This window comes from Gopherus flavomarginatus, chromosome 6 (assembly GCF_025201925.1).
Source record: "Gopherus flavomarginatus isolate rGopFla2 chromosome 6, rGopFla2.mat.asm, whole genome shotgun sequence".
NCBI lineage: Eukaryota > Metazoa > Chordata > Testudines > Testudinidae > Gopherus > Gopherus flavomarginatus.
In genome coordinates this window covers 80,102,921-81,256,353 of record NC_066622.1, presented here as the reverse complement: position 1 = coordinate 81,256,353, position 1,153,433 = coordinate 80,102,921, and the positions used below count along the sequence as shown (strand labels likewise).

General features: G+C 41.8%; 10 protein-coding genes and 1 long non-coding RNA gene across 28 annotated transcripts; 5 read left to right on the top strand and 6 right to left on the bottom strand.

Moving 5' to 3' along the window:
- Positions 1–17,756: 17,756 nt before the first annotated feature.
- Positions 17,757–72,903, bottom strand: CSGALNACT2 (chondroitin sulfate N-acetylgalactosaminyltransferase 2). Of its 10 annotated transcripts, none has more exons than XM_050960733.1 (11): positions 72,795–72,903; positions 70,846–71,378; positions 58,692–58,767; positions 48,122–48,268; positions 42,525–43,817; positions 29,886–30,102; positions 27,763–27,864; positions 26,025–26,203; positions 22,956–23,050; positions 20,782–20,863; positions 17,757–19,251 (listed from the first exon to the last, which is right to left on the bottom strand). In XM_050960733.1, exons 5-11 carry the CDS (start codon positions 43,183–43,185, stop codon positions 18,959–18,961), a joined length of 1,629 nt encoding a protein of 542 aa, XP_050816690.1. In that variant the 5' UTR covers positions 43,186–43,817; positions 48,122–48,268; positions 58,692–58,767; positions 70,846–71,378; positions 72,795–72,903; the 3' UTR covers positions 17,757–18,958. The 10 variants fall into 10 exon arrangements, with proteins under 10 accessions (XP_050816690.1, XP_050816691.1, XP_050816693.1 ...); XM_050960734.1 differs by having other exon boundaries at positions 48,122–48,264; XM_050960736.1 differs by having other exon boundaries at positions 70,846–70,932.
- Positions 72,904–82,857: 9,954 nt separating this feature from the next.
- LOC127054507 (uncharacterized) lies at positions 82,858–90,525 on the top strand. Its single transcript, XM_050960744.1, has 2 exons — positions 82,858–83,089; positions 88,980–90,525. Exons 1-2 carry the CDS (start codon positions 83,048–83,050, stop codon positions 90,318–90,320), a joined length of 1,383 nt encoding a protein of 460 aa, XP_050816701.1. The 5' UTR covers positions 82,858–83,047; the 3' UTR covers positions 90,321–90,525.
- Positions 90,526–106,959: 16,434 nt separating this feature from the next.
- Positions 106,960–219,904, bottom strand: RET (ret proto-oncogene). Its single transcript, XM_050960732.1, has 20 exons — positions 219,577–219,904; positions 157,323–157,574; positions 155,973–156,266; positions 154,616–154,857; positions 150,928–151,129; positions 149,563–149,762; positions 141,902–142,160; positions 138,150–138,275; positions 137,091–137,201; positions 133,009–133,122; positions 131,462–131,718; positions 129,105–129,252; positions 124,848–124,955; positions 120,735–120,949; positions 120,491–120,613; positions 117,783–117,853; positions 114,895–115,032; positions 111,752–111,851; positions 109,929–110,076; positions 106,960–107,992 (listed from the first exon to the last, which is right to left on the bottom strand). The coding sequence occupies exons 1-20, from the start codon at positions 219,620–219,622 to the stop codon at positions 107,835–107,837; spliced, it is 3,312 nt and encodes a 1,103-aa protein (XP_050816689.1). The 5' UTR covers positions 219,623–219,904; the 3' UTR covers positions 106,960–107,834.
- A 122,583-nt stretch (positions 219,905–342,487) lies between these two features.
- On the top strand, positions 342,488–1,130,528 carry LOC127054338 (uncharacterized). Its single transcript, XR_007775231.1, has 2 exons — positions 342,488–342,522; positions 1,128,648–1,130,528. It is a non-coding gene; the product is annotated as an uncharacterized LOC127054338 (long non-coding RNA).
- On the bottom strand, positions 545,289–586,074 carry BMS1 (BMS1 ribosome biogenesis factor). Its single transcript, XM_050959992.1, has 23 exons — positions 586,012–586,074; positions 583,939–584,182; positions 583,359–583,549; positions 580,241–580,320; positions 576,918–577,106; positions 575,916–576,058; positions 574,096–574,217; positions 573,233–573,429; positions 572,385–572,524; positions 567,394–568,205; positions 566,533–566,634; positions 564,989–565,143; positions 563,610–563,691; positions 562,453–562,529; positions 558,871–559,053; positions 555,307–555,495; positions 554,187–554,367; positions 553,532–553,590; positions 551,197–551,319; positions 549,904–550,051; positions 548,707–548,882; positions 547,658–547,819; positions 545,289–546,810 (listed from the first exon to the last, which is right to left on the bottom strand). The coding sequence occupies exons 2-23, from the start codon at positions 584,112–584,114 to the stop codon at positions 546,580–546,582; spliced, it is 3,918 nt and encodes a 1,305-aa protein (XP_050815949.1). The 5' UTR covers positions 584,115–584,182; positions 586,012–586,074; the 3' UTR covers positions 545,289–546,579.
- TMEM254 (transmembrane protein 254) lies at positions 613,715–681,577 on the top strand. Of its 2 annotated transcripts, XM_050960360.1 has the most exons (6): positions 613,720–614,319; positions 617,088–617,191; positions 620,600–620,659; positions 623,538–623,599; positions 643,405–643,598; positions 644,383–644,956. In XM_050960360.1, exons 1-6 carry the CDS (start codon positions 614,227–614,229, stop codon positions 644,410–644,412), a joined length of 543 nt encoding a protein of 180 aa, XP_050816317.1. In that variant the 5' UTR covers positions 613,720–614,226; the 3' UTR covers positions 644,413–644,956. The 2 variants fall into 2 exon arrangements, with proteins under 2 accessions (XP_050816318.1, XP_050816317.1); XM_050960361.1 differs by lacking the exons at positions 643,405–643,598; positions 644,383–644,956 and adding an exon at positions 680,988–681,577 and having other exon boundaries at positions 613,715–614,319.
- Positions 649,263–716,799, bottom strand: LOC127054182 (L-threonine dehydratase catabolic TdcB-like). 5 transcript variants are annotated; one of them, XM_050960170.1, is made up of 12 exons: positions 695,331–695,558; positions 687,505–687,531; positions 681,613–681,955; positions 675,393–675,509; positions 674,210–674,451; positions 667,594–667,759; positions 665,386–665,482; positions 664,252–664,327; positions 662,508–662,633; positions 659,012–659,179; positions 657,868–657,925; positions 649,263–649,967 (listed from the first exon to the last, which is right to left on the bottom strand). In XM_050960170.1, the coding sequence occupies exons 1-12, from the start codon at positions 695,429–695,431 to the stop codon at positions 649,869–649,871; spliced, it is 1,620 nt and encodes a 539-aa protein (XP_050816127.1). In that variant the 5' UTR covers positions 695,432–695,558; the 3' UTR covers positions 649,263–649,868. The 5 variants fall into 5 exon arrangements, with proteins under 5 accessions (XP_050816127.1, XP_050816125.1, XP_050816129.1 ...); XM_050960168.1 differs by having other exon boundaries at positions 695,147–695,422; XM_050960172.1 differs by lacking the exons at positions 687,505–687,531; positions 695,331–695,558 and adding an exon at positions 715,600–716,799.
- Positions 719,615–744,399, top strand: LOC127054299 (placenta-specific protein 9-like). Of its 2 annotated transcripts, none has more exons than XM_050960389.1 (4): positions 719,615–720,007; positions 740,541–740,641; positions 742,922–743,039; positions 744,208–744,399. In XM_050960389.1, exons 1-4 carry the CDS (start codon positions 719,950–719,952, stop codon positions 744,216–744,218), a joined length of 288 nt encoding a protein of 95 aa, XP_050816346.1. In that variant the 5' UTR covers positions 719,615–719,949; the 3' UTR covers positions 744,219–744,399. The 2 variants fall into 2 exon arrangements, with proteins under 2 accessions (XP_050816346.1, XP_050816345.1); XM_050960388.1 differs by having other exon boundaries at positions 719,646–720,007; positions 742,919–743,039.
- ANXA11 (annexin A11) lies at positions 745,744–802,867 on the bottom strand. Of its 2 annotated transcripts, none has more exons than XM_050960201.1 (15): positions 802,530–802,867; positions 767,810–767,870; positions 766,481–766,593; positions 764,191–764,553; positions 763,450–763,537; positions 762,905–762,999; positions 762,326–762,439; positions 761,006–761,096; positions 760,735–760,814; positions 758,543–758,599; positions 754,913–755,006; positions 752,930–753,025; positions 749,564–749,622; positions 748,451–748,573; positions 745,744–746,523 (listed from the first exon to the last, which is right to left on the bottom strand). In XM_050960201.1, exons 2-15 carry the CDS (start codon positions 767,859–767,861, stop codon positions 746,464–746,466), a joined length of 1,485 nt encoding a protein of 494 aa, XP_050816158.1. In that variant the 5' UTR covers positions 767,862–767,870; positions 802,530–802,867; the 3' UTR covers positions 745,744–746,463. The 2 variants fall into 2 exon arrangements, with proteins under 2 accessions (XP_050816158.1, XP_050816159.1); XM_050960202.1 differs by lacking the exon at positions 802,530–802,867 and adding an exon at positions 785,858–786,013.
- Positions 890,828–1,109,344, top strand: ZCCHC24 (zinc finger CCHC-type containing 24). 2 transcript variants are annotated; one of them, XR_007775195.1, is made up of 5 exons: positions 890,828–891,474; positions 926,788–926,988; positions 1,040,536–1,040,700; positions 1,056,413–1,057,951; positions 1,109,334–1,109,344. XR_007775195.1 is itself a non-coding variant. In XM_050960334.1 (4 exons), the coding sequence occupies exons 1-4, from the start codon at positions 891,235–891,237 to the stop codon at positions 1,056,524–1,056,526; spliced, it is 720 nt and encodes a 239-aa protein (XP_050816291.1). In that variant the 5' UTR covers positions 890,828–891,234; the 3' UTR covers positions 1,056,527–1,063,675. The 2 variants fall into 2 exon arrangements, 1 of the variants encoding a protein (XP_050816291.1); XM_050960334.1 differs by lacking the exon at positions 1,109,334–1,109,344 and having other exon boundaries at positions 1,056,413–1,063,675.
- PPIF (peptidylprolyl isomerase F) lies at positions 1,102,914–1,118,862 on the bottom strand. Its single transcript, XM_050960347.1, has 6 exons — positions 1,118,520–1,118,862; positions 1,114,459–1,114,489; positions 1,112,029–1,112,117; positions 1,107,993–1,108,089; positions 1,106,979–1,107,054; positions 1,102,914–1,104,937 (listed from the first exon to the last, which is right to left on the bottom strand). The coding sequence occupies exons 1-6, from the start codon at positions 1,118,685–1,118,687 to the stop codon at positions 1,104,802–1,104,804; spliced, it is 597 nt and encodes a 198-aa protein (XP_050816304.1). The 5' UTR covers positions 1,118,688–1,118,862; the 3' UTR covers positions 1,102,914–1,104,801.
- Positions 1,130,529–1,153,433: the final 22,905 nt, after the last annotated feature.

Below are 1,153,433 nucleotides of genomic sequence, written 5' to 3'. Positions count from 1 at the left end.
ATCCCTGCTAGAGATCCCCAAGTGGTGGCACTGTCTGTGATAGAAGACTCAAGTCCCAGCAGTTAAAGGGTTTTCATGAACACCAAACCCAGTAAAGCTTTGGTGAAGGCAGTGGGTACATCTATTCACCACACACAAAACCTTCAGGTTTGTACCTAAATCCAAGACAGCCCAGATGTATTTAGCTGTAAAAGATTACAGAAAGAAGTGAAGCCATTTTTGAGTTTAAAGTGCACAACAAAAACCACACTGGTGGGTCGGTCTTTTTAAACCCTTTGTCACTGACACAGCCAGAGACATATTGTGATTAAATCATAGGGAGGTGAAAGGAGAAAGGAAGCCCCGTTTGGAAGAGGATCTTTACATCTTGAACATTGTGGTGGTGTTTTGTTGGTCTGTTTTTTAATAACTAGGCTGCAAAACCACAGAAATGGAGAGATGCTATTTTCCATTTTTGTGGAAGTGAATTTGGTGACAAACACTCTGCCTGGCACAGGCTGTAAGGTCTTTCTAAACAGTGAGAACATGCTTCATTTCTACACTGTGAACATCCGCCATTAGCTTAGTCCAAGCAGGAGCTGCCAGCTGAGAAGTGCTTTTGTGATAAGAACAAACCACTATTCATTGGTAACCTGCATGTTAGTAGCCAGGATTTAACTTTGAGACACCAGAATTCAGAATGCATTAGTTCTTGCCCCACCACAGTAAAGGACATGATAATGGAATTGGTGAAAGCCTTGATCATTTGTGGCTGTAGGAGGATTTAATAGAAGAGAATGTTGAACTGTTATAGTCACCAAGGCCCTCATCCAGCTTTCAAAGATTTGTCTGGAACAATTGGAAAAACATTCCTGAAGTTTTTCAGAACCCACAGACACCTAAACAAGCAAAGTTATTTGATGTACCCGTCTCTCCCTCCTTCACTCCTCCTGTAGGCTGCCAGTATCCTCATTGTCACATTTACTGGCTTTCCAAATGAATTTCACAGGAATCCAGCATCCATACACTAGTCTGGAATCATTAAACAAAGTAACCCTCTGTCATGGACTATATACAACAATCAGAGAATTTGTACACCAAGCTGATAACTTTATCCCCCAAGGAATGTGCCCTTTCTCAATTTGGGAGGGATTGCCTAACATGCCACATGAAACAGCATAAGAGACTCTGCAATTTGCTGACAGAAGCCTAGGTTCCGATTTATCACCACAGTATCTTAATATCTCACATTCTTCAATGTATTTATCCTCACAACTTCCATGTGAGGTAAAGCAATGCTACCATTCCTATTGTATAGATGAGGAAACTGAGACCTAGAGAGACTGAGTGACATGCCCAAGGGCACACAGGGACTCTGTGGAAAAGCAGATGGTTGAACCCAACTCTACCTTGTTACAGGCTAGTGCCTGAACCACTGCATCATGCTTTCACTACTCTGTGGACCCTTGTGTTCTTGCAGAGCACTGATGACTTCAGCAAGGCTTCACATGAGTGCAGGGTCCCCCTATATGCTGCTGTTCATAGGGTCAAGTCCCCAGTTTTTTCCTAGGTGCTCTACATCCAAATACAGAACAGCAACAAACAGAAGATCCTTTGCTTCCATTGAACCCAGAAGGACCTTCATCACTGGTTTCAGTGGGAATAAGCAGGATTTCACCCTAGGTACATAAAGATTATTGAACAGCAGTTATGCTAAGCCACTGGAGGTTTTCATTTATCTTCCTCTATATACATTTAAAAAGAGGCATTTATTACAAGGAAAGAGCACATATGCCACCATGTGGACACGTGAAATAGCAAGACAACCACAACAAAGATCAGATGCTACAAAGAAATCTTAATAGTAAAATAAATATCTGGCAGCTCTGCAACAACAAGCAAGAGGAATCATTGTATCTAAAGACAGTTTGATGCACAGCTGGGCTCAATGGCATCAGCAGTGGAGTAACAGCCCATTTTCCACACAAAGCCTTTAGATATATTTTGCTGATCAGGATCTGACTGTGAAAAGGGACAGTTCATATACCAGATCTGAAAATCTCTGCAAAATATTTTTTCACAATTTTTAAACAAATTTGCTGCAATGAGATATTTTATAGGAACCAGAATGGAAGTTTAAAGGAAATATATGCCCCAGGGCATCGCTTATTTCCAAGAGCAGCGTAGATGTTGCTAGGGTTAAAAAATACTCCTTTTGAAAGTAGCCCCATATTATAGGTCTATAGTTTTGTCTCCACACAAGTTTGCAAACTGGTTTAACTTAAACTGCTAAGAAATCCTGCATGGACCCCTTTTGATCTATGAGTGGCTTATGTCTATTAAATCTAAGCTTGTTCCTAAATGATTAAAGATAAACCAGAATAGATTTAAACAGGTATGGAAGTGTCCACACAGACTTTTGTAGCTGTTGAACTGGTTCAGTTTAAAAAACACACCATAGTAAAACAGGTGCAGCTTTGACACACATATCATGTACAAGCCAAGACAGATGATTATCCTTTTAGGTGAATAACATGTGTCCCCTTACACTGCTTGGAACAAATACCTCACAAAGAACTCTGAACGCCATCTCCTTATTTTAATAATCCCCATCACATGAAATAAGACAGACTTTGCTCAGGTACTTATCTTTACCCATAGGGAATGATTCTACCTTACCTGATGAAAAAGTGGCTTCTTTTTGCCAATTTCATCCAGAGGAAAAGCTGGCTGTGGAAGCAATCAGTAACTACCTCACAACCACTGTGATCAGCCAGCCCAAGCCTCATTAATGCAAATAGCTACAGGTGTGGTGGGAGTGTGCCAAAGTGGAGGCCCAGGGAGTGCAGGAGAATGGGGATTTCTTCTCACGGCTTTACACAGGCATCTTATTAACAGGGCTCCTGTTTCCCAAAAGGGAAGTCCTGCTCTAAGGAAGCAACCCCACTTGACATGAAGCACCCATGTAACACTGGGAGAGGAAGACATAGATTCTGCCTGCATGTCAGGGATCAGATCTTCAACTGGTATAAATTAGTGTAAAACCAATTAACTCAATGAAGTTGTGCTGCTTTATACTAGCTGACAATCTGCCCCAGGATTCTGGAAAGCTGAAATCCATGGTTATTTTCCTTTTACTACAAAAGGTTTTATTTTGTGCTCCTCCAATCAATCTTTCTTCTCCATGTACCAAGCTCACTCCACTGGTGACGAGGGGCTTGCTACCTTCATGCTACCAATACATTTCTTAAAACAAAATTCTATGTTATGGATCACACTCAATGGAGGACTATGTAGCTCACTGCAATACATACTGGTTCATTCACAAGGGGAAGCATGTTATTCTGTTATTATTGGTGATAACATTTTAACAACTTAAAAAAAAACACGGCCAGAATCCTTAAATCAAGACACATAATTTGAGAGTGGTCAGGCCTAGCTATCTTACAATTTAAACTATTCACATACGGTTTCATGATTAATGTTATCTTTGCTGTGTTTTATCATTGACTTTCTTCTCCCGCTAGTAGAATTATACTACTGGCTAATCTCTATTTAAGATATTCGGATTGATAAAGGAACTCAATGTCCTTTTACTAAAAATGCCTCAAACCAGCTATCACTAAAATAGACTAGACAAGGGCATTTTCTCATTCACAGGGTCTGTATCATTGGATGATAGATTGCATTTATGCTGAATTTATTTTAAATCTATTTGAAGCATCATCTTTTGTTGCTAGAGATCTCCCAAAACACAAAGTTGTTTGTGCTGTTGCTGTAGTCATGTTGGTACCAGTATATTAGAGAGACAAGGTAGTCTAGGTAATCTTTTTTATTGGACCAATAGAGCTCTTCTTCAGGTTTCAAGAAGAGGAAGAATTGTGTAGCTCAAAAACTTGTCTCGTTCACCAACTGAAGTTGGACCAATAAAAGACATTACCTATCCCACCTTGTCTCTTTAAAAGAAGAAGTTGGGGTTTTTTAATGTTACTCCAAAATAAATTAAACAACATGGGGACCAAGGAACCTGAACCTAGACTGGTGTCAATGTAAGCAAGGTTTTGGGTTTTTTTTTAATATATATATTTTTCAGGGCCTCTTCTCTCCCACCACCTTCTCCAAGACTATGTTAATTTAAAAGTAGCAACTCAGATACCCCATTTGTTGAATACAGACAAATGGAAACATTGGAGAGGAATGTCCTTTAAAAGGGATAAAGGTCTCTCGGGGCAAACTGCAGATACACATATCAATATTTTTCAGTGCTAGGTTCTTTGGTTATGATTATATTAGTCATAACATGCACAGAACTCTCCTCAGAGCAATTTAACCTGTTTACTTCATAGGAAATATTAAAACTAGACAGACAATTATATTAAAATGCTTTAGCGGGAGTTGCATATGCAAATAACGACAAGATCAGGTGGTAATTTTGGATAAGAAAAGATCAGTAGAAGTGAAGATTCTCTGTAAACTAGAGCTTGGCAAGTAATAAAAAGAACTTATGAAAATATGTTTGAATTTGTAAATTAGTCCTTTTCATGTGTTTACACTACTTTCATCTTGGCTTTCCATACCATCTTCAACTGAGTTTTATTGACATCAACACTCTCACAGATTAATTTTAAGTTTGCATATTCAAATAGTCCCTGAAATGAATTCTGTAACTTGCTTCACATTTGAAACCTGATGAGTTACGCTCCTCTATTCAAAGAACAGAAGCAATATCATGCCCTTCATTCATATGATCAGTCACAACTAAATAGCAACGCTTGTTGGAAAGCTCTAGAGTTGGAAAGTTGACATTTACTTGTGGGCATACTCAAAATGGAAAGAGTATAACAAATTGAATTGTCATTTTATTCATTCAGCTTTAGTGTAATTTAAGTCTGAACATTATGCGTATTATAAATAGGAAGATGAATCTATTATTTGTTGGCATATTAAATGTTCGTGAATCTTTATTCAGTAGTGATGAGTTTTATTACTCAACTAGTATTGGATTTTAATAGCTTCAGAGATATTTTTATGCACTACTCTCTAGAATACATGCCATTCCTCTCCATGATGCCTCAGTCTCTGCATTACACAGCAAAGGAAAGAGCCCTGATAAAGTTAGACTCAACACTTTAAGGTTAGTGGGACTCTTAATAAGTTTAACCCCCTACCTTCCTTCTATCATCTTCATTTAGATTTGTTTTAGATTACTGATCTGACCTAGGTTGTCTCCAGTCAACTGAAGGACTGCCCAAGTCAAGAAAAAAAGAGAATAAACTAGGGTGCAAAGATTACTTCTGTTTGCTCTCTGAAACCTCTAATTTCCATACATAAGACAATGAGCCTTTCTAGTGCTAGATCAGAGGCGTACAGACATGTTAGATTTTTTAAATTCACTTCGAGAATGAAAAACATTCCAACTGCTATTTTTAAAATCTTTGCCACAGGTGAGAAAATTTAAAATAATTTCTATAGTTTGCTATATTAGTGATGAAGCATATATTATAGTGACAAAACTTAAAAAAGACTACGCAGAATAAAGGATATCAAAATAGAGATAGTAGAAATTGGCAATGGTGGAAATTGTGAACAGCTCTCTTTTCCTTCTGCATTTTACTTCAGTTTTACAATGAAAATTTTAAAACTTTAAACTCATAATGAATGGTAGTTTTGTTCTTTTTAAAAGTGCATGATTTTTGTTTACTTCCCTCTGACTTTTTCATTTGTAGTGTTAGGAGTATGTTATTATTGCTACAAGTAGTTGGTTAAGCACCATGATTATAAAGTTATCTGTTGATTTTTTGGACTATATTGCAATTAACCATATATTAAAACATCTTTCATTTATTTATTAATCCTTTATAAATGGAACCTTTATACAGTACAAAATGTGACCAAAAGAAAGTTGCTATAAGACTTTAAATAAAATCAATGTAAGAAATACATAGGTTCCCAAATGATCTTAGTTTCATGTTAGAGTAGATTATGAATGTATCCCACAATTCTATAAATAAATGAAATTTAAAGCAACTGAAATCTAAGAATATTTACTCAGAGGCAGTCAATTCCAAACTATTTATTTCCTCACCCTACACCTGATTCTATTACCTCTCGCTGATCTATATTTAAATAGCTTTTGAATTTTTATTTTAAAATGTACATTCTAAAAATACTCAGTTCCAAGCACTCACATCCAGGACCAGCTCCAGGCACTAGCCCAGCAGGGGCAGCCAATGGTGAGGGGCAGCATGTCCCTCTCAGAGCTAAGGGCCAACTGCCGAATAGCTCCGAAGACTGAAGCGACGGCAGAGCTGCAGACCGCAATCACGGCTTTTTTTTTTTTTTTTTTTTTTTTGCTTGCTGCTTGGTGCCACAAAACCCTGGAGCCAGCCCTGCTCACATCCATTTCTATGAAGTACCTAATCTCAAAATGAGGAAACTAATTCAATCCAGTTCTACCATATTAAGGTAGACCATCTATGTTCATATTCCCTATGCACATAGATGGTCCTTAAAAGAAAGGTTGCAACTGACTTTTGTGCTATTTCAAGCATGTAGTATTTCTAAAGCAGCATGTTATGTTTCTAGTCAAACAGCAGCACACCTCATCTGATGAAGTGGGTTCTAGCCCACGAAAAGTTATGCCCAGATAAATTTGTTGGTCTCTAAGGTGCCATGAGGACTCTTCAGTTTTTTTCTAGTTACTACAGCTATCAATCTGGTGTCTTTCATTAGCACTGCATTCACTTAAAACATTGTCCCTTTTGCTGAGCAGTATACAATGCAGGATAAGGGCCTCCCCTCTCTTAAATCCATGTTTCATTCCTTTTGTAAAGTCACATATTTGGCATACTACAGGGGTTTAGAGTGCTATCACTTTGTCTGCCCCTCTAGTTTAAACATCTTGTAACCGTCCTGTAAAACGTAACTTTTGGAAGGGTCATCTATGTTTGCCACAATAGGTGAGAGAACATAGTAACAACTATCTAATACTCCACTGGGAAGCATAAAACATGAGAACCTGAACCCACATATCCTTTTCAGGGGGAACTTGCATTGATTTCAGCTTTAAGGCCCCAATCCTGCCAACTGAATCACTTATGCCTGCTCAGAACTAGACTGAAGTTAATTGAAACTGCACATAGCTCATTGCAATATTGGAGTCTTAATAAATTATTTGTTAATCTCAACCTGTGGAGAGAGAGGGACAGCTTAGACATGAACACTATCTCAAGTAATTTATTTTTTTACTATTTTCACTCTAAGAACTCTCAAGGTCCCTGGTAGGGCTAGAGAAGAAAGTTGCTGTAGACTCGACAATGAGTTCTAGCCTTTGAGAGTTTTGTATTGAGTTAGGAAAGTAGGGTTTTTTAATCTCTCTTTTACCAAAGCTGGGCTGCCAAACCACTGTTAAATTAAACAGGCTCCTGAGCATCATTATAAAAAAAAACCCATGTCTTTTACTACAAACTATTATCAAGCCTAGAGTATTTGTGCTACATAGGGAGACAGGAAATCTTGATAATATCACAACAGAGTTTCTCTGTTACCTCCACTTAAGGCCAAAGGATCCATGTTTCAGAGGTTCAGAACACCACAAACTGCAACTGAAATAACTAGGAGCCACTCCCATAAACATTCTCTGACCTCTGAGTCAAACTGGGTTCTCCCCTCCTAATTCACCTCTTCAGTCACACCTGTGCAGCCCCATTGTCTGTGGCTTCTTGGCACAGATGTATGTGATTAGAAGAATTCCATGCATGATGCAAGAGGAGAACTAGAATACAGCTCCCTCTCCCACTTTCTGTTGGCTGTTCAGGGCTAATAAATAAAAACAAAACATCTAATATGAGCAGCTATGTCTCTGAAAAGTGAGCATGTAAAAAATAGGTCCTTCTTATCTGACAAATCTGTTCTTTGTATGTGTTCAGAGTAGAACTGCACTTCAGGGGGTAGAAAAAGCTTAGCTGTTTTGAGATAACAAAATGCAGCAACTATCCACACATTCTAAATGTGCAAAATCCAACGACAGGAGTCAGAGGTAACAGGACAGACAATTTTGGTTAAAGTGGGTCAGCTAGTCAGTCTCTGATTTACCCAGGTACATCTATAACAGGTTAAAAAATGCCACAGCAATAGCTACATTGGAATTTTTAATGGATTTTCATATTTGAAAATTATGACTTTTTTCCATCTTCTGGATAAGGTCAAATCAATCAATCAAGAGTTATATATTTCTCTGAAAGAGCAGCTAACCTATCATGCAGTATATTGTATCACTGCAATCAGAGTACAGGCATATGATTCTATCATCATTCTCAGAACATTTGCTTAATGTAAAAAACCACTCCAGTTGTTCAATAGGTAGGAGGGAGGGATAGCTCAGCAGTCTGCTAAACCCAGGGTTGTGAGTTCAATCCTTGAGGGGGCCACTTAGGGATCTGGGGCAAAATCAGAACTTAGTCCTGCTAGTGAAGGCAGGGGGCTGGACTCACTAATCTTTCAGGGTCCCTTCCGGTTCTATAAGATCAGTATATCTTCATATATTTATTTTATATTTAACTCAAGGAAATAGAGTATCTTGGGATCTCACTTTATAATGAAAATGAATGTGTTTGCTTTACTAGTTTAATCCACAGTAGAACACTGATCTGCAACTAGACAGAGATGTAATGCAGTTTTGAGAGGAGTAAATCTATCTGGAACTTTACACTTCACTATGAACTATGCATGATGACTGCATTTTACTTTATTTCAACAAGAAAGATTGTTATACAAAATACCAGGAAGTCATAAAGGAAAATTATTATACGTAGCATGAAGTTCATAAGCTGAATCCCTGTCATAGAACTCCATCAGGTTTTAGAGGCATTAAAATGTTGAAAGCAAAGCAGTATGCTTCACTGCCACTCCCTTACCAGCAACTAGCAGGCCAAACCTCTCTGCTCCTCCTTGTCACTCTTCAGCAGTGTCCATCCAGTGGGAAGCTGAAATGCCTTCTGCTCCTAGCTGGAGAGCCAAGAAGAGCACTTCATCGTGCCTAGAGCTGGACTGTGAGCCGAAGGCCAGTAGCGAACAGAAAGGTGCCACAATCCATAAGAATGAGTGATTATAGGGAGAGAAGGGGGAGGTGGGGGAGATGGGAAAGCAGGTAAAGGAGACAATGATGGAGAAAGACACCCTACCTTGAGGTACAACTCTCTATAACCGCTTGTCTCTCAAACTGCTGTGCTTCTAGAATTCCCTGTATTTGCCCAGAGCCTGAGTTGAATTTTAGCCCTGTCATTTTACTCCATCAGATACACCTGTGAGGTGGTCCAAGGGTACATCTAAACAGCAACAAAAAAAAAAAAGGACAGTGAGTCTCAGAACCCAGGGTAACTGACTCGGACTCACGGGGCTGGCACGGTGGGGGACAAAATAGCAGTGTAGATATTCTGGCACAGGCTAGAGCCTGGGCCCTGAGACTCTCCTCCCTCACCAGGTTTCATGGGCCTGGCTCTGGCCCAAGTCCAAACATTTGCTGTTTTTAGCCCTGAAGTGCAGCTCCTTGAGCCCGAGTCAGTCAACCTGACTTCTGAAACTTGCTGCCAAAGGCTTGTTTTTGCTGTGTAGATGTACCCTCAGAGGGAATTAACTGACTGCTACCAGCAAGCAGAGTCTCTGGACTGTGCCACGGCCCTTTATAATACAATGTGAGGCCTATCACCTGCTGTTTTGTAAGGCAGGTAAATACATTCCTCATTCCCTCTGCCAGCAGTGATCTTCCAAGTGTATTTCCTTTTGTTAGGGCTTGGCAAGACTAGAGCTTATTGTCTGATCCTGAGCCTTCTGCAAACACACAAAATGTGGACTTTTCTGAGCTTAGCTCTGAACTGAGAAAATAATGAAAGGGTTGTTAAAACAGAATCCTGCATGTATTAACTGCGCAAGAAAGCCCAGACTCAAAGGGAGGAGTGTCTTTTCAAGAGCTCCAAATGCTGACTGTCAACAACTAAGGCATTTAACTTTGTAGTTATCCTTGTGACCAAAAAGGCTACTTTCATCAAGATTCACCCAACTGGCTTAAATATCAATGGTGATTTCCTAAACCACTTGTCTAGAGTCCTTGACAACTGAAATTTCTGCAACTTTGCACCCTCATGCCACCAATCTGAATTGCTTCTGTAATAAAAGTATCATAGAGGTTCACCAGAGTAACTGTTGAACAGATATTAAACTTCCTCCAGGAAAATGGAAGGACAGACAAACCAAATGAAAAACGACAAACAGGACTAACTGACTAGGTGGTAGTAACTCACAAATTGAATATAAATCAGCAATTGTGAAAAGGCCACAATGATTCTGGGATGTTTTAACAGGAGTTGTATGCAAGACACAGGAGGTAATTGGCCTGCTTTATTGGTGAGACTTCAGCTGGAGTATTGTGTCTAGCCCTGGCTGCCACACTTTAGGAAAGATGTGGACAAATTGGAGAAAGGCCAGAGGAAAGCAACAAAGAGGTCAGGTTTTTCTAAACCCCTCTTGAAGCCTGGACGATAGTAAGGAGCAGTTCAACTATAGGTTGAGTACATGCATAATGGTGGTAGAATGTGCCTTTGGATGTTTACTGACTCGGTTAGACTTCAGCAAAACCAATATTCCCATCATTATTACTGCTTGCTGTGTGCTCCACAATCTCTGTGAGAGTTAGGGGGAGAAGTTTATGGTGGGATGGGAGGCTGAGGCAAATTGCCTGGCCGCTGATTACGTGCAGCCAGACACCAGGGCAGTTAAAAGAGCACAGCAGGGTGCACTGTGCAACAGAGAAGCTTTGAAAACCAGTTTAATGACTGGCCAGGCTCCGGTGTGAAAGTTCTATGATGAAAACCCACCCCCTTTGTTTCACTCCACTTCCCAGTAAGCCAACCGCCCTCCCCTCCCCGCTTTGATCTCTGCTTGCAGAGGCAATAAAGTCATTGTTGTTTCAAATTCATGCATTCTTTATTAATTTGTCACACAAATGGGGGGATAACTGCCAGGGTAGCCTGAAAAGGGGTGGAGGGAGGAGGGAAGCACAGGGGTGGGGTAGTTGTAGGGGTATCCCCTAGAATGGCATGCAGCTCATCATATAAGTGGCATGTCTGGGGCTCTGACCTGGAGCAGCTGTTTGCCTCTCTGGTTCTTTCATAGGCTTCACGTGGCACTGCTGCGGCTCCCTGTTATAACATCTGTCCTTCATGCCCTTGGAGATTTTTTCAAATATTCTGGCATTTTGTCTTTTGGAACAGAGTTCGGATAGCACAGATTCATCTCCCCATACAGCGATCAGATGCAGCACCTCCTGTTCAGTCCATGCTGGAGCTCTTCTGCAATTCTGGGACTCCAAGGTCACCTCTGCTGATGAGCTCTGCATGGTCACCTGTGCGGATCAGCTCGCTATGCTGGCCAAACAGGAAATGAAATTCAAAAGTTTGCGGGGCTTTTCCTGTCTACTTGGCCAGTGCATCTGAGTTGAGCGTGCTGTCCAGAGCGGTCACAATGGAGCACTCTGGGATAGCTCCTGGAGACCAATACCGTCAAATTGCATCCCCAAATTTGCTACCCCAAATTCAACCCAGCAAGGTCAATTTCAGCCCTAATCCCCTCGTCGGAGAGGAGTACAGAAATCGATTTTAAGAGCCCTTTAAGTTGACAAAAACAGCTTCATTGTGTGGGTTGGTACAGGGTTAAATTGATCTAATGCTGCTAAATTCAACCTAAAGTCGTAGTGTAGACCAGGGTTCAGGGCTTGTCTATTCAAGGGGTTTGTTGGCCAGCATGGACCCAGCACAACTCCTTGACTCTGTGCTGGCATTTGTGACTATGCCAAGCCAGTTTGGAGTTTATTTAACCTCTCGGAACTGGGTAGCTTCAGTTTTGGATTTCAATCACAGCTCTTCCAGCAATGAAGATGGGGACAAAGAACATGCGGATGACAGTGAGCAACTGTTACTACAGCAGCTGTTCCTGGAGCAGTTTCATACAGTGCAGAGTGATTTCTAGGCTTGGGAAACCAGCATCAATTGTTGGGAAAAGACTGGTCTGTAGACCTAGATGATCAGCAATGGTGACAGAATTTCAAAGTGGCAAAGGCAAACTTTTTTGGGATATGTGCTCAACTTGTCCTGGAGCAGCAGCTACAACATACAGCACACCCCATACCTGTTGAGAAGCAGGTTGCCAGTGCTATTTGGAAGCTGGCCACCACCCAAAGTTACTTGTAGCCTACCACTTCAGCATAAGAGGTGTGATCTTTGGGGCTATTGTGTGATGGCATGTGTAAGGTATTGCTGTGCTGGGTAATATACCTTGGTAATGCTCAGGAGATTATTGATGGCTTTGCACAGATGAGTTTCCCAAACTCTACTGGGGCAAGTGACAGGACCCCTGTGCCTCTCATTTGCTCCCTGCACCAGACTCAGTTTATAAAGAGAAAGGGGTATCTCCATGATTCTCCAAGGGCTTTTTGACCAATGCTGCAGATTTACACACACAAATGCAGGGTGATCTGGAAATGCTGACCATGCTTGGATTCTGTCCAGCTCCTCAAATAATTGAGGGGTTATATTTTCCACAGTCAGATTGTTTCCTGCATCCCTGACTTTAATGTAAATTCTCCTGCACGGTTTGCTCTTTATCCGGCACTGGTTGGCTTCCAAGCTGTGAGCCCACGCCCTTCTCAGACATCTGACTAATAATGTCCACAAACATATTTCTTGGGCTGCCCCAGGTGTTTGTTGCACTGATGCGTCTCCCCTGCTGGCAATGAGTTTTAGGATCTCACTATGCCTCAAGCAGTTGCTTGACGTATATTGTAAAGGTTGGAGTAATATCATTGTAATCCTGATATACTGGGATCCAGCAGCAAATGGGACAGTGCTATGCCATCTTTTAAACAGGGGAAGAGAGATGTAGTCATCTTGACCCTAGAGCAATGGAGGGCACAAAGGTAAACAGACAAGTCAGTCACAGACACTCAACAAAGCAGTGTGGGATAGCAGCTGGAGAACAGCAAGTGCACTGCAGCATTGCCTGTATGCAAACTATAGATCACATTAACTCAGTGGTTCCCAAACTGGGGTTTGAGAACCGCTGGGGGTTCACTAAATGTTACAAGAGGTTCTTGGGAAAAAATTCCCTAATAGCAGATAGAGTTGTCTCTAGGCCCCCCCGGCAGCACATGGCCAGCAGCCTGGAGCCCCTGAACTTCCAAGAGCTAAGCAGATCAAAGCAAGTATATCTATCCCACTGAGGAGATTTAAACTTCGATTCCTTATAAGAAATGGAAAAGGAGGTGGATATTTTTTGCTGTTTTTAAAATGAAATAAGCAGCTGGTATTGTTTTTAAAATTATTATGAAGAACAAGTTTAAGCTTTGTTGTAACGTGCATTGTTTGTAGGGTGACCAGATGTTAAGGGGAAAATATTGGGACTGCCACAGGGGGCACTTTTTTTTTTTAAACACACGCACCCGTCCAGGAGTTCAGCAGCAATTCGTTAGAGAGTCCTTCAGTCGCAGATGGTCTTCAGCAGTATTTCAGCAGCTTCTGTCTTTGGTGGCAAGGTTTATTACCCGCTGCCAAAATACTGCCAAAGACTGTCCACGACTGAAGGACTCTCCGCTGAATTGCTGCCAAAGATCAGGAAACAAAATATTGGGACAAATGGCGTCCCAACCGTACTCTAGTCGAGACACGGGACAAACGCCTCAAAAATCAGGACAGTCCCGATTTTATCGGGACATCTGGTCACCCTAGTTGTTTGCCTGGACTGCTCAAGACCTGAATGCTTGTATAGGAGGAACTCAGAGTTGGCTTCTTAATACCTTCATGCTGTTTCATATCTGATACTCCTTGATGAAACATAGATGCCTTGTTTTATAACAGGCTTATTCAAAGTGATACAAGCTATGAAAGTGAGATCTTGGAAGAGTGTTGCTGTTTTCATAATGTAATAAAAATACTGTAATGATAAATAAATAGTGTGTAATAAGCATGTCATAACAAATTTTATATTTCCAAGATCACTGCTTTTATAATTTATACTCAGGTAAAGGAGAAAATCCCTGAAAATATTCATTTTTAGGACGGGGATCACAAGACTTGACATTTTATGAAAGGAGTTCACAGGTTGTTAAAGTTTGGGAACCACTGCACTAACTCAATTTTCAGCAAACTGAGTATATTTTAGGAGAGGACTCCACGGTTCACAGTAAATGCAGTTGGTGTGCTCTTAGAAACTGAATAGTATTTTATGTCACAAGAAATCCCACTGGTTTACTTGAAAATACCCAACATGAAGAAGAGGGCCTGAATCTGCCCTGAAGTGGGCATTAGAAATCCAAAGAGTTCAGAGATGTTTTCAACAGAACAGATACAACAATGACTAACTTGGGTTTCATTTAAATGGCCATTTAGAAAAATATTACAAAGCATTTTTAAATTAAGTATGAATAGTTGGGAAAGTTGTGGTCTAAATAAGTGATTGATAATCATTACCTGAGATCAGTTTTCAATCAATGAATATCTTTTGAACAAATATTTAAATTTCTAATTTCAGAATTATTTTTATTAAACGTGTCCCACAGACCGTCAAAAAGCTTGAATGGAATTGAACAGGCTCCTGTATTAAAGGCATTCAATTCAGTACAGACATCAAAAACATTTTCCAGTATAAGGAACAAAGTTGCGTCTTTGTTTTGAGACAGGTGTATATATTGTAGTAATTAGATTTTGCTACTTCATGATGTTTTAATAGTGCATATTCCAATTCACTTTAGTTTTATTCCCAGCATATTGCAATTTTATTTCCTGTAATTTTAAATTAAATTTTTTTTAACAAGGACTCTGATACTATTTCTTCAGTGAAAGTTAAACAAGTTCATAAGAGAAATACTGAATCATGCATTCCATACTTACCTATCCTTGTACTGTATCTGTGCTCAGAGACTGCCTTGAAAATTCTTGGATAGCGAGAGAACAAACCTTCTCCTAATGTCTTAACTAGGAAGTGGGTGATTTGCCAGCCACCCAACCCATGCCAGAAGTAGGTCTTCACTGCAGTTAATCCAGGTGATTGCCACTTTAATTAGCCATTCTCAAGCATAAGATCTGATACTTCAAAACCACACTGAAGTTGCTGCGTTCACACTGATACTACATTCACTTGTGAGAGGCATTGGGAGTAGGCAGAGGGGAAGGAAGAACATCCCATGGTTCTTTGTGCTGCACCAACCTGTGCCACTTTACAAATTTTCTTCCAATGTATTGTGGGAGAATTTGTCTGTCCTTTCTGGGCCCCTGTGCAGAAATGTTCTTAGCCCTCCAACTCTAAACTGCTGCCAGATCGGCACACTCTAGTTTCTGTCTAAAGCCTCCATTCCAGTTGGTGGCAAGAAATCTAACTCAGGACAATAACCCTTTTTATTGCTGGCATTGAGACTCATTCTAGCAACAGGAGTCAGACACAGAACATGAGACATTAAGGAGGGCATTTGGCAGTGGCTTGTCACCCTGAAAAGGCAGTGGTGGACCTTGCTCAAGCAATATCATAGGCCGCACACAGACAGTGAGCAATGGAGGCAGCTGACGCAGATTAGTGGAAGCTGTAAGAATTCACTTACGCTGACTTGCCATTCTAGAACAGGACCACAAGTGGAATAGTGGGACTACCTCATCATGCAAACTGAGATAACTAGCTGTGCACCCAACATTTCCACATGAGGAAGGCCACCTTCCTGGAGCTATGTGAAGAACTTGTCCTGGCCCTTCAACCACAGGACATGCAGCTGAGAAGTGTGTTGCTACCATCCAGAAACTGGTTGTATCAGACAGCTCAAGGTCAGTGGCTAACCAGTTTGGCACTGGCAAGTTAACTGTCAATTCTGTGGTAACGGATGTTTGCATGACAGTTATTGCCATGGCTTACCCACACATGGTGATAATTTCCACAAAATAGTAGCAGGCTTTGAGGAAATGGCAATAGCACAATTCAAGCCCATGCATGGCACTCATGCCCACCCCCCAAAATGCACATGGTGGGGGTTTAAATGCCAAACCAGTATATTTTCACTGGACATTACCTTCCAGTGTTTGAAAAGGGAGCAAGTAGATGGCAAGAAAAATATAGCAGTGGGGAACTGTGGGAAAACACTGGATAACTAGCAGTATACCCAAGCTGATAAGCCTGTATTCACACTGCAAAGTATAATCAGTACACAGGCTTTAGCCTATAGCTGGAGGAAGACTAGCTGATCTGGGCTGCACACACCAAAGTCTAGTCAGAAATTTGTATATCGATCATAGCCATGTTAGGGACAACACCTAAATTAGAGCCTGGGTAAACTCCGCAGTGAAGAACTGCCCCAAGAACCTGCCCAACACATACACCAAGTGGACTGGATTGACTCCTTGAATCCAAGTCAGTGAAGCAAACGCAGAAGAGCTATGGCCAAAATTCATTATTTGGAAGTTGGTACTTCCACCAATGAGTGTGGTCACTGCATTTTAGGACTCAATTGTCTCCAATGTACAGATAAATACCAAGTTTAATACCAGAGGCATTGGTATCAACTCCAGAGACACTCCAGAGCTTTGTACTTAAAACAGGACCAAACTCCCTCCATTTCACCTTAATGATTACATGTAATCTTAAAAATTTGGTACAACATCAGATACTTGAATTTTCCAGGCAATATTTTCAGAGAAATATTTCCTTGTTTTGCCAGAGAGCAATGCTTCCTTTTTGAAGAGTTGTCCTGTAGTAAGATTATCTTGGGGTTCCTATACCTGAACTAATAGTTCCTACAAACCCCTCTCTCTCATGGACACAAACTTACTTCTCTGCTCAAGACCACATTTGAATTATGAGAAATAACTCTTGCTTTCATTTGATATAACTGAAATGAAGCAAAGTATAAGATTATCTGACATTGCTGAGTTTTCAGCTTCTACTTACAAACCAAAACAACATTGCCAGTTTGCCTAGTGCTCTGAGGGGCTAATGGATGTGAAGGGTGAGGGTGGAAGGGCTGGGGGCTGTTTATGTGGTGATAATGGTGGGGACCTGGATTGGGTTGGAGCTTTGCACCTCTGCACCATGTCAACGAGACTTGAAGGGCTCACTCCAGTGCTGTGGTCTCATTTCATGCACTAGTGTCAGGGATAATGGTGTTTCTGCAGAAAGAGGGCTCTCTGCTGGACTGCCAAGGAAGCCAAGGCAGCAATGCTAGATTGAGCCCTTCAGAAGTTGATTCATTAGTAAGGGAAGAAAAAGTAAGCAGAAGAGACCTCAGATCTGATGAACAATAAGTAATACAGCAGAACAGATCACCTTTCTCTGCCACCCTTAGCTACACCCAGCTCGAACTCCATTCACTCCCATGCCCTCTTCCTTCATGTCCCCATGTTTCCAGCTCCTATAGTTCTGCCCCTCAATTGACATGGCCTTTCTCCTGGTCCCAAAGTATCATGAAGAGGGGAGGAGGAGGAGCTTAAATGTTTGCTCCCTAGTGACAAATTCTCAGGCTGATATAACTGCTGGATCTTGGACAGTAGAGCTATGACAATTTACACCAGCTGTGGATCTGCCCCATAACTTTCAACTGTTAGATTGGTAGGATCTGCACTTGCCCAACATTAGCTGTAAGTTGAACTTTTTGCTGTAAGCCTGGAATGTCAACATGGGCTTATTGGTACATATGATGTTAAACATTTTTTCCCCTTTCATAACAAAATTTCAATACAGCAGTTTGGAAAAAGTTCTAAAATGCAGAAATATTAAATTTATTCATACATCATAGCAGGAATAGCAATTGTAAGACATCTTGCGTTACATTCTCCCCTCTTTAAAACACAATACAGTACACTGTTCTCCACAATAAGTTACAGAAAAGCCAATTTTATGTACATGTAAAAAAAGATCAGTGAACAACACTATTTTACACAGCATATTTTGCATCCAGAAGTCACATATTTTCATCTCTACCTGTCCTTAAGTGTTTGAAACTAAAACTGATTTCAAAAAACAGATCCAAAATTAGTTGATTTAGTGAGTGGTTTTCAACTAATTTCTAAATTTGTGGAGACTGCAGATGCAACTCCCCCACACTCCCCACTAAATAAATGAATCTCAACATTCATCTGAAAACAAAGGCTATTAAAAATGGTGAATCTAATCATACCATATAAAGCAACAGAAGACAAGTAACCCGCTTTTATTTAAATTGCTTGTCTTTGTACATCCTGAAATATGTAAGAGGAATTTTTTTTGGCCCATAGCTAGGATAAGCAAATGGTACATGTCCAGCTTACTTTTGCATTGATATCAAACAATACTAACTATTCTAGAATTCTCCTTTAAGAATTTTCATACGTCCCTTTTTCCTATAAATTCTTCTCTAATGTGAATTATATGGATAGCTGTTAATACAGTGATTTTAATTAAATTGCCATGAAATCAGCAACCTAATTAACCTACTAATTAGGCTCATGTGTACATTTTCCCAATGAGTTTCATGGTCGTGTGTGTTTAGTTTTTATCCTGGAATGTGTAAGTATGGTATCTGTCTAAAGTTACAGTGCAATGAGCAAGACAGAGTGTAACAGTACTTGGCAGACAAGACAAAATATTGTACACTGAATGCAATCCTTACCTTACAATAATGCAAATATGAAAAAAATTATCAACAAAAGTGAAAAAGTGTTAGGTCATACATTCTGCTGCTATATTTGTCCATAAAGTTAATACTGTAGAACCTTTCATTGAAATAATTACTTTCAAAAGTTCTTATCTCAGGTCCCTGAACTGGTGAGATATGTAGGTAACAGAATACCAGACAAAGAAGTTAAAAAAAACTTTTCTTCGCCGAAGGAGGCACTGAATTTGTAAGCTGAATTAAGGCTTTAGAATGATGCTGGTTCATTGTGAGTTTAAAGTCTTCGGTCTTGCATTAAGAAACCTTTTAATCTATTGTTTCACTGTTAGTCCTATAGGCCTGTTTACGGAGATGCGTCTCAATCTCCTCCCTGAAGACCAGCATTCCAAGGTGCGAGTGAGACGCTTCATTCATGGCTTTAGACTGGATACACATGCGATATTGCTCTGGAGTCAGCTCATCGGCACAATGCTTCTCATGCCAGAGGTGAAACAGGCCTGGGACTGGGGTCCGGATCACAACAAGGTCTCCATGCAAGTACTTTCTGTACAGATGAACATCCTCTCCACCCCAGCCTTTCACTTCCAAATCAAACCCCCCTATAGTAGCACAAATAGACACATCAGAAAGTATTATTTTTGCAGAATGAAAAACGGGCTTTAACATAAAAAACCATTCTACCACACGCTGTAGATATTTACCACCTAAAATATCACTTAATGACACTTTTACAGCAAATACCAACAGCACGTGCCATATTAGTGGAGTAACTCAAAACATGCGATGCTGTTTGGCAGTGGAAACTGGCTTTCACTATGGGACACTGATTCCTGGCATCACACAGGTTACAGCAAGACTTCGAAATGGAATAATGTGGTCCATTCACATTGTGCATAACATCGATGATAGTTAAGGCTATGATTTTGTCACAGATGTAGTGGAAGTCATGGAATCCGTGACTTCCAAAGACCTCTGACTTCAGCCCCAGCAGCTGGGAGCTGCAGGGTCCCACCCTTCCCACAGTGGCAGGGAGTTGTGTGGTTCCCCCACTGCCTGAGTTAGCAGAGCCCCCAAGCTCTGAATTGCTGCGGGCAATGGGGAACCCCTGCAGCGGGACAGGGGACCCCCCCAGTCCCTTCCCATTTCATCATGGATATTTTTAGTAAAAGTCAGGGACAGGTCTGCAGTGAACTTCTTTATTGCCCGTGACCTGTCCCTGACTTTTACTAAAAATATCCATGACAAAATCTTAGCCTTAGTGATAGTATCTGTGACAACTACTGCAGTTCTCATGAATATGAATAACGGGTAAGCATTTTCTAATTTTTGAAACTGCAAATAAGGTGATCAAGCATCGTGTGCTCATCCAACTCTATGGACCACAAGCGCCCCAGGCACCACAATTTGAGAAACTCTTGATTAAAAGAAGTCCATCCAGCCATGTTTCTAGCCAAAAGCATAGTAGAAGTTATGTTGATATGCAGATGAAAAAAAATAGGATTGTTATTAAAAATCAGTTTGCTTTAAAAATATATATGTTAAAAAGTTATATATATAAAAAAGCATCTGACAACAAATGCAAGATTTTCTAGGTAATTTACCACAATCAATCAATACTGGCTGACACCAAAAGGAAGGCTGCTTTGAAACTGAAGTAATCAAGCCTCACTAAGTTCTAATGTTGAACCACAAGAGGGTGCAAGAGTATTTTTCAAACTAAATAATCATGATACTCATGTCAACATTTAATACTTAAAAGTGTGATTATTAAAAGGAAAGGATAGCTTTTTTAAAAAACAGAGATTAACATGTACTACAAATTTCAAAAGCTTGGTGAATTCACTGTCAAGCTAATACATTTGCAAGTAGTACGATATTTTACTTTATGCTCTTTAACACTATTAATGTAATGCTATTGATACTTAAATTGTTAAACCAAGACTTTAACAACAGTCTAAAACAATAAGTCAAACCTAACAAACAGAAAGTTTGACTGGGGAGCTCAGGAAATGCAATAAGATAAATTAACATTTTACCTTCTTGAAATCATAGAAGAAAATAGTAATAGGTGAGCTTTTGAACTCCCCTCACCAAAATTAGCAAAACATACGTATGTAAATCCATCTTACCAACAGTCAGGAAATCTGTCCGATACTGACATGTCATTCCAAAGCCAAAATCCCGCCAGAAGCCAGAATCCTTTTTGTGTACCTACAATTTTAAAATGAACATTTTAGCTTTTCACCCTTACACAAGACAGCTTGAAGCAAATAATGTGGCTGTGTTTGATTTGAGGAGAATCTGTATTTATCTGGTTATTTTCTTGACATAACATTGGATATTTGTGTTTCACAGTGTATATACCTGCTGTTTGTTCTAGTGAAGGGTCATCAACATCTAACATAAGGGCCTCATAAGGAATGACAGACCTATTAATTTAGAATACCCAGAAACCAGTCAGTCATTCTCTTTCCTGCCTTTATCTTCACACACATTCCTTTCGCAATCTCCAGCCTCCCTACTGCTCTCCTTCTGCTTCCCACCTGTCTGTTGATGCCAAAAGGGTCTAACTTTCATATTCACCTGTTCTACAGCTAACACCCTCTGCTCCCCATCTCCCTAATTCCAACACTTCTCCTGCCACATTGGCTTCCTTCTTCCTGCCATCTATCCAGACATGCAGTCTGACAACTAGCCAGACTTCTTGCAGTTTTAAAGTTCACTCTTCTGTCAACTAGGACCTCTTCCCTCTTTAAAAAGCAGACACACACGGCCTTATTACTCCCATCTAAAGGGCTCTGTCTACCAATCCTTCTGGGCTCCTTTTACAGCCTTGCTGCTGCTTCTTTCATCTCTCAGAAACCCATCCCCTTTATACAGAGTCCCTATTATTAAACCCTTGTCTGCAGTCTGGCCATCTCTTATTTTGATGTATGTCGCTCTCTGATGTCCAGGCTCACTGCCTCTCAATGCTCCTGCCCTTCCCCAGTCTGCCGAGAGTAGGGGTGAGCAAACTACAGCCGGCAGGCTGGATCCGGCCCATCAGGACTTTGGATCCAGCTCATGGGATTGCCACCCCTGTGGTGACATAGGCCCCATGCAGCTCCCAGAAGCGGCCAGCACCATGTCCCTGCAGCCCCTGGGGAAGAAGGGGGAGAGGGCTCCATGCACTGCCCTCGCCTCCAGGCACCACCCCCCCGCAGCTCCCATTGGCTGGGAACGGGGAACCATGGCCAATGGGAGCTTCAGGGGAGGTACCCGCAGGTGAGGGCAGCGCCCAGAGCCCTCTGCCCCACCCCCCTTCCCAACCCAGGGGCTGCAGGGAGGTGGTGTTGGCCACTTCCAGGAGCGGGGCGGGGCCAGGGCAGGCAGGGAGCCTGTGTTAGCCTCGCTGTGCACCTCTGTCACCCTGGAGCCACTGCCCCAGCCCTAAATTCATGGCCCTGCATGCAATTTCCCCATCCAGCTGTTTGCCCACCCTTACTCTTGGCAGACTCAGGCCATTTTTTGTTTTATTTAGATTGCAAGCTCTTCAGCAAGGCAGTATTTCCTGTCTGTAAAGCACTATATAAATTAATGGCACTACATAAGTGTTTCTAATGGTATTCAGGCTGCTGTTGGATGGCAGGGGTAAGACACCCCTGCACAGAAGACAGCAAGAAGCCCAGCGCTTATGTTAGTATGTTAGGTGATGGAGACAGACAGCACAGCTAGAGATGCACTACATCTCCCTCCTCTCCTCTGCCAAACTGCAAGGGTAAAGAGGGCCATACACCTGATCACCACTCAGTAGCTAGCACTCTTGGGCAAGTGTTCAATGGAGCCCATGCTGCACCTTCCAAAGAAGAGAGGTAGGAACTACTCCTCAGAGTTCTCCTTTCACCTGCCCAACAATAGCAAGAAACATTCTGCGTGTTTCATTACTCAAGGAGACGACCTCCAACAACTGCCACTTGCTGGAGTACAGTTCTCTCATCACACTGTGACAATGGCTTTAAAAATCACAATACAGCCTTTGAATTACAACTGCTAACCATGTTTGGTTAGTTTCTTAGTCCACTAAATTCTGGGTAGAAGCTAGATGTATCCAGAAATACTGGCATTTTGGCACTTTCCATTACGATGTTCATCTCCCAAGCTCTTATTCTTTTATGTCTAATCAATATAGGAAAAGTTCTGTTTCATCTCATTGTCAGTGTTTCTGGCAAGTATCTAGGATATTTTAGATATGCTGCTACACTGAACTGCCTCATTAAGATGCAGCACAATGCTCTAAACTTCTTAAAAAAATCAGACCACTTACCAATTGCTGCTCCACAGGGGGTGGTACATCTTGGTTGGCATAGACAATAGCAGGATTATAAAGGCTGAATACCACGGGATAGAAAACTTTCTTGCCTATAAAGTCAGAAGAGCTTTGTTACTCATAGTGGGCCATCTTTGTGAGTGAAAAGGGCAGCTGTGAAGTATTGCTTTCATGGGGAATATTCATTATTAATCTATTTAACAAAAAAGCATAGGCACATGGCCTGCCTCCCATCATTTCCATTTAAAGAGCACATTAACATCTAGCAAGAGTGACATATAGAAAAGAAATGGTACACAGCTTTCAATGTGATGCTGTGCTAAGGTGGACATGGATCACAGGGCTTCCAGAGGACTCCAAAGGTAACAGTAAGAGTATGAATGCTAAGAGGGACACTAAGACCATCAAAATCAAACAGCCACCCACCAGAAAGTTTAGGTAGATAGAGTTTGAAAATCACCTCTTTCCTCTTTCCTCTGTCAATTTGGGCGGCTTTACTTTCTGCTATGGCCCCTGCAGTAACAGTTATGTTTATTTTCCATGTGCTGGGATACCAATTTGCAGTTGCTGAGTACTTCTCCTGCTTTAGATACACAGGCAGGTGAGCTAAAGACGGTCTCTCCAATATTCCACACTATGCCTGCCACAGAGTTTTGGTTGATACTTAGGAGAGCCCTTGCATACACTGGGAACCTGCATGCATTGTCTGCTTCTCCAAAGCCAGTGACCTAGGTTGGGAGAAGGCCTCAAGTATTCCTTCCCCTGTGCTGCTGCTGGGGCACCTTCTCAGAGAGGCAGCCTCAGCTTTGCTTTCCATGTAGACTAAATTTAAGAGGGCCTTAAGACCAGGATCCAAGGCCAAATTGAAGGCACTTGTGATCCTCACTGTTTCTTTGTCTCACCAAGGCTCTTTCTTCAGTAATATCCTTCCCTTCTCCCGGGAATAGCGCAAAGAGGCAACATGACTATATCCAGACTCAAGCACCATCTGCAGCCACCTTCCCTTTGCAAGTATCTCCAATTCCCACTCCAAGCAAATTTGACATACCACTTCCATTAAGAATAGAGGGCCTTGGCTACACTTCAGAGTTACAGCGCAATAAAGCTGCCCACAGCACTGTAACTCACTCCTGTCCACACTGGCAAGGCACATACAGCGCTGTATCTCCGTGGCTACAGCGCTGCAGGTACTCCACCTCCCCGAGAGGAATAACAGATGCTGAGGAGTGGCTGAGATACTGGTGCTCCAGTGTAAATGGGGAGTAACCTTATTAGGCAGTGATTTATCTCTGGAAACTCCCCATAATTCTTTTAAGTGAAGGCTCCTCTCCTTGTTTTGTTGTGATGCCTCTCTGTTTTGTTGTGAACTCTAAGCTAAGAGAGCTGCTTATCAAAAAAACAAACACAGCTACTGCTTGCTGTGAATGAGTAGAGGCAGGCAGGGGGGCTCCCTTTGGAACGCCCACAGTTCATGTTTGCTTGAAGAGAGAGGTGGCACGGGGGGAGGGTCCGTTTTGAAGAGCAGCTGCTTATCTGGTCTGTGAGGAAAAAACAAACAGCTGCTGTTTGCTTTCAGTGAGTGAGAGAGGGGTGAAGGAGGGAGGGGGGTCGGAGCTTGCAAGGCAGGGTGCTGATACAGTGTTGGCACTCCAAAAATCCTCTCTCCCCCACCCCTACACTCCGTCACACTCCATCCCACCCACTCCCCTTTTGAAAAGCATGTTGCTGCCCATAATGCACTGCTCCCAATGCCGCTGCAAATGCGGCCATGACAGTGTGCTGGCAGCTGTCAGTGTGGACAGACTGCAGCGCTTTCCCTATTCAGCTATACGAAGACAAGTATATCTCCCAGCGCAGTACAGCTGCAAGAGTAGCCATACCCGAGATCAGCTCCCAAGGTGGACTTCATTCTGTGATATTGCAACAGTGCTAGTTCACAAAGAATTCCTTGTGCTGTTACATCGCTCAAGCTATTTAAATACCTATACGGCCTTCCATCACCCTGGTATGCAAATTCTGAGACAGAGGAATAAGAGGCAGTGAGCTCAAGCCAAATTGGTTTGCAATTGTCTGTTGCCTATCATAAGAAAAAGCATCTTTCCCTTGCAAATTAGCATTCAGAGAGGGGGAAAAATAAAATATTCTGGATGCAACAAATTTGTAATGAATAAAAGTTTTAAAATTCTCATTGTGCCACTGTGCTAGCTAGCTTGCATATTAGCTTACTGAAGCCTTCAACTTCTCTACAGGAGTTTGTAAAACAGATAGATAAGCTTCATATGCTCATGAAAGGACAGTCTGGAGGAGGAGAATGGGAGAAAGGAACTCAAATTCTAATTTTAATTCTAACTCTGTCAGCAATATGTTTTGTGGCCTTCAGAGGCATGCCACTTTACTGCCATGTCTTGGCAGTAAAATGGTGATACTTATCCTGCGGGAATGCTGTGGGGACTAAACACTGCAGACAAATGTTTTACAATGGTTTGTAAGATGTGGCGCTCTATATAAAGGCTCAGGATTATAGCAGGTACTGGTTGAGCACATATTATAGTTAAAGCTAAATTCCATTTTCTTTTAGAACTGCTCTTGACTTTGTCAGATTAACTCTTTTGAGGGTAAGCATTTCCCAAGGTTGGTCTCTGCTCCGAGGTGACACTTTTTAAAATCAATGTAGAAATGATCCAATTGTTAAAAGGTACTGAAACACTTTTTTTAACGTGGCTTTTTGTAGATTCTCAGCTTTTAAAAGTGTGCATTTATTGTATGAGAATTTTAGTTTGCGTTTTAAATTTAATTGTCTGACATTTATAATGATATGAAAAGAAGTCACATTTTAAAGCATAAGCATTAAGGTAAGTTTCCACTCTCTGAACTTTCTATGTAAGTGCTAGATTTCTGATCTTAATATTCCATCAACACTAGTTACTTTGTGCACAGAATTATTTTTCCTTCCAAGAGCCACACTACTGAAATTACTCCACTATTCAAATTAGTTTTATCAAGTTATTGTAAAGCCCAATTCAGAAGGTAACGTGTCCCTGCTTCAGTGACTTAATAGGAGCTTACCTGGTTCAGCATTCAAGCGGCAACTGTTAAGGAACTCAGCTGTGAAATAAATATCAACATCGCAGAAGAACATTAACACTTCGCCTTTTTCCCAAGCTCTGGCACCCATGTCTAGTCCTCGCCCACGATTAAATTCCTCATTCAAAGAGACCAGTGTGTAATTGTGAAAATTAGTTTCTCTATAAAGGAAAAAAGTGAAAATTTAAATAAAGGAGTGTGGGAAAAAGATGGCATTTACAGTGCTATAAATTGCCACTGTAGTATAAATTAGCTCTGGATACTTATTTTAAATATCTAATAATACCAATCTTACTGTTTTTCTCATACATTTGATGTGGGGGGGGGGAACACAGATGCAGCATTAAGCATTCTCTATGTTTAATAATCCAATATACAAGTTGGAGAGAGAGATAGATATCTGATCCCTGCCACCACAATCTTTGCAGTAACATTTCAAATACAGTAGTTATCCAGACAGATTAAAAGGGTGCTTTGAACCTCTGATGCCACTAACTCCAGGAGCAGCCCCGGATTGAAAGGCACTTCTAAATTGTGTCTCAGGATTCTGGAAGTGGGACTCAGTCTCAAGAGCAGAGCACATTGGGAACTCAAACTATGCACTATCTGAGGGCTAGAAGTGAGGCAATAAGCTGCAAGTTGTCCATGTTAATGCCTCCGCTGACCAGTCAATTTACGATCTCCCCACTAGCCTCACACACACACTGAAGAGAAAGGAATGTTGGAAAACAGCTATATAGAAGCACACGAGAAGCATATCTGGGGCAAATGAGCAAATGCCCCAAAATACTATCTGGAATCGCTCAAATGCATTTTAGAAACATGAGAACAATACTTCCTAACCTACCTGGGGACCCACTGAGTCAAAAAAACCTAGTCTGAAAAAGATCACTCATTTGTGAAGAAACTGGAAGGGCCTCAATGAGGAAAAGTCAGTTTCCCAGCAGAAAAAACAGTGTTCTTCACACTGACAGCCACTTGACAGTTCTGCTCTGAGGCTTTGGCGATGAAGCAATGGAGGAAAACAAACACTTCTCAACCTCTGTGCATCAAGCCACTCTCTCAAGGTGCCATTTCAAGCCACCTGCACTATAACCTTTGGCCAATAGGTTTCATCATTTGTTTATCAAGTGATCCACGGAAAGTTATGTACAAGTAGGGGACAATTTGGAATCATATTGAAGGCTGAGAACAATAGATGAACTACTCAGGCTAACAGATTGAGTGGCCCTCTGGCAGCGGGGTACTGTATTAATTTTGTCACAGGTGACCAGCCATTTCTATTCACTACCATTAGATATCATCGGTTACCATTATTTGGGACATATAATAGCATATTTTATCCATAATTTCACCTTTTACACATTTAATTTTCCTGTCAGCATCAGTTCATGTGACTCAGTATTTACTACAAAACTCACCACTGTATTTTATACTATCCACTGCCAATCATTAGTGAACCACTCCTAATCTCTTAGCCATGCATTCTTTCAGACCCAGAATATTCAAATGATCACCCCACAAAAATAGAGACTTGAACAATCACAAACAATGCTAAGAAGAATCAAAATGATGAACATACTGTAAGAAGGCAAAATGAATTTTGTTTGGCTGTGACTGACTCATCAAGTTCTTCCTCGCTATTTGTTAGTTTTTGTTTTTTTTTTTAAACTAACATCACTTATATTTCCGAGCCTTCTATTTGGATTAGCTCACTTACCGAGCTACTGACTCCAGGATGCTCCTCACTTCAGATAGCCCATCTTGGCCAAAGTATACCACTGTGAGGTGAATCCGCTTGTCCTGATGAATACACACATCCCTATAATAAAGATGAGTTAATTTCCATTATTATATTCTAGCAAGGGCTCTCTCTCAAGTGTTTTCAAGTTAGTGGCTAAGCAAATTATTTGCCTACAAGCTTTATGATTTTGACAATGACGATCCCGCATACAGCAACATCACGTCACGTGGAGCTAATAATGTATATGGCAGGAATCAGCAACCTTTCAGAAGTGGTGTGCCAAGTCTTCACTTACTCACTTTAACTTAAGGTTCTGCATGCCGGTAATACATTTTAATGTTTTTTAGAAGGTCTCTAAGTCTATATTATGTAACTAAACTATTGTTGTATGTAAAGTAAACAAGGTTTTCAAAATGTTTGAGAAGCTTCATTTAAAATTAAATTAAAATGCTGATCTTATGCAGCCAGCCCACTGCTGGACTGGGGTTCCATTCACCTGGTTCGGCAGTGGACTGAGCGGGGCCTGCGGGACCCCGGCTGGCAAGGGGTCGGCAGCCAGGACCCCAGATAGGCAATGGGCTGAGTAGGGCTAGCGGCTGGGACCCCAGCTCAGCCCACTGCCGATCTAGGGTGCCGGCTGCCGGCTCCTGCCAGTCAGGGTGCCAGCTGTCGGCTCCACTCAGCCTGCTGCCAGTCTGGGGTTCTGACCCTGCCTACATACAGTGGGTACCTACCTTCTCCCTGGTTCTGGCCCATCTCTTCCTCTTTCTCTGCACTGAGCTGAGAATGGGAGTGCACTGAGCACAGGGTTGGAGGTGAAGGAGCAGGCTGGGGGTTGGGGTGCAGGGTCTGGCTAGGAGCTAGAATGAGGGAGGGGGCAGGAGGTTTGGGTATGGAGCGCTCACCTGGGACAGCTCCCATTTGGTGTGAGGGGTGCAGGTGGGAATACGGGGGAGGGGTGCAGGAGTACCTGTTCAGTGCCCAGGGTGGGGCTGGGGATGTGTGCCGGGTGCAGAAGTCAGGTCAGAGGGTTGGGTGTGTGTGTATGCAGACAGGTGCAGGGGTCAGCACAGAGGGCTGGGGTGCTTGGCTCGTGGGGGTGCTCCCAAACCCCTGCCATGAGCAGCTCACAGCAGGGGACTGGAGGGGATATGCTCTGTTCCCATCCCTTTTCCCAAGGCCCTGTCCCCACCTCTTCTGTCTCCTCCGCTTCTCCCCCTCCCCTGGGCAATCAGCTGATTGGCGCAGGGAAGGAGAGGAAGAGGGGCAGGAAAGCAGCACGCTGGGGGCAGAAGCAGGGGGGGTGGGAGCTTGGCTGCTGGCAGGACCAAGCTTCTGCCTCCAGCCCGCCACCGTTCTGGGGTTTTGGCCGTCAGTTCCTTCACCCAGGCCGGAAGCAGGCGCTGAGTGGGACCGGCAGCGGGAACCTGGCTGGCAAGGCGCCAGCAGTGGGAACCCCAGAGCGGTGGCAGGCTGAGCGGCTCAGCCCGCTGCTGCGTGCCATCAAAAATCTGCTCACGTGCCACCATTGGCACATGTGCCGTAGGTTGCTGACCCCTGGTATATGGTATATTTTATAAAATCACCTCTTGTCAATTAAAAGCCATTCAGTGAAATTATTCACTATTGTAATTCACTACAGATAGTGTAATAGTTTACATTAATCTTGCTGTAAAAATGTTTTAAAAGACTTCACAGCTCATCTAGCAGCTTTTTAAGAGAGAAACACATTAGTTCTCCTGTGCCCCATCTTTCTGATTCAAATAGGTCATCCACGCCTGCATCTTATTTCTGATAAGGTAGCTCTAAAGCTAATACATCCACCAAAATTATCATGTAATTAAGCATCAGATCTCCAGTGGCTCTGTCATTCTTAATCTAGGTTGAAGTCCTAGCTAGAGTATTTGGTCTGTGTTTTATTGTAAAGATAAGGAAGAAGATTGTTTGAAGAAACATTTCTCCATGCAGCAGTTAGTATTCCATAACATTTCTAAACAAGTTATAGAACTGAAGTAGAGCTAAGTTCCATCAAAATAGGTTTTCACTTCGATAAACTAAGGAAAAGCTACACACTTCAATTTAGACTCTGATGCACTTACCTAAAGTTTTGCATGAATTGTGCAAATGCCTCAGTTCTTCCAGCAAGAGGGACAATGATGTTAATAACTGATCTGGAAATGTCAACTGTTTCACTCTTTACTTTCATGAGGGGTCCAAATGGTCGGAATAGTGTGACATGTTTGTACTCCATAACATCGGTCTTCTTATAAAACAATTCATACTGTGTTCCTTTATCTCTCTCTGTGCGATAATAACCTGAAGTTATAGAAGGAATTTATCAAGTCAAAAACATGAGATTCACTGAGACATTTAGCTATTCATTGAGATGCACAACTTGATTTCTATCAAATTATAAAACAGTATAGAAAAATAAAGCTAATTGGTAAGAGTTTTTTCGTTCATTCAAAAGAGAAAGTTTTGGGGTTTTTGTCAAAAAGCAAAAAAAAATCCAAGAAAACCTAAAAAAATATAAAAAACAAACATTTCCCAAATAAACTTCTGTTTTGACAAAAAATCATTGTCATTGGGGGTGGGGGTTCATTAAAGAATAGAGATTTGGGAAATAGTGAGTAAGGATACTGCAACATATGACACTCTTTGGTGAGCTAGCAGGTACATACCAAACTCAGGAGATCCATGTAAACCCTATGCACCCTCTCTCTGCCCCTGGCCAGTTGGTTCTAAGAAGTTGCTGGGTCACAGACCATGACCACTCTTTGTGAGGCCTCCACTGGGCTGACTAATTCTTGGAAGAAGCTTCTGGAATTTTACAGGTTGGTCATTTCTGTAGCTACAGCAACAAAAACAGAGCTAATCACCATGGGTTTTACACTCAACCCCCCTGTATTACCATCTCAAAACAGGTTCTGCAAGAATTAGAGTTGGTTCTCAAAATGATGACGATTGGCACCAGATATCAAAAAGTTCGTCATCTTTTACTACTTCCCGGGCTGAGTCCTACACTGAGGAACAGTCAACTTTTGCTACTTTGTTTGTGGCAGTAGTTTTGACTCTATATAATCCATTTTAACTGGAGAGTAACATTTTAATTATTTTTCCTGACTTCATAGAATTTGCTCTTTTGAAACAGAGATTATATCTTGACAAACCTGATATTTGAAAATTGGCTAATTAAATCAAAACTATCTGTCACGGAAAACTGTGTTGCTACTTTAATGACTGACAGGGCTTGCTCCAGGCACCAGCCCAGCAAGCAGCTGCTTGGGGCGGACAATGGTGAGGGGCTGCATGTCCAGGTCTTCTGCAGCAATTCGGCAGCAGGTCCCTCACTCTCTTGAGGCAAAGGACCAGCCGCCGAAGACTGAAGCGGCAGCAGTAGAGCTGCACATAGCGACCACTGCTTTTTTTTTGCGCACTGCTTGGGGCTGCAAAAACACTGGAGCCAGCCCTGACGACTGAGTTTCGATGTATAGAAGGTTCTATATAAGAGAACAAGCAGTTTTATTTTAGGAGGAGTAATGGCACATCTTTAATCTTCAGAGTATAAATCCTTCACTGCATATAAACATTGGAACTCTTTGCACAAAATAAGAACTATTAGAAATAGTTTGCTGATTAATCTGATGAGCAAACAATGTAATCTGATTAAGCACTGACTAGCATAATATGAAAGACACATAGTAAACCCATTCCTAAAATCAGTTCCAGTGCTTCCCAGATTAACTTATTTCCTCTTCACACCCATTATACAAGTTTAGAGAGGGATTGCTGCATGAAAGAGCACTGGCATCAACCTGGACTAGGCCCTCTAACAAATACTGGATGGTCTTCAATAATTGTTAAAACTGAATCTTGGGGTGCCACTAGCCACTATTTTCTCTATCCCATAAGTGGGGGTGTAAACTTTTGCCCTGTGCAACCCACCTACCAAGGGAAAGAATGAAAATGAGTCCGAGTAGTCACCCTTTAGTAACTTACATTTAAGGGCTGTCAAGAAACAATGCCCGAGCAAGTAGCCTCAGTAATTCTAGCCCACACTGCCTAGGGATCCCCAGAATTAGGTCTAACAGGGATGATCAGATACCATAGTGTCTCACATACAGGATAAATAGGACTTTCTAGTATTGTAAATCGGTTCTGTTCCTGTAACAGAACCTAATTTAACTTGCAGTGAAGTCTAAGATCAGATGAGACTAAAATTCTCTAATTCTTTGTTCCAACTGCTAATTAACATATATATTTTTAAGAAGGCTGTTCGTCAGTCTCAGCGGTCAAAAATTATTAACAGGAGGTGCATGTGTCTCAAACTCAAGACAGTTAAATCCAAAGCAGACTGCGAAAAGTTACAAAAGGATCTCAGTAAACTGGGCAACAGAGTGGCAGATGAAATTCAAAGTCAAGCACATGGGAAAACAATCCCAACTATACATACAAAATGATGGGATCGAAATTAACTGTTCCCACTCAAGAAAGATCTTGGAGTCATTGTGGATAGTTCTGTGAAAATATCAGCTCAATGTGCAATGGCAGTCAAAAAAAGGTAACAATGTTAGGAACCATTAAGTAAGGAATCGATAAGACATAAAAATATCAGAATGCCGTTATATAAATACATGCTGCACTGAACTGCGTGCAGTTCTGGTGAACACATCTCAAAAGAGATGTGCTAGAATTGGAAAGGTACAGAGAAAGGCAACAAACATGATTAAAGGTATGGAACAGCTTCCATACGAGGAGAGATTAAAAAAATCTTCATCTTAGAAAGCAGAAAACTAAGAGACGATATGTTGGAGGTCTATAAAATCAAGAATGGTGTGGAGAAAGTGAACAGGGAAGTATTATTTACTCCTTCACATAACAAGAATCAGGAGTCACCCAACAAAATTAACAGGCAGGAAGTATAAAACAGACAAAAGGAAGTATTTCTTCACACAGTGCACAGTCAATCCATGGAACTCACTGCCAGGTGATGTGAAGGACAAAAGTATAACAGGGTTCAGAAAAGGTTTAGATAAGTTCATGGAGAATAGGTCCATCAGTGGCTATTAGCCAAGTTGGCCTGGGATGCAAACCCATGCTCTGGGTGTCCCTAGCTTCTGATTGCCAGAAGGTGGGAGCAGACAACAGCAGATGGATCACTAGATGATTGCGTGTTCCGTTCAATTCCCTCTGATGCCCCTGGCATTGTCCAAAGTTGGAAGACGGGCTACTGGGCTGGATGGACCATTGGTCTGACCCAGTATGGCCATTCTTATGTTCTTACATCCAGTGGGACCTGCAGGGTGATATATAGTTGATAACCTGGTGCACTATCCGACTACATGAGATTCCAGCTGAGACCACTCTAACAGCACGAGGACTACCACTCGAGCTGGCGCAGTGTGAGAAAACAGAAAGGGGACAAAGCTGTGACTAGCCCTGGAAGCATGACACCCTCAGTGACCTCTTTTACAAGCACCAAAGCATTTGACCCTTAACATTAAATTTTTGCAGTACTAGTGCATAGTAGCTAGCTCTCTCAGTGTTTCTGTAAGTCCTACGTTATTTTACCTGGATATAGTCACTGTTTAATATGGATTGGATCACCCTTCCCTAGCACTCCCAAAAATAAGTTTGTTTATTTTTTTTGTTTTTGTTTTTTTTAAAACAACGAGGGTTCTGAAGCAGACGACGATAACTCAACACATCCTTAGGGACCAGGGAAGGACGAAGGTAAAGCCAGTTACCCAAACATATGGTGGTGACAAAATAGTTGATGTACAACTCAATTTTTGAAATCGTTTCTTTCAAATGAATAAGTCAGTATGTTGCTTTTGAGATACTTTCAGAAAAATGCTAGGTAAGAAGATTTACTAGTTTTGCACCATTAACAAATCTGTACATTCTCTCTCAAATGCACTGCAGGTAGAACTTTGTTCCTGAGATGAACAACAGAAGTAAACATCCTCAGTTTCAATACTATACAAAAGTTACGCTTCAATAAATTCCACAGCAGACCACTCTGATTTATATAAACAAAGAAAGAGGTAGAGGAGAATTAAGGGTGAAGCAATCTACAAAATCAAATTTGTATGTGGGGAGAAAACAGAACCCCCTCCAAAAAGTCCAAACAATGGTGCAGTTTCAGTAGTAAAAAGTCTGAAAATCCTACAGTATGCAGTTAATTTGTTATGTAAGTCTGCAAAAATGGCATATATTAGTCTCGTAAGATTAACAATACAGAGCTTCTGTAAATCATTTGTGATCACAATAGCATAATCAAGTACAATACTATGATTACATATTAGACCTCACACATCAATATATCACTTGCAAAAAACACTGCATAAATTCAATCTCGACAGAGAAGGAAATGCTGTGTTTAAGTGTAACAGGACCATTTTGAAAAATTATTAGCTATGAACTCCTTTACGTTCATGAAATAATTCCCCTGCTTCCTGACCTCCCCACCATGCCCATCATTTTGTATTTACTGCTACTTAAGTAGTTCACTGTTTAAGGAAGAAGTTGGTGAACCAGAATTAGCAAGCATATTTGCTAAGCCTTCTCACATTATCATCTGCTAATATTTCACACTTTTAATGTTAAATATTATGCTCCATGCTACCTAAAACTGGAATTCCCAGATTTTAAAATGATATACAGCATGTACTCTTGGCTCCAGTGGCCGTGACAGATTTTGGATTTCAAGAAGAAAAACCCAAATTGGTAAACAAAGTGACTGGATTTGAAAGCCCTTTGTTAAAAGCTGCCTCCCCCCCCCCAAAAAAAATGCATTTTCTACCACAGGAAAGTTGCTATTCCTGTTGTTGCAGGTTTTAAACACAGTCCAATGACAACGATATCAAGACCTATACTACTGTAACATTCTTTTTTTTTTTAAGTTAAAAATCCTTAAAATTTGTTTGAAGCCTTGAAAGCACTCACTTAAGGCATTAACTGCCAATCCTTCCCCAATTATAAATCCACAACTTCTCTTCAACATAAACAAGGTCAGACTAGATGATCATAATGGTCCCTTTCACCTTAAAGTCTATGATTCAAGTCTGATTTCAACTTGTCCTAAACTGAATCTTTTTGCTCCTTATTTTTAGGGAAAGAAAGACAAGGCATAGCCCATAAGGCTTGATTTGAGTAGCTACTCTACCCCCTCCAAACTTCTACACATATTCACTTTCATTCACGAACAGCACGGAGTAATCTTCAGGCACAAATTCGTCTATCCCAAGAAGCACTGATAATTATAATTCCTCCTGACTGCTACTGGCAACCCTGATTAAAAGTATGTGAACATATACTTAAGAGAAAACATTTGCAAGAGATGTGCAAGTTTTACAAAGGTAGCAGGTAATGCTTAGCAGTAAAAATGTGTTGGATTGTTTAAACAGTTTTACTCAGCGACCAAACAAAGACTAAGAAAAATAGACATTGAGTCATACTAAATGAAGATAAACTCTATATTCCTGTGCTCACCATGGGTTAACAGCCTTAACTATAAAGATAATGCTACATCTGTAATCTTACTGATTTCACAAGATTAAATCTGATCAAGTGTGTGGCCAAGAAGTCAGGGAACAGAAAACTTTAAGTACTGTAAAAGTAGCTAACATCTGCTTAACTTCTCACTATATGTAGTTTTAGCAACTGAGAATGACTTATTATATAATAAAACCTGCTATCCCCACCTTAAAACTAGTATTTACTGACTACAATCCAGAATCAACAGCAGCAAACACTGGCAGAAATAAATTTCTGCCATTCTTGGCCTCTGAAGTTTTATTCACTTGAAGTATATACAGAGGACCCTTGTCATGTAAACTGAGTTTTGAAAATAAAATTGCTAAAACTATTAACAACTTCTTTGTTAGCCACTTTTTTTAGTTTTTCAGTTCCATTAGTAAAGGTTAAAATGTACTACTACAAAATGTATTACTCATTTGTGTTAATTTGATCCTTGTGGATTAATTCTTAGTAGCAATTGTGCTAAGAGGCTGCTGAAGTCAGAGCTGCTGGACTAGGGCAGTAGCTACACACAGACACTCAGGGTGCGGCCTGCATGCTGCTGTTTGGCCGTTCATGAGCAACCCAAGTTGGAAGCTACAATAGTAAAGCATTGTGAGGCACCCAAAGTTGCAGGGCAGGGGTGACAGCCCGTCTCTGATCTGGATTGCACCCAGGAATGTTATTGTTGTTTTGCATACCCCTGTAACTCTCCTGTGCTGTTTAAGTAGTAAGTGCATTTGTACGTGCATTTAAGTTGTAACAGTGTGAATCCAGTGTACCTTGCTGTACCCTGCCCTGTGTCCCCAAAGAGATAAACTATAAGTCACAGTGCCCACAGAAAGGACATGAACTACTCTGTGGGAGCATGCGACAAGCACCTGGTTTGGAAAGTCTCAGCATTGGTCTTGAGGGCTATGGTAGCTGGACTGCAGCATCTCCTGTCCCCAGGAAGTGTTTCAGACAAGGAGTCTACAACTGGGAGCGTGCCCTAAAGACACAGAGCAAGTCTGGACTCTGCAGAGATCCTGCAGGCTTTGATGCACGTGGCATCCAAAATCTGGGTCGGATATTGACATAGGTATAGACCTACACACCATCACAGCATGTTTCTTCTTGGTTAAAAGCAGTAGATTAAAATAAAACATTAAAATGGCAGTGTTATCCTGTGGAGGAGGGTGAACAAGCACTTAACTTTTCATCTGAGTGGCTACGTCAGAAGCCTTTTGCTTGTGTGAAAGATTTGTTGTTTGTGGTCCAACCCCCGCAAAGTAAAACTGCCATTTCTTTTATGCCCTCCAATTCTGCTCTTAAGACAAAGTCAACAATGCTCTGCCGCTGTTCCCCTGCATCATCCACCCTGTAGCAAGTGTGGCCAGACGGTAGGCAGCTCTTATCCATGTGAGACATATACACTTGACTCTTCTTGTGAACACTATCGACAATAGTTCACTCTGCCAAGCCCAGGAGCCATCAGATGTTTCAGGTGAGGTGGTGATAAAATAAATTCAGGTTAAAATAAAGAAACCATTATACGGCTTTCAGATGGAAGTGTTTATTTTTTTCAATCAGGTTATATTCTCTTACATATTACTTTGACAGGTCACTATTAATTTTATGTCTTTGGGAAATACAAAATAAAGGCCTATTAAACAGTCCTATCGGCCACGTTCAGACTGCAGCAGGGTTTTCTGGAAGCTCTCTCATCACCAGCAAAGTAAGGTAATTATTTCTCTACAAAAACATTATTTGTGGCACTCACCATGTTATTTTACAGTTTCAATTTATAGATCTGCAATTTCCTTTTACTATTTTCTTGATCCGGCCCCATCAATAGCAAAAATGCCATATGCTGGTGCTGAGCTCAAGTGCACATTCACTGACATGATGTGATACCAGATTTGATATCAGACACACACCTCTGAAAACCATTTGCCTTGCTTTAGAAAATACACATCAAGCTAACTGCTCGACTACACAAGCTGCTTGAATCAGACATGGAAGGCACGGCAAGAGGAAGAACGTGAAATGCTAGAACACACCAGCAAAAGGATACCAAAGAATTGAAGGATTAGTAAAATGCAGAAAATAGGAGTTGGAAAAGGATAGTAGTACCAAGGCAATCTATCATATCTGGCAAGTATCATGGCTTCTATGTGAAGCTTTTATGGCCATATGGTCGGCCCCACTGGGAATTCACACTACATACAAACTTCATTAACTATATACACTATATTATTAGAAAGTATACTCTTTGAAAATGCTAGATTCTCTCTCACACATACACACTCTCTCTCTCTCCCCCGCCCCATATTGAGGAAAAGAACATCTACATAGTGACACTCAGGAAAGTTATGCTGAATTAACTACGGGTTGAATTTAAAATGCATTTTTAAAGTGCATTACAGCTGTGTGGATGGGCTCATTCAGAAGTAAAGTGGCCTTATCTTAATTCCCTTTGGAAGCGAATTAAACTGGCCTTAGTTCACTTCAGCTTAACTCAGAATGACAGCGTTCACAAGGCTTTAATGTGCTTTTAGCTAATGCATTTTAAATTCAATCCTTACTTAATAAAATATGACTGTTCCTCAGTGTCCTCATGTAGATATGCCCTAAGATTTAATAGGAACTGAGGTTTCGGAGTTGTAAAACATTATGATTGTTTTCATTTCTTGATTATGTACCACTGTAGCGCAGATTAAAAAAGTTACGTTGGAAAAATAATTCAGTGCAAATTCAAGGGGTGAGGGGAAGGAAAAGATGGTAGTAAGGGAGATGGCAATGGCCTGCATGAGTGTCATAAACAGATAGCTAAGGCTTAATGTTCTTTTACCTGTAAAAGGTTAACAAGGGGAACCAAACACCTGACCAGAGGACCAATCAGAAAACAAGATTTTTCAAATGTCAAGGGAGAGAAGTTTTTGGGTGGGTGTTCTTTGTCTTGGTTCGGTGACCCTCTCGGCTCTGAGAGTGATCTCTCTATCTCCAGGCTTTCTAATCTTCTGTTTCCAAGTTGTAAGTACAAGGATAGTAAGACAATAGGTTTATATTGTTTTTTTGTATTTACATGTGTGTAGTTGCTGGAATGTTTTAAATTGTATTCTTTTTGGATAAGGCTGTTTATTCATTTTTTCTTTTAAGCAATTGACCCTGTATATTGTCACCTTGATACAAAGACCATTTTTATGTCTTTCTTTCTTTTTATATAAAGCTTTCTTTTTAAGACCTGTTTGAGTGTTTTTCACTGGTTAAGGCTAAGGAACGAAGGGAGGGGGAAAATCTCTTTGTGTTAGATTTACTAAGCCTGACTTTGTATACTCTCTGGGTGAGGGGAGAGAGAGATTTGATCTCTCGATACCTGTGTTTCAAGGACTTGAAGCAGGGAATATCCTAGAGTACCCAGGGCGGGGAAATCTGGGAGGAGGTAAAGAGGGGGAAGGGAAGTGGGTTATTTCCCTTTGTGGTGAGACTCAGGGCATCTGAGCCTTGGGGTCCCCCAGGGAAGGTTTTGGGGAGACCAGAGTGAGCCAGACACTGGAATTTTCTGGCTGGTGGCAGCGATATCAGATCCAAGCTGGTAATTAAGTTTGGAGGTTTCATGCTAGCTTCTCATGTTCTGAACTCTAAGGTTCAGATCGGAGTAGGAAAGTTATGACTATGAGACCCTGAAGTCTTATTAGAGAGAGACCTGCGCAAATATTTAAAAATGCAATGTCCACTATGTACATATCCGGAAGCACATGAGAGAAAGCAGAGCTCAAAAAAATCAATGAAGTGATACTTCATAAACAGAAGTTTAGAAAAAAGTTAAGATACCTACTAAAGAAGGTCTTGTCTACACAGGAAATTATACCACTATAAACTCCCTGTGTGGACACTTACTCCACAGTAAGAATGCCTTTTTTCCTGTTTCGTTTGTGTCATTTTGGTATAATTATGCTCGTAAAATTAGGTTTTTCTTTCAATTCAGTCTGTCTACTAAATCTTAGTATCTCAATGGGGCTGAAATAGACAATACAAAGCCATTCACTTTTCCTTAAACTTAAAGTAATCAATTCTATTGTTTCCAGATCTTCCATACTATCAAATATCAGTTTCCCAGTCATCTGGCCCAATCAGCTTAAATTTGTTTCTGGTTCTAAATATCTCATTAGAATCTTTGATTGGAGTTCAATTGTTGATGATGATATATCAGTTTAGATGTCAAAATATTTGTCAATACAGAAACAGACCATTAAAGCCAATTTAAATAAAGTGCTTAAAAGCTTTGCAGAGAAACTTTGTTATTGGGATACCATTTCTAGACATACATTAAGAGCATTTACTGTTATTTTAGGACAGGGACAATGAGGTCTGACATCCATCACAAGCGCTCAGGCTTAAGCTGTTATAAGGGAGCACTGTATTTCACAAATATAATGGCAGCAGCTTTCTAACAAAATGACAAGTTAAAGTAAAACACTCAAGTCCTTGAAAGGGACAAAACATTAAAAATGAAAAGTTTAGTTCTGAAATTTGAAGTCAAAACAGTTAATGCTCAAATAAAATTTCTCTTCAACTGGCCAAAAAGTTTCTCAAGTCTGCCAATACTATTTTCACATGCATAGGAAACCATAGGGTGACTTGTATAGGTACAATCTCTGGTTGAAAGGAAACAGTGTTACATTACTGTGGCTAGTAACTAACATACCCTAAATGACCTACAGCACAAAAGTATTTTCACTTAAGTACTGAATAATGGTTATGTGATTCCTGTAATCCAAGTCATAAAACACTGTCTTGACCACAGAGGGAATGAGTTCAATTTCCAAAGACAAAGATGTTCTTTAGGAACTAAACTGTCAATTTATCTGGGGTAAAGAGGTGAAGGGAGGAGCAGAAATTTTGTTTCATAAGGCACTATGTCTTCTTGCTTTCTCAGAGGCCTATAGTCCAGAGGTGGGCAAACTACAGCCCACAGGCTACATCTGGCCCATGGGACCCTCCTGCCTGGCCCCTGAGCTGCTAGCCCCCGGCCCCTCCCACGCAGTCTCAGCTCCCCGCACCACCAGCACAATGCTCTGGGCAGCAGCGCAGCTGCAGAACCGCAGCCTGACCCTGTGCTGCGCAGTGGCGTGGCTGGCTCCAGACAGGCGGCATGACTGCCTGTCCTGGTACTCTGGGCAGCACAGCTGTCGCGCCACTAGCCACCGGTGTCCAGGCAGCACGGTAAGGGGCCAGGAAGCAGGGGACTGGATAGAGGGTAAGGGAGTTCAGGGTGGTGGTTGGAGGCAGAGGTGTGGATAGGGGTCGAGGCGGTCAGAGGGTGGGGAACATGGATGCTGAATGGGGACGGGACTCTGGGGAGCAGTCAGAAGGACAGGGGAGTTGGATGAGGCGGCGAGGGGCAGTTGGGGCGGAGGGTCTGGGGTGGTGAGGAGTCCTGGGGCGGGGGGGACATCAGGGGGCAAGAAGCGGGGGGGGGGAGGGGGCAGTCAAATGGTGGCAGGGGCCAGGCCATACCTGGCTGTTTGGGGAGGCCCAGCCTCCCCTAACCGGCCCTCCATACAATTTCAGAAACTTGATGTGGCCCTCAGGCCAAAAAGTTTGCCTGCCCAGCTACAGTCATTAGAAGGGGCTAACAGAAAAGCTACAAAGCCCCACTGAAGTGCACACAGTATGTCTTAGAGGAAAGCTACTGCGCACACCTGTAATTTAAAAGAAAAACAGAACTGTAAAATGACATTGTGAGAATGTCTCTCTAGGCAAATTAAAACATGTTTTCAGGTGAAAAACTTTAAAGTCCAACGCCACATTGCCTGGTTTTACAGCTATACTTTAGATGCATTTTCACTCCTCCTACCCTCCTCCCCCCCAAGATAACAAAAGAACTTTATACTTGGAAGTTCCAAAAGAGTACTGGTAAGGCAAAACAACACTGCATTATTCTGTTAGTGAGAAGAAGATTCGTTTTGGAGCTGACTAAGTTATCTGACTAAAAAAAGTTAACTCTTTCAACTGTGTAGCATTCTCATGTATGTATTTGCTTAACTATACATCATACACCACTACTCAGATTTTGGTGTGCTTGAAAATACAAGAATTAGCTCTAAAGCATTATTCACTTTGACTTCTTCTGGCAATATGTACTGCATTTAATACTGTAAGCCTGTATAAAAAATCTTAATATTTCCATCAGAATTACATTTTAGTATAGAGTACCTTCAAGACTGAGTTCTAGAGAAATAGTGGTCACTGTACCTTTTCAGTACATCAGCCTTGAAAAAGCAATGTTCATATATCATTGCTTCAGTGTCTTGCAGCTGAAATAACATTCATCTTCTCTCCCCTACCCCGGGGATTCTGGGAATTTAACACATTTAATAATGCCAGCATTTTAAAAGTCATATGTTTGAGTAATCTGTTTTCAGGTTTTACACATAACGGACCAGATCCTGAGCTGGTTTAACTCTGCATAGATTCACTGACTAATGGAGCTGTGCTATTTTATGCCACCTGAAGATCTACCCATAGATCCTCAGCAACCAAATACTCTAACAAAGGTAAGTTACTCTATAAATACCACTCTCTACCCCAACACAGATGCATCTGCCAATGTTTTAAATATTGGCAACTAGTTTGCATTGTGACATTAATATAGACCTCTTCACCTACATGCAGTTTACAGTTATCTAGTCATAACAGATACAAAGGAACAAAGTTAAATGGAGACTTTCAAAGACAGAAAGGGAAGCTAGGCGATCAAGTCTCATGACCTTCAAAGGGAGCCGGGCACCTAACTGGCCTATGTGCCTTTGAAAGCTCCTCTTCAATATTAGGTACCATTTTATATCTACATCAGCACAACATATGCAAAATGATCTTCAACGATGGGATATCCAACTGTTAAAATTCAAACGGGCACGGCTTGTTTTGTCTGCTTGCTATAGTAAAAGATCTTCACTGAAATTACTACTCCCCCCCCCATCAATGCACGGTATTATGCAATATTATGAAGCAACAGATTCTACTACAACAGGCAAGCCAGGTCTAAGGTTTTTCTTAGTGCATCAGAAGTAGTACACATTATTAGAGTAGATATCAAAACTATAAAGACATGAAAAAACCTATCAATTCTGTTTTACAACCATAAATTCAGTTGCAATTATTCATGGTGTATGATATTCTGTGAAGATGATTGAGAAATGCATAAGTTATTAAATAAGCTTTTACAGTACCTTCTATGAAATCATTTTCATTATAGAGCGGTTTCTCTCCTATTCCTTCATCATCATCATCTTGTCCATCTTCTTCATCTGGATTATTGATTACCTCTAGACCAGCCTCAATAACTTCCACTAACTCATCTCGCTTATCCTTTCTAACAGGTTTCTCCTCTGGGTGTCGAGTGAGTCCCATCTCTAACTGGAACACTTTCATGGAGGTAAAGCTTTCAAAAGGAATTACACCATATTCACTAGGTAGCTTGGCCCCGATGCTCACCTCAGCCTTGTCAATTTGGGAATGAAGAAACTCTAGAAGATCATTGGATGCTTGTTCTTTGGTGCCTTGGTAGCCCATGCCATTGACTCTGGGGCTCCTTTTTTCCTGCAGCAATTTCAGCTTATCATTCATTTCCTGAAGCTCTTGTTTTAGCTGTGCAATCTGACGCTTCAGACTAGTAGCCCGGGTTTGATAGTGTTCCTCTTGTTCCTGTAGAAGAGCTTGGTAATATTCTTTACCCAAGTTCTCCCCTACAACGCCAGGCAGAGATCCATTGCCATCTGTTTGTGGAGCACACTCAAGCAGGTACATGAACAATATTAAACTGAATAGTAAGGCAAGACCTACCAATAGCCAACGGGTCCTGGCTTGAAATATTAAACTCCTTCTGGGCATTCTTATAAGATTTCGGGTCCCCCACCAAAAAGCTGATTTTCTTTTTCATACCTTTTCAAGAGCATCCCCAGAAAGACTTAAAAAGGGAATGAAACCATGATTATTGTTTTTAAACTGTCACATCAAAGTTATGTCAGCCAAAAAAACAAACAAACAAAAAAAAAAAAACCTTTCAGCACGTGTCTTAATCATTTGATATTGCAGAGACAAAGTCTAAAGTCACTAACTTCCATGATGAAAAGGAAAAATGTAATCTATGCCATCAGATACAATTCCCATAATATTCTGGTGACTGGACCAAAACAAGACAGAAACATTGTGAATCCTTGCTGACTCTTTTCCTGTTTTTTTGTTTTTTTATTTGCTTTTCTTAAAAACAAGAATTAAAGTTTTTAGTCTGAAGTTCTTCTCAGTGAAGAAACCTGGCAAATACTGGGACTGGTAGGCTTTTGGTGCACAGCTTTATTGCACACACTCATTTATACACTGCAGAAGCAATCTAAACCTCAGTAACAGTAGTTTTCATTGGACAGTTTGATATTTTCCTCTGGCGCTTGATAATTGAGTATTTTATTCCACTTCCCCCCTTCTTTGGGCTTCTGTGGTTTGAGTCAGCAATACCAAAGCAGAACCTAAAATTAAATGAAAGGTGCATATTAGAACTACAAAACAGCCAGGCAGCTGGAAAACACATGAAGAAAACATTAACATCCAAAGATGTAGACATGATGGATTACAAGTTTTTTGGGTTTTTTCAGTTTTTTTTAGTTGTAAAATCTCCTAGTTCTTTCCACTGTGTTACACATGAATGATTTCTTTCTTATGGAACTGTCTGGAGCATACTAATAAGGACAGCTGAATAAAAGTTAACTTTTTCAAGCAGATAAGTTAAAAGAATTCTTTTCCAGTCCTATTGTGTCATGTTTGAAGAGCTTCCCTAATCATTATGGTTGGTTTTTTCTGAAAATAGTACTAAAAATTAGGACTGTCAATTAATTGCTGTTAACTCACACAAGTAAATCAAAAAAATTAATCGTGATTAATCCTGTTAAACAATAGAATACCATTAAAATGTATTAAATTTTGGATGTTTTTCTACATTTTTGTATATTATATTGTGTTGTAATTGAAATCAAAGTATATATTATTTTTTATTACAAATATTTGCACTGTAAAAATGATAAACAAAAGAAACAGTATTTTCAGTTCAACTTATACAATGTGCAGTGCAAACTGTGGTGAAACTGCAACTTATGTAACACAAAAATTCTACATTTATAACTGCTTTTTTGTTACATAAAACTCAAGAACAGAACAAAGTAGAACTTCAGAACCTACAAATCCACTCAGCCCTACTTGTTCAGCCAATCGCTAAGACAAAGTTTGTTTACATTTACAAGGAGATAATGCTGCCCTCTTATTGTTTACAATGTTATCAGCAAGTGAGAACAGGTATTTGTATAGCACTTTTGTAGCTGGCATAGCAAGGTATTTACATGCCAAATATGCTAAACATTGGTATGCCCCTTCATGCTTTGGCCACGCTTCCATGCTGACAACACTCATTAAAAAATAATGCATTAATTAAATTTGTGACTGAACTCCTTGGAGGAGAATTGTATGTCCTCTGCTCTGCTTCACCTGCATTCTACCACGTATTTCATGTTTTAGCCATCTCGGGTGATGACCCAGCACATGTTGTTCATTTTAAGAACACTTTCACTGCAGAATTCACAAAACACAAAGATGATAGCAATGTGAGATTTCTAAAAATAGCTACAGCACTGGACCCAAGGTTTAAGAATCTAAAGTGCCTTCCAAAATCTGAGATGGATGAGGTGTGGGGCATGCTTTGAGAAGTCTTAAAAGAGCAATACTCTGGTGCAAAAGCTACAGAACCTGAATCGCTCCAAAAAAAAATTATATATTATATATATATTCTGCTGGTGGCATCTGAGATGATGAAAATTAATATTCATCAGTTCGCACTGCTTTGGATTGTTATAGAGCAGAACCCGTCATAAGCATGGATGCACGTCCCCTCGAATGGTGGTTGAACCATGAAGGAACATGTGAATCTTTAGCACATCTGGCATGTAAATATCTTGCGATGCCAGCTAAAACAGTGCCATGAGAATGCTTGTTCTCACTTTCAGGTAACATTGTAAACAAGAAATGTGTTTGATTGAGTGATTGGCTGAACAAGTAGTACTGAGTGGACTTGCAGGCTGTAAAATTTTACATTGTTTTATTTTTGAATGCAGTTTCTTTTGTACATAATTCTACATTTGTAAATTCAACTTTCACGATAAAGAGATTTTACTACAGTACTTGTATTAAGTGAATTGAAAAATACTTTGCTTTTTTACAGTGCAAATACTTGTAATCAAAAATAAATATAAAGTGAGCACTGTACGCTTTGTATTGTGTTGTAATTGAAATAAATATAACTGAAAAAGTAGAAAACATCAAAAATATTTAAATAAATGGTGTTCTATTGTTTAGCAGTGACATTAATCGTGCAATTAATCATAATTTTTTTTAATCACTTGACAGCCCTACTAAAAACGTTAACTATTTAAGTTAACCTCACTGCTCAAATGTAACTTGCATTTCTGATTACCTTTATTTGCATCTAATATCCTTTGAGACAATTTATTTATCAAAGTACTCAAGTGCTAGAGATCTCAAGGTTAAAGTTAAACAAATATAGTTTCTCGGGCAAGGTCTAAATGAAATAGTTCTGGGTTTTTGGCCATGCACAGAGGCATTACATTCAACTCAATGGCATCTTTTTGTCTGTAGTGAGATAGATTTTGAATGCCACAACTGATCAGTCCAACAATTCAGAGCATATTCAAGGCATCCGTGGGCACAACCACACTGATTTTGGTGCAAATCAGACTACTGGAAAAGCCTAATTCGCAGGAATATCAGGGCCCAGAGACTACCTGGTACTGCAGGCAGAGAAATCTCTCTGCAACCTATGTATAACAGGAGCAGCAACTTGGTTTGCTGTGTGAGGAGACTGCCTGTACCCCAGACTGACAGAAATAAGAAAGCCTTAGGGGGAGACTTTGTAGTATGGTGAAGGGCAGTAGTGGTGGGGAAAACAGGGACCCAGAGAGGACTGAGAGTGAGTGGTGATGATGGGGAATGCAAGAATCCAGAGAAGAGTAGGGGAAGGGGAAAGAGGAGGAACGTAGGGCACATAGATCCAGGCATAAGGGGAAGGGGGAATGAAGGTGCACACAGAACACCTGGCACGGGGGAAGGGATGGAGTATTCTCCAAGGGTAGTGGGGAGAGTAAGGAGGAGCCACAGAATCTCTGCTCTTGCGGGGGGGGAGGGGTGAGAATCAGGATCAGTGGTATTGGGGATGGAGACAGAGCCCATGGTGTGAGGAAGGAAATGGGAGGAGTTGGTGCGAGTCCCTGCAATAGAGAAGTGTGGGAGGGTGGCGCTTGGGGGAGGGGTGAATGAATGCAAGGAGCATGCTCACAGCCTATGGAAGCTACACAGTGCATACATCTTTAGTGGAAAATCTTTAAGCTTATTAATTTACTTGTGCTTTCTCTTATCTACAAGTGCAATTTGTATTCATATGAATAGGCTTTATGCATTCCACAACTGACTCAGATTTATTCTTGCCCAATACTTCAGCTATTATTTTGACAGCACCAACAACAGTGCGCTAGACACTCCACAGAATACCGAGACACAAGAGTGTGGCCCCAAATAACAGTGTTTCAACACAAAATGAATAGGTAAAAGTTAAGGGAAAAAGCCAGCAACAAGTAGTAAAATATTCCAACTTCTGAGTGAGTTGCACACACAGGTTCCATGACATTTGCTAGGAGGGTTTTGTTTTTTGTTTTTTTTTTGCGCGCCATGGTGTGGGTAGCTTGGGCAGTTAACATTTCTTTAGGGGGAAGAGAACTAGGGTTTAGAGACCTTTTGTACAAAATGGGCTAAGGAGGGAATGTGAATGTAGAAAAGACCAGGTGAAGGAGAGAATTCAAGATGGGGGGAGGGAAGGGTAGAGAGAAACAAGAGGGAGAAATGATTCATGGAAGAAGCCACTGGCAAGAGTGAAGAACGTGAAGGGATTGTCATCTGTGGTGTAGGATGAAGTAAAGGGGGCAAGTGGGAACCAGAAGATGACAGAGGAAGCAGAGAACAAGTTAGGTTGTGAAGGATTTTAAAAGCAATGACAAGCAAAGAGAATCAAAAGAAATAGATTTTTGAGATGTATTGGAAAGAATACACCAGCAGGATACAGCATTTGGGGGGAGGAAGGGGAAACTGAAGCGACAGGGAGGAAAGGACAGAAATAAACAATGGAAGCATCTCTGAATACTGAGGGACAGGAAGGAGAGTGGAATAGCAAACAGTGAGTAAAAGGAGGAAGAGGAAGAGTCTGAGAAGAGAAGGCATTCAGTATCAAAGATGTTAAGTTTACATTGGCAGCATGACATCCCAGAAGAGATAGCAGAGAATCAACCAGACTCTGATGAAGAGAGAGTAGGGTGGAAAGGCACATCTGCAAAGTCTTTGCATGTAGGCAGCAAATGAAATATGACTAAATATGATCAGATGGGGACAAATAAAGATTAAAGGCAGAAAAGGGCCAATTACACTATCACCATGACTGGGAAACCAAAACAAACTTGTTCTGAAATGAACATTGAGATTGATTCTTCCACACATAAGCGATGGATTCTCTTTAATGAATAGTGTCCCAAAAGATACACTCTTAAACACAATGCAGCCAAAGAGTATTTTCATCATACTATTAAGATTACAAGGGGGAAAAACAAACAAGAAACAGAATAGGAAACAAAAGTGAGTATGTATTAACTCAGCTACTAAGGCAAGTAAATTATTGTTCATGCTTTTGAAAAACACTCTTGCAAAAAAAAAAGGAAAAACTTACTATATCGTAAGTTATGGACATCCATTTTTTGGAATCTTGGGCTGACTCTGTCTTGGAGGCATTCAGGTATGCTGCAATTTGCGCAAGAATCAGGCATTCCTCCTTTGTTCTTGCTTTTAATTTTCGCAAGACTTTTCCACTCTCTATCTTTGGAGAAGAGAGAGAGAGAGACAAAATCTGAGCACATCAGTCATCCCAATAGGTCTGACTTCCTTTCTCTGGGCATACATGAGTTCTAGGAGCTCCCCACAATTCTCATCATGTGCTCAAAAGATTCTATCCTAAGTAAGCCTCTTCCCTACTGCAGGGAATCTAGAAAGACAAATGTTAGGACTTTCAGTTCAAGACTTGTGTCTGCTAAGAGCATTAAAGGGAGTTCTTAGTCCTGTTTTCAGATAGCAACCTCAGGGATCCTCCACATCACCAAAAAAGGGCTATTAACTGCACTTCTCACACCACATTGTGAAACTGTTCTCTTGTGCACTTAAGTGAAAATTCACCTGAGAATCCAGACTTGAATATCAATTTAGTTTTCTTATGTAAATAATTAAAAGAAAAGATTGCAGGGGGGAAATGGTTACACCATTACATAATTTGTGATGACTGGAATGACCCACAATTTTGGCATCTGCCAGAGATGCAGTCTTCCCAAACTCTCACCAATGAAGTCTTTATGCCACACCACATCCTGCACATGTTTGATGTACAGTGGCAATAACTATTAAGTCAATATTTATCCGACCCTACCACACAGATCCCACACTATTTCTCTGTTGCTACAATATCAAATAAACCTGTTCTCAGATGACACTTTGCGGCAAGTGTCATGCACTGATAAAATAGGCATCTATATACACTGTTACACCTATTCTCAAATGTGATAAGTATGGCTGAAAGACTAAGTAACTTGCCCAAGGGCACAAAGTTGGAACCAGAGCCAAAGCCTGTAATTCTTCTGTCTCAATTCTGTGCATAGACCAACTTCTAACTACACATAATATCACCTGGGATTTCAAATATGCCTATTGTACCAACTCTCTACTAGAGCATCAAGCCACCCAGAGTTTCAAGTAAGAGACTACATACAGCTCCCTGATTGTGCATGTGCTGAACTTCACGCACAGGAGTGGTCTGATTGAAGTGTACATGTATATGAGTAGTCCTGTAGTTACCCACTTCCAGTTGCCAGAATCAATGTCTAACAATATTTAACTAAGGAACAAACTACAGGGGTTGAAGGAAGACCTGAACAAGATGAATCAAAGCCAAAAGCTATCTAATACAGACATTTTTTAATGTGTCCGTACTGAACAATTTAATACAAAATATATAAACATCTATAACAAAGTAATTTCAAGTAATTAGACCCAGTATGTCCTTAAGAAGGGGAAATGAATGAAAAATGTCAAGAACATTTTACTAATAAAATATTACATAAATACAACCACATTTCTATAAAAGTGATTAATACCAGATGTGTCCTCAAACTACTGACCTGGGTCCAGATGTGGTCAGTCAACGCAGAAAGAAAAGCCAGTCTGCAGTGCAAAACCAGGACACGGAGTGATGTAACAGTGACATCCAACCTTTCTTTAGTAGAAAATTATATTGATTTTATAAATGGTCCTTTCCCATTTCCTTCTGAATTTTACAGCAAAGTAAGCACTGGAAACACATCATTTGCTGGCTAATGAATTTTAGGTTTCCTTAAAGCATAAGTATTAGAAAAACCAGCTACGTATTGTATACAGAAAGGCATTAGTTCAGTGGAAGCTGCACACACCCAAAACTGGCACACTCAGGCTTAGACTATTTACAACAAGAGAAGATCAGGCTGTAGCGGAGTCAAAACAGATTCAGCAATGCCAATCCTGAGTCTCCTTCATTATGATTACACTTGACATTTCAAAGCGTTGCCGTGGCAGCGCTTTGAAGTGTGAGTGTGGTCGGAGCGCCAGTGCTGGGAGAGAGCTCTCCCAGCGCTGCATGTAAACCACATCCCTTACAGGTGTAGCTTGCAGCGCTGGGAGTCGCGCTCCCAGCGCTCCGGCACTGATTACACTGAGGCTTTGCAGCGCTGTATCTTGCAGCGCTCGGGGGGGTGGGGGGAGGAGGAGGTTCACATCCCTGAGAGCGAAAGTTGCAGAGCTGTAAAGCGCCAGTGTAGCCATGGCCTAGTTGGCTTTCCCATCCAGAACTGTGACTATCGCAGCAATGGCAGCATTTCATGATCTTTGAGTCACAGGCAGAGTGCCAATTCAGTCAACATAGCAATCAGTTTTTGGGTATTGAAAGGGGTTGGAGGAACAATAATTCGTCTCCAGTAAAAAATAAATAAATAAAGAGTCTAAATCCCACAACCTGTGAGATTTGGGGCACAGAGGTTTATGTTTGCAATTCTGTCTTCTGAAGCATTTATATGAGTATATAAGCGGGAAAAGAAAGTAATACTACAAACATTAGGCGTCATTTTCAATCTACGAATGAAAACTTTAATCATTAAAAGGAAAGTGATGAGAACATCTAGGTTATTGTTATGTCTTTGGGAAAAATGAGGAAGTTACAGAAGTGCCTCAAGGGCAAGGGAGAGAGTCAAGTCATTGGCAATTACAAGAGGGTCACAGGGTTAATGGGCTGAATCAACTGTCATTGGATATTGGCAAATAGCTGAAGCTGTCAACTGAGGGAGGCTTAGTCAGTCATTTAGTGTCTAGCTTAAAATGGGATAACATTTGCAACTTGCTATAAAATCCTTTGATAAAGTGTGATCTATAAACAGCCTTGTAAGGATTAGGCATTTAATCAGCAAATGTCAATTTCACTCTCACAAACTGAAAAAATATTTCCATCAATGATAATCAAAATTAACAGACAGGCAAAGTTAGACAAACGCTACCTAAGCAATCAGAGTTTGATTTAAGGATATTTACTTTGTATATTTTGCCACGTGAGGTTGACAAATGGTGTTTTAACAGCTAACTCAAAAGCATTAACTTTCTGAATCACAACGAATGTCATTAATTTGACTGATGCCCCCATAATGTCCTACAATTATGAAAGTTTTAAAAAGAAAAAAGTTTAAAAATAAACATGTATATTATCCATCAAAATTACCAACAAAAAAAAATTGTATTCTGCTAAGCTCTTAAGACAGACTTGAAATAGCTAGCAGCGAACTCATCATTGTTAAGTAGGAAAGGATGGCTCAGGAGCTAGAGCACTAGCCGGGGCCTCTGTAGACTTGGGTTCAATTCCCTGTTCTGTGGAAGACTCCTGGTCTGATCTTGGGGGAAGTCGCTTGGTGTCTGTGCTCGGTTCCCCCATTTCTCTGGGATAGTTGTACTTCCCTGGCTCACAGAGGTGAGGAGAGGGAAAAATACAGTAGAAAGATTGTGAGCTATACAGATAGGACAGTAATGGGTGAAATAAAAGTATGATCGGTTGAACTATTTGTGAAGGAAGCTTCTATTTATTGTGGCTATATATATGACAATGGTCAGCATTGTTCATGTGAATAGCTAACACAAACCCACCTGCAATGTACAAGTACAAGTGCTGCATATTCTTCAGTCACATCTACTAGCACCTTCTCTCTGTTTTATGAAGCACTCTGGTAAGAAGTACCACTACAGTTGCAACAATAATAAATCTATCTTACTTATTTCTAATACAGTGCATTAAGACTGCACCACGTTGGTCTATAAAGGAAACTTCACCTTTATTCCTTAGTCAGATGCCTCTACTCAATTCTTTCCCCTCTAATTTGTTTCCCACCTCCTCCTCAATGCCACATGACCATGAGAAACAATACAATTCTTAGGTTGTTACTAGGAGGTAAAGGCTTTTGCCAAGACATAGGTCTTATATCCATCATATGTTGCTGCCATTTAAATGCATCCTTACCCTATTTATATGTGATGTGAAAAGTCACATATGTCCCTATAAATGCCAATGTTAACAGGCAACTTTTCCATCACTATTGCGCCTCTCCTTAAAAAAGGAGAAATTACATGCAACATATCAGGTTGCATAGTTAAAGTGAAGAGGCAGAAACATATAAATATTTTTGTTTCTACAGCAATGCCAACTCAGCCATATTGGACATGGCGTACTTTTTAAAATGGTATACATTTAAATTTGCAGATTTAATAGACTAGAAAATACTATCTATTTGCAAAGTTGCCAAACTAATGTCACTGTAAGAATCTCACCTTTTAAATATACTGCCTTTAAAAAGAATTTTATACTGGATAAAAGACTAGAAAGATTTACTAGACACCTACCAGTCACAGGACTAACAGATAGCCAGAAACCCAAACTTTGCATCACGTCTTTTCATCCTCATTCCACTGCTCCTTTAGAATCTTGTCCAGTGTAAAGGACTGAAAGAGATTGTGGAGTCTCTCTCCTCACCTGCCTGAATGAGTTTTTTGTCACTACTATTTCTCACAACTTTCTCTGGCAGCAACAGCAGAGGTAAGCATGTTACTCATCTTGCTTCCTCTCCCCTCAAAAAAGGAGGAAAAGAGAGATCAACAAGTGGGATCCTTTGAAGTCCTGTCCCACCGAGGGATAAAGATTTGGAGAACTCTGCCCCAGGAAGGCAGGGTGATGGGAGAACAAAGTTACATATTTTTGCTAGTCATCCCTGATATGAAATACAAATTCCTCATGCTTGGTGCAAGGATGGCACCCTGATGGGTACTCAGTACCATTTCCCAGGAGACTGAGGATGATTTTGCTCGATTTCTCATGAAGGTACTGCTCCCAGATCCTACTAGTGATCAGAAGAAGTCTTTCACATCAGTTTCAGACTTGCAGGTACTTTTCCAAGCCCTGTGCTTTAAGTGCAGGGTGATGGCCTGCACTATATAATTCTAGAAATGGGTGAAGGTTCAGAGAGCATCACAACGTTGGAAAATTAAGTCACTGCCCTTGAAAACTACATTTTTTTTTAAATACCTGCAGAAAGCTAAGGTATAACAAGATTATCTGGAAAACATGGGGTTTTGAGCACGACCTTGTTTAAAGGCTGACTTTCTACATCCTGGAATTTTGCATGTTGAGATTTCACACAGGAAAAGGCTTTTATTCTGGTTAACAGAAATTTAGTTGATTTAGAAGAATGACTATCATGCCTCTGAAAAGGAGACATCCAAGGTACACACAATGTTACCAAAAATATGTTAGGATATACAGAAATAACTGGTTGTTATTCCTACTGCATTTCATGTATTCAAATATAGAAGTGTTTCCGTGCCTTACAAAAGAGCTCATTTATTCTCCAAACACAAGGAAATAAACTAAAATGCTAATTCAAAACACTTATCTATTTTTGTTATATTAGCATTCTGGTTTGGTCCCTTGTGAAGAATAGAAAAGTGCCTAAAGAGGAGGCATTTTTATACTTATAGTAATGACCCAATTCTGTATATTCTTACACTATTCTGAGTTGTGTCTGCATATACTTATTTTCACATATTCCACTTCAGAATTTTCCTTTTCTGTAAGCTATAGATGATCCTGTGGCTTGGCTGCTTTTGTGATTCTATGACTCATTCTAAAGGCAAATTTACAGTAATTTCACATCCCCGGACCCTAATAATTCTACCCAAGAGGCACCACAAAATTAACATTTCATTTTTACAACTCATTTTCTTGGCAATTCATGGACAAAGGATACAAACCTTAGTAATGTCTCTTAAACATGTTATCTCACCTTATTTCCCACCAACTTCATACTAATTCTGCTAGGAATCCTTGCTGATCATTAGAGAAGCTATACATTTCAGAGTCTTAACTTCCAGATGTTTTATGACTCATTGCAGTAGTTTTCTAAAGTGAGCTGGTTTCTTCAGCTACAGATAATCTTAACGCACCAAAAAGGGGGAGAAGCTACCTTATCTACAGTTAAATTTCTCCATAAAGGACTTGTCCACACTCAACACGCAACAGCTATTTGACAGTTTCCAGAAAGGCTGTATTTCAACATTGTGTTGCAGCACTACCTTAACTGTTAAATCCTTGTAAATCTGTATCATTTGAATTGATCCAAAGCCTTTTTAAGTTAATGGAAAGGCTCTTGTTAACTTCAGTGGGGTTTGTATATAGCCCTTAATTTAGGCCAAAGCTTCTACTTTGCCAGCAGAGTTCAGTGGTCCACCCACAGAAGATCACAACAAGAAAATAATGAGTACAGCTTGAGATCTGTTATAAACAGACAGTGAATTTTATTTCTCCCTGCTGGGGAAGAGAAATATTCTTAGTAAAAACTGAAGTTATTAATGTAGAGAAGGAAGAAGTTATGATTGAAAATAATTTGTAGTGACTGTAGGACCATTACAAGGGTAAAAAAAATCTGGCAGCCTATTTCTGGAATGCATTTTAGCTTAACTGATATTCACAGCAAGGCAGCACTAAACAGTGACAGGGTTGAATAGGATTACTAACTCACACAAGACCTTGAGTCAATGTTGGCTATAGACCCATTTTCAGTTTCGCACATGTCTGGTCAATTTCACTTTGAAGCCCAGTTTTTGTCCTGGAGCAGTTCTCCTTTTCTTCTGTTGTAGAGATGTTAAAAATCAGTAGAAATGCACAAAGAATAGAAAAGGAAGTAGTAAATCGAGGTCACACAAGCAATATCTCAAGACCATAAGAGTTTAGGCCTGAGGTACCACAATGTCATTTTAGCATGGCACTACTGATCACTAACACTTGATACTTCTAAATCTGTGTATCCTTCATCTGGAGCCAGATCACAGCTACAGGGATTCATTTTACTTGCAATTACAGTCATTTTTCACAAACTCATTGGCCCATAAATTCACAAACCAGGTGACCAGGTGAGTTTTTTGTTGTGGGAAAAACCTTGACAATCACAGTAAGACTAAACGAAGTTACAGTCACAATTTTGGTAAATCAGAAGAGTCACAGAAATCTATCAGGACAGTTACTATAGCGACTCCTTTCCTGTGGGGCTGCAGATATGGAAGAGACAGTAACAGGAAGTCTGATGGAAAGAAACAGAGCTCTTGGCAATTGTGACTTCCAGAGAGGATCAAGATGCAGGGGTAATCAGCTCCACGCTATGAAAACATCTGACTCAAAACTGACTGTGCTCCTTAAAAGATCATTTTCAGCCTCACTCATTAGCCATAGCATGCCACATTTGTCTAATATCCCTCTGGCATGCTATTTGCTCCCCTCCACCCTTTACTAAAGTAATAGTCATGGATTCCATAACCATCCACAGCAGCATGACCAACAATAAGCTTTACTCATGATGATCTAATAGCCTAGTTTATAAAGAACTTCTGTCTCCAGGGTAGTCAATCTGGCATCTTTCACAAATATGAAATTGACCTTAAAAAGACATTGCTCATTTCTACCCTAGTCATGAGCCCCACAAGAGCGCAGAGCCTGACACACTGCTGGTCAGCAGGGGCAATGTTGACACGAGGAAGTTAAGATGCTTTCACACTATGACTACAGAATACAGTGACATTAAGTTACTTAGCTTTTAATTTAAAACATTTTAAGAGACACAAGACAAGATGCATATAAGACTAATTTTATATCTTATGAAGAGTGCAAAATACAAAATTAAGTGGCAGAGCACATCTAACAGATATCCACTGAAAAGGTGTACTTAATGTCTGATATTAAATTGGGTACAAAAATGCAGTTGCTGGGCAAAATAAAGACTAACTGATAAATAATTCAATCATAAAAGACAGTGGTAAGAATGTTACACTTTCTTTAGACTGCACAACATTATGTGAATTTACTTCACTTCTCAAAAAAAGACCAGACTCCAAACACAAAACAAAACCACACAATCACACACAAAAAATTCCCCCCAGTATATATTGTCTCATTGCAAATAGTGACAGTTTCAAAAGTGATTCACACTGTAAAATTCTGCCATGTGCACAGCAAAAAGCTGTATTTTTGCCAGAAGAAAATCTGACATTTTACACAAGTCTCAGGTTTCATATTAGACACTCTCATAGGTGCTGCTATATAATGCTCCTGAAATCAGGAGTTTATGCTGATTTTCTTATTTTCTGACATAGGACAAGTGCCAACAGTTTTTTGTTACCCCTCTCATCCTCTAGGAAACCCGATACAGATTTCCTCCAGTGCTACTCTTTCCATTTTTCCCTTCTTCCTGTTGATGGCCCAGGTCATGGTTACAGGTTAAGCTGCACTTCTTTCCCTTCTCTGGACTGTGAATGCACTCCTTTACGCGTCAGGCCGCACGGCGTTACATCTCCTAGGGTAGAAAGCAGCAATTCTCCCTCTCTTAGACCAGACCTGGGGCTACAATACTCTGTGCCAACTACACTCAACAGCAGGTCCTATGGAGTTCAGCACCTGCTGTTCTTTTCCTCAAGAGTCTGGTCATTACTGGTCACACAACCTTCTTAAAACCAAAGCACTCTTTAGCAGTAGGAACAAAGCATAATGTGAGAGAAAAGGGAGTTTAAAGCAAAAGTACACACACACACACACCCTTCCTAACTTCCTAAAGCTCTATCATCCTATGATGGCAGGTACACCTTCTTCAGATACCCCAGTGAGTGCCTGTCTCAGTATGACCAGCTCTCCAACAACCAAATCCCTCTCTAAACAGGCAGTCTTTTTAACTGTTATAATCCTTTTGATCTTTCAATTCCCACCATTGGACCTGTGTGGCAAAAAAAGGTTTGCAAGGCTCCATAACAGGTCAAGCCATCAGCCTCAGAGCCATGGGCTCTCCAATTGTCCCATAACAAACCTTTAGTGTTTACCATGAAGTGGCTTATTTTAAGACATTGTGTCCTTCCTGCTTGTTTTCTTAAGACTAAACCAATATGTTCATAGAGTAAACATCCTAGTATCCAGGTCAACATACAGTATTCATAAATTACAGAGCAACTCCACATACAAAACCGTTCAAACAGCAGAGAAAACAGCAAAAGCAATGTTACATAATGGTTATATTTGGAAATCGATGGTATTCTGCAACTGAGCCTCTTAAAGATAAGCACATACTTAACAGCCGCAAGTGAGGAAAGAGTCACCTGCAATGAAGACGACATTAAAAGACAAATTCTCAGGCAATCCACCACCAACTGACAGTCAAAGAAAAGAAATGTGTTTTAATCTAAAGAGTACCCTTCCAACCACCCTTGAGAACCTAAACAACAGTATCGGTTGATGCCTATATCTCTAATTCCTGCATGTAACATATTCTGAGCAGAAACAGAGTAAAACTGACTCAAGACTTATCTACACTACAGGTTATGTCAACACAACTTATGTCACTCGGAGGTGTGAATAAGCCACCCCCCCTAAGAGACGCAAGTTACACTGACCTAAGCACCACTGTGAACAGTGCTATGTCGGTGGAAGAGCTTCTCCCGTCCACACAGCTACCTTCTCTTGCGAAGTTGGTTTTATTATGCCAATGGGAGAGCTCTCTCCCTTCGACATAGAGCATCTTCACCAGACATGCTACAGTGGCACAGCTGCATCAGTGCAGCTGCACCATTGTAGTGCTTCTAGTGTAGATTATCCTTCAGAGGGCAAGAGAGATGCTGCTCAGATTTATGGTGGAGATAATAGGACTCTGCCCATCAGTCACACAATGATAGTTAAATCATACTGGTAACGAAGACCTAGAATCACAAAGGGGCTCAGGCATTGTGATGCTCAGCGTAACAACGCCTAACTTTTTGGGTGCCTGGAAAACAGGACCAACACTGATTCATAAAACCTGAGTTAGGTGCCTAGATTCTCCATATAATGAATGGGGAGAGAGAAGTGGCTCGGAAGGCAATTCACAAAAAGTCAGCATTCTTGGAGCTAGGCAGCTTGGGTGCCTAAGGTGTTTCTTATGAGAATGACAAACAAGCACCTAACTCCACACAGGGAGCCAGAGAGTACGGTGGTGGTACACACCTCATAACTTTTATCCCAGTGGTTAGAGCACTCACCTTGGATGTGGGAGATCTAGGTTGAATTCCACCCCCCTCCTCCCCCAGCCGACGGGAGAAAGGATCTGAACAGCGGTCTCCCACTACTCAGGAAAGTGCTCTGACCACTGAGCTATAGGACCCACTCAATCTTCTCCTGTTGAAACTGTTCCACTGAGGATAAATAAGGAAAGTGCCATTGGGCCAAAAAGAGACAGAATTACTCTGTAGCTGGTGCTCAGGGCACCCACCTGGGAGGTGGAAGACCCAGGGTCCAGTACCCTGCTCCAATAATTCATTATTTATTCACAATGGAACAGTTTCAACAGGAGAGACTGAAGGAACCCCACACCAGAATATCCCATAGCTCAGTGGTTAAAGAGCTCACCTGAGTGGTGGGAGACCCCACTGAGAACATTTCTCCCCTTCTGCCTGAAAGGGCAACTGAGCCTGGGTCTCCGCCATCCCAGATGAGTGCTCTAATCTCTGGGCTAAAACTTAAGGTGGATACCTCCACTACCATGTCCAGCAGCCATATTTGGAATAAGACCCAACCCTGTAGGTGCACTCAGAGGCTGCCCACTGAATCAGACCCACACATGACTTACATGGCTGAACACCTCTTTCCTGGTTCGTGAATTGCTCTTAGCCTTTGGTAGAAGATTGTTGCCTCATCCTGGAGACCTGAGTGTGTGATCAAAGGCAAAAACTTAGGCGCTGAGGAAACGTTTACTCTGAAAACATAGGTACAGAGTCAGTTTAGGCAGGAGTTTTGTGAATCACAATGCAGCCTAGTGGGACTTGAGTGCCCAAGTATCTTTTGTGAATCTACATCTCATTCAGCTCCCATTGAAACCAATGGGAACCCATTTCACTGACTTCAATGGTGGTTGGATCAGACCCCAAGAGAAACTCAGAAAAAACACACGTGCACGTGCCCCCACACCTCCAATAATTACACTTATTTCAAAGAAGAGTGTAAAAAGCATGAAGGTCAAAAAGTAACTTGTAAAATGTTGATTCTACTGTTATTTGTCTGAAGACAGACAACTGCCTGTCATATTTTCCCCATTATAAGTAGGCATGTAAAAGGTAAGTCTTTTATGAGCATCTTGTGTTGGTGCTAATCAGTTTTCAATGATGATTTACAACATTTTCTGTCGTAGTGCAAAGCAGTTTTACTGGCTGTTTGCTTTAATTTTACATAAAAATTACATGTTTATCGAAGTAAAAACCCATGAAACTTTCCTACACTTATTAGTTCATCTGTATTCACATTTTAACCCAGCGTAAAACAAAGCCAACTCAAAACTTAGAAAGGGGCCTTTTCTTCCTCCTATTATAAAGATGTTGATGGAGGAGCAGCACCATCTGGTTGCAATTATTTTGCCTACCAATATAGTCCATACAAGACTAAGTATAAACCACAAATGGGAAAAATGCTTGATTACTAGCCTATGAAAGGAAGGGAAGTGAATCAAAGGGATTTTGTTAGTATGTCACATCTGAATTGATGTCTTTGAAACAGACAGTTAAGGATGACAAGCCAATAATTTGACCTATTTTTGCCAAGGATCCTGCAAATAACCTAACAGCAAGACACTCACTAAGAAGGGCTGCATAAACTATGCAACATGTGATCCCGTAACAATGCAGAGAACTCATTTACTCCATACTCACAGGGACGCAAATGCAGTAAAATTCGTTCTGAAGGACTCCATTCTTGTGAGCTTCAAGAGCAGAGTCTTAGAAAAATATTTGCCTGACTTCATTCAAAACATTAAAGGAGATGAGTGAAATGGGGGATAAATATAACCACTGATCTATAACCCAAACAGTCCTGCACACTACATATTGGCACACGCCAACATTTAGTGTCCTTTCATGAATGTTATTTATTAGCTCACACTATTTGTCTAAAATGTGCTGCATAAAATTACACTAAGGACATTGTCTGAGTACACTGCAAGAAGGAAAGGAGACTTGTTATGGGTTTTAATCAGGCTGCAACTTTATTATATAGACGTCTGGGACTACCCAGCAGATAAACTGTACAGTGCAGGCAAATCCATGCTTATTCAAATCAATTCTCTGGGGCTTCCACCAGCCCCCCCGCCCTTTTTTTCCATCCAGATCCCCCAGCCAACCCATGACTTGGACCTTATCATCCACCACCCTCGTAAGGAGGAGTATGAGAATGGGGAAGGGTTGACTCCCAGCCATACCAGTCATAGAAGTCCGCAATCCCCTCCCCCATTATGTTCCATTATCCAGTACCTCCTTTTAAGTCCTTTACCAGGCCATTTATCGGATCACTGGCTGCCCTCCCTATGGAGTACCTGCACTGAACAGCCACCCAACCTTACAAAATAAGTTGTGATATATGGCCTACCACCTTGTCTTCTCACCAGAAAAGGTCTTCTCTCACATCTGCTGTGGGGAAGGTGAAAAAAAACACTTCACCAAGCCAATTGTGGTGGTGCAGGAAAAACTCCTTCCCAGCTCCCCTTTAAAAGGGGCGACTAGTGTAAAGCCCACAGCAGGTCCTAACCCAGCCTGCCATTTGCCTGCACTAGGGGAGGGAAGGTGGGTGCTGGAAGCAAAGAGACTTGCCCCACCCAGGTTTTGTACCTTCATGCACATTCCTGGGGATGGGGGTGGGGGGGTAGAAGAGGCACTGCTGCAAAGCTGACCACTGAGCACCTTTTTTTAAAACAGCAGTTTCTGAACTCTTTACTGCTGCATTTCCCTGGAGCAGTTGTGTGCAGAACGTTTATTCTGACAGCATGCACATCACAATGCAAACACAATGGACAGCAGAGGATGAGCCAATTTTCCAGATATTCCTGGAATGTTGCTCAGCAGCTGAGAGATTAATCACCCTTCATAATCATCTCAAACCAATATGGTTAAACCTAATACTGAGCTTGTTAAATATTCAATACATAAAAAAAGACGATGCAGTATCATGGTTGATAATTTAAGCTACTGTAAATCAGGAAAAGTTATACTGTAGTTCTCCCAGAAACTAGAATTTATCCACATAGCATGCATGTAACGTTGAGTATCTGTTGTAAGACATATGCACCAATACACATGTACAACGTGGCAGATTTACAGCTGCTGTGGGAAGCATAACTAAGTTAACCAGACAAGTCAGGAAACATTTCAACCATAATGCTACATTAACAGATTTTTTTTGCACTGAATTTTCATGGTTTTTTAAAAAGGTGAGCTGTATTTATTGCTTCTCTCTTCCTGCATCATGAGGGCATTATATTAAATATAACTAGAAAAAAGTAAAACACGTGCCTCAGGTATGTTACAACACTCTGAAGATCCAAGCAGTAAAGAAGAAAAAACAATACATGAGGCATTAAGTATTCTAAGATCATATGCAAACACATTATTTATAACACATTTCTATTATTATCCTTACTATCTGACTATCTAAAAAACCTAAATTATGTGCCCCAACATATACGATGATCAAAATCCACCTCTTTTCTCCCCTAAAATATCCACATACATATTACAAAGTAGATTTTTGTCTCTCTTCTTTCCACTGTTTCTTTTTCCCTGTTCTTGCTGTGGAAAAGCTAATTTGCAGTCATGAGTTTCACATCTGATTCAGGAAGTGGTGAAATTTGTGATCGTTCTGTTCTTTTATTTATGAAGAAGAAAGACTGAATACCAGATAGCTAAAACAAATACTGTAGGACCAATAGAAATGATCACAACAGCAGCTGACTTTTAAAAATGTGGAATAGAATGTAAAATGTAATCAGCCTGTGCGCCAAAAAAAAAAAAAAAAAAGGGAGATTCAGACTCATCTCACCCATTTCCTGCCACAAAAAGTAATTCAATGCACAAGATAAATACAAAGATCATTATTAATATGTAGTCGAATGTTTAGATCTGAAGAAGTTAGCACTCTTAAGACAGATTAAGTGCCTATTTTGTAAGGACTAAATGACAGTTTTCAATTGACAAAAGGTCTTTTCAATATACTTCTATAGTAGTAGTAGTAACAACATTTGAAGCATCTCACATCTTCCTAACACTATACAAACAACAATCCTGCATTTGCCAGATTTTAGCAAACTAAGCCACATATCAGCAAAGTGAAACCAATCATGAATCCCTCCCGTAACCCTTATACACACAGAGTATCCCATCCTCTTCCCTTCACATGCTGGTAAAGGCCTGCTTGAAATAATCAGTCACTCAGAGTAGAATGCATATGTAGATCATCTTAGTATGATTCTTATTAGACAAGCCCTGAGGAAGTAAGTTATACCTGTGTAAGTTAAGATGTGAATGTAAACCATTGTTATTCTTGTGTAACTCCCAACACAGACACACTTAGACCTGGTCTACTGTGGAGGGGGATCGACCTAAGTTACGCAACTTCAGCTACATGAATAACGTAGCTGAAGCCAACATACTTAGATCAACTTACCATGGTGTCTTCACCGCGCTGAGCTGATTGCTGCCACTCCCCCATCAACTCTGCCTGCATCTCTCATGGAATCATAGAATATCAGGGTTGGAAGGGACCTCAGGAGGTCATCTAGTCCAACCCCCTGCTCAAAGCAGGACCAATCCACAGACAGATTTTTGCCCCAGATCCCTAAATGGTGCCCTCAAGGATTGAACTCACAAGACAATGCTTAAACCACTCAGCTATCCTTCCCCCTCTCTCGCCAAGCTGGTGTACACGAGTCGACAGGAGAGCACTCGGGGATCAAATTATCGCATCTAGACTAAATGTGATAAATCGACCCCCGCTGGATCGATCGCTGCCCAACAATCTGGCAGGTAGTGAAGACATACCCTAAGGGCGAGTGGACACTACAAAATGAAGTTGACCTAAGTTACATTGAAGTACAGTCACTGAAGTAATTAAATCATTTTTGCACGTCCACGCTACATTCCTTGTGTTGGTGGTGTGCGTTCTCACCAGGAACATTTGCACCAATTTAATTGTCGGTGTCGGGCACTGTGGGATGCTTCTGAAAGGCAGCAACAGTCAATGTAAGCAATGCAATTTCTGCACTGACACTGCATTGACCTAACTACATCGATCTAAGCGCTACGCTTCTTGTGGATGTGGAGTTACTTGGGGCTAGCCAACACTGGCAGCGCTTTAACCTGCCTTGTGTGGTCACTATACAGCACTGGGAAAGCTCTCCCAGCACTCAAAAAAAAAAACCACACTTAAACAAGGGGTGTAGCTCCCAGCGCTGGGGAACTGTTTACAATGGCACTTTACAGCGCAGCAACTTGCTGCACTTGGGGGGGGGTGTTTTTTTTACACCCCTGAGCAAGAAAGTTGCAGTGCTGTTAATTGCCAGTGTAGACAAGCCCTAAGTCAGTGTAGTGGGCAAGTGATATCAGTGGAAGCTACAGTTTAGTGTAGACACTTACAGAGTTAACACAAAATAAGCTGCCTTATATTGACCTATTTGCCTAATTCGGTGTATAGACCAGGCCTTATTCTGACATAAGATAAACTGGAAAAAGACATATCTTATGTTGCTTTGGAAACGGTTTAACCTACACCTAAAAAAGCCACTCTTATCCTGGAATAACAATTTCTATTATAAATTATACCACTATAACTGCAGCAGTTTAATTATACCAGCATAGCTGTACTGGTGTAACTAGCAAAACTTTCCTATGTAGACACGGCCTGAAGTATTTTAAAAGCAGTAAAATAGTTAACAACATTGACATTTAAAGTACCATCGTTGTTAGAGTTAGCACCCATTGAAGTAAATGGAGCAGCTCACACCTCAGAGCTTTTGTTACAGGCTCTCTGCAAACTCAAATATCACTACTGATTACACTGTCATATTTTCAATAACTTCCTTTTTTTTAAAATGAAAGTTGAGATTCTGCTGAACAATTAAGAGGTTCACTAAAGTAATTGACTACTATAGCAGGCTCTGAAATAGGTAAGCATTTTCTCCATTTTACTGGTGAGAAAACGGAGATTCATATTCACAAAGCAAAACAGCTAAAATTAGAGCTAACAATTTTGACTCCTGGTTCTTTGGCATCATACCTCTGCAGTATCCCTATTGTATAGGACAGTCTGTTTTCAGACAGACAAGAACCCAAGACATATTATGAATTTGCAACAATCATCAAAATTACAGCTTTACGTAGCAGAGCACTGAAAATAAAGTTATATTGCCTAAGACTTTCTTTTAATCCTTCTAGGATGAAACCTGAAATTTTATTAATTATTTGAGGCATTCAAGCCACCTCTAAGTCATAAAAGCAACAGATTAAACGTAGAGCTTTTCCCTCCCAACTTCTCCATTATCTTCAAATTATCTAGCAAACAGTAGCTACAGGAAGCTCATTTCACCCTTCGCCTGCTAGCATAAGTTACTTGTGTCAATTTTGATGCCAAATATACCTGAAAGCAGGGTGCCAGAAATGATTTCAACACTGATAAAATGCATCTCAGAACTACTGTAAGAGCAGCATTTATCACACCTAAAAAAACCCTTCCACTTTACATTTGAAGAACTGCAATATCATTCTCAGATACTGTAACTGAGCATAAAGCTGCCCTGCTAAAGACTAACAACACTACACTTAAGCTACGGCTATGTTTACACTGCACTTCTGTCTTTAAAACATTTGCCGTTAGGGGTGTGAAAAAACACAGCCCTGACTGACAAAGTTTTAACAACAAAAAGCATCAGGGTTGACAGTGCTTTGTTAGAGGGAGAGTGTCCCTACCGCCCCTTGTTTGGGGTAGTTTTATGTTGCCAACAGGAGAGCTCTCTCCTGCCAGCAAAGAGCGGCTACACTGGGTACCTTACAGCGTCATGGCTGTAGCAGCATAACTGTGCCACTGTAAGGTACACAGTGTGCACATAGAAACAAGAGATTTGAGTCTCTAAGAATGTGCGTCTTTGCACTGATCAGCTGAACGAGTTTCCCGCTCTGCATCCTATGCAGAAGTTAAAATGTTGAAACACCTCTCTAATCAACGGAAACTGCAGATGCTCAACACCTCTTAAAGTCAGGCCACTTATTATTGCATCATCACCAAAGTCAGTAGTCAACCTAGCCCCCACCCGTCCTTGCCCACTTAGCAATCTGAAAAAAGCAGAGTGGTCATGACTCCCTGATGCACTGAATAAACACACTGCCACTCTTACCTATTAAGTAAAAAAGAAACAAACCTAACAGTACCTGCAATCTCTAAATTATGCCATTTTAATACTGTTTAAGGTTTTGTTGTTTTCCTTTCTGTGCTAATGCAGGGAACATTCTTAAACAATTCTCATGCATTACTTCTTCATCTTTCCTCACAATGGGAGCGTCAAGCCAGGTTAGACTATGATCAAAGCACAGGAACTTGCATTAGCTAACAAAGTGGTAAAAATACTTAGCAGAGCTTAGAAAAAATGGAGTGATGACTGGATTAAGTCTAATATTTCACAGCTCACACAAAAATGAGAAGAGGAGGGATGCTTCCACAGAGAGGTCCAGATAAAAAGCCATGGTGAGAAGGGAGCTGCTTTTGGACCATGCTTGGGGAATCATCTTTCCTATCAGCCTCTGACTAGTATGTGCTCATCAGTTTAAATCCCTGTCACGTCTTCCCTCAGGCTCCTGGAAGTGAACAGGAATGCTCTCCCACCCCCCCATCCACTCCAGAGGCTCCTGGCTGCTATGAGGGGTGGGCTCTCTAATACTTTTTAATCCCATCTCATCTCTAAATACAGATCCTTCCTCTACTTTCAAAGAGCACAAGCAGCAAAAATTGATGCCAGCCAGTTTTACTACTGTCCACAGGATTCTGAGTAGCATTAGTGCAACTGACAAGCATCATATTAATCTAGGGGAAAGCTTTAAGCAGAAACACTCCAGAACCATTTGTCTGAAGGCAACAGTGCATCTGAAGGTTCCTTTTAAAAACTGCCTGAGCTCTCGATGGCTTAAGTTTCCCTAGGAAGATTTACTAGTCAACACAAGGACAGTAGATTTTTGAAGTCCCGATACTTTGCTCTATCTGAGCACCTTGCACTGTCAGAGTACTCTACAAACATGAACTAATACATCTCATTCTGAAGGGTGAAGCACATAGTTTTGAGGAAGTCTCACTTCCCTCCTGAGCACTGCAATCCAGAATACTGTACAGTTTTTTTTTAAAACCTGTGAAACCTGCAGCCCTCCATTATACAAATCTGGCCCAAAAGAATGAACATGTACTTCCAGAGTGGATATGTGGACGCTTGATCAGAAAGAGAATAATAGCCATTTGCTACGGAGGGAAGACTCTCAGATTGTCCAGTTACTTACATTGTCACCAACTGAGAACACTGATCGCAGACATATCCTGTGTGCATGCCCAGGATTAATGACTATGCAGAATCAAATAGTTCCACTGTTTGTACTATCTGCTGCACTTGGCACAAAATCTCAGTCATCAGTTGAACAGTTTTGCATGATCTCACTGAAATTAAAGAGCAGACGACCCTAAGAGGCTAGGTACAAGGCAGATTCCAAAACTACCAATTCTAAAATGGGTTTCAGTGCATACTGGGTAAGACCAAAGGTCCATATAGCGCAGTATCCTTTCTTCCAACAGTGGCCAATGCCAGGTGCTCCAGAAAAATAAATTGTGTGTTTTGGAGCTAGGATATCAATGGAATAATAATCTGGCTACATTTTGAAATGGGTCACGAATTTTTAGAAATAAAAGTTAAATTTATACAAACATTTAAAATTAGTTGCCAAAATTTTGTGGGGGCACTGCAAATTCTAACCACCTTCTCATCCCCTTCCTAACTTCATTGTTTTCTTTCCTGCAGACCTTTCAGAAACGATTATTTAAATTTGCATATTTCTCCTCCACTGTGCTTTTGCTCTTTCATCATCATCCTTGTACATTGTGTGCCTGTTCTGAAACTCTCAAATATAATAAAAATAAAGTTATTTTCTTGAGTAGTAAATTGCAAGCAGGACAATTCAAATAGTAAGTTAATTGACAACTCGCATCACTTCTTGGCATAATCTGATCAATTAGTTTGGAAACCTCTGCTCTATGGCCCAAGCAGAACTAGGCCACTGTATGATGCTGCAGATTCCAGTCCCATAGGACACAGTTCCAGGTAGGATATAAAAACATGGAAGCAGAACTGCCAACAGGGACTACAGTTCCATAAGAGAAATTGGGTCTTCTACTGGCAACTCAGAAGCTACTACTCCTGAGAACAGGATATAGCTATAGTTAGCTGAATTGGTTACCAGTTTCTTTTGCAAGTTTTCTTGCGGCTGCAAGACGTGACTGTGAATCAGGAGTAACATTCTAATCTTGCTCTACTACAAACTTGCTATGTGACCCTAGGCAAGGCACTTGACTTCAATGCTTTCATTTCTCCATCTGCAGAATAGGGATAACATTTCCCAGCACCACAGACCATAGAAGCTTGATGTAATCAGGTCTGTAAAGCATTCAGATCCTAGGATAAAAGGCATTATGCAAGTGAAACATTCTCTTCCTATATCTACATCCTGGAATATTTTTTGATCACTACCCAAAAGAGCGAGCTGTCTCTTGGCCGGGACCCTGGGCCAGCTTCATCTAGAGCAGCTTCATTTTCACAGCACTAGGAGCAGCAGCAGCAAGATTCTCAACCCTGCCTTTTCACAGTTCTGCTGCTCCGAGTTGCTCCATTGAGAAGTTGGGGAAAAGACATGCTAAGTGGAAACAGAGTAAGTCAGAACTCCATCCCCACTTGGATCTTCATCTAGATTCTGACAGCTCTGAGGCAGAGAGCAGTTCAGATGTTTCTGCTCTACTACTTCAAAGTTCGAGCCAGAGCATAGGAATTCTCCCCACTAAGAGCAAGGAGAGTTTCAAGGGCAAGAGTAATGCTAGGCAATTCCACTACCATGCAGCAAGCTTAGTGACCTGAAATATTCTCTTCATAAGGTACTGAAGCAAGGTCAGGAGAGGGGCATTCTCTCAAGCTACAGATCATAAAAGTTTAGCAGTTTGTGTTGCATTATTGGTTGCAGCTGTTTGTTGGCTGAGGGGGTGGAGAAACCTGGGATACACAGGGTTATTATCTACACTAGAGGAAAAAAAACATCACTGAAATCCATCCAGGTTTCACTTAGAAATAGACAAATTGTACAAAGCAACAAAAGAAGTGGGCATTCACCCACGAAAGCTTATGCTCCAATACATCTGTTAGTCTTTAAGGTGCCACAGGACTCGGTTGCTTTTTACAGATCCAGACTAACAAGGCTACCCCTCTGATACTTGACAAATTGTACAGTGTCCATTAATGGATGATATTTCATACAAACACCTGAAGGCGACTGTGTTCCTAAATCAGTTCTCAATAGCCTAGCACAACAGTACTGGACTGACTCCCAAGGTAAGTCAGGAAAGGTTTGCCCAACTGATCACCAAGAGGCTGATATGAGAGATTTGAGGCCACAAGGAAGGCCAAGGGATAAGTAACCTGTTGACAAGCCCAGCCCACATCCCTTGACAGCTGCTGGGATTCCTACCAGGTTGCTGTCTTTGGACAATGCTTGGGGACTCCATTTTTCACATTACCGTCTGGCTAATAGATGTCTGACAAATAAGTCTTCTCCCATCCTCTGGCTGCTGGGAAGGATAAGCAGCTAGTAGTGTACACCACTGGTTGGGGTGGGGAAGCTACTCTACCTAATTCCCAGCCTCCTGCATTTGGAGTGGTCTCCTCCACTCCTTTTGTCTTTGAGAGACTCCTCCCATAATAACCTCAGGGCCTCACTACAGTTTTTCCTATGGCATTCTCAGTCAGCAGCAAATTGAAATTTACCTGATTTTTTTTTTTTTTATTATGCCCACTGCAGATACAGGGTAGCAACAAGGAACTTAACCTGAGTCTTAATTTCACACTGCTGCTGAACAGATTTTTCCATAGCCGGGGGGGGGGGGGGAGGGGAGAAGGTACACATTAATTTGACACTGGGGTAAACATTATTTTAGAAAGGTATTTTCTAGAAATTATTCTTTGAAAATAGAGATCCCAATCAACTTGACTGCACTAAAGTGCTTTTAACAACAGCTTTATCTTCCAATTTTACACTGCAGAACTATCTGGATACATCATACATCAACTGAAAGCACACAATGAACAGATATTAGGAACAGGATTGGCTTTTTTAAGTCAGTTGGTGACAGACTGGCAAGTAGAGTTCTTTTACTAAAAAAAACCCACTTACTTGGCACAATTCACATGAGTATCAGTTACTTAGCAAAACTGTAGCTGACAAAAAATAGTGATTACTGCAGATTCCCTCATATCTTTTCATGCCATTCCCTCCTTTTGAGGGGAAAACAGATACAGTTTGTATTTTCTTGCAGTTCCTATGAGCTAAGAGTAAATCTGATTTGTACCTAGACGATGGTATGGAATTAAAATGCAACACACGCCAACAGCACTGAAATGGAGAAATGTAATTGCAAATAAATACCTTGCCACAGTTTATTGATTATGCAGTCATGAGAAACTGAGATTGCTGAGAGCATTCTGCAGCAATAACTAATCCCACATGACTCTAGTCTCCTATTACAAAGTGTTCAGCAGTAATACAGAACCAAGCTACCAAAAGAGTACTATTTAACATATAACATTAAACAGTTAACTGGGAACATGTCTGTGACAAGAAAGAGAAGTAATTTTTTAATTCTGGAAAAAAAATACACATATGCAAGGCATCCACATGTGAAGGATAAGACGGTTTCTCAAGACCTTTCTAAAATTACAGACAGAAAGAATCCTCTGACTTGGTTCTACCATGGTTATCCTCTGACCCAGTTATAACATGGTTTAAACTGTGATGGGAACAGGACATAGATATATTACCCAAACCTTGGTGTTTGTTATGGGTGCATTCTCTCCCTCGAGCTACCGATTTTGGTTGTGCTTAAGCCAGATCCCCTGACTTGGCTACAACTCTCCCAAAATGGGGTCTCAAGACATACAGTGGAACAGATACACAGTGAACTCAAATATAGTTGAACTCAAGTCACATGGAAACAGAGTTCTGAATTGATTCAGTGCCATGCCAATTACAATTCTGGTTATAGTGAGGCTGCTCTTGTGGGAGGGAGAGATGGAACTCATACTATAACAAGTTGACTAAGTATGCAAATAAGCTTCTCTAATTTGGCATTAAAAACTACCAGGACAATCTCTTCCATTTAATATTCACTCCTCCATATCTGAGGCAAAATCCCTTGCATCACAGAAATTGGCCACCTTCCAAACCACTCCTAAACATTTAGAAAACAGAAGCACCTTGGACATTAAAGAAAGAGAGACTTCTATCTAATCAAGGCTGATTTCATTGCTGAAACAACAGTATATGAACCATCACACAAACACTACCAGCATAGGCTTATGCTGTGTACTCCAAATATGGTCATCAGACAGCGTGGACACTCAGAGCACACACACAGGACAGGGACAGAGCTACAGTACCAAGTCTTGCTCTTTTGGAGGCTAATTCCTTCATTTGCAACTAATTTTAAGACAGTATCCTAAGGTACTTCATTCTCACGGTGAAAGCTTTTCTAACCCGTCTGTAGTGAAGCATTTGTCTCAGTCTTCTCTTTTTTCCCTTCCCCTCCACCTCCTCAGATCTTTCATTCAAGTCTATATCAGGCTGACCCAGAAGAGCTAAGATCATGCCAGGTTTTCATAAAGAAACAAAAACACAGCTCACCTAGAAGACGATACTGCAGAAACTCCAGCTGCTGCAGAGAATGAAGGTGGTGGGAGGGGGAGAGAGATGCACAAAAGGGACTAGGGGCTGGAGTACAGAACAGAGAATAAAAGTGACAGGCAGATTGCAACGGTGGAAGAAAAGAGAAATATAAAGGGCTCACGGGGAACTGGGATAAGAGGTAAAAAAAAGATACTAAGAGAAATATGTGGGTGGGAGTATGTGCTAAGAGTACCAACTGTATTGGGAAAAGGAGAGGAATTAGATCCTCAAGTTGATTTAGGAGAGGGAACTGGGAAGGCAGAAAATAAAAAGTCTTAAAAGGATCAGGGAAAGCGGAGCAGGGGGAAAGGGTGTTAGAGAGAAATAAAAAGTGCCAAGATTTTGAGAACTGCAAGGAAATAAAAGATGTGGGGGGAGGATAAATAAATGGAAGAAGAAAATGAAGAATCAGGGAGGAGGGATAGCAATAGGAGGGGATTCCTGGGTTGGGGGATTGAGAAAAGTAAGGAGAAAGATAGAGGTGCAGGCATCTGGAAAAAGAAGTGGGGATAAAACAACAGAAAAGCTAGGAGATTCGGGGGGGGGGGGGAGAGATAACTGCACTGAGGGAGTCATGGGGAGGCAGTACCTGCACTCGGGGGGGCTCCCATGGGGAGAAGGGAAGAGGGTAGCTGCACAAGATGGGCCATGAGGGGCTGGGGAGAGCTGCACAAGGGGACTGTGGTGCGAAAGGGATGGGGGCAGCTGTGGCGGAGGGCTATGGGGCAGAGGGGAGATGGTTGCACAAGGAGGATACAGAGGGCTAGGGAGTGCTGCACCAGGGGACTATAGTGGGAAGGAGATGGGGGACAGCTGCACTGGGGGGTTATGAGGAGAGGAGGAGAAGATGGATACAGAGGACTGAAGGGTAGCTATGCCAGGTGGAGGGTAGGAGGTAGCTCCACAATGGGTTTATAGGGAGCTGAAGGTAGCTCCACAGTGAGAGGATATGGGGGGAGGGGAGGAGGTGGCTGCACAAGGGGACTGGGGGTAGCTGCGCCCGGAGACTATGTGGGGAGGGGAGGAGGTACCTGCACAAGGGGGCTATAGGGGGCTGGGGGTAGCTGCACCAGGAGGCTATGCAGGAGGGGAGGAGGTAGCTGCACTGGGGGGGCTAATGGGGGCTGGGGATAGCTGTGCAAGGGGATAAGGGGAGAAGGTAACTGCACAAGGGGGCTACAGGTAGCAGCGCCCGGAGGCTATGGGGGGAGAGGAGGAGGTGGCTCCACTAGGGGGCTAGAGGTGGCTGTGCCGGAGGGCTATGCGGGAGGGGAGGAGGTGGCTGTACTAGGGGGCTAGGGGTAGCTGCGCCGGGAAGCTAGGGAAAAGGAGAGGAGGTGGCTGCACTAGGGGGCTAATGGGGGCTGGGGATAGCTGTGCAAGGGGATAAGGGGAGAAGGTAACTGCACAAGGGGGCTACAGGTAGCAGCGCCCGGAGGCTATGGGGGGAGAGGAGGAGGTGGCTCCACTAGGGGGCTAGAGGTGGCTGTGCCGGAGGACTATGCGGGAGGGGAGGACGTGGCTGTACTAGGGGGCTAGAGGTGGCTGTGCCGGAGGACTATGCGGGAGGGGAGGAGGTGGCTGTACTAGGGGGCTATAGGTAGCTGCACTAGGGGTACTATATGGAGCCATAGGTAGCTGCGCCGGGAGGCTATGGGGGAGGGAAGGAAGTGGCTACATTAGGGGTACTACAGGGGGCTATAGGTAGCTGCGCCAGGAGGCTATGAGGGGAGGGGAGGGGAGAAGAGGAGGTAGCTCCACTCGGGGCTATAGGGGGCAGCTACGCCGGGGGGGGGCAGAACGGGTGAAGCAGCCGCCCCGGAGCAGCGGCCGCGAAGCAGCGGCCTGCGGGGTCGGGCCCGGCGCCAGGCGAGCACGGGGAAGGGGGGGGACTGCGCGCTACTCACCCGCCTCTCCCGCCGCCTCCCGGCTCGGCGCAGCGGCCCCACTTCCCGCGAGCCAGGAACCGGCCGCAGGCGCGGCCCCGCCGCAGCCCCTTAAAGCGGCAGGCCGCGGCCCCGGGAGACGGGCTGGGGGCGGGGACACGCGGCCCGCTCCGCCCCTCGGCCCGCAGCTGAGTGAGGCGGGCGGGGCTTCATCCCTTCCTGGGCCTGGCCACGGCGGGGGAGGGATCGGGGCCTCTGCATGGTGCGGGGGCTATTCAGGGCCCTCCCCAGTTTTGGGAGGCAGTTTAAGGGGTCCCTCCGCCCTTCTCCCACTCTTGGCTTTCTACACCCACCCCACCCAACACAAAGCCCTTCGGACAAGCCCCTTGCACTACCCGCCACCCCACACTCGGGGGGTCACTCGTGGGCCTACCCCATGCGCACCCCTCAGCTAGACATGCCGGTGGTACTCAAGAGGATTCCCCTCCCCACCCACATGCAATATGTCGGTCAGCTGAGTCTATTGCACGCACACAAGGATTGGGGTCCCACAGCAAACCCTTCCACACGTAGCAGCAGAGATCCTGCTGCCACACCTATAGGGCATTTGTGGGGTAATCACACGGTCCCCCCAAAAAAAAACACCTTTTATTTCTTTGGGGTATCACAACAGCAGAGCACCCACAGCAAGATAGCCTTCAGCCACAGAAACGTGAGGATGTTGCACCACAGAGAAATCCACCACATTGCAATGTGTGGGGTCCTGCTTGCAGGGTTGGACAAACTGAAGAAAGAGAATGACAGTTCATATTGCAACAAGTTGCTCTCCTGACCTGCACAGATCTTCACTGGGTGTTCTACATGGCCACAGAGAGATGCCTGGAGGCTTTGAGATACCCCATGTTGAGGGGAGGTTTAAATATTGTTCTGACATATTGCCAAACCCCAGAGAAGTCCAAAATCATAAAGGAAAAAACCCAAAATCTCATAAACAATAATGCATGTTGGTGTTTGGGCTGCCTATTAATTTTGAAACTTTAGTGGTGAATACAATAATGGAAGGCTGAAATTTCAACCTGAAGTGAAACCCAGAAGACAGCAGAGGTGCTCTGCTAGAACCAAGACTTGGCACTTCCTCCCAATGCCACTTGGCAGGTGGAGAGACTATAGAACTGTGCTGCTTTACTGCATGTATGACAATTTACAAATGTCAGTTATTTCTGGACCTGTTCATCAAAATGTGACAAAAATAACTAAGGCCCCAATCCTACAGACTTGCACACCTGCTTAGTTTAACACACAATAGTCCCATTGACTTCAGCATGTAATCAATATTGAAATAGGGCTATTGCTTTACAGTTACTGCAGTGGGACTACCCAGCTGCATAAAACAAAGGATGCATGTAAGGCCTTGTATATACTACATAGGTTTGTCAACAAAAGTCAGTACACCCATGTAACTGCCCAGCCATGCCAACATAATAAAACCACTTCAACAAGAGGCATAGGAAATATGTCAATATAGTTAGGGTAATGCAGTGTCTCTGTAGATACTGCGTTCCTTACATCAGCTGTTGGCTGTCATTCTTATCAATTTCACAACTCTGCTGTCCTGGAGCAAACTCACTCCTAACCACCAACACGCACTCTGAGAGTTCTCTACAGACAGCCTACCCCATTTTCCACCTTCAAGGGACTCCCTAAATAAACACCACACAGGAACTTTTCATCCAACACCACCCCTTAAGTCTTCTCAAATCCTCATTTAGCCCCAGAACAAGTCACTCGTAGGCATTTTTTCCTGCCTATCTTCTCACTCCCCAAGTTCCAGGGTTATGCCTGGAAATCTTCTCATGCCCAGCAGCTTCTATATTCCAGCTAACCTCTTTCTGCACTGTCCTGCTACTCTTTATAGAGAAATCAGGGGATCTCCACTCAGGTGTGTCTCCTTAATAACTAGGCTGGCCTCAGGCCTCTAGCCCAGAAAGAGGCAATCCACTCTGTTACAAACTCCATGTTACTGACAACTCCTTCATTGCTCCTTGTCTGTTTTAATCTTTGCTCTCCCTTGTATTCCACTGCTCTGTTCCATTAGCATCTGGTTAGCTAAAGATGAGAATCAGCATGTAGGGAAAATATACAAGATGTAGGTTTTTCCTGCTCAAGGAGAAAGGCTTGACAGATAGGATTTAAGTAACTGAGATCATTGCCCTCTTAATTTACAAAGGCTTTTTCCTTGTGATGAGACTTAATCCTATCAAGTTATAGAGTTTCCTACCTCTCCCCTCTCCCACACACACACACACACACCATTACAATATACTAAACAAGAGTAAACAAATATATAGAGGAAAAAGCCATCTGCTTTCAGAGAAAGTATGTGTTTTTGGTTTAGATTAAAGGCAGGTTTATAAATGTTTTCTTTGGAAGACTCCCCTGAAACTAGGTAGGCATAGGTACTACTTTCCTTGAAAATAATATGATTTTTCTACAATAGAGAGTAAGAGGAGGAATCCCTCCACTCCCCGGCATGCTCTTTACTAGCATTCTGTTTGGCTCTCCGCTTTAACAGTACAGTGTAAGTCTGTTCTCTGTAGTAATACATATATAGGAGTTACTATTGACCCACATGTGTGCTTTTATTTATGTCAGAATTTTATAAGTTCCCTATATATAACATTATAAGCAAGTGAAAGGAGGTATGGTGGTGGTATTAAGTGCTGCTGCACCAAAGTCATTCCCATAACTAATGCAGTGATGTAGCACAGCAGCAGTTCTCAACAGTCCATGCTGGTGGATCTATAGAGAGCTAGCTAGTCCCATTGTGCTGTCTCATTGTGTGACTTCCAAATATTTCTTTTCTACGGAAGCTGTAGTTGCCACAGAGATGTTACACCATTATGAGTGTGAGAGGAAGTGGTCGATGCAGTCGTGACTAGCAGTAAAAATGGTCTTTGATATAGTGTCTCCATTAAGATGTGATCCAACCTATATAAAAATTAAGATTCCCCCTACTGTGAAAATATCTTTCTGGCGTCTGTAGGATTTTGACTTGTTTTTCTTCTATCCTTTCTTATTAGGCAGACAAGCCACATTACTCTCTCTGTGTCTATTTCCTCCATGTGTGTTTCTAGAGGATACACCCACTCTCCAAGGAGCTTTTCTCTCCGAATTGGGAGAAGGAAAAAAAGTTACAGATTTCTGATTCTTCAGAAAATAAGAGTTTATGTATCTTAGTCTTTACGGCTGAGAGGAGAGCTGGTGTTTCGTTTGTAAAGACATAATGGAGTAAGACATTCAGGAAACTTACTCATCTTGAGGTATAATTCATTTCAGCCTGAGAATTTTTCTTAAAGAGATAGTTGCACTCCTTCCAACATCTGAAAGCTATAAATTTGGTGAAGAAATAGGGACATACCTTTAAATTCCATTTTAAAAATGGTGTAGAATAGCTATTTTAAGAGGAAAAATACAATATTTTGCTAAAAATATAGGCATTTCTCTTTCTAAAGCAGTATAGTTGTGGGACAGGATGTGGCCAGTGATGGCTGGAATCTAAAGAAAAGAAGAATTCCCCAGAACAGCGTTAGCTGTGAGCTTTTTTGGGGGATTGGTTTGGGTTTTTTGTTCAGCACATGTGTGGGAGTGAAGTAGTGGCTGAAAAGGGGAAAATAAAACTGATATAAAAGCAGAACCCAGGCTTGCTAGAGTAATCTGAATTAGATCACAAAACAGAAAGGAAAAAAACAGCCTTTCAGAACCCACATATATTTTTTTAGCCTCTCAAGCCAGGATAAAATAAATGTGTGTGAAAAACAAAAAGTATGTCTGGTGAGGTTTATTTTTTTCCTTAGCTTTCAAAAATGAAACTCACAAACAATAATCAGATTGTTTAGATATGAGACTATTTGTGAAGTGCTACAGTTGTCTAATGGTGACATAATTCCAACCAATCCATGTAAAGCTGCTCCCCTCTGTCCTCCTCCTCCTGGGTTTTTATGGTTAGAAATTATTTATATCAGAGATAAATATATGGAGATATACCTATCTCATAGAATTGGAAGAGACCAAAGGTCATTGAGTCTAGTCCCCTGCCTTCACTAACAGGACCAAGTACTGATTTTGCCACAGATCACTAAATGCCTCCCTCAAGGATTGAACTCACAACCCTGGGTTTAACAGGCCCATGCGCAAACCCAAGCAGCTAAGATACAGACAATTTTAAACAACCTAAAGGAAACTTTCCCACAACATTGTAGATTTCCTGCCATATTTTTTTTTCCCCTCAAGTCCCTCACTTTGGCTTTTTATTCCACATTATACTGTATAACCCCTTTGCTACTGCTCCTGTTCAGATGTCTTGCTGGCATGAGCTATTAAATATTCCATTGAAATCTACATATGAGGCCACAGGAGTAGTAGTATGTATAGTAGAATCAACATATACGTCTGGTCTACAGGAAAGCCTGAATTCTAGTTCTGACTCTGTGTGAGCCTTGACAAAGTCACTTGCTCTCCATGTCGCAGTTTCCCTATCTGTAAATAGCAGGTAATACTACTTACATTTCTCAGGAGGCTATTGTGAAGATTCTCCATGTTATGAAGTGTTTTGAAGCACTGCAACCTTTATCTGACATCCATGGACACTGAAATCCTTTCTTCAACCACAAAACAGATACAGCGCAAACAGTGCCTGTGTAAGATTGTCTACGCTGCCCCATCGCTGTACCTCATTACACATTGTTTTAAGCTTCCTGCACTTAAAGGCAGATTAGATAATCACAGTGGTCCCTTCTGGCCATGGTATCTATTAAATGTATTGTGCCCTTCTTTTTGCTTTTGTCCCACATTTTGATCTTGTCAGATAGAAAGCTATGCAGAAGCAGCAGCCTTTCATTGATCTCAAAAACTTTTGAAATACGAATCCGTTGTTAACGTAAGCTCTTCATGTCAGTGACTGTTTTTGTGTCCGTTGTACAGGGCCATGCATAACTGTTGCTGCCAAACACATACATAAATATTAATAGCCTTGTAAAAGTAGCAGACTATACTGGCACATTATGTTTATTCCTTTGTACAGCATTTGGCAATTAAAAGAGATATATATCTGCTAAGTATTATTATTTGTCCACTGCTCTTGAACTTTCTTGATTTGGCTTGAGCATGAAACTGAGAAATTTAAGGAAAAAGTAACTATCATCCTGTCCTTTTCACTTGTGTATATCCCACCTTGCTAGAGCTTTCTGAAGATGTGAAATTTTTTTTAAAGCAGCACAGCCTGTTATGAAAGAAGACGGACTGAATATCAAAGAAGATTAACTTATTCCAGATGAGAACAACTGTTTGTGAATATTTGAACAAGCTTCAGGGATGCAGCTGGGGGAAAGAGGAAAGTAAGGAGCTGGAAAGCACAGCCGTCTGCATGACTGGATGATGAAAGAGAAAAACACTTAGGGGAAAATGGAGGCATTGCAGGGAAGGGAAGGAAAGAATCTTTTTCCAATCAATTTTATCATTATTCTTTCATTAAGCCTACCTTTATGTTAAGAGCATATAATGAGTCAAATTCATCCTGGCTGAAATTTCACTGGAATTAGTGGACTTATATTAGGGATGCCTTTGACTGTGTGGGCTTGATTTTGATCTCACTGCTAGTTTGACATTGGTGTAGCATCCACTGACATTTAATGGAGTTACTCCTTATTTCCACTGACAAAACAGAATCGATTCCCATGCCATTAAAGATCTGGTCTACACTACAGACATATATCGGTATAACTTCATTGCTCAGGGGGGTAAAAAATCCTGCCGACATACCTATCACTTCTCAGGGAGGTGGAGTAACTACATGCATGGGAGAGCTCTTTTCTTGCAGTTTAGAACATTTTCATTAAAGTGCTACAGCGGCGCAGCTGCGCCAATGCAGCAGTTTAAGTGTAGACATGCCCTTTATGTAGAATGTCAACTTATTCTGCATGGCTATCATTCAAGTTTTATTGACTTCAACTTTTTTATTAATTAGGTTGTGGTCAACTTTTTCAACAAGTGTTCACTGATTGACACAATAATTAATTCCTGAAAGAGTAGTAATCTATGATCTCAGAATCCCATGTCTCTTAGGACCTTGAGTACATCAGCACAATTTTCTATGTTTCTGGCTTGTCTAATTTTAGTTTATTGCCCATATGAGAGGTGCATAGTGTTACTGAGGCCATGGCTACACTAGAGAGTTGCAGCGCTGGTGAGGGGGTTACAGCGCTGCAACTTAGGATGTGGCCACACTTGCAAAGCACGGCCAGCGCTGCAACTCCCTGGTTGCAGCGCTGGCTGTACACCCGGTCGAGCCTCGGGTGTAGGGATTCCAACGCTGGTGATCCAGCGCTGGTCAGCAAGTGTGGATGCCCACCAGCGCTTTTATTGACCTCTGTGGTATAAGGAGGTATCCCAGCATACCTTAGAAGCCTCTCTGGTAATCATGCACACTCCACTGCCCTGGGCTCAGCTGACCCCACCTTTAAATGCCCCGGGAATTTTAAAAATCCCCTTCCTGTTTGCTCAGCCAGGTGTGGAGTGCAATCAATCATTCAATCAATCAGCGACCATGCCTCCATGCCCCAAACGAGCCCCAGCATGGAACAATTCCGAGCTGCAGGACCTCATCAGTGTTTGGGGTGAGGAAGCTGTGCAAGCACAGCTGCGCTCCAGAAGGAGAAATTATGATACCTATGGGCAGATATCACAGTCCTTGCTGAGAAGGGGCCATGAACGGGACGCGTTGTAGTGCAAGGTCAAAATAAAAGAGCTGAGGAGTGCTTACTGCAAAGCCCATGAGGGAAATCGCCGCTCAGGAGCTGCCCCCACAACCTGCCGTTTTTACAAGGAGCTGGATGCCATACTTGGGTGTGACCCCACTGCCAATCCGAGGACCACGATGGAGAGTTCAGAGCAGGGAGACGTGGGGGAGGGTGTAGAGGAAGCCGACAGTGAGGCTACTGGCATGGAGGGAGACACCCCGGAGTCCCAGGAGGCATACAGCCAGGAGCTCTTCTCAAGCCAGGAGGAGGCTAGCCAGTCGCAGCAGCTGGAAGTTGCTGGTGAGGAAGAAGCTGCGGAGTGTGGTCGGGGTAAGCAGATTTTTATGTTTTGGGAGAGGAGGGTTTGGGTTATGGCTGCCTGCATGCATGCCTAAACGTGGAATAGCCCATTGATTTGCTCTATCACGTCTCTGTAATCGGCCTCGGTAATCTCTTGAAAAGTTGCAGCCAGAGCGTGCGCAATTTGCTTTCTCAGGTTTATCGGGAGAGCCACCGTGGTCCTTGTCCCGGTCAGGCTAACTCGTCCGATCCACTGTGCAGCGAGGGGTGGGGGGACCATGGCTGCACACAGGCAAGCTGCATGGGGCCAGGGCGGAATCCACATTGCTGTAGAAGACCCTCCCTCTCTTCCCAGGTAACACGCAACAGTGATATATCTGCAGTAGGAAACCCTGTTGAGAATTTAGGGATACTTGAGTGCAGGGCGCCAGGTTCGCGGTCCCCCTCCCAGCCCCGCGGTGCATTCCGGTCTCCCCACCCCCTTCCAGCACGTAGCCAGCCCCGCGGTGCGCTCCGGTCTCTCCCCCCCCTTCCCAGCAGGCAGCCAGCCCCGCGGTGCACTCCGGTCTTCCCCCCCACCCCGTTCCCAGCACGTAGCCAGCCCCGCGGTGCCCTCCGGTCTCTCCCCGCCCTTCCCAGCAGGCAGCCAGCACAGCTGTGCGTTCACCCCCCCCCCTTCACCAGCAGGCCAGCAGTTACGCGGACCGCCCCCCCCCCCAGCACCTCACCACCTTCCTGTTCACTACTGTCCCCTGTGCAGGACACCAGCTACCTCCTGTACCCAGTGCAGATAAACCCCAGTGACCCATCGGTCAATTCCCCCTCCCAGGTGCAGTCGGGGCAGAAACACTCACCCCATTGCTTGCCATGCCTTCGCTTCCCTGGCCTCTTTGTGTTATGTTAGGTATGTGGGAAGGATGCTACAAAAAGTCTAAAAACTCCTTCACTGTGTGATAATAAACAATGTAGCCTCTGTGTATTACATGTTTCTATCTATGTTTTTTTTAGTGACCTTGACTAATGCAGCCGGATCACCGGCCTCACGTCAGTTGCAGAACTTGAGAAAAAATCCGCGAAAATCAAAAGAAGAATTGATCAAAGCAGTTATGATTCACTACAACAGAGAAAGTAGGAAGACGCAGGAATGGAGAGAGAAAATGTATGAGTGGAGGCAAACAGAAAGCAGGAGAAAGGAATTGGCTACCAAAAAAACCTCAAAGCAGATGATAAGCCTCCTGGCTCACCAAGTGAGTCTTTAGAGTCTCTCGAGTCTCTCGTAGCCATGCAGGCAGATCTGTACCGTGGTAACCCACACCCCTCCCAAAGCTCTCTTTCTTGTTCCCCAGTATTTGCACAAAACATCTTTCTCCAGCAGCCAGTTTCTTATTACCCCCAGCTACCCCCAACACCTGTACGATCACCTACCAGCCCTGATAACTACAATTCTTACCCTGTGCACTCCACCCCCATTACCCTGCAGCATAGTAATCCTGAAGTGCAGCAGACATTGAACAGTAATCCAAACAGGACACATTCAAACCTCTGAATGTACAGTCCACCACCCTAACCCCCCTGGCCTTTTATGTACTGTACTTTGTGTCCGTTACAGCTATTCCCCTATTCCATTTTGTTTCCCCAGACTCCATTTTGTTTTCTGTTCTCCTATGGCCGCCCTTCCCTGGCTGTTAAGTTGTTTACCAGGGCCACTGCCCTTCTCAAAGGGAGGGCCCCTTAAGTTGTTTAACAAGAGCCATTGCCCTTCTCAAAGGGATAGCCACTTGTGCTGCATGCTAAGTGGGACCACTGCCCTTTTCAAAGGGTTAGTCCTGTTATCACCTCGTTGAACCTGGGCTTGGTGTAGGGTAGGCAATGTCCAGAGCTGCAAGGCCTATTGTGGTTTTAAGATCCTGGGCATGAGTCATAGTCTCATGTGCTCTTGAGTCACCTATTGCACAGGACTATGTCCAGGCATGTCTCTGGGCTTACCTTCAGTTTTTCCCCTGTGCCCGCTCCCCTGTGACAGAGGGAGCTATCATAACCTTAATCCCAGATTTGGACCTTAGCGTCCAAAATATGGGGGTTAGCATGAAAACCTCCAAGCTTAGTTACCAGCTTGGACCTGGTACTTGCTGCCACCACCCAAAAAATTAGAGTGTTTTGGGGCACTCTGGTCCCCCTGAAAAACCTTCCCTGGGACCCCAAGACCCAAATCCCTTGAGTCTCACAACAAAGGGAAATAATCCTTTTTCCCTTCCCCCCTCCAGGTGCTCCTGGAGAGATACACAGACACAAGCTCTGTGAATCCAAACAGAGTGATTCCCCCTCTCTGTTCCCAATCCTGGAAACAAAAAGTACTTTCCTATTCCCCCAGAGGGAATGCAAAATCAGGCTAGCAATCCAACACACAGATCTCCCTTTGATTTCTTCCTCCCACCAATTCCCTGGTGAGTACAGACTCAATTTCCCTGAAGTAAAGAAAAACTCCAACAGGTCTTAAAAGAAAGCTTTATATAAAAAAAGAAAGAAAAATACATACAAATGTTCTCTCTGTATTTAGATGATACAACACAGGGTCAATTGCTTAAAAGAATATTGAATAAAACAGCCTTATTCAAAAAGAATACAAATCAAAGCACTCCAGCACTTATATTCATGCAAATACCAAAGAAAAGAAACCATAGAACTTACTATCTGATCTCTTTGTCCTTACACTTAGAAACAGAAAATTAGAAAGTAGAACTACTTCTCCAAAGCTCAGAGAAAGCAGGCAGGCAGAAAACAAAGACTCAGACACACAATTCCCTCCACCCAAAGTTGAAAAAATCCGGTTTCCTGATTGGTCTAAAAATCCGGTTTCCTGATTGGTCCTCTGGTCAGGTGCTTCAGGTGAAAGAGACATTAACCCTTAGCTATCTGTTTATGACAGGAGCCTATCAGGATTACTGGTGGGAAACTGCCCAAGTTTGCCTTTAAAACCAGACATTTTTGAAACACACCTCAGAAAGGTTCCTGCATTGCTGCCTGGTCTGATCAGCCAGGGGTTCTGGGGGGTCCTTTCTCCGCTCTCGTTTTATTTTTGAGTGTACCCCCGTTTTTGAACCCCCCCCCACGAAGAACGAATTGCTACCTGAGAGATCTCCTGATTATTGAGACTGTACCGAACCCTCCTTGCCTCTTCTGATGTTGCTGCTGCTTCTGCCTTTGCTGCTGCCTTGGGGACTGGTAAGAATCCCTCTGTAAAACTTTCTATACTTTTATTTTATTATTTTAGCTGCTGGCTCTGTTTCCCCAGCACACAGACTCAAGCTAAACCTTGGTCTGTGTCTTAAAACCTCTCTTAAACTACAGGGCTCTTTGCCACTGCTAAGCTCTGCTCCTGTGGGCTTTGCCTTGGGGCTCTCTGCTTTCAGCTGTATCCACCGCTGTAGCCACCATCCCTTGGCTTCCTTGGGAGCTGGGTCCTGGATACATACCACTCTGCCCTCTGTAACCTCCCCATAGCATAAGGTGCACCATAGGTCTTGTTTTTTTTTTAATTTAATAAGTCATAGTTTGTTAAGATTGTAGAGCTTGTAAGTTTCTGTGATATTTGTTGTGTTGCCTAATTGTTGGTTAAGATAAGTTTAGAAAATCATTGCCTGGTTGTATTCTGTAGCTGCTTGTCATTTTATATAAGTTTGATTAAGTTAGGGGATAGATAAGGTTTTTACTATTTGAATTTGTCTTCCCACTGCCCCAATCCCCCCCCCCCCCGAGCTCCCCAGTCAATCATTGCAGTCTCTCTGCTGTTTAAACTTGCAGCCTGTCTGCTCTCTGTGTCTCCCTGAGTTTAAATCTCCCTCTGTAGCGCCTCTATCTTTGGTTTCTGCTCCACCACGTGCTCCTCTTCCCCCATCCCCTAACCTCATTCCTCTACCACTGCCTTTCTCTCTCTCTCTCTCTTTTAATCCCTTCCCCACGTGTTCACCCCGCTCCTACTGCTGCCAAACCTCAATTGTATTACTGAAATCTAGCATAAAACCCCATTGGTTACCCTTTTTCTCTCTCACACACCTCACATTTTATATTTACACCACTGTGACACATTTTTACCTAGAGTTGTTGGTTATTTAACACATTTTACCCATAACTGTTAGTTGGTTATATGCTGCTGTGACACACCCTTTACCTAGAAATTGTTAGCTACCTGTTACATTTATACTTCAGTGTTAGTTGGTTACCAACTGTATTGTACCCCACTGTATTGTACCCCACTATTGAAACCCCCTATACTATACTAAAAGAACTCCCTCCCCAATTGCCTACCTTAACAAACCCCATACCCCTCACTATTAAATTTTCCCTGTTTTTGCATTTTCTTAATAAAGTTTATTTTGCACCCCACCTGTGTGGTAATTGCTCCCCAAGATCCCATATACCTGCAGGCAGGGACATGGCGTCACGAACAGGATCTTGGGGTAACAATTACTGCCCTCCCTGTCCCTGGAAAGAGGCCAAGACCTCTGGGACAGAGGAAGATCAGACCAACCACCTACAATACCACTTGCTGCAAAGTAAACAGCAGCCTAAGGCCCTAGAATGGGTCTGTACTACTGGCAAAGGCCAGAGCTCCAGGGTGTATACCACCCACCTGGGGCTCACTGATGTGGGGTGCCTCTTAACCTGCCACCCCACATTCAGGGCCAGCCCTGCTGATTCCAGCCTCCGGCCAGTCTGCACTAAGGCAGGAGAGCCAGCCGCAGATTCAGATCCCACCCGCCTCTGGAGAGAGGTGGGAAGGGTTGTGAAAGCCTGCGGGGGGGCTCCATCTAAGCTCGCCCCTGAACCTCGAATTTTGCAGGGGTCCCCCACCCACCAGATATTAACAGAACTGGTGCAGAAGCTGGATGAAATTCGAAAGCCCAAGAAACTGTGGCATGACATATATAAGCCCCAAAAGGTAGCCACAGTTACCTATGAGATCCTGGCTCAGGCCCTTGATAAACTAACTGTTTTCCATGGGGCCCTAATGACCTCAGCCAAGGAGGCCACTAGCCAGGCTAGCCAGGAGGGACCACCGCTGACCTCTAGCCTGCCCAGTCCCAATAAATCCCCTGAAAAACCACCCCCATATACCCACCCAGAGGCCTCATCTCCCCTCAAGAAAACCCCACTATACCCAGCCCTACCTTCAGCCCCTCTAGAGGCCCAAGCCCATGAACCTGCACCCACTGTCACCTCTGGTGAAGCCCTGCCGGTATCCATCAGTCGTATAAAGATTGATAACCAGGGCAATACCACACAGGTGACAGAACTCCGACCTCGCTCCAAAGCAGAGATGAAGGAGTTCATCTCGGACACCGCTAGGGGGGCCAATGAGCCACCACTACTGTGGCTAGGCCGCCTGGCTCTGGAAAACGGACAAGAGTTAGTGGATAGAGAAGAGGGCATAGTATTAGCCAGGACCAGTAGCTGGTCCAGGGGTCTCTCAGGGAGCCTGGTAATATCTAACACTGCATGGCCCCTGACCGCCCCAGCACTGGCCTTCCTCCATTTACAGCACTCCCTTCAAGGGATCCAAGTCCCCAGAGGAAGTGTCAAGGACATCTCTTCCCTCAGATGTGCCATCCCAGGGGGGTCCATCATGCTGTGGTCCCCTACCCAACACCCTCTGGGGCTTACTCAGGCTCAGATTAACCAGGTCAATGCCTTCAGACACGTTATTGACCCCACCGAGATACCCATAGACGAAGCTGCCATTGACTTAGCCATGGATAGCAGTACCACCCCTGACACTGGGGCAGTTCTGTGGCTAAGGGGGTATGCTAGGTGCCCCATTGGGCGACTCTATGAAGCCCTCGAGAAAATAAGATGGCCCTCAGCCCAAGCTCTACCCATCAGTCCACCCCCACCACACATCAGTCCACCCCCACCACACGCCAGTCCACACCCCCCACATGCCAGTTCACAACCCAAGCCCCAGTACTCACAGCATTCATTTACAGAACGCAAAATTTTTGGGTTCTTATTGTACAAGGGCCTCACTAAGGAGGTTGTACGTAAGCTCAATAGTGAGCAGCAAAGAGCCTTGGCCATAGCTCTGGGATGGGAAGAGCGCTCAGAACCTTCCCAGCCAAAAAACGGGTAATGGCCGGGTGCTTGGCGGCGGCCAGCACCCGGCAAGGGGACCCCCGCCCCTATTATCCGCTAGTTTTTGACAAGGGTCTCGTCATCCCCTTTTTGCTGGACACGGGGGCACAGGTGTCCATTGTTCCTCCTCATGTCCCTCACACCCCCACAGGACACACCATTTATGTGCAAGGCCTCAACAGCACAGAACCCCGTGCAGAAGTAAAGGTACACGCATCCATAGGCCACACACCAGTAACATTTCGGGCCCTAGTGGGACCCATGCCACTCCTTGGGGTTCGGGAGCTACGGCGTTTTAAACTGGCCGAAGCCGTGCTTGATGCACTACCAGTCACCCTATCGGGTGCCAGTGCCCCCCATGAACCTGAACTTCTCAACCCCACACCCTGGAAATACAGACCCATACCTACAGCCCCAGAAGGTCAACCACACATTGCCCAGCTCATTGAAACATTGCTTAATGATAACAAGATTCGGCGTGTGTCAGCGAGCAAATACTTGTCCAGTGCATGGGGAATCCCAAAACCACACAAAACCAATGAGTACAGGATGGTTATAGATTATCGCGCCGCTAACAAACACATACGATCAGTAGCATTCGCCGCCAAATGGGATATCCCCACTATAGAACGCATCCTACTGGACGACACTAACCAATGGGCCTGTACAATAGACCTAAAAGATATGTTTTATCAGATCCCCCTCTATGACCCCAAGGGATTGTTAAACTTCGCTTACCAGGGAGCCCAGTACCAATGGCAAGCGTGTCCCCAAGGGTACAAAAACTCACCTGCCTGTGCCAGTGAGGCCCTAACCCGCACATTAGAGAAGGTACCATCCCTCCCCAACATTCATGTTGTCTATTACGTGGACGACATTCTTATAACTGGCACCATACCAACTGAAGTACAAAAGGTCACTGAACAGGTTCAGGCCGCTTTATCCACCGATGGGTGGAACCTCAGTTTGCCTAAAAGTGTCCTCACTGCTACTTCTACCTTTCAGTTTTTAGGTTTTACTGTAGAAAAGGGACAGCTACGCCACTTAACTTACCACCCACTCACGAATTCTTTCCCCTTGGGGGTAGCTCCCCCAGACGTGAAGTGCAGCATGTGTTAGGTGTAATTAACTATCACAGACAGTTTCTCCCTGCTGCTTTGTTGCCACAACTATCTGTTTTGCAGCAATATGCCAGGAACATTAAAACCCCTTGGACACCAGAGGCCGAGCAGGCGGTGTCTTCCCTGGCTGCCTGGTTGGGCTCTGGGCCCACCTTGGCTCGATGGAATCCCACCAACCCTATTGAGATTACCCTCACTGTGTCCTCAGACCATGTGGCCGTAACTGTGTCCCAAGAGGACATCCCTGTCCACAATCAGGCCCGGAAGTTGTCAGGACCCGAATATCGTTATGGGCCTGTGGGCATTGCCATGCTTGCTGTCCAGTGTGCTCTCCCATGGGGTAAATCTGCCACAGGCACCCTAAAGGGGCCTCATGTGGAGCTTCTCCCATACCTCACCTTCACCCCGGCCCCCCAGTTCCAGGGAGCCCCTGCTACCTGGGAGCGACTCGTTTACCAGGCCCAGGAGGTATTTGGACATTGGGCCCTCAAGTCCTCCTCCACTGCAGCTCCCACTGAGCCGGGGGCTATTGCCCAACTGAGTGCCTATGCCCCTTGGATTGTATCTGATGGGGGCACATCGCCTTCTCCCCGAGCAGGAATGCGGTGTGCTACCTGTAACACCCTCAAAGTTAAACCCTTAGATTTTTCCAGCTCAGCTCAGAAGGCCGAAGCAGAAGGCGTCCTACTGGCAGCCTCTCACATTGTGGCAGCCCACCCGAAAACACGCGTGGTCCTGGGAGTGGACTCAAGCTACTGCATGTCCATCCTGATGGGAGAAGGACGGCCCACCGCTCATGAAGAAATATGGGCACAGATTACTCAACTGGCAGCACAGTCCAAGCTGCCATGGTTTGTTACTCATTGTCCTTCACACAGGTCTGACAGTAACCCTCTTCATTCCAGCCTGGATCTACAACTCCGAGAATATAAGTGTAACATATCCCAGGTTAACATTATCTCTTGCAGTGATCCCTTCATCACCTGGCTTCATAAAGAATGGGGGCACCTGCCTGCCCGTGCCCTACATCAGCTGTTGACTGACCGAGGGAGACGAACATCGAGCGTGTCTAGGCAGCAGTGCACCCAAGCTGTTCAAGGGTGTCTGAGCTGCCAACAGGCACGAGTCACTAACAAGCCTGTCTATGCTCATGGTGCTTATAGCCCTGAGCACTTTAGCCCAGGTAAAACCTGGCAGATGGACCTCATTGGCCCCCTCCCGGGGGCCAAACAGTATCCAAAGGGGCTTGTAATAGTTGACCTAGGGTCTCGTCAGTTAATGTGTTCTCCCCTCAGGCGATCTACTGCACCAGCTGTTTCTGTAGCCCTTCTCCAGGTAATTGCTACCTGAGGGGCACCCGAAGAGATCCAGACCGATGGAGGGCCACCGTTCACCAGTAAAGCTATAGACCAGATGGTGTCCCAGTGGGGGGTGCGTCTTCACACCCACCTGCCATATCACCCCCAAAGCAACGGAGTCGTGGAGAGACGGATCGGAATGCTGAAGACCCAGATTCGGGCCATACTTGGCACCCCTGATTACAAGGGGTGGGACCGGGTCCTGCCTCAAGCCCTCATTTCCCTTAATACAGCATACAGCCGATGGCCAGAAATTGCTCCTAAACCACGGGAACCTTGGAAACCTGCCTATAGTATTTCTCAGCCAGTGTGGGTCTCTATTCCCAATGCCCAGGGAACCTGCACTCCACTAGCAGCCACCATCATCACACCTGGCCGGTTCCCTAACACCTATCATATTCAAATAGATGGACGGGGCAAGCCTGACCTGGTCCACCACAACTGGCTTAGTGTTCGGTCATAACAGGCCCTAAGAGGGGCCACCATTCTTTTATGTCTCCATAGGAATCAGTCGCCATGATTGCCACCCCGCCTCGAGAAAACCCTCTGGTTGCCTGGTTGAGAGCCTACGCCCTACAGGAGGTCCTCATCGGGAACCTGTCAGATGTCCCCCCATCACACGATTGCGTTGCCTGTACAAGACCAAAGGCCTCAGAAGGAGGGTCCCCCTTCCTCTGGGAGTTCCTCCCCCTCACGAACCTGACTCCACAGCATCCAGCTTCAGCCTGCAACAACACAAACTGGGTTCATCGGCCTCTGTTCACGTGCAACACCACCAGCGACGACCGAAGACCCAACTCATTCGCCCCTGTTGCGGTGACAGGACCACTCCCAGCAGCCCCCTGCATCGTGTTCTTTGGCTTCTCCAATCCCACTCCGTTGGGGCAGTATCCCAATTGCACCCAATGGTTCATAGGACCTCGGCCTAACTCAAACCCCAAGAAAGGAAGCTCAAGATACCGCACTGAGTTCACCAGGTTTATTAATCATCTTTCAACAAGTACAGTGTTTAACCCCACCCAATACTTATCCACAGCTCAGACCCATGTAGAACTGAGACAGGTCAGAGCCGCCCACCTACTATGGATGGAGGTCGATATACCACCTGGCCAGAAATCCCCCCAGCGAAGCTCCATCCATGACCAGTTTTTACCCTCTTCCCCAGGACAAGTGTGGCTCTGTGGGAACAACATTGCCCGGACTGCTCTACCCGCATTCCCAAAGGGGGTATGTGCCATCGGGCAACTCGTCATAAAGGGAGGAGGGCTCTTTCACCACCGTTGCCCCTTCTTCTCCTCACCACGCAAACGACGAACAGCCACCGCATGGGAGCGACTCAAGTCAGCCACCGAGATGGTCATAGGAGGGTACATACAGTTTAACCCCCTCTCATACAGTTTAACTTTACAGCAAATCCGTGGACTATCGCTTGGTCTGGAGGCCCTCACCAACATCACAGCAGAAGGACTTCGTCGAACCAGCGACGCCCTCACTATCCTAGCCAACTACGCCGAGCAGAACCGTCTTCTGATCCAGACCATCCTACAGAAGGACTTTTGTGTCGCCTTGGAGGACCTCGATCCTCGCTTTAAAGGACAATGTTGCCTGCGCCTTCAGCCTGGGTGGAACAATGTCTCAGCCGTGGCTGACCAACTATCCTCCCTCGCCGTCCAGATTCGTGAAGAGCGTAAGCAGTGGGATTGGTGGCAAGCTCAGTGGTCCAGCTGGGGGTTGGGGACCTGGGCTCAGTCCATCAAGCAGTGGCTTATTACTATGGCTATTGTTCTTGTGGCCTTTCTGTTGGGGATAGCAGTGGTCAAGCAGCTAATTCATAAGGTTGTGTAAGCCCTGCCTTTGCAGATGAGGTATTCCTCCATCCCCTTGGACAGCAGCAAACCACCACCTCCATACTACGAAGACGATGACTTGTAAAACCTTTTTTTTCTTTTTTTTCTTTTTTTGGTCTTTGCATGGGACATCCCCCTCACAGCCCGTTCAGGTCGGCCAGGGGGGCATGTCCGTTACAGCTATTCCCCTATTCCATTTTGTTTCCCCAGACTCCATTTTGTTTCCTGTTCTCCTGTGGCCGCCCTTCCCTGGCTGTTAAGTTGTTTACCAGGGCCACTGCCCTTCTCAAAGGGAGGGCCCCTTAAGTTGTTTAACAAGAGCCATTGCCCTTCTCAAAGGGATAGCATGCAGCACAAGTGGCTAAGTGGGACCACTGCCCTTTTCAAAGGGTTAGTCCTGTTATCACCTCGTTGAACCTGGGCTTGGTGTAGGGTAGGCAATGTCCAGAGCTGCAAGGCCTATTGTGGTTTTAAGATCCTGGGCATGAGTCATAGTCTCATGTGCTCTTGAGTCACCTATTGCACAGGACTATGTCCAGGCATGTCTCTGGGCTTACCTTCAGTTTTTCCCCTGTGCCCCCTCCCCTGTGACAGAGGGAGCCTATCAGGATTACTGGTGGGAAACTGCCCAAGTTTGCCTTTAAAACCAGACATTTTTGAAACACACCTCAGAAAGGTTCCTGCATTGCTGCCTGGTCTGATCAGCCAGGGGTTCTGGGGGGTCCTTTCTCCGCTCTCGTTTTATTTTTGAGCGTACCCCCGTTTTTGAACCCCCCCCCCCACGAAGAACGAATTGCTACCTGAGAGATCTCCTGATTATTGAGACTGTACCGAACCCTCCTTGCCTCTTCTGATGTTGCTGCTGCTTCTGCCTTTGCTGCTGCCTTGGGGACTGGTAAGAATCCCTCTGTAAAACTTTCTATACTTTTATTTTATTATTTTAGCTGCTGGCTCTGTTTCCCCAGCACACAGACTCAAGCTAAACCTTGGTCTGTGTCTTAAAACCTCTCTTAAACTACAGGGCTCTTTGCCACTGCTAAGCTCTGCTCCTGTGGGCTTTGCCTTGGGGCTCTCTGCTTTCAGCTGTATCCACCGCTGTAGCCACCATCCCTTGGCTTCCTTGGGAGCTGGGTCCTGGATACATACCACTCTGCCCTCTGTAACCTCCCCATAGCATAAGGTGCACCATAGGTCTTGTTTTTTTTTAATTTAATAAGTCATAGTTTAAGATTGTAGAGCTTGTAAGTTTCTGTGATATTTGTTGTGTTGCCTAATTGTTGGTTAAGATAAGTTTAGAAAATCATTGCCTGGTTGTATTCTGTAGCTGCTTGTCATTTTATATAAGTTTGATTAAGTTAGGGGATAGATAAGGTTTTTACTATTTGAATTTGTCTTCCCACTGCCCCAATTCCCCCCCCCCCGAGCTCCCCAGTCACTCATTGCAGTCTCTCTGCTGTTTAAACTTGCAGCCTGTCTGCTCTCTGTGTCTCCCTGAGTTTAAATCTCCCTCTGTAGCGCCTCTATCTTTGGTTTCTGCTCCACCACGTGCTCCTCTTCCCCCATCCCCTAACCTCATTCCTCTACCACTGCCTTTCTCTCTCTCTCTCTCTCTTTTAATCCCTTCCCCCACATGTTCACCCCGCTCCTACTGCTGCCAAACCTCAATTGTATTACTGAAATCTAGCATAAAACCCCATTGGTTACCCTTTTTCTCTCTCACACACCTCACATTTTATATTTACACCACTGTGACACATTTTTACCTAGAGTTGTTGGTTATTTAACACATTTTACCCATAACTGTTAGTTGGTTATATGCTGCTGTGACACACCCTTTACCTAGAAATTGTTAGCTACCTGTTACATTTATACTTCAGTGTTAGTTGGTTACCAACTGTATTGTACCCCACTGTATTGTACCCTACTATTGAAACCCCCTATACTATACTAAAAGAACTCCCTCCCCAATTGCCTACCTTAACAAACCCCATACCTCTCACTATTAAATTTTCCCTGTTTTTTGCATTTTCTTAATAAAGTTTATTTTGCACCCCACCTGTGTGGTAATTGCTCCCCAAGATCCCATATACCTGCAGGCAGGGACACTTTGAATAAAGGATTTTATGGCTTTTACAATACATTTTATTATTGCAGGAAGTGGTAAATATTGTACCCCAAGGTAGAAAGGAGCACAGCAAAGGCACCAAACATTACTGTTGGCTCTCAGCATCAAATTGCTCCCTTAAGGCATCCCTAATCCTTGAAGCCCTTTCCTGGGCCTCTCTAGTAGCCCTGCTCTCTGGCTGTGCAAATTCATCCTCTAGGCGTCGAACCTCGGAGGTCCATTCCTCACTGAATCTTTCACCCTTCCCTTCACAAATATTATGGAGGGTACAGCACGCGGATATAATAGCGGAGATGCTGCTTTCCCCCAAATCTAGCTTCCCATAAAGACACCTCCAGCGGGCTTTCAAACAGCCAAAAGCACACTCCACAGTCATTCTGCACCGGCTCAGCCTGTAGTTGAACCGGTCCTTGCTCCTGTCAAGCTTCCCTGTATACGGTTTCATGAGCCATGGCATTAAGGGGTAAGCGGGGTCTCCAAGGATCACAGTGGGCATTTCAACGTCCCCTACTGTGATCTTGCGGTCTGGGAAAAAAGTCCCAGCCCTCAGCCTCCTGAACATGCATCGTGCACCTTTCCAGGCCATCCTGAGTAAATGTCAGTGAAACGCCCACGGTGATCCACAAGCGCTTGCAGAACCACGGAGAAATACCCCTTGCGATTAACGTACTCTGATGCCAGGTCGGGTGGTGACAGAATAGGAATATGCGTCCCATCTATTGCCCCTCCACAGTTAGGGAAACCCATTTCTGCAAAGCCATCCACAATGTCCTGCACGTTCCCCAGAGTCACAGTTCTTCTTAGCAGGGTGCGATTAATGGCTGTGCAAACTTGCATCAGCACCATTCCAACGGTGGACTTTCCCACTCCAAACTGGTTTGCCACTGATCGGTAGCTGTCTGGAGTTGCCAGCTTCCAGATTGCAATAGCCACCCGCTTCTCCACTGGCAGGGCAGCTCTCAATCTCGTGTCCCTGCGCCGCAGGGTAGGGGGGAGCTCAGCACACAGTGCCATGAAAGTGGCTTTTCTCATCCGAAAGTTCTGCAGCCACTGCTCGTCATCCCAGGCTTGCAGGACGATGTGATCCCACCACTCAGTGCTGGTTTCCCGAGCCCAAAGGCGCCGTTCCACGGTGCTGAGCACGTCTGTTACTGCCACAAGCAATTGAGTGTCTTGAGCATCAGGCGTTTCAATATCATCATCTGACTCCTCACTGTCACTTTGCAGCTGAAGGAATAGCTCCACTGCCATGCATGATGTGCTGGCAACATTCATCAGCATGGTCCTCAGCAGCTCAGGCTCCATTTGTAACAGAAATCTCAGAAATCGCGCTGCAGACTCACAATGCCGCCAAACTGCTCGGAATGTGTAGCAAAGCACCACGGGGCGTTGGAACAGGAAGCGGAAAGACCCGCACACTTCCTTCCCCTTCCCACAAGCCACAGCGCCAAAATGGGAAGAAGTGCTCTGTGGGATAGCTGCCCATAATGCACCACTCCCAACAGCGCTGCAAGTGCTGCAAATGTGGCCACACTGCAGCGCTGGTAGCTGTCAGTGTGGCCACACTGCAGCGCTGGCCCTACACAGCTGTACGAACACAGCTGTAACTACCAGCACTGCAAAACTGTGAGTGTAGCCATGGCCTTAGATGCTTTTCTGACTGCTTTTTGGGCACCCCATGCTTGGCATGCAGGACACTAGTAGAAGCATTCTTCCTTTTGTAACTGAACATTATACATTATAAGTACTGAATTAAATAGGTTTTTCACAATTTTTACTGTGGCTGGGGATGGATTCTTCCCATTTGCCAAAGCAATTGCATCCTCTGCCCCTAATGTTATTGCAGGGAATTGATAAATGCAGTCATAGCCGGGGCCTGGTTCTGGATGCCAATTTCTAAGTGGGATACAGTGTTTTCGGGAAACTCAGGAATCACTCAAGATCTTGCAAGATCTAGCATTTAGGGCTTTATTGCAAGTCCTGAGTAAAGGGTCACATACAGCTGTACTGTCCCAGGAGCAGAACAGGGGCCTAATCAACACTTAGAGTCACTGTCTGGTCCCTGGCTTCCTCCCTTGCTTCAGAGGAAAGTAATTTGCTACTAGTTTGCACTAGTAGTAGATGACTTCTCCTGCCATGAGTTTATTTGTGCTGGCCAGTGTAATGGGCCACAGAGCCCAGGTTACTTCCCACTCATTCCCCATTCTGTATAACAGACTGATAAGACAAATTATGAATCCTGTCGAGTTATTCAGTGCTAGAGCACTACAGTGGCTTATTTCTAAACTATTTCTAAGGCACTTGTCACCTTACCCAGATGGGCTAGGTGTCTGTCAAAACAGAGAGAAGGTACAATCCCTGCTATGAATATACAGATTCAGGCTTTAATTCTGCAAGGAGCTTCTTGTGAGAGGATCCTTGTGCCGAGTTTAGAAATTGACTAAGATATATAGAAATATGAAAGACAGTCACAACTTCCTCAGCCTAAAAAGAGTCAGGGTAATCAAATCTCAGACTTCATATGAAATTCTGGTTAGCCTGAATACATCATTGCAGAAATGATTGAGTACAGTGCTTTGCCTTTCTTTTAAAATACACTTTCTTATGAAGCAATATTAGCCACTTCTGGAGTGAGGCAGCATACCATACTAGATGGATTTGCTGCTTTCATCCATTATGATGGATTCTACATAGGTCTCAAAACTGATCTTTAAATATATATATCAAGTACCAAACCTTAAGTATTTGGAGCAAAAAATAAGCTTCTATAACAACACACCCAGTAGCTCTAGCACAGGGAATACTACATGGTGCTTTAACCAAGTAGCTTAGTGTTTTAATACAAAACAACGGACATAAGCATTTAATAAATTTTAAATTGCATAATCAATATTGTGCTCATTACATCTACCCAACTGACACAGAAAAAATAGCTTTATGCAAAAAAAAAACCCCCTACAAAAATGTACAATATACAGAAGACCAGATCCAAGCTGATATAATTAACAGCGTGTATGCAACATTGTTCCTTTTTCTATATATAATATAGATTTTTTTTATAAATGGGCAGGCACAACAACAAAAAACTGCTTAATCTGTTCATTAAAATGGAATAGTAAGGCCATACAATGATTTCTATGCTATCCAGTTTCTGAAACGATACATGTAATCCGTGGCAATGTTGTTGGAACCCTTAACTATGAGGTGGGGGTTTAAACTGTCCACAAAACTTCTGCAGTTTGACTCCAAACTCCAATTACTTCATTTAAAAACTAAGCTTCGTGGCTGAGGAGTACAAGTAGTAAAAGAACAAATGTTACCTATAGACCAATTGTTAAAAAATGTTCTGTGTTAAATACATTTAGTTTTACTATTCTTCAGGTAACATTTCCATAATCTAATATTGTGGTATTGTTTTTATTACCAAGGATATTTGTATTTTAAAATTAGTAGAGATGGGCCCAAATTGGAACACAAGAGCCAAATGTCCCTGCACTTTGGGGAAGTTTGGATCTGGAGATCTGCAGCACAGGGCATGCTCTTAGGATTGATTTGCAGTCATTGTTTCAAAAAAGGCTTTTCTGATGAAGGGACAAATAATACAATATGGTCAATGGTCTGAGCCCATGAATTCCTTGACTCCTTTCTTGAATGGTTAAAAAAGAATTTCCCAATCAGATTAGTCTAAAGCAGGGATCTGAACCTATGGCATGCAAGCCAATTTTGAGTGGCACATTGCTACCTGCCACGGTCCCAGCCCCAGCCCCACTCAGCGACCCCTCTCACCGCTCTCCCCTGTGGGGGCAGGAGGCAGAAGCTTGGTCCTGCAGCAGCCAAGCTCCCCCCACCCCCGCTTCTTCCCCCAGCATGGTGCTTTCCTGCCCCTGCCCCTCCTCCTCCCCTTCCCTGCACCGATCATCTGATGGTCCTTGCGAGGGGGAGGGGGAAGAGTGGCAGCATGCTCGCTGCTCAGAGAAGAGGTAGGGATGGGGCCTTGAGGCCGGGGGTGGAGCAGGGCATATCCCTTCCAGCCCCCTGCCATGAGCTGCTCAGGGCAGGGGCCTGGGAGCACCCCCACGAGCTGAGCACCCCGGCCCTCTGCCCTGAACCCCCCCACACACACCCAGCCTTCTGCCCTGCACCCCCACACACCCCCAGGCTTCTGCCCTGATCCTTGAACCCCTCTCACACCTCCAACCTTCTGCCCTGAATCCCCTCCCACACCCTCAGCCCTCTGCCCTGACCCCTGAAACCCCCCCAGGTCTGGGGTCCCAGCTGCCGGCCTCTTGCCAGCTGGCATCTCAGCTGCAGGCCCCGCTCAGCCTGCTGCTGACCTATGTGAACAGAACCCCAGGCTGGCAGTGAGCTGAGCAGGCTGGCGGCATAAGATCAGCATTTTAATTTAATTTTAAATGAAGCTTCCTCAACATTTTGAAAACCTTGCCTACTTTACATACAACAGTAGTTTAGTTCTATAATATAGACTTATAGAAAGAGACCTTCTAAAAATGTTAAAACCTTACATTAGAGTGAATAAATGAAGACTCGGCACACCACGTCTGAAAGGTTGCTGACCCCTGGTCTAAAGCAAAACTTTATAGTTTAAAAAATTAATTTGGGGCATATCAGAAGACATGAACAGGAAGTATAGAACTCTCAGCTTTGAGAGCACCACATTCTATTTTTTGAGCTAATGTTACCTGAAGAATATTAAATAGGAAATGTTATCTGAAGAATATTAAAACTAAATGAATTTAACATAAAATTACAAAGAGGCCAATATGACAGCCTATTAAGTATGTAAAGTCAGGCATTTCTGACTTCTGAAGTGTTCTAACAGATTTTGGATGATTTTTAAATGACAATTTCTTGGTCCATGGCTGTGAAAAATCATTTTTTCCTTCTTTATGCAGCATAGACTTCAAGACTAGACCAGGAGACTGCTTGTTTCAGTAGTTAAAAGTGCCGAGGATATAGCTGTATTGGCAGAGAGAACAAGTCAAATTTATAACAGGATGATGATGTAACTAACAAGGTTTTTCACTACTGGAAACTTCAAACTGATTTAGAATCTTGAACATACACTTCCTAAAAATAGCGTTGTGGTAAAAAGGATTATAGATATGCAAAATATAAAGAGCTCAATAAGAACTCCTGCTTTAGGATGTACATTAAGCTGTTCCCCTGTTGATATCCAGGAGATATTTGACCCCATATAGACCCCACAATTGGCAAGGTGCACTATAGGGTACTTTCCCCCTCTTTTCCTTTCTCTTGAAGCATAAGTTATTGGCCACTGCCACTGGCAGGGTATGGTCCTACATGAGCCATGTTCTCTTCTTGTATGGCAATGGTTACATTCCTACAGTACTTTAAAAATATACTACAGCAATAAGGCTTGTCCGTAGCTATTCTTCTGAGTGTCAAAAAGGCAGTAAAAGTAACATGTTTAATGTTATATTCTTAATGGTAAGAAACACTACAAATAACTGTCCTAGTTATCCATTTAAAACAGGCAAATTTTTCAGTCTTCATAGACAGAGGCAATTGCTTTTGTAAAACAAACCAAAGTCAGTTGAGCTAATCAAAATGATGTAATAAAATTCATTTCAGTTAATTATCTGTTAATCAAATAATTAACTGCTGTAAAATTAATCCATGAATTTTTTACAGCAAGAATACATTTTTAAAGGCTTGAAATGTAATTTATTACAAACACATTTGTTTATAAGTGTGAAAAATTGTCTCTCTGTTATGAAAATGTACTCAGTAATGTTTGTACAAGACCTGCATTATCCTTATTCGCTCAAGATTTAACAAATTTGTCACAATTCAGTCTAACACATGGTACTGGGAAGGCAGCTTTCTATTTTTCATAGCAGCATTGGATGAGATTTTCAGGTCTCATTCGTGATAAAAAAATTATAAGTATAAATTAATTTCAATTATCTTTGTTATCCATGAATTAGGCCCCAGAATATCTATTCAGGGAAGCATTTATGCAAGAGCTTAAGTGACTTCTTGAATCAAGATCCAAATCCCTAAAAATTACAGAGGAGAGCCAAATCTCTTCCTTGTGAAATTGTGATTGGCACTGTTACTGAAAGGTCCCTCAAGATAGCATTGAAATATTTGCTTGTGTCTTTTTGGTTGGTTCTCTGAATCCTTAAAATCTATTCAATTTTAAAACAAAACAATTATCTCACTTCTTAGGTATAGTTCTAGTATGTTTAAACTTTCTGCTTCGTACACTTATCTCTCAGGGATTGATACAAAGCCCACTGGAGTCAATGGGAATCTTTCCATTAGAGCATCCCTTTACTTACCTCTTTGTAGGTTCACTATGATCTCGTTCACCTTCCACGGAGTCAAAATCCTTACCGGCCGCAGTCTGCCAGCAACATACCTACACCAAATCATTTTGTACCTAATCCCACTGACCTCAAAGGGAATCTTTTCCCTGAACTTTGATGGCCCTACGGCTTTTTGTGAGCTCACTCCAAATCTCTTACCTCCTCTTGTATTGCTAGTATACTGTATATAAAGTGTGTGAGTATTATTATTCACACTGAATTGCTGGACACCTAGAGCCATATCTTGAAGCCTTACTGTCTTGATTAATCTTTTCTTGAACCTGTAGTTTCACTGATTTTAATGAGTCCTTAGGCATGTAAGGATTTCACAATCAGACCCTTTATCTTTTAAAAGAGGAGGACAATTTTTCACACCTCCCCAAATAACTTCTTAAAAATTATTCCAAAGTTCAAGTGGCGCATCAAGCTTTTTGGTAAAGCAAACAATTGTATGTAATTATTCAATCAGTTCTGTTTATCAGTTAAACATATTTCAGGTGTAGTAAATTGTACACAGTGAATTAGAAGAGAACTGTGAAACTGGCACTTTATTATGACTGTTAGGAAAAAGAACACAGCAGTGCTAGTCTCATCCTCATTCAGAGGAAGTGTAAGTCAAGGGGAAAGCCCCATTTTTCTATATCTACATTACAATCACTATAGTGGCACAGTTGCAGCACTGCAGCTATGTCACTGTAGCACAGACACTACAATGACAAAGGATTTTTGTGTCAATGTAGTTAATCCACCTCTCCAAGAGGCAGTACCTAGATTGATGAAAGAATTCTTCCATTGACCTACTTTCCTTACAGTGTGGGAGTTGGGAACCTAACTCTGTCACACGAGGCATGAAGTTTTTCACAGCCCTGAGTGATGCTGTGAGGTCAACCTAAGTTTTAGGTATAAACCAGGCCTGAAACCTAAATGTCTCATTTATAATGGCCCCCCAAAACACAGATAGAATATAAAATCTTGACAGTGAAACGATGGAAGGGCCAAAGAAGTAGGGTTTGGGTCTATAGTAGGTTTAGATTGGGATTAAATTTCATAGCCAAATCAGGGCTAAAATCATGGGTTTGAGTATGACAGTCTAAAGTTTCACAAATTGTTCTAATGAGATCTTTACCAACCTGAGCCAAAATCTTTGAGAATACATATCCATTGCATCCAGATGCAAAACCAGGCATCTTCTAGTTGCAGTTCCAAGCCAGAATTACAATCAGAGGTTCAGATCTGGGGAAGCTCTCCTAAAATTCAGAGGATTTCTTTTGGTTCATCAAGAATGTTGCACGGGATCCAAGACAAATTGAGACTGGCACGCAGCGAGGACTAAGCCCTATGATGAGTTAAGCACTCTTAACTCATATTGAAATCACTGGGAGGGCACAATGATCTGCCACTTCACAGGAACAGGTCCTTGATTTACAAAATAAGTCAGCTGTTTATTTTATAGGAACACTTTTGGGATGCATAGACATGCTCATCCTATGCATGTGTTTTGGGCCACTGTATCTGTGTAAGTGCACATCTGATGGTCCCTCCCGGGCCCCTAGTGTTCCATTCTGCTCTGCCTGTTTGAGTATCAGACAGCATTACCCTCTTGTTGCACATTAGGGTTGAAATCAGAACCTGAGAACTAAAGCAATGCCTAGGCCTCATGCTCGCCCTCTGCATGGGGGAGAATTTTACCATGAGTGTGGAGGTCTTCCTATTTGGATTTCAGTGGGAGCAGAGTTAGGCCAAAACTGAGGGCTTTTGAAAATACCATCCACATTTCGGTCTTTTGTATGTGGGAGCCAATAAAAACCAGAGACATATAGTGTAAGCTTCATTACTTGTATTCAAAATATGTACATCACTCTCTCTCACACACTATTTGTTTAAGCTTGTACAGAGTACTTTTGAAAACATTTTTCTGTAGTATAGAATAAGGAAATGATTTTAAAATATTTATTGTTTGATCTTTCCCTTAGCACACTGATGTATGTTTCACCAATTATTTTGGAAAATCACCTATTAGCTACAAATCCATTTCAGCATGGATAGAATTAAGCACTTAGTTTGATACAACAATGCAACAATTGTTACATTAGGTGAGATCACTCCTTTTAAAGGCTTTTATGACTACTCAGACACACATTTAATGGAGAAACTTTGAACATTATTTCCCCAATATCAAAAATACACCTAAAGAATATTTTAAAATGTTCTTACCATTTGTGATTAGCACATCATTCAAACATGACAGCTGGTAAATCATACAAGCAGGCTGGATTTTTTAAAGAAATGTGCTGTATTAGCCCCACTAAAGGAGCTAAGTACTTCAGGTAAATTTAAGGCAAAGCTTAATTGTTTTAACTCAGCTAATGGATGTGACTGTGCTTAATTGCAGAAGATCATTAATAAATGGAAATGCCACAGCGCAAACACACATCTCTTAGCATGAAAAGGTGTTAAATTAGAAAAATCATGTCATGCTACAAAAATAAAGGAATCATGGCCACTGTTAGAAAAATATTCTTACAAAAACATATTTGCTGTTACTGAAAGTCATAGTCTGGGATTTCTCCCCACAAAATTAGTAAATAAGAAATATGAATAAGATACAATTTATATAATGGATACTATATTTGTAAATAATCCAGCTTTACTCAAGTAGTTCTTGATAAGTATTCTTTTCACTTTTGTACATGTACAGTACATTTATCTATGCTCTGTCTCTGCATGTCAGCTGATAAGGATTTATTTTTGGGGTGATAGCAAAATATTTTAGGGCTAGAGATACCTAGATCAAAGCTACTATTTCATAGGTTATCTTTCCTAGCCATATTTTTCATACCTCTTGCCAGGGGAATAAAAATCATTATTTAGGGCATGATCCTGCAAACATTTATGCATGTATCTTCACTCACATGAGTAGTCCCATTGACTTTAATGAGACTGCTTGCATTAGGTAAAGCTATTCACATTGTGTTGTCAGGATTGGGCACTTAGGTTTATTTATTTATTTAAGCACTCTTCTGTGCTTTTAAGTGAAAGTGATGTTAAGGGGAGTTTTCTGGAAGGGAAGTTTATGATGAAACTGTCATTTTGTGCATCTAATATACAAGGCACGTTGTTTTTGTGGAGCCTTGCCTGGTTTTTAAAGTATGGCTATTGATTAATCCACTAATCATTAATTGTGAAAACACAGAAAATTAATTTTAAAATGCTCATACATGTATATGCATGCTGTGTGAAACTACACTGTTCAGGCTTCGATTGTTTGGATGAAAATGTTTATTAGTGGTTAAAAAGCCTAAAACCTGGTGAATGTAAATAATGAACCTTCTCTTAAGTTCATTTGAACTTTGAAAATGTGCTAATACGACAACCACGTGTCTAATCTTTGCAGTTCCAGTTGTAAAGGTGAGTGAGAGTAATAATTAGCAAAATACCATCCAATTAGAAGTCATAAGAATGGCCATACTGGATCCATCTAGCCTGATCTTCCAAGAGTGGCCAGTGCTAGATACTTCAGAGAGTAAACAGAACAGGGCAATTTATCAAGTGATCCATCCTCTGCTTCTTGCAGTCAGAGGTTTATGGATACCCAGAACATGAGGTTGCATCTCTGACCATCTTGGCTAATAGTCATTGATGGACCTGTCCTCCGTGAACTTATCTAGTTTTTTTTTTTGAAACTGGTTGTACTTTTGGACTTCGCAACACTGCCTGGCAAGAAGTTCCATAGGTTAACTTTGTGTTATATGAAGAAGTACTTCCTTATTTTTGTTTTAAACCTGCTGATTATTAATTTCATTGGGTGACCCCTGGTTCATGTGAAGGGGTATATAACACTTTGTTAATCACTTTCTCCACACCATTCATGATTTTATGAATCACAACCCCTCCCCACCTCTTTTCTAAGCAGACCAGTCCCAGTCTTTTAAATCTCTCCTCTTATGGAAGCTATTCCATAACCTTAATATTTTTGTTGCCCTTCTCTGTGCTTTTTCCAACTCTAATGTATTGTTCTGAGATGGAGCAACCAGAACTGCACACAGTATTTAAGATGTGGGTGTATCATGGATTTAATATAGCAACAGCATGTTTATTTATTATCTATCCCTTCCCTAATGCTTTCTAACATTGTTAGCTTTTTTGACTACCACTGCACATTGAGCAGATGTTTTCAGAGAACTCCCCACAATGACTCTAAGATCTCTTTCTTGAGCGGGAACAGCTAATTTAGACCCCACTGTTTTGTATGTCTAGTTGGGATTATGTTTTCCAATGTGAATTACTTTGCATTTATCAACACTGAATTTCATCTGCCATTTTGTTGCCCAGTCACCTTGTTTTGTGAGACCTTCCTTTGTAACTCTTCACAGTTTGTTTTGGACTTAACTAGGGTGACCAGACATCAAATGTGAAAAATCGGGACATTGTGTGTGTGTGTGTGGCGGGGGGGGGGGGGGTTAATAGGAACCTATATAACAAAAAGACCCAAAAATTGGGACTGTCCTTATAAAATCGGGACATCTGGTCACCCTAGACTAAACAATCCTGAGTAATTTTTTTATCATCTGCAAACTTTGCCACCTTCCTGTTTGCCCCTTTTACCTGATCATTTATGAATATGTTGAACAACACTGGTGCCAGTACAGATCCTTGGGAATTAATTAATTTACCAATTCTCTTTTCTCAAAAAATATATACATTTTAAATTTTCATACATAGAAAATATCCTTACACATAAAATCTATTGTATTTTGATTAACACCTAATCTTTGCATCATTTCTAACCTTACTAATACATTTTAGCTTAGCAAAATGATCATTAAAACAGTACAATCGTATTTTTAGATAAAAGTAACTTTCCAGTGGTTTTTTGCAATATCCCTATCTTTGCATTGTACGATATCACAAAGACTACTGTAATTGTCAAGGCTTTTTATGGTGACTACTATACTGCATTGTTGACTGGATCTATCATGTAATGCTTACACAGACACAACCTCTCAACTGAATTCAATAGAAATTTGGCCTGAACAGAATCAAGACTAAACATTTGAAGAGTACAGAAGCTGTGTATAAGACACAAGTTGTGTGTATGCGTTTATAGTATCTGTATTTAAGTACACCCAGGTCAATTGTATTTATGTTCACATTTTATATGATACATTATATCTATATAGATATAAAAACAGAGAGAGACCTATATAGAGAATATCACATATGCACACGTATACATGCACACTTTCCTACATACTTATTTGGCTGGAATATGGAAAACAAAATTTAGGGTGGATTAAAGTCAGTCAGAATAGACTCACAACCATTTAATGTATCTCCAGAATTCTGAAAAGTATTTCAGACAAGTATACTTTAAAAAAAAAAACAGATTAAAGCTAGTATTGTGTGACTAGCTAAGCCACAAGGAAGATGGTGATATTATATCAGGGCCTCCTTGCTATTGTACAATTAGGAGTTTCATAGTGTTTTCATTATAAACCCTGTAATAGATTTAAGAATTGTGTGGACTATAATTTTGCATAGAAGATTTTAGAATGTGGGTGTTTTTTTGAATGAAAAAAGGCAAATTAGCTGGCTCATTTTGAAATCATATTTTTTATATAAAACAATGGTCTATTTTGGAATATTTTAGTGCTTGTATTATTCAAATGTGATTGATTTAAATTTTTTAAATATAGCAAGCAATTGGTACAAAAATGGTCTTATTGTATTGCACTTGAATACTATTTTTAAAAGACAGATTCATAAACTGTATGTATACACTTTATATTTCCAATTTAATATTTTACCACATACAATGAATAAAACAGGATGCCCATCTTGGACCTTTCATGATTTAATGGTAAGAATGCATATTTTTAAAGTTGTCTAAAATATGTGACGGGCTGCAGTCTATTGTATCAGCTGCCATACATTTACATGAGGGATTTTAAGGATCACTGCTAAGAAAAACATTTGCACATAGAAAAGAAATGTACATTAAAATCAATTTCCTGGTGTCTTTATGAAGAGAAAAATGCCTTTGGATTCACCCATTTCCACAGCTGACCACATCCTACAGAACCCCAAGCGTACAATGTTTATGTGATGTAGTTTTTGTTGACATGTCGGCAGCGCTGGAAGAATTTTCTGTCACTGTTCCCTCAAATATATAAATGAGTTCATGTTGGCTCTTCTCATGCTCCTTTTAAGTTTTCTGAAGGAAAGCAAGGACACATAAGTTATTGGGCTCAGTACTCGGGGAACTGGGTGAAATGTCGTGGCCTGCTAGATCATGTAATCACACCTCTCTGTATAAGACCCCTTCTGGCCTTAAAATAAAAATCGATCAAGTTATGAAGTACTTGAGTTTTACTATCCCTAACATTAGTGGGAACTAAAACTAGAATTTTCATGTGAGTATTCATTCCAGAAGTGTATTTGTTTTCATCCAGTCAGAGAACTGAAATACCTTGTGACATTAATCACAACTAACCAATACGGAACAAATATCAAACGCTCCACGTGAACCATTCACAATGAATCTATAGTGTGGAAATAAAAAATATCAAATAATGAATGTATGCAAGGAAGTCACAATCTGCTTCTTACAGATATTCTGGGAACAATAAGGCAGGCTAAATTAGTTGGATTATAAATTGTTCATTGTGAATCAATCATTTAGCTCTGTTTGAGAAAGTGGGCAGGAGGGTAATTATCTATGGCATAAATGTAATTACTTTTTGCTGTTCTATACAGCACCTGTATCAGATGCTTGCATAAGGAAATTAATAATAAATGTGACTGGGAACCCCAGTTTTCATAGGGGTAAATTGAACTAACCAGGGGATGATACTCAGTGCTTTCTCCATCAGTTGGTTATTTCAATACCACTTGTCGTCTCACTCACCTGTCTTAGAATGACACTTGTCACAGGTTCTGTCCAATTAGAAACTGGAGTAAAGTACCTCTGCCTGGAGGACTTTTGTTCTAGTTTAGGAATTTCTGTCACATGCTGCCACTGATGAAAAATCTCCCTGATGCTTCCGGATTGCTTGTGACAAATGAAGAATTCATATTTCTCACTGTTGAACTGAAATAGTGGGGAAACAGTGTATGGCCAGACTTAATGAGTAACACTGAAAGCTACCACAGCAGCTGTCACTGATTGTAGACCTCCCTTATGTTGTTATGGCATTTGTACTTACTTTCTCTCTCAGTGCCAGTGCAGAAAAAGCCCATTTAATGGGGGTTTAATTTTCCCATTGCATTTATTTTATATTTATTTGACGTGCATTGTTACAGTGTATTCAGGGCTATGCCACACCTCCAGAATCATTTGAGAGGCCACTGTTGTATCACAACGAAACTCGTTACACCTTCTCTTCCTATGCATGTCTGTATCTTTATGCTGTGCACAGAGTACCTAGTGTAGTAGTTAGCTTGCACAAAGAAAAATTCACACTGCTACTGCTCATCTGAAAACAAATACAATATTCTTTTATAAAACAGGGTTTAAATACTAACACAGTGCTTTACAGCTGTACTTCTGTTGTTTGTATGAAGACCTGTGTTAAGTTTTTGGCAATCTGACTCATTTACTTCTGAAATCACAGATTTTAATGGAAACACGTGCTGACACACAAAACAAACACATGAAGATAGCTGAACTGGAATTTAAGAGACAGGAACAAGCTTTGGTAGAATTGGATTATTTAAGAATAGCCATCATACAGGTAACAACGTCACTCTGGGTTTATGCTCCAACATTTTTAGAACACAAAAAATATTCTCTTCAACTATATTAAATTACAAGAAAAGACAGAAAAGTACTGCCAACCTATTCATCCCCTTCCATGTAAGCTCTATAAGAGTCAGATCATTCACCTAAATACCACATCAATATGGTTGCACATCATTTGAATTAAATTTACCCTTAACAAAATCACGTGATTTTTTTTCCTGCTTGTAGGAAATAATTAACTAACTAATAATAAAAGCATCACATAAGTTATGCTGAGTAAAAGGGTTGTCTACTTGTGACTTGCAAGGTAGAAGATTTATTTGGAATGGTGTCAGTGTGATATCTCATGTTAGCAGTGTATTGGACTGTAGAATCAGATTTTGAGCTTAGAGGAAGACTCCAACTCATTGAACGTGACTGCAAACAAAATCTCTTTGCTTTAATTTAGTTCAAAATATCCTGTACAGTCTACACTGAACTCAAACAGAATTATGATTGTACAACAGACATTGTAACATTAGTAAAATGGATGTGATGGAAAATAAGTTGTGTCAGGTGAGCACTCTTGATTGACATCAGTCTATATAGTATATCTGGTATCAAATTTATCTCCATTGTGCTAAAGGTAAGAATAGTTTAAACATAATAAAACAAACTCTTTTCTCATTAAGACAAGACATTTTTACAGCTTTTCAAGACTTCAAATGTTGACTCTCAAGTTCCCTACTGAGTTACTTAATGTTTGCTTCGAAACCAAAATACAGGCTTCCTTAGTGCCAACATCATGGTAACACTTCGGATTTTATAGCAAGCTCGGTTATTTTGAGCCAAATGTTTTCCCCCACCCCCACATGTACTGTTTGTGCTTCATGCTTAGATCAAGTGGCCTTTTGTTAATAACCAGAAAAGTAGCAGTTCAAGTACAACAACATTTTCCCACCCAAGAAAGCTGTAATGCAGGACAGCTGACCTAAAAAACTGTAAGCATGAAGTGCACTGCCATTTGCAATAAACAGTTACCAAATTGGACTATTTGCAGAATGGTGGACTAAAAAATAAGTACTGGAACTACAACTTTTATCCAGTTTGATATGTTTCCTGAAAGAGGAAATAATCAATTATAGTCTTGATCATGCTTAAAACCACTTGAGAAACTACCAAAAAAGAGTTTGCCATTTGAGAAATTAATATTGGTTTAACCAGTTTTAATTGTACAAAGAATGAGCCAATAGACTTTCCATTCTTTGCATGTTTGCTCCCCTCATGGGTCCATTACCTTTCACAAAGAAAATTTTAACTATCAAACTTGTCCATAAATTTTGCCGCTGAGGGTGAAACCATCCAGTTAGCATATACACTATCATTTGCATATCTTGAAAACACAGAGTTAGTGCCATCGAATCTTGTGAGTGGAACGGGGCTCTCCTCAGGCCAGTTCGGGTATGACATGCCTAAAAATGAAAACAGATAATTTTTTCTGCACTGAAGAACCATAACTTCATGTGCAGACAGTAAGGCCCTTGGCAAAACTCCGTTCAGTACTTTAAGCCAGACCATTGTTTTTTGTCCCCAATCAATTGATATAAACTGTGTTTCAAAGCCCCAAAGCACAAATTCTGCTGAAGGCAAACACCCGGAACAAATAAAGTGCTGTCTTGATTAAAAAAAAAAGTGTGTATATCATATAATCCAATAAAAGTTAATAATTTTTCTTATGATAGCCTCCAACTTTTCACAATTTTATAGTTTCATGACAATATAATTACAAATCACTGTCAGAGAATTTATTGCAACTGGAAGTTCTTGCTGTACATACAATGCTCCAAGCAGTAATAAGCCTATTTAAGGCAGGACCCAATGTCCATTCTAGTCAATGAAAGTATTTCCATTGACATCAATGGGTGTCTTTCCATTGGCTTCAATAGGTTTAGGATGAGACTCATATCACCCATCATGATCTCCCAGTAGTACAATGGGCTGCAAGGTTCTGAGCACTCTGGCTCTGATCCAGCTATATATATTTAAATACTGGTTTAAAGTTAAGCATTTAAGTTGTCCTATTGACATCAGTATGCTACTTCATAAATGTAAATTTAAAGGTCATGCTAACGTATTTTGCTGGACTGGGCCCAGAGTGTACAGCATCTTGCAGATCCAGCACTATATGAAAAAATATACCAAAGCCAGTGTTTTCAAAAATAGAAGCCTAATTTTGGCACCTAAATAAGTGCTGACATTTTCAAAAACATTCAGCAATGGGAACTTCAATGGGAACTGTTGGATGCTTAAGCCCTTTTGAAAATCTGACCACTTATTTAAAATTTCAAATATGTATTTAGGAACCTAACCTTGGGCACCTAGTTTTAAAAATCATGTCTGGGGAGCAGAGGAAAAAGAGACCCAAAGATATTTACTAATTACCAATACACAGAGTAATGAAAAAGCTTCAGCTTTTAAAATAGTTTTACTGCTTGAAGAATGGAAAAAATATGATCTCTGAAGTTAGTAAAGAGCCAAAAACAGGTAGAATATTTAATCAGAAACAAACTATAGGAGTTTTGGCAAGAACCATTTTTACTGTCCATCTCACCACCACAATATGAAAGCACATGTTTCCTTTCAAAACACTTGCTATATCATTCAATCAGGGCTTAGTGCTGACATTTGCATGATAAACCAAAGGATGTGAAAACAGTTGAAAGTATTTTTATAGTGGCCATCACCAAATCAATTTCCAAAAGACTGTGTAGATACACTCAGTCTCCTCTGTCTTCTGTAAATTATAACCTGATCCCAATCCCATGTCATGTTAAGCAGAAATTTCTGTCCAAGGACTTAAAATATGTGAGCAGCAGCTGAGATTCAGGAATCTGTCTGAATAAACATAAAACTGTAACAAATTGGGCCTCACTATTCAACTGAGCCCCCCAAAAATGTTTAGCAAATGTTTTTTTTTAAATCTCTGTTACTTAAATTAGAGATATAGAATCTAACATATTTCCCAACTCCACTCCCAACACAAAAGACTATTTTAATTTGATATTCGGTTCTTAGCCTTTTAAAATTTCCCCTGAGAGTACTTCCCTGATCTATTTATTTCTCTTTATCATATGATATATAGATATAGATATATATGGTGATTTTACTTATTTTCACATCCTTTTTTAATCTTTTTTTAAACACAGCTGCAAGACGCCTAAAGTATGATCCTGATGCAAAGTTTGACATTTACAAATAAAAAAAGCTTTCCAAGCAAATTTTGATTGGTTTCATTCACACAAGAAACACTCTAATGGGGTTACAGAGTCTGAAGATAGTGCAGAAGAAAAAAACAAAACACTTTTTGTGTGTGTTGCTAGAATCTAGTAAATGCATGTGAAATTCTACCATAGAGTTTGTTTTCAATCCATGTGGAGGGAAGGGTTCGAGGGAGGGGAGCATTATTACAGTCCACGAGTGGTGTCTCCTCTTCTGAGAGCCCGTCATCATAAAGTAAGGAGTCAGAGGGTGTGGAAGCTGCAAGATCTAAGTAGTCCTACCAAATAAATAAATAAAATGCTAGGTTACAATAAGCAACAAAGTCATTCCTCAGTTAGAGTTGCTAACAAATTTCTGGGTTCCCTAGGCAGGGCAACTGCAAACTTGAAGTGGGCCCTTCTATAGAGAATACCGACTGCTTAATCTCCTGTTTTCTGCAAGAGTAGTGTCCTTGGCAATGCACTTGTTTGCAGAAACACTAGACATGCTTTGACAGAAACGTGCTCAGTTAGTGCTTCTCCTGTTGAACGCTGCTCGCCAATGAGTTAACTCAAAAATCACACTGATGGATAGGCTTTAATTTCAGCTTTCCTCTAAGCCTAAAATTCAATGGGAGGACAGGGTGCTTAACAATGCCTGGAAGGTGTTCTCCCCATTTTGTAGCATTTGGCCCAGAGTTCTGTTCAGGATGCTGGTTGTTTTGTTTTAAACTATGATAACCATTTCAGACAACATTGCCCAGTTCAGTGTTACTGTCCAGTCACTGGGTTATCCCAGAAATTCTGACTGTCATACAAAGCAGGAACAACTTTTGGGGTTGGAAATTTACTTTTAGTTCAATACACTGCTCTCTTTGGAACCTCAAAAAATAAAACTTCGCTCTTACTTTGCCTTTCACCACCACTGATTTAACTTTGATTTTTAATTTTCCTATAGAGCGTAATGGCTCCCTTCTGTTCACTTCTTAATCTGTGCCCAGCAGCACATGCCCAAGCCCAGAATGGGTCAGTTCATTTGTTCTCCCTCTGCCGGATTTGTAACAGAGGAACAATATTGTAGGTCTTACCTAGAGAGTAGTTATTGCTAGAGATTTCTAGTGTTTTTGTAAAACAGGGATTTTATAACTATATACCGGTAAGTGCATACACACACTTATTTTTAGTCACCAGCCTCCACTTCTGTGTGCACTGATAGAATTTCCATGCCTAAGCCATATCAAATAAGTGCACATACAAGTATTAATATTGGAAAATATCCATTTAAGTAGACGTATATTTGCAAGGTACTAGGGACTCAATCCTGCAAGGTACTGATGGAGATACTCATAGGCTTCAAATTAAGAGCATGCATAGGGGTTCTCCTGGATCAGGATGACAGTGCTCAGCAGTGTGCAAGACCAAGTCCTAGATGAGGATGTGTAAAGGTCCACACTGACAATGAGGTCCTTTGAATTCCCAAGAAAATCCCTTATCAGATTATGCATTTTAAAGTAGGCAGATTTGGAACCAAATGGCTTTAATATTTTGTTGCTGTTATCACATCTTTAAGACATCCCAAGTCAGAAATGACACAATACTTGCTTTGCAATATTTTAGTCATTTAATGTGAGGCTTCCTACTGCTTGATTATTGAGCAATGCAAATTAAAATGAACTCTGCAATAATAAATTTGTTCCTAAGGAAACTAAGTGGTAAAATAATCAACCATACAACATTTCTAGGTCTGAAATCTTCAAAATCACCACACCAAAAAAAAAAAAGATGGGACAGCTTTTGGAAAGCTTTCTGCCATCTGGAGGAAATAAGGTTTTTGGATGCCTTTAATCCTGATCAAAATAAGAATTTTACTTATCAGAAACTTATTTCTCTGTGCTACAACTAAGCTCTTTGGATTGTAAACATTCCCTACTAGTTTTCATTAATTGTGCAAAACTCAGCTTGCAGCAGACTTACCCTACTCTTCACCATCATTTTCTCCAGTTCTTTGCTGATGTCAGCAAATGTTGGCCTCTTATCTGGTTCCTGTTTCCAGCATCGCAGCATCAAGTTATACCTATGAACCAAAGTAACACATAATAAAATCCTGCATTCACAAATGGTTTAGTTTTTCTTTCTGCTCAAATAAATCTACAGTACAGTGATCTGGCCACTGTTGTGAATGCCAGTCAAAGAAATGTCTCCATCTTTCCTTTTTCTTATTTATGTAGCTAAACAATTTCTCCATGGGACGAGGCGGTAATACTGCACTGAGAGTCATATGAGTGTACCTTTACTCCCAGGAGATACTGCATGTAATTAAAGCCCCAGGCATGTAGATCTCTTTGCAGGATTGGTGTCCAGGATTAAGTCTACAACTGCTGCTGGGAGGTGGGATTCCCAGTGTGGGTAGACTCTTGCCCTCGCTCAACTTGGACTCTTGTCCTAAAAAAGGCAGTGTGAACGCTGTGGCACCCTAGTGCCGCAGCCTCCACACTGCTATTTTTAGCATACTAGTTTGAGCTGAGATATGGCGAGTGTCTACTTATGCTGGTAATCAGACCTCCCAGCTGACACCCTTACACTTCTCCCTCCTATGACTTTTGTTTTCTTGGACGGTCACCTAGAAGAACAAAACAACCAGTACAGGGGAAGTTGATAGTGACACCAATGTTTAGGTTGCCTTACACTTCCCATCTGCAAGATTCTTGCAATCTTTCCTTTGAGAAACTTTCACATCTCCATTGTTTGCCTCGGGCCTTTGGTATTTGGCAGAGGAAAAGTCCTTTGGCTACAGAAGTGCTTTTTCTTTATGGTATGAAATTCCATTCAGCTTTTGCTGAGATATAAGCTTTCAAAATAATTTCCCTTCTCCTGCTTTCCTTCCTCAGGAGAATGTTGGCAGCCTGCTAAAACAATAACTGAACACGTGAATATTCTAAGGCCAGGCTCCACTGCCACCAAATCAGCAGCACCACCACATTATTCAGAGAATAGCTGGGAGCAGCTGTAGTGGCGGGGAGGAGAAAAACCTAGACTGGGCTTCCGTCCTCTGGATCCAGCACCTGGACCTCATGGCCCATTCTTCCCTTTGGGGACAACAAATAGGGCAAGAGCTCCCCCAACTCCCAAAAGGGAAGAGAAAGAAAGAATTGGGCTAGGCTGAGTTCTCCCATGCCACTCTTTCTGGACTCAGCAGCCCACTCAGATAATGCAGTTAGAGCTATAGCTTAAATGACTTCTGCTGCAGTGCTAAAGGTTCAGGATTCAAACTCTGCTGGTGCTCAGCTGTTCATAAAAGAAAGTGGCTTTACCATTTATCAACACAAACAAAAAAACCATTTTGAAATTATATTTAAAGAACCCTACATTATAAGAATTCTGTTTAGGTTGCAAATTCAAGCACCTGAAAGTTAAAAAATGCCAGATTCATGATTGGCTGTACAACCTTAATTCACACCCTCTCTCTTGGGCATATGCATTATGATACTATGTGATCATGTTGTAGAATCATAAATTATCAGGATTAGAAGGGACCTCAGGAGGTCATCTAGTCCAACCTCCTATTCAAAGCAGGACCAATCCCCAGACAGATTTTTACCCCAGTTCCCTAAATGGCCCCCTGAAGGATTGAACTCACAACCTTGGGTTTAGCAGGCCAGTGCTCAAACCACTGAGCTATCCCTCCCCCCAATCATTAAAGACTATCTCAAAAACACATGTGCATATAGGCTGTCTGAATTAAGTTTGCATAGACAACCATAAATCTGCAATTTCCTAACTTTTTAGCACTTGACTTTACAACCTAAATAAGATTCTTCTAATCTCACTTTTTTTTGATGTATTCTATTAAAGATGGAGTGAACTACTTCAGAAAAGTTTGCATATCTATTAAAAAGGGATAAGGTTATGCATTACCTATTCATTGCTAGACTGGATAATTTGGAGCATGCATAGAAAAATGGGTCTGAAGTAGTTCATCTTAACGCAGTCTTTAATGTTCTAAGATAAACATCTACCTATGTTGTCCATCTAAAAGAGAGACAACAACAAAGCCATCAACCGCCCCCACCCCAACCCCTGCAAAGTTACACAGCATGAGTAACTCAAAAAAGTATAAACAATGGAACATAATTGGGGATGAGAGTGGGGTGTGGGAGGGGACATTTGAAGTGAATGCTTGAGGAAGGGAAGACAGGTGAAAATTTTAAATATTTAATTTTGCTGGGGCAAGTCTGGACCTGAGATCTTTGAATCTAAAGTTCAACAGTGTCTCAGTGGTATGTCTATGTACGTGGTGCACAGAAAAAAATGGCCGTACTATTTGTGCTGCTTTTTCTCACAACACATATGGGCAAGGTCATTCCAGGACACCTGAAGGGATCTCATTCTTGTTCTCCAAAATTCAAATGAGACAATGCAGTCTCATTTGAATATGTGAATATGCTTAATAGAGGCTGATAAACATATTTAAAGCTCTGTTTCATTTTCGGACACCATGGAATATCCAGGAAGATGAGATATTTCTCTCTCTCATTGAGATTTTCCTGGTTAATTGCCTTTTGTAAATAAGTCAGTTAATAACATATGAACTGTCCTACAGTCACAGATAAACTGAAATGACTCACTAAGTCACAAAATGTTTGTGTTATACAGATGTTGATTTCTGGGTCAAGGTATCTTCTCTTTAGGGTTCTGTGCACTACCAGGAAAGTCAGACAACTGACAAACTATTTGCAGGAAGTACATGGAGCATGGATATTAAAATAACCACCTTATTTGCAGACAAGTGCGTTCCTAGTATTTGGATGTGTTTAAACACATCTTGAAGAGGTCAGTCATAACTATGTTAGATGCTTTCCTCTCCCCTCCTCCATGTTCCAAATATTTAACCTACACTTGTTCATTAACCTGATGAGTATGTCATCCAGTTTTCAGCAAGTACTTTGGCAATTGCTGCGGGTGCTTGAGGACTGCATTTCTTTTAGTGCACATTTAACACAGATTGTCACCCCACCTTTCTGCCACTTTATGATGTCATAGTTCTTTACTTTTACTAGTGTTTCCTCCCTTTGTTCAAAGACATTTCTATGAATCCAAACAAAGCAAGAACGACTTACATTTCTTCGCTGCAGTTTTCAGGTCTCTCCATTCTATAGCCAGTTTTCAGGAGGTTAAAGAGTCTTTCAGGAGCAATTCCAGGATAAGGGTTACCTCCCAGGGTTACAATCTCCCATAGCAGAACTCCAAATGACCAACTGAAAAAGGAAAGAAGGAAGGAACCATTCACTTGAATTGCTAGGATTTAAGAGCTTAACATGGCCCCTATCCAGCAAATAGTACAGTAGCACTTAAAGGTTCCAAGATCAAGTTTCCATTATGCTAGGTGTTGTATGAATCCCTGCCCCATCTATTACATTCTAAATAGACAAGACAGACCAAGACGTCAACCACAAATCCATCCTTCTTTGCATGCACGTGTCTAATTTTACCTAAATGACCCCCTTTATTTTAATAGGCTTACTTGTGCTTGTTTAATGAATCAGGGTCTTAATTTTGTTCCTGGCCTAATACAGAAAGCAGCACTGGTCAATTCTATTTGGAAATTTGAAATGCACCAAAAAAATGGCATTTTGATTTATTTTTAAAAAGGGAAGAAAACGGAGTCAATTTTTCTATCCACTTTCTGACCAGCTCTAGTAGAAAGGTCCTGACTCAAAGAGTTGGAAATAAGGGTGTGTGTTAACATTCTCTCCCCCCCCCCAAATGGAAGCCCTCTTTCAGAGAGAGAGGCTTGAGCAACCAAAATCTAATCCAGACCCTCATTTCACCATCCCCCAAGATTTGAGTTTTCACAATGCAGGGTGAAGGAAAGCAGGCAACAGTGCATTTTTCCACTTGGGTTTGATGGAATGCCTCTGAGACCAAAGTTATGTACAAAGTGCAATAAACATTCACTTCTGCCATCTGATTTTCATGTGAGAGTTCCACCTTTAAAAAGAGACCTAGAGGAGTTAGGCCCCTAAAGTCCACTGAAAGTCAATGAAAGTGATGTGCCCAATTCCCTGAGCTCCCTTGAAAATCCCACCTCAAAATTTTAGCAACAGAAACTGCTCTCCTTCTGACTAGGTTTCACTTGTCTCCTTGTAGTTCTTTAAGTTACTTTTATTTTAAACAAGGGAAATGGCATTCCCAGGCCAGGACATATTAAGCTCCAAGATGGCTATGCACAGAAAGAAAAACAAAAACCCAACTGCTAGTCTCACATAGCCTTACATGAAACTTTCAAACAGCTTTTTCCTGCTGATATTGCATAAGTTCATTTTTAACCAGTTTATATCTTCCTCAAAGCTCACGTATATTTATAACGTTCCATTGTACTTGATTAAGTCTTTCTGTTCTTCTTCATGCCCTTTATTGAGCCAATTATTCCATGCACCCTATCAAGGTATAATTTGACCTGTAAGTAATCCAGAAAGAGTGTGTGGCATTGTGGGGTTTTATGTTTAAGAGTCTTAGTTTAAGTGAATTTTTGGAGGCTCTGTAAGAGGGGGTAGCATGTTGGTAATTTCTCAATTAGCTCCAGCTGTTTGTCAGATTTGTATGTTAGGATATTGTACCTTAGTTTTGTAATTATTATAAAAATTACCAGTAACTAAGTGTGTGAGGAGGGGAAAATATTTTCCATTGTACAGTCTTTGTGGATGAATAAAAATGTCATCAGAGAGAGGAGGACAGGAAGACTATGGGCACTGGCACAATGCGTGTCTAGGTTCCAGCATAAAAAGCAAAGGTTTTCGCAGCAGGGTTGGAAAAAAAATTATAGAATCTGGCAACTTATACTACTGCTAGATCACTGCCAACTACTGACTATATACATGGGTCTTAAAAGGAAGCAGCTGGAAGAAAAGAGATATAGAATTTATGAGGAAAATCCAGCATTCGGGAATGGATTTTAAGTATATTCATAGATGGTCACTAGAACCATAATTGCATCACCCCAAACAGCATTAAATATTTGTAGATTATATTTGTTAACAAATGTACATTTTTAAAAATCAATTTTCCAATAAAGTAACCCTTTAATTCTTCAGTGTTACACTGTTGGAGTAATAGCCTGGAGTATGGGGTTTGTGTATAAAAAGCTGCAGGAAACTAAGCGTCCCCAAATACGGCTGGCGATGCAGGGGGGCAAATGCTGCAGATGTGGTGCTGGTCACCTCCCCTGGAGGCGCACCGGCCCGCCACCTTTCGAGCACTGGAAGTGAAGCTCCCTAGAAAGGGGAGGCCCACCAAGGCTCAGACTGGGGCTCCAGTCATGCTCTGCCCTCAGGCCCCGCCTTCACCCAGCCTCTTCCCCTGAGGCCCCAGCCATGTTCTACCCTGAGGCCTTGCCCTTGATTGCCTATTCCTCCGAGGACCCCCTCGCCCGCCACTCGCTCCTCTCCTGCCGCTCTACCAGCCTGGGTGAGGAAGGAAGTAGTAATGTGAGAAAGGAAGTGGAAAACAAATCTGCCCATGCAATCACTCTCCAACAACAGGCACAGGTACTTGCATCATGTGGCTGCAATTTGGTTGCTCATTAAGAGTCTGATCCCGTTCACACTGAAGCCATTTGGAGTTTTGTCATTGGTTTCAATGGGAAGTGACTCAGGCTCTAAATCCTTAGTCTTTTTTGCTGGGTCTGCCAACAAGAGTGGGTTCCGTGGTGTGCACACTAAAAACGGGGCTGAGACCATCAAATCTCATTCCACGCAGGCCAACAAAAGGCAATCAGATTGCAACCCCCTAAAGTCACACATGATTTAGGTTTTAATTTAATGGGTCACCTACAATTTTAAAGTTCCATGTTTATCCCACCATTACTAAGAGACAGTCACCTGGGCTCTCTGATTTTTGTTATCTTCCAGCTCAGAAGCTGTGGCTATTAAATATGTAACCACAGTTCTTTGTGAAACTCTATATAACAGACACAAACTGCATAAGACACACCACAATTTAGACTTACACATCACTTTGTGTTGTATAGATATGATCAAATAGGGATTCTATTGCCATCCATTTAACAGGTATTCGACCCTAAGAGAAAAAACAGCAACACAATTACTAAGTTAGAAGGTTAAATTTAATGTTGGTGCATTTGCTTTCACAACAGTAAGATTTACACTGCACTGTGCCTCTGTTATAATGCTTCAGTCGAATAACTGAAGTGACATTTCATCAAATAAACAGGGAGCAGTACAGGTTAGGGGGCACAGCTATAACCTCTCTTTAATCACCACTGAACTTTACCATTCATTGTAACCCAAGCCACTTAGGAGGACCCAGTTTTGAAGGGACATGCACTCAATGAACAGTGATTTTCAGACATATTACATGGTAAACTCAGACCACTGAACCCTTCTATCACACTAAACATATACTTGTCAACATGAAATGCTTGCCACCCATTAGATACACTTCCAGAGCCTAGTGGGGGTTGTGCAGGTACAAAAGGAGATGCAGAATGAGGCTATAGGAGTGAGATCCATCCGAAGTGAAAGATGAATCGCAACTGATAAACTCAGGTTTTAGGACAGCTTTGGCTTCTGAACTCAAGCTTCACTCAGGCAGTTACACTTGTTCAATGGTTGCTTGACAAGCTGTGCAAACTGCTGCCTTTTGGTCTGAAAGTCACATGGTAAAATCTCAGATCATGGCTGTGCAAAATGCCAAGGTGATTTCCAGGATGCTTCATAACATCCACAATATCATTCTGGATTTGTATTTTCATAAAATTTTCAGGCAATGCACATGTATTTGGAAAATTATTCTAGATATACTGTATTTGAAAGATAATCCATTCTTTCTCCCATTCTTTCCTCCTGTTCTCTCTCTACCCAAGTTATTTTTGACAGCAAACAATTGTTCATGCTGGAAAATTGAATATGCACTCGGAGATACTATCGTGAGGCGGACTATATCAATATCTGTTAACTTTATGGGGAAAAAAATCTATGTATTAGAATAAATTGTTCTCAAATAATTTTTGCACAGAAATAGGTACAAATAGCTAGCATTCCTTCAGTGTAAAGCATACATAATAGAACTGAATGGATATTACACAGTCTTTCCTAATATACTATCTAGTTATATTTTTAATTGTTTTTGTCCATGGTCACTTTTGTATTTGCCTCCTACAAACATCATGCAATTGAGTATTATTGGCTGGAATTGTAGTGGAAAACAAATGTCAAAAAATCACAGTATCTGTGGAAGCCAATATTTGAAATTCTCATGTGTGAGAATTCATGCTGGCAGCACTTTCACACTAACCCACACAGGGAACTGAAGCAGTATCACAGAAGATTGAATGGTCAACATCAAATAGTATTACTGAATTTCACAAACTGAGCTTGGATACTGGCCTCATTTACACGCAGAAGGCCCACTGATTTCAATAGGAGTTGCATGTATACAGGCTTATGGCAGAATTCAGCTCAGTGTGTTATGACAATATCTGCTATGATAATAAATAATGACAAGTCTGAACTCGTTTCATAATCTTAAGGTTATCATAATAGTTCTTTTTAGGGAAAGCCATGATATGACTAAACAATGAGAGGAGCTCTCCTAATACCACAGGAAAGGCTTTCCATCAAATTTCCTTTGCACAATCCTACAGATGAAATGTTACCGTATGCTGAGTTCTGCCATGAGCACTGTGAGCAGACAGAACTATTTCTAGACAGCTGATAATAATTTACTGTGACAGGAAAAATATAATTGCTTTAAAGAATCCAAGGCATTTCAGACTGGCAGATGGGTATCTCTACTGTCTATAGCAGAGATGGGCCCAAGCTCTGGTATTTGGATATGGATTTTGAACCTTATATATTTTGGAGCTGGGTTTTGGTTCAGATTATCATAGCTATAGTAGAAGCATTCATGAAACTACGATCTAGATTTAGATTCCAAGTATGTAGTTTTCAGACAGAACTAGTTCTGATTTAAATGATTGCCAGCTCTTTCTGCCTACTTTTTCTTCAATCCCTTGTTTTGTGAGCTTGGCAGTTATAAAAAGAGAGGGCGAGAGAGACTAATGGCTTTTTTTATATAAAGTAGCACGATGAGGCTCTAGATTTTGTACCCTAAGTAACTTACAAACTAACAGCTATAAAAAAAAATTACTATCTGAAAAATACTTGAAAGGAAATAGGATTATATTTGAATATATTTGTCTTTATTATTGATAAATCACACAATATTTTTAAGGCCCCTGTTCATACTATAGCTACAACACAAAGGCGGGAGAAATCGTGGTTACAAGATGCATGGATACATGCTTTCCAAAAACAGTCCAGGGTTTTAATCCACTTACAAGGACACAGATGGTCCTACTGTATTTATATTGTCACCATGTCCTGTGACTGGGTTGCAGATGTGGTGTTGATGAGGCATTACAGTAAAATACAAAGATTATTGCACACAGGCAGAAGAAAGAGCGGACAGAAATTAATATTATCTGCTGATGATATTCCGGTAAATAGTGTAGTCTAGTTACTTATAATGGCCCCAATGATGAAGCTAATTGTTTTGTTTAATCTTTACTTTTTGTTCCTTATTTCCTTATCAGAATTAGCTGTTGTCTTTATTTTCTGTGTTCAGGTGCTTCAGTGTAAACCCATTCCCTGGATTAAGCAAGGATTCCAGCCCTGGTTTTAACATGCACTGTACCTTGCTTCTCTTGACATAGGAATCCTCTTCATAAACATCTCGGGACAAGCCAAAATCAGAAATCTTCATTTTGCGTCCTTCTGCCACCAATACATTTCTGGCTGCTAAATCACGATGAACGAGCTTTTAAAAGAAACCAACAATCATGGTTATTATTCTTATGGGGTAAGATGCATGGAGAAACTTCCAAATATATTTATGCCTATCACAGAGATATGTTCAGCACACTGCTGTAGCATTGTACCTTCATTTCTGCCAGGTACTGCATCCCCCGAGATATCTGCCATGCAAATGAGATCAGATCTCCCATTGTTAAGGCTCTCTCATCTGGGTTCTCCAAGTAGCTTGAATTTCTGTTGGCATCACTGCCCACATAGCTAGTTCCTACTTTCCGACTTTCCCTGAGGAAACTGCGCAAGGAACCATACTTCGCATATTCCACAATTAAATACAGAGGCCCTGAGGAAAAGAAAGAAAAATACAAATCAAGTTGTTCTGCTCTACTTTTCTAAAGATTTTTCTAGTTAACATCACAGACTGGTTTGTAACAATTACAGGCCCCAACCCTGGAAACATCCTTCCCTCGGCACTCAACTTGATGTGGTAGAATTTCTTGTGTATTCAAAAACCCCTAAGAGCTATGCTGGTGGGGGTTTTAACTCCCAATAGGGCCATCAAAGCCAGACAGGGACCCCATGAAAAGCAATCTACTGGTCCCCTAGGTTGTCATTTGAGAGAGAGACTAACAACTTATCCTTGTAAAAAAGTTAAATTATAGACAAACGATAAGTAGCCATTCTGGCAAACAGCCTAATAGAAGAGAGTGGCAGAATTTTCTTTGCGCCCTAACAACATCTGATGGCATGGGAAGGATTCAGATTCAGAATCTTGCAAACAGGCACTTGAGTGGATGTCCTATGGGAATTCTCTCATGCTACAAGCCCATAACTGCTCAGAGCTATAGAGGACACCTAACAACAACTACTAAAGCTAAAGTTGTGAAACAATTTCTGTGTTAGCCTTGTGTTTTCACATTAGAACCTTAGGGTGTGTACCCTGTACGGTTCTCTACATACCCAAGCAGTGCCTGTTTTTAGGGAAACAATGAGAAGGTACCGGTCAGCATGGCAGGCAGCGGTCTCAGCCACCAGCTGCCTATCTGTTGTCAGGTTGTTTTGTAGGCATCATGGCACAGAGTTTTACACAGTGTCTTTGCTTGGATATGGGGAGCATGTTTACAAGGAAACAAGGTTTCACTGAACAAAAAATGTGTGTGATATCTATATCTATCTATATATGTAAAATTAGATTGAACTAGTTTTTATTCGGTCTAGCCATGCACTAAATTTTGGTGTGCTGGCAACAATCATTAAACTATAGATTGATTCATGTAAAAAAATTAATCCAGTGCATGACACATGCCATCTTAAATACATGGGGTGAAATCCTGGTCCCACTCAAATTTTCCATGATTTCACCTGTGATGTGCCTCATTCTGTGTAGGTTTTGGAGTGAATCATAGAATATTAGGGTTGGAAGGGATCTCAGGAGGTCATCTAGTCCAACCCCCTGCTCAAAGCAGGACCAATCCCCAGATTTTTACCCCAGTTCCCCAAACAGACCCCTCAAGGATTGAACTCACAACCCTGGGTTTAGCAGGCCAATGCTCAAACTGCTGAGCTATCCCTCCCGCCATATGGTATGTTTTATCATTAGCTGTGAATTCATGTGTTTGGTTAGTGACACACTTATTTAATGCTCTTTTTGGTTCTATTGATGGAATCACACACGTGCATATACACACAAATATTATATATTTAGCAAATATTAGGCCAGATCTTGCTTGCCTGATGCAGGCAAATAGTCTTATTGACTGCAAGAAGATAATACCTTAATAAGGTCAGGAGGATTCAAGAAAGCAAACAGAATACAATTCATTCATGCAATAAGTAGCTGCACAAAGATGTTGGGTCATAATCTGTTCCTCTCAGTCATCTGAGTTTAAATTCAGAATAAATCCACTGACATCAGTAGAACGACTCCAGATTCACACTGATGAAGAAATACTGGCTTGATGAATAGAGCTCTTTAGCTTTCACCTTTTAATTTTCTTTTAAACCTAGCTGAAAAATCAAGCCTGTATAAGGAATTACTTAAGAAACCTGATTTTAAAAAAAATCAAAAATTACTTTCTGGAGCATGTGGTATTTAGCTCACAAAGTATCTTCTCCTTCCAGCACACTAATTAAGGTGCCTTTTCAAAGCACTCAAGTATAGGTTCTCAACAAAAACCCTGACATTTCAATCCATTAGCAAGCTTCTCCTCCCTACCACCCACATAAATAATATCCACTCAGCACTACAATGCTGAGTACATTTGTCAGCTGTATCAAAGCCTCCCCACCCCAATGCATTAATGCATTACCTTCATATTTATGAGAAGCGTTCGACTCACAAACAGTTGACAGCACAATGATTTTATCCCCTCTACAAGGTTCTTAAAAACCACCCTGAGTTTTTTTTTAAATCTTACTGAATCTCCCAGATGCACAATCCTGAATTCTACGTGCCCCTAGAATGCACGGTTACATCATCAGGAGTTCTGAAAATGCAGGACTAAGCCTTACGAATTTGTGGCCATGTAAATCACTCACGCTCCATAACAACTGAAAGATCAACTTACAGCAGATATTTTATGGCAGAAGATGTTGCCATGCAACTCCATTCAACATTAATGGGAACTGTTCAGATAAATCCTCATGAACTGCACTGAAAGTTTGCCCCTTTGGCTGTTTATAATACATTTTTTTGAAAATTATTTCCCCCATGTATTTGCAGCGAAGTACAGTATACAGGTCAGTGAAACCAGTTTTTGACAAGTGTAAGCATTCACGTAAGCACCACACAACAGAATCATGCCAGGGCAGAAAAACTGAAAGTAAAATTAACTAGCAACCTAGTCAGGGGCTAGGTAGTGGGTTGTCCCTTACCTACTTGTTCACACAGAACCCTGGCAAAACGATGCCCCAATCTCTGACTTGGGCCTTTAGGGGCTACTAGAATACAAAATAATGATCATATTGAAAATCCAGTTGAGCCAAATTAGAAGAGGCTCCCTGAGAACCAAATTAGTGTTGTCATAAACAGATAGCTAAGGGTTAATGTTCTTTTACCTGGAAAGGAGTAACCTGAAACACCTGACCAGAGGACCAATCAGGAAACAAGACTTTTTCAAATCTGGGTGGAGGGAAGTTTTGTGTGTGGCTTCTTTGTTCTTTGTCTTGTGTCTGTCCCTCTCGGCTATGGGAAGGATTTTTCTGTCTCCTGCTTTCTAATCTTCTGTTTCCCAGTTGTAAGTACAGAAAGGATAGTGGTTTATATGTTGGGTTTTTTTGTATTTACATGTGTGTAGTTGCTGAAGTGTTTTGAATTGTGTTCTTTTTGAATAAGGCTGTTTATTCATATTTCTTTTAAGCAATTGACCCTGTATTTGTAACCTTAATATAGAGAGACCATTTTTATGTATTTTTTCTTTCTTTTTATATAAAACTTTCTTTTTTAAGACCTGTTGGAGTTTTTCTTTAGTGGGGGACTCCAGGGAATTGAGTCTGTAGCTCACCAGGGAATTGGTGGGAGGAAGAAGTCAGGGGGGAAAAGAAAATCTGTGTGTGTTAGATTTACTAGCCTGACTTTGCATTCCCTCTGGAAGAAGAGGGGGTGGGGGAGAGATTGTCTCTCGGTACTTGTGTTTTCCAGGACTGGAAATAGGGAGGGTGGAGTCCCTCTGTTTAGATTCACGGAGCTTGCTTCTTTATATCTCTCCAGGAACCCAGGGAGGGAACACCTGGAGGGGGGAAGGGAAATGGTTTATTCCCCTTTGTTATGAGACTCAAGGAATTTGGGTCTTTGGGGTCCCCAGGGAAGGTTTTTGGGGGGACCAGAGTGCCCCAAAACACTCTAATTTTTTGGGTGGTGGCAGCTTTACCAGGTCCAAGCTGGTAACTAAGCTTGGAGGTTTTCATGCTAACACCCATATTTTGGACGCTAAGGTCCAAATCTGGGAATATGTTATGACAAGTGTAAAAAAATAGAGGCAGAAAAAGAAACTGGTCAGGAAATATTTTAAAATAGCTTTAGAATCAAAATATGTTTGTCTCTGACTATATAGGTGGTATCCATAAGATCTGCCGCTAGTTTTGCTGAAATCAGGATTTCCACTTCTCTCACTCATTCTTAACACCACCATTTTTAACCAATAGCAAATTTATAAAAGGTATTTTGCAATTTAAATAGTACTTCAGCCCCAAGCTAGATCCATTCCTTGTTTCTCTCTTACTAACTAGCTGCTGACACTTACCATCCTGACTGCATGCTCCATACAGTTTGATGACATGAGGGTGGTTGACCTGTTTCAAGAGATTGAACTCTGACAGCAGATCTCGCAGCTCACTCTGGGAAGCGTTTTCTATAGAAGGCATCAAAACCAGACATCTAGTTAATAAAACACTGCAAAAGGAATGTGCCACCTATAAACTAAGCTGTACATTAGCATGCTGCTACCTATTTGAAGTATTGAGATGCTCTGACCAAGTGATTAAGGTGCTCAACTGAATTCCAGAGGTTATGGATTCACTTCTCACTCCATCTCATACTGATGGCTAATTCACCCAGCAGCAAAATTGGCACCTGATCCATAGTGTTAGGGCTGTGAAAGGCGGTCAGCATGAGGCTAGACACATCACTCCCTTGCGTAGTGTTGGCTATGGAAACTGACATGCGTTAGCCTGTGGCTTGGGGCAGACTTTGACTTATTTTAGGTATTTGCAGGGGACTAATCATTGTAGTATAAAACAGGTACAATCTAAGAACAAGAATTTCAGAATGCTCTTGAAATGAGTATGGAGATGAAAAGCTTCAAGTGCTGTACTATCAGCTTTGTAACGGTTTTCAGAGAAGAGACAGGGCCTTATTCTTCATTGATGTTCAGTCATTCACATCTTTGCCAAGTAGAGGTGGGTGAAATTTTTCAGCTAATGGTCTACTCACTGAAAAATGCAGTTTTAGATGACCCCAAACTATTCAGGAATGTGACACAAATAGTTTTGGCCAAAAAAAATATTTTTGGGATTTAGCTATCATTCACAAAACAGCAGGAGGAACTAGAGGTCGTCATGGGCCCTCTTTATAAATTTTAGCCCAGTGATTAGCACACTCCCCTGGGATGTGGGAGACAAAAGTTAAATTCCCATTCTCACATCCCACATCAGGCAGAAGGCTATTTGAACTTGGGTCTCCCACCTCAGCCCTAACCACAAGGCTATAGAGTCATTCTCACACACACTCCTCTCTTTCCCAGTGACTATTCAAGTATTTCATCCAAAGTGGAATAACTTCAATAGCAGGTATTGAAAGATCCTCACACCAGACTATCCCACAGCCCAATGGTTAATGTGTTTTCCTGCAATATGGGAGGACCAAGTTCTCCATTAGGCAGACAGGGCTGTTGAACCACGGTCTTGTGAGTGTTCTAGTACTGGGCTAAAGCTATAAGGAGATGGGTGGCATGACCCTCTTCCCCTGTTTTGTAAATCTAGCCTTTTCAAAATAGCCAAAACAGCATGTTTCAGGTCAGACAAAATGATTTGTTCAATGCAAAATCATTTTTTTTTCAATTCGCTGAATTTTGTTCACAATTTTTGGGAACTGCCAGTGAACCACAAAATCAGTTATCCATCCAGCTCTACAGCCACCTGAGAGTACAGCACTGCCATCTAACTTAGTAGCATTTTATACTCACTCTGCACTGGTGTATTTGACTAGATAAGCTGCAAGCACTGAAAAATCAAACCCGGAGCCTTTTGTGCCGTGTAACTGTATTGCAATTACTGCATCCCTTTTCCACAATACATACAGTAGACAAGATTTAGAGGGCTCAGCACCCAATATAGCAGGAGATCTCCAATAGGCCTAAAGCTAATTTATGTGATGAACCCAATCAGGGTGATCTGAGCTTTGGAAGTTTACATAAGCCAAGCATTTCTCTTGACCAGAACTCCCTTGTTCAAACCAAGCTTACAGAAACATCCATGGTTTGCCTCAACCCTCTTTTCCCCCAAAATATTTGATTAAAGATAAAATTCAGTTCTACGCTTGTTAATCTTGCAGTACATATCCAGAATTCCAGACTTGGAGCTGAGTAGAGAGTTTCTATTGACATCAATACAAGATACCTTTCCAGACTTCTTTGCTGATGTCAGTGGGATGGGTACTGATTCAGTTATACTATACCTTGGCTGTCTGCCAGCATAAAACGTTTTAGAGAACATTCCAGGGTAGTGATTTTTTTTGTTATTGTTTTATTTTCTTTTCTATTTGTTCACAAGGAAGTAAAAACAACAGCAACACAAAAATGTTTACCCAAGTAATGGGCAAATGTTTTCCACCATCCAGCTGTCATGGAACATTTGGGGGAGCTATCTGAGAGAGAAATATGCACCGCAAAAGGTATTTATTAGAGTTCGTACTATTATCATAAATGCCTTATGAATTTATTAGAGGAGGGTGCTTAAAATAAAGGGTTACCCTTGACTGCTATCAATTATGCTCCAGATAATAGCTAAGGAAAGTCAAATGGTAAGTCAACTGGAATTAAGAATGTCACTTTTTAACAGCATATTTCGGAATTTTAGCTCAGTTACATATTATCGATGTAAAAAGTCACTAGTACTTGTAAATGTAAATAAATAAAATTGGCACGCTGTAAAGATTATGGATATTCCATTTATAATACCATGTAAAAGGTTATTTTAGCGTTACGTGTAGAGCTATATTAGTCTTTGTCTCTGCAAGACCAAGTTCCAGGGCTCCGTCTGCATGCTCTGTTTTTGATTTCATCTCCACTGAACCCTCGTTATAAGGAAGCCTTTTTATAAATGTAGACATACATTTCATAACTCATTTATTTCATCGGTAAATTGATATAATATGCAATTTCCTTGCACTCAGTGAGAGGATGATGGACTTTTTTTTTAAGCTTGCACATAATAAAAATGCTAATAAGAAACCCATTATCCTATTGTAATTGTGTTTTCTTATTCACAGCAGCAATTAATGACTGAGGTCATCCAGCCAATGCTTGTTCCCCACCAAAAGAAAGAACTCCTCTACCCAGAAACATTTCTGAATATTTTGTTCCTTCTCTCATATTCCTAGGGTGCTTATCTCCTTGGTATATAGGGACCACACACCATTATGAAGTAGTATCAGATTCTATCACAAAGCAGGGTTACTTCGTCTCTGTTCTTTCCATTTCTACATCATCCTTCAGGACGATGCAGTTAAAATTACCCTTCTGTCAAAACAACAGGATCAGTGCTAGGTTGTGTGGGGCCTTATGTGATCTAAAGGCCTCCATTTGCCTTCTTTGACCTGTGACCAAGGACTACCATCTCAATGATATTGTCCAGATGATGTAGCCATTAGGTGTGAAATGTGGCATAAACCAAAGCCTACCACTGGCTTCACTGGGGGAATATGGTGGTACTTGCTCTGGTATACACAAAGTGCCAACTCATTATTTCATTACTTTGCTCTCCTTTTTAAGGTGGCACATGTAGGAGAAAGGTAGGTATAGCTGGGTTTGAAAAAAGAAGGACATATGGGTCAGTTTCCTTAATGAAAGAAAGTACGATAGGTAGAGATAGATGGATACAGAAGCCCCCTTCTTATCAACCAGAGTTTGTCTAGTGTAAGTTTTCTTCCAACTCTGTAGCCTCAGATTCTTTGAGTTTAAAACTCAACTGGATAAAACAATAGTCTTAAATTAATAATTCTTAACACTTACATAGGGATTTCATGTGAGGTTTTCAGAAGTCGGCTCAGCATCGGCCTAGCTTTGCTTCCACTGACTTCAAATGAGAGTTTTTCAAATGGACTTTAACGGTAGCATAATTAGAGCAAGGCTGAGAGCTTTTCAAAATGTCACCCTGTGTATACAAAGTGCTTTACAAACTGCCTATTGCTTTTTTCTATAGCCGTGTTAGCTGGGTAAGTATTATTACCCACTATTACACAGATTGGAAAATTTAAGTAGAGAGATGAAGTGAATTGACCATGGCCAGCCTACAATTAGAGCTGAAGGCTTCCTGGATTTCCTGCTCCTTGCTCAAAACCAGTAGACTACACCTCTGTCAAGTAAATATATCAGATCAATCCGGCACAGGCAGGGAAGTAGATGAATAGCTTAATAGGTCCGTTCTGTCTCTAGCACAAATGGTCTACTTAAAAATATTTTAATATAAAAAGCTGTGCAAAGTTTTAAAAAGCCCTTGTGATGCTTCAATCAATGACAACTTAAATGAGATACATATGCCACAGTAAATCACATTGCCCTTGTTTAGCACAAGCTAGGGCCTTTGGAAATTACTGTTTGCATCAATGTGGCACTCTCCCTTTCGATGGGAATATGTCAGTACGTAAATAGAATACTGGAGGAAATGCTGCCAAGATGCTGGCAGGGCCTGCCCCCAGATGGCTTCCTGCGTGCACACTAGACCCTTGTGAAATAGATTCAAAGGTTCCCAGATAGCTTTCAAATCATTTCAGGGAAATGTACCTTTTAGCATTTTCACTGCCACTGTGGTGTAACCTGCTTTCCCCTTGAGTCTGAACGCTGTTGCCTTGACGACCTTTCCAAATTCTCCTTCTCCTAGGGTCTTGCCTAGAACCAGGTTCTTCCGGGGGAATTCCCATTTGGGGTCCTCCTGTACGAGAAAAAAAAGGAATCCTATCAGATAAAATGAAATAGAAGGGGTTATCTTATGAGACAGAAGGGGCCAGCTCCTGACTGGTAACTCAAATCACAAAAGTTTAATACAATATTAGATTTCAGGGAAGACATTATGCTCAGTTATCTGATTAATTTTTGTTTTTGTTCCATTATCAGACAGAAGACCATGACTTATTTCTTCTACAACAGCTTCTAAAAGCTCTTTCAAGCATTTTTAAATTAGCTAGAAATTTCCTCTAGATAAAAAGGCATTAGGTGCAGCCTATCAATATGGATAACGTTAACAGGCCTACCTGAGATTTTTTTTGTACAGTTGAAACACTGACTGAACAAATGCTCACCTTCAAAATAAAGTATGCATATTTGATCTTGCAGTTCTGTTTAACTTGTGGGAAAAGGTTTTCCTTTAAGAGTTCATCACAGACAATAATCCATCTGTTATGAAGTGCTATTGAGCCTTACAGTTACAGAACAGTGACAAAATGTATAAACCAACCAAGAAATAAAAGCAAATAGAGTACAGGCTACTATGAACGCATCAATATCTAACATTCAAATGTATCAGATGCTGCCATATGGGTCAGACAAAAGGACAGTGTTTCACTGCACAGGACTTTTCCAGACACCATCCTATTTGCCCCAAGTAGAAAATAAATAAAAATGCACAAACTGGCAGGTATCCTACACAGTATAATCAAACAACAGAAATTGCATTAAAGGGCTGGTGGGAGGGTGGAGTGGGGAAAGCCTTCCAAAGTATGCAGATAAACCCACCCCAAACTAAACTTTATAAGTGAAATCCTATTATGTAAATTAAAATTTAGTCAATGCACTAATATAAAGTCTTGTGTTCAAGCTCCACAGTACAGCACGTGCAGTCCAATTGAATGCTGGAAGATATTACTAAAACAATGACATAATTTTTACAGTGAAAGTGCAAACTGTACAGCTAGCTGAAAATGGAAGTAGCCAATAATGACAATACTAGGGAACAAAAGTAATTAGCCCCAGACTTTCCAGGGAACTAGTTTACTTGAATCCAATTGTTCATTTCAGTAGAGCAATTATTTAGTTCCATACCCCGGGGCAGAAGCTCACAATCAAACTATTGCACTATAAGAAATGTTATACAAATAAATGGTACAATAATAGCCTATGCAAAGTTGATATCAGGCTACTGTTCCGTATTTGATAAATAATTAAATACTTTCCATTTGCAGTACATGACAATTTTCACTGAGAACTTGAAATCCTTCAGAAAGTTACCATTCTCTCTCAGATGGGGAAACTAACAGAGTGATGGTGTGACTTGCCCAAGAAAATATTACAAATCAGTAGTTGAGTCAGGAATAGAGCTCAGGTCTTCTCACTCCCAGGTCTGTGCTTAAACCACTAGACAGTGTTACCTTACATTCAAGGGAGGCAGTGTTTCCTAGTGTATAGCAATGGACTAAGACTCAGGAGACTTGAGTTCTTTTCCCCACTCTGCCAATGACCTCCTGCGTGACCTTGTTCATGTCACTTCACTGCTCTGTGCCTCAGTTTCCCCACCTGTAAAATGAGGATAATGTTACTGGCCTCCTTTGCAAAATTGATTTGAAATCTACAAGCAAGGAGTGTTTTATAAGCTAGATGCTACTACTATTTATCCTCATGATAGAGATATTGGTCAGCAAATAGACTGCAAACATTGACAATCAGTTTAACCTCAGTTAGTCTAACCCTGTACTGAAGTCAATGCCAAAAGAAATAAGGGATTAGATTGTGCCTAGAGTATTACATTTCTTTAGACACTAATAGTAAGAGAAAATGTAGTTGGCTTCTGCAGGAAGTTATGATCTAATTAATTACCATGCATTCATTAGAGATCTTTGTCTTATTCCCTCTATGTGGGTGATTTTTGTTTAATTTCATTTGAATCATAGACTGCAACATCTTTGGGGGAAGGCCTCTCTTTCACTAACAGTGAATTTTTAGGCCTGCTTAAGTCAGTGGGGCCAGAATTTCACCTTAAATGTTTGTCCAGCATAATGTACCTCAAATCAAAATGGGGGTTTGGGGCACTACCACAACATATTCAGTAGACAACACACAACTTTCCTTAGAAAGTCCAATTTGTGGCAAAATAAAAAAGCCAAGTCAAATCAGTACACACTTTCAAGGAGTAAAATATAAAATCTTACAGGTATTTTAAAGGTGTCAACAGGCACCTGGTTCTCCATAGAGTCCAGAGATGGCCGACGAACATTTGTAGAAGAGTAACTGATGGGGTAGGACTGGGCTGGGCGCCGAAAGGTCATCTCCGCTGAGGCAATTGGAGGCTTTGGAGAATTCTTGTGGTAACGGTGGATGAAATAAGAAGAGAGCAGCACGGAGATAATGAAGGAGAGAAGAACTGCCCCTGCAATCACGGTCTTGCACACGTCATCACACAGCGGCTCTGTGGGCAGAGGAGGAATTGATTATGGTTCTGCTGGTTTCGTTTTCAATTTTTTCCCATCTCATCTCTTTCCACACACCCCCTTTGGTAGCTCTTTACCATTCACAACAGCATCTACTTAGAGGTTTTGAATTAAATTTACAGTCATTTCATAAACTACACTAAAACCCTGGATCTAATTGTCAAAGAAGGTAGAAGTGGTGCACTTGCAAATATACCAAGTGCAGCTGCAAAATCCTATATTTTCCCCAAGCTCTGTGGGTAATTGCATGCCTAAATGCCTGTTAAACTGTAACTAAATTTAGTTAGAGTCTCACAGCCCTTAGTAATGCAGGTACTGACTTCATCTGACTTCATATATTCACTTGCCAGCATCACTGCAGACTCTGGGAACACAATCCCATTGATATCCATGTCAAATCCCCTTCTGTACTAACTAACATTTTCCCCAGAAGTGTATGTTATCATAGAATCACAGAAATGTAGGGTTGGATGGAACCTCGAAAGGCCATCTAATCTATCCCCTTGCACTGAGGCGAGATCACGTATAACTTTATTTATGAGTATTTTCAAGTCTCCCTTTCCCCTTTTTCCTGCACGGGAACCCCTCTCTATCTTCACAAGGGGGGTGGGGTGGAGGTTCTTAGTTGTATTATTGCTTTCATTTTATTTTTTGCTTTTCACTTTATAATACATTGTCAGTGTCACAAGTCCTTCATGGAGAAGGCTCATTAGAAAACAATCACTACTTCCCCTTTTGCAAGTGCTCCCATTCTCCCTTCCTTTGAAAACAGTGCAAGAGGTGTAGTTAGGTAGCAATCCAACCCTCAGGAGAATGGATAAGGTGATTCCAGCACCTTCCACAACTGTCTTTTCCATCTCTGAGTTCTGTAGTTGAGATTTTTAACTCAAGTCCAGTGGAAAGTAATCCCCGAACCACCTTTGAAAATTTCAGACCACGAGTCCATGCTACACTTCCACTGAAATGCAGCCACCTCTGGGGATTGTAGGGCAGCCAACCAGTGTATTGTGCAACACTGGATGGGAGGGGACACTATGAGAAGAACACAGGGACAAAATCCATTGAGAATCCTTAATGTCCAAATCCAGAAGCTCCCTTCTTAATGCTTTGTATGCTGGCAGGCCATGAACGTAAACATTACCCAGCAACATGTAAATGAGTTTAGATGGTTTTATGTATCAAAGACAGGAATATTGTATAGAGTAGGAAAGGCTAGTGTCACAAGAGCAAGAAAACTGTAAAACCAGCTAAATAATCTTTAGACTTACCTTTAATATCATCTTTCTCACAGTAACAGTTTTGTCTTGGGAAGCAGTAACAAACCCCATGTCCTGATTTAATTCCATGAGCGCCTCTCTCATGACCACCAATGATGTTTCCATCTAATCAAATACAAACACAAGCTCAGATTCTCATGCTGTAGTTAAAAGGTAAAGCTCAACAGATCTTTCCACTAATGGGTTTTTGTGGGCTTACCCTACTAAGTATTTGAAATTTGACAGTGCAGCTCAGATTAAGCAGTAAAAATGTAGATAGGTGAAAAAAATGGACAAAGGATCTCTCGGGGGTTAATGTAAAGAGATTAGGGAACTCAAAGACTGCTTGAATGATAGTTCTGGGCTCACTGATCTGATTAGCAATTATTGCTGGTATAGAAGATCCTGGTTCATAGACTTACATATGGTAGACAAGGTGGGTGTAGGACACAGAGTTTATTTTGGATTATGTCTTTACTTTGTATGTGTGGATACTTCTTCTATTTAAAATGGCCTTTAAATGTTGATAAATGTTGTATATCCATGATTTAATGTTGATTCCCGCTTCCAACTCATCATCTGACATCTGACCTCTTTCTGCCTTGTCAGGTATCCAAAATCTTCCTTGAAAATCTTCTCTTACTTAGTTTAATTTTTCTCTCCCACTGCTCCTCTGTGACTGTTGTGTGCCTTATATACGTAGGACACAGAAGTCTAGTGTTACAGCAGGGAACAGGGGGTTAAGAGACTTTGGTTAGATTCCTGGTTCTGACAAGCATTTGCTCTGATCTTGGACAAATCAGTTAACCGCTCTGCTCCTCAGTTTCCCCATCTTCAGATGGAGATGACAATACCCACTTTTGCAAAGTCTTTTGCAATATTCTGTCGAGAGGCACTATATGAAAGCACTAAAAACTCTGTAAATGAATGTTTTATTGTCTAAGATAATCTATTATTTAGTATAAAGACACACTGTATGTAACCACCCTATGTGCAGAGCTAGCCTCATTTTCAATTGGCAAAGTTCCTGCAGAATCAGGCTCTTTTGAAATCGTCAGTCGATAATCTATAAAACACACTTCCATACAGAAACTATCAGTAGAAATAATCTTTTTTGTCTGCATAGTGCCTTACATCCCCAAGATTTAATAGGATTAAATCAATTGTGTTCTATAGAAATTTAATCAGGTTCTATAGAGATTACGGGTATTAAAATGGAGAATGAGATCATTTCAATAGTTATATTTTTAAACCATCCTATAGAATTCTATACCAAGGATATAACTTTTTATTAAATTCTGCAGGAGGATAAAAAAAATCCTCTAGAAAGGTTATGATTTTCTACTAAATCCTATAAGGATTTTCCATAAGGGAATGCAGCTGTCTCTGTGATGGAGGATGGGGGGGTAAAGCAATGTGCTCCAAAATTGGGGAACAGGGTGTTTTGGCCAATGACATGAGGGCAATCCTCTAATTTGTATGGGGAAAGTGCAATGGGAATTCAACATCCTTGCAGAGTATATAGGACCTCAGTCTTAGAGATCTTTCCTCAAGGGTCCACATGTGCTAAACTGCGTGTGATTTAAGGAGAATATGTTAGGTCAACTCCATCAGAGCTGGAACCTGTTCCAGAAAACATAGGTGTTTCCAGACCTGTCATTTGGTTCCCTATGAGACCTAAATTAATTCCCCTAATTATTCCTCTGTCTTGGAGAGGTGAGCACTGATTGCTACCCGATCTTGCAAGCTCATGGCAGTGAGGGAAGATAACGTCAGATAAGTACAACTGCTTCTACTCCGAAAGTTCTTTGTGAGAGTGGAGGATGTGTCTCCTTGCATAGGACAGCAAGAGAAAAAACACTTCCACTCTGGATATAAATGGGGCTTCCCCCATTGGGTCCAATGGAGCTTATTCTAGGTAGAGCACCGTTACTAGGGAAACCCCGGCTGTCCTACAAATTACATCATGTCTCTATGCTCATCCTTTCATTCAATAAGCAGCTGTTTTCACTGTCTGATGGAGGGCAGGGACTTTCTGCCCTGCCTTCAGATCCTATAAACTGGGGCCCTTACCCAGCACCCCTCCCCAAAGCTGAAAGATGTGAGAGTGACCAGCTGGTAGCTCCAGAAGATCAGAAAACAAACACTGCAGTTTAGATAGGAGCAGAGAATGTTGGATGCTTACACTACCACTGAACACTAAAGTAAGTAAACAAGATTGAATCTTGTACCCAGATTTTCTTTGAAGTTCAGGCTCTGTAGAACCTCATCTAACAGATGAACCTGCAATGATTAGTCCAGTGAAAATCTTTCAGAACCTCTTAATGGGGTTCACATGGCACAGCCAGCCCTGACAAAAAACCCACCACCGTTTAGAATTATCTCCACTATTATATTTAAAGTAATTACATACTGTACTTAGGCATCTACAGAAAGGATGTGGACAAATTGAAGAGAGTCCAGAGGAGGGCAATGAAAATGACTAGGGGGCTGGGGCACATGACTTACAAGGAGAGGCTGAGGAAACTGGGCTTATTTAATCTGCAGAAGAGAAGAATGAGGGAGGATTTGATAACAGCCTTCAACTACCTGAAAAGGGGCGGTTCCAAAGAGGCTGGAGCTAGGCTGTTCTCAGTGGTGGCAGATGATAGAACCTGAAGCAATGGTCTCAAGTTGCAGTGCGGGAGGTTTAGGTTGGATAATTGGAGGGTGGTGAAGCACTGGAATGGGTTACCTAGGAAGGTGGAGGAATCTTCATCCTTAGATGTTTTTAAGGCCCAGCTTGACAAAGCCCTGGCTGGGATGATTTAGCAGGAGGTTGGACTAGATGGCCTCACGAGGTCTCTTCCAACTCTAATCTTCTATGATTCTATGACCTTATTTAGTACGTAAATAGGTTGCCTGTGCTTGATGGTGACGACAGTAGAACCAATTGTTTTAGCTTTTTTGGAAGGGTCCCATTGCAAGCGGCATATGTAATATGTGCATATGGGTATGCATGTATGTATAATTTTGGGGATTTAAGTGCCAAGTGCCTACCTATCAAAATGATAGATGAATGATAAAAATAAATATTTTAGCAGCTGTCTTATGTACACAACATACTTGGCATTACAACATTCAGGATTTTATTATACGTTGTTTGCTTTTGCCAAAGAAATGCCTTCTGCCAATAAAAGCTGAGATAAGGGTTCTTTGTCAGCACATCTGAACTCTTCAAATGCACTAATTTCTCCATCTGGGAACTTATTGGCTGTGAGCACCAACCCTGTGTCCTGAACTGCTAACTCATAACAACATTCTCAATTCATGCATTAACAAGATAGCATACATGACATCTTGAAAGCTTGCGTTACGTGCCTGCTTCTATTGTCGAATAAGATTAATAATTAAAAAAACTCCTTTCAGCCTTCTGTCAAGCAAACTATCTGCCATTACATATGTTGAACATTACAGATTTTAGGGAGGCAGCCTCGAGCACATCATTTGCTGCTTGTAAACTGACAGCTGATTCCACTTATCACCAGTGAAGATTTTTTCAGATGATAGTAAAATATCTATGATCACTTTAAGCATTTCTGACACTTTAAAGTTTATGTTTTGTTCACAAGCAGAATTAGATTTACCGAGGTCTTGTCTACACTGCAATTTAGCCTGCATCAGCTGGGGTGTAAATTCTAATATGCACCAGCATGTTGCGCACTAACTGGCCCATGTGGACTTTGCTGGAGTGCACTAAAGTTCCTTGGGCCAGTTACTGTGCAACATGTGGGTGCACATTAGAAGTTGCTCCTGCTGCCCCTCAGCTGATGCAGGCACAATGTAGACAAATCCAATCTTGCTCTGAGTGAATTCAATCGGAGTTTGGCTATTGACTCTAAATGGTGGAAGACTGAGCTCATAACTCTGAACTTTGCACAACTCAAACATCAGCTATAACACTGTAATATAGATGTGTGTGTTTAATGTATGCACTGTTTTAAAAAGGATCTGGAAACAAGAAAGCAGAACTTGGACCAAACACAGCTTTAACATACCAATTATTATTTTACAGTATATTTTATGTTTGATATTAATGTTAAAACACTCCATACTTGTGCAATCTTGGGGGCACACCGCGGGATCTTTGCTCTCTATAATGTCACAGGTGCCATCTGGACAAGTCCTGATGCTTGGGGTGCAGGTAGAATAATTTGTGGTGATTCCTATAAACATACAAGCACACAACAGTCCAAATACCAAAATGCTTTGAAGAAAAGTTCATTGCACTCTACTGGTGCATGTTGACACACTGAGGCACAGGGAACACTGTCAAATTTAAAAAAAAAAATCAAACTTCTGTCTACAAATTCTTTACCTGCTGTTTTTACAATTAACATGCAAGATGATGATAACTGAATGCGATCAAAAAGTGTGTGGGTTTTCAGGTTATCTACTTGGTGCATTTGACAGCCCTTTGTGCACTGTCAGTTTCAGCTATGGTGATCTTAGGCGTTAGTTGCAACAAAGGTAGGTGAAACATCCTGAGTACAAAGTTTGGCTTTTAAAAACGGATGATCTCTCTTTAAATGTATTTTCACAAGCCTGGGATTGAACATAAGTTTACAAATAGTTGGAGGGAAATTGTGATACTTATGGAAGGGCAGGAGTAAAGCATCAAGTTTGCTATGGAATACTTAAGAATATCATCATTTGTCACATAAGCAATGTGTTGTAAGTGTTACAGAGCACACATTCTCAAGTTTTGGATAACAATTTCCAACTGAGACCTCTCTTGTACCAGCCAGTATCTACCGGTGGGATTTTGTAGAACTTGTGCTGTTCCAAACTCAGTTTATGATTGCAAGGGGTTACGTTGCATCCCATAGGCCATATTCTTCTCTGCACTCCCAGTGATTGCTAATTTGGTACCTGCAGGTGCTGTGATGGGTAGGCCTCAGGGACTGGATTAATGAAGACTTCCCCTTAACTCTGATCTCCTCCCTTCTGCAGGTTTAATTTGTGTATTATTTATACCATAGGTTCTGAGTGGTTTAATACCCTGGGAAGCTCTTCAGCTGAAACAGATCAGCCCAATTACACCATAGCCAATGGAGCTGTGCCAATTTAACATCAGCTGACAAGCTGGCCAATTACGCAGCATAAGTGTGTACCTTTTCCACTTCCCTGTCTCCACTGGCATTTTCCTGTTAGCACTCCTATGCCACCACACTCCTCACATTCAGCACGGTGCTTATTAATGGCACAAGATTCAGGGCAGTCCTCTTCTTTCTTAATAACTGCATGGAACAGAAGCAAGAGAGCGTGAGGTGTCACTAGATGGATTGATAGAGGTGAATACATATGCAGGGCAGCTGGGTTCCAAAACGGAAAAATTCCTTTTTCTAGATTACAAATGAGAGACCCAGGCTATGTATCTTCTTCCTATGTAGTATCAAAGGCGTGGTGGCAGTAGCATCAGGAGCAGCGCCAGAGTTTCTGGTGCCCTAGGCAGAATTCAGGGGGGGCCGCATTTTGTGCGCTCCCCATGGGGCGCGTGGGAGCTTCCGGTTCCACTCCCATCGCGCCGCCAAAGAAAGACCCTCTGCCGAAATGCCGCAGGTGACAGCGGCAGTCATTGAGCTGCTCAATTGCCTACCACTGTTTTCACGGTACGTCGGCAGAAGGTCCTTCTTCGGCAGCGTGAAGGGAGCGGAACCAGAAGCTCCCGTGCACCCAGTAGGGAGCGCACAAAATGCCGCCCACCGAATCCTGGCATCCTAGGCAACCGCCTAGGGTCGCCTAATGGAAGCGCTGGCCCTGAGTAGCATTGCTCTCTCTGATTCCTGGGCATGATGCTGGAATTACAGAAAAGCAGCACGCTGCACTAACAGACCAATTATAATACAAACAATGGATTCAGAAAAAAACAGCTGGTGAAGGCATGAACCTTGGTGTTTGGGCTGGTGCGACACTGGCCAGCAAACAGCAGGTGGCATGGAGAGGTTCTGATTGCAACTAGCAAAAAATTCTGGCGGGAGGAATAGCACTACTGATCCTCCGTGTCCATTTCCCCAGTCTGCCCCAAAACTTAACTTCTGAGGTTACATTATTACATAACTTAAAGGAACAGGGGCAATCAACTGCTGGGAGTTAACTGTTCTGCACGGACAATTCTCTTAGAGAGTACTGAACGGTTTGGTATAGTCCCAATCAGCTCTTGTGATCCAGGGAGATGTTACGCAGTTTTACTTACACAGATCTTCCCTTTTCTGTGAAGTTTGATCCCTGATGCTTTTGCTACAATGAACCAAGTGTGGTATCATATTAAGTACAGGCAAAGGCTGGGTAAAATGACTAAACCAGCAAAAATAGATACAATACAAATAGTTGTTGTTGATAAACAAGCCCATCTGAATTCACACTAATATCTTTGTTCAGCAGAGTCATGGGTTACATGTTCTGAGGCTACCATAAGGACATACACAATTAAATAAATGGAAAGTACAGAAAAAGAAACAAATGGAAGAGAACTTATCCCTAATATAGACTACATGTGCTACCATGCTGTCTAGTCCTGTTTTTGTAATGTTCCCTTGCCTGTCTTTTAAGCAGCCTGACAATGATTAAAGTATGAACAACAAAATGAGAAACATCTAACACAGGTTGGGCGAACTTTTTGGCCTGAGGGCCACAGCTGGGTATGGAAATTGTATGGCAGACCATGAATGCTCACAAAATTGGTAGTTGGGGTGTGGGAGGGTGAGGGCTCTGGCTGGCGGTTTGGACTCTGGGGTGGAGCTGGGGATGAGGGGTCGGGGGTGCAGGAGGGTGATCTGGGCTGGAATCGAGGGGTTCAGAAGGTGGGAGGGGGATCAGAGCTGGGACAGGGGGTTGGGGCATGGGAGGGGCTCAGGGAGGCAGACTCCAGGCAGTGCTTACCTCAAGCAGCTCCCAGAAACAGTGGCATATCCCTCCTCTGGCTCCTATGCTCTTACATGGAGGCGCAGCCGGATGGATCTGCCCACTGCCCTGTCTGCAGGCACCGCTCCTGCAGTTCCCATTGACTGCAGTTCCTGGCCAATGGGAGCTGCTGGGGCAGTGTGCGGAGCCCCCGGCTGCCCCTACGCATAGGAGCCGGAGGAGGGATGTGCCACTGGAGCACCAGAGTGGGGAAAGCCTCAGACCCCACTTCCCAGGGGGAGCTCAAGGGCCAGATGTGGCCCCCAGGCCATAGTTTTCCCACCGCTAATCTAACATAACTTTAGTGCCTCCAGTGTGCATTTTCGAACACTTTGTTGTTTTAAACTTCAGTCCAGGAGAGTGAAGGACTGCAGTGTCTACACTGAATATTATGAGGCTGCTAAATGGCTAATTTACTGCCCTTTGTCAGAGCACGTGTTCAACTCTATGCACAAGCCTAAATCTTTATAACTCATGTTCTGCATGAGTATTTAGAGAAGGAACAAGGAGAAAAGTGTGTCTGACATGGAAGTGCTTTGCAATGACAAAACTGAAGAGGGATACATGTATATCAAATACACTGTCCAGTGTCACCATGGGTCCATGGAGCCAGGCCCATGCTCAGAAGGGGTCCCAGCCTGCTCCGGTTCCACTGCGTCCCGAGACCTCACCAGCCCACTGAAATCACTTGCTCCTCAGGCCAAGGGCTCCTCTCCATCCCCTGGCCCCACCTGCCAGCTCCTCTAAGGCCCCTAGCTGGACCCAGTGCACCTCCAGCTCCAGGGAGCCTCTGCTTCCCATCACCTATGGCGCCCCACCTGTCTCCCCGGAGCTGAACCACCTGGGACTGGTGCGGAAGCCTGGCAAGTCTCAGCCAGGTGGGGGTGGGGGAGCGGACGACAGTGTGTGGGGCTTAACTGAGCCCCTCCAGGCAAGTGTGTCTTGAGAGAGCCCGGCTTGGGCAGACCCTGGCTTGGCTGATTGTGCCACTCCTGAGGGGCCGGAGTGATTCCCGGCCTTGAGACCAGATCTGGATGTGCTGCTGACTCAGCCCAGTAGACACAGTCACCTCCCAGCAGGGCCAGTGAGTGCGGCCAGGAGGCAGGCAGTGGGGAGTGGGTTTCTTGGGGGTGCTGGACTGTGAGGTGGCAGGGAAGATCTGTGTGTGTTGAGGCACTAGGGAGTGGAGGTTCTGTGGGGGGTGTTGGGCAGTTGTGATGGGGCTGTGGGCAGGGGGCACTGGGCAAGGGGGGTGGCATGCAGGATGCTGTGCATATGTGGCGGGGGAGGGCGTTCTGCGCATAGCAGGTCCGGGGGAGTTCTGGTTACAGGGAATTGAGGGGAGGGGTTCCAGGGCTGGGGGCTGTGTGATGCAGCATGGGCCCGCCCTTGAGAGAAAGGGGCCTGCTGGCAACACAGGGCCATCCAGGCCACTGTGTGTCTGGCAACTGCCAGTTTGTAAATAAAACACAAAGCACATGCTTTTTAGTGACTAAAACTTAATTTAAGAAAGCTACAGCCTTTTTCCTAAGCAACTTCCTCACTTGCAACAATCTATCAGTGGCCTCAGTCTCTTAGGCTGGAGGATCCATCACTCACACAATCAGAGGGTGCTGTTCCCTTTGCATTCCATCACCCCCAAGTGATGGATGTCAAAATAACTTTTTGCTTCCTAAAACTCCCCAAAGTCAGGATGACCTCCTGAAGTCCTTCTAATCCTTTGCCTTCCCATCCTCTTGTTGATTGTGTCAATGGGGCATCCATTGTTTTGGTTCCACAATGTTTAATTGACATTAGAGACAGGGAGATAGCTGCCTTCTCTCCTGTCTGGAAGAAAACCCGTTTCTTCCTTTATTTGGTCACAGACTTTAAAGAGTATTATCAGTGAGTATCCATAATTCCTGATCCAGTGTTAATATCGACATTTCACAACCTTTTTCCCCGCTCCACCTCAAGTACTTACTTGTTCCTTCCAGCGTAATAGTGAGCTGGGTTTTGGCATGCTTCTTACTCTGCTTGTCTGAGGCTACAATGGTGTATTGAATTTCTTTGCATTCAGGTCTGAGTAGCACAGAGGAGTCATTCACATAGAGGCTTCCATACTTGTCCTCTCGGCCCTGAAGTATCCCTACAGCATAGCAGCTGGCATTGGGAGACAGCAACCTGTAGGTGATGTTTACTCCACAGAACTTCATGCAGTTTTCGATGCAGATTTTACCTATCTAGGCTCAAACAACAACAACAACGAGATCACAAACAACAATAACAAAGTGGTATCATTAATGATACTTTGTGCTCCCTACAAATCTTTCTCAATGATTAAAGCTATTTAAATACATGCAACAGTCAGCATCTCTCTGTCTACCGTTCTTACATGGCCCCCATTACAATAGTATCTGAGAGCCTCAAAGCACCCCTGTGAGGTAAGAAGTAGCGTTATCCCAGCTTTACAGACGTGAAACTAACTGACCTGCCCAAGGTCACACAGAATATCTGTGGCAGAGCAGGGATTTGAACCCAAGTCTCCCAAATCCAAGCCTACTGCCCATCCACCGGACCATCATTCGTCATCGTATCCAGTTCCATGCAGCCAAAATATGTTTCTTTCAAAGATCCTCTACAAGGAATTCACTAGAAAACACTGGGATACTAGTTATAATGATGATATCATAGTGTCTATTCACATGTAGAGCCACAAACGTCATACATTTCATCTACACACAATTCCCATTGACAACAACAGGACTTTTGAGTGGAAAACTATGGCAACCTCAGGCCCCAATATCTATGTCTTTTCTGAGAATCAACAAAAACAAGTTATTCAGTTTAAAATAGGTATGTTCTTTCTACAGATTAACAGAAGCATACTGCATGTGCTAGAGTTTCTGGACCAGATCCTGCTCTTGGTTTTGCTGATGAAGTCAATGGGCACATCTCAGAGTGAGTGGGAGGCGAATCGGGCCCTGTCTGTGTTAGAAGCATGATGTGGAAACTAGAATTGATTGAAATTTTTCTAATCTTGAAATTTGAAACATTTTGTAAAGTTTTCCAATTTTTTTTTTCCACAAGCTGTAGAGCTGGTAGAAATATTTCAGGTTCCACAATTATGACATTTTTATTTTCCTAACTTGGAAATAAACTAATAAACCTCCTAAACAAAACTGTTTTTGAAACTATCACAGATTTCCCCTTTCCCCTCTCTTTATTGCCCAGCCCTAATGGAAATTTCATGGAGACTTTTTTTTTCCCATCACACTACTAAACTGCGATGACTTTATGGATGACTTAAGAATTGAAAGTATAGTGCTCACTCTCTCTTTCTCTCTTGCACGCGCGCACACACACACACACACACACACACAAAATGAAGCAGAATCAGCATAATTATTATAAAGTTTTCCAGATGACTTAGTTTTGGTTTAAAAAAACTGCAGTGTGGCCAAAAAAGCAATTTTTTATTCCTTTTCTATTGGGCTTTATAGAAAGGAGCCAAATAAATGAATGTTTGCAATCAGAGCTCCCAGGAGATGTAATGAAGTTTCTATTTCAAAGTCAGACTTGAAAAGTGTCCCTGCTGTATAGCTAAGCAAATAGGTGCATGTTAAAACCCTATACAGGCATGAGGCAACTGTGTAATTAGGTTTAGTGTGCACAAAATGGAGACCCTTTCAAACACGGCTGTGTGGTCCACTGGGCAGGGTATTGGAATGGGAGTCAAAAGACCTGGATTTATTCCCAACTCTGCTTCATGACTAGAGTCAAGTCATTTCATTGCTCTGTTTCCCCTCCCACCTTGTGTCTGCCTGTTTAGATTGCAGGCTTTTTGTCTTGGGGCTGTAAGTGTTTGTAAGGATGCTTTAGAACAAAGGAACTCTGGATCTCCGTATAAATAAAATAATAAACAATAATAATGAAGGTAGGAAGGAAGAGCTAAAAGGCCACATTTTCTACCACTCAGAAGAAAGATTATAATGGATTTAAATTATCTGACCTCAGGGCAATATATTCATCGGCAGGCGACAAGTAACTTTTTTTTTATTCTAAGAAAACTCAAAAGTTTCTGAAAGTTATATAACCTCAAACGTCATTCTCAAGAGGTTGAAACTTCAAATTAGACAGTAAAACATTTTTGTGCAACAAGGACAATGCAATAATTAGTCCAAAAACTGAAGAGATAACATTCTTAATGAAGGAAGACAGAAAGTTAATGGAAAGCAATTACACAAGCACTTTTCTAATGTTCTAATTATTCACTGCTTAGATATGAGTGGCACAATATTATGGTCAGAAGTTTCTGGCCAACAGAAGCATCCGAAAGTCTCTAAAGAAAGAAGGACCTCATCTTTTTCAATTTGCTGGTGGCAGTTAAGCATTGTCATTTAAAATGAAAACAGGGAGAGGATTATTGTTGTTGGAGTTTCTGCCTGGAGTAGTATATACACTCTACATTCTGAAACTACTTATCTAAACAGCACAGGAATGTAAATCCTTATATCCTATCTAATTCATATGGTACCTGATCCAAAACCCATCTAAGTCTTTCCATTGATTTTAATTAGATTTGAATCAGAACCAATACAGCATTTGCTTTGTTTATGGGGAGAACTGTAATGGTAAGGGTGGAGGGAGATTTGTGGTGGGTCATCTTAAATTTAAAACACTTAAGATGTGCTTTAAAGTTATGCTAGGTGTGCTTAGCACACACTGATAAATGCTGCTTCTAGCATTTATTTTAAAATAGATCTAAGTAAATCCATTTCCTGAAGTGAAACGTCATTCTTGGATTCAGATTAATGAGAAAGCTCCAGCAGTTCTAGGAGTGTATCTTATTATAGGAAGGTTCCATTTAACTGCTTTTACATTTCTTTATTTCAATTCATGTCACTGGCTGATCACTTAGGGCCATGTGTTTCTTTTTGGCAGAAGAATGCACAAGAGAGGAATAAAACATTCCAAAAGTGAGGCTGCTTATGATGTGGGCTGCCTTCTCTCCTCTACGCCATAGAACTGGCAAGTAAACAAGCAGGGGGTGGAGGTAAAAAGAGTAAAGGCTGAGATTGCTCTCAAATCCCTGGCTGGACACAAGGCAGCTTTAGGCCCCTCCAGTCCCCTTCTAGAACCAAGTCTCTTAGTAATGACAGCACAGCAGATGTCATATTGTACTGTCACTGTCTTAGTTTTTCAATCCCTACCACAGTGGTTCCAGAACTCAGCAGGGGAAAATTAAAGCCACTCCAAGCAGCATTAACCACAGATATTATATGGACTCCAGCCTGTGTAGGAGGGGACACTGGGTGTTCCTTGTCTGTTCCTCTCCCATCAAGCCATTCTCACTTTCTCCACACAGCTTGTCAGCCATAGAGATTTCCTGTGAAGGGGATGGGAAATACTGCACAGATCATTAGGGGATGGAGAAGCACCCTTCACAGCCAGGTTTCCCTCAGTGCAGCCCCACAGCAGCTTTGGTCTCCTCTGTACCATAAAGAAGGGAAGCAATAGAGGGGCTCTCGAGGTACTTTCTCAAAGAAAAAGAAGCTGTTTCTATCTGCATGGTTCTTTCCGTGGTGTTACTGTCCCAGGATTATACCACTATAAAAATTAGTCTAGTGGAAACATTGATGACCTCAAACATACTGCAGTGCAGCCTCACTAGACTCAGGCAGAAAAACAGACAGCACTTCTGATTTACGGGGAATGCTGCTACCTACTCAGAAAATACTTCAGTAATTGGCAGTAACGTGACCCAATATCAGGGCAGGATTCAGGCAAGGAGCAAGATGGTATTAAAAGAGGAGCCATCAATTAAGACACAAATATATTGGTTTCCAGAAATGATGGGAAGGGAAAAATTAATTTAGAGGGGTACAAGACCAGGTAATCTTAGGAAGGTTTTGGTAATGGATTATGGTGCCCCCTTCCACTGAATTTCAGTGGCAGCGGGTGCCCAACTGCCTTTGAAAATCTCAGCCTATATTTTTCATCATTTGTCTGAGTAAATGAGGACAGGGCTCTAAGTCCTTTGAAGAGCTAAATGCAGTGCACAGGTTCTGCCAGGCCATGCTCCTTTAATCCATTCATTTGGCTGCTAAAATGGACAAATGGCATTGGCTGGAAGGTTAACTAACACACACTCATGTTTTCGTTAGAGTGAAAGATTTTTCAGCCTCCATATTCATTTGGCTCTGTACTTTTCCTCACTGCTCAGGCTAACTATAGTTAATTATGCATAATACTTCAATGGCATGGAGTGCCATTCTCTAGGAACTAAGCTGCTAGCATCAAGTTGGGCTGATTTCACACCACACTAAACCTTCCAATCCACCTCTCAGAAGTGAGAGGATAATACCTCACTGACTGAGAAAATCATTTCCATTCTTGCTTTGATCCCCCCCCCCCCAAACCTCATAACAGAATCTCTTTGGGAATTAGAATTCAGCAAGCACAGACAGACACAGCTTCCACACACACACAGCTCAGAACATTTCCCTCTTACTACTGCCATCCAGTGAAACGAGACCGTTACATGTCAGGAAACGAAGCTGCTGAGATTAGAAAGGGGAATTCCATTTAAAATGCAGAATGTTCAATGGTCTCAACACAATGAAAAGTCTGCGGCTTCCACACATTGCCTTTCTGTACTGATTTGTTATGCTTGGGAACAGTGATTTTTAATGGAGATAAGCCCAAGATGGAGCCACAGAAAATAACGTTGCTGGATTTAGGAGTAGCTTGGATCAATATTCAGATACATGTGGCTCAGGTTCATCTCTAGCTATTAAGGGCCAGATTGAGGGCACCTTATTCATATGACTAAGCAGTTATTCCCCTGACTAGCCCCATTGCTTTCAATGGAGCTGCTAGTGAGAGTAAATGCTCACCACCGAGAGTAAGAGGTTCACGATCTGCCACTACAAAAGCCAATGCAACACTAGAAGGATTGTGCTTCTTTACAAAAAGCACCAAAAGGGCAACAGCATTTGCATGCAAGTTTCTCACGGATCAGAGTCTGAAAGACTAGACAGGAAAATCTCAAGCATCAAACAAAAAGGAACAATCGCCACAAATAAAGACAACCACCACAGTCTGGACCCTGGTTGGCACTCTTTGTAAAGAGCCCAATGACTGAAGTACCCTCTACTTGTTCGGATGATAACTGCAGACCCTGCCTGATGCCCATTAACTATTACTATTATCTGTGTGGCGCCTGTTTTGCAGTCTCAAAAGCTGCCAATCCAGCAGCACATTCTGTGAGTATAAAATTTGTATCAAAATTAAATGTAAAGCCAGATAACCTTAGAATTATAGGACTGGAAGGGATCTTGAGAAGTCATCTAGTCCAGTCCCCTGCACTCATGGCAGGACTTAGTATTATCTAGACCATAATATATCTTGCTTTCCTCTTTTATTATTCTCCTTGACTAACCAGAGGCTTAAAGATAAGTAAGGCATCTGATTATTAAGTTCCCTTCACAATGGGAAAACAAAACAAAACAGGTTAGTATCAACACTGCTGTGTTACAACTACACAGGACCTCTTATGTCTCTATTTGTTACAAGGTTTTAGAATATGGAAACATTTCATCTTTCCACAACATTCATTCTAATGAGCTAGTTTAGTATTAACATGCATGTTCCACAGGAATTTCACTGTAATTTACCACTGATTAATGTCAATCTGTTTGAAATGTTACTAGAAAGCATTATTAATGGTGATGATGGTGATTAAACCGAAATGATGGTTAAATTAGGAAGCACATTAATTACTGACTAGCCATTATCTAGGGAAAATCCATTAACATATTGCAGTAGGAGTATCTTCTCCACTTGATTTTTTTTACCCTTTTCCATTGTCATTCTTTCCTACAATTCACTTTAATTAGGGTCCAAAAGGCTTTGTCCAGTGAACAACCTAGGGAACTATTTGTTTGCTCTATTTATGTTAATATGGGGCCTTTAACAGAAGCAGAGTTGCTACGTCATAATCTATAATAATGTCACGAATACTGACATGTAACAATTTTATGAACACTGTATGCGACTTTCCTGCATGAATGCATTGGTCTAGCTTAATAGGGGACTTTGGGAATGGTGGCTTCCCAATTCAAAACATAGGCATAGTCAAGAAATACAAAGGGTCTGTTTGCTAGCTTCAAATGTCTTTTATCGCCTGTTTTAACTCTTGCTTTGCCTCTGCTAGGAGTTGCCAGCTCAAAGGGCTCAAAGGGCTAGGGGTGTCCAGCGAGCATCAGTGAGCTCTGACAGGCTGAGAAAGAGAGTGGCTCTCTGAAAGAGAGTCTATAGAGAACAGTGCTCCTAGAATGCCCATGTGGAAGATAGTTAAACACCTGGTAAGCTAGAGTGGTGTGTTTAGTTGATTTAAGATCTGTTTTCTCAAATGCTTTTGTTCTAAATAAATAAATCTTTGCTTTAAGGAGCTGTTTGGTCACTGGTTACTATTGTCATTGCCCTGGAGGGAAGACAACTGCAGGGTATGAGCCTAAGTCAGCCCTGCTAGGTAATCGTGATTAGTACCAGGGGACAGCAGCCCAGCATATCAGAGAATCAGGGGATTTCAGCCTGAGCCAAGTGATGGCTAGAGGCTGAGACCTGGAAGTGGGTGACCTCCACAAGATTAGGAGACATCAGAGGTGCAGTTCACCTAGTAACTGTGACAAGATCATATTTACTTTATGCATTACAATAGCTCACTTCCATTTAATGTCTGACAAGGCTTTGGTTGGAGCTATGTGTATATTGGAAAACACATCCTTACATCTCTGACTTCTCAAGCCTCCCCTACCCCAAGTGCTAGGACCATTCGCCAAGGACAAGCGCTTGGCTGATCAACTGGAAATTCTGTCCTATCAGAGCTAGGAAGACCAGGAGAAGCCCACCTAGGAGGGGTGGCAATGTCCACCTGATGGGTAGAATCCACCTTTTTGCTTCTGTGGAAAGAAGTGGGAATGCTGACACTATCTGCTGCAAACTTTGGGAAGGAACAGATGCAGTGAGGATGAAGCCAAGCTTGGAAGCATTTTTTTAAGGCACTGCTCACTTTCAGAAGTGCCATGTTTCATTTCAAAGACTCAGATTTGATAATCATATCAGAATACTCTGCTTCCAAATTACCTGGTGCTAGTTTCTAAAGCCACACAGACTGGATGGTGGCAAAGCAGTAATCATATACAATTGTGACAGTGATCCAGAGGGTCACAATGTTTTGTTATTTAGTTCACAAACTCTTAGAGGCAGAGACTATCCCTTACTATGTGTTTGTACAGCACCTAGCAAAATGAGGCTCTGTAATATACACCTCAGTAAGCTCTGCTTATCTCCATTTTACACATGGGGGAAAATGAGGCCAAGAAAGTGAAGTGACTTGCAGGCCAGTAGCAGAATCAATATGACAACCTAGGTTTCCTGAATCCCAGTCCAGGGTTCTAACTTCTAGGTAACATTGCCCCAGAGTCAGAACAGATTTGCAATGCCATCTGGTATTTGTGGACCTTTCTGAAATCCTGGAGGTTATTTATTTTATGTACACATTTCCCTCCAAGCTGTCTCACTTTTACAAGGTTTATCTTCAACAATGCCAAAATCAACAGCAATTAAGACAGTCTTTACCTGTGCAAAACGTTCAGCATTTCTGTTCACTGTGAACTGGTAAGTCATATTAGGAAACTGAATGCTGACGGGAAGAATGGAGACATTGAAGTGGAGCATCACAGATCTTTCAGGGCCATGAAACTCTGTGTCATTCACCAAAACATCCAACTGGAAGGAACGGTTCTCCGTGACTGAAATATTTTTATTCAGCATCAGTTCTGCAAAAGAGAAGACTGGCTTTTCACATGTTGATGCATTTTTAGGCAGCACAAAATCCTAAACTATAAATATCAAATCTATTCTTCAAGAACTGGCTCATGGCCTGCTACTAGGTAAAGGGAGAGATTGAATTAAAACTAAAAATATAGATTTTCTCCCACTCCACACAACAAAAAGAGCCTAAAGATATGTCACAACTAGAGCTGGTTGGGAATGTTTTGAGTAAACGGTGCTTTGTAGGAAAATGTGGATTCATCAAAATCAAAATTTTTCACAGGAACGTTTCACATATCTTCTTGTCAATATGAGAGACGCCCACCACAGAATAGCCTGGTGGTTAGGGCTGTCACCTGGGATGTGGTGATATGTCTATGCTGCACAAAAACAAACAAACAAAAAAAAAAAAAGGAGACCAGCAGCAGTGACTCTCAGAGCCCAGGTCAATGGGCTTGAGCTGAAGAGCTAAAAATAACAGTATAGACTTTCAGGCTGAGACTGGAGCCTGGGCTCTGAGACCCTCCAAGCTTGCTGGGTTTCAGCACCCAGGCTTCAGCCCAAACCCGAACATCTACACTGCTATTTTCAGCCCAGCAATGTGATCCTGAGTCAGCTCACCCACTCTGCTGTGGGTTTTGGCATTTCTTTTTTTTTTTTTTGGATGGATAGACATATATTGGGGGACCCAATGAGTGCCCTCCCCATCTGGCCAGTGGCTTTTTTGGAGCAAGTGGATGGGCCTGTCTGTTTTTTCCATGAATTTTTTCAAAATGTCTCAGTTTCTCCCCCTCCCACCCCCGTGAAACCGGAAAATCTTTTTTAAAAAATCTCAAAAATTTGTGTGGTAGAGGAAAACTGTTTGCCATCCAGCTGTAGTCATGAGCTTAGAATCACTTTCTGAAATGCAACACAATCAGAACCTCTCTTGGGTAGTCAACACATAGTGCAACTGTCACATTCCTATACAGTCACTCTGTGTTATATAGGAGGAAAGAATGTAGTATATCAGTCCCCTCTTTCAGTCCCAAATATCTGTTCTGATACTGGGCTTCTCTGTCTAATTTTCCATCTGCCTGGTATTTTTCAGATACATAGAAAAGTCAAATACAATATTGGTCAATTATAAGCAAAGCAATTTCACTCTTTGTTAGAAGGAAGAGACCGTACTGTATTCATGAAGCGTTCCCCTCACTTGGCTGCCATTGGGGCTGAAATAGATTTCGTGGAAGATGTGATCCACCCGAAACGTTTCGCTAATCCATGGATCAGTTGTACTGATGGTGCCTGTGTACTTCTTTTTGCTGCTTTCAATGGGGAAAATAGGTGTGGTGTCTGCATCACACACAGTCAGTGTGGCTAGGACAGTTCCCTAGAAGAAAATCATAGACGATATGAAGAAAAATCAATGATTGCCATGATTCTTTTTTCCAGATTTGTTTTCTGGTTTACTGTCTGAATAAGTAATACAATCTAGAGACCAAAGTCCTGTCTGTATAAAGCTCCCTGACATTCTGTAAAAATCCACTTCCATTCAAAATCTTTGTAGGGCTTTGACAGAAAAGGCAAAGATTGATCATACTACTGTGTGACAAAGTTCCTCCTCTACCTTGGTGGGTCCTGCGCTTACTGGTGGATTTGCTCGCCTCACAGATTCACCATGTGGGTCGGGAAACATCCCAGAGACCTTCCCCTCTGGTAGAAGGCCATAGTCCAGGTCAATTCCTCCTGTGTCTGATCAGGAGTTTGGAGGTTTGGGGGGAATCTGGGCCCATCCTCTACTCCGGGTTCCAGCCCTGTGGACTACAGCTGTCTAAAGTGCCTCCTGGTACAACTGCGCGACAGCTACAACTCCCTGGGCTACTTCCCCCATGGCCTTCTCCCAACACCTTCTTTATCCTCACCACAGGACCTTTCTCCTGTTGCCTGATAATGCTTGTACTCCTCAGTCTTCCAGCTATATGTCTTCTCATTCTCAGCTCCTCGTGCCTCTTTCTCCCAGCTCCTCGTATGCATGCCACAAACTGAAGTGAGGTCCTTTTCAAACTCAGGTGTCCTTATTAGCTAGCCTGTCCTAATTGATTCTAGCAATTTCTTAATTGGCTCCAGGTGTCAATTATCCTGCCTGTCTTAATTGGTTCTAGCAGGTTCCTGATTACTCTAGTGAAGCCCCTGCTCTGGTCACTCAGGGAACAGAAAACTACTCTTCCAGTGACCAGTATATTTGCCCTCTACCAGACTCCTGTACCTCACTGGTCTGGGTCTGTCACATACTGCTTACCACCTATTTGGAGATAGATGAGCATTGTAACAGCATTTCGTAAAGACCGTGAGTTGCAAAATTATTGTAGCAGCAGTCAGTTTTGAGACCTATGTAAGGACTGCATATTTGATTCCGGCAATCCCCAACTAGTGGTCTTAAGGACCCGAGACTTTGTAGCTAGGATGAACTTTGGAGGAATTTTGCAACTGGGATATATCACTGAATAAACATGAGAATGACAAGCCAAGCAAAAAATATGAGACTGCCAATATCTGCTCAGGTCAGCAAGGCGAGGAGCAGCAGAGCGGGTCCTCAGCGAACCAGTTATTGATCCTCATTCTCTAGTTGGCTCTGCACCAGCCCCAACCTCACAGAGTTTAGGGTGACTTGAATTCTCAGCTGTGTGAATGGCAAGAAGGGCTGGAACACACAAGAGAATGTGGCCCGTATAGTGCACAGTCTCCCCTCCCGGAGACCTCCAATTCACTCTCCGTTATGCATTGTGGGATTTTTTTAAATTGTTAATCCCATATTTACAGAGAATGGCATGGATAGCAGAGACATTTTATTCACTTAGCCCCTGGGAGAGACTAATTAAGTGGCTGTGCTCAAATGTAATACTGGATGTTTGAAGGCAGAAATAACAGGATCATACCTTGCTTTCAATCATCAAAATAAAAAATAATCCTCAATATTCTTGTTGCAGGTGAGCAACAAATCCCCATTTAAAAGTCAGGAAAGAAGAAACAGAGGCCACATGACATAACTAAGGCCCCACAGAGAGTTAGTAACAGAAGCATGATCAGAAATCAGATGTTCTAGGCTCCAGTCTTGTGCTCATTCCACTAGATTGCTCTTTATTGACTCTACATTGGATTTCTGATTACCTTGCAGTAGGCCTCAAACTCATTTTGTACAGTTATTGTTCCATTGGCCGTTGAGATTCCCATACAAATCCTCTCTCCTTTAAGTTTGAATATACTAATTATCAGAGGTATTTTGGAAGTTTTCCAACAAAAGAGTTTTCTGCTGGAAAACACTGAATTAATTAAATCAAAATGTTTCATGAGAATACACTGATTTTGTCAAGTTTGTTTCAACTATATTATACGTCATATTAAAGTCAAAATAAACGTTTTCTGATTATTTCATTGCATGACAAATACTGAGATTTCTACTTTTCATCCTGATTTGAGGGAAGAAACAAAGTTTGAGTGTCTCAGAATTTTCTATGGGATGAGAATTCTGTTTTTCAAGCAGCTCTACTAGCTATGCCCATCGGTGTGTCACTGATATATCACGCCTGTAGGTGGCAGCAAACATCCAAAATTGTATGCTCTCTTTCCAGAACAGATTTGCAAAATCCAGTTTACTTCCAAGGGAAACAAATATAGCTATTAAAGAAATATTACTGGACAGAAATCCCTGGAGGGAAATGACTGAGTACTTGCTGGAACTTTATGCATAGCTTATGCTGAATGCACATAAGAATGGCTCAGGCATAACAACCATCTAGTAATGCTGTTGTGAGTGTTTCTTCTCCCAGAGAAAGCCCCAGCTGAATGCTATTCTACTAGTTTTATACATATGTATCTTGGTTTTCACCTATAAAGCCAATTTAGATATGGGCTGGGCCTACTTTCAAGCTGGACTCTAATCACTGTAGCAGGAGGGGTGGCATGGAGTAGAGAGAGGGTAGAGGTGATGAAGGTTGCTCATTGACAACCCTTTCACTACAGAATACCCTTGGCCCTAAATACTCTGGCATTGTTGATCTTCAGTGAACACTGCAAGAACCATCATTTTGCCTAGATATCTGAGTAAGGGTGAAGTCTATTAGGGACAACAGTTTATGTAGGATGGGAATGCTGATGGGGAAAGTTGGTTAGCGTTTGAGGTGGTGTTTTCCAGGAAGTTGCTGCTGGTTTTGTTCTGGTTGTATTTGTTTCTTTAAGTAACACCAAAGATGCACAAGGCAGCAGACAGGTGTTCAAATCCCATTATGAATAAAAAAACCTAGCAACCCCCATATTTAGATTATCTAAGACCTTATATAAGAAAAGATTCCTGAAATCTTTTATTTGAGAAGCTCTCACCTTTCCTTTGTTTGCAGCAGGCCTTTGACATGGTGCATCCTTGTGTGCATGCATTATGGTACAATCTTTAATTACACTTGCTATTGTTTTCCACAGAACCCAGGCCTCAGTCAGTGTACTTGCACGAAGAAGAATCATGGGAAGAATCATAGTTGCATATACAGCTATAAATCTTGCATTTCTCAACTTCTCAGTGATTGACTTTCCCACCTAAATTATATTTTAACACAGCTTTTTGTATGTAATATATAGGCGGATACACACACCTAGTGAAATCTGTCAAATGACCACTCAGATAATTAGCCACTCAAGAGAGGTGGTCATCACATTCTTCATATTATTATTCTTATTATTCAGTCAGAGTTTTCTGGACTGTAGAGTAAATTAGTGCATATGATGCTGGGAGCTGACATACAAGGCCTAACGTTTCCATGTAGGCATGCCTAACCCACAGTGTTTCCACTGAAAATCTGAGAGTCCAACCAGAAGAGAACTCTACCTCTTTTCTGTTGAACTCCACAACAGCATCCGTCGTGCTAGTGCCATTGGGAAGGAAGGGGGCAGAGTCATCTTCATCTAACACATTGACCAGGAAAGGCACCTCGACCTGCATCTCCTTGGAGCCCTCTCTCACTGTACACTTGGCGATCAGTTCATACCTCTCTCTTTCTTCCCGATCCAAACGCTGCACAACACTCACGCCTGTGGTGTTCTCATTGTAACGAAAAGGCAGCCCTTCAACTGAAACAACACATACAGAGCATAAACTGGGATAATCCTTTCCCATTAGTGGTGTTTGATTGTTCTCCTCTTTGACATACTGGTGTGATCCCAATGAATCCATTTGGGTTGCATCAATGTAACAGAGGAAAGAAAGAATTTTACTCTATATTATGAAAATCAATCTAAGAAGATATATGAAGGAAGGTAGAGAAGCTATATTGGGGTACATTAGGAAGTCTAAAGGACTTGTAACAAGAATGAGGAGTACTTGTGGCACTTTAAAGACTAACAAATTTATTTGAGCATAAGCTTTCATGGGCTAAAACCCACTTCATCGTATGCATGCAGTGGAAGATACAGTAGAAGAATATATATACACAGAGAACATGAAAAAATGGGTGTTGCCATACCAATTGTAATGCCCCTCTGCCATGTACATTGGCCAGACTGGACAGTCTGGACACAGATCAGACATCAAGAATTATAACATTCAAAAACCAGTTGGAGAACACTTCAACCTTGCTGGTCACTCAATTACAGATCTCAAAGTCACAATACTTCAACAAAAAAACAAACAGACTTCAACAAGAAACTTCAGAATCTGAATTAATTTGCAAACTAGACACCATTAAATTAGGCTTGAATAAAGATTGGGACTGGATGGATCATTACACAAAGTAAAACTGTTTTCCCATGCTAATTTTCCCCCTACTGTTACTCACACCTTCTTGTCAACGGTTGGAAATGGGCCATCCTGATTATCACTACAAAATTTTTTTTTCTTCTGCTGATAATAGCTCACCTTAATTAATTACCCTTATTACAGTTGGTACGGAAACACTCATTTTTTCATATTCTCTATGTATATATTTTCCTACTGTATTTTCCACTGCATGCATCTGATGAAGTGGGTTTTAGCCCACAAAAACTTATGCTCAAATAAATGTGTTAGTCTCTAAGGTGCCACAAGTATTCCCTGTTCTTTTTGCTGATACAGACTAACAAGGCTACCACTCTAAAACCCATAAAGTCTTATGTGGAAGCAGAGTAGGATAATCAACAGAGGAGAGATCTACTCTATTAAAAATCTCTTTAATATGACTGGCGACTGAATGGTTTACCTCCAGTTTTACCTGCTAGTAATTTGTAGGAAATGCTGACATTCTGGCACAGGTGATGTATTGGGGGTAACTGGAGCTGATGAAATGTGCCAGGTGGTTTATTCTCCTTGATGTGAAAGGAGAGATCCATTTCTGAGAAACAAAGCTCCCTTGACATCAGAGCATTGCAAGCTGGTACAGTGGCATTGATGATGGAGAGATGCACCAGGGCAGAAGTGGGGGTCTCACATTCCTTCCCTTGGAAGGGCTGGGGTGAAAGGTAGACATGAAATGTCACCTTTGGTAATGACATCCAATTTTTTCCAACTGCAAGAACAGAAACAAAGAAACAGTTGACAAAGAAACAAGCTAACATTCCTCTTAATAGTTTCCTTCCATCAGCCATTATTCTACAGTAAACCAAGTAGTTCAGTGACAATACCTGATGTTTAGCACCTCTAAAATAAGGCTCTACGTGTTTGAAGTTGGAGCAAGCCACTCAAAAATTACAGGCTAATGTGGACAATATGGCTCTTACAAGTTCTCCTATTGCTTCAGATTACCCACAGTGGAACCCTACCAATCTTTGAAACTGATCCAGATGTAAAGGCCTTTTCAGCAGTGCTATGACATTAATTTCTTACACCACTTTCTCCTCCCTCATCTAATGCTACCTAATTTCCTCGGGGATCAAAACCACCAAGATGTAGGTTCTGTTTATTGAAAGCAGGAGAATGAAAACAATTTGTTTCTATGGTTCAATGGTACATGGTTCTTACAAGAAAATCTCACTTCAATCCCAAGCAATATAAATAGGCATCACTTAACCCCTTCATCAGAGGATCATTTACTACCCCTTACAAAAAGTGCTCCAGGTATCTGGGTCTTTGTAATTAAAGGTTTTGCTTATATTGGAAAAGTTGCACCAATTTAACTAAAATTAGTCTGTCCGAACTGATGCAGAAATAAAATTTTAACCAACACATAAATGGGTGTAACATGTTGGTAAATTACTAAACAAGGATAAACTTGCGAGGATTAAAATGGTTTAAGTGTGTCTTCTTTTGGGGTCCAGTCTAGGTTTATTATGTTGATTTAGTTAAACTGGTGAAACTTCCCTGATGAAACTCTACCATTTGACAACTAATCCAATTTCTTCTTGGCCTTAGTGTTCATTTTGCCACATGACTTTAATACCATTGTGTCTATCTGAGAGTTCTTTTCAATCCCAAAATTCATTTAATGTAAGTAAACAGTTCTTCCAGTCTGATCCCTAAGTATTCGTTTGCTATTCACATGCTGCTGGATAAATCCCATTAGATGTAAGTGCTTAACTTCAACTCTGGACAGTATCACAACTGCAGCTACTCCTCTCAGACTTACACAGGATATCGAAGTCTCCTCTATCCAGACTCTTATTGAGGTAGAGAAGCCCAGTTTTTTCTTTTATTTGAAACCAATGATTTTCATAGGCTCCAACACGATAGATAAAGAGATGCTGGCACAGCTGAAAGTGGGCCACCTCCCCATGTGAATCCCTCAAGGCACGGATGTGCAGTAGCGGCGTACCCGCTGGCTGATCAATGTAGACAGTCTCAGAATAATCCTTCCTAGGGAAGTAGAGACCAAAAGAAGCTGCAAAGGAACACAAACAACAGGAGAAGTGTTAAAGCTGAATGAATTCTGGGTAGATGTGGTAAGAGGTGCATTTCTAAAGAACTGGAAGCTCCATCCAGTAAGTGCATAGGAAGATATAACAGCAGACCCAGATCCTAAGCTGGTGTAAATTGGCATAGCTCTACTGAGTTCAATGGTGCTACCTCAATGTATATCAGCTGAGGATTTGACCATACTTTATGTACAAGCAATGAGAAATCCCCCTGGAAGCCAAATTGCTTAGTTGTAAACAAGACCATAGCCACAGCAGAGAGCCTAATGGAGCATTTCTTGTCAAACTTCAGATAAACTCACATCAGCAATTCCCAGCTGCTTTTCCATTCTCACACAAATTGTTTTCTTCTCTGAATAGTATCATTTATGGTGAAAGCTTATTGAGGAAATAAATACAGTTAGATGAAAAAACATTAGGAGGTATTGCCCTAAGCTGAATCTCAGTCTTTCAAGTCACACAGTCCAAACACTCAATTTCTATCCAGATAAAAAATGTGTAAGTACATCAGTGGCTTTCAAAACTTCTCCCTAGTGCGGACTTCTTTTTAAGTAGCGGTTTTTCTTGTGGACACCTCCTCATGCATACAAACCAACCAACCCACCCTACCCCTTTCCTAAAGTAAATGGTACTCCACTCCACTAAATAAATCCATAGATTATCAGGCCAGAAGGAATCAGTCTGACTTTCTTGCATAATACAGGTCATGGGACTTCCCTGAATTAACTCCTGTTTGAGCTGGAGCATATCTTGTTTTTTAATTTTGTTTTTAAAATGTTCAGAAATGGAAAAAAAATCTACCCCAGCCCTTCATAAAATTCTTCCAATGATTAATTACCCTCACTGTTGAAAATTTGCACCTTATTTCTAGGCTGAATTTATCTAGCTTCAGCTTTCAGCCACTGGATCTTGTTTTATCTTTGACCAGTAGATTGAAGAGCCTTCCATTATCAATATTCTCTTCCCCATGGAGGTGCTTAAGTAAATTTACAACTCAAAGATTTTAGGTCTCAGAGAGATAAAAATTCAGGATTGATAACACCAATTAAGGCTAAAGGAATTTACTCTCTCTCTAATGCAATGGATCTGACTGACCCATTGTGCCTCTGTACTGTTTATTTCCTCTCTCTGGTTGTAGACATTTACATTAATTAGGAAGCATTCACCTGTGTCAATTCATTTGAGAGCATAGCGATTGTCTGGTTTCACCTCACATAGTTGCTATTAGGGCATTTAGTGCACTGGATGGATACAATACATGTTGTGATAGGCATGTGTAGGACCCCTGGATCTTGAAAGGTGTGTTGTAGTGTGTGTGTGGCAGGTGTTGATCATTGTAGCAGAGGAAATATGTCTGCAGTTATTGCATGTTGTTCTGGCAGGGTCTGGTACAGCTTTGATTTGGCCTGTCCTGGTCTGTGGGAAGCTTGCTTCTGATGATGAGCTTGGGGAGGCCGGGGTCCTCTTTGCAGGCTACAATTGAGGCATCAGGAAAGATTTCTTTCAGGATGGGGTTCTCATTGGGTATGGCTTGTAGTTGTTTGATACTATGGGTTCCTTGTAGGGACAGATGACAACTAGGGGTATGCGGTTAAAGGAGGTTTTATTTCTGTATTGAAGCAGGTTCTCTTGAGGTATTTGGGCGGACCGTTCCATGATGTGATCTATTTTTGTGGTGGAGTGTCCTTGTTTGGTGAAGGCAATGTTGAGTGTGTCATGGTGTATATCCTGGACTTTCTCCTCACAGCATTGTCTATGGTATCTGAGTGACTGACAATCACTATGCTCTCAAATGAACACACACAGGAAAATGATAAAAGACAAACACACCACATCATCTATGGGTGAACACTTTTCACAAAGCGATCACCCTATATCTGTCTTATGAGTCCTCACAGGAAACTTACACAACACTTTCAAAAGACGAGTCTAGGAGCTTAAATTCATAACTTTGCTGGACACTAAAAATCATGGACTGAACAGACACACTGGATTTATGGCTTATTACAACAATATGTAACCCACTTACAACACTTGCCCCCTAGCTGCTCCCCTCCCCTTCTTTCCTTCCCTGTGACTAGAGGGATATTAATGAGCTTCTTGACCTGGAACGCTAAACAATCTGTTCCACCTTATATTTAGCTGTGACATTCTGAGTTAGTTTCCCAGAGTCAAGGAAGAGCTCAGTGTAAGCTCGAAAGCTAGTCTCTCTCGCCAACAGAAGTTGGTCCAATAAAAGATATTACCTCATCCAGTTTATTGGTGCAAAGCCCTTTTTGCTCAAAACTGGATCCACTTTTAGTGGACATTTTCCCATGATGCCCCAGCAGAAATGAGAAGTAGGCTGCTGTCATAAACAGATAGTTAAGGGTTAATGTCTCTTTTACCTATAAAGGGTTAACAAGCTCAGTGAACCTGGCTGACACCTGACCAAAGGACCAATCGGGAGACAAGATACTTTCAAATCTTGATGGAGGGAAGTCTTTGTTTTGTGCTTTTTGTCCTGTTTTTTGTTCTCTCTTGGGATTAAGAGAAGCCAGTCATGTAACCAGATTTCTCCAATCTTACTGAAACAGACTCTCAGGTTCCAGATAGTAAGTAATAGATAGAAAGCGGATTAGATTTGTTTGTTTTCTTTATTTGCAAATGTGTATTTTGCTGGAAGGATATTTCACCTTTGTGCGCTGTAACTTATACTTAGGCTGGGAGTGGGAGTCCCTCTGGTCTAGGTGAAGCTGAGACCCTGTAAACATTTTTCCATCTTGATTTTACAGAGATAATTTTTTCCTTTTCTTTCTTTAATTAAAAGCTTTTCTTTTAAGAACTTGATTGATTTTTTTATTCCTGTGTAAGACCCAAGGGGACTGGGTCTGAACTCACCAGGAATTGGTGGGGGGAAAGGAGAGAAGGGGGAGGGAAAGGTTAATTTCTCTCTGTGTTAAGATCCAAGGAGTTGGGATCAGTGTCTCTCTCTCAGGGAGAGTCTGGGTGGGGGAGGGGGGGAAGGTGAATTTCCTCTCTGTTTTAAGATTCAAGGAGTTTGAATCACGGTATCTTTCAGGGTAACTCAGGGAGGGGAAAGTCTGGGAGGAGAAAGGAGAGGGGAATGGTTTATTTCCCTTTGTTTTAAGACCCAAGGGGTTCGGGTCTTGGGTCCCCCAGGGAAGGTTTTGGGGGACAGGGAGTGTACCCAAACACTATATTTTGGGTTGGTGGCAGCGTGATAAGATCTAAGCTAGGAATTAAGCTTAGAAGGGAACAGGCAGGTCCCCACTTTCTGGACGCTAAAGTTCAAAGTGGAAAAGAGACCCTGACAGCTGCCAAAGCATCTTCAGAATAGCAATGGGCTAACATTTCCTCAGCTGCACATTACTGAAGGATCCATTTTAAAGAAGGAAAAGGAAGATGGCAAACCCACTGTGAATTAAAGGTCTATGATGTCACTTGGAAACACTACACAAGCCACAGTTCTCTCTCTCATGATTACATCATCAGCATTGCTGCATGGAATTACATCCTCATGTTTTACAGTTGACTGTTACTTTTTAATAAATTAATAAAGCAGGTAAAAACTTACCAAAATAATGTTGAATTAAGAAGGCAGCCAGCTGTAATCTTTTAAAAAGAGCATACAGTACATTTTTGGTGTGGGAGCGGGAAGCTAAAAACCAGTGACTCCTGACCCTCCATTCCCCAACATCTTTTCTTTCTCCAAAACAATTTGCATTTGATATTCAGCACTGAGATTTTTGTCAACACACTGTTTAATAAGGGCACCTTTAAAGACATACTTTTGGCCCATTCCATCTACTATTGCTTCTAACTGAAGGCCATGCAAACATTATCTCCACACGTCATTGCAACTCAGTATTTTCAGGGATACAAGAGTTAAATATGTATAACGTAGCTAAGGAGAAACATACTTGTATCAGAAAGATGCAAAGAGGAGTGAAAAAAATTATTTAAGGTGGTACAAGAAGTAACAAAATAGAGGTAAATTAAGGAAGATAAGATTATACAAACCAAAAAAGAAGGCAAGGTCCTTGCCTATGGTCTAAATTTAACCTGAATATTGGGGGAAAACGCCTCTTGGTGAGATCCAAATAAGTTATCCAGTAGCAGGTGGGAGGACTAAATGAGCTAATAGAAACTTTCCATCGCTAATTCCTATGATTCAATTCAAACACACGTTTGCTTTATGTACCTTTTAATCCTGTACTGAATTGATTGTTGATTAAAAATTAAAACATCAAAATACAGCTCTGTGCATTTTCAATAGAGACACTATTCCTACTCAGGCCAGTAAAGTTTGTAACAAACAACTGAGCCAAATCTCATTCACCTTACAAGGAGTAGTCCTATCACAAGGAGAAAGCAAACCAGGCTTGCCAAAAAATATTAGCAATTATGATTTCTGTGTTTCAACAAGAGAATTTTACTTAATTTGAACCCTGAGGTCTATAACACTGAAGTGCTTTTCAGAACACTTTGATTACATTTAAGTAATTGAGATCTGTGCAAAAACTAATTAACATCTTTAACTTTATGCATCTGAGCAGTTTCACTGTAAAGTGACTACTCCGATGCTTGAATTTCATCATCCGCCAGACTTTCAAAAGAGCTCAGAATTTTGGGTGCTGAGCGTTCTTTAGGATCTGGCTCCTTGAAAATCTGGCTCTGAACTCTGCCCCTAAGTGTTTACAGGATCACGGTTTTAAATTGTACAGGGACTAGTAATTCATTGTATATTTAACCTTCCTCTTTTTAAAACAAACAAACCCAAATTGTCATAACTAGCACCCACAGTAGGAACTCACATGCTAGAAAAAGACTGCTATCCAAAATCTAATCTGGCATTGGGTAATGTGGAAAATAAAGCTTAGAATTTTGAAAGGGATGTTTAGGGCTCATATATAAAGCAGCATGATCAACTATTGTGAAATGTGTTAAAAATATAAATTCACTTGTAAGCTGAACATGATACATTATTGCTAGTAGGAAAGGGTGATTTTTCTTCCTCTCTTCAAAACTAAAAACCCTTGGAATAGAATGTTGGCAGTGTAATTAGCAGCTTTACTGGGTCTTGGCTTTGATTGTGATTCAGGAACACATCGCTGTTTGGGACAGCACTTAAGAATATTCTGAACTTGAAATATATGCTTACCTCTCATTGGAACTTAAACATATGCATAAGTGCTTTCCTCATTTGGGAACATAATTACATCACCTCAGCTGTGGCAAAGCTTGCTACCATTTAATAGAATATAGCTTTTCAACACATTAATATCTCATGGAGATTAGAATGTTTGGAACATTACAGTACTTTATTTAGCTATTTTTCTAAGACTGTTATTTCTGAATTGTTGACCCAATACAATGACACTCACACTTGTTAATGGTGCAGCTATCACAAAATTACACAACGCTGTTGACGTTAATTACTGGTATTGTAAGCCACCATTTGTGTACTGCTTCTGCTTAATTTAACCCATTGCAAGAGTTGTAGCTGCAACAGGTAGTTCAGGTCACAACTCTACCGTGATGATTATAAATACATACACACACACACACATATACCTCACTCTATATTTATATGCACAGTCTGTTATATGGAAGGAGAGCTTTCTCCTCATTTCTTCTGATAGGTTACATTCATTCCTTAATTTTTGATAAGTTCAAACCCAACTCAATAAACTATCCATCTGCCATCTATGCTGCAGGAGGGAGAGGCTTCTAACCCTGGCTAAGCTTCCTAAAAAAGGTAATTCTTTTGCTGTGTTCCAGTTGCAGCACCTTTTTTACTGTCTATAATGAGCAAGAGCAGAATTTGACTTTCTGATCTCAAGTTGAGTTGGCAATGTGCCAGAAGAAACATCTTTTTTTAATTTATAAAATGAGCAAATTTGGTAGGAAATCACAAACACAAATAAACAAGGGATCCCATACAACATTCACAGTTATCTTTCAGAGTATAACTGCTGTCTTTTGGATAACAGTTAATTGAAAGAGATGTGCTTGAAGATTAATTAAACAAGACAATTGATATCTAAACATGTAGAAAATTTGACAAATCATCACCATCACTGAAAATTCAGTTACATTGCACCCGTTACTCTTCTTACTTTGCCGATGGCATTGTGTCTTGAAAGTAGGGTTGGGAGAACCAGTTTCAACAAAGAAACAAACCCACTTAAAACTTGAAAGTTCTTTTCTAAAAAGGAATAAAACAAAACTTGTTTAAGGTCTAATCATTCTGCTGGATACTTCTAGTTTTTGGCCAGGAGCAAAAGTGAGAACGTCATACATTACCACCTATTTTTCTGAGTCCTGACCTGAACGAGAAGCAGTTCAAACATCAAAGGAAAAAATCTAATCTCCAAGGAGCAAGATTTTTAAAAAGATGAGTTTTGCAGATTCAAATTGTTCAGGTCAGATTCAGCTAAGTGTTCAAATGTACAATGGATTATCTGAACCAAAGCCAAATTCCAACGTCTTCCTGCCCTACTCACAGGGTGCACAGGAACTCACTTCATACCGTTGCTTATATAACACGTATTCAACATACTTGTTTTCTCATTTTGGTTGAAAAAGTTGCAATTTGGAAAATTTCAACCAGTTCTATTTTCTCAGGTTCTGTCTTAGCTTGGAAAGCTTTAAGGGACCGTTATAATCATATTGTCTGATCCTGCATAACACAGACCGAAGAATAAATCTATGTAACCCAATAATTTCTGCTTCATGCCCATAACTTCTCTTTGAGCTAAAGCATATAGTTTAGAAAGATGTCCAGTCTTCATTTAGAGACTTCAAGTGATGGAGAATCTCCACATCCTTGGGTAAGTTGATCCAATGATTAATTACCCTCACTGTTAAAAATGTGTGCCTTATTTCTTGTCTGAATCCATCTAGCTTCAACTTGCAACCACTGGCTCTGGTTAGTCTTATTCTGCTAGATGTATGAGTAATCTTACCCATCACATTTCATGTGCTGAAATATGAACTGCATTAACAGAGCTTTAATTGGTTTGAAAGTTAAAATAATAGGGAAAATGATTCTCAGCAGCAATATGGAAACTGGAACAAGAGTTGGTTTTCCTTCAACTAATAATATATACATATGTGATACAACCAATTTCCTCTAGCAAAATTTACTCAGGCCTTCTCCATATTATTGGGGGTTAGTGTTACAATTTATGAGAAACAAACCTTTCCCTGATGTGGAACAAAATCCATACTGAAGAATTTACTCTATGCCTTACTGAAATGGGTGTATGATTACATTAATAACATGCCCCTAATCAGTCCTGACTCTAAAGCCAGGACATTTGTAGAGTAGAGGAGAAAATGATATTAGCTGACGAACATGGGAGTCTGCTGTTAATATTCCACCATTTGTGGCACAGCATCAGATTTCAACAATCAGTAAGATGGGGGATTTAGCACTGTGTCCCTATTTTGACTACTGTTTGTTGGCCATTATGGTCCAATATGAATATTCATCTACCTGACGTTTGTCTTGGAGCATGTGGCAGGGATACACTACCAATATCTGCAATCAAGGGTCTCCCACAAAATTCCTCTCTTCCCACTTAGTCTGCAATAAGCTGTGCTTTTCTGGTCCTTGCAGAAGAGAAGATCAAGGAATCTACTTATCTAAACACCAACACTTCTTCATGACCAAAAACCAAGGAAGCCACTTGGCAAGAACACTATATTGTCACATGCTGGAAATGTTTATACCTAGTCCCTGAAGGGTATACAGACAGTATGGAACAGAGTTCAACTCATATAGTTTGAAGGAGGGACAAGTGGAGTTAGGACCTTGCAAGAGTTATCTTTCCACGGGAAACTCTCTGAAAATACCTTGTCCATTCCACAAGTATCAAATTGCCCTTCACAAATATTTTGACGAGTCCCAGGGATATGTCATTTCTGACAGGACTGATTTAACAGTAGCCAGAGAGGGGACAAGCTGCATTTCATGCAGGGGAATCAATCCGTGGCAGAATTTTAAATGAGGGGCTCTTTAGAGAAGCCTTCATCACCTCACTGGTGTTCAGGGGGGAAAAAGAGCAATCTCAAGAATAGAAACAATCTCAGAAATAGTCCTAGTTGAGAATTATTAGGAAATATGGAGTAAGAAGGCAGAATATTAATAGTGATCAAGAGCATATGTGCTATTACGTAGACTCTGTACTATAATAATGCACTTTGAAGATACTACTAGAACATCTGTGAATGGATCTAATATACAAAATTTGGTTAAATCATAACTGCTCCATTGGGATAGCTGATATATTACAGTATGTACGTATTACAGTACATATCACTGCAGAGAGATGAATGCTTCCCTTTTTCATTACAACGGTTAGGAAAAGGAAGTTTGTTGATTATCTGTTTAGAAATTTGAAAGCAAAAAAATTGTGAGCTAAAACTTGACCCACTGTAAGGTATTACAAGGAAACTATGCATATTGGATGCTTCGGTATGCTGAGAGTTTGATTCAGCCTATAGTTTTGCAGCAATAAACTAGGGCAAAGGGCCTGCAGCAGAAGAAATTCTGCCTGGAGAGAGGTTGCAGCAGCTCTAGCCAGAAAGGGGCATGCGCAGCACAGTTTAAGGTGTTCTGTAGCCCCAGTGTCAGTTAAAGCTGTCCTCCCCATGAACACCATCAGGGAGTCAATTCCCCCCTTATACAGAGTAACTCCTCCTGTTGCAGAGTAACTCCTCAAGCCCTGTATGTGGTTATGCCTTGAGCCTAGACAATGTCTTATAAAGTCTTAGCCAATAATTTTTGCTTTATGAGGACCAAAATCAGATTCTGCCATTACTTCACTGAGTGAAGTTTGTGTCGTTATTGCATTAGCAGACCACAGCACCAATGGGAGAATGGGCTCATGCTGCCATGGCTACATTCGATTTTAGCACACTAGCTTGATGAGAGCTAGCCCAAGTACGTCTCTTCAAGCTGGGACTCACCCGCAGCTCCAAGTACAGACGTAGCCTAAGTTTATATCTGAACTTTAGAGAGTTCAGTACTGGTAGCCTGTCACCTGTAGTAAACATGTAAAAATTACGAAGGGATAGTGAGCGATAGACTTTATTGCAATAGCAGCAATGTAAATGGAACACATATGTTTCATGCAATATGATATTTACCATTTGTCAGGAATTTTGAGGAGACAGTGGTAGGCAGAAGCAATCCTAAACTAGAATACATCCAGATCTGTTTCTGGGACACTTTTGTTGAACTAGCCTGGTTTAATTTAGTCTAAATGTATCTTTCTGTCTCATTATTATTTGCTTCAGCAGCACTCCACATGCATTCTATTGAGAAAAATCTAGATATTGTGGCTGGAAAAAAAACAACAACCCTGAAAAAACAAAATTCATGTTCACAGGAATTTGATTTGATAAATTTCCCATTTCAAAAAAAAATTGGGAATAAGTTTCAAAATTATTCAAGTGTCCCATTGTGATATTTTCTGAAAAAAGAACTGCAGTTTTTCAGAGCAAAATGACTTTGTTCTGAAATTTATTTTAGTAGTAAAGAACGTGTAAAAAATGCAAAAGGTCAAAATTGAAATAAAACATTTCAAAATTACCAAACTGATACTTTTCAATTGGCTTGACCCAAGCAATTTTTTTGGATTCTCAGTTTGCAAAAATTTTGAGATTGACATTTTGTCCCATTTTGGGATGGGAATTTTTTTTTAATCTCAAAAATTCTCACTGTTTCCTATCCAGCTCTCCTCCAGTCCCAAGCTAATAAATATCAGTGAGAGGTGAGTGCCTAATTCCCATTTGTTCATTTGAAAAGTTCTCTCTACATTTTTTAGTGAATTAGAGCAATTCTCTGTATTTCTAATTCATTTTAATTGCTATGATGATAGGAGGTGTCCTTTCTCTATTTTAAACTCCACCAAGAGGGCAAGATTGGGATGCCTTGTTGCTGTGAAGCATCACTTTAAAAAACAAGTGTTAGTTAATCTTAATCTTTCTCAATTTATTTTCCCAGAGATTGAGCATATATTTAGAAGTATGCAGTTTGACAGAAAGCAAATGACTATACTAAGTGCAATTTTGGCCAACATTGTTTGGATATCTCATACTCCATATCCCATGTGACACTAATCAATTAGAGAATATTATATATTCTATGGATATTGTGCACACACATGAAAGAGATGGAGATAATAGCTGTAGATTTTGGCAAGTTCTTCAGAAACCCAGATTCCTTCTTTCTTTTGGTACAGGACTATGTGAACCATGTATGAAGTGCTGCTGTAGCCATGTTGGTCCTGGGTGTTAGAGAGACATGGGTGAGGTAATATCTTTTACTGGACCAACTTCTGTGGATCAGAGAGACAATCTTTCGAGTTTACACAGAGATTTTCAGGTCTGGGAAATGTACTCAGAATACTAAATACAAAGTGGAACAGATTGTTAGCATAAGCAGTTAATACATTCAAGGAGACCATTCACAGTGATGTGGTCTCTTAACACCTCTGCACTCTACAGAAACCATAACTTTTAAGGGCACCCTATTTTTAAAAGGTTAGGAATAATCAAATATAGTTGAACTTTTGGTTAGTAAAGACCTGCAATATAGGAAAAGGGAACTGACTGCGGAATACACATCAGCACAAAGTTACATCAATAGAGCAGTTAATGGCATCTAGTCACATCTGGGTCAAATTTATAGCATATGCAAGGCAGCAAAAACCTCAGGATGAAGGTATATAAAAATGAACAATTATGTCCATTCCCATTCAGTTCTATATAGACATAGTTTATTTTGTGCTGTGCAAGTCTGGATCTCCACTGATCTGCATGTGTTTTGTTCTGGTGGCTAACCCTGGGCTGGAAGGTGAAGGGAGAGACAGGAAAAGAAAAAGGCTAGAATTTATTGCAGAAGGCTCCATATCTCCACTCTTTGCTTTGCTAACAACCATTTTCACTGGTGAAAATCATCACTTCAATGAACTTAGGTCTACGTGGAAATGATGTATATTCACTGCCATCTCTTCAGAAAATGTGTAAAGGGTTAAGTTTGCACAATTACTGGACAATACGAGATTTTTTTTTCCTCAGCCTGATAATACTCTTGAAATCAAGAGGTGAAAGGTAACCTATATTTCTGTGCCTAATGTACAAAACTGACACTGGGAACCTCTCAGCTGACTGATCATCTGCAGGATCATAAAACCAGCACCTGGAAAGAGCAATAGAAATCCTGGTTCACAAATCTATAGGCCAGACCATTATTTCTGGCACTACCTGCTCAGGAAGTACTATCTATATTAGCCATTAGATGCTATTGAGACAATAAAAACTAGAATTAATGATTGCGTTAAATTGTATTCTCATGCATAAACCATGAGAACTCATCTAACATTCATCTGTAGGGTTAAACCCGGCAGCCTATCGACAACTTCAAGCATTGATTTTTTTATTTTTGTATGCAATAACGCAAATAGCTATTTTATAATTGAATTGCACCTATTTTTAGCACTGCAAAGGATTTTAATGATTTTAAAATTCTTTTGAAAATAGTTTTACTCACATAAGACCTATTAAGAGCAATGGGAACACATTTGGAAACATGGCCATACTGAGATTAAGTTTCAGAGACTGAGTGATTTGCTTTGAAAATGACCCCTACCTTTGCCTACGGTATTTTCCCTGACAGGTTTGACAGTGTAGGTGATAAAGAGAGAAAAGTTTATCTTTTTTTTCATATTTACCTGTAGGCACAAAAAGATTTATTTAGCTTTGAGTCAGTGTCTGGCTGAATTTCACTGGGAGGGATGGGACAGGAAGATTTCACTGAGACAATGGATACAGTAATCTTAGTGTGAATGCACAGCTCCAGTCATGGTATCAGACAGTTCTATTTGCCTGGCTCAAGAGTAAGGTGTATCTCGTGTAAATCTCTGAGTGGGACATTTTCACAGTGCCTGGAGCACACTCTGCAAAATGCACTGTAGAGGCCAACATTTTCATATCTGGATTTAGGAGTTTAATTTTAGGCACTCACATATAAGTAGAACTGGCTTGATTTTCAGAGAGGTCGAACAACTCCAACTGCCAGTGAGGACCAGTATTGCTGGTGTCCCACACCTTCAGAAAAAGTAATTAGAGTGCTTATTTCTGAGCCTAACCAGAGATATAGGTGCTTAATGGTAAGTATTCAGGTTTGAAAGCTTTGGCCAGGCATACTATAGATGCTTCTTAAAAAATAATTTGTGCTTCTGCTGCATAGAATGTGACACCTTTCATCTGAGGATCTCAAAGCTCCACTGACTCTTAAAATATCTGTATGAGACAGGTAAGTATGCTATAAATCAGAGTAACAAAGAATTCTTAGCCAATAGGAAGCAGAGATCACAATTCACCATATATCTAGCCATCATCAGGTTACCGTTTTCTGTACGCAACATGGAAAAAAGTGATCCCGAGGAGTGACTTAAAGGAAGTTTAACTCATAATTTTAAGGATTTTGACTAGGGTAGAGGGTCCCAGATGAAAGGGGCTGTGTGGAAGAAAACATAAGGGTGCTTGAAGTTCTAATTTATTTTATTCAAAAAGAGTATGCGCTTCTAGACAGAGGACATTTAATAATATTACAAGAGCAATCAACCAAAGGCCAGCCACATTTCAGCCACAACCATCAGCCTTTGGAGACCTTAAATGAAAGTTGGTTAAAAAAGTGACTGCCTAATGGAGCAAAATATCAACAGCAGCACTTTATGCCAACTTTTTTAGCAAGTGACTGAGGGGTGGGAGTGAGAAGGTTGGTTGGCCAACGCAGCATCTTGACTTGAGCTGGCACTATCTCTGAACACCTCAAAAACTGTAAGCTATCTGGGGGAGAGGGAGTAGATATTATGTCCTTCCTCCCTCTATCAATAAACCAAATTGAAATGAGTTACTCTTACCCTCTGACAACCCTGGTAATTAGGAATGTAATGCACACTACTATACTAATTTATCTGAATGATTCTTGACTCAGTATGCAATGTTGCAGCCACGCTGGTACCAGAATATTACAGAGACAAGGTGGGTGAGGTAATATTTTATCAGACAAACTTCTGTTAATGAAAGACAGAAGGTTTAAAACTTACACAAAGCTGAAGAAGAGCTCTGTGTCAGCTAAAAAAATTTAGTCTCTATGATCAACAGAAATTCATCCAATACAAGATATTACCTCACCCACCATGTCTCTTGAAAGAAGGAGTCTTGAGTCTAGGGAAAACATTTCACTGTATCAGACAAACTGGCTATAAATCTAATCACCTTTCATTGGTTCTTCAAAATACTGCTTGATATGTTCACTAAGTCTCATAGATATTGGGGATTAAACAAGGTTTGTTTCCTTACTTGATCGTGCAGGGCTGGATGAATAGTAAGAGGCATGATTCTAAGTGGTTTGTGGTCATACCAAAGCGAGACAATGAGAGCGAAAGCCTCTCTCCTGACACAAATATGTTTAATAATAGGAAGTAGGTAGGAAACAGAGAAAGCGCTGATCCTAGGATGTGATCTCACATTCCTTGCGAAAACTTTTGGGAACATCTCCAATTTGTCCCCAACATCATTGGAACACACATAACCAAGACACAAGATACAATTTTCAAAATCATAGTTTGAACTTATTTCATTAAAGATAAGACACAGAGTGTTCTGCTAATTCTAAGGCCCAGTACACTTAAACACACTTATTATTCCAATGGCACTCCTCATAGTAACAAGTCCTATGACCAACCATAAATTTTGCGAAATCAAAACTCATTTTTAACCTTGTTTACATTTTTTACATTACATTAAAAATTTAATTTAGCCTAAGCAGGAACCTACATTAAAAAGAAGTCTGTATCTGTATAACTGATATTTTGGAAGAATGACGACATACTGGGTAAAATTTTCAAACACGCCTAATTCTCTTTTTAAATCATAATTTCCTTGCAATAGACTTAGGCTCTTATGTCCTTTAGGTACTTCTGAAAATTGTACCCAATATCACAATGTTTTTGTGACTTCAGGACATAAAAATATTGGAGAAAGGAAATTACAGATGGTTCAGTATGCCTGAATTTATTTAATTTAGTCTTCTTTCGCCTCTTCTTATTTCTTTTTATCATCTACTTCAACTGCACCACTAAAAAGGATATGAGTTCAGATTTGGTTTGGATTCTAATCTTAAATCATCAGCGCTATTAGATAGGCATTACTGGACTGGAAATACCATGGGAAACAAGGATTGTTTCATTTCATACTTCCTTCTTCTGGTTATGCTTGTTAAAACATAGCCCTAATATTTTTGATTGGAACTTTGAAATACAGGTGCATCTGAAAACTAATGAGAAAAACACTACACCACTTATAAGCAGCTATGAAACTGAAAAATCAATATTAAGTTTGGATTCATTTCAGAGGTGAAGAGGCGTCTTTTCATTCATCCTCCATATCAGTTCTCTCCATTTAGAAATCTGGTGAACTTATTTGTACCGACTGCACAGGTCTGAAAATTTGACGTCTAAGAAGAAGTCAACAAGCACAGATGGATTTATCTTCTTCTTGGTCTGTTACAAAATTGCCAAACTAATTATAAATCTGAAAAACAGAAGATAACTGCCATGTAGTTATGCCTACACTGCAGCTCAACCTCCCCTTCTATATTGCAATGAGATACAAGCTCTCAATTCATGTTGTACTTTAATTAGCTTTCTCACATATTTCCTCCAAAAAACAAAGGCTAGAATCTGGGTATACATTATAGCAGCACTTAGCAGCGCAAGAAAACAATAGGGTAAGTTTCACCAAATTACTGGAAATTGAGCAAGTTCAATTTATGCACAAAAATTGAAACCACAGGATTGTCTTATCAGTAGGAGTAATGCACACATTTTATGGGATGGACAGATCCCAGGAGGTGAGAACTGGTGAGTGCAAATTATTTATTCTAGTCCTACTGAAGTCAATGGCAAAATTAATTCACTTCAACGGGACAAGAATCTGTGTTATTATTTCACTAACACAGTCATGATTCATAAAACAAGAGAATTGGGAGGAAATATCACAACTGCATATTTTCTATAGATTTATACCAAGATGTGTACATACACATATACCTGGCACAGGGTTGCATTACTATTATATATAATAGTTTCCCTCTATTTCCCCCACCACAGTATAGTGGGACTGATCCAGCACCTTCAAACTGAATGGGAGTTTTCCCCATGGATTTTATTGAGATTAGGATCAAGCATAGTGTCACTTTCTGATCACCTCAGTGAGACTCTGGTCCAATGATCGCAACCACTTCAAAGTAATTCCTGTTTCAACAGCAGTCTACCAGGGCTAACAAACCTTAGGCTAGTTACAACAATATTTCTCATATGTAGCTTTCATTTAATGGTTTCTGGGAGCTTGAGCCATTTGCAACCTGTAGCAAAATGGTAACATTCTATTTTCCAAATTACTACACAACGGCCAAGATTTTCAAAAGTGACTAGCAATTTGGGGTCCCTGACTTGAGGCAGCTTACAAAAGGTCTGATTTTTCAGTTTCAGAGGGTGGTTCAGCACTTCTTTAAAATTAGGGTTCTTTTAGGTGTCTCAGACTGAGCATCCAAAAATCAGTAGCTATCTCTGAAAACCTTAGTCTATATACTTAGTGCCTATGCGGAGAAACCATGATCCTGTACTTCTATGCAGTGATATGGGAAATAACCCACACCACACTGTATTTTATTCCCACATAGTCTCCCTAGCTCTTTCTGTTTTCTCTGATTTGTATAGTTTAGGAAAGGCAGAGACAGCAGTATTATTACTTCCTTACAAGAGGAGGCAATCAATGAAAACTTTCTCTGTTGATGGTTGAAAATTTGCCAGGCAAACGATAATTATATGAATGTGCACCGCTCACAGGAAAGTGCTTTATTATTAAGCGATGCTATTCTTCTTCTAAACACTCAAAGGAGCTGTGAGACCACAGTTCATTTTTCAATGCAGGAAGTGGATACCATTGTAATAGTTTGCCTTTTTTTTTTTCTTTAAGTCGTGTGATTGTAAATCAAGAAAACATCCCACTCTATGTTATTAAATACCAAGTCATCTATGGGGTGAAACACTTGGAAAAGGTTTGGATAGCCTTTATTTGTACTGGTATTATTCCTATTTTAACACCACAGCTACAGGCTGCAAATAAAAAGATTTAAGATCACCTGAAAGAAAGTTTGTATAGATCTGCATTTGCAACTGTAACATATCAAGATATCGTGGAAGACATACATGCTCTTAAGTGCACTGAAAACAAGAGATCTAGGGCTCCTGTTACTGTTCAATAGAGAACCATTATATTCTATGCCATGGTTAACTATAAATGCTACCAGTAAGAAAGGAGAATATGTACTAACAAAGTTTGAAAAAGAGGTGATATAATATTAATTGACTAATAGCGTTGTGGCTCAGGGCTTCCCTTTACAACTCTAACAAATTAAAGATCATGTTTTTTCCCTTCCTTTCCACTAGTTAAATCAAACAAGTGAGCAGTTAAAAAAAATAAATCCTGCACCACCTGTCATAGTAACTTGGACTGATACATAATGGAGGCAAACTAGCCTCTCCTACTGCTCATGCTGCTACAGCTACACTTCATTGTTAGCATGCTAGCCCAACCAGAGCTCACACGGAAATGTCTCTTCAAGCTGGGATTTACACTTCCAGCTCGAAGTGTAGATGTGTCCTAAATACAGATGGGGTTGGAAAACAAAGTTCACACATGGATACAAACTTTTCAACAGTGTCAAGATCCAGTGCTTTGGTTCAGGCTTCCCCCTCTGATTATAAGCTCAATCACCTCATATAATCTCTCTAAACACACAGGAGTAATCAAATATTGTTTCAGCTAAATTCACTAATATACCCTTTACTGGAGTATTTTCTTTTCCAAATCCCTTCACGTTGGTAGTTCCTGAGTAATTTCATCTAGTGGTCATATTTCTTAATTCACATATCTAAGGAACATCTCATATTCCCTGCCCTCAACCACAATAACATCAATAGGGCAAAAAGAGACAAGAATGTATCATGCAAGCAGGTGTCATTGGAATGATGGAAACCAAAATATAAGCTCACAAATGTACCTTTAACCCTCCTGTTCACAGACACGCACACTGAAATGACAAACACAGTGGCATAAACAAAATGTGCTATGGGTTTTATGCCCCAGCTGAGACTCAAACACATTGAGTTTTCCATCAGTGCTTTCCAAGAAATATAGCTCCCTTGGGGTAAGAGTGAATGACTGGCTTCGCTGGTGCTTATTTCCACGATTAAACATGCAATCATTGACTCCTAACACAGCTTGCTTCAGATGTGATTAAATGGAAATGTGCTCTGTTATTAATGGGGATGCCCAAAAAAAGAAAGAAAGAAAGAAAACACAGACCCAGAATACAAACATTTATTCCTTTCGGTTATCTTCCTGTGCTATGGCTTCTGATAAAATGTCTCCCTTTCACGCATCATCTCTGTCAACTGGGACATGATTTAAGATTAGATCTGTAGTTTCTCTAAACTGGTACCAGGAGGAGGACTTGACACATCAGCTTGATTAATTGAACTCTTGGGACTTACATGCCACTATGTTAAATGCAGGCTGAATTAAGAGTTTCAGGCAGAGGTTGCACCCAAAGTCACATCATCATATTTCATATTTGGGCCATTCATTGTCACAAACAAGCAAAAAACCCACAAACCACTAGTCTCAGTGTTTAACCAGGTTTTGCACCACTAAATTTTCACATGACAGCAGGTTAAATCAGATGACACCATTCTTGTCTGTCTAAATTTTGGGATGCAAAATGCAGGATGTAGTAGCTAAAGGAATCCATATGGATCAGCACTGGAGGAAGCATCTGCACTCACATTCAAACTCAATTCTATGAACATAAATGATGCTGCAGATGGCTTTAGCCAACCACAATGGGCAGTTTTCACATATCAGTATGCTTTCAGTTTGACAGTGAAATGCAGAGGACATATGCACACCTTTCTAAGGTGTCTGCAGCTTGACGACTGATGGCACAGTTATGAGGGTCAGTAAAACTGGACACAGCATTTTGTAATGGTAGAAATGTGTCATAGCTTTTACATTGCTCTGTTCTGGAATAATCATCATCTGACAGGTTCTAACAGCAGTCTGCGGGAGAGCCCACAAACTGGTTTATATGAACATAATAAGGCAAGACTGGGGAGAGGGGAACAAAAACCAAAAACCAGATAGACCATTTTATCCCCTTTTTAAACACGCTATCAATCTAGTACACACTGATTTCAAGTTATAGGACTGTATTCTGATTTCAACTACAGTATCTTCAGTGGCAATGCTCTGGATTTACACCAATGCAACAGAAAGGCTGATCCCTCAACTTTTACCATACTCTGGAACAAACGTGGTTCAGCTGGCCCAGTCTGATTAGGTGTCGTATGTGCTGATAGGAATATATAGCTCTTTACTTAGGCAATTGGTTTTCTGCGCATTTTAGATTCTCATGGCTACAACTGACTTGGGGGCAGATACTCAATGTCAACTGTCATAGCATCACTGAAATCAACGGAGCTATGCCAATTCATGCCAGCTAAGGATCTGCCCCTAAGTCTTAAAGCACCTCTTTGCATACTGCCTTTTAAAACTAAAAGTAGGTTTGTGGACCTGGAGTATTTCACTCTGACATTATGGCTACAACGTGGCAGATGAGATAAACAAGTTCCATTTGACATATCAAAGAGAAATGTTCCCTTTTCCTTCAAGCAAGACATTTTATAAAAGCAATAAGGTACTGCATGTTTTTCGCTCTCCTGCTAGTAATAGCTCACCTTAACTGATCACTCTTGTTAGAGTGTGTATGGTAACACCCATTGTTTCATGTTCTCTGTGTGTATATCTATCTTCCTACAGTATTTTCCACTGCATGCATCTGATGAAGTGGGCTGTGGCCCACAAAAGCTTATGCTCAAATAAATTTGTTAGTCTCTAATGTGCCACCAGTACTCCTGTTCTTTTTGCGGATACAGACTAATATGGCTGCTAATCTGAAACCTATAAACTGAATGAAGCTCCACCATAAGAAGAGTGAAAGTCAACTGAAACATGCTGATGCAATCTGGGACTTTCACTCCACTATAAGAGGACTTTTATTATGTTTGGAGTCCACTACATATAACTGCCAGAGTCTTGACCATAATGGAAATTAATACTTCAATGAATGGCACATTGAAGAAGTGGAGAACTGTACCAAGAATGGCTCCAAATAGGCTACAGTTACTTTTATCTTTACAAATGTTTAATCAAAAGACACCTGCGTGTCTGGTTATTTAATTGTTACGTACTGTGTGGCTGGAATCCCCTGGTGGAACTGTGGCACACAATTTTATAACGTCTTTTTTCTCAGCATGCAGACATCATTCAGTTCCTGAAGAAATGCCTGCATTGTTGGTTTTCTGAAGCAGGTTGTTTTGGAAAGCTATGGCAAGCAGCAAAAGAGTTTGCTCTCTGTCTTAATCTCTCTAATCGGAGTGTGTTGCTCTCTGTCTTAATCTCTCTAATCGGAGTGTACTCTTGAGGCAAAATTTCTCCCTGGGATTGGGGCATTGATGTTTAAGCTGAGATTCCTGAAACAAATTATTGCCTCCACGCGGTTTGTGAGTGCTTCTGTTCTGGGATCGGTACATATAGCGTAAAATAAACAAATTGCATTACGAATATCTGCAGACTCCATGTCACTGATTTCTCCTTTAACAGGACACTAACTTGGAAGGCCCTAGCATCTGTTACCAGGCCGGCAACAATAATTAAGCAATTTGAGGACAGAAAGCAAGTTGTAGATTTATTTACAAGTAAAAATAAAAGGACTCCTGTACAAGAGATCTAGCGGTTCTACATTTACTTAATCCTGCAACAGCATAATGCACCCAGCAGGATTAAATAGAAACATTCCAAAGGAACAAATCAATTTAACTCACCTCAGCTAGTAAACCGTTGACAAAAGCTGTTTTCCACTCTCACTGTCTCTGGGAACAGGCCCTCAACCTTCCCCTAAAACCCTCTGGAGTATGTAGCTTATGCAGAATGCCAGCATCATGACCAAATTTGGATTGTTTTAGATTAATGTGGGAGGAGCAAATTCCCGAGAAAGATTGAGATTAACTCATAGCATCGAATGTCATTGGGCACAACACTAATCTTCTTAAACCATATAATATGTTTCTCTGCAGTTCAGGTAAATAAAACAAAAAATCACAATAAAAAAATCAACCATGTCTGGTCAGATGCCATTTCCATGTAATTTGAGCCATTTATCATATTAATGATCTTGATCTGCATTAAAATTGCGAAAAATCCCCAATTCTGTATCTTTCAGAGGAAAATTGTTTTATAGAAAAAGTCCAAGAACAGTCACTCTACATACATCATTAAAAATCCCATTGTTTATTATTTGCTATTATGTTAAGCACTTTGAAGGTGTGCTGATGTGGTGAGGGATTTCTAAATCTTGCCAACCTCATGACTCCCTGTGGATAGAATTTTGATAAAAGATGACCTTTCAGAAAGGCCACATGGCTTTGGCTCTTGAAGACCACTCTGAAATATCTGCCTTACAAGACAGAATAACTGCATATGTTCTCCATCTTGCATTGCTCTTTATACCCCGGACTAGAAAACTTTAGGTAGGGTTTATCATGGCAATGCAATGGTGATTAGCAATATAATTTTAAAATTAGAGTTATTCCTTATAGGTTCATTCATTTTTCATTAATAAAGCCAAATCAGTGGCCAAAATATGTGTCTCCTAGCCCGGGGGTAGGGAATGAACCCAGAGAGCAGACCTCTACAGTCATTATTCTAGTCTATGGTCTGGAATATAGTGGCTAATGTACCTGCATGTATTTGTGTAGGGCAATAGGACTTCACCTAAACATACACCCACGTAAATATGGAACTTGTAGTCCTTTCTCCCAATACTGCCGTTCTTGCAAGCATACTGGGGGGCTGGGGTGGAAAACCCCTCTGCAGCGAATGTGTCCATCGTGGTATTTTACAGTTAAAATGACTATTAAAATAACTGAATTGCTAGATAAAATCCCTCCTTCCCCCTACACAAACACAATCAAGTGTTTGTAGAGGAAAAATAATGACCAACTCACCAAGTATATTTAAAAGGGTTCTTTAGGCTTATTTTCAAAGATTGGACACTATTATTATTATGCGTGTAAGTTGCACTGACTGGTCATTTGGGTCCTGCCCCAACATCCACTGAACTCAGGGAAAAGACACCCATTGATTTCAGTGGGCTTTTGGATCTGTGCTACATCTTTAAATCGCTTAATATAGGCCAAGAAATGTTAAGGCTTGCCTGGGAGCAAGAATCCTACGATACTCTGCTGCTAAGACACCTTAACCTTCAGCAAATTTTTTTAAAAGTTCTGTTACAGATTTTTTTTGCAATCTTAACTGCAAAATATGAAGATATATTTTACCATATTAACTGCAAAATGTGTCAGGAAATAACCTAGAGATAAGGAGAAGTAAGTGCAAAAAGGGAGGAAACAGTTAAGAGTTAGAATGATAAACAAGGAGAACAACAAAGGGTACAATTACACTAAAAGATCATAAGGAAATGAGATCATCTACGGGCTGGACACACACTGTCAGAGAACTGCAGGGAAGATCTTCAACAGCTGTTGGTAACTGTATGCTTCTCTATATATGTGCTGTCTTTACTAACCGATAACCAGCAAATAAAATCAAATTGACTTATACGAGGTTTATTATTAAACTTATCCAGACTTGAGAGAATCCCTCTCACTAAACATATAATCACCCTTAACATTTCTATTAATGGTCAGTTATCAATTAATTGGTTATGGATTGACAAATGATTACTTATTAATTATCAAAACATGATTAATACCAAAATTTTCAAATGTGGGTTAACTTTGTAACTGTAAACACTTTGAATGTTCAGCACTTTTGATCCTTTGATCTCAGCCTTTAGGGCCTTATTTTTGAGATATTTGTTCAAGGTTGACAAGATTAGCGAACACTTTTTTTCAGCCTTTTATTTTTCAAATGCCATCTTAAATGCCAGAAGCAGAGGGCACTTGCCTGGAAAAGTTTCCTATTCATCACAGTTATTTCAAGTGTGGCTTTTATTAAATAGGCTGATCTCTCTGATAGTAAATACAGTAGCATGGTAACACCAAAATCCTGTCAGAGTTTGGACAACCAGGCTGCGTATTTGATTCTGGGATATTTTAACAATATTAAAACCAAGTATATAGCTGTTTTATTTAAACAGCTGCTGCACAGCAATGTTTAAAAACAATTCTATTTCCAGGATTTTGCCTTTCATTCAACAAATGTTACCCTGGAAAGAAGAGTGACCTCACTAGAAATGTTCTACTATATGTAATCACCCATCCACCAAAGATTTAGTATTATGCTGAATAGGTTAAATGTTACATTTCTTTCATAAAGTTATAGATTTAGTACATATACACACAAATGCATCTATATAAATGAAATTAATACATACCCATATTTTAAAGACAGCATATTCAATATTGCCTAATTACAAGAAACAAAGATTTATTAAATTAGTGCCTTACGCTGTGGTCATGTTTCATTTAAAGTGGGTTGGATAATAGCTAAATCTTTTTAAATGTGTAGGACACAATGTTTTCCAACAACAACAATTAATTTACCCTTCATAGTTGATAAATGAAACTGTCAAGTGCTTTATAGATGATCAATCAATACCCAGTGCCATACCTGATATACTAAGAATCAAAGGGCAAGACTAAAAATTTATATTTCTAATATTGAAATTCAATTTGAAACAATTTAAATTACTATACTTAAATGTCATGTGTGGGACTACGCACATGCATAAGTGCATACAGTTGTTCAAGAACATTAATTCATCTAGGAATTTCTACCCAAAGAAATACACTAGGAATATCAACAAACAGATGTTGATCTTTTATCTTTGTTAGATAGAATTAAGAAATATTTAATGCAAGTTTTCATACATTACAATGTGTGACAAAGTATGTATTATAAATATATATACATATAAAAATACATAACATGATATAACACACTATTGTGTGTGTGTAGATATTAGTAATACTTAAATATAATATATAAAACATCAGTGTATAGAAATGGTGTATGACAGTCATATACACTTAACAAACATTCTCTACACTTAGGCCAATAAATGCCCCCCAAAAAAACAAAACAAGTCCACAAACACAAGGGTAAAAATAATGCAGACAGAAGTCCAGCAGCAGAGTACAGGCTGTCCAGTTCCCTGCCTTCTGGGAAAATGCAAGCAGGTCATGGCCCTCAGAAACAGAGTACGGGCTCTTGAGATGACAGTGGCTGAACTGAAGGAGCTAAGGAAGACAGGGAAGTATACAGATGATATTTTCTGGGACACAGTAGAGCGGCTCCAACCCCCAGTCTGACAGCTGCTGTGCTGCTGACGAGTATCAAAGGGGAAAGGGAACATCAAGCTGGAGCAGAGGGAAAAAAATCCTACAGTTGGGACCCACCTTCCAGATGATGTCACGATATCCTCTCACACTGAGGATACTCTTCCAGGGGAGGGGACCCCTGTTATTAGGAAGAAAGATTATACTCATGGGGGATTGGCTAATTAGAAAGAGAGAGATGAGTTTGTGATGACTGGATGGTGAATTGCCTGCTAAGTGTCAAGATTGCGGATCACTCGAGACATCTAAGAGGCTTATGTACAAAGCTGGGGAAGGGCCAGTGGTTGTGGTACATGTAGATACCAAAGTCTTAGGAAAAAGGAGAGAGGTCCTGAAGGCCAAATTTAGGCTACTCGGTCAGAGCTTAAAGTCCAGGACACCCATGGTAGCATTCACTGAAATGGTTCCATTCCATGCACAGGGCCAGTTAGACAGGCAAAAATGCAGCATCTCACTGCGTGGATGAGATACTGAGTTAGGAGGAGGAATTTACGGTTATTAGGAATTGAGGACCTTTTTAGGAAAGGAGGAGCATATACAGGAAGTGATGGGCTCCATCTAAATCAAAACAGAACCAGATTGCTGGCATATCAAATTAAAAAAAAAACTCAGAGGAGTTTCTAAGCCAAGCACTGTGAGAAAGCTGACAGGTACAGAGAAGCACATGGTTCAGGACCGATGGGGATGATTTATTAAAGAGGATATTTATATCCTAGTAAAGAGAAGATGATAGAAAGTGATAAAGTACAGGTAGGAATTGAAGAGAAACAGTCAAACAAAAAAGAGATCCATTCACTTACATCACATGAAGGCAGACAACTAAATATTGAAAATTGTTATAAGTGCTTTTAAACAAATGCAAGCAGACTAAATACTAAGATGGGTGAACTTGAGGGCCTGGTATTAAGTGGGAATATTGATATAGATATCACAGAAACTTGGTGGAATAACGATAATCATTGAGTCATGGTAATACAGAGTAGATTGCACTGGGAAGAAGGAAGCATTCTTTGTGAAAGAAAGAAGCCACAAATGTAGTAAAAATCTTAAATGAATCAAACAGAACCATAGAATCTCTATGGATAGAAATTCCATGATTGAATAATAAGAGCATAGTAGTAGAAATATACTACCATCCACCTGACCAGGATGGTGACAGTGACAGTGAAACAGTCTGTAGATCAGAGAAGCTATTTAAAAAAACAGAAAACCCAATAATGATGGGGGATTTCAACTATCCCCACATTGACTGGGAGCATGACACCTCAGGACGGGATGCAGAAATTAAATTTCTAGACCCACTAATGACTGCTTCTTGGTGCAGCTAGTCCTATAACTCTACAAGAGGAGAGGTTATTTTTGATTTAGTCCTAAGTGGCACATAGGATCTGGTTCAAGAGGCAAATATAGCTGAGCCACTCAGTAATAGCAACCATAATGTAATTCAATTTAACATCCTTGTAGGGGAGAAAACAACAAGAAAGCCACTTCAGTAGTATTTAACTTCAAAAAGGGAAAGTAGATAAAAATGTGGCGGCTAATTAAATGGAAATCAAAAGCAACAGTCGCAAGAGTGAAATGTCTGCAAGCTGCATGGAAACTTTTTAAAAACACTAGAACAGAAGCTCAAACTAATTGTATACCCCAAATTAAAAAAAAAAAAAAACACATTAAGAGGACCAAAAAAATGCCACCAGGGCTAAACAGAATAAAAGCAGCAGTTAGAAGCAGATTCTTTTAAAAATTGGAGGTCAAATCCTACTGAGGAAAAGAGCATAAACTCTGGCAAGTCACAAGTAAAAGTATAATTAGGCAGGCCAAAAAAGAATTTGAAGAGCAACTACAAAAGACACAAAAAACTAACAGCATTTTTGTTTTATGTACATCAGAAGCAGGAAGACTGCCAAACAATCAGCGGCCCACTGGACAATTGAGGTGCTAAAGGAACACTCAGAGAAGACAAGGTTGCTGTGGAGAAGCCAAATGAATTCTCTGTATTGGTCTTCACTGCAGAGGATGCAAGAGAAATTTCCACACTTGATCAATTCTTTTTAGGTGACAAATCTGAGGAACTGTTTCAGATGAAGACATCAACAGAGGAAGTTTTGGAACAAATTGATCAATTAAACAGTAATCAGTCACCAGGACCTGATGATATTCACCCAGGCAATCTGAAGGAACTCAAATATGATACTGCAGAACTACTAATTGAGGTATGTAACTTATTTAAATCAACCTCTGCTCCAGATGACTGGAGGATAACTAATGTAACACGGATTTTTAAAAAAAAAGGCAGCAGAGGCAATCCTGGCAATTACAGGCCAGTAAGCCTAACTTCAGTACCAGGCAAATTGATTGAAACTATAGTAAAAAATAGAATTTTCAGACACATAGATGAACATGATTTGCTGCAAGATCAACGAGGCTTTTAAAGGGAAATCATGCTTCATCAATTTATTAGAATTCTTTTTTGGGGGGGAGTGTCAAACAAACATGGACAAGGGTGATCGAGTGGATATAGTGTCCTTGGACTTTCAGAAACCCTTTGACACGGTCCCTCACCAAAGGCTCTTAAAAGAAGTAAGAAGTCATGGAATAAGAGGGAAGGTCCTCATGAATCAGTAACTGGTTAAAATATAGAAAACAAGGGGTAGGAATAAATGGTCAGTCTTCACACTGGAGAGAGGTAAATAGCAGGAAGGCAATTGAGGAACAGTAAGATTACAATGTAGAAGAGAAAAGTAGCAAATGAAAATAACTCCCCAATATGCTTTTCCAAAGCCCAGGGACAGATCAGACCCATATAATGTCTGATCCCTAGGCACTTTATCAAGCTTTCTTCACAGTGAAATTACTGATGGCCATTCAATAAGTAATTTAAAAGCAAAAGCAAGAATACTGTAAATTCTTACTATAAGTATGTTGATAATGGCTGATTAACATGAACTAGATAAATGTTATTTACTGTACAAGCCACATTACTATCAACATCCTCATATCGGACTCAGACACGATATACTAGATTATATTACATGCATATTTTTTCTTTATAACGAAGACATTTTTATATAGATATTCAAATAATCTTTGGAATGCATTACAAGGAGGAGGAAGAGCATAAGGAAAGAACGACCACACATCCTACAGCCTTCAGAATGAAGGGCAAAAGCCATATCAGCTTGGCTTTCCCAGAGCTGCAACAAAAAGCATGCAAGGAGAGAACTAAAAAAATTTTAAAAAACACTCCAGTAGTCCTGACTGCTACGGGGAAAGAGGAGGAAAAACAGGCTACTTGCTTATTAGGATTTGGGTTATTTAACACTCAGAAGCAGTCAGACACTAAGATGATGGGTGCCATCTTATAAGCATAACACCATCATAAGAATGAATGAAGGTTAGATAGGATAAGTGAGTGCTGAGTGCACTAGCTATTTTGGAAACATATCCATGGTTGGGAACAGAACCCAGATTGCCAATAAATGCAGAGAGGGATTTGGGTCAAAGGTTAAAGTTACATTAGCTGGAGCTGTCATTTGTATATTTACTGTAGTCCACAAATGTTATTTCAAATTAAATTCAGAACTTGCCAACACAGCTTCCTCTTGGCTCACTCTCTTTCAATATCTTAGGGCACCAACAATATCAAATACATTCTACCCCATACCATAGGTTTTGCCCTCCTCTGCTGCAATAGTGAAGCGGATTGTGACCCTCAGAAACACAGCTTTGGAAACTTAATTCTGGATGTTGGAACAGCCTCTTGTTACCAGCTGTGGAATACTGCATTTAGGCCAGTTTTGGCTGCCCCCTTCTTATGGTCCAGTTCATAGAAGCTAGCTGCCTGGCCCAATGGCTATACAAGTATATGGCAGCTGGGAACTTGGGATAAGTCAGTCCAGCCTTGGGCATCCTAGAAAAGGTTGTGCTTTCTGCTTGATTCATATTTGGTTGACCAGGAGCAAATAATCAAAGAAGGCAGAGCATGAAGACTTCAGGACCTCCCAGCTCTTCCGAAAAACAAACAGCCAGCCAGATATGTCCAAGGTGTCCAGAGACAGCCCCTCAAAACTGCCCCTAAAATCCAGGGAAATGGTAAAGAAGGCCCTGCCCCCAATGAAGGGTTTAGAAGGCTCTCCCTGCACTTTCACTAGAGTCTGCATGAAGGAATCAGCTGAAAGCCTAGGACTATAGGAGGACTCCAGTCAGTCCCCACATGAGGACATGAAGTGCACTCAAGAATTAGATATTACAGAGCTGCTGCAAGGCATAAGTTAATTTGCATCAAATCTTTCTCCTCTCTAGATCCCATGCAGCTTCACTATCTCCTGAGCTTGCTTTGGATTGTCATGGGATCAGCATTCAAAGCCTTTCAAGGCTCATGTTAAGCAGAAAGCTCATATTTCCTTCTGTATCAGGCTGCTGGTCATCAACAGACAACAGTGAATGCATGAATGAATGAAAATTTATTATTTCCTAGAATAATTTATGGTAGCTAAGACCTCAAACCTGCAAACATTTACACACAGAGTTTAAACTTTAAGCATACAAGTAGTACCATTGTGGTCTATGCTCCAAGTTAAGCCTGTGCCTAAATATTTTACATGAAATAGCAACTGAAAGACTTCAGTTGGCAAAGTGAAAGTGCACATAAGTCCTGACTGTCAGTCATTAAATAAATAGCAATATTATAATTTAAAAATGATTTATTATGCAGATAGAGTTATTAGTCCATGTGTACTAATAAACTAAATTGGTGCCTTCTAATAAGAACTCTATAGGTAAATTTTGATATCTGCACATATTACAGGGGTGGCCAAACTTACTGACTCTTTGAGCCGCATACCACAATCTTCAGAAGTTCGAAAGGTGGGGCATTCCTGCTCAGGCTTGGGGCTTCAGCCTTGTGGTGGAGTAGGGGGCTAAGGGCTTCTGTCATGTGGGGTTGGGGGTGGGTGCAGGAGTGAACGTAGTAATAAATTCTTACTAGTACAAGGGCTGGCTGTAGCCCCTGGAAGGTGCAGGGCCTCAGGCAGAAGGGGCGGAGTGGGGCTGGGAGAGTCAGCCTCCCCCAGCCAGCCCATCCGCGCTGCCTGGTCCCCGCCACCTGGGGCTCTGGTGGTGATTTAAAAGGGCCCAGGGCTCTGGCTGCTACCACGGTAGCGGTGGGCGAGCACTCTGGGCCCTTTTAAATCACCAGCCCCAGGGCAGTTGCCCTTTTTCCCCTCCCCCGCCCCCACACCCGTATCAGTGACCCGGCTTTAACATCATTGCATCTTTTGCCTCTCCCGTTGGCGGCCCTACTGATAGGGTCCATACCGGCAGGGCCGCCAATAGGGGAGGCAAAAGGGGCAGGGACGTTAAAGTGTTGCCACGGTAGCACTTTAATGTGGGCTGTGTAGGGGCCAGTACCAGCTTCTTACTGGTATGCTGTACTGGCCCAGACCAGCCCACTTTCACCCCTGGGGTTTGGGAGGGGTGTCTCAGGGCTTCAGCCCTGCTCCTACTGAAGCCTCGAGCCTCAGGAGGTGCTTCCTGTGGGGCTGAAGCCTTGAGACCCCTTCCCCTGCAGAAGCCACTAGCCCCTCCACGGAGCATAAGCTCCTCTAAACAGTCTGGTACGTGGAGAATGGTGGGGGGCTCCAAGAGTCACACTTTAACTATAAAAGAGCCACATGCGGCTCATGAGCTGTGGTTTGGCCACCCGTGACATATTACTTTACCACATCTTGCATTCTCTGGGCAAAAGCAGGAAGTGACAGACTGTCAAGCACAAAGCACGTCACTGGTCTATCTTTAAACATTCCCTTGAATACTGGTAAAAGACACACAACATAAGCCCTGTGTAAAAAGTGATAGCTTCTGTTTTCCGACATTTTTCTGTAGGTTTATGATGATTAACTTCCTTACAAATTTGATTTATGTAATTTACTAACTGATTAATCACTTTACTTTCTAGCAGTTCCTTCCTGCTTATTTCCAAAGAAACAGTCAATTAGGACTGTAATTAATTCTCTCTCTCATGACAGAAAAATTTGGAAGGTTGTGACCTGAATGTATGTAGACAGCACTGATGGTTAATTTATAGCCCCTAGCCTGGTGCTTCTAATGCACAAAATTAATCCAAAACAAACCAAAAACACTATCTATGTTGCTAGGGTACATAAAAAGTAATTCATAGAGGAGAAATAATGCTTAATCCAGGCAGCAACACTACAGAAGCCTCTGCTGTTCTCCAATCTCAATGAGAAGGTTAAGGGGTGATTTGATAACCGTCTATAAGTACCTACATGCGTAACAGAGATTTGCTAATAGAGGGTTTGTCAATCTAGGAGACAAAGGTAAAACAAGGAGCTGAAGCTAGAAAAATTCAGACTAGAAATGAGCTGCAAATTTTTACCAGTGAGAATAATTACATGTGAGAACAATTTACCAAGGGTTGTGGTGGATTCTCCATCACTGCAAAATTTTAAATCAAGATTGGATGTTTTTCTAGAAGTTATGCTCTAAATCAACCACAGCTATTGGACGTGAAGGGGAATCCTATGACATGCATTATGCAGAAGGTCAGAGTAGATAATCACAATGGTCCCTTCTGGTCTTAATGTGGTAGAGGTAGTGTTAGAAAGGCAGTACTATTAAGTTACACACCAATACCAAGTGATACATTCTAAATCTCCAGCTGAACAGTGAAAACTAATTTTAAAAATTGCTTTAAGACATTACACAATAAGGGTGAGATTCATCCTTGTGGTGCTCCAGTCATTCTCTAAACCCCATGTAACATGGGAGTAGTGCAGTAAAGTGAATTATTCATACTACGCATTGCAGCATTTTACATATTTTCAATTAAACAAAATGTTAATTACAAATCAATTTATTGATAAATCTTTAAAATAACCACTTCAGAGGAATAATTAAATTTAACTTCCCACTAGTATTTTTTTAAATAACCAAACAGATCTCCCACTGAAATTTGCCATTAGTCTTTCCAGGAGGAGAACAGCTTTGCTTTTTCCAACAACTTTAACAGAGTTTGTTCTAATTCCTGCTTTCCTGGACAACATTTTTGGAAAATATGGGAAATTGCTTCCTTGAACTAACCTCTTATGGGGAAAATACTACTAAATCCATGTTCTTTGATACTGGAATAACTGACGAACCAGCCACTTCCACCACTTAGTAATAAATCATTTTATTCTTTGTTAATCTTAAAACATTTACACTGTTCAGCCTTAACAGAATTATATCTTGATATGTGCATCAAAGAAATGATAGTTATAGGTGTATATAGACAGAGAGATATGTACTTACAGATATTGTCAAACCATCCATGTTAGCTGCCAAAATGAACAAATGAGCACCTAAAGTGTTAATTGCTACACAGTGCAAAACTGCAATTTTCTATCATTTAAGAAAGAAAATTTTCATCTCCACTGTTACCTGTATATCTTGGAAAAAATTATGGTGTGAGTAGTACTAAACCTTTCCCAATAGCTTTTAAGTTTGATTTCGGAATTAAAGTTGCAGTGAATGTAAATGCAATGTTTGGCAGTTTTCCAGATTAGTTTAACTAGTATGGCTTTTCATTGAAGAAAAAAATTTCCAGCAGAGTTCAGATGTTAAGACTTTTTTGTTGTTGTTTTAATGATATATTTTGGGTTACAGTATCCTTCAACTGAGTTGTTTGCTTGCATTTTATCAAGAAAGTGCCAGGTGTAGCATTAATGTTCTTGTAACAACCTGAAGATCTTGAAAATCAAGCCATCCCAGGAAAAACTCACATGTATGCAGGCTGGGAACATAGCAATGGACTCCTGATTTTATCGGCACTTATTGCAATTAAGAAAGTCTATCTCCTGTCAGGAAAGCATTCAAATAAATTGTCCACCGCATTGATCACCGTTCCACACCACTGATCTAACACACAATGCTTCAATAGCTAGGGAAGTACAATGTCGGCTAGGACTGCTGATAACTGCTTGAAAAACATACCTTCTGGGGGAATCTTGGTCTTCTGGATCATACTACAGTCTAGCTTTGCAACTTTAACAAACCTTGGAATTAAAGAGATTGCCAAGGAGTTGGAAATAAGACAAACATTGAGCCTCACAAACAATCTGAGACTCCCACAGAAGCATCTCCTGCAAAAGAAAGACTATTTAAAGATGGATTTAAAACTTATGAAAGAACAACATCTTATGACTTCAGGCTGGTCTTGCTGTAATAAATCATTAGAGCAACCTTGTTCTCATGTCTTGTTCCACAGGGAACACAGACTCAACTCAAAGAAATTATAAACATATCGTAGCCCTACAACACATACAATACAAGCATTGTGGAGGTCATGCAATCAATTTCTTAAGATGCAGACATAACAGGTGTACAGCTACATCAGCACCAAAGTGCCCATGAAACCCCATCATATGATGTTTTCAGTTCAACCCCACTTCCTACTTCCAGACTTTCCTACATGACCATTATGTGCATGTAGACTGGTTACTCACTCCTAAATTTTGATAGCAGGAGAACAGTAAGATCAATCATGATTTGTCACATTTATTTGTAAACACATTTATGAATGTATATACTGTATTTTGTACAAACAAAAACACATGGCACATTTCATCATTTTTCACTGGCATCTGTCGTTTTCCCAAAATCCTGCTAAATATTCTCGGCCAGATCCTCACCTAGTGTAAATTATCACAGCTCCATTGACTTGAGTGAAGCTGTGACAACTTATACAAGTTAAAGACCCTTTTTAACCTGCTTTGTTTAAATCGGGGTCAGCAACCTTTCAGAAGAGGTGTGCCGAGTCTTCATTTATTCACTCTAATTTAAGGTTTCGTGTGCTGGTAATACATTTTAACATTTTTAGAAGGTCTCTTTCTATAAGTCTATAATATATTACTAAACTATTGTTGTATATAAAGTAAATAAGGTTTTAAAAATGTTTCAGAAGCTTCATTTAAAATTAAATTAAAATGCGGAGCCCCCCCAGACTGGTGGCCAGGACCCAGGCAGCATGAGTGCCACTGAAAATCAGTTTGCATGCTGCCTTCGGCATGCATGCCATAGGTTGCCTACCCTTGGTTTAAATAAAGGTTTTCTCTACATTTTTATTTAGAACGAAGTACAGTATATGCAAAACTAGATCACTAAAAATTTCTACAGACAAATGTAGAGGATGTCTAAGTTACACTTCCCCGAAGAGTTTAAAATCTAATTTGAAACATAAAGTTCACATAGGATAATGAACAGAAGATCACGAGGTTATAGAGGATAGCTATTGCACAGCCTGATAACTATTTTTTTTAAATATTGAGAAGTGTGGTTTGGAATCCATTTATCTTAGGTACTTATATGGCCTTCATTATTGTAGTACCTATCTCTCAGTCATTAACATATAGACTAAGTGACTTATCTAAGTTCATACAGGAAGTCTGTAGCAGAGCAGGGAACTGAACCCAGGTCTCAAGACGCAGCCTAGTGCCTGTGCCACTGGACTATCTTTCCAAGATCCTTCTTGTATCTTATAGAAAGTCTTTTAGAAAGGTCTAAATATGAGATTAGATGGCTAGCTTTTCAAACATTACTCAATACCAGTTATATGATGTTTGAAGGACCAAGTGGTAAGCCACTGCAGCAGTAATAGGTCACCAAATGTGCACATACACTAGAAAGTAACTTTTTGATATTTCAAGTATCCAGCCTACTTTGGAGTCACCCTGTGGTCCAGTTCCTTAATTTGTTCAAATTTGAGTGGTTTATTTTCTCATACATACTAGGACACACATCTGACCTCAGAAATTTCATTGGCTTCCTGTCCATTACAGAATGCTCTGTAACATTTAATCTCAAGATTTACATCAATTCATCATCCAACTGTACTGACCTCATCTCTACCTAGTCTGTAACCCACTCCCTACACTCTTTAATATCGCACTTCCTTGTCTCTTCTCCGATAATACCTTCACCATTTACAACTCACCTCCTGCTTGAAGCTCCCTGATTATATATAAATGCCATTTCAAGACCTGTCCCTTCTTTCTAGCCTGTGACTTCCAAAACAACAAAAACCAAACCATGCAACTAGCACTTAACACAGTACACAAGTTTGAAAAATTACAATTAACACACATTAAATGTGTATTTTAGACATTTATGCAAGCGTCAGGGTTGAGATCACCAGAGCAATATTTGGAAGCACATTTATTGGTTAGATAGAGGGATTAGGAGTCCAGATCTATTCCCAGCTCAGTCACTGAATTCCTGACTCCTGATTAAGTAATGCAACCTTTCTGTACCTCAGTTTATCCACAAATTCTTGTATAACACTTAGCTACTCCACAGGGGTGGCTTTTTTAAAAATTTAAGTTTGTAAATAGCCTGTTTGGTCTTATGAGCTCAGAATTATTAAATGTACAGAGAATCCACACATCACCTACACCTCAACCTCATGACAATTTCATGAGCAGAGTGAAAAATGAAAGAAATCGTGTATTCTTAAAGTTGATGCATGTCAATGTTTTCTAAGTATCAAAGGGGTAGCTGTGTTAGATTGGATCTGTAAAAGCAGCAGAGTCCTGTGGCACCTTATAAACTAACAGACGTATTGGAGCATGAGCATGACATGCATCCGACGAAGTGGGTATTCACCCACGAAAACTCATGCTTCAATACGTCTGTTAGTCTATAAGGTGCCACAGGACTCTTTGCTGCTTTTACAGTGTTTTCTAAGCATCTCTATGGCCCTGACCCCAAACCCTATTGACATTAATAGAAATAAACCTATTGAATTCACTGGGCTTGGGGATCAGGTCCTTAGTGTCCATGATTTCCAAGTCTTTAAATAAGTATGGTAGCATTTATCCGCCAAAACAAGAAGCTAATAGAGTGATGCATATATTATCAAATGGCCACCACAAATGTCAGAAGTTGTAAACATACAAACTACTGATATGACATTTTTGCCGCAGACAGCTAGATAGATACACATCACTTCCATTATTAATATTGTGTATAATGTGCTGCAACCATCTTAGGAGATACTGAACTAAATTGTCATAATATCTAGCTTGAACAGCCGAAGCCATTCTTAAAAAGACAGAAGGAAGCTGCCCAAAATCTGTCACTATATCTCCTGTCAACTTTCTACTCCTGGGAAGAGGACAGCTTTCACTAACAACTTCTAAAGTCTGTATGATGTGAACTCTGCCAAACAAGCTTCTAAAGGAGCTCACAACTCTGACACCTTGCATTAAAGGTATAGGGAAGAGCGCCTCAAAAATGTCTGTACAGCCAGTTAGCTTAGCTCTCTACCACAAACTTACAAGGAAAAAGGGCTGAAATAAAAGATTCCCAGATCTTCTGGGAGAAAAACTGCTCAAGCAGGACAGTTGGCAGAGCGGATGAAAACAAAATTAACGTTCAGAAGAGAAACCACAGATTCTTTTGTGCACAGAGGTGTCATCAGAAAGAGGAGCATGAGGGGAACGTGGTCAAGGCCCGCCCCTAATTACTCCTAATAGGCCTACACATCACATAAACCAGGAGGAAAAAAAAAGGAAAAAATATTAATGAATCTGACCCATCAGTTATTGCATGAGAACGCCCATGCAATATAACACTGAAATAATCAAATACATTAATTTAGCACAATTTAACCTCTTATATTTAATAATAGAGGAACAGAAACCATCATTCTTGGCTCCGGCAAATCTTCTGAGTAACAAATGAATTCTAACTAAGCAGGGCCTTCAGGATTTGGCACACCAAACTTACATGCAGTTTCCAAAGTTTACTACAGGTTATTAAATCCCTATGTGCTTATCACATCCAAGTTTTATCAATCAATAACGTCTGACACCAATTCCTGCGGCATCAGAGATCTAGCAGGAAAATCAAGAGGTCTCCTAACTGTAGATTTATCTGCCCATGCAGATGAAGAAAAATGCTAGAAGAAAGGACTTCCTTCTGTCTGGAAGAACCAATACCTCGAGATTGTAATTCTAATTCACTTTAGTCAGATCACAGATAAATAGAGCCTTGTGTGGATATAAATCAATATCCGTGGAACTGCAGAGCTCTCCCAGGAACTGCAGGGGCCAAAGGAGCAGAATGGGGGGCTGCCGCTCCCAGGAGCCAGTGCCCCATGCCAATGGCTCCTCCAGCACGGCTGTATCACCCCCTGCCCTGCCCACTGGGGCGGGCACCAGCCTCACTGGCAGCTGTCCTTGGTCATGCTTTTGTGTTCAAGGGGAGCACATGCCCCCAGACAGGAGACGCAGACAGCTGCATGGAAGCATTGGGGGGCAGGGCTGGGGGCGGTACAGCTGCTCCAGAAGAGCTGCTGGCGCGAGGCACTGGCTCCTGGGAGCAGCAAACCCACATTATGCTCCTTCAGCTGCTGCAGTTCCTGGGAGAGCCCTGCAGTTCCGTGGATACTGACTTATATCCATGCAGGGCTCTACAGATAAGCAGGACCCATGGAATGTTCTGTCCTGTGTAGAGAAATATACTGGCGCCCTACTTCCAACAGATAAAGGCCCTGCCAAGCCAGTAACATTCAACTGATTGGGAGCTTGTACAGCATTCTTCTACTATGGTGGCTTGAGTAGTGTTAAAAACCTGGAGGATTAGACTGATATGGAGCTTACATTGGATCATAAGCAAAAACACTTCTTATTTACAAAAGGTCTGAGCTTGAGGCACATTTACTTAGATAGGCAGCTGAATCCACAGCAAAATTCCACTTCTTCGCAATATTGTTCAGAGCTCACCCCAGGACAGGAACTTCACAAAGCATGGTGGACAAGAGCAACACGGCAGCTGCAAATCTTACATACCAGAATATTGTACTTTGCACAGGTGAAAATAATGCAAAACAGAGCTCGGATATTGTTTGATTCACTGATAGAGCATGTAAAAGCAACCAATGTATGTCAATTACCTCCCCCATATTCAATGATACAAACTGAGAAAGCATCAATGCCAAGACCCATTTAGGAGTGATGAAGACAAAATCTGATCTGAGCTTTTATTATGATATAACAGTGATACTCAGACCTCAGTGGTTCAGGAGCCAAATTAGCTATCAATATTACCCAGAAGAACCACAGTTATATGAAACAATGAATTCACTACTATTTTATATACATATTGTTCTCACAGAAAAATGATGGACCAAGTATTATTATTTTATCAACAGCAATTGGTTAACATAGTAAAAACATGCTGATTGGTTAATAATTAAATCACACAGGCTTAATATCACATGCTGCAAAGAGCCACTGGAGACACATTAAAGGGTCACTTGTGGCTCGCATGCCTCAGTCTAAGTATCACTGTGATATAACATTAAACAAGTCAAAGCAATTTTGGGGATCAATGGGGAAAAGAATCACAGTTAAGTGAATCTGCAATTCCTCTCTGCATCAGACCACACTGAGAAAACTGCCGTGTTATGAATGATTCCATCCTCAATCCTGCAATGTTATAAGCATATCATAATCAATTCAGAAACAAGCAACAAAAATGCTGGAAGCACACACCAGCCACAGTAACCAACTGCAATTGTCTGAAGGCTGTAAAACAACAAGAAGAGAGAAGAATTGTTACAAATAGGTATGCAGCCAGATGCAAAAGCACAAAAGAAAGCATAGGAAAATTGTTTGTTTTTTTAAATCCTTCCTTCTGGTGCAGTTTATTAGATGGTGGAGTAGCAACTCAAGGGAAGGAAGAGAAGCCCTCATAGTCTGGAACATGGAGAACCAAATTGGCCAAAGCACTGGAAATGCACACTATGGAGCAATTTTTGCAATCAGATGGATCAAATGACCTAATAGGTCTTATCCATCACTACTTTTATGCTTTTATAAATAATAATTCTAGGCTGTTACCCAATTAGATGAAAATCCAAAATACGTTATAGTTACTAATTTTTCATTAAAGACAAATGCAATCTTTTTTTATTGCAAAACTATTTGTAATGGGTGAGCCACAGCAGCGCAAAGAAACAAGATAAAGCAGTCTTATGTCAGAGCTCTCTGAGTGCTTCCGTCTGAGCATTCAGCTCAACAACACAAAGATGGCTATGCTGGCTACAGGAGGACTTCAAATGGCTCTGTCTACTAAAATTACTTTCAGGGAATATTACACATGACATCATCCAACTGTGACTACATTAAGTCAGGGCAATTACTGCTAATCAACTTAGACTATATCTATGTAGTTATTTTTAGAGGCTTTATTGAGGTTTATCCAGAGAGCATACTGTAGCACTCCCTTTGGCAAAGATAGCACGATGTTCAAATATTTCCAAGTAGAATAGCTTCTTCCTTACGCCTTTTTGTCTTTGGGTTCATGCTTAGCTTTCCCAATCTGTTTTCCTCCTTCCTTCCACTTCCAAAGGTTGGTTTCTTCTGCAGACAGCTACCTATCCACTCACAATGAAAATGCATTAGTACCAGAGACATTTAGTTAAGTGATGAAGTACCAATCGCCAGGTGCAATTGTCCTTCAGGTATGAAGTTCCCCCTTCTCTCTCTCCACTCATTCAATTCTTGAGTAATTTACTCATAAAATTATGATTGTATACAAACTAGCAATAACCATATTTTCAGGGTCTGCAGCTGTATGCAAGGTATACAGTATATTCACCAGTTACAGGAGATTATATGTTTTACCACCTTCTGGACACCAAGTAGCGAAGCCAGACAAAAGTTTACAGATCCTGCATTGCATAGGTGGGCTGGAATTGGCAAATCTCCTCCTGGTCTCATCCCAATGCCTGACTTGCAGTTGTAATCCCAAGCAATATGTAGTGCAGGACCCTGGTGCACTCCAACTGCCAGGAACCCCGGTGCACTCCAACTGCCAGGAACCCCAAGCAGGTGATTGCTTTCCCTGTGGTTAGGGCTGACCCTTCACACCACACAATTAATTTTAGCTTCTGCCAACCATGCTGTTCCAATTAATTTTTTTATTACATTAGGATTTCAAGATGGGATTTTCAAAGAAGTTTTAAAGGAGTTGGGTGCCCATCTTCTATTCAATTTCACTGATGGAATGGAAGATGGGCATCTAACTCCCTTAGGTGTATTTGCCTATCCCAGCCTAAATGTTTTAAGCCGAACAGGGCTTTTACGTGCAACACAGTTGACTTTATTGCGGCTGCAGGCACATGAAAGTAGAGAACTTAACCCTTGGACTTCTATCTAGAAACCATCTACACCAAGAATTTATGAGTGAGGGGATATTCTGAATTAACTGGTATCTGGGGGTCTGGATGTTTATCCAGACCATCTCAGAATCTCCTCCCTGAAAGCTAGGTTGAGTATCCCACCACTGCAGGCTTTTCTGAGAGATTTCCAACGCTCCAGGATTTCCAACCCACTCAAACCAAGGAAGAATAACTTTTGCCAAAGTAGATCAAGATTTCAGTTTCTGCCTGCAGCTAGAATGCTCTGAGGTACACAACAATTTATTCAAAAAAGAGTTAACCCCCAAAATCTGGTAGTTTTGGCTCATGTTCAGTTTCAATCCAGACCAGTTCTCTCACCTCAAAACAATGCATATAGTGTGCTAATAAGACGTAGTGAGCAATAATAACTACACACAAAAATCACGTTAATGGAAGCAACACTGCTGTGTTATTTACTTCTGTGCTTATAACTGTTGTCACTACTGTGCTTTGCATATACTTCGATTAGTGTTTCACTACAATGATATGAAAAAGGATTTTGTTAGCTTTTCCGTAAGTCTTCTCTAGCATCTCTCTCTCTCCTTATTTTAAAAACATCTTCTGTTTAGCTATTCCACATGGGGCCCAATTTTCCTCTCACACCAGAATAAGCCAGGAGTACTTCATTGTTGAAAGTGGATTTAATCTAACATAAGTGGAGAGGAAAATATGGACATTAGAGTAAAGAGAAGTTACAACTCCCATTCTCTACCTTCCAGAAATAAATCCTTAGACTAGCTTTTATTATTTGAGCTGTACTTATTTAGGAGTCTCTCCTGCTCTCTGTACACACATGTAACTCCCATTACTGTCAGTGGAAATTATGCCTGCACATCAGTAGCAGACCAGAACCCAGCACATTGAAATCTCTAGGGTCTCTTGTTTAAGAGGAAGAGCCAATGAACTTATTTGGATTTTTTTTCCCCTTTAAACAAATATAATGTAACAGATACAGGCACTGGCTGATTCTCCAGAACTGGAGTAATACCCAAGAAAGAGCCCTAATCTAATGTATTTAGAACAGTAAAACAGGGAACTAAACAACAGGAATACAGATTTTGTTTCCAGTTCCCACCATGAATTGCACAGACCCACCTGATAAGAGACTTAGGGTATGTCTACACTTCAGTGTATGCCCAAGATTAGTGGAACTCCAATCACCTGACCTCCATTAGGGAGCCCAGGGCTTGAGTGTCGACATTATATTTTAATCCTAGGTTACCAATTTTCTGACTCATGCTCAAACCTAGGCTCTGGCATCCACACTGCAGTGTGCAGACCCAAGTCAAAGTAATCATATCCCAGAGTCCGCAGCGCCGCTGCCCCCAAAAATGTTGCCACTCTTGCCCTAGCACCGTAGTGCATAGTGGGAAAACTTTACTGCCCTCCCTTGCACATTACCAGGGCACAACTCTCTTTGCATAATAATTGATTGGTTTGCTCTCCATTGAAAACCTATGAGGCTCTGTGATAGCGTGCTTGCAGAGCAGTGATCAGAACAGAATGGATTAACACTGATCTGAGATGCTGCCATTTGCCAAGGGAGGTGGAAGTGCCTCTGAGTTGACTGCAGATTGTTGGGATAGAGAGGACTAAGGAAGTTGTCCAATGGAATTGTGGGATACTTCCAGATGACTCCTGTGACCTGAGTCAACCAGAGCTGTTGCTACACTGCAAAGCAATAGGGCTTGGACCGCAGGTCCTGGCTTGACTTGAGCCTGGACTCTCCATCCCTGCAGGGTCCTGGGTCCAAGCCCTGCGTTAGCACAATTGCACTGTAGACACAAGGATGGTTAGCCCTGAGGCCGGACTCAAGCATGGAACTACACTGCAGTATAGCCATACCCTTAAAGGTTATAAACAAGAAAAATAAAAACCAACAACTAATGATGACATTTTCCACTAGATTAGATATTTCAACATTCAAAACCCCACACTTAATAAATCTTACTTGTCAGCTTCAAGTGTAAGTATTCCAACCATTTTTTAAAATCAACTACAATTAGAGTACTCTACTTACATGCACTTTTTCCAGGTACAGAGATCAAAGTGCTTTACAAAAATGGCTATTTAGCCCATTGTACAGATGAGGAAACAGATGCAGAAAGGTTAAATGGGTTGGTCCAGGTCACACGTGGCAGAGTTGGGAATAGAAACCAGCTCTCCCAACTCTACGTGCGATACCCTGTCTAGTGGAGCACAATGTGTACAGCCTATTGACTAATCAGTTTAATGTGCCATCACAGTAACATGAATCCTATGGCAACAAATGAGTCATTCACTTCCTTAGAGGGAAACACATGCAAGTGGATGTCTGAAGCACTTATAGTCATTGTCAACCATTAAAAAGCTATCAACATATGCACTATTCTTGCAATCTTGAATAATGGGAGCAAACTTCATGTTATCTCCTTACAAGACTCAATCATTTTTCTCTCAAGATATTTTCCAGTACATGGTCCTCACCCGCTTCAATACTTACAGCTGCTAGTTATATCTAAATATGGGGCAAATACATCAGAGGCTGCTCAACTACCATTGCACCTCCTATAATCATTGTAGTGAATTTTTGTGGCAATCAAGTACTTTTCCATCCCTCTGTCAGGTATCACAGGTCTTGAATCCTGGTCCACAGGACTCTTAGGAGCTAATAAGCTCCAACCGGCCATGCAGTGACCTGCTAACAGTTGCTAGGGCAGAAGCTGAACCCCGAAGAGGACTCCAGTCCTAGAACCTGATTGGCAGAATGCTTGATGTCAATAGCTTCTATATAAACACAGCACAGGAACAGGAAGTTGTCCATGCAACTGGGATCCATCCTGCTCCGGACTGGTGTTCCTGTTCCCCTGGCTTGACTTCCTGGCATACCAGCCTGGCTTGACTACTGGCGTTTGACTTGTGGGTTTGATCTCTAGCTTGTCTCCTGCCTCGGCGCTCCTGGTATCCCAACTCGGCCTGACTCTGACTCCCGACCTCCACTTTGTTTCCTGACTTTGACCCCCAGTAACCCGACCTGGTCTGATTTTGGTTATTGATTTGTGGTTCTGCTCTTAAGTTTGTCTCCTGCTTCTGATCTCCCAGTGTCCTGATCCAGCTGACTCTTGACTCCCAACCCGTGACTTTGGACCCCGGCTCTGACTACTAGGTCTAGCTGCCCACGACCTGGCCTGGATCCTCCTTGTGAGTGTCACATCCATTGTTTACATGGCACCTTTGCACTGCTATATCCTCTCTAAACCAGATTTCACTGTTCTTTTTACACCCTGAGTCTAAATGCAGATACAGGTCATAGAAAGCACCAATCTATAATCTGGGCACATGCACAGATACCATATAAAGACCAACCTGTCATGGTTTCTGAAACTCTATTTAATCACACAGGCCAAGTGAAATAATGGAAGTTTTGCCATTGACTTTAATTAGACAAGGATTCACCCAAAGTAATTTAGCTTCTGTGTCTTTGTAGCTTTTACAATGGGAAAATTCATAGTGTTAAACAAACTTCAATCTTCCATTCAATACTTGTTTGGAATGGCAGCCTAGTACTAGTAGTCAGTAACAAAATAGATTCAGACACTGCCTCTATAATATCCTTCTTTGATTCCCTCTGCTTCACGTACACCTGCATACACCAAGCTGGCTGGGTTATCTGTTTACCCACACCATTTTCCATGGTAACTTGGATATTTCCTCTACTATGAGTCTCAGGCCTTAAAACTGTTGTCTAAATATCCAGTCCATCTGTTTAACTCATATCTTGGTGATGTTACTGCTTCAGATAGGAAACAAACTGCCACTCAAAAGACCACAGGAAAGTGACATGTGGCTGTATTAATGATCTGAACAGTACAGTATGTTTTTAAGTATGCAAAAATACTACATAGAAAAGCAAGTAAATTTTCCCTAAATAAAATACGTAACCCTTCTGCCAGGTGAAGCCAGCAGCAACAAGGGCCAGGTTCAGTATCTAGGTACAATACAAAACCGGCTCGAGCCCTCACCCAATGACCTGGGACAATTACACACTATCCCTTGGGCGCCTCTAAGAGGCAATACTTCCCCTCTCACAAACACAGAGTCTGAGTGTAGCAAAAGCTTTTAATAAAAGGAGGGAATTAACTCAGCATTAATTTGGGAAAACACCACAACTAGGGCTCAAACACAAACCATGAGCAAAAGATCCACCCCCAAGTAAGTTGGGCAGTGTCCTTTTCCCCTCAGGGTCTTAAGTCCAGCAACCCAAAAGTCCCTTTAACTCACCACTAGATCTCAGGGGAGAGCTCATCCAGACTCTGCTTACAAATAAAGGCCCTAAATCCTGGCTACTGAATTACTATTTTATTTCCTGTATCACCCATCACTACAGGGTCTAAGAACTGCTTGATTCCTGAGTAACATTTTTGCTTCATAAGGGCAAAAATAACATGAGGTAATTCAGTCAATTCAGTCAACACTAAGTAATTACATTGGTCAAAAAATTAATTGCGTAAAGCCAAGTCTCTGTCCACCAGCCTTTCCTGCCTTCATCGTAAAACAAATGTCAGCTTGGAAAATAAATAGTAAGAAAATAAGTACAGCCTTACTGGAACATCATATTACTGGCTGTACTGTCTTCTCCCGACACCATACCTCTGTTGTGATAAGGTTTTCACCTCAGACTTGTCTATTTCATTAGCGTTTGCTAACCCATATTCAATAAATCTCTCTTGCATGTGGTAATAAAAAAGCAGAAATGCTTTAATTAAAAAGCTGCTCTATGCATTATTTGTACAGAGGTTTTTTTCTTGTAATGTTTGCTTTATCTGCTTGATAGAGATGGGCTGTGGAAATAGCCAGCATGTTAAAATGTGTACACAGACACACACGTTAACACATTAAGTACACCTGTCGTCATACACAATGAACATTAACAAAGTTTTAGATACAAGGATCTAGCCGTTTGTGAATAAATCAGATGACCTGATGAAGAAAAAGTGCCACAGGGTGCATTGTCCCCAGGAAATTAAAAACAGCCCAGATAGAATGATGATGTATATCTATAGTTGTGAATAATTATAATCACTGCCTAGCAGAAACAATCTTAGGATTTTCTCTAGCACTCATCACTGTCATATCTAAATGTTGCCTAAGTAAATTAGTTCTGCACAGCAAGAATCATACTCGACTTAATGGAAGAGTCTGTTCTTTACACCTCACCAATTCTTGGAAGCCCTGCTGGGTTTAGGTGCCATTAACTTCAAATTTAAAAAAAAATCCTGTATGGACGGAAAGATTTAAGAAGGAGCATTCTGCAGTTTGCTCTAAAAGCAGTTAGTGTTTGGCTGAGCCAAGTCTCCTCAGACAGGTCATTTCATAGTTAAGCCTTCTTAAAAAGAACATTTTTATCCCAAATTCTCACGTGTTTCGGCCTGATTTTTGCAAGACATGTCCTAAAAAAGAGAAGTTATCTTTGGAAGTCAAGAGATACAATTGCTGATATAGCTGGATCCTGTCTCACTGGTGGTGTTGAAAAACAGAAGTAGAGCTGGTGGGGTTTTTTGTTTGAAAAAAATGACAATGCAAAGTAGCCTTTTTCCCCCTAAAACTTTGTTGCAGGTATGTTTTTTGGTTTTTCAACAAAGCAGAATCACAAACCAACCCAGGATGATTCAGATTCTGTTGAGAATGTGACAGAACCAGAGAGAGGTGGATGGGAATGCTAGACGAATGGCTCTGATTCTGATCCATCTCTGAAAGAAAAATCACCTCTGTGAAACGACTCAGGAATACAGATTTTAAAATCTAGTTCTATAGCTTGTTATTGTGTTAGATTTTCCTTGTTCTTTTTGGCAGCTGGTTTTCAGAAAAAAGCAAACAAAGGTGTTTACTCAAGGCTCAGTTCACCTGCTGTTCCACCTGGCCCTTCTGCCTCAGGAGCTGGGGCCGATCTCAGATCAGAGATTACTGTTCTTGCAGGGAGTGAACTTTCAGTCAGACACGCTTTGGGGTCTCTGTTGCTGGAGACAAGGAAACTAGTTCCAGGTAACGCCATACAGCCTTTCACATCACCCTATTGGTTACCAACCCTGTATCCTCATTTAGGCAGACAGTGCTCTTTGGATTAATCCCCTAAATCCTTCAGGCTTCTGAATGCCACGCTGGAATAATATGTGATTTGCTCCCTAGTAATGAGGGTCAGCAGAGTTCAAGGGCACTTGCATCATCCTCTCACAGACAGAATTTATTGAGGCAGAAGAAGGGCGAGAGAGCTTTGAGAGTTTGTTCTGAAATACTGAATCTTGAGTTTCAATGGGGCTGATGGATTTCCAGAGATGGAGTGGAACAATCTGCTTTGAATTAGCCATTATCCTTTACGGTCCCCCATGTTTCCTGTCATCACACAAGATGATGAGTTACCCTTTAACTCACTATAGAATAATCTCCACTACCAGGGAAAGGGCAGTTAAAAAACCCTGAGCTATTGGCAGGGAAGATTTGAAAGTGCAGACTACCCCTGAGCTCAGTTTGTTGTAAGAACTAGAAGAATCATTAAAGTCAGAACAGTTCATTCATCTTGTATATTGAGCACAAGGATGATGGGGTGGGGGGGAGTGCCACAGCTACTAAATTTAGGGAGATGGGACAATATGATGAGAAACTGTGATTTCTCCTTCCCATTTATAAAACATACAAAGGTTTGATGGCACTGATAGGTGTACATCAGAAAAAGCATTAGTCAGCCATCATTACTACTTCATGATTTGTATTGCGGTGCCACCTTCAGTGGCCAGGACATGGGCAGTCAGCCCAGTAGTCAGAGCAGGAGTTGGACCAGGATCAGAACTGGTGTTAGAGGCCAGATTCCAGAACCGGATGCCCTGGAGCAAGGCCAGGCAGGAGCAGGGCTGAGTCCAAGGCAGAAACAAAGCAAGGCAGGACTGGAACAAGGTGTGACACAGAGGCCCATTGCTGTCAGCTGGCAAAGGGTTCCGTGTTCTGTAACAGTGACTCCCAACAAGCCTGACAAACTCACTACACCTAGCACACTGCTTTCACCATATTTATCCATAAAGAATACCATGTGAGGTCTTAAATGAAAGCCAAGATCTCACTGATCATTAATATCATTGTGAAATTTATGTATAAACACTACATAAAAAGTTATGTATGTCAGATAAAAATACATTCCTAAAGTCTGACTCAAGGCAGGGTTAACAAACGAGGTTTCTGCCAGACAAAGGATGGATATTTACCTGTTTGCCTCAGTACTCATGTAAATTAAGCATTGTAAACCAACACAGTGGATGTTCTGTTTGCATATAAAGGCACTGTGAAGTCAATACCAGGGAATAAACATGAGGGTGTCATCCCGAGGCTGTATCTACACTGAAAACGCTGCAGCAGAACAACTGCAGTGCTGTAGCTGAGCTCTTGTAGCTCTTCAGTGTAGACACTACATCAACAGGAGGGATTATCTCATCACTGAAGGTAATCTACCTCTCCTAGCAGTAGCTAGGTCGATGGAAGAATTCTTCTGTTGACCTAGCACTGTCTACACTAGGGGCTAGGTCGGCGTAACTACATCTCTCAGTTTGGATTTTTCACTCTCCATAGCTATGCCAGTGTAGCTTTTCAGTGTAGATCATCCCTGACTCTAGGGACAAAAAAAATAAATAAATTTCGGGGGATACAAGGAGAAGGTAAAAGGACACCTATTTATCCTTCACCGAGGAAGAAAAAGGAAAGTGCTTTTGCATTAATTAAAGAAGGATCCCTGCCATCTTGGTTGGAAACGCTGGGAGATTGCTTTAAACAAGCCTATTACATTTGCACTTGAGGAAGCATGTTATAATTTTGTTGTATAGGTAACCTTTCCGTTTCCATTATCCTGACCATCTCAAACCTTAATCTTTGATAATAAACTTCTGATGGTTTTCACTATAAATACATCTCAGTCCTGTTACATAAGAGCTGATTTGCAATTAAATCCAACAAGCCCAGTGTCTACACTGTCCAGCACACCTGATATTTCTGTGAGTTGCCAGTGACAGGATATCCCAGGGGAATGCTTCAAAAGAGGCTTGGGGAACAGGGTGCATCTTTTGTTAACCTGCAAAGCAAAGAGAAGACTAGTATTGCCCGAAGGAGATCGTCTGGGCGGCTAAGAGGCTGGTGGTGTCAAGGAGCTGACACCTAGCTAAGCACAAGCAAGTCTTTCTCTTGTTAGAGATGGGAGAGGAGGTTACAAAGTGACTCCCAGTTCTGGACACCCTGACAAGTGTCATGAAAGGCTGGGAACAAACACGTGTAGGCGCTATCGCAGCCATGGAAAAATGCTTTAAGCAGCCCCTGAACTGCTGCTATGCTTAAAGAGCCAGTCTGCTGATTCTTCCAATCAATCAGATGGTGTAGGGAATCAGGGACCTACTCCAGGGCAGCTGCATTCATCTGGTTGCCTACAGACTGACACTGCTGCAGGACCTGCTCCCTGGCAGTGCCTATGGGCCCCAGCCACAGACCAGGAGCCCATTGTTCTAGGTGCTGTACAAACAGAACAGAAAGAGAATATAAGTTAATATGCAGCTGTAAGGCGGCCCTAACACATCTTTACCATTTGGAAGGAGACTCAATTTTGAATTAATTTTAAAGCCATTTGAAAAGGTTTTTTTTTAAATGAAGGATTTTTCATCTTTACTGAGATTTTTAAGACGTGTGGTGCATATTTTGCCTTTTTTTAAAATGATGCAATAAGCAAGTACACCGCAGTCACTCTGCAATCTGGCTATTACCAAACATAAGGTTTGTTTGTGGGGAAGAGGAGAGAGTGAGTTAAGTGTTTTGCTTTTCAGATTTCCCTGGCTTTGTATGATTTGTATTTTTAAAGTTATATATTTCAGGTTCTTTTTTGGGAGAGGTAAAAGAAAACTGAAATTTTGAACAGAATGGAGAATTATTTTTAAGCCAAAAAAGAGGTCAATCTAGTAGCAGCAGCAAACCAACATTCATAATGCTTAGCAGCTTGGACGATGCTGGGGAAGGAAAATGTAAACAAACATAAAAATGTATTGTCCAGTACAATTCCCAGTATCTTTGTTTTGGCCACAGAGGGCATGATCTAAAGCCCATTCAGTCAAATGACTTCTATGGGGGCATAATCCAAAACCAGTTAAAGTACTGACTGATGGATTTGGCATCATGCACCAAGAGAATTCATCATTAACAAGAGCTGTTATACCTGGTGCCCTCCACCAGTGTTGAAAGCGAAGGTTTTGGAAACTTACATACAGTGATATGTGTACTCTACATTTGGCAGCAAGGCGTCCAGGTTCTGCTCTTCTGCAGCAGGCTGAATATGCTGCAGCAGAATTGAGTGAAATAATAATGGAGGTTTTATTTAATTAGACATGAAAAACGATATGATCAGAGTAGTCTTTGAGATAGGATTTAATTTTTAATGTACTGGTATTCACTTTATTTTAGGCTTCCCCCCACTTTGCCAACAAGCTACAAATATATTGCCAATGCATCAAATATTTTGTGGAAATTCTGGAAGTCTTGATACCTGGGTAGGGGAAAGTTGGAGTTTTGTTACCCAGGAATCAACCGAGGCTTCTGGGATTAGAGAGTTGGATACATATCCAATCCTGCCCAAAATCTGAGGGGAAGGAAGTAACTGGCTTTTGGGAGGGAAAGCTTTGAATTTATTCCCTATTCCAATAATCTTAGGCAGCAATCAACTGCCCCATGCCTTCATTTTTCCACTGTATCCTTCATATTCTAATAGGTAGGTGCTATATCTGGATGGTGCTGCTAAAATGATCAGCAATGCAACAGTTGGCAATGATGACATGAAAATAATCTTTAGACTTAAGAATTATGCCTCACTGAGATAAATGCGAGAGTCCATCTGATTCACAGCTGTACTTCAACTCAACACTGCATTGGTTTACATTTAGTTCCCATTTGGGAAGATTATTGTGGCAGAAGGGATGGGTGAAGCTGTTACAATACAGTTACTTTCCAGCAAGTACAGCAGCAAATGTAATTTCATTTAAAAAGAGACCACTATTTAAAAAAAGAAAAAAAAATTACACATCTACTATTGTTACAGGTTATCTAAAATCTGGAAGGGACTAGAGTTTTCGTTTATTTACCTTGGAACAGACTGTAACCTTCTTAAACGCATTAGCAGACACTTAGTGAATTTGACCATGTGCTAAGGCCAGATTTCCATGCATTTCCCCAGCATAGTCAGTGACTTTTCTCCTGTATATGTAGGTCTGACACCAGAGAGCGAGACACACAGACATGCAGTTTAAGAATAAAAAATGTGATTGCAAATCCCCCAAACTGGTAGGTAGGGTGAACTCCAATTGGTTTAATATTGGAAATTAGTTGTTCAACTCATTCTTTTTTCCTGCTGACTAGATTTCCAAGTTCATAGCTTTAAACAGCCTTAGTGGAGAGTGGTAGAACTTTGGGCTTTTGGTCAACCTAAATTGAGAGCCCATGTTTAAAAAATGCTGTTGTGTGGGCACTCTGCGTGCTAGATTTAAAAATCAATGGTGGGTTTATGTTCCACATTTTGTTTGTGTGCATGTGTGTGTCTGTGTGTGCATGTGTATGTGTAATACCCAGGGCCGGCTTTAGGCCTATTCCACCAATTCCCCCGAATCGGGCACCGCACCCAGTGAGAATCCCTTCCCTGGCTAGAGTCGCCTTTTTAATTTTTACTCACCTGACTGCGCTTCGGGTCTTCGGCGGCACTTTGGTGGCGGATCCTGGGCTTGCTCTAGATCTTCGGTGGCACTTCAGCAGCGGGTCCTTCAGTGCCACCAAAGACCTGGAGCGAGTGAAGGACCCACCGCTGAAGTGCCGACGAAGATTCAGAGCACCGCCCGGTGAGTACAAGCTCCACGTGTTTTTTTACACATGTGTGTGTTTTGGTTTTTTTAGTCACCCCTAACGGGGCCCCATCGAAACTGTTCGAATTGGGCCCCACACTTCCTAAAGCCGGCCCTGGTAATACCCAGTGATAACTGGAAGCTGTTTAAGTATGGGCACATCTTTAGATGAGGAAAATGGTATTCTACAGTATTCCAAGTAAAGTATGCATGAATAGCCCTATTTCCTATCATCTCTTTAATTAATTAAGACCCATGATAGCAACACTTTTGTAAGGCTAGTGGTACCCACGAGCTATGCAACTCTTAAATTTTAAAAAGCATCTTTACAGACAACAACATGTGCCTAAAAATCAGATATTCTGGCATGTAATGACACAGTCATGTAATGAGAGTGTCTGCACTGAGAAGTGGACATATGAAATTTAATCACACAGCACAGCCCAGGTGCTTAAGCACTTTCACTTTCAATGGCAGTTCCACATGTTTGTGGCTTTCTGTTGTTCTGCTGTAGGAAAAGGTGATGCAACAACAGCTCAGCTTTAAATCAAAATAAAGTAGGATTCCAGTAAGTCCTTGGGAAGAAAAAACAAGAGCCTCTGTTTCTTTCTCAGTGGATTTATTAAATCTGTAGCATTTCCCATATGCTGCCCTCCCCCTACTAATAATTCGGAAGCAGCTCATGCTCAAATACTTGTTATACAGAGCATAGCGCATTTTAAATGAAATGCTTCCTTCTGGAGTGTCCCGGAATTAGAGGGGAAACTGTATAATGATTAAGTGTATTAGCCTGTGAAACAGACTTCCCAAAGGAAGTCTAGAAGCTAGGGAAGTTTAAAACCAGCTGAGCATTGAAAAAAAAATACATATACATACACACACACACGAACATCCTGCATTGGTAGGGAACAATCCTGCATTAGCAAGAGGATAAATTACATCAGGGTTCTCAAAACAAGGGGTCACAGAAAGGTGAGAAGAGGATGCAGTATGGAAAGGGTTGAGCGCTATTGACAGACATCCTAAAAGGCTTTTCCTATCCTTGATTTTTTTATGATTTTCAAGATAACAAGAAATTATCTAACATCCAATCAAATGACTGATCTCAGGATGTAGATCTAAATTCAAACTCTCTTGAGAAATCCCTTCCTTAAAGTCTCAGACATGGTATGGCAAGTAAAGAACAGGGCTTCCCAGAGGATTCAGGGGGCCTCGGGCAAAGCAATTTCGGGGGCCCCTTCCATAAAAAAATGTTGCAATACTATCGAATACTATATTCTCGTGGGGGCTCCTATGGGATCCGGGGCCTAGGGCAAATTGCCCCCTCCTCCCCGGGTGGCCCAGGTAAAGAAAGATATTACCAATTAACTGCATCGCACCCTGTCTGTGCATTGTTCTGGGCAGCAATTCAGTGTTCCCTGCCCTAATGATAAGGACAGTGGGAGAGGCATTGAACTCCGTCAATGCGAAGTTCCAACTCAATGGGTGTTGAGAGTGCTCAGTACGTGACAAGAATTGCTCTCAAGAAAGGCATGGAAGACTATGAAACAAATGTAGTGCAAAGTCCAGTGGTCATTCTGGAAGCTGGAAACTCCAGCAGCTTGGCTCAACATTAAAGGGATGGGGCTCCAGGCTAATTGGCTGTTGATGATTAATTATGTGTACGTATCTATTTGTTTGGATATATAGAACTGTGTCCATCTCAGGCTCTAGGTACTTTATCATCTTTTAAAAAACACAATCAGTTATAAAAGTACAAACCATTAACTAACTTCAGTGGGAACTCCACCCTCTATAGCAACACCATTCACCCAAGCTGGTCAAAGAAGTATTTCAACTTCCCTTAAAAATGCCTTCCCCCGGTCCCAGCACAAACTCAACCCTCCCCAAGAGCCTACTGCAAAAGACAGATTTTGCAATGTGCTCTGAGGGTCAACAAATTCACGATCTTTCAGACCAAGGTAGCAACATGACTTCCAAAGGGCCTGCACAAAAAATGCCCTACCAGCAGTTCTCTCAGTTATAAATGACGGGGCTTCCAGTCCAAAGACTTTGGCGATCACAACGGTGGCACGAACGCAAGAGAGGAGTGCAATGTTAATAAGCAAAGTATTATAATAACCTGTGTCAAAGATCTCTTACTAACAGGGCATTTTATGAACAAGCAAGCCTCAACTCCTTTTGACCTCAAATCACTATTATCCTATGGGTGAACTGCAGCATTGCCAATCCTAAGTATTCAAATATCATGAGTCAGGCCCCCAATAAGTCATGAGTCCAGCTTAAAAATCATTCATTGTTATATCTATCAGGCATCCACAGAGTTTGTATTTCGGGGGGTCTTTTTACTAGCTTTCTGTTTTTCAGCCTTTATGGAATACTTGGGCCATCTTTTCTGCATACTCATAAAGGCTAGAAACTATTATTTCAATAAAAAGGAAACAGAGATTCCCACAATCACATGGCTCCGAGAGCCAAGGCATTATGGAAAAAGCCCCACTCAATACTGTGCAAGTTACTGAGGCACACTGAGAGCCCATGGTGACCTGGCTGAGGCAAGGAATAGAATCTAGGAGTCCTGACACTCAGTTACTTTCTTTAATCACCTATCACCTAGATGCAGAACACACCTCAAAACAGAGCACTTATTTCAGACCAAAACCTAATACATATAAAAAGCCTGTTCTCCCCCAGCATCATGTGTCTTGGAAACCCCTAGATTATGAACAAAACCATTATATATGTGGATTTTTGTTCTTGTTGGGATATTAAGATCCCCTAGCTTGATTCCCTTCAGGTCACGTCATTTGCTGTTGAGTTGGCAACACTTACATTTCACTTACATACATTTTTCAGACTCCATACTGAGAACAAAGGAGTGTTTAAAAACTCTCTGGATGCCTGAAACAGACTTATAACTAAGCAATTTAGGACGAGTCCTGCCATCCTAGCACAGCCAGCCAAGAAGAACTGTTTATGGTACTTTCTGGTTCAGAATGCATCAGGGATGTTAGATTAAAATCTGCAATAAAATTCACACTAAAATCATTTTCTTTTTCCATTACTTGAAAACCCATGCACTCAAAATCAAAACTCAGGTATGCTCTATCCTTGCTATTCCTTCTCCCAAACCAGATTGGTGGGCTAGGTACACAGAAAATAAGCAGCAACAGCTTTTTGTACTGTAGTAGCATCCAGAGGTTGCCCAAATTGTTATAAACTGTCCCTGCCCAGAATAGGTCACAATCAATAAGAGACAATCAGGTTCTTGGTATTTGCATCCAATACTGTTTGCAGAGCTATTCTGGGAATATAACACAGAATATGGTGTGCACTATATAACTCAAATACACCTAAGTAGCGGCACAGATGATGTTAAATAATACAACATTTGCTTTGCACCATAAATTATAAATATCTCTAGTTCAAAAAAGAACCAGGAGGCTGATACAAAGACCTGGAACCAAATCCTGCCATGTCTTACTTAGAGTGGTCAACCGGGCTTGAGTAAAAACTACCTATTGGAATGGAAGGTGCAATATTATGCCTATGAGTGAGAGTACTCATCTTTGCTTATGCCTTGGAAACAACAATGGCTATGATTTTAAAGTTGGTCAAACTAGGGCTTGCCTTTCAGATGAGAGTGCTCAGCACTTTGACCTTCCAGCCCCTTTAAGGTGTCTCAGATTGCACTCCCAAAAAAATCACTAGTCACTTTTGAAGACCTTGGCCAATGGCATTAGTTGCACACTTATTTTGTTGCTTAACTAAGATATATTCATGCTGAAGAGCCTGAAACATGACAATTTCCCCCAGACTCTCCATGCCTTCGTGGAGTAAAAGATTGAAGCATGTTTTTTCAGTTCTATGGTTTTCCCCAGGCTGGATGCACTAAACTTGTGTGCCATCTGCCATCCTGTGCCCACTGTGCTTTGTCAACCTGATCCAGAAGCAGCACTTTTTATCTCTCTGTGGAACTATTGAATCTCTGTGACCAGTGGGCAGAGAAACTTCAGCAAAGATAGTTTGAGCTGTTTAAATCTTACTTTTTCCACACAAGGTCTTGCCCACTTTGGCAGCAAGGTTATTGAGTGGGATCTGGAATCAGGAATTCTATGCCAGATTCTTTCACTGAGTTTCTTTGTGGTCTTCGAGTGTATCATTTTACCTCCTGGAGTTTTGAACGGACTGATTCAACAAAAGAGTCCTATTCACCGAAGTACTTAAGGATGCACATAAATGCTCTGCTGACAAGTAGGGCCGGCTCCAGGCACCAGCTTAGGAAGCAGGTGCTTGGAGCGGCCAATGGAAAAGGGCGGCACGTCTGGGTCTTCAGCAGCATGTCCCTCAGTCCCTCTTGGAGGGAAGGACCTGCCACCAAATTGCCGCTGAAGAATGAAGCGGCACGGTAGAGCTGCCACCGAAATGCCACAGATCTATCTTTGTTTTTTTTCCTTTTTCATCACTTGTGGCGGCAAAAAAGCTGGAGATGGCCCTGTGACTAGCAATAAAGAACATCTTAAATACCTTCCTGAAATATCTTCTAAGAGTACCTATCACCAAAAAGTGAGAAAGGTTAATTAATTAAAATACTTCACAAATATTCAGATACAAGAGGCGCAACAGAAGTGCCACATATTAGTATTATTAACGGAGTTAGAAGTTTCTTCTGAAAAGATTCTTTTCCCTTTTAGTTGTCACAATGCAACTGCAGGTAGGTACATCAGACAAGGAGCAAAGAGAACTCCCTTCGTCAAGATCTATTATTTCAGTATACTCCTTAAATTAAAAGTTTTTTAAATTAGCCTGTTCCCCTGCTGGTAGTGACATTACATTCTGAATATGACCTATGCAATTTTATAAACTAGAAAAAAGGACTTTGCTTTATAAAGTGGTTTTCCACCCTCAGTATTTAGACTTCAGGAACTGTGCCCTCCTGTCTTAAAATGCTGTAGACCACATAACAATAGAAATTTCATTTATAAAATAGTTTCAATCAATTTGCCAGTGTCTATTTTTATTCTTTGTGCAAGAAGCCTTGATTATAGGCCTAAAGCATGCATATTTCTAACCCTCTTCTCCTTTGAAATGACTGACTGTCATAATGCACACATTAATCATTCTATATTGGATACTCCCTATCCAAACATACATAATTCATTTCAAATGGCTCCTGTTGTTTAAGGGCACAGATGGATGCCATGGACTACATTTGAGCACACTGTAGCTTCCCTTTCAAGCCAGAGTTTATGTAATACAGTTGGACATTACATTCTGTTCAGCCAAACTCTGCTCTCAGTTACTTCTGGGGAAAGTCAATGTCTTGGTCCTGGATTTACATCAGTAGAACAAAGAGCATAATTTGGCCCAATGGCTGGCACTGAAAAGAGACATAAGATTACGTTAAGCCATTTTCAATTACAGCTTTTGCAAACGGATCACTTTTTTGATTCTCATTTCTCTTTGCACTGAGATATTAATAATGCATTACTATGTGGAAGAGGTGACCACTCTACCAGCAGATGCTGAGCAAGGGAACAGGTATACAAGACAGAAAATATTATGTAGCTAGAGGGCTGCTCTCTTTAATATTTGGACACAGCTCCCTGAAGGGAAAAGGTGTCAAGAACAGCAGCGCTCCCAAAACTTGTTGGGGTACATTCATCTCTGCACTGGCACTAACACAGGGATGGAATGGAGGTGCCTTGCACCACCCCTACTTAGGGGCTGCTGGGATAGGTTCAGCCCTTGGTACAGGACTGGATAGCCTTTGCTTCAGTGGCTCCTTAGGCCCCTAACAGGATACAATCATTACAGTGCAGGGCCACCCTCTTGCCATGCTTGGGGCTGTGAAACAGAGCTTGGGTAGGAGGCAAAAGGGAGGTGCTCCAGGGCAATGGTGAGTTGAAAATGCACAAGTTGAAAAGCCATTAGATAACCATTAGAAGCACTGTACCCATTTTCTTTGTACAATCGGAGAGAAAGCTGATTTAGTTACTCAGATTCCTAAGGTAATTCAGTTGGACATTATTAAAAAGATTAACTCAGTAAACTTTTTAATTTCCTTGCTGTATGTGACCACTGTAACTTCCCCTTAAGGCCTCTCATTAAGTTGACTGCTTTTGTGTTCCATTGCAGACATTCTACTCAGCACCTTTTCCAGATTAAAAGACTTTAAGCCTATTTACAGACCCATTTCAAGAGGAAACTTTTTTTCCTTCCAGGAAAAAAAGATATAAGCACAGCTCAAGAGCAATTGTTTGTATTCAAGTAAAGCCTACCGTCCCCAACTGAGACCCCAGGATATCATGCGCTGCACAGTCCCTGAGTTTACCTTCTAGACAAGATGGATAAATTGAATATTATTTTCCTTTTTTATAGAAGTGAATCTGAGGCACAATAACTCATCCAAAGTCACACAGCAAATCTGTGGCACAGCTGGGTAACTAAACTCAAATCTCTCCAGCCTCAGCCCTGCACAGGAACCACAAAACCATGTTTCTTCTATTGCAAGTACTGTATTTATTCTCATAGATTCTGGAACCAGGAGTGTGGGAGGTGCTACTGCATCCACGGGCTTGAAGTGGTTTCCATTATATACAGGGTTTACAGTTTGGTTCAATAGCTCTTAGCACCCCCACTATAGTTCCTGCACCCACGTTTATTCTTGACATGCTTCTGATGTTTCCTTTCAGAAATGGAGAGTTTAAAAAGAAGTCAGTTTAGAGAAAACAACTGGACAATAACTTGGTGGATTTTAATGCTCAGAAGCTGCCAAATCAAGAGACAGCAATGAACAAGTACCAAGAAAATTAGAAAATTCCCCCCACAGCATTGCTAATGTATCTCATTCTGAATATGCAACAACCCTTGCTAATACCGACCTTGGTTACTTCAGACCTTGTCTGCACTAACACAGCTATGTTGTGCAGCATTATCACCACAATTAAAAATAAACAACATCAGGCAGAGTAACTGTCACCCTCAAAAAAACAAAATCAAATGATTCAGACCGGTCGCCAGAAAATGTCGCTGTTGGCCATTCTAGTGCTGGAGAACTGAAGGTCAGGGTTTGACTACAGAAAGCCTGTGTTACACATTGTGTGCATAGATACGCTGTAAGTGAACTTTACACAGAAAAGCTCTATGGAGAATACTGGCCTCCTACATTATTGAATTTTCCTAACCCATGAGATGCTTTATTTGCTGCTTAAGTTGTAGGTGGAGCAGAGCAGCCAAGGACAAAGGTTTGGGGAGGGGAAGAGAGAGAGTATGAAGTCTTACCTTCAGATTATTTTCACAATATCACATACTACCATTATGTATACATATATATCACATACTAATAAAGTTCAAAGAATGTTATTAAGGTTGCAAAAAAATAAATAAATCAAGCAATCAAAGAATTTACCACCCATCCAGCAGCTGTGGACCAATCTCAGGCCTTTTCAAAGCCTCCAGTCACAAGTGGCAACAGGGCAGGTTGCAATCTGAACAGAGGTGCCAACCATTTAGAGCGCATGGAAAATGAACTAATCTTCTTAACTCCTACAGGGATCCCTCAAGAGAAAGGGTAAGAGGCAGGGTACACTTACACTGTTGCTACCAGAGATGTACCTATTCTTTGAATGAGAGATCTTCAGACCAGCACCTTTAACGAAAAGTATGTTCACTTGAAGGGAAAAAGAAAAGTGAAATTATCTTCCATTGTAATACGACAGATAGAAAATTGGATGCTGACACCATTCACTAATATGCAGATACAAGATCAACATTGTCATATGAACTGACTACTCATGTTAATGTTCCAAATAGCCTTTCTATTAATCAAAATCCATTGAATGCAGTGTTTAAACATAAAGATATTGTCTTTTTTAAAATCTTCCTATTAATTTCCTTCATGGGAACTTTGCTTGCAGTCATGACAAAACCCATCAATGAAGTGTCATTGCACTGTCAAGCGGGCTCCAAACAGACTAATTGACAGTGCTCGTCAGACTGGTAGGAAGACAATGTCCTTGCCCTGAAGAGTAGCACACTGAGTAGCAAATGTGTGTGCACATGTCCATTTGGGGCAGAAAGCTAGAGAAGAATGGATAGCAATGTGAATGGATTACAAAATTAAAGGTGCAATTTATTAGTCACCCATGTTTTTTTAAATGTGCACACAATTTACAGTGAATTGGGAGAACAAGGAATGGGATGGAATTGGTAGGATTCCTTGCAGAAGTTCATTTTCTTTGGGACTGGAAAGAGGAAAAACTTGAGGCATGTGAGACCAAGGATGAATGAGGGAGGGAAGGGGTTCAGCTAGATTGGATGGACACAGAGCCCTTTACCTGCTTCCCCCTGAAATTAATGGGATGTATGCCCTGATCCTGCAATGAGCTCTGTGCAAAACGGACCTCTAACATCAATAGAGCTCAAAGACCCATATGTGCAGAGGGCTCTGGGGCTCCACTGGGAGTAACACTGGACCCATGGTGCACTGTAATCACATGGCTTGGGAAGAACCTGGAGGAGGGGAGGGGACAGGGCATGAGAGAGAGTAAGGAAAAAAGTGATGAGATAAGCAGAAGCCAGGCTGTCCTATTAGTGTTGTTATTTCTGGCAATCAGGACCAAGGACATTTTGAACTTTCCTTTTCATTCTCATCTCCTTTTCAAAAAAAAGAATGAATACGATTTTTTGAAATGACTCTCTTTTGGGGCCAGATTCCATTTTCTCCTGCCCTATGGTCAGGGTTATAATCTAAACAAATCAGAATGGAAATCACATATTGCCTGAACATCAGACTGCCAAAAAAAGAGAGACACACACACACACAGACATGCAGACAAATATGCGTCAAGGTCCTTGAGCCACTTGATGACCTGCTCTGTAGTTCGATCTCATTAGCATTTCCTTGAACTGAAGATGTTAATGTATACTGGGTCCTTTTAGAGGAAGCTTACGGATATTCATCTACAGGGAAAACACATTTTTCCCCTACCAAGAAATACATATAATATAACCCAAATTACCTGAACTTTGGTTGAAAAAGTGTCACTTCTTTGAGCTGTTGTTTTATGAAGATCTGTCCTCACTCTACAAGTTTGTGCTCAGCAGAATCTACTATAAATTGCAGCCAGTCAAAATAAAGCATTAACAATAAATCTAAGAGCATAAAACAGCACATAAGAATCAATTGAGTATAGCTCAGCCCTTAGCTGAATACCAAAACAATTAAATTCATCTGTAGTTTTATATCATAGTAATCTAAAAAACAAATTATGTTTTAAATGGCTTGTACACAAGAGAACTTTCGTTGTTTCCACCTGTGGTATTCCCATGTCACAGCATTTTTTCTATCTTTATGAGGCATGTTTACAATGCAAGGCTTGCACAACTTAATCTGTCTATTGGCAATAAGTATCAAGATGCCCATTTCCTTCTAGAAATAAAAACTATATTCAACACAAGAGAGAACCTGAAGTGGCTAATTATGGTATTAACCCAGAGTATCCTTAGTTGAAGAAAGTCCAATTTTCCCAATTAATCACTTCAAGAGGAACTTTTAGAAACCAATCAAAAAAGCCCAGAGCAACTTGATCATGTAGCGTGCATATGAACATTCTATAGCCTCAAAACAGCTGTGGACTTGTAAAACTTTTGGAAAATATTTACAACGTACACATGAAAAAAATGCCTACTTTTGTCTTATCTGACACTGAAGAAAAACAAGTCCTAATGGGTGGAGAATCATCATCCCTATGCTATTTAATTCTAGGCCATTAAATGTCAATATCAATGCCTGCAAGAGAGTCACACCTTGCCAATTGTTTACTGTGATGCAATTAATAGCAGTTATCCTATCTTTTCTGTTTCAGAACTGCTTTAAACTAGGGGTCTTCCATACTTTTCCAAGCCTAGAAACACAGGGGAACCAATCCTAATCTCTTCTGCTAGTAGGACACTCAGACTAGTTAACCCAAGTCACTTGGCAAAATACATTTTTATTCAAATTAAAGAAATCTTTGGGTTAACAATTCAAGTGTGCACATGTGTTCACTGAACATCTACAAATTTAAGCTTTCAGACACTCAAAGCTATGGATAACTCAAACATGCTCTAAGAGGATTGAGTGAAAGCTTATTTCTTTGTGTTGATAGCCTTGAATTTTTACACAGGTAATAGGAGATGCACTTTCTTCACCACCCATGATAAAAATATAACACTTTATTGTAGAATAGTGTCTGTGCTTATCTTTTCCAACAGAATCTGAGAGAAATTAACCAGTTTTCCGCTCCTGCCCCCCAGCACATGTAAAATTTACACAGCATCATGATAGGGGCATTTCAGCTTCTAAATGGGTTGAGGCTCCCTGTGTTACTTATGAGAAATTTGTTCATACATCCGAGACATAAGTGTTTACCACTATGAACTTAGCTTAAAGTGACATAAATAGGAGTTGATGTCACACTGTTGCACAATGTGAAACAGTGCTTTCGTTCTAGCCATAGACACCCATTTCACACTGCTAATATGCTAGACTTCTTAAGTCACAACGAATATAATTACCCTAAATTGCATTGACAGTTTTTCTGAACAAGAGTCTTCAAAATGCGTCAGTCCCCCAAACCTTCCTGGGGTATTTATGAAGGAGCAAAGAACATCAGTCAAAACGGAGGGCAAAAACAAACATTAATGTTTGCAATAACAAACCTGACTAAGCTCTCTCTTAATGTACAGGTAGTAACCAGCAGTCTATTTTATTCAAATAGGCCAACATAAAAGAATCTGATCACTTACTTCCATGCTATAGATGAGTCCAGAAATTAGTTATTTATGGATTTACTTAAAAAAACAAACCCAAAGGGTGATTTGATATTTAAAGAGGAAATGGTTTTAACACACATATTTAAAAAAAAAAAGGAAAAAAATTGACGGCAAGAGTAAAATACATGAAGTCACAGAAAAATCTTGAGCACAAAACTTCACAAACATTTGCTATATGTCATCGCAATTTGGTCCACCATCACATTAATGACAGTGAGTTTATTCATTCAACTTGGATAGGGATCAATAAAAAAACCACTTTCAAATGAATACCTGAACTATACGATCTATTACCCAAAGCACGTACATGGGAAATACCATCAAGACAAAGAAAAGACAGGTTAGAATATTACTAACTTTACCACAAGTGTAAAGAAAATTGATTAGCCAGAACTAACAAAAGCTAAAAGAAAAAAAGATATCATAGATTTAAAATACAATGATATCTAAACCTTTTCACAGTAAAATGATCTGTCCGGTGCAAGCCATTGCATTTATTTTTTAAAAAATAAAAAGCTACATGAGGTTTTGGACTCTCAGTGAACACATTCCACCCATTTTTTTCCCTCAGAAATCTTAGTTTTTAGGTACTAGCAAAACTATAGGAAAAATCTGAAGACATGTAGATGTTTACAATAATGTAGGAAGATAAAAAGGGCAGGGAACAGGGTCAAAGGGTCTTCATGTTAGAGTAAGAAATAGAGAAAAAAGATGCAGCCTTTAAGTCTCTCTGAGAACAAATTAAGATGCTAAGGATGAATTTATCATAATTATTAAATTTAGCTTGGTAGCAATAATGAGAAGGAACAAGTGATACATTGGATGGAAATCACAACCACCAAAACATAACACCTCACTTTCTTCTCCTTTAAATCAACCAGTGATCTATTTTTTTTAAAAGGTGTTTTTTTGGCAAATGTGTTCAACTGTGCCCTGGATCCCTGAGAGCACTGAAGGAGTTCTTTACAAAACAACAACTTTGATTTATTCAAGTAAACATTAGAAACACTTTGGCAAACACGACCATATGGATGGGAAAGAGATATAAGGGATTTTCTGTTTGCCTTTAGAAACTTAACAGCTGTGAAAGCATCAGCTATGTTATGAGCCAATAACTTCTCCTCTTTCAATCCTTTTCATTTATCAACCCAAACCCAATTTAATTTGATGATGTAAAAAGCTTGGGGGGGGGGAACAGAATGAATAATCTTTCAGAACCTTAAAATAGAAACACTTTAATATTCATCTTTCACATCATAAATTTAGAGAACAAGGAAACAGATCTGCTGTAACTTAGTTTTAGAGCCTAAAAACGTGGAGCAAAGATATCAAACTTATTTCTATCTTGTTTATATTTGGGGGCAGGTTGTTTTTTTTTCCATCCTAATCAGCCACCAGCAGCCCTGATGACCCACTACCACAAACTTCCTGGAGTGATTAGTTCAGAACTACTTACCTTCACAAAGGAGGAGAAAACCTACTATCCACCCAGTGAAAGGCATCTTTGCCCCTCCAGTAATCCTATTTTCCCCCCTAGGGTCTAGAAGCTGAGAGTACTCCTGGCCAGGCTATTTTCAAATGATTACAATAAGCTTTCCAGTAAATTGAGAAAGTCTTTTTCGCACGTAATTCCTCAGTCGGGCTGACCCATAGTCTGGGGCTTCTCAGCTCTGTGCTCACTCTCTGTTAAGTGCGGTGATATAATGATGCTAGGGAAAGGGAGGGGGAGAGACACAGAGGGAGAGAGAGATTGCAGTGAACCTGCTCAGATGGTGCTGGGCTGTTGTTTCTCAACCTCCCGGTAGTGGTAGCTCTGCTTAACCAGATGCTGCCTGCATTTAGCTGGGCAGATTTTAAAGTCCTGCTGCCAGAGTTGTGTCTTCTCCCCTAACTGGGAGAATTGACAAACTCTGTCTCGTGGTGCCCTGGGCTGCAATGAAGACCTGTCCTGGATCTCCTGTTCTGCCACTGACTCAAAGAGAGGACAAGAACCAGGCTCTGGTAAGTTTCCTTCCTCCAGGGGGACACGATGAGAAACGGCCACTGATTGTGCTGCCTCTGGATGTCCAGGCTACTGATTCTCCAGACAGACACTAAACTTTCGGCGTGAGGGTATGGCCTTCAGAACACGATGCTTAACACTCTCCACCGGCTGCGGGATCTTCACCAGTGGCAGGAGATGGCTTTTCTTCTTTGCCAGAGCCCGGCTGGTTGGGGTTTTATTGCGTGCCCATCAGCCGCATGTAGGCGAGTCGGTGCTGGAGGAGCTGCAGCCTGGGGTCGTCTGGGCTGGGTGAGCCTGGATTTCGCAGCTGGAAGTTGCGGAAAGGGTTTGCTTGGTCGTGGTGGTTGGCTGAGCTGCCGATTTCCTAATGAGCCTGCTGGTGCAGGAAGGGGTTTTGCCCCTGGCGGTAGAGCTGTGCATCACTCAGCCCCAGCAGCAAATGGACTGCCTGCTCTTCTCCACCTAATGAATAAATTGCAGCCGGCGGGGAGGAGTGTGAAAGCGACACGGGGGGTTGGGGGGGGGGAGAGATCTCAAGGAGAGGCTGTTTTATCAGATCCACCCACAGCATCCTCTGGGCAGAGGAGAGGAGAGGTGTAGGGTGACCACATGTCCCGATTTTATAGAGAGAGTCCCGATTTTGGGGTTTTTTTTAATATAGGCACTTATTACACCCCCTCCCGATTTTTCACATTTGCTATCTGGTCATCCTAGAGAGGGGAGGGGGGCTCTGTCTTGCCAAAAAAAAAGGGGAGGCTGTCAGAGGGGAAAAGTTCTTAGTGACGGAAGAAAACGGAAAAGGGATTGAAAGAGAGGACCCGATAGCTGCAAGGTAAGTAAAGGGGGTTCAAGGGGGCTCGCTAGTGCATGGCGAGTGACAGCTAACCAGCCCCAGGGGGAGTTTGGGCATCCCCTAAGCAGGGCAGTGGCGGGAGATCATCAAGGAAAGGCACTGCAGGGGTGACAATGAAAGGGGAGGAGGAGAGAGCAGGATTTGCGAAGGAAGGAAGGAAGATAAAGCAAAATAAACTAACCAGGTGTGAGACACAAAAGAGGAACAATTAGCCTCAACAAGGTAATGAAAATAGTGAATTAAAAGAAGCTCCCCCCCCCATACATTAAAGGTGTTGAATAATTAATCCTTGGGAGAGGAGATATTTTGCTTGATGGCAGGAGGATGCTGTTAGAAGCGATCTCTACCTGGCAAGCGACCAAAGTAACCCAGAACTCGCTCATCCTGTTTATTAGTGAAAAGCCACTTTTCAACCACAAGCGAAGACCCTTTAACAACATATTAGCCTGCTCAGCTACTGCAAACAAAACGCCGCACGGAACAGCTGAGCTCCTATATTTGCTGGCTGTGTTACTGCCCGACAGCACCGGGGCACCGCGCCCTTGCCCCCGTTGCAGCGATCCCCGGCAGGGGACAGACTGCCAGGACTTCTCCGCTTCAGCCGCTCGCCCCAGAGTGCAGCCCCTCAGTGACCTAGACTCGAGATGTGGGAGACAAGAAACGCAATCTGATTGCAGTCATGGCTAATGTAAAACAATCTTGCCTAGGAAAGGGGTCTCTAAAATCGATTTGCAAACAGCCGCGCTATTTCCACCATCAAAGCAGGGAGGACTTTCTGGCGGTAACAGTTTCAGTAACTTCTGGGCTCCGTTCTGGGGACTGGAGGGGGAAGAGATCCGTGTACACGCGATGGGCAGACACTTGTCCATTTCATGCCAGGACACCCATGAAGCGTTATTCAAAGTCGATTACTTTAATAATGGGGCATTTCCAACATCAAGACTATCCCCAGGCGCCAGAGAGCCGGCACTACACTTCACCAAGCAGCCGAGAGAGGCGTAATGAGAAGAAACCCACATGTCTCTAACCAGCATCTTACTCCTGGGGGTGGTGTAAATCCAGGAGAATGCTATTAACTGTACTGTTATTAACCATCAGCATCCAGTGCCTTTCAGCCCACGGCTCGAAGATTACCCTGCCCCTCCATTCTCTCTTGGGAAACTTACCTAACCTGCTGTGTTCTCGTGCACCGTATAGCTTGTCAAGAACAATTCCAAGGGACACTGCTGCTGACTCAGAGGTGATGACTACAGAACTGTCTGCCCTACCAGCAAGCTAGCATTTGCTCCAGTAATGCTTTAGCTAGCCAGGCTTCTGCAACAGTTGCTGGTTTCTCATAACCAGCATATCAGTTGGTGATCTGATGTCTATTACCTGCTGCCTTTACAGACATCCGATTCTTCATAAGAAACGTTGTGTTAATATCGCTCCGTTCATTCTTTCTGTACATCAGGGTGGTGAGATAACCGTAGAATATTATGTGGTGGATGGAGCTAGTTCCTTTTCACCAATACTGGTGTGAGAGGCCAGCGATAACTGATTTAATCTGGAACTTTGCCCAAGCACACTTCAAATACCTTCATTTCCCATGACTAAACAGTCAGTAAGATTTCTCTTTGACACTCTAGATAAGAAAAGTTGACTTACCCCCTCCCGCAACTCTGGAACTAACAGATTAATGATAGCCCACTCCAATAAGCACCTACATATAAACAATTACAATGAATTTAGCAATGGAATCCTGGTACACAATGGCAAAGAGTGCAGAAATATTACACATTGATCTCACTTGGTAACCAACAAATCGTGACTACTTGTTTTAACATGACCAAGTTTCTTTCATCTGATCTGGCAGGCCATTACAATAATAATATTTCAATGTGCCCAAAAAAATATTCTACCTTTCTCTCAGGTATGGTGTTTTCCCTCCACGGTTGCACTGTTGTGAAGTGTAGGATGGGCAATAATCAAACCTGGACCTGCAGCAAGATTGAAGAGCTGATACTTCACAACTCTGCAGAACCAGAAATGGGATCTTCCTATCACTGGAAAGGAGAGATTCCCTCTTTTCAGTGAGACCAAACATAGTAGTATAGTACTTTATCGTGTCATTTTTATGTCTAGCAAAACTATTTTCAATTAATTTAGGAATGGTCTAAACTGATATTTATCTTCCTTTGATCTCTGCATATATGGATTCAGCAACTAGGGCACCTGACTTTACACAAGAAACTAGTCCAATAAATCAGAGGGGTGGCTGTGTTAGTCTGGATCTGTAAAAGCAGCAAAGAATCCTGTGGCACCTTGTAGACTAACAGCCTTTTTGGAGCATGAGCTTTCGTGGGTGAACACCCACTTCGTCACATGCATCTGACGAAGTGGGTATTCATCCACGGGAAAGCTCATGCTCCAAAACGTCTGTTAGTCTACAAGGTGCCACAGGATTCTTTGCTGCTAGTCCAATAAAATTAGTGAAAGCATTTCTAGTTCTTCTTTTAAATATATGGTACATGTAGAACATATGACTTCTGGACTGGCATCGAAATCAGACATGAAATAAAAACCAACACAAACCCAGGCTCAGAAAGAGATAATAATGTAGTGGAGATCAATACTAGCCAGTTTTACAAAAGAATTGAGTTTGAAGTACGGAGGGAGGGGACTTGATGGACTGTATGAGACTATAAACAAGGGTCAATCGTGCAAAATTTAAGCTTGAGTAACTTTACTCACATGCGTAAGTCTGTGAAGAACTGAGTCCTTAGAGTAGCCTGACAGAAGGTAAGAAACAGTGTCAGGGAAGGATACTTGTGATGTATAGAAAACAACAAACAGTTTAGCATTAAATCAATGCTTTGAGGAGAAATATTTTACCTTAAGCTGAGCTTTACCTTAAATCATATTTTTAAAAGCTCACACTAACACAAATCAATTCTGATATCATCTAAAATAAAGCAATATCATCTGCACTGAAAAAATACCAATTACCATCCAGGACACAAAGTGACTTCCTGGAAGAATTTCAATGACTTCAAATTTCTCCTGGCATCTCAACAACTGCAGCCAAATACGCATTCCTGTGCCAGATACAGGCTCCATTTCAAAGCTGGCTGTATTACAATTCATTGCGTAAACTATCATGATAGTCACCCAAGGGGCAGAGTTAAGGTTGCAGTGAGAATCTTTTCTCTGAATTCCCGATTTTTGTATGATTAAAATCTCATCCTGAACACTGACTCAACATTCAAACCTGTTTTAACAGGGAAATAGGCTGAATGACTTAACAGACTTTGCCCTTCTCTAATTTCTGGTTTATCTCCCACCCCTTGCAATCTAAGATAGAAATACCATCAAGTCCTTTATGAGTAGGTTAAATCACTTCTAATACAGCCACAGTTAAAACAGGAGACTGACCCATTTTTCTGTGTACCTGATACAATATAATTAATGAAATAATGATATGTTCGAACAATAAATATTTTCAAATGATGTTTAGCACATGTAAGTTTCATGAGTTTTTATTCTAAAACATTGGTTTGCACTGTTGTGTGACCAGTAGGACTTCCTGTAAAAGCCACATAGGTGGTTTTATTACTCAGCATTGCAACACACCAACCAAAAAAGTTATCCCAAAACAAGAAGAGTTAAGGCTTACCATTGGTCCTCTGGAAACAGCTAACAAAAGCATCACATTTTACACTACCCACAAGGTACAATTGTGAGTATAAGTGAAAGATGTCTGTCTTTCAGAAACTGGCTAAAACCTCAACTCTAAACACCCAATAGTACCTAATTCTGTGTTACTGGAAGGCAAGGCACTCTTTCTTATTTATTATAAACATTCTTTTTCCTCCTGGTTGGGCTAAACTCTGCTCTCAGATACTGCAGAGTAAAGCACTGATCCAATTCCCATTAAAGTAAGCAGAGGTCTTTCTATTGATTTCAATGGGCATAGAATTAGGTCAACGACTCACGTTCAGCAAAGCACTTAAACACATGCTTAAGTCCTTCTCTATTCGGCAAAACAAAGGGTCTTAAGTACAGCTCAAGTGCTGTGCTGAAACAGTACTTTGCTAAATGTGACCAATGGAGTTACTCTACATTTACTGAGAGAGAATTTCACACTTCCGGTTCAGGTGATTATTTGTAAGAAACACACCTTCCCTGCCATGGGAGATGGAAACCGCTAGATTGATTAGGAAACTCTATTCAATTCCTTCTAAAGAGAACGTAGCATTGCAGTAATTCATTTTATGCTAAACAATACATGGGTAGGGAAAAGTACCCACTTTAATGTTCACATCCTAAGTTGAATTTTCAGGGCTGGCAGTTGGAACAACATTCTATTTTTGAGCAAATGGAATAGTAAGGTATGATAAATATGGAGCCCTTTGGTATCATTTTTAGTTACTTTTTCAGAACACAACCCTCCTTTTTCAAAATGCCTGAAAGTATTTTGTTGGTCATATACACATAGACATCAACAGTGGCAAAGGTGGAAAGGAGTATCTTGTATTTGGTTTAATTCTACTATTTCCTTATGAATTCCCCCTTCTCCAAATACACTTATCAAGTTTAGAGCAGGACTCATACCAGTCTCAAGGGAGTGTTTGTTTTAAGAGGGGATGGCCAGCAATGGCTGAACTTACAGAGAAGGTGTTTTCTGCACAACAGCTGCACCTCTGGCTCCATTTGACTGTTTGTCTTTTCTTGTAATGGTAAAATCAGAGATTGGTGGGAGGAATGGATGGAGCGGAGTCAAAAGCTGACACAAAGGAGGAGTCTGGTAATAAGACCAAGAAAATTAAAGTAATTCCTAGAGGCCATTACTCAGATAGTCATTCAATTATGCACTGAAAAAAGCTACAATGAACAAAGTAACCACTATAATTTTTGTCATCCTCAGAGGTTGAACCCTCAACCTCGAAATATATCCCCAAAAAAGCCTTTACAGCTAAGGCCTGATGGTACAAAGACTTATGCATATGCTTTACTTTATGCACTGTGGGTAATTCCATTGAAGTCAATGGGACTATTCACAACATGTAAATTGTTGCATGATCAGAGTGTGGCTAAGTTTGCCAGCAGATGTTGCAGAAACAAGGTGGGTGAGGTAATATCTTTTATTGGACTATATTCTGTGGGTGAGAGAGACAAGCTTTCAAGCTATACAGTGCTCTTCTTCAGACCTATGTTTTATCCTCCAATCTGTTTAATATTTGGTGCTCTGTGAATTCTCTCTCAGCCTTTCTCGGTGGTAATGTTAGTAAGTGACCCTAGAAGTACAAAAGCTTTCTAAGTAAGCATCACTTAAACATTTTTGAAGGCATCATAATAAAGTTATGCCCTTGAATTACTATTTGAGTCACCGTAGTGTCCAAGAAGCCGCATTAAATAATTAAAATATTAACACAAAATAGCTACTGATAAATGTGTGAAGCTAAAGCAAATAGGTCTGTGTGTACCTTCCACGGAACTCCACTGCAGGTTCTACATTTAAGAACCACAAAATTAACCACGAAGGACCATTTGAGGCACACCTGTACTTTTAACTTTGTTTTGGCAAAATGTTGCAGCACAAATATTTTATCAGGTTAGAAACAAAACTAGTGTTATCTTAAAACTATAATTGATGTTCCAGAACTTCATGTTACAAGCAGCATCTAGCGTTCTAAATAACACAGCACTTCAGCAGCGTCACATGAAAGCCCTCAGTTTATTTCACTTCTTGGTCATTAATTTGTGCATTTCAGTGTCAGCACTCATTGAAACCAGCACTGTCTCTCTGATGTAAAAAACGGTTACTAACCTTTCCAGAACTACTGTTGTTCTAGATGTGTTGAACGTGTCCATTCCAATGTAGATGCGTGTGCACCCAGAGCATAGTTGCCAGAAATTTTTCCTTCAGTGGTATCCATTGCATCAGCTCCTGTGCCTTCTGGCGTCACGCATCAGTATATAGGGCACCGCCAACCCCACACCCCCTCAGTTCTTTCTTTCCAGCCAACTTTGATAAGAAAGGTAGGAGGATGTTAAAATGGATATGTACAACACATCTTGAAGAACAGTTACGGAAAGGTTAGTAAGTGTTATTTCTTCCAATGACTGCATGAGTCCATTCCAATGTAGGTGACTCCCAAGCAGTTGTACAGGTGGAGGGCTTGGATTTACTGACATGCTGACTGCAGCATAGCTTGGTGAAAATCGGCATCGTCCCTAGCCTGCTGAGGTTTGGCGTAATGAGAAGCAAACGTGTACCGATGACCAAGTTGCTACTCTACAAATGTCCTGAATAGGCATCTTTGCTAGAAACGCAGCTGAAGATGCTTGTGCCCTTGTGGAATGAGCAGTTAGGACAGACTGGGTGGGAACATGCACCAGCTCGTAACACTTGCTGATACACAATGTGATCCATGATGAAATTATCTGAGCTGAGATGGGGAGACCTTTCATCCTGCCTGCAACAACTATGACCTATGAGCTGGAGCTATTGGATGACCCGTGCCCGATCCTGCTTAATCTTCAGTAGGACTTTGTTCATGAGCAGAATAAGAAGGAATGCATAATACAGGTGATCTGTCCATGGAAGAAGGAAAGCGTCCATGAGGGACCCAGAGCTGTGACCTAGATGGAAGAACTGGTAACACTTCCTGTTGTACTGGGTCATGAACAGGTCTACCTGGGGAGTCCCCCACCACTGGAAAATGAGCTTTGCGACATCTGGGTGAATGGACCACTCATGGTGATCATAGAAGGATCTCCTGGTGTGATCTACTAGCTTGTTTTGCAATCCTGGCTGTAGGAAGCCACAAGGCAAACCGAGTGGGCTATGCAAAATTCCTACAACTGAACTGCTGGGGCCTCTATAGTGCTTTCTCGAAGGTTCTGGGGTATATAAGAGCCTAGGGATTTCAGAGTATCCCTGGAATCTTTGAGGCCATGGAGCTTGGCATCTGTTTGCTCTGAGAAGAGTGAAGTGCCCTCAAAGCAAAAGTCCTGGAGGATCTGCTGAACTTCATGTGAGGAGGCTGAGGATTGGAGCCAGGAACTTCTGTTCATAACTACTGCAGAGGACATGGACCTGACCACTGAATCTGCAGCATCCAGGGCTGCTTGTAGGGATGGCCTCACTACTGACTTCCCCAGGATGGCCCATCGTGGAGGACGGGGTTGGGGAACATGCTCTCTCCGCCGACTTCTTCTGTTTTTCCTTTTGCACCAAAGATGGTCAACCGCACCGAAGTTCTCATAAGGCACCATGAGCACTCCTCACCAATATCAAGGTGCTCAGTCCTGAGTCTGAATGACCCAGTTCCAAGGGAGGTCTGATCACCGCTTCCATTAAGATGGACTTCAGCCTAGCATTCCTCTACTTTTTGGTACAGGGCTTGAAATCCCTGCAAATCTTGCAGTGTTCCTGAATGTGAGCTTCTGCAAGCACTTAAGACAGCTGGAGTGCGGGTCATTCAGAGACATAAATTTGCTACAGGAGGAACAAGGCTTGAAGCCTGGCGACTGACGCATGCCTCAGTACTGCGAGTGGAGGAAACTCTGCTAAAAATGGAGAAAACTAATAACTAGAAAAAGAAGATTTAACCAACTATGAACCCAACTACATACAAAAACAGGGAGAACAAAATCCACTGAGGAAAACTTGCAAAAGCAATGATAGAGCAGTTTTAGCAACCATCACGGGCAGTAAGAAGGAACTGAGGGGGTGTGGGGCTGGCAGTGCCCTATATACCAGAGCCAGAGAAAAATTTCTTGTGACTGTGCTCAGGGTGCACACATACCTACATTGGAATGGACATGTGCAATCACTCAAAGAACTATCTATACCTGAAAATATACAGAACCACAGTCCAGTGCCTACTTCTGTAATGATTAGTGCATCTGAATAAATACATTATCTTTTTTAGAAAGAAACCTTAAGAGAAAAGGAGGGAGGGAGGATCATAATCCAGGTTATGCATTTGGCTCCTGACAATCTGAACCAAAGCCCTGGCTCCTGCTAATCTAGTTCATTTATTAGGTATTTTAGAGTTTCTCAAATTTTCTCCTGCTGTGGACTACATTTTAATAGAGAGTTTAATGACTATCTGCATTCCTACTCATGATCACAAAACGTCCCTGTGGCAAATGAGCAATTATTTCCAAGAAATAAAGTCTTTGGGAAAGTATTTAAGGAGCTATTTCATGTAGGTTTGTAGCACGAAATAAGGAGAAGCCAGTGCTAGATGTCCTGTTTGACAATTTTAGGCTTATTCTGCATCCAACATGGGTCAGGAACCCTTATGTGATTAACTACAGAACTAAGAAAATATCAAATATTCGCATTCTCTGCTCACAAGCATGTGTCAGGTGTGCATTTAAAGAACAATTGCAAATAAAATGCCAAGAGAAGCATAATATAACTAGTTAAAATTGGATTCCTGACACCTTAGTCTGTCTCCCATTCTTCCTGAAAGATAGATAAGGTAATATCTTTTATTGGACCAACTTCTGTTGGTGGAAGGGACAAGCTTTTGAGCTTCACAGAGCTCTTCTTCAGAAGGTATCCAGAGAGTCCAAGCTAACCACAAGGTAGTACAGATTGTGAAGTAGAAGAGATTCACACATGCTGTAGGAAACCACTTAAAATGAACTGGGCAGTTAAGAATTATCAGGCAGTTGTGTGTATTACAAATTAATGTATTGAGCCATAAAACCAGTGTCTCTATTAAATCCATGGTTTTTAATGTCCAGCAGTTATGAATTTAAGTTCCTAGGCTTGTCTTTTGAAGGTGTTCTGCAGATTTCCTTTGAGGATGAAGACAGAGAGATCAAATATGAAGTGATCACTTTGTGAAAATTGCCCACTTCATTTTACAGCACTTTAATCTTTTATACTTAATCTAGCCTACCTCGCATTTAACTTGGATGCTCCGGTTACCTTCCCCAGACCTGAAGAAAAGCTCTGTGTAAGCTCAAAAGCTTGTGTCTCTCACCAACAGAAGTTGGTTTCATAAAAAATATTACCTCACCCACCCTCTCATATCCTAGGACCAACATAACTACAACAATGCTGTGTACTGCAGACATAGCAGTCATATCCTCTGTGGAACAGGTGGGATAGTTGCCATCTTGGAGGACACAAGGGTTGAACCAGTCACTTCCAACACTGAAAATAATAGCCTCCACAGCCTGAGCTACAAAGCTAGACTCTGTAACAAAGATCTATAAAACTGATAAATTTTTTAAAAGTGATATATATCTATGTATCAGGCAAACAGGGAGACATGTAAGCCACACAGCCCAGTGGGTTACACAGGCTTAAGGAGCGATATGTAATACACACCTGACAGGGTTTTGTTTTGTAAAAGAGAAATATTTTGTCCTGGTGCGAACTGTCAAAAATGTAATGCAGGACATCACTATACTCACACTACAAGCAACTTGAGAAATATGGTGTTTCTTCCATCGGTGTTTTCTGCCCACAGGAATCATAGAGCTGTGCTCCAGGCAAACTATGGCCCTACTCGTATACACATGGGCCCCTGAATAGGGATAGTTGAATATTTTCAGCCTGTCTTTCAATGGAAAAATGGATTTTCTTCTGAACAAATGTTTTTATGGTGTTTGCTTTCCATGGCGTGTGTGTGTGTGGTTTGGGGGGGGGGTTAAGAAAACAAAATATTTTTATTCTGAAATACTGCAGTACCTCATGCACCCATTCATCTCTGTGAGCTGGGGTCTCCAGATGGACTTCATCTTCTATGATGCACTGCCTCTCCTCATCAAGAGTTGTTATCGTGGTGCATGATGGGAGATGTAGTCCAAGCAGGGAATCCAGCCTACATAGGAGAATGTAGGCACCCAAACTACTCCCATGAGGCACCACAGAAGCATTTCAAAATCTAAATATTTCAGGTTTTTATTTTTTTTTACCCAAAAAATTGGCCCTGGTGGTGCTGGAGGGAAAGAGGAGAGGATTCAGACCAGCCCTAACTCTGTATCTATGTGGCATCTCACTGTATTGAGGGGTGAGGGGGGTCTGCCATTGTGTTTATTACAACCCAATCCCCTGACTTCCTTCTAGTAGATCATCTCTACCATAATGCACATGAAATGCAAAATACAACTTATGCTGTTCTTGATGTCCTTAAAAAACTGAAGACCTTTTAAAAACTATTAAGAAAGTCAATGCCGTTAAATGCAGAGAAAACAGCTGTCCTTTGTTTTCTCCACAAGCACATGTGCCGTAATGTTTTCCATCACTCTCCCACCAAAAATAATTAGGATAAAAATTGACACTTTCCTGCAGGCTGGTATGATTATTCAACTATAGCTTATTACTCATTTATTTCTGCTTTGCTTTGAGTCATTAGTTTGGCACTGCAGAGTGAATTAAATTATTGTATCATTACTTTGTAAAGGCACCCTGAGATGTCTTGATACGATAATGCCCCTTATAAAGCTGAAGCTGGTGATAAGAGATCTCCTAGTTTATCAGAGATCTTATGCTATGGTAGGTCTGCAGCAGGACAATGCATTCAGAGACTCTTACTTGTCTCTATTGTTTTAAGTGAACATTTACAAAATATATCAGTCATCAGGAGACGTTTCCTTCCAGAAGGTGGAGATTGAAATCTGATTCTTGATCAGCTGAGGATTTTTCATTTTAATTATATCACACATTATATACACATTGTAGGGTCACATGACTATGCTGCTGCCATTTGTAATGTGCTTTGGGAGGAAAAACTGTGTTTAAAAATACAAACAGTGTGTATAGGGCCAAATTCTGCTCTGTGTGTGTGTCAGTTTATACAGTCTTACAAATCAGTTACATCAGTCTCACATGCAATTACATTGAGGGTTCCATCAGTGAAATGGAGAAGAATCTACCCCAAGACTTGACAACAGATGCCAATGGAAAGAGAGGCTGGTCAAATTTTGGTCCTGACCACCGGTGACCCCATATGTACAGACACTGTGATCTCCAACTAAGCTATTAACATACATTATAGAGAATACGTTAGACCCAGTCTTCCTGCCACTCATGGCAAGATCATTACAAATTCATTGTTAATGTGACGGTCTGAGATATCTGACATCCAACAGAGGGCACTGATGTCATTGCCAGTATAATACATAACTTTGAAAATGTGTGTTCAGCTGCAACAATAAAATCTCAACTTCTGACCACAGGATTTCTCAGTTTCACTGAATCATAAAATAATGGTCAACAGTCAGCCTTGAGAAAACAAGCCTTCACGTTCAATGCTATCACAAACCGTTTGCAAAATAGTGATTATTTTATTGCTTTATCAGACACTATTGCACCTACTTTGACTTCACTGCTGCAAGTTGATATGAGCAGCAAAGATGGTAATATCATGCAATTTCAAAGTAAACACATGGGCACAAGTTCTAACTCTTTACAACAGGGAGCCCTTTCCTACTCCTGTCCCACAAAGCAGCTGTGGGTGAATTACACCATACCCCATAACATGACCAAACTGATGTAATTCAGAGCGCTCCCTTGTGCTAAGAGATGGTATTGCAGGGTTGGTTCCACCTATGTGTCCCCCTGTTGTCCGGTGTTCTAGCTTTATTGAAGTCTGTGACTTCTGAGTTACAGGTCACATTTAAAACCCAGTCCAGCCCTCAGTCCCCCTCAAAGATTTTTTTAGTCTTTGCCTCTCTGTTCTGATGCTCATACACTCTCATTTATTAGGGATGATGTATGGAAGTGTTTTTCAATCTTTTTTTCCTTTGCAGACCTCTAAAAAATTTCAGATGGAGGTGTATACCTCTTTGGAAATCTTAGACATAGTTTGCGGACCTCCAGGGGTCCACGTACCACTGATGTAAGGGAATCCAGGCCCATGCACTTCTCCGGGTTCCAACTCAAAGACCCTGTATTGGGCCGTTAAGTACTTCTCTTGCCAATCCCTTGCCACCTCCCTGGGCTACTCCTACTTTTCCTTGTTCATCCTTGTGTCCCCATGACTGAAAATTCTGTGGCTCATGCTCTGTAATTTTATCACCTCGCATGACTTCTTATCAGCTGGCCTTAGTCACTTCTGATCAATCCCAGTCTTTCTGACCACTGGGTTGTGCTATACGGAATTACCCAGTCTCTATTCAGACAGGTGTTCCCAGCCCTCTCTCCTGAAGCTATACTCCAGGCTGTTAGTAATCCTGAAGACATCCTGGAGCTGGGGTTGTAGTTTGGGTCTGCTGCAGGGCCTCAGGCAGTTTCTCCTTCAGCTGGGCTCTTTTCCCCAGTCAGTCCTCTAGCTTAGAGGGTTCAGCAGACCAGCCTTCCCCAAAGGTGTCTCTCTGCTACGAGGGAGAAGGCAACATACATGCCAGTTCCCTTCCCAAAATTCATTCCAATGGGCTGGGACAGAGAGGAGTCTTGCCCCACCCACTCTGTGAGGCTCCTTGTCTCAAGTGCTCCAAAGAACAGTAACAGATTTCTCTCCACCCAAGTATTACTTACCCATGGGATTGCATCCTCTTCACATGTCTCCTACTTCCCAGATCCTTACCTACATAAGAGGCTGGGGAAGTCTAAAAGGGCCATGACTACAGGGTGCAGTGAGCTGACAAGTAGGCCTTACTACCCATAAGGGGCAACCTAAACCCATCACAGGTCATTTTAGCTCTGCAAATTGGTATGGTAAAATATTTTCAATTTTTATATTATCCTAGTAAAAAGTTAGTCTTGCATTCAGCATACTTGTTTTGATGAATCAGTTACAGAGTATAAACACAAAAGGCAGTTGTAGTGTGACTGTACCCCTAAGGACACGCTGACAGTCTACTGCAATGCACTGGGTGGTGTCTGTTTCAAAATCAAGCCTGGAACCTAGATCCGAATGTTGTGGCTTAGGTCTATTTGTGCAACAGTAAAACATACACCTTGTCTAGACTAAGGTTTTTAGCCACTGGCACAGTTATAACAATATAGCTGCAATGTTGCAAAACCCTAGTGTAGATGAGGTTCAAAGCAGTGTAAGTTGCACAGGTATCAGCTGCCATGGTCTATACCAGTGTGCAGGACATCTATAGTTGGGGGTTGACCCCAAGCAGATACCCTGGTGGCTAGAAACCCAGTATGGGCAAGGCCTGAGGAATCAATGGGAGGAATAGAGGCCATATATGTATGTTTCACTAAGTTCACATTTTCACATGGGGTCTTTCTGCCTGGAACCACACTGCAAATAGTCCCAACAGCTCTAACCCAGAGCCACCTTGGCTTTGAGGCTCAGAATTTAGTCAGGGGACATTAGTTTCCCTGACATATTAACAGGCAATGTCAACTACATTAAAACAATACTTCTCCCCCAATCCGTAGTAGATCCCAGATATTAAAGTTCTCCCTACCTTTGACACCTCCGTTTTTCCATCTTCTAATTAAACAATTACAAAACTTGACTGGAATGCCAGGACTTTGTTTTATTCTTATCTCCCAATGGGAGTTTAAGTAGCTGAGGGGTGGGGTTGGGGAGCGTTTTTCCTCCAGAAATGACAGTACAATTGCTTACAGAAATATGTTGAAGCAGGCAGCTGATATATTAAAACCAGCTGACAAAATATAAGGCATCTTAAGGAGATTTTTTTCCCTTGTCCATTTCCAGCAGATAACATAGTAGTGTAGAATCCTGGTGATGAAAAAGTTACATTTTCTCTTTTAGGGGATAGGTGCCAGTCTGACAGCCCTGGAGTCTGACGTCCTCTATCTACAGAGGAGCCAGGACCATGCCAATGCTAGCTCCCTGCCACACTGCCCCAAGCAATGCGCCTCAATACCAAGATGGAGGAACCACCTCGAGGGGGTTGAGGAGTGGGTTGCAGAGGACAATTCAGTTCAATGCACATCAAATCTGCCCACACAGGCCCACCTATTGTAAATTGTGCACTGTGTATGCAACTCACTAGGACCCTGAGGGCTGAGCCCAACTGAAAAAGGAAATATAAAACAGCATTTTTGGCATTTTTCTTAAATCCCCTTCTCCTGGAGTTATGTAAATAAATGAAAATCTCAGTTTTCGTTTATTAAAAAAAACCCCGAAAGGCAAGTTTGTAGCTCTCATTGTTGCAAAGACCTGAAAGTGTAACTACAGCATACCCAGCCTCAGAAACCAGAAAGCAAATAAAAAGAACCCCAATCAAAAAAAAACCAAAAAAACCAAACAACCATGTTTGTTAAGCCATTAGCATGATTTTGAGAAAGGATAGGGGGCGGACTCATGAATCTTGAATGCTTCAGGCTGGCAGTACTGAAACTCCTACTATAGTAAATGCAAAAAGCTCATAGCCGCTTGGACATGTATCTTGCTTAAATGGTCAATGTAAAATTCTTGCTGTTTAAGCTCAACAAACCCTTAAATCAGAGCAGCTTTGTTCTGACCCTGCAGTTACTGGGAAGGGATGACTATGGGCTCTGTTTGGGGCTGGAGCAGCCCCTGCTGTGTTAGAGGAGCAGAAGGGGCTAGAAAAGCCTACAGACAGAGACAGGGCCTTCCAGCTAGAGGTGCTGTCCAGCCACATTGCTGCTCCCTGGCAGTATGGCTCCAGCATGACCCATAACACCTTTTACAGAATCCCCTGCATCTTCTTAATAACAGCCATGCCTGGGACTCTGCAAGAGTCTGAGGCAGCATTAATTCCTGATGGGATATCCCTGGAGATGATGCACATGAATGTTGGCCTTCTCCAAGCCCCAAATCCTATGCAGAGTGCTGCCAGGAAGGAGCTTTCATGGAAGCAGGGAATGAAGGGCGGTGATACTATAGTTGGAGAAGTTTGTCCCTTCCATGACCTCCCTGCCATTCCCAGTCTACCAGATTTTTCGTGCTCTCCACCTGTAGAGGCAAAGGAGGAACAATTTGGCCCTTTCTGACTCAATCAACGTCAGGTTTGACACCTGTCATGACCTCTCTAGTGACAGTTCCATGATGGTGGATGTGTCAGATTCCGCCGAGGGGTGCCACCTGGAACTGGGGTACTACCGAGTCCCCCCAACCCCTCTGGGCTCCCTTTACACTGTACTGCTGTGAACAGCCTGCCGAGCTCTCTGCCAAGCTCCAGCACACATACAGGTAGGGACACACCCAGCTGGAGTACATACACACTATGTGATCGGCTCTGCATGGGGAGGCTACAGCTAAGGACCTGCCAGCTGCTCAAGTGCACCTCTTCCCCCAAGAGTATAAACCAAAAATTATACTGTCTTGCGCTGCACAGATGTCTCATGAAATTCACCCTCTCCCTCAATGTGGAGCTTTCTGCCCCAAGTTATGATTTCCACACATACTAGTTTCAGACAAAGCAAAAACAAGTTTATTAACTATAAAAGACAGACTTTTAAGTGATTATAAGGGATAGCAAACAGATCAAAACAGACTACCTAGCAAATAAACAAAACATGGAAACTAAGACTAAAAGAGACTGGATATGAGTAGCATATTCTCACCCTAATGATGATTCAAGCAGGCCACAGAGATTCTTGATGGGCCAGCTGCATCGGCTTACAGCTTAGAACCCCCAGGTGTTCCTTTCACAGGCTAAAAATCCCTTCAGCCTGGGTCCAGCACTTACTCCTAGTTCAGTCTCTATTCCTCAATTGTTTCCCAGAGTCTCTTTCGGGTGGGGAGTCAGTGAAGAACAACAATGATATCACTCCCCAACCTTAAATAGCTTTTGCATATGGCAGGAAGCCTTTGTTTCAAAGTTTGGTTCCCACACCAGTCAGTGGAAAAACACTGGTATTCCAAGATGGAGTCCAGCACCAGGTGACCTGGTCACATGACCCTATAGCATCATAGCTCCCATGAGTCAGAGGCTGTTTACAGCATCCTAAGGCCTATTGTTTTCTCCTAATAGCTCATCAACCTAAATGGGTCCTTCCCAGCCAGTCATCTAGACTGAGTGTCTTTTGCCTAGTGGGCATTCCCCAGGTATAAACACATTTTTAATGCAGATACATAGTCAATATTCCTAACTTCAGATACAAAAATGATACATGCATATAAATAGGATAATTGTAGTCAGTAAATCATGTTTCCAGTGATGTCACATGACTTATCTTGCATAAAATACATTAGGATTATGCCATAATCATATCATAATAATGTTTCTATTTAGAATATGGGATGCAATGTCACTATGGACACTAGTCCACTAGAAACTGGGCTGCAAACCCCAAACCATTTCTTGCTGTGCACAAACAGCCAATGTTAACAGAGGTTTTAACTCCTCCCTAGCCCATTACCACTCCCCTGCAGCATCTAGTCCTCCAAAGTCCTTCCTTTTAGGAAGGGGCCTGACTTGCCTAAAGTGTACACATATGGTAGTATTCCCATTTCCATGAAAGTCCTTCCTACTGCTTACAAAACACAATACAGTACCAGCAAGTTGTTTCTAGTGCAATGAGAGGGGCAAATTAGCTGGTATAAATTGTGATAGGGCCAAAATAGAGCTATGACAATTTACACCAGCTGTGGATTTGCCACAGAAGCTTGTGGGGAGGGAGGAGAAATGGCCTGACAATCTTTCATGTCCTCATTGTGAGTGAAATCTGAGAAAGAAGAGCTGACAAACTAATCATCATTATTCAGTCATGGACATAAAGCAGGAAGATATATTAAAGTTAATAAAGGAAAAATCACATTCAGTAAAATAAAAATTAATTTGGTCACTATAGGAATTAGCATAAAAATATCAGATTCAGGACTTACAAGGGACTTCACCTATAAGTTAACCCACACTGGGTTAAGTGATCTATGCAACCTGATTTACATTCAGCACCATATGTTTCAAAATCCTAATCAATAGATTTGGAAATATGATCCTGGCCTCATTTAAGATATCTGCATCCAGATTAAAAATGTGCCTTGAAATATATGGAGTCCTGATCATAAAAGCAAATACTTACAGTCAGGTCACACTTCTCCTTTGACATTTTATATGTGAACATCAGAACTATGGATTCTGTTGGTATAAGAGTGTTTGTACGTATAGCTGTGGGTTGGGCAAAATGTCATTGAAGCTGAAGGGTTTAATTGCCACTCTTCACTTAGGATAGCTGTAAAACAAAAACAAAAGCCAGACAAGCTCCTTTATAGCAGCCCCACCTGAAAAGAGGCATATGCAGGTCTATACTGGGACTAGAACTAGGCAGGTGGATGGCTTCACTCTGTAACGTTTTGGTAAGCATGTGAGCGCACACACATGTGGTGTGTCAGGCATTAGAGCCAGCAGCACAGCTAGTCTCCAGGCAACCAAAAGAGCAAAGCTGGCCTACAGCAGGCTTCCTGATCGGCGATGCCAGCATATCAGCTGGAAGGGCCAACAGACAGGCTCTTAAACCAGCAGCAGCTCAGTGGCTACTCAATGCCCATGCCCATCACTGTGACTGCCCCACCTTGCCTCAGGGCCACCCAAAGGATTCAGGGGAGCTGGGGTTTTTAGCGGTGGGGGGCCCCCTGCCACTGAATTGCTGCCGAAGATCCGGCATTTTGGCGGCGGGTCCCGGGGCGGAAGGACCCCCCGCCGCCGAATTGCTGCCAAAGACCTGGAGCGGAAGGAGCTCCGAGGGCCCCGACCCCGTGAGAGTTTTCTGGGGCCCCAGGAGTGAGTGAAGGATCCCGCTCCAGGGGCCCTGAAAAACTCTCATGGGGGCCCCTGTGGGGCCCAGGTCCTGGGGCAAATTGCCCCACTTGCCCCCCCCCGGGTGGCCCTGCCTTGCATCAGCTCTGTCCCTGCCTGAGACCAACCTTGGCCTTTAACTCTGCTTCGTTCTTGTGATTCTAACTCTGACCCTTTGCTCCTGGTTCCTACCTCCAGCTCTGACTCTAGTACCTGGTTCTTGACCTACAGTTTGACCCATGGATCTGGCTCCTGACTACTGCCTCTGCCTCTGCCCCCAGGCCCTGCTTCCTGATGCCTGCTCCAGCCAGTAGGCATGATGTTTATTCCATCCACTGGGCTAGACCACCCACATTCCAGTCACCTGACAGGGTTGGGAGAAGGGGACACACAGAAGCAGACTCCAAGAGAGAAGGAGCAGAAAGACACACAGCATGGGCAAGCACACTGTGTGACCCTAAAAGAAGCCTAGCAAGAGAGAGCTTTTGGGCTAAGCACTAGCTCAAAGATTTGGGGCTGTGAACAAGGAAACCGTCTTGCGTTGGTTTGATTCCTCCCATGTTCAGGAAAATAGGTCTTGGTTCATTTTTTGTAGATAAATAAGATTTCATCTAATGGACATACAATGAACAATTTCTCCTCCTAACTGGCACAACCTGAGAGCTCCTCAAATTTTTGACTAGCCATTTAAGCCACACCCACATTAAGTACCTAAATTTGAAAAACATTACATTTAGAAAGTCAAGCACTCAAAAATTAGAATTGCCTGAAGAAAAGATGCCCATGCAACTACAATTCTGATGCCTTCTACATATATATTATGATAGAGTTTTGCCAGTCATCACTTTGGAGGCCTGTGGAGGTACAGTAACAGAACTGTAATCTAGTCCACTCCTCACTTGGCACCCCCTTGTGGTCAGGAGTGGCATCCCAGCTCTCTCACTAGGCTAGGGCCCCCTGCCAATGACTTCTCTGGTGCTGTGGTGGTTTCTTTGCCTAGTAGCTCATCCATGACTCAGCCCTCTGGCCAGGTCACAGTCTTGAGTCAACCCCTTCCAGGTCACATTTAAACTAGAAGTCCAAAACTGTCTAACAGAAACAAAAATCCTTCCACCTTCTCTGGGACTTTTCCTCAACCAGTCCTCAGTTCACCCTGCTGCCCCCATTCTGGGCTTGACCACCACTGAATGCCCCCTTCTTGGTGCTGGTAGGGGGAACACAGTCCCACCACCCTCTATTCTGGGTTCTGGCCGAGGGCCCTATACTGCACAGCTAGGTCAGCTCCTTTACTCCTATTGCAGTTTTCCCTGGAGCACTTCCTACCTCATCTTTTTACTTCCCCCTTTGGGTCTCCCATGTTCTTCCCCATTGGCTCAGGGTGCCACCCTGCATGAAGGGCTTTCCTTACTCGCTTTCTTCCCTGCAGCTTCTTTTCCTGCACTGAGTTTTAACTTGCAGTCTCTACAGACACAGCTGCAGTCTCCTTTTATGCAGGAGTCACCTGATTCCTCTCAGGTAGGGCCCATCCAATAACCCATGTGGTCCTATTCCCAGGCTCTCCAAACAACCTGCCAAGATACCCTATTACAAGAACCCAACTCTTCCTGGGTTCCAGTCCAGTGGCATACCCACAAGATAACATCTTTGTTCTTCTTACAAATCTCTACTATCCATTCTGTACACTGAAGGCAGGAGTCCTATAAAACAGGTTGTATGCGGTCTGTAATTAAAGACTATATCATGATGCAAACGCAAAAGGAGTTGAATTAAGGTTGGACAGGTAAACTTATTTCTGCCATTTTTAAACTTTAGAACACTTGAACTTTGCAACCTTCATGTTATTTCAATGTAGACTTTTTGCATATAATTTCCTCTTTTTAAAAAAATTAAAACCTTTAAACAAAAATCCATAATGTGGAACCCTATTGATCCCTGCATGGGTTATCAGCTGTAAATCCACAGTACAGACCTCTACTTGAGCTAAAGGGGTAACTGATAACAATACTATGCTGTTATTCTCTATCTGGACCAGGGGGACCAGGGCAGGGAAACTGTGACCCAGGGACTTCTTGATGCCAACTTGCAGAGTGACTGCACATAATTTTAACCCTGTGTCAGATATATGCCCCATAATTCACTAAAGAATGGCATGTGAGATCTCTAGGGAAAGCCAGTAGCCTACCGGTCATCATTATCATGGTGAAACATAGGTATGGATATTTAAGTCAGGTATCTACACTGGAAATTATGTTCTTAAAACCTTGAACTTAAGGTGACATGGCTCAGATAGGTTCCTTTCAGGTAGGGGATAACAGACACATCTCTGTTCATTCATTGTGTGTCTTACAATGCCAGTCTATTTACATACTAAGTCACCAGCTAATCAAGACTGCAAAAATTAACAAGAGATCACAAAAATCTACAGGACAGAACAAACAGCAAGAGAGGGCCCTCTTTATGAATAAAGATCAAAGGATTGTTTTAATATATCTGGGCCTGCAAAGAAACACCCAGGATCCTTACCTAGGAGATCAACTAACAGTGTGTTTTGTCTCATTGTAACAGGGCCTCCTTAGTCCTGTTTCTGTCTTGTTCTACAAACTATGCAAAGAAAGACCCTTGTGCTGGTCCAACACCTTGTGCAATTTATTTACAAACTGAGTCTCACCACCTTCACAACATATACGGCTCCTGTAAAAAGCAGGGGAGAGCAATTTCTCTCCCTTTACTGACTGCTTCCCCCTCTTTCCACTTCCCTGCTGTGCCTATTTGTGGGTTCTGCCTAATGGCTTAATTAGCATTACTGCCCTGCCCCACCCACATTAGGCACAGCTCTGCTTAGTCAGCTCCATTCTGCCTTGCTTGATTGGAGCTGCAGTGAATAGAGTGCTGACTCAGCCTTTCTTGCCTGGCACTCTGTCACGCTCATATGAAAAAGATCACAGCCAGGCCTGGCTGAAAAATCCTGGAAGGACTTTGGGGTGGGCTTTGCACTATAAGACAGGAATGTATCTAGTTAAATAAGTAGTTAAATAAGTCTAGATTCTAGAATGCATGTTATGATTTTATATGTAAGCATTGTTTTCAATGCTTCAACTTGAATCTCTATACTTCGTTAAAGTACTTTGTACTTGTTTTTACTATAAACATATCTAAGTTCTTTGTGTTAGGCAGAACGGTGATCAGAGGTGGATCAGGGCTGGACACCCAAGGGAGATGCCTGGTGGTCTTGGAGTGTGTCTATCGCTAACCTGCAGGGAGAGAGAGCATGGATGGAGCCTTTGTGAGCCTAGAAGGGAGTGCTTGTGTTGCCTGTGGTTCATGAAGTTGGGGAGCTGACCCATGATCAAGCACAGATAAGGCTCCCTCATGCTAACAGAAGGTGGTAGCAATGTACCTCACAATCCTAGTGTCCCCAGGAAGCATCACAGGGCCATGACATACTTTGCCAATGACTTACACAAATGTTTGCTAGACAGCAATGAATAGCAAAAGCCAGAATTGTTGGGTTCTAGTCCTTCTTCTGAAGGGGAGTTGAGTCTAACGGTTACAGACAAGAAACAAGCACACAGGTTTGGCACATTCTTTCTGAAAGGCAGTGTGGCTGTGGATGAGACACAAGTCAGCCATTTTATAGACCTGTGTTCTATTTCCAAAACGGGGTGGCAGATGATACGTATCTGCCTTCTAATGTAGTGATATAATAAATACTCAATAATAAGAACTGTTAAATGAACAAAATTATTAGTTACAAAGGGATCTCACAAAGCTGCATACTGGGCAACAAAATAGCAGATGAAATTCAATGTTGATAAGTAATGCCCATTGGAAAATGTAATCCCAACTAAACATACAAAATGATGGGTTATAAATTAGCTGTTGCTACATAAGAAAGATCTTAGAATCATTGTGGATAGTTCTCTGAAAACATGTGCTCGATGTCCAGCAACAGTCAAAAAAGCTAATAGAATGTTAGGAACTATTAGAAAAAGAATAGCTGATAATCAGACTATCATAATGCCACTGTATAACTCCATGGCATGCCCACCCCTTGAATACTGCATGCACTCCTGGTTATCCCATCTCACAGGAGATATATTAGAACTGGAAAAAGTACAGAGAAGGGCAAGAAAAATGATTAAGGGTATGAAATTCAGCTTCCATATGAGGTGAGATTAAAAAGACTGGGACTCTTCAGCTTGGAGGAGACGTGACTAAAGGGGAGGTGGGGATAGGAGAGAGGTGTATAAAATCCATGAATGGTGTGGAGAAAGTAAGTGTTATTTATCTTTTTGAAAAACACAAAAACTAGGAGTCATCCAAAGACATTAATAGGCAACAGGTTTAAAACAAATATACGGAAGTACTTCATCACAAAACAGTCAACCTTTGGAACGTGTTATCAGGAGTTGTTGTGAAGGCCTAAAAAAAAATTTAAAAAAAATTAGGTAAATTCATAGTGGATTGGTCTATCAATGGCTATTAGCTAAGATGATCAGGGATGCAACCCTATGTTGCAGGTATCCCTAAATCTCTGACTGACAGACCTGGGGACTGATCGATATGGGATGGACAACTCAACAGTTGCCATATTCTGTTGAATTCCCTTTGAAGCATCTAGCACTATCCTGTCTTCCAACAGTAGCCACTGAAGTAGATGGACCATTGGTCTGACCTAGTATGACCATTCTTATGTTCTAATTAATACTAATAAATAGACGGGTCTAAAAGTCATGGCCTCATCCTAATTCCCAGACAAGCACTCAGTTATCCCTGAGCCAAAAGCAAAGTTGTTGGAGCTCAAGCTGGGAGCACATTCAGTGCAGATGAAACATTTGTGGATTTTTAGCAGCAAGCCAACAAAAATCTCTGGTAGTTTGCAAATAGCTAGTTTCAGAGGCTTATGACTTGCCCAAATGTGGGTGGATTTTAATGGAAACAGCAAAATGCACCTCTATGACCCCAGCACTACCTACCCACTCCTCTACTAAGTTTCAAGTCCCTGCTCCAAACCCCAGAGCCATAGTGGTGCTTTAAAGAAATGGTTAGGAAAAATATTAACAGCAGCAAAACTACCTATTTACAATTCAGTTGCACATTTTGTGAGACAAGGACTTTCTCTGTGTTATGTTTGTACGGGTGTCTAGCAAAATGGCACTCTGATGCATGCCTGAAGGTCCTAGGTGCTACCGTAAAAAACAAACAGTAATAGGCAATTTTAATAGGCTCTGCCTACAATAATATGTACATTAAAAACAAAATAATATAGATTATTCATCCTTTTGTTTTAGAGTAACAAAACCGAATTACATGGAGGAGGGTCATTTCCTAGTTTAAAACTTACTGTTCCTACTTTCATATATGTTTTTCTGCAGTGAGATCCACTCATCCACCTCTCTTCCCCACCCCAAAATATAAAAATGTTGGAGTTCATTGCCTGCATTCCTTTGGGCTGTGACTTTCATGAACTTGAAGAATAGAGCAAGGACCCAAGAGAGAAAGACAAGGGGAACATTAAACGCCTACAGCAGATGACACAAAAGTAGGTTGCAGCTGTATTCTGTGTCTTCATAGATTCTAATGTACATAGATAGCCACATCTTCACCTCTCACCACTAATGGTTGATGGAAATATTTTATAAAAGTTAATGCATCATGCAGTTAAACTAACTATAGTCACTGATTTCCCTATATTGTAGCTTAGACAAACCTACCTTGCTTAGATTCTTATGTAGCATTCATACTGATGAAACAACTTCTTGTGTATCAGTGGTGATTGTGCAACAGCTCACCATTAACTCAGGGCAGTTCTTTGCTTCAGTTTCTATAGAATGAACAGCAAGGCTTAATTAAACCAAAAAAACCACCCCTGAATAAACACATGAACAAATATGTCCACCTACTGTGTGCCCCAAAACAGGTTTAGGAAGGGGAACAATGGTGGTTCAGGCATATTGCTCATTCTCAGCACTGAGAATTTGACTTTTGGTTGTTCTTTATAAGACCTTGTGCTATATAATTTAATTGATAAATGAATATTCACCACAATAGACAATGAAATATGACCTGAAATAATTTTTCTGCCTTAGGCTAACTATATTAGAATGTGACTCCACGAGGACCCTGAAAAAACTGGTTTGACTGTCCCAGGTAACCAAAGAGCAGGTAAATCACTACTCTGTCAACATACAATCAGCACTTTTACAGCACTAATATTTCTAAGTTAACCAGGCCTTTTCAGTCTTCCTATAACACCTCCCATGTAAACTAGACACAGCTGGTCTCTGCACTAACAAATCAGCTGCTGACAGAGTAACAAAATATATACAGCAAAGTTAGGGGAATAAAAAGTTGTGATTGAAAGGGAAAATGTGCAGCGAAATCAAGAAGTCAATTTAGAGACTCTTGACAAATTTTATCAGCATTTACCTACAAAGTGCTCCCATGAGGAAGGTAGCGTTTGTCTTCATTTTTAATTCTGGTTTGTGATGTGATGCCTTGCATAAGGCATTGATGAGCCAGAGACATATGTGGTTAATAAAAGCCTGTGGCCTCTTTAAGTGAACACAAGGCCTGTAAAGATCTTAACTTTGGATTGCAAGAGATCTTATCCATAATAGGATGTTAACATCTTCTGTGGTCGTTGCCATGAGAGGATGCCAGCCCATCTGGCCACACCCTCACCTCAGAGTGGTGGTGGGTTCTTGCTGGGGCTGCCTGCACAACACCACACTGACTATGTCTTTCCCACTCACCCTTCAATTCCACTTCCACCATCTCGTGAGGTACCCTCCTTCCTCTCCCCATGCTCTACTATATATCCTTGGTCCCTTCCATCCCCTTCCAAACTGTCCTGTCTCCTAGTGCCGTGTACATACACCTTGACTTCTGTCTTTCCACAATCCCTCTTCTTCCCCAGTATCCTGCTCCTCCTTTCATCCCCTGACCCACTGCATGTTTCCCCCTCTCTCTCTGTTCATACAGTCACAACATCTTCTCTGCCCGTGGCTCCCCTGTGATCCTCAACCTCCTCTCACGTTCCCTGGCACCAGGTATACACACTCTCTTGCCTCGCCTGACCTTGGTCCTCATATATATCCATGGGCCTCCTACACCCCTGTTCATCCCTCTCTCCGTGCCCTCACCCCACCTTGTATGCCATCCTCTTGTCTTTCCCAGAACTCCCCGTTCCTATACTGATACATCCATCTACTTCCATGTCTCACCTGCTGTCAGGGTTCCTTCCCTACTCTGAACTCTAGCGTACAGATGTGGGACCCGCATGAAAGCCCCCTAAACTTATTTGTACCAGCTTAGGTTAAAACCTGGTACGCTGCCACCACCAAGTGATTTAACAAGAAACAGGGAAAGGACCACTTGGAGTTCCTCTTTCCCCAAAATATCCCCCCAAGCCCTTACACCCCCTTTCCTGGGGAGGCTTGAGAATAATATCCTAACCAATTGGTTACAAAGTGATCAAAGACCCAACTCCCTGGGTCTGTGGACAATGGAATAATCAGTCAGGTTCTTAAAAGAAGGATTTTATTTTTAAAAAAAGGGTAAAAATCATCTCTGTAAAATCAGGATGGAAAATAACTTTTCAGGGTAATCAGATTTAAAGAGCCCAGAGGAACCCCCTCTAGCTTTAGTTTCAAAGCTACAGCAAAACAGGGATCCCTCCCTCTAGCAAAGGGAACATTCACAAGCTGAGAAAAACAAAGATAAAGAAATAAGCCTTGCCTAGCTATTACTTACAAGTTTGAAATATGAGATACTTGTTCAGAGAGATTTGGAGAGCATGGATTGATGTCCGATCCCTCTTAGTCCCAAGAGAGAACATCCACCAAAACAAAAAGCACAAACACCACCCCCGCCCCCCAGATTTGAAAGTATCTTGTCTCCTTATTGGTCCTTTGGGTCAGGTGTCAGCCAGGTTACCTGAGCTTCTTAACCCTTTACAGGTAAAAGGATTTTTGGGTGTCCCTGGCCAGGAGGGATTTTATACTATTGTACACAGGAGGGTTGTTAGCCTTCCTTTTATAGTTATGACACCTGCCCCGCTCCCATTCTTCATACCCCTCCTAGGATCTGTCCTGCTGTCTTTCATGCCAGTCTTACATCTCCCAGGCTGTGATTGTGTGTAAACTGTCTCTTGATATTATTTTAAGCTTCACATCCAATTTTCCCAAAAATACCCAGGATGCATTTCTCCTCAGCAAGATCAGCAGATCTAATCATCTTATTGTTACATGGCATTTCCTTCAGTTTATTTTTCACATCTAACCATTATCTTTTGTCTCATACTTCAGTTGTAAGCTGAGGGACAGGAATAGCTCAGTGGTTTGAGCATTGGCCTGCTAAACCCAGGGTTGTGAGTTCAGTCCTTGAGGGGGCAATTTGAGGATTGATCCTGCTTTGAGCAGGGAGTTGGACTAGATGATCTCCTGAGGTCCCTTCCAACTCTTATGATCATAATTTTCCGTGTGTGTGTGCACAGTTCCTAGCACAAAGGGGTTTTGGACCCTGACTAGGGCCCCTATGTTCTACACAATACAAGTAATTAATAACTATAACACAATAGTTTCGGAGTTTTAGGGACCACTTTTATGCTAGAAGCCTGGCTAGAATTCAGGGGCCCAAAAAGTAACCTAAAGCCACTTTTGTTGTCCACTCCTACTGTATGCTGCACTTCCCAAGTGGCACCACTTAGAAGTGGGACCACACTGCTTTAAATCTGCTGAGGCAGGGACACCCCTGCAGCATGCCCTTGTAACCCAATGGAGCACTATTCACCCTGTCATAGTTGTGACAGGTTGGATCACAGAAACCCCCCTGGGAACTGCCAACTGATGTGCCAAGACTACTCCTGCCTCTGCTTTCCTGCCCTGGCAGTTTGGAACTTCAGTGCCCTGCCTGGTTTGAACCAGACCCACTAGCCTGCTCCAAACCCAGACCCAGGTCTGAACCACATCCCCTAACAGCTGTAAGCTTAATTTAAAGCATCTTAAGAAGTGTTCCTGTGTTTAACACTCAGATAGCCAACTCCAAATGGGGTCCAAACCCCAAATAAATATTTTTACCCTGTATAAAGCTTTTTGTTGTTTGCTCTCTATAACACTGATAGAGAGATATGCACAGGTGTTTGCCCCTCCCCCCGCTATTAATACATACTCTTCGTTAATTAATAAGTAAAAAGTGATTTTATTAAATACAGAAAGTGGGATTTAAGTGGTTACAAGTAGTAATAGACAGAACAAAGTGAATCACGGAGCAAAATAAAACAAAAACACGCAAGTCTATGCCTAATACAGTAAGAAAACTGAATACAGATAAAACCTTACCCTCAGAGATGTTCCAGTAAGCTTCCTTTTATAGACTAGTCTCCTTCTAGTCTGCAATCACATACACCCTCTGTAGTTAATGTCCTTTGTTCCAGTTTCTTTCAGGTACTCTTGGGGGTAGAAAGGCTCTCTCTTGAGCCAGCTGAAGACAAAATGGAGAGGTCTTCCATGGGATTAAATAGACTTTTTCTTGTGAGTGGAGACCCGCTCCTCTCTCCTATGCAAAGTCCACCTCCTAGATGGCGTTTTGGAGTACATAGGCAAGTCACATGTCCATGCATGACTCAGTTTTTACAGGCAGCAGCCATTGCCCACGTTCTATCTTGAATGTCTTCAGGAAGACTTCTAATGCGGATTAGAGCCTTCCAAGATCCATTGTTTATTAAGCGTCTCTTGATTGGGGACTTAATTTGCACATTCCTTTCTCAAGAAGCTGACCAAATGCTTTACTAAGGCTTTACTTAAAAATCAAGCAAGTACACAGCCAATATTCATAACTTTGAATACAAACATGATACATGCATACAAATAGGATGAATAGATTCAGTAGAGCACAATCTTTACAGAGATATGTTACATGGTGTATGTAGCATAAAACATATTACAGTTATGTCATATATACATTCATAAGCATACTTCCATAAAGCCTTAGGGCAGGGGTTCTCAAACTAGGGGTCAGTACCCCTCAGGGAGTCACAAGGTTATTTCATGGGAGTCGCGAGCTGTCAGCCTCCACCCCAAGTCCCACTTTGCCTCCAGCATTCATAACGATGTTAAATATATAAATAAGCATTTTTAATTTATAAGGGCAGAGGGCCTCACTCAGAGGCTTGCTATGTGAAAGGGGTCACCAGTACAATAGTTTGAGAACCACTGCCGTAAGGGGTGCACCGTCACAATGGTATCTGGGACAGTCACCCCATAGGGAGTCTGGGCTTTAGCTCCTCAGCTAGCTGTCCATCCCCTTGCAGGATATTAAAATCCAAAGAAATGCTAAGAACTCAAAACAGGAGGTCTGCTCTCCTTCCTGGCTAACCTCAAACTGAGCTGGGCCTTCTTCTTTTAACTCCCTGTAATGGCATGGCACCCACCTCTCATGAGCCCATCTGGTTAGGAGTGTCTCTGGCCTTTAAACAGTCCCAGCCCTGGTACGAGCCATACACCCAGGGCTTCTTCTCTGAAGGCAATGGTTTCGCCCTCTTGGTCTGTTCTGGCGTCCATTCTCCAGCTGGACCTCTTAACAGTTCAGTTCCCCTTCTAGAGATTTATCACTCTCCAATTTTAGGCCACCTCCCCAGTGGCCTATGTGGGGTGGTGGGGGGGGGAGGTGGCCTACAATCAGCAAAACTTCCTTCAGTTCCCTAGGCCACTTCCCTGCAGCCCCAGCCTTCACCAGTGCCTCACCCTTAGCTCAGGGCTCTTCTAAGTTCAGGCCCAGCAGCCAGCCAGGAGCTCTTCCTCACTCCCCTGTTCCCAGCACTGAGCTGTCCATGGTGCTGCAGTTCTCCTTGGCCAACCAGGAGCACCATGTGTACTCCTCTGACTCCCACAAGGAACTGACTGTCTCTGGCTCTGCAGCTCCTTTTTATATGGACCTCCTGGGCCCTGACTGGCTGCTCCCTGCAGCCTTTCTGATTGGATGCTCTAGCTTGTTTGGAGGGCCTCTCTATTTCTCCTTTCCTGGGATGGGTGTGGCAGAACCCTGAGGCCTCCAATCACTGGCCCTAGTCCACCCCATCACGCACCCCTTTCCATACCTGACATCTGCTGCAGGAGGACCCAGTTGGGGCCATAGGCCCCTGTTATCCCCGTTCCTTCCTAGTGTTGGGACCATATGCCCCATCATATCTGCCTTTGTTTCAAAAGGCTTTTGAAGCTTAAATCCTTCAAACTGAATATTGAATTATGAAAATTATGTCTTTGTTTTAAGAACATGAATGAGACATTAATGACACTCAAAGAGGTGAGTCACATCACTGATATCAAGAGAACTGCTTGTAGAGTCAGGCTCTTTTGAGAGCTTAAACAAGGGAATCTCCCATCAACTTCAATGGTAATGAGTAACAGCATCAGACCCCGTCTCCCCTGAGCTGAATACAACTTTCATAAACAAAGAAGAGCAAGTCATAGAAACGAAAGCTCATGCTCCAAAACGTCTGTTAGTCTATAAGGTGCCACAGGATTCTTTGCTGCTAGTCCATCCCCGTGCACTGAGGCAGGATCAAGTATATTCGGACTATCCCTGACAGGTTGTTCAACTTGTTCTTAAAACCTTTAATGATGGGGATTCCACAACCTTCCCTGGAAACCTATTCTAGCACTTAACTATCCATATAGTTAGGAAAAACTTTCTGCTACCCAACAAATTTCCCTTGCTGCAGATTAAGCCAGTTACCTCTTGTCCTACCCTCAGTGGATATGGAGAACTATTGATCACCATCCTCTTTATAACATATTTGAAAACTTATCAGTTCCCCCTACAGTCTTCCTTTCTCAAGACTAATTGTGATCAGTTTTTTTAAATCATCCCTCAGAGATCAGGTTTTCTAAATCTTTTTTTCACTTTTGCTGCTCTCTCTCTGAATTCTCCCCAATTTGTCCACATCCTGCCTAAAAGTATGGCACACAGAACTGGACACAAATACTCCAGCTGAAGTCTCCCCAGTGCAGTAATACATTTTAATAGGAAAGATTTCCTAGTTACTTTTCCCACTGGATGATCTTCAGATGATCTTTAGAGGGGAGCGATAGCTCAGTGGTTTGAGCATTGGCCTGTTAAACTCAGGGTTGTGAGTTCAATCCTTGAGGGGGCCACTTAGGGATCTGGGGCAAAAATTGGTCCTGCTAGTGAAGGCAAGGGGCTGGACTTGATGACCTTACAAGGTCCCTTCCAGTTCTAGGAGATTGGTATATCTCCAATTATAATTATTATAACCAGAAACAACCTTGATTCCAAGAGCAGAGCAAAGGTAGGCAAAATGTACTTGCAGCAGCAAGACAAAGCCCTTTTTCTGGGGCATGAAACTGTTTCTAATTCAATATGAAGATGCAAACTTTTCTCATAATCACCAGAAAGTTGTCATTCTCGCTAAAATAAACACACACATAATACAATGGTGTAAACAGAATGGTCCTCACTCGTTTCCAAATTCCTGCCAGCATTTTAAGAAGCAAGCCTCAAAATAAAAAGCAAACTTGGTGCAAATATTGTACTTAGTGAACAAATGGGTCAGCTCCTCAGCTGGTGTAAACCAGTGTACTGTGGAGCTATGCTGATTTACACCAGCTGAGGATCTCGCTGATTGATTATATATTTAAGTTGCAATAAGTTAGCAGGCTTTTGTGGGGAGGTTATCCATTATAACAAACAAACAAAAATATCTTAAGAAAGCTTCTTCCTTACATAGGTGCTATCATAGATTTGAAGAGTTTGTCATCAGCTAAACAGTGGCCAGGGGGATGTGGGATTTGTCATTCATGACGACGACTCCAGAACATGAACTAAAGCACCTGCAGGGTGGTGAGTCACAATTTTAAAACATCAACTTAATTTTGAAAAAAAATTCTGCTTTCTGCTCTGCTTGGTGGATTGAGAGTTCAATATTCTGCTCTCCCTGAATGAGTCTCCCATTACCATTAGCTAATTCACTCCTCAGGAAATAGCTGGAAAACAGAAGGATAAAGTAAAGGAACTTCAATTATTATTAGAAATATAGCATTGCTTGATAATGATAACAGAGCCTAGGAAGCCAATTACATCCTGGTGCAAAGCCCTGCACAAAGACGAATTATAAATGGCTACTTTATGATCAATATGTGCACTGAAATTCATCCTCTTGACTTCATTCCTTTTTGAATTTGCATCCATCTCCCTGAACTTTCTAAAATCTTTCTCATCTGATTGCCTGTCCCTTCTTGCATTTCTCCAGGTAATTTTCCTGTTCAGTTAACGGCCATCCAATCTCCTTTGCCACACTTGGGTGACTCATGTATACTATTGACTTGATTCCAGATCACATTTCAATTGACCAAAGTTAGAATAAGTAGAATTTTAAAGAGGACTTAGCACCAGCCTTCCGCAGACTGATCTCCTGTGTGTGGGTGGGTCTTATCCTTCTATATCATCATTCCACTGTTGGTGAGAATCAGTGCAACTATTATTACTAATTTCTAGTACAGTAGCAACTAGAGGCCCCAACTGAGACTGGTGGCTCATTGCACTGGAAACTGTTCTAATACACTGTACAAATCCTGTCCTGAAAAGCTCACAATCCAAATATACAAACAAACACTTACACAAGGTACAGAGAGGGGAAATGACTTGCTCTAGGTGACAGATCAAGCCAGTTACAGAACTACGAATAGTATCCAGGTCTTCTGAATCCTAGTCCAGTGCCCTATCTATTAGACCACACTGCCTGCCTAGCAGTAGGAAGCCTAGAGCTGGATATTGAGTGAAGTCTTGTAGATCAGAGTATTCATGGGAGGAACAATGGGCTTGTGGTGAAGGCACCAGACATGGAGTCTGTAGGTTTGTTTCACAGGCAGTATGCAACCTCGTACAAATCACATAACCTGTCACAGTTACCCCCACTCTTCATGCACTCACCTCACAGTGGTTGGGCAAGGTTAACCGAATGTATGGTGAGTGCTTTAGATCTGGGGATGGAAGGAGGAGAAGGGTTCTCTCTGCATAAAATGATACTTCCAGCCAGATCTCAGAAATTATAGTTTCTCTTTAATTCATCTTGTTCTTTCAGGGGCAACTCTAACTCCTATGCCCATATGTGATCAAGAACCTCCAAAGATTTACACTACACTATTGCTGTCCTGGATCATTGGTCCAGTCCAATGGGCCTCTATGGAATGAGCCTGTCACTGAACCTGGGTCATGGCATGGGCCAGCCCCCAAGAGGAATGGGCATGCTGGCAGCACAGGGCTGGGCAGGCCACTGTGCATCTGGCAACTGCCAGTTTGTAAATAGTGCCCTCACACTGGTCGGAGCGAGACCACCTCTGCCATGCTATGCCCCACTGCCTCTGGCTGGCCCCTCGGCCAAGGGACTGACCTCCCCATCGCCATGCTCCATTGCATCCATGGGGGCCCACAAGTACCTTTGGCGCCAGGCCAACAAAAGGTTCATCTGGTCCAGTGTGAGTACTCTCTGTGGGTGGGGAGTTGTTCCTCTTCCATTGTCCTCATAAGTCGGTTACCCCTTTCCTTCCTGGCCAGGGATGGATGTATATTATAGCTGGACAAATAAGATTTTTCTGCATGTTGGCAATTTCAGAAAAAAAAATCCATTCAGATTTAACCGAACCAATCATTTTTTATATTTGAGTGGACTGAAAAGTTTTAGAAAAATTGTAGGTAGAACAAAACATTTTGTTTGACAGGATAGAAAAAGTTTCATTTCATTGTGAACATTTTAAAAATATTTTAGAAATAAAATTAAAAGAAATTTTGAAATGAAAGTTCTTTTGAAGTGAAAAAAAAATCAATATTTTTGTTTCAAAGAGTCAAATTTTGCCCAGTTCTGGGGTTACCTCCTCAGAGACGCATGCTGGTAGACAAGATTCCAATAAAATGCCCTGGCTGTGTTAAGAATCAAGATCGTATGGGTATACTCAGTGCCATAACTGACTTATTTCCTTTGCCTTTAGAAGAAATTGACTCAGGTCCACAATTAGTAAATTCACATAAAAACAAGTACAAATGGAAATGTGGTTATTAAAAAGAGGAGAGAATGGGTATACAGGTATAGCCATGTCTGCTAATCAAGGTGCCATATAACCAAATAAACTGTCATGTAAATGACTCTTTCCAATTTAATAATCTTTTTAAAGCTCACTTTTCTTACCACTTATCCTGTGACTAGTTCTGTGGCACATACCTGGAAGAAGTGCACCTAGTCATTTATTATTGAATGCATATAGCCACAATCAAAACACACAAAAGCTTAAGTGCTAGTTTTGAGTGTATGAGCTACTGACAACATGAACAGCGTGTTTATTAAACTCAAAAAACCTGGGAGAAGTGCTCATAAGAGCCCCCCGAAACATACATAAAGAAAAGTATCCACTAGTGGCAGATGACAATAGTATTTCAAAATCAATTCCTTTGTGCTTGCACATTATTTCATTGAGCCTCTAACATCTTATCATCAAGTTTATGCTGGTGAGGGGGTCTCTTAAATGTGCTGGAATCATACCGTTGAATATCTTCCTTCTTGACAATAGCTTTGTTGAGTTCTGTACTCCCCACCACCCTTACTGTCGCTCTCTCTCTCAAAATATAAACCCACATTTCAGTAATAAAATATTCAGTTTAAATGAAAAATTGCCTCATAATAAAGCAGACGTTAGCCACATCAAAAAAATCAATTAGTCACTGGGGATTTTTATTAGTCAATCATGTATGTAATTAAAACCATTGATTGATAGCAGACAACACTACCACAAAGTCCTTTCACTCATGTCCTGGCAAAATGGTCTGCCTACATCACAGCATCAGATAAATGGCAGGGGATAAACTGATAAACAGTTATTTTGGAACTGCTTTTTATTCCGTTAATAGTGGCTTTTCCCCAACACAGCAGTTTTGATAGATCACTGCTCTGGATCTGAGATGTTTATGAACCATCTGTGTTGGTCACAAATGCAAATTTATATTTTACCCTTACTTCCCTCCCTGCAGCACGGTAGATCCAATGTATTCTGAGCACTCCTGGATTATCACTATTAACCTGTAAGAAATTCCAGTGAATGGATCCTGTGTAATAGAAAATGACCTCAAACAATTAATATTTTTCAAGTGGTTTTATCTGATTTTAGGCCAAGACACATAAATCATCATTCCAACTTTCCTTTTCCTGGCAGTGCACTTAGACATGCTGGGTCTTAAAATGACAATATCACCATCCCGTGATCCTTTGTTTTAAGTAATTAAAGTAATAATGTACCTTTATTCATGCAGTAGCAGTCAAGTAGACTTGCTCATAAGCAACCTCTCTCAGGGATAGTGCCTCAGGTGAATAAAGAGAGCAGAGGAGACAATGGATTTTGATGCACCATTGGTTTCAAGTGAATGTATTGCTTTTGAAAGGATACTGAATGTTGACATGCATGGGGACTGAATTCTCTTATTAATCCATATAGATACTGCATGATCAGCAGTACTGCTAGCTTCCCTGCCAATATACAGTACCTACCTACATCCTGCCAAGGCAGGAGGAAGAGGATAGTTCAATCTCTGTGCCCATTTCACATTTTGGCTCTTCTGCTGAGAAAACCAACAAGGGTGTCAAGTAGTGACAGCTGTGATTTTGTGATGTGAATAACTGCACTTGGAACTGGACTTAGACCCCAGCCCACTCCACAAAGGCTATTAAGCCATCAGATGAGTGTTTTGATTCACTATCAAACTGAACTTGATCTGAATCAGTGATCCAGACAGTATATCCCAATAGTACAGCTCACATCATATAGTACAGTTAAAAGAAATGTCCTTTGTCAATTTCACACTATTTTAACAATACAATCCCTTAAAAAACAACAGCAATGAATCTTTTAAACACATATTACCTTTTTTTTCTGTTCAGTAAAAATACCATAATACAGGATAGGCAGTTGGCCAAGGTGTTGGTACAGGTTGCTGCAACAGCAAATGAAAAAGGGCTCTAATGCCATTCTAATGTACCTTGCTCACCAGTCCCTACTAATATTTCACCTCTATCCTAATTCTGCAAACTGCTCTGTGTGGGCAGATCCCTGTGACGTCCCAGTGGGGCTGTAGTAGCTTGTAAGATCGGAGCGTTACTCTCTTTACTGCAGCCTTGTTTACACTGCAGTTTGTGTTGAAATCTCTCATTGCTGCACCACGCCAGATGCAGTTCTATTAGTGGTAGCGACAGTGAGCTTGCTAGTGAAGACAAAGCTCAAGTGGCTGGTGGCTTTTGACTAGTGTTATTTAGACCTGCTCTGAGGAGGGTTAGGTGACAGTAGTAAGAATGCCAGCAACCACACGAGCCCTGTCTACACTAGCACACCACACCATCGCAAGCAGAGTGGAAATAGTGGGAGTTAAAAAAAAAAAAAAAGGTGCAGGCAGGAGTGTGGACAGAGCCCACTTGGTGTATAATGAGACACTGTCAGGATAAAAAAAATGTTCCTTACCTGATGATGTGTTCTCAAAGAAGCAGGGAATTGCAGGTTCCAGTAAAATACTTTTATTTAATTAGTACAGCTACAATTTAACAGATACAATTGGATTCAGTGTCCTAGAGAATCTCTGTGGGTTAAATCGTTAGCTGTGGTGTATCAGAAAGGTGCCAGGCACTTCATTGGCTATGCTGATTTACGCCACCTGTGAAACTGGCCTAGCACGTCTTCACGTCTATCTAGCCTACTTCCTCCTGCCTCTGCACTTCCTGAGTCCACAAGATGGCACTATTCCACACCTGTGTTATTAAACGTTTACAATATTGCTTACTGAAAAGAGTGGGAAACTGTAACTTACCTTTTACCATCAAGGTTTTATGCTCATTTAATTCACCTTCACTCCATTTAGATAACAAAAGTAGATGCGAACCTCAGAGGATAGGCAGGATGGGCTGGATCGACATTTTTGGATGCACAGTCAAACTCTGTGGTCTGTGGAAGTAGCCAAACGCAAATGTCTCCGTTTTTTTCCTCCCCTTAGCTGAAAATGTTAACTATAGTTTAGAGGCCCTAAAAACCAAACAAGCACCCTCCCCCCAACCCCGCCCCCCCAGAAAAAAACAGATGCTGTTCCACCTAATGAAATATGAAGAAATCCACTTGGACATTTTCTGGTCACACAGTCTTTGTGGACTGGCCATGATCCTGCCATCCTTATTTATTTTGCAAATGCATACAAGCAAGATTTGTGGCTAAAGTATTTTAAGTGCAAAAAAATAATTAAGTGATATACAAGAACTAAATAGTGGATATTTTTCAGTTAGGAGTATCTACCACAGTTTTATCATATGAACAATATTTATCCATGGGGACAAAGGGTCATTTGGGATTTAAATGATCATAATGAGAATTTTTAATGGCAGGTATTAATTACTAGATGTCTTTCATTGTTGATATACAATGCCTACCTAGAAAACGGAGTATTTTCATGGGTGGTTATATTTCCTGAATACGTGGAGGAAAAGTTTTGCTCAAGAATGTTCTACTATTGCTGTCCAATAACAGAGACTCATTATTTATCTTGTCCACATTATGCTTAACCAAACCAAACCAAAACACCTTTTCCAACATTTGCAATATTTCTGAATTATACATACAATTATTTTCTTTTGCCTTTATGGTGAGGTTAATGATCTGATTCTTGCATTTAATCTAGTCCACCTACCCAATAACACACATTATAAGAGAAGCCTAATTTTGGACAGTTGTGGGCCTCAGAGTGAGATCACGGCTGTAGGAAACACATGCATAGATCATATTTAATATATATTTTCCTAATTATAGTCCCAGTCCATTTTCTCTGTGTGTGTGAGGGACATGAATAAAAGGTGGGTTGATATTTCTTTGCTTCAACGTTCAGTTACAGATATGGTTTATTTGTTCAGACTCACTGACATTTCCATGGTCTTTTATTAAAGACCTGATTAACCTGCAGAAAGAGCATCATGTTTGTACAAAGCTTATGTGCTCCAGGCCCACTGCACTCCCACACATTGCCTTCTGTTAAGGGAACATTGGTAATGTCAGGATTTCATATCATATAACACCACCTTCAGAGAATTGGCCCTGTCTGTAAACAGTGTAATCTACAAAGTCAAGAAAACTGGATGCGACTAAAATCAGAAAATGTTCCTATGAGCCTTCAGTCAGCACTAGTATCACTGGTATGTTCTGGGCATGTGTGGTCCTTCCTGATATACTAGAACTAGTAAGATCATGGAGCTCTCCTGATTATAATACTGTCTACTACTAGTGCTCTGCCGCAGGGGCACGTTAAAAGCAGCACTGCAGTGCTAGTGTGATGTAATAGCCACCATCCCTTTACACAGTAAGATCAAAAATTCTGTTTTCCAACCTGCACACATGGTAAATTTAGCTTACAATTTCCCTATAGTTTTCAACATATCCACAACATACCACTTTCTACAAATCTCCCTCTTACATACATTACCTGTTTCCGCAGGTTTCCCACCTCATTGTCCTATGTATGGTCTCATTGTACCGCGTGCACTGAGGGGGCTGTTGTACTGGATTCCACCAGGATGAATGCATCCAAGTCAATTAGAGTTATGTAAGTAATGAAATGGGACTAGTGTTGACCTTACACCAGAGCAAAGGCCTTGTTGATCTTCTGCCTCAGTTCACAAATGAAATGAAATTTGTTAGCCACATCTCACTCCTCACTTTCATCTCCATGTAACCACCAGAAAGCACGACACAATCAAAGTGATAAGCAGCAACTTCCATTCTAGTAAGAGCTAGGAGTGCAATAGCAAGGAATTCTTAGTTCAAGATGAAGGTATTACTTTACAATATCCCTAAGTTTAAAAGGCACATTACAATGCAGATAAAACCACACGATCACAATACAGAAGACATGACCCTTCCCCCAAAGTGTAATAAACTAATTTTAGCCATGACACAATGAAGGGCCAGAGAAGTACACAAAAAAGGTGGAAGGGGTTAAAATAGGGAAGCTGGGCCAACAAAATTATACAGTTACTCAGCCAAATACAGTAGCAAAACTGGACTGATGAAGCTCTCTATATCACCCTTTCCTACATTTTGTATGGATTGAACCACGACTAATATGCACTACAAAATTTAAGGAACTATTTTGTATTCAGAGCATTCTGCTTCTCAGAGTTCTTGATGTGCATATCACTGGGTGGGGAAAAACATCTAAAACCTACATTTTTATATTATTTCCTGAGGTTTTCAATTTTCTGTAAGTGCAGAGGTACAAATACAGTCAGTCCCCAGTAAGCTCATATTTGCAAATACACAAAATACCAGTTTTACACATCTGTATTCATTTTTACATCTCCATTTATACATGTACAGAATTAAATACTCACAATTTTAGTCTTACATGAAAGGTAAGCTTGGACTTGCATGTCTGCAAACGTGCACTAAAGCAGAGACTAGAGATTAGATCCTGTATATGCATCCTGTGCAAGCCTTTTTAGTATATGAAGGAAGGATCCGAGTTGGCTGATCAATAATACATAGATGGATAACAGATAAAGGCATGTTGTATAGTAACTAAGAAGCATGGCAAAGGTTCTACACGATAGAAACGAAGTAGAAAAAAATGCATCATGCCATTCCTGTGGTTTCCATGTGCATAACTGTAACATTTGAAACTTGTTCATATTACCACAACGTACACTACCGTATAGTCTGCTATCCTTTCTATTTACTCTGTGACCTAGCACCTCAGTTCATCTTCCATCTGAGTGAAGTGCTAACTGAGCCACAGAATGCAGAAGGAGACAGCAGTTTACAGAGGCCAAGATATATACTGACAACAGGAAAATGTTCCAAGCGTGAAGTTTCTATGTATGGAAAATACTATGGCAGATGGAACAAGGTTTTCTTCAGGGGTCATTGGGATAGCACCCTCCATTACCTCCTAACTGTTTAAGGATTGGTGAGTGCAGGAAGGTTTATATTTTAACAATATGTAGTACCACAGAAGTAAGAGGTGGAAATAATGTATTAGCTCTTTCAGTATTTCCCCCCCCAACCCCAAAATGTAGGATTGAGGATGCATCAGATATTAAACTGATGCTAAACTTGATCTTAGCCAAAAGGGCACTTGCCTGTACTCAGTTTTGAATAATATCAACATCAGATTTACAGTCATAGCCCATATAATGACCTTTTTAGAATTCATTGTTAACATTTTGGTTTAATGTAAGCAGGGGGAAAGATGCAGTCTTCCAAGGAGTGCTTTGATATTGTGCACAAGGAAGCAGCATACATGCACTTTCAACCAAAACTGTTACCAATGTTAAAATTAGGGGGGGTTAATCTTACTTTAATCTTACAAACACTATACAGTGAGAATTTGTTCTTCTCATATATATTTACCATCAGGATGAAGGTTGGAGATGTGTTAGGGCTTCGTGGTATGCTGTACTTTGGAGTGTCCAAAAAGTGATCTGATGCACAGGTTTGTCTGAGATGATCTGTTTGGGTAAACCCCAAAGCCCACTCTGTTGCTATTATAACCAGCACCCATACTGTTGTATTTGCTACTGCTGGCTAGACCTTGTAGTAACAGTATTTGTTTATTTCCAAAATGGGTAGTTCAGGGCATTATGGATGGTAGTTGTATTGTTTTTAAAGACTTTTAATGATCACAAATCCAAAATCCTACAGAACTTCAGCATTTTGGAAAAGAACAATGATTGAATCAATTTAATCTTTGATCCATTCTCTCTGCAACTACTATATCCTTTGTTGGTTCAGGGAAATGGATGTTATCGTCCAATATGGCTTTTTCCATTTCTAAATTCTGTGAAGTATAGCTACAAAACTGCAATGTGTTCTACCAGCTCAATCAGCAAATGAGACTGAAAGACGTGCAGCAGCAGGTCTCCAGATGGTGAATAATAAAAGCTACACCTACATTTTTGTCTGATGCACCTGTTAGACTGTTATATAAAAGGGACTGCTGTAAAAACACTCAATGGAATAGAAAAGTTCTCCTGAACATGCCCTCAGCCGTAGCTCCAGGGTACAGCAAACAACATAAAAAACATCTGTAGGTTTGTTATGCACTAATGCAGTTTTAGGAACCTAAGCTACTAGGACTAGTCCAGGTTTGGACTCTACAAAAATAGGCTTATTATCATCTTCAAGTACCCATATCGGCTAAGGAAGTTTCCCCATCATCACTCCAGTGTCTGTATGGAATGACAACCGTGCATCTTAATAAGACAATGGTGTAAGTGAGAAAGCAGTTCAGTTACTGTGTGTCATGCTGCAGCATCACTAGTTGCTAAAAAAATCTAATTCTCAGGCAACAGTCCTTGCACCCAATAATGCAGGCATAAAGCATAGGGCCAGAAGGTGAAGTGAGTGCACTACTAATGCTTGAGGCCTGCTGCACCATCATGTTGCTGAAATGCCTTATTCCACCTGATAGTTATCATTTGCACTAAATGCAATTGATTTATTATTTGTTTTAAGCTTTCATTAAATAACAGATTGTCATGTAATACTTAATTTAATAACTTCCAGCTGCACAGTCCTAGAGATCCAAATCTCAGCCCAGGGAGAGCTGGGAAGAGAAGTATCAAGAAAAGAAGATTTTCCCCCTCCCACAGACCATTAAACCAAAGAAAGGAATTTTTATATTAATTGGCAGCAAGTCCATGTCTAGTCTAACTGCTGACACAGTTAGCCATAATAATAAAAAACACCTTTGCAGGAAGTGGAAATGCAGTTTGAATTTTAATATCTTCCTTCATTTTCTGTCCTCTGATTGATTAACCTGAACAAGATTCAAAGCAGTGATGTCCCTTTATCAACTATTTGTCAGTCAGGAAAACTGCAGGCACTGAGTAACATAAGAGTCATTCATGAACCAATAGTTGCACAAAGCAGATCATTTTGGAAAAACGTAATGATGAATTAGGTGGAAAGTCATTACAGAACCACTTTCAACTCATGAACTCTATAGTAATTACATTTACAATTACAGAGCCTTCCTTCCACCTATCCTCAAATGCCTCACAATACTCTGCAGTAGGGGCTCTATTATTCCCATTTTAGAATGGAGAAACCAAGGCAGAGAGATTAAGTGGCTTGCCAAATTCACGCAACAGTCAAAGAATGCAGAAGCATTGAGTTCTATTTGTTTTTCTATGTAACCATAAACCAACCCACATTCTCTCAGAATTTTGCCCACATTTGCCAAAAAGTTCATGAACCAACAATGGCAAACCAAGCCTGAGCTTTGAGTTTCTATTTTGATACGTAAATTTTGTGCTCCTCTTATCAATACTTACCAAGTATTTAGACTGAGATTTTCAAAGCAGTCAAGGGGCTTTGGACATGCATCTTTCATTATTAAAATGAATGTTTCTAAATCACTCCTTTGAAAACCTCAACCTCAGTCTTTTCCACATAATGTAAAATACATGGCTCTCTGAAGTTCTTTCCGAAGTTCAGAGTTAATTTTTGTTTCATGCATTTGTTGAAGACTCTTAGGTCTCAGAGTTCTTGTTAATGTGGACTAAGAGACGTGGCTGATCTCACCAGTCCGTAACTCCCTGTTTCATGAAATCACAAGAATCATTGTTCCCAAATATACATGCATCTTATCAAACATCATTCCCAGCACAGTCTACAGGACAAAAACATCATTGTTCTGTTTTAAACAGTTATATGGTTCATCAAGAATTTCTTTTTATAGACGGGGCAAGCGAAGAAAACCTCAAGAGATGTGCCCAGGAGGTCCTGGAAGAGATGATCAGCAATTAAAAGGGAAGTAGCTGTCCAGCAGCGAGTGCATGATGTAGACAATGATAGAGCTCAACCCTGAATAAAGCCATGAAAAGAAACCATTTCATACTCTCCAAGGATAAACATTATCTATAATAAATACTACACATGTAAAAACCTCATGCAGATCAAAAAGTGGAATCCAATCCTGGAAACAGAAGTTCATTGGAGATGACATTTGGTCATACTAAGAGGAAACGGACACATCTTTGTGTGCGGAGACTGATCTTCCAAAGTCAGTGGGACTCTGGAAGCATGACAAGGAGTGCTGGCTGTGATGATTTATTTATTTTTGACAAAAGATGTTTTTTTCCATCAGAAAATGCCAGTTCATCCAAACAAACTTTTACCAGGACAGGCTCAGTTTTGACAAAAAACTTTCATTAAGCAGATGTCTAAGATCCAGGATGACATTTCTGCTCAAAACCAGAAAGAAAGAAAGAATGAATATCAGGCAGAGAGGGACTTGAACCTGCTTCTATACATCTCCCACATCCCAGGTGAGTGCCACCACTATTGGCTATTCTGGGTTTTTCCACATTCCCCACTTGTGTCCCAATGAAAAAAAAATTTCAAAAGCTCTCAGGTTTATCCTGATATGGAATAGGAATATTTTAAATCTCAAAAATTTTTATGGGACAGAAAAATCATTTTCTACTCTAAAGACAAGCCTCCAAAAAGAAAATGGGGGATTAGGAGAAGACTAAAGGAGTAGAAGAACCACTATGTTATATCATTTTCCTTGCCAATATCATCTGGGACATCAGACACAATATTATTCTGGGGACTCGGTGATGATAGCAAAAGACTATAAACTCAGAGACCTGAGTTATGACCTATTATAGACATAGCCCATTTGGCATTACAGCTTCATAAATTATAAACCAATATCTCCGAACAAACACATAATTAAGTAGAGTTTTTTCCAAATGGCTCCAGATGAGACTTAAGATTAAGCAAAATGTTGAGTGATTTATCCCTGACTTCCACTGGATACAGTCGCTCCATTTTCAAAGTGGTGTCAGTCGCACATTTTAATAAGCACTTAAATGCATCACAGAACAGCCTTTCCATTTAGTTGGAATAGATCTTATGCAATTTTTAGACAAGCAACGGATGGTTTATCCACTATGCAGTTACTGGCTGGTAACCCAAACTGAGACTGTGCACAATCTCAGATTTCTCATCACCAAATTCCTCTTGTTGGTATTTCTCCTGCCGCAGGATGGAACTAAGTCAGTGCTAATTCCTACCTGGAAAATTAAGGGGTGGGCACCACGCCAGTTTTTCTCATCAACAACGTAGAACATTAGTCCTAGCAGGATGAAAGAGAAACAGCTCAGCACAGTAATAGAGACCTAGCAAACACAGAGTACAGTCACACTGATCACCTAGAAAGTTAACTGTAAATGTTAAGAGCCTTGCTAACATTGCTGTACATCTTTTTTCCGTAGGACATGTAAAAAGTAATTTTAGCTAACCAATAATCAATAGAGATATAACACTAGGAGTCAGAACTTCAAGTGGTGTAACTCAGAATTCCATTCAAGCCCATACAGCTACATTTAATTTGTATTAGCTGAGGTTCTGCCCCCAGATCTGAACACATCACATCTTTGGGTGAATCCACATAAAGATGAGGCCCACTGATAATTTTTAATCCTTCCTGATAGAACTTAATCTGGTTCTAGCCCAGCTATCAGTGTGAGGCAAACCTGAGTGCTAGAAAGCACCTAATGAGGTGCTAATTGAGTGGTGAAGACAATGGGACTTGTGCTTGCCATCCCATCACTGTACTACTATGCAATCTTCAATGTATTTATCCTCAACACCTTTATGATGTAGGGAAGTACTATTATCCCCATTTTACAGATGGGGAGCTGAGGCCTAGGGAGACTGAGTGCTTAAGTCACCCAGGAGGTTTATGGCAGAGCAGAAATTGAACCCACGTCTCAGAGCCCAGGACAACACACTAGCCACTGGACAATTCTTCCTCTTAGCAAACATTACAGAATCGGAATGTTGTGATAATGTTTAGAAAAGCACTCCCCTTTTCGGTGTCTATTCAAACTGTACCAAATCCTTCAGAGTTTGGCCATCCCTGCATTTTACAACCCTCTGAAAACAGAAAGAGTTTTTAAATGAAAATCCTTAGAGACTGTGACACAGAGGTCCATTGGTGGCTCATTGTTCTGTGTCAGCAACTCGTCAGCCCTGACATACTCATATGCCAAACACACTGTTGTCATGATCTATACCCAAAAGGTGATGTGGAAGATATCACTGGAAAACTTGTAACTCACTGATCAGTAATAGTCTTGTGTGTATGTACAGGGTGTATATGAATAGTTATAATCATGTGCTAGAATCATGTTCTTAAAATGTATTTGACAAGTAGTGCCTAAGCCACGCCTAAGAAATGTGATTCCACCTGTCTGAATGAATCCCCAGTGTAAATTAGACAAGCTGTGACCAAAGACAAAGCTAAGCACATTTACATGGAATGTAAACAAAGCCACCAGCAGAGCAAGTAGAAAAAGATGACTACTTAATTTGGATGGTGGATGGCACCCCCAAAAAGCCTTCTTGCCTCTGGAAGCTGGGCCAAAGTACTCTGGGTAGACAGCATGGCTTCTGTGCCTCAGTGGAAGAGAGATGTTTGGTGGTGTAACCTCAAATGAAAAGCAATCGAATCAACTGATTGTATATAATATTACTGTGCTATAAAAGTGTTTGGAATAAAGTGTTTTGTCAAAGCCTGCAACGCACTGGTGATTAATATCATTGTGAAATGTCTGTATTCATTTACACTGGGGACAGGTATCACTGATTATATGCTTTAAAGTCTGTGACCAAACACAGGGAGAAACAGGTTTTCTCCTGGACTGGAGGGAAGGCAGCTATCTACCTGTCTCCAATGTAAATTAAGCATTATGAATTAAAACAATGGAAGCTCAATTTACATATAAATTAGCAGTGGGATAGGAAGTCCACAGGAAGGAAAAAACAGCAGGAAGTTTTCTTGTCTCCTGTAACAAGGTCAATGAACTTTAGGAGAGAGGAGAAGAAACAGAAAGCCACTTTGGTGTCCACCACTTTGAGGATTCAAGGGTACAGAGCTCTTCAAATCACAGCATGTTGAATCCTTCATCCAAGGAGGTTGAAGTCTCTGGGACCTGAGTTTATGTGAGAAACCAACCTAGGCAATTATTGTAACTTTCTGAAATTAAATTTTAGATTTACAAATGTATTTTTGCTTTTGTTCTCTTATAAGAAATAAAGATAGAAAGGATTACACTTGGTATCAATTAATCCTATGCCCTTCTGTTAAATAAACTTGTTTTATTTTTATTATAAACCAATTCAGTTAAATTAATGAGCTGTATTATCTTGTCTCTAAGGAAGCAACAAACTTAACTTACCTAGGTGTTCAGTGAGAGGGCTGGACACTACACAGGCAGATGGTATGCAGGAAATTCAGGACTAGAGTGTTGGGGTCACCCTGAAAAAATTAACTAGACAGTGAAAGCCAGGGTGTGACCTGCATGCTTGTCGTGGCTGTTGGTCTGCTGCATAAGCTTTAAGGCACCCAAGATTATAAGGCAAATGGTAACACAATCCCCTACTGGTCTGGGTTGAACCCCGAAGAGTCAGAGACTCTTAAAAACAGCAGTGCTAGAAAGGGCAGCTTTGACAGCTTGATATTAATTTCCTTCAATGCCATACCAAAGACAGTACATTTAATTGGATAAGTATTGCTGTGCCAGACAAAATCATTTTTCAGAAGACATCTTTGGAACTTGTAACTAGCAATTTTTGTACTTTGTCACAGCACAAAGTTGTCTCTCTTAAAACATGTATTATTCACACTGGTAGACATTTTGGGTCAGGGCTTGTTAAGGCACTGAATGGTAGAAATTCACAGGAAACAGCTCGTCTCCCCTGCAACTCCCAAGATGCATCAGAATAGGATTCCCTCCTAGGAACCGTACAAAGTACTCATTCATTAGCCTTCTCTAATCCTTTCACACTTTACAAGGCCTGCAGGCACTGAGCCAAGGGTCTGTGTGGATCCTTAGCTTTGAACCTGTGCACCTTACAAATTAGCAGTAGCCCTCTTTTACCCTTACATACCTTCCCTTCGGTTTTCATTTTGGAACCAGTTTAGCCACGCCCACATGTACAATGCAGCCTTCCTGAGCTACACACTTCAGAAGTTTATAGAAACTCCTGTGAAAGTTGTACTATGGAACAGATTTTCAGAAGACATCATCTCCATCTTTGGAGATATTTAAGAGTAGGTTAGATAAATGTCTATCAGAGATGGTCTAGATGGTATTTGGTCCTGTCATGAGGGCAGGGGGTTGGACTTGATGACCTCTCGAGGTCCCTTCCAGTCCTAGACTCTATGAATCTATGAATCTATATATTTCAGCACCAAAGTAAGGGTCAGATATTCAGAAGAGCTCAGCACATTGGACACTGAGTTCTTCTGTAGATCTGGCTCTCAATGTCACAATGGGAATGGCTGAGTGCTATGCTATTTTGAAAATGTGGCCTTAAACGTGCATGCTAAAAAGCTGAAGATCTAGTTCTGGGCTCTTTTGAAAATCTGACTCCACATGACTACAGCATGGGATAGTCAAAGTGTCATACCTTGGTCAAATAAAAACCAATTTGCACCAGAAGACTCAGAATCACTTCACACTAATGAGGGCAATTTGCATACTGAACTTACAAGTCTCTAGCACAAACTATAGCATTTTCCTGAAAAAAAACCCAACAGATTTTTATTTTTTTATAAGGGGAGTGTGTTTCATTTTCCACCAACTGCCCCTGATCTCAATAATGAGCATGCTATTTTTGTTCAAACTTTCCAAAGATATTCATTTTGGGGCAAAGACCAAACCTGGAAAATTTCATCTTGAAAGGTGAAATTTTTAGAAAGTTACAGTTGACTGAAAACAGAGTATTAGAATTCAAGCTGTTATGAAACCTTAACTATTGTTGTTGCTATTGCTCACACTATAATCAAGTGCCATTTCTCCCATGCTGGTTTTCATTAAATAATGAAATTCAATTCAGTTTTTCTATGACAAATTGTCACTATAACCATGACTAAAATGAGGAAGTAGAGTAAAAAAAAGTAAAGTTATTCTGTCGTTAAATATTTATAAATATAGAAATATTTACCTGTTCTGCTTATAATGAATCTAGCTCACAATCTGGAAAGCACGTTTTCTCTCTTGGGATCAGTGATACTTTAGGGATCTTAAGCCAGCAGTCTGGATACTCTCCAAACCATTGCTGGATGTCATCTCATATGTTCATGCCTTTTGCTTTGTTTTATGTCCATAATTCGCTCTCTCTTTTTCTTGGCTTTTGCAACAATCTGTCGGGAACTAGAATGATGAGGTGTTAAAAGCACTAGGATTTCCTGTGATGTAGCTGAATTTGTGATGTTATTAGCGATGGCCAATTCTTTGTCTGATCTTGACAGCAGAATTGAAGAATAGAACACTGCTATTTACTTACATGTGCTACAATGGTAAGAGAATTAGGAGTATGGGAAAATTCTGGTTATGGAGAGATCAGGGAGGTTTCCGATTGCTGGTTGTGCATCCTATACTGTTTTGTTTCTACTGACTGTGCAAGTTTTTAAAAATAAAATAAACATACCACTCTATGCTAGTGATGGGAGTACCTTAAAGAAGAGACTTCCAGGGCTACAAAGAAGAACCTAAAAGTCTGCAGACATTTCCAAACCTTCCAAATCCAGCAATTAGGCTGGATAGGATTTCTTGAGACATGTCCAGGAGTCCCTTCTTCCAGTTAGGCCAGAATTTCCATAGGAGCAGACTTTCTTTTGGTATAAGGAAACACTTGTCTGGTCCTGATCAGAACTTGGAAGAGTTTATGGGACATATTTTAATCCATGCTCCATTATCTTTGAACTGTGCAATGGAGAAGGAAACCTAGGGAAACAGACAGCTTTATGGCTAGTTGATTTTTAGAGGAAAAAATATTAAAGCTATTTTGCTCAGAGGCTTGGTATGTGAAAAGTAACCCCAGTAGAGATGGATTAGCCAGAAGAGTGCAGGTGAGGTGGTCAAAGGTGAGTTTATTATACAGATATTACTGTCACATGCATGGGGTGTGTGTGTTCCTGGTTGCAGAGATGATTAGATACATTAATGTAATGGCATATGGTGCCACAAAATTGAAATGCCATGAGTTTGGGATGGCCATAACACAAGTGGAGGGATTCAATCCCTAGTCCTGCAGGATCCCTTTGACTAGGAGAGGCCATGGACACACTTACCATCCAGTCCCACCCACCACTAGCATAGTGGGTATTCTGCAGGTGGGAAAGGCTGTGATCAGAGCATGCTGCCATGAGAAAAGCTATTATATTGAACATTTAGAATTATTTTTAAGATTACTTTTTTCTCTTCTAAGGCCTTGACTAATGGTCATTGATAAGTCTGACTGGTATTATGAAGCCAAAACCCTATAAGATGTTTCTAAAACAGCTTTCATACACAGCATACATAGCGTATTCAAAATACATAAATGCTTACCTTTTCCAAACTGACTAGTAATTTTAGATGGCCACTCTGAGATGCCTCAAAGGGCCTGATTATCAGCGAATAATCAGCACTTTTGAATATCAGGCCCCTTTAAGGTGTTTCAAGTTGGGTGCAAAAAACTGATGCACTCAAAATGACAGATTACTTTGGAATATTTAGGCCAAAATTTGTATACCTTACCACACTGTTCTTTACATACAGTTAGGATAACCTAGAACTATGGGCTTGTTTACACTTGAAATACTACTGCAGCTGTGCTACTGTAATGCTTCAGGATAGACACTACCTACGTTGATGGGAGGATTTCTCCTGATGGTACGGGTAATCCACCTCCCTGACAGGCAGAAGCTAGATCAACAGAAGAACTCTTCAGCTGAACGTTCACTGTCTATATAGGGACTTAGGTCACCTTAACTACATCACTCAGGGGTGTCACTCTAATTTTCTCATGTAGATCAGCCCTAATTAACGGCTTCATTAATGCAGCCATCCCAGATGATTGCCAATAAGATCTTTGTACCCCACACATACATTATATTGCTTATACAGAATACATAAAAACTGACACAGTTGTACTTATAATATATATAAAACTCATTCACAGAGCAGCTTTCCACATGCATATCTGATAGTTAACAAAAAGATTTCTTATCTTTTAAGTACATTTTAGAAATGAAAACATTTAAGCATTTGCCAAAACAAAACTAATGCTTTGGACAAGAGGATGTAAGTACATCACATGTTTAGGCCATGTCAGTTCCTGTGCACATTTCATTAAAGCACTCAGTGGTGCTAAGGATCTTGCATCCAATGCACGTGAACACTGCTAAATGACTCCAGTGGTTTCTTGTCAGCACACATTAACACCTTTCCCTCTTTGCTTATTATAAGAGGAGTTCTCTTTTTTTCCTTCAGTACTTGTGCTAAGGCCCATTCTTCTACATGTTGTATTGATGTTACAGTTCAGCCTTAGCAAGGCTGATCATCTCTACACTGCAATGCTCTAAGTAGTTGCTAATTGACTTCAGCTTCTCCTTTAAAACTTCCAAGTGCTTCTTCCAATATTACTTATAGGAACACAGTGCAAAGTACTGTAGATAATGAGCAGACTTGTTTGAAACCCTGAAGAGGTTCAAAACTAGTCAACTCTCCATTAATAGGTATTACACTTCTTTATGCTTCATGGAGAACATGAAAGAAGTGCAGCATGTTTGGTGAATTCCCATTGAGTTAATTAAAAAAAAATCCAAAAGGACATTTGTGAGCTAAAATATCAAGCACTAATCATTGTTTTATCAAAATACAAGTCAAAATAATCTCATGTTTAGGAAACTCATGAGAGTACAGTAGTTTCCACTATAATTGTCATTTAAGTGTATTACAGGTGTGGCAAATTGCTAGCACTATTATGAAGAGTCCCGTGCTTTCTCCTCTTGCAGGGGTTCAGGGCACCATTTCTCACCCCTGAACAGGGGTATCAACTGTCCCACTAGTGTCCCAGCCCAGGGGCCCTAGGGATAGCGGTGAACCACTTGAACTAGTGATACCTTCCCCTGGGCTACTTCCTTTCTGCAGGACAGGCGCTAGGGGTTTTAGCGCCCTAGGCGTACGGCAATTTCGTTGCCCCGCGCGCTGGTCCCATGGCTCCGGTGGAGCTGCCGCAGTGGTGCCTGCGGAGGGTCCGCTGGTCCACGGCTCCAGTGGAGCTGCCGCAGTCGTGCGGGCGGTCCACCAGAGCCACGGACCAGCGGACCCTCCGCAGGCACCACTGCGGCAGCTCCACTGGAGCCGCCTGCCGCCCCCTCCGGCAAAATGCCACCCACCAATAATCCTGGCGCCCTAGACAATTGTCTAGGCCGCCTAAATGGAAGCGCCAGCCCTGTTTCTCTGGCCCTTCAGCTTGTGGGGCTTCCTGCCTTCTCTCTGCTTGGGCCAAGTTTCTCCCAACCTCTTGTGTCTGTAGAGTCTCTCTGCTCTGACAAGCCTGGTTTCCCTTTACCTAGGGTCTTGATCTTATGGCCAGCCACAGCACTTCTCCAAACTGCTCTCTGCTCCAACACCAAACCACTCTGCTTCAACTCCTTCAAACTGCTCTCCTCCAAACTGTTCTTGGCACCAACAACAAACCACTCTGCTTCCACTCCTCCAACTGTCTGATTGAAGCCGAGGGGGGGGGGTTACCAGATGACTGACTTCAGGTGCTCTAAATGCCTTAATTGGTTTCAGGTGCTCTAATTAATCTGTAGCAGCCCCTCTTCCCTCTATAGGGAATAAGGCTCTCATCATCCTGGGGCTTACATATCTCCCATCTATCATTCTCCTGCTGCCCTCTGACCATGCTATATCATACAGGGAACAGGCTAGCTCCTTTATTCAGTTATGTGAAACGCAGGTGGTAGAATTTGTAGAGAGACCTTTCTAGGATGGCAATTAAGATACATTACATGCAGGTTCCCAGAGTCCTATCAGATATCTTAGATAGAGATGATTTCTATGAGGGAATGCATGTAGTATTGTGTTCATTTTTCAGATCCTATTGATCTGTTTCAAAGTGTCCAAATCCTGTAAGGGACAAGCTATTCTGGCTTCCAGAGTGCTGTGATTTTATTAGAAAGTGGAGCTTAAAAATGGAAGTGTGACTCTTAGCAGACAGCAATCTCAGAGAATTACTCTTTTTTTAAAAAAAAAAATGCTAATCTCAGTTCTGATCAAAAAGACTTGGACATTAGGCACATGTACTCCAGTCTTTATGGCTTTGGCTAATTCTCTGGAGTTAGTATTTGTCCAGCGCATATCAACCAAAATCTTTTAGGGGGCTTATTATCAACACCAGCTTTATTTCTGATTTTGCACATTCTTCATGCTCTAAAAGATGAGATGTTTCTTTTTATGATGAGAAGACTGGAGGAGCAGATATGGGGAGATGTGACCAGGAGACTCCGAAGGGTGGGAGTGGTTGGATGGAGAGAGGCACAACAGTGAGAGAGGAGTAGATTGGCTAATTTCCACCTTCATTTTCTAGATGGACCCAAAATTTGGAAAAAGTTCTGAACTAGGTGGCTCCAGTTGCCATTCATTTGAACGCAAAAGCAAGTGATGAGAGCCCCAGTGAGTCAAAACAGAACCAAAGGTTGCACAGCCCCCTGAAGACTGAAACTGCCAAGTGTTTCAAAGGCCTGGTCCACACTATGCTGTTAAACCGATTTTAACAGAGTTAAATCGATTTAACGCTGCACCTGTCCACACTACACTGCTCTTTATATCGATTTAAAGGGCTCTTTAAATCGATTTCTGTACTCCTCCCCAACGAGAGGAGTAACGCTAAAATCGATATTACTATATAGATTTAGGGTTAGTGTGGACGCAAATCGACGTTATTGGCCTCATTCTTTTACAGTAGCTACCCACAGTGCACCGCTCCAGAAATCGACGCTAGCCTCGGACCACGGACGCACACCACCGAATTAATGTGCCTAGTGTGGATGCGCACAATCGACTTTATAATACCTGTTTTATAAAATCGGTTTAAGCTAATTCGAATTTATCCTGTAGTGTAGACGTACCCATAGTCATAACATTGAACAGCCATATTACAGCAAGTGGTGTAACTTCTGTAGTTAAACAAAACATTTTCTATGGTATTCCCTATAAAAACCAAGTCACATGCACATTTTAACAGGACTCCTAGTTGGATTTGAAAGCACTTACCAGTATTTATTGACAGGAATGAATCCCTCATTTTATGTACACTTGTTTAAGATGGCCGAGATAATCCCCTTAGGGAGAGAAATCAGAGAATAGGTCAGTAACTGGCAATAACATATCAAGCACAAGAATCACAGAAAGGGAGGGGAAAAAAGGGTGGGGTGGGGGAAGGGACAGCTGTCCATGCCAAGCTCTAAGTGTTTCCATTGATTGGATAATCTAAAGATGTATTGCCTAACAAGAAGAGCAGCCTCGCTCCATAACAGTGGTTGTGAGCTGACTTTGATTTGAGAATGTGGTTCTTTTACATTATCAGATTTACTAAAACATGGCTTTTTCCAGAAATTTTATTATCACAGGTCAATGAACCACAGTAATGCATAAAGCAAAGCTAATGCAGTGATGGCATAGATTTGTACAGGGAGTCTTGGAGATCTGGCAAGGTTATGCACAAAGATAGATCTTTGATGCAATTTAATCTTAGCACATTATTCAATGTCAGGGCTGGAATGCACTCACACTTCCCAGATCAGACCTTTGTAGGGTACCTGCACAACATTTTCAAAAGGCCAGAGTGACTTAGGAGACAAAGTCCCATTGTCTTTAACTGATACTTAGGCTCCTGTATGACTTTTGAAAATTGGACATAGGCTCCTGAGTTACCTGGGAGTGAACCTCCCACCCCAGGTAAACAGACTCACGAGGCTAGCGAGGTTTGAGCTAATGTGCTAGAAATAGAGTATGGATGATGAAGCTCAGGCAGCATCTCCAGCTTTCAAGTGTACCCGGGTCCCCTGGCTGTGAGCTCGGGTGGCTAGCCGGAGTTTCTGTTGGAGCCACAACGTACACACTAGCTTGGGTCCGACTAAGACTCCCCAATGCAGAGTAGACATACTTTTAGGCCATTTTTCCAGCTCTCCAGATGATAGCAAATATGATGTTTTACAGGTAGTTATCTGACCTATATTAAGTCACCAGTATTCTTGTGAGTTTGATTGTATGAATCTGCAGTTGGATTCTGGGTTCACAATCACAATTCTCACACTGTGGAAGTGAAAATTTGTACATTACCACGGTTTCCTGCATCTTGATTTTTATGTAGATTTATGAAATAAGTAACAACAACAATTTTCAGTAGTATAGTTTTCATCAGAGAAGCTCTAATTTCTACATGTTAGGAGGGGTCATTTTATGGTTAAGCTAAATTATCAGAAAGGTTTCTCTCAACTGGTCTCATTTTTTATAAATGAATATTATGTTTTAAATAAGTTCAATGTTTGGGGAAAACCAATAAAATATAAACTAGAAAACAAAACATTATTTAGTAACATTAAACACACTGAAAGGATTCCCACATATCTCTGTCTTTGCAAACAGGGGCGGCTCTAGCCATTTCGCCGCCCCAAGCGTGGTGGCACGCCACAGGGGGTGCTCTGCCAGTCGCCGGGAGGGCGGCAGGCGGCTCCGATGGACCTCCCGCAGACGTGCCTGCAGAGGATCCGCTGGTCCCACGGCTCTGGTGGACCTCCCGCAGGCGTGCCTGCGGATGCTCCACCAAAGCCGCGGGACAAGCGGACCCTCCGCAGGCACGCCTGCGGGAGGTCCACTGGAGCCGCCTGCCACCCTCCCGGCAACCGGCAGAGCACCCCCCACAGCATGCCGCCCCAAGCACGCGCTTGGCGTGCTGGGGCCTGGAGCCGCCCCTGTTTGCAAAGCACAATAGAACATTCAGGAGCACTGAAAACTAGCTAAAAGTTGCTTGGGGAGTGCCAATGAGTAGACTAACTATTCCTCTGTTATCTTATAACAAGTATTTGACCCTCTCTCCAGCAACTCACTTTTTCTCTTGAGATATTCTGAAGTAAGTGTGATGCTGGCAAACCAATTCAGGTTAAAATTAACAGGCCAGTTCACCTGTGTGTAACCTTTAAGGGCAGGTCAAAAGGAATTGCAACATAATCAGGCCAATTCAATTGTGTGAGAGTATCAAAGGGATATTAAATGGGCTTGCAGACACCAGCTCCTTCACTTGTGTTGATAAGAAATCAAGGAAAATGTTGTTTGTATGTTTACATCTGTCTATATCCTGGACTCAGCTAGCCTTAAGATCAAAGATACGTATACACTGCATGGAACTAATGAATATTCCCTGTATTGCCCTCATGTATTTGTCCATGTTTTAATGAATGGTGAACAATTGCTTAATGTAAATCAGTGTAACTGAACTATTTCTGTATGCATGGAAGGTAGGCAGTTAACTTCAAAGTAGGGGTGGTTGGTTTAACAATGCAGACTCACAAACTCTCTGTACTACCTATTTTTCATCAGAGGAAAATCCAAGCTATGCCAGTAACCCTCAACAAGCTGCATTCAACTACAAATGCTGGACCATGGGAATGATCTTGCTATCTCTGATTCATATCTGGACTGCTTGAAGTCTATGAGTATTAGCTTGATATTTTAAATTAATTCATTTAAGCTGTGTTTGCTAGCGTTTGCTGAAGAAACTGACTTTTGAGCAGAACATTAGTGGAAAGCAGATACTGATTGTGACTGCCTCAAACTAGATTCTAAGAGTTACATTGACCCACTTAGGGAGCAGAATCAAAGCATGTGACCTATCCGTCCAATCAAAACAGCTTAAATTTGGAATGTTATAGAGATGCTACTTCCTTTCTCCCACCTTTGATGTCTCATCTATTTAGTCAGTAAACTGTTCAGGACAGCAAGTGTCTCTTACTATGTGGATATACAGCTGCTATTGGAATGGGTCATCAGTCTCAGCTGGGGCCACTAAGAAATACTACAGTACACATACATTGTGTTAACAATAATGATAATTCCCATAAAATGGCAACCACATCTGAACTTTTACCAGAAAATCTCTTTCTGCTTTTGATCCAACATGGCACCAAACCATGAGATGAGTCTGCATTACTATTACTTATATTTCAATGGCCTCTAGAGACCTCACCTGTTGTGCCAGAGGCTGAACAGAAGAAAAGTCTCAGCCTCAGTTTATAATGTAACGCTAGGTCTACACTAGGCATGCTTTGGTAGTATGGGAATAACAGTATATGATACCAGCAAAGCTCTCTTAAGGGCTTGTCTACACTGGCAATTTACAGCGCTGCAACTTTCTTGCTTGAGGTGTGAAAAAACACCCACCTGAGCGCAGCAAGTTTCAGCGCTGTAAAGTGCCAATGTAGACAGTGCACCAGCACTGAGAGCTAAGCCCTGGTGGAGGTGGGTTTTTAGAGCACTGAGAGAGCTCTCTCCCAGAGCTGTGCCGTGACCACACAAGCCACGTTAAAGCGTTGGCAGTGCTTTAGCGTTGCCAGAGTAGACTAGCTCTAACGGGTGGACACAGCTACATCAGTGAAGCGGCACTTTAATAGCTGCACTATTATAAAACCACCCTCCTCAGCAGCAAAACAAATGATACCAGTAAAAGCACAGCTTTTCTGCAATAGCTGCATCTACACAACAGACTTCTGCTGGCATTGGTATGTGGAGCAGATATCACACCTCTTCACCCCCATGCCATGACTCACATCAGAATGCCAGCAGTAGTCTGTAGACATTGCCTAAGGTTATCTCTAAGGTAATGTTAGTTTACAGTCTAAATCAATGAGGGTCTGTACAGGTACGGCCATCTTTCTGCAGGGAACAAGTTGCAGGATGGAAGCCTAAATAATCTGCGTGATTCAACTTTGAATAGACTCCAACTTCTGAATTCAGAGTTCATATGTGAGGCTCTGGTTTTGGCCATCTCCAGTATCTACTGGGTGTGTTTATATCTCAGTAGCAGCTGAAGCTGTTGTGTCCCAGCTTTGTATTTCTTGCTGTGTACCATACCAGATCATTTTTGGCAGTGAGAAGTAATACTGTGAGCTGCTGATCAATTGTCTTATTACTAGCATTATAATGAAGAAGCTAAACTAGCCAGTTCCGCTCAACAGCAGCATCGCTACTTCTAAACCTCGTCAGCTTTCAGTCTGATCATCTTATTTCCACTCTGTCTCTTTGGCTTCAGCTCAAGAAAGAATAAGGGAGGACACAGAGGATTCTTAAAATAAATCTTAGCTGGTGTGGTGGCTGAAGGAAACAATTTCACCACTTTATCACGCACCCTTTGTACAATGTTAAACCTAAATTAATTAAATAAATCAGTTGATGAAATCACCCTATGAATGTGACAGCACACCATAATTCACTGCAGCTGCCAGAGCAGGGAGCAGATGGAAGACGCTGGATTTTCCTCTGTGCTACAAGTGCCATTTTGTTGGTCCCATTCTGTTTCATTTCAGATTAAACCAAGGGCACACGTAGGGCCTTATTTTGCAGCTGCACCTCGCAGAGAGCTCCCACAGTTAGGGGGATTTCCCCAAGAGCAGAGCAGCTGTATGCAACATGAATGTGCAGAGATTAAATCCTTCTCTGGGTTACACTGGTGTAACTGAGGGCAAATCTGGCTGTAGGCACAACTGGCATGTGGAAAGATCCTCCCCTTTTGTCCTCTCATCATGCACTGTACACTAAACAGAGTACTTTTAACAAGGGTAATTGCATCCTCTCTACCACACACAAAGTTCAAGCCTTACTGTAAACAGAGGATGCATTTGGTGGAGCACAGGCAGCATTCTGAACATGACAGTGACCTTCTGCACTCTGGCTGGGAATAAAAGTTATCAGTTGGCCTACACACAACACAAACACCCCCGGGGGAGAATGCAAAGAGAAGGCATTTGGAGTGGCCACTGCATCACAAATGAAAACAGATTAGTGAAAAATATTTAAGCAACTCACTACTTAATGCAGAAACTTCCTACATGGTACAAAGGTGAGGGGAGATGCAAATCTGCTGAGCTGCATAGTACAATGAAAAGTGCACTGTTCTAGGCATGGCAAATGAACACTTGTGCTGCACCCCCTTCTACAGGGAACAGGGTATGATGAGAGGCAGGGACTGAGTTTACTTGATGCTGTGGTCCTGAGGCCTCATATGTGCTGTGGGAATGACATGCTCAGCAGCCACAGACTTAGAAAACTGTTCCAGGGAGCAGGACTACAGTCAGTGCAAGTCTGTCACTGGATTGCGAGTAGTGCCATACAGAGATTAGCCGTGACCCCAACTCTTGTATTGCATCTCCCTTAAGGTGGACAAAAGCAGCAGCCAGCCAATTCCGCTGAAGAGTTAAAAAGCAAAAAGTCCTTAGAGTCCTTAATAATAAATGGTTCAAACAACCCTCAGGGTCCCCCAAACAAAATCCATAACTGTAACACAAAAGTTCATTATAGAGAATTACCTGATTCAATCCAGGTGTGCCATTTTAGTAATCAGGTTTGGTTAGACCTACTAGGTACTCCAGCCCTTAAGGGCAAGCCTGTTGCATGTACCAAATGCTGCACATTTTACTTGGAATCCAATGATGAGCTGCCTTCTAGGATATGAGATATCTCTTCTGTTCTCTTTCCTTGGGTGAAATGACCCCTCTATGTCCATTACTCACCCATCACAAGGTAAGGATTGTTTAGTTAATGTTGGTGGAACAGATTGAGATTGTCAAATAAAATGAGGGATCAAACTGGGTTTATTTGCAATAACTAAAGTCCTGACCCAAAGTTTTTTCTGAAGCCAGTAGGAGTCTTTATATTGACTTCAACTCACTGGATCAGACCCTGGGTAACCCAGTACTTTTTCTTGGACACGACCATTTTGTGCTGCAGAACCTAAACACTGTCATTACAAATGTCTCTAGCCCATATGTGTGCCAAAGATAATATGTGAAATGTGAACCAAATGGGAAAAAAATGCCGTGATATGCTTGAGTCTTCTGAGAGCCTGAAACAGTGGTTTTGAGAAGAATTTAAACTGCTCCTGTTCATCTCAGTACGGTGCTAAATCTCCCTCCCTCCTTCCCCTAAAATTAGCATGTTAAGGGGTCTTAATGTTGAGTTTCAATGGTGACAATTTAAACATCAGGAATGTGAACGATTTCACTGCTACCCATGGCAAGCATGAAAACAAGAGGTACAAATATATTAATGAAGATCTCCACAATCTACTGAGAATGGCCTCTGATTCTGGTGTTGCATTTGGGCAGAGTTGTGGGGATAGTCTGGGAGAGGGCCAGCTAGTCACTTTTTTTCCCCAGTCTGACCTGTAGCAATAATTATACCTACTGTTCATACAGTTCACATTTCAAAAGCTCTGTACAGGAGTTAATTAAAGAAGCTGCATAACATCCTCATTGTTTACACCCGGAAAAGCAGGCACAGAGATAAAGTGGCTTTTCTAACATCACAGTCAGTGTCAGAAGGGGTTTCAAAATGTAGGAGATATTGGCTCCCAGTCCTATACTGTACTCTGTTCATTAGAACATGTTGCCTTTAGGAAGTCACTATGGAAGCAGTGAAAAAAGTGTCATGAGATTTCTCTGCCTTTATATTTCATTTTTCCTACTATACACTTTAATTTGATTCAGTAAGTTTTAGGTGTGTCAATTGATGTTACATCTAGCACTCATTAGAACTTTGCTTTTTCCCATTATTCCTTTATATGCTATACAGTTTTCTTTGCGTGTCTAGATTTATGAGACAATCGTCTGCAAACACGAAAAGATTAGAACTGAATGTTAATTGACAGTAGTACTGCATGCTCAGAACCACAAAGGAGAGGTCTGTTATGTTTGCTTTTATATTGCTTTCCTGAACTTGGACAATTTACTGGACGAGGTTATTACAGCAGGCTCACTAGCCTATTCATGCTGAAATTCAGAACATTTATATCTTGTATTTCTACTGAATCCTGGTAGGCAACAGCTTATGTATCATGCTCAAGTTCAAACAGTAGTACAAGCAAAAAGAAAATGGAGCTTCTTAACTAAGCATCTGATATAAGTAGATGGGCTCTATAGAATAGCTTAATGACTAGACTCTAGAATAATTCCAAGCATTTAATTTACACATGGAAAATGCAGTAAATATTTTGCCCCACCTTTCCCCGCCTCTGCCCCAATTTTTTTATTTGTATCAACAGCCTGGAAATGTCATAGATTTGTGGTTAAAACTCCTGACACCAACTTGATGAAATGTTAAACTTTCATGTTCTATGAAAGGTTGCAAAGGTTTGAAATCAAACCAGGGGGTGGGAGGGAGAGGAAAGAAAACAAATGCCCTGTAACTTAGAGATTGAACAGAAATAACTGTTCCTGACAGCACTTCTCAATTGCAGCCAATAACCTGCAACAGAGAAAGCCATGTGAAAGTGAACTAAAAGACGACTAATTTTATGGCAGGTTTAAAATAATTTTTTTTAAAAAGCCTTATAATTTTTAGTTTCTGTTAAACTATAATACTGTGTTGGGAAAGCCCGTTATAAATGTCTATTATCAGGTAAATGCAAAGCAGATTCAAATAACCCATATATAATATTCAATATAATGTGCTGTTAGCTTGCAGGTAATATAGTAATTATAAACTAAGCATTTAAAACATGGAGCTCTGTTCTGTTCTTAGTTACAGAATTTTACATCTGAAGTTACTCCATTAGTTTAAATGGAATTACTCCAGTTTTACATCAGAGCAGAATTTGGTCCATGCTACTTTTATTCTGACATTAACACTTGTAGCGTCTGGGGGCATGGCTCTTAGATTCTTGACCAGACCAAAGACTCTTTCCCAGGTGTTCAGGAAGTGCTGTGTGAATGCCTAAGCTGTGCACACATACTTGCTAAAGCTCAAACTTATGTATAGTATCTCTTTATCAAGCCTCAACGCTTTGATTTTAAAAAAATCTCCAGTGAATGTAACAGATTTTAAATTGTAAATATGAAAAAACATCTACAAAATTGATGAGTTTATATTAGAGATGGGCCCAAGCTGCCAAATTGGATCTGGGTTCAAGACTAGATTTCAAAGCCTGCCCAAAGTGCAAGTGTTTTGGGGATTTAGGTTTCTGGTTCATGCCTGTCTCTAGTTTACTTAGTTATTGCTGGAGAATTGGGGAGTAAAATGTTACAACAAGCTATTCTGAGTTCCTCTCTCTGGAATTGTCATAAAAAAATAGCTAACAAGCAGATTTGACTGTGGCCTAGGGGCCCTGGACACTGCTGGCAGCGCAGCAGGGCTAAGAGAGACTTCCTTCCCGCCCTTGCTCCGTGCCACTCCCTGCAACCACGGGGGAGTGAAGAAGGTCTCTGCGCACTGCCCATGCCCTCAGCACCGACTTTGCAGCTCCCATTGGCTGGGAACTGCAGCTCCCATTGGCTGGGAACTGCAGCCAGTGTGAGGTGCAAGGGCTGTGCCTGCGAACAGCTGCACGCAGAGACCCCTCTAGGCCCCCTGCCAAGGAGCCGCTGCCAGAGGGGTGTGCCAGTCACTTTCTGGAGCCCCCCAAGGTAAGCACTGACCCCTCCTGCACCCCAACCCCTGCCCCAGCTGAGAGCACGCATCCCACACCCAAACTCCCTCCCAGAGCCCACACCATTCACCCCTTCCCACACCCAAACTCCCTCCCAGAGTGCAACCCCGCACCCACTCCCACAGCCAAACATCTTCCTAGAATCCGCACCCCCTCACCCCCCCTACATCCCAACCCCCTGCTCCAACCTAGTGAAAGCGAGTGAGGGGGAAGAGCGTGTGACAGAGGGAGGAGGGATGGAGTGAGCAGGGGGCAGGGCCTCAGAGACGGGGTGGGACAGGGGCAAGGTCTATAGGAAGGGATGGGGGAGGGGGCAGGCCAATGGTCTTTGGGTTTGGGTGATTAGACAGTTGGCAACCCTACCGAGCGGGCATGTGGAAGCCCTGGCCCTGCCAGAAGAGCACACCCAGCCGCACAGCTGGCAGCACTGCTGTGCACCAGCCAGTGCAGGAGCAGCCCCACTCAAATGTCAGACAGACCATGTCCATGTGGTGCGGTTTGTGCATGCATGGGAGTCCATTGACTGTTCTGCCCTGGGGCCCGGAATTGCTGTTGGCGGGCCTGGTGACACACTGGGAGGTTACGCGGCAGGGATCTTGGGAGTAATAGTTCATTTCAGCTCTCCCCCACAGTCAGGCCTTGTCTATGCTATGAAAAATGTCCCTTGCTGACAATGGGTATCCGCAACGCAACGGTGCAGCTGAATTGCTGCTGCCAGAGTAAGAATGGGTAAACAGTGTTTAGCACCTTTCAGTCACCATTGCTAAAATCCCAGTGTCACCAAAAGTACACTGAAAGCATTTCTGTCCCTTCTCTAAACCTACTGTTAAACTTTGTACTGCACTAGTTCACCTGCAATAGGTACTTGTTCACAGTATAATTACTCTGATGTAAGGCACTGTGGATATTTTCAAAATCATCTGAGTAATAAGTAGCTTATGTCCCATAGACTTTTAATGGGACTCTTGCTCTTAAGTTTTGCAGTCCCACCCTGTAACTATTCCTTCTCTCTGGGGTGGATTTGTTTTATTCATAAATCTAAAAATGCAATATAATATGATCAGTAACCGGGGTTTGGATTCTTAATGGTTCCATGATCAAATCCTAAGTCATTTAAAGCATTTGGGGCTCATGCTCATCTGTAGGGACTGAAGCTATGACCTTTGCATCTAAAATGATAAGCATTTTCTGTCTGAACTAAAGGACCAGGTCCACTGAAATTTTTAATGGAAAAAATTTGTCATGTCTGACAAAAGATGGCACTTCAAACAGTATGGCATCACCTCACCCCAAGCATCATTTTAATACTGATATAGAAAAAATAGTGCCAACTACTCAATCACCAACATTAGTTCCTTGGATATTCTCCCACTAATTTCTCTTACCTATGAAGTGACTTTTGCTTAGCTGGAGATATCCGACAAAACTGGATTGCAATATCCTTATGGTTTCCAAAAGTACAACAACTTACACGGGAAACATTCTAATTGTGCAAATATCCACTGTTCAATACAAAATCAAAGGGGCAGGTTCTCCTAGATGCTTTGGCCACCTTGTGCAGTGACACAAAGCAGACACAAAACAGTCACAACCACCCACAGCAGCTTTGTGTCACCAGAGCAGCAAAAATAACTGAAGCATACTGGTGAATCTGGCACACAGTTTTATGAAGTATTCATTGTATTTCAGAGACATCTTTCCATTATCATGAAGGAAAAGCTTGACATATGCTTTTTCGCAGCCCATGAAACTGAGGGTTTTTTTAAACACATAAACCAACATCTCCAAGTTAAACATCTGAAGAATACTGTATGCAATTTGGAGACTGACTCAACAGGATACCAAATTCCGCGTATCTTCACCAGCCTATTTTAACGTCAGCTTTCAGCTTTATGCAATGCAGCTTGACTCCTCTGTCACTTATAACGGCCAGAGATGGTGACTATCTTATTATCACATGCATCTACCCATCGTTATGGCAGAAAAACAATTTAATCATGTTTACACCAAAAGTCACAGCTGTCCCTTACAAAATGAAATTAAGTTTGATTTTGTGTCAATGTCATCACAGTGTTCATTAGTGACATCTATTTTAGGAGGGCATGATGGCAGGCCCATAAATGCAACGGCACAAAAGCAGTGCCTCAGTGAGGGACAGGATACCTTCTCCATCTGACTTCTCACATGAAAAGCAACTACTGCATGTGAATGGGATGCATAACCAGGTTAATTTGCTGTACAGAATGTATATTGTCACTGGAATCCGACTCATTCCGCCCTGCTCATGAGATGTGAATGTAATAAAAGACAGCACACTAATTAACAAACAAAGGCTAGATGGGCTATAATGACCACCTGAATGACTGTAAATGCTACCCAGACAGAAGATAAGACACAAGCTAACAAAGGCCACAAAATCTGTAGGCAACACCTCCATACTTCCCCACAGTTTTGCACACCGATTTATTGGAATTTGAAGATAACTATCCTCTCATTAAAATCTAACTCTGAGTTGGCTCTCAGCAGTCCTTTTCCTCCCCCAGACTGAATTTATGTTTATGAGAAAAGTAAATGTAGTACCACAACTGTTCTAAATGTTTTTCTTTAGAAGTCTAATTTCAGCACTTTGAGAACAGGTATCCTACCCTAGGTGAAGTTACTTGGATTACAAAGTCTTTGGAGCAGGGACTGATCTTCCCACATGTCTGTAAAGAACCTGAAATACTACTTTTGGGAAGTACGTATATAAAAATGAAATCGGACCACTTTTTTTTTTTAAACTTATGTACAGGTTTGACACATTTGAAAAAAAAATAGGACAAAGCAATTTATCTACATGAGGGTACTGCTACCACAGTAACTTGATTTATCAGCTGGGTAAGTCGTACTCTGTAGGCCCTGTCATAGTATTCTATCCCCAATCTGAACCTTAGAGTCCAAAAATTTGGGGTACCAGCATGATTTCCTCTAAGCTTAATTACCAGCTCAGATCTGATACACTGCCACCACCCAAAAATATATAGTGTTTTGGGGCACTCTGGTCCCCCCAAAAACCTTCCCTGGGGACCCCAAGACCCAAATTCCTTGAGTCTTACAACACGGGAATAAACCATTTCCCTCCCCTGCTCTTCCCCTCCAGGTGTTCCCTCCCTGGGCTCCTGGAGAGAGAGACAGATTCAAGCTCCGTGAATCTAAACAAAGGGATTCCCCCTTCTTCCCCTTCCCTGTTAAGTACAGACTCAATTCCCTTGAGCCTCAAAAAGGGGAAAAAATCAAACAAGTCTTAAAAACAAAACTTTTAATAAAAAAGAAAGAAAAAGGTAAAAGTTATCTCTGTAATTTAGATGGTAAAAGTTACAGGGTCTGTCAGCTTATAGACGCTAGAAAGAAGCCTCCCCCCCGCAGCCAAAATACAATTTAAAATACTTCCAGCAAACTATACATTTGCAAATACAGAAAACAATCAAAAGACTATAACTGCCTTCTCTACTAAATACTCACTATTCTGAATATATAAGAGACTGTAGCAGGGAGATTGGCAAGAAACCTGGTTGCACGTTTAGTCCCTTCCAGGACCCAGAGAGAACAAAGCCAAACCCAAAAAACACAAACAAAGGCTTCCCTCCACCGAGATTTGAAAGTATCTGTTTCCTGATTGGTCCTCTGGTCAGGTGTCCAGTTCACTGTTTGTTAACCCTTTATAGGTAAAAGAGACATTAACCCTTAACTATCTGTTTGTGATGCCCTGATTTATACTGGGAATTAGCATGGGGGTAGCTAGAGCGGAAGAGAGAGGAATGAGGACAAAGCAAACACTAATAAGAACATTCAAGGACATTGGCCAGAGATGCATACAGCTAGATGGTCAAGTACATCTAAGAAAAAAAATTAATGATTAGAGCTAAACAAATAAGTAATTAAGATAAATATAGGAATCCTTGATGGCCACCTACCAGGCTTTCTACTGCCATCATGATACAGATGGTCTTGTGGAGGGATATGAAGGTACAAAAATCCCTAATGGAAGCAGGAGAGCTGGTTAAAAAAACTAAAATAAAAGGGAAGAAATTTCATGGACTATTTTTCCAATGTCTTTCCCCTTTTGGTGAACATTTGAAATTTCAAACCTCAAACTTCAAACTTCAAAAAAAATAAAATAAAATAAAAAATGCTGACCAGCTCAATGACTGGTAGCAAAATGCAGAACCTTTTCTGAGAAAAGTCCTTGAAATCTTTCCTGATTTATTTTTTAATTTTGAAAATTTAGCTTCAATGGAAATGCTGACATTTGAAATATTTTCACCGGCTCTAGCAGACAAGCCCTAAGGGCTGATTTCTACACCACTGAAGTCAACAAGCACTGAATGGTTAACTTCACATAGCAACACTTTTCTTGTCTTTTCTAGGCAATGGGCGAGCTCCTGTGAATAAGGAGTTCTTGCATGAATACAGATTATATGAGTATACCCTTAAGCAATCAAAGTAAAGACATGCATAAAATAAGGTTAAAAAGACAGCCTTCACTCTGCCCCCATGTGGAAATGCCTTCTGATACAGTCTTTAATTCTAGAATCACATTCTATTTCTCAAATATTCTAGATACACACACACGCACGCATACGTATATTTGTCGAAGGATACAATTTCTTTCCAATATGAAATGATTCACTAAACAATCATAGTAACCTGAGATCATAATTTTTTTTCCTTACCACCTGAGGTATAAGTGCGGGATCTTGCAATAGTCTTTCATTCTTGTATCGGTATACTAATTTCACTGCCATACTGTAATGGTCTGATATATCTTAATGGACTTTTCACTGTCTGTAGAATTTTTTTTCTTTTTAACATATAGTAGGTACTTTAATAATTATGTCAGTACCAATGCTTTGTACATTTAACAGCATAGTTTTCTTTTCTTTTGAAGACAGCCCTCTAAACAGTAATTTATTATTATAGCATTTAACAAGGTGTGTCTCAGAATCTGATACACCGCTGTGTAACTTCAGTTTTATGATGAGAAAGAGAAATTTTTGAGCTTTGTACACAAAAGGCTTGGTTCAAGACAGGCACTAGTATACAGTCAACAAGGATTTTTCACAGTGAAAAGACCGCACACATTAAAGTACAATCTCTGTTTGAACAGTCATCACTTCCTCCTGACCTCAGCTCAGTCTGTGATGACATAACATACACTCTGGATAGATAATGGGCACTTCACATTTCCTACAAGAGAAACTTCATGCAGAAGGTAATAGAAACTGCTATTCCTCACTAGGAGTGGAAGGACTAAGAAGGAAGGTAACTATTTTGAAAAGTCATGTTGTCAGAATCTACCTAATTTTTTCCTCATATTCCATTCTGGCAAATGAGACTCAAAATATTTTTTGAAAGAGGCTATTTCACAGAGGTACCATGATAGACTCAAACAAAGTTTAAAGAGGTACAGTTTTACCTGCTAGAGTTCAGTTTGAGGCCACTACAAACACAGACCAAAAACCAGAGTGCGATTATAGGAGAGGAATATATGGGAGTTAGGAGACTTTGGTCCAGTTTTTCCATGTACATAAGTGCAAATCAGGCATAACTCCAATGAAGTGTATATGAGTGTAAAACCAGAATAAATGGAAAAAGAATAAGGCCTCTTATTTTTAATCCTGATCTTGGAAAATCTCTTAAAATTTCTCTCTTCCGCTTTCCCATCTTCAAACTAAGTATGCCAGTACTTCCCAACCTTTATCAAGCCCTTAAGCAGCCTTGGATGCAAAGTGCCATGCAAAGTACATCTCACCAAAGTAATACTATGAGTTTTGCATTTCTGATCTGAAATGCAAGCCTTGCTCTTTTGCAGCAACATGACAAATATCCATTCATGGTTAAATGAAGAGATATTGGTGTATGAACTGTTGTATCATGGCTATGAGATTAATAAAGATTGGTTTATGATTAGGACAGGTCTGAAAATTATTAATGACCATATTAATATCCACGTGAACAATCTATAATTGTAGGATAACCAGAAAAATTAATAAACCCTCAATCTTAATAAGATTTAAGAGGTAGAAAAGAGCTAAGCCAATTTCACAGACCTTTGTGAGGCTTATGGATAAGGACTAATAACAGGTCAATTAAACTGAAGTAATTTGGCAGGTGCAAATACTATCTGACAGGTATGGGCAAAAATAAGGTACTGAAACTAGAGGAATTCCAAGATGGAAAAGATTCCTATGTATAAAAAATGCATGGTTGGAGTTCTGCTGCTTATAGGAAGATGGTGACATCTGCTATATGTGACAAAATTTCCCTTACAGGTCAGAGTTACTTGTTGAAACAGCTTCATGCTTTCTACCCATAAGGAGTGGTTGTGGTGTACACATAGGTAACCAATGGCAGCATAGCTCCTGAGTGGCCTAGAAGGCCCAGGAAGCTTCATGCAGTGGTGATTGGGTCACCAGGTGAATATCACTTGTGTGCTGCATTTCCCATAAAATCTCATGGTAGATTTGAAGACCATGCCTTCCACCATTTCTGTGCACTTACAAACTGCTCCCCTGGGCAGGGACAGTGTCTTGGTGCTTGGAAATGTAACATATGTATGATTCTATGAGATTGGGGAAGGTTTCACTCCAGAATTATAAAATGAACATTCTTTGTGCAAGCTTCCCCACCAAGCTTCCCCTCTCTCTCCACACACACACACACACACACACACACCCCTACCTACGTATTATAAAAGAGGATTTTCTTTTCGAAACCCATCAACCGAAGCAAACTGTCCCAGGAATTTGTACATCATTTCAAGGACAGGAAGGAAGTTTCCTGTTAAGCGAGGACTAAGTTTCTTTTGGAGACAGTTTAAAATGTATTGTTAACTTCCTCTGACAGGCTTCATTTTGGGTTTTGTGAAGCCTTGGATCAATGGCTTGGAAATTTTCCTGCTCACTGCAGTCAATTGTGCCTTCCAGGCTTGTTATACCATGGCTGGGCAAGCACCCAATTTCCAGCTTGTCACCTAGGAGAGTGCCCCCTTCCCTGTCAGATGCGGTTTTGTGTTGATGAGCTTCTAAATAAAATTCCAGATTCGGTGCAGCGTGATAGTGACCATCTCAGCCAAGATCAGTATGAGAGAGTGAAAAACCACAAAAGAAATCTGGAGGCAGATAAAAAATAGTCATGACATCCAGTGAAATTCAGAAGCCTTATTCTTGTTAATAGAATTTGGTTCCTCTTTCTGGAGTAGGTGTAAATAACTACAGCAAGTAAAAACATTCACCTTACTAAGGCAGAGCAGTAGGATTAATTGTAAAATCAATGGATGACCCAGACTCCATGTGAGCTATTTAATACACCCAAAGGACAATTAAGGTAGGAGAGAATTTCAAAAGAAGATACACAACTCCTTACCATTTTTCTCCTTAAACTCTCATTCTCATGAGTGAATGGAAGGGGCAGAGGGTGATACAGTAGAATGTTAGAGTGCTAAATAAGGGAAAACTCCCTTACTTATCCATTCTTGAATCTTACATTACTCACTATCCCCTCCACTCTAACAGTAATGCCAGCCTCCATCGCCAATTTGTCAATTTCTTTCACAAGCATCTTTGCACTTTCTTCCATGCTGCTCCTTACAGCGTGTGCACATAGAATCATAGGACTGGAAAGGACCTTGAGAGGTCATCTAGTCCAGTACCCTGCACTCATGGCAGGACTAAGTATTATCTTGACTGTCCTGACAGGTGTTTGCCTAAACTACTCTTTAAAATCTCCAATTATGGAGATTTCACAGCCTCCCTAGGCAATTTATTCCAGTGCTTAACCGCCCTGATAGTTAGGAAGTTTTTCCTAATGTCCAGCCTAAACCTCCCTGGCTGAAAATTAACCCCATTGCTTTTGTGTTATCATCAGAGGTTAAGAAAAACCATTTTTCTCTCTCCTCCTTGTAACCTACTTTTAGGTACTTGAAAACTGTTATGTCCCCCCTCAGTCTTGTCTTTGCCAGACTAAACAAAACCAATTTTTTCAATCTTCCCTCATAGGTCATGTTTTCTAGATCTTGAATCATTTTTGTCACTCTTCTCTGGACTCTCCAATTTGTCCACATCCTTCCTGAAACGTGGTGCCCAGAATTGTACACTATTGAGGCCTAATCAGCACAGCTACTCTGCGAAGAATTACTTCTCGTGTTTTGCTTACAACACTCCTGCTAATACATCCCAGAATGATGTTCACTTTTTTGCAACTGCATTGCACTGTTGACTCATTTAGCTTGTGGTCCACTCTGACCCCCCCCGACCTCTTTCCGCAGTACTTCTTCCTAGGCGGTCATTTCCCATTTTGGATGTGTGCAACTGCTTGTTCCTTCCTAAGTAGAGTGCTTTGCATTTGTCCTCATTGAATTTCATCCTATTTACTTCAGACCATTTCTCCAGTTTGTCCAGATCATTTGAATTTTAATCCTATCCTCTAAGTCACTTGCAACCCCTCCCAGCTTGGTATCATCCGCAAACTTTATAAGTGTACTCTCTCTGCCATTATCTAAATCATTGATGAAGATATTGAACAGAACTGGACCCAGAATTGATCCCTATGGGACCCCACTCATTATGTCCTTCCAGCATGACTGTGCACCACTGATGATTACTCTCTGGGAACTATTTTCCAACCAGTTTTGCACTCACCTTACAGTAGCTCTATCCAGGTTGCTTTTCCCTAGTTTGTTTATGAGAAGGTCATGAGAGACAGTATCAAAAGCTTCCCCCCTATCCACAGGGCTTGTTACCCTATCAAAGAACACTATCAGGTTGGTTTGACATGATTTGTTCTTGACAAATCCATGCTGACTATTACTTATCACCTTATTTTCTTCTAGATATTTGCAAACTGATTGCTTAATTATTTGTTCCATTTTCTTTCCAGGTGCAGAAGTTAAGCTGACTGGTCTATAATTCCCTGGGTTGTCCTCCTTTCCCTTTTTATAGATTGGCACTATATTAAGGACCTCTGTCATTTCCATATTTTCTATTATTGTTTTTCCCGCCTCATTGAGTAATGGGCCTACCCTATCCTTGGTCTTCCTCTTGCTGTAGAATCTGTAGAATGTTTTTTTGTTACCCTTCATGTTTCTAGCTAGTTTGATCTCGTTTTGTGCCTCGGCCTTTCTGATTTTGTCCCTACATACTTGTGTGTGGGAGAGTTATATTTATCCTTTGTAATTTGACCTAATTCCCACTTTTTGTAGGACGCTTTTTTGATTTTTACATCATTGAAGATCTCCTGGTTAAGCCAGGGTGATCTCTTGCCATATTTCCTATCTTTTCTACGCAGTGGGATAGTTGCTCTTGCACCCTTAATAATGTCTCTTTGAAAAACTGCCAATTATCTTTCCCCTTAGACTTGCTTCCTGTGGGATCCTACCTACCAACTCCCTGAGAACTCTACCATTTCATGATCACTTTCACCCAAGTTGTATTCCATGTTTAAATTCTCAACCAGTTCCTCCCTATTTATCAAAAACAAATCTAGAACTGTCTCTCCCTCTAGTAGCTTTCTCCACCTTCTGAAATTAAAAAAATGGTCTCCAGTACATTGCAAGAACCTGTTGGATAATCTGTGCCCTGCTGTGTTATTTTCCCAACAGATGTCTGAGTAGTTGAAGTCCCCCATCACCACCAAGTCTGTGCTTGGCCGATTTTGTAGTTTAAAAAAAAAAGCCTCAGCCACCTCTTCTTCTTGGTTAGGTAGTCTGTAATAGACCCCTACCATGACATCACCCTTGTTTTTTTACCCTTTATCCTAACCTAGAGGCTTTCAACAAATCTGTCTCCTATTTTCATTTCAACCTCAGCCCAAGTGTGTACATTTTTAACATATAAGGCATCATTCCCTCCATTTTTTCCATGTCTTTCCTTCCTGAGTAAGCTGTACCCTTCTATACCAATATTCCATTCGTGTATTATCCCACAAGGTGTCTCTGATGCCAACTATGTCATAGTTGTGTTTATTTACTAGCATTTCGAGTTCTTCCTGCTTATTCCCCATACTTCTCACATTAGTATACAAACATCTAAGATACTGATTTGATTCCTCCCTCCCCTAGTTCTGTCTTGTCTCTCCTTTATCCCTGCTATAACAGCCCATGCTCCTCCCAAATTCCAAACCTTCTCCCAAGTCTCCATGTTCTTGACTTACCTGTGGGCTTTGGTCACCTGCCCCATTCGAACCTAGTTTAAAGGCCTCCTCACTAGATTAGCCAGTCTGTATCCAAATATGCTCTTCCCCTTCCTTGATAGGTGGACCCCATCTCTGCTTAGCAGTCCTTCTTTCTGGAACAGCATCCTGTGATCAGGGAAGCCAAAGCCCTCCTGGCAACACCATCTTCGCAGCTCCTCCAGGATGCATCTGTCTCTGCCTGGGCCCCTACCCTTGACTGGAATGATCGAAGAACACCACCAGTGCTCCCAACTCCTTCACTCTTACTCCCATAGCTCTGTAGTCACTTCTTATCTGCTGAGGGTGATACCTTGCTGTATCATTAGTGCCCACATGGATAAGTAGCATGGGGTAGTAGTCAGAGAGCCAGATGAGCCTCGATAATCCCTCCGTAACTTCCTGGATACAGGCCCTGGGAAGGCAGAGCAGTAGGATTAATTGTAAAAGCTGGGCTCCCACAGACAGCTGGGCTGCCCAGGGCACAGCCCCTGCCTCCCCCCTGGGCTCTCGGGCCCAGGCAGGGCCTGAGCCAGCACTGGTGGGAAGGTGCTGCACACGGCACACCCTCTCACTCCCTTCACCCGCCCCAGCCCCACCATTATTCGAATGCTGAGGCTGGGGAACACCATGGGGGTTCTGGACCATGCTGGGCAGGAGGCAGCAATGGCACCCAGTATACGGATACTCTGACCACTGGGTGCTCCTTGCCCCCGTAAGTCCCGTTGGTGTGGGCCCCGCAGAGCAAGTGGTGTCCCTTCGCCCCATCCCCCTACCAATGCCCCTTGTCTAGGGAGGGGTGTGGGTCAGGTCCAGTTCAGTTTGGGGAGGGATGTGGGTCTGGTTCAGTTTGGAGGGGTGGTCTGGTCTTTTGGGAGCACAGCTGGTCCTGAGCCTAGTCTCTGTGCCTCTCTGACGGGGGGAAGGACTAGCAAGACTAGTATGAATAATGACACCGTAAATAAAATGTACTGAAGTTTTTCATATTTTTTAAACTTTTAAAGCAGTTTTTAAATTTGCCCCAATTTTATACAAAAATGTAATTCAAGCCCTGGTAATTCCTATGAGAAATGTCAAGGATGAGAGAATGTGATGGTTCCCTTTTAGTGGGAGAAGCACATGGCTGGTGTTTTGGCCAGCTTTGGCTTTTGTTAGCTGTTTTTACCTCCATACTCCTTCACACACACAGTCTCCCTCAAACAGTCCCCCCAACACAGACACCAGGGCTTCCTGCATCCAGGTAACTTTCCCCACCTGGGCTGTGCTGGGGGGCATCAGGAACTGCTGCTCTCACGCCCTCTCTTTAGGCATCCCAGTTGAGGAAAGTCACCTGGATGTAGGGAGCCCTGACATCACTCCTCTCTCCCCACCACTCACCACTCAAAGGGGTGTGCGGGGCAAAGGAGCAGCAGTTGGGGGGCGGGAGGGGAACGAGCAGCAATGCCAGCTGTTTTGCGCATCCAGGTCAGTTTCCCAACATGGATGCAGGAGAGGGATGCAGGGATTAGGAGTGATGGGGGTACAGGGATTAAGGGCACAGGAAGGAGAGCAGGCCTTTGGGGTGAAGGGAGGGTGGAGAGCATGGGGAGTCCACGAGGCCAGGGGCACCAAAATGCAAGTTCGCCCAGGGTGCCATTTTCCCTAAGGCCAGCCCTGGACTCGTGTCTATCTTCATGCATCCTGCATATGACTGCAAAGTGCAAATGGGACCTGTATAGTTCAAAATCAACATTTCTATGAGAATCTCTCCTTGGCTAAGCCACTGAATGTTCTGAGTTGGTCTGTGCTAGACACTTGTATAGAGTACTATTAAAGATGAGAGATAAAGATAGCAGATGTTTGTAAAAAGGTCACTATTATAGCTTAAGCAACTATAGCAAAACAAAGATCTCTGCAGGAAACCTGTCCCGTTAAAGCTTTATCCTTTGGTCCTCTTGGAAAAATCACATTAGGTTTTTGAAAACCCCTGATAACTGCCAACTTGTTTTTTTTTTTTAAAGGGCTGCAGCTTTCGTTTTCTTCTTGACAGACTAGTGGCTGAATATCAAATGCTAGCCTTGATTAAGTTTATAAAAATGGAGTCCCTCATCTACTAATCAATAATTTGTTGTACAGTGATACTATAAATTTTCTAGGCAATTTGCTTTCTTCAGATTGCCATAGGAACTAGCACTTCTCCCACTGTTAGCAGTTATGAATTTAACCCTTCCCTACATTAGAATGATCTATTATCCGAATCCTTAGAATGCTCTATTGTATAATAGATGCCCAAGTACTTTACTTATATATACACAAAAGCATATGAATGGATAAAAACCCTGAAATTCTTCTGAAGTTCATCGCACTGAAACTAAACAGTCCTTAATCCTGCAACGAATGTTGACCCTTTAATTAACCTGAAACTCAAATGGACATGTAAAAGTCTATTTAAGTTTTTCTTCCAACATGAGGATACTCTCAAAGTCCCTTAAGCATCTCAGAAACTGCAAAAACAGCACAAGCAATAGAACGGGTAAACATTCATGGCTTCTAAACCACTGCGATTTAATTTGCATTGATTTTCTTTTTATTTTATTAACTGTTTCTAGTGGGTTTTCCATGCAGAATGTAGAGCATAAATGCATTAAACTTGATGGTATTGCCTGTTTGTGCCACCACTGCATCATGTGAGTTTTCATATGTAGATGTAGATAGAGGTAGATGTGGACCCATGTGTTCATCTGACTGGGTTCGATAGCAGTCAGTGAGCGCACTGACATGTTATTGCTGAGCAGGTGGAGATTGAGGAGTGAGAGGGCAACAAGAGAGAGTAAACTGTGTGCCTGGTCTTGTTTACAGTGGAGTAAAACCAATTCTAACACTGGTTCAGTTGATTTGGTATTAAAGACAGTGGAAGACTGTAAGAAAGGCTTCCAAGAATGAACCTATTTTTACCGTTGTGTTAGATAAGCCTAATTTTCAAAGGTGTCAGCAGATATGGTTTCTATTGCCAGATCTGCTACTGATTGCAACTCACCTAACATCTTTTTGTCTCAGCTTTCTCTATCTGTGAAACTGGGAACATTATATTTACTCTCCTTCATTAAGTGATTTGAGATATTTGGATGAAAAGCAATGGAGAATGGCTAAATATTACTACTCTGGCTGTTAGATGATTGAGAATGAGGAGAAATTCAACTCAAAAGACCAACCAGATGAGCTGTTTATGTCTGGTCTGGCTACAGTCACCGATAATTTTACTGCAGGTCAAGTACAGGGCCATCTCCAACTTTTATGACAATATTAAGACTTCAGTAATAAGACTTGTCCATTTCATTGTTGCACAGGCTATCTATTAGCTAAAGAAATAGCTGGGAAAGAACACTGCCTTTCACATTCTTAGATTAAGAAAAACAACCCATGTTAATGTGAAGTGTCTATGGTTAACAACATAATAAGAAATCTCTGATCGATAGGCTAACAACAATGCAATGGAATAAGCTGTCAAAACAAATATTTTCAGCAGTGGTATCATTTTCCTTCACTTTAACAGAGACAAGTTCACATACCCAGCTTAGTGCTGCTGTTTAACAGCACCTCAGGGGAATGACACACAGAAGACATGAATGTTGTGACAAACCCCAGAAACTCTATAGAACTCATTTGCCATGAAAGTCATTCTACATCTCATCAGTTACATGAATGAGCAATAAGGAATCTGGATGCTAGGCTTATGGAACATACTTCAAGTCAGTATTAACACACACAGATAATCAGAGACATGAAGGGCTGAAGTCCATGCACCCTTTAATTGATCATGTGGAAAACACTCACCCAGTCATTGCTTAACTCTCAAAGTGAAAATCCTCCAAGGACTTTACCAATATGGCCTTAGGGAAAAATCCTAACTTCAGATTCAGCAATCATTTCTAATTTGTGCATGTGAATAAGGACAGCAAGAGTTAAGCATCGAACTCCATTAATATCCTAAGATAGTATTGATCCACTGGAAAGATGTTCAAGCCCCATATCTTTACAAAAATATTCATGTATATTGAGACATACCCTGACCTATTTACTGAGGCAAAATTCCAAAGGAAGTTAGGAGGAGTATGGTCTTGGGTAAGGAACCTAGGATCAGGCCCATTATTACATTTGAGTGGGTTTTCAAAAGTGCTCAACATTGGCCTAACTCTGCTCCTATTTATTTAAGTCAATAGTGATAATACTCATGCCTGGAATTTTTTTGAATATGTGCCCAAATTCAGCCTTCAGCACTCAATTTTTTTTATATACCTTTTCCTCAGTCCTGGACTGTGTATCGTAACCTAGCATAGCTGTATGAAATGTACAATACAGCATACTGCATTTCTGAAAACATAGGAAACATTCACCTGATTGAGACAGAAATCATGATCAACTCATATTGATGATATATGTTTAGTTCAGCACTTTTCTTTATTCAATGCTTCATTTTCATAATGGAATACTGAGCACTAAGATTAATTTGTACCCAAGTAATTATTTTCTGTGCCACAAAGTATATTAGTTTTATCACCTCAGGAAATTCTATAACTCATATTCTAAACAGAAAGTGTGACTGCAAAATGATATTCTTTGGAAAAAAAATCCAAAGCCTAAATACTCAAAAAAAAAGAAGTAATTAAATTAAACTTTTGTTATTTAGCCCATGAGCCTTATGCACATGAGTAGCAACATTGAAGTTGAGACCTAAAAGTACGTTGGCATGGGAAGAGTTAATTCAGACACTAGACAGCAGGAGTCACTACTGTAAGGAATTTTTTGAACTATCTAGGAAGGCATCTGATTATAAAACCCTAAATATATTCAGCAGGAAGGATCAGGAATATAAACCCCGGTCCCATGTGCTAAACTTTTACATACTATGAGCAGTCCCATTGACTTCTAAGTTCCCAAAGTTGCTTTTGATGTTTTGGGATGAAAAGTCTAAATATTTAGAGGACTGTATGGTCTAGTGGTCAGAGTAGATGACTGCAGGTCAGGACTTTTGGATGCTATTTCCAGCTCTTCCACTAAAGTGTTTTTATGGACATGGCAAATCACTCAGGATGGGATTTTTAAAGGAGCCTAAGAGAGTTAGGTGTGGAAATCCCACTGAAATTAAGTGAGTTGGGTACCTGACTCCCATAGGTTCCTTTGAATATTGTCACAATTTAGTATGCAATCACGTAATTAGACTGTATCATAATGCATGTGCACAAGGGAGTTGAATCAAGGTAGCATGGATAAACCTAATTCCAACATTTCCTAACATCTGAGTGCTTAGCTTTGCTACCTAACATTCTTTTCATGTAGATTTTTTTGTGCAGTATAAAATGGGATTCCCATTAAATTATTATAAAGCTTTCTTTCAAACTATACATACATATGTACAATATGAAAGAGAGCTTTATAATATTTTAATATGGTTACTTGCACTTACTTATAATCCCATTACACTGCTGGTCAATTTAGCTTCATGCTCTTAAATACTCTTACATCCTTTCATGAGGGCACCACTCTGACAGTGTTATAAGTAATTGCAACTGACCTTATAGTATATACAAGAGGGCATTATCTGAGTCAAGTGAAACAATAGACAAAGTGGTATTTCAACGTGAAAACACACAGGCTGTACTTACAGTACATTAGTTAAGAGAGCATGCACAACTGTAGTCGAGAAACACCAGTAAAGGGAGTGGGGGCGGGAGGGGGGAGTGAAGAAAACATCTACTAAGCTGCTATTGTTAGAGCCAAACTAGAACAGCCAGATACTCTGCTTTGCTAATGGAAATAAGACTTAGGTGAGAGATGGAAGTCACCTCCATTTTGGTTCTCACAGGTTTCACCTCATCAAGAAACAAATTATATAGGCCCTTCTTTGCACAGATGCATGGTGGTAGGGACGGGCCAAAGGCGCTTTCCCCATTTGTGTGGTTCACAGAAGGGTTATATACAACTGTGTGCTCTGGACCACAGGGACTCATCCTCATGTCTCCTGAGGGTGTGCAGTGCTGGCCAAAGAAGCCAAGCATCTTCTCTTTGGATTCTGGATATCTCTGGGAGGCCTTCAGTTTCCTGGTGAGCCTCTCGAGGCCACACAGAGCCACAGGACTCTATCATAAATACTGAACTGAGTCCCATAAAACAACATCCATACTTGGGTCATTAAATCAGTGGAAGCTTTGCATGAGACTCCTAAATGATTCTTCGCTAAAAGCAGCTGGATGGAGAGGATTTTGCTGGTTGTGGCAGGCCTCACGTGTAATGAGGAGGGGATTCTTTTGTGTTCCGCAATTGATGATGTTAAACATTTGGCACGCACCACTACAATTTTTCCCCAGTGATACACACAGAAAACTGCCTGCATTTTGGCAAAGATATACCTGAAGGTAGAGCAGTTTGTATAACAGTGCACATAACTTATTGGAGGAGTGTAAGACAGGGAATGTGAAGGTGAAACTTGCAGCTGTTTGGCCAAATGCTTAAATCTACAATGAAGTAAAACATTTTGATAACCAGATATGATATATGATCAGACAGGGTAGGCATTAGAATTATTTTTAAATGAAAGGTATGGATCCAGAGCCAAATTTGATTAAAACAAAATAGAAAGTGGAATGTATGGAAAGATACAGAACAGTCTGTACCCTTGCTGGGCTCATGCTTCAAAATTGACCTTGATGCAGCAAAGTTATGCTTTTTTCCAATAATACCCTTCATTTGTTGACCTCAGAAAGAAGCCACTCTATTTACATGGATGGAAATAACATCCATTGCGCTTGGAATTCTCTTGCTGTCATAGAGCAGTACAGATTAGGAATATGTCCAGATTCAAACACTCCTGCATTATGGAAAAATCTGGAACTGGATCCAAGTTTTGAAGCACAAGTTCATCCCTGGTATAGATGTCTATCTCCCCAGTTAGAAATTTGTCTTGCATATTTAACTGCTGGCTGGAGCCCTGCTGTATATCAGTGCTATCAATCCTAATCACAGCAGGCTTTACCTTTTTTTATTTATTACTGAGCTACTGTATGTGTATTAATACGAGTTAAGTGCAGGGCTGCAAGCATTAAGGAAGCTCTGGATCTTGCCAATGCATGTGTCTCTAATGCTGAGGGGTCCTTAATAAAGCCCAGCTTAAAGTAGGTGAAGTTTTCATGATTTCCTAGAAGGTGAGGCCCCTGCTTGGATCTGTGCAGGCCTTGAAAGAAAGAGACTGACCACTTGTGAGCTAAATTCTACTCTTGTTTTTATCACCTTAAATGCAGAGTGCCTCACTGACAGAACTTTTTAAAGTGGGAGAAATGGGGATGAATGGAAGAAACAGACACCAGGTGACCAGGAGGGAAGAATCGTAGCAGCCCTCATGGCAGATGCAGATGAAGGAAGAGCAGCCACCAAAGGATGGGACACGTGTCTTCCTCTAGGAAGAATTCATTTTGCAGGTGGTAAGAAGCACAGAAAGGGATTCAAAAGGACTAGACTCAGCACTCTTCCTATTCCTCCACATAGCATCTCTGTGCATGACTATCAGAAGACAGATAAGCAAGTAATTCGCTGGTTATTAGAGGCACATATCTCAAGTGAAAATAATGGTTAGATTGCTACCAGAACAAAACTCAAATCCAACATCAGCTCTAATTTGCAAAACCTACCTCAGACACATTGCTTTACTTATTAAAAAAAAAATCTTTAGTAATAAAGCACAATGCATTGAACCATTGTAAATGCATACATAGATTTAACCTAAACTGCACTGGGTTGCTTCATTTTAAAACTGCATTTGATGGAGAATAATTTGAAATATTGATTAAAATGAAACCAGCTAACTAGAAGAATGATAATAGGCTAATAATAATGAGTCGATCTGACTTTGATGAATGGACCAAAATGTGAGCTGCAAAAGGAAGGTAATTAGATTTTGAACTATCCACATTTCCTATCATAGTTTTATTCTGGCCTTGCTGGGTGTCAGGACATTTGTTCAATTAGAATATTACACAAAAATCAGCACTGATTGCACATAACCCTCCACAGGTTTTGACAGAAACAAACACTTGTATGCTTTGGATGATTGTAAACACATAGGGATTCTTTTTCTTTACCAAATTACATGTAGTATGTGAGCAGCAGTCTGAGTAATTAAAAATAATGAGGCCTGCTAGCTCCGCTAATTGTATTATCTTTATAGCATCAGGCTTCGAGCAACTCACTAGCAAAACAGCCCAGATGAGAAATCTCTTTAGAACGCTCAGCAGTTGTTTATGGCACATGAGGATAATCTTTCCAGCCTAAAAATCAGAAAAACAAAATGAAAAGCAGACATTAGTAGACAGGGCTCAGGAGAAAGCAACGGCTGGTTGGTTGATAACCAACATAAAGCTGTTTTTCCCCCCAAGGGAAAGAAGGAACAACTACGAAAAAGTTACACTCTTTATCACTCCTTTCTCTGCTAAAAGCCTTTGGTCCAGCATGGAGAAAGAGAGAGTAACATTTAGAATACTTTGAATTCTTGTCTATTCTTTTAGGTCATGAAGTTGAAAGAGACATTGCGCTGAACACGCTCAGCTACCATCAGCTTCAAATGGGAGTTGATGACAGGGGCAGCAGGTTATATGGGCTCTAGGTGCCCGAGCGCCAGGAATATTCAAGGCTGGGGGCTTTGCTCCACCAATATTTGGAGCTGGGTTTCTCCCCTGGCCCTGCCTGGAGTGCCCCCCCTTCTCTCCCACCTCGGAGCTTCCCTGCCTGAAAAAAAACAGCCCGTGTCTCTCTCCCTTGCTTGTGCTGCCGGCTGCCTGTTGAGAGCACCTCAGGAGGGGGCTATAGAGAGCATCAGCCGGCAGACAGTTGGAGCACCTCAGGAGAGGGCGGGGGGAGAGGGAGAGAGGAGGCTCGCATGTGCTTGGGAGCCCTCTCTCCCGTCCCCGGCATCCACCTAAAGGAGACGCCAAGGGGACTTCCGGCCCGGAGATGGACATCTGGAGTGGACCTCACTCACCTGAGCAGCTGCTGGGGCTTCGGTGAGGTTTGACCCTGTGATCCCCCCACAGCCCCCACTCCTGCCCAATGCTGGGCAAGGGGCAGCCCCATCCCCAGTGAGGCTAGGGTGAGGGGCAGCAGGGGAGGAAGGAAGCCACATGTGATGGCAGTCCCCCCCACAGCACCCACCCACCCACCACAGGGGAGATGGGGGAGAGGGACCTCCTAGACCTGAGCAGCTGGGGTTTAGGTGAATTTTGTGACATCCTACCCCCCACCCCAGCCATCACCCTGCAGTCCCCACTTCTACCCCATGCTGGGCCAGGGGCAGCCCCATCCCCAGTGAGGCTATGGCGGGGGGCAGCAGCAGGGGAGGCCACAAGTGATGGCAACCCTCCCCCCGGTACCCACCATAGGGGAGGCAAGTGGGCTTTTTGGACCTGAGAGAGGCCCTAGGAGCATGTGCAGTGACCATGGTGCAGAGTTAGTGTGCTGCCGGGGGGGGGGGGAAGAGAAGAGGAGGAGGGATCCCTCCCCTGGAGCTTGCTGCTGCCAGTGGGGGGTGGGGGAGTCCTCTCTGACCCTAGCCCCGGGGCAGCCTGTCTGCACCCCAAGTTCCTTATCCCCAGCCATGCCCAACCCCAGAGCCTGTGCTCCCAGCTACCCAACCCTGAGCACCCTCCTGCACTCTGAACCCCTCATCCCCAGCCCCACCCCAGAGCCCTCACCTGAGGGGAAAAACATGCACCTTAAATCTGATGGTCCGTTTGGAGTATCATTGTGTTTAGCACAATACTTGATTACTTTACACCCTTTAAAGTATATAACTAGTTGTATACAGGTGTTACGAAGTGGGAATGTTCTTAATGTTTTCTCTGAATACTGTGTGGGTGCCTCAGTTTCTCCTATGCATTTCTCAAGGATCTAGATGGTGGGATAAGGGGGTGTGATTGTTGTAGAGCCCTAGAGTGCCAGTGTGATGCCATCTGCACAGAGAATGGCCGAAACCCTGTCTCCAGGCAACTGATGGCCTGGGCCACTCTCCTGCAAGGTGCAAACTGAAGGTGTTGGAGAGCAAAGAGATCAGGTGGCCTCCTAATGCCTGGAAAAGAGACAAAGGCCAGAGAAGGGAGTGTCAGTGCCTGTGCGGATTTCCAGGAAGCGCATGGTGTGGAAGGGGATGCTGGGATGCTTTGGAACTACTCCATGCAAAGCCAGTTAGGACTCTGGGGGAGCCTCCTCTCTCTGAGCATACTGTCTCCAGGGCAAGACGCTTACACCTTCCTGGGTCTGACCTCGGAGCATTCAGCATGCCCTTCCACACCGTGCGTTCTCTGCAGTGAGTCTGCCCAGGCAGGTCCTGGGGCAACCAGAGGTCCCTGCACCCCAACTCTGCAGTCAGATGTGACTCTCAGCCAGCCGGTAAAACAGAAGTTTTATTAGACGACAGGAACATAGTCTAAAACAGAGCTTGTAGGTAGAGAAAACAGGACTCCTCGGTCAGGTCCATCTTTGGGGGTAGGGATCCCAGACCCAAGTTCTGGGCCTCTCCCCATTTCCCCAGCCAACTCCAACTGACACTCCCTCCTCTGATCTTTGTCTCTCTTCTGGACAAGGAGGCCACCTGATCTCTTTGTCCCCAACACCTTCAGCTGGCACCTTGCAGGGGAAACTGAGGCATCCAGACAGTATTCAGAGAAAACATTAAGAACATTCCCCCTTTGTCACATGTCACAACAAGTGCAACAAAATATAATACCGTATACTGAAGCAGGCAAGTGTTCCTTCTGACTTTCCACTTTTAATTGACCCTTGTAATCTTGTGGTGCCGACGCATTGTAGCTTCATTTTATATCGGCTTACAGGGCAGGAGCGGGGGGTGGCACCACCATTTTGGGCACCACCAAAAATTATATAAACCTGCCGCCTATGGTTGATGACACTCAAGGTAGGTCCACATCACAATCAGAAATTTGATTGCAGCACATCACATGCAGACATACCTGAGCTAGTGAAGCTGCAGCAGTGGGGGCTAGATGTCCAAGTCCTAAGCGGACTTGTACAGCCCATGTTGAAGTCCCTGCTGTCGTTTTCTTCTGTACCAGATATGGACTGGCTACAAAGCTTGCTTATAAACACCAGATGTGTTCATCATAAGATCCTTTAATGCAGATATGACTTAGATTAGCTAAAATAAGGCATTTTATACATGATACCACCCATTGGTGAAAAGTATAATACAATTTAGCATTCCATTACATCTCCCCCTTTAAATTTTACATTCCTACCATTTACAATATTTACAGTATCACACTGTCTTTGAAGTTCAGTACATATATCAGTCTGCTGAGTGTCTCTAAATAATACTAGCTTTCTAATTACACAACCCAAACACAAAATAATTTGATTATCTGGCTGTCCATTAGTTGCAATGATTGGCTGTGGTTGGTCCAGAATCCTTGAGTCTTCCTCTTGTTCTGTATCCACCATCTGAAGAGTTTGCTCTCTCTGAGGAATAAAAGGTATATGTCTACTGTTTCTGTGGAAAACTGCCCACTGTCGGTCTCGATCACATATGATCTGCGTGCTGAATTCTTTTTCTTTACAACAGCTGGAGTTGTCCATGCTTTTTCTCCATCCAACTTGGCATGAACACAGTCACCAGGTTCTAGACCCAGCAGTTCTCTGAGTGGCATATGTTGTAAAAGTGTTTGTAGGCTCTTTTAGCCTTTTTATCTGATATGGAAACTCTCTTCATGTCTGGCCACTTTCACAATAGATTCTTTTCCAAAGTTGGAACAGTAGTTCTAAGATATCTTCTCATTTGGAGTTGTGCTGGATTATATCCAGTAGCTGCTGTAGGTGTTGATCTGTAACTCAGAAGAGCAAGGAATGGATCTTCCTGCTGTAGACTTTTCTTGGCTGTCTGTACACAGCTCTCTCATTCTCTCCATTCACTTGTGGGTAATGCGGGCTGCTAGTAATATGATCAAAATCATATTTCATTTGGAATGAAATTCTGCTGCTGTGAATGGTGGTCCATTGTCCATCACTAGTTGTTCTGGAATACCCAAGTGAGCAAAAGTGCACTTCAGTTTCCCAACAACACTGAATGTTACCTCTTTTATTGCATTATTTCTATATACCACCTGCAAAAACAGTCCACAATGCTGAGGTAATGATGTCCTCTGACCTTGCATAAATTTGCAGCTAGCTTCTTCCAAGGTCTCTCTGGCAGAGGTGCTATTATTAAAGGTTCTTTGTGTTGTGTTTGTCTGTTAGTTCTGCAATGTTCACATGCAGAAACTTTATTCTATATGTTTTTGCTGATGCATGACCACCACACTGACTGGTTGACCAGTCCTGGCATTTAGTGAATATCAATGTCCTTCATGGAAGAAGTTTAGGATTTCCCCTCTCATTTCATTTAGAATTATGATGCAATTTTCTTTAATCATTAGTCCTTTGGACCTCGCTTAATTGTCCACATAAGTAGTCTCTTATCACTTTGTTAGTGTCCTTTAGATACCTGGGCCAGCCACCTCTAATGTAATTTAGAACTTCCTGAAGTTGCATTTCTCTTGAAGTTGTTTTTTCTAGCTGGTGTAGTCTCTTTTCTGACACTGGTCTGCATGTATCCACAGCACTCACATACGCCTTTACATCATCTCCAAGCTCACAGGTAGGTGAGTGTGACGCTGTGTGCCATGAAAAACTGTTTTAGGCAATTGATGAGTCTGCTACTTCCAGAATTTTTCTGGGAACATATCTAGCACTTGAGTTAAATCTCTTTAACCTTAGCAATAGATGATGGTATCTCAGTAGCGCTTGATCCAGATCTTTTCTGTTAATGAGGGTTACAAGCAGTTTATGGTCTGTTATTAAAGTAATTGATTCCAATCTACACAGATATCTGTAAAAGTTCTCACAGGCCCATACGCTTGCCAGGCACTGTTTTACAACCTGTGCATATCATTTTTCTGCTTCTGGGAGTGTGTGAGAAGAAAATGCAACTGGCTTCTGCTCAGAACCATGTTGCTGCAACAATACACCACATAGCCCATAGCTGCTTGCATTTGCATGGACCATTGCGGGTTTGTTCACATCATACTACATGAGAACTGGAGCTGTTGAGATAATGGCTTTTTACCTTTTGGAAAGTAATTTCTTGATTTCGCCCCATAGCCAAGATGTGATGGACTTAAACAGTTCATTCAGTGGTTTGATCACTTAGGAAGGTCTTTTAGCTATCTACCAAGATAATTTACCACCCTCAATATACGTCTTAGTTATGGTATATTAGCTGGTGTATTCAATTCTAAAATGGTTTTTACTTTCTCAGGACTAGGACTGATTCCATCTTTGTTTATGGTCTGCCTCAAAAGCTTCAGTCCAGATTGATTAAGTGTGGGACTTTCTTGTGTTCTTCCGTTGAAAATCCATAACATAGAATATCAGCCTTGGAAGGGACCTCAGAAGGTCACCTAGTCCAACTCTGTGCTCAAAGCAGGACCAATCCCCAGACAGATTTTTGCCCCAGATCCCTAAATGGCCCCCTCAAGGATTGAACTCACAACCCTGGGTTTAGCAGGCCAATGCTCAAACCACTGAGCTATCCCTCCCCCGCCATATAACAAAACATTCCACATGAAAACTACAATTCCATTTGCGTTTGTTAACAGTTCTGCCAACTGCCTTTGGAAAATTTCAGGTGCACTGGAAAATTAGAGTAATCTTCAAAAGCAAAATCTTCCATAGGATGTGTTCAATGTAATTAATTTAGTACTTTCCTTGTCTAAAGGAATATGCCAGAATCCTCTCAGGGCATCCAGCTTGGAGAATACTGTAGCTCCTTTCCCTTTGGGGAGGAAGTCATCCAGCATTGGGAGGACACATTTTTCTCTCATAACTGCTTCATTAAGTTTTTAAAGATCCACAGCCATTCACATTTTTCCTTTATATTATATATATTATAACTGATACGACAGGGGCACATCATGCTATTGGCTCAGAGATTTTTCTCTATTATACCAATCTGCTCCATTTTCTTTAACTCAGTTTCCACTTTATGAAGTAATAGGACAGGAATCCTGGGAGGTGTATGTACACTGTATGGCTCAGCATTATTTGTACTGGATTATTTAAGGTTATTTTTACTGGATCTCTCTTCTAAAGTCCAGTCTCACCAAATATTCCACCTAGTTCTTCCACCTTTCTCACTAGGCCCATTCTTCCTGCCACGCTGCAGCTGAGAAGGATGTTGGTCTGTGGTCCTGTGATCACACACAAAGATAAAAGATATGCATTCAGAGTGTATGGCCCATGCAGTTCAGAATATCTCCAGGGCTAGTCAGAGCTGTGTCAGGTGACTTCAGCTCTGGGAGGGGTGGAAGGTGATTTTAAGTCCCTTCTGAGAGGACTGTACTCTAGAAATGGGGATTTTATGGTTTGTTTTTATTTTGTTTTGAGAACCTTTTTCTTCCAATTTTTTTTAAGAGTATGACAGCCAATGCAGAGTCAAAATGCTCGAGAGAATGAATCAGCTCTGAGACAGGGATGGAAGACTATTATTTTTCAGGGACAAATTGTATGTCCTTGCTCAGACAAAACTCCAGCTGAAATCAATGGGAGCTTTGCCTCATTAGCCACTTAGTAAAGATGGCATGACTGACTTGTTAGCATCATATTATTTATAACCTGCTAACAAGGAAGGTGACAGAAACAAAGGGTTAAGGAAAACTGGAAGATAAGTTTTATATGAAAGAGAAGAGATGGCAACATATGCTTAATAGTATAATTTAAGGAAGGCAGGATCTCAGTTTTGCCAATGTTTGTTTCTTTTCTTCAACTCCTACAGCAACAGTGGTCTCCAAACGAAGAACAGCAAGCAGCTGATGTTTATGTCAGCAGATAACACTTAGCCAGAGTGACTTGACTTGTCTTTTTCTCCTGGTTTCCTAATGTATTTTATAGGAACTTTAGGCACAGTTTCTAGGATCCCTGTAGGATTCTTCTATAAGATTCTGTGAAGTTCTAGGGTCTGTCAATTTATGTTTTACAGTAAGAGAAATGTAAAAGAAAAATTTAAATCTCAGATATCTCTGTGTGCAACAGAGAGAGAGGATGCAGCAGAAGGGTGCAAGCTAATCTCTAAAGAAAGGAACCACGCACAGACTTGGCTAGCTTAGTTTATTAAAAGGGCAAATTTAGATGTATTAAGCCAAGTGTTCATTTTGATTTAATTGGATAGTATCTTTATTTTTAATAAATATTGCATTTTCTAAGATTACTGCTGAATGGTTCAGAGAACCTACAAGAGGTGCTGAGGTGTAAAGAGTCTCTGTAACGTACATATCCCCATCAGTCTCGATGAAGGGACGTGGAAAAAGCTGTCCTCTCACTGAGTCATACTGCCATCAGGTTGAAGCATGTGATGCGAACTCAAGGGGAAGCTAAAAAACATATCAGGAAAAGAAGGGTGGCAGGTCACAGCTCCTACCACAGACATGTGTACAATTTACTTGGGGCTCAATTCTGCCATACTTACTCACACTGAATAGTATCTTACTCCATGCTTCCCCCACTGCTTTCGCACAAAGTAAGGTATGCGATTCAGCATGAAGAGTCAGTCCTTTGAGATGTAGCACCTAATCATGAGAGATCTGAGTACCTCTTGTTAGATGGAATTAATGGCAGTTGAGGACACCCTGCAGGAGATGCTCAGTAACACACAGAACTCAACAAAAATATTTTCGTAAGAGTCCCCCCTCTCTCATTTTGGGAGTGACAATTTCTGCTCCTCTGGGCCTTCACTAGTGGTTCTCCAGTCCTTCTCCCATATGCTGTATGCCAGTGTGAACAGATGGGGCTTCAGGTTGTTATCTGATAAGGTTCTGAGTACCCGAAAGAACCTCTTCAAAAGAGAACATTTAATTAAAAGGACTGCAGTGTAATAACTTCATTAAAGTAAGGCCCAATTCAATTTATTTTCTGCCCCCATTTTGCAATCCAGGGAAAGTAGGTTGATTTTGATCTTAGGTGCAAAACTGTGCAGTCACTTTAGTATCTCAGATATTAAGTGTCTTTACAGATCCAGGCAGCTACCAAAGTCTCAAAAGTCAGAATTTACATAAATATTGAGGAGCCAGTCCAGAAGTACTTACATAAGTAAAACTCCCATTGACTTCACAGGGAGCTTTTCTGAATAAACATTTCAGATTAGGCCCTTTGTATATTGGTTTAATTATACACAGATAATTTCCACTTCTCTAAAACAGCATTCTCCACCAGCTCATTTTCTAATCCATACTCCTCCCCATCCCACCCCACCCTCAACTCTGATATCCTGCTCATAAAGCTTCTAATTACTGGGGATTAGAGAGTGTCAATCTGTGGACCAAGAAAGGAAATGGAAAGGAAGGGAGGAATGTCTCAGATAATTACACTAGCCAGCATTTGTTAGAGTCAAAGATAGTGCTGGCAGAGAAATGCTGTAAGGAAACATGAAACTTTGCAGCCCAACCTTGGAGGGTTGGTGAGTTGCTATATGAAAATCACAGGGAAGACACTCAGGAAAATAAATCATACAATACATTCCAAAGAGGTACTGATTCCTCAGGTCACGTCTATGGACTCAGGACTGAGTTACAGAGTCCAAAATGATTAACTCTTTAAAGGAAAACTGCAACTGTTATAGCAGATGAGTAAATCATGAAACAAGGTCATAAGCAATTTCAATAGACTAAACATGAATAATTAGAAATCAGTCAGGAAGCCACCATCTTGAAGGTAGGTTAAGATGACAAAAAATGTAGCTCACCAGTGAAATGCATGGGCAAGGCATGAGACTAAATGTGTGAAATCCTGACCCAACATTGTCAATGACAAACTGCATCTTCTTTGTCAAACTACTGTACATTAACAGAATGGTCAAGCTGCTGAGAAATAGGAGCTCCTACAGACAGAAGAGATCAGCTTTATTAGTTGTGAAAATAGCGAAGAAGTAGCCTTTTTGAGAATTAATTTCTAAGATATGTCCTTAGTAGATATCAGTTTAGCTAAGTGACTGATCCTTCTCACAGACAAAACTCTCTAAAACGCGAGGGAGAAGCTGGTTCTGTGAGCTCACAGCAGTGAGAGGTTTTTTCCAGCACCAATAACCACATTAAGAAACATGACTGAATCACTCACATCTATGTTTCCCACTGTAACTTCACCACAAACTTAGCTTATTAAACCAGTGGGCAACTCCCAAGAGTGGAAGGAAAAGAAGATATCTCAGACTTGTGCAAAAAGCTCCCCACAAGGAAACGGGGTACGGCAATGGTTAGTCAAAAACAATGCATGCATTTCTCAGTTAAACCTCAGTGAAAGGTTTCTTCTGCCCACCTTCTTTTCAGTGAAACAAATAGATTAATTAATAGGTTCAAACATATTTAGTTAATGGCACTACAGAAGAGCTATTCTCATAGTTAACATCAGGGCCGGCTTTAGGCCGATTCCTCCGGTCCGGGTCTTCAGCAGCATTTTAGCGGTGGGTCCTTCAGTGCCACGAAAGACGCAGAGCAAGTGAAGGACCCGCCTCCGAAGTGCCGCCGAAGACCTGGACTGCTGCTGGGTATCTGAATCCGACCCCGCACTTCCTAAAGCCGGCCCTGGTTAACATGCATAAACTAGCAGCCATCACTATGCCGGGGAGTGAACTAAACATGCCACTAAATGGCCATAAAGATCCCAATTTTTATTACATTGTTTCTGAGGAATGGTAAAATATTGTATCATAATTGCTTATTGATTTTCACACTAAAATTAAAAATAAAAATTAAAAAAAGATTTTCTTTAATGGTAATGGAATCCCAAGTATTGGTAGCAATTTGTTTATAGCCTATCCCATTCATCAATTATCAACTGCAAACAGCCATGGGCTTCTTTTGTTTTGTTTTAAGCCATGGTGGTTTTCAACTACATCAACCAGAACTCCTTTGTAGCCAGTTTCTGGCTTTTTTTAGTAGACAGTTTCACTAGCTGATGTGGGATTCCCTAATATTTCTTTAAAAAACAACAGATGATTTTATGATGAAGTTTGCCAAATGCTACAGCAATGGATGCCTTAGAAGTACGTGCAGTTATAGTAAAATAATGGCACCTAGGAACAACAATGATCTGAAGAGTCCCACTAAAGGTGTATAGACTAGTCACTAGAAAAGGATACTGGAGGAAAGACTCCTGCATTCTGTACTCAGCATTGCCTGACAAAGTGCTCGATTCAGCTCCAAGTCAGTCAGTAGAACTCGTTCTTTTGACCTTAATGGGAACTGGATGGGCCCGTCAATACATTACACTGGTTAAGTTACTTTCTCTCTCTCTGTACCTCAGTTCAACCTCCGTAAAATGAGGACAAATACTTGGCTCCTTCCTTTCTGTGAGTATGCTAATTTTAATTAATTCAGATTTATAAGAAAATCAGATGCTAGAAATGGCCACCTCCAATCTCAGGGCACCTGATACTCATATCTATAAAACTGTTTATGCTTTGCCCTCACATGAATGCTTTCTGTGCCCAAGAGCTGTACTATTTTGCTTTGGAAATAAATCTGTGCTGTTTCAGTAATTTTCTGACTTTACCCAAAACAAGGGTTTGATCAAGGGGATGTTTAATTCTACCTTGGGCTTTCCACGTTCTATATTAGACATGAAAAACTGAGCTAACATTTTCTGTCTTTGCCATGTTTGTAACTGTCACAGAATCTTAGGAGACCCAAAGCTGAGAAAAATAAGACAACCGTTGCCTGCAGTTGCATGTTGCTACAGTGGCAAATAGTAGCAGGCCGGAGTGGTAGAGGGAGAATGTTTCAGAGGTGAAATCAACAGATTAATCACCAGAGTTAGGGATCAGCCTGAGCCTTGGAAGAGCTTTTCCTCTTGGATGTATCAGTCAAGGCCGCAAGCAGGGCAGCTAGGGATATCTGTCTATTCTTCCAAGGTGAACAATGTTGCTAGAGTGTTTAATGGGAAGGCAGAGTGGGGGAAAAAAATAAGAGGTGGCGGGGGGGGAAGATACATCAAAACATTTCAGTCTAGAGTATCAGAGTGTACTGTAGACATAATAAAATTAGCATTAATCCAGTACACACATTGGAAGAGCAGCTTACTCCTGCATGGTCCTTATGATGTCTAACTACAAAATTACCATGTAAGAGAAAAGCAGGTATGAAAAGTAGCCAAGTGGGAACTTCTGAGAGGGGTAAAGAAAAATGTTTTGCTGATGTTTGCTGGCAAAGATAAAGATGCTTGCTTAGCGTTGTGATCCAATTGCTGAAATACAGGACGTTCAGCATGGGTTCAGATACGATAAAAAGACACACAGAAGAAAGTTAGCGGTAAAAGAAAGAAGTCTGGTTGGTTGATTGTGGAAAAGAAGATGGCTGTGTGCACCTGGGTGGAGAAGATACAGGGCAGGGGTGACACAGCTACTCACTAGCCTATGTTGAACCCTGGATATGTCACACAAGGATCTCAAAATTCTTTAAAAACAATGGGCCAGATCCTCCATTGGTGTAAATCCCGAAATTACATCAGCTGAGAAACTGTTCCATTGATTAGATAATCCTCACCATCCTTGTGAGATTGGTGGCATTATCCCCATTTTACAGCCACATGACCTGATTTTTAAAGGTACTTTGGTGCTCAAAAATGCAGGTCAACAGGCTTGATCCCACTGAAATCAGTGGTAGTTAGGCCCCAGGCACTTGTGAAAATCCCCATAGCCATCTATCTGCATCTCCCTAGGCACCCAAATACCTTTATAAATATGAGCTTTGGAAACAGAGGCACAAAAAAGTTAAAGGACTTGCCTCAATCAGTGGCAGAGCAGATAACAGACCCTAGGGTGAAATTCTGGCCCCACTCAAGTCAATGACAAAGCTCTCATTGACATCAGCAAGGTCGGGATTTCACTCCAGAAAGCAAATCCTTAGCAGGTTATGAAAGTGAGCTCTTTCAGAGATCGCATCTCCAAAGCTGAAGCAGTTTCCATATACATTTAAAATTCTTCAAATCACACAGTCATCACCTGACATTAAATGAGATTTTTGCCACTTAGTAGACTGAGCTGAGACCTGACAATGGACCAATAGAGAAGTGAGAACTACCTGACACATTTGCATAGAAAGAGATGTTCACTGAAAAACACATCCTCTGGTAGAAAGTGGATGCTAGTTTATGGCTCTGTTCCACACCACTCTTTGAGTAGGAAGCAATCCAGGAAGATAAGCATAAAACTTCACCATTGTTACTGAAATGTTGCCAAGTAGAGCCATTAGTGCAAACAGAATAAATTAGTTGAAAGCAAAGCAATTTTTTAAAACAAACTTATTTCTTACTAGCAATTTTTGTTAATATTCTCTAAAGCCCTGACCCTGCAGCAAGTGATAGATCATCTTGCCATGCAGAGTTCCACCGACTGTTTACTAAACATGGTCAGTGGTGCAGGATTGAATATGGCTCATACTGCTTCTCAAACCAGGGAAATTTTAAGGGGAAATAATGAAATGTTTCTCTGATTTATTTTTTTAAATATCCACAGCAAGAAGTTATGAGGTGAAATGGATTATTGGGCAGAGTACAGGTGATGCAGTCAAAAGTGTATAATAAATCCAATGCATCATCTCTCTCTTCAGTGGTGACAGGTTTCAGTAGCCATGTTAGTCTGTATCTAAACTTAATTTCCCCAATACTAATTTCTCCCTACTGATACTCACACCTTCTTGTCAACTGTCTGTAATGAGCCACTCTCTTACCACTTCAAAAGATCCTCCCTTGGTATCCTGCTGTTAGTTGATTCATCTCATTAGATTGACCTCACAATTGGTAAAGCAGCCCCCATCCTTTCATTTATTTATACCTGCTCCTGAATTTTTCACTTCATACATCTGATGAAGTGGGTTCTAGCCCATGAAAGCTTATGCCCAAATAAATTTGTTCGTCTCTAAGGTGCCACAAGAATTCCTCATTTTTTTTCTCTCTCTTCAACATATTGTATGAGTATGACTACCACACCTAGTTGTGTACCACATGTTAGAGAGCATGAAAGAGAGAAAGCATGTATGTGTACATAAGTACGTTGGCATGTAAGACACTATAACATGTACATTACTGTAATTGGTATTGTATTTGTGTCCTGTGCCATGGATCATTGAAATAACATGGAAAAAAGTACCCAGAAAAGGAAAAGGCAAGAAGTAGTAATACCAATAGATCAGGATATTAAATCACAAGATGGAATGATAGACTTAGATGATCAGACCTGAAGAACAGCGCTGTGTATCTCAAAAGCTTGTCTCTGTCCCAAACAGAAGTTGGTCTAATAAAAGATACTACCTCAAACACCTTGTCTCTCCATTATCCTGGGACCAACATGGTTACAACAACATTGCAAACACGACTGGATGATATCAGTGTACCATCCATTTCTTGATATAATGCAGTGATAATGTACATATTAGAAACTAATTAAGATAATCTAATATTTATATTATGGTCTCATCTACAGGATAAGCAGGTCAGGGTCCCATGGTGTTAGGGGTTGCACAAATGTATTATAAAGGCCAAAGAGTTTACATTTTTGCATTTTGAAAGACAATACATACAAAACCTGGGAATAAGACACACAAGCAACTCACGGTGGGGATTGGAGCCAGGTTAATTCAACTATCAGGATATACACAATTCTTGGCCAATCAACAGCAGTGATAACAACCCACCTCCTGCCTACCTATTAACATAAGGTGGTTTTCTGTATGCATCACAGAAGAGATAACATGGTGGTCTTGTTTTGGTTGATCATACTGGATCAACTTTTGAGGTACATGATGAGTTTTTACTCAGATGAACTAATAGGCTGAGCAAAAAAAAAAAAAAAGTCAACAATCTCAATTTTGGCCCTGCTTTGCTGTGTGGATAATCTTGGACACAGAAAGAGGGCAAACAAACTAAGTTTTCTAATGGAAAGCTTGTGAATTAGCTTACAGGAGAGCTCATGGCCCTGAAATCATGCAGTGTGATTTTTCAATCCCATGGTACATCTTTAAATACCCAGTGTGAAAGTTTAAAAAATAAAGTAAAATCAGCAGCTGACACAAAAAGGTTCAGAATTCTGGGAAAGTGTACATAGAGCTCAGCCAGGCTAGACTCTTGTGTCACTCACCTCTGCACAGCACTCAACAACCTGGGTCATGCGGCTTACCCTCTAATATTGCAGAGAGCATGAAGTCCAGCCTGTCATTATGCACTGCAAATCTTGTAAGAGTCAGTCTCAAAATCGTCAATCAGTGGGAGCCTCCTGGCTCTTTGGGAAGTTTCAACAAGAACCTAAAACAGCCGTTAGTCATTTTTAACAGGCTTGTTAATGCAAGTGTGCTGAATGACACATTTCAGCCTACCCCTCCCCTTGTCTCCCAAAGAAAAGGACAGATGCAGGACAGAAAATCCAGTTAAAGACAACACCTGGTAGGTGATGTCACACCATTGACATCAAGGGAGCTTCACAGTGATGTGGCTGGTTGTCAACCACGGGAATAAAAAAAGCAGTTTGTAATCATGGAAAAACACTGCAGAGAGAGTGAGCCAGAGAGAGTTTGTACAAAACAAAAGAGCAATCTCCCCTCCCCAGCCCCCGCCCCACACACACTCCCCCAGTAACTTGGGTCATCTTCAGATTTCAGCATATTTTGAATTCTTTTCCAAGAAACCACCACATTAAATTGTTCAGCAGCAAAGCAAGGGTGCACCTGCAGTGACAGCTTGCTTTTGCTTTAAAGAAACAGCAAGAGCTCAGAACACACAGTTCCTTTCTGCTTTTAAGCCTTCATGTGCAGGCCTGCTCTAAAAAGTGACTCTGGAAAAATGACATTATGAAATTTCGGGTCTGCTGTTCCACAACTATTTCCATATGAAATGTGGTCTCTTCACAATTAAAAAGGTTCCCCTCCCCGCCTAACTGCCAATTATACAAACTTTGATAGCAATCAAAAAGACAACCTGGGCTTGCTCTTTCTATATATCTGTGATGGGTTGGATCACAGAACCCCTCTTGGGACCTGCCACCCAATGTGCCAAGACTACTTCTGCTCCTGCTTTCCCTGCCAGCTTGGGACTCTAGCACCCTGTCTTGCTGAGCCAGACACTCCCATCTGCTCCAACAAAGATCCAAGGTCTGAATTACATGCTCCAAAGCAGCAGGTTTACCTGAAAGCAGCTAACAGAAGTGTTCTTGTCTTTAACACTCAGATGCCCAACTCCCAATGGGGTCTAAACCCAAATGAATCCATTTTACCCTGTATAAAGCTTATATAGGGTAATTCTCATAAATTGTTCACCCTCTGTAACACTGATAGAGAGACATGCACAGCTGTTTGGCCACCCAGGTATTAACACATACTCTGAGTTAATTAATAAGTAAAAAGTGATTTTACTGAATACAGAAAGTAGGATTTAAGTGGGTCCAAGTAGTAACAGACAGAACAAAGTAAGTCACCAAGCAAAATAAAATAAAATGCACAAATCTATGTCTAATCAAACTGAATACAGATAATCTCACCCTCAGAGATGCTTCAGTAAGTTTTTTCCTCAGACTGGACACCTTCCAGGCCTGGGCACAATTCTTTCCCCTTGGTACAGCTCTTGTTCCAGCTCAGGTGGTAGCTAGGGGATTCTTCATGATGGCTTCTCTCGCTTTGTTCTGTTCCACCCCTTTATATATCTTTTGCATAAGGTGGGAATCCTTTGTCCCTCTCTGGGTTCCCACCCTCTCCTTCTCAACGGAAAGACACCAGGTTAAAAATGGATTCCAGTTCAGGTGACATGATTACATGCAAGACTTCAGTGCTCACTTGCCAGCGCACACATATACAGGAAGACTTACAGGTAAAACTGCCATCTGCAGTTAATTGTCCTGGTTAATGGGAGTCATCAAGATTCCAAACCACCATTAATGGCCCACACTTTGCATAATTACAATAGGCCCTCAGAGTTATATTTCATATTTCTAGTTACAGATACAAGAGTGGTGCATTCATACAAATAGAATGATCACATTCAGTAGATAAGTTTTGTAATGAGACCTTACAAGAGACCTTTTGCATGAAGCATATTCCAGTTACATTATATTCACTCATTAGCATATTTTTATAAAACCATATAGACTGCAATGTCACAGTATCCATCACCAGCAAGAGAGACACTGCACTTCGTTCACATGTTCACCCCAGTTAGTGGCACAGCAGCCAGCAAACAGATTTGTAAACAGGAGTTTCAGTGGGGCTGCTGTTGGAGGAGCAGGTTTTTGTATTTTGTGTATTGTATTTTGCAGTTTGTATGTGTGGAGGCTGGTAGGGGCAGTGTGCTGGGAGACAAGCTGAGCCCTGCTTAGGGGGCGGGGCTTCTCTGCTTATCCTATAAAAGCAGCCAGACAGACAGGCAGTGGCAAGACAGCTGCAGTGGCATAGCAGCCAGCCAACAGAGCTGTAAACAGGGGAGTTTCAGTGGGAGTTTACAGGGGGAGGTTGCGGGGGAGACGTAGAGACCTAGGCAGAGGAACCGACAGGCTAGTGAAGGGAGCGGGTGGTGGTCTGCCAGTGTTCTGGTGCCTGTTGGAGGTTTGTTTTGGTTTGTGTTTCCTGGACTAACAGGTTTTAGGTGGGAAGGCTATGATCGATACAGAGGCATCAGTGAAAGACACAATGAGGATGACTGGTTGTGGAAGCGGCAGCACGTACATGATCCTGGAGGAGGTACCTGAAAAGAGTTTTGTCTGCATGAAGTGCTGCCTCATAGAGCTGATGGGAAAAAAGATCCGAGCACTGGAGATGCAGGTGGAAACTGATTGAGTTTAGAAGGAGGTTCAAGCAGATGATGGAGCAAAAACCATGAAGAGGCTGAAGGGACAAGCTCAGACTTGCAGATGGAAGCAGGACCAAAGAATTGTGAGGGGAGACTGCTGGGTGAGGAAAATGGACGGTGGAAGCATGTGACTAAGAGAACCAGACAGAGGAAAAGACGGGCCAGTGAAGGAGAAAGAGCTCAGGAACAGGTTTGCGGAGTTGGAAAATGAAGAAGGGGCACAGCAGGTGGTTGCTGAAGGTGAGAGGGCAAGGAAAAAGAGAAGAGCAGCTAGTCCTACAGAAAGAGGAGAAGAGTCAATGGAGACAACACCAAATATGAGCCCCAGGAGGATACGGGATGGGTTGCGGAGGATTGCAAGGGTGAATAGGAATCGAGAGGACTTGCAGCCAGTGGGAGCAGGTGATAGACTGGAGAATCACACTGTCACCAGGAAAAGGCAGGTCTATGTGATTGAGGACTCCTTACTGAGAAGAATAGACAGGCCTGTAACTAGAGCTGATCCGGAGAACAGAAGGGTGTGCTGTCTGCCAGGTGCTGAGATACAGGATGTGGACCTGAGGCTGAAAAGGATCCTAACAGGAGTGGGAAAGAATCCGTTGATTGTCCTTCATGTGGGAACAAATGATATGACTAGATTTTCGCTGGAACGTATCAAGGGAGACTATGCCAGACTGGGGAAGACGCTTAAGGAAATGGAGGCTCAGGTGATCTTCAATGGGATTTTGCCTGTTCCTAGAGAAGGGCAACAAAGGTGTGACAAGATTAGGGTGATCAACAGATGGCTCAGGCAGTGGTGCTATAAGGAGGGCCTTGGTATGTACAGTCACTGGGAAGCATTCAAGGACAGAGGACTGTTCTCTTGGAATGGACTTCACCTGTTCTCTTGGAATGGACTTCACCTGAGTAAGGAGGGAAATACGCTTCTAGCATGGAGGCTGGCGCAACTGATTAAGAGAGCTTTAAACTAGGAATCGGGGGAAGATGGTTGGGAGATGTCCAGGTCATCTCCATGCCAGAATTCAACATTGAGAGGGAAGAAAACAAAGTAAGACAGGATACAGCCGTGGGCAGAAGAATGGACATAGGGAGGAAGGGTAGTGTAGACACCAGTCTAATAGGTGATACTAGTGGTAGAATGTCTGTGCCTAACCGGGTAAAGAATATCAGTGAAGCCAAACGGCAAAAATTAAGATGTCTGTACACTAATGCGAGGAGCCTAGGGAACAAAATGGAGGAACTAGAGCTACTGGTGCAGGAAGTGAAACCGGATATTATAGGGATAACAGAAACATGGTGGAATAGTAGTCATGACTGGAGTACAGGTATTGAAGGCTATGTGCTGTTTAGGAAAGACAGAAATAAAGGCAAAGGTGATGGAATAGCATTGTATGTCAATGATGAGGTTAACTGTAAAGAAATAAGAAGTGATGGAATGGATAAGACAGAGTCTGTCTGGGCAAAAATCACATTGGGAAAGAAAGCTACTAGAGCCTCCCCTGAGATAGTGCTTGGGATGTGCTACAGACCGCCGGGATCTGATTTGGATATAGAGACAGACCTCTTTAATGTTTTTAATGAAGTAAACACTAATGGGAATTGTGTGATCATGGGAGACTGACTTCCCAGATATAGACTGGAGGACAAGTGCTAGCAGTAAGAATAGGGCTCAGATTTTTCTGGATATGATAGCTGATGGATTTCTTCACCATATAGTTGAAGAACTAACAAGAGGGGATGCCATTTTAGATTTGGTTTTGGTGAGTAGTGAGGACCTCATAGAAGAAATGGTTGTAGGGGACAACCTTGGTTCAAGTGATCATGAGCTAATTCAGTTCAAACTAGATGGAACAAAAACAGATCTGGGACTAGGGTTTTTGATTTCAAAAGGGCTAACTTTAAAGAATTAAGGAAATTAGTTAGGGAAGTGGATTGAACTGAAGAATTCGTGGATCTAAAGGCGGAGGAGGCCTGGAATTACTTCAAGTCAAAGCTGCAAAAACTTTCAGAAGCCTGCATCCCAAGAAAGGGGGGAAAAAAATCACAGGCTGGAGTTGTAGACCAAGCTGGAGGAGCAAGCATCTCAGAGAGGTGATTAAGAAAAAACAGAAAGCCTACAAAGAGTGGAAGATGGGCAGGATTAGCAAGGAAAGCTAACTTATTGAGGTCAGAACATGTAGGGATGAAGTGAGAAAGGCTAAAAGCCATGTAGAGTTGGACCTTGCAAAGGAAATTAAAAGCAATAGTAAAAGGTTCTATAGCCATATAAATAAGAAAACAAAGAAAGAAGAAGTGGGACCGCTAAACACTGAGGATGGAATGGAGGTTAAGGATAATCTAGGCATGGCCCAAAACCTAAATAAATACTTTGCCTCAGTCTTTAATAGCTTTAATAAGGCTAATGAGCAGCTTAGGAATAATGGTAGGATGACAAATGGGAATGAGGATATGGAGGTAGATATTACCACATCCGAGGTAGAAGCCAAACTCAAACAGCTTAATGGGACAAAATTGGAGGGCCCAGATAATCTTCTTCCAAGAATATTAAAGGAACTGGCACATGAAATTGCAAGTCCATTAGCAAGAATTTTTAAAGAATCAGTAAACTCAGGGGTTGTACCATACGACTGGAGAATTGCTAACATAGTTCCTATTTTTAAGAAAGGGGAAAAAAGTAATCCAAGTAACTATAGGCCTGTTAGTTTGACATCTGTCGCATGCAAGGTCTTGTGAAAAATTTTGAAGGAGAAAGTAGTTAAGAACATTGACGTCAATGGTAACTGGGACAAAATACAACATGGTTTTACAAAAGGTAGATCGTGCCAAACCAATCTGATCTTCTTTGAGAAGGAAAGAGATTTTCTAGACAAAGGAAATGCAGTGGATCTAATTTATCTCGATTTCAGTAAGGCATTTGACACGGTTCCACATGGGGAATTATTAGTTAAATTGGAAAAGATGGGGATCAATATGAAAACTGAAAGGTGGATAAGGAACTGGTTAAAGGCGAGACTATAACGGGTCATACTGGAAGGTGAACTGTCAGGCTGGAAGGAGGTTACTAGTGGAGTTCCTCAGGGATCAGTTTTGGGGCCAATCTTATTTAACCTTTTTATTAATGACCTTGGCACAAAAAGCAGGAATGTGCTAATAAAGTCTGCAGATGATAGAAAGCTAGGAGGTATTGCTAACACAGAGAAGGACCGGGATATCATACAGGAAGATCTGGATGACCTTGTATACTGGAGTAATAGTAATAGGACGAAATTTAATAGTGTGCAGTTCTGGTCTCTCATGTTTAAGAAGGATTAATTCAAACTGGAACAGGTTCAGAGACGGGTTACTAGGATGATCCGAGGAATGGAAAACCTGTCTTATGAAAGGAGACTCAAAGAGCTTGGCTTGTTTAGCCTAACCAAAAGAAGGCTGAGGGGGGATATGATGGCTCTTTATAAATATATCAGAGGGATTAATATTAGGGAGGGAGAGGAATTATTTAAGCTCAGTACCAATGTGGACATAAGAACAAATGGATATAAACTGCCCATCAGGAAGTTTCGACTTGAAATTAGATGAAGGTTTCTAACCCTCAGAGGAGAGAAGTTCTGGAGCAGCCTTCCAAGGGGAGTAGTGGGGGCAAAAGTCATATCTGGCTTTAAGACTAAGCTTGATAAGTTTATGGAGGGATGGTAGGAGGGGACAGCCTAATTTTGGCAATTGATCAAAGATCAATTGCCAAATTATCAGCAGGTAAGTATGCCCAGTGGTCTGTGATGGGATGGGATCTGAGTTACTACAGAGAATTCTTTCCTGGGTGCTGGCTGGTGAGTCTTGCCCACATGCTCAGGGTTTACTTGATCACCATATTTGGGGTCGGGAAGGAATTTTCCTCCAGGGCAGATTGGCAGAGGTCCTGGAGGTTTTTCGCCTTCCTCTGCAGCATGGGGGATGGGTCACTTGCTGGAGGATTCTCTGTAGCTTGAGGTCTTCAAACCATAATCTGAGGACTTCAGTAACTCAGACATAGGTTAGATGTTTGTTATAGAAGTGGATAGGTGAGACTGTATGGCCTGCATTGTGCAGGAGGTCAGACTACATGATCATAATGGTCCCTTCTGACCTTAAAGTCTATCAGTCTATGAAAGGGATATAACTGAGGGCATAATATGCCTTATGTAATTTTCCGTGTGGCCTAACCTTAATTTTGAAATACAACTTTCTGCGGAAAATAATCACACAATTGCATTGCTAATTTCCAGATGCAGTTATCAAATTTGTAAACACATCACATACACACACAAAAGCATCTAATTAATCATTTGTGTACAGTCACAGTAAGTGAGAATGAAAATCAGCCCCATTTTTGAACGTGTCTATATACATATATGTCATAGATTCCAAGGCCAGAAGAACCACTCTGATCATCTAGTGTTATCTCCTTAACAATACAGGGCATAGAGCTTCCTGAAAATAATTCCTAGGGAGTATCTTTTAGAAATACAGCCAATTGTGATTTAACAATTGTTGGGGCTGGAGAATCCACCAGGTCCCATGATCAATTATTCCACCGGTTAATTACCCTCACCATTAAAAATGTATGCCTTATTTCCAGTCTGAATTTGTCTAACTTTAACTTCCAGCTATTGGATCATGCTATATTTTTCTCTGCTAGACTGAAGAGACCATTATCAAGTATTTGAAGGATGATTATATAAAGAATAGTCATGCAAGTTCATTTAAAGAAAGTAGAGGGCAATTAGTTTTAAACAAATAAAGGATATATTACTTTCTGAAATATATATAAACCTCTGAAATGCACTGCTCCAGAACCTAGACACAAACAGCAGACACAAACTACAACCTAACAGAATGACAAGTGTCATGGAGGCAGCAGACAGGCCAGAAACACCAAGATACAGCAGTGGACCCTCCCACTCTCCATGTACCTTTGGGAAGGTTAGTGCCTTATGGTAGAATAGCTTCACTGCCCCAAATGAAGGACTGAACCTCTCAGGCACAGGCACACCCTTGCTAAAGCAACATGCACATTTATGGTACTTCATACTAATGTTTAATGATAAATAATACCCTTTAAAGCAAACTTCCTGCAAAAGGCTGCACAGGTATATGGTAAGAACAAAGAGAGAGAGGTGGGATTCAGCAGGGAAGTACATGAATGCATACCACGTGCAGATTTTAAAGTTAAACTTTTAGAGATTTGGGGAAGGAAGGGTTGGTGAAACCGTGACATTCTCCAAAAGAAAGCAGTAGGAAAATTGCAGCTCTCTCTGTGGCATATTCAGTGGTAATATCATATTCTTGATAACATGCAGACAAGCCAAGAAAGACAGTCAAAGACAAACACGAAGAAGTAGAGCATAGTTACTTCAGAGCTAAGCTTCAGAGGTGAAATATTTAGAAAACCAGTGCCTGTCATTGGAGACTGATGATTGTCCCACCATAAATGAGACAGAAACATACTGGTAAAATGAATAAAGAAACCCAAAACATCCTGTTGACTAACACTTTGCACTTAGGCAAATGTCAAATGTCAAAATGAAAAGGTTCATCAATTTATAATAAATGCCACAAAGACAATGCACTATTGAACACACTATTATAAATAAAACCAATGGAAAACAACAACTTAGGTTAAATTTATTTTGACACCAAGCTTTGCACACCATTTAGCAACACACAACCAGAGACTGGAAATTTCTGTCTGGATAATTTTTTAAAAACTGACAGTGAGTTTTCTAACTCAAACAAATGTAAATATCATCCGCTCAATTAATTATATCAAATTTTATTTTTTATATTCAAACTAATTAATACAATGTGCAGTTGTTTGGAAAATCATTGGGAGTTTTAAAAACATTGATCTCATCATAAGTTTATCATTTTGTGAGATTAAAACATTAATCATCAGTCCGTTAAACCTTTAAATCATAAGCAGCTGTTGTAGATCCAGTTCAAAATGACAGATTCATTAATATATTTTTAAAAATGTTCTGTGAACACTAACATATGCTCACAGGAGTAAAGACCTATATACATGTGTAAAATCTGGAGACGTTAAACATTTCCTGTGCTAAGGAATAAAAATGTGTCTGGAGCATTATGATACTTTGTTGCGTGGAGGGGGAGTTAATTTTGAAGAAAGCATTAAGGGTCCAAATCAGCAAAGCACTTAAGCATGTGCTTAAAATTTAAGCACATGCTTTCATATTTTGCTTAATCAAGACTATTTTTTAAAATCTTTCTGCTTCTATAATATGAGGAAATATTCTCCTTATCTGTTTCAACCACACAAATTTTCAGACAAATTGTTTCATTATATCAAAAGCTAGAAAGGCTTAAATATAGGAGGTCTGGAGTACATAGTCTTGAGTAGCACTGGCTGGAAGAAGGTGGGAAATTCTTTACAAAAGAAGTTTGAAAATGTTCCATGAACAAAATCTGCCAAATTTTCAAAAATTTTAACCAGCTCCGACCTGACTCACTACGGTACCCCATAGCCAGCGTAATGTTTACAAAATAGCAAAAACTAAATAAAGGCTCTCTTAAAATGTTGAAAGCTTGTTGGGCACATCCTCATCTGGATCTATCCAGGGAAGTGTTACAGTTTGTACCAGCCAAACACCTGCCCTATTTTGAGGAACTACTGGAGCTGGTCAAAATATTTTTAATTACATTTTTCCATCAAAAATTCCATTTAATCAAAACGTAAATGTTTTGTGGAAACATATCAGTTCTGACAAAAAATGTGTTGGGAAGGTTTCTGGTCCAACATGGGTAGTGGGAGACCCAAACGACCCAATAGCCTGGTATCTAGGGCACTCACCTGGAACATGGGTTCACTCCTGCTCTACCTGATTCAAGGACAAACTTGTATCCCTCACTTTCCAGTTGAGCACCCTAACCACCAGGCTACTGACTATCCCAGGATAGGGTTAGTACTTTCCCACTTTTTTTTTTAAAGCAAGTCTTGTTTTCATTCTGCATTAGAAGAAAAACAATTTTAAAAATTGCAAAAATATATTGTGAAACAGAATTGTTATATTCCATTCAGTCCTAGAAACTATGTTGATTAAACATTCTAAGATAAAGCAAAGTTTATAACTAGCTACACTATTAAGAAGCCTAGCCAGCTTTTAAGGAAATTTCTTTTCAGCACAACCTCTGCAAACCATTTCTGGAACTGTTCTCTGTTTTTATTTGAAAAATCAGGTAAGTATAAGAATCTCAGTTCAGAAAGGACCATCAGTCTTTTTTTCCTCTATATCTGCTGCTTCTTTTTAAATTTGATACCTAAGTCTGTGTAGATGAGGAGAGAATTTTGTGCACAAATTTTATTTGACATAGTCATGTTGACCAAGCTGTTTTACAATCAGAGATGGGCGAATCCCACAAAATTCAGAGGCTGGGATCCATTTGGGTAAGCAGCCACAAGTATGGTTTATTCAATATGCTTGTGACTGCAAATTGAGAAAGAAATTTAGAGAGAGACGACTTAGAGAGTTCCAGTACTACTTTCTTCTAGCTGAACCTCCCTCCTCTCATGGTATCTCATCACTTCCTGTCCCTGAGAGGATGAGGAAGAACAGCGGCACATGAAAGTGGGGGAAAAAAAAAAAGGAGGGAGTGTTCAAAGGGCTCCATTTGAATTTGGGTTTAGGATACCAAAAATAGTTCCCATTACAACTGATGACCCAGGACATGATTCAAAACTCACTGAAGTTAATGGAGAGACTCCCATTAAACTTAGTAGGTATTGGATCAAGCTCAAAAGTCCCATTCTCTTTGATTGAACAATATCAGGTCCAAATTTGGTGAGTGGCTGGGTGGTAATGAGTAGTTTTATTTTATCCAAACTGGTTTCTCTCCCTCTGTTTGAAACTCTGTTAACTTAGAATAGTGACATTTGGTAGGTTAAAAAGAAAAACGCTGAACACAATAGCCTTGGTTTTTGGTACCTATGGAAAACAAGAAAAAAAAGTGTGTCTAGCTGGTAACAATAAAAATGCTTAAAAGTCACAAACATATATGATATAACAACACACAGTGCAATGTTTCTGTAATAATCTAGGGCTAAACACTGAAAGTGTTGAGTAGTCCCAGCTATCATTGATTTCAGTGAGAGCTTGGCAGGTACTGAACAATGTTCAAGATTTGGCTATCAGGATTTATCCAACTCATCTGGAAAACATTTCACTTGCTTGCAATTATGGCATTTGTCTCTCTGACTTGTAAAGTTTTGTTTTTTTTTTATATAGCCAACAGGATCTGCTCCTGGTGTGTCCTGAAATACAGATGTCCTTAGGTGCAGACTGTGTTAGTCCAATTTGTCTGGTTCACGGCTGTTACCTAAATAGCTTTTATTGCATTTCCTCTGTCTTAACAATGGCAATGCAGCTAATAAGTCCAGATGTAGAGAAGCCAGAAAGAGAGTGGTTCATATGGATATCCCAGATCTCAGTTGGGATATATCTGCTTACATCAATGCAGCTATAACAGTTTACGCCAGCTGAGGATCTGGCCCAAAGTGCTCAAAAATTGAACTGTAGAATAAAGCATCTCAATTTATTTTTCATTATTTTCTTCTTCTATTCCATTGTACAGAAGTTTGGCTCAGTTCCTATCTTAATGTAGAAGGAGTAGAATTTTGGACACATCTTTTAGGGGAATGCACTTTCCTCTACAGTCAGAAAGCGCCCTGCTCTGGCCCTCCATTCACTTCCCTCAATCTGTGGGGACACTTGTAAATGAGTACATTTGATATAAAAATGATTGGAAACAAAACAAAACATAGATCCCATTTCATTGTCATTTTTTAGGTCAAGTTTCAAAGCAGTACCACACTAAATGTGTGGAACCAAGACAGGGAAATGAGCCACTGGCTTTGATTTTGCAGGGTTGCTTTGAATTTGAGTCCCAATGCATCCAAACAGGTAGAGTTCAAGGTATTTTGACCTGTTCCTAGACTTGAGTAGAGATGGACGTCAATGGACAACAGATGGTTTGGCTCTGTAAAAACGCACTGGTCAGGCTTTTATTCTGTACCTATGATAGTGGTTTTATGATGGATCTCTTCGCAAACAAACTCTGAGGAAAATCTATTGAGTTTCAATCATTGATTTCAGTGTTCCTCTGCTATGAATTTGAATTGTATTAAGTCAATATTAAATACTAAAATGTTACTACTTGCTCAAAAAGCTATCCGTGAGCAAAAAAGGCATGTTCAGGCTAAGATTCATAAAAAACAATTTTCAGAACATAAATGTATGCATATTACAGCTTCCAGGCCATAATTACAATCTTCCTCTAAATAAAATTAGTAGTCTAACTTTGAGTCAAGAATGCTTCAAAGTCATTTTAAACAGGGATAAAGTTAGTTATAAAGGCATGTGCCAGATTTCTTGTTTGTTACCATCCTTGTGCAAAGGGCAGAGAGTGGCTAATGAAATTTCTGACTGAAGAGATGAATGAATAGCATTAAAGTTGCTACAAGTAATATGGTTTATCATTTCCACTTTCCAAGCCAGTGCACTTTTATCTTGATTTAGAAAATGTTTTTTATTTTCCTGCCAAAGGAAAAAGGATGGATGATGTTGGCAGGTTGCTTTCAACCAAACACAGCCATGATTTCCTCTGCATTAAGTTTTAAATGTTTTCAATAAATGAAATCAAGATAAACTGAAGACATCACATTAAAAGGAGAGAGAAAGAGAGAGAGGATGAGACAGTGGACTGCTACCTCAAAGCCCTTTAAAATTCAGCTTTAAGGCTGCCCATAGTTAATTTGTCCAATTAACCTCATGCATGGCATTGTCCTTTGCTGGTAAGGTAAATGTTCAGCGTCCTTGAAGGAAGCATGAAGACAAACAAACATGGGATATTTAAACAATAAGGCATGACAAGCAGTGGATTTCTAGACGTCTAGCACTGCCATTGTTGCTAAGGGGTTGGGTTCCATTCATTTTTCCTTGGCAATGATTAATATAAAGGGTGGGGTGGGGACATTTTTTGCTTTCAAAATCTGCCATTCATGTTCACAAATAATTTTGAGACCCAACAAAACAATTTTTATAAACATTTCTGGGGCCTGAAAAAATGGTATTCAGTTTTCCCGTTACAAAGGAAATGTTTTACACACATCTGAGCAGAATTTGCACTAATAATGTATCTTTTAAATGGCTTATAACTCATTTATTTTAATGCAGGCAGGGCTGAACTTTTAAATACAAGTTCCCTATTGGGGTGCAGTTTTTTTCTCTCCACAAAAATAACTTAAGATCAGTCAAGAAGCTTTTAAAAAATAGAAGAAAATAGAGATGTTAGGAAACTTTTATTCATGTTGATCCTCTTTACCTTGGCTTTACATACATAGCTAGGCTGTGTACACACACACACACACACACACACACACACACACACACACACACACACAAGAAATCCTATCATCACTGATTTCAATGGAGCTAGGATTTCACCCACAATAAACTGGTGGTGACTGACCCTCAGTCTGATCTCTCTGGAATAGAACATTCTGCCCATTTGTGAACTGAAAAAGCTTCTCAAAAGGAAAAAAAAAGGATCATTTTATGCCATGGGATATACTCCATCAGCTGTCACGTCTGAATCCAACAGTCATTAGGAATTTTGATGGTAGAGAGATTAAACCACACCCACTTCCCAATTGCTCCTGCTGTTAGCCCTATAGGGTTTATGACAATTAAGCAGTTCTAAATTTCCTCCAGGGCAGTGGTACATGTGCTAGCTCATTATATACTTGCAATACGCAAACGAGTACACTGATATATATAATATGCTATAGTCTAGTGTAACAGATATTTACATGTTGTTTAGGCTTATCCAAAGGAAATATCTTTAAAAGTCCCTAAACTGATTTAACCTTGCTCAAACAATATCTTGCAAGAGTGACTAAAACACTAAAATGGTTAAAAGCAAAGAGCTAATACCCTGTAAGATTCAAATTCATCTCAGCAAATTACACAGCAAATGTCTATGGGGATTTCTAGTCTACACCATGATGTCACACAGCAGCTGTACTGGAGGAGTGCTCTGCTGAAAGGCCACTGACAAAAAATGAGAAACATTGGGGAAAATATTCATTCTGACTTGCTTTCTAATCCTCCCTCTCACAGCTGACAGACCTGACACCTCATACAAGTCTGAGAATTAACTGCAGTTATAAAATTAGTGAACAAGAGTCCCATAAAATTTAACAGGCTTTATGTTTAAAAATTCTACTGGTAACTAATCTATAAGCAAGGGAGTCATACAACTTTTTAAAAGGCGGCTTTTCCAAGAATTAGAATAATGTCCCATTTCAGAAAACTTTTTAAACAAAACAAAGTTTTCTTTGTCTTTTGCTTCAAATTTTCAGGACACAGGTCATCTGTTAAACAGCTTACGTCCTTAAAAATGCTAGAAAGCAGAAATAATAGACAGACGCTTTTTTGTTTAAAAAAAGCCCTCTCAATACATTTTAAGGTTACCTACATTATGCTTGTATTTCCCAATTCTCAAAAACCACCTTTGCAAACGATCTTAATAGGAGTTCAAGGTAAAGGGCAACAGGCCAAGTGGGCATGAGGCCACATAAAATCATCTTGCTGATGCTTGCGGGTATTCTGCTATAGAACAAAAGCTGCTCAAGCTGTGAAATAAATGAGCTTTCATAAACTGCCTGAAAGACATCTCTTAGGTAAGCCAGGGTACAGAAAAGAGGGTGTCATTTAATGAACCATAACAATATGAAAGGTAGAAATGGAAAAAGATATATTAGATCAATCCCCCATCCTCAAAGCAGTTCAGGATTGTTCCCTAGAGTACATTTTCTGACATTTTTCTCAGCAAGTTTTAAGTGTCTCAACCTTAAGGGCTCCCGCCACTTCCCTTGGGAGTCGATTTCACAGTCTAATAAAATTCCCTGTCAGGAATCTTTTCTTGATATTTAAGCTTTTTTTTTTCTTTTCTCAATATCATCCCATTACTCCTGGTTCTAACCCTATGTTCTTTTGTAAGAAAGAAAAGTTACTCTCCATTCTTGCTGTTTAAATATTTGTAGGCAGTTATGTTCCTAGTTTATTGATATTTGGCCAACTTGTACAAACTCAGGTCTCCTATTCTTTCCTCATAAATCAGTTCCTCCCGTTTCTTAATCATTTCCCTGAAATTTGATTTCATCTTTCTGGTACTGAAGGGCCCAGAATTGAAAAAAAAACAAGAACTGCCCCGAAGTGTACGTATTAGTACTTGATGTATAGTACAGTGTAGTCCTCTCTAAAGCTGAAGATTTGGGCCCCAATCTTGCAGAGACAGATGCACACATTTAACTTAATTTATTCTGAGTTGTCCCATTGACTGCAATAGAACCACTCACAGCATCCCAAGTTAAGCATGTGCTTAAGTCTTGGCAACACCAGGGCCCTGGGAAAGTCCACTCCACATCAAAGACAATGAAATTTCTTTCAGAACTGCTCTTGCTCCTTTGGGTATATCTAAAACCTGCGGCTGGCTGTAGGCATTCAGGCTCCTGCAGCAGTCCAAGCTTGATCATCTACACTGCAGTTAAATAGCCCTTTTGCCTGAGCTTTGTGAGCCCAAGTCAGCTGGCACAGGCCAATTGCGTGTGTCTAACTGCAGTGCAGACATGGAGTAAATTTTATGAGTGCATTTTTTTTTAAACACAGTTCACATATTTATACATTTATTATTTACAGGTACGCATTCAAATACAAGTGATAGTCCAATGCTTTGTTTAATAGCCTAATTCACCTAATAATCTCTGCACTCTGAAGACAGGGGCACCGGCATGAGTATTAGCCATACTAAGACAGCGAAAGGAAGGGTCGGCCTTACTGATTTTTCTAAGTTGCAGAATTATTTGGCTGTGCAGCCTTCACTGGGAATCCTGTTTGGAGCAGCATCCTACATTATAATCTTTCATGCATATTGATATTTCCAAACTGGAAAATGTAACATCTTCTGGAAAGTGTGCAGTTTTTTTTAATCGAAAAACAACTTAGACAAAAATCATTCGATAAGTTAATCAGGCATGAGTGAAAGAGAGATTACAGGTGATTATGAAGCTGTCTATCAAGCCTTTTTACCTGCCTTTACCGTGTTTATTTCTGAAAATTCTAAACCACTTAAAATTTCCATGAAAGTTGCTGGATAAGCTTTCAATTCTTAAGCTGTTTTTCCACTGATAATGAATGTGAACGTTGTTTCTAGAGAGTTATGAGCTATTGTGACACACAGTTTTCACATTGTTTTTCTCATTTCTTCTCATATGTCCAATGAGGATCTACACAAATGGAGTACTTAAAAAAATTGCATGCATTTATCAAGGTTGCTCAGTAACAGCTACACAGAAGACCAACAGTCACAAATTTGGAATAAGTTTGGACCAGCTGGGATTGGGCAGGAATCTTCTGCCTAAGATAAATTATTGCATAATTCGCCAGGTGCTTTGTGGGGCTTTCCCATTTATTTCAAACTAGCCTTAAAATGTAGTTTCATATTGGATGTCAGACTGTAAAAATATATACCGGATATTACTCAAATGTAAATAGGCTTTATTCTTTATTCTATAATTGTGAAACAGGTTTTAAATAGTATTTAAAATTAGTAATCTGTTGCTTGAATTTACCTGAAGTCCAAAGAAAGCCACCACCACTGAGTTGATTGTATCTAAAACACCTTCAGGATCAAAAAGCTAGATAGTTTTGTATAGTTCTTGCAGTAAAAGGAGAAAAGAACACGTTGGTATTAAGCTAAGAGCTTTTAGACTAGAAAAAGGGGGGGAAACAGATAGCAAATGTTCATGTGTGTGAATAGTTTATTCTTTTCTTTTCTTGCAAATCGGCAAGTGAAAACTTTTTAAAACCATGACATTTCTATACACAGTTTTAAGACCATGGAATAAGTTAAATATGTCAGTTATAAAGAGTATAGGTTATCATTTACACTGGGTACATTGTTAAACTAGGGTAGGCATCTGCTACATCCATTCTGTGCAGATTTGTAATAAAAAAATCTAAACGCGACCATTAGACATTAAATAAAAAAGTTGTGCTTCATCTCAAAACTGGCCATAGAAATTTGTATAAATTCATGCACTGAAATGTAGCTGTGTAATTCCAAATGACCTGCAAAGGTTTGCTATATATTGTATAATCACTACAATGTACTTGTGTTACACAAAACACAAAATGAAGAGTTAAGTGTAAATTATACTTTATTTAAAACTGTGCAAGGGGCAAGGGAGGGTTGTTTGGTTATGAGGAGAAGATGAATGGGATTTGGAAAAAGGCTATCATGCCACCAATAGGCTGATGGCAGTCAGCTCTGTGATTCCATCTCAGCATACCAGAACACAGCCATTTCCTGCTCGGCTATATACAGCAGAGCGAGAGGGCTCTAGGTAAGTCAGAGGGGATGCTAATTGGCAAATGAAAGCATTTTGAAAGCTGGCTAAAATAGGGGGCCAAATGTATCTACTTATCTCAGAATCCTGCTACATTCCTCTCTGCTGCTGGATTTCCAGAGAGCAGCGGACAGTGATGCTTTCATTTAGCTTCTGCTGACAGAGAGACTGAACTCATTCCTTGTGCCCCTCTGTGATGAATGAAGTCAGAAAGAGCACTCCAGATAAATGCCCCAAGAGTGAAGCTTGTGAGATCCAGGAACAGAGCAGGCCCTTGCCTCTGAAATGCCAATGTACCAGACACATGTCTGATCCTGAATCTGGTGCTTTTAGATTAGTATAGCTGACATCTCACTTTATTCAACCTTTTTCTTTCGACACTCAGTCTATAGGTTGCTATCCACTATTATGGATCACCTAGGGAACTATGGATCACCTAGTCACAGCTTCTGTGGAAAGCTGAAAATCAACTGTGCAGGGTATTCTTTGCTTCCTACCCTAAACTGTCATGGAGTGTTCCTGTGTATTGCTAAAAAGCTACTGGCTAGGGCTGTTCAGAAACCATTTCCATATTGTGAAAAACGTTAAGGATTCAAAACTGGTCTTTGGTCCAGAAAACAAAAACAAACAAATGTGGGGGGTGGGGAGAGAGACAGAGACTGCAGGACAGCCAATAGCCTGGTGGTTATGGCCCCCCCCCCCCCAGAGATGTAGAAGACCAGGGTTCAAGTTGCTGCTCCAAATCAGATGAGTGGGTTTCTCTCTCTGTTGGAGAGAAACCAGATATTCCATCCTGGACCTCAGCAACCTTCCTGTTGAAACTTTCATCAAAGCCAGCACATTTGCAAAAAGCATTTAGATTTCAACAGGCAACTTTCATCGTAAAATTTTCAACCACTTCTACAACTGGCCACAATTTTTCACTTCATGGGTGGCCGGTACTAGTTTGGGCCTGATCCAAAGCCCACTGAGCTCTGTGGGAGTCTTTCCATTGACTTTAATTGCCATTTAATTAGGCTTACATCCCAGGCTTGTTGGAGAGGGGAGTCATGGGACTTAGTTAATTTATATGACATGCTCTGAAATCCCTGAGTGGAATATACATTACTTACTTAGTACTATTATTCACCACACAAGGCAGTATGAAAGCCTGAAAAGGAGAGCAGTATAACAATAGTATCCCAAAAACAATTTACGAGGGTGAGTAACACCACAAGTAGAGGCCCAAATCTGAGTGCCCATACTCTTAATTTCATGTATTTATCCTAATTGGGATCACTTTAATGCTAACATTCAATCTAAAATAAAAGGAAAATTAAATTTTAAAAAACACATTAATGCAATGTTACATTTGTTTAATTAAAATAAAAATAAAAGTCAGAATATGAACATTAAAGTTTCAGGGTTGCACATACTGGTATATAGTATTTTCTAATCCTTTTTGTTGATAAATTAGATTAATATATTACTATGTATATAAAATCTGCACCTAATGTGATCATATTAATACTGCTGATGAAACCTCTGTATTCTCTGATTAATTATTTTTAATTCTGCAATTTAACCAGTGCAGGGTTCAGAGAAGAAATAGAGAGACAAGCAAGTGGTAGATGGGAAACTAAGTCTACATTGACTGTTTGTAACTATCCTGCTCAATGATCCAAAGGAAAGTGAAAAACTCCAATATACCCTTGGATAAATATTCCTTCCTGAACTCAAGTGTGCGCAAACATTCAAGTACGTCTATGAGAAAATACTTTTACATTTAAGTTCATTTTTTTTCTATCCTGAGATACCACTATAACTTCATCCTACACTCACTGAAGTCAGTGTCCACACTCACTGATTGTAAAGGTCCAGGATGTGGGTCTTGTTGTCCAAGTAATGGCCTACTTCCCCCCCTAAAAACCTACTAAGGGGTTAAGAAATTAAGTAGGACTGGACAGCCTTGAAGTCTTCTGTTTTCCCACAAAACATGTCACTCATGTGACCTACTAATGTGCCTCAAAACAGAGATCAGTGCTAATGTTGAGAGAACAGTTTAGTCTGTATGGTCCAGGCAAACCTTGGCCGGTCAACAGTTTCCATTATCAAAAATAAGGAGAGCAGATTTTATGGTGTGGATCCCGGGCATTATCAACTGGATGGAGGCTACCAGTTGATTTTACACAGGCTATCAGAGAGCCATTAGATAATAACTTGTACTCTCTACTGAGCTGAATTCGCATCCCACAGTAAGTCCACTCACTCAGATAGCCAGTCATTCAAATCTTTTTACAAAAAATAAAGACTGTTTCCCTGATGTCAGTTTCTCATAATTGGCAAACACCTGTTAGTTTATTCCTGGAATTATCCCTATGTTAAGTACAGTGGGTGGATTTGCTTCTGAGAAATGTGTTTTGATAGGAGTTTAAGATGCATGAGCTAAGATAATAAACACAGAAGTCTCACTTTAAACCATCTTCCAGTTTAATTACTTTAAATAATTGGATTACAACTGTAGTCCATGTTCTAAATCTGATGTGGGCAAACTATGGCCCGCGGGACCGTCCTGCCTGGCCCCTGAGCTCCTGTCCCCTCCCCCGCTGTCTCCTCTCCCCCTCAGCCACACCAGCGCGCGGGCCACACTCTGGCCTGTCGCTCCCGCTGGGCAGCTTGGGGAACGCAGCTGACTGTGGCCAGGTGTCACGGCTGTGATCTCCTGCTGCTAGTAAGAGGGTGGGGAGCAGGGGGGTTGGGTAGGGGAGCGGGAGTTCTGGGGGGCCTGTCAGGGGGTGGGGATGTGGTTTGGGGTTGGGAGGGCAGTCAGGGGACAGGGAGCGGGGGGGTTGGATCCCAGGTGGCAGTTAGGGGTAGGGGGGTCTCAGGAGGTGGTGGTCAGGGGATGACAAGCAGAGGGCAGTTGGATGGGGGTGGGAGTCCTGGGAGGGACTATCAGGGGGCGGGGGTGTGGACAGAGGTCAGGACAGTGAGGGAACAGGGAGTGGGAGGGGGCTGGATAGGGGCAGGGGTCCTGGGAGGGGGCAGTCAGAAGACAAGGAGCAGGTTGGATGGGTGGGGGGGGCAGTCAGGGAGTGGGAAGTGGGAGGGGGCGGATAAGGGGCAGGGCCAGGCTGTTTGCAGAGGCACAGCCTTCCCTACCCGGCCCTCCATACAGTTGCACAACCGCAATGTGGCCCTTGGGCCAAAAAGTTTGCCTACCCCTGTTCTAGACATTTAACCTTTGGACTGCAACTTCCTCATGTGTCTCAGCCATGCGTAGTAAATGGAAGGCTAAATTGTCATTTTTCTGGCTGCTGTGGGGCCACTTGGGGAAGCCATACTACATTCAGGGGTGAAATTAACATTAAGCACTTCTGGTACAGGGGCTGGCTCTGGCCCCCAGAAGGGGCGGCGCCTTGGGCAGAAGGGATGGGGCTGGAGGGGTCAGCATCCCCCAGCTACCCCATCCACACTGCCTGGTCTGCACCGCCCAGGGTTCCAGTGGCGATTTAAAGGGCCCAGAGCTCTGGCCTCTACCACAGTAGCAGCGGCTGGAGCTCCGGTAGGGTGACCAGATGTCCCGATTTTATAAGGACAGTCCCAATGTTTGGGTCTTTTTCTTATATAGGCTCCTATTACCCGCCACTACTTGTCCCAATTTTTCACATTTGCTATCTGGTCACCCTAAGCCCCAGGCCCTTTTAAATCACAGCCCTGCGGCAGCCACTCCTTTTGCCCCCCCCCCATCGGTGGCCCAGTGCGGGGGTGGGGGTGGCAAAAGGGGCAATGACACAGCAGGGCCGCCGGGGGGTGGAGGGGCGCAAAAGGGACAATGACCTTCAAGTGCAGCAGCTTTAATATCAGCTGACTATGGCTGGTACCGGCTTACTTTCACCCAACTACATTCCTGACATTTGTCTGAAATCAGAAGCTGTTTTTCATGATTCCATGCAATATTTCTCAAAGCTAAAACCATAAGAAAGAAGCAGAAGAAAAAACTGAGGAAAAGATGGTCACAAAACCAGATCATCTTACAAAACACAGGACAGCATGTTCTAAATCAACCTAGTAGAAATGCATTCTCCTGAGCAGTAAGAAGTCAGATATGTTGAGTGCAATCTTATAAATTAAATATTTTCAATGGTCAACAAACATGCCATTCCTCATGCATAGCACTGGATTGGAAAGTAACTAAGAGAGCCTTTCATTTTTTTATGATTATGTGAAACTGGGCCAAATTCATCCTTGGTGAAACTCCACAGACTTCAGCTCCATTGACAATGGAGTTTCACCATGGATGAATTTAATCCAATTTCTTTTAGAGTCCCTCAAGATCCCTCATTTCTCCAAAATATGCTGCTAGGAAGGTGAAGACAAGAAGATATCAGGGTGAGCCAATTGGCAGGGTGAGCAAAATGCCCAAGCAGATCCCATTATTCCCATGACTCGGGCCTCAATCTGGAAAGGAGAATCACATGGACACAGAGTTGTCCATACATTTGTTCTTGCAAAATCAAAGCCTCAAAGAGCACAAGTAGATTATTGTGATTCAGCCCTGGATCTTTGGGAAGAGCTGCCATAGCAACCCAAGAAGTTTTTATCTTAATTCTGATGGTACTGGGCCTACACAACTCTATCTGACCATAATTCATTCTCAGAATGAAATTAAATCCATAATTTATTTGGCCCTTAGACTTTTCCAACTGCACACATCAGCTGCTATCCTGGTTTCTCTCCCCACTTTCAAGGAAATACTATTATAGGGCATGTCGATCGTGCAGGTATCTTGCAATGCACAGCAAGGACAACAGTGTGGATATTCCAATAAAAAGGCATAGGAGTGTGTGCAATGGAGACTGCAAACAAGGACAGATGTAAAAAAACCCACTGTCTGGTGGATTTTAGATACCATAGAAGAGTGGTTTGATTTTTACATCTCAACGATGTTTACCAAACAAGTTCAGTTTAAAGAAAAACCATAAACAGGACTTTCAAAATTATAAACATTTACACTTTAAAGGCCTAGAGATTAAGCCTGTCCATTCAGGACACAGATTACATTTTGAGATGATCCCAGATTTAAGAAATCGAAAGTTTTGAGGAAACCTAGCATTCTAATCTGCTTCAGTTTTGGATAGAGTATGGGCTCCATGTCTTGTTAGCAGCTGGTATCAAGCGGAGTGCCCCAAGGGTCGGTCCCGGGGCCAGTTTTATTCAATAACTTCATTAACGATGTGGAGGATGGCATGGATTGCACCCTCAGCAAGTTTGCAGATGACACTAAACTGGAGGGAGTAGTAGATATGCTGGAGGGTAGGGATAGGATGCAGAGGGACCTAGACAAATTAGAGGATTGGGCCAAAAGAAATTTGATGAGGTTCAACAAGGACAAGTGCCGAGTCCTGCACTTAGGACAGAAGAATCCCATGCACTGCTACAGACGAGGGACCGAGTGGCTAGGCAGCAGTTCTGCAGAAAAGGACCTTCGAGTTACAGTGGATGAGAAGCTGGATATGAGTTGACAGTGTGCCCCTGTTGCCAAGAAAGCTAATGGAATTTTGGGCTGTATAAGTAGGGGCATTGCCAGCAGATCGAGGGACGTGATCATTCCCCTTTATTCAGCATTGGTGAGGTCTCATCTGGAGTACTATGTCCAGTTTTGGGCCCCATACTACAAGGAGGACATGGAAAAATTGGAGAGAGTCCAGCATAGGGCAACAAAAATGATTAGGGGGCTGGAGCACATGACTTATGAGAAGAGGCTGAGGGAACTGGGATTATTTAGTCTGCAGAAGAGAAGAATGAGGGAGGATTTGATAGCTGCTTTCAACTACCTAAAAGAGTGTTCCAAAGAGGATGGATCTAGACTGTTCTCAGTGGTAGCAGATGACAGAACAAGGAGTAATGGTCTCAAGTTGCAGTTGGGGAGGTTTAGTTTGGATATTAGGAAAAAGTCTTTCACTAGGAGGGTGGTGAAGCACTGGAATGGGTTACCTAGGGAGGTGGTGGAATTTCCTTCCTTAGAGGTTTTTAAGGTCAGGCTTGACAAAGCCCTGGCTGGGATTATTTAGTTAAGCAGAGGGTGGGACTAGATGACCTCCTGAGGTCCCTTCCAATCCTGATATTCTATGATTCTAAATGAATTTTCTTCAAACTTGACTTGTTTTATAAATCTGAGAGACGTATCAAACTAACTGTGAAGAGCACTGAGGCAATATACAAATTAAAAGCAAATCTAATTTATTTGACATCGTTTTCCCTTAAGAATTTCTTCATAATGCAACACACACTGACCTGCACAAACAAGCAATCTAACATAGACAGACAAAGCCTCTAAGAACTAATTACATTATTTCTTCTTCAGGATGAGAAGGAACAAATAAATTGTTACTGTCAATTCTATTTTTAAATATTTGGGAGGCATTCAGTAATGGGGCCTGTATATGCACCAAGATAATTTGTTAATTACTTGTTTTATATTATGTATGAGGTGCAAACCTGGCTCCACTGAATTCAATGGGAAATTTGCTAATAACTTTGATGGAGCCCAAGATTTTACCCATTATATTTAACAGTTTTTAATTAAGTCAAGAGAGACAGGTATGTTAAGTCATAAGAAAACAGAGTCAGAGTTAAGGTTATGAAAATATCTCTACATTTCCTCATTTCTCAGCCTTAACAGTGTTGTTGGTACTATTTTTGTACTCACTAAGTAAACAGACATAGTAAGCCATTGTTACAATAATGATTCAAAATATTCTCTTTGATTTACTGTACCTGGCTAATTCCTGGTGAGAAGAGAGAAACATTCATTAGACGATGAGACCAGCAACACAATTATCTCCAAAGCTATAGGCAAAATGATTCACATATTTCAAGGGTTTCAACTAGAGAAATCCTTCAATATTGATTATCTTATACGCAGAGTAGTGGTAGATATGGTCTTCTCCAAGCAGGCACTTATCAATATATCCTGTTGTGCCACCTGTGGAGATGGGGTATTTTCCATCATCTCATGTCCCTCCAGGATCCAAATAACCTCTGTGGATACCAAATATTAAATTAATTCCAACCATCCTGTTTCCAGCTGTCAGAACTGATTTTTTGTTTTTGCAAGACCTGACTGCTATTATAGTGGGACATTTTTTTTAATTAAATATGTGGGCTTGTTTTCAATTCATGGTTAGGGTTTATTATATGCATATTAGTGTATTGTGCAATATTTAGTCTGATGGTTAAAGAACCAGAAAAATCCTGTAGATTCTGGAATCCACAGTTTTGTTTGTTTTGTCTGTCTGTGATCTTCCACTGGAACTGAATTCAATTTAAAACTGTATTATAATATTATTATAATAAGCCAAACAGAAAATGTGTTTCTCTAATTGAGATGTACCATCTGCTGCTGCAATATCAGCAAAACACATCTCAAGTCATTTGGATATTTGATGTACTTTTTTTCTGACAAACAACAGAAAGTATGATCATGATTAGAATACAAAGTCATTTATATCTTAGCAATATATTTTCTAAAAATGCATTCAATAAAGCTACTTTTGGTTAAACCAGTTCATATTTTTCAAATAAAATATATGTTGAAAAGATATTGCTCTCTTTATTCATTTTAATGTTTTCATAAGGCAATCCTAACAAACTGAAATCAACATAAGTCTGTTTGGACTCAGTGGGCTCTCCTAACTCTCGCTAGAGATGGGCCTTCAGCTTAGGAAATGCGTGAGCTGAATATCTGAACAGTGAGGAATCTGCAAGGGTTGAAGAGTGACATCTGAGACAGATTTAGTGTCACTCCAAGTTCAGGCAAATGGAGTTCCCCTTTTCTCACCAACCTGACAGACTCCTACTGCCTGTATGAGTTGGCTGTGGAACAAGTTCTGCCCTTGCTCTGAAACAGTCAGGGATGAGGAGTACTTGTGGCAGCCTAGAGACTAACAAATTTATTTGAGCATAAGCTTTCGTGAGCTAAAACCCACTTCATTGGATGCATGCAGTGGAAAATACAGTAGAAAGATGGAAAAATGGGTGTTGCCATACCAACTATAATGAGAGTAATCAATTATGGTGGGCTATTATCAGCAGGCAGAAAAAAAACTTTTGTTGTGATAATCAGGATGGCCCATTTCCAACAGTTGACAAGAAAGTGTGAGTAACAGTAGAGGAAAAAATTAGCATGAGGAAATAGTTTTTACTTTGTGTAATGACCCATCCACTTCCAGTCTTTATTCAAGCATAATTTAATGGTGTCCAGTTTGCAAATTAATTCCAACTCTGCAGTTTCTCATTGGAATCTGTTTTTGAAGTTTTTTTATTGGAATATTGTGACTTTGAGGTCTGTACTTGAGTGACCAGAGAGGTTGAAGTGTTCTCTGACTGGTTTTTGAATGTTATAATTCTTGACATCTGATTTGTGTCCATTTATTCTTTTGCGTAGAGACTGTCCAGTTTGGCCAATGTACATGGCAGAGAGGTACTGCTGGCACATGATAGCATATATCACATACATCTTCCAATGTGATTCCAGGCCCATCCTGAAGGGCTGGCAACCCTAGTTGAGAGGCAAATAAAAAGTGTTGTAAGGGTTCCCCCTCTTTCATCTTCTAGACTTAGTGAAGAGGAAATAGGACTTCAGGGCTCTGATTTTCACCCCTTTTCATCTCTGCCAAAACTGGACTTTAATTTGTTTTTAAAAAATCCACGGTGAAATTTAACATTGCTCTTATTTAAAGATACATATTGAAAACATGAATAAAGCTGGGAGAGGAGGCTTCATTTTTGGCCTTTTAACTTCTTTATATATCTGGTGATAATAAATACCTAGCTGTTTGTACGGTTGGCTTAGCTGACATGAGCAGGCCCAAGTTAAGACAAGACATGCCTGAACAAGTAACTGCTGAACAAGCCCGAACAAGTAATTGCACAAACAACTAACTATTGTATGCTGATAGTAAATAAGGGAGGAAGAAAACTAACTAAACTAACTACTACCACTATGTTTACAGTAAATTAAGTAGGCAGAAACACCCTGAGCTGATTGGCTTGCTTTACCCAACCAGCAAAGCTATTGGTCTTCACATGCAAGTATAGATGTTAGTAGCTAGGGAAGATGGATAGAAACTGTGCAGTGTGAGATATGATTTGGAATTGTGGTATCACCCTGTACCTAAATCCCTTGTGCCTGGCCCTGGCTGGTGTGGGCATAGAGTTGTTACCTGCCTAACAAAGTAAACTAAGTGACTAAAACTGGAGTCGAACTGAGTTTTTTGGATCCCAGAGAAGTACATGATGTGTTTGCCCAGAACTGGACAAGGTATTCCAGATAAAACAAGTGGAAAGGTCTTAGAGAGAATCCCAACACTCTTACATAGCCCTTTTCACCATAGATCTCAAAGCACTTCGCAAAGGAAAGTAAGTTAGTTACAAATGAAGAAACCAAGGCACAAAGACATGCTGTCATACTATAGGTCATTAGCAGCAGAGTTCAGAACAGAACCTCAGTCCTCCTCTCACCTTGTCCACCAGACCACTGCTGCTTTCCCTGGACAAAGACATTCCAGTTTGTGTGCATGATACAATTAGGTCTAAACTAAGGTCAGAGCTTGTATAAGAAAACTTTCTATTAATCACCCAGAACATTTCAGAAACTTGTGTTTTAGGTGGCATTATTGCTTACAAAATTGAGCAATTATCCTAATAATCACCTATTTTTGATTAGCAGCACACATGCGATTGTTGCTAATTTAAGATATTTTACATTTTTATTTTAGCAATAATACTATAGCAAACATTCAGACCCGACCAAGCATTTTGCTTCCTGTTTCATTAATAAGACCACCATGCTACATGTATTTTTGAATTTATATGGGAAGTTTTGAGAATAATAATATTCAACCCTTTGGAAAGAGGGTCAAATTCTAATCTCCACCAACCTAAAATAGCATAAATATAAAGTGATTCCAATGATTTCAAAGGTGCTACTTAGGACTGACACTGATGTACTTGAGAGCAAAATCTGTCCCTCTGTATTTCAAATTCTGAATTCCAGAGATACATATGCAGACACATTTAGAAGCTCAGCAGGTATCAAAATCCTACTGGAGTTAGAAGAAGCAAGTGGTATGGCTGTTTGTTCAAAATATTTTTTCCTATTGCTGACAACCAAAAAATGTTTGGTTTTCAAACAATAATCCAAAAAGGTTTTCCAGGAACTGGAAAAAAAAATCGTTTCCCAAACAGCTTCTCACTTAACACCAGGAGGTGCTGTTTAAATTTGGTTCATCTGACCAAAGGTCTGTCTGTCTCTCTCCCCCTTGCTGCCAGTGGGTCAGGTAACTAACTAAAATGATGCATCTCTTCATTGCCTTTAATTAACATTTGAAAATAAGGAACAAAACTGTCTTGGTCTCAATTTCCCTAAAATTATTTTTTTAAATGATGGAAGTATGACTGAATAGTTGATTGTCCTGGTTTCAATGAAGGGCAGGGATTTTCAAAAGAATCTAACTCCCATTTAATATTCATTGAATTTGAGCACCTAATTTCTTTGACAATCCCTGCTTCTCATTAAGACTTACCTAAAACAAATTTAATACTTCTTGTTGGAGCTCTCTCTCTGCAATTAATTTAATATTTACTTCCATAGACTTCTGCGTGTTAACCATTTTGTGTTGGTGGAACTTCATGACCTGTGTATCTGACTCATGGACTGATCCGCATTTCCTCCACCTGGGAAATTTCCACTGAAGTTATGAAAGCTGCATGTACTATCACCCTGCTAGTATCATCAATTCTACTTAAAACCTCACTATTCCTTTTTTCCCTGTACTCATATTATTCTCCCTGAAGGCGTAGGAACTTCAATCCATTATGATATTTTATAACTAAACCCTCCCCGCCCCCCCCCCCAAATATTATGTCTCTCTTTTCCTTCTACTAGTCAGCTTCGCTGTCTCTCTGCTGGATTCCTTTAAAGCAGTGGTCCTCAAAGTAGTGCCCGTGGGCGCCATGGCACCCGCCGGGGCATTTATGTGTGCCCTCCTATTGCCCAGCTGGGGAGAGAAGGCACGGCCCCGCGCCTTCCGGGGACAGAGAACTCCGGGGCTGCAGGCTGCGGGAGCAAGTGTTCTCTATCCCTGGCAGGCGCCGGGCCTACCTAGTGCCCAGCAGGGGAGAGAAGCCGGGGCCCCGTGCCTGCTGGGGACAGAGAACTCCGGGCCTGCAGGCTACAGGCACTGGCGTTCTCTGTCCCTTGCAGGCATGGAGCTGTGGCTTCCCTCTGACTTCTCTGGGGTTGCAGTCGCCGGAGTTCTTGGTCCCCAGCAGGCACAGGGCTGCGGCTTAAGCCAGAGAGAAGCCCTGGCCCCACACCTGCCGGGAACAGAAAACTCCAGGCCTGCAAGCTTCATTCTATGTTAAAGTAAGAATAATAAATATATTTGGCCCAGCAGTTAAACAATGTGTTACTTTTTAAAAATAAAGAAGATGAAAACTGTTTACGATATTTATTTTGTAAAAACTCCTTAATTTTTCTTACAGGTAGATAAAAATAGCAAATTCACATGGTAATTGCCATATGTGACTATGTAAAGAGTAATTGCCAAATAATTGAGTACCTTTTTACATGTAAAATTACCCTTTTTATCTTATGGATTCATATATTATGTAATATTAAATATGATGTTTTTCATATTATTTAATGTACAAATACAAAATAAGCCTTGAAAAATTGTTGGTGCCCACCACACTTCTGAAAACATGAATGTGCTACTGGCCACAAAAAGGTTGGGGACCACTGCTTTAAAGCCTAATTATGGTCAGAAAAGTGACTGTTAAAGTAGAACCTTATTAGTGCATCTACATGTTCTATGTATGTCTTCCACATACCATCTTTGCAGTTTACTATGAAAAAACAAAACAAAAACCCAGATTTTTCCCAAGCATTGGCATGGCAAAGCCAACATAGCCGGGGACATCAAATGATGTACCTCCTGTATCCTCAACAAAATGGACATCTCAGTTCCAAGTTTAAAATCTCTGCTTGCAGGTATGGAAACCTAACAATACACTGGTTAATATAAACAGAAACTGAGCTATAGGTCTATTTAAGTGATGGATATTAATTAAATTGTAGAAAATATTGTATACCTCTATATTCATTTTAATTAACCTGTATGTTTAGGTGTCTAGGGTGCAAACTTCCAATCTGCAGAATTTATGTTTGGCTACCATCTGTCCCAAGAAAACCTATTAGACCTAAAAATGCATAAGTCATTGTCATCAACACTGAGACGAGTGCTAAAGCTTGTTTTCAATAGCTCAGTGTCCTAACTTGATATCTATTAGCGAGAAAACAGTGTTTTATTATTTGAAAATCTGTTCTCTTTGATTTATGGCCTTATATTAGCCTCCTCGTGGTGAGATATTACACAATCATACTCTGCCGTGAAAAATCTTAGGTGGAGAAACATACCGCATTCATCTTCTCTCGCTACTTAGGACACTTCTTTTTACCTATTGTTTTCTTTCCTGCGGCATATCATTTCCTTGTAATCAATTTAAACCAGAGGCTGTAATGACTTTGTATGTTACAAATTCCCTTCCCTACTTTGTGTTGTAGTTGCAAGAAAGTTAAAGTCCAACCCCTTAAGAGTGTTTGTGGAATTTGCCCTACAAGCAGGCAAGCAGAGACCACTGCTTTCATTGCGGGGTACCAGAGGGTTGTAAATTAATTAGAAATGGGCCTGAACTAGAACACTGGGTCATGATATCCCAAAATTTTGGGGAAGTTCAGCTTCAGATGTGAATTTTGTGGCTATGGACTATAAGGATAAAAGCCTTTCAGGAGTTTATCAGAAAAAGAAAAGCAGTTGTGAAATGGAGGTGCTCAGGCCAGCAAGTAGACGGGTCTGTTCAGAGGACAATGAGCAGATATTAGAACGCTACTTAGGACTCACAAGACTGCAGAGCTGGAGGAGATACTAGATACTAGAGCTCAGAACCTCATTTTTAAGTCAACCACTAGAGGGCGAGACAATTACAAATAAATAAAGGCTTGTGCTTGTTTGAGACCGTCCTATGGCAGCAGGTGATGGACTGTAGATGGGGTATGCAACAAGAGTATAATGTGACTTCTGTATGTCCATCTTTGTAAAGCGTCTACATTGAGGAATGATATAAAAAACGCCTGCCACTGCTATTTACCAACATATCTATGAGTAGGCAATTAGGGAACCGCCATAGATATCCAAACAAGCTGAATATGTTCATAAGGCATTACAATTGTAATCCCACTGAAATAGTTAGTGAGAATTGCTGATGGTGAGGAGGGACAGAAAGAGCTACAGACGCACACCCTCAGTTGTGTCTTTGCATATATATATATATATATATATATATATATATATATATACACACACACACACACACACACACACAGACTTATACTGTGCTTACGACAGTTTAATTGTAATCTACACATAAAATTTTAAGTGTTGCCATGTACAAGTAGTGTGTATTAGAAAGGGTTACCCACCCCAGTGGCAAAAAAACCACACACAAAAATCCCTTTTTGAGAGCAAGGTGGTCTTATTCTCATCTCAAACCTCACAGGAGGAAAACTCATTTTTCTAGGAAAAAGTGCTCTCCCTATGAGAAACAACATAATTCCTTTGTGAAAAGTTACACTTTTTCACTTGAGGCCAATCCACAAGGGAAGCAAGCTCTTGCTAGGAAAAAATAAGCTGTGCCTGTTGAAGGAGTAACATTTTGCCTTACACCAGAGTCACAAGCATTCACAAATGAAAACTGATACAGCCATTTCACACAGCTCTATCACAAACTCTCACGTATACCTTAGACACAATCTGCTGCAGGCAATGAGAATATTTTAACTGATGAAGCTGCAAAACATGTAGTATATAGTAGCAGATCTTTATAAGTGCCCTTTTGAAGGATATATATACTGAGGTACTTAAGAGTTGAACTGCAGTACGAATTACCATGACCAGAAGAACGGGGGTAGTGCATGTAGACAGAATTTCTGTCCTCCCAATTCTTGTGCCTAGTTCAGTGAGGATCACTCTACATCCCTGCCCTGTGGGAGCAAGACTGATGAATTTGGCACTATGGGTATTCACAGGCCCTTGTACTCAGAGCAGTTTGGACATAGCAGCAGCAGGGACTACTGCAACTCCTGGCTGAAGGGGAACTGATCTTTGAAGACAACCCAAGGTTACAAAAACAAGTAATGGATTAACCTACAATGATTTGACAGGTCAGCTTACACTGTATCCAAAAATTCATGAGCCTATCCAAAGCTCATTTACTTTTCTTTTTCTTTCTTTTTTTTAAATTAATGTCTGCAAAACTGGACTGGAAACCTGAATACAAGTTCACTTTTGAGGAATGTGGCACTTCCTGTTTCTGGCCAAGCAGGAAATCTTGTAGGAGCACTTTGTTCAGAGTCAAGAAGTGCAGGGTGTATTAAGACGAATGCCTCCTAACATGACCTCTCAATCATCTAGTGAATAAGGGTCAGAAATTTCTTAGATCTATACAAGCTGATCCTTTTCTCATTGAAGTCAATGGTGAAAAATGTACTGATTTCACTGGGAAGAGAAGTGGGCGATTCGTTTATTGGAAACAGAATACTGTCAATGACAAGGTTCAGCTCTATCTGACACCTTAACATCTTAGTGTTTTTCTTTGAATTTTTGTATTTCCTGGATTTATAATTGCAATAATCACCTCCAGGTGAGACTTTTCCAGGCCATTAATGACCAACTGAGTCAACTCCAGTAGTTGGTCATTAATTCCCATGCAATGCTCTCTGCAGCGGTCATTAGCTTTTAAATTGCTGGTCAACTCTGAGAAGTACCCTGGGTGACCAGATGTCCTGATTTTATAGGGACAGTCCTGATATTCAGGGCTTTGTCTTATATAGGCTCTTATTACCCCCCACCCCCATTCCGATTTGTCACACTGGCTATCTGGTCACCCTACCCTTTGATAACAGCACTTTCTTACCAACAGCTCTGTTCCTCCAGGGTATTCAGAGTCATAGTTGCTGACACTAACAACACATCTCTATACCTTAGTGTCAAAAATAACATTTTACTTCTTTTATTCCCATTAGCCTTGCAAAGATGACAAAGGTTAAGAGTGAGCAAGCTAGACTTTATTCTGGCTCATGAATCACCAACAGTTCTTTACTAACTTACAACTGCAAGGCCAAAGTCTATAATTTGTCAAACCTGCACAACTTCACTCAAGAGAATAGGCCAGATTCAGTTACACATGTGTAAGTCTGGAATTACTGTGAATTTAATTGCACCAGCATTTTATTATTATAAGGAGATATACCTATCTCATAGAACTGGAAGGGACCTTGAAAGGTCATTGAGTCCAGTCCCCTACCTTCACAGCAGGGCCAAGTACTGTTGTCTCTGACAGATTTTTGCCCTAGATCCCTAAATGGATTGAACTCACAACCCTGGGTTTAGCAGGCTAATGCTCAAACCACTGAGCTATCCCTCCCCTCAAGCAGAATGTAACCAAGAGTTTTTGATGGATTTTTATTTTATATGGCCCTCATGACCACAGCACAGGTGTAAATGAGAACAGACATTGGCCTGTACAGTCTCTCTTTTACTTTAGATGAGCCAGCGGAAGGTAAGTATTCAACTTGACTTTCACCAGTTGCATTTACAGGACTGTTAATAATTGATAAACTATCTTTCTAGTTGCAAATCAAGCATATACATGCAGAGCCAGTGAGGCACAACAGACACAGAACCCCACAATGATGTTTTTAGTTACTTTTCAGAGTTAAAACAAAACAAACCCAGCCATCCACTCACTCACCCACATTATCGTATTACTGTGAAACTAAATCCTGCAGTCCTCACACTCAGGCAAAGCTACCATTGAAGTCAATAGGAGTTTACTTGAGTAATAATTGCAGGATTTGGTACATTATGGTCCAAAACTTCCATAATGGAAGGCAACATTTTTTCCATTTTGAATAAATTAACAATAGGATCTGATCTGAATATGCAATAAAAATGTTTCATGAAATCAAATGATACACAACCCTCTCCACCCCAAGATTTCATGAAAACTTAGAACTGACTTTTCAGAGTTTCTTGAGACAATCTGTAAAGAGCAAATGTGACTCCATCCAAGGAAGGAATGTTGTCTTTCAAGAAAAATGGTGTGTAAAATAAGTAATATTGCAAATAATTGCTCTCTCTCTACCTAACTAGAACCAGAAAGTACAAAAAGTCTCATGCTAAGGATTGTTCTTTCAAAGAGCCAATTTCTATACAGTACATAGTATATTAAAGTGACTATCGACATAAGAGAGACAAGGTGGATGAAATAATATCTTTTATTGGACCAACTTCTGTTGGTGAGAGAAACAAGCTGTCGAGCCACACAGAGCTCTTCTTAAGTGAAACTACTCCAGACTTGCACCTTTTTAACTGAAAGCAGAATCTTTCCTAACACAAATGTCTTCCTAAAATTTGAATATACTCTTGCTTCCTTTAGATTCAGATTTACCTGTTTTATTTTTTTTCCATTTTAATGGACATTCTACATTTTCATTCACCAGATGTTTCTCCTTGCCATGTACATTATCACTTGGTTGTGCTACTCTGAAATTGAGGAAATCATCATTACAATTATCCATTCTCCTTACCATCCAATTCACTCTCTGCATTATAGGCTGCTTATTGGTTGGCCAAGTGAAGTGAGATATTATACTCAATTCAACAACATTTCTCTATCAGTCTGTAACATAATAACTTGTGATCACTGCATTTGGTCAATTCCAAAATTTCAGGGAGTATCCTAGGCACCAATGTGCAGAATCTACTGATTTTGGTGAAAATCAGAAGAGGGAAATGGAGAGAAACACAGTGGCTTTGGCATCTGCTTAGCAGACCCAGCAGCTTCAACCACCACTGTAGTTGTCTGTAGTCCAAAGCAGGGGTTGGCAACCTTTCAGAAGTGGTGTGCCGACTCTTCATTTATTCACTCTAATTTAAGGTTTCGCGTGCCAGTAATACATTTTAATATTTTTAGAAGGTCTCTTTTTATAAGTCTATAATATATAACTAAGCTATCGTATGTAAAGTAAATAAGGTTTTTTAAATGTTTAAGAAGCTTCATTTAAAATTAAATTAAAATGCAGAGCCCCCGGACTGGTGGCCCGGACCCACACTGAAAATCAGTTTGTGTGCCGCCTTCGGCACTTGTGCCATAGGTTGCCTACTCCTGGTCCAAAGACTTGGCTGATGGCAGTCATTGACACCTCCTAACACAACAATACCCCACATCTCAGCTCTACTCTTCCTCCAAATATAGTTTTAAAATATTGACACCTTGAATGACTTCTCTCCCAGAGAGAAAAGAAATAAGAATGTGGGGAAGAGGAAAAGAGGGTCTATGGTGGTGCACATGGAGCCCCTGGCATGGGTGGGTGGTGTACACAGACCCCCTGGCATACGGCAGCAGGGAGAATGAGGGCATGTTTTTATAATTGAAAAGCCTTCAGCATGGTGCACATGCTGCCTTCATGTTATTATCTTATTCACTCTAACTTACTTGGGGTACCCAGGTACCAGAAGCAGGAATGTCAGGCAGAGCCACATTGTCTCCAGAATAGCAATGATTATCCTTTCTGGCCAGTACAGGACAATATCTCTGGCTGGAACCCACCAGTAACCAATCTAAAAAGAGCAGAAAATAAAGGCTGTTAAAGAAATACTGTGAGACAAGCATAGCTGGGCACTTTAGGAAGCTTCACGTAGACATCAATATTTAAAGCTCTCTTTTCTTCCATGCAATTCAGCAGGAAACACTGTTTTAACCAGAGCACAGTCTGTGAAAGAGGCAATTACAATCTGTTATCCACATCCTCTCTCTTTCACTTAAGGGACTTTTTTTTTCAGAACTAAAAGCAACACAAAACTGTTTGCTTTGTGATTTAATCTTGTAGAAAGCAAAAGCAGCTTGTCAGTACCTTGTCTAACTCCCATATCACTGTTCCAGTTAGGGGTGATGGGGTAAGGGGTTGGCTATGTGTTTTGGGAAAATTTCAGACAGACACACACCACACTTATTCATTGTCAGTTCAAAGTTCCTCAAATGAATCTGAATCTTTTGAAGTTTGAGCTCAGTTCATTACCAAGTTACCTCCAGGGGACGGCCAGGGAGTTTTGAGTGACACCATCAAATTGTACAAAAGCCTGATATTCTTAGTAAGAGGGGCAGAAGATCTTTAACAAAACTCTCAAAGCCTCAGGGCAAGGTACATTGTGTTACAATGCAGTAAACAAACAGCAAACCACAGGAAAGTATACAGCAAGGACAGCTATATCCCATGGCTGGGAGGTTAGAAACAAGAGTCAAGGAACAGATTGTTTCAGTGGAGTATTAATTTGACTTACAGCCCTCCACAAAGAGCTCATTAGTCCAGTAGCAAGTATAGATGAGCAGCATGGTCCAGTGGTTAGAACACTGGAGTAGCATCCATGAGCTCTGGGATCTCTTCCCAGCTCTGCCACCACCCTCCTGTGTGATATTGGGCAAATCATTTCACCTCTCCGTGCCTCTGTTTCCCTTCCCACCCTTTGTTTGGCCTTTCTACTTAGAGCATGAAGTGTCTGGCAGAGGGATTGTCTCTCACTGTGAATCTGCAGAGTACCTTGCCTAATGGAGCTCCACCTCAACTGGAACCTATAGTGGTGACAAATAGTGATAGCACCAGAAGTATGGTGAAGAGCAGCCTGTAAAGGAGAGAAGAGCAGGTAAGGGGCCATGGCATCAACACATTTTAGCAGTGTGGTCGAGCAGCATAAAGTAGCCACAATAGACCAGAGAAGCAGCCGATAGGTAAGACAGGAACATCTAAGTAAACATGTACATTATATTCACTGGTGGTTTTAAGCTCTCATGTAAATATATATTTAGATAATTATTAAAAGCATTGACTCAGCATTCTGTAAGAGGTTCTATAGAGTCACTAGGGTCTGCTGCATAATTATATACTGAGATTTTTTTTTAAAGTGTATCATTAATAGACCATTGCAGCAATGAAAAGGCTGTTATGGTCTAGCCTATAAATATGCATTTACACTACATTTAAAATAGAGTCACAGAAACCAGAGATGGAAAAGGCTTTTGAGGTCACCAGTTCATATACTTGCCAATGCAAAACTATTTTTTAATTTTTTTCCAGTTTAGCTTTAAACACTGTGGAAAATGGAAACTCTATCTCTTTCCTTGACAGGCTATTCCACAGCCTAACACATTCCACAATCAGGAAGTTTCTCCTAGCATTAAGCCTCAATTTCCCCTTTCTCAATTCTATCTCATTACTCTCATTTACAGCCTCTTGTACCATGCACAATAATTCCTGTTTCTCCTGTTATTAACACTCTCTATTTGTACAGTAACCTTCCTTAATTATAGCCATCACTTAGGCCAAGTATACACCATTACCTCTTAATCCTTCCTCATAATTCAATCCCTCCAGCCATTCTCTCCCCTCCTTTCCCGACCCCATATCTCTTGGAAATGAGAGATCCAAAATTGAACTCTCCTTTGTCAGAGCCACTTAGCTCTATATTGCCCCATGACACCTCTGTGGATGCAGGACAAAATGGTACTGACTCTTTTTCTGTCATATTACATTGTAAACTCATGTCTAATTCGTCCACTACCACCATTAAGTCTCTTTTAATATTGCTAATCCCTATGCTCCTTACTACCATCCCCTTTCCCCCCCTCCCCACCCGCAGAATGTGTGTGTCGGTTACAAATTATTTCTCCCCAGATGTATTCAGTTGTAATGTCCCAGGTTTTTCCTCTGTCCAGATATCTAATTTCTCCAGGTCACCCTGTAAGTGCATTGTAACGTCATTGTATCCATGCTGTGGTTGTCAACAATTTCTAATTTCCAATAAGGAAACGCAGAAAAACAGTACATGTTCATTGCCACATCAATGCTCATTCATTTGAACTCAACTCATACAGACATTGAAGGGGATAAAAATAAAACATAGGAGGAGAGAAGATCCTCTTATCACCAGCGGGAGGAGTGGGAGAAAAGATAGGGCTCATATCTAAAAATCCTGAAAAAACAGTGTTTGTTAATGAGAACAATAATCCACTGCAAGCATAACAGCAGCTACATCAATGGACACCCTTCTAGGCTCTGATCCTGCACCACAGGAGTCAATGGGAGCAGGATCAAGTCCTTACTGAACCAAGAGGAGAATTGTATTTGTAGCTACCACTGCCATATTGCCTCTATGATAGTAGCATTAGTGCCGGATGAGAGTCTGGAGGGAGGGAAAACAGGAGATGGAGCAGTTTACTTATTCTCACCTTTGTAACTGGACTAAAATCCTGAGAGGGAGAGAGGATGTTTCCTTGTATTCTAAACTAAAAATAGATAGGGAGCATTTATTACAGTTAAAATGAGAAGGGACGTATCTAAGGGTAGGCACATTTTACAGTCCACCTGATATTTCTGGATATCCTTTATACTGAAGCAAGTCTGCATCAAAGCCACAATGAAGTTGGTGGACCCAAGTCCCTGCAAAACCCCTGAGATCCTTGTTCAGCTTCATGATACTGTGGAGAGAGCTATGATCATGCAAAGTGACATTACCACCAAAATGTAGTAGATTGCAATTATGTGCCATTTGTGCAAAGCCAAAAAGGCGAGTAAGGTACACCCAACTAAAATAGCTGCAGAGTGGCAGATAGAGAATATTATCATATATTACTACCATCACCAATTACAGCTTTAACAACTGGATCATCATCCATCAAGGGAAAGAAAAGTCTGCTAAATGAGAGCTGTGTGGGTGATGAGACAATCTCACTTTGAGCATGACACAAGATTCAACCTACAGGAAACATTTAATAAGGAGGAAAACCTGAAACACTAAAGATTTGGGAGCTACACAGGAGCCAGTTTAATCCATCAAGATGCACCCATTGAAAAAAATTTAGAATTTTTTCTATAGTATGAAGTCCAAAAGCTTTGGTCATGTCTACACTACCATTTATGACGGCAAAACTTGTGTCTCTCAGGGGTGTAAAAATAAACACATCCCGAGCAACATAAGTTACACTGGCCTAAGTAATAGTGTGCACAGGGCTATGTTGGTGGGAGAACTTCTCCCATTGACATAGCTACCGCCACTTGCTGGGGGTAGTTTAATTATGTCAATGGGAGAGCTCTCTCCCATTGGCATAGAAAGGCTACACAAGAGATTTTACAGTGGTGCAACTGCATCAGTACAACTGAGCAGCAATAAGCTCTCTAGTGTAGACGTAACCTAAAGCCAAACATACATTTAACTTGCAGTACTGTCCTGCCTTGAAGTCTACATGGTCAATACGATAACTCATGGTGCAATAATTAAACAATAGCATTAAGGAGGAATTACCAAAATGATACAGAAGATCCAATGTTGTTAAAATATTTTGATGTGGATTAGACAGCTAAGAAGATTGGTAAGGTGACACATAGCCTTTTATCTGGATTCTCAGTTCATATCAAGCCCAAATTGATAATATGACCAAATGTCACCATCTATGTTGCCCAGCGACTTGTGAGAAACAAGTTTATGTTCTCTATTTCCTAGAGGACAGGTAACTGCATCACAAATGGTTCTAATAGGCTTGTTTATTTGCAATCTCAGCAGGTGAAGGATAGAATGGACATGGATAGAATGATCTCTCTTCTCCAGCTTAAAGATATTCTCCCATGGTAGGGTTGAGGCACTTTGGTGGAACAGTGTTGGGGGAAGCTTACGGCGGAAAAGCACCTTTTCTGTCAGTCTAACATTTTTCCCAAGCATTAAAATTTCCTCCACTTTTTCCCCAAAACATTAATGAAACAGTTAATTTATTATAAGCATGTATTTGAAATACATAAAATAAACCCTGGGAAACTATGAATCTTTATCTAGAGATAGACTGACAACTCTATTCTAGGGCTTCAGAGGGATGATCTCTACATTGCTACAGAATACACTGAATGTTGCTGTGATTCTACTCCAGTGTAAGGGTGTGAAAATACACCCTCCAGTCAAACTAATCCGTGTTAGAAAATATAGAAAGACACCTTTCCTAGAAAAAATATAAAGGTAATACTGCAATAACAACTATTATTTGTATTGTGTTAGCTCCTAGGGCCCATTGTGCTAGGCACTCTATATACACACACAGAGACAGATTCCCTGCCTCAGAGAGCACAATGTAAACCTCTATTTAAAATTTAAATTTAGATAACAACAAAAAATCTGCGTTACTCTGGGGGGTTGGGTGCAACTCACCTGATTCAACATGAAAACAAAAACAAAACCCAACAATACTTTAAAAAGCCATGTTAGACCTCACGGATTCTGAATAGGTTTCCTATCACTAGAGAGGGGAAGACAGGGCTAGTTAAGTGTCCTGACCTAGCCTTGTTGCCCAGCACCCACATACTTCCCTTTCTCCCTGGCACTGTTTCCTAGAAACCACCTCCAATACCTGGAAATTAGTCCATTCGCTGATAATAGCCATCTGGATACTTGTCAGTTTCTTAACAGCCAACACATGCCTACTCTCTCCCCTGATGAGACTCAGGGCTTTAAAGTGCACAGGTTATGATGACAAAGAATGTGAGGATTAATCAGCAGAGTTCATACTTTTAAGCACTGGGCTCCATCCAACCTATATTGTCCATTTACAGTGGAAGTATTCCCTTCAGTACATTACTGCCATTTATTCTTAATGTACTCTTCAGCTTTTGTTGTGCAAGCATAAAGGGGGCAAAGTCTTGAAGAGGATGCTTTTTAAGAGCATTCTGCTTTCTAGTGTTCACTACAGAGAGGAACCTGGCAATTCAGAGTAACAATGACAAGAGGATAGAGACTGAAACTGTGGTGGGCTCTCAGGGCCTTAGGCAATGAATCATGTAGTCGGCTGGTTGCTATCAAGAAATCTTATCTTGGACTCAATTATAAAATCTCTCATTCATTTTTTGCTTGTTTTTCTAAAATATATAGTTTCGGCTTTTAATGCCATGAACCCATCTTTCGCAGTGAGTTTCGCACTCATTACTTTCCAGACTTGATTTGGAACAAATCAGTTATTTTCTTTCTACTAATGTTATTCCTGTACAAAGATCTAGAAAAGGCTGTGTCAAGCCTACCATTGTTTGCAAAGCCAAATTATCATGAAAAATTCAGATTTCCCCTTTAAAAAAAAAGCATACTGGAAGCTCGATTTCACATTTTCGAGACCATCATTTACCTTGGATCATCTGACTTTCTCTTTTCATAAAAACCTGCATCTTGCTAAGCAGGTCTATTTTTAAACATAGGTGCCTGTGAGAAGCAGGTGCCTTTTGCAAATCCACTTTCAAGTAGAGTCTACACACTTCCATCCATCCTGTAGTTTGGGTTAATTAACACAAAAAATAATGAGAGAAGAACGTTCAGCTCAAACCATCTCCCCAAGGTTTGGCTGCCCTAAGGGTTCCTCTCTCCAGACTGGTCAGTCCATACTCTAGTTCGAAGCATCCTAGCAGAATAAAACAGCCACGTCTTAATGAATCAGAACCAAGTTAACATTCCTGACAGAATGAACGCTGCTGTCAGAATGGGGTGTTTCAGGGATGTATCCATTTGTTACAGAACTTCATTAGGAGATCAAAATTCTGTCTGTACTAGCAAGACTGATGATTCCAAATGAAGGTTGATCTTGTCATGTCACAGGTTACTGGGAGTCTAGGGCTTGGTCTACACTAGGAAATTAAGTTGGTATCATTACGTTGTGATGCGTTCGGTCACAGAGACTCCCTTGGGACTGTCACCTGACGCGCTGGAATTACCTTTGAGCCTGTTTTCCCTGCCAGCTTGGGACTCCAGAACCTGCCTTGTTGAGCCAGACACACTAGCCTGCTGCAACACAGACCCAGGTCTGGTCCATGCCCCCAGAGCTTCAGACTTGAACCAAAAACTGCTCAGCAGGTCACCTATCTCCAGCACCCAGATATCCAGTTCCCAATGGGATCCAAACCCCAAATAAATCTGCTTTTCTCTGTATAAAGCTTATACAGGGTAAACTCAAATTATCCACCCTCTATAACACTGACAGAGAGATATGCACAGCTGTTTGCTCCCCTAGGTATTAATCACTTACTCTGGGTTAATTAACAAACAAAAGTGATTTTATTAAGTATAAAAAGTAGGATTTAACTGGTTTCAAGTAATAACAGACAGAATAAAGTAAGTCACCATGCAAAATAAAACAAAACATGCAAGTCTAAACCTAATACATTAAAAAACTAATACAGGTAATAGCTCACCCTCAGAGATGTTCCAATGGGCTTTTTTCACAGATTAGACTCCTGATTAGTCTGAGCCCAATCCTTTCCCCTGGTACAGTCCTTGTTAGTTCCAGCTCAGGTGGTAACTAGGGAATTTCTCATGACTAGCAGCCTCCTTTGTCTTTTCCAGCCCCTTTTATAGCTTAGGCACAAGGCGGGAATCTTTTGTCTCTCTCTCTGGGTCCTCACCCCTCCTTCTAAATGTAAAAGCACCAGGTTGAAGATGGTTTCCAGTATCCCATGACATGGTCACATGTCCTGTAAGACCTCATTCTTCATTCTTCCAGGGCTGGCCCACACGTACCCCAGGAGGTTTGCAAGTAAACAGAAACATTTACAACCAATTGTCCTAGTCAATGGGAGCCATCAAAATTCTAAACCATCATCAATGGCCCACACTCTGCATATTTACAATAGGCCCTCAGAGTTATATTTTATATTTCTAGCTTCAGATACAAGAATGATACATACATACAAATAAGATGAACACACTCAGTAGATTATAAGCTTTGTAATGATACCTGTGGCAGTTTACACCCTTCCCCCCATTGCACAAACAGGGGGTAAAGGGCGGAAGCACACCGTCGACAAGTACTGTCCCTGACTTTGCAGATGACCAGGTCAGGATCTAAACTCCAAAACACAGGTGATGGTGCCTAGGATCATGGCAGCGCAGCCTAGTAGATGGTGTTCAGTAAAGCCACCCTTGGGGTGCAGGGCAGCGTGGCCTAGATGCCAGAGGCCAATGTGGGGGGTGCCCACCAATGGGTTTGGCAGCCCCTATAGGGGAGCCTGGGACCACCCAACTCCATCAGGGCCTGACCCAGGGCCCTAACATTGGTAGAGCAATTTGCCACTGACTCAGTTGGGGGGTCCTACTGAAACACACTGAGGTTTCCTGGGCAGGCGGTACCACTCCATCACCCTCCCTGTGTCACTTCCTACCAGTATCTCCATTGAGGGCTTCCATAAGGCTTCGGATTCTCTGTGGTCTGATGGGCTAGTTGCCTCCTGTGGCTCCTCCTGTTGCAGGAGTTCAAGCGGTCCCGGGGAGGCTCTGGTTCCCTGTACAAAGAGGGGCTGTGGCTAGTCCTCCACAGGAGCTTCCCAGACATGTCCTTCCCCTGTAGCTTCCAGACCAGAATGAGCTCTCTTTATACATCCTCCCTTTATACTGCTAGAGCAGATGTCGGCAACCTTTCAGAAGGGGTGTGTCGAGTCTTCATTTATTCACTTTAATTTAAGGTTTCACATGCTGGTTATACATTTTCATGTTTTTTAGAAGGTCTCTCTATATAAGTCTATGTACTATATAACTAAGCTATTGTTGTATTGTAAAATAAACAAGGTTTTCAAAATGTTTAAGAAGCTTCATTTAAAATTAAATTAAAATGTTGATCTTATGCCACTGGCCCACTGCTGGTCGGGGGCTCTGTTCACCTAGGCTGGCAGCAGGCTGAGCGGGGCTTGCGGCCAGGACCCCAGACCAGCAGTGGGCTGAGCGGCTCAGCCCACTGCCACTCAGGGGTTCCATCCGCCGGCTCCTGCCAGCAGGGATCCCAGCTGCCGGACCCACTCAGCCCACTGCCGGTTTGGGGTCCCGGCCCCGCCCACATACAGTGGGTACCTACCTTCTCCTTGGTTCTGGCCCATTCTCTTCCTCTCTGCACTGAGTTGAGGGTGGGAGTGCACTGAGCACAGGGCTGGGGGTGAAGGAACAGGTAGGGTCTGGGCCAGGAGCTAGAATGAGGGAGGGGGCTCAGGGTTGGGGCAGGAGGTTTGGGTGTGGAGCGCTTACCTGGGCAGCTCCCATCTGGTGCAAGGGGTGCAGGTGGGAATGTGTGGGTGGGTGCAGGAGCTCCCGTTTGGTTCTCAGCATAGGGATAGGGATGTGGGGGGTGCACGGGGCATGGGGTTCTGGGTATGTGGGGTGGTGGTGCAAGAGTCAGGGCAGAGGGCTGGGGGCATATGAGGGGGATGCAGGTGTCAGGGTGTGGGGGGCCTGGGTATGTGTGGGGGTGCCAGAGTCAGGGCTGGGGTCATGAGGAGGGGTGGGGGGTGAAGAAGTCAAGCAGAGGAGTGGGAAGGGTACAGAGCTAAGGGCAGAGGGCCTGGTGGGGATGCAGGGCACGGGCCTGGGGGGTGTGCGGGGCTGCAGGGCTCAGGGCTGGGTGTGTGTGAGGCGGGTACAGGGCTCAGGGCAGGGACCAGGGGTGTGAGGGGGGCACAGGGCTCAAGGCACGGGCCTCGAGGGTGTGCGAGGTTGCAGGGCTCAGGGCTGGGTGTGTGCGGGGGTCAGGGCAGAGGGCTGGAGGTGTGGGCTGGGGTCATGGGGTGCTCACAGCAGTGGGCTGGAGGGGATATGCCCCTATTCCACCACCTTCCTTCCCCAAGGCCCTGTCCCCGCTTCTTCTCTGCCTCTGCTGGGAGCAGCAAGCACGCTGACTCCACTCCTCCCTGACAACCTCCCTCGCAAGGGCCATCGGCTGGCAGGGAGGGAGGGATGGAGAGGAGGATGGGGGGACAGGAACCCAACACACTGTGGGAAGAGGCTGGAGAGCTGGCAGGACCAAGCTTCTGCCCCCTGCTCCCTGCCCCCGCGGGAGGGGGCAGAGGGCGAAGAAGAGTGGGCGGGGACAGGCAGGATTTTTAATGGCACACTTGTCCCAGCAGGCAGCAGCGTGCTATTAAAAATTGTCTCGCGTGCTGTCTTTGGCACACATGCCATAGGTTGCCTATCCCTGCTCTAGAGTTCTCTCTTTACCTAATAGAAGCTATGACTATATGACATAGGAACTAATGGTATGGCAATTGTTTCTAATCTAATTTTAAGATAGGAATAATTATTATTACTACGATTATTTAAATTTGGTTCCAGTGTACTAGGTAATTGTTAAGTGCCTAGTATCTATGCACATTAGAAATGCCTAATATACTAGGAAAGCAATTTTGTGGAGCTGTTGATGGCTACATAGAATGAGTCTGTATGTACGGAGATTTACTCCAGTTCTATTAACAAAAATAATTAAATTTAAAAATGCTCTTTTACACTTTGTGGTAAAGCAGCAAGACTTTGGCTTCAGACTGGAACAGAAGTGAAATGAATCCATATCTCTGCATGCCTGTCTAGATGGTACCACCATAGTACTTTTGTAGAGCAGGGGTCGACAACCTTTCAGAAGTGATGTGCCAAGTCTTCATTTGTTCACTCTAATTTAGGTTTTGCCTGCCAGTAATATATTTTAACATTTTTAGAAGGTCTCTTTCTATAAGTCTATAATATATAACTAAACTATTGTTGTATGTAAATTAAACAAGATTTTCAAAATGTTTAAAAAGATTCATTTAAATTAAATTAAAATGCAGAGCCACCCTGACCAGTGGCCAGGACCAGAGAAGTGTGAGCACCACTGAAAATCAGCTCATGTGCTGCCTTTGGCATGCATGCCATAGGTTGCCTACCCCTGTGCTAGGGCATCCAGAGCGTGCCCAGTTCTGCCTGGGAGGCGGGACTTCCACTGTCAATAATATGGGCTTAAGCCTGTCTGTGTGAGTGTGGGGTAAGTAGACCCCATCACAATAACTTACAAGAGACCTTTTGCATAAAGCATATTCCAGTTACATTATATTCACACTCATTAGCATACTTCCATAAAACATATGGAGTGCAACGTCACATACATTGCTCATGGGTAAGAAAAATCCCTACCCCTGAGCCACTCAGTTGAACTGACCTAATATCTAAAGTAGACAGCACTAGGATCAACAGAAGAATGCTCCTGTTGACTTAGCTACTGCCTCTGAGGGAGGTGGAATACCTATGCCCAAGGGAGAATCTCTCCCATAGTATAGATAGTGTCTTCACTGAAGTGCTACAGTGATGCCGCTGCAGCATTTTAAGAGTAGACGAGCCTTAATCCACCAAATAGACACCCAGGAAAATCAATTCAAATTAATTAAAGGTGTGAATTAGAAGTGGAGTTGTAAATCTGTGTGTGAACACTCTCATTCTGAAAGGCCACTTTAATTCTGAATGAGGGTGTTCACACCGGGACTCAATGTCATTAACTAATTCACTTCAAATTCACATCTTTAGTTAATTTGGATCAATTTTCCTTTATGATCCTGTGGCGACAAGACCTAAGACTCAATATTAAATTAGTGATCAAGCAGATTTACTCAATGCATTCATCAGTCACCCTCCTGATGCTAGCTGATATTCCCTGTCCCAGCACACCTGATTTCTCATGTAAAACACAGGATGGATTCTTTGGAGAATCTGTTTCGATAGCAAGTGTTCCAAATTCCTGGCCAAGAATATGGACAGTGTGCTTATAGGACATTATAGCAACTGGTCAGGGGCAATATAGGGATGCTTACACAGCCTAAGTCTTTGTGGCTTGTTGCTAAGATGTACAAAATTTCATCTCTCAGTTCTGTCAGTAACTTAATCTTGGTATGCACAAATATTCACTCACATTTTTTAAAATAGAGTAAAAATAAATGGTTTCTTTGGAATGAGCACTAAAAGCAATACAATCAGTAAGTTCAGCTAAGAAAGCCCACTGTCTGTACCTATATTCTTTGAAATAGGAATGACAATGCATCTTGCAAATCACAGTATAACATTACCAACTTTCCATCACATTACAAAATTTGTTAGATTGAGTTGTGATTTTATTACATTAGTATTTGTTTTTTGATAATATGATACATCGCAGAGCCTCTCTCTCACTACTCTAGGGAACATGTGCAGTAGGAAGATACTGAAAGCCAGGCATGCCATTTCTAGCACATCAAGCTCATTTTTAACCGAATTCAGGAGCCCAAGAGGATTGCGTACAGTAAGCCTCACATCATACCAACAGTCAGTCATTCAACCTTACGAGATCGAAAGTTAATCATTTTTCTTGTACATTTTATTTTCCATTTGACATGTCTGCGGACCATCAGATCTTTTCAGTTTCATTCATTTTTATGGATTTGGTTTTCATTTTGGATACATCTGCACTAAAATACTTGAACTTTAGGTAATTACACCAGCGGGATAGCGCTAGAAATAACAGAACATCTAAGCCAGGGGCTTGGACACCTAGTTGTAGAATAAAGCATTTGGAGTGACCAAGTTCACCTGAACCGAAGTTTCCTCTTCTTCCCAAATGCCCACACATCACCACCTTCTGACCCACTTCCAGAAAGCTCATAGGAAAGCATTCCCTCAGACCTGCTAACAACTGAGAGAGCAGATATCTGCCAAAGGAGTTGATTGCTGGGAAAACAGAGTGCATATGAGCTCTACAGTGCATGTGGCACAACTTGTACAAATAAGTGGCTTCCAGGAAATATGGCCCATGTGTGGTAAGGTGCACAAAATAGACTAGACAGGCTACCTCAACACTGTAGAAGAAGCATTTGCACTGTTGAGCTACTGAACCAGTGATACCATCTACACTAGCACTATACCAGTGGAAAACGGCACAGTGCAGGCATGGCCAAACTGAGGCACATAAGCTACATGAGTCTTTTACAGTTGAAGTACAGCTCATGGAGCCCCCTCACTGCTCCTCGCCCCCCATTCTCCACCTGCCAGACTGGGGAGGGGCGTGAGAGCTTGGGGCTTCTGCTTCATGGTCGAGTGGTGTGGCTAGGAGCTTCTGCCCTGCGAGGAAGGGGGTCTCGGGGCTTTAGCCCCACAGGGAGGAATTGAAGCAGAAGCCCTGTGCCCTGGCAGACACCACCTTGGGGGGCAAGTTGTGTATGTCTTGCAGCTTTTGAATTTCTGAAGATTATCATATGCACCTGGGAAGGTCAGTAAGTTTGGCCACCCCTGGCATAGTGCCTAGTCTTCCTCAACGGCAGTCCAATCCAGGTAGAAGTTGGAGTGTCACTGTACCATGGGAAGCATTTTTAGGTGTAGAGGTGACACGTATTACAGACATGTTAGGTTGATAGTATACCAAATTTACAAATGGTGGGTAGCATACCAAATTTTTACAAGGCAGTCAAGGCCTATGAATTAGTATAAGACCCAACTAATATATATAGCTACATTTAGTATCAGATCATGGGGGAAAAATCTCATGATTTTGAGTCTTAGAACAGTCAGCCTGCTTGATTGATGAGTCTGGCTTCTGTATTTCCTTCCTTATTTTCTGAAAGGTATTCTTATCTTTCCATTCCAATAGTTAACTTTTGAATTAACAGGCAAGAAAATAGACATGTTCTGCTTACTAATGTTTATCAGTAATATTTTGTTTTAAGTGTCAGGAAATTGCACTGAAACACAAGTAGTAAAATGTACCGTACTGAGTATTTATATAAATCACATGCTCTATTTTTTGGTAGCTGCTACATATAAATTTTCAACATGCAAAAAGAATGGCACACACATTGTATTTTAGTCTTTTCAATTGGCCCCATTCAGCAAAATATAAATTGGGCTTCTGCCAAAGGCCATAAGCAGCTGTGGTTAAAACAGATGCCTTGTTACAGAAGCTACATAAAATGGGGGCTGATTCTGCCCCATAGTGATTGTTTTCCACACAATGAAATCAACTTTATCACACATCAGAAGGCTAGGGTAAGATTCACCTAAACATAAGTTACAACAAAATACCAGTGGCCTGCTGTACAGACACAAGCAAGCACTAGCTAACAGGTTATACCTTACCAGCATACATGTCACAAGAACTTACCTTAGTAGTTACAAATCCACTGGAAATGAAGTATCTGCCCATTACTTTGAAATTCCACCTGCATATACATGGGATTCAAGGAACCTGGGACGAGCCAAGCAGGACAAGAGGTGAGGAGAGAGGAAAGCTTTGCTTTGTTTAGCGCCTCTCTTTCTCATTTCTTTACAGAGTCCTCTTGCCACAACAGTTTATTTATGTTCTCTGGCTGCAATCAATCTAACTGCTAATTAAGCCCTTTGTAACCTTATTCTGAACTAATTAGGGTTTTCTGAACTTGCCTGTATATCATCTACTTTTCAGCTAACTCAAGAGAGCATCCCTTCCTTCACTGGCCATATGCCCAGGTCTTAATGTCCCATTGCTGCCAGGCTCAGCAGTACTGCTGCTCTTTTGTCTCTGACATACAGAGGATGGCTCTCTTGAGACTCAAAAGATGCAAAATATCCCTCCGTTGGGCTTTCAGTTTATTGTGCCACTGGGTTTGCTTGTCAGATGTTGCCCTTAAACTCTTCTGCACCTCTATACAGATCACCCTGAACTCTCACCAAAAGGAAAATTCCAATACTTCGTACAACAGGAGGGGCCTCATGCCTGTCAGGTTCTATTAAAATCTGTCGACTCTCCTAACCTACTGCAGTCACCAAGCAGCGAAAGAGAAGTCTGGGATTTACTGTGATTTTCCCAGATTAAAAGTGGAGACTAAGAAATCCTGCACCTGTCTCATGAAAGATGAGAACGCCAAGTCCTGTAACGCACTCAGGAGAGTTCATTAGAACCACAGAAGTTACTAAAAGAAAAACATGTATTAGTGAAGCTCATATAATCCGTCTCCGTGCCAATATGAGGAGTTCTCTACAGGTTTTTTTCTTGTCTAGTCGAGTGACTCGGCAATGGTGCTCCAACACCTTCTCTTGAAAGTTCATCCCAACATCTCTCCCACTTAGAGCATTTAAACTCACCTTTTAATTTCTGCATGTGATTCCTAAGAATATCCTATAACACATTTTTAACAATCCCTTTACAATGATGTTAGCAATAATTCCTGTGACACGTCAAAACTAAAGTGACCACAATACATTGAACATTCCATTAGAGATAGTTTACATTTAAAAGAGAATCAATATGTAAGACTAAATTCTGTTGAGTATGTCCTGATAATTTCGGTATCCAATTAGCAAACAGATGTTCCCATTTTTATCATTCAAATCTTGCCATATAGCAGCATAATTTTTTTAAGATCTATGAAAAAATGCACAAAGTAAGTGTCACAGAAGGGGGATAAATATATGGTGAAGATTAAATCAATAGCATTACGTGGGTAGAGCAGCAATTTCTTTTTCCAACCTTCAATGCAGATTTCCTTTGCGATGGGACTTCCCGGCAAACATCTATGGTATTAGAACTCTTGACTCTGGGAATCAGAAGAACATGAAGGGTCCATGTATACTGCACACGAAGCCCAGGCTCTGACTCCAGTTTGAGCCCAAGCCTCCCTTCCATCCCACACAGACCAGTCTGACTCAGGTCAGCAAGTCCTCAGGATCCAGGTCCTCAGACCTTAAGAAAAGGATGTCAAAGTCTGAGTTCCACTGTGAATCAGATCTAAACTCTAACATTTTCCAGTGTGACATAGCTCAAGCCTCAGACCAGAGTCAGAAGATCTGCATAGTACAGTATGGATGCATTCACATGGCTGTGAGATCTAGATTCAGCAATTGTAAACCCAGGTTTACAATGCAGTGTGGGCACATTGTAAACACCAAGTCCACAAGCCCAGGTCCCATAGACCTGGTTTTACAATGCTGTGTAGACATACCCTAAGGGGGGGATTTTTAAAGGCATAGAACGACTCAACCTTTTCAGTCTACTTTCAGGAGTCTAATGTGTCTTGCGTACCCCCAATTTTCACCCCACTTAAAAACTGCTTGCTTACAAAATCAGACAAAAATAAAAGTGTCACAGCACCCTATTACTGAAAACTTGCTTACTTTCCCAGTTTTACCATATAATTATAAAATATATCTATTGAATATAAATATTGTACTTACATTTCAGTGTACTGTATATGGATCAGTATAAACTAACCATTGTCTGTATGAAATTTTAGTTTGTACTGACTTTACTAGTGCTTTTTATGTAGTCTGTTGTAAAACTAGGCAAATATCTAGATGAGTTGATGTGCCCCCTGGAAGACCTCTCAGTAAACCCCAAGGTATGCATACCCCTGGTTGAGAACCACAGGCATAGAAAGCAGTGAGTTATCTAACAATCAGTGAAAGTTAATGTGAGTTGGGCACATCAGCACCATTTGTGACTTTCAAAATCTTCCCTTAATCCCAGACTTTTGGATTTAAAAAAATAATCATAATTTTCATTTCCAGTAGGAACGAGTGATGAGAATACCTCCCAAACTCTGAAGTACCATCGCATATAGAATGACAGCTCTAACAAATAACCTTCCCTGAATGGATGTACATATGGTGTGTGTGTACGTTATAAACATTTATACTCATAAGGGTGCCTCTCCCTTCCCCTGAACCTAAAGCAACTTTATTTCCACTGTTTAAACGATTTGCACGCAGACATGATCCAAGTTTGCACTCATTAAATGTTTACACAGAAATATATGCTCAATAAAAGAAATAGGTTTCATTCAGAATCCACTACTATATCCTCCATGTTACAACTCTGGTATGAGAAAAAAAGAGATACACATTGCAGCCCAAATCCTCCACTGGCGTAAATCAGCATAGCTCCTCTGAAATCACTGAACCATATTAAAAGTCTCATTACAAAACTCAGAGAACCAAACAGAACATCTAAAGAGAGCAAGTTACATCCATTCAGTTAAGGATTGATTTAAATGAACTGTACTTTTATCTGACCTAAAAAGTTTCCCTGCAAACAGATTTCTCTTTAGTATTGATTCAGTTCATGACAGGATCTCCAAGGGCTTTAGAAACAAATTAACCCTCACAACAGTCCTTCATATCACAGTGTGTAAAAATTAGAGCTGAGCTAAAATATCTGAAAATGTAGAATTCTAACAAAAGTATTTGATAAAAAAATTCTTCTTAATTTTTATCAGATATTATAATCACCACCACAATTTGATGGCATTTTTCATTTGAGGTTCTCATAGTGCTTTGCGAAGGTTTCAAATATCAGGTGCAGCAAATGAAGAACAGGAAAGTTAAATGACTTTCTCAAGGCCATACTGCAAGTCAGTGGGGACAGATTACAAGAGTCCTTCCTGACTGCCTGTTGCTTGTTTTAGCTATTGGATACATCTCCCTAACAGTGAACAGAATGGTAGAAATGCCAACAACAGACATTGCACCACTCCACTTTGATCCATTTTTAAAAATTAATTGGGCCTAAGACTAAGAGCTGTTGAGAATTAAGAGAATAGCTTTTTACATGTGAAGGTCTGTTTAAAAATGCCTTACTTTGGTGAACCCAGTCAAGGCATTTGTGGCTGCCTGCCTACGTTATAAAATCACTACACAGGTGGTTCTCTTCAGCAGAGGCCCAGCACAGGAACAGCAGTAGTGCTCTAAGACAGGATTGAGTGGCATTACAGGTGCTGAATACAGAAACTTGGACAGAGCGTGTTCAGAGCCAGTGCTATTGGGTCCTGTTGTGATAATTGGGCCTACAAATTTACCCTGATATGAACTCATCTGTGAAAGGTTAGGGTACATCTACACTGCAATAAAAGATCCATGGCATAGCTGCAGATGGCCTGGATCATCTGACTTGGGCTCACAGGGCATGGGCTGCAGGGCTATAAAACTGCAATGTAGACATTCTGGCTCATGCAGGAGCCCAAGCTTTGAGGTCTTGAACTCCAGCCTCAATCCAAACGTACACACTGCCCAGGTGGCCTGGGGTCTAAAACTCAGTGCTGTGGGGTTTTTAATCACACTAAGGACATGTTTACAGGGCAAGTTCATAAGATGTCACAGGTTTCAGAATGGTAGCCATGTTAGTCTGTATCAGCAAGAACAATAACCTATAACAACACATGCTGATGTGAAAAGGTATGAAATAGAGACAAAGGCCTACTGATAGAATTCAAGGACAGTGTTAAGATATTTATTAAAGTGCAAAATGTAGGATTGGAAATTAATTAACCAAAATTGGAGCGTCAAATATTAGGCCTAATTAGTGGACAAAATAATGAAGGAATAGGCTATTCCACTCTATACACTCTTTTGAAGTCCTTAAAGAAACAGACTTTGGTGAGAAAAATTGACTGTTGGAGCAAGCTTCACCCCCACCATATTCTGCGACCCCAGGCCTTTGTCATCCTGATCCTGAGCGATACCCCAGATAGATGACATCACCACCTCTACTAGCTACAGCTGAATCCCAAACAGCACCTGGGATGAAATGGGATCGCACTTTTACAACAATAGCATCATCATCTTCAAGCCCTTCTCAGCTAACATCTTTTCTTTTCAGATATTCAGGAAACTATTGTTATCTTTGATACCATCTAAGAGACTGACAAAGTAAAGGGGTTTTCCTTTCAAAAACTCTTTCCAGCTCAAGGGAAAGGAAACCAGCTATACTGTTAAAATGAAAGCCTTATTTAATACTTTTCTTTGCAAATACTTTGACTATTTTCCTTCTTTTTATCTTTAATAAAAGGTTTAAAGGATTTTTAATGGTGTGTTTGCTATGGCACTAAGCAGGCTGAGGTCTCTGTATACCAAACCCCAAACCTTGTTTAATGTTGGACAGGGACGGGGTTATGTTAACACCTTTGGCCCATGTATTCCACCTAATGTAATACAACTGCCCTCATCCCGGTGACTGCTAAAATTTGTGAGGGTGGGATTTTTACAAGTGCCTAGGATGATTTAGGAGCACTAGTCCTGTTGGTTTTCAATGAGATTTGTGCTCCTAAATTTTATATTCATACTCCTTCGGATTGCTTTTATTTCCCACTATGCTAGATTATTTGGACCAGCAGTGCTCAAGGATTTAAAATATGTGATATATATTAATATTGTATATATTTGAGCTGTCCTAGTGGAAGTACAGATTATAATGTCATCTATAAAGTAAGTATTTGACTTGACAGTACTGTTAAACTTTGGAAGTGCAGTGATCAGCATGATTACTTCAACCAAAAACTTAGAAAGCTTGCTTTCAGAAAGACCTATACTCAGCCTCTGATTTTGCACATACACAAGCATTTGCAGAACCACATGGCAGTGTACATGAAACTACATTTGACAGTGTGAAAACAAACAGCAACAAGAATGAATACAAAATTACTTGATACTTTTTGAAGAACTAGTCTTACATCTCAAGTTCCTGTTAAAATTCAAAGTCCAAGTAACAATCTTGTGTTCTGATAAGTTTGAGAGGAGTGAAAACCTACTACAAGAATTCTGAAATCCTGAACAAATTCAAGATGCTCATTTCTCACTTCTCTCCTTTCCCTTCCCCCATTCGTTCCTTGCCCCCACCTCTCCATACAGGTCTTGTCTTTCACTTGCTTACGAAATCCCACATACTATCTTCATCCAAAAGCAGAAGACGATAGCATATACTACAGTGCATTTACATCATTCTGTTATCTTCATACCTGCTACCCCCATCCATTAGATTTCTTTACTGATTTTGCAACAGAGCAAGAGCTTTTTCCAAAGAGTGAAGTCATATCAGCAAGGTGTGTTTCAGATTCTGAGATTGCTGAAGATTTAATATTAATACTGTCTGTGTTTCTAACAATGGTGCTGTGGGTATCCCAGGCAATTAATTTAAGTGATTACTTAAAGGAGTGCTTTATTTTTAATTGTTTTTTCATATGAATTCATATGCTCAGGAGATGATTAATCCTTTTAAAATCAAATGAGTTTCTCTCCATTTTGAAGCAAAGGGTTTTGTGACTCAGAACTCTATCCAATCAAATCACCAAGAATTTAGTTCCCTCTCTTTCCTCCTCCTTCCTGGGGGCTCCATAAATGGTGCTGCATTTTGTTTCTGCTGGGAAATGGATACTGAGTATAACAGCCAACTAAAAGAAAATGTTTCAATAAATAAATGATCCCCAAACACTCCACCACCACCACCGCATACACTGGCTTCCCAAAACATTATGCATACTTAGAAGATTTGCCATTGGGCAGCAGAAATGAGATACCACTGGTCTGGTAATTGTTGTTTCTAAAAGTCTCCAGGATCTGATTATTGTCATTAAAAGTATCACCATATTTTACTAAACTGAATTAGTGAGCCATTCTTGCTGGAAGCAGCAAAGTGCTAATAGCTTGTTGTGATGATACTCACTTCACTAGATGCCCGGGCTCAGATGGATATAACTAGCTGTGACTAAATGCAAAGACACTACACAATGCGGCATACTGTGCTTTACTTTGCAAGATCCATATTATATCTATTACAATTTGCCTCGCAAAAACTATTTCTTAGAAGGAAGCCAGATTTTTAATAAAAAAATTAAATGTGACAAAATGTTCATTAAATATAAAATGTTAATACTGGTAGCCACAAGGCAACCACTGGTGCTACAAGGCCCAAGAAAATGAAAAACAACTGCAAGGTTATGAAAAGCAATTTTAAAGTATATACACACACACATATACACAAAAAGCAGAGTTTATTGAAATACACGAGACAGCAATGCCTTAGAGAGCATTCTGCAGAGATGCAGAATGATAGTACAGACGTAGAGGCAAATATGCATCTATTTGGCAAGCATGTGCAGCGCCACAAGGTCCTTTTAAGATATGTCATGAAGCATCCCAGTTGGCTTCTCCAGGATATACTACAGACACATATGGAAAATTTCACAGCATTAGCAGAAAATACCACTTGCCCTGGTTCACAAGAGCAAAACATTCTCCAGTGTCTCCAGACATTTTATTTGTGAAAGAAAAGAAAAGAGGTGGAGTTTTTTGTTTTTGTTTTTATAGGGTGAAAACATTTTCACTAGCAAATACAAAGATAAATGATTGTCCTGCACTGCTCTGGTTAAATATGGGTGAAATTCACCATCATGCATAACCCCTATGCACCATCTGCATCCTCAGTATAGGGTATACATGGTGCAACTGCTGGAGGATTGAGAGAAGAGCTATTCTCAGGAGAGAGCTGTTCTTGTGAGATTCCCATGGGATTTTGTTTTGCCTAAGATCCAACAACTGCCAAACATTCTGAGGTTATGTACCACTATAAGTCATTCTTTCTTGGCTTTCCCCTCTCTTTCTGGGCCACATCTTGTTAATCTTTTTTATTGAAGGTACTACCATTTTAATTAAGAACATTATCAAAAGGGGTAGAGAGAGCTATAGATATTTCTTAAAAGATATCACTCCATCACTCAACTCCAATTAGTCCAGTAACCTGCTTACATAATACCCATCTGAAGCTCCTAAGTTTCTCTCCAATGGTTCATCCTGTCTTTAGATCATATATTTTTGGCTGTTCTAACTCTCTAAGTTCCACAAATAGTTGACTTCCTTTCCAATTCATTCCTTAATCATTTCCTTAAAAAAAAGAAAGAAAAACTGCCCTAGACCTGGAAAAAGACAAATCTCATATATTCATAAACACCACCACAAATCATTCAAATCAGCAAAGCTGAACCAGACTTTTGATGAGGAGAGGAACAACAGAAGACCTTGACTTTTCAACATCTTGCCTAATCTGTTTTTTTCTTCTTTTTGGGGGGCAAAGAATGTGTAGGGGGGTGGGCGAGGCCCCGCTGCTGGAGGCCTCAGCATCCTGCCACACCCATCCCTAGAGAGGAGCAAAAGAGATGTCCTCCAAGCAGCCTAGAGTGGCTGCCAGGGAAGCAGCCAATCAGGGGGACTGCAGGAGCAGGAGAGCCCTAATAAATGGAGCAGCAGAGACAGAGTCAGTCAATTGTTGCCTGGATCTGGAAGGTTCCTGACTGGCTGACAGAGCAGCAACATCACAGACAACTCAGTGAGGGTAGAGACTGGGGGAGCTAATAAGGCACTCCTGGCTGGCTGCTGGGACTGAGCAAGGACTGAACCAGGGAGTACAGCAAGAAGACAATGTCTCCAGGGAGGAAATCCTGGGAGTACGGCACCATACCAGGGCCAGGACAAGTTAAAAACTGTATACCCTGGAAGGAGTTTGTTCTGTTCCACCTACAAACAGCATGTGAGACTCGGCCAGAGGGCTGAGTCAATGAAGACACGCCGAAGAAACCATTACAGGATGCCTGAGCTATGTGTTTCAGTGATGGTGCTAAGATACTGGAGGCAAAATATAGTACTTACATGGCCCACCTGTGGGTCCACAGTTGTAGAAGACCACCCCCATCACCAATAAAATGATGGTCATCCATGTCAATTTACTCAAGAATTGGATACAACTCACTCTTCTTTTTAACATTCCATAAAAAGCCAGAGCCACTGATTTAATCCGATGATTAAAGCAAACCTGAAATCAAAGAAACTTGTCAGAATTGGCTGGAACAACACACTAATTTATCTTCCCTTCTATTTTAAAGGCCTCCGGTTCAAACCCAGAATGGATCATATATAATAAAGGCAATTTGATTCTGTTGTACAGACTGTGCTCAGCAAGAAGTCAGGTGTTCCAATCGCTTTAATAAACCTTCAGTCCTTTAATAGAATAGCCCCAGATGTAAGAAGAGAGGATCAATGACTAAGTAATTTGGTCAGAGAAATTTTCATCTCAAATGCCCCTTAAATATAATATAAATTGTTAGGGATCCTAATGACAAGTAAAGTCACATGTAAAATAGTTTAACCTTTTCCCCTTCATATGATTCTCCTTTTCTATTCTGCCTTTCACCATACTCTATGTTATACTATGATCCAACAGATAGGCCAATAAACTATACATGAGTATTGCTCTAAGGGTTCTGGGCATCTTTTTCTGCTTTGTTTCAATTTCCACTAATCTCTCTTCTCCCCACACCCATACTCCCTCACACCCTTTTCTACCAAGCTTAGCTACAGTGGCAAAGAGACTGTAAATTTCTGTAACAATCCATTCTTATTATGGGCAGCCAAAGAACAAAATGGAGTTTTCTCTTACCCTTATACAGTAAACGATTTACGGAATTCACTGCCATAGGATATTATTCAGGCTAATGAGTAAGAGTTCCCTTCCTCCATAACTTCTCTTTCATTCATACAATTAAGATTAGCATCTGCAGTTACACGGGCTCATATAAAGTTATGAAAGCTCTCAGTCCTTATGCTACAGGGCATAAATTGATCACTGGTATCAGAAAGGCACATACCTGTACTATTATGCAATGGAGGGTAAGTCCATTATGGGGATTTATATCTTCATTTGAAGCATCTGTTGTTAATCAATGTCCTAGGCAGAACACCAGACTAGATTATTGGGTCTCTCCTGATACAGAAAATAGTATATGCCATCAAAGATCCCAAAAGGCCCTCTCATGCAAAATAGGACCCTCTTGCAACATAATTCAACAGCTTCAGCTTCTTTTGCTCCCTTTCTTCTAACCCCCTCAATTTGTCACTCAAAAGACAAAAGCTAATAATCAGAACAATGACACCCCTCCCCCCGGGCATCTATGAACTATAATCAACTCAGATACAGAGATCAAAAACCTAACCTCAGCAACCTGTTCAGACTCTTTCATCCCCTCTCCACCTCATTCCAGTCACCAGGGGGGTATTCTTTTTTGCTTCAAAGGTAAAAAAAAACACAAAACATTTCATAATGGAGTTTATTTAGTGGGTCTTGCTTTAAGTAAGCAAGTTTTTAATCTATCGTATACATTCCTGTAATGTGGGTTTGATGTTAATGGGTTGTAAAGTGGGTAATAATTTTCTTACTGACCTCTTCAATCAGATTAGATCATATTATTGACCATGCTGTTTGTTTTATAACCACAATCATATTGTGGAAGAACATCTCTTGCAACTTGCACATTTGTAAGTGCCCATTAAGGCAAAGGATGACAGCTCTGCATGTTTGGCACTTTTTAATATTTCTTTTTCCCTTGTTGGCTGTTTTCCCATCTGCATTTTAAAAGATATTCCTTTTCATCCTCCTGGGTTCTTATGGGGAGGGATTGTTTTGTTTTGTTCTGTTCTGTTCTTTAAGAGATATCTGGACTACAAAAGAAAGAACCCAGTCCAAATTTTGCAAGCTGGCCCTACTTAAAGCAACACCCAGATTGAGTTCCAGTCGAGATGCCAGGACTTTTGAGAAACTCCTTTGCTGAGTCCATCTTAATTCAGCTTGGGCATAGTTTTCCATTTAAAATACTTATTAGCTTTGGAGGCTATTTCATAATCAATTATCATCCATTTTCCTCAGTGAGCTGAAGGATTATCTAGAGCAAAAGTTCCTTTAAAGATCTTGTACGCCTCAGTCGCCTGTGCATAAGTGTGTGTTGAGAAAAGAGGAAAGATGATCTGGTGATGAGGCATGAGACTGGGACTTAGGAGCTCTGGGCTCAATTTCTAGGCTCTACCAACAAGCCTTCTGTGTGACCTTGGGTAAATCACGTCATCTCTCCGTGCGTCAGTTCCACTTCTGTAAAACGGAAAATACTTCTTTTTCCCACCCTTTGTCTTCTCTATTTATATTTTAAGCTCTTCAGTGGAGGGCCTGTGTTCATATAATGCCTCATGACAGAGTTCTCATCCTGTATGAGCTACTATAATACAAATAATCAATCATCCCAGTATTCCCACAAGGATTTTAATGCCACTACACATGGGGATCCCGACTAAACCAAGGCCAATATTTGTTTATGCCTATTACTTGCATTCAGGGGAATATCATACCGCGTTTTCCATATCCTTTAAGAACATCTCGCTAGACCTACAAATTGTGTTTCAGGACTGCAATTCAACTGCTGTAAGGGGTAAGAAATGCAAAAGGTAAATGCTAGAACTCAGTATTGTATCAGCCAGACATTTTTCATTTCTAGCTATTATTTACAGTAAGCAACCAGGCTAATAGTCCACAAAGAAGCTCTCCGATAGCCCAGTGAATGTCCAGCCATTCTTCTGCTTCCTCAAAAATACCTCCCTGGTTTTGCTCAGAGGTGAAGGAAAACTTCTGCTGGTAGTCACCTACATACTGGGACTATTTTGGTACAAATAAAGTCTTATACCTTTACCTTTAAAGCCTTTCCCACTCCTGCAAGTGAAAGACATCTCTATGCTAGAAGTGATATTTTCAAAGGTGCCTAAATGAGTTAGGAACCCAAACCTCATAAACAAAAGTGACAGACTCCTATTGCCACAGCCTCCTATGACTTTCAGAGAGACTACAGACTGGTCTACCCCATGATTTATAACTCAGGGGATGAAAAATTAACCTCCCTGAGAGACATAATTAAGCCACCAACCTCAGTCTCAGTGTAGAAAATCCCATTGTCCATGCAGTAAGTGTCTACACCTGAGATATTGCTGTTGTAGTGCTTGTAGGTAGACATACCCTTAGGATCCTAAGTCACTCCAGGACTTTTGAAAAATTTTACTTTAGAGCTAATCTGTGAGTTTGTGCAAATGCCTCTTACGGGTGACCTACACCAGACTTTATTTAGGTTTAACACTTATTTGGGGTTAGGACAACTGGAGTAGACCTGAGCAAAAACTAATTTTTTAGTGCAGTGGCTGAACTGAAAAATCTGAACAAAAAAAATGTTTCGTTTCAAACCAAAACTGAGGAGGTTTGGTTTTTCTCACCAAAATGGAAAACTGGGGTCAAATGAAACATTCCATTCAACCTGAAATGATCTTTTTAAAATATATATTTGTGTTCAATTTTGTTTTCAGGGGCGGGGGGGAAGAAGGGAGAGAAGGTGATTACTCTTTTAAGTTGTTTTTTTAAAAAGAAATATGCCTAATTCTAGAAACCAAATGTTGTTTGAAAATAAAGTCAAAAACATTTCATATTGAAAATGCTGAACTGAATCATTTCAGCTTTTTCAACATTTTCCCCCTAATTTTTAATTTGGCTGAGACTATGCACCAAATTCTACCTGAATTCACAAATAGTTTTGGTTACTCCAAAACTGCATTTTTGATGAATTTACTGTTCACCCAAAAAAAAATTGCCCAGCTGTAAATGGCAGTTTGCTTGACTGAGAACTGAATAAACTAGGAAAATCAGGATTAAACCCCAAACCAACTGCTACTTCTATTTTTGTCTTAATAAGATTGGAGTGCAGCTTTATGAAATACAAATATGGAACAAAATACAAAGAAAAGGCAAGGACTAAAGAGAGGATCGAACTTCTTCACCCTTACATGTTATCAGTGGGATTTTCCCTCTTTGGTCCATTTGGGACATGGTATGGATCCGGGGCTTTATAAGTATTACTTTTGGCATGTATTATCTCCATTTAAAATAAGCAATCTTGAATGAAGCGGACTTACCATGGCATCACAAGATCTGCAATTGTCAGCCCTGTAATCAAAACCGAAGATATACCTTCAAAATGTGGATGTTTCTTAAAATGGGTTATCAGTAGAAACAAAGAAAACTTAAAAATCAAACTCAAGGATGAGGCACTGACAGTGAAGCCACATGCAATGGGAAAAAAAAACATACAAGTCAGCGAACAACTAATCATCATTGGCTACCTCTAAGGGTTTGAAATAGGAGTATTAATAATAAAACTGCTGTCTTCTTTTAAGAAAAAAAGGCATATGGACACCAATTTAATTACACTACTACTCAAGCTCTGCACAGATAGCACAGCTCGAAACAGCTGCAAACTAAATATATACAATTTTTGTTTCTCTCTTAGGAAAGCTGTATGCATGCCTAGATTTAAATTTCTCCAAAAAAGAGCACGTTTATCAGAAACAAAGTACCAAGTCTATTGTCCAGTCTGTGCATTTTCCCCAGGAGCATCTATTTATTTATTTTTTTGCTGAAAACACTTACCAGATCACCCATAATGACTAGGTTTCTGAGCTGACACTACATCTTATTAAGCGAATGATCATTGTTTCACAGTTTGTCCTTAATTCCACCCCCTATTTATTTGTGTCAGCCACTCTTGTAGTCTAGTCATCTTTAGAGCAGGGCTTGTCTTATGTGTGTGCATTTAGTACCTAGCCAAATGAGGCCCTGATCCCTGGCCAGGGTCACTCAGCATTACTGCAATTCACATAAATATCTCTGAGGTCTCACTCTTAACTTATTGGATAATATTTGATTTCTTTTCACTATTAAAAATGCGCTTGGACTAATATTCTGGGCTCATGTATGCATTGTATAAAACAGCAATGCCATTTCAAACCAAGTTCCACATAGTGGCTATTACTATATGGCAAGGTAATTTCAAATAAAATGAAAAAAGTGAAATCACAAAAGTTGACCATTGCTACTACTTTGGGTTCTGTTCACAAGCTCTCTGAAATAAATACCTAAATTGAAGGAGGTGTTATTTCTAAGGTTCTGCAAAAATTTTATTAGGAAATAAAAAACTTACTGTGTTTTGTCTAAAGTTTAAACCATGATTGAGTTTTTTACCTCACAAACTCTTCCTCTGTCTACACAAGTACACTGCCACAGGAACATGCAATGTTAACCAGAGTTCTGGGGAATAGCAAGTGGGTAGTTCAGTGAGCTGCAACCATCTTTTCCTCAGCTCCAGTATCTTCAAGGATAGTCCTCTCCCCAGCCCTACTGCATTCTGGGCTGTTATACCTACTTCTATTTTACCATTCCAAGAAAAGATCTCCTTGTAGCTCCACTATTGCTGTTCAACCACCTCATTCTAAGCTTTCCTACAATATAGTATATTCAGCAGGGTAGCTTTTCCTTAACCAAGAAAGGTTAAGAAGTGTCTTGATCAGTGTATAAGTACCCACATGGGAAGAAGATTTCTGACAGTAGAGGGAATTTTTGTGTTGCAGACAAAAACATAACAAGATCCAATGACTGCAAGTTGAATTGAGCAATTTAGACAAGAATTAAGGTAGGACATCTTTAACAACAATGGCAGTCAACCACTGGAACAACTTACCCATGATGTGATGGACTTATCACCTGGAGTTTTCAAAACAACATTGGAGATCTTTTTACAAAATATTCTCTAGCTCAATCATAGGTTATGAATTTCATGTAGAAATTGCCAACTGAAGTTCTATGGCTTATGCTACACAGCAGGTCAGACTAAATGACCAAAAAGAATGATAGCCCGTTCTGGCCTTAAAATATGAGTCTGTGCACACCCCTAGTTACCATGTCTAATGTCACTCTCACTGTTCTCCATGGTACAGTCTAAATGATTTGTCTTTTAGGTTAAATAAAAAGAACAAAACAACAACGAGAAAGAGTGGCATCACCACAAAAGCACAGTGTCTTCCCTTTGTAACAGACTGCAACTGAGCTGCAAACAACACGGCAGCTGCCCTCAGCAGAAAGATTTCTGAATACTTAAAGGCTCTTTTCAGAATGACGCAAAATCATAATAGTTGTATAGCTACGTACACCATGTCAGCTAAAAGAACATTGGTACTTTCATTTCAACTAATCATTTATACAATAAATAGGTAATTGAAGTTAAAGACAATGTTATCCAGAGTCAACAACATATTTCCTTGACATTTTAAGTTTCCTCTATTACATTTGTTAGACCTGTTTGAAATTTTTTGGACAAAATATTTTCCTGAAGAAAAATGATATTTTCTTCAAAAATGATTTCCTCCCCCCGCCCCCAGGAAATGTGGTTTTTTTTTGTTGTTTTTAATGAAATTTTGAAATGAAACTAAAAAGTTCATTTGTTTCAAAACTGAAGTTATGCTTTAATTTGATTTTTGAAAACCAAACAAATGTAGACAGTTTTGAATTTTTGATCCCCTCCCCTCCCCCTTTTCTTTGGGCCACTGAATACAATGGAATGAGTGACGTCTAAGAGCTTTTTTCTTTCACTTGCATCTTTTTCTTTTTCCTTCCTCCCCGCCTCCACTTTTTCAGCTTTATCTTTTCAAAATTTCTTCAACATGAGAAAAAAACAAGGAGAAAATTATGAAAAATTGCAGAGTGGCCAAGTTGCAGTTTCATATTACCAAACACAGTCAATTGTGACAGAAGTAGGATTAACCTAGAGAGATATGTGGTTTTAAAGATAAAAACGTGCATATAATTAAAATGTATGTTCTGAATATAGTGGTTCACAATAAACATCAATTGATTTGTGAGCTAAAGTAGAGAGAGAGGTAATTATTGCACTTGGCATCCTACTTATTCATTTAACAGACATACCAGAAATCCATTGTTACGTTACTGAGATTTTGGTGATGGCAATACGATCTTAAAAGCTTCTCTCTAGCTCTCAAGAGTCAATATGCTCTAGTGAAAAGGAAAGCTCAGCAAAACTGGGCAGTTACAGATCTTGCTTAAACATAAAGAAAAAAGCCTTTACGGACAACAGACTAAGACGATAAAATTAAAGAATGAACTCTAGCTAAATAAAGTAATGGTCCTCCAGTGGAGACACAAAATACCATTAAAATTCACATGCTTATTTTAAGATCAATATTTTTCTGCTGATTTGCTGAAGAGGCTTTTATGAAGTTTAAGCAGAGTTCATTGTTAAATACTCCTATCTACAGAGGATACAGTAGGCCGTATTAATTCCTTTTCTTTTATAGATCAATAATTAGATTGCTGATTTGCTTAAAGTTCTCTAGGATGAAGAAAGAAAATGGAAGTTATACTGTGCCATACCATGGTGCATGCTCAAAGAACCAGTAGCCCCTTCTCCCCACATACTTAAAGATCATGACAGTATAAGACAATGTGGAAAAACAAACAAGGGGTGTCCCCTCACCCCCACAGGAAAAAGACATGGTTCATAAGAACAAACAAAACAAACCCAGACACACATTTACCTCAGAGGTTAAAATCTAACTCGACACAGAGACCTACCAAATAAAATCTATTAAAAATACAAAAGTAAGTAAAAAAGCCACTCACGTCTAGAAATGGTGGCAAAGACACAGGAAGAAGACTCCAGCACAAGGCTCTAGAATAGTGTTGGTGGTTACAGATGTAATTACAGTGCACGTGTGTGGTGAAAGTTGGTGGGACAAATTCACCAGTTCAGACACCACAAACTTTGTCCCTTCCAAATTTGTCTTGTCCCTCTGCTTCACTAAGAAAACCATCTGCAGTATCTCTCTCATTCTTCCCCTCCTCCCTGTCTCAGCTGAACAATGGTTCTCAAAAGAGAGAGTGGAAGGGGAGCATCAAAGGAGCTGTACCCTGAGCTACTCCCCTACTGACCACATCAACACAGGGGAGGAGCTAAGAAGTGTACTGTTAAGGGCTCCTGCTACCATAATGGCATGGGGAAAGAAACAAAATAAAAACAATATGTTGGCTCATCAACCCACACCATTGCCACAGGGCTCCAAAGAAATTACACTACCTCTTGGGGGCAGAGAGGAGCAGAGCTTGTGGAGTGGGCCTGGGGCTTTCTGGAGGGGATAGAAGGTTATAGGGATGGATTAGGGTTCTTGGGGAAGGACTAGGACCCATGGGGAGAGAGATCTGATGGCTTTGGGGTGGGGAGAGGGGAGGGTAGTGAGGGCTCACTGAGCAGTTTCTAGGGAGACTGGAGCCTATAGAGAAAAATACTGAGATGTAGGCTTGTGGAGACACCTGGGGCTTTTCCAGCTACACGTGGAAGAAACTGAGGTCTGAGATTCTTGGACTGAAGATATAAAAGTCCTAGATATTACTTTTGCTAAATCTGTGGCTGTTGCTGCCATCACAGGAATATTGGTAGAGACAATCAAGAACATCTTTAGAAGGCCTGATGTTAATACTCAGTAATGATTATGGATAAATTGTGATTCATTTCTCATTTAAACTCAGTCATTGATATAACCAAGCAAAAATGGACTATGAATATCCTGCTTGCTTGTCATAAAATAAAATCAGTAATCATCATGATGTAGTACAACAACTGTCACAGTATTTGTGGTATTTTCTAGTATAAATATTCCATAAAATGACATCAGGCTTTTATATTTTGCTTTTTATTTTTATTGCATCTCGAAAAATTTAGTGGAGGTTTTCAGTCTTCCTCAACACCTTCTAAGAAGGCATATCCAATGCACTTTAGTGGTTGGCTCAGTTACAGGAGAGAATCAAAGCATCTGAAATGGGACCAGAATTACTCTGTCTGGTGAAGCAAGAAGATAGACTATGCAAAAATATGGTTTGCTTAATTGCTGAGTTGTTCTTGAACAAGTTAAGTATCTTTCCGAGGCCTCTGACGTTTCTCATTGTGCTCACTATGCAGAGAACCACTCTGAAGGAACTTAGGATGCTTGAGCACAGATTTTGACTTGGCTAACTTGTTTTTCAGCTTAGAGAATTGTGTGACATGATGAATACAGAACACAGACTCTTGCTAATAGGCGTCTTATTGTGATGGGCTTGGCACCATGGTGATGGAAGAAAAAGATGATGTACCAAAAGGAACCATTCTATTTTGAACAGGTATTCTGCATCAAAGTTTGGCTTGTCAATGGACAACTTTGATGCAGAACTCCTACCAACAAATTACAGCTAAAAACACTAATATAAAGTTTTGAAATAGAGATATTGTCCTGATAAAAACAAATCAGTAATTACTTTTTCCTATGAACACCCCAAATTCATTCTTTTAAAAAAAAATGGAGGTTTCTAAATTTGAATGACAAAATATTTATTGGTAGTAGAGTTAATGAGTATGAGAGGGGACAAGGAGTGGTAGCACTATACTGTTTTCATGGTATTACATTTCATTTTCATCATAATTTACATCAAAAATGTGTTTTAGAGTTAATGGTGCACTGTCTGAATGTAATGTTGACAAATACGAAATGAATAGCTTCAGCAAAATCTAAAGTATCATATGTTCATACTTTGACTATTTAAGTCAGGGGATATTGTTCAGTACTGTCAAAGAACTTCAACTTTGTGATGAATGAGAATTAACTGTAAAAAGTCCATAAGTTGGTTTATAGTGTTCTTGAAGCACCTCCATTTGACATACTGCCTCACCATATGGGCAAAGATACATATTCCTTTTGAAAGGCCCTGGCACTACAGAAACCGCATAGGGGAAGAAATGGTGCTGATTAAAGTCTTCTGTCTTGTGTCCATAGACTAAATTTTCAAGAGAATTTATGGCCCCTTTGTGCTGTGTAATATTATACTACAATATAACCCCAGCAGAGAATTTCCTAGGCATAGGGAAACTCCTTTCTGGCATATTTGTGCCGCTGCTGGCCCTGTGCCTCTGCCCCACCCCACCCCACCCCACCTTTTCTGGCGTAAGGGTACAGTCAGGGGCAGGAGAGGGTGTGGTGGAGCTCTGTTACACTTCTCCTCCACTGATGTGGGATCCATTAAGGAACCTACTTCTAAGTGGTGATGGAACCAGGGCAGAGCTCTGACACAGGAGAGAATCTCTCTCTCTCTCTCTCTCTCTCACTTTAGGCAAATGTGTAAGTTTTATATTTTAGGACTACAGGTTCTGAATTGCACAAACTGTAACAGATTTTGGGTCCCTGCAGCCGCCATACAATAGAACAGTGAGAAAGGAAAGAATGTATAACCTTTGCCCACAGATATCTGCATAAACAAAACACTCAGTTAACAATAAGCAGCAGCTTTCTGAGACAAGAGATCATGTTAGTTGCAGAAATTGATAATTTTGCAGGTTTTGTTTTGGAAGGAGGCATGATCCACAGCTTAGTTCTAATCTGCTGTAGAGTGCAAAAATGTATTGCTTTTGGCATCAGATAAATAAAAAAAGGGACAGGAGATTAATGCGTTTTAGTTTACTGAAAGCCCTTCATTATTATTATTGTTGGAAAAATGCGCTAAGGCAGCTAATAAGTACTTTAGCTCTAATGAATGCAAATACTATATTTGGCTTTGGCACATAAAAAAAGGAAAGTTGTTTTAAGGCTGATTAATATATTAAATATTCTTCCTATTCATCCACATTGAAAATGTTAATTAAACAACACAGGTCTTCAACACATAAAGGGAAGTTCTCCTCAAGTACTATGTGTAGCGACTTTCTCTGGTGACCCCACAACACTGCATAGGTGCACAGCTGCTCAGGAGTGCAATTATTATGAATTTTATTTCACTTAATAGCACAAGCAGGAAATGGAAGGTTATATTACAGATCAATATATGGGCTAAGGGAATCTGACAACCTTTGGTCAGAACTGGGAGAATAGATAGCATTAATTAATTCACTGGCTTGTTGAAAAAAATCATTCTTTACAGCTGTGACAGACTAGGAAATGCTCTTTTCTGCTATTGATTAATATGGGAGGACAGCTATCAACAGACTTTTCAGTTATAAAAGTCCCTCTTTTACAAGACATTTGAATTTCATAAATCAGGGCACTTCAAAAACCACTTTTTGCTTATTTCTTGTGTTTATTTTAAAAAGTTAAAAAATGTATTGAACCATCACAAAAAATTAGTACAAATGTAATCCAAGGTATTAAATCCATTTCATCTTTTAGGATTAACAAAAGCACCAGTGCAGCAGATTCTCAAAGTTCAACATTTGGAATTGTGCTCATTTATTTTCATGCAGCTAGCTTTGAAAATCTGGCCTCAGACAGGCATGCTAGAAACTACATCTGCCAATGGTTACTGAAGTGCTCTAATTTATCAACTGAAAAGATACATGTAATAAAGGCGTGGCACACAGAAGCATCAGTAAGAGACTGCTTGATTCTTTGGACACATTCATATGATGGTGGGGAGTGTCAGGATTACAAAAGGCTATGCCCCTATGTCAGTATGCACTGACTCCAGGGGCTACAGTTACAATAGGGAACAAAAATAACAAAGCATGTTAATTACTTTCTAGAGGGCAGCTAGCTTCTCACCTTTAGTTTCAAGTTGTGTCATTCAGTTGACCCAGGAAGAGGATTAAAATAAAAGCACAGTCCTATGGTTTTGAAAGTTCTTGGTCATTTAGAACTTGCATATTTTGGACTTAAGTGCCACTATACATACCAACAAACTTCTTGAACTACTTCAGCATACAACCAGGAAATTAAAGGAGAACCAGAGGATGAAATGTGCAAGTCAACTAGCTGACCTGAAAGTGAAAGTCTGTATCTAGAGTCAAACTTTCTCTACAATTTGGAAGTACTAGGACTTTGGGTTTACATTGTGTGTTCCTTTCTAAATTGATTTAACAAAAAATTTTGATTTGGGAATGGTCAGTGTTGTTTTTATTTAAGCAATTATTGGACTATGTCTAACAGAGAGTTAGCCACGGATCTTATTAAAATTCCTTTCTGTTAATCTGTAAGTACATGGTGTTTCCACTCTGCTTCTAACATAGCATGCACATTTAGGATATGGTCCAAATTTACCTACTCCCTGGGATTTACCTTCATGACTAACAAACTACAAACATGCACACACACATGCACGCACACACACACACACACACATGCACGCACACACACACACACACACACACACACACACACACACACACACACACACGGCCTTCCTCTTGAGCTCAGATGTTCTGGTTACAGTCTGCTTAACAGGCAAACATCTCTCACTCCACTGCCTGGCTCGTCCACTGCTTCTTCACTATCAAGTAACAAGCAGCAAGTAACTATCATTGTCATGAGAGGGCAGGTGGTCCAGGGTAAGAGTCATCATTCAGGATTGGTGCTGGCAGGCCACAAAATTTATGGCTGCCAGAGTTTAGAGAGGAGACATAGAAGGTTAAGAGTGCACATGGGCTTGCTTTGCAGCAACTGAGATGTCCTTCACTCTTCCTTGTGGAATCAAACCATCTAGCCTCAGCCAAGATTTGGAAGCTTCCCAGTGCTCCCCACCCCAAACATAGGGAGACGGGAAGGGAAGGGATAAGCAAGACAAGGTGCCGTGTCCTTCTCTTTTCGATCTTGGTCTTGACTTTTGCTTCTGCCCCAGTGGGTTCTTCTCTGGACCTACACCCTGCCACCTGTTACTGGCCTGAGGAAGCCTTCCTCCAATGTCTTCCCTTCCCAGGCAACTGCTTCTGACCATCTGGGGGTTTCCTAGCTTTGCACCCCCTATATCCACCACTATTTCTGCAACTTAGCTACCAGCTGTCCTTTGTCCTGAAACTTGGCCTGTTGCATGATTGTCTCCAGACCCCTCTCCTTTGTATCTCATCTGCTGCTCACCTGCCCTTCACAACGTCTCCTGTCAGCCTGCCAACAAGTGTGACTGGCCCTGAAACCCTTCTTTATCCTTGCACTCTCTCTCCTCTTTCCACAAGCCATCCTGCCCCTGCAGAGCCACTCCTCCCACTGGTCTGCCTACCTGTGACAGAGCATAGAGAATGTGGGCTCATTTTATATGCAGAACATAGTTTTAATTAACAGCTATGCATTGGGAATGAATGGTTACAGAGGAGCAGCCTTCCCTTCAGCTGGCCCTGCTCTCTTTCCATACAGATAGCAGCTGCTTTTGCAGGGAAAACTGCTTTTGTATTCTCCTACCTTCAGCCACCCTCCTGCTGGAGGAAATGTAGCTCTCAGAATCACAGCAGGGTGGCTGCTCTCTGATAGACTGATAGAGCCCATACTCTGTGAAAATTGGTTGGGGGTGAAACTGGGCACAGCCCAGCTTAGTGGGGGAAAATGTTCAATATAGTCTCACAGTAGAGCAGAGAATACCATATAGAAGTTCTGTAGCTCCAAGTTTGAACAGGCCTATGTAAAATAAAAAAATAAAATAAAAATAAATGATGGCTGGCTAGTGATTACTATAGACTCCAGAAGTGCTGTATTGCTTCTTTCGGTGTTAAGCATTTTACTAGTGGGTCGTTCCACCACTTCCTTTTGTGGGATACACCAGCTATAGAGCAGAATGACCAGCCAATTAAAATTCATGGACAGTATTCCTGACAGTCTGGCACATTAATCTGCTGTATCTCTTCGGCAGCAGACACTGCAACTCTGCCACCTGGAACTAAGCCAAAGAGCTGTCTTTCCACAAGCATACATTTCTTGTCATTTTGGGCAGTTTTTCCAGACTAGCCTTTGATTTTATCAGCAGCCAGGTGGTGGTAGTCTTCTCCAGCCACTTTGTTAGTTAGACAAGGCTTTTTTATGCTATTGTTGCTGCCTCTAGTTCAAGATGATTGACAGTTATCCCAACAAGAAAATTCCTAGAGCAGTGGCTGTAGGTTTCTATTGTCTCCATACACTTTCATTGATTGCTGTAATTAATGTCAACAAAGCTCCCTACATTTAGGGGTCCAGTGTCCCCTATTATAGGACTACTGTTTGAGCTATTTTGAGTTCTTAATATCTGGCAACTATGCTCTTCCAGCCATACCATGCAACAGTGTTTTGGGGTATTTTGATTTTTAATTTGAAAAATTCTAGTACAATAAAATCATAGAATCTTAGGACTAGAAGGGACCTCGAGAGGTCATCTAGTCCAGTCCCCTGCACTCATGGCAGAAGTAAGTAATATCTAGCAATAACTACAATTAAGAGGGAACGGATTCATAATAATCGTGGCACAAAAATATCTCAACCTGTGCCCTCAGAGTTGATTGTTGCAGCAAAATGTTTATTGTTTCACATTTGCCACACATTTAATTAACTCTCTGGTATACTGGAAATGGCTTTCTGTAGGAGAACACAGCACTTCCAGCTGACAACGAGACTCCACATTGTCCCAGGAGTGGACAAAAGATGAATTGTCATTAGATGCAACCTCATAAATATACTCTCTACTGTAGTAAAGCACAGCTATCTGCTGTGAAGCACACCCTTTAACACTGCAAAAATGTATTTGAAAATAAGCTATTTTGACACCATAATCTCTTTTTGGGACGTGAGAATATACTATCACTGAGCAAATACAGCTCTCTTGGTATATAGTTACCCTAATCAGTTTGTTTGAAAAATAGTATCCGATTGACAAGAATTTTTTCTTAAACATAGGCGTTATTTTATTTAGGAATAGCAACATATAAGGCAAAAATAATGAATAGACTAATTAGGGAGAAGCATAGTCTGCTTAATTATGATTTCTTTAAAACTCTCAAGTCTCTTGAAGTATGTGTAGAGGAGAAGGGCAGCACCTCTAGACCAAGACAAAAGCGTCCTAAATAATTTCTGACTGGAATTCCAAAAAATATAACTATGTTTCTTTTCTCAATATTCTATACGTAAAGCCTCAATGAAGCCAACCTGAACTCCATTCAGCAGTGTTGTTTGGATGTATCTGATGGCAGTATTTGACCAAAGGAGTTTAAATTTTGGCATGGAGCACCAAATTCTGTTCATGCACAGGTGCAAACCTGAGCTACATTCCTTTTAAAGCTAAAAGGGTTACTATCCATTTACACTAGCATAACTGTGAGCAGGGGTTTACCCTATTGGTGCACTCCTACTCTCCCTGAGGAGAAGAGAAGTTTTGACAATTTACATTAGTGGGGTCAGAATCGGGCCCTAGATGAACAACAGTGTCCGTGGCTAAGACAACATCTAGAAAAAAGGGACTATTTCATAAGCCCATCTCAGGGTTTTATACCGCAGCCCATCATGGTAGCATCGAAGCATCTTCTACATAAAATCAATAGCACCACTGAAGTCCCATGGGCACTTCATGGATTCTGGCACTTTTCAGGGTAAAAACTCTACTTGCAATTGGAGGAAATGGGTTTTTTTAAAAAGCTCACCAATTTACTGTTATTGTGCTTTTTTTTTAAAATTAAAAAAAAAGGTTGGACTGCTTCAGGGTTTTTTAATTCATAAATTGAACTAAAAGTAGTTTTAGGTATTAATCCTGCCCCAGAGTAGTTCTGACAACGTTCATAGTTTCATAATCACATTATGATGTTTGCTTCTTACTCACTGTTGTGCGAAAGACCCACCTAAACAACAGAGGAAACTGACTGACTAAACACAACGTGTTCTCAAATGCACGAAGGACTCAAATGAGGAGAAAAAAAATCCTCATCTCTTCCAGTCAGTCATCTTAGGTGTTATCTGTAATTGAAGTAGTAAAATATTGTTCAGAGAACTATGACCTGATTGGGGGTGTCCTATAAATGTATTCAGAAGTAGAACTGTGCAAATAATTGATTTTTTACTTCACTGAAAAATTAAAATATTTTGTTTCGGAGTGACCCAAAATGAATTTTTTTTCAATTTTTCAATGAACCAAAAAATTAAAACAAAAAAAAAATCAACTTGGGTCAAACAAAACATTTTATTCAACTAAAAACATTGTTTCTTCTGCATTGTTTACGGGTTCTTGACCAAAACAATTTGAAAAGTTCAACATGAATTCACAAAATGTTTCAGTCAACCTGAATGTGAATTGTAAGGTGAAAAAGATTTGGATGAAAAATTCTCTCTATTCGTAAGTACTTTATATTAATGAAAGTACATAGTATATACACTAACATGTATGGGTATGTGATACCACACATGATGGTAATAACCATTTGACCATTTTAAAAGCCAAATGATAAATACAAGTATCATTCACTTTGATCCCTTGCTTGCTCTTTGACCACTAGCCTATTTCACTTGGCTGTTATATATATATAAACATATATATATATATATATATATATATATATATATAAACACCACAAACACACACACGTTGTAATCTTGAGCATCTTAAGAAAGTTGCAATCTTTAAAAACAGACAGACAAAAAAGAACCATCTGTCCAATGGATGTTTCTACCATCTACTCCCAAATCAGTAATTTCTCCTAAAGTCTTACACCTGCCTGCCTCAGATGGACAAGGTACAGTCATGGAGCAGGTTTTCTATCAAACACTGTATGTCATGGTCTCAAAAATAGGAGCTTTATCCACTTAGGGAGAGGAGATTGCCCATTTCCCAACAGGACCTATATATTTATTTCTAGCCCTGGAAAATCTCAAGACAATGGACTCAAAAATAATGACATTTTAGATATGCAAAAGCTATACCTTGTGTCATTATGACTCTCTCTGAGCAATTAGATTAATTGGACTCGTGTTAACTAAAGATATACAGGTGAAAGGATACAAAAATTTCTCAGTAATGTTTTTGGTTCTCTTTTTTGTTTTTAAACTCTTAAAATATTTCAAAAATACCTTTTCTGTAGGCTATACGATGGACACATAACGGTGTGGGTCTGGTCCAAACATCAGCCGCAACTTGCATAACTTATTCATGCCTTCACCACAATCAAGTCATGAAGTTTCGAAACTTACACAGATTAAACCTTAGTAGCACAGCATCTAATACGAACAACAACATATTCTGGACATAAACAAAGACTCAAAAGCATAATAATAAACTGTATAGTTTTGACTAAGATCATCTTGAATATGGACCCACTTGAATATTGCTCTGTTGAGAAAAAAAAGCACACCAGATGCAGGATTTATAAACAAACAGGACTATGCAAAACATTACCTGTTAATATGTGCTTGCATTTTTAATGAATTGGCTTCAGCCATTCTTGCCCTGCTCTGTTGGCTGCTTTCAAGAAATTCCTCTCCCCCTCGCCTTCCTCTTCACCGAACTGGTTGTATTGTGTGTGCTTGTCCTATCTGCTCCTATGGAAAATGTAATGGGAAATGACAACCTTTTTACAGGCCAGATCTTGAAACCCTTACTCATATAGTATAGTCAGCAAACTTATACAGGTCATTCTGGTTTTAAAGATATACCACTTCCAGCAGTACTCCCCATTTTTAAAAAAAAAGAAAAAAAAAAGGAAATACCACTGGAATCTGTAGTACCTCTGCAAAGAGAATGAACTTTGTAAATATGCCCACTGTACTTTACTATACCCCACTGATTTCTTAAGACTACTCTCAGTGTAAGTATAAGGTGCTATGCAACATGAATAAGGGTTTTGGGAATCATTCTATGTAATTTAATAGTTGGCTTAAAAAAAACTATAAAAAGGAAATGATATTTTATATATGCTCGTTAAGTGTTGTATGTATTATGGCTCTATGTATGGGTAACTGATTTGAATAGTAACAAAGTAATATAAAGGCAAGCAAGCATACCATTTTAAGTAGGTTTGCTACAATTTTTAATATACAAGAATTAAGCCATGCATTAAAACTCATTCATTTGCACAATTGCACTGACTTACACTGAATATAGATGGTAAATCAGCTAGTTTAATTAGAGTATTATATTGGGTTTTTTTCCTATTCTAATTTCTCAGATTTTCCCCTTCATTTTAGGATTTCATTTCTGTTTGATCTCCAGCAAATTACTACTTTGTCTCTTTTTCAAATCCATTAAACTTTTTCATTTAGAAGCCTCTTTTGCCAACTTCCTATCTCATATTCCCCTGTACTATCCATCTTATTTGTAGGGGGGCATGTCATTACTTGCATGACAAACATAAGAATATATATTTGTACCATTGGTTAACTTTCCTCTCTAATGCTCATGTATATATGGGTGATTTATTAACTATTCCACCGCTGATTACCTCTTGGGTTGATTTGGGTTTTTATCTATAAGAATCATCTCAAAAGGAAGCATGACATTTGGTGAGTGTCAAATGGAACCCTTAAATGAAGTTAGAGTGTGTATGGTAACAGCCATTGTTTCATGTTCTCTGTGTGTATAATCTTCCTACTGTATTTTCCACTACATGCATCCAATGAAGTGGGCTGTAGCCCACGAAAACATATGCTCAAATAAATTTGTTAGTCTCTAAGATGCCGCAGAGTACTCCTATTCTTTTTGCAGATACAGACTAACACAGCTACTACTCTGAAACCTTAAATGAAGAGTGCTTCTTGACCTGTGGAAAACCATACACTGAAATATCCATCTTACAGGAGAAAAAGGTCAGGGAGTTCAACACTACAGTGATGAGCACCTCATATATTAAACTGAAATACATTTATACAGGAGAGAAAGAGGGTGGAAGTGACACAGCTGAGGTAACGTCAGTCACTATGGGATGGATTGGCACCTTACAATCCAGACTAAGAAAGAGACAGCGCATAGAAGCAAAAGCATTACAGGGCTCGAACTGTGGCTCTGAGAATCGTAATTCAGTCCCTGCCTCCCTGTTGCTCCATGGGTGCCATAAAGTATGTCAGCCCTTTTCCTGATGCATTTCCTTCTGCAGTGGCTCAGCTGTACTGGCCAGCAGGTTTCAAGGCAGCTGAGCCAAGGCTCTGCCTACTCCTCCACCCATGTCCAGCCCCTCCACATCCAACAGCACAGGAGGGAGAACTAGCAACTAGGTGGCAGCTGCTCCCCACTCCTATAGGATCTGGTGACTCTCATATCTCATGTTCCTTACTCCCCCTGACTAGCCAGAATCACAATTGAGCTCCATGGGGAAAGAACATAGTCAAGGAGACAGTAAGAAAGAAAAGACAGAAACAACAGAAGCCTCCACCAAAATGGTTTCTCTAAGCAACGTAAGATGAGATATACTGGATTTGATATGGCATGACGAAGCATTTCAGACCATCAGAGTGAAAGCTAATGTTGAGACTATTCTCACAGAGCAGAATATTAAATAGATGGGGTTCAAGAGATCTAGAACTCAAACAATATCAGAAAGTAGGAATAGCTGGAAAAGGAGAGCTGGGGGCATTTCTAAACTACCAAGTGCTTATAGGTGAAAATGAGAAAGTGCATGGTGTTGATCAGGTCCATTGCTGCCAGTTGCTGACTCTGCAGACTCCAGGGTTGGGGGCCAAAATGGGTCAGCCCTCCATTGAGAAGAAGGACCAAGAGAGGCCTGTGTATGCTCCTCATTCTATTCCATATTAGGAGAAATTGTGAGCAGCTCTTCTTCCTAGTGCACCTGAAGCCATTTAGGCCCACTATCCGATAGCTAAGAGCTGGATGGACAATGGCGGGGCTTTTCCTGGGGAAAAAATTTTGACTTTTCATCAAGAAACTGAAAATCTAACCATTTTAATCCAAAAACTGCTGAAAACTGAAAAAAAGAATTGGTGTCCAGGTTTTCGATCAAAAACTAACAAGTTTTTAAGAAAGCACACACTGTCTACAAAAATTTTATTGCATTGAAAACCTAGTTTTGTGTCAGAAAAAAGCCTTGATGGAAAAATTTCAACCAGCTCCTCTAATAACATTCCCTGCACATTCCATAAGACAAGGAAAAGGGAGGGGAAGGAGATCAGTGTCCTTCCCCCCCGCAACTCCCTTGTCTGGTTCCCTTATATTCATGCTCCTGTGGCTGTCCCCAGCTGGAGCTTGTGTCTCACTCACTCATTACCCTACAGAGCTGGTATCTCTCTCTCTCCTGCCATCCATCTCCACCGTCTGACAAACAGAAACTAGGGACACCATTCCTTACCAATCCTGGCTAATAGCCATTAATGGACTTAACCTCCATGAATTTATCTATACCCTTCTCTGATTATATTATATTATCTGATTATATTTACTGAGGGACAACCTATCCTAAATTCTCAATTACTGGGGGACAATCTACACTCATTACTATATTTACTTTCATAAGCTACACTTAGTGTAACTTTTTATAAGTGATGTATCTTAATATCTGGATGACAAGATTTGAACTATCATTTAAATTTGTTAACCTTAATTTGGGATATTGGACTATATGTATTCTATGACTTTTTAAACCAAACTTTGTACTTTTGGATAATTTAAACATTATACTCATATGCACAGAAACTTTTTTTTTAACTTCTGTATTAGATAATTTTAACATTAGCTTTAATACAATTTGTAAATATTACTGATGAGCAGACCAATGTCAAGATAAACCCTTTATTATGCACAGAACTACATATTGAAATAAGGTAACATATTTTCTCCTGCTCTTTACTTTCATCCTGTGTTGATGCTCCAAACTCTTATGCACATGTGTAAGCACATGAGCAGTACTAAGGAAACAATGGAACTATCCACGCTAATACAGTTATGTACCTGCTTAAGTGTTTGCAAGATGAGGTCCTTATTTTTCAATATTTTGTATTTTGGCTGTAGCAGCTCTGTAAAATTCAAATAAGAAACCTTACCGGTAGTGGCATTAAAGAAAACCCCACCATTTATAATTTAGCTTAATGTAAAATTTAAATCCCAAACTGCAACACCACAAATTTTCAAATGAATTTTAGTAAGTCTCAACTGGATTTAAACCAATGATTTCTTTTCAAAAGTCTGCTGATTCAAATCATGGTTAAAAATCAAGTGATTTAAATCAACTAATTAAATCATTTAATTTAAATAGTCCCAGCCAGCAGTGCTCTCTCTGAGTGTCTCCCCTTCTGCTGCTCCCTTCGCGAACCCCGCCTTTTCTTCCCACCATCTCCTGGCAGCTCCTGTGAGCTATGCCTAGGTGCTTCCTTTGTCCATCCCCTGAGACTACCCTGCTGCTTCACAGAGCTTGCTCTTTCCTCCCAGTGGAGCCTCCTTTTTCCTTTCTTCCTCCCCCACAACTTCAGTCTGCCCCTGCCCATCTCCTCTGCCAGCCGTAGCCTTTTCCTCAGGGCTATGGGGTTTTTTGAATAAAGATACATACAGTTTTAATTGTAAGCATGTGACAATGTGGACAGGGAAAATAAACCACAGACGGGGCCTTCAACTGAGTGGACTCCCAGGAACATGGATGTGGTTGCACTGGCCAAAATCTAGACTACACTCCTGAGACAGCAGTTTGTATTGACAATACAATTTAATCATCCAATGTGACAAGGTCAACAACATAACGCTCTAGAAATGGGTCCTACTAATGGGGCCAAAGTGAGCGGTGATGTACATGGTGGTCTGAATTCTCTCTCTCTAACATATACCTGGCCAAGGGCCTCTACTCTACTTCCATGCATCCGACAAAGTGGGTATTCACCCACGAAAGCTCATGCTCCAATACATCTGTTAGTCTATAAGGTGCCACAGGACTCTTTGTTGCTCTTACTTTAATCTCATGCACTCGGTTGCTTTTACTACCACTCTGCCCTTCTTCTCCCTCAGCGTGTAAATCATACTCATGGCAATTCACACCACCAGTTCTCTGAACTTAGGCTCTCAGTGTATTCAAACACCATTACCTATCAAATGCTCCACTTGGCCCCACTTGAAAAAAAGAAAATGCAGGCTGCAAAGCAAAGAGTTCAAATACTATTTAAAAGTCACCATCAAACATTGTGTCTATTCCTGATAGGTGTCATTCCTGGGAGTTGTGAGTGAGTAAGTAAAGTGCTCTTTGGGCTTCACCTATCAATTTTCAAGAAATACTGCATCACGTTGGTGAGGTGAGGTGAGTTACATGCATTGAGGTTTAAAGAATAGAGGGCGAAAGAGTGGTTTTCAAGGATTTTGACTAAAAATGCAATAGAGAACACCTTATCAGGTATGATCTAATTCTTAACTCTTTGCTGGTTCAATATGAAGTTATGCTGAGATTCCACTGAGCACATTACTTTTAGTCCCAGCAGAACAGTTGTTGCAATTTCCAGATTATCTCACAGGTTATTATACATACTTTGGTGCATTAACAAACTTGAGTAAGTAGGATGTCATAGGGTTTTAGAGCCTGATCCTGAAAGTTTGGAAGTGGAGATGCAATATCACAAGATAAATTGAATAGCCTAAAATGAAAGTACAGAAAGGCTTTTGGATGCATCCTGCTAACATAACATTTTAATCTTTTAGTACCATCATGCCACAGCTATTTAAAAAAGCTTTAGGCCCTCTGCTCTCTCACACACACACGCACAGTTACAATTATGTCCATTAGTTGCCTTAACAACCGAGGCAGAGGTTAAGTCATTTTCTAGAAGAGGCCCTGTGCAAATTATGGCATTATACCAACTCATTGCCAATCTTTTTAATTAAAACATTTTGCTTTCACCTCAGCCAACTCCAGAGATCAGTAAACAGGGCAGATCAAAAATTACTGATATTAAAACTCCCTTGTCTTTAGAGAGGTCCGCTTTAGCTTAATTACTGGTTGGGTACTACCAATGAGGGGAGAGGGAAGGAGGATTATTAAACATACACAGGTATGGTTCAACTTATGAAGAACAGGAAGTTCTGCAGTGACCGTGAAGTGAGCTATGAAATTCTGTAATTAGATCACTAAAAAAATTTGAAGAATGAAGCTTAGGTACAATATGTAGCAGTTATCTCATTACTGACCTTTTAACACTAGGAATTACGATTTCACAACGCCAGATGCTGGGGCATTATTTTAGTAATTCCTGTCAAAAGGTTATATATTTGTACAAATAAAAAAAGGAAAACCTCTTAAAGGAAACCTGTCAAGTATATTTCAGACAAGGCCCGAACACTACCCATCCTACAAGACTGTAGTTTGCTTTCCTCTACATTAAAACCTTCTGGAGACTTGAAAAAAGATGTACACTTATTGGAGAAAACTATCCTTAGAAAATGTCTCCTTCCCACCTCACGTAATCTTTCTTTACTCTGTACAACACAAGCTGCCACTTTGATCTGCATTCATGGGTATTTTTGTTAATGTGCCGTCAATTCACCACCATTTTCACAGGAAAATGCATTTCTGAATGGGCAAAATACAGCAGAGTGCGTAATGGTTACCACATTTGACGACATTCTCAGTTTGCATCATCTTTTAGATTCTCCCGTCATTCTGTCACCACAGCATCTTGGTACTGTGGACGTATTACAGAAAATAGTGGGATCTATATGGAAAGAACAATCAACATCCATCCTGTTCTCGGGTATCTTGACTATGCGCTGTAATCTTACATTGGGCACTGGCCGCAAGCACTGTAATTATGGGTGCAAAACAGTTTCCATCATAATTACATTTTATATCATCAATATTTGCCAAAAATCAAACTTTCTACCTGAAATTCCCATATATGGTTCAACCCAGGGTGATTTTTTTAAAGTATGCTCAAAATCCTTCCAGTTATTTCTGAGTTACATCATAAAAAAAATCCTAGACACTTTTTTTAAACCAAGGCCATAGAAAAATAGCTCAATACTTTTATGAACACAGGCCTCATTTAGGACTAATATCTCTGATTGGTCTGGAGGAAAAAAATTGGGAAACAATTGAACTGCAGGTTATTGGGGGGGGGGAGATGCACATCTGAGCATGCTCAGTGGGTAATGCTCAGATTTTAGTAGATTCTAATGAAACCTGGAGACACCACCACTGGGAAGGGCTAAGCAGGAACAGAGACTGCTACCAGGACAATTCCACAAGTGAGATCTTAAAGTGTATCACTGAAAAATTCACATTTAACATCAAAAGGTGGATGGGTCCCACAATTTTAAGACTATTCAACATTTCTGCTACTTTTCAGTGCTTTGCAAAGCTTAAGCCTTCACTGAAACATTAAGTTGTTTTTTTCCATTGCCAAGATACAGCCACCACAAGGCAATTCAATGAGAATGTCCTATTAACTCAGAACACAAAGCAGGAAAGGTGGAAATGGAACTACTATCCTTATGCACCTTCTTGAGGTGCAAACTTCATAGGCTTAAATGGTCTATTCAAACACCACCATTAATAAGAAAAGGAGAATATTTGTTCTTGTTCTTGGCAGCATGTGAATTACAAAAGGGATCATCGTTGGTGCTCTAGTGGCAAGAGATGAACTAAATGGACCACTTGTTCTTTCCATCTAAAATTCTTATGTCCTTACTTTTGTGCATAGGATATGTAACCTACATTAAAAAGCAGCTGCAAAGCTACTGCTAAGAAAAATTCTAACACAGCTTACCCTTTTCTGTATAGGTAAAGCTATTGTATATGTAATATCAGCTATACACCCATTCATCCTCTGATAGATTTCTAAGATGTAGTGGCATGTAATCTTTCCATTGGTATTTTATAATACAGCCCATTTTGTTGTTCAAAAAGTAGACTTAGAGGCAGAAGGTTACATTAGAATATCAAGAAATCATCCATTACGCATGAGTCATTACTCCTCAACTAATTGGAAAGGGTAATCAGGATAATTAACCTAAGAGAAATCATAAAAATACATCAACCCCCAAATATACAAATTGCAAGTAAAAATCCAGGAGGCATTACAAAGCTTTTCTGAGACAGATAATTTAAGCTACTCTATCTCAATAGCAGTAATTTGAAAGGGAAAATTAGGAGAAAGACCACAGGCTTGTTCAGAAAAGCTAGATCTCCTGGTCGCTTTTAGCTACTAAACATTTTACTACTTATGACTTTGGGAACTTGCTTCAGTGAAACACCTATAAACACTAACTTCAGTTTACACACTGATCACTTCAAAATCCCAAGACGCATGACGGAAAACTGCTGTTGTATTTGGAAAAATGGACAGTAGTTTCTTTTGAGAGCTTTGTCATGGATTTCAAGAGACTAGAATTGTGTCCAACCACAACATGGAAAGAAGAGTTGACAGAACCCAGCACATCACAGGATCAGGTCAACGGTGCTTGTTTTCCCAAAGGATTTCAAAACATTTTACAAATGAGCATGTGCACAGCTCTATATGTAAATAAACCTCTGCTGTTCCGTAGCATACACCACCACCATTCAGCTGTTTAGGACAGGAAATGAAGCAGCATAACCTCTCCAATTGAAAGTGCAGGGTGGCAGGGATTAGGATAGGCCTAGTGGTTACAGCAGAGTTGGTAGCCAGAAATCAGAGCCTGGAGTCAAACATCAGGAATCAGAGCCAGATACCAGCACTAAGAGTTAGAACCAGAAGCAGAAGCCAGCTGCCAGAGCCAAGGGTCAGAGCTGACGCTCACAGCCAGGTTACTTATTGCAACCTCATGTGAATCTTTGAGCAGGCAGTGCCCTGCTGTTGGTCTTAAAGGCAGATCTGCTGATCCCCTCACCAATCAGGCGATTTGGCCAATCAGCCACTAACCCAGGGCCCAGCTGTGGTCATTAGAGTGCTTGGAGGTTCATTGCCAGGTAAGCAGGCTAGATGCAGATCCTGACTCAGGGGAATTTAGGCAAGCACACTAGAACTACCAAAGCAGAAATATGGAAAGTACATCAGGGCAAACTCTACTGCTCTTGCAAATAGTGTCATAAGACCTTTAAGGTCCACAAGTTCAGAATCTCATTAATTCTCAACCAAAATGGGGCACTTACAGAAGTTCATTGCTCCCCTAATGCTGCTTCAACTGGGCATTGCGAAAATACTGACTATGAATGAACCACCACATCAGGTTTTCCTTTAAGGTGTCATCTTACCACACTAACAAGACCCAAGCCCATGTAGCAATTTGTAACCTTTAACAAGTTCACAACACAAGATGGTACAGTTACTTGAACTAACCAGGAAACAGTTTTCCCATCCCACAAATGTTTTCAAGAGTTCAATTCCCTTCCCCCCATCAAATCGGGATAAAAAACTGAACTCTTGAAAATACTCCTGAACTTAAAAACTGGAATGTTTTCATTTAGACTCAATCAAAACATTTTGTTGCCATAGGTTAAAAAATGGTATGTAAAATTTTCTTCAATCTAATTAAATTTAAAAACTAAAAGTTATTGTGAACTGGAAAATGATTATTTCGTTTAGAAAACATTGAAGTGAAACACTGAAATTTTTAACATTTTCTATTTTGACATTTTTCAAATAAGGAAATTGATCAACCCTGTTTCACTAACCATTTTAATTTTGCCAAACTGGCATTTTTCTATGAAAAAATGATCTGTTGAAAAATTTCCAACCAGTTCTAATACTTATAGACCATTTTTGCTTGCCTTAGTTTGGTTACTGCAACATTACCAATCCCAACTGTTCAAAAATCATAAATTAGGCCATCCAAAATAATGAATTAGGTTTAAAAATAATAAGATTTAAAAATAATAATTTGGGGGCTTTTTTTCATTATCTTGTGTGTTGTGAGCATATATAGTTCCCATTTTCAAGCATTTCCTCACAAACATAATGGCTAGAAACTTATTGTTTTTTAAATGAAAGCATCTCTCAAAATAACATGTCACCAGGAGCTTGGAAACTTTGGTTTTTTTTCCCTAAATATCAGTGTTACTAACTCTTGTGATTTGGTGTTTATTTAAAGCCCCAATTCCTGGAGTCATGTTATTTTGTAAGTGTCATAACCTTAGTCCCAGATTTGGACCTTAGCGTCCAAAATATGGGGGTTAGCATGAAAACCTCCAAGCTTAGTTACCAGCTTGGACCTGGTACTTGCTGCCACCACCCAAAAAATTACAGTGTTTTGGGGCACTCTGGTCCCCCTGAAAAACCTTCCCTGGGGACCCCAAGACCCAAATCCCTTGAGTCTCACAACAAAGGGAAATAATCCTTTTTCCCTTCCCCCCTCCAGGTGCTCCTGGAGAGATACACAGACACAAGCTCTGTGAATCCAAACAGAGTGACTCCCCCTCTCCGTTCCCAGTCCTGGAAACAAAAAGCACTTTCCTCTTCACCCAGAGGGAATGCAAAATCAGGCTAACAAATCCAACACACAGATCTCCCCTGATTTCTTCCTCCCACCAATTCCCTGGTGAGTACAGACCCAATTTCCCTGAAGTAAAGAAAAACTCCAACAGGTCTTTTAAAAAATCTTTATATAAAAAGAAAGAAAAATACATACAAATGGTCTCTCTGTATTAAGGTGACGAAATACAGGGTCAATTGCTTAAAAGAATATTGAATAAACAGCCTTATTCAAAAAGAATACAAATCAAAGCACTCCAGCACTTATATTCATGCAAATACCAAAGAAAAGAAACCATATAACTTACTATCTGATCTCTTTGTCCTTACACTTAGAAACAGAAGATTAGAAAGCAGAACTACTTCTCCAAAGCTCAGAGAAAGCAGGCAGACAGACAAAGACTCAGACACAAACTTCCCTCCACCCAGAGTTGAAAAAATCCGGTTTCCTGATTGGTCCTCTGGTCAGGTGCTTCAGGTGAAAGAGACATTAACCCTTAGCTATCTGTTTATGACAGTAAGAATCATAGCTTTTAAAAAATGGAAGTTTCTAGCTCTCGTGGTTATGGAGAAAAGCTTGCAAATAAGACATGAGTATAACCTAAAAGCTCAGAAACCTGAATTAAAAAAGGAACCTCAGATGTATTGTTTTTTAAAGCAAATGCATGATTCTTGGACGCTTGACATGATTTTTTGCATGCTTGGGGTTGGCAACACTAACTACTGTTACTTGCAGTGCTGCATTAATTGAGGCTATAGTTAGTGTGACTAAGTGTTTCCGGAGAAATTTATACCTAGATCAGCCACTGCTATATAAATATTCCTGAGGTTCTCCATGTGTTCTCAGCTCTAATTAGGATGCTGCTGTGGAACTCTGACATCTTTCTTTTATCACTTCGTGTTATGTTCAATTCTCTTTCAATAGCTTATCAGGCCCAGGCAAAGAGCTGTGCGTTTCTTGAATTAAAGAGACCAGTGCCAGGGTCCCAGCTGCCTTAAGAGGCTGGACTTAGTGTATACTCAGAGCAGGGGCAGATGAGATGCAGTAAACTTCAGAGGCATTCAGTTGTGTCTATAGGGCAATACAAGAGCTGCTTCAATGCATAAACCTCATTTCTTCCTATGGCACTCAGAGGTGAAAGTAAACCACTGCGGTCTGGTACGGCATACCAGCAAGAGCCAATATGCCGTGCCAGACTGGACCGGCTTCTGTGGTCTTGATTTAAAAGGGGAGCCCTGGGGAGCCTCGAGCCCTTTAAAGCGCCACCAGAGCTCTGGCAACTGGGCTCGGGTGGGGATTTAAAGGGCCCGGTGCTCCGGCCGCTGCGGGGATCCCCGCGCCCTTTAAATCCCCGCCGGAGCTCCAGCAGCCAGGCTCCCACAGTGATTTAAAGGGCCCAGAGCTCTGCGGCAGCTGGAGCCCCGGGCCATTCAATTTGCCCCTGAGCTCCCAGCAGCTTCTGCAGCTGGTAGCTCCGGGGTGATTTAAAGGCCCTGGGCCTTAAAGCCACAGCTGGAGCCCCAGGGCCTTTAAATCTTGAAAGGCCTCACCTCTTCTGGTTGAGGCCCTGCCTCTTCATGTTGAGGCCATGCCCCCACTCAGGACTCCGGTGTACCAATAAGTCCTTTAAGTTACTTTCACCCTTGATGGCACTTAAGGGTAAGATTGTGAACTCCTTACTATCATGAGTGAGCAATTATTCATTCCTGTACTCCCATGATGTTAGTGAGACTACTTGGATCAGTAACCCTTTCCAAATTAAGTAAAGAGATCAACAATCTGGCCCTAAACCATTAACCCAAATTTGCAGAATTGTCATAAAAAATTCCTATTCCCGGAACAACAGTTCGTTTCCTACCCTTTACCAAGATAACTGATAATGTCGTCTTCCCCCACAAGTATTGGTAGTTTATTTGCTCATCAAAATGAACCCAATTATTCATTCTGAGCAAGTATAATTTTGTATGGATGGATTAACCCTTAGAACACAGACATTTTCCAAGATGTCAGAAGACAGCTAAGATCCTAAGGCCTGATTCTCCACTTCCCTAGGTCTCAGAGCAGCAAAGATCTTAAACACTTGTGTGACTTCAAACACAGAAATAGTCCCACTGGCTTGTCTACATTTGTATTGACTTCACTGGGACAAGTCACATGCTTTAAGTTAGACAAAAGCATAAGTGCTTTGCTGGATCCTTACACCTCGGGTGTCATTTATGCCAGTGCAGAGGGAGCGCAAAGAGGTATAAAACACTCAATGATTTGATAGCATTTCACACCCATTCTGCACAGATGCAGACCATTACACAAGCAGGGAATCTGACCCATTCTGTTAGAAGTCTCCAACAGATTAATATTCTGTTCCATCTTAATTTTAATATTTTGATTATTAAAACTCAGTTATACTGTGGTCCGTTTTTGAACCCATTGATTTGATTGATCACAGGGATACAATAATTGCAAGGATACAATCAAGCAGAGTCTGATAAGAAATAGTTCTAATTGAATTACACCTTGATAAAGATGCTCTTAAGCCCACTACGTGCTGTTCCAGGCTGCATCTGATATTTAAACTCACTCAGACACATCTGTATTGCCAAAGGAGCTTGCTTTTAACTGGCTCATAATTACAGCTAAGCTCCTCTTAAAAAAATATATATATAGATGAAAATGCAAAGCCCATGAAATTTATCACATTAAAGTGCTTGGGGAAAACACAGTGGTAAACAATACAGAGTAAGGTACATTACAGGGGGACTGGGCCCAACAAACTCTTCTTCATCCTGTAAAAGCTGAGTGGCAATTCCTCACACTCCTAAATTTACTAACATTTTGGAAGCTGTAGGATTACAGTTCCTTGGGGAGTTTTATTTTATTGATGGCTCAAGTGATTCACAAGAGCCAAGATGGATGCACACTTAAACCTTTGAACTGAAACAAAGCTTTTAATGGACAAAAGTAGGCCTCTAAGACAAGCAAGTGGTATTCTTGAGACCAAACTTGCTCATTATGCCTCACTGCCAGGTGTTTCCCTACTCTACAGGAACCGTACATATTGATCGCAGGCTTGTGTGCACGCATGTGTGCGCACACGCACCCAGAGAACAATGGAACTCCTTTTAATATTCAAAATAAAATTATTTGTTCTGCAGTAGCCTTAATTCATGAAGCAGGGCCCTATCGTACTGGGTGCTATACAAACACTTAACAAAAAGACAGATCCTGCTCCAAGGAGCTTACAATTTAAAGTAAGTTGGATAGGAGTATTGGTCCTTATCTAAATTAATACTGCAAGCACCTTATGAACTAATGAAGAGAAAATATCAGTCAGGGTGCAGACTTTAGATACAGAGATACGACGTACACAAGAGACTACTGCTCTCTTGGCTTTACTTGTCCAAGCAGTATGTAGAGTACATGTTTTACACATACCTGTGATTTGATGGGATGAGAATATGCTATTTGGACTCCTCCCTGCAAAAAAAATGCTCTTAGAATATCAAACAGCAGCAGCAGCTCACATACTGCCTTTTCTTTTGGCCCTGTGATTAGCTATTAGGTTGCACCCTTTCCTCTCACCATTGCCATCCATGTCTTTCTCACCTCCAGGTTTGATTACCACAGCACACTTTATTTGGGGCTACCCTGGCTTGACTTTTACAATGCACTGTAACTGGCAATAAATATAGGGGCTTTGAAAAAACTCCACTGGTCCAAAATATAGTAGATAGCCTGCAACACAAGAAAAGTCAATGCAAGTGCATTTGGAGTGTTCCTGATACTAGACTGACTACCCATAGAACTCCCAATCAAATTCAAGGAGCCAAATGCCACTCATTTACCCTGCTGCAAAGCCACTGCAACGCCACTGACCTCAATTAAACTACTCCGGAATTACACTAGTGTAAAAGAAGCAGAATTAAACCCGAGATCATCAAATCCCTCAACAGACTGGCCTTGAGCTATTTCAAAGTCCACCAACTTCTGAGAGCTCTGTGACCTACAATCAGGAACAATGGAACTGTAAACAGTAAGGACAGGACTCTTTGGAGCAGGGGACTTAGCTTTAGAGCAGCTATTCCATGGCCTCTGAACTGTGTGCTACAAAGAAAGTTATTGTCTTTAGGACAAATGTAACTCATGTTTTCCTCAGAGCGCTTCCACAATACCAGCCACTTCTGAACAAAATGACTGAACCAAGAATGAATGCTGAGAGAGACGGAAAACAATAAGGAAGAAACATGGATGGGAAAAGGGGAGAGAACCAAAAATATCAACTGGCTTTGCAGACTAACTTTTGTAAGGCACCCAGATTCCAGGCTAATAAACATAGTGTGAATAGCCAACTGGATTGAACACCACCACTTGGAAACTACACATAGCTTCATCCAGCTGCTTAATGGAGTGGGTCAGCATGCATGTGTTACTCCTGTGTGCCATGAACTGCAATAGCGCTCCATCTGCTTCTGGGTGAAGTTTGAGGGGTTAATTTTAATCCATTGTATGCTATCTGGTTCGAGACTTGTCTGCCTCTCTCTCTCTCTTTCTCTCTGTATCACCACAATGGCTGAGGCTAGCTAAGATGCTTCTCCTGACAGTCACTTGAAGAAGACTGATGGCAGTTTTCAGAAGAGGCTTCCTGTTTATTGAACTTGCTCTCTCTGGAAGTCTGCCGGAGTCCAAGATTACTGATTTCCAGAGCATAGTGTAAGACACAGCTTTTAGGTCAAGCATTTGCTGATTGTAGCTGGGGAGGAATTAGTGATTCACAGATGGGCTAAGTGAAATTGTACGCCTTGTAATGTGTGCATGCAATCAAAATTTAGCCACCATGATATCAAACTTGATTATCGGGTGTCAACTAAATTATATTGATGGAGAGTGAAAGAAAGTTTCAACTGTAGAAAAAGAAATGTGAATAGAGAGATAGGTAATATTGGGGAGGGGGATGAGGAAGCAGAGATGGGACTGAGCTGCAAAGTTCAGCTTCAAATCCAAGCTTCCTCGAAGTCTGGAGCCTTCAGATTCAGGACTTTGGTTTGTCTCATTAAAGGAGAAGGGACAAAATACAAAGCTCAGACCCAGAGCTCAGTTTTCTACCAAGTACAGAGTTTAGCCAGGGCTCATATCTAGAAACAGAAAGCACAGGTAAAAGGAAGGAAGCAGATAAAATAACTCTGATAACCCAGAAGTAAATGTTGCCAGGAACAATCTAATACTTGAGGAAACTGTTTTTGGCATCCATTTTTCTAGCTACATTTGATGGAAGCAAATTATGAAATGTATGCTGGGATTTGAATACTATTATCTAAATACTATTGATGCTTAAAATAGATGAGAGCCCCAGTCCACTTTTCCTCTGTCCCCATTCCAGACAAGCTGTTGCTATTTTACTTATTAACAAAGCAGATTGAAAATGTCCCCTGTACTAGAGTCTACTGAGTTGAGATGGAACCAAAAAAATCACAAACAAAAAACACCAGCCTTTTGAACCTCGCGTTTTGGAAAAGAAAAGTTGCCAACAACTCTGAATTTTGGAAATTATATAGCACTCAGGGGATGGCTACTCTGCACAGAGGTGCGACTACAGTTTAGGTAGGCATCCTAGTGCCAGCTTTAATCTAGCTAGCATGGATAAAAATAGCAGTGAAGACAGAGTGGCACAGGCTTCAGCACAGGCTGTATAAGCCCACCTGGGCCCTGGGTACATACTCGTGTTGTTAGCCCACAACGAAGCCTGAGCCATGACAGATTCACGGCTATTGTTACCCGTGTTAGGTAAACTAAAGCTAGAACATGTATGTCTGCCCAAGCTGCAATCATATCAGACACACACACTTACAATCTCTTCTTGAAAACAGCTGGATAAACACTAGAAACACAGTTTAGTTCTCTTCATTGTCAGTTCCATGATTATAAAGGAGTTTGCTATAATCACAGCATATCTACAGATTAAATGTATAATATGGATTATATGCTCAGGGGTTTTTGTTAGCAGATGCCACCGGACTCCTCATTGTTTTTGTTGATACAGACTAACATGGCTACCCCTCTGATACTTATATAGGCTGTGAAGATTGAGGCCCAGATCCTCAGCTGGTATGAAACAGCACAGCTCCACTGAAATCCACAGTGAACAATGGGTTGGATAAAGATTTCAAATAATGGTTTAATGACTATTTTATCAAATCAAATTTCAATAACCGATTTTACTGTAGCCCACCATTCAGCGTGTGTGTGTGTGTGTTATGTGGCTCCTCCTCTGCTCAGTTCACAGAAGATCTGACTGCTCCCAGCTAAAGAACTTAGTCCGTTAGCTCATGCTACAGAGGTTTATGCATTAGCACTGGTGTCCTGAATTCAATCCCCAATGATAGCTTTAATTTAAATATTGTAACAATTACAAACCCAAAACATAGCAGTTTATTAACTCTTATCGTTAAAGCATGAGGTCCGGAAAATACAACTGACTAGTGCAGTTTTATTGTTGGGCTGAGTGAAGGGCAAAAAGCAAACAGCAAGTTAAAGTCAGAAAATACTTCCAGGTTTAATTGTTAAAGGCCCAGCCCTGCAAATGACTAATCCCATTGATGTCATTGAGCCAGATCCTCAGCTGGTAAAATGTTATAATAAAACTATTTGCATGAGCATCCCTCATTCCCATGTGCAGGGCCTTAGGTTCTTAGAACAGGGTAGGGGCTTTAATATTTTGCCCTCATTTTTATCTTTCCACTGTTCCTTTAATTTACTGCTTTTCCTCGATACGATTGAAAAGAACAGAAAATACTCTACCATTTGGAGTCACAGGTAGTTCTTTCCATTTTCTAACCCATCCTTTTGAGACGCCACTAAGAAGTGTGATTTTTTTTTCATTGCATTGAATTGCTGCCCATGCGAAGTAAATGCACTTTCTGCATCCCAACATGAAATTATGGTAAACTATGCAATAAGAGAGGCAAAACCATGTTTGATGAGCACCACAGTTCCCCATATAAGAAAATAAGAACATAAGAACGGCCATACTGGGTCAGACCAAAGGTCCATCTAGCCCAGTATCCTTTCTTCCAAAAGTGGCCAATGCCAGGTGCTCCAGAGGAAATGAACAGAATAGGCAATCGAGGGATCCATCCCGCTGTCCATTCCCAGCCTCTGGCAAACAAAGGCTAGGGACACCATCCCAGCCCATCCTGGCTAATAGCCATTGATGAACCTATCCTCCATAAATTTATCTGGCTCTTTTTCACATGCAGCCAGGGAGCAACTCTCCCCTCTTCAGTCTGTTCACTGATTATCATTGTACATCTATTGCTCATTTCACCCTACTGCCCCTTTGGGATCAGTGCCTGTTAATTGAAATGGGCCCCCCTCTGCAACAGTCAGCAGCTGGTTTGATTGCTGTGTTCCAATAAATAACACAGCTCTGTTAATTCAGACAGAGCAAATAACACAGGGGCCATACACTTTTACTGTGTCAGTTTTTCTGTGTACTAGCAACTGGTTATTTCTATCTGAAATATCTTTTAGTGAGGGACAAACAAATTCAGCTATAGCTTGATCCCTTCAATAGTAATCTATTCTCCCACCAGGAGCATCTGACACTGTCCTTTAACTGACTCACCTTGGTCCACGTTTTGTTTACAGTCTACATCATGGTCTACACCACCATGTTTCAAGAGCCAAATATACCTTTCACTTTTAAGGAGCAAAAACTGACCCCAGTATCTTTGCTCAGATATTGAAAACTGACTTCACATAATTACACGTGCTCTCCGTTCTGCTTCCTATTATTTAGATTCACTAGAAGAGCAGTTCTAATAGAAAGAGAAGAGTTTACTTTTGGGGGAATTTAAATTAATATTTGATCAAGGTATATTTTTAAACATTGTGTTTTGACAATATATTTATAAGGGGCCTTTGGTCCCTTTTAAGCATTCCACCAGGGTTAGCATTCAAAGCACCTCTTCTTCCAAAAGGCAACTTGCCTCATTCTGGAGAATCTTCAGTTTCAAAGAGGCACAAAAGAAAAGAGAGGTAACTTGGGACATTCCATTACAGCCAAAATTGCAGGGGACAGAAGATTTGAAAATAATTATTTATCAAACCCATAGTGGTATTGTGTGCCATTATTTGTTATCATTTGTAAGTGCTTTAAGATCCTCACATAAGATAAATGACAGAAATGTAAAGCGTAATTTTTTCCTCGCCTAAATTTCCTCCCTCATTACAGATGTTTGTCTGTGTTTCAATGATTTATCAGGGTTCTCACCACCTGTCTCTTTCTGATGACAGAAAGTCTTTTCATTTATTGTTTGGGCAGTTCCAAAAATTGCTCATCCCTGTTTTAGGCATCTGATATCACCAAAGAGTGGATGAAATTGACTTCACACAGAAAAGAGACAGAAAGGGGAAGATCCCTTCTAAATTTATATTGTAAAGAATGTTACATACTAAAAATGGGCTGGATTGAACTCATTATAGTTAAGGCCCTGTGTACCTCAGTTTCCCATATTTACAGAGCTCTCTGCACCTCTGTTCACCATCTGTAAAATTAGGATAATAATGCTTCCTTTTGCCTACTTTTTGTCTGTCTTGTCTATTTAGATTGTAGGCTTTTGGAAGCAGGGACTGTCTCCTGCTACAGTAGAACCTCAGAGTTGCGAACACCAGAGTTATGAACTGATCTGTCAACCACACACTGCATTTGGAACCAGACATTTGCAATCAGGCAGCAGAGACCCAAAAAAGCAAAAACAAAAAAACACATGCAAATACCGTACAGTACAGTGCTGTGTTAAATGTAAACTACTAAAGAAATAAAGGGAAAGTTGAAAAAAATTGACAAGGTAAGGAAACTGTTTCTGTGTTTGTTTCATTTAAATTAAGATGGTTAAAAGCAACAATTTTCTTCTGCATAGTGAAGTTTAAAAGTTGTATTAAGTCAATGTTTAGTTGTCAACTTTTGGAAAGAACGCCCATAATGTTTTGTTCAGAGTTATGAACAACCTCCACTCCTGAGGTGTTTGTAACTCTGAGATTCTACTGTATGTATATGTACATATAGCAGCTAACACAATGAGGTCCCTGTCTCAGTTAAGGCCTTTAGGCTGTTTCACAAATAAAAATAAGCAGCAATTAGCTCTTAAAGCTGTTGTGAGGCAAACTTTATTAATGTTCATAAGCTACTTTGAGCCACGTGGATGAAAGGTACTACAGAAGAGCATACTACTTTTCAATTTGGGTGAACTTCTGCTACAACCCCTTGCTTAGGCATATCACATGAACACTCTGTTTTGTTATTACAGCTGGGCAATGGAAGCAACAGAAGGTGGCAATGGTTTCATACTTCAGGGACCCGCACAGATTACAGGTTATTCCCCTCACTAGATTAAATGAATATAATGTTTTATACCATTACACAGCGCAAAAGACAGTGCAGGAACAGGTAGAAAGCTTTGCCTCACAGTTCAGTGTAGAAATAAATGTATGATACCTTATTAAAGTAGATGCCTCTTTGCAAAAAACTAAAAAATGAGGAAAGTTCTAAAGATACCAGTAAATTAAAATAAACCTTTTCCTGATCAGTTATCGATTCTGACCAGTATGTGAGCACAATTAAGTTAACGGTCCTTGTGCAGCACAAGGCTGATATATCACTCAAATTCCACGGAAGCTCTCAAAACAGGGATTAAGTGTTGAAGTGGCCTTTTTCTGGCTATGTATAAAGTGGTAAATTTCACCTTACCTGAGCAGAGGATGAATTCTCCAGATGAGCTATTTGTTATGAATTATTTGCTCATCTTTAATTTTCTTTTTCTCTGCCTTGCTTCTCTGCTCTTGTTATTTGTGCACTGAAGTAACATGTAAAAAGCTTCTCTCACTAGCTCTCCAGCCTACTTGGAAGCACCAGATATCTCCTGGGAAAGCCTGTTAACTTCTGTACCTTTTGAGATTCATCCATCACTACATACTGTGACAAAGTTCCTCCTCTACCTTGGTGGGTCCTGCACGTATTGGTGGATTTACTCACCTCAGTAATCTTCCCCACAGTCTGGGTCAACTTTTCCTGTGTCTGATCAGGAGTTGGGTGGTTTGGGGGGAACCCGGGCCCGCCCTCTACTCTGGGTTCCAGCCCAGGGCCCTGTGGGTTGCAGTTGTCTATAGTGCCTCCTGTAACTGCTGCATGACAACTACAACTCCCTGAGCTACTTCCCCATGGCCTCCTCCAAACACCTTCTTTATCCTCACCACAGGACCTTCCTCCTGGTCTCTGATAATGCTTGTACTCCTCAGTCCTCCAGCAGCACACCCTCTCACTCTCAGCTCCTTGCACCTCTTGCTCCCAGCTCCTCACATGCACTCCTCACTGACTAACTGGGAGACTTAACTAGTTCCAGCCAGCCCTTGATTGGCTTCAGGTGTCCCAATCAATGTAGCTATCTCCACTGCCTTCTAGAAGGATCTTAATTGGCCCCAGGTGTCTTGATTTACCTGGAGCAACTGCCATTTGGTTACCATGGTACCAGGGATGTGTTTAGCCTGGGGCTAACATACCTGTTCCTCTCTACTTTATTGTAACCATCTGGCCTTGCCCCATGACAATACATACAAAACACACATATCAACAAAGGGTACACCCACCTAAGCATTTGTGTGATGACCAGGAAAGTGCCAGCTTTCTAAGGATTGTGAAAATACATGCTCAAGTTAAAACTATATTTATTTTAAATATAGAAATGATGCCAGCCCACAATTAACATCAGGAAAGGCTGATGCACACTGTAAAGAAAAAATATTAAAAGCAGGGTTTAGTCTATACTTGAGGAGGCTTTGGTTGCAGTCTCTAGGTGCTACTGTAACACAAATAATAAAAATAACATCGGAAAGAATTGTAGCTAGGGAAAAATCCTATTAGAATTGGAACTGGAATAAACCCCACTAAACAAAGAGTACCAATAACTGGAGATAGCAGGTGGTTTTATAATTTTCTTTAAAAGTGAGAACAGTCTGATTGCAATGGGGTTTAGAAGGTGGCAGTAGCACAGATTGGAGCAGTCCTGTCTATATTAAAGCAAATCCAAAGAATATATAAAATTGACATGTATACACATTTTATGAAGGAAACCAATTATTCTGACTAAAATGCATTTTTAATTCTCAGTTTTAAAGCTGCTCATTTTTAAATGATTTGTTTAAATAATTGTTTATCTGGATGTGTTAATGATTTGCTGAGCCTGTCATGGGGTCCACTCACTGCTAAGGTGCCTCCTCCTGGCTGCTCTGGGGATTAGCTCTCTGCAGGTCCAACGTTCCCTTTTATAAGTTCCTCTCCTAGTGGTGTGTCTCTTCCTCTGGTACTTGGGGTGCTCCCTCGTGACTCAGCCCTCCAGGTCCCTATACTCCTCCATTCCGGTGGTATCAAAGTCCCTCCATACAAAATGACCACCCCATCACAGAGCCCCCTTAAGGGGGGAAAAAAGAAGCTTATACAGTAGATGCTCATGAGTAGCAATATATCAATGCACTTTGCTATCTTGCTACTAAGCGACTGTTCCTGTTCTGAGGAGTGTCGACAATTCACAGTGTTCCCAGGGAAATATTGCTTGTAAGCAGTGATTAGTCTTACAAGGTGTTGCTGCAAACAAGTGTTTACTGTAATGTACTTTTTCATCGTGTGAAACTCAATTTAACAGAGATTGTATCATGGAGTTCTGATTAAAATCATGTACCAAATTTTAATCTCAATTTGACTTTATGATTATGCTATGCTATCGATTGACTTTGGTGAAGCTTCGCTGTACTTACACTAGTGCAGATCAGAATCTGGGCAAAGGAATTTATTGTGTTGAACTGAACTGGCATTGCGCAGAGCCACAGATGTCCATCCATTCCTAAGAGTGAGTGAACAATTATCAGTTCTCCTGAGTACAGTGAAATGATGCTAGGATGTCTGCACAACACTGACAAGGAGAAGATGAGAAAACAGGGAAGGGAGATAATCATAGGAGAAAAAAAGCTAAGTGCTACTGACCATTTTCCTTACTGCTGATCCAGCAAGACACCAAGAAACATGGGGTATTTTGCTTTGCTAGTAGATTTCCCCCTCCTGTCCCCTAAATAATTAGCATCCTTGAGCCAAAGCTTTTACTAGCTTTGTCAGTGAAAGATACCAAGTGACAAAATACTTTATGGTCAGCACTGTCACTCTTTGTATTATTAACATAGGGAAAACACATCATAAAATGCCGTTTAAAAGGTGCAATAAATAGCACCCAAGAGCCATGTTTGACATGTAATCTGTCTTGACAGGCAGTGGGCCGACTTCGCTGGCCTATTAACCCAGCCCATGGGCAAAGCACATCTCGTTGCCACAGCTAATCTTTGCAGCACTTCCCTGTCACAGTGGAACTCCATTTTAAACAGCTGAAAAGGTCAGAGAAAATCCCCCTCCGCTTTCACATTGAATTCAAGTCAGTTCACATCTGGGCATGAAAAGCACTGCAATTTGCTACAGACATCTTGTAGGCTTTTCCCCTCTGGTGATTTTAATTACCTTTTTCTACAGACGTGTATGAAATTGCCATTGCAAGGCCTCATACAGCATTGCCCTGCACTTTGTGTAGACACTTACACCTGTGCAAATGCCAAGTACCTGTAGCCAGGGCCGGCTCTAGGCACCAGCATTCCAAGCATATGCTTGGGACAGCACTTTTCAAGAGGCAGCACTCCAGCTTTTTTTTTTTTCTGCGCTTGGAGCAGCAAAAAACCTGGAGCCGGCCTTGCCTGTAGAATGCTATCATATGAGAACAGCACTTTTACACTCAATTTGCACTGCTGCAAATTACTAAGCAAGGTAAGAGCAACAGTGAATAGGGCCCTCAGAGTATACAAATGCAGCCGTTACACCTGAGTGTTGTTCCACTGAAGTATACAGGCAGGAAAGTAAGGACAGCAGATTCAGGCCCACTTAGGTGGCAGGGTGGGCATATCATGTAGTAAACTATAGTAGGAAAAACTCTATTGATTGTCATCCATGGCTGATATCAGCTCTCAGGTGCTTCTTCATGGACTCCAGACAAAGGCAGAATGTGCAGCAGCTGGTTAAAGATTGGATTGAAGGGCCAAGGACTTTATGACCTCTTGCAGATTAGAAAGAGAGGGAAAAATCACATTTCAGGTGGGCCATTAAATAAGGACCATCCATAAGTTAATATTTTTATTACAACTGGGGTGTTTTATAATGATAAAATGTTGCAAACTAAATTCACTTTAATTTTCACATTAAAACTTCATGGAGCAGCCAGGTGAATTGAACAGTCCTTTGGGCCCTGAAATGAAGCTACTAGTAGCATAGGGTAGAAGGATGGACTTCTAATATTGAGATTTTCTCTTAAGTCACTTCCTCTTTAGTAGAAAGCTGTAATTTTGTGGGGGGGGGTCAATTTTTTTAAGTGTTTACTTTGTTCATGGCTGGGTATTTAGCTGTAAATGTTGGAATTGTTTTAAGAGTACTTTGAAACTATAGAATTACTCCAAGATACTTGCTTTTTGTAGGTAAACCAGTAAAATTCAGTTTGGAGTCAAGAGAAAGACTTCCTACCTCTTAAAAAGTGCTAGGCAATTTATTCCTACTAGGGCTGGTCAAACAATCCATCCTATCAGCCTACCCAACCTCAGAAGACAAGCAGATCTCAGAAACTTTAAATCACTATTTTCTAGCTGCTATGGCTTTTGCTATAACCTAACCAACACCAGTATCCTCCTTGATTTGCGTTGCTGCTTTCCAGCTCATCATTTCTTCCTAGCAGTGCTTATGCATAGGGTTGCCAATTTTTTAGTTGCAGAAAACTGAACACCTATGCCCCACCCCTACCTCATCCCTTCTCCAAGGCCCCGCCCCCAGCTCACTCCATTCCCCCTCCCTCCATCATTCAATCTCCTCCACCCTTGCTCACTTTCAACAGGCTAGGACAGGGGGTTGGGGTACAGGAAGGGGTGAGAGCTCTAGGGTGGGGCCAGGAATGAGGAGGGTTGGGGTGCAGGAGGGGGCTCGAGGCTGGAGCAGGGGCTTGGGGTGAAGGAGGGAGTACGGTCTCTGGACTGGGAGTGTGGGCTCCAGGGTGGGGCCAGAAATGAGGAGTTCAAGGTGTGGAAGGGGACCCTGGGCTGGAAGAGCAGATGTGGGCTCAGGGAGGGAGTTTGGGTGCGGGAAAGGGTGAGGAGTTCAGGCTCCAGGCAGCGCTTACCTCAGGCAGCTCCCAGAAGTGGAATCATGTCTTTCTCCGAGGCGGAGACATGGCCAGGGAGGTGCCACGTTGCTACCCCCACCCACCAGTGCTGCCCCCACAGCTCCCACTGGCCACTCGGGGGCAGTATGAGGAGCCCCCATGGCTGGCCCCCCATCTAGAAACCGGACATGTTGCCGCTTCCGGGAGCTGCTCGGAGCCAGGCAGGGGAACCTGACAGCCCCACTGTGCCACAGCCAGACTGGGTGTTCCCGTCAAAAATCAGACACCTGGCAACCCTACTCATGAAGCCTGTCATTTGTTCCCTGCAACACCATATTGGCAAACGACCATCTGGTCGGAAAACCATTTATGTGGCCCTGTGCTATGGACCAGTTAGAGGCAAAAAGACATCCTTTAATAATTGGAAATCAAATCTTACTGAGGAAAATAGAAAGGAGCATAAACTCTGGCAAATCAAATGTAATAGTATAATTAGGCAGGCCAAAAAAGAAATTGAAGAGCAACTAGCACAATACACAAAAACTAACAGCAAACACTTTTTAAGTACATCAGAAGCAGGAAACCTGCAAAACAATCAGTGGGGCCACTGGACAATTGAGGTTCTAAAGGAGAACTCAAGGAAGACAAGGCTATTGCTGAGAAACTAAATTAATTCTTTGCATGAGTCTTCACTGCAGAGGATGGGAAAGATTGCCACACTGAGCCATTCTTTTCCAGTGACAAATCTGAGAAACTGTCCCAAATGGAGGTTCAAAACAAGTGGTTTTGGAACAAGTTGATAAATTAAACAGTAATAATTCAACAGGACCCAATGGTATTCATCCAAGAGTTCTGAAGGAACTCAAATATGAAATTGTGGATTACCACTTGTGGTATGTAATCTGTTGCTTAAATCAGCCTCTGTACCATGACTGCAGGATAGCTAATGTAACGTCAATTTTTTTTAAAAGGCTCCAGAGGTCATCCTGGCAATTACAGGCTGATAAGCCTAACTTCAGTCCCAGGCACACTGGTTGAAACTATAATAAAGTACAGAATTATCAGACACATACATAAACACAATATGTTGGGGAAGAGTCCACACGGTTTTTGTAGAGGGAAATGGTGCCTCACCGATCTATTAAAATTATTTGAGGGTGACAACAAGCATGTGAGCCAGTTGATGTATTGTTATTGGACTTTCAGAAGGCCTTTGTCAAGGTCCCATACCTAAGGCTCTTAAGTAAAGTAAGCAATCATGGCATAAAAGGGAAGGTCCACTCATGAATCAGTAACTGGTTAAAAGATAGGGAACAAAGATAAGGAATAAACAGTCAGTCTTCAGAATGGAAAGAGGCAAAAAATGAGGGTCACCCAAGGATCTGTACTTGGACCAGTACTGTTTAACATATTCATAAATGATCTGGAAAAAGGGGTACAGTGAGGTGGCAAAATTTGCAGATGATTACTCAAGTCCAAAAGCTGACTGCAAAGAATTACAAAGGGATCTCACAAAACTGGGTGACTGGGCAACAAAATGGCAGATGAAATACAATGTTGATAAGTGCAAAGTAATGCACAGTGGAAAACATAATCTCAACTATATATACAAAATAATAGGGTCTAAATTAGCTGTTACCACTCAAGAAAGAGATTTTGAAGTCATTGTGGCTAGTTCCTGCTAGATGTGCAGTGTCAGTCAAAAAAGCTAACAAAATGTTAGGAAACATTAGGAAAGGGATAGATAAGAAGACAGAAAATATAATGCCACTATATAAATCCCTGGTACGCCCACATTTTGAATACTGTTACATTTCTGGTCATCTCAACTCAAAAAAGATATATTAGAATTGGAAAAGGTACAGAGAGGGCAACAAAAATTATTAGGGGTATGAAACAGCTTCTATATAAGGAGGCATTAAAAAGAGTAGGGCTACTTATCTTTAAAAAGAGATGACCAAGACGGGGTGGAATATGATAGAGCATATAAAATCATGAATGGTGTGGAGAAAGTGAACAAGGAGGTGTTATTTACTCCCTTAACATAACACATGAACCAGGGGTCACCCAGTGAAATTAATAGGCAGCAGGTTTAAACAAACCTAAGGAAGTACTTCTTCATGCAACATACAGTCACCCTGTGGGAACTCATTGCCAGGGGCTATGGTGACGGCCAAAAGTATAAAGAAAACTCCTAGAGCAGTTCAACAAGAAATAGTCTCTATGGTAGATGTGACCAATATTGGAACCTCAAAAAGAATTAGATACATTTATAGGTTCATCAATGGCTATTAGCAAAGATGGTCAGGGATGCCGTTCCATAATCTGGATGCCTCTAAACATTTGACTGCCAGATGCTGGGTCTGGACAACAGGGGGTGGCTCACTCAATAATTACCCTGTTCTGTTCATTCCCTCTAAAGCACCTGGCACTGGCCACTGTCGGAAGACAGGATACTGGGCTGAAAGGACCATTGGTCCAACCAAGCAAGGCCATTCTTATGTTCTTATATAACAGAGGTGATTCCATAAAGTAGTTGTCCTTGGGAACTGCTTTCCCATCTTCAGTATTTGTTCACATCTTGCTCCATGATCTGAAGCTGGAACATATCCAAGGGAACTTTCCAAGTCTCCCTGCACTCAGGGACCTAAAGGGGATTTACAGACCTGAGACAATTACATCCTATAGGAGCATTTGAGGCAGTCTTTGATATCACTCTACTCAGTGAGGAGAAAAACAGTTTAGAAGAGGATCTTGATAAATGGAGAGATGTGTTGGAGAGACAAAAGGCTCAAAAGAAGCAGAGGAAAAACAGAGTATATGGTGGGTAGTTTCAATAATGTGACCACTGAGGAATTATCCTTGAAACGAGATGGGCAGACAATACCAAAAACAAAATGTTTCAATATCTGGGTTCCAGAATACAGGAAAATGAAGAGCAAAATAAAAGCTAGGATAATAAATGACTGGCTCAAATGGAGAGAGATAAGTGGGGTAGTATGTGTCAGGAAGATACAAGTAAGATTAAAAGGGAAAGTCTATAAAATGGTGGTTCATCCAGTATTCGTGTGTGGTGCTCAGTTCTCGGCAAGAAAGAAGAAACATGAAAAAATTATCTGTTCCATTGAAATGCGAAAGATTAGATGGATGTGTGGTATAAGCAAGAAAGACCACATGAAGAATGTGTATGTTAGTGACATGGTCGAAGTAAAACCAATAAGTGAAAAAAGGAGGGAGTGCATGCTCAGATGCAAATCTGACAGCTATGTGGGTAAAACAGTCCAACAAATCAAGACAGAAGGCAAAAGACAGAGAAGTCAACCCAGGTAGTGGTGATGGGATGTCATAAAGGAAGAAATGTTAGTATGCGATGTGATAGAGGATATGGTATTGGTCAGAGCACTTCGGAGGGAGAGGGCTCAGAGTGGACACCATTTGATGGGATTAACACAAGGAACAAGAATAGCCTTTGAAGCAGCATTAAAGTTGACATTTCCCCTCCATGTTGCATAAACCCAACTCCCCATTTAAGGGGCAAGGGGGAGATTATAAGGGCATCAGCTGTCAGGCTGAATTCTTGCCATTGTAACCATTCTTTCATGAGGCCAAAGGGGGCAGGTAGTCTAATATACAGTCAGGCCTGATAGTTTGGGAAGGCCAATCCAATTCTTCATGGTGGTAGGAGAAGAAATCATGACGTCCTCCAGGGAATAATGCCAGAATAATGCCGTGGTAACTCAAAGAGAATTTTCATAGTTTCCATTCCCCTATGTTGGATAATATCACACAGAGGATCATCTAGACCACTATTATTACTGTTTTCCTCTTTCTCCTTCCAGAGAAAGAATCATAGAATATCAGGGTTGGAAGAGACCTCAGGAGGTCATCTAGTCTAATCCCCTGCTCAAAGCAGGACCAACACCAACTAAATCAGCCCAGCCAAAGCTCTTTCAAGCCAGGCCTTAAAAACCTCTAAGGAAGGAGATTGCACCTTCTCCCTAGGTAACCCATTCCAGTGCTTCATCACCCTCCTAGTGAAATAGTGTTTCCTAATATCCAACCTAGACCTCCTCCACTGCAGCTTGACACCATTGCTTCTTGTTCTGTCATCTGCCACCACTGAGAACAGCTGAGCTCCATCCTCTTTGGAACCCTCCTTCAGGTAATTGAAGACTGATATCAAATGCCCCCTAACTCTTCTCTTCTGCACACTAAATAACCCCAGTTCCCTTAGCCTCTCCTCATAAATCATGTGCCAGAGCTCCCTAATCATTTTCACTGCCCTCTGCTGGAATCTCTCCACTTTGTCCACATTCCTTCTGTAGTGGGGGGGCCAAAACTGGACAAATACTCCAGGTATGGCCTCACCAATGCCAAATAAGGAGAATAATCACTTCCCTCAATCTGCTGGCAGTGATCCCACTAATACAGCCCAATATGCCATTGGCCTTCTTGGCAACAAAGGCACAATTCTGACTCATATCCAGCTTCTCATCCACTGTAATCCCCAGATCATTTTCTGCAGAACTGCTGCTTAGCCAGTCAGTCCCCAGCCTGTAGTCATGAATGGGATTCTTCCTTCCTAAGTGCAGGGCTAATTCTCTTGATATATAGATCAACATGAAAATATCTGTCTTGTGGTAACTTATTCAGTCACTACTACTGTACAGGCTGATCCAGAGCTCGCAGAAGTCAATAGAAAGATTCCCATTCATTTCAATGGGCTTTGTATCAGGTCCTATTGCATTTCCTTCTGCAACCATGATGCATAAAGTAAGCAAAATTGTAGGCAATTACTCATTAAAAACAATTCCTGAGGAATAGAACCCATTTAAGGAATACAGTTCCCACTGAGAGAAGACCACCAGCAAAGTTTAACAAGAAATAATCACTCATGGTAGATGTGACCAATATTGGAACCCCATGCAGCATATTTGGGGGCCTTGTATCAAATTTTTGAATAGTTATGTATAACTGTGTTCTACTCCATGGGGGGGAGGGTTACCACTGCTCTTCCAGAAACTAAAATCTAAAAAGGTGAGTCACTGAGTCTAAACAACTGTAGAGAGGTACTACAGCCTGGACTGGTTTGCATAGAGTAGTTCAAGATGGTTTTTCCGGAGACAAAAAAAGGGCTTTTGGTATAAAAAGATGAGCTTGAACTGACTCAGGGCCTTCTCTTTGATCCAGCAAACATCCAGGGACCGTCTGACCAAGGGGAAGCTCATCCCTTTAAGAAGGGTGGGAAAGACTTTGGCTGACCGGGGCTCCATAAGACTGATGGATGATTCCTGGTATGTTTAGTGTGTGTTTAAATCTGTTTATTGTTTTTATGATGTTTTCTCTTAAATGCTTTTACCTTAAGAATAAATGTGCTTGCTTAGAAAAAGCTGCATGGTAACTTGTAATTTCTGTCAATACACTGTTCATAGCCCCAGAAAGAAGGCAAAGCACAGGTGCTGGCCTGTTTAGGCACTCTGGAGTGCTGGGTATATTACAGTGTGAGGGACCTGTGCAGTCTTAAATCACCAGTCAGGAGGGAGTGAGATACAGATTTTCACCCAAGAGACGTGATGACTGGGAGCCAAATACCTTAAGAGGGTCCCTTCAAAGGACCATTCAGAGAGAATTCAGGTGCAGTTACCCTGAAACTATGATAGTTCATCTTGAACGGTCCCTTGAAATATGTGTTAGCTATTTTTGCTAAACAATCTCTTCCACCTTATATTTAACTGTGAACAAGTAAGTTTCCCAGACCTGAAGAACTCTGTGTAAGCTCAAAAGCTTGTCTCTCTCATCAACAGAAGTTGGTCCAATAAATGAAATTACCTCATCCACCTTGTCTATCTAATAGCCTGGCACTGACATGGCTACAACAACACTGCATACAGTATAGCCCTGTCATTGTGATCCTATCATCTCACCAGAACACGCTAGTAACGTATTGGTTATAAACAGTGCAATTATCTGTAATGAGGCCACAGTACAGGAGTTAATGAAAGTTACTGTGTCATTACCATCACTGCCAATGGCATTACTATGCATTATTTATCACTTTATTACTGCATTATGATTCCACGCTAACCCAACATTACACACAGTTTTGACTGAGTAAGGACTTCAGAACTGGCTCCAAAACAATTAACTTTGTCATTGTATATGGGCACACACAATTTTAGAGAAGAGTTCTCCTCTCAGATTCACCCAGTATCTCACAGTTTAAGTATTCTGTTCTCCGTGCACACACAGCACTCATGCTGACATGGGAAAAGGGAGCTTTGTTTATGTTGAGAGAAGGGAATATGAGAGTTAAGATCTGCTCTGCAGTTCTGAGAGATTTTTGCACCTTTTTTTAAAAAACAATCTGTATAATTTAACACTGTTTCTCTTCCGATCCTCTATAAATCATTTAGCTGGTCTCAAAGCCTCCAAAAGAAATACTGAGATATGTGTATGCTACAGTTGCTTTATTGAAGTGCACAACATAGGCCCAGTTCTGTTTCTGATTCTGTTGCGGATTGCAGGGAGTGCCTCTGGAATGGGGGCCTACAAAGATTTTTTTCTTAGGTCTTAAGTTTAGATTTTGGCATTCTCCTTTGGTGTAAACTGGTGCAGCTCCCCTGAAGTTGACGGACCTGCAGCCATTCAGAACAACAGAGAATTTGGCCCCATGCGTTCTCCACATATATATATTTGTTCCACATGCTCACACACATAGCACTCTTCATTTATACATATGTATTTACAGCAAATATTGCATAAAAGAATGATAGGTCTCAAACCAGAACCCCGAGTTAAATATCTCTGAATTTCAGTGAAGCTTGGATTTGGACCCCAAGTTTGCAAGTGCCCCATCTCATTAAAGGGTTAAATCAAAACATGGTAGCAAGCCTTTCCAAACTTTTTATGCTGAGACTCCTTTTCCTAAGAATGTTTCAGGGAAATCAGATCTATCTTGCATTTGGATTAAAAGTTTCCTATAAACTTTCTTCCCCTAAAAGTAGACTACCCTAATTAAAAATTATCACCTCTCCCCACCATGCCGCAAGGGAAACGAAAGCAGAATTGTTCATGAACAGGTGTGATAGCCCTACACATTCACATTAAAAATCACATGAATCATTTCCAGATCCCTGGATCATTTCAAGCTATTTGCTGAGGCTCAATATTTATGCCTTTCTGCAGATGCATTTCCAAAGAATTAACATACTGCAGCCCTAGCCAGCTCCACCAGTGATTGCTTTTCTGTTTAGTTTCTATAAATGAAATTTATTAAAACCATTACATGCACAGTGATGCCACAATATCCAGAGCAAAGTTACTAAATCTAAAAGAGCTTTTATTTAATCAGGAGATAGCTAACAGATGTAATGACTGGAGGATGAGGCAGAACCTTGTTTTACATTCACTCCCTGACAATGTGGTTATATCACTTTCATTAATGTGGACTCCATATTTCCCTCCATCTATTACTTTAAATAAAAAGCAATCATTTCTGAAAATGTCCCATTTATTGCATCAGAGCTTTTGGTTCTTATATGCCCAACAGAAATCAATTTCTTTCCTGTCTTCAGACATCCCACCCCAGTCATTTTTTTTAAATGAGTAGTTCCACCTCCCCATCCATCTTGTCTGCATGTAGAAGGGATAACCTGCAGTTGAATTACAGAAAGCTTATTCTCCCAGTGGGATCTGAGATAAGATAGACTGCATTAACCCTAAGATTAATTTCCCAGTCAGAAATTCTCCTCTACTCTTTTAAGATGATCACAGGAACCAGACTGGATATTGGTAAGAGATCTATTGAGTACACTTTCATCACCAGCTTTCAGAAAGAGGGAAACAGTAATAAGCTCACAGATGACTGAAATGCCATGGGTGGCTGGGAGAGATTTCCAAATACGTCAGCATTTCTATCTCGATATATGATGTAACATAGACCAGGGCTGTCACAACTCTTGCAGATTCTTTGTCCACATAAAATTGGTTCTTTATGGGAATTCTAATCAAGATGTCAGAATGGGTGATCCGATTCATACACTTGGTCCCCCAAAAGCATCCGTTACATTAGAAAACAAAATGATTTATTATTCTTCAGAGGTTTAGATTTCATTTTAACATTAAGGCTACTTGAAGCCCTTGTTTATATCTATGTACTTTCCACTTACCATCATGTAACTTACCATCCAACACAGAGCAGCCCCATGGGATAAGGGGACCAACTAAAGACACAAACATCATAAAAAACCCCCACTTTTCATCATATTGCCTGTCTTCAAAAGCTCTTTAAATGCTTTACATTCATTAATTAATACAATATCACTCCTATCAGGCAGGTTACTCATTATTCCAATTAGACAGATGGGTAAACAGACACACAAAGAGCTGAAGGCCCTGATCCTGCAAATGCAAAGAGCTCTCCATGGATAGACCTCTCAGCCCACATGGAGCCTCACTGAAGTCAAAGCCTACATAGAGATCAAAGCTTAAATGACTTGCTCAAAGACATACATTAAGCTCAGTACCGGAGCCAGGAATTAATCCCAGTAGCCGACTCCTCTGACCATCAGACAATATTTCTCCCACAAGCCATATGCATTGTCTTATCTATCTCACTAGCCTGATGTGATGAACGCAGTACCACTGCTCTGTTAGAATAAGAATAGCAAGATCATCTGTGTGGACAGGATCAACTTCTCAGTGCCCCTTCGTAGGCCAGCATCTTTGAGAAATCTCAAGGTAGGTCTGTAAGCAACAGACAGCCCCCCAGCCTGAAGCAAATACTCACCAGCAACTACACACCACACAACAAAAACAGTAAGCCACGAACCAATCCCTGCAACAAACCCCATTGCCAACTCCATCCACATACCTATTCAAGGGATACCATCATAGAACCTAATGACAACAGCCACACTATCAGGGGCTCGTTCACCTGCACATCTACCAATGTGATATATGCCATCACATGCCAGAAATGCCCTTCTGCTACGTACATTGGCCAAACCAGACACTCTCTACACAAAAGAATAAATGGACACAAATCAGACATCAAGAATTGTAACATCCAAAAAACAGTAGGAGAACATTTCAATCTCCCTGGACACTCAATAACAGACTTTAAAGTGGCCATTCTTCACCAAAATACTTCAAAAACTGACTCCAACGAGAAACTGCAAGGCTGGAATTAATTTGCAAACTAGACACCATCAAATTAGGCCTGAATAAAGACTGGGAGTTGATGGGTCACTACAAAAAGTAATTTTCCTCTCTGCTGATTCTCACATGTCTTGTCAATTGTTGGAAATGGACGGACATCCACCCTGATTGCATTGGCCTCATTAGCACTACAAAAGAAATTTTCCTCCTTTGATATTCACCCATTCTTGTCAACTGTTGAGAATAGGCCACTTCCCCCTTAATTGAATTAGCCTCATTAGCACAGACCCCCCCCCACTTGGTAAGGCAACTCCCATCTTTTCATGTGCTGTAATATTTATACTGCTTTCTGTGTTCTTCACTCCATGCATCTGATGAAGTGGGTTTTAGCCCACAAAGTTTATGCCCAAATAAATTTGTTAGTCTCTAAGGTGCTGCAAGGATTCCTCGTTGTTTTTGCTCATACAGACTAACATGACTACCTCTGACTCCTTTGCAAGGTACCCTTGACTTGTATTTTTGTTTAAGTTTAATTCAGTAATGTGATTGTGGCACAGCAGTCAAGTACCTTGGGAGGCTGCATGGGTTGCTTCCTTTTCTATCTTCCCTGCAGGGTTCAGTTTACAGGTTTGGGCCAAAAGACATGAACCAGAGAAGCAGCAGCAGCAGCAGCTGCTGCTAAGAACTATTAACAAGCATCTCAAGCTGCAGTGGGTTATCCTATCAGGGAAAGGAGAAATTATATACTTCAGGTAAAGAGGAAAAGAGAAGTTAGTGAGGAGCAAGGGAGTTAGTAAGTGCTAACTATTCAGGGCGTTAATGTTGTGTGTTTTGGTTGGTTGGTTATTGTTATTCTGTTCCTTTTCCCCTGAACTGAATAAATACAGGGGCTTTAAATTCTCTCCAAATTATCTGGAGCACCAATGTGATATTTACAAGCCAGCCTGCCTGTTCAGGCCTTCAGGAAATAAAGAACAAATCTACCTAGAGGATTTTTAGTGAATTCATCAGCAATGGGGGTACAAAGGGGCTATAACTGGGAGGAGAATTGGGGACAGATTCTCTAATGTCCAGTCCAATGCCATGTAGTTGCAACATTGTTGAAAATTTTAGCTTTATTGGGAGAGGGGGGGATAGAGACCAGAGTGGGGAGTAGGAAGTAGGAGAATGCTATAATTTTATTCCTCCAAAGAAGATAAATATAATTTGCTGGAGGGATTTTCACTGCCACCACTTGTATATGCCTTTAAAGTTAATACAAATATAAGTGACTCCTCTCTTATTTGTTCTGTTTCAGTGTTTTGGTTGTCAGCATTTAGATTTCAGATTTTTCTATTTGCTTTTTGCTGCACACACCAAAGATCACTTAGAAGAACATTAATAACCAGAAGCAGTTAATGCAAAATAAATAATCCCACACATTTATAAAACATGCAGTAAGGATGGCAGTCTGTTTTATGTAGTTCCAGTGAGATTCATTCATTTCCTTCCAGAAGTATGAGGCTGTAAAAGGTCCATTTTACACTTGGTGATGCCTTATCAATGGTTAGAATATGAAGAAAGTTGTCCTCGTGATATTATTGGGAACCTCAGATTTCATTTAATAAATTAGGGAAACAAAATACAAAGATAAAGACCATCGATGGAAAGGATGAAGCTAATGGACTTTACCCCATTTTCAGATCATGAGTTTGAATTCAACCCAAAGCCTTACATGAAATAGATTTGGCAGGCAGTCCCTGGTAATACATATGTTCTCACCATTCAAAGTCTGAGATGCAGTATTTGGCAGTCTCTGCATGGCAATGGACAAGGAATAAATTAGAATGGAGGCTAAATGACCCAATATCAGTTAATAAATTTGATCTAGTCACATGTGGTTTAAGGTTACTAGCAGAAGTCTGTGTCTGAATTTGGAAGCTGCATACAATCTATTGTGCATATTAATTTTATATAGATACATACATAAATATATATTTATTACACACACAACACACACACACACACACACACACACACACAGAGTTTGGCGTGTATATTACACAGTTACTTGTATTCCCTTCTCCCATAAAAAGTCAATCAAATACTAACGTTTAAATCCTCTCTATTTGCATCAACAATAGACATATGACAAACCACTTTAACTAATTAACTCATTAGTGATCAGCATACTATTTAAAAACCAAACCAAAAGACTCTATTATACAAATGCCTGTTTTACTAAACCTCCTCCCTCCCAGCCCCCAGCTTTGAGTCATGCTGTGAAAGGCCCATTTTACAACGTCATAAATCATGTTTTCTGTTTTTCCAGCTTCCATGGATAAACTACATAGCAAGTGTGTATTTAAATGAGATGGTGAGTTACCTGGTTACTTTGCATGTGTGAGTAATTTTATTAAAAAGGCATAAAAAAAGGGAGCTTTTCACTCATCCAGAAGAGGGATTATAGGTAAACACCCATAAATGGGAATAAGCTGAACAGCAGGGGAAGGGGAGGCATTCCAGCTAGACCTCAGGATCTGCTGGAAAGAACATTGTGACATGAAGAAGTCTGATTCTAGCTGTGGGCTCCAAAATGCTATTGTGGGGAACTATACTAAGGTTGAGACAAGCTTATTGTTTAACAGCCCATTTTACTTGAAGTGTCTTGACAATTGCTGAGCCTCTTGGAGACTCAGAGTGGGGTTACTGTTGCAGATTTGAGGTCACCATTACAGTGGGGTTCTGAGAGATAACAATCCCCTGCACCAGAAAAATAAAATCAAGTGACGTCAAATTTTTGGGGATAGCAATATTTTAAAATTTATTTGGGTGAATCTACCAATGGGGCTCAAGCCAAGTTGATGACCCAGAAAAAATTCTGTTGGACCTTAACTCTTTATTTCCTGATTGTCAGTGCCTTATTGGCAGGACTATAGCTCTACTAACACTTCCACATATTTTTCAGTGACACAAAAATGAAGAAGATTAAATTGCCCTCTTGCCTGCTAGTCCAAAACATTTATCATTTCCAACTCCTATATTAAACAGTATTACTATATGGCCCAATCTAACCTCCATCAAAGCCAATTCCTATTAACTGTTTTGGAAGGAATCAGACCTAAAGGGATGGAACATGAAGTTCTTAATTATGTCAATTTCCCATTAAGTCAATTAGTAATTTGCATGTATGTGCTGCTGGATCAAGCATACTTTTCAACAAAATAATTTTTTCAAAGCAAGAATATACATCTTCTGCTTGTGATTACTTGTGCTATTTTTAAAATTATATTATATAGAAATACAGATATATGCAGAACAATCCATGTTAACAATGAATAAGCCACAAACCCAGGTTTCATATTTACATATTAATATAGGAACTGATTCTGTAGCCACTCCAGGAATGAAATTCTGCCCCCAGTCATACATAAGGAACTCCCTCCGACCTATGTAGAACTCCCATTGGAATCAATGGGAGTTCTGTGCATGTAACAATTGCACAATTAGACCCACAGAATGGAAATTTAAACCATATCAAGGAAAAATATTCTCTTCTAAATTGTTTTGCCATATATGTTTATGCCAGCTTCTATTGCCCTTCCACAGAGAATCATCAAAAATTGACTGATCATTGGCAACTCTGATCGCTGCGCTCAGCATTAATTGCATGCTGCTTCTTCCTCAGAATATCATTTCTGAAATGGGTTTCCAGGAAAGAAAGAAAAGATTGCATAGCTTCTAGTTACAAGTAACGATTGTCTTCTTGATGATTTTGACACAGATAACGGTTTTTCCAGCCCCAGTGGGAATCAAACAGATTGACTCTAATAGGTTTGAATGTACAATGATTAGCTCAATCCTACCCAATCCTCAATTATTTAGATAAGGGTCAAGATCAAGAGAACACATCAAAACAAATCCTGCACCTGTAAGAGAATTTAGATGTTAATTAAATGAGAAACAGATCAAAGGAGTCTCCATACTGAAGATATAAGAGGAATATATTAAAATTCAGGACAGTTGGGACATCACAACTCTGGATAATGCTATCCCAAGTCATATTAGCGGCTTACACAATCACTGTTCCTTTTTACTTTATGAAGCTGCATTAAATCAAGTAATAAATCATGAGTCATGATTCATTACCTGCCATAGACCAATGACATTTGACCCACAAGAAAAGATTAATATGTGTAGATAAACTATATGTTGCTAAGTGCATTCTATGCAGAAAAGTTAAAACATTAATGAGTCTTGGCATACATATCACATGACATGTCAAGAGCCTAAGTTTCATATGCTATGAAGCTTAAATAATATCAGTCCAGTCCTCAGGGTGGTTCAACAGGTTAGAGAGGTGGAAGTCAGAGTTGATTGACTTTATTATTGCCTCATTCTAGCAATACTGTGAGTTGGCAGCTGAGTAAGCACTTCAACTGTAAGCATCTATTTGCAAGCTCATAGAGACCAATATTAGAAGATGCTGAATTCTGAAGCTCAGAACTGATTTGGATCTAGCCCCTAGAAGAGTTCAAAAATTACCCTTGAGATACAATTTTTATTCTAGTCAGCCCTCAGATACATATATTTTATTTTATTTTATTTTTTTTGGCAGGGGAATAATGGGCTAAAATTCGTTTTGGCCATTCATGTTAGAGAATGGAAAAACAGTATTTTCACTGATCATTTTCAGATATTTTGGTGCTCAGAATTCTAACAATGGCACAAGCCAGGTCAATGTACCATGGCCAGAAAATTCTGAATTGTAGTTTACACTACTAATCATCTTTTGGCCATACTGCTTACATGCATATACAAGTGCCACAAACTCCACTGGAAGCGAGACTAGGTCCTATGTATGGTGTAAACCAAAAATTTACATGATACTTCACTTTAAGCTTGACTTTAAGGGTATCATATCATTTTGGATTTCCAATATATTGATGGAAAATCTTATTACTAGAGTTTAGTTCAGAAATGTTAATAATGTTGAGCACTGAACTATATAAAGTATCTAGAGCAGGATGTGCCAAGGAAGATACAGTATATTAGTCTGTAAGGTCACTGTCATAGGAGAGAGGAGCCTTATAAAGTGATGGCATATGTAAGAGGAAGTCAGCAGTAAAGGCATGTTGTCTGTTACATCTGCTATCTATTATTTTAGCTGGCTAAAACACATGGGTTTTATGGTATTGTTACAAGAGAGAAACTTGGGCAGTTGCACAAACCTCGGACCAAAATGTAAACATACGAGAGTGACAGAAACAAGAAAGAAAAGGGCAGTTTGTGGGGAAATGGAAACAGATTCAAGGAAAAGGCAACTGAGGCCAGGACAGGGAAAAGGAAAAACAGAGGATTCAACCCTGGGACAAGAAGGGTAGATGGAACCACCAGTCATGTTGGCACCAGACCACTATAAAATATCATTCCTAGCACTTGCATTCATAATAGTACCATACAGCACTAGCATAGAGAACAACAGCTGTAGTGAATGACACAAATATGTAGTGCTCGACAATGACACTAGGAATAATAGATTTTCATTACATAAGTGAGACGATATCTGGCAGGCGAACTAGTCATCTCTCTTATTACTATAACTCAAAAGTGGAAAAGAATGAAAGTGTCCGAGTTTTGCACGGGTGTGCCACTTCCCTGGGAAGACCATTACAAGTTAGATTTTAAAGGAGATTTTACAAAAGTGTTAGCAATGAATGCACTGTATGGTGTGGTGTTATAACATGCTTCAGAACAGAAATGCACAGTCTAACATGATTCATTTTTAAGCTTTTAAAAAAAAAAAGCTGGGTGCTATGGGCCTGATCCAATAGGCATTGAAGGCAACAGAAAGACTCACATTGATTTAACTGACTCTGCCATGGCCCTGGATTACCAGATAATTGTGTTAAGATAATTTTAATAAAAAAGCAAATATGTTGATCCTTTGGTTTTAAAACAGTAACTCAGGGTGTGACATATTGGATGTTTTTATCATAAAACAGACAAAAATCTCTCTCAAAACAGGGGTAAACAACAGTAACTTAAGAGTCAAAAGCTTAACACTGTAATCATTTAAAAAAAAAAAGCCATTGAAAAGACAGCAAATGAAAGTTAACCTTAAATAAAATCCAAGCATTTGCTCTTAACTCTGCCCCCCATCCACTGCCTTAGAAATATCAACAGCCCATCTTCCCTTCTTTGCATGTGGAATACTGAAAATATGTGCCTCAGAGGAGTACTTTTATATACAACTGCAATAGTCAGTGTGGTTCTCTCTCACCACACTACCTTTGGCTAGTAGTTAGTTTGTATATGGAGACATATCAGCTCTGTGTCTAGTCACACTTGGAGATCAGAGGGCACAAGGAAACACACCACCTGATCCTGGTAAGAACTCAACCTGGGTCAGATTATGGTTTAGAAAAGAAATCAAGTGATGCTTGGGGTTTGTTCCAATTCTGAAAAATTTTCCCATTCCAAATTAGGATGAAAAGTCAAAGTCTCAAAAATTTTTGCAGACAAACCAAAGAAAACCTCTTAATTTAGGTCATTTGAACATTTCAACGATTTTAAAAAGTTTTGTTTTCATTCTGACCTTTTTTCTTTAACTTTTTTTAAGTTTTAGTTTACTAAAATGTCAAAATGAAAAGTTATTTTGACTCAAAAAATTGAAACATTCTAGTTCAAAAAGACTTAAATGTCACATTTTGACAATTTTGTTTCCAAACATTTTTCAGGTCCAGGAGACTAATCGGTTCCAATGAATCAGCATTTTTTAGTTTAAAAAAAAAGTTTTGTTGAAAAATTCCCCACCAGCTCTAGAATACACAGACACCAGGAGCTTCAGCACAAAGCTAAAGAATGATCTCCTGCCAGGGCTGGCTCCAGGGTTTTTGCTGCCCCAAGCGGCGGGAAAAAGAAAAAAAAAAACGTGGTCAGCGGCAGCTTCACCACACCGCTTTCTTCTTCGGCCACAATTCGGCGGCAGGTCCTTCCCTCCAAGAGGGACCGATGGACCTGCCGCCAAATTGCCCGACGTGCCGCCCCTTCCCTTTGGCTGTCCCAAGCACCTGTTTGCTGGGCTGGTGCTGGCTCTGCCTCCTGCCCAGAAGTTTCCCAGTTCATGAAGTTTCCCAGTTCATGAAGTTCCTCCTAACCTACAACATATGCCGGTGCTCCCCAGGAAATGGAAGACTAAGAATTCTATGTACAGATTCTCGTTTACACTAAGCCCTGTTTATACCTCTCTGGCAGTGTAAAGGCCCCTTAAAGTGAGTGAAATTAAAAAGAACTTATTCCTGCTTTAAGGCCTCCTTCCACTGCCAGAGTAAAGTGGCCTTTGCGTAAATGAGAATCAGGCCCTATGAGTTTCACTCAGCTCCCAGGGTATTCAAGAGAGCTTTGCTTTGTGCTTTCTAGTTTGTTCATACCAGCTTAGTGAACCTCAAAACAAGGGAGAAAGCGGGATGGGGAGGAGGAAGAGGAGAATACATTTTTAAGAGCAGTAACCAGTACTGTCCATAACTGTCTATCATGTGTAAGAACACAAAACCTAACTGACTTGCTGGTCAAGAGGTAACCTCCTAAGTCTTTCTCTAATCATACAATCAAGTTGTGAGTTGCTCCTATGCTTAGAACAAAATATTTCCTAGAGCCTCATTTCCTGCTTGAGTAAATGTTTATTCAGATATTATTTTCAAATAGGATGCTATTGTATCTCCCAATTATAGTACTTCAGTGGTGACAGGGCCAACCCTACACATCCTGTCCTGGAACAGCATGCAGTATACAGCCAATAAAATTCAATTAAGTCTCACTCATGCAGTAGACTGTCCTAAATCAGTTTTCTTTTGCTTCCTATTTTACAATAGAAGCTCATTGTTCCTATCCAAAGCAGGCTCATATCTCCATTGACCCAGCAGGCCTGCAGGAGAGGCCTAAATTGCCTCATAACCAGCTCATGACCTCTATGCCTTTTCATTATGTAGGTTTCCTTTTAGTTGCTATTTAACAGGGACATGGAGGGTGGGGGGCTGGGCTCCACCTAAGGGAAAGAATGATATGAGACTGTAAATGTAACAGTACAAATCCTGTATCTTCAAAAACAATAACAGCCCTGCACAACTGAAAGATGGTTACTTATGAATTTCACTTTATGCAACAACAGACTTGACAGCACATCAGGAGGAGTCTAGTGGTTCTTTTCAGTAGGGAAATCCCAGCCCATATCTTGAAGAGCAGTTGAAGTTTAACCTGCCACTAATGGTTATAACTATTAATTGATTGTTTATTTGCTCATTTCTTTTTCTGCTAGAGTTAAAAAGGGTTCTGAGGGGTGCTATTTGTACTGGTTTATTTTTAAAAAACATTAAATAAACTAATTCAAATTTAACTAGTTAAAAGGTAAATAGTGTATGGATATACGGAGAAAGAAAGAATCCAGGTTTATCCAGAGTGACACCAGTGAGGCTAGTCATGTGTTTAAAATTAAGCACATGCATTAGCATTTGCAAGATTGAAGACTTATATGGTAAATTTCCTCTCTATTCTTTCATTATACGTATACATTTCTTTTCTGTGCCTTCCTTTGTTAAATCTCTATTCATTGTTTCTCTGTATTTCACAAGAAGTTCCAAATAAATATTTTAACTCTCCACAATGTTCTCCATTTAAGAAGTATAATTTCTGACAAACTGATTATTCACTGGAGGGACTTTAATTTAAAATTCTATTATAATTTTACAGTTGTTCCTTTCATTTCCCTGGGAATCTTAAATCAATGACTTAAGAATCTGATTTTTGCTTTCAAATTGCCCTTATCAGCTTTCCTGCGTAAGAGTCTTCTACAACAATAGGACTGAAAAAACAAATCAGTCTACTAATAAAGTTCAAAAGTAATTGCTTTAGGCACAAATTATCATTGTAGAGCAGATATATGTGCATGTCTCTTCCTGTTTATTCTCTTGCAATGACTGAAATTTTACATAGTTGCACTGTTAGTTCGCCATTCTGCAGTGATGTCCCAGTATCTGCATTTTAATGGAAACATTTCCTTGGAATAAATTAACATTGCATGTCTTCAGGGTCTTCAATGGTTGAGTTTTCTTGCTCTTCTTCTTTTAGGATGCTACAGTCTTCCTCTAAAGCCTGATCCAGAAAAAGACAAGCATCCACAACTCCTACTCCTGGGGTAAGGAATGGTGTCCCTAGCCTCTGTTTGTCAGAGGGTGCAGATGGATGGCAGGAGAGAGATCACTTGATCATTTCCTGTTAGGTTCACTCCCTCTGGGGCACCTGGTATTGGCCACTGTCAGTAGACAGGATACTGGGCTAGATGGACCTTGGGTCTGACCCAGTATGGCCGTTCTTATGTTCTACCAAAGATAGCATAGCAGAGCTCAGCACCTCTCTGGATCAGACTCTTAATGCATTTGTGTTTTGTGCATTCTTTGCCCAGTGCACCCAATTCCCTGCTGTGAACTGCTCTTGCTCCAGAGCTTGGTTTCTGATCGGAAGGATGTGGGGCTACTTAATGTACACAGAACCTCTTCTGCCAGCTAGTGAAAGAAGCTCATTCTGCTTAATAAAACTGACAGTGGATGTATATGTGCAAAAGCAAAACCTAAAGCCTTTCCCTCCCCCCGGCTCATATGATTTTGAAGCAAATCTTACTTTTTCTCTCTCTTAATACCTACAAAAAGGGTGCAGAATAGTCACTAGAATATTTTGATTATTTTGGGGATCTTTTTCCAGCTGTTTCAATTACTGTACTACAAATGTATTAAGACAAGATTTTCAGTTGTTTGATCAGCAGAAAATGGTCAAGTTGTAAAGCACCATTGATTACGAAAAAAAAAATCTAATAGCCTAACCAGCCTTTTCTCCAATGCTAGTCTTAAAATAAAACTACAGACACATCAGTAATGAAAAGCTGGTGAACTACTTATTCTTTATTGGTTTAGGTAATGTTGAATGCAGGTACCTGTTACTATTATAGGCAGGGCTGGTAGCCTTGCCTTACTGGGGTTGCCTGACACTTCCCACTATAGACCCTTTCAAAGTTGTTTATAATTTTGCCATAACTTAACCATTTGGGCTGGTATTTTCCATGCTGTTTGACTGCCTCAGTCTTAATGTTTTTGGAAAATTTCAGCCAAAATGGTTCAGCTGTTTCTGAGAACGTACTATTTTCCCCCATGTTAAAAAAAAATTCTGGCAACATTGTCTTTGAGAACCATGACTTGGAGCAGGGACTTGACATTTGTCAGGGATGTACCTATTGCCATCCACATGAAAATCCACCCAAATTTGCTCAAGCTGTCATCAGACTCTGAAAAAATCACAATATGCACATAGTAGAGACTTCAATTGTCAACTAAACCTTCAAGATTCTGTCCTCCATCAGCATGCTTGAGCCTTTCACAGCTCCTGGTGCTAAACTGACTGCACATGCACCATCCCCACAGAGTGATCCTACATATGACCAGATTGCATGTATGCTATCCCTGCAGAGTGACTGAGCATAGACTACACAGACAAAGCTAGACTCACCCTGTAACGCCTTCTCCTGGCTGCCTCCAGGCCAGGAGGGCAGGTGTAAGGATGTTTCGCGCCCTAGGCAAAACTTGCACCCTTCCCTGTCCCCAAGACCCCACCCAGAGGCGCCCCCCCCACAGCAGCTCCCTCCCTCCTCCCTGGGCACCCCCCCTGCGGCCGCCACAGTCTCTGCAGAAGAAAATGCCGCCCCCCCAAACCCTAGTGCCCTAGGCGATCGCCTAGGTCACCTAAATGGTTGCACCTGACCTGTGGGCCAGGCACAGGAATAGAGAACCAGGAGACTCACTCTCCTGTGCCCTCAATGATTCCTGACCTATCAATGCTGGCACCCAGACAGCTGCAGCTGAAGTCAATGGGAGATTTGCTCTAACATAAAAAAAGGGATATATAATGCTAAGTACCCTGAAAAATCAATTGTCTCAGTTTGGACACCCAAAATTAGTGGAAACTTCTTATCCTAATCTCTAAACCTCAATGCCCCAGCTGTATAACGGGGGTAACATCACCCCGACCTCACAGGGGTGTTGTGAAAATTAATTCATTAAGATCTGTGAAGCATTCAGACATTATAGTGATGACCGCAATAGAAAAAAAAAGCCTGTGAGGAAATTAATAATTCTGTCTTCAGAGCAGGGTTTGAATAGCGCACAGTAAATAAGGCCTGGGGTCACATTCTGAAAAATGATGAGAAAACAAAATATTGAATAGCTGCTCATTAAGTAAGCACTGTCTCCAACCTCTCTCTCTCTCCCCCCCCCCACCCATGCACTGAATGATGCAAGGCTACTATGGAAAAAATACTATGTGATTATACAGTTAAAGACTGTATCATAATTAGAACTGAGCCAATAACTGAGTTTTTGATTTAGTGGTCAAACAAAAAATCTGGTTCTTCCCAAACCAAACTGATTTTTGTTTTTCATATCGCAATGAAAAACTGAAAAAAAAATTGTCAGACAAAACTTTTTGACTGTTTATTCAAATAGACATTTCTGAAATGAAATGCCATTTTGAAACATTTCATTTAAAAAATGTCAAAATGTTTTGACATTTCAAATCCCACCCGCCCCATTTTTGCCACCAAAACTTTTGCTGAATTTGACCTGAATTTATGAATAGCTTTGGTGCCTTGAAAATATGCAGTTTTTGGTGAATTTACTTTTCATTATTTATTATTTGCCCAGTTCTAATCATAATACATATATGTAAGAGGGCCAAATTAAGATTGCGTAAGCAACTTTACATCTGGCATTTCTTAACTTTTGGGTGCTTGATTTTGCAAACTTAGTAATGCTTGTTTAACATAATGACCTTATGTTTGTGTCATTTAGCATTTATATTACAACAACACTTAGAGGTCCCATTGTGCTAGACACTGTAAAAACACTTAATAAGAGATAATCTGTGCTCCAAAGAGTTTACAGTCTAAATAGACAAGACAGACAAAGAACGGGAGGGGAAACAGAACACAGAGGTGAAATGACATGCCCCAGGTTACTCAGCAGGTCACTGGCAGAGCCACAAATACAACCCAGGTCTCTTGGTACCCACTCCTGTGCCCTACCCATTAGGCCATGCTGCTTGTCCAGAATATGTCATTACCTGCAGCTAAGTGAGCTACAATTAGGAAATGAGTTTTATAATTTTTTTAATGGACCACATTTTCAATAGTATTTTCAACGTACTGTATTCAAGGCTAGCCCTAGCTTTTGCATGACCCTGTGCAAAGTAACACACGAGACGCATCCAGCTTCTCAGTCTATAACCAACTGCATCCACACCTTCTCTCCCCATTGCATACCTCTTTCTGTGTATCCATGATTGCAATTCTCACTCGGTGTGTGGCAGCACCACCCTTCCCCTGGATGTGTGGCCTCTGATGGAACATCAACATGGCACTGGAAACCAGGAGTGGAGCCAACAGGCTACTTTCTAGGTGAAGAGGGCAGTTAAGGAAATTTATTATCTACTCAGAACCACAGAGAGAAATCAGGAATAGGACTCTAGAGGAGTAGGATATTGTGTGTGTGATGCAGGACTCAGAAAGAGTGGGGATCTATATAGCCATGTTTGCATATTTCTCACCGCTAGAAAATCCATCAGACTACTCCTAATGGTCTTTACTGATTTCTATTAGGCTTTGTTGATTTTTGCTGGAGGATCTGCAGCCTCAGAAAACAACTGACAAATAGACCTCCTTCACTGGGTTCCAATTGAATTGCCAATTGAAACCAGTAGAAATCGGATGACTTTTCAGCTGGAATTTCCATTAAAACCATGTACAGCCTTGGTTTCAGGCACCTGCTACAGGCAAGGAGATGTTTAAATGATTCTCCCTCATGACGTTGGTAAGGGCATTGATTAGGTTAACTGATGGAGACCAGCAGTCTGCTGAAGTAACAACATATTTCTTTTCAAACTGGGGTCTGGATATCTCAGAGGCACAAGTGAGTTGGCTTGCATAAAAGAAGAACTAACCTACATCTTTGTCCAAATCCAGATGAACTTTTCTGAAAGTCAGAAAAGTTCAATGAGCTTTTACAAATATTTTTTTCCAGTTTTGCACCTGTGCCCTTCCTGATATCACTGTAACCTGAAATGAAAGTAACCAAAGATCTGGTGAGAAACATTCTGATTTCACTCCTCAGAAAATGCCACAGAGGAAATAAGAGCAGGGCTGTCCAGCTAGCCCTAAGGTGACCAGACAGCAAGTATGAAAAATCAGGACAGAAGGTGGGGGGTAATAGGAGCCTATATAAGAAAAAGACCCTATAATCGGGACATCTGGTCATCCTAGCTAGCCCAGATGCACATCAAAAGCAGGTAGTAGGATGACGGGCCTGCCAAGTACCACCCAGATTGTAAGGACTATTTATTATTTCTACCACAAGCTCCTAGGCCCCGACTGGGGCTGAGGCTCAGGGTGATAGGTGCTGTATATACATGCACAAACAGCCCCAGCCCCAAAGATCTTTATATTGAAATAGACAGATAAGACAGAAAGCGTAAGGGGAAACAGAGACACAGAAAAAAAAGACTTAAAACGCAGGGAACAGAATCCACATCTCCTAACTCTCAGTGCAGTGAAGTATCCTGATAGGTAGGTTGCAGGACAACAGGTAGCCTGCTCTGCCCTCTGTGTTAGTCAGTTAAAACTGCTCTGGGATTTATATAGCCAGTAAGCATCAACTCTGACCCATAAGTAGCAAGTTCTATGACATGACTTTGTCACTAACATTTCCTTCGCAGTAGGAAAACAGGCTTACACAAGGAAAAAAAGGCTTAAACAGTGTTCAGATCTCTTTCCATTATGGTTTGCAAACTGGAAACAGGTTGGCAGATACAAGAGATAGGCCTAGTCAGGAGGACTGTGCAAATTAATCCGACAGAAATTCAGTGCATTACAGAATGCACCCAAGCTTCTGGGTGGCTACCTGGCACGTGTCTCAAGAATATGTAGCATGTAAGACAGTGATACGAAAGAATGTGCAATGTTTTGTATATCACAGCAGCACATACTAATAATCTGTATAGGAAAAGCAGGCTGGTGTTTCCCCTTCAGGAGAGCAATCAGGTCACTTTCGCAATGCAGTTGGCCTTCGCTGGCCTGCTGCCTATGCTGGAGTCATTCAACTGATAAGAGTACTATGTTGCTGCAGCTCCACACTGCTGCCAGCTCTTGAATTACTGGAAAATTACTAAGATAAAAAGCTTATAGGCATGCAGGCAGAGTCTCAGAATTTGCCCCACATCTGACGCAGACAATGCAGAATATTTCATTGTAATTTGTGCTTTCTAACAGCAGTTAAAGAAATTGGGTAATTCACAACCTTAGTTGTGCATCAAGACTTTTCACTAGTTCTTACGTTACAAGAGAAAATAAAGTTACTGCAGGCAGCCACCAGGTGAGCAACATCAACATGAAAGGTCTGCGCTGCATGGATGTGTTAATATGCTGCTATTTACTACTTCTGCTGTTGTCCACTGTCTGGCTTTCAAAATGGAAATTTCCATTTAAATATTGCCCAGGGGTTTTAGAAATTGGCAATCAGAAGTTAAACTAACTAATGGAATATATGCCTTGTTTAATGCATCTTGAGCTTCATTTGGGTAGAGATGGGCCTCAGTTGCAAAGTTTGGATCTGAATCTGAGCCTTCCCAAAATTTGTTTGTTTTTTTTTCCAAATCTACTTGTGGGATGAGTCTCTATTTGATTCTGGAGAAGAAGCATTCAACAAAATGACGGATATACGAGGAATGTGCAACAGCAAACAGAAAAGCTGTTCTATCACTAGGCCAAATGATTGCTTGTTTATATGATGATTTGCAAAATTATCTGAGAGAACACTTACGGGGATTTCTTTCAAGGAATCCATTGCTGCATCTCTTTTAGTAGCAAACAGAAAGACAAGCCACCCATGCCATGGTAGAAAGTTTTACCCTCTGCATGTGTCCCGGAAAAGAAAAAGTCTATGCTCGGGCCTCTCTATTTCTGTCTTTGTGCTTTCTGCAGGTTTGGGATCCTGAAATGTAAACAAATAAAAGTTCTTGCTTTCAGAGACTGCTCTTTTAACTGTCCTCAGTTAACAGACTTCCCTGGACAATAAACTCCATCTCATTCCAGAGTTTGCAAAAGCTGAGATGCATCCTTGGGAAGAATTTATTTATTAATTATTACTACTACTAGAAGCACCTAGGAACCCAAATAGAACATCAGAGTCCATTGTGCTCAGGGCTATATAGAACAATGACAAGGACAGTTCCTGTCAGAGAACTTACAAGGTAGGTGTCAGACAGGACACAACAGACAAACAAGGGTGGATGGGAGGACAACAACAACAACAAGTAAAATAACCTAGGACAGAAGAAAAAGTGTCTTTGTCATGATTATCTCAGGGGCCTGGTTAAGGAAGCATCTGATAAGCACCTGTTGGGGTGCTCTTTGCCAGCAAGATTGCTAGTAAAACATGTCCTTTAGTCTCAAAAGATTCTTGAAACTGTTTCAAATGTCTAGTATAAGCTTGTTCTGAATCATATTGACCATGCCAAGATTGAAATCTGCTTTAACACAAATGATTACAGCAAATTTTCCATACAGGTGATGAACAAGAAGTGGTAGGAAAATGTGCTGTGGTGAGGTGGGGGCTTTTAATTCTTCCTCTGGACAGACTGGGTAGGACCCTCCGCTGATGTAAAATTGGAATAGTTCTGTTGTCATTGTTCTTACACAAACATGCTACGCATCAAAGAAGAGAGAAAAGCAGAATCTCAGAGCAGTCTTTTCACATGCTACATTCAGCTGCTATAGGATGGATTGGGTGGGTGACATAAGTGAAATAATATAAAGAGGCCAAAAAATTAATAAAACTTTAAATAAACTTTTGAAACCCCTTTTATTATAGACATCCATAACAGCCTGAGACACTCTGTGAAACTTAATAAACCACATTTCAAGACTATTCCTAAGCATAGGGCAGAAATTCTATTAAGAGTTCCGGAGCGGATAGAAAACAACAGAAGAAAGTTGGTTGTGAAACTGTATCATCGTACCTAGTAAGTACAGTCTATTAGAAGCAGACCCTCAAAAGTTCAAACTACATTGATAAATTTCTCCTTTTGTGCACAATATGCCCTTATATCTTGTTTTATATATAGGAAGTTTATATGTTAATATTTGTATGATGGTAAAATGGAGCTGGGGCACTTCATTAGATTTGAAGAAGTGCCTTTCCCCAGGCCAGGCCTCTGGTTTGACTCATATTGAATTACAAAGCTAAACAGAACAGGAAGGATCTGTACTCCTAATTCTGTTTGATAGATCTCTTTGTCATTTTCAGATGCCAGATTGAAGATAGCTGCCTCTTCCTTGGCAAAGAAGAGTGCTTTTAAGCTTCAGGCTATGAGAGAGTGGGATTGAGTGCACTCCTACAGTACGTGTGTAGACTGACAGTTGCATTAAGATATTTGCTGCAGTTTCCTTGAAAAAAGTTATGGCAACCTGCTTATTATTAGCCTTCTGCAGGTGGAGATCATTAAACTGGGCAAGCTAGAGTAGATGCAGCAGCTGAAGGTGCACTGAGCTCTAACACTTGACAGTAATAGTGTACATCTGCAGATGTGCTAGCTGCAGGAGAACAGCATATGGGAATAGGAGGCAGATTAGCAGAGGTTAGGTGGATTGATGGAAAAAATCTTCAGGAAATTAATCTGTTTTCTTCATTTTTTTCCCTAATTCCAAGAGAATTAAGGAGCTCCTCATCTTGTCTCGTGTTTAATTATGATTATTGTAAGCTCTTCTCCTAATTTGCTTTAGAATTTTCAAATTGCTGAATGAAGTGTGGGCGGGGGGATAAAACCACTGATGCAGAGTCCTGCACTTAGGACAGAAGAATTCCATGCACTGAGTGGCTAGGCAACAGTTCTGCAGAAAAGGACCTAGGGGTTACAGTGGATGAAAAGCTGGATATGAGTCAACAATGTGCCCTTGTTGCCAAGAGGCCAATGGCATTTTGGGCTGTATAAATAGGGGCACTACCAGCAGATTAAGGGACCTGATCCTTCCGCTCTATTCGACATTGGTGAAGCCTCATCTGGAGTACTGCGTCCAGTTTTGGGCCCTACACTACAAGAAGGATGTGGAAAAATTGGAGTCTAGCGGAGGGCAACAAAAATGATTAGGGGGCTGGAACATGTGATTTATGAGGAGAGGCTGGGGAAACTGGGATTGTTTAATCAGCAGAAGAGAAGAATGAGGGGGGAATTTGATAGCTGCTTTCAACTACCTGAAAGTGGGATCCAAAGAGGATGGATCTAAACTGTTCTCAGTGGTAGCAGATGACAGAACAAGGAATAATGGTCTCAAGTTGCAGTGGGGGAGGTTTAGGTTGGATATTAGGAAAAACTTATTTACTACGAGGGCGGTGAAGCACTGGAATGGGTTACCTAGGGAAGTGGTGGAATCTCCTTCCTTAGAGATTATTAAGGTCAGGATGATGATGGGATGGGATGATTTAGTTGGGGATTGGTCCTGCTTTGAGCAGGAGGTTGGACTAGATGACCTCCTGAGGTCCCTCCCAACCCTGATATTCTATGACGCAAAAACCCCAAAGACAGAGCTGAGAACAGTTGGAGCCCATTGAGAGAACAAATTCATGGCTGATTTTCTCTTATTCTTATTTAGTATTTCCATCTCTCTCGCTCTCTCTCTGTGTGTGTGCGTGATTTAGCAGGTGAAAGCTAAACCCATATTAAGTAGGTTTAACCCAATGTATGAATACCCACATCTAAAACTTCACCAATTTAACTAAATCAGTTTGGCATCATACCTTTAATTAAACCAATGCACCTTTGCCTATATAGAAAAGACCTCTCTCTCCCATTTCTTCCATCTTGATGCCTTGCATTAGATAAAATTTGATATAAGAAAATTCCTAGGCAGTGACCTTCAAAAAGAGCCAATGGGAGCTAGGCATCCAATTGCTATTGAATTTTAATGGGGACTGGGTGCCTAACCCCCCCCAGGCACCTTTCCAAATTCCAGCCATAAAGAATGATATATGCCATAATGACAATACTAATAATTTACACTTCTACAACACCTTTCACTCAAGGGCTTCAAAGATGTTGAGAAATATTCAGCTTATAATGACCCTGTGAGGTAGGTATTATTCCCATTTGAAAGATTGGGAAACAGAGGCACATAATGAAACTACCTAACTCTTTTCTAGCACTTTTCAGGAGGTTAGTATCATAAGCTCTATTTTACAAGCAAGGAAACTAAGGCACAGCAAAGGGAAGTGACTTGCCCAAGTTCACCCAGCAAACCAGTGGCAGAAGAGTCTTTGTTTGATGCCCTACCTTAAACCTTGCTCTAAGTCACATAATGAGTCAATGCCAGAGTCAAGAATACAGCCTAGGAGTTCCATGTTTTAACCACTAGTCCAAACCAACCTAAAAGCAAACTCAATTACTAGAGCCTATCAAATGTCTAATTATTCTGTAAATTGCTTTATGAGCTGCTGGGACAGTTATACACATAATAGAAGACTTAGAGCCTACATAAAAATCTAAGCTAGGAAGAAGAACTCAGCCAATCTCACATAAAAACAGACTATCACAGATCAAGACCACACATATATAGAATTTTGCACAAAAGCCTCTGCAGCTGTTGAAGGAAGGTATTTTATTTATTTCAGATCAATCAGATTGTTAACTGGCAATCAGGGTAGGACTCTACAGCTGGGGATAAGAGGAAGTTCAAAATTATTTTGATTTAAAATAAATCACCATGACCTGGGATCACTGAGGGAGGGGAGAAGTATACAGCTGGAGCATGTAATTACTCCAGTTTATTATTCACAATGGGATTTTATTCCAGGGAGGGAGGAGGTGAGGTGGAAAAAGGGAGGAATTGATTATGTTTAAATCCATTGCTACGCCATAGGGAAACTTGTCCAAGTCCTTACCGTTATAATATTAACTAATATGGCTGCTTCAAATAAAGGGCAATCAAGTATGAGAGCTCATCCTGTCTTTAAGGTCACTGATTTGATCCTACACAATGTCAAAGCTGTTACCAAAGTGTAACATAGGTACTTTTTCACCACGCTGAGGTTCTCAGCTGATATGTTTTAATTCTATGGAGATTGGGTTAGTGCCACCTGGGATAGGCCTGAACAGTCATAGACTGGATGCAGTTTCATAGACTAGTTATGCAGTTTCAAAATACATACTTCCATTTTACAACCATTTAATTTGTGTTTCAAGGGGCTGCATATTGGAAGGTCCACAGAGTATGCATAAAATGATACAGATAAATAATGTGAACAGGGAAATTCTTATCTCACACACCAGGGTGCATCTGGAGTTGTTCTGTGGAAACCAATAGCGTTACACTTGTGTAAGTTACATCAGAATCAGGCTTAACTGCCCAGAGTTACTCACTTGAGGAGCTGGGTTTGGTGCAATTAATCATTTGGTTAACACACAGCAAGCAACCAAACCAGTGTACTAGTCTAAATGCAGAAATTGGCATGACTTCATTTTATATGAGTAGGAAGATGGCCTACATCAGGGGAAGTGACTTTGTGCTCTGGTAAATAGTTCTGCTTGTCTAAGTCTTTTCAATTTGTTCGCAGATCTATACATTGGTTAATTTCTCAGCTTCTTGGGTTGTGAAGTGTGAGGAAGGATGTTTCAACTGGAGATATTTATGGAAATCTGACCTTTCTAAACTGTTTGGTCATTTCAAATGATTTTAGCTTTGCAATCTGGAGGAACTGATCTAGGTGAGTCAATTTTATTCAGCTTCTATCTATTTCTGGTGAATCCAGCTCTTCTGAAATGTGACTTTTCACTAATTTCATCTCCTATATTCAATAATAGAAACCATTGCAGGGTCAATGAGACTTCCCCATGAAGGTCAAAGGCCATAAGATCTGCAGTTGTCAAGATAATGCGTAAAACATGAGTTGCCACTGGTGAGCTGAACTCTACACCCTGGGTTAAAATCCTAAATTGTTCTATACCATTGACAAGGTGGCCTGAAGTTTATTTTAAAGTATGTTATGTAATTTTTTTATGAGAGAAACCACAGAATGAGTTCAAGAAATGATGAGAGCTGCTTGCCTGTACAGAAGAAATGGCTGATGAGGAACTTTCAATGCTTTTGGTAAGGCTACAGAATTGTTACAGCCACAGAGTAGAATCTTCTTTAGATGAAATGAAGTGTCAGTATGTGGGTTGTCAGAAATTTGTTTTGGTGGGCAATCTGTATAGCAGAAGGTTGCTACTTTTTTTGGACACTTCTTTTCAAAGGAACACTTCAAAGTTCACTCAAGTAGGGGAAAGCTGAGGGCAGCAACATCCTCAACACACCAACTTCCATAAGAGATCTGGTCAATTACAGGGTGTTGTTCAGAGTCCTTTGTGACCTGCCCAGATAATCAATTGATACAATGAAGCACTGTAGTGATCACCTTTACTTTCTTAGTTGGCATACCTACTGAAATCATACTGCCTGAAACAAAGGAGAAAAGATTCCCAGGGCCTCCAAAAGAAGGAACAGAAATAGCAAATACAGCACATTTATATTTACTTTAAATATAGTCCTTGACAACAGAGCTCTTGGAGTGTTATAAAGAAGTCCTGTATTTTCCAGTTGAGGTTGTTCTATTTATTATGCAACATAGCACACCACAGTTGGAAGGTCAAGGAACAGAGTACCCATATATCACACAGAGTCCTGTAGGGAGGGTGGCATCTATGCTAATTTGTACAGAGATGAGATAGATCAGGGTTAAAGGAAGTCTTTGCATTAATTGTGCCATTGCTTTCACTTTAAAACAAAGTCCTAGGATTGATTTAAAAAAAAAATACAGGAAAAATTCTGTCTAGCAAATATTTTATAAATCACTGTTCTGTGATGTCATTTTTATTAGCATTGTAAGTGTTCTTTAAAGAATTCTTTCAACTATATCTACACAACATTTAAGATAAGTACCCTGTTCCTGTCTCCCCCCACCCATACAGAATAGATCTAAAACTCTGCCTCATCTAAAATTCTTGCTGATTTCAGTTATGAGCAGATTGTGAGCTCTTGCACTGTTACTATGAGCACGAAGTCTCTGTTACTCACACAATCTGTCTCAATGAAGTCACTGCCACTAATTACTGTGGGGTCCAAGGAAAGAACAACTCCTCTTCTTCTAGGTATCTCCAAAACCATTAACAGCCTCTACCCTGCCAGCAGGGGCAGAGCTGGTGAACCCATGTTGACATGGATACACTGCCCTGCCCGCAAAATGGCTCTCTGCTTAGGGGCACTGGGAGCATGCCATGTTTTTCAACGTTCAGGGCAGGGGCCTCATGCTCCCTCAGGCACTGCTCTCATGCAGCAGAATCTCACTGATTCTATCACTCTTCGGCCCCTCGATGTCCATGAAAGGGGCAGAATTTGCTCCCACTTCAAGAGTTTCAAAATTTGGAACTGGATACACTTGTTGCAATGAACTCACTGGTGTAAAAACTGTGATGACTACACATTATGGCAGAATGTATTAGTGAGGCAATGTATACTTATCTGGTAACAGGGAAGCTACAACTTCTCTGTATGAGGTTCATGTGAGCTTTAGTCAGCAATTTACTCAGCATTCCCAGAAATAATCTGAGCCAAGCAACTTTGGAAAACAGTCAGCCAGGCAAGGTAAAAGCTGGTACATTTTATAATAGTACATCAGCAATGATGGGAAGCAGTGTGTTATTAAATCAAATAGCAGTAACACATGGCAGTGCTTGGCTTCCGAAAACACCCGGACACCTGTAATGCCCAAAAAGTACAACAAAGAAATTAGTAAAAATAATCTGGGGAGAGGCCACATGTTGTCTCATCAGCATGATGCCTAGTGTCATGGTTGTAAAGAGGAAAATAAAGTATTTCAGCTTTCATGAAAACAACTCTTGAGAAATTGTGGAAAACTTATTGAATGGAATTTTCAAAATTTATTTTAATGGAACCAAAGTTTGGCCAACACTAGATAATCTTGAAAACCCCACCTGTTCCATCAAATGGTGGACTCATGATCAGATTATCATATTTCATTACTGTGCTGTAGATTTTCCCAGGTAGATTGCACCCCTCATAGAGCACTTAGGCATGTATTAGTGATGCATGAATATATACATCCAAGTCATTTGGATGGCTTACCACTCCCTCCTTTCTATCTTTTGTATGGTCCCAGAGAGCAGTGGAAAAGGTGGGAAGGCACATAGCACAAACATAGCCTGACCTTGCAAGATGCCATTCATGGCTTCACATCCCAAGTCCTGACAGGAAAGGCCACAGGGCACTTCATTGCTGTTTCATTGCTGAGGTCAGAATTCCATAAATATCTCCAGTTGAAACACCCTTCCTCACACTTTACAACCCAAGAAGCTGAGAAATTAACCTATGTCTAAATCTGAGAACAAATTGAAAAGACTTAGACAAGCAGAACTATTTACCAGAGCACAAGGTCACTTCCCCTGATGCAGGCCATCTTCCTACTCATATAAAATGAGGTCATGCCAACTTCTGCATTTAATCTAGTACACTTACAAAAACACCATCACACACACTGACAGTCATAACCATAACAGGTCTTTTATGCATGGAAGGAACAGTGCTCCAAGACATCAATGAATCACGGTACTCCAGTTGGTGGATGTTGTGTTCTCCCTGTTTCTTGTACCATTCCTGGACTGAACTCAGACCTTCTATTATCCCCAGCTGTCATCTAACATTAGGATAACTCTACTTAGTTTGCTAAGAGTATCAGAGGGGTAGCCGTGTTAGTCTGGATCTGTAAAAAACAACAAAAAGTCCTGTGGCACCTTATAGATTAACAGATGTATTGGAGCATAAGCATGCATCTGATGAAGTGGGCATTCACCCACAAAAGCTCATGCTCCAATACATCTGTTAGTCTATAAGGTGCCACAGGACTCTTTATTGCTCTTTGCGAAGAGTGGCAGTCTCTCTCATTTTTAAGGGGCTATGTGCTCATTCAAGAGACACTACTCTCCCCTGAGTGGTAAGGACTTCAAGCTTTAGGTGTCATCTCAAAGACAGTACCTGCAGCAGCAAAGCTCACTTTCTCCTTATGCAAGGGCATTGGTTCAATGCTTACTCAAAGGAACGACTGTCGCCAGTAAATCACCATGTTCTCTGGAGGTCTCCCATCCAAGTATTGACTATATTCAATCCTGTGTATAGCTTGTGAGATCAGATGAGATACCACTCTGAGGTGGCATTGATATCTTTATTGTGAAAGTGAGCAAAACTATGCTATTAAATGTGATGTCTTCATCCCTAGTTGCCACTGGACATAACCAGCTGTAAATGTATCTTCATTTTGCAGGCACCTCTATTTGCTACTGAAATATATAAAAGAGCTCATAAGTTTACATGAACTTCATCATTTAGCTTATTTAGTTTCTGTAGATAGTTCCAGACAGGGAGATCCCTGGTAAACAAAGGATACCTATATGGAACTCAAGTTGTATGGGGAAGCCTATTTGCTTGGCTGTAATTAGTAGGTTTTTTCTTTAATAAATGCCTCCTCTGTTTAAGACTGTGATTCCATATTTCAGAGCAACAACAACAACTAAGAACCTTTCTATGCCAGCGAGGTACACAGATATTACCCTCAGGGGTTCCAGGACAATACCCTGATATAGATATAGGTAACAGTGAACCGTATGAATAAATGCACAAAATCTTGCTTCTCATCACATTTTCCATTATTGCTGCTCCAAAAGTATCCAAAGAAAGACTGAGTGAAACATTTTATAGTAATATAACAGAACTCTAATTTCATTAAAAAAATTAATCAAGAAGTGATTTAAACATAATTTTGGCATTTGGTCAGTTAACATATCATGGATGAGTGGGAATTCATTGTCTGTGATATTTTCTATAACTTAGTAACCTGCTTTGGAAAGAGATTCACTGAGTATTTCAGTGGAAAAGTACACGTCTTTATTAGAAGTTTTCTCTAATGTGCTACAGCACTGGGACTTGGCATGCCTGCCTATTTCTCATCTAATAAAAAAAGAGATGATTCATTGATAATGGAAATGAGTCCTCAAGTAAATTGCTGCCTCTGCTATGCTTTGGTATTTGTAAGCAATAACTGGAAGCTATTGTGCATTTGCCCTGGCCTACGGTGCATTTGCCTAATGTAAGGTGAAACAGCTTTGTTATACCTTAGATGAGCCTGCACATCAGTGTTGGCAACGGGCTTTGAGATTGTGTGAATACATATATAATTTTTTTAAATAAAGGCAGTCCTGTGAAAACTGCTGGCCATGGTACTGCATCAGTGAATAAGCTAACAAGTAGGGTTAGCCAGAAAACAAGAATTCTGTTTTGTGAAAAACTGAGCTTTTGAAATCTGTTTTCATTCCACATCTGATTCAGAGCAGGGCCTCGAACCAGAGTCTCCCACTTCCTAGGCAAGTGCCTTACTCACCAATATATTGGCTTTTCTGGAGAGAATTTCTCTCTCTTTTTCTCAATTGCATCCTGGACTTGAGAAAGCTTCCCAAGGAAAAAAATTTTGGTTTTAATGAATTGGCATTTTCTGACCAAAAAAGGTTTCATCAAAAAATTCCTGACCAGCTCTACTAACAAATAAATTACAATGATCTCCTTTAGTCCATATGCTAGAAGCAATTTTTCATTTGTACAAGAGGAGAGGGTAGATGGTCAAAACAAGTCTTTTCTATCCATAAATTAGGATTCATTGACCCAGTTTTGGATCTTTCATTAATCCATGGGGCAGCTTCTGTTTTTGTCTGTTGTGTTTGAGGTACTGGTATTGGAGAGATTGGTGGTGAATTAGGAAAAACAACTTACTATAAGAGAGATTAATTCATCTATTCTTAAAAGAAACTGCATGTGACAACAGAAGAGGGAAAATTCCAATGGTATCTAATGCCACAAGAACATTTTCTGCCAAAATTCTGACATATTATGATGTTAAAAGCATTGCGACTTCAAAACAAACTCTCATTGGCAGATCATCCCTCCTCTTGAACTTCTCCCAACCCCACAGGAGTATTATTCTTCTGCCTATGGAAGCAGTAGCCTTCTACACATTAATCCTTTCATAAGCATCACATGCATCACAATTTAAATGGGAGTTGGGTCTGAACAGGGCCAGTGGAAGCATGGCCTTAGTTTCTAGCTCAGGTTTTCAATGCAATAGTCCCATTTTTAAGAAAGCTTTGAATATGGAAATCCCCCCTCCTCTAAAAAATGTAAATATTAAGTTGCTTAGCTACAGTTAGAGATGAGTCTGACCACAACTCTCGGGTTGTTGAAAGCCCAAACTCAGATCTAAGTTCTGAAGGTGATATTCTAAACACCCTGAAACTTTGGGGTGTTAGAATCTGGATCTGATTTCTATGGTGTGTGCATTTGTTGTAGGAGTTTTCACGCCAACCACTGCTGCTGTGAACCAATACTGGCAATCACATCGTATTAAAAAAAAATGTCCTTCAAGATTAAGCATCTGAGCTACAGGGCAGATTGCATCCCTCTAAACTCAATTCCTTCTTCCCTTGATGAATGGCACCAGCTTCTTTGTTTCAGTTTTATATCATTATACTCACCTAGCCAGCTGAGGCCCATTTCAGACCAACTCATAATTGTGATTCATTTTTCTTGTCGAATAGTGAGAAGTACATTATGAACTAAACACAAACTGCAACATATTTTTTAAAAATGACCTAAACATTCAAGTCCCTGTTGTTCTCATTACCTGCTTTCTCCTCTTCCTTCAGACCAATATTTTTATCAAACACAATTTATCACAAGCTGCTCATGTACATTCACAGGTACCTGAAACGTGCAATGTAATATTAATTCCCAATAGCTTGTAGTTTTGTATTACCTAGGCAGACAGACCACTGCTGAATAATACATGTAGCGGTACTATGCATATCCAAAATGAGACTCATCATTCCAGTAAAGCTTAGAAGACAGGATCTTTAATCTTAGATTTAGGACTGATTTGCTGAAAAAAACCTTCCATTTATAACTGTTTATACTGTTTTGCTTTCACATACAATAGATTAAATTTTACTCCAAGGTCTGACAGCTGCCCCCCACCGCCAACATAAATAGCGTCCCGTTATAAAGGTATTATCTTACACCCAGGTTAGTCCCACAAGAAAAAAAATGAATATGCATGTATGCAGGAGGTCATGTCATAAGCCTTTTATTTGTACAAAACTTCTATTTAGCATCTTATATGGATGATCATGTAATAATGTCTATGATACAATTGGTGGGTTGGGTCCTTGGCTGGTGGTGGTGCTAACTGTACTTCCCCTTGTAGACTGTTCTCTCCTCCGCCCCCCCCCCCGCCCCCCGACCTTCTCCAGTGGCCATTTGGCTAAATTACACTTATTTGGTTCTTTTCATCTTTCATTGCAAGTCAGTCTCTCTCTCAATCTAATCAATTTTGTCGCTCAAAAGGTTAAAGTGTTAAGTTTGAGACAATACTCAAAAGTTCATATGCTTATTCCTGCCTTTTGGATCTCTACCACGTAACTGTTTTCCAGATAAACTATGAAAACAGCCTCTCTCATAAGTATTTCATCCTTTACATTTCTACCAATACCAGGCAGTGCAGAGATGCACAAAAATTGAAGTTAAAAACCCAACAACAAAACATTTTCAGAGCTCAAATAGAAGTTTGATTGCAATTCTGTCCTAATTTGGGTCAAAGGCTCAAGTCAATTCTTATTTTATCTGAACTGGTTTGCCCATCTGTGCTTCAGATTTCATTAGGACACATCAGGCCAAATCCAGTTGTGGCATAGCCAGGCAAAACTCCACTGAGGTGGGTACTAACAGTGGGGATTCATTTAGCTCCACAAACTCTCCCACTAGCTGAAAGATGACAGTGCTGTCTGCTAGCTGAAGCCAGATGTAGCCGTCTGTTACACAGAAAGACTGAAGAATATTTGAAGATCTCTTGGGGGGAAAATCTTCCTTGGATCTGTAAGCGAATAGCCAGTAAACCACTAAAGTCACATAAGCACAGCACATGAGCACAGCATAAATAGATTAACTAGAAGAAAGCTTTTTCCAGATATGCTTAGTCTCCTCCAATATATAGACATACTGTTGTTTTAATACTGGGGAAGCAGTTGGGATGAAATGAGTTCAGAAACTTTTGTTTCATTAAAATATTTTTTCCTCATCTGCACACCAGGTTTTGTAGTTGTGACATCCAGAGTTTTACAAGCAAAGGGATGTTTAAGCTGAATGTAAGGAAAATTATGCCTCACCAATCTACTAGAATTTGAGAGGGGTCAACAAGCATGTGGACAAGGGGATATAGTGTATTTAGATTTTCAGAGAGCCTTTGACAAGGTGCCTCACCAAAGGCTCTTAAGCAAAGTAAGCAGTCATGGGATAAAAGGGAAAATTCTGTTATGGATTGGTAACTGGTTAAAAGATAGGAAACTAAGGGTAGGAATAAATTATCAGTTTTCAGAATCGAGAGGGGTAAATAGTGGTGTCCCCCAGGGGTCTCTACTGGGCCCAGTCCTATTCAACATATTCATAAATGATCGCGAAAAAGGGGTAAACGGTGAGGTGGCAAAACTTGCAGATGATACAAAACTACTCAAGACAGCTAAGTCTCAGGCAGACTGTGAAGAGCTACAAAAGGATCTCTCAAAACTGGGTGACTGGGCAACAAAATGGCAGATGAAATTCAGTATTAATAAGTGCAAAGTAATGCACATTGAAAAACATAATCCCAACTATATATCTAAAATGATGGGTTCTAAATTAGCTGTTAGTGCTCAAAAAGGAGGAGATCTTGGAGTCACTGTGGATAGTTCTCTGAAAACATCCACTCAGTGTGCAGCGGCAGTCAAAAAAGCAAACAAACAATGTTGGGAATCATTAAAAATAGGATAGATAAGATGACAGAAAATATCATATTGCCTCTACATAAAGCTATGATACACTCACATCTTGAAAACTGTGTACAGATGTGGTTTACCCACCTCAAAAAAGATACATTGGACTTGGAAAAGGTTCAGAAAAGGACAACAAAAATTATTAGGGGTATCGAACGGAATAGGTAACCATCAAGTGATCCATCCCCTGTAGTCCACCTTTAAATTATAGCATTCTATATTAATATAAACCAGTAACATTGTGTCATTCATTATGCAGATATCTACATCACATAAATGTACTTATAACAGTTTACACCACAATGGAAAACTTGGGCCTGTTGATATTACAAATATTGTACCAATTTGGTTTAAAATCAGTTTAATTAATCTTAATTAAATGGTACAAACCCCCAGTGTAGATCCATTTAAACCAGATTAACACTTGTTTAAATTGGTTTATCTTGTGTTGGTAAATTACTAAATTAAGCTGAACTGATTTAACACTGAGTGAAAATTGGTTTAAGTGCTTCTACGTTCAGGGTTTCCACAAGTTTAACTAGATCAGTCTAAAATCAGTTTAGTTAGCCTATTTTTCTAGCATAGCTGCAGTGAAGTGGAGTACACACCCTGCCAAAAATTCACTTTTAAAAAGTCCTGACTGTAAAACGAAAGAGTTGCTTGAACTGAGCAATGCAGACCCTCACACCATAGAAAAAACTACCTTCAATATAAATTTCTTCAAATCAACAGCACGTATCCCTCTCCACCCCAGCTCTTCAATCCAAACTTTCAACTCACTGACATGAGCACACCCAAACAGAACACATGCAGAACTGAAGACAGTTAATTGTAGGGTATTATCATCACTCTAACCAGAGCAGTTAAAAAGTAACAAACACTATATACAATAGACAGGTGATGTATTAAAATATCTCCCAAATCCACTCAATACCCTTTATTTGTTTTATGGAATGAAAATAAGGCCTTGGACTATAAACTATAAGGCAGACAGGTGTTCCTATTCAAGGGAATTTGCTCATCGACTTCAACAGGTGCACGTCATGTAGCTGGAAGTTATACACTTGATGCAGGTAAAATTCTATGACTTGTGTAATGCAACAGGTCTGGCTAGATGATCATAATGGTCCCTTCTGGCCTTAATGTCTATGAAAACATTATAAAGTACTAGACATTACAGCCAACTCTTTGGAATTGAATTTAGTGACAGCTCACCTTCCCTAGTTACAATCCAAGGCACTATTATTACAGTTGCTCTTTTCGGAACAGACCAATTTGTAAGATTTAGGGCCAAATTTTTGGGCAGTGTAAATGGAGAGAATTTGACCCTTATTCTTTGTACTACACTTAAAAACAGTTGCAGAAGATATGCTTTTTCAAAGATTTCTTTTAATTAACCACCTCAATATACAAGATACTGTGTAAATTCTAGAATTGTATCTATGGAGCTTACTATAAACATCATAAAAATAAGAGCTGCAAAAAATGATTGGGTTATTTAGTAAATATGGTCTGTTGGTTAAAACACAGGACTGAGAGAATCAAAAGATCTTAGTTCTAATTCCTCACTCTACCACTGACTGACTTACTTGGGTAAGCCACTTAATTTCTCTGAGCCTTAGTTTGCAGTATGTAAAATGGGAAATTATCTATTTTCTTTTCCCCTTCCTTTGTCTGGCTGGTCTGTTTAGACTGTAAGCTCTTCAGAGCAGGGACTGTCTGATACAGTGTGTTTGTAGACTAGGACCCCTATCCCAGACAGGACTTCTAGGTACCACCATACTGTTAAAACGTCCCTGTTTATATACTCACTACCATTTATCTTTCCTATTTCTACCTACCCTTGCAGATGGGAAAGACAGGGATGCTGTTAACCAGTCTGCATCTGGGATTGTGCCTTCATTTAATGAGCTATAACTATTATACTTCTACCTATACAGAATGCTGGTGCTTTTTTAGCACTGGATGATCAACATGCTAACCAAATCAAACATGTATAGACTAAGAATAACAGGTTTAAATTTGGTGAGAAATTTGGTAGTTTTACTTTGAAAAGAGGACAAAATCAACACACAGTCTAATCAATCAAAATAAAGCATTACAAGATAGCCTCGTTTTAGCAATTACACCACACAGCGTTCCTCTGCTACTTTCATGTATTTAAAAAGGGTTTAATATGGTCTGCTGTCCTTGATGGCTCACGTTTGTCCTAGCAATCACATTCTCATTACCAACATTAAGCTGCCATGTGAAAGAACTGCCTCTCTCCTGATGGAAGCACTATCAAGTGAGCCAGGAACATAAATAAGAGCCCCACAGCAGTTTAGTTACTGGACAGGATTGTGCTCTGTTATCAGAATGGAAACATCTTTTACAAGGCTCCTGCTCCCACAGCAGAACATCAGCAACTCTCACATGCACCCATCGAGCTGATGATATAAGATCATTTTATCCTATTCACTGGGGAGGGCTGAGTGAGTTAGATGGCCATTGTTATGACCACTCTGGTGCCCACCCAGCCAAGATGCTGCATGATAATCAGGTAACCGAATGATATTTGATAAAGGATGGGTCAGATCCCTTTCATCTGTGAGCAGAAAAATCCTTCCCTAGTTGCTGTAAGGCCAAGGAATACAGTTCTGTTAAATTTCACTATTTAAAAAGTGCATGAAAATGAAATGTATGATAATGAGGATTGTTGTTATTATTGAACCTACATAATTAAAGACATGAGTGAGGCCTCTTCTGTTGAAACACATGGCAGCACTCCTCTGTACAGCGTAGCCTGGAAAAAGTACACTGTTATAAATAGCAATATTCACTATCAGGCATGTTTTAACTATTGCCAACATTTTCACACTTGGATGCCTAAGTGTGAAAATGTACCTACATCTATATTTAGGCACCTAAATGAAGGTGGCCTGATTTACAGAGGGTGAATTTATGGGGGATTTTCAAAAGCTTCTAAGGGATTTAAGATCTCAAATCCTGCTGACTTTCAGCCTAACTTTAGAAAAGCGCCTGGAATTACACACACAGCACTGCTGGTGAGCAGAGATGCAAAGCAGTGCAAAACCCCACAACCTTTCCCTAGTGGATATCTGAGATGAAGTCTGCCCATAACCTTCCAACTTACCGTAGAGCAATTCAGAATGCTGTGCTGGCTCTTAGCCACTCATTCTCTCTCAGAGTTTATCCCTTCAACAGTACATTCCACTGCCTAAATTTTCATCCAAGAACCTCAGTGTTTGCTTTAAAATCTAGCCCTGTGCAATCCCAGCTGATGTACAAACTGTGCAAAGGCTTTTCTGAGCTCCCTGAAAGCCACAAATTAGCATGTGGGAATTAGGCTAAATAACTCTTACTGATATAATACATTCCATGTCTGCCCGTCAGTTAGATTTGGTATTCTTTATTCTTATGCTAAACGGTTGATAGATTTGACAGCTGCTGCATTTCAACTCAGAGATGGCAGCATATCAGTGGTGGATGAAGGAATTCCTGTGCATGTGTACATTCAAAAACTGACTCTGGATGAAGGTCTTACTACACCTTAAAGGACACACTCACCATTCTTGCTCAATACTAATATAATGCTCTGTGTGTGTGTACAAATATACTGTAGGTATAAGCAATTTTTGTACAGAATATTGGAAAATTGAGCTTTTAAAAAAAAAGCCTGTTACATTATATGCCTGTCATCCTTATGCATGTGTATTCCTGCCCAGAGCATATACATTTGCATGCATATAGAAACATATAGATTAATTGTACTAACAGGAGCAAGGACAGAGAGATGAAATGACTTGTCTAAGGTCATGCAACAGGTCAGTGTTGTAGGAACTGGGAACAGAATGTGGGTCCCCAGTGCACTGCACTATGCTGCTTCTCTAACGTTATATAATGCTTAATAAGTAAAGCAAGTGTTTGCTGTAAGATGTAGTAAGGCCTTGATCCAGAGTCACTTCTTGAAAACAGATTTTAAAAGGAGCAAGGATAGGAGAGCACAGGATGAAGGCCAAATACAAGGATTTTTTTAGGACTGACCACAGAAAAAATAAAAAGGGAAAAAGATCCCCAAGCCTTCTTTAGGAAAGCTAAATTTGCAAAAGGAAAAGCACATACCTACAGTGCAAATGCTTCCAGTCTTTGCCAAGAAATTTTCCTACATTTTAAACAAGAGGGTCCCAATCCATAGTCCAGTATCCAAATACCAACACATTTTGCAGGTTCAAAGTTAGGAGTCTGTGGCTTATGCACCTTTCTAGTGGGTGTGTGTACTTTAAGCACGGTCATGTGCAATGCAAATCTGTTTCTAAACATGAAGATTCCAAGGTAACATTTGCTAGGGTACAGGACTAATCAGCGTATACCAAAGAGACACAAGCCCTGCAAAAAGAAAACTTACTTGGAGACATAGGATCTGAAGAAATACAGCAGAATCACAGCAGCAAAGTCACCAGAAGCAACCAACAGAGCTGGAAGCAAAACCAAATATTAGTTTCATGTGGATATGGATGTTGCACACCTCCTCCCCCAACCCTTTCACCAGTCAATAGGAAAAAAAACCATGCTTGGTCCAAAGTGCCAGCTGCAATCATTTTGAATACGTTCTCCGAGAAGGAATTACTAATCCTTAAAAGAAAACCACCACATACTTCTGAAGACAAAAAAACTCATCAATGGACAGATTAATCAGTGTTCCTCTTGAACAAAGTAATACATAATTCCAGACCAACCAACCCACCCCTGTCATAGTAAAGTTGCATGGCAAAGCCCTGGAAAGTGAGACAATGCCAAAATAAAGTTACAAATGCTGACTTAACTCTGCCCCTTTGTGCATGTGTATTAAAATACTAGGCCAGATCCTCAGCTAGTATAAATTGTTATAGCTCAGTGGAAAGAAATGGAGCTACAAAAATTTACATCGGGTAGGATCTAACTCTCAGCCTCAAATTACATGAACAACAAATTCTCAAATAACAAACACACTATACATGGGGTCCACAGCCACCTTCTGGACCATTATTATTAAAAAAAAAATTTATGGTACATGAAATCCCCAATCAACAGCAGGGCCCCATTGTGCTAAGCATTGTACTAAGCATTGTACAAACACAAAACACCCTCCATGCTCCAAAGAAATTATCATCTCATTTATTTTTTGACCTGAGCCCAGCTCCGCTATTCCTCTCTATTGGCTCTATGGATACTTTGGATTTCATTCACGTATAACTTTTTCCTCTTCTCCTCTTTTTGCATAAGCCATATGTAACTATTTCCTATAGCTGCAGGCTGAGGACAAAGCTGATCAGCTGCAGAATTTTACTGCTGTCAAGCTCAGCCAACAAGCAATATCTGTTCATCAACTGCACTGAAGATACCAGTACAAACAAATGTGTCACTGGATAACTTTCAGCTAAGCTAATAACTCATATGCACGCCTTGCTAGCCAGTGTACCGAAAACTAAGCAATCTGCGTCCACAATTTATTTTCCATGATACCCACTGGTAAATTTGACATATTTGGTATATTCAAAGTTTGCAACACCAAGTGTCATACATTTGCAACTTCAGGGGCTAAGTGGATCTAATTTCTAACGTCAATATATAGTTTGTTACATAAATCCTCTCAGAAGCTGTACATTATAATAATAGTGTAATACATTATGGATGTGTGCTTTACATATCAAAACTAGTTCCTCTAAAAACATCCAAACTATACACACAATAATGAAACTTATGAGTGTATGAATTGTGACTCTGCAGGATCTCTGAGCTCAGTCAAATCCTTTTTGCCAAAGTTTTACAAGCTGTGTCTACACAGCAACTAGGAGATGTAGTTCCCCGCTTGAGCAGAAATAGCAGCATGGAAATGGTGGCCTAGGGAGTGGTTCAGGATTGCTGCCCAGGTACAACCCCTCCAATATCCTGGTACTAGCTGAAACCACTGCCCAGACACACCGCTGTTATAGTCTGCTAGTTTGAGGAGAGGTAGCACAAGTACATCCACCCGAGGTGGATGAAAAGAAACAATTAATCGAGAGGCAAAGCAGAGCATTTAGTTCTCTCTTCCAATTCTTTTAATTTACATCCCCATTGTACCTGAGTCTTTCACAATCTTTTATGTACTTCTCATGATACCCCTGAGGTAGGGAAGTGTTATTCCTTTTTTGCAGATGAGGAACTAAGGCACTGAAAGTTTATATGACTTGCCCAAGGTCTCACAGGAACTCCATAGCAGAGCAGAATTGAACTTGGGTCTCTTGCATCCCAAACTAATGCCTTAACCACTGGGCCATCCTTTTCTAGGCAAAACATGGAAAACTCTAGAATAAGGAAGTAGGGAAGGAAAAAAGGTCTAAGTACACAACTTAGTCCTGTAAATAAACTAGGGAAATACAACCTAGATGGAGCTAATATAAAGTGGGTGCATAACTGGTTGGAAAACTATTCCCAGAGAGTAGTTACCAATGGTTCACAGTCATGCTGGAAGGGCATAACACTTGGGGTCCCGCAAGGATCGGTTCTGGGTCCGATTCTGTTCAATATCTTCATCAATGATTTAGATAATGGCATAGAGAGTACAATTATAAAGTTTGCAGATGATACCAAGCTGGGAGGAGTTGCAAGTGCTTTGGAGGACAGGATTAAAATTTTAAATAATCTGGACGAACTAGAGAAATGGTCTGAAGTAAACAGAATGAAATTCAGTAAGGACAAATGTGAAGTACTCCACTTAGGAAGGAACAATCAGTTGCACACATCCAAAATGGGAAATGACTGCCTAGGAAGGAGTACTGCAGAAAGGGATTGGGGGGGGGGGGGTCATAGAGGATCACAAGCTAAATATGAGTCAACAGTGTAACACTGTTACTAAAAAAGCAAACGTAATTCAGGGATGTATTAGCAGGAGTATTGTAAGCAAGACACGAGAAGTAATTCTTCCACTCTACTCCACACTGATTAGGCCTCAACTGAAGGACTGCGTCCAGTTCTGGGCGCCACATTTTAGGAAAGATGTGAACAATTTGGAGAAAGTCCAGAGAAGAGCAACAAAAATGATTAAAGGTCTAGAAAACATGGCCTGTGAGGGAAGATTGAAAAGATTGGGTTTGTTTAGTCTGGAGAAGAGAAACCTGAGACGGCACATGATAACAGTTTTTAAGTACATAAAAGGTTGTTACAAGGAGGAGGGATAAAAATTGTTCTCCTTAACCTCTGAGGATACAACAAGCAGCAATGGGCTTAAATTGAAGCAAGGGCAGTTTAGGTTGGACATTAGGAAAAACTGTGTCAGAGTAGTTAAGCACTGGAATAAATTGCCTAGAGAGGTTGTGGAATCTCCATCATTGGGATTTTTAAGAGCAGGTTGAACACACACCTGTCAGAGATGGTCTAGATAACTCTTAGTCCTGCCTTGAGTGCACGGGACTGGACTAGATGACCTCTCGAGGTCTCTTCCAGTTCTATGATTCTATGAAATGTTCCAGGCCATTCCCCTCTGATATAGATGCAACAGGTCAGTCACGGCTACATTTCATTCTATCCTTTGTGACTTCGCATCTATAACTCGTAAAAAGAATACTGCACTGACCACTATCTGTTTCCCTTCCATTTATTCATTTCAGAGCAGGCGGGCGGGGGGGAAAATAGGAATCTGTCCCATCATAAGCCTTAACCCAAAATCAAACCCATAGCTGAACAAACTATCTATTAAGGTTTGAAAAAAGCTCCATTAGGGTTGTCATCAATTTCCACATGCCTTTTGGCTCCCTAGTTCTGGCTCTGGAAGTGCCAACAATCCCACAGAAAGTCTGTTGTGAAATTCCCAACCCGATTGTGTAGACCCAGTCTATCCAGATAAAGCACCTAAAATGAACCCAAACTGTGAAGCTGTTGAGGCTTATGTTAGCCCAGTTGAAATTCATGGCCTCACCTATTAGCCGATTCTCTCATTTGCTTGGTAGCAGCACAAGGGAATTTCTAAAGCAAAGTATATAAAGGTGGGATAATGAAGAGTAAGATAATAAGACCTCATGATTTAACTAAACACAGGTAGTTATTTGCCACGGGGTGTTCTGATTAATAATAGGGGAGTTTTATTAAACTAGCTATTCTTCACCTTATAAGAACAGTTGCCAGCAACTCTTTGGAAGGCTGTAATTCCAATTCAGTCATGCTATGTGAGAATTTATGGTTAGCCAATATGGTTAATCATGACCAGCTAGACAGACAGTAATGTAGCTTTCAAGTCACTTATGCTGCCTAGTTTATCTCAGATGGGCAGATATCCATGCCTTGATGTGCAACAGTAAGTGTCAGAGCTCACGATAGTCCCCAGACCTCAGCTGTATTCCACAGTCATGCAACAAATTTGGAGAAGCACTTCCACTCACAAGAAAGGCCTTGTTAGAATACGGAAATTTACACTGTTGAGTAACAAAGTTTGCATCCATGCAACTTAAAGTCACCCAGGTGCAGCGCATCATCACTGGGTGTGGTGTATGTATAGCAGCACTAATGCAAAAAACCCCGTGTGACTAGGAGCACCAGTGTGTACAGACACAGCTTCTTCATGCAGTTCAAATGGGCAACCATTGCTACAGCTATAGAAAGGACACCAAACACCTGCCTCAAAGCAGGCATGGGCTGCCAGAGCCTTTGATGGCTTTATGCCTAACCCACTTGGATCTTTATTCACCACTATGTTACTTCAGTCTTATATGGATGGTATAAATCCATTGAATGGAGCTAGATACACTCAAAAGTGAAGTAAGGCAGTGTGTGAATCAGGCCTTAAAATATAACAAGAGTAATGCCAGAGGTATGGTCAGAAAATTACTGTAGTACAGGACACCTAGAACCTTATTCTCCTTTCATTTGCATTGATGTAAACAGGAGTAACAGTGAAGTCAGCGGAGTTATATCAGTGTAAAAGTGGACTGAGAAAAATCACACATTAGAATGCAACACTGCACACCTCAGTGTTTCCAGCTCTTAAAATTTTATCATGTGTCTTGTGATATTTAGTGTATTTCTTAAGACCTAGCCTCCTACAGATGGTATTGCATGAGAATCTTACTTTTTTTATGAAAACTTTTTTCACCCTTGTAGTTGCGATGCTTGAAAACGTGTGACCAGAAGGCAAAGAAAAAGAATATAATATGTATTATATTTACAGCTCATGATTTTTTAAGCCTGATTTTTTTTGTGGCCTGACTCATGAGTTTTGAACATTTTGGGTTTGCAGTACGGATGCCTTCACCCTCATTACTATCTGACCTGACCTGCTACAATAACAGAGGACTACGCTTTCCTTGCGTTGATTATGAACACATGACAAAACCATTGTGAGGAAGTATTTCTTTATGGAGTGAGGGCTGGACATGCACTTGTGAAGAAAAAAGTGCTTGAAGCAGAACATTTCAGGAGCTATATGAGCTTGGGGTCTGGCACCGACCCAGGTTCTACTGAGGTCAATGAACACTCAGCCTGTCCCAGGGTGACACCACCTAAGGACAGCAGAGCTTTGTCCAAAATATTTTTATTTGAAAACATGGATCTTTCCAAGAAATTCTGGGTGTGGGAGGAGTTTAAATTTAGCAATTCAGAAAACACTTACATCAACACGTAACTTCATAACCAGGATTAGATTTTAAAAACTTTTCTTGTTTCTTAATTCAAGGTGTTTTGTCCTGGCAGCTAAAGATAGGATATGGCTCTTAATAATTCTCTTTACTGAAAGTGCACCCATTATTCTCCTGAACTAAGAAAAGCATTATCTGAAGTGCTTTTTTATTTGTGCTAAAAGCCCAGTGAGGGTTCCAGCGGAGAAGTCCAGGAGATTATTCAGCAATGGATTAGCCTTTGTGGTACTTATTAAACATGTCACATCAAAAATACATATTCTGCTCTGACAGCACTATTTGAGAGTCAGTATACTGTTATGCATTGACAATGCTTGTAGAAACTTTGCCCACACAGCAGTCTAGAGCTTCAAAACACTAATTTATATGTAGTTCATCAGTACAATGCACCCGGTTGTTATGGCTAACAATTTGCATTCAGTTATTCACTGTGAATATACTTCTGCAATAAGCATGTGTATCAATTAGGCGTGTGCTTTGTTGGTTTGCACCCCTAAACTGGTTTAAAATTAGGTCATTTAGCTGGGCAATTTCATACACTAGCAGTGTGATGGCACAGTTTATGTGGTTTACTATAGATAAAAAGCATATTATTCACTGACGTGCCCAACTCATGCCATAGAACATGCAAGACAAAGTCCTTACTGCATTATGGCCAGCTGTATTTTACTGATGGGCTGCATGTAATTTAATGTACAGCAAAAAATGGTGACTTACCTTTGTAACCGTTCTTTGAGATGTGTTGCTCATATCCGTTCCAATTAGGTGTGCACGTGCCGCGTTCACGATCGTCAGAGAATTTTTACCCTAGCAACACCTGGTGGGTCGGCTGTTGAGCCCCCTGTAGTTCAGCCTTAATGGTGCTGGAGATATACCCCTGCTGATTCAGTGCCCCCTCAGTTCCTTCTTGCCGGCTACTCTGACAGAGGAGAAGGAGGGTGAGTCTGGAATGAATATGAGCAACATGTCTCGAAGAACAGTTACAAAAGTGAGTAACCATTTTTTCTTCTTCGAGTGCTTGCTCATATCGATTCCAATTAGGTGACTACCAAGCCTTACCTAGGTGGTGAGGTCGGAGTGAAACACTGCTGAGTGCAGAACCACTGAACCAAATGCAGTATTGTCTCTAGACTGCTGAACTAATGCGTCATGAGCAGCATAGCTATGTACCGATGACCAAACTGCAGCTCTGCAGATCTCGTGAATTGGAACCTGGGCCAGGAAAGCAGCCAATGAAGCTTGAGCCCTCATGGAGAGGGCGGTGAGGCATAACGTCGGGACACTAGGCAAGTCGTAGTAGGCATGCATACAGCATATGATCCAAGAGAAGATGCGAGGAGACCGGTAGGACTTTCATCCAGTCGACCACTGCAACGAAGAGCTGGGCTGTTTTCCTAAACAGCTTCGGACGCTCGATATAGAATGTGAGTGCCCTACCAATTTCCAGAAAGTGCATATGTTGATCCTGCCATGTAGTGTGCGGCTTCAGATGAAAGACCAGGAGGAAAATGTCCTGGTTCACATGAAAAGCTGATACCACCTTGGGGAGAAAGGCAGGGTGGGGACAAAGCTGCACCTTGTCTTTATGGAAAATTGTATATGGTGGCTCCGAAGTGAGGGCTCTGATTTCAGATACGCATCTCACTGAAATGATGGCTACAAGGAAGGCTGTCTTCCAAGATAGATAAAGGAGTGAGCAGGTGGCCATTGGCTCGAACAGGGGCCCCATGAGCCTGGAAAGGACCAGGTTAAGGTCCCACATCAAAACCAGTTGTCGCACTTGTGAGTAGAGGTGATCTAAACCCTTCAGAAATCTAATGACCATCAGGTTGGAGAAGACAGAGGAAGCACATTCTCCTGGATGGAAAGCCGAGATGGCTGCCAGGTGCACCCTGACAGATGATATTGCCAGGCTCTGCTGCTTCAGGGATTGGAGATAGTCTAGGATGAGAGGTATTGACACCTGCAACGGGGGCATCACGCTGCTCGCACCAACAGGAGAAATGCCTCCATTTAGAGAGGTACACAGCTCGAGTCGAGGATTTCCTGCTGCCTAACAGAACCTGCTGCACCGATTGTGAGCAGAGTAACTCTGACTGAGTTAGCCGTGCAGCAGCTACACTAAGGTGGAGGGATTGCAGGTCGGGGTGACAGAGTCGTCCGTGGTCCTGCGAGATCAGGTTCAGCCACAGGGGGAGTGTGATCGGAGGCTCTAACAACAATTTCAGGAGTGTGGTGTACCAGTGCTGTCTGGGCCATGCTAGGGCGACCAGAATCATGTATGCCTTGTCCCTGCGCAGCTTAAGTAAGACCCTGTGGACCAGTGGGAATGGAGGGAAGGCATAGAACAGCTGGTGTTTCCACAGAAGTAGGAAAGCGACTGATAGGGAACCCTTAGAGCGCCCCTGGAGAGAATAGAACACTTGGCATTTCCGATTGATGCGCGAGGCAAATAGGTCGACCTGGGGAAACCCCCACCTCAGGAAGATGGAGTGGATGATATCTAACTGGAATCAATATGAGCAAGCACTCGAAGAACATCTTGATTTTCCGATCACTAGGCTGCTATGTGGGCACAATCTGTTTAAGTTTCTACAGTAGATACCTGTGGGCTAACTAAAATTATGCTATAATAAATTACTAAGGTAATTTCCATGCACAGTTACTCAATATACTTCACAGGCAATTATAACTAACTGTACATCAATTAAGTGCCTAACTTGTTTAAAAATTAAATTCCACAACCAAACAGCAGGAGTGATGCTATGTCCCACTCACTGGCATACATGCCACTAAATGTTACAAACTCCATTCTCATTTTTCAGTTCAGCAATTTCATTGCCAGTTTGCCTGATGAAATAGAGGATAGTAAAACAAAAAAAAGCTACTGTTTCATTTATCTTAGAAGTATGACGAGTCGAAACCTGATACCAAATTAATTATCATATATATAATCAACAGTCTTGTTTAGTTGCTCTCTCCACAATGCTTCATTCTGGGAGGGATGGTCCACAGGAATTGGGTATGTTTTTTCTTTAAAACTCATAAATAATATTAAGGCAAGATTATATCACAGCTGACAACACTATATTTCTGTCTTATTGTTTTCCATTTATTGTTTTATGGACCCAAAGTCCTCTAGGGAGTGACACAAACCTACAAAACATTCCTGTGTGTTAAATTAGGAATTTGTATCCAATTTTGCTTACAGATGAGAAACATCTAGGCATGTAGTCTGAACATTCCCCAGTGACTACATAGGTTTAGAAGCTTAAAAGGAATATTTTTTTTCCTTTTTCAACTAAAGTTGGTCTTCAGTCAAAAATTTTCCTTCAGGGTTACTTCTCTCTACTCATGCCATATTTGTTGATTCTATCCCCGTTTGGTCCAATTTCAGACCCCTTGTAGGATGAGGTTAAAATAAAATATATATTAAGATACATTGACCTGGATATTAGGGCCTGACTTTCCACTGCCCGGCAGCTAATGTAGCCATTTACACTAGTGCAAAGTGAGTGAAAATTGTAATAGTAGCATTTTGCACCCATACTGTGCTGCTGTAAATGACTGAACTCAAGAGGAGAATCAGGACCCTATTCTTTTTGCAAGATGGAGCATCCCAGCTGATCCTCAGCCACTAAGATTGCTGATTCACCCCATATATGAAGTCCCATTTCACAGATGTGAAGGAATCCTGTGGAACAACTTAACTGAACCATTTATCATCATAAAACAATGTTGAAGGAACTGAAGGAATAATTTGAACTAATAATACAACTCACTGGCTGCTCAGGAAAAACAAGTAATCATCATTATGGCCAACTCAATTCAAAGTTCTGGTCAATGTGTAACAATGATTAAAAAGCAAACAAAATGTTAGGCTGGATAAGGAATGGTATAGAAAATGGTACTGAAATATCAAGAGTCAATAGAGTGGAAAATTCTTCTTCAGTTGTATATGGTTTCACAGAGTTTGAGTTTTTAGTTGCATTGTAACTCGCACTAATAGACGGCTTATTAACTCAAGTTAACTAACATGATTGCAATATGACATTTGTTCTAGGACACAAACATCTGCTGAATGAATCCATACCTGGGCTGAGGCTATGTTTACACTTAAAATGCTACAGCTGCAGCACTGCACTGCACCCTTGTGGCACTTCAGTGTAGACGCTATCTACACCAACAAGAGGCATTCTTCTGTTGGCATAGGTAATCCATGTTTCCGAGTGGCAGTAGGTAGGTTGATGGAAGAATTCATCCATCGACATAGCATTGTCTACATCAAGGGTTAGGTTGGCATATTTATGTCCCTCATGGGTGTGGACTTTTCACGCCCCTAAGATGTAGCTATGCTGATTTATGTTTCCAGTGCAGACAAGTCTTGCATCACATTCCAAATTAACCATTTCCTACTCTCTATTCTCTTAGTCAATTTCTAATCCAGACCTAAGCAAATCCAGGATGTGGAGGAAATGTTTGTAAAGTGTCTAGACTAACATTTACAGTCTAATAAATATCTATATTAAGGGGAAAAGGGAAAGATACTAAAAAATTTATAAATGTCATTATATAAATCAACAGTACTCACTCATCCAGTGTCCAGGTCACCCAACCTCAAAAAGTAAAAACCATAGAAAGGGGTTCAAAAATGAGCAACAAAAATAATTGCCTTGCCTGTGAAGAGAGATTGAGACTGTTTACAGTACAGAGGAGACAAACAAGAGGAAATATAGGGGGTGGGGGATGTAAGATAATGAACGGTAGGGAGAAGATAAACAAGAGTCTCTCTCATAGTACAAGAACAAGGAGGCATTCAATTAAACACAGGGCAATAAGTATTGATAAAAGCAAATCCTTTTTCATGAAACTCAGAATTAACCTATAGAACTCACTGACAAAGTGTCAGAGGGCAAGAGCTTAACAGGACTGTGACTAGGGCTAGACATTTGTATGGGTAATGAGAACATGCACAGTTATAGCCGATAGGATATTTTCAAAAATACAATAAAAGGATTTCACTGGGCTGGTATTTTGGCTCCATTCTACAGTGCATGGTATTGACAGCATGTACACTCTTTTCTTTCATCATAAACAGCGTGATTAATTGAAAAGAATACTATAGGAATGCCCCTGATTTGTCAAGCTTGTTTATTTCTATCCTATTTTAAGTACTGGCTAATTTGTAATACTACTTTGTCATAAATGCACCAATGCCCACAGCAAGGCCAACAGCAAGAGAACTAACTCCAACAGCACAGAAGCAATCATCGCATTGCTGACCAGCTTGCTTTGCTATTACTTTTTAAATAAAGGGCTGAACTGTGTAGCCTTGACCCAATCTCTCTTCCCCCCGCCCCATCTATAAAACAGGGACTGCAGTTCCCTACTTACCTGTGGTGCTGCTGTAATTCAGACCTCTTATTTCATTCATGTTTGTACAGCCCTTTTCAAATATAAAGTGCTACATAAAAATTGTGTGACTATTATTAGCTCCCTCGTAGCTAAAATGTTGACTGTATGCTGTGCCTCGCACAGATGGGGCCATTATCATTCCTTATGGAAAATCATTTTTTCAATATCAGAATGAATTCTAACTTCCATATAAACCAACCTAGTTGTAGCACCTATCACCATTAATGTCTATGTGCCTCCCAGGTAAATTAGACCTTCCTAGCAAAGTCTCCAGTGGATCTCATCGAGTTGTCTTCTCTTCCTTTCCTTGATTATAGAAAGTTTTGCTTTGGTTATATATTTATAATAGTGTATACATATATATTTTATGCGGGGTGACCAGATGTCCCGATTTTATAGGGACAGTGCTGATTTTTGGGTCTTTTTCTTATATAGGCTCCTATTACTCCCCACCCCTATCCCGATTTTTCACATTTGCTGTCTGATCACCCTAATTTTACGTACTCCAGTTATGGTGAGAAAGCTTTCATAAGCTTGCAAAATTTACACACAGGTTTAACATTAAGCAGGTGAGCAGTTTCAGTGAGGTCAATAGGACTACTCACATGCTTAAGTTAAGCATGTGAACAAGCGTTTGCAGGATGAGGACCCTAAAGAAGAGACATCTCTCAGTTTGTCTTGAAATGAGTCTCACCTCTCCAAGGAGCTTATTCCACAGCCAAACTCCTTTGACTGAGAAGGGTTTATGTTCAGCTCTCACATACATGTTTTATCCCAGACAATATAAGCTGCCTTGTCCCACAGGAGCACAGCTGTTTGGGTCAGACCTATTGTGAATTACTGAATTTTTTGACTTGTAAGAGAACACAGTGAAAAAGCAAGGATAGTACATCACTAAATTCACTATATTCAGTTAGTCGATTGAAGATTAGTTTCCATACTGTATATAAAAAAGAAAAGCAGAGCTACTGTATGTTTTAAAGTGACGACTTTAATGGAAAATAAGAAAAGTTTTCTTTCTACAACTTTGCCACCACTTGGTCTTCCTGTCCTATTATCTGCAGATAACTGCCTGATAAAAGGGAAGATGCACATTTGCTGCAGGAACTGCTAGGAATGTGACTCCAGATCAATTAGCACTGGCATTATCATTTCAGGAAGTGATTTATAACCTTGGCCACATTTTGAGCTATCTTTTGCAGAGCCTAAGTTCAGACCTTTTATCCCTCCGTCAACTCAAATTTGTCTGGTTGGGAAGTTACTGGAAAAGACGACTCAAGATTAATTTCAATTACAGCGGGATGAAAGCCCATTCATAAATATCACCTTCGACAGGCTTCATTTCTGCTTCTTCAAGCTGACCTTGAGTAACCACCACACACACACTCTTCAGAAAGAAAAAGGATTAAGGTTTGGCAACCGTGCTTTCATTCAAAGTGTGGTAGGCCTGGGGAATGGGGAGTTTATGTTTTTTTTTAAATGCTGAGGCAACAAAGAGGCTCCAAATAAGGTTTCATTATGTTAAAGCCATTTACTGCAAGCAATGTAATCTCCCCAACATCCTTGCGTGTAAGCACTTCTTCAGAAAAGAAAGACTCTCTGAAGGACAAATGTCATTGCTTGTTTTGTGGTACCTCTGCTTAGATTTCTAAAGGACACTGCCAAAGTATTTTCCCAATTACTTTCTATATAAAAGCAGCAGGTTACATTGTATGCTTCCTAACTTTAACAGTGGCCTATTAAATCTTGAGGATGAAAAAAGCAGCCTCAATGGCATCAAGATATAGTTACTATAATAATAATTTTATTAGATAGCATATTTCTTCATGAAAATCACAAGAGCTCAGTAAACTACACATACTGTGTGTGTATACATAATTAATATATATATATATATATATACACACACACACACACACACACACACAGAACACATGAATGGAATGGAAAGTGAGAACTGTCAGCACACAAGGGGCAGTTTGCTTTGAGAGAAATAAACGTGGTTTAAGGTGCTTATTTGGCCCCCATTACCATAGTATCTGAATGCCTCTCAATCTAATATTTTTATCTTCGCAACACTCCTGGAGGTTAGGGAGTGCTATTTCTTTTTTTTAAAAAAGGGAAACTGAGCCAGAGAAACTAAATGATTTGCCCAAGATTGGACAGGAAGTCTGTGGCAGAACAGGGAACTGAACCTAGGGTCTCCAGAGCGGCAGGAAAGCACCTTAATTCTTCCTCCTGAATGGGTCCCCATCCAGCTCTCCCTCCCCCCAGTAACTTCCCATGCTATTCCTTCCTCATTCCCCATCCCCTGCCTGCTGTCCCATTAGCACATGGTGACTTTCTGGTCACCTTCACCTGTTTTGAAGGTGACCGCAGCCTCTACCAGGAGATGAAGCCAAGTGAATCTTTCCAAATGGGAAATTATAGAGGGCACCTAGGGCATTCCACTCTGCTGTGCTCTCACTGGTATCGGATGCAGAACAGACTACACAGGGAGTATCCAGACTGGTACCCTGGCTTTGGGTCTATAATGCTCAGCCACTGACAGAACAAGGCTTTAAATGACACATAGACCTAATAATGCCAGGTCACATAACTACCTAACAGTGAGGGGAATGGAAACTCTGGGCCAAGAACACCAAGAGAAATCCCTACTACTGAGAACAAGTGCCACTAAGTTCTAATGTCCACAAAGAGCAGACACTTCAGTTTTTAAAGTCTTATCTGGAAGACACACACACACTGTATTGTGTGTCGAGGACATGTTAAATTAACAATAATTGAACCCACACTAGAATTTTCAAAAGAACAATGGTTTTCACACAGTCATCTATGGACTACCACAGTGGTCTGGGCAAAACAGCTACTGATAGTTCTTAGAATTAAGCATTTTGATTACAAAGCAAAGGGAGGGAGGGAGGTTACAGAACAGAGAGGTCCAGAAGAGGTTCTCTCTCTCATTATTGAACACCACTATATAAATCCATGGTATGCTCACATCTGGAATACAGCATCCAGGTCTGGTCACCCCACCCCAAAAAAAGATTATTACAACTAAAAAAGATACAGAGAAGGGCAACAAAAATGATTGGGGTATGGAACAGCTTCCATATGAGGAGAGATTTAAAAACTGGAACTGTTCAGCTTAGAAAAGAGACAACTAAGGAGAGATATGATAGAGGTCTATAAAATCATGTATGCAGTGGAGAACATAAATGGGGAAGTATTATTTACTCCTTCATATAACACAAGAACCTAGAATCACCAAATAAAATTAACAGGCAGCAGGCTTAAAACAAATGTATGGACATATTTCTTCACAAAGCGCACAGTCAACCTGTGGAACTCATTGCCAGCAGATGTTGTAAAGGCCAAAAGTATAACTGGGTTCAAAAAAGAATTAGATAAGTTTTTAGAGGATAAGTCCATCAATGGCTATTAGCCAAGATGGTCAGGGAGACAAACCTCATGCTCAGGATGTCCCTGAACCTCTGACTGCCAGCTGAGCTGACTATGACCGAACCACAGAGGATGGATCACTCAATAATTGCCTTGTTCTATTCATTCCCTCAGAAGCACTTGGCACTGGCCACAATTGGAAGATAGGATATTGGGCTAGATGGACCATTGGTCTGACCCAATCTGGCCATTTGTGTGTTCTTATAATCCGTTTATACATCAGTAGTTGAAGTCCCTCATTATTATCCATTTGTTAGATTTTGCTTCCTCTTTGATCTCTCCCAATATAGTGCTCTCAATTTCCTCTTCTTGAGCTGGTGGCTGGTAATGTAGCTCCATTAATATATTTACATTCTTAAGGCTTGGAATTTTTAACTGTACAGATTCACCCATGTGGTACTTAAAATTTGTATCTCACTACATTCTAGGGACTCCTTTAAATATAGCATCATTCCCCCACCTCTTTGTCCAAATCTGACTTTCCTATATAGTTTATAGCCATGTATTACAGTATCTCATTGATTTTCTACATTCCACATCCTCTTCCATTGCAAGGCATCCTAGTTCACCTAAGCTTTTTGCATCTGTATATAGATGGTTTTTATTTTTGACCAGGTGCTTGTTTTTATTTACCTCCTACTGTTTTCATAGTAATTTCCTCTGGTCTTTCCCTATCCCTGCTCTAGGTAAATTGAACATCCTATCCTTTACTGGATTCACAGCATTGTAACCAACATCTTTAACAGATATCAGTCACGCTCCTGTTGGCTTTCCCCATCAACTTATTACACATCAGCCACTATACATCTTTCCATCACTGGTGATCTGAGCTGGGTTAGAAGGGGTCACCTCGAGAAAATAACCACTCCCCTGAACCATCCAGCAACCATGAAATAAATATGTTATAAATGGAGCTATAGGGGTAATTCTTCCTCTAGTCTAATTTGAAAAAAATCTGTGGTGATATATTTTAAACATATGGATTGAGCAGCTTTAATTTATTTGGTTTTGGCTCGGTCATTTCCACTGATACAATGGATGGTTTTGCTTGATTGCACCCTCAACAGAAAAGATCCAACAGATAATTCAGACAATATAGCTTTCCTCTTCTCATTTTCCCTAGGCTTGTGTGCGTGCCTTTTCTCTGGAAAAATCTTAGGCCTCCCAAGCAATGCTGGCCCAGATGAAACTTTCTAAAACCAACCATTTGATCAACTGGTATTTCCATCAGAGAAGAGCAGGAACTGTTTCAGCTCTTTTCAAAGCCTGGTGAAGTTAACAGCAGTCAATGCTACACAGGAATTTATCCAAGAGAAAAAGCTCCCAGCATCTAACAGAGGAAACATTTCACAGATGTTAGTCAATTGATTAACTACGCAGTTGCAGTGTAATAGCCCTGTACATGTGACTGGGGAATTGTAACTTGCAGCTCTTCAGCTGTCTGACACTGCTTATTGATTGGAAAAACAGATTGCTGTTCTCGATATTGTAACTTAATATTTTAATTACTGCCTTATACAGCATCTGACCTTCAGTCTATTAGCATAAAATTAATCCACACATATACACACACCACACACCAAAAAAAAAAAAAAAGGCTTATCCAAGGCATATGGCCAACAGTGATTTTGGAGTCGAACATCTTAATCCTTCCAGAAGATCAATATGACAATTTATAAAGGGTGTAACAACTGCATGTTTTCCCATCTATTCCATGATCTGCATATAACCTTGTACAAAATGGAACAAGCAGCTCTAAAATAAAACTATTTTAACTCCACACCAGCTGTATCTGAAGCAGTTGTATTATCTAAAATGCTGCCTTTTTAAAAGTTTTATACTGCAGCCCATCACCATAACTGGAGTCCCTTCTAATAGAGAAGTCCCGAGTGGACTTCCTGAAATGGCTCGATGATCAAAACTCTGCTTGGGATAGGGTTTTGTCTTTGCTTTTTTTAGATTTTATTCATTTACTTTTTTGTTGCTGCTGTATAAGTTGATTTGTTTAAGAATAAATTTTTGGGGAGGTGGGCGTGAGGGGGCTGGGTAGAAAGGGATGTCAATAATTCAAATTCATCATACCCTCACTGATATCTGATTTACCAAAGAACAGATGACCCAAAACAATCCTGAGTATATCCTGGTTTTTACTTTTTATATACATACTGTGGCATTTGACAGTTGTAGCTGCAGTATTGATGTATTTCTATAAACAGACAGATGCTGTGACTCCAATACAATGGGCTCATTCTGCATTACAAGGAAACTTCACTGTAAAAGTCCAGAGGTATTCGGTAACTGTGGCTGTAAATCCAGTGTGGTTTCCTTCATCTGTGACCTCTAGTTATGCACTGTAGTCTGAGCACAGAACTGTGTTAACCATGACTGCTTCCAGAGTTCAAGACAGCAGTCAGATCTGAGTGTGAATATATATGACCGAGATGACCATTTTCCTTTCAGGCAAGTGAAATTCTTTTGATACAAAAGCAAAATGCAGAAGTCAAGCTGACAAACCAGAAAATGGGTTGTTCTAGACAGCACCTAAGCAAATACACAGTTTTTATCCTCAACAATGACAAGCATCAGTTTTCACCTATGGCTCGCTCTGATGAAAGACAGCATCTCTGATATCAGTGTATCACATGGGCAGACCCACAACTGGAACAGCTAGCCTTATCAACATGCTTGAGAACATGACCTGGTTTGTATTATTCCAATGATCGGGAAATGGGAGGAGCAAGAGGTTGTCATGCATTCTATTTGGTTGATTTTAGCCTGACATCCAAGTGGCAGATTACCACCAGTCGCTCCCTAGCCACTGGAAAATAAAGCTTTTTGGAACAGGAGAAGCTGGAACCTGTTCCTATACATCTCACTGTAATTCTACATATGCTTTTGTGTTCAGACATATCATTCCTAAAACTGACCTACATATCAGATATACAGGGCATAGTGAACTTCAGATCTCATTCATCCCAAATTCTGAGAAGCAAAACAGAGCCATATCACTGTAGGTGGACAGGCAGATAAGGCAGTGTTTAGGCGAGCAGAGTTGGGAGAATTAGCACAACTTTGTGTCCAACCTAATCCTTTAAACACCACAGGATCAAAGCTCTGAACTCAGTAACCACCTATGTAGAGAGTGCCAACTGTGAGAAGAAGAAAAATTGAGAGCCTGGGCAAGGTGGAGAAGCAGCACTGCAATTCAGCTGGACCCATCTCTTCATAACTCGGGGAGCTGGCCAGCCATCTTTTGAGACTGCGCTCAGTACCAGAAGAAGACTCCGCAAAGACTGCTGGCCAGCTCCCTCAAAGATTAGAACCCATATTTATCTGAAGGTTCCCCCTCCACAAATCAGGGTTCTGTGGCAGTACTACCTTTCTGTACAGAAACCCAAAGGCTTTTCTCAATAAAGGTGCCTTATTAAAAGCAAAAAATCATCTCCCTAAAAAGCATAATCACTTCATCATTAACAAGAAATGCCTGACAACTCCACATGTTGCCTATGGCTGGAAAAGGAAGCGTAGCATCACATCAGCAATACTGTGGCTAATATTAAAAGTAGTATGTCATGGAACTGATCTTCATAAGGTGTAAATTGTACCCAGAAGATAGGATTAAATCTATGGTGACTGATGATTGCATGCTATCACCAAGAGATATGATAGCTGGCATTCCTTAATAATCTATCCTATTTTATTTTCTTCTATGTATAGCTATAAAGGACTCTTGGTACAATCCTACATCACTTGTACTTGCAGGTACAAATATATGGAAGGCCATATATTTACTCCTATTCCAATAGAGATATAGTAAAACCAGACCCGGTCCCCTTAATTCCCTGAAAGAGCCAGCTAGAGAGAGATAGAGAGATGAGGATTCTTCCTTATCCCTCTCTCTACAGAATAGCATCAGCTTCTCTTCTCCCTACCCTCCTTTTGCTCCACTCACCCACGATTGTTTTGTTTTCTAGTTCTAATCGCAATCGTGGCTTCAATATGCAAGCATTTCCTGGGGATTAATGAATGGACACAGTTACTGCTTTACAGGTCACCAACTCCTCCCAGATAGTCATTAATCCCCTGGAAATGCCCCCACACTCCTAGTTACTGCCTGAATATAACACATCTAAAATGGAACAAACACATTGAATTAAGTAATGTAAATAATTTATAATGGTTTTATGATGGTCAATACAGCCTAACTCAGTCCTGTCAAAATAGGCATTGTGTACAGGTCACATTTAATAACCTGTGAAATAGAAAGTAAAGCCCAGGTAGAAAAGCAAAATTAATATCATGGAACTACAATACTAAAGATATGTTTGGAAATTTAAATACAGACGACCTCTATCAACCGTCAGAGACAACAGTGTGACACAGGCATTCTTCCAAAGATTATGCTTCTGGGAATTCAAGCTTATCAACATGACTCTAAAAAGCTATGACTGTATTGAGTTTAGTAACTGAAAATAAAACCATGACGAGGGATAGGGATTCAGTAATAATTCTTTCACACGGGTTGCAATCTTCTTAAAGCTCCTAAATGGATCTGAGATTGTAACCTTATCTCATTTTCCAGACAATAGATCTCTCTTCAAATGGTCCCACAATCCAAGTCAGCATTTGCATTGACTGAGTACCAAGTCCATGCAGGGGCCAATTTTATGGTAACTACATCATGCTTTAGACAAAAATGGGACTTACAACAGCCCTACCATAAGTCCTCACATTCTTTTCAGTTGCTGGACCACCCTGTGGAAGGTCTAGGGCCTGAAGATCATATATTTAGTCCTCAAGCATCAACAAGGGACCCTGGATATACTTTGCAGATGGCTTGTTAAAATGAAGCAGGAGGGGAGGAGAAAAGAGTGCTGGTGGTGGTAGTCTCACTCCTAATATGACTGTTTGTTACATAGGAAGCTTTTGCATTCCTGTGTGCGACTGAGATGGAAGCTGAGAGAAATCTCTTCTCCAATGGAACTTCTTTGTGTGGTTAGCAGTTTGGTGAGTCCGCACTGCCACCACACCTGATACAAAACTGAGTATTTCTGGGTATAAATTATCCATTTGTTTGGCAGATAATCTTACAAAAAACTGATCCAACCCTTTCCTTGAACGCAATGCCAGAGCAGAATGTCACAAATGACCCTCTTTTCTCTGAAAATGTTTCTCTCATTCTCATGTAATGCAGCTCTGGTTGTGCTGGAAAAGCTGCATACTACCATTTATACGGTGGGACTTAACCCCCTCAGGTGAAAGCCAGCAAGGCAGTTTTCAGGACATAATCCCTGGAGGTTAACTAATGCGACCTTTTGGGAAGACAACCAGTGAGCCCAAGCCCTTACTCAAGAAGCAACCATTTGACATTAGTGACTTCACTCCTTAGAATTGCATCTTGACCCGCCACTTCTGGAGAAAGTTATCTAGATCGCAAGATGATAAAGAGTTATCATGATGATAGGTGTGGTTTAAGAACCAAATTAAATAGAAATAATGAATACTTGCAACTCCAAATTAATCAGATTTTGCAAATCCCTATCAGTCTGATTTACAGCCTGGGTACAGAAATTGCCTCGGACAATGATTTATTCTGACAACTGACATGCTGATTTTATTAGCTCTACCAGCAACCTTTGATACCACCTGCCATGAGATGTGTTACTCTGCCTGTAGAATCTGGCTCTAGAGACGTTAACAATTGTACTAATTCCTCCATTTCCAAGATCTCAGAGGTTAATGTTACTTGATTTCTGACCTTCCAGAAGGTCTTCTCCTGTGGATTCTTGCAGAGTTCCATGCTGTCACCCCTCTTGCTCACCATGTGAGAGAGGCACTCTGTTTTTTGGTCAACATTGCTATTGATGATGTTATTCAGCTGTGTCAAGGTTTTTTCCCCACTTTGAACTTTAGGGTACAAAAAATGGGGACCTGCACGAACACTTTTAAGCTTAATTACTGGCTTAAATCTGGTACACTGCCACCATCCGGAATTTAATGTCTGGCACACTTTCTGTTCCCCCAAAACCTTCCCTGGGGAACCCAGACCCAAACCCCTTGGATCTTAAAACAAGGAGGAATTAACCAGACCCCCTCCTTTCCCCCCACCAAACCCTAGTGAGTTCAGACTCAATCCCTTGGATTTTAAAACAAGGAAAAATCAATCAGGTTCTTAAAAAGAAAGCTTTTAATAAAAGAAAAAAAAGGTTAAAATTATCTCTGTAAAATCAGGATGGAAAATGCTTTACAGGGTACTCAGATTCATATAGACCAGAGGGATGCCCCGCCCACACCCCCCCCCAGCCTGAGATTCAAAGTTACAGCAAATAGAGGTAAAAATCCTTCCAGCAAAAAGACACATTTACAAGTTAAGAAAAGAAACATAAGACCAATCCGCCTTGCCTGGCTATTACTTACAATTTTGACACCTGAAAGACTGATTCAGAAAGATTGGGAAAGCCTGGGTGTACGTCTGGTCCCTCTTAGCCCCAAGAGCGAACAACACAAAAAGCACAAACAAAGACTTCCCTCCACCAAGATTTGAAAGTATCTTGCCCCCCTATTGGTCCTCTGGTCAGGTGTCAGCCAGGTTCACTGAGCTTCTTAACTCTTTACAGGTAAAAGAGACGTTAACCTTTAACCATCTGTTTATGACAAGCTGTTAAGTCTATTTCATCACAACTATGCAGTATAGTCTCCCTAATTTGCCAGTGTTGAGATAGCAGTGGAGAAGAAGTAGAGATGGATGAGATCCAGTGAAGACAAGATGGAAATGACACTGGACGCTGGGAGGAATTGACAGAACTTGTTTCTGTTCTGTCTGCTGAAGGAGTAGTACCTACTGGTCATCAAAGAGATCTGCAGTGTCAAACTCTTTTTGTATTTCCAATTAGCAGCAGTGGCTTGCTTTGCCATTTTAAACCTGTGGCTTGTTCTTTTGATTTTAACCTGATTTCCTCTTTGAGTTCTTAGTAAATCTCCTTTTACTACATCCCACATGCTTTTAGACTATGAGAATTTCACAGATGGTCTTAAAGCTGTCTAAGAAGAGTAGTGAAAGAAGGGTGTCTGCAGTTTTCTCTGCTGATGATTCTCAATCAAGAGATTACGGATAGACTAAGGAGCATCCTCTCATGAGGTGTGTTGTGTTCAGACCTGTGACTAATGCTTACAGACCATGGAAAAGAACAAAGTTTAAAAAGCATAAGGTGACTGTTATATAACCTATTAACCCAATGGCATTAGCATCTACTGCTTTAAGATTGATTTCAGGCTGCACTCCACTTTGGTGAAGGTAACACATTCCAAAGTCTTTGGAGTTAAGGAGTCAGCCTCCATAAAAGGTGGGCAAGAAACAATACTAGTGTCAGCTGTATTTTAAACAGAAGGAATGATCTTAGAAGTAACTGAAAAAGAAGAGATGAGAAGTACAAGATAGGAGAAAGAATAAGAGAGGCCCAATCCTACAAACATTTAAGTACATCCATGAGTTTACTCACAGAAGTACCAGCATTTACTAGAGGGACTACGAGTGCGCTGAAGAGCTTGCAGGATTGAGGCCTAAGATTATATCAATAAAAACATGCAAGAAATTTGCTAATCAGAAACTATTACAGGTCAAACACACATAAAACGCTAGTTATGCGACTCTCATACAGCCTGATGCAGCCTTCATTGACTTCAATAGGAGATTGGTTCTGGTGATAATCTCCATAGGTGGACAATTATTACACATCCATACAGGATTAATTAGTAAGAAAATAAACAAGAACCATGAAATCCTACTCTAAATCTTCCTTTCATTGGAGCAGCAAAGGGATTCAAAAGAAGGGAGAAAATATTTAAGATATAATTCAATTCTATATTGGTTCTGATGCTGCACTCATCACCATACTATCTGCTTAATGTGCTACTGGAAGATGCTCAATCAGACTAATATCCGTCATGTGTTAAAACCGCGGTGCTGCTCATTTCTAACCTTGTGAACTGTTAGAATTTGAACTTGGATCTGAATATCCCAATCTTCAAAATTAATTAGAGCATAAGAAAGCGCTGACCACCTAGTCCCAAACAGTTCATCCATAGCCCCTAGCATTAGCAATAGCTGCAGTAAAAGCAGGGGGTGGAACAGCATGCTGTAGGATTTATAGTCATGGGAGGCCAGGGGGGGGGAGGAGAATTACAGTTTTGATAAATATTAACCCTGTACCTATAAACTGAATTCTGTCACAAATATTGCACTCATACCAGGAAAAGCATTTATTTAATTCTACTATATATAAATATATATTGCATCTAATTGTGGGAACTGTAAAAGTATAAATTAATCAAAGGTAAGAATTCAGCACCAGTTAATTAAAATCCATGGGTCCATGAAAACCACACCATTTAATGAAGTACAGAGTTCACAATGAAAGAATAGTTATTTAATAAATTAATAAAACCCAGAACAGGTCAGTGCCAGATTATTTTATCAGACACTATGTATATTAAGGACAACCCATAACTCCAGCTATGGAGGTTAATGAACAATCAAGCTCTGAAAAATATATATTTAAAAAAATGCAGGAATTTAAACTGCCTGTGGAAATGCACCCACATGGTAGCAAGCAACAAATTTCATATTGCTATTCACAGCCCATGGTCTCATTTCCTGCAATATGTATTTTTAAACATACACTATACACAAACACACCTGGAGTTACCATATGAAAATAAGTAAATTGCATTTTAATAATACAAATTAAAATGATGGTGCAGAAGATGATCATCCTCTAACATGGTATTACTATACTTAATAGGTAAACTTTACTATATTATTTCATGATGTGTCTCAAATAGAAAGTGATACAGTAATTTTTTCAAAGTTGTCAATATTGCATTTTTGGTATTTTTTTATACTTTCTAAATGATTAGCTTTAAAAAAATTATGTAATGTCTTCTCCAGAGTGTGTGTCCTGGCAAAATAAAAATTCTAATAAGTCTAAAAAAATTATATTTGTGTACTTGTATATTACTCGCATGGAGATCATTAATAACTGGTGACATCAAGCTCATAGTTCAAATCTAAGACATTACTGTAATCAAGGGGAAATTACTTTATCATAATTTACCATACCTTTATTGACTAGCATGCCTATTTTCAATAATAACCATTTTGGGTAGGGGAGCAAAACTATTGGTTGTAATAGCTTCTTCACAATGGCTTTCAGGACTCCTTGGTATCCCATAGTTATTTGGTTGGGAAATTTTCTGTGTCATTAGATAGCAGAAAACTTTCAGAGCACGCAAGACTTTGGGAGTTTGTCATTAGGCATGTCTGTGTCATAGACCCCCAAATAATGTGTGGTTCCTGATTTTCCAGCACCATACAGCTGCGCTGTTTCACAAATGCTCTCTATGTTTGAAAAGCCTACAACTCTGGCTTTAATCAGTGGAAGCCATCTATTTTTAGCCCCTTAAAATCATAGGGCACCCTAACTTCACATTTTAAAGTGTTAGTTAAAATCCAAATAAGCACTCTAAATTACTCCCTACCATCCAATTCCTTAAATTTTATCTTGAGTGGCTTTTTGAATGTTGAGTGGTTCCCAAAGGATCTATAAGTCTATCTATATAAAGTCCTTTCAATGAGAAAATCCTAGTGAGATATCCTGGACCCATGGGTAGTTTTGCTATTGACTTCAGTGGAGTTAGGATTTCACCCTTATTAAATTCTACTTACCCACTTTTTCACAGAAGAGAGAAATATGAGTTATTTCATTGTATTTTACCAACATTGTTGTGGATGGTGAATTAGCAGGTTTTGCATGACAATTTTGCAGTGCTAGGTTAACTTGAACATGCATGTTTTGTATGCATTACCATTTGTACCAAGATGCAAGCTCTGCACCCAATTCCAGACTTTCTCAAAGTCCAAAGGTGCTCAGATCCTTGGTTCCAAATCATTTCTAGTGTCAACACTAACACTAGTGGGAGTGCAGATGTTTACCTAGATCTAATTGTGCACAGGAATATTGTAAATATTTGTGTTCAGATAAATATATTAAAGGCAGAGAATTAAAAAACAAACGTGAAGCAGAACACTCAGAAACCCCGGCTGTCCTGCTTTTTTAATACTTTTCAAAGCACAAATTAATGATATAGCAGGTACTGCGATGACACATCTGCCCCATACTCTTTGAGTCATCAATGGAAATCATTCACACTAGTGTTCTGCCTTATTCAATCTCTGTCTTGTGCTGTATGTTTATATATTTAACACCAGGACAATGAGCAAAAACAAAACAAAACCCAGCTCCACATCAAAAATGTTCATTTATCTTCAGACATGTTGATTCTTGTAACATTTTATTTACTTAATCAGCATTTTTCGGGTTTGGGAGAGCAAAAATCTGGCCATTGCTCCTGCATGACACAGGGGTAGAGCTTCCCTCTGGAATTGCCTCTCTCCAGTGTACTTTTATAATCTGGTTTCAAATGAGCTTTGGAACACTTCTTAAGTAAGTGACCTACAATGCAAGGTGAACCAAGCAGCCACATTTAAGGGACATACACTTCATTGCATGCGACCATCTAAGCTAATAAAATGCTGTAAGTTATTCTAGGTTTTTCTCACACACTCAAAAGATAAACATCTATTGACATCATTGTCAAGAAACTGGAATTGCCAACCACAAGTGTTCAGACACCACAAATCATGTCCCACAAAACTCACAAAAATATTTAAATTAATACATTTGGGGTTCCTTGTGTGTGTGTTCTGGTGTCTGAGGCTTTAGGGTTCGCATTTTCAAGCTTTTCTATACAACCCAGAGTACCAGAAACTTGCTTTTTCTTTTAAAAGAAAGCTGAGATTCCCAGGTAATGACCTGATTTCAGCAGCTGAGTGCACCAACCTGCCTTTCTTTAATGACAAGCTGTCAATGAACCCTTTTTTATACATAGAACCTGTTAAAGATATATATATATATATTTTATAACTGTGAATTAATATAAAAGCTCATTATTGACTCCTTTTTACTTTAGCTTTTAATTGGTCTGATCGTGTGCTATGTGGGCATATTTGCTAAAAGAAGAATGGCTCCTTCAGTGTAGAAATTGTCAACATCTTTCTCTAGTCCATAAACTAAAGCTTTGTTATTTTTCAGACTAGCTCCCTGCAGTGAAATGCCACACAGATGACAACATTCAATTACATTCAGAATTAATGTACCATGAAAGCACAGTCTTAAAGAGAAGGCTGAGTGAAATCGAACAGTAGGATTGCTGGGTATTTTCACCATATTTTACTGCAAATGATCTCTCATTTTTCCTTCCAGGGAACAGTCCAAGTTGGGTGGCAGCTGACAAGCAGCAGCCTCACAAAACAAGTGGCTGCCTTGAAATCTTTAATATAAGAATTAGAGTGGATGAATAATATTCACTAATTTATTTGATAAATTTCCCCATCATTGTCAAATAAATTATTTCTGAATACATTCTCAGTACTCAACCAGCTCTTTCAATTGTTTAATAATATTCAGATTCATTATTTGTGAAATCTTTCCCTCAAACATCAAATGCATTTTTGTGAACAACGTTTTATACGATCTGACCAGCTCTACTAATAATTTAGCACATGTTCACACATACATATGAAAATTTCAAATGTGACTAGTGATTCTAGATGCCTCAGCTTTATGATAGGCCACCCAGTATGGAGGCTTTCAGGAAGTTAGTGCACCCATAACCGTCATTCACAAATTTGAGGCCATGAAGGCTATCACAATTGTCACTATGCTGCATGCTAAACCAAATCAGAATTTCACTAAGGCACTGGGATCCTTGTTTCAAAAGGACAAGCCTTACCACCGGAGCCAAGAGAAAAACTATTAATTAGCAGTACAGAGTGTGAGTATGACAGCAAGTTGTACCAATTCTGATTCCATCCAAGAGAGAACTCTGTCTAAGTCATGACGTTATTCCTACTGCACACACCTTTCTCAAGTTTCTCCTCTTCATCAGGCAAAATGACTGAGGCTCTGAGGAACTCTGGGAATGTACATTGCCCTCCACCCTGCATTCTTCGCACCTTCCTTCTCCCCTACCTTGGGCCTTTGGGGACCGATATTGCCTCTGTTCCCTTCCACAGAACATTTAGACTCAATAGCTTTAATTTAGGAGGAAAAAATACTCTAAACATTCTTACTGAAGTCTACTTGACACCAATTGTCATTTTGTCCCCTAAGGTAAAAAGAAATTAGTGTTATCAGTGGGGAGCATAACAGATTCAACATTTAAGAGTTCCAGTGAAGTCTTTGAAGCAAGAGCTTGTTCGTCTTACAAAAATTACAGCAAGGCAATGTAATCTGAAATCCAGTGTGGTGAATCAGAGGCCGACTGGTTAAAATAATTGAAAAGGAGCTCAAGTTTTGTTGTTAATTGCATGCTTCAAGGAAACATCCCATTTTGCTGCTTTGCATCGAATCAGTGACGAGATACATAATATTTACTATCAATCAACATTATGAGTATTTAATAAAAAGTCTTCATAATAAAAAGGTTGATGAGTTGAGATGAAATGTTTGCATTAACCATTTCTTCTTCACACAACAAAACCACAATGCCATAAGAAGCATGTGACAACCTTCAATCTCTTCAAAGTTTTCTTTTCCCCTCAAGCAATTAACTACTTCAGCACAAGAAAAATGCAGACACAAAAAGTTTAAAAGAAAAATGGTCTTTTCTTGAATGTTTCGCTTAGGTATGAGACAGAAGTTTGGGTTGGAAGATTATTAAGTATGTTTTTCAACTGGGATTCCTGTAAGGCACTATGGAAACAAAGGAAGATTTCGCTCACAAAAAGCTGAACTAAGGAATTTTATTCAATCAAGTAAAGTTGTGGTTGAGTGTTTGCATTTAGTTAAGTAAAACTAGTGGACAGGAAAGCTAAATTCCTGTAAAAGTAATTTGGCAAATGGGTTTAGCCCAGGGTTACAGATCTGGTAGAGGGGGAAATGAAAACAAATTGGTTGTTGCCCGATTATATATTTTCACACTTAAAATCTAGATATATAAGCTGATGTTTGCATCTAGACAGGAAATGTGTTATATAGGTGGATTTATACATGTCCATTAAACCATGGAGGGACTTCCTGAGGAAATGGAAAGTAATGGGAAGTCTTCAAAGAAGTCAGGTCCAGTTGTTAGCCTGGAGGTTACAATCAGCTACCACTAATTTCTGGAATAAGAGCAGACTGGTATTATTACTGTCCACCACTCCATAGACATTGCTAAACACATAAATGGACTATCGCGGCTATTGGGTATAATCATTAGTGATACAGATCTTTAATCTAGAAATTTAAGTTTTACCCCACATTCTCTATATCCTATTTGCTCACAGATGATATCGGGAAGAAACAGCACGTATTTGTTGTCATAACTTTAAAAGTAAGGGTTTTTTTCCTTTCATGTATATGTACTATACATTTTCCTGTAAGAAAACACGTATGTATTAGCTGTAATTTCTATCCCTCAAATAAGACTAAGACTCACATTATTATCTCTAGGAGAGCAGGAGCTCAAATTTTAGTATCCTGTTATGTCATCATCCAAATCTTCCACAGATTTTACCAAAGTCCTCCAACAAAAAGAAGGAAGCTGGGGACAGATATTTTGAATGCAAGCAGAAAACACACTAGAAATAATTCTGCCTCATTGGTGGGTTTTGTTGGACAGAATAAGACCAAGTCTAATGGGCTGTACAAAGCTCAACACATCAGCAACACTTTGAAAAAATCCTTTCTATATACTTAATGACCTTAACAGTTACTTAAAAACTTATCTGGATCCCTAATTCCTCCACATGCTGGCATAGACCCAATTTGAAACCTAACCACTCCCAGGTTTGGCTTTGGGATAAGAGTCTGAGGACCAATGATCTTGCAAAATTTCCAACATCTTAGGCAAAAACCTCACAGGACTGGTCACAAGGTTATACCTCTGTCACATCTGAACCCTAACTTATGCTCCCCGTTTGCCCTGTACCCAGGTCCCACCCCTGATCAACACTAATCCAGATCCAAACACCATCCCCTCAGTCCATCTCTAATTTAAAGGGAACATGACAGGATAGGACAGGTTGTGCATAGAGACTCATTTATTTCCTCCACAGGTTTAGCATCAGTATGGCGGGTACATTTAATTATAGCTACCAATGCTTTAAAATGACTATTTTAAAGGAGGAAAGAAATGGAGGAAGCCATTTGTCAATGCTGGTAAATCATGTGACTATCCCAAATTACTCTTGGGGGCATTCTGCAACAAAAACAAACAAATTGCACAATATTTTAAAATTCTGCAAATCTTATTTGTCAAAACAACACTACATAATCACGCCGGTTTCAATTATTTCAGTCATTTATTTCAAAATACCTATCAGCAAGTATGTCTGTAACATTACAGACACACAAAAATCCCCCCAGGAGCAGAGAGTTAAAAAAAGCCCTATGACAAACCCAGTCCCTCTTTCTCTGCCCTCCCCCCCTCCGCCCCCCAGAGCCCAGCTGGGAACCAGACATCCACAACCCCTCCTCCCCAGAGTCCAGCCACAGGGTCCTCCCAGCCCAGATACCTGCCCCCACTCCCTTCCAGAGCCCAGGGATCCAGATGGAGAAATAGCCTGATGCTGGTTCCTGGGCTTGTGTGGTGTTTCCTGTGTGCTGCTGTCTCCTTCCCTCAGGGCATGCAGAAAACTGCAGCTGTCAGGAACCCTCCCTCCCTTCGCTTTCCCCTGGCAGTGTCTACTATGTGTGCGCGAGGCTCTGCTGGGTCCAGCTAGTGGTGGCCAGCAGCATTGCAGCCCATTTCTGTACGGAGGAGGAAATTCTGCCCACACAACATTAATTTCTGCAAAATTCCGCACTGTGCAGCGATGCAGAATTCCCTGAGGGTACCAAATTCATGCCAATAAGATGCTTTATATAGTATTATACCCTCCTGTATTTCAAGCATGTGTATGTGTTATTCACAGAGTACATTCAAGCACCTGCAAATCTGATCATTTCCTCAATCTAAATTTTGTAGTTTCACATTTTGCAGAGTTTGGTGCATTAGCAAAGACCCCAGTAACAAGAAATTAAAATTGCAATTGACAACACTAATCAAACAACAATGCTTACTAGTTATAAAGAAGCCAGATTTGATAAGTACACATAACTAAAGCAACAATATCTTTGGACTGCAAAACTAGCTTTGTAATTCAAGCCTCTACTCCATTGGTTTAGTAATGCTGCTAGGGTTTAAAATCTCTTTTATCCCCTTTTTTTACCCCCTCCCTTTTTTTTTTTTTTTTTTTTTTTTTTTTTTAAGGTAACCATACCAATTTAGTGAATTATAGACTAAATTATTTCTCCTCAGTTACAGTCACTGGAAGGGAGTCAAAAGCATGACATCTCTAGAGCATGCTCCTCCATTGCCTACCATCCAGCCTTGACCCTAAAGAAGGCCCCAGTAATACCTCTATATGGATCCTGCTCTGTGTGTACATAGGGACAGGATCCCAGCTGCCAATGGCAGCTGATGAAGCCTAAAAGCATTAATTTATGTGGGTTTCCCTGCTCTACAACTTCACCCCTGAAGAGGAAAACGCCCATGGGAGTGGCCACATTGCCATGAGATCTAGAAAAACCTAAATGCTGTGCAGTGACTTTGATGGATCTTGAACCTTCTGTCTGTTGCATGAAGGGCCTATCACTCTGGGCCTATCTCCCATTCAGTTGTGAGCATTTGTCATCCTGGATTAAACCACATTGCTTAAAGCTGGGATATAAAGCAGGCCAAGGTAGAACATTCATCTTTAAATGGAAGACAAGAAAACAGAGCAGTGACTGAACCCCCACATTTATTACTAAGGGGAAAGGAGACAGATAAGCTTGATCCTAAAGGACTGATCACAAATGGCCAAAATACGAGCACTGGTGCATGTGCCATTAGACAGGATTAACTATGCAAGAAGGTAGCCAGCCTGTATTGTAATTGAAATGGTTGTCTGAGGTAATTAGACAGCAGAAGATTTCAAGTTATTGCCATCATATTTTACTCCATCCTTGGCAAGAAAATGGTAAACTTTGAAGGATTCTCATAGATTTTAGTCCAAAGGTTGATACTGTCCTTGGCTACAGTCTAGCAATGAAATGAGGATGGATTTTTGAAAATAAATGTCTGGCATTAAAATGAAAATTAAGCGCCTAAATAGCCACTTTTATAATAAATATAGTTATGTATCCCAGAGCGCCAGCTTGCATACAAACTTTCTGGGACAAGCTCATCCCAGCAATTACACCAATGCAATATAATGAGTTATGGCAGGGATGAATTTGGCTCAATCCTTTGCTTAAGTGTCCAGAGCCAGACATTTCATTTATTTATTAAAAGGGATACTATCAAGTAGTTTTGGACCAAAATTTAGCTTTGATTGGGGTGGGAGGAAATTTCTAAACACAGATGTTCATGATACTTTTCAATTAAAAATTACCTGTGTGATGCAAGGCAAAACAAGAGACAAAGTGAAAGTGAATACAAGCAAAAGTGAAACTGACAAGTCTTGTCACTGCTGGTGGAACTGGGAAAATAAAATAATTTTTTTTATTTGGCAGCTGAACTGAAAAAAAAATTAAAAATTATTTGGGGTCAACCTGAAAAAGTTTTTTTGGTTTTTCTCACCAAATCGTAAAATCAATAAGAGTTAGTTTCAGGTCAAACTAAACATTTCATTCTGCTGTGGGTCAAAATTATTCATTCTACCCAAAATTACATGTTTTATTTATTTTTTGTGTGGTTTTTTACCCATTATAGTTTTGGGTTGGGGGGGTAGGTAAATCTTGCTAAATTTCAAAGCAAAATGTTGTTTCAAATGAAAAGTTTAAGTGTTTTGTTTAGAAAATGTCAAACCGAAAAGTGTTAATTTTTTTGGAAAAAATGTCTTTTTGCCAAAACTACTCACCAAATTTGATCCAAATTTAAGAACGGTTTCAGTCAACCTGCAGCTGCATTCTTCAGTGTATTATCTATTCATCAAAAATTTTTGCCTGTTTCTAACTGCTGGCCCAATGATAGACAATGAATAATAAGCAATTGAAGTTATATCAATTTTTTTGAAATCCTCCTCCTCCCCGTTTCAGTACTGTGGGGTATTACTACTAACAAGTAACAGAGTTAAGGGAACATTTTAAATATATATTTTTTTCTTTGGTGTCCTTTAATTTTATACAACATATCCCAAAACAGAATATTAGAAAGTATCTTCTCATGCCAGTTATGACATATATCAAATACAGGACACTGGTTAAAATAATGAAGTGGGAAATGCCAGCATGCCACACTTCACTTAGCTGCCCAGGGCAACTGACTGTACAATTATCATACAATACAGTGATTGTAGTTTTACACGAGTTAGTTCTACAGGATTCTGGGAAACCAGGTGAGGCATGTCACTTGACCTTTTATCCACTGCTTTGTTTTACCTGGCTATAAAAGCCTCTGATGAAACTTATCTCACAGGTGTATTGTGAGGTTGCTTTAATTTAAGTGCTGGTTCTCTGATGAGACATGCTTTAGAACTGAAAAGTAAGGTATCTAGATCACATAGATACTAGGAGTAAGGCATAAGCCAAAACCCTAGATCTGAGAGCCCAAATGTTTTTGGGATGTTTAGCTCTGTATCTCTGACCTCTGCCTAGCCTACTCTTATAACTCCCCTGCACAGCTTTTCCAATTTGGCAACCTCTTTGAGTGATTTTGGTTTGTACAGCAGTTGGATAAACATAGTGAAATCACTGAGACTCAGCCTAGTTAATCAGACTCTCAGTTAAAAAGACACTGTCAGAGTTGTCTGTTGGCAGGTGGTAGTTGGGCCAGAACAAGCTCATCAACAGCTGCTTCTAGTTCTCCTTTCCACAGATGTGGGTGGGACCCATTTTACTTCCTCTCTTCATTTTTCTATTCATCATTTTTTTTATAATGGACGACACACAGCTGTGTCCTAAAAGCCATTGCTCATCTTTGATATCACTAGTGGAAATAGTTATCTCCCACATCCCAGGGCTAGCCTAACATTAACAAGCCTCACGCTGCACTGCTACCCCTCTTGTTAAAAAAATCCTGGAGACTGAATTCAAACATATTTGTACATCAACTATCAATTTCTGAAGGGTGCATCCTTATCTTGTATTGAAAGAGAAAGTGGAGATTATGGGGGGAGAAATAAGTCCTGAGAGACAGTATTACAAAGCATGGCACTTGCCTTGAAATACTTCTGTTTGTGTGTCCTATAAGGGATTCACTTTAGAGGGGGTCCAAGTCATTTACTAATAGAAGATGTCTTGGCAGTTTATACTTAGAGGCTAGAAACAATCAAAAACGGCATTCCAAGCATTCCAATCCTTGCAGCAGCGCATCACCTACATCACATCAGATACAAGGTCCATTGCCCCAAAGTTGAGTGCCCTCAACTCCCAGTGAGTTAGGATCTCAATCAATGGGCCTTATTGGGCATCCAAGAGCAACTAGAGAGCTAGTACCAATGGCTGTCACACATACTTTTTCTCAAATGCACTTGGCAAGAAGGTTGCAGCCCTTTTCTTTTGGAAGTGGTCTTTGTCATGACTTAACCCATACTTTCTCACCTCGTGGTTAAATTGTTGCTGTGCACTTGATTTGGGATTACATCCTTAAAGCAAGCACTCACTACAGCTAACGTGCAGTGGTCTCTACGTTAAACGGGGCTTCACCCAGAGTGCTCATTACACCTTTACTCTGTACCAGTCAATTTCCAGGTGAAGTCTGGTGCTGGTCTTTATTAAGAAGTGCTGATTGTGCTATTTCTACATCCTGTTCCAGGGTTTGAATAATGGACCCAGCCAAAAGCCAGGGCTGATGTTAGGCTTTCTGATCCCTTCCTTTTCTATACTTACAACATTTTTGTTCTCAATTACCCAACAGAAGATAACTGCCTTCCAAAATGTTTCTTTCCTAGTGCACCTCATATCTGGCACTGGACTCTGGAAGGAGTCTCTTCCTCCTAGTGGCTGAGAGGTAGCTGTTCTTTGGCCAGACTCTGTATGGTCTGGAGCTCAACATCAGACAGAGGACAGATGGAAAACCTATTCCCAGCCTTGTTAATATCTACTATGCACTATAATTCCACTTGCTCATACTCTGTTCCAATTGCTTGAGGTGTCTTTAAAAATGCCACTGCTACAGCTAGTTGTTCAGTTTTCAGTGCACTAATTTTGTGTGTTCATCCATTGGGCCTATGGGTGAGAAGGGATGGGAAATATCTGAAAAGGAGACAAAGTGAAAAAACCGAACACACAGGAGGTCTATCACTCTTATACTCTAGTACATTCTTGCCATCTCTATACGGTATCTCCCTTGTAGTCTCTTGGTGGCTTTCACTACTAAGCTCAGTCCTGGACAACTATGTTCCACAACAGCAGCATAAGGAGGCTATCAGTAAACACAAATCAAACAAATTCACCATAAGTGAAGATGTCATGTAGACAGGCAGTCGGGACTGGTGCATAGAACACTGGACTATGACTCAGGAGACCAAAGATCTATTCTTGGCTCTGCCACTGATCTGCTGGGTGATCTTGAACAAATCATTGCACTCCTCTGTGACTCAGTTTTCCTCTTCTGTAAAATGGAGATGATGATGCTGACCTCCTTTGCAAAACGCTTTGCGACCTACTGATGAAAAGTACCATATAAGAACTAGATAATATTATATTATTTGCTTTGTTGGCACAACATGTTATTTAGATTGTTCTAGATTAAATGGGGTGGTAATATTCATAGGACTTCCTGCAAAGAGAAAAAAGTTAAGCTATACTGCTTTGTCATTCGAAATGAATTGCCTCGCAAGCAGGCTTGAATAGGCTTCTTTTTTGTATTTTCACTTAAAGTATTTATTTTGGTGTTTTCATTTATTTTGGGCTTCTCTGCCTAAAGCCTAGAACTGCAATTAAAAAGTATCTATATTAACCCAATGAACAGCTTATTTATGTTGCATTATTTAATCTCCTGAAATATCATGCAGACGTGCTCTATTCTTTAAGAGTAGGAACCTATTTTACATACTACTATAGAAAAGGTCAAGCAAAGATTGTGTATGTCTTTTAAGCAAAATGTAGGAAATTGTCCTTTAAAAGTAATATAAGAAGCTGAAAAGTTAACGGAAGCACAACGAACAAAAAGGTTGATTAATAGTAGAATAGACAGAACACACTGAACTTCTAAGGTTTGATCCTTCAAAGCCTAAGAGGCAGCTCAAGGTTCCGTAATAACCGCTTGATAATTTCTACTGCAAATGTGAATGGAGCTATGTAAATAGGAAAGGTAAGGGGAGGGGGGAGGTGAAATGGATGGTTACCTTCTCATCCCTCTCTCACTAAGCAATCAGCAGATTTAAGTAAAATTGCTTCTTTCCAATCACCCCACCCACACACTTTTTGTAGTGTTACTGTAATAAACCCTTCCTAAGTGCTGGGACTGTCTCCTAAGCCCAGTAAAATTACAACTCTAGCAAATTCAAAGGGCCCAGTTAAATGTTGTGGTGTAGATGGGACCTAACTGTGTTCTCATGACTAGATTAGAATACAGATCAGACCAAGGATTTAGCTTAAAATATATATTGATATGATATATGATATCCAGGTCTCTCGAATCCTAGTCCCTGACACTATGCACCAGTCCTTCCTGCAGTCCTTCACCTAAAAGAGTCAGTATGTTCCCTTTCCCTATTCTCCCCCCTCTGTTAGTTTTTAATACTACTTTTTTGTAAGTCTACTCCCAGTTAAGTGTATCCAGCTGGACTATCCAGGCAGGCAGTATTTCTTTTACCAATTCTGTAATCAATTCCCCATATCCGGATGTTACAATACTACTTTGGCTCCTGGTCCAGACGCTCTTCAGTGGTTAATGGTGTCAAGCAGTTGATTTCACTTCTAAGCAATTTAAAGATTTAGTAGCTGATTCATAGTGCCCTAGGGCTTAGGGCAGCCCAGTAGGAATCTCCAGGTTCATGAAGATGGTAAATCCCGGTGTTCCAGCTCTGTCTCTCTAAGGAATACTTGAGATACTTATTCTCTATTGCTTCCAAAAGAAAGAAGGTCACTCCCAGTGCACTGACTACTATACTCTATTCTGCCTTTTATTTTCTCTTATTGCTCATGACATTTAAAGTAAGTAAACAGGGCATTTTCCACTGGGCGTCATTTAGATCCTGTTATTACGGAGTGACCAGTTGTCAGGATGCGACCATGTTTACTTGAGCCGTCACCTAGAAACAACTTATTTTTCCATTTGGAGCTCAGCAGCATTGCAACATGGACAAAGTGTAAGTGTGTCCTGCAAAAGAGCAGTGGCCTGGATTTAATTTCACACACATACTTTCAGCTCCCATGCCCTCACACTGATTTATACTATCTGATTTATACTATACTACCATCGAATTTATTCCTAAGGGTTTCATATTCGGTTCTGCAAGTTTAGACCCAGCTCTCCTGAACTCCTTCATCCTTTAGATTTGCTTCCCATAGGATCTTACCTCCCAGCATTCTGAGTTTGTTAAAGTCTGATTTTTTTAAATCCATTGCCCTTATACTGGTGCTTTTGCTTGTATAGAGCTTAAAATCTGCGTGTGCACATTGTTATCTCCATAATTAAATGAACTGAGGGGCCAAAATCATTTTAAGATCACGAGTTGTCTTTAATGTAGTTACTCCTAATTTACACTGGTATAAATAAGGGCAGAATCAGGCCTCATTGTCTATCGCGCCATTATCACTAAAGCCACGTAGAACGCCTCAACACCCTGGTTCCTGACTTTGCTGTGAGAATTAAATAACACACATATCAAGTCATAAACTAACACCCATAGCATCTCTAACTGATATTCCATTAAGTGAAGTGTAACATAACTGCTAATTTTCACCTTCTCGTTCGTCCAACCCGAAGCCTGTGGTGGGCAGAGGCCACTGGGAAAAGTTAATTTTAATGACCAATCCTTGTGAAAGAGCATTCTCCCTTACTCTCTTTGGTGATTTAGAGGAGAGCAGGGGGACTTAAATTCAGCAAAACATTGATTTTAACCACCATTATACCTTAATCCTGGTGCCAATTTAATGCACCTTACAACAGAGACTCTCTTAGGCACTGAATAAGTACAAACATTTGCCCTTTTCATGTTCCTCTCAGGAGCACATCAGACACTGAAAGAAAAAGAAAATCAATAACCCCCACCTCTAAGTGACTTTTGAGACCCTCCTGACCACTCTTACTGAATAAAAGTGACCTCTGAGTACATGCCTGTCTCAATTAAACTGAAGCTTTTCTTATGATCAAAGTATCAGGTCTAGTCTTTCATGTACACACACTCACCCACCCACCCAAACATATTCACCCACATGGGGCAGTTGGATCTTCCTAGCAGACACTATAGGGCATCACTCTAGCTGGGCCAAAACCTTAGTATCCCTGTGCAAAGCCTCCATTTTATACCTATTCCTATGCCGGGTGAAACAAAGCAATGTATTTTGTGGTTAAGGCTGTGTCTTAATACAGCTTACTGAGGCTCCTTCAGCTTTTCTAGATTCCAATCCTCCCAGCGTTTTTAAAGAATTTCTCATGGTTGCTCTAATATGATTTCTGTGCTGCTGGATGCACCCAGTCATCAGCATCACTGAAAGTGAACTTCCCCAGCAACTGTATTTGGCCTCACTCTTCTTCCGGCCATTTTTCCATTTGTAAAATGTACAAGAGCTCTTTCGAAATAACATATGGATTTGCTATAGAAATTCAGTTAAACACACTGCATGTGTTCGAAAGAGAGGGCTGTGATGCCGGCAGAGCAGGTTCCAGCTCATGCCAAGGCCTCACTGAACACTTACAAAGGCACAGCTGGACATCAGTCTTGCTTACCTGTGTGTTAGCATCATCAAAATAGACATTAGATGTTACGTTGATAAAAGTGTATTTAGTGGTTAGACTTTATAAAAATGCTTGTGGGATGCTGAATGTACTGATCTTAGTTATCTCTGTAGCCCCGGAATAAAGTTATATTGAGTGTTTATTGAATTATAAACCTCTGTAATTGTGTAACTCACCCAACAGGAAAGGTAGTATTAATGAAGGTAAAGTGCTCCACATGGCCCATTGAAGGCAAATAAGGTATTGTATAGCATCAAAGGACAGAGGCCCTGTTGATTTCATTCCGAACTGCCTCCAGCAAGGAGAGACCTAGGCATGAATTCATCCCATTAGTTTGGATTCTGGAGTGGAGAAGGGATAAAAATCCCTGACAAGAAGAAACAACTTTTTCATGCTGTTTGGACTCTAAGGGCTAAGATTCCTAAACATAAGTAAAGAGATCCTCATGCTACTTGGCATGGGTCAGCCCTGAAAGACATTTTGAATTGGCAGATTCCTACATGCGTCACCTTTTGAATCACAAACATTTGTGTGTGTATATGTTGCTTGCTTTAACCTGTTAATAACTCTCTTATTCCTTTTTCCTAGTTAATATACCTTTAATTAGCTACCAGCAATGTCTTTGGTGAGACATCTAAGGTACAAATTGATCTGAGGTAAGCGCCTCATCTCTTGGGACTGGAAGCACCCTGACTATTTTATGATTTTTGGTATAAGTGACCATTTATCACATAGTCCAGCTTGCCTGGGTGGCAAGACAGACCTGAGTGTCCAAGGGGACAGTCTATGACTCCATTATAAGATTACTATAGTATTTTGGAAGTTCACATTTGTTACTGGGTTAGTGAAATCTAATTAAGAATACCATCAGTTTGGGGTGTGTGTCATGAGCCACTCCAGACAGCGTGACAAGGGCAATCACTGAACTCAAAAAAATCCTTCACAGGCCAAGTCCCACCAATGGAATGAGGATTACGCCTTCTACCAAGATGTGGCTATTTACATGGCTCAGGTATGCAACACACACCTTGGCTAAGAAGCATCTTATGGCACAAACAAGGCCGTAACATGTGTCGTAAGACTCCTGTTTGATAAATGGATTTGGCCACGTATGTGATTACACTTTACCATCTCTGCTTCATTTGGGCTATGCAAGCACGCAGCCACACTTTGCAAAGGAGTTTGTTTTGTTCTCAGAACAAGTTGATACTATTAAGCCAGCACATCCAGTCAATATCTAATTTACAGGAGCAGACAAAGCACAGTGGACTGATTGTCAGCTGGGTGGTTGTAGGCAAATAGCACAGAGGAGCATCGTACAAGAGCAGCAGGATAAAAAAATGTAACTCAAAAGATCATCTATTTGAAAAACAGATTACTGTTATTTGCTGGTTTGGCTGGACTACTAACAAAATCCATTTACCTAAGACCAAAGACCAAACCGTGACTTCTCACCAATACTCAACAGATACAATTCCATTCATATTGTGGTTTATACTGCAGCTCATTTAAAGTGATGGTCTCAAAGATATTGTCGTAATTTGAGAAAATATTGTCTCAGTAACTTTATTTAAGGCACCCAGCGACTGCTGTGGATTGGGGACCATATAGGTTATCATTTGTTTATAAAAATAATGGTCTATTGACTGTGTAGATTAAGAGATGGATTCAAACTAAGGAAGTTCAGATCTGAGTTTTCGCACAATTCAAGGTAGTTTCTGGACTGGTGTTCAGCATGGGTCTAAAGTCTAAGGTGAATGGTGCTCTGTTAGGTGCAAAGCAGGAAATACAAGTCAAAGTGATATTTTTTAAGCATACATTCACCACAGGCCAAAATGGATTCAAGATGGGCTTTGACATATGCCAGAAATGACCTTTGAAAAGATGGTTGAAACTAAGGAAATTTCTGCTTTTCCTATTCTCCTCCATACATGTTATCAATCTTTCATCTCTAATCCTCCTCTCTCCCCAACCACTTTTCACACCACCCATTTTGCATCCTTCTCTCCACTCATCTTCTCTTCCCCTCACTAGTCCCTGTCCTGAGGGACACAAAAGTCAGTCTATAATAAAATCTAATGCTGACCTGTGACTCCAGTTTCTGATCAATAGATTTCAGCCACTATAAAAAGCTTTTTAAAAGACCCAGCCAATTACTAAGAGAGAGAATGTACAGACTCACTATGAGGCTAGTCCTCTGAAAATTGTCCATATATTGTGAGACAACATAAAAATTAAAGTAATCCAAATGTTAAGGCATCTACGATTTCCTAATGTCCATTGTTATACATTTTGCATACAAAATGTGTAGGGCTTTTTTTATTCTTGCAAGACAATTTCAGATGCCTGTGCACTTTGTCTCCCATTCATCAGTACCTTCAGTGTGAACGTCATGGCATCAGTAAGACATTTCCATCCCCTGCATTCGCGATCTTGGAGTCTCTTGAGCCAACAAACTGTCAAATTAGTGCCAGCTTTTGACAGCTTTATGATATGTAATCTTGTTCACAAGCAAATGGTGAGACCCCCAGTTTGCTACTGCTGTCAAACTGGAAATGCTTTTTTGTGACTCCCTGATAAGCTTACATCTTGAAAGCAGATCCCAGCAGAAAAAGGAGCAAATCTGCCAACACAAAAAAAAACAAAAAACACACCCTTAATGTAGCGACATTTAACTGTTTCCTCCTTTTACCTACGTAATAGTTCTATTCTAAATTTCTGTTTAGGGATGATAGAATTGGTTTAGATTAATCAAAAAAAAACAAAAACAATCACCCACCATCACCCTTTGCATCAAACAGAACCACACCAGAACCATATATTCAGCTAACCATTATTAAACCCTCAGGCCTTCCATCATTAATCAGTGACACTGCTAAAAATTACTTTCCTTGGTCTACGCAAACCACAAAGATGTAGTTAGCATCATGTCATCCAACTTGATTCTTCACAACTGAGCAAAGTGGGGTAGTGAAGGTAAACCCAGTTTAGTCAAACTTGTTTGAACAGAAGAAAAGGTTAGTAGACAAAGAAATATTATTAATCTTCAGAGAGAACAAACAATGGAACGCTAAACAAAAGGTGATTATATTAGGAAAAAATATTTCTTTAAACTCCAAGCTCTTAGGAACTGGGAATGGGTCTTTCCTATACATCTGTTCAGTGCCCTGTGCAACTACTTTGCTATTGTCATATAAATAATAAAAATACATTGACTGTTTACAAGTTATTAATGTCCTGAAATAATCACCTTTACGTCCCACTCCAAGTAAAATTATTTGATCTGCTATTAGCTGCTTTAGTTTAATTCCCAATAGGTGGTAGGATTAATATCAGGAAGCAACAACAAGGATTGGAAAACATGAGGGAGCGAAATCCTTAAAAAAGATTGCTATTTTCAATGCACTTCATTGATTATTCAACAAGATACAGACGAATTAAGGGCTCGATTTTGCAAGCTCCCCACAAAGTACTCCAGCTGAAGTCAATAGAAGTATGGCAAATAAGGACAGCAGTAAAAATTAGAGTCAGCTACCACCGAAATAGATTGCTGCTGATGCATATGATCCATGCGCCTCTTCCTACAATCAAATCCCCAAACATAGCATCGTTATGAAAATTGTGTTTATGGTCACTATTTTTTTTCCTATTGCATGTTCGACTACTATATAATATACTAAAAGTATTATTAGTGAGAGAAATTAAATTTCACTTTAGGAAAACTGTTGGAGTGAATTTGCTGTTCACACATGGTGCCAGATTAAGCCTGTAGGTTTACATTCTCAAATTAGTCATGATAGAAAGCGCAGACAGAAGTCACAGACAAAAGCAGTGTAAGATTCCTGTGCTGCCCCATCAATGTGCTTCCACCAGGCTCTGCAGAGACCATGTCTCCATGTAAAAAGGGAAGAAAGGAGTGGGTTAGTCTCCAAACCCACTGATCCTTGGCTTCATAGCTAAGGATGTCAACAAGAGTAGCAGTTAATGGTAGTGGCGATTTTGATGATTTGGCTCTGGTCCAGAGGAGATCATCTCACAACCACCAACAAGACCAGCAAAAAACCATCAGCTGGTGGCAACATTCAATCACAATAGAGCTCAGCTGCATTGAATCTACCCTTCTAGAATACGATGAGTTGAAAGGTGCCAGCCTGACAGCCTTGGAGACTTAAATCTTTTGGTTTGTTTATAGGCATAACTCCATAGGATCCCCCCTATATTAGGCTGACCTGCCCAAGCACAATTAAACAGTCATCTGGACCAGATTATGCTGGGAGTACTGCAGAGTTGTTGGGTTTTGTTTTGTTTTTTTGGAGAGGGGAGGGAAATGAGATGGTTCAGATGTGTTGTTTCTTTGGGGGAAGCATCCCTACCTGTGAAAATTTCTGATCATATCCCTGGAAGAGCTTCCAGAAACAATATTTTTTTTACTGGAGATGAGCAAAAACTGGAACAGGTTATCTGAACCACACGCACTTTGAGTGCTTGAGATTTCATGAATTAAACCAGGGATGTTCTTGATTGTTATATAAAAAGATAGGATCCAGCTCCTAACTATGGTTGGCATTAAAATACCAGGAACGTCCCTGGTTTTGTCCATTTTTGGCAAAAGATAAGATATGGGTTCATTTCTATGGCTAGTCCAACCTTTTGTTGAAATGCTTTAATTAATGAAACCTCAAGCACTCATTCACTGCAATCTCATTTTGAAAATCCATTTTTAAAATGATACACAAGATGCACTAAGAAGTTAATTCAGAATCATGGGTATCTGGAATCCCCCAGCTATTGAATTTTGCCTCTGGTCAAAGTGACCTTGTTGGAAATCGAGCATAGTTTATTTCCCCTACCAAATCTCCACCCACCCATGCTGGTGAGGATGCTCTTTGTTTTAGTGGATTACTCATCGCTAAGGAGAACCAAGAGAACATCAGGAGACAGGTGCTTTACTCAGCTTTAAAATATTTTCTCATTTGACCAGTAGTATTGTTTACAGAGGTGTCTGGTGGCCCCTGCTGGTACACATATGCAATAGTAAGTCACATCACTAGCTAAGCAGGAAAGGTGCTGCTCTGATATATGGGTGACCTATGGTACAATCTTATCGGACAACTCCAAGGAAGAGGGACTGAGTATATTAAATAATATACTTCCCAATTCTGAAGATTCCAGAGTTTTTAAAAAGAATCGTTACTTTGGATCTGCTGTGATTATTTTAATCAAAAGATGGAAAAATATATTCTTGTTTCAAAAGTATTGTCTAATATAGCTGACATGAAAGGCCCAATAAACATGGAGGTGAAGCATCTGAGACTCATTTCATTTCAGGCCTAGCCTTCATGAAAAACTTGCTTAATATTTTCACCTTCTTCTACTAAGTGCTGTTGAAATGTAGTGGGCTTCGGAGCCCTAGAGAAAAAATTCTGTAAGTGTCCACAGAAATCTTACAACACAAGCAGCCAGAAGGACTGCGCCTGTCGCACAATGCCTGCAGGAAGGGTACTGGGGTCGGGGGGGAGTAGATCAAGCCACACTATTGTTCAGTCCTTACTCTTTCTGGTGATATTACAAATAAAGTGTCAATTAGTACAAATTGTGGTAGCTTTTGTCATTTGTCCACTAGAGTTAGACTGGGAGCTGTTTTCACATAGGTCACCAAAACAACTCCAGACATTGGGAGTGATTTACAATGAGGAGCTGGATACAAAGGGCTACAGATGGCATCATCAATCTTGAGCCACTTAGCCCCTCTATTTAGTATTTTCTGTATGCAATTATGATTCTGAACTGCGTGTAGAATAGATTTAGTTTTTCTAGTGGTGCTCACTGAATTCTTACCCTTTAATTTTAAAGAATGAAAGTAAGCATGAATTCAAGTTCAAGGGTGAAATCTCTGCCCCACTGAAGTCAATGGACTTTTTGGCATTGACTTCAGAGGGGCTAGGATTTCATCCAAAATTACGTAAAGCTGCAGTTACTTGATGTGATATTTAAAGTTAAATCCAGACAACCTAGCAAACAGGTCTACGCGTGCTTAACAGCCACAACATACCAACTATTTCCCTTTTTCCTGTCATGGTCAGACAGTCGAGTTTTGCTGTTTATCCATTACCAGGTCACAAGTACAGCTTCACTCAAAAGCTAATAAGTCAGGATTGTCTACTGATTTGAGTACCTGGGCCAGGCGGGGGGGCATTCATAGTAAGACCTGAATAAACCACTTAACTTCGCTGTGTCTAACTTTAGACTTTTTTATTATTATTCTTTGTATTACAATAGTGCCTATAGGACCCGGTCCTCATTGTGCTAGCTACTGTACACATAGGTAGAGACAGCCCCTTCCCCCAAAAGTTTACAATCTCGATAAACAAAGGGTAAGAGGAGGAACAGAGAGATTAAGTGACTTGCCTAAATCATATAGGAGTTTATTGACAGAGACAGGAAAAGAATCCAGGTCTTGAGTCCAAGTCCAGCATGTATTTACCAGACCACACTACTTCTCTAATCCAGATGTGAAATAAGGATAATCTTAATCTCATACGGGTTTTGTCGTCTTAATATTTGAGAAGTGTTTTGAGATCCTTTGATGAAAGTTGCTGTTATATTCATGAAAAGTGTTATCTTGACACAGTCTCTGGCTCAGCTCAAATTACTCGAACCCTGATCCAGGTCCCACTAAAGTCAGTGGAAAGACTTCCATTTACTTTAGTGGGAAACAAAGCAAGCCCTTGATGTTCGTCCCTTTTATAAAGAGTGCGGCAGGCAATCACATTTCATGTGTCAGCAACAGCACAGTTACTGTCAGTCTTCAAATGAGGTAATAATGAAAAAGCAGAAGGCTGCTATTGTAAACTTGGAAAGAGAGCAGTGAGCACTTTACAAATGCTTCAAACTCCAGTGCTCAAAGAGTTACCAAGAAATGTCAAAGCAGCAAAGAGTCCTGTGGCACCTTATAGACTAACAGACGTTTTGGAGCATGAGCTTTCGTGGGTGAATACTCACTTCGTCGGATGCAATAACAAGAAATGTCAATAACAAAAGGGAAAAAAAACTAAGACTGGATTATTGGAACACTTGTAGTTTGGTACCAGCTGAGAAAAATTTTTGGAAACCACTTTCATTTATCATGGTTGCTATGCTCAATGAAACTTAAGCGCACACACGCACACCCCCTTCAATTCCTGAGAGGAGGTGGATTTCTCTCCTGGATAACTTTGTTCTGTGTGGAAACTAGATCAGTAAATCCCTAGGAATGTGTCACAGCTGACTGCAGCAGCTCATGTTCCATAATAGAATGTTAACCTCACCTGCCTTTCCTCCACTGCCTCTTCACCTGGCAGAGTCTGAAATGTATAGTTAAGACTCCTGAAGAGCTCATACATCACTATGTGTCACTGACAAGCTAGTCTCCCTTTTGGAAGTTCAGCAATAAAAAAAGTGTGATAGGGTGTACAAACCCACATGCACCAGGAAAAGGGTTAATGGGCTGCCAGGGGCCCCATCAGTGCCACCTCAAGCAGGTGAAAGTCTTCAAGGAAGGAACTGTAAAGGGAGAGTGCAACTCAGTTGTGACCTAGACAGCGAGCTAAGTCACCTCAGCCTGGAAGCTAAGTGCTGGAAGCTGGACGGAGCTGTGGAAGACCAAGAGGGAAACAGAGACAGCCCTGCTACACCATGCCACTCCATACAGGAATGCCCAGAGAAGGTGCACAGCTGCACCATGATTCTAAGTATCTGTTTACCAGCTAGGATTGATGTTAAGTTTGGCAAAGCTCAGGTAGAACAAGACATGAAAACAGTACCTCTACATCAGTGAAAAGAACAACATGAATCTCATTCATCCTCTCTTCATGGAAAGGCATTAAAATTCAGTCTCGCATCCATATTAATGCTTCACATTCATTTTCAAAAAGCACTCTTCAGTATTAATAACAGATGCTCCTTACAACTAATCCCTCACACATCCTGTCATTTGTTTTGGCTTTCAAACTTGCTGCTTTTAATGGATTCTTTTTCCAAATAATGTGCATCATCTTAGATGCCGAATCACTGTAACAGATGGAGTGCCCCCCCACCCGAAAAAAAACCTTCCTTTCTGATGCACCTTTCCAAGCCTGTTGTTTAACTAGGAAATAAAAACTACATTAGAGAACATGTACAATGTGGCAACGAGCTGCTAGGAGAACAATGAATTGTTTCAGAGAATAAGGAAGGAACATGGACTGGCACTAGAAGATTACAATGTTAGAATGAGACTCAGGAAACCTGGGTTCAATTCCTGAAGTCAGACTTCCTGTGTGATCTTGGGCAAGCCACCTAATCTCCGTATCTCATGTTCCTCATCCATAAAATTGGAATAATCATACTCCTGTCTGTTTAACCAATTCAATTTTAACCTCTAATAGGAGTACATCTATACTTGAGCAGGGACTATGCTTCTCAGCACTGGTAGACTGGAGCTCGAAAACTAAATATAGCACTTAGCTAGGGGTAGCATGGGCATAGGCTCGGGTTAGCTGCTCAAATATTTACCCAGCAGGTCTGGGCAGGTTAGTACTAGGGCATCTCACCTGAGCACTGACCATGCTAGCCCTGGCTATACTGCTAGTTTTAGTGCACTAGCTCAAGTGGCGCTAGTGCACACGTGACTGAGAAGTGCAATCTCAGCTCAGTGTAGGCATATGCTAGGTGTATGCATAGCATATTGTCACTGGGAACCTATTACAGTTGGAGCCTCTAGGTACATCTGTAATAAAACTAAAGAAGGATCAGTACTTTCAAAAGCAGAAAACATGATCTGCAAGTTACTCTGTCTCTGTTTCATAATTTAGTTGCATTTATAGGTGTGATGGTGCGGGACTCACCCCTGAGGCGCCTCCTTATGGTCTCTCAGGGACTTAGCTCATCCAGCCTCTGCAGGCCGGTGTCCTGCCGCCGCTGACCCCGTGTCCCTCCCAGGACCCCGGTGGCTCTTGTCTTTGGAGTGCTGCCCCTTGGCAATACCCCTGCAGTCTCAGGGTCTCCCCACCCTGGGGAACCCCCAACCCTCTATCCCCACCTTGCCTCAGTCGTGAGCTACTGACAGTCACCATTTAGCCCCTGCTCACTGAGGCAGACTGCAGTGTAAAAGCCCCTCATCATAGGCAAGGTGGGGTTGGACCTGCTGCCCCCTGCAACCTCAGTACCTAATTGGCCTTCTACTAGGCCATAGCCTGGGCGGTTTCCAGGCCAGAGCTCCCGAGCATCCTTGGCCTTCCCCCAGCCCCATTCTACTCCAGGTACCTTCTCTCAGCTCCTTGCAGCCAGGTCCTTCCCTCTCAAAGCTAAAGAGAGTCTGTCTATCCTTCTGGCCCATTGCCCTCTTATAAGGGCCAGCTGGGCTCTGATTGCACTGGGTACAGCTGCAGCTGCTTTCCCCATCAGCCCAGCTTTTCTCTGCCACAGCTCTCTCCCAGGATCCTTTTAACTCCTTCAGGGCAGGAGCGGAGCAACTACCCCGCTACATTAGGTAATCAAACTGAGCTTTCACTAATTGAGACCTTATCATCGGGTACCTTACAGAAGGCAAGCACTTCAACACAAATGGGTTTTGATTATCAAACACCTCAGGTTGGCTGGCACAGTTTCTACTGTGTAATTTAATGAATGGGGATCATTTCACCGGCTACCTCACACTGCCAAGGGCTTGGTTACCTTCCACAACAAGACCATTTTACCCTAATCAGTTGCAAACTGGTCATCACAAAAACTGCAGACATAGCAACAACTTCGTACCATACATAGAGTCTATTTTTAAAGTGAAGGCATAGCCAGGAAACCAGATCATGTGTTGGTGAACTGTTTGTGTGTGATTAAGATACTACTCAGTTTCCTGTGATAGGCAAAAATAGTTCATCAATAGAGAGCTCACTGCAAGGATCCTTTATAAAAACCAGGGTAAAAGCCTTGTATAAAAGTCAAGAGCTGGAATGTCTATTCACTTGCTATTCTCTCTTGCTCCGTTTGATCCTACATGCTTATAAGAAATTAAATTAGAGCTGATGAAAGTGCCAGATTGATAGCACTAGAAAAAGAAGTCCTCTATCTATCATCAGAACAGTTATAGAATATGCAGTGGAGTGCAAGCTTCCTCAGACACATTCCCTTGTTACCACTCCCCTTATGTATGTTTTGGAATTACATCCTCTGGGAAAGAAAGAGTATAATCCTTCAGTATTTAGCTTTCCCTATGGAGACTGCCAGTGAGGATGTCAATTTGATGATTTTATGGTGCACAGCTACCAGGAACTAGACTGACATCACTCTCCTCTATGGCCTTGATTCAGCCAAACACTTAAGCATAAAGAAAGTTAAAAAAAAGAAGTGGAGACAAAAAGATAACTAAAAGTATAGGAACTTCAACAAAGCTTGAACTAATTACAAGTGAAGGTTCAGACCCTGGGAAGCAATAAATGTGGTGACAAGCAGCATTCAAATGTATCCAGTCTATTCTTTTTCTATTCCCAGTAAGAGTCAGTCGCTTCAAAGAAAGACTCACTAGACAAGACATGAACATCAGCATCAGGCATATGTCACAGTCTATGTGTTTTACAATGCCTGACTTTAATCACACCTGACAGAGTTAGGCCTTGCTGCTTTGATAACTAGCCAGCAGCTGCTCCTTCCCACCTCTAGAGAAGCAGCTTCATATGATCTAGTGGGGAACTGTTTTTAAATAGGAAAGAATGAGCGAAACCATTTTCACTCCTATAAGGCAAGCACAGCTGAATGCAGGGTGATGGATTTCCACAGCACCCTAAGACTCTAGGTTCCAAGAATCTTCATTCCTCCCCCACTCTGAATTTTAGGGTACAGATGTGAGGACCTGCGTGGACACTTCTAAGCTTAATTACTAGCTTAGATCTGGTAACATTGCCACCATCCAGAAATTTCAGTGTCTGCAACACTTCCTGTCCCCCCAAAACCTTCCCCTCCCTGGGCAGCCTTGAGAGGCTTTTTCACCAAGTTCCTGGTGAACACTGATCCAACCCCTTGGATCTTAACACAAGGAGAATTTAACCATTCCCCCCTCCCTCCTTTCCTCCACCAATTCCTGGTGAGTCCAGATCCAATCCCTTGGATCTTAAAACAAGGAAAAATCAATCAGGTTCTTAAAAAGAAAGCTTTAATTAAAGAAAGAAAGGTAAAAATCACCTCTGTAAAATCAGGATGGAAAATACTTTACAGGGTAATCAGATTCATGTAGCCCAGAGGAACCCCCTCTAGCCTTAGGTTCAAAGTTACAGCAAACAGAGGTAAAATCCTCTCAGCAAAAAGGAACATTTACAAGTTGAGAAAACAAAAATATGACTAACACGCCTTGCCTGACTGTTACTTACAAGTTTGAAACATGAGAGACTGATTCAGAAAGATTTGGAGAGCCTGGATTGACGTCTGGTCCCTCTTAGTCCCAAGAGCGAACAACCCCCAAAACAAAGAGCACACAGACTTCCCTCCACCAAGATTTGAAAGTATCTTGTCCCCCTATTGGTCCTCTAGTCAGGTGTCAGCCAGGTTTACTGAGCTTCTTAACCCTTTACAGGTAAAAGAGACATTAACCCTTAACTATCTGTTTATGACAGCCTGACTTCAATCACACCTGACAGAGTTAGGCCTTGCTGCTTTGATAACCAGCCAACAGCTGCTCCTTCCCACCTCTAGAGAAGCAGCTTCATATGATCTAGTGGGGAACTGTTTTTAAAAAGGAAAGAATGAGTGAAACCATTTTCACTCCTATAAGGCAAGCACAGCTGAATGCAGGGTGATGGATTTCCACAGCACCCCAAGATTCTAGGTTCCAAGAATCTCTCTTCCCTTCCCTCCAGAACCCTTAGCTAGGTGAGAATAAAAGGTAAGAGGCGCAGTGCACTAATGAAGAAAGGCATCTGGGGCTGCCAAGTTTCCCGATGGCCAGAGTGCAGGCATTGCTCCTAGAAATAAGTGGAAGAACAGTCTGTGAAGGTGCTTTTGTCTCATATGGCTGAAACAGCTGCTGGGGTAAGGAGGGGCTTTATTTCTCTCCTTCTTGGCCATGCTCAACAGAAAGAAATAGGCTGTGCAGTGTCCGCATGCATGTCATAGTGCAGTATTGTACTGTAGCTCTAAGGCATGAGGCTGGGCAGAAAGGCAGAAATACTTTAGGTTGGTTTGCCATATTTTGGATAGAAAATAAACAATTTTCCTCAACTTTTCAAAGTGTCAGATCAAGGAAGTGTAAATGAACTGAGGGTCCACAATGGCTTATTTAAAATGACTGACCATTTCTTGTTATTGAAATAAAAGCCCTGGAGTGGGTCACAGAATGTAAAATCCTGAATCATGTGTCCAAAAGGGGCCAGAATTAAGCTGAATATTTAAGTATCTCACAGTGATACTCATGTCTTGCTATGCATAACTGAGAATATCACCTAGGAAACTTGTTTTATAGTTGGTGTAACAATTATTTTGCAAAGGAATTTTAAACAATTCTCATATATGTCTTCTTCCAGGAATGTTGGAGGATTTAACCTTTATTAATGACTATGTATTTTGGTTCCTAGACAAGTTAACAGTGTTCCTTTAAAATCAGTAGTTTAAATGGGCACAGGAAAAGGAAGTAGATTCTGAAACTGGAACAATTCCCTCATTTCCATAGTTTCGGGTTCCTGAATTGATGCATTACCATGAAATGTGTGTCATAAGCCTAGTGGAAATTGCCTCAGATGTATCCTGGATGTTATGTTCTGAATGTGATGCATGTATAATGGAGTAAGTTTAGTCTCGTCTGAATTTGCACATATTTTGCACTTCTGGGCCATCATGAATACACTTCTCTGAGGTGTAACAAGGGTAATTAACAATTGGAACAGCTTACCACGTTATGCAGTAAAATATCCATAAATAAAGACTGGCCATCTTTCTAAAAGACAGGATTTTGTTCAACCACGAATTATTGGGTGAAGTAGTGAAGCTTTAACAACAGTGACGTAATAAATTACGCAGAGTTGGGGAAAGCCCAAATCATTTGTATAGAATTATTTTACTAGACATGAACATGGAAATACTGTTAAAGCTAAGTGCAAGTTCTGTTTTTCTTTGTAGGTGACACATGTAGGTAGAAAAGAGAAACACTTGGTGAATTCTTGGGGTGTGTTTCCAGATACTGTCAAAGATTATTGCAGTCAAACAGCAAGAGAGGAAAAACACATCTGCATCGAAGTTTTCTTCTGTGCATTCTCCTTCTACTTCTCTTTGGCAGCAACTCATGAAGTACAGGGTCTTTTGATGAAGATAAAGATATGAGCGACAATGAAAGTGAAACTAATTCCATTTCTTCATCTTCTAAGAAGAATTTTGCTTCATCATCTTCTTCGGCATCAAGATCTCCTATTCCTGGAAAGTCTTCAAATGTTCAACAAAGTGGTATTAAGAGGTTTTTGAATAGAATGTCCCATGACCAGACAACAAACTTAACCACACACTTGACAGAGGTATTGATGCCAGCAATTCATCATTTTAGGTAGTAAAAAATCCTGATGCTAGAATTTTTCCATCAATTGTGTCCAGTTTACAAACTACCAAGAAGAAGACAGCTTGCAAGAAGTCTTCTGAATGCAGAAGCACATGAAGTGAGAGAGAGAGAGAAAGAGAGAGAGTCGGCATCCTTATTGCACATACTCTTCACGTGTCTCACCTGTCCGATGGATGAAGCAATATTCCCAGCGAGGGTGCAATCAACTTCATGATAATTCCACAACCAGTGCTTTACTCATTCCAGTGCACAACTGAGCATCAACACACAGCCCAATATATTGCTGACTGATATAAAAACAATCAATTGGGCCCACAAACCGTTATTTTGGTTGTGCTGGCTAATATGAAAGCTGCTTGGGTGTTGTTGATAAATAAATATCCATACCGTCTGTGTTATGGATGTGCTGCCCCTAGGATGCAGTTTTTTATAGGTGATGTTGAAAATCTGACAGTTTTCTCATCATGTGTCAGAAGAGAAAAGCATCATCAAGTTTTTCAAAAACAAACAAGTGCCAGCAGTCATTTTTCAGTGTCACTTAGTGCAGCACTAAATTTCATGGTGGAAAGTGTTGTGTCCTCCTGGCATTCTAACTACATGGGAAGAAATTCCTTTAACTACTCCTTACGCAGAACAAAACTGTTTCATCTGGGGACTCATCCATTCAAAAACCAGAAATAGACTGAAAATCCACCTCTGGGAAATGGGTGACCCTGTATCACAATTTAAGATTAGAGAAGAAAGTGGCATATGTATCGTTGACTCATAATTCATCAGGTGAAGAGAAAGGAGATATTGATAGATTTGATAATGGGAACAGATATATAGATGAAGAGATTATGGCTGATAAAGAAAAAGATAATGAAAAGCAAAATAGTTGAAGAGTTGGCCTCCTGACTTCCTAGCATAAGCGCACTTAAAAATGACTTATTTTCTTATAGTTGCTATGTGTTTGGTTTATTTCTGTTTAAATGTCTTTTTCTTTTGCAACTTTCACATTTAAACACTGACCTCACATAGCAAAAAAGATAATTATTCTTTCAAGTTTTAGAACTTCATTTCATTGTGTTTCATGTTTTTCTGAGTTAAAATAGCTCAGTTAACAGAACTTGCTTTTGTAATTAGACTAAGTATGCAAGGCTAAAAGACCACAAAAAGTCTTACTCCTTTTTGTTGCTGTTCTAATAAATTTGTGCTTTGAAACATCTGATTTTTTTTTTACATTATCTGACAATATTTAACCAATTTTTGACCAATCGATTGACCGACTATTTTTGAACAGGTCAAATGACTAGCCCTGCATCTGCTTCAACTCTGACCATTAAAAAGGTACTCCACATCTCCCTCACCAAACACAAACAGATAAATTAAAAGTAACACAATATATCTAGCAGACAGTACTACGAAAATATCAGGGAAAATGACATTATTAAACACAGACATGTGCCAAAAAAAGTAATCATAAGAAATCACATCTTTTGTCTTGACTCTGCAAGTCTGATTAACAGAGACCTACGAAAACATAACAAAGGATTTATTGGTCATAATATTGAATGTATTTGAGTTAAGAGGTTAAACACGAAAGATTCAATACAAACTGGTCACAAATTGCCTCCAGAAAGAAACATGAGGTATGTTAAGATTTTTTGGGGCGTAATGGGAGTCCATCAATCACTTTGCTTTGGTTATAAAATACAACATAGATCCCCAAAGCCTCATAAACCATAGAAAGACAATCAGCATCCTCTTTCTTTCTGGTTTCTCATTCTTTCCCCAGCTGGTATTAACCCTGACAACCCGTCTCTTTGTGTTAGCCTCAAGCTGCCTCTCTATTCTCAGTCCACTCTGGTAGAAGGGACTTCTGTTTGCGTGTCTTACATATTGCCAAGTAACATTGCTCGATAAATGTCAAGACTTTCTATAGGTCAGCTTGATACTGGATACATCTTGGCTTCATTCATAAGTGAAGTTAATAGTACAAGAAAAAAAACCTTTTGCTTCATCAGTTTTAAAGCGTTTGTTATGGGGAAATGTTTCTGTTGAGTACTCTTCATCAGACGGAGGGACGTAGCATAATTGTAAGGTTCAGTGAGAATGAGTTTAGTTTTTCATGTTTACTTTCTTGCTCTTAAGATTGTCTCTAATAGCGACGTTTCTCTCTTTAAAATAAGTGCTGTGAGATGTCATCTCAGAACTCCCCTAAGTGCAACAAAAGGAGAAGCCAACTTCCAGCTTCCTCTTGAAGTTGCTGTGATGGGGTGGGAGAAATAGGGGCATGTGCAATGATGCGTGTCCCAGCGAGCTCCATGGAGTAAAGAGTTTGTTCCTTTTCTTTCCTTTTGCCATCTCTCGCTCCCCTCTAGATGTGTTTATGTCACCAAAGAATTTCAAATTGGAGTCTAATAGAATAAAGCCCTCCCACAGGAGGGGTTATGCTAATTAAGTAAAACCAGGGTATATATAATCTCTGATGTGTAATGTAATTCTAAAATTTGAAACAGACAGGCAAAAATATTTAGGATAAGGGCTGGACAAAGGTAAAAGAAGAAAAATATCTGGATAAGGCAGGGAAATGAACCAAGAGAGGAATAAACCTCAATTCAAGTTCATCCCCATGAAATCCTTATGAATCCACTTTTCTGCACATGGGGCCAACCTGAAGTATTGCATCAACCCAGGTGTCCATCACAGTTTTCTTATGTGTGGTATCAGATTTTCTTTCCCACAGTGTAAAGCGCAAAAAACAGGAACTTAATTACCCACCTGCTTGCTGAGAATGCAAGGGAAAACTGTATTGTTACATCAGGACAACATATAGGTACGCTGCATGTTTGAATTTGATGTGAAATGGCTTCAGACACAGAGACACAATAACTCATTAGCAGGATTTGAATCCAGGGAGGACAGCCTCAAGAGCACAGGCTACTGATAGTTAAGCGCAGAGGCAGATGACACTGCTTTCAGACTGCCAGTTCAGCAATGCACTTAAGTACATACTTAAATCCTATTGAAGTACATGATCTGAAACATATGCTTAGGTGCTTTGCTGAATCAGGGCGTTGGTGCTGACAGTCCTGGGTTTAATGCCTTCTGACTATCTGTGGTGTCTGTATGCAGACAAGATTCATTACATTTAGATCGGGGTAGGGGAGTAGGGGAGTGTTTAGGTCCATCTTTAACTTAAGGCTCCTAGCACACCTTTTCACAATATAAATAAATACTAATAATAAACCAGGAAAACTATATGCTATCTTATCTCTGCATCCTAAATTCAAAATGTACACAGTAATGTATGGAATAGTTCTGAAATATGATAAATCCCCTATGTACAAGCCAACATTTTGCTAGCAATTATTGCAATGACACATTCTAAATACAGCTGAAAAACAGGGTGAAACAAAAAAAAACATGACTTAAAGGTTTAGTTATCCAACACAAATAAACCAACAGAGCATCTTTCAATTATTTATATCAGAAGCTTAGCCAGTCAAAGTAATATTTCTCAATAAGATGATATGAAGCTGAGCTGGTGAACTGAAAGTCTAAAACCAAGCAAAATATATTATCTATAGGAAAGCACCAGTCTCCCAGGAATTGGTAAGTTCACTCCTTATAGCCAAACCCTAGTTTTGTCTTTAATAGGACAGCATACATTCTCATCAACATCTACCAATGCATATATGAACTCCTTTCAATACCAGAGGCATTATGGTCACCTGGGTAGGATGCAGGACAGTGAGTCAAGAAACTTGTGATCTTTTCAGAGGTCTACCATGACTTTCTGTGTGACGCTGATGAAGCCTCTTTACATATCTGTCCATCAATTTCTCTACCCCTACAATGAAGGTAATACCTTTATAATAAGCTTTGATGTCAACATTTGACAAGTGTTCTATAAACACTGCATATTTTTAGATCAGCTATTATCACTTAGACAAATTGAATACGTCAGAAACACACAAATATTCACTCACCAACAATGTTGTTCCTGGGTATATTTAAACCCAGTTAAATTATCTAACCACTGAGTTAATCAAAGTCTCACGTCTAGAGTCCAGTGTGAAATACATCATATATATCAAATACAAATATATATACCATCATTCTATTGCATCATAATATTTATGTGGCTGCTAAAAAACAACTAGACCTAAGGGAGTGGTTTCCTCCTCATTAAAATATGCAAAGGAAATATATTCCCTTCTCTGGGAAGAAATAAAATGGTACTGGGGCTCTTAGAGTCTGAAGGGTTGTGAGTTCAATCCTTGAAGGGGCCACTTAGGGATCTGGGGCAAAAATTGGTCCGCTAGTGAAGGCAGGGGGCTGGACTCAATGACCTTTCAAGGTCCCTTCCAGTTCTAGGAGATTGGTATATCTCCAATTATTATTACAATTTCAATGATTTCTTGTGGGAACACTTTCAAAATGATTTGTGCCTTTCCTGGCATTCTGCTCATAAATTTTTGATCTCTGGTCCAACAAATGAACTTTGGCTTTTCTAACTAACTTGTAAATTTTCCCTGTTCTTCTCTCCAGAAATGATCCTGAGTAAAATATAAGCAGTGAGTGAATTAAAGGTGATGCAATTCCACACCTCCATAATAACAGGCATTTGTGAAGATGAAAGGGCATATAGCCCAGGGGGATCTTAAATGCTACTTCCTGCAGCAATAATAGTTATGGGAATACTCAAATATTGTTTCTCCAGTAAAATTATAACACCTCAAACAGAGAAGATCAAATTTTAAGTTCCTTTCTGAAGTTTGAGAGCGCCATCAATCTGTGCATGATACCAGGGCTGCTGGGGGGACGGGGGGGGCAAGTGGGCAAATTGCCCCAGGCAGGCCCCCACAAACATATAGTATTCTATAGTATTGCAACTTTTTTTTTATGTAAGGGGCCCCAAAAATTGCGTTGCCCCAGGCCCCCTGAATCCTCTGGGCGGCCCTGCATGGTACTACGCTGAAACAAATGGGAATGAGGAATGCAGGGCAATAGCAGGATTGAGCTACTAAATGTTCTGAAGCTGAATCCTTCCTGCCCTATTGCATATTGCTTAGGGCACAAACAAGGCTCTGCCATCCCTATTTACCCTTGACCATTCTTTGCCTGCCCTCTGTTGTTCAGTCCCGTAACTTTTCCCTCTCTCATAGGGGTCCCAGGCCAGTATATTATGTTAACTGGAGGATGTTTCCTATTCATGAGATATTAACCATAAACAGGGCTCAACAAACTCCAAGTTAGGTGTTTATAACAAACACAGAGGTCAACAGCCAAGGAGTTTACTAGTCCAAGGTTCTGTTAATAGTAAAGCTGGCTGGAAAATAGGAGGGGAAACAAATTCTATCATTTCCCTTTCTGTTTTTATCCTTCCTTCCATCTTATTCCCCTGCTCCAGCTTTTCTCTTCTGCCCAGATGAGCTGCAATATACCTGTTCACATTTTGTTTCAAAGCCACACTGAGGCAGCAGGAGAATCCCAATATAAACAAACAACATATGCCCAAATTCAGAACAGTTATTACAAAGGCTAGCGACCTGCTGACTGGTAAGGATGGAAGATGAGTCTGAGAGCTAGCACAACTGCTGTACTGAAGTACTTTTTTACTTGTATTGCGGTAGTGACTACAGACCCCTAACAGAGATACACTATACTATGCACTGGACACACACACACACACAAGCCTCAAAGAGTTTATAAACTAAGTCATAGGCATAATATCCTTTGACTTCAAAGGGAGAAGAGAGTGGGCCTGAATGAAAAAAATGAATCCATTTCCCTTGCCATGGTTTCCATCTATTTCTTTGTTTCCTCCTCTAGCATTTTTAGCTTGTTTTCAGACAGAGGCAGAGGCAAGGGGCTTTGCTGTTGGCAAGCAGCTTGAATATTCTAAATAGAGAAACCAGCCAGAGTAGAGGGATTACAATATTCAATCAGAGGACAGAGTCAGAGCTGATTCACTGAAAAATAATTGAACATTGATTATACATATCAAGTATCAACAAACTCATTGCAAAATAAATGCTAAATGCACAACTCTGTTACAGGAGGTAATACTGATGCCAAGAAAATAAAAAGTATATAATGTATTCCTATAACATCAGATTATTACAAACCTGCCTTACCCTTCACCAAGTTTTAGGAGATACTTACAATTGCTTTTCATACACACATTTGAAGAAAATAACTCACATACTTACATTTTTGTTACTTTTCTAATTGCGTAAAATATTGAAGCAGCCTCTTGCGCCAGGATATTATGTTTCAGAGGTTCTTCTCCTCTAGTACCCCATGTCATCTATTGTTTTGGTTCTGCAGCAGTCTGCTGCTTCTGTGGCATGGCCTTTCAGTTCAGCCCCCTTCTGGGGTGGCAGAAAAAGTACAAACAGAATAAACCCAAATTCTAGTGGTCTTTACATGCCAGGCCTTCAGCCCCCAACTAGGGGCATCTGTATTTGCTTGTAACTTCCCCTCTTGTTGGAGAAGCGGCAGGAGAACCCAGGCCCATCCTCTCCTCTAGGATGAAGCCCAGAGACCCACGGTAGGCAGCAAAGGACCACGCCTTCCAATCCCTTGCTGTCTCCCTTGGCTGCTCCTATCTTTTCCCCGTCAGTCAGCATCCCTCACAAGCTACAGACTCCAATATTCCCGATATGGAGTTCTATCTCCTTGGGTGGTTACTTCCCAACAAACTACTCAAGGCCAGCTTCCTCATGGCCACTGCCAGCCTCTCTGGCACTGCTAGATCATATTTCAGAGACAAGTTCTCACTCTCCTTAAGACAGGGGGCTCCTCCTGGAGCTCAGGCTGTAATTCAGACAGTCATTCCATCCTTAACACAGGAGTCCTCCCAGCTCTCCTCCTTAGAGCTGGGGGTGTAATTTAGGCAAGCTGTAAGGCCTTAGCCAGCTTCTCTTTCAGCTGACCCCTTCTCCCCCCCCCAGTTAATCCTCAGGTTGGAAGTTCAGCAGGCCTATCTTCTCTTGCTACTGTCTGCCCTGCTATGAGGGAGGAGAAGTATATATGCTGGTCCCCTTTTCCCAACTCATCTGAAGTTGATTGGGAGAGAGAGGAGCCTGGCCCCCTACAAGACTCCTGTCCCAGGCGCTTAAAGAGACAGTAATGGATTTTCTTCCCAAACACTATTTATTCCTAGGACCCCTCTCCTCTCATCCAATACCTCCCATTTCCTAGGTCCTTGCACATCTCAGACCTCTACCACGACCACACGAGAGGTGGGCTGACTCCCAGGGCCCACCACCCTTAAAGGGATAGATAACTTGGTCATACATCCAAAGTGACAAGGAAGATAACACCAGGTTTATTACTCCAAGTGGATTTACACAGACTCCAGAATGTAGCTTTATAACCTTTATTTTGCTTCAATATTCTATTCTATTTTCTTCTACACTATGTTTTGAAAGGTGTATATAAATGTTAGTTATTATGATTTGTGTTTTGTTTTAGAACATGTGATAGAAGTCTTTAATTGTAACTTGTAAGATATCATGTAAAAGAACATAAGGATGCTTCAAAGAGGAGTGCTGCCTAAGAGATGGTGGCAAAGCCATAAACTAAATGATAAAAAGGGCTTTTCTTTTACCTTCTTTTGCAAGAAAATTAAATCCTTCAGTATCAAACCACACAAAGTCTACACATGTCCGTATGAAAAATAATTGATTTTATAAACACTTAAAAGTCTTCATTCTTAAAACTCTAAAGCAAAACATTTATTTTTGGGAAATGTTTTGTAGACAATTTGTGTTACTTGAAATTAATGTTTCCCAAAACTTTGACTATCCCTGAAACGTTTAAGAGGACATATGCCTCTTTTGAGATGCTCGATTGCAGTGTTGTTGTAGCCATGGTGGTCCCAGGATATTAGGCAAACCAGGACCCACCAATCCAAAGCAGCCAGAACAATAGATGAAAAACTCGCAGACATCTCTCCACTGCTACAATGATCAAACCCACCACAGCACACCTTTCAAGATCCGTGAGTCCTATACATGCTTAGCACAACATGTGGTGTACCTCATCCAGTGCACTAAATAATCCAACAACTACATGAATGAAACCAAACAATCACTACATTCTCAAATGAACCCATGCAGAAAAATGATAAAAGACAAAAACACTATTATCACTTGTGGGTGAACACTTCTCACAAAACAATGACTCCAACAATCACCTCTCAGTTCTCGTCCTGAAAGGAAACCTGCACACCTGGAAAAGATGAGCCCGGGGTCTTAAATTCATAACTTTGCTAGATACTAAAAATCATGGTTTTAATAAAGATTCTGGATCTATGGCTTATCACAACAATCTATAACCCACCAACACTTTTTGTTCTATGCTTGCAGGGTGTCAATGGGACACTTCATCTTGAACAGTCCCTTAAAATATATGTTAAACTAAACTATTTATGCTTTACAATCTGTTCCGCATTGTATTTAGCAGTGATGCTCAGAGTACCTTTCCCAGACCTGAAGAAAAGCTCTGTGTAGCTTGAACACTTGTCTTTTTCACCAACAGAAGTTGGTGCACTAAAACTTAAAGATATTACCTTACCCACTTTGTCTTTTGAGATGTAGATTTGCCAATATTTTGAAACTAAATTCAAACCTTCATCTAATAACTGCCCAATGCCATCGCCATATAAATAGTAAGATGCTTTATGTACAAATATAGCAAGATAATTTGATGCTAATGTAAGAAGTCATCTGAGTATAAAATTATCAATATTAAGTGGACATTAGTTATTTTACAATGCGTAAGCAATTTCTTACCAAACTGAGAAAGACAATAATCATCTCTCAAAGACTGGTAAGCAGAAAAGTGACTATTTATGTGTAAAGACAAATATCAAATACATTAAAGACAAAGTTGAGAGCTAAAAGACCTTTCTTTATATAGGCAAAAACAACATTCCAATTCCTATTAAGTCTTGGCTGAACTAAAGGGATATCTCAGAAAATGAATGGAAAAGAAAAAAAAGTTAACATTCTGTACTTTAATGATCCACTGAGAAATTTCCCACAACAAGGATAAAGGCAATTCATGCCCTGCTACGTATACATTATCAGCTTACATAGTCAGGAGCTGAAAATACCAACAAGACAATCCCATGAAGGTGATGAGCCAATGAATGGATGACAGCAGCTGATATTTAAATCTAGCCAATCCCCTGAAAGAGGTGTGCTTTCCTTCTGCAGTGAAATTATGGAAAGAGCTACATATAAATCTCTGTACAATTTAATTTTAATGACTATTAGGAATCTTAAATTCATTTATCTGTCTCAGGACTGCTCCTGGAATACCTTCTTTTAAGTAACTCCTGAACTGTGTAGTTAAGCTGACCTAACCTCTAATGTAGACAGTGCTGAAAACTCTTCTCAGACAAACAGAAGAGGACGTAACTGAAGTAATCATTGCTTATGGCTTGTTTGGGTTTTATTTTCTCTCTTCTCTTTAATAATAAAATTGTAATAATGATTATTATTGTGATTATTTTTCTTGGTTTTTCATTGCAGTGTCCTCTAAGGCATAGAAACAATCCCAACAACCCCCTCAGATTCCCCCTTGTATTCTGATTTGGGAAATAATCAAGGGATTCAAACTGTTGCACTGACAGGTCACCAGGACTGTTGTAGCAGTTGCAAAGTGTTGTAAAGTGTCTACCTCTCAATAGCTCTCTCTCTCTTTTCTTGTATTGTAAGAATTCAGCAAGGAAGAGATGCACAAGCTACCGTTTGTTCCACAATATCCAAGAATTGCTCAGGGTGGCATTTCAGCACTGATACAGTGTTCCTCTTCCAGAGGTCTCTTGACAGATTAGTACCCAAGAGATATGGATAAGAATGACTGTAACAGAGGTGACTTAGTGTGTCCTGCTACTACCACCACATTTGGCTGATGAACCAGAAGATCTAGCAGAGCCTGAGTGAAAGGGACCCTCTTAAGGAGTCATCGTTTTCTGCCCAGAGTTATTTCTCTTCTTCATTCGGTTTGACATTCATGAGGCTGAGCTTTGTTACAGCCTATCAGCCTGTGGGGCAGAGGACTGAGAAACTGAAGCTGTGGCAATAATATGCACACAAATAAAAGAGCAGAAACAAATGAAAAACATGTGTAAAGTTGCAGTGACAAGATGGTTGAGAGCGTGAAGTGAAATGCACACTTGGACACTCAGCCAAACACACAACATTCTGTATTATATATGCCGGGAGGAATTTCACACACAAGCCATATTAAAAGAAATTGAAATCCATTTGTTCACATAGTAACATTGACCTGTATCAGCACAAGCCTTCAGATTAAATTAAACTACCAACATAATGTCGACAATTTACTGATGTGACTGTTCACAGGGGCTTCGTCCACAGTGACAGTACAGGAGACCCCAGTAATATTCTGTTCAGCAGGGACAGACTGACCAAATATCAAATACCATCCATGATCTCTATATAATTTCCTTCATCTAAGTGAATATATAAAACAATATAAATCAGATACCATGAACCTAGGTGCAGTAATAAGGACACACAAGTATTAGAAAAGCTATATGTTTTAGCAAAGAATTAAATCTTTGCCAACGCCTTCCCCATTCCTCTCCCTCCCACGAGTGAGTTTATACAGGTATTGTTCAGGCAAACATGGCAAACCATTCCACAAGAAGCTGACATATTCAATACTCTAATGAAGGACAAATATTAGAGTTCACTATCCTCCACCCTTGTCCTGCTGATGAGCGAGAGACACTTTTGCAATTAGAGGTATCAAATTGGGAAGGGAGGAGTTGGGTGAATTTACGAAACTGGCAACAATTTTAACAAATAAATTATTCAGTGAACATTATCATCAGGGTAATACTTAGCTCTAATAGCCCTCAAACTGCATTATAGTCATTAATTAGTCCTCAAAACACCTCTTGGAAGCATTTTCTCTGTTTTGATGAGGGGGAACAGAAGCAGAGAGGTCAGGTGAAATTGCCTCAAAGGAACTCTTCCATAACTGGGATTAGGGACTCAGGACTAGCCATCTTGTGGCCAGGCCATAAAACTCATATCTGTTCAGCCTGAGGATTCAGAAAAAAGGACATTTTATATATATCCTGCATATCAGATGAATATTCATTACCTTTGTTAAATAAGTAGTGATAAATGTGCTGATTATCCAAACTTAACACTGACCCAGGCTGAGACATTATCTGATTATAATATGACCATTCAAATCATTGTTGCTACCACTGTTATATAATTGCAACAAATCTTGTACAAAGTGTGTCAAGTAATTGTCAATAGAAAGGGTATGATTTGCCAGTTATAATTATGCTATGTGTATGCATGTATGATTTTGGTATTTTAAGTTATGACTGTTGGCTCTATACCTGTATTTCAAAATGTTTGCTCCTGGGTAGCGCCCACAAGGTAGTTAGCCAGCACATCTCAGAGGGACTATTCAAATTGAGTGGCCCATCAAAAGAACATTTAACTCACAATGGAAGATGCCCTGACTGGACTTTCCTGGGAACGTGCTGTTTCAGGTATAGGTAATGGCTTCTACTGTGACTAAGTGGAATCACGCATGGACATGTGACTTTCACATGTGACACCAAACCCCATCTTGCCACCTGTGAATTTCCACTAGCTGTGCCAAGGGCTTTGTTTGAAACAATGGGTTTCTCTCCACATGGCAGAAGCTATAAAAGGTGCTGGAAACCCCTCTATTTTGCCTCTTTCCTGCTCAAACCTCTCAACTATGGACTTATACTAATGGGAGCATTCGAACCAAGGAACTGAGGACCTTCCAGTGATTTGGAAGCAACCAGGAATTTAAAGAGCCAGCAGTTTATTCCGTCACTGCTACAAGCCTGAACCAGGAACTTTGAAATTGTTGTATGTATTTGATTCCTTTAACCAATTTTAACTCTCACCTTTCTTTCTTTTTATAAATAAACCGTTAGATTTTAGATACTAAAGGACTGGCAGCAGCAATGATTATTGGGTAAGATCCGAGTGATATATTGACCTGGCTGTGTGGCTGGTGCTTTGGGATCAGAAGAATCCTTTGTTTAATTAAACTAGTTTTAAGGAACCATTCATCTGTAAGTCTAGAGTTTTGGTGCTGATACAAGGACTGGAATACCTAAGGAAACTGCTTTTCTGACTTCTTGTTAGCCAGTGTGGTGAAACAGAAATTTATTTTTGCTGCTGGTTTGGTATATCTTATGAGGGATTAACCACCAGTTTTGGTGTGTACCTGCCCTATTTCTCAGCAGTTTGTCCTGAATTTGGCACTCTCAGTTGTGACCCACGGAGGCACATGTTACACAAGCTCCAGCGTGGAATGAGCTTTGGGAACATACGAACTGCTATGCTCCCAGCTGGCTCTGGAATTGCCCTGGTCTGGTTGGCCTCCAGACAGAAGTGGCTTCCTGAGGCTCTGGGTTTTGTTGCTCCTTCTCGTGGACCAGGAGGAGGGCTGGGGTTAGGTTGCTAGATACTGGTACTGTCTGCTGCTTACCCTGGGGTGGGACTGGAATCAAGCTGCTAACTATCAACTGAGGATGCTCTGGCCGGGCTGCTGGACCCCAGCTCCGGAGTCTGGCTCTTGCTGTTCCTTTTCCCTTGTCTGGCTAGGAGGGCCTGGTTCTTGCCCTTGGCTTACTGATCCCTGGCTAGGGGGCACTCTATCTGTGGTCCTGCCTGCCACTGTGGCCAGAGAGCTATGGTTGAAGCATTGCCAGTATGGCTCTAGGCTACATATCTATGGTTAAAGTCCTCAAGCTGAAAGACTCCAGCCTACTAGGGCCCTAATCACCGAGAAATAGTTTAGAGCATCTCCTCAGATCTCCAATTCTGGAGGTTTAAGCTCCAGGGCAGGGGCTGCACAGAATGCAGCTGAAAGTGGGATGCTCCCAGCCACAAAAGGAGACCTTGCAGGTTTGTACCCTCCTCTCAGTTGCACAGCTGCATTCATCAGAATCATGGGTGAAGAGCATTCACTGATAAACTACCCCTCTAGGAAATGGGCTCTCTACCTGCATGAGAGCAGCACAGGCCATGTTAAATGCCTTACAGCAGTGAGTCTCACAAGTAAATCCCAATACTAGGGTCTCTTTTCACCCTGTCCAGATTCTAGCTGTACCAGAGGAGCTGGTGACAGAGCTTGCAAGGTGGGGGAAGGTTTATCAAAACAACAAGCCCTTTAAAATTAATAATAGAACAACAGAAATCAAATTACCTCACATGCTTTCTTTACAGAACATGTAGCACCAGCTGCAGTCAGGAGACTGCCCTTTGATCTCCCAGCCTTTTGCCATTTATAGCCAAACTAAACAAGCACCCAGGACTTAATTATTTATTGTTCCCATAGTTTTGCTCTAAGGGTGAACAATTGAACACCAGATCTCTGAGAACAGGGGTTGGCACATGCACGTGCGCGCGCACACACACACACACACACACACACACACACAGAGTTCCCTACATCTTAATCAGCAAGTCGAAGGGAAAACATTTAAGGGCTGCAGGGATTCACACATTTGGTGCTAAAAATGAAAGCTTTCTAGTAAAGTACTAGATTAAAAAGTACATTAGCATCACCATATTGTCAAGGTGAAGATGAGAAAAGTCATTTTGCAGGAATGATGCAAACTCAAGATGTATAAATGTAAAGCAGAATGGGCTAAATACCTCACTCAAGATATGCTTACACTACAGCAGCACAGCCATGCTGCAGCTGTGCTACTGAGGCATAGACACTTCCTAAACTGATGGAAGTTTTTTCCATCTACATAGTTAATCCACTTCTCAGAGATGTGGTAGCTAAATTGACAGAAGGGTCCTCCCTCGACCTAGATGCATCACAACCTAACTACAGTGCAGAGTGAAATTTTTCACAGCCCTGAGAGCAGGGAGGGTGCAAGGATGTTTCACACCCTAAGCCAAACTTCCACCTTGTGCCCCCCCTCCCAAAAAGCCCTGTGGCAGCTCTCCGTGCCCCCCTGCCCTGAGGTGCCCCCCCCCAGCAGCTTCTGTCCTCCGCTCTGAGGCACACACCCCTTGCGGCAGCTCCCCCCAGCCCAGGGAGCCGCTTGGCAGCTCCCTACTCCAGCTCACCTCTGCTCTGCCTCCTCCCTTAGCACGCCATCGCCACTCCATTTCTCCCACCTCCCAGGCTTGCAGTGCCAAACAGCTGTTTGGTGCCGCAGCCTGGGAGGAAGAGAAGCAGAGCGGGGCAGCGTGCTCAAGGGAGGAGGTAGAGCAGAGGTGAGCTGGAGTGGGAGCGGTTTCCCTGTGTGGCACGCCCCCCTTACTTGCTGCAGGCAGACCTCCCAGCGCCCCCCTGCCCCAGGTCCCTCCACCTAAATGCCGGCGATAACCGGGGTCACCAATGGACTCGAAATGCCGCCCCCCCAATGCTAGCATCCTAGGCGACCACCTAGGTCGCATAATGGGTTGCACTGGCCCTGCCTGAGCAACAGCTAAATCAACATACATTTTAGGTTTAGACCAGGACTCACACTATTTTATAGCTCCCCCACTAGGGCTGAAGATCACAGAGCTACCTTGATCTGAAACAACTGCCATGCACGTTTGTCAGGCCAAGTATTGAACATCAAACCATCACAAGTAAAAAGAATAGCCTTTTCAACGCTAGATATGCAGGCTGATGGTATGAATCTCTAGGGCCAGACATCTCTTTGGAAAGTCTATTTCCCCAGTGACAGCATATAATGACATATATTGACCTGTCCTCCACCTCAGATTTATTACACTCTGGAGGGCATAAATCTTAATATATGAGCAAAATCCATGCAAGCTTATTACAACACGTATATATTGACTTTTTTAGTAGTTGGCCAAAGTTTCTTCAGAAGAGTCCCATGATCTAGTTAACAGAAAAATTATGAGGCAGATGGTTATACCTAGCTTAACCAAATTAATTGAAAAAGAGTGTTTCCCCTCCTCCTGCCCTAAGGATGTTAGACAGCAATACACAGTGTAGTATAAGCACACATACTGCTACTACATATGGAGACAAACAAATAGCAAGCATAGATTAACTGGGTCTTAAGTTACAGTTCTTCTGTGCAGATTCACATATATGTGCCGTTAGCCGTAAGTACAGTTTTGGTTATTGACGGCTAGATCATCAGCTGGTGCAAATCAGCACAGATCTTGTGAAATGAATGCAACTACGTCAATTTACGACAGCTAAATATCTGGCCCTGAGAGTTTCCCCGACTCAGAGACTGAGCATTAAATTATTTATATATGTAAAACAGAACCTAGTGGTGAATCTAAGCCTATTGCCTTTACAACACCAAATACTGGGAAATTTTATGCCATGCATTAGCCTGTTCCATGGAGCATTCTGCCTGCAAAGACAGCCTCCCACTCTGCTCTGTACTGTCTTCTTACATGGTCGACGACAGTAAGCTCTTTAAGGCTGGGATTCCTAATTGTCAGGCTAATTTTACGCAGCGGACAGCATTATTTAAATCCATGTCATTTTTGTGTTTTCATGCAAACACAATCATACAAAAAGTTACATTAGTAATCTGCCCTAATTGTTTCTAAGATGCTCTTAACAACGTAGTTTTGTGGTTAAAATGTGGCCCTAAATACAGAGCACTTTTCAATCGTATAGATATATTCAATGTTATAGCCTAGTTGATGTGCTTTATTTTGAGAGGCAAAGAAAGATGGGACACATTTTTTAATAAAATTGCATCTCCTTCAGGATTTGAACTCATTACTTTTGCAATACAAGGTGAATATTTTGTCCATGTTGCACAATCTGTGTTTCATATGCTGTGGGAATTAACTGATGTAAAATCAGCTACAGAAAGTGTCTGAGATTGCTACCTGAATGAACAGAACAATCCTATTGCAACATACTGAGTTGTACCAGGAAAATGTGAATAAAAGTGCACGTACATACCACCATCAGCTTATAAGAAGCATATTTCCTTCTTCATACTTAGAAACAGAAACGAGAGTATTAAAATACATATAATTGCATGTGCAAAATTCCAGTTACAGTTTGATTGAATACTTCTGACAACCTGACTCTTAGCATCTACAAATGCTAGACTCTGTTGCTCCGTGACTTTAAAAAAAAAACATCAATGGATTTTCAATTACAGATCTGCAGATGCAAAACCCAGACAAAAATATGTTAACAGACTAAAGTTACAGGACAGCAGCAGTCAAATTCCTCCAAAGCAAAATTGCCATCAATTGAAAAACTAAAACAAATTAACAAGGAGGAGGTAACCACAGATTCCAAATCAAACAGAAGATCAGTGAAAATCTTTTCCAGCACAAAAGTGAATGTAAAAACAAACAGATCAAACAAAATCAGCTGCATGTAAACTTGGTAACTGAAGGCAAACATGAGGATTAGAATCATCTACATACTTATCTGGCACAGAGATGGTTAAGTGGATAAGGAGATAATTTGGATGGACATGAAAAATTGAAAGAGACAAATTCAGAACTGATGTCAGGAAACACATTTTAATTGCGGAACTGTCTGCCAGATGTTAACACAGCACTGCGGTCATTCAGAGACCGACCAAAGGGCATCCTGGGGGCATAGGGTATTAGGATGGCAATGAGTTTCCATAGGGCAAGTTACCAGTTTCCACCACTGCTGTCCTGTTCCAAAATAGCCTGTGTCAACTGTGTTGTGCCAGAAATAAAAGACAAGTCCTATCACTTGGGGTTTCTGACATAAGCAGGATAAACTAGAGGCATTCAAAATAAACTGCGTCTGTAGAGCCAGAGGTCACCTTGTCAGTATCAATCTTCTCATCCTGGTGCACATTAGGAGCTACTGCACTGCCCTCTTTACATCCTATGACTGGGAATTGACCTCTGACATTAGTGAATACAATATGGTCATTTAAGGATATGGTAATTATTGGTAACTGCGCTAACCAAGTTAGTAGCCAGCATATAGGGCTCTGATGCTCTGGTTCGCATTGCCACCTGGTCTTTATTTTAAAAGACTAATTCTTATTTCTTAACTGTGTCCCTTCTTCAAGATTATGTTCATATCTGTTCCTTATTTTTCACTATACTGGACTCCAGTAACAATATACACCTTCTATACAATTCTTTGCACCTGAGAATTTCCAAGCACTTTACAAATTTCAATAAAGCCTTGTAAATACTCATGTATTACCGGTGGACACAAACTTCTTCAGCTCAGTTTCCTCACAAGATCACAAAAGCAAGTTCCTTCTCAGTCCCTAAATCATAGACATTCTATCCATCAACATTGTTCAAATGCTAAGGGAAAAGACGCCCTAACAGCTTTCTCCTCTTCCAAGTGGAAGGCAGTGCTGGTAGGAAGAGAAGGTATGAACATGTAACCAAGTGTATATTATATGTGCTCCTCTGTGCCAGCTGCAAGCTAGGGTATCTAGGGCCAGATTTTCAAAGGTATTAGTCACCTAAAGATGCAAACAGGTGCCTAGTAGCATTTTCAAAAGCAAATTTAAAATCCATTGGCATTAGGCACATACATGCTTTGAAAATCCCATTTCACCCCTATTGACATCTTTAAGCACCTAAATACCTTTGAAAATCTAACTCATAGTCCTTTAGCTTAAGCTGAAGAAGCTCATACATTAGGTCTGGAGATCTCAGGTTGAACCCCCCCTAGAAACATCCAAGATGCTGGTCTTTCTAAACCAGGGGTTCTCAAACTGGGGGTTAGGACCCCTCAGGGGGTCGCAAAGTTATTACATGAGGGGTCCCGAGCTGTCAAACTCCACCCCAAACCCCACTTGCCTCCAGCATTTAAAATAGTGCTAAATATATTTTAAAAGTGTGTCTAATTTATAAGGGGCGGTCACACTCAGAGGCTTGTGATGTGAAAGGGGTTGCCAGTAAAAAAGTTTGAGACCCACTGTTATATACATACATCCTGCTTAACATAAGAGACGTGGGGCTTCTCTACAGGGGAGCTTGCATTAGTTGCAAATCAGTGCAAACCTCTGTATGGAGGACCCACTTATATTGGTTTAAAACTAGTAATTTATAGGTCGGCCTGTTAGGATTCTTTTTTTTTTTATTGGTAAAGGTCAGTAAATGTAAATTTGCCAGTACACACATGAACCCATGGAAAAAAATATTTCCATCGATAACAGAAATTTGCAGATAGGCAAAATGAGAAAAATGCTGCTTGAGAACAGAGATTGATGTGAGGGTATTTACTTTGTATATTTTGACATTCAACATTGATAATTCACATTTTAACAGTTATAAAGCTTTAACTTTTTGAATCTCAATGTCTGCTGTCATTGTCATAATTATTGTCTGACTGCCCCCCCCCAACACACACACACTTTGCTTAAATTTTTATGAGGCTGTCACACAAACAAATAAAAATGCATAAAACTCAATTTTGTGCAACTGTGAACATTTAAATTGATAAAAATAGAAAAATGCTGAAAAATAAGCACTGATATTAGCCATCAAAATTATTCAAACATAAAAATTGAATTCTGCCTAGCCTATTTATAGGAGAATGCTAAATTTATAATCCAGATTTAAATCAATTTAAAAGCACCCACACACAGTTGCACTGATGTAACTAAATTGGTTTAAATAACCCCTTTAGTAAAAGCGGTGCAACTTTGTATGTAGATCTAAGTTCCTCTCTTGCTTCAGGAATGTCCAAAAAAAAAAAAAGATATGCTGTGTTGTTCTAGCCATGTTGGTCCCAGGATACTAAAGAGACAAGGTGGGTGAGCTAATATATTTTATTGGACCAATTTCTGGCACCAGACCTTGCCAGAACAACAGATGCAAAATCTGTACAAGTATCTCCACTGGTACAATGCTCAACACTCCCACACAGCACACCTTCCAAGACTCCTGGGTCTTACACGTGTAGTATACCTCATATAGTGCACTTAAATGCCCAACAACAATTACAAAACAAGACAGTCACTACACTCTTGAATGATCTCACACAGAAATATAATAAAACACAAAAACACCATATTACCTGTGGCTGAACACTCTTCAACAAGCAATCACTCTATATCTGATCTCTCGATCCTCATCTTCCAAGGAAACCTGTAGAACACCTTCAAAAGACAAGCCTGGGAGCTTAAATTCATAACTTTGCTGGACACTCAAAAAATCATAGACTAAACAGAGAAACAGGATTTATGGTTTATTACAACAATCTATCATCCATTAACCTTACATGATAGTTTTTCCTCTCCTCTGACTGCAAGGTGCTAACAGGCCACTTCACCTTGAGACATCACTTGAAATGTGTGTTTACTTATGCTAAACAATCTGTTCCACTTTGTATGTAGCTGTGATACTTTGAATACATTTGCCAGACCTGAAGAAGATCTCTGTGTAAGCTTGAGAGCTTGTCTCTCTCACCAATAAAAGTTGGTTCACTGGAAGATATTACCTGCACCCACCTTGTCTCTCTAAGGATTTGTTGTCTACACTGGCACTATGTCAGCAAAACTTTTGTCATTCAGGGGTGTTAAACTCCTCCTCCCCGAATGACAAAAGTTTTACCAATGAAAAGCACCGGTGGGAACAGCGCTTTGTCGGCAGGAGTGCTCTCGTGCCAACAAAGACACTGCCACTCGTGGGGGATGGAAGTTTTTTGCTGGCAGGAGAGGTCTCTCCTGCAGACAAACAGCAGCCATGTCGCTAAAAGCCCTTGCAGTGTAGCCATAGCCTAAAACAAAAGACAGTGAAGTGAGCAGAAAGAAAAAGGATGTCCCATCCTCTGGTAGTTCTTTACAAGGGGCTCCTTACCACCACACCTCCACCCACACACACACACACACGCACTCTAAATATAACAGTCCAAAATGTGAAAATACAAATACCAGAAAGATGTGGAGTTTTTCAATATTCACCTTGAAACAGTCATTTTCTGACACTTTCTGTGGCAAGTCAACAGGGCTCACATTAAAACCAAGAAACCTTATAGCAAAGCACATTCTTCCCTAGTCAAAAAAGCAACCAAGCCACTGAAATGGAAAAACAATTCAAAGTAACATAAGAATGGCCCTACCGGGTCAGAACAATGATTCATCTAGCCCAGTAATCTGCCTTCCAACAGTGGCCAGTGCCAGATGCTTGTGCAAGAATGAACACAACAGAGCAATTTATCAAGTGATCCGTCCTCTGTTGTCCTGTCTCAGTTTCTGGTAGTCAGAGGTTTAGGGACACCCAGAGCATGGGGTTGTGTCCCTGACCATCCTGGCTAATAGCCATCGATGGACCTATCATCCATGAATATATCTAATTCTTTTTTTGAACCCCATTAACTTTTAGCCATTACTATATCACCTAGCAACAAGTTCCACAGGTTGACTATGCACTATGTGAAAAAGCACTTCCTTATGTTTGTTTTCAACTATTAATTTCATTGGGTGACCCCTGGTTCTTGTATTATGTGAAGGGCTAAATAATACTTCCTTATTCACTTGCTCCACATCATTCATGATTTTATAGACCTGGATCATATACCCACCCTTACAGTGAATTCACTATTACTGTACTCTGGATTATATGATCATATTAACTGTGAATGGCCTTCCCAGGAAAGAGTGCTCAGAATGTATTATATCCTTCAGTAAGACGCCAGAATACATTGTGTCGTGCCACATTTGCTCCTGACATCAGTGCACATACAAATGAATGAATATATGAATCTGAAAGACTTGTCGCTGATAGGACTAGAAAGAGAACTGCTGATGCTCTGATTTCCTATCCTTGTCACTATGCAGGATGTCATGTCAGTCCAATCAAGCATGCTGTCAGCTTTCCCAGTGAATGGGTTCTCAGGAAATGCACTCGATACCTGCTTATGTGCTGTAAATAAGGCCTACATAGGGCTTCACATGCCCAGGCTGATATTGCATGCTGTGTGTGTTCTCTGTTAAAAACATATGCCACCTCACTCCCTTCAAGTATGTCCAGCTGTTCACAAGAAAAAGCATTTAATTCATAGCACATTTTCTCTAACTCCTCAAAATGTTTCACTGATGAGGTGCATGGTATCGATCAGGCTTTCTGACAGCAAGGAATACTAGAAGATTAGAATATGAATCTGCATTCCGGTTGTACACCCATTATAAGGAATACAAAAAGCTTTGGAAGAACAGAAACAGCGTTAGCTGACTGAGTCTTAGCCCTGAAATGCCACCTGCTGATCATTTTTGGAACTGCCAAATGTCTTCACCAGCCACAGAAAAGCCAGGGTGCTCATACTTCCTGGTACAGTAGTTTCTCCTGATCTGAATTCAGCCCTATTGATTTACTAGGCAAGATATATAACACAATCAGTTTAGAGACGAGTTTTTGTAAAAAGAAAAAAAATCAATAGCAGCTTGGGCTATAAAGGGACCTTGGAATTGATTTGAAGATATGTTGGGCCTAAGCCCAAAGCAAAGAGCCCAGTCAACTGAAATCTAATGCTTTTAGAGTTCATTTAAAGATGACCCTGAATGAAATTTTCAGTCATGAAGGTCTAATCCACTCCATATTATTTATAAATACTCCTAGGGAAAGAACCTCAACTCAAAAATCTTCTTGGGGGTTTGGAGATCAGCCTCAATGCTGTTTTTTTTTTTAAAACACCTTAGATTGTCATTTTCTATTAACTCAGAGAGAATCAATAAGTAATGAAAGGTTCCTTGGCACCTCACAAATGCTTTCCTTTTCTTGCCACTGTCTAATTCATTGAGATTTCCGCCCCAACACCCTAATATTTCCAGTATAATTCCTGATCCATTTTTTTAAACAACTTTGGACCTTCACCCAATGCAGATGTGAAATAGTGTTGCAAGTTCAAGGGCACAAACTCCCGCCTTTAGATTAGACTTCTAAGACATAGTGCTGTGTTTCCAAGGTGTACTGAACAAAGGGCAAACACTGTGTGTAGGTTAGATAATGCTATATGTGAATTCACAGTTCATAAGCATCGAGCTGCAGCTTTCTAAAACCAGATTCTATTCCTTCTGCCCATAATGTGGGAGAAGCACACAGGTGAAAGACGAGGGATAGGAGAAGAATAGTGGCCCTCAGTACAGGACTGGCAATAGGTATATAGAGTCTCAGAGCAAAGACAAAAAGTGGTGCATCCTGCATCCTTCTTCCCATTTTGCTCTGCAGCCCACTCAGTAACCTATCCTCCTTCTAAAGCAGGCCTGCACAACATGTGGCCCAGGGGCTGCATGCTGCCCGCGTGGGCTCACTGTGCAGCCCGCGGGGGGTGAGTAGGCAAGCTGGCATGTGGGGGGCTGAGGAGGAGAGTGGGTAGGCAGTGGCACATGAGGCGGCTGAGGCGAGCGTTCAGGCAGTGGCAGGGGAGTGAGTAGGCAAGTGGGCGGGCAGTGGCGGGGGGGCAGGTGAGCCGAGGAGGTGAGCTGCGAGTTGGTGGCTGACCGGTTCTACTGATCTGGTCTGGCTCCCGTCCCCTCTCCAAGGGTTGCAGCTGTCTGGAGGTGCCTGCCTTCCACAGTCACACCTGATGCATTCAACAGGGCAATTGATTACAAATGGGGGGAAGATCTTATTCTACTTCTAGCAAAAAAGACATTTTTCTTGTACCTTAATTATACTACCTTAAGGGCCTGCTATAACATATTAGCAAGGTTCAACACCATTGTTTAGGTGGGGTGGCGCTGGGGAAGGAGGAGGATTTCCATTGGGCAGGCGGTGCTGGAGAGGGTTGTTTGGGGGCAGGGAGGGTATTTCAGCGGCGCTGGGGGGGGGTGTTTCCGTGGGGCCGGAACTGTTGTGTTTCAGGGGGAGCTGGGCGGCGCTGGTGGGGGGAGGTTTAGCAGGGCCGGGCAGTTTCAGCCCTCAGCTGTTTTCTTTGGAGTAATATGGCCCTTGCCGCTTCATGAGTTGTGCAGGCCTGTTCTAAAGGAGGCCTCAGTTTCTGCTCAGTTTGCAGGAGCTCCACAGTGGAGAACAGCAGTTCAGGACTGGTTTATTGATGACAGATCACAATGGATCAAGTGCTAACTGAGGTGCCACCTGATATGTAAAGGCCTAAGCAGCAAACCATTTAGCCTATGCTATGCCTAAGTGCAGGATGGCTGGATGAAAGTCTTCTCCTGCTGACTGGCTAAATTCAAAATATTTTCCAGGATGAGCAATTTATTTGTTAAAATAATCTGAGCCCATCTGAAAACCCATGTTGGAGCTGTGTCGGGCTGTGCAGACTTGGTATTACAACACCCATGTAGCTAGGACATTGACATGGGGGGAAGGGGTTGAATGCATGACAAGAGTGGCAGTTGTCCTGGCCTGACACTGAGTGAAAAATGCAATCTCAGTCATCAGCTTTTTTTTTAAACTTTGTTTTTATGCAATAAGAAAAAATGATATTTGTGATTGTTCAATATAACATTGAAAATATTCAAGCATTCCAAAAATTCAAAGATTCAAAAACAGAAAAAGTAGGGATTTTAACACAAAAGTGCTATGTAACAAAGACTGTCATGAAACCAAAGTTATAATCTTCTTAGATAATGGTATGTGAATTCCTCCACAAAGACATCCAGGTTCAGTTCTCATGACAGGAAAATTAGGTTTCTCTTCCTTTCCTGGATCATTCTCACCCAGTGGTGTGAAAAAATTATTTTCAAAACAAGAAAAGGAATTCTCACAAGCTGCAGTTGATGCTCCAAACAAGACCACTATAGACATTTCAAAAATACCATAGGAAAGCCTCCTTTAATTCCTTAGCAGTACCTAGAACTTCTTTAAATTCTTTGCAATTTCTATCAGTGATTTAAACACAGCCTTTTCAACTTTCACTTTCTCAATATCTAATCCAAGCAATTCAATCAAAGCGCACAGTGATTCCAATTTCATGAAGTCTGGAAAGGTAGTGGAATAGATTATTGACAAGTATTTGTATAACTTGGAGTTCTTCTCAGAAAAATCTCCTTTGCGATTCATCACTGGTTTCATTAATCAATTCCTGGCAAGTCTGTTTACCACTGATGCTCATTTGGAATTCTGCTAAATCCTCAGTGACTATGGTATCTTGAAATTCTGGGGGAATATCTTAGTTCTTTAGGTGGCTGTCATAACTTTCTATTCAGATCTGAACCTTAGAGTTCAGAACATGAGAAGCTAGCATGAAACCTCCAAACTTAATTACCAGCTTGGATCTGATATCGCTGCCACCAGCCAGAAAATTCCAGTGTCTGGTTCACTCTGGTCTCCCCAAAACCTTCCCTGGGGAACCCCCAAGACTCAGATGCCCTGAGTCTCACAACAAAGGGAAATAACCCACTTCCCTTCCCCCTCTTTACCTCCTCCCAGATTTCCCCACCCTGGGTACTCTAGGATATTCCCTGCTTCAAGTCCTTGAAACACAAGTACCGAGAGATCAAATCTCTCTCCCTCCTCACCCAGAAAGTATGCAAAGTCAGGCTTAGTAAATTCAACGCAAAGAGATTTTCTCTTCCCCCGTCTTCTTCCTCCCACCAATTCCCTGGTGAGCTGCAGACTCAATCCCTTTGAGCTCCCACTAGAAAAAAAAATCCAACAGGTCCTAAAAAGAAAGCTTTATATAAAAAGAAAGAAAAAGACATAAAAATGGTCTCTGTATCAAGGTGACAATATACAGGGTCAATTGCTTAAAAGAGAAAATGAATAAACAGCCTTATCCAAAAAGAATACAATTTAAAACATTCCAGCAACTACTCACATGTAAATACAAAAAAACATTATAAACCTATTGTCTTACTATCCTTGTACTTACAACTTGGAAACAGAAGATTAGAAAGCCTGGAGATAGAGAGATCACTCTCAGAGCCGAGAGGGCCACCGAACCAAGACAAAGAACACCCACCCAAAAACTTCCCTCCCTTGACATTTGAAAAATCTTGTTTTCTGATTGGTCTTCTGGTCAGGTGTTTGGTTCCCTTTGTTAACCCTTTACAGGTAAAAGAACATTAACCCTTAGCTATCTGTTTATGACAGCGGTACATGTTAATGTGAGGCTTCATCACATTCATCTTGCAAAACAGGGCGCTTGGATGAAATCTCTGAGAAAATATCTTCAAACGTCTCTTTCTTCTGTTGCAATTCTTCACAAGAGACAGTAATCAATTCAACTCCTTTACCAAGGTGCATTAGTTCCTTTTGAAGGTAACTGTTCACAGGAGCAAAAACTCTCACACTCAAACTCAGCAAAACACAAAAATTTGGATGATTCTGTAATTCCAACATCCCTCTTGCTTCTACAGTCACAGCATCCCTAATTTAATAAAGCATCATGCCCCTAACCTAAACAGTTATAGTGGTACAAAAACAGTGCACAGACCAGGCCTAAGATTTCCTTACAAAAACTTCTCCCAGCTTTCACAACGGTACCGCATGCGTTGCTGCCGCCTAGGTGATCCAGTATGGAAAAAACAGGACCTAGGCAAACAATAGCAGCAGCAAAAGATGTCCAATTCACTTCCCTGAGGTGATTTCACAATTTAGGCAATAGCTATACTTTAAATGCTGCAGCAGCACTTATTACAATGACAGAAGAGTTTCTCCCATCTCTGGAGGTAATCCACCTCCCCGAGAGACAGCAGCTAGGTCAATGGAAGAATTCTTCAGGCTTAAGGGCTGTCTACATCGGGGGTTAGGTCAGCTTAACTATATCTCTCAAGGGTGTGGATTTTTCACATGTAACTTTTCAGTGTAGACCAACCTTCAATTAGAACTATTTAAGTTCCAAGGCTGTGTCTACACTACAGAGACTATGCCACTATGGAATCCCAAAGGGATTTTTCCGGCCGTGTAGGAACACCACCTCCCTGAGCAACGGTAGCTACACCACCAGAGGCATTCTTCTGTCCACATAACTACGTCTACATTGGGAGTTAGGACTCAGCATTGCTATGGTAGTCAGGGGTATGTTTTTTTCACACCCCTGACACAGCTCGGTCAGCTAAGCCTAACACTATTAACCAAGGCCAGTCTAACTACATGAAATCTTATCATCGGCATCGAAGATGGGCTCTTTTTGAAAGCCTGGTCCTGATGCTCACTTGTTCATCTACACTGGAAAGAAATCAGGCATTTTCTTTTGCCTTTCCCCCTTGTAATATTGCCTTATACCTGTATAGCTTATTCCCCTGCCGCTACGAGAATGAGCCATACTGATATAACTACATCCACAGTGGAAGAGGCTATACCACTTCAACTACACTGGTATAGTTAGAGCTGTACAAATTTTGTGTGTAGACAAGGTCTTAGTGCATGCCTACACATGCCATTTAAAGCGGAAAAAGTCCCTATTTTGTGCAAAAACCATGGGAGCGTCTATACTTGCCAATTACTTTTTACGGCTAAACTCAGAAATTTCACCTCAAAAAGAAAACTACCTCTGCAAGAGGCGTACAGCTCTTACCAATGATGTGCAAGTGAAGAAACGTTCTTCCTGGTTACAGAGCTTTTAGTCTCTGCAAGATATCCCACAGTGCCTAGGTGACCACTCTGGTAAGCAGCTCTGCTGCTCTGATGCCAGGTAAACAGATATCCACCCCTCCCTCTGTAAAGCCCAGGGAACTTTGAAACTCCCCTTCCTGTTTTCTTAGCAAGTGCTCACTTATCTGGCCAGGTGACAATGCCTGCTTGGATCAATGCTGAGCTACTGGAGCTTATCGGTGTTTGGGGAGAGGAGGCTTTGCAGGGACCCAGGATGCCCTGCGATCATACACCCCCTTCCACAAGACCCATCGTCAAAATGGAGAGAGCTGCACTGTGGGAAAGCTGGCGTAGAGCACTGCTTTCATCAGGGATGAAAGTGCTGCTAATGTAAACACACACTGATGCCTGATGAATTAAGTGAGTACACAAACCAGGGCTTTACTTTCACTGGTGAAATTTACAGTGCAAAAACCCTGCAAATGTAGACATAACCTCAGCCCATGTTCTAAGCAGCAATCTGTTTCAAAGAGCCCTAGCCTGCCACTGGAGTCTGCCCATGGAACTCTAGTATGTGTCTATGCTGCAAGTGAAGATACAGAAATACACTGGCTTTAATCTACCTAGCATGGATAAAAACAACAGGAAAGACAATATGGGCCTGTCAAGGAACCAGGATATGCACTCGCATTGATGTCCCACACTGAAGTCCATGTGCCGTGTCGTCTTTACTATTTGTACGTGTGCTAGACTAACATGGGTATGCCTACCTGAGTTGCAAGCACACCTTCAATTGCAGCGAAGACGCAGTGCAAAAATGTAGAAAGTTACTTGCAAATCGATGCAAAAATTGATTCAAAATCCCAAGTGTAGACAAGCCCTAGGTCTGTTGTAGTCTCAAGCACAGTTTCTAACCAAGGGATTACAAATTGGCCCCTGGGATTAACACGGTCTACAACTGCATTTGAACCATTTTCCAACATATTTTAAAAACATGATTTCCTGAGCAAAGAAATAATGGCCTAACAGTGCACTAGATTAGATGACTTAATACTATGACTCCATTGTGGTGGTCTTCCCCCCACCACTCTGTCTTGAGATCTTAATTACAAATGGCACTTCTGAGCCCACTGCCTCTGCATGAAATGCTATGTCCCCCTTTCAGCAATGTCTTGCCCGCACCAGGGGGTTTGTCCTGTTTTCAGGAATGAAGGGTGTATCCAGTATCACCAGCCTTGTTTTTCCTGCAGAGCTGATTTTTAATTCAGTAAGAATCTACAAACTGAGACTGAAAGTCTTTGGGACAAGGGCCATCATCTACAGCACTTAGAACAATGTAGCTCCAAGAGGCCCTAGCCCCCACAATGCAAATGGAACAGTGTCCAGTCCTAGTCACCCCATCTCAAAAAGGATACGTGGCATGGGAAAAGGTTCAGAGAAGGGCAACAAAGTTGATCAGGGGAACAGAATGGCTTCCATAAGAGGAGAGACTGAGCTGTTCAGCTAAGAAAAGAGATGACAAGGGGGTGATATGATAGAGGGCTGTAAAATCATGACTGGTGTGGGAGAAGTGCTATTTACCCTTTCATACAATATAAAAACTGTGGGAGGGGGGTCACCCAATGAAAGTAATAGGCAAGCAGACAGACAAAAGGAAATACTTTTCCACCCAATGCACAACTAACCCGTGGAACTCATTGCTATGGGATGTTGTGATACTCAAAGTACAAATGGGTTACAAAAAAACCTCCATAAGTTCATGGAAGATAAGTCCATTGCTGGCTATTAGCCACGATAGACAGAGACACAAACTCATGCTCAAAGCAACTCTAAACCTACAACTACCAGAAGCTGGAAGTGGAAAATGGGGTGGATTACTCCATAATTTCCCTGTTCAATATACCCCTGAAGCTCCGGTATGGGCTCTGTCACAGACAGGATACAGGGCAAGATGGACCATGGTCTGACCCAGTATGGCAGCTCTTACATAAACATAATAAACCATTCTTTATTCCCCATTTAGCCAGTCTAATCTTTGAGGAGGCAGGGATGGAAAGTGAAAACAAAAATCAAAGCTAAAAAGAGCTGGCCAGTAACTCTGAAGCTTTTAATTTATTATTTATACTTCAGCAGTGCTGAGATCCCCCAGTCTGAGATCAAGATCCCCTTTACTTAGGGTATATAATTTCCAGCTCAGACACGAGCTAGCTTTGATCAAGCTAGCGTGCTACAAATTCCAGTGTGGCAGTGCAGCTGGCAGGAGAGGCAAGCCGCCCTGAGTAGAATCCTGCTGGGGATCCTAGGTTATGGCATCAGGTGGCTAACCCATCCTGCTGCCCTCCCTGCCATGGCTGCAGTGCTACTTTTAGCATGCTAGCTCGACCAGCGCTAACGCATGCACATCCACCCGAGCTAGAAATTACACCACTAGCTTAAGTGTAGACATACCCATAGTGACACACACAATCCTTGCCTGTCTAAATAGGCAAGACAGACAAAGGATGCAAACACAAATAGAGGCCTAGAGAGTTGAAATGATTTGCTCAAGGTCATGCAGCAGAGCCAGGATTACAACTCAGATCTCCTGACTCCTAATCCAGTGTCCCGTTCCCAAAACCACACTGCCTCCCTAGTCTCAATCGCAGCACTAACAATAACCCCCTCCTTGAAACGTGTCCACTAAGTTTGTTTTAGTGCAATGCAATGTTACCGCAAGCAGGCCTAGTGGCGTTTGTTTCAGCAACTATGTCAAACAAAGGAAGTTTTTCCCCCTCATTCTCTCCATATACATGTGTAGTGATAACAATGCTCAGGAGAACGCACAGAGTGACCAGAAAGAGGAGCAGCATTGCAGAATGGCTCTTTGAAAGAAGCCCTCCTCCACCCCCATCAAAATGGTTACATCCAGAAGCTGTGCTGTTTCTTGACCATCCTTCTGCACTGCCCCACAACAGCAGCTCTGATGCGTGATAACAATGTAGGCATACATTCAAAGATAAGGTTAACCAGGGGGTTTCTGCACTTTCGCCAGCTCTGCCACTGAATAGCTTGGGTTACGTTATGTAGGTCATTTAACTTTTCTGTGCTTGTTTCCCCTTCTGTAAACACGGCTCATAACCACCTATAAAGGTTGCTGTGAGGTATAGGTTATGGATGAAAGGTGCTATTCAAATGCAAAATATCAGTTCTCTGTCACATCAGACATAGGCCACTTCTGAAGGCAGGATTACTGACTCTAAGGACCAACTGTCTTACTCAATCTGGCAAATCATCTGTTCCTGGAGGCTGCTAGTGGCATGAAATTAATAAATGTGCTTAAAGTGCATTAGTATAGGAAGTGCTGATTATGATTAATATCACCAGCCAGCCTTCTGTACATTTCATAGGGGTGTTATGTTAAATTAACCCTTTTCTTATAACAGTGTCAGTGCTTCATTCACTGGAAATTATCTGCATAGATCTTGTCTAAAAAAAATAATAAACACCCACAATTTTGGTGTCTTTGCCCTACATTTGCTGCTTTGCACAGTATTTAACACTTCTGTGTTTCAAAAAAGCCTTCAACAATGCAACTGACTCGCTACTACCCTTGCGTCTAGCCCTGCAGAAAACCGTCTCCCATACAGACAATAGTAGCCTCAAAGATGATAACTCTCTTGCCCCCTGCTACTCCAATACACACATACAATGCCTTGATGAGGTGTCAATTTAAAAAGGAGCCAGGGCCATTTCACCTGCCCAACTGATTTGAACAGGGAGTCTGCAGTCACACAATCTTTACCTTGATGCTCAATTCAATGAGATTTTATTAATATGACAAGCTATACAATTGTGGGCCAGCTATGTGTCTGCTTAAAACTTGGAGAATGGAACACCGATTCGTCCAGCCTTTACTGTCCGTTAACAGATATGCTGAGGCCCATGTTTTTCCATGTGGATGGAAGTATCCAGCCTGCAGAGATCAACTCATCAGATTATGTTCTATGGCAGCATATTAAGGAGATGGAGGGAGGTAAGATAATGCAGACACAGAGAAATAACCTGTTTGTTATCTTGTGTGCAGCTGATTTGTGTCCCATCTTAAAAAGACAGTAATTTACCATGACTTGAAAATAGCTGAAAGAAGAGTACATGAGTGACCGCTACAGTTCATGGTTATGAACATGAAATTTAATATTTAAGAATCTCTGATTCAAAATATTTGACAGTCTGGAATTGTTCCAACTGAGCTAACTGACAAGGCTAAAATGAGAGCTGTGGTAGGCAGCAAACAGAACATTTGCAGAACAGCAGCAGTGTGTAGGTTCTTAGAACACTACCAGATCCAAACCTGAAGCCCATGTTGTTCCAGGTGGGTGAAAGGATCCAGAATGCACTGACCAACTTATAGGACTAGGACTTTCGGTAGCATCTTAAGGGGAAGGAGGGTGGTAGAGAATATAGACACAAACATATAAAGAAATAATCGGTTATCTTTTTACAAATTAGTTAAACTGCAGGCACATTTCCCTAATTAGCCCTTATGTTTCCTCATCATGATGAATTAGGGGTTTAAAATCCATCCTAGCTCACCACTTGAGAAGATTAAATGATATGTTTTAGATTTCCAGCAGTAAAAGGTTGGATCACTATCTTACTCCTTCGCAAAGACTTCTGGGATTAATGGGCATCAGTCAATCGGGAGACACATATCTCCTTCTAGCTGAGACCATAACCCTAGAGTATTGATCAAATGTCCACATCCCTTGCACATAATAGAATTTCTCGGTGAACTAATTGTTTTCTCTCCTTTCATCTCTGTAAATGAGGTCAACGGCAAGGGCAAAGAAGAGAGAATTAGCTCTAAGTGTTCTTGGCATCAAAGCTGGCTTGCAAGGGAAGAGAGAGAGTTTTCAGATTTCAGAGAGTATCAGATATGGTTTATAAAGCACTGTGAAGCTTTCAAAAAACTCTAAATCTGGAGTTGCCACGATTAATGGGGTTTGCTTTAATGACTTGAGGATTTATGCTTTCTAAATCTGCTTTTATGAACCTTGGCTATACACAGGCAAGAAGACAGCACTAATTCAAGCCATACGTACAATACCACCTGCCTTTCACCTAAGAATCTCAAAGCACTCTACAGATGTTAATGAAACCTCGCAAACCACATATAACAGGCAAGTATTAGGGCTCATAACTGTTCCTAGGACCTTAATTTTAACCAGTTGTCTCTTGCCTGTGCAGATAGAACCAAACTGTGTTTTACCTGCGGGCTTAAGCTTGCCCATAAACCATGTTCAAATAAGGCCAACCTGTTATAACACATTTCCCACCACACACACAATAGATTAAACTGGGCAGGTAGGCTCCTAAACCAAGTAAAGGGAGGCACCAAGAGATAGGCAAGACGAGAATACAGTACAGTTCCTCAAAAAGTTCCTTCCCTAAAATGGTGATTGTTCTCCTAGGTCTGAACTTTCAGCCCTTTCATTTTCACCTAGCACTGCTTATTGAATAAAGGCTGCTCCTTGTCCGGCAAGGCTTAACCAAATTGCCCCATATATTCACGTAGACTCAGGTGTCTGCTCAGGCCAGCTGGCAGCACACTAATAAGATGATTATATGTCCTTGATGAGTAAAATAATCCCTGTGTATTTGGACCCCAGATTGCAAAAATGTATACATGTGCAATAGTCCCATATTCTCATATCCCACAGAGATAGCTCAAACAGATTTTCCTGTAATTTCATTTATTTCCTTCCTTTGAGGATTTCAATAACTCGGTCCTGGGTTAGGGGTTATGATAAAATTGGATGGGTGGGGTTCTGCGGCCTGCCTTGTGCAGGAGGTCAGACTAGATGATCATATTGGTCCCTTCTGGTCTATGAGTCTATGAGAATAAGAGTAGCCTGTAATGACAACTATATCCTGCCCAAACTTGATCATTCCTCCTTTTGCCTTTTCTTTCTTCACCTGCCCCTTTCACTTTCAACTGTACTGTTTTTCTCTATACCAGGAGCAGCATTTTGATAGAAGAACAGCAGCCAAAAGCAAACCTACGTTGGGCAGCCCCTTTATAGAATAAGCCCCTCCCACAGGAAGGAGGTAAGATAATTGCAATTAGAGCACAGAGCTGAAATATGGGATATCAGCACCCAGTGCTGAGTAATTTTTGAAGAGACAGCAGCTGTTTGTCATTAACCAGCACAAACTTTCTTCCCCCTCCCTCCCTTCAATTGGTCTCATTGCTGTACAATACTAATTTTATGTAATGAAACCCCCACAATAATTGGCTGTTGAACCACAGCTGTGCTTGGTCTGCTGGTTTAATGCACCAGCCTCCACTGCTCATCTCATCTGATGAAAGCACTCTGAACCCTTACTTTGTTTTGGTGTAGTACATTCATAAATAGTATAGGAGTAATAGAGCACAGTGAAAAATTCCAGCCTTCTAAGCACTTCATTCCAACATTTTCCACAGGTCTCAGAATAAGCTGGAATTAACTCAAAGTCATGGCAAATTTCATTACAGCCCCAATCAGTTTCTGTGGAATTGAGGCTTTTTTTAAAAGCCTAGCTGCATCTGCACTGGCAAAATTAGTACCTGTATTTCAGGAACTACTGTCCCCAGATCAGGTGCAAGGGTGCCAAGTGACTAGCACAGACTGCAGCCACCAAACCCTGCTCTGAAATTCTGTGACACAGTGGTAAAAACACCAGGGCTCTGTCTGCATCTGATGGCAAATACAGATCCAAATTTTGAGGTCTCTGTGTGGGGGAGGGACCTCTTCTGAAAGTGGCCCAGTGCAGTGACTGGCTGAATCAGAAGCCCATCAGCCTGAAACTATCTCGTTAGAAAAGTGTGATCTTTCCATTCCATGCCTATGGTAAGTGTAAGTTTTATCTACTAAGCTTGCACTGCTGACCTTGTTGTCTATGCCTTAATGACATTGACATTTAAACTGGCATTATTCTATTCCAAAAATTGATGCCTTGTTGAGATGAATGGGGCATTTCACACCTTTCAGAACTATTGTTTCCTGCCCTGTGTCTGCTGAGTCAGGCAGATAGGGTTACATTGGTTACACTGGATTCACATTTTTAATGAAAAGCTTAGATTCTGAAATATACTTCAGCAGCAAAGGGGGCATCCTGTGGCAAATTCTATCTCCCCTTCTTTGCTGAAAGAAGAGAGCTCTGTGCTGGGTGGGGTGCAGGGAAAGTGTCTTCAGGTTAACTTTAGTTGCAGTAGCAAAGCCATGAACATCGCTTCCATTTTCTTCAATGGGGAGATCTGATCAAAGCCCAAATTAAAGCCAGTTAAACCTATTAGGATTATTTGTGAATCAGACATTGAAAAGTGCTCTCCAGGCTCCTGTCATCTCCAGCATGGGCACTGTTTTTTGTTTCTTTTGGGTGTGGTAGGGAAGGCGGCAAGGGAAGACTGGGGATTTCTAACAAACACAACACAACCCAGCACTTTATGGCCTCCACAGCCAGGGCTGGCTCCAGCTTTTTTGTCCCCCCTCAAGTGGCAAAGAGGAAAAAATAAAGATAAAAAAAAGCCCTGCTCTGCGGCAATTTGGCAGCCGGTTCTTCCCTCCAAGAGGGACTGAGGGACCTGCTGCTGAATTAACGCCAAAGATGCGGACTTGCCGCCCCTTTCCATTGGTGCCCCAAGCATTTGCTTCCTGTGCTGGTGCCTGCAGCCGGCCCTGTCCACAGCCATTTCTTCAGGTAACTCCTGGCCCATAGCACCTGCAGAGCAGCTTGGCCAACCTCAAGACATGATGTTTTAACATCATGAGCCAAACATACACAGGTCATAAGATTCTAGACCCCATAAGATTCATGTTCCCTTGCCAAACATGCCCCTGACCACCCCCAAGGCATATCGGTGTTGCCAACACTCACACATTTACAGGGAGTGAAGAAATAAGAAAATTCCTGGACCAGAAAGTTTATAGTCTAGAGCAAAACACAGTCATCTCATACTGGGGGCTATCAAATATCCATTAAATTGGGACTATTTTTAATCTCTGTTTAGCTGTATGGGATTCTAACTGGTGACCTATCTATTAGTAATACCAGAGACACCCAATCCCCCATAAGTGCTAATGATGCCCCTTCCAGAATAAGACTTGCTTTCTGGAATCTTCATAACATCAAGTTCTCACTTTCTGGAGCTTACACAGGTAAAGGCAGCCACATATTGCTCTCAGTCTCTAACACGCTGTCTAGTGCACCTTATTCTTCAATGGACAGCTGCCATTAACCAAATACAAAAAATAATGCAACAGTAAGTCTCATTTTAGTACAATATCCAAATTCACTTCTAAAGATGTTCCAGGATCCTTGCACTAATATATTTACATAGATGCATTTTTTTTCCACCCCCACGTCATCACTGACAGGGAACAACCTGGCAGTCTTCAGACCCATAACACAGACCTCTTCCAATTCAGGCGCATTACACCTGAAGCCTTCAAGGGCAGGGCAGGATTTCCCTCTTGGGGCCTTGTCTTCCCTGGGAAAAGCATGCATTCTTCAGGGCCTGTTCCAGGGTTTTTGCTGCCCTAAGTGGTGGAAGAAAAATAAAATTAAATTAAATTAAAAAAAAAAAAGCTGTGATTTTGATAGGTGGCAGCTCCACCGCACCACTTTCTTCTTCAGTGGCAATTCGGCAGCAGGTCCTTCCCTCCAAGAGGGATCGAGGGACCCACCACCCAATTGCTGCCAAAGAGCCCAATGTGCCGCCCTTTCCCCTTGACCTGCTGCCCCCAAGCACCTGCTTGCTGAGCTGGTGCCTGAAGCCAGCCCTGCATTCTTAATGCATATTAACTTGAGGTAAAATCTTCACAAAAACAAGAAAGCTCTGTATTGCCAACTTTAAATAGTCTTTAACTCCACCTGCTAATTCGTGGGCAGACTACAAACAGCCTTCTTGCTTGTGAATGACCTACAGAACAAGAATAATTCACAGAAAGTATTCCATGAATAGTTTTAATTAAATTACGATAAAATTGCAAATTATGATTAAATGTCAATTGTTTGTGGACAATTGGTGCACAACAATAACAAAGAGGGAGATTTATCAAATAAATTATATAATGTAGATTAATCCACCAGCTCTTGTCTTTTCCATCTCTAATATCTACTAAGCACATGCCTGCCAAAAAGCTTATCAACTTCTTGCACAACCTTCCTCTATACTGAATGTGCAAGGAATTTAGAACAATCTCTGTTAACAGAGTATGGCTCTGTTTCCTACCAGTGGTTAGACCATGCATAGAGGTTTATGAGTCCACTACTGCCCTGGGTGCTAATGGACCTGCTTGTTTAGCATAGAAACCCCTGCTTTTAAATCCAGCAGTCCTGGATACACTGAACTAGGGTCATTGATACATGAATCTGTGGCCATATCAATTCACTATACAAAAGTCTTCCAGTTAGGAGACAGGGAAAAGCCGAAATAAGAGGGTGCAATGTAGTAAGAGCCAAGGCAAAACCAAAGGGAAAGCACTGTGAGCGCTATCTTGGAGAAGGATTTTGGCTTGTCCAAAAGTTGTGGGTATATTTTTGTTATCTGACTTTTCTAGCCATTTACACACTGAACCACTGTTTCTTCTGCTCTGCCATTTAAATGATACCACATTTTTGCACCATCCTGTAGCAAGCTACTCCTGTGTACAAGGTTAATTTCAAGCTATTGCCTCATTTTAAGCAACTATTTAACACATTCATCTTCTATGCATTTCAATTTCTGCCACCAATGCATTTCTTATAATTGGAATGAGGTGCTCCATTAAGTTTCCTAATAGATTCTGTTTTCAAAACCCAATAATTTAGGGCACAATACATTAAAACAGACAACATGATTAAGCCTGGTGTTTGTGAATATAAAGCTCCATGAACAGTGACCTTTAAAACTAGAGCAAGGCTGGTGGTTAAGCTTGGTTCCAGAGAAAGCAATATGCCTAACTGCAATAGTTGCTGTCATCACTATCACCTTAAAAGAATCTTAAAACACAGTACAGTGTAGATGGGAACAAACCATAGCCCTGATTTTTAGAAGTGTAGAACACCTGCAGCTCCCTCAGACTTCATCTGGAGTTGTGGGTGCTCAACCTTTATGAAAACCAGGCCCATGTTTTTTTAATTGTATCCCCAAAGTATACCAGAATCTTGTCCTAGTTTGGAGACACAGCTAAGACATGTTCAAGTCTACACTATTAGCTGCTGTAAGATTGCTTGCATAGCCAGCCTCTCTATGCTGACAGGAGAGAGCGCTGCCATCGACATAAAACCACCTCCATGAGCAGCAGGAGCAATGTTGGTGAGAGAAGCTCTCCCACCAACATAGCGCTGTGCACACTATCACTTATGCTCAGGGCTGCCGAGAGGTGGGAGACACCAGTACAAATTACCGGGGCCCAGCGGTCCAGAAGAGGGCTCAGGGCCCGGCTTCCCCAGCCCTGTTTAGCTGGTCCACCCCTGCTGGGGGGGGGCCAGAAAAATTTTTTTCACCAGGGTCCGAACCTGCTCTCAGCGGCCCTGCTTATGCTGGCAAAACTTGTGTCATTCAGGAGGCGTTTCTTTCACAATCCTACATGAAAAAGGTCAACCCATGCTTTAATTACATCAGGAGGGTACTGTGTTTTAACAGTCTTCTAACAAGGTAGTTTCTTCAGGAAACCCCTGAACTGTGCTTAAATACAGCATCCATTAACTAGGTTTGCCCTGCCATGTGGATGGAGCTTTTATTTCATAATTTCTTGTCACTACAGAGTAGCTCTCCCATTTTAAAAACATAATGGGTATAAAATAAAAATCTCCCAAATGCTGGTTAGGACCGGAATGACTCCTCTTGGCTCCAGACTGACATAGCTGGAGGCATCAATACAAATGGATTGCACAGCACATATTTTATTCCAACTCCCAGAGAGTAGTTTTTCCTCAGTGTGAATACGTCATGGTGGTGAGCTGCAGCGACTTGACATTTTTACACTAAGAAGAACAAGGTGGGAGAGATTCTCGAAAAACTCAAATGGCAATTAGCTGCAATTTGTCCACTAGAAAATCAGTCTTGTAGAAGAGAACTTTGATCAGCTGACCTTCTGCTTCCCAGGACATTTAAAAAATGCTACCTCCTCTTATTGTCCTCTCATCTAGCACAGGCCTCTACTGTCTTTTCACCTTCCCATCACTGCTGAGGCAAGAACCTCCCGCCCATACTGCTACCTTGCTCCTGCTCCTTCCACATCTAGCTCCCTCATTTACTCTCCATCCATTCTCATCTCTCATTCAAAATGATGAATTGCCCAATCCTCTTCATTTTCAGGTTTTCCCTGCTATTATGTTTATTGTAACTTTGTGAGCTGAATCAGCCCTGCTGTAACTCCACTGAAATCCATAGCTGAAGGTGGCAAATATCTTGTGATCATTAGCTCTGTGAAATACTTTGGGTACAGTTTATTATGTATAGCCTCCTTCAGGGAGAGCTGGATTGTGTACTGACTTGAAAGATTTGTATGTGGAAAATGTGTAAAGGGAGTGTTGTTTTTAAGTTTGCCTGGGGATTAGGCATGAGCAAAATTGCTTTTGTTACTTGTACCTCCTGTGGCATTCACTGTGTTTACTCAAGTTAAGAACAGCTGCGGACCCTTGTTCTGCCACTTGTAGGAACATTGCTAATGATTCTCTCAGATAACTCTGACTTTGTTCTAGTATTCTCCCCACTATATACAGTATTACCGAGACATTATTCTTGTGGCAGGGATAGTTCTACTCTGCTTACCTTGTAACAATCTTCAGAGACATGGAGGAAGTGGATTGTTTCAGGTATGTGAGTGTGAAATGTGTTCAGAGCCTGGTCAAGCTTCTGTTCATTACCTAGTGCAGTGCAAAGAGGAGATGTTCACCAAGATAGATCGTACCACACATCCTCCTGGAAACATCTGCAAATACCCTGCCCTATCAGGTATAGTCCATATTTGATAACATACTAGATAAAGATAGCCAGTTTGTCAAACAGTCCCATAAAAAGGCCATTTTTCTGCTGATTAATTTTGGGCCAGATGTTCTCACCTCTCCTCAAGGGAGCCAAGAGAAGCCTAGACCTGTGGATTCTGGCCCATAGGGCATAGAATGGGTTGGGGAGAAACTGTTCCATGATATGTCCCCACCAGCCATTTCACAGCGTTCAGGCTCTGTATTTGAGAAAGGCCAGGCTGGAGCAGGGGGCTGGCTGGGCTTTGCCACCTTCACCCCTCTCAAGTCCAAGGGCAAACCAATGAGAGTGAATGCTGAGTGAGGAGTAACGTGTCTGTGCATCTCCTGCCAGGCTATGACAGCACAGCAGAGGTCAGGTGAGCTAGGCAGCCTGCTAGCAGAAAGTACAGTAGCTAAGGGCGGGTGCAGAGGCACAAAGTCTCCACAGGATGATCTGTGTTCAAATGTCAAACTCTGTGCCCCTTCTGAATAGGAACAAAACCAACCCTCCCCTCCCCCCAACCCCTGGAGAATTTGGAATAAACTCCCCAAGTACAAACCTTGGGCATTCCCCTTCCACTTTGGGGGTTACTCCAGTGTAGCACAAAGCCCTTCATTTCTCCATGCCCAGAGAATGACCAGCAGTTTTGCTCATCTCAGAAAGCTTCCCAGGTGTTCTCACAGAACTGTGCCAAATCACTTGTAGCTGCAAATCCACCAGCATCAATCGCACCAGGGACCCATTTAGAATTTAGCCCCACTCTAACATTACAGGATGTTTGAGAACAAGCCACTTCCCCTTCCTATTCCATGGAGAGAAAAACATTTGAATGTGAAAAACAGGCCAAAAAAGTGTATTTGAGGCCATTATTTTTATTAAAAACAAATATTTTCCAGTCTTTCTGAATGAAAACCATGTAGCTGCATGTGACCAAGACTCCGTTCACTTTTGGTACATAAAGTATTAATGCGATCTCCCTGCTGCGCAAAGTCTGTATTATAGCCATTATTTTCCGTGGTCATTTTAATCTATACATTGTGTGTCATGTTATAGGCAGGGATTTATAGAGACCTACCTTAGAGCATCCTAAATCAAAGAACAGGAACAATTAGCAAATGTATTGGAACCTGGCCAGACTCTCTATCATCATAAAAGTGGGGGATACTGGGCCCCCTGAAGTCCAAAACAATGAAAAAAAATCTGTTTTGATGGTTACCTTTATGTTTCCCCTCATAAATTTCCAAAATAAAAAGGCTCAACTGGTGATTTCAAAATAGTTTTTTCCCTATTATGGAGGAAGTTACACTTTCATAGTTAAGGTAGAGCTGAGTTTTCCACTCAAAGCAGTTCCACCTTTTTGTTTCACATGGATATAATTTACCCTCCCCAAAAACACATTTAACACACAGATGTTAATCAGTTTAACTTAGTTATTTTTAAACATAGGTCAGTTTAAGAATGATTTATCGCAGGGTAGTTTAAACGAATTTAAGCTAAACTGATTACAAACCAGGGTTTTGTATTGATGTAAAGAGAGACTATACAGCCTTTTGCACCAGTTCAATAAAAAATGATACCTAGTTTTTATGTATTGCTTTTCATCCATAGATCACAATATGCTTTATAAAAGGTGGAACAAGAGATTAGTCAGTATCATTATGCCTGTTTTACAGATGGGGAAACTGAGGCACAGAGCAGTGACTTGCAGCAGGTCACTCAGCAGGCCAGTGGCAGAGCCAGAAATAAAGCCTGAGTTTCCTGTGTCCCAGTTCAGGTAAATCATACCTTTAGTTAAAGCAGTGCAACTCTAGAAAAAGATGAGCTCTTAGTTGAAATGAATTTTTGAAAATTTACAAGTAATTTATTAAAAAATTAATAAAAATGGGTCCTTTCAAAAATGTAGCATGCTATGTCAGACCTTTATATATAATTGAGGTGTATTTGGTTTGTTCATATGGAAGCATCTGTTTAAATTAATGGATTTGCTCGTCTTTTGAATTAGACAATATTTATAGAGGCTGTATAGGAAAAAAAATAGTATAAGCCTAATGAGAACAAACATTTTGAATTGGCCTGTCACAGAACACGTTTTTCTTACCTGGACCAGTGAGTGCTGAGTGGATCTGACCACAAGGAAAAGCACAACTGCAGTCCCTCTCTTCTCCTTTTTCTTCTTTGGCAAACGTGCTATCAGCAAACCTCTGCACACTTCAGTGTGTGGTGATCAGAGTTCAGAAACAATTCACAACTTTGTTTTCTTTATTAAAGATAAACAGGGGAACCTACACGCCATGCAGTCAAGGGCTGCACTGGTAACCTGACAGGACCCAAGGGCTACATCTAATTGGCATAAATAAAAGAATGCAGAGTAGTGTGTGGAAGCTACAGATGGCAGTATGCAAACTTGCAGATCAGGATGCATGCACCATCAAACCTGAAGTCTCAATGGGGACTGTTATATGTTGTACAGTGCCTAGAACAATGAGGCTGGGGCCACTAGTGGACATTAATGATGAAAGAACAGTGTGTCACTCCTCCATGCTACAGATGAATACAGTCATGGGCTGCATGGTAAAAATCTGAAGAGCGGCCACTCAACTACTCAGCAGAGAGGATCTGCTTTTATTTGAAAGTGAACCTCATCTTCTCATATCCAGGCACTTTTAATTTCATGTGAAGGAAATAGTTACATTTTCAGAGGTCGGGTTTCCACCTCTCGTGAACAATAGATGCATTAGAACTGCAATACTAAAAGGCCACTTTTCCCCAACATGGTGAGATTAACTAAGAGAATCCTGGAATGTTAAATGCTCATATGAAAATCCACAACCACCCCATTCAATACAATGCCTTTATGGACAATGTGAGCATGAGGGAGCCCTGCTCCTGACTGGGATCTCTGCAGTAAAAAATAATAAAATAATAATAATAATAATAATAATAATGAGGAAATTCAGTTTGAGGAAACAAGATCTCATCTCTGAATGAGCTTCCAAAAGATTATAATCCCAAAATGTTGTCATCTGACCACTGCCATCTGGGGGAGGAAGTATCATCATTAGCTTTGTGCCAACAATGTGTTTGGTGCTCTATACGACAAAATGAAAATAGTCCCCTCCATCTTCCCATAAGCTTACAATTTAATGCTTTATTCACATAGCCCAAAAGGGGTTTTTTGGTTCTCAATTGTGTTATTTTAATATGACTGAACCCCCGCGCCGCCCCCCCTCCTCACATAGGCAGTTTAATATCATCACAATCAATTGAGCTGGTTAGACATGAGCGTTAAGGGTGTTTTCAACAGAGTTATACTAACTTGGGGGGGGGGGAGAATCACACCTTTTTACTCCCAGGCAGGCAGAGTCCCAAAGTACTTGCACAAGTTGTGGAGTATGCATTCATGGTTCCAGCCACAGTCCAAGTGGACAATGAAGAACGCCCAAATACTGACCAGGGATGGGATACAGGTGAATCATTTTCTCTTTTGAACACTTGGCTTTGAACTACAGTGGAAGGCATATGGGAAGTAATTCTGCGGTGCTTGAGTTCAGGAATGCAAGACCCAGATATATGGAAGTGACTACTTCCATGGCATTTACTATAACACCAAAGCCAAATAATGCACCTGCCCTCTCCAGGATGTGGCTGTTGTAGAGTAGTGAGCTTCCCACCTTTTCACAGTTGCTCTGCTGCAGGGCAGACTTAGGAAAAGACTGAAGGCTTGTTTACACTCAGAACGCTACAGAGGCACAGCTCCGCCGTTGCAGTGCTTCAAAGTAGACAATACTTATGCCAATAGGAAGACCTCTCCTGTCCATCTCCCTGAGAGGCAATAGAAGAATTCTTCCATCAACTAGCCGTCGACCTAGTGCTCTCTACGCAGGTACTTGAGTGGCATTGTTAAGACAGTACAAGGGTGTGTTTTTTTCACACCGTGCCATGTAGCTATGCTGACTTAATTTTCTAGTATAGACCAGGCCTGAGCATTACCAACCTAGAGACAGATTCTGACACCCTTATTCACATTAAGTAGCACCTTACTCCGTGAGCAGTCCACTGAAACCAAGGTGATCCATTCATAAATGAATGACATTCAATAATTAACATTAAAATAGTTTAATAGTTGCTTGCAGAGCATGCAGTATGGATGTAACTGCACGGAAATACAAAGGGGACAGTTCTCCAGTAGATTTAACTCCCTCTTCCCCCACTCCAAAAAAAAAAGTACATCTTTTATTTATATGCATTTCCAAATGATAAGAGGTCAGTCATATTAGCATTTTTTCCCCCCTTGTCCTCTCAATAGCAATTTATTCCAAGGCATGGTTTCAGATAGTGTCTTTTGATTTGATGTTTGTAGGTACTGAATAGATAACTATCCTCCAGTTCCATTTGAGATCTGATGAGACCTCTAGAAACTCACTTCTCTCTCTCTCTAGATCCCTTCAAGCTTGACTTCTGCCTCTTTTTCTCCTTCTGTCCCAAAATTCGAAAGAGTTTTTTCTTGGCTTCCTTCTGCTTCTTAAATTTCTCTTCCTCCTCCTTGTGCTTCTTTTTGAGGTAATCTTTAAGGTGCTGACGATGGTTTAATTTGGCCTTCTTTATTTTGTAACTATGCACAGTACTCAAAGCAGTAAGTAGGGCTGATATCTGATTGAAACAGAAAACAAAGAGTTAAATATACAAATAGTTACATTTTGGGTGAGCCACAGAACAGCTCCCAAAAGTAAGTACAAATTTAACCCCTGGGAAACCATAAGTTAAAGATAATATTTAATGAACAGTGTCAGGATCAGAGACATTGGGCAACTCACTCACTCCCACCGTGACTCTGTTCCACCTTTGTAAAATGGGGATAATTACCATGCCTAATCATGGGAACATTAAAGGCTTAATTACTATTTATGAAGCTATTTTGAGATCCTTGCATTGAAGGTATTATTGAAAAGTGTTGTGCATCATCATTATCATAAGATTATTTAACTTTACAGGAAGGCTAAATTGAGGTTTACATCCTCCCGTTCTTACAAACCTTCTACCTTTCTCCAAATCCTGCATCAATTTCTTGATTTGTGTTCGAAGCATCTCTTTACTATTAATGGATGGCAAACATAAGAGCAAAGAGAAGCAGGCAATTATATAACTAAAACTCCCATATAGTGTGATAACTGCACACCGCTGACCTAAACGTCTTGAGAACACTATGACTAGGACATACTAGGAGAATTGGGGAGACACATTTTTGCCATACATGATATACTACAACAATTCCTAGCAATAATTTGCTCTGTAGTCTGCTCAGGACCAATTAAGCACAGAGCTCTGGTATGTACCATATACAGAGATGGAATGATGGCTGGAGGCAAGATATAATCCCAGGAACACATTTTTAGCAATAGCTGCACATTTCAGTGATCCTAAAATTAAACAGTCACACATGATCCAAGCAACACCATCTTAAATGGGAGGTGTTAATTTCACATCAAAACATATTTACCTTCTTTTCATGAGGCTCCCTGATAACAGCTGGTCTCCACTGGTCCTTCGTAGGCTTAGCTTTCTTCTCATGATTCTTAGGCTTGTTCTTAAATGGCAGTGCCTTCTGGAGTGCTTTAGGAATGTGGAGCTTATTGAAATGCTTCTTCTCCCTCACTATTGGCTGAAAAAACAAATTTCACACATGCATAAGAGTCATATTTCTATAACACTTTTCCTGTGCACAGTATTTTACATTTCAAATAAAATTAGTTCTCTTTCTTTCTTGCCCTTGGCTAGGTATGATAGACATACTATAACGCAGGTGAACCTAAGGCTAAGGTTTTGTCATGGATATTTTTAGTAAAAGTCATGGACAGGTCATGGGCAATAAAGAAAAATTCATGGAAGCCCGTGACCTGTCCCTGACTTTTACTAAAAATATCCATGATAAAATGGGAAGGGACTGGGCAGTTGAGCGGTGGCTGGGAGCTCCACGGTCCCCACCACCCCCGGGGGCTCAGAGTTCCAGGGTCACCCTGCCATGGTGGCTGGGGTGCAGCTGAGGTCCCTCTGCCCCCACTGTGGTGACCAGGGAGTTGAGAGGTACCCACTGCCCATGATGGCCTGCTGCCTCAGGTGGTGGGGATACCTCACAGCTCCCTTATCACTTATGAGTCTTCAAAAAATCCTATGATGTGGTTTTACGAGATTATGGATATTAGCTTTGCCATCCAGGACAAATGTCTTTGTGGTAATTAAGAAGTCTCCCTATATCAACCTCAATGCCATTTTATCTAGATGTCCCACTGGTTCTCCAGCTTTTCATGGGTCACTTTGTAAATTCTCATCGATCCACCATCCAACTCAACACCTCGATCTCCCACAACTTGATTCTTGCTCTGCAGACCACCCAAAAAAGGCCATGACAACTACTCTGTGAGTGAAGAGATGTACACATACATACACACATGTATATACATTGCACTTAATTTTACACTGATTTTAGGAACAGCGGAGGCCCCACACACACACATTTTAACTCGCAGATTGCAAGAATATAAAAGATACCTTATAGAGAGAATCTTTCTTTTGCTTCAGTCTGATCCCCAGTTCGTGCCTCAGTTGGCCAGTTGTCTTCATTCCTGTCCAAGTATCTTTCTCACCTGCTGGCTTCAGCAAGGATGTTACTGGGTTATAGAAGGCTGGGATGGAAACAGGATACCAAGTCCGCATAAAGACAATATCTGAAAGGAAAGAACATGATCACATAGCTTTTCACAATGTGGTTTACTGTATCCACACTACAGGCAAACATCATTTGAATAAGGCAGTCAACTGAATTGCAAACCACACAATAAATTAACTTCTATTTTACAACAGGAGCACTGCTCTTATTCTCAGTCTCTAGAACATCAGGCAGATCAATGCATGTATTAATACCTCTGAACTCCTCAAAACCTGCATAGAAGTTACACAAAGAGAAGCATATTCCTGAAGAGTCCCAAGTTGAGTATCACTGTACTAGATATTCCTACCCGATTAAAAAACATATAATGATCTATAGCAAAGGAGGTCACATATAGTCTGTGCCTATCAACAGCAGCATATCCAAATAATTAGTCTTCCCTCTACATGTTTTTCAAAACCAAGCAATATGCTGCTACGATTTTCCACTAGCACAAATTCAATATGGTGTAACTACTATCATATGAGAACAGAGCATAGGGCACAGTGACCTGATGCACATATCATCCGACTGCAGTCAAGTAGGGAATCCCCAGCAGATCACTAAAAAATTAAACATCTGCTTTGTAATCACACATCAGACGACAGAAAAGCTTCTGATTAAGAGCTATCAACTCTCCTCTGATTCACAATAAAAGTCCCTTTCTAGCACTCACACCGCTATATACAGCATATGCCTGAGTTCTCTAGGCAAACCGAGTTCTAAGTTCTCCAGAATATAGTTTACAAAACAAACTAACACTGAGGGCAGAAATAGGTCACCTAACAGACCTTCTACATCTGTACTTCCTATTATTCTCAGTGATGGCATCATCGAAAAGAACCAAACATAAGTGATTCTTTTCCAACTCTGTCACACACGCATTCATCACCACATCTGATAAATACTCAAAAGATTCTGTTTTCTGAATTCACATTTAGGTTATTAGAGATTCAAGAATACAAATGGTGCTTACATATTCGGGGAAGCAGGAGGAAAGGCATGGGATGAGGATCTCTTATTTGGAGAGTGTTACTCACCACTCATCAGCAGCTTGTCTTCGAATGTTGCCCTGAACGCTCCTTCGGGTTTTCTAAGACCCTTTTTGATCTGTCCTCGAATACCACTCACAGTGCGTATGGCCGCCCCTTCAAATTTAGCCACTTCCAATGGAGAATTGAACATTCCCTGTGAAACACAAAGATTATAGACCATTTATTAAAGATGGCATGTTTATTATGAATAAATTACAATCTTACCATTCTCTATACAGATTTGAGTAGGCCACAAAAAAACAATAATCCCCAAGCAGTTTACCATAAACAGGGAATTGGGATAATAAAATGTTCTTAAATTTATACTGACACTGATCACATTAAGAATTTATGATAGTGATTATTTTTTTCTTCTAAGATAATCATCTAATTTACACCATATAAATGGAGGTAAAATTTCAGGTTTCCATCTTTGCACCCACCCATCTCAACCATGAACATGTTAGAAAGCATCTTCTCATTTCTCCTTTGAAGATTTGTTTGCCATAACATAACATTTGGCAGGTGTCTTGTAAGGTGTAACTGCCTTAAATTACTGGAGGGGTAGGGGGAGTACCTAATATAATGCAGCATTCTAGGACATGAGTTTCTGCATTTATAAAATACAAGTCAATGGGATTACTCATGGGTGTAAAGTTAAGTGAGTAATTGAGTGCTTTGTTGGACTGGGTGCAAAGCACTCAGCAACTTGCAGGCTCAAGCCCCAAGTCCCCTAACCTAAAGCTCTGTTTCCCTGATTTAGGGTAGCCTGCAGGCTTCATTAAAGCTGTTTGGCTCCTTGGAAACTCAGTCTTACACCACCTCCTCCCCTAGCCAGCTCCACAACCGTACAGGAACTCAATTTCTGCAGGAACTCAGCTTCCGTCCTGCAGTTTGTAAATGCTATAGGACCAAACCCTGCTGGAGAAGGAAGAGACTGGATTAACATTCTGCTAAAATGGCAGGCACTGGGCAAGCAGGCCAATTGATTATCCACACCCCACTTTTATGAAACCCTTTGGAAGACAGTACTGTATTTGGCACAAAGAGTTTACAAGAGTGAGGTTTAGCTAATGGAGGTAGTGATAATAATTTATATTCCTTGTAAGATACTTTTACAAAATGTATTGAATATGCTTTAAATAAAAATTACAAGGCCAAAAACCCTATGCAACATCCCTGACTCAGCAAAATTCCCATTACTTTGAGATTTCTGCCTCAAAAAGACTGAAGAACAGAGCCCGAAGATGCATTTCCTTCCGACCTTCATTCTAGCAGGATTACAGTACACATACATACCTTAATAAATGATGTGTTTTTGTAAATTTTAAACGGGAAACCAGTCAGCTTTAATTTCTTCACGACTGTTATGGATTTATCTAAATCAAGCACAACTCCTGTGGCAGCTATCCGGAAATCAGGCTGAAATATACAACAGTATGGATGATTGATAGATCATTAAATGTGTATAACAACAATCCTACTGCAGCAACTGAAGAACTCACTTGACAGGTACTATTTCATGACACGTCATAACCAGAGTTCACAGACTTTACAACTTTAGCTGCAGCACTGCAGCATGGCAAACTAAAATCAACTTCATGAAAACTGGTTGAGTTACTGTCAATGTCACATCCCTAGCACCTATTAATGAGCTATTCAGACTGGCTATTCAAATGAATTTTAAAGTCACCTTTAAGATTTTTTCCCCAGTTTCTACTGCACTCTGCACTGTTTCTTCATTAAAAAGAATTTTACACGCACATACATGCAGAATGGCTCAGAGCAAAGGGACCTTGTTATTGTAATAACCACCATACCTCTCTTGTTGAGATATTATGAAGATATCCTTTAAATATTTAAAAAACAAACAGTAAGGCCATATAAAAAGACACCCTTCTCTCAGAGCTCGGTTAACAAAACAACCCCTCAGAGTTACTACCTGGCTCGCCAGGGAGCAATCTGAATTCCTTAATATGTGGTGCAAGTGCACACAAGTGTACGTACAATAAAGGCCTACCTACATTTGGAGCGAGGGTTGTGATTCCCACCTCACACAGACTTACTTGCTCAAGCTCTCATGGAGCTAGCATGCTAAAAATAGCAACATAGGCCAGCCGTGCCTAGAACAAACTCGCCTGAACCCCCTGTGAAGTTCCTGTGCTGTCACTCACTGCAGCCACACTATTAATTTTTAGCATGCTAGCTCAACAAGAGCTAACACATGTACATCTGTATGTGCTGGGAATCAAAACTCTAGTTCTAAGTCAGGGGTTCTTGACTAAAACACTGCCAGAAACTGGGAATAAGTGACAGGGGATGGATTGCTTGATGATTTCCTGCTCTGTTCTTTCCCTTGGTGCACCTGGCACTGGCCACTGTCGGAAGACAGGATACTGGGCTAGATGGACCTCTGGTCTGACCCAATACGGCTAGTCTTATTTTCTGATGAAGCCATAATTAAAAAAAGCCTCATCATTTATGAGCACTTTTCTTGGACTCTTGTTTTTTGTTCATGACTGCATCACTAGACTCTCTACTGGTGGTTGAAGCAGATACTATGCATAAAAATGAGTTCATTGTGCCTCTTATCACAAAGCAGAAAGAGCAATTCACTGTTAAGCCCATGAGGCCAGGACATGTGTGGTGAAACTAGGGCAGCACAGAGACAGTGACTTACAATGATTCTTTACCCTTGAATGCCAAAAGGGTGCTCAGAGTGGCATAAAAGAAGATAAACTCCCTAAGGTAGGGCCCCTACAAGCCACTGCCAATTTCCATTTCAGAAAACGCTAGCGCGGGCTCCTACCAGCTTAAGTAGAAAGGATGCTCTGTTGATGAGGCTGCTGCCCACAGATAAGGATTGTCTACATTCAAGTCCCTCAGCTGGATGTTTTCACAGCTGGATGTGCAAATGCCCAAATTGGCATCAGCACAACCAACTCCACATAGGCAATGTGTCCAGACCTGCTCCACAAATGTCATACCAGGAGGCATCTGATCTACAAAACGGCAGTCCTCTAGTGAAGTGTCTGTGAAACAAGTCCGGACACATTCAGGGGAAGATGACTTCGTCTTGCAGGCTGAAACAGATCCACTGGACCCTGCAAATCCATCTGCTTATGGTGCGACCCACAGTTGGGAATCTGTGCTCTAAGAGTTACACATAGTCTAAACGTATATACAACCAAAAGCATACTTTAATATAGTATACACATCACCACTGATCAACAACGTTGAAGAGACACCTGTATTATTTCTGGCACACAGGGTTTCAGATCAATCACAGTGCAGGAAAAAACTCTTGTGTCAGCTATGTCACTACCCTTCACTTAATCTGATCTCACTATAATGAGATTATCCTATAACACTTGGAACATAAGACTAGCAGGAGCAGGAGTATATCCCTCCATACAAACCTTTACCAAATGAAGTATCTATCTAGCTTCTTCTCTCTGTCTTCATTCCATGCTCATCATCACCACAATATCTGAGTGCCTTACAAATTTTAAAAGGTCCTCTAAGATCCTGTCATATCCTTGTTTTAGCATAAGTACGCTTTCCAATAAAATTCACTGTTTGATACAATGATCTACAGAAAGAGCCAAGTAACATTTTGTGACAATAAACCTACCGTTGTGCCACTGACTGACTGAATTGCCAAAAATCCGGTCCCTTGGGGAGTGATGGGGCCTAGAACCAAAATTGAATAAAACAAATTATGACGTGTTCGGCTAACCAAAAACTGGCTACTGTTTAAAGGTAGTCTCAGAATGATGAAATAATATTAGTGTGTTTAGAATGATTTATTTTATATCCCCCACCAAAAAACATAAGACAGGTTAAACTAGCCATTCAACACATTATTCACATAAGTAGTCCCACTTTGAAGTGAATGGAATTACTTGTGTGAGTGAAGTAACTCCTATGAGCAAGTGTTTGCAGGACTGGGCCCATAACATGCTCTCTCTTTCTGGACATATAGTCAGCAGCTCCTCCTTGATGCAATATCCCAGCAGGCTGATCAGAATTTGACTGGAGCCCTGCATGAAGGAGTCAGATAGTTCTCTCTTGACCTCCCTTCTCTCTCTTAACTATACTGCATATTTGCTAATTCTTAGTAGTATTTTATATCCTGTGAGGAATAAACATTTGTTTCAAGTGATTCTTTCTTTCCCAAAGTTATCAGCTGGTTATTTGTATAGGAAATTCCTAATGCCTCCTCTAAGGCTAGGGAGTTTTGCAGTTTACCACATGGTTGTAGATTTGTAAATCTAAGTAATCCTTACCCCAAAACGTCGCTCCACAATGCATATGTTGTGGTGAATACTTAAGAAGCCTATGACGCCCGTTATGATCTTCAATGTAGTACATAGGGATAGTCTGAAATCGCCTCCACCCCAAGGAGAAGATTATAGGGTCCCGTGTTTTAAGTATCTTCTTATACCAACGATGTTTCTTCAGACGTAACTAGTTAAAAGAAAAAAGAGTAACAATATTAAAAGCACAGCATTAGCCCTAATATCAGTGATTATTGAAGCAATTTCCACCCTTCCTAAATGCTTGTTTAACCACCAAAGAACTTTTTTTTTTTTTTTCCAAACATGTCTATTCATGATGGTCAGGGTGACTTAAACCAAGATAGCTGGCATTTCATCTATTTAAAAATACAACACACACACAGATTACATACATATACACACATCTATCTATCCCTTTTCCCAAACTTTTGGTTATAATTTGCCTTATTTAGATTTTGTCTACACTAGCGCTTTTGTCAGTAAAACTTTCGTTGGTCGGGGGGGTGAAAAAACACCCCACCGAGCAACAAAAGTTTCACTGACAAAAGCACTGGTGTGGACAGTGCTACGTCAACAGGAGATGCTCTCCCACCTACATGGCTACCGCTGCCCATCAGAGGTGGTTTAATTATGCCAGTGGAAGAGTTCTCTTCCTCTGGTATAGAGCAGCTACACAGGAGACCTTACAGCTGTGCCACTGTAAGGTCTGTAGCATAGACAAAGCCTTAGATTATAGACCCTAGGGAACAGCAAATGTGTTTGCATGAGCTTGTTCAGCAACTAGGACAATGCGGGGAGGAGGCTCTTTGTGCTAATGTAATATAAATACCAAAACAACACCACCACTGGTTTTCCTTTTGACTATCAAACTAGTATTAAAACAGGATAGCAGACAAGTTACAATCTCAAACATTGGATTTTTAAATTAACCATGCCGAAAGCTCTTTCTTTTTTCAGCGTAAGGACCTTCAGATGAAGGATCTATCTCAAATTTTTTTTTAGCTATTAATTACATTTGCCAAATAGGAAATAAAAACAAACAGCAATACCATGCCTACTGAAACACAACTGTACCACTATCACAGCACACACAGCCTTGGCTCCATACCTGTACATATCCCACATTTCCTTCGCTGTTGCCTAAACCGCCCAGGATGATTGGATAGTGAGGGTCAAAATTAAGCACAAATTCACATGGGATATTCTCAATCTCTATTCGAACATACATCCCAGGGCGGAAGCCCTCGTACTGAACTCTGGATTCATCATCCTGGTCTTCAAATTCAGCCCGATTAAGCTATGTGAGAAAGATGGAGAGGAAAAGTTTTAACGGGTAGAAAATGGAACATTAAAAATCATGTATGAACAAGGCTTGTGCAAAAGGTGTCAGTTTTACTTGAAAAGCAAATTAACACTAATTTATATGGTATCTATCTGGATAGCCCTAATAGTTCTAGTAACTGACTTCAGAGTAACAGACGTCTGCCACCACAAATCCTTTCCTTTGCAGCTCCCTTTAGGAAACAAGGGTTCCAGCTTTATATAGGAAAGTCAAACACATCTGGACATGTTGCTCTACCTTGAGTACAGTGCCCAGAAGAAACAAGTGACTTTCTGGACAGATCCTTAGAATACTGAATTTAGGGTAAAATTTCAATACGTGCCTAAAGTGCCTAAAAAAAGTACCTAAATAACAAAAAGCACTTCGAGGAGAGGAAGGTGATCAGGAACAGTCAACATGGATTCACCAAAGGCAAGTCAAGCCTACCAAACCTGATTGCTTTCTATGACGAGATAACTGGCTCTATGGATATGAGGAAAGCAGTGGACGTAATATATCTTGACATTAGCAAAGCTTTTGATACGGTCTCCCACAGTATTCTTGTCAGCAAGTTAAAAAAGTATGCATTGGATGAATGAACTATAAGGTGGATAGGTTGTCGGGCTCAACAGGTAGCGATCAACGGGTTGATGTCTAGTTGGCAGCCAGCATCAAGCGGAGTGCCCCAGGGGTCTGTCCTGGGGCTGGTTTTGTTCAACTTCTTTATGAATGATCTGGATGATGGGATGGATTGCATCCTCAGCAAGTTCACAGATGACACTAAGCTGGGGGGAGAAGTAGATATGCTGGAGGGTAGGGCTAGGGTCCCGAGTGACCTATACAAATTGGAGGATTGGGCCAAAATAAACCTGATGAGGTTCAACAAGGACAAGGGCCAAGTCCTGCACTTAGGAAGGAAGAATCCCATGCACTGCTACAGGCTGGGGACCGACTGGCTAAGCGGCAGTTCTGCAGAAAAGGACCTGGGGATTACAGTGGATGAGAAGCTGGATATGAGTCAGCAGTGTGCCCTTGTTACCAAGAAGGCTAATGGCATATTGGTCTGCATTAGTAGGAGCACTGACAGCAGATTATTTCCCTCTGTTGGCACTGGTGAGGCCACATCTGGAGTACTGCATCCAGTTTTGGGCCCCTCACTACAGAAAGGATGTGGACAAATTGGAAAGAGCCCAGCAGAGGGCAATGAAAATAATCAAGGGGCTGGGGCACATGACTTACGAGGAGACGCCGAGAGAACTGGGCATGTATAGCCTGTAGAAGAGAAGAGTGAGGGTAGATTTGAAAGCAGCCTTCAACTACCTGAAGGGGGGGTTCCAAAGAGGATGGAGCTCAGCTGTTCTCAGTGGAGGCAGATAACAGAACAAGAAGCAATGGTCTCAAGTTGCAGGGGGGAGATCTAGGTTGGATGTTAGGAAACACTATTTTACTAGGAAAGCGGTGAAGCACTGGAATGGGTTACCAAGGGAGGTGGTGGAATCTCCATCCTTGGAGGTTTTTAAGGCCCAGCTTGACAAAGCCCTGGCTGAGATGATTTAGTTGATGCTGGTTGGACTAGACGACCTCCTGAGGTCTCTTCCAACCCTAATCTTCTATGATACTAAATGATCTGGGCACCATAATCAGTTCTGAAAATGGAATGTGAGCTCCTAAATCATCTAAGCACTTGTGCCCTAGAGGAGGGCCTGTCTTTATCTGTGAGATTCAGTGTACCTAAGATTCTACATAATTAACAGAAGATGCTTGAAACAGGAGGGTTCTTTCCCTCTGTTTTTGTACTGCTAGGAATATCTATATTTTGCTATGCCATATTTTGCTATGCTGATTGTTCTGGATGCTGTTTGTGCAGACATTGGAGTCTAACACATAGAATAAATCCTGTGGTTCAAGTACATGTCTGAAGTCTTTGGATTTCTCCAATATACTTGGATCTCTCGCTCTCTCTCTGGCCTGTGTTGGCAATAAACTGCTTGAGGATCACTATAATACATGTTTCCCTAACAGGCGTTAAGTGCAGGAGCTCTAAATTGGCTCATTCTTTTACTGGAAGAGGTTTGTTTACATTTTAAGTGTTCTTACGCAAGCACATTAGAACACAAGGTCTAGTTGTTTGGTACTTATGTCAGAGACTAATGCAAACTCGTACAGCTGAGTTAATGGCTAATCTGAGCAAGACTTTGTTAGATAAGAAGATGGTGTGCACTGTGGGTCTCTCCTTTTTTTTAAAACAACCTTACACTATGATATAAATCAGCAAGGTTCTTCAAAAAGATGTTAGTGCAATACAAAAAGCTACTGTATGTTAAAAACTACATTCAGTGTTTCATTTAACAACTAAACACTGCAGCAGAGTTACCAGCTCAAATTGTCTCTCAAATGTCTTTGAAAATTCTCATCACACAACTGGAACAGGGGTTCTCACATTTTTCAAGTGTGGTATACATTCTGATGTATATTCTGCCTTGTGGACACCTACTTACTTGCTTGTGATGCCTTAATATTCATATGGCAACCATAACAATTGCTTAAAAGAATAAGTAATTATTAGCGAAGTATTTTTGTTTTTGTAGCTGTAATCAGTGCAATAAAGATTTGATCTCTTTAAAGGTAAATCACAGACTACACTTGCTTTAAATTTAATATCCCCTTCCCATATGATATTTCTTTCCATTGAAAACACCTACTATGTGACCAGCTGGCTCTCTGCAAACCGTCATTAAGTGCTCCACAGACCACAGCTTGGGAACCCCTACACAGCTAACATTTACATGGTAGCTTTAGGCGAGCGCCACATTTTAATAGCAATAATGACTCAATAAGTCAATTAAAAGGAAGAGCTTCAAAAGACTTAGTATTTTGTTTTTTTAAAAATGGTAATGGAATCACACTATTCACCCATTAAAAACATCCCTCTAAATGTATGAGGTTTTGCACATAAATGCTCAAAAGCTATCAGTGGTTGCTGAAACTAAGGACTTGTCTACACTGGCACTTTACAGCACTGCAACTTTCTCGCTCAGGGTGTGAAAAAACACTCTCCTGAGCGCTGCAAGTTTCAGCGCTGTAAAGTGCCAGTGTAGACAGTGCACCAGCACTGGGAGCCGAGCTTAAAGTCACTCAAGTAAAGTCACCAGCGCTGGGAGCTATTCCCCTGCTGGAGGTAGTTTTTTCAGAGCACTGAGAGAGCTCTCTCCCAGTGCCAAGTTAAAGCACTGCCATGACAGTGCTTTAATGTTGCCAGTGAAGACGTGCCCTAAGAGTCCCCCAGAGAAAGAGTGTGTGGTACTTAAGAGGCTTCATAGTCAGACAAATAGCTAAGATGACAGCTTGTACCTGAGTTTGTTTCTGCATTTCCCCTTTGAGATCATCGAAGTATGTGGCATCCCCTTCATCATATTCAGCATCAAACATCTCCTTCAATTTGCGTTTCTTGTCCATGCGCTTGTTCTTCTCCTCTTCCTCTTCTGCTTTGGGTTCTTTTCCTTCTTTATCTTCTTCCTCTCCTTCACTTCCAGCCTAGCAAGAAAGAGAAGTTTATCAAACAGCTTTTGAAAAGTCAGTTCACAAAATTCCTAGTCTGACCAACATTTTATATATTACACCTGCAGAACATGACCAAGGAACAACATAGGGCATGTTCTATACAACAGGCAGCACAGCTGCAGTGCTGCAGCTATACCGGTGTAGCACCATAGCATAGATGTTTCCTACGCTGACGGAAGACGGTTTTCCATCAATGTAGGTCATCTACCTCCCTAAGCGGTGGTAGTTAAATCGAAAGAAGAGTTCTTGCATTGACCTTAACTGAATCTACAACGGTGGCTAGGTCACACACACCCGTGCGCCAAAGGTAGGTCAATCTAAATTTCAAGTGTAGACCACGGTCTATTTAATAATGCAAACGGTCAAACACAGCTTTTCATCCTAAAAAGATACTATTTAATAATAAATCCACCATATGGAGAAGAACGTCTTCAAGAAGAAGTGGAAATGTGTTTCCATGGTCTCATTCCTTTTGTCCTCATCAGAAAGCTTTTCAAACCAATATTAAAATAAATGGTATTTTTATTGCTATGGATTGCATTTCTAATATATGCCAAGAGTGCTTAAAGCTTGGAATTAATATAATTTATCATGCTTAAATTAAAATAAACATATTAATAAAAAAGAATGTGTATGAGTGACCCAGGACTCGAATAACACACGAGTGTTGCCCATCAGGAGTGAGGTACTGTGCCAGAGATGATGGACTGGGGGAAGTCTGGACATGAATAACACCTAGTTCAAGATGTCACTGTTAGCAATAATTTCACAAGTAAGCAAAGAAATCTTGAAGTCACTCAAGTAAAAAAATAAAAATAAAAATCTAAAATTTGCAACATTTTCTATATCTTCATCATTTGAGCTAAATAAATTTGGTCACTATTACTACAGATTAGCTCATGATTCCATTGTCAACTGAATTCATGTACTCTTCCAGGACACTGAAAGCACCGATACTCGAACCTCGTAATTTTTGATTTCCTGGTTTTCAGAGGTCTAGGGATAGGTACATTTAATGCTCTGGAAGGGTACAAGGCACTGCCAGTGAACCTTAATTCTCCACTAACAGTGTTTTGGGGCAGTGAATTTTCCTTGTTTTTTTTTAAGTAGGTGGTGATAAGGAAAGGACCACGATTGTGGGGGCGGGAAGGGCACAAGGCGGCTTCCTTGGAACCTTACTGCCACTCAGATACCAGCTGTGCCTGTCTCCTGTCCCTTCCAGTAGGACTGAGGAAGTCATAGGAAAAAGAGAGAAAATGGTGACTGATGGGCTATGAAGAGCACGTCTACCAGCAGGAGGCAGCAAAACAGAGTGCAGGGAGCCCCAAACTCTTCTTCAGAGGGAAGGGGCTCTGCACAATCCTCAGCAACATTGGTGGCAGAGGTATGAAATGGTTCAGTCATCTCAGTGGGATGTTCTCAAATCTATAAGAACACCCCATGAAGATGAACAGAGGCTGATATAATAGTTCTTAGTGCTCCTGTCACAGACTGACCCATTCATCTTATAGTACCTTCTCCATCCCCCTCTCTCAAAGTCTATCTCAGTTCCTATTGTGGAATAGCAATTTCCTAGACAATTTTACTTTGGAGGTAATTTTTAGAAAAATTTCATTACTGCAGTCAGCTCTTTATCTGAAATCAATCCTGAGCAGATGATACCAGTTTGGGAAGGATCAGAGCCATAGTCTGAGGCCCAAGTGTGTACAGAAAAAATTATAAAGAACCATAATAGTTTCATGTCATGGATTCTTTAAGGGAGCTGTATCTCAGAAACCCCTTGTTCAAACAACCTCAGATTAGAACCACTAATCCTACCCTGGACACACCATGAGGCACAGTAATTTGCAAATAAGTACATAGAATTCAGAGTATTTAGAAAAATCACATTTTAAACAATAAAATAGTCTCATTGTTACCCATCATGGAGCTATTGCCTCACTATAACAGCAAGGTGCATTTCCCAGTATCTCTCTCTACATTGCTCAACAAAGACCTAGTTAGGCAGTTTTAAACAGAAGGATGAAATTAAGCAAAGAACAAATTAGACTGAATATCTGAAAAAAATATATATATAACAGTGAGATCTATGAGACAGTGGAATTGTCCCTCCAGAGAAATGGTGGAAGCCCATTGTTTGAAGTCACCAGAGAATATACTGCAGGGAACAATCCTGTACCAGTCAGGGTTAGGTGGGCCAAATAGAAATTGGAAGGGGAAAATAAAACAACAACAAAACAAAACAATCACACACACTGATTCCATGAAAGATCAAACACTGGGTGAAATTCATCCACCTGGGGCTAGCACAAGGCCTCATCACCAATTAGGTGCTAAATTAGCCCTCAAAAAAGGGCTTTCTGTAAAAAGGTGAATGTCACCAATACAAAGGTACATTCTACATTACTATGCCTTGCAAAATTAGAAAGCCCTAATGATGACAAAGTTAAAAGCAACATAGCACTAACATAAAAACAAATATTTCCCCATCATTATTAGGAGACCAAGTTTAGAACCATGCCCTTTCCCCTAAAATGTATAGTGCACAATACTTATCTCAAAGCATGCAGGCCTGATCTATCCTAGAAAATTAAGTCAGCTCAACTACGTCATTCAGGGGTGTGAAAAATCCACACCTCTGACTGGAGTAATTAAGCCAACCTAACCCCAGTGTAGATAGTGCTACATCAACAGAAGAAGAATTACCTATACGGACAGGAGATCCCCTCCCGTTGGTGTAGGTAGCGTCTACACTGAAGCGCTGCAGTGGCAGAGCTGTGCCTCTGGAGCATTTCAAGTGTAGACAAGCCCATAGACTAGGTATATTACATAGCAGCATTTAACACTACAGCACAAATTCACTTTGACATCTTTTGTCTGTGATCACGCTGATCTTCCATTTGTTTTCCGCTATTTTATGAGACTACTTAGGAAAAGATTACATGAAAATACAAGGTATTAGCAGTCAGGATCATGTTTGATTTGTACCATCCATCACTCACAAACTTGATTTTTCAGACCTGGCAAGTTGATTAAGCCTGCCCTCTACTGTTAACTATGGTAAATTGATTTCTGCTCACCCACAATTATGAGCTCCATGTAAAGAATAATATAGTTTATTTGATCCCCTGAAATTAAAGGCACATCTGATCCTAACGAAAATAAAAGAAAAAAAGACTGTATCTATTTCATTCCAGTCCCTCAGATACCAAAATGTTCTCTTCATTACAGCAGCCTTGTTTCTACTGATTTACGAGCGACTTTCCAGTTGGGCTACGAAGCTGAAGAATGTTCTGAACAGAACAACCCACTATGCAGAGAAACACACATTAAATGCAAGCAGTTGATGAACAATCAAGCTAGAGATCATACCTCATCTCCTTCTGCTGCTGGTTTTCCTTTGTGCACAGCCCCTGTTTCAAGGTCTTCAAAATCACCATACAGTTCTTCTATAAATAAGGCAGCCAAGATATCCGTAAGTTAGCAACATCTTTGCACTGCTCTGTAACACTTCTAAGTCCTTTGTTATTTTGTGCATATTTATTTCTCACTAATACTTCACATTTTGGCTGCTGTATACATTTATCACATTTTCTTCCCACCACTTTTCCACATTCTGTAGAAAGCGAGCAGCAGCCCAGCTTTTCAGTAGCTCTTCCTTCTTCCTCTCGGAAATGCACCATCAGCAACCTTCTTCACACATCTCCAGCTCCTCAAAATTCGAGTGAAGTTCTGACAAAGCCCACAGGCCTTGCCCTCCCTGCATCTTTCAAAGTGAATGCCACACAATTGGAAAGAGTGAAACAATTCTTAATTCTGACAGCACCCTATTGACAAAGTGTTTAATATCTGCTTAAACACTGCCCGCTAAGTTATCAGCAGAGCAACTTGAGCCTCCAGCTTCCATCAGGATGTGGAGGCAGAGACTGCAGGGAGAGTAAAAATCTAAAATGGATCCAGTAATTTCAAAAAGGTTTTAAAAAATGGAAGTTTGCTCTACAAAAGTTAACAGTTTGCTTCGGAGATAATATAATCATATTTGAAATTAAAAACAGTCTCTCCATAAATTATCCAACAATAAAATCTCAACTTTTCAGCAAGGCAAAGAGATAAGACTTACTTTCTGCAAACAGGATTTCTGTTCATTTCAATCCCATCTGTTCAAAAGGAACAGCTAAGATCACCTACAAAACTGAAAGCCAATTATCTCTAAGTGTAAGCCAACCAGCCTTGAGTGGGGATTCTATTTTCTATTCTATATGATAGACAGATTCTATATTCAAAGAGTGTAAACTTTTTCCTATCTCAGTCTCCTATTTGTGCACAGATTGATACCAGCTATAGTAATAAAATCAGTTAATGATTGCATAATGCTTCAAATATGTAAAACAGGTAAGAGAACTTGGCAAAGGTGTTACTAATGTAAAATGTTTTTAAATACATAACAGAGTTATGGGTTAAATATTAAGTTACAGCATTCACTGGAAGTTCTTCCTCCGTTACTCATATTCTAAGAGCATCAAACCTACCATCTTCCTTCAGCAGTTTTGCTGCATCTTTATCTGCTTCCCATTTCCCTGTTACAAAGCAGTCTCGAATACTGTTCATAACCTGTAAAATGAAAGTGTTACTTGTACACTTCTCATGACTACAAAGCACTTCAACAGCTGACACACTTCGTCTGTAATACTTGTTCTGGCTTAGAGAGATGGCTTGCTCTCTGCCCATTTGCTATCTCTGTGGTGGGCAAACTATAGCCCAAGGGCCGCATCCAGCCCTTCAGACACTTTAATCTGGCCGCTGAGCTCCCACCGGGTAGGGGGGTCCGGGCCTTGCCCTGCTCTGGCAGGGGGCTTGCGCTGCTCTGTGGCTCTGCGTGGCTCCTGGAAGCAGCGGCATGTCCCCAGTCCAGATCCTACACTAAGGAGCATCCAGGGGGCTCTGCACACTGCCTCTGCCCCAAGCACCGCCCCTGCAGCTCCCATTGGCCTCAGTTCCCAGCCGATGGGAGCTGCAGGGGCGGTGCCTGCAGAAGGTGCAGCACACAGAGCCACCTAGCCCGCCGCTGCATAGGAGCCGGAGGGGGGACATGCCACTGCTTCTGGGAATTGCATGTGGTTAGCGCTGCCTGGAGCCTGCACCCCAGACCCCCTCCCATACCCCAACCCTGATCCCCCTCCCACACTCTGAACCCCTCGGTTCCAGCCTAGACCACCCTCCTGTACCCCCAACCCCTCATACTCAGCCCCACCCCAGAGCCCGCACCCCAGTCAGAGCCCTCATCCCCTCCTACACTCCAACCCTCCCAATTTCGTGAGCATTCATGGCCTGTCATACCATTTCCATATCCAGCTGTGGCCCTCGAGCCAAAAAGTTTTCCCACCCCTGTGCTATCCACATCGTAACACAACTACCAAAACTGTCTTGCTGGCAACCTCCACACAGAGGTGGAGGAGACTGAATTAACCTCTCCCTATCCTCAGAAATCATCCTGCCAGAAAAAGGCAAAAGCTCATTAACGTGAGTCAGCACAGAAGTTTACAGTGATAATGCCTCTGGGGAACCATTTAGTGAATAAATAAGATGACATCAGTCATCACAGCAATCCATCCAGCACCTTTCACTAGCATTAAGTTTACTTACTTTAACTTTCCCTTCCTATTTAAAAGCAAAAAAACCTAAGATGCTATTTGTGTGTAAATGTCTCTGGTGAGGATAAAGAGGAGATGAGAATTTCTAAAGAAGACACATAGGCAGAACTGTCTGTAATTCATATGGGTTAGCTTCATGTCTCCATGTCATATCAGCAGATCCTTATTAGGGAAATTCAAGACTGGTGTAAGTGGATACATACTGGATGTTCTCCTAAGAATACAGAATGTAAGAGCTGTCTCTTCAAAAGCAGTACCTCATCTAAATCCCAATCCTGGGGGGTTTCCACTGGAAATTTGGAGCAGTCAAGGGCATTAGCCTTTTGTTTGGATTCTTTGTCAGGACGGCTGACGTGGAACAGCCCTCCAAGCTCTTCATCAGCATCATCTTCTTCATCGGCATCCTCAGCCACTAAATAAAACGCCATAGTTAAAAGCATCATCTGCAAATTATATGTATTTATTAGATTAATCAAAAACTTCTCTTGCTCCATACGTCTTGGAATTTCTGATGTAGTTTGAGGAAAAAGGAATTAAATCATAAAAGGGGTATATTATTAAGCAGACCAGTGTTCCAGCTTGTATTAAGAAAGCAGAAAAAAGAATACATTGTTTGATTCCCTTATAGAGAAAGCAGCAGCAGGTGAATTATTCTATATTGAGATCAGAACCCAAAGGAAGGTCTTTAGTTGGAGAGCTAATTAGACGGGACATGACTGTGGGAAAAATATATTCCACATGTAACATTTCACATACTTCAACAGAAAAATCAAGTGCCTTGTGAATGACTGGATTTATCTGAAAAATCTGTTCTTCAATTAAGCAATTGTGATGTCTTTGTTCAACACCATATGTAACACAAAATTAATAAAACAAAACAAAACCCAACCTACTAGAAAAAGGCTATTTCTCCAAAACCAAATCCCATTTGTTTTGTACCAGTCTGCAAACTGCTAATACTGGGTTTGTGAATTTATTGGTAATTTCTTAGGGCACTATACTGCAAATCTTAGTATGCAGAACTTCCAGTAACATCAACAGGAGTTGTAAATGTTGACAGGCCAGTCTCTTGCTTGGAAATGTATCAGTTTATGTATTAAACAGAGTGCATACATCATGTAAAAGACAGCTTTATCTTCACTTTAAACTAACTGCCAGTTCTTGACAAATTACCATCATTATCTTCAAAAACACACTTTATAACAGACATCATAAATTTAACTTCATTCATATTCTGAATGAACACGTTCCTCACCTTTCAAGGAAGGCTTGGTTAATTTTAGACAAAATTCACTGAGGACAGCAAAAAATCTCACCTGACTAGATAGATCACAAATAACCAGTTACCAATATAGGTGGTACGTGCACAACATCTACTACTAGATTTTTTTTTTATTTTTAAAAAGCTGAGCTTAAACGTTTTGGGAAAATACTATATACCGAAGGGAACTTAATGCTCTTTCTATCCATCTGGAAAAATATTGCTGTATCTTAAAAAGGAAGGACCCAACAAATATATGTTTAGCAAGCCTCTGGATGAATACTAGGTCAAATTGGCCTAAGATATGTTTAATTAGGAGAATAAAATTCTCTTTCTTGGGGGTATATAGGAAAACTAAATGTGAACTGTTACCAATATGGAGAGTTAAATCCATTATTTCCTCATGCACCCATGGAAGAGTAGACTCCAAAGGCTATGGCTAACTAATATGGCTATGATTAAAAGGTTATACAGGGATCAGAGCAATAGCATCATGATGCTGGGAGAGAAACTTACACTTATACACATGGGATTTTTTACCTGTTCCATAAACAAGTTTGCGAAGGTTGGGAGCCGACTGTTGTTGTCTCAGAAAAGCCTCGGCTGCCTTTTGGGTAAGGTCTTCCTTCCACTTAAGTGCACCTGAAAGCAGGGAGGGAGGAGAACACTGTAAATTCCTTCCTCCGCTGGCAATGTATTAGACTAAGGGACCATCTGCACTAGGAAGAAAACTTAAATAGGGAGTCAATTACAATATACTTAAAATTGGTAGATAGGATCAGGACTTTAGCCTCGTTATGTGACACAGATATACATGGTTGGCTCTGATTGTTCATCCTGTATTGTAACATGCTCCTGTGATTTGATTTGTGATTAGGAACCATCTACACTGCAAAACCAACCAAATCACAGGAGCGTTTTGCAGTGTAGATGGTTCCTAACTTTTGAAGGAATAAAAGGGTAAAAGAAAGATTAAGACCAGAACCTGCAGACTAAACTAGACTATTTTCATCATCATAAATTCACCACTGACACTGACTACATCTGTTAATAAAATCACTGAAAGGTGGTTTACCTTTTCCAAATACGATACAGAAGTTTCACTTTTTTGAAAACTTATCACAGTAAAGATAACAATTTTGTATGTCTTTAGGGCCTTTGATCAGAGAACTCTATAAAAGCTAGGTATTCTCAATTTTACTGTCTGGGAAACTGAGGCTTAAGCAGACAATCAATGGCTTACAAAGGACTATAACCTAGGTTTCCTGAGATGCTGTTTCCTGCTCTAGCTACTGGACAACACTGCTTCCCAAGGGGGAAAAAAAAAAAAAAAGACACTGCCTCCAGCAATGAAATGATGTCAAATGCACAGTAAAGGAAAATGAGAAATTGAAAATTTACCTGCTGTGTCTGCAGAAAAGTCATTTTCTTCTCCATACGCCTCTTCCTCTTTCAGTAGATTTTCAATATCATCACCACCATCCTCATCTTCTACAACCTTCGATTCAGCCCATTCAACGCCATCTACATTCTTCTCTGGCGCATTCTGAATCCCTTTCCTATCTGACTCTTCAGCTTCTGAGTCATCATTTAATTCTTCCTCTTCCTCCTCTTCCAGGGAGGAGCCTTCAGCCTCAGATTCAGATGCCTCTTCAGCTGTGCAGTTTCCAGAATCTGTAGTGGGAACCACTTTTTTACCCAAGCGGTGATCAAGGTTATGATTCTCTCTTCGTTCTTTATCTTCCCTGCCTAATTCACAGGGTGCGAATTTACTTATTTGTCTGCTCGAAATTTCAGAATCACTGTCTGAACTTTCCTTTTCGTCACTTTCTTCTTTATCTCCATGGTTTTCTGCTTCTTCCTTGCTTTCATAGAGGTCAGTTTCCCCTTCTTCCCCTGAACTCATCTCAAGATCATCATCACTATCAGCAAATGCTGGCAGTTCCATGGCAGCTTCTTCTGTAGTCTCCTCTATTTTCATACGCTTGGCACTCCTCAGATCTAGCTCTTGCCCTGGCACCTCTTTGTCACTTTCTCCCTCATCATCACCATCCCCATCTTCACTTCCATCCATCTCGTCCTCAGACATTTCTTCATCTTGACCCTCTTCTTCATCACTTGCTCCATTATCATTTTCTTCTTCAAACACTGCCTTCCGACGTACTCTCCCAGTCTTCAAATCAATTTGTTTCTCTTCTTTTGGCATCACAAATCTGCTTTCCCAATGGAGAACAAGATAAAAAAAAAATGCAGTTGGCTTTAATTAAACATCTGATGTCACAAACAAATACTGAAGAACATTTTGGTGGTGTGACCTCAACAGCAGAAGCATGGCTGCCTGTGCCATTGAAGCAAGTAGCAACACTGTCTGACTTAAAGAAATCTCTTAGTTCAAGAAGCCTCATTGTGGTAATGTCGCAACTAAATTAGTGATTCTTCACTGTTGTCTACTAGTTTAGACTGAGTGCCTGCACTAAAGTTGTTTGTTTGTTTTTACTGAAGATTACGATTGCCATGCTCCCAGGACCCTCACAAAAACCAAAAATGTATCACATGCTGCTATGCCAGTGAAATTTTTTTTTTTTTAAAGGAAGGAAAAATGTATTGTGTTCAATGCTGATGGAGTCTCAATCCTTTCTAACTTGGGGATAAATACTGTTTTATACGGAGAAATAAATGACAAAAAAAACCTATTGTTTTATGCAATGCTGTTGTAGCCATGTCTGTCCCAGGATATTAGACAGACAAGGTAGGTGAGGTAATAGCTTTGATTGGACTAACTTCTGTTGGTGAGAGACGCTTTAAAGCTTAGGCAGTCTACCCTACACACTTTACTCTTGGGGGAAATCTGCATCAAAGAATTAAAAATTCTGTGCACAATATTTTAAAATTCTGCATATTTTATTTGTCAAAATACCACAATATAATCACACTAGTGTCAATTATTTTGGCAATTTATTTCAAAATATCTGTCAGCAACTATATCTGTAACAGTACAGACAACAAAAAAAGATTCAGGAAATGTTGCACGGCTGAGGCGCCTGCATTCAGCCCCAGAAAAAAAGTAAGCATTTTGATGAAAATCACAATGGAAAAAAAAAATTAAATTCTGCAGGAAACATTAATTCTATGCAAATTCTGCACCGGGGAGTGGCACAGAATTCCAGCAGGGGTAACACTTACTTTGGTGTAATGATGTCACTCAGGAGTGTGAAAAATCCACAACCCTGAGTGACCTAGTTAAACTAACCTTACACTTACACACACACACACACACACACACACACACACCGGAAGAGAATCTCTCACTGACATAACTTCCACCTCTCGCAGCTCTCAGATAGCACTCTGCTGTGGGCTTAGAGTGTCTTCATCAAAGTGCTACATCAGTGCAGCTGCACCGATGCAGCATTTGTAGTGTAGACCTGCTCTTATACAGAGTTGGTCTAATTAAATCACTCAAAGGTGTGAATTATTCACACCCCTAAGTGACATCAATTTTACCAAAGTAATTTTGTAGTGTAGACTAGGACTCAGAGTGTCACAGCTAAAGACAAGATGGAACAGATTATTTAGCATAAGTACACCTCTACTCTGATATAACGCTGTCCTCAGGAGCCAAAAAATCTTACCGAGTTATAGGTGAAACTGTGTTATATTAAACTTGCTTTGATCTGCTGGAGCATGCGGCCCTTCCCCTCCCACCCCCCCGTAGTGCAGCTTTACCGCGTTATATCTGAATTCGTGTTATATCAGGTCGCGTTATATCGGGCTAGGAGGTATAGTTAACACATTTCAAGGGACTATTCAAGGTGAACACTCTTCCAGTTATAGAAAGGAAAGGGGGAAGGATCTACTGGGGGGGAGGGGAGGGAGAAGAGAGGGAGAGTACAGGGTAGCAGGTTATAGATTGTTGTAAGAAGCCTTAAAATCCAGTATGTCTATTCAGTCCATGAGTTTTAGAGTCTAGCAAGACACTAAAAATCCAAGTTCATCATCAGAAGCAAGCTCCCCTTAGGCCAGGATACAACTCAAAGCGGCACCAGACCCTGCCAGAACAATAGATGCAAAACCTGCAAACTTATTTCCATTGCTACAATGATCAACACCACGCACAACACACTTTTCAAGATCCCTGGGCCTACACATGCCTATCACAACATGTGATGTACCTCATCCAGTGAATTAAATGCCCCAATAGCAACTGTGTCAGGGTGAAACCAGACAATTACTATGGGCTGGTCTACACTGGGGGGGGAAATTGATCTAAGATACGCAACTTCAGCTACGTGAATAGCGTAGCTGAAGTCAAAGTATCTTAGATCGAGTTACCTACCGTCCTCACAGCGCAGGATCGACGTCCGCGGCTCCCTCTGTCGACTCCGCTACCGCCGTTCGCATTGGTGGAGTTCCGGAGTTGACAGGAGCTTGTTCGGGGATCGATATATCACGTCTCATCTAGACGCGATATATTGATCCCCGAGAAATCTATTGCTACCCGCCAATATGGCAGGTAGTGAAGACATAGCCTATGCTTTTAAATGAACTCACACAGGAAAATGGTGAAAGACAAAACTACTACATCACCTGTGAACACTCTTTATCTGACCTATCAGTCACAACACTTTCAAAAGGTGAGTCTGGGAGCATAACTTTGCTAGAAACTAAACATCTTGGACTGAAGAGAGACACTGGATTTATGGCTATTTACAATAATCTGCAACCCACTAGCAACCCCCTATATTGCTGCTTTTCCTCCTTCCTTTCCTCCCTACCAGAAGAGTGATAACAGGCCACTTCTTCTTGAACAGTCCCTTGAAATGTGTGTTAAACTACTTCCCCTACACAATCTGTTCTACCTTGTATTTAGCTGTGACACTCTGAGTCCTGGGTCTCTACTCCACCCCTAAGTAGTGTAGTTAAACTTACCTAAGTGCCGCTATGGATAGCGCTATGTCAGTGGGAGAGCTTCTCCCATCGGCACAGTGCGTCTTCACTAGACACAATGCAGCTGTACGTGTAGAAATGCCCTAAGCCAACAGGAAAAGCTCTCTCATCGGCTTAGAATGACTTTATTAAAGCACTAAAGTGGCGCAGCTGCAACAATGCAGCATTTTAAGTGTACATCTGCCCTGAGTACGTTTCCCAGACCTTGCTTGCAAGTTTGTCTCTCCCACCAACAGAAGTTGGTCAAACAACATATCACCTCTCCCACCTTATCTCTAAAAAGAGAACAAAAAAAACTGATCACACACATCACAGACATGTATCAGTCATTTGCAGCTATGTAGAAACTGCATCCTAAAAACTTCATTCAAAGAAAACAGAGGTACTAAAGGATATCTTTATGAAATGTTAAGACTTTTTTTTTTAAAACAGGATCAAGACGTTTTTCCCTTAATCTTCTCAGAAACAGCTTAGCTGTTTAAGCAAAAGTTTAAAATAACTAAATTAAATAATAAATAATAATAATAATAAATAATAATAAGTCGAAGATGGACATCCAGCATGGAAAATTTCAGGCTCAACAGAAAACAGTCTTATAATGGGAAGTGAAAAGCAATCTATCTGTAGGGTGGTATTACTGATTTCTTCTATAATTATACTTCTGCAGCAGATTCTGAACAGCACTTTGAAGTCTGCAATCCCAGAGTTGCTCACACAAAGACCAATGATATTTACAATGATGATCACTTATCTTCCAGGAGAAAAAACACTAACCAGAGAAAGTGCAAATAAAGCTTGGATTTATTTCCCTCTTAAGACCTGACAAAAGAAGAACCTTGTACTGATTATTCCATTCTGAAAAGTTAATACATAATGGATAATCGTAATTTACTGTGCCCAAAAATAGAAATGTCCAAGAAAAAAAGAAAAACTAGATGTCTAAAGGTGAAAGCAAATATACCCCTGTCCTACAATTATTTCTCCTACAAACATCCATGTCCACATCCTAAAGCATCCTTACTCCCACAACCACCTATTTTTTTAGCTGAGGTTGAATTATGTTTTCCATGTTTAGGGGAGGACTGCTACAGAAAAGAGTAGGAAACTCTGCAACAGTGCTTTTTAACTCAGAAGACAAGTTCAAACCCTCATAAAATCACTACTGAAAATAAGTGTGATTATCTCATCTTAATCCGGTTCTAATGGAAGTGTGGGAACAGAGTCATGAAGTTTAAACAGGTCTGCTTTAAGTTGCAGAGCTCCGTACTCCTGTTTCTCTTCTACAGTAAACCTCTCCCAAACTCTTTCTGTGCATTTGCCATGCGAGCAAGCCACACCCTTTAACATCAGCCCACTGAAACAGCTATTAACTAAGCTACACATGTGGCAAAAGCTGTTGCCTGTGTTATGCCTCTTCTAGTCAAGTTGTTCTGTCTCCCACTTACTCTTGGTTTTCCACATCTTCTGAACCTAATGGTTTGGAGTCCATGAAAAGAGACACTTTGCTTGAAGCCATCTTAACATCGATGGTGGAATGTGTGGAGATGAGGCTCTGGACTAGTTCATGATTTGGTCTCACTTCTTCCTGACAAACCAAAATATTTTTTTCTGTTTAACAGATCAATTATGCAAATGTCTATTGAACAATCAGCAAATTGTTAAAACTGCCTAAAAATGGACAACAGGAACAGACTCAATATTAAAACCAGGCAAATTACAGAGATGGGCTCCTTACCAGTATGTAACAAACATATTGTACATTTAATATTATTTTAACTCATGCACCATAATATTTGAAATGGTCTGAGTACAAGACAGAGAAAAAGTTCAAGCTCTGCCTCAGAGAGCACAACTTCCTTGGATGAAATACAACCACTCTCCCTCAATTTCCTCACCTGCAAACCAAGACTAAATACATGGGCCCTGCTCTCAGGGATGGCATGACACTTAGCTCATTACTTTTCAGACACTTTCCAAGCATTAACTATGTAAGTATTTATTATTAATTACTTCCTCAGTTGTTTTCCACAGCTTTTGAGAGAGGGAAATTGGGAAAAAAACAAACAAACTATTTTCTTTCTCAATCACTGTAGAAAGAAAGTTGTTAAATAAGATATTTAAGGACAAGGATATGTTTGCATATCATTTGGGTAGATGATGTTTCTTTAAAAACAAAAAAATTACCAAAACTAAACAAACAGTTTCCAAGCACCGTTGCTTTGCCTCTTTATCTCTTCGGCAGAATATAGTTTCTGCCTAGAGAACAGAGAACTCAAACAGACTTTCTCCTTACCTTTTCATCTTGAGGAGCATGACTTCGACCAAGGTCAATATAAACAGCATCTTTGTCATACACTACACCTCCAACTCCTGACAGTGGGGCATAAATAAGTTTATCCTTTTCATTTAAGGAACGCTTCTTCTGCTGTTCAGGAAGTGCACAGGGGTCTGGCAGGAAACTCACATCACTCACAGTAAAGTCCCCTACACCTTGGGTGAGGGACAAGGAAGAAAAGGATTTTGACAAAGCTCTGATTTAAAAAAAAAAAAAACAACACAGGTACAATAATTCACCATAAAGAGGTATAGGGGCTTTATTGTGGCATGCAGTGATTTAACATCAATGGTACACTGCATAGATAAACCACATGCAATACTTTGAAGAACTACCACTAAGTCTGGAAAACATTCTAAAAGTTAATCAGCTAGTGGACTACGTATCACTGGCAACACACTCCTTTAAATATACACTTGCCTTCATTACTAACATCATCTCAGCATTGTTGAAAAGAAAAGAACTTAGTGATTTAAGTTATTAATTAGTATTTATTTATTACACTACATAATACTTTTCATTTTAAGTAAGCCTAACTTACTTTTCACTATTGACACCACCTTTTCTACATTTCAATCATCCTAGAGATCTACACTGATCAATTTCATTTTTGGGTTTTCGATGCTAGTACATTGTTACTGTGTTGAGATTTAACACTGCAAGAAGATTTCTCAATTAAAAATTTTACAAAATATTAATATTAAAATATTAACTACAGCATGGTGGTCTTTTACAGATGTAAACTATCCCTTTAACAGGAATAGCATTACAAGCTATTAATCAGCAAAATAATAAGAATTTTAAGAGATTGGATATATTACCTGGCATGTGAATTTGGCTTTGGTTTTTTAGATAGGCCCCTCTTAAGTAGCCATAAATTGACACCTTTCTGTCACACTTTGGATTGACTCGAACATGTTCTGGGTTTGTCAAGTCTTCCATTCTAGGGAATATCAGAAGAGATATTAGAAATATATTTCTCTCAACTATCATTTTCCATAAAGAAAGTACTGAAGCAAACTGTTGCACTTGCTACATTAAAATATTATTGTGGTTTATTTAAATAAAAAAAATTAAACATTGTATAATCTAATTATTTAAAATTTTCAGTGTTTGATAATAGGAACAGAATAAGACACGCAGTCATGTTAAAGTCATTTTTTTTAAAAAGATTCTTATGTGTTGAATATTTTAGACCATTTTATTTTTAAATATATAACATTTCATCTAATGTTACATCTCTGAAAGATTAAATGTGTGTTCTTTTGGGGCATATCTCCTTTCTCTGGAGGCAAAAAGGGAAAACAGCTGAGTCCATTTCATTTTTGTCTACAGTCACTTTCTAGCCAATTTCACTTTTAGGCTCTCATGTACAATAATGTTAAGCAAACACCTAAAACTGGAACTGAAGATTTAGAGAATATTTTTTTTTCCTTTTCCCCAAATGTGCTCTGTGCATTTCAGAGAACTTTGTGTATCATCTTTCTAAGTACTTCTCTGACCACATCACTTGAGCATTGCCCCTGTATTTAAAAGCAAAAAAACAAAAATGTCTGTTTTTTATTTCTTTCCCAAATTGCAAGAAAAATCATCTGATCGGTTCGTAGATATTTTTCCCCACTCATTTATGCATGAATGGGACTTTGAAAGAAGAAAGGTTGTTAGTTTTTTTTATTGATTTTCGTTAATCTCTTCCAAGGGCAAGCTAGGTCCAGATCCTCTGAAAGCTGAGTCTTCAGACCTCACAAGCTTCCCCTCCTCATTTTGGTAGACAGATTCATTGTTCCAATGGAACCTAGCTGCTGTGTGAGATCATGGACACAGAATGAGAGACAATGTCTCAGGTGGCTACAGCCAATCCCATGGAGAGCTTTGAAATTCAGGATAGAGAGCTTGAAGTAGACTCCATATTCAATGGGGAGCCATTCCAGTGATTAGAGATCAGAGTGATATGTTCACTGTCTGCTACTAAGCTATTGGGATGCCGTGCTTTCAGAGAAGTTCAACATAATCAAGCAGCAATTTTGTTTAAATGTTTTATGGACAGTGTTCAAGTATCCTGTAACATTCTAAATACACGTTTGGTGCCTCATCCTACAAGTGTGTGAACAAATCAAACTTACACGGAAGTCACCAGGCACGTTTACCACTGACTTAAGTGGCCTCAGCTCCACGGAAGTCAGACTGCAAATTATTATAAACTAATTTTTTAGATCAGTGGGGCTGCATTCATTTTGGTCAACAAATACAATGCACCAGCTGCCACAGTAACGGATAACTCCATAAAAATTCTACCTAGACATTAAATTGGTCATTTGCATGCCCAACAGTTACATAACTGTGCTATTAAAATATCTTTTTTCAGAAGTGTACAGGAACAGAATTATACCATTCCCTCATACTGACATGAGTGGAGCTGCGTAGCTAAACTTACATGCACAGGATTGAAAATATACCTCTTACACCACTGATTTCCCCTCATTTACGTCAGTAATAAAAAAGATTAAATTTTAACTTAGCCATTATCAAATCTCTGGCACGCTCTCAACGGACTGGCTGTTCCATTCTTATAAAAACAGAACATGGGGGTTGGAGTGCAGAGGACAAACAGAGAATTGAGAAAAAAAGAAAAACCACGTACCTGTCTGCTAGGACATATGGGTGAGACGTCTGCCATGTAAGTGGACGGAATTTCATAACAGAGATAAAGCGTCCCAGATTATGAATTTCCTGCTTTTGGTACTCTCCGTATACCATACCAGAGAGATAAAACAGTTTGGCACCCTAAATTAAATTAATATTAAAAGTTTAACAAAAAAGACTTACCCCAATTTAATACCCCAGTTCAATTTCTACCTCGTTAAAACTAAAGCAAGAGACTCCATTCAACAAGTTACAATTGCCTCCAACAGATTTGAGTTAACTCCTGTTAATTATCTCCCCTTCATCAAGGCAAAAAATTATCCCCAACAATTTGGCTCCAGGTGCGCAAGGCTCACAACAGCAGCAAAGACTTGCTTTTGCATCTGTTAAAAGGCAGATGTATGTTTCACAAAAACCATGCCCTTTTTCTTCTTTTAGCAGCAGGCACAATACAAATACAGAAGCTACACAACATTAGCATTGCTAGACACCACATTAAAGTCTGAAAACAACACCATCTGCCTTTTATGAACCTAGGTTTTTGACCCTGCAACTCCTTATCCACATCATTCCTACATCTAGTGCTGTAACGGATCTATTGTTTGGTGGCAGAGCTCAATTACACAAGTTAATTTTCAAGAAAGAGAAAGAAAGATTGTATAGTCTGAGTCTCAATACTAAATGCTACACTAGCAGAGTCTTCTCTTTCAGTAACATTTGTGAACAAACAAATGCAAATCACAGAATAGAAAGGGACCTCAGGAGGTCATCTAGTCCAACCCCCTGCTCAAAGCAGGATCCAAGCCCCAGACAGATTTTTGCCCCAGATCCCTAAATGGCCCCCTCAAGGACTGAACTCACAACCCTGGGTTTAGCAGGCCAATGCTCAAACCACTGAGCTATCCCTCCTCTGTATTTAAACACTTGAATATTTTTCCCACCCCAAATCAATTTCCACAGAGTTCAAACATTTTTGAAAAATAACTGTTTGGTATTATACCGGATACACTTCTGTCCAGAATCTGTGTTTTAATCTCTTTTTGGTCTTCTTTAACTGTTTGTTGTTCTTGAAACTATCCAGGTGGGTAAGGACACCCATGATTTTGGGAAAGCCATGTACTTGGCAGATGTTCAAGAACTCAAACGTTTCCATCTCAAATCCAAAGCTGGCATCAATGAGCATAAGAACCTGAAAGTGAATGAAAACAATTTACTCTGGTGCTTTGAAATGCCCTCATCAGCATCTTTGACTAATTTAATAGTCATGCTTTTAAACAGGATCCATCTTTTCATCCAATCTGTGTTGACTGAGTCAGGCAGTCTTCTCAAGGATTTTACACAACCTAGAGACAACTGTGACCTTTTAAATTAAAATTTGTGTCTTAAGCCCTTCTTACTTTAGAAAAGGCTAAGAAATCAAAGTCCCTCTCCTACATCTATATACATTTCTTCATTTTGCTTCCCTCTCTCCAGGGACCAAATTACAGGACCAAAAAAAAAAAAAAAAAAAAAAAAAAAAAAGCCACCCGCAGACAAGAGTCAGAACAAAAGTCTCCATCTGCACAATCACCACCTCCCTTCCTCCCCCGCCCGCCACTCAAAAAAAGTAACGAGGGACAGATCCTTATTTAGTTAAGAAGCCTCTTACTGCTCAAACAATAATGAGGCTCCTTGAAGAGTAAGATAATACTGAACAGGAGTAAGAGTATCGGAATCTGGCCCTCTTAAACTAACAAACTTTGTCCCCTCTTAAAACATGCAAGATTGAGCTTTTATCAATATTTGCAGGAATGTCTGATTAAATTAGTAAAGATAAAGGCCCTGACTGTTTTGGGTATCTGAAAAATGCAACCAAAGATTAGGTTACTTTAAGAGACTACTGCTTTAATGCCTTAAGGGACTAGGGCATCTAAGATCATAAACAGATCTTTGGTACAAGTGAGATACAGTGAGATAAACAAACTTCCTTCATATGTTGCAATTACTGTAATGTGTCATTGAGAGATGATAACCAAGCAGAACATTGACATAGGATAACCATCTCCTGTAGTCACATGAACATGAGGCAAAGCCAATTAGCTCCTCAACAACAAGGAGCCTACAGCCCTGTCTACATTAAAGGGAAAAGTCGATCTAAGCTACGCAATTTGAGTTACATGAATAGCGTAACTCAAATTGACGTAGGTTACATCTTACTTACCGTGGAGTCCACACTATGTGACATCGACGGGAGACACTCTCCCATCGACTCCCCTTACTCTTCTCGATCAGGTGGAGTACAGGAGTCGAGGGGAAAGCGATCGGCGGCCGATTTAGCAGGTCTTCAGTAGACCCGCTAAATCATAAGTGTAGACAAGCCCTAAGATGCAAAGGGATTCATGACTTATGGCTCCATCAGTAATTAAATCCTCCTAACCTTGTGACAATCAAACCGCTATAATGCTTCACACCATCACACACATTCATAACTTCAGGCACACATCATATCTATTATTTATGTTTCAAAGGCATCTCATTGTCTCAAAGAACATGTGTACAGTAGAAAACTACTGAGATTAGCTGGTCAATTTCAGCAAAGGCCAAAAATAACCCCACAAATCAACTATCAGCAAAAATATATTCCATATCCACCAGCTCAGCCAAAAAATCTGAGTAGACAAGTCAGCTTTGCACCCTGTCCTGAAGATCAACAGACTCAGATATGCGAGACCAAAGATGGAGGTAAATTACAGAACTGAGGCTCTCATCTGAAAACACTCTGACTGCAGCACTCAGACCTTCAAATCCAAAGTTCACCAGCTAGAATGCATCAAAATGATGTAGCAGTATGTTTCCATTTCCACACATTAGTGAACAATCTGATCATTGAAGAATTATTTCTTCTATTAGAGTTCTTTGAGGGGGTCAACAAACACGTGGACATGGGTGATCCAGTGGATATAGCGTATTTAGCCTTTCAGAAACCTTTGACAAGGTCCCTTACCAAAGGCTCTTAAGCAAATTAAGCAGACATGGGATAAGAGACAGAGATCAGTAACTGGTTAAAAAACAGGAAACCAAGGATAGGACTAAATGTTCAGTTTTCAGAAGGGAGAGAGATAAATAGTGGTGTCCCCCAGAGGTCTGTACTCGGACAAGTGTTGTTCAACCTATTCATAAATGATAAGGGACAAACAGTGAGTTAGCAAAATTGGACAGTGAGGTGACGATACACAATTACTCAAGATAGTTAAGTCCAAAATAGACTTCAATGAATTACAAAGGGATCTCCAAAACTGGGTGACTGGGCAACAAAAAGGCAGATGAAATTCAAAGTAGATAAATGCAAAGTAATGCAAATTGGAAAACAATCAACTATATATACAAAATGATGGAGTCTAAATTAGCTGTTACAACTCAAGAAAGCGATATTGGAGTCAATGTGGATAGTTCACTGAAAACATCCATTCAATATGCAGCAGCAGTCAAAAGAAGCTAACAGAATGTTAGGAACCTTCAGAAAGGGCTAGATCAGACAGAAAATAATATAATGCCTCTATATAAATCCATGGTACACCCATATCTTGAATAGCACATACAGATCTGGTCACCCCATCTCAAAAAAAAAAAAAAAAAAAAAAAAGATTGGAATTGGAAAATGTACAAAGAAGGGCAACAAAAATTATTCGGATATGGAACAGCTTCCACATAAAGAGAGATTAAAAAGTACTTCACACAACACAGTCAACCTGAGCAACTCTCTGCCAGGGGATGTTGTGAAGGCCAAAACTATAATAGGGTTCAAAAAAGAACTAGATAAGTTCATGGTGGATAGGTCTATCAATGTAACACCATCCTCCGAGTGTCCTTAGCCTCTGTTTACCAGAAGCTGGAAGTAGATGATGGGATGGATCACTTGATGATCGCTTGGTCTGTTGATTCCCTCTGAAGCACATGGCACTGGGCTACATGGACTGTTGGTCTGACCCACTACAGCCATTCTTATGTTCTAACAAACCATTTCAAATATCAACAGAGATGAACTGGAATTTATTTAGCATAAAGTTGCTGTTCCATTTTGGTTTATTAAGAGATTTTTCATTAAGGTTCACAAGTACAATGGGCAACACAGGATCACGTAGACATTCAAAAGCAGTTTCCCTCCTTTTACATCTGGTCTAGTTCCAGTGACTGATCCAGGAAATTAGGGCTTTTCGTGACCCTTCCTGCTCCCACTGAAGTCAAAGGGAGTTTTACCAGTGACTGCAATGGGAGTAAAGATCAGGCCAATGATCTGTAGGTGTGATCTAGGCAAAGGTATTATTTCCACAATTGCTGACTTACCAAATCTGCAACTTTAGCCAGATCAATCATTGTGTTTATGTCACATCCACATTCCATAATGGTTAGCCTACGCCTTTTACCTGTGAAGAAAACGCACATTTAAGGAAAAACCAAAGTGAACCAACTAAAGATATTTTATCTTAACCTCAATAGTCTCAGCTGTTTCATCAATCCTGCTACAATACTGTGCTGATACAGTTGACTTCCCTAATTAGCCATGCTTACATATTGGAATGCTACTCAGATGTATTTATTGTTAGTGATCACACCAAGTAGTGCCACGTTTGATAGATAAATTTATTTCCCTATAAAAAATATCCAACAGAAGTGCAGCCAGGGAGATTAAACGCACAGAGACAGAAGAATTTTAAATTCCTGTTGATTTATTGTGCAGCTGTTCTGGATTACAGGTTGCTGTCCCCTAACAGAGAGGATGGACTAGATTAGCCAACATTTTCTTCCCAGTTTAAACTTCTTAAACTCCTAATGATTGTGGGGAGGGGTGGGGGGAAGATGACGCTGGGAGCACTCCTTGGTTCTTCTGGTTGGCTGATATTACCCATTTTATAAGAAGCATTTTTCAGTTGCTTGTAACTTCTGCCAAACTTTAACCACTTGGGCTGAAATTTTCCATGATTATTCAATGTCATCCACAGTGGTAAATCACAGTAATTCATAATGACAATCAACAGTCATTTGGATAGGAAAAAAAGTGAGAATGGCTCTCTAGTCTGGTGATTAAGGCACTCCCCTGGGATGTGGGAGATCCAAGTTCTAAGTCCATGCTCCAATGACTAATTATTTATAAAAAAGTAAAACAGGAGAGGTGAGGGACACCTGCCCCAGAATATCCCACAACCTAGTGGTCAGGGTACTGTCCTGCAATATAGGAGACCCAAGTTCAAATGTTCAGGAAAGTCATCTGACCATGCCCAAGGCAGGCACTTGTAATCTGGTTCTGACAAATCCAGATTAGGTTGCAAGGTTCTATTATGACAGTCTGTTACATGATAATGTACTATTTTTTCCACAAGCCTTCTGCCTCACATGGTCCACAGGCTAGTCCTGTTCTAAAGATGGAGCAGGACTAAGTAATGAAGATGAGAGTTATCTATAGGTAAGGCTACATTTTAGTCATGGGTATTTTTAGTGAAAGTCATGGACAGGTCATGGGCTGTAAACAAAAATTCAGGGACCTGTGACCTGTCCATGACTTTTACTAAAAATACCCACCCCAACTAAAACTTGGGTGGGAAGCCTTGGGTTCTTTTTGATGGGAGAGATCCAGGGTGCCACTGGTGCTGGGTGATGTGACCTGGGACCCCTGCTGGTGATGAAGGTGGGGGAGGGAGCCTTGGCAGGGCCAGCAGGCAGGCCCTCCTACCCAGCTCTGTGTCTCTGCAGCTCCTAAATGGTGGAGGCAGGGGCCAGGACAGGAGCTCCACTGCTTCTGCCAAAAGCACTGGCTGCCACAATTCCCACTGGCTGGAAACCGCAGCCAGTGAGACCTACAGGGGCAGGGCCTGTGGGTGCAGGCAGCGTACGGGGCAGAGGGCCCCCCACTGGCCCCTCTGCCACCTGGAAGCTGCAAGGGAGCCCCACCCCCACACTCCCCAACCCTAGCCCCCTCCCACACACCCAACTGCTGCTGCTGGCCCAGGGGCTGCCAGGCTCACGCAGCCCCTGAGCCAGCACCAGCCACTGCAAAAGTCACAGAACCTGTGACCTCCGTGACAGACTCATAACCTTATCTATAGGAACCCTGTTTCATTTTTAAAGAAAGCAGGTGTGTATTGACTTTGACGGAGATTACAAAGAAAGGATAAAGTTTAAGGCAGTTGAATTCTGCCCCAGAGAACTGGGTTCTATCCCCACTTCCACCAAAGTTCCTATGCAATGCTAATCAAGCCACTTAAACCAAACTATTCACAAGTAGTCATTAATTGTGTGTTCCTTACTTTAGGGGGCCTGACTGGAGACTAGGAGTTCCGCACTTGCAGAAGTGTGGAGAACTCAGCTGCAACTGAAGACAATGGGTTTAGGATTTTATATGTTTAAAGCACAAAGTACTTCAAAAAATTAGGTCACTCAAATTTCAAATTGGGCACCCAAAATCAAGAGACACTTTTGACCTTAATCTATGCCGCAGACGATACCACCTTGTTCCCCTCACCTCACACGGGTGTTGTGAAAATAAACTCAGTAATATTTGTGAAAGCTTCAGATACCATAGTGATGAGTGCCACAGAAATGTCCATGAAGAAATTAAATATTCTGTCTTCAGAACAGGATTTGAATAGCATGCAGTAAATAAGGCCTGGTACCACACATTGAACGAGAAGAAAACAAACAAAATACTGATTAACTGATCATTAACTGAGAACCATCTGTGTGCTGAATGAAATGGAGTCCTGTGGAAAAATTAGTATATGATCATATAATTAAAGACTGTATCATAATTAATATGCACAAAGGCTGGATAACTTTAAATATGGCATTTCCTAACTTTTGGATGCTTGATTTTGCAACTTTAATTATATTATCGTAAGTTTTTGTATGTGTAATGTATAGATGAAATTTGTTAAAAATTTATGACAAGGAAAGTATCTTATTTCTTAAGGCACAAGATAGCCAGGCATCTGTTAGGAAATATTTACCTGCTGTTTTTACACACAATATTTAAAATTACTGCAATTGAAAAATAAGAGAAAAATATTTGCTTACTTGGCTTATGTATCACATCACTTTGTGAATAGTTTGTCAATTTCTTACATTTGCTTGTGTTTTTCCACACAGAAATAGAGAGAGACAAATGTTTTAAAAAGAAATCGGAAAGTGTGATTATAAACTACAAAAATGAGTAACGGGAGTGGTGCCTTAAATGACTTAATTCATTCTTTTAAAAAATATTTTCAAATTGAGTTTCCTTAGATTATTGTATCAATATATACTGCCTGTTTGCAATACTTTAAATATGTGAGGTCACAACAAAATGTATTGTGTGTGTGAGAACATGCACATGTGCTAAGATCAAGTCACCCTTCTGTTTATCGCTATTTATCCAAATCCTACACGTTGTGTATCAAACAGCAGTTTGTTTCTTCTTTTTTTTCCTCACCTGATACAATCGTTACAGGACCTCGTATTTCAGTCAGTTTTTGCCTCGTGAAGTTCCTAATCAGACATTTTATTAAAGTGCTCTTCCCAACTTTTGGAGGGCCAACTACAACCACCGCCACAGGAGGAGGCTCTAAAGGAGTTCGGTCAACTACCGGAATATGATGTTTTTTTGTCTTCAAATCCTGAGTCCTATTTATGAAGAAATTCATAAAAAAGTTTAATGTGAAGTTATAAAAAAACCAGAACACTTATTTTAAGGTGCTAAGTGTTTCAGAGACTCATTCACAGACGTGTAATCATTAAGGACTCAGCTATTCACATAGACTAAGGATCTAAACAGATTTTCCTATAATGCAGACAAACACAGTAGTGCAGCATGATAGACCCAGTTAGGCCCACACTATTGCTCCATTTATAACAGAGAATAAATATATTGCTGTGTGGATGTGGTAAAACCATGTTAGCTGTATGAGCACGTCAGAGCCTAATTCACAAAACACAGTTCTGTCAGCACCTAAAAATGAGTTTACTGGGGAAAACAAAACAAAAAATCCATCATGCTCTAAAAGACTCCATACCTGTGGAAGGTTCTGGCCATCCGCACAGCAGACTGGACCGCAAAGGCCTTTGGGTTTCTCTTCCGAGCATCCTCATCATCTCCGAGTCCTAGATCATTCAGATGACGTTTCCTTTTTTTGTCAGCCTTTGGCCCACTGTGCTTCTTATGGTGCTTCTTCCTGTCCTTCTCCTCCATCTCTTTTCTCAGGGATCACCTGTCACCAGCGTCAAATGGATTGCTTTTGCCAATGATACAAACCACAGCTGGCATATGGAAAAAAACACTTATTACGCAACATACACAAAAAAGAGAAGCAGTGTTATTTATATACCCGTTTTTCACCTAAGACATAAAAGGCTGAATTTTCCTCTAGGAGGGGCATGCCTTTCTAAAGAAAGGAAACTCAAGTGAGTTCTGACAGATGAAGCTGCCACTTGAATATTTCTTTGATTATTGTTGAAGAGGGCCTTGTTCATGGAAGGCTCATCATCTCCACAGAGATCTATGGATGAGGATGGCATACATTGATTTTGGGAGAAGTGGGGTTGCCCAGCATTAATTTATCTTTGGATGGACTGCAGTAGCAGTTTTATTTAGGAGTGATTCAAGACTCATTACTTTATATTGAGCAACATTATTCAAGTGTGGGGGGGGCTACACTAATTGAGGTCAGAATTCAATAAGTGGGAGACCAGACAGGAAATGGTGAGACTCAAGGCATGGGGCACAGGCACAGTTCAGTCTGGGAAGTAGGCTTAGTTCTCGGACTAAGTGATGTTGGATATATGTTTCAGATCTTCCATATGCGGTTCAAGGGACAAAGTATTTTCAGTAGGAGGACTTCAACTATGGAACTCTTTTCATTAAGCTGAGACTACTCCTAACAGTTTTCAGGCCCTACATTGTCCATAAGGCATCCCCTGAGAAACAGCATCCTACTAAGACAACTGAGGAACAGAGAGGAAATGATCAAAACACACAAAGCAAGAAGAATTGTCTATTAATGCCAGTGCTTAGCTACCATGAAAATACATGCCTTTGAAAAAAAAAATCCAGACAGATTTCATTAGATAACCAGACTCCTAGTCTTGTATTTTAACCACAAGATCATCAGTGCCCTATAATCAGCACGAATTGTGAAGTGTATCAGGAATAAAGATTTCTTTAGGCAACTTCAACTTCCTGGATAACATAAAAAGTTACAACCACTGGGCTTGACTAAAACCGGTTAACTAAACATCAGGGCTTTGGAGCCCTGCTCCAGCTCCGCTAGAGCTCCAGGCAAAAACCTGCAGCTCCACTGCTCCGGAGCTGCTCCGCTCCAAAGCCCTGCTAAACAGCAGTAGTAGCACTAGCACTCTCTCATTCCAGACACACAGCAAATGTTTAACTTTATATCTACTAGTCCATATGTTGCAAAATACTGCTGCCAATCCTACAGTTAGTATTGCAATAGTCACTGATAAAATGCACGTTTAACATTTAGGCCCCAATCCTACAACGGCACCTGCAGGGACTCGAGTCTGCTGGGGTAGCCTCCGATACAAGCCCGATGCCTCTCTGCCACTGGAGAGTCCCAACCCAGACAACAAGGCCCCACGTGGGCACAAGGGTTCACTGAGGAGCGGGGCTGTCTGGGAGACCAGCCCACCCACGCAGAATCAGCGCGGTGCTGTAAGAGACCCCGCAGCGACTCCCGCGCGGGCCGGGGAGCCTGGCGCAAGACGGGGCCGGCCAGGGCTGACAGCGGAGGAGCTGGAGCCTGAGGGTCACGACAGGGGCCCAGCTCTCAGCCACAGACCAAGAGCTCCCTGCCCTCCCCCTAGTTTGAGGCAGGCTTCTTCACACATAGGAAAAAATGAGCGAGGGGGGACAGGTGGGATCAGACCCAAATCCCCGCCCATGGGGGGGGTCAGATCCTCACATCCCCCCTCCCCACAGCCGGACGATTAGCCCGATTTCCCTCGGAGCAGGATCCGGCCTCGGACACGACGGGGCAGCCCGCCCCAGCTACCCGCCCGCCGGAGCAGGGAGACTCGCAGCCCGGCCACCCCCCGCACGGAGGGGCTCAGCGAGTACCGTTCCCACCTACCCCCGCCGCTCCGGCGCCTCCTGCAACTCCGCATGGGCGCCGCGGCCGGAAGTGCGTCCTACCCAACTGCTCCCGCCCGGAAACAGCGGGGAGGGGCGGATATTGCGGTGACACCAGGCAGGGAGCGGAGAGAGGCGCCCCCTGCCGGAGCTAGGCCAGGAGCTGACCCCGCTCCCTCCCCTCGCGGGGGCGTGGCCACAGCCTGCGCTAGGAGCCGGGACCCTGGCCCGGGGCAGCGCCCCGCGGCCGCCGGGGGTCCGTCCGTGCCGCCCGCAGCCACAGCCAGGGCGTTTGGGATGCGGCCCCTGAGCCTGCTCAGCTCCCTTGTAGGTTGTGGCTGCGTGCACGGCTCCAAGAAACCAGAGGTGAAGCCGCCTCGGCGGGGGTGCTGAGCGCCCACGATTAACACACCGGCACAATATAGAATTGGTTGTGGGGTTGTTTCCTAGTTTCTTTCCTTTTTAGCACGGCTGCTATTGTAACGGGACTAACACTGTCACAACACAGTAGCTGGACATTTTCAGACAAAACGTGACTTGTAAATTGACGCGTAAAAAGGGCACGTGGCAAATCTTGTTCATGTTATGTTCTGAGATTCAACAGTTAAGGCCCTCGTGCTGCAAATAATTATGCACTTGCTTAACTTTATGCAATGTTAATAGTCCCACTGAGGTAATCAGGGCTGTTCGCGGGGTGGGGAGAGGGAAGGGGAAGCAGGTGTTTAAGTCTTCAGGAATGGGACTTAAATTTTAAGGGACCTGTAAACAAAATGTATTTTCATTTAAATATGGGCTGAAGATTCCCAGAGAGAATGTTTAGTACTTTCACGATAGCTGTTAAAAGTGAGACAGAGCTGTCAGAAAAGTGATTTTGTAAAAATGGTATGATTTTCCATATTTATTCTCTTAGTAAATCTATGTCAGAGTTCCTTGGCCAAAAATCAAAAGATTTTTTTTCGAGCTGAAAGTCCTGCAAACTCCGCTTCAGATTTGGTGATAAAGCTGTAATTTTGGTGTCAAATGTGAAGATTGTGCGATCAGTTAAGTTGACAGTTTTGTTAATGATACTTGAAGCACCACTGAACCCAGCTTTCTTCTGTATTAAATCTGCAGGACTAGCAGGGAAAACTCATAGAAAAAGTATGGTGTAGGATAGTGGTGTTTCTCTGTAGTCTGATTATAGCACCATTTTAATCACACTGTGAAGTGCTACATTTTCTATTATAGTAGAACAAGGAAAAGTTTAAAGCCCCATTTCTCTCCAGCTACATACTATTTATGTGATATGCCCAGTAATTCCCTTCCCACCTTTTGTCTGCCCTGTCTATTTAGGCCCCAATCCTGCAGACATTTGCATGCATGCTTAATTTTTACAATTCTGAGTAGTCCTATTGAAATCAATGGGAATAAAGTTAAGTACATGCTTGTTTGTGGAATCAAGGCCTTACCTGTAAGCTCCTCAGATACAGCACCCAGCATAATGGGCTCCTTGGTCTCAGTTGGGGCCACTAGATACTAGTGAAATACAAATAAATTAAATAATTAGAAACTGCCAATTTATATCTAGATCCTGCAGACATTTGTGTTTGTGTGAGTCAGCCCCGAGGAATCTTTTCTGTGTTTCTGCAAATAAATATGAAAGATCTGCCTGATCTCCCCCCCACCTTATTTTTAAATAATCCTTGCTACAAACGTAACTATATATTGTTTACATTTCCAAGGAGTATAGAAAATCTTTTTTTATTAATGAAAACCAGCAGGGTTTTTTTAAAACTATACACTGAAATAATTGTCATATAGGGGCAAAATCCAACATACCTTAAATACATAGACTCATAGACTCTAGGACTGGAAGGGACCTCGAGAGGTCATTGAGTCCAGTCCCCTGCCCTCATGGCAGGACCAAATACTGTCTAGACCATCCCTAATAGACATTTATCTAACCTACTCTTAAATATCTCCAGAGATGGAGATTCCACAACGTCCGTAGGCAATCTATTCCAGTGTTTAACTACCCTGACAGTTAGGAACTTTTTCCTAATGTCCAACCTAAATTTCCCTTGCTGCAGTTGAAACCCATTGCTTCTTGTTCTATCATTGGAGGCTAAGGTGAACAAGTTTTCTCCCTCCTCCTGATGACACCCTTTTAGATACCTGAAAAATACATGATAGCAAGATGTGGCATCTGATTTCAAATATCTTGGGAGTAGTAAGAAATAGTTGTTTATCAGAGATCTGAACGTTCACACCATACTTAAGCAAATTTTCTATAGAAGTTAATAAGGAATTTGCAAGAGTAACGGGTGCAGGCTGGGGCCCTGATTTATTAAATGGAGACAGCTGTTCTTTGAAATAATTTGCAACAAAAAAAATGCAGGAATGGCCTTATGCCAAACAATACAGGAAGCAAAGCTGCCAAAAAGGGGTTCAGGCCATGAATTTATTTTCTCTGTGATGCTGCTACCAGAAGGAGTGAGCAAGAGGTTGGTTGTGTCCCTCTGGTCCTGCTACTAAAGATTAGAGTGGGTGGCTTGTGTTAGAGATTGCATGGGATAAGGGTCCTCAAGCTTCCAGTTGGTTTCACTGTGGTTTCTGACAAGACAAGAATATATGTTGAAGTTGGAAAATGAGGGACTGAATGGCTCAGAGATTTGACAACAGGTTACAGAATCTTTACCTTTAATTTACCAGTTTGAATCCATGCCAAGTTAGTAAGTGAAAAACTTCTGTTACCATTTAATTCTTTTTCAATGACTTATGTGAACTGAAGAAGAGCTCTGTGTGGCTCAAAAGCTTGTCTCTCTCATCAGTGGAAGTTGGTCCAATAAAAGATATTACCCATCTCTCTATGTGAAATAAGTCAGTCTCAATCAAGCTTCCAGTAGACAAGACATTTCACTACACCAAAACCACTACTACAAATGGCATTAACTGGCATCTTTCTTGGCAGTCTCAGAATCTATCCACTCTTATTTTGAGCTAGTCCCTGAAGAGCAGAGCTCTGACACTTTGGGCATACAAACCCGGGGGAAGCTTGTAATGTCAGTGCCTGTGTTGCATCTGCTCTGTAAATAATAGCCATAAGACTTTGGTCTCCAAAGGTCTGAGTTCTGCAAGCAGTAAATGTAATTCAATAAAACCTTCTAAAAAGAGATTGTGGAGAGTCTTTAAAATAGCATTATAAGAAAGGAAAGAGTTGGTATTGAACAAGTCTGGGCAGATTTCCTTATCATGAAATTCATGCTAGACATGACAGTTTAAGATAAACGCAATTTGCAACAAAGGGAGAGGACAAATAATTCACACTAGATTGTCAGATCATTTGGATAGAGCACTGAAGTGTGCCATGGATATTTACTACTAAATGTTCTGTGTGTGGAAAAACATGTATTCTGTTTGGCCTTGAGATAATGCATGCCTGTGAGAAGTAACCACAATAAACTCTGCTTTCATATTTAAACTACAGGACTGATCAATGAGAAGAGAGCAATTCCCCATATACACTATATATGCAGAACACAAGCCCTGCAGCCCCCTATTATTGCACCAATCACTAAGGGATGCTAAATGGGAGCAGCATGTGTTTCTCCAAGAGAAAAAAGGCTAGTGTAGCTACCTCACATTGGCCATAGAGCAGTTCTGCAGGCTCTACACCTGTCCGAGGTGTAGAGGCAGCTGGAAGATCACAAAGTAAATAACCAGCTGCCACAAGAAACCGGGGTGCTCTGTGTACTGTCACACACGCTCAGTGTTAGCCTACGTGTTCTTTTGTAGCACAGGAGAAAATACCATGTGCAGTACTTCTCTTCCTTCCCCCTGCCCTCAACTATACCATCTCCATTATAGAGCAGGGCTACTGCACATTGAGAGGTGCACAATGCTGCTTAGGCTTCTATCCATCAATCTCCTACTCAGTCAGCGGCCATTTTCAGCTGGTACTTTGTGCTGAATTTGACCTAAATGTGTAGTGTAGACTAGGCCTAAGGTTCCTCTCTTGAAGTCATTACTAAGCAAAAAACTGAAACTAATGGGAGCTCAGCCCCAGGAGTCCTTACCCACAGCTGTAATGAACCTGATGAGTTTTGGAAACATCGCACAAAGCATGTGCTACTTCTCTCAAATTAAAAAATTTGGATGCTGTTGTGTTTTCTTTAATTGTTGTTGTTTTTGAAAATGATTTGAAAGGTCTAGAAAACATGACCTCTGAAGGAAGATTGAAAAAATTGGATTTGTTTAGTCTGGAAAAGAGAAGACAGAGGGGACATATCCATCTATGTACTTGAAACTTATGAGGGAGGGGGGAGAATGTTGTTCTTAACCTCCGAGGATAAGACAAGCAGCCAGGGAGGTTTAGGTTAAACATTAAGAAAAACTTCTTAATTGTCAGGGTGGTTAAGCACTGGAATAAAATTGCCTAGGGAGGTTGTGGAATCTTTTTAAGAGCTGGTTAGACAGACACCTATCAGGGATGGTCTAGATCAGGGGTCAGCCACTTACGGCCCACAAGCCAATTTTGAGTGGCATGCTGCTGCCTGCCACAGTCCCAGCTCCACCAGCCCCACTCAACCCCCCTGCCCACCACTCTCCTTTGTGGGGGCAGGAGGCAGAATCTTGGTCCTGCTGCAGTCAAGCTTCCCCCCTCCCCCACTTCTTGCCCCAGCATGCTGCTTTCCTGCCCCTCCTCCTCCTCCTCTTCCCTATGCTGATCTGCTGGTGGCCCTTGGGAGGGGCAAGAATGGCAGTGTGCTTGGTGCTCTGTAGAGGAGACAAGGAAGTGGGAATGGGGCCTTGGAGAAGGGAGTGGAACAGGGTATATCCCTTCCAGCCCCCTCCGCCTGAGCAGCTCATGGCAGGGGTCTGGAAGGGATATGCCCACACACCCTTCTGCCCTGCACCACCACACATCCCCAGCCCTCCGCCATAACCCCTGAACCCCCCCTCCACCCACACACAGCTTTCTGCCCTAAACCCTTCACCCCTCTGCCCAACCCCCGAACCCCCACACACCCTGCCCTGACCCCTCCCACACAGCCCCAGTCTTCTGCCCTGTACCCCCACCCTGAACACCCTAACACCTAGCCTTCTGCCCTACACCCCCACTGCCCTGACTCCTGAACTCCCCCACCCTTCTGCCCTGCACCCCCACAGCCCCCATCCCTCTGCCCTGACCCCACCCCCCACACACACACCCCTAGCCTTCTGCCTTACACCTCCCCATACACACAGCCCTCTGCCCTGACCCCTCCCCCCCACACACACACCCAGCCCTCTGCTCTGACCCCTGAGCTGCCCCCCCTCCCCCAGGTCTGGGATCCCGGCTGCTGGCCCCTTGCCAGCCTAGGTGAACAGAACCCCAGGCTGGCAGCGAGCCGAGCAGGCTGGCGGCGTAAGATCAGCATTTTAATTTTAAATGAAACTTCTTAAACATTTTGAAGACCTTGTTTATTTTATATAAAAAAGTTTAGTTATATAATATACTTATAGAAAGAGACCTTCTGAAAATGTTAAGATGGATTACTGGCATGCGAAACCTTTAATTAGAGTGAATAAATGAAGATTCAGTACACCACTTCTGAAAGGTTGCAGACCCCTGGTCTAGATAATACTTAGTCCCCCCAAGAGGGAAGGGGGCTGAACTAGATGAGCTCTTGGGGTCCCTTCCACTCCTATGACTCTATTAACTAAGGTGGCCATAAGGGGATGCAGCCTCAGTCTCTCAATCCCACATGGAGCCAGTGCTAAGAGTCTGTTAATAGCTATTCAGAAGGTGTTACAAAATTATTGGGGACATAGGGTCAGATTCAGTAAGTTGCCCCACTTAACCCCCATAATGGTTACAAATGGAAGGGACACGGCTCCGGACACAATTACTCTTACCTGCAGTATTGTAGCCCTGTTGGGAGAGGCACAGCACATAAGCTGGTCTAATAAAATATATTACCTCATCCATCTTGTCTCTCTAAATGTACTCTTATAATTATGTTCTAGTGGAACTTTTAGCTTTTTTTTTTTTTTAAATAAAGACAAAAAGATACCTTTAAGAGCAGAAGTACAATTTCCCCTTGACATTTGTTTCAAAACAAAACTGAAAACTTTGAGAAAAATTCCTGCATCTGAAGATTTAAATCTGGTCATTCACCCTGCTGCATAGAAGTGTCTTGAAGACACATTCCCGCCCCCACCAAGAGCCACTTTTAAAAAGAAAACAGGCCCAATTTTCAGAAAGGCCAAGTACCCCACAGCTGCTCTGACTTCATCTGGAGTTCTGGGTGCTCACTCTAAAAGTCATGGCAAAGATCTCCTGAGTGGTTTTTATGAGCAAAGACAGTCCACTTCTCGAGAATCAGCTGTGGGGGTGGGGGGGGAAGGTTACATTCCAGGTATTGTGGAACTACTGAAGTTCTGCAGTACAGGGGTGAAGTAGAGGCTGGTTCGGGGAGTCCACACAGAAAGCACAAGTGTTATATCCTGGCCCTGTTCAAGTCAATGGCAAAAAACTTCCATTGACTTCAAAGGAGCCATGTTGTCAAGAGCTCAGCTCCAGTGCTATGTGAATTCAGTAACATCATCCTTCAGATCAGCCTCAGGACTACTATAAAAGTGGCTTTAAATCTGTTCAGACAGATTTGAGAGGATTTTTTTCCACTTCTAATCTGACAGAAGCCACCTTGTGCCATACCAGGCTACTTAAATAATTAGGGGATAGAAACTTAGCCATTAGACCTCAATTAACCTTTCATCACATATTTAAGTGCGAGTAGTCTATTGCAACCAGTAGGACTGAAAGTCGTTTTAACTCTTTAGCATCAAAACATGTGTCCCAATCCAGCACAATTTTTAGAATATGCTTGAGGGAGGTTTTCCCCCCAGAAGATCAGGCGATCAAAGTGACAAACAATAAATAAGCATTACTGAATACATTTTAGAAACCAAGTTTACTGAGGCAATTCAGTCATAAAAATCAGTACAGATCAATTTCATAATAAATATAATACTTAGCACTCACATGGTGCCTTGTGTGCAAAACGCTTATGGATATTAGCCTACTGTTCTTTGTAAAACCCCAATGAGGTAGTTAAGTATTATTTCCATTTTAACTATAGGGATGATGAAGGCAGAGGGGCTAAGTGATTTGTCCAACCCACAGATGGAATCATTGTAAAAGCCAGGACTACAGCTCTGGACTTGTTAGTTCTCAATCCATATGCAAGCCACTGGACTACCTCTCTGTAGCTACATCAATGTAAAAAAAAAAAAAAGTATATTTGTCTTCTTTCATAGAATGAACAATTAAATTGATTTTAAAAAATTTCTTAAAGTTTGAAGTCAACATTTAAAAAGAATCCACAGCCATTTTTTGAGCATTATACAAATATTTATGAAAATGACATTAAGACATCCTGGCCACACTCCTGCAACTGCATGAGCTTTGGCAGAACCCCACTGAGTTCATTGACTTCAATCAAACCTCATGCAAAAACAGGGGAATGCTCATTCAGTAGCCCCTAGGCACTTTGAGCTCTAGGCACAGTTTCTTAAAGGTCTTTTGGTGCCTAACACTCATTGATGTCCAAGATCAATGGGAATTAAGCACCTAAATACCTTTGAGGAGCTGGATCCCAGTCTCTTCAGGATCAAGCCCTACAGTATAGTATTAAAAGTGCAACTCAAAAGGATGCTTTCCTTCAAGTCCTGTTACAGCCCACTTAAATCGGGCTATTGTTAATCCATCTTTTTTTTAAAGAGGATGAGGACTATAAGAAAGAAGTGGTAAAGATTTTGAAAAAAACCCTTTCTTATGGCAGAATTCACACAATTCAGTTAGAAAACCACCAATTTGCATAAAACATTGCCTTTTAAGGACTACATATTTTGTTCATTAAAAAAGTACATTAAGTACTGCTGAAAGAGGGGATACTAGCAACTTTAACTAAAGGCACATATCAAGTAGGAAAAATAGCACCCCACCTCCCTGCAATTTTGACTTCAGTTTTCATTTAAAAAAAGCTATTTGCTTGCGTACATGCGCCTCCTGCGTTAGCTTTCAGTGAAAGAAATCAAGTATACTGAATAGAAAGTTAATTTTAAACATGAGTAGTCACATCAGATATGTAGTACGTTCTTCCTCATGAGGAAACAGACATACTCCCCTAAAACTTTTCCTATAACCCCATACCTCCAGTCAAAGCTAACCAACACAGTTTGACTACCAGAGAGTAAATAAATACTCAGTGAACTGTCTGTGACCGGTAAAGTTATCGGGTAGCTAATTATAAACTAATACAGGATCACTGCAAGCAACTTGTTGACAACGCTCAAACAGAAAACACTCAGTGATGAAGTTATTCACTCATTTCTAGCAGCCACCTTCCAAATTCTACAGGCCTGCATCCCCCTCCCTCCCCGTCCTGACTCTCACAACAAACCCTAAACACACTGGCCAGCAACACTTCTCAGCCTCTTCCCTCTTTCACCCTGACAATCATGCAAATTTATAAAGTGTGAACATATCCACCAAGTTCATTTTCAGGTATGACCTAAGTGGCAGCTTGAACTCTGGTCACCAGAGGTGAAGGGGTAACTTCTACTCCTACTACTTTGCTCTACATTTTGTTCACTTTCAAATGACAAATCTAGACCAGTACCTATGACTTCATTTCTCGTGTATGACCAATGAGGATCAAATTCATCTATCATTTCTTTCAGTTGTTGCCCAAACAAAGGTACCAGAGGAGTCAACATCCTCTGAGAGGTTACCTGACAGTTTGAAAATGTTGAAGGGAGAAGAGTAATGCTAGAAGAAACAGGTGAATCAATGTTACACTCAGCCTGAGCAGGCTCCATTTTTACTTGTGGGTCTCCATCAGGACCTAAAACTGGACTCTTACTAAAATGAGAAGAGCTTGCCTTGGCATATGAACACTCCTCATTGATCACTCCTTGGCTAGAGTTTAAATAGTTGACAGTGACAGGCATTCTGTATATGTTTTCTTTGACTGCTTGATATTGAGGACCTTGACCACACTGCTGCCCCCCGAATTTTAAGGGGGAAGTGGCCTGGAATAGATTTGTATCTGAGTAGTAGTTTTCAGGAAAAGATATCTGATAGTATGGATGTTGCTGTAGTGGCTGCACAGGGTGCTGAATCTGGGAAGGACTCCCCATGGCTCCTAAACTGAACTGGTTTTCTCTTGACATGTAAGCCGAGTTTAAATGAGTTGACGGGGTCTGGATTTGGGTCCCTGTTCTAAAAGTGCTGTCCAAGCTCTTGAAATGACTATCTAACCTAGGAAGTTGTTGCTCTGAATACTGCATGGGCTGACTATGAATATTTTGATTCCCTCCAGGCAGACATGGCTGTAGATTCAGTTGACTCTGACCAGATGCAAGACTCTGTGTGATTCTTGGCCTGTCTGGAAGATTGACACTGAAGTGGGTCAGCTTTTTGTTGCCATAATTAAGTTTGGGAAAGGTGGGGGCTTCAGTCTTCTTTTGGTTCAGCTGCCTGGCTCTTCTGTTTTGAAACCAAACCTGGGAGGAAATTAACAGAAAGTAAGAAGTCATGATCCTTCTTGTGAGAGGGGCATTTGCAGGTGAATTTATTGATATAAGCCTCCTCCCATACACACAAAATCTACAAGGTCAAATTCTCCTCAGTTATACCAGTGTAAGTCTGGAGTCCATGCACTGCTTCAGTGGAGTTCAAAGTATGCAAGAGTGCGGAATTTGGCCCCAGTTTCCCCCCCCCCCATTTTCCAGTTTAGAGTTTGTTTCTTTTTAATTATTTGAATTGCCAGGTATTTATGTCCCTCTCACTCTGAAATATTTTGCTAAGGAAAACTATAGCACCCTTTAGGAGGGCAGAAGCCCCATTCAGTTCCCATAAAAGTCAATGAAAGGCCCTCATTCATTTAGTGAGAGTTTCATCAGGTTCTTGCCAGCTGTGTGAAGAATTTGCAACTAAGTCACTACTGGGAGTGGCTGAAATGAGCGAATCTTGGGGAAGGATTCAGTTGTAACTTAACTTGTCAAAGTTTCAAGAGTTAAAAACAATTCTTGTTGACTACCAGTTTTAAACAACAAAATTCAAACCTTACTTTGTTTCCTTTTTCCACCCAGTTGGAATATAGGGGTTTGGCCCTGTTACTTGGCAAATAATAGGCCCCACCCATGATCCAATTGAACCCCTCTGCCCTCAATGGGAATAGCAGAGATCAATCAGGCCTCAATGTTTCTATTTCCCCTGTCCTTGTAAGGAACTAAACTCAGAGGTTTTTTTGTGTTTTAATTTATTTACAGTCCAGATTCAAGTTATAGCTCCCCAGTAAGGGCCAGATTGTGCTCCCCCTTATGTTGACAAGGACCTGCTCTCCCCAGTAGTCTAACTCAGTAGTCCTCAACCTTTCCAGACTACTGTACCCTTTTCAGGAGTCCGATTTGTGTTGTGTACCTCAAGTTTCACCTAACTGAAAAACTAGTTGCTTATAAGAAGTGTGTCACAGCACACTAGTGCTGTAAAATTATAAAAAATTCAAATATAAATATTGTCCTTATAGTTAAGTGTATAGTTTATAGAGAAGTCATTGTATGAAATTTTAGTTTGTACTGACTTGGCTGGTGCTTTTTACACAGCCTGTTGTAAAACTAGGCAAATACCTAGGTGAGTTGATGTACCCCAGATAAGATGTTTGTGAACCCCTGGTTGAGAACCACTCGTCTAAATGTCTGTGGAATTATTTGCCTGAGTGAGGGCTCAGTTTGAATAGCGACTCCACAACTGGACTCTAAATCAAAGCTTTGTTGTTAATTTTGCTACATATCCAATGGCCCCACAGTTATGGGAATAAGATTTGGGAGCAAAAGGCTGCTTGGGGTTGTGTACAACAAGAGGTTTTGGAGACACTACAGTAATTTTTTTAAGCATACAAACATTTCCAGTGAGTGGTGGCAGGTATTCCTCCCCCTGCTAAGTACTGGAATCTGGAGACCAGTTCTTGGCAGATTGTAATAATTTCAAGGAAGGTCAGGCTGGAGCCCCGTGCCCTCTCTTCGGTTTCAAATCCCATGGAAATGAATGCAGATTCGGGCCACAACGGGAGTGGGACCTTCCTGACAGCGGTTACAGTCGCGGGAAGGGAACAGATCTCCGAATTCCCCCAACAGCTAGTTCCAGGGTCGGGCCCCAAGAATGCACCAAAGCCATTAACTCAGGAGAGAAGCGAAGAAACGGGACATGAGAAGAAGGGCTGGGGGGCTCGCCAGACCGCTCAAGCCTCAGCTCATCTGGGAGGAAAGCAGCGCCTTGCTCTTGCTAGATTCCCCAGTATCCCTTTACACGCCACAACCGAACGCGTGGTTGCCGCCACCGGCCAGCTGAAGAATTCTAGTCCCTGACCAGTCACCAAAGAAAAGGGAAGCACGGAGAGGGCAAAGCACCATTTCACGGGGCGCCTCCCTAAACGCCCAACCAGCAAAAGGGAAAACGTGTATTCCAGGTATTCCTCTTGGGAAAACGTGCCCCAGTCTTTAACCACTCCCCTCCCCACCCGACACACACAGCCTCCAATACCAGTTTCCTTGGAGCCGGTATAGCGGGATCTGGATCCCGACGTTACAAAAGCCATGTCATCATGTCACTGTGGCAGTGGCGTTCACAACAAGCCGGCACTCCGGGAGCCGTACGCCCAGTGGCAGAAGAACCCTACTATGGACCGACGGGATAGTCTTAATTGTCCGAGGCCAGGATTTTTGCTCTGAGCTCCGCCAGAGCAAAAATATAGGGGCCTTGCTTGTTGTGAACTTTCCCCGCAAAGAGTGCCAGGGCCCGTCCTTGGGACAGAGGCAATCAAGGGGCACCTGAAAGTTAGCTCTTGGGTCTGTTTACAGAGTGGCATGACATCTGCGATCCGAAAAGCCTAGTTAACCAGCAAAAGGGGTGTTGAGCAGACGTTCTAACAAAATGCCCAAAGCTCTTACCTGAATCCTAGACTCGGGTATCTCCGTCAGGCTGGACAGTCTCTCCCGCACGGTGATGCCAGGGTAGGGATCCTTTTCAAAAGTCTTAACCAAGAGGTCCAGCTGGGCTTTGCTAAACGTGGTCCGTTTCCTCCTGCCTCCTTCTTTCGGCGTATTGGAAATAACAGGGCATTGCGTGACTTGTTCTGTATTTGGGTAAGACAAGAACAGGAGGTGTTTGAGAAATAAAGTATTAAAACCTGTCACAAAACACACAGCGGCTATAAAGAACCATCGAACTTTTCCCGCTAGTAGACAGAGAGAAAAATCTAACGACATTGGCCCCAATATGCCGCGTTTCTCGATTTGAGCCAGCTCTTTGAAGTAGCAAAAAAACACCCACTGATTTTACAATCTTGACTCAGCCAAAACTAAATTTAAAGTAAGGTTTGTCGGAAGGACTTAAGAAGGAGCACTGGATGATCTTCAACTATAAACTTACTTCGTTATAGAAATAAAGCGTTTGAAGTTAACAAGAGATAGGATCCACACAGCTGCAAACCAATAACATCCACACTTGGGCCACCATTTAATTTTAATCAAACTTTGGGGAAATTTCTGAATAGCATAATTACCTGTAAGGCTGTTTTTCACTTTGGCAGGTTCCATCTTTGGGCTAGGAGCTTGCTAATCTGCAAAAATTGTCAGCGTTGTTTTTAAATCTTCCCTCCGGGAGACTGATAAGGCCCCACCCGTTTTAATTTAGCTGCAGGCTTCTCGTTTGAGTAATACTGGATCCTTTAGTTTTATAGTCCCCTTCACCTCAGCAGTTAGCAACCCTCCCCCTGACTCTGCTGCATCCAATGAGGACAAAGTGCTTTTATCATGTCCTATTTTGTTACCGATTTAAAAAGAAAACTGAGCTGTAGGTTTGTGTTGGGCTGGCCTTTTTTTTAAGTTAAAGTCTGACTCAGAAAGGTGTCCCACACCTCTATTGTAATCAAATCACCAAAATACACACAATTAGCTCTTGTCCCCTGAGAAGCAGCCAAAGTGTCTCTTACTGGGGCCTTTATAAAGTCAGTGCTGGCAACGGGGAAAAGTTTTCCCAAACGGTCAAGGGTACAGTTTCTCCCTCTTATTTAACATTTTATGGGGGCAGAGAAAATAAGGCCTTGTAGCTTCTCCAAACAAAATTCCCCTTGCTTCCAGATTCTAGGTGAGAAGAGCAGGTCTCCTGCTCCAGAACTGGCATTTTTTGTTTCTGCAAATCCAGGTCTCCCTTAAACATTTGTACAGCTCTAATTATGATGATGGGCTTCCTGGCTGTGGATTTATTCCTTTAGAACAAAAACAGCCTATCGTCCTTACTGTAGAAAAACTCACAGAGTGTTGTCTTCTGATTAAGCACTGCCCTATGAGCCCAAAAATGGGATATCTTTTCATCTGTTTATGGCCAAATCCTGCTCATACTCCTCATTCAACCAAGTGGCCTGCGTCTGAAATGCCATGAGTAGTTTAAAGGAAGTCAAGGGATGGTTCCTATTAGTAAGGGTTACAGAACTGGGCCTAAGGTGGGATATAACAATCATGACTGAAGTATTAACTCAAAAGAGAGATCAGAATTATTTAAAGTGGTTAATGATAATATGTATATGAATTAACAAGGAGCACTAATATGAAATTCAACATTGGGTTATATAGTAGGAAATAATTATTACTGCAGCAGTGGGTCAATTAGTTTGTGTAATAATTTGTCAATAGAGGCCACTGAAGGCTATCACAGGGGAGGTTTCAAGAGTAACAACATAATTATTGTATATGGCTTTTGTTACAAACTGTCGCCAAACATTTTGCAAAGTCTGGGGTCTGTTTCTGCTTACGTTGAAGCCAACGGGTACAGATTTGAGGTCCTTAAGCTGTATACACAGAGCTCACACATCCACCACTGAAGTGCAACCACCTCTGGGTCACAACACAACAACTTAAACACACAGCAATACAATAGCAGTTTAGAAAAGAAGGCAAATACACTATCCAATAGAATCTGCATATACGATAGTGTAGAAAAAACGTGTGGATTTTGCATAGACAACAATTCTGCACTAATGGAATGGACCGATCCCTCCATTATCCTCTCCTTACCCCCATCCCTGTCCTGCGTGATTTTTGTTATGTTTGTTTTCTTTTAACTTATCACTTCCATAACTTGGGCGGTTATGGCACACATCAATTCCATGCAATCTTCTTCATGCAAGACATCTTCAATCACCAACTCTCTGGACTGTCTGGAAGACTTACCTTTCCATTCAAATGATAAATACATACATTTTAGGTACGCCTCAGATTGGTGAAACACAGCAATAATCTCCCAAACTTTGCCCACAAGCCACACTCTCCTCATGTGAGACTGTACTCATGAAATCTTGTGCAGATGTTTAAAATATGATCATCTGTGTTCTTGCTTTGGCTCCCCCTTACTCGGGTGTAGATATGCCATGGGGCAGGTCTGGCTTAAGGCAGCTCCCAGTCACATGAGGATGTCTGAATAGAAACTTTCACTTTTAAGTTATGTTTCTAGCCATCATAGCTGCCAAGAAATGCTTGACAATGTGATCTCAGCATAGCTGGTCTGATCTATATGGGGACTTAGTTTGGCTTAACTATGCTGCTCAGGGGTGTGGATTTTTCACACTCTTGAGTGATGTAGTCATGCTAACCTAATTTATTAGTATAGACCAGGCCTACATATCTGCTGCTTTGGAAGAGGGGAAGGGGATTCCTTGTCTACAGTTGGGCTTAGCAACAAAACTGGTGCAGTTACTAGCCATTAACTGAGGATGACTCAGAGCAAGAGAAGGCCTTGGTTAGCACACCATCCAGATGAATAGGGCGGTTCACACTTCCTGGAGCTATTGTTTTAGACACATTGTCAAGCAGACTCTTTACACTTCCATGTTTCCAAGATTTTCTTTGCAATGCTAATGGCCAGAGATTTAAGTTTTATTTAAAAAACAAAAAAGTGAGATCCCAGAAAGCAAGATGGTAGTTTCAAAGGTCCCTCTCCTCCCTCTCACACCCCTGCAAAAACACCACAATGGGCCACCACTAATCCAATGTGACCTGGCCTAAAATGAGCCCTGATTTCAGGTATCTGGGACTAAACCAGGGTCCCACTGAAAACTATGGTAGTTTTGCCGTTGATTTCAGAGAGGCCAGTCTGCTGGTATAAAGGGGCCTAAGAGAGGGCAGAAACAGACAAGAAATACACAGAAAACATTTACAGCACAGGGGCTGCATAGGCTTAGCGACATGCTGGGTGGCAGCAACAATAACAAGGAACAGATTAAAAATGTTTATTAAAGCTAATGTTAAAAAATTATATAATACATACATTGAGAAAAGATTGCCTGTACATCTGAATATAGTGCTTAGGTTATCCACAAATACAAAGTTTGCTTTTTAAAGTCATAAGATACATATAGCGCATAATCAACAATAACCCACATTTAGGTGAATGACTTTAAGAATAGAGTTTAGATATTTAGCATCCATCGGGTACACTACTCATGAAAAAAGTTATACAGAGAGTTGGTGGCGGAAAGCAAAATATATCATAGTACTGTACAGAACAGCCCATTGGCAACTGTGGGGAAACTGAGGGGAGATGGCTCTGCATCTGCTCTAATTTATGCCATGGGCTGCATCAGCCATTAGAACAGCTCTGATTCTGGGAGGTGCAAAGGGGAGTCCTGAGCTGTAGAGCACAGAATGTCTCTGAGCACCACACTCTGTATACATAACAATATGTAAAAAGCCCACAAAAACAAGATATTCCACTGCCCACACGTCTCTCCCTGGGGGGGGAGGACAAGCAAACAAATAACAAACAACATGTGTCTGATGTTAGTAAGCAGAACTTTCCATTGCATCCAGTAGGGAGTTGTGTTCAAAAATCAGTGGTACAACTTTGCCCTCAGACATTTACACATCATAAAAGAGCGGCTCATCTCATGCTTGCTTATCTGAAACACCTTGTTATCTTGGTGTAAAATTTTGCAGCCCATTATTTACTAATCAACACCACTTTGATTCTGGGCTTGACACCAATGCAGAGAGCAATAGAAGGGATAGCTTATGCCACTGAAATAAAAATGTCAAAGGACGTCTGAAGTGTTCCAAAAGATTTCACATTCAAATGTATTACAACAAAGTTTGTAATGGGTCCATTCTATTCTATATAGGTTCTTATGGCACACTCATTACCATAGTATCTCAGTGCCTTCAAGAAATACATTAAGCAGCTTTACTAACATCTGACGTTGTTTGTTTGCTTGTCCTCCCTCCAGGGAGAAAAGTGTGGGCAGGGGAATGTCTTATTTTAATAGTTCCCCCCCTTTTTTTGTTATGTATATATGTCAGAGAAGGGCATGACATGTTGGAGAAGTTCACCTTCTTCTTGGAGTGAAAGGTAGTGAGCTTTGTTAGGATCCTTAGTTCCTGGGTGAGTTCATTCCAGAGTCTTGAACCAACCCCTGTGGAAGATCTGCCTCTTGCACATATGAGTTTTACCTTTAGTGCAGTTTAGAGAGTGCCATTGTGTCCAAGAAGCGTTCTGTTCCTGCTTCTGAAGTGAATTTTCCAACATCAGATAATTTACAGGCAGCCCAGACTTCCCCCTTATCCATGTCAATAAGAACAGGATCACATAAAAAAATGTACAGCCCTAAAATTTCAGAAGTGTTCAATGTTGTGCTAATTCTGCTCCCCCTGAAGGAGTTGTACAATTGATTTCAATGCACACAGAATTCAGGCAAAATCTCATCCTTAACTGTTATATTTACTGAACCCTTAAAATCCCCCTTTCTACTGCTAGTAAGTCCCTGAAACAGGCTCTGGTCAGCCCTGAAATTAGTTATCTAAGAGTGCTGTTTGAAAAACAGCTGGCCTTTTTCTCTTCCCTGCCTGCTGCTGAGTACCTAGGCTCCCAAAATCATGTGCTGATGTCCAAAGCACAGTTTTCTTAAAAATCTAGATTTCCTGGTGAAAAAAAGAAAGAAAGAAAGAAAGAAAGAAAGAAAGAAAACATGACCTGGAACAGATGCAGTGCCTGAGTCTGCAGGCAGCCTGAAACAATAGGTCTGAGATGTGTAGCCTACACCATTCATCTCGATGGGTCAGTAACTCTGAAACTCTCTGCTTTGATGAGAAAGGATGCTGCCACCATCTCAGTAGAGGACTGGCTGCCACTGGACAATTATGGCTCTCCTGGGGCAGGCGTCCCAATACACATCCCTCTTTTGGGACAGATCCCACCTGAAGACAAGGAGCAATGGCCTGGGGATCGGAGATGTTCAGCCTTCTCAACGAGGAGGGAGGGTGACCACTCAGCAGTCCAGCAGATGGCTCCAGGTGGGGTAGGGCCCCAGCACAAGAGAGCACCTCAGTGCAGGGGTGGGGTAGGGCCATGAAAGGGGCTCCAACTCGGATGTACCCGCAGTTCAGGATTGTCAAATCCAGCACTGCCTTCATGTTGTCTTCCATGCAACACCTTTTACCTGAAAGTGAAACCCTCTCTTGGGCACCAACCAACCTCCCTTCCCAAGAAAAACGTTGTCTATCAAGCTTTTCCCCGAAATATCCTCCCCAGGTGCAGATTGGTCCTCCCCCTATATATATCTGGTCCATATTGCATGTGTTTCAATGGCAGCTAAGTCCTACACACACACAAGCAGTTCCACTGAAGCCAGTGGGTCTGGTACAGCCACACTGTATCTGGTCACTAAGTTCTGAAATCCTCAGTATGGGCAAGTGCTTAATTTGCATTGCTTTATTGTAATCTTTTCCCCACATCTCCCCTCTCCTTATCACAGATTTTCTGTTGCCATAGATCTTACAACATGATCAATCAACACTTTCAACTCAGACTTACTTCAATGGCACATGAGGGCCCTCAGCAGCACCTTACAATAGCAGGCTGCAAGTGTTGTAGGACTTTCTTTGATTTCTGTAAAATACCACACCCTCACATAATGCTATAGAAATACTAACAAAGACAACAGCATAGTTTCCCAAACCTGATTACAAATCTTCAGGCCTATGAAGAGAAGTAAACTTAGCCTCAAGGCTTTTTCCACAGGAACTGGAGACAAATGGTCTGGAGTCTCCTCTCCTCCCTGTCCCCAGAGCAGAAGCCCTACCTTTATTTTCACTGTTGTTTTCACCCTTCTTAAAAGCAAGATGCTCTACGCCTGCTGGAACATGTTACCCATCCATCTTACTCCACCAATGGCCTCTGTTGCTAAGCCCATGTTGTTGTTTTTCCTCACCTCACCCTGCCTTCTCTCCATGATTCATGTAAGACCCACTGAGAAAATGCATTATATTAGAAAAACGTGTTAGTGAACATGATTTTGACCTTCAAGGGCAGTCATGCTTAAGATGTGCTAGCTGGTTGCAGTAAACTCTAGCATCCATCTCTCAGTGGTCAGAAACTTTTCCTCTTTCGCAAAACTATACTCTACAGTGTCCAACACCATGCTTTTAAAATCTGGACAGTCTCCAATGCATTAAACATCTTGCCTTAAGGGTTAAGGGCCAGCAAAAAGGAGGGGCGCTAGGTAGCAAGCCAGCATTTAGAAAATGAAGATGACCAGGAAGTCATTTATTGGGGATACAAATGGTACAGGTAACCAGGCTAGTGATTAGAGCAAGAAACTGGCAGTCAGGAAGCTCACCAGTAGTTTTATCACCCACTCATTCCTTTACCATTTGATTGTTTCATGACTCACTCATTGCACAACGCTGGGCAAGCAACTTCATCTTGCATCCGAGGAAGTGGATATTCACCCACGAAAGCTCATGCTCCAATACGTCTGTTAGTCTATAAGGTGACACAGGAGTCTTTGCAACTTCATCTTGATGTACCATATATCTGGGTGTAATTTATCTTTGTAAAGAGCTTGGTGAGTGTCAGATGAAAGTTGTTTTGTAAATAAAGTTGTGTGTGTATATAAAACTGCTTGTTACTATTTTGCTTTTTTTTTATTTTAAACTATGCAATGCATTAAAAAACAATAACAGGATAGACTCAGGGTATGTGTACACTTCAAACTGGCAGTGAAATTTCCAGCTTAGGTAGATGTGCGTGAGTTAGGTTGGATTAAGCTTGTGCACTAAAAATAGAAGTGTAGTGCAGTCGGGGCTATTTTTAGCATGCTAGCTCCATCAAAGCTAGGGTGCGTAGGTCTACCCAGCATGGAAATTACAGCTCCAGCTTGAAGCGTAATCAAACCCTAAGTCTATTCTTAGAGAGAGAAACACAAAATGTAGTCACTAGAAGTGCATTGGCAGCACTAACCAGGTTTCCATCATACATCAGTAAATCCCAGTTGCAAACCATTTTTAAAATCCTGCCTACACTGCAAACTGGAACTATGTTGTAGCCAGTTCTCCTAAGTCATTCTGCTGTAAGCAAGGGCTTAATAATTAATAGAACATGCAAATGTCAGAGGCAATTAATTGTGATTGTGATTCTTTGTGTTTATCTTTCTTTTCCTTTCCCTTTTCCTTTTCAGATAAAAAGCCCATGATGATAATTGCATGTCTAGTCAGTGAGATGGTATACAGAATATATTAAGCATATGGGACTTTGGCACAAATTAAAAGCCAAATGCTGCTCTCCTCTGTACATACTCAATTTCTTTTGAAATCAATGGGATTTCTACACTTATATACTTAATGGAAGAATTTTATCCTAAATGTTTGTAAAGATGACATATGACTGAGGCTGATATAGCTAATGAGATCCAAGCCATGAATTGTGCCCCTACAATCACTGTTCAAAATATGATCCCAAACAACTAGTTAAATTTTCCAGCACATTTTAATACATTAATAATTTATGTATGAGAAGTATATAGCTATCATTCTCATTGTACAAAGAACTTCCATATACTGCAAAAAAAAAGATGTGTTTTTAACTTGGATTAGCTATCTTGGGTTAAAATAGAAGTGAACACATGGCAATTACCCATTGATTACAGTCAGGATAGACAGCTGGAGTTCAACCCTCAAGGTCTCCTGTAGACTTTAGCTTGACTTGCTAACCTGAATTCAAAACTGAATTGCCATGTAGTCATTGCTATTTTAACCAGAATTTGCTAACTCAAATTAGTTAGCTAACCTGAGTTAAGAACACACCTTTTTTGCAGTGTAGACATACCCACAAATTGAGGGGAGAAAACACCCTTTAGTGTTTCTATTTATTTCTGTGTAATGTATTTCTCAATACATTTGAAAATTTGACCACTTGTTTAATTGCTTAAATATAGATTTAGGAAGGTAACATTGGGCTTCTATTGTTGAAAATCTTGGCCATTATATATAATATTTTAAAAATTTGTGAAGTTAAGAAGGATAGTGTTTTTGCTTAGTTTGTGTCTCATCTTAGAACTTAAAAGCAACAGTGATCATTTTAAACCAACAATTAATTCAAAGAAAAAAATATTTTTTAAGAGGAATGAGATTGTGAGGGAGGTTATTTTTAAAAAAACGCATAGTAAATTAGTTTAATAGTAAGGAAATACTTGCAGCACTCTCATTACAGCCTTGTTTGTTATTTAACTCTGAGTAGTAGAAATCTTTTGTTAAGTCCATCTCCTTACAGAATTTACACTGAATAAATACATATTCTGTCTCATCTACACTAACCTTTCAACTCAGTTCAAAGTTGGCTGCAGCTAAATAATTTCCTAACAAGGGGCCCAATCCTGCAACCCCAGATTAGCCCAAACGATGTTTCAAAATTCTTTAGATGGAATCAAACGCCTAAAACCTAAATTTCTTCTTCCTTTCCACCCCTAACCATTCCCTCCCAAAAGAAAAAAAAAAGGACACAAAAGAAGAAACCCTGTCTCTTGCTATCTAGTCTCTGGCATCTATCAAGACCACAAAATACAAGTGACAGACTGCCTGACAAATAGCTTTTGTTCCCAGATAGTCCTAAAACCATGTCTCTAACTTGGAGGAAAAACAAATTTTGCACTGTACTAGAAACAACACACATGGCTTTAGCATTTAAAATCTGAAAGACTAATTTAATGTTGTAAACAATGTGTGAAATGAGCAGCAGAAATGTAGAAGCAGCATTGCTCCGTCTACTTTAACTGCCTTTCAGCAGGACAAACCCATCAATCAGCTTTTAAACCTGGGCCTGGTCTAAACTTAAAATTTAGGTCAACCAAGCTATGTTGCTTGGGGTGTGAAAAATCCAAGCCACTGAGCAACATAGTTATGTCAGCCTAACCCCAGTGTAGATGCACGCAGGTGTATGGAAGAATGCTTTGGTCAGAGTCCACCTGGCTACTGTCACTAGAGGAAGTGGCAGAAAAAAAATCCTTTTTCTGGTGTAAACTTGTCTACAGTATGGGGTCGTGCTGACATACCTACAGTACCCTAGCTATGCCAGTATAGTCACCGTAGTGTAGATATGGACTCAGTGGCTGTGAAAACTGGTACCTTCACTGTGAGACCTGCAACCTCAGAGGCCTCTCAATGGAAGCAGGTTTTAGAGTGGGTGTTCTGTCTTTGCAGTTTTGTTCAGGGAGAGATATTGTCTCTGTATTGCCTGTATTGATCTTGCCAAATGATCCATGTCAGCCTTAAATTTCATCTACTTCCGTAAATATGAACTGCAGATTAAATGTTACTGAAGAATAGAAAGATAAAACAGTTACTGTGCATTATATAGCAATGGAGACACATTTCCCATCCTCTCCAGTCTCTAAAGATTGCTTTCTCCTTTAATTTTCTAAGGCCAACACATATTCACATATGTCTTCACTGCCAAAAAAGGTGATTTTTTTAACGGGATGACTAAAACACAATAGCGATCTTCCTGTAAAAACCTAGTGGAGAAAGGCACATGTCTTTTTTGTGGTAGTTCAGTTCAGTTTTATATTCAGGCAAGGTCAACACTATATCCATAATTGACCACATAGTTGCATGGCCATAAGAACTACTGAGGCTGATCTCTGCTAGAATTCACAGTGGGATAGCTAACTCGCTTTAATTATCCCACTGTAAAAAACACATCTTTCTTGCCAGCAAAGACAGCCTTAGAACAATCTTTTGGAGAGAATTCAAGGATCCTCCACCTCCTAACTGTAGAAGAGAACTTCAACAAAGGGCAGCCTGCCACAGGGCACACTCCATTCCCTAGTTGATATTTGGAAGTGGAAGGGATAGTGGAAGGGCTCCCCAGCTGGAGAAGACATTCCCCATTTTTGTCAGCTATCATTCTTACAGCTGATTTTCTTCCATGGACTATGTTAGATAATAGCAACAGCTAATACAAGTTGTTTTCCTACATGTACAACTGTGGGCCTGGCTACACTCAAAACTCCAAAGCGCTCCCGTGGCAGCGCTTTGAAGTGCGAGTGTGGTCTCTCCCAACGCTGCAGGTACTCCACCTCTCCGTGGGGATTAGCTTACAGCGCACTCCCAGTGCTGGGGCACTGTTTACACTGGCACTTTGCAGCACTGTAACTTGCTGCGCTCAGGGGGGTGTTTTTTTCACACCCCTGAGCGAGAAAGTTGCAGCGCTGTAAAGCGCCAGTGTAGCCAAGGCCACAGTTTGCAGCAAGAGCACACAGTATTTCACACACTTCATCTAGTATTAAGCCAATTACAGTGGTGAGGGGGGAAGTAAATCAAATGATTATTTAGTAAACTGATCAAATACCCAGTGATGAGCTGCCAAAATCTTAACAACCGGTCCCCTACCAGGTCTTTGGCGGCACTTCAGCAGTGGGTCCTTCAGTGCAGCGGAAGACTTGGAGCGAGTGAAGGACCTGCCATAGAAGTGCCACCGAAGACTTGGAGTGCCACCCAGTAAGTACAAGCACCACATGTTTTTTTCATGTTTTTTTTTAGTCATCCCTGCCAGGGCCCCATTGAAATTGGGCCCCTCATTTCCTAAAGCTGGCCCTGCACATTGGGGTTGCAATATTGTATCGAGGGCCGGGTAGGGAAGGCTGTGCCTCCCAAAACAGCCTGTCCCCTTCATCCAACCCCCACCCACGTCCTGCCCCCGACTGCCCCCCCTCAGAACCCGCAACCCATCAACCCCCCCGCTCCTTGTCCCCTGACCACCCCCTCCTGAGACCCCCCCAACCTAACTACCCCCCAGGACCCCACCCCCTACCTAACTCGCCCCGCTCCCTGTCCCCTGATTGCCCCGACCCCATCCACCAACACCCAGACAGACTCCTGGAACTCCCACACCTACACACACCCCCCCATTCCCTGTCCCCTGACTGTCCCCCCCAACCGCTCCCTGTTCCTTATCCAACCCCTCCTCCCAGCCCCGGCCTGGCCCCCTTACCATGCTGCTCAGGGCAGTGTGTACGGATGCCCGCGGCGGCCCGCTGGAGCTCGTAGCCGCCCCCCCTCCATCTTGCCACTCAAAGCAGCAGGAGCTGCAGAGCTGCCCAGAGCGCTGGCGCCGGTGGCTCAGCACGCTGCAGCAATGCGAGGGAAGAAGCAGGGGAAGGGCCAGGGGAGCCTCTCCAGCTGGGAGCTCAGGCAGACCGGAGACAGGACAGTCCTGCCGGCCAGATGTGGCCCGCAGACCAGAGTTGTTTGCCCACCCACCCCTTTAACAGCCGGTTCTACGCCGGCTTCTAAATTTAACAACCGGTTCTTGTGAACCAGTGGGAACCGGCTCCAGCTCACCACTAAATCCTCTAAATTTCAGAGTCACTTCTAAAGAGATCTGAATGCAGTTTCAGGTTTCTTCCAGACAGCCACCAGCAGAAAGATTTAGCTAAACTGGAGGAAATAAAGAGAAGGGAAGCAAAAATAATTAAAGGACTGGGTGAATTGATTTATGAGGCAATTAAAGGAGCTAATGATGACCCTAGTTTTGCAAAGGTCTTTAAGGACTATCTTATTTGAAAACCCAGAGCTTCAGGTAAACCACTGCCATCTCTATATTGTTTTTAAAATCTGGATTAGAAAGGAGTAGCTAAGTGGCTGCTTGTAAGATTGTGGTTAGCTGTATTGCTAGACTAAGGGATGGCTAAAGTGGTAATCCTATACCACATATTTGAAGGATATAAATCCCAAGAATGGACCCATCTCATTCCCCTCTTGTGGAGAAATCTGTGGTAGGAGGCTATGTGGGAGAAAACTTCAATGAGGATTCCCTGACATCTGCTGGTGCTGTGGATTTGCATCTCTCCTCCATCATTAAACAGGCTTTGGGACTCACTCCTGCAAACCCGGTAATCCATAGGAGGCCTGGCTAAACCCTAGCAGTCCCACCCCACTTCTCTGGTAAAATAGCCCCTTTGGAGTCACACAACCAGGGACTTCCCCAGCTGTGGTTGCCCTACAGAAAAGATATAGCTTGCTGCATTAACTTGTTTTCAGAATTTCTGCAGTGCCAGGGGTGGGGTGGAACAATGTGTTTGCCTATCTCTGCTTCCTCCTCTTGCATGGACCCAAGACAAGTGAAGCACCCGGAGAAAGGGGGGCAGGGGGCAAGTGTGTCCATGATGGGGGTGACTAAGGAGAAGATCTCTCTGACAGTGGATCAGAATGTGGAGAGGAGGCCATGAAGAGGAACTGCGTAGGACGGTACAAAGGGAATAACTAAGAATAATGGGGTAAAATTAAGAAAGGGAAAAATACTGAATAATGGGGAAAGCTCCGGGTAGTGAGATCTGTCACACTGTAGAATAATCTAATACTAGATTTCTCCCATCTCTAATCCCATGATGTAATCAAATGCAAATTCTCTCTGTAAGGAAAGGTGGTACTATGAATTCAATGGAAACTATAGTCTCTACACCTGTTGTGAAGACAACATGGGGCCTGAATTCCTACCTCAAACTCAAAGACCTGCACAAATACAGATTTGAGGTCAGAATCTGTGACATGGTCCTAGCCCTATTAGGAGATTATTAATTGTAATGTCCTCAGTAATCATTATTATTTACATGTTCAGAGAACTGTACCAAGTTTAGCTAATTAATACACAGAGCACTCCTTCGACTGTCCCCATTTCACAAAGGGGGAAACTGAGGTGTGGAAATTAAGTCCCAGATCCAGAAAGGTATTTAGGTTTCTAACTTTCATGGAAATCAGTGGAAGTTAGAAGCCTAAGTATATCTATGGATCCAGGCCAAGGTGACTTGCCCGGAGTGAAAACCAGCCTATCTGCTTACCACTACTTGCTCATTACCCTGGGCCACAATGCCTACTTCAAATCAGATTCACTCTGCAATTAGTGACAGGTTTCAGAGTAGCAGCCGTGTTAGTCTGTATCCACAAAAAGAACAGGAGTACTTGTGGCACCTTCGAGACTAACAAATTTATTTGACCATAAACTTTCGTGGGCTACAGCCCACTTCATCAGATGCATAGAGATGGATTTCCTCTCCATATGGCTAAATTCAGTGCCTTGCATAGTCTATGCATCTGATGAAGTGGAATGTAGCCCACGAAAATTTATGCTCAAATAAATTTGTTAGTCTTTAAGGTACCACAAGTACTCTTGTTCTTTCACTCTACAGTTAATTATCCCAAGAGTGCATTTGTGTTTCATTTCAAAAAATCACCTACAAAATCCAGCCCAGTGGTCTAACAGCAGCACTAGTTCTTGAATTCCCAAGCTAGCAGGAAGACATGCGGCTCTAACCCCAGAAGCCAGGATGACAGCATGCTGCATCTGCTCAAAGCTCAAGCTGACACAGGTCTTCCCTAGGGAGCTACATGGAACCCAGGTCAAAGGGGAGAGAGAACAGCAGCAAGAAGCTGTTGATGGAGGGGAGGAGCACAATGTGGGATTCACAGGGAATAACCCTCCCAATTAAAAACCACCTGCCTGAGCAAGTCTGAGTATGCAAGTAGACAGACCCTTTGTAGAAAACCTGCCTTTGTTAGCAAAGATTTAAGATACCCTCACCCTCACCCCGACCTGGGGCACCAGTTCAGATTTGGGGAGGGGGAAACTTTAAGCATGATTCCGGGGGCCAAATAGGAATCTGAAAACTCTAGTTTTTTGGCAGATAATTTAATAATTAGCTGACAGGAACACTGTAGCTAATTCCTATATAAAAGAAAGAAAATTAAATAAATATTAGACCCACTCAGCTCTAATACTAACATGTTCTGACATCTTGTGACAAGTCACTTAAGGGACACTGGTTAGGTTTACAATTTTAATGTATATTCTTACTTTGTTACTAACTCTGTTGAGAGAGAGAGAAAGAGATATGCCATCAGGACTCCTGGGTTCTGGGAGGGGAGTGGGGTCTAGTGGGTTACAGTGAGGAGTCAGATACTTCTGGGTTATATACAAGAACATAAGAATAGCCATACTGGGTCAGATCAATGGTCCATCTAGCCCAATATCCCAACAGTGGTCAATACCAGGTGCTTCAGAGGGAATGAACAGACAGGCAAGTGATTCATCCCCGTCACCCACTCTCAGCTTCTGGCAAACAGAGGATAGGGACACTTCAGAGCAAGATCATAGAATCACTAAGGTTGGAAGGGACTTCAGGAGATCATCTAGTCCAACCCCCTGCTCAAAGCAGGACCAATCCCACTTCCCTAAATGGCCCTCTCAAGGATTGAACTCACAACCCTGTTGCACCCCTGCCCATCCTGGCTAATAGCCATTGATGCACCTATCCTCCATTAACTTATCCAGTTCTTTTTTGAACCCTATTATAGTTTTGGCCTTCAAAACATCCCTGGCAATGAGTTCCATGGGTTTACTGTGAAGAAAAACCTTTTTTTATTTTAAATCTGCTGCCTATTAATTTCATTGGGTGATGCCTAGTTCTTGTGTCATGCGAAGGAGTAAATAACATTTCCTTATTCAATTTTTCCACACCATTAATGATTTTATAGACCTTATCATATCTCTGTTAGTTGTCTCTTTTCCAAGCTGAAAAATCCCAGTCTTATTAATCTCTCTTCATACTGAAGCTATTCCATTCCCCAATCATTTCTGTTGCCCTTCTCTGTACGTTATCCAATTCTAATATATCTTTTTAGAGATGGGGTGACAAGATCTGCATTCAGTATTCAAGATGTGGGCGTACCATGGATTTATACAGAGGCCATGATATTTTGTTTTACTATCTATCCTTTTCCTAATGATTCCCAACATCGTTAGCTTTTTTGATTGCCAAGACAGAGTGAGTGGATGTTTTCAGAGAACTATCCAGAATAACTCCAAGATCTCTTTCTTGACAGGTAGAAGCTAATTTAGACTCCATCATTTTGTATATATACTTGGGATTGTATTTTGCCATGTGCATTACTTGGCATTTATCAACACTGAATTTCATCTATTCTGGTGCCCAGTCAGCCAGTTTTCTGAGGTCCCTTTGTAACTCTTCACAGTCTGCTTTGGATTTAACTAGCTTGAATAATTTTGCAAATTTGGCCACCTCACTTTATTCTTTCTCCTCCCCCAGATCATTTCTGAACATGTTGAACAGTACTGGTCCCAGTACAGACCCCCCACCCCACCCCCAGGGGACGCCACTATTTAGTATTTATGGCGCTGCATTCTGAGAACTCATCTCGTCTCACCCTTTGTCGTCTATCTTTCAACTGGAGTGCCTGCCAATGCTTTCAGGATCATCTAAGGAGCTTTAATTTAACGACAGGCCCTTTGGTACTTTAATCCCCATGCCTCTGTTTATAAACAAACTCCCCCACCCAGGGCTAAAGCTGGCAGCAGCCCAGAACTCACCCTGGGCGGCCCTTAAGAGCCTGCCTGCGGCCAGGGCATGCGCTCCAAGCAGCCCTCCGCCATGAAATTGGGGCGGGGGGAGGAGCCCCACCCCCTCCACCTGGCGCCCCCATGCATGCCACTCTCTAGTGAGAGAGCTCTGGGGCGCCCCAATGCGCTCAGCGTAGCCCCCTCCAGCGAGCCCCGGGAGCTCGAATGCAGCCAGCACCTCCCCGGCCCGCTGGGACGCCAACAGCAGCCAACGGCCCCGCAGCAGAGCTGAGCTGTCAGCGCCACAGCGGGGCGGGGCTTCTGGCAGCTTCTCCTCCCTCCCCAGCAGAGAGGTTCGAGCTCCGGCCTGCTCGTCCCCAGTCCCCCCCGGCGGGAATGGTTCGGTCCGGGTGCAATAATTCTTTCTCCTCCCTTCTCCTCGGCCGACAGTGACGGCGCTTGCCCCGCCTCCGTGGGGCGATGCTGTGAGCGGCGCTCGAGCCCAGCGCTAACATGGAGGCGCCCCCCCTGAATCCTGGCGGCTATTTCCGGTGCGCCAGCCGCTTCTGGATGGGCGTCATCGCCGTCTCCATAGGCTACTTCGCTGTGAGTAGCCGGGCAGCCCGCGCCGGGAGGGGTGCTGGGGGTCAGGGTGAATGGGGGGGGGGCAGGGATGAGGCAGGGGTGTCAGGAATAGAGGGCGGATAGGGTGCGTGTGGCAGGCGGTAGGGGAGTGATGGGGGGGGCAGGGTGTGCGCATCCGAGGGGCGGTCCGGTCTCGGCGTGGGGGATTGTTGTGGGAGTTCAGTGAGTGAGGTGGTTTCTTGCATTTCTGAGGTGAGGAAAATGAAAACAGCACAATAAGGGCAGTAGTTTTAGGGGTAGCTATTTTCCCCCACCCCACCTGGTTTGTTTATGCAAGTGTGATATAACGCCCCCTTCTCTAAGAGGTGACAGCAGAAACAAACTTTGCCAGGAGATGCTGAAGGTGATAACGATACTATAGATCTGCCATTCATGTACATCTCCTACACAAGGCTTTTCTGGAGTAGGGATTTTTGCATTTCTATAAAAAAAAAGCCACTCTTGCAAAGAGCAGAGCATCTTCTCCTGATACTAGCACTGCAGTGTTCCTGTGCGCACACAGCTCCTGCTACCCTGAGAGCTAAACATGCTTAGAGTACATTCAACTGGCATAGTGTCAAACACCAGTGAGCCTGGGAGGCTTGTGTACAGTAGCCTTCTGTCCAGTTCTAATAGGAGGATAGCTAAACCCGTATTACCAACAGTTGGAATTAAAAAATAAAATAAAATCGCAGAGAGGCAACTGGCTAGATTTTGTACAGAAAAAGAGGTTCATTCTAACTGAGGAATGAAAGACACAGCTTGTGCACCAAGGAGGAGCACGTCCATCAAAGCTTTTTAAAATAAGGGCAATTTCACTGAATTCTGAAGTGAGTGGGGATGCAACAGGGAGTTTGAAGATGCACTTGCCATCTTTAAATATAGGAGAAAGTGAAGCATTACACTCATAATGCAAATTTGAATAGGCAGAAGGGGAGATGGGTTTCCAGTACTTTTGAATTTAAACATAGTGGAAGCTGAGGCAAAAGTGTATATTGGTAAAAAACACTTCTTAATGGGAGTAGAGACCGAAAGTTACAGTTGACCAATCAGTAAATTGCATGAAAAAAGTGGTGGTGGGTTAGTTTCATTGAGACAACTGCAAGTACCATTATGTTTTGGACTTTTGGTGGCATTCAGCAAAGGGCTAGTCTAGACTTGCAATGTTAAAGCACTGCACTTGCTTAACATGGCTTGTGTAATCACAACAGAGTGCTGGGAGAGAGCTCTGCCAGCCCTCTTTAAAAATTCCCCCACCTCTATGTATGTCCCAGTGGTGGGACACTGTCTACACTGGTGCTTTACAGCGCTGAAACTTGCTGCACTCAGGGGTGTGTTTTTTCACACCCCTGATAGAGAAAGTAGCAGCGTTGTAAAGTGCTGGTGTAAACAAGCCCAAAGAGACTAAGGATTATATGGGCACAGTGACTAAACCAGTCTCATCTTTAAAAATGGACATGGGTTTTAGTTGAAACAGTAGCCAAAGATTACTATGAAAACGAGAGGGAAAGTTCAGTTTGTGTACTTGACAGCCATTTATGTCCTGCATGAGACAATTCCTGCTGCCACCAATAGTAATCTTACTTTTGTTTATATGAGTCTTTCCCAAAGCAACAAGCATGAGAGAATTATTTTAAAAAGATAGGGTATGTCTTTGCTACCCGCCGAATCAGCGGTAGCTTTCGATGTAATCAGGGATCCATTTATCAGAAGTCTGGTCTGGACACAATAAATTGATCCGCGAATTGATGCCAGTACTCCACCTCGGCAGGAGGAGTAAGCGGAGTTGACAGGGGAGCCGCTGTGAGGACGGCTAGGTAAGTCAAACTAAGATACTTCAACTTCAGCTACGCAAATAGCGTAGTTTAAGTTGCGTATCTTAGTTCGACCCCCCCCCCCCCCTCCACTAGTGTAGCCCAGGCTTAAGATTACCAAAATCGGCAGGAGTGGTTCAGGAAAATACCCTTGAACCACTTCTTGAAATTAGTAGATTTCAAGTTGGCTGTATCCATTTAAAAACTCACTTCTGTCCCATCACTGCACAACTTTAGTCCCTACCTGCATCTTTTACCTTCCTATCCTACCCTCACCCTTCCCCAGTCTTTCCCCCCACATGGTTGCTCTCTGTTCCCTTCTATTCTGACCCTATCTCCCTACCTTCCAGTTCCTCCTCAAAACATTTCTGGGGTGGGTGAAGTATTGCACATGCACGACTCAAACATTGTGCAAGTGCTGACATGCTGGTCACCAGCCAAAGCAATTATGCTTTTCCTCCCTTCTCCCACACCCTGAGTGTCTAATCAGCATTTATTGGCAAGTTAGATTTTGAATTTTTCATACTACAGACAATTTATCTTGCCTGTCAAACATCACGCATAGTTCCTGGCTGTTAATGTTTCATTTGGTGCATTTACCACTCATCTCTTTCATTTCCTCTGCCCCTACATCTGGTGTAACTAGCACAAGAAATGCAGTCAGAAGCCTGTTTTGCTTGGATCCTCCAGCCTGCAAGCACCTCTTTTGTTGCAGTCATCTTAGAGGGCTAGTAACCTGCCCGTTAAGGATGGGGGGAGAAATGGACAAAGATGAGAAAGTAGTACACATATTTGAAATCAGCATATATAAGAGTCTAGTTTAATAGCAAGCAAATTTGAGGAGGGATGTGAGGAATCAAATTTAAAGGCTCAAGCTTAATGTTTTCTCCTTAAAGTAAGAATTTGGGGATTACTAAAGGGTATGTTTCTCTTTAGTGGACAGTCTTTTTACCTTCAACAATACCCTACGAGAATCTGGGACAACTTGGCCATGTTACTAAATATTTAGTGGACAGGCACCCCAAACTGCTATATAACGGGTAAGTTTGATTTGGAAAGCTCATGTTTTTGCTGCTTACATTGTTTTGTTTCCCCATCTCCACCCCCTACTTAAGATTCCATAATTTAACTTGATAGTGTGTTACATTTTAATGACGTGTGTTTCACCTCAGTGGAGGTAGGAGTGGTAAAAGGCTAGGTGAGAAACTTGTCAAGGCCAGTCCCTGAGATCCAGAAGCTGAATTGGGAATTTGCAGTCTTTAGGGTGACAAGAACATGTCTATCAAATAATTCTTGGCAACAGTTAAGTTTACAAGGACTCTTATTAACTTTTCTCAAATGCTTCTGCTACCCTGGAAGCATCCCTAAATGGCTGTACAGACACTGCAGGCTGTTTCCAGAGTTCCTCCTTTTCCTCTTAATGCTGCAACTTAGTCTCAGCTTACATTGAAGGACCTTTGTTAAAGGTGTTACAATTTATAGTGTAGACAGGACCAAGGTTTTTTTGGGGTTACTGAACGCTTATGGCTTTATGCCCTTTAAGCTTGTCTGTATATGGAGTTTTTCAGAAAGCTTTTTCAATCAGCTGTTCCTGAGTAACTATGTGTGGACACATTTTTATTCCAGAGTAACTGTCCACACATGGAGTTATTCAGGAACAACTAGATAGAAAGAGTTCTTTCTGAAGAACTATGTTTAGATAAGCCTTTATTGCAGCCAGATCTCATGACTTGGGTGTAGAGAGGACCTTAGACTGTTTAGGACATTCCAGCTTCACTTTTTGTTCCTTTCACCATGCACCGAATCAGGACTCAATCTCATTGTGATTTCCAATCACCAGAGGAACTTGGAACACTTAGGCTTTGGCTACACTTCCCAGTTACAGCATAATAAAACCTCCCAGAGTGCTGTACCTCACTCCCCATCCACACTGTCAAGGCACATACAGTGCTATGTCTCCGCGGCTACAGCACTGCTGGTACTCCACCTTCCCGAGAGGAGTAACAGCTGTTGCGTATTGACCGAGACGCTGTTGCTCCAGTATAAACGGGAAGTAATGTTATTACGTACTGATTGACCTCCGGAAACTCCCCATAATCCTTTTAACTGAAGCGTCCTCTCTTGTTTTGTTGTGAACTCTGGAGGAGGAAGTGCCTTTTCAAAGTGCAGTTTCTGGGGGCTGCTTATCAAAAAACAAACACCACTACTGTTTGCTTTGAATGAGTGAGAAGCAGGCAGGGGGGGCTCCGTTTGGAGTACCAACAGCTAATGTTTGCATGAAGAAAGAGGCAGTGTGGGGGGTTGGGGTCCCTTTCGGCAAGAGGCTGCTTATCTGGTCTGTGAGGAAAAAAAGAAACAGCTGCTGTGTGCTTTCAGTGAGTGAGGGGAGGTCTGAACTTACAAGACAGCATGCTGACACACGCTCAGCACTCCAAAAACCCAGTCTTCCCCCCCTCCCCACCACACTCCCTGTCACACTGCATCCAACCCACCCCCATTTGAAAAGCACATTGCAGCCACTTGAGTGCTGGGATAACTGCCCATAATGCACCACTCCCAATGCAGTTGAAAATGCTGTAGATGTGGCCATGACAGTGCACATTCAGTGTGGACAGACTGCAACTCTTTCCCTACTCAGCTGTACTAAGGTGAGTTTAACTCACAGCGCTGTACAACTGCACGTGTAGCCATATACTTAGTATCTAGAAAAAAGTTACTCAGTGTACCTTGGCTGTTGCTTCAGATGCAAGATTGGTATCCACAGCTCTGAATTGGAACAAGGCTACACATTAAAATTGGTGGTGGACAAATACTACAAGTTCAGAAAAGCTTGCACCTGGGCACCAATATACAAAAGGGCAATTTACAAGAGCATATCAATATAGACAAATGATTTCAGAGACTTGTTTTTAGAAGGGCTTTGTTAAAAGCTTCAAATAGCCCCATCATTACTCTACTTTGAAGACTGACTGCTTTTGACTCATTCGAAAAGCTAGTATTTTCTTAAATGCCAAATTAGGCATATTTAATCTCTTCATACCATCCTTTTATAAACTAAAGCTAATAAAACTTCTAGTAATTATAAATCCAATGAAAAGTTGACTTTGACTTCTCTGGTACTTAGATTGCACCTCTAAGTACAAGGCTAAATTTTGTAGTGAGGCAAGCTTGTATTGACTTCACTGAAAGTTGAGCCTGATACTGTACTACAGGATTTGACCCAATAACTGCTATTTTACAAACATACCATGAAAAGTTTTGGATGAATATCAGGTGTCATAAACAGATGGTTAAGGGTTAATGTCTCTTTTACCTGTAAGGGGTTAACTAGCAGTAAACCTGGAACACCTGACCAGAGGACCAATCAGGAGACAAGATACTTTCAAATCTCGGTGGAGGGAAGCCTTTGTTTGTGCTTTTTGGGTTTTTTCTTTGTTCTCTCTGGGTTCTGAGAGGGACCAGACATGTATACAGACTCTCCAATTTTCTGAAACAGCCTCTCCTGTTCAATTTAGTAAGTACCAGTTAGAAAGGCAGTTTAGTCTTTTGATTGTTTTCTTTATTTGCAAATGTGTATTTTTGCTGGAAGGATTGTATCTCTGGTTGCTGCAATGTGTACTTGTGCTGGGGGGAGGATTCACTCTAGTGTCTATAAGCTGAAAGACCCTGTAACATTTTCCATCTTGATTTTACAGAGACAATTTTTTACTTTTTTTTCTCTTATTAAGAGTTTTTTTCTTTTTATGAACCTGATTGTGTTTTTTTTATTCTTGTGTGAGACCCAAGGGGAGGGAGTCTGCACTCACCAGGGAATTGGTGGGAGAAAGGAGAGAAGGGGGGAGGAAAAGCCTGATTTCTCTCTGTGTTAGGATTACTGTCTCTCTCTCAGGAAGAGTCTGGGAGGGGGAGAGAAGGGGGGGGAGGTGAATTTCATCTCTGTTTTAAGATTCAAGGAGTTGAATCACAGGGATCTCCCAGTGTTACCCAGGGAGGGGAGAATCTGGGAGGAAGAAAGGAGAGGAATGGTTTATTTCCCTTTGTTTTGAGATCCAAGGGCTTTGGGGGCCAGAAAGTGCCCCAAAACACTATTTTTGGGTGGTGGCAGCTCTACCATTTCTAAGCTAGTAATTAAGTTTAGGGGGGTTCAAGCAGGTACCCCACCTTTTGGACGCTAAGGTTCAGAGTGGGGAATCATACCTTGACACCAGGTGCTTTAGGTGATGCACTGTACTTGAACTTCATAGCTTGTCCTTAGAGTACAGTTAAAAGACTCTGCCTCTTTCAAATACGCCCTTTAAATTAAAAATTTGTTGTCCTCTAGAAAAAGCAGAAAGTTAACTTGTCGGTTTCTTAAATATCGTTTTTTCATCTTTTGCTTTATGGTTACAGTGTGGTCCTAATTTTCAACAACATTAAAACTAATGTTTGTGCTTATCTTATCTTACCAGGTTTTGGCTTGCCTGGGGAATTCATATAGCTGAAGCATTGTACAGTATCAAGTTATGCAAGTAAGTTGTGTGGGGTTTTGTTTTTTTTTTTAAATTCCCCTCTATCTATAATGTAGGGCAGGACTTGAGGACTTTCCAGCCCTACATTTCTGTGATTCTATAAAATAACTTCTCAGCATCTTTGTAATCAGAGCTGATACATCCTGTGAAAAATATGAGTGCGGGGTTGGCAGGACTGGGCTGCCACCTAGTGGATTTTTGTGAAGTAGAAAATGTATATAAAGGAATTCTGGAATATAAGAATTCTGTTTGTATCAGTCAGTGTCCAGAAGTCGAGCCCTATTCAAACGAAGATGTATATGGCTCAGGAGTAAAAGATTGTGAAGGCTCCACAGTCAGAGTAATCGTTCATATGTTTACTCTAAACCCCATGTTGATCAGCAATACTTTTGAAATTTTTTTTTTTAAATTAAGTCAGTTGAAAGTATTATGTAGCTCTTCTGCCAACTCTTAAAGTTGCAGCCTTGCTTACATCTTGGCTCATGTGTAGAGGGAACGGGAAGACAGTCTCATGCAGTGTTCTGGAAACCTACACATGCTCTTCTTCCACTTGTCACAGGCTGTTTGGCACTCCTTATTCAGACAGAACTTCAAAGTAAATAGTGCTTTGTTTTGTCCATGTAATGATTGCTTAATAGGGCCCTCAGATTATTTGTATTGGGGAGGGGGGAGGAGTTGTCCTCAGTTGATTTAATTAAAAATGGGAACATGAAGTGATGCCTATTTGCAGTTATATAACTTCCCAGTTTTAGAAGACAGAAAGGTCAGACTTCTCTCTGTTAAAAATACCTCAGATTGTGCACAAATTTACAAAAGCGTATGCCTGATGTTAGACATAGTAGGTATGACAACCCCTTTCTAGGTTTTGCACCCTACAGGAAGCACTTAAGTTTATGCAGCATTATTAAAATGTGAAGTACTATGAATAGGAAGAAATAAAGACTGCTTACTTAACACCTTGTTTCTTAAAAGCCTCTGTCCAGGCAGCTGCTGTTAATATCACTCCAATGATACTAACATCCACTTTCCAGTAGTACTTGTAGACATTACTAAGGAGACAGGAAATGAAATCGAACAGTTAAATCTCATTGAGGGTAGAAAGTATTTGCTTGCCTAGATTATGTATACACACACTTTTTGCAAGAGTGTACTCTTGCATAAGCAAGTTGCAGTATTTGAAAAACTGTCAATGCAGAAAAAAGTCAGGAACACTAAAACCCTGTTTAGACTACAAGAGTCTAGAGCTAGTGTGTTTTAAAAACACTGCCTTTCTTTACAGTAGGTACTAAAAACATGTTCACCTGTATTAGCTAACACATTTTCTATCTGCTCATCTAGACAGGGCTCAACAGTATAAACAGGGTTAGGATATTTTAGCTTAAATTCGGAGAGGGAGCACCAAGTAAGTTGACGCAGTGTGTATAGTTAAAGCTTCCTGTATTACACATGTTAAATCAGAGCTTCAGTCTAGCCCATCAGCTATTTTTATACCTCCAGTAATGAGCTTTTCACTTAGTTCCTGACCAGTTTGTCAGGAGCTTTTGTGGCATTATCTGCTTACCTTTTCCCCAATATAAGGAAGGGCAGGAAAAAGTTAGTGTTTTACATTTTGGAGGATTGTTTTTTAATGAATCTAAATGCACTCCCAGTCTTAGTCTACAGTGACTTAAAGCATATGCTAGATCTCTTGATACTATTCGCCATATGCTCTTGGAAATGGCTGCAGCACGGGAAGAAGCCATTCTTCTGATGGTTTCACCAGTAAAAGTTATGATTTCCAAGCAATAGCACCTGATGAGGGAAGGAGAGGGTTGGAGGCTTGTTTCTAACTAGCAGGTGTGCTGCCATCAGTAGTATCTTTTTTCCTCCTTTCTGCACTATGGAGAAATGGCAAAATAGTTAGCCAGCCCTGCACCTGTTGAGGTCACAGATCTTTTAATGAACATTCAAGCGGTTAAGTTAAATTAGTGTTAAATGTGCTGCTTATGTTCATTTTGTTTGAATTTACCTTGGAAATGTATAGTCAGTACAAAAGTTGCAAACTGTATTAATTTAAAGAGTTGAGAAAACTATTCAAGTGTAATCTTAATGTATCTGGGTTAGTATTGTTCCTACACTGTGATGTACTGTTCTTGGGATTGCTAACCATCACTGTGCAGCTCATTTCTTTAACTGATAAAGTCGTCTGAAATCATGACATCAAGCATTTTAGGCCATTAGTCTGTTTAGCAAATAATGTTTCCACATGCAAACCAGCTGTTCCATACGAAAAAAGTTTCACATTGTTTAAGAAACATGATCCTTGTTATTGCTGCTAAGTCTCATCTGTTCACATTTTTAACTCATCACTGCCCCTGAAATTCCTGCTTCATAAGACAGCAAAAAAGGAAGTCTGTGTGTAACTTTAATTTGCTGTCTATTCTCCAGGCTGCCACTGTGACTGAAAAGCTCTTTCCATAGTGAAAATACATTAATAAACTCTGTATTGTGTAGGGATTTGCTTAGCATACTGTACTTTACTTCATGATTACTTTATACTAGTAATGCCAAATGTCTCATCCCCATGCTTATTTTGCACTTCAGTATATATAGACTGTACATAATGTTAACATTGACAGTATCGATAACTTGAGTTAATATGTCAAACGTGTCTAGTGATCATGGTTAACAAGTCTTCATTAGTGGTACAGAGGACTGTGTTAAATGGAGTGTAAAAGTTGAGCCTCATTACTAAACATTCCTCACATCAAGGTGCTTTGAGTTGTAAACATCAATCAATATGATCAGTGGCGTGTTAGATCCATTTCACAGTTCACTTTTATGGAGAGTATATATATATATAGTATGTTAAATAAAATCTAACTTTGTTTTACTGCAGGACCAAAGGCATCACTGACAGCTCTGTTCAACGTCGATGGTTCATCCAAACCTTCCTCTTTGGTATAGCTTCTCTCTCCCACCTGCTAGCCTACAAACCTCCGCCTAAGAAGCAGAGATAAGGGATTGGGAAAGAGGTGAATAAGGCTAATATTTCAACCTTCTTCTCACAAAGTGGATCCACCCTATGTGTTTAGTTGCTGTGAATGATCTAACAGGCATTTCCTGTTATGTGAGCCAGTGCACTCGTACCAAGGCAGTCCTGTGATATCACGGCTATTATTAAATGCCTGGTTTGAGATACGGGCTCACTTGATAGTTCAACAAATTAGGATGGGAACATGGAGCATCTCACTTTGTGCTTGCAAAATTCAGTCCAGAATGGGTCAGGGACCAGCTATCACTGCCCCTAGTTGGTTGTTTAATGGCCTATATCTAAGGCTATGATTTTGTCACGGAGGTTACAGAAGTCACAGGTGCAAGGGGGCCAAAGGTGACTCGTGGGAGGGACACAAAGGGGGCGCCAGCTAAAGGGGAGGACATGTCCTCCCCATGTGACTCCTCACTGCCCCTAGCCCGGAGTCTCTGAGCTCTCCTCATCCCACATTAACTGGGGGTGGGCGGGCGGGCTCTGTCCTCCCGCTGCACCAGCTCTTCCTGGCAGCCAGGCTCCAGAGCTGTTCCCGGATGCTTTCTGGTACAACACAGCAGCTGCCTGAGAGAGTGCCTGGCAGCCTCCCACCTGGGCTTGGCTTCTGGAACAGCAGCTGAGCTAGTTGGACCCCCCGCCCCAGACCTCTCAGAATTGGCTCCTGTCCCCAAAAGCTGAGCCTGGACTGGGGGCAGCCTGCTGCTGCAGCCAGGTGCTCTAGCAGTCAGCTGCTACATTGTGGCAGGCCGCGTGGCTGGAAGAGAAGAGGTTCTGGCCCCACCTCTTCCCTTCTGGCTTGGGTCTGGGCTGGCTGCTGGGGGCACTTGACCCTGCTAGAGGGGCACTAGGCCCTCCATTCTCCCACGAGTCGCCCCTTCAGGGGGCCCCCATGACTTCCAGCCATAGAGCTCCCAGTCGGCCCAGAGATCCTGGAGCTCTGAGCCATAGGCGATGGGGGCCCCTGGAGTGCCGAGCTGGGCACTCTGCAGTTGTCCCATTGCTGTGGGAGGTAGGAGACACCAGAGCCCCAGCAATGATGCATTCTGGACCCTTTTCCCTACCCATTTTGTTACGGATATTTTTAGTACAAGTCAGGGACAGGTCACAGGCAATAAACAAAAATTCACAGAAGCACGTGACCTGTCCCTGACTTGTACTAAAAATATCCGTGACACAATCTTAACCTTACCTATATTCTTTGTTCAGTTTGCTTCTTACTGAAAAGGACAATTCCTCTCCACTCCCACCGAATGAAAACCCCACCACACTTGTTGGCAATAGGCATTAAGACAGAAACACTTTTTTTTGGTAGGTGTTTTTCTTCCACATCAGCAGAGAGACACTTTACTTATGTAGTGTAGAGAAGTCTCTGCCTGTTCTAGATTAGAACTGTTTCCCCAGGTTTTCAATAAACAATTCTCAGCAACATTTTTGGTTAAAATTCCACCTACATGTTTTTATCTTGTTCAGTCTTCCCATATCAGAGGAAAATGTCCCTAAGGTTGCAGGAACACTAACAAGTGGCTACATTATACAGGATGACGTGCACTGATCTGAGCCAGAATATGTAGTGAAACAATTCACTCTGTTAATTTAAGGTCACGGAGAATTTGATGTTACCTTGCCTTGAGTCTCACACAGTGGGAACTTGTCTTTGAATGGTGAATTTATATTATGGAAGTCAGTGACCAAATATAACTTGAGAGAGAGGAGAGACTAAGTGCAGCTATTTTCTGAATGACTGATTAACAATACATGTAGAAGGTTAATTAGAAGGATTCCTAGACATAACATTTTCTTATCTCAAAACATAAGTCTTTTATATCTACTGTTACTGTATAGATTAACTTTTCAACTAGATGTTAATGCACTGGTCCAAGAGACTCTGTATTACGCAGTTCCCCAAATGTAAGTAGTAAAATTCTGCTTCATCTTTCTTAGACCACCTCTAATAAGCAGTCAATTTGTCTGTGGTTTGACAGCATTCACTGTACTGTACACTGTTGTATCTGTCTATTGTTGGACTTTTCAGGAGGATTAAGAGATTGTAACCATCTTTCCCTAAAAAAATACTTTGAATAGAGCAGCTCAGGTATTTTAAGTGGTCATGCTCCTTTGGAGCAATGTTAAAACATGGCAGAACACGTTTTCAAATTATTACTGCTATGATTCAAAGCTAAAACTATTATTTAGTCATTTAATCTGACTTCCAGCAACCTCAGTGACCTGAGCCTGTGGTGGTTGGGAGCTGCAGGCTCCCCTGCTGCCTGCAGGGGGCAGGGACCTGCAGTATACTCCTGTTTCCTCTGGTGGCCCCTGGAGCTCCTAGCCACTGCGCAGCCGCACTGTTTCAGGCAGTGTATGGACCCGCAGATCCCCGTTTTGTCATGCATATTTTTAGTAGAAGTCACGGATAGGTCACAGCTTCCATGAATTTTTCTATTTTGCCTGTGACCTGACTTTTACTAAAAATATCAGTGACAAAAATCTTAGCCTTATTCATAGCCCCTATGGTTCTAGGCGCCTTTTGGGATGGAGGGGAGACTACCTGATGGTTCTTACATAAATGGAGAGAGCAGCTGCCAGCCCCGTTGCTGCAGTAGTGGAGTCACCTTGAGTAATCTTAAATACCTTAGGCAGTGCCTATGTTTGCTTGTGAACCAAGGCTGGCAGATCTCTGTGCTGGCACTGCCCTTTTTAAGCAGCTAGTAAAGGGTTGCAGAGGCTTCATTCAAGCACTAGAGCACAGGGGGTTAACTTCTTGACAAATTCTGCTTTAAGTGTAAAGGTAAGAGGCAGTTTAACAACAACAGTCCTGTGCTGTTAAGTGTAAGAGCATCTAGGAGGGTATAGTGTCATACCTGGTATTAAAGAACAGGGCATGAGAGCAAAAGCTTTGCTTCATTTCTGTAATCGGCCTGCCCCTTTAGAAACTCCAATCCTTGAAACCTAAAAATAAAGAATAGAAAGAAAAAGCTGCCTTGAGAGTTTACTTTTGTGAACTGGCAAAGTAGGTTAACCAGATGAACAATAAAAAAAGAACAAATACCTGTATACTCAGTGTAAATAATCACTGTGAACCACAGCTGTCTGAAATGCCCATTTGACATATACTGTTTTTTTAACATATATACACACACAAGATTTCTGCACACTTTCCAAAGAGTAAATCCCACAAGATGCCTGAGAACTAGTTATTAGACTGAAAGACAGATTACCACCTCTCTAAAGCTACAGTTAATCATGGCAGAACTGGGAATAGAACACAGGAATCTTAAGTTCCCTGTTCTAGCCACAGGTCAATATTCCTTATTCTCTCCATTTCTAAAAATGTACACAGTAGTCCAGCATACTATGTAAATATCTTTATTTTCTTGAGTTTCAAGGAAGATTATTTTAGGGTATGTCTACACTATGGGATTATTCCGATTTTACAGAAACTTTTTTAAAACAGATTGTATAAAGTCGAGTGCACGCAGCCACACTAAACACATTAATTCGGCGGTGTGCGTCCATGTACTGAGACTAGTGTGGATTTCTGGAGTGTTGCGCTGTGGGTAGCTATCCCATAGTTCCCGCAGTCTCCCCAGCCCCCGCCCATTGGAATTCTGGGTTGAGATCACAATGCATGATGGGACAGTGTCGCAGGTAATTCTGGCTAAATGTCATCACTTAATCCTTCCTCCATGAAAGCAATGTCAGACAATCATTTCGCACCCTTTTTCCCTGGAGTGCCCTGGCAGACGCCATAGCATGGCAACCATGGATCCCGTTTAGCTTTTTTTCCCCACTGTCACCGTATGTGTACTGGATGCTGTGACAGATGCGGTACTGCAGTGCTACACACCACCATTCATTTGCCTTTGCAGGGTAGCTGAGACAGGTACCAGCCCTATTGCACCGTCTGCTGCTTTGGAAATTGGTGATGACGGTTACCAGTCATATTGTAATGTCTGCTGCTGTCATGGGTGCTCCTGGCTGGCCTCGCTGAGGTCGGCCAGGAGTGCATGGACAAAAATGGGAATGACTCCCCAGGTCATTCCCTTATTTATGTTTTGTCTAAAAATAGAGTCAGTCCTGCCTAGAATATGGGGCAAGTCTATTAGAGAACCAGAGAGCGCAGCCGCTCCGGGTCAGAGCCCCAGATATCCTGCAGAAATGATGAGCTGCATGCCATTCTAGGGGGTGCCCTTGCAACAACCCCACCTGATGCTTCCCTCCTCCCACACCCCTCCTTTGCTACCATGGCAGTTATCCCCCCATTTGTGTGATGAAGTAATAAAGAATGCAGGAATAAGAAACACTGACTTTTTAGTAAGATAAAATGAGGGGGAGGCAGCTTCCAGCTTTTATGATGTTGCAGGCAGGATATCTCCATTACTCATTAAAGGGTGGGGGGGAGAGGAGCACAGCCTCCCACTGCTATGATAGTCCAGAATCTCCATTAGACATGAAAGGGGGTAGGGTGGGGGAGAGAAGCTCAGCCTCCAGCTGCTATGATGAGGACGGTTACCAGCCCTATTGCACTGTCTGCCAGGACTGAATCTCCAGGAGACAAAGCTTAAAGAAGGGAAGGACCAGGAGTCTTTCCCATTTTTGCCCTGGCGCCCCCGGCCGACCTCACTGAGGCCAGCCAGGAGCACTCACGGGATGATGACGAGGACGGCTATCAGTCATATTGTACCATACCATGTGCCATGGGGGAGGGGAGGGGATGCTGCTGTTAGCGCTGCAGCACCCCGCCTATCAGCAGCATCCAGTAGACATACGGTGACATTGAAAAGAGGCGAGAAACAATTTTTTTCCCTTTTCTTTGGGGGAGGGTAACTTGACGACATGTACCCTGAATCACTGACAATGTTTTTGACCCTTCAGGCATTGGGAGCTCAGCCAAGAATGCAAATGCTTTTCAGAGACTGCAGGAACTGTGGGATAGCTCAAGTCCTCAGTCCCCCCTCCCTGAGTGTCCATTTGATTCTTTGACTTTCTGTTACGCTTGTCATGCAGCACTGTGTTGAGTCTCTGCTGTGGCCTCTGTCTATCATAGCTTGGAGATTTTTTCAAATGCTATGGTATTTTGTCTTCTGGAACAAAGCTCTGATAGAACAGATTTGTCTCCCCATACAGCGATCAGATCCAGTATCTCCCGTATGGTCCATGCTGGAGCTCTTTTTGGATTTGGGACTGCATGGCCACGCGTGCTGATCAGGGATCCGCGCTGGGTAAACAGGAAATGAAATTCAAAAATTCACGAGGCTTTTCCTGTCTACTTGGCCAGTGCATAAGTTCAGATGGCTCTCCAGAGCAGTCACAATGGTGCCCTGTGGGATATTAAGAGCCCTTTATATTGAAATAAAGGGCTTTGTTGTGTGGACAGATGCAGGGTTAATTTGGTTTAACGCTCCTAAATTCGGTATAAACACGTAGTGTAGACCAGGCCTCAGTTTAAACAATCCTGTGGGTTTGTTAAAACTTGTTAAAGTATTTATGAGCCATAGAAGAATGGCAGGCAGGGAATTGTCTGCCCATCCTGCATAGTGTTGCTGTCATGAGGATATGAGAGAGATAATAAGTCTGCCTTAGGCAATTAAAACTCCTGCTGCACTATGGTAAAGGCTCCCTGGCAACATGTAGGGATATTCAACACTGCATAATTAAAGGAGCCCATAACTATAGATAAAAATACCCATCTATATAGCTATAGCCTTAACAGTGGCAAGTGAAATAGGCATCATTACAAATCCATTCAACTACCAGCTTAAAGCACTCGCAGTGCTGTAGCAGAGGTGTGTCAGCAAGGTTGTCACAATAAGGCAGCGAAGCAGGAAGCTACATTGGGAGTAGATAACCAGTCTCTTGCCCCTTCCAAGAAACCTGAGAAGTAAAGAAAGGGACACAGAGCGCCTCATCACGGGCACCATCTCCTACTGCTAAGAAAAAGGTTTAAAATACAAGAAGGAGAAAATTGACTAGAAAGAGAAATGGAGAAGATAAACAGAGTTAGGCCCAGGATAGAGACAAGAGGATGGCTCTTTCCTGAGAACAAAACAATGTTATGAAGGGTCTTGAATACTTTAGGTCAATATTTAGACAGCACAAACCAATGGCTCATCAGCAGGACCTCTTCATTGTTTTCAAAACACCATGTACATGCACACAGTGCCATACACATAACAATTTGGATATGATTTTCAAAAATGGCAGGTACTTAGGATATTGGGACTTACCCTGTTTCTCCATACACTACAGACTAATCTCTCACAACTAACTATATCCCAGTATTAAGGGTTGCCCCCTGGGTCTTTTCAGCAAGATATGGCTGCCAGTCCAAGGGGCAAGCCTTCATTTTATTGTTATAATTCTTTTGTTTCTTCAAGTTCAGCATTGCTAATATATGTATACCTTTACCCCACAGTTGAAATGAACAATCACTTATAGTTCTGTTTATACTCAGATTCTGAACAGAAGTCCTGATTCTTAGTTTATCCCTGCACTTGGGGCAGGAACTCCCCAATGCAAACCCTGTATTCTATGACAGCTGGTGAACTTTGCAGCCTCTGATGTAGGTTGCAGTTTAGTTAGTTACTGCTCTAACTTAGTGCCCTCTGTCCATGCCTCCTCACCACCTACAACACCCCGTACACCAGTGGGGGTAGGCATTGGGCAGAATGGAGACCTTCTCATGAGCTTGAGGTCTTCAGCACAGAGTGGCATAAAGGTGGCTTGGTGTTACTGCAAATTAAATCCACAGCTTATGCTCATTACAGCTTTTGGCTACCAGTCACAGTGACATGGGCATGGTCCCAAGTGCAGCTCTGCACCGCTATCTTTGTAGTGCTGGGAGCTAGGATTCAACCTATTAGGAAGGGCTGGTGGATTTATCCTTTCAAAGGAAAGAAATAAACAGGCAAGAGAAATCTCACCACAGAATAAGAAAACTACTGTGAAAAATATATTCAGGTGATAACTAGCTAAGCCAGTGGTTCTCAAACTTTTGTACTGGTGACCACTTTCACGCAGCAAGTCTCCGAGTGTGACATCCCCTTCCCCTTACGAATTAAAAACACTTAAATATATTTAACACCATTATAATGCTGGAGGCAAAGCATGGTTTAGGGTGGAGGCTGACAGCTCGTGACCCTCCGTGTAATAACCTTGCGACCCCCTGAGGGGTCCCAACCCCCAGTTTGAGAACCCCCGAGCTAAACCATCTTTGGTAATGGGTTTTGTTTTGTTTTTAAAAGAAAAGATTTAAATATTTTTAGAGGACATTAGCCAGGTATTTTTCATGATTTAAAAAATATTCTCTCCCCATTCTATTGCACATGCACAGCACTTTGGGGTGGTGCCATTGATTTTGTTTTAATGGGAAAAGAGCCTTGAAACATTTGTTGTTTTAAAAATTACAAATAGTTTACATGACTCATGAACTTTTCAGATTAACAAGAGGGTGGTAGTGAAGATATACGATGGATATTTGGATCTACCAATAGTGTCCTGCAAGTTTTCCACCAATATAAATACACCCCAGTATTAATTTATTCACAAAATATTTTTTAAAAATATAAGTGATAGCAGACCTGATTCGAAACCCATTAAATCATGGTAAAACTCCCATGGAGTTTAAGAGGCTTTAGATTAAGCCCAGTTTCCATTTTTTTCTGGGCTAATTAAGCCCCATAAAAGCTAGGAAGAAAGAGTCACAATTATACAGGCTATGATCTCTGAAAGTCAATTTTTCCAAGGGGTATTGTAGCACAATAATGACAAGAACAATAGTTTTATACAAGTGAATTCCAGTAATCCAAAATGGCATGGATATTTATCACATACCCAACTGAGTAGTCGGATAAACCAAAGTGCTATTTTTAGGTGTAGTTTCACATCACTTCTCAGCCTTATCACAAAGATGAAGTATAAATGCAGTTTCACTGATATGAGGAGGACACTGAATAATGCTGATTCTTAGTATTTATACTTTCTTAAAAAGATTAAAATTCAACTTTAGTAAGTTTTTGTTGCCATTCTGCCAACCTGCTGTTGAAACTAACAGCCTTTCAAATAGAAAGCCACTGATTGATTAATGCCAACAGGCACTAAGAGGCTAATTGACAAGCTAGTACAAATTCATTAAATACATGGGGGACACATTGCTCATTTGTTAACTAAGCTGTAGGGATAACTGAAATTCAGATATTCACTAGCATAGCACTTTCCCCCTCCATAAATTTCAAATCCCTTTACAAAAGAGGATGTAATCATTCCTATTTTACAGGTGGGGAAACTGAGGCATGGAACAGTGACAAGATTTGCTTAAGGTCACACAGCAGGTGAGTGGCAGAGCAGGCAATAGACCTCAGATCTCCTGGGTTTCAAATCTGTGTCCTAACCAATGGAAGTATACTCACTGAATTATGCATTTTGCAAATTAAACTAATGTCATAAACAGATGGTTAAGGGTTAATGTCTCTTTTACCTGTAAAGGGTTAAGAAGCTCAGTGAACCTGGCTGATACCTGACCAAAGGACCAATAGGGGGACAAGATACTTTCAAATCTTGGTGGAGGGAAGTCTTTGTTTGTGCTTTTTGTTTTGTTCGTTGTTCACTCTCGGGACTGGGAGGGACAAGACATACACCCAGGCTTTCCCAATCTTTCTGAATCAGTCTTTCATGTCTCAAAATAGTAAGTAATAGCCAGGCAAGGCGGATTAGTCTTATGTTTGTTTCCTCAACTTGTAAATGGTGTTTTTGCTGGAAGAATTTTTACCTCTGTTTGCTGTAACTTTGAATCTCAGGCTGGGGCGGGCGGGTCCCTCTAGTCTATATGAATCCGAGTACCCTGTAAAGCATTTTCCATCCTGATTTTACAGAGATAGCTTTTAATTAAAGAAAGAAAAGGTAAACATTTTCTTTTTAAGAACCTGATTGATTTTTCCTTGTTTTAAGAACCAAGGGAATTGGCCCTGAACTCACCAGGGATTGGTGGGGGAAAAAGGAGGGGAGATGGTTAATTCCTCCTTGTTTTAAGATCCAAGGAGTTTGGATCTGTGTAAGCCTCTCAAGGCAACCCAGGGAGGGGAAAGTCTGGGGGGAAAAAGGAGGAGGATGGTTAAGTTCTCCTTGTTTTAAGGCCCAAGGGGTTTGGGTCTTGGGCTCCCCAGGGAAGGTTTTGGGGGAACAGAAAGTGTGCCAGGCACTAACTTCTGGCTGGTGGCAGCGTACCAGATTTAAGCTAGTAATTAAGATTAAAAGTGATCATGCAGGTCCCCACTCCTTGAACTCAAGTTCAAAGTGGGGAAAAATCCTTGACAACTAAAGTACCTGAAAGTGTTTTTAAAGCAGTCCTTTTAAAAATAGGATTAAATGAAGACTTTCTCTCACCTGCACAAGGTCTCACACTTCTTACCACATACAGACTAGAGAATTACAAAGAGAAATCTCACAATTGAATTCAGCTCAGCTTCACCCAGATTGTGGAGGAGGTCACTGAAAAGAAGAAAAGCTTTATTTTCAAACCCATTTGACACTGAAGTATATGGAGAAATCCTGCTTGCCATCTGGGCTTTCAGTACGCAAAATGCAAAGAGTTGTGTTAATGAAACAGAACCAATATAAAAATCTCTTGGAGACAGATGCCAAGAGACTCAGAGATGACTTTGCCTCAGCAGTGTCCTGTTTTGTGTAAGCAGGTCAGACTAAGAAGGGTTAGTTTGTCTGGCTTGCACCAGAGATGAGCAGAAATTAGTGATGTAAGTACTCATTACTCACAAACCGCTCTGCATGCTGGGTTTGTTCAGTAATCAAATTCTCTTAGAATTAAAACAGCAGGCACAGAAACTTTCCAGCTCTTAAAAGTAATGTTCACTTCCTAGTAGCTTTATGCTCACAATTGCCATACACTCCCACAAAATATATCCCCACAGCCAGGTCAATGTGCTCAGTAAACAGCTGCTTACATGGCTAGGTTGTAATGCCTTATTTAACTGAATGAGTTTTGTTGTCAAGCTAGTTTGAGAAATAGGATGCCATAATCAGAATCCTGGGAAAGAGGAAAGCTCAGGCAGCTTCCTCTGGACCTTTCTTATAAGGTCAGCTAAACATAGATGCAGTAAGCAGCATGCCATCTGCTTCTAGGAGACTTCCTGATGCCTAAAAGATATGGTTGATCCTTGAAAACATTCCTGAATAGCTTCTTGATAGAGACACTAGATCATACCAGATTTTGTCTCTTTTAAGGCCTCATCTAAATCCCATGAAAGGCAGCAGGAGTCTTTCTATTGACTCTATGAGTCTTTGGATCAGTCCCTGAGGGTTCATTCTGTCTTTAGGGACATTGTATGTGTCTTGTGGTTGATGAATAAGGTCCTGATTGATTTTCCAGAGCACATGGCCAGTCCAACCATTCCTTAATGCCCAGGTAACAATGGAGCCTAGGAAGCTTACCTAAGAACTCTGTGATTTGCTAAGGAAGAGGCTGAAGCTGTCAGCAGCTGTTTAATATATTAGAGCACAATTCAGTGAATATGTATGGTGGGAAAAGTTGCACAAATATTCCTAAACTACATTTTAAACTCTTACTCTATGACATTTAACTTAGAACCATGCAACCACACTTATTTTCCAGTCAGCATGAGATGAGCTCCAGCTTGACTACATCTACCAGAATAATGTTCCAATTGATCTTGGATTTGATCTGTTTGTCTTGTTTTTCTCCTTCTTGCCTTCTCTGCTTATTTTAAAATTTTGGATTTTCTTCCTTCTGGGTTCATGGCTAACATTCAGCACTGTGATATGTAAGCAATGCTTTACTTCCTCTAAATTGCAGTATGTTTATTCATCTTCTGTTTACATGTAGGATTATTAGCTGTAGTTAAATTATTTGTCAACTAGTGGTATATCAACACGAACTTGGGCAAAGTTTTATTTTTAAAAAGAGGATGTTGATCTAATGATAATCTCTTACATCACAAAAGTAAGAACTGTAATCAAACAACATGGTATGTAATGGGAATCAAAGCTTCACAATATTTTACAAAATAAGACAATTTTTAGGCTGGTCCTTCACTATAACACTTTTCCAAAAATGTTCTCCATTTGGGTAAAATGCTGATCTCACCAAAGTAAGGAGCAATAATCACATTTGCTTTAGTATAATTAGGATTTGGCTTTCTAGGCCAGATCCTCAGCTGGTGTAAAATAGTTTCACAGAAATCAATAGAGCCACACCAGATGAGGATCTGGTCTATTTGGATGTAGCTTGCTAACATCCACAACTCTGGCACTATCCCAGTCATAATTGCAAGAGTGAAATGTCTTTACTGGTTAACTCCCACTGATATTAGCTCAACAGATACAAAGGTATTTCAACATTTATGTTTTCTCTTGCAAATAGAAGTTGCCTTAAATAACATAGATTGAGTGCCTCTTGCGTTTGTCATGCTGTCATACACGTGGCTGCTTAATGACAGCCTCAGCATATGATCTGTGTCCTGCTAGTTTAGCCTGTTTTATTAGTATTATAGGTTTTTTCCCAGTCTGGAGGTCCAGCCCCAGACATGGCCTGTGTAAACAGCACAAGTGATTATTTTCTTCCTTCTTTTCACAAATTGAAATGAAGATGAATTAAAAAAACTGAGTTCATTTACCATCCTTATGCAAAATATAAAGTGGTTTGCAAAGCTGTATAAAGGACTGAACTATGCAGCTCACTTGAGAATACTGCATCTTCAAATAGAGATTTCATTTGACTGAAATGTAGTCTTGAGCCAAATTCTACTGTGGAGGTGTGGCCTTTCCACAAGCCATAAGATCTTATTAGCAAAGAGAAGAGAAACCTCTTTTTTGGGAAAGAGATCTGGTTATTCATTAACAGGCCAATGCAAAATGAAGTCCTTTCCTAGGGACCCCTCAAGTTCTTCATGCAAACACATTTAACAATAATTATATAAGCACTCTAAAAGTACATACCTTTTGCATATTCCTGCAGGCAGTGAAGGAACAGTCCTCTTACCAACAGCCTGAGACCTTAGAGACAACCCTCTTTGAGCTGCAGGTGTAGTTGATTTAACCTCTTCTTCTGAGGGAACTCCCCTGGTCCTGGCTTCCCTCCATCACTAGGGAAACTTGGATGCAGCTGTGCTATGACCATAAGGTCATAAGATCTCTTTTGGATCTTGAAGACTCTGTACTAACTCTGACCAGGAACAATTTGCATATGCAGCTCTCTGTTGTCTGCAAAGGCAGAGCAAACACTGAATACATCAAGCAGTAGAGAAAGTGCTTTTATCTCCAGAGTGTGGCTGGGAGGTATGTACAGCTGGAGGGGGGTGGCAAGGAAAGACGTGAGCAGTGGTGCAGCAGAGGGTGGAATGGTAGGCTTCGTAAGACTGAGCCTGAGTTAGAGGTCAGAGTTCTTGTGGAGCAGGTTGACAGGAAAGTGAAGGGTTGCAATTAGAGATCTCTGTATGTGTGGGGAAGGGATAGGGAATCAACTGATTGGGGAAGGAGAGAATTGATGGATTGGGGCTACAGTCATCCTAGATGGAGCCAGAGGCTGGGTTGATGGGAAAAGTGGGCTACTCCTCAGCAGATGGTCTAGGAAACAATTTAGTTGGGAGCAGAGGATGGACAGGGATGATTAATTATTTGGACATGTTTTTGAGATGAGGAAGGAAGAGACAGATGAATTGGGTACTTGAACAAGTGGAGCTGGGTGAGGCAAAGGACAGATGGAAACAAATGCTGGATGGATCGACAGCAGTGAGGCAAAACAAATGAGAAATGGAGAGAGGCGGCAAAAAAGCTGCAAATCCCAACAAGGGCTGAGCGCAAGACAGCAGAGGTTAAGGATGCCTTGGGAAATAACAGACTATGGGAGCAAGAAGACAGACCAGAAAAGGGAATAGAGAGCAGAAGGGGAGCCATGGAAATTAGCTTACATTATATGGAAGGGAGAGGCAAAGAAGTGCAGGGGCAGGGGGAAGAGTGAATGCAGGGATGTGTCAAACAGAAGAAAGAAGGATAAGAGGGACATAAATCAGGGAAGGTGGAGCTTTAGAGCACAGGGAAAACATCAATCTGCAGGAAAAACAGACCCAAGGAAGAGAGGCATAGGAGGAACAAAGGTCACACGAAGAAAGACCAAACCAGGAAAACCCAATAAATTTGACATCTGTTTTGACTGATTAATAGAAAGCACTGTGCCAAAATTTGACATATGGCCAGTCTTTTACTTGCATGTTATGAGAAGGGCATGGTAGGACAGACTACCTTTGGAAACCAGGCATGGGAGCCTAGCTTTCCCATGTGCAGTAAGGGGATAAGCTGGCTTTGGTGACAAGAAACGGATAATTTTTACATTTGATTTTTGTCCAGTTGTGTCTAATGACAGTGACATGGGGCTTTTAAAGCCTGTGCTTTTTAACTGTATGTTTCTTGGCATTTAATAGACCATGATTTGCCCTGGGAAGTTATGCTAGACATCAAAATAAAAAGAGTGGGTAGGTCTTCTAAAAATGCAGAAAATTGCACTTCATATTTCAGAGTTTAGCAGCCCTCCTGAGTGCCCTGTGTAAATGTACACTGCCTGCCACCCCCACAGCCTCTTCGTTTTGGTTTACTGACCATGAGCTACAGTAAGGAAATTGTGTGCACACTGTAAGTCTGAACATGAACCTCACCCGCTCAGACAACCCGGAGGGCTCTGTAGGGTGCAGCATGGGTTGCTGTGACTCACTTTCATAGATTGCTGTGGCCTGATCAGAGCCAGCGATCAAGCAGTCACCAAAAGCTTCAGTAAGATGGCTAACGATGGACAGAAACTGAATATCCAGTCAGGTCACCTTAAAGACCTAGCTACAGAGTGGTGGGTGGTGGTGCTCAATACTTTTGGGATTTGCCATAATGATAATAATGTGGCTGGCTTAGGGTGGGAGTGCGAATTGAGAGGTGAATTCTGTCAATAGCCCCGGGCACTTTTCAGAATACTCCATTAGCTCTGGAACATTGGCTTCTTTTACAGTATTATGGCAGCAAAAAGTTATCACACAATGGCTCTCTGGGTAGACACGTCCACGCCCTAGCCTGCCTTTTGGAATGGGCACCAGTGGGCTTTTGCCAGCTGTTCCAGCACTAGAACAACTCTCTTGTCCTGTAGGACAGTAGGTCTTATGGGAGCCATTTTGCTCTGTCAGGCTGGGACCAGCTCCCTGCACTGAAAGTCAAAAAATGGCTTTGCCCTCCACAGATTTCAATTAACGGGCAGTCCTGAGAGCCACAAGTTATTTCTCCAGTGGGTGCAGTTAGTCCCAGCCCCAGTCTGGACACCCTGCAAGTCAGTTTGGCAATGTAGATAGACACAAGGCTCTTCATTCCATGTCATTTGCAGCTACTACCTCAGACTGCTGGCAAACGCTTCTATCCTGTTCCCTGCCAAGCTACCAGAGAACTGGAGGAGACTGCAGCACCCCTGAGGTGCTGGAAAATGGCTACATTATAGTATTTGCCAATGAAAGCCAATGAAAGCCTAGAACAATGGTCCCCAGTGCGGTGCCCATGGGTGCCACAGCGCCCACCAGGGCATTTGTGTGTGCCCGCCTAGTGCCCAGCAGGGGAGAGAAGCCATGGCCCCGTGCAGGCGCTGAAGTTCTCTGTCCCTGGCAGGCGCGGGGCCGTGGCTTCTCTCTGGCTTCTCCAGGGCTGTAGGCTGCGGGCGCAGTTCTCGGTCCCTGGCAGGCGCGGGGCCGTGGCTTCTCTCTGGCTTCTCTGGGGCTGCAGGCTGCGGGCGCAGTTCTCGGTCCTTGGCAAGCGCGGGGCCGTGGCTTCTCTCCAGCTTCTCCAGGGCTGCAGAATGTGGGTACTGGTGTTCTCAGTCCCTGGCAGGCGTGGGACCACGGCTTAAGCTGGAGAGAAGCCACAGCCAGTGTTCTCTGTCCCCAGCAGGCACGAGCCCACCTAGTGCACAGCAGGGGAGAAAAGCTGGGGCCCCGTGCCTGCTGGGGACAGAGTACTCCGGGGCTGCAGCCGCCTGTGTTCTCTGTCCTCCTGGCTTCTCTCTGCACTGCCCAGAACTGGTGCCAAAAACAAAAAAAATGCTCCGACTCTGCAGAATGGACGGAATGCCGCCCCGTAGCATGTGCTGCCCCAGGCATGTGCTTGCTCCACTGGTGCCTGGAGCCGGCCCTGCATGTGAGTAATTGTTGGCGTCCACCGCACTCTTCTGAAAACATGAATGTGCTACGCCACAAAAAAGTTGGGGACCACTGGCCTAGAACATTTGATTTAAAGAGGGCCTTTAAACACCTGCTATCCTTGGGGCTGAGAGCGCCTTGAGCTAGCTGCCAGGAGTGTCTCAGAACCCCCTTTTTAAAAAGCACAGACTAAAGTGATAGGTCTGGCTGGGCCTATGTGATTGTAGTGATTCAGTTCCATGTGACCACAAACTGAACTGCAGTACTGCTGACCATGCTGCAGCGAGGAGTCACACAGGTGTGCAGAGCCCCATGGGCTAAAATAGGATGCCAGCAACAAGGTTTTGTCTGTCCTTGCAGGCATGAATGAACCAGATTAAAATGTAGTAATTTCAGCCACAACCATCTTTAAACACATGTGCTGGAAGTATTTTGTAATTCAGGTTCTAGGAATTGTCCCCCCCGCCCTCAGATTCAGAATAGCACACTCTCCTCCTTAGGGATTGTACATCCAGGCCTCATTTCAAACGTCAGCCCTTTTTCGCTGCTGCTGCCTTAAAAAAGTTTAATTGCAGGGGGTTTGGGTGTGTGTGGGGGTAGTATCGTTCATAGCTTATTAAAATGGGTTTTATTTGTGGTTGGTAGCTTATTAAAATAGCTTGAAGACATTTATTCAAATATCACGTGCACACACACCCAAAAACACAACAAAACAACCATTTGAGCAGAAACCAAATATAGAACAATTCTGCCTGGAATGTGGCTTGTAATGGAAACTGGCTGTGCAAATATTAATTGAGCCTGAATGCTTCTAGCTGGCAGATGATATATAAATGACGTTGACTCACTTGCCACACAAATCAGTAGCAGAGCCAAGAGTCCAACCCAGGAGTCATACGGTTTCTGTGCTAACCACTGGGCCTCATCCTTTACTCTGTGTAACGTGGTAGAATTTAGCAGACATATTCATTTACAGCACAGCTAATTTACTAAGCGCATTTTGGAATAGGCCATACAATTACTGTTACTCTCTCTGTAACATTCTTCTCCCTTTAACAGAAATAGAAACATATGTCTGCTCACTAGTGGCACTTCTGCTCGCAATTAAAGCTAGCCCCAAATGAGGCAAGTATGGGGTGGTTGTGGGTTTTTTGTTAAATGTCTCTCTAACACTTTGCTTTCTTCTCACAACTCATTTTAAAAAGAGGTTCTTTAAAAAGGAATAGCCTAGACAACAAGAAAGCCATTCAAGGAGGCGCAATGCCATTAGTTTGGGAAAGTGAACTATTTATGTAACCCAGAGGTGGGCTTCTTTGGTGGTTAACCATTGGAAGGAGCGATTAAGTCCCTTTTCAAGAAATAAGAAGTCTTTGCTGGCAGGGAGAACACCCTTTCAGACAAATTTGAGATCCAAAGCACTGCTAGGAAGGCTAGACAGCCTGGATCTTTGTACACAGCTCCCCTTGCTCTCTCCCCGCCCAGGACTAGCCTTCTATAAATATGGGCCACGTACTTGCCTTGATGCCCAATGGCACTCTCACTCATGTCAATGAGTTACCTTTGTTCAGATCACAAGCAAGCATATTGTTTTCTCCTGCATATCATCAATGTAAAAAACCCAGGTGATGGGGCCTGGAAAGGCGCCAATGAAATTATCTCTTGAAGTGCAAACATGGAATCATATTTACTGCTGTTATTTTAATTAATTGATCCAGATTTGCTACTTTCACTGACAAAATCTGAAATGAAGATAATTTTTGATCCAGGTTACACTTAAATCAAGACTAGCTACTGGTGTGTATAACACTTATGTCATCAGTTCATCCCCTCTGGAGGACAGGAGTTAAAACCTTACCCCATGTGCCTGGAGACACTTCCTCCCCATAGCATAGACCTCTGAAGACCAGAAATCTGAGGGGAAGATTCCACCACACCCTGTCCCACAAGGTGGGAACTAGGTGTGCATGCAAGAAGAATGTTTGGGGAGGAGGGACCTGGCAAAGAGCACTTTGAGGCCTAGTGATGGTAAGAAGGCCATTAATAAGCTGCAGTTTCAAGGCCGGGCCGCCCAGAGGATTCAGGAGGCCTAGGGCAAAGCAGGGGAGCTGTGGTGCTTGTACTCACCTGGCAGTGGTCCAGGTCTTCGGCAGCACTGAAGGGCCCCCTGGTGCCAAAGTGCCGCCAAAGATCTGGAGCGACTGAAGGGCCCCCCACCGCTGAAGACCCGGACTGCCACCAGTCCAGGGCTCAAGGGGCATTTCGGCAGTGGGGGCCCTTCAGTCGCTCCATGTCTTAGTCAGCACTGAAGGGCCCCCTGCCGCCGAAATGCCACCGAAGACCCAGCCCGCTGCCAGGCCAGGGCTCACAGGGCCCCTGTGGGGCCCAGGGCAAATTGCCCCATTTACATCCCCCCACCCCCCAGGTGGCCCTGTTTCATGGAAAAGATGCCAAACACAAACTTTCAAATCCAGCAATCAGGTTTGATTTTAAGGGCTATCTTGCCAACAAGAAGGGCCAGAAACCTTTGGTTTAGCTGCTTGGGGTGAAAGCTGAGAGTAGCACTTACTTCTAAATGGTTTAACCAGGGCCTAGAGTCTTCTGCCATAGGATATAAGCAATGTTCATCCAAGTGAATGAGAGTCAGTCCTATCCTGTGCCAAGAGAAGACTACTCCTGAAAGATACGCTTGGTCAGGAATGGAGCTACTGGAGTTAAAAAGATTCCAAGTTTAACAGTGAATGGCTCTAAAGTTAGGCACCTGGCTTTTCTAAGAACATGTACAGACACTAGTTACCATGTGACAAAATTCACTCAGATGAGGACGGCCAGCCTAGGCCCTCTGCTGCATTTATCTTCAGAGGATTGCAGAGTAATGCAACAGTACTGCTACTTGCAAAGCAACCTTGCATCTCCAGTGTGCTGTGAATGGGGTCTTTGTGCTAAGTCAACATGGAGAGTGGCACTGCAGATGAGGCCATTTATCCAGATCCAGTGGCCCAATCACTCTGTGCAAATGGTAGAAGAGTCCCTTATGTCCATTCCATAGGCCTGAGAAGCAACCCTGTCCCAGCTCTGTGTTTGGGGATGGGGTTAGATGTCCCATCCCTACCATAGTTCACTCACAGGGCTTCTGCAAATGGGCTTTAGGTGGATGAAGCGAATTTCACGTCACCCATTGAGGACAACTGAGCAAAACCAGTCTTCAATTCCTGATCCAAGGGGGGTTTGGAACTAACAAAACTGTTTAGTACTAACAGCACATCAGAGGGTAAATAGTCTTTCACTACTGAGATGACATGTTGTGATTTTAACTAAAAAAAAAAGTAAATATTAGTCTGATGGAATGTTTGCTTGTTTTTACAATTTGTGGAACTAACAAATTTTAATATGTTTTAACCAAAGTTCCTGTAGGGTACTTAAAACAATGCATACTAAATATACTCCTTTAAATGAAAATGTAATATGTTAGACATTGCCTTGACAATCCCATTGTATTTCAGAATACAAAACAACAACAACTGGTTGCACAGACAGCTTATTATCCTCTCCTGTTGCATACATTGATTTAAGTATTCAGAATGACTTTTACCTATGTACATATTTCATCTTAGCTTTAAAAACCAACTGACCTGCAGTGAAAAAGCACTGTAGTAGCATGGAAATCAACTCTGGTAATCATTTCTTTAACAGATAAGGAAAACTATCAGGATAGCAAAACTATGAGAAACATGTTAATTAGTCAGTATAACAAGATAAAACCACACCCATGTTATGTGTGACCTACATTCAATAACTTGTCGACAATACTTAGGCCTGGTCTACACTATGATTTTAGGTCGAATTTAGCAGCATTACCTCGATTTAAGCCTGGACCCGTCCACACGACAAAACCCTTTGACTTAAAGGGCTCTTTAAATCGATTTATTTACTCCACCTCCAACGAGAGGATTAGTGCTGAAATCGGCCTTGCCGGGTTGAATTTGGGGTGGTGTGGACGCAATTTGACGGTATTGGCCTCCGGGAGATATCCGGAGTGCTCCATTGTGACCGCTCTGGATAGCGCTCTCAACTCAGATGCACTGGCCAGGTAGACAGGAAAAGGCCCGTGAACTTTTTAATCTCATTTCTTGTTTGGCCAGTGTGGCAAGGTGCAGGTGAGTGCAGATCTCATCAGCAGAGGTGACCATGATGAAGTCCCAGGATCACAAAACAGCTCCAGCATGGACCAAATGGGAGGTATGGGATCTACTCGCCATATGGGGAGACAAATCCATGTTAGCTGAACTCTTGTCCAGTAAACGAAATGCCAAAACATTAGAGAAAATCTCAAAGGGTATGAAGGACAGAGGCCATAACAGGGACGCAAAGCAGTGCTGCATGAAAATTCAGGCGGTAAGACAAGTCTACCAAAGAAACAGAGAGCCAAACGGCCGCTCCGGATCAGAGCCACAAACATGCCACGCTGCATGCCATGCTAGGGGATGCAGCCACCACTACCCCAACCCTGTGCTTTGACTCCATCAATGTAGAATCATGCAACACAGAAGCGGGTTTTGGGGACGAGGAAGATGACGAAGAGATTGAAGATAGCTCACAGCAAGGAAGTGGAGAAACCGGTTTCCCCAACAGCCAAGATATGTTTCTCACCCTGGACCTGCAGCCAGTAACCCTGAACCCACCCAAGGCATGCGCCCAGACCCTGAAGGCACAGAAGGGACTTCTGGTGAGCGTACCTTTGTAAATATTACACTTTGTTTAAAAAGTAAGCATGTTTAATGATTAATTTGCCCCGACATTCGCGGCCCGTGGAATGTGGCATTCCACTGCTAGTGGAAAAGTCTGTTAACGTGTATGAGGATGGAGCGGAAATCCTCCAGGGACATCTCCATAAACCTCTTCTCGATGTACTCCCAAAGCCTTTGCAAAAAGTTTCTGGGGAGGGGAGCCTTATTCCGTCTGCCATGGTAGGACACTTTACCACCCCCCAGGCCAGTAACACATACATCTGTTAGTCCAGAAGGTGCCACAGGACTTTTTGCTGCTTTTTACAGATCCAGACTAACACGGCTACCCTTCTGATACTTGACACATAGTCTGGAATCACTGCATAACAAAGCATGGCAGCGTATGGTCCCAATGTTTGATGGCATTCAAACAATATCCATTCTTTATCTTGCTGTGTTATCCTCAGGACAGTGATATCATTCATGATCACCTGGTTGAAATAGGGTGCTTTTATTAAGGGGACATTCAGAGGTACCAGTTCCTGCTCAGCTGTGGCTGAACAGAAATGTTCCCCGCTGTCAGCCATGTGGTGGGGGGTGGAGTGATGCGTGAGTGATCTCACGCACCAAAACAGCAGGCCCTCGATACAAGAGGCAAAATGCGACCTTTTAACGAAAGCACACGTGCTGTGTAATGTGAACAGCAAGATTTAACATGAAAGTGTACGCATTGTTCTCTAAAATGTGTCTTTTTAACTACCACTCTCCCTTTTCCTCAACCAGCTGCAAATGTTTCTCCTTCACAGAGGCTAGCGAAGATTAGAAGGTGAAAAAAAATGCGGGATGAAATGTCCTCTGAGCTCCTGCTGTCCTCCCACATTGACAGAGGATAGCAGAATGCATGGAGGCAGACAACGTCAGAGTGTAGGAAAGCATAATATGAACGCGAGGAGAGGTGGTGGGCTGAAGATGATAGGTGGCATCAGCTTGCTGACAGAAGGCAAGAGTCGATGCTCAGGCTGCTGGAAGATCAAACTCATATGCTCCAGCGTATGGTTGAGCTGCAGGAAAGGCAGCAGAAGCAAAGACCGCCATTACAGGCCCTGTGTAACCAACAACCCTTCTCCCCAAGTTCCATAGCCTCCTCACCCAGATGCCCAAGAACGCGGTGGGGGAGCCTCTGGCCACCCAGCCACTCCACTGCAGAGGATTGCCCAGGCAACAGAAGGCTGGCCTTCAATAAGTTTTAAAGTGCAGTTTGGCCTTGTCCTTCCCTCCTCCCCCACCCCTCCCAGGCTACCTTGGCAGTTATCCCCCTATTTGTGTGATGAATTAATAAAGAATGCATGAATGTGAAGCAACAATGACTTTATTGCATCTGCAAGCGGTGATCGAAGGGGGGAGGGAAAGGTGGCTAGCTTACAGGGAAGTAGAATGAACCGGGGGGTAGGGGGTTATCATCAAGGAGAAACAAATAGAACTTTCACACCATAGCCTGGCCAGTCATGAAACTGGGTTTTCAAAGCTTCTCTGATGCGCATCATGCCCTCCTGTGCTCTTCTAACCACCCTGGTGTCTGGCTGCACATAATCAGCAGCCAGGCAATTTGCCTCAACCTCCCAACCCGCCATAAATGTCTCCCCCTTACTCTCACAGATATTGTGGCACGCACAGCAAGCAGTAATGACAATGGGGATATTGGTTTCGCTGAGGTCTATCCGAGTCAGTAAACTGTGCCAGCGCGCTTTTAAACATCCAAATGCACATTCTACCACCATTCTGCACTTGCTGAGCTTATAGTTGAACAGCTCCTGACTACTGTCCAGGCTGCCTGTGTATGGCTTCATGAGCAATGGCATTACAGGGTAGGCTGGGTCCCCAAGGATAACTATAGGCATTTCAACATTTTCAATGGTTATTTTCTGGTCTGGGAAGAAAGTCCCTTCCTGCAGCTTTTAAAACAGACCAGAGTTCCTGAAGATGCTGCACTGAAAAGTACCCTTTTTGGTTTATGTACTCGCTGGCTTGGTGCTCCTGCGCCAAGATAGGGATATGGATTCTATCACCCCACCACACAGTTAGGGAATCCTACTGAAGCAAAGTCATCGACTATGACCTGCACATTTCCCAGATCCATTATCCTTGATATTAGCAGATTTTTATTGTGTGGGCTGCTTGGATCACAGCAACCCCCACAGTAGATTTGCCTACTCCAAATTGATGCCTAACTGATCAGTAACTGTCTGGCATTGCAACCTTCCACAGGGCTATCGCCACTCGCTTGTGAACTGTGAAGGCTGCTCTCACCTTGGTATTCTGGTGCTTCAGGGCAGGGGAAAGCAAGTCACAAAGTTCCATGAAAGTGCCCTTACACAGGTGAAAATTTTGCAGCCACTGGGAATCGTACCAGACCTGCAACACTATACGGTCCCATCAGTCTGTGCTTGTTTCCTGGGCCCAGAATTGGCATTCCACAGCATGAACCTGCCCCATTAACACCATGTTGTGCACACTGCTGGGGCCCATACTTTGTGAGAAGTCTATGTCCATGTCTCTGTCCTCATCACTCTCGTCACCCCGCTGCCATCACCTCCTTGCCTGGCTTTGTTTGGCAGGTTCTGTTTCTGCATATACTGCAGGATAATGCCCATGGTGTTTACAGTGCTCATAATTGCTGTGGTGATTTGGTCCCAGTGCTTTGGCGTCTGGGCTGAAAAAAAGGCGCAAAATGATTGTCTGCTCTGACGGAGGGAGGGGCAACTGACAACATGGCTTACAGGGAATTAAAATCCACAAAGGGGGTGGCTTTGCATCAAGGACAAACAAACAACTGACACACAGAATGGCCCCCTCAAAGATAGAACTCAAAACCCTGGGTTTAGCAGGCTATTGATTTCACGGAGGGAGGAAGAGAAGGAGGAACAAATGAATACAAAACAAATTGGGTCTATTTCTTGTTTTGATCCATTCCATCTATCTTTTACATCTTAGGCTGGCAGCAGACGGTGCAGTACAAGTGCTAGCCATCCTCATCTCCTGGGTGCTCAGCAGAAGATGGGAATGGACCTGGCTGAGTCACTCCCATCTCTGCCCTGGTGCCCCTGACTGACCTCACCGAGGTTGGCTAAAAGAGCACCCAGGAGTACGACAATGACGGCTACCGATCGTAATAGACCATTGCCAAAAGGCAATGAGCTGCTGCTGAGTAGCAATGCAGTCCCATGTCTGCCAGCACCCAGGAGACTTACAATGTCAGTCAGCTGTGTGAGCTCCATGCTTGCCATGGTATGGCATCTGCACAGGTAACCCAGGAAAAAACATGCAAAATGATTGTCTGCCATTGTTTTCATGGAGGCAGGAGCGAAGGGAGGGGCCTGCCAACATGTACCCAGAATCACCTGTGACACTGTTTTTGCCCCATCAGGCATTGGGGTCTCAACCCAGAATTCCAATGGGCAGCAGAGACTGCAGGAACTGTAGGATAGCTACCCACAGTGCAATGCTCCAGAAGTCGGTGCTAGCCTTGGTACTGTGGACGCAGTCCGCCGACTTAATGCACTTAGAGCAGTTTTTGTGGGGACACAATCGACTGTATAAAAACGATTTCTGAAAAACTAACATCTATAAATTCAACCTAATTTCGTAGTGTAGATATACCCTTAGACAATTTTATTTTACTTGCAGCCTTCTTCTGGAAGGCTGAGCATCTGCAATACCTATTGACTTCCATTGGAGTTAAGGGTGCTCAGCACCCCTAAAAATCAGGCCCATGGTGTCTCAGGTTGGCCATCCACGCATTCAGACACACAGAATCAGTGGTTGCTACTGAAAATTTTGGTTGTAGGGTCAAATTCTCTGCTCAGATATAAACATGCAACTTCCACTGAAATCAAGAGGAGTTTTGCCAGTCTTACTGAGGTGAAGTTAGACTCTTATTTACGTTTTACATCCCATGAGCCAAATTCTAGATGCACACAAACTCTTCAGCTTCCAAGGGAAGTCATATGGAGGCATCTCCAAGGACAGAAACTGGCCTAATGGCTGTCTCTTAAAATGGTTTGAAGTCTTGTGACCAGGGAATATGGAGCTGTAGTTGATAGTTTGAGATTTACAGGATGATGAATTCAAGTGTATAAGCACTCAGTTGCCATCTGTGTATTTCTACAATCAGCAAAAAGACAGCAACACTCTGGGGCATGTCAGTAATTTTTAATTTTAATGTGCAAATAAATATGGTTCTAGAAAAATAACAGAACACTGAACTTTCATATGAAACTCCAGGGGTGAGATCCTCACACCTAGTCTCCCTCTTTTAGACTGGATAAAAGAGCCAAAGCAACATAAGGGAGCCCTAAAAGTCCTATGTTACCCAGCACAGACACTGCAAAAACAGCTCTACGTCCGCTCTCCAAGGAGCGCCTCACCAGCCCTAGAATAGAGCGCTTACAGGGGGACGGGGGCACAGCATTGTAGAAATTCTGGGCAGTGCTGTAGTCCATAGGACAACCCTGGTTAGGCTGCTGTAACTTACACAGGTCTCAAAGCTGTCAATTATGCTGTCAGTTTCCAGCTCACAGACTAGCCCACAATCATGAGGGGGCAGAGATAGCAGTAAGTCACCAGAGCCTTCTCCCCCCAGGATGCGAGTTCTGTGCCGCACCTCTTAGAGACAGCACAGACTTTTACACTCATAACACAGTGTGTGGGGTAAGTGTATGGGCAAGCACAATGCTCTTCAAACAACTAGAGGGGGATAAAAATGTCAGGTCAGGCGAGCCATATTTTAATTGTAATATAGAAATGTATATGGTCATTACAGGGCTCCTATTACTCCCTTCTTCTTCAGCCCCTGCAAACAAAATTGGCTTATACTGTATAAGTCCTGGGCATCTAAATAGGGGGGGAATGCCAAGTGACTTCAGGGGGCTTTGGATTAGGCCCTAATATGGCACAAACGCAAAAGGTCCATTTTACCTATTTAAGTCCTAACTGGAGCAGCTGGAGGCAAATGTGCCCACATTGGACTATTGGGTTCATTCTGTTTAATTTTAACCAATGGAAAGATTTTGGTTGAAGCCATTATAGCTCAGCTTGACTTGAAACACATCCAACTAGAGAGGCAACTGGAATACTTAGGCTCAGCAATAGACTCCAGCTTTTTCTAACTAAAGTCTCTCCTCATCTCATGGTGCTCATTTATTAATAGCTCTCTGGTGATGGTTATGTAACAATTGGTAATCAAGGACATTCAGTTCAATGCATTCCTTCTTAATTGCATTAGTGATTTGCTTAAGACTTGTGCTTCCTCTTCTCCTGGAACAGCCTTTGCTTATATATAAGAGCTAGTTAATAACTCTTAATGTTATACTTAATCTGTCACGTGAGCTGGATAGATTCTGTTTTGAGCAGATTAAGATGAGCATTTGACTTCTAAGCACAAAATTCAAGTGCAGAGGTTATGGAGGGGGAAATATACTCTCCTAGGTGAAACAAACATTTTATATATTTGTTGTGGTAAATTCCCATAGGATAGAAGAAACGCTTTGTTCCTGTTTGATGCGTGGTCTAATCACATTAAAACAGCCTTTTATAATCACAACATTTTTAGGAGCCACATCCATACAAACATGATCATCTTCTCATAGGAAAAATGCAAACTGGTGTTTTCCTTTTCAACAAAGTCTCTTTAATGTGTGTTATTAGCCTTTCCCCTTCTTCCTCCCACCCCTGAAAGTGAAAGTATTTTGTGCAGACATAAATTCACCTGTATAACTGCCAAGGCAGACTCAGCAGATGAAGTGCTGCCTCTGGCTTGGAAAACAAAGTGAGCATAGTAGTAATATGTGAAAAGCCAGCAGAAGGAGGATGCATTGCTTACTAAAGCAGCGGGCACCAAAATCTGAAGAGCGATAAGAAAGCTGCATTATGAACTAAAGAAAAATGTCCTCTTGCTATTTACTTATTGAACACGCCAGGATTCTACATCCCAGTCAAAATCCAAACAGCCACTTGATAACTTAGTAATGAATTCCAACACAAGCAGAGGCTATCAAGCTCTCCTGAGCTAATCTAATGCTTCAAGTTCTACTTGATTTCAAAAGGACAGTCACTTTATTGCGAGCAAATCAATAAATCAATTGATTCTGTAGCTATTTGCTAACTGTTCAGTTTGGAAAGATTTATGCATATTTTGTTATTGGTGCCTCAAGTTTAGCTTTCCATAATGTGTTGGTTAAAGAACCTCAGCATTTTCCATTGCGCTTTGCTCATCACCGTTCCGTCCACATCATTGTCGGGTAGCGTTCCAGGAGAGCATTTCTGAGATGTGCCGTGTGGATTTTGTCTCTAGTCTCTATAATGCAGGTGACCTGGGAAAAGAATTAGGAACATTCTTGAACTGATGACAACATTCTCAGACCACAATGGTATTTCCAACTAAGCCATAAAATGCATTCATAAAGGCTAGATGATCAATCTAAGTTGAAAGCTTCTGGACCCTGCACTCCCTATCTTATAGCAATGCTATAACTTTCTCCAGTCCTCAGAAACAGAATGTTGAAGTCCTCCCTTGGTCCCACCTGTCTCCCCAACCCATCTCCCCTTTACCTCCAAAATTTTTGACTACAGGCTACTCCACAGGCATTGACTTCCTCTCTTCTGACTCTGCCCTTTCCAGTAAACTGCCATGAAATCACCCATTACCACCTTCTGGATGAATCTCTGTTCTGTTCTCATTCCCATGATTTGCCTATCAACTTGGCTTCTTCCTCGCTCCTCTTCGATGCTTACTTCTCTAAGTTTCCATGATTCTGTACTATCATGGCTCCTTCACTATCTCCACTGGACACCCCTTCTCCTCTCTCCTGCTTTTCTCAGCATCCTTTAGGGATCTATCCTCAACCCAATATTCTCTCTACACTACCTTGAGTGACTTCACCTGCTTACATGGTTTGTTACCATGTCTCCAGTCCTCCACTCAGTCCTACATCTCTTGGTATCTCTGCTGGACATTCTGCTACTAATTCAAATTAACATGGCTAAACCAAACTCCACATTTTCCCTCCCACTCTCCCCCCCCACTTCCACCAGTATGTTAACAATTCTCCTATTTTCCCAGTCACCCAAGCTCATAACCTCAGTGTCATTTTCAACTCTCATCTCACTCATCTTGTCCAGCCACTCACATCTATGCTGTCACGAGATCCTGTCAATCCTGTACAAGCATCCTGAAATCTTTCTGCTCCAGTTTAATACTGATTTTAATTCCACCTCCCTCTAAACTTTGTGGAAGGTGAGGCTTGGCTGGGAAACTGAAATCAAAACCACCGAATATAGTTCATTCTTTTATGGCCCATGCTGTCATGAAGAGCACCAACTACCTTTTACAATGTACTGTATAGAACTAGCTTGCATAGCTTGTAAGATGCTGCACAACACTGCGCAATTTAACCTAATGGAGAAGTCCTCTCACTGGCACATAGCAGTTTAGGGGAAAAAATCTCTCTGCTATTCCAGAAGAGATGTGGTTAATATATGTTACATTTTGGATGTAGCCATTTTTAGAGGACCTTCAGGGGTTTATTGATTACTCTCAGTCACCAGTGACTACGCAAAAAGTACAGCTTTTTATATTACAGCTATAAGAAATAGATACTTTCAAGGATGCAGGGAGACTAAAAACATTATCTTTCAGCCTATCATCTGAAAAATGCTCACAGTGAAATTCCGAAAATCAGACCCTTGAGCATTTCATACTTCCCCAGCATAAAGTTTAAAATAAAAAATAAAACACTGAAAAAAGCCATTTGAATGGTGAGACACCCCAAAACCCAGCTATAGTCTGTGCCAAGTGGCCCTGAGCTCATTTTTATTGATTATGGCTTCCCACTAACGAACATGATCTAGGAATTATTTTGAAGAAGTTCTGTGGCCTGCTAGACTAGATGAGCACAATGGTCCCTTCTGGCCATGGAATCTATGAAAAGCCATGAAATGAAGCATGATTTATTACCCACAACTATGTGCCTCAGTCTGAAGATTGCTTTATTATTTTTCCCCTTTAGAACATACAACAGGCCTACAAGTAACTGGAGATGGAGGGTTTTTTTAGAGCAGCGTTTTTCAAACTGGGGTCCATAAGGGCACTCCAGGGGGTCCACAGGCCCCGCTGATCAACTCCTCCCCATCCCTCCCAGCACCTGCTGCATGATGGGGAGCAACAGGTGACTTAACATTTTGCTGCCAGAAAAGCAGAGAGAGATTGATTGGCAAAGTAGCATCTATAGTCTATTATTATTATTAGCTTCCACGTTTGGCTGAATTAATTCCTGTGAAAGTTGGATGGACAGAAAACTAAACAGAACTCAGGACACTATGAAGAAGTGCTGCTAGAACCCTCTGTGCTAAACTGCCATCAGTGTAGACCTTCTACTCCTGGTGCTCTGATGAGTTTGCCAGTCCTGTCGGTTTGTGTTATGGTTTTTGTGAGGAGGACAGTGTTCACAAGAAACCAGAGGAGGCCAAACTTTTTTTTTTCTTCCTGGAGCCAAGCAGGATTCTGATCATCCATATGCTGACAAGCTATGGATCTGTAGCAAAGCCTTGAGTAGTCCGGAGTTAAAAATTACATTTTCCTTCAGTATTGTATTACTTCGATGTTGTTTACTTGCTGCCTTTTTTGCTCCAGTACATGGTCTATGAGACTCATGACATATCTATTTGGGAGAAATATGCACCTAGACTAGAGGAGTATTACGGATGTGCATGGAATAGATTTCACTCTCAGTAGTATCTTCTGTATCATAAAAGCAGCAAAGAATCCTGTGGCACCTTATAGACTAACAGACGTTTTGGAGCATGAGCTTTCGTGGGTGAATACCCACTTCCTCAGATGCATGTAATGGAAATATCCAGGGGCAGGTATATATATGTGTGCTAGCAAGCAAGCTAGAGATAACGAGGTCAGTTCAATCAGGGAGGATGAGGCCCTGTTCTAGCAGTTGAGGTGTGAAAACCTCGATGCCAACTCTGCCCACATATCTACACCAGCGACACCATCACAGGACCTAACCAGATCAGCCACACCATCACTGGTTCATTCACCTGCACATCCACCAATGTAATATACGCCATCATATGCCAGCAATGCCCCTCTGCTATGTACATCGGCCAAACTGGACAGTCTCTACGGAAAAGGATAAATGGACACAAATCAGACATTAGGAATGGCAATATACTAAAACCTGTAGGAGAGCACTTCAACCTCCCTGGCCACACTATAGCAGACCTTAAGGTGGCCATCCTGCAGCAAAAAAACTTCAGGACCAGACTTCAAAGAGAAACTGCTGAGCTTCAGTTCATCTGCAAATTCGACACCATCAGCTCAGGATTGAACAAAGACTGTGAATGGCTTGCCAATTACAGAACCAGTTTCTCCTCTCTTGGTTTTCACACCTCAACTGCTAGAACAGGGCCTCATCCTCCCTGATTGAACTGACCTCGTTATCTCTAGCTTGCTTGCTAGCACACATATATATACCTGCCCCTGGATATTTCCATTACATGCATCTGAGGAAGTGGGTATTCACCCACGAAAGCTCATGCTCCAAAACGTCTGTTAGTCTATAAGGTGCCACAGGATTCTTTGCTGCTTTTACAGATCCAGACTAACACGGCTACCCTCTGATACTTGTATCATAAAAGTTTAACTATAACATTGTTTTCCTTGGGTAAGTGGGATCATGCACAGCCTGTTAATTACAGCCACATTTTTAAGTACATAAATCCAGTGTCAATTGAAGGAGAATGGGCTGGTGGGGACATCTGTGCCTCTAGTTAGTGGAATTCACCACATGCATTGGATATTGTTAAGTCATCCCTGCTACTCTTGTACCAGTCCGTTATCTTCTTCCCAAGTGGAGAATTGTGTGTGCAGGGCAGTGCTTTGGCTTGGAAGGGTTTTCTTTTATACACGCGTGCTGCTCTGTGTTTGTATTGGAGAAGGTGGGTTAGAGAAATGCACTTAGAGTGGAACGTGGGGAGATTCATGATCATCCTTAGTTCCTGCAGCAGTTTGTTCCATAGTCTTGGACCAGCTCCTCAGAACGTCTGTTTCCCACACAGAGGAACTTTACCTTTATGGCACATTCCATTGTGCCCAAGAAGCCAAGTTGTTGACCACACTCCATCTTAGAGTGTTAGGCTGTTTCTGAATATGCCAAGCCCTGGCCATCGAGCATCTTGATGGTAAAGAACAAGATCTTGAGCCTGACTCAATCATATTCTCCCTCTAAGACCTCCCCCTCTCTCACCCTTCAGCACATGCTTAGGCTTACTGGCAAACTGCTTATCCCCACCACTGTAAATCACTCCCTCTGAACACGGACCCCCTTCTTTGCCCTGACTGATCCATGAAGCAAGCTACCGACGGAAAGCCACAGCCCTTCTAAAGTTCTTCACCCGCTGACTGACTTTCAGTCATGCTAAAGAAGAGTCTGCTCCTCGATTGCTAGGAGATTGGAGAGGAGGAGGAGGAGGAGGAGGAGGAGGAAGCAGCAACTCACCCAAGAAACTGCTCAATGTTGGATACGGGGAAATAGTTGGGAGGAGAGAAACTCAGGACTAGATTGCAATGCTTACCCAAACTGAATAGTAGCTTGTGCCACAAATAGTCCATTTACTTCCACAGGGCTACTCTTGGTGGACAGCAGTATTCAGCCTAAGGGGATCTGAATCTAGCCCTCAGTGAGTTAGACTGATTTAGAAAAGGAAGCAGCTGTGAAAAGCAACCACCAGCTGATCAGGGAAGCAGTACTTTGCCCTCTGACTAGGAGATATCTTCCAAAGCACAGACACACCCACCTCTACCCAGTCTATAAGCCCCCAGTAATGCAGGCCCATTTCTCCCCTGGGTCTGACCCAGACTTCAGCTTGCTATTGCTGATTGTCCATCTTTCTTCAATGTCAACACAAACAGGAGGGGATTGCTAGATTTTTTAAATGATTTGGTAAGAGTATATTTTTATATATTTAGAACCTGTAAGATGTTCCAAACTGCATCAAGTGTGAAGCAGGTCATGCCAGTATGTTAGCACCCAAAGAGATCAAACGCATTCCTTTGGAAACTAGGTGGATATTTGCCTTGTTTAATCATTTCAATAGCTCACCCCACCATATCAAAAATGGAGCAATCAAATCAGCTGGAGGAAGCATGTTAATAGTTTCCACTCATTGACGTTACTACAATTTTGCTGCCTACACAATCATGAGGCTTTAAGATTTTGCATATTTCTTACTGTAGTTCTATGTTGTCACGGACCATTCTCTTCTGCCCTGGATCTCCTTCCCCAAGCTGCCACTGAATTTTATAGACCCACAGACACACACTTTGCTGTCCAATGTGGAACCTAGGCTAGGAACAGTGGGGAAAACATTCCCTTCTCCCTCTCTGAGTCCCAAAGTGGTCACCTGGACCCAGCTCCTCAAAAGCATCTAGGCACCTAACTCTGAAATACCAGAGAAGGGAGAGGGACTAGGATTTTCAGCTCTCAGAAGAGATCTGTGGCCCTCGTGCATAGAAGGGAAGGAATGGCAGAGAGGGGTCTGAGGAATGGGATAGTCTTTCAGGTCTAGAATCCATGTTTGCAACAAACTCACAAAAAATAGCTCACTACCATCCTCTATAAACAAATTCTGTAAACATGAGGTGAACATAAAGAAAAAATACCTTCAGGGAATTGCCCGTTCCTAGTTGTTTCTAACCTGCCAAAGATTATTAACAGGTGAAAAATCTTGTTTTTCAAAACTACCAACTTCAACATGACCTGGCTCTTGGTGACGCTGCTGTTGCTGCCAGATCAATGATCTGTAATCTACTGCAAGACAAAAATCTCACTAGTACAGACCATCTAAATCAGAGGTGCAAATCAGAAGATGTTCTTGCACATTCTAAAAAACACAAGCAGCCAATCCCATTTCATAGGTCATCTCATCAAGTAATTGCTGAACCTCATGAAGCCACATCATCATCAGCAAAAGAGTAAGGAGATTTGTTGTCCCCCTTTTCAATCCTGCTTATTTTCTTCAGCACAATCACATTGAAAAAAGGTAAATCCTTGTGGGATTGGGGATTTAAGCACATGTTTAGAGTGCTTTGCTGAAGCAGGAGCAACACAGGAAGAAAAGAAATACAAAGTATGTGCAATGTGGGTGAATTAATGTTGCTATGAAAACCTAACTTTTACTTTTTGACTTCTGAGAATTTACAGTTAGAACCTTAAAACAAAAGTTTTGGCGTTGAGTGCTACAAAGGAAAAAAATCCAGAACTACTAAATTTGAGGATTAACTTTAATGCATTGGATTAAAAAAAAACCCTCAAAACATTTTGGGATATTTTGGTCTGGATCCCAACTTTGCAGCTCAGGTTTATCTCTAATTGTATCACAAACGTATTCCAGCCCCTTCCAGTACTGTTAAAAATCATCATCAGGATCATTCAGTTTGTGAAACGCTTTGACCTTTAGATTAGACAGGCATCCAAATCTTGTTGCAGTACAACTGAGAGTCTACTGGAATGGAAAGCCTATGAGAATAGATCATGTTTGAAAGCAGACATGAGCAATGGCACACTTTTTTTGGTCAGAGAGTATATTTGGTTTCAATATTCTGATGCACTAGCCCCATAGAAAAGGTTGCAATAGACACAAAAACTCTTGTAGCATTTTCTGCCAAGAAACTAGGAAAGATGATCTAGTACAACTTATTTGGCAACATAAATAAGTGGTAAGCACTATTTCATGAAAAGCTAATTGAGAAACCTCGAGTTCCAAGAGCAGCAAAATCCAGCTTTCAGTTTAAAAAATATAAAACATAAAAATAGGAGGGGCTTTAAAGATGACTCCATATTGTCCAATTGAAGAGTAAAAAATTTCAAAAGTACCTAAGGCTCCTAGAGCTCAGATCAAACGTATCCCATTGATTTCAGTCACATCATTCAATTGTGTGTGACAGTGAATAATGATTGAGGCAAGGAATGAGTAAGAATGACTCTACAGCCTGGTGGTGAGAGGACTCATCTAGGATGTGGAATACCTGCAGTCAAGTCCCTGCTCCAATAACTCTTTTTTTATACAAAGTGGAATAGCTTCAAGAGAAGAGATTGAGATGCATAGAATGGAACACATAGACAGAAGATATTTATACATACAGAGAACATGAAAAAAAGTGAAAGTATACATACTTTCACCTTTTCATGTTCTCTGTATGCATCTGAAGAAGTGAGCTGTAGCCCACGAAAGCTTATGCTGAAATAAATTCGTTAGTCTCTAAGGTGCCACAACTACTCCTGTGCTTTTTGCGGATACAGACTTACATGGCTGCTACTCTGAAAGAAGAGATTGAGACTATCCCATAGCCCCGGGGCTAGGGCGCTTTCCTGATATGTAGGAGACTCCTTTTCAAAACCCTTTTCCCCATCAAGCAAAGGGGAAAAACTAAACTCTCGTCTGCCACATCCCCTATAACCACTAGGTTAAAAAATAATAATGAAGAGAGTGGCACCGTTACCACCACATTCTCTGGCCATTTTGTGCCCTTTAAAAATACCCAGAACAAAACCTTCAGGTCAAATTAAATGTTTGATCAGAAATGGAATTTTTTCAATTGGCCAACATTTTCAGTTCATCTAGAACAGACTGTTCCATTGATTTATTTTTCAGAACTGCCAGCAAGCCAAAAACAGGAAAATTAGTGCAGAACTGAGGTCCCACCTCTGATCAAAGATTCCATAACACTTGGCCTAAGAATAGCAGTGTTAGCTATACAGGGGGTCTTGGCCTAGTTCAAGTTTGGGTAGGAACATTCAAACTACATAGATTCCTCCTGAAAGTTCAGCTGCATGCTCTTGCTCATCAGTTCCAGTCCAGAAATGTTATATACAATGTAGCTCTGCAGTACCAATAGCTTCAGTATTTCACCCAGAACTGTCTGCATTTCAGTGATAGGAGAAGCTACTCGTGGATTATTTATATGCCTGTTAAGAACACAGTGATTAAGTTGCCCTATGACACACAGTACTACTGGATTATCTAACATCCTGCTTCCAAAGTCTATATTTTCTGCTGGGTGGCATTACAATGCCTTATCAATCCACATGATTATGTGAAGATACATGAAGGCAGAAGAGTCCTAACTTCTCTATAATTACAATTACAGCCAAGTTTGTGAGAGGACAGTACTGCTGAAGTGACAAACTGCATTCCCCCCCTTACCTTAATAGTGAAGAGATCAGATATCACAAACATGTGTTCTTGTTTGATGTCCAGCACCCTAGAACAAATCAAGAATAAATTAAAGAGCAGGGCAAATCCTTGTCATTGCTCAAACACTTACAGAAAGCATTTGACAATAAAATTCATGCAGGTATCATTGGAGGAAAGAAGGGTGATGTACTTCAAACCTTATTCATATGCTGAAATAAATATTGAGTCATAGCAGAGGCTGTTCACATCCCTAAAATGCTTTTAGTCCCGTAGCTACTGGCCCTTCATGACATCTGCTGCACCACTGTCATCCTATTACCATTGCACTTAAATCAATGGATTGTTAGCACATATCTGGGAAATTTATAGCAGCAATCAAATGGATATGCACAGTTGGACCAAAGTGCAAGAGCTGGATGGGAGCAACCAGGAAGAGAGATAATATGCTAAAATTAGACAGCATTGAAAGACCTTGTAGAAGTTTAACCCTGAAGAGATTTTTCCAATTGAATTCTCCATTGCATTTCTCCTTTCATTTCCCAAGTACTCCCCCACGGAGTCATTTGGCCTGCAAGTTTTGTTAGCACTTCACCAATAGATATGCCTTTGCTTTTAACAACTATGTATTTTATTTATAGGGTTAAGGGCCAAACTTAGCTTTTGTATGTGTGCACAGGACTTGCATTTACATCAGAAGGCAGGATTTGCCCTGTACTCTATACGGTTTCATGCTTTGAGAAGCATTTAATATAGAGATTAAAATGACTAGGAGAGAAACTAGCACCATATGGCTCAGAAGGCAATTCAAATTTGTTTTAATAAAAGTAGAGGCCTTGCAATGACTAGAAGCAATGAAATTCTACATTTCAACATTGATGAGCCACCCAGAGCTGGATAGTTGTAGATGTATTATGGAGGGCACATACCAATGTTCCTTCCGCGTGTGACAGGGAAAGGTTTTTGACAGAGGCTACAACAGTGCTATATACATAGATTCCCTGGGTTACTTTAGTCATTTGTGTAAACCACTGGATTACTCCCTTTGCCTTCAGCTGTCACTTATAAGCATGCAATAGTCTTTAAAAACACTGAGTCCATTGTGCTATTTTCTCAACAATGTAATACCGGCTATAAATACAGGATTCTGAATTACCTCACTTCCTCCCGAGTCAGTATGTCCAGTAGCTTTGAAATAGCTCCTGGACAATCAGAGAGAAGGAGGGAAAATTTGCAGACTCTGCTGTCAAGGGTCAGGGCACGATCTATGCACTGCCTCATCAAAGGTAGCTCCAAGTTACCACTGCATACAGTGATTGCAACTCTGAAAGACAAGAGCAAACAGGGACTATTTCCTTCTTGTTTATGCAAAGACATTCCTGTAGAATTGTCATACTAGAGAGTAATGCAGATATTTCAGTAACTGTATTGATACAGTATGCAATATCCACTTTTGCCTTTTGCTGCAGCTGCCCTCTCCTATTACTTTTCAGATGGCGTATGCTTCCATATTACCACATGCCACGATCACCTCAGCTCTCACTAGCTAAAGGCAGAGTCCGGTCAGTACTTGGACGAGGGACTTCACAAGAGAAAAAACACGATCCAGGAAGTGGTGTTGACAATGTAGATGTTCTTCCCTTGGAGCCTATACTGGCCAAACAGGGTGTTGTAAATGCTGTCTGCTGCTGGAGGTGGCTGCATTTCTTTGGTGTGAGAGATGCCACGTACACGCCTTCCAAAGTAGTGCGAGATGCTTCCAGATGAAAGGCATCATGTAAGTGTACATTCATTATATCCCTGCCTTGGAGGGGAGCTCGCTCAGTAACTCTCAGTCTGGAGTTTTTCCACCAGTGACGTTCCAAGAGGTGCTCCTTTTCCTGCTCCTGTCTAAAGAAAGGAGCCAATGCTCCATAGAGGACATGGGAGTAAAAATGTCTGTGCTGTGTCAACATTAGCACTTCTACTGTTATAAGCAGTGGAGTTGCATTGGTGTAAGACCAAGACAGCAAGAGGTGCTGAATATGCTCAGTGGGGATATATTTATTTCCATTCAATATTTTGTTTTCTCCTCATTCAATGGGCAGTCCCAGGTCCTATTTACTGCACACTATTCAAACCCTTCTCTCAAGACAGAATTACCAATTTCCCCATGGGAATTTCTATGGTGCTCATCACTATGGTATCACACATCAAGCAGCAGCTCATAATTAAACAACAATACTCACATTCATTTTGAAAACTTCTCACTGCTCTTCAAAGGTCATAGAGCTGTAGTGTATCCTGAGCATCTATCAGTCCAGAGCTGGGAGGGCATTCCAGAGCCCCAAGGACCCTTATGAGAACACACAGTCGGCCACACCCTCTCTATTATATCAGTGCCTCTGTTGATCAGACCTGTGGCAGTGTCATAGGGAGAGAGGTGGTCTCTCAGGCTACCTCTTCCCTATGAGCTAAGGGTGTGATTTTCCTGCTCACATACACATCCTCACACTAGTTCTCATCAAGCGAGCATGAGTATAAATAGCAGCTGGCCACAGTAGCGCAGGTAGCTTCTGTGGAAGCATGGCTGAGCTGCGCTGAGTAGGTACTCACTCGTTTGAGGCAGGCTTGTACTGGGCATGGCTCAGCTGTGCCTCCGCTGCCACTACCCCTGCTATTGCACCTACATGCCAGCTCAGTGAGAACTGGCACAAGTACATCTACATGAGCAGGGAAATCACACCCCTACCTTGTAGCATAGTTGTAGCTTGTGAGGCTCGTCCCGGGCTAGTTAAGGCTTTAGAGGTCTTAATGTTGTTACAGTTTAGAGTTCTGTTTAGTAAAATACTGGGATGATGATTTGTACTGACGTAGTGCCTAGGAGCCCCAGACGTGGTCCAGGGCCTTATTGTGCTTGGCACTGTTCAAAAAGGGAAGGCCTCTGCCCTAAAGAGCTCTTTGCAATCTAAGGAACAACAAAGAGTGCAAGGTAACAACGAGCCAGTACTGGTACTTGTGATAAGCAGTGGTCTCAACACCCTAGTTGCCTGACCATTGTCCAGTATTTTCTGTAGGCAATTGTGGGACTGAATATCCAGACTCCCCAGATCTCATCAAAATACCAACTGATGTTGTCAAGTAAAATGAATCAATAACTATTAAGAGACCCCCATCTAGCAATCGCAAAGAGGTATTAAGCCCAGCTCAGTGGAACTGCCCCTCTGAGAGTCACTGTCAGGGACTTCAGTAACAGTGAAAAAGCCCATTCAACATTTGGGTGATGTGTTCAAGATGCTACATAAAGGCGGGAGGGATAGCTCAGTGGTTTGAGCATTGGCCTGCTTAAACCCAGGGTTGTGAGTTCAATCCTTGAGGAGGCCATTTGGGGATTGGTCCTGCTTTGAGCAGGGGGTTGGACTAGATGATCTCTTAAGGTCCCTTCCAACTCTAATAATCTATGATTACATCTCATCATAGTTCTGCAGACTGACCACAGAGAGGTTAAGGGCCAGATCCTCAATCATATTTAAGCGCCTACCTCTATTGAAATCTAAGTGATTTGTTTGAAGTCACACATTAGTCTATGGCACTGCTAAAGAAACAGAACTCAGATCTCCTCACTCCCAATTCCAGGCTTCTTCTCTTTCACTACAGTCTCACTCTATTTGAGTTTATTGCACTTCATCTTTTCTAGGCGCTACTCCGTAATTTAATTGCTAGTATAGTACAAGGTATGCTAGGCTGCTTCACTCAGCCGATAATTCTCTTGTTGAGCCTACAAAGTGACCAAAGACAGAAGTTTTGTCCAGAGGAGATCCCACACAATAAAAAACCAAAACTGAAATAATCCACACATGTTATGGGCTCCACCATGAGCTTGGGCTCAGCCCTGCAAGGTGTTGAACATCCTGACCCAGATCCAAGGCAGCATTTACACACATGCTCATTTTTAAAACACATGTCGAATCTCACTGATTGACGTTGGGGCCAGAGTGCTCAACATCTTGCAGAATTGTACCCTTTGGATCAATTTGTTTCACTGCATTGATTGTTACGGACAGAGGTGAAAGTGGGCCGCGTTGGGCTAGCATACTGGTAAGAAATGGCCATCGGAATGGGCCCATATGCAGCCGACTGCGCTTTAATGTTGCTGCCCCTTTTGCCTCCCCCCAGGCTGTGGGAGGTGGCAAAAGGGGAGTTGCCCCAGGGCCCAGTGATTTAAAAGGGCCTGGGGCTCCCAGCTGCTGCCATCGCAGCAGTGGCCAGAGCCCCAGGCCCTTTTAAATCACTGCTGGAGCCCTGGGTGGTGCAGGCCTGGCCGTGCTGAAGGGCTGGCTGGAGGAAGCTGACCCCCAGCCCTGTCCCTTCCACCTGAGGCCCCTCCTCTTGTGGGGGCCTGGAGCCAGGCCCCTGTACTGATAAGACTTTTAAGTTACTTTTGCCCCTGGTTACGGAGAATTTCAGCTGAAGGTCTGGCCCTCTTTCCCTCTCTATTTCAGCAAGTTATCCCTAGTGCAGCGTCCAACTGACAGTAGTGGGTGCCTCAACATTCAGAATAAAGGAGAATAAGAGACCCCTTTCTGTCTGAGAAGTAGAGTGTGCACTCACTCTCTTTCATGTGACTTCCTTGGTAATCTCTGTTTGCAATAGCTGGTTTATAGATGCCGCACCTTTTACTCTTTAACTCTGGCAGCTTCCCAGCAATTAAGGCTGCAAGTCCAATAGCCCCTTCTGCATCCACCATGGCTCTCTCAAACTCCAGCAACTGCAGCATGGAAATTAGAATGTCCTCTTCCCTGAAGGCAAAAGGAACTGTGTCAAAACTGAATGAAATATAGAGTGAATTTAAAAGAATTAATGGGACGAGACAAGATATTTATGTATTAAGGGATTCCTTTGGTCCTTGGTGGGTTTATTTAGGACTATAGCATTATGGGAAACTGTACTGCTAGCTGTGAAAATAGGTCTTGACCACATGCTGTTTTTTGCAAGAGTAGAGGCTTTAGCCTCAGCATTCTGGCTAAATACCCGGTTGGATATGTACATCCCACCTACCTAAATTGCTCCTGCTGTTTGACTTGGGTAAGTTGTTTTCCACTGGTTGTCCTGCACTGTTGTATAGAATTGCTGTATGTTGTTAAAGGGCTGTTCCCACACCATGAAGGTGACCAAATTTAACTAATGGGTGAAGTCCTTACTCACATGCGGTAACCCTTTTGCTACCCTGGGACCAAACATGTCAATAAGAATTGTAAGAAAGGGCTTGTTTATAGCATCTGATATTTGGATAAAAGGTTTTATGTGTACACGCGCATTTTGCCATTTTCCCACCAATATTCTCTTTTCTGTGTTATTCATGAATTTCATTAACACCCAAATCTTGGCCTTCAGATTATTATTAATATTTGCAATTTATGTTATGTTACTTATATACAAAAGTCACTTGGCATTGTTTCTGTTTGGGTGATTATATAACCCTCACAGAATTGTGTATTTTACAGTAGAATATACAATTCAAAAGTCACCTGAGCGTCATGTTCAATTTTTGTCAATAATCACACTGCTAAATTTGGAGGGCTTGAACGTTCATAGAAAATGAACATAAATGGTTCATGAACATGGCTGAATCTTGATTATCTTAAACATCCAGGAATAATTTTCCCCACTATTCATCCAGCTGTCACTAAGAGAACCTGCACTAGCTCAAGGTAGATAGTGCAAGCATAGTTGCCCCAAAAAAGGCATAGGGGTTGATCCTCAGCTGGCCAGTTTACCCCAGTTATGGATCTGGCTTACATTTCTTCCATGGGTTGATCATATATTAGGTTAAATAGCACTGCATCATCATCTAAACGTCAGCTACAATTCCATACAGTCATCCAACAATGCCTGTTATCTGGAAGAGCCTCCCTTTATTCCATTACCTGTCTCTCCCCATTCTAAATCTCACCTGAAAAACACTTCTCTCCTTTGCTTCTGTGTCTAGATATATATTTTAAAATGGGAAAGAGGTAACTGCGTAAATATTATTTATGACCCTGAAAGTACTTGGGATACAGTTGGTATGAAATACAGCTGAAGGCCATACAGTCAAATGAATGCCAAAGCAGATGGGAAGGTAAATGCTACTTAGTCAGAGATTATCTCCCCATTTAAGAGCTATAGAAAAATCAATAGAAAAACTGTTCCTGACTTCAAAGAGTTCACTCAGGACCTCAGAGCTTGATCCTGCAGTCCCAAGCAGTTGAAACTTCCACTGAAAAATCGATAAGCCATGGAATTCAATGGAAGTCAGGATTGATCAGGCCCTCAGGGAGGAGCCTATATAGCCCCTCTCTAACGTACAACAGTATTTCATTTTACAAATATCCATTCAAGTCAACATCATTCACTACATTGTCCTTCTTCACCTACCTCACGGTAACAACCTTGTCTACAAGCTTCTCAGTCAACTGCAAAGAACTGGTACCAAAGCAAGGTCCACTCACATCTGCAGATTTAAGCAACACATCAAAAGTGAAGCTGGCTATTTAGTGATGTCCAAACTTGCCTAGAGCCCTGGGTTTTTTTTTTTCTTTCCCGGAAATAAAATAAACACAGCATATTGCCATTATGCAGTTTTAAAAATATATTAATTACCTGTTATTTATGTATTCAGATAGAAGTAGTTTGCCAACATGAGACACATAAGAGGCCCCAAGGCCTGCCAAGTTCCATTGACTCCAATGACCCAGTGATTATGTGGTTCTCAATGTGCAACAGCACCTGAATTACATAATATGAGGAGTTGAAAGGGACATCAAGTTTGTGAGGCATAGTGGCTAAGTGAGGTGGTTAAAAAAATGAGAGTATAGAGTAGGAGGGATTATTAACAATAGTAAGAAGTTTGGTTTTGTTATCTCTAGTTCAATTAAGTGGAGGATATGAGATAGTGCGTGGGTTGGGAGGGAGAGATTGTTAAGAAGGAAGTGGAGATTTTTTATGCTCACACAGCTGTATTTTCAGAGGTGCTGACCTTTAACGCTCATTGAGCTTAAATACAGGAGATGCTCTGAAAAAATATCAGCTAAAACAGGGGGGTTTGTTTAAATACGCAGGTTTCTCTGAAAATTAAATGACAAAACCCCAAAACTGGGAACCTCGTTTCCAAATGCTGCTGCCTAGTTGTTTTATACATCTAAGTAAATAATCACTGTATTCTGCCACCCTATGTTGATTAATGTCTTACTTTGCAAGCTATTCCATTGATTTCAGTGTAATAAGGTACTACTAGTTGTGATACAACTGGCAAAATGTGGCCCTAAATAAATACATTTATGTCCCTAAGTGTTCTTTTGTGTATCAAAATGTGGGATCTGGAAGTCTTATTATTGCATCCATGTTGTAAAGTCCAGCTCTGTGGTTTGCTATTAGCAGCATTTATTAAACCATGACATTTCAAATGAGACATTTCACTTCAGTTAGACTTGATGTGGATCAACTGGAAAAGAAGATTCACAGATTGTAGAAATCCATAACAACATTTATTGTCTGATTTCATACTTTTACCTCTATAAAACTGATGGATGCTACAGGCCTCGTCTTCAATAGGATGGCCTATCTTTAATGATTGTTGTAACACAGGGAAACTCTCCGATTCAACACCCTAGGAAAGGAGGAAAAAAATCTGTAACTACTACTATGCAGATCAAGTTACAACAGGAACTACTAACACCAAGGAAACCAATTCTGTAAGAAGTGTGGGCAAAGTTTGTTATCATGATTAGCAACCATTATGAACCCCTTTTGCCAATCAAATTTTAGCTGCTCCCTCGTACTAAAGATAAATTTTGGCCTTTACCAAACAGATGGTTTAGGTTTTCTAAAGAAAAAAAGGAGGGGGGGGGAAATGGGAATTGGTTAAAAATAAAAGTGAACAGAAATGTTTGCATGAATTTCAAAAGGATCAAAACCATTTCCCTACATGGGGAACCAAAACATAGAAGCATTTACTGGTACAAAACAAAGTGAAATTGACTAGTCTAATCCTACTGACACGAGATGGCGGACGAGTTATAACTTTGCTTTTAGTTGAATATTCACCATTTGTTTATATCACAAAAAACCTTTCAGTAGTCTAGGGCATTATTTTAACTGGATAAGGTGGTATGTTGATTTTAATTTATGATTTTACCTTGACAGTGATCCTGCTATGATTTCTCAGTCGCTAAACTCTTCCAAATAGATCAAATTAAATCTCTCATCACTTTAGGCATGAGAGAATAAGCTCATAAAAGGAGTCTGAATTGTTCCTTTTAACTTGTCACCTGATCATAAAAGATTCCTTTTAAACAACATCAAGTTCTACTGTAACGGGAGCAAGCAATAAATAAATAAAAATGTATTTTTAATCCAACAGTTCCTTTGTGTCATAGAAAGAAAGGACAATTAAATCATTGGACTATTACATCTCTCCCTAAGAATAAAACACACTGGCACCAGTTATCTTAATCAACAGGCATCACCTCATTTTCTGCAGGCTTTACATCAAAATGAGGAAAAAATAAGATACATACAAAAACAGGGTGAATTTCACCCTGATGCACAGGGAGAGCACAAGGCCCACATGCCACTTAAGTAGGGCTTAAGCCTTTTGTCCAGGGATGGGGAATAATGGAATAGCATCAATATTATCATACATTTCCAGCCTTGAGTACTATGGTCCTCTGGAGATTTTGGTCTCATCAATGATTCATACCAGTTTCCATTATATTCAGTATAGGTTTGTTTTTCCCTTGGGCCAAGTTCAGAGTTCTATATCCAGGTAAACGCCCAAGATTGAGTAAAACATGACCAAAGACCTCAAGTCTTATTCAATGTTTTTAATATATAAATCTAATTTATCATGAATAATCATCACCATGACCAATATGCAGAGATGGACTAGAGCCTAAAAATTTGGCTCTTGATTCCAATTTCTTAAAATTCAGAGGTGTTTGCATTTAAGTTTAGTTTGGTGTCCATCTTTAGGAACCCTCCAGGTAGTATTTTTTAGAGCTATTATACATTTGTGGGTGGCTAAAGTCATTCGACCTTGCAATGTCAAGCAACCTTGCATCATCCAGAAATATGTTGTCTGCTGTATCCCACCACTTACAATTTCAACAGCTGCTACCTGAAATTTCTACACTAAGAGCCAGAAGGGGTTATTCTGTGTATAATTTGGGATGAATGTTTTATTTTATGGACAAATTTTCACAATAATCCACAGAGACCTCAGTTTTAACCTGAATAAGTTGCTCCTTCCAGGAGGAAAGATTAAGTAATCTCCATTCTATTTTGGGGAACTATCTAGTTGAAGGTCTTTCAAATAAGACTTCTACAGTGTCCAAAGACTTGGAGGCAACTAAAGAAAGACTTTTAATAAGATCACACAGGTTTCAAACAAGCTAAATAAACACTCTTAAAACCATTAAACAGCCCCAAAACAGGTCAGTAAAAACTTTAGATGTGGAGAGTTTGGTCTTATTTGCTTTAAAAAAAGGGTTCCTACATAGTTAACAAAACCCTAAACAATTAAAACAAGAAACAAAGCAGGCTGCCCAAATTCTAAAATAGAGTTCTCATGGAGGATGACCATGGGAACCAATAACCTTGGACTATAGTGTACACAGACTCATTCCCAGTACTTTAGTAGAATACAGAACCTTTCTGAAGCCTGAGAGATCGGAGGATAAGTCTCTCAAAATACACAATTGAAAGGTGAAAACAACTTACAATTACAGCAATGTGTGGGTTGAGATGTTTGAGGGCAGCAGCTGATCCTGCTAGCAATCCACAGTGGCCTCCTGCAGGAAAAATAACTGCATCCAGCTTTGGCACTTGTTCATATATCTCCAATCCCATGGTACCCAGCCCTGACAGGTATATAGCACTGTCCTCCCTAGGGGAAAAGAAAAAAAACCAAGTCATTGCAGAGTTGGGACCTGTTAGCAGTTCACTATTGTGAAGCTATAGTTTATCAGGAAAACTGCATATGGATATATATAGTGTTAGAATTTGCAGGAGGCATTGCAAATACTTCCTGCTACTGGTCAGATCCTCACATACATTGCAGCTATAGATATTGCTGCAATGAACCTTAGCAATCCTGACATTTTCTAGAACAACATTACATTGAAAGGCAACATGGAGCAAAATAATCCCATGAGAAGAAACAGATGCAAGTTCAGCAGTTTCAGCCAGGTCAGCAAATGTTTCAAGATCTCTAAGCCACTTTACTGTGTGCAATCCATCTGAGTGTGACAGGGCTAATGGAGTTCATCCAGGTGAGTCAGTATTAAAGTGACAAGCTGTGCTTTGCTCGACGAATAGGCTGAACTTTCTGCCCCTAGAAAGCCTATCCTGCTAGCTCTCAGGCGACTATAATTATGATCAGGTGAATTCTCCATTGGCATTGCTGGCAAGGAGAGGACTCCCATTTCTGTTGCTATCACTTCCTTAAGCTGCATGAGTTCTAATATCCTCCAGTCAAAACTGTAAGCAGTGAGAAGGAATCTAGTGTAGGTGTAGCGATCTCTGTTCTCTTGAGTGTGATTTAGTGCACTATAGTGGGAATTTACAGGAAAGGGAAGCACTGTGTTTACGTAGTCACATAGATACAGACCAGATCAGTAGAGCACAAAACTTTCCACAATCCAGGGCCAAAATCTGATACCTTAACACCCCTTTGGAAGACCTCCATGAAGGATAAGAGGAGGATTTAGTCTGCCTAAGTATTCATTGGAAAAACACTTACAGCTACAGGGAGTTTAATGAACATATTAAGAGTTCACACAGCCAGCAAGGTACAACATAAGACTGTTGTAACTTCAGAGCTGGATGGTTCTAAATCAGCCAGCTCTCAAGTTACAACAGGTTTTTAATTAAACCTGCAGAATGACAAATTAATCAGAAACTGTGCCTGTTCAGTACGTGTGTGCATTCTACATACTCTGACATCAATAAACCAAGCAGAGTTACTGTACCAGTGATTTCATTTTTTTACATTCTACCAACATATTCATCCCTTAATTTTATCTCTAGTGCAAGGGGCTGTGTTTAATTATTTGTATCATAGTAACACCTAGAGTCCTCAACAGAGCTCAGGGCCCCAGTGTGCTTGCTGCTTTACCTACACAGAGAAAGACAGTCCCCTTTCCTGAACAATTTACAATATTAATTGACAAGACAGATGGGTTGCGGGGGAGGAATCAATATTATCTCAGTTTTACAGATGAGGCAGAGTAAGATTAACCCACTTGCTCAATGTCACACATGAAGTCTGTGGAGGAGCTGGGAACTGAACCCCAATCCACGGCCATAACCTTCCAATCTCCCTTCCCCTTTATATAGGATCATTTTACAAGTAAAGCAAAATAAAAATATTATCTGCACTTTGAAAAATTCGACTGGGCTATTAGAACACTTTTTCTCCCAACCAAGAATTTTTTATTTTTTTTTTTAAAGTTACCCTTGCAATCTACATGTTGAAGTTCATGAGGACTTGCAAAGATGAATGTTGCTCTGGAAGATTCAATGTATATATACTGCTGCTTAAAAAATGCAAAGCTGTATCAAATGCCAGACTGCCTTTCATATGGCATGACTGACATTCCTGTTAGCAGCTTGGACAGGCATTTTAGACAGTCACACGTTCCTTGCTAACATTTAGAAAGGACTCCAATCCAAGCCTCCTACATTAATGTTTAACACTTTCATTTGTGATGAAACTAATTCATTAGGGTTTTTTTTTTTTACCTTTATATGCTTAGATATAAAGGGAAATATAAGCAGCACTTTCACTTCCCTCTTTATACATAAACAGTAATTTAATAGAACATAAATCCCACATTTGTATTCTAAAATTAGCACTTGTGATGTAAAACTAGCTATTTGATGAGTGTCTATTTACTTCCAAAATGTAGGATTCAAACGCCCTGTTAGATGCCAGGGTTTGAAGACAGGCTCCCCACCTTAAGCATGCCATTATAATTTTTGCAGGGCATAGTTTTGTACATGTCCTTCAAAACTCCCGAGGCCAGATCCTCAGGGGTATTTCGGCTCCTAACTTATATGGATTTCCTTGTGCAGACATAGCTCTAGAAATATTTAACCCGGTGTAGTACTAGAATCATAGACTATCAGGGTTGGAAGGGACCTAGGAGGTCATGTAGTCCAACCCCCTGCTCAAAAGGGGGACGAAGTCCCAGACAGATTTTTGCCCCAGATCCCTAAAGGGCCCTCTCAAGGATTGAATTCACAGCCCTGGGTTTGGCAGGCCAATGCGCAAACCACTGAGCTATCCCAATCTCAGGAAGCACAGCAGATCTCAAATGACTTCAGGTCCCATCTGGTCAGTACTTGGCTGTAGAGTTAAACAAGAAAACCCAGGACACTCACGGAAGGAATGTTTGCAATTCTTTGCCCTCCAATCCACAAATGAATCCATGCTTCAGCACTGTTCTGGAGTCACTGTGCTACTGTATGTGCTTTCTTTCAGGAGAAATGTAAAGTTCATGTCCTGAAGACTTGTGGCTATTAAAGATCCCTGCCACTAGTACAGCATTAATGTGGACATCATGACTGAATTCCAACTTGGGTAATTACATACTGCTACCTAGAATTTCACAGGCAGTTATGAATATGAAGTTTTGCTTCCCCACCTAAAGTCTTATGTTAGTTTTACTGACACAGAATAGCACGTCATTTGTGCTGTGAAGGTGGAATAGTAGTGAGCTTGACACCAACACTTCCAGCTGAGAGAGTTAGTATTTGTCAACAAGGACCATAACTTAGAGGATGATAAGATGGTATCCATAGCAGAGGAGGAAGGATAGTTTGTTGGTTATGTCACTGGACAGAGACTTTGGAGATCTGAGTACCTACATAATCGCCTGTCACAGCCACAGTTGTGACCAGTGTAGACATTTGAGCTTCAGTCCTCTTGGTTAAGTGGAAGGAGACTACTTGCAGGAGACCCCTCACCTCTGAGATCTACTTGATCCTAGTCTACTAAGGTCCAGGTATGTTAGCCTCTTTGTCACACTTTTCATATTTTTTCAGTAAAGTGTGTGGGTGATAGTGTATAGCTAGTGTGTGATGAGTACATCCACATGAATGGATTTAATGGGATTGTAACTGCTATTTGGAAAGGCATTAATTTGATTTTTAACAGTTTGGGCTCAGAGCATCAGGCACTTCAAGTGGGTTACAAATCCAAACTAGAAGAATCAAATCTTGAGGTTGGTGGGGAGGGTTGAGGTTTAAATGTGGGTATTTTTGCACAACTGCCAACCAAAAAACACTTCCAAATGTTATAAAACAGATTACAAAACCCTTAAACAAATACTCCTGGTTCTCTGTACATAGCCTAACTTTCCAAAACACAAGTTACTCCACAGGAAATCATATGGTCTATTATGAAAAACTGGGACAGGTAGGGTTGAAACTCCTGACACAGGAGCTCAAGAGTATGAGAAGCAGGGATGTCTCCTGTGAGTGTCCATTATTCAGGAATGCTGTTCAAATCTACACCCAAAAGAGAATGAGTCAGACATCCCTTTAGGGCATGGCTCTGTGTTTTCTTTTTAGTTTTGGGGTCTGAGTGACGTTTGTATGTGGAATTAGGTTTCTGATCAAGAGTAAGAGACCAGGTACCTTTGCTTTATTATAGTTGAGTTTTGAATTAACCAAAGTGGTTAAAAGCCACCTGGTGGAAGCATCTATACATTGTAATTGATATTTATAGTAATCAATTATAATTGCAACTGCTATAAAAATTCTCACAAGCACAACCTGTTAACAGCAGAGATATTTCAACCTGGGAAGATGCTTGTCTCAAAGTTGCCAGATTTATAAACCAAGTGAGACCTTGATGTAAAAAACAAAAACAAACACACACAAACAACAAAAAAACCCCATCAACCTTAGTTGTTATACATGATATGATGTTCCAATGAAACAAAAACTTCTCATTGGTAAAAGTGGCATCCAGTCAGAACAAGTCAAAATCAGTGAGAACTGGAGGGAAATGGATGAGTGGGGATTTAATACCCAAGGCTGTGATTTTCAAAGGAACCTAAGGACATTTTAAATTCATTGTGGTTTGGGTCACTTAACTCCCATAGAGTTCTTGGAAAGACTATATATTCCATCCCGAGTTCATATACAGAACTCCTGCTGCTCTAATTTACTCCAGTTTACAGCGAGTGACGTATTGTCCACTGAAAAGCTTGGATTTTCAGTAAATCTGTTCCAAAAATCAAACTAGAGATGGATGAACCAATTAGGAAAGACTGAAGAACCCTCTTTGTTCTATCTATTTTACCATGTTCATTCTAAACAGTAACTCCTTACATTTTTTTGCATATATTCTCCCATTTTAAACCAAATGTCCCCTAGGTCTGGCCTTTCCAATGCCCTCAAACAGATAATCATGCCTAATTTTATAATAATCCTTAGCTAGTTTAATACTTTAGTCATGTCACCTCTTAATCACCTTCTCTCAAGGCAGAGTCCCAGTTTTGTCAATCATTCCTCATATGCAAGACTCTCCATTCCATTAATCTCTCCTTGCCTTACACTGTATGCTGTCCATCGTAACTACATTTTTCTTCAAGAAAGAGACCAACATTGAACACTACTTCATAAAATATCAACACAGTATGCTTAGACTTATATAATATGCCCCTTGACACAAGCCAATATTTTATTAGTCTTCTACACTGGTGCACACTAGACTGAGAATTTAACAGATAGGTCTAGCAAGATATCTAGATTTTTTTCCTCTTCCATATTAACTAATTCAATGCCATGTATATGGCACTTAGGTTTGTTTATCAAAACTCATTCCTTAGCTCATTCCTTAGCTCTTAGGCACATTAGATTTCATATTTCAGCTCTGACCCCATATACCCAACCAAGATCTTTCTGTAAAACAGATACATCCTTCTGACTTTTAACCATTCCCTCTCTTTCAGTATTACCTACATGTTATGGTCCCTAGTGGGGAAGTTTTTTCCTAACGCACGTCAGACAGTAGTTAGCAGGAGAGATTTTATTATTATTATTTTATAAAGAGAAGTGTCTTCACCCAAGCAATGATTCAAGCTAACATGGCCACTGCTCTGCATCTACCTTCACATTACAAGGTACAACACCTGGAGTTCTACCTGCACAAGCTCATTAGGGCTGCAGCTCCTGCCTCAACCTGCTCAGTAAGAAGCAGAGGGGTAAAGGGCATTTTTGTTAATCATCTCCTGCCCAGATTTCATTGGCTGGCATCTATAGCCAACCTATTGCTGTTCCTGTCTCATACTTAAAACTCTCTTCTTTTTTTGTCTGTTGTGGCAGAAGTTTCTCCATGGAGTGTGCAATACAGGACCTGTTGCTGACTTGTTGCTAATAGCTCCTGCTGACTAGTTAACACATTCTTGTCTCTGGCATCTCCTTGGCCTGATACCCAAGTAACTAGTTGCTCCTTTTCCTGGAATGGATGACAGGCTATGGTTGGAAGGCTCTTTGCCTTGGCCTGTTGCTCCTTTGTTACTGCTCCCAGACCACTAGTGGTTCCCTGGTTACTCTGGTGCCTGGCCCCTATGGCCACAGACAGATGGCTACAACATTGTCCAGCAGCTCTCTGGCCATAGGTCTGAGTCTTTAGCCATGAGGAGGCTGACAGATCATACTAGAAGATGCATCCTATGGTTAGTGTCCTCCAGGCTATGTCTCTATAGACAGAGGTGCAGCCCTGTGAGCTCTTGCAGCTTTCCAACTTGTAAGAGTGAAGCTTCTAGTGAGGAGCAGTGCAAAAAGTGGCCAAAAAGAGGAGTCACCTGGCCAGTCTGGGAGATTTAACAGGTCTCAAATATGCCGAGAAACCACTTAGGTTTCCCACCATTTCTAAGGACTGCTCCCATGATGAAGGATTTGCAGGATGGTGCTTTAATAGGAACTATTCCAGCATTTTAATATTAAATGGTTAGATTAGCACGACCATATACATACCATCCATCTAAAATATTTCTACAAGGCAGAAGGAGGAAAATAGGGGGTGAAACATCACTTCAAGTTTTGCTTTGAACCACTACAAAAGCTCAACGCAAACTCCAACCAAAGCCATCAAATTTGCCTCATTTGGAGAGGAAACATACAAGAGTGCCAGTGATCATGGGCTCACCAGAAAAATGAAAAATGCCAGTCCAGACTCTCAGGAAGTCTGTCCCAGTTCCTAGAAAACTCAGTGAAACTTTTGGTGAGCAAGGGTCAAGAGTTGCAGTTGTAATAAAATACAACACCAATGGGTTTTGCTGAGCTGAAGATTCTGAACAATAATCTGATAAAATTTACTTACTCTTCGAGGTATAGATAGCCATTCTCTTGGGCCAGCCTCCTTGCATGGATCTGGGAATCCTTGGCTGTAGTGCCATAGGAGATCACCAAGGCACCATACTCACGGCACATTTTCACTCTGGCTAGTGAAGTGCTGGTAGACATGATGACAAATACTGGAATGCGGAGTTCTGAGGCATGGTATGCTACTGCCATGGAAAAGTTACTGTCAGAAGCCACTATCACACCTTTTTTTTGCTGCTCCTGCAAAACACATTTGCTTCTAGATCACACAGTATCACAGAAAATGGCAGCTTAGTCACATAAGCATGCAAAGATTAATGGTGGATGATTTCAACTCTTCTGTGTTATAGCCTTTTTAAAGTCTTCTTCCCCAGTGTTACATTATCAAGGTATGGCACAGATATACAGCATATGCACCTCTATGTGATCTAATGGCTTAAAATATAGGAATCAGGAACTTTTGAGTTTGAATCCCAGCTCTAACATTCCCTGGGCCCAGTCCTTCTCCCATTGAAATCACAACCAAACTCAGAGTGATTTTAACAGATACATGATCAGGTCCTCATCTCAGCCCTAGAGAAAATTACTTGACCTTTCTGCCTCACTTTCCCCCTCTGTCACATAATGATGCAGAGTGGCTATAAAAATCAATACTTCTAAAGTGCCTTATCCAAGCTAAATATTATTTCTTCTACAGATAATTAACACATCTTATATAACAAGGGGGATAAAACCAGTATTCAGACTGCTGGAATTCTCTCCAAAACCATTCACTAATCCAGGTTCTTCTCTCAGAATCCACACACAATTTAGGATTTCAACTTTTTTTTTTGTCAGTCTAGTAGTATATAATATGCATCAGGATCAAACACCATGAATAAGCTCTAAAATCTACATGCTACAAACTTTTCCTTCAATTATTCCCATAAGATGTCATTAAAAAAAATCCTGTTGATCTGTCAAAAGATAGAAGTACAATATTTCAATTAATTTATTCACAGGCATTTTTAGGCTGCTCAACCCAGCAGTATTTGAATACTTAAATGAGGAAATAGAGCAAGCCAGGGAGGATTTACAGATAATAGGGTCACCTTTAATTTTTCAGCATGAAGTTGCACATAGATTAAGCATGTTTAAATTTTTTGTTGTTGTTCTTTATAGGCTTGGATAATTTGTCATACCTGCTGTAGAGATGTTAGCAGGTAAAGGACACCTCGCTCCTTTACAGATCCTGTATACTGAAGGAACTCTTTCTTTAGATAGATATCCATTCCATATTGCTTTGAAAGTCTAGAATACTAAAACACAAGAAAATGATTATTATGTTGCTGCGGTATTTTACATGCCTACATTCCAAGACACAGTCTTTCACTTGTTTTACCGCAGCACAATCATTAGTCAGTTCCAGCAAAATAGAAGTATTACATATTCCATTAAGAAAGAATACATAATGGTCTGGTATAATTTCCAAGATTCTTGGAAGTTATGTAGATCATGCCAAACAACTGTCCATAAAACATTTACACTGCACCATTTCGTATCTGTACATGCACATATTTTACAGCAAAAGATAATTCAGGTATTTTTAGAGTAATACTTAAAAGAAGGTTAAAAGTTTTATTTTTGACTTCCTTTCTTGTATGGAGCCACCTTACCTGAATACCACATGTGCATCATTTCTCACATGGATACGGATACCACTTACAAGTCTGCATTTTTTTAATATTACTTTATTATATACATCGCTACATGAACAAAACCATTTCACTTGCTACCAAAATGCAGTTCTCTGGTACGAATGTGACTGTTATATAAATAGCATACAACTTTATGAAACAGGCACTTGATTTCCACCGACTTAAGATGAGCGTAAGGACTATGGTTTGCAGGATCAGGCCCTAATTTAGGATAGTGAATGAAGAGGGGTTGTGTTATTTTAAATGTACAGCTGGACTATATATATTAAATCTCTCTGTATGTACATATAGCAATGCGTCATACCATATTTAATTATGACAACTGAACAGTTTTGGTATTGTTGGACTTTTAAAGTGCAATGCATTTTATAGAAAACAGAAATAGACCTATATTTTCAATTCAGTTAAGCTATTTTTGGGTGCTTAACTAACTCAGGCTACATCTGCACTATGTGTAAGAGACATTTTAACTAGCAGGCCACCCTTTTCAAATTTCTCCTTACAGTCTTCCATAAGGCCTAAGTATACTATAACTATTATATTCCTCATAGTAACAATAGCTGTCTATTCCCAGATCTGCCCCAATCTGCTGTATGCCTAGGGTTGCCAACCCTCCAGGTTAATTCCTGGAGACTCCAGAACAAGAGATTAATCTTTAATTAAAGATTACATCGTTTGATGAAACCTCCAGGAATATGTCCAGTCAGAATTGGCAACCGTTTGTGCAGTGAGGCCCTGTTCTCAGCTAGGGCCTTCAATTGCTACTGTAACACAACAGCATGCACGTCAAGAACTAAAGCAATCACACGAATTTATTGCTACCTCCCTTTACATCTGCATGCACACCAACTTTGAAAGTTGGTATCTTAATGGAAGATGTTGCAATTGACTGGAGAGATGTTGAAGCATGTTATATTCTATCATTCATATCATATTATGCTTAAAAATCTCGACAATTTCTCTCGGGGCCTGAGGTAGAAAATATAGCTCTAATGACCTCTCCACAAGTAGTGCTTTGGAGAAGACATTCATTGGTGTATAACATTTTGGGTTTGCCTTTTTCAATTTGGCCCAGAAAATGCGTTTAAAAACACATTGCACACAATTAGGTGGCCCTTGGGATTGGTAATAAAATGCAGAACCTTTCACTTTTGTATTGCTGGCTCCGATCTATCCAGTGCTAGCAATGATCAAGTCACTGCCACCTGGAGGCTGACAGATGAGTTGGGAGCAGGGGGAGTGGTCTCATTACAAGTTCATACACCAGTACACTTCCTTGTGCACAGGTATCCACGTCACGTGGAATACTATCACACTGGCCATGTTTGTGGAGAGGCAAAGGATGAGGGAAGACTCCAATTTACAGATGATCTCACTAGGTGACGGCAGTCTCTTGATAGCATAGTGAAGCTTGCACTACAGTCACTTTTGCTAAATCTGTCTGGTTCCTCATGGCTTCACATCCTTTTGGAGTCTGAGTAGGGTGACCATATTTCCATAAGGAAAAATGGGATACCGCATGGGGCTGGCCTGAGCCACACACCTGAGCCCCCTCCCCATGCAGGGCTAGCCAGAGCTGCTCGTCCGGCACGGGGCTTGTGTCGCTGCTTGCCCAGCTCCTGCCTACCCCCAACCTGAGCCCTGCCCCTGCCCCCGCAAGGGGCCAGCATCACTGCTTGCCAGAGCCATGCCTAGCCCTGGCCCAAGCCCTGCCTCCCCATCCTGCGTGGGGCTAGCATCGCTGCTCCCCACCATACCCCACTTTGACAGAAGTGGGCATTTGTCCCATTTGCTCTTGCCAACTGATCAAAAAGGGACTGTCCCAGCCAAAATGGGACGTATGGTCACCCTAAGTCTGAGCAGTAGCATTTTACACAGAAGTAAATGATTGTGTGAGGTGCATGGAAGTGAGGGCCCAGGCTATCAGTGTGCAAAGAGTCAGTGCGGCATTTCTGCTCCCCACATTTAAATAGAACTTGCCATTTAATATAGTCTTCTACACTTTTACCTTATTAGTCACTGGTGCCTTTTTCATTCTTTTTTCTGTCCTAATCCCCATCAGATATGCTCATATCTGGACTTTATAAAGAATGGTGCTTACATAAAACCTGTAGCTTGCCAGAACTTTTAAAGCATGTGTGTTCTGTGGATTCCTGTGACTTAAGATGTATTTTGGAGAGGTTATATTAAGAAAAATAAATGTTAAAAACCACAGAAATTTTTATAGATAGCCAAAATCAGAGAGGAAATGGTAAGTTATTTATGTTACATATCCAGCACAGAAAAAAAGTTCACTCAGTTCTGCTTTTCTTTTCTTAATGCAGTTTTAAATCTGAGAAATACCAACTCAAGTCGTTGAGTATAATGAAAAACTTACAGAATCTATACACCCAACTCACTGGTTCCAATACAGATGCTTATTTACTCTTCCTGCAATATTCACTGCACATAAACAGAAACTTGATGTGTCAGCGCCAATGTTCAGTTAGGCACAGAATCTAAGTGGCGCAGTCAGGGAAAATGGAATAGAGCTCTGAGCAGTACAGATAGGGAATACAATGCAAATCAACCAGTTTGCCTCTACCTTACACCATTCCAGCTAATATGATCTAACCAGTTGTTTGTACCTCTGCAGAGATAATGTCTCCCTCACATCCACTGAGCCTATTCAGGGCCATCTTTAAGATTTATGGGGCCCTATGCCCGAAGGCAGCCTGAGCTCACAGCCTGGGGAGGTGCGGGGAGGGGGCGCGGAGAGGGATGAGGATAGTGAGCCGCCCGGCCCACCTCATGGCGGCGGAGAGTCACAGCTCCCCGCCGAAATCCCCGTACCCTCTCCCTCACGCAGAATGTGCGGCACAGGCACATTCAGCTCTGTGAATACAGCCCCTGCCTAAGGAGGCTGCAGCACGTGCTGGGTGTGTGGGAGCCGACCTGCTCTTACCTGCTGTCACGGGCGGGGGGTGAAGCTGCCGCTTGGGGAGATTAGCTTCCCAGCCCACCTCTTCTGCCTGTGGCCCTGCCCATACTCCACCCCTGCTCTGTTCCAGACCCTGCCCCTACTCTGACCAGGCCCCACTGTCTACCTCCTCTCTTCCTTCCCACTCCCTGATCACTCCCTTCCAGCCAAAGCTCTGAACTCAAATGAAACAAATGACATTGGGGGAGGGAGGGAGAGAACCAAACCACCACTCTTCTGCAATTTCTTTCTAAAAAAAATGGAGCATGTTTTCCACTGAATGCCAGAAGGTGAAGACTGGACATGCAGAAAGTACCTTATTAAAACCACTAAATTTGGGAATTAAAAATGTCATTCATAGGTTTTTTGATATACCCTGAAGTTTGTCAGAGATTTATTTGCAAAAACTTTGTAGTAAGGGCAAGTCAGCTGTCCTGCTGAATACAACATTAAACATATGGAATACATGAGGCAGCTCTTCTCTGTTTTACATTTTCTTAAATCAATATTTCTAAGCTGATTTTATATTTTAAATGTACTCTTAAGCCTTCATAAAGTAATAATTCCAGATTAGCACATTTAACTCACTGAAACGAAGACATTTTAAATTAATCAGTTACAAAGATTTAGTGTGTCGTCATAATGTTCATCACTTTTAGAAAAAGGGAACACCAATTTACCTTGTGCAATCTCCATAACAGACGTTTATGAAATTTCACCAACTTTAAAAAAATATATGTTTCCAAAACTTTTAGGCATAACAAAGGATTTTATATCTTACTAAGGTACTGATTTTGCTGGAGGGTTCTCTTAAAGCTAGTTCATCAAATAATCAGAAGTAAAGAAAGGGAAACTCGTTTGTCCAGCTATCTAGCAGAAAAGGGGTGTCCTCCCGTTAAGGGCTCTCTTCAACAGGTGAGGGGTGAAGGGAGAAAGGCTTGGATAGAAAGGAAAGGAAGACTTTGGAAGCAAGTTTTTTGTACTATAGTAATTAAAATTAAAATGTGTATTTTAGATAAGGGTGGTCCTTTGAAGAATTTATTTAAAAACCATATGTCTGAAGATCCAAGCATTTAAGGTGAAAGATAAATACCCAGATTGTGCATCTAAAAATGTATGCAAGGATTTTTAAGAGATGTGATTTTATCTTCAGCAACACACGAATGAAATATTTTTAAAGCAAATTTTAAACTAAGGTCCTTTAGACTAACTTGTTCTGAGTAAATATTACAGCCGTGCACAACGGTTTTTGACAGTAAATTCAGAAACTGACAGTATATACCTGGGGGTTGGCATATGCCTCTTAAATGGCTTTATTACCACTTGAATGGCTCTTTAATGGTTTAAATGTGGTGATAATAGTTCTAGCAGGCGGGAACGCTTTTTCATTTTTAAGTTACTAGATCCCCTCCAGAGGAAGACTCATCAGGCTGCAGCAGCTAGCTGTGGGAGCCTGCAGGAAGGCTCAGAACAGAGAAAAGAAGAGATGGGAGGGTGGACATTAAGACCCGGGGTGCATTAAATTTTCAGGTGCCCTATCCAGCTGCGTATGCCTAAGGATGGCCCTGAGCCTATTCCATTGCCCGCTTGCATATAAAGTGTTAGGAAATCTTAGCTATGGGCATCACGCCACCTCTGTCTAAAACAGACACACAAGATAGGACACAATGGGAGACTCAGAGAAAGATGGTGGCTTAAAAAAGAAGTCTCTGTTTTAAAAACACATCTATTTTTCCTACTATCTTTCTCTCGCCCTTGAGGCAGTGTGGAATGGTTAGAGAGAAAAGTAAGGGGTTGGATTACGTTCTCTCCTGTTATTTTAGTTGTTGGGCAGTGGAAATAGTGAAGAAAGACCCGATTCTTACTTTGTTGTGGCTTAAATATCTGAGGAAAAAATCCAACCAAAGACAGAAAACACATGAAAAACAGATAGTTAGTAAACCTGAGCTATGCGTGCTTATTCAAGTTTACCTAGGTAGCAAGATATTTGGGCTCCTAAAGACCAATATACACAACCCATGGAAAAGGCATATGCATCTTGCGCTCCATACTTTCCCTGCTCGCTGCATGCTACTTACAGAATTTAACTCTGGATGTTTAGAATCATGTTTGTTTCACAGATCCCATGATGTTCAGTTCCCATTTGGATCGTTGTCTCCAACATAGTGCATGCTGGGTTATTACGCTGGAGCCATCACCTCAACCCCAGAACACGGACTTTTGCTCCAGCAATATAAAGCACTTATCTGACCCATTATAAAGGATGCAAAGTTTTACATAATTTCCATTAGGATATTGGTTCTTAATAATTTTATTTTTTAAGTGGATTACACAGTCATCTACCACCAAATTTAAATCTGAGGCCCTGCTGAAAAATGTCTGCCTGTTGTGAAGCGAAGGATTTTTATGCTGAAAGTGCTGCCATAGCTTCCAGTATAACACTGTTGAAAGGGACACAACAATACACAGTTTACTGCTACATAAGCAAGAAGATACAGTACTTGTGGCAAGTGTTTTTAACTGGGTGCATAATGCAGGAGTATTCTTCATTCTACAGGTCACTGTAACCAATTGAGAATTTAGGATAGTGAAAAAAACAGAAGAAAAAATGTAACATTGTTGAAAGGATCATCATTCTATAGAGACGCATCTGCTGCTATTAATGCACATTCCCTGGTCATTTCTGACTAAGTCCCATAAGATGAGAGAGATTCAGAGGAAAAAAAAGCATTGTAAATACCATACCATGCAGGGGGTTTTCTGGACACCACTCTGGATTTTGAAAGCTGCAGCACTAATATCTTCAAATCGAATCAGCTTATTAGAGGTTGGCTGGCTGCTTCTACTGTTTGGCTGAGTGACTGGGTCAAGGGCATCTCTGAGCAAGTCCTCATTACGGCTCATGATCTTCATTTCCCAAGTCTTCACATCACCATTCAGGTAATCCTCCTCCCCAAAATCTTTCAGTCTCTCGGGGTTGATGGATGGTGGCCGCTGTCCAACATGGCCATTTCTAATCGGCCCCTCCTTACAGCAACAACGTTCACAAGGTGTTGGGGCATCTTGTTTTTTCACTTTCCGGTCACTCCTAAGGAAGAATGAAATAATCTTGTTATAAAGCAATGACAGTCTGAATGATTAAAAGATTGACACCTACTGTTTAAGAAGGACACCATGCCTCGTCTTCTCTTTCACTTGTATGCCTCAGACAGATACATTAATTTATTAATGGACCATCATGTTCCATGTGCATAGTGAGTTCACGCAGCTAGCCAGCTGGCACAGTGGCAGCAGATAACTGGGCACATGAACAAACCAAGGAATTATCATTCCCTTGCTAATAAGGATGTACCTGTGCACCATATGGAGCTAGATTTTCATGAGTGCTCAGCACCAATAGCTCTAATTTGTTCAAAGGTTGCTGAAAACTCTGGCCCTATGTTCACAGAACTACTGAAGTCTGGAAAAAGACAAAATGTCTGTGACACAGCACTCCTTTAAAGCTAATAATAGCAGTAGCAGGTGTGATTATATCATATGCATCAAGTGGCTGCTTCTCTGCTCTTAGATACTTGTAAAGTACGCTGTTAGCAGCCATTACCTGGCATGTGATGGGGATGGGCTGACTGCAACAAGGGCTAATAATTATGTCCTGCCATGAAGGTAAAGGACGATTGCGACAACGCCCCAATTTAAAACATTCTGTACCTGGATAACACACTTGAAAAGTGAGGAGAAATAAAAGGAATTCATCCTTTGGGGCCTATCGGGGGTGGGGGAGGGAAGGATGACAACTTAAAAAACGCTAACACCATACACAGGCATCGGTTGTGCCAGTGGATCTCCAGTCTCTTATTAGTTTCTCTAAGAGATATGCACATAATGCACAAGTGTAGCTACCTGAATTCATTCATGCCTTATTTTTTTTTTAAAAAAGTAAATTAGCAAGTCATCAAATCAGTCTGACAAGCAGTTAACCAAGCCACCAAACAACCTATGCCCATGTGTAGAGCCAAATTCAGCATTCATTTTCACCAGTAATACCCACTGATTTCAAAGAGTTTCATGGGCAGAATCTGACTTAGTCCCAGGATAGGAACTATACTTTATTACTAATGTTAAAATAAAATCCTCACTTAAAAATATGAAGGAGAAAAAGTATACATTTAAAAAAAATAAATATTAATTGCCTAGGTACCAGTGATCATGATCTCACTACATTTATTTTGTGCAAAGAGAATATGGCATCAATCAATAATAGGGCCATTTTTCCAAAAGTTAAAGCAATTGTCAGCCTAACTGACCAAGAACATGAATTTTAAAAGTGGGAAGTTTTAACAAAAATTAATGAATGTCCAAAAACCCCACAATTCTGCAGACATATATAAAATAAGGTTATACTGGGCAAAAAGTTATCCTAGTTAAAAGATGTGGAAATGGCAATAAAATGAAGAATTTCTATATTAAGAGGGGAATTAAACAGCAATGAATAAGTGAAAAAATATAGGCAACTGACAAGGGAAGTCAAAAGAATACATGAAATATCGGTGGCCAATAGGTTTAAGATAATAAAAGGTGCATGTTTTAAACATTAGGGGAATACACCCAAATTTAGGTCAGGTATAGGTCCATTGCTAGATACAGATGGTATAACTGTAAATACTAATGTAGAAAAGGCAGAAATGTTTAATAAATATTTCTGTTCTGCATTTGGAACAAAGCAGAAGGTTATATCCATCCTATATGATGCTTGGGATGGAATAGAAAGGAAGCTGTAAAGCAGCATCTGCTAAAATTAAACATTTTCAAATCAACAGGCCTGAATAACTTACACACAAGGAGTTTAAAGGATTTAGCAGAGCTCTTAACCACTAATATTAATGTGTAACAAGCCTTGAAAACCCAAATTCCAAAGGATTGCCGACAGTTTCAACACACCAATCCCAGGTACAATAATGCAATGGTTAATTTGAGACCATCAACAAAGACTTGGAGGCTAAAATTAAAATTAATGACTGTTGGCATAGTGTCATGGAAAGTAGATCAGGTAATGACAAAAATATTTGTGGGTAAAGTTTACAGTTAAAGATTGGTGGGGAAGTAAATAATAAGAGGACAGGTTACTGTTGTAAAGTAATCTGAACTGCCTGGTTAAATGGTCACAATCCAACAAAATGCTTTTTAATATAACCAAATGCAAGGTAATACAGCTGTGAACACAGAATGCAAAACTATGCCTATAGACTTAGGGGGGCTCATTGTAGATAATCGCCTCAGCATGAGCTCTCAGTGCAATGCTGTGGCAAAAATGGCCAAATATAAAAGGTGGTATAGCAAGTCGAAAGTGATCTCACTTCTGTACACAGCATTGGTAAGACTGATGCTCAACTACATCATTCCCTTCTGAAGCCTGCTTATCAAGAAGGATGTGGAAATATTAGAAAAAGAGTGCAAGGGAGGACTCCAAACATTATCTAGGGGCTAGAAAAAATGTGAGGTTTAAGGAGCTGAATCTAAAAGTTTATCGAAAAGAAAGTTGAGAGGTGACTCGATCACTGTGTATACATATTTATCCTCTCTTCTTGGATTTTTTTTTTTAAGTGGAATAAGACTAGCATTCCAAATCATCATCCTTAAAGTTATTCATTGGAGATTATAATGTGTGGTCCTATGCACGAATGCTCATGTACTGCAGTCTCTCTGAACAGATAAAGGCCAACCTTCCAAAAACCTCTTGGAATTTAGGAAGTGACTTTAGAGGGAAAGAGACATAGAACAGAACAGCACAATTGGAAAGATAAGGGATAACTCCCTCTCTCATACTTCTTGCTCATACTTCTGTGGTTAAAAGAAAAAAAAAAACCTAATAAAAGCCAAACTTTGTACTGTAATAGCTCAGTGTCACTCTAATACGAAACATATATATTTTCCAATACAAGATTTTAGCATCCTTGCCAACATCATCTATGAGCTGTGGTTATTTTCTATGGTCCTGGAAGATTCCCAAGTGATTTAGGAGGCCATTCATCCATGGAGATGATGACTGGAATGGCTCTTTAATTTTACATTTTTGATCACCATGGGGCTGCCCATTCCAAATCACTTTCAACAAGACCTGGTGCATTTAGAAGGAAAATGTTCTCTGGACAAATCCTCACTTTTCCAGAGCTGCAAACCCCTGTGCTGAAGAACTGCCATCAGTGCTCCTACATGGACTCCTGAAGCATGTCAGAGGCTCTACTTCCCAATACATTCTTGTTTGTTCCACTACGTGTCTTGGAAGAGGAATGTTTAGGACAGCTAAGAAAAGGTTTTTGTTATTTTGGATGCAGTCCTGTATTAGCCTCATCAATTGTTTTGCAAATGTATCCTTCTAAGAGTATTTTTGTGAGAGAGAAGGAGAGAAGACTATTTCCCACAAAAACTTTCCTGTCTCTTCAAAACTCCTCATTAGAAAAAAGCAACATTATTCCATCACTATTCTAAGCTAGATTAGATAAAACATCTGTGTCTTGAACAAGGTCTGTATTCCCAGGCTTCTAGTTTAGCTGGGTTGAAGTTTGTGTTTTAAAGATTCTTCTCAGGAACACATCTGAAAATTGCCATGCTCTCAGAGCACAGACTGTGGTTTTAAATTAAACTCTTTCATCCATTAGCCTATAGCTAATGGATTTCTACAGTTAAGTTATTTTGGAGTTGGGAGTTAGTTCCCTTGCATGGTGTCTAGCACAACACATTAGACCAAAATGGCTCCTACAGGAGTTGTTACAACATATTGCAAGATTCCATGACCTAAATAGGCCTAATGCAATCACGATCTAACAGACTAACATCTCAGTTCAGCAGTTCATTGACCGGCAAAACAAAACATTTTCTATAACCCAGTAGACCATAAACTACTCTAAAGGACAAGAACAAGAACAAGAACACACATGCTCATAACAACTTCCCTAAATGCACAGTTGCCTAGTTCAGAAATTAGTAGAAACACACCAGGTTTCTTACATGGGTGATGTAAAAAGGGTAAGTTATTAGGTAGATACAGTAAAAAGGTACTTTATTTTCAGTTCAAAAGGACAGATTGATTTGTAAGAAAGATACAGATACTAGACACACTCATATTTTTCTATTGATATTAAAAAAACCCAACACTCTATTAATTAGCATAGACTGATGTAGATATGAGGCTGTGACGTGATACTCCCATCATGCATTCAAGCCATCAAATGTTTTTCTCTATAAGAGGCCAAAATGACAGATTGGGGGTTTTGGCCTTATTCCTGGGTTTCCTTGTTTTGGCCCAGGAAAGGGGTGAAGAGAGGTGGAAGGGGGAATAAATCAGACTCCTAGACTTCATCTAGTCTATAGTTTTGATGGCGACAGGAACGTTGGGCCAAATTGCCTCCTGGCATAACTCCATTAACTTCAGCAATTACTCCAGCTTACTTTGTCCATGTGAGAGCTTCCACTGCTACTATGTTACCAGTGGGAAATTCTTGCTAAAGAGGTTAGCAGCCACATCACCAAGGATACAGCTTCAGGTTATTGTAAGTGCTGATTGTCTTGTATGATTTTATCTGTCTCAGACAATTAATCTTTTCCCTATAAAACCCATCTGGACGTGCCATCTACCTACTGAGAGCTCATGATCTGTAGAAGTCAACAGCCAATTTGAAGGTTTGCAAATCCACCAACAGGTAACTAATTGCCATGCCAGGTCACCTGCATTTATCTTCCTGAAGGCAGTTTGGTTACTTTGCTTAACTTGCTTCTTCATGGGTTTCTTTAGCAGAGAGATTACAGTTAATGCATGTATAAAAACATGCGAACAACAGTCTGGGCAATGAAAAGTAGAAGCATGACTTGTCATGCACCATAACAGTAAGTGGAGTATGATTTAGTGATCAGATCTAGAGCTTAGCAAATAATTGATTTTTCACTTCAGTGGCCCAGCCAGAAAACCAAAAAATAAAATAAAAATAGTGGTTTGTGTTTAATTGAAACCAAATGGTTTTGTTTTTCCTTGACAAAACACAAAAAACTGAAAAAAAAAAATTTCAGGTCAAATGCACCATTTCAAATGTCAATTAAAAATGGTTTCAAAAATCAAAATGTAAATTTTAAGTGACATTTCAAAATGAAATATTAGTTCAAGTCAACATTTAGTTTCAAAAATGTCATTTGAATTAACATTTTGAACACATCTAGAAAAAAAAAGTCAACATTTTCATAACAAAAGCAGTTGTGACTTTTCCAAAATTTTTGTTTTCAAGGTTTTTTTTGGCCAGACTATTCCAAATTCAGGTTAAATTCTCAAATAGTTTCAGTGCCTTGCAAAAATGTCTCTCTCAGTGAATTTGTTATTCTTTGGGGAGAGGGGGAAATGTGCCCAGCTCATAAATATATTTCTCTCACAATATAAATCATAGCTATTTCCAAATGAATCAGCTGTGCTTTTCAATAGATTCTCCTAGAAAAGCTCAGTGAATGACCTTCTTTATTTCCATGTGACTTTCTAGCACAAACATTAAACAAATATCCAGCTATCAAAGTTTTATTGCATGCATATAATTTATGCCATTTCACCTTCAGTGTGGTTAGTAAAAACAACCATGCAAACATGGCTTATAAACCTACTTTTCTGTGAACAGTTGCTCAGCATAGCTGGGGGGAAGTGGGGAAGAAAGAAAGAAAAAAAAAATCCATATGAAGACATTCCAAAGAGAATGAAGGAACTGTAGGAAATTATTTACTTATACAGACAGACAGTCTTACCTAATACAGTCTCAATGCAGTGGCATGGTCATTGGTTTTGAAATATGCTCTTAAAATGATAAAAAGCTTGGAATAAGTTTTGTCTTTTGGTTTGTCTGCTTTCAAAACTCTCAGCATTGTAAATTAAGTGAAGTGGCATTTGGGGGAAAAAATTCTGCACACTTTATTTGAACCACAAAGTTGCCTTTTTTGTTTCAAGGAGGAAAGAAATACACACTTATAGTTATCTTGCAGTAGCTCGTCAACTGGCTAAACTCCACACTCAGATGCAACATAACTGCTAAGTGAAACCAATGGGCATTGGACACATATCAGAGGACAAAATATGATCCATTTGTCAGTCTTTCCATCTACTGCAAAATGAGTATTTATGGGCAGAGACGACAGAAATATGGACATCCATACAAGAAGTCACTATACTGCTTATATTAGCCGTAAGATGATGCAGGAATGTAGCAATGGCTGGATGTTAAAATACCCAGAGGCCTCACAGCCTTCCCACTCACTCTCAAAAAAATCTTCAATTTAAGAGATAAAATCTTTAGGATAGCTTGAGAACATTCTAACTGGACATTTGTAACTTCGATCCATGCTGATACATCCAATTTCACTAACTCTTCACATTGGGCTTTAAAATAGGTTGTACTACTTCTGGAATACTCACTTAGTAAAGAATAGGTATACTATCATGATGCTACATTGATAGGTCAAATTCAAGACCAAAATGCAAATTTAAGGAAATTTTAAGATGACCTTATATAGCAAGCCTCCCACTCCTAGAAGAAATAATTTGTATTTTGCTGTTCAAATAAGCAAATCTTGTGAATTCTGACAGCTGGTACTAATGAGTAAATAGTAATTAATTGCACAAGATTTTGTGATGCCAAGGGCCGGTCAAAGCCAAGTACTACTTATTAAAAGATAGAAGGATACCTGTTGCTCTTGTAAATAGATTTTACTTACTTGTGTAAGTACTTTTAAACAAAGATGATTGCAATGTTTTCCAAAGAGCGTTACTCAAATCAACATGCTCAATAAATCCCCATGACATCAGAAGCTGGAAAGGTTTAAATGACTTGCACGCCCTGTCCCTTTGAAAATTTAATAGGCTGACAATCTAGTGGAAAGCGATTAAAATGACTGTCTATTTCAGCCATTTTTAATATTACGGTGTGGTTTGTGTGTGTGAAATACAGTATTTGGTTATCTAGTTTCATGTAAGATATTATGGACCCTAGCACAGTTTAAGAAAAATTGGTTTATCCATATCTAAGATTATACTTCATTTATCTGTTCTTATGTGGTCATTAGACTACTGGAAAACATGCTGGCTTATTTAGAGATTACAACTACCCATAGTTCACCAGAATTTTTGCTATCATTGCATAATAAGTAAAAGATATTCAGTGGAAATAGTTGCAGTACATATAATGTAACTGTGAACACATTAACAAGCCTTTATTTATACAGGCTGTCACAGAACATTTCCTGCCTAAGTATATTGAATTATCAACAGCGTGGAAACAGTATTGGAAAGGTGATATATTTTATTTCAGTTATAAGACAACAGGTCAAATTTTGACCTTAGTTACACTAAAGGGACCAGTTCGATTTTATTGTGTTTCACTAGTATAATTAAAAGAAAGGATTTGATTCAATGGGCCAAATCCAGCCTTGTGCAAGTGAGTGAAACTCAACTGATGTTAATAGAATTGCACCTGCTTGTGTGAGCCAAATTAGATTCACTGGACAAGGCTTTCCTAACTTAGACACCTAACTTCAGGCACTTGAGTGCGCTAAGGTCAATGAGAGTGGAGGTGCTTACTTTAGATACCCAAGTTATGCATGTTTTGGGCAGTGAATCGAATGTGGCCCCCCAGATAAGCAGGTGCAATTCCACTGGTAACAACCATTCCACAATGCTAGACAAAAGGCCATTCTTCCCCTAAGCGCAAGGATTGAATATTTAGTCTCCTTGTGTGTACAAAAGATGGTGTTATGCAAGTGTTATCTGTAAACATGAGATACCTCCAAGTCCATTAAAAACTATCAAGCTTTCCATGTTATTATAGGGTGCCTGCTTCACCAACTACCAGTCAGCCACCAAGAAACTCCTGAACATGCTAGAGGACACAGCCATCCCAGCCCTGTCTAATTTCTGACCACCAAACCAGATAAACAAACACTGTCCTGCTCTAGAGCACTGTAGAATGTAGCCAGCTGACAGGATCTGAGATCTATGAATTACCCTGGTTACACTTGATTGCTCCTTCCCAGAGAGGGGTTTCCTTTCATGAAGGAGACTCATTTATATGAGCTTGTGTATTGCTCTTGAATATTTACAAGAGAGGTCACCGTAAGGAGTCAGAATATTCATTTTCTTAGCTGTAGCACAGTCAGAAGAGCCAAGATTGCAGCTGTCTGAAGTACTGGAATTGCTATCACTTTTCTCTGTTTCCACAGGAAGTCTACTTGGGCATGCCTTGGAGACCAGCTCTATATGGTAGGCTGTTTGCTTGCTATATATCTTATTGAGGAGCAAGCCCAGAGGGCATTAGAGTCCAACTGCCTTTGTTGGGTTTAGATAACCTCAGAACAAGTGAGGCCTCTCTCAGAATGGGGTCTGTTTGTTTGCTTAAGCAAAGGAGCCTCTCATGGTTTGTGATGATGGCTGGATTTCAGGTCCCCAGAATTATACAAGGTTGCCTTGTGGAGACAAAATGGCCTCAACTGATCACCCAGCCTTTGTTGGTTGCAAGGAGACGAACTAGAACTTAAGTGGTATAAGGGAAGCCTTCTCTTATTAGAAGATCCATTTTCTAGACTTGACCGCTCCAGTATTTCTGGAGCCAGAGGCCTCAGAGTCAGGCTGGATATTCTTGTGAGCTAAACAGGTAAGTGGAATGTGAGCACTCATGCCCGTGAACTAATAGACAACTGACCGAGTGTTTTTTTTAATGTGACTAAGCTATGGGGAACCAGGTCCGCATGGATGGCCAGTCTCAAAAAAAAAAAAATGGAAGTTTTTTCATAACAAGAGCTGCAGTCTAGATGCACAGCACATTCCGGGCATAAAGAAAGTGATAATTGATGATTTGTACCAGGGCAAAGATCCAGGTCCAGAGAGATTTCTTCACCTGTGTCACATAATATCCAAAGCTGGGCTTGTTAATCAGTTCTGAAACACACACAATTCTTTAGAGGAAAAATGTGTTCTTAATGCCCTTGACAGGACCCATTGGCTTTCTTACACCACACTCCAAGTAGTGCTGGCAAAATTAATGAAGGATTGGCCAGAGAAGCATCTGAACTTTCCCAATGAACTTCCAGACCTCCATTTATCAGTGTTACCATTTTAAAAGACAGACTTCCCTCAGATTACCTGGATAAAACAACATGCCAACACTGGGAGTAGGAGGACACCACTTTTGTGAATGGTTCTGTGATGATGCCTGCTGTCTGGCAGTGATTCCTCTCGAACATCTGTGCCCATGTCCCATGCTTTGAATGGGCAAAGAATGCTTCTGCTTTTTCCCCCTTTGCTTTGACATTGATAACAGATTAAAAGACTCTGGTTCTGAGACTGGATAGCCCAGGAATGCCTATGAAACCTCTACTCAGGTGCCTATACTCAGATTAATTAGGTCAAGAGGGAAAATAAGCTGAGTGGGACTGCAATGAAAGAGGGAGGTATTGGCTAAGACACACAGAGTACTCCCCAATCCCTATGTCCTGCCCGTGGCTTCAAGGAACTGTGGGTGGTCTACTGAGCGTGAAATTCAAGGTTTTGTGGGGTTGCTGGCAAATTAGAATACGGGCACAAGAAGCTTCTCATGGATGAGTTGATATAAGTGACCAACAGAATTTGGATCTGCAAGTTAAGTTTCAACTCTAGTACAGTCACTAAGAGACAATACTGGGGCTATTCAGGGAAGATGTTAGAAGAGTAGCTGTGTGTGTTTATTTCTGTATGATCCAAAACTCCTCTGCATATGTCACAGGGGACAATGGGAGTGTGCAAACTTGCTAGGGATTATTATGCATCAACACCGTTCTGATAACCCCCAATTTATTTTAACAAACATCAAATCTGGGTTTAAAAAAAAAAAAAAAAAAAAGAGCCAGATCCTTTTATAATCAATAGACCCAATTGTAGTTTGCATTCAAGATAAGGGCAGTCAGATCTCATGCTTCTAGGTCTCAAATGACTTCCAGGGATGGAAAGATTCCTACCCCTGTAAAACATTACTCAGCTGAGGCCTGACCCTCTAAGATACTAACTGAACACATCTCCTTAAAAATGCTAAGCACCCTAGCACTTCTCAGGAGTGGCTCAGCAGTTTACGGGAGCCAGCCTTTGTGACATGTGTCACAGAGTCCCTGGGCGATGCTCTGGAACTGCTCCCCACAAACCCAGTCAGGACTTTGGGGAGCCTCCTCTCCCTTGAAGCAGACTGTTTTCAGGGCAAGAAGCTCACATGTCTTCACCTCCTGGGTCTCTCCTTGGAGCATTTAGCATCCTCTGCCCCTTCGTACGCTTCCCACAGCGAGCCCGCCCCAGCGGTGTCCTGGGGAAGCCACAGGGTCCTGCAACCCTGCTTTGCTGTCAGACGTGACTCAGCCAGCCAGTAAAACAGAGGTTTATTAGATGACAGGAACATGGTCTAAAACAGAGCTTGTAGGTACAGCGAACGGGACCCCTCAGCTGTGTCCATTCTGGTGGGGCAGCAAGCCAGACCCCCATGTCTGCACTTCACTCCTCATCCCCAGCCAGCTCCAGACTGCCAATCCCCTCCAGCCCCTCCTTCTCTGCTCAGTTCCTTTCCCGGGCCAGGAGGTCACCTGATCTCTTTGTCTCCAACACCTTCAGTTGGCACCTTTGCAGAGAAGGGCCCAGGCCATCAGTTGCTAGGAGACAGAGTGCCAGGCATTTAGGTGCACTGGCCCTTTGCTCTGTAGCAATCACACACCCTTATTCCACCACCTAGATACTTAAGAACTGCATAGGGGACACTGAGGCACCAACACAGCATTCAGAGAAAACATTAAGAACATTCCCAGTTCGCCACAACACGCATTATAGATTTTTTTTTTAAACTTCCTCTGAATCAGGTGTGGGCCACTACACTTGATGGACTAGAAGTCTGATTGACCAAGAAAGATACTGTAGACTAATCCTCCATTCAGTGGTAGTTTTGGACTAAGGACTGCAGATTAATAGATTTTAAGGCCAGAAGGAATCATTATGGTCTACTAGTCTGACCTTCCTGCACAGACCATAACCTTTCAGTCAGTAATTTCTGCATCAAGAGTATAACTCGTGGTTCATTCAGTCCTATGTTCTGAAGTGCATTGAGAACAAAGATTAATGGAAAACACATCAATACTTGCATATTTGTATGTTATAAAAAGCATCATCACCACCAGCAGCAATTATAAGGCACCACTCGGAGTGGAACAAGTGCATTCTACATGGCTTGGACCTGCGGTCCAATGGGTTTTCCCCTAGTACAGGGAGCACATACCCCGGGACCCTCTGCAGCACTCTATCCGTAATGGCAGATTAGAAAACCCTTTGTCAGTTTTATTTCAGTAGCACTTAGAGACTCCCAAGGCTGTGGCACCCCACTGTGCTAGGCACTGTACTAGCACACAGTAAGAAACGGTCCTTGCCCCCCAGGCACTGACAATTTAAGGGTGGGTTTTTTCTAAAGTTGCCCAGGTATTTAGGCACCCAACTCCCACAGAAAGTCATTTGGACTTCTGCCCCTAAATCCCTCCAGCACTTTGGAAAGCCTCCCCTGAATAAACAAGACAGACCAAGGAAGAATTATAATCACTGTACAGACTTGAAATCAGGGCAGAGAGAGATTTAAGCAACTTGCCTAAGATCATGCAGGAAGTCTGTGTCTGAGGTGGGAACAGAACCCAGATTTCCCAAGTCCCAGTCCCAGGCCTTAGCCATTCATAAGCATGCCTTAATGATAAGCCTACCTCTCTACAGACTAAATGCACTGGGTGATGGAGCCAAAACATCACAACCAGAGAGTTTAGATGGAGTTTGTTTCAGTTAAAATAAACTAATTGAATAACCAAGCTGGGAAATGGTTTGGACACTATACATACAGCAGGCACATTTGTTTCAGTTCCTCATGTGCAATGTTCTACAATTAACGGATGTAAAGCTCAGGCCTGATTATGTCTGCTGCCCAGCAGTCAAGCTGTAATATCAAGTTCTATGTATTTTCTCTCTCTCTCTGTGTATAGCATTAGCTTCACTAATTCAGCATCATCATAGGCAGAGCCAAGTCAAACCCTTTATTTGGCTTCAGCCTGACCAGCAGTCATGTCTGAACAGTCACTGTGACCTCAGACCAAACAAAAGCCACTGCTTAAAGCTGGCAGTATTATCCCCTTAACAATCTGACACCTCCTTCATATGGGAATTAGAAATGTGGAGGCACGATGAGTTTAAATGGCTACACTTTGTGTGGTTCATTTCCTGTGATGCTAATGCTACAATAATTCCACAAAGTCCCTTGAATGGACGGAGCTTCTTCCTTAAGAAAGTCAAATGAACAATATTTACTTCAGGGCTGGCTGCATCTGTTACGAAAGAGAAGGATCAAAACTAAAACAGTTGTAAACATTTTTATAATTTTAAAAAAAAACGTAAAATGTAGAGTTCTGAGTTTATTAACCAAATGAGAAGTTTTCTATTGTCATTTCTTACATGAAAGCTAAACAGCACAGATGAGAAGGGTGGTCTTGTGTTAGAGGCACTGGACTCAACTCTGGAGATCTAGGTTCTATTCTGGACTCTGCTGAAAATGTCTTACATGACCTTGGAGAAGTCACTTTCTCTCTTTCTGACTCAGCTCCTCATTCGTAAAAAATGGGATGATAATACTTCACTTGTCTGTCTTGTCTGTATAGGTGGAAATGCTCGAGTGTGCTTAACTTTGAGGACATTGCTATCAGTGCGGCTACTGAATATTTAGCACAAATGTAAGGATTTGCAGGATCAGAGCCTTGGATTGTAAGATAATTGGGGCAGAGAACGTTCATACCTGTCTGTACCTACCACAACTGGCCATTGATCTCAACTGGGGACTCCACACACTATTGTAATACAATAATTAACAGTAGACCATGATCAACAGAGAGACATCTAACATGCCATTACCACCACATTCCAGATATACACATAAAGTAAACGGCCCACAAGACAGTTCATTTTCCAGTATTTCATTGACCACTTCAGGCCTTTTTCCATCAGGATATATTTATAGAAAGGTAAAATCTTTGAGTCCCATAGATAATTCAATTCAGTCTTCACCTGTACTGGTGAGACAAGTTCATTCCCAGCGCTGCTCCACTGATTCCAATACAGTGACCTCAGCAATCACTTTGGCCCCGAGAGCTTTAGAAAATATTGAATAACTACAATCACTTTTGTTCTTCCAGGGAACTGGGAAAGGAAAGGGAAAATAAAAAGCATTACCTATAAAGCAGAGTAACAAAATACACAAAGAGGTGAAGCACAACTCCAACTATAACACCATAAGGAGGCAGAAGGGATCCAGGGGAAGTGATGTCCATGGCTCCAGCCCCAGGTACAGCCCTGGGACTGTCCATCACTCGTAAGGAGCAATCTAGTTCTAAGTCACACAGCAATATTCTCCAACCTTTGCCAGAAAGGATCATAGTCTTCCTCTTCCCTGGAGCACTCCCTGGGAGTTCTGTTCTTTAAAACTTTGGAGTAGAGAAACTGTGCTGCAAAATTCATAGCAATTCCCAGCGTTAGCCAAAGCGGTGAGACCCCAGGCAACTGACTCACTTGCCTTTGGAACGTACCGCCCCTGTCAAGCCTGGGAGGGATGTGTGCTCTGTAGGTGACTTGCTGTAAGCAGCTCTCCAACGCTAGACAGGGCAAAAGAAATGACCTGGCTGCTGCTATTTAAAGAGATTATTTCCCAGGCCAGCCTGTCCCTGTCAATTTGAGTCAGGGCCTGGATTATACTTAGGTGACATTCAGTTGGCAGAACACAAAGCTTTAGATACTTAGCTACAGAGCATGACCTAGGTTTGTTAAATGGCTCGTGAAGTTAACAACACTGACTTCTGCAGAAAGAAGCTGCAAGGAAAGGCTGCCACTTTCCTGAGGGGGTCACAATGGTTTGTGAACTCACAATGGGGAATTTTACTGACACTGGGGTTTTATACTACTTAACCCACAAGCCTAGGAAGCAGAGTTTTAGCATGCTGGATCCTTGGAAGTCTGGAATAGGAGCCCTGAATTCAGCAGTGTCAGCAGCAGAGTTGCTGAGTGATGGGCAGCTTTGCTCAGGGTCTTCAAAGTAGGATAAGTCTATACATCTTATTGAGGGAAAGTAGGAAGACTAACTCTTTGGGGTTAGAGGCAGAAGATTGTGGTGACATGTCTCTGAGGTCAGTTCTGACCCCTGGTATATGGGTGCTTTAAAGGAGTATTACTAAAAATCAGTGACAGAGATACAGAGCTGCAAGACTTATGTATTATTGGTGGGGAAAGATACGTCAGGAACAGGGAATTTCACTTCTTTCCCAACTGACAGAGCATAAGATTTAGACTGCTGGGAACCCTACATTACTGAAAACTTGTTAATTGTACCACCACAGCCTCAGTCATTTTTTCTCCTTCCTCCACACAACAGGCCTGTAGGCATTCACCCCCTCATCCGTACTCTCCAAGCAGTGACACAGTTGCTGCACTCTCTCTCAACTCTCCATACTTCCCCCACTTCCAGTTCTCCCACTCATCAGCTGTTTTGGGTGGAGAGGTGGCCTTGGCTGGGAACCATGAGAGGCCATGCTACATGTGGTCTCACCTCAGCAGAGTGCCATGGGCACAGATACACCATGTTCAGGTCAGTGGCTACAGTCAGAGCCCTCAGCCTTGTACATGTCAGCTAAGCCCAGGGCCAGTTTTATTAAAGTGAGTGGACTTTCAAGGAGTCATCAGCTGCTTTACCTGGAGAACATTTGAAGAGTAGGGGTGGAGTAGATAAAGATTCACACTGCTCCTATTGATATAAACCAGTGCTCTTTATTTCAAATGCTCTGAGAAGGATCCTATTATTATTACAGCATTTATGAGGCACTCCTAACTAATTGCCACATGGCTTCAATTAAAGACAAAAACATTTCCCAAGGCACAGGGAGCCTTGCTGCTTTCAGAGCAGAGATGGGGAAACCTGCGCTGAATGCTCAGACTCAGTGCACCTTTGACTTAACATTAAAAAGGTCATACATATCCATATAAAGATACCTCAAAATAATTTATCTAATGCACATCAAGGTTTAACAGAGGTGATCAAAAATTTTTAATTCAGAAACTGGAATTGTATAAAAATGATTCTTCCCCCCCCCCCCCAAGAAAATATTATTGTTGATTGTTTTTACCTGTTAAGAGAAACTGGAAAACAATTTCCAAAGAGATTTGCACATGCGTGCACACACACACACACACACACACACACACACACACACACACAGACGCTTTCTTACTCCCCCTCACCCCCCAATAGTTGGTAATGGTAAGAATGTGTGATAACAGCCGTAACGAGTTGAAAGTGTTACTTTCTGTCTCTTAACACTTTCAGACAAAGCCATAATTTTCACCTTTCAGAGCAATGCTTCCAAACGTTTAACAAGTATCAGAGGGGTAGCCGTGTTAGTCTGGATCTGTAAAAGCAGCAAAGAATCCTGTGGCACCTTATAGACTAAGGGACGTTTTGGAGCATGAGCTTTCATGGGTGAATACCCACTTCGTCAGATGCACATCTGACGAAGTGGGTATTCACCCATGAAAGGTCATGCTCCAAAACGTCCCTTAGTCTATAAGGTGCCACAGGATTCTTTGGAACATTTAACAGTGTTTCCTCACACAGTAAGAAAGTGTGTGTGGATACTTTCCAACCCTTTTCAAAATTTCCTATGGGAAAATTTCAAAAGGGTTTTTTTCCTGCAAATAATTTCATGGGGAAAAAAATCATGGTTTTCCATCAAGCTCTAAAATTAAGGGCTTGCCTACACTGCCCAACAGTTTGGATTACAGGGCTGTGAATGGCAACACACACCAAAGTGTGGCACTGTAACTCCCACGTCTGGACATGAACTAAAAATTTCCTAGTTTGCATTAATATAGTTCTGTTTGAAGAGGACGAAGTTAACATGACCACACTGTCCACATAAGGCAGTAACAGTGCAGGACGTGAGCGTGCACTGCTATTCACATCCCAGTAGTCTGAACTGTGGGGCAGTGCAGGCGTAGTCTAAGAGACCCCTCCTGTGGGACTTAATTTTAGTAAATCCTGAAGCACCTAAAACCAGAGCAGCTAGACACTAGTTAAGGGATTCAAAGATGGCCCAAAACCCAAATTGCAGATGAAGCAATGAACATCTCACTCTAACAGATATAACCAAAACCTAGAGTCACATCGCTGCAGAACTCCAGTGCTTCCAATTCAGATAGCCCTCTGGTTTAGGGAGTTTGAATTCAGCCCAGTACAGAGATAGAATGAGCTTCAAACTTTTGATCAAAACTCAGATCCAGGAGGTTGGTGCCATCTTTAACTACAAATTTTATGTATGATCTGCAGCAATTAATTAGTGAGAGCAGAAGAAGAGCTTGAAATGGCCTATTCACAATGAAAAATGAAATTAGTTCATGCTCCTATACCAACACTTTGCTACAAATATTCCTAGCCCTGATTCAGCAAAGCATTTAAACAAATGTTTAACTTTAAGCACATACTTTGCTTCATAGGGATGGTCTGGTTTTAAGCACATACTTGATGCTTTGCCAAAATCGGGGCCTAAATCCAGTACAAAACTATATTATTTGAACTGTGTTAACTAAGCAACAACATAAGCAACAATGACATGGTAGTCTTAACAGTCTTATTCCTTGGTATTTCATTGTCTTTTCAGGCCTCCCCTCCTTCCACTCCCCCCGGCAAAGCCTTGTAATTGCTAGAGGCACTTTACTTGATCATTCAGACCAGCATAAACATAGCAAAGAAACCCTGAATTTAGCCCCACAGCTGGTCAAGTGGACACTGACAGTTGAAGTCATCACAGTGGGGTCACCACACTAGCTCTCACACTGCCACCAAATGCAACTGTTCTCTTCACAGCTGACATCAGTCCTCTGGGAGCCACAGTGAAACATTTCATACAGGCCACCAAACAACCTTTTGATCACTACTGGCCAGCGACAGATTTGAACTAATGACCTAGAAGTGAAAGATTCTCTATCCCATTAGCAATCCTCTCAATGAGCCATCCAATTCCCTATAAATCCCTTTTTCCAATATTAGTCCCAGTAAGTCAGTTGTTTGCAAGCTTTAGTAACTATCATGGGTGCCTTGTTCCCAGCTTGTTTCTGCAGCAAGCAGCATACTTACACTTCTACAGTACACCATCTGTTTTAAGGATGATCCAGATAACCCTTCACATGTAACCTCACCGTCTACCTCGTGGATATGAATTACCAGACGTCCCACAATTAGCTCTTGCATAGCACTGGGTAAAGTACATTGTGTTAGGTTCAATCATTTTGAACCAGTTCTGAAACTGGAAAAGAGCACATCCTTCAGGATATGCCATCTCACTAACCTCTTATCAGCAGAGTGCATAGGGAAGTCACCTAACTATTTGGGGAGTGATCTGTGCATGTATTTAAAGAACAGTAACCTAACTTCCTTGTCAGCTTGCTACAATGATTTTGGATGAGTTCAAGGTTCTAGCCAAACTCTTTAAATAGCCCTAAGAGCCCTTGTAGTTGCTGACTAAATTTTTTAAAGGATTTACTAGACTATTAGCCTTAGTAATACCCTGTGGCAGTAAGTTGCTTAGGACACACTGTCCCTTTCAATCTCTTCCGCGTTCATTAACTCCCCACATTGTGTGTAAGAAATGTGGGGCTTGGGATTCACACTTTTCTCAGACTCCTTGAATATCTGGTTACAACAAGCTGAACAGAGGAAGCACATAAGCCCTAGCTTTCAGCCTCCTTCCGTGAAGCAGTTTAACTCAGAAACCAATTTCTACTACCACGTTTTGCTGATTTTGCATGAACTTTTTGTTCTTTGACTCAGCTTTAAATGCCAAGTATTACAATTATGATCTCAAAATGCATTTCATAGGAATGCAATTAGTACTGCGATGGTATGGGAAATAACCACAATTTTGAATCAAAACCATTTGAACAGAGCTGCAGAGTTAGGGCTTTATCCTACAAAGAGTTACTGCTTTGTATATTTCACTCTGTTCAAAGTCCCGGTGACTTCTCCACACAGTAAGAATTGCAGAGCCCATTTCACCCAAAAGGATCGTAAGTACATTAGACAATTTAAGTGACATACAGGGTTCCATTTATTCCCCATTGAAATGCAGCAACCTCCAAGCCAGAATGCTGTTGAACATACAATAACCAACACAGGAAGGAAAAACTATCTTTCACAATTAAAATTATGATAATTTAAATAGACAAGAGACAATGAACCTGGTGGCCTGGCTAAATTCCAGCCTGAACAACACCTCTATTCAAATACAAAACAATTGCTGTGAGATCTTTAAAGACCATATGGGGTCAAGATCTCACAGCACAGAACTTCCAAAAAAAACCAGTGTTCTTTATATACCACACTGTAGCTCAATACTGACCTAAAAGGGAAGAGAGCCACCATCTCCACACTATGCAGCATTTTAAGAGCCTCTTATAAACCCCACACCCACACTTTATTTGGAGCAGGGAGATCACAAACCCAGGTAGCATGACTGTAGGCACATCTAGCAAATGGGTCTCAAGTGAAGCCAGCGTTCTGTCAGAGACCCTTTAATTTTATAAAAAGAGACAATCTTTTCCATTACTTTACACAATATACCACAACCCCCATATGGTTCATATGTTTGCTATATTTTATTCTGGGTCTTTAATTCACTACCAGCGTGACAAGTTTTACCTACTGTGGCATTTTATGCCAATACCGGAGATGAACTCATCTTCAGGGTGAATGTCACGTGATAATCCTTGATCTTTTGCACCAGCACATGAACACTTTACCTTCAGTGAAACTGAGATCAGGTGAAAAGATATAGACAGTAATAACTGATTGCAGGACAGAACGCTTAGTCTTTTTATACAAAGATTTGTGCTAACTTTTATACATCTTGGTGGTACACTCTTGACACACACACAGTCATAAAAACACTCTACATGCTGTACTGGACTCATTAAGGTACATCTTATTCCCCAAACAGACTGCCCTTGGCACTGACCACTCCCTCTTCTCATGGAAGACATCCCAAGGCTGTGTAATGCCTTCCACCCGTGAAAGAACAGCTTGCTTGTTTCATTGCAGCCCTTGTTTAGAAGATTCTGTGCTGTCCTTTTTCCAGACTCAACACAAAAACAAAGAGATCGTGTTGGCTTTTAAAATGGGGCAGGAGGGGAAATTCACTTGCATTAAACCAAAGCGAACTCATTTTGGACAGCACAAGAGACTATTATCTTAGTGAAGAAAACCTCCCTTGAATTATGTCACTTAAAGGTGAGTTCACAGGATGTAGTTAAGTTTTCCATATCTAAGATGAGTAATATTTCCAACTTAAGCGTACGATGGCATGGTTGGGAACGGCATCTCTCCAAGGTGGAGGGATCTTTGGGGAATTTGATTAACTACAGAAGGAGGGAAAATGGGGCCTATGGTAAAGCCCATACTCAAAGTTGTAAAAGAAGGCAACACAAGAAAACAAAATGATCACTTAGAATTACGCTGTGCAGTGATGCAACTGACATTTTACAGAACATCATTATATAAAAACTAATGTAGCCACACAAAATGCGTGAGGTGAAGAGCCAACAAGAAACACACAAAATATAGAACAAACACTAACTGATGGCAAATTTCTCTTGATCAGTTTCAAGTTCTGTTCTACCTAATGCTCTGTTCAATCTTCCAGACCACATAACTCAGAGTTTAGTGGCAAGTAAGATCTGAATATGTCCCCATCTGTTCACATTTGTAAAATAGCTGCTGAGGTATGTGGGCATAGTTTTCATCTTATTGTTCATTATCTCCAGGGATCAACTGAATAACCTTCCCCAAGATGATGCAGCAGGCTGAAATGAGTGGGAACAGAAACAGCTTTCCTATGCCATGTAAAGTGGAGAGGGGCGCAGGGAGAAAAAACCAATTCAAAGAAAAAATATCTGTTGGTGTAAAACTCTGGAATGGAGTCGGAGACTTTTCTGCAAGACACTTACTGTGTGGGATACAGACACAGGCCATGTTCGTTTATAATTCAGATACATGTGCAGAAATTAGGTGTCTAAATATGAATTTTGGAAGCTATGTAAGTGATCTTCTGATTTTCACAAAGGCCAAGTACCTTCACATGCCTAGGCCAGTATGCACTAGTCCAGTGATACTCAGATCTCAGTGCTTCAGGAGCCAAATGTTGATTCCTAATTATCCTAAAGAGCCACAGTCGTGTGAATTCATTATTTCATTTACAATAGTGCTATATATTCATATTTAAAACAGTATGATAGGGGAAATATTTATTTTTTATATCTTATTCTCACAGCAAAATGACTGACCAAATAGCATTATTTTATCAATTACAATTGATTAACAGAGTAAAAGCATGCTGATTGGTTAATAATTAAATCACACAGTATTTTAATATCATGGGCTGCAAAGAGCTACTGAAAACACATTAAAGAGCCATTTGGGGCTTCTAAGCCTCAGTCTGAGTATCACTGCTCCAGACCTTCCTGCAAATCAGAGACAAAAATAAGTGGCATGCCATCTTTACACAAACAATGTGAAGGAACCACAGGCACAGTGGGGACCAAATGGCTGTGTTTACTCACTTTTTACAGCACACTAAGCTTCGCTATGTTCTCTGGTCATGTTCTGCTAGACTCCACCAGAATAGACTGTGACGGTTACCAGAGGGCTCACACACCATTTACAGGGCCACCCGGGGAGGGAGGGAGCAAGTGGGGCAATTTGCCTTAGGCCCCGAGCCCCGGCCCAGCAGCAGTCTGGGTTTTCAGAAGCATTTCAACGGCGGGGGGGGGCCCTTCAGTGCTGCCGAAGACACGGAGCAACCGAAGGGCCCCCGGCCGCAGAAATGCCGCCGAAGACCCAGACCGCCACCGGGTGAGTAGAAGCACCGCAGCTTCCCCGCTTTGCCCCAGGCCCCCTGAATCCTCTGGGCAGTCCTGACCATTTAAAAGGATAATACCCAACTTCTATATTTATTGTTTTGCACTAAAGCATCTCTAACTGCCAAGATGGATGTATCCGATGCAAAATGAGGGCAAAAAGAAATTACTTACACAGGCAACTGATTGCTGTGGGATTCATTTCTTCAGCATAAGTACATTTTTCTTTTTTAGTTTCATGCTTCATTTCTGATTTAAACCATATTCAACAATGAAAGTGAAACAACTCCCAGTTTGATGGAAGGAAGGTAACTTTGGGACTAAAATGAGGGTGCCAGAAAGTAGTGCACCAAAATGACCTGTGGTTTAATGCCATAAATGAGGCTTATGCTACCACACCAGTCTTTAAATGTATCATTCCCCTTTTACAGGCACAAGCATCCCTTGCTGACACCAGCATTGTCCCTCAGATGAGTGGTAGCAGATGTCTGGGGCCTTGCAGGTTGGCTTCCCAGTTCAGAAGAAATCAGTAGCTCAGATCCTATGTTTAGTTTGCACTATTTACATGTCAGTCCTGGAACAGAGGTGTTCAAATCATAGAATCTCAGAGTTGGAAGGGACCTCAGGAGATCATCTAGTCCAACCCCCTGCTCAAAGCAGGACCAATCCCCAGACAGATTTTTGCCCAAATCCCTAAATGGCCCCCTCAAGGATTGAACTGACAACCCTGGGTTTAGCAGGCCAATGTTCAAATCACTGAGCTATCCCTCCTCCCCATCATGCAGGGCAACCCCATTTTTCAGAAATCACAGCCCAAAATTAATGTCCAGTTACTAGGAATTAACTCTGATCTCTGATTAGAGTAAATTCTTGGGGCAAGCTCTGATGCAGCATCACAGCTCCTTCTCCAAGGACCCTTTCCCTACACACAAACTTGCAAAACAAAAACTAGCAATAACACAGCTTGTGTGCCAAGATGGCACTTTTGATTGCTTGCACACTAAGAAAGAACTCAGAAGAAAACTATGTAATAGCACCACTGAGGGACACCTGCCAGAACAGCATAATAAAGACCAATCAAACCAAAATAGACAAGAAGAATGAGCATCAGGAAAGGAACAAGAATAAACAGATGACTGTGATTTTCCCCTTTTGTAATTCACGTACAGAATTATTGTCTCCTGATACTGTAGAGTGATCTGCCATTACAGATTAGGTAATTGGGCCATCCTCCCCATCCCACCCTCCCACTCTGATCATGGCCTGAAAGTGCTGTGCACATGGTCCAAAAAGAGTACCAAGATGTGATCTTGATTCTGTTCAGACTTACACCCTTACCTGCAGACACTTATGCACTGTGAGTAGTCTCATTGATTTCAATGGAACTACTCACGGCTTCTAAACTTAAGCACTTGCTTAAGTCTTTGCAAAATTAGGGTCTAAACCCTCAGACCCGCAATTGCATCCGTGCAGGAAGAACCCCATGCAGGGCCCCTGAGGTTTGCCAGATTACTTCTTGGAGGGGAAGTGGACTCTTTCTGGTCTTTTTCCTCTAAACAGCTGTGAATGGAAGTGACACATTCCATAACTCACAAGGCTCAAGAATTACTATCATTTTCTATTAACTGCCCTTCTACTGGTTTCCCCATCTGTGTAATGAGGATAATGATACTGACTTCCTTTGTAAGGCACTTTGAAATCCATAGATATCAAACTGTTATACAAGAGCTAGGTTTTAAAAATGACCAATACCTAATACCTCAATTAAAATTTAAAATTCATTTTGTGTACAATGTATGTATATCTACAAACGTAGCCAAAGAGCTAAAATTCTAATAAAGCCTGAGAGTAGACACATGTAGGTTATTCTAGAATTGCTCAGAGTAGCTAGCATTCCTTATGGTGTTTACTTATTTGATGTGTTGTGTTGATAAGAGCTCAAAAAGCCTTCAAAGCAGCAATGCATCATAAATGATGTGACAATAGAAACCATGAATGATTGTGCACTTTGCTGAAAGCAAATAAATGTTTCGACTCAGTGTTAGACAATACATCAGGGCAGATTTGGAAATGGAACACTAAACTCTTTGTTTTCCAGTCAGCACTAGTAGTCTCAAGGTAAAGTACTTAATGGTTCAAAGTCTCTTACCCTGTTCTAGAGACTCTCATTGATCTAAATCCTCCTTCCTGATGTGTCTGATTAAAACACAGCTTTGGATCACAGTTCAAGCTGTGCTTAAAATCAACTCGGTTGGCCCAGTGCCAGGTAGGCCTCATTTTCTGTTGGTGCAGTTGTGGCAACACTGAAATCAACCAAATGTCTGAATTGTGTGTGGAGGGGGGCGGGGGGAGAACAGCTGTGCAAAATGTATGTCTATTTGGCACATAGGCCAACAACAATAATGAAGGGACCCTGACAAAAATGTACACAAACAGGAAATAAACCTAAGAATAGGTAACCTATAAGTACCAGAATCAGACTAAGAAATGTGTGAGATCAGGTAAGTAGACTATCTATGCAAGTTTCTGGATCATGGCTCTTGAAGTCAGAGGGAAAAAAAAAAAAGTTTACCTGGGTCTTTCAATCTCATTGCTACCCACTACCCACCTTGCTTTTTGGTTGGTCAGCTCCCTATAATCATTCCCACTCATGAGTTAACTTAGTCTGGGATCAGATCATGCGGCCTTTGTGCAGCCAGATCTCCTGCTAACTTCATAAAGGCTGAAAGATCAGGCCCTTTATACTGACTATTTTGAGGAAGTATGGTTCCCCCACTCCCCTCCAATCTTTTTACAATATCCAGTTACCCACATGGGGCAGAACATTTCTACTGCTTAGTCTACCTTTAAAAAAAAAAAAAAGCAGCAAGCTTTGGACCATTGCTTCTTGTCGTACCATCTTTTGAGGTGGAAAAGAGTTCCCTTCCTTAGTTGAGAGAAAGAATATTCTTTCCTTTAAATTATTCATAGGCTTATTACAATTGATATCACCTCCGCTTCTCCCATCCTGACTCTTCATTTCTTGAGTATAATCAATTCGCTCCCGGGTTCTCTCCTGTGTATTCTATCTTCCAATCTGTATAATATTTAGTGCTCTGTGAATTCTCTGTATCAGCTTTCCTCAATGCAATGTTAACAAGTGGCCTTAGAAGCGCATGAGCTTTCTAAGCAAGCATCAAATATTTTTTAAGAGGTCATAATAAAGTTATGAATGCCCTTGAATTACTATTTGGGTCACAGCAGTGTTCATATATATTAATGCAAAATAACTACTGATCAATAAGTGAAGCCACAACAAATAGGTCTGTGCGTACACCTTCCACTGAATTCCAGTGGGGGGTTCTACATTTAAGAACCACAAAATTAGCCACGAAGGACCATGTGAGGCACCCCTGTACATTTAACTTTGTTTTGGCAAAATGCCGCCACACAAATATTTTGTCAGCGTATGTACAAAACTAGTGTTATCGTAAAACTGTAATTGGATGTACCAAAACTTCACATTATAAGCAGCATCTAGCATTCTAAATAATGCAGAGCTTCACATGAAAGCCCTCACTTTATTTCACTTCCTGAATCTTGGTCATTATTTGTTCATTTCAGTTTCAGCATTTATTGGAATCACCACTGTGTCCCTGGTGTAACCATCTATACTTGAAACTGTACAGAACTGGTGTATATTTCTGTAAGGATTAGTGCATCTTAAGAAATACATGGTCTTTTTTTAGAAAGGAACCTCAAGAGAAAAAGACGGAGGGAGGATCATAATTCAGATTATGCATCTGGCTCCTCACATCATCAACCAAAGCCTTGGCTCCTGTTAATTTAGATCTTTTATTAGGTAGTTTAGAGTCTGTCAAGTTTTTTTACGCTGTGGACCACAATCATGGCTATCTGCATTTCTATTCATGATCACAAACCATCTGTGTGGCAAATGCAGCAATTGTTTCCAAGAAATAAAGTCTTTGGGAAAGTATTTAAGATGCCTTTTCATGTAGGTTTGTAGCTGGAAATAAGGAGAAGCCAGTACTAGATGATCAGCCAGCTCTCATTTGACAATTTTAGGTTTATTCTACATGCCAGTGCTGGTCAGGAGCCCTTATGTGATTAACTATGTAACTAAGAAAATATCAGACACTCACATTCTCTGCTCAGTAAAGTTATGAACTGAAGTTCCCAGGCTTGTCTTTTGAAGACGTTGTGCAGATTTCCTTTGAGGACAAAAGGCTGAGAGGTCAGATATGAAGTGACCACTTTGTGAAAATTTCCCACTTCACTTTACATGGTGTTCTACAGCACACTTGAAGCCCCTACCTGTACTTAATCGTTCGTACCTTGCATTTAGCTTGGACATTCTGGTTACCTTCCCCAGACCTGCATAAGAGCTCTGCGAAGCTCATAAGCTTGTCTCTCTCCCTAACAGAAGTTGATCCAACAGAAGATATTACCTCACCCACCTCGTCTCTCTCACATCCTGCGATCGCCACAGCTACAACAATATGGCTAACATTTCTCCTACAACCTATTTTAAAGGATTCATGGCTTGCTTCTGCTATATGCCACCTGAAACATGACGACATGTGCTCGCTGTATGTTATCAGAAGATGGGTAAAAAATTAACTTCTTTTCTGCTGGTTCCTGCCTGTTAAAAATGCCACTGGAACATTACAGGTAACATAGCAGGAATATGGGGTGCACTGGAGGTGTCTTTTATTCACTATGCACATTTTCATTGAAATGGCTCGTTTGGTCCCTCCCTTTGACAAAGCATTCCCTTTTCTGAATCAATCTGTGACCTCCTGTAGCTACGGAAAAGGGAGCATAAGTCAATGGTTAGAGCACAATTTAGGAATCAGATTCAGATTCTAGTCCCAACTTTACCTCTGACCTGCTGAATGGTCTTGGATAAGTTTGCTTGATACCCTGCACCTCAGTTTCCCCACTTGTTAAGTGTTACCTGTGGTCGTGAGGCTTAATACACTCAGGCACCAAGTCACACATGGCAACTGCTACAAAAATGCAAAGTAATACAGTGCTCAGCCTCATTGGTATTTGACAACACGACTTCCCTTCCTCCACAGCAAGAGAAGCTGAACTTGCTATATGCAAGTCCTCCAGCCACCTAAGCCTCTCTCCGCAATCAATTTCTCATGCTTGTGATGAAAAAGGTTCTTCCTCCACTTTCAGTTGTTTTCCACTTTGACAAGTGCAATTTATAAAGCTAACCTGCCAAAGACCCTAGCAATCTAATCCTGATCTCTGGGTTACTCAAATAATTTCCTGACTAGTTTTTCTGCAGTATGATATGCCATGGATCCATTTTACCATTTGGTAACCCTGGTATACTCCACGTTAGTGGTGGGTCGCACTCGAGTATGATCTAAAGTTGCATAATACAGGAAGTGTGTAACAAATGGGTGCAGTATATCTAATAGAAAATATTCTGTATATTTAGGAAGCAGCATGCTTAGAATAGAGGACTGGAACACACAAATTCTACTTCTTCAGTCATTTAGACCTTAGTTAAGTCAATTTCTCCAGACCTAAAATTTACCCCTCTCTGATGTAGGTATAACTAATATTCACGGATACAGATATTTCACAGGGGTGTTCTGCGTCCTAACGAGGCTTCATAAAGAGCTGAGATCCTCAGTACAAGGCTGGTTAAAAATGCAAAGTGACGATATTATTAACTTGTTTTCCACTTGAACCCCCTATTTTCCTGTCAGTATCCTGGCCCACCCAGTTGATCACTCACAAAACTCTGAAGCAACTGCTGCACACAGCTTGGAGTCATCATTAGATTTTTAGCCAGTTTTGGCAAATACACTAAGCTAGATTGCATTGGCACCAAGACGACCTAGGAGCAACATTTCCGATTACTGACTCACTGCTGGCTTTCAACACAGTACAAAATGTATTGTTCTGAAGGGGACGGGCTCCAAAGAGGACTGCTATATTATCCTAAGGTCTCTTTCTTTCTCCCTGTGACAGATTTGTGTATACCGTGATGCATGCAGTTATTCTCAGCAATACATTATGTAACCATTTGGTTTTTTGCTTATTTCCACAGTGTCAGCTGTTGGTGTAGTCACGGTGGTCCCAGGCTATTAGAAACAAGGTGGGTGAGATGTTAGCTTTTATTGGACTAACTTCTGTTGGCAAGAGAGACAAGTTTTTGAGCTTACACTGAGCTCTTCTTCAGATTCAAAGAGCTCTGTAAGCACGAAAGCTTGTCTCCTTCACCAACAAAAGTTGGTTCAGTAAAAGATATTGCTTCACCCACTCTGTCATCTACAGAGTTGTACTTCAGTGTCAGAAAATAAGAGCACTTTACTGAAACAATGTAAAGCTTCATGCTCAAAGTACAGACAGACAATGACACTAGTTCAGTTCAACTGCTATATTGCTGCTTATGACAGTGATACTGTCTAGCACGATGTAATGTGAAGGCATTCACAACACAGGCTGTAGCCCACAGAACCTTGCAATGTTGATCAAAGGCAGGGTGACCAGACAGCAAATGTGAAAAATTGGGACAGGAGGTGGAAGGTAATAGGGGCCTATATAAGAAAAAGACCCAAAAATCGGGACTGTCTCTATAAAATTGGGACATCTGGTCACCCTAATAAAAATGTGCTCTGATGTATAATACGTCTTCAGTGGAGATTGCAGGTCCTAGGATGCCGCACTCCTCTGCTTAGAGAACATGTGTATGGCTGCCAACATGACCCTGGATTAGGCAAACACTGACCGTCCCTTCTGTGAATTGTAATCTGTGTTTTTATTCACTCTTTTTCTCTGCAATTAGACTAGAAGTTTTTTCATCTTTTCAGAGGATCTGAACAGTTTTCCTATTCATGTTCATTTCTTAAAGTAAGGATAAAAATAAAGCACTTGCATATATTTCTGTGCTTTGTACCTGGGGATTTCCCACTCTCTCTTATTGGCCTATTATATATATTTTCATACAGAAATTAGCAGACAAGAAGAACAGTTTGTTTGACATTCTAAATGTTAAGGTGAGTTTAGTGCTGGTGAAATCTCTGGTCTTTGGACCTTCACTTATTCCCAGAACAGGTTACAGCAGCAGCAATGCAAACTTCCCACACAAAGATCAGCCATTGGGCTGCAATGGTGCCCTGGAGGGACCCACCCCTGCAGGCAAAAGATCAGTTTAGTTTCCATGTCTATTCAACCCTCAGACTCTTGCCTGCAGATGCCAACAAAGTGGGACAGGTGTCCAGTGAGACCTATCTGGCACACACTGGAATGGATCCAGAACAACCCCCCTTGTTTTACATACAAACAGCTTTGATAACTTCTGGTCACTACCAGCCAACCACCATTAGCTAAGTTTAGATGGGGGAAGTGAGACAATTCTCAGAGTACCTGTAGGCATGTCTCCTTGGTTTGATCAGCAAAATGATCTCCTAGTGATGAAGTGTCTTTTCTCCATATCTGCTCAGGAGAAAGCTCATTGTACTTCACTCTCTTCTCTCTAATGAAGGATGCTTTTCTTTCCCTAGACGATGCCACAACACTTCTGTTCCTGGGGTGATTTCCCTTTGAAGTCACTACATCTCCTTCCCTGGTCATAGGGGACTCTACATCAGACAAAATCCTTGCCCAGGACATGCCCAACCCTAGCTTCAGTCAGCTCTTTTACAAGAGATCAGACCCAGGAATGCTACTGATGTTTCTCTCATTGCAGCACAAATCTGCCTACAGACTTCCCCTCTTTACTTCATTCCTCCTCCCTACAACTCAGCAATATCATTGACCGTTTATTTACTTCTTTTATCAGTATTGGACTTGTTCAAGTGAAAGAGAGAAAAAAGTTTATGAAAAGATCATTGGCCAGTGGTATGTTGGGAACATCTCACCAGCTGGATTTTGTACAAACCCATATTCACATGATCTAATTAGTTTCTCATGTTATGCCATTGCCAAAATGAATACACTGGAGAATGCTTTCTCCAATGGTAATTAGTAGCTTACTTTCCAGAGAACTGCGTCTGTAACATTGTTTCCTCTGTTCCAAAAACTTCCTTCCACTCTTCTGTTGAAGAGTTTACTTAATCAGCTTAGTCATGCATGTGCTGTGCTTTTTTATCTAGCAAGTCACTTTGTTGCTAGCTATGTGCTCTTCGCCTGTATTTTTGTTCTAAGATCTAGATCCGTAAAGAAACTTCGGTGCTAGCCAGTTTTAGGGACAACTCTAATCCACAAAATCCCTGCTTGGTGGCCACCTAACCCTGCAGACACCTAAACTCAAAGTGCCTAAATTTCTGCCACTGGGCATCCACACTGCTGCCTCACTTCTAGCTCTCAGATGCCTCTCTTATGTCTAAGACTCCGCACGAGTCGCAAGCCAGGTGTAGATAGGTGTTCCTCCCCGCCCTTGCCAGTGGGGCCTGATCCGGAGCATGCCTAACTCCTCACATAATGGCCAGGGAGGAGGTGGTGGCAGCAGCCTCCCTTATAAGCATTAGCCCAGTTGTTAGGTTACTCATACAGGATGTAGCAGATGCTAGTTCAATTCCCTCACACACACATACCTGATGAAGAAAATGGATTTGAAGAGGAGTTTCCCACCTCTCGGGGAGTGCCCTAACCACCAGACTATAAAGTCACTATAATACAAAGTGGAACAGCTTCAACAAGAGAGAGAGAGACCACCTATCAATATTGTATATTCAGCTGCTCGGTCCCAAGAATTGACCTCAAATACAGCAAATGAGAGAGACCAAACTCTCTGCTGTCTGCAACAGCATCTTTCAAACAAAACAAAAAGCAACATTTCTTCAAAGAGTAAAAATGTGTGCATGCTAAGAAAGAGCATTTGTAAGATTATGTACAACAGCACCATCTGGCTTGTATCACATCCAAGTGGGGTAGGTTAAAGTGGGCTAGGGAATTTCTAGTGGAAGGCAGCAGGATCCACACAGATTTCCCTTGTGCCCTGCAGGTGAGCATGGAGTAGATTCAGGGCCAGTACAAGGATATTTTGCGCCCTAGGTGAAACTTCCACCTTGTGTCTCTCCTCCCCAAAATTGTGCCTCAGACAATTTTTCCTCTATCTGCCATGAGACTGCATCAGCTGAAAATGAAAAACAAACTTTTATTCCTATCAGCTTTTTCTTGTTCACTATTAAAAGTAAAGGATAGTTAGTAAGTGACATGTATTCTCTATGAGTCACTATTTGAATTTCATCAACTGTGACCTAAACATTGATTAAGAAATCAAGATGATCTTTCCTTAAAATTAAGCAGTGTTGATTGTAATTGGAAATACATACTTTTTAGTCTCATATACGTCCTTCCTTCATTTTTTCATATCAAAATCTACTACATTTTATTCTACCTTTAGAATATCCAATTATTATTAAAATTAGAATGGTGGATACTCCATCAAACAACAACTCGACAAGCAGATGAGCTTGTCCAGTTCGGTGAGCTGAGGAGCGTCACTTTTCCTTGCGCAGCAAAAGTCTCCACGCCCCGAGACCTCTGGCGGATGGGACCCCAGGGAGCGCTCCCTGCTGGGTTTGCGGAAAGGAAAGCCCCCTGCCCCTGACCTCCAGAGCCATGAAACAAGGCAAATGCCCTGGGCCCCTGGCTGACATGCTGGGGCTGGGGAGGGCTCAGCTGGGGGTCTGAGGTTCTGGTGCCAACTCACAGCCACTTTGCTCGAGCATCAAGCGGGAGGAAAGAGGAACATGGCCTTCTCCAAGGTGCCCCCAGAGAGAGCCGGGGGAGGGACCTGAAGGCCAAAAGGACCCAATCTTGATGCTGGCAGACCCTTATTTTTTGGAGGGGGCACATCCCTGCTAGAACCCACCTGCACCCGGGTTCCTCCCTTCCTCCCCTCCAGTGTTCCAAGTGTCACCTACCTAGGAGCAGTCCAGTGAATCACCAGGACTGGCCCATGGTGGTATCCAGCCTGCTTCCTTCCCACATGCCTGCCGAGGAGGAATGCAGCCCACTGGCTGGCCGGGGCAGATCACTGGCTTGGATTGTCAGTGCAGCGGGATCCTGCAGGAAAGCCACAGAGCCATGTGGGACTAGGAGGAGCCCTTACAAGTTCATCTGCCTTGGTGGAGCCGGGTGGAGGGAGCACAGGCTGCTCTAGAGATTTTTTGCTGTTCTGCCTTCATGCAGCCCACCAGGAGAGACAGTGGGGCAAGGGGGCTCATTAACCATCCCCGTGTGTGTGTGTGTGTGTGTCTCTCTGATCCGAGAGGCTCACGCTCGGCCCCCGCTTTGCAGGAATGCCTGCGCTGCTGAGCACCCTCCCCACGCCCTGTGCTGTTGATAGTTTTAATGGAGCTTGGCACCCACAGGTTCAAGCTGCCAGAAGAGGTGGAGACTTCCTCATCCTAACCCCTTAAAAAAAATCAGGGGCACTGCTTTTTGGCACCCCCAAATCTTGGCAAACCTGGCAGCCACCTAGTGGTTACACCGCCCCGAGCAGATTTAAACCTCATCTTGCTCCGAACTAAGTGTTCATGAAGACAAGTTGTTAGAGTCAAATCTGTTTTATTGACAGAGACAAGCATTTATTACCATTAGCCCTGAAAGGTTGATACAGCCACAGAATGAAGCAGCTGGATTCTATTGTGCCTCATGTATCAAGGAAAACAAAGATTCTGCAGTTGGAATTCAGTTATTAGTGGGGATGATTTAAGAGGCAGCAGGGGGACACATGGATTTCACCAATCCCAGTAGAGCTGATAGGGAGTATTTTTAATTCCTTTGGACTGTAAACTAACCAAGGTTGATATGGAGGCTGAATAAAGATTGAATCCCATGAGGTCATGTATAAAAGCTGACTTTAAGCAATTTTATTTTCAAATAACTTGATTGTAACTTTACTAGGAATGTGTCAAACAGAACATACAAAAACCTGTTTAATTTAGCAGGTGTTTTCAATAAAGGGGGCCCTGTTGATCCTGGATAGCAGCCTTTAAAAGACAAGTGCATTAGCTCACCAATATATAGCATCTGACCCTTTAGATTTGATGATTTGAGAAAAGACAAGTCCTGCTCAGCTATCACATGAAGAAAATCAATTTATGGAGACATCTTAGTTGGGCCTCTTGATATCAGTCTCATGAGTGTCTGTCTGAAGCTAGATTATACCCAATAAGACACACTGAAGCTCCACTGTCCATTCTGTCTCACAAGTGTGAAGGGGGGGGTCTTAATATGACCAAATTGTAGGATTCACCAGCCATTTTTCTAGCTCTGGGGTGCTTAAACATTTTCATAGTGCAGACCAGACCTTATTGAATAGGTTGTAGTGTGCATCATCCTCTGTCATTAGCCATCGCATGGTCCCTCCCCGTCCACAACGACCGTATCAACTGACTGCTATGTTGCAGTCACTTAACATTTTGGCAGTGCATACAATTTCTGCCATGGAAAACCATTCTTACAGTCAAAATTTTTCGCTGCCTTTGATGAGATAAGCATTTTGTCCTTTAAAAACAATCACACTGTTGTCATAACTTTCCTACTCAGATCTGAACCTTAGAGTTCAGAACATGAGAAGCTAGCATGAAACCTCCAAACTTAATTACCAGCTTGGATCCGATATCGCTGCCACTAGCCAGAAAATTCCAGTGTCTGGCTCACTCTGGTATCCCCAAAACCTTCCCTAGGGAACCCCCAAGACTCAGATGCCCTGAGTCTCACCACAAAGGGAAATAACCCACTTCCCTTCTCCCTCTTCCCCTCCAGGTGTTCCCTCCCTGGGTTCCTGGAGAGAGATACAGATTCAAGCTCCGTGAATCTAAACAAAGGGATTCCACCCTCTTTACCTCCTCCCAGATTTCCCCGCTCTGGGTACTCTAGGAGATTCCCTGCTTCAAGTCATTGAAACACAAGTACCGAGAGATCAAATCTCTCTCCCCCCTCACCCAGAGGGTATGCAAAGTCAGGCTTAGTAAATCTAACACAGAGATATTCCCCCTCCCTTGGTTTCTTAGCCTTAACCAGTGAAAAACACTCAAACAGGTCTTAAAAATAAAGCTTTATATAAAAAGAAAGAAAAAAAGACAAAATGGTCTCTGTATCAAGGTGACAATATACAGGGTCAATTGCTTAAAAGAAAAAATGAACAAACAGCCTTATCCAAAAAGAATACAATTTAACACATTCCAGCAACTACACACATGTAAATACAAAAAAAACAATATAAACCTATTGTCTTACTATCCTTGTACTTACAACTTGGAAACAGAAGATTAGAAAGCCTGGAGATAGAAAGATCACTCTCAGAGCCGAGAGGGTCACCGAACCAAGACAAAGAACAAAGAACTCACACCCAAAACTTCCCTCCACCCAGATTTGAAAAAGTCTTGTTTCCTGATTGGTCCTCTGGTCAGGTGTTTCAGGTCACTGTTTGTTAACTCTTTTATAGGTGAAAGAGACATTAACCCTTAGTTATCTATTTATGACAACTGTTTACTTTTGTCATTCATTTTATCTCTCCTTCCCCTGGGCTCTATTTTTGGAAATAATGAGGAACAGATGTAGTACAGGGCCCAGATGGGTTTCACAAGGCACTCCAGCAAATGGGGGAGACCGCTAAAGGTTGGCTGCTATGTTTCGTGATCAAAAGACGAAATTGCAAAACCCAAGATCAGGCCACCCATGACTCCAATCTCTTTGAATACTGAAGCTGTCAAAGCAGTCTCCAGCTTTTGCTATTTGGGTTCTATACTCACCAGTTCCTCCAGCTCTCACATGGAGGTTCTCCACTGGATTGGATGACAGCGTCTGCCATGGGTCATCTACAACAAATATGCAATCAACATCACCTCAGCATGATGACCGCATTCAGGATCTGTTCAAGCTGAATCCTGTCCGTACTGCTATACAGCTGCAAAACGTGGACATTGTGCCGCTCAGACTGGGCAGTGCTGGAAGCTTGACACACAAAATGCCAATGTCATATCGGGCATAAAGTGGAATGACTTCATTTACAATGCAGATGTTTACGGTCGCTCCAGCCTACAGACTACTGGGGCCATTGTCCGCAGACAGCCTCTAACAACACATCCAAAAAGCATAAGAATGCCCCAAGACATTCCGGCAAACACTGTTCTCCACGTCTGGTAACATCCAGAATAAAATTCCACCAACCAAGGGGTGGAGCTAGCCCAGAGGCAAACCCCCTATTACATGGGTGCATCAAGTGTGTTCCAACATTGGACTTTCAGCCTGTCAAGCCCTTGTAGCCGCACAGGAACAGACCAAATGGCTAACAATCGCTACTGCCAACCATTCGCCTAAGCATTGAAGAAGGAGGAAGAGATGTACCTCTATGTGACCAGTCAGCTCTCCAAAGACCACCAGCAAGTTCTCCATAGACTACAAGCCAGTTTGGAAATCTTTATTTTCTCTTTTAAAAGAAAAAGGGTAATTAATCTGCTAAGCAACATTTTGATTCTTTTGGATTGCTCCTCCCCACAAAAGCAACTTGGGACAGGACCTGAGCCAGTGTAAATTGCCATCGCTCCACAAATTTCAGCAGGAGGATGAGCTGCTCCAAGAAGTTCTTCAGGCCCATCTGATTTCCTAAAAGACTTAACACTTCATAAACTCAGCTGTCAAATTCAGTTTGTCCCTTGAACCAGACTGCAGCATGGAAGTGTTAACATGCAGAAACACCAGCGAGAAGGGAGAATCAGGACAGCTGCCTACTGTAACCACACCACCTTTGGCTATTCTGACCAGTGCTATTTACAGGCAGCACGCAATGAATACTTGAGGGCACATTGTATAGCGTTGCCGTATGAAATTGGGTAGCATTCCTTTATACAGTTTGGAAACCATCTGCGAGCCGCTGTCTTCTACTGAAGCCATCGAAACAGCAGCAAAGCAGCAGTGTATGTAAGTAGCTTAGTTTTGTATATAGCTAATAAATACAGTGTTCTGGAATCCAACTGTGCCAGTGTCTTCGCTGTCTATGCAACGTCAAGACAACACCTTCCGAATAGACTCGCTTTCTTTCTGCTAACAATCCATGTGGCAAAGTGCTGGTTCTGAATTTTCCAGCAGCTGAATTTCATTTTCCTTTATTGTGTGATAATCTCATTAGCTCTGAGAGTTCACATAAGAGGCATAGGAGAGTAGTTGTCAACAAGATACAACAGTATTATCAGCCTCAAGCCTTAAACACACACACAAATCACAAGGCAGGTCTCCAAAAACCATGAGATTGGCTTAAATGTGCGATTCTTAAAATAAAATTTGGTTTTTTTATTTGCTCTCTATTTTTTGAGCATTTAGGGCAGTGTGCACCAAGGTGCACTCCTTCCCCATCCAGCACACTGACTGTTACAATAGTATTGCCACAGAAGCATAGGTACTAGAAGAATGCTCCAGTCTCACAACAACGCTTTGCTAGTTTTAGTATTTTTCTAGTCCATCTGATAACCTGAGGTTCCCCCCTTCTTCATTAGGGACTGTTGGAATTGCAGAGAGTTTTGCAAGAGAAAATGGACATCAGGGTTTATTTACCATTTTATCACTTGTGGTTTATTTCAGTTCTGCAAAACTGATCTCTCTCAGGTGTGGAACAGTTTGTGAAACCCACTTTTAGGAAATTCTGAGCATTAATGCTATCATTAAGCACCAAACCATCATTCCATTGGGATGTCTCCAGAGGCCTGCTCTCCTGCCCCAGCATAACTAATTTTTTGAAAAATGGAACTACATTCATTGGTGAAGCACATGTAAAACCAACCACTATCACATTACTCTCAAAGCAAAGTAACATTCTCACCACCACAAGCACATCTCAAACATAACTGGGCACATTCAAGAGAAACCCAAGAATTTGTGAACAGAGAAGGTATTTATCAGAGCTGAGTGGGAACTGGAGTTCCCATTCTGTGGAAAATGTTGAAAAAAAAAGTTTTGGAATGGGAACCAAAAATCCACATTGTGACATTGTTTGTGAAACAGAATTCCATTCCAGAAAATTCAGGGCAGTTAGGGAACCAGTCAGCCTGCCCATCTACCAGCTGGCTGGAAGGAAGCAGCAGGCTGACCAGTCAGCTAGCCTGCCTACCTAGTCTCCAAGAAGAGTTTTGATGGGGTCACCACATTCTTATGGGAGATTTCAATTCCATAAAATCAAGAATTTTCAAGGAAAAAATTTTCCCATCAGAAAATGCTGTTTTTAGCAGTTCTGGTATTTAGGAAAAACCTTTGAAAGCAAGTATATTCCAAGGAAAACTAGAGGCTCTGTTCTTAACTTACATTTTTGTACTGAGAAGATAATTGTATCATGCATTAAATTCAGGCACTGCTTGGTAATCTCATCCTGGAAGGGAACAGGACAGAGAGGAAAGACACCAAGTGTTTCGTGAAAACACATAGTCATGAAACTTGCTTTTTGCAGGCTCTGTCTGACAGAACGGCTGAACCAACCTCTTGGTCCATTTTGTAAAAGTCAGACATTCTGACTGTGAAAGACATGCTGCTGCTTTTGTCCCCCACACTTCAGATGAGACACTAAGGATTTGGATCCAAGTTAGGCCTCTGTTAACGTCTGTTCAGGTCAAAAGATCCACAAAGATCATCCTGAAAAGCATCCAAGAAAAATACTAACTCTGCAGGCTCAGTAAGACAACAGGATTTTCAGTGGGTCCCACCCAGAACAGATGTCATATTATTACAGCCACTCTTTGTTGAAGTGGCTTTTGTAATTCCCCTCTCGCCTTGTGTTCATTTTCCTTCAACAAAGAATAATGCTTTACTTGTACATATCCACTTTATCCAAAAATCTCAAAGCACTTTACAAACATTAAGTAAGCTTCACTGTCCTGTGAGGTAAAGTAGTATCTTGTTCCCGATTTGCAGTTGGAATTGAGGGACGGACAGTTTAAAGTGATGTGCTCAAAGTTACACAGGAATTCTGTGGCAGAGTCCAGATTAGAGCCCAGCTGAACCCAAGCCATAGTCCCATATACTAATCACTTGCCCAACCAATACAGACTAGCCCCATTAGACAAAAATATGTTTGGTAACAGTTAGTTGTAATCCTGTTAAAAGATAAACAAGTCTTCAAGACAAGCCTTCCTTGGCACAGAAATGTTCGTGCATGACAGTATCAAAGATGAATATCGTGATTTAGGTTAGGATTTAAGATGGGTGCAAAACTGAAAATTCTATGCGGTGAGCCCCAGATTAGGTCCAACAGTACTTTTAAGACATTAGGCAGAAACAACAACTACTACTAGAGACGGTGTCGGCAAGAGCACTGGTCCAGGATTCAGAAAACCTGGGGTCTATTCCTGATTCTACCACCGGCCTACCGGGTGATTTTGGGCAAGTTGTTTCCCCTCTGTGCCTCAGTTTCTCTGAAAATGGAGTATTGATAGTAAAGTTCTTTGAGATCTATGGATGAAAAGCCCTACACAAGAGCTAAATATTATTACCACCTCTAATCCAATACTATTTAATCCAGTAGAATTTTCAACTGTCTGAAAGAGACTTAGCCACTAGCCAATATCTTTAAAAAGAAAGAATTTGTACTGCCAGGGAGATTTGTGGATTTAAAAAACATAAAACCGGTTAGATCATATGCTGAAAGCCATTATGTTCTTAAAATATTCACCCTCAGTATCCCCACCCTAGACTGACTCCTAAAGGAGGAATAAACATGCACACACTCACTTCTGTCTCAGGATCCCAGGCAGATCAACTCCCCCTTTTTTGTGCCCCGTTTGCCTATAATCAGGATTCGAAGCTCTTCAGCACATTCCATTCATGCTCAATATAAATAAATACAAAAGTTAAAAGTTTGGAAAGCTTGGACTGCAGCCAGCTTTCTTGGTTAACTGGACCCTTTGTGGAGTTTGAAGGGTGTTTTTAAAAAGAGGAAGGAAAGATCAGTTTAAGAATCTTGGCTCAGCCTTGGAGTATTTCCTCCCAGAGCTCTGGCTAAACCTCAGCACAAAAGCCTGGACTAGGAGACTATGTAAACGGAGGAGGGACTCTGTATTGCTCCTCTCCTCTTGGACTAGGAGAGAGATCCCCAGACAGAGCTTGGAGGCTTTGAAACCATGCTTTTCATTTGGGCTTTGGCTTTTATTTTAGTGCTTCAGGAGCAAGCTTTTTCAGGTAAGTGATTCCAAGCTTGAAAGGAACAGACTGTAGGATAACTAACTTCTTGAGTGAAGGGCTTGCATGGGGAAAAAAAGTAGATAAATTTCTTTGTATAGGTGCTGAAATCAAGTCAACAAGGATTTTATGTGAAGATGACATACGTAGTGTTTGTAAAGCACTATATAGGAGAGGTTCATATTTTGTGCTACTAAAATGCATGTGAGCATTACAGTTCTAGTTAGATATGTTACAGGATAGGAGATGTTTCATCACTCATGAAACATACCATCACTGAGCTATTGCAGAAATTTAGAACCACATCCACAGGCTGCTTCTAATGTCCTGCATGTTTATAATTATAGCTGTGGCAGTCTTAAATAATAATGTAGATATAAAATCATCTTGAACTAATGCCACATGGGCACTGGGAGATCAATGTCCCAGGAGATCAGAAAAACGTTTCCTTAGAGGGGAGGAAAATCTACCTTAAAAATTTTCCATTAGTAACAACAAATTCTGTTTCTGGTGCTTTTGCATTAGGACTTTTACCTGTTCCTGAGCTGTCTAAGCACATAACTCTACGCATGCTGAAACCACGGTGATGATGAGCCTAGAATAAGCATGTAGACAGAAAGCACACTGGTATCTATGTTTAATTTTTATTAGTAGTACGTCTAGCTCTGGGCTACCCTCTAACAAAATTGCAGCTGCTTTTCTGGTGAGCACTGAAATCTATTCTCAAGCAACATTTCCATTTGGCTGGTTCAATGATTTATAGTCCCCCTGTAACCACAAACCTTGGATTGCCAAAATGTTTGTTTTATGTGTTTTTTAATAACTAGAACCGATCATTATTTACCCTTTCCTATTACTTCTTCACAACATGTAACTTTTTGGATTTTATGACAAGGTAGCAGGTTTTCTTTACAACCAAAACAGTTTCTGAAAAACCAGTGGTACCTTTCCCCTCCCAAACCTAGGCCAACCTTTGCTGTTATTGTACAAGCCTACATCTTTCAGGGATTATGCCAGTTTTCAGCCTAGAATGGGGCACTAATTTTCCTTCACTTTATAGGAGCTCATTACCCTTTCCTGCATTATTGTGGCTTTCAAGTAGGACTAGCTGCAAAACAGTGTTTGTGTTTCATGAAAGATTCTGAAATGTAGAAATTTGTTTTCATTCTGATCCAAACAAACATGAGCAAGACTGTCCCAATAGACAAGAGACCAGGGACGGCTCTAGGGATTTTGCTGCCCCAAGCAAGGCAGGCAGGCTGCTTCCGGCGGTTGGCCTGCGGAAGGTTCGCTGGTCCCGTGGCTTTGGCGCGTCCTCTGAAGCCGTGGGACCAGCGGACCCTCTGCAGGCAAACCGCCGAAGGCAGCCTGCCTGCTGCCCCCATGGCACCGGCAGAGCGCCCCCTGTGGCCTGCCACCCCAAGCACACGCTTGGCATGCTGGGGCCTGGAGCCGCCCCTGCAATAGACCAGGGTATTGATTGGGAGCAGTGGCTTGAACCTGGGCCTTATACATCCGAAGTGAGTACCCTAGTCATCAGGTTATGGGTATTCTGGGCCCTCTCTCTCCTGCCCCAACCTGAGGAAGTTTTCTCTGAACTAATACACCTCCAAAAATTGGCATTTTCCACCAAAATTATGCATCTCTGAAAAATTCTCAACCTGCTCTACTGACAAGTATCTTGAAGACGACTAGTGCTGGCACGGAGTCTCCTAGATTAACACACATATGCTCCCTACATAACAGCTGTGCTTTGCTATGGTTTGTTGGGCTATTCGATGGGGTTCTGCTGCTGCTGCTAAGGTGTACTAGGCAGTCTGGTGCACTGCAACGGCTGCCTCCTCTGAACAACTAGTTCATTCAACTCATTCAAGTACTCCAGCGTGATACCCCAGGCTGGGCAGCTCTTTAAGGTGCTCAGTAGGCTGTTCTGAACTCAGTGCTGAATGACCTTAGATCAGCAACCAGACCTGGATGATCAGCATGCCTGAGTATCTGAGAAAGAAAAAACTGCTTCAGATCAGTCTATTCCTGCCAAGATTGGCTGCATGCATCTTACAATTGCACAGTGATGTGCTTTGAATCCAGGAGTCTACACTCCACTGAACACATTTCTCAGCTGGAGAAGCGAATCCATAGTTAAGATTTTAAGAGCGTTTCCACTGCAAGCTAGATTTTTGTCCTCTATCTCTCATGTCATAAATCAGTTGAGTTAGTTCACATTCCCCTGTCATGGACGTTTAATCTCCATATGCAACTCCAGAAGTGCCGATACACAGCCTTCATCATATGCAGGAGTAATCTTTGGATGGGTTAGAGTTTACTTCACTGCCCTTTTCCTAGTGCCTAAAAAACCCCAATTCCCATAGCAAAGCACATGGAGACCCCGAATTCAGTCACTGAGGATTTTCAGCAGTGAATGCATAAGGTCAACAAAATCAACTCAAAAAAAAAATTCAAGTTGCAACTCTACATAATCTTATCATGGTAAAGCAGCACAAATAACTTAAGTTTTACAACATAACATGGCTACTTTATAACCCACACATATTAGCTTCACAGTTATAAACAAATTAAATCTAAATAGGTCAGTCTCCACAGAAATGGAGTGAGAACTAACTCAGAGTTCCCAAAAGCAAAGGTTGAGTGCACTCAAGTCTGCGTTAGTCTTATCACCAAAATCTGTACAGTCTGCTGAGTCTAAAGCACTGTAACATCATCATCTTCTTTCCTCTTGCTTGTCAAAGCCTCCAGCTGAAATCCATGCAGACTCTTCCTCTGCTGAAATCACTCAGTTAGCTAATCAGCTAATTAACCAACCAACCACTTGCTTTAAGTATGTAGATAAAAGACCCCTGCAGCAAAACCCTTCAGAGTTAGGGGGAAAACAGCCTGCTTTCTGCTCTGGATTCAGCTTCTCCCAGCCCACACAGGGCACATGGCCTTTTGTAAAGCAGCTGTCATGACTGCTTGCCCTCATGGAGTCTGAGTAGAGCTACAGGGAACTTATTGAGCATACCCAAAACTACCACACCCAATTCCAGAAACTTCTAATTGTGCATCTGCCTAGCAACAATGAACCAGACAACTCATTCCTACCTCCATAGATCTCTTTAAGATCTATCTTCCTATTAAGCACCTAGGTTACATGGACATTGTTATCTGGGAGCTCTAATGGGAGAGGGAAAAGGAAGGTTGGCACAATAGAGGGGATGTGTGTCGGGATACAGGGAGGGCTGTGAGCAGAATAAGATCATAAGTACAGAGTCGGTGCTACCATTAAGGCGAACTAGGTGGTTGCCTAGGGTGCCAAGATTTGGGGGCACCAAAAAGCGGTGCCCCCAATTTTTTATTTATTTATTTTTTTAAAAAACACAGCAGTTCCTCCCCGGGCACACAGTCGCTGCTCCACTCCACAATCAGCTGTTTGGCGCTGCAAGCCTGGGAGGAGAATTAGAGCAGGGGCAGCGTGTTCAGGGAGGACACAGAGCAGAGGTGAGCTGGGGTGGGGAGGTGCCGCACGGCCCCCAGGCCAGAGGGGTGGGGAGCTGCCGCAAGGGTGCCTCAGGGTGGGGGGGAGCTGCCACAGGGCTCCCCACCTCAGCTCACCTCTGCTCCGTCTCCTCCCCAAGCACGCCGCCCCCGCTCTAATTCTCCTGCCTCCCAGGCCTGCGGTGCCAAACTGCTGTGGGTGGGGAGATACTGCACGGCTCCCCAGAGGGTGGGGGGGGAAGTTGCCGCGGGGCGGAAAGCTGCTGCAGGACTCGAGGTGGAGGGGACAAGGTGGAAGTTTCACCTAGGAGGCAAAACTTCCTTGCACTGGCCCTGCATAAGTACAACCATGCTGGGTCAGACCAATGTTCCATCTAGCCCAGTATCCTGTCTTCCAACAGTGGCCAATGCCACATGCTTCAAAGGGAATGAACAGAACAGATCATCAAGTGATCCATCCCCTGTCACCCATTCCCAGCTTCTGGCAAACAGAGGGTAGGGACACTTCAGGATAGGGCCTGCCCATCCTGACTAATTCTCATTGATGGGCCTATCCTCCATAAACGTATCTAGTTCTTTTTTGAACCTTGTTATAGTCTTGGCCTTCACAACATTCCCTGACAAAGCATTCCACAGATTGACTGTGCATTGTGTGAAGAATCAGAGGTCTGAAGAAGGGATCCAAGTAGGATTGGGCTTTTTACCACATTTAATAAACCCTTCAAAATTCCATGTTCCAGACTTTACATTCTATTAAGTGAAGTTTAGTTTATTATTAAATTCTGTGGTGTTTATAATCTTAACTCCCAAGAAAGCCAGGGGTCAGGTGGAATTTATAAACCCTGTGCTGTTCAGCTGTATTTATAACTGTAGTTGATCTGCTCTGGCTGCAGGAAGCATTGGGTTTAAATGTTGGAATCTTGTACATTGAAGATATACAAGGCCCTCCTTAACTAGCGAAATTGCAATATTAGGCTTCCACTGCATTTTTGCAAGTGGATGGCTGACAGTGGAAAAATCACCAAAGTAATAGCAGACTTCGTTACTGCAAATAAGGTCTATTACTTTTCCACAGCTTGTTTGCAACTCAGCTGTCAGAATATTGCAATCATCCTGCAATTCAAGTAAAGCCTTAAATATACCATATTTACACCACATGGGAGATGGAACAATAGGAAAATGTAATCTATCTACAGCAAGCTCCCAGGAGTAGCTTTGTCAGGGGAAAAAAACAAAACACGAAACAACACACACAAACACACACCTTTGCCCCAGACAAAGGTTCCAAAAACATCAATTACTCCCACTGTACTGTCCTATTTCCAGTACAAGCTACCTACTCACACAAACAGCCCATACAAACTACATTCAGTATGGAGCTGACAAGCTAGCCCCAGAGCCTTCTGGCATGAGAGGCTACAACAGCTTTCACTCTCTTATTTACTAAATACAAATTAAGAGATATGCCTCCTTAAGCGGAGACACAATTTCTATCTCCTTATCTACTGTAAGAAAGATAGGGTATAAAACAAACCTAGTTAAGCAACTGCTTAATGGAGTATGTGTACCACCTTTCTTGGGGTTCTTTTAAATTCAATTAACACAAGAACAGGATTCAAGAGATCAATTTAGTATTATACATCCTTAACAGCAGCAACTAATAATGATAATATATGATATAAGAAGTCAAGAAGTGGTATTGGACTATGATTTGGCTATATCCACAATAGAAAAATAATTTCTTATATTCAGTCACTATACTGGTGACTTCTTTTAGATTTTATGACTAATGGTTTCTCATAACAGGGCCTCACTTGTGTCAATTGGTTATCAGCTCTGGTGTAGCTAACACAACAGAGGAAAAACAAATCAAAGCTAGATCACAAAACAATTGGGTCAGTTACTCACATGCCAATTCACCAAAGTTTCCCTCCCAATGGATCTATGGCAGTCAACCCTTGTTACCTGTTTCCTAATTAACAATATTAGTCCTAGGACCTGACTTACACTCCTACAGATGGAGCGCAGTTCAAAAAGCTTGCGCTCTTGGTCTCATTTTATGTCTACATACACCTAGGACTTGAAAGGCTGTGTGAAGCCATTGACTATGATAAACACATATATACTGTTCTATAATCCTAATTAACAGTACCTTATTCAGTTTTAAAGTTACTTTACAGCAATCTTGATTGGAACCAGTTACAAAACAAGACACCCTGTAACTCTGTGACAATCTTTAGAACATATACAGGAGCATATACATTTTCTTACTAATTAGGTACTCTGTTTCAGGAACTGATCAATTAACTGATTTGGGTCATCACTCAAGAAAGTCTGTATATTACTTTAGATTACTGATCTTTGTTCAGTCATCAGTTTTCAGCTCCATTATTGTATCAGGTGGATTGAGGGATGGACACAAGTACCATCTTTTCCCAGTGCGCTAGCAGGAAACCTATATTGCTGAAAAATGGGAAGACAGTTGAATGTGCCTCTCCAAGACAGGCACTTGATGTCACCAGGAGGGCTCCAAGCCCTGGACCCCAGTCTTCTCTCTTCAAGTTGTCTTAGGCTTTCTGGAAGCAATGTGCCGAAGGAGAAAGGTAGTTTTATCCTATTTCTGCTGAGTGGCGCAGCTTGACTCCTTTTCTTGGAGGTGCAGACATGGGCAAATCAGATGGTTACTCACACTTCTTCCAAAGATTCAAAATCTCCAACCAAAATGTAAGTCTTCCTCTCTCACCTTCCAATCAGGAAACAAGACATCAGACACCCACCCCATCTTAATGTTTTGTAGCAGCACCCATCACTCCAATGACTGAGTGCCTCAAAACATCAGATTAGTCTTCTAAAAACTCTAGTGTATAGTAGCACAAGTGCCATTACATGCTGCTTATTTTCCTTCCAGATGAAGTCATCCATACACTGCTATCCACTGACAATGGTCTTGTAAAAGTGCCAGATGCAATCTCCAAAACAAAAAATATATGTATAACAAATAAAATAAAGGGGCACATCTCCAAGGCTCTAGGTACCCATCCCATAATTTACACAACCAAATAAAGTTAATCCATTTGCAGGAGCACTAAACTCCCCTCCCCTTTCATAAATCTGCTTTCCTCCAAAAGCTCTGCAGCAGTTTGCACAAGTAGATTGGCAGCATGGCCTGGAGGTAATAGTCTTGGGCTATTTTGGATGCATGTTCCAGAATCCAGGGCAGAAGACCTGTCACACAGAATGTTGTACCACCTGCCCCCTCTCTTAAAATCACTCGTCATACAGAACAAGAAAAAGGCTAGTCTCTCAAGTACCAACATCCTTGGGCTTGTCTACACAGTAGATTAATGCACTCTATGGGGTGTGTGATTTCTAAAGCACACTAAAGTGTTGCACATTCATTAGTTTGCATAGACCCTGCTGGTAAGCACTAAAGGTTCTCCTCTGCACTTTAATATAGAACCATTTCAAACAGCACCATGTTAAAGCACACCAGCAGGGTCTGCAAGGACCAGTTAGTGTGCAAACCATTAGCGCACTTGCAAAACCACACCTCCTTAGAGTGCATTACCTCACTATGTAGGCAAGCCCCTAAGACATTTAGGGCTTTATAGACCAAAGCCAACAGCTTACACTGAACCCAGAAACAAGCAAGCAGCCAGTGCAGATCATGGCGCACCAGTGACACATACTATCACTGAAGCATGGGCCACTGCATTCTGTATCAGTATAAATCTCCAGATAGAATCAAGTAGTTGCCCCAGGTAGAGTGAATGACAGTAATTCCACCATGGGGTGACAAAGGCATGGATCACAACAGCAAGATCTGCATCCAGATTAAATGGTTGCAGTCTCCTGGACAGGTGCAGATAGAAGCAGCAGGGTCCAGGGATATTTTTGCTGATTTTGCCACCAAACAAAATACTTCGAGGCACCAAACAATGTTGCACAACACATGCACACAAATGGCAGGAACAATGCCAACAAGGAAAACTAAGGGCTGGTTTTGTAGTGTGCCTATTTTTTATGTTGTCTTTATCTGTTGTATTAACTCCTCTGGATACCCAATGCATCGGAATTCCTTGTCTTGGTACTTCCCTTTTTCAAAGGAAAGGTGTTTAGCATTTATAGCAGGTACTGCATGAATAGCCCTGGAGCCTGAAGTCCTAGAAATTATTTTAAAACTTTTTACAGTTAATGAGTAAATTCTTCCTCTCCAGTCTGCACTGCAGACCTTTATCTGTAGTTTGGGTCACTTTTGCATATTCTACATTTGCTCTTTATAGAATTTGCAACGATGTTCTGCACTGCGAGTTGGAGGAGAATCAAGGTGCATTTGTGCAGATATGCAAATCCTTGCAGCTACCTCTGGAATGGAGCATAGAAGACTATGCACAATATACCATAAACTCAAAACAATCTTTGCTTGTAACTTATTACTCCACTGAGCCTCATCAATATAAATTCCTAAAATCCAATAGCTGAACGTTGTATCTTAACTGGAGGTTGGGGGTGTGCGGATAGTAGCAGACCCAGTTAGCGATACAATGAGTTCATCCAGCACCTCTAACCCTGGAAATGTGAGCATAATTGAGACTTGGAATTCATGGAAGCTGAGTGATGCCCCTAGGTAAGGCCCTAACCAGCACTGATCCACATCACAAAAAAATCACCATATATAGTCTACCAAATTAAGCATGGCAAACAGGGGCTAAGGGCAGGGCAGAGCAGGATCAACTATCTGAAGCTTGCAGTGGGCCTATTTTACACTAAACCTCCAGTTAGCTAACCACATCAGTCCCGTTTTTGTAAAGTGCATAATTTGCTGGGATAACAAGTTATTTAAAGTGGAGCACAACACTGTATTTCGATATGGAATCATTTAAGCAGGGAAGGGCAAAGACCTTGGGAGGTCAGGGCTTCTAGAAACCTCTCAGACTGTTGTTTCGGTTAACCATGAACTTTTCGTAAACCCGCTCTAACCTCCCCACAACCCCATGGGACACAGTCAGTCATTAAGAGACACACTTGTGCTATGTATCAGGATTAGAAGGATCCTTATATTCAGTTGTACACCTCCTCCCCCAACACACACAGCTGTTATCTGCATCAGTTACACCCTTCCTCTCCCCTGATATATTATTCCCCCCTTCACCTTTTGGAGATTGTCAAGCTCTCATACTTGCAATCTGGTTCCTGTTTTAGTCTCACTTGTCTGTCATTTAGCTTGCAGTCTTCTCTCTCTGATTTGTTCCCTCCCCCCACCCCCTTCCCCACACATACTTGCTTGAGCAGATCACAAACCTGGTAACATTTCAAAGCCTCCAGGGTGATGAAATGAAGTATAGCGAGTGTTGCAGATTCATCAATTTGAAGGTCAGAATGGACAATTATGATCATTTAGCCTGAGCTTTACAGGCCACAGAATCCCACCTAGTAATTTCTGCAGCAAGCCCATAACTTCCGTTGAGCTAGAGCACATTTTTAGAAAGCTATCTGGTTTTCATGTAAAGACTACAAGTAATAGAGAATCCACCACATCCCTAGGTAAATTGTTCTAATCGTTATTTACTCTCACTTTTTAAACAAATTTATTTCTAGGCTGAATTGGTCTAGCTTCAGCTTCCAACCACTGGACCATATTATGCCTTCTTTTAGGCTGAAGTGCAAGTTACTGTCAGAAATTTTTTCACCAGGTAGCTACTTGGAGGCTGAGTTTGCTTATCCCTAATACTAAATCAAGTTAATGAAGTTTGAGTTTTTTGTGAAATAAATAAAATTATCTAAAGCTTTCCACTTATTGGCAGGGGAACGATAAGTGACCTCTGTAAATTGGGAATTGATCCCGTGCAAACAGGCACACATTTAATGGAAGGCACGTTTGTAAGATAATCACTACATGGATCAGAGGGGGTTCTATATGTCATATTTTTATTGGAGTCAATGACATTACTAATCTTAATCACTTCATCCCCAGTGGGATTTTTCTTATGTGCACAGCGTCACTCCACCCTTGGCTACAGTCCAACAGTACAACTGTCTGTTATATTTTAAGATAAGCAGAATTTTCTCTAGTTTGACATACATATATCTGATTATTAAAGGATTAAATATTGATTCAAGTGTCCTGTTATATAGCTTGGCTAAATCTACACCTGGGTGTGGGCAGCTGTTGTGCAAACTTCCCTTCCCACTAGTCTTCTGCAAACAAATAATCAGTCTTGACCTGTAACACTGTCATAGGCCTCTAGGTCCTTATTCTAACGCAAGCACATTCTCAGGACTAAACTAGGAAGATCTTTTACTTGTGAGTTGAACCAATAACATGACATCCTAATGGAACACTGATCTTGGGAGTAACACAGGGTTTGTCCTGCCTGCAAAGTCAACTCATGATATAACTTTAGTGTTGTCCTTAACTTGAGTCCCATCCATGTACAAAAACCCATGTGTGGTGGTGCTTTTAACTCAAATTGGCCCAAGTGTCGGTGGTAAAGACTAAGCTCAGATTAGAACAACTCATCAGTGCTAACATGACCCTCTGCAGTGTGGAGACAAGCTATCTCCAGATGAGTGGTGGTACTCCTTCAATGCCTTCCCACAATTCCCTTCATCTGCCAAGAAAGGACAAACATTGTCTCTCACAGTTCACTGGAAAAAAAATTCATAGAGCAGCTCAACTTACTGCCATGCAAAGAACCATGGGACATGCCCCCAGAAGCCTTAGGGCCACTCATTGGTGAGCGCAGTGCCAGTGGGACACAGGAGCTCGAATGTTACAGTATTTCAGTGTGTGGCTGTTCTCCCCAGAGCAAGGTTAACTCCAAAGGAATAGCTTGAGTGTAGATAACGAGTCAACTCTAAAGTGAAGACGTACCCACAGAGGAGTGCAAGTAGATTTGTTTGTTTAGTTTGCTATGTCACAGCCAGCTTTTGAAAGCAATTACAGGAAATTACTGTTACAACTGGGATTAGACTGGCCCATATGCATATCTACAGCTGAGAGCGCTTCCCTACATGTCATCAAGCAAAGAGTTTCAGCTGATGAGCCATGTTATGTCTAAAATCACTATGTAACCCAATATCAAAATGTACACATCATTTACTGGTACAGCATGGCAAACATTCAACCCATTACTGAAAGTTATGGGCCTGATTATCTGTCACCGTGTGTTGTCATTTACACCAGTTCAGTTCTCATCCAGCTATAGTAACAGTGGGACTGCTAGTGTAGACAAGGCACATGTGGTTGCTGAAAAGCCAGCAGCCACATCACCCAAACATGGTGCTTCATGTTGGCAACCACCTGGAGCTCTGTCTACATCACTTGTTTGTAGGGTGGCCAGACAGCAAGTGTGAAAAATAGGGAGGGGAGGGCAGGGAAAATAGGAGCCTATATACAAAAAAAAGGACCTAAAAATCGGGACATCTGGTCACCCTACTTGTTTCCACCAGTGGTAGCAATAACCAGCAGCGGTAACACTGGAGACATTGGAAAAAACAAGAGCTGGGGGCTGATAGCTTCCATATGCTGTTAAAATTATCTGCAGACAATGACAGAGTGCAACTGTTTGTAAGGGGAGGAAGGAGCCCAAGGTGGGTCAGGTATAACAGCAGCCATGGCCCTAAAAACCTCACTAAGGTTTGCAGTGTTATTTCACATTAGCCTTTTGGCTAAGCTCAAATGAATTGACAGTTAATTACTGTAACTATCCCCTATTAAAAGACTAAGTTCTGTCCTCTAGGGATGGAAAAGAGCTACTAGACCAGAATCCATCCCAAATTACTCCATCTCTTTCCTACATTTCCATGGAAGCTTTTTGGTAAATCTCTGAATCAACTGCTAACGATTTCCTGGTCCCTCTATAGTTACAGGCTGTGCCACAAGGAATTTAAAGTTACTCAACTCATTGGCATAGACAAGTCAGTACAGAGATTTTAATCAAGAGAAAGGGAATGGGGGAAAAAGGACAGCATAGTGCATGTAGCAGCCTTTTAAAAGTTTCCAACTGCATATACAATGGTCATGGAAACTAACTCTTGATAGCACATGAATGTAGTTCCCTGTTACTGCAAAAAGACTAAGTTCTCTGAAAAATAAGCCTTCTTAATAGTTAAGCTATTTCACATAGAGTTGTAAAAAACATTTGAATATTAAGATGTCGACCTCCAGAGTGAGTAGTTTGGGTTTTAAAGAGTCTACTTAGAATTTCGCTTCCAAGAAACAGACTGTATCCCAGGGGTCTTGGCCTTTGAGTAGAGAGAAATTTGGCCCCAAACTACTGATTTTTCCTCCAGATTGAAACATTATTGCAAAACATCTAGTCTGCTAAGTAAATACAACTGCTTGGAAGACAAGATCATTATGTCAAAGTTCCGTCTCGGAGAATTGCCTGACAACCAGAAGTCAATCATACATACATACACACACCCCTAAATTTCCAAGAGTGACTAGTGATTGAGTGCCTAATTTGAAACATTGTCCCACCCTCTGAAAACTAGGCCCTTTTAAGCTATCAAATTGAGCACCCCTCGAAAAATTAACTACATTTTCAAAAATAACGTTATCTATGTAATAGTGTATAAAAATCTATGTATTGCAGTACAAAGAGCAGTTGGCCTTCAAGAGTTCTTTATTATAAACTGCCTATCAACATTTTACTCCGGGAGAGTGTGTAGATTCTACTGCACTTCTAAATCCAAGTTTTCCCACATGACTCTTCTGAAATAACAGAGCATGTGCATGGGAACACCAGAATTGTTAAGGCGTGCTTTGGCTACATGGGTATGATTTGTAGCTGCTGACTTATTCTTGACCTAGCTCTTGTTAATTTATTATAGGTGCACTCTCCCCCACCTACAGCTTATTCCTGAAACAAACTCCATAAAAAACACACTAAAGGAGTCCGAGTTTTAGAACCACCTTTAGATATAATTCTTACCCAGCTATCTTGAGACAGTCTTTGTATTACACTCTGTGAGTGTCCTCTTGATCTCCCAATGAAGTGTACCTGCCCTACTTTGGAAGGACTGCTGACTCATCCTGGCCCCACCCAGTGCACACCTGTTTAGAGTAGCACTCAGGTCAAGCAGCATTATGTTGAGGTGCTGCCTACAGAATAGAATCTCACTGGCACCCAGACAGACAAGGCAAAGTAAAGACAAAAGCTGGTTCTTTGAAGAAGGCCTAATTGTATCATCCCTGCTTCTAACTCCCATTTTGCCACAACGTAGTCAGCAGTATTCTCCATGGCTGCTACATCAGGGCCAAGATGAAAGGAAATCTAGTTGTTCCAGGCACTGCAGACTGTTGGAGGAGTTAGAGAAGCAGAGAGAACCCCAAGGTCACAGTCAATGTCTAGCAGCACAAGCAGTTACCTTTCCATTCATGCCAATAGAGCCCTGTGTTTTCTATAAACTACATGAACATTATGATCCTTATGAGAGGAGGCAGCATTGGCTAAACACTAACTTCCTTGCATTCTGTTTCCATAAAGTGAATAAACTCAAATGAATCTGACACAAGTTAAAGCTGACCAAAGGCTACTTTAACAAATGTACACTACAGTGCTGGGTCTCTACTCAAACCTTCCCATATCCTCCTGATCCAGCCACCTACCATTAGATTATCCCAGTAATTAAAACTAAAGAGAATAATATTCCATTGTGGGATTTTTACATGAGGGTGCATTTGCTGTACTAAGCTCAGAGCAAAAAGAAATCAGTGTACATCAGAGGCTATTATAGACGGCAACATTCTTTTCCATTTGCATGAATTATGTGAATACCACACATTTTACTTTTACAGCATTTACCCATTGTGATTAAACTTGGGGACGTTCTCAACAAGCTGAATTAGAAACTGTTTCCTTCATATCTGACCCACCACTATGCTCTGTTAATAAGTCAGCTTTGCTGATGAGAACACTGCATATATGAGAATCATACATGTAACTTTTGACAAGAATAGCAGCAGGCAAGGTACACATGCAATTCTCCTTGACCTATGTCTTGTAGACAGGAAAGGCTGCAATTTGCCGTGCTGCTGAATCAGATCAGGCTTAAACTGTAAACATTGGAGCTGGAGAGAGATTTTATTATCCTCTCTCAGTAGAATGGAGCTTAGCCCATTATGATAATCTTACATAACTGTCAAGCTCTAAGTGCATATGACAAATTACTGTTTCATAATTGATTTATGCAGTCAATTCTTATAGCCAGACTCTGGTTTTACTTTTAGTTAAGATAGCATAAAAGTGTTTCCAGAACATCAATAGTAGCAACAAAATATTGATGACTGTAGTGTTCTATATCTATTTGCAGAATAGTTAGTAGCTATGAACAAGCCAAATTCCAGCAGTCCTTGCTGAGAGTTAAATTGGCACATTACTTTAGTAGGATTCAGTCCCAGCAGCACCACCTATTGCTGAATTCACTGAAACAAACCAAAATCTACCTTCAAAGAGAAGAATGGAAATGGTCTTTATTTAAGCATTGACTAGCCCATTTTAAAGTAAAGACTAGATCACATTCTAGATTAGAAAAAATTAATCTAGTGTGACAAAGTTCCTCCTCTACCTTGGTGGGTCCTGCGCTTATTGGCAGATTTGCTCACCTCAGCGATCTTCCCCTCTAGTGGAACCCACAGTCTGGGTCAACTCCTCCTGTGTCTGATCAGGAGTTGGGAGGTTTGGGGGGAACCCGGGCCCACCCTCTACTCCGGGTTCCAGCCCAGGGCCCTGCGGTTTGCAACTGTCTATAGTGCCTCTTGTAACAGCTACAGCTCCCTGGGCTACTTCCCCATGGCCTACTCCAAACACCTTCTTTATCCTCACCACAGGACCTTCCTCCTGGTGTCTGATAACGCTTATACTCCTTAATCCTCCAACAGCACACCCTCTCACTCCCAGCTCCTCAAATGCACACCACAAACTGAAGTGAACTCCTTTTTAAACCCAGGTGCCCTGATTAGCCTGCCTTGATTGGCTGCAGGTGTTCTAATCAGTCTGCCTGCCTTAACTGGTTCTAGCAGGTTCCTGGTTACTCTAGTGCAGCCCTTGCTCTTGTCACTCAGGGAACAGAAAACTACTTATCCAGTGACCAGTATATGTGACCTCTACCAGACTCCTGTACCCCACTGGTCTGGGTCTGTCACATAAGCTTCAGAAAATTTCTTCTATCAGTGACACTCCAGCCTAGTGGATGTGCGGATGCAGTAAATGTGATAGATCGGGATTCTAGTAAGGCTTTTTGAAAGACTGTACTCAGAAGTTATTAATGTTTCACTGTCCACCTCGGAGAGAGTATCTAGTGGAGCCTTGCCTGGGTTCAGTCCTGAGTCTGATATTACTCAATATTTTCATTAGTGACTTTGACAATGACATGGTGAGTATGCTTATAAAATTTGCATATTACACTAAGCTTGGAGAGATTGCAAGCAGTTGAGAGTACAGGATTAGAATCAACATGATCTTGACAAATTGGAGAATTGGTCTGAAATTAACAAGATGAATTTCAGTAAAGACAAGTGCAAAGTACTTCACTTAGGAAGAAGAAAAGTCAAATGCACCACTAAAGAATGGAGAATAACTTTTAGGCAGTAGTAGTGCTGAAGAGATCTCAGGGTTATAGAGGATCACAAGCTGAATGAGTAAACAATGTGATGCAGCTGAAAAACAAAACCAACAAACAAAAAAAAAAAGAGCCATTATCATTCTGCAGTGGGTTAACAGGGGTGTCACATGGAAGACATGGGAGGTAATTGTCCCACTCTACTCCACACTGGTGAAGCCTCAGCTGGAGTAATGTGTCCAGTTCTGGGCATCACACTTTAGGAAACATGTGGACTAATTAAGGAGAGTCCAGAGGGGAGCAATAAAAATGATAAAAGATTCATGACTTATGAGGAAAGGTTAAAAAACTGGGCGTGTTTAGTCTTGAGAAAAGACAACAGGTGAGATCAGGTAACAGTCTTCAAACATGTTAAGGGTGGTATTTATAAAGAGAACACAATCGTTTTTGTTCTACTTTCACTGGACCTGGAGAAGTAACGGGCTTAACCTGCCGCACGGGAGATTTAGATTAGTTATTAGGAAAAGCTTTCTAACTGTGAAAGTCATTAAGCTCTGGAGTAGGGTTCCCAGGGAGGTTATGGAATCCCCATCACTGAAGGATTTTAAAAGACAGGTTGAACAAACACCTTTCAGGGATGATCTAGGTTTATTTGGTCCTGCCACAGCACAGGGGGCTGGACTCGCTGGACTCTTGAGGTCACTTCTAGCCCTACTCTTCTAAGATTCTGTTCAAGTGACAACTTTTAGTTTAAACTATAAAGTGGCTAAGAGCCAGAATAACTGTACTTAAGAAATTCAATAGAATTTTCAGCAGCTAATATATAATTTTATACCATTTTCCCTCCCTACAGCTTGTAGTAGAGCAGGGGGGAAGGGAATGGAAAAGGTGGTAAGCCAAGAATCACTTCTCAGACTAATTTAGTTAAAGTTAACTTGGACAAGGTAAAGTAGGTCTAAGCTAGATGGTGAGTGAGATCACTGACATTTTGACTAAAGCTCTGAGTTGGAAGAAGTGTGTATTTGAAATACAATATTCAAATTGCCCTCTCTCAGTAAGCATGACAGTAACTCCTCGCTTAGCATTGTAGTTATGTTCCTGAAAAATGTGACTAAGTGAAACCATGTTAAGCGAATCCAATTTCCCCATAAGAATTAATGTAAATGGGGAGGTTAGGTTCCAGGGAAATTTCTCTCACTGGAAAAAAGACTAGATTATATATACAGACGCTCCCTGACTTATGCAAGCATTCCATTCCGGAACAATTTGTGTAACTCAAATTTTGTTTAACTCGGAAATGTATACCTGACCATTACACAAAAAACACCCTCCTATTTCTGGCTTACGGAACTTTTTCCGTAAGTGCAGATTTGCGTAACCCGGGGGGCATCCGTACACACACACCCACACACACACAAATTTTAAACAAAATTTAATACTGTACACAGCAACGACGATTGTGAAGCTTGACTGAAGTGGTGAAGCCGAAGGGTGGGCTATTTCCCTGGGAATGCCTTACTGCTAGATGATGAACTAGCATTCGGCTGAGCCCTCAAGGGTTAACACGTTGTAGAGTGTGAGGCTACATTAACAAGGCAGTACAAGTGGAGGGAGGGGAGACACCATGACGGAGAGAGACAGTGATGCAGATTGCCCTTTAAGCACGCTGTCCCCACTCTAAGTACATTGCCTTTTTAAGTAGGTCAGCAAGTTGATACAGCAGCTGCTGCCAGCATGCTCCCGCCAGCATGCTCCCTTCGTCCTGAGGTCTGTTGTGTCCCCCCAAGCTCTATAGAGATGGGGTAAGCAGAGACAGGAGCAGGGAGAGGGAGACACCTGACATTAGCCCCCCCCCACTTCCTCCCTCCCCCCAACTACACAGCAACCAGGAGGCTCCCAGGAGCAGCTTTAAGGTAGAGGGCAGAAGCAGCACATGGCAGTGGGGGGAGGGACAGCTGAACTGCTGGTAATTGATAGCCTGCTGGGCTTCTGCCACACAAGGAATTTAGGGGAGCAGGGAGCTGATGGGGGTCTGCCAGTCCACCCTGGTTCCAAGCCCCCACCAGTGAGCTGCAACGGGCTGCTCTTTCTGCAATCAGTGGACAAAGCAGGCGGCTGCCAAACAATGTTATAAGGGAGCATTGTGCAACTTTAAATAAGCATGTTCTCTAATTGATCAACAACGAAACAACATTAACTGGGACAACTTTAGAGACTAGCATTTATTTCAGCATGATCTTTCGTGAGCTATAGCTCATTTCTTCGGATGCATAGAATGGAACACACAGACAGGAGATATTTATACATACAGAGAACACGAAAAGGTGGAAGTATGTATACCAACAGGAAGAATCTAAATCAATTGAGATGAGCTATCATCAGCAGGAGGAAAAATAACTTTTGAAGTGATAATTAAGTTGACCCAAAGAAGGTTGAGGAGAACTTAACATAGGGAAATAGATTCAATTAGTGTAATGACCCAACCATTCCCAGTCCCTGTTTAGGCCTGAGTTAATTGTATCTAATTTGCATATTAATTCGAGTTCAGCAGTCTCTCTTTGGAGTCTGTTTTGGAAGTTTTTCTGTTGCAAAATTGCCACCTTCAAGTCTGTCACTGAGTGGTTAGAGAGGTTGAAGTGTTCTCCCACTGGTTTTTGAACGTTATGATTCCTGATGTCAGATTTGTGTCCATTTATTCTTTTGCGTAGAGACTGTCTGGTTTGGCCAATGTACTATGGATCAACTTAATTATCACTTCAAAAGTTTTTTTTCCTCCTGCTGATGATAGCTCATCTCAATTAATTAGACTCTTCCTGTTAGTATGCATACTTCCACCTTTTCGTGTTCTCTGTACGTATAAATATCTCCTGTCTGTGTGTTCCATTCTATGCACCCAAAGAAGTGAGCTGTAGCTCACGAAAGCTCATGCTGAAATAAATTTGTTAGTCTCTAAGGCCACAAGTACTCCTGTTCTTTTTGCAGATACAGACTAACACGGCCGCTACTCTGAAACCTGGGACAACTTTAAGTGAGGAGTTACTGAACTCTATATTGTGGAGCAAGACGATAGGCAGAATAGGCTAGTGGATAGGGCACTAGATTAGGAGCCCAATGATTCCCATCCCAGTTCTTCCTGTGACCTTGGATGAGTCATTTCACCTCGCAAGTTCTTATCTTTCCCCTCCCAGCCTTTACCCGTCTTGTCTTTTTGGGTTGCAGGCTCTACAGGGTGGGCCTGTAGGCTCAGCTGACATATAAGAAATAATAAAATCTCTTCATTCAACTATAGAAAAGTTACTCAGAGCAACTTTGGCAAACTTTTCTTCTGATTGTACAAACATGGTTTCTAGGAAAGCCTGTTGCGAAGAGAAGGTAAATGATAGTGTGGGGAGAGACTAGGGGTGCTCATAGATTTTAGCTGTTGTGGGGAATGGAGGCTGCATGAGTCGTAGGGAAGAACTTAAACATAAGCTGTGACTGACATTGATCAGGACACACAGGAAAATGAAGACTGACATATGGATGATTTAAGCAGCAAGCTTAACTATTAATTTAACAGTGAAGAAGGGCCTCTCTGCCCCAGCTCTTTCACATCAGGCATTTAAGTGGGTCCAATGCAGCTTTACAGGAAACTTACCATATAATACAGGGGTAGTCAATGAGTGGACCCCAGGCCAAATCCAGACCACCAGATGCTTTTGAATGGACCCCAGAATCTTTTTATTTACTTATTTTCTTCTCAGGCGACTGGACCTTGAGTATGGCTTGACCAAGAAATCTGGACTGTGACAAAGTAATTGACTACCTGATATAACCCATAACTCCCTCTCCCCTGTGAAGAGGGGCAAAGGGTCCCTAAAGAAGGACCTGTCAACAAGTCTTCAAGACTTGAATTTGTTCATATGCCAATGGTCTGCCAGTGAGATCCCAGGTCTTATTTCTGAGAGCTAGCACCCCTCCCCTTCCCCGTCTGTATGGCTTCAGTTGAGCCATGTAGATATTCTTCTTCTACATTTTGGCCACCCTCTACCTTTCTCTCAGCCTTGTGAGCTGGTGCCAGCAGTAGCCACCAGATATAAGGGCTAAGCCAATTCCCATAGGTATTGACAGAAAAAACTCCCAATTACTTCCATGAGTGTTAGATCAGGCCCTTTTAAATAGCAGAATGTGTCACTGTTATAAGATCTTTCTCCACTATTGCTTTAGTGTGTGTCAGTCATCTTTTAATAGAAGTGTCTTAAAATTAACTCAATTATTTGTTTAGAATCACAAAGTTTAAAGTCAGAAGGAATGCCTAGATCATTTACTCTGATCTCCTGCATACCACCAATGCCATCCAGCATTCACACACTAAATCCAACAACGGAAATGAAACCAAAGGAAATGAGACACACATTGCTCTGGGTTCTGTACAAACAGAGACAATCCCATCCCAAAGACCCTAAAAGGCTAAATAGATAAGATGTGAATTAATTTGTTCACAGCAGATCAGGAAATAGAACACCTGTCTGTGGCTCACACCCTTTTCCACAGGACTGTCCTTTCACATTCAGCATTCCCAGCTGAAATGCTTGTGTCTTTGGAGGTACCATTAGTTATTAAAAAAAATTTAAGAACTGTTTAGGATTTTACACAAAAGCTTACAAAACCCTAATGCAGCAGCACATAGACACAAAAGAATTATTAAAGGGAAATCATGAGATGGCTACATTAATGAATGAATGCTGACAGACTAACCCATACCCAGGGTCCTCTCAGAGGCTACAGACAAGAAAATGAAAAGTGCACTAATATGAAGTGAAAGGAGCTCATTAGTTCCCTCAATCAAGTCCCTGAGTAAATCAGGAGGAAGAATAATGCAAACAAACAGCACTACTAAGCAGATAAACAAAGATTAACAACATTATAAACAGCTCCACAGACACACCATTTGTCAACAAAACATCATTTGTACATGTCTTGATTATTTCTCCTCCCTGCTGTGAAACTAGAGCAACAGACTTGTTCAATGGCAACAGGCATCACCAAACAGATTGTATCCCTTTCAAGCAACATAAGCAAACAGGCACGTCCTTCCAGTCCAGGGTACACCACTTTCCTTAGAGAAAGGCTGGTATAGAGTCATGTGGAAGTACAGCTGCACCTCCTTGACCATCAGGATATACATTAGTAGAGATACAGCAATGTTATGGAAAGCATAGAATATGCATACAACAAGGGCTACATAGCACAGAAGAAAATCAAGCTGTATGCTTTTTGAAACCATTGATCGCAACAACCCCAGTGTGTGTACCACAACGTAATACCCCAGGGCCTGGCTTACGGGGCTTAGTCATCAGGACCACAGGTTCAAAAATCCTATGTTGGTGTTTCATTGCATTCTCTTTAACATCCCAAGAGCCCTTCAGTCATTAAAACTCCAAGCTGAGCTGCCTGATGGAAAGTTATCACACCACTGTAATTGTTTCCACAGCTGCTGCAGATCCTGTCAGCGTACCACCTGGAAGTTCAGGGAGGAGCAACTGGTGCAATGAACACAACACAATCCATAGGCAATTAGATGCAATTGAAGAGGTAAGAACTGCTGCCACCTGGCCCCAAACCTTAGTCCCAATAGGCTGACCAAAAAGATGGAGCAAAAGGCCACATTTTCAGGCAGTTTTCCCTTCCAGATTCAGTTTAGCCAGACCTTCCAGATGGGGCAAGGGCTCTTGCACTATCTGCAAAAGAACTAAATGCTTAAAGGCAAGAGATAAAATCTTGATGCCTCTGAAGTCAATAGGAATTTTGCCACTGACTTCAGAAGAGCCAGGATTTCACCCAAGGACATCTGTAAGTAGCTATTCCAGAGCTTCCATGGAGATTAGGCTAGACCTGAGAGAAAAGGAAAGGGACATATCTTTCCATGCGGTTGTTTAGTTCTATGTTAAATCAATTTACACAATTCTTATATCCCTCCCAGGCTCAACTCAGTTCTTGTCAGCCTTCACCACAGCACCAATTCCCTGGGCTATTTCCTCCTGGGAATCCAAGCACAACAGAAACCACAATGAGCTTCCATCCCACCTGGGCTGCAGCTAATTTAAATCAAGTCTCTCTTCTGCCTTACTAGAGCACTGACACACAAGATTTTTGCCTCACAGAAAACCTCCAGGACCAGACTACATCTCCCCTGGAACAGATGAAGTCACTCACTTCTTCCTCTCCCTGGTCCTCTTCAGGAACACTGGCCCCCAGGGCTGCCTTCCTGGAGCCTGGCCTTTGTTTCAGGGCTCACTTCAGAAACTTGCCACGCCCCTGTAGCTCTTTCTGATAGGCCCACCTTTGCTGGCTTCATCCATTCTTAAAAAAATCCTACAGCCTGCATAGGTGTGGCAAGGCAGGGTATGGCTAATTGAACAGGGCTAGCCATGGTTAAGGATCATATTGACTTATTACATTCACCCCTTGATTAACTATTTACTAAGACTTCACTCATTCACCCTTTATAAACTGTTTATAAAATTACCTTCAACACACCAACCCCAGCTTCTTAGTGCTTCATAATATAGGCTGCAAATAGAATTTCTTTGAATATTGGATTGTCCCAGGACAGGACTAGTCCACCCTACCCCTTCAAACCCAGAAAGTTTCCACTCTCAACCCCCACCCTCTCATCCCCATTCTTCCCAAAATGTCTTCGGAGAAGATTGCTTGTGCAGCATGGTCGGAAGATTAACAAACCCATTACCTATTTCCAGGTGCTAGACTGGAGAAAAGCCTATGGCAAAAGGGTCTGTGTCCACATCAGTGTTGATGGCTGAGGTGTCAAATTTATGACTGGGTTTATCTTGTAGCTCACAGCACTATTTAAATTACTCCTAGTGCCCATCCAAAGCTGTCACATCATATCAGGGAGCGGCAACCTTTAGCACACAGCTCCCCAGGGTAAGCACGCTGGTAGGCCGGGCTGGTTTGTTTACCTGCTGTGTCTGCAGGTTAGGCTGATCACGACTCCCACTGGCTGCAGTTCACTGCTCCAGGCCAATGGGGGCATGGGAAGCGACAGCCAGGACATCCCTTGGCCCGCGCTGCTTCCCAGTCCCCATTGGCCTGGAGCAGCGAACCGCAGCCAGTGGGAGTCGTGATCAGCCTAACCTGCAGACACGGCAGGTAAACAAACCAGCCCGGCTCACCAGGGTGCTTACCCTGGGGAGCTGTGTGCTAAAGGTTGCGGATACCTGCATCAGATCACTATTAGTTGTGTGAGAACATTAACACCAGTTCCTTGCAGACTTCATGGCTGAAGAAGGCTGGGCTATTGCAGAGGCTTAAAATCCAAATAAAGGCAGTGAATGGATTTCTAGTCAAGTCTGGCCCTTTATTGTCTTGTTATAGTGTAGGAAGCACCTGCAATACACAATTTAGGTTCAGCACCAAGTGTTTTCAATGAGCACATGGGGTGGCACCTAATCTGTCTTTTCTCGGTTCTTAACAGGCAATCGCTCCACCAAGCATCTCTGACCTAGCTTTTCCATTGGTTGTGTTTTCCTGGGTGTGCTGCCTGCTCAAACAAACACATCCTTTCCAACCCCCCCCTCCAAAAGCCAACGTTATGGATAGCTCAGTTTATTGAGTTGCTACATATGTAAAAAACAAAAATTCAATGAAAATTCCATCTCTCATGGCCACCAGAGGTCAGTATGACACAAAAGTTATTAAACCAATAGGCAGTTCGACTGACTGGATGAGTACAGGACTTAAAACACAGTTGTAGCTGATGTCCTGAGCCTCAGTTAGTTGTTTTACCAACAGGCTTGATAGTCTTTCCCCTCCATCCTATCCTGACTTCCCTGCCTCTATTTTTATTAGCAGGTAGAGAAAACAGTTGAGTATCTAGAGTCAGAAGTGAAGACATTACTGAAGGACATCAGTGAAACAGCATGGAGTGCCCCAATCGCTCCTGGAACCCCCCTTGTGGACATTTTTGATGGTCTGTATCTCCTAGGGATAGTATGTAGTAAGGTCAACAATAATTTTTGTTACACTACACCCAAGTATCTGATTTTTTCCCCCAGTTGTAGACCCACATATAGTCTTTTGAAAAATCACTGGAGAGACTACATTTTTGATAGCCTGAGTTTACTTTTGAAATGAAGAGCTTGAACACCAAATGCATGCATGTATGACAAGCATCTGCAAACCAGCAGGCCAAGAGAGGTGAAGTAACTTCCATGAGGTCATACTTCTATACAAAGTATCGGGGGTAGCAGTGTTAGTCTGTATCCACTCCATGCATCTGAAGAAGTTTTTTACTCACAAAACCTTATGCCCAAATAAATCTGTTAGTCTTTAAGGTGCCACCTGACTCCTTATTACTTCTATACAAAATCTTTTATTGCATTCATCACCTTAGTAGCTGAGCACCTGCCAGTCATGCATTAAGTGAAGTGAGTAATATCGGTCACATGGGGTTTGTTCTCTCTCCCATTTGCTCTTCAAAGGAAAAAAAACCTGTGCGTGAAATATCGGGTTTTGTTTTGGTGAATGTTTTGGTTATTTAATGTACACACAGCTGGGTGTTTTGAGAAGGCAGGTTGCAGAAATATGCTTTGCAAGTACTGGCACATGGAGCCTGAGGTTTATGATGGACCTTGGTTCATGAGAGAGTTCATTCCAGTGCCTCAGCCCCCCTGAGAAATCTGTCTCCAGGTCAGCATCAAGAGCTGGGTTTAGGACCAAGGGCTCCTGCATCCCAGTCCTGTGCCTATTCATTAGACCTTGCTGCCTCTCCATTAACTGCAGTTACTAGTCAGTAATTAATGCTCTCCCCTACATTAACTAGAATTTTTTCCAAAAATGAATAAGTTTGAGGGACTATAGAATGGAAGTCAGAATTAGGAAAGAAGATAGAGTTATGTATATTTTACAAGGCATAGTATACACTATTGGGGGGGGAGGGAAGAAATTGTTGAATGGTCCAAGAATTGTGGAGAGATTACAGGGGTCTCCCCTCTGTGAGCCAATGAATCAGTAGAGCCTCTCATATACTTAAAGCCAGTGTCTTATTTATTCTTTAAAGTGTCAAAAAAACTCACACACATGAAATATCTATTTGGCCTTCATAGCACCAAAAATAATATCAAATCTTCTTCCCACAGATTCCAGCTGAACACCAGGACAATGGAAGAGAACAGAATTTAATAATATTCCAAAGCATGGCTGTCTTAGACAGTTGCACTTTGTAGCTTTAATAAACCTTGTAGGATTTCTATAGATTGAAGAGGGACAAAGAACACTGAGAAGTCAATTACTTTGCATTTGTGCTTTGTAATAAAAAGAATTGCTTTTCAGATATTGTTTTAAAGCTGTATCTTACAAGCAATCCAGACCCCACACTTGACAAAAAGTGCATTTGGAGGGTAGAATTTTCAAAGATGCCTTGATATCAGCAGTTTTGAAAATTTCAGCCTGATCCTCTCTTATCACCTGGGCCAGATCACACCTGACAAGCTCATCTACCACAATCTCAAAGTCCAGGAAGCGGCTGCTACTCTTGTCTATCTAAGAATTCAGCTCTTGTCACCAGTGTGTACTGGTGACGACATGTATTCACCTGTGGTTTCCTTTCAGAATTTTCTTAACACGCTGCTAGGCTGTCTGGCAGAACAGACAGAACAAGGGGTGTTCTGACTTGGGATATAAGCACATCCCTACCTTTGCCTGAATATCTGAAGCCAGAATGTTGGACACATTGTTACCGCCTAAACTGGAAGTGCGGTCACATTATAACAGCGTCACACTGCTTCCCTCGGCCTTTTTGTGGTGAGAACCAAATCTGGAGCTGAACTCATTCCAAGGCCAAAGATGGAAGCATTCACAGCAAATAAAAATCTAAAGGCCGAAGGCCAAGGAGCTTATTAGGTGAAGGTAAATTTATTCTGAGAAAGGTTTTACTAGGCAAAGGTTAAGACTAATTGAGCTGTAAAACCACAGTAGGCAAAGCAGGTTTTAAAAAAAGTTTGAAGTCACTTGCCTCCTGTCCCATCCCTAGGACTCAGCCAGGCTCCTCTCCCCAGAATAACACCAACAGGTATTTGCTTACATTTTGTTTCAAACCTGAATTTGGAAGGCCTAGGTTTCTCCCAGTGTAAACAATGTAATTTATCTTCGGAACAGGCGCCTGCCTGAGTTTTAGTAGACAAGAGTGGAAGGAATGAAATCAGTTAACAGCTTTGCATTTTTCCTAAATCTGTCTCTTTCACAGCTCACCTCCTAACTCTCTTGAAAATTTTGACATTTTCCTTCTTTGGGCGTGACAAAATGAAGAGGCATTCACGTTGTGGCAAAAGGTCTGAAAATTCAGCGTTTTCAGGAGCCAATCATAGAAGAGATGAGTCAGAGTAGAGAGATTGGCATATTTGGTACATGCCTACTGAGAAAAAACAGAGCAGTGATTAAACAAGTCAAACACCCACATCTAATCAGCGTGCCGGAAATTGCACAAGTAAAGAAACACAGAATAGCTAAGCACAATTAGCAAGACACTGTCATTGGCTAAGACAGTTCTGTTTGTGGATAATCCTTAATCAGTTCCAGCGGAATGTTTCCATTTAAGTCCCAAGTAACATGGTTTAACTGAGTCACAACACAAAAAATGTAGGATGATATTAAGAACAAATGGAAGCTGTTCTGGGTAGTTTAAAAGATATGGCTTTAATTTTACAATCCTCTTTTAGATATATGCATTGCTTTTAAGGCACAATCCAAAAACCTTAACTGGAGAGGCTGAATTGGTATTGATACTACATTATTGTGATACTTGCAGTGAAGCATAAAGAGCAGAGCAGGTCTTCCTGAAAAAAAGTTATTTAGTAAAACTTCTTTAAAAAAACAATATAATTAGATGCAAAACAGACTGAAGGCGGTTCTATTCATGCACACAAAACCACGGTGTGGTACAAATGCAAGAAAATTGGCATGTGAAAAAAGAGACTCATACAATGTCCATAGAAAAAGCATCCAAAACAAAAAACAAAGTCCCCAACCCCCCACCACACACACACCTCAACCACCTTTAAATCAACAAGAGTGATTTTTTTTTTTTTAACCAGGAAACAAAATTAGTGTAGCTAAGGATGCAAGCAGAAATAATAATCCATTATTCATTAACTAGAAAGTGACTTAAAAAATCCTGAGCAGTTTCTACAATCGCTAGATTTTCTTGTGTTTATTATACATTTTTGGATGGAATGGGGAAGATACGGAGTGTTAGTCTTACACATACATAGTAGCTTTAGGAAAACAATTCACTGCCTGTTTGGTTTTCTGGAAAACAAAAAGAAACGAAACCCAACATGGATATTTTAACACGATAACAGAAAAGCAGCTGCTTTTTAAAAAGCTGAAAGCTCCACTTAGTCATTTCCACCACACAACTTGAGCAGGATTTTCCGGTAGTCTCCTGAAGTATCACCCTAGCAACAAATCCAAAGGGAAAAAGTTAGGAAAAGAAAGCCATCCAATTGTTACACTTCTTTTTTGTTTCTGTTTTTTGTAAGGGAGGTGAGAGAAGATGCACTATACAGATCCCAACAGTCAGAATGGCTAAAACTGGATTGAGGGTAGTCTTTAATAAAAAGGAGCCTTCATTATTCTAGACTCCACATTTGAATTCCAGATCCCAGGGCTAATAAAGAGTTGTCCCCAACCACTGTACAAGTCCACAGTAGGATCTTCAGGATTTATCTAGTAAAAACCCTTCAAGAACATATATTTCTTCAGAAGACTGTCCTGGACTCCTAAATACTGTGCTATGTTCTTATGTCATCGAGGACACACCAACTTGTCCTCCAGTATTCAAATTCACCTAATTTTCGAGCAGCAGCATAAAAGCATCTCCCCTTAAAAAGCCATAACAATGTGCTATGGAAATGTGATGGAAACTGGAAAACGGGGCCCATATTTTCTTTCCTTCTGACCTTCCATCCTGCTGTGTTACGGGAACATGCAATGAGAATGATGTCCTTATAGTGTCCTACTAGACACCAGTATGGCTGAAATTGGTGACTTCACATTAATGACTCTAGCAGAATGATTTCTCACTCCTAAACACATCTATTGCATTCTATGGCATAGTTTAAAAAAAGAAAAAACAAACAAAGCTTCCATTTACGCCCAAACCAAATGAGAAACCAAAGAGAGTGTGTGTATGAGAAGGAGGTGAAAAAGTTACAAGACATCTTGCAGCTAACAAATATCTCATCACAAATGCCATACTGATGGAAATTCACCAATGGTTCCTTAGGAGCAGAGGCATGCCAGCTACAATCATTTTAAATATCTGTTTCTGAATGACAATATGTGATAGCTAGACCGGTGCTGTAAAAGGGCTCTCACAGTTTTTCTGTCCAAGAATATTGTGTACTCGCTAAAGCCATGCTACAATCTGGTTTTGGACATGTCTGTTAACTGTTCTGTGTGGATTAACAGTGTCACAGTAGTTCTCAGCTGGGTTTGGAAGTTGATTCAATACACCAGGACAAATCCTAAAAATTTAATTTTAATAAATCGGATCTATGCCATGGTCAATTGAAGGAGGGGGCTGCTCTGCATTAACAAGGGGAATATGCATTAGGAACCTGATCCTGTTTGCATAGAAGTCAATGGAAGTTACCACTTTTACTTCAAAGGAAACAGAATGGGGCCATATATATAACAACTACTTTTTAATTCACATCCATGGTGTCCTGAATAATCAGAGTCTAATAAATTGAATCATCATGGGTTCATATCTTTGAACCACAAACTCTGTATAAACTGATTAGGGCTGGCGATTGCTGCTGCCTGATAAAAGAGCTGATATTACACACAACCACACACCCCTTCCCAGCAGACAGGATGTCCAATTTTTGGGCTTTAGTCTACATTCTAGTAATTTTAGTGCAAACGCATCTCCACCCAAAGACAGACTTGTAGTGAGCATTTGCTAAGGGTTGGGGACAGTAGTCCTCTCCCTGTCATCCATAGCCTGGTTACAGAGTTGCTGCTCAGGCAGTCAGTCTCTATGGCTGCCATTATAGCCGGTTACACTCCAGCAGAGGCTGGGGACCCAGCACATCTCCTCTGCAAGTGAGGTTGGTGCCAGTGAATCTGTGGAGATGCTGATCCTTTGCCCTCTCTCCCCAAACCCACATTCCACTGCTGCCATGGAGAGCAGACAGAAGCCACCAGTATGGCCTCTTCCCAGTCTCCTTCTCACACAACTTTTCCATGGCACTTTGGCCCTCCATGCATGAAGAGAGAAGCAGGGAGCATACATTCAGTTATTCAGTGTCGGGAGTGGTGTTTTACGGTACATACAGGAATCAACGGTAGGAGAAAAATAATAAAAAAAAGTCTTACTGTGATGTCCGCGTACAGGGATTTGCCATACATCCGTTTGTATTCAGTGCGTATATCCAGCAAGTCAACCTCGCTGCGCGACACCATAATTCGAATCAGAGTCCTATCTTTTGTTCCTGCTCCCTGTGAAGAAACCAGTGAAGAGCATGAATACAATCAGCTTGCAAATTCTAGACAATTCAACACAAACTGGAGAGTCCAAGGGCCAATCCTTCCCCATGTTATGCCAGGGCAAACCCACCAAAGTCAATAGGATTGAAACAGAGTAACACGGGGCAGAATTTAACCTACAGTGGTTTAGTGAATGAAGCATGTGCTAACAGGACATTATCACTTTCAGTTCCTTGCACAAAGAGCAACCAAAGAGGATGATGAATTTCCACCCCATTCCACACATTCCCATCATTGTCAACCCTTCCTTGTCTCAGTCTTTTTCATAAATATATGCACTAAGTTGCATTTCTGAGGGGATCCCAGTTTTAGATTCATGCTCTGGCTCCAAGAACAAGAAATAGAAGCAAAATACATTTGTAGGAAGGTCAAGGTGTGAAGGCCAGGGATTTGCATTACAACAGTTATTAGTTTAACTTCCATGTCTCGACTTGAATGAGGCTTAAGCATACACTTAAGTGCTTTGCTGAACTGAGCTTTCATAAACAGACAGCAGGTTATGATCATGTGCATTTCTTTAATAAATCCCCTACTGAAGGCCAGATTCCATCAGCCTTACTCCTGGGTGAGCAATACCTCACTCCTGGAGTAATTCCATGAAAACATATGTACAGTTTATCGAAAAAAGGTGCTTTTCAACATGAACAAGGTGGCAAGATATGGACATTAGTAAGTACAGTAGTGCCTATCCTAATACAGACAGCACACCCCAAGCTCTTCACATCATTTACATCCCAACTGGGATGATTTTCACCCTCTCAGCTGAATTAGCTTTATTCCGTGCTCGCACAATAAGTGATCAAATCTTTGCTCAGTCAAAAACTCTCAACACATTTGACCCACCACTAATGAAGTTATGTTTTATCAGTGCCAAGGCACTTATGCAATTATATAAAAACACAGTGATGCACAGAGAGATCACACACAGCCACAGAGACCTACCTTCATGGCTTTATGGAGTCTTTCTGCAAAGAAAGCTGGTGTATTTTTCATGCACTTAACTGCAGAAGAAGTTGTAGTAACAGGTTAGTTACTCACAGCTAAATAAAAATCATTGTACTTTATTGGACTTGCTCTGAATCAGGTATGTACCTCTCTCTCTAGATATACACACACACACATGACCCTGTTCCTGCTCACTTTAGTTAGTCACTGAAATTAACTTTTAATTTGCAAGGTACAGTTTCTAACTTTGCAACAGACTGGTAGTAGTTGTAGTGTCCAAGAAACCTCAGTACTTCCTTGCTAAAATTGAATCTTTCGGTCAATGGAGTGAATCTAGTTATGGGACTGAGGCAGGGGAACAACATCAGGAAGACTGGTGAAGACCTAATGTGGAGAAGTTCTAGTGCAAATTTTCTGCAAGGTGGATTCAATTTCTTGTCCTAAAAGTTCAAGGGAGTGGTTATGCTGGTCAGATGAGTCCCATTCTCTCAACTTTCCAGCCTCTTGCTGTATAATCAAAAATACTTGTAATTTCCTTCAAATACTTGACAGCTGGTTTCCCTCCAGCTGCCAAGTCTGGGATTTTTAGACAGAAAAATAACCAAACAACAGGGATTTAGTACACTGCATGGCACAGCATTAATTCAAGGTTACTTAGACAACTTAACAGCCATTGTAGCACATGCAGAAATAGGTGGCAGTTTAACAGCTACATGGCCACAAAGAATTTGTATTTTAACAGTTCTGAAAACTATAGTCAGCATAAAATTTGATAAGCTACCAAACTATACTAGCAGTTCAACTTACAGATGTTGACTGTGGGGAAGATTTTCAAGGGTAGGAGTATAAAATTTAACTTCTAAATCCATTTAGGAGCCTAAATCAGTGGGGTGACTTTCTAAAGTTGCTGAGCACCCTGCACCTTCCACTGACTTCAGCTGATTTAGGAGTCTAAATTGGAATTCTAGTTTTGAGTCTAGCAGCTGCCTTCACTGGAAGCCTCACCCTTCACTTCCAGGCAAGTTATTTGTTCTTTGTTTTAATAACCGCACATAGGTTCACAAGGACTTTTGAAAATCTTGGCATCCCCATGAAAGTGAAATCTAGCTTGAACTGGCTTTCCATAAATCATTAGAAAGGTAAAAAAGCATATTAAAAATATACCAACAAAAATCCCACCCATCATCTCAACAGAATGAACATCTACAAACTGATCCCATATTTGATATGAACAGTCAGTCACACAGTGTACAACAAACAATGCGGTCACCACACCACACATCTGTCTCATTAGGACAGTTCATAGGGAATTACAAAAGCATGAAAAGCAACCAACTAAGATCAGGGTAAAACGTAAGGAGCAAATCTGAAAAGGAGTGTTTCATAGCAATGCACACTTTATATAGAAAAATGTAGGTTTCTTGGTTTTTAATTGAAATGTAGATGAAAGACAGCAGTCCACATATACACACAACTGCCAAGGATGTGCACAATTCACTTCAAAACAGAGGATGACAAAACATGAAATGTACGTTTTCCGATTACCATAATCGGCTAAAACAATCCACTTGCACTGCACGATATTTTGAGTCTATTATTGTAAATTACCATCTGTACAGTCCAGAAAGCTTTAGAGAAAGCAAAAGCTAAAGGAAACAAATATTTACAATTAGACTTTTGCAGACTAGGTGCAAAGAACAAATCATCCCCGGGAAAAAGGCTGATTTATGCAATAAAACCAGGATGATTTCAAATGTGTTACAAAATGATCAAACATTCATGTTATGAAGGTCACATTAAAAAGGGTTATTGCTTTGCTTGCAAACTAGAGTCCGAGTCCTGTATGTGGATCCACATATCTGGCCCCTTGCACTCTTGCAAAGTCCCACCCAAGTCAGTGAGACTCCATGTGAGGAAAGGGCACTCCTAAAAGGATCAGACTGTAGGATCCAAGCTGTGACAACAGAGTTTCTCTGCTGTGGTAAATGGGAGCCTTTTCAAATACATTATCCTCAGTCTTAAGTACGATGCCAAAGGGGTATCGGTTTTACTGTGGTAATATGTACCTAATTTGCCATTATTTCTATTCTGTAGGTCTGACTTTTTAACGTTAGGATATGATTAATCTGGTATGAATTTATCAATCATGGGAAAAGAAAGAAATAAGTCCCATTGAGGGCTTCAAAAAGTCATTGGAATGACAATCTGGCCAAGCAGAGAAATATAAGCACAGTTAACTATGAGAGCAATCAGTCCTAAAACTGCATTTCAAAAACGTTAATTATTAGTAAAGAATGGTTACACAGACATAGTGTACATGAACTAGGGAGTGAAAAATAAAGGACATTTACATAAAATTCAACATTTTGAAAAGTTTTGTTTGGAACTTGCATAAAATGAACTTGCTACTTTATCCAAAGGCAGCCAAATGGCCTGTTCTTCCCTCCTGTTGCAGTTAGCTGTAGTTTTGCTATTGATTTCAGCAACAGCAGGATCAGGGCTCAAATTTTTATTGTCATGTCCCTGTTCTAGTCACTGTTTAACAAGTAACTGGTTAATATGGTTTATGTAATTAAGAAGAAGAAAAATAATTTTGTGGGAGGCAGCACTGAAGTGTCATACCAATGCAGTTATTTAGAGGAGGTAATTTGAAACAGATGTGTCAGTAAATTAGCCTTAATAATGTGTATTACAGAGAGGACACACAGCAACTCTAAACTGGTAAAGCTTGACCCAGCTGAGCTGCTGCTTAAGGAACTGGGACCTAATCCAAAGCCCACTGAAGTTAACCACCTGGTTTTCAAAAGGCACTCAACATGCACCATTCTTGTTGACTTCAATGGAAAGTGCTCAGTACTTCTGAAAATGAGGCCAACTATGCTTAATAATTACCTCTCCTCTGTCTAACAAATTCTAATTTTAAGTCCAGAGGCTGCCTTCAGTGGAAGCCTCACTCCTCCTTTCCAGGTAAGTTATTTGTCACATTTTATTAACTGCAGACAGGTTCACTAGAAGGCTCAACAAAAATAAGAAAAACTGGAAATACAGGTCAGGTTTCCTTTGCGGAAAAAAAACAAACCCAAACATCTCCAGGTAGAACGAGCAGTGCAAACACTGCAGCGATTCTTGCTGCTATGTCATTGCTGCAACAGCTTCTATATGCTGAAACAGGGGGGAGGGGTAGCTCAGTGGTTTGAGCATTGGCCTGCTAAACCCAGGGTTGTGAGCTCAATCCTTGAGGGGGCCATTTAGGGAACTAGGGTAAAAATCTGGGGATTGGTCCTGCTTTGAGCAGGGTGTTGTACTAGATGATCTCCTGAGGTCCCTTCTAACCCTGATATTCTATGAAAAAGAGAGACATACCTACTGCCACCATGCCACTTTCAAGGTCCCCAGACATCTCACGAGATATGCTCTTCTCGATATCACGGTTACACATCCGCTGGTACTCACTGAAAACTGGGGGAGTGGAGAAAAAAAAAGCTTTCAGCAGCCAGTCTTGTAAGATGGGCATTGATTCATGCCTATATTTGTCAGCTTCCTCTGAAGTTGCACTATGCTAACAGAGCCTTTACCATAGCATCTGGTGATGGTGGTTCAAATGCTTTTCAGGCCTAGTTTGCCAGTTTTCAAAATAAATAGTGGAAGTTCATCCTTCATGCCCGGCAAGACTTCCCCACACTTAGTACTCCATTTAGAAGCCATGTATTTATAATCTGCTCCTTCTCTTCATGGTAACTGGGAGGGGTGGATGTGAATAAATAGGAAATGCCTTCCTCATATCTCCCTGTCTTGATTTCTGCTTCTTCAAGGAGATAGGAGTCATAGTCCTGCTATTGGCAACAACCTTTTAGAACCCAGCAGCATGAACAGAAAAGGGGTCTGTGGTAGAGAGGCCTTTTTTATATATACACACACAAAAATCAAATAAATCAATCTTTAAAAAGATTTAGAACATACCTCTAAATATAAACTTTTTAAAAAAACCTTTAAATTCCAACAGGATTTAAAAAAAACCAAAACCACAAAGCCACCATCCTAATGATCAGGCAGCCTAGCTAGCGCAAATACAGGCCGTGGTTGAGTGGATTACTTCTCCATCTTGGCCTCTTTGAGACTGTCAAATCATACAGCAACTTTCTGGTCACTGCCAACCTGGGCTGGCTTCGAACTAGCAACCCCACAGTTAAGGTCAGGAGCCTAATTCATTTAGGCTCCTTTGAAAATCTCAGCATAAAGACTTTATAGCTTAGTCACAGTTCCCTGAGGTTAAGCCATTCATTTTTAAAACTTTGAGAACAGACTGGAAGGTGACCTTTAAGACCATCGTACAGTAACAGCTACTCTGTTAATCCAGGATCACAAGGAGGACCAGGGATGGAAAAAAAACAAAAAAAAACAAAAAAAAAACGCATCCTGTTCTACTCTGTCACCCTGGGGCACTTCTAAGCCACGGTTCTTAGCCATGCTGAGCACGTTGTTACAGAGATCCAAAGGAAAAATGAAGACTAGGGTCTATATGCAGACTCTCTCTCTCTGTACCATGAGCAAGATTTAGAGCTGAGAGACTGCAGACTGTGACCATTATGAAACTTCAGTTGTGGGGGGAGGAGGACAGAAAAATGCCAACCAAAATCTTCTGCAGCTGCAAACTGACATTCTGAACTATTACGGCTGTGTCCGCACTAGACGTGTTCCCCAAAATTTCCCTCTGCTGTAGCTCCACAAGTGGTAGCAATGGTGGGGGCACTAGTGCAGAGCAGTCTTTAACCACCATGTTGTCTAGCCCTTAAAAAGCACCTTGTCTACACTACAGCTTCATGCCCCACTGCTAACACCAGTGGAGCTGCACTGAGTAGCAATGGTGAGACTGCTTAGGAATGATAAAAGAAAAGAATAGAGAAGACCCATGTTGAGATCAGAGCACTATAGCACTGGATATAGAGGAAACTAATTGGGCATGGCACTAGATTAAAAGGATGAAATTCAGACCTTTTCCTTTCTCATGCCATCCCAGAGTCCCAATACCCAGCATTTAAAAACAGTGCTAACTGTAGAACAATTAGAGACTCCATAAGAGCTACTGATATGACTGTAACGAGGAATATGTGGGACTGCCATGCGGGTATGTGGATGTAAAAATTATGTAGAGCGCCCTAATTTCTTCTTAAGGCACACATTCAGACAAAAGATGAGCCTCTATAATAGTTTCACCTTTAGGAGAGATATGTGCCTACATTTTTTACTGTTACACACACACATGGCAGGATAAGCTAAAAGCGACATTTATGTGTGTAATCTAAGCTCCTTAGGAGACATTTATGTAGCAAGTTAAGACACCATTACCTGCTCTGAGGTGAGCTCTGCTCCTGGTACACAGAATAGCATTGAACTTGGACTCGTCGGTCCCTAGACGGTTCTCTCCAGCAGCATACAGCTCCTAAACACAAAAAGGAATCCACACTTCATTAATTAGCTTCCCAGTCTGGTGGCTTTTAGACCTGCCTTCTAGGCACTTATACACGTCCCCTCCTCTAAACACAGACAACTTGGTCTGGACATTGTTGGAAAATAGGAACAAGTAACAAGTGACCTGTGTGGCACTAGCTTGAGCCATTATGCACATTATGAGCCTTATTTGCACCCAGAATTGCCAGTGAAAGACGCACAGATGTTTAACTACAAGAGATCCGGAGTATCCACTTTAAGGGGAAACCCCTGGAGAAAAAAAAAAAAAGGTTGGTCACACGGGATGAGAGTAATTCTTGCCAGTGATAAGGTTCAGTTCTAGTTTTTATCCTAAAATATTCCCAGACACTGTCGGAGTTCCTCAAAATTCTCATTTTTTTCTTAAGATGAAATTCACCATGAAGAAAGCTAATTTTATTACTATTTATATCACACTAGGGCACTAAATATGCCAGGCATGGTACAGACCCAGAGAAAGACAGTCCTTGGCACAAAGATCTTATTCTCCCCCTTCCCCAGATAGTAAGTGGCTACATGCTATGACAAGGAAACATTTCATTAGGATCCAAGTGTCTCCCTGCTGAACAAATCCTGAACTAATAGGCTTTGAGGAGCAGTAGTTGGGAAGGGGAAGTTTTCCTCTGCTCCAAACATGTATTGTACTTAAAAACACTGGTCTTCAGCCTGTGGCTGCTTCACACACTTCCCTCCCACCCACAACACAAGGGCTTTGGCCAACGGATCCACAAATTTACAGAATCAGAGCCTGATCAAAAGTCCATTGAAATCAATGAGAGTCTTTTCCCATTGCCTTCAGTGGGGCTTTGGATGAGGCCTTCCATGAGACACACTCCACTCCTGGGGGAATTCTGCACAACTGTGCAGAATTTATGTCCCCCGACAGATTTCTTTGCTTCCCCTCAGAAAAATGACTTTGACAGGGGAGCAAAGAGAAGCCACAAGCATGGTCATGAAACCCTCCCCAGCAGCATGTTTCAGGTGCCATGGACAGCCAGCGGAGAGGTAAATCACTGTAGGGCAGGGGGTGGGACTAGGGAAGACCCAGCTGGTAGATCCTACTCTGCACCAGGCTCAGCTGCTAGTCCCGGCTGGGCTGGGGAGGATAGGACTTCCTCTTCCCATGCTGGCACCCAGGGCTGTGTCAGACCCACCCCCAGATTTCTCCTCCAGCTGTAGGAAACTCTACAAACTTCCCCTCCCCACACTTCCTGTGCCCATCGCTCCTCCGCTGCAGGGGGAGGGGTCACTGTACAGGGAACTACTCCCTCCCCATCTGCCTAACCCCCATGCATCCAGACCCCCTCATACAGAGACCCTCCCACCAAGCCTTGCTCCCCCGCCCCCAGAACCCCTCCCCCGCAACCAACAAGCCCCACTCCCACTGTACCTGGACCACCCCGATAAGTCACCCACACCTGGATCCCCACCCTACCACACCCCAATCAACTGCACCTGGATCCCAACCCCACTGGGCCTCACTCCCGCTGCATCTCAACCCCTCCCCAAGCCCCTCATCCCTCTGCTGAGCTATATCCCCCCCTTACACCCAGACTCCCCCCGCTGAGCCCCAACCACCTTCAACTGGACCCCCCTTCAGAGTCCCATTACTGATGCACTCAGAACTCCCCAACAAGACGCTGTGCATCCAGATCCCCCACTGAGCCACCCACACCCAGATTGCTCCACACAGAACCCTCTCAACCCACACCTGTATCTCCCGACACTAAGCCCCTCCACACTTGGATCCTGCCTTGCTTAGCCTGCCTGCCCACACCTGGTGCCCCTGGCATAGAAGAGCAGGGCACTGGGGTGTTTCTGGGGCAGGCCCGGTCCTTGCGCTGTGTCAGGGTTGGGTGCAGCCTCACCGCTGAGTCCTTGTCCTGGGTGGGAGCTGCACAGTGATCTTCTATCTCTGTGCAGCCAGTGGCCTGTGCTCCCCAATGTCATGCTGGAGCCTCCCCATTTATTTGACAAATACAATTTGAAGAATTTTAAAATATGTGCAGAATTTTTCTTTTTTGGTGCAGAATTCTCTCAGGAGTAACACTCTTTCACCTTTTCCATCTCATTCCTCAAAATCCACTCACTGGGACATAAGGGGAATCTCACAGAACACAATTCCACAACACAAAAGGGCTGTGTCATCCTAGTTCACGATCTCCATTTCCAGCCTCCTGCAGCAGAAACACACAGTTCTATTGCTCTATCAAGTTCGTCCACAATGCAATTAGACATCCACAACTGGCTAAGGGGCTGTTTAATTGCAGTGTAGATCAGGGGTAGGCAACCTATGGCATGCGTGCCGAAGGCGACATGTGAGCTCATTTTCAGTGGCACTCACACTGCCTGGGTCCTGGCCACTGCTCCGGGGGGGCTCTGCATTTTAAATTAATTTTAAATGAAGCTTCTTAAACATTTTAAAAACCTTATTTACTTTACATACAACAATAGTTTAGTTATATATTATAAACGTATAGAAAGAGATCTTCTAAAAATGTTAAAATGTATTACTGGCACGCAAAACCTTAGAGTGAATAAATGAAGACTCAGCACAGCACTTCTGAAAGGTTGCTGACCTCTGGTGTAGATGTTCAAGCTCTCACCCCTGTGAGGGCCCTAGAGTCTGGACTCCAGCGTGAGCCTAAACATCTTCACTGCAATTAAACAGCCCCATAGCCCAGTAATTGTGAGCCTGAATCAACTGGCACGGGTCAGCTGTGGGTGTCTAACTGCAATGTAGAGATAACCTCAGGATCCTTCGGGGGTCCTTCTTGGGCTGAAACATTGGCCTTGGGCCAATAAAACATACTTTGTAATCAGAATAAAATAGTCAAGGGTATGCATTGCAAGGAGGTGAGACTTTTAAGTACCGATGCTGCCATGTCATTTTACAAGAATAATAAAACAGTTTGACTTTATTTCCATAACCTGATGCCCGGAGGATGGGGCACACACACAGAGGTATACAGAAAACACAGTTCAACTCAACCTTTTTCTTTTTCTTAGTGCAATGGCTCACCCAGCAGTATTTGGTAGCAAACCACCAGATAAACATGAACCTGACAATTCCTGCTTGCCAGCATCAGTAAGCAGAACCATGTTTAGAGGTACCCACATTCTCATGGGGATCTCCAAAGCAATTTCTATCCTCAGCCACAGACATCATTTGATATTGTTTTGTAGAAATGGGGAAGGGCGGGGGAGGGGCAGCAAGCCACTGAAGTTATTAAAAACCAACCTAAATGAATCAACAATCTTTGAACAGTTATTTTTACAAGTAATTTTTTTAAAGGGTCAAAAGAAAATATTTGTACAAAAAGTAGTAACAACATTTTGAAAGAGAATATCTACAAATAAATCTCTCAGTTCAATGTGCCCAGTTTGAGTAGACCAAATCCTATTGGATTTAATAGGAATTGGGCTACTAAATTCCCACATACTGAGATGAGATATACACTTGTACACAAGGAAGCATTTCTTACTAACCTGAACATCCCTTTGGACAAGCGACATGTCTACATTTGTACTTTCATCTCTGTTTCCCTGAAAGAATTACAAATAGTAGCGATTAATATACACACTTTTCAGTTAACAAAACAGTCCCTTCCACTCAAGCTCTCACACACCCAGAAACAGTCAGTAAGCCTTTACGCTTTAATATTTATTACCTGGGACAAACAACCATTTTTGCTTTGTTACTATGGGGATTTTGATTCTGAAGGTACAAGAAACTGCAGACCTTTTCACCCTGGGGGAAATACAATTCCTATTCATAGAAGTAACAGATAAAAATATAGGATTCACATGTAATCAAGTAAAGAAAAACATAGTTGTGCACAAGTAATAGCATTCACCTGAATTCAGGAAAATGTTTGCCTTACTGTTGCAGTAAACTGGTGCAAGCATAAGGACAATGGAAAGAATGACATTGTTACCATCTTCATTTATCCAAAACCCACCAGAAAACACTATGAACCAATTTGTACTTAAATGGATGTCGGCCCAAACATTAAGGCAACACAATTTATTGTGTTTACCTAAACCTAAGCAAAGCAAACACTGTCCTCCATCATAATCCTATATCCTAAATCAGGGGTCTCAAACACGCGGCCCGCTGATTATTTCCTGCATCTGCCAAGCTCCCCATACCTGCTGTCCTCCCTCTCCCACCAGCATGCCGTGTCGCCGCTCCTCTGCCTACCTCCAGGCACTTCCCGCCACCGTACAGCTGTTTGGTGGCACTTAGTGCTTTCCAGGAGGGAGAAGCGAGGAGCCACAGTCTGAGGGGAGGAGGCGGAGAAGAGGAGGGGCAGGGACAGGGATTTGGGGAAGGGTTGGAATAGAAGCAGGGAGAGGCCTCATGGAAGGGGTGGAGTGGGGGCGGGGCTGGAGGTAGCGGCGGGTAGCGTGTGTCAGTGATGCGGCCCTCGGGCCAATGTACTAGTCCTCATGTGGCCCTCATGGTCATTTGAGTTTGAGACCCCTGTGCTACATACAACCTTGGACTGTTCATTTATATTATCAAGAGGGAAACCTAGATTCTAGACTAGACTATATCTACTGTTATTCCATTTAACAGACAGACATTACATTATAAAATGTTTTTCAGAATAATTACTGGGTAGAATATCCTGCTAATCTTTGTACAAGGACAGGGAATTAAAATAAATCCATGAAGAAGGGGACATGAGGATTTATGTATAGCAGTTACAGGATATCAATATTATCGTATTTTTATTTCTTAAAGTTAAGCTTATTTTTTCCCCTTCCTTTCACTCATCTCTGAAGACCCAGCAGCACTAACACAGACAATCATTTTCCTGACTGGGCATCAGTTTCTGAAATCACATTCTGATTTCACGTTTTGCATGAGTGAAGTTTGAAGTACTTGCCCCTTTTATCACTGCAAATAGGTAAGTAGAAACCAGTATTAGAAAAAACAGGAAACAAATTTCAAAAATTTCTTGCTCTATTTTGCATCAAAATTGAAAAAAGCCCGAGTCATGTGTGTTGGTGTGCATGTGCGCAACAATAAAATTACTTTCCAAACAAGTTTAGTTTAAGTGCTTTGCTTCTTTATTTGAATGCAGGTTATGTGATTCCTGAAGAAACAGTGAACTGTGTTAGCCACAACTGAGTTCAAAACTAAGGCCTCAGGTTCTGCAAACACTTATGAACATGTTCCATTGCAGACCTTCAATACAATTGTCATGTGGTTTAAAAATTAAGTTGTGTGTCCCTACTACATATTATCCTTTCTTATAAGACAAGACAAGACACGACACAACACAGGGGAAAGTGGACAAATAAATATTTAGAGCCTTAAGGCCTGGCCACATGATAATTTTAAGTCTTTTCTATCCTTTTATTCTCTTCTTAGCCAGAATAATTCAACCTGCGTTGCTAAAGGACTTTCACCATCTTATACTACATGGCACAGTAAGGACCATGTATTCAAGAGTTCCTTACAAAAAACAGCACACTTCAATTTTAGAGGCTAAAAATACAAGAGAGCAGATTCTCAGCAGCTGTAAATTGGCACAGTTCCATTGATGCCAATGAGGGATGCTAGTTTATATCAGATGAAGAGCTGGATATGCATTTCTCTCTCTCACCCCACTATGTCCACTAATTTTCAGGAAGGATTGTACAGAAGTATTATTTGAGTGTTGAAGTACCTGGGAAAGTGAGATTAAAAGCCTCTGGAAGTGTCCAGATGTGTCACTCCGTATAGCTTCCTCCAGAGTTTTCTTAAATTCTGCAAGACCAAAAGTCATTGTGCATATCTGCTCATTTCATAAGTGTTTGTACACAATTTTACTACAAATCTGTGATTACAGACTCCAATGCCTAGCGGAGGCCTCTGATTTTTTTCCATTACTGTTATGAAAAGGTACTCTGAGGGATGATCTAAAAAGGTACAGTTACTGGGACTATTTCAAGCCTAACCTGTTTTGTAGGTCCTGCTGATTTCTCGAATGTGCTCATTACTGCGAGAAGACATTATTTCAATGAGACAGGCTTCATCTGTGCCAGCACCCTATATGCAAAGAGGAGAGAAAAAAAATACACATACATATCTTGGACACTCAGTTTTTTGGTATGACAGTACATTACAGCAATGAGCTATCTCATTATCTCCAGAATTAAAACTAGGCAATTCAGAAGTCATTATTTTGTGTAAGAAATATTCCAGCTAAATAGTTTACACGTTGTTCATAATACAAACTTCCAGAACACAAAACACACATTAACAGGCTCTTTTTTCCCTGAGAAAACACAAGAACCATGTTAAGGGCATTAATCAAGTACTTACAAAGTATTTTTAAGTGATATTATCATTTATATCTGATTTTATACAGCCAATTTTACACAGTTAATATTTCTTATAATAACAATACTTGAGAAAGAATGATTTAATCTAAGTCTGTTTCTGAGGGCAACTAATGTTATTAACTGTTGTTTCAACCCCCTGGCTACTTTGCTTATACCCTGCAACTGAACCTTGGTGCTATGATTCAGGGATTTACATGTTTATTGCAGCTCATTTTTGTAAGGTTATCAAAAAAGTTCAAGAATTAACATGTTTAAAAATGGAACTATCTTGCAAGAAAACAGACTTGCAAAACAGTCTGGAAAGTTTCAATAATAAATACCCATCATTTCTATAATTCTCTGCATCATTTAAAGCATTCTATGTGAAGTCCTAGGTGAGATAGGAAAATATATCCCCGTTTTACTGATGGGGGAAGCCAAGACCGAAGTTACAGCCAAAGTTTTCGCCCAATAATTTTTGGTGCCCAAGTGACATATCTAAGGACCTGATTTTCAGAGGCACTGGGCACCCCAACCCAAAGGAAACCGATAAGACCTGTGGGTGTTCAGCACCTCTGATAATCAGGCTCATCATGCCTCAACCTAGGCATCCAAGAATGAAAATCTCAAATTAGCAGCTAATTTGGAAAATTTTGGTCTAAATAACTTGCCTCGACCCACACTGCATGTTAGTGGCAGAATCAGGATTAGAACTCAGTTCCCGAATCTCACCAACACAGATCCTCTGCATAATATTGTTTCTCTTTAAACAAACCAAAAAAAAAGAACCTCAAATCTATTTCATAGTTACACTTTGTCATTATCTATTTGAAAGGTGGGGTATAAACAATCATTTAAGAGAGAATCCAAAGACAAGTTTATGGGGGAATTTAAGCACCCAACAGGATTAACAAAAGCTACATAATCTTAAAGGCTTAATTTCCTTAAACAAACCTTTATAGCTTCCTTTATTTCACAAACATCATACATGACAGGTGTCTTCAGCATTGCCAAGATTGTCTTCTCAAAGTTGCCTGACAGCTCAGATTTAAGATCTTTGATCAAATCCTGATTGGAAAAAATATTTTTTTTAAAAGGCTCAGAATCAGAGATATTGACAAATACTAGCACTAGATTCTTGCAGCTTACTGGGACTTTTTCACATTTAGGAATAAGTAGCACATACACAATATAAAATTGTTCCACTTAACAGTACTAATGATAACTCGCAACAACTTTAAAATAAAGAATTTTAAATGTCGTATACCGAACAAAGGGTCAAAATGAACAGTTAGCAAAGAGGACTGGCGCCTTGCAACCAAACTGGATTACAGACCAGAGGTCAGGGAGGGTGGAGCCATATTTGCTAGGGCTATGGTGGCTGCCCACCAATACCAGCATTCCTTTATGAGTGATATCAACATTGGTTAATTCTCAGTGTTTTTTTCAAGCACTGGGACTGGTTGGCCCATTGATAAAAGGCATGGCAGCAGGTGGTAGCTGGCTCTTAATGGTCTGCTGTAAAATACTTGCCTTTCCATAAGCTGTTTTGAATGACAGGATGATTTTCTGCCTTTGCTTGTTTGAGCAACTTCCAAGACAATCTATAATCGCCTGCTCATCAGTTCCTGTGAACACAAACGGTGCATAACATATGACATTTTAACGCTATCACATTCTATTAGGATCTGATCTCGCTCCTACTTATGTCAGTAGCTAAATTTTTTACTTTCTTGACTTTACTAGGAGCTGAATTGAACCCTTACTGCACAGCATCCCCAATGTATCAGATGGGACATTACATCAAATATTCTAGTTATAGGCTATGATTGTCAAATTAATTCCAGCACTAATCTCAACGGCAAATACAACAGAAAGAAACACACCAGACTCATAATACTGGTTATTCTTGTGGTCTCTCCCAGCTGATTATCTCAGATTAAGGTTTAGTTTGTTACAGGAAGGATAATAGTTCTGGAACTATTCCACTCTTCGCAAATTTAACAATGAAGAATGGCAGTGGTGGAGCAATGCTGCAATACCGCTTTCAACAGAAACTTAGCCCATCAACTACTCACCAAATCCTTTCATAGCTTTTCTCAAGACTTCTGCATCCCGCAGGGGGTCAAATCCTGGTGCATCAGTGATTGTGCCTCGGTTTCCAGACTAAGTCATGCCAATAAAAAGGATAACTGTTAGATACCGGATTAGCTATATAGCTCAGTGGTTTGTGCATTTGCCTGCTAAACCCAGGGTTGTGAGTTCAATCCTTGAGGAGACCACTTAGGGATCTAGGGCAAAATCAGTACTTGGTCCTGCTAGTGAAGACAGGAGGCTTGATGACCTTTTGGGGTCCCTTCCAGCTCTATGAGATAGCTAGAAAACTGGATTTCACATTATTACTAACTTGCCCCAGTCACAGCCCGTGTCAGAGAAGAAATGAAGAAAATTACAATGGAATTTAAATGGTTTACTCATTTTATATTCGAACTATATGGACATGTGGAAAAGAAAATGCCTCACAGCGTCTCGTTAATTAAGGTTTCATAAAGTGGTATAGGCAAACGGAAATATTTTGTTAGGAAAGGCAGATTCCATAAAAAGGATTTAAAACTCGTCTTAAGAATTTCATTTAGGATATTTTACTAAAATTAGATTTAACATCACCCAGTCTGTATTTATACTGTTGCGAGCTGAATAAGACTTGCTCTCTCTGTCCAAATCTCCTCCTTTGTATTTTATTGGGATTAGTTTGCTTCTGATCCACACACAGAAAACATGCAGCAATTAAAGATTAAACACACTGAAATGAATCTTACTGTTCCAGGTGTGATTGTGGGCATCACAGACCCTGAATAAGGTGGCATAGAGGGATTCACAGCTGGACCTGATGGATAACTTGGCATTGGCTGTTGCCCAGGCAGTGGCATGGGTTGCTGTCCTGGGTAGGTCATTGGCTGCTGCCCCGGTGGTGGCATGTGGCTGCCTGGATATCCTGGATAAGCTGGCATTCCTGCTGGTGGATTTCCTCCAGGTGGGGGGTACGTTCCGTAAGAGGCTTGCTGTCCTGACGGAGGTTGCCCAAAGCCCCCAGGAGGGACAGGAGGATAGCCTCCAGGTGCAGGAGGATATATGCTTTGTGGTACATTGGCACCTCCAAAGGTTCCTGACAAATTAGAAGCCTGCAATAACAGACAATTAAAGTAATATAGATTAAGATGGATCAGGTGTTGACTGCTAACTGTATACTTGGCACTGTTAGAATAAAATAAAAAAAAAAACCAGTAGAGTCTCTCCTCCTCCCAGTCAGGAAAGGAAAGGGACTGACCAGCAACCATGGAGAAAATGAACCGCACTCCATGCATACTTCCTATTGTCTCTTAAGTTTCTCTACCTCGGCCATCAGAACTACAGTCTCATAACCACAGCCTCCAGCATTATAGACCACATGCTCATACAAGCAGCATGCCACCCTTACAGTTAAAAAGGTTATCAGATTAACACCAACACCAAAAAGCCAAACAAGGAACAGGTCAATTATTTCTCTGATCATGGTTGTCTTACTGTATCAGCTGGGATTTGCTCTCAGATACTGTGAGTAAAACGCATTTGCCCTCCTCCCTGGGTTATTTTATGTGGCAGACAGATGTGCTAGTATCTTATAATTTATAATAATCTCTGCAGCAAACTTGGGCATCTAGGTAGAATCCCACAGAACCACCCTTCAGTGATCGCATCATGCTCTTGCAAAGTACTCCTTTTCCAATAGCATAAATGAGACTAGAACAGGATGGTTCTAGTCAGCTTCATGCTGCTGGTGATGCTAATTACACTACTGAGAACATGCTGCTAATTTCAATCTGTAGATACCAAATATCTACAAAAAATAAAACACTCAGGAATGCACTTTGTGGTGCAAATGTTCACAATTTGCCCAAGTCCGTTGTATCAACAGAGAGACCAGCTGGGTGAGGTAATATCTTTTATTGGGCCAACTTCTGTTGGTGAGAGAGAAGCTTTGAGCCACAGAGAGCTTTTCTTCAGGTCTGGGGAAGGTACTGCCAGCCTCCCAGCAAAATGCAAGGTGAAACAGATTGTTTAGCATAAGTAGTTTGCACATTAGGGACCATTCAAGATAGAGCGGCTCCTTAATACCTCTGGAGTCTTAGGACAAAAAAGAGGGTTTTGTGAGTTACAGATTTTTGTAATAAGTCATAAATCCGGTGGCTCCTTCCAGGCCACAATTTTTAGAGTCTAGCAGAGTAATGAATTTAAGCACTCAGGTTTGTCTTTTGAAAGAGTGTAGGTTTCCTTTGAGGACGAGGATTGATAGGTCAGATTTACACTGATCACTCTGTGTATAAACAGCATACAGTGAAAGGAGATTTATCAGCCTTCCTGCAGCTTCTACTCTGAGCACAAGAATCAAATAAAAATAAAGAGAAACCACTTCTGCATTTTCCTAAACCTACAAAAGTTACTTTCACCTTAATTTATTACAAGGAGAAGCATCCAGTCTTGGAGAAGAAGTGTGGGAGACAAGGGATGAGACACTGTCTCACACTATGTAACTTCATCTAAGTCACTTGTTCACAGCTTTGCTCACTCAAACTGGCTGAAGAGTTACATCAAAAGCAGAACTGGGACCAAGTTTTCCAGTGTGAACCAATTAGCCATATACATCAGCATTATTAGTTTCCCCTTCCTCTCTGCACTGCAAGAGCCACAATACCAAGCCAAGATTAAAAAAAACAAAATCAAAAACAACCCTTCCTAAAGTTAGGTTCCTAAACCCATATTTAGTTGACTAAATCAGTGGCCTGATTTTCTTAAATGCTGAACTCCCAGCAGCACACATTAGCCTCAGTGGAAGTTATTGTATGCTCAGCACTTTTAAAAATCAGGCCATGAATTCAGCTACTATATTCTTCCTATTTCCCCCCCTTTCTGGAACCCTTACCCCCAGAATGTATGAAGCTTTGGGCTACTCCTGTATGTTCCTAGGCAAAAAACACACAAACTGAAAACATACCCAACCCTCTCACTGGAAATACAGCTTGACATTGAAGTAAAACATATTTAAAATATGTTAAATGGAAATATACTCACCATCCCTGACATATAGTCTGGATTAAATTGATTGGCATAGTTGGCGACATTTTCCAGTCCAATTGGAGGTGGATTTATAGGAGGATAGCCAGAACCACCCCAAGGATTACTACCTGAAATAATCAAGCAGTCACCTTGAACCACAAAACTTAAATGATTTTCTACTGTATTCATTACTACTTCCATTTTTTACTGTAACATCTATTAAACACAGGCAGTCTGGACAAGAGAAAAGTAAAACTAAACTAAACTAAACTAAAAGGTCTGCAATGTTCAAATGAGTAGATCTCACACCTAATCAAGGTGATAACATGACCATAATAGGAAAAGAAACCTGATCAGAAACATGCAATAATGTGAAGTATCCTTGGACCATTATGTTCTCTATTAAGAAAAGCAAACTTGATACAGTTACATAATAGAATATAGTAGAAGACCCTTCAATCCTCACGTTTAAGGACTTGATCTATTTTGGGATGGCAGCAGTTGACACTGTATATTCAGCAAGCTGAGCGTTCCAGTAGGATGGACATTCTCAGGCACTTCATAGTTCTGGTAACATAGCGATCCCTTCACTATCAAACAGCGTCAAAGTTCAAACACTGTTCTAAAACAGTAGCTTCTGAGGTTTTAGTTCCAGCACTGTTGGGAGCCTTCTAGCAGCCCTGTATGTTTGATATTTGGCTGTGTTCACTGCTTCATCGTATTATGTAGTGCACTGGGGATAATTACGACCAAGGCCCATGTTCCATGTGGCTTACTGGTCTCAAATTACACAATAGATCCTCACTAAGCATGCAGCAAGGCCCTCTAGTTCTTTCCCCAATCCGGTGCCATCAGGGCATTTCTTCTTGCTATTTATTTACACTGGTCAAAATTTTCAGAAGCGACTACTGATGTTGAGTGCATCGGTTTTTGGATGCTCAACATGAGACACTCTAAGGGGGCCTGATGTGCAGAAAATGCTGAGCCCCTTCCATCTGGAAATCAGGCTCCTTAAAGACAGCACAAGTTGGGTACCCGGAATCACTTATCACGTTTGAAAATCATGGACTCCAGTATCAAAATCAATTTATTTTTCACTGACCCCAGTGTTGAGTGTGCTGCAAGTACCTGTACATTAGGAGCAAGGCTGAAAGCACTCAATTCATTTCATAAGAGGCCACATAACCACCAGACATAATAACGCTCATTCATTCCTGTCCTGAATTTTAACTGATGACTTAGACACAAAAGGCTCTGTGTTCGAATCCCCAGTTCCTGAAGCCATTCAGATCCCTCTTTTTTGTGCTCTGTCTCCACTTGAACTGGGTTGTTTGGATAAGTTACCTGGAGCTGCTGGGGGGTACCCGCCTGCTGGAGGATAGCCTGGGTAACTCATTGCTAAGATCTGAAAAGAAAAAGAGAAGTATTTTATGAAGTTGTTTTAAAAAATATTCTGTTTTATATACCATGTACAGTTATTGTATAGATGGTGGGCTAACACCGAACTTTAGACCTCACTGCGCTACCCTTATTGTGTAAACCATAGAGGTTCTTTCTGATACAAAAAAAAGACATGAACAGAGGTTCCCTGTTCCCAGCTCCTGTTGCTGGATCAAGGGATATTGATATTATGTGTGTGACAGTGTGGCAACACTTCATGTTAAGAATAAAGTAACAGTGTTATCATAACCTTAGTCCCAGATTTGGACCTTAGCGTCCAAAATATGGGCGTTAGCATGAAAACCTCCAAGCTTAGTTACCAGCTTGGACCTTGTACTTGCTGCCACCACCCAAAAAATTAGAGTGTTTTGGGGCACTCTGGTCCCCCTGAAAAACCTTCCCTGGGGACGCCAAGACCCAAATCCCTTGAGTCTCACAACAAAGGGAAATAATCCTTTTTCCCTTCCCCCCTCCAGGTGCTCCTGGAGAGATACACAGACACAAGCTCTGTGAAACTACACAGAGTGACTCCCCCTCTCTGTTCCCAGTCCTGGAAACAAAAAGTACTTTCCTCTTCACCCAGAGGGAATGCCAAATCAGGCTAGCAAATCCAACACACACAGATCTCCCCCCTGATTTCTTCCTCCCACCAATTCCCTGGTGAGTACAGACTCAATTTCCCTGAAATTTCCCAGTAAAGAAAACTTCAACAGGTCTTAAAAGAAAGCTTTATATAAAAAAGAAAGGAAAAATACATACAAATGGTCTCTCTGTATTAAGGTGACAAAATACAGGGTCAATTGCTTAAAAGAATATTGAATAAACAGCCTTATTCAAAAAGAATACAAATCAAAGCACTCCAGCACTTATATTCATGCAAATACCAAAGAAAAGAAACCATATAACTTACTATCTGATCTCTTTGTCCTTACACTTAGAAACAGAAGATTAGAAAGCAGAACTACTTCTCCAAAGCTCAGAGCAAGCAGGCAGACAGAAAACAAAGACCTTAGACACAAAATTCCCTCCACCCAAAGTTGAAAAAATCCGGTTTCCTGACTGGTCCTCTGGTCAGGTGCGTCAGGTGAAAGAGACATTAACCCTTAGCTATCTGTTTATGACAAGTGTGAGTGGGCATACTCAAATGACACAAAGAGCAAGAGCGACAGATAGCATTGAAATGTTATATAATTAACGCTTATACCTGTCAACTCTGCTGTTTGTGTTAATCCTACCTGCCTCTCCACCCACTAACTAGCCTGCCTAACCCTCAGTTAATCATTAACACTGTAGAAGCTAGCTAGTTATAACAATGATTATCTCGCTCCCCCAGTAATCACCTAAGCTTCAATCCAACATTCAAGTATCTTGATGATTCTAGCCCATAATTAGCTAGCCATCCTTTCCCCTTCTTTCAGTAGATTGTTGACTAGTCACTGTTCAATCATATACAGTAACTCTTCACTTAAAAGTCACCCCAGTTAATGTTGTTACACTGCTGATCAATTAGAGAACATGCTCATTTAAAGTTGCTCAATGCGCCCTTAAAATGTTGTTTGGCAGCCATCTGCTTTGTCCACTGCTTGCAGAAAGAGCAGCCCCTTGCAGCTAGCTGGTGGGGGCTTGGAACCAGGGTGGACCAGCAGCCCCCCATCAGCTCCCTGCTCCCCTAAATTCCCTGTGCGGCAGCCGCCCAGCAGGCTACCAATTGGCAGTGAGGGGAAGGACAGCTGAACTGGCATGTGCTGCTCCTGCCCTCTGCCTTGGAGCTGCTCCTGGGAGCCTCCAGCGTGCTGTCCTGGGGGGAAGGGGCAATGTCAGGGTGTCCCCCTTCCCCCTGCTCCTGTCCCCCTCCCACTTGTCCCATTTCCATAGAGCGGGGGCGAACACAAAAGGGCTCAGGGCGGAGGGACAGCAGCTGCTGTCTCAACTTCCTGGTCTACTTAAAAAGGCAATGCACTTAGAGTGGTTCACCATATTTAAGTGGGCAATGCACATCTCTCTCTCTCTCACACACACACACACACAGGGTGTGTGTCTCTATCTGCCATGCTGTCTCCCCTCCCTCCATTTGTGCTGCCTTGTAGAGTATGAGGCCACATTAACAATGTGTTAACCCTTGGGGGCTCAGCCGAGTTCTAGTTCATCATATAGCAGTAGGGCATTTCCTGGGAAATATCCCACCCTCGGACTCCACCACCACAACCAAGCTTCATAATCATCATTGCTGTGTACAGTATTAAATTGTTTGTTTAAAACTTATACTGAGTATGTATTTTATATATGGTCTTTTGTCTGGTGAGAAAAATTTCCCTGGAACCTAACCCTCCTCCCTCCCCCCAATTTACATGAATTCTTATGGGGAAATTGGATTCACTTAACATCGTTTCACTTAAAGTCGCATTTTTCAGGAACATAACTACAACGTTAAGCGAGGAGTTACTGTAGTTAAATCAGCATTGCCCCAACCCACTTGTAATCCTTACTATACTATTAACCATCATAATTCGCCTTCTTAGCTGAGAGTACGAGTGTTAGTTCACTAATGTTCCCTAGCCTGGCGCTGCCCTACTCTAGAAGGCCATGCATAGTAACTGCACTTAGGGGTTCAGAGTTTTCACTGTCTTCAGTCTAATTTTGGTCTGGGTTTGGTATGCGGGTGCTTGTGTGGGTGGCCTGTATTATACAGGAGATCAGACTAAGTGATCTGGTGTGCCCCTCTGTCCTCAAACTCTATGACTATATTTATACTTAAAACGCGACAGCTGCAGTGGTGCCATGGTAGTACTTTAAGCGTAGGCGCTCCCCACAGGCAGTAGCGTAGCTGGGGGGGAAGTGGGGGGAGCGGCTGCTCTCCCACTGAGCACAAGTAGCACCTTGTCAATTTCCCAGCACCTTGGTACTCACCTGGGAGAGAGAGAGAGAAAAAAAAAAAAAAAAAAAAAAGGAGCCACCTGCTGCGGCGCTTTTATTTTACTCGCCCAGTGGTGCTCTGGGTCTTCGGTGGCAGGCCTTTCACTCGCTCCGGGTCTTCGGTGGCATTTCAGCGGCGGGACTTTCAGTGCCGCCGAAGACACCCGGAGCGAGTGAAGGGCCTGCCGCATGAGTAAAATAAAGGTGCCGCAGCCGGTGGCTCTTTAAAAAAAAAAAAAAAAAAAAAAAAAAAAAAAAATCACTCCCCCTGTTCCCTCCACCTGGCTACGCCACTGCCGACAACGACAGAAGGGGTTCTCCCATCGGCACAGGTAACTCACTCCCTCCCCCCCAAGAAGAATTCTTCCATCAACTTAGAACTCTCGACACCAGAGGATAGCTCGGCTGAGCTACATTGCTCAGAGATGTGGATTTTTCACACATTTGAGTGATGCAGCTGGGTTGATCTAACTTTTTAGTTTAGACCTAAGAGAGGGTGTGGCACAGTGGAAGTGCAGGAGGATGTATGCAGTACTCAATATTAATAGAATTTGTAAACAGGTAATGGGAGGGAGGGGAAATCAGATCAAATTTTGGCTACATTAAATCTTGACAGTGTCCCTTTAAGCACTAAAGCATATGAAATAATCAGCTGTCCAAAATAACTGCAAAGAACAGAGATCCAAACAGGAAAGACAGCTGCACAATCCCAACAATGGTTTCCCAAGCTGAAAATAAAAGTTTTGTTTTTTTTTTAAATTACTTCAAAACAAAAAAAAACTTGACCCAGAAATTGAGAGGAAACATTTTTAAATGGTGTGCGAGGATTTTAGTCTTGTGCCTCCTGCCGACTAATTTATCTGAGCGATGTGGTTACCCAGACACCACCTGATTGATTTCTCAGGGTACACACAGACTCAAAAAGCTCCTGATAATGGTAAACTAACACTTTGCTAGTGATCCTACTGAAACATTGATTCTGGATTTTAGCATCCTAGTAAGCAATAACGAAAACCTTTGAGAAGCTATCATATGTACAGTGGTTTTCACACACTCGCGCTTTGTTGTTTATTTATCCTTCCACATCAGGGGTGGGCAAACTACGGCCCACATCTGGGGGCAGGGAGCATGGGGAGGTTGGATAGAGGGCAGGGGAGTTCGGGGTGGTGGTCAGGGAGCGGGGGTGTGGATGGTGGTCGGGAGGGGGGAACAGGGGATTGAATGGGGCCAGGGGTCCAAGGGCAGGGGTTCCGAGGGCAGTCAGGGGACAGGGAGAAGGGGTGGTTGGATGCGGCAGGGGTCGCGGGGGGTTGTCAGGAATGAGAGGAGGGATTGGATGAGGCAGCAGGAGTCCAGGGGCAGTCAGGGGACAAGGAGTGGGGAGGTGTGGATGAGGCTGGGGTCCCAGAGGGGCCATCAAAAAACATGGGGGATTGGATGGGGCAGGAGGTGGGGGAGGGCGGCAGATAGGACCACGACCCCCTTTCCTAACCGGCCCTCCACACAATTTATGAAACCCAATGTGGCCTTCAGGCCAAAAAGTTTGCCCGCCCCTCTTCCACATGTTTTGCAAAAACTATTTTAAAGTGTATATTTCAGGCTGCAATAGTCAGTCTGTTCTTTAACCTTTTTGGTTGCAGAAGCAGGATCTCCAGGCATTAGCAAGCACTGTAGTGAAAGCAGAATAGGAATCCAAGATTGACAAATGTCCAGTGAATCTTCACTCCTAGGTTTTCCAGGTTATTTTTAGTGATAAGAAAATACCACAGTCTATTTTAAAAAATACTGTGCAGAGTATTTCACTCATGAAACGTAATATACATTTGGATATGCAGAGCACTGCCTGGAATACACCATCATCTCTCATTACTAGTTACTGAAGCGCACATCACGTGCTATTGTCACTCATCAGAACTTAAGGCCATGTCTACATCTAAAATTTTGCAGCGCTGGTTGTTACAGCTGTATTAGTACAGCTGTATAGGGCCAGCGCTGCAGAGTGGCCACACTTACAGCAACCAGCGCTGCAAGTGGTGTTAGATGTGGCCACACTGCAGCGCTGTTGGGCGGCTTCAAGGAGGTTCGGGGAACGCGAGAGCAAACCGCGGCGAAGCTGGTCTCCTTTCCCGGTTTGCTCTCTCGTTCCCCGAACCCCCGAGCAAGCAGGTCTCCTTCCCTGCGGTTTGCTGGGTGGTTCGGGGAACGCGAGAGCAAACCCGGGAAAGGAGACCAGCTTCGCCGCGGTTTGCTCTCGCGTTTCCCGGAACCACCCTGCAAACCGCAGGGAAGGAGACCTGCTTGTTCGGGGAACGCGAGAGCAAACCGCTGCGAAGCTGGTCTCCTTTCCCGGGTTTGCTCTCGCGTTCCCCGAACCACCCAGCAAACCTCAGGGAAGGAGACCTGCTTGCTCGGGGTTCGGGGAACGCGAGAGCAAACCGGGGAAGGAGACCAGCTTCGCAGCGGTTTGCTCTCGCGTTCCCCGAACCACCCTGCAAACCGCAGGGAAGGAGACCTGCTTGCTCGGGGTTCGGGGAACGCGAGAGCAAACCGCGGCGAAGCTGGTCTCCTTTCCCGGTTTGCTCTCGCGTTCCCGGAACCACCCTGCAAACCGCAGGGAAGGAGACCTGCTTGCTCGGGGTTCGGGGAACGCGAGAGCAAACCGGGGAAGGAGACCAGCTTGGTTACCAGAGGCTTCCTCAGGTATGCTGGGATACCTACTTATTCCACGGAGGTCAAGAAAAGCGCTGGTAAGTGTCTATATTTGATTACCAGCGCTGGATCACCAGCGCTGGATCCTCTACACCCGAGACAAAACGGGAGTACGGCCAGCGCTGCAAACAGGGAGTTGCAGCGCTGGTGGTGCCCTGCAGATGTGTACACCTCCTAAGTTGCAGCGCTGTAACTCCCTCACCAGCGCTGCAACTTTCTGATGTAGACAAGCCCTAAATCTGTGGCTTTACCGAGCATTTCAACTGTGGATAGATGAATCAGGAGTCTTCTTTAGAAACACACTGTGACTGATGCAGTGAAAGTGTTTTATTAGAGAATGAAAAAGGTTCAAGACTTCAACATGCAATCAGTTTGTGATAAATACTTGTGGTTGCAAACCCATCAACCTTTCACCTTTTCTTGCTCTTCATCAGCAGAAATAAAGGAAGGGACATCAGTGACTTTAAAAAAATTATACCCCCTCTCAAAATTTTATGTTCTCTTATTGCCAGTATCTCCTATAATGACTCAGAGATTAACGGAAAAAGTATTGCTTTATTTTTCAGTTTGTTCACATTGGGCATGTGACAGCCTTGTGTGTCTAGTCAGTTTTGCTATTTCTTCTGGGTAGTTGAATTCATTTCCCTCTTCAGTTTGAATGGATCTTTCACACAGCAAACAATGCAGAAAAACCATTTTTTAAAAAAGGTACAGGGTGATCAGGAAAGGCCACAGAAAGTTGCGGGTGTGAGTGTTGTACCTAAAATGCCTATAACTTCATTCTAAAAGACTGACTGGGTTTCAAATTGCTGGTGCTCATTTAACTTAACGAGATAAAATTTGAAGAATTGCAATACAGATTATACTAAGCAGGGCAGACTAACAGAAGTCTAAAGAAATAGGTTTGATATACAAGAAAAATCTGTTAGACTGGGTACATGAGAATGTACTTTCCTGGTATGGAGTTCAGTATTAGAAAGGCAGATTATTGTCTCACTTCCAGTATAGCCAGAATGGGATGTCTGCTCACATATCTGTTCCCTGAAATAAGGATTTCCCTACAACTAATTTAGGCTGGAAAAAGCCTGGGTATTTATCAAATCACTTGTCCCCTGTAGCTACTGCAATGGAAGCTTCAATTTGCTGCACCCAGGAAGAATAAGTGGCTCCTTCAATTAACTGTTCCTGTGTCAGGCAGGGAGCACTGAGGAAGAATAAGAGCTACACTCTACAGCTGCAAAAGTATCTGTGAATGCTGTAATGTCCATCCTCTACAGTTGGTGTTAACAAGGTTAATTATTTAACCAACTCCACCCCTCAGGAGAGTGAGCAGGAGGAATCTTAGCACAAGGTGCAGATGTTTGTGCACATTTAGGTCCCAATCCTGTGAACTGATCCTCACAAAGCAGACCCTCATATCCATAAAAAGCCCCACCAAAGCCTATACAGATTTGATTGCAAGACCACAGCCATCGTTTGGCTTCTAATGCACAGAGCACGGCCAAACTACATTTAAAAGAAAGGGAGATTTAAAAAGGAAAATCCTCTACACTGTATGAGGTGCCCCCTCAATATTCTACAGAAAGCAGTAAACATTTCCCACATTTCCTCCCATCATTTTCCACCGTCCTTGGTTACTTACATAAGCACTTACTGACATGGTAATATCCAAGTTCACTGAAAGCATTTATAAATGCACAGTTGTTGCTAGCAATTAGTTTGCCACCCACGCACAGAGGAAATATTTAGCTGCAGGGCCACACTAGAGAAAAACCAGATCAATCAGATGCATCTTGCACTCATGCTAAGAACTGCCAAGTTAGGATCTGGCACATGTAGTAAATATGATATGCTAGAGTTAGCAATGGGCCAGGCAAAATACGAAAATTTGGTCTCTCCAAATTTTGTAGGTATTTTTCAGATCTGAAAACAAAACTTTACAACTCACCTTGATCCCCATGTCTCATGCCAAAACCCCGGATCCAAAAGACATCTAGACTTTGAGAAAGGATTGGCTCAAGAACCAAATTTTGTGGCTAAGTCCTATTTCTATTTTGAATAGATTTTTCATCAGAATTATGAAAGACAGGGTAGGCAAATGAATCCATCTCCAATTCTCTGAGATATCCAGACTGCTGTCAAAATCCTATTGCTTACTTCTCTCATCATATTCTCATAGCTTCCCTCTCCTGCTCTTCGGGTCTTAGGCCATGTGGGCACACAGTATGACCTAGCAGATAGAGCACTGGACTAGGACTCAGGAGACCTGGGTTGTATTCCTGGCTCTGCCACTGGCCTGCTGGGTGACTATGGGTAAGTTACTTTCCCTTCTGTGCTTCAGTTTTCCCATTTGTAAAATGGGGATAATGGGTCTGACCTCTTTTGTAAAGTGCTTTGAGATCTATAGATGAAAAACAATATACAAGAGTTAGGTAGAAAAGCCTAGAGTATGCTAATGCACATAAGCTTAAGAAACAATAGCCTGAAAGTTATTCCTTAACAATAATCCTTGAATCAGGGTGAACAAGGAAGCAGGAATGCAAGGTGTCCCTTCTTTCATAGCTGCCATTTCTCAAAGAATTAATGATTTAAGAACATAGGGAAAAAAATTTGAAAGTTTCTCTAAGTGCAGCAGAGGAAACAGTTTGTGTTTTATACTACAGTATTTACAATCCAGGAAAACAGACACCTTCACCCACCAAGAACCATCTTCACAGTACAAATATCACAACTTTAAGAGCTATATTCCCTTGCACAGACTTGGGAGATAGAGCTTTTTGCTGCCATGTCCCTGGTTTGAATTTGGCATGAGTTCAACAGTGACCTAAAATTGGTGCCATCAGATGTGTGACTGATCAGAGGCCTATATAAAATCAGCTAGGGGCTTCACTAGCACGCCAGAGTCAACTTTGGTAGTATACTTTGCTGCTCAAAATGCTCCTGAGCGCTCTGAGCTGCAGGCAAAGGCAAATGCAATAGGCAAAAAAGAGTGAGAAAATGCACTGCCCCACTCCTCAAAGACTCTGTCTACACTCTCCTCCAAATATACATCCATCCTTCCCTTTGGGCATCCTGATATGCTCAAACAATTCTCGGATTTCCCTGTTGATCTAATTCACCCCAGTGTTTTTACAGTTTCCCTAAATTCAGATGGTCCTCTACCATACTTCCCCCAAGTAAGGCACAATCCTGCAGAGTGCTAGCACCCCCCACAGCTCCCACTGTAATCAGTGGTACGTGAGCATGCTAAGCACCTGACAGAACAGAGATGTGCGACAGTATTGTGACATTCTTCCTCCTTGAGCCCTATGGAAACCCCCTCCCAAAGTCTGCAGTTTTGTGGCCTCTCCATAGTATCTCCCTTAGAACTCAGGTATTTTCTACACAAGAAACTGCTGCACACTGAAAATGGTAGGGAACGGAAGAAGTTTCGTTCAGCCAGAAGGTTCACGGATTCAAAGCCCAATGAAGCCAATGGGAATCCTTCTATTCACTTCAGTAGGCTTCAGGTTGATCCTTTAGGTGCTCCTCTCCTGCTTCCCAGCTAGCGTCAATTGGTTTCCAGACACTCAATACCAACAATGGCCTTGTGAGCATACATTTCCACCCTGATCTCAGGTAGGGGGTAGCAAGGGATGAGGGGACAGGGAAACCAGGCCCACCAACAGGATGCTGTAGTGGAATTTTGTACCTGAGGGAATTTCCAGTTTCACAGAAGGAATGAGTCCCACCCTGACCAGCTGGGCCGATTGAAGGGAAACTCCATGAGTCAAAATTGCCGTGTTTTCTTCCCCCCAAACAGATTTTTCCAGTATAAACAACCACTTAGCCCAATATTTGTTCAATGTTTTGGCATAATCCAGAAAAGTGCTGGAGCAGTGTGAAATATTTAATAGTAAAGGACACAGTCAAGAGCCCCCTGCCCTCACATTTCCTATCATTCTCCAACTGCTATTGCTCAAAATCAGATCTTAAATCAGATCTCTGGAACTGAGATTGCTCTGCTTAGTAGTATTTCCCCCTCCACGTACCCATGATGGGTGTGTGTGTGAAAATACAGGAATTGAAGCATTTGTTTTGAGACTAACTATAAAACATTAACACATGAGGAAAAACAGGGAGGTCATATTTTTGACCTCCGGTCTCAATGTCCTTTTCACACTAGTAAACAAGTTTCAAAGTGGATCCACAAAAGATTTAAAATAATAAAAAGAGACAGGGTGGGTGAGGTAATATATTTTATTGGACCAACTTCTGTTGGTGAAAGAAACAAGCTTTCGAGCTATACAGAGTTTCCAGCCTGAAAACCACCTCTTTCACTAACAGAAGTTGGTCCAATAAAAGATATTACTTCACCCGCCTTGTCTCTCTAATATCCTGGGACCAACATGGCTATAACAAAATAATAAAAAAGTTAATCACAAATGCACCATTCTCCATTTCACCAGCAAGTGCATTATATAAAACTTAAGTATCCAATTATGACTAAAAAGCACACACACACCCCCCACACTAAATTAGCAATAAAGGACCAAATTCCATGCATCGATGTTAACGCATAGATCCCATTGACTTTACTGGGAGTGCCATGTGTGCATCCAAGGACAAAATTTGGCTCCGCTGGTGTGCTAGCGGTCACAGAGCATAAAATCTCAAACTTGGGAAAAGGCCTCTAGTGCTCAGAACATATCACTCTATTGTCCAATAAATTACTAATCTGCCCCTCCCCGCATTTTTACTGACAAAAATGCCAAGACAAATACTGTAAAGTTATGGTGGAAACTGTGTGTGTCCCCTTTTGAAGGATATAAAGAGACAACATTCCAGCCTAAAGGTTATTCACTGCAACTTCTTTGCTTTTCTTGGAAAGCCATTGTAACTCTCCACAATTTAATGGAACATAAGAAAGCTGAGCTTCATTAAAAGAGGATCAAATCCACATCATACTAAACAGCCAAGTGTTTTTTTTCAAAACTGCCTTATCCCAAAGGATAGCTAATTTCTGGAGTTAGTTCCAAACTAAAAGACCCTGTAAGCGTTTCCCATATAAAGGATGTTGTGATTCCCAGTGATAATGGCACCGCCTACAAAGCAGAGTATTATATAAGACTTCTAACCAAGGCTGAAGGCAAAACTGTTTTGTCCTGTGCCTGGAGAAGGTACAAAGGACCTTGTGTGTTCATCCAGGAAGACAGAGAGGTCAACAACGGAGGATGCTCCCCCTAAAGGAGGAAGGTTCAATTGATTTGGAGATGTAGCCAGGGCCACGTCCCAGCATGAGCTCGTTATCACCACCAAGCAGGAAACTACACACCACACCTCAATGCAGAGGCAGTGAACCCTGTGTACAGCCTTTCCTTTCTATCAGTTGTACTGCATGGGCAGAATGCCTTGGGAAGCTTGTTTGGCCATTACATTAATGCCATTACAGCTATTTGTACTTGAAAGGACAGTTTAGCCCACGTATGTGGGGTAGGGGGGAAAGAGCCTCAGAAGTTACATAAAAATTAACAGAAAATTGTTTGGCAGCTCAAGTTGTTACATATTAACTTGCTCTTTGCAATAAAATCTGACCTCATCCAAATGACTTTAGAGAAAGAGAGGCCATTAGTTTTTTATTTTAATAGAACCTATATCATAGAATATTAGGGTTGGAAGGGACCTCAGGAGGTCATCTAGTCCAACCCCCTGCTCAAAGCAAGACCAATCCTCAGACAGATTTTTACCCCAGTTCCCCAAATGGTCCCCTCAAGGACTGAACTCACAACCCTGGGTTTAGCAGGCCAATGCTCAAACCACTGAGCTAGTTCTCTCTCCCTCCCCACCCCCTCCATCTTTGGAAAATGAAAAAGGCCAATTAACATACAGAATTTTCTGGCAACAAAGTAAACCCTGCCCTTTGAAACACATGAACCAGAGAAAATACAATATTTTTAAAAACCTTATACTATTTCCTCATTAAGCAAGTTCTGTTTAGTAGTACTGTGTAGTACAATGCAGCACAGCCTCTTACAAAGCGCTACAAAAGGGAGAAACTCCTATTAAGGAAACCTGGGTATACATACACCTGGTAGATTAAGACTGTGACCAGAATGATGGTGCCTCCTTTTAAGTTTAAAAAACAAAACCCAGCCACAACACTGGCCCTGCTCCAGATAACCCTATTGAGCCAGACACCTATCCTTGGGTTAATGACTCTGAATGCTGTTTCACTCTGTTTATATTTTTTACATCCAAACTATTTCAGCATCCAAATACAACATTGCTGCCTCCAGGTTTAAAATAAATGTAAAGACAGCAGGACATTCTGAAACTCTCAAGATTTTCATTATAGAACTCCAGAAATAAAATCAAGTGTGTATGTGCGTGCCGGGGGGTGGGGGGGGGGGTTGAGGGGGGAGAACACAACAGATCAGACCTTAATAATAGATTAGAGAAGCACCACCACAAATTTCATACAGGTTAGTCAATCACAACTTGCCCTTCCATTCTATCTTCCAGCTGAACCCTTTAAATATTAAGATGAAAGTTTAAAAATAATAATAAAATAAATAATAATAAATAATATATAAGCTCATATAGACCATCTTCTCGAATTATAGATAAATTTAGAAACATCCTTAGACTCAAAAAGCAAGACTACTACTGAAGACATGTTATTTTCAACTGGAAAGACCAGGATTCCTCAATATGCAAAGTATGTTACAAAAAATCCTCTAATCCTTTTGGGTAAATACATTATTCATGTGTTATTATAATAGATTTTTTTCCAACATCACTTTGATTTCAGTCAAGTCCCATCTACCAGAATCCAAACTTCTCACTCTCAATAGCTGATCTGTCCACAGCTTCTTGCCTGCTCTGTCAATTTTTCTTGAGCCATTTCTCCATCTCTGTGGTCAGCTACCTCTCCAGGTTACTTTCCCCAAGAACTGCTGAAACCCTCTGTCTCCCTCTTCCTAACATGTCCCCAGCCTAGTGCATGTAGTGAGTGACATGTCCAATGAGGAGAAAATGCTTAAGTATCTCATTTCAATACTCATTGTGCCGGAACCAGCTATTTCAACATTCTAAAGCTGAGCAGTTGAAACAGGATTTAGAATACACCCAATGTGCAAACACAGTGAGCACGTGGCACATGAGCTGCAATGTCTACATTTCCTCGAGCCACTGGTGAAAAACACAGAAGTGCCAGATATTCCTTCCAAGCCCCATACAAACAACAGAAAGAGGGAGTGTCCTCAAAAGGGAAAAAAAAACCAACCAACCACATACCTACAGTCACCATCCTCTCTCCTTGACGTCAATCCCACATCCCTTCATAGTGTTTGCCCTTGGTCACTGCCTGAAAGCTGTACAAGGTTCTTCCCCAGCAATACAAGCTACCTGACGTGACTCAAAATTCAAACAGAAGGACTCCTTAGCCATTCAGCACAAAAAGGGAAGTGCCCAAGAATAAACAGATGTATCTGTAAGAGACATAGCTGGTAAAATGGTTTTGAGAAGTTTATGGTGGGCTTACTCTTCAGTAAACTCTAAAAGTAAACCCCCCATATAAACCAATGTGGTTGAAAAAAAAATCACAAGAGACAGTATTTGTTTTACAATATGCATAAGACCAAAAGGCAAAAAAGTAAACAAAAAGTTATACTAAAGGGCAGCTTACTGCACAACTAGATAATTGGTTGGTAATGCTGGCAGAAAGCTTGTTACAAAGGGCAGCAAGAAAAAGCTTCACAAAATTTTACAGGATGCCCAGAGTTAGAACTCACTGGGCATAGGTGCCATGCTCAAGAGCATGAGAGCATGAATGTCATGGTCTATTTTTGTTGTAAAACCCCTTTTAATCTAATTAGCATTATATGCATTACAGTAGTGCTTAAACCAGGGGCCCTTGTGTCCCGTACTGTCTCAGAGACCTTGTAGTTTAAATAAGACAAGACAAAGGATGGAGGGGGAAAACATGCACACAGGTGAAGTAATCTGGCTAAAGGCTCATAGTAGGTCAGTGGCAAAACTGGGAATAGAGTCTAGATCTCCTGAGTCCAGCCCAGCGCTGTAATTCTCGAGACCATGCTGCCTCAGCTCCTCTCTCTCTCGTTGGGAAATTCTATCCACATGTGGTGTCAACTCTGTCACACTTTACCAATGGCTAATCAAATGAGGCTATAATGCTGAACCCATTTATCAGTCAGTGTAGATGAGGACAAGCCACATTCAGCATCCTATCAGCTAACTGTGATTAAACCCAGGGCTGAGCAAGATATAATCACGTTCATCATTAAAGTCAGATTTGTCCTGGTCCACACTGAATTAGGATGACCAGATGTCCCAATATTGGGACAGCCTCAAATGTTCAGGATTTGGTCTTCTATAGGCACTTAAGACATTCCCCCCACCCCCAAAAAAATAAAAATAAAAAATAAAAACCCTTATCCTGATTTTTCACCCTTGCTATCTGGTCATCCTACACTGAATGCAAGTCATGTTCATCATTATGTCAGATAAGAGCTCTTTAATATTTCACCTCCTCCCCCACCCCAAAATGGGAGGTGTGTGTGTTTATTTTATACAATTTCAAATACTTGTCTAGACTTCCTCCATTTTAAAAACTGTAGAAATGACATAATTCAATAAAATATTTTAAACCCATTGCAGTAAGTGTAAACATTGACTCAATCTGTGATTTGACATAAGCCCTATCTCATGTGCAGAAAGTGCCATTCACGGTTTCTCTTTGGGAACCTTTCTTGTTTCCATCCAAGAGACATGTTACTGAGAACCATGTATAATCATCCTTAAAAAGCACTACAGTCTCATTTCACCAAACCTATGATTCCCTACACAAAGGTGCTTTCAACAACCCATGAGACAATGGTAAGTGAGGAAAACAAAAAATGAATTCACCTAGAGGGAAAAAAAAAAACAACCCTCACATTTTTAATGATGTGTTTAAAATTGCCTTCTGAAGCAGAATTAGGAGAAAAACATTACTGAAGTTCGCTAATTTTGTAACATTCCATAATATTACTTCCTTGGAAAACATCCCAACATTTTCTGTCCTAGCTGTTTTTTGAGGGAGTTTTTTTTTTGGGGGGCGGGGGAGCAATAAAATGGAATAAGAAAAAAAAAATTACAGAAGCCACAGTTACAAATCCTGGTCACAACAAGGTCAAAGCAGGGGAAAAGAAGCTGTTTCCACCACACAGCAGCTCAGTATGAAGGTTCCTCAATAAAGCAGCTCTCTTAAAAACAAACAAACAAACAAAAAAAACTTTGCTTTTGTTAATTAGTATTTATTTTCAGCAATACAGAACCATACCACAGTAGGAACAGAAGCAAAGCTAGTCAATGACTACAAATTTCACATTATTCAGAAAATACTCTGGTGTCAGACATTTCCTAGCATATCTGATTCTGGTATTTAGAGCCTGTTTACTTTCACTTTCAGCCATGTTAGTTATTTAAGCCATTTTGTTTCACTTCAGCCTGTCCACAGCAACTCCCTTAAACTGCAATCAAACAAGATATATTAGATCAATATGATTTCCTGCAACAGAGACTGTGCACTGACCATTGCAGCCTGGAAATCTGAAAGCAATCCGTTGATTTCCCCCTATAGTTTTCAGGAATTTTGACAGCTGTCGTGAGTACCCTTAAAGAGACCTCAAACTATTAGAAAAACAGTCATTAACACTAAGTAAGTAAGGATACATCTAGTGCCATAAAGCCCTGCACAGTGCATGTGATAAAACAATTTTGTGAAACAAAAACATTCGAACAGGAAAATAAACTAAGCTCACATTAAAGAAGATGTTTTCTGGTCCTGCAATCTAACAGGAACACTAGCTCACAAGTTACCTGAATGTAGTGCTACTCTGTTAATTGGATATCAGAGTGGGACTTCATAGAGATAGATAATTAGAAGAACATTATTGCCATGACAGAAGAGAGCTATATGTGAGAGTGAGAAGAAGGCTAGACTGGTGGTCTGGTTTAGGAAGATAAGAAGGTAAAACAATCTTGATGTCACTGGACAAATAAACACACTTCATGCTAAACGCTAATCTTCCTCCCTCACTCTCCCCTCCCGCACCCCACCTCCATGGATATGGAGCTCTTTTCCTCACACATCTGAATATGGGGTCTCAGTGGGAGAAAAGGGCTACTAGGCAAATGCTTAACTTTGCAACCCACAAGCAGTTCCATTCATGTCAATGGACTGCTCACAGTGTGTACATTTAAGCATGTGCTTAAGTCTTTGTAGGATCAGGTAGTCAAAAGTTCATGCGGGAGTCAAACGGAGGTGGTGAGGAAAAGCAGTGGTGCAAGGTTTGAGAACCAGGAGAAAGGTGCCACGTGGTAAAATCGAGGACAATCTAGAGAGAAATGCGCTAATTCATCCCTACATAACGTGGACACTGCAGCAAGAGTCCTTCTAAAGACTACCAACTCCATGGGGACTTGAATTACTGACACACTAAACCCTTTGTCTAAAGTGAAGGTATCCTCCTGTTCAGGGAATGTTTGTTAAGCTGGAGTCAGGATTATATCCATTTATAGAGTATTTCCCACAACTACACATGTAGTATCTGAGCATCCTTTATCTGCTCAGAAAAAGAACTTTCCTCCCTTCCTCTTAAGTCAAGTTCTACATTGATTGGTTGCCAATGGTTGTTTGTCTCAGCCAAATGTTTTCTGGATATCCTTGTTTGGGGAAATACTGGCTTAAACTTGTGCATCCAATTGCACACTCAAAGACTGTACATAAGAATAAGGGGTAAAAAAAAAATTCTTAAGACACTACTGCATTTTTCTCAAGCAAGACAAATATTAAAAACCCTGAAAATTCAAGGTTAACACCACAAAAAAAAAAGTCAACATGCATTGGAAAGCATGGATAACATTGGCCTAACACTGCAACTCTGTTCCTGCTCTGCTTTCAGTCTGCAGGATTACCAGAAAAAACAGAAACAAAAACAGAAAACAATCTTATTTACTATCAATATAGATCTTCAGCACACCAGCAACTCTGAAAACTGAGAGGATCTAACTGAATAATGTTAGATTAGATTTTAGACTCTGTGTACTACAGCACTTAAACCAAAGTGTACCCAATATCATGACGCTACAGTAAATTATTTCTGCCTTCTTTAAGTCACCAGAAGACCACCAGCTTTTCTCTCTATTGCTCAAAAATGACCACATTTCAAATAACTTCTAACATACACAGGGTTTCAAGTGGTGTCACACTGTAAGACTCAGTATGAATAAGTAATCATATCTGGATCTAGCAATATCTTAAAGGCCAAACCAAAATTTATATAGTTTGTACACCAAGAAGTAGAGTGACTGCAAAGTTACTTTTAATATCACACTACTATGAGCTGGGTGAAATCTGGTTATGCTCCCTAGGGTGTCAGGGCTGTCACCACCACCTCCCACTAGTGTTAAACTCTTGTTTATGAGCTGCCTGAAACTAACAGCCTCTGGCCACACAAGCACTGTCTTCCAGGTCTCCGCAGGCCTTGCTCTCTCTGTGCAGACAAGCAACAGGCATATACCAACCCCCGCAACCTCCTTGACACATCTGTCACTGGACACTCCCAGAAATTAACAGGTTTGCAGGCCCCAAAGGGCTAGTATGCACACAGCTAGACTGGTACAATTCAGGATCAGGTCCTTGATAACTTCACAGCACAGAGATAGATTTATAGTGAAAACAACCGTAAGTTTAATAATAAAGATTAGGATCTAAAAGAGAGCAAATAAGGATAACAAGTGGGAACAGAAATGGTTACATAGAAAACAAGGAGGTATAACATGCTTCTCAGAGTCTCAGCTTACTGTTTACAGGCAAACAAATCATCTGTCTAAAAGCAATCTTGTCTCACCAAAAGATTTTTCACAGCATTTCCAACCAAGACAAGTTGGGATCCTGTTTTCATGAATGTAATTGCGCTGATCATTTACTCCCAAGGTGCAGGATAACTGGGTGCTGTCCTTGTTCCCCAGTTACAAGTAAACTTTTAAAGTATACTCCCCACACACCAGTGTTTTATTCTCCAGTGTGCTCTTTACTGTTGATTTCACATCCCTCAGCTGGTTCAGTATGTAATGGGTTTCCACTGTGTTGGCTTGATTTAGACATGAACACACAGAGAGACTGGAGAGTCTACATCCCTTTGTCTGACAAAACTTGTTTGACAAATCTGCCTGGGACACAAACTCTAAGACATTTTTGCACCTACACGTAACTCCTTAAAATCATCATACATACATCTCACAATGATTATAAGTATCAAGAGGACATAAGCTTTTATTAGTCACCTTTTTTAGACAAATACTATGAAAGCAGCCCGTTAGGAGTTGCTGTTACAGAAGAGTGAACCTTTTGCCAGTTGGCATTGCAGGGTTCTTAGGGTCACAATGGGTTCAGATAGACAGCATGCAGCATAGAGATTTCCATTTGGTTATTCTGTATTCATGTTTCCCAAAAGCATCTGAGATAAAATACACCAAATAAGTCATGAGGTAAACAGACAACCACAATCTAAACAAGACACAATTTTGATCCCTGCAAATACAGGGTCCCTGCATCCCTTACTCCCATAAATAGTTCTGCTGTGCCTGTGCAGTGGTTGACTAATCACCCTTGAAGAAGAACACCCACATAATAAAAGGCAGTAACTCCAGCACAAGTTTGGTGTCATCACTGAAAAACACTATGCACTTAAGCCTCAATCTTGCAAACTTTAATTCACATGTGTAACTTCATTCACAAAGTTATGGATGTGCTATGCAGAGTGGCACCCATAACTCATAGCCCTTCCACCATGGGGATTTACAGTGTACCCAAGAGGGTGACTAGTGAACTAATTCCTGCTGTGTTAGGTCTTGTTTAAGTGACAGGACAAGAAAAGGCGATGGAATTTTGTAAAGTAAGTTGACAGCTATGGGAACAACTACTTTCACTGTCAAAGCAAGGCCAGTATAAGATAGGACACTGTTTTCTCATTGATTTAAAAAAAAATGCATTCTATTCCTGTAAAACCCCGAACAGCTTGAATCTACCATTAGCAGGAGGGAGTCAGGCCTAAAACAGCCAAAGATATGACCTGTGCAATAGCAGTATAATGTCATGTAACAAGTTAATGGCTTTTTATTCTTATATTGGTGCAGGCCATTTGAAAACCCTCCCTATATTAAAGGGGGAGGGTGGAGGGGAAAGAACACAGACACACTCACTCAAACCAGGCTCAGTGAAGACAAATACTTTCCCAAACAGAAAATGATCCCAATTAAACCATCTCACCAGTTCCATGAAGAATGCAGGTATAAGAAGAGCAGGGTGAAACAGGCACCCACTTGCTTGGAAGGGACACCATAAGAGAGACAGAGAAACAACCTTGCTCACCAGTCCTTCTCCAGAAGGCACAAGCGGCAAACATCCACGAATGGTGGAAAGATGTGGCTGTCCCAGATCCAGTTTCTGGAGCTGTATGCCAGCCCACATCCCTGGAGGTGGCCTACTGATATTTCTGTCCCCCCACTGAAAGCAAAGGAAGCATGGTCAGAGTTCCCTCTAGCATTCTTATTTGTTAGCTGCACTCCTTACCAGGGGCTACTCTAGAGCCGCAGTGACTGTTGCCTGGCAGTTGCTTCTGCCTCATACCAGAGTTGCATCAGATCGATCACCAACTGTTGCCCCTATCGAGAGGGGTTTCAAACCCTTTCTTCCCCCAACAACTGCTTCAGGATCCTCTCCAGCATGAGTGCTACAGCCACTACCCCCAACAAAGCTTGATTAACGTCTCCTTAGCCGTAGCCACAGCCTGCATGCTGCCTTCTACCTTTGCCCCACACTCTTTGGGTCTGCTGCTCGTCTCTGTTTTAATCAGAATGGTGGGGTGACAGAAATGAATGGTCTTCAGGAGCCCTTCCAGATCTGCTAGAATTTCCTTTGGACTCGAGTAAAGCTAGAGAAGTTACCATGCTATTTTGAAATTACTGGAGTTCTATTCTCAGTCTTCAGTTGTTACAACTGAATCAAATGTATTACCATCCAGGGTGGTGATAAAGACAGAAACAGAAAGGAAAGAAAAGAGTTCTACCATATTAAGAACAATAACAAACTGTTGTCTTTTTAATCTATTTCCTTGAAGTAGCAAAGGTTTCTTTTACCAGTGGTAAGTGAGAATTCTGCATTTCCCACAAGGGACTTGACAAATCACTGTACTTCTGAATTACTACCTACACCTTGCGAATCACCACATGCCTGAGAAAAAACACACAATATGTTCAAGAGAGACCTCAATGGGACTACTGTGGAGTTTCAAAGGCTGATTTCATGAAGTGAGCAATTCAGCAGCTCCACACCAAGACTCTTTAAAGATGATTCACAGTAGGTCCCACCTATGTTAGCACAGTTGGCAGTGACTGCTCAACAGTTATCAAAGTACAACTTTAAATCTATGTGAAACAAATGGGCAAGGTAAGCCCATGTTCTCATCAATATACCACTGGGATACCCACATTCTCAGGAAAGGGCATGGACTGAATGAGTTGGAGACTGAACGGGTTTCTCAGCCATGTATGTAATTCCTCCAGATCAGCCCAGGGGTAGGACGGAGGAGCAATACAAAAACATTCGCACCTACGTCACTGCACATTTTGTGACATATGCAGGACCATGGTCTCTAGCACCATTCACCAACATTAAGTCAGAGAAAATCACAAGCAAAGGAAAGAAAATGTCTGAATGCTTATTTTTAAGGGAAACTTTGCATTAGGATTACAGAGGAGGAGGGGAAGGGATAATATGTTAAATAGCATGATATGGAGCAGCCAATCATCATCAGCTCGATTGCTATATCCACAGAAAAATCCAGGTTTTAATTCCAAAAATCCTGTATTATTTGTATCATTATTAAGCAGCTGAACATTTGTTTCCCAATCACTGTGTTCTGTGCTCTTTGGGATAGTTCAGTCCCTGTGGGTTTGGGGGATAACACTAATGCTCATTAGAGAGCTTCTAGTGAATACCAGCACAGTCCATGAGAGCCAGTTGTTGTGCAACACACTGGAGTGCCCTAAAATGTAGACTCCTCAAGTACGGACTAAAGCACTACGTAGACAAGCTCTTGGTTTATTAAGAAGTCCCTAAATACATACTGGGGGACAACAAACACCAAAGCCTTTAACTGTGTCTGTACAAGCTTCTAACTTCCCCACCCAGTGTCAAAAGGTCAATTAATTCCATCTCTCAGTTTACAAGCAGCCCTGATTGATCATTTTCCTTTTGTAGCACCACCATGGTAGTTCATTTTGAAATGCTTCTTATACTTTCAGTCAATAAAACATTTTTGACAATACACACATTATGATACTTACTTTGAGACACACTGTAAGAACAAGATGTTTGCATAAGGAAAACATCTTCAGCTGACATCAAATTAGGTCTATGAGCTCTTGGAATATATGATTCAATTGAATGGTTATGATTTAATTATAATATTTTTTATAAAGTCATTTGGAGAACAGATAAAACAGCCTCCATACAAATATCATGGATGTTTTCCAGAGTTCAATTACTTCTCAGAGGTTTAGAATATTCTATTTTAAAAGGGCATACGTCCAACACAGCCCAAACCTTGCAAAATTTCAGCCTTTAATATTTAGCCTTTTTGTCTTAATTACTCTGAGTAGGTTTTTTCAAAGAGTCAAACAGCACTAAAATAACCTTGCCTTTTTCTTTGATATGAAAACACAGTGTCATATTTAAGTTGTCTAAAAAAGAAAAACCAAACATTCTTAACCACGATGGCAATTTGTATTACAAACACCTGCCTTGTTTACTGTTTGTTGTATAACAAACTTTATAAGGTGGGGCCTTGGAGAATGTAGCAGCCACCTTCTGTGGTCTAAGGATTCAGGAATTCTCTCCACCTAGCTTGGGGAAAAAAAAAAAAAAAGAATACAGAAGTCTTTCGAAACCTCTATTGCAAATACTTGTATTTCTGTTCCAGAGACTGCAAAAGAAGGGGAAAAACTACAACAGCAATACCTAGCTCTTAAGGAGACCGTTTCATACACACTAGGATGGAAAACCCCAGTGGCTCTCAATCTTTCCAGACTACTGTACCCCTTTCAGGACTCTGATTTGTCTTGTGTACCCCCAAGTTTCACCTCACTTAAGAACTACTTGCTTACAAAATCAGACATAAAAATACAAGTGTCATAACAAACTAATACTGAAAAATTGCTTACTCACTCATTTTACCACATCATTATAAAATAAATCAACTGGAATACAAACATTGTACTTATACATATTTCACTGTACAGTATACAAAGCAGTATAAACAAGTCTGTATGAATTTAGTTTATACTGACTTCTCTACTGCTTTTTATGTAGCCTGTTTTAAAATTAGGCAAATATCCAAATGAGTTGGTGTGCCCCCTGGAAGACCTCTGCATACCCCTGGTTGAGAAATACTGGGTAGAAGAGACCTTAGTAGAAGCTGTATTTGTGAAACCTATGCAGTAACCCTATATCAATGTGCTCTGTAAGCAGGGTGATCAGATCACTACACTAAAATATTAGGACACACTGGGGTGCCATCAGCCCCACCCACAGTCCACCCCCGCTTCTCCCAGGTTCTGCCTCCACTCTGCCCTAGGTCCTGCTCCCTTCCCGCTCGGCCCCCCCCCCCCACCAGGCCCTTCCTCAGCCCCCGGCCTGCCACTGGCTTGCTGTGTTCCTCCTCAGTCCCCCACCCACCACTCGCCTCCTCGCCCCTCACCTCTTCACACCCCCCCTGCCCACCCGCCACTCACCCCTACGGCACTGACTTTCCCTCTGCCAGGTGGATGCTCACCCACCCCCCGTCCCTTTCTGCCCAAGCATCTGCCCTCACTCCAGCCCCATTCCACCCCCTTTCCCCAAGACCCTGCTCCTGCCCTGCCTCTTCTCTACCTCCTCCCCTGAGCGTGCTGCGTACCTGCTCCTCCACCATCCCCCTCGGAAAGCGCTAAGCACTGCCAAACAGCTGTTAGGTGGCAGGAAGTGCTGGAGAGGGGAGGAGCAGGGATGCAGCATGCTGGGGGAATGGAGGGAGGAGGAGAGGAGGAAGCTTGGCTGTAATTTTTCCCCGTGGGTGCTCCAGTCCTGGAGCACCCATAGGGTCAGCGCCTCCCTCCCACTCGCCTCCGTACCCAAATATCGGGACAAATGGTGTCCTGATCATACATTGATTGGGATGCGGGACAAAGGGTTAAATATTGGGACATCTGGTCACTCTATTTGTAAGAAGCTAGCTAGATTTGGCAAGGCCACGGTCAACACACAGTTAACTATCAATCCACATATAATCAGTCAACAGTTTTTTATGGAGACTAGTGTAACAACAGTCACTACAACTCCCTCAGGTCTGAATTGTCCAGGAAGTCAACATGCAAAGTACTGTATTCAATAGTCACACTTTGACTATGAGCTTTGTTCATTAATGACGGCAAAGAGTTACTGCTGTGCCTCAACTAATTCCTCACAGGCACCAAGTTAACTGTATTTAAAATCAGAAATCTATGCATTCCACAGTAACTAAATTTTACTAAAATAGTCAAAAGGTAGTTAAAAAAAAGTAACGCTTTGTCTACACTAGAAAATTAAGTCATCTTAACTACGTCACTGAGAGGTGAGAAAAAAAAAACCCATTGTAGACAGTGCTACACTGTCTGCTTCCGTTGACTTAGGGGAGGTAGATTATTTACATTACCCGGAAAACCCCTCCTGCTTCTCTAGCTCGTGTCTTCACTGAAGTGCTACAACCCTTACAATATGTGACCCTTCCATCAGCACATGTCAAATCAACAAAACAATTTTGAAAAGAACATGGTCAATTTACATCTTTAACATAAAAACACTGGGCAGAATTCAATTTTTAAAAATAATTTTTAAAGATATTGATGTTCATTTTAAACTTTTTTATTGTATCAATTTAAATTTTAACAGTTGTATGAAATTATGCCTGGGAGACAGCTATTTGATGACGACACTGAGATTCAAAAAGTTTTATTAACCATTAAAACAAATTATCAACATCATGTACCAGAATATATTTTACACATATATATTATCCTAAAGTCAACAAATCATATCTGTTTTCACTATTCATTTGCTTGTCCATTTGTAAAAAGCCTAATTTAAAAGTCTAAATTATTGGATTTTGACCCTATCAAGCTCCCAAGCAACATTTTTCTTACTTTACTATCTGTAAACGTTGTCAGTTTGTGTGTATATGGTGAAATCAACATTTACTGACATTTACCAATACAATCCTTTTAACCCTAAACATACCATTTCTGAGACAGTCTCCTTTCCATATCATCTCCAGATTTTTATCATTACTATTAAAAAAAATTGTTCCATCAATTTTGAGTCTTTTCAGCAATGGAGAAACTGGCTGACTTTACAGGTGTCCAGTTTGATTATATCCAAAGTTTTGTCAAATTTAGCGGGTTCTTGTAATTTAGTACTTGTAACAATCCCAGGTACAATATTTTCAGACAAAATGTGGTTTTCAGGCTAGAAGTGTCCCTTTATAAACAACACTGTGCAGGCTGAACAATGTTATTGAAGATCAGCCCAAACCAAAACCCACTTCCCGCAACTCCCATTGGCCGGAACGGCGAACTGCAGCCACTGGGAGCTGCAGGCGACCATGTAAATGTAAACAAACTGTCTCACGGCCCGCCAGCAGATTACCCTGATAGGCTGCGTGCGGCCTATGGGTCGCAGGTTGCCCATCTTTGCTCTAATGGAACAAACTGAAACTGTGCCTCAGAACTCCCTGGACTCTGTATCCAAGGACCATCTTCCATTGTTCCCATATGATGGCTGTTCAGTGGCTTCAGTGAGAGAATGTGGTATTACAATCCAATGCCTAGCTGAGAAGACAAAATCTGAATGTTTTTGGAAATTTTTATTAATCAAAAAAGTCTGTTTTGGGTCTGTTTCACAGCGGGAGTTTCGAACCTCTGTCTATCAAACCCCAAGCAAGAATTCCCAACCACCGAGCTAACACCAACACCCCCTTCCTCTGTGGTATTAAAAAAAAATCAACACAGTTTTGGATCCACTGGGACTGCATTTTTCAGTCTAAAACTATTTGCCTGAAAAATTTTGCCACGCTCTAGATAGGCACTGGTGTAGACAGGGCTCTAGTATTATTACCACCATGAAACAAAAGCCTGTTCAGACCAAGTTCTCATGTCATAATACCTGAGCCCCATCTACACCAATTGTTTAGCACTAGTGCAGCTGCCGCATGGCTGGCTTCTGCAGTAATATGGATACAAATTCTCTTAGGGTTAATGCACCAGAGACCAGCTCTCCAGCTTGTAGCAGACATCTACTGCTTGGATACCTGAAACACATGCAATTCCTCCCTTTAAAAAGACAGATAACTTGTTGACAGACTAGCTCTATATCAATGGTCAGAGGAAGCTTTATAAAAATCAGAGGGCAGAATCCAGAATTAAGACTGGGATGGAAAAACAGTGGAAGCAATACATTGTAAATATTTACTGCTGCCCTTTTCACTACCTATATACCTGCAGCACAGCAGGATATTTCACCCTGGCAGCTACAAGAAGGGAAATACAGTATCTGCATAATATCAGAAGCTGAAAAATACAGTAAGGTCTCTGTTGTTCAGGTCAACAGCAAACCATTCAGCTGAGATGCTGGGGTCAATAGTGGTGTTTTACCGTAATTTAAAGAACTACCTCCATCCATACTATTCATTATAAAAGGCGTGTGAAGGCAATCACCTAAGCATCAGAACACTACTTATTAGTTCTACCTGTGTATTCTATTCCTATATAATTTCTGTATATTGTAGAAAATCTAGCAGGCTCTGTTTTGAGAACCCTGGTGTTTAGTATCAAACTTCAGATATTTGCCTGTACATTTGAATCATCATCGTTATTCTGATGACACTGAGCTCCAATCTTCTCTTTCACAGGTTCTCTCTGTGCTATTGTGTCTTACCTAAGTCCAGACCCAGATGTCAGATCGTTTTCTTCAGCTGAGCAATGACAAAGCTGAGTTTACTGCAGGTGACCTCCTTGCATATTTGTGGTGCCACTGCCTCTAGGTAGGCCCCATGAATAAGGCTACATTTTAGCAATACATTTTTAATAAAAGTCAAGGAAAAATTCACAGACCCATGACCTGTCCACAACTTACTAAAAATACCCGACAAACTGGGCACTACGTGTGCTGGAAAGGGGAGCCCAGGTGTTGGGTGGGGAGTTGTTGCCGGGGGGGGGGGGGGAGGAGGGGAAGAGGGGAAGGGCGCGTGTGTTGGGAGGTGGGCTCAACTTTGCTCCTTACCCAGCTCCTGGGAAGCTCCACGTGCTGCCTCCGCTCTGCCCCATGCCCCAATGCCCAAAGGGGCGGTGCCTGGCTGCCAGTAAAAGCAGCACGTGGAGCTAGGGGAACTGAGGGAGAGGAGCCCCCGCAGGTAAGCAACAGCCCCAACCCTATGCCCTGAGCCCCGCCTCACCTAAACTCCTGCTGCTGGGGGGCAGCCAGTGTGACTGACCCGGGGGCTGTCCGAGCTGCTCAGGTAGCTCCTGGTCCAGCTGCATGGGGCTGCTGCAGAAGTCAGAGAGTAACGGAATTCGTAACTTCCATGACAAACACGGAGCCTTACCCATCAACTACTAAATGACTCCTTCGACTCCATTTTTGCCACAGGATTGTGTTCCACCGCCTAATTTTTTTTTAAACTATATTTCTAGTGCTTATGGTTTGCTGAAAAACCTTCCCAGTGTATTGTGTGTGCAAACAGCTTATGCAATAACTGAAAGAGGGGCAAACTAGTACCTCACTTGTTACGGGGGACATTAACTCTGAAATATAAGCAACAAGAAGTGACAAAATGTTTAAACTCCTTTTCTTACCTTAACGTCTAACTTTTATGCTTATTTTACAAGCTCAAGAACACCCAAAGCCAAAGGTGACCCTAACCAGCGGTCAAGACTCCATCTTTTCTCTACACAGCCCATATAATGCAGTTAAATGCTTATAGCGTTACATTGGGTGTATAAAGTGGCACAGTGAGAAATAAAGTTCTAGGAGTAGTGTAAAACAAATATGATTTGATATGAAAATAAATAAAAAGGGAAAGAGCACTTGTATTATTCACTTTCAGATTTAATTCAGGATAAGCCTCCAACTGTGAATTTCCCTGTAGCTGACACAGGATTTCCTATATGCAGCACCAAAGAGACATACTAAAGAGTACACAGGGCCTGGCCCTTAGAGTCAGCCGCCGTGCTAATATCACAGCTACTCTCTCATCTGACCAACATCTCTGGTCATATCTGTATTCTGACCAGAGCTTCCCTCTTGCCATCTCTGGATCATAATTACATTTCATCCCATGCGACCTTTTTCCCATGCTATCAGATAGTAAATGGTCCTCCAGAGGCTGTATTTACCATAACTGGCTGATTTATGAACTAGTAAATAAAATATTCTGTAGGCTTGACCTCAGGCAAAGAATAGCTGTGTGGATTTTTAAGCTAATACCACTTCCCTCCCACCCCCAAACTATTTTTTAACAACACAGTCATTACACTGGCTTCCCATTAAATATCATATTACATACAGAGCTGCTTTGATGACTTTAAACCCTCGCCACAAATGTGGTTTCAAACAAGCATTTTGATAGTTGTGACACCATGATGCTGGCAGACCAGGTAGCTCACACCAAGGTCCCCATGTTTCAAATGAACACTAACAAATACATAGCTTAAATACATCTCACTCACCTGTGTTAGTATTATTAAAATAGGTATTAGAATTCTAAGCACATTCAGTGTTCAGACGTTATGAAATGCTTGTAAATTGCTGTATGCATTAATGTCATAATATCTGTATCTCACTTTATAAGTAGGGCTGTCAATTAATCACAGTTAACTCATGCAATTAACTCAAAAATCGCGATTAATCGCAGTTTTAATCACACTGTTTAACAAAAGAATACCAATTGAAATTTATTAAATATTTGTGGATGTTTTTCTACATTTTCAAATATATTGATTTCAATTACGACATAGACTACAAAGTGTACAGTGCTCGCTTTATATTATTTTTTATTACAAATATTTGTACTGTAAAAATGATAAAAGAACTAGTATATTTCAATTCACCTCATACAAATACTGTAGTACAATCTCTTTATGGTGAAAGTGCAACTTATCATTTTTTTTTGTTTTTTGTTACATAACTGCACTCAAAAACAAAACTATGTAAAGCTTTAGAGCCTATGGGTACGTCCACACTACTCACCGGATCAGCGGGTGGCGATCGATCGATTTATCAAATCTCGCTCACTCAAAAATAAAACAATGTAAAACATTAGAGCCTATGAGTCCACTCAGTTCCACTTCTTGTTCAGCCAATTACAAAGACAAACAAGCTTGTTTACACTTACAAGGGAGAATGCTGCCCACTGCTTATTTACAATGTCACCTGAAAGTGAGAATAGGCGTTTGCATGGCACTTTTGTAGCCAGCATTTCAAGGTATTTACGTGCCAGATACTGTATGTTAAACATTCATATGCCCCTTCATGCTTCAACCACCATTCCAGAGGACATGCTTCCATGCTAATGCCGCTTGTTAAAAAAAAAACAAACAAAAAACAAACAAAAAAACTTGAATTAAATTTGTGACTCAACTCCTTAGGGAAGAATTGTATGTCTCTTGCTCGGTTTTACCCACTTTCTGCTATATATTTCATGTTATAGCAGTCTCGGATGATGACCTAGCACATGCTGTTCATTTTAAGAACACTTTCTCTGCAGATTTGACAAAATGCAAAGATTGCTACAGCACTCAACCCAAGGTTTAAGAATCAGGAATGCCTTCCAAAATCTGAGAAGGACGAGGTACCGAGCATGCTTTCAGAAGTCTTAAAAGAACAACACTCCGATGCAAAAACTACAGAACCCAAACCACGAAAAAAAAAAAAAGCAACCTTCTGCTGGTGGCATCTGAAAGCTTTGGATGGTTATCGAGCAGAACCCGTTATCAGCATGGACGCATGTCCTCTGGCATGGTGGTTGAAATATCCTATGATACTGGCTACAACAGTGCCTTGTTAATGCCTGTTCTCACTTTCAGGTGACATTGTAAATAAGAAGGAGGAACCATTATCTCCCATAAATGTAAACAATCTTGTTTGTCTTAGCAATTGGCTGAATAAGAAGTGGAACTGAGTGAACTCGTAGGCTCTAATGTTTTACATTGTTTTATTTTTTAATACAGTTATTTTTTGTACATAATTCTACATTTGTAAGTTCAACTTTCATGATAAAGAGATTGCACTACAGTACTCGCATGAGATGAATTGAAAAATACTGTTTATTTTAGTTTTTACAGTGCAAATATTTGTAAGCAAAAAATAAATATAAAATGAGCACTGTACACTTTTTATTCTGTCTTGTAACTGAAATCAATATATTTGAAAATGTAGAAAACACCCAAAAATACTTAAAGAATAATAGAACATTTATTTAACAGCATAATTAATCACGCGATTAATCGTAATTAATTTTTTAAATTGCTTGACTAGTTATAAGGCAATACTGAAGTGTTTGTAACTGTAAGTCATCAGACAAAAGAGAAGCATCGAGTGTGACATATTAGTTTCCAGCAGGAGGTGTTATCTCCTGGCCAAGAAAAGAAGGCCAACTCCACCAGATGAACCATTGTGGAACCTTAGAGGATAGAAGACTTTGCTGACTGCTCCTTCCTCCCCCAGAGATGTGCAAGTGAATTCCTCCCAACAGTTGACTTTGCAGAAGGCGGGAAGGAATCAAAAGCCCTAGCAAGGAGGAACTGTATCTTTTATGCTGCTTGAACTCTGAAGGGCAAAGATCATTAAGCAAAAACGAAAGAATACCAGTGCTTAGTGTAGGTTAGTACTAAAGAACACAGAAAGTTTGTTTATTATAAAAATTTCTATTACTTTTGGAAACTTAAGATCAGAACCGATTTGTGTTTATCTACGTTTACCTGCTTTAACCTTGTAAATAACACTTATTTCCTTTTCCTAGTTAGTAACTCTTTAGATAGTTTATTACAAGTTTGGATATAAGCATTGTTTTTGGTGAGAGATCTAAGATGCAACTGAACTGAGGTAAGGGACTGGTCCTTTGGGACTGGGAGTAATCTGAATATTGTTGTGATTTTTGGTGTAAGAGACCATCTATCACAAGACAGATCGGAGTATCCCAGGGGACTGTCTATGACTCTATGTTAAGGCTAGTACAGTGCTTGAGGAATTTACACTTCATAATTGGCTAGTGAAATCTAAGTACAGAACTCAGAACCAATTTGGGGTTTGTGTCGTGGTTCTTAACAGTCTGCCCTGACGTTGGTACCTATGCTCTTGAGCCATTGCAGGACAGCATGACAGGCTCTCATGATGCAGGACTTCTTGTGACTACTAGGTATAGGATTAGCAGGTGGGATTTCCACAAGAACCTCAGTGAGTCTGGGAACTCTGCCTTGCTCAATAAGGAGATAGATATGAGGCCAAGTTCTCTGCTGGCATAACCCCACTGTAAACAGAGAAAACAGCATCATATGTATTTTAAGGCTTGGTCTAGGACATTTATTTCCGATGACTTACTCAATGGCAATTGTATTTATATATTTTATGGGTTAAGGGAAAGAGCCGCCATGCACACTCCCATGTCTTTTTTTACCCAATGCAGTTTCCCCTCACTTCCTGAAGCATCACTTGCAATTCCTCCTTGAGACACTAGATCCATCCCCTATATCAGAGGTGGGCAAAATACGGCCCGCAGGCCACATCCAGCCTGCGGGACCGTCCTGCCCGGTCCCTGGGCTGCCAGCCAGGGACGCTAATCCTCAGCCCCTCCCCCCCACCCCTGCAGCCATGCCACCACACGAGCAGCACAGCTTGCACCTGCCCACCTCCCAGGCTTTCGAATAAGCTTGTCCTGCCGCCAGCATGGTAAGGGGGCGGGGGAAGGGGGGTTGGATAACAGGCAGGAGGTCCCAGGGGGCAGTCAGGGGAGAGAGGGCAGTTGGTTGGGGAGGAGGTTCGGGGGGGGGTAATCAGGAGACAAGGAGCAAGAGGACTGGATAGGGGGTGGGATCCCAAGGGTCGGGGGTCCCAGGAGGGGGGGGAAGGGAGGAGGGACGATTGGATAGGGAGCAGGATCAGGGGGGCAGTTAGGGATGGGGGTCTCAGGAGGGGGCAGTTAGGGGACAAGGAACGGGGGGCTGGATGGGTCAGGGGTCCTGGGGGGCCTGTCAGGGGGCAGGGGTGTCAGGGGACAGGGTGGAATCCCAGGAGGGCAGTTTGTGGTGGGGGGTCCCAGGAGGGGGCAGTCAGGGGACAAAGGTGCGGGGGGGGGTGGTTGGACAGGTCGGGGGTTCTGAGGGGGGCAGGGGCCAGGCTGTTTGGGGAGGCACAGCCTTCCCTACCCTCCCGCCATACAGTTTTGCAACTCCGATGTGGCCCTCGGGGCCAAAAAGTTCGCCCACCCCTGCCCTATATGCTCCACCTCATGGCAGGGATTCCCATTCATCTGACAGTTCGTTTCTCTGGTTATGTCTACATTTGAGCTGGGAAACATGTCTCCCAGCTCACACAGAGGTACTCACGTTAGTACCTAAAAGACAGCAGTGTGTCCGTAGTGGCATGGATGACAGCTTAGGTTTGCCACCCCAGTACATAGCCAGAGGGTCAGGAAGGATTGTACTCCAGGCCAAGTGGCCGCCTGTGCCACCATGGACACACTGCTATGTTTAGATGCTAGCTCAAACAGAGCTAGCACAAGCACATCTACACAAACTGCTAATCGCACCTCCCAGCATGAATAAGAACATAGAACATAAGAATGGCCATACTGGGTCAGACTAATGGTCTAGCTAGCCCAATATCCTGTCTTTCGACTGGCCAGTACCAGGTGCCCCAGAGGAAATGAACAGAACAAGCAATTGTCAAGTGATCCATCCCATCACCCACACCCAGCTTCTGGCAAACAGAAGCTAGGGACACTCAGAGCATGGTATTGCATCCCTGCCCATCAATGGCTATCAGTCCTCCATGAACTTATCTAGTTCTTTTTTGAACCCTGTTATAAATCCTTCATAACATCCCTGGTAATGAGTTCTAGAGATTGACAATATGTTGTGTGAAAAAGTACTTCCTTTTGTTTTAAACCTGCTGCTTATTAATTTCATCAGGTGACACCTAGTTCCTGTGTTATGTGAAGGAATAAACAACATTTCCTTGCTCACTTTCTCCACTCCAGTCAAGATTTTATAGACCTCTATCATATCCCCCTTTAGTCATCTCTTTTCCAAGCTGAAAAGTCCCAGTCTTATTAATCTCTCTTCATATGGAAGCTGTTCCATATCCCTAATAATTTCTGTTGCCATTCTCTGTACCTTTTCCAATTCCAATATATCTTTTTTGAGGTGAAGTGACCAGATCTGCTCACAGTGTTCAAGGTGTGGTTATACCATGGATTTATATACAGTAACTCCCCACTTAACATCCTCTCGCTTAACATTGTTTTGATCTCACGTCCCTGCTCAATTACAGAATATGCTCCATTTAAAGTTGTGCAATATATTTTCTGTCATATTATCTATCCATTTCTTAATGATTCCCAACATTTTTTGACTGCCACTGCACACTGAGTGGATGTTTTCAGAGAACTATCCACAATGACTCCAAGATCTCTTTGTTGAGTAGTAACAGCTAATTTAAACCCCATCATTTCATACGTATAGTTGAGATTATGCTTTCCAATGGGCATTACTTTGCATTTATCAACACTGAATTTCATCTGCCATTTTGTTGCCCAGTCACTCAGTTTTGAGATCCTTTTGTAGCTCTTGGCAGTCTGCCTGGGACTTAACTGTCTTGAGCAGTTTTGTACCATTTGAAAATTTTGCCACCTCACTGTTTACCCTTTTCCAAATCATTTATGAATATGTTGAATAGAACTGGGCCCGGTGCAGACCCCTGGGGAACACCACTATTTACCACTGACCATATATCCCACCCCTTGTTTCCTATCTTTTAACCAGTTACCAATCCATGAGAGAACCTTCTCTCTTATCCCATGACAGCTTACCTGGCTCAACAGCCTTTGGTGAGGGTCAAAGGTCTGAAAATCTTTCTGAAAATCTAAATACACTATATCCACTCCTTGTCCACATGTCTGTTGGTCCTCTTCAAGAATTCTAGTAGATTGGTGAGGCATGATTTCCCTTTACAAAAACTGCGTTGACTGTTCCCCAACAAATTATGTTATTTATGTGTCTAACAATTTTGTTCTTTGTTACAGTTTCAACCAGTTTGCCCGGCACTGAAGTCAGGCTTACCGGCCTGTAATTGCCACTGTTACTTCCGGAGACCTTTTTAAAAATTAGCTTCACACTAGCTATCTTCCAATCATTTGGTTCAGAAGCTGATTTAAATGATAGATTACATACTATAGTTAGTAGTCCTGCAATTTCACATTTGAGTTCCTTCAGAACCCTCGAGTGAATACCATCTGGTCCTGGTGACTTATTACTGTTCAGTTTATCAATTTGTTCTAAAACCTCCTCTAATGACACCTCAATCTGGGACAGTTCCTCAGATTTGTCACCTAAAAAGAATGGCTCAGGTTTGGGAATCTCCCTCACATCCTTGACCATGAAGACCAATGCCAAGAATCATTTAATTTCTCCGCAAGGGTCTTATCATGCCTGATCATCCAATGGCCCCAGTGGTTGTTTAGAAGGCTTCCTACTTCTGTACTTAAAACATTTTTTATTACTTTGTGAGTCTTTGGCCAGCTGTTCTTCAAAATTTGTTTTGGACTTCCTAATTATATTTTTACATTTCATTTGTCAGAGTTTATGCTCCTTTCTATTTTTCTCAGTAGGATTTAAATTCCACTTTTTAAAGGATGCCTTTTTACCTGTCACTGCTTCTTTTACTTTGTTGTTTAGCCACAGTGGTACTTCTTTGGTTCTCTTGCTATATTTTTTTTAATTTGGGGTATACATTTGAGCCTCTATTATGGTGTCTTTTAAAAGTTTCCATGCAGCTTGCAGGGAGATTTTACTTTTAGTGCTGTAACTTTTAATTTTTGTTTAATTAACCTCCCAGTTTTTGTGTAGTTCCCCCTTTCTGAAATTAAATGTAACATACCTAAGAAGAGCATGTAATGTGACAATACTCTGGAGGGAATTCAGGTGAAGAGGAAACACTTTCAGCTGATTAAAAGGCACATGTATGACCTATGTAATATTTAACAATATATTTCAACATGGTTATTTTTATTAGCCACTCTCCTGGACCATACCAGGAAGCAACCACAAGGCATCACACTGTTGGCTACTGCCCAAAAGAAGTATAGGAAAATGTGTGCGGGGGGGGGGTGTAAATATAGAAGCTTATACTCCTCCCCTCCCACGTAAACATACCCCTCCTGCCCTTTCAACAGTAGTTACTGAGCAGTGAAAATGACACGTATTTCCATTGCAGCCCTGCCCGTGGCTAGGTGCTGCACGGCACAGAAAGACAGCGCCCTTCACACACACACTCCGGAGTTCGCAGTCCCAACCCAGCAATGCCCCAGTCAAGCTACACCAGAAAGCCTGAGTACGCTACAGCCGAGGGCCGAGGGCCGGCCCCTGATTGGTTCTGTCCCGCTGCAGCTCCCCGGGCTTTCCGGGTTGGGCAGCTCGGCCTCGCGCCCGGGAACTGCAGTCGGGGCTGGGAGCGCAGCAGAGGAAGGGGGTGAGGAGACGGGATGGGGGAAGAGGCCCGCCCAGCCCCAGGTGCCGTGAGCGCTCCTGCGCCGCTCCGCCTCGCCAACCCCAGCGCCCCCAGTCCCCTGCGCGCCTCGGCTGGCCCAGCCACCCCTGCAGCCCCGGCTCCTACCTGGGGGACGCGGGGCTCCCCGGAAGCTGAGGCGGCCGCTGCGCCCGTGGGCCGAGACGCTCTGGGGGAGGAGGAGGAGGAGCCACAGCTGCTGACAAGAGCTCTTCCTGCTTCCCCGCTGCGGGCTCGGCCGGGCCCGGGGCGGGGAGGAGGGTGTCACTCGCCCGCAGCAGCCGTGGAAAACATGACAGCGCGTCCTGCAGCCTGGGGAAAGGCGGAGCTTTCTTGAGCCCAGCGGGCTGCCCCGCTCGGAAAGCGCAGGTGTGACTCGCTCCGTGCTCCGGAGAGCTCTGCTGTGACCCGGGCGAGCTCCTGCTCCGCCCGCTCGACGGTTGCCCAGGCAGCAGCGCGTCGGTTTCCCGGGGTGGGTCAGTGTTACAAAGGGTTAGCAGCGCACGCCCGAGGGCCTGGGTGGGGCTTGAAACCTCACCCAAAATAGGCTGCATAACTACGCTGTGACCTGCCTGCATGTGGAGTCAGGGGGTCTCCCACGTACTAGGCTGCATGTCCACTGTCACTAAACCTAAAAGGAAACGGAGAATATTTTATGTAATTTTTTTCTTGCAACATCCTTTTGACTAACTCGCAGCTGACTGAACCCTCCCCAACCTCGGTGAAGTCACCCTGAGGTTGTACAGACTGTAGGTCAGAACAAAGCATTTGGTCAGGCTTTTTAATAGCCCTTTAGAAGTTGAGAAGCCAGCCCCGCCCTCACTAAGTCACTGCACACAATAATAATTACTCTTTATAGTGCCATGGTACTATAGGGTCCCCAGGACTCCATTGTACTAAGCTCTGTACAAGCACAGAAGAAAGACTGGCCATGCTCCAAAGAGGTTGGTACATAGAAGTAATGGTGTGGTAGCCTCAGGCTTTTCATTTTGTTTAGAAAATACTGCACTGATGACATGGTTATTTTGAAAACACCCGTTACATTTACACCCTCCCTTTCATAGACCAAGTAGCTGCTTTTTAGCCCTGATTATCCCTTCTGCTTCCATTCAGATGATAAAAGGTGAGAACACGTCACTGAAAAAAGACACACCCCTGAGCCACATAAGTTTCACAGGGATACGCACTAGTGTGCACAGCACTATGTCTGTGGGAAATGCTCTCCCGCCAGTATAGCTACAGCTGCTGGCTGAACTGGTTTTATGTCAGCTGGGGAGCTCTATCCCATTGGCATAATGTTGGAGTGCTCTTGCAGTGGCAGATCTGTATAGGTATAGCTTGTAAGTGTAGACATGACCTAAAGAGCTGTCTATTATCAAAAATCTCTACCCTATGTAGGCAGGTGTAGAGCATGATGCAGTCACCTCTTCACCTTCTCTTGAATAAACTAAATAGATTGAGGCAGGGGACTGGATGATATGCACCCAAAGAGTTCTGAAGGAATTTAAGAATGAAGTAGCTAAACTGCTACCAAAAATCTGCAATATCTCCTTAACATCAGCTAATGTATTGGAGAGTTGGGAATGTTGCTCTTATGTTCATAAGTGGTGCTGAGGATGATCCTAGGTGCTACAAGCCCATCGGCCTTACTCCACGATGAGGAAAGCTGTTTGCCATAATCATTTAAAAAAAATTATTAGACACCTGGCTGAAAATATGATAAAGGCAAAGCAACACAACTTCTGCTAAAGAAAATCATGACTCTCCCTTCAATCTACTAGAATTCTGTGAGAGCGAGCATCAACAAATCAGTGGATGAAGGTAAACTGGTTAACAATTTTTTTTTGAGCTTACAAAAAGCATTTGATAAAGTCCCTCACATGAGGGTACTACTGAAACAAAATAGTAATGGAGTAAGAATTAAAGTCATGGATTAGAAACAAGCCAAGAGAGAAAACAGGGTACACACAAATGTTAAATTTTTCACAGGCCAGAGTGAGTAGCCTAAAGTTCTATACAGGAACTGCTGATGGTGAAGATTTGTAAACCATCTGGAAGAAGGAAGGAACTGCAATGCATCCAACTTTGCAGATGAGACAACATTATTTAGGTTCATCAAAAACAGTGAAGACTAAGGAACTTCAAAGGGCCGAACAAAGTTAGGTGAATAGGTAGCATAAGGGTAGACTACATTCACTGTTGACAAGTGCAAGGTGATGCACATTGGAAGGAATCATTTAAACTATACCTCCATAGTGCTGGGATCTATATTAACTGTAGTAAGTACTTAGGCACATATGGACCAAAGGGAATATGGAAGCACCATGTGATAGGAGCAGTATAACTTAAGAGGTTTGTAGTATGAATTCTAACTGGGTTGGAGCATCAACATCACTGCTCCAGAGACCAGGAGATTAAGCTAAGTAGCTGGCAAAGTGAAAAGGAGGCATATGTTTGCACAATGGCAGAGAGCAAAGAAAAGCAAAAGTCAGGGACCTTGGGGGAAACAAGAATCCCAGAACACAGAGGGTACAGACTCTAGAGAGAGTAAGTAAGTTAGAGGACAGACTGGGTGTTAAGCAAACAGGCCATTTGAGGGCTGGTTTAAATGTTCAGTGCAGCATCTGGCTCTAGATATAACCAAATAATACTTAGCTCTTATGTATTACTTTTCATCAGTAGATCTCACAGTGCTTTAACAAAGATGAGCTTGACTGATCTCATGGAAATCCAAATACACCTCTACCCCAATAGAACACGACCTAATATAAAACAAATTCGGATATAATGCAGTAAAGCAGTGGGGAGCCCCGGGCCCTTTAAAGCGCCACCCAAGCCCCGCTGCTTCACTGCGTTACATCCAAATTCACGTGGAGCCCCAGGCCCTTTAAATCCCCGCTGCAGCTCTGGCAGCTGGGATCAGGTGGTGATTTAAAGGGCCAGAGGCTCCAGCTGCTGCAGGCAGCCCCGGGCCCTTTAAATGCCCACAGGGGAAGCCAGTCCAACTTTCACTAACACAATATTCACAAACAGGAACTGGGGCAGCTATGGCAGTCTATGGAATAATTCAGGACAAGGAAACCATTGTAGGATGAGCTCACTGACTGCCTTTTTCATACAGGCAGGGAGGGAGGCATTTGGTTAATGCATTTCATTTCTGGACGTCTCCCCACAGGAATGCTACCCTCTGAGTACAGGCTCCTTAGGTACCTTTTACAGTTATACAAGGGACAATTTTATATCCCTCATAGGGTCTGTCATTTGGAGCTGCTGCACTACAGTGTTCATTTTCTTTTTCTAGCTAGTTTATTTGCTGCCTATAGCAACATTTGGGGGAGGAGGGGCCATTAAACTACCTAAGGAGCCTGTAAGAGTTGCATGATGAGTTTGAACCAATTGGTAAACTGTTACAATGAGATTTTCTCATTGTGCTGGAGATATGGGAAACAGTGTTACTAGAGCCTTGTGAGATGCAGCACAGCTACGGCCAGATCCAGAGTCCAGTGAAGTCAGTAGGAATCTCTCCATTGAATCTGTAAGGATGTTTGTGATTTACCCCCAAGTTTGGTTTGCAATCAGTAGGTCTAAGGTCTGAACTTAGTCCCAAAACAGAAAGAGCACACTTGAAAGCATGGTTAGATTAAGGCAAAGGCCATATTGGCTTGTGTCTCGGGCCCCAGATCCTGGAGTCAGTCTGAGTATAATGCAGCTAAGTTTGTTAATGCTCAAAAAGCAGTATGTTACCTTCCTGTTGTGTTGTATAAAGTTTAGGGTAGTGAAGCTCTGGCTTTTCATTCTGTGGATCACTTAGTAAGGGTTGGCTCCTCAACTTCAACTGATACTACTCAAACACCTTGTTGTATGGTCCTTAAAATACTTCACTCAGCAGACTACCAGGAGAGAATTTGATAGCCCACAGCAAATCCAATGAGCTGTCTGTACGTTTTTCTCCCCTTGCTCCTCCTCCTTCTTCTCTAGCTCTCAGATCCAATGTCACATCAATAAACAGCCCATGAATGGTAACTACCTATCAATGAACAGCCCTTGATTTTCTCCTGATCTAGAGAAAAAAAATCCAAAATACTAAAGAAGAATTACTCCTGGGGGATTTCTGCATCACTGCACCTGTGCAGAATTCATGTTGCCCACAGATTTCTTTGCTTCCTCACAGAAAAATGACTTCTGATGGGGAAGCAAAGGGAAGCCACAAGAGTGGTCACATGCCGCTCCTTGGCAGTGCAGGCAGTTCGATTTGGGTGCCCAGAGCAGCTGATAAAAACATAAATCACCACTGGGATGGGAGGGTGGGCAGTTATGCATGTGAGAGCGCGACATTTGGCCCCTCTTGCTTGCTACTGTAGCACAGTCAGCTTAGTGAGGCAGGGTTTCAGGGTGTTTCTGAGGGGTAGGAGTAGGGCAGGCTCTGTTCCCTCAGGCAGAACAGAATGTATACTCCTGGGGAATTCTGCACCACTGTGCAATGCAGAATTTTGCAGAAAGTAACGTGCATGCAGAATTTCCTTTCCCTCACAGAAATGGGCTACAGTGCTGCTAGCTGCCATTAGAGGCCACTGGACCCAGCAGAGTCCAGCTCACACACAGAAGACACTGTTTGGAGGAGAGAGATGGAGCTAGAGGGTTCCTGCCAGCTGCAGTTCCCAACATGCCCTGAGGGAAGGAGAGGGTGGTGTGCAGGAAACTGCATGCAAACCTGGTACCAAACCTCAGGCTGTTTCTCCCTCTGGATCCCTGGGGGGAAGGGGTGTGGGTGTCTGGGCTGGAGGGGTGTCATAAACAGATAAGAAAAGTTAATAGCACAGAAGTACTTTATATCTCTTTGACTGTAAAGGGTTAACAAGTTCAGTAAGCCTGGCTGTCACCTGACCAGAGGACCAATCAGAGGACAGGATACTTTAAAATCTTGAGGGAGGGAAGTTTTTGTGCTGTGCTGTTAGTTTTGGTTGTTGTTCACTCTGGGGGCTCAGAGGGATCAGATGTGCAACCAGGTTTCTCTCCAATACAGGCTCTTATAAATTCAGACTAGTGAGTACTAGGTAGATAAAGCGAGTTAGGCTTATGGTTGTTTTCTTTATTTGCAAATGTGTATTTGGTTGGAAGAAGTTCAAATGTGTATTTTGCTGAAAAGATTTTAATTTGTACTTGTATACTTAGGCTGGAAGGGTGTTCCCAGTGTCTATAGCGGAAAGACCCTGTACCTATTCCATTTTTTTTAAAATTTACAAAGATAATTTTTACTGTTTCTTCTTTCTTTAATTAAAAGCTTTTCTTGTTTAAGAACCTGATTGTTTTTTTATTCTGGTGAGACCCCAGGGGACTGGGTCTGGATTCACCAGGGAATTGGTGGGGAGAAAGAGGCTAAATTCTCTGTGTGTTAGGATTACTGTCTCTCTCAGGGAGAATCTGGGAGGGGAAGAGAGAAGGAGGGGGGAAGGTGCCTTTTCCTCTCTGTTTCAGGATTCAAGGGGTTTGAATCACGGTGATCTTCCAGGGTAACCCAAGGAGGGGAAGTCTGGGAGAGGCAACGGTGAAGGAAAGGGTTTACTTTCCTTGTGTTAAGATCCAGAGGGTCTGGGTCTTGGGGGGTCCCCGGGCCAGGTTTTGGGGGGACCAGAGTGTACCAGGCACTGTAATTCCTGGTTGGTGGCAGCGCTACAGGTTCTAAGTTGGTAATTAAGCTTAGAGGAATTCATGCTGGTACCCCATCTTTTTGGACGCTAAGGTTCAGAGTGGGGATTATACCATGACAAGGGGGCATGGCTGGGCTCCGGAGGGAAGAGAGGGGCATGGGTATCTGGGCAAAGGGGAGCGCTGTGGCTGGGTTCGGGGCAATGGGGGGAGTGCCGGTATCTGGGTCGGAGCAGCCTCACTGGGCTCTGCGTGTACTGGCTAGGGGGGGCCTGTGGCTGGGCTCTGGGAGGGAGGGAGGGTTGTGGGTGTCTGGACCCCCAGCTGGACTCGACTGGAGGAAGGGGCAGAGAAACAGTAATTGGATTGTCATTAGGGTTTCTTCAACTCTCTACTCCTGTGGGGAATTTTTGTGTGCGTCTGTATTGTTACAGACATACTTGCTGACAGGTATTTTGAATTAAATTACCAAAATAATTGAAACTAGTGTGATTATGTAGTATTATTTTGAAAAATAAAATTTGTAGAATTTTTAATTTTTTTTTTCTGGGCTGTTGTCAATAAATCCAGGAGCTACACAAAGTCTATGTCTGACAGGAAGGCTGTATCTAGGGGTTAGAACACCAACCTAGGACATGGGAGATCTAGATTCAAGTCCCTACTCTGCCAGAGACTTTCTGTGAGACCTTGTGCAGGTCATTTTGCCTCTCAGTGCAACTGTTTTATCAATACAGGTAACAGTACTTCCCCCTGCCTAACAGGCCTGTTGGAAGAATAAATGCCTGCAGGACTGTGCAATGCTCAGATACTATGATAACAGGGGCGAGGTCCATACCTAATAGTTTTAGAGTTGTATGCCAAACATTGTTATAGAACATGAGCCATGAAAACTTCCTAAAAGTGAGGGGGCCACCAGTGCCCAAACTGTGGCCCTGCCCCCGTGCCGCCCCTTCCCCCAAGGCCCCAACCCCCACTCTGCCCCCTCTCCCCCACTGCTCGCCCTTAAGGCCAGTAAAAAAAGTGATGGAGTCATGGCCCCCTGGGTCTCCCCATTCTGGTACCGTGTTATAGAATTCTTGCTGCAAAGTGTTATTCTGCACATACATTAGCTTTCTTTCCGCACAGGCAATCACACATGAGGCTTTGGCCTCCTGCGCTGTCATTCTGGCATCTTTCACCATTACTAAATTCACTCAAATATTAGGAAAGGAGCTAATTAGACACTTCAATTTATGCAACATATATATGTTAAAAAAAATCTGTCTTCCTGTGAGAAGCAGATTAAGGTACTTGAAGCTAATTCATTAAGATTTAACAGATGGAAGTGCTGCCTGCTTCTATTTAATTAATATGAACATCTCATTTCAAAATCATATTTCATTCAAATCCAAGTGTTACAATGGGGTTGCGCAGTGTTTTACTACCTTACCAGACATAATCCAGCTTTTGCTGCAGACTTCACACTCAGCATCATGCATTTTCCCTAGAAGGGACTGGCTCAGCCCTCTGCAGTTTTGATTGCTCTATATTTTCCCTTAGCAACTGCTGCCAGCTGAACTTTTCCTGTTATTGCTCTTTATGTAACTTGCTTGGCTCTTCTGCCTAAGGCCATAGGTTCTGCATAATCACATTCAGTCCTGAAATCTAATCTAGTTACATTAGTAACCTAATTATCTGAACCTCCGCCTTATCCCAATCCCTTTCTTGCACCCCACATATCTCATGCTGGGGGACTAGGAAGGGATTTGGATAATGCAGTGGTTAGGATATTAGAACAGAGAAACGTCCAGCCAGGACTGTGATGTGGCTGAGCCCCCAGCCATAGGAATGGCCGCCTACTGCCGAGTAGTTCCTGAGGCAGTACAGGGAACCCTTTGCAGCCCCACCTCCCCGTCTGGCACAACTTGCAGGGAAGGCTGTGGTCCTGGGGGACAGAGTCCTGGCTGAGGGTCTCTTTCCTGCTCTGTCCCGCACCTTGTGCCTGAAGAGATTGGGTATAACTGAGCGAAGGGGGCTGAGCAGAGACCTCCCACCAAACTGTGAGGGGGATGAGGGCCTCGTAGGTCAGCCCGCTGCTCAGTGGCTCCTGCCATCTTGATTATCTGGAGTCCCAATTATTCAATAAAAATACATGTCCAATTTTCAAATTGCACTGTGCAATTTTTGGGGAGGAAATGGGCAGGTGAGTACAGCAGAAGGACCAGGCTGGTACTGGCCCGAATGCCCAGCCATTTCTACAGATTTTATATTGGCAATTCATGCAGTTTTATCAGAAGTCTCATGATAGTTTGTATTTTTCTTAAAGCCCCAGCTCCTGGAGTCTCCTGATGGAAGTAGAAAATTTCAGCTTTCATTTTAAAACAGAAGTTTCTAATTCCAGAGACAAGCTTGCCTAAAATATAAAGAACCCCAAACTCACTATTTTTAAAAATCTCATGCACTTGGGGGACCTGACTTGAGTGCTTGGGGTTGAAAGTACTGGATGCAGAAGTAGTCATTAGAGGACCTTCAGCTGATCACATTTATCTGAATGGGGTGTTAACCCTGAAGGCTAACTTTCATCTAACTATTTTATTGACATCATTTTAACCAAAATGGTACCCCAGGTTTGTGGGTGGGGCTTGGGTTTAATGGTTGGAGTTTAATTAGAAGATTAAACCCTTATCCCCATCTGACTCTTAGATATGGATAGTGAACTGACCTCCAAGCACCTCTTGCCATCTTATCGTACAATAAGGATTTTAAGAATCGGGTCAAGAGTTGAGCACAGGATTTCCTGTTCTTCAGTGATCCACTCCCAGGGTGGTGCATGGAATGTGGGAGTCTGCTTGTGCTTTGCTGAACTGTAGTGTTAGGTTTCAACAGCCTTGCAAGTTCAGGAACAGGATATTTCACCGGCAGCAGGTTGCTGGAAAGGAATGTGCTGAGCAAAAAGGAAGACACTTTTCCCCAGCGCCTTCCCTATGTCAGCATGAATCTCTGCTGAAGCGGAAGTAGGCCATGCTGCTCTAGGCTGATAGCAGGTAGCTCTGGCAACTGTATTAGATTTCCTCCTGTCACATAAAATTTTTTTCACAACCTATAGTAAAAGTGCATGCTGTTTACTGCTAGCATGGGAAAAGCCATGCCTATTAAAAAAACTGGACTAAAGGGTAAAATATAATTCGAATGAGCTGTTGTACAACTTGTGATGCCCTCAGTTTACCCTATGTTACTGATATCCAGGCTGGGGGTGGCATCCAATGTGAAAGGTGCCTACTGGTGGAATCTCTCAGGCAGCAGGTAGGAGAGCTACAGGAGGAGGTGGCTAGGCTGAGGAACATCCACATCCATGAGCAATTCCTGGACAGTATCCATGTGGAGACAGCTGATGTAGCTGTCCCAGATCACAGGACTACTGACACACCAGTGGAGGAGGAGATGGCTCAGGGTGGACACAGCCAGCTGGTTACTTCTGGCAGCAGGCAGTGCTCCACCCCTGCTGCGAACCCTCCTGCTGTGGTAATAGATAACCGTTATGCTCTTCTTGATACAGGAGAGAAGGAATCACCCCCAACAGTTAAGGAGGCAAAGCCTCGTACCCCTAAGGCTGGGAGGTCTGCTGCCACCACTGATAATAAGAAACGTAGGGTAGTGGTGGTTGGAGACTCTCTGCTGAGGGGGACGGAGACACCCATCTGTCGCCCATCCCCGGAGGTATGCTGCCTGCCAGGGGCCCGTATCCGAGATGTTACAGAGGCATTGTTGAGGATTATCCGGCCTTCTGACTACTACCCCATGCTACTCATCCATGTGGGCACAAATGATACTGTGAGGTGTGACACTGAGCAGATCAAGAGTGGCTACAGGGCTCTGGGAGTACGGGTTAAGGAGTTTGGAGCGCAGGTGGTATTCTCTTCGATTCTTCCTGTCGAAGGTAGGGGCCCGGACAGAGACAGATGCATCGTGGAGGTGAATGCCTGGCTGCGAAGATGGTGTCGCCAGGAGGGCTTTGGCTTCCTCAACCACGGGATGCTATTCGAGGAAGGACTGCTAGGCATAGATGGTGTTTACCTTTCGAGGAGGGGAAAGGCCTTATTTGCGCACAGACTGGCTAACCTAGTAAGGAGGGCTTTAAACTAGGTTCGACGGGGACAGGTGAGCAAAGACCACAGGTAAGTGGGGAACAAGACCTGGGAGATGGGTTGGAAACAGGAGGGAGCACGGGCTATAATGGCAGAGAGAAAGGAGGGTCAGGGCAAAGCTAGGAGGCGAGATCAAACCAGTATCTTAGATGCCTATATACAAATGCAAGAAGTATGGGTAATAAGCATGAAGAACTGGAAGTGCTAATAAATAAATACAACTATGACATTGTTGGCATTACTGAAACTTGGTGGGATAATACACACGACTGGAATGTTGGTGTGGATGGGTACAGTTTGCTCAGGAAGGATAGACAGGGGAAAAAGGGACGAGGTGTTGCCTTATATATTAAAAATGTACACACTTGGACTGAGGTAGAGATGGACATAGGAGATGGGAGTGTTGAGAGTCTCTGGGTTAGGCTAAAAGGGGTAAAAAACACCGGTGATGTCGTGCTGGGAGTCTACTACAGGCCACCTAATCAGGTGGAAGAGACTTTTTTCAAACAACTAACAAAATCATCCAAAGCCCAAGATTTGGTGGTGATGGGGGACTTCAACTATCCAGATATATGTTGGGAAAATAACACCGCGAGGCACAGACTATCCAATAAGTTCCTGGACTGCATTGCAGACAACTTTTTATTTCAGAAAGTTGAAAAAGCTACTGGGGGGAAGCTGTTCTAGACTTGATTTTAACAAATAGGGAAGAACTCGTTGAGAATTTGAAAGTAGAAGGAAGCTTGGGTGAAAGTGATCATGAAATAATAGAGTTTGCAATTCTAAGGAAGGGTAGAAGGGAGTACAGCAAAATAGAGACAATGGATTTCAGGAAGGCGGATTTTGGTAAGCTCAGAGAGCTGATAGGTAAGGTCCCATGGGAATCAAGACTGAGGGGAAAAACAACTGAGGAGAGTTGGCAGTTTTTCAAAGGGACGCTATTAAGGGCCCAAAAGCAAGCTATTCCGATGGTTAGGAAAGATAGAAAATGTGGCAAAAGACCACCTTGGCTTAACCACGAGATCTTGCGTGACCTACAAAATAAAAAGGCGTCATATAAAAAATGGAAACTAGGTCAGATTACAAAGGACGAATATAGACAAATAACACAGGAATGCAGAGGCAAGATTAGAAAGGCAAAGGCACAAAATGAGCTCAAACTAGCTATGGGAATAAAGGGAAACAAGACGACTTTTTATCAATACATTAGAAGCAAGAGGAAGACCAAGGACAAGGGTAGGCCCACTGCTCAGTGAGGAGGGGGAAACAGTAACGGGAGACTTGGAAATGGCAGAGGTGCTTAATGACTTCTTTGTTTTGGTCTTCACTGAGAAGTCTGAAGGAATGTCTAATATAGTGAATGCTTACGGGAAGAGGGTAGGTTTAGAAGATAAAATAAAAAAAGAGCAAGTAAAAAATCACTTAGAAAAGTTAGATGCCTGCAAGTCACCAGGGCCTGATGAAATGCATCCTAGAATACTCAAGGAGTTAATAGAGGAGGTATCTGAGCCTTTGGGAAATCATGGGAGACGAGGGAGATTCCAGAGGACTGGAAGGGGGCAAATATAGTGCCCATCTATAAAAAGGGGAATAAAAACAACCCAGGAAACTACAGACCAGTTAGTTTAACTTCTGTGCCAGGGAAGATAATGGAGCAGATAATTAAAGAAATCATCTGCAAACACTTGGAAGGCGGTAAGGTGATAGGGAATAGCCAGCATGGATTTGTAAAGAACAAATCGTGTCAAACTAATCTGATAGCATTCTTTGATAGGATAACAAGCCTTGTGGATAAGGGAGAAGCGGTGGATGTGATATACCTAGACTTTAGTAAGGCATTTGATACGGTCTCACATGATATTCTTATAGATAAACTAGGAAAGTACAATTTAGATGGGGCTACTATAAGGTGGGTGCATAACTGGCTGGATAACCGTACTCAGAGAGTAGTTATTAATGGCTCCCAATCCTGCTGGAAAGGTATAACAAGTGGGGTTCCGCAGGGGTCTGTTTTGGGACCGGCTCTGTTCAATATCTTCATCAACGATTTAGATGTTGGCATAGAAAGTACGCTTATTAAGTTTGCGGACGATACCAAACTGGGAGGGATTCCAACTGCTTTGGAGGACAGGGTCAAAATTCAAAATGATCTGGACAAATTGGAGAAATGGTCTGAGGTACACAGGATGAAGTTCAATAAAGATAAATGCAAAGTGCTCCACTTAGGAAGGAACAATCAGTTTCACACATACAGAATGGGAGGAGACTGTCTAGGAAGGAGTATGGCAGAAAGAGATCTAGGGGTCATAGTGGACCACAAGCTTAATATGAGTCAACAGTGTGATACTGTTGCAAAAAAAGCAAATGTGATTCTGGGATGCATTAACAAGTGTGTTGTAAACAAGACACGAGAAGTCATTCTTCCACTTTACTCTGCGCTGGTTAGGCCTCAGCTGGAGTATTGTGTCCAGTTCTGGGCACCGCATTTCAAGAAAGATGTGGAGAAACTGGAGAGGGTCCAGAGAAGAGCAACGAGAATGATTAAAGGTCTTGAGAACATGACCTCTGAAGGAAGGCTGAAGGAATTGGGTTTGTTTAGTTTGGAAAAGAGAAGACTGAGAGGGGACATGATAGCAGTTTTCAGGTATCTAAAAGGGTGTCATCAGGAGGAGGGAGAAAACTTGTTCACCTTAGCCTCCAATGGTAGAACAAGAAGCAATGGGCTTAAACTGCAGCAAGGGAGATTTAGTTTGGACATTAGGAAAAAGTTCCTAACTGTCAGGGTAGTTAAACACTGGAATAAATTGCCTAGGGAGGTTGTGGAATCTCCATCTCTGGAGATATTTAAGAGTAGGTTAGATAAATGTCTATTAGGGATGGTCTAGACAGTATTTGGTCCTGCCATGAGGGCAGGGGACTGGACTCAATGAGCTCTCGAGGTCCCTTCCAGTCCTAGAGTCTATGAGGGCGCTCAGCACCTTGCAGAACCATGCCCTTAAATTACAGCCAGATGTAGCTGTCGTAGGCATATTTCTAGGGGCACAATACCAGAAACAAATTTAGAGTACTTTTTATTTGCACAAAAGTAGCACACAGTTCCCATAACTTGGCTCTGACTCCCCACAAAAGTCCTTGCCACATTCAAAGGAAAACAGTGGCATTTTCCATTCAGCTCCCCAAAAGCCTCTTCACCCACCTACTCTACTCCAAGACTCATGCTAAGCAAGGAAACCATTGCCTTTCACATTATCATGTGTGCCCAGCTAGCTGCGCTACCATTAATCTAATGAAGCAGTTAAGCCGCAGCATCTTGGCTACAGATGCATAACAGTGAGTTGTCTCTCTAGAGCAGTGTTTCCCATACTTGGGACGCCGCTTGTGTAGTGATAGCCCCTGGCGGGCCGGGCCGGTTTGTTTACCTGCCATGTCCACAGGTTCAGCCGATCGCGGCTCCCACTGGCTGCAGTTTGCCACTCCAGGCCAATGGGAGCTGCTGGAAGCAGCAGCCAGTACATCCCTCAGCTCGCGCCACTTCCAGCAGCTCCCATTGGCCTGGAGCAGCAAACTGCGGCCAGTGGGAGCCGCGATCGTCTGGACTTGCGGACATGGCAGGTAAACAAACCAGGGGCTTTCCCTACACAAGCGGCGTCCCAAGTTTGGGAAACACTGTTCTAGAGCAAATCTTACTTGAGAATCACAAGGTGCTTTAGAGCCATTACTTCATGTCTGAAGGTATGTCTACACCATGGGATTATTCTGATTTTACAGAAATCGATTTTTGGAAACAGATTGTATAAAGTTGAATGCACACGGCCACACTAAGCACATTAATTCGGTGGTGTGTGTCCATGTACCAAGGCTAGTGTCAAATTCTGGAGCATTGCACTGTGGGTAGCTATCCCATAGTTCCCGCAGTCTCCCCCGCCTATTGGAATTCTGGGTTAAGATCCCAATGCCTGATGGTGCCAAACATTTGTCATGGGTGGTTATGGGTAAGTGTCGTCAGTCAATCCTCCCTCCGTGAAAGCAATGGCAGACAATCATTTTGCGCCCTTTTCCCTGGATTGCCTAGGCAGATGCCATAGCACGGCAACCCTGGAGCCTGTTCAGCCTTTTTTCACTGTCACCGAATGTCTACTGGATGCTGCGGACAGACGCAGTACTGCAGTGCTACACAGCAGCCTCTCCTTGCCTTTGCAAGTTAGCAAAGATTGTTACGAGCCATACTGCACCGTCTGCTGCTTTGCAAGTTGACAATGATGGTTACCAGTCACACTGTACTGTCTGCTGCTGTCATGGGTGCTCCTGGCTGGCCTTGGTGAGGTGGGCCGGGGGCACATGAACAAAAATGGGAATGACTGCCCAGGGCATTCCCTTCTTTAAGTTTTGTCTAATGGAGAGTCAGTCCTGCTTAGAATATCAGGCAAGCCTACTAAAGAACCAGAGAGGCAAACGGCCGCTCTGGGTCAGAGCCCCACACATTCCGCAGAAATGATGAGCTGCATGCCATTCTAGGGGGTGCCCCTGCAACAACCCCACCCAGCTGTGCAGTTGGCAGCGCCAGCCGGCAGGCATGGCTTCCATGCCTGCCTGCCACCCCACGGCTCCTCCGGCCGTGCAGCGGGTAGCGCCGGCCAGGAGGCGCGGCTTTCACTCCAGGCTGCCACTGCCGTCCCGCGGCTCCTCCGGCCGTGTGACTGGCAGTGCCGGCCGGCCAGTGCCACTTCCATGCCCACCAGCCTGCAGACGGGCGGCTCCTCAGGCGGCTCTGGTGGACCTCTTGCAGGCACAACTATGGCAGAGCCACGGAGCACCAGACCCTCCGCAGGCACCACTGCGGCAGCTCCACCGGAGCCGTGGGACCAGCGCGCGGGGCGCCGAAATTGCCGGCCGCCTAGGGCACTCAAATCCCTAGCGCTGGTCCTGCACACTAACTCTAATTCGAAATGGCAATGTTGATTTCAGCGCTACTCCCCTCACCGGAGAGGAGTACAGAAATCCATTTTAAGAGCCCTTTATGTCAACAAAAATGGCTTTGTTGTGTGGACAGGTGCAGGGTTAATTCGATTTAATGCTGTTAAATTTGACAAACTCATAGCGTAGACCAGGCCTGAGGCACAGAGCTGAAGAGACTTTAAGGCTATTGAGCCTAGTTAAGCTAAATCAATTTTAAAGCTGGTTGGGGACAAAGCGTAGGCATGGGTTTAGATGGCTTAATGCAGCATGGCTCATCTTCACTAAACCAATTTTAAATAGCCATGTGTGTGTACCCACACACACACACACACAGTCTTGAAGCCAGTTCAGGAAAAACAAATCAGGCTGCCTTAAACCAGATCTTCACTGCAGCTCTAAATGGTTTAAAGCAGTTTAGAACCAGGTAGAAAGTTTCCCCATTGAGTCAGTGGCAGATCACCCCTGAGTTTCTCCACTCAACTCTACCTACTCAATAACAATCTGTCTTTCTATCCTGGCACAAGACAATCACCGGGGGAAAGATACAATGGAAATATCTAAGGGCTTGTCTACAAACAGAAGGTATGGTACATAATGTCTGGTTAAAGCAGTACAAGTTTTATACAGGTACGAAAGTGCTTATACAAGTATAGATTATTCCCATAGGGGAAAGGGAATAAGTTATACCAGTACAAGGCACCTTCAGTCTGATATAACAGCATCTACTCTAGTTATTTTACTGGTATAACTATTCTGGTAAAAAAGCTAAGTTGCACCCCTACCCAATATGGATATACTGGTAAAACTTAAGTGTAGACGTAAAGCTTTAAAGTGAAAATAGCTAGATTCACTGATTGTATCATTTGTCCATAGGGTTGTACAGTTGTCACTTTACCTACTGTACTTCAGTACGTATAAGCCACTTTAAGAGTCTGCTCCTTTTGGTCTAGTTTGCATGAGTATAAGGACTTGTCTTTGTCAGACTTTTGTTTATCTCTTGTTAAAACACCTAGATCCAACATGTGGGGAATGTCCACATTGATCTATACAAACATGTTAAGTAAGTACTTCATGTTGGCAATCAATTGAGTCTAGTGCAGCCATACTTGAAGGGCTTGTCTACACTGCAAAGTTGTCGACAAAACTTGTCTAATGGGTACTTAAAAAAGCCTCCCCGGCCACCCCCCGCGAAAGACAAAAGTTTTGCTGATGCAAGTGGCAGTGTGAATGTGACTTCCTGCCAACAAAGCTAACGCCACTCACAGGGCTGGATGTATTTTGTCAGCAAAAGTGCCAACAAAGTACCAGAAAAAGAGTTTACACATGCTGACTTTTAGCGACAAGGCTGTGTCGACACAGCCTTGTTGCTAAAAGCTGCGTGGTATAGACATGCCCTTAGACAAATGGTAACAGGCTGAGTGATGGTATAGTGACAGCTGTTACACATATCTACCAGGCTCTGTTCTAGACCTTGTAATGCACAGCATAAATAGCTCCTGTGCCTCTGGGGCAGGTTGGTAGAAAATTAGGTCGTACTACAACACAACCTTGATCAGTCGAGTTAACTCACAAGCTGGTGAGCACAACTTCACACTCAGAATAAACCTGGCAGCTGGTTATGTTTAAATTTAGGATTCCAACAGGGTTTACACATTAATATCACATTAGAGTCCCCTTAGGAGCTAAATTGTGTTTGGACAGGAGCTGATTTTCCCAGTGAGGAAACTCTGGTTGAGCATTCCAAGCATATTATGTTGCTGGGAACTTGTATACTCCATCTACAGGTCAGAAGCTGGATTGTATCTTAGAAGATCTTTGTGCTAGCAATAGTAAAGCAGATAAAAGCATTGGGGTCAGTCAGTAGAGGAAGCAGTTCCCATTAGTTTGTGCTCAGATAACAGAAGACGTAATAGGTGTCAGAAAACCAAGACTGGTGAAAGAGGGAAATAAATCCTTCATCCTTTTGCTACTGGTCTTGGCTGCTGCTTCTTAATAGCAGAGGAATAAAGCAACATGTTTTAAAAGGTACAGTTAAGGTCAGAAAGGTGACTGTAAAAATAGCACCTTCTTACTGAACAGATTTTCTCCCTGTGTGGATTCTGAATCATTCATGCTTATTGTTCTGACAAAAATAAATTTCAGTACTTTTTAACTGCGGTTAGCACATCAGACCCCAGACAGCTGTGAAGAGGGAGCTGGATTCCAGTGTGGTTGTAGCACCACCTGCAGAAATACTAACTATGGTTGTTCTCCTGGCAATGTTGTGTGAACTGGAAAGAGCCAAGGTTGACTTTTAGGTACCAGGGCAGGGGTTGTAGAGCTGGCCAAAAAAGGTCATATCTTTTGTAAGCTATGTGAACTCATTATGGAATTACTGAGACACAACAAACATGGCACCCCATAGTGTCTTTTTTTCTTTAAAACAGAATAACTTTTAAAACTTCAGGAATTCTGTTGGGTGATCCAGTTACAACAGTTGCCCCCTGGAATGCTGAAAACTCTCTTGGGGCATAGATGCATTAGCGTAGCTGGCAGGATTCAGCAGAAGCAGCCGCTTCCCCTCAGGCCGGCAGGTGCAGAAGCGGCGCCTGCCGGCCGCACAGCCAGAGGAGCCACAGAGCAGCAGCGGCAGCCCGGCACGGAAGCGGCGCCTGCCGGCGCTGCCCACCACACTGCTGGAGGAGCCGCAGGGCAGCAGGCTGGCATGGAAGCTGCACCTGCCGGCCGGTGCAGACACAGTTGGGCGCTGGGACAGGAGCCGGGGACAGGCGGCAGCGTAGGAGGGAAGGTGAGCGGGGAGAGGGGTCTGGTCTGGAGGTGTGGCCAGAAGGGGAGCCAAGGGGGAGCACCTTTATGTTTTTTGCTCCCCCTATGCTGAAAACCTGGCTACACCACTGCATAGATGGAAAGCCAAGGTGGTAGTATGTGACATGGTGCAAAGTAAAGTGCTGAGCCACAACCTATCATTCTATCTATCCGAGTTTTAATGACCAGTGAATGACTGTTCTTTAACACTGTGTCCTCTGTACCCACTGATGCAGCAGATTTTAGAGGCACAGAAATATACTTTAGTACATCCTAAAAGGAATTTCTTTCAATCTTGTTCTAGTACAAAAGGAGTCACTTTCATCCTTGTTACCTGTCCAAGAAGTGTTTGCTGCTAAATTAGGTAAAAGAGGACAAAGATGATGTATTATTCTCTTTCTAAATCTGCTGATCTATCTAAATATTTTAATATACTGTGGTTAAGAAACTTGACACAGAAAATCTGTGTTCTATTCCCACCTCTGCCATGAGCCTCCTGTGTGACCTTGAGCACGTCACTTAATCTCTATCTCAGAATAGGGATAATGCTTCCTTTCCTCTATCCTTCTTCCACCTTGTCTATTAAGATTATAAACTCTTTAGGACAGCAGCTGTCTCTCTACATTGCAGTTATAAGTATGCTTCCTAGCTCGGGTAGACAGACTCGCTTGTTCTGCCCAAGCTACCACTCTAGAAGTAGTGATGTAGCTTGTGATAGCACAGGCAGCAACTTGGATTAGCCGTCTGAGTACAAACCCATCCAAGTACATATGCAGGCAGCTAGCCCAAGCCACTGCCCATGCTAGTCCTGGCTCCACAGCTAATTTTAGCAGCTAATTTAGCACAGAGCTAGCAATTGTCTGTCTACTCACATTAGGAAACCTGCTTCCAGCTGCAGTGTTAAATGCACCCCGTGTGTACATCACAGCACACGCAGAACCTGGAATAGTGGGGTGCCTGGTTTCTACTGCAATGCGAATAAATATAGTTCATCTTATGGACCAAAAAGTCCCTTTCTTTGGCATTACTAAAAATAACTGATAACCCACATATCTGAAACCCCCTTTTACTTTGGTTTATAAGTAAACCCCTTTTTACCTATATCTTTATGTTCTGCCAGAGCTCAAGTGCGGGACAAAGTCCCCAAAACAGAACTCCTAAGAAACAGGGCAGAAAGCTTGAAATTATCCAGAATCAATTTCTGTGGTATTGGAATAAATTTCTTCAGCCTCAACTTAATAAATCAGCATTTCTGCTGTCACTGTTGACAGTAATGAGAGGAAGAGACAGCAGCAATCATCTATGGAAAGGAGGTAAATCTGGATCTGAAATGAAGGAATTTCCCTAAAAACAGTTGAGCTGTTTAGTTTGTTACAATAATAAATTTATTGCAATAACTGAACTGAAGAAACAGGGAGCCCCCTGGTGGTCAGAGGTATTGATTTATTCAAGTGCATAATCTCCAAATGTAGGGCAAAATTTTGCCATCCTCTGTGAGTTGCAGATTGCAGCATAGATTTCTCTTGTACATCCTACACTCACGACCCATGCAGAGTTTCCTTTGACATTAAGGAGTTTTGTGCAAAGAGCCAGGGCAGAATGTGTAATACAAAGAGACAGTCAAATCAGATGCAATGAAAATTTACACTTGCCTAAGGTCACGTCTATACGCACAGCGCTATAGCAGCTCAGTGTACCGATACAGCTGCACACCTGCAGAGCATGTGCTGAAGATGTTCTATGCCAATGGGAGAGAGCTCAGAGACATCAGCATAAAAAAAACCCCCATCCTCTGAAAGTGACAGAAACTACGTCAGCAGGAGAAGCTCTGCTACCAACATAGCGCTGTACACACAAGTGCTTATAGTGGTGTGTAGATGGGCCGGACTCACCCCTGCAGCGCCTCCTGCTGGTGACTCCTGGGAATTAGCTCAGTTCCAGCTCTGGAGCACCCTCTGCAGGCTGTGATCCACCTGTCCTCTGACCCCGTGTGTCCCTCCTTGGACCCAGTGCCCTTTTACACGAGGTGCTTCCCCCTAGCAGTAATCCCTTTCTCTCAGGATCCTCCCTCCCCAGGGAACCCCCATCCTCTATCCCCACCTTGCCTCAGTATATGGCTACTGCCAGTCATTATCTAGCCCCACGCCCTGGGGCAGACTGCAGTATCAGCCTACTTATCACTGCCAAGGGGGGTTTGGACCTGCTGCCTTGGCCTACCCCTGGGCTGCCCTCTGCAACCCCCAGGACCTGTTAGCCCAATGCTAGGCTGCAGCCTGGGGCTCTCCAGGCTGGAGCTCCCCAGCTCCTCTGCCTTTCCCCAGCCCTGCTTCACTCAGGTACCTTGTGTCTAGTTCCCTGCAGCCAGACCCACCTCCCTCTATAGCTAGAGAGAGACTATCTTGGCTTCTGGCTCACAGCCTCTTATAGGGGCCAGCTGGGCCTGACTGGAGCATGGCCACAGCTGAGCCTACTTTCCCCAATCAGCCCAGGCTTCTTGCCCCAGCCTAAAGGCTGCTTTCTCCAGCCACAGCCCCTTCCCAGGGCTGTTTTTAACCCCTTCAGGGCAAGAGCAGGGGTCCACCCTGCTACATGGTGCAACTAATGTCACTCAGATGGATGCGTTATTTACACCCCTGAGTGAATTAAGCCAGCATAAGATGTAGTGTAGATCTCGCCTAAGCATTCACCTCTCCCTTATTCTCCATCATCCTCAGCCAATTCTGGAAAGTTACAAATGGCCTCAAACACAACAAGCTTTTCTATATTTGTGATGTTTAGATGTTGCTTGTAATTATTAGAACTGGGAGCACTGGCTGTTGGGAGTCTGAAAGGACAGGAAACAGGAAGGAGGGAGGAGGAGTTGAGGAAGTTGAGTGAGAGTTACAGAGTGTGCAGCAGCAGCTTGGTAAAGGGGTTTTCACTGTAAATAAAGTCCTGTTGAAGCTTGTTATTACCTGCCTGCTTGATACAACAATATTTCAGCCTTCAGCTCAACTCTAAAGCCTGCAAACATACTGGAGAAGGGCTCTTTAGCTCTCAGGTCACTTTGAGTATAGAAATCCTCTTACTTTCTCTGCATTGGATATTAGGATTCCTGACAGAGGCATAGATTGTACAATGCTGTGTATCCTGGATAGGAAATCTGGGTTCCATTCCAAGCTCTTCCACTGGCTTGCTGGGTGTCCTTTGGGAAAATCACTTAACCTCTCTGTATCTCAGTGTCCCCATCTGTAAAATGGGGATAATGATACTGACCTCCTTTGTCAAGGGCTTTGAGATCTACTGATGAAAATCCTATAGATAAGTGCTAGGTATAACATTATATATCTCTATTAGGCCCTCTGTGAAATGAGTTTGGTGGTTCATCATCTGGACCATGGGAAAAAGGACCTTGAGGAATTCCACCAGGATTTTAACAATTTCCACCCCACCATCAACCTCAGCGTGGACCAGTCCACGCAAGAGATCCACTTCCTGGACACTACAGTGCAAATAAGCGATGGGCACGTAAACACCACCCTTTACCAGAAACCTAATGACCACTACATCTACCTACATGCCTCCAGCTTTCATCCAGACCCCATCACACAATCCATTTCTACAGCCGATACAACTGCATTTGCTCCAATCCCTCAGACAGAGGCAAACACCTACAGGATCTCTATCAAGTGTTCTTAAAACTAAAATACCCACCCGCTGAAGTGAAGAAACAGATTGACAGAGCCAGAAGGGTACCCAGAAGTCACCTACTACGGGACAGGCCCAACAAAGAAAGTAACAAAACGCCACTAGCCGTCACCTTCAGCCCCTAACTAAAACCTTTCCAGCACATCAAGAATCTACAACCTATCCTGAAGGATGATCCCTCACTCTCACAGACCTTGGGAGACAGGCCAGTCCTTGCTTACAGACAGCCCCCAACTGAAGCAAATACTCACCAGCAACTACACACCACATAACAAAAACCCTAACCCAGGAACCTGTCCCTGCAACAAACCCCATTGCCAACTCCGTCCACATATCTATTGAAGAGACATCATCATAGGACCCAACCACATCAGTCACACCATTAGGGGCTCGTTCACCTGCACATCTACCAATGTGATATATGCCATCATGTGCCAGAAATGCCCTCCTGCTATGTGCATTGGCCAGACAGTCTCTACACAAAAGAATAAATGAACACAAATCAGATGTTAAGAATTACAACTTTCAAAAACCAGTTGGAGAACACTTCAACTTCCCTGGACACTCACTCAATAACAGACTTAAAAGTGGCAATTCTTCAACAACAAAACTTCAAAGAACTGCAGAACTGGAATTAATTTGCAAACTGGACACCGTCAAATTAGGCCTGAATAAAGACTGGGAGTGGATGGGTCACTACAAAAACTAAAAACTAATTTCCCCATGCTAATTTCACCCTATTGTTATTCACACCTTCTTGTCAACTGTTTGAAATGGGCCACCCGATCACCACTACAAAAGTGATTTTTCCTCCTTTTGATAATATCCCACTTTAATTGAATTGTCTTGTTAGAACTGACCCCCCCACACACTTGTTAAGGCAACTCCCATCTTTTCATGTACTGTGTGTGTATATATATCTATCTTCCTACTGTATTTTCCACTCCATGCATTGATGAAGTGGGTTTTAGCCCACGAAAGCTTATGCCCAAACAAATTTGTTAGTCTCTAAGGTGCCACGAGTACTTCTCATTGTTTTTGCTGATACAGACTAACACAGCTACCACTCTGAAACCTAGTCTCAGATGGCCTCTTTGGCAGACACAGCAGAGTGGCTTCAGCTCAAGGTTAGTATGTATTGGTATGGTAGTGAGAGGGAAACTTACGCTGCTGCTGCCTGGGCTAGATCTGTACCTGTTATAAATAAACACTTCCACCAGCTTTGCAATCCTTTTCGTCTAGCAGTTTTAATAAGCATGAGGCTCCTAACATTTTCAAATTAAATGAATGCTTAGGAGAATGTAATTATACACATACACACTTTAGATACCCTAGATCTAAATATATATAAGGGTGACAATTTTCAAGCACAGCTCTAGCTAAAACTGTTACATGGATTCTGCTAGAAAAATATTTAGAAGTTTCTGTTTAAATAAGGAGCAGCAAGGGTCATCTAGTTCAACCTGCCTTTGAGCAGGGGGTGGGACTAGATGACCTCCTGAGGTCCCTTCTAACCCTGATATTCTATGATTCTGTGACCCTGCTTGCATATTGATAGTTTACTCTTTGCTCTGAAAAAAACCTGTCTGCTCCAATAGCAGGAGCAGAAGGGGATAGGGAACAAGTAAAGGAAAATCTGTCCCTCTAGAACATCTTATCTGAGGTTGAATCTGGTTTGTAAGTTCAGCAGTATGTTCAGGATCACAACCATCAGAGTCTAGAGAGGGGTGGGTGTGTGTGTGTGTGTGTGTGTGTGTGTGTGTGTGTGTGTGTGTGTGTGTGTGTGCACATGCATGCGTGTGTGTGTGTATACACAGACACATGCATGCAGGGGTGGGGTCATGTGGCCATTCGGAACTAAGGAGAAACAAAGAACTTCTGAAAAAACCACTAGTTGGTGAAATTCATTTTCCCTTAGATTTCTTTACTGCTTTTTAAAAACAGGATAGTTCAACACTCAAGCATATGACCCTTCAGCCCTGTCAGGAGATGACCCAGGGTTGACAACTGTCTTCATCCCTATGCATAGAGCATAGAACAAAACAACAAAAAGTACTTGGGTAAAAAGTAAAAGATAAAACATTTGTGACTAAGTTAAAATATATCAGCTTATTGGATTGAGGAATCTGCATCTTTAGAATTAGTTAATTGCAGACTGCAGTCGGTTTTTTAGATCTTAACAGTGTTAACTAAATTAGTGTTATCTGACAAAGACAAAATAGAAGCATGAAGAAGACACACAAATGAGATTTATTCTCTTTGCAGTTATGCATGGATCTGCCAACAGAGGGAGTCCTTTATCTAGTGTAGTTCTGGACAAATGATTATGAGTAAAGGTTTAAAACAACACTAGTTGTGTCCCTACTGTGCCACTACCATGGCAGTAATAGCAAAAAAGGTTTGTAAATAATGTCACATCATAGTATTTAAAAGACTAACAAACCATGGGGTAATAGCAGCCATCCAATCACTTCAAGGGGACTGCAGAATTCAGTTGGTAAATTATATCTAGGGGCACAACTTGAAAATAGCTGAGAGAATAAACACTTTTATACCCATTTTAGATAATTATGCCATATAGCCAAAGGGCTCTTCTCTCAGTTGGCCAACACATACCAAGAGTCATTTGGGTTCTTTCCAGATGTAATTTGATCTTGTCCAACAGCTACAATTCAGTTAAACCACCTCACAAGCTGTTGTGAGGCTTAGTTCATTGATTTTTGCAAAGCACATTGTGATCCTAATATGGAAGGTGTTCTCTGCACCTAAAGACATATTATTCTACAGTCCTCATGTCATTATACAGGCTAAAGTCACATTGATTTCACTGGGAAGTTTGCCTATGCAGAAATTCTGGGATCATACTCTAAATGATTCATTGTGTTTCTGTATTAAAACCACCGAAGCAATGGACAGACTAGTTCTGATTAAGTAAGAGCCAACTCTAAACTGAAACCAAGCTGGAACCAAACCTTTGAGAATCTAAAAATATCTGTTCACCTTTTCCCTCTTCAACAAGAGCAGCTCTTCACTTCCTGGTCTGTGTCAGGACCACAAACTGAAGTTACAAAACACAGCATGAGCTTCAATGGAAACAAGTACACAACACAAACACACAAGTGCACACACAAACACGTTTCCAGCCCAGTTTTTGCAAGTCTGGCTATTTTGGATCAGCGTTCAAACTTTTAGATGCTTAAAGATAAAGATAAACTGCAACACTGAAGCTTTTGGTGTTTCACTTAGCACCATCATTCCCATGTTTAATTGAAAGGCTGCCAGAAATATTCTTCCCACAGATAGATGCAGAAAGAAACCCATGCACAAATCCAAGTCTATCAAAGGAATATATAATTATCAGTCTCTCTTTGAATATTTAGCACACTGCTGTCTAACTAGTGGGATTTATAGTTGGATTATGTGGGATTTCCAAGTTTTAAGCGGTTTCTCTGTCTATTTCCAGTCCATTTAAGAAGAATGACTATTGATAAAACTCAAATGATGACTTGGCTTTTGTGTTCCAAACTAAGATTTCCCACCAAATTCCAACACAGTAAAAAAATCAAGTATTTGACAGAATTTCTTACAAGATTTCTACCTGCTTATGGTTTCTAGTCCATCACTCACTCCATGCCCTCTGTTATTCAGTGTCTTGTTCAGTCTGGATTGAAACAACACAGATGATGGGCTACCATCACTTTACAACACAAAGTCTGATTTTCCTCCGCCTTGTACCTTGTGACGACACCTAGGGCCTGATCCAGAAGTCAGTGAATTCAGTGGAAAGACTTTCATTGACTTCAACGGGCTTTGGCTCTTCCCTTCACACCTGCGCAGTCAGAGCGTAACATGTATTTTGATGTGGTAGCATTTCTTCACTCACTGTGTGCTGGTATAAGTCACACAGGCATAAGACAGTAGTGAATCAGGCCCAGTGGTTGGATACTAGGAACAATTTTCTCACCATTCTAATAGTACTAAAACAGGCTTCCAACTGAGGTTGCAGAATCCCTGTCATTGTTTTTAAGAACAGATTGTTCAAACACCTGTCAGAGATGGTCTAGTTTTACTTGGTCCTGTCTCAGCACAGGAAGATGGACTAAATGACTTCTAAAGGTCCTTTCCAGCACTACGTTTCTCTCATTCTATTTATGAAACATCTAGAAGCACGCAGTGCTGGGAAATTTTGAGCATTGAGTCTAGCATTGTTCGGTTTCTTCTCTTTGCTCCTCGTTCAGACCAGTTTGAATTGCTCTGAACTAGTCCTCTCTCTCTCCCTGGTCTTTATGTCACTCAGATCCTTTTGAGACAGTTGTCCTATTTGTCAGTATATTGACAGATGAAAATTAAAGGCAAAAGACACAGACGGACCTAATCTAATTCATAATTCACTGAAAAAGCCAGTTCATTTGCAGAAAGAAAGTTTACTGGCCTATGATGCTGGCTGTCTATTTTGTTTTCATCTGTTTATTTCCTTTTTAAACGCCCTCAGGTACTAGTTGCCCGCATGCTGTGATTTGCTGCTCTGCTTTTATATAGAAGCTTTTCTATTTAAACCAGTATGATGCAGGCAAGGAAAGATCTAAATGTCCACAGGCAACTTGTATGTTTTGATTCCATTGCCGAGTTTAGGGACGCACACATCCATCTGAATGTGCAGGATATTTAGCTCTAGAGCTTCCTTTGGGGCTCACGCCATCACACGTTTCCTATTTTGTACACAACACAATGAGCTTTTTCAAAGACACAGTTGTATGAATGGAGTTAGGAGTCCATGCTGGCAGCTGAGATGCATAGATGAGAAGAAAACACTGGGCCTGATTCACCACTCTGCTACCCCTGCAGAGTTACTCAGCGTAAACCTGGAGCCTGGTGAATCAAATGTGCTGTTCTCTAATGAGACTAAGAACCAGATCTGAGTTCACAGCTGAAAGGGGCTGAATTCAAACACTAAATCTGAAAACATTAGTCACTTTGAGCTTCAGATTTGGATTGCAGATCTCTAGGTTCGGAGTGTCTGTGTCTGGGATTTTGGACTCAATCATTTTACAGGCAAGCAGCTGAACTCTGATCTCAGTTACACCACAGTAAATTCATGGCATCCCTCAAAGTTGGTGACATGGGGGCTATATTCAGACCTAGTGCAAGCACCTGTTTTTCATGGTCTAGTGGATGGTACTAGACTGGCATTAAGGGGATGTAGGTTCTAGTCCCAGATCCTGCCACTTCCCTGCTGTGTGACCTTAGTCTAGCTAGTTAATTCATCCTCTGCTCTTCATCCCATCCTTGTCTGCTTAGATGGGAAACTGTTTGGGGCAGGGGAGCCTACAGGTCTGTATAGCATCTAACACAATGGGACCCTAATCTCAGTTGGTGCTTCTATGGCACAACTCCTAGACAATTAATAACATTCCAATCACTTGCACTAGGTCTGAATTGAGGATTCTGAGGTGAAACCTCTGAAACATTTGCTGAATGCTACCTAGCTGGAAGTACAAAATTCCAACACTGTATACAATAAAAGTGTATGCAACACTGTACAAATCTGCAGGATTTCATGCTAACTATCGTATTCTTTAGGTCAGGGCTTTGGAGCTGTGCTCCAGCTCCAGGCAAAAATCTGCAGCTTCACTGCTCCGGAGCTGCTCCGTGCTCCAGCTCTGTGCTCTGCTGGAAAGCCCTACTTTAGGTAGTTAATTCCCTAATAAGGGATTTCAGAGCTATAGCAGTTTAAATTAGAAAAAAGATTGGCCAGAGTTTCTACCACATTTATAAGGAGAGGAAAAAAATACACCACTATTTTAGCCCATAGGAAAACTATCTGGGTTGCCGTTTTCTCATTTGAAATGATTCCAAGTGATAACCTATTTAGCATTGCCACTAGCTAGAATCACTGTTTGAAGGGTAAACCTTTGGCTCTGGGAGCACATTAGCACTGCTCCCTCTGATCATTTGGGGAGCATCCAAGAGTTGACAAAGAACAATCTGAAATTCTCCATCTGTCCTTTTGTGCGATAAGCAGAGTTTCACACGTATCTAAAGGCTCTGGGATGGGACACTGATCACCATGCAGCACCAGGATCAAAACAGCCAAAATTCTCAATAAAATCAGTGGAATATGAGTGCACCAGAAAGCATGCCCAAAATGAAAAATCTTATTAACTGAAGTTAAATTTTAGGCCCTTTGTGAAGGAAAATACATGCAGTACCTATGAAAGAACACCAGGAGGAGATAAAAAAAACCCTTCATCTATAGGCAGCTGAGGACCTGGATATTTGGCAAACAGTGAATATCTGCTCCTCAGTAAATTAGGTCAAAGAGTATTCTCTCATAGTGTGTTCTTTACTACATGATAAAACAAGGAGCAAGATCTATTCTGCAAAGGAATTAGAAACTGCAAGGCACACATTTATGGGCGTTCTACAGCCAGGGAGGGTGAGTTAAGGCAAAGCTGCATGGGAAGCAAGACATGGTTCTGAATTACAGTGTGCTCCGAGCTCATCATGTAGGAGCTTAATTCAAAGAGAGGGGAAAAATAGGAATTCCAACAATTCTTGCTTGACTGGAGATTGGACTGGCCATTGGATATAGAACCTTTTCATCTCTAGGCCCCGAGTGTAAATCCAGCTTTGGCATGGACTACGAACCCATCTCACACCCTAAACAGCTGTCAGGCACACATTGATCTCAGCTCTGATCCTGCAATGGCTCTGGGCAGATGAATTCGTGAATGGGATTCTGTGAGGGTGCAGAGTCTGCCTATGCGGTGCTCAGCGTAGAATCCTACATCTGTTTTTTGCCTGACAGCAGTTCGGTGATGTGAAAGTGATGAGCTGATAGATGTTTGCTGGGGACTGGTCTGAGTACCTCTGGCAAAAGTTAGTCATTTCAGCAGAGAAGCTGCAGAACAATGTGCCATGGGGACTTTAGTACCATCTTACACCAAGTACTGCCATTGCTTTTGTACTATTTGTTCAAGGCAGAGGGCTTCATTTGCCAACGTTTGTGCAGTACTGTATGGTTAACTTTCTGTCCTTGCTATGGAATAAGGATATATACCACAGCAGTGGAATTCTCTTTCTATCAAAGTGCTCTCACAAGGAAAGACAACACAATTACAGAAGTTAGAGATGGGGAAAAACATTCTAAATCATCTAGTCCTACTCCTTGCCAGTGCAAGATTGTTCCCTGTTGTACATTTTCATGTGCTACAACCAGTCAAATGGTGTGTCCAGGAAGGAAGTTCCACAACTTCCACATTCCACAACCTAATATCAAGTTCACTGTCAGTGTAGCTTGATATTTAGTGTAAAATCTTTCCCTTTCTTAATTGCATCCCATTATTCTTCATTATGCTGCCCTAAACAATGCCCTCTCTCACTGATGTTTACACTCTTCAAATATTTGCAGGCTGTTACCATGAACCTTCTGCACTTTAGTTATTGCTTAATCAAGACAACATATTTATTTAGCCGTTTCAGGGCTTGAACCTGCCGGTATTCTATAGGAGACTCTCCCAGTGACTTCAGGGGGAATTGTGCACCCAACAACATCTGCAGTAATGGGCCTTTAATCTTTCCTCAGAAGACAATTCCTCTAGTGTTCTACACACCTTCTCTGGACATCCTCTAGCTTATCTCTATTCTTCTGGCAATTAGGTGCCCCAAATTGAATATAGTGTGCCAGTGGCTCTCAACTTTCCAGACTACTGTACCCCTTTCAGGACTCTGATTTGTCTTATGCACCCCAAGTTTCACCTCACTAAAAAACTACTTACAAACCAAACAAAGATACAAAAGAGTGTCCCAGCACACTATTACGGAAAAATTGTTTATTTTCTCTTTTTACCATACAATTATAAAATAAATCAATTAGAATATAAATATTGTACTTACATTTCAGTATACAGTATACAGAACAGTATAAGCAAAACATTGCCTGTATGAAATTTTAGTTTGTACTGACTTCGCTAGTGCTTTTTATGAAGCCTGTTGCAAAACTAGGCTAATAGCTAGATGAGTTGATGTACTCCTTGGAAGATCTCTGTGTACCCCCAGGGATACGTGTACCCTGGATTGAGAACTGTTGTAGTATGCCACTCGTGGTCACACCAGAGTCATCTTAACTCCTTCTTTCATTAGTATAACACGTCTACACACACAGCCCAAAATTGTATTGGCCTTTTTTGATGTCATAATGCTTTGCAAATTAAAATCTAGTCTGCAGTCTGATATTACTCACAGTATCTTTTCAGATTTCTAAGCTTCTCCTTCCCACAGAATACTTGCCTTTCAGATTCCCCCTCCCCACCCGCAGCTGTTGTAGTTGCTATTATCCATATTAAATATTATTTTATTATTCCCTGCTCATACTACTAATTGCAGCAGAGCTCTTATTTCTCAGCCCTCCATGGTATTTGCAACTTACTCCAAATTTAGTGTGATCTGTAAAATTTGTTAACTTGCCTCTTCTGTACTGCCTCAATAATGTTATTTATTTCCATTCTACATTTGCCAAGTAGAAGTTTATCTATATTCTAAGGATTTAAAAAACAGAAAAATGTTTGCTAAGTGTTAGCTCTCACTGTTCCTTGCATGTGAAATTATTTTAAATCCTGAGCTTAACTTCCCCATTATTGTATTCTGTTTTATTTTACAGCTGTTTGAAGCTGATCACTGAACTTCTGCAATTGGAGTAGTAATAGTAGCTTTAAAAAGCATTCACTTACTATCTGTGTCACACTAGATTCTCACTTCTAATTAAACTCTCAGAAATGGAAGAGTTAAGCAACTCTGTTTTTAAGTCTTTTTAATCAGGAAATGTGGGAAAAACACACACGGGCAACAGCATTGCAAACCAGTCTTTTGATATGCAATACCAATGGGAATTAGCTATATAATAGCTCGATAAAGAATACGGTTTAAAAAACACTAGCATTTATAAGGCCAAATCATGCATGCAAATTAAGCAAGACTTCCACTGATTTCACTGAGTCAAAAGACCAGGAAAGGGCTGCAGGACTGGGCTCATAGTATTTAGGAATGCAGTTCCAGATTGTTTCAAACAATCTTATGAATTTATCTTGTGAAATCTGCTTATAGCTCCAGCCAGGAGAGGCCTAGTGAAATTGTAGATCTCCCCTGGAGACAGCCCTTTTACAGTCCTCATGTGGAAATAGGATATGCAGGGGGTGGGGCTGGGGGGAATTAAGCACCAGGGAATGCATGTTAAGAAGTCTATTGTGGAATAAAATGAGAGTAAATACTAGCCAATGCTACAATGTAATTTATTTTGATTCATGGGAGTCTGTCCTGGAATCACAAAAAGCAGAGCGAACATTAAGCTCTTTATCTTTTGTAACTTTCTTTGTGAAAACAAAGCATCTGCCTACCTATCTATTTATAATTTTAAGTACTACTGAATGAGAGAGAAAGTGAGGGCAACAAGTCATAGGAAAGCCATAGGGATTTGGGGTGGGATTTTGAGCATTGGCCCAACTCTGCTCCCACTGAAGTCAATGGAGGACCTAACCCTTAATAAGTGAGCATTTAAATTCCCACTAAGGCCCCGATCCTGCAAACAGTTATGCTCGAGTCAAGAGTAATTTTGCCCACATGAGTAGTTCCATGAGCACTGAACATTCCACTCAATGGGACTAATCACGCATGTGTTTGCTTTTAGAACTGGGACTTTGTAAAGTCTGGCAGAAAAATCCCAGTCCTTTCACACCAGAGTAATTTTAGGGTCTTGCAGTCAATTATTAGGGTATTGTAGATAATGAAAGCCCAAAGCAAGGTGGAAATAGGAGGAAGATCTGCCTCTCTGTTCTAGGATAGCTGCAGGAAGACTCCTGAATAGATGAGTAAGAGAGGGTTCTGAACCCTTGGATCTCACAGATTTAAAGGGATTGGAGCATGAAGAGATCGTACTATGTGGATTTCTATAAGGCTTGTGTTGGATGAGACAAGAGTTATTCTCCTTCTCCCATGAGATGCACCCAGACAAGTGAGGAGAACACTGCCTCCTAAAGCAGCTGGGACAAAGAACCACAGCTGCCAGAAACAGGGAAAGTTTCCAAGGAAAGGGAAAAATTAAGCAAAGTGTAATCATTTTATCAACAAAGTCCTTAGGGTAAGGAAAGGAAAACCTATATGTATGCATCCAATCTAGTACACAGAACAGTTCAGAGGTAGGGGAGGGTCAGGGATTTCAGCAACAGCACAGGGTAAGGTTTAGAACAGGAAGTGAAGGGAAGAGATCACATTACCAGCCTTTAGAAATGCATGGTTTTCATTTAGGGCCCAGCTGGACAGTAAAACAGTCTCCTAATTCTCTTTAAACTATCAAACAGGATTAAAACTGTAATATATAAATAGGACCAACTAATATGATTCATATTGTGCCATCCAAACAAACCTCTCTCTTGTGTATTCTAGCTGCCCTCCTCCTTGCTGTTCTCTCACCTAGGGTCCTGTCCTGTTTCATTGTGGAAGTAACCTGTGCAGGAGATCGAGTACTTTACTCACTGGTAAAGTGCCATGAACCCCTATGAGCCAACATACAAACATTAAACAGAATCAGTCAGACAAATACTAGGTTATGGTTTTTTTTGATAACATGCGTATAGAAATACCAGATTGCTGAAGCTTGCATATGAAACTAACACACACTATTGTGGTGCTTCTCAGTTTTAACAATATCACTTAGAATTTTTTCTCCTGGTTTCTAAATCCCAGATGGGTGGGAAAAGTCAAAAGGCATCACAGACTCACCATTTCCAGACACCTCTGCAGAAACCAATCTGACTTTAGAAAGTGTAGGGTTGGGAGAAATTTCCCTCCAGATGAGATTGGCAGAGACCCTGGGGTATTTTTGACTTCTTCTGCAGCAGGGAGTACAAGCCACTTGCTCATTTAAATTAGAGTAAATGGTCAATTTTCTGTAACTTCAAATCCTTAAACCACGATTTGAGAACTTCAGTAACTTGGCCAGAGGTTAGGGGTCTGTTACAGGAGTGGATGAGTGAGGTTCTGCGGCCTGCAGGGGATCAGACTAAATGATCATCCTGGTCCCTTCTGGCCTTTAAGTCTATGAAGGCAAGTATTAATCTTTGCCCCATGCCCCCCTCCCCCCCTTTTTCTTTAATATTGTCAGGGTTTGTGCATGTGGGTTTTTAAATAGAGCATGGGGGGTGGGGAGGAAGAATAATGTTGTGGAAATTTCTTTAGATTGTTTCTACTCTCTGCTTGTGTAAGCAGGACTGACTTCATCAAGAAGCTACACCCATAATTACCAAATAACATGTTCAAGTAATCTCTCCACACCCTTCCTTAAAATACCCTGGAAGCCCACCTGTTCTATGACACATTTCAGCTATAATGGCCACATGGCACTCCCTGTTCTGTTCTTGGTTTGCACTGTATTTTACCACTGCTGGCTTTCCTTCCCAAAGTTCTTCAGGTCAAGGACTGAGTCCTGAAGCAACCCACCTCCCTGCCCCACCAACCTCTCTACACTATATAAATAAGATTACATAGTCTGCTTTGGGACCGAGAAGCTGTACAGAGCAAGCCCCCTGGAATATGCATTGACTAGTAGGATGATGCTATTGAATTCTATGATATGAATGCAATCACCCCACCTGCCTTAAAGGTATACTGATTTTCAGAATGATCAGAGGTGAACATAGATGTTTAGTGTTAAGGGATCAATCTTACCTTGGTTTTATTTCTGTTAGGATATTTAGTGAGACATAGCTAAATATTGGGAACTAGGGATATTAAGTATTGCTGAATTTTAAAGAAGTTCCTTACCCACGTATAAGGATTTATTTTTTATTCATATACAGATCCATTTTTTTTGCAAAGTTACGCTCTTCCTTGGATTTGCAAAACACCTGAAGATTGTGCCCACACAGCAGAGAGCCTCACACGTGCAAAGGCAACAACTCTCATGCTTTTAAGATATGGGTTAGAAGCATATGAGGTGCTTTAGAAATAAGCCACTCAACCCAAAATTAGAACAGGGATATAGAAAAATGGCGTTACTGAAGCTGCGCCCCCTTGTGGTTCTCCTTGGCTAGCACCCCAGTCAACAACTGGTCTGCCTTTTCTCCTGACCAGGTCTCACTTGAGTCCCATCCCTCTGGGGAACTCCAGTCCCAAGTCTACATAAAATAAAGTTTCAGTCTGTTCAGTAACCCCCAGGAAGAAGACCCATGACACCTTGAATGTAGACCACTCAACGAAATCTCAGTTCGAGTACTTCTAGTCTCACGTAGATCCCAATATTTTGCTGAACCGTTTCAGGGTTGCCATGGCAAGAACTGCTCACCTCTCACCACCTTGGTACTTCCTCGGTTTCAGCTCCATCCTGAGCCCTCTTTCAGGGCCAAGGCAGTGAGAATCACCACCTCCTGTAGCCTTGGCCTTTTTAGCTCTCCCTTCCAAGGGTTTTTCCTGCCTCTTTGGCCTCCTCTGACACCCTTTGCTTCCCAGGTTTCCTTTCCAGGCCCCCCCATCGTCCTTCCTCAGGGCTTCTTGCTGGAGCTCAGCCTAATACCTGCAAAGTACTTTCCTGATCTTATTTCAGAGCACTGCCTCCTAGGACTTTCTCCCTGGGATCTCATTTCCTCAAGGGTGGCCACAGGAGCCAAATCCTTCCTGAAGCTCCTTTCCCGGTCCTGAAGACTTCAGTCCAAAACACTCTTAGACTTTACCCTCGCTGCCTTTTGGGGTTTACGGCCTACTCCTGGCTGAGGACAACATACTTTTTGCCTTTCCCTAGCTGCCCAGGCTTCCTCCTGGCTCCCTACTCTAGTTCTGGCTCCAAACCTCCCAGGCTTCTGTCAGCCATTAGCCCAGAAGAGGAAACTCACATTTACGTTTACTCATAGTCTCATAGACTATAGGGTCAGAAGGGACCAATATGATCATCTAGTCTGACCTCCTGCACAAAGCAGGCCACAGAACCCTACCCATCCACTTCTATAACAAGCCCCTAACCTATGTCCGAGTTATTGAAGTCTTCAAATTGTGGTTTGAAGACCTCAAGCTGCAGAGAATCCACCAGCAAGTGACCCATGCCCCATGCTGCAGAGGAAGGCAAAAAACCTTCAGGGCCTCTGCCAATCTGCCCCGGAGGAAAATTCCTTCCCGACCCCAAATATGGCCATCAGCTAAACCCTGAGCATGTGGGCAAGACTCACCAGCCATCACTCAGGAAAGAATTCTCTGCAGTAACTCAGATCCCATCCCATCCAATATCCCATCACCGACCACTGGGCATACTTATCTGCTGGTGATCAAAGATCAATTGCCAAAATTAAGCTATCCCATCATACCATCCCTTCCATAAACTTATCAAGCTTAGTCTTAAAGCCAGATATGTCTTTTGCCCCCACTACTCCCCTTGGAAGGCTGTTCCAGAACTTCACTCCTCTAATGGTTAGAAACCTTCATCTAATTTCAAGTCTAAACTTCCTAGTGTCCAGTTTATACCCATTTGCTCTTTTGTCTACATTGGTACTAAGCTTAAATAATTCCGCTCCCTCCCTAATATTAATCCCTCTGATATATTTATAAAGAGCAAGCATATCCCCCCTCAGCCTTCTTTTGGCTAGGCTAAACAAGCCAAGCTCTTTGAGTCTCCTTTCATAAGGCAGGTTTTCCATTCCTCGGATCATCCTAGTAGCCCGTCTCTGAACCTGTTCCAGTTTGAATTCATCCTTCTTAAACATGGGAGACCAGAACTGCACACAGTATTCCAGGTGAGGTCTCACCAGTGCCTTATATAATGGTACTAACACCTCTTTATCTTTGCTGGAAATACCTCGCCTGATGCATCCTAAAATTGCATTAGCTTTTTTAACAGCCATATCACATTGGCGGCTCATAGTCATCCTGTGATCAATCAATACTCCAAGGTCCTTCTCCTCCTCTGTTGCTTCCAACTGATGCGTCCCCAATGTATATCTAAAATTCTTATTATTAATCCCTAAGTGCATGACCTTGCACTTTTCACTATTAAATTTCATCCTATTACTATTACTCCAGTTTACAAGGTCATCCAGATCTTCTTGTACGATATCCCGGTCCTTCTCTGTGTTAGCAATACCCCCCAGCTTTGTGTCATCTGCAAACTTTATTAGCACATTCCCGCTTTTTCTGCCAAGGTCAGTAATAAAAAGGTTAAATAAGATTGGTCCCAAAACCGATCCTTGAGGAACTCCATTAGTAACCTCCTTCCAGCCTGACAGTTCACCCTTCAGTACAACCCGTTGGAGTCTCCCCTTTAACCAGTTCCTTATCCACCTTTCAATTTTCATATTGATCCCCATCTTTTCCAATTTGACTAATAATTCCCCATGTGGAACCGTGTCAAATGCCTTACTGAAATCGAGGTAAATTAGATCTACTGCATTTCCTTTGTCTAAATAATCTGTCACCTTCTCAAAGAAGGAGATCAGGTTGGTTTGGCACGATCTACCTTTAGTAAAACCATGTTGTTACTTGTCCCAATTACCATTGACCTCAATGTCCTTAACTACTTTCGCCTTCAAAATTTTTTCCTTTACCTGGGTCTCCTCTCTGGCTTTTCCTACTGTCCTCTGCACCTTCCTTTATGAAGGCCCAGCTTCTCCCCTGATGGGTTTGATCACCAATTATGCCTAACAGGTGACCTAACTGGACCTGGTAAGTGGTAAGCAGGGTGGGGTTTACACTGGTGTTTTCACAAGGTGTTTGCACTGGTATAACTCAGTTTAAAAACTGATTTAAGTTAAACAGTGCACATTTTTAATGTAAACAAAGACACAACAGGGGTCTCTAAACACTACAGTAATTGAGAACCTAGATCCAAACACCTTTCCTAGCCCCCTAGATAGAAATTGTTCGTATGATTGTAACAAGAGCTTTTTGTGATGTGTAATGTAGTGTATTTGCAATAAAGTATGTGCACATATGTCTACATGGTATTTAATGTAAACATGATAGCTCTCATATGCAACCTACTACTGAACCTCATAGACTCATAGGTCAGAAGGGACCAATCTGATCATCTAGTCTGACCTCCTGCACAAGGCAGGCCACAGAACCCCACCCATCCAATTTTATACAACCCCTATCCCAGGACCGAGTTATTGAAATCCTCAAAAATGGTTTGAAGACCTCAAGCTGCAGAGACACCACCAGCAAGCGACCCGTGCCCCACGCTGCAGGGGAAGGCGAAAAACCTCCAGGGCACCTGCCAATCCGCCCTGGAGGAAAATTCCTTCCCGACCCCAAATATGGCGATCAGCTAAACCCTGAGCATGTGGGCAAGAGTCACCAGCCAGCACCCAAGAAGGAGTTCTCCGCAGCAACTCAGTACCCATCACATGCAACATCTCCCCGCAGACCTCTCTGGTGGTAATTCAAGATCAATTGCCCAAATTAACGATCCTATCATAACATCCCCTCCATATACTTATCAAGCTTTGTCTTAAAGCCAGGAAAGTCTTTTGCCCCTACTACTTCCCTCGGAAGGCTATTCCAGAACTTCACTCCCCTAATGGTCAGAAACCTTCGTCTAATTTCAAGTCTAAACTTCCTAATATCCAGTTTATACCCATTCGTCCTCGTGGCTACATTAGTACTAAACTTAAATAATTCCTCTCCCTCCCTAACGTTAACCCCCTTGATGTTAACCTCAAGTTTTCTATTTCAGAGTGAGGAACACATTCTCTTAACAGCATGATCGTGTTTTATCAGACAGAATATATGGTGTGTAAATGAAGAAGGGAAGTGGAAATTACATTAGTGTATTTGCACATTCTGTTGACTTAGCCCAGCACCCACTTGCCGCATGCTGTATGGAAGAATACAAAAATGTAGAGTAGTTGGCACTGAACTCTATGTGGCAGTAATGTACCAGTTCAGTTTGCACAGCTCGGGCCCAGAATTGTAGGCATGGAATACACACCATCAAAATGCAAGGTAATTGCATGGTACAGGTCCAGCTATCAGTATTAGGACTGAGCCCCAGCAGATATATGAAAGCAAGAACCCAATAAACTACAGTTTGCCATCCTTTCGGGGAAATTGTAACCACTCTCTTCTGCATTCAGTCTGGCAGTAACTGCCCTTCACTTTTCCTGACTCTGTATTCATGCCGGGAAACAATAGTACAGTCTTAAAATCTACTTATATTTTGAGGTCATCCTGCCTGGCTTTGTAGGAGCTGTTGGAACGGAGCTTTACAATTTTCCATTCTAAGACACCTGATAGCTACACTAAAAATAGCCATGGACCAGTTCCTGTGTTACGACCTGCCTTCTAGTAGGCATCATGTTGATCACAGTTTAGGATCCACTTGGGCCATCAAGCAGGGCACCCTGGACTGTAAATGACCACTCACACCCTCAAACTACAACAGTGTCATTCTCAGTGTGCACTTTAAAGCAGGGTGACCAAGGCAGCGCTCCTAACCAAGAGATGTGTCTGTTCCTCTGCCTCAAGTGTATGTGATTTACAACAGTCTCTGACCAAATGGAGGGGGATGCAACTCAAGCAGGGAGAGAGGGAGTGCGAAGAACATCTTAGCATCATTTGCACAGCTGTAGTGTCATTCCTCCTCCTCCCCTGTCTGCATTACAGCTTCCAGCATTCATGTTCCAACCAGTGAAATACACAAGGAGATTTAGAAATGTCCTCCTGTGATTTGTTACGTGCTGGCGGTTAGAACAGTCAGACAAAAAGCTGTTCTATAAACATCCTTGGAGACAATTTATGGAGCTTTTGAGGGCTAGTTTTCCTTTGATGCAGGGGAGGGGGCTTACACAGATAACCCCCAAACAGGCTATTGGGAGGCACAGATTGCAATTCCCTCATAAGTACATCAATGGGAGAAAAGACCCCTTTGTATTCACTCTGTGGGTGTTAAAGGCAGAAATTCCTGCTTCTGACATAGGAACGTTTCTAGACAAGTCTCATTTTACATTTTCATTTCATCTGTACCAAGTGCTTGAATTCTGAGTGTCAGTGGAATGAGAGAAAGAAAACGAAAAACACATACAAGAAGTAAAACTGCTGATCGTGATCTCACCCCAATGGAGGCTTCACCATATACTTGTCACCCTTCCGACAGGTGGTGTCAGCAGCAAGAAGGGTTGGGTTCAATATTTAGGGGTTCCTACTAGCATTACAAAACAGACCCAATTAGAACCCACTCCCTCCCCAGGAATCTGGGGGAACTAAGCACCACCCCGAGTGCCTCCAAGAGGCAACACTTCCCCTCTCACAAGTACTGAGTCTGCTGAGGAAACAGCGTTCATTTAGAAAAACACCACAACTCGTAGACTTTAGGGTCAGAAGGGACCAATGTGATCATCTAGTCTGACCTCCTGCACAAAGCAGGCCACAGAACCCTACCCATCCACTTCTATAACAAACCCCTAACCTATGTCCGAGTTATTAAGTCTTCAAATTGTGGTTTGAAGACATCAAGCTGCAGAGAATCCACCAGCAAGTGACCCATGCCCCACGCTGCAGAGGAAGGTGAAAAACCTCCAGGGCCTCTGCCAATCTGCCCCGGAGGAAAATTCCTTCCCGACCCCACATATGCCCATCAGCTAAACCCTGAGCATGTGGGCAAGACTCACCAGCCATCACTCAGGAAAGAATTCTCTGCAGTAACTCAGATCCCATCCCATCCAACATCCCATCACCGACCAGTGGGCATACTTATCTGCTGATGATCAAAGATCAATTGCCAAAATTAAGCTATCCCATCATACCATCCCTTCCATAAACTTATCAAGCTTAGTCTTAAAGCCAGATATGTCTTTTGCCCCCACTACTCCCCTTGGAAGGCTGTTCCAGAACTTCACTCCTCTAATGGTTAGAAACCTTCATCTAATTTCAAGTCTAAACTTCCTAGTGTCCAGTTTATACCCATTTGCTCTTGTGCCTACATTGGTACTAAGCTTAAATAATTCCGCTCCCTCCCTAATATTAATCCCTCTGATATATTTATAAAGAGCAAGCATATCCCCCCTCAGCCTTCTTTTGGCTAGGCTAAACAAGCCAAGCTCTTTGAGTCTCCTTTCATAAGGCAGGTTTTCCATTCCTCGGATCATCCTAGTAGCCCATCTCTGAACCTGTTCCAGTTTGAATTCATCCTTCTTAAACATGGGAGACCAGAACTGCACACAGTATTCCAGGTGAGGGCTCACCAGTGCCTTATATAACGGTACTAACACCTCCTTATCTTTGCTGGAAATACCTCGCCTGATGCATCCTAAAACCGCATTAGCTTTTTTAACAGCCATATCACATTGGCAGCTCATAGTCATCCTGTGATCAACCAATACTCCAAGGTCCTTCTCCTCCTCTGTTGCTTCCAACTGATGCGTCCCCAATGTATATCTAAAATTCTTATTATTAATCTCTAAGTGCATGACCTTGCACTTTTCACTATTAAATTTCATCCTATTACTATTACTCCAGTTTACAAGGTCATCCAGATCTTCTTGTACGATATCCCGGTCCTTCTCTGTGTTAGCAATACCCCCCAGCTTTGTGTCATCCACAAACTTTATTAGCACATTCCCGCTTTTTGTGCTAAGGTCAGTAATAAAAAGGTTAAATAAGATTGGTCTCAAAACCGATCCTTGAGGAACTCCATTAGTAACCTCCTTCCAGACTGACAGTTCACCCTTCAGTATGACCCGTTGGAGTCTCCCCTTTAACCAGTTCCTTATCCACCTTTCAATTTTCATATTGATCCCCATCTTTTCCAATTTAACTAATAATTCCCCATGTGGAACCGTGTCAAATGCCTTACTGAAATCGAGGTAAATTAGATCTACTGCATTTCCTTTGTCTAAATAATCTGTCACCTTCTCAAAGAAGGAGATCAGGTTGGTTTGGCACGATCTACCTTTAGTAAAACCATGTTGTACTTTGTCCCAATTACCATTGACCTCAATGTCCTTAACTACTTTCTCCTTTAAAATTTTTTCCAAGACCTTACATACTACAGATGTCAAACTAACAGGCCTATAGTTACTCGGATCACTTTTTTTCCCCTTTCTTAAAGGAACTATGTTAGCAATTCTCCAGTTGTATGGTACATCCCCTGAGTTTACCGATTCATTAAAAATTCTTACTAACGGGCTTGCAATTTCATGCGCCAGTTCCTTTAATATTCTTGGATGAAGATTGTCTGGGCCCTCTGATTTTGTCCCATTAAGCTGTTCAAGTTTGGCTTCTACCTCAGATGTGGTAATATCCACCTCCATATCCTCATTCCTGTTTGTCATCCTTCCATTATCCCTAAGCTCCTCATTATCCTTATTAAAGACTGAGGCAAAGATGACAAAGATTCAAAAGCATGCCAACATCCCCTCAAGACTTAAAATTCACTTAACTCCAAACAACCAAAACTGATCACTTTGACAAAACAGGTAAGCAACCAAGTAAGCAAAGTAGGTGTGTCTATGCAAATATGGTCTGCTCCTGGGGGATTTTCTCCTCAGTTCATCAGCAGATGGCAGGAGGGTGTTCATTCAGATCACCAGCTTACATACTCTATGCCATTCTGATATAAAGGTCTCCCTCCCTCTAAGAAACTGAAGAAAGCAACTTACTGGGCACAAAACTTAGGTATTGTTCATCCAACATTTTCTGCCTCATCTGATTGTGCTCCACCATGGTAACAAACATTTTGTCTCCCTTCCAGTTTATACGATGAAATACCTGGAGCCAACTTATCCTAGGTTTTTTTTTTTAAATGTTTCTTCATTACTTTACAACCCCCATATAGGTATAAGGTATTAATGCAAATGTCTGGAGGCTAGGTTCAAATTAGTTGCCTGGTACCTCCACTCTAGACCCTCATTCAAATAATACTGGAGTGATGAGATTGGACACATGAAATTACAGGGATGGGATGGACTGGGTTTTTGTGAAAGGATGACAGAGGAAAGACCACCAAATTAAAAGGCTTTCACCTATCCAGTGGGCTCTCACTAGATGGTCCTTTATTTGAACCAAGCAGTAACTCTGGAAAGGGTTAACATGAAATATGGAGGATTAGTAAAAGGCAAATAAAAAAATATAATTACACATGCTCATGTCTTGTCTAACAGATGCACTGAACCAAATTCAGAGCTGATTTACAGCTGTTCTCTGTTTGAAAGCAGAAGACAGTGCTCCTGCTGGAAGGAGCACCTATTCTCCAGTCCGTAATCCTTTGCCTGTTGTAGGAGAGGCTGAATGAGAGGTTATCCTGTAGTGGACAGTGATGAGGGACAGTTTCAATACAGCTTTACGGTGGTGGGATAATGGGACATAACCCTGGGCTGAAATGCCCACTTCTCTCTCCTTGGCAGTACAGGAATATATTTGGCTCCCTTCCTACTAGCAGTCTACCCATGGCATATAACTTCCCAACATTGCTGTGATTTCTGGAAGGAAGAAAAGGCAAACAGAAATTCCCTGCCAAGCAGCCTGCCCACACCACAGTTTTCCATGCATTTCAACCATCAAGAGTCATGGGGGTTACATTGTACTGTTCTCTCCGTGGCAGAGTAGGGTGTAAGTCAGTGCTAAATCTAGTCTTCTACTTGTCTGGCTATCAGAACTGATAACTCTGTGGTAACCTGGCATCAGAAACCTAAGGCTCACAGGAACAGTACAGTCTAAGCTGAGCATCTTTCATTCCAATCACATACTTGGTGAAACTCCCAGAGACAGTGCAGTCATTGCAGAAGAGAATTTCTTGCATGGGGCCTGCAGAAAACAGTTCATTGTGACTCACAGGACTGTGACTCCTCAAAGGCTAGGACCCCTGTGGCCTATCATCTTTTCTCAGACACAGAGCAACTGTAGGCAGCTTTGTGTAGGGATTGGGGAATGGGGAGACCTGAAAATAAGTTTACACGAGAACACAAGGGAGACATAAGCCAAACAGTTTACAGGTCATAAGCTAAATCATTTTGAAATGTAATACGCAACCAAGTATGGAGAAAGGAATGGTGTGGGCAGTGCATGGCAGGGGCATGCTGGAAAGTGAGAGTGGGTCATTAATAAACAGAATTGTATCTGTCAGCATCTTCCTTTAAGGTGTAGAATGTCACTTCTATACCCCCTGAACCTCACAACAACTCTCTTCAAACCCGAGTTGGGGGAAGTTCACCCACGTATATGTTAGGTTGATTGATTTTCTTTTAAGAGTTGCCTTGATTCTATATAAACACGACCAGCATACAGTTAACAGTTACATGCATTTAAATACCATTAATCTTTCTATTTTTCCATAGGACTCTGGCAAATGTCCTGTGTTATTAGATAATGTTTGACTTTGAGTTGACACCATATAATAGTTCTGTCTCAGGAGTTGGGATTGAGGGGGAAGGGGTAGAGAGCTAGGGAATGAAGGTACATGGAGGAGGACAAAGGGTTAAATTAAGGCTCTTATGCTTTACACTGAAATAAAGAAAGGGGTTTTTGGGGTGGTTGGGTTTTTTTGAGGGGAGGGGAAGGAGGGAAGTTAGGAGGGAGGGTTCTTGATATAGCTCCCATACTACAGCACTTTCCAATCTCTCTCCACCCACTACAAACTCTTATAAAAAGGGAACACGGAGACTCAAAGATTGTGCCAAGTTACACATGTAGGAACAAGGAGTGTAGGCCACACCTACAGAATGGGGGACAGTATCCTGGACAGCAGTAGCTCTGAAAAGTAATTTGGGGTCACAGTAGACAAGAGACTCAGCATGACCTTCCAGTGCAATGCTGTGTCAAAAAAGTGGCTAATGTGATACTTGGATGTACAAAGAGAGTAGAGAATAGGAGCAGGGTGGTTATTTTACCTCTACATACAGCACCAGTGAGACCAGAACCAAAATACTGCATTCTTCTCTTCTGTTCATATTTTAAAAGGGAAAAATTTAATATTTAAAAAAAAAAGTTGAGAAATAGGAGTGGTTGCAGAAAAGAGCCACAAAAATGATTCAAAGGCTGCAGACAAATGTCTTACGTGAGAGATGTAAACAGCTCAATCTGTTGGATCAAAAAGAAGATTGAGAGGTGACTTGATTACAGTATTACCTTCATGAAGAGGAAATACTGGATAGTAAAGGACTCCTTAAGCTAGTGGAGAAAGGCATAACAAGAACCAATGGTTAGAAGCTGCAGATAGACAAATACAAAAGAGAAATAAGGGAGACATTAACAACATTGAGGGTGATTAACCACTGGAACAATCTACTGAGGGAAGTGATGGCCTTCACATCAAGACTGGATGCCCCTTTGAAAGATATGCTTTAGACAAACACAAGTTGGGCTCAACATGGGGGTACCTTGAGTGAAACTGAATGGCCTGTGTTGTACAAGAGGTCAGATTACATGATGCAATTGTCCCTTCTGGCCTTAAACTGTATGAAGAATTAGATTCTCAGCACGGTATTCTGGAGTGAGGTTCTGATTGAAGCTTCTACCACAAGTCACCCAATAAGGTGTCCAACTGGTTTTACTTTGGTATTTAAGACCACCCTAAATGAAGCTTGTGATGCTGACAGACCAGGTGCCTGCACATGCGAAGGCCCCTAAGCATCACTGAACACTGACAAATGCATAGCTGGAAACCAGTCTGTCTCACCAGTGTGTTAGAATAGTTAAGATATTGATATAAGTGCAATACCTATGTAGAGTGTTTAGATTTTAGGCAATGCCTGTAAGGTGCTGCATACATCATTCTCACTTTCACCTTTATATTCCATGCTATAAGGCGATACTTTAGTGTTTGTTTTATAACTGTAAACGTTTGTTCTGAAGCTATGTAACACATAGGAAAAAAAAATCTAATAAAAATTGCTGGATTTCTACAGAAGGTGTGATCTCCTGCCCATCAAAAAGAACTATTGAATCCACATTGTGGAATAAAGACTTTGTTGATTGCTTCCCCTACAGCCTGAAGAGGGTACTACCCAAGCCCTCCTTCCATCACAGCTTGAACATTGAGGAAAGGAGGAGAACTGATTATGCCTATGCTGCTTGAACTCTGAGGGGCAATGATTTTTAAGCATAAGCAAGTGGTCCCTAGCTGTTTGGCTTGGGTTAGCCCTAAAGGACACAAAAAGTTTATTATTATAGAAGTTTCTATTATCTTTTGGATCCTAACACTCATTTGTTTGTGTATATTACCTGCTTTAACCTTGTAAATAGCCAATCTCTTTTTTTGCTATAGTTTCCTATAGGACTGTCTACCAGCATTGTGTTTGGTGTACACTCTGAGATGCAAATTGACCTTGAGTAAGGGACTGAACCTTTGGGAGTAACCCAAATATTTTGTGATCTTTGGTGTAAAGTGACCGTCTATCACAGAGTTAAGATTGCCTGGGCAGCAAGATAGGTCGGAATACCCAAGGGTACTGTCCATGTTAAAGCTGCATAGTGCCTGAGGAGTTTATGCTTGTTACTTGGTTGGTGAAAAGTAAGTATAGAACTCTTCACACAATGCCAGAGGATGTTGTGAAGGCCAAGACTATAACAGGGTTAAAAAAGGAACTAGACAAATTCATGGAGGATAGGTCCATCAATAGCTACTAGCCAGCATGGGCAGGGATGGTGTTCCTAGCCTCTGTTTGTCAGAAGCTGGAAATGGCTGACATGGGATAGATCACTTGATAATTACCTGTTCTGTTCATTCTCTCTGGGGCACTTGGCATTAGCCAGTGTTGGAAGGCAGGATACTGAGTTAGATGGACCTTTGTTCTGACCCAGTATGTTCACAGTCAATTTGGGGTTTGTGCCCTGCTTCTTAACTTTCAACCCTGAGTTTGGTATTCTCGTTCGTGGGCCACTTCAGAGATCATGACAAGGTTTATACTTATCCCAGGCAAAGAAGAAGAAATCTGACTAAGTGTCATGAAAATGGCTAACACACAGGGCTAAAACATGCAAGCATTACCCAGCTGGTGAACTGAAACATTTGTCATTCACATCTACAGGGCTGACAGGTCAGATCATTAGTTAACCTTTTCACTTTGTCTGATTGGGTCAGTCACACATGAAAACTGGGCTTTTGGACTCACCAGGAAAAATCTCAAGTGCCCTGGAAGGTAAAACAAGCTACATACAGATGAAAAAAACAGACACACTGAGAAATACCCAAAAAAATGGGATATCTGCAAACCGCATTCTGTTTCAAGAGGATGTACAAGGTTCTGCAGGAAGAACGAAATACATGCAGTGTAAGACTCAGTTCTGGAAAGGACACTGATGAGACAAATACAAGCACATGTGTGCCACACATCTTAATCTACACATTACATTCGTTTCCAGCCTTGTAAACTCATCTGCTAGGCATTCTGATATCACAGTGATAGGCAAAGTATAAGAATCTACATAGCTGTATACACTATCCAAGGTATTATCAGTCATGTGGGGCATAGTAGGCCAGTCCTTGATTCAAAGAGCTTGCAAAGAGGATGGCAAAAGGAACAGAAGCAGCATGGCTGAAATTGGATGAGAACACAGCTCCTCCTAACTCTCAGCCATTGCTCTACACTAGCAGCTATTCTTCAAGAAAAGATTATTGCTTTATTCTGTATCCAGGGGCTGACAAACACAAAACAGTTCAGAAGTGCAGTAAGATATCAATGGACCATTGTATATTTCTTTCCCAGTATCCATTGTGCTTTATGAGATGCTGTGGTACAAGATTTACGGGAGAGCTATAATCAACAATGCAGCCCTTCTTTATCAGAGCAGTACCATGCTTTTCAACATTTAATTTCAATTAAGATACTGTAGCAACTGAAATATTTAAAATTGTTTCATTTGCTAAGTGCTTTTGAGAAAGAAACAGATTGGCAGTCACAGGGGTGCATGAAAGAAATTCTCAGAGCTTTGGAAGCCGTTTGTGTAGGGAACAGTGAACAAAAAGGTAGACTAAATGTGAGTGACAATCACTTGCACTTCTAAAGTGTCTTCCCATCAAGGATCTCAAAGCTCTCTATGAACTCGAAGAAATTTAGATTCCGAATAGCTCTGGGAGGGAGGGAGGTATTCTTTTTCTAAACAAAGATTGGAAAACTGAGGTGTACAGAGGTTAAATACCTTGCTCAGGTCCTGCTAGTATTCTCTCTGCAACTTGCTGTCACTGCACTGGCTGAAGAGGAAAAAAACAAACAAAAAAAACCACAAAAAGATCCCAAGCTTTATTCCCTATATATATATATATATATATATATATATATATATATATATATATAAACAAGGCACCCAGAAAGAGAAAAATTTAAACTGTTTCAGCCATCTGTCTTTGGCCTAAGTAACTTCATTGTTGGCATGAGGGGAAGCACACATAACTGTTTATGTATGCAGTGTAGTGGTAGCCACATTGGTCCCAGGATATTAGAGAAAGTAAATGAGGTAATATTTTTTATTGAAGCAACTTTCTTCTGAAACCTGTAGAAGAGCTCCATGTGGCTCTAAAGCTTGTTTCTTTCACCAACAGACCTTGGCCCAATAAGAGATATTACCTCACCGTGTCTCTCTAATAACTGTTTATGGTTAGTTAGGAAACCCTCCTAGAAGGAATGGGCCAAATAATAGCTCCTTGAACACTAGGCTCAAAGACATGAACTGAAGAATAATGAAAGATGAAGGATGTCTCTGTCTCGGTTACTGAAGGGTGACCGTGTCAGTCTGTACCCACAAAAAACAACGATGAGTCCAGTGGCACCTTAAAGATTAACAGATTTATTTGGGCATAAGCTTTCATGGGTAAAAACCCCACTTCAGATGCATGTTTGAGGGGATGCATCTGGATGCAAGACTTGAGGAGAGTATTGACTTATGGATGTTTTGGGCCCTACCAAATTCACAGCTGTGAAAAGTGCATCATGGACTGAGAAATCTGATCTCTCCTGTGAAATCTGGCTATTGCAGGAGAGGACTGGGGGTGCCCCAGCTGGAGGCTCCTACCGGGTGCCAGGCTCCAGCTGCGCCAGGCCAGGATTTCCTCTTCCCCTGCAGGGGCCACTCTTGGAGCCAGGTCAGACCCATGTCCAGGAACTTCCCTTGGCTGCAGGAAGCTCCATGGCTGCTGGTTGAGAGCCCAGCTCTGAAGGCAGCACAGAAGTGAGGGTGACTGTCAGCCCCGAACCCAGGTGGAGAGGCTGCAGTTCCAGCTGTCAGCCTCCAACCCGAGGAGAGAGACTGCTGGGAAAACCTGGACGTACGGTAACCTCCCCATCCCCCCACACTCTGCGACCCTCACTTCTGCACTGGTGCTGGCAGTGGTGCCTGGCCAGCAGCTGCTTCTCTCGCTGCCCAGCTCTGAAAGCAGTGCCCCTGCCAGCAGCAGTGCAGAAGTAAGGGTGGCAATCCCACAACCCACCTACAATAACCTCGTGTCATAAACAGATAGCTAAGGGTTAATGTCTCTTTCACCTGGAAAGAAGTAACCTGAAACACCTGACCAGAGGACCAATCAGGAAACAAGACTTTTTCAAATCTGGGTGGAGGGAAGTTTGTGTGCGAGTCCTTTGTTCTTTGTCTTGAATCTGTCTCTCTCTCGGCTATGAGAGGATTTCTGTTTCCTGCCTTTCTAATCTTCTGGTTCCAAGTTGTGAGTACAAAGATAGGTTTGTTTTTTTTTGTATTTACATGTGTGTAGTTGCTGTTTGCCTACAGGGCTGTACCACATCCCAGTTTAGGGTTTTCACCATTTGAGCTTGTGTATGGCCACAACGTTAAGAGGCCATTACAGTTGGTGAAGCAGCAATGGGAGGGGTTTACCCCTTCTCCAGGGACTAATATTCTGGACTTTGTAAGCAACCTACAAAGCACCCTCCGACACTCTTTAGCCCTTGCTAGAGAAAACCTAAAGGATGCTCAGGAAGAGCAAAAGGCCTGGTATGACAAACATACCAGAGAACGTTCCTTCAAGGTAGGAGACCAGGTTATGGTCTTGAAGGCGCAACAGGCCCATAAGATGGAAGCATCATGGGAAGGGCCATTCATGGTCCAAGAGCGCCTGGGAACTGGAACTACCTCATAGCATTTCCCAATTCCTCACTAAAGCCCAGAGTGTACCATGTTAATTCTCTCAAGCCTTTCTATTCCATAGACTTACAGGTTTGTCAGTTTACAGTCCAGGGAAATGATGCTGAGTGGCCTGACGGTGTCTACTACGACGGTAAAAAAGACGGTGGCGTAGAAGAGGTGACCCTCTCAACCACCCTGGAACGTCTGCAGCGGCGACAAATCAAGGAGCTGTGCACTAGCTTCGCCCCATTGTTCTCAGCCACCCCAGGACGGACTGAACGGGCATACCACTCCATTGACACAGGTAATGCTCACCCAATCAGAACCCCACCCTACCGGGTGTCTCCTCATGCCCAAGCTGCTATAGAACGGGAGATCCAGAACATGCTACAGAAGGGTATAATCCGCTCATCTACCAGTGCATGGGCATCTCCAGTGGTTCTGGTACCCAAACCAGATGGGGAAATACGCTTTTGCGTGGACTACCGTAAGCTAAATGCGGTAACTCGTCTGGACAACTATCCAATGCCACGCACCGATGAGCTATTGGAAAAGTTGGGACGTGCCCAGTTCATCTCTAAAATAGACTTAACCAAGGGGTACTGGCAAGTACCGCTACATGAACCTGCCAAGGAAAGGTCAGCATTCATCACCCATGCGAGGGTGTATCAATTTAATGTCCTTCCTTTTGGGCTGCGAAATGCACCCGCTACCTTCCAAAGGCTGGTAGATGGTCTACTAGCAGGACTGGGAGAATATGCAGTTGCCTACCTCGATGATGTGTCCATTTTTTCGGACTCCTGGCCCGAACACCTACTACACCTGGAAAAGGTCTTTGAGCGCATCAGGCAGGCCGGACTAACTGTTAAGGCCAAAAAGTGTCAAATAGGCCAAAACAGAGTGACTTACCTGGGGCATCAGGTGGGTCGAGGAACCATAAACCCCCTACAGGCCAAGGTGGATGCTATCCAAAAGTGGCCTGTCCCAAGGTCAAAGAAACAGGTCCAATCCTTCTTAGGCTTGGCCGGGTACTACAGGCGATTTGTACCACACTACAGCCAAATCGCTGCCCCACTGACCGACCTGACCAAAAAGACCCAGCCAAATGCAGTTAACTGGACTGATAAGTGTCAAAAGGCCTTTACCCAGCTTAAGGCGATGCTCATGTCTGACCCTGTGCTCAGGGCCCCGGATTTTGACAAGCCATTCCTAGTAACCACGGATGCATCTGAGCGTGGTATAGGAGCAGTTCTCATGCAGGAAGCAACAGATCACAACTTCCATCCTGTCGTGTTTCTCAGCAAGAAACTGTCTGAGAGGGAAAGTCACTGGTCAGTCAGTGAAAAGGAATGCTACGCCATTGTGTATGCCCTGCAAAGCTACGCCCATATGTTTGGGGACGGCGGTTCCAGCTACAAATTGACCATGCTGCACTAAAGTGGCTTCATACTGCCAAGGGGAACAACAAGAAACTTCTTCGTTGGAGTTTAGCTCTCCAAGATTTTGATTTTGAAATTCAGCACATCTCAGGAGCTTCTAACAAAGTAGCTGATGCACTCTCCCATGAGAGTTTCCCAGAATCCAGTAGTTAAAAAGTGTTCTTAAAATGTAGAAGTTTGTTAGTAATATACTTAGTGGTATATGTAAAGGTGCATGTGTTGTATTAATCTGTTTATTTTAAAGTTCTAGGAGGAAATCGCCGCCAGTGACCTTCCCCACTGTCTGCAATTTGGGGGGCGTGTCATAAACAGATAGCTAAGGGTTAATGTCTCTTTCACCTGGAAAGAAGTAACCTGAAACACCTAACCAGAGGACCAATCAGGAAACAAGACTTTTTCAAATCTGGGTGGAGGGAAGTTTGTGTGTGAGTCCTTTGTTCTTTGTCTTGAATCTGTCTCTCTCTCGGCTATGAGAGGATTTCTGTTTCCTGCCCTTCTAATCTTCTGGTTCCAAGTTGTGAGTACAAAGATAGGTTTGGTTTTTTTTGTATTTACATGTGTGTAGTTGCTGGAGTGCTTTGAATTGTATTCTTTTTGAATAAGGCTGTTTATTCATATTTCTTTTAAGCAATTGACCCTGTATTTGTCACCTTAATACAGAGAGACCATTTTTATGTACTTTTTCTTTCTTTTTATATAAAGCTTTCTTTTTAAGACCTGTTGGAGTTTTTCTTTAGTGGGGAACTCCAGGGAATTGAGTCTGTGCTCACCAGGGAATTGGTGGGAGGAAGAAGTCAGGGGGAAATCTGTGTGTGTTAGATTTACTAGTCTGACTTTGCATTCCCTCTGGGTGAAGGAGGGGGGTTGGGGAGAGATTGGCTCTCTCTCCTTGTGTTTCCAGGACTGGAAATAGAGAGGGTGGAGTCCCTCTGTTTAGATTCACGGAGCTTGCTTCTGTGTATCTCTCCAGGAACCCAGGGAGGGAACACCTGGAAGGGAGAAGGGAAGGGAAATGGTTTATTCCCCTTTGTTGTGAGACTCAAGGAATTTGGGTCTTGGGGTCCCCAGGGAAGGTTTTTTGGGGGGACCAGAGTGCCCCAAAACACTCTAATTTTTTGGGTGGTGGCAGCTTTACCAGGTCCAAGCTGGTAACTAAGCTTGGAGGTTTTCATGCTAACCCCCATATTTTGGACGTTAAGGTCCAAATCTGGGAATAGGTTATGACACCTCTGCTCCTTTTTGAGTCAGAACCCCCATGGTTACACCACCATGAAATTTCAGATGTAAACAGATCTGAAACCATGAAATTGACTATTTTTAGAATCCTATGACCATGAAATTGATCAAAATGGTAGGGCCTATTAATATTCATACATATTTGAGGAAAGAAGAAATGTATGTTAGCCATAAGATAAACTGAAAGCTGGAACTGTTACTGAAAAAGCAAGGCCCTTTTCTTCCTTGCTAACAACATGAGGGAAATTACTGTTGTGGACCCTGATCCACAAACTTCTCCAAACAGGTGCAGGGCTCCCATCTGTAGGGAACACTTTGCAGTATTAGACCTTGGGCTGGTCTTGAAGGCAAAGAAAGGGTAAGCAAGCCTGGCCTTGGTATCTGTAGTATTTGACTAGACAAGGTTGTTCATAACTGTCTTCTATTATATATCATTTTTTCTATTTTTGTAAGATAGCCAAACAGACTTCTATTTAAAGACCAGCTAGCTGGATCTCAGAATTGTTTGCTTCTGAAAGGCACTTTGGAGAGAGAAAACAAACATTGACGCTGAGGGAGGCTGAGCAAGGTACAAGTAATGAATTGGTTATGAGGCTCCAAAGACAAAAAGACACTTTGATTGTACAGTCCACTTTGTGCAAAAGAACAACTGGTGTGGGCAATTGTGGGCCTGAGGAAAGCCAAATGATCTAAAAGGTACTGAACATAATTACTGTGGTCCATCCAGAACAATACTGGTGTGGCAACAGGGGAAAATTTGCACTAGCACTGCCCATACCATACACATTGTGCAGACAGAAGGAGGGCTTCCATTTTTAGGGCAGTCAATCTGGCTATAAATCCACATGTGCAAAAGCTTTAAATCAAAACTATTCAATAAAAATAATTCAAACACATTCTATGGAAAAATAAAGCAATTAAAAGGGAGAACTGAAAAGTGAGCGGATCTGTAAAAATAAGGTAGTGCTCAGTGATCAGGAACAGATTCCTACACTGGTAGAAAGGAAGTAATAGCATGTGCCAACAGGTAATCACATGAGGATTTTACTGCATTAGCAAATATTTTGCAGTGTGTGTTTTAAGGATTTATAGAAATAGATACCTATATTTAAACTGTTTTGGCCAAAAATGTTGTATTTGTAATTTCTCTGGTACTGAAGATTGACTCCAACCTGATATTTTAAAAGAAACGAGTAGCCAGAACTCCAGAGTACAAGACCACCTACATACATTCAGTAAAATTATAATGCTGTATGCATTATATGCACTAGACATAGTTTGGATGAAGACTGCTTTATTTTCATGTCTGGAGAGTTGGTCCTCTAAGGTTAGGGCTGAGATCAGTGGTATATGACAGCACTGGGGAAAACTCACTATGTTGCTAGCTACACAAGCTGTATTGTGAGCATGTCAGTGAATAAACTTAAAACTCTGGTCTACTGTCTCAGCCTCTTAATGTCCATAAACATATATACTTACAGATTTTTTTTTCAAATTTACACCATATTTCATTTTTCTTGCAAAAACATAGAAGATTCTTTGATGAGAAAGGTCTGGATGAAAGGCTAGAGTCCCTTTTCAAAGAAGACTGTAAAGCAATGGACATTAGGATATCCGTTTCGCAATAGTCTCAGTCGTTACTGAAAACCTTATGATTCATATAGACTGAATCCAAAACACCTCTAAAAATTGGGTTCTTTAAAATAGGAGCCTGGTTCTGAGTTTTGCAATTAAGTGTCTTAAAATTTATAAAGGAGCCATATCAAAACCTCCCATTTGAACACCGGTGAGGTTTCATCTCTGAATTAAAATTTTCCAACTTCTGTAGAGTTAAATGAAGTTACTAAGAAATCCAACTACTGGGTATTTTTGAAGTAATGGAGAATAGAGGAGACCAAGAAACTAGGCCAAAAAAAAAAAAAAAAAAAAAAAAAAAAGAAGACCTGTTCCTGGATAGCGAATCCTTTTGTATACTCATACTGCTCACCAACCTCTTCTTCAGGAAGCCAGCCTATTGGCCACCCAGAAACATGCAACAGAACAACTGGGGCTCGAGAAACTATTGTGCAAAGTGAACAATCATATCCTAGTTTGAAGGCTGCACTGGTCACACTTGGGACCTCTGTTTATCCCTCGATATGAAGTAAATATCCATGTTAGTGCTGTTAGGTCTTTCAACACCATTGAGCCAGTGAAAGCACTTGTGACTTACCTGACTGGCCAGGCAGAATGAACAGAACTGTAGTAAGCTGATCTATTCAACCCTCTTAAATCCTGGAGTGTTGTCATCTGTAATTATGCCTGAGAACTCTTTTGTGGGGTCTGCAAGGCTCAGGCTTCTCCAGTCTCAACTTTATTGCCAGCATCATGCAGGTGACACACTGCTTCTCCAGATCAAATGCAAACAGGCCCAACCCCTCAGGGAGAACAGCACTTGGATGAAGAACCGCTGCTTTGAACTAAACCTAGGCATTTTCCCATTAAAACCTTCATCACCACCGAGAGCATCTGACCTCCCGTCATCAACATGCTGTGGAGTCTGAATCCTCTTGGACTCAAACCGTTCTCTGGAAACTCAAACAGTAACTCTCCAGAAATGCCCTTCCACACCTTGGAGCTGGTCATGGGCCTCTGCTTCTCCTTCTCATACACCCACCTACATGCAGTGGCGCATATATTTATCATCTACAGGCTTGACCTGTGCACAAATGATAGCTGAGGTGAAAGAGGAAGCCATGAAGAAAGATCAGCTGGTTCCACAGACAGCAGCTCATCTACTTAGCAATACAGGTTGAAGAAAACATGTCACTCCATTGCTCCATATCCCTGTGATCAGATCAGTAAAATGGGGATACCTACTTACCTCAGAGGGATGCCTTGAGACTTTAATGCCTGTAAAGTGCTTTGAGATCTCTGGGTGAAGAGCTTTACAGTGCATCAGTGAACATTTGTAGACCCTTTTCTAATTCCTTCACTGCTAGTTACAATTCTGTTTTGTAGCATGTATGGGGAGTGGTCAAAATGGAAAGCTGTGGCACAGCTGCTGTCCAGTGGAGCTCCACAGGAACTATGATCCAATGCAGTTGCCACAGTGAGTGGGAATCCCAATGCAAAGCATTGACAGTTGCTAGTAATTGAAACTAATTCCAACTGTGAAGACTAGCAAATCCACCTCCTGAGAAAGGCAATTCACATCTGGTGAGGTGGCGCTAGAACAGCGCAGTCAGCCCACACAAAGCGCATGTGGGCCCCTGCTTTCCCTCCTAGTAGTGGGACCTCTTGTTGAGCAAAGACAGTCATGAGACTCTTATTCTAGTGAGAACTGCAGACTGACCAGAATGCTGGGAGGATTCCAGCAGCCTGACTGGCTAATCATGGTGAGGGTCACCCAATGGTTTCTGGCAATGGGCTGGGAGCCAGGGGTGAATGAGTTCCAATCCCCACTTTGACACTTACTCTCCCTGTGGGCATGGGAAAGTCCCTCTCTCTCTGCCATAGCTCCCTTATTGGCAAAATGGCAATAATATTCCTCCTTTCTATACCCTCATAGGGCCGACATGAAGATTAATTAGATCTTTCTACAGCATTTTGAATATGAATAACGGAATATACATTGAAAAACTCCAGTCTCTAGCTTAAAGAAGCAAAAAAAAGGCTGTTTGATACCAGCCTTGTACGGAGGTTACATTGCTCCCTCTGAATTCTGGGCTTAGCCAGGCCCCAGAGTAATTCATCCTCAGTGGCTGCTCGGAATTATGGCAGCCTTCAATCCAGCCACCCCTCTTTCTCCTCTATCCCACCACATACCTGCTCTGCCAGATTTACAGTGGGAGAACCCTTTGACCTGAAGCACTATTCCCTGAGTGACCATTCATCCCCCCTTTACGCTACCACAGTGGTATACCGAGGCCAGGGAGGAGAGAACTGAGTCCATTCTATGTATACCTACGTACTGAGAATGCATAATCTATTAAAATCCAAAATCATATGAAAGCTTCCCCCTCATACATCTCCATTTTCCAGTTCAAAACAGCAGGAGTGACATGGGCAGCAGGCATCCCCAGAAAGAAGTGAGAACCAATAAGTTTTAACACACTCAGGGGGCCATCCAGTTCATCTGTCATTCAGCTCCAGGAAGCGATCTGCAGTGAGAGGGCTACTGCCTAGATAATGGATGCGTTTATCTCCTCGCACAAAGAGTTTACACAGCAGAGTGCTTTTAGCTCAAACTCTGTTTAGGGAAGAAACAAAGTACAGCTGACCAGAGGATGGAACAGACGGTGGAAGGTAAATGACAAGGGAGGGATGAGAATGTCACCTTGGCTGGTGCTCAATAAATAAAGCCATTTGCTCAACTCTTTTGAAAGATAACAGCAATGATCACGCCTTCCATAATGTGAGAAAAAACAGTTCCCCGTCTCCCTGCCAGGCATCAAACTTGGAAGAAAAAATAACGTAACATGGTAAAAGCAAGGCATTTGAGAGGAAACTAGTGCCCCAACTTTACAATACTTTGCCCTTTGAGGGCACCGCCCATCCAAAGCAGTCAGAATTCTTCTAGTCCAGAACTGGAGCGGCTGCCAAACGCGCAGATGGAGGTGTTCACCAATCACACCAGTGATGGTGCTTACTGCTCTGGCTCTACAGAGGGGAGGTGGGTAGGACGAGTTGCTTTATGTTGACAGACCTGGAAGCAAGAACTCAAAGCCCTTGGGAAATCAGAACCTCTCTCTTGGCCCTCACTGGGGTCCATAGTAGATTTCTTCTCCCCTTTTAATGCCAAAGCTCCAGCACTATTCTCTTTCCTCACAGCAGTTCTGGACATAATCCATTTTCACCTCATATTACCCCCCTTTCTCCTCAGCCAGCAGGATAGAGGAGTAGGGATACCATGGGATGTAGATGGTTGCTCACTGAATCACAACCCTTGCAGCCAATGCGCCCAATCATGGCTTCACAAGAGGATGAGATTTGCTTGACCCAGCTATGGTAACACTATATTTTCTTTGCTTCAAAGGGGGGGGGGTAACAAAAGCTGGTAAATAATTGTCCATCTAAAACAATATTTTCCATTGAAACAATGGCTTTTTGAAAAAACTATCAGTTTCACTAAAAAATGGGGATTTTTTTTTTAACCACACACACAAATTTTGAAATCCCCTTCAAAAAAAAGTTTGGAAGTAGTTTGTGGCAACTTTTCATTGAGAAAATAATATTTCCCTGACCAGCTCTAGCAGTAAGCCCCATCCCTATGTACCACTGTTACTCAACTTAACATTTTACTTCAGCAAGTGGATGTCATAAGAGTACATGGCACTTTAATGGGATTTAAGTAAAATACATATTTTGCAAACATTCGCCAGAGTTTGGCCATAGTCAGTTCAAGTATATATTCCATTAAAATATTCCCCATTAATCCTCCTCCCTCCCCGCCTTGCAGTTACTTAGAGTGTATAATAAATTGCTCCTGTGTAATAACAATAGTCATTTTACAGGAAACTGATGGAGACTGTAATTAAGGAGAAAGTAGTACAACACTTGGATAAAACTATAAACTATTGGGTCAAAGCAGCGTGGCTTCTTTGAGGGAAAGCTGTGCCCCTCTATACTGCTAGAACACACTGAAAAAAAGTAATAGAAGAGTTGACAACAGCAAGCCACTGGACATAATTTATGTGGATTTTCAAAAGGCCTTTGAGGAGTTCGCTCTTAAAAGATTATTAAGGAAAATAAATAACCCTGGGGTTAGGTGCATAATCCTGTCATGGTTTAAAACCTGATTAAAGCGATAAGAAACCAAGAGGTATGGTGAACGGCTGCTCCACAGAATGAAGAGAAATAAACAGTGGGATAGTCCAGACACTACATTTATTTCATCTATTTATTAATGATCTGGAAGGGGAAGAGGACAGTGCGCTCACGAAATGCAGGGTTCTTGAAGGAAAGACTTCAGAGTAAAGCTGAGCAAGTTATTCTAATGCTACCAAATTTTGCCTATTTCAGTTTGCTGCTAATTGTCTAAACAGAACAGGATTTTCTCAAATATGTTCATTGTTCAAATTATTTGCCAAGTAATCTCCACAAATGTAAGTCATGTGGGAGCAGTTTGTTGAAGTTACTGGTTACTCATATTTACAGCTGTTTCATTGGCAATGCAAACCATTTGGTGTTTTTTCTAAATACATGAAGGAACAGGTGGGTTCATTAGAATGTTGCAGAATATTAATAAAGCAAAATTCAATCTTGTTTTTCCCCTCCAAAAAGAGTCTCAGCAATATTCTAATTAAAATAGTAACATTTACCCAGCTGATGAACAGGAAGATACCATGTGACTCACACTGCCAGTCAAAAAAGACATATCCTGCTGCGCACTGCAAGATCACTTGCTGGGTCAGAATCTACATCAGCTATGACTTTCTTGAAGCAGGATACTAAGTAGGACTAAGGACCTATTATATATTCAGTAAAGATATTGATCAAGAATGTAGATCATGTTTCCATAAAGACAAGCTGATATGAAAATGAAACAAACCCAAACACTAGCAGCATACACCAAATCAATGAACACCAATGTATTTGGCAATTGCGTATTGGGACAAACTCCTCTGAGTTTGCAGGACTGGATTACTAGTTCAAATTCAGCCTGTATTCAGTGGCAAGGTGCAACCCTAAGTCACATTCTGTTGGCTATTTGGTATCCCTTGAGAGATAAGTGGTGGTCTCAAGCCATTTCCTGGTGCCCCATCTCCTAAGAGTTCCAATAAGAGCACCATGTGTAATGCAGACAAGGACTGGAGACACATGAAAACTGAAGTGCCTACCTACTGATGGCCCCCTCAGAACAAAGGTGAAATGTTTTCCGGCAACTGCTACATATTCTGCGTACAAACAGAGGAAGTCTGGCTCTGGGACCATAAATCTGATGACTCTTGTGACCCAAATTCTCATATTTAAGTTCCTGTTACAAATAGGAGTTGAAGCTGGTAATTTTGCTCTGATATAAACTAACACAACTTAGCAACTCATAACACTTTTCAACTGAGGATTTCAAAAAAAGTCAGCATCATCATCAGAAGAGCTCTTAGACATAAAAATGTGGAAATACTTGTACCAAATCTTTTGAACAAATGAGCATAAAGATTTGTAAAGAAAAATAAAATAACCCTTGTACAGTATTGGGGAGGGGAGAACTAAAGAAAAAAAGTTGTACCATTATTATTGGGCTGTCCTAAATGAATAACATTGCACAAAGAGACAATGTTTAGGGCTGCTAGTTTCAAGTTTGTGAACTGACTGAACTAGCCAGTATGCTAGGGGCATCAAGAGCAGGGCAATGAAAAAATCCTTGCTTCACAAACTAAACAGTACATGGTGGTTGGAACCTGTGAATGCAGGGAAGTATTTTCCAGTAGGCCAAGGACTCTCATACTTCCACTAGCATATCTGGGAGAGTAAGTGCAGTGTGTTCAGCAGCTGAAGGTCTGAGCTGTGGTTTGCATAGCAAACAGTGTCCTCATTCCTGGAGATGGAAGTTCTCCAGGCAGATACAGGAGGCTAGGAATGATTAGTGGCAAACCTAAAAGCCATCCTCTTTTTAGGAGAAAGGAAGGTTTATTAGCTCTGGGAATGAATCACAGCCAACTTATGGAGGAAATGGGGGTTGGAGGTATTCCAGGTGGAGATGCAGCAAAACAGTTTGCAAACAAACACCTTATGCAACGAAATTTGCAAATCTAAACAATATCCCACAAACATAAAACAATACCTACTTGAAGTCTACTTGAAATACACTGCAGAAGGTGGTCAAATAGGACAATAAGAGTAGAGGTTTTCATTGAAAAAGTGTTTGAAGTTGAACGCTCACAGTAAATTATTAGCTTATGTTTAGAACACAAAGGCCTGGACAGACACTTAAATACTATGAGTACACACACACGGCGAAGCAAACCCAAATTTATCCTAAACATCCAAAACCACTGTTTCAAGATATGGATTTAATTATTTTCACTTGTTGATTTTGAAAACCCTTCAGGTTTAGAATAGGTTTTTAATGAAACCATTATAAGAGAATTTTGCATCCTCAGGAATGGCAGGAAATGCATTATTGGTGTTTACCACAAATATTCCAGATATAAACAGTCTGAACATTCTAACACATCTTCCTTCCACCTCACCCCCACTGATTGGGTGCCAAATGACAGCAAGTTTCTAGCTTTAAAGTCCCTGCTTTGCAAAGTTGCTATTTCTCACTCTAAGTGCCACTTTTCAATGAAGTCTAAGCAGTATGAAAATAAAGGAAGAATTTGTGTTGAGGGCTTTACAGTTCCCCAGTAGTGTCTGTCACTCAAATGCAGCCAGGCTTAATCTCAGCTCTGATAAACAGTGAAAACTATTCCTCTGGAGTCCATGATGAGAGGCAGGGCAAGGGGGATGGTGAAAGAAAACTACACAGACTATGATGTGTGCCAGGATCTCTAATCAGGCCAAGTCAGCTAACTAGAAAAAAGGGCGGGGGGGGGGGAAAGGGGGGGCGGAAACTGGCTCCAAACTAAAATATTATCATGGAATGCAGAGAGGATTTTTTAATATAAATGTTTGCATTTTAGACTGCTCTCTAAAGCAGACGAAAAGCCGAAAGGGCAAATATATTTTCATAAGTGGGTTAATCCTCAAGGATCCTGTATTGAAAACTGTTCTTACATTTGACCAAATGGCTCTTTCACCCTCAGTGCAAAGCAATGTTAGTCTACAGAAGGTATTTCTAGAGCATCCATCATCCCATGAGAACACACATCAAGTTATTGCTGTGGTTTTAGTGGTTGGGAGTGCAAGAGTGGAAGTCTACATTTCTGGGTTCCATTGCAGACTCTACCATTGATTCCCTCAGACCTGGGGTACAACGTTTTGTTACTCTGAGCATATGCACCTGGAAAAATGGTTTCATACTATCTACCAAATGCACACTCTTTGGCTTAATTAAAACAAAGAAGTGCTTTACAGATATTTCTATGGCACTTTTCTCCCAAGGATCTTAAAAGAAAAAAAAAGTGTTATTTCCCTCCCCAAACATACAAAAAACAGAACCTTAATCAAATTCAAATACAGGCAATCAAGCAAGGAACAAATTTTTCCTTTCTTTGACCTGTTGACATCCTTTCTGTTCAGTGCCAATTTCTATTATGTTTCCTGCACATGGAACTCCCATTAGTCAATGTGGAATCAAGTCCAGAGAGTTTGCATGAAACATTCTCACATAGAAGAATTCTATCCAGATTCCTTTGTCCTGACCTTAAATTGAAGGGAAATATAAAGTTGAATACACTTCAAGAACGCACTATCCTCATTTATGCTGAGCACAACTCACAATGCTATTATATGGGGGCAGGGTTAGGTATGGATAGGCTGCTGAAACCATTTCCAAAAACAAGTCATGAATAAATAACTAAGCACAGCCTATCTGCATATATATGCTGTGAGATTATTGCACTGTGAGTGAAATCCTTGTTGCACTGACCTTGACTTCAAGTAGGACTGGAATTGGACTTATGAGAACAGGACTGTGTGCTGGGAAATACATAAATTTTTAGTTAAAGTGAATTTTCCCCCCTTATCTTGTACTGTTTCTAAGAAAAGGCAGGTGACTTGTGCAAAGTTTAGCAAAAGTGAGGATTTGATGGCAAAATTTTAACCAATTTATTTTTCAATTTTACATATTTAATCGTTATTTCTCTGAACTTCACAGCCTGGTTTTTTTTGGGGGGGGGATAGAGGGGAAATAGTGTTGCAATAATTTATAAGAAAGCTTCAGTTTTTCTTAGAACACACACACACACACACAAAATTACACTAGTAAAAAGTGAAAATGTGAGGTGTGCAAGGATATTTATAAAACTGGCAATGCTCAGAGCAACTACTAAATGTCTTGTTCAAGGGAGCCAATGGTAGAGTCCACAACAGAACCCAGATTTGCAAGTTTCAGTCAAGATGATGAGTTTGAAAAGAAAAAGAAAAAGGAGCCTTAAATTCCTCAGGCTGTTTCTGAAGCTCTCAGAAGATAATAAAGACTTTTTGGAAGAGGAACTGGATGATTTAGGAATATTGCTACTATCTCTCCACATTGCTGGTTTACCTGGCCCAGATCAGCAGTGAATGAAAATCAGGACTGGAAGGCTGTTTGGTGGCCTCTGTCATTTGACTGGTGATGGCAATGCAGTTCCAAGCAAACATGTATACACTTTACAAGTAATGCAACCCACTACAGCTGTCACTTTTTGGAAGCCTCAGTAGAGAAGGAATTAATGGGCATTTATGGACAATCATTGGGGGTGAGAGAATGGCAAAGGGGAACAAAAATATATTTGGTATCTCAAGGAGGACACAAAAAAGTGTGAACATTTTACTGGGCTGCTCGTTCCCTTCCTAGCACAGGGCAGGGAGTAGGCAAAGCCTTGGATTCACTGTCCACTGCCAGCACAGAAGGGGAAATAACTGGTTCGGTTTATTTCCATATGACAATGGGAAGCAGAGTCACAGCATGGTTCATTTTCTGCTTCAGGGTTAGCACAGCTATGAACTGCCCTATACTTGGTAGATTGTTAGTGCACAATCCAGCCCTGAAAAAAAGTAAGTATTCAAACAAGGCAGACGACAAGAGTGCAGGACAAGAGAAGAGACATGGGGCTTACAGATGACACCCAGGGAGGAGAGATTGCTTTGAAGAAGTGGGTAGGAAGGAGGAGTGAGACCTCCCTCCATCTCTAGGAATCATTGGTGGTCATGCAAAGAAGGAAAAAGGAACCAGGTCAAGATATAAAATTCTTCTAGTTTTACATGAAGTCATAAATTGAACAGTTTCTCAAGCTTTAATAGGACTATGCAGGCACCCTGATTAAACACCCATCAAAGATTATAATGAGTGTGAGCTGTATCTAAATTAGCTCCGGCTAATTCAGTGGAATTTAATCACCCATCCCAGATTTGGTGTCATTGTAGTCAAAAGTAAAATTATTTAGTTTAAAGGATGACGGCAGACTCCATGAACACAGTTCATGGTTAGAGGCAGCCCAGAAAACAATCCAGAAATCAGAGCTTTACAGCAGTATTCAGTGAAATTATTTATCATTTTGCTTTCAACAACCATTTTACAATCATAGAATTACGATGGTGGAACAAACATATGAATCTTTAAAGTGTAGTTACGCTCCAAGATGTGACTCTGCTAAAACAGCACTATAATGTTCCTCATTTGTGTCTCAAAGATTTCTGGATTCAACTTGCTCATATCCCAAGTAAAACTTAAAAAAACAAAAAAACAAAACAAAAAAACAACACCTGGTGCCCAAGGGGCTGAACCTGGGACTTGAAAGTCATGCTGGGCTCTTTACTCCTCATATATCATTATCATCCTCAAAAATAAATTGCTCTGCAGACTAAGTAAGTAATACCTGTGCAATACTGTGCAACCTGTCTTCAGATTATACTCTCAATGATAACAGTGCAGCTCAATCTGGGTTTGCACAGGAGTAATTTGAGCTCAGTAAACAATTCTGCTGATGCAAGAAAAAGAACAGTCCAGCAAGATCTTGCCAAGCTGCAGGGGGTCGCAATATCTCATCTCAAAACAATATGGTGCAATAGGAAAGAAGTTTCAGTAGGTCTGTACCATTTCCATTCAAGTCATTGTGGAACCTGAGAGAATCTGACTGAAAAATGAGGGCATGGCTATTGTAGTGCCTCAATATGGATTCAGAAGTCAGATTATTACCTAAATTTTGGCCAATATATACTGAAAATATACATGTTCAGACTGCACTGTGTGCAAAGTGAATGAAATATGTAATACTACACACTAGTCAGTGAATTTGAACACTGATTTTCCCCCCTCAGAAGCCACAAACATTATTTTAGTATTCCTCACTCCAACCTATAATCCCCCTGAGTGACCCCAAAAAAGGACAAGGCCCCACATCCCATCCTCATCATACAGCACAGAATTCAGATCTGTTTCTCAGCTTAGTTTGCCCTGGACAGCGTCTGAATGCTCCAAAACATATGGATAATGGTGGGTTTGCAACTAAAAATACTGATTGTGCATTCTCTCTATTGATTTTTCTTTGCCCTGAATTCATGGAAAGGAAACATGAATAGAGGTCACCTTAAATGCAGCTCAACTCTCATCCTTCACCATGATTTTGATTCTTGGTACGTGACTGGCTGGGTGCCAGTAGACTGCTGATATAGTGAAATGGTCCAATAACAGCTTCATTCTGGAAGTCTACCTAATCTAACTCTCTAGCCCGAAAGAAATAAGAACCTTCTTTTAAATTTAAAGGATGCATGTACAATAGAATTCCCATTAAAAAAAAAGTGATGCAGTCATTATTTAATAGTCTAAAAAAAATTTACCCTTTAGCCCAACTATGCACACCCATCAAAACCTTGCTAATTTGCTCTAATGATCACCATTTGCACCATGGCAAATTAGCAGGTAAGTGGATAAAAAAAGCAAAGATTCTTCAACCTGTCTTATCTGTTTTTCCCACTACGTATATTTTTTATTTTAACTATTTCAGATCAGTGTTATTTATAATACAATAAATATTAGAACTATTCAGGAAGTGATATCTTCCCCATCCCCCCCAACAAATTTTTTAACACTTTTTAAAAAATTTTTGGTGAAACATCCTGTTTGAGAAACTAAAAACCAAGTTTTTGGTTTAAAAATGCTTTTACAGTGGAAACCTGAACATTTTCAAAGAGAAGCTTTCTTGCAAAAAATTCTATTTAGTCTAAGAACTTGACAAAAAAACCACAAAAACAAAAATATACTACTTGGTAGAGATAATTAAATCTTAGTCAAATTGAAACTTTTCTATAGCAGCCTGCTATTAAATCTCTACTGCCAGGTAGAAAAACTTTCTGGTGCAAATTATAATTAGTGAGTATGGCATGTGACAATGGTTTAGGCATGCAATACCATATGGACATAATCAGCATGGCATTTGCACACACACACGCCCTCTAAGAAGTTCGGCCCCTGCTGCTGATGCGCTTGTCTATTACACCTGTTTCCCTTTTTAGAGAAGGTTATTGAGAAAGTGATGGCTTCATAGTGCCAGTTACACCTTAGCACTACCATCATTCTAAGCATGCTCCAGTAAGTTCAAGCTCTTTTTTGGGACTTGAGACCATGCTGCTCAGAGTCAGGTTATAGACTGGAGTCAGCTGGCCATGCTGGTAGCTCTCAGCAGCTTTTAAATGACAGTGAATTCTAAGGGAGGTTGGTAGTGAACTGGGGAGGTGCTCTCCAGAGAGAAGTCACATTTAGAGGATCAGAGTCAATTGGTGGGGACAGAAGTCATCACAGAGGGATGTGAAGTACAGGGTTCCTCAAGCATCAGTCTTACCTTTCCTGTTTTTTTCCAGGATATGACGAGCCTTTTCTATGTGCATAATCTCTAAAAAAAAAAAAAAAAAAAAAAAAAAGTGTATCAGGACTAAATTGTTGTCCCTCAGTGGCCCAGCCCCATGGATCATGCTAGTTTGTGCAGCTCTCCAAATGCATAATTGGGGATGACAGTGAATTTTATACATCAGATCATACAGTCAACATTCTGGGGCAGTAACACTGTGGTAGGTATGCACTGGCTGTAGCATGCATCCATAGATGATCTGGAAAAAAGGGTAAACAGTGAGGTGGCAAAGTCTAGATCAGTGTTTCCCAAACTTTGGATGCCACTTATGTAGGGAAAGCCCCTGGCGGGCCGGGACGGTTTGTTTACCTGCCTCGTCTGTAGGTTCGGCCGATTTCAGCTCCCACTGGCCCCGGTTCACTGCTCCAGGCCAATGGGAGCTGCTGGAAGCAGCACGGGCCGAGGGACATACTGGCCGCCGCTTCCAGCAGCTCCCATTGGCCTGGCGGCAAACCGCGGCAAGTGGGAGCCGTAATCAGCCGGATCTGCGGACGCGGCAAGTAAACAAACCGGCCCAGCCCAGCAGGGGCTTTCCCTAAACAAACGGCAGAACAAGTTTGGGAAACGCTGGTCTAGATGATACAAAATTACTCAAGATAGTTAAACCCAAAGCAGATTGCAAATAATTACAAAGGGATCTCACTAAACTGGGTGACTGGGCAAGAAAATGGCAAGTGAAATTCAGTTTTGATAAATGCAAAGTAATGTATGTTGAAAAACATAATCCCAAGTATGCAAACAAAATGATGGCATCTAAATTAGCTGTAATGATCCAAGAAAGAGATCTTGGAATCTTTGTAGATAGTTCCCTGAAAACATTGGCTCAACGTGTAACAGCAGTCAAAAAAAAGCTAACAATGTTAGGAGCCATTAGGAAAGGGGTAGATAAAAAGACAGAAAATATGCCACTATATAAATGCACAGTATGCTCAAACCTTGAACACCGCATGGTCACCTCATGTCAAAAAAGATATATTAGAAATGGAAAAAGGTACAGAGAAGTGCAACAAAAATTATTAAGGGTATGAAACAGCTTTCACATGAGGAGAGATTAAAAAAACTGGAACAGTTCAGCTTGGAAAAAGAGGCAACTAAGGTGGGGGATACGATAGAGGTTCATAAAATCATGAATGGTGTAGACAAAAAAAAAAGTGTTATTTACCCCCTCACATAACACATGAACCAGGGGTCACCCAATGAAATTAACAGGCAGCAGGTTTAAAAACAAACACAAGGAAGTACTTCTTCATGTAACGGATGGTTAACTTTGTGGAACTTGTTGCCAGGGGATGTTGTGAAGGCCAAACTGAAAGTGGATTAAAAAATGAATGAGTTCACGGGGGATCAGTCCATCAGTGGCTATTAGCCAAGATGATCAGGGATGCAACCCCATGCTCCGGTGTCCCTAAAATTCAGAGAGATCTTGATAAATTGGAGAACTGGTCTGTAGACAACCAAATGAAATTAAACAAAGACAAACACAAGATGCTACACATAGGGAAGAAAAAGCAAATGCGCAAATACAGAATGGGGGATAACTGGCTTGGCAGCAGCACTGCTGAGAAAGATCTGGAAGGTGTGGTGGATCACAAACTCAACATGAATCAGCAATGCAATGCTGTTGCAAAAAAAAAAAAAAAAAAAAGCAAATGCAATTTTAAGTTGCATTAACAGAGGCATAGCATGCAAGTCATGGAAGGTGACAGTACCACTCTACTTGGCACTGGTTAGGCCTCAGCTGGAGTACTGCATCCAATTTTGGTCACCAATGTATAGAAAGGATGTGGAGACGAGTGATAAAGATGATCAAAGGGATGGAATGAAAGCCAGATGAGAGAAGACTGAAGGAACTAAGTATGTTTAGTTTGGAAAAGAGGAGATTAAGAGGGGAATATGATAGCACAGTCTTCAAATACTTGAAAGGCTGCCATAAAAAAAGATGGAGAAAAAGTTGTTCTCTGTTGCCACAGAGGGCAAGACAAGAGGCAATAGGTTCAAACTACAGGATAGAAGATTTAGAAAAAAGCTTTCCAACAGTAAGAACAGTAGGACAATAGGACAGACTGCCTAGGGAGGCTGTGGAAACACTTTCATTGGAGAGTTTCAAAAAGAAGCTGGATAGCCATCTGTCTTGAATGATTTAGACACAACAAATCCTGCATCTTGGCAGGGGGTTAGACTAGATGACCCTTGCGGATCTAATGCTATGATACTATGATTTAAACCTCTGACCACCAGATGTTGGGAATGGATGACAGGGGCTGAATCACTCAATAATTGCCCTGTTCTGTTCATTCCCTCTGAAGCATCTGGCATTGGCCACTGTCAGAGACAGAATATTGGACTAGATGGACCAGTGGGCTGACCCAATATAGCCAATATGCTCTTATCCATTGCATTCTGAGACATTTCAATAGCCATGTTCTGTCATGCTCTGTGGCACAACTTGGTGTATGATTATCCCACTTCTCATGCAACAGTAACATTGTTATTAAAAATGTTAAAAAAAAGGTTATTTTCCAGTTTGTCAGAAAGTCCACATTCTATTCACTGGTTTCTCAGGCAAATAAGATATCCTGTGACACAGAAACATTAGAAAGTTAATTTTAGAGCAATGATAGCCCCGCAGACTTCTTCACTCTGCACTTTTATTTTTTGTTTAACAGATGAATAATGTTGATACTTTTGGCTAGTCTTCCTTACAGGACCAGCAGGGCCAGCCCACGACATTTTGGCACCCGAGGAGGGGTGCTCAAATGATGCCCCCATGTCCCCTCGCTTGAGCCAAAACTTTGAAAGGTCTCAATTCTGCCTTCTTCCTGTTCTACTCCTCTCATGGTACTGCTCTGCTACCTACCCCAATAAAGGAGAACTAACATCTTAAAATGCTTTGTTCAAAAAAATTAAGTAACACTTAGCTTTCAAAATGCCTGAACAGCAAATGTAACTTTTCTTGTCTGCACAGTAAACACTGGCATTTTTATCTGTTTGAATAATCAAAGTGGTGCTTTCCGTGCCTTCTTGATTGCAAAGATTTCAGCTGCTTCCGGAAGGTCCACAATCTGGGCCAGCTCATGCTCTATTGAGATGGTTGCAAGGCCAGCCAGTCTCTCCTGTGTCATTGTGGAACGTAGACGTGTTATTAACTTCAGCTTGGAGAAGCTGCGTTCTCCACTGGCAACTGTTACAGGAAGTGTTAGAAGTATGTGCAGAGCAACAAGAGCATTTGGAAAGAGAGTGGTCATCTTATTTGTGCACATATTTTCCAGAACAGCCTTTGGAGTTGATCCTGCTGAAATACATCTTGAAAGGGCTTTCAGATCATTGCCTAAATCACTTGCATCAATATCACGCATGTGATCACATGTCACTGTCTCTAGTGCCCTGCATTGCTGGTGTAGGTCTTCTTCAGCTATAGTGAGGAGTTTTGGAATATATCATACAACATCCCAAATATACTGCTGTGTTCCTTGAACTGCATGAAATGTTCTTCAACTGATTGTATTGCACAATCTACCACCTGGTTAAAGAATGCAACTTTGAATTGTTGTTTGGGGTCTCTTATGGGATTATCCCGTGCCTTGTCATCAAAATGTCTTCTTCGGTGACTCTTGTATTCTTGAATGGGTGGAAAAATAGCTTCAGTGTGAAGTTCCTCTGCCAACTTCTGTGCACTCTTCAGAATGTTTTGAAATCCCTCATCTGACTGGTAAGACTATAGGTATGACTTCGCTTTGTCCCGTTGTTCCATTGGAGTCTCTTGCTTACAACATTTATTTCCAACAGTATGTCATGCCACAACACTAAGCCACACAGAAATTTGAAGTTATGTATGTTTCTGGTGATTCCATTTCTCTCTGCCACTGTTCTCCCACGAATGGTTCCTGTCATAACATTATCCTCCATAACGGCAACTATGGCAACATCTATCTTCCCAATTTGGTGTTTGATAGGCTTTATTGCCTCCACTCAACTGTCCCATCATGTGGCACTCAGTGGTTTCAGTGTCAGAGAAGATGTTCCCAGATTTTGCTTCAAAATTTGCCATTGATGAGTTGATGCAGAGAAAAATATATAGATGCTTTGAAGTACATTAAAAAATGCAGCAGCCTCACTAGAAGCTGATGCTGCATCACTGACCACCAGGTTCAATGAATGAGAACTGCATGGGACAAAAAAAGCTTGAGGATTTAACTCTCGGATTCATGTCTGAACTCCTCTGTTCTTTCCTCTCATGTTGGCACCATTATTGTAGCCCTGACCTCTCATGTCAGCTATCACAATTCCCATATCTTCCAACTTTTAAAGAAGCACATTTTTCATACCAGCTCCTGTAGTATCATCAATGTCAATAAATTCTAGAAAATGCTCTCTGACAGTCACCATCACAGGGACATTTTCACTAGGTTCTCTTGTTGTTACAAAACACACCATTCAAGTCATTTGTTCTGTATGGCTGATGTCAGGTGTGCAGTTCAGAATACCAGAGTAATATCTTGCTGACTTCAGATCTGCCACAATCTTCTGTTTGACTTCTGTTGCCAGTAACTGTGTGATCTCATTTTGAATTGTTTTTCCAAGGTAGTGGTGTGTGAACATTTCTTGGGTGGTGAGTCTTAGATGCTCCTGGAGTAAAGCATCAAACTCAGCCATCAGCTCCACAATTTTAAGGACGTTTCCATTGTTTGGCACATACAGCTGATCTGAAGTGCCACACAGTGCTAGGTTTTGGGTAGCAAGCATCTCACAAAGGCAATGAGCCTTTTCAGAACATTTTGCCAGTAAAGAGGCTCTGATGCAATCTTCTCTTGATGCTGATCATCTATGGTGGCATTTAACCTTAGTCTCATCTCAAACTCTTTCCACCTATGGAATGCTCTCTGGTGATTTGCTGCCTTCTCATGGCATGCCAGATTTCTCCACTCCTTTGTTTGCAACAAAAACAGTATGCAGCATTTTGGGTTTTTGAGTACATAAGCCATGGCCTCTGCACTTTGTCACCACTGGGGATTTCACGCCAGTAATGTGTTGGATGGAAACTTCTATTTTCATTGTCTTTGGGGAACATGAAGTTTTTCACTTGCTGTGGCCCACCCAGTACAAGGAAGTCCCTCAGGCTACTGCTCAAGTGGGTCCACAGTCCTGGATCATCTATACTTAAGGAACTAAACTCAGCAGCAGCTGTTTCTTGCGCCTCCACCACACACTTCTCTGGTCTACACTTTTCTTCAGAAGTGTGCATGGTTACATCCATTTGAGATGGAGATGTGGATGCTGCAGTAGCTGCCAGGTCACCTGCACTCTGACTAACTGGCTCAGGCATCTCCTCACCACTCAGATCCTCACTCGGGCCGGAAGGCTCACCATGAACATTTGTGTCTATGTATCACAGGAGAGCTCCTTCCTGCTTAGATAGAAAAGCTTCCTTTTGCTTTCTTTCTTTTTCTGAATGCTGCCCCAGAGGGGCGTTTTCTTCTTTCACTCATGACTGCTGTTCTGTGCCAGCTATAGTGGCTCTCAACACTCAATTGAAGTAGGCTGGTAGCAGGGCCTGAGTGAGGGAAGATACCAACGTCTCAAGGGCCTGAGTGGCTCCTACTACTTCAGTTGACTGTCTGTCCTCCTCAAGTCGGTTCAGGGAAGCAGCAGGAAACAGGAAGGTCCCTGAGAAGCTGGTATTAATCAGTCCAGGCTCCTGGGGGTGCCAGAGAGATATATAAGAGGCTCCTCATCCTCTCTCCCCCTGCAACTCCTACTGCTTTCTGTAATTCCCTCTCATCTTTTCTCCTGCCTGCCTGCCTGCCATGTCTCTTGTGCCCTCCTTCCTCCAGCACAGCAGTCCATCATCTGTGTGCATCTAGAGCAGAGAGAATACATATGCACCAGCAGCAGACACAATTTTCTACACTGAGTCCTAGCGGTGCCCCCTCCCCCCTACATTCTGGCACCTGAGGCGGCCACCTCAGTTCACCTCATGATAAGCCCAGCCCTGCGACCAGGTGGGAGATGGAAATTGTGGGTATGTTTAAACTAGAGACACTAGAGAGTTGCTCAGGACATTACACCAGATGAAGCCACTGGCCTAACAAACCAGGAATGAGTAGTCATCTACTGCAAAGTGGTACCAGCCTAAACAATATTGCAAACCCTTGTCATGGTCCTATTAAAAGTCTGGACTAACAACAAGTCAAAATAACGGAGAAGGTTGCTAGGGGAGCAAAATTTTCAGAAGAAGCAAAGTCAAGCAAAACATTCAGGTTTTACACCAGGAGACTGAGGTGTATTTTTCCTTACATCAGAACTACCATTTTAGTTATAGCAGGGGTTCTCAAACTTCATTGTACCGTGACCCCCTTCTGACCCCAGGAGAGGGGGCCAAAACCTGAGCCTGCCTGAGCCCCACTGCCCCAGGAGGAGGGGGCAAAGCCAAAGCCCAAGGGTATCAGCCCCAGGTGGGGGACTTGTAACCTGAGCCCTGCCGCCCAGGGCTGAAGCCCTCTGGCTTTGGCCCCAGGCCCCATTAAAATGACGTCCCAACCCACAGTTTGAGAACCACTGAGTTATAGTAATCCCCTGTGTAGATTTTATCTTTCCTTTTAGGGCTCATATGAAAAAGATACAGGAAACCTGCCTTGATAACAGTTCACTATTTTGCCTATGGCAGGATAAAACAGGATACTCATGCTGATGCAAACACAGATTTCATCAGACACAAGAAATCTGGCACAGGAGAATGCTTTGGAATAGCATCTTCAGAGCCTTTATACAGTGATACCATGGTGTTGCTTTCCAAAGCCCACTCCATGCTTACGGGGCGGCACTGTGTAGGGTACGTATAGCTACACACCACAGTGAAAAGCTGACTGTGTGCACACTGTTGTGTGTAGCTACACTCGGCAGTGAAAGGCGTGGGACACTATGCTGCTAAGAATAGCAGGGTAGAGGTGGGAGGCATCTGCTTGGGAGTCTAGAGAGTCATGTAAATAGGGTATATACCTTAAGGTTCTGGCATGTCTTTACTCATGCTAGCAGTCTCACTGTCTACCCTAGTACTTATACGTGTGCTAGCCAGGTGTGCAGTGTATGCACTCTACATGGTACTGGTAGCATAGACACAGCAAGGGTACGTTAACAGAGGAAAGAATGGTGTTTTTCAATCAATATACCTCAGCTGAATTAACTTAACTTGCTCTAAGTCAACAACATGGGAGACAGATTTCAACTCCTTCTAGCCCTTGTCTACATACAAGAGCTATACTGTTTTAACTATACCAGTGCAGTTAAGCGGTGTGATGTCCCCTAGCGTAGATAGTTATACTAGTATAGAAGTGCTTATACTGGAATAGCTTATTCCACTATGGGAAGGGAAATAAGATATACTGGTGTAAGGCACTTTTATACCTGTATAACCACATCCATACTAGGGGTTGTACCAGGATAACTATTTTACCAAAATAAATTAAAAAAAACACCAAAGAAAAAAAAACCCACCACCAACCCCCTAGCCAACTAAACTTCACATGTACGTAGGCCAGGCCTAAGACCATTTTAGATGGTTGCACTGTAGGCTAGGCCAAGGGTGTTTAGGTGGGTTTTCAACTGAGTTAAGCTAATTCAATTACAAATATTTTTGCTGATGTATACGTGGCCTCACTGGCATGATTAACATGGCCTAGGTCAGGAATAAGAGGACAAAGACAATGCCATTAAGAAACCCTTAATTTTACTTTCCCTTTTAAAATAATAATTAAAAAACCTAAGTGAGCCAGTAATTCAGAGCACCTCAGCAACACTGAGCTAGTCTGAATGGAGTATTCACCAAAACTGGAATGTTTCCATTCCTCACCACTTCCTCACAAACATCAACATTCTCTGTCGGCCAAACATCTTTCACTAAAAACATCCATTTTCTGTCACAAGAGCCTTTAAATAGTAACCCCTCAATTTTATCTTTTAAAATTCCTTTAGAAAAAAGTTTCTACTCCCGTACTGATATTTGGGAGCAGTTTGGGGGCTGATCTGAGAGCATCAAATGTGACAGGAACTACTGCTTCTGCCCAACTACCTGCTGCTTTGCTACTTCTGAGCTTTGCTACTTCTGAGCAGGGGTGGCTCTAGGTATTTTGCCGCTCCAAGCACGGTGGGCAGGCTGCCTTCGGCGGCTTGCGTGCAGGAGGTCCCCAGTCCCGCGGATTCGGCGGCATGCCTGCGGGTGGTCCGCCAAAGCTGTGGGACCAGCGGACCCTCCGCAGGCATGCTGCCGAAGACAACCTGCCTGCCGCCCTCGCGGAGTGGGGGGGGAGAGAGAGAAGGGGGGCAGCCAGGGCTTCAGCGGGGCACTTGCCACATGGCCCCTCCTGCCACACCACCTGCCAGGAGGGCTCTGTGCCACTCTGGTCGGCTGAGAGGGAAGGACACGGGCTGCCCTGTCGAGTATGCTGCAGGGTGCTCCCCCTTCTCCGCCCCCTACAAGGCGGCTGGAGCAGCAAACCAAAAAGAAAAAAAAAAAGGGCGGCTGGAATGTCATCCCTTGGAATCTGCCGTCCTAAGCATGAGCTTGCTCAGCTGGTGCCTGGAGTCAGCCCTGCTGGGATGTATTAGCAGGAGTGTTGTAAACAAGACACAAAAAGTAATTCTTCTGCTCTACTCCATGCTGATTAGGCCTCATCTGGAGTATAGTGTCCTGTTTGGGGCACCACATTACAGGAAAGATGTGGACAAATTGGAGAAAGTCTAGAGAAAAGGATAATTGTTCTTAACCTCTGAGGCTAGGACAAGAAGCAATGGGCTTAAAAGTGTAGCAAGGGAGGTTTATGTTGGACATTAGGAAAAAGTTCCTAACTGTCAGGGTGGTTAAGCACTGGAATAAATTGCCTAGGGAGGTTGTGGAATCTCCACCACTGGAGATTTTTAAGAGCAGGTTTGACAAACACCTGTCAGGAATGGTCTAGAATAATACTTAATCCTGCCACAAATGCAGGGGACTGGACTAGATGACCTCTCGAGGTCCCTTCCAGTCCTATGATTCTAAGCATCTCTCTCAAGCTGCCCAGGCCCAAATGTGGGACACTGTGTGAGACAAAGACCCAAAATTAGAGACATTAAAAAAAAACCCATTGGTGCAAGGAGTGGGGGAGCACACACTTTGGACAAAGGCATCCTTTAGAGGAAGATCTATTATTGGGGTTTCTCTATATCCAATAAAGAAAAAAGGATAGAAGTTGATATAGTACTGGTAGGAACTGAAGAGAAAACAGTCAAACGAAAGAGTCCCATTCAATTACATCACATGAAGGCAAACAACAAAATAATGACAAATTTGATAAGTGCTTGAATATCAATGCTTGAAGTCTAAATACTAAGATGAGTGAACTTGAATGCCTGGTATTGAACGAGGATATTGATATAACAGGTATCACAGAAACTTGGTGGAATGACAATAATCAATGGAACGACAATAATCAATGGAACATGGTAATAAAGGGTACAAAACATATAGGAATGACAGAGTAGGTTGCACTGGTGAGGGAGTTACACTATATGTGAAAGAAAGCACAGAGTCAAATACAGTAAAAACAAATTAAACTATACATAAAATCTCTAGAGAGAGAAATTTCAGGATTAATAATAAAAGCATAGCTCTAGGTATATACCTCCGACCACCTGACCAGGATGGTGACAGAGAAACAAATGCTGAGGGAGATTAGAAGGCTACAAAACAGAAGATCCAATAAATAAATAATGAATAATAATAAGGAATTTCAGCTATCCCTATATTGACTAGGTATATACTCATTCCCATATGCATAGGTAGACAAAATTTCTAGATACTATTAACAACTGCTTCTTGGAACAGCTAGTCCTGGAACCCACAAGGGAAGAGACAGTTCTTGATTTAGTCCTAAATGAAGCACAAGATTTGGTACCAAAAGGTGAATATAGTTGACCCATTCAGTAATAGCAACCACGCTGTAATTAAATTTAATGTTGTGGGGAGGAAAATACCAAAGAAACCCACCATAGTTGTATTTAACTTCATAAAGGTGAATTACACAAAAATTAGGAAGCTAGTTGGGTGGAAATTGAAACCAGCCACAAGAGTGAAATCCCTGCAAGCTGAATAGAAACTTTAAAAAAAACAACAACCCACAACAGAGGCTGGAACTAAATGTGTACCCCAAATAAACAAAAAACAATCACCAGTAAAAGAACCAAAAAACAAAAACAAACAAACAAACAAACAAAAACGCCACCATGGATAAACAGCAGAGTAAAAAAGGCAGTTTGAGACAAAAAGGCATGCTTTAAAAATTGGAAGTCAAATCCTACTGAGGAAACTAGCAAGGAGCATAAACTATGGCAAGTCAAGTATAATTACGCAGATCAAAAAAGAATTTGAAGAACAAACTACCAGAAGAACTCCAATGAACAGCAACTTTAAAAAAAAATTGCATCAGAAGCAAGAAGCCTGTCAAACAATTATTGGGGTTACTAGATGATCAAGGTGCTGAAGGAACACTCAAAAAAAGACCAGGCCATTGCAGACAAGCTAAATGAATTCTCTGCATCCATCTTCATCGGAGAGGATGTGAGCAAGATACTCACACCTGAGCATTCTTTTTAGGTGATGGATCTGAGGAGCTGCCTCAATCGGAGGCAAGAATAGAGGTGGTTTGGGATCGAATTGATGAATTAAACAGTAATAAATCACCTGGATCAGATGATATTCACTCAAGAGCTGAAAGACAGACAGACAGACAGAACCACTGTGGCTAAACAGCAAAGTAAAAGAAGCAGTGAGAAGCAAAAAGGCATCCTTTAAAAAGTGGAAGTCAAATCCTAATGAGGAAGATAGAAAGGCACATAGACACTGACTAACAAAGTGTAAAAATACAATTAGGAAGGCCATAAAAGAATTCGAGGAACAGTAAGCCAAAGACTCAAAAAGTAATAGCATTTCTTTTTTTTTTTTTTAGGAACATCAGAAGCAGAAAGCCTGCTAAACAACCAGTGGGGCCACTGGACGATCGAGGTGATAAAGGAGCACTCAAGGACGATAAGGCCATTGCAGAGACACTAAATTAACTCTTTGTATCGGTCTTCACAGATGAGGATATGAGGGAGATTCCCAGATCTGAGCCACTCTTTTTAGGTGACAGATCTGAGGAACTGTCCCAGATTGAGGTATCATTAGAGGTGGTTTTGGAACAAACTGATAAATTAAACAGTAATAAGTCATCAGGACCAGATAGTATTCACCCAAGAGTTCTGAAGGAACTCAAATGTGAAATTGCAGAACTACTAACTGTAGTCTGTAACCTATCATTTAAATCAGCTTCTGTACCAGATGACTGGAGGATAGTTAATGCGATTCCAATTTTTACAAAAGGCTCCAGGGGTGATCCCAGCAATTACAGGCCTGTATGCCTGCCTTCAGTACCGGGCAAACTGGTTGAAACTATAATAAAAAACAATATTTTCAGACATATAGATGAACATAATTTGTTGAGGAAGAGTCAACGTGGTTTTAGTAACGGGAAATCATGTCTCATCAATCTACTAGAAATCTTTGAGGGGAATCAACAAGCATGTGGACCAAGGGGATCCAGTGGATATAGTGTACTTAGATTTTCAGAAAATCTTTGACAAGGTCCCTCACCAAAGACTCTTACACAAAGTAACCTGCCACGGGATAAGAGGGAAGGTGCTCTCATGGATTGGTAACTGAATAAAAGATAGGAAACAAAAGGTAGGTATAAATGGTCAGTTTTCAGAATGGAGAGAGGTAAATAGTGGTGTCCCCCAGAGGTCTGTTCTGGGACCCATCCTATTCAACATATTCATAAATGGTCTGGAAAAAATGGGTAAACAGTAAGGTGGCAAAATTTGCAGATGATACAAAGCCACTCAAGATAGTTAAGACCCAGGCAGACTGCGAAGAGCTACAAAAGGATCACTCAAAACTGGGTGACTGGGCAACAAAATGGCAGATGAAATTCAATGTTGATAAATGCAAAGTAATGCACATTGGCAAGCATAATCCCAACTGCACATATCAAATAATGGGGTCTAAATTAGCTGTTACCACTCAAGAAAGATCTTGGAGTCATTGTGGGTAGTTCTCTGAAAACATCCACTCAAACAGAAAAGCAAACACAATGCTGGGAATAATTAAGAAAGGAATAGCTAATAGGACAAAAAATGTCATATTGCCTCTATATAAATCCATGGTATGCCCACATCTTGAATACTGCGTGCAGATGTAGTCACCCCATCTCAAAAAAAAAAGATATTTTGGAATTGGAAAAGGTTCAGAAAAGGGCAACAAAAATAATTAGGGGTATGGAGCGTTTGCCATATGAGGATAGATTAATTAGACTGGGACTTTTCAGCTTGGACAAAAGAGATGACTAAGGTGGGATATGATAGAAGTCTATAAAATCATGACTGGTGTAGAAAAAATAGATAAGGAAGTGTTATTTACTTCTCATAACACAAGAACTAGGGGTCACCAAATGAAATTAATAGGCAGCAGGTTTAAAACAAATAAAAGGAAATATATCTTCATACAATGCATAGTCAACCTATGGAACTCCTTGCCAGAGAATGTTGTGAAGGCCAAGACCATAACAGGGTTCAAAAAAGAACTAGATAAATTCAAGGAGGATAGGTCTATCAATGGCTATTAGACAGGAATGGTGTATATAGCCTCAGTTTGCCAGAAGCTGGGAATGAGTGACAGGGGATGGATCACTTGATGACTACCTGTTCTGTTCATTCCCTCTGGGGCACCTAGCACTGGCCACTGTCAGAAGACAGGATACTGGGCTAGATGGACCTTTGGTCTGACCCAGTAGGGCCATTCTTATGTTTTTGCAATTTCATATTTAAGACTATCAACCGTGGCATGTAACCCATTGCTTAAATCAGCCTCTGTACCAGATGACTGGACGTTCCAGGGCAATCCTGGTAATTACAGGTCAGTAAGAGTAACTTAAGTACCAAGCAAATGGGTTAAAACTATAGTAAAGAATGAAATTACCAGACACAACAGAACACGCTATGTTGGAAAAAAGTTAACACAGCTTTTGTAAACTGAAATCCTGCCTCACCAATCTATTAGAATTCTTTGAGGGAGTCAACAAACATGTGGACAACAGTGATCCAGAGGATATAATGTACCTTGGTGAGGGACCTAATCAAAGTAAGCAATCATAGGATAAGAGGGAAGGTCATCTCACGGATCACTAACTGGTCAAAAGACAAAAAACCAAAGGATAGGAATAAATAGCGAGTTTCAGCAATGAAAAAAGAGGTAAATAACAGGGTCCCCCAAGGATCTGTATTGGGACCTGTGCTGTTCAACATATTCATAAATGATCTGGAAAAAGGAGTAGACAGTGAGGTGGGAAAGTTTGCAGATGATGCTTAAATTACTCAAGAAAGTTAAGCCCAAATCTGACTGCAAAGAGTTACAAAGTGATCTCACAGACCTGGGAGACTAGATTACAAAAATGGCATTTGAAACACTATGTTGATAAGTGCAAAGTAGTGTACACTTCAGTTGAAGATTTAAGTTCCAGCCTCAGGTATACATATTCATGCTCGCTCTGATTGAGCTAGCATGCTGATAACAGAAGTGTAGCCCTGGCATCAGGAATGGTGGGACAGGCTTGCATGCCTAGAATCTCTGATGGGATCGTATTTGGGGTGGCTTGCCTGTCCTAACACTCACGCCACTGCAGCTACACTTCTAGTTTTAGCATGCTAGTTCAATCAGAGCTAGTGTGGGCATGCATCCTTGAGCTTGATGTTATACCTCCAGCTCCAGTGTAGACGTTAGTTTCTATTTGGGGCTCTCCTCTGTTTCTTACCTTGTGATTGCCAATAGTAGTGGGAGCGATGGCAACCGCCCCATACTCCAACACCCAGACTTACCACAGAGCTTGGATGTACAAGGAATGAATCTACTACTGGTGAGGAAGGGCAGAGAAGTGGTGGATGAACTAGGGTGTTGAAGGGGCTGCTGCAACTGGCAGCAGTGGGGACGAATGGAGGAAAGCCTGTGGGCAGAGGTGACACAACAGTCAAAGCTTTACCACTGAGGCACTATCCCCACTTCGAGAACAACCAAAGACATTAAAAGTAAAATAAACAGAGCCCCTAGCACAGCTGCTCCAGTGCCCTAGTCTGCATGGTTATATAGGGCATCCAAGGGGCTCCAGAGAAGCAGCAGGACTTCATTTAACAGCACTGAGGAGACTTAAAAATTCCCTCATTCAAGTTACAGAGCCACAGCTCAAATTTTCTACCTAAACCACAACAGAACAACCTACAGGCCATACTCCCTTGAGGTGGCATCATCTCCAGGCATAGAGGGCTCCTGTAGTGTGGCAGGTGGGATGAGGATGGGCTGTCTCTCTTGTCACTACGACCCTTGCTGCTTTGTTCTCTAGTTCCTGGCTTTTCAGCTTCCCCATACTCTCCTCCCTGAGCTTCTTCAGTCAATGAGACCATGATAATGCAGAGGATAGAAGGGGCAAGAGACTTCTCTGATTAACGTTCTGGCCACCGCCGCTGATCACAAGATACTATCAGTTGTCAGAATCCAGTACATTTCTGAACGAAGCCAACAACCAGCAGAGCACCTTAGGAGCCAGTGCTGTACTGGACAAGTCATGGCAACAGGAGGGTCAGCTGAAAAAGCACAAAGGGCTGCCCCATGAACCCAAACTAGTGTTTATAACCAAGCTCTACTTAGATCCGTAGCAGTGTCTCATTGCAACTGTGAAGTGATATGTGGACAACTTGACATTGTAGTTTCTGTATAGCTAGTGACATCTCAGCCTGTCAGATGCCAGGGACAAGCTGGGAGGGCTCCCTGAGAAGCCAGTCAGGGCAGGATTTAGTTCCAGAACCCTAAATGCTACACTTCAGTCTGCTAATGTCCTTCCTCCTGGTTAGAGGCTTGTCACTGGTGTATGAGCTTTGCCCTGTAATTATCCCACGCAGTGTATGTTTGTTATAATTCATTTTATTAATCAATTATAAGGAGCTTAATTTATATAAACTCAAGCACCATAAATCAGTCACAGTAAATAACACCGGTTGTATCTGACACTCTACAGTGTGTATCTAACACTCTCCTGATAACCTTTGTATGGCCTTTTGTGCTTGACAATCTGCGTTACATTTACATAGGTTTGCCACTGACTTGTTTTAAGATGGGGGTCATGTCACTTAAGCACTCTGCTCATGCTTTGATTTCAGTGGGACTACTCAGGAGAAAGGTAAGCAGGATTTGTCCCTAAAGGGTTCTTAACTATCTCAGTGCAGTAAAGCTACATTAACGTATAATATAGAATCAACATGTTTAAGTTTTCATTACACAACCAGCTGAAAGAGGGGAGAAGTGTCTAGAGGCCTACAAGGAATTAAAGTGTCAGGGATGCAAAGCTGATTTTGAGAACCTGAGGGGAAGGGGAAAAGGGAAATGTTAGCATCAGTCATATCATTTAGGCCAGGGGTCGGCAACCCTTCAGAAGTGGTATGCCGAGTCTTCATTTATTCACTCTAATTTAAGGTTTCGCCTGCCAGTAAGACATTTCAATGTTTTTAGACAGTCTCGTTCTATAAGTCTAGTATATAACTAACCTATTGTTGTATGTAAAGTAAATAAAGTTTTAAAAATGTTTAAGAAGCTTCATTTAAAATTAAAATGCAGAGCCCCCAGACCAGAGGCCAGGACCCGGGCAATGTGAGTGCCACTGAAAATCAGCTTGCATGCTGCTTGCCTACCCTTGATTTAGGCAAAACCTTGTATTGATGCAGCGCTTCCCAGTTCCCATGGTGAGTGAACCATGATATACCATTCCAGAGAGTGTAGCAAACTCGCCCATCACCCAAGGAGGAGAGATGCCATAGCAGTGCCTCATCCCCACACCTCAAGGCCCCTGCTTCACTGTCTTGCGCCCCAGAAGAGGCAGAGGCACAAAGGGAACAGTCCCTGTAGTCCAGAGAGCAGAGGGGTTGTAATTATACCTCATTTCTGTATAGAAGTGCAAGGCAGGAGTCCTTGCACCGTCCCCTCCTTGAGCACCTGGACACAATCTAGTCCCTATGCACCTGCAGCAAACAGTTTATAATGAGCTAAATCAAATGCATTTCTTTCCAGACAAGGAGTATGTCTGACTTGCCTTCAGTTGTTGGAGGAGAAAACTGCTGTATCTACATATCAAGGACTCATGCCACTTGTATGTCAGGCACTCCAAAAGCTACATATGAATTTGTTTTAAGGACTTAGATGTGTTTTGGAGAAGTCTTACAATTTCAAGAATTGTACATGCCCTTCCAATAGCATAATTAAGTCATTTCATAATAAAATGAGAACTCCTGTCACATGAAACCCACTCGCTTGGAACATTCCATGTACATTTTGGCTGCAGAGCCTAGAAGAAGTGCCTAAAATCATATGTTTTATATATGCAAGTCCACAAATCAGAGAATTACTTTGTATCTTGTTTCTGTATTAGCACTGCTATGCTCACTTGCACATTTCAGGGTGCTTTATCCCCACCCCATTTTGTGAATCTGGTCTAGCCTGGAGCCAGACTAGAAATATAGATTGTGCATATTACATTTGGATGAGCAGCTCTTGTAAAGAGACTATAAGAATACTGCAAATGATCCATCTACAGCTGCAGATTTTTATCTATCATATGTCAAAGCACATGCAAGAGGATTAACCTAACATTTGTAACGTCACAGTTTTGTATAACAGGCTGCCTAGAGTTTAGAGACCAGGATTAGAAATCCCCAAATCGTATTCCTGGGTCTGCCACTGACTTGTTTTAAAATGTGGGTCATGTCACTTAAGCACTCTGCTCATGCTTTGATTTCAGTGGGACTAATCAGGAGAAAGGTAAGCAGGATTTGTTCCTGAAGGGTACTTAGCTATCTCAGTGCAGTAAGGCTACATTAATGTTTGTTAAATAATTGCAATCCAAGGCTCAGACACTGCTTTCAGTCCACAGAATCATAGAAGATTAAGGCTGGAGGAGGCCTCAGGAGATCATCTAGTCCAACTTTCTGCTTAAAGCAGGACCAACCCCAACTAAATCATTCCAGCCACGGCTTTGTCAAGCCAGGCCCTAAAAATCTCTAAGGATGGAGATTCCACCACCTCCCTAGGTAACCCATTCCAGTGCTTCACCACCCTCCTAGTGAAACAGTTTTTCCGACTATCCAACTTAGAGCGTCCCCTCACACTGGAACTTGAGACCATTGCTCCTTGTTCTGTCATCTGCCACCACTGAGAACAGCCAAGCTCCATCCTCTTTGGAACCCCCTTTCAGGTTGTTGAAGGCTGCTATCAAATCCCCCCTTGCTCTTCTCTTCTGCAGACTAAATAAGACCAGTTCCCTCAGCCTCTCCTCATTAGTCATGTGCCCCAGACCCCTAATAATTTTTGCTGCTCACCGCTAGATTCTCTCCAATTTGTCCACATCCTTTTTGCAGTGGGGGGCCCAAACCTAGACGTGATACTCCAGATGTGGCCTCACCAGTGCCGAACAGAGGGGAATAATCACTTCCCTCAATCTACTGGCAGTGCCCCTATTTATACAGCTCAATATACCGTTAGCCTTCTTGGCAGCAACGGCACACTGCTGACTCAAATCCAGTTTCTCATCCACTGTAATCCCCAAGTCCTTTTTCTGCAGAACTGCCGCTTAGCCAGTTGGTCCTCAGCCTGTAACAGTGAATGGGATTCATCCATCCTAAATGCAGGACTTTACACTTGTCCTTGTTGAACCTCATCAGATTTCTTTTGGCCCAATCCTCCAATTTGTATAGGTCACTCTGGACCCTATCCCTACCTTCCAGCGCATCTACCACTCCCCCCCAGCTTAGCATCATCAACAAACTTGATGAGGGTGCAATCAAGCCATCACTCAGATCATTAATGAAGATCTTGAACAAAACTGGCCCCAGGACCGACTCCTGGGGCACTCTGCTTGATATTGGCTGCCAACTAGACATCGACCTATTGATCACTACCCGTTGAGACTGATGATCTAGCCAGCTTCCTATCCACCTTAGAGTCCATCCATCCAATCCATAGTTCAACTTGCTGGCAAGAATACCATGAGAGAGCGTATCAAAAGCTTTGCTGTATCAAAAGCTTTGCTGATGTCAAGCTATATCACGTCCACCTCTTTCCCCATATCCACAGAGCCAGTTATCTCTTCACAGAAGGCAGTCAGGTTGGTTAGACATGACTTGCCCTTGGTGAATCCATGTTGACTGTTCCTGATCACCTGCCTTTCCTCCGAGTGCTTCAAAATGGATTCAATCAGAACCTTCTCCATGATTTTTCAGGTGACTGAGGTGCGCCTGTAGTTCCCCAGATTCTCCTTCTCCCCTTTTTAAAAGATGGGCACTATATTTACCTTTTTCTAATAGTCCAGTACCTCCCCTGATCATCACAAGTTTTCGAAGATAATGGTCAATGGCTCTTCAGTCACATCAGCCAACTCCCTCAGCACCCTTGGATGCATTGGACTTGTGCATGTCCAGCTTTTCTAAATAGTTCTTAACCTGTTTTTTCACCACTGAGGGATGCTCATCTCCTCCCCATACTGTGCTGCCCAGTGCAGCAGTCTGGGAGCTGACCTTGCCTGTGAAGACCAAGGCAAAAAAAGCATTGAATCAATATGCACCACTCCCATGGGGAATTGTGCACATGGGTTGAAGACCGTCCCTTTCTACAGTACTTTCTAGCAAAGACTGGGAGTTCCATTTTGAAGGGTCATGAAAGCCATTGCTCTTATTAATGAAATGTTGCTCTCCTTGATACTCCCTTTGTCTCCTCCTCCCACTTGTGATCAGGGTGGATTTATTTAAGTCAAGGCAATTTAAATCACCAAGTGGAAATTCTCCATTTCAATCACTGCTTTAAAATAAACTTTTCCATTTGCACTTCAGTTATTTCCTAAACAAAAAGGTACAGTCTCATTGGTCAATATAACTTCTAAAACATGTTGATTTACAGCTAAATACAGCCTTTACACTAGATGCGGTGCATCTTTTTGTTAACTAGGAGGGTACACTATATACACACACACAGTTTAGCAATTATAGAGTTTAATATTTGAAGATTCTTATTGTATTTTTTTAGTATATTAGAAAATGGCAAATGATATATTGCTTATTTACTAGATTTTTTTTGTTCATGATCTGTATCAAGCTGCATTAGGGATGGTAACTGGAATTGATTTAATTAAGATAAATTTTATGTGCTATTTGATGTGTTTAAACAAAACAACCTTAAGTGTTTTGGATAAACTTCTTCTATCAAAACATGTTGCACATTTACAACTAGATGATTTATTAAAGGAACAGCGGGATTAACTGTAGTCAGTGAATTAAATTGATTATTTCAGGTCAGAGTAAAAAACTTTCAAATATGCCTAAGAGAAAGTGACTGGAGCTTAAGTGCCTATTTGCCTAAGTCTCTTGAAAATGAGACAAGAGTCTCCTAAATTACTTAGGTTGCTTTCTGAGGAGCATTTTTCATAAGGTTGTTTCATTCTGACAAACAGGCCTTGCCTCTCTTTGCTATACAATTTATATTTGGCATGGGTTCCTTTTTACCCAGAGGTACAGGAATTTCTTGAAAATATTTCCAAATAGGGTCTTTTGTGACCTGCACCCATGGCAGTCTCTTTCTCCTGTTCCCAGGTGTTGAAATGAACACTAGAAGCAGCACGCTGAAGAATGTGATCCCTTCTTCCCACTGTCTTCTGCTTTGCCACCAGAGGCACTCCTTTCTAGTGGCACATTCTGCTCCTTCTCCCTTGTTACATAACTCCCCCACCATCCCACTCTACCCCAATCTCCTCCCCCCAAAAGAAAGAATTAATTATCCAAGATTTCTGCTCATGCAACCCACATATCTTTTGGCATTGCAGTGTTGAGATATCGATGATTCCAAGTGGTTTGTATCTCTGCATACACAAGCAGAGACAGCACAAGGCCATTTACTTCAAGTGCCCAGAACCATCCACAAGGAAGAACTGGTAGTTAGTGGGCAGATGAGTTTTCCTCATGATCTGGAGAGTAAATTTCCACAGTGGAGTTACAAATATTCATAATTTGAGAACTGAGCCAATCAATGCTCAGGTAGGGAGAAACTATAAAACAGGAGTATGAGACCACCCAGGTGGACTCAGTAGATAATCCTGAGGATGCTGTATCTTTCTTCATGCCGCTGTGTAATCCTGGAATAGTCTCCTTTCTATATGCCAGGAACAACTCCTTCCCTCACGGAATACTCCTTCTATTTCCCTTGGAGAGCTTTGTGCATGTACTCTGAACAGCCACTTGAGTGCCAAAGACCAACATTCCGAACAAGCCAGAAAAAAAAGAAGCCCTAAAGAGCCAGAAGATGACTGCAGTTGAATCTGTGTGTCATGGCATTGACTCACCAGTAGGGGATTAGCTCCGTCCAGGTCTGCATCCCTCTTTTGCTGCTCATTGCACATTCTTCTTCTGCTCTGTCTCTGCAACCCCAGCTGCTCTTCTTCATAGAGGAAGGCCAAGTCACTATCCATATTTCCCACTTCCGGGGTATCAAAAACCTTCTGCACCAGCCATCTCAAGCAGTCTTCCCATGCACTGCCCTGATGATGCCATTACATTAGTGGCCAGTAGGGGAACTCTGGCCTGCCCACTCACTACTCCAGGTTCTAGTCCAGGGACCCGACATGTGGCAACTCTGGTCTGCTTCTCCTCAGACCCTGTTGCTGCTTCTCTGGATTCCTTCCTGCAGCTTCTGGCTCCCCCTGAGTGTATTGACTCAAACATCCTCCTAGGGAGTAAGTGCAGACAAATGAACTCCATTGACCTTCAAACACAACTCCCCACTCCCAGGCAATAACTATAGCCTACTTTGGAACAGCTCCTTTCTGCTGTCAACTTCCTGTCTTTATATATCCAACCCAGCTCTTCCCCCAGCTGGACTTCATCAGCAAATTAGGCCTTAGCACAACCTGGCTTCCCTCCAGGTATGGCCTATAGGTTAATTAGCCTAATTTACCCCTGTAGGTCTTGTGTGAGATGGACAACTCACCACACTGTACTACTCAGTCATATTCACATTATAAATACTACCATGTTCTATGCAAGGTACAGAATGATAGGCAGAGGAACAAGGTCAAATACTTGCTTCACCCAAAGTAATAGGAACTGAGTTTGTCAAAGTGAAAGGAGGAGCCCATATATAAATATGGTTTCATTAACAACAATGCAGATTCAATGGTTATAGCAGAATGAGGAAAAAAAAACACCTCACCTCATTATGCAATCTAGATTTTCTATTGTTCTGAGAACAGTAGGAAAATGACAGCAAAATAAGGGCAACGTTATCCTCTCTGATCCTCTAGCAAGGGGACAAGATCTGTTTCCTGGAATACATAGGTTCACTGTATATTCTAAATTCAGTACCCAGAACTAGCACTGACAGTAATGGGAGCTCAACTCAGGGAATAAGTGAAGACTGCACAGGGGAAAGAGCCTGGGAATGATGAGAGAAAAGATCCAGAAAGCCGATGTGAAGGTAAGATAGTGATAATGATTTGTATTGCACTTGCTGGAAGAATAAGGATAATGCCCACTGGTTAGGATACTAGGATGTGATCTCCAAGATCCAGGTTTGTTTCTCAGCTCTGCCACAGGCTTCCTGTTTGACCTTGGGCAAGTCACTTAGTCTCTCAGCTCACCCTCCATACAACGGGAATAATAGCACTGCCTTAGTGTATGAGGGTTGTGAGGATAACTACATTAAAGATTGTCTGGGGCTCACACATTACAATAATAGGGGATGCCTAAGTACCAAATATAACAAATAAGCTGCCATTTGGCTCATTGTCTGCCCCAGTGTATAATGTTATTCCATTATTCGGTTTAAAAAAACAAGACAGCAGAGTTAGTGCAAAATTAAGTTTGACAAGCAGGTCAGGACACAATAAAAATTAAACAAGTGCAACATTAAATCAGTCACACTTGATATTTTTGATACTCATCACATGAACTATGTTGTATCCATTTTTGTTAAGGACTCTCATTACCTTCAGTGAGAGGCCTAGATGCCAAATGAGGGCTGGATCTGACCCATGAACAAGATCTGACATCTTTTATTTATCCAGGAAAACAGGGATTGAAAATACTCCCTTTGTGACATGGCAATTAACATGCACCAAAAAAGGGAGTCCATTACACCAAAGACACAATTTCAAGCCCTCATCTGTGCTTCCGAGCGCACCGCTCTGCCTGCCTGTTGAAGTATGAGTGCTGGAGGCAGGGACAGTATTTTGTGTCTCATTCAGCCTTATCAGCAGATCTCAATAATTCCTTATTCCAGAGATAATTGGCTTGCAGAACCACTAAAGCCTGCTTTTGTACTGGCATACCTATATTGGTTAGTGTGGTGTTTATCAGTACAACCGTTTGTGTGAACACAGTTATACTGGTACAAACATTTCTTATACTAGTATAGTTTATTGCTATCTTCTTAGAAAGGAAAAAGTTATACCAACATAAACCATTTTATACTAGTACAACTTCATCCAAAGTATGTGGGGGTATTGTTTCAAATATATCAGCATAGCAAAACTGATCCAACTTGTCAGCAAATGAGGCCTTTAGCATCTTGCTTCCTTTTACAAACTCCACCATCCATTGCTCCAAGTGTCTGGACTTTACAGCAACTGAGTTTATAAATTCCTGTAGCCAGATAGTTGTGCAGTTAACTAGCTACTCCCATATGCAAAATACATCCATCTTTTGAGTTTGTAGCTGACAGTTAATGGTATTTTCTACTGTGCACAGTCAGCAATGCATTTCCAAAACATTTGTAACTTTGCTTTTTCAGAGCAACATTTTTTTTCCATGTGAATAGCACACATACCGCCCATTAAGGCCAACTCATGAGCCAACTCTGAAAGGTCAAAGTATTGATGTTTTTCAGTTATCTAAGCAAAGAAAATGGTGAGATTCTTAAAAACAAAACAAATCAAATACATGCTGGAAGGTGTGTGTGTTTTTAGCCTCTGATAACTCTATTAAGGGGTTTTGCTCAAATGTAAAAATTTACCTTCACATAGAGACTCTAGCTTTGAAAAGAAGTCTTGGTTTTATTGCCATGGGATTTCTAGTAAGAAATAGCTACTCTGCCACAATCTTTAAACAATATAGGGAAAGCGGGATGGAAAAGATTTGGGAACCGTGATCACCCACTCAAGCACTTTCCCAAAAGAATAACTCCTCTTCCTCTTTTCTGCTGTTGACTCCTTAAAAGGCCTAGGTCGTTACCCCTTCATTGTATGCTAACTGCACCAGGGCTTTTCAAGAAGCCAATCCCAGTCTACCTAGCTGGCTTTCCTAGGGGAAGCTCACACCACTCTCCTGCCTTATTTGGGAAACCTTCATTCTGCAAGGTCTTGGCACAGCCTCAATAGCCGAGGAACCTTTTGCGGACCTGGAGTTTTGACAAAGATCGAGTGAGACAGGCCCTCAAATAATGAGTCCTTAGCTCTAGTGAGAAACAGAAATAAAGAGGGGAATGCACGCTACCACGGCACGGTGAGAACACCCTCATGGGACTGGAGTCCTGGCTGGGAGGCGAGTCCTTCTCCAGGAAGACCACAAAGGAAACCCAGGCAGCGAGAGACAGGCCCACAAACGAAACGTAAAAGTTTGCACATAAGATGCACTAACTCTCACACTTCGAAGCCAAGCGGGGCTGTGCTCCGCTCTGTCCCGCAGCCACTCGTGGCGCGTCCCCACCTCGCAAGGAGGTGGCGCCGTCCACTGATTGGCCTATAGCCTTATACATATTCAAATTAGCAGCCCATTGAGCTTTCCAGGCAGCGCCGGACTTCCATCTCCCCGCCCCCGCGCTCCATATGAAGCTAGCTGACCCGCGGACTGGATCGGCTGCTGTTGCATAGTCAATCAGCCCCGCCCCTCCAGGGCTGCCTGGGGGAGTGGGAATAAAGTCAGATAGCGGATCTGGCAGCAAAAGGAAAACGAGGGGGAAAAATACTCGCAAGAAAGTTTTCTGCTAACTTTGCAGCCGCGGCAGCAACTATGCCCGTGCGGTGCGGTGCCTCGGGACTAGGGGGGCTTGGATCGCCTTAGGGAGGGGAGGGAGGGGGAGAGACAAAAGTGTGGGGCTGGCCGGATTAAAGCAAAATAAAGAGCAGCACCCCTCCCCCTAAGCGAGAAGAACCCAGCAGAAGCGTGTGGGGTGGAGAAAACATCCTGGGGAGAGCTGACCGGAGGCAGTGAGCGAGGAGTGGAGGGAGGGAGCACAGAGAGACCCAGGCAGGCGGCAGAGTTCGGGGGAAAGATGAGCTTGTTGTCAGCCATAGACACCAGTGCTGCTTCTGTCTACCAGCCTGCCCAGCTCCTCAACTGGGTCTATCTGTCGCTGCAAGACACCCACCAGGCCAGCGCCTTTGATGCCTTCAGACCCGAGCCCTCTTCTTCCCAGCACCCCGATCTCAGCTACACCAAGAACAGCCCGGAGCTGGGCTCGTCCCTCAATTCCAGCTATCTGAACAGCTTCTTCCAACTCCAGAGGAACGAGGTAGGTGCCTTTCCCCCCGTGCCTGCCGAGTGGGATCGCTAGATTGGGTTCAATAGTTTCACACAGAGTCTGAGCTGAGCCAGGAGGGGGGACAGTCTCTCTGCGGCCAGAGGAGCCGAGCTGCAATCTGTGATCGCTTTGCAAAAAAATCGCAGAAAGTTCACTCTGAAATTTAGCCCCAACCGCCATGATGTTTGAGAAGTTTTTCCCATTTTTCTAGAGTTGGATTCCTGTTATTTAAACAAAAGCTGTCCGGACCAAAGGGAGCCTTTGCTTTTAATAGTTTTTGTAAAGTACAGGGGGAGTACGTAGGAGCTGGAGAAAGAGTTCCCTTTTTTTAAGTCCGCGAAAAATAATCAGTGCAGGTTCTTTAACCAGTAATCCTGGTTTGTCGCTCCAATTTCGGATCTTGCCCTAAACCCTCAGTTTTGTTGGAAATGGCTTTTTATTTTTCCAACCAGTAAAAATGCAACTTTAGCCTGTAACTTTCTGCTGTTACTGATGTTGCCAAGTCTGCGCAAACGAACCGTGCTCGGCATTGTGTTCAGATGGGAATTCAACCAAAGTTGTAACAAAGTTAATTTCACTTTGAGGTTGGGGGGTGCGTGGGGGAAATTACCGTTTGCTTCTGTGGGGGAAGGTATGGCCTATATTTAAATTATATATATATATTTAAACCCCCTCCCCCCGGAGTGTGCTCGGCACACAACTTCTGTTGACAATCTGGTAAACGATTACACTGATTTATTTGCATTGCTATCACGGAGCTGAACCAGATACGGTAGAACAACTAATAACGGGAGGGGGTGGGGGAGGTAGAGAGAAGGGGAAAGGACAGCAAATACATTGTAACATTTTAAGTCAGTGAAATTGCTGAAGTTCAAACATCCCTCTCATGCTTAAAAATAGGACTGGAAATAAACTGGTAATACAGGATAACATTGTTAGATACAATGTTTAAATAAATACCTTGCAGATGGTAGAACTGAAGCTGAACATTTTAATCAATAATGATGGGAGACTGAAAACATTGGGATTGTTTACTTTAGAAGAGAGGTGATGAAGGGATGTGATAAAAGTACATAAAATAATGGTCTACAGCAGAATCTTGTGTCCTCCTTGTTAATACCACAAGAAAAAGGGAACAGTCAATGACATTAAAAACTGATAAGGGAAATCTGTTGTGTGGGGAAGTATTTAAACTGTGGAACTCACTGACACATGGAATCCCAGAGGCCAAGAACTTAATATTTAAAAAGGGTTTGGCAATTTATATGGGTATCAGGAATACGGTAAAAATTGTTAGAGATATAAAACCTCCTGTTTCAGGTTTTAAGACCCTCTCTAATTACTAGCTATCAGAAGAACTCCTAAGGTGGTATCATTCTTGCACTTTCACCTGATGCTGGCCACTGTAGAAGACAGGATACTGGAGTAGATGGACATTGAGTCCAATGCACTATGGCAATTCTTAGGTAATGGAGTTTCAGAACATTCCTGAAGCCTAGGAACAGGTTAAAATGAGCTCCCACTTGAAAGTATAGGACTCTTTTTTATTTTGGCACAGGGACCAAAGCTAAGGAATCTTCAGTTAAAGTCAGCAGCCAGTTTTTGGCATAATTTTATTAATGGGTTACTACTGATGCAATTAAGAACCACCACCAAGGAAACAAGTTTAAACATCAGTCAGACTTTATTTAATAATGGAATGTTTTGCAGAAGCACTGTAGTCCCAAATGGACACGTCTGCTATTTTTCAAAGGAAGTTATTCAACATTCAGAAGTTCCATGTCCAAATTCTTATTCTGTGTAATTCCTTTAAAAAGGTAAAAAAAAATGCAGAATTCAAAAGCACGTTGTTCTGTTAGCAAAGTCAGCAGGCAGTGGGAGTCAAACACAGAACTGCACACCTGTCAGTTCCAAGTTGACAGATATTGTTATTTTGCATTTGTGTTGCACACATTCTGGTTTCGAGACAGAGCTAAGAATTCAGAGTTTCAGTCTTCGTAGACTTTCTCATTAGGGGGTTGATAACACTGTGCAGCTCAGCATTTGCTAATGTTAGAATCCATTCTGTTCAGAGTCAGATATTTTCCCCCTAATGTAAAACTAGCCAACAGTAATGTGTGGCTGCAGCTAGGGAGGCTGGGAAATTCTGTCCCAGGAACAGAGCCCTTGGTGGAGATTTTTGGTCTTTCTAGAGTTCCCTCTTTCTGTTCCCACTGTATGATTTGTAACTAGGGTTTCATCCTTCTATCAGAAACATCACCCTCTGCCTTCTGGGAAATATTTCTCTCCAGTTCTTTCTCTATATCCAAAACCTATTATCACCAACTCTACTTCAAGGCTCAGTCCCTAGGTTTACTAGGCCACTTCCAGATGGCTGCTTCTGTTGTATGTTGCAAACCACAACTTTATCAACCCCATCCAGTGGTTTAAGCATTAACCTTCTAAACCCAGGGTTCTGAGTTCAATCCTTGAGGGGGCCACTTAGGGATCTGGGGCAAAAGTCTATCCAGGGATTGGTCCTGCTTTGAGCAGGGGGTTGGACTAGATGACCTCCTGAGGTCCCTTCCAATCCTGATATTCTATGATACCTTTGAATTCCCTCAGAATCATCTCCAGAACAATCCTCACTAAGCACTTATGGTGAGTCTGACAGCTACATTTACCTGTGCTACATGTCTAAGGCCCCCACTCAGGTAGGGCGCATGCAGGGAAAGGGATAGTTCAGTGGTTTGAGCATTGGCCTACTAAACCCAGAGTTGTGATCTGGGGCAAAAAAAAAAAATCAGTACTTGGTCCTGCTAGTGAAGGCAGGGAGCTGGACTCAATAACCTTCAGGGTCCTTTCCAGCTCTATGAGATATATTATTATTAGATGCAATTGTGTTTTACTCCTTTCACTCTTGTAAGAACTTCCTAAAGCACTTCAGTCACATCAGCTGAGAATGCAAACACTGTACAAAGTCTGTAGGATTCAACATCCAGGTAACATGGAGCCATGATTCCATGAGGATACTTCATATTTACAGAGGATCAGGCTTGTTTGCAATTTTCACAAATGCATTCTCCTGCTTCTAACTGCAATTGAGCAGAGCACACAGTTGATGTGAGGCACTTTTTAAATGTCACGTTAGTGTGTCTATTGTACTTGTTAATCAATAATTTGCACTTCTACAGCATCTTTCATTTAAGATTCACCAAAGAATTTAAACATGCTGTAGCTCAAAAAAGCGCAAATCAATACACTTCTCCACACAGTCCAGAAGTTGGAAGCTTGAATGTTTCTTGACAAGAGAGACCCCAAGAGGATTTCTTCCAATGTCATATTCTTAATTCTTGAAGTTCTAATGTCTGTTTTTGTCAACAGTTTCAAATGCCATTAAGTACATACTTAGTAGTTAGATTGTTTACAATTATTTTTGGGAGTAATGGTGCCGTATATTTCTTTTACATCAAGTGGGTTCGTGTGATGCCTTTGGAACACAAATAGCTTTCCAAAGTTAAACTGTTAACTGTTTTTAATATAGTGCTTGCTTTGGTTGGCGTTTTTTCCTCCTAGTTTTGAACTGGCTTGGCTTAGCCACAGGCTGAGCTGTGACAATGATTGACACATAGCTTATACACAATATTTGGAAAGTGACCTAATGAGAGGCCAAAATAGCAACAGATTGAGAAATGACAGGATCATAGGGAATATAATAAGCATGTGTACACCATGTTGTCATGCAGCTGAAAAATTGTCAGAGGAGAGTGCTTGGAAAAGTAGACAGCTCATGAAAAGTTGCTATTATACAGGACTTGCAAGTCTGCATGGCAGTGCCTGTGTATGTGACTTGCATACTGACCAAAGGAACTGGACAGAAAAAAAAATGCAGGCATCCACAAAGTACTCTTGCACTTAATGAAGATTTTTGTCCTCCAGACTTTTTTCCACTACACTGGATGCCTTCTAGATAAACATGATGAATACAGCTGTTTGGTGCATAAAAGCCCCTTGTACCAACAAAAAGGCAACAATAAAAGGTTTAAACAGTACGTTGACAATGAATGTTTTGTTCCAGCTGGGAGACTCATTTTACAAAACAGACCTGGTTTAAATAAAATTTTACTGGAGCATTTATTGCCCAAGATATGAAATAAAGGCATTTTGGAACACAACGATGCTATTGAACTCAACTTAACTTTCATTATAACCTCATTCTTTGGAGCCAAGTATTTGAAGTTTGTTGTAGGATTGCTTACAACCGATGTAATGTATTTGAGAGTCAGCCAGGTAACTGTGTCAGTAAGTGGTATAATTGAGAAACCTAAGATAATGGTGTGTGTAATCAGGTGCAGATTCACCCGGCGGCACCTCTTGCTGGTCATCTCCAGGAAGTAGTTCTTTGACCCAGGCGCGTCCTCTGTCAGCCGATGATCCGCTACTACTACTGGCCCCCTGTGTCCCTCCCAAGACCACAGTGCCCCTTTAACTGGGTTCTGCCCCATGGCAGTACCCCCACAGTTCTGAGTCTCCCCCTCCCAGGGGAATCCCCACCCACTATCTCCACTTTGCCTCAGTCTTGGCTACTGCCCAGTCTCCATCTAGCCCCTGTTCAGTGGGGCACACTGCAGTGTAAATGCCACTCATCACCAGCAAGGGGGGTTTTGGACCTGCTGCCTCTGCCTACTCATGGGCTGTCCCGGCAACCCAGTACCCAACAGGCCTTACCAGGCCTGCAGCCTGGGGCTTTCCTAGGCCAGAGCTCCCTGGCTCCCTTGGCCTTTCCCCTGCCCTGCTCCACTCCAGATACCTGGTTAACCTCCCTGCAGCCAGTCCCTCTTCTCTCTGAACACAGAGAGAGATTGTTGAGCTCCTAGCTCCCAGCATCTTACATAGGGCCAGCTGAGGCTTGATTGGGGTGTGGCCCAGCTGCGGCTGCTTCCTCAATCAGCCTAGTAGCTGCTTTCCCTGCCACAGCCCTCTTCCAGGGCTGTTTTAAGCCCTTCAGGGCAGGAGCAGGGTAACCACTCTGCTACAATATGGCAGACCATTCACTTCCTCACCCTCGTGTCCCGCCCCGACACAAAGTGGCGGGACCGCCTGCCACCTCTGGAGGGTGAGGAGCCCAGGTGGGTCAGCCTCTACTCCACCCTGGTCCCAAGGCCCACTGGGGATATCAGTTGGCGGCTCCTTCATGGGGCCGTGAGCACGGGCGTGTACTTGGCGCGGTTTACCCCTGTCCCAGACACCTGCCCATTCTGCAGCATGAGAGAGATCCTGGCGCACGTTTATTTAGAGTGCACCAGGTTGCAGCCCCTACACCGGCTCCTCATTGACATCCTATTACGTTTCTGGCTGCACTTTTCCCCTCACCTCCTTCTCTACGCACTCCCTATCCGTGGCCCCACAAATTCCTGGGACCTCCTGGTCAGCCTCCTCCTCGCCCTGGCTAAAAAGGCCATTTATGCGACCAGGGAGAGGAGGTTGGCCGATGGAGACTCCAGTGACTGTGGGGCTTGTTTCCAATCCCTGGTCCGTTCACGCATCCGGGCGGAGTTCCTCTGGGCGGCGTCCACTGGCTCCCTTGTCGCCTTCGAGGAGCAGTGGGCACTGTCCGGGGTTCTCCGCTCGGTGTCCCCGTCAGGTTCCCTTCTTATGGCCCTTTGACCTCACTCCTGTCCCTGTTCTTTTATTAGTTGTCCCCCGAACTCAGTGGGTTCTGTGGTTCCTCCCCTTAGGCTGGGGGGTGATCCTTTAGCAGTGGGCGGGCAACATGCAATAGTACAGTATGGCAGACCCTTCACTTCCTCACCCTCGTGTCCTGCCCCGACACAAAATGGCGGGACCACCTGCCACCTCTGGAGGCTGAGAAAGCCTGGTGGGCCAGCCTCTACTCTACCCTGGTCCTGAGGCCCGCTGGGGACATCAGTTGGCGGCTCCTTCATGGGGCTGTGAGCACGGGTGTGTACTTGGTGTGGTTTACCCCTGTCCCAAACACCTGCCCCTTCTGCGACGTGAGGGAGACCCTGGCGCACGTCTATTTAGAGTGCGCCAGGTTGCAGCCCCTATACCGGCTCCTCACCACTCTCCTGTTACATTTCTGGCTGCGCTTTTCCCCTCACCTCCTTCTCTACACACTCCCTATCCGTGGCCCCACAAAGTCACGGGACCTCCTGGTCAACCTCCTCCTCATCCTGGCAAAAATGGCCATCTACACAACCAGGGAGAGGAGGTTGGCCGATGGAGACTCCGGTGACTGTGGGGCTTGTTTCTGATCCGTGGTCCATTCACGTATCTGGGCGGAGTTCCTTTGGGCGGCGTCCACTGGCTCCCTTGACACTTTCGAGGAGCAGTGGGCGCTGTCCGGGGTTCTCTGCTCGGTGTCCCCATCAGGTTCCCTTCTTATGACCCTTTGACCGCACTCCTGTCCCTGTTCTTTTATTAGTTGTCCCCTGCAATCAGTGGGGTTCTGAGGTCCTGTGGGTCATCCCTTAGGCTGTGGGGGGGATCCTTTAGCAGTGGGCAGGCTTCCGCCCGCCCGCTTCCCTGACACCCAATAGATACAGTATGGCAGACCCTTCACTTCCTCACCCTCGTGTCCCGCCCCGACACAAAGTGGCAGACCGCCTGCCATCTCTGGAGGGTGAGGAACGCCGGTGGGCCAGCCTCTACTCTACCCTGGTCCTGAGGCCCGCCGGGGACATCAGTTGGCAGCTCCTTCATGGGACCATGAGCATGGGCGTGTATTTGGCACGGTTTACCCCGTCCCAGACACCTACCCCTTCTGCGGCCTGAGGGAGACCCTGGCGCATGTTTACTTAGAGTGCGCCAGGTTGCAGCGCCTGTACTGGCTCCTCACAAACATACTGTTACATTTCTGGCTGCACTTTTCCCCTCACCTCCTTTTCTATGCACTCCCTATCCATGGCCCCACAAAGTCACAGGACCTCCTGGTCAACCTCCTGCTGGCCCTGGCTAAAATGGCCATCTACACAATCAGGGAGAGGAGGTTGGCCAGTGGAGACTCCTGGGACTGTGGGGCTTGTTTCCGATCCTCTGTCCGTTCATGTATCTGGGCAGAGTTCCTCTGGGCGGCATCCACTGGCTCCCTTGATGCCTTCGAGGAGCAGTGGGCGCTGTACAGGGTTCTCTGCTCAGTGTCCCCATCAGGCTCCCTTCTTTTGACCATTTGACCGCACTCCTGTCCCTGTTCTTTTATTAGTTGTCCTCCGAAATCAGTTGGGTTTTGAGGTCCTGTAGATCCTCCCCTTAGGCTTAAGGGGATCCTTTAGCAGTGGGCGGGCTTCCACCCGCCCACTTCTCGGAACCCAATAGGTACAGTATGGCAGATTTGTATGTTGTTTTCCATACTCACTTTCAACAGGCTGCCCACCAAATTGGTACAGAATTTGATCATGTAGTGATAGCCATCATTATGCAGGGAAAACTTGACTTATCAAGTTCAGTGTCCTAACTCCAGCAGAGGCCAATACCTACACTTGAGAGGAAGCACCGTGTCTTTACGATACATCACCATGTCTTTATGATACACAACCATTTGTGCAGTGCTGTACATGGCACTGGAGAGAGGGGAATTCCTTCCAGTAACCTCTGCAACAGCCCTGCTACATCTGGTCTATTTACCGTTATTTTAACATGCATAACTGCAAGTATTTATTGATTATAACAGTGTAACTAGAGGATAATTTGATACCCTGTGACCTCCCAGATCAAATTTCTTACAGATAAGGAAGAACCAATTGGTAATGAGAAAACATGAGCTACATGAATTCACCATTGTAAGGAACAGATTCACCAATTTAGAAAGGCAGTTTATTTGGGGGAAGGTAATGGATGTCCTGTGGGAAGTAGTACTAACACCTATTGTAATGAAAGAATGCTAGATGGCTGAAGACCACCAGCCCATCCTCACATTAGTGAGGTTCTCAAGAGAAAAGGGCTAATGATAATGAAATTAACAGGTAATATTAAACTGGGAAATGTGAATGACAGCGAGGACAGAGACAATACAAAGGTATTTGAGGCCCTGTTTGCTTAAAATCTATTTTTTCTACCTAAATATCAACTTTACTTGCCTCAAATCAGTCTGTATGTGCCTAAACAGAGATTCAGGTGCCTAAGTGTGGCTAACAATATGAGCAGAAAGTAACAAAATGAAATTAAACTATCATAAAAGGTAAGTACATATACACTGGGAAAAGATACTCCCATGCACTGATATTCAGTTGGAGGAAGAAATACAGGCATGATGGGGACAGTAGATGAGATGCAAACTGAAAATGTTACATGGCAACAAAATAAAACAAAAAAGCCTTTGTAATTTTGACTCCATACAGACAAGCTTTAATTACCTCAGGGAGTAGGAAATAGTCCTGTATATCGTGTCAAACCAATCTGATAGCTTTCTTTGATAGGATAATGAGTCTTGTGGATAATGGAGAAGCGGTGGATGTGGTATACCTAGACTTTAGTAAGGCATTTGATATGGTCTCACATGATATCCTTATCAATAAACTAGGCAAATACAATTTAGATGGGGCTACTATAAGGTGAGTGCATAACTGGCTGGATAACCGTACTCAGAGAGTAGTTATTAATGGCTCCCAATCCTGCTGGAAAGGTATAACAAGTGGGGTTCCGCAGGGGTCTGTTTTGGGACCGGCTCTGTTCAATATCTTCATCAACGACTTAGATGTTGGCATAGAAAGTACGCTTATTACGTTTTCAGATGATACCAAACTGGGAGGGATTGCAACTGCTTTGGAGGACAGGGTCAAAATTCAAAATGATCTGGACAAATTGGAGAAATGGTCTGAGGTAAACCGGATGAAGTTCAATAAAGACAAATGCAAAGTGCTCCATTTAGGAAGGAACAATCAGTTTCACACATACAGAATGGGAACAGACTGTCTAGGAAAGAGTACGGCAGAAAGAGATCTAGGGGTCATAGTGGACCACAAGCTAAATATGAGTCAACAGTGTGATACTGTTGCAAAAAAAGCCAACGTGATTCTGGGATGCATTAACAGGTGTGTTGTAAACAAGACACGAGAAGTCATTCTTCCGCTCTACTCTGCGCTGGTTAGGCCTCAACTGGAGTATTGTGTCCAGTTCTGGGCACCGCATTTCAAGAAAGATGTGGAGAAATTGGAGAGGGTCCAGAGAAGAGCAACAAGAATGATTAAAGGTCTTGTGAACATGACCTATGAAGGAAGGCTGAAAGAATTGGGTTTATTTAGTTTGGAAAAGAGAAGACTGAGAGGGGACATGATAGCAGTTTTCAGGTATCTAAAAGGGTGTCATCAGGAGGAGGGAGAAAACTTGTTCACCTTAGCCTCTAATGATAGAACAAGAAGCAATGGGCTTAAACTGCAGCCAGGGAGATTTAGGTTGGACATTAGGAAAAAGTTCCTAACTGTCAGGGTAGTTAAACACTGGAATAAACTGCCTAGGGAGGTTGTGGAATCCCCATCTCTGGACATATTTAAGAGTAGGTTAGATAAATGTCTATCAGGGATGGTCTAGACAGTATTTGGTCCTGCCATGAGGGCAGGGGACTGGACTCGATGACCTCTCGAGGTCCCTTCCAGTTCTTGAATCTATGAATCTGTAGCTCATCTTAGATTGTAAAATCTTTGAGGCCTTTGATTATGTTTGTACAGTGCCTAGTACAGTGGGGCTTGGGCCTCTAGGCATTACTATAATACAGATAATAAACTGTAGCTGAAGTGTTGCATTTGCTGTAGTTAGGTGGCTCTGAGCCCCTCATTCATTACCAGACAGATAGCCAAAATGGAGTGAGTTCAGATGATCAGAATGACTAATTATACTTTTAGCAAAGCAATGACTAAAAGGCTGGAGGAATATTACCGTATATTAATATGTGAAGGATGTAAATAGTAAGCATTGAGAGAAATTACTTAGGTGGTACACAGAAGAAAGTGGGATGAAATTTAAAAAAAAGGCAAAAATCAAGGCAGAATATCAAGAACAGCTTCCCCATAGTAAAATCTAAAAGCTGGTGGATTAGCCTTCGAAGGGAACTGATGGGAGCCCTGTAGGTTGGGACTCTTAGAATTAAACTGGACTGTGCACTAGTAAAAACAGTGTAGGGACCTAACTTGTACTTGCAGGGAAATGGATCAGGTGACCTGTTATCCATCTCTCATTTCTAGGAATACCACACACTGACTTCATACTTTGTGAAGAGAGATTTCCTTTTCTTCTAAACTTATCAATTTTGAGGGAGATGGTAAGAAAGGAGACTGATGGATTTTCACTACACTCTTTGTATCTTCTGAACATAAGAACTGCCATATGTGATCATACAGCACTGGTCCAGTAAGTTCAGTATCCTGTCACTGACAACAGATACCTCACCTCAAGGTGCTAGAAACCCTTCAATAGGCAGTTCTGGGATAACCTGCCCCTAGGGTAAATTTCCTCCTGATTCCCAATAGAAGTTAGTTTATGCCCTGCAGCATGGGAGTATATATCCCTTCCAGATTTCGTTTATTTAAAATGGTTACTATTCTAAATCTGAATATCCTCATCATCCTTACTAATGTATAATCCCTTAAATATTTCAGTCAGATGTGATAGCCACAGCCATGAAATTTAAAAAGGTTGTTTTCAGAACTGCAGAGGCTTGGTTTAAGACGACAAAAATAAGTATTTTTATTCATGCCAAATGCTTGTCATCTGTGAAGCAAATGCAAGAATTACCATTAGAGCAATGTCTTCAAGGCCCTAACCATAAAGTACCAGATTGACTTCAGTAGGGCTACTCATGTGAGTAACGATTACTTACATAAATGAAGACAGCAGGACTATGCCTTGTGTTGGGCCATGGCAATAAGCCTCCTTGGCTGCTCTTCTCTGGAGAGCTTTTCAAATTTCAGCTATGCCCATAACCTGTTTGTTGAGCCAGAGTAGTTTAGCTCTCCTCTGTGGAAAAAGAAATTTAAACGGCTGTAAAAAAAACCAAAACAAAACATGTTTTCACCTATTTCCTCTTTAATCAAATAGATTTGCTATAATTTCCAGGGGTGGGTGGGTGTGTGTGTGTGTGTGTGTGTGTGTGTGTGTGTGTGTGTGTATAATTGTGGATATATTATGTTTATAACCCCAGAGATATCAGTAAGATTTGTAATACATTAAAAAGGCATTTAACACTGAAACACAGTCTATAGACCGACACACTGTTAAACATAGGAACAGGCCCATGTGCCCAAAATTATACTTTAACAAAACATACTGTAATGGTGGTGGTCTGTTTCTTATGCTTGGTTAATTTCCTCATTGTCATTTTTCTCACTGTTGTTCATGTAATTACTGGCACTTGGGAACTGCACACTTGACACGATAGGCAATAGCTCAACAATCCCCTGCCCTCCAACTCCTTTAAGAATAATAGGAAATGATTAACCATCATTTTTTTTGTAAATTACAAGTAGTTTATGGCCATTTAAAGTAACAGTCAACTTTAATTCTAGCCAATTAAAAAAAAAAGTTAAAAGTACTTTCAAGTACACCCCTCTAGTTACCATCGCCTTCTATTTTCTATTTCCCCACATAAACAGGGGAATCTGACAACACAGGTGAAAGAGTGAACCTGACTAGACACACAAAATATTGTCAAATAAACAAAGCAATCAAACTGGAACAAAATAACTTTTTGACCCTAACTTTTCAATTCTATCATTTTTATCTGTTACTTGTAACAATAGGTAAAAAGTTCCAGAAGGAAGTGATTGTTTTATGCTGACTGTGTCCCTTTAAATCTTTCCTTTCAGTAACCCTAGGAATACTGAATTGGCTCCCCCCAAATTTTTGAGATTCCAAGAGACCAATCCCAATAATGCAATTGGGGTCCAGTATAAAGTTTATTTTTAGATTTTCTTCATCAATTAATGCGTGTGAAAGATTCCATTTTCCACATTAAATCCTCTGTTTATCCACAGGCATTATGGGGAAGGAGCCAGGAACAGTGCAAGCTTTCCCCCTATTGCCCAGCCAGCATGCCCCAATACTCTTTAGAAGAGATTACCTCAAGGGTGAGAAGGTCAGATTTCATAGTCTGTTCAGTGCTGAATATCTTTGTTGAGTTTTTGAACGAAACTGCCAATTAGTGCTAAATGCAGTTGTAACTTCTGTAGTGTAATACAAACCTGAACAGGACTACAACCATTCTACTTATGCCACTGTGTAGGGTTTGGGATGGTAAAGGATTTTGGTCATTACCAACTCAGAGCACATTTAAAATAACAGTCTAGAGATAGAAGGCTTCATACCCATTAACAGTTCCTTTACTTCATATTCCTGTGTTGCTACTTTGTTGTTGTTGTTCTTGTGTAGTCTCCTATGAGATGTACCATCCAGCCATGTTAGAGGGAGGCAGTCAACTTCACTTACAAAAAAAAGAGAGCTTGAATGAGCATGTCCTGATTTAAAAAAAAAAATCTCTTAAGAGATTTATAAGGGTGTGTCTGTTTCGCTGTTGATTTTCAGAAGGGTGTTTAGGATGGTGGGGCAAAACCACAGCCCCAAACCTGCTCAGAACCATCTTACCTCACCCCCTCTTCATATCTTTGCTGCTGTCAGTTCAGTTTCAGTTTTGCTGCTGCTGTCTCGGTAAACACCATCTTACAGAATCTGAGAAGGAGCATGCATGCAAACACCCTAAGGAGCATTACATCGGGGTCAGGTCATCATGCTGCTGCATGAGACAAGAAGCACAAGTGACCAAATTACTTATTATGGCACATGCCAAGTCTTCCTTATTCTTAAAGTAATGCCAGGATTAACCAGCAGAGTAGTTTGGCTACTAAAAGGAAATCCTGCTTGTTTTACTCAGTGGAGTTATCCCACTGAAGACAATTGGATTCCTCATCTGAGTAAGAACAGCAGGACGCAGCCCTAAATTGGTCCCACTGATTCCGAAGTAGCTTCAGCTGCAAAAGCCCTTCCTCTGTTGCTCCTTTATCCTCCCCGTTTCTGAAACTAGCGCTGCTGAGTTAAACAGTGCATATGCTTTTGCTTCATTATCTAAGCAGTTAAAGTTTATTTACAGTTGGGCATTTACATCGTGGCAACAAAGGAGACATCCATACAGTGTTCCATAGCCACTTAATATCACATCAAAGGATGAGCCACATTTGGAAAACTGGAAAGGGCAAGAGAGAGCAGAATTAATTGCAAAGCCTAATTCAGCTCCCAGGAGAATGATATGGAACCAATAATTTATAGTAAAGTTCTTATTAATTAGCTTTTGAAAAGTCAGCAGTGGAGAATAGCCCAGTTACATGTATTTTCAATCTGACTGGTGGAAAAATCATTGGCTAACTCATATAAATGATTTGGAATTTTACATTCCCAGAAACCCCTCATTGATGCAGCCTTAGCACTCATTTTCTGTCCCAGCTCAGACTCCCCAAGATAAACCTCATAAGATTTTTTAGTTAGGTTTTTCACACAGAATATATAACAGTATTTATCTTACCTTTCATTTCAAAGGACCTGAACAAGCTGTTATTGTAGCTAAGTATCATGGAGTGATCTTTCATTCATTCTTCCTATGCAGATCCCTATGGGGTGGAACAGTCCACAGGAAAACCACTCAGTTGTTTAGAACAGCAAGCAAAAAACAAGTTTGCTGATGAAATAGCACAGGTAATTTGGGTAGGCAGGTAGGAATTTGACCAGGACTCTTGTTAACATGCCTGTTCTTGTGGAAAGTAACATGGATCTTAAATTCTCAAAACCAGATATAAAACCAAGGTCCTATCTCTTCCAAGATATGAAAACTTCTCCCCTGTTATTGTAAATGTTTGGGTGTGAGGAGATGAATGAAGGGAAGGGTAAGCATGGGTAATATGCAGCAACTATCAGTAGTTGTACTGGTCCTCAGGAAGAAAAATGGACTTTATCTCTGCGTACTAGGCCAGGAATATTGCTAAAAAAAAATGTTTTCTGGTTCAAAGTTTCTGGGCAGTGAAGCAGAGAGGACACTTGATTTAACACAAGTACAATGATATTGGATGCTTCCTTAAAACTGCTGGGTAGTTCCACACGACACAAAAGTTAGTATTTGCACTTCCCTCTTTATGTGAAATCTGAGAATCAATTTGATACCCATTTTGCCACACTCAGGCAGTTTTAAGAGGACCCACAATGAAATGCTTACATTAGGCAGAGAATATTAGGCTTTGCTCCTTTGACATTATATGAAGGAAACTTTATTCAGCCATTGTAGCTCCTCTTGAACATGAAAGTATTTTGAAGTTTTGCAAAACTATTGAGAGTCAAAAAATCTAGAAAGATAGGATTTCACTAAATCTGATACGATTTAAGCAGATGATGTTTCATTAATGGCATGAGTTAGATAATGCTTTGACATGTGAGGTCAGTCTAATATTTCATATGATACAAAATATTGATATCTACTTACAGTGGAACCTAATTAGGATTCACCTGGGGAAGATAAGGTAGAGAACTAAGAGTCTGTGAATTTTTATTTTTAATGCCCTAACCTATCAGGTCTGGAAGCAGATGTTTCATATTCTTGGGAATCCAAGATTCTCAGCTTTCCAAGGATATGACAGTTGTTTCTAGCCTTGGTGGCTTGTGAGATATCACACTTTAAAACTGTCACCGGTCTATCATGGCCTTTTTGTCACTGGTTAAGTCTGAATATGTATTAACAACTCCCAGATTTAGAACCAGAGAAATCTGAAATCCCTGCAGCTCTTCAGGTCCCATTGAACTGCTGAAACTTACTGCATGCTCTTTACAACTAAGGAATTATGTTCTGCACTTCTTGAGACTGATCGTGAGCGAACTAAAAGCATTCTGCATGGCTCACAAAAGCGCTGCAGTCTCTGACTCCTACAGCCTATTTTGAGGACTGCTTCAGCCTTGTAGCAGCTGCATAATGCTGCTTTAGTCATTGCATGACCACCTACATCCATAACCTTCAGAGGGCAAGAATCTGTGATTTTGCCCCATCTGACAACCACATAACGGAGCAACATCTTAAGAGGATGTGGAGGCTGGTTCTATCTCAGCGACCTGCCTGCCAGCCAAGCATTTTAGAGAGGCTACATGGTTCAGAGAAGGCTTTCCCCCAAGCTAACAGCTCCCACCCCTCAAACTCTCCAGAGGGTGGGTCAGTGTGTTTGCAGGGGGAGTCCACATTTTTTCAAGTTAAATTAACTGCTGGACAACCAGGGTACATGTCTCAGAGCCACGGACACCTTGGGCTGGATAGACCCAAAGCAGCAAAAGTTACTCTGTAGTTATCAGAAAGCTATTTTATTCACTGCATCTTAAATTGTGGGAAGCCAAGCCAAAAAAAAAAAAAAAAAAAAAGAAAACTTAAACAAAAAACAGAACAAGATTAAGATGTAAATGTGCACTTTCATCCACACTTCCTCCCCCAGCACCCCTGATAATTAGTTTCCATTTAATAGGACAGACTTAATCCCTCCAACAGATATAGAAAATAAACCTAGATTTAAAAAAAAATCTTTAAAACCAACTTGAAAAGGAGACTGCTTTTTTATTAACATGTAAATTAAGTGTTCGAGAGAAATCATACGGTAAAGGGCTAGCTAACTTGGACTAAAACTATGCAAAAACTGGAGTTACCAAATTACAATTCCAGCCTACAGCTTCGTAAACAGTTCTCTTTCTCTGTGTGTTAATACAACATTTATCTTACTCAAGAACTGGCATTAAACCCCAAACATATTGTGAAGCTCAATCTGGCCGGACGATATATTGCTTTCTACCACTGATAGTGACCTGAGGTTTGTCTCTTAAACTTTGGCAGCCATTGTACAGGTTGCTGTGCCAAGAAGGCATTATTAAATCGAAAGTATATAAACAAAACTGTCTCAGATTTATGGGTTAAATGGAACCGTAGCAAAAAGCTTAACCATCAGATAACTGCACAGGAGGTAAATGCCTTCTTTAGTGTGTCTTAGAGAGGAATTATTTTTCTTGCATTTAGAGTGTCAGAAGACCCACCAAACGAAAGGAAACCTGATCCTTGTTTTTTTCAGACTATAGGTCAAACTGAGACAAAATCTCCTGCAGTAAGCAGAGACGTTAACAGAATGTGACCATGGGTATTAAAGTGCAAAAATCAGAATATGTCCATCCACTCCCCATATCACTTTTTAACCTCACATCTTTGAACAACCTGTCTTGACACCCATAAAACTCTGTGCTTATTTTTAACAGAGTAAGGAGGCACTTTTGAATCAAGCTGTTGGCCAGAGGTCTAATATGTTGCAATCCCTCTCCCCGCCCTAAAAGGTCAGGAAGATTAGTAGTCTGTAACTTGGGGAGATTCAGCTGCACGCAGTCCAGAGACAGAAGGAATGAAAGCTCCTGTGGGGATGCGTAGCAGTAATTTGCAGTGTGAATGGTCTCCCTTGTCCCTAATATAGTGCTCATGTGTTAGAGCGTCTCTTCAGTATAAGTGGGCAGTTGTTTAGCATTCAGAAGATGAAAAGGCTCCCTGCAGAGCTTGGTACAAGAATTAGAAAGCTCCTCCAAGACTGTATGTCTGACCAGTGGAAATCTTTGTAGTTGCCTTCTCATCCCTTACTCCTACCCTGAGGGCTTTTCCCGGGGTTACTGCTACACTATAATGGTATTTGGGGCTCAGTGCTACTCCCACTGACGGCAAAGGGAGCAGGAGCAGGCCTTTAGGTAGCAAGGGAAGCTGCTTGGACTTGTGAGTCATTCTGAGTACAACAAAATTTGTCAGAGGAGCCCCATGTAGTTTTGTGGCCTACTAGGCTGTGCATTTCAGTAGGCAGTCGGGGGCTTCTTCCCCCGACCTCCCCAGCTGTTCTCTAGCCATTGGCACAGATTTAGGGGAGTTGGGTGATGAAATCTCATGCAACTCTTTGCATGCCTGTTCACAGGATGCACAGAAGTGACCAGTCTTGGGTAGAATATTTAGCTAGTCTTCGCCAAACCAAGAATATCACCCCCTTTGATTTACAGATGAGGAAACTGAGGCAGAGAGGGATTGGGTGGCTTCCCTAAGGTTGCACAGTGAATTATCAGCAAATATGAGACTAACTTCCATGCCCTTGCTCAGTGCATTAGGCTATACTACCCCTCTAGCTCCAAGTCTGTGTCTGAAAGCACCATCCCTCTAGAGAATTCTTACAATTCCTCTCCTCAAGAAAGGCATATCTAATTAGACACTGGTCTAGAATTCCTTTCCCCTCAAGCTGAGAAGCTAAGGGAAGGAGCAGCTGTCATAGTTTTGGGTCAGACACTGGTGCACCAGATTTGATAAAATAAGCATCCACCAGAATCTGAAGGTAGACAAGGCCTCCTCCTTTCACCCAGTTAAATTCACACCTTATTCACTTCTGCATTTCAGAATTCTAGAAGAGAGAAACTATGGGAAAGGCTATTGTCACAAGAAGCACAGCTCACTAAAGAGGTTCAGATCCAGATATTTAGGTACTTCTCTGAATCCAGACCTGCCAGCTTTGAGATAGACACCCCTTGGGATCTACAGTTCTTATGCAAAACTGTTTGCCTGAAAATGACCTAATATATCATTTAACAAGGATTTTTAATACCAGCAATACAGCAAAGACAACATTTTACACTTTACTCTCCCTCTCCCTCACCAAGGCAGCTGGAGCAAGATGTAAAGAGTACACATCCGTCCCTGTGTCAAGGTGAAGGCTCATTTGGGGTTTAGAATTGTTCATTCAGTGACGGTTCCCTTCCCCAACCCGCCTTCTGTATTCATACTGACTATTTAAACTAAATATTAGTTTCAAAAGTTTCTGGAGGTAACAGACCACCAGTGCATACTTTTTTTAAAGGGACACCAGCACTTTGTTTTAATGTTGTGTACATCTTGGTTTTGCATGTAGAGCTTGTCAGGGATTAGGATATGGAAGTCATACCTAGTGATCAGAGCAGAAGTCAGGGGCAGATGCCAGAGACAGGAGTCAAAACCAAAGTCAGGAATCAGAGATGAGGGTCAGAGCTGGTATTAGGAATCAGAGGCCCATGATCAGAACTGGAGTCAGAGCCAGGTTACCTGGAGTGTGTGAAAACAAGAGCAGGGCTGGAAACAAACAAGCACAGACACTATCAGAGCCTTAGGGGAATGTTTTGAGTAGCCAATGCCTTGTTCCTGCTCCTGGTCTTAAGAGCAGATCTGCTGATTCCCTCAGCTAATCAGGCAGTTTGGCCAATCAGGTATCTCAGTTGGGGTCCAGCTGTTCTTATTAGAGCACCTGGGCATTAAGCTAGCAAGTAAGCAGGCTAGCTGTGGTTCCTTATTCCTGACAGAGCTTGATTTCTGTCTCATTCCATTTTCATACTTATCAAACTGATCATGCAAAGTGTGGGAGGTAGGACAGGCAGTTTAATGGGACAGATTGAATGTTGGTGTAACCCCACAGTTGTCAACAGAGTAAGGCCAGGAATGAAGTTATCCTTGTCTTATTTTGATAGCTTTGTTTCTGTTGCTTAGATGGACAAGCAACAATCACATATAAGTTTAATCATGTTAAGTTATGAAGAGTGGGGTTTTTTTGTGGCCACTGATTCAGGGACAGGAAGGAAATCCCTCAATGGTTAATTGACCTGCATCAAATTATTCCAAATAGAATTCCAGCTGAAATTATGTTCATTACAGTACAGCCACAGAAAAATGCCATCCTGAAATACACTTGAGAGTAATTGATATAGCCAGAGCCAGCAGCCAAAGAGAAACTGTGAAACTCCTTTAAAATGTCTCCCCTGGCTTTTTTCTCATCACTCCCTCAGTACCATCTGATTGGACAGACTCTTAATATGTCATTACTCAGGTGTTTGTAAGCAGGTCTGGGATGATAAGCAGCTCTCCTTCTACAGAATAAAGAGTAGTTTCTTTGGGTAGGCAGCCTAGGGTACCTGTGTAAATTCTATATGGCATTAGCCATAGAGGTGAATTTCTTCTGAATCAAAACCTTAAGGGTCAGTTAATCTAAAATGAGAGTATAGGCTCTAGCAGATAGGGCACCAGACTCGGATTTATGAGAGCTGGATTCTATCCCTGCCACTGTCTGGCTTTGTGACCATAGACAAGTCACTTTACCTCTCTCAATTGTTCTCATGTGTAAAAGAGGCTAATGATATTTGCCTTCTTTTCTTTGTAAAGGGATTTAAGACCTACAGTGAAGAGCCACATAAGAGATGGATATTTTTATGGATAATTATTAGGGAATTACCTCAATCACCTCTTGAAATCACAGCACTTCCAGGAGTGGCCCAGTGATTTAGGGGTAATTCTTCAAGAATCTGGTCACTCCTTGAATCCTATTTAGTGAGTCCATCTGCCTGCTCTGTTAATATGTATAGAGTTCTACGGTTTTACCAAGTAATGGAGTAAAATTTGGTGAGTAATTAGAAAGGTTGCTGTCTTGAAGCCCATACTGGAGAGCCAGGTCATGCAATAAATCAGGCCACACAGAGCTCATTGCATGATGGAGGCCTAAATCTTCATTCAGGTGCAAACATTCCTGCTGAAGTCAATTGAAGTTGTGTATGCTTATCTGGGGCCAGAATCTGGCTAAACCCAAATAAATGCTTTCAGCTCACGTATTGCCAAATGTTTATTACTACTTCTGAATGAGAGATCTTTTAAAAAAATCTCTATTCTGACACTTTTTTGGCCTTGATAGCTAACATATCCTATTTTATTATTCTAGCCTGTTTGAACTGCTGCAGTTATGGTGATGTCACAATTTCCATTAAAACCCCTATGTTCAGGGGTTTATTACTTGGCTATAAAAATTCACTGTCCACTGAAAATTGGCATAGGAAAATGGAATAATCTCAGCTATTAAGAAATAGTAGGTGCATAAAGTCACAGGTTTGAGGTGCTGTTCCCCATATGCCAGTATTTCCAAATAGCTCTTATTTTTTTGTTGGTAAAAACAAGTTGTTTTGGCTGTTAGTCCTTGTTGTGAGCAGGTGTTATTAGGTGAAGGTGAGGACAGTTACAACTGGTGAGTTAGTTCATCCCAAGAGGCTACTTGCATGCACAAACCTTCCCATCAACAAGAAAATCCAAACCAATTTGAGCATCTTTTGGCATTTCATTGCAAGACGTGTTAGTATAATCCTTCTAACTTCTGTGACATGTTATTCATCAGTTTGTTGGTATTTATCATTTTCAGTGTATTAGAACATGACAAGTGACAGGAAAAAACTTGAAGCTCTTTATTCAGCCAACCACAAGCATCAAATAATCCAAGTGGAATGACTTGCTGCTTGAAATTAAGCATGTGCTTTAGTATCTTGCTGAATCAGGACAAGGATAACATATGACAAGTGTTCTTTGCTTTTCAAATTGTAGTTTATTTTTGTTTATAGTGGAACAGGTAGCACACTGGACTATATTTTGTAGGAAAATTAGTTTTGACACCTCACTACACAATTAAGTCAAGCGTGCAAAGAGATTGCCAGTATTGATTATAAAATGGGTTATTTAGTTAGGTGCTACTGGAGTTCCTTATCAGCCTGGACAGCATAAATCAATGGTTTTTAATTTTCACCCATCAGATTTCAAACTGCCACAGTGCATTTGTAGTCAAATATACCAAGATATGAGTACTCTAATCCCACCCTTCAGAGCATAAGGTGAGCAGTGCAGGAGTCAGGAGGTATTTTACCGCACATATATCTTAGTGCACTCTGATGGATGAGGGGGTTCACAGGCAGGGCTGCCTGGGGGGGAGGGGCAAGTGGGGCAATTTGCCCCAGGCCCCACAGGGGCCCCGCGAGCCCTGGCCCGGCAGCGATTCGGGTCTTCGGTGGCATTTCGGTGGCGGGGGGCCCTTCAGTGCTGCTGAAGACGTGGAGCGACTGAAGGGCCCCCCGCCAAAATGCTGCCGAAGATCTGGACCGCCACCGTGTGAGTACAAGCACCGCAGCTCCCCCGCCTCGCCCTAGTCCCCCTGAATCCTCTGGGCGGCCCTGGTCACAGGATCCTCTGACACAAGGTTTGGCCTACTGCTGGGGGCAGGATGCTGACTTGATGGGGTCACTAGCCCAACAGAATAGGGAAAATCCTATGTTCCCAAGTGCCCCACTTTTTTTATTTTGAGGAAGCCATTCGAGCATGAGGGAATTGCTTCTCTCCATGCTGCTGAAAAGATGTTGGTGCTTCTCTCCAATGTCAGCTGAGGAATCAGCAGTAGTGGTTTTCAATATAGTTAATGGTGCAGCCTGGGGACAGATGTTTTAACCTTGCAGCAGCACTTCTACAATGCAATGTCCAGTTTCACTTCTATCTCTTTCTGTATAATCAAATCATTGCCCTGTGGAAACTGTATTCTCATGGTGTTGCACTGTAACTTCCCTCAGCACTCACATTTTCACTGAAAAATCCTGCTCTCACTCCTTCTCTGCTACCTGGGCTGTCGGAGAGCAGCTCCGATGATCTCTCAGCAGTGCCAGTTCCAAAAGGAGTTTTCTCATACTCGGTGACCTAACAATATAAATGGAATTGTAGGCAAAGTTATTTGGTCATCTAAGTGCAGTTCTTCATGGACAGTAGTTCACATTACAAAAGCCATCATCCCAACTGGCCCTAATTGGACTCGTGCTAGTCTTGGAAGATGATTGAATGTACATGGAGACTGAACTGCAATCTCGTTCCTAGAAATACTCCTCTAGGTCTGATTTAAGAGAGATTAGTGGAGAAGGGGAGGGGATGTTTGCACTGCCACTGCCTGTGCTGAACCTGTTCTGCAGAAAAAGTATTTTCTCGTCTGTAGAGCCATTAATCTAGAAGCATTCTCAACAGCTACAAAATAAGATACTATTGTTAGAAGATTTTATTTAAGAAAAATAAATACTATACCAAAGAGAGAGACACACACCCTGGCAATGGGTCACTGATTACAGCATGGGTGGGCAAACTTTGTGGCCCAAGGGCCACATCGGGGTGCGAAACTGTATGGGGGGCCAGGTAGGGAAGGCTGTGCCTCCCCAAACAGCCGGGCCCCCGCCACCTATCTGCTCCCTACCACTTCCTGCCCCCCAACTGCCCTCCTCAGAACCCCTGACCCATCCAACCTTCCCTGCTCCCTGTCCCCTGACTGCCCTGACCCCTATTCACACTCCTGCCCCCTGACAGGCCCCCCCGAGACCCCACCCCCTATCCAGTCCCCCTTATTCCCCATCCTCTACCCCTCCTGAACCTCTGCCCCATCCAACTACCCCCTGGTCCCTGTCCCCTGGCTGCCCGCCAGGACCCTCTGCCCCATATCCAACACCCCGACCCCTTACCATGCTGCTCAGAGCAGCATGTCTGGAGCCGTGCCTCCTGGCCGCAGCCAAACACGCTGCCCTGCATGAGTGCACAGCCCTGCCACCCAGAGCGCTGCCCGTGTGGCTGCGGGGGAGAGGAGACAGCAGGGGAGTGGTCAGGGATTAGCTTCCCTGGCCGGGAGCTCAGGGGCTGGGAAGGATGGTCCCATGGGCTGGATGTAGCCTGCAGGCCATAGTTTGCCCAACTCTGAATTAGAGAGAATACCTTCACTAGTCTTAGATCTATTTGGTGCTCTTTAAACTGGTCAGTACTTGCGGAAACATTAGTAGTAGACAAGTCTTCTGTTTAGTTGATATGGTTAAGATGTCCAGATTTAAACTTTTCATGACATCCAAAGTTCTATTTCAAGAACTAGTATTGCACCGAACTCATGACTTGAGACGGAACATTCCTTTGGAACTTTGAACGTGTACTAGGAGAGCTAAGCAATATAATAGGTCTAATAAATCCCCGAAGAATGTTTGCTGAGAGTCTGTCCAATAGCCAGAAGACATTGGAAATCTATGGCATCAAATGGCCTAACTGCTGTAGGCTGGCATAGGAATCAGAATGTGCTGGCAAGTCTGGACACTTTAACAGTTTACATAATCAAACAGTGGGAATATTTAAAGATATGGTCATTCTTCTGGGAAGTCTGATTAGTACCTTCTTGAATTTTGTTCCCAGGCAAGATACTAGATATAAACTTCAGCATCATCAGATTTTGCCCACAGAATGGGTTCAACGCAAGCACGCAGCAACAATGAAAGCTTCCCCTCCTCTGTCCTTGTGACTCAACCCTGAGCTGAGCGGGTACTTTAGATTCCTATTTACCCATTGTCCATGCCAGTGAGACTTCTAACAAAGGAGGCCAGTGTGAGTTGTGTGACATGATCACTTACACAGTAAGAGCTGGCCTAAACCAGACCAGTCTGACACCACCACCACAGACCAAAGAGATATCTAATGGTAAATCTACTATTCAAAGTGGACCTGACTAACAGGGGATATGAGACAAAAGGCTTCAAATCTCATAACCAATTCTGAGCTGTTCCACAATGTGAGCCTTTTTTTCTCCTAAACAGTTATGGATGTTTTGTAGCATATCTATATATTTTGGAAATAATGCTTCAAACCAGCAAAAATAGACAGCTACAGTCACATAGGATCCCGCTTGCCCAATATTGGCAAGGGAGAGAACCGTTCCCAGTTCCCCGTGTGCTATCCCATCCCAGTCCTGCAATGTGCAGCAAAGACCTAAGTTCACTACTTGCCCTAGTGCAGTGGTGGGCAACCTGCAGCCCACGCCGCTTCCCACAGCTCCCATTGGCCAGGAACGGCAGAACTGCGGACACTGGGAGCTGCAGGTGGCCATGCCTGTGGATGGTCAATGTAAACAAACTGTCTCGTGGCCCGCCAGTGGATTACCCACTGCCCTACTGTCTTCCACTTCTCAGTAAATTGTGCTTTTAAACTTTTACTTATCCGCTTCCAGCAACTTTGGATCATGAAATGGCTGCTGGGGAGCACAATCTGCCTAGTGTGCCAGGAGCCAGCACGGCAGCCATGTCAAATGGGGTGAGTCAGACATAGCCTCAGTGGTCAGCAGAGTTGTATCTCAGAGGTAGCAGTGACAAACACTGCATAGGCTAGCTAAATTTAAGACTATAAGACCTTAAAAAATGGCCATATGGGCCAGACCAATAGTCCATCTAGCCCAGGGGCCTCAAACTCAAATGACCATGAGGGCTAGTTCATTGGCCCAAAGGACCTACCCCTCGCTGCCCCCAGTCCTGCCCCCACTCCACCCCTTCCATGAGGCCCTGCCTCTTCCCACCCCTTCCCTGACCCCATTCCAACCCCTTCCCTGAAGTCCCCACCCCAACTCCACCCCCAGAAAGCGCATGAGGTGTGGTGGGGGCTCAGGGCAGGGAGTTGAGGTGCAGCAGGGGGTTGGGGTGCAGGCATGGGGCTCGGTGCAGAAGGGGTGTGGGATGCGGCAGGGTTGGGGTGTAGGGTGCAGCAGGGGGCTCGGGGCAGGGAGTTGGGGTGCAGGAGGGGCTTGAGGTTCAGGCAGGGGGCTCAGGGCAGGGAGCTGGGGTGCAGGAGGGGATTGGGGTGCAGTAGGGGGCTCAGGGCGGGGGACTGGGGTGCAGTAGGGGGCTCAGGAGGGGACCTATCCTCCATGAACCTATCTAATTCTTTTTTTTAACCCAGTTTAGCCTTCACAGCATCCTCTGGCAAGGAGTTCCACAGGTTGACTGTGCATTGTCTGAAGAAGTGCTTCCTTTTGTTTGTTTTAAACCTGTAACCTACTAATTTCATTGGGTGACCCCTGGTTCTTGGATATGTGAAGTAGTGTAATGGGGTGGCACTCACCTCTCATGAGCGCCCCCTAGCCAGGTGTGTATCTGCTCCTCTCTCAGTCTGTGGTGATCCCTGCTGGTGGTTTCTCAGGCAGTTTCAGTGACTCAGCCTTCCAGCCAAGTCACACACATAGTTTGAGGGCTTTCAACAAAACAAAACCTCTTCTGGGATAAACAGTGAAGTCTTGGTCCGCAGTCTTTAAATAATCCTGGTGCTGGTATCGAGCCATATCTTCCCCCCCCCGCCCTTGGCTTGCTCTCTGGAGGCAAATCCCCTTTCTAGCCCAAGCTCTCCAGCTGAGATGCTAAATAGGCTAGGTCCCCTTCCTGAGTTATATCACGGTTCCATGTTCAGTTAATTGCTACTCTTTGCAGTCCTCTCTCTGGGATTAGGTTCAACTCTCTTCTCAGGGAGTAATCTATTCCACCTGTGGCTGGTAGTGGGATACTGGCCCACCCACTATGCCAGGTCATGACCCAGGGACCCTATGAATAGCAGCAATGGGCCACAGCTTACTTTTCAGCTGCTCACAATGCTGCTATGATTCCCTGACTACTTTCCTGTTGTCTCAGGAACTTCACCAACGCTTCACCCTTTACTGTAGGGCTGAAGTTTTGTACTCAACCCCAGCAGCCAGCCAAGAGCTCCTTCTTGCTCTCTCAGTCCCTGCCAGGAACTGCTCTGTCTGTGGTCCTGCAGCTCCCTCAGCCACTCACACTCCTCCAGCTCCAAACAGCAACTGCCTGACTCTAGCTCCTTTTATACCGGCCTGCAACCCTCTTACTGGCTAGCCCATTGCAGTCTCCCCCTGATTGACCATGTCCCATGCAGCCTCTCTGTGCAGCTTGGAGGACTCCTCTACTACTTTTTTCCTGGGACAGGTGTGGCAGGACTCTGAGGTCTCTAGCAGAAGGGCCTCTTGGGCCTAGTCTACCCCATCACAAGGAGTAAATAACCCTTATTTTTTTGTCTACATCATTCATGATTTTATAGAACTCTATCATATCTGCCTTAGTCATCTCTTTTCCAAGCTGAATAGTCCTAGTCTTTTTAATCTGTTTTATACCATTAATCATTTTTGTTTCTCTTCTCTGTACCTTTTCCATTTCTTATTTATCTTTTTTGAGATGGGGCAAGCAGTAGTGCATGCAGTATTCAGAATGTGAGCAAAGCATGGATTTATATGGAGACATTATGATATTTACCATCTTATTATCTCTTTCCTAATGGTTCTTAACATTCTGTTAGCTTTTTTGACGGTCGCTGCACATTGAGTAAATGTTTTCAGAGAACTATCCACAATGATTCCAAAGATCTGTCTCTTGACTAGGAACAGTTAATTTAGACCCCATCATTTTGTATATATAGTTGGGATTATGTTTTCCAATATGGATTACTTTGCATTTATCAACATTGAATTTCATCTGCCATTTTGTTGCTGAGTCATCCAGTTTTATGAGATCCATTTGTAACTCTTTGCAGTTATTTGGGATTTAACTATCTTGAGTAATTTTGTATCATCCGCAAACTTTGCCGCCTCACTGTATATTCCTTTTTCCATATAATTTACGAATGTGTTGAACAGCACTGGTCCCAGTACACATCCCAAGGAGACACCACTATTTACCTTTCCTTCCTTCTGAAAACTGACTATTGATTCCTATCCTTTGTTTCCTGTCTTTTAACTAGGTACTGATCTATGAGAGGACCTTCCCTCTGATCTCATGACTGCTTAGTTTCCTTAAGAGTCCTTTGAGTGGGACCTTGTCAAAGGCTTTCTGAAAGTCCAAGTACACTATATACACTGGATTACCCTTAGCCACATGTTTGTTGACCCCCTAAAAAATTCTAATAGATTGGTGAGGCATGATTTCCCTTCACAAAAGCTGTGTTGATTCTTCCCTAACAAATCATGTTCATTTTTGCATCTGATGATTCTATTCTTTACTACTGATGATTCTATTCTTTACTGTTTTAACCAATTTGCTGGTACTGGAGTTAGGCTTACCGTATCGCCTCTGGAGCCTTTTAAAAAATGAGATTCACATTAGTTATTCTCCAGTCATCTGGTACAGCAGCTGATTTAAGTGATAAGTTACATACCACAATTAGTAGTTCTGCAATTTCTTATTTGAGTTCATTTTGAACTCTTGAGTGAATATCATCTAGTCCTGCTTAATTTTTTAGTTTGTTCCAAAACCTCCGCTATTGACACCTCAATCTGGAACAGTTCCTCAGATTTGTCACCTAAAAAGAATGGCTCAGGTGTGAAACTCAGCCTCAAAGCCTCTGCAGTGAAGACCAATGCCAAGAATTCATTTAGCTTCTTCACAATAGCCTTGTCTTCCTTGCATGATCCTTTAGCACCTTGATCATCCAGTGGCCTCACTGATTGTTTGGCAGGCTTCCTGCATCTGGTGTACTTAAAATTTTGTTGCTATTAGTTTTTGAGTCTTTTGCTAGTTGTTCTTCAAATTCTTTTTGGCCTGCCTGCCTTGTACTTTTACACTTGACTTTCCAGAATTTATATTTCTTTCTATTTTCCTCAAGAAGATTTGACTTACAATTTTTAAAGGATGCCTTTTTACCTCTACTTGCCTCTTTTACTTTGTTGTTTAGCCATGGTGACACTTTTTTGGTCATCTTACTATTTTTTTTTTAATTTAAGGTATATATTAAACTTGAACCTCTATTGTGGTGTTTTTAAAAATTTTCCATGCAGCTTGCAGGCATTTCATTCTTGAGACAGTTTTTTTTAATGTCTGTTTAACTAGCTTCTTCATTTTTGTGTAGTTCACTGTTCTGTAGTGGGTTTCTTTGTTATTCCCTCTCCCACCAAGGATCTTAAATTTAAATTATATTGTGGTCTCTATTATTGAGTGGTTCAGCTATATTTACCTCTTGGACCAGATCCGGTGCTCCACTTAGGACTAAATTGAGAATTGCCTCTCCCCTGGTGGATTCCAGGACTAAGTACTCCAAGAGTCATTAATGGTGTCTAGAAACTTTTTCTCTGTATCTCGTCCTGAGGTGACATGCTCCCAGTCAATATGGGGATAGTTGAAATCCCCCTTTGTTATTGAGTTTTCTATTTTTATAGCCTCTCTAATCTCTGTGAGCATTTCACAGTCACTAACACCATCCTGATCAGGCGATTGGTAGTATATTCATACTGCTATGTTCTTATTCAAGTATGGAATTTCTATCCATAGAGATTCTATGCTACAGTTTGACTCAGTTAAGATTTTTACTGTATTTCATTCTATGCTTTCTTTCATATATAGTGCATTTTCCCCATCAGCTCCACCTATTCCGTCATTCCTATGTTTTGTATTGTTTTGTATTACCATGTCTCATTGATTATCCTCATTCCACCAGTTTCTGTGATGCCTGTTATATCAATATCCTCATTTAATATGAGGCACTCAAGTTCACTCATTGTATTTAGGCTTCTGGCATTTGTAAATAAGCACTTACAAAATTTGTCACTTTTTAGTTGTCTGTCTTCATGTTATATAATTGAATGGAACTCTCTTTTATTGACTTTCTCTTCAGTTCCTACCTGTACTTTTCTCAACTTCTATTATCTTCTCTTTACTAGCATATAGAGAATCCCTGTTAATAGATCCTCCCCTAAGAAATGTCTGCATCTGAACCGTGTGTTCCTCTGTACCTCTTGGCATTCTTCCTGCCCTTAGCGTAAAAACTCCTCTATGACTTCTTTAATTTTACATACCAGCAATCTGGTTCTAGTATGGTTGAGGTGGAGCCCATCCTTCCTCTACAGGCTCCGACTTCTCCAAAAAGTTCCCCAGTTCCTAATAAAGCTAAATCCCTCCTTCCTACACCATCATCTCATCCACACATCGAGATCCTGCAGTTCTGCCAATTTAACTGGTCCTGCATGTGGAACTGGAAGCATTTCCAAGAATGCTACCATGGAGGTCCTGGACTTTAATCTCTTGCCTAGCAGCCTAAATTTGGCCTCCAGGACATCTCTCCTACCTTTCCCTATATATCATTGGTACCTACCACTGGCTCCTCCCAAGCACTGCAGATAAGTCTGAGTACAAGTTTTGAGAAATCTGCAGTCTTTGCACCCAGCAGGCAATTGATCATGTGATTCTCCCGGTCATCACAAACCCAGTTATGCATATTTCTAATGATCAGATCCCCCATTACTCTTACCTTTTTCTTCCTAATAACTGGAATTCCCTCCCCCAAGGAGGTATCCTCATTGTGAGAGGATACCATGGCATCATCTGGAAGGAGGGTCCCAACTATGGGATCGTTTCCCTTCATTCCAGTTTGATGATGTCCTTCCCAAGACTTGTGTCCTCCTCAGCGGCACAAAGGCTGTCAGACTGGGGGTGGGACCGCACTATGTCCCAGAAAGTGTCATCTTGTACCTCTCTGTCTCCCTTAGCTCCTCCAGTTCAGCTACTCTGGTCTCAAGAGCCCACACTTGGTCTCTGAGGGCCAGGAACTCCTTGCACTGAATGCACACATATGCCACCTGGCCATAAGGCAAGTAATCATACATGCTGCAGTTAGGGTTAGGCTGTCCCCCTACTCTGCTGCTGGACTTCTGCCTGTATTATTTTTACTCCTTCAACGTTTTGGGGGGGAAGGAAAGGTTGTTTATTGCCTTAATGTTAGGTGTATCCGGATCTCATGCTTCCTCTCTAAACTCCCTCACAAAAAACTCTTTTGTTTGGTAGCTCCTCTGGTTGCTTAGGACAGTGGTCTCCAAACTTTTTTGATCGTGCACCCCTATCAGTAAAAGATTTTTGAGCACACACCCCCTACCGTGCCGAAGCAAAACAAAAAAAAAAACCTTGGACTCCTGCCCGAACTGCTGAAGCAAAAAAAAAAAAAAAAAAGCTCCTCCTGCCGGACACCCCCAAGGATCCTCTTGCGCACCCCACTTTGGAGATCACTGGCTTAGGAGCTAGCTTTTTAAACCCTTGTTCTGCCTCAGTAGCCTTGCCCCTGGTTAATGGATCCTAAAAGAATGGGGGATCAAAGCTTCATCAAGAAGCCGTCAGCCTTGCTCAGAAGGCTGCTATGTGCAGGCACTGCCCCCCGAACAGGCCACACTATATGCTAAAATCAAACAGTGAGCACACAACAAACAAACAAACTAACCTCAAAGGTCATGAAGTCATTCTTCCTTCACCTGGCAAACTCTCTCGCAAAATTCCCCAGCTTGCCACTCTTGTTCACTAACTCCGCTGGTCACTTAGAAGCTGGCTTTTTAAAGTTAAACAGGGAGCTACTCTGGGGAACTCTGACTGCTGTTGTTTCATCTGCTTGACTGTTTCAGTCCCCAGGCCTTGACAACAGTAGGTTCTTCTCCCATGGCATTTCCCATTGTTACTAGAACTGGCTCAGCTCCACCAACAGATGACAGGGCACTACCAGCACTTTAGCCACTGTGTTGTCCAGATCTGTTCTGAGCAGGACTAGCTGACATCATGGTACAAACATCAGTGCCTTGTCTATGCTAGCATTCCCATCTTCGCTCACTGCCTTGAGATCTGAGCTGGTACTAGCACCAAAAGGAAGATTTAGAGGGAAAGTGCAGCACAGACACTCCGAGCGAAGGGCCTATTGATTATCGCCAGATAAGTATGCCCAGTGGTTGGTGATGGGATGTTGGATGGGATGGGATCTGAGTTACTGCAGAGAATTCTTTTCTGAGTGCTGGCTGGTGAGTCTTGCCCACATGCTCAGGGTTTAGCTGATCACCATATTTGGGGTCAGGAGGGAATTTTCCTCCAGGGCAGATTGGCAGAGGCCCTGGAGGTTTTTCGCCTTCCCCTGCAGCGTGGGGCATGGGTCACTTGCTGGTGGATTCTCTGCAGCCTGAGGTCTTCAAACCACAATTTGAAGACTTCAATAACTCAGGCATAGGCTAGGGGTTTGTTATAGAAGTGGATGAGTGGGGTTCTGTGGCCTGCTTTGTGCAGGGGGTCGGACTAGATGATCACATTGGTCCCTTCTGACCCTAGAATCTATGAATCTATTTTATTTTTATTATATATAACATAAATTAAATTGTGTTGTTGTGTCAGCCTGTTCTTATTGCTGCCCTGTCTCCATTTTTAAGTAACTGGAGAAGCAAATTCAGATTTAGTGGTTCCCTAGTCTTCCTTTTGGCATGGGAATCCTGAAAGAGCAGTATAGGAGGTGGTCTCTTCCAAGCAAGGAGCAACCCACGTAAGATTTTCAAGGGTGTCCAAGTGACATAGTAGCCCAGATCTCATTTTCAAAAGAGACTTTGGCTCTGAACACCTAAATCACGTCGGCATCCTTGAAAATGTTACCCAACATGTCTGTGTGGACTTGAATAAGGAGGCTGGATAGGACTACAGGAGGGGTGGGCAAACTTTTTGGCCTGAGGGCCACATAGGGTTTCAGAAATTGTATGGAGGACCAGTTAGGGGAGGCTGTGCTTCTCCAAACAGCCAGGCGTGGCCCGGCCCCTGTCCCCATCTGACCTCCCCTGCGTCTCACCCCATGATGGCCCCCCCATGGCCCCTGCCCCATCCACCCCTCCCGTCTGTCCCCTGACCACCCCCGGACCTCCCACTCCCTGCTGCCCCATCCAATCCCCCCTCCTTCCTGACTGCCCCCTGGGACCTCTGCCTCATCCAACCACCTCTTTTCCCTGACTTCCCCAGACCTCCCGCCCCTAACTGCCCCCAGCTGCCCCATCCAACCACCCCTTCTCCCTGACCGCCCCAGGAACCCCCACCCCCATTCAACCCCCCTGTTCCCTGCCCTCTGACTGCCCTCACCCCTATCCACACCCCCGGCCCCTGACCACTCCCCGAACTCCCCTGCCCTCTATCCAAACCCCTCGCTCCCTGCCCCCTTACCGCGCTGCCTGGAGCACCAGTGGCTGGCAGTGCTACAGCCACGCCTTCCAGCTGGAGCCAGCCACGCACAGGGTCAGGCCGGACTCTGCAGCTCTGCTACCCCAAGCGCTTGCAGCCCCGCTGCCTAGAGCACTGCACCAGTGGGGGAGGGGGAACAGCAGGGGAGGGGCCGGGGTAGCCTCCTCGGGCAGGAACTCAGGGGCCGCGCAGAACGGTCCTGTGGGCCGGATGTGGCCCATGGCCCATAGTTTGCCCACCTCTGGACTACAGCTGTCGTTCTCACACATGGGGTCACCAAATATACAAAGTTAACTCTGCTTCTTATAGCTGAGGAATGCACTCAGTTAACAAGCACTTTACAAAATAAGTATATGAGAGTTCTCTGACCAGTGAAGAAAGCCACACAACCAGACAGACAGGACACAAGGGACTTGAAATCTGATTAGACGGTGCCTCCACATTCTGAACACTTTTCTCAAATCAGGGACTTAAACTAAGATTTCAAAAGCTTCCTGCAGCTTAGATCCCCATGATTCAACTAAAACAAGTCAAAGCTTTGCAGAGTCATTGAGGGAAAGAGGCAGACAGGTTTTGCCAACTAGCATTTTCATCCTCTCCCAACCAGAAGACACTAATTTCTAACACCAGTTAACCCACATCCCTAATACAGCCTGATAGGGAACTCCTTAATTCCCACAGCTGGCCCAGCCCTCCTACCCTCACAATCCTTGTAATTAGGACATGCAGCTGTGGTCTTTCCTCTGCTTGCGGAGTGAGAGTTAACCCTCTCCCTGCCAACATTTGATGGATTCTATACATCTTGGTGCAGCTCAAAGGGAATTTTCCAGTGATAGGTAGTGTTTGGTGATTACAAGGTATGGTGGTCAGTATTAGACCACTGACTCACTGTGGGACCCAGGGAAAATTGTATGCTCTTTCAGTGATATTCACTGTTGCAGCAGAGGGTACAATGTGGTGTTAGGGGAGTGGCTAAGTAGGCACCGTCTGCAAGACCTTCATTGGCCTTGAATATATCAGGAAGGGTAGCGCCTGCCTTCACCAACATAAAACATAGTCATGAGGCTCCAGTAGCTCATGGATGGGGAATGGAAAGTGGCCACCGTTGCAATCTACAGGCCCAACCCAATGCCCATGGGAGTCAAATGAAGGACTCCTCTTGCCAAGAATGGGCATTGGATTGGGTCCTATGAGAAATAAAAACACCCATGTGCAGATTGTACTGCAGCCTCGTGTCCTGCCCATGTGTTGCAGAGGACTTGCATGCGACTCAACCCAAGGAAGATCTGTGGCTTTCTCCAGTGGGTGGCAGGAGTAGAATTCTCACTCTCCATATGTAAGGTCACTGATCTGTAAAATGGGGATAATATAGATATTTCACAAGGCAGCTGTGGAGCTTAATTACTTAATTCATGTGAAACACTTTTGAGAGTCCACAGTCAAAATGTGCTATTAAAAACATTTTGTATTATTCCAAGTGTGTGTAAGTGAAAGTGGATACTCAGGAGAGAAGAGCTTCTTGAAGTCTCTTAATTAACAACAATTTGGGTTCCATGGCACTTCTCCTTCCTCTTACCAATCTGTTGCCAAGATTTTCTCATTCCTGTGGAATTCCATAATTCTAGAAGATAAATGCTGATGACTGTTGAAGTATCTTTAGTCACTTGATGACTGAAGCAATTAGAACTTTTCAGTCACTTGTTGAGATAATTTTCATTTTCAAAATGTACAGAATTAACCACAAAGACAAAGGTCCCAATTCTTCAGTCACCAAATTTATGCCATGTGCTATTACACTAATGTAGCTCCTCCTGGGTTAAACTGGTGTAAAATGAGGGGAGAATCAGGTCCATCAGCTAAGTATAGATAGCGATCCCCAACTGAGATTAGGGCTCATTGTGTGCGGCATTGTGCAAACACACAGTACAGACTGTGCCACCCCAAAAAGCTTCCAGTGCAATTGGACAAGACAAAGGATGAGAAGGAAACTGAGGCAGAGAGAGTTGCAATGACTTTCTCACGGTCCCAGAGCAAGTCACTGGTAAAGTCAGAAACAGAATGCAAGTTATTCTGCCTCCCAATCCAGTGCCCTATCTACTAGACCCTTCATCAGTTGTGTAAGTTGGTCACTTTTGCCTCTGGTGTGGCTAAAGGAGATTGCAAAGTGTGACACCACTGGCCTGTTGTTTGCACCTAATTTTCAGTTGCATATCCAAAGCCACTGTCCTAGGATGCAGTGATAGATTCAAATTATGCAGAGATCCATGTCTGAGTCACCCTCATTCAACTATCCCTACGTGACTCCTTTATTATTTGAGCAACACATCAGCTGGACAGAAATCCTGAATATCTGAGGTTCTCAAAGTTTAGTGGATTCATTTTACAAACTCACTAAATCTCAGTTTCTAGCATCTATTTATGTAAAGGATTTTTTAATTCATTTTTTTGGCCCTCATTAAAAGTTTCTGATTGACAGCACTGAAAAAATATAGCCACAGAACAGGTCTGATTCTGGTTGCACATCAGTGTAAATTAGGAGTAACTCCACTGAATCAGTGAAGTTACAATATCAGGGGGTAGCCGTGTTAGTCTGTATCCACAAAAACAAGAAGGAGTCCAATGGCACTTTAAAGACTAACAGATTTATTTGGGCATAAGCTTTTGTGGGTAAAAAACATGTGTCCAAATACATCTGTTAGTCTTTAAGGTGCCACTGGACTCCTTGTTGTTTTTGAAGTTAAATAGTTTGAGAGGAGAACCAGGTCTAATAAGTACAAGTGCAAATTCCTTACGTTACCCTGGCAAATGTGTCCTACCCATACTTCGGGTGGGAACAACTGTCCATGCTGTGGTCCTGTCTGCAGAACTGCCATGTCACAAAACCCAGAGAAGAAGCTGTTTTTTATGTTGTAAAGCTCCTATCAACGAGTTACTATTCTGTTGTGCCCCAGGGTATTAAAGAGAATGAATACTTGTTATCATGTAACTCCTGTGTAGGTGATTATGGGTTTCCTGCTGTTCTGAAGCTTCAGAATGGCAAATTGGGCTTCCTTTAGTTTTGATTTGCCGGTTGAAGAAAGTGGAGATCCCATGCAGGTGAAAGACAAAACTGGGTATTTCCTATTTATCAGGAAATGGTTAAATCACAGCAGTTTTCCCCGGATCTGTGCACTTCTTATTGTTTGACTTTAAAACTCAGGACACTATGTTTATTGTCTTATCAAACAGCCTGCAAATGAATGTTACGTTTTTATTGGTGTTCTTTTCCTTTCTTTGCTTTCAATATTGTCCTTCCAAATAGTTATGGACACCAAAAAATGTTCCTTTTTGTGGGTCACTCTTCAGCACTTTGCTTGGAAGCTCTAACCACTCCATGACTGTGGTAGAGTATCACATAAGAAAACAATCATCACTTAGTGGCCAGGCTGGGATGAGTGAATTGCGGCGATCTCAGTACTTTCCCCACTAATGGGATAACCCAATCCATCGTGCCATCTTTAGGCTTACAATCAAGAGGCCTCTGTATTAATGACCCATATATTGCTTTCACAAAGTATGCAGCCCTTCTCCTAATGAAAATACTCTATTCAAGTTCCTGCTGCTATTTTTAGCCTGCTTCTGTTCAGCTCACTCTTAGAAGAACCTTTAGCACAATACTGTATTTCTTTCTTTCTTTTTTTGCAGGCGCTGAGTAGCAGTCTGTATAAGAGCGCATCTCCCTATGGCTCCCTTAATAACATAGTGGATGGGTTAAGCTCGCTTACTGAGCATTTCTCTGACCTATCCCTCTCCTCGGAAGCCAGAAAACCCAGCAAGAGGCCACCTCCTAACTACCTATGTCACCTCTGTTTTAACAAGGGACACTACATCAAAGATTGTCCACAGGTAAGTGACGTGTGATGGTCTGTAAGAGTTTTCACCGCACCACTCGTCTAATGAGACAATTTCCTGAACTTGACTCACTTTTCTTTTTCAGAGCAGCTTTGCAGAAATGTCTTGACAGTTTACCAGGGCAGGCCAAGGTTCTTTTCATCCACCTGTTATCATGGGGCCTGTTACCATGACATTTTACTTGTGTGTCGGCTCCACCTACCCATGGATGCTGGAACTAGGGATGCGGGGGATGTCGTCTCACCCCCCGGCTCGAAGTGGTTTCCATCATATACAGGGTTTGCCGTTTGACTCAATAACTCTCAGCATCCCCACTATACAAATTGTTCCAGCACCTCTGCACCTATCCCAATGCAACCCCCACCCCCAAAAAAACCTTACTCCAGACAAGTGAGTGGGTAGATTTTGGCAATGATAAAGGTTGTTACTGTGTAATTTTCCATTTTGAAGATTAAGCTAAATTCATTTTAAAGCTGCACATTTCTTAGTTATCTTGGATATAACATTTAATAAAAAATATAGCAAGTAATGGAAGTACCCAGCACTAAACACTGTAAGGAAAGAGAAAATGCTATATCAGATGAAAACCTTAAGTCACTGTTGCAGGAACCCAAGTTCCAGGCATAGCTAGTGCAAAATGTCCCTTGCCTGGTATATGAGACGTTTATGCTACTTGACTAGAGTTCATGATGGTTCTTAGCTTAGTAGACTGCCTTTGCAATAGCAAAACTGGTAACATTATTTCCTTAAAGATGTGGGTACAGTAACGTGCACTAAAACCGTATACTAATTTGCATTTCTCCTCTGAAGAGCCAAATCCCAGCATGCCAGGTTTTCCCATCTTCTCAGGTTTCAGCTTGGCATTACTAAGGTTTGCTGGTTCCCATAGAAGTAGAGACGGTTCAAACTTTTCCAACAAGCAATCTACTTAGAGTCCTGAGGCAAAAAAATGCTGATGGTGTTCCAAAAATACAGACGTGCACATTAGTGGCATCCTCTAGACCACAGTTTTCAACTCCTGGCTTCTTAACATGTACCCTTTGTTCTCTCAGTAAAATTGACTACAGTTGATGGCAGCTAGGGGTGTCAGACATATAAAAGCCAGAATTGCAGGCAGAAGGAATGTTTGCCAACTAAGCAAGGTCAGCATGAAATTGAGCTTTAACTGAGTGTGTTCCTGTTGCATTTGGTCACAGAGGTGTGAACCAAAGAGGGGGTTATCTCCATGAAGTTTTAGCTGCATAGCTCCTTCTGATTTTAAGGGAAGTTGTAGGACAAAAACGCCCCATGCAGCCCTGCAATTGCATTTCAAAATATTGTACATTGTATTGTTTCAGAATACACTGAATCGAGCTTTGTGTTTAGGAATGAGACAAAAATTATTTAGAAATGTGTTTTAATTTTTAATTGACTCAGTCTAGCATATTCTTGCAAAATACACAGAAATGATCATGTGATAACATACATTGTTCAATACTAGGATAGAAATATACTAACTGTAACTGAATATACCCAGCAGTGGACTCCAATGCAATATTGTGTGAGATGACAGTGCAGTTCTGGGTATGTATGAGAGAAATGCAACAGGTTCCCTAACAATCAATACATATCGGGCAGTGGCTTGTGTAGATTGTTCCCAGTGAACGTATCAGCAATATCTTGAGTGGAGATTCAGGGTTAGTTAAGGAAATTAATTAAAAAAAGAAAATCAGTTAATGCCAGTTAAAGCACAGCATATGCAAAAGTTAAGGTTGCTACAGCAAGGTTTACGTGACTGCATTGTACACTCTTTCCAATTTTTGTACGCATGTTGGCCCAGATCTTCAAAGGTATTTAGGCATCTCACTCCCATTGAAATACTATTGAGGATCTGGGCTATTACGATTTAAGCAATAATATATTAAGCTATCCGTTGAACCAAAACAGGAATGGAGAATACTACCTACAATATGTGCTCTGTGGCTGAATTGTAATATTATATAAACAAATACATATATGTGCCTGTGTGTTTATGAGTATGTGTGTGCTATATATCAGTGTATACTTTCCGGGGAGGTAATATGAAATTAGGTCACTATTGTGTGCAATATCAAAAATAAACCCTGATTCAGGAAAGCACTTAAACACAAGCACTTTACTGGGACTCAAGCCTGCAGTTGAGTGCTTTGTTGAATAGTGATGTACTTAAACCTATGCTTAAAGTTAAGTGTGTACTTAAGTGCTTTGTAGACTCGGGATCTTAGTTTCAAATGCCTTGATTCTGGAATCGGATCCACATGGGCCCATATGGCACCCCACTGACTTCAGTGGGACTCAGTGCAAGCTTATGGGTCCAACAGCATGGATCCAGTTGCTGGATCAGGACCCATGTTATAAAATCCCTTCATTTTACCAATCCCTCTAACTGCAACTGATTTTGGTTTTTTAAATTATTAATATATTGTGTAATAGCTGTAGGGTTTGGTGGTTAATTCTTCCCAGTGTCATTAAAAACAAAAGCTATTTTGAATATGGTACAATGATTAAAAATATTACTCCATATTTTAAATTATGTTTTAATTCAGACAGGGGAGAGATAAAACAATCAGACTTGGACAATATGCAGCGCAGTAAATCACATGGTATTTATATTCTCGTTCTTTCTTTTTAATGTAATCGCCTAATAAGAAACAGGTTTTGTCATGGAGTTTATTATGAAGTTTTTCCTACATAATAAAAAAATTACCTAACATCAAGACCTTTTAATCCTCCCTTATTCTCCTTGTTGCAAACATAACAACATACTGTTTGCTTTTCCTGCTGCCATATGAGTTGACGTTATACCATTCTGACAGAAATGTAAGTACTTATTGCAGATCACACCTTGAGAGATGACCCAGTCCAGAAGCATAAATCACAACAGGTAAAACTTAATTTTCTAACACCTCAGATACCTAAAGCTTCTTTTCATTTGAAATTCCATCTCAGTGCATTTGTATCAAACCTGAAATATGATGTCATAAAGCTCTGATTTTACAAAGGTTTTTGGGATCCCTAAAAGCTGTTGTAAAACCATGGTTAATGTCACTTTTTTGGAGCATGTAGAAATAGGGTAATATACCTTTAAATAGTCTGTGAGCCATCTAGTGGCGCTCAGTGTATTCTATGTTTTAGAAGCTCCCTGAAACCAGTAAGAGCAGTAGTATGTATGCAGCTAGTCACTGCAGATTTGTGTATATTTAGTAAAAACAATTATTTGGGACCCAACTGTTTCTGTGTGGTTTCATCACATTGTAATTGTGCCAAGAGGACAACACTTTCAACTAATCACTTTTTTCTGTATGCTCCTACACTTGCTCTGAACTAATTTTTTAAATCCAAGTAGCCAAAACAGTTAAACTTCCACTCCAGTAAGGCAGGGCCAGCTTTAGGCCAATTCCACCAATTCCCCCGAATCAGGCCCCGCGCCTAAGAGGGCCCTGCGCCCAGTGAGAATCTCTTCCCTGGCTGGAGGCATCTTTTTAATTTTTACTCACCTGGCGGTGCTCTGGGTCTTCAGTAACACTTGGGCGGTGGGTCCTTGGCTTGCTCTGGGTCTTCAGCGGCACTTCGGCGGCGGGTCCTTCAGTGCCACCGAAGACCTGGAGCGAGTGAAGGACCTGCCACTGAAGTGCTGCCGAAGACTCGGAGCACCGCCTGGTGAGTAGAAGCCCCATGTGTTTTTTACATTTTTTTTTTTTAATATATATAGTCATCCCTCCTGGGGCCCCGTCGAAACTGTTCGAATTGGGCCCCGCACTTCCTAAAGCCAGCCCTGCAGTCAGGCATCTACTATTCTTTCAAATGCAAAACTCTCACTGATTTCAACAGGACTTTCAGTCATAAGAATGACTATAGGATTGAGGCCAAAAACATCACACCTCAATTTAATTTGGATCTCTGTAATTCTATCTAACAAAGGCAAACATTCAACATATTTAATTTAATTTAAAATGATAGGTAATGTAAGGAGTGAAATAATACACTTTTTTCATTGTTCACGCATGGGTATATGCAAACATATATTAATTTGTGTAGAAACTTCTTGTCCTTGTCATCAAGGTCCTACACAATTCCCCTCTAACCTACATGTCAGATCTTGTCTCTGACCTCACCCTCTACATCTTCCCCAAGACAGGTAATATTCAGTCTTGGACCAGTAACAGCTATCATATAGATAAAACATCATGATTTTCTAGTCAGATATCTCACAGCCCTGCAAGGCTAGAAGTGGGAGACAATACTCACTTTCCAACAGGGAAGATCCAGAAATACTGGAACTGAAAATCAGTCTGGGGGGGATGGGGATGTATAGAAAATCTATTTTAGGTCATTTTTAGAAGGTTTTATTGCTTCCTGTGTGGTGTTAGTTGTAGTCTCAATAATTTTTTTTTAAAATCTACAATATTTGTAAAATGGCATTCCTCCCCAGAGATATATGTGGCCTATACAAAATACATGATGGCATGTTGTGATATAAATACCTTATTGGCATCCATTTGGGATAACCTGGGTAACTCACTCACTGCTTCTCCATTTTTGATTTATGCAGCCACCCCAAACTCAAGCCAATGAAACCGTAAAATCTCTTTACCACATCACACTATCATGTATTAAATGTACTGGTTTTGTGTGTACTTTTACACACTTACACACACACACAAAAGCATGCTATCCCAACTTCCAGGAAGTCACAAAATGCTTGGGCTTCTGGACTGTTTTAATTCCTTGGTGGGAGAGGAATGAGTGGTCGCAGATTCAGGATAGTCTTTCCTAGGCTATATTTATAAAATGCATAGTTCCCTTTATTGCTTTGAGCAAGAGTGGATTAACAGCAAAGGCAGCAACAAAGCTAACAGAGATACAGTTCAATCTCAGGGCTCCAGCAAAACAGGTCTGTGTTCAAAACTTCCAGCCAAACCCCTTTTCTGTCTGCTGCTTCTGCCAAGCACTGATTCCAGCTGCTGGGTCTCTGTGTTCCATCCCTACCCAAATGTCTGCAAGTCCTTTTGTAAGAATACATCCATGGTATGTCAGTCAAACATCATCCCACATTTATGGCCTCAGCCATGTGGTTTTGAATGCTGGCCAAAGAGTTCTTCTGACCCCTTAGTCACCTCATTTCCAAGCTGTCTAGAATGGTCTTGTCAACAAAGAGGGAACCATTTGAACTCGTTTGAACTGGAAAGGAACTCGTATCATGGAGACACTACATAAGACACCCTGGAAAATATAGGTGGCGGTCTTAATTCCGTACTCAGATACTGTAAACACTGAATCATTAATCCCACTCAAGGAGAGTTGGAAGGTACATAAACTTGTTTTTGAATATCTTCTACCACTTTGTCTTTATTTTTGTGAATATATATGTATATATACATAGATGATAGGTATATACATGCAGATGTGTATATTTATGTAAATATATACACACATGTACCAGTATAGACACAGGCATAGTGGATAATGACACTTGCCTCCTTTGCAAAGCATCTTGAGATCTATGGATGAAAATCAGTCTATCGGCATGATTCAAAGTCATTGCAACTAATAACAGGAGTATTTCCATGGGTTTTGAATCAGACCCTATACAAGTTATATACATATTCAGGTCCATGAGAGTGACACTCAGTATATCTGGATTGAGATGCCTAATTTCAGGCACTCAGGTTTAAATATTTTTTCTGTATGGACTGACCCAGATATAGACCACATCAGTTATAAACTGAGCTTAATCCCACGTTCTCAGTCCATTACTTGGTCCACAAGCCCATGCTGCCTCATGCTATTGAGCTGTCTCTCCTTGTGATCAGTGATCATGCTTGCTGCTGTACAGCAGAGTTGGGTCAGGAGGCAGCCCTCTGGTTGGGAGCTTGTAGTGACCCTAGGACCGTAAGTGGTAACCTAAGTAGTACTGCTCCCTACAACAGTCAACTGATCTGGAGCATGCCCAAGATTCAAAGGACATGTGGCTTTTGTTTTTTAACAGACCCCGAAGGGCAGCCCTGGCTAGCTGTGATGGGGATGGTGAAGAATCTAATCTTTACAAAAAGGTGACAAGCTTTCAACCTAAGTGGTTCTTAGGCTCTTCATAAAAAGAAGAGAAATGTACTTTGGTTTTTAAGTGAAAGATGAGATCCTCCTTTACCTTTATAGTTCCCCAGAATCAGGTCAGGAGGTCAGAGACTGTGTGAGACCTTAAAACCAGCTCTAGGTCATGGAAACATAAGCTAATTTAAGGCTACAATCACCCACACATACCCTGAAGAAATCCTAAACAATTACATGGAGTCAAAGAATCACAGATTTTTAAGGCCAGAGGGGACCATCATGATCACCTAGTCTGACCTCCTGCACACTGCAGGCCACAGAACCTGGCCCACCCACTCCAGTAATAGACCTCTAACCTCTGGCCAAGTTACTAAAGTACATGTTGGCAATGCACTGGGGTATTTTTAGGCATGATCATAGAAGGATCTCCTTTTGACTTGGTAATATATGTGTGGCTTACAAACAAATGCACACATTCTTTCTGGCAAATCAGGGAGTGCAGCCCTGGGACTGTTATTCAGTCACGGGATTTGGGGATCAAGTACATTATCCCCACAATTCTACTAATCCTCAAATGCAGAGCAAGGGCTTTCAAAGCTAGCTGGCATAACTCCCCCATCTTCTTGGGTTGGAGACCATATGTGTGGGCATTTGTTGTTGCATAGGTCTGGATTTCACAAGCTGCAGTCCCCAGAATTTGAGAATCACAGGATCTGGATCATGCAAGCTCTAGTTAGAAACAAATGGCATTTGAACCACCAGCCCACGTAGTATTTTACTTACATTGGGTAAGTGGACATTCTGTGATATACATTCTACAGGAAGATAACAGTCCAAATTCAACCTTGGTATAACACTACTGACTTCTTTAAGACCAGAGATGATTTTGGTCCAGTACATCTCCATCCAGAAATGAGAGTGCTCTTCACCTGTACTTTATGGGAGTATATTAGCATTCTGGCAGAAATTGAAAAGTATTCTCCAGATCTGATTCTCTCTTCTACACAAGTCTCTGCTAACAAGCCTCTTTATCTTTCTGAGACTTACATATGGAAAGCTGGGATATTTAAATGTCATACACGTGTTTATATATAACAAATATCTGGTTTGTAACATAAAAAAAGTAGCCCCGTTTTATATCATATAATATATGAGAGAGACAAGGTGGATGAGGAAATCTCTTTCATTGGACCAACTTAATGATAGAAATAAACTTTTGCGCTTCACAGAGCACTTCTTCAGATCTGGGAAAGGTAAAAGAGAGCTCTGTGAAGCTCAAAAGCTTGTCTCTTCAACGAAAAGACTTTGGTCCAATAAAAGATATTACCTCACCCACCTAGTCTCTTTCCATATCCAGGGACGAAATGGCTCCAAAACCATGCAAACAACATATATGGTAAGAAAACATAGCATACACTTTTAATAATGTGAATTAACTTGTTTTAGTTGTATATGTTATGGACCAGATTCCCAGCGTGTCTAAATCATTGTAGCTTCACTGAGTTAAACAGAACCAAGCCAATTCACATCCGCCAAGGATCTGGCCTTATATCTTTAAAATATACTGTAAGCAACCATTTACGTAAGACATTTTCCTCCACATTTATACATCTCTGGAAGCAGAGATTAATTTGCAGATCGTGACCTTGAAAACACTTATGCACATGCTTAACTAAATACTGAGTTTACAATATCATGTCCTAGGTTTGTACATTTTAAACTGGAACAACATGCAGTTTTCAACCTTAAATTTCATTATTGCACATTAACTCTGTTCCACTTTATATCTCAATCATACTGTTTTTGTTTTAGGTGATTTGAAATTGGTTAAAGTTTTTTCACATGTATTTCTTTAAAATCTCTACTTGACAAAAGTAGATCTTAGTTTATTTGTTTATTTTTTCTCATAGGCTATATTTAACTTTGCACTGTGAGTTTTAGAACTGTTTCGAGATTGTTACAAGTTTTGTTATGAAGAGCTGCAGATGTCTTGTGTACAATAACTCAGTGCCGTGGTCTATGATTTTATAACATCCCTTTCAACACTGGAAACTTAAGCTGGTTGAGGGTCTGAGATATCGAAGAACACTCACTGATGTCTGCATTTTGAAATTCTAAATAACTTGTGTGTGTTGTGCCTTCAAACCATTTAGCAGCACAGCATGTAACTCAGAATTCTGTATGCAAGCAGAGAAGGGCCTATCATGGCCACATTTGATAGCACATTAGTCCAAACAGTCTGTGCTTTCATAGTAAGCTCACCGAGTTCCAGTTTGAAAATTGTATCTGTAGCAGGGTCCTTGAAATTTGGATTAAATGTTTGATATTGTTTTGAGAAAGGATAATGGATCCTAACACAAGCAGATGAGAATGACTACACAAAGCGAAAGAGAAAATAAAAGACATCTCCAATCAACCCCTTTGATTTTATTATGCCACTTTCCTAACATACTTTTTGATTATGCGCATGAGTTCCAAAAAGTGCACAAAACCAGCTGAAAACAAACACTTTCTGATGTGCTGTCTCTCATACACCCACTTACTTTCACTCTGCTATTGCTATGAACTCTCTTTGTTTTGGGAAATGGAATGTAAACAGATATTACAAAGGCAAATGGTCTAAAAATAACATATGCAACTATTTTAGAATTCTATTTTTGAATTCAACGACAGGTTGTTCTAGCTCTTCCCTTGTTGGTTATGGTGCCTTTAGACTGGAGTTTTAGCCTTACATCTTAGTCTCTTTTTATTAGATTAGATTAGAGCAAGAGGCTACTTCACAGGCCCATTGTCATTGCCCCAGGATTTCCTTGGGGCCGGCACAGTGGCATCACCCATCATGGAACTCCCATTCATGTCACTGGAATAGTGAGTTCCATAATCACAATTTAATTTCAAAGCCTATTGCCCATTGACTGAAATCAAACGGGATGTCAGGAAAAGGACAGTGTTAAATGTAGGCCCTAATATATGCATCGTATTTCAATTGAATAAGAGTGTTATCCTATGTTAATAAAATATGTGGTTACCATAAACATGCTGAATTAGATTTAAAAAAATCATACACCACAGGCCAGATCCAAATCCCATTGAAGTCAGTGGCAAGATTGCCACTGACCTCAGTGAGCTATGGAGCAAGCTACAGGTGCATATCCATTGCACAATTCCTAACACTGTTTACTAACAAAATTATATTTGCTCAGTGTGCAATAAATGTCTCAATAAACCTGAATTAAGTATCCAGCTGGGAACTTAAATGTAAGCATTCCCTCTGAGAGGCACAGGGTTTTATCTGGTAGAACTGAGAAGTATCTGTTTTCTCACTCTCCCATAAGGTGACCTATAGACAAAGCATGAGGAATATGAGGGCAAAACCATGGCATTTATAAGTTCCTTATTAATGTTTATAAGAGAGATCAATATGAGCAAGGTGGAGTAGATCAGGCCTTCCTGCTGAAAAGCTTGTGGGATAGAGCTGGAAAGAAAAGCAACTCCTCCAAGCAGACTGTGGGGAGAAGGGTTGGGAATTATTGAATTCATTATCAGCATGAACTAATCTGTTTCAAATTAATCACAGCAACATAAAACAAGCACTTCCTATGCAACACAGGCAGGATAAAACATAACACAAATAGCTGCCAGCACCAGAGGAAAAACATTCCATGGCTTTTTACCAAATAAGCAGTGGCTTTCTATGTATTTGTATGGACAGTGTGATGTATTTTGGTTTACGTTCATATTTAAATAACTAAATGTTCATACCTCAGTACTGGTAGTATGGACTGTTTAGAAAGATCTCCTCCTGTATCAGATAAAACTTCCACCAGAGCCTGACCCCTAAATTACACCCCTAGATGATAGTGCCTTTATATATAATAATTAATTACAGTGCAATATTGCAAAAACATAAAAGAGCAGCAAAACCCCATAAGCATTATAGCAAAAACACATAGACAGTAAATCCTGTGAAGAAAGTGGGTTGAAATTTTTGAGACAAAATGTTTTTCCATTAGAAATTGTAGTTTCCTTGACATTGACATTTAAAATGTCAATGAAATTTTCCAACAGGAATTTTCCATGGGAAAATGGTGACTTCAACAACATTTTTCAATTTTCCAATTGGGATAGCAAAATGAAAAGAGTTTGTTTTAAATTGATGTGGGGAGGAGTAACACTTTTCATTTGGAAACTGAAGTATCATTTTGACTTGACAAATTGTTTTGTTTCAATTGAAAATGTCAATATTTTTGTTTTGATGGTTCAGATTTGAAACTTTCTGGAATTTTTCATTCATGAAATTTATCAGTATTTTGACACTGTTCTGATTCGGGATGGAAACTAATTTCAACATTTCTTATTGGATGAAAACTCCAGTTCTACCCACAGATAAAGAACCCCAACGAGGCTTGGGCTTGGTTCAGATTAGCGTCATACAGCCTGGCTGTTTAAAAGGCGGGGTTGCCTTTTTAGGGGTGCCAGGTTTGTTCTCTCTCCCCTTTTCAGACTCACAACCCTTCCCAGAATCTCCTTTCTCTCATCCCCATCCCTAGTAACTCCCTGTACTGTGGACCATTTCCTCACTTCACCAGCTGTAGTGTCTCTCCCCTTTCTTCCCTCCACCCTAGTATCTCCCATCTGCATGGTCCCTCTTTACTTCTTTCCCTACTGAGTGACATCACCAGGATTTCAAACCCCCCCCCCGTCCCCATGCCTCCTTTCTTCCCTTATCTCTTCCCCTGCAGGCTGGAGCTGCTGCCAAAGCTGAGTGGATGGGGGTGGAATGGACTGGCGCCTGCTCTCCTTTCCTCCTCCTATGCACAGAGCAGGAAGCTAGGAAATGGGTAGGGAGAGAACAACAGAGAAGCAGCAGAGGAGGCAACACCCCTCTCCTTGTCAGCGGTGGGACCAGCAGCTTCTAGTGGCTAGAGCTGACAGCTACTGCCCAAAACTTTTGTTTCCTTTCTGATTTACCCAGGACAGTCTGGGACATTCCAGGGACAGAGACAAAACCTAAACATTCCTCTCTTTCCAGTTATCATCCCATCCCAGTGGGAGTAAACACCTAATAAATGAGTCAGTCATACCCCTCCCTCCTGTTCCCCTGTCCTCCCTAAGCAACTCAGACATTAAAGGTAATTCAATCAACTTTTTACCTCCTTCCTGATGTCCAATCTATTCAACCAGATTTTGAAATCAGAGGTAAACAGACACTCATCCAGCACTCTCATGATGTTCTGCCACTCTACCTGAATTTGTGCCATTGGGACCCACAGACAATCATTCCCGTCTTTTTTGTTTAAAGCTGCACTACCCTGTCTGGATTATGCCATTAGAGGTAAAGGGAGCCACCACTTGGATAACCACCACTTTAGCTGTAAAATCCCCATTAATAATGGACATCAAGCACTGGTACATTAAGTATGAGATGCATCATATTATATACACCATTAATGAAGTATTCCAGGCAACGCTGTCTGGAGTAGAGATATCACCTGTGCAGTGCACGTTTGCTCATGTGCCAGTCAGCCTTCTTGTAGTTACAGAGAGAAACTCAGGCCAGGTCCACACTACAGAGTTAAATCGATTTAAACAGCGTTAAATTGATTTAACGCTGTACCCGTCCACACTACAAGGCACTTAAAATCGATTTTAAGGGGTCTTAAAATCGATTTCTGTACTCCAGCTAAACGAAAGGAGTAACCCTAAAATCGATATTACTAAATCGATTTAGGGTTAGTGTGGACGGAAATCGAAGTTATTGGTCCCATTATTTTACTGAGCTACCCAGAGTGCACCGCTCCGGAAATCGATGGTAGCCTGGGACCATGGACGCACACCACCGAAGTAATGTGCCCTAGTGTGGACGCGTAAAATCGATTTTATAAAATCTGTTTTATAAAATCGATTTTATTAATTTCGATTTTACTCTGTAGTGTGGACGTGGCCTCAGGGATTAAACGTTTTTTTGAGAAATCATTGTACATATTAGAAAATAAATGCTCTTGGCTGTTGCACTTCAAGGGCTTGTTTAATGATCATAATTTATAATCTTAAAAAGTCACGGTACATTTAAAAAAAATCCTGGTCATTGGTCTTTGTTACAAGTTTGATTTAGCTGCAGCTTGCTTCTTGCACTGTGAAAATCACACTTTATAGTTTTAAATTAACAGTGTTCCACAGCAAAGAACTGATTGAAGGTTCCTTAGTGCAGCAGCACCACTCAGTGCATACCTTTGAAAAGGACAATGTCTCTGTACACTTGCTGAAATAGATCCTTGAAGACCTGTCAGCCCAGCCATATTAATCTTCTTGTAAATCCAAATGCAATAATTTCATGAGAGTAGCTCCTGAGCTTGCTCTGACTGATTTTCAACAGAGGCCATTCTTAGTGCTCTGATCTGTCTTACTAAAATATTTGACGCCATCTTAACAGCGTTAAAAGAGTCACTCGTACCATATTTTTGCTTATATTATGGAGGGTCATTGTGCATTGTCATTGGTGCATTGTGCATTGTGCGTTGTCATTGTGCATAAAGAAGACTGAGTTCTATTTTGTACATAAAACAGGGATTCATCCTCTTTGTTTTGTATGAAAAATACAATGCATCTTCCCTAAACTTACGGCACTTACTCTTTGAGTACGGAATGAATTTGTACAAATTTACAAGTCACTATGTTAATTGGTTTGCGCTAATTAATTATCTGTCTTCCATCAAAGGATCTCATAAGCATTAATTAATTAATGTAACATCACAGCACTCCCATGGACGAGATATGTATGGTTATCCTTATTTTACAGATAGGCAAACTGAGGCACAGAAAGGTTTAGTGATTTGTGCACTCACCAAATGAAAGAGCTGGGAATAGAATACTGATTCCAATCTTGTGGTTTAACTACTGGACTATGTTTCCTGTTTGCATATTTAGTGAATGAAACTTTGGCAACAAGTCTGTCTGTATCTTCAAATTCCAGAAAGCAATGCTTAATATTCTCATAAACATCCTTTCCTGGATCCCAAGTAGCAAAAGTACACTAAGCAAAGCTACTAATCAAGCTTAAATTATAATCATACTGAGCAGTTATATAATCTTTTCATTAGCCTTTAACACTACGTACTGGAATCAAAACTGATGTATTGTTAATGAAATATTGTAGTTTAAAAAGCCATTACCAAGGTTCATAGGCCCAAAACTGGGCCTACCTTTCCTTCCCAGATCTAGTATTTCCTTCTATATGTCTCTCCTCCCTGTAGAAGAGAGAAGCTACAGTGTTCTTTTGATAATTAAAGAAAAGTAGGGGAAAAAATTTATACTAGACACTAATCAATGCCAATTTAATAGCTAACACACCAGAAACTTGGGATGGAATACTGATTAATACGCTAGGGAGTTTTACCATTATTACTGAACATTCTGAGGGTAACTCATTCTTGATTTATGAATTGATTCTTAAGCTTTGGTTCTGGATTTTCTATTAAACTGTTATGCACTTTTTGTTTCTAACTCACTTTCTGACTGTAGCGAAATCTGAATAAGAGGGTGGCAAATTCTGCTGAGATCTTCATCTCCATTAAACAGAATTCAGTAGACTATAGACTTTTTTTTTTTAAAAAAACACATTACAAGTTATAAGGAATAGCCATATTTTAACTAGACTTGGACCTTTGGATCTCAACTGAGTTCAGATCAGAATCAGAATTTTCCCCAGTTTCAGGGGCTTCAGATGCAAAGCATTAGCTTGAAGCTCACTGTTAATTTTAACCCATGTTGCAGGTGTCTCTACAAAGAAATTGATGAAACTCAGCAGTGGCCCAGCCAGTCAATATTGCCACTTTAGCGTGTGTATCTACCCACTTATGCAACAGTCCAAATGGTGCAATGTCAGGCATCAAAGTAAGAGGCCCAAACTCAAGCCGAGATTCTGTCTTTCACCCTCACAAATATTTGTAGCATGGGTTTCTAATCCTGCCACAACATAGGGAGATGGACTACATGACCTCAAGGTCCTTTCCAGCCCTACATTTCTGTGAATCTGTGATCTGCTCCGTCTGCTTCGTAAGGGTAGGTGACAGTTGAAATGGTCATATAAAAGTCATATGCATATTCCTGTCCCATGCAATCACTACATGGGTTGGGAAGATTGGTGAAACAGTTGGGCTGATTCTCGGTAATCATGTGCATCGATGCAACCATTTTGATTCGGTAGCATTTTACTCTCACTTTTCACTGTTGCAAATGACTGCACAAGGCACAGGACAAAGGAGAATCAGGCCCAGTATTTTCCACTTTGTGTCACTACATTACATAGCATAGCTGTGTAATAGCTGCTTCATTTCAGCCCAGAGGTGGTTGCAGGATTGTGATGAGTGAAGTGTTCTCTGTGTGCATGTATATAAAATAGCATGTCATGAGTTTTTAAATTTGTTCAGCTCTTTGGAATCTGTGATTGAAAGGTTCTGTCTGTTTTTTGTTAGCATTATTATTGATATGCATGTCCTTGATACGATGGACTGTAGTGGTTTCCTCTGCTCCCATCAGTACAGCTGCCATGGATGCATGCACACTATGCCAAGGTGCAGAAGATCCTTTGGAAATGCTTCCTTCTGAAATGCATAGTGTAAACTGCAGTACAGGGTTGTTAGTGTGGGGTTCAGGCCTGAGCTTTTCTCCAAAATCTATCATTTGGCCTTGTTTCTTTGGTGGGGCTTCTTGGTTTGGGGATTTGGTTCCTTATTCTAAACCTGTTTCACCTTTTAAATCTAGAGTGTACTTTTTGTTCTTGCCTCTTTCTCGGTGTGCTTCAGCTTGTGGCTCAGTCAGAAGCACATCCTTGAAATCTTCCCCCTCTCCTTCCCCAAACACACATGCTGATAGCTGTCTTTAGAAAATGGATCTCTCTTGATAAATGGCATAGTCAAAGGTGATGTGTTTGTTTGGGGGGAGGGACATGAATGTTGTATATCTGCAAGCATCAAAGTGGTTGACTAATCAAAAAAAGAAAAGATATAACAAAAGACGAAGGATTGCACAGAATGAATGTTTGCATAGCATCACATACAGGCCTGACACAAAGCTCCTCTTTATATTACATTGCTGTTATTCAGTAACTAAGGTTATGGTGATTAGCAGTACTGTGACTATAAAGGCACTACTAAAATACCCCACGCTGCTGCCCATTACACTTTTAATTGCACAAATCCACCCTATTAATGATACCCGGTGGTATCATTAATATCCAACTCCTAAGCAGCAAGCCCTAGCCTAGTTTGGCAAATTAGTTCCTTTCATACTGTACTGAATCCATTTCTATAGGAGACAGGAGTTCGTAGCTACAGACTTGGGCATAAACTTTCGTGGCTTAAAACCCACTTCATCAATTGATGGAATAAATTCGTTAGTCTCTAAGGTGCCACAAGTACTTCTCGTTCTTTTTGCTGATACAGATCAACATGGCTACCACTCTGAGATTTGAAAGGTGCCGCTATTAATATGAAATTGTGGCAAAGGCTTTTTAACAGTGTCGATAATAAATAAATAATGTAATAGACTCATAGACTTTAAGGTCAGAAGGGACCATTATGATCATCTAGTCTGACCTTCTGCACAATGCAGGCCACAGAATCTCACCCACCCACTCCTGTATCAAACCTGCGTCTGAGCCATTGAAGTCCTCAAATCATGGTTTAAAGACTTCAAGGTGCAGAGAACCTTCCAGCAAGTGACCCATGCGCCATGCTGCAGAGGAAGGCAAACCCCCCCCCCCCAGGGCTTCTGCCAATGATCTGCTTTGGAGCAATTTGGGGGACTGTATCCAAAACAGGCATAAATGGGAGCAGCTGTGAGGACGATTAGCTGGACCTGCATCACTTGATGGCGAGACTGAATTTGGCCCATACAGTTGTGACTGTGTTTGCTGACTAGGTGGGGGTAGGGAGGGGATAAGGCAGTTTCTTCAGTGCTTAAAGACTTTTAATTCTCAATTGCGCTGGTCTGAGCTCCCATTCCTGATTCAGCACGCATGAGACTGCTAACAAAATCCAGATGTCAGACAAAAAACCCAATAAGCTGTCCCACCCATCTGGTGGCTCAGGTTTCTTGGAGATTGAGGAGGGTCGGGGGGGGGGGGGGAATCAGGAGAGATTCCTAGAACAGCTGAAACTTTAGATTCCAGTATGTAAATAGTTTTCAAGGAGAGGGAGCAGCTGGGGGAGGGGGCGGAGGTAGGCTGACAGCAAATCAAGATTTCCCCATGAGGCAGGGAGAGAGGAAACAGAAAGGGTGGTGGTTTTAGTTAATGTTATGAACCCTAATAGGCACAAATTGCCCACTCCTTTTTGTTACTCAATTTCTCTTGGGAAAGGGAAGTTTGGAAGTGTTGTAGGTTGGTTGTTGCCAGAGTCCTGGAAAATTACAGTGAGCACCACAGATGGCAATTTTGAGTCAGAAATAAAGGAGCAACATGAAGTAAACTAGTCCAACTATAAAACTGGCAGCTTGGCTCTTTTCTTCCTTCACTTTGCTGGTCGTGGGCCTGAATGCATGAACATGCTTTATACTCTACTATATTTCATTCCTGGGATGGTTGAAACTGTCACATCTTAAGCATGGCTGTGAGAAAAGCCCAGAAAATGTTGTACCAAAACTCTAGTAATGGGGGCGGGGGGGAGATAATGGGGGAATTTTCTTCCATTTTTTGGGGGAAGGGGCAGACAATGCAAAAAAATCAATTTTACTTTAGTCTGGTGTGAGGCCACCACTTAACAGAAAGGAAGTGGGAGAAGACACCTTTTAGGAGGGGGCACCAACTTCACACATACAGTAGGGGGGTAATTAAAACTGAAATCTTTGCTTTTGACTTTGTGCTGATGGATTTCCAAACAGGCTACAACAGAACTTTAAGATACAGATCTTCATAGGTATACCTCCAGCACATGATTGTTTATTTCAGTGGAGATCTACTCGCTGCAGAAACATGCCAAAAATTACGTTATGCTGCTTTTAGAGTCCCTGTACTCTGGAGCTAGTGAGAAGCTGATTCGTATCCTGATGCAATTGAAAGAAGTCTCAGGACTGCTCAGACTTCGGCCTGGCTTCCCAAAGCCACCACTCTGCCAGCTGAGAATAGCCAGAATGCAGCAGAGTTCTGACCAACCTGATGGCCTCCTACTGGGTGAGATTGAAAGAGAGGTTGGCAGAGTTGCTATGCCAGGTCTCTTCTAGCTGGAAAATCCTCCTCTACAAGGACGTTTCCCAGAAAACTGGGTAAGCCAGCCTTACGGTGCCTTTGCTTCAGGAGAAGAACTGTATGTATAGCGTCGTATTTTTTTATGAGGGTTATTTTTTGTAGTGTGAGAAAAGGTGGGTCAAAGAAATGCCCTTTGCACATGGCATGGAAGATGTTAATGTTTGTGACAGTCCACAGTTCATTCCCCAGTCTTGACAAGCCCCCAGCTAAACTTAGTCTCCTATACCAATGGGCTTTACTCTACTGGTAGAAAGTGCCATTGTGCCTGAGGAGCAGAGCTGTTGACCACTGTGCTCTCCCATTTAGCTATGTTAGGCCCAGGACCTTGAAGCGAAGGACCAAGACTTTGAACTTGATTCTGTGGGAAGCCAGTGTAAAGATCAGAAGGCAGGTCTGACGTGTTCATGGTAGACCATGTTGCTGAGGAGATGCACTGCGGCATTCTGTAGTAGCTCGAGTTTCTGAGGGCTGATGGCTTCCTGCCCAGGTATATTACATTGCTGTAATTCAGAGAGAACATAACAGCGTATAAGGCCAGGTCACTGACTGCCAGGATGGGACTGAGTCTCCTACCCCACTAGAGATGGTAGAAAATGTTACCTGTGAATGCTGCTATATGAGAGCTTAGGGTTGGGGAGAAATCCAGAAGCACTTTTAAAACTATGGACTTGAATTGACCAATGGGGGGTATCTTCAACCAAAGGAGACTGCACTGGGGCTGCAGTCTCTTCAAAGCGCTTTTCTCTGCCCACTAGCATCATCTCTGACTTGCTTGGGTTTAGCTTCAACCAGCCGTTCTTCATCTGAGCTGGTAGTTTATGGTGAAGATGAGGTAGATTTGTGTCTCATCTGCATATTGCTGGCACTTGAGTCCATGTTGTCTGACTGGTCTGTCTAGTGGTTCATACTGATGTTAAATCCTTTAAGGACTCTGCAAGTGATGGGGCTAGTGGCAGAGGTGCAATTTCCCATCATTACTTGTTGGGTATGTGACTCAGACTATTTTAGTTCATTCCTTTGGAACACTATCACCTCTCTCAGGAGGAACAGCAGTATCTCATGAGTATCTCTCTCACAAGCACTTCTTGGGTGTCTTCTCCCTCTGCTTCCAAACCTCCTCCCATGTACACCCCTTATATGTTTGGCTGTTGTGTAGGTTCAAGACCAGAAACTGGTTGAGATAAGAGTGAGGGAAGTGTGAGGAATGAGGGGAGAAGGAGGTGCTGAGAGAAAGCTGCCGCTGACCAATGGCTCCGCACTGGTGTTAATTCTGTGTGTGCCTGAAGCCAGAAGATGCAGGCAGGTCTGTGTGTAACATTCATTCCCCAATGGTTACCCTCAATAAGGGCCCTACAAACTCCCATTTAAGTCAGCAGAAAGACCAATTGATTTCACCGGGAGTTGGATCCGACTTCAAGACAATTCTAGCTGGGTTAAATAACTGAATTTGGATGCAGGTAGTGAAAAGTACCCTGTTGTAGGGCACCCAGAAACAGAGCCTCATTGAGGTGACTTTTGATTTAACCCCTTCATTGCTGCTGTGCTTCCATCACAGTGACGATTTAATTGGATGAGCGATCAGGTAGACACATAGGCCTGGTCTACAGTGGGGCAGGGGGTCGATGTAAGATACGCAACTTCAGCTACGGGAATAGTGTAGCTGAAGTCGACGTGTCTTATTTCGACTTACCTCCTACCGTGAGGGCAGGGGACTGGACTCGATGACCTCTCGAGGTCCCTTCCAGTCCTAGAGTCTATGAGTCTATGAGTCCTGTCCTCATGGCACGGGATCGACGGCCGCAGCTCCCCTGTAGACTCCGCTACCGCCGCTCGCCCTGGTGGAGTTCCGCAGTCGGCAGGAGTGCGTTTGGGGATCGATCTATCGCATCTAGACAAGACGCGATAGATCAATCACTACCTGCCGAATCGGCGGGTAATCTGGACGTACCCATAGTATCATAGAATGCAGAGCTGGTATTAGGTCACCTTCGTCAAAACCCTTCTGTCAGCGCAGGTTTGTCCCAGCCAGGTAGAGCTGAGAGAACAGCTTACTGCAAACAATGTATTTGGTGAATTCAGCCTCCTTCTCATGGAATACCCAAGATCAGATTTTGATTGCCTCCATTTATTTGTTATTTGAAGAATAATAATTTTAGAGTGGAGGGAGTCCACCTCCCTGTTTAGGCTTTGGAGCCTGAGCCACAACTGCAAAGCACTGCCCAACACAGCTACATTTAGAGCACGAGTTGGAGCAGACAAGCCCAAGCCCGTTGTCCGGGACTGGAAAGCTCACTCCCGTGGGCTCCAAAATGCTGTTTAGACATACCCTAAATGTACTGCAAAGTAGGGAAAAAAACATGAATCGCATTACCAGATGGATGGCTTTCTCCTGGACCGGGGTATGGCCTGAGGGAGACGGTCTCTAGGTCAAGCCAAAGAGCTGGCAGAATTCAGCCTCTTTATATTGCTGACATGGGAACTTTTCTCTAGGCATCTAGTGAATCTTAGATCTTTTGGTAGGTGCTCCTGACATGCTGGGTATAACCCGAGGAAATACACAACTGACCTTGAGTAAAGTGATTACCCCAGGGGAAGTTTGGCCACCACAAATTCCACTTTCCCTGTCTCCCGTGTGGATTGAAAAACTCCACCACCACTCAGTTTTAACTTTTAAGTCATAACAGCTGCACTGGGGTTTGAATTTTAACAGCCTTCCTGTCTGTTTGACTCTTGCCAGAAAAAAGTGCTTATGCTGCAGTTTTCAGACTGCAGGCACCCAGTTTTCAACTAGTTCTTCATTTTAAATGGAATCACAGGGCTAGGATTTCTGAAGGCTACTCCTCCATCACACCTGCTTCTCCTTCCTTTCTTCTACCTTCTACTGGTGTTACCTCAGAGCCTTCCCCACTGCCAGAGTTTTCACAAAGCTGTCTCTGTTCAGCCTTGACATGGCAGACTGACAGCTCTCACAGGAGCTGCTTCATGGGATGGTGTATATAGGCACAGTTTTACTTAAGTCAATGAAGGTGCATCTGTTTACACCACTTGAGGATCTTGCCCACAATAACTATTTGCATTACAAATAGAAAGAAAATTCCAGGTGACTCCTTCACTGAATGGGAGTCCTTAGCCAGGATGTATTGCCTTTTTTTTTTTCTGTTGTGGTTTAGCCATTACCCAGCTTCACCACCACACCGAGGGCTACATCCTAGTGGTGCTGTATGTATATAGTTTGTGAAGTGCTTTGAGATTGCATGTGAAAAGCGCTGTACAAGTGTAAAGTATGAATACTGCTTCTGTGAAACAAGCCGCCTTCAAAATTGTGCAACTAATACGTTAATCTTATATCAGTTAAAAATGGCTACTTAAAATCAATTGTATTTTATTTTTTGGGTGGGGCATAAGCCTTACTTTATCTTGTGCATTCTCACCCATTGCTGCATGAAGCATAGCCATGGCAACACCATTGTGGCTGACATCAGGGATCAAAACAGGGACTTCCATTGCTAAAAAAGCATAAATTGCTACAGCTTGAGCTAAAGAGCCAGACTCCTAACCTGAGAGCGGAAACTGACTCGCATTTTCTGTTGATGAGACCCAGAGAAGGATGTCTAACGCATACTGAGTGCATTACAGGAGCCAGGTCAGTGATTGATGCTCTATCCCTTTTCAGACATTTCCCCACCCGGTCTGTTTGTGATTTATATTTTACTTAAGTGAAGGTGGCAGGCTCAGTGTGAATTGATTGAGAGAATTTTCTCTAGCCAATAGTCTGCTAACAGGACTGGTTTGTGCCTTATTGTGGCTGCTACTCAGTATCATATTTCCATAGGAAGCTAATGATTCAACCAGCGGACCAGATTCGGTGATGAATCCCGGTCACTTGCCACCTGAGGCATGTTGCATATATGCCAAGAAGTAGTGAAATAAAGAAAAAATGTTGCCTCAACACTAAAATGTTCTGAACAGTGTTAAACTTCTGCTTTAGGATTTGCTAGCCCCCCCAAAAACTTCTTTAGGGAGCAGGAAAGGCGCCCATTACATCCAGTTCTGGTCTGTGTATGAATCAGGGAATGATTAATATTCGGCGCTGGACGAATCATCATTGACAAATCCTAAAATTGGCTGTTATTGCATCTTTAAAAGCTCCTGTATCTTAAAGTTATGATGAGAAAGGTTCAAAAGTGTTCTGGCTCTTTTCTTTTCAAAAGGTGTGAATGTTAAGTTGTGATTTACTGTAGCATCAATAAACCTCTTTGCACTCCATTATTTAAAATGCTGCTAACCTGCCCTTGGTGATAGGACTTGGGCTTATATAAGCCGCTAGTAACAACATACCCCTGTAAGGTATGACCAGGAGAGCAGGTGAAAAAATGCATTTTCCACAAAAGAATTTAAATGAAACAAAACACTTTTTATTTTGTTCAACATATTTCATGGAATTTTTCCAGTGTCAATGACACTAATAAAAACTGATATTTGTATTTCCTCTGGATTTGAATCAAAATGAACATCTTCTGTTTAAATGGAACAAAAAAAATTGTTTTTATTCGTTTCAGTGAACACTTGAAAATTTAGAGGGAAACAAAAATTTCTGCTAAAATGTTTTGTTTACTTTGAAAAGTCATTGTTTGTTACAAAAATCTTTTTAGATGAAAACATTTCAACTGGCTCTGAAGATCAGCTAATATGGCTTGGTTCTCATGATGTAATGCTTGTAACTTGATAGTCCAAAGAAGACTGTTGGTAGGTTGAGTTTCTCTGGAATTAGAATACTCTCTTCACCCCCCGCACACAAGTCTTGCTAATGCAATTTCAATCAAATTGGGTAGACTTAGGGGAAATCCTGGCCCCACTGAAGTCAAAGGCAAAGCTCCCATTAACTTCCATGGAGGGGCCTGACCCTGCACACTTACACACCTGAGTAACTTCAATCACATGAGTAGCCCCAATGAACTAAATGTCAACACACACTGGTGTTATTTTTCTAACTTGCCTCTGGTCTCTAAAATACTATTAACACAAACCTAACATTCCTTTCAATTTTGTATCTTAATGAATGGTAGTTTAAAGGGATTAAAAAGCTCTGAGGACTGGGCATCGGGGAGTGGTTACAAGTAATTGTATTTTGGGCATTCCTCCTCTTTTCCATCCCCCTTTTGGTTACAAAGTGCTATTTGACGTCTCTCCCTTCTTATTGCTCCTCCCACTTCCCAGCTTCTCTTTTTACTAACACTGTTCTACAATACAGAAAAATGCCAAGAGAAAGAGTAAAGAAGAAAACTCAGAAAGAGCCCACCTGGAGCTCAACTTCAAGGAAGAAGTATAACTCAATTCAGTGCTTGGCAAGAACCATTACAAACTAAGCATCTCCTCCCAGCATGAATCTGGATGCGTGCTCTGTTGAAGCCTTTTGCTCCTGAAGTTTTTTCTCACCCCTCATTCAAGTCAGCTCTTCAACCTCTAGTTGCTAGCCCAGTCCAGGTGAAGAAAGATATACAATCTTAGAACCTCTTTGTGGCTTATATAGGCCTGGTCTACACTGGGGGGTGGGGAGGGTGAGATCGATCTTAGTTGCAGCTTCAGCTACATGAATAACGTAGCTGAAGTTGACATACTTAGATCTACTCGCCACGGTGATCACGGCGGTGAGTTGATTCTGCCTGCACCTCTCGCAGCGGTGGAGTACAGGAGTTGACGGGAGAGTGCTCGGGGGTCGATTACTGCGTAGACTAGACGCGATAAATTGACCCCCACTGGATCGATCGCTGCCTGCCGATCTGGCGGCTAGTATAGACATACCCGGAGGTTCTCTGGGTATGGTTAAGCCTGAAGCCTCTACAGGGATTCCTCTCACAATCTCCTCTTCTTGGAGGACTGCCCCTTTGTGCCCAAAGTAGTTGTGGACTCTGGAGTCATGACTTCAGCAATTGTGTGTGGGATTACAACTCCCTATGGTGTATCACTGATAATGCCACTTTTAGGGGCGGGAGGCACATTTTGGGAATTCCTGTCTGCAGGGACCCTGGTCAGTGGTGGAATGTGTTCTCCGCATCAACCTATAAAAAAGCAAGTGTCAAGAAATGGGGGGACGACCCACAGTAGCTAGGCCCTGACAAAGCTAGTCCGTTCTGTTTGTGTTCGAAATCACACTGGCTTTCTCTGTGAGCTATGTACCTTTAGACGAAGGACAGCTCTTCGGCAGCTATGCTTGGACTTCAGAAACTCTTGCCTGGAGAAAGGAGTCTGAAGCCTTAGATATTTCCTTACCTGGGAGTGCGCTCACTTGGTTTTCCCCTACAATAACTGGTTTGCAAAGGGATGGTCGATGAAAGCATTTGCAGTTATGTGCCATCATCTAGCACTTGTTCTGTTCACTCTCCAGGCAGGCAGAGACAAGGTCATCCAGATTCTTAATTAGGAGCAGACCCTGGTGAAACAGATCCACAGTGACAGGGAGACTCCCAAGGATCCTGTGATCTGGGTGCATGGGGTATTGGGTCAGACAGGAGATTGTAAATCACCCCCATTTCATCCTCACCCGTCTTTTTCAGTGTTCTCATCAGTACGGGAACATCATGTACACCACTTGTCTTTCCCTGGATGGTCTCTCTCTGTCTGCCTAGAGAGTGAAAGGGACAAGTGAATAGCTAACTAGTTTTCCTAGAAGGGGCAGCTCTTAACAAACCACATACCTGTCCTAGAGCACTCATTTTTTTCAGGGTGCTCTGACCACCTCTTCTTGTCGAAGAAAGCTGAATACTGAGGACACTTGCTGCAGGGCAGCCATGTTTTATCTATTTAAAGCTTTGTTTCCAATCACAAGACAGGCCTCTTTCCCATCTTCCCTTTACAATCAGATCCTCCTGAATTCTACCACAGCTGCAGTAGCATTTGCCAGATGTATTGTACAAGCAGCTAGTTTGATAAATCTCTTTCCTTATGTGGTTTTCTGCTCTTCTCACTCTGTGTCTCTTCCGTCCTTCCTTCACAGTGCGGTTTCACTGAGGGAGTATTTTTCTGTATTACTTTTCTGGAGTTGAGGCTGCTGGGGGAGTACTCAGGTTGTAGGGCATTGGGTGGAGCATAACCTAATGTAAAGCGGAGTGACTGACAAGTCTTTTGCTTCCTGGAAGGAGGAGTCATAGCAGCACTCTGTAAGTAACAGGAAAGATGGAGAAAACAACAGCAATAAAATTCACCAGTAAGTTACTCACCCTCCTTGGAGAAAACTACTCCGAGTCTCTTTTGAAACCCTGTCTCTCCTATGACTCAACAATTTGTTAATGGCTTCTGGAACCGGACCCTTGTAGACTGTAAGCTCCCGAGCTGCTGAACTTTTCGAAAGCTACAGCAGCCCTTCCGTTTTGTAGGCTAAATGCATTTATTAGCCATCTTTATAAAACACAGTCTCTGTCTGTCTCTCCCCCTCTCCCCACTCCAAAGTAATCTCCTACCATAGTTAAGATCTGCACCACGTCCTGTTTTGATGATCCTCCCTCAGAAGTTAATTGAACTGGAGCACTTCTAGAGCGCTCGGGGGAGCGGGGAGAAATATAGTCCCTCGCACAGACCATTCCATCAGTGAGTCAGTAGGACTTTAAAATAATTCTGGGTCCTCAGTTCTCAGTGAAGTGGACCCTAGACATCTTCTGCTCCTACCCTTAGTTTGCAGGTGTTCTGCCAGCAACAAAGCAAGATGGGAGATGACTTCTGCGCTGGAGACAGGAGTCTTAGAATAAGATTGCACTGCAGAAAATCATTGAAGTCTTTGGTGCCCTGTATAGTGGGAACATTATTTCAGGCTGTGACACCAGGTTCATTAACTTGTGATTAAACTACACAGTGCTCATGTGGTTTTACAACAACAAAAAAGATGATTTCATTATGATTTACCTGCCTCTAATGGCATGTTTCTATATTTCGTTACTCTCTGGAATATTAAATATCAGAAACAGAGTAGGCGGAGTTCCTTCTTAGTTCACTTTAAAGAAATAAGTGTCCTAAGAAATGTAATTGTTTGTATAGCACACATTTTCATAAATCTTGCATGATTTTTGACTGTTAGGATTAGGATCAGTCACTGTTAAAGTAAACAAAAAACTTTAACAGCCTTATGACATCAGACTTTCAACTCTAACTGCACTATCTTACAGCCCAGGTTTGTTTATACTTCCAGTGACAGGCCCAAGTGGTTAAAATCTAAATTAAGAAAATAGACGACACCCAAGGAAAGTGGGGGGGAGGGGGAGAGGGAGGCGGAAAAGGCAAGGGAGGGGGTGGGGAGAGAGCATGTTGACTAAACTTCCTTAAAAAGGAAATCAAAAGTTAAGAGTAAGAGAGGGGTTTCCTGCCAGCTGTGCTGAGTTATATAAAGGGGATGTAGCCTTCCTTGCAGTTTGCTGATCTGAGAGTCAGAGAACTTCCCTTTGGTCTAGTTCGCCAGCTGAGATTGACCTGCATACAAATTTGACCTATCTCCCTGTGAGGTACTTCAGTGAAAAACACAAAATTTCAGGGGAAGTCAAATTGGACTATAAAACTTTTGTTGATATTGAAAAAAAGTGATTGTGATCTGATAGTGCTCTCTGGTGGCCTTGGTGAAATAAGATTTTGGTCTCAGTCCAGTTCCTAGTGGTCAGGTGTCCACATCACACATGCCATTGTCATGACTGGCACAAACTGATACCCTTATTGGCAGCCTCAATAGAGAGCCAAGCGTGGATCTGGGGCACAGAAACCCTCGCGCTTATAAGGGTTGTCCAGCCAAGCTAACAGGCCGGTGTGGGGAAGTTTGCACTACCACAGCCTGTGCTGTACCTGTTATGCGGATCAAGAGAGAGCTTTACATCATTCCTGCACATACCAGTCTCTCATTGCCAGCACTGCTGGGTATCATGTTACATTGTTGGAGGAGGAAGGATTGATGCTATCAGATCTTTCTGGGAGATATATCTGAAATCTCAGGTACATTAGAAATGAGGTCAGAGCATAGCAGCAGCACTACCAAGAAGGTGGACTCCTAAGTGCACTGGATATTTTGGGATAGGGTACGTTCGAGATTTGGCCATCTAGTTTCAGTTATCACTGGAAAGGAAATCCACTTGGTTCAGATAACAGTGTGACAGGCCCATTGAAACAGTCTCTCCATCAAAACGATGCTAGCTCAACCAGTACATCCCTCCCGTACTTGTGGCATCCAGCCACAGGACTTGATGGCAAGAGTGAGTCCCATAGCGGCTGAGAGAAGAGATTGTGGAAGACATAACTGTGTTCTGTTTAGTCCATCAAAGGCAAATCTTATTTGTTACTGGCTTGGAGAAACTCTGCAGCTTTTTAGCAGGATCTAATGAAAAACATAGAGGTAACTGAGGGCCACATTGGAAACTGAAGGAAACTAAGGATCACACATAATTTGTATCCTGTTGCAGGGAAACTCCTCATTATGTGGAAGTGCACCCTGGGAAGACTATTATGATGATTATTTATTTGTATTACAGTAGCACTTAGAGTCCCGAACTAAGATCTAGGACCCGTTGTACTAAACACCATCAATATACATACTAATGAAAGTCCCCAAAGAGTTTAAACTAGACAAATAAAGGACAGGAGAGCGGGTCCCTATTTTACATAACGGGAACAGACACACAGAAATTAAATACTTGCCGAGGATACCACAGGACATCTGCAACAAAGCCAAGGGATTGAACCCAGATCTCAGAAGTCCTAGTCTTAGCCTTAACCACAAGATCATCCTTCCCATTGACAGATCCCTGTCAACAATGCTTTAGCTGGCTACTTGAATCAAAGTGGGACATTACATCCTTCGATCTATGTGGGCTGTCCCTCTGTTGAGGAGATCTGTAGGCCACAGAATAGAACTCCTTCTGGCTGCCTTTAGCCCTCTAACTGCTCTTTGAATTCCACTCACATATCAAAGCGTAGATGCTGTAATTTAACGGAAGCTATTGGGCTGTATAAAGAGGTATAATTGTGAGAGTTATGGGACAGATATACACCTAAGGAAGATAATCTCATTTACTATTCAGTGAAGATAGTTCCAGTTGTGTCCCATTCAGCTATTATTTCTTGCAGTGTCACGTATTTGCCATAGTAACACAACAGAGACATTGTGTGGGGGCCTTTCTCATTTAGCTGTAGAGGGCAATATGCTAAGGAATTTCAGTCACAAAGAGCATCCTTTTTTTTACAAGAAGGCGGGAATGTGCCCTTAGAATCCAGCCACATCACGTGAAACAGAGTCGTGTTTGTTCTGACTCATGGACTTTGCATGGACATCTTTCTAGCACAGTCAGAAATATATTCCTTGGCTCTCCCAGCTTGCCCTGAGGTGTTGTAGTGCCCCACACATTCTTCCTAGGCAGCACACGCTTTTCAAAACTGTAGCCAGCTCCTCCTTGGGAAATACTAGTGCCCAGGGAACTTTGGTCTATCCTGTTGCTACTGGCTACAAGTCCTAGCTATAAAATATATACTGGAAACAGCATGGGCTTTTTGTGTTGTTTTGTTAATGTAAAGATTGACTGGATGTGTTTCTGCAGTTCCCTCAAGGCTGTCATCTTTGTGTGCTGCTTTGAGGACTCCAAGGGGAAGAGGCCTTTAAAGATTGTAGCAGTTCATTATAGCAGTCTCCTAACAGGAGCAGAACATGGGTTTCAGAAAATGACTGTGAAGTTATGGACAAATTCCTGTCCTCAGTCCCTGCAGAACTGAAGAAAGTGACTTAAATTGCTGAGTCAGCAAGCTGTTCTTTTTCTTTCCCCGTTTTGCAGCTCCAGTAGAAATTTGCAGTCTGACACTTTACAGAACTACAAATCCTGGAAGGTAAAAAAAATGTTTCCCCCCCGGCAGGTCAGGTGCAGTCTTAGCAGGTTTTGGACCTGAAAGTGGCATAAGAATTAATGTTATGCATGGTCATTTCATAATGGGTTCTGCTTACTTTGCACCAGAGACACAACTTGAGAGCAGAAAGCTTAAGTTGTTGAAAGGAGCAGGGCTAAAAGTGAGCTCAAAGGTAAGAGGCTGGAGCCCAGCCTGACTCCCTCAGAACTGAGTTTTTAAAGGTGTTTCCAGTGGACAGTTAGACATCTCACAATGTCTGGGTCATCTGTTTTGAGAAAAAGGATGGTTTTGGGTTAAGGCACCAGACTAGGACTCAGCCAATCTCGGTTCAATTCATGTCTCTGCCACGACTTCCTGTGTGACCGTGGGCAAGTCACGTCATCTCTTTGTCTCAATTTTCCATCTATAAAATTAAGGTAAATATAGCCTTTTCCCTACCCCTTGTCTATTTAGACTGTAAGTTCTTCGCAGCAAGGAGTGTCTTTTATGAGTTGAGTGTACAGCCCCTGGCACAAAGGGACCCCATCTTTGGAATTCTGTGCCCTACTCTAATATAAATAATGATAATACAGTATTGGGACAAAGGAAGAAAATAACTTCTTCACTCCCTGATTTTCATGAGTTTGGGGACAGTAGCAAGAAGTTAGTACATTTCACATCTCACCGATTTGCAGCAAGCTGACTGTTTACAGGAGTGATGGTGAACCTAAGAAAAGTTCAGTTAAGGTTCAAAACTTCCACACAGAACCTCTCTCAACCTTTTGGGGTTGCCAAGCAGGGCTGGAAGGCAAACAGGAACACACTCTTCCATGAGATTTTCCTACATCTGGTCCGGCCAGAAATTTTGCAAGAGCTGCTTTTCTCATGGTATTTTGGCACCTCTGCTTCTGGTCCCGGCTGGAACCCAGAGGAGCGGAGCCATGAGAAACTAAAAACTCACTGAGGAAGCAAATTAGCCAAAGTTTTTTGATCTTTGGCTACAGGCAGCAAATTTCACTCTAGTTCTTACATTTTATCTATACCCAGCCCTCATTTGCAGGCTCAAGTCTTTACATTCATGTATCCCCTCTTACAACTGGAATTATGGTACCTCCCTGGGGGCTTGATCCTGCCGCACTGAACTCAGTTGGAGTTTCACCATTAATGTCAATCTTAAGAAAAGTGGCTGCCTTTGGAGAACTGAATAGTTCTGGCTGTTCACCTAGCTCTAAAGCTGTCCTGCTAGTGTAGTGCCAAGGGAAGAAAGAGCTGGCAGAAATACTGCTTTGAAAACTAGTATTGTGCAACCCGGCTAGTGCATATTGCTCGACCACAACATAGGCTTCGTGCATCTTTTGCCGTCAATGGGAGCATTGCCATTGACTTAAATGAGCAGAGGATCAGACCCCAAGTGTACTAGCCAACAGACTTGTAAAATGTGGATACTACTACTTCCTTTTTCTCCACCCTTAGTCCATCTTGTCTAGCACAGCAGAGACTGTCCCTTAATATGTGTTTGTACAGTGCCTAGCACAGTGGAGCCCAGATCACATGTGAGACCCCTTGGCACCACGGTATTACAAACAGTAAACAATGAAGGTAATATCACGACTTTGTCCCCTTGGCAACTCAGTGGCTGGTCACCCTGCCTAGTCCTGTCAAATGGTAGGTAGGAATACAGCTCTGCTTCTGCATGAGTGAGCTAATGAAGGAAATAATAATTCCCCTCTCCCAGCGCATCCGCTTTACAAAGGACAGGATCTGGCCCCTGGTTAGCAAGGCCAAAAAAGATAATTTAGACTAGTCTGATCTTTTCTTAGGAGTACTAAATACACCATTCCCATGAGCATCTTATCTAACCTGTTCATGATTATCTGTAGCGTTACCATAAATGCAGTGATGTTTTTGCCAGCGTGCCTGCCTTATTTCTCTCTGTCACCCCGTCCTCTCCTTTCTGTGCAATAATCTGCTAAAACAAAAGTTGCAGCATATCGGGTTTTATGGTGAGCTGCCTGTGAATTGATCCCTTTTTTTCCTCCACAGCCGTTCTGTCTTTTTTTCAGTGTAGCACAGAGGGTTGTCCTCACCTAGGTAGATTCACCCAGGAACATATGTGCACATATCTGGATCCACCACAGAGACTCTCAGAGTGCACTCTGGAGGCAGGTGATAGTCAAATACCAGGCTACTGAAATTTAATTTGGTCTGTACTTTTTCTTAACTACAGCTGTTTCTCGGATGATAAAAATAGGCTGCTGCTAGTGGTGCCTCTGTTATCTCTTTATTAAAACAAGATGCAAAAAATGGGCCCTCTGCTCAGCTGTGATATCCAACAGAGGGGAAACCAAAGCTTTTTTTCTTCACAATTTATTTTTAAATGTAAGCACAAAGCAAACTTTGAGGGCTCAAACCAGCAAACCTGTTCACAGCCTTATCTAGATGTATGCTACCAGGCTGGATAGCAGGGATCAGAACATAGTGCAACATGCTGAAGTTTACACTAGGCTCTCGTTTCTTTGATATGTTTAAATGAAAGAACAATTTGTTCAGCAAGAAATCTGCATCTTAATGGGAAGAACAACAAAATGGTGGCTTCTTTGCAGTCCTTGATGACTCATGCCAGGCAACCATTGCACATTCAACATGATTGCCAGTTTTCTAAAGGGGAGGTAAAGACTGGAATAAGTGGTGATGCTGTGATAGCTTTGTAGAGTAGTGTTTACACAACATAGTCACTGTCCTGGTGTCTCCAAAGGAATCACTCTGATTTCTTCTATTTTTTTATTCCTTTATTTTAAGAAGGCTTGGAAGGACCACATTTTTATCAGTAAATGTTAATTTCACTGTACGCACAAACCAACAAAAAAAATTTCCATTGATGATGATAGAAATGTACAGATAGGTGAAATAAGAAAAATGCTTTTTGAGAACTTATTTGAGCTTGATTTAAAGAATATTTATTTTGTATATTTTGACACACGATGTTGACAAGTGGTGTTTTAACAGCTCTAGAGCTTTAACTTTTTGATTCTCAACATCTTACTAGCACTAGTTCTTTCGGTGGGGTTCACGTTTCCTTAGCATAGTGAGCATCCTTTAAGATTATTTTGCATTATTATGGGGGCTTTGTAGAAATCTCCATGACCCAAAGAAGGGGTTAAAGTTCTGGTTTAGACTAGCAATGAGAGTGTGTTCCACAATAACAGAGATTTCTGGTGACTTTAAGTCTCAGATGACAATATTTTTGTCTATCCCAAATATCATTAGCTGGCATGAGAAATTCTTCTTTTAAATTGGCTGCTGCCATCATTGAGGACTGTGCCGGGGATCAAGGCTCAGGAGAGAGTTTGGGGGCAGGAAGCACTGAGGAGTCTCTCACTTTTCCAGATTGTAAGGGTGGTGCAGGTCATGCTGGTTCCTTGCATCACTAGAAGATGGCTGTGGACGCATTTCTTGCAGCAAGATGAGCCACAGCAATGAGTGTAGCATTAGGAGTTGGGAATGGTTGATGAACAGAATCAGGTAAAATAGGAATGTTTCTTCAAAATCTCTGTCTGAACCAAATCCCAACTGACCTTTTATTGAGGGTTGAAAAAGTTTGAGTACTTGGCTTTTTCTCATCGTATTTCATCTTATACACCTCTGCTATATTGTTCCAACAGGAATAAGAAGCAGACCTGCTGAGTACAGGAAAAGTTATTATGGTATAATCATCCCAGAAGGCAGGAGGTACTGGAAATCTGAAGAGAGTCCATCATCTAGACATCTCCATCTTACTTTTGCATATTTAAGGGGAATCCAGACTTGGAGGTGTTAATCTGAACCCAACCTCTGAACCTTTTTTGAATTTTGCCCACCATCAAATAGGATTAGATGAGGGAAACAGGTCAGCCCAGACTAAAATAGGAGGTGGCAGTCTCATTACTTACCCCTTCCTGAGCTGGGCCAAATTCCTTCAGTCATTACTCTAGGGAAGAGAGTACCTGGGATGGCTTGGAAGTTAGTTTATACTCAAATACTAGAGCCTCTTGACAAGACGCATTAGAAAAAAAGTAAACTGTTTTCTATAGACACTATACAAGTTTGATGTAACTGGAGTTCTTTTATCAGGAAGTACTCCCTCTCCCTGGAATCTGGATTAGTACTAAATATGTAATGTTGGGAAGAACGGAATGCATTTTTAAATCATATGATCTGTGTGATGAAACTTAGTAGTTCACCTACCTGCAGTGTCTTATGCCTTAGGCCAAGTCTACACTATAAATGTACATGTATATAACTGCATCACTCAGGGGGTGTGAAAAATCCACCTCCCTGACTGATGCAGTTATACTGACCTAACCCCTGGTGTAGACAGGGCTATGCCAATGCGGGGGGCGGGGAGGGGGAAGGTTTTCCTATCAATGTAGCTACTGCCCCTTGTGGAAGTGGATTAATTTAGCTGACAGGACAAGCTCTGGAGCAGCCGCACCCCTGCAGCATTTTAAGTATAGACCTGCCCTTAATCTGGCACAGTTTTATCTAAAAACAAAGGTGTTAAAACAGCCATGAATGTGTGCACAATTGTGATATCATGTCCCAGGCTGTAACAATACCTCCATCCTGTTGGATCACTGAGATCTCCTCTTGGGTCATCAGTAACGTGAAAAAGTTCTATATTATACACTGGAATGTTTTGTTTCACTTTGAGTTTACAGACAGCTTTGGCAGGTTTGTGGAATCTGTTTTAGAAGCTAATTTGTCTTGCAGAGTTACAAGTGAGCTGATCAAGAACACTGGATAAAGTGTGTATTTACAGAAGGCTGCATTAATGGATACTCATGGAAAAGGCTATAGTCCCACTCAGTGAAAACAGAGATCATGCATGCTCATTACAGGTTTGGAAAGGAGAAGTTTTCGCTTTACACCTTTTCGTTCCATTCTAAGTTACTTGCAAATCAATTCCAATTACCTCCCAAATTCTCTATTAGACTTTGTTTTAATGGTTTGGTTTTTGTTTGTTTGTTTGTTTGTTTTTGGCTGTTGTTTAGGAGTTCCAGAGTCTGCAGTTCAAATTCTCTGCTGTCATAACTCCCCTGAATTCACTGAAGTTACCCCAGCAGTGAATTGCTGCTTCAGTTTATACTGTAGTCTTTTATTATTTAAGTGCTGCTGTCTTGTGCTTGGTGATGTATATTACCAGAATATAAAGACAGTACCTGTCCAGAAGAGCTTACATTAGAAAAGAGAAAAATAACAAGATGCCTGAGGAGACCGAGAAATCTTTCTAACCAATCAAATGTCCTTTCCTGGAGTGTGAATGAGGGTACAATCCCTTTTGTTTCACAGTATCCTCTTGCAAGGTGTGACAACAGTAACTATGGCTGTAAACAGCAAGCTATAGAAACTGTTTCTCCAGGGTAAATTAAATACCAGTCAGTGTTGTTTGGCTGTCTTTCTCATTAGTTTATACACTAACATGAAATTCCCATTAGAGAATTACACAATGGTTCAAAAATGCCGCATTTTGGGAGGATGATCCACTTTGAAGTGTTCATGCTATTCTTTAAACTCTCAGGTAGTAAAACAGATTCCTGAGTGTGTTACTATTTCAGTGAATCATAGATTCCTCGAAATGCTAAATGGAACATATTTATTGGGTCATCTAGTCCATACTACTTCCAGTAGTAGATTTTTCCCTGAACTACATTCTTTAACAATGTCCAGTTTAAATTGAATCATTGGCAAGGTTTCCACAACTACATTTTAAATCAATTCCACAGACTAATTAATTTATCTTTTTTGCTTTTGGCTTTCTACTGCTGAAAGAGAACTGCTTTTGTAAACCATAGCACAGAGCAACTGCACTATTCTGGCACGGAGAGATGGAAACATTTCTTTCATAACCTCTCTCTGGCTGCGGAGGTCTTTGATCCTGTAACACTTGCACGCTAATAAAAATAAAAGCAGAGGCGGGTTCAAACTAATGGGCACCAATACAACTCAGTAAATTAGATCATGCAAATCAATGTGACCTCAAAGACAGAGAAATTTTGATATTTGTACCGACAAACTTTTTTTAAAAAGAGCAATAGAAAAGTTTCTTTGGTTTTGTTTTTGGCTGTGTTATGAACTTGAAACACAATGCCATGGTATTAGTGCAGAAGAAACTGAAAGTGTAATTGTCTAGAACAGAAGGTGAACCTGACTAGTCTATATTCCATGTCTAAGGCTCCATTTCAGCAAGGTACTTAATCATGTGTCTGAACTACACATTTGCTTAAAGGTCGGCACTTGCTGAAGTTAGACCAAAGCTGAGAGAAAGGCAGAAAGTAAAGAAATGGCATAAACAATGAGACAGTAGAAGAAATCCTTTCTGGTTTGTATCTCAAAGTGTTAGCAGTATAGGTAAGGAAATGTGTATTTCCTCATAAAAGACTGGAATCTCCATGACCCTTGTTGTGGTCATTAACACCAGTGCCAAGTAAGTTCCCTCTCAAATACCGAGTCTGGTGTCTTGGAAGTTAAAGCATGATCCCTAGCTTCTCTTGTCAGATTAAGTGCCATTTTTGGCAGCTCTTCATCTCTCTGCACTCATTGTGATATGGGGAAGCAAGGGGGAAACAAAGTATCTACATAGAATTTAACTTCATGTAGCCAAAGTAGTGGTTTAGCCACAATTTATGTTTTCAGCCAATGGTGCTGTGAATGTCTGACCAATATGGAAGGGAAGGGTGCAAAGAAGGAAGAGGAGAAAGAGCAATCACAGTCAGAAATGGAAAGGTCCTGTTAAGTTATTTTGACTTCCTCTTGCTGCTGCCAAACTATTCCACATTTATTCTTAAGTCCCTTGTCCAGTATATCATAAGGAAGGGTGATTCTACCACTTCCTTTGGGAGATTATTACCCTAATTGATCTCAGTTATGATGAAACTGAGCAAAGGGAAATATAGGTTGAACACCAGGGTGGAAAAGTCCTGTTACTCACAATTGTAACCCTGGGATTGTCTTAAACAACTCCTCCACCTCCATGGAGTTTATACCTATAAATATATGTATAAGGGTACCGTAGCACCTCCTACATCCACTTAGTCTTTGTTTAGCTAATCACTGCATATTTAGACTGGAATTTTTGTTGCTTGCATCTAGATCCTCTCTAATATGTCAACAAAAGAGGTTCTAACCAATAGACATCTCTTGTAGCAACAAATCTCATCATTGCCAAATTCCCATCATCCCAAATAGGGATCACCAAGATGTTTTTTAACCAGCGGATCCAATAAAGTCACATGGCATTCCACTGTTTTGATGATGCTTTGGGACTCCATCCCTTTTGTGACTGCAAGTTACAAAGTTCCTACTTCAGTATTTATTTATATTCCCTGTTTCAACAGTATCCTTTCCCAGCAAGCTTTGTTTCTTAAATGATTAAACAGTCTTTATAGTGTTTGTTGAATCTCTGGCACAAAACAAGCAGATATGGTCTATATTCTAACATTTTACAGACAATTGCAAGTTTTCGCCACCCAGGGTGACCAGATAGCAAGTATAAAAAATCAGAACACTTTCCCCCCCCAGGAGGGTTGGGGGAGGGGTAGAATAGTTGCATATATAAGACAAAGCCCCTAATATCAGGGCAGTCCCAATAATACCAAGACATCTGATCACCCTGTCCCCATCTCAATGGGTGAGCTTAGATACTGAAGAGACTGGAGAAGGGTGAGAACAAAGAAGTAGTGGGATAACTCACTCTTAAAACACAGCTGCATGTGCTTGGTTCTGAAATCACCAGTGATGTAGACAATAATACAAAAATAATTATGAAAGCTCTTGCTGTGAAACCTCTTGTCCCCATGTGTTTCTAAGAGTATATTCAGCACTGAAATATTTATGTGATGGCCAATGGTAGGCTGCACAGCTCCATGATCCAGCCAGAGTATGCAACTCTGTATAAAGACTTTTGTGTTTATTTCAGGGCAGTCTTTGGGGTCAGTGAGCCATATTTATTCATGGGGGTGCTGGCGGCTGCTCCTTATTAGGGCCCCTGCCTCTAAAGGCATATTTTTTCAGTACAGTCAGCGCAAACATTTTTAAACTATTACTTACAAAACAGCAGTGACTTCCTAAAGGCCAGATCTTTGTTTCTTTGTACAGTGCTTTGATTGTGTAAATGTTCTTGTGTAAGCATTTTGGCCCACGCTGGAATTCATTTTTTCTCCTTTATGGTCTTTCACTGTTGTTCTTGTATGGCGTATTTGTCCGTTCACTGGCTTCAATGGCAGAAATCCATTTCTGTTACAGGAAAGAACATGGTTAAGTCTGGCCTTCGAGTTTGCAAGGGGTCTAGACTGGTCATTAGTTTCCTCTCTTCTTGGTGCTACTGCCAGAGACAGAGAGGTGGACAGCCTGTTTCTCAGTATTGTTACAGAACTGCAGGGCTCCCAAATGCATGTGGTTCAAAGAGATTGCTTGCAAATGTTGTGTCTTAAGACCAGCCCTGGATGTGCCTCATGGCTGAACAAATTATCCTCCAGATTTCTTTGTGATAATGCCATTGGGAAATGAGTCGTCATTAATGAATCCAGTGTGTAGCACAGAGCTGTGATGCATTATTTATGCTTCTCTTGGTATTATTTTTCATAATATAATTGCATTGCAATGTCAGCACAGAACCAAAATGATGACATTTAACTCATGACCTTTAATCACAATGTCTCATCATGGTTGGAGTTTGGATTGGCTGAGCTTTGCAACTAAAGCTTGAGCCCAAACTTCAGGTTTCCCCGCCACTTACAGGCTACCGATCTGAATACAGCACCAGAGCCTTCACAGCTCCTTTTGCAAGTGCAGGATTATCATTAAGTCTGCAAATCTTTCATGGAGGTCACAGAACTCACGGATTCTGTGACTTTCTGGGACCTCTGTGACTTCTGCAGCTGCAGTGGCTGGTGCGGCTGACCCGGTGGCCTACACAGTTGGTCCTGGGTGCTGCCCCGGAGCAGCGGTCCAGGAGCAGCATTGGCACTACAGGCCGCCCCTTCCCCGCCTCCCCCAGAGGAGCAGCAGCAGGGGTAGGGCCCCTGGCCACCCCCCACCCCCAGAAGCAGCAGCATCCGCTGGGGCACCGCCCCCCCTCCCGCACCCCTGCAGGTAAGATTTAGTTAGGGGTATTTTTAGTAAAAGTCATGGACAGGTCACTGGCCGTGACTTTTTGGTTATTGCCTATGAACTTTTACTAAAAATATCCGTGACTAAATCATAGTTTTAATTATCACCAGCGATAAAGATTCTTCAAGCCTGATTCTTCCATGAATTATCCTTCAGCAACTCCATTGTTTTCAGTGGCATTGCAGAGAACTAATGAGGAACCAGATTAGTATCAACTCTGCTGCTGCTTTGCCAGAAGGAATATCATCCAGTTCACTCTCCTGTAGGTGTGTTGGTTGTACATTACAAACAGGAGCAAAAAGAGGTAAAATCCTATTGCTGTCACTCAGTTAACCAGGCATGCCTCTTAATACACCCATAACGTGTGATCCAAAGCCCATGGGAAGTGAATAGACTCCCATTGGCTTTAATGGGCTTTGGATCAGGCCCATTGAGGGCAGACCTGCTGAGTAAAGTACTATTTGTACATGGTAGAATCACCTTAACTATTGCAGCTACCATCCAAGAAACAATCTATTCTGTGTAAATACAATAAATTATATTTTATAAATAAATGAGTTCTACTAATTAAGTTTCATCTGCAGCATTTTGGCTAACCTACAAAGAAAATCATACATAAAAAGTATGAATGCTCAGAGTACAGGTCAAATGTCATAGAGCCAGGGCCGGTTCTAGCAGTTTTGCCGCCCCAAGCACGGCGGCACACCGCGGGGGGCGCTCTGCTGCTCGCCAGTCCTGCAGCTCTGGTGGACCAGCGGACCCTCCGCAGGCACGCCTGTGGGAGCTCCACCGGAGCCACCTGCTGCCCTCCCGGCAACCGGCACAGCGCCCCCCGTGGCATGGCGCCCCAAGCACACGCTTGGTGCGCTGTGGCCTGGAGCCGGCCCTGCATAGAGCTTATTGAAACTGTATGGAAAATGACCTTCTCATTGACATATGGCATGATCGTTGACTCTGAGTAGTTTAGGAACACTTTGCATCAAAATATTCATAAATTATATAATATGATTATTAACAACAACAACCAGACTGGCTAATGGTGCCAAACCAATGTTGGGCTACGTTAATCTTGTCAAATGCAGAGGCATTAAGAAGCTTGAAGTGGGATGGAAATACTTTTCTTCTCTTTGAATGAGGTCACCCTGATTTCATCACTAATTCTCACACCTTTTTTTGGAAATCAAATCAAAGTGGTCAGCTTAAAGCACAAATACTGGATATAAAAGTAGGACCCACTGTTAGTAACAGTTACGGACGGTGGGGTTTTTCAAGTTTTGTTCTGGTTTTTAATTATACAAAAAATTGCTCTGCATTTGTTTCTGGTGTGCTGAAAGAGCCACAATTAGCGTTTCCAAAATGCTTATTGAGACTCACAGTGAGAAATCCTCTTGCCAATAGAATTAAAACTGAGAAGAAATATACTGACCGGCTCTTCTGGCATACGTCAGCTTGATTGACCTTGAATAAATAGCCATGCTAAATGTTTTTGGTTCAGAACACAATCTGAAATCCAACATGATGGCATATCCCTTTAACTGAGCCCTGGTCTAGGTTAGTGTTTGGCACTGCTACATGGGAGACTTGAGTTCAGTCCCCAACATGTGGGACTTACCTCGGTGGGAGAAAATGCCTCATGCTGTTTATTGACAACCTTTCAGCACATCAGTTCACTGAATGTTATAGAATACTTGCTCTTAACTGACCTGATCATTACCTTAATCATGACAAGTGCCCTCCTCAGACACTGCCAACTAGCAAAATTTTCTCACCCCAGATAAGCACCATGATGACAACTTTCCTTCACAACTGCTGGACTTTTCTGCTAACAGCAGAACTACAACAGTTGTGGTTATAAAACACTGAGATTTGTTTTTATTTCTCTATCTTTTTTGAAGCTTGGCCTCCTGTGATTCCCTAGTAGAGATTCTCACCTCCACAATTTGGGAGAGGGGGAGTGATTGGAATGTCTCAGGGGTGGGTGGGGGAAGAATTGGAATCGCACCCATTTGGTCCCAATATGTTCTCCATAATTGTGAGAAGTTTGGAAATCTTCATTCTGTATATTAAAGAGGCTCAAGCTACAGTAAAAATTGTAGCTTCTGGTGTTCATCTCAGTGCATAGTAAAGGCAGGAATGAATTTAAGGAAGTTGAAGTTGAAGATCTAGACTACGCACACAAGAATTGGGGGCTACTGTGGTTAGAATGATACTGAGGCTTTTGAGAAAACCCGAGGTGCCTATAACCAGGGGCGGCCCTATGTTTTTTGCTGTCCCAGCACGGCAGGCAGGTGGCTTTCGGGCGGTCCGCTGTCACGCGGATTCGGCGGCGCTTCTGCAGGTGATCTGCCAGTGCTGCACCATCAGCATCCCCGCCACTGAACTGCTGCTGAAGCCGCGGGACCGGCAGACCTCCCGCAGGCGTGCCGCCGAAAGCCGCCTGCCTGCCACCCTCACAGTAACCGGCAGGCTGCCCCTCACGGCTTGCCACCCCAGGCATGCGCTTGCTGCGCTGGTGCCTGGAGCCGCCCCTGCCTATAACTAACTAGTGACACGATCCCAAGACATGACGTGCAGAAAGCCCATGGAAGACAGAAATGTAGAGATGATAGGAGGATACAGGTCCACCAGAATCTGTTTCTCACTGCAGTTGCTGGAATTGGATACCATTTGATACATCCACTTAATCCTAATGGCTGCTATACAAGTTAGAGAAAGCAAATGCAAGTTGCACTGTCTCAGCAGTGCATTCCCCCTACAACCAGTTTAGTTTGGCACAGAAGGGAACTGGGATAGCCTCTAACCCTCACTTGGCATGCAGTGAGTGCAATGTACCCATGTACTAAATAGCTGAGCTAAACAGTGCAAGGGCAGTTTGCAAGCAAAGGTTTTTGAGCTCCTACTTATGAGCTAAAAACTGCCATCCAAGTAAATGTACAAAGCTGATTCCTGTGTGTAACTGAAAGGAGGACCCTGGAATCGGGGAACTGAACAAAATTTCTTATCAACTTAATGGTCAAGTCTTTTTGGACTGAGCTCAATTTGTGGATAAAGATGCAGTTGTAAAAGAGGCATTAGCACTTTTGATTTCTAGGTTGACGACTTTGCAGGTCTGTATTACAGAAGGGAGCTGACAGGAATGATGACATCTGAGGGATTTAAAAGGAAAATGCCGGAAATAATTAGGTGTTCTGAGGTATCTAGCACACAGTTTACATAATCAACTGCTGAATAGTTAATATGGTAGGTCACTATGCGAATTTTCCAAGCAGCAGAAAGTTGAGGAGTTAGACCCCCATTTGTGACAAAGAGCAGAAACAGATCTGCATGTTTCTTTTTTGCAAAATTAGAAACTCAGTTAACCCTAAAACAGATCTAAGTTTTCCAGGGTTCTTTGTCAGAGTGGTGTCCTGGAAGCTGTTGTAAAGAAATGGGAAGATTTTTCAATTTATGGGCACAAGTGGAAATTTAGAAAGTGGAATTTAATGTGACATGAAAATAGCCTGGTATAGAAGACTCTGCACTGATTTCAAATACACATGGCACTTTTTCTTTTTAACAGTCTAGTGAGACTGACTGTAGAAATTCTGACTCGTTTATTGTGAATAATTGAACTTTGGAAAAAGTAAGAACACTGCAATCCGATTTAGCAAGCAGTATGGTCATGATAACTTCAGCAGATAGATTTCTGTGACACTGACCTTGTTTAGAATTCTACTGCATCTTTAATCATTTTATACATTTTACTTATACACTGTAATGTTAAGTCAGATTTTTGGAGGTCTGAGGTTCTCTTTAACCCCAGGCCCTTCCAAAATGTCTCGTGTGTGAGAGCTGGAAAATCACTGCTTTCTGTTAGGAAATACAAACTAGTAACCAGAGCTGATTCGTGAGCCACCAGTCCAGTGACCGGCCACACTGAGTACACTTGCAGGGAAATTCAAGCTCAGCATTTGTTTAATGTTTGGGGTAATGGTGAGGGAGAAGAAGCTGCAGATGCATGTATGTGTACATACATGTAAGCCTAAATTTCCAAAAAGGGGTTGCTGATTTTGGGTGCTCACCTCAGCGATATCTGGGCCGTGGTCTTCAGCTGAGCTCCCATAGTCCTTCACCGTCTTGTGGCAGTTTAGCACTTTGGTGGAGACAGAAACAAAGCAGACAGTGTTTTAAGTTGGGCTCTGAAAAAAACCACTCGCCACTTTTGAAAATTAAGGCCTTAGGGGGTGTTTATGTTTTGTAAAGTTGGTTTGGTGTAAAGACATTGGCTGATTGGCATTTGGGAGGGTCATTTAAATACAAAGGGCACAAACCCCATATGAAGTGACTGATTCTTCACGCAGATACCTGCAAACTGAACCCAGTGAACTTTGCACAGCTCTCATTCTTTACTGCCTCTGAAACTGCCCATCTTATTTGCAAGAGAGTGGCTAACAGGACAGCTTGCCAGCCTAAGCGACACAGAGAAGGATGGACATTTTCACATGTTAAATCCTCATTCTTGGAAACCCTGTAGCATTGCAATGGGTAGCACAGTTATCAATCAGTGTGCATCACCACTGCTTTGAATGGAGCATCAATTCTTAGAAACGGTTGGTGATTAAATAAAATCATTTCCTGCATGTGTGCACATACACGAAACAGAGCTGCCAACTGCCACACAATTCCCTCCCCTGCCCATTGTGTCCGCTGTGTGTAGGTGTGATTCCAAAAGGTATCAAACCCAAGAGCTGTACCTTCTGTCTAGATGCAGAGGAGGAGAATTGCTGGCTATCACTTTCTCCTTGCCCAACTCTGATGCTATAATCTCTACACATGCTTTGCTTCTTCTTTAACATCCAACTGAAACATCCAGATGTCAGCAAAACCCACAGACGAAGCAAAGGGCTCAGAGCTGCCCCGAGGATAATTCCGACCCTCCAGGGAGCTTTCATTTCCCCAAACACAAATCTCTGTGTCTGGCCAGAGTCCAAAGGAGGGGTTTGGGAGGAACATAAACAGCACGCAGGAGGCTCAGCAGGCCTAGGGAAATGGTGGTGTCCTAACAATCTGTCTTAGTTGTGAGTAGAGGGGCTACTCCCTAAAAAGGCGAATAAGGTGACTTTGAGATCATGACCTATCAGCTCTTTTCTCCACTCTCTCTCTTTCCAAGCAGAGACTTCCTTTTAACAACATTTCACCTTCCAAAAGAAACAGTCCAAACATCCAGACTCTTCAAAAGTAATTTCATTATTGCATTGCCTGAGGTCTGGAAGAGTACATAGTAGGCAAAGGTCTATAATCCAAGGGGAAAGTGGGTAATGAGATCATTTTAATTAAAGGGATTAACTTGGTGATGTCAAACATCTGTAAAATAAGTAAAGTGCTTTGGGGAATCAGGGCCTAAACTTTAGGCACACAGACTTCAGCTGAATCAGGTCCATGAGGACGTGAAAGCACTACGTGGGCATGAATGAATTAATCCTCACAACATCTATGTGAGGCCAGGGAAGTATTGTCCCTGTTTTACAGATGGGTTAACTAAGGCATAGAGAGGTAAAGTCTCCTGCCTGAGGTCATATAGGAAGTGTATTACAGAGAGGGGACCAGAAACCAGCACTCCCAGGGGTAAGCCCATTCTTTCCCCCCTAAAGGGTTTCCCCTTCATTGTAATATAAAAGTTTTATGTAAAATCATAAAAGCGTCTGTCCTTTGTAAACTATTGCACTTATCTAACACCAGCCTACTGGCAAACTGAACAGAACAATGAGGCCGGCAGGACAAGGAGACCATGGAGAAACTGTTGTTGTTAGACTCAGTGGTCTGGCTTTAAACCTTTCTTGAATGCCAAAAACATTGATAGCAGACCCTTGAGCAAGAACTCCAAATGCTGCAGTAAACTAAAGAGCCTCCAGTCCCTTTTTATACTGCAAAAACATAGGCAGAACTCTAAATATCTGCTTGGAAACTGCTGCATGCCAGAGTTAAGAGGGTGAGGGGAGGGGACATGCACGCTTATGGATACCTGCATACCAAAAGAATGTTTAATACACAGAGGAAATACATCCCATTTCTTATTAAAGTCATAATCCTAGACATTGTGGTGTGCAAAAGCTTTTTGTACTATAATTTGGGCCTATACTGTGGCATTTCTATAAAGGATCCTCTCACTCTGGAATTGGCAGGTGGCCATGTAGGGATTCTTAGGGCTTCACAGATGAGTTAAGCTTATAAAGCACTTCCTTGTGAGTCCTCTTCCCAGTCTGGAAAGAGGACAGATATCTCCTCTTTTTGTTTTGTTCTCAAGCCCAGGCGCCCCACCTGCTCCTGCAGCTCACATCCCCTGAAACCAGACCCTGTCTGGCAGCTGCATAAATCATTAAAAACAGGCCTGTACTGGGGTGTCAGCTTGTTAGCAAAACATGGGGGAGGTTACACTCTTCTCCCTTGTACTCCCCCATCTTTCCCCAAAGTAAACAATCACGGTCCCCGTGGACTTTTAGCATTGTGACACTGCACAATGCTGAACTGCAGCTGTGTGCTCAGAGCCTTGCAGAGGGCTCACGTGAGAGTATCTAGCATTTTCTCTTTTCCCTTCCCAGTCTCCAGTAACAGAATTCTTCACACAGGTCATGTGTCCAGACTAGGAAAAACATCATGTTAACTAATATGATGTTAAACACTCTTAGCACTTACTGTAGAGATGGCCAAATTGTGTGTGGAAATGCGTTTACCATGAGCTAACACATTTTTAAACATGACTGCCCTGCTCAACACTAGCGCATTTACTAGAGTTGTTCAAACGTGTTAGTTAACACAATTTAAAACATATTTGGTTTTTTATTTTTTTATTTTAGCACAACAAGCCCTTTACAGTAAACAAAATACAAAAAGAAGCACCAATCAGTCAAGCTGCAAAGTTCAAATCTGGATCACTCTTAACTTCCCCATAGTTTAGTGATGTGAACAAAAAATTTCAGGTCCAGCCTGTTTCTAAACAACATGTTTTAGGGTTTGATGTATTTTTAAAAAGCTGGACTGTCCCAGGTTATCAAGGGCTACCCTCTGTCACATCTGAGGAAACCATTCCCTTAGTGAAGAAATGATGACACAACATTAAAAAAAAAAAAAGAGAGAGAGAGAGATTTCTGTTGAACTGGTGGTCCAAAGATCCACGCTGGATCTGTGCATTACTACCCTGCAGACTCTTCACAGTCCCAGTCATAATTAGAGGAATTCTTCAAGTCTCACCCCCACAAGAAGTCCTGGGACAGCCAGCTCCAGGAAACAGCACTCTGCAATATTTCTTTCACATAATGGAAGACCTCCTCCCCTCCCCTTTCATTATAATGATTTTTGCAGTCAGAGAGAGGACCAGAAGCCAGCTGTCCAACCCCCATACCTTAACTACAAACCCATCCCTTTCTCCGAAAGCTTCCCCCCACCCCTATTGGCATGTTAAATCAGCATTGAAGTTTGTTGCACATTAATTTCTTAGACTATGACCAGAAATTATCCTGCGCTGTTGGGTTTTTAAACTCTATGCAGGTCTGAACCTCCCCAGAGTGAGATGGGCTCCAATAAGAACACTCCATCTGGAACTCCTCCCCTCCCAAAGTTTGAATCTAGATCTAAACTTCTCAGCTCAGGTCTATCATTGTAATAGGCTGAACCAAAACATCCCAGATTAGAGGAAGTTTGGCTCTGAATCCAGATCTGACGTTCATCACTTGGGCCTCTTTCTAATCTATCTGTCTAGAGATGAATATCTCTGCATTCCCAGGCTCTAAACAACTAAAACTAATGTGTGTCAAGGAACAGAACCTGGCAGGAAGAGCAAAAGAAGTCAAGCAGAGCTTGGAACAGAAAATGTAGCAACAGGCGAAGAATAACATCCTGTAATAATGCAAGTGTGAGCTCTCAGGAAAGTGTAGCAGTGCTAGTGGAATTTAAATGTTATTAGTGTCTGAAGCACAAATTCTGTGTACTGGTAAGTTCCACTCCGAATCTGAGCTTTGGTAGGTTCGAAAGCTCAGTAGTTGCAGGGTGTTCTGCTGACAGTGTCCTTTGGGCTTTGTGGAGGAAAATCTCTGTTTAATTGTAAGTGTCTAGACATTTTCTTGATATAAAATGATTGCAAAAGTGGATTGAGCAAGGATCCGTTCTGCAGCAGGAGCTAGGGGGTGGGGTGAGGAACGTAAATATTCCACCCACACACATATACATGCAAACATGCTTTTATGTAAATATGGGTTTGTGATTCACCTCCAAAAGAACCATCTCACTAACCCTCCCCCAAATGCTAAGTGTGTACTGCATGCACACACAAAAATTGTTTTGCAGGCCCACTCCAAAATGCCAGCTGTTAACATTTATTAAATTGTTAAAATGTCCAGCCCTCTTTGAAGGTGGAATTAAGCCAGCTGCTGCTCACTAATACCCTACAACCACCACCATGTTGCTTCACCGGCAAAAATCTGCCTTCCCCTTTCACTGGCAACTTCAGTAGTGCAAGAGGAGAAGGGTCAAGCTGCTGTTGCACTGAGTGGAAGCTCTGCTTGCCCCAACACCTTCGACCTCCGTCTAGGGAAACAACCCCACTAAAACCACCCCCTCTTCCAGACAAGAACAGTGCTGTCCTCACTGTCCAGGAGGGCCAACTCCTTAACTGACCCCATCAGAGAGGGAAGAGAATAGAACTGAGAGGTCTTTTTCCCTCCTCTCAAGCAATTTCACCTTCACTGCCGCTCAAGAGGGATAGTTTTTGAGGCAGCCCTTGTTAAAATGTTAGCCACACCTTGCCAAGTATCCCTCACCAGCTGCGCAGTCATTAGTTCTGTCATGGTGCTATGAGATCTTTGGCTAAAAGTCACTATACAGAGCCAGAGTATTGTCTTTCTGGCATGTGTTACTCCTGCATTTTCTTTGATCAAAGCAATCTCATTGAAGGGCACTCCCCTCCTTCAGTCCAGTATAAAGACCGACTGGCCACAATGGCTATGTGCCTCCAAGGCATGACCTCTCACTTGCTTCTAGTATATCATTCAAGGACTTCAGCTATTTTTGGAGCGTAACCTAGTATCAAAGATTACAGGGTACTCTAGCAAGTAGGCCAAAATGATCCTCTCTAACTTTGTTTTCCTCAAGGAGTTGTGGTTTCCATGTAAACACTTCTGTGAATAGGCCTCTTGAGATGGGCCTGGAAGAATATATGTTCTGCTAGGACATACCCACTGTGTCTTAGCAGTCTGGAATCCAAATTCTGCAGTCAAACTAAACATCACCTCAGCCTGACTGAGCTGATTGTGAGAATAAAGAACAAGGAAGTGTGTGTGTGTTGGGGGGAGGTGGTGGCTGATACCTTCATACCTTTGTTATTTCTTTGCATGGTGACAGTTTCAGTGGTAGACGTGTTAGTCTGTATCAGCAAAAAAAACCAAAAAACGAGGAGTCCTTGTAGCACCTTAGAGACTAACAAATTTATTTGGGCATAAGCTTTTGTGGGCTAGAACTCACTTCATCAGATGTATGAAGAAAAAGATACAGCATACCTGCTCCGCTTATGCCCAAATACATTTGTTAGTCTCTAAGGTTCCACAAAGACTCCTCTTTTTGTGTGTGTGTGTGTGTGTGTGTGATTTCTATATCCCTTCCCAGCCTGCTCTCAAGGTTAGTCTTTTAGCTTTAGAAAACACTGTGGTAAATGAGGCAAGAGATATCATAACTCCTTATGGTGCTGTTTCATTGCAGTGGGCATCTTATAGTCCTGGCTGAAGTTTGAAAGCAGAGAACAGTTAAAAAGATGACTAGAGAAAGGTTGCACATCTCTCCCACTGAATTCTGAGGTGCTAGACATGCTCTTATTAATGAATTGTTCTTCCTGCAGTGAGTAATGTGTTTCATGAGTGTCAGGCATTTCTTTCACTCTTGCCTGTGCGTGAAACAGTATTTTCTTGATTGTACAGCACACACTGTAGATCAGATTTTTCACATTCCAGGCTCAAGATGCGTCTGTCACCTGACGTGTTCCACACTTGAGACAGGCTACAGTGCCCCAAAACAATGGAGCAACATCTAATGTGCATGCTGTACTCTGAAGTGACATGAGTTAACCCACTGATTGCAACTGATTTATAGAGAAGGAGCCTCCCCACATCTGCTGAGTACTTGAGTGAGATCTCTGTATCATTGTGTACTGTACAAGACGATTAGTGCTTATGCCAGCATCTGTGAGCATTAACTGCCATGACAAAGCTTGTCCCTTGTCTTTGATTATACTTATTCTGATAGTCATGCAAAGCATTTCCCAATGAACTGTTCTCCTGTACTTAAGACTTTCTTTGTGCATGTCTGTACTGCTGTTATCTGCTACCCTGCTGCTTAGCATAATGGAGGTCTTTCCACTGGAGCTGACCGCTATGGATAAGTGTGACCTGCTGCATAAGTTTCCAGAAGCTGCATATGCAGAGGCTTTTACTGAGATGAACATTTGGATTTTTTTCACAAACTGAAATCACAACCAGAATTTGCTGTTCACGTGGAACTGGTGGGATGCTAGGTTGACTTTTACATGATGTTTCAGCTAAAATGATCAGCAGTGAAACAGTGAGTGTTGACATTTAAATTATCATTAGGTTTCAGAGTCAACGAACGGGGCAGTTTTCACCTCTCTGTGCTATTGTTTCAGGAGAGCTGCACATACAATATTCTGCAGCACAGTGAAAATTCAGGGGCAACATAAAATCAAATTGTTGAATAATACAGACAATACTGTCCTGGTTATACAATTCATTTTCATACTTAATTCAACACAAATCTGCAATTTTAAATTGTATCAGAAGCCAGTCTGTAGCATTAGAGTACTGCACAAACCAGAGCGCTTGGGGCAGAGTTCAGGCAATCATCTCACAATGTATGCAGGGCTTTGTTCCTACACATATATTGTGTAGGGTCTGATATTACACTTCTTACCAGACATTACCTCCTTTGAAGTCCATAGGTGGTTCATATGCCAGAGCAATACAATCAGACCTATAGTGGATAAAAGGTGAAATCTAAATGCAAGCTATTGTCTGAGATGAGTTTAAAGCAAAATCCCTGATTTGAATGTCTCTGAACTTTGCCGGGTGAGGGGTTCAGAATCAGAGCCCTGACCCAGGTCTGAATTTCACAGCTGGCCCTGTCTATCTAATGGTCTGAATCTAAGCCCTGGATTTGAATGCCCATGGGTTTTGGAGCATTCAGAATCTCAGGATTTGAATTCTGTAGTCTGGGCCCACTTCTAATCATTTCATACAACGTTATTCATACAACTCATATCACTAAATCTGTTAGTTGTTTTTTTTTCTCATGTGCACTAGGTCATAATCTCAGCATGCTATTAAATATTAGTAATGCTTATTAAGCTAACTGGCCAGCTGTACATAGCTCCCATGACGAGTCTGGAGGAAAGCACTGAGCTCCCATCCAGAAACTCCCAACTGCAGTGCAAGGGAGAAAAGGCAACCTGGGATTTACAATTGCAGGATGTTTGTCTTTAAGGTGTGCTCCTGCAGCAGGCAGGTTCTGAATTCATCTTGCACATAACCATTGACGTTCTTCCCTCATAACAGAATAGTAATTTCTTACGCCAGTTGCACAAAGGGGGACATATATAGGGCAAGAGATAGTGAGAAAACATGTGTTCATGCAGTGGAAACTGAAAATGCTCACAATCTGGCCATCAAGAGACATAGGGACTGCAGAGGAAAGTTGAAGCCTAGCACTATGTTTCCACTGTGACGGGTGTGTTAAAGGTTCACTTTTGAGAGAGCAACATTTTGAATGTGAAATTGTTGTCCAGACAATGGCCTTTTGGCAAGCGACTAGGAAAGTTCATTTCCGGAGTGGAAGCACAAGCCCTGGTGCAGCTCAAATGGTCTATATTTCTTTTTTCTCTCTCTCTCTCCTGTTGGCCTCTGCTTTGCTGCTTCCTGGCAACGGCATCTCCGAGCAGGAAGCTGCACTAAACGGTACAGGGAAGGGGCAGGGTTTCCAAAAGAAAACTCACTAAGGCCATTTTAGGGTTTAGTTGTTTTCAAAAGAATGAGAATGAGAAGCTAATTCTGGGCCAAATCCTGAAACCCACTGAGCCCCTGGGCAAATGAGCACTGCTCATTCCTCATGCAGTCTGTGGAGGATGCAGGAACTGAGAATCTCTCAGGACTCGGCCTATGAGCTCCAATGAAAGCTAAAGAAGGATTAAGATCCTGAAAGGGGTTGAGCACCTACAAACCCCAATGAAATCACCTGGAAGTGCATGTCATCTCTCATTATCAGGCCATGAGCAAGGACTTCAGTGTTTGTCCCTCCTCCTTACATTGTTTCTCTGATAGCGATTATATGCTTGGGAAGCAGGTGGAATGTCACAGGAGCTGACAATAGATTGAGCTGAGATTTTTCAAAGGAACCTGAGGGAATTAGGCTCCCGAGTCCCCCTGAATTTCCCACATTCCTTTTTCCTTCAGTTTGTCATTCTTGTGATTTATATGCCCCCCTCATCTGTGTTGTGCTCTGCCTGGGGCTCTGGGCATTTCAAGTAGCATTGCCCTTTCCTTGCACTGCATTGCACTCATCCATAAACAGAACATTACATGTGTTGCTGTAGTCACCAGTGATTTTATATCTGGACCTTCAAATCAGAAGTCTTAATATAATCTGATGAATCTATTGTAATACAACTCAAGACAGTTGTGTGACGGGTTGGATCACAGCAACCCTCTTGGGAACTGCCAACGGATGTGCCAAGACTACTTCTACCCTTGCTTTCCCTGCTAGCCTGGGGATCCAGCACCCTGTCTTGTTGAGCCAGACACTCCAGTCTGCTCCAGCACAGACCCAGGGTCTGAACCATGTACCCAAAGCTGCAGACTTAACTGAAAGCATCTTACGGAAGTGTTCCTGTCTTTAACACTCAGATGCCCCACTCCCAATGGGGTCCAAACCCCAAATAAATCTGTTTTACTCTGTATAAAGCTTATACAGGGTAAACTCATAAATTTTTCGCCCTCTATAACACTGATAGAGTGATACACACAGCTGTTACCCCCTCCCCCCAGGTAATAAAACATACTCTGGGTTAATTTATAAGTAAAAAGTGATTTTATTAAATACAGAAAGTGGGATTTAAGTGGTTCCAAGTAATAGCAGACAGAACAAAGTGAATTAACAAAGTAAAATAAAATAAAACAAGCAAGTCTATGTCTAAGAAAACTGAATACAAATACAACCTCACCAGTTCCAGTAAGCTTCCTTTTACAGACTAGTCTCCTTCTAGTCTGGGTCCAGCAATCACTCACAGCCACTGTAGTTACTGTCCTTTGTTCCAGTCTCTTTCAGGTATCCTTGGGGGAGGGGGGTGGGGCTATGTCTTTAGCCAGCTGAAAACAAAATTGAGGGGTCTCCCAGCGGCTTAAATAGACTTTCTCTTGTGGGGGAGACCCCCCCCCCCACCGCCTCCTCTCTCCTATGCAAAGTCCAGCTCCAAGATGGAGTTTTGAAGTCAGATGGGCTAGTCACATATCCATGCATGATTGAGTTTCTTACCAGCCAAGCCACATTTCTGGGAAAGCTCCGATGTGGACTGGCATCTTTGAGTTCATTGTTGGCTTAAGTGGTTCTTACTGGGCATTTAATTTGCACATTCCTTTCTTAATAGAAATCAAGCAAGTATAAAGCCAATATTCCTAACTTCAAGTACAAAAATGATACATGCATACAAATAGGAGGAATGTATACAGTAGATCATAACCTTTACATAGATATGTTACATGGCATATGTAGCATAAAACATATTCCAGTTATATTATATATACATTCATAAGCATATTCCCATGAAGCCTTACGGAGTACACCGTCACAAGTTGCATGTAATGTTAGCACAGAATTTGGCTTATTATCGGTCTGGTTTATTATCTATGTCTTTTTTTCTAGAAACAGGTACCTATCTGTAAAGATACACACTACACAGCTATAAACTCTGCTTTCAAGTGGTGCATACATCCTGCTGTGTAACTACCCTTTTGATACTAAAAATATTTCCTGTCATATTTCCTTCATTGCCAAGTGTTGATTGTTGACATAAGTGTTTCATTTATAAATATTGCCAGTGTGTGTGCATGTGCGTGGATGATTCAGCAGTGTCAGGGGGCATATGGCACCAGTCTAACAGGAAGAAAAAAGTGACTGCTTCATAACAAATAAATCAGTTGCCACATCTAGAGGAACAAGGGAAACTTTTCTCACTAGGTTTTTTTTGCCTGGGCTAAGTATAACTCAGGAGCACACACATAGAAAAGAAACCATTTTTCAGGTCAGGCTACAGTCCTGTTAACTTCTGGGCTTGTTTCTTAAACTCTAGACTGCTGTAAGTGACAGTGTAGAGATGGCCTCCTCCCCAGAGCTGAAGATTAAGCTGTTTTAGTTCATTTTATTCTCATTTCCACTTCACTGCACATGACTGCAATGAGTTCCGACAGGAGAGCAAAATCCTTGTGGGTGGTGGGTATCTTTGCTTCCATTGCAGATGCAGCACTGTGAGAAAGTCACAAAAGTGGCAGTCTTCAGCCTCTGTAACCTATGCACAACATTCCCACAAGATAGAGAATTGGACATGGGTCTCTAACTAGGCTGTCTGTCTGATGCCAGCAGCAAATCATGAATTCTATAGCTGTCTCTATAGCTGCTTGCAAAGTTTCACTTTAGGACCACGCACTTGCTCATGGCCCACATTTAGCTGGCACTAAAAGCTACGCAGGTTAGAGGGCTTGCTACAGTTTAAGGGAGGTCACAAGCAGGTGCGAAGGGGTCAGGAATGTGTGGGCACATGAACATGGGGGAAAACCTGTCACATATGGGTAAGGAGCTAGAGGAGATTGCACTTCTTTTATTTTGCATAGAGAGTCATGAAGCCAGTTCTACCCTTCCCTTCCCTCCCCCACTCCACACACACAGCAGTGGGAGTCGTAAGCAGCACCCAGCTGTTGAAGGAATTCATTCCTGAGGATCTTCTTCATGTAGGTTTACTCCACCAAAAGCTAGGTTTTAAGCACCAAAAAAATCTACCTAGGCTTTGTAGAAGAACAGGTCCACAGATAAAGATTCATGAAGGAACCTTCTGGAATTCACTGAGGAATGAATATGTGTTGGGCACAAAGGTTTTCTAGTCATTTTTTTTAATTCTGTCAACTATAATTACTAGGATTGCCCATTTTGTTTGGATGTATTCCTGGAGATTTAATCACATGATATAATCTTTAATTAAAGATTAATCTTTAATTCCTGGAGACTCTAGATCAATCCTGGAGGGTTGGCAACCCTAATAATTACTAATGTTAACTAGTGCTTTTTCTTCCATTGGCCACTATCTTAGTAACAATTTTAAGAATCTTTATTTACCAGAGACATTGGCCTATGCACAGTCCGTTTAGGTGCCACAGAGGCTGCTTGTTTTTAAACCATTCTCTACAGTTAGGGTGACAGAAACCAGTTTAATTGGGACCAAGGCTGATGTGGCCTTTCAGACGTAAGGAAACATGCTGGGCTTGTGGCCCACAAATTCATGGGCCTGTTGCTTTAGGCCCTATTTTAGGGCGCCTATTGGGTCAGTAATGCTTAGAAAAAGGGGAGAGGCTATCAGAAAGAGAAGGTTACTTGAAACTTACTCATCCTGACAGCATTATACCAAAAGTACAATTGAACATGGGAAAACAAGTGTGAAGATGAGGCTACCCGAATATATTTAATACTCTTGAGTTCTGTCCCTTATTCTGATACCTGCAATCCCAGGGAAGTCACTTAATTTCTCTTCCTCCATTTCCTCAGCTGCAGTACAGGGATAATAATATTTACCTAACCCCCAGGGGTATTGTAATAAGGAATAAAGAATTAGTTGTGAGGTTCTGTGGAGATGAAAACAACTACACAGGTGCCCAAGGATAAGTTATATGAAGGGCCAGGTTGTGAGCCCCTTACCCTGGAGAGCTGGCGCTCACACCAATAATCCCATTGACATCCTGGGAGTAATTGCTCACTAAGAGGGAGGTCGGTATTCATAAGCTGGCCCTAAACGAATCCCAGCATTTAAAAATGAATGTAGATTGCAAGCTCCAAATGCGTCGTAGAGTTTAAGGCCAGAAAGGCCCACCAAATCATCTCGTCCGACCTGTGTGTCACAGGCCACCCGGCACCACCACCCGGGATCTGCATGCTGATGAGATGAAATACGTGAGTGATAAGGGTTTATTTCAAGATCATGTAAGGTAATTTTACTACATTAACATGGATTAAAGTTCCATGAAATCCCAACTGGAAAGTGGTTGAAGAATTAAACATTGTTTTTATTAGGCAAATATCTGGATAAATATATAGCTGAAATCCTAACTGTTCACATCACCATTCCTCTCTCTGGTTCTTTCTTGGCATAGCTGGGTTATATTTGCAGTAGTGTTTCATGATTTAAGATGTGTTTTGTGTATTATTCTGTTAAGCACTCTGAAAAGTTGCAGAGCATCCATATTTGTTACCTGATGGAATTTCTGAAGCACCAGGGACTTTCTGGTCCAGCTTATTGTCCTGGAGGCGTAAAACATTCAAATCTGTTTTTCCAAATTGCATTCCTGCCCCCAACAGTGGGAGCCAAGTTGGACCTGTAAGATTACTCTGTGCTCTTACTTGATGAAAGTTCTGTTTTTAAAATTGATTTAGATATAAATATTTAGCTACAGGCTTTGGAGAGTCTTCATTTGTTTGGGTTTGTCTCTTACTCCACTGCGTCACAGTGTTTGGCAATTCTTGTTCCTTGGGGGTATCTTCCTACTTACAGTATTTCACAAAGAATGCATTTTCAGGCTGGCTTTCCAGTAAATTATCCTCTGGTTCCAGGATATGGACTAAAATAGAAGCATGCATGCAGTACAATGCCCCTCCAATTGAGTTCAAACCTTTCATGCAACCATTACTCTCTTTCACTATTCTGGCCACATCACCCTCCTCTTCCCCTCCCCCCACAACATCTGAATCTTTTCTGGCTTCCTCTTACTTCAAGCATCAAAGTTAGGGCTCCCTGTGCTCACAACCCCATCCTTGCTAACAGCTTTGCTCTCGTCTCATTTTGCACCCAATTTTTGCTTCTAATGTTCTTCCAGCTGTTTCCAAAGTCACCTTTCTCCCATGCTCAGCTTTACATCTTCCATGTTGGCCCCTGTGTTTTGGACATCCCCCCACTTCAGACTGTCAAACATCTTCGCTCAGGGATTTTCCTTAGAGAAAGCCATGTTTAACATGGAAACATGGGAATTGCCATGCAGAATCAGACCAGTTTTCCTTCTAGTCTAGTACCTGACAGTGGCCACTCCCAAATCATTCAGAGGAAAAGGCAAGAAACCACCCAATGGTCAATTATGGCATCATCTGAATATAGGGTAAGTTTCTTTCTAAAGCCCCAACAGTTAGTGGTTGACTTATGTCCTGAAGCATGAGAGCTCGCATCTAAAAATGTTTTTATCTTGTCTAATATAACTGACTATTCTCACTAATATAAATGTCAGATCCTATTTTAAATCCTACTAAGCTGTTGGCCTCAGTGATGTCTTGTAGCAATGAGTTCCACTGGTTAACTGTGCATTGTGTAAAAATTTATTTCCCTTTATAAATTGAAAACCAACACTTCTGGAATTTAATTGAATGTTCTGATATTTAAAAGGGCCAATTGGAGCATGTGATTCACCTTCTCTGCATTATTTTATGTACTTCTCTCATATACCCTCTAATTTGTCATGTCTCTAAGAAGTTCCAGTTACTTAAATCTCTTTAAAGTCATTCCAAGCCTCTAACCCTTTTTGTTGCATCTCTCTGGAGATGTATTTCTGGATGACCAAAACTGAACAGAGTATCCCAGGTGAGTGGATCCCATTGATTTATACAATGACCTAGTCTCAGTTATTTTCTATCCCACATTTTATACATCCTATCAGTTGGTTTAGTTTTTGCAGAAGTTTTCATTGATCTGTTCACAATGGTGCACCGATGTTTTGTTCCCTAAGATGTTACAGTTAGTTGGGACCCAGGCAATGCGTACGAATAGCTCAAACCAATCTTTCCAATGGACATTACCTAGCATCTTAATTAATATCTAGAAGAGTGAGTAATCAGCAGGCCAATGAACTCTAGAGGATAGTAAATTGGGCCACATTGTCAGCACCCAGTAAAGACAAAAACATCAGAAGTGGACCTCAAGAAGTTTAAAACATTGGTAGAAAATAACAAAATGAAAATCAGCTTGAAAAAGGGAAGCTAGTAAGTCTAGGCAAAAGCAATCCACAGCACATAAACTGGTGGTCTAAAGGATCTGGTGGTCCATTCTGGCCTAAAACTCTATATTTCAATGGGAGGCAGAAGCCAATATAGTACCAAGTTGCGGAGGGATGTTAAGAGGTGAGTGCCCCATTACGAGTACCTCTGAGCAGCTGGGTTTGGTTTCACAGTCCTTTTCTCACCCCTGATGCCCGTTGCAGACTGCCAGCCAACCTTGATGAGTCTTTATGACTTGGCCAGATGACCAAGTCACTGAAGTCCAAGTGATTCCGTTCCAGGGCAGTCAAGAATCCAATAATGGACTCTTTAAATTCAGGCCTTTGTTTGGACTCTCATAAGCCCTGTCCCTTTCTTGGGATTTATGCCACTGTGGCTGATTGCAGTAGTGGGAGGGCCCTGGTTCCCTTGTTTCCAACCCAGGGACCCTGTAAACAGCAGCTACACACTGCACAATTTCAGTTTGTTGCTACTTCTTCCCTAGGCCTCTTTCTGCCTGGTTTCTTTTAGCTTCACCCTTAGTTCAGGGTTAAGGTTCTCAGGTCTTCTCTCTTCCAGTTTAAGCAAATGCAGCCAGAACCAAACCCTGGTTATGCCTCATGCACTTCTGGCCAGAGAGACACACCCTTCCTCACCCCTCTGGTTCCAGACAGGCACTGATCTGCTAAGGCCCTTCAGCTCCTTTTATCTGAGTCTGCTTGGCCTCTGATTGGCTGCTTCCATGAGGCCTCTCTAGGCATGCTTGGAGGACCCATATTCTCTGCTTCTTTCCCTTCACTTTGTGTTTCCTGGGATAGTAGGACCATGGGGCTTTCTGTAGGGAGCCAGAAAGGCCAGGTACACCCCATCGCAGATGGTAGCAGATAATAATGAGCCTGCAGATCAACTACTAGGGGAAGGAAATCTGCATAGCCAAAACAAGATGATGGTAGGCTGTTATCTAAAAGGCTGTGATGAGCAACAGGCAGATTGTCAGCTTGTATAAATTGGTGTAGCTCTTTGACAATCAGTGAAGCTATGCTAATTTGCACTGGGGATCTGACCCATCACATTTTTTTTTCAAACTCCTGAATTTTGAATTTAACGAAATAAAATGACCCCTTGTCCCAAGAGAAGTCTTGGTCATGGTCAGTCTTTTTATGAGGAGTGAACATTTAAACTCCCCTTGCTTTGTGTTTATTTCCTTTGTCTCTCTCCCCTCCCTTTTTTTCCACCACTGCCACATGCATGAATATTACTGTTTAAAGAGAGTAGAAGAACTGAGTTTGAAAAAAGAGACATTACACAGATATTCCTGCCTAGCCCCACTAGCCACCATTCACTGAGTCCCTCCACTCAAACTTTAGCATAAATCTTTTCGCATCCAGCTGGAACCCAGAGAATGGCATTGCATTGCTCCATTCTAAATGGAAGAATGTCACTGAGACTGTCCTTGCTCCTGCTGTTGTTACCTTAGTCCCAGAGGTATGAAAAGAGAAGAGAGGATCAACAGGGAAATTGATTGGATTGCTACACACATTGCTGATAAAGAGCGGTAGAACTGCATGTGAATTGCTTTTACCACTGCCTGTCAAGGAGATGTGACAGCAGCAGGGTTGGGTGATCCACAGGCATCGGACCTATTCTGGACAGAGCAGAATGCAATTTCAAATGGGATGCTTGGCCGTTCTCAAAGCCAAAGTGAGAACAAAGCCGCTCGCTGTACAGCCAGACAGGCCATCCAGCCCAAAATTTCCACGATGGTCACAAATGTCTGCCTCACATCAGTAAACCTACAGGATACTGTATGACTACCCATCTCACCAACTGTTACAACTCTGTTTTTAATTGCACCCTACATATAGTCAGCAGAAAAGTCTCTTATCTGAATGTCTAGCCAACAGGGCAAGGACAGCTTCTATCTGATACCAGCAAGTCTTGTCTCATGGTGTTGCTAGCTCATCCGGAAGCAAGACTTACAAGTTCAGTTCTTGCAGGCTCCCTATCCCAATGACCCGAACTCAATACCATGAGATACTTGGATCATACATTTCAGGTAGGCAGCCACATTTCTGTGGTTCTCAGAATCATAGCATCAAAATGTTCGCCTACTAACAGCATCCATTTGAATTTAGGGGATATCCTGACATGAAATATAAAAGCAGGCTTATCTTTAGTTAAATTCCTAGCCCAGTTTATCTCAGACACATTTATGGACTCTCTGTAGCATTTTATAAACTTGGCAGCTGTTCTTAAATGGGAACATAGATGCACATTTGTCTTGGAAGTTCCCCACTCCCCACATGCTGCACAGGAAAGAATGGGACAGGAAATTTCAGGGTTACTGGGCTCTCTTTGGTTGCAGCTGTCTTTTTTTTTTTGCTTTCACACATACTTTTATAGCAAGACTAGAGCTGTCTTGAGTAACGGAAACAGAGCCCTATTCACTTCTGATTCTTTTCTCTCTTGTCTGCTCAAAAACAAAGGGAGTATTAGGAAAAGTAACACACGCACACACACACACACACACACACACAGAGGAGTAAAACAGAGCTTAGATAAGGCTGTTTTCTTTTTTTTCTTCTTTTTTTGACTATGTGAGGAAAACAAGTTCTAGTTAAAATTCCTTAAAATCAAATCTTCCTTCACAGCAGTAAGGATATGAGCCAGCAAAGCACATAAGCGCGTGCTAACTTTGACATCAGTGGGACTTCTCATGTGCTTAAAGTTAAGCATGTATGTTTAACTGCTTTGTTGGACAGGGATCTATGGTAGGATGGTTGAACTAGTTATACTAGACCCATGCATGCAAACTCCAAGTCGCTTTTAAATTCACATGGCTATAAGGTGGTCTAAGCAGGGCTACATGTGTATAACTTATTTTCACCTCCCAGAAAAATTGTAGGTACATATAAGATACAAAGCCAAATTCTATGATTCTTAATTCAGCACCATGGGAGCTTTGCTTGGACAATAACAGAATTTGGCCCAAGTATGTATCTATGGTCCCAGGTAGGTATGTATTCAGTGTGGCTAGCCCCCCCTGCAGCTTGCACCACTGAGGCTACACTCCATTTTAGCACGCTAGCTGGATTGCCATGGTATTTAGCACCTCACAATGATTAATATAGTTCTCCTTATAATGTTTCTGTTAGCCTGTACTGTTATCTCAGAGGCAGCGCTAGCATGTGCTAGAAGCCTCAGATATGTACCCCCAGGGTTTAGGCAGGTTTGTAATCAGGATGGCTAACATCATGCCACCACTCTTGTGGCCCATGCAATAACATTACTGTTTTTAGCGTGCTAGCTCAGATGAGAGCTTGTATGAGTGCGTTACATGAGCTGGGACTTGCACCCCTAGCTTGTAACACAGACATAGCCTAATGGTGCCCAAGAGGGCAGACTTGAGTATTGAACTGAGTTCTCCTAAGTCCCAGTCCAGTGTCAGTGATGTCAGTTTGCCATAGGCACCAACTCCGCGGGTGCTCTGGGGCTGGAGTACCCACGGGGAAAAATTTGTGGGTTCTCCGCATCCACCAGCAGCCAAGAGCCCCTTTCTTTCCCCTCCCCCAGCGCACCGTGTCCATGCTCCTCACCCTCTCTCCTAGCACTTCCTGCCACCTACCAGCTGTTTGGTGGCGCTTATGACCTTCCAGGAGGGAGAGGGAGGAATGGGGTGCGGTGCACTCAGGGGAGAAAGCAGAAAGGAGGAGTGGCAAGGGCAGGGACTTGGGGGAAGGAGTGAGATAGGGGCAGGGCAAAGGTGGTGCAGGGGTGATGCCAAGGGTGGGGGGCTGGGGTCGAGCACCCACTGGGAAGAATGGAAGTCAGCGCCTATGCTGGTTCATGATCCCCCATTAAAATATTTTGTACTGTGCATCCAAAACAGATTGTAAATGGTTAATATGGGAAGTGGAAGATTATGGCACATACCAAGATGGACATAAGTCATTAGCTTTGGGCTTCATTCTCACAGTAAAAGAAATATATCATGTTGCTATAACTGTTCGTACATTAAATGTGTGATATGTCCTGGGGACAGACCTGGCTCGTTAGTCTGGAAAAGGATAAATGACCAAGATTTCCAGACGTGATCAGTGATTCTGGCATCTCTATTTATGAGTGTACAGTTTTGGATACTTTAAAGGTCCTGGTATTCAGAGGGACAGTGCTCCATATTTTCCCAAAAACAGACCTTTTGGAGGCCTCTGAAACAAGATACCCAAAATCTGAGGCACTCAAATCACTAATCACTTTTGAAAATTTTGACCATTAGTCAAACTTATTCTAATATTTTGTTAGGCCACTCAAAAATATTTATGAATTGATTGTGATATTTGTACAATGATTCAAAAAATACTGTGATAAGAAGTGCAAAGCATTATTATTTATAATATCTAAGTCAATTCCCAAACCCACCCTGGGACGAAAAATGTAGAGCCTCTAGGTGTTTATGGACCTATTTTCAGCTCCCCTCAAAACTAGCCCTGATTGTGAGCTGAAAAATTTGCTTGTGTTTGCACACACATAAGGGGTGAAATCTTGGCCAATTGAAGCCAACAGCAAAACCCCCATTGACTTCAGGGAAGCCAGGATTTCACCCAGAGTGGGTAGTTAGATGATGCTCCCTTTCCTGATTTGTTCATGCACTTATTTTGACGCTCAGATACATGATTTGCATGCACAATGACCAGTTTGCATATCTAAAATAGGTAAATACACACTTCTGTAGATGCAAAATCATGGCCACAGTTGAAATGAACAGGACTTTTGTGCAAGACCAGGCCCTTATTGTGTTTGTGTGTTGTGAAACTACTAATGTTTGCAGTAAACAATTTGTTTGTACACCACAAAACACTTTAACACTTTCAGCAGAGATCACAGATTTCTCCATTTTGTGCACACTGATCAGACTGATTAGCATGAAAGCTTATTTTGTGCCCATCAGCCTAAGAGGAACCTGGAAGCATGAAATTAACCTGATTAATATGTCAAAATTGCTGGCATTCTAACTGATGACATTTTGACCGCAATGTGCAATCCAGGGATGCGTCTCATATTGTGTAAAAATGTTTAGAGCCAAAAGGACAGAAGACTCCTCAGAACCATGGCACTATTACAGAAGAACATGCATTGCAGAAATCTGCTGCAAATCCTCCTCTAAATCTATGCTTGCAGCCAAATCCACTTCACTTCCTATGATATTGAACATGACGCAGCCCTTTGAGGTCCACCACTAGCCATAAATCCTAGAGAGGAAACAGTTCTGAGGCCTAGGAGGAAAGACAGCATTTCATTTTCTAAAGACAGCCCAGAGCAGCAGGGTCAAGCAAAGCTTGGCATTGAAGCTCTCAAAATGCAGGATATAATTTTGGATGTTTTTGTATTTGTTTTGTTACCAGTGAACCATATGCAACAACTGAAACCATTTTCTGTTCTTCTCCTGCTATAACTGTCTCTTTGGGAGCTGATCCTTCTATAAACTATAGCTCCCTAATAATGAGGTGAAGATATCTGCTATGTCACTTGTATGTGAAGAGAGTCAGATGCTTGTGAACAAGCACATTTCCAGCCGACTGAAGTCATAGACCAGTGCTGAAGATAACCTCTCCCATTCGCTGCCTGTCACAGTGAAACTGTGCCCTCTCATATGCACCCTCACTTAATCAGACCCAGGTCTATTGAGAATGGACCCAGAGCTGTAGGGCTGGATATGTGGTGCTGTTCAGCAGTTGGCTGCCTGCAGATCTAAAATGTTTAATCAATGCACAATGTTTAAGCTGTAAACTATGATCATTGCAGGAAAGTTGATGTGAGATAAAATGCTAGTTTCACATTCAAGGGATTGGGTCTCAAATGTGCCTCCTTCCCCCCCCTTTGTAATTATTTTGTAGCTGTAGGGCTGGACATGTGGTGTCTAAATCATACAGGCCCAAATTTTCAAGAAATGAGTGATTTTGGGTGCCCAACATTTATATGAGGAATGGGTGCTTAGCAATCCCTGAAAATCAGGTCCCTTTAAGGTGTCTCAGATTGGGCACCCAAAAACTGACACCCAGATTCGCTAGTCCTGTTTGAAAACTTTGGAGACAATTCTTTTCATGTATCTTTTCTAAACAAATCAAATGTTTTGGTGATATGTGTATTAAAAAAAATGAATGCCAGCATTCACACGCAACCCTACAATAACAAAGCAGTGTGTATAGGTAGCAGAAGAAAAACATTTTTGGTAAGGAGACATAACTTGCTTTCAAATCTCCTACTGGTTATTCTGTACTGAACAGTGAGAAAAAACCCCTTCCAGACACCCTTTTAAGTAGCAAAAAGGAAATGTTAGTTTGAAATAGCAGCAGAAGAGCAGTGAATTTTTACAGTAAGGAAAATCTGCATGGAAGAACCACACAGTTCAGAATTCAAACCTTGCACACACGAGTGCCAGCTTGGCAGCTGTTAAAAGTAGAATGGAATTGAAGTTTCCACACTGCCTTTAAGCTTTTCCATGCTGTGTTTTACATGTTTCTTACTAGGCTGTCAAAGACAAGCAGCACCAAGCATACCATTCATTAGAGCCAGAGGGGGATGACCCTTATCCTGTACATGGACATGCAGAGGGCATATGCTACTTTCCACCATGTCTGGCACAGTGCGCATAAAGGCCAGTCATGACTGCAGTCCCTGCACTTACAGTAGCTCAGAAACTACTCCGTCCGTGCATCTAGTTCACTGTCTTCCGTTTTAAACTTCTTTGGTCAGATCCTCAGCTGAGAACCAGGCCCCAAACACTTCTACCCCTTTTCTGAGCTTCTCACGTGACTACAGTACCTTATATTAAATATCCTTTTACATCTTGTCCATTTTATCCCCTATCCTCCCATCTGCTTTACTGATTCTCTTACACGTGTACCAAACTCCATTTTGAGTTACATACCTAGTTCATTTCAACACTGCCAGAGAAAACGGAAAACGTTAAGAAGGCTAGTTCAAAAACTCTCCAATCTGCACTGTGTCCCAGTGGGGCTATAAGGCTGTCTGTAACCACATTTACTGCAATAAACAAAGTTTAAAAAAAAAAAAGAAAGAAAGGAGAAAGAAAGAAATGTTTAAACAGATTTGGTGTGTTAATTAAAGCATGAATTATGGTCTCATTTCCAGAGTATTTTCCTGTATCATACTTTATGTCAAGCTTCCAAGTCCAAGTACTTTCTCTCAGTTTTCTTTTAAGTGCTGATGAAAGATGTTGGCTTGACAGCCTGGAGAATGAAGTCTTCTGTTTATTCACAGAGAAGGTATAACACAGACAGAAACTTTTCAAGTTTCCCCCCTTCTCATGCCTGACCTGAAGAGACCCACCATAGGTGTCTCAGGCTCCATTCCCATTCTATCCTTGGCCCCTGTATTAAGACCACCACAAAGGGAGATATTTATGGCAGTGGCTTTTGCCTTGGGAATGCTTGTCCTCTGGGAATTGGACAGAAACCACAATTCAACAGGCCACGAAACCAAGCAGTATATTTAAACCAAATAACGACCTGGTTGAACCTTTGTAGAGAAAACAGATGCCTCTCTAAACAAACTAGTGCTAAGCTGTGATCAAGTATACCTCTTGATCCCACTAAAGCATAAGTCTAAGAAGAAAAACCTTTCTGCCCTGATTCTAAATAAGACACATTCTGTTTTCATCTGCAGCCTACTGTGTCAGAGGGAGGTAAGGTGAAGGAAAGAGATAATGATTGTAGGTGTTTTGCTAATTGTTTGGTACTTAGCTTCCTCATTAACTCCTAGCATTGGAGCCGGAAAGACATATTGGTTGATTGTGCCTTTTTTTGCATACATCTGAACCATGACTAAATGCTGCCATTTAGTCAGTATATTTTTAACACCACTATTTACTCACTCATTCATTTCTTTATAATTTGTGCTCTCTGCCACCAGCACTCTTGGATGATATGCAAATGCTATTCCAGAATGCTGCACAAGAGCAAATGTACAAAATGAAGTTATAGGGCCAAATTACTGCTGTCCATTGCACTGGAGTAAATCAGGAGGAACTCTGGTGAAGTTAATGGATTTATAGCCGAGTAACTGAGAACAGAATTTGGCCTGTATTATATTGTAAAGTGGAAACCATATTAATGATTTTGAACTCTCTGGGGCAGTGTCAGAGTGGACTCACTGCTAGTATGTCCCTTCGCGGCTTCACGACATAGCAACCTCTCCTTTTCAAGTGCCCCCTGCCGAAAACCACTCCCTGCAGCGGTCTGCCTCTTCTCTCTGGCCAGGTGGCTCAGTCCCACCCCTTCCAGGTAAGCCAAGAGTCCAATAATCAAAATCAAACTCCTCCTTCCCTATGCCGGCTCACTCCTCCACAGATTCCTCATCCCTTCCTAGGCTCTGCAAGGTTGTCCTCCTGCTCTCATGCGGAGCAGTACCTCCCAGGGCTTTCTCCTGAGAGGCCAGGCTCCAAACTCAATAGTCCTCCTCCACGTGTATCAGGGTGTTTCTGCATCACCTTTTCCAGTAGACCCGAAGCCCTTCATCATCCAGTCCAGGGACTCTGTGGCAAGCAGTTGCTGTCTGCCCCCTCAGACTCCTCACTGCCTTGGATTTCCTTCAGACCCTTTCCCACAGGCCCTCCCTGGGATTACTATACAACTGCCTCTCTCTAGGCCTCTCTAGCAACTAGAGAGAGACTGCAGCCTCCTTCTTCCCTTTATGCTCACCACCCAACTCCTCTCCCATCTTCACCTTCACTTAGGCCTAGCCCACCCTCCAGGTATAACCAGGCATACTAATTGCTCTCCATCTCCAGTTTACTCTTTCATTACCTGTGTGGGATAGATGGTCCCTGCCTGCGATGGACTATCTTCTTGTTATATGTTTGAACAGCACCCAGCACAGTGGGAATCTGATCTCTGATGGTGGGGATGGGGGTCATCTTTAAGCACTACTGTACTTCAGAAAAATAATAATAGATTTGCTCCACAGCTTGGGTGCAGAGCAGTAAGTTACCAGTTCATTTACTAAATATTGTTTGAGCGCCAAGAAAGAGTCAAATATAACCCCCAGAAAACTCCCTACTTTCGAATATGGTTAAGGGTTGACGTGAACACACACAGTAAAAAAAAATTCAAGGCTGTGGCTGCCTCCCTTTGCCTTTTTTTAACTCTCCCTGTTGAGCTTTGCCATTTCGACACATGATGTGCCTTTGTAAGAGGATCACACACTTTTGGAACAGGGCTAGTTATGCAGTTCTGACTTTCACATAGAAATTCTTTGATGAACTCAGACCTTTAAAGTCCAATTTTCACATGTGGGAGAAGCGGGTATCCTCTACAAAAACCAAGCACATGCAGCTGCAAATTGGGTAACTGTAGGCCTTCTGACTGGTTTGTGAATGTGTTTACCTGGTGTGTATGTGCAAATACCTGTTAGCACATGCATTGATCTGGCTTGCACATACAGTTATGAGGCTCACATGTGTCAGTGCACATGTGCCCAACTGTGGGCTTTTGAAGGCGCAAAGATGCATCCCACATTTTTTGCTGAGATGCCTATTTTGCCTCTTTTTGGAAATTCCATCTCTCATATCTTGTACTGGCATGTAATTTTCTTAGTGTGAAATACTCATTAGCTTCAGTGGGGCCAGGATTTCACCCTTTGCAAGCTAGTGTTAGCACACACAAAGTAAAGAAGAATAATTCCCTTTTCATTGGAGGAATGAGTGGATGAAATGAGTGCCTGTTCAGCAGAAAGGTCAGCCTAGGTGATGATAATGGTTCCTTCTGGCCTTAAAAATCTATGAAATCTTAATGACAAACAAACAGAAAATCCTCAGAGGTTAATGTGTTTACATTAGTCCAGGGGTAGGCAACCTATGGCACGCGTGCCAAAGGCGGCACGCGAGCTGATTTTCAGTGGCACTCTCACTGCCTGGGTCCTGGCCACTGGTCTGGGGAGCTCTGCATTTTAATTTAATTTTAAATGAAGCTGCTTAAACATTTTAAAAATCTTATTTACTTTACATACAACAATAGTTTAGTTATATATTATAGACTTATAGAAAGAGACCTTCTAAAAATGTTTAAATGTATTACTGGCACGCGAAACCTTAAAATTAGAGTGAATAAATGAAGACTCGGCACACCTCTTCTGAAAGGTTGCCGATCCCTGCATTAGCCCGTCTCCCTGTGGAAATTTGTCTCCTGCTGTCAAACAGATAGCTAAGGGTTAATGTCTCTTTCACCTATAAAGGGTTAACAAACAGTGACCTGCAAACACCTGACCAGAGGACCAATCAGGAGGCAAAATACTTTCAAATCTCGTGGAGGGAAGCCTTTGTTTGTGGGTTTTGGGTTTGGCTTTGTTCTCTCTAGGTCCTGGACGGGACTAGAGGTGCAACCAGGTTTCTGCCAGTCTCCCTGCTACAGTCTCTTATCTATTCAGAATTGTAAGTAAGAAAAGGCGGTCATAGTCTTTTAATTTGTTTTTTTTTCCATTTGCATGTGTGTACTTGCTGGAAGTAGCTTAAATTGTGTTTCTGCTGGAGAAAGTTTCTTTCTATTGTTTATAGTTGAAAGACATTGTAACTTTTTACCATCTAAAGTGCAGAGATAAACCTTTTACTTTTTTCTTTCTTTCTTATTAAAAGTTTTGCTTTTAAGACCTGTTTAATTTTTTTCTCCTAGTTAAGGTTCAAGGGAATTGGTGGGAAGGATAAATTTTCTCTTTGTGTTATATTCACGCAGCTTGTATTGCCTCTGGGTGAGGGGGAAGGTAACACTCCTCTCGGTGTGGTGATTCAAGAAGTTGAATCAGGCGATCTCCTAGTGTTCCCAGGGCGGGAAGGAGCTGGGAGGAAGAAGGGAGGGGGAAGGGAATGGTTTATTTCCCTTTGTTGTGAGACTCAAGGAATCTGGGTCTTGGGGTCCCCTGGGAAGGTTTTGAGGGGACCAGAGGATATCAGGCCCTAAAAATTCCTGATTGGTGGCAGCCTATCAGATCTAAGCTGGTAATTAAGCTTAGGGGAATTCATGATAGTACCCATATTTTGGACGCTAAGGTCCAGAATTGGGAATTATACTTGACACCTGCAGTGAACCACTTATATGAATTTCTGAGGGATAGACTGAATGAAAATCCATTTTAAACGGAAAACTATCAAATTCCAATAGGAACAGACCTGGGGTCCAGTCTTAAATGCTATATATCCATGATCTGTGACACAAAAAGAAAATCATTCACACTCTTACTGTACTTCAGTTCTTGGCTTCTTGTTTTTGCTAGAAGACTATTTGGAGAACCGAATGACTGGAGTAGGACAGAGATATCGCAATAAGCTGAAATCTGCTTTCCCAGACTTCAGATGAGGGCGGAAATGAATATTGAATCAAGAGGTTGCTTTTACACAGGTGATTTTACCCACAGTAGTGAATCGAGAATCAGGCTACAATACTCTGGTTAAAAGGCTTTATTCCATTTTGGAGGGCGACGTTTATTAGAGCCTGTTTAATGGAGACGCCTGACAATGAATGCTTGCAGGAAGAGATTTTCTTCCAAAAAGACACAACACTCCCTCTGTCTCAGTTGAGGGCTGGGAGAACTGTAACTATGATGTCACTATAGCCGTTCTCCAAAGAGGTCCTTTCAGTGTAACAAAAGAAAGGTCAAAGTCTGATATTCCCATTGAGTTCTATAGGCTTTGGCTCAGGCCCCAAGTCACCACACAATGTAGAGTCTTATACGTCACAAAGACTAGTCAGCTGCAGGAATCAGACCAAAAAATTCCCTTTTCCCTTTTTGTTCATTTTTCAGGCTCTGAACCCGTAAACAATTACCCAGGAGTAACTTTACTTCATCTCACATATTTGTTTGTGGGGCAAGGGCATTCAGGTGTCAAACTTAAAGGTTTGTTTCAATATAGTAGAGGTGGAAGATATGCTTTTACAGATCTCTCTCAGTAACCATGTAATGAGTTGAAGCAGTTATTTACAGGAAATTGGGATGGCAAGGCTATGTGGAGTTCACACCGCCTTGTCTCCGAACAAAATAAAAAATATGTTAAGCACATTTAATAAAAGTGGAGGTCGGGAAATTGTTATTGCATGTTACAAGGCTTCATGAAAACCTGATGGTATCTGAATGATGCACAAACCCCAGCACAAAGTATTTCTTTTCAGAGCCATTGCAATGTAAGCCACGAAGGCAGATAAATAATAGTACGCACTCTGCATGTTCGTAATATGGGTTGTATTTGGTATACTAATTTTAATATGCATTCAACAGCATACAGTACATTGTCAGGGGGTGGTGCTCAGAATACATATTGATCGAGAACACATGTCTTTGTAGGGCCATAGTTCGCATTCACAAATATCATGGGTACAGAAAGCGGAAGGCACAAAATCAGCATCCAACAAAGTCACTGCAGAAACTGTGATCGACGCTTTTGACAACACACTTTATAAAATCAGTTTTATATAAGTGAGACTCACTTCCCCCATGGAAACATGCCCTAGGAGGTGGACATCCTCTTGAAGGAGAAGGGTCACAGCAGAACAAGGCGTCTGTAACTGCAATATAATCAGGAGCTCATAGCCAGCCAAGGCAATCAGAAGGGTGAATAGGGCATGACTGATTCACAGGCTCTCCTGGGCAGACTCCAACAATTGGGCTATCACAGAGCCCTGACGGCAATTTAAAGTTGCCCCCACCACTGTCCCATGACACAGCAGAACTCACTTCAGAGGGAAAGAGTGCACTAAGGTGCAAATGGTGCATCAGGTCCCATTAACCTACAATGTGGACTGACGGTTGTTTTCATTTGCAAATACTGTGCTCTTATTTAGCTTCAGGAGGTGCATTGTGGTCTAGTAGTCAGTGCAAGGGACTAGGAGATCATGTTCCTGGTTCTGTTTCCTGCTCCACTAATAACTATTATGTGACTGAGCAGGCCACTTACCGTAGCCTGTCTATGTATCCCTCTGTAAAATGGATGTAATAACATTTTCCTATCTTATGGGGATATTGTGAGGTTAACTTAATGTCTGTAAGATTCCTTGAGACCCTAGAAATATAAGTGGAAGATATTACGGTCTAAAATTAGATTATGAACTTTTCAAGGTGTCTTTCTGTCTTTAAAGCACCTAGTACACTTCTGCATGGCGTAAAAAGAAGAAATAATAATACACAGGGGAAAGTATTTGAAATGGGTAAATGTTTCTTTCTTCCTGGACTCATGTAAGTTAAAAGTGGCTAAATTAATTTTGCAATAATAATAATAATAAAATACACATTACCCTAGGTTGAGACCTTCCTTTCTGTCCTCCTCCTGAAGAAAGATTTTGTAATGTTTACTCTAAAAATCTTGCTTTGTAACATAAATCCATAGCAATAGCATGCTGCTGGCCATTCCAATAAAACTGGAGTACCTAAGTAAGGGCGATATTGATTGTACTGGGAAGATCTTTTATTGGTAGCCACATAAAATTCCAGCTTCCAGATGGAGATGCATAATTAACCTTTGTTTTATGTTTAAGAAGAATAAAGGATTTATCAGTCCTTCCTTATTCAGATCTTACTCAGGTGACTACTGTCATTGAAGTTAGTGAAGTTTGATTGGATTGTAAGCGCTTTCATTCAGAAGTTGCACTGGTTTAACTAAAGATGTATTAAATTGATTTAGGGAAACTGGTGCAGCCTGGTACGCAAACACTTTTACATTGATTTAAACCTGGCTTATAGCAATTTAGCTCACACTTTATAAATTACAGGAGCAAGATGTACTGCTGTAAACCAGATTTAAATCCATTTAAGAATGTCCCTGTACAACACCAGTTGTACCAGTATAAATCAGTTTAACATCACAATTTTAATTAAACCAGTACAACTTGTGTATAAGTCACTCCTGTGACCGTGTTACAGACTGACTAAAGCAAATAAAACCAGAGTTACAGTTGATAAACTAAGAAATGTGAAATAACTAACAAAATCATCCAAAGCCCAAGATTTGGTGGTGATGGGGGACTTCAACTATCCAGATATATGTTGGGAAAATAACACCGCGAGGCACAGACTATCCAATAAGTTCCTGGACTGCATTGCAGACAACTTTTTATTTCAGAAAGTTGAAAAAGCTACTAGGCGGGAAGCTGTTCTAGACTTGATTTTAACAAATAGGGAAGAACTCGTTGAGTAATTGAAAGTAGAAGGAAGCTTGGGTGAAAGTGATCATGAAATAATAGAGTTTACAATTCTAAGGAAGGGTAGAAGGGAGTACAGCAAAATAGAGACAATGGATTTCAGGAAGGCGGATTTTGGTAAGCTCAGGGAGCTGATAGGTAAGGTCCCATGGGAATCAAGACTGAGGGGAAAAACAACTGAGGAGAGTTGGCAGTTTTTCAAAGGGACGCTATTAAGGGCCCAAAAGCAAGCTATTCCGATGGGTAGGAAAGATAGAAAATGTGGCAAAAGACCACCTTGGCTTAACCACGAGATCTTGCGTGACCTACAAAATAAAAAGGCGTCATATAAAAAATGGAAACTAGGTCAGATTACAAAGGACGAATATAGGCAAATAACACAGGAATACAGAGGCAAGATTAGAAAGGGAAAGGCACAAAATGAGCTCAAACTAGCTATGGGAATAAAGGGAAACAAGAAGACTTTTTATCAATACATTAGAAGCAAGAGGAAGACCAAGGACAGAGTAGGCCCACTGCTCAGTGAGGAGGGGGAAACAGTAACGGGAGACTTGGAAATGGCAAAGATGCTTAATGACTTCTTCGTTTCGGTCTTCACTGAGAAGTCTGAAGGAATGTCTAATATAGTGAATGCTTACGGGAAGAGGGTAGGTTTAGAAGTTAAAATAAAAAAAGAGCAAGTAAAAAATCACTTAGAAGAGTTAGATGCCTGCAAGTCACCAGGGCCTGATGAAATGCATCCTAGAATACTCAAGGAGTTAATAGAGGAGGTATCTGAGCCTCTAGCTATTATCTTTGGGAAATCATGGGAGACGGGGGAGATTCCAGAAGACTGGAAGGGGGCAAATATAGTGCCCATCTATAAAAAGGGAAATAAAAACAACCCAGGAAACTACAGACCAGTTAGTTTAACTTCTGTGCCAGGGAAGATAATGGAGCAGATAATTAAAGAAATCATCTGCAAACACTTGGAAGATAGCAAGGTGATAGGGAATAGCCAGCATGGATTTGTAAAGAACAAATCATGTCAAACTAATCTGATAGCATTCTTTGATAGGATAACAAGCCTTGTGGATAAGGGAGAAGCGGTGGATGTGATATACCTAGACTTTAGTAAGGCATTTGATACGGTCTCGCATGATATTCTTATAGACAAACTAGGAAAGTACAATTTAGATGGGGCTACTATAAGGTGGGTGCGTAACTGGCTGGATAACCGTACTCAGAGAGTAGTTATTAATGGCTCCCAATCCTGCTGGAAAGGTATAACAAGTGGGGTTCCGCAGGGGTCTGTTTTGGGACCGGCTCTGTTCAATATCTTCATCAACGATTTAGATGTTGGCATAGAAAGTACGCTTATTACGTTTTCAGACGATACCAAACTGGGAGGGATTGCAACTGCTTTGGAGGACAGGGTCAAAATTCAAAACGATCTGGACAAATTGGAGAAATGGTCTGAGGTAAACAGGATGAAGTTCAATAAAGATAAATGCAAAGTGCACCACTTAGGAAGGAACAATCAGTTTCACACATACAGAATGGGAGGAGACTGTCTAGGAAGGAGTATGGCAGAAAGAGATCTAGGGGTCATAGTGGACCACAAGCTTAATATGAGTCAACAGTGTGATACTGTTGCAAAAAAAGCAAATGTGATTCTGGGATGCATTAACAGGTGTGTTGTAAACAAGACACGAGAAGTCATTCTTCCGCTTTACTCTGCACTGGTTAGGCCTCAACTGGAGTATTGTGTCCAGTTCTGGGCACCGCATTTCAAGACAGATGTGGAGAAACTGGAGAGGATCCAGAGAAGAGCAACGAGAATGATTAAAGGTCTTGAGAACATGACCTATGAAGGAAGGCTGAAGGAATTGGGTTTGTTTAGTTTGGAAAAGAGAAGACTGAGAGGGGACATGATAGCAGTTTTCAGATATCTAAAAGGGTGTCATCAGGAGGAGGGAGAAAACTTGTTCACTTTAGCCTCCGATGATAGAACAAGAAGCAATGGGCTTAAACTGCAGCAAGGGAGATTTAGGTTGGACATTAGGAAAAAGTTCCTAACTGTCAGGGTAGTTAAACACTGGAATAGATTGCCTAGGAAAGTTGTGGAATCTCCATCTCTGGAGATATTTAAGAGTAGGTTAGATAAATGTCTATTAGGGATGGTCTAGACAGTATTTGGTCCTGCCATGAGAGCAGGGGACTGGACTCGATGACCTCTCGAGGTCCCTTCCAGTCTATGAGTCTATGAGTCTATAAATATTAAAATTAAAATATTTTGGTTAAAATTAAAATAAAATACAAAAATTTTGCTCTTCAGTAGCAGCTTAATCAGAGGCTGTCAAAGCCTTTACCAAACATCAGTTAAGTCTCACAATTTCCAACACTATGAGAAAAGGAAATATCATTCCTGTTTTACATAGAGGAAACTGAGGCACGGAAAGGTTATGTGATTAACACAGGAAGTCAGTGGCAGAGCTAGGAATACAACTAGGGTTCCTAACTGCTAGAGTCTTGCTGTAATCAAAAGACTTCCTTCTCTGACTCTTCAGTGTTCTGGGGCTTATGAAGCATTCTCCTAGTTGTTCTCTGCCCCATTTTTTTTCTGTTTCACTTCTATGCGTCCTGGCTGTGCCTGGACCAGACGTGAAAGTGCCTGAAATCGTGTGGGGGGAAAACCAACTCTTTGTTCTTATGAGATTTCAAGCCTCCCCTCCCCACGCCCCCCAATTAAATGTTTGGACAAGCTTTCGTGAGTATCTGAACTTCTGAGATCTTTGCCAAACCAAACTCAAACTCAAAGCTTACAGAGGCTTTCCCATCACTATTAACAGAGACGTGCCTGTCTCAATGTTTTACTGAGATTTTCAGTTCTCCACGATGTTGCACATACATGACACTACAATACACACACGCAGCAGGATAAGCTAGGGAAACGTCGCAAACACTTTGCATTGTCTTGGTTAACTGCAGTACAACATTGACTACGCAGCTACTTAAGCGCAGAGAGGCCTATAAATGAAGGCGTTTTTATTGCAGTACTGTCTCTTTAAAAATAGAAATAAAAACCCCTCAATGTTTTCTTTAGTCTTTGCCATTCTTTGGCAGAGTCCCAAAGATTTCACTGTCCTTGTCTCCAGCATCTGGAAACCATCAGTGTAAACAATAGAGTGCTAGGAACTGGAACCCCTGCCTCAGCTCCCATGGGACTTCACTCCAGAGAACATGAGAACACAAACCGTTGGACACCATGTGGTCAATTACTTCAAACTAACAAATCTGTGCGCCTTCCTATTTTCTGTTTTGCTTGGCACCACATAACCCTTTCACAATGGAACCCAGCTGTTGGAAAAGCCAGCCGTTTTCTGTTTTAACCTCTTGCTGACTCTTGTGCTTTCTGTCCATCGCAATCTGAGGATTAGCACGTGCCCTAGGTAAAAGTGTCCCAGTTGTTAAAATTCTGGCTAGGTAGTAATGTTTGGCTGTATTAGTCAGTATAAAGGTTGACAGCATTAATGTAACAGGGCACTGAAATTATGTCACACTAGAGCATCGCGGGTGGTCATCTTGTGTGACATTGCATGTCAGCCTAGGTGAGATTAAAATAGAGCCTTAAACTGGTAGAGCAATTTTATAACCTAGCTACTTTATTCAATGACTGTGTAGTGCAGTGAGCTATACTTTTCTTTAATTAATGGGATTTTAGCATAAGCACCATACTGATGGCATCAGGGGACCAAAATCATCTCAACATTGGCAGGGTCAGTGCAAACTTTCCCTACACCTGAGCTTTTCCCCTACTCAGGAGAGCCAAATTCCAGGGCTGAGAGGGGACGTCAGTTTCTTTGCTCAGTTTTCCCATGCAAAAAGAAAAAATGTGTGCATTGCTTTGAGTTTTACTGAAATATTAGGTTGTAGCCTTTAGGGTGGTGTTATTCTTACATTACTTAATTCCCACTTGGGACAGGGAGACCAACTGGAAGTGACTGATTATTCTGAATTAGGGCCTCATCCTGTAAATTGCTGATTGCCCTTAACGCCCACTGAAGATTGAATGAAAATTTTAAAAACAGGAGCCTAGCGAACACCATATTTCTGATACAAATGATCATACATGGAGCTTTTGGGATTTATAAACATTTTCATTGATACCTGGTAGTTGACTGAAAGCTTGCAAATAATATGACACCTTGAATAAAAAAGAAATGAATTTGCTCATTTGATTTGGAAAAATATAAGTGAGTCAGTTTTTTACTACTCATCCAGCTCTGAAACGACTAGATTATTGTTCAGCATTAGGCTAGTTTATGAGTTGGTCACCTTGACAGATTTCATTGTGACACATGATGCGTTATTTACATATGGACCTATATTAATATATTTGTGCAATAAAAATAGGCATATTATAGAAATTAATGTTACAGGCAGAAGCCAACCATAAAATAGGCGAGTGCCATACAAGTATAATAATCCAAAATTATGCAGCATGGCTCTCTGTTCTCATCTAAGTTTTCCTCACACCTTCTATGGGTCATCTCAATTATCACTTCAAAGGTTGTTTTTTTTGTCCCCCCCCCTCCTGCTGATGATAGCTCATCTCAATTGATTGCACTCTTACAGTTGGTATGCGTACTTCCACCTTTTCATGTTCTCTGCATGTATAAATATCTTCTGTCTGTGTGTTCCATTCTATGCATCCGAAGAAGTGAGCTGTAGCCCACGAAAGCTTATACTGAAATAAATTTGTTAGTCTCTAAGGTGCCACAAGTACTCTTGTTCTTTTTGTTCTCATCTAGTGTCTGGAGTACAAAGATTGATGTCTGCTTTAAGCTAACAGAGTAGGATCTTTCAGCTCATGCAGTAGAGGCTCACGGTTTTAGACTCAGCGGTCCCAAGTTTGATCCCTGCTACTGCTAGCCCACCCAGGCATGTGGTCTGACACATGTTTTGTCAGACAGCTCTATCAGGTGTGATCAGATAGTGTCCCCATAGTGACCCTCTTGTGCTAGTCTTCTGAGAAAAGGCTGCCAATTATGCCAGTGTGGGCAGGGCCCAGTGTCCGTGCTGCTGTGAGGGGCATGACTGTCCTCCAGGGATTTGATTGAGGGATTTAATACACAAACAGTCATACTGTTTGTGTATTAAATCTAGTTTACACCCAACTCTCCAAACAAGAAGAGCTATTTAATTAACTGCTCTATCAATATTATTAGCTGAATTTTTACCTTAGATATGGGCTCACCGTAAATTACATAATACATTAGGGGGTAGGGAAGTCCTTATTTTTACATGTTTATTTCAGTGTTACAGAATGTTACCGAGGTGGGTGGGTCTCAAAAAAATTACCCAAAAATTTATTATGTCATTTATGGACAGCCCTGTAGGTTCAGGAAAACCAGCAAACCTGATCTCCAGGAAGCAAGGTTTGAGTTTTGTTGATATTGCATCACAACCCTGCTCCTGTGTCACTTTAATCCATCATTGTTCCCACCAAGAGAATCACCTTTCGTTGCTCTTTACCAAGAGTTTAAACAACTTCTTACAATAGCGTTTTTCCCCCTCAGTTAAAACTATAATTTGTGATTTTTTTAATAATCATCCTGAGTCCACTGGGAAGAGCAGTTTTGATGCAGTTAATGTTAGCGAATCCTGTGATTTGTGTTGTTTTCATTAATGCTGCCATCCTGCCAGCTTTAGGTGAGGCATTGTAAGAAAACAGTGAGCTGAAGTTCTAATGGGGGCCTCTCACAGCCCAAAATACTATGCAGCAAAGGGGCTTGAGAATTTCTCACTTTGCGGGAGGCTTGTATTCCCTTGCTGCTCTACAGCACTAAACACACTGGGCCAGCCTTTTGGCTGGCATTAGTCAGCATAGTTCCATTGACTCTAATGGTGCTACATCAGTTGCAGCTGCTGAGGATCTGGCCCATCATTGCAGCACTCAACAAATAGTAAAGATTTTCTTCCTCTTTCTTTCTTTCCTTAGTACAAACCACCAAGAACCTCTCCAGGGCTCTAGGCACCTTGGCTGCATGTTAAAAATACAATCCAGCTAACACAAACAAATTAAACACAGCAATAATGTAATACACGCACACACATGCAGTATGAACCGCAGCTGTTCACTACAATCAAAAATGGGGGTAAGTCCAAGTTTAAAGAAACAAAGAAAACAAACAAACAGTTCTCTTTGGGAGACTGAAATAAACAGGGACAGTTGAAATGTTACCTCTGATTTTGTGAGAGCAGACACAACACTGACTGTGGGGTGGTGGCTCCTATCTGGATATAGCCCTGGCAGCCAGCCTGCTATATTACAGTGGTGGCCAAACTGGCTTGTGAACCACATGTGGCTTTTTTACAGTTAAAGTGTGGCTCATGGAGCCCCTCAACCCCCCCACCCATTCTCTGCCTACCAGACTGGGGAGGGGGAGCATGAGGCTCCTGCCCTGCAGCGGGGTGGTGGGGCTAGGTGTTTCTTCCTAGGGGGGAAGGGGGTTATGGGGCTTCAGCACTGCAGGAGGCGTCTGCCGAAGCTTGGGGCTTCAGTCTTCAGCAAGAGCAGGGCTGAAGCCCATAACCCCACCACTGTACCACAGAGCAGAAGCCCTGAGCCCCAGCAGGTGCGCCTGACTCTCGGACTTCTGAAGCTTATTGTATGCAGCTCAGCAGATCAGTAAGTTTGGCCACCCCTTCTATATTATATAATCTGTTTTCTTGGTTGGATCATGTTCCCCCTCAAAATGAAGTGTAAAGTGGTGTTTACAGACTTGTTTTTATATATAGTTATGTTTCCTTTTAAAAGAGACAGATTTAGATAGACCATTAAATTTATTTGCTGGAGGAACTCCTACTCCAGGAGCTAGGCTTTGAGCCATTTTGTTTGTATCTAATAACAATTATTCAAGATGTGGTTTGCAGTTCAGCAGTAATACTAAAGAATATTTCTTCCTTTTTCTTCCAGAAGTTGTTTATCCCAAGTGTCTGTAGAACTGATTAGGATGACACCGAGGCAGGTTGAGACAATGCAGTAGTAACTTAAAATGACAAAACGCATATTTAATCTTTTTATAATTCTGGAAGATTTGTTAAATCAGCCTGATCAAATGTTTACAAGTGTATACCATGGATTGGACAGATTGAGGTCCGGTAGACAGAGTTCAGGTGCTCCACAAACATACATAGATCAAAAATGTAATTGCTCGAGGGAACGTTTTGTCCATGGCAATATGTAATTTTCACAAGAGTTAAGGCTCTGTTCATTTATTTGACACTAATATTCTAGACCCAGCACAATCGGGATTCAGGCCAGGACATAGAACTGAAACCGCCTTTATGGTACTCAGACTTTAAGGCCAGAAATGACCTCTGGCACATCGCAGGCCACAAAACCCCTCCCATCCACCCCTGCAATAGGCCCATAACCTTTGACTAAATTATGGAAATCCTCAAATCTTGATTTAAAGATTTCAAGTTAGAGAATCCACTGTTTACTGTAGTTCAGACCAGCACTGATGGATAATCTATATCCAGTGGATAAAGGCAACCATCCATTCTCATCCTCCTGGACCTCTCTGAAGCATTCCGTACTATCTGCCATAAGGCACTGCTCTCTTACCCTGACAGAGGTGGCAGGGGCATTGCAGTGCAATGGTTAGTCATGCCTGGAGGGATGCACACAACGAGTAGTGATGGGAAACTGCACCTCCGGCTAGGCTCCACACGTGTTGAGTCCCACAAGGATCAATTTTCTCTCCAGTCCTTTTCAACATCTAACGAAGCCAGCAGGTGAACTGGTCAGATGACGTTGACATAAGTGCCAACAATAAGCAGAAAATACACTGCTGTACATATCCTTCACCACATACAACCCTACCGTTACCACCAAGATGGCCCAGTGCTTGGATGAGATCAGCTTTTGGATAAAGAAGAGCTGACTGAAGCTGCGCAAGACAAAGGTGATGATCCTGGGCAGAGGAAAACATCCTGAAAAGCTGAAGGTACAAACCCACCTGGGCATGGAGCCTTCAGCACTTAGGTAATTTCAGCTAGTAGAAAACATTGCCATGCATCTCGTCAGAAACACAGGCTCCCACACGCACATGTCTTCTGCTCCCTATGCTGGCTTCCCGTGTAATATTCAAGTGATTCAAGGTCTGACTCCTGATCTTCAGGTGCTCCATGCCATAAAGCTCCTAAGTGAACAACCCTGGTCAACAGCTATGCTCCTCTGGCACAATGGCACTCTCTGCAATAAGGATAAAGCTCATCTGGGTGGGAGACAGAATTTTCTCAGGAGTCTGTCTGTGACTGTGGAATCAACTCCCCCAGGAAGTGAGGAGCATTGCAGACTTTACCATCCCCTTCCACTCCGAGTGCAAAGCAAATTTCTTTTACCTGCCTGCTCTACCAGAAATAAATAGCAACATGTATATTTATAAAAGGAAGAAAAAAACTACCAAAATAAGATACTCCACTGCACATGCTTCTTTCACTGGGGAGAGAACGAGGGAACAAACCACATGTCACAGATGTTAGTCACGTTGCTTCATGCACTACTGAAAGGTGCTTGGATACTACAGTGACAAGTGTGGTGCAAAAACCTATATAGTACAGAATAAAACAGAATACGTAAGTATTTTTGTCCTATTCCTGCTTCTGAACAACTCCTCCAGCTTGCATACTTTTTTATACTGTGTATTTTAAAATGTGTGTTAGATTGATATATGTCTTAGCTGAATAAATACACAGGCATTTGTCTCACCAACCTGCTCTGAAGGAGACACTTTTCCATAAACTGAGAGCACAGTTTCGTCTCCAGCCAGGCCTAGGGAAAAGCTTGCAACTAGGCTGTTGTTACAGAAGGAGAAAAGCAGGTGCCCTTTTCAAGTTCCCTGCAGGATGTTTTTATTATAAACAAGGCTTCTGTCTACACTCGTTTAAGGACTGAAGTTCAAAAAACCCAAAGCTGCTGCCGCTGTGCTTGTACAATATTTCTCCTACTACTTCAGTTTCCGATTTCAACGAGAATCTCTTGATAAGTACTTAGTGGAACCGGGTGAACTATTCATAGCGAATAGCTTACTCAGTGGATTTTGGCTTATTTTTTCCCCTATTTGCAAATTGTGCAATTTCTTTTGTGAATTTATTCATTATTCATAACTATCAGTCTACCCATGTATGCAAACAAATTCAAGTTAATGGGTTGTTGCTGAACGACTTCACTAAGGATGAGCTTTGAGTACATGCAAGTAATCACCAATCTGTGATTGGTGCTATAGCTTCTGTTTCTTAACTGGATGAATGCCATTGTAACAAAGAGAATGGGATATGATCAAGTCAATGGAGTTTTGGTTTTTTCAGGGTCAGACTGGGAGCAGCACATAGAGTTATGTTGACAGGACATGGGGATTTAAGGAAATGTTTAGTCTTTTTTCTTTTCTGGGCCACTTGAGTCAGACCTTGTGTGTGACAACACTGCTACAGAAATATAAGGGTATGCTGATGGCATAGTCTGGAGCCACATTCATACAAATTAACTGCATGTGCCTGCCTGGTCCCAGCCATTGTCACCGTTCCTTCCCTGGGTTACTTAATCACCTCTGACTTGGGAAGCTAGTACTAGCTGAGAAGTGTGCAATTGCATACTCTGGTTAGTTACACTTACCTACCTGAATCCCAGGGCTCTAACCTGAGGTTGGGGGAGCAGAGTCCCCAGATTGTTATATTGGTGCTAACCAGTGTCCTGTAGATAGCAGAAATATTGCTGAAGGGAATTGATTGAATTTACCCATCTGAAATTTCCTGTCCCTGATGCCCAGTCACCACAGTCATTGTTCCAGACTAATGAATATTTGCACCATGGCTGTCTGTACATGTATGGTCCAAGTTGGTGGGATCACATTCTTCCAACAGCCTACATATCAAGACTCTGGCCAAGAGCTTGAGGAGTATTTTAAACTGTCTGTCCTCCTGTTGTATTAATACTCATTGTCCCATTGTAACAGCTTTTACTCATCATTAGCACAAGCAGTAAACAAGAGCATTGGCTGTGGAGGGAAAGAGACATCTCCCCAAAGGACACATTTAGGTCCTGTCCAGAGACCAAGTGACAGTCTAAGCATCAGAATTAGCAACCTCATGTCACTAGGGTGACCAGACAGCATGAAAAATCAGGACAGGGGGTGGGGAGTGATAGGAGCCTATATAAGAAAAAGACCCAAAAATCGGGACTGTCTCTATAAAATCAGGACATCTGGTCACCCTCCGTGTCACCCTCCCAGCTGGCACTTCTAGTGCTACACCGCTGTTAGTACCACACCACAGCAGTGAGCTGCCAGGGATCTGCCTAGCACAGTCAGACTGATATCAGCAAGTGATCAGAGATGGGGGTTCCCCAGCTAAGTACACAAGATGTGATGCAGACTGTTGTCTAACTGGAGAGAAGGTTTCACTTGCATGAAACGCATGTCATAGCTTTTCCACAGAGTAGAGCTGGTCAAAAAAGAGGGGAGAGATTGTATTTTACTTTTATTTTTTTCTCCTTTTTTAAAAAAAATTACATTTGAAACATTTCAACCAGCTCTGCTGCTGAAGAGGAGAAGGAAGAGGGGAGGAAGGACTGTGAGCATCACAGCAGGAAAGAACAGGACCCAGAATAGGTGCTGGAACTAGGGATGCTCCCGCACATCTGGCTTGAAGTGGTTTCCATCATATGCAGGGTTTACAGTTTGGTTCAGTGGCTCTGTCAAGGTTCCTTCTGCACTCTGAACTTTAGGGTACAAATGTGGGGACCTGCATGGACACTTCTAAGCTTAATTATTAGCTTAGATCTGGTAACTCTGCCACCATCCAGAAATTTCAGTGTCTGGATCACTTCTTGTCCTCCCTCCGCCCCAAAACCTTCCCCTCCCTGGACAGCCTTGAGAGGCTTCACCAATTCCCTGGTGAACACAGATCCAAACCCCTTGGATCTTAAAACAAGGAGAAATTAACCATCCCCTCTTCTTTCCCCCCACCAATCCCTAGTGAGTCCAGATCCAATCCCCTTGGATCTTAAAACAAGGAAAAATCAGTCAGGTTCTTAAAAAGAAAGCTTTTAATTAAAGAAAGAAAAGTAAAAAAATCATCTCTGTAAAATCAGGATGGAAAATACTTTACAGGGTAATCAGATTCATATAGCCCAGAGGAACCCCCTCTAGCCTTAGGTTCAAAGTTACAGCTAGCAGAGGTAAAATCCTCTCAGCAAAAAAAAGGACATTTACAAGTTGAGAAAACAAAAATAAAACTAACCCGCCTTTCCTGGATGTTACATACAATTTTGAAACAAGAGACTGATTTAGAAAGATTTGGAGAGCCTGGACTGACGTCTGGTCCCTCTTAGTCCAAAGAGCGAACATCACCCAAAAAAAAGAGCACAAACAAAGACTTCCCTCCACCAAGATTTGAAAGTATCTTGTCCCCTTATTGGTCCTCTGGTCAAGTGTCAGCCAGATTTACTGAGCTTCTTAACCCTTTACAGGTAAAAGAGGCATTAACCCTTAACTATCTGTTTATGACAGGCTCACAGCTCCCCCACTATAGATATTGTTCCAGCACCCCAGCCCAGAGGAGAATAACTTGGAGAGGCTTAGTGAGCACTAATATATGCTTTATTTTGTGGAGATTATTTAGTTTTGGTTTGGTGGGTGTCCTTACTCAGACATTAGCACTTGGCAGACTGATAGCACAGAGATCAACCTAGCACCAGAGCCAATGAACATGTCAGAATTTTCTGTCCTTTCTCAATTCTCTCTCAATGTGTATGTGAATTTTTGTTGCTGGTTTGTTTTTCCTTTAACCACACAAACATCTTCACCTATGAATCCACAGAAGATCTGCAAACAGTTTAGTTTATGGCCTGTAGCATGAGATTGAAATATATTCTATTGGAAGAGCTGGAGTCTGCTCCAGCAGTGTATTTGCCTGGCTTAATAGGCCATGCCACATTGGAGCTAGGAGGGAACCAGACCTTGAAGAAAAAAGGGTTTTGTGAGTGACACCTTCCCTGTATGAGGAGGAAAAATAGGATGTTTGTGCTGCTGCTCCTGCTGTCACATAATTAGGGCCCTTCACAGTCATGAAAAATGCATCACAGACTGTGAAATCTGGTCTTTTGTGTGCTTTTACCCTGTGCTATACAGATTTCACAGGGGAGACCAGCGTTTCTCCAATTGGGGGTCCTGACACAAAAGAGAGTTTTGGGGGGGTCATAAGGTTATTTTGGGGAGGGGTCTCGGTATTGCCACACTTACTTCTATGCTGCCTTCAGAGCTGGGAGACTGGAGAGTGACGCGTCTTGGCTGAGCGCCCAGCTCTGAAAGCAGTGCCCCACCAGCAGCAGCACAGAAGTAAGGGTAGCAGTACCGTGCCACCTCCCCCCCCAACACACACACACAACGCCTTTTTGGGTTAGGACCCCTACAATTACAACACTGTGAAATTTCAGATTTAAATAACTGCAGTCATGAAATGTATTATTTTTAAAATCCTATGACAGTGAAATTGATGAAAATGGACTGTGAATTTGGTAGGGCCCTACACATAGTATGGTGTAATGTAATGTACAGTCCTTGCCTTAGACGGCAGTCTACTTCCACCTGAAATGACCTTTATGTAATTGCAAAATGAATTGCAGCTCGGGGCCCAAAAATCACAAACATTCACCAAAAACCTGGCTCACAAAAATCCAATGCACAACCGAGGCAGATACTGCAAAGTGAAATTCAGGGTCAAGTTGGCTGAAATGGTAATGGATCATTAACCTTCACTATTTGCCAAGCTCTTGTACTGACAAACTCAGGGTAGAGTTTTCAAAGGGAGTTAATGAAAGTCCCTGGGACTTGGGTGCTTAATTCCATTTGAATATCCCATCCTCTGTCTTCATTATAAGGTTCTGTGTTGAATCTGTCTGTCACTTGGGTGTAGGTGTCACCCCTTTGCTTATAATTATATTAAAACTCGATCTGAACTCCCTAAAAATTCTACCACCTCATTCAAATACTTGAAATGCTCTGTGCTCCCCAAGAATGGTGTAACAAAAGGTTTGGTAATGTTGAATGTCTATTTCCTAGAAAGAAAAATCCTTTCTGTCTGCTATTTATATGCTTTTTACTGGCAATATCCCATTCGTCCCTTTCATTCTCCCCATTCACTGATGCAAAGGCTAAAATGATCTACTCCCAGCTGTTAGAATCACCAAACTGCTCCCAGCATGATCCACCTCAGGAACTAATTGCTTCTACCAGGCATGACGCAGCCATTGCAGTCTGAATTCCAAGCAATCTTGGTCATTGCTTTTCTTGGGATTGGCTTTAAACTGTTTTTGAAAGAGCTCTGTATGGCTAGCCGGGAGCTGTGTATGTGTTTCCACTTTTGTTCTTTGTACTAACCATGAGATGAGTTAGCCAAAAGAGATCTTTCTTGGTTGTTCGTTAATTGTAGCTTAACTTGCTTTTTGTGAACTCTGATATAGCAAAACTATTTATAGTGAATCAGAATGCAAATCCCACATTGCACCAGTGCATTTCAGCAGGCCAATCACAATTCCAGTTAGAGCCAACTTGCACTTAGAGGGAAGTTGTTTGGTGAGGAGAAAAATAAAGTGACTTCAGTGTAACAGAGTTGCCTTGATGAACACAAGGCCCAGTCCTCCCTAAACCATGTTTAACATGATTGTGGCTAGCACAGTTTTCCACTTCCCTTAACTGAGATTTTTTCCTTGCCAAACAATGTTACACTGTAACCTTATGTGGTAGTCTGCAGCATGAATCTGTCCACTTATTCTGTAACATCGACTGTGTCAGGGTGGAAACTGAGTTATAATACAATTGTACCCTAATACTGTTAAAATAAGGTTTGGTCTTGTAGTATAGATAACTGGATTCAATACGAAGTTTAACAGTTGGGTTTAAACACTGGTCCATGTTGGTCAAGGAAGCCATGCCAAACTCCTGCTGTATCCAAATACAGTTATGGCTGGTGCGGTTACCACCTTTCTGTAGACAGAGCCATACAATGTATTTGCTCTAGGGATAGAAGTGATCTGCTTGTTTGCAGGCAGCATGATACAATGGGTTTTGTTTTAAAACTGGAAATCAAACAGCACAGAAAGGATCAGGGCAGCTGTTCTCTTTCCTTGGCATTTGCTGTGCATATCTTCTCTTTATGGAGCATTTTTATTTATTTTGTTGTTGCTTCAACAACATTTTGTTGTCAGAACCTTCCGCCAAATATCATTGCATCTCTGCCCTCCCATCACAGCAAAAAAGTTTTAATTTCTAACACATTTCCCATAGCACTCTAATGATTTGGTACAAGTGACATGCCCAGTTGTTCACACCAATCTTTGAGGGAATCCGCTGATCTTGGCTTTCTGTACCTAGGGTGATCAAATATCTTGTTTGGAACAAGACAGTTCTCTTGTGTTGGTACAGTTTTCTGGCATCATAATTAGCTTTTCTCCAGTGTGATAAAATCCATCATAGTAGAATGCTCTTGACTGGCACAGATCCCCGAGGAGGTAAGAGAAACAAACCAATTAAGCAGTCATCTTGACTTAATCAGGGACTCCCAGGAATTTACCAGTCTGGGAGATGTGCACTTTATTTCACTAGCCTTATTCAGAGTCTGAAAACATTTTTAAAGTATAATAAACTAAGATCAGCCTGTTTAGTAACTCCAGTAAAGCACAGAAGCAGCCCAAAGAGAACAAAGAGGGGCACGGTGGGAAATGCATTCTGGTAAACTCCAGTTCACACAGTTACCTGTGATTTGGTGCATACAGTCTAATCATTTAAAAGGGACTACACGCAGGCTGTTTATCTATTGTTTAGTGCCAAGGAAATATTTTTATACCACTCTGCAGTAATCAATGTAAATAAACAGATGTGTTGTTTATCAGGGGTGAATTCATGCTGTACTCCAACCTTGCCATCTCCTTACCATCTATCTTATAAACATATTTGGCCCTTGTTACCTTAGTAATTGAGCATCTCACAGTCTTTAATCCTCCCAATCGTTGTTAGCTTCAATGGGAGTAGAATTGGGCCCTAATCCTTTGCTGTTAATACTTTTCCTTCTGTCTAGTTTTCTCTGTCTGTTCTTCTTACATTTCTCTCTTCTCTTCAAAGCACTGTTTTCTGATACTATCACTATTCATTTTCCCCATAAATATATTCCCTTCTCTCACTCCCAGTTCCCTATTTCCTTCTCCCCCTCTTTTTCTTTTCCTGTCTTTTTTGCCTCCTTTCCAAATGTTTTCATTCCTTCATCCACCTCTGTGCAGAGCTTAGAATGCTTAAGCATCAGGCTGAGAATGCATAAACTTCCACAAACGTAGGTTCAAATCTGATTAGGGTTAACTTGGCCATGCATCTTTTGCCAAGCAGATTAACAGAATATCAGGCACTGTATGTGGGTCTTCCAGACATGAGACCTTCTAAACTGAGGGTTTCCCAGTACTACTGAACAAAATTTTCCCTTCCCCTAGGAGCGTGCAGCATACTACACCCTGGTTGCTGACTGTTCTCTGCCCTAGACGTGGCTGCATTTCAATAGAGATGAATGTATTCTGCATAGTTTGTCAGGTGCTATGTAAGGCTGAAATATTACTGTTTTTATCTCAAAGTGTTTTATTTGCCAAAGTAAGAATCATTTGATCGTTCACTGAAATGCAGCCACCTCTGGTGTGAACCAAGGCACCTGTTTAACAGAACATAGCACCACTACACAACCATTTAGAACAGGAAGTCAAGAATACCTTAACTAGCAGAACCTGCAAGGGGAACACAGATTGCAACCTTGACTACCTTATACATGATCTCCTGTCATAGTATCTTTCCCCAATCTGAACCTTAGAGTCCAAAAGTTGGGGTACTAGCATGAATTCCTCTAAGCTTAATTACCTGCTTAGATCTGATAAGCTGCCACCAATCAGGAATTCCGGTGCCTGATACACTCTGGTCCCCCAAAAAACCTTCCCTGGGGACCCCAAGACCCAAATTCCTTGAGTCTCACAACAAAGGGGAATAAACCATTTCCCTTCCCCCTCCTTCCTCCCTCCCAGCTTTTTCCTGCCCTGGGTACACCAGGAGATCACCGTGATTCAAACTCCTTGAATCACCACACAGAGAGGAATGTTACCTTCCCCTCCCCCCGTTCCCTTCACCCAGAGGCAATACAGATTCAAACTCTGTGAATCTAAAACAAAGAGGAAATACACCTTTCCCTTCTCCCCACCAATTCCCTGGTGAGTACAGACTCAGTTCCCTTGAGCCTCAACAAGGGGAAAAATCAGACAGGTCTTAAAAGCAAAACTTTTAATAAAAAAGAAAGAAAAAAGGTAAAAGTTATCTCTGCAATTTAGATGGTAAAAGTTACAGGGTCTGTCAGCTTATAGAAACTGGAGAAAAAGCCTCTTCCAGCAGAAATACAATTTAAAATACTTTCAGCCAAATACACATTAGAACTCTACCAGCCAGATACACATTAAATTTCTACCAGCCAGATACACATTTGCAAATAAAGAAAAACAATCAAAAAGACTAAACCGCCTTTCTACCTTTTGTACTTACTAAATTTGAACAGAAGATTAGAGAGCATGTAGGTACGTGTGGTTACTCTCAGAACCCAGAGAGAACAAAGCCAAACCCAAAAAACACAAACAAAGGCTTCCCTCCACTGAGATTTGAAAGTATCTTGTCTCCTGATTGGTCCCCTGGTCAGGTGTTTGGTTCCCTGTTTGTTAACCCTTTACAGGTAAAAGAGACATTAACCCTTAACTATCTGTTTATGACATCTCCATTGTAGCAACTCTACTTATACCATCCCCACCTCAGGATAACACACCCAAGTGACTGGCCTCTCAAGGGTGGTGATTTCAAAGAGGACACAGTGTATTATTGTACCCATACCACTCTCAGTTTGAGCATTTTAAATTCCTGGCATCTGCTTGTAATACAACAGAATACTGCTGCTAAAGCATAATGCTAGCTTGGGTCATTTACTGTTATTCACAAGCAGCTCTGAACATTGCGTGAGAAACATCTGGTACTCTTTGTTAGAAGAGGGTCTGGTGATGTATGGAGAAAAGCTTTAAGAAGGCCTACATCTCTCTCTCTCTCTCCCCTCTCAGCTTAAGGTTGATGCCTATGCAGTGGGAGTTCTCTGCTCAAGTTCCAGCTGTGCACATGCTTTTAAGCACTCTTGAAAGTATCTTGGCAGTGGTTGCCAGGTTGTTCAAAGAAGTGCAGGCAATTCTCCTTCAAGTCCTGCTCCCCATCACTGAGGTGTTGCTTTCTGAGCCCTTTTTATTACATCTTAGCCTATAAAGAGAGAGCTGCACTTGTGATCAAGGAGCCCAGATGCTGGCTCAGCTAGCTACTCTGTTTGGACCCCTCATTGGGGAGATGCAAGCCATGTCAGTGTGAATAGAATAGGGTTGATGGTAAATCCATTTTACATTGCTTTAATTTTGCAGAGTGAACTAATTCCAGGGGTACACCAATGGTGGAACCCCTGCTGTGCATGTGATTTCCCAGAGTGCATCTGCCCTGTGAAAACAGACACTTTGTTGCTAGTACTGACTTTCTGAAGGAGTTAAACCTCCGTTAGTCTTGCTGAAGACACGGTCTGAATGAGACAGCACACTGTCTTCAATTCAGTCAAACTTCAAGACAAATGGCAACTCCTTTGGAGTTCAGAGTTTGATAGAAGAACTTTTTTTTGTTTCCTCTTGCAGGGTATTTCCTGAGGCCCTTTCTCTGTCTCCTGGCTAAATGAATACTCTCGTTGTTCCCATCAACTTGACAAACACCAGTCTTGCAGAATAATGATGACATTTCTTCTGTGGCATTAGGTTTTGAGAGAGGGGATTATTCTGACCAGAGCTGGCTGGGAGACAGTGCAGAAAGGGAGACTACAGGATGAGATTATTTGTGCTGTGACAAGGAGGCCCTTGGAGGAAGCCAAACACAAGACCTGTGTGTGAAGAGATGCTTCCCCCCCCACCACCTCCAACTACCACACACAGACACACACACAAATGCATTATCTGAGGCCAAATTTCTAACTTCATGGCACACCTGTCATTTTGACAGTCTCCTTCTGAGCCCTTTTTATTACATCTTAGCCTATAAAGAGACAGCTGCACTTGTGATCAAGGAGCCCAGAATGCTGGTTCATCTAGAAAGACCAGAAACCATGGCTGGCTTCTCCTTTTGTTTTCTTTTTTCAGTCAAGGGCTAGAGTTGAGTCTCTACTGGATAACGAGCCACTCGCTAAACACAAATGAACTGTGCACCACACTGAAACCTGCAGGGCAGATCAAACTAACCAGTCCTCGGAAACACAGAAATGGAAGGGATTTTTTTAAAAAAAGCATGAATGCTAGTGACAAGCCATAAGTCTGGATTTCTCAGTGTGGATGCGGAACAAGTTCAGCCCCCAGGAATGCTACACCGCCCTGTTTTGGAGAGATCACCCTTATGACTGAGAGAGTATTTCCCTCTTCCTGGACAAAGAAATGTGGGCTTCACTGATTGCCGTTCATTCCCCAGCATCCTCTCAACACGTTTCCTTGGATATGAAATGGTTTGGATTCCATGAGGCTTTAGGGAAGTCTCCTGTCCTGCCGGTAATAGCTAGCTCAGGAGGCATGTGTGATGCCAGAAGCCTAGGAGGCCAGCATCAAGCCCTGAAAACATTCTTCTCTGGTATGAGCGAAACAGTCAGAGAATAACTGTGTTGCTCAGTGCTTAAGCGAAATCGTGAAGGTGCTTTTTTCAGACTATACCTCCTATGCAAACAGAACAGAAGGAGGTGTAAAATCTCAGACATCGGGCTCCAATGCTGTGATGTTGCGGAATGAAGTGCCCCAGTGCTGCAGATAGAAGGAAAGAGGGGCCCTTAATGTGAAAAGTGTGATCGAGGGAAGATGGACTCCTTGTTTTAAAGCAGAAGTCTCGCCCAATACCAAACATGGTTCTGGATGAGGAAGTGTTTATCAAAGATTTAAGGACAAATTCAATCCTGGAGTTACCACGGAGGCCAGTGGAATTATTCCAGGGATGAATTTCACCCTTGTTTGGCATAGTTATAAAATCAGGATGTCCGAGTGAGACAGAGAAGGGAAGAAAAGCAGGTAAAGGCCAGAAGGGCAGGGGCTCATGACTCCCTTCTGCCTGCATCTTCACCCCAACTTCCCAATGTTGTTTTGTTTTCCTGTAGCATTGCTCTGACCAACATTTCAGATTTCTCCAGCTGAGTCCTGTGCAATGTCATTTCTGGTATATGTTCTGGCGTTAAAAGAGAAATAACATCTAGTGTGGACAATGTGCAGTGGTCTGTTCAGTGTCTTTCTCAGAAATAAATGGCTTTTACTTCAGAGACGCTGGACTTGTTCTTGCTCAAAAACTTGTTCCCATGCAAGTGCTGAATAACAACAAATGACCTTGTCATGCTTCCAGAACCCTGCAGTCATCTACTAGGGTCCTCTTTTTCAAACTTTTGTTATTATAAACATTTATTCATCTTTTCCATTGTTTAATAATGAAGTGTGCATGTTATCTGCTGACTGCTCTTCGGTAATAGAGCTGTGGCACAGTACGTAAATACAGCAGAGTGGATGAAGTATAATTAGCTGCTCTGAAACAAAACGAAAGCCTCTGGAAAGTTTATTATGGCTGACTAGAGCAGCTGTCCCTTGAGCTTTTTCAGTGCAGCATGTTCTCAGCTAGCAAGACCAGTACCAAGTTGTATGTCATTTTGTTCCTTAATAAATAGTGCGTTTTTCCTAATCTCTATGGCAGATTTACCTCCATGGTTTGCAGGGTGCAGGACAGAGCCATGAAATTTGTCATTGTCTTGAATTTTGAGGCATTTGGCAACTCTAACTCACAACTGCTCTTGAATGCCTGGGGTGTTCTCAGAATGTGGCATAGCCTTGGGTCAAGCTCAGAGGGGATGGGCACAAAACAGGAGAAGCTTCCTGGCATCAAACAGATCTTTCTTTCTGGCCTCCATTAATCTCTGCTTTTGGTTGTGCTGGGCTGTAGAAGTGACTCCAGTGTGCTGGGCTGTAGAAGTGACCTCTGAGTGCGATAGGATAGCTGCAATCATGGGTAAGGCAGAACCACACGAGAACTGTGGATGGTCACTTCCAAATCTCATGAAGTGTGCTTAGGAGACAAAAGGCTACAGGCAGGATCAGCATAAATCAGATCCGCTTCCCCCACACTCCTGTGGCCTGAATCAACAGAGGAAGCCATGTAACCTGAGGGAGCCCCTCCCTTTTAAGTCTGTGGTTACCAGCCAAGTTTGTAATCTTTACCTAAGTAATGTAATGAGTGCAGGCACCAAAATCATCATTCCTGTTTTCACCAACCATAGGTCCTTAAAATGAAGGAAGTGAAGAGAGCCTGTCTCTCACTGTTTTATCAAAAAGACTCTAGTGTTTGCGAAGGGTGCCTGATCGCCACTGCTGGAGAATGAAGTCCTCTGGGTATCTATAGAACAGGTACAGCCAGACAGCTGCACTGCAAGCTGGCCCACAGCTCTGACACGGAGGGGTGCCTCTTGGGACGACAAGGCTAGTTCATTCCCTATGGCCCATTTAACTCCCGGCTTCAATGTGTTTGGAACTAGACAAAGGTATTCCTACCACTACCAACTGGCCTCAGACCAGTGGCCCATTTTCACATAGGCCACAAAACAGTCATCAGCTGGCAACAACTATGGCTCACTACCACCAACGAAGCAGATTCAGAAGAGTGACCCAGTGGGTGACAGGCTTCCCATCTGTTTTGAAAGAAATCATATAACCTATGCATAGATGCAGAGTGGGGACTCTCATGCGGTCAGATTCTAGGTACCAACGGTAAGGAAACTATATGTGTCTTTGATGGGAAAAGTATGTTTATTTAACACAGGAAAAGCAATCTGGGCTACTGTCCAAATATATTTTGAAAAGTTAAGAGGTGCTGAAGTGGAGGGTTTTTTTTAAAAAAGGAGGAGTAGGGAGAATAGCAGATGAATAAAAAGTACTAATAAGGAAATCTCAGCCCACTTGCTGCCAGCGTCTACAACTCAAACCTTTATCCAGGAGACTGAAGGCTGGTCATTAGTGGAAAGACTTAATACAAAAATGGTTCATCCCTTCTGTTTAATTCCTTTTCTGTTCCTTGGCCGTCTCTCATCCCCATTCCTGCAAACTCTGGCCTCCTCACTTCTCACCTTGCTCCCTTTCAGTCCATCCAGAATGCTGTTGTGAAAAATCACCTTATTTGCCTGCCATTTTGATCACGTTGCCCCACTCGCTACAGATCCTCTTACTAGCTTCTCTCCCTCCCCCTCTCCCGCCACCATCCACAGCTTCCTTATCCTCAGCTTCAAGGCTCTCCATATCTCTGAATGTGACAGTGTGTGGAGTTACACTGGGAATTAAATTTGACCCATTGCCTTTTAACAAGTCTTTTATTGAAATTTTAAAAGTCCCTAAAATTCTATGGCTATCGAAAAATTTTGATGGTCAGAAAGCTTGATTAGTTTATGCAGCTGTCAGTGGACATTAGTAGCCTGACACAGACAACTCCTCAAAGGATACAGGCTCATTTTGTATCCATGCTGTGGTAAACTGTAGTAGAATATTTAACCGCAAGAACAGGAAAGGATGGGACAGAGTCTCCCAGTACTATGCTTGCATGCCTAGATATGGACAAGTTTTGAAGACAGGTAAGCTTTTGAGACAGGGTGATCTTCTAACTAGTGCTGATGTCTATTGCTCCAAACCTTTGCTGATGCACTAAACTAATAAGACGGTGAAAACCTGCCCTGCCCAACAGAGCAGTACAAGGGAATGAAGAGTGGAGAGTTGCTGAGCCAGCTGGCAACTATTTGAAAGATGGTTCAGATGGGCTGGGGGCAACATGCATCTTGTTGCTACTCCAACAAGGAACTCCCTCCTAACATCTGCACCAGAAGGAAACATGCACTGGAGTCCAGGTTCGCCAAGCCAGTAAACCATGCCCATTAGTGTTGTCATGCATGCTAGCCATGACCAACTGCTAGGACTCAAGAAACTTGAGTTAGATTGTAATCATGCCTGGCAGCTTCACGGGGGGGTTGAGTTGTGAAGGGAAGGGGCTTCCGCTCTGAAGCACACTGTTGTATGACAGGACAAGGTTTTTCCAGAAGAAAGAAGTTAAGGGCAGAGGAAGATATGGAAGAAGTACTTGACTTGCATTGTTAAATGCCATAAACATTTACTCATCTCAGGATGATGGCAGGAGCCAAAGTCAAGGTTCAAATACTTGAGGTGCGCGTAGCGTGTATTTTTCCAGGCTCAAAAAGAATGCTGTAATTTAAAGCAGGCTGACTGACTCAACTGGTGTTTTCATGTATCATCTCAGGGAGGGGGAAAAAAAGAAGGGAGGGAGGGAGGTTACTCATCTGGTCTTTATTTCCTTTCCTTTTTCTTAATCGTTCAGAGCAAAGGGCCCATTCCAGCTGGAAACAATGAGTCTCTTGCTCATTTCATCCTAGAGAAGGACAGGCTGCTGCATGAGTACAAGTATCCCAGCATGCACTGAGCCTCTGTTACATCTCCTTAGGAAGTGGAGACTAGGTGGGAGCTGGGAGTCTTTGTACTGATTTTGGGGGGAGTAGGTGAGAGGAAAGAGACGATACTCTGGCTTTAACATGAAGGACTCATGAGTAGGAATCCTTCAAAATGACCGTGTATCTACATATTCCAGCTTCTAAAATGGGAATGCTTGTTGAAGTGCTGCCATGGTGGACCTTGGGGTCTAGGGTTTTAAAAAAAAAGAGAGAGAGAGACACATCAGTGGAGATGGCATCGACATTTTTGAAGAAAATGACAGCCTCAGCTACTCCAATCAATTATCAGAAGGGTAGCCGTGTTAGTCTGGATCTGTAAAAGCAGCAAAGACTCCTGTGGCACCTTATAGACTAACAGACGTTTTGGAGCATGAGCTTTCGTGGGTGAATACCTACTTCGTCAGATGCATCTTAAATATCTTAAAATATGCAATATCAAGAAGTGAGGTCAAGTTCACTGGTATCAGCCCTTGGCTAGCATTCATTAAAAAAAAAATACCTGCCAGAACTTCACATAACTCAACAGTCTCTTCCATACTGCTCAGCTCCATAATACCAGAACACCTAGCACACATCAGTGAATATATTTTCACAACATGAAATAGAGACATATGCTGTTGTTACCCATTTTACAGATAAGGAACTGAGGCACAGATAAATTAAGTGATTTATCCACAAGCTTACAGAGGAAGTCAGTGGTCAAGCTAGGACTTAAAACCAGATCTCCAGAGGCCCACTCCAGGGCCTTAACCACAAGACTACCATTCCTGTTGGCTGCTTTTCTTACTAAAAGTCTACCCTTTCATATCCTAAGTACTCAGGTTACACCAACTCCCACTCACCTGTCAATTTACCAACGTAATTTAAGTAATAATTTACTTAACTTCTGAATCTGGTCCAGAATTCTAAACCCAGGACTTGGTAGATAAGAGAAAAAGGACACAGCTCATTTAAAAAGCCTAGGAAGGAAAAAGGCAGAACTCTTTTAGCGACATCCTTTTCTCTGAAATCCACCTGGCCCTTATCTTGTTAACGGTGTTTTCCTTTGCTTTCCAAGATTTGTTTTGATGAGATAAAAATCTTTAAAAGAATTTGAAAATGTTTCTAATTCTAAATGGAAAGCAATCCTTGTCCTTGTAATAGTTAAATCAGATTTCTAGCGAAATGCACAGGACTAAAAGCAGCATTAGCTAGTGTTGCCATCAGACTCGGCAATCATCCTGTAATGTGCAAACCTTACTGACCCTCATTCTCAATTAGAGGGTCCACATACCACCCCTCCACATTTTCTGGAGGTTTCCTGCAACCAACCAGAAGCTCATCCATCTTGCCTGGCTTGGACCTTCAGCAACCTCATTCTCATCCATCACCTAGTCTCCTAGTCTAGGCACTTAATAAGGAAAGAAACTGAACTGTTTGGGTCTAATGGAGACATAAAGATGTGTCATCAATATGCTGTTGATAAATTCCAACTCAAACTCTCTTCCCCTGGCCAGTGCTTTATATATACATTCTCTGGAGCAATGGCAGAGGAGAAGAAACTTCCCCTTTTTTTCCCTGTATAGGAGCATTATGACCTGCACTCATGTCTGGCTTCCTTCCTATCTGCTTTACCTCTGGGAGGGAACTGTGACCTGTAAGAAGGCAGGGGTGTGACTGAGCCCCTATATTGCTAGGTAAAAGAAAAAAAGATAGTCTTTATTAGTCCTACCAAGTGATCATAAGAGCAGTGTCCCAACTGCACCATATTAGACCTTGGGGGAATCTGAAACACAATTTGAGGCCACTGTTCTCCAAGTATAGCCCAATTAAACAGGTCCTATAAGACCAAAAATGTGAGCCCTTATCTCAGTCTGGAGACGATCAAGTCTGACTACAGCAAGGATGTTGTCTTCACCACTCCCAAACTCCGATGCCAACCATAAAGTCCCAGCATGCTTACCATAGCGTGCATGTGAGGTGAGGGATTGCCACTGTAAATATTCAAGCACCATATGAAGAGAGAGGGGGAAAAAAAAACCACACATCAGGAAGCTATTAAGGGGGAATGCATTTCTAGTTTCCTCATAATTAACTTGGTATGGGCCGTTTTGTATAAAAGAGGGGGAAAGAAGGATTTCAACTACTTATTGTTCCAAATAGCGTGAGATAAAAGTATGATTTTGTAACACCGAGGGCCCCCTTTAAAAAAATAAGAATATGCCTGACTTCACGCTAGTGTGCAAATACAGCATTAGCTGTTGCATGTACTAATCCGATACATGAGTCCCCATGTTTTATATGACACATTAGACCTAAATTATATGGCAGGACCCAGATTCATGTAAGCACTGCACCTTCCTCACAGCCTCCCCGCCCCCCGAAGCTTTCCTTGTGAATTAAATATGAAAATAAATAACATAACCAGTACAGTATTTATTTTCCCTTAGAGCTGTTTTTTCAGGTTGTCTGTTTGCTTCACTGTGTCAGCTAAAATTTGGTTCACAGTTTGACGGTTATCTTCACATCCATAAGGGCCAGAGATTTACATTTTATATTATTATTGAAAATTTAGGATCTGGATTAAGTTTGAAAATATATAACTGAAAAGGAGGGTAGTTAGGCAGCCATTTGCATTCCTGGATATACATAGGGTCCTGCTGGTATGCAAGCTAGACAAAAGCCAGTTGTGCATGAAACTGGCTATTTGCAGGCACACATAGCTGATTTGGGTGTTCATGTATAGTAACTGCACCTGCAAATTATATGTGGAGTTGCATACACACAGTTTTGTATATCAGGTCCTAAATATCAGCACTTAATTAGATCAAATGGCAATGGTTTTGCATACAGCAGCACTCAGTATCACTCATTCAGTGTTATTGATATGATATTAGAGGAAAAAATCAATTTGAGTTTTTATGCAAATAAGAAGGTTGTAGCAATTGCTGAGACAGGACATGACACACACTATCAGAAGCTTCATTTGATTTTAGGACATTTAAAATAGCAACCAGCATAAAGGTCTTGTTATAGGAAAAGGACACTGGGACATCAATGCATTTATATAGTACCTGCTACCAGACTACTGCTTACAGAGATTGTTCTCTAACAATTCCTGTGGCAAGTGATTCCTTTGTCGCAGAGTGCATGTCACTAGAGGAAAGGACACCTGCAGAGAGTAAGAAACCATTCCTTCCGGACATGTGGTTCCTTTAGCTTATTGTACTATGCAAGTTGTGGTCCAGAGAAACCCTAGTAGAGAAACACCTTGGAGAAGGTGTTTCCTCCAGCTCAGAATACAAGTCATTGCGGAAAGCATCTCCTGGGCAGAGTGATTCATCCTCTCTCAACTCCTTTTAGCTCATCTTCTCATGAGACCATGGGAGAAATCCTGCAAAGTAACACAAAGCCCACAAAATTAATGCAGATCATCACTATATACTGGGTATTGCCTCTCTCGGTTCTGACGACAGTTTGATGCCAAACACTATATTTTTGTTCTTCGTTCTTAATTTGCTTACTTTAGTTACCTAACTTTGTTGCTTTACTTGCACTTAGCCACGACAATTCATGCTCAGCTTTCCTCAATGTAATGTCATTCCTTAATAGAAAGGCTTGATGGGAGGAGTAGAGAATGTCTAGCAAGTGTGATGGGGCAAGGCTAGATGGCTACAGTAAAGTAGTAAGGAACAGGTATGTTAGCCCTAGGCTAACCAAATCTCTAGTACCATGATAACCAAATGGCAGTTGCTCCAGGTTAATCAAGACACCTGGGGCCAATTAAGATCTTTTTAGAAGGCAGTGGAGATAGCTACATTGATTGGGCCACCTGAAGCCAATCAAGGGCTGGCTGGAACTAGTTAAAAGCCACCCAGTTAGTCAGTGAGATTCGCATATGAGGAGCTGAGAGCAAGAGGCACAAGGAGCTGAGAGTGAGAGAGTGTACTGCTGGAGGATTGAGGAGTACAAGCATTATCAGACACCAGGAGGAAGATCCTGTGGTGAGGATAAAGAAGGTGTTTGGAGGAGGCCATGGGGAAGTAGCCCAGGGAGCTGTAGCTGTCATGCAGCTGTTATAGGAGGCACTATAAACAGCTGCGATCCACAGGGCCCTGGGCTGGAACCCGGAGTAGAGGGCAGGCCCAGGTTCCCCCCCAACCTCCCAACTCCTGATCAGACATAGGAGGGGTTGACCCAGACTGTGGGTTCCACCGGAGGGGAAGATCACTGAGGTGAGCAAATCCGCCAATAAGCACAGGACCCACCAAGGTAGAGGAGGAACTTTGTCACAACTGGTGTCAGGGGTGGGATTCTGACTTAGAGGCGTTCAGTCATAATCCCACAGATGGTAGCTTTGCCCCATTGGCTCCTCAGCCAAGCACATACACCAGATGTCTGAACCTGCCGTTCCTCTCCTACTGAGCAGGATTACTATTGCAACAACTGTGTCAAAGGTTGACTTTCAATAGAGCGCAGTGAGGCAGCTGCTCTGCTACGCACGAAACCCTGACCCAGAATCAGGTCATCTACGAATGATTTAGCACCGGGTTCCCCCGAACATGCGGTGCGCAATAGGTGAGAGGCGGTCCCCTTCCAGCCAGCTATCCGGGGCCAACCGAGGCTCTGTGGCGCTGCTGTATCGTTATGTTTAGGGGACCGGAGCGCAGCCGGAAGGGGGCCGCCTCTCACCTGTTGCTCACCGCATGTTCGTGGGGAACCCAGTGCTAAATCATTCGTAGACCATCTGATTCTGAGTCAGGGTTTCGTGCGTAGCAGAGCAGCTCCCTCACTGCGCTCTATTGAAAGTCAACCTTTGACACAGTTGTTGCAATAGTAATCCTGCTCAGTACGAGAGGAACCGCAGGTTCAGACATTTGGTGTATGTGCTTGGCTGAGGAGCCAATGGGGCGAAGCTACAATCTGTGGGATTATGACTGAACGCCTCTAAGTCAGAATCCCACCCCTGACACTAGTTGTGACAAAGTTCCTCCTCTACCTTGGTGGGTCCTGCGCTTATTGGCGGATTTGCTCACCTCAGTGATTTTCCCTCTGGTGGAACCCACAATCTGGGTCAACTCCTCCTATGTCTGATCAGGAGTTGGGAGGTTTGGGGGCAACCCGGGCCCGCCCTCTACTCCGGGTTCCAGCCGAGGGCCCTGTGGATCGCAGCTGTTTATAGTGCCTCCTATAACAGCTGCATGACAGCTACAGCTCCCTGGGCTACTTCCCCATGGCCTCCTCCAAACACTTTCTTTATCCTCACCACAGGACCTTCCTCTTGGTGTCTGATAATGCTTGTACTCCTCAATCCTCCAGCAGTACACTCTCTCACTCTCAGCTCCTTGCCCTCTTGCTCCCAGCTCCTCACATGCGAATCTCACTGACTAACTGGGAGGCCTTGAACTAGTTCCAGACAGCCCTTGATTGGCTTCAGGTGGCCCAATCAATGTAGCTATCTCCACTGACTCCTAGAAAGATCTTAATTGACCCCAGGTGTCTTGATTAACCTGGAGCAACTGCCATTTGGTTACCATGGTACTAGGGATTTGGTTAGCCTGGGGCTAACATACCCATTCCTTACTACTTTACTGTAGCCATCTGGCCTTGCCCCATCACACAAGATATTAATTCAAAGGGAAATTTTCAAAGGCACGGGGGGGCTCAGCCACCTCCCTTTTGTGCCGTTGAGAAACTTGTTCTTTATCATGGTAACAGCTCTCAGCCTTTGCCCGCTGGACTATACATGCCATAAATGTAAGCATAACATCTGAGCTTCCAAATGAGAAGCACTAGGTACCTGTTCCCGAGAATGAAATGAAACCTGAGGTAAGATAAACTCTCTTTGAGGTTAGTTCATATTGTGAACCCTTGGAACTCAGCAAATGCTGCTCAGAAGTCTTATGAAAAAGAAAGAGTTGACTTGAAGGGCACATTTTAAGGGGTTCATTGGCCGTGCAGGTTTATGGGCACTGGAAGGGAAAGATGATAGAAGAAGAATACAAGGCAGAGAACCAAGATCTTACATGGATGATGTAGTAACCTGCGTGGATCAAAAGGACTGTTCATCTACTGAGAGATAAGCAGCGGATCATAATGGACTACTATGCTTTTACACCTCCAGTAATGGACATAGGCACAGAAGAAGAGACAAACCCTGCCCTGAAATGCTTACAGTCCAAGCAGAGGAGACACGAAAGCGAGAGAAAGAAAGTATCATCATTCTTATTTCACAGATGGGGAACTGAGACACAGAGTGATTATGTGACATGCCCAAAGTCACACAGGAAGTCTGGCATAAAGCAGGGCATTGAACTTAGGTCTCAGAAGTCCAAGACCTTCCCTACAGACCAGACTTCTTTTCAAATAATTGTCCATCTGTATTCATTGTGCAGTGCTTCCTTTGTAAGAGTACCTCCAGCTTTTCTTCATTATGAAGGCAGAGGCTTGTGAAAATAGCACACCACTGTACGATGGAGAAAACATTTAACCATTCTTCTTGGGGATTTTATAGTAAATTAGCAAACTACATGCCTCCCTCCCCTCAGTCAAGTTGTGGTGGGTGGGATTAATGCTAAACATCAACAGAAAAAACAGTATCCACACTCCCGACTTCTCCTAGCACTAGTGACATTTGTTAGTTGAGACGTCAGACAGTAACAAATATTTGGCAGCCCAGCTGCTGCAGCGCTTAGAACTGAACATTGTCTGAAAGTGGCTTGTATACTTTTCACCCTGGGATGGCTCTAATGATCAGCTCAATTGAAGAAAAATCTCCATTCCAAAAGCCTGGCTAGGATTTTGAAAGATCTGCTGCACAGATTTGATTTAAACGATAGAGCGTTTGCCAAGCCAGTTTCTTGGATTTCTAGGCTTTGATCAGCTCATCCGTCACAACTATGCCTATCATTTTAATCAGCATCAGAAAACATGTGTGTGCTATTACTGACGAACGCTGCCAAATCTTACCCATGGTTTATCATTGTGGAAACCAGATCCAAATTTCAGTTGTGATTACAGTAGGTTGGTGATTGATTTTCTAAGCAGCCGGCACTGCAAAGAGACATGCTTACTCACACGTCGAAGTGACCCTATGGTAAAATAAGTCTTCTGACATTTCAAAACTACCTGTAACGGGTCAATTGACACTGCTTAATAAATGTAATTTTCAATCCAATCCTAAAGAGAGCATGGATAGGAAACTTGTAGAAGGAAAATAAAAAGGAAGTTGCATGATGGATAAGTATCACATCCCTCTCTCTAAGGCTTTGCTCCTGGAACACTGCATTCTGTTCTGAGAACTACCTTATTAGAAAGACATTGACCAAGTGGAGGGATTCGCTACAAGAACAATAGACACAAACAGGGACTGGGGGGAATTACAGTCATAAAAGGAAAGATTAAAAGAACTAAGTATGTGTGCCTTGGGTAGGGCAGCGCTCGGATTGGGGATTTTGTGCAGGATGTGATAACAGTCTAAAGCTTTTTGAAGGGTGCAAGCACGGAAAAGGAATTACAGTGTCACATGAAGGTATAACTATGAGTACTGGGATGAAATTAAGAAAGAGATGATTTAGGTCAATACTTCCTTGCATATTGGGCTGTGGAAATATTTCTCAAAGGAAAAAGTAGACTCCTCGTTGCATGAGACAACTGAAAAACTAGGTGGAACAACATGCTCGTAAGTGTACGTAGGCCAGTGGTTTTCAAACTTTTTCTGGTGACCCAGCTGAAGAAAATTTTTGATGCCTATGACCCAACGGAGCTGGGGATGAGCGGTTTGGGAGGCGTTCAGGGCTTGGGCAGAGGGTTGGGGTGTGGGAGGGGATCAGGGCTCTGGGCAGGAGGTGCAGGCTGTGGGGTGGGGCTGGGGATGAGGGGATTGGGGTACAGGAAGGAACTCCAGGTTTGGAGGGGGCTCAGACAGGGGTTGGGTGCAGGAGGGGGGTCAGGGCTCTGGGCTGGGGGTGCAGGCTGTGGGGTGGGTCCAGGGATGAGGGGTTTAAGATGCAGGAAGGGGCTCCAGGTTTGGGGGGGCAGGGCTGGGACAGGGGATTGGGGCGCTGGCTTACTTCCAGCGGCTCCCGGTCAGCAGCACAGCCAGGGTGCAGAGGCAGGCTTCCTTCCTGTCCTGACATCACGTACTGCGCTACACCCTGGAAGCTGCCAGCAGCCAATCCAGCTCCTAGGCAGAGCCACACAAGCAGCTCCGCATGGCTCTCACCCGCAGGCACCGCCCCCCCCTCCAGCTGATGGCCAATGGGAGCATGAAGCCAGTGCTTGCAGCGGGGGTAGCGTGCGGAGCCCTGTGGCCTCCCCCACCTAGGAGCAAGACCTGCTGCTGGCCGCTTCCGGGGTGCAATGAGGTGTCGGAAAAGGTAGAAACTAGCCTGCCTTAGCCAGGCATCACTGCCAACGGGAATTTTAATGGCCTGGTCAGCAGTGCTGACCAGAGCTGCCGTGATCCACTGCCTTACATTCCGCAAACCAGTAAGGAGTCATGACCCACAGTTTGAAAATCGCTGCTTTAGGCAACAGTCCTGCACTGATAAAGAAGTGGTCTAGAATGATGGCCTAATGTGGCTTTTCTACCTCTAATATATGAGATTCTGTGTGAGGGCCATGCAGCACCTTCAGCCACTCATTGCCCTTTTTCCTATCCCAACCCCTTGTCATCAGGACTGGAAGAGGTGGCCCTGCTAGACTGTGTATAATATGCAGGACTGGAGGGAAAAGCTCTGCTTGTTTTGTGGGGTGCCTGCCCTAGCTTCATTATATGGGGCCCCACAAATCAGAATATCATTGTCTGCACAGATCAGATTTTAAGAATGGTAATGGTAACTGGGGCAACATGAGGAGAGCAGGAAACTGAGAGCAACATATCCAAAACAAGTTTCATGTCAATGATAACTAACAAAGCCAACTCTATCAAGTACCATAACTTCAATGCATTTAACAAACTAGATCTAGAAGATACGCAGCAGGGGCAATACACTTGTGTTATTAATGTGATTGTATAAGATCTCTCAGACATCCAGGGATGTCAAGAGCATACACCTGAACCAGTTATCACAGAATCACTAATGGCACTATACCACGATGTCATATATGGGATGAGAGCTGAATGAGTCTCCTCCTCTATTTTTTCCTCACAAAATACCTGAGGCCTCTCCTGTAACATTCCCTTTGTTTGTCACCCATGTGTTGCCCACATGTTGTGATTTAGTGTGTCAAACTCATAACTCATTCGACCGGCAATATCTGGATAGCTCACACTACGTGTTGTCCAATGAATAGGATGATAGATGCTTACTATTTGAATAGCAAGGCTTTGGTTAATGGTTTGGTTTCTAGCACTTACCCCTCCTTTCCCATAACATTCCCATATCAAATAATAGGAATACTCATCATGCTACTGCATACCAGCTATGCCAAAAACTAGGATGCTCACTGCATTAGCCTCAAATTGGTTTCTGTAGCATGTCTCTTGTGTTATATACATCATTAAAAAGATATATAACTCAGTTAAATACTTCAAAAGCAACAATGTCATCCAACACAGACCTCACATAGCCACAGTAAATAGATAGATTACGTCAGCGATATTTCTGAAAGGCACAATCTGTTCATCAGAGTATTTGTAACCTAGATTTAAAATAGCGAGAGAATCAGATAAGGATGAGGAAAAACATTTAACAAACTCATGAGCTAGGCTCATCTGCCATCTTGGCATTACTCTTGCCGAGCACGGCCATGGGTCTGGGGCTACACCCAGACTCCTCGCAGGAACGCTATCACGAGATGACTCCTAATGGATAGCATTAGCACCGAAAGGTCATGTCCCATCCCAAAAGACTGTGCAGAGAAAAGTCAATGAGAAGTTTAGTGAAACATCCACAGTCACGCAAGAAATTGGGAACAGGACCCCTGGACTCCTGCTTCCCAATGCTGCAGTTTAATCACTGGACCATCCTTCCTCCATTTTCAATCCAATAGCCTCTGTATGTTCTATACCATGTTAGTTTCTGAACATGAGCAAGATCACTCTGTGCTTCCTCTTTTCCAAAACTATTCAAAGGAGTGTGAAGCAGAGATCTGTGGTGGTTTCACTCTCCCCCTTTATAATAATGTTGGCTTTATACGTTGTAGAGAGCGCAAATTCCAAGATATAGCTCTGCCTTTACCCCCACTTCACAAAACACTGGTTTTCTTGGGAGTTAGTCAGTGAATCAAGTTTGTGGGTTTTGTTATTACTCTTACGTTACAAGGAGAGAAATTTATTTGATCAAGGGTCCCCTGCACACAGATGCTTAAGAAGCCCTCTGGGTAAGTCACACATCCAATATCAGGCTGACTTTCTCTTGCTGCATTCTGTACCTTTTGGATATGTAACAAACTGCTGGTCCCTGGAGCACATGGCATTGATGGGAGAGGGAAGCAGAGGGGGAAGGAGTTTAATAAATTGCTCCTTTTACATTTTATTTTGAGGGAACTTTCTGCAAGTTGTTTATAATGAATCCAGTCTCAAAGCTGGGCACTGGGGCTGGGTGTTTTGTTCTTTGCTGACTGTTCAAACTGATACTTTGGCAGAATTGTCCAGGGGAAGCAAAGAGACCTTTATTGTATCCATCATTGCCAAGCAATTTGGCAGGTTCTTTCATGAGATGCATGATCTGATAGGTCCTGTTAGAGCTCCGCTGGCCAGTTACCAACAGAAAAGATTAACTTAAACACTTTTTAAATCTCATTATGGGCAATTTGTGGTTTTGGCTGAAGAAAGGAAAGGGATAAAAAAAGAAAGTGTGGAGGAGTGCCGGGAGGGGGGTTGTGAAATATTGATGCCATTTTTGTTGCTTATACAGCACAGAATAAGAGGCCATGGATCTGTGCATATGCTAGATCTAGCTAAAGGAAAGACATTCATTGGCTTTTAAAAGCCAACATTTGAACCAGACAGGTAAGAGAATTTAGTTGGTTTCCGCATTTCAGTATACATCCTAGATAAAACATTATTGTTAGAAGTCAGCTGATGGGAAGTGTCAGGAGTCAGATCCCTGGGCCAGGCTAAGCTCTACTTGGCACAGGACCAGGTGGGGAGCAGGCAAGGTGGTTTTGCGACATCTTTGCTATTCCCTGATGCCAGGAGCAGCTATGGTCCCGTTCAGCCCTGGCACTAATGAGAACAGCTTGACAGCTACTCTAACTTGTGCCCGGTTCTGTCAGCAACCAAAGGAGCCTGCTGGCAGGCAGGAATCACTCCCTCTGCTGGGGGCTGTGAAGGTGGTGGTGTCGCAGGGCCAGCATGGCAAGTATGCTACCTGGGAACCCCTTTGTACAAGGGGAATTCCCAGAAAATTCCTTAAGCCAGAGCAGCACAAAGGGGCCATGGTGGGGTGGCAGGACCTGGAGCCCTAACTAGAATGGTGACAACACATGAACGTCAACAGAAGCAAGTTGTTGTTACTTGTTAATCAGAGTTTGGATCGAAACATCCCCAATGCTCAGGAGGTGTTGAGATGCAGCTTATCCCTATGGGCAACATTAAATAATATTTGAAATGTTGGCATGATGGTGTATTTAGACCCTGCACAGGGAAAAAGTCAGATGCTGGGGGAAAGACTTGGAGATTTATGAGGGAGTAAGGGGTTTTTTAAAATCAAATTCAGAGTTTAAAGCCTGAGTCAGCTTCCCAGCTACCCAGATGGGAGACAGCTGAAAATACTCGGGCCTTGTCCCTGCTATTGCTTGAATTATTTTCGAACACTGTTAGAGTCTAACAGCTGTAGCATGGATTGGATTCCACACATACCATTTACAACCAAACGCAGAAACTATGCTACAGACTACCAGTGAGGAAGGGGAGAAGAGAGTGTGTCTAGCACAGTTAACACACAATCCATCTCCATAATGGGTAGGGGCACTGTGCTAGCTACACTTAGCCAAGTTAAGCCAGGGGCCATGTTTTAGCACAAAACTATCTGTAATAATAGAGAAGAAGCAGGAAGAGGAGAAGGCAAAGTTTACTGAACAAACCACAGGATGGAAAGAGCAAAGTCCAAGATGATCATTGTGCTTAACTTTACACTATAATGTGCCTAGATACAACAGTTGTTGGTGCCCTATAAATGCCATAGGATGGGGTGGGGGAAGAATTGCTGCAAATGCTGTTTGAACCATCATGGAACAGGAAATTAGTGTGAAGGGGAAATGAACCAGAGGCCAGCTGTCTAGGGAAGTCAAAGCCTGCTCTTTGAACGGTGGAACGGTGCTTTGGGCTAGAAAAGCCAAAAAGGTCCAATGAGGAGAAGCACATAAGTGTGTTTCTTGCTCCTTCTTAGCACTTGGCTAAGGACAAGCTTTGGATTCTGTTGGAGGAGAGCCATTTACATGTTACCTTTGGACTGTGGCTCAGAGACTCTTCTGGCCTGGAAGAATAAGGAACTCCCAAGCCCCTCAGACATGAGGGAGCATTCAGTTTCTTGGAAAGTCCTGTTTGACTCAATCATCCTGCTCCCAGCACAACCCATGGACAAGAAATGTGTGTACTAATAAGAAAGAGGGCCTGGAAGTGACTGTCCCAGGACCTCTCTTGGTGGTTAGCATCTTATCAAGACCATCACATTTGGGTTTTGCCTCCACATAAGTGCTTGTTTGTGAGCATTTGCATATTTGTTTTGTCAACCTCTTAAGCTTGGCTTGGGCAGAACTGAAGACCGGAGAGGGCTGCTGCTGTCACTAGTTCTTAAGGCTATTTCTAACTAGAGAAAACTGGCTTGTTTGTTTGAACATCCAGATTTCCTTTGATTCAGCATTTAGGAAACTGAAGATACGGGGAGGAAAATAATATCTGTGATGGTATCAAACTATCAACATCCACACAAAAACAATATCAAAATGCCTGCAGAGAATGCTGTAGTTTTTCCAGCAAACTAAGTGAAATTACTGACAGAGAGGAGTTATGATGGTTTAAAGGTTAAAATAAAAATAAAGCAAATGTAAATGTTTAGCGATTAAAACAGGAAATTACCACCAGAGTCAAGACTCCTGGGTTCATTTCCTGGTTCTGTTTCTGATTTGGGTGACCTTGAATAAGTTACTGAGGCCAAATTTCCAAAGTAGACTCTAAATTGGAGTGCCTTCGTGTTTTGGGTGCCCAGCTACGGACACAGAAGTCCTAATTTTCCAAAGGACTGAATATCTGTAGACCCCCCTCAGGATTTTCAGGACTGCTGAGCCCTCACACCTCCAGTTGAACTGTGTCTAAAGTTGGCTACCTAAAATATGAACAACCCTTCATTAGAAGCTCCTTTTGAAGTTAACATGTCTATATCTCATATTTCCCAATCTATAAATGTAGATAATAACATATGTTAGAAGAGTGTTGTGAGGCTTAATTAATTATTGTTTCTAAAGTGCTGTATTCATTGTAGAGTCAGTGGACCCCATTACCTGCACCTTACTGCCACAATTACTGCTCTCAAGGAACTATGGTGCAGATGTACATCCAGGTCTAAGTGTAGTAAGATTCTCTGGCTTAGTAGAGATGCTGCTGAAATTCAATGAGTGTTAGCTCTGCCTGACTTCCTTAAGTTCCTTTGAAAATCCCAAAATTAAAAACTAGCCCAGGTTAAAAAAAAATAGCATCATATGATTTGTTAAAGTACATTAAGAAATTAGAAAATTAACTTGGGTTTCTAATGTTCAATTTAAAAAGTCCTGGCTGAGTCTACAAAGAAATGATTTATGAAACCTCTAGATCAGAAGAGATCTCACAAGATACCCTGGGCCCATCCCAAAAGAATTCTACACAAAGGACTCCTTTTGATTTCCATGAGGAATTTTGAATGCAGTGAGCCTGAAGATTCACAACAATCTATTGACTTAACTGTACTACAAAGTCCTCTGGACACAATCAATTAAGTGTTCCAAATAAAGATCTTCAAACAAACTGACCCAAAAAACGGTAGCTGCTTTTGTTTTGTCAGAATCATTTTCTTGCCCCTCATTTAATGTTCAACTTCCTCCTTTATCAGAGGAGACTGTGGATCAGAGGATTAAATTTTGGGTGCATGCCAGTACTCATTACACTTGGATGTCCAATGGTTTCTCATTACACACAGAGTTCTCTTTACAATACTGTTGCAAATTTACTATTCTGGTGTAGTGTCAATTTCATTTTTTTCTCCTGTTATAGTTGCCAATCAGATATCAGGGAAGCCCTGTTGTGGTGTTTAGATGTTGCTTGTGATTATTAGAACTGGGAGCACTGGCTGTTGAGAGTCTGAAAGGACAGGAAACAGGAAGGAGGGAGGAGGAGTTGAGGAGGCAGAGTGAGACTTACAGAGGATGCAGCAGAAGCTTGGTAAAGAGGTTTCCACTTTAAAAATAAAGTCCTGTTGAAGTTTGTTACTACCTTGCCTGTTGATACAACACCTGTAAACTGATTATTTTAGCAGCGTGGCTGTCAGTCAGTTCAGTTCATTCAGGTTACCATTGTTGTCTGATCTCAGAAGCAAAAAATTATTGCAACAATGAAGAATATAAATGTGTAAAAAGCAGTCAAGATTGTTCACTGATGATCTTCTCTTCATAGATATTGCAGGTAGAAAAGGTCAGGCTAGTTATGTGGTCCTTCTGTTCCCCTACCCATCTTTCTGCACTATGCGGGATGGAACATGTACTGTTCCCAACTGCTCACACATGCAATCATTGAAATAAAACAGCACTTACAATCTCTGTCAGCCATAGGAGCTGGAGTCCCAACGTTGTTGCCAAGTTCAAGTTTTCTGCCAAGCACCTGCTTTTTCTACATACAATTCTACATGCAGTATAACCTGCACACTGAGAAACTGTACAAGCGAAACAAACCCTTTCTCAGAATGATGGACCCATTTTAATTCTATAAATTTAATTTGGGAACTTTGTAAAATGTCTCAGGAGGGTAACAGAGGTCTAATCACATGAATGGATAACAAAGAACTGTAGGCTGCTGGGCTTCCTCAACCTCATTGCCACTCCTCGGTCTCTCTCAGACCCCTCCCTGAGGGCAGATTTTATTAATTCAAACTCAAAACTCACCAAATAACACAAAACAAAGCCATTCCCCGTCCCATGCAGGCTGTAGGGGCTTAGAGACCTTTCACTCTATATCTCCCTTGATGCTCCAGAGCCAGGCCTAGGAGCCAGCTCCCCTCCAGACAAACTCTCCGAGCCCTTTAAAGACATCCCCTGACCCCTTCCTGAATGGGACTGGTAATCAAACAGGGCCTTAAATGGGCAGATTGCCCTATTACCCTTCGATAGTCACCGTGCCCTTCTTACAGAAAAGTCACTTCCATTAGGCAACAGTGGACAAAAGTTAGTGGCTACACAGGAAATATGCAAATATTTCCACACCTGTTTGAATTGCCTCTAGGAATGAGACTATCATCTTTGGAGGATTTGACTGTATATTTTCAAAGCATGTGTATCCATTATTTTCATCTTTGCCTTAACTTGCACACATTATATGCTACTGTCCTTAAGTTAAATACATGTTTGTATTTTGCATTGAGTGTACTTTGGGGGAAAAAAAACCCTAATATTTAACCAAGACCATTCCCCAACTCTCAAATAGCTGCCCTCCCACAATTGTCCTGTGGAGCTATTTGATCAAAAGAACGTTTCTCTGGAAATGTTTAACTTTCACATGTCAGGACAGTCTGTGATATTTCAGCATCCCTTTTTATCACATATTTCTTTCTAGATGCAAAGTATACATATATGCTCAAAGTAACAGAAACCTCACAAGTTAACCCCTTCATAAACCCACATTATTCCACTAATTAAAACCTTAGCTTCCCACCTCTTCCATGCCAGAATTGCATTCTGTGTATGTAAAATATTTGCCCTCATATTTCTTAATTCCCCCCTAGTATCTCAGAATGCTGGGAAATATTTTGTTTGGTTGTATTAATTCTGGTGCCTGCTCCAAACGTAGACCTCAAAAACAAATTAAAATTATAAATACATCTATAGGAGCAGATCTTTCACACAGGCAATGGGATCACTGATGCCTTAATTTAGCCCACAGAACCTTTATAACACTTGATAATGCTTGAGAAGGAGAGAGCAAAACTTCAGTGAGCCCACGGTAAAGTTTGCAGGAATGGCAGACAGAAGAAGCTTCTGTTTACTTGCAATATGAGTATTTTGCCATGAAAATCATTGAGACATAATAAACATGCTATCTCAAAATGAAATTTTTTGCAAAGTCACTTTTCAGCGCAGAGCTGCATTTTAAGCTTTCTGTATTAGTTAGAATATTCATTGTGTGTGTTATCTTCCATCATGAGCCTGGATTTAAATATAGCTAAGGATTTACTGGCATTACTATAACATATACTTGAAATTTGAGGAAAACACAAAAATATCAGATGTCAATGCATAACTGAATATATCTAGCAGGATAGTCCAATACAAGTTTTGACACAAGTACCAGGCAGACATACTATTTAAAGATTGCTTTTGTTTGTTGAGTTTGTAATTTAATGAAACCCTATGTTGGGAGAGGCAGATGTCGTAAATTTCCCACACAGCCTGTCCAAAAATGACAGACAAAATTTCTGTCCCTAGTCTTCAGCCTTTCAAAATCAGAACAATACTATTGCTATCATTCCTAAATTGTTGCTTTTGCCTCTAATTCTTTACCATCCTGAGATTCTCAATACAGTGGCTTTCTGGCATTAGGAATGATACATAGTCATGGTCTTTGATACTATTTTCAAACCTAGTTACAGTCTAATGCTGTTGTTGTCATACAGTTTGTAACTGTGCTGGTCATGGATTCAGACCATTAGGAAATATTCTGCACAAGCCAGTGGGTAACTTAAAAAAAAGTTGATTAAAAAATATCCATCTTGGCACAGTTCATAATTATTGTACATTGAAACCATGCTTGCAGGACCATACTGGACAATTGTTATAGCAAGCATCTTCTGTTCCAAATGAGGTGATGACCTTATGCTACTGTGTTTATTCTGACACACTATGGGCTGTGCCATGTTCAACATCAGTTGTCAAACACTGTTGCATCCTCATTCCCATCCCCTCAAACTGGGTTGAACTGAACTTAATATGGATGTGATGTTGCACTCCATAATGTTTTATGAAAATATGCTTATGAATGTAAATATGATGTAACTGGAATATGCTCTTGTAAGGTATCATTACAAAGCTTTTAATCTACTGAGTATGTTCATCCTATTTGTGTGTATGTATCATTCTTGTATCTGAAGCTAGAAATATAAAGTATAACTCTGAGGGACTATTGTAATTATGCAAAGTATGGATCATTGATGATGGTTTAGAATTTTGATGGCTCCCATTGACTTGGACAATTGGTTGTAAATGGTGCTGTTGACTTGCAAGCCTTCCTGTGTTTGTGTAAGCCAGCCCAGGAAGAATGGTGAAATCCATCTTAAACCTGGTGCTTTTCCATTTAGGAGGGGTGGGGATCCAGAGACACAAAAGATTCCCGCTTGTGCCAAAGCTATAAAAGGGGGTGGAAGAGAACAAAGGGAAGTCCCAGTCATGAGAATGCCCCTGCTTTTTACCTAAGATGCCCGCTGGACTAACAAGGACTGTACCAGGGAAAGGATTGGGCCCAGACTAGGAAGGAGTCTAGTCTGTGAAAGAAGCCTATTGGAACATCTCTGAGGGTGAGATCTACCTGTATCAGTTTCTTAATGTATTAGGCTTAGACTTGCATGTTTTGTTTTATTTTGCTTGGTAACTTACTTTGTTCTGTCTGTTATTACTTGAAACCACTTAAATCCTACTTTTTATACTTAATAAAATCACTTTTGTTTAAAATTAACCCAGAGTAAGTGATTGATACCTGGGGGAGAAAACAACTCAGCATCTTTCTCTATCAGTGTTATAGAGGGCAAATAGTTTATGAGTTTACCCTGTATAAGCTTTATACAGAGTAAAACGGATTTATTTGCTGTTTGGATCCCATTGGGAATTGGGTGTCTGGGTGCTGGAGATAGGTGACCTGCTGAGCAGTTTTTGGTTCAAGTCTGAAGCTTTGGGGCCATGGACCAGACTTGAATCTGTGTTGCAGCAGACTAGCTTGTCTGGCTCAACAAAGCAGGATTCTGGAGTCCCAAGCTGGCAGGAAAAACGGGCTCAGAGGTAATTCCAGTATGTCAGGTGACAGTCCCAAGGGGGTCTCTGTAACCGAGCCTGTCACAATGGGTATGTCCAGGACTTGGTGTGGGGAGGTCCAAACTGTGTTCAACACCTCCCATCGGATGTGTGATTAACTTCTGTTAAAATGTGGGGTTGAACAAATTTTCTTACAGCAGATGCAGAGCATGTCTGATCAGACCAGCAAGACAGCCATTTACAACACCAGCTTGGAGGTGGGAAGCCCTGCTGCATACAACACTTAATACCAAACAAGATAGCTGTGGTAAAGTGTAGATAGCCTCTGATTTTTCCCTAATACAATGAAAGTTTGCTAGAGATTGCAAGGTCTGAAGCAGCAGAATTCCCTTTTGGACATTTGCACTGAGCACAGCTTCTGTCTCCTGTTTAAACTGGCATGATTTGAATTGTAGTGCTTCTCAAAATAAAAAACAACAACTGCTGAAACTGACTTGACCCAGTACAGACAAGTGTTGTTCAGGGTTCCCCACACACCAATACATGTCAATCCTAATCTTCAAATCCATCTACGGTTCGAGTCCTGGACCTTGCTGTAACAGCAATTATGAAATGTACTCAAATGAATGGTGGTTTCATGATAAGGACAAACAAGCCTTTAGGATGAGAACATCATATTTTTATATTGTGACCTACTGTACTACTTTATTGGATTACATATAAATTAAGTATAGTTTTCACTTGTAAATTGCAACAGTGGACATAAATAGATTATAATAAAACAGAAATAATGCTGCACTACATGAAACCTGCAAGTGAAAGTTTTCTGTAAATATCTGCAGCATATCAGTCACAAATTCTTGCTACTGGACATTATATCTGCATGGTTTGGATACTTAATGTTATGAATCCAAAGTTTCAGTACATTTTTAAACTAGACTCATCCAATAATGATATAGCAAATTAATGTATTTAGTGAAGGAACAGTTTAGGAGGACAAAAAAAAAGCTATGGAATCCTACAGAGTAATTGATCATATGTATATACTCTAGTGTGCATGCATTTTTATACTCCTAAATCTTGCTGAAAATACTTAATACCATCCTAAGTAATAGCATATTTAACATGGTCACATTTTCGCAATATTGTAACAGACAAGAAGGCTTAATATTCAGCCATGTGAAAGAAAACCCACACCAGATCAGAGTTCATCAGCCTCTAAGTTCTGCAGGATTTCTACTGATGAGACCAGAAGTAAACAGATTCTGTGCACAGCTGAAGTTTTTTGTTTTGTTTTGTTTTTTTTACTAAGTACAAATTTTCTTTACTGGGACGTGTGTTGCCTAAAAGCATTTAAGTTACTCTGTGGCTGTTAGAATCCAGCAGAGGATGTTAAGCAACCTTAAAAGCTTAGGCAAAAGAGTAAACATTATGATGAGAGGGAATAATGTAGTTATCAGGCTGTCCCCCACAGAGAAAAACATGATTCACTGTTTCCAAGATTTGGAGTAGGAGAATGAAAATGTAAAATAGAAACCACGTGGATCTCAATACTCTCTAGATGATGGACATTTCAATTATTTCTTTCTGCCCTTCCTCATGAGTCATGAAATGAAGGAAATATACTCAGGAGGGTAAACAAGGGAAATAATACGTTAGGTCACAAATTATATTAACAGTTATCAGCAAATCCCCCTACGATACTTTAAGCCACTAATTATATTATTTAGAGTGATCTGTCATTGAACAAAACCTAATCAATTTAGTGATTTATTGTGAGAGCTAATTAATTACCTAAAGGATTTCTTTTAGGGGCACTGTAAGGCGGATTTACAAACGAAAGCACACTATCAAACAAAATTAAAACTTTCCTAACTACAGCTAGCAAATAAATACAGCAATGGGGAATGGACCAGGGTTTAATAATGGGATATGGAGCTTTTCACTGCTAGGTCACCTATCCAAATCCCATCCATGGCTTATAGTGAGTTCAGATTACCACTGCTGACAATTTTGTGGCTAGTATGAAATAAATCCCAATCCAGTTCCTTACAGATAAATTATGCATTTCAATGTAATAATTGACACCCTTGTGCTTAGAGTCGGAAGAGAAGTCATGAGTTAAATAGGAATGGAGGCCCAACAGCCCTTTGAGGATTGAATCCCATTTAGGGCACCATCCACAAGAGCTGCTGTGTGCTCAGTGCTTTTGAAAAAAATAAGGCAATTTATTTAGGTGCCAAAGTTAGGAGCCTAAGTTTAGGCACCCATTTTTGAAACTTTGTGATGGGTACTGTGTAAGTGCTTAAGATATATGACATACTTTGGATAAATAATGCTGACTAGCAGATAATAGTAGCAATCTGGGAATTCAGATTTGTGGAACTCCAGCTTTGCCACGGTCTCATTACATGAACTTGGGGTTTCACTTAGTTTTTGTGCCCCTTTTTTCCTGTCTATAAAATGGGAGCAATCCTCTCTCTCTTAATTGTTTTGGAAATGCTCTAGTATCTGTGGATGCAAGATGCTGAAGATATACAAAGCATTATTATTATCGTAACATAGAGGATGCACCGTACAGAAGAGTCATAAGTGTGGTTTGGTTTGATTGACTGTTTCCTAAGAGAAAACTGAAGATTGGATTGAAAAGTTTATGGAGTATCACTGGACACTAGCCTTCTGTAATGGGATAGATATTGATATCAGAGCAGTAACTGCAGAAGATGCTGAACACAGAATTCTAAATCTCCTTTTAACTTCATTTTGGAGCTGTCTGGTGAACCCTTCATCTCTATTTAGCTCCCTCAGAACTGGTGAAATTGAAGTTTTGTGTATGACTAACCATTTGTGGGGGTTGGGGGGAATGGGTCCAACTTATATGAACTTCCTGGTTAAATGTTCTTTTCTATTGATTTGTTCTCCCATCATTACTACTTATTTTTCCTTTTTGTAATTTAGGCTCGTCCAAAAGGAGAGGGTCTGACCCCATACCAGGGCAAGAAACGCTGCTTTGGTGAATACAAGTGCCCCAAGTGCAAGAGAAAATGGATGAGTGGAAACTCCTGGGCTAACATGGGACAAGAATGTATCAAGTGTCACATCAACGTTTATCCTCACAAACAGGTAGGGTAGCTGCTGGGCAGCATGGCCACTGGAGATACAGGCATGGAATCAGGAGATTTTAAATCAGGATGGGCCCAAAATGTAACTTGGGGTAACAGTGTACCGACAAGCCTTACCAGCTGCAGGTTTTTGTTCCTAGGGAACACAAACAAGCAATTTCTATTCATCTAGGAAAGGATTTGCAGCACAAGTGTAAGCAAATATTATTGTGGGTTTTATGCCAAGTTATATGCAAACAAGATACTGTGTCATAGAGTTTAAGGCCAGAGATCATCTGGCCACCAGATCATCTAGTCTGCAACCATTTGCTCACTATCTTGACTCGCTTGCCTATCATTGTCTCAGGGTTTCAAATTTTGAGTACCCTTCTCTTCACTGGAAAACTTCTCCAGATGAGAAACAATCTGTCTCTATACAACAACCAGCACAATGGCATCCCTACCATAGCATCCAAAGGTCCCACTCAGGGTTAAGCATAAGGTTTAACAACAACAGGCCTCCTAATACTAGTGATTCTCCTCTCTCTTATACCAATTTTATTACTGTTTAGATTCACTGACACCAGTAAAGTTATTCCTGATTTACACCATCATTAAGGAACGTGATATTCTCATTTCCATGTCAATTCATCTGGACAATGTTTTAAGACTAGTGATGGAGACAAACACAGAGATGAGCCCAACATACTGTACCCCAGGGTTAACACAATGACACAGTAAAGCAAGACAGCCTAGGCGTAAAGAAAAAGTTGTCTTGTTTTGTTATTAAGCAAGCAGAGTTGTAGGAAAGAGAGCTTTAGTAAATACGCTGAGATTCTAGAGACAGCGGTAGCAGCCTGGTTCCAGCTTGTATTCCTGAGCCCCCAGCATCCCATCAAAATAGCATCCCATGAAAACTTCCTGAAATGTTACTCTCCTTCACTTCCACTCATTGCACTACACTTCCATCCTGTACAAATGCTACAAGTATGTAACGCAGTCAGTCTGCTGGCAGAGAATTACATTTTCAAGTGTGATATGATTGGACACAGATCTAATTTAGAGAGAAGGGTTGAGAAAATGGAGCTGAAGTGACAGTGAGATTATATCAAAGCTGCAGAAAGAAATGCTGTGAATATTTTCTGATGAAACTTGCTGGACTTGGAAACTATAATTTGCTTGATCTAGTAGAAACGAACATTTAAGTTGGTCGGGGAGACTGGAAATTCTATATTGTACCTCCAACATTGGAGAAATCAGTTCACAAAAGTCTCTTACATGTAAAATCATTTTCTCATGAACCCAAAACATTGATATGGGGAGATTTTGATTACTTTGATATCAAATAGGATACTGACTATGTAAAAAACACATTGTTAGTTTCCTTATGCAGCCGAACAGAATCCAAGGCTACTCCTGGCCTCATTCCTGGAAGTAAGTCAAGTATGAAAAGCACAGTTGACGCTGATCAAGATCTAGGATCTAGTTTTTCCAATATAATTAGACGTGAAATATTTATGAGAGCAAGTATACAGAGATGCAACACCACAGTTTCTTACTTTAAAATAGCCAATTTGGAGTAAATGCAAGATACCTCAAGGAAAAATGAGATTTTTTCATTTTGGAGAACATTTTTGTAAATGGAAAAATGGAATTAACACACTCCCAGGGAGGTGGTTTGCTGCAGATGTGATTCATCTTGGCCGAGTTTAAATGAGGAACAGAGCACTCTGTGATACAAAGAGCTGTATACAGTTTAAGCATAATGTGGAACTATCTAGTAAGGAGGAGAAAAGGCATTTCTATAAAACAGATAGAACAAATTTGAAGAGCAAATCAAATTACCAGCTGTCCATCCAGAGAAGAATTGTTCAGACATATGAGATATGCAACAGGTAGAAAGGAACACTGATCCAATAAAAATGAGGTTAAAAAAAGATGCTCTGCAGTTAGCACCCTGTGATGTCATGGAAGAGACTCAGGCCTAGTTACACAGGCACTTCTCTTTGGGCCAGATTTTTAATGGTATTTAGGCATCTAGGGATGCATCTAGGCACCTAATTGGATTTTCAAATCCAAGTTGAGCCACAGAATCATTTAAACAAAAATAGGGAGAGCTCTGGTTCCTAACAAGAGGCTATAATTGACTCATATGTAAGTGTTTTAAACACAGAGCAAGCAGCAAAAGACAGCTCAGATGGACTGCATAAGTTCAACATACTTCCTTGACTGATCCAAATACTGTCACCCCCATACATGACTTAGAGTAATCAGTTGCTAAAGGGGCATCCAGGATATGTGGCAGACTACACTTCAGGAAGTGTAATAGGATTTGTAGTTGTGTAGTGGGTCCTTAATTATGGTACTTAATTATTAATACTTTGTGGACAATATCGTATATACAGGTACTAATACTCTGACCCAAATAATCCAATAGTTTACAAGAGGTTCATAAACAATCAGTTGAGTTTTACTATTTTTTTAAATAAAAAAAATAAATCTAAATGCTGAGGACCTGATTTTTTTAAAATCCCATATTCCAAGGCTGTGATCTAAATGGTGCATTCTGTTTGCACACACGATTACTGTGTTTGAACATACAAACAAGCAGTTTGCAAATGGTCAGTCTGTGAGGCAACTGTGAATACACTTGTGACTGGCTCTGGGCTGTTGAAAACTCAGCCCTCAGAATTTTAACACATTTCCATACAAGTAGATACTGAATGGACCATGAAATACAAACACTAAAATGTTTTTTTGGATGTAGTACTATTCAGTTGCTTTTTATTATTTAATTGCTTGCATACACACACTAAAATACCACTATTATAAATAGCTTCATATTATTAAACCCATCTTAAGTTTGGTCTGCTGGTTGAAAAAAACAGGACTGGGAGCTAGCATTTTGGAATTTCATTGTTGGTTCAGACACCAATCAACTGCATGACTTTGGGCAAGCAACTAAAACTTTCTTGTGCCTTTAGTTTCCTGATCTGTAACGGGGATATACTGCTTACCTTCTACAAGCGTTGTTAGGCTTAAATTAATTAATATTGACAAAGTGCATTAAGATCTGTGGATTACATGGGATACATAGAACACCAGACTCTGAAGCCAGCTTTTTTGTCCTTTTTTTCCTTCCTGGTCCAGTTCTTGGTTTTCAAAATAGCATGAGATTTATAAATCACCATATTTGATGGCAGTTGAAGCAGCCTCCCCTCATGCAGAAGCATATCGACCTGTAATCACAGCTGCCATTGTTTGATCTTTGCTGTGCCATTCTGATAGAGGGATCATCATCTTAATAAAATTGTGACGGGATTAAAGTGATCTGCAGTTTCAGTAGCTAGTATAAAATTTGCAAGTGCTTTCAGTCTTCATGCTTCAAGACATAACCAGATAGAGTGAGGATGAAATCTGTTCCTCCTCCATGGTGCAATTAGGTTCAGTGGGCCTGAACCTGTGCTCACTGAAGTCAGTGAGAAAATACCTATTGATTTCAACAGTGTAGGATCAAACAAATATAAGGGATTTGTGCCATGCTCTGAATCATTTAACATTGGCCATTATGAGTATGTCTACACTTCAGTAAAACACCCACAGCTGATCCTGTGTCAACTAACTCAGGCTTGCAATTGTGAGGCTATAATGTAGGCATTTAGGCTCGGACTGGAGCCTGGGCTCTGAGACCCAAACTGTGCGGAGGCTCCCTGAGCCCAAGCGCCTACACTGCAATTTTATAGCCCTCAGCCCTAGCCCAAGTCAGCTGACATGGCAGTGTATACGTACTCTATAAGGCACAGACTACTGGGCTGCACTACTTGGGAAATTCTCTTGTGAAATTAGAGCTGGGTAGATAATGGATAATGGATTTTTCAGTTCACTGGCAATTTCAAAAAAATCATGTGGGTCAAACCAAAAATGATTTTTATCTACAGTTTCAGCTAATCAAAAGGGCAAAAAATATCATTTCAGGTCAAACAACATTTTGTTCTGCCCAAAATCAAATGTTTCATTTTAATTTAAAGCAAGTTATTACATTTCAATTTAAAAAAAAAACAAAGGAAATTTCAAAATAAAAAATAAATTTGAATGCTAAAATAAAAAATGTTTCTTCTGGAAAATGTCAGAACAAAATGTTACTTTTTTTGGAGGATTTTTTTTTGGGGGGGAAACACGTTTTGACTGAAACAATTCACTAAGATTAATATAAATTTGTGAAATGTTTCAGTGCCACTGAATCTGCATTTTTTGCTGAAAAATGTTTCAGTCAAAAAATTTCACATACTTCTAGTCCAAATACTTTGTGGTATTACTGGGGTAGGTCCTGTATTCAAAGTGTGCTGTGCAAATGCTAGTTTATGCAAGCAGAAGAACCAAATTTACTATACTCTGTTCTTTCACTGAAAAGTCACCACACTTCAAAATGTCATTAGAGGGATATATCCCTATCACTTAGAATTCCATTTTTTAAGAAGAAGGTATGTAGCAAGGCTTAATAGCACCAGCTGTTTGCAGTCAACAACATCCAGAGGTACTGGCCCATAAAGGAAAAAGAATGGCCAGTGCTCTGCTTCAGTCAGTATTTGTCTTCTTTAATAATAAATTGTTGATGTTGACAAGATTGTTGATGATGCAAGAATCTCAGTATCTTTCAATGCTTCTTATCTGCAGTGTGGTCGGGTTTAGCATCCTAATCCCCTGCTCATTCCTATCACTACCACTTGATAAATGTTTGATTGTGACCTACAAAGGAAAAGGGCATCTTGACATGAACATAATTAAAAGCACAAAGGGCCATATCCTCAACTGGTGATATAGCCATATTAACATAGTCTCGTTAATCAATGTACACTCACTGAGGACCTGGCCTGAAAATAGTTACACAAAATCACTCCTAACTTTCAGTAATTAGAACAGAAGAACACCATACTGGGTCAGACGGTGTCCTGTCTTCTAACAGTGGCCAGTGCCAGATGCTTCAGAGGGAATGAAAACAACAGGGCATTTTTGAGCGATCCATCCCTGTTGTCCAGTATACCAGCTTCTGCTAGTCAGAGAGTTAGGGGTTACATCCCTGACCATCTTCGTGAACAGCCATTGATGGACCTATCATAAACTTATATAGCTCTTTTTTGAACTCAGTTATAGTTTTGGCCTTCGCAACATACCCTGGCAACAAGTTCCAAAGGTTGACTATGCATTCTATGAAGAAGCACTTCCTTTTGTTTGTTTTAAACTTGATCCCTAATCTTTTCATTGGGTCACCCCTAGTTCTTGTGTTATGTGAAGGGGTAAATAACACTTCCTTATACACTTTCTCCACACTATTCATGATTTTATAGACCTCCATCATATCTCCTTTCAGTTATGTCTTTTCTAAGATGAGCAGTTCTAGTCTTTTTAATATCTTCTCACATGGAAGTTGTTCATTTTGTTGCCTTTTTCTTTACCTTTTCCAATACAAATGTATCTGTTTTGTGATGGAAAGACCAGAACTGCACACAGAATTCAAGGTGTGGATGTACTCTGGATTTATATGGTGGCATTATGAAAATTTGTCTTATTTTCTATCCCTTTCCTAGTGTCAAATACAAACTAGTTGTTTTCAACTTCCAAGCTTGTCACGACTATTCCCACCTACATTTCTCTTCTTCTATCCCCTCCAGTGCCTCTGCTTGTTTCATATGCTCCACAAGGGGCAGCTCTAGGGATTTTGCCGCCCCAAGCACGGCAGGCAGGCTGCCTCTGGCGGTTTCCTGCGGGAGGTCCTCCAAAGCCGCGGGACCAGTGGACCCTCCACAGGCACGCCTGTGGGAGGTCCTCCGAAGCCGCGGGACCAGCAGACCCTCCACAGGCACGCCTGTGGGAGGTCCTCTGAAGCCGCGGGACCAGCGGACCCTCCACAGGCACGCCTGTGGGAGGTCCTCCGAAGCCGCGGGACCAGCAGACCCTCCACAGGCTGTCATAAACAGATAGTTAAGGGTTAATGTCTCTTTTACCTGTAAAGGGTTACAAACAGTGAACCTGGAACACCTGACCAGAGGACCAATCAGGAGACAAGACACTTTCAAATCTCGGTGGAGGGAAGTCTTTGTTTTGTGTTGTTTGTTTGTCTGTTGTTCTCTCTAGGTTCTGAGAGGGTAACCAGACATACCTACAGGCTCTCTAATTTTCTATTCAAATAGTAAGTAACAGTAGAAGGCGGTTTAGTCTTTTTGATTGTTTTCTTTATCTGCAAATGTGTATTTTGCTGGAATGATTTTAATGTGTATTTGTGCTGGGGGGAAGGCTCCTCTCTAGTGTCTATAAGCTGAAAGACCCTGTAACATTTACCATCTAAATTACAGTGACAACTTTTACTTTTTTTTTCTTTCTTTTATTAAAAGTTTTTCTTTTTAAGACCTGATTGATTTTTTTCCCCTTGTTGAGGCTCAAGGGAACTGAGTCTGTACTCACCAGGGAATTGGTGGGAGACAGGGAGAGAGAAGGGATGGGGGAAAGGTGGAATCCCTTTGTTTTAGATTCACGGAGCTTGAATCTGTATTACCTCTTGGGGAGGGGGAAAGAGGAGGGGGAAAGGTGCATTCCTCTCTGTTTCAAGATTCAAGGAGTTTGAATCACAGTGATCTTCCAGGGTAACCCAGGGAGGGAAAAGCTGGGAGAGGCAACGGTGAGGGAAAGGGTTTACTTTCCTTGCGTAAGATCCAGGGGGTCTGGGTCTTGGGGTCCTCTGAGAAGGTTTTGGGGGGACCAGAGTTTACCAGGCACTGCAAGTCCTGGTTGGTGGCAGCACTACAAGATCTAAGCTGGTAATTAAGCTTAGGGGGATTCATGCTGGTATCCCATCTTTTGGACGCTAAGGTTCAGAGTGGGGATTTATGCCATGACACAGGCACGCCTGTGGGAGGTCCTCCGAAGCTGCGGGACCAGCGGACCCTCCACAGGCACGCCGCCAGAGGCAGCCTTCCTGCTGCCCTCGCGGCGCCGGAAGAGCACCCCTCGCGGCTTGCTGCCCCAAGCACGCACTTGGCGTGCTGGGGCCTGGAGCTGCCCTTGTGCTCTGCAATCTCTTTTTGTCTTCTCCCATGCACATGTTTCAGCATTTGGTCCTTTCTGCTTGGAACAACCTCAATTCCATGGCCTGGCCACCTGCTCTTTGCTTCTTACAACCCATTGAGTTCCAATGCCAGCTGCCCAGAAAGAAGGTCTCCATTCAATCTTGCACTGTTATTCCACACAACCTGTCCATCCAAATTAGATTTGAATCTCCTTGGGGCAGGATAAAAGTCTTCTCAATGTTTTTATAGCACCGTGTACAAATAAGGCATTCAAGCTCTGTAAAAGAAGGGATGGAAGAATTTGTATAGTGGAAGGTGTTGCCGATGCTCCCCAAATAATAAATTATAATGAATTATCACACAGAGTTTGGTTGGATCTAGACAGTCTCAAAACTTGTCACAGGCTGATGTAGCTTCATTTGATGTTTTTTTTGCTTTGTGTGAAGCTCCCCATGTCTTCTGATTTTCACTCCTCAATCGTTTCACTGCTGGTCCTCCACTCCTCCTTCCTGTGCTGCTGCCATGAAATCTCTATGGACCATCAAATGGCATTACCATAATGGAAGCCGAAAAAAAGTACCATCAAATGGCATTACTTTTCTCAACATAGCAGCACCTTAATTCCACAGTTATCAAGAGATAGTAGTGACATATAGCCATACTGACACAATAGGGCATTAACACAGCCATAACCACACCTCACCTTAGTTGCGCTAACATATGGCCTAACAGCATACTAATGTTCTGTTTTCCATACACTAAGGGCATGGCTACACTTGCAGATGTAGAGCGCTTCGAGTTAAACCAGCCTTTGTAGAGCGCAGTAGGGAAAGTGCTGCAATCTGTCCACACTGACAGCTGCAAGTTCACTGGTGTGGCCATATTAGCAGCTCTTGAAATGGCCACAGAGCATTGTATTGTAATAGCTATCCCAGCATGCAAGTGCTGCAATGTGCTTTTCAAATGGGCAGAGGTGGGGTGGAGTGTGACAGGGAGTGTTTTGTGTGTATGTGGGGGGGAGAGAGTGGGTTTTGGGGGGGCTGAGAGCATGTCAGCATGCTGTCTTGTAAGTTCAGAGAGCAGCAGACCCCCTTTCCCCCCTGCCCCTCTCTCTCTCACACAGCAGTCCACAGTAATGGTTGCTTTGTCTTGGAATAGATAAGCATCCCGGTTGTCAGAAACAGAGCTTTCAAAGGGCATATCCGCATTTCTACAGTGATTCCAAAACAATGACAAGAGTGGCCACTTGACTGAAGGGGATTCTTGGACATTTCCGGAGGCTGATCAGAGCACAGTAATGCAACACCTCGTTCACACTGACACCCGGGCGTTTCAGCCAAGGCATACCAAGAGTTAATCTTCTTGCCGAGGTGAAGTGCCAGGAACACTCTAGTCCTGAACTCAGAGCACTCTACATGCCTTGCCAGTGTGGACGGGTAGTGAGCTAAGGCGCCCGGGGCTGCTTTAATGTTCTCTAACTTGCAAGTGTAGCCAAGCCCAAAGAGTAACCAGATACTTCCAATCTGAATGTCTTATTTCAGCAAGGAACAAGACTAACAATTAAAGTAACCCTGAGAGAGCACAGTGTGTGTATATAGCACTCAAAATTAAGAGACTGCATCAGCTCTGCCTCCCAGAATGCCAGTTTGGTTTTACACACAGCAGTTTTTTGTTATTGTTTAACCTTTTTATTGTGGTACTTCCTAACAGCCACAACTAAGTTGGGTTCGATTTGCTAGGCACTGTACAAACTGTACAAACATACAGTAGCCTCAAAGAGCTTACTTCTACTAGTGCAATGGTGCAGTCCACTGAAAACAAGACTCTTATTCCAAAGATACTTGTACCATTAAAAATGTGTCACCTTAATGCAGTGGTTCCCAAACTTTAACAATCTGTGACCCCCTTTCACTAAAATGTCAAGTCTTGGGAACTCCTTCCTAAAAATGAATATTTCCAGGGATACTCTCCTTGACCTGAGTATAAATTATGAAAGCACTGATCTTGGAAACAAACGTTGTTTTTATGACATGCTTATTACACACTATTTATTATTATTTAGCATTTATCGTGACAGTATTTTTATTACATTATGAAAATGGCAACACACTTCCAAGCTCTCGCTTTCGTAGCTTGTGTCACAAGGCTCCTAGGTTTCATCAAGGAGTATCAGATGTGAAACAGCAGGAAGGTATTTAAGAAGCTAACTCAAAGAGTTCCTCCTACACAAGCATTCAGGTCTTGAGCAGTCCAGGAAAACAATGCACATTACAACAAAGCTTAAACTTTTTTTTTCATACTAATTTTTAAAAACAACACTAGCTGCTTATTTAATTTTAAAAACAGCAAAAAATATTCACCTCCCTTTCCATTTCATATAAGGAGTCTTGAAGTTTAAATCTTCTCAGTGTGATAGAGATGCTTGCTTTGATCTGCTTAGCTCTTGGAAGTCCAGGAGCTCTGCGCTGCTGACCCCGTGTTGCCCAAGGTCCCTAGGGACAGCTCTGTCCGCCATTAGGGAATTTTTTCCTGAGAACCCCCTGTAACATTTTACAAACCCCAGTTTGAGAACCACTGCCCTAATGGGAATGCATAATTACACACAGGGAAACTTTTTTTTTTTATCTGTTAGTAGAAATGCAGCATTATGTCAGCTATATACAAACTGCCCTACTTTTTAATATTACTTAAACTTCTGATATGATTGATCATTCTCATTTTCTTTTGGCTTTAGCATAGGGTTGGGCAAACTATGGCCTGCGGGCTGGATCCGGGCCATCAGGGCTTTCAGTCTGGCCCGCGGGATTGCCCCTCATAGCGCCACAGGCCCCATGCTGCTCTCAGCAGTGGCCGGCCCAACATCCCTGCAGCCCCTGGGCCCTTGTCTCCAGGCTCCGCCCGCCCCCCCCTCCCCCACAGCTGCCATTAGCTGGGAACAGGGAATGGGAGCTTTGGGGGAGGTACCTGGAGGCGCAGCAAGGGCAGTGCACACAGAACCCTCCACACCTCTCCCAAGGGGCCACAGTGCTTCCTGGAGCAGCATGGGTCCGAGGACAGGGCAGGCATGCAGGGAGCCTGCCCTGGCCCTGGTGCATGTCGCTGTCACCCTGGAGCCCAAACCTCTCCTGCACCACACCCCCAACTCCCTGCCCTAAGCCCTCTGCCTGCACCGTGCACCCCTCGTGCCTGACCTGAGTCCCCTTGTACACCCCACACCCTTCCTGCACCCCAACCCCCTGCCTTGAGCCCCCTGCTGCACCCTGCACCCCTGTGTACCCCAAACCCCTGCCCTGAGCCTCTCACAGTCCACATCCCTCCTGCACCCCAACCCTCTGCCCTCAGCCCCGTCCTACACCCCACACCCTTCCTCTCCCCCAATCCCTTTTCCTGAACTCCTTTTTGCATACCGCACCCCCTCCCACACCCCAACCCCCTGCCCCAGCCCTGCACACAATTTCCCCACCCAGATGTCACCCTCGGCCCAAAAAGTTTGCCCATCTGCGCTTTAGCACAACACTTCGTACTTTCGTTCTCAGGGCTAAATTCATTACTGCATAACAAGACTGATGGAGATATACCAGATAGGCAAAATGTAGACTGACACATTGTGTATACTCTGCATAAGATTATTAATTGCATTTAAAGTTCACATAGGAACTGCTGTCTTTGAACAGGCCAATGGCTAATGCTGGATCCTTCAGAGAAAAGCAAGAATAAACCTATAATGATATACATGTAATACCAGTGTCATGGGGGAAATTTCTGACCACTTGAGGATCACAAACCCCTGTAACTGTTATCCTATCTGGTGTAATTGTAGAGTCTATTTTAATTCATACATGTCTAATCCCTTTATTTAAACCATGCAAATCTATTTACCTCATGAAGACCTTGAAACAATTAATCCCATGGGTTTATTACATGCTGTTTGTTCACTTGCATTTGAATTTCATTAAGTTCCCCTTTCTATTTCCATTATGAGCCAGGGCCTGGCTGCCCTTCTCTCTCTGTGCTCTTATTATTTCATAGCATATCAGCTTGTTCTCCCTTCCAAACAAGGTAATTTTAGGCTTAAAAATACAACTCTAAGAACAGGGCAGGTCATTCCAGTCCATGGTACAATCTGTGAGGAGGAAAGTGAATGTTCATGAGGACCCCCATGTGGAGATTCCCTCACGCCATCCCATGGGAATGACCTTGAAGCATGCTCCCAGACAGGAAGAATCTCCCTGGATCTGCAGGAGACATTTTGTCTCCACATTGGCTCTGCACTTTAATTCTCCTGTCAACTCCGTCTCCTTGGGGGTACAGCTCCATTGGAGAGAAGTTGAATTATCTCTCTTAAGTATATTTCATTTTTCTGGACCAGCTTTGCCTTTCCCCTGCATGTGCAGTCTCCAACCCTCCTGCAAACACAAACTTAGGGACCCATTGAGAAGCCTCCACAGATAGGGGGTGAGAGGGAAGGCCTCTCTTTCCACACAGGAAGGGAAAGATCCACAAACAGAGGGCTGTGAATCTCAAAAGAGATGATCAAAGTCAGAATATGAACTCTGTACCATATCTTTGAGACATAGCACAGTGAGCTTAGATCCATTACAGTACATGCATCTGCGACTGCAAATTACCACTTGTAGACAGGCAATGATGGACAGTGGTGCACTGTCCCTGGTATTACTTCCATTGCTTGTGCAGCCTCGCCTTATTTTTCTAACTCATAAGGTTTCTTTTTTTTTTTTTTTTTGGTATTTTGTTTTGTTAATTATTTATTTACTGGGGCGGGGAGTATAATCAGAAAAATGCTGAATGTGGCTTAGCAAAAGGCTTCAATTAAAAGTTAGTTTGGGAAGCAGGCCTTGTTGTTTAAATATAGAATCATTTCAACTTGATTCCATGCAGTGCAGGCAACAGCATAGTCGCTGCAGCCAAACACCTTCTCAGTAGAGGTGGTCAGAATTTCTTTCCCCCTCTCGCCACACATGCAAAGAAAACTTCATGTGAAAAACTAGATTTTTTTCCATGTTTGTCAATTACAAAAGTGGGTTTTCATTGAAAAAACACCCAAAACCCAATTTTTTTCAGTTTAAAACAGTTTCAGTTTTTCAATAAAAACTTGAAAAAAATCAGTGAAAAAATGGATATTTTTTCCATGAAAGCATTCATAAACTGGAAAAGCCATTTTCCCAATGGACATTTTTTGACAGTTGTTTTTTTGTTTTGTTTTACCATCACTACTTCTCAGTTTCTTATTTTTCCAGTGACCAGAACTTGTGACCAAAGAAACATAAGTGAGATTCCCTAATGGGCATCTAAGACGTGTGTCACAGAGCTTGCAGCCCAGGGGAAGGTGCTGTGATGTCTTTAAGCCACCTTTGTGCCCTCCAGATCTTGGGGTGCTGAAGAGCCTCTTGACATAACTTAGGCCTGATCTACACCTAAAACCTAGGTTGACCTAGCAACATCACTCAAGGCTGTAAAAAATATCTTTGAGACTTGTGCAACGTAGTTAGGTAGAGCTAACCGCACTGTAGATGCACCTAGATCGATGGAAGAATTCTTCCACTGACCTATCTACCATCTCTCAAGTGGGTAGATTTACTCCAATGACAGAAAAACTCCTTCCATTTCTGTACTGTCTATATTACAGCAGTATAGCTGCATTGCTGTAGCACTTGTACTGTAGACATAGCCTTCGATAGCCCGGTGGGCCTGTCTATGTTACAGCAGCTAGCTCTGAGTCTCTGCAGCCTGCCCTCAATCCATCCCTCCTGCCACCAACTCTTCCCAGAACCTTAGGATGCAGCCTTATAGCTGTCCTGCACCATGCCTGAGCTAGAGGAATTCTGCTACAGCTGGACATGGGGCTGTTAGGGCCTCTTTACAGAACTCTGGGTCTGGTCTAAGAAGGCTGGAGCAGAAATGCTGCTCTCATCCTATCACACTCCACATTGTTTTTTTATCATGAAATATTTGTTTTATCATTACTAATGATAAAGGAATAATAGGAATGGGGCAGATTAATTTTTACAGCAAATATCTTAGATACACACCAAAGCCAAACCCTTCAGTGCATTTAAATATTGAAGCAACACTTTTTTTTTTTTAATTCCACCTCTCTATACACAGTGTAGTTTCTGGAGCTATAGCCCTCTAACCTCATCAAAAAAGCAGCCCTAACCCGGCTTGTGCCTTCCAGCTGGCCCCAAGCAACCTGGTTTCCTGTGTTCATAACCCTTCTTTCCCCAGCCTGTATGTCGTAACGTGCTGGTAACAATAACATTTCTGAAATCTAAGTGGCTCCCAGGCCAAAAAAGCTGAGCTCAGTCATCACAGGGGGAATGCAAACCATGGAGAGGTATTGTTTCTGACAGCAGTCCAAGAAACTCTTGGCACGCCGAGGCATTCCCAACGTCCTTTGCACTATTTCCAGGAAAAACGATTCCCGAGGCCTTGTGTTTAAAAAAAAAAATTGAGAAAAAAAACCTGGCTTATATCAATAAACATGATAACTGCTGTATTTTTCTCTTTAATCAGAGCACAGCTAGTATGTAGAAGCAATCAGAGCTGTGCCGAATGGCTGCTCTCTTTTAAGTGTAGCATTTCAAAGCTTCCAGAAGCTGTCCTCTTGGGGTACAAATTATCTCTTGTGGTGCCTGAACCTCAACTTAGACTGTATTGCAGATGGGGGGGCGGGGTCAAACTTCAGGGAAAACTTATTATCCAACACATCTCCTTGGGTGACATATGAAGGAAATATTTGCAGGGGGAGGCGGGGATGACAGGTTTTCTCAATTGAAAACCCACCTTACATTGCTTATTCATCTTGGTTTTATATCTGTTACTAGACTGGCAGAACCACTGTGCGGCCTAGTGGAATGAGCACAGGGCTGGAATCCCAGTTCTAATGCTCTGTTTTTAAGGAACTCATTAATAGCCTGTTCAAAAGCCCACTGAAGTCAGTGGGAGTCTTTTACAGGCTTTGAATGCTGAGAACACTGTACTTGATCCATCTAAGTAAACTTAATCACAAACTTCAGTAATCAGGTGCTAGTCCCTTGAAGTAAACGGAACTATGCACGTTTACACCAGTTCAGTATCTGGCCCCAAGTGGACAAAGCATTGGGCCATGTACTGTAGAGAAAGGGACGAACAAACTATTGGCAATCTCCACAGAATGAATTCCATTTGCTATTATTACTAGCTGCGAAAAGCAATAAGTGAAAATGTTCATCTCAGCGGTCAGGAACAAGAATGAACACAGCAAGAAGTTGAGGGCTAAGTAGAATATAGTAGATTTTGGCTTATTTTATTCTTTTAGAATTCAATAAAAATGTACCCCTTCAACTCTGGGTTGTTACTACTTGCACAAAAAGTTTCAAACGGCCTTTTTGTTTTGATGCTCAGTGTTTTGAGAGGGTTACCCTGGAATGAAGAGCAGACATTTAAATTCATAAACTCTTACTTTAAGCCAGAAGGGACCATTGTGATCATCTCGTCAATTGTTGTTAATTTAGAAATCTTGATAATTTAGAACATCAAATGCTCTTAACATTTTATTGCTTCAGGCAAGATTGGAGCGAGGGTTTGGGAATGGGGCAGGGAGGTGAACAGGGTTAAATGTCTACTGTAAATTTCTCTACTTCCCTCCTCAAGAACAATATTTTGAGACACTCAGCAAGAAGCTACTATTCCTAAAACAGTGGAAAATCTTTGGCTTGTTTTCAGATTTCACCCCATTCGCTGTCATTATCCACAGTACCGTGGAACACTCACTGCCACTTTTATTGCAAATCATCGTGCAACCAGACTGCCTTTCTTAGAAAGCCAGAGAAGTTGTATATTTTCATGGATCCATTAGAAAGTGCACACTGTATTGTTTCATCTTTATGTCTCTGGCACCTTTGTACCCATCAGATCTTTCAAACAGGCAGCCTTGCTTTGATATACAGTGTGGGTGTTTTATTTTTTAAACGTATGTGAAAGCTTTTAGATATTAGGGAAATGTAAAGTACAAGATCTAGTAAATCTGAGGAATTTTTACTCCCTGTTTTACTGATTCCCTCCTCTGTCCCCCCAGCATATTTTACTTAACTCTTATTACAAATACTTAACCACGTTACTATTTGAGCAGTTTTCTTCCCCTACTTTGCAGCTGCTGTGTTTGGGAAATTCCAGCTCTCCAAATATGGAGGTGTGTGTCAGGCAAACCTCCGTCACTTGTTTCATAACCGTACATTGGCAAGATGGCTTGTTGGTATTAGCACTGAATCCTAATGGCGTTAACCCCCCTGGCATGCCTGGGGCAATGAGATGCCTATGCTTTAAGTGCTAATGCCTTTAGGACATAATCACTGGGGCCAAGTGAATAAATGGAGTTGTTTTATAGCATGAGGTTATAAATTAAGTCTTTTTTTAGCAATATATCTAGAATAAGGGTTTACAAGACTTTGAGTGAAAGGGAATAACATTCATGTTGTCAAGACAGTTCCCACCATTGCAGAGCCAGGTAGCTGGCAACATGTTTTGGCTTTTCAGGAAAGAAATATAACACCATTAGCTGCACTGGGAGAAAGCCTAGCAAAATAACCTTAAAAGTTGGGTTTGTAGGCCTAGTCAAGATCGATTGTCAGTGACATTTACTGGAGCATACTCTATTCCCTTTCTTCTCTGTAGAGACCCCTGGAAAAGCCGGATGGCCTGGATGTTTCAGATCAGAGCAAGGAGCATCCTCAGCATCTGTGTGAGAAGTGCAAAGTTTTGGGCTACTACTGCCGTCGTGTGCAATAAACTTTCAAAGGTGGCCTCTTCTGTCTCCATCATCCTGGGAGATTCTTTGGCTGCACGCGGTCAAGAGCGACACAGAATCCAAGACAAAAAAAAAACTAAAAAAAGATTGCCAATTTTGCCTATCTTTAAACTAATAATATGCCTTACCATTAATAGAATGTAACACTTTTCCTGTGTATGTGTATACGTGCAAGATATATTTATAGGACTATGGTGTGTTTTATATATCGATCTATCTATATATCTATCAAACAGTGTTACTGATAGTGTTCACAGTGGAACCACTGCTGTGGTTTCTGTTGATTGTTTACACGGTTCCTATATCATGGCCAGGTGAAATGAAACGAAGTGCTGTGTGTTAGGCAAGATATAATGTTCACTGGGAAGTAAACATTATGAATGGCTTTTGCAGGACTTAAGTAACCTGCAAGGCCACTAATTGGGAGTGCTTGTTAACCCCATGAACATTATTCCTCTTATACGACAAGACAAAGGAAGGTTCAACAAGCCACAGCATTAAAGAAGGGAAACTATCGTGTTTTCTTTGCTTTGGAAGATTTGAAAGTTCCATGCTGCTGCTTTCTTGGACTTCCACTGCTTAATGTAACTTGAGTAGGGCATAGGTGGACTCAGTGAAGGTAAAACAAAGTGTATAATTGTTTGAGTGAGTAATTTTTTTGTATGGAAATGGAGAATAGCAACTGGACAGATTGTCAGTAAGGATTCCAGCATCTTTTGGAAGAGAATAGTGTTTGCTTTCTTCAGGCTGTGATTGACTGAAATCCTTCTCTTGTCATATAATTTCTTTTAAATGGGCCCTTTATGTGTATTTGCTATTCATTAGGCCACAAGCACACTAAATTTACTGTGAATAATGGGGAATGAGAATGATGCAATTTGTCCCCAAGCCCTAATTGAGTGAGTAACCAGACTTAATATTTATACTAGTTTGAAAGCCACTTTCTGGAAATATTTTTATGTCCTGTTTTCTACTGTGCAAATTTATTAATATAAAAGTATATACTTATGTAGCCACAGGGGTTGTATAGGGCATGAAGAACATAACCTACCCTCTTCTCTGTCTTTCTAAAACATCTCTATAGGTTAGGAGAAATGTAGTAATTGTATGTGGTTGTCCTATTTCAAGTAGAAGGAACTTTGTGCAGGAGGATCCTGTTACAAAGAAAAATATATTATCAGAGATTGGGGAATGTCATGAAATGAAAGTACCTCAAGACAGTAGTATGGTTTTGTATGTATTTTTAAGAGTAGATTGGCAAAAGGACAGAATGAATAAGACTTGTATGTGTCATCCACTTCTATAGAAAACTACAGGAGGGTGTTTTTTTAAAATCAATCATTTTTTATTTTCATGAAATTTTCTTTAAGAACTGGATGTGTGTGTTATTGATATGTGGTGGAAATGTTTTAAATTTGAAACACTCATAGCAAGTTAAAGCTGTTTCAAAGTTAAATTTGATAGATACAATCCAGAGTTATCGCCTGCCAAGGTAGGATGAAGTGGTACCAGTACAACCAGTCAGAGTCTTGTGAAGCAGATTAAAAACTCGTAGTAAGCATTCGCATGTGAAAAGTGAAGATCTTCACAAAGTTGATCTAGAGTGAAACTTTGGCATTTCCATGTTTTCCTGTGAACAGGGCAAAACACTGGTGGGGCAAAATGATTTGTTTAGAAACTTCACACAAAATTCAGTTTTCACAATTTATGGGGAACCCAAAAATTCAAGTTGTAAGTAATGGGTCTACTAGTTAGAGTAGTGTACTGGGAGAAAGGACACGGATTCTGTCCTGGGTTCTGCCAGTGGCCTGCTGTTCAACATTGGGCAACTTTCTTAACCTCTCCATGCATCAGTTTCCCCATCTGCAAAATGGGGGTAATAATACTTAACATACCTACCTCACCAGGGTGTTGTGAGGTTTATTTAATGTCTAAAGGCCTTTGGACATTGTTGGATGAAAATATTTTTTTTTAATTATATAGCAGTTAAGTTAAACACTCTGAGACTAATTTTGCCCAGTTAGCAGTACCATAATTTAAAACAAAAATGACTGAAATGTAACACGAATCACAGATTTTGATTGCCTCAATCAAGTGAGACAGTTAGCATCTTCAAGAGGAAATGCATTCTTAGCCAAAGACTGAAAAGTACACTTAAGGACAGATTTTCTAAACAAATCTTCGTAGTTGGCCCATGAAATAAGAAATTTTGTGCATGCCAGTTTAGAGGTGGGTTTTTAAAACTTGGCCTCAGTGTTAATTTTGACCCGTTGTTTGGTGTGTTAGTAATGCAAAGGAGAAGATTGCAAGAAGGCCATACAATAAACTGGCTATAATTTTTTCCCTTGAGCACTCAGTGGTATATTAGCAGCAATTTCTTTGACACTTAAGATCCAGCTAAAGGAAAAGCTAAGAAATAGCACCAAACAAAAGCTAAGAGAAAAGCCGTTTTCTTCACAAAGCTAAGAATATATCAACCAATCTGCCCCACCATTTCAAAATAATTTCAAATTTGTGGCAACCACTAAAAGAAGAAATACTGTTGATCAGGGCCGGCCCCAGCGTTTCTGGCGCCCCAAGTGGCCGGGGGGGCGAGGGGGAAAAGGAGCCGTGATGGTGGCACTTTGGCGGCAGCTCTACTGCTGCCACTTCATTCTTCAGTGGCAATTCAGCGGCAGGTCCTTCCCTCTGAGAGGGACTGAGGGACTCGCTGCTGAATTGCTGCCAAAGAGCCAGACGAGCCACCCCTTTCCGTTGGCCGCCCCAAGCACCTGCTTGCTGCGCTGGTGCCTAGAGCTGGCCCTGCTGGTGATGAACATCAGAGCTGCAAAATATGTAGCTATATGTAGCTATAATTACATGCTATATTTAAGCCACTGCAGGATCTTAACATAGACCAGTTGAAGGACAATATTAAACAAAATTGTTGCCTTTTTCACATTAGTACCATTTTAAATGTTATTTGTTCGGGTTCAGTACTGCATTATGGTGCTTTTAGCTTATAGATTTCCAGGGAATGCTTTAAAGCAAGGTTCCCAAATATACATCTAATGTTGCTTTAATACAACTACAATTTGTATATGCATAGTATAACCCTTTTTTTTTTAACATACTTGTTGGAGGTTAAACACTCATGTCATCATATTATCCTACATGTTAGAAATGTCAGCACATTAACTGAAGACACAAATCAAATGCATTTGGGTCCTGGTCCAGCTCCAGATGAAGTCAATGGAAAGACTCCCATTGACTTCCCCGGGCTTTGGAGTTTCCCCACCCCACCCTATTTTAGTTAGTGAAAGGAAAGGATGAATATTGCTGGCTGGAACCTGACAAGGACTATGCAAGCTTCCCTACACATCTCTGTCAGTGAACCCCTTTCATGACCAATAGCATCCCTCTCTTACTGTAGTCTTCCACCTGTGGTGATTAAGCAATTACCACTTATCTTGCACAGTGTACCCAAATGAAGTGTAGAATGAAACCCACCAAATGTATTGTCACTGGTGACCTAGTAAGTACATCTTTAATTCATACTTAGTAAGCACATTTGAAATAATCAAGGAGCAAATAGGATCCTCCTCTCCGCTTATGCTGGAGAAGAGGGACTCAGAAGCAGGTAGCAAAGGAGTTAAGACTGTGGGAAAGCAAGAAGCAACACTCCCTGGCCTGCTCCCATCTCCCCAGAGTCCACAAAAACCACTCCACATGACGGGGGTGTCACAGGTATAGAAGCCAGGAAGAGGGGGCAGAAAGGGAAGTAGCATGCTTTTCTCCGAGCCTGGTAGGGGTAGATGTTGCTTCATGAAGAATTTATTCTGGCCATGGTTTCCATCTGTATCAATGAAGCAAGATATATGGTGCAGTCCGTGGGGTGTGGAGGAAGAGCGAATAGCATGAAATGCCGGAGAGCTGGAGAAGTCAGCTCACAATGCTTACTGCCCTTATATCCACAAGGAAGAAATTTAGCATTCCCTCTGGGTTTTTTGGGACATCCAAACTCACTGTGCATTGTAAAAACTCCCATCACCCCAAGGGGTTGATGTGGGGAAAAGTCCACATGGCCAAACAGAGTTTCAGGTGTACTCCTGCCCCTTCCTGACGGGATTATTTGTAGGAGTGGAATGTTCAGCTCTTGGTATTTATCTTTGTTGGTAGGTATCCTTATTGTATATGGATGTATAGGTCAGTATCGGAACATATTTCACTGTTAATCTACAGTAGTTCACAGTCGTTAGTCTTTAGTAACGGCACAGTTTTTAGTAAAGGTTGAAATTTTCTGAATTTCAGATTTACACATTTCTTTATTAAAAAAATTAATTTTGAATAAGAGAAGATGATTTTTGCTCATTTTTTTTAGTAAAAATTCATCCCATTTTTGACTAGCTGAACTGGCTGAAATTTTCCAGATTTGAAAACTTTCATCAACATTTCTGATTTTGACCTGGAAATTATGGGATTATAAACATTCGATTGTTATCTACCTGCGAATTGAACTGTGCACCACACCCTATTCCTTCTGGAGACTTTTAGCATTCATTTTTTCCATATAAGTCATAATTCTTCCTTCAGTCAATCAGAACTTCATGTATAACCTATCTTCTGGATCACTATTGCTCAGGAAAAAAAAAAGAAATCAGTTGACATGGGTACATCAGTTTGCACCAGTTGAGGATACTTCCTTCCCCCCTCCTCTCCCAATAATTTAAATCTTGGCCCCAGGTTACCCAGTTTTTACTGCTGCTTCCCCATAATACATTATGATGCCACCTGAGCAAAATCCAAGGCCTTGGTGTCTCAAAATTGTTTTTTTAATTGCAAATAAATACACAGAAGGTAAATATTATTTCTGCAAATAAGTGTATTTTAAAGTTCCCCATTATATGGGACCTAGTCTGTAAACTATAATGTGAAGTTATGTATATCAGAGGAGGCCATTTATAGAAGGATCCTCTATATTTTACCTTTTTGTACAACATGGAATTTAGACTAGACATGAATTGCAGACTCTTGAAGCTATAGCCATTATTCCAAAAAATGAAACTACTTAAACCAGTAGATGAAAACTAAGACCATTTGAAAGTATTAGAAATAAATAGATTAGTTCTCTATGGCTTGAAGTTAAATCATTTGTGTGTGTCCAGTACATATTCTAAGTGCTAGTCCGTGAATAGCATGCAATAATTTATCAACATACAAGCACTGTTAAAATGAAGTGACTAAGCATGTGTTTCTCACTTGCTTCCGCCAACATAATCAGAAGTTTGATGGAATTTTAGCCCCTCACAGTGTCATTTTTTAAGATATCACTCCATTCCTGATTGAATATCAGCGCATATCAGTTTTACATCTGCAAAAACCACTGCTGTCCATTTATATTGCTTCAGCGCTCAGAGGGCTGATAGAGATTTTAGATGTATGGATGATAGTTTGTATTTTTAGGATGAATTTCAAAGGGACAATCGTGTGCAGTTACTAGATGTAGTTGATTGATATTAATGTTTACCCCCTGTATGAAGTATTTCACAGTTTTACTTGCAGATGTGTATTTATCTTGAGTTATACTTGACAGAGTTCATTTCAGTTTTTGTTTGGTTTTTTTTGTTTTAATACTATGTGTGTATTTTGGAAACCTTTTTAGATGTTAAAATTTTTGAATGGTTACAAATATTTCTTGTAATACTGAATTATCTTATCTGGAAACTCTTTGCAGTAACTTTTTTGTATATATTTGAGGGCCTTTTAAAAAAAGAAAAATATTATTGTTTGTGGGTTTTTTTTTTAAAAAGTGTTTTTACAACTTGGAAGCTTTCAAAAGGGCCTTGCTCTCAACTAGAATACTAACAGAGGTAAGAGTTTTCTTAAGTATTTTGCAAAACTAAGGGTATATCCTCAAGAAAATATTTATGGAAGTAATTTACATTTTTGTTTTTTTACAATGCTTTTGTTTGTATAAAGTATGCAACAGAACTACATTAAGAAGGAAATATTGTCTACATAGAATATTATATGAAAGTTGGTACATAATTCTGACAAAACACCCTTGCAATTCTTTAAGCCATATTGTTTTTGTTTTCCTTGGATGAAAATATCAGTATTAAGTAACCAATGTATTATTCAAGTGCATAGACTTCTATTAATGAGCTTATGCAGTTTATTTATATGTGTATTTTGGGAAGTATTGCCTCTTTAGGCAAAGCTATAACTAGATGTATTCGTGAGTAAGGATCAGATAATATTATACTATCACTTTATGACCTTGTGAGACACACAGTAAATGCTGAAAGCACAGTAACTATTCAGCTTTCAGAAATTCTGGAACACAGATATTCAATTTTTGTATTGTAGGGATTTTCTTTTCATAACGCAAGGGTAGGTGCGTGTGAAGGTTTGGTTGGGGGGGCATCATTTGACAAACTGACATTCATGACAGTTTGCAGACAATAAACAGAGAGCTGCTACGCAGTATTGGCTAAAGCAGTATTGTCAATCAAAGGACATAATGGAAAAGGATCAAGGTAGATTGCTGTAGGGATTTTTGTCTATTTTAATTAGAATTCATAGTGTGATAGAATATGCATGTATTTGAAGCATTTTTACACTTTACGTTTCATGTAGCTTGATTATATAATGGATTTTGTTTTTAAACCATGCTTAAATGGAAGGTTTGCCTAATCCTGTTCTGGACTTTTGTTTCCTTTAAAAGATTATTTAGTACAGCAGTCACTACATTGTATAATAGTGCTAAAACTGTATCTTATGGATTTCTGCAGCTTTAAAAATTAGCTTAATTATTATGACTTTTGTTTGTTTTTAACCATCTATACCCACTGACCTTGTCAATTTTAGTTGCCAATTTGTATGATTTTCTTTTCTGTAATTGTTAATAAACTTGTACAGCTTAAAAACAAAAACCTATGGACACAGGCTCAGAGGCACCAGTCCTGCCTCAGCAACCAAGATGACAACTCACTCATCTAGTGACTGTGTTGCTGAAAAGACTGTAAAGCCTCTGTTGTGGATTGTCCATAAAATGGCATTCCGACATGTGCCTTATTAGCTGGATAGTATACAGCTTTCCTCTAGTATCATAGCATTTTAATGCTGTATTAAAATATTGCAACAACATAGTGAGAGAGTTGTGTGCTTTTGTTGAGAGTTGTTTGTTTGGGGGTTTTAACATAACTTGTGTTGGTTTCCTGGTAATAATGCACAGACTGGGTGCTGGCAGTTGTAGTGCTAGCTTGTTCCAGCAACCCAGACCTTAGAAAGAGCAGATCACCACCGCAGTTCAGTCCTTTAGCACTCTGCTAGTTTGGTCACATTGCAATTTAGCAGGGTTTCTCTTGTGATCAAGTCTTCTCTGTTGGGGACAGAGTTACAGCAGTGCATCCAATGCTCATGGTTGTATTGCCAATGTCACAGTCTCAAGTGCTTTTCTTAAAGCCCTCGGAATCATGTTCTTACCTAAGAATCTTCACGTTCCTTAAAAAAAGAAAAGGGTACCTTTCTAGCCCTCACGGTTGCAGAGAAAAGCTGGAAAATGTGAACCCTAAAACCTCCAATGCCAGAAGGCAAATTAAAAAAAACACCACCACATTATTTAAAATGTCTCACGACTGTTAAGCCAATCTCGTGATTGGGGGGGAGGGGCAAAATAATGATTTGTAAATGTAGGATTGCAACACTGAACTCCATTAAATTCACTGCTCATAAATAAGGCTACAATTTGCTCATGGATGTCAGGGAATCCATAACTTCCGCAGACCTCTGTGACTTCAGCCTGCAGCCATGAGCTGCACGGTACCCTAACTCCCGTGGTGGCTGCCGCCACCAGCAAGAGGGAATCCCCCAGTAGCTCCCCAGTCGTCATGGCAGGCAGTGGCAGAGAATCCACTGGCAGCTCCCCTGTCCCCTCGGGCAGGTGTCCCTCCCCAGCTCCCAGTCACAGGGCAAGGGCCGCAGCTCCTAGCCATAGCAGGGCAGGGTGCTGGACCCTCCTCCATCCCCGTTTTGTCATGGACACTTTAGTAAAAGTCAGGGACAGGTCATGACTTCTGTGAATTTTTGTTAATTGCCAATGACCTGGTCATGACTTTTACTAAAAATAGCCATGACAAAACCGTAGCTTTACTCATAAAGCCACAAGCCATTCTTGCAACCTCAGCCAAAGTTGATTTCTCTATCAGAGTGATTTTCAATCTTTTTTCATTTGCGGACTCTTAAAAAATTTCAAATTGAGGTGTGGACCACTTTGGAAATCAGACAGTCTGCAGACTGCCAGGGGTCCACAGACCATAGGTTGAAAACCTCTGCTCTATTAAGCCTGTCAGAGATACCTTAGAGGTATGAAGTGTTAAAAATATAAATGTATCATTAAAATTAATTCTGTTAATTAAATGTGCTGCTTCAAAAATAAAATCTTCCCTTTATTTTTAATTCCAATTCATATTATTTTGAAAAACATGTAACATCTTATAGAGGCATAAAGCCTCCAGTTGCCCTAAGAAACATTGTGCAGATTTGATATCCACAGTTTTATCCTTAGGGGATGCAATGTATACTGTAGATATAGCTTGATCTCTGTGGAAAGGCTTGCGTAGCTATCCTCATTCAGTGACTTTGAACTCCTCAAACTTTAAATTGTAAGGAGTTTTTGGCTGGCTAAGTAATTTCTACTATCATTTGGAAAACCAAGTGGTTCTTCATTTTAAATTAAAGTTATAAAATAGTGCTGCTACCCAACAAAAGTGACTACAAAGTTGCCTGCTAATCTAGAATCCCAAGGAGAGTTTTGCCCTTTGATAGAAAACTTGCTCCTAGTACTCATAATGTACTACCCTAACAAAAACTCAGAGGTGAAATAAACCGTGTCGTAACCCAGCCCTCTATTTATACTCAGGAATTATGCAGAATCCTGCACCTTAAATGGCCAACATGCCCTTTAAACCAAAAAGCAGAAGATAAACTATGTAGAGTAGACAAACCATGATGTTGCATACTTCCCTCTTACAATGCCTCATTATAGAAATGGCTTCCTATGTTTAATACACCAAACACTAATACAACCAATATTTACCGTTGCATTAACAAAATAACACCAGACTACATTTTCCAGAGGACTACAGGATGGAGGTCACAGGTCAAAGTAACCCACTCCCAATTTACAAAACCCCCAAAGTAATACCTCTGTGGCCAAAACAAACAGGTAAGTAATAGGCTCTTCATATTAATTGTCCACCCTTTAGATAAGCAGCACAAATATATGAAAGAGGGATTAAAATGACTTGTTTAAACAACACCAAAGCCTTATAATATTTGTTGTTACCAAAGCCCTTCAATTTTTAAATGCAGTTTTAGTACACAGAGGTCAAAAGCTCAAAAACATCCTTTCAAAACACAGTAAGATCACATTTTAATAAGTTTTTTCACTATTACTATGGTTTGTTCTACTTCACTAAGGGGTTAAGTATAAACTATATGACTTATGCCTAAATTTGCTGTCCAGTAAGAAAAATGCACATTCAAGCTTGTGCATCCCTGCGCATAGCAAACACATACAAGCCATCTAAGATTATTACTATCTCCAGTACCACATAGTACATGCAGTAAATCAGCAAATCAAGAGTCTCCCTTTGATCTCTATCCCCAGAATGGGGAAGGCAGAGCAAGGGGTAGAAAGGAAAGTGAACCACCAGATCCCAGAATGTTGGTAGTGCTTAGAGTCTGTTGTGTTGATTCATAGCAGCGGCCCATAAAAAGTATCACATAAAGAACATATAAATATAACAAACAAATAACTTGCAATACTGAAAAAATAGTATCCCCTCCAACTCCATCATTTGCTAGCATGCAGTTCTGAGTGAATATAAACAGATATCTTTTGGCTCAACACATTGATAATTTCAGGGATCAGACTCACAATTGACCCCATAGTGCTTAGCTTGTTGAAAATGAACACAATTACCTTCACTTATTATCTTTGCCTCAAACACATCTTAAACAAAGGGTTTTGATGCTTGGCACAGCCTTCTTAGAAAGGACAGACCCTAAAACCATAATTAAAACAAAATTCCCCTTCAAAACATCATAAAATCTAAAAGGTTGTTGGTGGTGATGTAATGCAATGGGAAAACCTACCTCCGTCAGTATTGTTTAGTTCTTTCTTTAATGAGCTGAAATGCAAGTCTCAGCAGTCGGATTCCTGGATATTAGAACCTCCCTGAGTTACACTCCAGGTCCATTGCTTCTCTGCAAGAAACAAAAAAAAGATTGACCATTTTAACTGTTTAAGCACAATCCAGAAATATAACAAACCCAGACTGGCTGATGAGCAGACCATGGGAACAGCTATGACCTTGGTCATTCTCTGCAGACACTCTGTGACCCATGCTGAGAAACAATGCAATAATTATGGACTTAAAATGATTTAGATTGCCTACCCATCAAACATGGCCCTACTTTGGAAAACTTAGATTTATTTGGCTTCCGTTCTCCTTTAGACTAAACCTTCATAGTTTCATCCAGATTTTGTTAAAGCAGTATGACTTCTTTAAGAATGGGTGAGTTGAAATAGATTTTAAAAAGCCCAACCCAAGAATCAAAGAAAACCAGAGCCAAGCTTTTTTAGAGGTTTTCAAAAGTTTGACTTGCACCATTCACCAACTATTTTTCATTTTGCCTCTGCCCTTTCTGATTCCAGCTGAGATGAAAAACAAAAAAGGCCGATCTACCACAATGAACTGTTCCCTAGTGTTATTTCTGGCCTGACCTAAAGTGGCAGGTACTAGCAGTCCAATATTAGCCAGTTTTCATAGGTTTCCAGTCCAGTTTTGCAAACTTAATGGGCAAAATCCAGATGTAACATAAGCAAGTGCAACTCAGATGACTTCAGTAAAGTTGGACATAACTTACACTGTCTGAATTTGGCCAACTGCCGTTGGGAAATATGTGAGTATACTTCTGAACTCTGGCATATTAGTTTGAATCAAAGCCTTGAAATAAATTGGTTTATTGGTGTCAGACCAAATAGCTGGGCTGGCTTCTTGAAAGTACAAATAAAATGTGCCGCTATCGAAATAAGGAAAATTGCATATATTTGTCCTTCCTACCAGGGGAAAAGCTTCCAAAACACCACACAGCCTACTATCAATCAATCAATACTAGCACAAAGACCCTGGCTTAGCAGTGAGAGCTAGATACATGCTCGTGTGAGCCTTCTATCTTCCTTAATATTCCCTATTGCTAACTTATTGCATCTGACTCTTCCAGACATTGGAAGCCATCATCTGCATTAACTTGTCCACAGGTCTGTATGTTTTAAGTTGCCTATTTGTCCTTTGCTGCTTTTTCTTAGAAGGATAGAAAATACTGCAGTAAGAACAAAGACAACTACTATTTTTCACACTTCATTTATATCCCATTTATTCACATTTACAAACCACACAAAACAAAACAAAAACCCAGAAGAGCAGACCTGACTGCTTAAGGGGAACAGTGAGATGAGACAGATCACTCTGTCCTAATCAGGGAATATTGCTCAGAAGCTTTCATTTTCACAATAATTACAAGCAACACAGACCAGTGTTGGTCAGCTATAGAATTTTCATCATAGGAAATATGCAAACATAAGATTTTTTTTAAAAAGGAAGTTGTACTGTAAATACTTTTTTAAATGAACAGACTCAAACTGCATCTAACCTCTCTTATGCATTTTCCCCCCATAAGTGGAAAATTGGGTAGTTAATGTTCTCCACATTTACTGGGTCTGAAGTCTGCATGTGCTTTGTTTAACTTGGGCCTTTTTCCACAGGTTTAACAACAACTGTAATCAGCCAACATAGTTAAGTGTGTGCAACAAATGCAAAGGCAGTTATACCAACACAAGAGTGTTATATACCCTTTTCTTTCACTATAGCTTCATGCACCACTTTAATTAAGCTAATTTTTCTTACAGATTTAATTAAATCAGTGCAAAATTGGCATGTTCTTAGACTTGCAACAGCCTTACAGATGAGGAAATCGAGGCACAGGTTTAAGGGATTCACAGGATCCATCTACACTGCAATAAAAAAACCAATGGCACTGACTCAGTCTCACCAGGCTTGGGCTGTGAGTTTAAAAATCACAGCATAGATGTTTGGATTCAGGCTAGAACCTGGACTCTGGGACCCAACCCCCTTGCCAGGCTTCAGCCCAAGGCCAAATATTTACACTACAATTTTTTGCCCCACCGCGCAAGCCCAAGTCGGCCTGGGCCAGCCACAGGTCTTTTACTGCAGTGTAGACATACTCTCAGGTGCTTAACTCTCATTGAATTTCAGTGGGAATTAGGCACTCCACTGTCATTTGAAACTAAGCCTTCCCCCTAAAATTGACTTGCCCAAGGTCACACGATAAAAGTGTCTAGGTAAAGTTTGTGGTGTGGCATTAACTCAAGTTATTAAATGCTCATCTAGATATTTTACAAACGTGTGTACTGCAACCAACTTGTGTGGAGTGTCCAGATTAGTATTTAAAAAGTGTTAAACTGAGTCAATAAGCAAATACCTAATTAAAATAGCACTGTAAACTGTAGTCTAGAAATAAATATTGCACCAATTTAACTAAAGTAATCATTTACAAAATCAGTGAAAGCCCTTGGGCAGACATTCTTATTTGAAAAATGAATCAGTTTAAGCTTAATGAATACAAACCAAGTTTATATCAGAAGTGTGTCCACATAGCCTTTAACTCAGTGCTATTTCTCAGGCATGGGAAGGGTGAATGATCAGACTGGGTGGGAAGAAGACAAGCTAGCCTTTAAGGTTCTGCTACAGGGAAGATCAGTGCCTTCTTTTGACTACCCCTCCCTTTCCTGTACCTCTTTGCACATGGGGGTTGAGTGAACACAGGATGAGTGGCAGGGAGCTCCACCTCTTCTAGCCATCCATTTGCCAGTTCAGAGAGAGTGTTGTAGCTGACTGGCTCCACTAAACCCCCTTTCCTGGGTATTTAAGCATTGCTGGGCACACAATAGCAGAAAACAGCCTTACCCTATAGGGGTCAGAGTAGGGTTTCCAGGGTCACCTTTTGGAGTCAGGAAGGAATTTTGCCCTATAGGGAAATGTGTCAGGTGGAGTTTTATACCTTCCTCACCACATGCGGGAGACCTGGTAGGTAGGGTTAAGACGGAAGAGATGATACATCTTAAAAAATAAGAGGAAGCATGTAGAAATCTTAAACACTGTCACAGCTGGCACCCACTGTGAGTAAGAGGCTTCAAAGGACCAGTTCCTGAGGTAAACCTGAGCACAGACCCTGAGTTGCACCCTGTGGGCCAAGAGGCAATCTTAAATCTCCCTCAGACAGAACTCCCCTCATCTGTACTCTCATTCCCCTTCATTGGCCAGGAGGCTCATTAGCGGCATACTAGGAGGGTTGGCTCACTTAACCCAGCCCTCCTTCCTTGGTTTTATGGCTTAAGGCCATTCAGTCCTGCTCTGGACCTGATTAATGCCAGGCTGTTAGAAAGAGGGGATCAGACTCCTCCCTTTCAATGTTAAAGTTTAATAAATTGTGGCCAAACCACTTTAAATTCACTCACATGTCTGCCGTCAATCTCCTGATGAATGATCTTAAATCACACCCTTAGTTAAGCTGGTGGAACTGTGGGTGTAAACAAGTCTTTAATCTGCAGTAGAGGTGATAATGGGATCTATCTCTCCCAGTCCTATGCCTCTTTTGTATAGGCAAAAATGTACAGTAAATGTGAAAAAGCATACATGCCTGATATTGCAGAGACTGGAATAAGAAGCCATTTAAAATGTGGCCTCTTCCTCTTCATAAATCTCTGTTCATCTCTGTCCTATGAAAGGAAGTGTCAGCCTGAGCCAGATAGAAGTGTTCAGACACAAGGAGTTACATCTGGAGGTCTCTGTAAAATAAACTTAGCCAAGAGAAGAACTGGAACTTTTTATCCCTGGCCACTTTCCTTCCTACATTCAGAGTCTGTATGCTTTCTCCTTAGAATTTATCACAATTGCAGAAGTAGACATTCAAATCAAGATTTATAAACAGTGAAGTTCAGTCTAAGGCTTGTGTGGTTTTATCCCCTCAAGGACTATACACATGAAATACAATTTAAAGATTTTGAAATAAGAATTTAATGTGTTCCATAAACTCAATCTTCCTCTTTAACACCTTACCAGAAAAACCTGGTAGTCTTCAAACAGCTTTCTAAATATTGCAAAGCTGGTGAAACAGGAAAATTTGTCACCTGAGAGCAGAGAGACTACAGCTGGTATCATTTTAACTTTACAACAATGGGTATAAAAATGCAATTTAGCCTATAGAAGGTATTTTTGTTTTCTTAGGAGGTAAAGCTCTCGTCCTCCACAGTGGTGATATTTCTTAAAATTATTAGCAATTCCTTTCAGGAAAATGTAATGGTCAAATAAATAAATAAATAATCTGGTATTAATTCCATCAATTCCTCCCTCTCACATGCAGAGTTTCTTTGTAGCTAAACTTTTAAGTGAACATCTGGCTAAAATCTTCCTAACCACAGTAATGAGACAGGTAAATTTAGATAACAACGTTTATCAATTTCGACGAAGGTTCCTTTCTCTACAAACTTGCAGAGGGAGGTGTTAACTGAAACTGTAAACTCATAAAAGTCTATAGATGCCTCTTACCCATTTTCTCCCTGTACCCCCAAAATTATCTGTGCTTTGCAATAGTTGACATACTAACTTGTCTGTTGTGGGCCTCTGTACTTTAAATCTGAGGTTAGCTATACTCCCTGCCCTGCAGATTGAAGGCTGAAGCAGCAGCAGCATTATTTGTTGTGCAGTAGTGCCATGGTAGGCATCCCCATTGTGCTTAGCATTGTACATACAGCATCCTAAATTAGACCTTGCTGCAAATTTCTTATAATTTAAGTAATACAGTAGGGTTTCCTAGTGTCATGCTGAATATGCTGTTACTGTTAATAAATTGTATATTCTGCTGCATTTAAGTTATTTTAACAGGTTTTGGGGCTTTTTTTGGTAAGTCATAAAAATAAATCAATACATTGCTATTTATCTGAAGAGAGCTGAAAGTGCCATGTTTTGTACAATTTACATGTAGTTATAGAAGAATGGCTTTAATCTATTACTGATATGCAGCTACTTCTGGGGTGCAGCTGTTTAACAGTACATTACAAAAATAGACAATATTTTAGGTCAGGAAATAAATTGTTCTGTATCCAATGCAAGCAGCAGAGAAGAGAAATGTAGACACATAATGTAATTCCCTAAGCTGGAATTTTACCAGGTTAATGCTATGGCTTGTGCATAACACCTCATGATCATAAGTTATTGGCAGTTCTGGTGCATGTTCAAACCAAACAATCATTCCTCCCGCTGCACCATGGCCTTCAACACTATGGCAGTCATTGGTACAGTATTGTTGAATCACTAACAATACTACTTTTTGTGTGTGATTCATGCATTATTGATTTCCTAAAGAAACACAAAGTACAAAAAGGTAAAGTCTTACAGCTTGTATACCGCGTGCTTTATGGGATCTCCAACAGAATGATGGAATTCTACAACTAGTCAAAGCTGCAAGACTAGACAATACACAACCAGACAATGCTACATAGATATGACATTTTAGGGTGTTGTAACAGTAATAAAATAGAAGACATGAATAGGAAAAGGAAAGAAGAAGGGGACCAAGGAGGAGCAAAAAGGATGAGTTAGGAGGAAGCGAGGTCTGGCATTCAGTCAGTCTGGTGCAGCATGTTCCACACATGCTGTAAATGACAAAAGAAATCCTTCCTCATGATGGATCCTAGATTTTTCCATTGAAGAAATATAAGTCAGTTTTGACAATTGAGTATACAGAGTAAAGAACAACTGGCTTCAGTCTGCACATTTTTGTGGGAACTCGCGATTTAATTTCAAGACCAGTGATTGGGATGATATGATTTGAAAGCCAGATCAACAAAGAAAATCTGCATATTGCCACATAATGTAGTATTGTGGTCCCATGTCCCAAATGTATCGATATTATGAGGTATTTGCTACAGGAACACAACATCAGAGTGAGGCATGTAAGGGGGGTGGCATAGGAAAAAAACCATCTAAAAGTGGTTCAATAAGACCTCCATATACCAGTAAGTGATCTGCAAGATAAGACCTTCCGCTTCATCCCTGTAGTCAGTCATCTGTAAAACCTTAAGCTCTAGAAAGGGGTCCAAGTTCATAAGGGTTTGTACTGAATAGTCAAATCTGAACTTCCTAGGCTTCTCTGTCCCCTACAACAGTTTCCCAAGTAGTGGTAAATTGTTTGGAAAACCCCCTGCAGTTTGGGTGGGAATTGGAGACATGTTACAACATCTGGGAATAGTTTCTGAGCCACTCTCCCTCCCTGTAACCAACTTGGCTTGGATTTAGAACCTTGGAAACTACTGCTGGCAGTCAGCTTGAAATGAAAGCCAGCCAGCACAACTCCTTTCATGAGGATGGTTGGTATGGACTAGGTCAAGCATTACAGATCTACAGCTCTGTAAACAAAAAGCTGGTGAATTTCATTATCAAATGATACTAAAATGTGGCTGGTCAGTTAGCATGCACCTCCATCAGAGAAGGGATAATTAAGTAAGGGTGTGAGATATTAGCTCCCATTGCACAGTAAACTCAATTAGAGGTGTGGTTATCACTAATAACACATGCACAGTAAAGTATTTTACTGCAATGCTATATATAGCCAAAGAAACAGCTATTGTAAGAGCATGTGGCAGTAAAGTAAACAGTTTAATGCCCTGAACTCTGTCCCTTCTTTGAGCCCCATCTAAACCAGTGGGTTCTGCCCACATCACTGGAACAGCGCTTTATCTTGCAAGCACAACATTAACTCTGCCTCTCTATATGTTCGCACTCCAGTGTGTTTTTCAGTTATAGGACCACTGCCTCATTCAATTGGCAATGGTTTGCAGTGATGACAGAAGAGTTGTCACTTATTTGTAAACATGTAGGTAAGAATTTCACACATTACAATTTTCTGCCTATCCAAAGTTAAACGCTTATTTTAAATAATTTCTTAACAATTAACAGTGAGGCTAAAAATAACGGAGTGCACTGCTGGCAGACGTGTTATTGCAGTGCTGCACAGCAGCAGCTTCTTGCCTTTGCAAGTTAGCGAAGACGGTTAGCAGCCATATTGTACCGTCTGCAGCTGTCTCCTAGTTCCTCCTGGCCGGCCTCAGTGAGGTCGGTCGGGGGCACCTGGGCAGACATGGGTGCTCCTGGCTGGCCTCGGTGAGGTCGGTTGGGGGCGCCTGGACATAAATAGGAGTGACTCCAGGTCATTCCCTTCTTTAAGTTTCATCTAATGGAGATTCAGTCCTGCCTGGAATATCAGACAAGCCTACCACAGAACCAGAGAGGCAAACGGCCGCTCCAGGTCAGAGCCCCAGACATCTTGCTTCTATGATGAGCTGCATGCCATGCTAAGGGGTGCCGCTACAACTACCCCACTCATGTGCTTCCCTCCTCCCCAACCCCTCCTGGGCTACCTTGGCAGTTATCCCCCACATTTATGTGATGAAGTAATAAAGAATTCATTAACTTGAAACAATGATTTTATTGCCTCTGCAAGCGGAGACCAAAGTGGGGGAGGGAAGGGCAGTTGGCTTACAGGGAAGTAGGGTGAACCACCATTCTGCACTTGCTCAGCCTATAGTTGAACTGCTTCTGGCTACTGTCCAGGCTTCATGAGCCATGGGAGCAAGAGGTAGGCTGGGGTAGGTGCAACCGCAAGGTGCTGCTGACTGGGAGAGCAGCCTGAGGCAGAAGCCTCCAGCTCACATGATATTCCAGGCAGGACTGAATCTCCATGAAATGAAACTTAAAGAAGAGAATGACCTGGAGTCATTCCCATTTTTGTCCATGCACACCCGACCAACCTCACCAAAGCCGGTCAGGAGCACCCATAGCTGCCCAGGTGCCCCTGACCAAGCTGAGGTTGGCCAGAAGCACCCATGGGACAACAACAACAGCTAGCAGTCGTATTGTACTGTCTGCCATCCGCAGGGCAAGGGGATGCTGCTGTGTCGCACTGCAGTACCATGTCTGCCAGCAGCACCCAGGAGACATATGGGGACGGTGAGCTGAGCGGGCTCCATGCTTGCTGTGGTATGGCACCTGCACGGGTAAAAAGGAGAGAAACGATTTTTTGCCATTGCTTTCATGAAGGGATGGGGGGGGGGCCTGACAACATGTACCCAGAACCACCCGCAGCAATGTTTTTGCCCCATCAGGCATTGGGAGTGCAACCCAGAATTCCAATGAGCGGTGGAGACTGCGAGAACAGTACAGTAAGCCAACCATGTAAGCCATGTCATCAGTCGCCCCTCCCTCAGTGAAAGCAATGGCTGAGAATCGTTTCATGCCTTTTTTCTGCGCAGACACTATACCACAGCAAGCATGGAGCCTGCTCAGCTCACCGCAGCAGTTATGAGCACTGTAAACACCACGCGCATTATCCTGCAGTATACTCAGCACCAGAACCTGCAAAAGCAGGCAAGGAGGCGACAGCATCATGGTTATGAGAGTGATGAGGACATGGAAACAGACTTCTCTCAAAGCATGTGGCCTGGCAATTTGGACATCATGGTGGCAATGGGGCAGGTTCATGCTGTGGAATGCCGATTCTGGGCCCGGGAAACAAGCACAGACTGGTGGGACCACATAGTGTTGCAGGTCTGAGATGATTCCCAGTGACTGCGAAACTTTCGCATGTGTAAGGGCACTTTCATGGAACTTTGTGATGTGCTTTCCCCTGCCCTGATATGTAAGAATACCAAGATGAGAGCAGCCTTCACAGTTCACAAGCAAGTGAAGCTTGCAATGCCAGACAGCTATCGGTCAGTCAGGCATCAATTTGGAGTGGGCAAATCTACTGTGGGGGCTGCTGTGATCCAAGTAGCCAACACAATCACTGAGCTGCTGCTATCAAGGGTAATGACTCTGGGAAATGTGCAGGTTATAGTGGATGGCTTTGCTGCAACGGGATTCCCTAACTGTGGTTGGGCAATAGACGGAACACATATCCCTATCTTGGTACTGGAGCACCAAGGCAGCCAGTACATAAACCAAAAAGGATACTTTGCAATGGTGCTGCAAGCACTGGTGGATCACAAGGGATGTTTCACCAATATCAACGTGGGATGGCCTGGAAAGGTACATAATGCTCGCACTTCAGGAACTCTGGTCTGTTTGAACAGCTGGAGAAAGGGACTTCTTTCCATACCAGAAAATAACCATTGGGGATGTTGAAATGCCTACAGTTATCCTGGGGACCCAGCCTACTCCTTAATGCCATGGCTCATGAAGTCATACACAGGAACCCTGGACAGTAGTCAGAAGCTGTTCAACTATAGACTGGGCAAGTGCAGAATGGTGGTAGAATGTGCCTTTGGACATTTAAAAATGCACTGGAGCAGTTTACTGACTCAGTTAGACCTCAGTGAAACCAATATTCCCATCATTATTACTGCTTGCAGCGTGTTCCACAATATCGGTGAGAGTAAGGGGGAGACGTTTATGGCAGGGCAGGAGGTTGAGGCAAATTGCCTGGCCACTGATTATGCACAGCCAGACACCTGGGTGATTAGAAGAGTGCAGCAGGGTACGCTGCGCATCAGAGAAGCTTTGAAAACCAGTTTCATGACTGGCCATGCTACAGTTTGAAAGTTCTGTTTGTTTGTCCTTGATGAAAACCCGCCCCCTTGGTTCACTCTACTTCCCTGTAAGCCAAATGCCCTCCCCCCTCTCCCTTTGATCATCACTTGCAGACACAATAAAGTCATTGCTGTTTCAAATTCATGCATTCTTTATTAATTTGTCACACAAATGGGGGGATAACTGCCAAGGTAGCCCAGGAGGGCTGCGGGAGGAGGGAAGCACCAGGTGGGGTGACGGAGGAGGGGAGAAGGGAGAGGAAAAAAAATGGGAGAGTGGAATAGGGAGAGTAGTATTTAAAAAGACACATTTTAGAGAACAATGGGTAGGCTCTTGCATGGTGAACCAAGCTGTTAACTTTACGTAGCATGTGTGCTTTCTTTACAAGGTTGCATTTTGCCTCTTATATTGAGGACCTACTAGTTTGGTGTGAGAGATCACACATGCAAGGCCGGCGGGCAACAGAATTCGGCTTGCAGGCAGACATGGTAAGCCATAGTCTTTTGGCTTTTTTAACCTTCATAACACGTGGGAATGGTTTCAAACAGCAGTGCCCTCATGTCCCATACCAAGCACTCGTTGGGTTGGCCATTTAAAAGGAGGGGCTGCAGTTTTTGGGTTAACGTGCAGCACAAACCCAGCTAACGCCACACACACACCCTCTATGCTCTGGGATGATCGCTTCAACCCTCCCCCCACAGCGTTGTTAACAGCGGGGATGATTTCTTTTCAGCCACAGGCACACAGCCCCGCAGGAATAGTCACCTCTGAATGTCCCCTTAATAAAATTCCCCTATTTCAACCAGGTGACCATGAATGATATCACTCTACTGAGGATAACACAGAGAGATAAAGAACGGATGTTGCTTGAATGCCAGCAAACACTGGGAGTATACGCTGCCATGCTTTGTTATGCAATGATTCCAGACTACGTGCTACTGGCCTGGCAAGGTAAAGTGTGCTACCATAGAGGATGGAATAAGACTACCCTCCCCAGAAACCTTTTGCAAAGGCTTTGGGAGTATATCCAGGAGAGCTGGATGTCCCTGGAGGATTTATACTCCATCCCCATACACGTTAACAGACTTTTCCAATAGCTGTACTGACCGCGAGTGCATCCCAAGTCTTCAGGGCAAATTAATCATGAAACATGCTTGCTTTTAAACCATATAGAATATTTACAAAGGTACACTCACCAGAGATCCCTTCTCTACCTTCTAGGTCCAGGAGCCCACCTTCAGTGGGCTGGGAGGGTACTAGATCCAGATCGAAAAAAAGTTCTTGGCTGTCAGGGAAAACGGTTTCTCCACTTGCTTGCTGTGCACTATTATCTTCCTCGTCCCCAAAATCCGCATCCCTGTTGTGTGAGACTCCATTGATGGAGTCCATTCACAGGGCTGGGGTAGTTGTAGGGGCACCCTCTAGAATGGCATGCAGCTCATCATAGAAGCGGCATGTTTGGGGCTCTGACACGGAGCAGCCGTTTGCCTCTCTGGTTCTTTGGTATTCTTTGGATTTTTTCAAATGTTTTGGCATTTCATCTTTTAGAACAGAGTTCTGATAGCACAGGTTCATCTCCCCATACAGCGATCAGATCCAGCACCTCCCGTTCAGTCCATGCTGGAGCTCTTTTGTGATTCTGGGACTTCATGGTCACCTGTGCTGATCAGCTCACCCTGGTGGCCAAACAGGAAATGAAATTAAAAAGTTCGCAGAGCTTTTCCTTTCTACCTGGCTAGTGCATCTGAGTTGAGAGTGCTGTCCAGAGTGGTTACAATGGAGCATTCTGGGATAGCTACCGGAGGCCAATACCATCAAATTGCGTCCACACTATCCCAAATTCAACCCAGCAGGGTCGATTTCAGCGCGACTCCCATCGTCGGGGAGGAGTACAGAAAAAGATTTTAAGAGCCCTTTAAGTTGACAAAAGTGGCTTTGTCGTGTGGACGGGTGCAAGGTTAAATCGATCTAATGCTACTAAATTCAACCTAAACTCATAGTGTGGACCAGGGTTTAGTCGCTTTTTTTCCAAGCCAAAAGGTTCCAGTCTTTTAATCTCTTCTCCTATGGAACCTGCTCCATACTGATAATCATTTTTGTTGCCCTTCTCTGTGCCTTTTCCAATACTAATATATCTTTTTTGAGACGGGTGACCAGAACTCCTCAGAGTATTTAAGGTGTGGGTGGTACCATGGATTTATACAGTGGCATTATGATAGTTCTGTCTTATCATCTATCCCTTTGCTAATGATTTCCAACATTCTGTTTGCTTTTGTGGCTGCCATTGCACATTGAGTGGATGTTTTCAAAGAACGAGCCACAATGACTCCAAGATCTCTTTAAGTGTTATCAGCTACTTTATCATTGTGTATGTATAGTTGGGATTATGTTTTCCAATACACATTAATTTGCATTTAGCAACATTGAATTTCATCTGCCATTTTATTGCCCAGTCACCCAATTTTGTGAGATCCCCTTTGTAACTCTTAGTCTGCTTTGGACTTAACTATCTTGAGTAACTTTTGTATGGTCTGCAAATTATGCCACTTCACTGTTTACTCCCTTTTCCAGATCAATTGTTTGCAAATCAGGTGTAATTTCACTGAAGTCAAAGAATAAACTGCTGTAAGTAAAGCAAGAATAGAGCCCCTGGCTGGTGCCCACTACCTCACTTCAGCTTTGTCCCCAGCTTTACCTAGGCTGCAGTGCTTTCCAAACAGTTTATGCTTGAAGCCAAGCTATTTAGGGCTTTTGTGTTTTATTACGAAAGACAGATTGGGAACATTTTCCTCATTACTTGGAACCAGCAATTGCTACAGTACATTCTTCACCCCTTATTGCAACGCTTGATTCATTACACTGTGTATTACTTTGCAATGCTAACAATGTGCCTTTAAAACTATGCACTTTCTGGGGCCTGTTATAGTTACCTCCTCAAGTCTTTTTTTTTTTTTCTGTAAATCAAACATCTTGACAGCTCCAGCACTATGTTATTACCTGCTCAAGGCTACATCAGCACAGTAGTGCTGTAATGTTTCTCAAGGAGACTTTTGCCAGACCACCCGGTCATGGTGTTATTCTAAAAGCCAAATGCAGCCCTGACAGGTACATTTACTTACAGTGTTCATGTATTTAGTTTGCCAGAATAAAATGATTTTCCTGTTGAGGTTGAGTTTTGAAGCAAGTTTAGATTTTTATTTAAGAGGCTGGAAGAATCCCTTGGAGGAGCACTTGGTGTTCAGCCACTGCACTGCTATTGCACTGACAAGCTTTCCTGCTCATAGCAGGAGAGATCTATCACTCCAGGACAAGTGACCAACTGGATTTACCAGACAGAGAGACTACTGCAGCACAGGGACAGGTCAAGATTCAGCATGCAACTTTCCAAACCCCTCCTCTTTCTCAAATTCCTTTGCCAGACTGCCTGTGGACAGAGTTCGGCTGGAAATAGTAGATGTGTCTAAAAGTGCACTGTGCCTATGGTGAGGAGGGAGGACAGGCGTTAGGGAACTTTTTTATGCTGGGGATTCCAGAGGGCAGTTCAGTTACCACTGCAGGTTAGAGAAGTCTCAGGGGCTGCTTTCACTTGTGCCTGGCTACCCCTGGCATCTTATGTGTTTTTGCAGCAGCCAGGAATAGTCTAAGCATAGACCCCTCCGGCTTCTGCTGGGATAGCATGGCAGCAGTTCCACTGACTCTATACCTGGCAAGTACTCCCTCTGAATCAAGGGAATTCATCAAGTAGCCCTTACAGCGCTTTACATCAGGGTAGCCAGGGTGCAATGACAATTCAAGCCCACGGGGCACAATTTCCTCATTCTTATTGACACAGCTGACAGCCGGTAGCTATGCTATTGCTGCTGATAGTGTGAAAACAGTATTCATGGAACAGGATCAGGCAAATGGCATTTAAGTGGATGTAAGGTTCTTCGAGTTGTGTTCCTCCTGGTCTTACTACTTTTTGTAGATTATTCAGTCTTCAGTCACATACCTCATGATGCATGAGGGACCATTTCTTCTGTGACTTAGCAACTGCCACATTGAGCTATTGTTACCACTGTTATTTCCTCTTCTAAGTACAAGGGAAAACTTTGGTATCATTGCAATATTCTGTGGAAATTATTGGCAAATGCTGACTTCTTAATGGCAATGACTGTGACTAATTGCATCTGAGATCCATGTCTAGGTGTTATACTAATTTTGCCTGTTGGTTGGTTCTGCAACACTATATTTATAGTCTGAGTAATCTGTGTGTTTTGAGGAGAGCTGCTTCATAAATAACCACTGGACCAGATGTTGACATCAGTTCTGCAGCTGCTACCTAGTTCCCAGAGCTAAGAGATTGGATCAAAACAGAGCCTTACTCACTGGCAGGCTACTTGAGTAACAAAAAAATTAACATCTTTGGACATCTCCAGGAGCAATGGAAACTAATAATTCTTCTGGACGGGATGGATTTCCTGTTGACCTTAAAAACAAAAGTTGGAGACCACAGTCTGGGTACTTGCTGCTTTGAGATAACCAGCCAGTAAAACAGCTTTGATAATTTTCACTGGAGAAAATTCATACTTGACAGCAGACATTTATTCTCTAACTTCTAATTATTGTTTTTCTTATTGCAAATATCTATAGAGCACCCATCACCATGGTATTTGGGCTTGGGGAATATTAACTAAAGATAAAAATAAAGAAAAAAGCTTGCTCTCAGAAAGTACCCATTTTTGATGATGCCTTCAAAGCGGTACCTTAAATACATTTAATGTTAGATGTGAGATCAGCCAAGCTCAAGGCTTTAGGTTGGAATTTTCAAAGAAGCCTAAAAGAACTAGGTGCCCAGCTCCCTTCAGAACCTTTGAAAAACCCACACCGATGACTGCTGTAGCCCTGCTGTCCTAGCCCTCGCTGTAGATGAGGCTAAGTTTTGGAAGAATGTTTCTGTCAACCTAGCTACCATCACTCAAGGAGGCAGAGTTCCTACAGCAACAGAAAACCCTCATCCATTGCTGTAGTCCACATCTCCACCACAAGGTTACAGCATCAGAGCTATGGTGTCAGAACTATGCAACTGTAGCACGCCTACTGTCAACATGGCCTTAGTCTGCAGCAGAACAGGGAAAAGCTGGGACTTGTAACTGGGCAAGGGGAGAGAAGAAACCCCCACAGAACAGAATCAAGAAGAGCTAACAGGGAGGGATCTCGAAGCCAACGTTAAGGGCAGAGAAGATGGCTGTAAAAGAGAATCTCACCATGAGATTCCAGTGCATTTTATGTAAGGGCCTTTTCTTGTGGAGTTTGCATGTTGTTTTTTTCATGTCACAGAAGCGGAATTAATCTTCTGCATTGAGAAAGAGAAAAAGTGCCTTCTGCATGGGTGCTAAATCATTCCTCCTGATGCACAAACCTACAAATGTACTTGGAGATTATTCCCAGAATTCTACAGTATTTCATAAACTACCTGAGAGACATTACCACATGTCGTATGAGACCAGTGCAGTATGTTACTGCAGTTATTTAGAAGGAAGCTGTTCACACAATTTTTTTTGGAGGGGGGGGGTGGCCCCTAGTTATAGACACCAGCATCATCAGGAATAAATGTGAGGGTTGGACAAGACAGAGGATTAAATCTGAGAAAAATATGGAAGATTATCTCCCATTCACTACCTAGGATTAACTGCAACAAGAAGTGTATATAGAGAAGGCTAAATTGCGACTTTTGGCTCAGCGTCAAGCAAGCAGTGGTGTGTAAACTACAATCCTGTGGGAGGCATTCTGATTCCTCCCTTACTTCCTGCTTGCCCTGCTGTGTAGCAATTTGTTCCTGGTTTATACCAACAAAAGTTCTAGCAGCCCCAGCTGCACTGGCCAGTGAGATGGAGAGAGCTGCATGCTGGCATGCACCTATTCACGGCGACTCACACGTGACATCAACACAAGTACTCCTGGTGAGTATGCACAGTGCTGTTGCAAGCAGCCGAGTATGCACGTACCTGAGTGATATGCACCCTTCAACAGCTGTATGCTGATGTAACTTGTGACAACCAAAGTTTGTAGTATAGACATGGCCTAAGAATTAACACTCAACCTGCAGAATATTATATTAGCTGCAGTGATTGCATTAGCAGCAGAGAGTGACTGCGTAGGCAGATGATGACAATTTGTGCTCACTCTAACTGTAGCCCGTGCCCCCTGATGGGCCAGGCAACTTGAGTTAGAAGTGCCACTACATTGGAATTAAGGGATTTTGAGTGAGGATAGGATTCAAGTTAACTCTCTGAAGTCAAAGGGTATACACTAGAAATGCTACAGCTGTACTTCTGTAGCATCTCCAATGTAAACACTTACTACAGTGACAGAAGGGGTTCTTCCATCACTGTGGTAAATCCACTTATTCAAGTGGCAGTAGCTAGGTCAATGGAAGAATCCTTGCATTGACCTATCAGTGTCTACACTAGGGCTTAGGTCAACTTAACCATGTCACATAGGTTGTGAAATTGTTCACAGCCCTGAGTGATGTTGTTAGGTTGAATTAACTTATAAGTGTAAACTTGGGCCATGTCTATACTACAGACACTATAGTGGTATAGCTACAGAACCATACTTGTGCCAGCATAACCCCAGAGTGTAGACACACCTAGAGCAGGGGTTCTCAAACTGGGGGTCATGAGGTTATTACATGGAGAGTCACAAGCTGTCAGCCTCCACCCCAAACCCCGCTTCACCTCCAGCATTTATAATAGTGTTAAATATAAAATAAGTGTTTTTAATTTATAAAGGGGTCACACTCAGAGGCTTGCTGTGTGAAAGGGGTCACCAGTACAAAAGTTTGAGAACCACTGGCCTAGAGGGAGAAAAGGGTTTTTCCATCACTGTAGAAACAGACCTCCCTGAGTGATGGCAACTGTGTCTACATGGGGGATTACATTGACATAGTTACAGCGCTCAGGGGTATGAAAAATTCTGCCAGCGTAAGTGTAGCCGATACCTTACTCCCTTGCCAAGGGACATTGTTAGAGTCACAATGTAGTCCTCAGTGTCAGATCCTGTCTTGAATTTGGAGTAAAGGGTGTGTGGGAAGGGCAGTTCTCATTGGGATCTACATAGATAGGGATAAGCAGAAAGAAAACCTGTTGGAAGGCTGGCAAGTGTAAGCTCTTTAAAACTGTGTGTGTTTCTTCTGATACAGCCCTCAGTTTACTGAGTAATGGGAAGACAATCAACACAACGTGCTGTGAGGCAGCTGAAAATGAACTGAAGCCTCACGGGGAAGATTTTAAAAACACACTGTACTGGGAGAATGGATGACTCAAAGAAACGTAAATTAGATTCCAACCTACTTCTAGACCAGTTGAATAGTCCAAAGAAAAACTGCCTTATTTTAAAAGATTAGAAGCATTTCTGATTACTGAACCAGACTCAACTCGCTCACTATCAGGGCCGTCCCTAGGAGGGTGCGGGGCCCGGGGCAGAAGTAACAGATTTGTTTCTTCTGGGACTGACCGCACAGGCCAATTGCACCGGCCCATGGGAGCACGTGGCCTGGAGTGGTCACCCCGATTCGCCCTACAGAGACAGCTCTGCTCACTGTCACTCCTCTGGCATCACAAATGACATCTCTTTTCCAGCAGTAGGGTTAGAAATGCCAATAGCAATTTTTAAAAAAAACAGCATAAACAAATGGGTTTCACAGTTAATTCGTTTTGACAAGGGCTTCTTACCCTGTGACCCTTCCTATAACTGGTGGGGAAAAACAACCTACGGTTTTCCTTAAAGTCCAAGGACTTCTGCCAGCCTATTCAGTGAAGCCCTCTCCAAGTTTCCGTCTCCTGAGCAATCTGCTATGCCCATAAAAACAGCGCTTTGGGACAGATCTTCAGCTGGTATGCCCTGGAATTGCACCACCGAAGTCAGTTGAGCTATGCCACTTTACAGCAGCGGAGGATCTGGCCTTGCACGTTTACTTTTAATCATCTAAGCATTCCCCCCCCCTTTCAAAATCCACGCAATGAGTTTGTCATGCCCATCTGTAGTAACCTCCAATCAAAATCATTGACTGTCCTTGTCAACAGACTCTGATCAATCCCAAAACTCCACTCTGCAAGAGTATTGCATTTGCTAGTAAAACTCAGTGGTGCTTTCCGGAGGCTCATCTCTACTGAGGCAGGGTTGCCCAAACTGCCGAAGCAAAAAAAAAAAAAAAAGCCGCTTGGACTGTGCCGCCCCAAGAATGGACGGAATGCTGCCCCTTAGCATGTGCCACCCCAGGCACGTGCTTCCTCTGCTGGTGCCTGGAGCCAGCCCTGTACTAAGGGAAACTAAATGAGCTGGGGCTGAAGGACTAACAACTCTTTTCCATCTTGAGTCCGGGTTGTCCCAGGCTAAAATTAGCCCTTTGATTTAGATGAAGTGATCTCACTTTCTGTCATGTTATAATTGGTGAAAAATATATAAATAGAGGGAAATTTTGCATAGCTGTAAATAAAAGTTCGGTTGTGTAGCAGCACACATGAATCTTCTTTAGGCCTTCCCAAATCTAATAACCACCATGTAATAGAACTGGCATGATGCATTGTGCAAACAAGCATGTTATTTGAACTTTTCCTCCTCCACTCCCTTTGCCTCCACTCCCTTTATCCTCCCCCAATGTCACATCAGATTGCATCCAAACAACAGTAGATATTCAGTGTCTAGGGGCAAAGATGGTGCCTTTTTATGCTCTCTGTACAGCTCCATGCACGTCTGTGGTACTATGCAAGTGGTAACTAACTATGATAATAATTCACGATAAAGTTCCCCACAAGCTGAATCAAACAGCAGGGAATCTTCTGTTGAATAGCCACAGTTCCTTTTCCTAAATAAAGCCCCAATCCTGCACACTGCTTTGTACAGACAGACACATGCACATGAGCAGATCCCTAGTGAAGTCCATGGGAAATCTGTGCATGCACAAGGGGCTTCTCATGCTGATCATTTTGCAGGATCAGAGCCTTAATAACCATTAGCAACTTATATAGTAAGAAAAAAACATCAGTGATCTTCTTAGCAGTGTAGATTGAAAAACAGTAATTTCTGGATAAGCTCGGAGCATTTCCCACTACAGAGCTACCATCAAGCCTTTATTTATGACTGTCTTAAAAAAATATTGCATTTCAAGCTGTCAGCTTTTTTTTTTTAAGCTATCTCAGTTTTGTTACAAAAAAAAAATCTAGGCAGGAGTGCTGAATATTAAAAAAGTAGTGCCAATAAAAATTAGCCAGAAGACCAAAATTCCTCAAAGAATCCACAGTAAAAATAGTTGGACATGAATATGACATTCTGGAGCATAGGCAAGGGAAATTAATACTTTCACTGTAAATTATTTTTTCAGACAGAACAAAACATCAATGAATTATAAAAAAATAAAATCACTGATCCCTGCCTGGCCTGGGATGAGTTTAAAAGGAACCACAAAACTAGAACAGCTTCAGACTCTGCTCTCCACAGCAGGAGTTTTGCCATTTACTTCAATGTGCTAGGATTTCACCCACAAGTTTTACAGCAATGATGTTGTGTCTTAAAAAACCCCAGCATTGACGCTTATTTTAAACAAGCAGCAAAGTCTGCATACAGATCTACCCCTTCCAAAGTTCAGGGATGTTCAGATCCAGTGGTTTGGTCTAGGCCTATTTTGATTTTTAATAGACTAGTGCTTACAGCACAGGAAGGGGAGATGTAGAACATGGAGAACTAAAGTATACCATCGTATAGTTTGTCCTGCAAGGTAGATAATTGGTGTGCCACTGGTGAGTACTAGTAGTTGCTGGGATCAGAGGTGGAGAGAGTAAGGGGTCCAGTTTATTTTTTGTTTTTATTCTTTTCTGTTCCATTTTAAGGCACCTTTGCACTGCATCTTGAGGCGGCATAAACCACTACTAATCTGGTAGCGTTTTTACACCCACTTTGCACTAACATAAATGACTACACACAGGGCCTGCCTTTACACTGGTGAACATTACTAACTTCCATGGAGTTGCTCTTGATTTATTGGTGTGAGAACAGAATCAGGCCCAAAGTGCAGATCCATGGGAAGTGTCTTAATTGCCTTTCTTGTTTCCATTTAGTATAATTAGTTTATCATCCAGACACATTTTTTTTCTCCCAGAGCTATTGAGGGCTTGGCTGACTGAAGGATACATTTTGAAGCCATGGTTCTAGAGACAAGAGAAGTCAAAAAATTAAAAAACAGGATAACAAATGACATCACTGGAACAAGAACAATTTGGGATCTTGTTAAACCTAGGCCCTTAGTCAGCAATTTCATGCTGGGGCAGTATTATTATAACCTGTTTGACTCCTTGATATAGTATTCAGTCTATTTTTTTTTAGGTGCCTACTCTCAAAAGAGTAACATGGAGTGAGTTTATGTATCTGGAGGCTGCTAATAGCCATTGCAAACCTGCCTGCTTCCTTTTTGGGAAATCGAGACATGACTGTCTGGAGGTTGACTTTAGCCAGCAAGGAATGGTGCTTCAATTCCTTTGCAATGTGAAAAGAAGGAACTGAATCACACTTAGGTGATGGCACACAACAATGGTTGCAACTGAGAATCCTCACGGATATAAAGGAATAGCCGTTATGCTGTACATGTAAGACACAGCTAAAAGATTAAAGGACAATTCTGCAAGCTATTCATTATTTTTAGTGCCTGTGGAAGGGATCAGGTTGACATTCCTTATATGTGAAAGAACACGAATTGTAAAGGCAGAAGGTGTTCAAGTTTCCCAGCTATGTACCTCAACCTTGAATTGAGAAACCACTTCCAAGGATGAGAGGATAGTTTCATGGCCATTCAATCCACAGCCTCTCTGCTGGGACTGCCAACAAGGGGACAGATATTTGTGATGTGGACCCCATCCAGTAGGAACTAAATTGAGATCAGCATCACCACAGAGTTCTCACTTACAAGATATGACAGTGCTATACGGCCCTAGCGTTTGTGCCAAGTTCCAATTAGCTGGGGGCACATTCAGTTTAGACATCAGGGCAAACTTTGACAAGAGAAAAAAAGGTATATTACAAGAAATATTTTAAAATACAATGGACCCAACTTAAATGGCCCCATAGGTGCATGTCTGTGCCAAGGCTCTACTCCTGCATTGAAATCAATGGAACCTGAGAGGGCCACCTAAATAGAATTCATTACAGGAGCAGGGCCTAAGTAAGGAAGCCATTTCTGGTCTACTGGTTACATGCTATATATTGCTTGTGCTTGCCATGGTTTAGGGGGTCTTTTAAGATGCACTGCGTCATGCTGTCATCTCAATGTGTAAACTACTATGCCACAAACCATAGGGGGAACAACCCCCATCCAAAGTACACCAATCCAAAACACATGGGAAATGTTCACATAGCAATCAGCTCGAGGAGTACAGAATATGAATAGGAATATGCCCCTAGGAGTCATGAGCTCACTGTACCCCACATATCCACATGGTCTGTCTACATTTCTTGTCTGCCTGCAGACTCAAACATGTATCCTGTTTAACCACCGAGAAGAATTACCAGCCAACTTCAATTCATTTCTGTCATCCTTTTTGCCTATTAAGATACACGGCAGCGACCAGGTTTAAAGAGTGTATCTTGTGTTACTGTTGGCCCCTCCTCTTTAGCCATGACCACATCCCCTAATATCTCTTCCATTGGTTTAGCGTTACTTGTAATCCAGCAGCAGATTTGGCATATATTAATAAAACCTAACTCTTATGTAGCACATTTCATCAGTAGATCTCGAAGCACTTTACAAAGGGGTCAGTCTCATTATCCCTCCTTTTACAGATAGGAGAACACTGGCACAGAGAGGGGAAGCGACTTGCCCAAGATCACCCAGCATCAGACCTGGGACTAAAACACAGGTCTTAGGAGTCCCAGACTAGCATACTATCTTCTCCGTCATGTTGCCTCCGGAGTTCTAGCACAACTTGCATCAGCACCCTTCCATCTGTTCTGTGCTACTCATGGGAACATTCGTGCACACAAAATAGAAATGGAAAAAATACACGAGTCTTCCCTACCCTATAGTCTCATGTACTATTGAAATAGCTTATATTTTTCACCAACAACAAAGGCTAGAGTTTAGATTACATTTTCAGTCTGTGATTAGACTGATGGAACGCATCCCGTGACCCCCTATTCTTCTGAGTCATTCAGAGGCTGGTGTGAGCAGCAGTGAGAGAACTATGATTGGCCTAGATTAAAATTCTAGAGGGATGACTGGGCTGCAAAATTGAGAACCAAATTTTGAAACCCCCAAAGTTCGAGTATGTACAGATCTGGTCTTTGGGTCATCCATTATAGAAATAGAAGCTAGCTACAAATTTGAGGATTTGGCATTGAATATTTAAACACCCCCAGAGCAAAAGACATTCAGCTCTAGGGTTCCACTTTACTGAATTACATTAAGTTAAAATAAGTGACATCAGAAATATACACAGTAACTATAATAGATGGTGGGATGGGAGTACATTTTTTACCAAATTCTTTCAGGTCATTATACGGGTATAATTTATTTTCTTCCATTCATTCTGAAGCCAGAATGGTGTGGGGAAATAAGACTTGGAGCTCAAGTTAAAAATAATGTGCACTTCACTTTAATCAATGATAGGCTAAATCCCAACCAAAATAAAAAATATCTTCACACCAGTTCCAAATCAATGTTCACGCATCCATGATAAAACACAACATAATCCCCTGATTTATGCCAGAAATGAGGTCTTCATTCCATTTAAAGGAAACATCTTGTTTTCCTTCATTATATCCTGCTGCATATGTGTGCATGAATATTATTTTCCAAAGCTTAGAAGCATCATGATGTCACAATACTTGGAAAGGCAATAGAATTAAGACAACTAGAAAATAAACTGCTATGTCTTGACCCAGTATGACTCAGTTCATTCCAATGAACTATTGGTAAAAACATCCACTGCAAAATAAAAGGTAAATAGTCCAACAATTATGTCTCTGCTTTGTATACGACAAGACAGCCTGCTTTTCTGCTCCCAGTGAGGGCAACAGGATATTTGCTACTGAGTGAAATGGGTGCAGGAAGAGGCCTTGCATTATAGGGCCAGTTCCTCAGCTGGTATAAATCAGTGTAGCTCCATTGACTTCAGTGACTTGGAACAATGACCTCCATTGAGCCATGTAGATTTACACCAAGTGAAGATTTAGCCCCATACTAGTTCTGGTGGGACTCTGAGAGATGGTCCTAAGCTACAGAGACATTCATATCTAAGTCCCTTGTCCAAAGCTACTTCAATGGCATAGATAGCAAAGACTGATTGTCTTTGTCAACCAACACACCTGCCGCCACCACAGCTGGCACCCTGAGGTGCCAAAGTCTGAAGGAGCTCAGATACTGAACCCCTCCTAGCAGCAGTCTCTCCAAATTAAAGGGTGAGGTTCTGGGAGGAGGCTTGCTCAGTAATTTGTTATCCATGAAGACCCTGAGCTATGGGTAAACAGGATTTCGGTTTCCAACATTGCCAGTCCAACAGCTTCCAGGTGCACTAGATTTGCCTAAAAAAATTAAAATGAACTAATAATGGTAGAGTTGACCTGAGGACAGTGAGTCACAGAAGTCCAAGAATCTGTACTGCCTTTTGTCTTTCTGAAAGTAAGGAATTTGCTTTAAAACAAAAGATTCTCATTAAGATTCAACTGGAAGTTTCACTGAATCAAGTGTACTTGAAGTCACCACAATTAATTGCATGTTTCCTTTAAAAAACCCAATGCTTTTAATTGACTTGTCCTATATCTAACTGTGAAGCTGCATCTGTTCCTGGCTAATCAAACTGCAATGGGAACATTCTGTACACTAGCAGCTGAGGGCAAGGATTTTTGCCAAACAGGTGGATTTCTTCTCCCATCATGATGTGCTGCCCTTGCTGATCAGTACATGTAACTGCCTGCAAAGGAAAGACAGGAATAACTACAGTCTACTACACCTTCCATTGTGAGATGACAGGGAACCACACCTGCCTAGCCAGAAGTCTTTAGCCTTGGACTAAGGCCTCATGGGGATTCCTTCAGCCTGTCTCCAAACTCTCAGGGCTTTTGGCACTGCAGCTATGAAAATGATGCTGAATAGAAGAAAGGCTTAATAGAGAGAAAGATGGCATCCGAGTACATCTGCGCTTCAAATAAGACAGTTCATGAAACTCTCCATTGCCCTTCCTTCTTAAGGCTAGGCTGGGTGAGTGTATTTAAGGCCAGATACAAAGCTGTGATGCAGCTAGCTTCTGGTGCCCTGTTGGTGTAGAGACTCCAAAAGCCAGCTCTCATTGAATGATCCCAGCGCTGGAGGATCCTCTTGGCATATAAAGCTGGGGTAGCAGTGTCTACCACGTTTCACCTCTCTGCAGCCAATGTAGAGAGATAGTCTGGGTGTTCCTGCACCCCAGTGATTATTGGCTGCCATAGCCACATACTGGGACTATTGGCAACTGGTGCAAATTAGAGTTGCTCTCAGGCTGCCTGCTTGGTCTTACCTTAGGGGACTGGCCGGCCCATAACCAGCCCAGGATCAAGATAGCTTAAGGCCTTCTTTGCTGTCCCCTTCCTGATTTGTTCTGTGCACTCATTGGCCCCCTGACAATGATCTGGGCCATTATTGTCCAGATTTTTTAAAATGTTTTATCTTCTTCCCATATGAGAGAGAAACAGTGCGTGTTGGTGTGAGAAAGAGAGAGAAATAACAGTGGGCTTTTGGGTTAACCACAGAGAAATTTGCAGGGTACTTTTTCATTCCTCCCTGTAACAGGATACTGAAGAGAATTCAAAACAACTATTGTGGAAGAACTGTTGCCATTAATGATCCCATGACTTTTTTCAGTGATAGGCTGTTAGCATCAGTGCTGGACCAAATTCCAATCTAAGTTATAAGGAACTATTTGAAATACTGCTTTGGATATAGATTACTGTTCCTATACAATACCATTATGTTTTATTGCTCTGTACTGTAGGACTCAATCCAATGTCTGCTGGAGTGAATGGAAGCGTTTCATTGACTCCAGTGGTCATAGGATCATAAGATTTGTTCATAAATGGCTGCTTTGTTCCACCACAGAGGCAGCTGTAATTTAGTGGTGGCAATTCCTGTATATATATGTTTTTGTGATACAGTTTGCAATTAACTTAAGCTACAATTAGCTGTTCATTCAGGTAAATCAAGTAGATAATGCCCGTTACCAAAAGTGGAATAATGTGTGGGTCTTGGTGCCAAATCAAGCTCTAATGTACATAATTTAAGGACTCCAGGAAGACAAGGTTGGTCTTGCTGTTAAGACAGTGGATTGGATCTCAGTGAGACCTGGATATAATTCTGAGCTTTACCATTGGCTTTCTGTGTGACCCTGGACAAATCCCTTAACCTTTCTGTGTCTCATTTCCCCATCTATGAAATAGGGATAATAAGACCTCCATTCTCCCACACTCTTTGTCTACTTAGATTCTAAGCTCTTTGTGATGGGGCTATCTCTCACTATTCATAAATACAGAGCCCAGTACACTGGCACCCCGGTTCCAACTGGGATCTCTAGGTGCTACTGTAATTTAAATAACTGAAACAGAATGCGTGATCATAAAGAGTAATAAATGCACACACTGTTGTGTGCATGATGTAACAATATGCTTTGTTTTTACAGCATTGAACATGTGTTCAGTGTTCGTGAACACAAGGGAGTCAACAGGGCCACGTGTTAGTGGGTGAAGACATGCATAATATCATTTCAACAAACATTTCACACTTAGGGTGTGGAATATAGGGTGTAACTGAGCATTGGGTGTAACTTGAATGCTGGATCCAAGTTACATCTTCTATACTTCTTTATAGCCAGCCCTCTCACACCCAGCTCACACACATAACCATCCAAGTGTGGCTGCACAGCCCTTGACATGCTCAAGAAAAACAGATCTTAAAATATTTCACTCATGCAATGTGAACAAGAACATTGGTAATACAAAAGGGAAGCATTGAAAGCTTTCTGAGAGTTTGGCTGTATGACCTTGTCCTGTGACAGTCTGCAGCAGTGTGGTTATGTGCTGGCATCCCGTGACTCTTAATGTACAGAGTTACATAGCTCTTTCAGAGGACTCTTTGCCCTTTATTTGGCCTTGGCAATCATCAATCTAACAGCAACATCGCTTCCAAAAAAATAAAACCCTAACCACATACTAACTTTTGGCAGAAAAAAAATCCAAGACACTGCCTCATTTGGCCCTGTGCTGGTTAGCACTAATGTACAATTTATTACTCCAGCAAACCCTAAACATTAGCAGCTGCCTCCTCATCGCACTCCTCCATCTCTCAAAGGACCTCCACACATCAGCTGTGCCAGTGGTGGGGCTGGATTAGTGACTCCTCTGAGGGCCATGCTAGGCCTTGTTCAGAACCCCTCCTATGGGCTGAGGTCCCCCTGGAGGCTCATGTTCCAGCTGACACATATCACAAACAGATTACGTCTGGCTCTTCCAGTGGCTGCTATTAGAGAGACACCAGCGACTCTACAGCAGTGAGTAGAGGGTGAGGCAGTGGTGGATAGAGAGAGCAGGAAAACCACAAAACACTTGCGCCTGCTAAAAATGATTTCCACTTGGTAATTTTAGTAGCTGTTGTGTCCCTCTTCCCACCCTGATGGATACATTTTAAGTAAGAGGTAAGTGAAAATTAGAATTGTGACAGAATTTTTCCCTCAACCTCTATCTCCACACATTTCAATTTCTCAGTGACCTCTTCTCAAAGACACACATCCATCTTTCCCAGCCACATATTTTTAGTCCAAGTGGGTGAAAATAGCTGGATATTCAAACGCATGTGTCTCAAGTGTGGTTGAAAACAATGACACTTGAGCGTTAGAATGAGCTGAACAGCTGCTCTTGGCTTGTCCTTCTCCCCTCCCTCCCCCTACTTAACAGGAAATTTCAGTTTTAGGTGTTAAGACTGGATACAAATGAACAAATCTGGAGCTTTTTAAACATGGGAATGAATAAGTACAGGCCAAATAGACAGCACTATATCCTTATTGTGGTGCTTAATAATGGACTTGGTCTTCAAAATAAACAACACAGAACCATCTATGTCAACGCACTTGGATTTATTTTCTGCTGATAACCAGTTCTAGCTTTAATAGCTATCTCCAGGTTTATTTCTTGTTGCTTCTTACCTGCTCTCTCTCAAATCCATAATACTTCACAGACGTGAGGAAGATTCCATGACATGTCTGTTAGCAATGATGAGCTGCTATATGTAAATATAGATAGAGCCTGCATGGCAACTATATAGCAAGAAAGCCAAGATATAGTCCCCTATGCTACAAAGACTAACACACTTGCTTAACTTGGTTCACTGACATCAAGGCTTCCACACTGCTCAGGTTCCAGCTTCATCTACTTGATTTGCCAGGGAGCATGTCATGCCCAGCACACTATACAGCTCCCAGGGACCTCTAGTGGCTAAATGATATGCTACATGTAAACATTATTACCAGTCTCTTCTTGTTCAAGTCATTATATCCAAGGCAACTTCTCTGTTTTCATCTACCATTCTGAACAAAAGGGGGAGTGGGGGCTGGTGCTGAATCAGGAATCAGGGGATTCCTGTTCATTCCCCTGAGTGCTGGGCATCCTGCTTGGGACAGGTATCTCTTGGAAGTGGTGGTGGTCTCCCTCTCCAATGAGGACTGGATATCTGACAGGAAATTAACTTGCACATAATCCAACTCTTCCAAAACTGGTGTATGTTTTCAGCCAAGAAGCTGGATTAAGCAGAGCATATACAGCATGTAAAATAGTTTTCTACTAAGGACAGTAACTGAGCCTATTATTCACCCATTAAACAAGGAGGAACTGGCTACAGGGGGCCAAAAGAGCACTGTTTTCAATGCCCTTTGGATGACAAGGTACTGAAATCCTAATGCATAGCTACACTTCAGCTTTGCTGCCTCTAGAACTGCACACCTCAACCCACTGGTGTGTTTTAGACTGCCTCCCTAATGAGTGTATATGTGCATAGGGACATACATTGTGTATACACACACACACACAAATTGAAAAGCCAGAGATTTTTCTCCTAGTTATTTCTTGGACCTTCTCCCCCCAAAGTTTCTGTTTGATGTAAAGTATGTCAAATCTCAATAACCTATTCCCCTACTTCAGGGTGAGTGTGGACCACTGTCTCCTTAGTATTCTGCCTTAACAGAATTTGTCTGTCTAGCCCTCTTCTGCTCTGTTCAATGTCACTTACACAGCTGTAGCACCAAGACTCCTCAGATTTTAGAGACAGCATGGAGAAACCTCTACAAGAGCCTGAATCTCAGACCAAAAGCCTGGCATTATGCAAGCATAGGGCTTAAAGGCACACACATTAACACAATCACAACAAATGCTACGGTTCAGATTGTGATGTGGTTTCTACTTCAACCCTCTCCCATACGCACTACTGTCATAAACAGATAGCTAAAGGTTAATGTCTCTTACACCTGGAAAGAAGTAACCTGAAACACCTGACCAGAGGACCAATCAGGAAACCAGACTTTTTCAAATCTGGGTGGAGGGAAGTTTGTGTCTGAGTTCTTTGTCTTCTGCCTGTCTCTCTCGGCTATGAGAGGATTTCTGTTTCTTGCTTTCTAATCTTCTGTTTCCCAGTTGTAAGTACAAAAGATCAGATAGTGATTTATATGTTTTTTTTTTGTATTTACATGTGTGTAGTTGCTGGAGTGCTTTGAATTGTATTCTTTTTGAATAAGGCTGTTTATTCATATTTCTTTTAAGCAATTGACCCTGTATTTGTCACCTTAATACAGAGAGACCATTTTAATGTATTTTTTCTTTCTTCTTATAAAGCTTTCTTTTTAAGACCTGTTGGAGTTTTTCTTTAGTGGGGAACTCCAGGGAATTGAGTCTGTGCTCACCAGGGAATTGGTGGGAGGAAGAAGTCAGGGGGAAATCTGTGTGTGTTAGATTTACTAGCCTGACTTTGCATACCCTCTGGGTGAAGGGGGAAGTACTTCTGTTTCCAGGACTGGAAATAAAGAGGGTGGAATCCCTCTGTTTAGATTCACGGAGCTTGCTTCTGTGTATCTCTCCAGGAACACTTGGAGGGGGGAAGGGAAAAGGTTTATTTCCCTTTGTTGTGAGACTCAAGGGATTTGGGTCTTGGGGTCCCCAGGGAAGGTTTTTGGGGGACCAGAGTGCCCCAAAACACTCTAATTTTTTGGGTGGTGGCAGCTTTACCAGGTCCAAGCTGGTAACTAAGCTTGGAGGTTTTCATGCTAACCCCCATATTTTGGACGCTAAGGTCCAAATCTGGGACTAGGTTATGACAACTACAAACTGCATCTATTTGTAAACCCCAACAAGGCTACACAGTGCAGCTAGGCTTGTGTAAGTAAAACAACATGCATAGCACGTTGCTTGTGGAGAGGAAGAACTGCCTCTTGAATGGGTTATGCTGAGGGAGGGGGTGTACTTAATTTTGTTTACATTCAGTTTATCATCTTGGATTTGTTGCATTTGCAAAACAAACAGTTGTGAGCTTGGACTTTGACTGACTAAGAACATTGATAACAAGCAGTTTTGCTTTAGTACATTTGAGCTAAAACTGCTTGAGTTGTGTTTTTTTTTTTCCAAACAAACAATAATGTGGGGGCAGATTCATCCTTGGAGTAATGCCCCTGAAATCAGGTCCAAGACACAGAAAACATTTTGTTTCCAATACCAAGAATGGCCCAGGAGCTCTCCCGCTTCAGCCCAGATACATTAGCTACTAATATCTCTCTACAATCAGGCCCCACCCAGTCCTCCATGCGGCCATGTGATATGACTCATCCTACCCCTTTCACCCACATTACCTGTGACAGAGAATGTTTCAATCCCCCCTATTTCCCTGTTCTTTACAATGTCCACAATAAACTTTCCAATCACACCTGATTCTGCTCCAAAGACTCCGCCCCACCCAAAGCTTAAAGATCACTCCCAGTTAGGCTCCCCTGGAACCTCCCCCAACCTGTCAAATTCCAGCATCTCATCATTAGACTCTAAATCACATTCCTGCCAATAGATTCTCCTTCCTAGAGGCAGGGGTTTTTGTTGTTGTTTTTGCCAGAGCTGAGGTCAATCCACTTACTTTCTTGCTGCCACTCCCCACACTGCCTTCTGCTTTTTCCATTGTGCTGGGCCTTCTCCATCCACAAAGCATTGCAGTCATCCAGGCCTGCGTCTCTGCCATCTCCCACTGTTGGTGGCATCGTGATGCAATATGGGGAGGAGACATCTTGTACAACAAGAGCATACTGAACACCACTAAGACATGAAGGTGGGAGTGCCCCTTCTCTAGGAGTTGGGTATGAGGTAAAGCCCCATTTGGGGGGCATGTCAACAAAGGGAGCAACCAGTTTTAATACACCATTTCCTCTCCATACTTTCTTTTCTCAGTTGGCTGAGAAACCTCTCTGCCTTTACTCCTCTCCATGTTCCTGTAGGGAGGAGCCGCTAGACTGTACCTCGCCTAGCATCAGCTGAATAGCATCACTGTTGTAATTGCTATTTGTTAAGCTCTCTGGTTGTATGCGTGGCACTGTATACTACCTGCATAGGGGAGGGGCAGCGTGACTCTGGGTTTGGGAGGTTGTCCTGGTCCTTGGTCTACAGGAGACTTACTGAAGAGACCAGAAGGAGACATCCTTAAAGAATGAGGGGTTTGACAGAACAGATGCAGAGCATGAAAGTCTAACCTAGCTCATCTTAAGCACTTGGGTGTCTGGAGCTGAGGTTTGGTCAGGTGACACCTACATGGAATGGCTATTCCTGAAGGGAGCTCTTAGCCCTAAGGGAAAAAAAGCACTTTATGCTGACTCATGGTAATTGGTGCCTGAGGTGAGTGTAGCTATGTCACTTCTCCCTGCACACTGTGCCCCTCCCCCCACTCCATCGCCTTCCCTCTTTCCAGTCACCTTGGTGCTCCCCTTCTAATCCAGCTGTTAACTGGTTCCTGTGGTATGAGAGAGAGAGAAACCTGCATTAACAGCTGGATGGGTGTGTCTGACTAGTGGTTAGACCTCATAGTAAGATTTGTGAGGCTGTTACTGCCTCTGAACTAATGTACCTGGGTGGAACTTTTAGCTCAAACACTAGACACTCATGCTTTTGATCCAGAGGACCCATATTCAATTCTCACTGTTAATCCACACAGGAGGTAGTTAGGTGAGCAATATTTATGCTGCTGTCAGTGCATCTGATTTATTGTGGTCCTGCTGATTGGCTCTACAGCTATTTGCGATGGGGGAGGGGAGCATAAAATGGAGCTCATGTTGTAAAAGAATCTTGTGCAGTCTTTTTCAGAGGATTTAATGACAGCATGATGTCAGGACACCCTTAAGAGACTATCCCACAATAAGAGTGTACTAGAAAATAGAGGGTATTCTCAGAAACATCAGTTAAAATAAGAGAAGGCTGAAGGGGTGGTTTTCACTAGGGCTTTTTAAGATTGTCAGCTCGGTTCCCATTTGGATTTGACAGTGCCAAAATGCTGTGGGATCTTCTAAAGATTTTGGCCCAAAGTTGCAGAAATCTTCTGAAATCAGTTGATCTTACAAGACTTCTGCCATCATAAACAGTGAAAAAATCTCATAAATTCACCTATATTGATGTGATGCCTTCCTTAAAACTGGAACTGGGAATTAGACTCTTTCTTGTTTTGGATCAAACTCCAAACCAGGTAGATTAAGATCTGGGGATTTCAACTTCAACTCTTTCAAAATTCAAAGGGTTGTAGATTTGAGACTCTAGTCTGAACCTATCTAGTTTTAATCTGTGGAGAAGTGCTTTTTACATTGGGAATTTTCAGAATACAGAACTGAGCAAAGTGGGTTAAAGTAATCATTGCAAGTTTATATAAATACACTTTTCTGAAAGTCCTTAAATACTGAAGTTCTGCCACCTGCTGAAATCTTACAGGATAATAAGAGAGAAAAATAGTTGTGTCTTGGGTGCCTCTTCTCCAAGTATTTTAATTTAATTTTTCCAAACAAGAGGACAAATCCTCAGTATCACAACAGTAAAATCAATGTACATCAGCTGTGGGTCTGGAACAAATAATTATATCACAAGACTAAACAAAAAGGCTTGCTGAACAGCTGGAACAACTTTAAAATCGGATTTTATTTATTTTAGTGGGGAATATTTGGTAACACTAACATTCTTTACAGATTCTATTTTTTTTAAATACTTGTATTGCATTTGGAATTACATCCACATTAACAAATAATGCTGCCACTTGTATTCTTTCATTGCATTCATATCTCATGCCAGAAGAATTCAATGTTGGCTACAGAGGGCATAATAAAATCCTCACTATAAACATCAAGGTGTAAACTTCTGTCCTTAAGAGCATAGTGACCTTTCTTAGCACAGTTTATTAACAAAACTATCTACAGTGTCTTTTAGAAGCACTCTTTTCCTCTTCGAACAAGGAAAATTAGAATTGCTCAAGGCTTTTAGAAGATGAGTTGAATCAAAAAGACTCTTGCACATGTATTTCCACTGTTATAACATCTCCCATGTCATCTTTAAATTAGATTATGATAATGTAGTAGTGCAATTGCACTTAGTCAAATTTTATTAGATTAATAATACTGTCCAACACCTCCCATGGCAAAACACTAATCTAGGCTTCTTTTTAGCAAGTCATGCAAATCAAAATGCAGTCACTTTTAGTACCTCCAGAGACTATATCAGTGGGATGAGATGAATGCAGTGTAACTGAGGGAGAACTACGAGCATTACATAGAAACAGTATTAGAATTTTACTTAGAATTCACATGCAGTTAATAAAAGTTGTAAAAGGTTTCTGCTCTGAATGTTAATGAAAATGCATTTGCAAGTCTATCATTGGGACTTGCTCTTAGCAGCTGTCAACTGAGCAATGGACAATCCTTTGGTGCCACCTAGTGGTAGAACAAGACAAAATAAAACCTCCCTTTGCTGGCAAAGCCTATAGATTTAAGATCACAAGGCGTTAATGGGAGCTCATGGCAAAGGCCTTGGGTAGTAAGTATCACCTCTTGAAAGAGTTATATGAAATGTGCTCTGGGATAGCTCACTAAAAAGGAGGAGGGAAAATGTTATATATATGAAACTGATAGTTAAGATACAATTTCTATACAAGATATTTTAGATAATTTTAGTCTTCTGCTAAAGCAATATTGTACCAACCCACTATCAGTTCATAAAAAAGCATACTAATTGTGTCCTATAACAATCAGCAAATTGAACACAGCATTGCAAGACTATCAAATGCACCACAGCCATAGAACAGATACTGTATAACTTAGATAATTTTTTTTTCAAGATTAAAACCCCAACTCAAATCTCCATCTTTGCAACTTCGGGTATGTCTACACTACCCATTGATCTGGCGGGTAGCGATCAATCCCCAAATGCATTCCCCGTCGACTCTAGAAATCCACCAGGGCGAGAGGCGGAAGCAGAGGCGATGGGGGAGTGGCGGCCACCGCGAGGCCGTGAAGTAAGTCAATCTAAGATACGTCGACTTCAGCTACACTATTCTCATAGCTGAAGTTGCATATCTTAGATCAATCCCCCCTCCCCTAGTGTAGACCAGGCCTTAGATACAATGAGGAAGAAAATTCCAAGCCAAGACTCAAAATTTTACTTGACAATTAAAATCTAAATACATGAAAAAATTATCATAATTGTTCAATTCACTAAACTAAAGTAATTGTGCACCTGTTATTCTGTGGAGTATTTAGTATTCCACTCTGTTCCCAGTTCTGCTGCAGGATTCCTGTATGATATTGCACAAGCCACGGTGTTGGGAGCTGTAGCTCCTTTGAAAAAATCGTATCACACTTCAGCTCTGCTCTTGCAACTCCTCACATGCCTAAGTTATTTGAAAAGGCTAATTAACTTCTATGAGACTGTTCACATACTTAAAGTTAAGCACCTGCTTAAGTGTTTTGGGGATCAAGGTCTTTTTCAGGTACTTGAGACACAAATCAGGACAGCATGCCTATCCAGGACAACACTTAAGGAAATGCTTGATGCCCATAGCTGGCCTGAATACAAAGGGACTTAAGCACATGCTTAAGTGCTATCCTGAAGTGGGGCCTAAATATTGATTTAGTACTTAAACTTTGCACACCCAAGTTGAAAATGTCTGTCTCTAAGCTTCCCCCTCCCTTTCCCTATTTGTAAGATAGGGAATAGTCAACTACCTGAGAGGAGAATTGAGGCCCCCATATTCATTGTCTGTAGAATGCTTTGGGATCCTCAGCTATAGCTTTAATCCTCACCATATCACCACATCCAATATGCTTTCCAGTTAGGGATTTACCTTCTTCAGTGCATTTGAACAAATGCATGAGGTGGGGTTTTAGATCTCACAATTTAAATGTACCAATATCCATGTTGCACACTGGAGTGCTTTATCATGGTAACCACTATTTAAATATCCAAAATTATTTTTATTTAAAACTCCACAACAGCTTCAGTGACCAATAAAGCACATAATAGATCTACCACATAGGCCTTGGCCACACAAGAAAGTTGCATTGGTTCACCCTAACATCTGAAATTAAACTGATGTTGTTAAACTGGGGTGTGGACAGTCTTATTTCAGTTTAAATCCACTGGGAAAAAGTTAAAGCTAAATGAAAATCAGAGCATATACATGGGAATCTGCACCAGTTTAATTGCAAGCAATTAAGGTACTTGGGTGCTGAGAGTACTCTACACATCTGAAAATAAAGCAACTTATTTAGGTGCATAAATTTAGGTAGCTGTTTGAAAATTTAGGCACAGTGTTTTATCTTCTACCATGCTGATTTCCTATCCAAGGCTGTTTGTATATAAAAATCAGACCATGATGATTGCATTCATCACCTGTAACAGATTTTTCTTTAATTGAATTTACATAATCATCTTTGTTTTCCAGTAATTTACAAGTGCAGAATTGAACTAATCTTGCCACATCTATTTATACCACATGGAGGCCTTGACAGAGTAATGAATATTTGTTGAACACTGAGCTTCTCAGTTGAAATATACATTCCTTAGTAACTGGCATTCTTTATTAAAGACACCATTACCTGTTTTAAATTAATTAGTAACTCAACCACAGCATCATCAATGAATAGGGATCAAAGTGCTAACAAACTAAGCCAGAAGGGGCTATGGAGTCTGTTACAGACCACTGAATCAAACCAGGGAACAGAATGAGTTACCGCTTGAAGATGGGTCTATGTGGAAAGAAATACTGTAGTGTATTATAGAGGATTTCATTGTGAGAGACATATGCTGGAGGTCTCTCACATCCAGTAGTAATTCATTAGCATTTCTAAAAATTACAGAAAGTTTTACACAAATGGTATTGAGCCCAACACATGGTACCTCTTTTGAACCTCATTATGACACATGAAGATGAACTAATCACTGGACTGGAAGGTGGTAATTGTCTAGGAACAAGTGATCATGACCTGATTACATTCAATCTGGGCAAAGAGAAGACAGTATCAACTGGTAGTACACATACTTGGTGCTTCAAAAGCACTAATATCCCAAAGCTGAGAAAAATGAGTGAAATGGACTAGGAAGAAAAATGTAGACCAAAAAATATGAATAAAAATTGGGACTTCATTAGGTCACCAAAAAAAGCCACACTTCCACAATCCAGAAAGAGATCTTTAGCAAAAAGCCCATCTTGATTCAGTGGGGTAGTGAAAATAGCAATTTAGAAATAAAGCAGCAATATAAATAAATGAGGGAAAGTGGAAATGGATAGTAATTAATATAAATTAGAAGTTATGAAGCCCAGAAAACTGATAAGGGAAGCTTAAACTATATGGGGAAACATATTGAGTGTTGTAAGCAAGACACAAGTAATTCTTCCGCTCTGCTCTGATTACTCCTCAACTAGAGTACTGTATCCAGTTCTGGGTGCCACATTTCAGGAAAGATATGGACAAATGGGAGAAAAGTCCAAAGAACAGAAACCATTATTAAAAGGTCTACAAAACATGATCTGAGGGAAGATTGCAAAAAATGGGTTTGTTTAATCTGGCACTTGTTTAACAAAAAAAATTGAGTGATTAATTACTGGAACACATTACCAGGGAAAGTTATGGATTCTCCCTCTCTTGGTATCTTCAAATCAACATTGGAGGCCTTTCTGGAAGTTATACTTTAGTCAAACAGAAGTTATTGAGCTCAGTACAGGGATAACAGTGAAATTTTATGTCTTGTGTTATCCAGATCAGGCCAGATGATCCTTTCTGGCCCTAATCTCCAAATGCACACATTAACCCATTTTAGAAGAGCTATCTTGCCAGTGTAAGATGATCATGAAAGTTTGACTTGCTGACTAAAACCAGTTTTGTGGCCCTGAGTATCTACTAAATGAAGTGGCAGCTCTGAGGACCATTGACATAGACCATACGACAAAGGGGAATTTCAGAGAATAGTGCAGCCTGAGTAAAACCACAAATCAATGCTGTGATATTTCAGCTGTTCACATGCCAGTTTTCAGTCAGTCAATGGGCAACATTATACTCACATAAGCAAGCCTTTTTTAAAAAACAAAAAATGTATTTAATGATTTTCCACATACAGATGGAGAACAAAATATTTTATGTCAAAATTCAACATTAGCTAAAACAGTTAAAATTAATATTTAAAAAACATTTCAAAAGAAAAATCAATAGTGGAACTATAAGCAGCTGTTCAGTCCCATTTTCTGTGAAATTATACTTGAAATTCCATCACGCACATACACAAATGTACATAATCTTCAATTACCTAAGACGACATTGATCTAGTGCAAGATACATTTTAAACTTGCATACTGTTGTTCTATATGATGGACATTAACTCACATTTGGAAAGAGCCTTCACATTTTATTTTTATTTCCTGAATAATCTTTGTACCAGACACCAAGGTGCTTCTTCCACCACTAATACATATATATTCAGCAATCTAAGTGACTCTAGAAATGTCATTATGAGGTTTACTATCATTTCTCAATGCTTCCCAATCAGATGTACACAGTTTACAAGTGAAAAGATGTATTTTCTAACTGCCAGCCCTGAAAACTCTTGCTGAACTCCCATCAGTCCATCTGGATTCTTTCCTTCTCACATATCAAGTCCACTAATAATGGTTCTGCAGATTAAACCAGGCCTCAGTTACACTGGAGTAACCAATTTTAAATTGGTAATTCTGTTGCTGATGCTGTTGCTGATGCACCAGAAGAAACCGAATCCCCAAGATGAATTGGCTCTGACGGGCTAACAGAAACAAAAAACAGTAAAACTTATTTTTCATTTGGGATAGCATTCTGAATACACACTGGGAACAAATCTGCTCCTATTTTTACCTAGTCAGGTTTCAGAGTAGAGCTGCACTGCAGGTTAGGTTGCAGTTACAGTACAAAAAGAGTCACTTGAGCAGTTCTGGTTATCTCTTGATTCTATCAAGTAAATAACTGGAGCTGTGGTAGCATGCCCACCAACTCAGTTTAATATAAGGTAAAGCAAAAAGTTAATTTGATCAATTAACTTAGACACAAGATACTTTAGGTCTTAAGTTTCCCCCCTCTGTTGAAGAATTAGCAATGGTCCAAGACAACAGAAATTCATGGATTTAAGCTGTATTGTAAGTTTTGTCATCTTTAGCAGAAATAAGATTCTAGCCCTTCTGGTTGCAGAGATAGCCTTGAGAGCATTAAGAATTTGCTTTATCAACATGACTTCAGGTCTGCAGCCAGACAGGAATGAAACATAGCAACAAAGGAAATGCAGCATTCTTTATTTCATCTTAATGAAGCATTTTAACCCCAATTACAAAAGTTTAAATGCAACATCCTTAATTACTTCACTGTTGCCTGCTGCCTGAAATATCCAGCTAATGAATTTATCCCCTGTACCTGAATGTATTTGTCAAACACAAACTTTACATTAATTTGGAATAGAGAAGGGTGAAAACACTGACTAGCCAAGTCGACAACAAGATAATCTTTCAAATATTCTGATAAGGCTCACAATGTTTCTTGTAACACATGACAAAATTAATATTCATATTGCTGCCAAATACAGTGTTGAATGACTGCACTTCAGCGTGCAGGATACTATGGGGTTCTCTATCAAACTTGGCCTGATAGTCTCTATTTTGGTAGTTTAGTTTAACATGCTAATACACAGTTTAAGAAAATCCTCATTGTTCTTAGTAAATAATACTATACAACAATGTAAAAGTAAGGCCAAGTTAGATAGAAAACGTGGACCCTCTAGACCCTACCCATAATAAGATGAATAGATTTTTTAACTAGAATTCCTCACATTTCTACTGTCCCTGATCATAGTATCTTCAATGAATTATCTTGAACAGAAATAAATATATTTTCACATCAGCAATTAACAACCCTAAAAGTGAAATCAGATATGCTTCTTCCTCATTTTTCTTTTTCACAGCATCTAAGTTCTCCTGAGTTACTGGCAGTGGGTTATGACAGCTGACCACAGTCAGTAATGACAATCTTTTTTGATGTCTTTCCATTCTTGGAGCCAAAGCTTTCGATTTTTTTCACAACTTCCATTCCTTCTTTTACATGGCCAAACACAACATGTTTTCCATCTAGCCTGTAAATAATAAATAAGTGTAAGTAAAAGCAATATTAAACTAAATACACACTGAAAGTAAGGGGGATGCTGAATATGAACGCATATTCAGACTAGCTGATGACATTCTGACCAACTCTACTTACCAAAAAAGTAAAATACAATACAATACAGCTTTAGGACCTGATCCTACAGGCCCTTCCTCACATGAATAAAGGTTAGCAGCATAATGACCTTGCCCTGCGTAGTGCCCATTACTTAAAAACGTAAAGCATATCAGGTTGCAAGCCTTAAGTACCAATAGCAGAGGGAGATGGATATAGAAGGGAAGTGGTATAGTTTGGGGAGGGTGGGCAAAGAGAAGGTCTTAAATATTGGAGCAAAACGTACTGACAGAATGAGGCAGAGAGCTACAGAAAACGTGTTCCAGATGGCAGGAGCAGCAGACCAAATCACTTAGCCTTTCTATCTACACTTGTCAATAAGTGTTCTATACATCATGGGGCTACAGTGAGAATTTGTCCATAGAATTTCTTGCATGGAGGGGAGGGGAAAGCGTACATTGCATTTGTTACTATCCTGCAGTTTTGTAGGATGTCTCAATACACTTACAAGATTGTTGTTGAACTACGTGGCGGGGTGGGAGAGGGTGGGGGTAGGGAGATGCATGAACCTTCAACTAACCAAGGTTTTATATTTTCTAACTCACATAATGCTTAGTGAAGTAGTCCCAGTGTCCAGAATCACTTGCAATTTCTTTAGAAGTTTAAAAAAAGTAAACTTTTAAACATGCAATGGAGAGCAGTCCTTCACCCATGTTCACCCCATTAACTTATGTTTAGAGCTTCTGGATCAAACAGAATTTTCCTAGGAAGTGATGGAGAAATTTAAGGTCACAACTCACAGGGTAAATATTTGGTTAAAGCTGACTCTTTTTTCTGAATTGCCACTCCTGACCTATGGCTTCACCCTGCTCTACCAATGCTAATCAGTTTTGGACTTGTAAAAAGCAAAGTCTTGTTCCAGCAATGAGGGAGATAATACTGAAGTGTGCTGGAAACAGCAAGAGGTATAATACTGCATCCAAAGAAAATGAGAATAAAAGTATCAACATGATGCCTTCATTTTATAATAGAAAAAAACCCATCTTACTGGACCCATTCAAAGGCAGAGAGCAACATCAATTGTTTGATTTATCTCCCTTATGTCTTCAGTTTCCTCCAACCTCCCCAAATCATAGAAGATTAGGGTTGGAAGAGACCTCAGGAGGTCATCTAGTCCAACCTTCTGCTCAAAGGAGGACCAACACTAACTAAATCATCCAAGCCAGGGCTGTGTCGAGCTGAGCCTTAAAAACCTTTAAGGATGGAGATTCCACCATCTCCCTAGGTAACCCATTCCAGTGCTTCACCACCCTTCTAGTGAAATAGTGTTTCCTGATATCCAACCTAGACCACCTCCACTGCAACTTGACACCATTGCTCCTTGTTCTGTCATCTGCCACCACTGAGAACAGTCGAGCTTCATCCTCTCTGGAACTCCACTGCTGGTAGTTGAAGGCTGCTATCAAATCCCCCCTTGCTCTTCTCTTCTGCAGACTAAACAAGCCCAGTTCCCTCAGCCTCTCCTTGTAAGTCATGTGCCCCAGCCCCCTAATAATTTTCACTGCCCTCTGCTGGACTCTCTCCAATTTGTCCACATCCTTTCTGTAGTGGGGGGCCTAAAAGTGGATGCAATGCTCCAGATGTGGCCTCACCAGTGCTGAATAGAGGGGAATAATCACTTCCCTCTATCTGCTGGCAATGCTCCTACTAATGAGGCCCAATATGAAGCCCATTAGCCTTCTTGGAAACGGGGGCACACTGCTAACTCATATCCAGCTTCTCATCCACTGTAATCCCCAGGTTCTTTTCTGCAGAACTGCTGATTAGCCAGGTGGCTAAACAACAGCTCTGCAGAACTGCAAGGCTTGTAATGACAAAGCAATTAATGTAGATACATTTTAAAAAACTGCAGACTCATGGGTTAAGAGTTACCACATGTATTTCTATGGAAAACTTACCAGTCAGTTTTGGCAGTGCAAATGAAGAACTGAGACCCATTTGTATTGGGTCCTGCATTGGCCATTGAGAGTATACCTGCAAAAACAAACGTATTAGCGATGTATTCATCTGAAAAATGTGCTGCAGAGAAAACGCACTTTTCCTTTGCATACGTAAAGCTAGTAGAGATGTAGAATAGGGGAGAGGCATGTTGCTTCAACCCAGCTGCTGATGTCCCACCCTTTCCTTCGCCTGTCCTCTCTCCTCCAGCAATGGTAGTATGGGGCTAGTTCATCTCCCACTGGGACCCTGAAAGTGGCTCCTACCTTGTAAGTCTATCATGGCTTGCATGGTAAATAGGGAAAGCCAGCACCGACTTGGATAAATGGAACTGTCAGATAGGAAATGTCTGTGCAATTCTAACCTAAGTGTATGTTCCTAGATGACTGGGTTCTTCCCCCTCCCTCACTCCCACATCCACCTGCTCTTTTGGCTATAGTTGGTTATAATTGGTCTGTTGGTATAACTGATCTTTTGGCTAAAAGCTTTTGTGCTCCCTTCCACACCATCTACCCAGTGGGCAGCCAACACCATGGTGACCAGTCAGATAGACCCATGACCACTTCATTTCATTCTGAGTAAAAATTCAAGTCAGGAGATTCACAAAACAGAAAACTTAGCTAAATTCCATTACATTACAAAAAGAGTTGTTCCACATTTGGGAGTTTGTAAACATAAAATAGAACATAATCCCGTTAGGCTATGATAATTTGCATAGCATCCATGTAAAGCAAACTGCAGGTAAGAGGTGTGAGGATCTGACTGTCACCCATCATAGGCTCTCTACATGATCACTGTATACTAGCACAGCTGAACAAGTAACACCTCATCACTTCAACACCACCTCAATGACCTTTTTGTAACGATCAAGTACCTCACCCACCTCACATATGTGCTCCTTAAAATGATATTTTCTACAGGTAACAATCATTATAGGTTACTCAGCAGAAGGGAAGAGGAATATGTTTATTTACCAGGTCCAACATGCTTAAGTATGAAATTTTCATCTGGAAATCGACTGCCGTAAATGGATTTTCCTCCTGTGCCATTGTGGTTGGTAAAGTCCCCAGCCTGAAACATAAGTGGTTTTTAACTCTACTAATGTACAGGTTGCATTTTATACTAGAACGGGTGCTATTAAAAATATACACACTGTCGTAATTAAAATGTACATGGAATATACGGGCTCAAAGGAATTAATATGACCCTGTCACCATCCAACATTAAACAATGCTAAGCAAGGTTCAGGCTTTAGTATACAGAGACCTCATCCTGCTTAGTACCACAGAAAACATGATTAAACATTTTAAAGCTTTTATTAAAGATATAGAAATGAAGGAAAAACAGTTAACACATTTGAAATATAAAGTATTAAGTTGGGCTTTCATTTTAACATCTTTGTTCCCTTTAGCTATAGAGAGTCCTTAAAGGGAAAAAACAAAACCATCATTCGACAGTCTTTTAGAGTATTAAAGATGGAAATAACTGTCCTTTTTGGGGGAAAAGAAAAGTTAATTGAGATGGGCTTGTGCTGTTTGTTAAAATCCCAGTCCTGTTTCCTATAAGTCAAAATAAGACAAACACACACAAGATGAGGGAGAAAAGAATAGCAAAGATAGAAAATACAGCTTCTGTCTTGGGTCAATGTTTACTTACCATCTCACTGCTGGAAAAACAAATACATGGCACTTGGTCTTATTAGCCACTCTGAGACCTGGGAAACTCGTACCAGCATTGACCCTTATTAGACAGAAGGCAAAAGGAGAGGATTAGGAAAGAAGAAATAAAGTGGGGAAGAAAAAGGACACGTGTGAGAGTGGGGATCGGTGGCAAAGTCTCACATCCCAGTTAGCCAGAGCCACTGAAGGTGGCTAGGTCATCTGGGTCCCCCTCTCTCTGGCTTGGTCTGGTCAGGATTAGGATGATGAAGGTTCAGTGATGTCGTGGATCCCAGAGCACCACGAAATGATAGGGGTGGCAGCAAGGATCATACCTCTTGCTCCTGTCTGTCTGCCCATTTCTCAGTCAGCAGTTGTCAGACAGCTGCTTCTGATAATTTCCCCCACAAAAGCCTTCTCATTTGTTATAGGTTCTTGTAACAATTTTATAAACTTTCACTCACTTTTTCCAGTTGAGTTCACAATTAGGATAACTTTGCAGGAAAGAAGGTCCCCAATGGATATTTTATTCACCACTTCAATACAGGGGTACTGAAGATTCACCTGGTGACTATGCAGTATTGGCAGACTTCCTACCCTCAATGGAAGAGATTCAGATACTGCGGGAATCTTAATCCAAACATTTTGCTTTTGTAGTTTTAAATTTGGAAAGAAGATCTGATTCTATCTAGTCACACTCGGAGCTGAATGGGAGTTTTTGTAGAGACAGCAGGATCATGACCCCGATAGCTTTTCTTTTACAGGACAAAAGTTGTTAGGCAATTAATCCTAATTCATAGGATCACCTGATGTGTCATCTACCTGACCTGTTTTATCTGCCTTGTAACTACCACAGTCTGAATGTTCCTCGGGACACAGACTGAGACTTCGTATGTATGTACAGTGCCAAGCACACTGCTGCAAATGAAAGCTAATTCTTGCAAACAGAATGTTAGGAACTATTAGGAAAGGGATAGAAAATAAGTCAGAAAACATCATAATGCCATTATATAAATCCATGGTGCGCCAACACCTTGAATACTGTGTCCAGTACTTTAAAACCCATCTAAAAAAGGATATGGTAGACTGGACAAGATTCAGAGAAGGGCAACAAAGATGATCAAGGGTATGGAACAGCTTCCATATGAGCAGAGACTTAAAAAGAATAGAGCACTTCATCTTAGAAGAGGGATGACTAAGGGGGATATGATAGGGGTCTATACAATTATGAAAAGTGTGGAAAAAGTGAATAGAGAAGTGTTATTTACTGGGGTCACCTGACAAAATTAAAAGGTGGCAGGTATAATACAAGTAGGAGGAGGTACTTTTTTACACAACAAACAACTCGTAGAACTCATTGCCACAGGATGTTGTGATGGCCATAAGTATAACTGAGTTCAAAAAAGTATTGGAAAAGTTCATGGAGAAATAGGTCCATCAATTGCTATTGGCCAAGATGGTCAGATGCACTCCATGCTTCGGGCAGGTCTAAAACCTCTGACTACCAGAAGCTGGGAGTGGAAGACAGGGGTGGATCACTTTATAATTGCTTTGCAAAGCTCCCCTAAAGCTCTGGCACAGGACAGTATTGGAGATACAATACTGGGCAAGATGGATCATAGTCTAACCCGGTATGGTAGCTCTTATATTCTTCGGACTCATAAGATATTGTGTATGACACTCACATTTTCAAGATTGCCTTGAGCAGCCCAAAGTTGTACTTTACATAATAGTGTGACAATTCTTGTGTAATCCCAGAAGCATGCTTTACGTGCTGTGTATCATCAAGAGGCATTTGAATTGCAAAGTAAAGTACATGGCAACCTTTAATTAGGTGTATTCGTCAGGCTGCATCACACTAACACTGCATCTCCTACAAGTGGAATGGCCTTCACTATTCCCACGAGCTTCAGAATATTAAAAGGAAAATTGTCCTAAAATTATTATATCGGCCTTGAAGCATATAGCAGCAGTTACATATCTGTAACAAATACAGAGCACTGTACAAACACTAACTCATCATCTCAACACTTCTGAGACAGGCAACTAATTTTCCCGTTTTAGAAATGGGCAAACGGGGGCAATAGGGACTATATGATTTGGATAGAACTATGTAAGTTAGTGGTGGAGCAGCAATCAACATTTTTAAGTTCCTGACCCCTGGTCATAGTCTAGACTTTGCTTCTTCTCCACCACCATCAAAAGATCCAACATGTATTTTCAAAATAAAGTCAGTCTACTGCAGCATATTTGTCCACTTTCCCTTATCAAAAGTAAGACAACATAAGAAAGTTTTCTTTTTGGTATTTTTTTAAAATTTTAAATGCAGTTCTTTGCTCAAGATCCAAGTGCCTCTAAGGTTGTCGATTAATAACGGCAATTATTTACATGTTTATAGAGCCTTTCATCTCAAATAAATCAAAGCCATTCAAAAACTCTATAAATACACTACTGTTGAAATGCAGCCTTCACTGGGGTGAGAGAAAGCACCCAAGTATCCAGTTCACTGCAGCAATGGTGGGGGGGTGGATTTTGTCCAAGTGCAATGGAACAAACCCCTACTGTCATGCCCAGCATCATGGAATGTTAATACAGCATCCATACAAAACGGATAGGTGATTAATTTATCCTCCAAAAGCATATATACACTTTATTTTTAACAGGATCACTGTCATGTGTGTGTGTTATATATAGCAGTTTGGAATGATTCAGTCTTCAAATTAGAAGTAATTGCCACATTCAAAATCTCTTAAGACACCAAGTATTCTTTTAGTGAGTCAGCCTCTTTACTTGGAAAACACCGTAGGTGTTCTTTTTTCCCCCAGGTAAGGTGTTAATAGGAATCCTCTGATTGTTTTCTTTTAAATGCCTGTATATCAACAGCAAATATAATATAGCTTAACAAGATGTCAGCAAAGAAAGAATGGGTACATTGTTCTCTTATCTCATATGTGCTACTTTACACTGATTATAATTCTACACACAGACTGTTTTCCTAACCAAGAGCCATTTTACTGAGCACACCACTTGTTATAATACATCACTACACAAAAGCACAGCTCCTGAAGTCAGGATTTCTAAAGCAGTCTGAGCGGTACTTGCATTTAGTTGCACAAACCAATGTAGCTATGGCTGTTGGGTAGCACAGGATCAGAAATGCAAGGCACATTGTCATATCTTCCTTCTTCTGTTAAGAGGTTACACAGCAAAACTATTTAAAAGTCAGTGTTAAACTTGTGTTCTAATACAAATAAAAATCATTCTTAACCAGATATCAGAATTCAGTATAATAGATCCGTCATAATATGTTTCCCAAAATAAAAGTTGGTGAAAATACTAAAGGTTACATTACCTGGCACATAAATAAAGGAATCACTCTGTGAAAGGTGGAGCCTTTATACCCAAAACCTTTTTCACCGGTACAAAGAGCTCTGAAATTTTCTGGTAAAACAAAAACATATATGAAGTACTATCATGTAACATCAGCATTATACAGTACCCTTGTCATAAACACATTGTTAAGGGTTAATGTCTCTTCTACCTGTAAAGGGTTACAAGCAGGGAACTGGACACCTGACCAGAAGACCAATCAGAAGACAAGATACTTTTAAATTTGGGTTGAGGGAAGCTTTTGTGTGTGTTCTTTGTCCGTTGGGTGTTCTTCTCTCAGAGGGTCTGAGAGAGACCAGACATTACCGCAGGCTCTCTAAGTTCCTTTTCAAATAGTAAGTAAAAACAGGCGGTTTAGGCTTTTTGATTGTTTTACTCTATTTGCAATTGTGGATCTGGCTGGTTAACATTTGTGTGTGTAGTTGCTGGGAATATTTTGATTTGTATTGGTACTGGGGGGAAAGTCTCTTTCTGGTGTCTGTAAGCTATAGGACCCTGTAATATTTACATCTTGAAGTTACAGAGGTAATTCTTTACTTTTTCCCTTTCTTTTATTAAAAGATTTCTTTTTAGAGAACCTGATTGATTTTTTTTTCCCTTGTTTCCCTTGTTTTATTCCAGGGGATTAGGATAACTCACCAGGACGGGTGGGGGAGGCAAGAGGGGGGAGAGATTGAATCTGTTTGCCTCTTTGTGGAAGGGAAGGGAGATGCTTCTCTGTATGGTGATTTAAGAGGTTGGATCAGTATCTCTCAGGATAGCCCAGGGAGGGAAATTCTGGGAGGGGGAAAGGCAGGGGAATGGTTTATTTCTCCTTGTTTTAAGAAACCACGGGATCCGGGTTCTTGGGGTCCCCAGGGAAGGTTGGGGAGGTCAGAGTGCCCCAAAACACTATGTTTTTGGGTGGTGGCAGTGCTATCAGATCTAAGCTGGTAATTAAGCTTAGAGGATTCAGGTGCTAGTATCTCATTTTCTGAACTCTAAGGTTCAGATCTGAGAGGGAATGCTATGACAACCCTACAACCAAATTAAAATAAACTGGCAGGTAATTTAGGTCCCACATCAGCCCTCACACCCCAATCTTCTGCCCCAGCCCTGAGTCCCTCATCCCCAGTCCCACCCTAGAGTCCTCACCTCCTCCCTGCACTCCAATCCTTTGCCCCAGCCCTGAGTCCCCCTCCCACACTCCAAACCCCTCTGCCCCCACCCCCACCACATGAATTTTGTTATGTGCACCAATTCATTCCACATGTGTGGGTAAAATTAGAGGGAACACTGCACTACAGTTAGGGCGACAGAAAGCAGTTTACTTCAACCTAACTCTGCAAGCGTCTAAACTAAAACGTAGCTCCCACCAATGTAACTCGCCAACCACAGTGACTTAACTCCACATCTGTGAAAGATGTAGAGCTTAGGTCTACATAGTTAGGTCAATGCAGTGTCAGTGCAGACACTGTGTTGCTTACATCGACTGTTGCTGCCTTTCAGATCCATCCCACAATGCCCCACACTGACAGTTAAATCAGTGCAAGGGGTCCTGGTGAGGACACTCACTGCTGGCACAAGGAGAGTAATTTGGGCATGCAAAAGCAATTCAATCACTGAGGTGGCTGTACATCAAAATTACGTCGACTTAATTTTGTAGTGTAGATTTCTCCTTAATCTCAGTTTGAAATAACACCTTTTAAACCTTTGCTCTTGCTACCAGTTGTGAAAGTGGTATTTTCCCCATGGATACTTGTCTACTAGGAAGTAGACCAAGACAACCAACTCAGACTAAGGTCAGACGGGATCATCATGATCATCCAGTCTGACCTCCTACACACGGCAGGCCACAGATCCTCATCCACCCAGTCCTGTAACAGACCTATAACCTCTGCCTGAGTTACTGAAGTCCTCAAATCATACTTTAAAAACTTAAGTTCACTTAGGTCATCAAAGAGCCCTCAAGGAAAAAACTTTTGATCACTAACAGGCTAGGAGGATTGAAACCATCTTAGAGGTGAAAGGGAAAAAGTCTATATCCCATTACCAATCTCTCAAACCACACTGTCCCCACTCCACAATTCCTCCAGTTTGCTGTTACTTTGGATTTCAATGAAAGAAGTGCATGTTTTATTTTTATTAAACATTTTTGTCCAGTGTTGGTAACCAAAACACATCACTACCTTGCCTGTGCATGAAAGTTAATCCCACTGTGTCAGAAAAAAAACAGAAAAAATTGTGACAAAACATACATTAATATTTTCCTATTTTTCAACCAACTATTCAGCTAAAGTTTCTCTAAAGCTTTAATTTTGAATGAAACTGGAGGAGGAAATGCATTCCTCCCCCCCAATCTAATCTAAATCTTAAAATCACAAAGTATGAAACTTTCAAAACACTTTCTTACCAGCTGTCTTTGGAACCACATCAGCTTTCAGCTGTTAGAGAGAGAGAGAGAGAGAGAGAGAGAGAGAACTCAACAAGTCAGCTTTTACATAACAAAATAGGCATGAACAAAGTTAAAAAAATACCTACATCAGTTTCATGAACTAAACCAATACAAAGAGGGGGAGACCTGTACTAAGGATGACCTTGTATTATACAATAAGCCACCCTATGTCCTAAAATAGCCTAATAGTTTCTACAATAATGTGGTTTGACCTGTAATTAAAGACCATCTCTTCGAAGCAACTATTTTTTGTTGGCCTATGATCAGTCATTTAAGACTGACTGAAGTTGTATTTAAGAACTATAATTAACAATACAACATGAAATTCAGGAAGAATTTGAAATTTGACTGGAAACACTCCGGATCACTGACCAAAACTATTTTGGACTATCATTGCATTAAATTACTTCCAGAAGAGACCAAACTTTGAAACCTGCTTAAAAATAGTTATATTAGGGCAACTGAGGTAGCAGGAACTGAAAGAAGAGCAGACAAAGCACACCTAAAATTGATTCCCAAAATCTCTCAATCAAATTAATAAGTCTTCATTTCTAAAGATTTCACAGGGAGTACTTTTGTATACACTACAAATCTCGTCACAACAGCAAGCATGCATTTTTTAGACCAGTGACCATCTGCTAAAAAGCGTACATGATTGTTCTCAGGTACATATTGTCCCTCAATCAACTTAGACCCCAAATTAGAGCAGAGACAGATATCCTTGTGAAGATGCAGGCATTGCCAGATCCACGCAGGGCACGTATCAGATCTGCAAGTGCAATGGCAGTTATCTTGGCTCACACACCAGGACTGAACTGGGAGCCTCCAGAACTAAAAGCATGACCAAAACTCTCTAGCTGAGGCTTTAACAGGCCTGGTCTACACTAGGGGGCGGGGTCGATGTAAGATACACAACTTCAGCTACGTGAATAGTGTAGCTGAAGTCGAAGTATCTTATTTCGACTTACTTCCCGTTCTCCTGGTGCGGGATTGACAGCCGCGGTTCCCCCTGTCGACTCCGTTACCGCTGCTCGCCCTGGTGGAGTTCCGGAGTCAACGAGAGCGTGTTTGGGGATTGATATATCACATCTAGATGAGATGTGATATATTGATCCCCGACAAACCGACCGCTACCCGCCAATGTGGCGGGTAGTGTAGACATACCCACAGACTCATATCCTCTGCAGTTCAACACAGAGGGGGACACTGTAATATGTTCTCAACAGTTACTCACAAGGATAACACTATTGCCACACAAGTACAGTCACTGAAAGACCATGCAACTATGACCATGCTACAGCCAAGCATGCTGACTTCCTCTTGTTGCCTTAACATTCAGTCCCACAAAGGTGCTATCTTTATAATCCCATCCAATTTACAGGGATGATTTTATGATACCAAAGAGAAGACTATCTGATAATGATCTACTTGCACAATGGTATTTTTACCAGAAGTCCCTCTGGTCAAGACAATGTGAAGATTATTTGGTTTTGGTTAGTTTTCACAGCAATACTTTTAACAAAGGTTTTGGCCACATGGAAATCCTTCTTTGAGGGAGTATTTGAACCCTCATGTGCTACATCAAAAGAAACCTAGGGATGGGTGAGCAAGAAAGTTGTGATGAACTTTCTATCAATATTAATCAAAATGGAACGTGACAGTCTTTCTTGTCTTCATATTCTGAAGCAAAAACATTTCAGTCCTCCTACACAATGTGTTCACAGGTACTAATGATATAAGTGATATATCACTATTATAGATTCAGTATTTGTCATGACTATCACAGGAGTAATATGTGCCATGATTTTTCTGTTTCTGTAGCTTTACTGGCAAAGATTTTTCAGTATCTGTGAATTATTATGACCTAGCAAGCAACCACTTGGGTGGTTGAGTGGATGTGAAAGACAGCAGCTGCACGAACTTGTAGAGTATAATCCTGCAGGACCCTAATGCAAAGCATAGCAACTGGGACAACACCTCCAGGAAACAACACAAGGAACCAGAATGGTAAACGCCATTCCCTTAACCTGAGTACAAAACACACAAAATAAAGGAAAAACAGGCAACCCTAAAAATTTATTTGTTAAAAATACATCCATAAAGCAGCTGAAAACTCAGAAGCCTATGAGAAAGAAAGACAATAGCTACATACCCAAAAGTCAAGTACTCTCAAGCTATACTGAGGACTGCAGCTGGAAAGGCTGAAACAGAGGAAACTGAAATAGAGTTTCTGCTGTTTTATTATTTTGGAAACACTTTGCTTACTATATGCAATTTAAGCCTAATTTGTTTTTAATCAATTTAAAAATTCAGAATTTTTCTTCAAAGCATTTTAGTCCAAACTTGCCTCTTAGTTCAAAGATTAACAGTTGAAGCAAACCAGTATTGCTCATTTCTCTCTCTCAATGCATTACTTAACTTCTCAACAGAAATTGTGGGGGCATAACAGCCCAACAGAAAATTGAGAAAGCAAAAACAGATGGATCATTTTTTGTGAGTATTACAAACATACTCATTCCCAGGACCTTTCATAATTGTCCATCTCTCCACAATTTCTATGACTCCAACAGGTATTTTTCATACTTCACCTTAAAGAAGCCAGCCTTAACAAAGCTCTTTAGCTGAAAGAAGACAGACAACACATATAATGCCAGAAGCCTACCACTGAAGAGTTCTCAACTGCCCTATCAGAGCATGAGAATATTAAATAATAATAGCCACACACAGGAAGTGGGCTGTTTTAGTTTCATACTGAAACTAAGTTTAAGAAATAGGATTTTGGGAGGAGGGGAAGTGGGAGATAAGATAAGAGGACCCAAAGTTACTAAAACTGTACAGCTTGAATTTCAGTAGATTGAGAGATTCTACAAAGGAGAATTTTACAGTCTTAACTACTCCATTGTATCAGTAGTTATGTACTTTCTCATAGCTGAGTTCCTGAAGACAGAGCAACAGTTCATTGTGTGCTCAATATGTACCCAAACAACACCAGCTGGGGGGTTTGCTGTCTGAGTTTGGCTAGGGAGTATACACTTGCAGCACCCTACTCAGTAACATTTCCTGTTCCTACATTTTGGTGCTCTCTCTTGGTAAATGACAGTTCTGCTCATATGGTAAAGTCTGCTCCTCTGCCAGTCATGACCTTACCTGTGCCACTTTCAAAACCAGGCACTCATCTCCTCTAGCACAGGACTTTTTGCCCCCACCTCATCAATTTAGAGTAAATCAACATACAAATAAGTCTGGATATCCAGGTCTGTCTGAGCCACTTTATACACTCAATATTAAACCAATTCCTTCTGGTGCTGCCTAGAACAGGCATTCAGCAGCAGGAGAGGGGACAGGAGGGGACATATATGGAAAGGATGCATGGTCTAGCAATTAAAGCACAGGACTGGGAGTCTGGATATCTGTGTGCACTCCCAGCTCTGGCCGGACTTACTGTACAGACCTTGGTAAATGCAAAGTAAATAATAAGAACTCAGCCTGTCAGTGACCTCTAAAGCGCAGCGATGAGGACTGATGCATAATTTGATACTAGACAATGTCCCTACCACACACTCCCTGTGCGTGCGAGACACAGGCCTGGCAATTCAAAGGCGTTCGGGGAGAGTGTTTAGGTGGCTATTTGTAAGGCAAATAGTCCCGTGGCAGCTGGGCACGATACAGGTGGTTCAGATCTGGAGCAAACACTCAATCCTTATTGAATCCCGATTCCCAGCGGGCTTTCTACAGCTGCCTCCCCCCGACCTCCTTGGCCGGGAGCGATCAGGGAGCAGCCGGAACTCGCCCAAGGTCACACCGCCAGAGAGTGGCGAAGCCAGGAACAAGCCCCCGGCGGCTCTCTGGGATTCCCAGCCTGCTTCGGGCACCGGACATCACCACTCCGAGCCGGGGTCTCCCTCACACCTCGCCCCGCCCCAGGAGCCTAGATCAGGCTGGGGGCTGCTCCGGGCTGACTCCCAGCAGAGCCTCGCCGGCCGGGAGCAGGAGATCTCGGGGGGGGGGGGGACGGCTACCTCCAGCACTACGCGCCCCAGGGGCTGGTTGTCGGCTCCCACGTCCAGGTAGACCAGCGGGTTCCGCGGGCTGGCGCTGCTGCAGCCCCGGGTCCGGGCGGCCCGCGGGCAGGCGAGCTGCGGCGGGCGCAGCAGGAGCAGGCGGCGGGCGGAGCTCAGCGCTGACATGCTGGCGCGGCGGAGCAGTGCGCACGCGGCCGGCTCTCTGCGCTGCGAAAGGGGGTGGGCGGGGCCGCAAAACACGGCGGGGCCGCCGCCGCGGCGCTTTTTATGGCCTCCGCCGGGAGCCTCCGCAGCGCCTCTAGAGGCGGAAAGCGCCAGGAGGAGGGGCCAGGTGAGAGGTCCCGCGCCAGCCCCGTGCCGCAGGGAAGAGGCAGGTAGGAAGAGGGTGGGGGGCACCAGGGAGAGCTGGGCAGCCTGGGGGGCTGTGATGAAGGGCCGAGAAAACACTGTTCTTGCCAGCCTGTGACAGCCCTGGCCTTGCTGCCTCAGCACCTGCTGACCCAGCACCCAGCTGAACAACAGCCTGATCCTAGACAAACCCCTGCCACCCTGGGCTAGTAACTAATACGTGATTCAGACTCCACAGCACAACGGTTTAGATCTGAGATTCCCACACAAGGGTGTGTGGAAGGCTGGTGGGTCCCCTGGTGCTGCCCCTGTCTGCCTCCATCTTTCCAACTGTTAAATCACATCCGACAGTTAAAAATACATTAAATACTTTCCTAATGCTACTTTTCTATAGAAGCAATTGCTAGAATTGCCACTGCGTTAGACTTTTGTGACTAGGAAAGGTGGCGGCAATGAGACAGTCTAGGTATTGAGGTCTGGGTCATGCTACAAAAAAAAGTTTGAGAACCTCAGCCTGAGACTGTCAGTGTTTGGAACACAGAATATGCGGGTACTCTGTCAGAACTGGGTGTAGAACTCAGGGTCATAAACCAACCATAATTCACCTCTGGAAAGAGAACCAGCACCGCTTAAAGTGCTCAAACTAGGTTGAGTTTCTGGCTGAAATAGGTTGAGTTTCTGGCTGGTTTCCACATAAAGGGGCATTGCCGAACTGAAATTTAGGGCCTGGTTCTCATTGCCATACACCTTTTTCTTCACCATTTCTGTCAACGATCACAGGAGATGTTTAATTTCTTGCCATACATACAGAACTACATTCTTAAGAGTTGCCACTTTTAGAAGGGTGAGTCATCATATTAGTTCAAAACACTGAATAGCCATCACCATTAAGTGTTAACAAGAGAATGAATATATATACTCTGCCAACTAACACCCCACTTCTGCAATTGACAGCCCACCAACATGCAGGGTCAGGGCCTAAACTAGTTTCGCTGACCAATATGTTTATAATAATAATTATTTTTAGCGTGCCCAAAAGTGGGATATGCCCTCAGCTTTTCTTTTTTTTTTTTGCAAACTTCCCCAGGAGGTGCTTTAATTTTGACATGCAATGACCAGCTCAAAGACAGGGTTCTGCTTTCTTCTGAGACTATGCACAAGGGTGAAAGTGGATTTTGAGACAATTAGCAATCTACCCACTAAGAGCTAAACAGAGGCCATCAACTAATTTCCCGAGTCCCAGAACAACCATCCGATGATACACACTTGGAGCACTAAGATGTGAAATGCAATTAAATTGGTTATTACCACATGCATTGGGTAGTGTGATGAGCCACAAGGTCAGAGAAGAAAAGTAATTAGCTACTCATGATGTACAGCAACCCTTTAGAAATGCATTGACTGGAACATATTATTACCTATTATGAAACAGTATTTATAAATAGAAATAAGTAGAACAGTCACACCCAGGTGTGTAATGTGACTGTGACATCACAGACATCCAGAAGGCTCCACAGGTGCCCAGGATACTAGAGTGCTTTCCTAATCCTATGTAGTTTCCTGTTGTTACCTAAGAGACTATTACAATGATACAGTATGTCATTATACTATGTCATGATGCACCAGGTTATGCTGGTTTATAAAGGAAAGTTGTGTTTCTGTTTAGTAAGATTAACAATTTACAAAATAACAAAAAGCCACCGTCTGGCAACTTAGTTGCAGTTCCTCACCCTAAATTAGTAACATTTAGTTCAACAATATTTACAAATACATTACTAACTCTTTTTTAGCAAATTTCAGCCATTATTTTAGAATTACTCCCATTGAGTTTCTGTATTCTGTTCATTTGCCAAAATTTCAAAATCTCCTGCTACTACAAGCTCTCTTGGGACTCTGTTGTACTCTGTTGAAATCAAAGGCAACATTTCCAATAATTCTCACTGGTAGCAGGATGCAGTCTTTAGTAAATCATTCCCCCACTTTCTTTTTCTCTTTTTTGCAGTACAGTTTCTATAAAGGGAAACAGTGATTCTTAGACCTGCTAGAGTTCTTTGAAAAAATTTAATAAAGTAATAGCTAAAGATAACTTGACATAATTTACCTGAAGTTTCAAAAAGCTGTCAACAAAGTTTCTTTCAAAGTCACTCTGAAGAAAAAGATAACCATGGGATAAGTGGTAAGGATACAATATAAAACTGTGAAGGATTAACCAACTGAGAAATCCCTTATGAGCACATTTGGTCAAATTCAACTGGTTCACTGCCAGTTTCTTCAAGGCATGTATTCCCAGATACCATCATATAATGTAAAGTAAGTGAAGGGGCACCAGAGTGAATTTGGCTCATTGAGTCAAATGCAATACTACAGTTGAACTCATGCAATGGCAGGTAAGTAAACTTCATACTCCTCCTCCATAAGACAAGCCATACTGGGTTAGACCAGTTGTCCATCTAGCCCAATATCCTCTTCCAGCAGTGGCCAATGCCAGATGCTTCAAAGGGAATGAAAAGAACCGGGCAATTATCAAGCGAGCCATCCTCTGCCATCCAGTCCCACCCTTTGACAGAAGCTTAGGGACACTCAGATCATGGGATTGCATCCAGAACCATCTTATAGTGTTGACCTTCACAGCATCCCTTGGCAATGAGATGGTTGACTGTGTGTTGTGTGAAGAAGTACTGTCTTTTGTTTGTTTTAAACCTGCTGCCTATTAATTTCATGGGGTGACCCCTGATTGTTATGTTATGTAAAGGGGTAAATAGCACTTCCTTATTCATTTTCTCTACACAATTTATGATTTTGTAGACCTCTGTCATATTCCCTCCCCCCCCATTTGTTTCTTTTCTAAGCTTAACAGGCCCAGTCTTTTTAATCTCTTTTCCTATTGAAGTCGTTCCATACCCTTAATAATTTTTTTCCTTCTCTGTACCTTTTCCATTTCTAAAATATCTTTTTTGTGATGTGGTGACCAGAATTGCATGCAGTATTCAAGATATGGTCGTACCAGGTATTGGCAGTATGATATTTTCTGTCTTATTATCAATCCCTTTCCAAACATTGAATGTCATCTGTCCTTTTGTTACCCAGTCACCCAGTTTTGTGAGATCCCTTTGTAATCTTCACAGTCTGCCTTGGACTTTACTATCTTGAGTAATTTTGTATCTGCAAACTTTGTCACCTCACTGTTTGCCCCTTTTTTCAGATCATTTCTGAATATGTTAAACAGCACTGATCCTTGTGGGACCTGCTATTCACCTCTCCTCACTCTGAAAATTGACCGTTTATTCCTATCCTTTGCTTCGTATCTTAACCAGTTACTGATCCATGAGAGGACCTTCCCTTATTCTACGACTGCTCAGTTTGCTTAAGAGCTTTTTGAATGGGACCTTGTCAAAGGCTTTCTGAAAGGTCAAGTACACTATATCCACTGGATCACTCTTGTCCACATGTTTGTTGACCCCTCAAAGAATTCTAATAGATTGGTAAGGCATGATTTCCCTTTACAAAAGCTGTGTTGGCTCTTCCCTAACAAATCATGTTCATCTAGGTGGTTGATAATTCTGTTCTTTGTTATAGTTTCAACCAATTTGCAAGGTACTGCAGTTAGGCTTATCAGCCTGTAATTGTCAGGATTGCCTCTGGAGCCTTTATTTAAATTGGTATCACATTAGCTATTTCCAGTCATCTGGTTCAGAAGCTGATTTAAGTGATGGGTTACATACATATCAGTTAGTAGTTCTGCAATATCATATTTGAATTCTGTTAGAACTCGTGGATGAATACCATCTGGCCCTGGTGACTTTACTGTTCAACTTACCAATTTGCTCCAAAACCACCTCTATTGATACCTCAGTCTGAGACAGTTGCTCAGATTTGTCACCTCCCTTACTAGAAACACACCGGATGCTTGCAGGTGGCATCATGTCTGGTTATGAGAGGCTCTGGGTGCTGGCCCCAACACCTATTATATACAGTAATTGAACCGCACACCATTTGGACCTAGTCTACCACCCTGGACCCATTTTTGACACTAAGAGGTAACCCATTAGCAAGAAAATTTTAATTGCTGCCACATGTTAGGCATATATGTGGTGGTTATTACCAAGGTGGATGTAGATCTGGAAATGATGCAGTTTTTCTTTATCACCTAATGTTTAAACATTATTGAGCACCAAGTCAGAAAAAAATCATAACATCACACAAAGGGCCATAACTCATAAAAACTTAGTTTAATTTTGGCCGAAATTGGCAGATAGCTTCTAAATACAATTTATAATGCAAATAAGTACTCAAAATAGTACATTTTTTGAAAGGTTTGGAAGTATTTAGCCCTGGGTAATATATTTTGTCCATTTTCCCATACTACTTTGTGTCCAGCTAAAGCAAAAGTCTGTAGTCATAGCACAGTATGAGCTTGTTTGTACCATGCAATGCATCAAAATATTTGTCATTATTTGTAGAATTGACTTATTTGAGAACAGTTTTTCCATCTGCTATTTTTATGAAGTTATGTAGATAATAAGACTCCTGCCACCTAATTATTGAACTTTTTTTTTGTTATCTGCTCAGCTGGAGTCATAACTCTAAAGCACACATAGTACACCTGTAATTATCTTCTTACTATCACTGAATAAAATGACAATACATGTAAGCTACTTATGTAACAGTAAAAACTCTTAATAGAAGAGCTGTAGAATGTCTTGTGTGAATATATCATGTGAATAACAAAATGTAACCATGTGTGGTTATGTAACACCTGTTGGGATGGTGCCGAATTGGTATGGCCATACTGAATGAATGATGAGAACATGGTTTGACGTGACTGAATTGCGAAAGAGGATTCTGGGAGCAGAATCCTTCTCTTAGCATCAGGCAGATGCCAGAGGTGAAACTGACTGGCTCCATGCTGCATGTATGATCAATACTGATCTTTGGGTCAGCAAATATATCCACTTGAAAGCAAGCAACACATGTAGAACATCCTGAGTGGAGTCTGGACTGACTGGGGCATCTGAACCCTATTGAAGGACAGCACACAGGGGGCTGAAGTGAATGACTGCTAAGGGAGTGAATGTGGGGTAATGTTCAGTAGGCATTACTCTGCAGTCTCCTCCTAAAGTATTAATTAGGTAAAAATTAGTAGCCACATGCCCACTGGGCATGCTTGTAAGACATGTGACCCCTCTGAGGAAAAAGTATAAAAATGAAGCAAATTAAATTACTGTTGGGAATTTCTTAATTAACACTTAAAGAAGCAACACTGGTAAACAGAGTAGCCAAAGCTCTGCTCTGTGGGCTCGAGTAGAACTGCAAATCAAAGGGGTTTCCAGGCAGCCAAGGCCTTGCCTTGAGGGAATCCGAGACAGACCAGAGGGCTGAGGAGACCAGATCTGGAGGGAAGAAGTCTTCCACAGAATTGGTAACCACCTTCTCTGTCTGCCAAGCAGGAACTGTGTGAGGCTAGCACAGGGCCTGTTTGTGTATGTTTGTGAAAGAGAGTCTCACTAAGAGGAATGTATAGCTCTTACTGTATGGTTCTTTAATGTCTAACATAGGAGTTATGTGCTTAATGTAACCTTTACCGTTTGTGTAATTCCTTCTCAAATAAACTGCAGTTTATGCAAGTTAATTACTGTGGACCTTTTTCACTGGTATGACAGTAATCTGCTCTGGCAGGAGCCATTAAAGATCCAATTAGGGGTAGTAGCTCCTGGTGCCAACAACCCCTACATATAACTATGAGCTACTGAATGTCTAATGCGACACATCCTCGACCTATATTTACTCACAAAAATAGTCACAGTAATTTGCAGATAGTTGAAACATTTCTACTCACCCTCCGAACCTGTGTCTAATGAGTACATACACTTGTCACTGTCGCAATTGCATACATCAGAATATACCAAATCTTCCCTGTGACATTTGCATCTCTTGTTTCACAGGTACTCGCACAGCCACACTGCACAAAGGTGGGGATGGCTTTTGGAACAGGTGGCAGTGTGACAGATTTTCGTTACCAATCTGCCTGATCAGGCTGACACCGCAGGATCGTTTGGAGAGGAGATGACATAACACACCAAGTGTTTAAATTTTAAAGCTTTATTAATAAAATAAGAAAAATACAGCAGAGTGTGCTGGGAACACTCCCACGTCACTCAAGGGAAGAAAGAAAGCATTAGAGCCCCAAGCCCTAACCCACTTTCATACTCACACCCGCACTACCCAAAGCTGGCCATGCCTGGGTACAACATAAGAAGAAGAGAGGAATGGGGTTGACGGGAGTTCTTGTCCTGGGCCCAGGTCGTCTGGGGGATCCACTGTAATCTCCGAATTGCTCCAGCTCTCAGGAGGGTTTTAAGTCCTGGGCTCCTTTGGGAGTGTTCCATTCCGCGACCTCTGTTCCTGGTGCTCCTTGTGCCAGTCCAAATCACTTTCTGTGGTCTCTTTCCCTTTCCCAAAACATCTCGGCTCCAGAGACTGTTTTCTTTTCTGTCGTGGCCTTCACTGATCTCGCTGTTATCTTTGCAGGTCTGTGTCTCACTTAGTTCTTCTTTTCTCACTGCTGGTTCGGGTGGTTGGACTTCCCCCCCTTCTGTTTTGGTGGGTAACAGCTGGCCTTGGGCTGGAGTTCTTATCTTTGAACTGAGATTGTTAATTGCAGTGTTGAGTTAACCCGTTCTCTGCTCTTTTCTTTTTCTTCTCCCCCCCTTTTCAGCCTCTTGTGACCTACAAAGAAACATTCCACTCTCCACTCACACATCTTTAACCCTCCCCAAAATGCTTTGCGATGCTTGCAACAGCGTTAGCAGTATACAGTGCTGATCTGCCTTCCCAGGGGACTCCCTAAGGGGAGGGGACCATTGAGTTGTGACAGCAGCACCCTTATTTTAGGAACAAGATGTCCTGAGCTATCTATCACCTATCTGTTGTTGACAGGGGACACTTGAGAATACTGAACTGTTGCATGAGTCTATATATATGACTGATAATTTGCACGTTTCAGGTACTGCTTGAAGGAGTCCATTGTCGGTGGCAGTTTCTCACTTGTTTTGTTTTTCTTAGCAAACAAATCATAGTACACATTATCCAAAAATGTGTGTTTCTTACTACAGTATAGCAAAGATACCAGGGGTACGAATAGACAGAAGCAGTCTGAGATGTACTGCTTCCAAGATGCTTCAAACCCTCCGTTAGCTCTGGGTGTTCATCTGCTGTCTTCAGCCATCTTTTTTTCCCATGCCAATGAAAGCTGAAGTAGAATCACATCCGTTGACTGCATGAATGTTTGGCAGCATAAGACATGTCCATTCTTAGCTCCGTAGCCACTCCATGCATGGGAATGAATCCCTTCTTTTGGCCAAAACCTCTTCTGAATAGATATGTACCCCAGAAACAGAGCAATATCTTGGGCACATAGATGCAACATCCAAGTCCAGTCTACACATTAGCACCCTGTTTACTCTGACAGTTTGCTTTGTGCGAATGTGCAAAAATAGGCATGAATCTGCTTCCTCATGAACTGCCTCGAGTTCTGCTATTGCAGAATGGTTGCCAGGCACTATTTTCACTGCTCATGCAATGTCGAAAACCCAACAGCAAGGTATACTTCACAATGAGGTGACAATCTCCATTCATACTCCGTGACCCAGTCACTGAGCTGAAAATTTGCACTGTTTGGTTTATTCTTTGAATCTGATATCTTCAAATGTTGCTTTGATATGACAGAAAACAAAGTGGGGTTCTGAACGTCTTGCGTTTGGACAATGCGGGCTCTCTCTCACCAGATTTGATTGATTCTTCATTGGCGTAATTGTCACCACCCAACAGCAGTGTATTAACATTTTAGTCCAAGGATAATGGTCAGCAGCTGATTGGACAGTTCCCCAAAAGTTTTATATATTACAGTATTAGTGCACATCATCTGCAGGTGATCATGAGGTCAATAATAGCTGATGTTGGTTCACTGGATGGTGGTAGCTCAAACACTGACAGATTTTTCTCCTGCTAAGACAGTGTTGCTTTTTTGAGTCTTTCTTAGAGATCCATTCAAGTTGAAGAGGGAAAGGTGCCAACTTATATTTTATCAGACCTTGGCTGTCAACATCTCAGGACTGGGAAATAACTGTCAGCTGTTATTTCTTGTGCTCTCTGCTGCAGATGAAACTCCTAAACAAGAAACTGTAAACACTGTGACTGAAAGAATGACAAATCCTTTTAGCATTGAACCCGGAACGATCCCAGGCAACAGATTGTCACTTGTGGACACTGCATCGTCTACTGTGACCACACTTGAAATTGCAGAAAGTTTGTGCATGATAAGAGAGAATGGCACACAAGGAATGTGAAATAGTTTTTAACCAGCAGGCCGCAAAGGGGTGAGGGAGACGTCTTTGATTCCATAAAAAGACATAATCTCAAATCATTTGAAAATCTCAACAAAACAATCAAACAAAAGTAGAAGCAGATAGCACAAGAAATAATTTCTGAACAAGGACTGTGAGAAGCATCAACATCTTTGCATGAAAGATAAACCTCTGACCAAGTATTACCAGACAGCACATTTTAAGCCAGCTGTAACAGCTATGACATAACAAATGTGCAGAACGCAGCCTTCAGTACCAGATCTCCACAAAGAAGCTACCACAAAGTGCTTGATAGCCACATCATGCCATACACCACCGAAGGGGCAGGCAGTCCAGTATACTACTCCTTGACTATCAGCTAGAGCGTGATTTCTATCCATCGTCTGCTACATTTATACAAATCACATGACCATAATGGAGGTCAAATGGAATAATCTCTGCAAATGTCTCATGCTCCACGGACTTGTTTTGTCTCTCTCTGCTATTATGTAATCCATCAGTAGCTGGGAAAAACTGATTACATCAGTGGTACCCAACACGTGCCCGCGGGCGCCATGGTGCCCGCTGGGGCATTTATGTGCACCTGTCTATTGCCTAGCAGGGGAGAGAAGCCGCGGCCCCGTGTCTGTTGGGGACAGGGAACTCCGGGGCTGCAGGCTGCAGTGTCCTCTGTCCCAGGCAGGCGTGCAGCCTGCAGCCCCAGAGTACTGTGTCCCCAGCAGGCACGGGCAGTGGCTTCTCTCCCCTGTTGGGCACTAGGCAGGACCTGTGTTCTCCGTCCCTGGCAGGGGCGGGGCCACTGCTTCTCTCTGGCTTTGAAGCCGCAGCCCCGTGCCTGTCAGGGACATAGAACACCAGCGCCTGCAGCCCCGGAGTTCTCTGTCCCTGGCAGGTGTAGGGCCGCAGCTTCTCTCCAGCTTCTCCGGGGCTGCAGGCTGCGGGCGCTGGTGTTCTCTGTCCCCAGCAGGCTCCAGGCAACGGCTTCAAAGCCAGAGAGAAACAGCAGCCCCACCCCTGCCAGGGACAGAGAACTCCAGGGCTGCAGGCTTCATTCTATGTTAAATTAAGAATAATAAATATATTTGGCCTAGCAATTCAATGTTTTACTTTTTTTTAAAATAAATAAGATGAAAACTGTTTATGATATTTATTTTGTAAAAACTCCTTAATTTTTCTTACAGGTAGATAAAAAAGAGCAAATTCACATGGTAAGATGAAAGAGTAATTGCCGAATAATTTAATTAATACCTTTTACATGTAAAATTACCCTTTTTATGTTATGGATTCATATATTATGTAATATTAAATATGATTTTCGTATTATTTAGTGTACAAATACAAAATAAGCCTTGAAAAATTGTTGGCACCCGCCACACTCTTCTGAAAACATGCATGTGCTACTGGCCACAAAAAGGTTGGGGATCACTGCATTACATAGTTTTTCCATAACAGAAATGTTTCTGAATAGTTTTTTCCTTAGGTAATTTAAGTGTCCATAAGCTGCTGGAGTGATTGGGTATTGTTCGTGAAATCTGCCAGAGCATTTTAAACATCAAAAACATTTTATAATTAGGGGTTAAGGGCGTTTGTTGCATAACTTCATAAAAAGGAAGACAGAAAAACTTCTCAGATGAGTCCATTCTTCAAATGACGACAAATATTTTGATGTTTACCAGAAGCTGGGAATGGGCAATGGGATGGATCACTTGATGTTTACCTGTTCTATTCATTCCCTCTGAGGCATCTGGCATTGGCCACAATTGGAAGACAGGACACTGGGCTAAATGGACGATTGGTGTGATCCAGTGTGGCCATTCTTATGATATATTACGTGTTGCAAACAAGCTCATACTGTTGTGGGACCACAGACTTTTGCTTTAATTAAAAATATTTAATTTAAACATATAATCTCACCGTAGCTTACTTAGGGTGCAGTGCGTAAGGTTACATCTTCAGTGCAGTGACCCACATGGGCACAATAGCACATCACAAGACAGTGATGTAGCAGTTACTTTCAGATCTTTGCCAATATAGCCTTCCCCGAACACACAGCAGCTTGCGACGTTACTATATTTTAACAGTCAGGGAAATCTGTTGCCTGCATAGGACTGGAGAATTCACTCTACAGAGCTGGGGTGGGGAGATTTGAGGAGTTGGAAGCTTTTCAAGTAGGTACTGATTTTTCATCTGTCCTCCAACATAACTGGGTCTGCAACCCAGTCTTTCACAAAGCTTTAGCATAGCAAAGCTCCGAAGCTTCACCAAAAGCAGAACTTGTCCGTACCCCAAACCTGAATATTATGTTAGCCATTTTTTCCTTGGGGTAGGTCTTCACAGCAAAAGATGTGCACGGGCTGGCCTACCCAAGCTCACTTGAATTGAGCTTGCATGTGTAACACTGTTGTAAGAATAGGATTTCCTATAGCACTACAAGAATTAATGTATAATTTGATTTCATCCTGCTAGCCACCCTTTTTGAAAAGCAGAAAGAAATGACCTTCTGGGACTATGAGATTCTGTTTTCTCACGTGCATTACAAATTGGGCCCTCTTTAACTCTTTGTTTTAAGATTTAGTGAGTAAGAGACAGGATTCTCTATTATGTCTATGTTAAGTAGATTAGAGAAACATTGAAGGCCTGGGTCTCAATGTAAATTGTCTTGGTTATTGATTGTAATTTGCAATGCCTTTTTGCTCGATATAAAATACTACTGTTTGCATTTTCCATCTGTTTGTGTGAATGAGGAATGTATGCATTAGGAAAAGATAAGATGTGAAGGCCATTGTTATAGCCAGAGTCAAGGAAGAAGAAGTAAAGAGACTTTAAGGACATCAAAGAATCATCAACGCGCATCCATAATAAAGGGCAGATTGACGACCCTGAGGTGAAGGCTGGCACTCCTAAGGACAATTGATGAAATCAGAACAAAGGACAGGATGACCGTCTCAGAGGTGTATTGGAAAGTTTACACCAATTAAGAAGTAACCGATCACAAACTGACACAGCAAAATCCATAGACTTCAACAAAGGAAAAAACCCTATAAGAACATGGGACTTTGGGTTCATCTTGCCACACTCCAGGAGCATCGGAGCGCAACCAACAAGAGCCCAGCTCCACACTCGTGCTCAATCTAACTGACCATTAGATTGACTTGAGCTCCAACAAACTGGTAACTATGAACATCACTGGCAAGACTGTGTGTGTGTGTGTGTGTGTGTGTGTGTGTGTGACTGAAAAGCATATGCTAACTGTTGTATTTTCAATAAATGCTGCGTATTTGCCTTCCTCTATAAAGATCCCGTGTGCTTTGTATGAGCATAACACTGTGAGCAAAGACAGAGCAGAGTGGGCTTCAGAGTAGGCTAGTGGGCTAAACACGTATCCATTGTCTGTGCCAGGCTTATACTACCCGTTCTGCACTGTCTTCATGGTTGTTGTTACCCACGCTAGCTAGATTCAAACTAGCCAAGGTAGGCCAGTCTGTTCACAAATAGGACTCTGAAAAGGTAGCCTGCCCAAATGGCATCTCAGGGTTTCATATTTAACGTCTCCATGTTTTCCATATCACATTGCCCAGAAAGGAATTAATCTCAGTCTCTCCCAGTTGTGTTGGCTCTGCAGTACTAAAAACTTAGCTTTATCACCCAAGGGGATAAATCTGGTTTTGAATGCACAGGGGGAGCAGACCTGCCCCTAAATGGACACTGGGAGACGAGCTGTTGAGTGAGAAGTCACTATTTCTGCATTGTCTATTTAAAGCATAGGCCACACCTTAAACATTCCTTTCCCCCTTACAATATGGTTCTTCTCTAGCTGTGCGTTTTGCCAGTATGTTAATTGGGTGTTTTCTCCTACAGTAACCTTACACTGTAACTCTCATTCCCTTTCCCTCAACAGGAATCAGCTATGCAGACAGTCAGATATTACACTTATCTAACTTACTTAGGGCTTGTCTACATCACAAAGTTGCAGCACTGGTGAGGGGGTTACAGCGCTGCAACTTAGGAGGTGTACACATCTGCAGGGCATCACCAGCGCTGCAACTCCCTGTTTGCAGCGCTGGCCGTACTCCCATTTTGTCTCGGGTGTAGAGGATCCAGCGCTGGTGATCCAGCGCTGGTAATCAAGTGTAGACACTTACCAGTGCTTTTCTTGACCTCCGTGGAATAAGCAGGTATCCCAGCATACCTGAGGAAGCCTCTGGTAATCAAGCAGGTCTTCCCCGGTTTGCTCTCGCGTTCCCCGAACCCCCGAGCAAGCAGGTCTCCTTCCCTGTGGTTTGCTCTCGCGTTCCCCGAATCCCCGAGCAAGCAGGTCTCCTTCCCTGCGGTTTGCTCTCGCGTTCCCCGAACCCCGAGCAAGCAGGTCTCCTTCCCTGCGGTTTGCAGGGGGTTCGGGGAACGCGAGTGCAAACCGCGGGGAAGCTGGTCTCCTTCCCCGGTTTGCTCTCGCGTTCCCCGAACCCCCCTTGAAGCCGCCCAACAGCGCTGCAGTGTGGCCACATCTAACACCACTTGCAGCGCTGGTTGCTGTAAGTGTGGCCACTCTGCAGCGCTGGCCCTATACAGCTGTACTAATACAGCTGTAACAACCAGCGCTGCAAAATTGTAGATGTAGACATACCCTTAGGCTCAAAAAATCTGATGCAGACCAATAAACTCTACCACCAGCCATGCTGCCTGTCACAGCCCTGCAGGGTTCCCTAAAGGCAGTTAGCTATTCAAAATGTTCACACATACCCTCGCTCCCCAACCACTACATATACCCATCATCTTATAAAGTTAACCTGCCACGATCCAAAATACAATCTGTTAAACTTTAGATTCAACAATTGTTAAAATGTCTGATCCTTTGGGGAATGAAAGGGAAGCCTGTAAGAAATATTGTGCTTAGGAAATAAAAACGACTTTCCATAGTATATCTCTTTGTAAATGTAAATCCAGAAGACTAAAAAGCTTTCATAGTTAACAGCAATGTGTATGTTACAGAGTATTTAAGCATACCATACAGTACTTTTGAAGGAAAATATTTGGAGAACATTTCTGTATATGTTCCTTAAAGCAAAACACTATGTTTTCATATATTTAAACAGCACAAACAAATGCTGTTACTGCAAGAAACCAGCTAATTAAATATGCCAGATAGCTGATTTTATACTAATTGCTGGAATAATTGCTACCATGTTCCTAAGCAAAATTAGAGCATTTTGTGTATGTAATAATATAGCCAACTCAGTATTTACCCAATTAATTCTTGTTCTTGGCTCATATATATTTAATAGGAAGACTATTATACGAATGTCTAAAAGATAATACAGATATGTACAACACCAAGCTAATTGGCTCACTCAGCCATATAGGAAAGGTCGTGTAACCTCTATTATCCTAAACTGTGTTTATTTATAAATATAAGTTCCTTTTTGTTTTGTTTTATTCTAATCGCCCTCCCTTGTGCCTCACTGTGTTAGCCGGGCTCTTGAATGAATATGGACAGCATAGACAATGTCTACCAATAAGGGAGTAGACTGGGAAGTGAGAGCTAGGGTCTCTTCCCACCTCTGCACTGACCTGCTGTTTAGTCACATCACTTCACCCCTTTCTGCTCCCACCCTTTGCCCATTTAAATTGTAAGCTCCCCAGGGTTTAATGAGCATCTTAATGTTTCTTAAAGAGCAGCACTACAGGGTCTAGGACAATGGGGCCCTGGTTTTGGCTGGGGCCTGTGGCAGGGCACCATCTGCTGTGTGCCCCCTCATGGAATGACATGGCTCAGGTCCCTCCTAGTTCTCGCAATAACTTACTTGTGCCCCAAAGCACATTCCTTTTCTTCCCTCTTACGACTTCATGTTCACTCTTGTTCCACGGCTTCAGGTGCACAGCACCCATGCAGTTCCTCTGAACAAGGAAGCTCTCCCAGTCCCAGGGCAGCCCCTGGCCCCTCTGAAGAGGCTTTCCTGCTGGCATGCTCATGCCCTGGTCCCTAGGCTCACAATTCCTCCCCCTAAGTTAAGGAAGTCCAGAGCGCTCTTCTTGATGGGGTATGCAGGCTTCCCCAGCTCACCAGGATCTGGGTTCCAGCCCCACTTCCAGGGGATGGGGGAGGGCGGGGGCATCCTTTGTCTAACACACTTCTTCCCCTTGGTTCAGGGGCCTCACACCCCTCCTTGTAGGGCTGTGCTACAGTTCAGGCAGACTTCCCCCAGGCTTCCCCCCTTTCATTCCTACCCCAGGGAGCCTCGCTGATTCAGTATTCCCATCTCAGCATTCTTCAGGTTATCTGTCCTCTCTCTCCTCTTCCTGGCATCAGCTCACCTCTGGGCTTTATCATGTTCAAGAAGCAGCTCCCTGATTAACACCTGTCCCCTAGTCCCCAGTTTGTCTGCTGCTCCCTTGAACACCTATTTCCTTAAAGGGGCCATGTCATGGAACAGGGTTTGATTGGCCCTCAGTTCCACTCGCTCTTAATGGGGACAAACCATGCTGTTACAGGGTATTTAGATATTACCATAATAGAAAGAATAAATGACATGGTCCAGAGGTTCACAGGGGCAATAGGGTGGTATAGAAGGGGTTGGAAGAGGTATGAGCTTGAAATGTTATTTATCACCTAAAAGGAAATGGATAGTTGGATTTTATTTTGTTGCATTTCAGTCTAAAAGGAACTCCACACCAAAAGGCACTCAGCCAAAGCTCTTGGGACCCTTGACGTGCCTTTAATAACATAGTCATACTGGTGTGTCACAAGATAAAATGGAGCAGGACTTCTCTTCCCTCCTAGCATGTATCCTTTAGTTACCAGTTATGCAACCCATACAATTAATGAAGAATTATTAATGACCATTTGATTTCAGTGCAAGGTAGACATGGGGCGTAGACAGTTGGATATTTGGAAAGGACACCCAAAAAAGCTGCTTCCCATAATATCAGCAGATCAAAGGAAAGGAGCAGGCTTCTGAACAGCTGGCCAAGGTGAGCCTACTGTAAGCTTGACACCTTTACTTGAAAGTTGGAGGAATTATAAAAAGGGTTGGGTGGCTGAGCAAATGTGACATGCTCCTCACAGCTCTGAGAAAGTGCCAAGGCTTTTACCATGTATGGGACAAGGAAAACTATCCACTTGATGTCTGGGCTACACTACGGGGTTAGGTCGAATTTAGCCACATTAGGTTGATTTAAAAATGACTGTGTCCACACACCCAATACCATTCTGTTGACCTAAAGGGCTCTTAAAATGGACTTTTGTACTCATCCCTGATGAGGGGAGTAGCGCTATAATTGACCTTGCTGGGTCGAATTTGGGATAGTGTGGACACAATTCAATGGTACTGGCCTCCGGGAGCTATCCCAGAGTGCTCCATTGTTGCCGCTCTGGACAGCACTTCAAACTCCCATGCACTAGCCAGGTACACAGGAAAAGCTCTGGGAACTTTTGAATTTCATTTCCTGTTTGGTCAGCGTTGCGAACTCAGCAGCACTGGTGACCATGCAGGCCCCCCAGAATCACAAATGAGCTCCAGCATGGACTAAAAGGGAGACACTGAATCTGATTGCTATATGGGGAGAAGCAGCTGTGCAGGCCAAACTCCGATCAAAAAGAAGAAATGCTAATATATATGGAAACAGAATCAGGATGAGCACTACCCTGACATCTGGTGGTGAATTGTAGAGAGTGTGGAAAGAATTTCAGGAATTGCATTGGCATCCATCCCCCACTTAGCATAACCCCACAGCAACTTGGGATGGTGATTTTAACAGCTCTGGGATCCCCAATTTCTTTGTTATTGGGGCAGAAAAAAAAGTTTGCCACCCTGATTGTGTGAATGGGGAGCTGTGGGACTGCTTTGTGACAGAAATGACTCAACCTCAGTTGGGTGGTACTTGCTAAACATGGGACATGGGTTCCAAACCCCGCATGAATGGAGAGAGGTTGGGGGGACTGGTGTGTGTACTTGATGGTATGGGCCTGGAATACCAATTGCACATCCTTCTGTCTTCAATGTTGAAGAGTAGAGCTAATTTTTGATTTTATTAGGAGTCCATCTAGAGACTGCTGAGCTGAATTCATGTTGGGCCAATGGTGCACCAGCACCAGGGCTCCCCTACTAAGAGCTGAAATCACTGAAAGAGCTGAATTGAGATATGGAGTGCTGTGTTAACTAGTGGGGGAGCCTGAAGACCTATTGTTAAGTGGCAAGCAGAGCAGAGCAGTTTGCAGCGTGTTGGAGCAGCCCATGAAGCGGTTTGCAGGGACAGCTAGAGGAGCGGCACAGCTGGTGTGGTGGAGCTGGTTGTGGTGAAGGCTGCAGCAGAAATCCATGGAGAGGCAGAGCAGTTGGCCCTGGCCCATGTAAGGTGCCCCTTAGCACCTGGTGTGGACTCCCCCCCTTTTCCACCCAGGCTGGGGGTGGTAACACTCTGCAGATAAACTCTCAAATTCTGGGGTGGCACTGACCAGAGACTTTTGGGTTGTTGGACTTTGGGGTGATTGGACTTAAGACCCTAAGGGGAAAAGGACATTGACAAACATACCTGGGGTTGGGGTTTTTTTTTTGTTTATGGTTTATGTTATAATCCTGTTGTGGTGTTTCTCCAGTGGGATGCTATCATAACCCTAGTCCCAGATTTGGACCTTAGCGTCCAAAATATGAGGGTTAGCATGAAAACCTCCAAGCTTAGTTACCAGCTTGGACCTGGTAAAGCTGCCACCACCCAAAAATTTAGTGTGTTTTGGGGCACTCTGGTCCCCCCAAAAACCTTCCCTGGGGACCCCAAGACCCAAATCCCTTGAGTCTCACAACAAAGGGAAATAAACCTTTTCCCTTCCCCCCTCCAGGTGTTCCTGGAGAGATACACAGAAGCAAGCTCCGTGAATCTAAACAGAGGGATTCCACCCTCCCCGTTTCCAGCCTTGGAAAACAGAAGTACCGAGAGCTAATCTCTCTTCCCCCCTCACCCAGAGGGAATGCAAAGTCAGGCTAGTAAATCTAACACACACAGATTTCCCCCTGATTTCTTCCTCCCACCAATTCCCTGGTGAGTACAGACTCAATTCCCTGGAGTTCCCCACTAAAGAAAAACTCCAACAGGTCTTAAAAAGAAAGCTTTATATAAAAAGAAAGAAAAATACATAAAAATGGTCTCTCTGTATCAAGGTGACAAATACAGGGTCAATTGCTTAAAAGAAATATGAATAAACAGCCTTATTCAAAAAGAATACAATTCAAAACACTTCAGCCACTACACCCATGTAAATACAAAAGAAAAACAATAGAAACCTTACTGCCTTACTATATTTGTACTTACAACTTGGAAACAGAAGATTAGAAAGCAGGAAATAGAGAAATCCTTCCCATAGCCGAGAGGGAGACAGGCAGAAGACAAAGAACTCAGACACAAAATTCCCTCCACCCAGACCTGAAAAAGTCTGGTTTCCTGATTGGTCCTCTGGTCAGGTGCTTCAGGTTACCTCTTTCCAGACAGAGACATTAACCCTTAGCTATCTGTTTATGACAGATGCCGTATTGTTTCCTTCCTTTATTAAAAAGCTTTTGCTACACTCAGACTCCGTGCTTGCGAGAGGGGAAGTATTGCCTCCTAGAGGCGCCCAGGGGGGTGTGGTATGTAAGTGTCCCAGGTCACTGGGTAGGGGCTCGAGCCAGTTATGCATGGTGTTATTGAAACGGAAGCCCTGGATACTGAACCCGGCCCTTGTTGCTGCCAATTCAGAGGGGCAGAAGGGTTACATTTATGCCAAAATTGCACAGGGCATGATGGACAGAGGCTACAACAGGGACACACAGCAGTGCCATGTGAAAGTTAAGGAGCTCAAGCAAGCCTACCAAAAGACAAAGGAGGCAAATGGTCTCTCTGGGTCAGAGCCCCATATATGCCACTTCATAATCAGCTGCATGGCATTCTAGAGGGGGACCCTACCACTATCTCACCACTGTCTGTGGACACCTGCAAGGGAGGAGTCTAACGCAAGAGGGAGGAAGATTTTGCAGGTGAAGACGAGGAGGAGGAGAATGTGCAGCAGGCAAGCATTGAATCCATTCTCCCCGGGAGCCCGGACCTTTTTGTCGCCCTGGAGTCAATACCCTCCCAAGGCGGGATCCCTAACCCTGAAGCTGGAGAAGGCACCTCTGGTGAGTGCACATTTATAACTATAGTATAGAATTTAAAAGTAATGGTGTTTAATGTTTGATTTGCCCTGAAGAACTGGGATGAATTTGTGGCTAGTACAGATACTGGAAAGGTCTGCTCACATGTCTGGGAATGGAGCAAGAATCCTCCAGGGCCATCTCCATGAAGCTCTCCTTGAGGTACTCTAAAAGCCTTTGCAGAAGGTTTCTGGGGAGGGCTGCCTTATTTCGTCCTCCACGGTAGGACACTTTACGATGCCAAGCCAGTAGCAAGTATTCTAGAATTATTGCAGCATAAAACATGGCAGCTAATGGTCCTGTGTTTTGGTCGCATTCAAGCAACATTCAGCCTAAATCTTTCTGGGTTAGCCTCAGTAGAGTGATATCATTCATGCCCACCTGGTTGAAATAGGGGAATTTTTGTAAAGGAACAGTAAAAGGACCCTGTTCATGCTGGGCTGTTTGTGCTTAGCTAAAAGGGATCATCCCAGAGAATATCCACGCAGTGTGGGGGGAGGAGTGAAGAGATCATCCCAGAGAATAGCCATGTGATGGGGTGGGAGTAGGTCTGTGCTGCACATCAACCCAAAAACCACAGCCCCGCTTTTTAAATGTGAAACCCAACCCATTGCTTGCTCTGGGAAAGGAGGATGCTGTAGTTTGAAAACTTTCTCACAATGAAGGCATAAGAAGAAACCCCAGCATACCAAAAGGCTTACCATGGCTGCATGGAAACTAAATTCTTTTCCCCAGCCATGTGTGATGTGTCACCATATTGGCAGGCACTCAATATAAAAGGCAAAATGTGACTTTGTACCTAAAGCACATGTGCTGTCTGCTGTGAATTGCTTGATTCACTGTGAAAGAGTCTCCCTTTTGTTTTCGGAAATGTATCATCTTAAATTTTACTCTCCCTTTTTATCGCCCCACTGGTGCAAATGTTTCTATGCTCCCCCTATCATCTCCATCCCTGAGGTTATCTGAGATTTAGAAGGCAAAAAAAACACTCACGATGACATGTTTTCCGAGCTCATGCAGTCCTCCCGCATTGATAGGGCACAGCTTAATGCATGGAGGCATTCAGTGGCAGAGGCCAGGAAAGAATTACATGAGCCCAAAGAGCAGAGGCAAGACACAATGCTGAGGCTAATGGGGGAGCAAACGGTCATGATGACGCATCTATTGGAGCTGCAGGAAAGCCAACAAGAGCACAGATCCCCACTGCATCCACTATATAACCGCAGGCCCTCCTCCCCAAGGTCCATATCTGCCTCACCAGACAACTAAGAATGCAGTGGAGGAGGCCTCTGGCATCCAGCCACTCCACTCCAGAGGATGGCCCAAGCAACAGAAGGCTGTCATTCAAACAGTTTGATTTTTAGTGTGGCTACAATAAACAATGTGGCCTTGTCCTTCCTTCCTCCCTCACCCCAACCAGGCTATCTTGTCTGTTATCTCATTTTGTTTTAATTAATAAAGAAAGAATGCATGGTTTCAAAACAATAGTTACTTTATTTCAAAGGGGGGAGGGTGGTTGGCTTAGAGGGAATTAAAATCAACAAAGGGGGCAGGTTTGCATCAAGGAGAAACACACACAACTGTCACACCAAAGCCTGACCAGTCATGAAACTGGTTTTCAAAGTCTCTCTGATGCGCTGCGCGCCTTGCTGTGCTCATCTAATCACCCTGGTGTCTGGCTGCTCGGAATCGGACACCAGGTGATTTGCATCAACCTCCCACCCCACCATAAATGTCTCCCCCTTACTCTCACAGATATTATGGAGCAAGCAGCAAGCAGCAATAACAATGGGAATGTTGGTTGCGCGGAGGTCTGACCTCGTCAGCAAACAGCGTCAGTGAGCTTTTAAACATCCAGAGGCACATTCTACCACCATTCTGCACTTGCTCAGCAGCCTATAGTTGAACTGCTCCTTACTACTGTCAAGGCTGCCTGTGTAAGGCTTCATGAGCCATGGGAGCAAGGGGTAGGCTGGGTCCCCAAGGATAACTATTGGCATTTCAACATCCCCAAATGTAATTTTCTGGTCTGGAAAGTAAGTCTCTTCTTGCAGTTGCTTGAACAGCCTGGAGTTCCTAAATATGTAACTATCATGCACCTTTCCTGGCCATCCCACGTTGATGTCAGTGAAAGGTCTCTTGTTGTCCACCAGTGCTTGCAGCACCATTGAGAAGTACCCATTGTGGTTCACGTACTGGTTGGCAAGGTGGTCCGGTGCCATCTATCACCCCACCACAGTTAGGGAATCCCATTGCAGCAAAGCCATCCACTATGACCTGCACATTTCCCAGAGCCACTACCGTTGATAGCAGCAGCTCAATGATCGTGTTGGCTACTTGGATCACAGCAGCCCCCACAGTAGGCTTGCCCACTCCAAATTGATTCCCAACTGACAGGTAGCAGTCAAGCATTGCAAGCTTCCACAGGGCTATTGTCACTCACTTCTCAACTGTCAGGGCAGCTCTCATCTTGGTATTTCTGCATTTCAGGGTGGAGGAAAGCAACAGTCAGAATTCCAGAGAAGTGGCTTTACGCATGTGAAAGTTTCGCAGCCACTGTGAATCATCCCATACCTGCAACACTATGCCATCCCACCAATCTCTGTTTGTTGGCCTGGCCCAGAATCAGCATTCCACTGTATCAACCAGCCCCACCGCCACCATGATGTCCCAATTGCCACAGCCTGTGCTTTCAGGAATGTCTGTGTCCATGTCCTCATCAAAATCCTCCTCGTGCTGGTGTCTCTCAGCTTGCTTCTGCATATACTCAAGGATAATGCACAAGGTGTTTATAGTGCTTACAATAGCAGCGGTGACGGTGCGCTGAGTGGGCTCCGTGCTTGCCACGATATGGCGTCTGCACAGGTAACTGAGGAAAAAGGTGCAAAAACTATTGCTTGCTGTCACGTTCACAGAGGGAGGGGTGGCTGACGACATGTATGCAAAACCACCCGTGACAATGATTTTGCCCCATCAGGCAATGGGAGCTTAACCCAGAATTCCAACCCGCAGTGGAGACTATGGGAACTGTGGGATAGCTACCCACAGTGCACCACTCCGTAAGTTGATGCTAGCCATGGTAGTGAGGACTTAATGCACTTAGTGGGGATATACGCACTAGATTGTATAAAATCAATTTCTAAAAATTGACTTCTATAAAATTGATCTAATTTTGTAGTGTAGACATACCCTGAGTCTCTAACCATAGTTAGCAACTAGGCAGAAGGTGCTTTTCACAGTAGCTGTATGTGTTATCTGACCCTTTTATTTCATCTGGTTGATAATACTTGCTGGTGATCACAAAAGAAATGAAGCTGTTATTGCTGTTGTATTACTTGTATCACTGCAGCACCCGGATTGGGGCCCTATTGTGTTAAAAACTGTACTCATACAGAATAAAAGACAGTTCCTGCCCTGAAGAGCTTCTGATCTAAACAGACAAGAAAGAGGAAAGGTGGGAGAATGGAGGTATTAACCCCATTTTACACAAGGGAACAGAAACAGACACACATTAACTGACTTGCCCAAAAGTACACAGGAAAGTCTGTAGCACAACAGGGAAGAAAATGCAGGTCTCATTCCCAGACCTATGTTTTAACCATAAGAACATGCCTCCTTCCTTAGTGACTGCTCAGATTTGGAAGTTTCTGGTACATTGTTATTTTTCCAGATGTATTAAAACAATAAAACTGTCCAGTCACTTGGGATTATGATGTTTATTGTTGTGCAGCAGGCAGAGTTAAAAATAATATGAACTGATGAGCTAGTTCCAAAGAGCTCACTCTCCAGTAAAGATTTCAAATGTGAAAAATTCCTCTGGAAACTCACTGTCAAAAGATTATCTTAGGTCACTAGACAATGAGGTCTAAAGCTAGCTGAGCTCACTCAGAAGTGAAATGAGTTTGGTGATGGTGTCAAGCCTCGTTGCTTGAAGACATTTGGCCACATCACTGAAACTCCACAGGATTTGGCTAGAAAATCAGCACAACTGGTGCCCTCTGCACCTGCAGTGATAAAAACGGAATGAGAAGGCTTGGTTACAAGTCAGGACAGGTAAGTTGGCAGAGTTATAAGGGAACTTTATATAAGCACTAGAAATTATATCTTTTCATTGGGATCGTGTCTAGTCCTGGCACATGAGCACAAGGTGGGAGGTAAGAGGGTAGAAGGAGCCTTACTTGCACAGGGTCAGACACATTTGGCCTTAAGAGACTTGCCCCAGATCACAGTGTTTTTGGCAGGATGGTTCTTAGAAGCTAGGAGGAGTTCTAGATTCCTGCTTCCTGCTCTATTCGCTAGCCTACACTGTGTTTACACACATTCTGCTTATGAGATGGGATCTTAAAGTTATTTTAAAATTACTTAAAAATTCAGTTCCCCTTTTAAAGTCTGCCTCCTCCTGCTTTGATATTTCCCCCTCTGTGGCACAGCCAGAAAAGTATGTGCCCTCGAGAAACGAGGCAAAGCGTATTGAACAAATGACAAACTACTTTCAGAAAAAGACATTTTTCCAGCACAATAAAACAAAACACAATAGCCATCCATTTAACAAGCCTTGTCCCAGAGTTTTTTTGTTAGTTCCAAGCCTCCATCCCCCAAAAGGCAATACAAAATTATACAGGTAAACAACATAAGAAACCAACAGGAAAGCCCTTACAGAGAGGGCTCATAAATGGACCCTGGATAAGACATATTAAAAAATAATCCCACAAGGAAAAGAAATCACAAGGAAATAATCCCACAAGGAAAAGAGATGTGCGTGGGGGTTTCCAGTTTTTTCATATGGTTATATCAGTATTTAGTATTTATACAGTGCTTTTGAAATTCCAGGCTCTTTACCCATGTGAGGTAGGTCAGTAAATGGTACCCACATTTTATAGATGGCAGACAGGTTAAGTGACTTGCTCAAAACCACAGAGAAGGCAAATGCAGGAGCCAAGATGAGAACTCAGGAGTTCTAGTCTCCAGGGACTTATATGTGGCAGCACAGTCCAGTAGACAGGGCAGTGGACTGATAAGAAAGGAGATCTGGATTCTATTCCTGACTCTGCCACTGACAAGCTCAAAATCTTGTCTCATTCACCAACAAAATTTGGTCCAATAAAAGCTATTGCCGCTCTCACCTGATCTCTCAATATCATGGGACCGACATGGCTACCACTGCACTGCATACGGACCTGTTTTGTGACCTGGGGCAATTCACTTAATCTCTCTTTGCCCAAGATTCCCCTCGCATACTTTGTCTCTCTAGTTTAGGTAGAATTTATGCATTTCGGGTTAGGGGCTGCCACACGCTATGGGTGAATGCCTTATCTTATTGAAGTCAAGGGGAGTTTTGACATTGATTTTAAAGGAATCGGGATTTCACCCTACAGTGCATAATACAATGCCCCCCCCCAGCTTCAGATGGGGGGGTCTATCAGTGGTACTGTAACAAATAATAATAGCAATAATCCTGTAATATGCTTAAACATGCTATGAACATAATTGTTACAACAGCTGAGAAAATGCACAACATCCTTGCCATACAATGGAGCCACACAAAGTTACGTTTATAACATGGTGATTCTATAGCTATTTTTTAAAGTTAAAATAAAGGATTACTGTAGTTTCATGTTTAGCCTTGTTGAGAAAGAAATAGGGCTACTAAAACTGACAATACCTGCTCCATAGCTCCCTGCTGAGTAAGACGATAGGTACAATAATTGCATGTCTGAACAAAGACCTAGAACCTGATGTTACTTAGTGTAGTATAGTTTTAGCAAAGACAATGATACAAACCTTGGAAATCTGATGACAAAATTCTGGTGCAAAATTTAATGAAGACTGCCCATCATAAATTCTGTATGCTTTGCAAGATTAAAACACACAATATTGCATACAAAAAAAATCTATAATTGACTTGCAATGCCTCTTTCTCAGTTCAGAACCCACGACTAGCAGGAAGACCCACTGCCACATTTAGAATTTAGCACTGAAAATTAGAGATGGATCCAAACTGGAACAAGTGTATATGTACCTCACTGGAACCTTGAAGAATAATCAAATCTAGATCCAGACTTAAATTCAGACTAAGAACTAAACCTACTAAGAATATATTGAGATGTTTGGCTAGGAGAAAAGTAGATGGCAGCATTTTAGTTAACTTCTAAACAATGGGTTTGGCTCCAGTTGCAGAGAAGACATGCTCTCAACTGAAAGGCCATGTATTCTTAGCAATGACTGAGCAAGTAGAAAGGATTTTCTGGTCAGAATACAGAGCCAGAATGAGTAGCGTTGACAAATAGATGGGCTGACTCAAAAAAAAAATTTTTTTTTTGCATCAACCTGAAATATTTTGGTCAATTTGAAATGAATTTCTTTTTTAGTTCTTTGCCTTTCTTTCTTTTTTTTTTTTAAAGATGACTTTGGTTCAAATTGAACTGGATTTTTTTCTTTTAGTTTTTGATTCAGTTCCTGAAGACTCTCTCTGACTCAAACTCAATATCTAGATGAATTTGGGGCTTTTTCACAAACTAGGTGGCTGCAACTTGGTACAGCTAAGCCTAAAGAAATGTTGGTGGGTTGGATGAAGCATGCACAAGTATCGAAGTTCAGAAAACAAGAACTGCCATATTGAGTTAGACCATGGTCAGTCTTGCCCAGTATACCATCTCCAACAGTGGCTTCAGGTGTGAACAGAACATGGCAATTATGGAGTGATCTATCCCTGTCTTCCACTTCTGGCTTCTGTGCTCAGAGGAATAGGGTCATCCCCAGAATGAGGTTGCATCCCTAACCATATTGGCTAATGGCCATTGATAGAGCTATCCTCCATGAACTTACCCAGTTCTTTCTGTACCCTGTTATGCTTTTGACCATCACAACATCCCATGGCAATGAGTTCAATAGGTTAGTTGTGTGTTGTATGAAAAAGTACCTCCTCTCGTTTGTGTTAAACCTGCTGTCTGTTAATTTCATTGGGTGACCCCTGGAATTTGTACTGTGTGTAAAGGTAACTAATACTTTTCTGTGAATTTTTTCCACACCATGCATGAATTTATAGACCTCTGTCATCTATATGATAGAGGTATTAAGACATCTAGAGAGACTTATGTGCAGTGCTGGGGAGGAACTAATGGTTGCGGTACTTGTAGGTACCAGTGACATAGGAAAAGGTAGAAGAGAGGCTCTGGAGGCCAAATTTAGGCTGTTAGGTAAAAGATTAAAGTTCAGCACCTTCATGGTAGCATTCTCTGAAATGCGTCCAGTTTCCATGCAGATTCAGTTAGACAAGGTCTCAGTGTGTGGATGAGACTATGATGTTGGGAAGAGGAATTTAGGTTTATTAGGACCTGGAAAACCTTTTGGGAAAGGAGGAGCCTATAGAGGAAGGATGAGCTCCACCTAAACCAAAAAGGAGCCAGATTGCTGGCATGTCAAATTTAAAAAGTTCATAGAGAAGTTTTTAAACTAAGGGCTGGGGGAATGCCAACAGGTGCAGAGGAGCACACAGTTTAAACAAAGACATCCCCTAGGGGACGATCTATTAAAGGGGATACTCTATAGTAAAGAGGAGAAAATAGAAGTTGATAAAATATAGGTAGGAACTGAAGAGAAAAAGTCAAATGAAAAAAGTGTCAATTACATCACTCAAAGGCAGACAGCTAAAGTGACAAATTTGGTAAGTGCTTAAATGCTAGAAGTTTAAATACTAAGATGAGCGAATTTGAGTGCCTGTTATTAAATGAGGATATTGATATAACAGGCATCACATCTTTCTTGGGTGGTAATAGCGAGTTTAGAGTTTTTTGTACATGTAGAGTTGGGGTATTCCCCCTCCCTCCCCAGTGTACATTACTTTTCACTTATCAATATTGAGCTATACTGGCACTCCTAATACAGTGAGTCCATCTGCTCTTTTGTAATGCAAATGCATATGTTAGGTATATTAATAGATCTTGGGTCATTCCCAGTAGCAGCTGTGTTCAAGAGCACGTTCTTCCACCTCTTGGTGGTGATAAGTGTGACCATTTAGCTCTAACATGGATGTAGCCCCAATTATCCATGCCTTTTGCTGTGACATGCCCTACCTTGGCCTACACATTTGAGACTCCACAGAAAAGAACCCTAAGGTAGACTGCAGAGATCTGTTTATCAAGCACCGTTTCACATGAGAAGAACATTACCCCTGTGACTTAGGGTCTGCACTGCCGGTAAGTAGGTTTCCAACTTATTGGTTTTAACCAATGGGTTGAGACCTCAGACGCTGTATCAAGGTCATGGCAGGTTCTAAAGAGAGTTGGCTGTTGGCAGATCTTTACCGTTGAAAGGTTCTCAGCTTTGCAATTACCCCTTCTTCTATCCTTAATCTGTCAGAGCCTAGAACTGTCACTTTGTGGGGCATACCAAAAGGGTAATTTTTCTCCCAATGGTTTGAGATGGATGGGCTGAGAGTGGGTGTAGTATTTATGTCAGCTAGTTAGAGCTTTTATTAGCAGGTATGTAATTTGTTCATTCGTAGGTTTGGCTTGGGAAAAGAGGGTGAAATAGTGGTCCATCACATTACTAGATTGTGAAATTAAACTATGTAAGAGCCCCCAGTGCATGAAATGGGACACACGTTTATAGATTGAAAGAAACACTAATAAATATTTGCTCTGATTAATAGGTGTATTCCTCGACTTCCTCTTACAAACATGCAATGACTTGTCTCACAACACAAACCTTCTCTCAGTCACACACTGTCCAGAAAGAATGGAGTTCCCCACATCTCATATTAATTACCTGCAAAAAGGCATACGAGAAAAACCTCATCCTCCTACTCATGCTTCTTATTACCATGATTAGGCAGTCTGGTTTCAAGTGTTCTGAATGACGTATGCCTGGAATTCATTACTCTACCTGCACTATGTATAATTTTATATAATGCCTTTAGCTAGCCCCAGAATGCCTTACAGGGGTGCTTCCCAAATGGTGGTCAATGGAATACTTGTGGTCTATAAAGCAGTTGCTGCTGGTCCACAATGAGCTGTTTGGTCATAATGGGCCAGTTTTTAAAAAAGTTCTTCATTGCCTAAAGATACAGATAGGTGCCCAATGGGATTTACAAATACCCATTAACACCTACCTCCCATTAAAAATCAATGAGTTCCAGGATCACTTGTGGGAGAAGAGGTCTGCACAATCGTGAATGAGAAGGTCCATGAGATGATCCCTATTAAGATGAGGCCGCATTCTTTGAAAACGTTTGGAAATCCCAGTGTTATTGAATTAAAAACTCTACATCTATAGGGATCCATTCACTTTACCATATGTAAAATACCACCTCTGATGCAAGAAGCAGCTACCAGTAATTCTGGAACAGATTATGAACATTGCCTTATCCAGTTGAAGTAAGAGGGAATTTGGGGGACAGAAGGTAGAACGCAGTTAATCAAAATGGAAGTGCCGCAGGACTCTTACAGAAGGACAAAAAGCTCTTTAATGATCATGAAGACTCAGTTTCCATCCCACAGGATGGCACAGCCAGCACCACATTGTCCCCCAGCACCATACTGGGACATTACTACACTACTGGCTGAAATGGAAATATGCCATCTATTGCAATACCACTTCTTGCCGCACCTGTTTTTTCCCATCTGTCTCATCTGACAACTCTACTGACCGTGTCTGAACTTGATTATATAAGGATACCTGACGAAATCACAACTGGATGCTTGTCAACACCACAGGCTATATTAGTATCTACTATCAGAAACATATGTGTTAAGATAAAAAGTGCCAATATATTTTGAATATATTAAGATGATCAGAGTGGGGCTGTAAAATTGCAGATTATGGCAGCTGTGAGGGACTAATCTTGTTTACAATTTAAATAAACAAGACAGAGAAAACGTAGGAAGGGAAACAGAAGCACACAAAGATCAAGTTTTTTGCCCAAAGTCACACACATCTGTAGCAGAGCCAGAGACAGAACCCAGGGCTCCTGACTTGCAGTAGAGTGCCCTACCCACTAGACTACACTACATTTTGCTAGATGTTGCCTTATATATTAAAACTAGCCAAAATGGAATCTCTGTCCTATGGGAAATTCCAACATTATGAAATTGTCTCATTCCAAACCAGGACAAAAAGTTGAAATCTTGGAATTTTTTGCCAAATGAAATGTCATAATATTTTATCTTGACCTTATTGAAAGGTTTTGTGTTGATAAGGTCAAAACATTTTGTTTTAGGGGATTGTTTCACCTGTTATTTATTATATTATACACTGTATTACAACATAAGTCAAAACAATCTCAAAATGAAATCTTTTGATAATTTCCCATTGACAATGTGGATGAACTTGATATTTTCCCATACGTTTGATTTAATCAAATCAGCATTTTCCAATGGAAAATTTCTGACCAGCTCTACTAGATATCCAGATAATATAATGAAATCCTTTATGGGATGGGTTTTGATACTACCCTTCCCCAGCATATTAGTCACCCACTCTTTCCTCTCAGACCCCTCCTCAAATCTCATGTGGCCCCACGAATGCTAACCCATAAAGTATTTCATAAAAATATCAATCATCCATCTAAACAGAACAAAACCCTTCAAGACAGAATCTTCCTCTAAGCCTCCCAGTGCATTTTGCATTGTGACTAATTAGACTGTAAGCTCTTTGAAGCAATTCTTCCACTGTGTCTTGTACAGCACCAGGCAGTCTGTACTAAACTAGCAATAACAATAGTTTTGAGGCAGCTGCTCCTGATCCCACAAAATCACAGCAGAAATCTATGAGCTAACAATGGCTAGTAAAATTAGTTACTAGTTTGGAACAGAGTCAATTCATCTTGGGGAAACCTACCTTTTATTTATTAATTATTATTATTATATAAAGGCAGCTCCATTAGTCTTGCAACAAGACTTTAAAATTCCAACTAATTCTTTAACATTAAAGTCCATCCTAGAACAAACATATCATGGTAATATCTCTGCTTCTTCTGTACTTAGCTCCACTTTTTGCTATATAAAAGATTACCTTTCAGTCTTTAACAATGTTAGCATGCTTGCTAATGCACTGCTTTACGACATACCTCGATGACAACCACATGTGGAAATTCTGGATACATAACTCCTCACTTGTTGTTCTGGTACAATTGTCCAGAGTACATTAGCATCTGTGCCACATGTATAATTTCACAACAGGTGATAAACAAGATTTTACAATGAAACGTTAAATGGAATATTTAAAAGCACAGGGTAAAACTTCAATGTGTGTGTGACTCAGGAGCATAAAACATTTTGACTCAATATTTTTCAATGACATTTTTATCCTCAGTCATGAAATAGGAATCTGAAAATACTGTTTTTTCCACACGAGGACTGAAGTTCATACTTTCTATAGTCAGTGGAAAAAAATCAGTTTTGTAATCAACAAATAGAATTTATTTAAAACAAAAATTTTCCATTAAAAATTTCATTTTTCAAAATTTCCCAGTTTTAGGCCATGGCTACACTTACAGTTTTGCAGCGCTGGTAGTTACAGCTGTGTTCGTACAGCTGTGTAGGACCAGCGCTGCAGTGTGGCCACACTGACAGCTACCAGCGCTGCAGTGTGGCCACATTTGCAGCACTTGCAGTGCTGTTGGGAGTGGTGCATTGTGGGCAGCTATCCCACAGAGCACCTCGTCCCATTTCGGCGCTGTGGCTTGTGGGAAGGGGAAGGAAGTGAGAGTGTCTTTCCGCTTCCTGTTCCAACGCCCCGTGGTGCTTTGCTACACATTCCGAGCAGTTTGGCGGCATTGTGATTCTACAGCGCTTTTTCTGCAATTTTTGTTATAAATGGAGCCTGAGCAGCTGACGACCTTATTGATAAATGTTGCCAGCACATCACGCATGGCAGTGGAGCTATTCCTTCAGCTGCAAAGTGAGAGTGACAGTAGTGACAGTGAGGAGTCAGACGATGATATTGAATCGCCTGACTGTGAAGACAGTAAATTGCTTGTGGCAGTAACAGACGTGCTCAGCACCGTGGAACGGCGCCTTTGGGCTCGGGAAACCAGCACTGAGTGGTGGGATCACATCATCCTGCAAGCCTGGGATGACGAGCAGTGGCTGCAGAACTTTCGGATGAGAAAAGCCACTTTCATGGGACTGTGTGCTGATCTCACCCCTACCCTGCGGTGCAGGGACACGAGATTGAGAGCTGCCCTGCCAGTGGAGAAGCGCGTGGCTATTGCAATCTGGAAGCTGGCAACTCCAGACAGCTACCGATTGGTAGCGAACCAGTTTGGAGTGGGAAAGTCCACCGTTGGAATGGTGCTGATGCAAGTTTGCACAGCCATTAATCGCACCCTGCTAAGAAGAACTGGGACTCTAGGGAACGTGCAGGACATTGTGGATGGCTTTGCAGAAATGGGGTTCCCTAACTGTGGAGGGGCAATAGATGGGACGCATATTCCTATTCTGTCACCACCCCACCTGGCATCAGAGTACGTTAATCACAAGGGGTATTTCTCCGTGGTTCTGCAAGCGCTTGTGGATCACCGTGGGCGTTTCACTGACATTTACTCAGGATGGCCTGGAAAGGTGCACGATGCACGCATCTTTTGGAACAGTGCCCTGTTCAGGAGGCTGAGGGCCGGGACTTTTTTCCCAGACCGCAAGATCACAGTAGGGGATGTCGAAATGCCCACTGTGATCCTTGGAGACCCCGCTTACCCCTTAATGCCATGGCTCATGAAACCATATACAGGGAAGCTTGACAGGAGCAAGGACCGGTTCAACTACAGGCTGAGCTGGTGCAGAATGACTGTGGAGTGTGCTTTTGGCCGTTTGAAAGCCCGCTGGAGATGTCTTTATGGGAAGCTAGATTTGGGGGAAAGCAGCATCTCCGCTATTATATCTGCGTGCTGTACCCTCCATAATATTTGTGAAGGGAAGGGTGAAAGATTCAGTGAGGAATGGACCTCCGAGGTTCGATGCCTAGAGGATGAATTTGCACAGCCAGAGAGCAGGGCTACTAGAGAGGCCCAGGAAAGGGCTTCAAGGATTAGGGATGCCTTAAGGGAGCAATTTGATGCTGAGAGCCAACAGTAATGTTTGGTGCCTTTGCTGTGCTTTGTTCTACCTTGGGGTACAATATTTACCACTTCCTGCAATTATAAAACGTATTGTAAAAGCCATAAAATCCTTTATTCAAAGTACAGTACATAAAAGGCCAGGGGGGTTAGGGTGGTGGACTGTACATTCAGAGGTTTGAATATGTCCTGTTTGGATTACTGTTCAATGTCTGCTGCACTTCAGGATTACTATGCTGCAGGGTAATGGGGGTGGAGTGCACAGGGTAAGAATTGTAGTTATCAGGGCTGGTAGGTGATCGTACAGGTGTTGGGGGCAGCTGGGGGTAATAAGAAACTGGCTGCTGGAAAAAGGTGTTTTGTGCAAATACTGGGGAACAAGAAAGAGAGCTTTGGGAGGGGTGTGGGTTACCACGGTACAGATCTGCCTGCATGGCTACGAGAGACTCGAAAGACTGAGTTTGGTGAGCCAGGAGGCTTATCATCTGCTTTGAGGTATTTTTGGTAGCCAATTCCTTTCTCCTGCTTTCTGTTTGCCTCCACTCATACATTTTCTCTCTCCATTCCTGCGTCTTCCTATTTTCTCTGTTGTAGTGAATCATAACTGCTTTGATCAATTCTTCTTTTGATTTTCGCGGATTTTTTCTCAAGTTCTGCAAGCGACGTGAGGCTGGTGATCCGGCTGCATTAGTCAAGGTCACTAAAAAAAACATAGATAGAAAAAGATGGTTACTCACCTTTGTAACTGTTGTTCTTCGAGATGTGTTGCTCATATCCATTCCAGGTAGGTGTACGCGCCGCGCGTGCACGTCTGCCTGAAACTTTTTACCCTAGCAACTTCAGTGGGCCGGCAGGTCGCCCCCTAGAGTGGCGCCACTATGGCACTAGATATATACCCCTGCCGGCCCGCCCGCTCCTCAGTTCCTTCTTGCCGGCTACTCCGACAGTGGGGAAGGAGGGCGGGTGTGGAATGGATATGAGCAACACATCTCGAAGAACAACAGTTACAAAGGTGAGTAACTGTCTTTTCTTCTTCGAGTGATTGCTCATATCCATTCCAGGTAGGTGATTCCCAAGCCTTACCTAGGCGGTGGGGTCGGAGTGAGAAGTCACGGCCTGGAGCACTGCCGAACCAAAGGCCGCATCATCTCTGGACTGCTGGACCAGGGCGTAATGGGAAGCGAATGTATGGACCGATGACCAGGTCGCCGCCCGACAGATCTCTTGGATTGGGACGCGGGCGAGGAAAGCCAGCGATGACGCCTGTGCTCTGGTGGAGTGAGCAGTCACACGGCCCGTCGGAACTTGGGCCAGGTCGTAGCAGGTCCTGATGCAGGAGGTAACCCATGAAGATAAACTTTGGGAGGAAATCGGCAGCCCCTTGACCCGGTCCGCTACTGCCACAAATAACTGGGGGGACTTGCGGAAGGGTTTGGTCCTGTCCACATAAAATGCTAGTGCTCGACGGACATCTAGCGAGTGAAGCTGTTGCTCCCTACGTGACGAATGGGGCTTGGGAAAGAAGACTGGGAGGAAAATCTCTTGATTCACATGGAAAGCTGAGACCACCTTGGGAAGAAAGGCAGGGTGAGGTCTCAGCTGTACCTTGTCTTTGTGGAAGACGGTATACGGTGGGTCCACCGTGAGGGCCCTCAGCTCTGACACTCGTCTAGCTGAGGTAATGGCCACAAGGAAGGCGGTCTTCCACGAGAGGTAGAGCAGGGAGCAAGTAGCTAATGGCTCGAATGGAGGGGCCATGAGCCGAGCCAGGACCAGATTGAGGTCCCATGAAGGGGCCGGAGGGCGAATTTGCGGATAGAGCCGCTCCAGCCCCTTCAGGAATCTCGCCACCATAGGGTGAGAGAAGACCGAACAGCCGTCCACTCCAGGATGAAACGCAGAGATGGCGGCTAGGTGTACTCGGAGGGACGACAGTGCCAAAGCCTGGGTCTTAAGGGACCAGATATAGTCTAAGAGAGTGGTGACAGGAGTCTCCGTAGGACGAAGAGCTTTCTCTGAACACCAGCAGGAGAAACGCTTCCACTTAGCTGCGTAAGTAGCTCTGGTGGAAGGCTTCCTGCTGCCCATGAGAACCTCGCGAACCGGGGTGGAACATCGCAACTCAGAGTCTGTCAACCACGCAGGAGCCATGCCGTCAGGTGAAGAGACGGAAGGTCTGGGTGACAGAGCCTGCCGTGGTCCTGAGTGATCAGGTCCCGATGAAGGGGCAGGGTAACTGGGTTGGCTACTGAGAGGTCCAGCAACATGGGATACCAGTGCTGTCTGGCCCATGCTGGAGCTATGAGGATCACCTGGGCTCTGTCTCTGCGCACCTTGATGAGAACTCTGTGAATCAGCGGGATGGGCGGGAAAGCATAACACAGGTGGGCTGTCCATGGGATCAGGAATGCATCCGCTAGAGACCCTGGCTCCCGACCCTGGAAGGAGCAGAATGTTCGACGCTTCCTGTTCACCCTGGACGCGAAGAGGTCCACCCGGGGACGACCCCACCTCTGGAAGAGTGAGAGAGCGACGTCCGGACGGAGGGACCACTCGTGTGAACGGAAGGATCTGCTCAGCCGATCCGCCAGGGTGTTCCGCACTCCCGGGAGATAGGAGGCGGAAAGGTGAATCGAATGGGCTATGCAAAACTCCCAGAGACGTATTGCCTCGAGACAGAGTGGAGAGAACCTGGTGCCGCCCTGCTTGTTGATGTAAAACATGGTCATTGTGTTGTCGGTGAAGACCGCGACACAACGACCTTGAAGGAGATGGACAAACGCTTGACAAGCAAGGCGGATCGCCCTCAACTCCCGTACGTTGATATGGAGGTTGATCTCTTGCGGTGTCCACAAGCCCTGGGTTCTCTGGGTGCCGCAGTGAGTCCCCCATCCCAGATCGGAGGCGTCCGTGGTCAGGGACGCCGAAGGCTGGGGCGGATGGAACGGAAGCCCCGCACAGACTACCGATTGGTCCAGCCACCATCAAA

Bases quoted from the DNA above. Each gene is read 5' to 3' on its own strand.
- BMS1 (XM_050959992.1), bottom strand. From the start codon at position 584,114: ATGGAGGAGAAGGACAGGAAGAAGCACCATAAGAAGCACAGTGGGCCA. The intron at 565,144-566,532 runs GTAAAAAATCCC...CGTTTTATTTAG, and splicing joins CAAACTTGTTTATGGAACAG to TGGCTGAGGATGCCGATGAA. The intron at 555,496-558,870 runs GTACAAGCTGTC...TTTCTCACATAG, and splicing joins AAATGCAGAAACAAACTCAG to CTTAATCGGGCTGAATTTGA.
- LOC127054182 (XM_050960168.1), bottom strand. From the start codon at position 695,349: ATGATCCTTTCTGGCAAAGGTTGGAGAATATTGCTGTGTGACTTAGAA. The intron at 674,452-675,392 runs GTATGACAAATT...TGTGTTTTGCAG, and splicing joins TGCTAACATCTCTACAGCAG to GAGCAGCAAAAAAAAGGTGT. The intron at 649,968-657,867 runs GTAAGGGGGGGA...TTCTTTTCCCAG, and splicing joins CTGATCTCTTCACTATTAAG to GTCACCTGCATTATAGAGAC.
- PPIF (XM_050960347.1), bottom strand. From the start codon at position 1,118,687: ATGTCAGCGCTGAGCTCCGCCCGCCGCCTGCTCCTGCTGCGCCCGCCG. The intron at 1,114,490-1,118,519 runs GTAGCCGTCCCC...TCTCTCTAACAG, and splicing joins TGGGGCGCGTAGTGCTGGAG to CTGAAAGCTGATGTGGTTCC. The intron at 1,108,090-1,112,028 runs GTAATGTAACCT...CTTATGTTTCAG, and splicing joins TTCCTTTATTTATGTGCCAG to GCTGGGGACTTTACCAACCA.
- LOC127054299 (XM_050960388.1), top strand. From the start codon at position 719,950: ATGCTTTTCATTTGGGCTTTGGCTTTTATTTTAGTGCTTCAGGAGCAA. The intron at 720,008-740,540 runs GTAAGTGATTCC...TTGTTTCCACAG, and splicing joins TCAGGAGCAAGCTTTTTCAG to CTGCTGCAGATCCTGTCAGC. The intron at 740,642-742,918 runs GTAAGAACTGCT...TATTTTTATTAG, and splicing joins AATTAGATGCAATTGAAGAG to CAGGTAGAGAAAACAGTTGA.
- ZCCHC24 (XM_050960334.1), top strand. From the start codon at position 891,235: ATGAGCTTGTTGTCAGCCATAGACACCAGTGCTGCTTCTGTCTACCAG. The intron at 926,989-1,040,535 runs GTAAGTGACGTG...TTTGTAATTTAG, and splicing joins ACATCAAAGATTGTCCACAG to GCTCGTCCAAAAGGAGAGGG. The intron at 1,040,701-1,056,412 runs GTAGGGTAGCTG...TCTTCTCTGTAG, and splicing joins ACGTTTATCCTCACAAACAG to AGACCCCTGGAAAAGCCGGA.
- CSGALNACT2 (XM_050960733.1), bottom strand. From the start codon at position 43,185: ATGCCCAGAAGGAGTTTAATATTTCAAGCCAGGACCCGTTGGCTATTG. The intron at 27,865-29,885 runs GTAAGTGCATCA...TCTTTATTATAG, and splicing joins CAATTCATGCAAAACTTTAG to GGATGTGTGTATTCATCAGG. The intron at 26,204-27,762 runs GTAAGTGAGCTA...TTTCCTTTATAG, and splicing joins ATCCTGGAGTCAGTAGCTCG to AGAAACTAATTTTCACAATT.
- TMEM254 (XM_050960360.1), top strand. From the start codon at position 614,227: ATGGAGGCGCCCCCCCTGAATCCTGGCGGCTATTTCCGGTGCGCCAGC. The intron at 617,192-620,599 runs GTAAGTTTGATT...TTATCTTACCAG, and splicing joins CCCAAACTGCTATATAACGG to GTTTTGGCTTGCCTGGGGAA. The intron at 620,660-623,537 runs GTAAGTTGTGTG...GTTTTACTGCAG, and splicing joins TACAGTATCAAGTTATGCAA to GACCAAAGGCATCACTGACA.
- RET (XM_050960732.1), bottom strand. From the start codon at position 219,622: ATGCCTTTCACTGGGTGGATAGTAGGTTTTCTCCTCCTTTGTGAAG. The intron at 131,719-133,008 runs GTAAGTCTAAAG...CTCTGCCCACAG, and splicing joins TGAGAAAGATGATATTAAAG to AGCCGCTGTGTGATGACGTG. The intron at 107,993-109,928 runs GTAGAATTTCAC...TTTCATTTTTAG, and splicing joins GATTGAAAACAAACTCTATG to GCATGTCATACCCGAACTGG.
- ANXA11 (XM_050960201.1), bottom strand. From the start codon at position 767,861: ATGAGTTACCCAGGCTATCCTCCAGCAGGCGGGTACCCCCCAGCAGCT. The intron at 762,440-762,904 runs GCAAGTATTTTA...TTTTCCAATCAG, and splicing joins TCAAAACAGCTTATGGAAAG to GATTTGATCAAAGATCTTAA. The intron at 748,574-749,563 runs GTAGGTCTCTGT...GTTTCTTCACAG, and splicing joins GACTCCATAAAGCCATGAAG to GGAGCAGGAACAAAAGATAG.
- LOC127054507 (XM_050960744.1), top strand. From the start codon at position 83,048: ATGTTGCTGCTGCTTCTGCCTTTGCTGCTGCCTTGGGGACTG. The intron at 83,090-88,979 runs GTAAGAATCCCT...ATGTCTCCATAG, and splicing joins TGCTGCTGCCTTGGGGACTG to GAATCAGTCGCCATGATTGC.